The 1,026,032-nt window shown below is 42.5% G+C and overlaps 2 protein-coding genes and 1 long non-coding RNA gene across 6 annotated transcripts; 2 read left to right on the forward strand and 1 right to left on the reverse strand.

The window, feature by feature from the left end:
* The first annotated feature begins 38,573 nt into the window (after nt 1–38,573).
* Nucleotides 38,574–544,031, forward strand: GABBR2 (gamma-aminobutyric acid type B receptor subunit 2). Of its 3 annotated transcripts, none has more exons than XM_069958150.1 (19): nt 38,574–39,005; nt 174,670–174,807; nt 254,228–254,398; nt 287,354–287,455; nt 306,311–306,376; nt 309,413–309,601; nt 313,988–314,224; nt 364,620–364,680; nt 403,109–403,189; nt 403,921–404,071; nt 407,097–407,229; nt 414,737–414,844; nt 425,222–425,344; nt 517,951–518,061; nt 519,375–519,599; nt 527,017–527,199; nt 535,756–535,885; nt 538,034–538,151; nt 541,724–544,031. In XM_069958150.1, the coding sequence occupies exons 1-19, from the start codon at nt 38,574–38,576 to the stop codon at nt 541,887–541,889; spliced, it is 2,925 nt and encodes a 974-aa protein (XP_069814251.1). In that variant the 3' UTR covers nt 541,890–544,031. The 3 variants fall into 3 exon arrangements, with proteins under 3 accessions (XP_069814251.1, XP_069814252.1, XP_069814253.1); XM_069958152.1 differs by lacking the exon at nt 38,574–39,005 and adding an exon at nt 116,995–117,127; XM_069958151.1 differs by lacking the exon at nt 527,017–527,199.
* A 21,654-nt stretch (nt 544,032–565,685) lies between these two features.
* On the reverse strand, nt 565,686–713,271 carry ELP2 (elongator acetyltransferase complex subunit 2). 2 transcript variants are annotated; one of them, XM_069958154.1, is made up of 22 exons: nt 713,093–713,271; nt 690,693–690,771; nt 687,240–687,310; nt 675,208–675,358; nt 673,764–673,841; nt 670,627–670,691; nt 667,600–667,666; nt 662,537–662,686; nt 647,942–648,037; nt 646,675–646,775; nt 635,934–636,065; nt 629,313–629,462; nt 592,896–593,084; nt 586,356–586,425; nt 581,437–581,532; nt 580,597–580,654; nt 579,775–579,847; nt 579,010–579,202; nt 577,341–577,462; nt 576,188–576,303; nt 574,961–575,065; nt 565,686–566,004 (listed from the first exon to the last, which is right to left on the reverse strand). In XM_069958154.1, exons 1-22 carry the CDS (start codon nt 713,222–713,224, stop codon nt 565,842–565,844), a joined length of 2,457 nt encoding a protein of 818 aa, XP_069814255.1. In that variant the 5' UTR covers nt 713,225–713,271; the 3' UTR covers nt 565,686–565,841. The 2 variants fall into 2 exon arrangements, with proteins under 2 accessions (XP_069814255.1, XP_069814254.1); XM_069958153.1 differs by having other exon boundaries at nt 646,675–646,778.
* On the forward strand, nt 599,416–600,365 carry LOC138784636 (uncharacterized). The gene is made up of 2 exons (XR_011361895.1): nt 599,416–599,876; nt 599,986–600,365. It is a non-coding gene; the product is annotated as an uncharacterized lncRNA (long non-coding RNA).
* Nucleotides 713,272–1,026,032: the final 312,761 nt, after the last annotated feature.

Here is a 1,026,032-nt window from a genome sequence, read left to right on the forward strand (position 1 = left end):
TACACTTGATATACAGTACACTACTAAAATGCCATATCTGGAGCCAAATGGTTCTCTTAAAGAGAACAGGCTATGCTAATGGATATCAACAGAGAACAACAGTGAGATATTGTTGTATACATTTGGCAAGGTCAGGACCCTTTATGAAAACCAGTAATATGGAAAGGTTTATTTAGTTTTATTTGATAAGTGGTCCAAACAATGGAAACTGCAGTTCAATGTTTCCAAATGTAAAATTTATAATTGGGGAGAAAGAATCCTCTATCTATCATATAATAAAGTGTTGGCAAAGACTTCAGAAGAGAAGGATTTAGGGGCAGTGACTTCTGACTGCCTTAAAATGAATCACCAGTGCAACCAAATCATAAGGGAAGCAAATCGTATGCTGGGCTGTATAGCTAGAGGTATAACCAGTAGGAAGAGGGAGATTGTGATCCAGCTATATACAGCTCTAGTGAGACAAACATCTGGAATACAGTGTCCAGTTCTGGAGACCTCACCTAAAAAAGGATATTAATCAAAAATAAATGGTGAATGATCTGAAATATAAAATCTGGAAATACTTAAGGATTTAAATCTGTGGTAGTATGGAGGAAAGAAGAGAAGGGGGGCATGATTGAAACCTTTAAATAAGTTAAAAGGATTAATAAGTTTCAGGAGAAGAGTGTTTTCAATTAAAAAAAAAAATAACACAAGGGGCCACAATGTGGGGTTAGTTGTAGGAATGGTCTGAAATAAAGAATATTTTACTTTACTGAAAGAGTAGTAGATGCTGGAACAAAATTTCAGCAGATGTGGTTGGTAAATTTACAATAACTGAATTTAAACATGACTGGGATAAACATACTGTATATCTATCCTAAGATAATAAGAAAGGAAATACTAAAAGGGCAGACTAGATGGACCAAGTGGTCTTCTGCTTCTGACAATTTTCTATGTTTCTACTGTATATTCTATCCTTCCTGGACACCCAATGTATCTACAGGCCAAATTCAGGGGGCAAAAAAAAAATTCAGGCAACTGTATATCTAAAAAGGACAGATAAACAGACATTGGCTATGTTCACACAATGTCAAAAATATTGAAAAGGCGGACGATTTTGCCGCAATTTAACTGACTGCAATGGCAATGCATTGAAGTCAATGGGAAGACGGACTTCCAATGCACACAATATTGGATGTTTTTACTGCGGATGTCAAAATAATGAACATGACAATTATTTTTTAGACGTCTTTTGCAAACAGCAACTTTTTTTTATTAGTTGTTTACACACAGTTTTTCTTTTGTCACTGTTCTTTCTCCGTTTTTACTATTAAATTCAATGGACTTTTCAATTAAGCCGCACCCAAAGGGCAATTAGTAACCCCAAACTAGAATAATGTACCAACAGACGTCATTGCACTAAGAGGAGGCCAGACAGCTAAATGACGTCCGTTATTTTAGGGCACTGGATGTGCCATAAACAGAGTAATTTGTGATATTTCCTCTAGAATGGTAATTCATAGGGCACTGGATGTGCCATAAATAGAGTAATTTGTGATATGGGTTTAGTGAACAAATATAATTTTATATACTGGTGGGCATTAATAAGTTTATTTAAGACTTGATTTAATTGTGAACATATTTATCTATATTTATGTAATGGCCATATACTGTATACTTACCTTGTTATTAGTTATGGTGCCTGTAATATGGTGATAATCTCCTATGGAATACACATTTATGTCCTTTGGATTAGGCTATCTAGATGGTTAGGAGTACCTAATGTAAGAAATATCTAGTATGTGAATTCTCAGCCTAAGTGTGATGACATGCGCACTAGAGTAAACATGACACGCTGCTTTCTAAGTGCGCTAGATTGAGTCAGGTGATATGCGATACGTCACTTCCGGGATGATGCGATCATGTGACACGGTGACATCATGTGTTCGCGGTGTCTATGTGACATATCATGTGGACACAGGTGAGTTCCACAGGTGTAATAAGGAGTAGGTGGAACCAGGTAACCATTATGTTACCAATCGGGACTCTGTATGTTTATGATACTGAGTAAAATGAGCAGTGATTGGGTATCTGTGCACCAGTGTTTGGGGCGGTGCTAGGGTTAATGTTTATGGTCAGTCATATAAATAGCAGCCAGTATAGGTAGCTAGTGTTGCCTGTTTTTCTCCTGATGACGTTGCTGTAGCAACGAAACAGGTAGAGAGGGGGGCACTATTGTCATTTTATTGTCATACACCTAGATCTTGTAATAGAATAGCGCAGTTCTGCAGGCTGCACTGTTTATGATATTAAGTGATTGAGGGAGGATCGCTGTATCTCCATATCTTTATGATTATATTGAGAGACAGATCTAGGGGTTATGTAATTTTAATCAGGTTCACCTTGATTTTTAAGGAATATCATTAAAAGCTATATTTTATTTATTTTTTGGGGGGTGTTTTTGTTAATAGGGGTTTGTGCCCCGGGCCTTGGCCTGTGGGTTTAAGTGTTTGGTCCGTTATTTTAGACTCAAACTAACAGACATAATTTTAAATGGGGCTGAAAAGACGTTGTGTGAACATAGCCATTCACTTATATAATATAAGTTGTCAGATATAGTGCTACTGACACACACATGTACACATAGTATAGCAAACACTGTACCTGAAACAACCGTACACAATATTAAGTCTACAGTGCATCTAACTTAGGCTGCATTCACACGTGAGGAACACAAACGCGGAATGCCTGTAACAGCCCGGGCAGCACCTGTGATAAGATGCTGGGAGCAGGGAAACTGTACAGATATGCGCCGCGCTGTAATGACAGTGCTGCACGGCTGACTCATTAAAGCGCGGGTCATATCTGTTACAGGCATTCCACATCCATGTTCCGTGAGGAACACGGAACTGTTGAATGTAGCCTCAGTTTATACATTGCAGAGTACCCTTTAATAGGTTAATGGAACAATTTACAAGGCTTAATCATGTCTTTTAAGATAGTTTTCATATCCACAATGAAATCTTGTTGACATATTCTATTAAATATTTGCAGTACTACAGTGTTCATCTTACGAGTATACAGTTCTTTTTGAGCTATCAATAATGCATATTATAAAAGGAAAAGCACACGTAGTTCTTAATGGTGAAAATCCATTAAAAGCAAAGTAAATTATTCCATTCTCCTTTTTGAAACTATTGCATGTCTCTATAAAGTAATGTGGTATAGCCCAGAAAGCTGTAAAAATGTAATGCAATCCTTGCAAAAATGTACAGTACATACTTTTTAAGCACATACTTTTTTCACACAATGTTAATTTTCAATTAATCATGGCCGTTGTTACAAATCGCAACACTGACTATGATTAATTGAAAATTTACATTGCACTGAAATCAATGGAATTCCGACCAGAGTGTATACACTTAAGGCAACATTTATTAAAAGGCTAATATGCCTTTTTTAGGCGCAGATCGGCCCGGTCATCGTAAAAGCATTCGCAAATTGTCTTTTTGCAAGTATTTTATTTGCATCAGGCCCATCTGCGCCAGTGGGGCGAAGAGGGGGCGTTAAGGGGGCGTGATCTCTGCGTGCGCCGCATTCATCATTTTTCTGGAGGAAAAGTGATAGTGAAACCTATGCTAGCTCTGAGCTGGCGTAGGTTTCAATTCATTCACACGTACGGGCTCCGTGCGCACAGGATTTATGTAGAGGCAGTGCGCCTCTACATAAATCCTCTGAGCTCTGGAGCTGTGGGGACATTTGTAAGTGCGGCATAAAAACCGCTGGACCTAATAAATGTCCCCCATAGTATATACTCTGGCCAAGATTCCAAGCGGCCACAGCTAAAACTGATGGCAGCACTGCGGCTCCGGCAGCACTTTATATTCTGTTCTTTGTGCCGAATGTGCCCCCATCCCAATTCTAAAGAATGGCCACAGTTCACAGAATGGCCGGTGTCCTACTGTGTGTGAATTCAACCTAAGTATGTAGCTAAGTATAATAAATACAATTAGCAAATAGATGAAGACTTATAGAAAGATGATATATTTGAAAAAGCCAGATGTTCTGGTGAAACATGTTAGTGATTTGAAGATAAAGGCAATATTACCAGCATCCAACAGAGGTAGTGAGTCTGCAGCCCTATCTCCAAATATATTGAAGGAATGAGGGAAATGTGGAAGTAGAACATGGCTAAAGGAGAAGGATAGGCTTAATACATAGCTTTTATTTACAAACAATTAAGATAAATAAGCTTAACACGTAGATGACCCTGGATGTACCTGTACGCCTTGGATGCCTGTCTCCAGACGAGCCTGGGCATACAGGTACGTCCTGGGTTATGAAGTGCGCTCCGGAGCGGAGCACGCTTCATAGGAGGTGGGAGGCAGCTGTAGTCAGTAGCCGGGCCCTCACCGTTAATGGCAGGCTGCAGCAATCGCATTGTAGCCTGTCATTATCCCCTTTAGCGGCGTTTAAGTGGTGAAAGGAGCAGCTCCTGTCACTTTACGATCGGGGAAACCCACAGTGTGACTGCGGTGGTCCCCATCGCTTTCACGGACCACCGGAGGTCTCTTACCTTCCTATTACACTGATCAATGCTATGCCTATGGCACAGCAATGATCAGTGTATGCAATCTAATAATTGCATGTAAAAGTCCCCCAGGGGGACTTAAAATGTGCTAAAAAATGAAAAAAAAAAAAAAAAAAAAAATTAAAAATGTTTTTAAAAATACCAAAAAGCCCCTCCCCCAATAAAAGTTAAAATCACCCCCTTTCCCAATATATAAATAAAACATATAAAATAAATAAACAAATAAACATATTTTATACCGTAGCGTGCCTAATTGTACATGTACCAAAGAGGGGAAAGGGGAAACATAGGATAAAGAAGTGAGGCGCACACCTGTAATAGCACAATGAAAAATAGCTTTATTATAACCGGCTACAGAAAAGTTAAAAACATTAAAAACCAAAAAACGGCATCCTCCTGAAATTCAGGAGGTTGCTCACTGCCACACATGAATGCTCAATAAGCTTAGAAGGGACTACAGTGATATAAATAAATGTACAGATCAAAATACAAATGACAGCACGTGAGTGAATATAATCAATACCAGCTGAAAATAGAAGAGTTCCTGTGTGGCAGAGAAACAGTTACCCCACGCGTATCGCCGCTACCCGGCGGCTTCGTCAGGAGTGGGTATATAGTGTGAATGAGCCGGTATATATAACTGATCTAATGAATGTCCCATGACATGATTGTCAGTCCGCCCGGGAATCGGCGTGCGGAAGTGCGGACTGCGGCTGCCCAAGAGGCGGGCAAAAATCAACCAATCAGTTACCAAGACATGCTCATGTCATAAGTCACATAATGTCGACATGCGTGCACTGTCATATGACGGGCCGCAGTGACGCAAACAAGTAAGAAGAGCGTTAATGCGGCTGCGTGTATGATTCGCCGCCCGTCTATGACAGAGCGCAACAAAGATTGACCTGGCGCCATTAATCACAACTAGTGTGCGTACCTGGGACGCATGCCATCTAGTGGCAGTCACATAATAATATTAGAAAAAACTGATCAGCTGCTATACAAACAAAAGATGAATAATGAATAAAGAAAAAGCAAACTCACTAGTCAGCTAATAACCGGAAAGAGAAAGAGAGTATAGCCAATATTAAAAATACAAATAAAACACCCAATGCAACAATAAATCTATAAATCAGTCCATACTTGCTAATACCAGCAATGCCTAATTGTCCGATCTATTAAAATATAACAATAGTCATCCTGTACGGCAAGCGGTGCAAACAAAACAAAGGAAAAAAGCACCAGGATTGCAGATTTTTTGTTACATTATATATTAAAAAAAAATTATAAAAAGTGATCAAAACATCCGATCTACAAATATGGTACTAACTAACTAAGAGTCACAATAGGACCATTTAATAAATTAATTAGGGTATGTTCACATCTCGTTTTTCTCCACACGTCGAGCTACACATCAGGAATCAGCTCGACGTGCGGCCGATGGCCACATGACGGCCACATTGACTTTAATGAGCAGGATGGAGTCATTATGTGACTGTGTTCTGCTCATTTGCGGGACGTACACTGCTTTTGTGCAGGACTCAAAAGCGTGGTCGACTACGCTTTTGAGTCCTGCTCAAAAGCAGTGTACATCCCGCAAATAAGCAGAACACAGTCACATAACAGTGTAAGGGTACTATTACATGAAACGATTTTTCGAAAACGACCGCTATGGCGAACAACCTGAAATCGTTTACCCAATTACACGGAACGATGATAGTTATTAATGATCGTTATTGTGTTTGTCCTGTCGTCCAGTATTGCGAACGACCAAACGACATCTTATTACATGCGAACGATTTGCAAATGTTTAATGATAAAAATAGGTTCAAATTCTATTAAACGGTCAACGATTTCTCGTTGGTTGTTTAATTGTCTACTATAACACTAAACGATTATCGTTCAAATCCAAATGATTTAATGATTTTTCGAACGATAATCATTCCGTGTAATACCACCCTAACAAAGTCCGCCAAATTAAGGCTGTTATGCCTAGCAAGTGGTCACATCAAAACCTCTATTACTGTACCAACATCCAATCCCTACGCGGTTCAATCACCAGTAGCGGTAATATCATCAGGGGCTAGCGAATGGAAGCTAAATGGTACAAGACATGAAAAGACAAGATAAACTGTATATAATCAGAATACAGAACATCATCAGGGATGGTGCTTGAAGCAGAGACCAATTGCAACCGTCATACTCAGTGGCGGATTAAATGTACCCTGGGCCCCGGGCTTTCCACCCAACCTGGCCCCCCCCCCAGTCAATTCGCCCACATTATAATCTGCTACTGCGCCCCCCCCCCCCCCCCCACACACACACACACTGTCCCCAATAAACACTGCCTGCCTCCCCTCCCTGCTGGCCCCAATAAACATAATGTTTGGTCCCTTGCTGCTACCCCCAGTAAGCATTGCCCACCCCACCTCCACTGCCCCCAATAAACATATTGCCACCTCACCTGGTCCCCTGATGTTGCCCCCCCAAGGTCACAGCAACACAGAGGATGTCAGGAGAGGAGGGTGCTGATCTTATAGGAGAGGTCACAGCAGCACAGAGGATGTCAGGAGAGGAGGGTGCTGATCTTATAGGAAAGGTCCGAGCAGCACAGAGGACGTCAGGAGAGGAGGGTGCTGATCTATAGGGGAGGTCACAGCAGCACAGAGGATGTCAGGAGAGGAGGGTGCTGATCTATAGGAGAGGTCCGAGCAGCACAGAGGATGTCAGGAGAGGAGGGTGCTGGTCTTATAGGGGAGGTTGCAGCGCCCAGCAGCACAGAGGATGTCAGGAGAGGAGGGTGCTGATCTATAGGGGAGGTCCCAGCAGCACAGAGGATGTCAGGAGAGGAGGGTGCTAATCCTATAGGAGATAGTCCCCCTTTATAGATGGTCTCCCTCTTTCCCCTCTATAGATTGTTCCCCTCTTTCCCCCTCTATAGATGGTCCCCCTCTTTCCCCACTTATAGATGGCCCCCCTCTTTCCCCCCTTATAGATGGTCCCCCTCTTTCCCCCCTTATAGATGGTCCCCCTCTTTCCCCCTTTATACATGGTCCCCTTCTTTCCCCCTCTATAGATGGTCCCCCTCTTTCCCCCTTTATAGATGGTCCCCCTCTTTCCCCCTCTATAGATGGTCCCCCTCTTTCCCCCTCTATAGATGGTCCCCCTCTTTCCCCCTCTATAGATGGTCCCCCTCTTTCCACCTTTATAGATGGTCCCCCTCTTTCACCCCTTATAGATGGTCCCCCTCTTTCCCCCTCTATTGATGGTCCCCCTCTTTCCCCCTTTATAGATGGTCCCCCTCTTTCCCCCTCTATAGATGGTCCCCCTCTTTCCCCCTCTGTAGATGGTCCCCCTCTTTCCCCCCTTATAGATGGTCCCCCTTTTCCCCCCTTTATAGATGGTCCCCCTCTTTCCCCCTTTATAGATGGTCCCCTTCTTTCCCCCTTTATCGATGGTCCCCCTCTTTCCCCCTTTATAGATGGTCCCCCTCTTTCCCCCTTTATAGATGGTCCCCCTCTTTCCCCCTTTATAGATGGTCCCCCCCTCTTCTCCCCTTTTTAGATGGTCCCCCTCTTTTCCCCCTTTATAGATGGTCCCCCTCTCCCCCCTCCCTTATAGATGGTCCCCCTCTCCCCCATCCCTTATTGATGGTCCCCCTCTCTCCCCTCCCTTATTGATGGTCCCCCTCTTTCCCCCTTTATAGATGGTCCCCCTCTTTCCCCCTTTATCGATGGTCCCCCTCTTTCCCCCTTTATCGATGGTCCCCCTCTTTCCCCCTTTATAGATGGTCCCCCTCTTTCCCTTTATTGATGGTCCCCCTTTTTCCCCCTTTATAGATGGTCCCCCTCTTTCCCCCTTTATAGATGGTCCCCCTCTTTCCCCCTTTATAGATGGTCCTCCTCTTTCCCCCTTTATAGATGGTCCCCCTCTTTCCCCCTTTATAGATGGTCCCCCTCTTTCCCCCTTTATAGATGGTCCCCCCCTCTTCTCCCCTTTATAGATGGTCCCCCTCTTTTCCCCCTTTATAGATGGTCCCCCTCTCCCCCCTCCCTTATAGATGGTCCCGCTCTCCCCCCCTCCCTTATTGATGGTCCCCCTCTCCCCCCTCCCTTATAGATGGTCCCCCTCTCCCCCTCCCTTATAGATGGTCCCCCTCTCCCCCCTCCCTTATAGATGGCCCCCCTCTGCCCCCCCCCACCTTATAGATGGTCCCCCTCTCCCCCCCTCCCTTATAGATGGTCCCCCTCTCCCCCCTCCCTTATAGATGGTCCCCCTCTCCCCCCTCCCTTATAGATGGTCCCCCTCTCCCTTATAGATGGTCCCCCTCTGCCCCTCCCTTATAGATGGTCCCACTCTCCCCCCTCCCTTATAGATGGTCCCCCTCTCCCCCCTCCCTTATAGATGGTCCCCCTCTGCCCCCCTTATAGATGGTCCCCCTCTCCCCCTCCCTTATAGATGGTCCCCCCCTCCCTTATAGATGGTCCCCCTCTTTCCCCCCTTATTGATGGTCCCTCTCTGCCCCCCTTATAGATGGTCCCCCTCTCCCCCTCCCTTATAGATGGTCCCTCTCTCCCACCTCCTTTTATAGATGGTCCCTCTCTCCCCCTCCCTTTATAGATGGTCCCCCTCTTTGCCCCCTTATAGATGGTCCCCCCTCTTCTCCACTTTATAGATGGTCCCCCTCTTTCCCCCTTTATAGATGGTCCCCCCCTCTTCTCCCTTTTATAGATGCCCCCCCAGTCAGTAAATAACACAAAAATAACAAAATACAACTAACCTACCCTGCGTTCCCCCGTCGATCCTCTCCTTCTGCAGTCTCCGGCTGAGCGCGGCTGCCAGGGGTGTCCGGTCCTCTCCCCGGCAGCGCGCGCATCACACAGCTCTTAGTGCCGCCTGGGCCCTGACTTCCAGTACGTGCGCTCCCAGTAGCGGAAGTCAGGGCCCCAGGCGGCATTAGGAGCTGTGTGATGTGCGCGCTGCCGGGGAGAGGACGGGACACCCCCGGCAGCCGCGCATCAGCCGGAGACTCTTGTGACCGCAAGCAAAACAATGATTGCGGTCACAAGAGTGCAGTGGCGAGGGGAAGGGGGCCTCCCGGGCGGCATTATAATGTGGGTGGCGTGGCATGGGCCCCCCCGGAGCCTCGGGCCCCGGGCCGCCGCCCAAACCGCCCACATTATAATCCGCCGCTGGTCATACTCAATGGTCATAAACATGTGTGACCCCAAGGCAAAGTGTGTTCATATTTAGGCAGTGGCTATAAAAGGAAACATTAAGTCGGCTGCGTCAGTCACTGTGTAGTGAGTGTAGAAGTAAAAAATGCCTTTCTAAAAAAGTAACATACTCTGTAAATCAAGATGCCAGAAATCAACGTGTTTTAATAAAAATGAACATGATTATTTATTAATTAAATTTACTAAAAATATCAGCTTACCTACCTATTTCTTTTGTTAATTAGTTTCGAATAAATTATTTGTGTTTCAATGACTGCTGTTGTATTACCTATTAAATAAACATAAAGCTGTGCCACTCCTGACTTGTTCATTTGATCTTTTCACTGAAACGGTTCAAGTAGTTGATCAAATCTGAATTTATCATTTCCTTGCAATATATACTGTATATATATATATATATATATATATATATATATATATATATACAGTGGTGCCTTGGATTTCGAGCATAATTAGTTTCGGGACCGTGCTTGTAATCCAAATCACTCTTAAAGCAAAGCAAATTTTACCATAAGAAGTAATTGAAATGCAGACAACTGGTTCCACACCTCAAAAATAATGATTTTTTTTATTCTGAATAAAACAAATGATACAAACATTTAAAAACATCTGAATATGTCATATTATAAGTTACTCTACAGTAATGGAGAGGCTGGAAAACACAAGGGCTGACAGAGACTGCAGGGAGCATGAAGCAATGAGCAAGGTATATGTGGGTACATAAATGCAGCACTCTCAGTCTGGGGAGAGAGGGGTTATAACTATGAAGAGAATCTCCATAGCTGTATAGCCTAAGAGAAACTCCACAGTCCTGTCCCCTGATGTAAGCCCCAGCCTGAAGTGGATCTGCCATCATTTGCAAGGTGAGGAAGACTTCCTGGGTCAGAGTACAGTGCTGTAGACTATGCAGACCATACCCCTCCCCCTCTAGATATATTGAATGTGCAGCCTCTAAGCTTGTGGATGGTGAGGAGAACAGCACATAGAGAAAGGGGGTGACAATATCACTTTACTTAGTAAGGATCAAGAGAAAGTGGAGTTACTGAATAGGTATTCTGTATATACGCAAAGGAATAAATCCTGTAGTACACCACTAAAAAAATGCAAACTTAGTTTTTATTGTTAATACATACAAAAATTGTTTAGCCACTTAGGTAGTAGGCTAACAGTCAGTAGGTACTGTACATAGGGGGAAACATCCGGCAGGAGCATATGCAAGGGCGAGGGTGCAGGGTCTCCCCCTTCTCCCTGGCGTGGCCTCCTCCTGTACCTCAATTATCATGATTTATGCCTGCTGTTGTCGTTCCTACTGGGGAAGTGTGACCCGACACTGGGTACGTTAAGTCGAAGTGGTTTATTCCATAGGTCAAAAGATAGAGGAATGTTGCCGTCAATTAAAAATGTCTATAACAGACTATAAAGTTGACCAATAGATGATCCTAAAACCCCCTTGTGTGGTCATAAGGTGCACCCCACATCTACCGACGTGTTTCCTCCGCTTAGGTTGATGAGTTCATCAGGGAGGTGGGGTGATGTGGATTTATTGGGTGTATGGTGCACACAATTTTTAGACAGCAGAATGTTCTGTGGCTAATGAGCCGGGAAGATGTCCTAGATACTCCTCTATTATGGTTGGTAGATTCAAAGTGTGGTTCTCAATTTGATAGATTGTTGTTCTGGGTTTATGAATGTCCCAGGAAATGTGTCAGCTCAATGCTATCAGTTAAGATTAATGCGTATGCTTTTAGGCAGTTAGATGTGCAATGCGGTTATATTCTATTTGGTGTAGCACCTTGGGTTATAAATATGGATGATTTGATAGCTGCAGGCCAGTAGCCCTCTTAGGTACTGTGGGAAAAATTTTCAAATATAGATCCAGTATATAATCGGTCCGTCTTTGTCAATGCAATAAGACAAGCACTGCATGAAAAAGGCTGGCACATGCCGAAACGTTGCGCACAAGTGCAATATTAAACTGCCCACTTCTTTTGGATGTGCTGTCTCCTCGTTTGTTTCTATTTCTAGTATCTGCCACAGTACATGCCCCATCATTCGTGACTAGGGATGAGCGAACTTTTGAAAAGTTCGGTTCGGTTCGATCCGGCGAACTTTCATGAAGTTCGGATTGCTCTAACGGCTGAATAATTGCAGCTACAATAGTGGGAGTGTGATAGGGCATAGTTTCGTTTAGTTGCAGTTGATATTACAATGAAAAAAGTGGGGGGAAAAAAGTGCAAAAATAATGAGGAAAAAATAATAATAATAAGGAATAATATTAATAAAATATAGTGAATAAAAGTGCCAAAATTGTGACAAAAAATATTGGAAAAAAAAGTTCACAAGGAGGATGTGGCAGCACTTAATTGCACCCAGGCCAGTATTGTTGAGAAGAGACAAGTTGAGCAGCAGGAGGAGGCAGCAGTTGATTGCTCGCCTCTCAGGCCAGTATTGTTGAGAAGAGACAAGTCGAGGAACAGGAGGAGGCAGCAGTAGATTACTCGCTTCTCAGGCCAGTATTGTTGAGAAGAGACAAGTTGAGCAGCAGGAGGAGGCAGCAGTTGATTGCTCGCCTCTCAGGCCAGTATTGTTGAGAAGAGACAAGTCGAGGAACAGGAGGAGGCAGCAGTAGATTGCTCGCCTCTCAGGCCAGTATTGTTGAGAAGAGACAAGTTGAGCAGCAGGAGGAGGCAGCAGTTGATTGCTCGCCTCTCAGGCCAGTATTGTTGAGAAGAGACAAGTCAAGGAACAGGAGGAGGCAGCAGTAGATTGCTCGCCTCTCAGGCCAGTATTGTTGAGAAGAGACAAGTCGAGCAGCAGGAGGAGGCAGCAGTAGATTGCTCGTCTCTCAGGCCAGTATTGTTGAGAAGAGACAAGTTGAGCAGCAGGAGGAGGCAGCAGTTGATTGATTCCAGTCCAGTATTATTGAGGAGAGGCTACCTGAGGAGGAGGCAGCAGTTGATCGATTCCAGGCTAGTATTATCAAGGAGAGGCTACTTGAGGAGGAGGAGGCAGAAGTTGATCGATTCCAGGCTAGTATTATCGAGGAGAGGCTACTTGAGGAGGAGAAGGCAGCAGTTGATCAATTCCAGGCCATTATTATTGAGGAGAGGCTACTTGAGGAGGAGAAGGCAGTTGATTGATTCCAGGCCAGTATAATTAAAAACAGACTACTTGAGCAGCAGTTGGAGGAGGCAGCAGTTGATTGATTCCAGGCCAGTATAATTAAAAACAGACTACTTGAAGAGCAGGAGGAGGCAGCAGTTGATCGATTCCAGGCCAGAATTATCGAGGAGAGGCTACTTGAGGAGGAGGAGGCAGCAGCAATTGATCGATTCCAGGCCAGTATTATTGAGGAGAGGCTACTTGAGGAGAAGGAGGAGGCAGCAGTTGATCGATTCCCGGCCAGTATTATTGAGGAGAGGCTAATTGAGGAGGCGGCAGCAGTTGATTCATTCCAGGCCAGTATAATTAAAAACAGACTATTTGAGCAGCAGCAGGAGAAGGCAGCAGTTGATCGATTCCAGGCCAGTATAATTAAAAACAGACTACTTGAAGAGCAGGAAGAGGCAGCAGTTGATCGATTCTAGGCCAGTATTATTGAGGAGAGGCTGCTTGAGGAGGAAGAGGCAGCAGCAATTGATCGATTCCAGGCCAGTATTATAGAGGAGAGGCTATTTGAGGAGGAGGAGGCAGCAGTTTATCGATTCCAGGCCAGTATTATTGAGGAAAGGCTTCTTGAGGGGGAGGAGGAGAAGGCAGCAGTTGATTGATTCCAGGCCAGTATTATTAATTCAGGCATTCATCTTCACAAAAGTCAGCATCTCAACACTGTGGCAAGAGAGCCTCATTCTTTGCGGTCTTACGATGTTACCCGCTGCACTGATTACCCTATCTGACGCCACACTACTAGCTGGGCAGGATAGCAGAGCCATGGAAAACTCTGCCAGTTGAGGCCAAATCTCCAGTTTCTCTGCCAGCAGAGCAGTTGATTGATTCTAGGCCAGTATTATTAAAAACAGACTACTTGAGGAGCAAGAGGAGGCAGAAGTTGATCAATTCCAGGCCAGTATTATTGAGGAGATTCGATTTGAGGAGGAGGAGGCAGCAGTTGATTGATTTCAGGCCAGTATTATGGAGGAGAGGCTAATTGAGGAGGATGAGGCAACCAGCAGACGGGGTTGATGGCAACCAGCAGAGCACAAACGGACAGCTTTTGTGGGGCACTGACTTAGCGTCACCTAGAACAGCTGATCACAAACAGCTTTTTTTTTTTAAGTTTTTTTAAACTTTTTTGGTTGCGGGCAGCTAGACGGGGTTGACGGCAACCAGCAGAGCATAAACGGACAGCTTTTGCATCACCTAGAACAGCTGATCACAAACAAACTTTTTTTTTTTTTTTAAGTTTTTTTTAAACTTTATTGCTTGCGGCTATACGCGGTTAACGGCACCCAGCAGAGCAGCAACGTCTAGCGTCTCCTCTCTGTCACGGAACAGTAGCTGTTTCAATGCTACGTGTCCTGAGTGACTCTTCTCACTTTTCTCTCCCTATTTCTTTTTTTTATCTCCCTATCTCTCCCTAGATATCACAATTTTTGAGTTAGATGCCTATCTCTCCCTCTCTCTACCTAACTCTTGATTTCTCAGCCTCTTTCACTATGTATGGGCTTATCAAGCTTTCCCTGGATCTTGTGATTTTTTTTTTTTTTCTTCCTCTCTCCTGCTTCTCTCACAAACAATATATACTCCTTCTCTATCTCTCCCTGTACTTATCCAGTTGTTTGGATATGTAATCTATGTGTTTTCCCTCTCTGCCTAACGTACACCTCCTTTCTCTCTGCCGTCTGGAAACACAATGAGGAACTGCAGCCAGGCTCAAGCACTTCCTGTTCCTGGAGTGACGTCACACACCTTGATATTCACATAAAAACAGGATACAAAGGATTATAAGAGTAATAATCCATTGTATCCTGTTTTATTTTTTGATTAAAGTACAGTTTTGCGACGCCATTGCGATTTTAACGAACTTCGTAACAAACTTTTTGAAAGTTCGGTTCGGTACTGAACCAAACTTTTTGCAAATTCGTAACAAATCTGGTTTGCAACGGTTCGGTTCGCTCATCCCTATTCGTGACATCAACATATTAGCATATCATAACAATGTGAATAACGCATAATCAAAGCAATACATGATAATGTACATAGTGTAAACCAATAGTATAATAATTACATTGTGTGTACATAGTGGCCACAATACTGTATACAATGTAGCTGAAGCATAAGTCCATTCATCATGATCATCTAGACTTTAAAGGGTCATATGGAAAGAGGATGTCACTCTCAAACGTAGGCAATACCTCTTGCAGATCATTCTGGAATAGCAAAACACACCAATGTAGAACCCCAACCTGGGTAGTATAGGTTCATTGCATCATTTTTGTGAAGACGCTGCAGTGCTGCAATGAAACTCCAATATGTGTGAACACAGCCCGAATTTCACTGCAGAGTTTTGCAAAATCAGCAAAGTTGCTGCACCTGCTTTTGGCAGAGTGGGTAAATCACTCTGCCCTTTCCCCTGCCTGCATCATCAGCCTGTGCTCAGCAAACACACACAATGTGAGACAGAGGCATGGAATCTTTGTCTCCTGCGGTGGGAGAGCAGTGGGAGCAGGAGACAATGTGCATTGGCACAGAGGCCATTTTTCTTCACTTCCTAATTTTCAATCAGCTACCAGTGTGGCATAACTGTACAGACATGGTAATACATTATATAGACACATCTATATAACTTTAACTATAAAAGTTTTCCTTATGTAGAGTTCCCTATTAAGCACTTTCCTCACAATAATAGTGCTCCCACACAGAAAGCATCACCCTAGTGCACTCCTAACAATAATAGTGCTCATTAAGTATCCTCCTCACTATAATAACGCTCCCTTATTGTGCCTATACAATCATAGTTACATAGTTAATAAGGTTGAAAGAAGACAAGAGTCCATTAGATTCAACCTAGGGAAACCCAACTGTGTTAATCCAGGGGAAGGCAAAAACCCTCATAAGGCAGATGACAATTGCCCCATCACAGGGAGAAAATTCCTTCCCGACTCCAATGGCACCAGAACTATCCCCGGATCAACGTATCACCAGAAATCTAAATGAATCTAAAATATCTAAAATATAATTTTTAGATCTGAATATATTCCATCAATGACCACCCTCTGTTTTCTATCACACAACCAGTTACTTATCAATTTACATACATTTTCCCCTAGTCCCAGCATCCTCATTTTATAGACCAACCTTTCATGCGGCACAGTGTCAAATGCCTTTGAAAAGTCCAGATACACAACATCCACAGCTTCCCCCAGGTACAGTCTATAACTGACCTCTTCATAGAAGCCGATCAGATTAGTCTGACAGGACCGATTCCTCATAAATCCATGCTGGTGCTGCGCTATAAGATTATTTTCATTAAGATACTGCAGAGATATAGCATCTCTTACAAACCCCTCAAATACTTTACCCACTATAGATGTTAGACTTACGGTCCTATAGTTTCCAGGATCACTCTTTGACCCCATCTCGAATATTGGTACCACATTAGCTATGCGCCAGTCCTGTGGAACAGACCCTGTCATTATAGAATCTTTAAATATTAGGAATAACGGTCTGTCTGACACAGTACTTAATTCTTGCAAAACTCTAGGATGGTTACCTTCTGGGCCCGGTGACTTATGGATTTTAATGGTTTTAAGGCATCCCCCCACTTCTTGTTGTGTTAGGCAGGTGAGATTTATGGGAGGATTTACATTATCCCTAGTCATGTTGTATGTTATGAGATTCTCCTCTGTGAATACAGTAGAGAAGAATGTATTTAGTAGATTGGCCTTTTCCTCTTCTCCCTCCACCATTACACACAGATTATTTTTGAGGGGACCAACATTCGATTTTAAGTCTTTTGTTATTTATATAGGGGAAGAACATTTTGGGATTCGTTTTACTTTCTGTGGCTATACTTCTTTCTGTTGCAATTTTTGCTTCTTTTATTTGTTTTTTACACATTCTATTCTGTCTATAGTTGCTCAATGCTTTACCACTACCTTCTTGTTTTAGAAGTCTGAATGCTTGTTTCTTATCATTTATTGCACCCCTTACAGCTGAAGTTAACCACATTGGTTTTCTTCTATTTCTACTACTTTTATTCCCATATGGTATGTGTCGTTTACATGATTTACCCAGGATGCTCTTAAATATGTCTCATTTTTCTTGTGTACTTTTATTTTTGAAGGCATTGTCCCAGTCTATGTCTCTAAGGTCCTCTCTTAGTTTTTGGAAATTAGCCTTCCTGAAATTTAATGTTTTCGCAGCCCCTCTACTAAACAATTTATTGAAGGATAATTGAAAACTTACTATGTTGTGGTCATTATTACCTAGGTAACCCCCCCCCCCCCCCCCACCTCTATTTTTGATATTCTGTCTGGCCTATTGGTTAAGATCAGGTCCAGAAGTGCCTCCCCTCTTGTTGGTTCTTGTACTAGTTGGGAAAGGTAATTATCTTTTACTATTTACAAAAACTCACTTCCTTTGCTGCAGTTGCAGGTTTCTGTTTTCCAGTTTATATTTGGGTAGTTAAAGTCCCCCATAGCAATGACTTCCCCCTGCTTCGCTGCCACATCTATTTGTCTTATAAGATTTTCTGCTTCTTCCACTATACTTGGAGATTTATAACTCACTCCCATAATAATTTTATTGTTCTTCATTCCGCCCCTTATTTCTACCCAAAGAGACTCCATATTATCATCACATATATCCTCCCGCACAATAGGCTTAAGGCAGAATTCAAGATATACACAGACCCCTCCCCCTTTCTTATTTTCACGGTAATTTCTGAATAGACTATATCCCTGGATATTAACGGCCCAGTCATAGCTCTCATCCAGCCATGTCTCGCTTATCCCCACTATATCATATTTCTCTTCCACCATTATGAGTTCTAATTCCTAAGCTTTATTAGTGAGCCTTTGAGCATTTGTATACATACATTTTAATATGTTTGTCCAAATTTTCTTTTCCTCTTATCACTAGTGACTATTCTATCCCCTCCTGCCACTCCAACCCAGTTCCATAATCTAGGCCCAGCTCTCCACCTACTCTGTCTTCACTTACTGTATTGTAGTTGACCCCCCCACCCGGTCCCTAGTTTAAACAGTCCATTAGTGCCCATTATTGCCCCCACAGAGCAACAGCTCCCCCCTCATGCCTTCTTCAAAGTAACAGTACATTACTGCACCTACATATATTGATAATGCTTCTATATAGTTAAATTGTCTCCATCCAGAAAATATGTCCCTGAGAGATATACAATACTCTCCTACAGGCTCAGACTGGCCCACAGGGGAGCAGGGGAATCCCTTGTTGTGCCCTACTCCTTGGTGAAGCCTGGAGCAGGAGTTGGGCCTCCCTGTTTAGCAGCTCCAGGACGACATATAATCCTCCAGCATTGCTTTACATTCTGGTCACTCACTGCCTCTATATAGTAACGTGGGGTTTCATCTTATTATATAGAGGCAGGGAGTGACAGGCAACAGAATGATTGCAGAATCAGCGGAGACTCTCTTCTTTCCCCTGGGACCCTCAACCACCTCCTCCTTTCAGGCTACCTTCATCTGCTCTATGTGCTGCTTCTGGCAGTTGGGACACAGGAGAATGGGAGGGAGAGGGACTGCAACCTGCATAGTGTGACCTTGTAGAATTTCCTAAAGCTGTAGATCTTACAGCATGTGAGCTACAGTATACCTGGTCCTTTCCTGTACCAGAGGTAAATCTTTGTGTGGGTACATGAAGTATGTATGTGAGCCTGTGTGTATGGTGCGTGTGTGTATTATCTATGCATATTTGTAATGTGCATTTGTTTACATTTGTATATGATTTGTGTATGTACGTATCATGCATGGTTGTGTGCGTGTATGATGTATGCATATAGGTAATGTGTATTTCTTTATATCTGTGTGTGATGTATGTATTGCTCATATTTGTATGTAATACTGTATGTATGTACACGTAATCTGCACTCATTTTTAACTCCCTCTTTGCCTGCTGGGGATTCAGCTTCCAAGTGTCAATTAAGCAGGTAGGGGGGAAAGAGGAGACATTCCAGCTGGCATTTGTTTAGGAGCTTGGAAAAGCCTCTTTGATGCATTGTACCAGAAAATATAAGCATTTTCTATGCTATGGAAGCACAGACAAATATATTTTAGGTACCATGTGTCTTCTGGACCTACAGTGTCAACTGTATGGAACGTGAATTATAGCTGACAGATTCCCTAAAGGAGAAGTCTTGTGAAACTAACAAATGACAGGCAGGCAGGCAGGGGGTTGGGGAAGTTAAGAAAGGAAGTATACTCACCAGTCCATAATAATGCCAGAGAGAGCATAATGCCACTATTGGGTTTCTACCACAGCTGCTCGAAGTAATTCTGGACTGGTTCTGTTCTGTATGTACTGAACATGACAGTGGCGGCTCCTCCAGCTGCAATGTCACGGGCTGGCTGATGGACTGTCCGCTTAGACAGTTAATGATTGGCTGCACAGGTGATCCATCAGCTGTTATGTGACATTGCAGCTGGAGGAGCTGCAGGAGGGCAGTGGCTGTTATTGCTAAGGAGTGCTTCTGGCATAGAGTGACTGACAAGTTACTAGAAGTTAGCTAGCATCACTGGCCACTGGTCTGTGCAAAGTCACTATAGTAATGTGAAAGGATTGGCGCTGGTGTATCTGGTGTATGTAGGCTTGGCCCCTCGAATCATATACCTTGGTGAGCCCAAGGTACCCCAGTCTGACACTGCTCTCCTAACCCAGGCAGTGCAGACAGATACAGTGAAGTTACTGCACTGTACTGGTGAGCCGTGTAGGCAGCAAGCAGACCCATTGCTTAACACTGTAAATTCCACAGTCTGCCCAGGGTCCTGTTTGCAGTCTAGACATGCCATTTTACAGTCTAGATTTGCACTTAGAACTCCTAATATTTTATTTCCCTCATGTCCATTATGGTTGGTGGTCCACGTTTGACACATTCCGGGCTGCCCATGCATCCTGAGGACCCTGATTTTGCCATCCACAAATACATAAGGATGTGTGCAGAAGGCCTAAGTGATATTCACTGTTCCCTAACCGTACATTACCAATGAAAAAATATCTAATATAAGTCTGTTAATGCGTATGTGTCTGTTTCCATAGTAACTAGGATGAAGAAATGAAGGCAACATTTCTACATCAAACACATCACAGAAAAGAAAATAAGTCTAATAAATATAGAGTTGCCTTTTTAGATATTAATTATTAATAGGGTGATTGAAGGAGACAGCAGGACTTCATAAAAGAAAGGTTACTTATTGCCTCCAACTCTGATCCCTAGTTCAAATACTTCAGTCACATGTAAGCTGTAGTTAACTAGATGTGTTAGTGAGGACATGCCAAAATATTTGGTCTGTTCAAAACTGCAGTGGTGATATATTTTATTCAACAGTGACACACTTTCACATATTGCAATCATGATGAAAAACAACTAAAACCTATAATGAGGAGAATAGTGATCTGATGGAGCATGTACAAGGTTGAAAAAATATGCAAATATAAATCATAGCACTTATAGTGCCTATTCAGCTAGAAGTTGTCAATTCAAGTAATGTTTCAATTATTTTTGTGATATTTGCTAGGCAATAATTATTTTTTTTCACAGAGACATTTATTTATACTAGTGTGGCATAGCAGTAAATAAAGGAAGGATATTGCTGAGGAGCTGCTGTATTATCCAACATTGCCACATGTCTGGCATATATGGCTGGGTTTACCTCAATGAAAAGTTATACCTGCTACAGTTCAAGAATATTTTATATTATATTGTAGCCTAGTGGTTAGCACTGTGGCCTTGCAGGCTGATGTTCTGGGTTCAAATCCCATCAAGGACAACATTTGCTAGGAGTTTGTATGTTCTTGCATGTATTCCTCAGAGTCCTTTGCTTTCTTCCCATGCTCCAAAACATACTGATAGTGCTGTATAGCACTAGATAAATTATATTACTGTTGTTCATTCTATAAATACTTATTATTTCTCAATGAATGTATTTCTCTATGCATAGGACAAGACCACCTGAGAGTATGTCCTTACTTTTTCCAAGCAGTTTTGACAGTGTGAGACTGATCCTGTAAAAAACAAAATAATAAAGGTTTATTAACTTGTGTGAACGGTATGTGATTCATCTACTCTCCCTGCTAATTGTTCTGTTTGTACTTTCCTTACTACTTACAGCCTATATGATTTGTTCCCCTCTCTCTCTCTCTGAAAACTTGCATGCTTCCCATCTCACCATTTGTTGTATACAACCTCCTTAAAATCCCTGCTGCTATTGCTAATACTAAGATGAAGTGGTGATGGTAGGGATGGGATGAGTAAGAGCTGGCAAAGAAGTGCTGTGCATTTGGAGCAGCAGGACAGCTAGCTATGTGAAATAGTTACACAAACTTCCAAGCTGTAAACGGAATCCTGCGGGACAGGGCCTGATATGGGTCACTGTTCCGCCTTCCTAGGAGGTCTGTCCAGGAAGTAATAAAAGCAGTTCAACAGTTTTTCCAGCCAGGGGTATAAACAGTATATAAGACTGTGCGAAAGGAAGATGCTAAACCCACCTTCTGTCAGGCTTTGTTGTGTACTACATCATACTGTGGTCCACACACATTGGCCAACTGCAGGAGAATGCTTGGGTGCTTGACTCGGGTAGGGAATCCTAATAAACTTAATGGGAGACTTGAGCTTTTACCCAGGTGCCTCCGGCTTAGCAAAGGGGATGGTGTCTGGATCACCTCAAAACCACAAATGAAAAGAAAAACTCCTCCTACACCCCTTAAAAACTGGCCCATCTTTCACCTTAGTTCCTGTCATCTATAACAATCATAGATGAGGGGAAATCAAACTACACCCCCAGTAACTTAACTGCAGTCCATGCACCCGGCTGGACTGAATTTAAGAAGAGAAATCTTCCTGCACTATTCAATAGTAAGATCAATGTATTATTTTGTATCACTGCTGCAGGCAACATTCTTTCTGAATATACATACATGCTTGCTGTGCACAAATTTTAAATGTAATTGTCAGCAATGGCAACACAACCAGACAGTGGGCCCTGATCTGATCCCACCCACTGTCCCTGCCTAATTGCCTCAGTCGACCCTAGGCGGTCGCGGACAACCACGAAGACGTTCCCTGCACTGAACACGTGGAACACAAAACACGACAGACGGACAAAACACAATCAAGAGAAGTCGACAAGCCAGGTCAAACCACACGGGCAACGCAGTACACAATCGGCAAGCAAAGAATAGTCACAGGTCAGGCGGAGGGTCAAGAACACGGGAAGTCAAGCAGAATGGGATATAGGGCAGGGAACGCTGGGACGGAGCAGGGGAGCTGGGACTAGAAGAACTAATAGCCAGCAATTACCAGCTGGCTTTCACATTACTTTATACTGGACCAGGAGCCCGGACCAGACACTGATTGGTCCGGTCTCCTGATCCAGCAATTACTGCAGCTGCGGTGCTGCAGACCAAGTGGCAGAGCGATCTGCCACTCAGCCCGCACGAGCCGCATCAGCTGCAAGACTAGTCAGCTGACTGACTGTCACGTGAGACCGCGGCGTCCCCGGTTACTAGGGACGCCGTCGGGTTTCCGTGACGTCACTCTGCTCCGGCGGGCGGAGCTCCGGCGCGTTCTCCGGGGAAGACGCCGCAGGAGCCAGGTCAGGTGAGTTCCTGACATTACCCCCCCTCTTATGAGGGGCCTCAGGACCCTTATCCACTGGACCGGGTTTAGACGGATTCTGGGTATGAAATCGTCGGATCAACTGAGGAGCGTGTATATCTCTAACTGCCACCCATGTACGCTCCTCAGGTCCAAAACCCTTCCAGTGGACTAGGTATTGTAATGAACCCTGCACCCACCGAGAGTTTAGAATTCTCTCTACCTCATACTCCAGTTCACCCTGGACGACCAGCGGAGCAGGAGGAGGTGACGGAAACACTGGCGGTACATATTTTTTCAGCAAGGCTTTATGAAAAACCGAATGAATTCTTAAAGATGTAGGCAGTTTAAGTCTAAAAGTAACAGGATTAATGATTTCCAGAATGGTATATGGCCCGATGTATTTGGGTGCTAGTTTCCCGGACTGTACTCTTAGTTTAAGATTCTTGGTAGAGAGCCAGACTTTATCACCCACTACATATTGGTGGCCAGATATGCGTCTTTTGTTAGCATACTTTTGGTAAGATTCTTGGGCTTTAACCAAGCTCTGATGAGCTTGGGCCCAAACTGTGCACAGTTTCGAAAAAATAGCCTCAGCAGAGGGGTTTACAGACTCAGCGGAGTGAACGGATGAGTATCTGGGGTTAAAACCATAATTACAAAAAAATGGTGACATTTTGATAGAATGTTGCTCATGGTTATTGATAGCAAATTCGGCGAGGGAAATGAAATCACGCTATTTGTCTTGAGTATCTGACACAAAACACCTTAGAAATTGTTCTAGTGACTGGTTAACCCTCTCAGTCTGTCCATTGGTCTGGGGATGAAAGGCAGAAGAGAAGGACAACGAGGTACCCAATTTACCACAAAATTCTCTCCAAAACCTAGCAACAAACTGGACCCCTCTGTCGGAAACAATGTTCTCCGGTACCCCATGCAAGCGCAGAACATGATTGACAAACAGCGTGGCTAGTAAACGAGCACTAGGGAGTTTACGTAGTGGGATGAGGTGGCACATTTTAGAGAAACGGTCCACCACCACCCAAATGACTGTCTTACTCCTAGACACCGGCAAATCTGTAATGAAATCCATGGATAAATGCGTCCAGGGTCTCGTAGGAACCGGCAGGGGATGTAATAGACCCTCCGGTGGTCTACGGGGAACCTTGGACCTAGCACAGATTTCACAGGCTTCAACAAATGATTTAACATCACGAGCCCAGGTTGGCCACCAAAGGTGACGCGAGAGTAAGTACTTGGTACCTGCCACCCCCGGATGCCCTGCCAACACAGAACTATGGATCTCCTCCAACACTCGGAGACGAAGATTCGGCGGCACAAAGAGGAGAGATTCAGGTGTGTTATGGGGGGCAAGGTCTTGTGACTGCGCGATTAGTGTCACCAGGTCTGGTTGCAGGACAGACACCACCACCCCAGGCCGTAAAATCGTATCGACCTGATTTTCGGAACTGTCTTCGGGATCAAAACTGCGGGAGAGGGCGTCAGCCTTGATGTTGCGAGAACCAGGTCGATAGGTGATCTCAAAGTTGAATCTAGCAAAGAATAAGGCCCACCGGGCCTGACGTGGAGAAAGACGTTTGGCAGTATCGAGATATACTAAGTTTTTGTGGTCAGTTAATACAGTAACCTTATGCTTGGCACCTTCTAAGTAGTGCCTCCACTCATCAAATGCCATCTTAATGGCTAGTAACTCCCGATTACCAATATCGTAGTTGCGTTCTGCTTGCGAGAATTTCCTCGAGAAGTACGCAACTGGCCTGAGGTTGGTAAGGGTGTTCGATCCCTGCGACAAAACTGCTCCTACCCCTACCTCGGATGCGTCCACTTCAACAATGAATGGGCGCTCAAAATCTGGCTGAATTAACACTGGAGCCTCTGAGAAACAGTGACGAAGTGTGTCGAAGGCCTTGATAGCCTCTGTGGACCACTGTGCCAGATCCGCCCCCTTTTTGGTCAAATCAGTGAGAGGTTTGGCTATGATAGAAAAACCCTTGATGAATTTTCTATAATAATTAGCAAAACCTAAAAACCTTTGTAAGGCCTTCAGGTTGCAAGGTCGCTCCCAATTCTCAATGGCTGCTACTTTGATGGGATCCATACTAAACGAATCAGGGGTAATATTATAACCCAGAAACGAGACCTTTTGAATACCGAACTGGCACTTCGACAACTTGGCACAGAGATTATTATGTCTCAGAAGCTCCATTACCATACGAACATGCTGCAAATGAGTCGACCAGTCTGAGGAAAAAAACAGAATATCATCAAGATATACAACAAGGAAACGACCAAGGTGTTCCCGAAAAATGTCGTTAACAAAGTGTTGGAAGACCGCTGGGGCATTACACAACCCAAAGGGCATGACGAGATATTCGAAGTGACCCTCTGGGGTGTTAAATGCGGTCTTCCATTCATCACCTTCCCTGATACGAATTAAATTATACGCCCCCCTCAGGTCGATCTTCGAAAACCATTTAGCACCCACAATCTGATTGAACAAATCGGGGATTAGAGGCAACGGATGTTGATTTTTAACAGTGATTTTATTTAGTTCCCGATAGTCAATACAGGGTCGGAGACCCCCATCTTTTTTACCCACAAAAAAGAACCCTGCCCCCATGGGGGAAGAGGAGGGACGGATATGACCCTTACGTAGACTATCTTTAACGTATTCCCGCATAGCTTCCCTCTCAGGGCATGACAAGTTAAAAATGCGACCTCGCGGGTATTTGACACCAGGAACTAAATCTATGGCGCAGTCATACTGTCTGTGGGGTGGCAACACCTCTACCGCTTTCTCATCAAAGACATCAGCATAGTCTGACAAGAATTCTGGAATTTCTCCTTCCTCAGGAGCACATCCTGAGAGAGACACAGCAATACAATGAGAATCACATCCAGGCCCCCACCAGACCAGTTCCCTGCTTGACCAATCAAACACTGGATTATGTGTCTCCAACCATGATAACCCCAGAATTACATCTGATGACAAATTATGCATAAGAAGAAAATCAAGACTTTCAACATGGACCGACCCCACCTTAACTTCCAGGCACGGGGTCACATATCGTACGTCCCCCTGGGCAAAGGGAGCAGAGTCTGCTCCAGTGACATTAACAGGACGCTGGAGCAGCAGGGGACATACTTCTAAACCAGAAAAGAACACAGAATTAATAAAATTTGCGGAGGATCCAGAATCAATCTGGGCGTACCCATTGATACTTTTACCTCCCACAGATAGAGAAATAGGTAACAGTAGCTTATTTTTGGAGGGTACCTGTGCGCCTGAGAGACCCCCTCGATAATCTCTCAGGCGCTGGAGTTTTCCGGCGGTGACCTCAGCCTAGAAGGACATTGTCGGATCTGGTGTCCAGTCTTCCCGCAGTAGAAACACAGATTATTCTGTATGCGATGGGCTCTTCGAGTTTTAGCCTCAGTAGTATCTACCTGCATGGGTTCTTCAGGTGCGGACAAGACAGGAAGGGAAGGCTTGGGGTTAGGAAACAGTGACTCAGGGTTTTTTGGTAGGTCGGGGGTACCTCTCTCTCTCTGTCGGTCCCTAAGTCGCCGGTCCACTCTGATAGCTAAAGTCATGCTCTCTTCTAAGGAGTCAGGAGGGGGGTATGCCACCAACATATCTTTCAGTCGGTCACTAAGGCCTGCCCGAAACTGAAACCGGAGGGCCGAGTCATTCCACATGGAGAGACCACTCCACTGCCTGAATTCTGAGCAGTACTCCTCCACTGGACGTCGACCCTGTCTCAACCCAGTCAACTGACGCTCAGCATTGGCTGCACTGTCTGGGTCATCATAAAGTAACCCCAAGGCCGAAAAAAATTGGTCAGAAGTCTGCAGGTCAGGGGAGTCAGGGGGCAGGGAGAATGCCCACTCTAGCGGCGGCCCTTGAAGGAGGGATATGATGATCCCGACCTTCTGAGACTCGTCTCCTGAAGAGCGGGGGCGCAATCTAAAAAATAACTTACACCCCTCCCTGAATGCACGGAACCTGCTCCTGTCCCCCGAGAACTTATCTGGGAGCTGAACGGGTGGCTCAGGAGATGCTGGGGAAGTCACCGTGAGTTGTCGGGGTGTCGTCTCTTGGTTTTGGACCCTTACAGCAAGCTCCTGAACCATAGTGTTGAGCCGCTGCATTTGGTCCACGATATTAGACATGGCCGTCCGATTGTCCATGGCGGTAAAATCTGGCTGGCTATTCTGTCAGCAACGGCAACACAACCAGACAGTGGGCCCTGATCTGATCCCACCCACTGTCCCTGCCTAATTGCCTCAGTCGACCCTAGGCGGTCGCGGACAACCACGAAGACGTTCCCTGCACTGAACACGTGGAAGACAAAACACGACAGACGGACAAAACACAATCAAGAGAAGTCGACAAGCCAGGTCAAACCACACGGGCAACGCAGTACACAATCGGCAAGCAAAGAATAGTCACAGGTCAGGCGGAGGGTCAAGAACACGGGAAGTCAAGCAGAATGGGATATAGGGCAGGGAACGCTGGGACGGAGCAGGGGAGCTGGGACTAGAAGAACTAATAGCCAGCAATTACCAGCTGGCTTTCACATTACTTTATACTGGACCAGGAGCCCGGACCAGACACTGATTGGTCCGGTCTCCTGATCCAGCAATCACTGCAGCTGCGGTGCTGCAGACCAAGTGGCAGAGCGATCTGCCACTCAGCCCGCACGAGCCGCATCAGCTGCAAGACTAGTCAGCTGACTGACTGTCACGTGAGACCGCGGCGTCCCCGGTTACTAGGGACGCCGTCGGGTCTCCGTGACGTCACTCTGCTCCGGCGGGCGGAGCTCCGGCGCGTTCTCGAGCCGGCCGCCGGAGCAGAGGCCGGGGAAGTCGCCGCAGGAGCCAGGTCAGGTGAGTTCCTGACAGTAATGCTGTTTTTATATTGGAGTTTTTTGTAAGCATTGAGGATTTGTGTCAGAACGCTATCTGAGAGGAGTGGCTATAAAAACATGGCTACTCCAACTCCAAATCAATCATGATTAAGGGTGCCTCCCTTATTCTGGGCAGAACACAGGTCTTCTGATTTTATGGGTCTTGCTAAATAAAGTTTGGACCTGGTGTACAGCTCAACCGCTGATCCCAAGTGATTTTCTTTATGTTTGTATGAGATGTGGATCGTGTGGAGCTTAACCAGAAACGGTGACCTGGCCTTCTCCTTCTTTATATTTACACCCCCCAGTAACTTGTCATTGTACGTGCATGTGACATGGTCAGGCTTACCCTGTTTAAATTTTAAAAGATGGCCTTGTAGACTCATCAAGCCTATGCACCATGTGTAGGGGCTGCCAAAAACGAGAAGAAAAGAGGCACACCTGTACACATAAAGGAGGGCCTTATGCACACATGTAAAAAAAAATATGGGTGAGGGCCTTGTGGGGAACCTCTTTATAATTGTAGACAAGACCCTGGTGGTGACTCTCTGAAAAATTGTGGACAAGAGTCTGGTGTTGACTCTTTGAGGAATTGTGGCCAAGAACTTAGTGCCAACCCTCCTGCTAATTGGCCTGGTGGTGACCATCGGTAAAAAATTGGCAAGAGCCTGGTGTAACTGTCTGGAAAAATTGCGAGTGAGAGCCTTCTGTGACCTTCTGAAAATATTTGGGGTGAGGGCCTTGTGGGGATCCTCTGAAAAATGGTCTCCAGCGTACTAACACCAATGTTTTTCTGGTGCATTATGCCACAAATGTGTTGCTGTCTGCCCAAGGATGGTCCCTCCAAAGTACATGCTGATGGTTTTATGCCAAGTAAATAAATTAGAAGTATTTTCCTCCATTAAATTGCGGATTAAACCTTTGTCTGTTTACGCTTTTTGTTAGACAGCCATAACAAGTGAGGCCCATTTAATAATATTTGCAAAAACTTACCATGTATGCAATCAGCTGTGAGTATGTCAATCATCCAGAGCAGGGAGAGAGGGGAAGCCAGGAGGCAGGTGATGCTGCAGCACTTCAGAGCAGCTTGGTCCTGTCTCACTGACACTTGAGCCTGGAACAAAAACATGATTTAAAGGAGAAAAGTAAAAATCCAAGGTGAGCAGGGGCAGCTATGGAGCTGTGTGAGGTGTAAATTTTTGAGCCATGATCTGTACGTGATCTGAATGTGAATTTCAATTCTCAAAATATCTGGAATTATATATTTCCCTCAAAGTTTCTATTTTATAAAAGAAAAAAAAACTACATCTGTTAGTTTCCAAATTCTAAATATGAAACTAAAGCATTTATAGAACTAGAAAGAAGTTATTCAATTCTTAATGAAAGCAGTGAACTCATACAAGTGGATCTTGTGTGTGAAAATGTCTCTAGGGATGATGCAGAGCTATAGTGATATGCTTTTGTTTACAGTCACCAGCATTTCCAGGTTGGTGATGCCCTCTATGGCAACTGAACACAACAGAGGAATCCCGCAGGAACTTTGCTTCAGGAGAAGAAGTGGCGGGGGACCAAATTTAAAAGAATATTTTTCTTTTAAAGCATGTATGAAAAATACATCTGTTTTTCTAGATATGCATTGCTTATAGGAATCACATTAAAGAGGATGTACCACCAGGTACATCCTCTTTAAGCTGAACCCACAGATCGAACTGCGCCGTCACGGGGAAGCTGGTGCTGAGGTCCGTTTTTCGAACCGCGGCCCGATTCCCGTGTGCTATGCACCAGTACCGGGCCGATGCTCAAGCACTGGAGGCGGGTCGGCCCACTCCCAGTGGGAGGGAATTTCCTCCCCTGTATGACGCGGCTCCCTTAGAATGAATGGAGCAGCGTCATACAGGGGAGGGAATTCCCTCCCACTGGGGGCGGGCCGGCCGGCCGGTTCCGCTGCATAGAACAGCGCCGCACACGGGAACCGGGCCGCGGTTCCAAAAACGGACCGCGGCACCAGTTTCCCTGTGACGGCAATGTTCGATCTGTGGGTTCAGCTTAAAGTGGATGTACCTGGTGGGACATTCTCTTTAACCCCTTCCCCTGGCATATATTTTGGGTGTTAATACTCAAGCATTTTTTTTATTTTTCCTTGGTCGCCTCTAAAGCTGCAATACTATTTCCATTCTTCTATCAGCTTAGTCATATGAGGGTTTATTTTTTGCGGCACAAGTTGTACTTTGTATTTGTACCATTTTGGAAATATGTATGGCTTTTTAATTTTTTTAATCAACTTTTTTAGAAGGCAGCTACCCAAAATACAGCAATCCTAGCTTTTTTTTCTCTACATTTTTGTACCACGTTCACTGTGTGGGATAAGTAATAAAATAATGTTATTGTTCAGGTTATTACACGCCTGGCAATACCTAATATGTACTGTATATTATAATATGTGTTTATTTCATGGGGGTAATGGAGATGAAATGGACATTTTATTTTATGTACATTTTTTTTACCTTTTTTCTTGTCCCACAAGGGACAATCAGGAGATTACTACTATAATAAACTACACTAGTCCTTTAGTGCAGTGAATTGAGCCTGTCAGCATAATGCTGTTGGACACTGTACCCACTGTGCTGCAGACACGCCTGGGAACTAAGGCATCCATGGCAGGCCTGGAGGCCTTGAAGAGCCATCGGAAGCGGAGATGTGTCATCCATAAGCTGTTGGAAAAACCAGAACTGCAGTCATTTTCAGAAAAAGGACAGAATATTGATGGGGTTGGTCTGCAAATATAAACCGACATGCGAAAAAGGGTCTTTTTAGAACATTGATGTGTCTGAACCAGGAAAAATCTTCTCGGTTCCAAGAATCAAGGTCCTTGCAAAATCGGGTCAGTAGAGGAAGTAAGTTTACCTTAAACAGCTGGAAGAGTGTAGAAGGAATTTGGATACCTAAATATGTAATACTATTAAAGGAGCAGGTAAAGGGGAAATTAAATTTAAAAGACTGAAACATACTGGGGTCTAGATATACGTTCAGGGCCTCAAATTTAGGTTATTTAGGTTATTTTAAAACTTGACCAAGTGACAAACTGCTTATAGTGAGCCATCAAGGAGGGAAGGGAAATGTGTGTGGATGGATTATGTGGACTAAAAGATTATCCACAAAAGCAGAACATTTAAAGTCATGATTTTCAATATGTATACCATTGATGTCTGGTGGGGAGATGGGTTACTAGATTTTTCATGATTAAATCATATACACAAGAGGGAGGGAAAGTGGTCAATCCTGCCTCATACCATTAAAAATGAAGTGCAAAGGAGAGGGAACCATTAATTTTTAGCTGGGCCAAAGGATCATGGTACAGGGCTAAAATTTTGAACCCATAAAGTTGGGACATGTTGGAAGGTTTGTGTCAGGGAAACCTTTTCAGCATCACGGGATAGAATCATAAGAGGTTTGTTGTTAGAATAAACACAATGAATAATGTCAAGGGTCTTGAATGTATTGTCGCGGACCTCCCTCCCAAGCACAAAGTCCCAGGGGGAGGTAGTTGTTATGTGCAGAACTTTGAAATCTCACCGATGGTATGTCCACATTGTACATAGTGAGCCAGGGCTGGTTTTAAACTAAGTGAGGCCCTGGACAAAATGAAAAATGTGGTTTGTGGGTCACACAGCCAAAGATTACAATGTTGTGATTCCTGAACAATGTCAGCTAAGTGAATGTCCCAAGTGGCTGCAACTGCTTCCTGAGAAACATGATAAATCTATCAAGGAGGTATGTTATCATGTTAGTTTGCGGGTCACAAAGTAACCCCATTTACTTTAGCAGAGATGAGTGGAGTGTAAAATGGCAGCACAAACAATATCACAGCCAAGGTCTCTGTGTAGAGCAAGCCTAAAAGTTTCACCTTTTGTACTTCATACAGTAATAGTGCCCACACATGTGTGTCCCCTAGAAAATAATAATGTCCTCTTTGTGCCCCTTACAGGGTAATAATATTTGCCTCTTACAGCATTATAATGCCAATAACAGCCTGGTGTTGACCCTCTGAAAAAAAATATGGGGCTAGAGTCTTGTGTGACCCTCTGGAAAAAAAAAAAAAGCTGTACAAGTGAATTGAAATAAAAAAAAATAGAAATTAGAATTGAATTTGAAATTAAATTTGGAATTGAACCACTGCTGATGGAGGAAGAGAGATTTGCTACAAATGACGCATCCCAAGTGCAAACTGATGTGGCTTTCTGCAGCGTTAAGGAGGCAGGCAATACAAAGGGTGATGAGAAGGTCGTAGACCCCACATTTTAGAGCTTTGGTCTACCACAGGACAGATCTGCCACAAATTGAAACTGAACCTGTTGGAGGATGAGGATGTGCTAGTGCACATGGACAGCAGGGCACCACAGGAATGCATTGGTTGGCCCATGCACACATGGCTACAGCATAATGGGATGTGCAAATCCTTCATGGCATGTTTATTAGCTAATTAAAGCTTCCAAACATTTCACCCGAACACAAGGTGCTTGGACGAGCAACGAGCACTCCTGAGCACCCCAATGCTCAATCAAGAACTATGCTAGCTTAGCTTAACACTAATTGGAACATAAAAAATTGTAATACCTCCAGCACCTGAAATATAGTAATTTCAGATATAGAAAGTTCTAAACATATAGCTGGCTATTGCTTAGAACAGGATAGCATTGCATTAAGATGTTTTAATCCAGAGTATATTCTAAATATACCACCTTGCTTTTAATATTCTTGAATCATGTATGTAGGCAGCATACCTCAATATTATAGATGGAGTTATACATTACACATATAACAGACGTAGTGTATTATTAAATCTGGTATTAGATGCAATTAGCTGAAATACTGTAATTGGATTTTCCAAAATACCTATTAATACATAAGGAATAACTGTTCAAAAGCTACCATGCATGCAAAAAATGCTTTTGTTTTTTTCACTTCACATCACTTTAAACTTTTATTTTACTTTTCACACACAGTAAAATAAAACAAAAATAGAAACAGCCATCTCTACACATATTTTGAGAAAATACATACTTTTGCAATGTGTGCACAGGCTAACATTAGAGATGAGCGAACCTGGAGCATGCTCAAGTCGATCCGAACCCGAACTTTCGGCATTTGATTAGCGGTGGCTGCTGAACTTGGATAAAGCCCTAAGGCTATGTGGAAAACATGGGTATAGTCATTGGCTGTATCCATGTTTTCCAGACAACCTTAGAGCTTTATCCAAGTTCAGCAGCCACCGCTAATCAAATGCCGAACGTTCGGGTTCGGGTCGACTCAAATTCGAACCCGGTTCGCTCATCTCTAGCTAACATTTTTCCACAAATAGGAAAAAAATCTTTCAAATCACCTGGTTCCAGAAAGTGCCAGAGATAAGTAATTTACTTTGGTTAAAAAATCTAGTCTACCAGTACTTACCAGCTGCTGTATGTACTGCAGGGAGTGGTATTCTTTCTAGTCTGGAAAGCAGGAGAGGTTTTCTATGGGGAATTGCTACTGCTTTGTACAGTTCCTAACATGGACAGAGGTGGCAGCAGAGAGCACTGTGTCAAACTGCAAATAATACCACACTTCTTCCAGGACATACAGAAGTTAATAAGGACTGGAAGACAAGATTTTTTAATAGAAGTAAATTTCAAATCTCTGGCACTTTCTGTCACCAGTTGATTTAAAAAAAAAATAAATAAATAAATTGGTGAACTACCCCTTTTAATGTAGCATGATATTAAATTTTAAATACAGCCGCATTTTAGACCTATTTTACTGTCATATTTCACTTTTATCTTTCTGTGTGTAAACATAGTCTTAAATGGAATCTGATAGTATCCAGGCCCTACCCAAGGTGCTGACAGTGTGCTATAGTTGGCAGGCCCCTAGTGAGCATCTTACCTTGTAGGAATCTGTCTGTGGAGTGGATCACGCACAATCTCGGTTCTCCTACTGTAATAAAGTGTCAAAGAGGAGTTGTGGCCCATCATTTGTGCTACACTATGGCACACCTCACCACATCTTCCTCCTCCCTCTTCTTCATTAACAATCTTTGCAGCCCGGCCTCATGTCCGCAGTGTCTTAGTGTTTATTTCGGTCATATACCACCTACAGAGAACTGATCTGTAATCAGATATCATTGAATCTCCAAAGTTAACTGTATTGGGACCATGGTCTAGGGGTAAATCACATGTTTTGACACCAATAACTTTTTTTTTGTTCCTGGGTACGATTCCCCTGATGGAAATGAAATAGTTATTTTTTTCTTATCATTGCATAAAGAAATGAATTTTAAAACTAATTTGGTTGTATCATTTTTATAACTGCAGAAAATTCTCAATGATGAGAGAAAAAAAATTAAAGTGACACTGTCACCTCCTTTTTGCATTCTGACAACTCAACACAGGTGTAAAGGGTAAATTTAGTGGTTTTCATATCTTATTTCATATCATACGTCATGTTGTTTGTTAAAGTAAAAAGTGACCTTTTATCAACTGCAGATTGTATTAAGTGGCACATTAGCGCCACTTAGCCCCGCCCACAACGACACCGTTGGCCCCGCCCCCTCTTCAGCCATTGGAACAGGCTGGCCGAAAGGTCTACGTCGGCCAACCAATGGGCATCAAGGGGGCGGGACCAATGATGTCGTTGTGGGCGGAGCTAAGTGGTGTTAATACCAAAAGGCCACGCCCACTTAATACAATCTGCAGTTGATAAAAGGACACTTTTTACTTGAACAAGCACCATGACGTATGATATGAAATAAGGTATGAAAAACGCTAAATTTTCCCTTCACACCTGTGTAGAGATGTCAGAATGCAAAAAGGAGGTGACAGTGTCACTTTAACTATATTTCATTTTCATCTGGAGAATTGAACCCAGGAAAAAAAAAATGTTGGTGGTCTCTAGACAAGTGATTTACCCCTAGACCATCGCTCCAAAACAACCAAGACTGGAGATTTAACTATATCAGATTGCAGATGAGTCCTCTGTAGGCAACTGAAATAAAGACTCAGAGACCCTGAAGACACCATTAGCAAGGAGGCTTGGCAGCAGAGATTATTCATGAAGAAGAGGGAGGAGAGAGCAGTGGTGAGGTGTGCCGGAGTGCAGCACAAATCCTAAATCCTAAGCCACAACTCCTCTTTGACTCTTTATTACAGTAGGAGACCTAAGATTGCGCATAATGGGCTCCATGGACAAATTACCAAAAGGCAACTGCTCACTAAGGACCTGCCAAGTACATTATAGTGCCATCAGTGTGTTTTTTTTTTAAACTAGATGGTACCAGATACTCATACAGATTAATTACTTGTATTTAAAAATCTCAACCCTTCCAGCACTTATAAGCTGCTGTATGTCCTGCAGGAAGTGATGTATTCTTTCCAGTCTGACACAGGGTTCTCTGCTGCCACCTCTGTATGTGACAGAAACTGTCAAAAGCAGGAGAGGTTTTTAATAGGAATTAGCTACTGCTCTGGACAGTTTCTGTCCAGCAGAGACCCCCGTATCAGACTGAAAAGAATCCAACACTTCCTGCAGGAAATACAGCTGATAAGTACTAGAAGATTTTTAAAATAGAAATTATTTACGAATCTGTATAACTTTCTGTTACCAGTTGATTTGAAGAAATAACTTTGTGCTATCTTCTGTGCCTGGAATAAGATGCATCTTCAAATCTATTGTTTTTTTTCCTTTTCCTTAAATATTATAGCATATTTACAGGATGTGCTATATGTAGCATAGGTCCAGAACTCATTTTAGATGGTATAGGGCTGCACAGATTCCTGTTTTGCAAGGTAGAGTGGGTGGTGGTGGCCACTTCCAAGTGAAAACGGTAAAGAAATACAGATGCACATGTGTATGGGAGTTATGGAAACAGCTGTGCAAGGTCTTCTACCTATCAGACTCTTATAATATATGACACTTATGATATAATGCTTTCTCTACTGATCAGTTGCTGTATGCCCTGCAGGATGTGGTGTATTCTTTCCAATCCAACACAGTGCTCACTGCTGCTGCCACCTTTGTCTGTGACAGGAACTGTCAAGAGCAGTAGCAAATTCCCATAGAAAACCTCTCATGCTCTGGACAGTAACTGTCTCAAACAGGGGTGGCAGCAGAGAGCACTGTGTCAGACTGGAAAGAATACATCGCTTCTCGTAGGACATAACAGCAGCTGATAAGTATAACTTTCTGGCACCCGTTGATTTTAAGGGGGGGGGGGGGGGGGGATCGCCAAAGTAGCAATTTAACAAACATGAGTATGTTAAAATTGACTTTAATTCACTTAAATTAAACAAATAGTTGAAGAGTACAGTAAGATGTAATACATTGCCAACTACTTGCCTATATGGTGAAAAAATTATGGGCTATTACTATATTAAATTTTAGCTATTATTAAAACTATTCTAAAATGAAACACACGTCAAAGCATGCAAATCCACTGAAAATTTACATTCAGGTGTTTGCAGCAGATTTGTCTGCGGCATAAAAGGATGCCAAGTGTGAATCCACCATTATGACTAGTAGCAGTACCTTATCACTAGTAGTAGTACATTTGGATCAATGGTTTCTTGTTTGTTCCCAGGCAAAGTTCCCTGCATGTCTTACTGAGCCGTGACATGTGACATGACATGACTTGAACTTTAAAACAAATCTTTTTCACTGGCATGATTATGGGTGAAGAGATTGAGAAAAAACTTTTTGCAAGGTTTTACTTAGGGCTCATTTCCATTAATCTCGTTATGCAGCACAGATGCCAACTGGTATGCAGACGTCAGATGAAAAAATATTGCATCATGTTTTATTTATTTATTGTTATCTAGAAAAACTTCACTGGAGGGCAGTTATGCTGGATGAGCGTTAAGGCCACAGCCGTGTTCCTTTTACTCCCATGATGGGATGCTGGTTGCAGAAGATCAATATAGGACAGTTCAGGGTGCCAGACACGTGTAAAATAAACCTTATCTACTGTATTACTTCATTACTACTGTATTATCAATATTATTTTTAGTATTGGTAATGTTGCTTGCCTAAATATTACTTTTATTCATTCTTACCTGACAGTAGTATTGTTTACAGAATTATAAGTACTAGAAATTCTAAGTAATTATAGCTATAAGTATAATTATAAGTAATTATAAGTACTAGTACTAGTAGATTTGTACCAATATTTTTATATTCTGTTAAAGAAATTACTAATTATATTAAAAAGTCCAGCAAAATTTTTATTGAAGTATTGTATTGCTCCCAAAAAGTTATACAAATTACCAATATACACTTATTACGGGAAATGCACATAAAGTGACACTTACTACTGCATCAAGGCTTCACTTCCTGGATAACATGGTGATGTCACGACCCGACTCCCAGAGCTTTGCGGGCTGTGGCTGCTGGAGAGGATGATGGCAGGGGGACACTGAGGGACACAGGGCACTGGAGGGACACTGAGCATCCCTCTGCCATCATCCTCTCCAGCAGCCACAGCCCGCACAGCTCTGGGAGTCGGGTCATGTCATCACCATTTTATCCAGGAAGTGACATCACCATGTTATCCAGGAAGTGACATCACCATGTTATCCAGGAAGTGAAGCCTTGATGCAGTAGTAAGCGCAGGGAAAAAAAGCACTTTATAAGCATTTCCCTTAATAAGTGTATATTGGTAATTTGTATAACTTTTGGGAAGAAATACAATACTTTAATAAAAAAAAAATCAATGGACTTCTCCTTTAATAATAGATGTAGTATAACCTAAAGCTCTTCTCAGAAGCAGTGTTCCTCATATTATCATTAATAGTATCAGTGACACTAGTACAGCTTGCCTTATTACCAGTAATAGCAGTAGTATTCCATTACCATTAGTAGTAATGCTAGTAGAGCAGTTTCATGATTATATTATCCAATAAATATATCAGTCCATGGTTAAACCTGTACAGTATTCCATCCTAGCCATAGGCTACGACCAGGCGTCTTTTTTTGCCTATTTGACAGCAGTTTTATTTTTACCCATATAACATCCATTATTGCAAACTAGCTTGTTTGGGTTGTACATGACAGCTATCCAAAAATAATAAATGAATAAGTCTGCCCCTGTGTAGTGGTAGCCATAGATTAGTGGTAGTGCTGAGCTGGAGGCAGCATCAGAGCACAGTCATGAGGTAACAATCCAGTCCAGCAATGCAGGGAGAGGCTGTGTGCATGCACCTGTCCTTCAGCATCAGCCTGACTGCTGCAATACAACTCCATCTAGGTATCTATACATTCCATCTAGGAAGAATCCTATGGAAAATATTCTATCCTGACACACACATCAAATATACCTTCCCATTGCATCACGTTATTGTAGCTAAACCGCGTGTGAGAGACCTATGGTGTCCCCAGCTCCGTGAGGTAAGACGCCAATCCAGCTGTATGGTGAGCACTGACGACTGGTCCCCCAACCAGCTGCTTCCCCCTCCCCGCTCCCTGCACAGCAGCAAAGCCTGAGCGTGACAGCGTCCCCGGCATCGGCGCTCCTCCATCCCTGCGGGACAATCCTCCGAGCCCGGCAGCACCCAGGGCGGACAGGTGTTGCCTCTTCCCCGCAGACTCCTCCACGAGGGCTAGATCCGTCCAGCACAAGTCCCCGGCAGCTGGCTCCATTGTCGCCGCCGCCGCCGCGTCGGCTCTGCCTGTGGCTCTGGCACTGACGGTGGCGGTGCTACAATTGGGAGCCGTGAAGGAGGAGGAGGCGCCATTGCCAGTAGGACTGTGAGGGGTGTGTGTAGAGGGGAGGGGGAGACCCTGATCCTCGAAGGAAAACAAATAGGGAAGAGAGGAAGGTGTCTGGGAAGGGAGCAGAGTGGCCCCTGGTATGTGCTGCTGCCCCGTGTCCGTGCACATGTCCTGCAGGAGGAGGCAATGAGGTCTCTCCTATAGGGGGTGTCGGTGCTGTGAGCCCCTCTCTCCCGGGCCCGCCTATGCTTGGGGAGCCGTGGTGGTGAGAGGGCGGACCTGCTCCATCTCCCCTGCAGTCACACACAGGAATGGCTCCGTCCCCGAGGAGGCAGAGGAGATCAGCTGGCGCTCTCCGTGGTGCTGAAGCTGCAGGAGCCGCTGGTGCTGGGGCCGCCGCTACTGCCGCCACTACTGCTGCTGCTACTGGCGCTCCTCTCCCCGCCGGAGCCTCCGCCAGACCTGCTCTACAGATGCCAGTGCTGCCTCCGCAATGCCTGCTGCTGGTGCTCGGATTGGGATTGGGACCTGGGCTGGTGCGTGGATCAAGCGGGACGACCATCGAGCAGCCCACCAATGGCACTTCCCTGTCTATCATGGGTCTGATGCCCCTCAGCGAGACGGTAGCCAAAGGAAATATCGGCCGAGGCATCCTGCCAGCTGTGCTGCTGGCTATCGATCAGATCCGCAATGAATCCCTGCTGCATCCCTATGTGCTGGACCTAAAGCTTTACGACACGGCGGTAAGGATCACCTACTGTCTCTGTACCTACCCTAGCTGCACCGAATCGGGACTCTCTTACTAGGGGTTAACCCCTCGAGCGCTGGGCTTAGCCATCATGCCCATTCCCTGGGCATGGAGCTGCAGAGGTATTTACCTTGGCACAGCTGGCAGCCGCTCTTAGCTGTGTAGGGCTTGTTGTGCATTGTAGTCCATGGGCTCTGGTAGCTGTCATTGATTTCCCCATAACATAGCAACAAGGCACCATTCCTTGAGTGGGAGTGAGTGTAATGATGAAGATGATGCAGAAATGCAGTATGTGCTGCCAGCCCTACAGTGGTGCATAGGTGCATGCTTACCTTGCCTGCATCATTCTGCATGATAAGACCCTTGTACCCATGCTTGTTGGCCCATTTTCCTATCTCTAAAGCATCCACCATCATTTGATGCTCAATGAATATTTGCTATCCATATGCCTTCATTCCTTCCTATAGATTAAGTTCAGCTGACTGAGCAACAGATGCATTAAAATGTCTTATTTGAAGCTTTAGGCTAGCGGTTTCCCGCAATTACATGGGCGATCAGATTATAACCTTCTATATCAGCATTCTGTGGGCTCAGATGGAAAGAGGGAAATGATGTGGATTGACCATTGCAGGCTGAATGCTGCATGGAAAGGAAGACTCCTAGGTGTACATAGCTGGTGAATACTAATCAGAATAGCTCAAGCTAAGCCATGCTAATACATCCTGCTCATTCTACCTCCCAATGCATTCTTCTAGCTGGTCAGAGCCGAAAAGCAGAATGGACAGATCCTTGTAGGGTGTAAAAGTATGGAGACCTGAGCCTTCATCCCTCATTACGTCACACATCTATCATGGCTGTAAGAAACAAATATTGGTAGAAATGTATAGTACATTCATTAGTTATGTTTTATTCTGATACATTTCAGTAAAAATCAGAAAGCTAGGTAGGTAGATAGATATATAGATAGATGCGACCTAGGTAGATGGGGAGTGGATAGGTAGATAGAGGCTTGGTAACTAAAGTGATGATTTGACTGCGTTTCACACTATGCCTGTTCTCTACTAAACACAATTCAATAAGTTTATTCTTGTTGGAAGGATGGTATTGGCTTTCCCTACCTTTAATAGATTCTTGTCATGATTCTATTGAACGTTTTGGGATGACCCTGTTGATTGAGCAAGTGCCTGAAGATGGCAGTCATTTCTTGTCAGGGAGCCTGATACCCTTTCCAAGGCAAACTCTTTAGATTGTTTTAGCTTCAAATACACCTACACCAGAGGGATTCCAATGACTTGTCTTTTCATTTTTAACTAAAAAACGACACCATACGCCACAGTTACTGACACATCTTAATATTTGCTGATTATAGGTGATATTAATGCCCATATGTTTCATATCCTGCAGTCCAAGATATCATTATTCTTCACAGCAAAATCATTTTTCATTTCCATCTTGATGAATTAGTAGCCAATAGAATTTTTATACCATGTAAAACCAGCTCACTAGGTTCATGACTCAGAGCTATTCTGTCTCCTGGAGAATTAATGGAGGGACTGAAGGTTCACTTATATGCATAATATATGTTACTTCCACTGTTGTGTTAGTATCCCAGTATTTCAGAGAGACTTACATCCTGACCTGCTGCCTGTTTGCCTGGCTGTTTTCTGATGTTATGCTTTTACATAGAGCACAGCAAGGGCTGAGGAACAATCAGATGGAAGGTGTCACCAGGTTTCGGGGTTCATCTATGTAAGCCAAGGCTTTTAGCACTGCAGGTTGGGTTCTCAGCTCTGGTTTGAAGAGAAGCAGCATTAGGAAGCTTCTTAACTCACTTTCTTTTGGCAGTTTGTATGCATGGCTACAACATTACATTCTAAATGTTTCCAAATAGAAATTTGGGGATATGATTCTATTACATAAACAGATTCATTCGAGGCAGTTTACATTTTTAGCCCTGGTTAAGGGTATTTATATAAAAGGGATTGAAAAAGAGTCATGAGTTTGGGCTAAAATGTCACATATGGAAACAAAAAATCGGTTAGTGCCCTGAGGCCTGCGCCTGATCATTGAACCTGATCAGTGTGTTTGATGAACTTCATGCTGCATTTTTTCTATACAAATTAGATTGATAAGCAGATAGATGAAAATATAAATAACAATAAGAAAACAAACACACATGCATATATATATATATATCTTAATACACAGCAAAGCTACAAACGTTGGGACTCTGACTCCATGCTCTCTTTTATCCACAAAAACAGAAGATGGCAACACTCCAAAAATGATTTCAGTCAAGCAAAGCACCCTTTTGTGTGCAACATTTCAGCTCATAGAGAGTCTTGTTCACACTTGAAAAAGGCTCTGTGTGAGCATAAGTGTTGCATACATATGGATAAATAAGTACCAGCTTTGCCTTACTGAATTCATTTTTAGAGTGCTGACATCTGTTTTTTTTTTTTGTAGAGTTTTTTTTCTCTCTCTCATGCTTTAGGTAAAGTAACACTACAGATTTATTCTATAGCTGATCTTTAGCACATGGTTACCACCATGATTTGATTCCTAATGTAAGGATTTGCAAAGTGCTGGGGAGTCCTGAAAGCAAAAAGTAGTGTAACAGCTCATTTCAAGATCCAATCTCATTACAGTCTCTATGGCAGCTCCTTAATGAAATCAATATTAAGTTATCACTATATATATATATATATATATATATATATATATATATATATATATATATATCCTTTTGTTTGTGATTTTTATATCTCTAAAATGTAAACACAAAAATAAAATCTTGACAAGATCCTACCAGTGCCAATGTCCTAAAGCTCAGCACTACTTTATTAAGTGTAAATTTATTCACTATTATTCCACAGATACTACTTATGCGTTAGCTGAAAATTGACTATTGAACTGTTTGAATAATACGCAGTCCAATGACATTTTTCATTTAGCTTAATGTTGATTATCTTTTCATGGGTGCTTGATTTAGTTTTATTTTTAGCACTACCATTATAGCTGTAACATAATTCCAGGTACTATATACAGATTCAGCTATTCCTACTGGTGTATGGCAGTATCCTTTGCGCAGATGGTCACAGTGTAGTTTTATGGGACATTTATTTCTATGTTGGCACTTTTTTTTTTTTAGTATTATTGTTTCCACAAAAATGTTGTATTTTACAAAGTCACATAGATCACTTGTATGGATATATTTATTCATACACTTTTACTATTTCATGCTGACTGCAAGCATAGTCAAATAAATGAAGTAATGTATGTTTTTCATATGACCTTTGTTATGTTATATTATATTCTGTTGGTTGATCAATAGCCTTCCATTAGTATTTAACGTTAGTTCAATATTTGGCTAATAATAAATGCTTGGATACTGTATCTTTATTAATTATTAACACTTCCCTAAATCTGAGCATATAATGGGAACATTGTAGCCTAATATCTACCAACTGAAATGTATATATTCTAATCCTGTGTATTCTTGTAAAGCCATGTACAGTAAAAAAAAGTAGTTGTGATATATAGCATGATGAAACAGGCTACATATAGTAGCAGCCTTGTATAAAGTGTAACAGTAGTATCCAGTTGCTTTATGATCACCAATAAAATCTGTTGTGAACTGCAACCTCACTCCATCACTGTGGGGTTCTATACGTCTAATGTCTTGATGTCACAGTTCATAGTGATCATAGATAACAACTTCCTGTAGCCTTCCTGTTCGTAAAAGGTGGTTATTATTGAGGAAACAAGGATTAATAACTTAATGGTCAAGCATGCTGATACTGTCTTATTTAGTACTATAGTTGCGATATAGCATGAGGATAAAGCTTCACCATTGACCATTCATCATTTAACCCTTTGAGGACCAGGCTCAAAATGACCCAGTGGACCGCACAAATTTTGATCTTAGTGTTTTCGTTTTATCCCTCCTCCCCTTCTAAGAGCTCTAGCACTTTCAGTTTTCTATCTACAAGCCATGTAAGTGCTTGTTTTTTACAGGAATAGTTGTACTTTGTAATGGCGTCATTCCTTTTACCATAACATGTATGATGGAATCCCAAACATATTATTTATAAAGATATAAATAGGTGAAATCGTAAAAAAGAATGCAATATGGAAACGTTTGGGGGGTTCCTGTGTCTACGTAATGCACTATATGGTAAAAGCGACATGATACTATTACTCTATAAGTCAGTCCGAACACAACCATATGCAGGTTACACAGATTCTCTAATGTTATATATATATATATTTTTATGAAATCCTTTTTTTGGCAATTAGTTATTAATAAAATGGGCCTATTACGGTTTTATTTTTTCACCTACGGGGCTGTATGGGGTGTAATTTTTTCCGCCATGATCTCTAGTTTTTATTAATATCATATGTATGAAGATCGGACGTTTTGATCACTTTTTATTAATGTTTTTTTATATATAATGTAACATCAAATTGATAATTCACACACTTTTTTTTCCCTCTTTTCGTGTACGCTTTTTATATTTTAATAGATCGGACAATTACGCACGCTACGGTATAATATGTTTATTTATTTATTTTTATATGTTTTATTTATATAATGGGAAAGGGGGGTGATTTAAACTTTTATTGGGGGAGGGGCTTTGGGGTAGTGTATTTGTGTTTTTAACTTTTTTTTTTTTACACACATTTGAAGTCCCTTTGGGGGACTTTTACATGCATTAGTGTGATTATTCACACTGATCACTGCTATGCCATAGGCCCCCACCTCTGAAGCGCGCTCCCCTCCGGAGCACATTTCATAGCAAGAGAAGCACCCTGGATGTACAGTTATGCCCAGGGTCGTCTGGTGACAGGCTTCGATGGCTTAACTGTACATCCAGGGTCATCTAGGGGTTAAATCCACTGTCTTTCGTATTAGTATAAACACTTGTACTGCTCCATTTTTATATCATGACTTGATAAAGAAGACATTACTGTTCTTCGAAATGCGTTGTCAATAAAATTAAAACTTTACTAAAACAGTTTTGTCTTTGCTCTAAATATTTTTCAGACAGACTCTCTACATTTGTGTATGGATTTATGATTTTGGTGCATAGTCTATATTAACTGTAAAACAATAAAACACCCAAACTCTATACCCGCCCTTGGCACTTTTGCTCTAGTGCATACACTTTGTATTGTGTTGCTGTCCCTTTAGCCATATGAACTCTTCCCTCCACTTTCAAATGTTTTTAATAGCTCAGACGGCTGTACTAGTAAAGATTTATTATAATATTCTATATTTAGCACTTGCATGTTGTCGGTTATTTTTTAGCATAGAGCTCATGTAGTGTTATATTGACAATTTGAGCTTATTTGGTTATTTACTTGTACATAGGAAAATACTTTGGCTATGTTTCCACTTTGGGAACATAACGGGCAAAGGCGGTCGTCTTGTTATATAGACGGCTGCTTATTAAGATCATGATCATGGTAAGCGGCGTCTATATAATGAGACAGCTGTCTTTGCCCAATAAGTTCCCAAAATGATTTTAAAATTTGCACCAAATAAATGTCCAAGCCTGATAGTAAAGATGACCGAAGCAAATCAAAATTCGCTGCGAATCAGGCCATCAATTTTCTTAGTTTTGCAAAGAAAATTCCCGACAATTCATTAAGAATAATTGCAAAAAAAAAAAATGGCGACTGCACATGCTGTTTGGAGCGTCAGTGAACGGGATAAAGGGATTAACCATAATGCCTAGCAATCACCTGCAGGACCCTCTGTGATGTCCGCACCTCCCCCTCTATATAAGGTGGTCTGTTTCCGGAGGTGGCCAGTCGACTGTGTGTGGAGGAGAAATCAGGATTACAGCAGGTAGTAAGAGCAGAACAGGGAGAGACTAAGGGCCCTATTCCCCCGGACGATTATCTTTCAGATTATCGTTAAATCATTCTAATCTAAACGATAATTGTTCGGTTGAAATGCAGTTAACGATTAACTACCAAACGAGAAATCGTTGATCGCTTTATAATGCTACGTTTACACGGAACGATAATTCGCCCGATCGTACAATTAACGACTTCGAAGTAACGATTTTTCTTTTATAACGATCAGCGTTTAGACGGAACGATATATCGTACGGAAAATTCGTTTTGCTATCGTTTTGTGATTGCTTAAGCCTATCTCGCACATAGGTAAAATAGGTAAACAACTGTTTACACGGAACGATCTGCGAATTTTTTACGAACGACGATTTAAGAACATGTTCAAAAATCAAAATGAACGATTTCTTGTTCGTCGTTCGATCGTTCGTTGCGTTTACACGTACGATTATCGTTCAAATTCGATCGTTATCGTGCAAATTGCCACGATAATCGTTCCGTGTAAACGCAGCATAAGACCTGGACCTATTTTTATTGTTGCTTGTTCGCAAAACATTCGCAAATCGTTCGCATTGAATAAGATGTCGTTGGGCCGTTCGCATTAGATACGAACGCAATAGCGAAGAAAGCGAAGAAAAAACTATCGCAAATACCATCATAAGTAACGATTATCTTTCCATGGAAGTGAATGTTTTCAGGTCTTTCGCAATAGCAGTCGTTTGAGATTGTTAATCGTTAAAGATTATGTGAACGATAATTGTCCGGTGGAATAGGGCCATAAGGCTATGTTCACACAACGTGAAAAATATTGAAAAGGTGGACAATTTTTCTATTTTAAAATACGTCCATTAACTGACTGCAATTGCAATGCATTGCAGTCAATAGAAAGACGGACGTCCAATGCACATAATGTATTAAGTAATGGACGTTTTTACTGCGGACATCAAAATAAAGAACATGAACATTATTTTCAGATGTCATTTGCAAACAGCGGATATTTTTTATTAGTTCTTCACACACAGTTTTTCTTTTGTCACCGTTCTTTCTCCATTTTTACTATTAAATTTAATGGACTTTTCAATCAAGCCACACCCAATTAGTAACCCCAAACTAGTATAATGTACCAACAGCTCCAAGGGGAGACCAGACAGCTAAATGACATCCGTTATTTTAGACTCAAAATGATGGACGTCATTTTAAACGGAGCTGAAAAACCGTTGTGTGAACGTAACAGAGCGATTTAGGGACAGAGGATAGGATAGGAGGGCTGATTATGGGTGATTATTTTGTTGTAGCTGCCAACCAAGTGTCCAGTTTACCAAGGAATTCACTGGGACCAGTGAAGACACAGTCCATATTATTTACTCACTGGGCACTGTAAACTCCTTTTGAGGTATACCAATTTACTGGGATCAGTGAATAGAGCATGCGCCTTACATAATCAGTGCTCGCACTCCACTCCTACTGTGTTATACAAATTTGGTTTCATTACTGAACTGAGTTTGCGCTTTACATAATCAGTAGTCGCACTCCTCTCCTACTGTGTTGGGTTTCATTAAATTGGCTGATTGATTTTTTTTTAAATTGTGATTTTTCATTTTTTGATACTTTAACAAGAACATGCGTTAACAAATGTGTCCTTCTGTAATAGTCCCAGTACTGTAGCTAATATAGTTTGAAATTCATTAAGATTTGCGAATATTAACAAATTTGACCCAAAATTCATGAAGCTTGCAAAATGAATTTCTGGCTTCTTCGCTTATGAAAATGGATAAAGTATAGCACATCTTACTATTCTTTCTGTAATAAACATAATAATAAATGTGTTGCCCTTTGTTGCACCACAACTGTGCACCATTTTTTTTGGAACATTTTGCACTATTTTTTTGTCTTTGACTTTGTAGGCAACGCCAAAGTAGGTAATCGATAAGAGGTAACACAAGCAAACCTACATTATACAACATTGCATATACGCAAGCAAGATGCTAATAAAAAATACAGACCTTGGAGCAAAAAAAATGCCTCACAGTGACGCAAAGACTAAAAAATAAAAATTTAGAATAGAGCAATTTTTAAATACTTTTTTTTAAGTTTAAAATTTTTACAAGCAGTCAAATAAAATGAACGTTATATGCATAGTCTATATACATGGTCTAGAGTACTGAGTCTAGAGTCTAGAGTACTGACTTGAGGAACATAGATTACATGTCAGTTTAACCCCAGGCTGAATGGCGTAAAGATGGCCCCCATACAAAATTGCAAAATTGCTTTTTTTTTCCAATTTCACCAATGTCACTAAAATTCACAACTGATTTATCAAAAAATAAGAGCTCATATGATTGTGTAGGTGAAAAAATTAAAGTGCTATGGCTTTTTAAACACAAGGAGGAAAAAACAAAGGCGCAAAACCAAACATTTGCACCTAGTGACCAATACGCATATACTGTACATAAAGTGTGGATCAGGGACAGAGTCAACTCCTGAATGGTTACAACCTAACGACTGCACGGTCTACAAAAGATACAACAGCAAAACCACAGGACGACAGACTGGTGAGATACAACCAGTTTTATTTACATATATCCCAGCTGGGACTGTCCAGATCGAGCTGATTTGTGGACTCGTGTAATTACAGATCCAAGTTGATTTGTTTTGTGGATGTGGGTTTTTTGTGTATTTTACTAAGATTTATTAAAAGTGAAGTTTTAAAATAGGTGTACACCCCCAATTTATTGATACATTATTATGGGGGCTGCCATCTTGTCTAAGCTGTTTTTAACAGCATTTAATGGCATACATTTACAGCATGCCTCATGGACATAGCCGCAGTGAACATCTCCAGACCCTCTTCTTTGCATGGGACACACTTATGAGCATGCTCTGTTGGATAATTCCACAGGAGAGTGGGGCTTATTGTTAGAAACAGCTTTTGTGTGTACCTCTGTTATCTATATACTGGTGTCATGTCTCAACTACAAACTACACAACTACAGTTTCACATTCAGAGCTTTGGCTGTCCAGGAATGTTGGGAATTGTAGTTTTGCAACAGCTATGAAGCTGTAGGTTTTCCACCCCATTGTCTCATAAGGGAGTAGGAGCATTTTTCAACATAAATATCAGTTAAAACTGCACTCCAAACTAAATCTGCATTTGTGATCTTTGTTGTAGTTTTTGGAGCAGTTTTGTGCTTTGTTACTGTAGCATCTAGACATGAATACTGTATCAGTCACATCCTATTTTTCATTAGCCGATCACTGGGCTCTTTTTCTAATGGCTAGCTTCTTAGGATCACTGATGGTACTGCAGATTGACTTACTGGTCATTTGACACCATTTAAAATCCTACATTATTGCATTTGATGGCATTTCAACATATCAGATTTTGCACACTAAACCCTATTAATTTCAGTCTGAGAACATTCCGCAGTGCACTCAGCATAAATCCACAGCACTATAAAAGGACAACATGAATGTGTTGTTCTGTATCTAAATGTACAATGGTTGTAATGTGAAATTCAGCAGGAAAGTAGGAATATAGAAAAGCCTTCTTTTCACAACACTCACATTGTTTCAACAATACATTTCTGTTTCTTCTACATTCTAGGCATAAATAACAAATGTTTGCCTAGTTCTTACAGATTTATTTTCTACAGGTTTATCCCGTTTAAAACAATTATATTTTAATAAAAGTATCACTTCTAGGAAAAAACTTTCTAATAGTGTTATCACACATTGTACTGGCTTCTGCATGGTTTTGTTGCTTCACCCAGACAGAAAAAAGAACTATAAAATGTGTATTATCTACAGCGCCCTAGCTCCTCCCTCATCTTTGTAGGTAACAGACCATCCTCTAGTGTCACAGGAGAACTGGCTCCATCCTTTCTCTAAGGTCTATCCCCTCCCTAAGTGATGTTACTATCTCTGACCAGCCCCTCCAGCCTACTTCTCCAATCCACCTGTTCTATACACAGGTACATACGTGTTCACCAAAGGGCTTGTGACCAATACAGACAGGCACTGACCAGTTAGCCTTTTCTCAAATTAAGTCCTTAACTCCAGTGCAATAGATGCCTCATATTATCAATTACCCAGCAACATGGTGAGGAAGAGCGCCAAAGCTAACTCTATGTGCCTAGCCATATCTACATCTGCCCCTCACAGAGACACACACACCACTCACCTCACTTCCTGTACTATATCAGTTAGCAGGGTGGGACCATATTACCAGGTAGAGACAAAGCCTCTTAGAAGAGTGTTGAGTTCCCCAGCTCTAGATTACAAAGGGTCATAAAAGTCACTAATCAGTATTACAATTTACGCTGCTAATACAACAAGCAACAAACCAAGTAAGGAAACTACATTACCGCAGTTCTCTATGACATTCATATATCTTTATTGGACATTTAATGAAAGTGAGGGTGTTTACATTGTGCTGAATAAAGCAGCAGATTCTGCAACCCTGTTTATTGTACAATAGTCTGCAGTGAAATGAGATGTTCTGCAACAGCTTTTCAGACAGGTAAGGAATGCTACATGCTTTTTCATCATGTTTATTTATTGAGTAAATGATGTTGTAGTATCCCTTTATATATTAGTGTTGTATACCTTTAAGTGTTGTTAAAGCTCATGCATGAGGCTTACCGTACCTAAACATTTCCTGCACCATTGTTACATGATTAGATGATCACCTAATGTAAACATGTTAAAGGACAATATAGACACTGTGCAGCATTTTTATTTATTTTTTGTGGCTGCTTTAATTGGCTCTTTTGCATTATATTGCAGCAGGAGAAGCCAAGTGATAGGGATAAAATGAAACACCAGTTTTCTAGCAGAAAAGGTTGTCAACAGTGCTTTTTTCCCAAGAAAAAAAAATATAGGTTTAGACTACTTTCTTGATGGCATATGACATCCAAGGGCCTGTTTCACCCAGAATTAACTAATTGTAATTCTAATAATAATTTGCTGGCAGTGTGCTGTGCAAACTGGTACCATTAATCATTTTTTACGGAGCATATTGAAATTTCTGGAATCAAATTAAGTAAATCAGTGTTTACACCACTAATCGCACAGGAACACTATTGTTACAATTTAATAGATTGGACAATTACGCATGCTACAGTATGTAACATGTTTATTTTTTAAATTATTTTAAAATGTTTCATTTATATAATGGGAAAGGAAGGGCAAATTGAACATTTATGGGGGAGGGCCTGTTTATGTTTTTAAAAACTTCTTTACTTTTTTTTCCACGTTTTTTGCACTAACGCAGTTTACCGTGAGAGGAATGGGATAATTTAATAGTTTGGACGATTACGCCTGTGGCGATACCAAAAATATTGGAAGTATTGCAATTGAATCAGTGTCCCTTCTTTACTGCAGGGGCGGCATTCACTGTGGAGCAACCCTCACATGTGCATACACCTCTAGGCCATACTGCAGTATCGGCCAGATGATCTTTACAGTCGCAGAGTCCTGATGCGGGCACATCAGCGCACCCGCATCAGAACTCCCCACAGCTCACTATGAAGCGAACGGCTTCCGCTGCTTGCTTCATAGTGTGCACTGACAGGGTTTCCTACGGCTGCTATTCACTGTTGTTTAAGGCGCCGCTAGGGGTCCCGGACGGGGCATATACTATGTTTATACGCTCCGGCTGGGATCCCATAGACACCCGGCCAACGTATTCTTTCGTATTTATACGGCCATTGTTGCAATCAGCAACAACGGCCGTATAAATATGAAAAAATACGTTGTGTGAACATAGCCCTAGGCTATTTTTCAAGCAAAACCAGGAGTGAATGGGAAACACAGAAAGGCTATGTTCACACACTGCTGAAATTTAGTGGCTGGCCACCATTTAATGGCAGATAATTGCTGGTATTTTAAAACACCATTACCATTACTATTACCATCTTTATAACGCTTTTATTTTTTGGTCTATGGGGCTGTGTGAGGTGTAATTTTTTTGTACTATGACCTGTACTTTCTATTGGTAACTTGCATGTATAAGACTTTTTAATCACTTTTTATTACAATTTTTCTGGATTTGATGTTACTAAAAATCAGCAATTTAGCATTTTTGTGCACTTACACCGTTTAGATCAGGAATGTGATAATGTAATATTTTGGAGGATTCCGCAAATGGCAATACCAAATATGTTTAATTTTTAATCTATTTATTTATGTTTATTTATAAAATGGGAAAATTGAGTGATTTAAACTTTTATTATGTGATGGGATTTTTTTTTTTTATTAATGAAAAACTATTTTTTTTTACACAGTAATTGAAATACCCCTGGGGGCCTTCTATTATATCTACACTGATCTGTCATAGAGATCAATGCACTACATATGTACTACATTGATTTATGAGATCAGTGCTGGATTACTATGGGCTGCTGGAGTCCATAGCAATCGAGTACTGAGCGGGTTCAGCATCATTGCGGCGATGAGTCCCAGCCCTGCAGGTAGCATGGATTCCCTCTCTGCGATCTGCCCATTATAACCACCATAAATATGCTTTTCATAGCATTCAAATGCAGCTATCAGTTTTGCATTTAAATGGATAATTAGCCAGGCATGACGATCAGCCACAGCGGCTAATAGCCGCGGTCCCTGGCTGCTGATAGAAGTGTATTGTGTATTGATACATCCTTCTTCCTATTGATACACTAGCACAAACTTTTGAATATGCAGCTGTGTGAGTACACTAGCTCAAACTTTCAAACAAAATCAGAACTCCCGACATCATAATTAATCCCGATGCTGAGAGCTCCGAGGTCCAGTCCGTAGAACACTGTCCGTGCATGGATGGAATTCTGTGAACATTTGCATTAGCCCTAAGTAAAATCTCCACATGCAAATATCAGGATTTTGGACTTCTATCTTTTATAAAACTTAGGTTCCGAATCTGTGCTGATACAGTATGCACTATAAAACCTTTTACTGATTGTTTGCAGGTAGTTTGTTTTCAAACAGCATTAATTTACTATACTGTATATCAGGGCAAAACTAAATACCTTTGAAATCCATAGATTCATATACACCCAAAATACATGTCACAGAACCAACCAATTAAGACCACATTGCTTTTATGGATGTCAAGGTGATGTTAATGATGTATGGAGCAAGCCCAGGAGCTAAGCTTACCAAATAAATAGCAGCTGCCAGCTGCTAACAGCCGCCAACATTGGAGCTAGCATGCCAGTGAAAGTTTCAGAGTCTACTTTACAATCAATTAGGCAATCACATTTCAGTTTTACATTTTTTAAAATGGGGTAATGTAAGTTTTGCAGAATCCTTATATGGCTTTTTTGATGGGGGAAAAAAAAGGATTTATGGCAAACAATGGAAAAAAAAAAATTGTCCATATCCCTAAATAAGGATTTCAACAATACAATTTCTTGTAAAATTATTTAATCTTGTCGAGTGTTAGGAGAATCTACATACAATGAGGCAGGTGGATTTATAGGGTGCCTCCCATGTTCACACAACGTCAAAAAAAGAGAAAAGGCATCCGCTTTTTCTATTTAAAAAGACGTCCGTTATTGCCGTAACTTAACTGACTGCAATGCAATGCATTGAAGTCAATGGAATGATAGATGTCCAATGCACACAGTGTATAAAAAAACAGACATCTGCACGGACGTCAAAATAATTAATTTGTCAATTATTTTTGGATGTCTTATGCAGATAGACATTTTTTAGTTGGTCAGACACAGTTTTTCTTTTTCACTGTCCTTTGTCCGTTTTTACTAATAAATTCAATGGACTTTTTAATTAAAGACACACCCAAAGGCCAATTAGTCACCTAAACTAGAATAATGTACCAGCAGCTGTTATTGCACTGACGGGCGTCCAATCCTCAAAATAATGGATATCATTTTGGACTCAAATTGATGTACGTCATTTTTAAAAATATAAACAAACAAGAAAAAATGTTGTGGGACCATAGCCCTAGATTGACATGCAGTCTCAGCTGATGTCAGAAGATTGGGTTACTATGGATTACTATGGACTACTATTGGATACATGGCTACTGCCTGGCGAGTACTGTGCAGGAGCCTTATTCTTATTGATAGGTCTTGCGCACAGAATTCGCCAGATGTGAGATGTATCCACGGTAATCCAGTCTGCTGGGGTGAGCTGCGACTGCATAGGGATCTGGGGAACAAAGCATTGTGACTGGTACCCGATAATAATATGGCTGTTTTTTATATCTGTCTCATTAATCTATACATCTGTTTGCTATTTAGCCAGGAACATTTTGTTTCTATGTCTTATTGTGATCACAGCTGGGTAGATGGGTTTACAATGACCCTATTTATTTTAATAGCAAAATCAGCAATCAACAACATATTGTTGATCAGCTTATGTCTATAGTGGTTGTCTTTTCCCAGAGGAAAACATAAATTGGACAGGTTAGACTTTTCTTGTCCATATGTATAGTTCTCTCCTGAGAGAAGTGGCGCCAGAGGTGTCTGGCAGCCAATCAACTCTCTGCCTTAGTATAGATTAATATCAACAGTAGGTAGAGCTGAGCCAAACATGCTATGTTAATGAGTAAAGTGTTAATTCCTAGCCAAGCCAATCTTTGTTTGTCATACGTCCACAGACAGCAATACTGTAGATTAAAGTAGGTGAATGTGCTAGCTTTCAATGTTAGAATGGGAAAAGGTGACATTGACACATTTCTACAATGTTTCTTGTCAGTTCTTGCCCCTATAAATTTTATTAAATTTCAATTCTTTAAAAATATGTTTAACATAAAAATTTATGTAGCATTTATGCAAGATACATTTGGCCTACTTGCAGCAGAGGCTATTTAGATCAATAAAAGGTATTAGCACAGTGACCACAAAAACCCACCAATGTTAAACAAATAATTCAGTTCCGTAGGGAAGGTTACAGCAGAGAGTGGCCTCTCTGAGGCAAACAACACCACTGTAGGATTGGTTAATAGCAGACACTTTGGGCAATTCACCTTTATTTATTCAATATTTCAAGCAGGGCCCCTCTTACAAGGTCAACTCGTGTTCAGTTCTTTAAATTATTTCTGTTTTTTGCAATGTGGCAGGGCACTGCTATTAGGTAATAACATTGTGATGAATTTATATATGTGGCCCACAACAATGTTTAATCCCTTCATGATGCCCAGATATCCAGGTCAAATTAATGCAATGTTCCTCCCCGCCTTCTAAGACCCAAAGCACTTTTATTTGTTCACCTACAGGGCTAGTTGGGGTGTCATTTTTTGTAAAAATTGTTCTGGTGTTGTTGTTTTTTTGTTTACGCTGCTCACCGCGCGGGAACAATAATGTTATATTTTAATAGATCGGATAATTCTGCACACTACGGTATGTAATATGTTTATTTATTTATTTTAATTTTTATAATGGGCAAGAGGGTATTTTAAACTATTACTGGGAGAGGGATTTTTAATACTTTTAAAAACTTTTTTATTACAATTTTTTCACTGTAAAACATGCAATCAAAAGATTGCATGTACTGATCTATGGTATGCCATAGCATAGCATAGATCTATGTTATCAGCGATCATTGCATAGAGCCTGCCTGAGAGCAGACTCTATTCCTAAATCGCCGATCCGACAGGACGGAGTTAACTGACTTACCCCCGCCCATCGGCACAAGCGATCATCACCTCCACACCATGGCTGAGGGGGTCCCGATCCTTCAGTGACAGGAGCTTGTCCTGTCACTGAGGACCTTAAATGCTGCAATCGCTATAGATCGTGGCGTTTAAGGGGTTAATGGTACGCAGCTGCGGGATCACAGCTGCCTCTTACCTCCGGCCCTGGACACTTGTGTGCAGGACCGCTCTTACTGCAGCAGTCCCACACACATCAGTAAGCCCCTGAAGTCGCCAACATGGAGGCCAGGCAGGAGCAGCAGTAGCCAACATGGAAGCCAGTACAGGAGCAGCAGTAGTCAACATGGAGGCAAGGGCAGGCACAGCAGTAGCACCAGCACCAGGTATTTTTGTCTGTCAGGATAAGACGGATGTGATATACACACTATCAGAAGTATAGGACTTGTATATCTGTACAGCACGTTTTTCTTTCGTGCACCCTTTGCTGTGCTATGCCTAATCTATCTATCTTTCGCCCTCTCTATATTTCTCTCTCAATCACTAGATGTTTCTCCTCTCCGCTTTCCTAATCTTTCCTTTCCATTCCTACAATATCTTTTCAGTAGTCTGTAGTACACAACAGCAGCATCAGCACCAGCAGCGTTTTGATAATCACGAGCTGTGTGCACTGCAGCCAGTAACAACCTCCTCCCTCTCTCTGTGCAGACTGCGTGGTGCGGCCATGTGACCGCTCCTCCTAAAGCAATACTGACGTCACACAGGGGGTTGGCTAGTGCAAGATCCCTGCTGATTGATTGTTTTCCGGGCATCATGGGAAAGCGATTTTCCCGCCCGGAACACTTCGTGCTTTCTAGAATAGCGGCTGCCGTTTTAGAAAGCAAGAAAAATAAATTGGAGCAGATTTCCAAAAATCCGAATCCGATCGGACTCGGATTATTTGAAAAATTCGAACCGGATCCCATACCGGCCGAACCAGTTCGCTCATCTCTAGTGAACACAACGGGCAGCATTGCATTGACTTCAATGCAATGCAGCCCCTGCAGTAAAGAACAGACGTTGATTCCATTGCAATCAGCATCCGTTCTTTACTGAAATATTACGTTGTGTTAACATAGCCTAAAGGTGTATTTTCACGTCCCCTAGATTCAACCCAGCACTGCTGTGTCCTCTTTCTTGCAGGGGTGCTAAACTGAATCAGCTGAATAAACTAAGTACAGTAAATGAAGAAGGTCAAAATTCTAAACTAAGCAATTTTGCTAATGAAAAGCATTAGTTTTGCGTAATCTTTAAAAAAATGAAAAGTTTTAAAAATGACAATACCCCTTTAACTTTACCAGGCTACCTTTTTCTGCATTATGGTCCAGTTTATGTTCACATACTCTGTGGATACACACCCCTCAGGGGTTTGATCAGTGTATATACATATACACATAGTACAAGTCCATAAGTGCAAGTGTTTCTTGTGATAAAAACAAGAGGATAAAAAAAATTGTCAGCAGAACCTTTTAAGTAAAATTATATTTTCTTTATGTTTTTTTTTTACAGGTTTTCTTTTGCCAATGTTCTTTCTCCGTTTTTACTATTAAATTCAATGGACTTTTCAATTAAGCAGCACCCAAAGGCCAATTAGTAATCCCAAACTAAAATAATGTGCAAACACCAGTGATTGCACTAAGGGGAGGCCAGGCTGCTACAAAACGTCCCTTATTTTGGAGTCAAAACGGAGCAGAATAAACATTGTGTGAACATAGCCTAAGACATAATAATAAGATATTTGTGGGTTTCCACAAATTCTTATATGTATAATGAGCTCACATTTGAAATATTTTATTATTATCACTCATATCTGCATGAGAGCGGAGAAAGATTTATTTGGTAATTGTACTTAAAAATCTTTAATTTATTCAACCAAAGTTCTTTATTCCAAGCGAGAAAATAATTCTTCTAATAATTCCTGTCATATCATGTTTGTACTAGGTTGCAGCGGGGTAACTTTCTTGCACGTCCCAAGGCTATGTTCACACACTGTATTTCGCTCAGTATTTTGGTAATTCGCTCTGTATTTTTTCAACCAAAACCAGGAGTGGGTTGAAAACACAGAAACTGTGCTAATTTTTCCATTTTAATTTTGTCCTGTCAGTTCCACTCCTGATTTTACAGACCCTTTTCCAGCTATTCAACAAAACTTTCACTCTATGATTGACAGAGCCTATGCTGACGAGATCATCACCAAAGAGGAGAAACGAATCCTCTGCATCAACAATCCATCAGTCCCATATTATTACCATTTGCCAAAAATTCACAAGTCAATTATTAATCCACCGGGCCGTCCCATTATTTCAGGGGTCGGCAGCCTCACGAGTAATTCATTTCAATACCTGGATCTTATCCTTCAACCGTATGTATGTAATTTGGATAGCTATCTCAAAAATTCAGATGAACTGATATCGACCCTGAGAGAGCTCCCCTGGGAGCCAGATTTGGTCTTTCTAACTATGGATGTTACGTCCCTATATACCAACATCCATCATGAAATAGGGATCACTTGCGTAAAGAATTTTCTATCTAAGGACACTAACATACCTGCCAATCAACTAGAGTTTCTCATAGAGGCCCTCAGTTTCATTCTAAACAATAATTTCTTCCAGTATGACGGTACCACCTACCATCAGGTCTGTGGGACGGCCATGGGGACCAGGGTGGCGCCGTCCTACGCTAACTTATTTATGGGTACTTTTGAAGAAGAACGCATCAAGACATGTTGATTGTATTTGGAACATGTAATCATCTACAAAAGATATATAGATGACCTTTTTTCTTGTAGAAAGGAGGTTCGGAAAACATCGCAAATTTTGTTGACCATATTAAAAGGAACCACTGGGGCATCAAACTGACACCGACGAGATTGAATTCCTTGACCTGCTAATAAGCCATACAGACAAGGAGTTTACCACATGCACATTTTTTAAAGAGGTTGACTCAAACAGCTATCTGTCTTTTTTCAGTGGACATTATAAAAAGTGGAAAACAAACATACCCTTTAGCCAATACAAACGCATTCGTAAGAACTGTACAGCTGACCCTACTTTTCATCAACAGGCCAAGATTTTAAAGACTTGTTTTTTGTCCAAAGGCTATACAAAAGAACTTCTAACTAATGCATATCAGAGGACTTGTTCACTCACCCAAGATGAATGCCTACGTAAAACTCTAAAAACTGGAGAGGCTGAGAAAGAATTTAAGGTGAACTTCATCACTCAGTACAACAATTCCCACCAAGATATTCAGAAGGTACTACGCCGTCACTGGCACATTTTGAAATGTGACCCATATATAGGCCCACTACTACCACAGAAACCAGCGGTAACGTATAGGAGAGCGGCGACATTGAAGAACATCCTAGCTCCCAGTTGTTTACGCAAACATAAGAATAAATCCAGGAATGAAACATCCAAAAAAACATTGGGCGTGTTCAAATGTGGACATCCGCGTTGCCTATGCTGCAAAAGCATTAAAGCAGGAATTACTATGTTCAAAAGCAACCAGACGCAACAGAGCTTTTCCATTAAATACCATCTGGATTGCAAATCACAATATGTAATAAACATCTTGGAGTGCCCATGTGGCCTCCAGTATGTAGGTCGCACTACCCAACCATTGCACTGCAGGCTGAATGGACACAGTCAATATCAGAAAAGGTTACTTGCTACATGGGGTCTCAAGACATTTCCACGAGGCACATAACTGCAACACCGAACAAATTAACATTTACCCCATTGATCACATTAGTACCAACATGACCAACAGGTTTAACACCCTAGTGAAAAGGGAAATGTTTTGGATTTTCCAATTGCAGACATTACAACCTATGGGCCTAAATGAAGCCACTGAACTAAAAGTGTAAGATTGACATAGCATTCACAATGCCTGTCTGTTTGATATGGTCATTTTTGGATCTTTCTCCTGTATAGCTGTGTGTTGCTCTTTGAGTGTTGTGTTGCTGCTATGAGTCTCTGTCTGCCAGGCTTTTTCACTTGCCCTTCCAAACAGCAAGATAAATCTTGGTTCTATGAATTGGAACCTGGGTCAGTGTGTTATAGAGCTGGACAACCTACCACTGAGTCCATAGCTTATTTTGGTATCTTGCAGGGGAGTTTTGATCATAGTTATAGGTAGACTTAATATTTACAATATGCATTTTATTTATTTATATACTTTCCTCAAAACGTAACCATATAAAAATTATTATCATCATTTACCCTATGCTTGAGCATTTTGACAAGTAGTTAAACTTTGACTCGTACAAACTGCCCCTGTGGGGATTTGATCCTATAGAGGATCAGTGTCTTTTTTGTTCCAGAGTGGTGTTCATTCCCCTGCTCCTCAGCTTGCCTGTGGATGTTGGGCTAGGCATCCATTTACTCCTAGGTAAAAATACAAACACCAAATGTTTTTATTTTTTAAATTACAGATTTAATGTAAACCTTTTATAGTATCTATAGAATTTTATCAGATATGTTTCTATTGCATGTTATTTATATTTGAATCAAATTCTGTTTTTATATGTATGAACTAAAATTGTTGTTTCAATTCAATTGTATGCTGACCTATGATGTCACGGGTTCAAGCACCCAGTGAGATCACTTTCAGGTCACCCTTTATGAACTTCATTATAAAATGCACACCAGCACCTTATGTCACATGCCTGATGAAGAGGAGGGTGGCCTCCTCAAACGCGTAGCTGAATGTAAATAAAGAACTTCTTTCACCAGAACATGGAGTCAGTGTCCGGTAACATTGAGGAGACCCAGTGATCCAGACATCGGACTCCTGGTCCAGACGGATTGCGCCAAGGAAGCCACCGCTTTTATCCCTTTTTTTATGTACCACTCCTGATTTTGGTTGAAAAAAAGACTGACCAAAAGACTGACGGAAATATTAACATAGCCTAACTCTTAAAGTGACTGTACCACCAGGCCCAGGCTGAAGCACTGGAGGCAGGCCGACCCACCCTTAGTGGGAATAAACTCCAGCCCCTCCATGACGTGACTCCATTAGAATCAATGGAACTCTATCATAGAGGGGCTAGGGTTTCCTCCCACTAAGGGTGGGTTGACCAGCCTCCAGTGCTTCAGCCTGGGCCTGGTGGTACAGTCACTTTAACTGCTGCTGCTACTACTACTACTACTACTACTACTACTCTTGTTCTGTCCAATTCTTGGTTTCCTATGTTTTATGAGAGACTTAATTCTTAAAGTGTACTTGTCGTTATAACTTTCAAAAACAAAATAGATATGAAATAAAGCAATTTTGTAATTATCTTTTTTTTTTTTTTCATGGAAAAAAGGGCACTACTTGTTTTCTGAAACAGTCAGAAAACAGGAAGTCCTGTGTATCCCAGGCCATCTGAGCGCTCACAGAGAGAAGGCAGTCATGTGATTGATGGACACAATGAGCTGTGGCTCTCTGCACTGGCTGGAATTCCTGGGTTTAGTCTGTTTACTTTTAACTAGACCTGGATTTCTGGTTCAACTTTGTTTTACAGCATAATAACAACAATGTAATAATAATAATAATAATAATAATAATAATAATAATAATAAATGTATATTGCAAACTTGCTTTATATCACACCTACTGTTGATTTAGATTTTGAAAGTTATAACAATAGTGACACTTTAATTATGAAAAAAAAACACAGGATACAATGATCTGAAATGATAATCAAATGTTAGATATGTATGTATCCTATTGCATTTTAAGTTCAAGCAATAATCATAATCCTATTTTTTTTTAAATTACCACTTCATTCCATAGGTCAGTGATATATGATAAACACATTAGATATCTGCATAACAGGGATCCTTAGTAGAATGTGAAATGTTATGGGAAATAACAAACATGACAAAGCACTACATTTGCTTTTGCAAATGTTTAGTTTTCTGTTTGCTCAGCAGGAGTTTCGGAATTCCTAATTAGAGTCATTAGCAATGTCCACAGGAGGTATTTAGTGTTATGTAAAATGGAGCTTAACATTCGCACTGAGCCACAAACCATATTTACTTTCAAAAAATGTATGCACATATAAGAGAAGAAGATGGGAAGGCTCCTGATAAAATAGTCAATAATATATCAAACTAGATCAATTCAAACATTTAGTTGGCTACAAAATGTAAAATCTGTATGAATATGGAAGTTTAATATTTGACCTTGTTTTGAAAATATTGGGGGACATTAACCCATAGCTGCACCAGGACATTACTGAACGTCCTCGTGCCGCTATGGGAGTTCAGTCGGCTATTAGCGGGCACGGTCCGATCGCCGTGCCCGCTAATTAAGTACTTAGAAGCAGCTGTCAAAATTGACAGCTGCTTCTAAATACTTGCTAATCTCCATACCTGGTGGTCTAGTGGGGGGATCACCCCCCTGCGGCGCGATTACGGGGGCGCGATCCCCGCATCCATCCCGGGCCAGGGTCTGCGCTGTAATGGCGCTGATCCCGGCTCGGCATTCTATTGCTTTTGGCTGCAGCAGCCAAAAGCAATAGAACACCGATCTCATGGATTCATGCAGTATAACTATGCAGTGATGATACTGCATGAATCCATGAGATCGGTGTTCTATTGCTTTTGGCTGCTGCAGCCAAAAGCAATAGAATGCCGAGCCGGGATCAGCGCCATTACGGCGCAGACCCCGGCCCGGGATGGATGCGGGGATCGCGCCCCCGCAATCGCGCCGCAGGGGGGTGATCCCCCGCAGGGGGGTGATCCCCCATGGATCTCTATGAGAGATCAGAGTGCATATACTAGAAGTCCCCCAGGGGGGCTTCTAGTATATGTGTAAAGTAAAAGAAAAATGTATTTTTAATAACACAAAATCCCCTCCCCTAATAAAAGTCTGAATCACCCCCCTTTCCCCATTTTATAAATAAAAATAAATAAATAAATTAATAAACAAACATGTTTGCTATCGCCACGTGCGTAATCGCCCAAACTATTAATTAATCACATTCCTGATCTCACACGGTAAACGGCGTCAGCGCAAAAAAATGCCAAAGTGCAAAATTGCGCATTTTTGGTCGCATCAAATCCAGAATAATTGTAATAAAAAGCTATCAAAAAGTCATATATGCGCAATCAAGGTACCGATAGAAAGATCACATCATGGCGCAAAAAATGACACCTCACACAGACCCATAGACCAAAGGATAAAAGCGCTATAAGCCTGGGAATGGAGCGATTTTAAGGAACATATATTTTGTTTAAAAGGTTTTAATTTTTTACAAGCCATCAAATCAAATAAAAGTTATACATGTTACATATCGTTGTAATCGTTACAACTTAAAGAACATATATAACGAGTCAGTTTTATCCCAGGGCGAACGGAGTAAAAACAACCCCCCCCCCCAAATAAAAAAAAAATTATTTTTTTTCAATTTCACCACACATATAATTTTTTACTGGTTTCCCGACACATTTTAGGCAAAAATCACATCTGCCATAGCAAAGTACAATTAGTTGCGCAAAAAATAAGGGCTCATTTGGGTCTCTAGGTGGAAAAATGCAGGCGCTATGGCCTTATATACACGAGGAGGGAAAAACGAAAACGCAAAAATGGCTGTGTCCCCTAAGGGTTAAATGAAGCCCACTGTAAAATAAAATAAATAAGCCCATTATTTTGGGGAAATGGATAACAGTATAGAATAATGTCTACAATTAATTATGACAAAATAATGAACATGCTTGTTAGTTATAACCTGTTTTTGCATAATATGGACATTTTTCTTTTTTCATCTTTTCACACGTTGCTTTATTTTGGCCGTTACCACACAACGTCTTTTTTTTTTCCCGGTTTGATGACTGTTTTTTTTGGACAGGAGTCACTTTAAACCTAAACAATGTATGTTATTTTGAAAAAAAAAAAAAAAAGCTGTAAAATAAGATGTGTAGTAGAAGCCATTGGCTATGTTCACACAACGTTTTTTCAGCTCCGTTTATAATATAATGTCTGTTATTTTGAGGCTAAAAAAAAGGATGTTATTTAGCTGTCTGGCCTCCCCTTAGTGCAATGACGGCTGTTGGTACATTATTCCAGTTTGGGTTACTAATCAACCTTTGGATGTGGCTTAATTGAAAAATCCATTGAATTTGATAGTAAAAACGGAGAAAGAACAGTGACAAAAAAACCTGTGTGAACAAGTAATAAAAATATCCGCTGTTTGCAAAAGACATCCGAAAATAATGATCTTGTTCATTATTTTGACGTCCGCGGTAAAAACGTCCGTTATTCAATACATTGTGCGCATTGGATGTCCGTCTTCCCATTGACTTCAATGCATTGCCATTGCAGTCAGTTAAATCGCGGCAAAAACTGATGTTTTTTTTAAATATCAAAATCGGACGCCTTTTCTCTATATTTGACGTTGTGTGAACATAGCCATACACTTAAAATTACGGTTGTATTTTGATTTATTTTACAGAGTGTAAACCTAGCCTTGCCTGTGAGCCTAGCCTGTTTTTTCTTGTTTATTTAAAATTTTTAAAGTGACATCCATCATTTTGAGTCCAAAATGATATCCGTTATTTTGAGGATTGGCCGCCAGTCAGTTGCTGGTAAATTATTCTAGTTTAGGTGAACTAATTGGCCCTATGGTGCGTTTACACAGAGAGATTTATCTGACAGATTTTGGAAGCCAAAGCCAGGACTGGATTTGAAAAGAGGAGAAATCTCAGTCTTTCCTTTATGAGCTGCTCCCTGTTTATAGTCCGTTCCTGGCTTTGGCTTCCAAAATCTGTCAGATAAATCTCTCTGTGTAAATGCACCATTTGGGTGTGTCTTTAATTGAAAAGTCCATTAAATTTAATAGTAAAAACTGATGGTGCGTTTACACAGGCAGATTTATCTGACAGATTTTTGAAGCCAAAGCTAGGAACAGACTATAAACAGGGAACGGGTCATATAGGAAAGACTGAGATTTCCCCTCTTTCCAAATCCATTCCTGGTTTTGGCTTCCAAAATCTGTAAGATAAATCTGCCTGTGTATACGCAGCATGAGAAAGGTTGGTTGAAAAAAGAAAAACTGTGTGAACAACTAAAAAGTTAAGTCCGCTGTTTGCCAAAGACATCCAAAAATAATTGATGTGATCTTTATTTTGATGTTTGTGCAGAAAACGTCCGTAATTTTATACACTGTGTGCAATGGACGTCCGTCATTCCATTGACTTCAATGAATTGCAATGCAATCAGTTAAATTGCAGCAATAACGGACGACTTTTTAAATAGAAAACGTGGAAGCCTTTTCTCTTTTTTTGACGGTGTGAGAACATAACCAGTGGCCATATACCTAGTCTGTATAAATGTTTCTGGACGTACAGAATCATCCCCTTTTGGCTGTATATGTATTGTGTAGGCTGTTTTCCCACAATATAAAAATAAAAGCCTTTAACGACCATTGTAGGAACATAGTCTAATTGTGATTTTTTTGCACAATAGCATACCATAAGGATATGACTACACATTACTAAATACTTGCATTTCCAATATTTTTTTCCAGTCTAATTTTTTCCTTTAAAGAAATATTTTATGATTCACTTCAATGTTCAATAGGAAATGTGAAGCCATTGTATATTATATAACCCAGTGAAGGTTATATAACAGCAAGGTTTTCATTGACAGTGCTTGTGTCACTGTGTTTATCTATAGCCACGGATTTGTTGAGCAGGTTTACTATCCACTGTAGAGTTGCCAGCTCTGGTGAGCTCTTTATCCCTTAATGACAGTCATCCCTTTCTCAGACACACACAGAAGACGATGTTGACAGATAGCTTCAAGGCTCTAGTAATGAACATTCCAGGGAAGACGATCGACAGACCGCATATAAAACATGGTGACTTGGATGTGGAAGAGGGGAATCTATGGAATATATTTGCTGTTCATGATATTGTTTTCCAGTGAATCAAAGCCTGTAGGCTTATCAATTCTGGGGCTCATGCCTATTAGTCGCTTTATGGGCCCAACAAATCTTACAGCAGGTGTCCTGCCTGCTATTCATCTAGCTCTGGAACACTTAGCCAGCCGCCCTGCAATTCTAAAGGATTATCAACTGCAATTAACATTTACGGATACACAGGTACAGCTAATAATATTCAGAAATAAAGCATTATATACTTGTATGAATGACATATTTTAATAAGATTAGTTTCTAAATTGTTGTTACTATTTCTGCGTAAGCAAACATCTTCTTCGGTGTTATAGGCCTGATAATAATTGATAAATTGAATAATTGATAAATTGTAATGCATCTTATTTTTTTTCTGAAAAAAGACTTTTGGTTCTCTTGTCAGCTATCACATTTAGAAAAATTATATACACAATGCGATAAAACGTAACTGTAACAGAACTTTTGGAAGTAACTTATTATTATTTTTGTTGTTTTATTCTGTTGTAATTTGCCTTTTTAATGGTAAACATTCACAAAGTTCAACAAATTCCTCGATATTAGGCCATGGCAACATGTGTTGGTACACCTTTTAATGCGCTTATATTGCTAGACATATGTGATTATTAGCACATCAACTTTTAGACTTGGTGGACACTAGTTTTTCTAGTTAAATAGGTCTGTACTCTACAGCCAAAAAAAATGTAATATTTACTTTAGCATCAGTTAAACTGTACTGAAATCTATCACTAAAACCTGTCAATAGATTACTTACTATCTCTTCTTATAAAGTTATATTAAAAATAAAAAAAGACTAGTATTCACAAGGGCTCAGATTTTACATACACAGTATAATAATACCAAAATAAGGCAGTAATTTTGAGTGAAATGAAAACAATATAAAAACTGGTAAAAAAAAATGGCATTTTTTTGGCGAAAACAGGTAGTAAATGATGAGCATCTACATTATTTTGATGGTTTGTGGCCTGGTATTCTATATGGGGGTTGGGTGTGCACTGCCAACCAATATCCCTTTGACTTCAATGAAACACATTATGGCACTAAAAATATTTACTTTACCTTTACAATAATAATATTTACCTTAGTTTCGGTGCAATCTTTATCATCATTTTCACTAGTTATAGCGCCATGTTTACATTAGGATACCAATAATGTTCCTTATGTTTAATTTGACAAAATTTTGCAGCTAGTAGGGATAGTTTAGATATGGGAATCAAGCTAAATTTAGACACGCATATGAACTGATGTTTTAATTTTTTAAACATTTTCAGTTTGGGCCTATGCTCCTAACAGTTTGTTTGTTTAAATACTGTTATAGTCCCTGATGTACTTTTCAGTGTTTCTCGTACCCAAAGAAAGCTAAGATTTGTAGTGTTATTTAATATACAATTTATACAATTTACTGCTACAAAAGAAATTAGTATATAATTGGGAGATACAAAGTTCTAATAAGGGCAGTGAGTTATTTAACTGTATTAATCTAAAATAATAACTATTATGATATCCCTGATAATTTAGCTTCATTTTTGTGACAAGGTAATAGTGGTTCTGAGGATGTTGGTTAAATATTAATGCAGTACAAAAATTAAAAGTGACAGCTTGCTAATAATAATTCTGAGATATTTAGGGATGGATGGTTTGGCACTTAAGGGGGGTGCATTTATCACTCCAAGCTAGCATAGATTTTACTGATGTCCCACTGGGAGCTCCGTGGAATATTGAGGGCATGCATAAACATGTGTTCCACATAGATCCCCCCCGTAGCCTATGTGGCCACAGTATCACTGTCTCATATTTTTTCTCCTATGAGTATTTTCTAATTACAGGGAGGTTGTTTGCTCTAGCCTGGTGCTGCAACCGGGAGAAATTACAGCTCCCAAAAGTGCTTTTACAGACTTTGTTCTATGCCCCATGTAAACTTACCAACATAGATGGTAGAGAAGTTCTCATAACATACCCGCAGCATCTCCATCTCTTTCCATTCTTTTAATTGACAACTTTCTTTTTGGGGGCCATTTTCTTTTTTAAATTGTCCAAGTCCAACAGCTCAGTAAAGTAGTTAACTTTAGCTATGTTCACATATTTTTTCATCAGTCTTTTGGTCAGTATTTTTTCAACCAGTATCAGGAGTGAAACTGTTATTAAATTATAATGGAAAGAAATGCACAGCTTGGCTATATTCACACATTGTCAAAAATAGAAAAAAGGCAGATGCTTTTGCAATTTAAAATAATGTCGGTTATTACCGCAATTTAACTGACTGCAATGCAATGCATTGAAGTCATTAAAAAGACGGACACAATGTATTGGATAACGGACGTAATCACTACGGCCGTCAAAATAATGATCATGACAATTATTTTCGGACGTCTTTTGCAAACAGCGGATGTTTTTTATTAGTTGTTCACAACTTTTAAACGGAGCAGAAAAAACGTGTGAACATAGCCTAAAGGTGACGTCAATATGGGCAAGGGTTTATTATAGTAGGGATAGTCAAAATATCAAACAAAAGGAAAAACACACCATGGCCCTGGTTATCATTTGGTGTTTAAGCCCTTCAGGACATTGCCAATTTTCATTTTTGCACTTTAGTTTTTTCCTTTGTTTAACCCTTAGAGGACCAGGCCAAATTACATTTTTCCCTCCTTGTGCTTAAAAGGCCATAGCACTTGCATTTTTTCACCTAGAAACCCACATGAGCCCTTATTTTTTGCGCCACTAATTGTACTTTTCAATAACAGGCTGAATTTTTTCATAAAGTACACTGTGAAATCAGAAAAAAATTCAAAGTGTGGTGAAATTGAAAAATAAACAAACGCATTTCTTTTATTTATTTTTTTTTTTCGTTTTTACGCCGTTTGCCCTGGGGTAAAACTGACTTGTTATATATGTTCCTCAAGTCGTTTCGATTACAACAATATGTAACATGTATAACTTTTATATTATCTGATGGCCTGTAAAAAAGTCAAACCATTGTTAACAAATAAATGTTCCTTAAAATCGCTCCATTCCCAGGCTTATAGAGGTTTTATCCTTTGGTCTATGTGGCTGTGTGAGGTGTAATTTTTTGCGCCATGATGTGTTCTTTCTATCAGTACCTTGATTGCGCATATGTGACTTTTTGATCGCTTTTAATTACAATTTTTCTGGATTTGATGCAACCAAAAATGCACAATTTTTTTTTTTTTTTACGCTTACGCCATTTACCATGCGAGATCAGGAATGTGATTAATTAATAGTTTTGGCGATTACACACGCCGCGATACCAAACATGTTTATTTATTTTTATTTATAATATGGGAAAAGGGGGGTGATTCAGACTTTTATTAGGGGAGGGGGCTTTTTATTAATAACAACACTATTTTTTTCTTTTACACTTATACTAGAAGGCCCCATGACCTGGGACCGCGGCAGTTCAGAGCGCGGCTGCCGTGCGGCCCCGCTCTGAACACATGGAGGCGGCCCTGGACGTACGGGTACGTCTAGGGTCGCCTAATGGTTAAAAGGCAATAATGCCTTCATTTTTAAAAAAATCTCCAGACCGATATGAGGTTAGATTTTTGTAACACTAATTGGATTTTTTACAATGATAGGCTATGTTCACACAACGTCAAAAACAGAGAAAAGGCTGTTGATTTCGATATTTAAAGAAAACATCTGTTATTGCCGCCATTTAGCTGACTGCAATGGCAATGCATTAAAGTCAATAGAAAGACAGACGTCCAATGCACACAATGTACTGCATAACGGACATTTTTACTGCAGACGGCAAAATAATGAACATGATCGTTATTCTCGGACGTATTTTGCAAACTGCAGACGTTTTTTATGAGTCGTACACACAGTTTTTATTTTTCCACCTCTCTTTCTCTGTTTTTACTATTAAATTAGACTTTCAATTAAGCCACACCCAAAGGTCAATTAGTAACCCAAACTAGAATAATATACAAACACCAGTCATTGCAGGGAAGACTAGACAGGTAAATGACGTCCGTTATTTTAAACAGAGTTGAGTTGTGTAAACATAGCTATACACTTAATTTCTCTATAAAATAAATGCTGTGAAACCGGAAAAAAAAATTATATATGTGCAAGTAAATTAAAAATAAATAATTAAAAAAAATTTTGTTTGTACACCATTTGGCTATGTTCACACAACGTCAAAAATATTAAAAAGGCGTCCGATTTTCATATTTAAAATAATGTCCGTTTTTGCACAGATTTAACTGACTGCAATGCAATGCATTGAAGTCAATGGGAAGATGGACGTCCAATGCACACAGTGTATTGAATAACGGACGTTTTTGCCGCGGGCGTCAAAATAATGAACATGATTATTATTTTCAGTCATCTTTTGCAAACAGCGGACGTTTTTTATTTGTAGTTCACACACAGTTTTCCTTTTGTCACTGTTCTTTCTCCGTTTTTACTATTAATTCAATGGACTTTTCAATTAAGTCACATCCAAAGTCCAATTAGTAACCCCAAACTAGAATAATGGGAGGAGAATAAGGGGAGGTCAGGCTGCTTAATAAAATCCGTTATTTTAGACTCAAAATGACGGACGTCATTTTAAACGAAGATGAAAAGATGTTGTGTGAACATAGCCTTTGCCTGGTGTTAAATTTGACATGCTATCTATGTAGTTACAATGGTAGCCAATTTATATAATTTTTATTTTACTGCTTTATAAAAATTTAAACTTAAAAAAATTAAATAAAATTGCTCTATTCTCATCCATATAATGCGTTTTTGGTCTATGTGGCTTCTTGAGGGCTTATTTTTGCTTAAGGGCTTAGGCCTAGTTCACACAACGTAAAAATAAGGACAAAATACGGCAATAATTGGATAAATACGGCCTGAAATAACCGTTATGTTTTTTTATTTCAGGCCATATTTATCCAACTACGACCGTATTTTTATTTCTTATTTTTATGTTGTGTGAACTAGGCCTTAATATGTACTTTTTATTGGTACCTCATTTTCACATATGCAACTATTTAATCACTTTTTATTAAATTTTTTCTTGATATGATGTGACCAAAAATCATCAATTTTGCATTTTGGTGGGTTTTTATGCTTATGTCGTTTTATCATGCGAGATCAGGAATGTGATATTTAATAGTTTGGGGGCGATTTTACATGTGGCAATACAAGATATTTTTTTTAATTAGAAAAAGTAAAAGGGGTGATTTTTATTTTACAAATTTTTGTAGTCCCCCTAGGGGACTCCTATGAGCAATGCCATAATTGCTAATAGAGTATGTATTGCATCGATTGATGTTATCAGCACTCGATTGCTAAAGGCTGCTGAAGTTTTGTCAGTTTCAACAGCAGCATCTAAATAGTTAATGCATAATTCATAACAATAAAGTGTGGAAGTACTCACCAGATAGCTGAAACAAAGTCAAATTTATTGAAAATTTTAAAGGGTGCAGGGGAGGGGAATGATGAAGCAGGCGCGTCCTCGGTGACAACTGTTACAGTCAGTGAGGACGTTCTCAGTCAGTGAGGACAAGCCAGCTTCACCACTTGATTATCACTACACCCTTGATGTTTTTCAATAAATCAGACTTTGTTTCAGTTATCTGGTGAGTGCTTCCACACTTTAGTCTTATGAATTGCATTACATATTCTTCTGGTTAAAGAAGAGCCCGTGGAGCCTCATCAAAGAGTCTCGAAACACAGGACTAGCCAGATATCCCTCCGGGAAGGACCCAGCCAAGGGGTGGCTCCTGTAAGGACACCACCATATTTAGTGGCCCTATAAGTCAATGTAATGACAAGGGAAAAACCAAGGCCAGGTAACCATCCACATACAGCTGTTTCGGGGTGTTGCCCCTCATCAGTGTGTAGCAGGATTCTGGCTAGGTAGGAGCAATGCCTAGTAGAGCCATAAGAGAAACAGATCGCTGATCTCAGGGAGACCAGCCAAACGACAACACTTCCGGCTGCTAGTGAAAGCTAGTGAAGTCCTAGGTCCATTGCCCCCTGGGAAACACAAACATGCAAAAGAAGAGCCCGTGGAGCCTCATCAAAGAGTCTCGAAACACAGGACTAGACAGATATCCCTCCGGGAAGGACGCAGCCAATATTCTTCTGGTATGAGCACCCCTGCACTAAGTGTCCATGGATTCAAGTACTCTGCCATGATTCGAGTTTACAGCCCAGGTTTCTGTGTTTGAGAGTGGTGCAATTCTCTGTACTCCTGTTTACATCTAAATAGTTAAAGCGACTCTGTACCCACATTCTGCCCTCCCCAAACCGCTTGTACCTTTGGATAGCTGCTTTTAATCCAATATCTGTCCTGGGGTCTGTTTGGCAGGTGATGCAGTTATTGTCCTAAAAAACAATTTTTAAACTTGCAGCCCTGTGCCAAACGGCCGTGGCCTAGATTGTGTATGCATAAGGCTGGCACAACCTCAACATCCCTCCTCCCCGCCCTCTTCATCATTATGAATGCTCCAGGCAGATTGTCTCCTATTTATCAGCTGTGAGAACACGGCACATGAGCTGGATCGTTAAGGCATCTGTGCAGTTTTCACTGCAGAGGAATAGAAAAAATACTGCCAGTGGCATTCCTAATGATGAGGAGGCTGGGGAGGAGGGATGAAGGGGTGGTGCAAAGTTAGGCCACAGATACTCTAGGCCACGGCCCTTTGGCACAGGGCTGCAAGTTTAAAAGTTGTTTTTTAGCACAATAACTGCATCACCTGCCAAACGGACCCCAGGAAAGATCTTGGATTAAAAGCAGCTATCCGAAGGTACAAGTGGTTTTGGGGGGGGGGGGGGGGACAGGTTGTGGGTACAGAGTCACTTTAAATAGCCGGCACAAATAATCAGTTCATGGCAGCTATGAGCCGCAATCCTGGTATATAGAGAGCTTGCGATGTGAGCCGTTTCTATGCCTCTTTAAGGACACATCAGCATACGGGTATATTATGGGGGAGATTGATCAAACAAGTGCGAAGTAGAATGGGCTTAATTGCCCTTAGCAACCAATCAGATTCCACCTTTCATTTTCCAAAGAATCTGTGAGAAAAGAAATGTGGAATCTTATTGGTTGCTAGGGGCAACTAAGCCAATCCTACTTTACACCAGTTTGATAAATTTCCCCCATGTGTCTATTGGAGGTAAAAAATTAAAAAAAAAAAAAAAACTAAACAGAAGTGATTGGTTGCTGTGGGTATATTTCAATAGTTTTTGTTTAACACAGAGGGGGACATTTATCAAGGGGTTTGCGTCTAATTTTGGGTGAATATTTGCATTTTTCACCCATTTTTGGTTTAAGTTCTATTTATGAACCAGTATTCACCAGGTGAATACTTTTAGATGCGACTTTTTTTTTTATCTGCTTAATTTAAGTATTCACCCAAAAGTTCGCATAGTCTGGGATTAGCGCCTAATTTATCATTTGCAACTTTTTTAAAAGTTGCATAAACAGGCGCAAGCTAACGTCTGGTGAGAACCAGGTGAATAAAACTGTGCAATCTTTTTCATAGTTGCGCCTTTTTTGCGCCTTTTTATTTAGATGCATTTACTATGGCAGTGCTACATTTTAATGAATCAGTCACAAGATATTAGAAAAAAATACACACTAATCCCCATTAGAATAGTTGCACATATTAGACTCCTTAGTAAATGTCCCTCAGAGTGTTTAATAAAAATGTAAGCTCTCTTTGCAGGAACAGGACTAATTGAAAGGTCATGCACTTAGTCAGTCAGTACAGTTACGCAGCTATTCACTTGAATGAATTTAGCTTGTTTTTACACTAAAAGGAACTGAATTACAAAGCCATAGACATTTAGATTGTGGACCACGCCATAGTTGTCAAGAACTAATTATAGCTTTCCAAATCTCCTATATTACCTTCTATATTATTAGAACAGCTGTCTTACGCAGAATACGAGATAAGTACTCAATGAAATACTTTAAATTGTACATTCCCGCACTTTTCTGTGAGGATTCAAACATTTACATACATAGTTGTATAGTAAATCTGTTCATCAATGTAGTTAAAGACTATTCCAGTCTCTCATTGTCCCTGATACAACCCCCAAAACTATTTTTTTTTCTTATAGAAACCTTTTAGTGATTTTCTGTTTTTTTTGCATGTCATTTTGTATGGGTAGGACATCCAGTGAAGTTGCAAGAAAAATGGGCATACACAGCGACCTTTCAAAATCAATGTACCATCCATTCATATTAGGGGTACACAAAGATAAAACAAAAAAAACAAAAACTGGGAGGGCAGGAGGCATCACCACACACCAGTCTCCTGAATCTCTTGATCTTGTAAAGTCGGCCCCTCTCAGAATTGCCTGCTCAGCCTCAGTGACTGAGGCAGGATACCTCTGCAGTCACTAACTGGTTGAGCAGGAAATTCCTTGGTGTCAGGATGAGACAGAAACTCCAGGGAAATTCATGAGATTGGACACAGTGAGCGGTGGCACTGCGGCACCAGGACAAATAAGTATCTTCTTTATTATGTTGCCCCCACCCCCTGCTCTCCCTATATTTTTACCTTTGTCCACAGTATTTCTTTACTTTGACCTATCAGGTTTAATGTTCTGTATTATTGGGTCCAGCTCAGTCAGATTGTCTCAATCTTTTACTTCAAAATTGTCTAATATTGTAGCAGCCTGGTATAGAGAGTCTCTATACCTCCTTATGGACACATCAGAATATGGATATATCATGTGTCCTTAAGAAGTTAGAAAAAATCTGAATAATTGGTTTCTGTGGTTAAATTACACTGTTTTTTGTTTAACACAGAGTAATAAATCTGGGTCATTGTGTTCCCAAGTTCAAAAGACCAGATTATGAGCTGAGCAGTAATCAAGTGATCATTGAAAGCCATATTGCTGTGTTGTGTGGATGTTAACTATAGCTAATAATCAGTTATTTAAAGTGGGGGACAACCTTCTACCACCACTAGGATATGCAGATATGCCTACAAGTTGTGTTATTGCAGTATCGCAACATTTTTGCTGGGTTTCTGAAGAGAATGATTTCAATGACAGATAAGGCTAGGTTCACACTTTGTTTTTGTTTTGTTTTTCATCCGTTTTTTTGCAAAAAATGGATAGAAAAAAATTAATGCATTTGTGTGCATCTGTTTTGATCCGTTTTTCCTTTGACTTCCATTGTAAAAAAAAAAAAAAGGATCAAAACGGATCCGTTTTTTTGACGGACACAAAAACGTAGCTGACACTACTTTTGTGTCCATTAAAAAAACGGATCCGTTTTGATCCTTTTTTTTTAAATGGAAGTCAATGGAAAAACGGATCAAAACAGATGCACACAAATGCATCCATTTTTTCCATCCATTTTTTGCAAAAAACAAATGAAAAAAACGGATTGCAAAAACGCAGTGTGAACCTAGCCTAACATGATGTGTTCTTCCACTATTGTGCAAATCACAGTAAAAACATAAATTTGGAAAATCACGGGAAAATTTCAGCAGAACCATAATACGGCATCAGAACGTGTGAACTCATATACAATGAAATACACTGATAGTGTTTAATATTGTGAATTTAAGTCACTTTTTATTTATGAGTAGCAATCTTGCTAAAAAACGAAGTTTACTATCGTTTTCTTCAACGTTTCTACATCTTTAGTATATTTTGTACCCCTTTATATTTTGTCTACTGTGTTTAACAAAAATGTAAGATCTCCTTGCAGGAATAGAATTAATTGAAAGGCCATGCACTTAGTCAATATGGTTACTATTCAGTTGGATTTAGCTTGTTTATCTACTAAAAGGAACTGAATTATAAAGCCATAGACATTTAGATTTTGGACCACGCAAAAAGGGTACTTCCTCTTTCTAGAGGAAAAAAGGTTTTTCTATCCTGTGTTTCTTTATTGTAAGAGCAATGGGACTGTGAAACTATTTGACACTGGATGCTGACATACTTAGTCATTAAATAAGTTCAAAAGGGGTCTGAAGCCTTTCTTGAAAAACATAACATTACAGATTATGGGTACTAGATTCCTGGAATTTAATCTAATTGTTATATTTGAAGGCGATTTGAGACTTGGATTGAGACAGAGATACTTGTTTATTGCAATTTTTTCTGAAGTCTGATTTCATCTTTATGCATTTGGGCTAATCTATCCCTAAGTATACCAGTCTATCAGAGGGTCAACATTCTAGATCTGTTGTGAAGTGCCGATTTTATATGTGTAGAACACTTGTTTTAATACATTTTTTTACTTTTAATGCATATCTAATAAAAGTTAGATTTTATACATGATTCTGGGAAATTAAATATAATTTACATGTAATTGGACCGTGGTTATTGCACGCCCATACGAGGTGGTGCATCTGTGATTCCTATATTTGAAGTCGAGTCAGAAGTTTTCCTATTGTATGGAGCAATTGGGATTTGCCTAATACAAAATTTTTACCCTTCTGAATCAGAACCGTAGGGTTGAAGGGTAAACTTGATGAACTTTTTCAAGCATCTCAACTAGGGATGGTTCGAACCTGCCGATTCCCGCTGTCTGCCCGCTCTGTGGAGCGGGTGGATCCAGCGGGAGTAACGCCTGGAAAACTGGGATACAGCCTATGACTATGGCTGTATCCCAGTTTTCCAGGCGGTCCTCCCGCTGTATCCGCCCACTCCACAGAGCGAGCAGACAGCGGGAATCATTACCGAGGGTTCGGGTTCGTACGAACCCGAGCCGAACTCGGTTCGGACCATCCCTAATCTCAACTATAGATGATAACAGAGCGTACCCATATTACTCCCTTCATAAACAGGAACAATATTATCAATAGAGCTGCTCAAATTCTGTTAATTTTCCTTATTTAGGCCTCCTTCACACAGATGTGCAATGGATTCAATACAGTTTTTTTTTCAGAGATTGAGAAAGAAAAAAATGCAGACTATGAATGTGCATTTTTAAAACCTCCAAAGCACTTACGATCATGTATAGGTGTCCTATAGCTGGGTTTACACTGAGTTTGTGTATAAGTTGTAAGGATAAAACCATAAATGTTAAATTGATATTAAAAAGGGACATCGGAATCCAATTCACATTGATAAAAAAAATGCCTTGCAATATACAGCTTTACAAGCTCAACATAATAGTGCACATGACTAAGATGTTCTAAAAAGCAATTAAAAACTTAATAGAACATAAACCAGTACACATAAAACTCATTCATCCATCCCCTCCTTTGGGTAAACTTGCTGGACATGTGTCTTTTTTCAAATGTACAAAGTAATTATAATATACCTATAGAAAGGACCCCAATATATTATGTCTATTAAAACCAATCTTACAACCATACCTTCTAACTACACGCAAAAATGCTGAGTAATACATTTATTATACTTTATTGAATGGAAAAATACAAATATTTAAAACAAGAGAGTATAGAGGCTAGAACATACAGACCACCTACAGGGGGGGGGGGGGGGGGGACATGCTCTTTATCCAAAAAATCAAATCCTATGATAATCACATAGATATGTACAAATACATTATTACAGGTAAGAAAATACGAGGCACTGGGCAATAAGAGGAATATTTAAACAATATAATAACCACTGGCTTATGGAAAAGAAGTAAGCTGAAGAGGAAGCAATGTCCAATATTCCTGCTAGCAAACCCCTACCGAGCTAAACCTAAGCATAGATTATCCAACAATTGTACAGTTACCCAGAATAATTCGCCATAACACTATTTACCATACCGCCACTCACCCGACACACGTTTCGCATACTGCTTTTAATATACTGCATAAAATTCATTATCACGTCAACCTGAAATTACACCGGGCTCCTGATCACCTTTTGCCTATAGTTGGTTTGTAATTATACACATAACCATTTATTTATTTTTAAATAAAGCTATTGGATCATCACTGTGGGTGAAACCCTGTGTGTTTAGTTATTATTATTAGGACAGTTGCAGGCAGCCATACAATTTACAGTAGTATTATATGTAGAGATGAGTGAACCTCGAGCATGCTCGAGTCCATCCGAACCCGAACTTTCGGCATTTGATTAGCGGTGGCTGCTGAACTTGGATAAAGCTCTAAGGCTATGTGGAAAACATGGATATAGTCATTGGCTGTATCCATGTTTTCCAGACAACCTTAGAGCTTTATCCAAGTTTAGCAGCCACCGCTAATCAAATGGCGAACGTTCGGCTTCGGATGGACTCGAACCCGAACCCGGTTCGCTCATCTCTAATTATATGTGACATTTAAATAAATGGCTATACTGTACATGTAATTCCTGGAGAAACCCTTGACCATGCTTATAAAAGGTAATTCTAAGTAGGGTTCCCCCTTTAATTACATACCAATCGTCTTATGTTCTATACATAGTATATTAGGACAAAATTACAAATTTTAGTTGGCAAGGAGCACTACGTATGTATGTTGGCCTTAGGCAATCTCAGTATGACCCTAACGAGAACAATCTTTCTATAAATATAAAAAATAATATTTGAACTTAATAAACATTTTGACAGATGTGTTGGCTTATGATGACTTGCTTTATTCTTTGAAGCATTTGATACCTTCCCCTCATTATGGGTATATCATAATATGCAAACCACTAATATTTGTGAAGTACCCTTTACAAGGCCAGAAACAGATCTCTAACCACCAAACATTATGTAGGAGGTCCCTTTCATTCTGAGAATCACAGTTTTTGTCAGAATTCTGCTGCACAAAAATGTGTATGTGTATGTACAGTATGTGTATGTGTATTATATATTGGCGGTAGATTTTCGTGTTCTGGTTTTTAACCACATTAAGACTTGATCACACCAGTTAAGAGTTATGTGGCTGGAAAAGTGCATTTAGACTGGAAGTGAATAAAAAATTTATGAAGTTTTAACTGGAGAGATATATTACAGCACTTTCCCATTTATAACCACTCACTGAGCTCCCAAGAGAAACAAAGATGAAGTGTCTCAAAAAAGAAGAGTCGCTGCTCAGTCTCGTCTACATATAGCTACTACTGTACGTGACAATTATTCATATATTATATAACCATTGGTTGATTGGTATTAAAATACTTGACATTATACATACTCTGACATGATACAAAAGTATTGACTAAAAGTGTACACTTAAAAGGTGGCACTTTAAGATTACCTGTCATTCAAAACAACTTGTGGCATGTTATCTTTGAGACCTGCTGTGATCAGAAGATCACAGTTGACACCTGCTGTGATCAGAAGATACAGCCAGGCATAATCCACTCTCTGGCTACTTGCTAATTCCGAAAATGTAGCCTCAATGTCTTACATTGTTGGAATTAGCCAGTCAGGAGATATGGCAGAGGTGTGGATTGCTATATCTTCTTATTGCACCAGTTACTAGCAGTGAGACTCACTGCAATCGATAAATTTTGACATGCCTGAAAAGTTATTTTTAATGACAGGTACAGTTCTTTTAAATAGTGTATGATATTTAGTCCAAACCTAATGCTGCAACCCCTGGTAACATTTAGGGTGCCCTTACACGTAATGGATCCGCTGCGGATTTTAATGCTGCGGATTCGCAGTGAAATCCGCTGCAGATCCAGTGCCATTTATCCCTATGAGAGCACAAACTCGCAGCGGGATTGACATCCTGCTTTGAGTATGTGAGTTAACCGCCCGCCGCCGAGAACATACATTACCTGCTCGGCGACGCGGCTGCATGTGAGGCCTTAGGGATGAATGGGAGCCTTAGGGATGAATGACACTGGATCCGCAGCGGATTTTGCTGCGAATCCGCAGCGTGAAATCCGCTGCGGATCCTTTACGTGTGAAGGCACCCTTAAAGGATCATCCAATAAGAGGATGTTCAAGCAGCTTTTTTTTTTTTTTGCTTCATAGCTTCATGGCTTGAAAAAATGAAAAAAAAAAATGACCCAACAGAAAGTGTGGAGTCAATATAATGTAGTAATAATAATAATCATAATAAACACTTTGACACTAATTACACTGATGCTATTTACGATGCAATGTCTATTTTGCATCCTGTTACTATTTTTGTTTTCTTTGAAAAGAAAAAAATACAATAAAAATCTTTAGAATTAAAAAACAAATGAAAAAAAACAAACAAACTATTCTTCAGAGTACCCGTTTAGGAAAAACAATAATTTCTCCCTATTAATTTGTGAAACGTAAGATAAAAGACCAGGGAAGTCGGTAATCATAACCTCAACACACCTGCACATGATTACATAAAAACTTTGGCAATGTTTCCCATTCTGTCAATAGAAAATAGGTTTATTGTTGTTTCAGGATGAGCATCCCGATACAATGCAAAGCGTGCAAAAGGCTTTTCCCCCCATCATTATAATTTGTAATATATCAGAAAAAAATGCTTTGTTTTCAGAGATGACCCAACTGCACCCCCCCCCCCCCCCGTCCCCTTCAATCCACTTCCCGACTTTAAGTTACTCAGACTTTTAGTTACAAAACACAGTGCAATTACCTATTGTGTTTAGATGATGGAATAGCATCTGACTGAAACATAAAGATAATTGCAGAGAGGCTGAAGAAGATAAGACAAGAGTTTACTGTGAGAAGACCGCTCGCTACTGCTTAACAGTGTTTTCCATGCTGCTGCTGCCTCTTAGGGTATACTATAAACAGATAAAACTGAAGGATTCTCTCTTCTTTGTATCATGTGTATGGCTAATTTAGAAAATTGGTCTATGACCAGTCTCTATCCTACAAAGATGATCTGTCATAGCTCTTTGGGATCGTTGAAGCCAACTTGATGTAGAGTGTTGTTTATTATTTGTGAAATCCTTCCTTTAAGAATTCATGACATCTTCAAAGCCTGAGTAAAAGCAAGAAAGTAATTACTGTGAATGTTTTGTTCATGATTCTATAATTGGACACTCTACTTGACCTTGAAAAAATATGTAACTAATTTAAATATTTCCCTTGTATTTATGTGAGGTATGTTTCATAAGGCCATAATTTTTAGCCTAATCCACCGTTGTTTTCTGTAATAACTGTGTTCAAAAACCTTGCTGAATTTGGCCCCCAGGGTTTTTCCAAGACATGTATACATATCAAGACCGGGTTATTGATTTGACAAAGTGCAAGACGGAACTCGCGCCTCATGTCTCTTGGGATGTTTAAAGTGTAACTATTAAATATTTTGTCAATTTAGTTCTAGTTAACTTAGGCCATGATAATATAGATTAATAAGCTGAAGTGAACAGGTTTTTAAATACATGTAGCTGAATTTCCCCTCAACCCTATCTCTGCCTCTGCATTATTTGTCAATTCTTGTTTGCCCCCCCCCCCCCCCCCACCTAGAAGTCTGTACTGTGGCTGAGCTTTGGACAGATTCTCTGACAGCAACAGATAACAGGACGCCCTCACACTGTATGTCAGCCCACAGTACATGCCCCTTCCCTCTTCACAGACTTTACTAAGTTACCAGCAGTATAGCCTCTCCCCCACCCCCAACAGACATAACCCCAGTGTTATGAGAGCTGGTTACTGTCACTGCCTGTGTGTCACCTGAGAGGAAAACTACAACTCCCAGCATCACACACTCACTGTGCGCATAGTACTGCAGCAGGTGACCCCCCCCCCCCCTCCTTGCCTTACAGCATCCTGCAGTGTTGTGAGAGCAGGTTACCATATCATCTGCTGGAGCTCTGTATCTTATCCCACTGTGTGAGAGGCCATATGTGTCTAATCCTACTGTATGTGATTTAGTATGCTGTAGTATGCACTGTATCTAATGCCACTGTGTTATACCATCTGCAGGGGCACTGTATCTAATTACACTGTGTGTGAAACATCTGCAGGGGTGCAGTATCTAACTCCACTGTGTGATACCATTTACAGTGGTACAGTATCTAATCCCACTGTGTGTGATACCATATGCTGAGGCGCTATATCTAATTCCACTGAGTGTGATACCATCTGCTAAAACACTGTATCTAATACTATTGTGTGTGATACCATCTGCTAAGGTGCTGGCCAGCAGTCAGTGGATGGAGTGACCCAGCAAAGGAGATGATAGGGGGAGGCCCCGTCCACCTACAGACAACCAGAAAATTTTATTTTTATTTTTCTAAGCCAAACAACGGGGGATATCTCAGCAAACCCACAATCTATCAACACAATTTAGGGCTCTTTTTAAAGGGTAAAATATGGGCTTTTTATTTGAGTAATTACATTTTTTGGCTACTTAAATTATAATTACGCTTTAAGCTGTCTCCAGCCTAACGGAACAGGGAAGGGGGATACCCCTTATGGGCAGGACCGTATTAACAGCTGCTGCTGCCCCAGGCACTAAACCTGAAGACATCCCATCTTCACTCCCCATCACATTGATATCTGGTCAGTCTTAGGCTGCATTCACACATAAAGGCTGGGTTCACACTACGTATATTTCAGTCAGTATTGTGGTCCTCATATTGCAACCAAAACCAGGAGTGGATTAAAAACACAGAAAGGCTCTCTCCACACAATGTTGAAATTGAGTGGATGGCCGCCATATAACAGTAAATAACGGCCATTATTTCAATATAACAGCCGTTGTTTTAAAAAAACAGCAAATATTTGCCATTAAATGGCGGCCATCCACTCAATTTTAACATTGTGTGAACAGATCCTTTCTGTGTTTTTAATCCACTCCTGGTTTTGGATGCAATATGAGGACCACAATACTGACTGAAATATACGTAGTGTGAACCCAGCCTTACTGTACGTCATCACATGCAGCAGATACCAGTCACTCATGCGGTAACCAACAGGTGTATGGTCAACAATCCTGGTAACAGCACGTGACTAGTGGGGAAGAAATGGGAGCGTGGTTTCCCCCACATGCATACCCCCAACACCCCCCTAACACCTTGAAAATACACCAGATTTACTAGCAAGTCTGAAGGGGAGGTGAAAGAGTAAAAAAAAATAAAACAAAAAAAAAAAGTTTTTTTCTTCCCCCCTGCTCCCTGGTGCTGCCCCCCTGAAAGCTGCTGCCCTAAGCACCAGACCACGGGTGCCTAGTGGTAAATACGGCCCTGCTTATGGGGTGTGGGAGTGACCATCCCACCCTTCTTTTGGTCACTCCTAAAAAACCTCACCCTAATGCCTGCTGCAACCTACTCTCCATTACACATACAGCCGACTGCCCGCCTCCAGCGATATGCTCACCCTAAAGATCATCAACCACCATTAGTCTGGGTCCAGAAACCAATGTTAATCAGTATGGAAAGCAGTGAGTAAACACACATTTCCCCTGTACATGCTTTTTAAATATATGGTGAACTCTTTCTTATTTTTAAATATATGGCTTTCATTGTTCAATCCTAGTCCAAAAGCCTTACAAATGTTAATGGAGTCCTTTGAGATATATATTTAAATATTGCTTAGTGGCTTTTTTATGTAAGCAACAGATTGCATTTCTGCCATAAATGTTTTGACCATGGTTTGATAACTGTATCTACTTTGTGTGAAGCACCACAAACCCTTTAGATTTTTTTACCTGCACAGCTGCCATTGCAAATAAGCTCTACATGCTGTAACTCAGCAACATTTGCTTGGAGTGTTGCTGTGCAGAGATAATGCAGAAGCTTAGCAGGGCCCAGTGTTCCAGTTATCCCTGATCATCAAATGATGGCCCCACAATGTTCCCACAATGTAAGAAATAACTCCAAATAACAGCCATTGTTGCAACAACAGGCTTTGCTGACTTTAGGCTTTTTTTTTTTTTAATGCAGAGGAGTACATTCAAAGAAGAGGGTGATTTGTATGCATTCTTCCTGTCATTGCAAGCAATAACAATAGAACTAAACATTATTCAAATTGGCAGAACTGTACTTTCTGTGATTTTCCATAGACATAATTGCAGTATTTGCAGGATTTATTTTTCTATGACAATGACAGTTTTGGGGATAGGCGGGGAGCAAGAGTTAAAATATTAATTAGCTGTAAAGCTGATTAAACCACAGATGACTCTTTGTACACCACTGGGTGAAGTTAAAGTCAGTCAGTCAGTGGTAATTGACAAAAATAAAATTCTTGTCAGCATTTTAGGTATTAATGTATGTCAACACAGTATGACAATGTGTTTGTGAGTGCTTTTCCTAGCAAAAAAAAATAGCTTTTATAATACACTATTCTCTTTTTTGTGGGTTCTTATATCTTTTCCACTTACTGTTAAAGTTGTATTACTATAATAGAACAGTATATATCTTCAACTGCATGTGTTTTTAAAAGTTCTCCTTATTGGCATTTGGTGGGAGCATTTATTGTACTTTGAGGGGATAAAAATCTGTCCTGGTCATGTGATGATCAAACAGATGCATGACTCCTGACCAGGGCCGATTCTGGGGTCTGTGCCGCCTGAGGCAAACCTCAGGCTGCCGCCCCCCTCACTGGCACTCGAACCCCATCCGCCCCCAACCCCCGCCGCCCCCCCCCCGCCCCCCCGCCCCCCCCCGCGCGCGCGCGCCCGCGGCAAGCCCACCACCAACATACACTACCGCCCCCACCTCACTGGAACAGCCAGGGGCCGCGGCCGCCGGAGCTCTTCAAGGCGGATCTGCCGCTTTAAAAGTAGGGGGCTCCGCTACCACTAGCTGTTCTATCCAGTCCATTGAGCTTCCGGGACAGGTCACCTGATGCACGCCGGCCCCGTAAGCTCACAGCTCCAGCCCCGCGCGCCGCACCTCTCTAGTCTCCTGCTCTGTGGCATACATGTAACAGCTGACCGCACAGGACCGCGGGAGAGGTGCGGCGCACGGGGCTGGACCGGTGAGCTTACGGGCCGGCGTGCATCAGGTGACCTGTCCCGGAAGCTCAATGGACTGGATAGAACAGCTAGCGGTAGCGGAGCCCCCTGCTTTTAAAGCGGCAGATCCGCCTTGAAGAGCTCCGGCGGCCGCGTCCCCTGGGTGTTCCAGGGAGGTGGGGGCGGTAGTGTATGTTCTGGAGGGGCCCGGCAGGCGGCCCTACAACTGATAATCTGGGCGGCCCAGTGGGCATTTGCCCGGTCCGCCAGATTATCAGCCGGGCATGCCGCCCCCTGCAGGACCGCAAAATCTGCCGCCTGAGGCGGAATACTCATTCCGCCTCATGGCAGAAGCGGGCCTGCTCCTGACATTTACATTTATGTGAAGTAGCTCTCTATATTTGCTTCTTTTCATAGATTTGATTATTACTATACACCTCATTAGGAGTTTTTAAAGGGGAACTATCAGTAGGTTAGGCAAATCTAACCTACTGCTATGTCCCTATTGTACAGGAGGTGCAGAGGAGGAAGGTGTGTCTCTTAGCTTCATCCTCTGTGCTGTTCCCATGCACTTATTCATTTATGTTACTGTCCGGTAAGAACTGTTGGAGCACTGGGGCACTATCGGTCCTCATGCACAGCGCCGCTTTATTCGCAACCACCAGCCATGAAGCACCGGGGGCTGTGCATGCTGGCCAAGCTAGACTTGTCCTGTAAACTGCTTGAGCAAGACTTATGGGCTTATGAAACAATACACTTGAGGGGACCCTATTGACTTCCATGGGAAAGTTTTCTAGGCAAGCTATGTGGCCTATGTAAAAGGTCATTGTGCAGGGAGGGGGTAAGGGTGAGCTGTTATCATTACTTTATGTAGACAGATGAAAAGTTTTTCCCAAAAAGCAGGTATTGTCAGCATATTATCAAAATCAAAACAGCAATATGTGAGGATTATTTTAGAATGCATATAAAAAAAATCACCAAACAATATTAAACAATGTTTAAAATAAGAAAAACTTGATTAAAACAATAGGTTGTTTTCTGATGACTCTATAAGCTTATACAGGGATGGGATGTTCAGAAGTATACCCACTATATGACTTTCTTTTACTGAAAATATGTGATCTTTAGGATATAAGAATAACTTGAGCATACTTACAGTATATACAAACATGATCTGTGGAGAAGCTAGAGACACTTTGGTGCAAGCATGTTTGTACAAAATAGTTCACTGTCCATACATCTATAGAAGCCATAATATTTTATAGAAATAAAAACACACAAATCATTTTTGGTATAGATTTTATGTCAAATTGTTGATAAATGGTATGTCTTCTGAAGCACAAGATTGGTACAAGGATGTGATAACACAAGACATGTTGCCGAGTACACTAGTACACAATTAACATTCAAATAAGACAAATGTGGCTGGCAGCTGCATCATTGTCCATGAGCAGAACAAAGAAAGGGACACAATGTAAAATTATGCGTCAGTGCTATTATACACCGAGGCCAAAAGCAGTGCATAAATTATGACCAATTTGTGTTTGAAGAGAGTGCAGACAAAAGAATATAAATTATTTATTTGCATACGAAGGTAACTAGCTGTCATCATGAGGATGTGCATTCAATGTTGTATTTTTATATATTATAAACATTACATTTCTAGTGACAGAAATGTGGCTGGGTGTCTGCTAGTTAAAAAAAATGTTATTGGAAAATAATTCTACGCCAAACCCTACAAAATTGCCCCAATATGTTGTCTTCTACCCAGACTCTTAAGTGGAAGACAAAAGTGAAAGTGGCATTTCCACCATCTGAAGATGATGACATACAACATTTTTTTTTACATAGAACTGAGATACTTTGCTCTCCTATATCTATGCCAGAATATGATTGCATTAAGAGAGGATTCCCAGGAAAATTAAAAATCCAGGGCAACAGGGGGGGGGGGGATTATTAAAAAAAGAAGCTCTACTTACCCATCCCCATGGGGCTGCAGCCACAGCTCCGCCGTTAGCCCCCCCCCCCCCCCCCGACAGTTTCCCCAGCTTCCTATGTCATCATGACCCGACAGGAACTCCCCACTCAGCCAGTAAACTTCTTTTTTTATGTTCCCACCACCCCCTGCCCTTTAGGCTTACATTAGGCTAGTGGTTTAGTGTGGTCAAAGATACATTTCTTTAGAATATGGATCTCTGTACACATTTTTTATATTTATAAGTTTGCATCATAACTTCCTATAAAGAAAATTTTAAACTTTAAAGGACAAGTTATACAGTCCTAATGATAGGACTACTCAATGGATATTATAGAGTGTCCACCGGAGCAATTGTCGATTTGCAGCTTGCACATCCTACGGCTCATAGAACTACCAATTAGAATGATGGGTGCTCCTTTTTATCTATCGTATGGATGATAGATGACTTAAAGGACTTGTAATGTGGGGCAGAAGACCTCTATTGTAGCTACACATCAGCCATGTACATCTTCTGTCATTAATAGCTCCCATTTCAGATTGTTCATTTCTAGCAGTTTCCGCCATTGGTTCATCTGAAGTCTTCTGTATTAACTTTAAATAAATCTTGGGTTTATCAAAGTGATTGGCTGGTTGCATTGTCTCAAGTAGTTTTTACAGTTGAGGAAGCCAAGTGTTTATTTCACAGTGAAATGGCACCCTTTGAGTGGCCATTGTTTGTAACCATTAAGTGCTGGTGGCCTGTTAAATTTTTGGATCCAATAGAGGATTATAAATTAGGATTTTCTATCTGTTTAACACCCAAAAAAATAACCTGTTACAAAAACACACACAAAAATCAGATGCCCTAATATCCTAAAGCACCAAGCCTTTTAACACAAATTTAAACAAGGAATACTAGGCCCCATTTACTAACAATCTGTCAGTTTAAAGCCGTTATGCTGTATGTTGTGTCTATTTATCTTGTGTCAAATTCATTAATGTGGCACTATGTTAGGCTGGGTTCACACTACGTATATTTCAGTCAGTATTGTGGTCCTCATATTGCAACCAAAACCAGGAGTGGATTGAAAACACAGAAAGGATCTGTTCACACAATGTTGAAATTGAGTGGATGGCCGCCATTTAATGGCAAAAATTTGCTGTTATTTTAAAACAACGGCTGTTATATTGAAATAATGGCCGTTATTTACTGTTATATGGCGGCCAACCACTCAATTTCAACATTGTGTGAACAGTGTTTCTATGTTTTTAATCCACTCCTGGTTTTGGTTGCAATATGAGGACCACAATACTGACTGAAATATAAGTAGTGTGAACCCAGCCTAAATCTGGAAAGGTTTTCACAAGCAAAACTAAAAATTGCTTAATAAACCCGTCAGTTGTAGAAGGTATTAAAGGACACTCCTATGACACATCCATGACACACCCAATTGGCGTGTTTTTTGACCGAAATAACAGGTTTGTAGGGTTTTTGGAAAAATTTTGTTGCACCCCTTTAGTGAATATGTCGGAACTCTAAACCAACAGGGAAAATGAATAACAACCTGACAATTTGCTGCCAGGAACAGGTTAGTAAATCATGCCAACTGTATATAAACATATGTATCTATTTTATCCTGAAAAACATTGGTACATCGTCTTGAAAGCAAGGCTTTTATGTGTCATAATTTGGAAAGTGATGAAGAAACTGGAAATTCCTCTTTACTATGTTGCGTTTCAAGTACTATATCTTGATATATTAACATTGAGCCTTAACCTGCTATTGCAGGTTCTGTAGCATTGGTAGCTATAGCAACAGTCTAAATTTGCTTCTATACAGCTAAGATGAATTTAATCATTTACATCATTTAACCAATTCACAGCTCTATGGATGTGAAGCCACAGATCTGAAACAGCATGTAATGGCTCATCTTTGCTCAGGATTTTAATACAATGAACAATTTGTGTACATTTCCTATTATGATGACTCGGCATAACTACTAAGGCAAAAATATATATATATTCTTTTGTTCTCTTCACGATGTACTGATTTACGGTTTGGGGGATTTTATCCGAATGACTATATATTAGAGTAGCGGTAATGGTCGTATATTCATGGAGAGTATTCTCACACAAAAGAGAATGTTAAAAGCAAATGAGGAAAATACAGTGCAATTGTGTACATGCTGCTACTAATATCATATATCCATTCATCTCTTTTGTAATGTATTGTATTTTTAAATGGCAAACCCTTTAATTTAACTTCCAACTTTTCCACCATCATAGTGATTATAGTGTTCAGCTGAAGCCAGTGTGGCTACTACTAACAAGGTGATGAAAGGAAGACCACTCTCTTTGTATGACCGGAATTTTCCTTCTTGGTATCAAATGTGGCTTCATGTCCTCACCAAAAATAGAAATCTAAATTCACACAGGCTAATATAATGCAATAGGCTACAGCACCTTTTTTCATCTGAACTTCCATTATTCAACCTATTGTACCATTGCTAAACAGTTTAAGTGTCACCTATCCCATTATAAGGAATCTTAAGGGTTGTATGGAGAAAATTAGAGGGTTACAATTAACTATGGCTGCCTTAAAATGACATAGTGTATTTCATCCTTTACTGTACGGTCTTTCATCTCACACTGTTTGTAATGTTTTCTTTCACTGTTATAATTAAACAAAATAAGGTGTTTGTAGAGAAATTGAAAAAGTGTAATTATTATGCTTTTTAATTCATTGTAAGCCGCATATCAAAGCAAATCTTCAATGAAAGTATCTGCAAAAAGAGTTTGAGGGTATTCTCTATGGTGTATAAAAAGGTTTTTTACTTTCATTTGTTCATAGTTTTTTTTGTCATGTAATGTTCCTTGTTTTCTTTATTAATCAGATTATAGGGAATCTGTCATCTGCAATTCACATTTCAAGCTGCTGGGATTATAAGAAAGCTGTTAGATCTGGGAGACACATGATACCTTTCATATATTCCAAAATTCCAAAATGTAGTAAAATGTTTTTATTTTACAACAAGAGATAAGAAGAGTTCAAAAGGATTTTCCAAGCGCCTGAAGTGCAGCAAGCTGTAACACCTCCTTACCCCCCTTTCCCCCATACCTGACCCTGCTGGGGATTCAGCTTCCAGGTGTCAATCAAACAGGGAGGGGGAGGGAAAAAAAAACATTCCAGCTTGTAGCTATTCAGGAGCTTGGACTTCTTGTAACAGAGAATATAAGAATTTCTCTACATACTGGAAACACAGCTAGGTATATAAAAGGTAACATGTATCTCCCTGATCATCTAACAACAATTTGTTAAATTAGTTACAGATGACTCTTTAAAGCATATGGATTTAAGTTAGGTTTCCTAAAATATAGTTTTTGATGCAGAGATAATGTCATGCAACATCAGTTTTAGAAACAGAATTGCAATTTATAAGAGCTGTTATTTTTTATAGTATAGTGCATACTATACTGGACAAAGCTCTTTTTTTTAGCTCTGTTTAAAATGACGACTATTATTTTGAGTCTAAAATAATGGACGTCATTTAGCTGTCTGGCCTCCCCTTAGTGCAATGACGGCTGTTGGTACATTATTCTAGTTTGGGTTACTAATTGGCATTTGAATGTGTCTTAATTGAAAATTCCATTTAATAATAAAAACGGAGACAAAAGAAAAACTGTGTGCGAACAACTAATAAAAAACGTCCGCTGTTTGCAAAAGACGTCTGAAAATAATTGTCATAATAGCGATGATAACGCCCATTATTCAATACATTGGGGGAGATTTATCAAAGGGTGTAAAATTTAGACAAACTGCCCACAGCAACCAATCACAGCTCAGCTTTTAGCTCTGGTGAAAGGAAAGCTGAGCTGCGATTGGTTGTTGGGGGCAGTTTGCACCAGTCTAAATTTTACACCCTTTGATAAATCTCCCCCATTGTGTGCATTGGATGTCCGTCTTCCCATTGACTGCGGCAATGAGTTAAATTGCAGCAATAGCGGATGTTATTTTACATTTCAAAATCGGACGCCTTTTCTCTATTTTTGACGTTGTGTGAACATAGCCTAACAGTACTCTCACTCAAAACAAGTTGTGCAGTTGTGTCAGTTGGACATGATCAGGACCGATGTGTAGTATCTGGATGCTTTTATAAACTGAAAGCAAGATTTTATGAAAAAAAAAAAAAAGAATTAAGACATGGGGGGGGGGGGGTATTAAAGATGTACACCTGTTTTGGTATCAAAAAGTAGCAGATTCATGCAAAAGCCCCCATTTGGCTTAAAAAAATAAATAAATGAGCTTTATTACCTTTTTCTGCTTCCCTTGGCATTTGCTAAGTGGGTGGAGCTTAACCCAATTGGGTGTGGCCTCTGGTGCCCTCCTTATTTACTATAATTTACACCAGGAAACGGACATAAATTGTAGCTGTTCAGTTTCTCATGTACAGATACAGTAGCTACAAATGCAAATGAATTAATAAGCAGTGTGCGCCTCTACCTCACTGCAGATCATCTAAAAGCCATTGTGTAAAATGCTGGTCTTTAGTTAGTCTGGCCTACAGTATATTAGAAAGTGGTATTTTTACCTGTTATAGATGTTGGATTTGACCTCCACAGACTTATAGACACACAGTAATGCTTCTGGCACAGACTTGTGACAGTTGAATCAAGGAGACGTTGATGTAACTACACATGCAGTCAGAGAGTCAAACTGAAGCTTATTCACTCTAATGCACCATCAGCCCTTTTGGTCTTTATTGGATTGATGCCTTTCGAGACTGACTAGTCTTATTAAGTGCTGCTAGGCCTCCATGCTGAGGTATTGGTGGCCACATATTTAATGCCAGTTCCTGATGAGAACATGGATTGAAGGTACTCTAGTATGTACGTCATTGAACAAGCACAGTACAGGTTATGTGCTCCAATTAGACGAGCTCAACAAGACTATACATTACAGACAGGTTTTTACAATTGCAGTCATATTTCTGCAATAGGCTTGCCATTGATATTGGAGTAATTGTGTTCTTAATTGTGTGTTCTCAAGCCGTGTGTATGTGGCTGGGCTGTATACCTAAAACTTCCAGATATGTTCACTTATGGCAGACTTCTGCAGCTGATAAATGGGTCTTTTTCTACATTGTGTGTATAGATTTCTGGTGGTCCCGTTTCTCCCCCTTGGTAAATAGTCCCAACAAATTTAATATGATCATAACCTAAGTTTATATTTCCACACTAAAGTTTTTTGTGCAGCCATCTGATTGTGGTTGTTTTGGAGGAAAGTACATGGATTTCTGCTACAAATTTCTGCTACAAATCAGCTGTGTATAAATCCACCCTAAGGCTATGTTCACACATAGTATTTTGCTCACTATTTCTGGCAGTATGTAGGTCAGCATTTGTAGCCAAAATCAGAAGTGGGACCAACAGAGCAAATCTACAGTGGAACGATTTTCAACCCACTCCTGATTTTGATTAAAAAATATTGACCAAAATACTGTGTGTGAAAACAAATAACAGTAGTTTTTCCACTTTTAAAAACAGTGTAAACATAGCCTAACAAAGCAAAGCAGCATCTGAATCTTAACTAAGAAAAATTAAAGCCAGAAAACGTTAAGAGGGAATCTAATGCTGTGTTCCCACTTGGGGAACATATTGAGCAAAGGTGGACATCTTGTTAAAAACAATGATGATCTTTATTAGTGGCCGTCTATATAACAAGATGGCTGCCTTTGAATGATATGTTCCAGAAGTGGGAACATAGCCTAATGTTGCTTTGAAAACTATTGGGGAAGGGGATAAATAAAAAGAGTTTGAAAGAAAAACTCTGTTGCCCATAGCAAGAATGCACAGCTTTCATTTATTAATTACTAGAAAATGTACCCGGCGCTGCCCGGGTATAAAGTGTCAGTGTCCTGTATACCTGCAGGGTCGTATTTACCATTAGGCACCCATGGTCTGGTGTGTAGGGTAGCACCTTGCAGAGGGGCAGTACCCTCCTGTTCAGACTTGCCAGAAAATCTGGTGTCTTTTCGAGAGGGGTATGGCGGTATTGGTCTGGTATAGCGGTGTTTTCCAGTCACAGTATGGCGGTATTGGTCAGGTCTGGTATGGGAGTGTTATTCAGTCACAGTGTGTCGGTATTGGTCATGACTGGTATGGCGGTGTTATCCAGTCACAGTATGGCAGTATTGGTCAGGTCTGGTATGGCAGTGTTATTCAGTAAAGTGTGTCGGTATTGGTCATGTCTGGTATGGCGGTGTTATCCAGTCACAGTACGGCGGTATTGGTTAGGTCTGGTGTGGCGGTGTTCTCCAGTCACAGTATGGCGGTATTGGTCAGGTCTGGTATAGTGGTGTTATCCAGCACAGTATGGCGGTATTGGTCAGGTCTGGTGTGGCAGTGTTACCCAGTCACAGTATGGCGGTATTGGTCAGGTCTGGTATGGCAGTGTTATCCAGTCCCAGTATGGCGGTATTGGTCAGGTCTGGTGTGGCGGTGTTACCCAGTCACAGTTTGTTATACCTGTCCTGTAGTGCCCTGTATATACATGTACTGTATAGATGGACTAGGGGGTCCTGTATACATGTACAGTATTGATGGAGTAGGAGGTCCTGTATATACATGTACTGTATAGATGGAGTAGGGGGTCCTGTATACATGTACAGTATTGATGGAGTAGGAGGTCCTGTATATACATGTACTGTATAGATGGAGTAGGGGGTCCTGTATACATGTACAGTATAGATGGAGTAGGGGGTTCTGTATATATGTACTGTATAGATGGAGTAGGGGTTTCTGTATATACATGTACTGTATACATGGAGTAGGGGGTCCTGTATATATATATATATATATATATATATGTACTGTATAGATGGAGTAGGGGGTCCTGTATATACATGTACTGTATAGATGGAGTAGGGGGTCCTGTATATACATGTACTGTATAGATGGAGTAGGGGGTCCTGTATATACATGTACTGTATAGATGGAGTAGGGGGTCCTGTATATACATGTACTGTATAGATGGAGTAGGGGGTCCTGTATATACATGTACTGTATAGATGGAGTAGGGGGTCCTGTATATACATGTACTGTATAGATGGAGTAGGGGGTCCTGTATATACATGTACTGTATGGATGGAGTAGGGGGTCCTGTATATACATGTACTGTATAGATGGAGTAGGGGGTCCTGTATATACATGTACTGTATAGATGGAGTAGGGGGCCCTGTATATACATGTACTGTATGGATGGAGTAGGGGGCCCTGTATATACATGTACTGTATAGATGGAGTAGGGGGCCCTGTATATACATGTAATGTATAGTTGGAGTAGGGGGTCCTGTATATACATGAACTGTATAGTTGGAGTAGGGGGTTCTGTATATACATGTACTGTATAGATGGAGTAGGGGGTCTACCAGTTATTACTGTGGATGTTGTGAGGCAGCTTCCCTAGCAACCATTGCTCCCTGTGAAAATGAGAGCAGTAATCCTATTGGTTGCTAAGGCTCCAGCTGCCGTGTCTGCTGCAGCTAATTATATCACCTGTGTTTGCAGTGAGGAGATTTTCCCATTCATCTCTATGGGGCACCTCTCTTTCCCCTCCCCCTCCCCTCCTGTACATCTGGCGGGGACGGGACCTTCGCAATAACCTTCCCGGGCACCCAATGTATCTGTGTGCCAAATTTGGGGTCAAACGGTTCAGGCGTTTGGAAGTCTATAGAGGACAGACAGACAGACAGACAGAAGGACAGACAGACAGACTTTGATTTTTATGATATAGATGTCCCCCACTGCATGGATAAAGGCTCTTTTTGACTGATGATTAATAAGACTTTTACTTGGCTAGTCTTGATGAGAGGAATTGAACTAAATCCTAAGAACCATGAGACTTTTCTATGCTTGAATTTGTGAACCTAGTTATAGTGGATACCCAGGATTAGAAAAAGCTCAGTTATGTTCTTGCAATAACAGCACCATATCTGTCCTCATGTTGTGTGTGTGGTATTACACTTTGTGCTTCATTTACTTCAATGGAACTGAGCTGCGAAACCACACCCAAACTGAGGACAAGAGCGATGCTGTTCTGTAGAGAAAACAGCCATGTTTTTCTATGCCTTGGTAACCCCCTTAAGGGTAGCTTCACGCGTACACTGCGAGTGTGCGGAGAAATTGGCTGTGAATCCTTGTACAGCGAAGTTGAATGCGGTTACATAACTGCAGAGGAATTTTTCATTCTGCTGTTAGTTTCATTCTGCTGCAACCCAGCCCCTTTAACCCCCCGCAGCCTGCTGCCTGCAGATACGCCCAGTGAGTTTGTACACTAAGGCTATGTTCACACTATGTAAGAGACCGGCCGTTCCGTTCCGTTCCCGGCCGGGTCACGGAACGGCCGGTCTCTGGCCGGATAATCTTGGCCGGTACTTAAGTACCGGCCGGATGATCTTTCCGGCCGCAGAGCTCTGATGCGGGCGCATCAGCGCGCGCCCGGATCAGAGCTACCCATAGCACACAGTGAAGCAAGCGTCCGGAGCCGCTCGCTTCACTGTGTGAACTGACAGGGCTTTCTGCTACCGGAATTCACTGAATTCCGTCCGCAGAAAACTGACATGTCAGTTATTTGCGGGGGCGCACGGGATCCCGGCCGGAGCGCATACGATGTGTATACGCTCCGGCCGGGATCCCATTGAAACCAAGGCATTGTTCCACCCCGCAAAAACTACGGCCATTGTTGCCATCAGCAACAACGGCCGTAGTTTTACGTAGTGTGAACATAGCCTAAATGTGTATTAGGCTGGGATTTAACAGCAGCCCAGAGCAATGTATCACTGATCTAATAGATGAGTGTTGTGTATATTTTTTTGATTAATAAAAAATCCCCTCCCCTAATAAAAACCAAATTACCCCCCCCCCCCCGTTCCCATTTTATAAATAAAAATAAACAACTAAACAAACATATTTGGTATTGCTGCGTGTGCAATGTCTAAACTATTAAATTAACATATTCCTGATCGCGAATGGTAAACGGCATAAGTGCAAGAGAATTCCAAAATGCTAAATTGTGCATTTTTGGTTGCACCAAATCAAGAAAACTTGTAATTAAAAGTGATCAAAAAGTAGCATTTAGGCTATGTTCACACATTTTTTTCTGTTCCATTTAGTCTAAAATAACAGATGTCATTTAGCAGCCTGTCCTCCCCTTAGTGCAGTGATAGCTAACCTTGACACTCCAGCTGTTGCAAAACTACAATTTCCATCATGCTGGAACAACCAAAGATATGACTTTGGCTGCCCAGGTATGATGGGAATTGTAGTTTTGCAACAGCTGGAGTGTCAAGGTTAGCTATCACTGCCTTAGTGCAATAAAGGCTGTTGGCACATTATTCTAGTTTGGGGTTACTAATTGGCCTTTGGGTGTGGCTTAATTTAAAAGTCCATTGAATTTAATAGTAAAAACGGTGAAAAAACGGTGAAAAAAGAACTGTGTGTGAAAAACTCATAGAAAATGTGCGCTATTTGCAAAAGACGTCCAAAAATAATCATCATGTTCATTATTTTGACGTCCGCAGTAAAAATGTCCTTTATTTAATACATTGTGTGCATTGGACATCCGTCTTCCCATTGACTTCAATGCATTGCATTGCAGTCAGTTAAATCGTGGCAATAATGGAGGTTTTTTTAAATTGCTAAATCAAACATTACGCAGTTGCAAATATTACACAGTTGCGTGCACCACAAGATAAATGTTCGCATGTTCGAAAATTATTGTTATAATAATTCTGATCATCAAACAAATTGTTCGTATCGGCGAACTTGAACAATTAGCGGCATGTTCGCTCGCCACTATTTTTAATGAAATTTGTATGCGATTAATAAGTATTTGTGAATTCGTGCAAATATTTGTGAACTTCGCAAAAAGAATTTACGAGTGATTCGCTCATTTCTAGTTATAAGGATAGTAATAAAGCTATTTTAACACATTTATTTAAAAAAAAAAGTTTTAATTTTTTTAAAGCCATCAAATAAATAAAAATTATACAAGTTACATATTGTTGCAATTGTACTGATGTGAGGAACATAGAGAACGTGTCAGTATTACCATAGGGCAAACGGCGTAAACACAAAACTCCCTGAAATTAAAACAAATTCTTTTCTTTTTTTATTTTAATTTGACAGTGCTAATGATTTTATTCTGGTTTGGCAGCATATTTTATGAAAAATTTTGGTATATCATTGCAAAGTACAATTGGTGTCGCAAAAAATAAGAGCTCATTTGGGTCTGTAGGTGAAAAAATGGAAGCGCCATGGCCTTATAAACATAAAGAGAAAAAGTGCAAAAACGAAAATGGGCTTTGTCTTTAAGGGGTTAAAGTATCTAGGATCTTAAACATCTTAAACACACAGTTTAGCTCACATGTTTCTGCAAGACAATTCTATATCAAAACATGTCATTGCTGTTAGTAACACTTAGTGGTCACAATTCTGTCCTGCGGTGTAATTCTTTATTAACCAGACTTTTAAATTACATCAAAGGGCAGAAAATCAAAAGTGCCTCTGGACTTGCTCTGTTTCTGTTATAATGCTGGCAGGCCAGATATCATTTTTGAATATACAATAAAAGAAAATCATACTCATCATGTCCCACTCCAGTCCTATCTCCTGTTCTACAACTGTTTGTTTTGTATATGCATGTGTGGTTTTCAAACTTGCACCATCAGCAATACTATTACATATATTATAGAACAAGCATACAGTACATAATAGATGGAAGATTGAGTAACATGATCACCATCTCCTGAGGTATACATTTAAATGTACACATATTAAATGCAGCCTGTGTCAGCAGGTTTACGCAGGGCTTCAGCAATCTTTATTTTTTCAGAGTAAATATTCAAATAAAATACAGACTGCCTCAAGATTAAAGAGTTTCAGTTATATTAAAAATATCTTTTTTGACATGTCAACAGGCATGCCAAAAAATATTGATTGCAGTGGGTCTCACTGCTAGGACCCACTGCGATCAGAAAATGTTGCAGAGTGCGACAGAAAGTGCAACAGACATTTAATCCACTCCCCGGCTATATCTTCTGATCAGCTAATTCTGATAATGTAAGTCTATGAGACTACATTGTTGGAATTAGCGAGCGGCCAGAGAGTAGAAGCTCCCCCCCATCTCCTCCTTTATATCTCCTCATTGCAGCAGGCCACTGCAATCATTAACTTTGGATATGCCTGGTTGCATGTCAAAAGTATTTTTAACCCCTTCACGTCAGTAACATGTACAGATGTAGCCAGGGTCAACATGATCACAATGACGCATTTAACTCGACATTCTAATTGACTTAACACAGCTCCCTGACACAATTGTTGCGTCAGGGACCATGTTAACCCTGGCTACATCTGTATATATACATTCCTACTGCACATACCCCATGCAGTAGGAATGTATATATACATTCCTGACTTCAGGGGGTCTGATGTGTGTGGGACAGCTGCAGTGAGAGCGGCCCCGCACACATCAGAGTCCAGGGAGCCAAGGGTAATGAGAGTCAGCTGTGATCCCGCAGCTGTTTGCCATTAACACCTTAAATGGCGCAATCTATAGCGGTACTCAGTGACAGAACAAGCTTGAAAGTGATCAAAACATGGCTGTGGGGGTCCCGATCGTTTGTGCCAATGGGCGGGGGTAATCCACTTACCGACATCCTGTCGGATCGGCGTTCTATGTATAGAGTCTGCTCTCAGGCAGGCTCTATGCATAGATCGCCAATAACACTGATCTATGCTATGCTATATGCATAGCATAGATCAGTATATGCAATCTAATGATAGCATGTTTAGGCTATGTTCACACAATATATATTTTCGTATTTCTACGGCCGTTGTTGCCGATTGCAACAAAGTCCGTAGTTAATACGACAAAATACGTTGGCTGGGTCTCAGCACCGCAAACAACTGACATGTCAGTTTTCTGTGGCCGCTTTTGTGCTGCCGCTATTCGCAAGCTTCATGGTGTGCTGTGGGGAGTTCTGATGTTGGCACGCGCTGATGCGCCCGCATCAGAACTCTGCACCGGGAAAGATCATCCGGCCAGTACTGCAGTACTGCAGTCACTGAACGGCCGGTCTCTTACGCCAGGTGAACATGGCCTTAAAGTTAAAAAAAGTGTAATAAAAAAGTTTTTTAAAGTATAAAACCCTTATAACCCCCCCTCCCAATAAAAGTTTAAAATACCCCCTTGCCCATTATAAAAATAAAAATATATATAATAATATATATTATTATCGCGCATCTCCACGGTAACAAGCGGCCTAACTAAGCATATATGAATATGAATTGTGGGCAGCCTGGGAGGGGGCAGGCTAGGCGGGCCAAGCAGGTGCTATGGGTGGATGGGATATGTCCAAAATGCTCCAAACTAGCTGATTAGCATATGGGCAATAATCAAAAAGTGCCAGTCAGTCAGTATTCAGTCAGTCAGTATTATATTTTGCTTATTTTCTAACACAATCAAACCAGTGTTTACTTACCATTGTTCTATAACATTGCCCTTTTGGCGATACCTCTTTATACATATATACCTAAAGAACCAGGTTACCATAATTTAAGCTTATCATATTTTCTATTGAGGAGTTAAAACATTACTTGGCTTGTTAGTGCAGTATGTACTTAGGTGACTTGAAGAGATTTATTTTTACAGGACATAATATATTAAAATTCTTGTTTGTACAGAGCTAAAATATGTCAAATGAACTAATATTTATTTATTGGCCTTTATAGCCTTTTACAATGTGTAGAGTTTGTTCCTATAATGGAAAAGCTTACAATTTTAATATTTTTATAGCCGTAGATTAGTGTATACGCTGGAAAACAATAACCTTTGTTCCCAAGGTCACGCATGGATTTCGTTTTGTTGGCATTTTACCATTTAATATGCCTTTCATCAATCAGAGCTGTTTATTTATGGCTCCTCAAATTAGATGTAATGGGGGTTTAGTGGGGTTAGGGTAAAGCAGTAAACTAACATACTGTATATATAGCAAAACATTCCTTACTATAAATCAGCAGCAGTTATGTGTGTATATGTGTGCCGAGAGTGGCAATCAGAAACTACATAATGTAATATGGTTAAAAAATAGACAAAGGGTAGATGGGTAGGTAAAAAAAATTGTTCATATAGTATTTTTCACTACAGAGTTAACTTATGTTTGAAAGTACCTCTTAAGTGTTTCCCTGAAAACCTGCCTTAGGCTGTGTTCACACTTGGTTTAACAGCGTCCGTTGCATTGCAATGACCGCTGTTAAACTTCCAGCCGCCGAGCTGCATTTAGGACATTCCTGCAGCTGATACCTCTGTATCAGTTGCAGGAACATTCTTTTTTTTTTTACTATTGATTGGCGGGCACCGTCAGGTGTGCCTGTAAATCAATTAGCCATTTACTTCAATATAATGTGCGGCCATCGCTGCACTTTACATGTGTGAACAGCTATTATTATTAATAGCTGTGTGAACAGCTTTTATTTCCAGACGCTGTTCGAGGACAGCGTCCGGAAATAATAGGCATGTACATTATTTTAACTCTCTTTCTTAAGAATAGGTGTTAAAATAACAATGTGTGAACAAAGCGAGCGGCATTGCATTGACTTCAATGCAATGCCACCCCTTCAGTAAAGAACGGACGCTGATTCCATTGTAATCAGCCGTAGTGTGAACATAGCATTAGTCTAAAAACATTAGCAAGTATTCATCCTAATAATTCAGGCACTTGTTGGTTAGAAAGGTTTTCCTGGTGTGATGGAAGCAACCCTATTTTTCAAATGGAGTGTTCCTGGGGGAAAACTTATCAGCTAGGGTTTGGTTTTTCTAACCCCCAATGATCTAGTGTTATTACTTGGGAAGGTTGTGGCCATCCATACAATTCACCTGCAGAATGTGATATTACACAGCATTCATTCAGAAGAAGGGCCATCCATGTGATACATGAGCATGATGTCTATATGTTCTAGTTACAGTTTGTTATTCTATGCTTAGATGTTATGTGCAGCGTTGTTTGTGTGATATACAGAATCTCCTACTCTAGTGTCTGTTTAATTCTGCCTTTGTTCTTGAATTATTCAGAATCCATTGCTCAGCCACTCTTTGCTGCTCTAGCTAATAGTTAAAACTTTTGGACTCTTAACTCTATAATTATGTAGCTTACTCTCATGAGCCTAAGTTCATTTTCCAAATGTCAATGTATCACTGGTGCAGGTCTGACTGGCATCCATCCTTCCCTCTATTTTAGGCATTCTGTCCAATGTTTGTTCTAAGTTGTTCCTAGTATTTCTTAATATGTGTAGTGCCACTCCAGATTCTAAATCCTAGCTATATCTGAATACAAACTTGCCTTGACCTTCACCTTCAGATATTGTACCTACAACTTCTAGTTCTTCTTGTCCTGTCTCCTAAGTATGCTATATTATGCTTCTGCCCTTTCCTCTATCATCTGCATGGGGCCTGCCAGTCCAGTTCCCACAGCAATCCTGCTTCCATGTTCCAGTGAATCCCTTAGACTCCGCAGTCATAGTTTGTTTGGGTAAATGACCTATGATTTGTGATGTGTGTCAGCTCTTACCTTGAAACTGTTAGAGAGGCGGTGTTGATCAGCACTCTTCCTACTCTTCACTACTTTCTCTGATCCTTGTGTATGCAGCTCTGTACCACTGTACCTTGATTGCTTCAGGTATCAAATGATACCTAAATGTACCTAAATGATGGAACTCAGCATCAAATCTGATGCAAATCCTGTACCTGTTAATGGACTCTTAATAAGGTTATGTTTACACTATGAAATCAGCATGGAATTTTAAGCATGCAGAAGACTCCTCTTGAAGTTCTGCCTGTCCAATTGATTCAATAGGATGTCTTACCCATACTCCGCCATCCACCCAAAGAATTGACATGTCACACTGCGCAAACTACACTTAAAATTTCACACTGATTCCGTATTGAGAACATACCCTAATGATTTTAAACATGTTAATTTAAAGGGTTTTTTTTACACTTTAAGGCTGGGTTCACACTATGTATATTTGAGGCTGTATTTGGTCCTCATGTCAGGTCCTCATAGCAACCAAAATCAGGAGTGGATTGAAAACACAGAAAGGATCTGTCCACACAATGTTGAAACTGAGTGGATGGCCGCCATATAACAGTAAATAACTTCCATTATTTCAATATAACAGCCGTTGTTTTAAAATAACAGCACATATTTGCCATTAAATGACGGCCATCCACTCAATTACAACATTATGTGAACAGAGCCTTTCTGTGTTTTCAATCCACTCCTTGTTTTGGTTGCTATACAGCCTCAAACATACAGCCTCAAATATACGTAGTGTGAACATAGCCAAAAAATAGAAATAAATAAATAAATAACAAAATACACAATATACCTTCCTGAGTAAAAGCGACTCTGTACCTACAATCTGACCCCCTCCCCCCCCCCCCAAACCACTTGTACCTTCGGAATGCTGCTTTTAATCCAAGATCTGTCCTGGGGTCCGTTCGGCAGGTGATGCAGTTTATGTCCTAAAAAAAACCTTTTAAACTTGCAGCACATGCCAAGCGGGAGTATCTGTGCCCTAACTTTGCACCACCTAATTCCTAATGATGGAGAGGGTGGGGAGGAGGAACGGAGGGGTGGTGCAAAGTTAGGGCACAGATACTCCGGTTGGGCACAGGGCTGCCATTTCAAAAGTTGTTTTTTAGGACAATAACTGCATCACCTGCCGAACAGACCCCAGGACAGATCTTGGATTAAAAGCAGCTATCTGAATGTACAAATGGTTTGGAGGGTCAGATTGTGGGTACAGAGTCGCTTTAAGCGTTGCAGTTCCAGTCTGCCTTGGTTCCTCTATTTACTTGCCTGGATGATGCACTCTTCTTCCTCTGCTGCTGATATGTCAAACACACTGCAGCCAATGACTGGTCTTAGCTTGTATTCAGATCATTAGCAATGTAGGAAGAGCCCATCATCCAGGCATCGGGGGAATAAGCAAGTTGAATATTGTGTATTTTGTTTCTATTTTTATGCCATAAAACCTCATTAAAGGGGTTGTCCCACCAGGACCCCTTTTTTGGAATGCTTGGGGTGGAAGTAAATGAAAAAAAAATCACATACTCACTTTCCTGGTTCATGTGCTGCAGCTCGTTCTGTTTTACTCAGGCCTGTGTCCCTCCTTTGTCATATCTCAACACCCAGAAGCAGCTGCAGGGCCGAAGAGCCAGGCAGGTATGTGTTATATTTTTCACTCACCCGGGGCATTCGGTAAAAAGGGGTCATAGCTGGAAATTGTGACATTTTTAACCTACAACATACACTGGCGGGTATATACAGAGCAGAATACCTACATAATATAGAGCCGGAGAGCATGTCATAAATTTTTTTTATATGAATCCAACTTTTAAAAAAAATCTGCCTAAGGTTTACAAAGCAAAATCATCGCTTTGTATATGAGCCCTTGTTCTTTACCCAAAACACAGGAAAGTTAAAGCGAATGTACTACCAGATTTATCAGTTTTTTGTTTTTTACATGACCAGACCAGCGATGGTGCGGGGATTCTGGTGCCACTGTCCTTTTTTTTGAACCACTGCCCAGTTCCCGCGCACAGTGCTGTCCATTACCGAGCACCGGCTGGGCATAAAGCACTGGACACTAGAGGGCTGGCCAGCCCTCAGTGTGACAAACCCCCCTCCCCCTGTGACACGACTCCAGTAGAATCAATAGAGCCTAATGTTAGAAGAAAAAGCACCATAGATCAAGAATTTAATATGTAACCAACATCAAGATTCTTGCCTTTATTACCTCACACACTGAATGTCTCCCAAATCTGATGCAGTTTCATTACAGATTCACATGTTTCTTAGATTTCAAAAGTGTTTGTGTTTGTACTGCTTTGATCTTTCTCATGGTATCAGTGTTATCCTAAGGCTTCCTGCTTGGTTCACAAATGTGACTTAATAATGTTTCCTATGACATATTTAATATGACACTAAGGGTCAAGGCAAAAAAATATATAAATAAATAACCAAGCATAATAAATCAAAGGTGACTGGACATAGCCATGCAAACATTATAAGACATTCAGCTCACAAACTGTCTTTACAGACCAGCAAGACCATCAACGAGAGTGTACACTGTGACAGATGAATATATGCCTACACTAAAAGCTCCATAATAATAAAGGATAGTGTACCCCTTACTGTAAAGAGTGCTTTTATACAGATCTTTAGGCGGCTTTGTAATATTCTTCATAATTTAAAGGAAAAGGTTAACCTAAGTAATAACACTTTAGAAGAAACTGGAGCTTTATGTAAATCACATACAAAATGAGCTGATGCCACAAAATGAAGGTCGGCATCAACTGAGGTTTGTCTTACTGTGTCAACTAAAGTGACATACAAACAAGCAGAGTGATTTACATTCTTATATACATAAGGAAATCTAAAAAAAGATGCCTAAACGCAAGCCTTAACTAAATTTTAATATAATGAGTAGGAAAAGTGGAAATATTAAGATCAGTGTTAGGCTATGTTCACATAACGTTTTTTCAGCTCTGTTTAAAACGAAGTCTGTAATTTTGAGTCTAAAATCACAGATGACATTTAGCAGCCTGGCCTCCTTTTAGTGCAATGACTGATGTTTGTACATTATTCTAGTTTGAGTTTACTAATTGGCCTTTGGGTGCGGCTTAATTGAAAAGTCCATTTAATTTAATAGTAAAAACGGAGAAAGAATGGTGACAAAAGAAAAACTGTGTGTAAAAAAATATTAAAAACGTCTGCTGTTTACAAAAGACGTTCCAAAATAAATGTTCATTATTTTGACGTCTGCGATAAAAAAAGTTTGTTATTCAATACATTGTGTGCATTGGACGTACGTCTTCCTATTGACTTCAATGCATTGCCATTGCAGTCAGTTAAATCGTGGCAAAAACTGTTGTTTTTTTAAATATCAAAATGGGCAGCCTTTTCTCCATTTTTGACATTGTGTGAACATAGCCTTAGGCCCCTTTCACACTTCCATTTATTGTGTCTGCAAATGCGGACAGCATAACGACCCTTTGTTTTCTATGATGTACATATTCGTAGGTGTTACAGATCCGTGTTGGGGCCTTAACCCTTAGGCGACCCTGGACGTACGGGTACATCCAGGGCCGCCTCCATGCGTTCAGAGCGGGGCCGCGCTCTGAACCACCGCGGTCCTGCGTGCTGCTCGTAGCCCAGGACCGCGGCTATTAGCGGGCATAAAAGTTTGAATCACCCCCCCTTTTTCCATGTTATAAATAAAAATAAAAAAATAAACATGTTTGGTATTGCCGCGTGCGTAATCACCCAAACTATTAATTAATCACATTCCTGATCTCGTACGGTAAATGGCGTGAGCGCAAAAAATCCCAAAGTGCAAAATTGCGCATTTTTGGCCGCATCAAATCCAGAAAAATTGTAATAAAAAGCGATCCAAAAGTCGCATTTTTGCAATCAAGGTATCGATGGAAAGAACACATCATGGCGCAAAAAATGACACCTCATAAAGCTCCATAGACCAAAGGATAAAAGCGTTATAAGCCTGGGAATGGAGCGATTTTATGGAACATATATTTGTAATCGCATATCAGGTAGAAGATAAACCCTAATACCTACATTGTAGAATTAATTGCTGTCGACTGAATAGAATTGTGCGCATGCGCAGAAGACACCATGGACTGTATCACTGCGCATTGCATAAAATAATCGCCGTCGAACCGTAACACACAACATACATCTGGGACAACAAATTAACCAACACCACCAGTGATAAGTGATAATAAAGTGCTCAGTGCTCTTCTACCTGAATTCGCTAGGTGATATCATTTTTTTTGTCCGTTTTTGGCCATTTTTTGGGCATATGTGTTTTTTGGTCAAGTGACCGCACTTGCGGTCATGTGACCGGAGTATGCTGACGTCACTTCCGGCTGCGGGTGGCACTGGTCGTCTCTTGGTCACGTGGCCGGAGTACTCTGACGTTGCTTCCGGTCGCGGGTGACTCTAGTTGTCACATGATCAGCACGGACCTTCATTTCTTTCCCCTCATTTCTCTCCGCCATGCTTAGCCTTCCCTTTACTTCTGCCATCTTGTCATTAGGGTGAGTCATTCCACCTGTACTGGGGTACTCTTATTGGTTGAATTCTGATACAAAAGAACAGGCTTTCCCCTCACTACTCACATCCCTTGATAAAGCCATGCGAAACGCGCGTAGGGTGAGTAGGTGAGTGGGACTTGATTGAATACACGCATCCTCCTTGGCTTCTAATCATTTTATACGTTTTGGTGATTTCACCTTGTATGTGGTACTTACTGGGTATCCATGGCACTTTACAGGGCTTTACCTGTTTATATATTTTTCATCTGTTTGCCATTTATATTTAATATTTGTATTAGTTTGCCATTTAGTGGAGGTTGCCTGTATTTCAACAGTTCTATATATTTTTCAAGAGCATTCTATATGCATGTGCAATATATTATCCTAAATAGTACATTTATATGTCCCCTCACTGATTTTTTTTCATTGTATGGTTCTGTTTCCCTTCCTTCATTTTAATGAATTTTATTAAATATGGATTATTTAAATAAAGATTATGACAATATTTATTTGTGATTGTCCTGCCTTTCTTTGATTCTTTTATGGATCCCTTTTTCTTTGTTGTCCGGTCCTCTAAGGGTTAAAAATCTCTAATCTGCAGGTTTCTAGCTGATTTTTGGTACAATGCATGTGAATGGGTTTCTGCAGCAGATATCAGGCCTGTGGTGGATATTTTCAACTGTTGTGCACATGACCTGATTACTATTCATGGAACAGCATTTTTATGACAAGAGAAGATAAAAAATATTAAGGATCAATTTGTATGTTATTTATAGAAAATAACCCTTGCTGTCAGCAAATTAAAAATAGTTTACACTTAAGATACGAATGGAGATTTAATAAATACCATGCTTATGTAGAAATAACTCCTGTTGGGGAATGAGCCTTTTACCATCTTGTGAGCAAATATTCTGCAATGCTTTGTTTATTACAGCATAGTGAATTTGTTGAATATATACAGTATTTTTATTTGAGATTATTACCATCAAATATAATTTCTATCAACATCAACCATTGTTTATAGAGGTGATGGTTTATGACTAAAACCTGTAAATGTGTTCTTTATGTGCTCAATTTAATATTTAACCATTTGACCTTTGGATTTTCACGGTTCATAATTTTATATAAAAAATAATAGTCTCCCAGCATATAAAATTTCTGATGTACAATTAGAAACAGGTTGGAATATTTCAGTAATCCCAGCTTTTCCTTGTTGCTAAGAAACATGTTATCTTACTCGTACTGCTATACCATAAACAAAGCCAGGTTGCTTTGGTTACCAAGTCTAGCGAAGCAATGAACGATGATGGAAGAGAAAAAGAAAAATGATGGCTCACAGCATAACATCCAGAACAAAGGAAGGAGATTCTAGCATTACAACACTATGTTAACACAATGTTATTTTTTTGCAAAATCAAAAAAAAAAAAAAGGGCCTTTGTTTTCAATTTAAAATGATTCCCATTATAGTCTATGCAAACAGCGGCCATTTGTTCACACAAGGTACAGAATAACGGCTGTTGTTTGCAGCAGCCGTCAAATTAATGTTTGTGACCGCAGCAGCCTTTTTTTGTGACATTGGTGGTTACCTTTACCTGTTTACACTTAGGGCCCTATTGCACCAACAGATATCTGACAGATTTTTGCATTCCAAGGCTATGTTTACACAACGTTTTTTCCTCTCCATTTCAAATTACATTATTATGAGGTTAAAATGAATGAATTGAATTGAATTGAAAATGAATTGTTTGCGAACGATGATTTGGGAACATGTTGAAAGATCAAAATGAACGATTTATCGCTTGTCGTTTGATCGTTCGCTGCGTTTACACGTACGATTATCGTTCGAATTCGATCGTTATCCTGCAAATTCGAACGATAAATCGTTCCGTGTAAAAGGACCATAAGTGAGTGGACAGTTCCTGTGCTCTATTTTTGGATGCATGTCTCACAGATATAACATTATCCTGCAGTTTCCTTCCACACATTGTGGTCTAGGTTAGTTTATATGTGGTGTTTGTTGCTTTATTAATAGCAGGCAAGGCAGCATTTTGCTTTCTAATTGTTTCTAATGTAGGCATGTTCAGTTTTTTTCCATGTCTGCCATTGTATTGTTTGTTACAAGGATTGTTGAAATAAAGATACCTTTTTGATGTGCAACCTGGTTATATGCATGTTTTTTTTTTTCTGGTCTGGTTTAGTGCATTGTTGACATGCATAGGCTTGCACTCAGGCAGTTGTGCTCGCTTTTCAATTGTAAGACATTGTTTGCAGCCCTCATTATGAAAAGATGGTCACTTTTATCTGATAAATGACAGCCCATTCCTGTAGTGGGCACATAACCTAAATCTGTTAATGAAAGTAGTACATGGTATCTCTATTAGCATAACCAAGCAATAATGATTGCAGATTTTACACAGGTGCAACGAAAAACAAATCAGGCTTTATAGAAATGGTGTAAAAGCCTGTGGTCACACTGCAGAGTGCTAAGAAACATTCTATCTCTAGGCTTATTATTCCCTTTTTGCTCTTGTTCTGCTACCTCGGATGTTCAATATTGATTTTACATGTTTTCAGTTCAAGACCAGTAAACCAATAACATTTTTTTAAATATAAATATTTATATATATGCTTGAGAAAGATCTCGCGATGAGATTGAAACGTTGCATGTATTTTCTACCTGATATGGAATAAACACCTTTTTTGAATTTTTATCACATTTGGTTGTGCCGCGGGATTCTTGGACTGTGTATAGGGAGACGTGGATTCGGTCTCCGGCCGCTGGCACCCAGCACACTTAACTAGCTGAGTGCTCTCCACTGTGGAAGTTTTATATATATATATATATATATATATACAGTGGTGCCTTGAATTATGAGCATAATATGTTCCTGGACCGGGCTTGTAATCCAAATCCACTCTTAAACCAAAGCAAATTTTCCCATAAGAAATCACAGATATGCAGACAATTGGTTCCACAGCCCAAAAATAATGATTTTTTTATTCTGAATAACATGTAAAACAAATGAAACAAACATTCAGAAACAGCTGAGCATGTGATATTATAAGTTAGTGTACAGTATAGCAATCAGCATGTGGACTATAATGTATAGTAAGTGCAAAAACCGGACAAAACAGCCGCAGTTTGTAGATACAGAATGGAACTGCAGATCCCCATAATGCAGTAGTGTAGTTTAACAGGCTAGAATAGAGAAGCAGGGCTGCTGTCAGAGGTCTGTGTGGTCACATGACAGCAGTGGGGAAGGGGCACGTGTTCAGCATGGACCAATCAGGAAATGAGAATAACAGAGCTGTTCAGGAGGACAGTGACAGAAACTTTTCTATACAGCAGTGTGAATGGTTGAGTGTAAGTGGAGGCATATTATAGCAGCAGTGTGTATAGCTGAGTGTAAGTACAGACACAATATAGCGGGCATTGAGAGGATAGGAAACACAAGGGCTGACAGAGACTGCAGGGGAATGAGCAGGACTTATGTGGGCACAGTATAGCAGGATTCTCTGTTCGGGGAGAGAGGGGATACAGCTATGAAGAGATTACCTCCACAGTCCTGTCCCCTGATGCAAGCCCCAGTCTGATTTGGAAGATGAGGAAGACTTCAAGGGCCAAAGTACAGTACTGTTGACCCTGCTATGCAGACCCTGCCTCTCCCCCACTTGCCCTCCCGCCCAGTACAGGGAGCTCTTAAACCAAAGCAATGTTTTTAAACCAAATTACAATTTTGAAAAGCTGTGAGCTCTTCTTGCAAAACGCTCTTAATCCAAGTTACTCTTAAACCAAGATACCACTCTATCTATCTATCTATCTATCTATCTCTCCCCGCGGGTGGGGTTTGTTGTTGTATGAAGGTGATCCAGTCCATCTGATGTGCTGTCCTTGGGTCGCACTCTGATCCACTGGCCAGGGGTTTAAGAGAACAGACGGGCCCCCTAATATGCTGCTCAGCATCGCAACTAGTGCCACAGAGGCAGGCCATGCTCTTCCAGGGGGTCCCAACCCCCACCCTCTCACAGGCCCCATAGCAGTTGCATGGTCTGCCTCCATGGTAGCTACACCACTGAAATTCAGAAATATATAAAAACAAAGATTTATGAATTAAATGCAGAAAAAGCTAAGTAAATTCAACACTCAACTACCACTTTTCCATTTTGTCCAAGAGCCCAAGGTTATTTACAGGGCCGGCTCCAGGTTTTTATGGGCCCTTGAGCAGCAGAGCCTTAGTGGGCCCCTTACACAGAGCAACTCACACACACTGCACTGTAGGTCATTTAGTTGTAGCCTGATGAGATTTTTTATAATTTTATTCACTCCACTACTACTGTATACCAAGACCAGTATTGACAATATTATCATTATACGTGCAATAGACAAATAATGCCAACAAGCTGTGACCATTGCCATTACCGCCAAACTGTTATTGAATAAAATTCAATACTTTCCTATGATCATTATCCTCCCTATATAGTGATTATATAGCCATAGATACCAGTTCTATGCAGGCTCTGGATATTGTACAAAGGATGAGAGTGACTTATATCCAATGTCTCACATGGAAGTTTATTTCCTATGTAAGCATTCCCCCTGATAGTTAGACCCCTCAGTAAAGGATATCCCCCATGTAGGTAATCCCGCTGTAAAATGAAAAGGGGAAAAAAAAATACTGAGCTAGACCTGACTATGGTATAGCTCTGTCTAGTTAGGCCAATAAAGAAGTCCATAGAACCTTTAAAATGCATTGTATGTATATATTGTATGTATATCCTTAAAGGAACACTACCATAAAAAAGTTGGGGCTCATATTGACAAATATTATGGGGATATATATATATATATATATATATATATATATATATATAATTTCCCCCCCCCCCCCCATTCTACTTTGTCGGTTAGCCTTCACTTCCCCTCTTTGTGCACTGTTAACATTACAAAGAGAATCACTTGGCTTCCATGGTGACCGACCATATGCAGCCAGGGCAAGATCAGAGGAGTTCCCTATGTCACAGCACCACTCCCCTCTTTTCATCCTGACCACATATACCTTTGTGCTATTTATCTTTAACCCTCTGTGCCCCACCCATGAGCTGTACATGTGTATGAAGCTCCCTGTGTGACGGTCACATGGTTAGTGTAGGTGCTGCATGTGTATGTGGCTGCAGTGCTGTGGTCCCTCTGATCCCGCCATGAGCTTCCAGCATCTACAGTGTACTATCTATGGGGGTGGAGAGGGGATGTGTGGAGCCGGAGATAAGCTCACTGCTGGCTGCTCCTCTGTCCACACTACAAGGAGAGACTGCTCTAGATACAGGGTAGGGTTCCCTCTTTAGTATCCAGCACAGTGACAGCTGCTGGTTTATGGACGGTGACTTACATAAAGGACTATCAGAGGTACTGGAAGTCTGGGCCTTTTCTTTACACGCAATCCATAGCAAGCTATGTCCCCTTCCCCCTCTGTAAGCTCTGAATGTCACTATAATAACCCCGATCTGGCATTCTCAGCGCTGAACATCACTACTACATGAGACAGGACACATACACAGCTGAAAACTTCTGCATCACTACTAAACATGACCTAATAGTGAGTCTATCAGATGTAGCAGTGCTGAATCAATGTCCTGTCATACAGTATGTAGTAGTGTTTAATCTATTACATGCAGCACAGCTGAGTGCTGTAGCAGTGATGTAGCAGAGCTAAGATCTTGGGTGCAAGTATATGTTTATCTGTTGAAGACATATGTACATGAGGATGTAACTGTTAAAGGACAATTCCCGCATTTTTTTTCCCTTAACTAACACACATTACAAAGTTATATAGCACAGACATCGCCCTTGCTGCACGATTATCGTGCCATATATGGGCTCAGTAGGGAAGATCGATGCTCACTTACATCAAGTCATCGGGCTGTATAATTAGGCCCTTACCCCTCCACTTTCCATAGACAATACAGGAACGCTAGGCCGTGCCGAATGTTCTTGTGTATTGGTAGGACAGGCAGTGGGCAGGAGATATAACTGACCAGCCATCCGTTATTGAAGGTTTCTAGGGTCCTTAAAGCCATTTCATTTCAATGCACATATTATGATCAAGCATTTTTTATCTTTGAAGTTGAGCCCCACAATAAGGAGTTTATCCGATATTATCTTACATGGGATTGTGAATACACTGCAGTACTGCAAAGGAACTCCAACATGCATACTTTTTGCATCAGTGAAGTTGCAGTTAGCTGCTTCTGACAGGTCACAGATGGTGAATCACTCAGGGGATTGGGGGATCCAGCCAAGCCTCTTGTGACCTAATGCAATGCCCCCGTCTGCATCATCAGCCTGTCCTCAGCAAACACAATGTGAGACAGAGGCATGAAATATTTGTCTCCTAAGGTGGGAGAGCAGAGGGAGCAGGAGACAATATGAATTGGCACAGAGGCCATTTTTCTTTAATTCCTGGATTTAAAACAGCTACCAGTGTGGCAGAACCGTACAGATATGGTAATACATTATATAGACACATCTATATAACTTTTAATAATTTTTTTTTTCCTTATGAGGAGTTCCCCTTCAATGTATTTCTGCAAGTCTAGGCCTCCTTGCCAGTCCTTATGAGCTAGGCTTGTGAGGTCAGAAACAAATTGTATTAGAATGAAGAGAATGTTACTTTAATATAATATGCAAACTGAGAAATTTCCTCAGTTTTCCTATCACCTACCTGAGGCAATTGAATCTCTAGAGACACATGTATCAAAATTTTAGCATCTCTACATTATACCATTACACCCGGCTGCCTATGAGCATGAAACCTGGGGCAATAAACATTCTAACATTCTGAAAGCAATTTTACGGAATTCTACTATACTGTAATAAATGTGTATACATCTTCAGTGCTTTACCATTGAAAGAAAAATGTAAGGGAGAAATGGTGCATATGGATTTAAGCTTTCCATTTGACAGATGATATTCATATTGTTAGACAATGTTGTTGAGTACATATTCTATGCTGTAGACGAAGCAGATATAGAATTAAATGGCATACATAAACTGAGCATGTTATTTTACAGGAAATGTATGCTTTAAACTGTAAATTTTTAAATAAAACTAGCGCCTATTACATTGACTTACTAGGACCACTTTAGGGCAAGTAATACGTAACTTTTAATAATTCATTAAAAACACGGTCCATTCATAACACAAACAGACATAAACACCCAATAGTGTACTCTATATACAGTGTGGTTTCCTGCTGAGCACTGATGGATGGGGGGAACAGATAGCCTAATATACGACAGGAGATACTGATGCAGGACTGTAACAAAGCAGGCGAGAAAGAGAGATGAGGAGGGGTATTAGTGCACCCTACTCTATATCCTAATATATACCCGTGGGGGGATCATCATGGACTCTCTTGTGACCTAGCAAGCAGGCGATCACCATCTGTTGACCCAGCGCGAACATCGAGCTAAGTTACTCTATCCTTGTCTGCTATCATCAATGTAGATGGATCAATGGGGCTTTGGTCCATTCAATAGTACCATCTGTATATATGTTTTTGTATATATTGCATTTATGTTTGCTATCCTTGCGAGTGGTAGCCTAGCAGCACCTGATGGGTTTGTAACCTATGTCCCCCACCACCGTATACATCATGAGTAACCCCTCTTACGATTCATCAGTGTAGTCTATCACAAGAGGTCAATTTTATTTTGCTGAGAGGAGATATCATCAGCAGTGACTATTTTGAGGGCACATCCTTTTTGGAGTGCTATGTGTGTTCCCTGATAAATCCGTCTTATATTTGGACGGTAGAAACGCATCGGAATCAGTACTGAATATGGAACATGTACTTTATTTATCGATCTCGCTGCTGCAATTATTTGTTTTGTAGGTGGTTTGAGTTTTTCACTTTGATGCACACTTTTCTGTGTTATGTTGGGGACACCCTGCTAAGGAGGTGGCTACACCAAAAGGCAGGAAAATAATATTTGGGTATAGAGTAGGGTGCACTAATACCCCTCCTCATCTCTCTTTCTCGCTTGCTCTGTTACAGTCCTACATCAGTATCTCCTGTCATATATTAGGCTATCTGTTCCCCCATCCATCAGTGCTCAGAAAGAAACCACACTGTATATAGAATATACTATTGGGTGTTTGTCTGTCTGTGTTATGTATGGACCGTATTTTTAATGAATTATTAAAAGTTACATATCATTTGCCCTAAAGTGGTCCTAGTACATCAGTGATAATAGTATGGTCTTTTGGACCTCTAGGGTCTGACTCTATCAGTGGGAGGCGGTACCTTATTTTACGTCATTTGGATTTTAGCACCTATTACAGACTCTTTATTGGTTTTACAGTCTGCATCTAATGGTAAGATGTCATACCACCAATGAAGTCCATGCAGCTTTTAGGCATGCCTGTACAATTCCTCCTTTTGGTGCACACAGCCCTGATAGACATGTCAGTGAATACATGCAGGAAATCTCCAACTGGAGCTCCACCAACAAACGATACAATAGTTAGACTATTGTTATGACAGATGAGAATTGTATACATTTATGCAGCTGTCCTATTAATCTAAAGGATGCCTGCAAAGACGGAGTGGCTTAACACCCTAACTAGATGGATGAAACTGAGTTTCAGGTGTACCTAATTCTAAAATGAATCTGCTATGTGTAAATATTGCATCGGCTATGAAGAACTAATCGCTTCCATACTGAATCAAATATGACAAGTTAAAGATGTTTTCGAGGCTTAGAAAAACAACACATGTCCTGTTCTCAGTTTGGATGTGGTTTTGTGGCTCATTTCTTTAAAAGTAAATGGAACTGAATTGCAATACCAAACACAACCCTAGGAACAGGTGTGGTGCTGTTTTTGCAACAAAGTAGCTGTGCTTTTTCAAACACTGGATAATCCTTTTATAAAGTTGTTGAAAGATCAAAATTAACGATTTCTCGCTCGTCGCTTGATCGATCGCTGCGTTTAAACGTACGATTATCGTTCGAATTCGATCCTTATCGTGCAAATTCGAACTATAAATCGTTCTGTGTAAAAGGGCCATAAGGCTGGGTTTACACTGTGTTTTGCAATCAGTTTTTTTTTTTTTTTTTTTTTCATTTTATGCAAAAAAAAAAAAGATGAAAAAACGAATGAAAAAATTGATGCATTTGTGTGCATCCATTTTGATCCGTCTTTCTATTGGCTTCTATAAAAAAAAAAACATCCTTTTTTGGGTACATAAAAATGTGGTTGGCAACTTTTTTTATGTAAGCTAAAAAAATGGATGTGTTTTGATCCATTATTAAAAAAACAAAAAATGGAAATCAATAGAAAAACGGATGCACACGAATGCCTGCAAAGACTGAATGGCTTTCAGATTAAACTAAGTTTCAGGTGTATGTATTTCTAAAATAAATCACAAACATAGATTTCATACTTACCCTCACTCCTAAATCCATCTTTGTTTGAATTTCCTTTTGGTCACGGGACCTCAGAGCTCCAGCCAGCATCTTTGTTTCTTCTCTAGTTCCTGGTTCCTCTGCTGGAGAGTGTCAGATGACTGAGAGCTTGCACAGTCAATCGGAGTTGAGCAAGCTATGAGTCATCTGATGACTTCGTAGAGGCGGCTGGAAAAGGTCAGGTGACATCTTGCCAAGCCAATTGGAGCTGAGCAAACTGTAAGTCATCTGAACACATAGAAGAAGGGCGCTGGCCTAACTAAGGAACATTAGTTTGGCCAGTCTCCCTCTACTAGTAACAACATGGACACAAGATTTTGTGGTCGACAGGAATCAGCTAAGTCTAACTTTAATACACTTGGAGGGGAGGGGTCGAGGGTGGAAAACCTGGGAAAGGAGGGCAGAACAGTGATTGAAGCACATTACAAAGTTATATAACTTCAATGTGTTTCAATCATCGTAAAAAAAAGATCACTGGAGTTGTTCTTTAATGTCCAGTCAAGTGGTTAACCTGGCCTTAAAATTTTATTCCAAACACCAAGCTGGCAATCACCTGATCTATACGTATCTGGCTTCTCTGACCCATAACAATGAGCTGTATTGCTAGCAAGGTCTGGGGCCTGACATACATTTCAGCTGCACTGTGTAATACATGGATAGCCAACTCCACAATGAGGTTTGCAATTTGTGAACAGCTTTTCTCTCTGACTAATGGAGCAGATTTCTAAGCAAAGGACCCTTCTCTTATACAACTCCTTTAAATAGGACCCATCTGCAATTTGGAGGCATCAAAACTGCTACCACCACATCATAGAGGAGAATAGAAGGCCAGTTTCACACAAAATGGATCCGCAGCAGATTTCACACTGCGAATTTGCATCGAAATCAGCTGCAGATCCCTTGCCTGTCATTTTAAATCAGCATACATACTCACGGTGGGGCAACACACTGATTTGCTGAGTGAGACGTCCAAACACTGGGAGTCCTGAAGCAAGCCGAAGCGTGGAGCAGGTAATGTATGCTCCGACCAGTGGGGGTTATGGGGGCTGTCACTTACATGCTCACAGCGGGATGTCAATCCCACTACAAGTATGAATACTGATTGAAAATAACACGTAAGGGATCCCCAGTGGATTTTGCTGCAAATTTTGCAGCATGAAATCCTCTGCAGATCCGTTACTTGTAAAATTGGCCTAAAACTTGGTCATGCATATTGCATAACAAAGATAAACACTTTTCTATGCCCCAGCCACCATTGCCACAAGTATCAAAGAGAAGGGCTCTTCCTTGGTGCATGGGGCCCTTGCATTGAGAAGCTTCCCAACCATTGCCCTCAGCTAGGAGTGGCAGCTCTAGTTGTCTTCTGATTGGACACTAGAGCTGTCAATGATACATGAGAGGAAGGAGTAGGAAAGCTTTCACTGCAGGGAGCTTTGTACATGGAAGAAGAGTCCACCTCTTTGACACATGCAGCAGCAAAGGCAGTGCATAGAGGAGCTCTAATCCCGATAATGTAGGCTGCATGGAAAGACTTAAAGGGGTTATCCAGCGTTACAAAAACATGGCCACTTTTCCCCCTACTGTTGTCTCCAGTTCAGGTGCAGTTTGCAATTAAGCTCCATTTACTTCAATGGAACGCAGTTTCAAAACCCCACCCAAACCGGAGACAACAGTAGGGGGAAAGTGGCCATGTTTTTGTAGCGCTGGATAACCCCTTTAAGGTATCATTCCACTCCCCTTCCCAAAGTCTTTATAGGCATTTTCAGCAGTTTTGTAGTGAAAAACAGATTCCCTTTAAACCTAAAGAAGAAATGTTAGGTATGTGGTACTAGCTATTTCTATGTTCCTGAGTTATAAGGAACGTAATCTCAGGCAAAATATTTCAAAGGTAAATCATTAGAATTTCCAAACTTGTCGCCTGATTCCTTTATTCAGAAAAATATTACAGAATATCAGTGGTGAATGGTTGCACTCCACTGCACAATGCACAGCCAGCTATGACTGATTCCACTTGGTTAAGTAATGAGAAACTACCATGTTGACACTTTTTCTCAGAGCAAATAGTACCAGAAGCATTTTTTTTGTGGATGTCACTTATTCAGCTTTGTTATATTACTATATTACCAGTAGAACTGTTGTATAACTAGAGATAAGATTTACAAGTAAAATCTGTTATATATAATTTTTTTCATTGATAATTATTAATTAAGGAATAACTTGCTTTACAAAAAAACTGAGATAGGAACAGCAAGAAGAAATTGCTTAACTTTGTGAGGATAACCAGTTGTTTTGTAATGAAGACCTGAAGAGCTGTACTGTCCCCAGAGCATCAAACTGCCTCATTTACAAATTAGAAAAAGAACTGAGGATTTGATTAAAACAGAACTGAGGAGGATAGGAAGAAAAACACCTTCTTCCTCAGCATCTCCGATTCTTCTAACCTGCCGTGAGTTTCCCTTTAAAGCCTGTCCCATCTAGTTTCTATATCACTTGAAGAAGAATTACAATAATAAAATAAATAAATACAATATTATGTCATTCTGAATTAGAAGAGAGGGCACTTCATCTGAGACCTACAAATGAAGTACTATTCATAAAAAATTTATTCTTTCCCTTCTCTAGAGCACTCATCATTTCCACACAGTACATTCATGCATGACACAGTCATCTTCTGCCCTCTATACTGTATTATGTTTTACAGTAGATGGCTTTATTGGTGACTGAAGATGTTTCTGAACATTTACAGTGAGCCTGAGACACTGAGGCTGTTAAAGGTTTACTCCACTAAAAAAACATTTCCCCACATTTCTATTCCTTTCCCCAACATATACATTGCTCACATAGGGATGCTTAATCTGTTCTGCTCTCTTCAGCCACTTTTCTGCTCTCAGCTGCTGCCCAGTAAGTTCTGTAGTATCTGTGTTTTCTATTACTAGTGCCCCCCTCTTATCTCTAGCTGCCACCATTTTGTGTCAGCCTGTCAGTGTGCAGCCATTTTGTGTCAGCCTGTCAGTGTGCAGCCATTTTGTGTCAGCCTGTCAGTGTGCAGCCATTTTGTGGCAGCCTGTCAGTGTGCAGCCATTTTGTGGCAGCCTGTCAGTGTGCAGTCACTGCACTGGGCTGGGTATTCTCTGTCCTGGCTTGTAAACCATCCCCTTCCTCTTGGCTAATTTGCATCAGTTGTCCTGTCACTTCTGATTGGCCGTTTAGTCACATGGTGCTTGCTGGCCAATAACCAGGCAGTCTGGGATACTGATCATATGATCGTGTTGTACTAAGCGAATCTCTGATATATGGATCTCAGTAATGGCCGTGCACCTTCCCAGCTACAATATACTGCTGTTTGCTTCACACAGGCAAGTCCTCTACTTTCCTATACGGAATTCCCTAACATATATCTATTTATTACTAACTGTTATTACTGTTATTTGCACAACTCTGCTACCTGGGAAAGCAGGGTGCTTGTGTGTGTGACTGAGACTGAGGGTGCGTTCACATACAGGATCCGCAGCAGATTTGATGGTGCAGATTTGATGCTGTGTTCAGTTATTTAGATGAAATCCGCAGCAGATTCAGTACGTGTGAACGTACCCTAAAGGGCAGAAGTGTATATGTTGTTCCTGCACAGGCTTTCATGGGATCTCATAACAACATGTGTGCTGAACGGGTGTATATCTTGCTCTCTTTCTGTCTCTGTCTCCATGTTGTTAGAACATTACAATTATCCAGCTGCGATGAAAGCCTGTGCAGGAATAACATATGCACTTATGCCCTTCTGTTTAATTCACACAGACAGGCACCCAGCTCTCCCAGGTGCTGATAAGTCACTGTGATGGTTACATTCCCTCTGCAGGCTGGCAGGAGGGGCTGTGGGGTGTCTGTTGGGTTGTGTAATGTTATATCCTGGGCTGATGGTACTGGCCTCATTGAGATGGGGAGGTGGGGAGTGGGCTGACCTAAGTAGTTTTGGACCTCACAAGCAAACACAATATGAAACAGGAAGTGAAGAGAACATGGATGGTAAGGAACATCTCCACAGAAGTCACGAAAAGATCATATAGCAGCTAACCTTGGCAGGAATATTTAGATAAGCCTTAGACGCAACACCCACAACTTAAAAAAAATTTGCTGATAGGTGAACAACCCCTTTAAAGGGTAACAACAAGCTGTTTGTTTGCTGGACAGTACATATAGAGAAGCCAGCACCAGAAAGAAGTATGCACGTTATGCAACATTGCTTGGAATGGCTTATAGGAAACATTCTTTAGCAATAGTTTTAATAAATAAAAAAATATTACACCCACCACCCCCACCCCCGCCGCATATTTACACTATTGACTTTCAGTCTTTGTAGAACTTTTTTCTTACTGATGGAATAGAATCCATGCTAACTGGATGAATATTGTCCATCCAAGCAAAAACTCGACTGCTCCTAAAACTAATTATACCAAATTATTTTTATGCTAATTAAGGTGAATGGAGAAATGAATTATTTACTTTATGCAATTTTAAAGAGTCTTCAAATCGTAACTGTATTTTTCTGGAAAAATGAGCACACAAATTAGTATCCAATTAACCCTATAAATAAATAGGAAAACTACATTGTAACCAATCATTAGCCCTCTTCATTCTGCAGTGCATACATTGCTCATAAATATTTCTCTAAACTAATGGTACTTTTACACGGAGCGATAATTCGCCCGATCGCACGATTAATGATTTTGAATGAACAATGTTTTTTTTATAACGATCAGCATCGTCGTTTGATCGTTCGCTGCGTTTACACGTACGATTATCGTTCGAATTCGATCGTTATCGTGCAAATTCGAACGATAAATCGTTCCGTGTAAAAGGACCATAAGACTACCTGGTTTCTCTTGTAACGTGTTCTGATTTGTCCTTAGGCTGGGTTCACACTACGTTTTGCAAAAACCGGATGCGTGTGTGCATCCGTTTTGATCCTTTTTCCATTGAATTTCATTATAAAAAGATCAAAACGGATTCGTTATTTTTTTAACGGACACAAAAATGAGGTTGACTACGTTTTTGTGTACATTAAAAAAACGGATCCGTTTTGATCTATTTTTTTTTATAATCCAATGGAAAAACTGATGAAAAAAAAAAACGGATTGCAAAAACGTAGTGTAAACCCAGCCTAACGTGCTCTTTCTAAAACATACTGTTTATCACAAAATAAAATATTTGAATTTATAATATATAAACCACTCAGAGTTTAAAGTGGATATATATATACTGTAAGAGACTGTAAGGCTGCATTCACACGTTTCGGGAAGTTGTCCGTGCTCACGGATCCGTGTGCACGGACAGTTTTACAGCCCATTGCTTTCTATGGGGCTATTCAGATGTTTCATGATTTCACGGATCCGTGATCCGTTCCGTTAAAAAATAGGACATGTCATTACTCGGAACGGATGCACGGAAAGGATTCACCATAGAAATCAATGAGATCCGTATTTTTCACGGATGTACACGGATGTGACATCCGTGTTCATCCGTGAAAAAAACGGATGTGATGTAATCAATGTTATTTAAAATGCTGTAAGACAGATCCGTGAAAAAAACAGACATGGATACAAAACGGATGCAAAATGGACTGTTTTGCACAGATCACGGAGGTTGCTGCCGGACCACAATCACGGACCGGGAAAATCGCTGAACGTGTGAATGCAGCCTTAGAGACTGTAGGACCTGAGTGACTGACAAGGAACAAACTGTGATGACTAGACAGCTGAGTCATAGCACCTACAAAATGACAGTGTTCCCAGTAAACATTGTTTGGTACAGTACCTACCAAAGGTAGAGCAAGTAATATTAACCAGTGAATGAACAACAGTCTCACAGACATCCATCTGGTCCAAACCCATAGTGTCACTGTGGCACAAACTGCTAAGTAAGGTAATGCCAGCAATCATAGAAATGTGCCAGAACACACAGTGCATAACGTTTACATACTATTTGGGTGACTGGGGACATGTGCGTTTTCTACCTGGAGATTAGATGGCAACAGAATGCGCTATAGTTAGAAGGCAAACTGGTGCAAGCAGTATAATGCAGTTGGTGTATGGCAATGTTCTGTTGTGAAAATAGCATTTATGTTCTACTGGGTCCTGAAATTCATGTGGATGTTAGCTTGACATGTATTACCTATCTAAACATTGTTGCAGACTTAGGGTGGTATTACACGGGCCGATGGGGGCCGATAATACCTGTAAACGAGCAGCGATCTGCTAGATCACCGCTCGTTTACTGGGCCTATTACACGGCCCGATAATCATTAAACAAGGGCTGCAAGGACATCGTTACCGATGTCCTTGCAGCCCTTGCATAACTATATACATTACCCATCCACGTTCCAGGGCTGCTCCTGCCATCTTCTTCTACCCAGGTCCCGCGCGCTCTTGCGTCAGAGTGGCCTGTCAGCTGACAGGCCGCTCAGCCAATCACAGGCCGGGACCGCAGCGGCCTGTGATTAGCCGGGCGGCCTGTCATCTGACAGGCCACTCTGATGTTACAGCGCACGGGACTCGGGGAGAAGAAGAGCGCAGCAACCCTGGAACGTGGATGGGTAATGTATATCGTTAGTCGCCGCCCGTGCACCGCTATTACGGCGCGGTCGGCGGCTGACAAAAACAGGTCAGAACCTATATTAACGATCAGCTGATGATCGTTGTCATCGGCTGATCGTTGTATTTATTACATGGAACGATAATCGGCCGAATCGGGACGATTCTGCGGATTATCGTTCCGTGTAATAGTACCCTTAGGGAAAACCTCTTTAGCAGAGCCATGCGCCCACTTTATACCCTACAGAACGTAAAAGATCTTCTTGTCAGATACCACAGCACACATTCAGAGGTCTTGTGATGTAAACAAATCAATAGGCCAGGGCTGTTTTGGTGGCACGAGGATGACCTACACAATATTAGACACATTTTTGGATGTTTTAAACCTTTTTGAACTGGAGCCTCATACAACAGTAAATTATGCTTGGACCATACCAGACTGACCAAAAGGCTGCTTAGGCCTCACCATCTATAGTGAAAGTCCATGCATATATAAAAGCTAATGCTCAGTTTACCCTTTGTCTCCTAAACTCTGTATAACATCAAAATAAAATTGTGGAGCCTATAGTTACCTGGTTATGCCCCCCAGCTGTGTCTCACCAGCAACTGAGGGCCACCTCACAGTTTGAGAAGCACTCAGAACGATAGATAGAGAGATAGATAGATAGATAGGAGATAGATAGATAGATAGATAGATTCAAGGCCCTATTACCCGTTACAGCCGATAATCATTCCGTGTAATAGAAGGCAACGATCAGCCGACATAAACGATGTCGGCTGATCATTGCAGTAGTTTGTCTTTCAACATGTTGAAAGACAAACGACTCATATAGCAGCGATCTGCTGCCGTCGCTTTGTGAAATCGGGGCGTTCGCAGCAGGTCGCTGCTATGGGCTACCTAGGCGATCTAGTGATCACCCAGGCAGCCCCCCCCCTCCCCCGCAGTCCTCCCTGTACTCACCCAATCGCTGCCACCGTGTGTGATAGCGGCGGCAGTGAGCGGGGAATGAGGAGCAAACAAGCACTGACAGCTCCTCAAGTTGCCCCATGTAATAGGGGCTTTAGTGGGGATGTGAAGTGGTCAGATAAGTCAGTAGTTCCTCTTGAGGTCATCATGGCTGCCTTATCTACATGACATCAGTACTAGTGTACAGCAAGAGTTACGGTGACCATACACATTAAATGATTGTCAGCCAAACCCCTGGTTTAGTCAGGCTCAGCCACCAACTATCTATTGTGTATGTAGGTGTCCCAGCTCTCGCCAAAAGGCATTTGTTGAGCTACAAAATGATCAGGCATGTCAACATGTTCCCATGATACATAACCCTTCAGTGGTGTCTAGTAGAGGATTATTCATGTCTTTCTATTGAGAACACATGCTTGGCCAGGTTGATCTGGATGGGGAGGTCAAAAGAAATAGCTATGGGACAATTGATTATTTGGCCAACAGCTGTCTTAGGCATATTGCTACCATTAGCCTTATTCACACATTAAAGATCTACACTAGTATTTTAAGATAAAATATTTTCTTGTGAATAAAGGTTTTATTGCACACAGAGTAAGGGTTTTGAAGGTGTGGTTACGGCACCCACATAAGGCTCGCAGCCTTACTAATGCTAGAACCTTCTGGCTTACATAGAAGGATATTATGTACAGTGTACAACTTAAGCATATTTCCTGTAATATAAACACACCGTAGAAACCACTGACCTATGAGCTGCTTTTTGCTAATGTTATTAGTAATGAAAAGGTTTCAGAGGCTTCTTCAGGGCCATGAATAATCCACTGTAAAATGCATTCTAAAGAAATTGTTATAGCCGTTAACATCATCCTTGAACTGAAAAATTGATGAGCTGGTGGGCGGCTCAGGTGCAACAAACCCTTTTAGACCCCTAATGATTTGAGTTTTTATAAAAAAAACTTATAGAAACAGCAATATATTATTACTTGAATGTTCCTGAGCCAAGCTGCATTGCAAAAGTGTAGTGGGTACAGTTTGCTGTGCTTTGTTGCAGAGCACCGCACTGCCTGACTAATGGGTTATGTACAGGTGACAAGCTCACACCTATCAGTAAATCTGGTGGATCTCGGCCTGCCACGTGTCAGGTGCAAAAATCTACACCATCATTTATGCCTACTAGCCACAACATCCGCCCCATGATGATACATTTCCCCTCATAATTTACAAAAAACTGCTAAAACCATCTTGACAGATGAGTCTATAATAGGTAAGGCTCCCTCCTATGTGTGCAGTGTATAGCAGGTAGTCTTCATTCACTAGTTAAAGGGAACCAATCACCGAAAAAACGCCTGTTATGCTATGGTAATGTGCTGTAGCAGCACCCAGCACACTTCCCAAACATGCTTTTACACCCCGTCCCTGGAATGTACGAAAACGTACTTTAAAAACTTGTTGCGCTGTATGTAAGTTGCCCCCAAGTAGTCATCTGGGCGGTGAGCCGTGGCAAGTAGTCACTGTCTCCTGGGCATTCTGGAGTGGTAATAACACCCCTCTGGGCGTGATTAGACTGCGTAATTGTGGTGATGTCACTGAGAGGAGCGCCGCCTCTCACGTCAGCGCACCTATGTTCTTGCTGCTCTGCACTTGCGCAGTACAGTGGGTCCACTCTGCGCTGTACTGCGTCGGTGCAGAACAGCCTCGAATTCATTGCTGGAGATCCGGCAATGAGTTTGAGGCTATTCTGCACCTGTGCAGTACGGCACAGACCGGACCCGCTGTACTGCGCATGAGCGGCGCAGTAAGGACTTAGGCGTGCCGATGTTAGGGACGGCGCGCCTCTCACTGATGTTGCCACAGTTATGCAGTCTAATCACGCCCAGAGGAGCATTATTACCACTCCGGAACGCCCAGGAGATAGTGACTACTTGCCAGCGTTTTTTAGGTGATTGGTTCCCTTTAAGGAACAACAAAAATTAGAAATTGGGTCTACAGTGCAGAAATGGTTAAAAAAATGCCATTTACAAGCTGTAAAATGGCCAGAAGTGCTATGGCTCATGTGTACAACAGCAGCTTATAAGTCTCTTGAATGTACAGGTATGATTTCAATATAACATGTCTGCATTCTACTATGATATGGCAGTGTTACATATTCTCAGCACTTACATTTTCATGGCATAGCCACAATTTCTGAATTTAGAGAAGATTCACAGTCTATTGACACACAAGAAAAAAAATGATATTGTTTCTCTGCCCATTAATGAATATTGCAGAGAATCCAACACTTTTGTGATCTCCCAATGTCAGATGTAAGAAGGTTGATGTGTAATGGCAGAGCATGCGAGCCTCCTTTAATGAACATGTGCATTTTTATATTGCACACATAAGAGTCGTAGCAGCTAAGGATTCTTCTGCATGTCACATTTTCCCATGTTGTCAAGGAAACCACAATTTTTTTTTATATACAGAACTTGTCTCAGAGGCAACGCAGCTGTTGAGATTACGAACATTTTGTGAGCTTAATTGCAAATAAGATGACATTGTTTCTTTTTGAAACTTATTATTTTTCTAATCCCAGAAATAGGTCAGATAGAGAGTGAAATTGTAGAAATAAGCCAGTTGAAAACAGAGAGCAGCAATGCCAGTAACTACAATGACTTATCTACTTTAGTCATATTAAAATATCTGACATCAAAGCATTTCCTACATTATGCTTAGTAAAAATTTGCATTGGTTAGGATTGCACTTTAGAAGACAATTTGTAAGCACACTTGATACAGATAATTTAATCCCATGGTTCAAAACCCACAAAAGTGAAGAAATTTCTTGATCAGTTATTAGCTAAAATATATATATATTTCTAACAAAATGTTTCTTCTCCACATGCCACTGAGCCCTTACGCCTGTAGCTAGTTAGGAACATACATGGAAAGAATGCCATCTATATATTCAGCAGTAGTGTTAGGTGTACAGCCATGTGTTTGAACATTGGGGGAGATAGATCATCAAAACTGACTAAAAGAAAAGCTGAAGCACAATGCCTCTTATTTTTTTAAACTGCTTTGTTAAAATAAAAGCTGAACTCAGTGTATCTACCCCATTATCCCTTTATCTTTAGAAATATAGGATTCACAGGTCTGCCTACTTTGATGATCCTTTGTTGGAAACAATTGGGTAGACACTAAGGCTGGGTTCACACTAGGCTTTTGCAACTGTGTGCATCCGTTTTGATCAGTTTTTTCCATTGACTTCCATTAAAAAAAATAATGGATCATAACGGATCCATTTTTTTTACGGTTTTTGTGTATGTCAAAAAAACGGATCCGTTTTGATCCGTTGTTTGTTTTTTTTTTTTGGAAAAATTTAAAAACTGATTAAAACGGATGCACACAGTTGCATCCATTTTTTTTTTAAATCAGTTTTTCATCCTTTTTTTTTGCAAAAAACGGATTGCAAAAACAGTGTGAACCCAGCCTAAGGGGTAGATTTATCAATCATGGTGTAAAGTTAAACTGGCTCAGTTGCAACAAATCAGATTCCATTTTTCATTCCTCACAGACTCTTTGGAAAATGAAAGGTGGAATCTGATTGGTTGCTAGTGGAAACTGAACCAGATTCACTTTACACCATGTATGATAAATTTCCCCCTAAGACTCCTTATATGAAACCCAAAGAGTAACAGAGATAAAGTTCTCCTCTTAAAATGCTTAATGTAAATATTCCCCAACATACTTCAGTTAGTTCAATATTATTACATTATTTAAGCTTATTATACCCAGCTATTAACAAGAAAAACTATAACTTTAAAATTTTCCGATCAGTGGTTCTGATTGAGGGCTTATTTTTTCCACCATGACCATTTTTAATGGTACCACATTGGTGTAGATTTTTTGATAATTTTTTATTCATTTTTGTCTGATATTTTATGTGACAAAAAAATCATCATCATTTTTTTTTAGGCATATGCTGTTTATTGGGCAGGATAAATAATATATTTTATTAGCTTAAACAATTACGTAAATTTTACCTTTTTTGAAAAATTGCAGAAAAAGGGATTATTTTAATTTTTTTTTAAAAAAACCTTTCAAATAAAAACATGAGTCTGCTTATTCTGATTAATGCTATGATGGGTGCTCTGCTTGTCAAGCCTACCTGAGGAAGACATTATTATGAGATCGCTGATCAGGCAGCATGGAAGAAAGGAGAAGGCCTCTAGCTGCCATAAGAGCCAACTAGGAAATATGCAGTCACTACAGGCAGGGCCGTATTAACAACTGATGCTGCGCTAGGCAATAAACCTGAAGATGCCCCATCTTTACACACCGATTGGCCTTACCAGACCTGACCAATACCACCATACCCCCCATCCCCCCTTGGAAAAGACACCAGATTTACTGGCAAGTCTGAACATGAGGTGGGAGACTAAAAAAATAAAAAAAAAATAAAGTTTTTTTTCCTTCCCCTGCTCCCTGGTGCTGCCCCCCTGCAAGGTGCTGCCCTAGGCACCAGACCACGGGTGCTTAGTGGTAAATACAGCCCTGACTACAGGGGACCAATTGGTTCAGCCTTGGCACCTGTCAGTGAACCTTTTCATTTGAATGATGTTGTTTGCAGGCTTACTATACCTGCTACAACTTTATGATGTTAGAAACCACTGTTATTGGGTTTCTCTGGTCAAGCAAAAGGCCTAAAATATCTTTGACTATATTTGACAGCCACCTCCAGCCCACTCAGCAAAATACTGACTGAAAAGGGACAGTGCCATGGCCAATGATTGGCTGAGCAGGCTGAGCCCAAAAATGGCCTTTTAACTCCCCAGAAAGTGGTGCCAATTTTAATTTTACAGTCTTACTTGTTACTATGTTGGATCCTTTTTACAGCGTTTATGTGACAAAATAGGGTCATATTTTGGGAAATAATTTGAGACATGTTTTAGGCTGCAAACAACTAAAAATATGTCGCAAATAAAAGGATGAAAAAAAACAGCTTTTTTCTGTCATAGCTTTTGTGAAAGCCAAAAAAAAAAAATTCTGCTAAACATATGTCTAAAAAAAAAAAAAAGCCCTGTTTTACAGCTGAAAAACTGTGTGCTGGGCTGCTGGGCTCCACCTGGCAAGTTACAGGACTTGAATGATCGGCTGGTAACATTTTAGGGCTATGTTCCCACAAAGGTTTTTTTTCAATATTTTGGTCAGTACTTTGCAACCAAAACTTGGAATGGATTGAAAACACAGAAAGGCTATGTTCACGCGCTGTAAAAATTAAGTGGATGGCCGCTGTTAAAGTTAAGTGGATGGTGTCACAGAACGGCCGCTGTTTGTGAAGTTCATCCACGGCCAGATGAACTTTATTTCTTTTTAACTGGAAAGCGGGCACAGTCGAGTATGCCCACATTTTATTTACCCATAGCAGACAATGTAAAGTTCAGCCGAGGCTGCTTTTTACATTGTCCGCACTGTCAGTTTTGTGTTTTGTTTCAATGAATAGCGGGCACAGAAAACTGACATTTCAGTTTTTTGTGTGGCCGCATGGAATCCTGGCCAAAGTGTATACAGTGTGTATATACTCCAGCAGGGATTCCATATCAATGAACGTAATCGGCAAATTCATGAAATAACTGACATGGTTGTAAACCTGCAACTACGGACGTTGTTTAATGAATTTATACATTGTGTGAACTTAGCCTAACAGTATGTTGAAAAATACTGAGCAAAAATACTTTGTGGGAACATAGCCTTAGGGTAGCTTCACACATACCAGATCTGCAGCGGATTTCATTCCGCTGCAGATATGTGACCCGGCCCCTTTAACCCCTGCCGCCCGCAGCCCCGGATCTGGGCATACATTACCTGCTTGGCGCCGCGGCTGTTTGAGACTCCTGGCTCCCTTCACTCCCCATCAGCCAATCATTGCACGGCAGCACTGATTGGCTGATGAGGAGCGAGGGGAGTCAGGAGCTTCACACACAGCAGGTAATATATACTCTGGTCCGGGGCTGCAGGCTACGGGCGGTAGGGGTTAAAGGGGCCGGGTCACATATCTGCAGCAGAATGAAAATTTCGCTGCGGGTATGTGACCCCATAGAACTTTACTATACCCGAATCCGCAGCGTGAAATCCGCTGCGGATCCGGTACGTGTGAAGCTACCCTAAAAGTAGATACCACAGAACCTTTTCAAAGGTCTTGTGGAGTCCATGCCTTGATGGTTATGACTGCATTAGGGGGGATATACACAATATTAGGTAGGTGGTTTTAATGTTATGGCTCATGTTTGTATATACTGTAGGCAGAAAACAACACATCAATACAAAGCCAAAGATGTGGCAATAACAAAGTGGCATATTTCAAGAACAGTGGATTCTAATTCTTAGGACTTCTTCTGACTAAAAAAGAAACATTGTTATGAATTTGCTCGGCATCAAAGAAAATGAACTGTGGCAGGTTTATAAATGAATGATGAGGGAATAAATGAATTATGGTTTTCTTACAATTATGTAACGAAAGATTTCAGTTTTGACTTCCTGATATATAGCATTTCTCTAGATAAGTAGAGTGTGCAGTTTAGTGTGAAGCAATTTGCTGCTGTCCTACATTCATTTGAAGCCTCCACTATCATTCTTGAAATTGTGTGTTTATCTTGCAGTAGTGAATGTGAAAAGTCAGTTAAAAGGAATTGAATTTATTCAGTATTTTTCATAGCAAAAAACTCCAAGCGTAATATTGCCATATTGCCACATAAAGCTTATTGAAACTTATGGTGCGTTTGCACAGAGATTTATCTGACAGATCTTTGAAGCCAAAGCCAGGAACAGACTATAAACAGGGAACAGCTCATAAAGGAAAGACTGGGATCTATCCCTTTTGCAAATCCATTCCTGGCTTTGGCTCCAAAAATCTGTCAGATAAATCTCTCTTTGTAAATGCACCATTAGTTCCCTGGAGCACCTCTCTTTTTTAAACTGAAGATCCTAATGGTGCGTTTACACAGACAGAATTATCATACAGATTTTTGAAGCCAAAACCAGGAACAGACTATAAACAGAGAACAGGCCATATAGGAGAGATTGTGATTTATCCTCTTTTTAAATCCATTCCTGCCTTTGGCTTCCAAAATTGGTCAGATAAATCTCTCTGTGTAAACGCACCATAAGACTTTAAGCATTTACAACATTTCAGATATATTTTTCTCCATGGTATGGTATTATTGACCACAGTGTCTGGTGGCTTCAGTGTTGAAGATACTAGGTGACATGACAGAAGTACCTAACATCACTATGGACAAGGGCCTTAGTATTGGACCTTGCCCAAATGTTTAACACACACACATGTTAGCGATTGAGTTGAAATTATTAAACAATTAGAATTCTAGCCCCCAACAACAATGCCCTAGTCAACACTCTACCTAGTTCCCAACACATTTCATCTAAAACCAGACATTTTTTAAGGCACAATAATGTTAGGCATAGAATAGCAAAATGATGGCTAATAACAGCACAGTGGTATTACTAAACTATGGCATAGATAAACGGAAGTAGCACATTAAAGAAGGTGAAAGGGGTAACAACTGACGGTAATGCACAGAGTTGTCTTCCCTAACAGGCAGTAAGTAAAAGCCCTCTCCTTTATATCCAGTCTGATTATGCCTCTATCTACTTTTCCTACCTCAACTGACAGTCTTGTAGCTAAAGGGGTCACAGCAGTTGAGCTGTGACTGGGCCCATAAATCAGGGTGGCCAGAGGGCCCCTTACCATGTTCAGGTTGAAGGAGTTATTTGTGAAACAAAAACAATATTCTAAACAATCCCCCTTCCCAATACTAACCTATGTCTAATATACATGTATAACATACTTTGCACCCTTTCCCAGTTTTTTTCTCATTCTTATGCGCTCGGGATATTTAAAATGATCTCCTCAGCGTCCTCCTCGCCCCTCGCTTTGTAGTCACAGGACATGTGATCTCCTCTCTGGTGGCTGGATTAACTGTCTATTGACTTGGTAAACCTACCTCCAGGAGACATTATCTGCATCATCTCCATGCACCTGTGCTGCTTCCATAGACTTACATGTGTCCCTGAGCCTAGGTTACTGTAATATGAAAAGTTATAGTTCTATATCTGCTTGCTGTCAGTGAATTTAGGTATATGTACCTGTCTTTGTGTCTCAGCTCTGTATATTGTAAGTGTTATGAATGTTCTTAGAGTCTGGATGGAACTAGAATGTTTTTATTCACAGTCAGCAAGCAGAGATCTAAACATACACTACACCCCTGGTAAACAGATGCCCGTTATGCAGCACATAGCTACACCATGTGCGAGTCAGCTTTGCTTCATCATCAGCTAGTATGGAATACATAATGGGGAGAGGTTTTCATGCAAAATCAGTGAAAAAAAACAGCCCTGTGCGGTGAAAAGAAAGCTAAGGGGGCGTGTACGCAAATTGACCAATCAGGGAAATGTATGTTGGGAAATGTAGTTTCCTATCTTGGATATAGATTTTGAAGGCTCAAAATACTCAGGGGGACTTGGTGAGTAAGACCAGCTAGCAATTAATTTTTTGCGCTTAGGTGGATAACCCCTTTAAGTACTTATGCCTGACATTAAGAACAATGTGTAACTCCTTTCCCTCAACTTGGTATGATGACCAAAGCAAATTTTTTGAAAGGTTTGTAATGAGTTTGTAAACATTGTGGCTGCACATGTCGTGGGACAGTACAGTGAAAGGGCGGGTGCAAGGGATTACCCATAATCCTTTGCAGCCAGCCAATGGTCTGAAAGGCACCCCCCTGTGAAGTCACACTTCCTGCTTCAGTATATGTCCAGGACAGGGCACACACACATACAGTATTGAGAGAGAGAGAAAAAAGGAAGAAAAATAGGAGTCAGGGAGAGGCAATGTTATAGGAGGTTTATTAGATATACGGGAGAGATGGAGGAAAGTAGCAGTGGAATCTATGTAGGTGGGAAATTGCTGCAGTCACTTTGTGTATCAGTACACAGTGTCCAACGCTGTCCACAGCTCTGTATGTCAGTGATCCACTGCTGTATTTTAATTTAACCCTTTGAATCACTGGTCAGGTCACATCTTCATTCTTTTAAAAATGTGTCTGGCAGCATCATAACTGTCAATATACCTCAGTGATCCACCAACATCCTACTGCTCCCACCATTAACTGGCTGTTCTGGGCCCTGCTGGGTCGACAAGAGTGCTGCCACTGCTTCCACCTTCAACTTTCTGACCAAGGCCTGTGGGAGCTTCCCCCATTGAAATAGATGGGCCCGAAAAACTGCAAAAAAAAAGTGTTTTTTTTATGTGGTTTTTGTGGCAAAAGAGCCATTATAGTATCAGTATCTACAATTGGGTTTAGACAAACTCTAACTTTACACCAACGTTCGGCAAACCTGTCGAACCAAACTTTTGAAAAGTTCGCTCATCACTACTGCTTACCAACAAGGTTTAAAAATAAATAATTTTTACCTCTTTATAATATAGATTAACAGTCTGTCTTAGTCATGTGCACAGAGACAGGGAAAAATCTGCTTAGCATGCAGTTCTCCTGGCTCATTCCAGTCATCAGTCATAGTCTGAACATTTTGACCCTAACTGACTCTGACAACGTATGAAAAGTTTCTTTATGACAGTGAACATTTAATGCATGGGTTCTTAATTTAAGTTTTGGTAAATTCTTTGAGGTGTACATTAGTTATTTGGAATCGGTAATAAATCTGTTATTGAATTTGATTAGCTATTTTCTCTGATTACTGATAAAGAGATAACATGCAGATACAGCACTGATCTCTTCAGCAAGCTAAACAAAGACCAACAAAGAACAAATGGAGAAGTAGTGCTGGAGCGGTGGAGATTTTAACCCCTTAACGCCACATGGAGTATATTTACACCCTGTGGTCGCCTTGGGGACTTCAGAGGGGGGGTGCTCGGCAACTCTGCTCTGAACCGCCGCGGTCCCAGGTGCCGCATGTAGCCCAGGACCATGGCTATTAGCGGGCATGGTCCGATCGCCATGCCCGCTAATCAGCATTTTAAATGCAGCTGTGAGAAGTTGACAGCTGCATTTAAAATGCGAGCTGTCCACATCCCTGGTGTCTAGTGGGGCGATCCAAACATCCGTTACCTCCAGTGGTCTGCGCCGTAATGCGGTCTGCAGCAGCCGGAAGCAATCCAGTGCCCATCTCATTGATCTCTGCTGTGTAACTATACAGCATAGATCTAAATGAGAGATCAGTGTGCATATACTAGAAGTCCCCCAGAGGGGGATTCTAGTATGTGTTAAAAAGAAAAAAATATTATTATTAATAAAAAGCCCCCTCCCCTAATAAAAGTCAGAATCACTCCCCTTTTCCCATGTTATAAGTAAAAATAAATAAATAATTAAATAAATATATAAATAAACATGTTTGGTATCGCCGCGTGCATAATCGCCTGAACTATGAATTTATCACATTCCTGATCTTGCACGGTAAATGGCATAAGCGCAAAAAAAAAACAAAGTGCCAAATTGCGCATTTTTGGTCGCATCAAATCCAGAAAAATTGAAATAAAAAGCGATCAAAAAGTCGTATATGTGCAATCAAGGTACTGATAGAAAGAACACATAATGGTGCAAAAAATGACACATCAGACAGCCCCATAGACCAAAGGATAAAAGTGTTATAAGCCTGGGAATAGAGCGATTGTAAGGAACATATATTTGTTATCAATGGTTTGAATTCTTTACAGGCCATCAGATAAAATAAAAGTTATACATGTTACATATCATTGTAATCATAACAACTTGGGGAACATGTATAGCAAGTCAGTTTTACCCCAGGGAGAATGGTGTAATAACAAATACCCCCCAAATAAAAGAAATGCAATTTTTTTTTACAATTTCACCACACTTTGAATTTTTTTTTTGTTTTGCAGTGTACTTTATGAAAAAATTCAGCCAGTCATTGCAAAGTACAATTAGTGGTGCAAAAAATTAGGGCTCATGTGAGTTTCTAGGTGAAAAATTGCAAGTGCTATGGCCTTTTAAGCACAAGGAGGGAAAAAAAAGTACAAAAATGCTAATTGGCTCTGTCCTTAAGGGGTTAAAGGAAGTGGACATTGTTTTTACTTGTGTTATTGAAGGTAAAAATGCATGTCTCTCTCTGCACTCTTCCCTTGTGGTTAGCAGTGTAATCCTTGGTCTAGAGCACAGTCCCACTCCCAGAGCACCGATCTTTCCGCTTCTTGATTATTATTAAAAGGAGTGGGCCGGCTAGTGTGATGGGGACGGAGCAGCGGTTAACACTGCTAACAGCACGGGAATGGTGCTGATGAGAAAAGTAAGAGACATACCTTCCTCCTTTGTGCCCTGTGAGCAATAGGGGGCTATCAGCAGGTTAGATTAATTTAACCTATTTATAGTTCCACTTAAGAAGAAACTACTGGCGAAACTCCTTGAAGTAGGAGCAAATTTAATTTTTTCCACTTTTGTCTTGTGCTTGTGTTTAAAAGGCTAAAGTACTTTTTATTTTTTCACCTGCAGAGCCATATAAGCTCTTTTTTTTGTGGACCAATTTTACTTTGTAATGACACATTTTTTCCATAAAACATGGCGTGAAACTAAAAAATACATTTGTGCTATAAAATATTTTTTTTTAAAAGCTATCTTTATGCTTATGGTGTGGTAAAACTGTTATGTTATCTATGTCCCTCAGGTCAGTATGATTACAATGATAGGCAATTTACGATATATAACTTTTATTTTATTTAACTACTTTTTGTATTAAAAATATATATTATATTTTTTATTTAAAAATAGGAAAGGGGATTTAAACTTTTAATATGGTATGGGATTTTTGTATTTGTTTTTACATTTATTACATTAAAAGGGGGCTCCTATGAGCAATACCATGATTGCTTATAGAGATTAATGCAATACCTATATACTGCATTGATGGGTTTTGTCTCGGCTTGATTACTTCAGGCTGCTTCAGACAGCCTGAAGGGATCTTAGAGGCCAGGACAATGCAGAGAGCCAGAATAGGACCTGGGCTGCAAGTATGATGGATTGGTTTCCCCCGATAGCATTAGGGCAAGTCGATCCTCCCACCAGACCACCAATAATTGTACAAGCCATTTAAATGCTGCTGTAGGTAATGACACAGCATCTAAATGTTTAAATAGCCACATAGAGCAATTACAATGGCAGCCCCCAGCTACCGATACGAGGTGTGTGAGGGGGTGCCCGGTATGGAGAGGGATCACGTTGTGAGCCCTCTCTATGCCTTTTTAACGACAAAGATTTGTACATGTACGCTCTTTGTCTTTAAAGGGTTAAGACACAATGAATATAATATACATTAAAATATGTATTAATTATTTTACAATATTATTTTATGCTAAACCTCTGCAGTATTCAGACCTATTTAGTAATGAACACTAATGTGGAAAATTCACGGGCATCAGCAGTAATATGATTGGAAATTCTGATACAGATTCACATTATTTATGTTGCTAGTTCAGTTTTTGTGACTCGTATATATCACTCTTGGGAGGTTATCCTTAAGTCTCTGAAGTCATCACGATACTACGATGTTTACCATGTGAATTCCGTGAGGTATTTTCTTTCCAGCTATATTTCAAGGGGATTGAGTGATTTGAAGGATTAACTACGCCTCACCTATTTTAATCCCATTTATGCTAAGTGATGGAAAATCATTGCAATCAGTGCTCAGAGAAGTTGATGGAATAAGATAAATCTCATACCTTGTACTTTAGTGTAAGATAACTCACCTATTGCATTTAACAAAACTTTTCCTTTAAAGCTTTGTTTTAAGATAATTTTTGGGGTTAATATAGAAATAACAAAATGTAACAAATAAATAACATCAAACATTAGAAAGTGCTACAATAAGTCTTCCTTTAAAGTGCTTTGCATACCTGTGATTTTATATACATTTGTATACAGACCTGACAAAAAAAAAACAAAAACGAAATTACACAATATAAAAACAAGTACAAATAACGGCCATGGTTTCGAAACCACAGCCGTTATTAGGCTATGTTCACACTGCTTATGATTCAGCCCGTAGAGCGAACCGCGAATATACGCACGTAGTTTTGAGGTTGATGCGTTCGCTTGAAAGTATACGATATACGCCCACACAGTGCACACTACGTATAAGCTTACGGCCGGATCGTATACAGCGCCGTGAAAAATGAACAAGACCATTGTTTGAGGACGGAAATGTTGAAACTCACGGCCGTGAATTTCCATGCTGTCCCGTACGGAGTACTTATTTCAGCCAAATTGAACTTTTTCGATCTAAAAGGTTCTGTGTGGTTTATGGGGCTGGGCGAAGATTTCCAAGTAAATGACCTGCCTCAGATTGCTTCGAAACAAGCTAGGGAAGCATAACTGTACTACGGGCGTATGTTCGCGGTTCATATGCATCCTGCCGCATGTCGATTTTTTCCACGCCCGTAGTTTCAGCCGCACATGTACGGCGGTGTACGAAATGCGGCTGGACTCGTACGCAGTGTGAACATAGCCTTAAAGTACAAGTTCAGCGGCCGTGGTTTTGAAACAATGGCCGTTATTTGCACTTGTTTTTATATTGTGTAAATATAGCCTAATAAAGGTTCAGCACACCAGGAACTAGTGGGAAAAGAGAGATAGCCTGTGCGCTATAACCTAGCAGCAAAGCTGAAGCAACAGGAAGCCTGTGGTTGCTGAGAGAGCAAAGAAGCTAGATGGCGCAGGTGTAAGAATGCGACGTCGCTGCTGGGGACCATATCAAACTGCACTTTCTGGGGAAACTAACAGCCCATTTACAAGAACTGAGGGGGCTTGAATGTCTGGATTGTTTATTTGTAGCCCTGATGCTCCTGTAATTCTATGTTGTGATAGTAGCTGACCTGAGGTTCTAGGTGTACCTTAGCATTTTTATCCAGTCTACATCACTGTAAAAAGTGAAATATACATTTGTCCACATGACATGTGAATAGTATGTTGCAAGCCTAACAAATATGCCTATTAAAATCCGCCAATTCATAAAATGTCAGTAACAAACTTAAACAGTTTTTATGGCATATGGATATGTTTTGTTGTATTTGATCAGCTGGAACATGGGCTGGTGAACTCTAGTGCTCTGTGAAGATGTCAGAACAAAAGAAGCAGAACTGGATGATGAAGCAGTCAGAAGGTTGGACACTGTTATGACAGGGTTGGCAGCATTGTCTCGGGCAAATTAGTATTCCAAGATAGGGGATCAGCAGTGCAGACAGACCACTCTGGGTTATGTCAGACATCGGGCACATCAAACCTCAAATGCAGTAAAATAAAATAGCATTGTATAAGCACTATACAAGGAACTGTAGCGAAGGGTTGACAATATTTATGCATTAGGCATATGTCAAGACATCTGTGCTTTGCTCTTATATTTGTTTAACATTTTATTGCTGGTTTTCCCAGTACACATTATGAAAAAGTAAGAAAACATGGCTAAAGATGGACATTATCCATACCATTTTTAAAGAGCCAGTAACCTAAATTACAACTGATCATTACCCACTAGGTGCATGCTGTCATCCGCTGTGTTGTTGTCAGTTATAAGGGGGCCTTTCAGGATTTAAGCTGCCTGTGGGGAAGGCATATTAAATTGTCTGACTCCCATTAAGTCTTAGCGTAGAAGGGTACTCTGGGTTTAATTACTTCTATTAAAAATATTATTCCAGTATTTATCAGCTGCTGTTTTTGTGTTTTGTATTTTCTTTCCAATTTGACAGGATGCTCTCTGTTGCCACCTCTGTCTGTGACACGAACGGTCATGTCATAGACAGAGGTAGCTGTTCAGCACCTGCTTAAGGGTATATTCACAAGGAGTAAATGTAACTCTGCACAGATTCCGACACTCACCCCCCTGCGATCCTATTTGGCTCTCCGCCCGTCCCATAGACTCCATTCTATGGTCAGACGGATTCCGCTGTCTTCCCAAAGAATTGACATAGAATAAAACCCATGTGACTGGTGGAACTTCAAGTGGGAGCACAAGGCGGCGAGCAACAGGACTTCCTTGCGGAGTTATCCACGACATATAGCCTAATAGATGGCTATAAATTTAATTTTTAAAAAGTGTGAATATCAAATGATGGGTGTAATTATACAGTCAATGAGGTATGTGTATTCAAACCCATCACCTGATATTCACTCTTATTATTGAAATTAAGTTCACAAATCACACACATATCTCACATAACGTCCTGAGACGCTTTATGCTCCTTTCAAGAATTGCATGAATGCTATGATATACCTAACAGCAACTTTTATAAATATTTGCAAATTCGCCACTGGTTAACTTCCTTACAGCCCTCCGAGATAGGGTTAGACCGAACAACTATGTCATATCTGGCCAGCAAGTCTAAGGGGCTAAGTAAGCTCTAGAATATAGCGTCAGGCCACTATACGTTTGAGAAAACCCAGGGGGTTTTATAATGGGAATCTGAATTGCATCAGACTTTTACAAACCATGAATGGCTGATGGCCTTCACGGCTAGGATATCATTGTGCTGCAGCGCCCATAGAGAGTTGTGGCACACAACAATTACACGGCGGTACTACACCCCGGATAGATTGGCAGTTACTGTATGTACCCGGACCGCCCAGATAGCTGCTGGAGGGGATGCGGTCTTACAGGTTCGCTCCTTTATACACTTTGGTATTGTCCTGTTGCTCAGACATATTGGGAGGAATGTAAAAAAACTATACAACTCACAAGTCCCTATAAGTGACAAGTGGTCCCCTCAACTGGTTCTCTTATTTATTGGTTTACATGAGTTCCCTCTGGCTCAAAGGAAATTATTATCTACGCTGTTTATAATGGCTAAAATTGTACTGCAGAGGTATTGGAAATGCCCTAACCTACCAAAGTTAGAGGAATAAGTGGATGCTGTTAATCTAAAACACACATTTGAATACACCATAGCTAGGGGTAATCTTTCCTTCTCAAAGTTTCAACAGACTTGGGTCCCATACTGTACGCCCCCTTAACTCCGCCACTCTTCCATGCATGGTCAGCCAACACACTATATTTCTCATTTCCTAGTTACACAATGGTAAAGGATGTGTTTTCTTTAGTTGTGTTTGTTTTATTTTCTGTTATGTTATTTACCATTTTGTACTCTAGCTATGCTTTGTACCTCATTGTATTTGTAGCAGCCGCTGTTCTCCTACATCTGATGGACACTGCTTAACTATCCTAGACGGCTCAGAGTACTCTGACTATTAACTAAATTGGTAGACCAGTTATAATTCCACAGAAGGGCATATTAAAAAAACTCCATAAAGGAGTATAACTAGGGCACCCTAAGCCTTTATTAACATCTAATTTTTTTAAGTTGACTATGGGTATTTTTAAACAGCAAATTTGGTCACCACGGTATGTAGTCTTTACTTTAGCTAAAGAAGTTTGGCCGTCTATAAATTTGGGTGACTAATTCTGATAGCAATTGGCAAAATTGTTTAGCCTTTCCATACAAGCCGCATTGTATATACATTTTTTTTTTTTCAAATAAACTGTAAACAACTATTGAACATAGAACTTTAGCCAATTTAAAAAGATTGGGATATACGGCAGAAGAAAAGACTTGCTAGTCATCTCTTACCAGTAAAGATCACTAAGAGCATAGACAGAAGCACTTGGATTTCTTGCAATAACTAATACACAAAGTCAGTGTGTGAAATATCTATCCATAATCTTCTGCTGATTTTCTCTCTTTATCACTTTATAAATTGCACATAATAGACACAACAAATACACATGCTATGTGTCCTGACAGAATTTCAAAAAGAAGAGAAGACAAGATTTTGAAATAGTGAAACAATTTTCTGATGAACTTTATCTCATTTCAATAAAACAATTATACAATAAAAAAATTATACAATACAACATGATGCTACTATTCTGGAGGTCAACCATTAGTTAAAAAAATATATATCTCTATCTGTGTATCAGGTACCAGAATTGTGGATCAACCCATGTAAGCCAGCTTTATTGTCCATAATCCCCTTAAAGGACATTGTAGTCAGCCTGTTTTAGCTTACTAATGCAGAAAATAGCTAAAAACAGAAATATGCTGAATATGATAAACTTAAGCTATTTTGCAAGTTTACTGACTGATTGTATAATTAGTTTGGGTCTTTGGTTCCATATAATAATGCAAAATGTAACCTTTTTTTCCCCATTTTGTTGCTATTTTATGTGCGATGTTTACTATACTATAAGTGCAAAACCATTACTCTCCCAGACATTATTACACCCATATGGGTAACAGGTTTATTTAAATCTGCAGTATACAATATTTAATGTTTTGTAACCTCCCTATCCATAAGCCTGGGATCAATAAGGATATCACTAGTAATTGGAAAAGGCTCAGGTGGCACATTACCTCCTTTAGTATAACAAAAAGACCTTTGTTTAATCTGCAAGTAAATGAGGCTCTGTCATAGAGGGATTTGATGAATAGTTTTCATCAGTTAAATGATTACTTCACTGAACAGAATCTCAGAGCAACTACCCCAGGAGAAGGACAGTGCAGTACAAAGTCTGAGCCACAGAACCAGGACACACTAGGAGGATGGTGCATACAAGAGGAACGCTAACAGAAATGGACTCATGTTCAGATAGGATAGCCTGCCTTTGTTTCGTTTTTTACATCATGCTATATATTCTGTAAAAGATGTATTAAAGAGGATGTACCACCTGGTACATCCTCTTTACCCTAAACCCACTGATCGAATGGCGCCGGCACAGGGAAGCCGGTGCCGCCCCCAGTGGGAGGGAATTTCCTCCCCTGTATGACGCGGCTCCATTCATTCTAAGGGAGCCGCGTCATACAGGGGAGGGAATTCCCTCCCACTGGGGGCGGCCCGGCCCGCCTCCAGTGCTTGAGCACCAGCCGGTTCCGGTGCATAGAACGGCGGTGTGCACCAGAACCGGGCCTCGGTCAGAAAAACGGACCACGGCACCAGCTTCCCCGTGCCGGCGCCATTCGATCAGTGGGTTTAGGTTAAAGAGGATGAACCAGGTGGTGCATCCTCTTTAACTTCATATCGAGCTCAAATACAACCATATAACAATGAGCAGACACAAATTAGTTTACCTGTTTTTTTTTTTTTTGCTGTTTTGTGTGTGTGTGTGTGTGTGTGTGTGTGTGTGTATGTGTGTGTGGGATTATTTACTTGCCACTGCACCGCCGACTTGGGTGACATACATGCAGAATCGTTTTAATGTGTTAATACAGTAAGCAAGTATAAAATATACAATCTCTAGGAATGGTATGTAAAGGCATAATTAGGGGATAAAATACTGTCTTCTACTAGAGAAAGTAGAGGTACTTACCACATACTGGTAATTCTTTGAACTCTGAACTTTGAAAAATAAAAATGACAAGAGCTACATAACAATTTGTGGCCATAAGATTGCACACTGTTACACTGACAGGACAGTCAGCAGAATTCCAAACTTGCCAGATTTTATGCACCCTCAATCACTAATTTGCAGCCGCAAGTCTCTGTGTAGCTTTAGACCTGAACATCATCTAGAGATGGCTACAGGGAGACATTATTTTAATTAACCTAGGAAATTCCCTTTATATACATATACACACTCTACTACATACAATGATGGGCATGGGTGTGATAAAGGCAGATTGAATCACTAAAAGTTTGTTTCAGCACAGTATTCAAACAGGCCTCCCTACACCCTGCTATAGATAGGTGAAAACTATGGCAGAGCAGGGAGCTTTTGGTTTAATTGATGTTGAACCTCAGGCTCTTTTCCCTGAACTTAATTAGATGACCAGCAGCTCTGTGTACTTATTTATCTGCTGGTACCTGGGATGTTAATAAATTACACTAATTGTAAAATTGTGAAAATGCAACCTTCTGATATAACTATATAAAACACACCCATTAGGAAAAAAACACATTAAAATGCATTCATAACAACAACCTCTACATGAGTAGCCAAAAAAGCATATAAACTTAATCAAAATAATATATAGTCCAAAATATGATGTATCCCGAAGAGCAACAATAGTCTCCCCAAGAGAAATGTTTCTTACAATGTAAACTCTTTGTTGCAAAATAGTCAAACTCATGTAATAATCTATGCAAATTTTGGCATCCAAAATGGGTGTTTGGGAGCATTACCCGTGGTTCCCCTCTGCCCCACGCAAAGCTCCTTGCTGTTTCCTCCCAAAATGCTTCCACTGGCTCCACTTACAGTAGATGTTGCGCGTTCTCCCCATGATGTGATTGTTCACAACGTTCCCATGCTGATCCCTCCGCCTTCTGGCAGAAGTTATTTCGAGCTTCACAGACCGCAGCGGTGTACCTGTAGCCCTTGGAATAGTGTGGATAAAAATATAAAGGGATAAATCCAAGCCTACGTCATTTAGTTTAAAAACACTGCAGGGTATTTTTTTCATTGTACTCACACACATAAAAAAAAATCTTCTGCAGAAAGGCATATCAATCAGCACAGTCAATGGCCTAGATTTATCAATAATGTCTGTATCTAATTTTTGTCTTAGATAGCAACCATTCACAGCTCATTTTGAGAAATAAAACCTTAGGTATGATTGGTTGCTATCTGTCTCAGATATATATCAGACAAATTTTAATAAATCTGGGGCAGTGTGTCCAACCGGTTTCATTAGGTGCATCTTGACTGCATCCCTGGTTCACTTGCTGGTAAGTGGTCCTTTTTACCACCAGTAAAAAGATCCAATCAGCAGACAAATGTTTTAGTGCTGATCATTTGCATTTTTAGCTGGGTTCACACTACATATATTTCAGTCAGTATTGTGGTCCTCATATTGCAACCAAAACCAGGAGTGGATTAAAAACACAGAAAGGCTCTGTTCACACAATGGTGAAACTGAGTGGATGGCCGCCATATTACAGTAAATAACTGCCATTATTTCAATATAACAGCCGTTGTTTTAAAATAACAGCAAATATTTGCCATTAAATGGCGGCCATCCACTCAATTTCACCATTGTGTGAACAGAGCCTTTCTGTGTTTTCAATCCACTCCTGGTTTTGGTTGCAATATAAGGACCACAATACTGACTGAAATATACGTAGTGTGAACCCAGCCTTACAGTGGCCAGTTATTAGCCAAATGAACGTTTCTAGGAACACTCAGTAATCACCCCATGTAAAAGGGACTTAAAGGGGTTGTCCAACCTTCTGCTCACCCATGCTGAAACCTCCACAACCATTGTATACCGGTGAAGCCCACACACATGCAATGTTCAATAGCTGTTTAGTGTCTCCACAGTATTCTGATAATTGTAACTTAGCCCAGCCATATTTCTCAGTAATTCACAGAAAAGGAATTTTACACAGGAACTAAGTAAAATGAATATACTGTAAACATAAGTTTAATCTTCCAGATATGATGTAAGAAGTTATTTTTTCACATACATACAGTGGTATCTTGTTTAAGGAGTATCTTGGATTTGGAGCGTTTTGCAAGAAGAGCTCACAGTTTTTCAAAATTGTGACTTGGTTTAAGAGCATTGCTTTGGTTTAAGAGCTCCCTGTACTGGGTGGGAGGGGGAGGAGAGGAGGGGCATGGTCTGCATAGCGGGGTCTACAGCACTGTACTCTGACCCAGGAAGTCTCCCTCACCTTCCAAATCATAGCAGATCCACTTCAAGCTGGGGCTTGCATCAGGGGACAGGACTGTGGAAGTAACCTCTCCATAGCTGTAACCCCTCTTTCCCTGGACAGAGAGTGCTGCATGTATGTGCCCACATCTGCCCTGCTTATTCCTTCCTGCTCCCTGCAGTCTCTGTCAGCCATTGTGTTTCCCATCCTCTCCATTCCTGTAAAGTAACTTATAATATCACATATTCTGCTGTTTCTGAATGTTTGTTTTATCTGTTTTACATGTTATTCAGAATTTTAAAAAATCTTTATTTTTGGGGTGTGGAACCATTTGTCAGCATTTCAATTTTTTCTTATGGAAAAATTTGCTTTGCTTTAAGAGTGATTTGGATTACAAGCATTGTCCCGAAATTAATTATGCTCGTAATCCAAGGCACCACTGTGTAACTATTTAACATTAATGATCAGGTTGACATTATTTAATTTTCAGTTCTCAATTTATTTAATTTTCTGTTCAGTGTACTAATGTGAAAATAAAACTACATTTTAGTTATGCAAGAAGTATTAAAGGGATATTCCATCCCTAGAAAAAAATAAAATTACTTAGGGTGCAAAATAAAAAGAAAGAAATGATACTTACCTGGCCTGATCTAATGCAGTTGTTATTTATATGTCTTCTGGTTTCTGTCACTTACTGCTACTTCTTGGACCCTGTAGTGTATTGACCTCACAGGAACAGCCCACTTAGCCAGGCAGCACTTCAGTGAAAAAAAAATTCCCATTTCTTTATACTTTTCAGCATAGCCTTTACCAATGCTTGAGAAAAGCTGAGTTGAGCTAAAATTTTGTATGGTGTATTTGTATACCAGGCCCGGTGTATCTAGGCAAATTGAATACGATTTTTGGGCAATGGCACTTAACCCCTTCAGGACCAGGCTAATTTTCGTTTTTGCGTTTTTATTTTTTCCTCCTTGTGCTTAAAAGGCCATGGCACTTGCATTTTTACACCTACTGACCCGCATGAGCCCTTATTTTTTGCGTCACTAATTGTACTTTGCAATGACAGGCTGAAATTTTGCATAAAATATGCTGCGAAACCAGAAAAAAATTATATGCGCAGTGAAATTGAAAAAATAAACACAATTCTTTTTCTTTGGGGGGGGGGGGGGTTCGTTTTTACGCCGTATGTCCTATGGAAAAACTGACATGTTATATATGTTCCTCAAGTGGTTACGATTACGACGATATGTAACATGTATAAGTTTTATATTATCTGATGGCCTGTAAAAAATTCAAACCATTGTTACCGAATATATGTTCCTTAAAATTGCTCCATTCCCAGGCTTGTAGCGCTTTTTTCCTTTGGTCTATGGGGCTGTTTCAGGTGTCACTTTTTGCGCCATGATGTGTTCTTTCTATCGGTACCTTGATTGTGCTTATGCAACTTTCTGATCGCTTTTTATTACAATTTTTCTGGATTTGATGCGACCAAAAATGCACAATTTTGCACTTTGGGATTTTTTGGCGCTTATGCCGTTTACCGTGCAAGATCAGGAATGTGATTATTTAATAGTTTGGGCGATTACGTACGCGGCGATACCAAACATGTTTGTTTATTTATTTATGTATTTATTTTTATTTATAAAGTGGAAAAAGGGGGGTGATTCAAACTTTTATTAGGGGAAAGGGCTTTTTTACTAATAACAATACTTTTTTTTTTTTTTACACATATACTAGAAGCCCCCCTGGGGGACTTCTAGTATATACACTTTGATCTCTCATTGAGATCTTTGCTGTATACTTATACAGCAAAGATCAATAAGATCGGCATTTGCTTGCTTTCGGCTGCTGCAGCTAAAAACAAACGAGTGCCGATCCGGGGACGGCGCCATCTTGGAGCGGTCCCCGGCCGGGAGCAGTAACGGAGATCACTCGATCTCCGCCACTAGACACCAGGGAAGTGCTGCATCCGGCAATTGGATGCAGCTGTCATCTTTGACAGCTGCATCTGATTACCTTATTAGCGGGCACGGCGATCAGACCGTGCCCGCTAATAGCCGCGGGCCCGGGTTACATGAGGCACCCGGGACCGCGGTGGTTCAGAGCGGGGTCGCCGTGCGGCCCTGCTCTGAACGCCCGCACCCGCGCGAGGACGTACAGTTGTACGTCCTCGTGCGGGAAAGGGTTAAAGCAGTATTAGAAAGTTGCTCTGTAAAATACTCAAATGGGGGCATGAAGGTTCTATTGACTTATCACCTTTGATTCCTTCCCTGCTATGTCACTTTACTGTTCAGTGCTAAATCTGTGACTCATCGCCTGCCCCTTCTTAACCATCTTTACACCACAATGTTATTTAACATTACAGTGATTCACATAATTATGTCACATCTGCTGTATATGTGCTCGCTGCCATCAAGCATGTTGACTCATCCAGCATTCCATTTATTTAAACAGATTTTCACTAACTATGCAGTACATGGTGAGTAATTTTTCATGTTTGTTACAGTGAGGCATGTTAGAATGACTAACTAAGAAATCCTGAAACCCTGTATTGCTTAATAGTTCTTGATAGCAAATAGAGAAATTGAAGTATAGAACTCTTCCTAATATTTTTATACCTGTATCATTGTGATATTTGCAGCTATGTTTCAGCTACGTTCCAAAACAGTAAATCATCATATTACTAAGTAATTAATCTAAAGGAATTACCCAGGATTAGAAAAAGCGCAGCTACTTACTTGCAAAAACAGTGTGGTATTGCAGCTACCGAGTTTCCCCGAAAAAAAGACACCCTCCTAAAATAAGACACCCCAACTACCCTACCAACTAGCCTAAAGTAAGGCATCCCCCCCCCAAAATAAGGCACCTCTACTGTACAGTAGGGCACACCCCAAAAGTAGGGAGCCCCCCTAAAGTAAGGCTGCTTGTTGCCACCCACCGCCACCCAGGACTCACCTAATCCCCTCGTGTACCTTGAGAGTCGACACCACAGGCATACTGGTCCATGGCTACCACATCTTTGGCACGTCCCGATACAAGCTGTTGCACGCCTTGACACAGGACACACCACATACCTGACGCACGTCCCACTGGCACGTCCTGCTGCTGATGCGATCTTGGTCCCTCTACTGATGCCCTTCTGCTTCAGAAAGGAAGTTTGTGAGTATTCCGGGGAGGTCCGGGGGGATGTTTTATTTCTCTCCCCTCAGCCTGGGGGTGGTGGGGTGGTGGAGAGAAATAAGACATCCCCCGAAAATAAGACATAGTGCCTGTTTTTGAGCAAAAATTAATATAAGGCACTGTCTTATTTTCGGGGAAACACGATACATATATCTATCTATATATATATATATATATATATATATATATATATATATATATATATATGCACTTTAATGGAACTGAGCCGCAAAGCCTCATGCAAACTAAGGACAAAAGTATTGAAAGCAGCCATGTTTTTTTGATCCTTTAAATGAAGTCTATGCACTTTATGTACCGAAAACTAGTAGATGGTACTGATGCACAGGTACTATAGTCCAGAACTCTTACAAAAGTTTACTACATCAATCTTTAATACTGTAAAAGGGACATAATGATGGAATTATTCTTCTATATCTTTTGGAATAATCATACCTTGTAGGATTATGATTTCTGATGTGTTCGGTTAACACTAGTTCATTAGAACTCCTTTATTTCTGTATTTGGGACAACATCCAGTGCCGGTACCCTACGGCTGCTATGATGTCAGTACGTCAGTTGGGTAGGGTGCTTCAGAGGTAGCCTGTCATAGAAAACCTTGTCCCAGCTTGCTGCTGGCTGAGGTTAATGCTGCCCCCTGCTACCTTTAAATGCTTCCTTGAAGGGAATCTGTTGCTAGGTTTATGGTGCCTTAAACGAGGGCAGCATAAACTAGTGACAGAAATGCTAGTGACAGAACAATGTGTTACTTACATCATTCTGTTCAGCCATTCTCCTAAAATTCATGACAATAGGATTCGTGCTGCACCACTCCCTCTGCGCTCCAGCTGCTGATTGACAGTTTACTGCCTATACACAGCATGGATAGATAACAGACAATGAGCAGCTGATGGGTGGAGTTTACAGGTGCTCATGAATATTCAGGACTACTCAGCTCATGTACAGTGAGAGGACTACTTATTGTTCATGTTATACAGAAGGATATCTCTGATGTGTATACATTATTCTATTCTATACCCAAGGGGGAGGGTAATGCACAGCTAAATCACTGGTGCTAACGGTGTGACATACTGTACAAACCACAAATCCATATACAAGAGACAGAGGTATGTCATAACTCACCAAGCACACAAATATAAATTCAATAAATATATTTAATCTTTATTCATATATCTGTACATACACAAAACAACCCTGCACAAACCCAACATTTAAAAACACTTAAAACACCCAAGCATATCCAGGAGGGACTCTCAAGCAATACATAGAATCCCTACCTCCCCTTATTCAGCTACTATATTAGAACCAACACTCTATACAATATATATATGCAATATACCCATCTAGAAATAAATAAATATACAAAAATATATGTATATATATGTATATATACAAAGTGCAAGTGCATAGACCCTCAAAGTGCAATATGCATAAATAAATAAATAGATAAATAACCATATATCCAAGTGGTAACCCAAATCAACAGAATTTAAAAAAAAAATCCCTGATAGAGTGTGGTCAGCTGAATGGGGTCAAAACACCCTACGCGTTACGTCCCGAACCCGGAACTTCGTCAGGACATTATTCTATTCGGCTTCTCTTTCACTAGTTTATGCTACCCTTAGATACAGCAACATAAACTTACTAACAGAACTGACAATTGATGGAAATCCCCCTTCACCTCCCTCACCTCAGCTCAGAAACACATCAGAAGTACATTAAAGTACATTAAAAAAAGAAGAACTGTGTGTGAACAACTAAAAAAATATTTTGTCATCAAAAATATTTGTCATGATCATTATTTTGTTGGACACGCAGATAATGTCCATTATTTAATACACTGTGTGCATTGGATGTCTGTCATTCCATTTACTTCAGTGCATTGCATTGAAGTCAAACCTGACACATTTTCTCTTTTTTTAACGTAGTGAGAACACAACCTACAGTTGTAATATTTAATACAATCAAACACAAATTTTGCATGACATTTTTTTTAGGGTCCATTCACACCTACAGTATGGCAGTGAGTTTCTCACAGTGAAATCTGCTGCAATGCAGATTACTATTAAAGTCTATGACACTCCATTTTTGAAGGGGATTTTCATTGTGCTTTGAGAATATAGTGATATAACCTTGTAAAACGTAATTATATATCTGCTGTGACATTAAAAATAATAAATAGATCGTGCTCCCTGTCTGCACTTCTCTGGCTCACAGCTGCTTGCTTCTCTAGTTTCACTGTTCAGTTACAGCGCGCTTAGCCAATCATTAGCTGCGGCAGGAGAAGCAAGTAGGAAGGCACCTGGGAAGCACAGACAGATTAAAATGATCTATGCCACCAGTTTCAACTGCTCTTTGGATTTTTTTCTCTTTAGTGTATAATTTATTGGCATTTTTTTTCTAATGTTTTTTTCCCCTGTGTTCCATTATAAGTCATGATTCCAGAATTTCTACTGAATATGTACTGTAAATATAGGAACTGTTTAAAAAAGAATTCAATTCCTTCTCCTAGTTGTTAAATGAGTTGCCCTGTACTGGAAGCACATCTTTCCACATATATCAATTAAAACTATATATTAGGGTCATGTCCACAATATAAAATATATATAACAGCTAACCTAAACATCTTCCTAAGCACCATGGGGTAACTGTGATATTTCTAAAGACAACTTTTAAAAGGATGTTCTAGAGAAATGCTTTTCTATTAACTGCTCATGGTAGATTTAGCTAAAAAACAAAACAAAGCAGTTAAGTCCCCTCTACTCTTCTACACAGTATTATGCCTCTCTGTACCCCTATATAGTAGTTAAGCCCATTTGTGCTCCCATATAGTGTTAAGTCCCTTCTGTGCTCCATAAAGTGTTAGGCCATGTTCACATGGCGTAAGACACCGACCGTTCCATGACCCGGCCTGCATCCGAATTGCCCGCTGCACACAATGGAGCGTTAGGCCCCCTCCACCCCCTATATAATTTTTGGCCCCCCCTCTGCCCCCTATATAGTTTTAGGCCCTCTGTGCTCCTGATATAGTAATAAGGTACCCCTTATTCTGTGGAAAAAAACAAACCTCTCATACTGCTCCTCTACAGCACCTTTGCATGTGGACCGCTCAGCAGCTGTTTTCTTTAAGCCTCTGTTACAGGCAGCACGGTACAGAGATACTGTTTGCACCAGAATTTCAGCCTCTGATTCGTTATGCTTTTTCAACTGTGTGTGCATCTTAATAAAGGCAAGATGAAGGCTATGCCCTCCTGGGAATCTGTGACATATGTCCTGGATTCCCATGTGGGTCCTGCAGCACCCTGCACAGATGTCAGGATCCACTGGAGTATCCTCTGTTTTGTCAGTCGGATGATGGTTGAGCTGGCTCTCCACCCTACCAAGCTGTCTACACCAGCTATATGTCTCTCACTGCTCCTTGATGCCACTTTCTCTGTTGTTCCCCATTTTGCTGCACTTTCTTATGTCTGTTTTATTTACTTGCACCTAGAACACAGTTAGGCTATGTTCACACAACGTCAAAAATATAAAAAAGGTGCACAATTTTGATATTTAAAAAACGTTGGTTTTTGCCGCGATTTAACTGACTGCAATGGCAATGCATTGAAGTCAATAGGAAGACAGATGTCCAATGCACACAATGCATTGAATAACGGACGTTTTTACCGCGAACGTAAAAAAAAATGAACAGTCATTATTTTCGGACATCTTTTGCAACCAGCGGATGTTTTTTAGTAGTTGTTTACACACAGTTTTTCTTTTGTCACTGTTCTTTCTTAGTTTTTACTATTAAATTCAAAATTAAGTCCAATCAGTAACCCAAACTAGAATAATGTACCAACAGCCGTCATTGCACAGGGAGACCAGGCTGTTAAATGACGTCCGTTATTTTATACTCAAAATGATGGACGTAATTTTTAACTGAGCTGAAAAAACATTGTGTGTACATAGCCATAGGAAGAAAACAAAATTTTCTGGGATACCACCTTAAATATTTTTTCAAATATCACAGTTTTACATTTTTTTGTATTGCCCAAGCTAGTTGCTCATTGATTTAAATAAATGTGTTTGCACTTTCTAGTGAATTGTCCCCATCATGTGTCCATCACATTGTTAATATCTTCCCCTTCTCTTTGGGAACACATATCTCCTAGCTTGCATTTTTTTTTAGAAGGCAATGGATGTGGTTATCTTTCTCAGTGTGATTTGATTAAGATTCTTTCCTTGCCATTGCAGCCTCAAGTTTTTTGATTTATTATTCCCTCAATATTATGTAAAACAGGATATGTTCCAATCTTTTATCTGGTTTTGCATAAAATGAAAGCATTCATGAGCATATTTCAACACATTCTTTTAGCACTTTGATTTTGAAGAGGTTCACATCATTTGCAAATTAAGTGCAAGAAGAAAATATATTTAAGTAAAAAATAATGTGCAATGAATTATGAAAAAACAATTGTGGAAAAGTATAAAAAAAAAATTAAAATGCACAATGCACTTTGCAATTCACTTGAAAGAGAAATTAAGTTCTATGTAATGCTGTAGTATTTTAGGTTCATCTAATATAATTGTTCTTCATTTGATTATACAACAGGTAAGAGAAGCAATAAACCTGAAGCTTATGAGCAGTAGAACCATATTTTTCTGGTAAATATACCATATTAGTAAGGGCATGACTGATCTATGCAGATTCACCTTCTACGACACAGAATTTAAGCGTATGACAATATCTTTATAAGAACTCGGTATAAAGGAAACACTGGGTAAAACCTATAGGGCCTAAGGGTCCAGTGCATGACACCTTGTGTCATATACCATCCATGCACACAGCATAAAACAGTTTGTCAGTTTTTTTATGCAGTCTTCATGTCATCAATCTTTTTTGTGAAAGGGGTACTCTCATCTCATAAATTGTTGGCATATTTCTAGGATATGCCATCACTTTATGACTGATGTTGGTCTGACCTCTGGTTCGCTTAATGATCCTTAGAATCAAGAGGCTGCAGTTACATTTAAGTGAATGGAGCTGGGTGCCCTTCAGTCAAGCCAGGAGTGCTGCTGTACAGGAAAAGAATGATACACCATCACTTTATGAGATGGTAGAGTCCACTTAAAATTTATAGAAGACATTAAGCCTTGTCCCGAGTACCCCTTTAAATATTACCTTTCATTGCATTTGTTTTAAATATATGTGCACAAGCTCTGTTGTTATATGGATACATTTCTATAAGTCTTTCATATACAACCTAATTGAATTTGACCCCTACTAAGTTGCTTACTGAAAATACATAAATCTGTGATTAATTCTCCTGGCAGGGCAATAATCTCAGAAAAGGGTTCTTTGTATTCATTTATATTGTAGCTGATTGATTTCTATACACAAAGGCAAAAAGGACACAATAGATTGTGAAAGAATATAAAGAATGATGCCTTTGCTAAAAAGAGGAAGTTGTCCTGTCTTTATTTGATTTATTTCTTATAAGGTGAAGATAAATGTGATGTCTTTATGCTTCTTTTTATATCTGTGCTGTATGTTATTATTTCTTAACAGAGTGTATCTATTCATCTGCACAAAGACATAGACACTGCATCTACCTTTTTACTCATTCCTTTGATTAGTAGATAAAGATATACTTCTACTTCTATCATTACAATCAATAAGATCCATTCCTTTTTATCTTATATAAATTAGTTACTGGTCAGTACCTTCTGCATTTCTTCTATGAGGACGACCAATGCACAGTGGTTTCTTAGCACAAATTTGTGAATCAGAGATTCCTAATTTAAAGCTTGGTCACTACAAATTCATATTTCCATGTCAGGACATGTTTATATTTATTCCTTTGTAAGGAAAGGGCATTATACTTAAAACTCCTTAATTCTTGGGTTGTGTAGTTTTTACCATCAGCATACCTGGTTGTTGGCAGGACCGGCATTGGGGGAGGGTAGCGGGTTAATCCGAGCTATTGCCCTTGGTGCCCAACCCTAAAGAAGGGCCCAAAACAGCTCCAGAACCTGGCTCAAAATATTGCATTGTGATGTGATGTGATTTTTACATAAAATTGAGGCAAAAGCAAAAGGATTTTGTACAAGTATAGCAACCCATGGATGGCATAAACTTTGGGTACCTACAAGGCTCTGAAATTATCTTCTTGATCATATCAACACATATAACCATTATGTGAGGGGGCAGTATAGAGAACAGTATATACAGCAAAAGAATGGTGGCCCATGGGAGCAGTATATATAAGTGAGGGCCATAGGTAACAGTACATATGAGAGAGGGAACCATGTGACATTCACTTAGATTAGCTTACGTGTAGCAGAATTTAGAGAACAGGACACTGTTATTTGTGTTGTCTGCATTAGGTCAAATGGATACGCCATTTATAATACAAGCATAATACGGGGGGGGGGGGGGGGGGGGGGGTATAATGTGCCAGGTGTGTGCCACCAGAAGGCAAGATGATGATTTTCATGTTGTTTTATACACCATTTTTAGTCTATTGGTTTGGCTAGAAATGTGGGGGAAGATTTATCAAACATGGTGTAAAGTAAAACTGGCTCAGTTGCCCCTAGCAACCAATCAGATCCCACCTTTCATTCCTCACAGACTCTTTGGAAAGGACACTTTATACCATGTTTGATTAATCTCCCCCATGGAGTCCACTAAAAACAATGCTATAAAAAATGGTTTATTATTTTGGCATTTGGCATTTTTAGAAGGAACAAATGCATACAGGTAAAAGTGTTTTACACTTGGGGTGTAATTTTTTTCTGTGTTTCTTTTGTGTTTTTTTTTTATGGCAAAAACATTGCAGTTAGATATGTTTAGGGTATATTCACACGAACGGACTCACAGCGAGATTCTCGCTGCGAGTCCGGCAGGTCCTGGCAGTTCCCACACACTATATACTCGCTGCGGTCTGAACGACCGCAGCGAGTATGTAATTCTGCTGCCCTTAACCCCTTCTGCTCCCGCCCGGCTCCCCCGCTGTAAGCATACATTACCTGTCCTCGCTGCACAGGTCTGGCGTCCTGCTCTCCCGTAGGGCCAATCAGTGCGGACGGGAGAGCAGGACGTCGGACCCGTGCAGCGAGGAGAGGTAATGTATCCTTACAGCAGGGGAGCCGGGCGGGAGCAGAAGGGGTTAAGGGCGGTAGAATTACATACTCGCTGCGGTCGTTTAGACCGCAGCGAGTATATAGTGTGTGGGAACTGCCAGGACCTGCCGGACTCGCAGCGAGGATCTCGCTGCCAGTCCGTTCGTGTGAATATACCCTTAAACTCTACTGTCAAATATTGTAAAGTTCACATACATTTTCTCTAGGTATTTTCATGTTGTTTTTTTTCAAGTATGTAACGCTTAAGGCTTTAATACATAATGTAAAAATTACAGAAAATACATATACAAAATGACAATAAATAAAATATTCCACCAAAACACGTGCAAAGCATGTGCAGTAACATCAGTTGTTTTTTTTTTTTTTTTTTTTTTTTAACATGGTAACATGGTATGACTTTTTTCAGCCAGTTTGTGGGTTTTTCTCCTATAGGGCAATTGTCCTTTTCATTTTTTCCCATATCAGTTTAAAAAAAAAAGGAAGTCTTTCCTCTATACTTCCCCCCTCCTTTACAATCCAGTCCTAGTTTTCACCTTCATAAATTGTATTAAAAACTTAATGAGGGTGATCTATGAAACATGGTGTAAAGTGAAACTGGCCCAGTTGCCCCTAGCAACCAATCAGATTCCTCCTTTCATTTTCTAAAGAGTCTGTGAGGGATGAAAGGTGGAATCTGATTGGTTGCTAGGGGCAACTGAGCCAGTTTCACTTTACACCATGTTTGATAAATCTCCCCCAATGTGTTTAAAATGCAGAAAATGATGAGTGAAACATGCCCTATGAAATAACCCCCATCTGGGCAGCATTCGGTTTAGGGTAGTTATAATCATGTTATTTAGTAAAAAGAAAAAAAAGTCCACTCTTTAATTAAAACATCCAATCTTTCATTTAAGGTTCAATATTCACTAATGAAAAGCATAGTGGAAAATAACAGTGAAGATTAATAGTAGTAGCAATGTGAATAAGTGAATTCAATAAATTGAAAGAACTACAAAAATAAGATTTTGGTGTATTGCGATAAATAACAAATGGTTTATTACAGACACAGCTGCAATCCTTCAGTACTGTGAGAAAGAAATAAACAGAGCTGCATCTTTCTTATCGTAATCCCATTGTTACTCACAATTCAAAAATTCTTGAGGCTGGTCCTCTTCACTCCTTTTGAAATATACTGGATCTTTAGGTGATATAATGGGATCATCATTATAGGAGATGAAAGGAAAGAAGAAACACCAAGCAAACAATATATTGTCCCCACATGAACCCAACCTGTGAAGCAGCAATTTATTTTTAAATTTGCTCTTCAAAAATATACATTTCCTGGTACTTTTTCTCTTTATCCCAAAATGTATTAAAAGGGTTGTCCAGGGAAAACAATGATCCAGCACATAGCAAAGAAAGATGCCTTTATTTTCCAAATGCAGGTAAAAACATGTGAATCACCATAGTGCAGGGACCCCACAGGGACAGACGCGTTTCGAGCGCATGCGCACTCTTGCTCACTGACAATCCCTCCCACCACATTGCATACTTAAATACCCTGAGAACCAGGTGCATTGCACTGGCGTGGGAGTGGTTAAATGAACTTGTAGTATGCTTTAAACATTATTACAAAGTCAAAGCCTATATGTGTAGTACTCAAAATGATATATACATAAATATAATAACATTATAGGGCATAGTGCTAAAAAAAGGAAATGGATGAGATGATTAAGATTTACGTATTCAGTATTAGGTCTTGTTGCATCAGAAAAAGCTGTGCTATAAGCACCTGGGAAAATAAACAGCTGTAACCAATATAAAACATTTGTCAATAATATATAAACATGATCAGCATTCCCCTATGCATTTATAGCTACATATCCAACCAAAATACATATAATATGAAAAATAATTCATTGTAACTACTATGTGCGATGTTGGAAAAAGATGTAAACCCAACAGTCACCGGTTGTGACCTGATCAATCTCAATGTTAAGCTATTAGGCGATATTTATGGTGTGAACACGAGCCAAGAATGAACACAAACAATGAAGTTTTGGTGATCATAAATAACGGAAAAGACATAAAAAAATATACACAACATGAAAATAATAAAACATAAACGAAAAGAGAAAGAAAAATTAATGAAATGAAATTAATAATGAAATAATAATTCACGACGTACATTCATGCCCTCCGGGGCTCGTGTGCCTAATGTAAACTGCCAATAAGCCACTCGATCACGTAAATGTTTGTATATATCACCACCTCTTGCTGATGGCACAATTTTTTCAATACCATAAATTGTGAAAAATCTACAGTTAGACTGATGGCAATTGATAAAATGTAGTGATGCACCTGATTTGTTTCTCAAAAGATTTCCAGTGATGTCATTCAAGTGTTCCAATGCGCGAACTTTTAATTTTCTGCTGGTGCAACCAACGTATTTTATATTGCACATGGTGCACTCAATGACATACACTACATGAGTAGAATTACAATCAATATGTTGTTTAATGGAGAACTGTTTAGAATGAGAGTTATTATGAAATATACTACAAACTTTAGAAAAAGAACAGGTGCGGCACGGATAAGTCCCGCACTTAAAGAAGCCAAGCCGTTGGAGCCAGGTTGGGAACCTCTTATCTGATAGGACTAAACTCGGAGATAGCATGTCCCCAAGGGTCTTAGCCCTTTTGGGGACAATTGCACAACCCTGAGCCAGTAATTCAGCTAACCTATCATCCTCCTGCAAAATATGGATATGTTTCTTTATGATATATTTTATGGAATCAAAAAGCGGAGTGTAGGTGAGCGATAATACTGGTTTAGGCAAATTTGTATGTTTGTTTTCAGATGTCTTGTGTTTAGGGAGAATTAATGTTTGCAATGGAAGTTGCTATACCCTCTTGCTTTTAGCCTACATTCTAGATCAAGGGCTAAATATTGTAAAGAACTACAGATGAGCGAACCAAATGTTCTGTACTTTGCAAAAAAAATTGATTAGGGAACAAAACACATTTTTTGAAAGTTTGTACTGAAGTTTATTCAAAATAGTGGCCACACATAGTACATTACACTATAACATACAACATAAGTGCAGGTGCAAGAGGTTCATCATCTTCCCTTACAGCTAGGCAGGGCGGTGCAAGGCAACCCCAGCCCCCTGTGCGTGATGTCACACTTTCCCTGTATATATAGTCAGCTCCTGTTCAGTGAACAGAACATATACATGTTATACAGGTTTTAAGGAATGAGTAGCCATCTTTAAACCACATTTTGCCCATAAACTTATAATAGTCAGATGAACATGCTCTTTTTCTCTAAAAACAAAAGAGTTAATCAATATCCACCATTCCTGACCCAATGTATGGGGGAGAATCAGAAGGCCCTCATAAACATTAGACTGCTGACTTCTCACCAAAGTATATATTACAGACGCCTAAAGAGATACCTGAATTTCAACATTGATCAATGAAAAAAAGTGTACTTATAAATGTACATATTGGATTTATACCATTAAACAAGACAGTGAGAACTTGTGGCCTCCTCCTGTGCCTAATGTATCAAGGTTTATGCTTAGAAACAGGAATAAGCCATACAAAAATCTACACCAGCTAATGTCATTACCCCACTGTTTTTTTTCCTAGGCTATGATTCACTAGCTATCAGTGCTGTTAGTTTCAGAGTGTTTATAGTCTAAAGAAATATTAACTTATATCAGGAACTCAGTGGTACCAAAATCAAAAGTGTTTAATCGAAAGTTATTTATAAGCAGAAAGTAATAAAATAGCAATATCGCAATAAAATAAAACAGGCTAGGTCCACAACAGTCTGCTGAATTTGTCTGGCTTTTGGTATTGTTTTGACAGATGGCATACTCTAACCTACCACCTTTTGGACCTAGTAGAAGCCAGATAAACAGCATGTGTAATTCAGAAATCTTTTTTTCTCCCAAGATGTATTACATAATTACACAGAAAATATACAGCTTATTTACAAAAAAAGATACTGTTGAAAATTAGACATTAACAAAAGGTTGAAAGTCAGTTGAAACTATATCATAAAAAAAGAAATAGAAAATCAGCATATTAAGAAGCTAACAAGAGTGACTACTACTTGGTATTAGGAATATAACTTTTGTTGTGGACTTGTCAGCAGTTTGATAATATGTAAATGAGTAGAGGCGAGCAAAGCATTGAAAGATTTGGTTTGCGATGTTTGCAAATTCTTACCAGAAATTTTTAAACATTTGGAAATTAACTTAAATAATCAATACTTACCTGTCAATGCACCCACAGAGCCTTCTGCCATGTTTTAAGCTGCATGTTCAGCCAATCACTGGCCGTGACACTGTCTGAGCTCAGTTACTCACTGGCCTTCTCAGTCAGTGCTGGCCCTTCTCAGTAAGTCAGTAATTGCCAATATTTGATTTGTTTAACTAATCCAATTTTTGTAAAATTTTCTGCAAATCCACCTTTGCTCATCTTTATACATGAGCCCAAGTGCTCAATAGTTATGCCTAACCTTCCTGGTGAATAGGAGGAGATGAGGTGGCTAAAGCCCTCTTAGCAATGTCCTCTTAGTACTGGGTATGTTTTAGTAAAGATTTATTAGATTGCTGGAGATGTTTTTTTGACCAGAGCTTTATTCTGAACAAAAGCTGCATTTTCTTCAACTTAAAAGAGAAGTCAGTCGATTTTGAAAAGCCGGGAGGGGCACAGGGGAATTTGATCAGGAGTAGGCGTTGAGCAGCATGACTAGCCTGTAGACCTCTGCCGGGTTCTAGGATCTCCGGGATGTACACTTCATGACTTGACTAATGGACTGGCCGCTCAGCCGGTCAGAAACACTGCTCTAATCACTGATTGGCTGAGTGGCTAACCCATCAGTGGGAACAGGCACTTTCCCTGAGATGTGATTACATCAGTGGGGAAATTCCCACCTGCCTCTGCCAGCTGACGACTTTTCAAAATTGCTGGACTTCTCCTTTAACTATGATATAATAATTTGCATTGATGTATTATTCAGATATCCCCTCCTAATAGTCCTTAAGCTCTTGTGAGCAGGGCCCTCATTCCTCTTGTCTGGCTTGATAATCTATATCATAAAAATCAAAGTCTGTCTGTCTGTCTGTCCTTCTGTCTGTCTGTCTGTCTGTCCTCTATAGACTTCCAAACGCCTGAACCGTTTGACCCCAAATTTGGCACACAGATACATTGGGTGCCCGGGAAGGTTATTGCGAAGGTCCCGTCCCCGATAGATGTACAGGAGGGGAGGGGGAGGGGAAAGAGCGGCGCCCCATAGAGATGAATGGGAAAATCTCCTCACTGCAAACACAGGTGATATAATAAGCTGCAGCAGACACGGCAGTTGGAGCCTTAGCAACCAATAGGATTACTGCTTTCACTTTCACAGGGAGCAATGGTTGCTAGGGAAGCTGCCTCACAACATCCACAGGGCCCCCTACTCCATCTATACAGTACATGTACATACAGGACCCCCTACTCCATCTATACAGTACATGTATATACAGGACCTCCTACTCCATCTATACAGTACATGTATACAGGGCCCCCTACTCCATCTATACAGTACATGTATATACAGGACCCCCTACTCCATCTATACAGTACATGTATATACAGGGCCCCCTACTCCATCTATACAGTACATGTATATACAGGGCACAACAGGTATACCAAACTGTGACTGGGTAACACTGCTACACCAGACCTGACCAATACCGCCATACTGTGCTGGATAACACTGTCATACCAGACCTGACCAATACTGCCATACTCTGACTGGATAACACTGCCAGACCTGACCAATGCCGCCATACTGTGACTGGATAACACTGTCACACCAGACCTGTCCAATACCGCCATACTGTGACTGGATAACACCTCCATACCAGACCTGACCAATACCGCCATACTGTGACTGGATAACACCTCCATACCAGACCTGACCAATACCGCCATACTGTGACTGGGTAACACCGCCACACCAGACCTGACCAATACCGCCATACTGTGACTGGATAACACTGCCACACCAGACCTGACCAATACCGCCATACTGTGACTGGATAACACTGCCACACCAGACCTGACCAATACCGCTATACTGTGCTGGATAACACTGTCATACCAGACCTGACCAATACCGCCATACTGTGACTGGATAACACTGCCATACCAGACCTGACCAATACCGCCATACTGTGCTGGATAACACTGTCATACCAGACCTGACCAATACCGCCATACTGTGACTGGATAACACTGCCATACCAGACCTGACCAATACCGGCAAACTGTGACTGGGTAACACCGCCACACCAGTCCTGACCAATACCACCATACTGTGACTGGATAACACCATCATATCAGACCTGACCAATACTGCCATACTGTGACTGAATAACACCCCCATACCAGACATGACCAATACCGACACACTGTGACTGAATAACACTGCCATATGGGTTAATACAACCCTGCAGGTATACAGGACACTACAGGTATACAGGACCCCAAAACTATACACTACAAGTGCACGGGACCTCCACAAAACTATATAAGATATACAGGACCTCCACCAACTATATACTTCAGGTATACAGGACCTCCACCAACTATATACTACAGGTATACAGGACCCCAAACTATACACTACAGGTATACAGGACCCCAAAACTATACACTACAGGTATACAGGAACTCCACCAACTATATACTACAGGTATATAGGACCCCAAACTATACACTTCAGGTATACAGGACCTCAAAACCATACTACAGGTATACAGGACCTACACCAACTCTATAATACAGGTATACAGCACCTTCACCAACTCTATACTACAAGTATACAGGACCCCAAATATACTACAGGTATACAGGAACTCCACCAGCTATATACTACAAGTATATAGGACCCCAAACTATACAATACAGGTATACAGGACCTCCACCAACTCTATACTACAGTTATACAGGACCCTCAAACTATTTACTACAGGTATACAGGACCCCCGAACTATATACAACAGGTATACAAGACCTCCACCAATTATACACTACAGGTATCCAGGACCCTCAAACTATAAACTACAGGTATACAAGACCTCCACCAACTATACATTACAGGTATACAGCACCAACTATATACTACAGGTATACAGGACCCCCAAACTATACAGTACAGGTATACAGGACCTTCACCAACTGTACACTGCAGGTATACAGGACCTCCCCCAACTATACACTATAGGTATACAGCCCCCCCAACTATGCACTACAGATATGCGAGACCCCTAAAAACTATACATTGTGGGTATACAGAACCGCTCCAACTATGCACTACAGGTATACACTAATTCCACTGATTAACTTAGATGAAACAATACCTTTAGCTTGGCCTCCTGGGCACCTTAGAACAAATCTAATTAACACACTGACACTGACATTTTCTAGTTAAATGATAAAATCCGCAATGGAGTCCACTCTGTAGTGGTGTATCAGGGTGCCAGCAGCTGAAGACTGAATCCACGTCTTCCCATAAACAACAAACAGAGTTCTGCTGAACTCCTTCAGTGAAAATTCCAATAGGTGTTTATTTCATAGCGAGACCTTTCTCAAGCATAGTGTTAGTGAGTCTCACATCATATTTATACACACGTGCATGCAATTCAATTAAGTGCCAATTAGCATATTCAAATCTATTTAAACAAGTGCAAGAAAAAAATTTCATAGTAAGGTCCCATTTGGGACGGCAGTTATATTATATACAATGTCGCTGTGTTTTACATACACAATTGTACAATTTTTCATACTGTGCATAGTGACATATTAAAATCATTACTATTACTGGGCGGAGTCCGCCACCATTCGCCACTGCTTCCATTCAAAATTCCAGGATACGTCCTTCTCCATGTAAATAGTAAAGTTCCATGTTTGTGCACCTGCGCATATGTCCTCTCACTACACACGTACATTGTAGGCGGATGCATAGGTGGAATCCTAGGCAGTCTTATGGGAACACGTCACCCTGCTCGGCTGAAGTCCGTTAAGGGGAATAATAACATCATATCTGTCATTATCATCAGCCTGCTGTATACAGTATATTACATACTACTGTATATCGGCCAATCAGAAGTAGATCTAACGGGGGTCCTGGGAAAAAAACTACATGGAACTCCATCCTTCATACTACGGGTTATCCGGCCTGACACCAATCCCTCAGTGTGAACACTGCGGATCAGTGAAAGCGTAACTTCGGGTGTCTCAACTGCTTCACCAAAGTAAAGCAGGAGTCTCCCTTGTAACCTGCCCAAACCCAATATTTAGTCGCAGCTTTTCCCTCCCCCTCTTTAATCAAATGTCCCACCGGAAAAGATGTCTTGTCCCACTTGATGTTATTTAATGTTTTTGCAGTGGTTCATGGTGGTTTTCTCATGCTCCAAAAGGTTTTATCTAAGAAGAGAAAAAAAAAGAAGAAAGTATGTGAATACTCAATCATAAACCAGAGTACCCCAGTAACATTGTTTTGTACTCTGGTTTATGATTGAGTATTCACATCCTTTCTTCTTTTTTTCACATGCGCAGGAGCACAAACACAGAACTTTACTATTTACATGGAGAAGGACGTATACTGGAATTTTGAATGGAAGCAGTGGCGAATGGTGGCGGACTCCGCCCAGTAATAGTAATGATTTTAATATGTCACTATGCACAGTATGAAAAATTTTACAATTTTGTATGTAAAACACAGCAACATTGTATATAACATCACTGCGGTCCCAAATGGGACCTTACTATGAAATTTTTTTCTTGCACTTGTTTAAATAGATTTGAATATGCTAATTGGCACTTAATTGAATTGCATGCACGTCTGTATAAATATGATGTGAGACTCACTAACACTATGCTTGAGAAAGGTCTCGTGATGAGATTGAAACGTTGCAGTATGTAAACTTTTTTTTGCTATGAAATAAACACCTATTGGAATTTTCACTGAAGGAGTGCAGCGGAACTCTGTTTGTTCTGTACCCCCAGAATTGTAAAGTGCAGCGGAATCTTTTGGCTGAGGTATTGCAGATTAGCTCCACTAAAGTCACTAAAGTAAATTGTGAAGTAGTTGTAATACCACATTCAACAATGAGTGGTGCTTTTTTGGGAGAAAGTGGGCATGTTTTTTTTTATGTTTTTAAGTGCAGAAAAAACACAATAATACCATATATCACAGTTTAGCATAAAAGTCCTGTTAGTAGTGAGAAGTTGACCTTAACTTGTTCATATCTTGCAGAGACCTTGAAAATGCTGTTAAAGATCTAATGAAATGATTATTTCCTTATTCACAGCATTTTCACAGAATTTCATTTGGAATATATTACATCACAAACGGACAGTATCTAGCAGAGTTGTGATGTCTCTAAGGTTCTGATGTAATTTAATTAAATGTACAGAATTTGCATTAGGTCTTGCTATGCTAAGCAGTTCATAGCCATCCCAAAGAGTTTATCAGCCACTGGACATTGAACCTCAGCTTAATAGTTGACAGCTTTAAACATTTTATATCTTGAAATTGAAAATTGAAATTGTAGCAGTATTTTAGCAAATTCATTTATTTTACCATTATCTTCTGAAAGATAATGTGCAGATTTATGTGCCTCTAACCTTGTTGCGAATATTCTAATTGGATTCATTTAAAATGTAGACTAAATGTTGAAACTCTGATTGGTAGACATAGATACCAGCTAAGTGGTTAGAAGTCTTTAAGGGTACAAACCCACACACCGTATACACAGCAGATACGCAGCAAAAACGCAGCAGATTTGAAGCAGATTTGGTGGTGCAGATTTGATGCTGTGTCCAGTTATTTAGATCTAATCTGCTGCGTATTTGTTGCATATTTGCTGCGTATTTGCTGCGTATCGTAGCAGTAAATAAGCTGCGTATACGGTGTGTGGGTTTGTACCCTAAGATGTTGTTTGCTTTCTCAGGCTTTCACTATTAAAATATCACTCTCATTAATGGCTTGTGTTACATTTCCCAGAATAAATGCATGATATGCTATATATTGTAAATGTACCTGCTGTAGAATGAATAGTCAGCAATGGACAATATTCCTTGCTCATAAACATGGTTTGCTATCCACTCATTATTATCAGGATGTCTTATAAGAATCAATAAAACAATAATGAAAAAAGAAAATTATTGCAACAGACTGAGGATCTTTTCACATCACATTTTTGTGGTGTCTGGCAGGGGGTACAGTGGAGACTTTCTGATGTACATCTTTGCTGTGTATGTTGAAAACAAAAAAGTATACAACATGCTAGATGGTTTTTTATGTGATCCTGCTCTATGGAATAACATAAAGGTATGCACTATTAGATGTATCAAAAAATCAGAAACAAATGATGGCCAAAATGGCACTTTCCTGTCCTCCATTGGGTGATTGAGGTATATTGCTCTTAGAGGTGATTCAAATGTCCTATGCACAGTCCGCTGTGTCAGTACAGTAGCACAAAGATTTAAACGGTTTCGGAGCTACTGACATCATAATGACTGGTGAAGACAGGAAGACAATCCTTCCGGATCTAGTTAATCCTCACTGGTAACACAATATGCAGGGGGAAAAAAATAGGAAAGGGAACTCTATTTTTAGCAGATATTCATTATTGAATAAATAGTTAATATTAAATAAGTAAAAATAGCTTAGTGTACCCTTCAGCTACAACATCCTCACAACTTTACAATTTGTAATTGAGGATTATTCATCTACCATACTTTTAAGAAGATGGTAGGAACATGAGGTAAGGGTGGAGAAACATAGGACCCAGAGGGACTGGTGGAAGCAATAAAAGCAACCCCCACCCCACTAAATAAATAAATACATAAATGTTATTCCTATTTTTCAGTCTTGTGATGATCAGAAAGAAACACAGGGTATCCTTCTCTCATCTCCCCTCCTCGAAAATACCCTGTGTTCTAGCCAAGCAGAATAATAAGAATTGTCATAACAAAATTTAGATTGCCATGAAAAAAACAGGCAAGGGTTAAGGGTTCCTTCAGTAGAAGTCGTCAAATTCTTGAATTCCTGACCTAATGCGTAATGTGGTCATGAGTAATGGTATTTATTTCCCCATGCAAGACAACAGTTTAGTGGCCCAAGGTGGTGCTTATGTACAGTAGACTGAATGGCTGAGCAGAAACTGCATACAGTAAATGTACCCAGAGAATTCAATCACCTAATGGAAAATGGAAACTGACCTCTATATAGAGCAGGATTTTGCTAAAAAAAAATTATATATATATATATATATATATATATATATATATATATATATATATATATATATACCACTCACCGGCCACTTTATTAGGTACACCATGCTAGGAACGGGCTGGACCCCCTTTTGCCTTCAGAACTGCCTCAATTCTTCGTGGCATAGATACAACAAGGTGCTGGAAGCATTCCTCAGAGATTTTGGTCCATATTGACATGATGGCATCACACAGTTGCCGCAGATTTGTCGGCTGCACATCCATGATGCGAATCTCCCGTTCCACCACATCCCAAAGATGCTCTATTGGATTGAGATCTGGTGACTGTGGAGGCCATTTGAGTACAGTGAACTCATTGCCATGTTCAAGAAACGAGTATGAGATGATTCTAGCTTTATGACATGGCGCATTATCCTGCTGAAAGTAGCCATCAGATGTTGGGTACATTGTGGTCATAAAGGGATGGACATGGTCAGCAACAATACTCAGGTAGGCTGTGGCGTTGCAATGATGCTCAATTGGTACCAAGGGGCCCAAAGAGTGGCAAGAAAATATTCCCCACACCATGACACCACCACCACCAGCCTGAACCGTTGATACAAGGCAGGATGGATCCATGCTTTCATGTTGTTGACGCCAAATTCTGACCCTACCATCCGAATGTCGCAGCAGAAATCGAGACTCATCAGACCAGGCAACTTTTTTCCAGTCTTCTACTGTCCAATTTCGATGAGCTTCTGCAAATTGTAGCCTCAGTTTCCTGTTCTTAGCTGAAAGTAGTGGCACCCGGTGTGGTCTTCTGCTGCTGTAGCCCATCTGCCTCAAAGTTGGACGTACTGTGCGTTCAGAGATGCTCTTCTGCCTACCTTGGTTGTAACGGTTGGCTATTTGAGTCACTGTTGCCTTTCTATCAGCGCAAACCAGTCTGCCCATTCTCCTCTGACCTCTGGCATCAACAAGGTATTTCCGCCCACAGAACTGCCGCTCACTGGAGGTTTTTTCTTTTTCGGACCATTCTCTGTAAACCCTAGAGATGGTTGTGCGTGAAAATCCCAGTAGATTAGCAGTTTCTGAAATACTCAGACCAGCCCTTCTGGCACCAACAACCATGCCAAGTTCAAAGGCACTCAAATCACCTTTCTTCCACATACTGATGCTCGGTTTGAACTGCAGGAGATTGTCTTGACCATGTCTACATGCCTAAATGCACTGAGTTGCCGCCATGTGATTGGCTGATTAGAAATTAAGTGGTAACGTGCAGTTGGACAGGTGTACCTAATAAAGTGGCCGGTGAGTGTATATACTGTGTGTGTATATATATATATATATATATATATATATATATATGAATTTTTAACATGGTAGTCTACATATGACAGATGCTACAAAGTGGCATCTGTCATAGCTATACAGCAGAAGTGTACTTCAGGGAATCTCCAATGTACCCAGTGCCAGATATCACAAGAGTGTAGTGTGAAAAAGAGCCTTAGTCCTGCCCCCAAGCATGTGAGGAATAAGTATGGTTATAGCCTGGACATTCTTTAAGTAATGATTGCTAGGTGCTAGAAATTGTAGATGTTTGACTTATATTCTTGTTTGATTTGCCTATGTTTAACCTATGTGGTACTGTGGTCTGTACTATCATGCTTATCCATGTACTGCTAACCACCAAGTAAGAATTATTATTATATTATTATTATTATATAATGCCCCTCTTGCTGCCCTGAACTCAAACATTTTGCTTTTTTTCAAGATAACTTTGCTCAGAACTCTTCAAAGTCTTTTCAAAGTCTTGTGTAAAACCACGCTGCAACACGCCACAGATGGCACAAAGAGACACTGACGCAGTGCAGGTGCTGGGGGCATCACTGTGTGGCTGAAATGCTTTGTGTTTGCTGTTGTTTGCCACCTTCCCCTCCAATCCTCCCCTCTACTGTATTGTCTGTACTAGCTGGCACCTCCTGCTGACACCATGCACTATAAAGAATGAGGCAAGAGGGTCCCTGTGTGTACTATGTTATTTCACATGTATAGTATTGTACTGTAGTGATTAAATTGTACATTTTTAATGAAACATACCGGTACTGTAGTCAGGGGCTGAGTAACTTTACCATAGGCCCCGGGCTGTTCACCAGGCCTGGGCCCCCCAACCCCACTGTATCTATGGCAGCACTAGCGTGGTGTTCATAGTACAGGATAAATTAAGTCATGATGCCCTGATTTGTGCAGAATTGCAGTAAAAAGCAGCAAATCATGGCAGAACTGTAGCCAGGAGACAATACACCACTGAAAGTAAAATTCTTTTCGGGTGGCCATGGGCCCCCCAGAAGCTCAGGGCCCCGGGCTACCACCCGAAATGGACCTGTTATAATCCGCTACTGACTTTAGTTAGTTATTGGGGGATGCTGGAACCAATGAAACACATTTACATTACTACTGCTCAGTTCTCAAACAGCCTGTCAAAACGGTTTGTAGTTCTGGGCTATGTTCACACAACGTGAACACCCGGCCGTTCCGTGACCCCGGCCAGGTCACGGAACGGCCGGTCTCAGCCCGGATCATCCCGGCCGGTATTTAAGTACTGGCCGGGTGATCTTTCCGGCCGTGGAGCTCTGATGCGGCCTCATCAGCACGCACCCGCATCAGAGCTTCCCATAGCCCACAGTGAAGCGAGCGTCTGGAGCTGCTTGCTTCACTGTGTGAACTGACAGGTCTTTCTGCGGCCGGAATTCACTGAATTCTGGCCGCAGAAAACGGACATGTCAGTTTTTTCCGGCGCCGCATGGGATCCCGGCCGGAGCGCATAGGAGGTGTGTACGCTCCGGCTGGGATCCCATTGAAAATAAGGCTATGTTCCACCCCTCAAAGCTACGGCCGTAGTTCTGCGGCGAGAAATACGGCCATAGTTTTGCGTAGTGTGAACATAACCCTGAGCAGTAAGGGGGCTACACAGGCCTCTCTGTTTTCACCAACATTCATGTCAAAAACTGCAAGGCTGTACCCGCCCTTGTGTACTGTATATTCTTAGTATATACAATACACGGGGAAGCTGCCTGTTAATATCACACAGCTTGTTCTACTAGTGGCTCTAGCATAGGGAGATGGGGGGTACAGCATTAGATCAGAGCAGGGTCCAGGGCTTGGACAGCCCTAACAGTTTCTAACGTGGATGTTGGTGGTTTCAGAGAGGCCTTTGTGCCACTCCAGTAATGCCACTTTATTAAAACATATTATACAATCAATACTTTCCAGGGTACTCCGCGCTGTTCCCCTTTACTGAATAGTCAAACATGCAAGCCTAGAAAGGTTTTTAAGACCTCAAAAAAGATTCTCTAAAAATCAGTCAGTAATAATTGGAAAAATTAAGTTTACCCACTTACAGCATATATTAAATGTTTGCTTTAGAATTTGTATAACTGATTTTGTTACTAATGTGATAGAACAATCATGTGAACAGCCAAATTGCAAACAAGCAAGATAATTCATAACTTACGTGCACTGCAGGCTAAGGGAATCCCGGCTGGAGAGTATACACATAGTATACACTCCGGCTGGGATCCCTAGAAGAGATGAGCGAACTTTTCAAAAGTTCATTCCGACCAGACTTCCGGTTTGTTTTTAAAAGTTCGGTCCGACCGAATTTCGGATTTCATAGTTTAAAGCATCTATATGATACGGGGGTGGTGTATTTGGTTAAATTTAGGGCTCTACATGTCAGTAACATCATTATCTTTTCAATATCTCAAAGTCAATTTTTTTTTAGACTTCAATATTCACCATTACAGGGTCTATGCAGGAAATTCACCTTTACAGGGTCTGTGCAGGAAAAAGGTCACAAATGCAGTGAAGGAGCAGCAGTAGCCATTGGAGGCCAGTGGAGGTCCAGCAATAGTCATTTGAGGCCAGTACAGGAGCAGCAGTAGTCATTGGAGGCCAGTGGAGGTCCAGCAATAGTCATTTGAGGCCAGAACAGGAGCAGCAGTAGTCAACATGGAGGCCGCTCCTCTTAAAGCTATACCGACGTGACACGGGGTGGGCTAGTGCAACATCCTTGCTGATTGGAAGTGTTCCGGGCATCATGGGAAAGCACTTTTCCCACCTGGAATACTTCCTGCTTTCTAAAATGGTGGCTGCCATTTTAGAAAGCAAGGAAAAAAAAAATTCAGAGCTGACTTCCAAAAATCCGAATCTGACCGGACTCTGACTTTTAGGAAAATCCGACCCGGATCCCATACCGGCCGAACCGGTTCGCTCATCTCTAATCCCTAGTCAGTTTTGTGCGGCTGCTATTCATTTTGCTTACGCTACATTGTCAGCTATGGTGAATTGGGATGCGGGCGCACACGGATGCGCCCGCATCCCAATTCAGCACAAAGGAAGATCATAAGGCCGGGTCATAGAATGGCCTGTCTCAAACGCCATGTGAACATGACCTTAAACTGTTACCAATGCTGTGAGCAGCTACAATATGTGCTGCCTGTGGTGTGCTGCTCTTCATACACCACGTAGCCTAGAGTGTGTGGATGCCTGCACACTGCTGTTGTAATGGAGAGGACTGACTTGGCAGGACTTGGGGATCGGAGTGGTAATTGCATACATAACTCCAACCCTTTATTAGCAAAGACCTGCAAGGTCACCTGGAATCTAACAGGAACAGAAGCAGATCAGAGTTATAAGACTCCGAATAAGGCTGTGTTTCCATTTATTTGTTGGAATGCGTTCCAAACTCGGCACAGTAAAAACCACACTGCTATTTCTTCCCCAACAGCAGTGTGGAATATTGCATAGTTATTGGGGAGAAATGTGGAAAAGCAGCCTAAGAGCTGATTTGTAGCTTATCTTGTTTTAGCAATGTACTTGAGTTATCTCCTAATCTCTGAGACCTGTGCCTGCTCCTGTCTTTGGGGGACTTTTGCATGATTGATCACTTTTAATTTACTGACAGAAAATGACCTAATGTTTAATCAAGGTTTGTTAGTTTTTATAGTCAGTATCATGAGTGGTTTTTTTTTCTCATGCCATTCCTAACATAAAAAATACAGAAAGATGGCCGTTTTTTGCACTGGCCATTGTGCTATGGCATTAATGTGACACTTTGTTTTGCAGAGATATCTTTTCACTAGTCATCTCCTCAGAAGGCTGAGTTACAATGAAAGGTAATACCTCTATTATAAAGCTGTAGGCAGATAACATAGAATCTAAGCACAGACAACACATGATGGAAACAGCTCCTTCCTCTACTATCCTATCTATTGATCTCTGCATATGTTACAGAGGTCAATGGTTAATTTTCCGACTTATCCTACTTATAGCCATGGGGCTGCTGTTAAAAGCTGAGAGTAGCGGCTCAGTCAGGATGGGTGCCCCCATAATCATGTTATAAATTTGTAATAAATATTATAGAGCTAAAGTAATAAAGGAGTCATACCACTTTATTTTAATATTTGGGATATGTTTCAGTTAGATCTATAGGGCTATTTGAAAAAAGGGCTAGCAGACTAAAATACCATAGGTGCTCTTTCCTAATGCCATTACTGTACTGCATATTACCACATAGGCCATCTGTTCTTCCCTGTTAGTTATTCTATTATGTCAGTTAAAATGTCAGCTGTATCATAAAGATGTGACCTGTTTTTACATAAGACGTCAGGTGAATCTACTATACGTTTGTAAATTTATACAGTGCCCCAGTTTGCTTAATCTAAATGCTTGATCTATACATTTTAATTCTAAAATTTTATGTTCTAGAAGAGAATTATTAGCCCTCTTGTCACCAAATTTAAATGCCACTTTTTATCATTGTGGATGTTTGATTAAGATTTTTTATAGTTGCTTGATCAACCGGGCTCCAATATACTGTATCTGACATTGTTCAACCATGTAATACTAATTGATATTCCAATTAATAGCTATATACTTTACCCACAATATTTTTTCTCAGTGTCTAATCTAGTTATATGCATGGCAAAATAAAAAGTCAGCAGGTAACCTAGATGGAATAAAGGGAATTTAGAGCTGTCGGTCTTCATCTCTGTCTGTGTCCTAGGGGTATTAATTGTCCTGACATGAAATGAGCAGAATCTTTCACTCACAAGGCAGAACAACCAGAATCAACTAGCATAAATGTCCCGTTCATATCATAACTGTAGTGCTGTGAGAAAGCACAAACAATGCACTTGGTAAATAATAGAAAAACATTGAAAACATAAACTTTTGTCAATGTCTTTGACATACATGGATGGCTACTAGGTAATGTCTTCAATAGCACCGTGTTCTTCCAAATTCACAAGCATTGGAGTATTGCCTTGGTGTTGTTTTATCTCCTACTTTGCTTTATTTATTGTTTTTTTTTGTAGAATGATGGCTAAATCAATATACTCCTTATGAAAAGACACATTTTACGCCCTGTCTAGCAATAACCCAAAGTTAAGAGAGATACAACTAAATTAACTTTATGGTTAGTGCACATGGAAAAGCTGTATCCATTGTGCCAAAGGTGCTCTCTGTGCTACTCTATGGTACCCATGGTGCTGTGTGGACACCAAATATTTCCCTACTAGCAGTGCTGAACATACAGAGATATTTACCAATAGCAGCCCTTGGTGACTATATTACAGATCTATATTAAACAAATCTGAAAGGCATGGGCTTTGTGGCCTGCTAGTACTAAACACATAATAAGTGAGTTGACTCTTCAACCAATCAGGTTCCACTTTTCATTCCACACAGACTCTTTGGAAAATGAAAGGTGGAATCTGATTGGTTGCTAGGGGCAACTGAGCCAGTTTCATTATACACCATGTTTGATAAATCTCCCCCCAAATGTTTTGCTACTAGCAGTGCTTAAAGGGGTTATCCAGTGCTACAAAAACATGGACACTTTCTTTCAGAGACAACACGACTCTTGTCTCCAGTTCAGGTGCAGTTTGCAATTAAGCTCCATTCACTTCTATGGAACTGAGCAGCAAAACCCTGCCCAAGCTGGAAACAAGAGTGGGGCTGTCTCTGGAAGAAAGTGGCCATGTTTTTGTAGCGCTGGATACCACCTTCAACATATAGAGATACTGGCTTATGGCAGTCCATGGTGACTATGTTACAGATCTATATGAAACTAATCTGGAAAGCATTGGCTAAAACTATGGGGGACCAGGGTTAGTGTGTGTGTGTGTGTGTGTGTGTGTATACATGTTTTTTTATTTTTTTTCCCCCCTCTCTTTTCCCACTGGCAACAGTTGGCTGTCCCATAATTTTAGAAAGCCAGAATACCCCTTTGATGTTATGACACATATTTTAGAGTTGTAACTTATCTGACTTTGTTCATAAGGCTTTATGGTACAATGCTAACATGTAAAGTAGGAGTGCATAATGTAGAGCAGAAATGTATAATGCATATCCTGTTGGCTGGGATTTGCTCATTCTTCTATGTGTAAACTTTCGTATTGGCTTTGAATTCACCAGGCAGTTCTGTGTCTACAAAATAAGCGTAATTGTCTTCTTCAGCTGTCATCAATTTACTTTACTGATACTAATTACTTGATGTGACAAATGTAGTATGACCGGCAGGCAAGGGGAAGTGTTAAAACTAATTTAATCCTTAGCACTAATTTGTTTTAAAGTGTTCTCTGCATAAGACAATAATGGATATTTTGTACTCAGCAATATTTTAAGAATTGCTGCTTAGCTGGTAGTAAGCTATGTGCTTATATTACAAAGAAAGGGAGGTTGCAGGGGCACCGCTCATGGGTTGCCTGGTATAGTGCAATACCACACACACAGCTGTAAGAGGGCCAAATGTGAAAAGTGAAGTGGCAGTTTAACACTGTGTATGAGAGGATGACTTTTATGGATTACTGGTTGTGTTGCAAAGGCTTGATGGTGATCTTCCTATTGGACCAATTAAAGTGACAGACACAGTGCTTGCTTGAAAAACCTTGAACACTACTCAAATGAAGCACTTTATTGTTGGTGGTAAGAAGAAACAAATGCTTGCCAATTCTTACTGAAAGACACTTGAATATAAGTTGCGGTTAAACAAGGACCGCTTGTGGTTAAGTGCAACAAAGTCTCTACTTTTCTGCATCCACAGCTTTAATCACATTATTAGGGCCCTACTACATGGAGTGATAATCTACCCATGTAATAAAGACAACAATCAGCCGAAGAACCGAGTCGGTTTACCCCACTTTGCTACGTGTAGTGGTGCGTGGCCAATGGCAGTGTAAAAATAATAAAGTTTATACTTATTTCTTCCCTGGTGTCCTGCAGCATTTTTGCGTGTGTTTCCTCCTCACCACTGCGGCTTCTGTTTCCATCTCTTCAGTGACAAGCCGCTAAGCTATGCACTGACTGGGGGCTGTCCCATTTCAGCCAGTGACTGGCTGTGTGGCCTGTCACTGAAGAGACAGGGTCAAAAGCATTAGCTTGTGAGCGGGGAATACGGACGAAGGCTGCAGGACACCGGGGAAGCATAGGTAAGTATAACCGTTATTATTTTTCATGTAAAAATCAAGGGCAGAACGCACGTCACTAATGGCTTGGTAGGTAAGTGACAAGATCAGCACTTGCTTACAGTGCGGTGTTCGACCATGTAATATCGCCCTAAGCCATGGCTCACACCCTCTGCTTGCTGTTATCTCCAAAGTTCCCAAGGCAACTTTCTCTAACACACTCAACTAGTGGTATCTGGTCACCAAAGCCAGGAACGGCAATGTTTGGCTCACACTTCTGCAGTGCACAACACACAGCTTGGCAGGAATCATTTTAAGGGTACAAACCCACTTGACGTATTTGCTGCGTGAATCAGTCTTAAAAATAAGCAGGCAAAACGCAGGTTGGCTTTATACAATTGTTCTGCGTTAAAATACGCAATTGCGTATTTTTGAAGCGTGAAGCTACATGCGTTTTTCGCACAGGTTGTTAACAACTGATGCTTTGCTAACAACAAGCTTCACGCTTCAAAAATACGCAATTGCGTATTTTAACACAGAACAATTGTATAAAGCCAACCTGCGTTTTGCCTGCTTATTTTTAAGACTGATTCACGCAGCAAATACGTCAAGTGGGTTTGTACCCTAAGGGAAAACAAACGGCAGTTTAGATTAATTTAATCTGCTGTTATGTGCCCAAGGGCCTGGGGATTCCGAGGATGAAGGTAGATTTTTTTTTTTTTTTTTAACTTTATCCTCAGTGCTGTTTTCCTTCAGTTCTGGGCTTATTATATATTTTAATTAAGCAGTTCAGTGTACTGAAGGTGGTACTACACTTCAGAGCGTCACTTAAATGTTCTTAAAAAGGAGCAGACGGTTGGGTGCACCGAAACCTGTAGTACCACTCTAGTGCACCGAACCGCCTAATTAACATTAATAAAACAGAGAATTGCAGAAAATCTGCGCTGAAGATGAATGTAAAAAATGTTATTTTCCCTTTAAAGTGAGCATGGGCTCTCCATCATATATTCTCATACTTATCAGTGACTGTCAAACATCATATTTCCCATTTTAGCTCCTGTTAAGAGTGTCTAGGGCGGTTTTCTAGCAAGGTACCTCAAATCTTACATTCTTTGGCTATGTTCACACTACGTAAGAGACCGGCCGTTCCGTGACACCGGCCGGGTCACGGAACGGCTGGTCTCTGGCCGGATCATCTCAAGTACCCGCATCAGAGCTTCCCATAGCACACAGTGAAGCAAGCGGCCGAAGCCGCTCGCTTCACTGTGTGAACTGACAGGGCTTTCTGTCATGTCAGTTATTTGTGGCCCCGTATGGGATCCCGTCCGGAGCGTGTACGATGTGTATACACTCCATCCGGGATCCCATTGAAAGTAAGGCATTGTTCCACTGCGCCAAAAGTACGGCTGTTGTTGCCATCGGCAATTCGCATTTGGCATTCCACATATGTCTTTGACAGGTCATGCTCCTTTCATACTTTCTATAACCAGGTTAGTTCTGACAGGTCAGACTGAGTTCCTGTCCCAGTGAATAAACTGACAGTAAGCCAGTGATGCATAAAGCAATGCTGACTTATTGCTCAGTAAGTGGAGCAGGGGACTCCTGCTGTTTATATGGGGAGCTACAGAAGTTACTGTGTAAATGACCAGTGATGTGTAAAAATCACTGGTCCTTTGCACTGTTGTACATCAACTGCATAGAGCAGTGGGAGGACCACAAGGTACTCTTTGTGACCTTAAGATGTTGTACCAAGCTGGAGTTGAACTTGAAATTTATGGCAGTACTTGTCCAGGGACTAGAGAAAGAAAAATGTGTAACAGTACAAAATACATGCTGTCAAGATTCCAAAATGCATGTTTCTACAGACCTTAGCAGGGCAAAAAATGTTGCTTGGGCCTAGCCTTTTGAAAACTTTTGAAAAGCATTTTAATCTCTTATTCCTGCTAAAACCCTTTTATGTTACACGTATATAAAAATAAAATATATTGATTTCTATCTATATAAAAAAGAAATCCTAAAATCTAGCATAATTTACTAAGAACGTTAAAGGGGTTATCCCTTTTCCCCTGGCCACTTTCCCCCCTCTCTTGTCTCCAGTTCAGGTGCAGTTTGCAATTAAGCTCCATTTACTTCAATGGAGCTGAGTCACAAACCCCACCCAATCTGGTGACAAGAAAGGGAAAGAAGTGGCCATGTTTTTTGTAGCGCTGGATAACCCCTTTAAGCCTCATAATTGTCTGACTCTTCTTGTCCTGTAGAGATCACTTTCCAGCAGTCATTATATCTGAATGTTGTTCACATCAGCTGTTAAGATGGCTGTCCCCATAATCAAGCACAAAAACAGATAGAGGAGGAATTTATATCAGTATCTGGTTTTAATTGGTATTTATAATACAGGCGATACATTCCCTTTAAGAATTGTCTGGTTAAAGATCATTAACATTTTTGTGTATGTTTTGATTATAGATGTTTTAGATACAATTGGCTGTAATATGTGACTTCCACTCTAACACTAACTTAAAATGACAGATTTCAAAAGATGTCATGTATTGCAGGCCTTATTCCCTACATAATCTGTTGCAAGGGTATCACCAATGGACACTTCTACTTTGAATAACTTATATTATTTTATATTTTCTTAGTGCGACAATGCAAGAGGATTAAAGTCATTTTATGATGCTATAAAGTATGGACCCAATCATTTGATGGTTTTTGGTGGAGTATGTCCTTCGGTAACATCCATTATAGCAGAGTCTCTAAAAGGATGGAACTTGGTTCAGGTAAGAGATGTCCATTTACTTATTAATTTTGGATGCTTTTAACCCAAATAAGTTTTAATTATGTAGAGAGTTTGATAACGTCATACTATTTACTGAATACAATGTTGCAATTGTGGAAACAAATATTTTCCCACTTAAAGGGTTTGTATAGATAAGCAAAAGTCATTTAGTTTGGTTGGGGACTGTAGCTTCAGGCTGCAGCTGTCATTTTGTGTATACATGTAAATAGAGAACTATCAATATACATTGCCATGTGCATGTAAACAGCACCAGTCTGCTGATCAGATCGAAAGACAACTACAAGAAATATTTACATGATAAATGAAATATATATTTTAAAGGATAGGCCATCTATATATTTTAGGTGGGGGACTAACTCTTGGCACCCTAGTGATTAGCTAAATAAAGGCAACATAACCCTTTAAAAAAGTGCCCTGTCCTATTCACAGTTTTCCAGTGACGTTCAGATGAAGGGGTCTTTACAGCACTGTGTCTGGTAAGGAGTGAGGGGTTGCCAGGAGCTTAACTCCCACTGATCAGCTATAGATAGCCCAATCTAAAAATAATATGTTCCCTCAAACCCCTTTTACGTCCTTTTTTGGCGTCTCTACAGTAATACCTGAATAATCAAGATTTATTTATTCTGGCTACATATATGGTTTTTGTAGTCAAAATTGTATGTGGTATATGCTATATACTGGTAATGTTATGGTGTGTGTGCATCTAGACAACAAAGCTGTTTCTTTTAAATGTGGCAAGACGTGTGTATTACTTTGTATTGTCCTCTGACACTTTTGTTAGGATGGTTGCATGTGTTTGTTACCAATACTGCATGCAGTCACATCAAGTACAGTTTCTAATAATGATTACTAAAGCTTTTGGTGGGAATCTCCTATTTCATTACAGTATTTGGTGTATTGAGTTGTTTGTGTTTCACTTATTTACTCTTAGTTGTTTCAGTATTTATTTCTTGTCCTGAAAGTCACTTTTGTCATAAACTCTCTGAAAGCCACATTCGCCTCCTCTCAAGTGTTCAGTTTGAATATAACAACAAATATGGGACTGTGTTAATTACCTCTTAAACCTGTTTCTGAAAACTTTTCTGAAAAATGTTGTTCATATTGTGTTTCACAATGTTTGTTATTTGATTCTGCTCCTAGTACCTATGCTTAGTGATTGTTTTTTGTTTTGTTTTTTTCCTCTTAGAACAACATTGAATATTGTTGTCAATGATTTTATAGGTTAGCAAAGTAGCAAAGCTTTTGGGGTTAGCATTGTTGATACAGTATTGCGGTTCTCCTCAGTCTGGCGAGCGCTGACCCTTGGCTAGTCTGCTTATAGGTGCAGAAATTAAAAAGTTAGACTTGTTTTCGTGTCCTGATTACACTTGGCTTACAAGATAGAAGAAAGTGATAATGTAACATTAGTCGGCACATAGTTTTTAATTAACACTTTGAACATTAAAATAATGATTTGAAAGTAGCTTCTTTTTGTTAACACTTACAATATTATGAAGACAATTTTCCTTTAGGGTACAAACCCACACACCCTATACGCAGCAGATACGCAACAAATACGCAGCAGATTTTATGGTTTAGATTTAATGCTGTGTTCAGTTATTTAGATCTAATCTGCTGCATATTTGTTGCGTATTTGTTGCGTATTTGCTGCGTATGGCAGCAGTAAATACGCTGCGTATATGGTGTGTGGGTTTATACCCTTAGGATAGAAAGACACACACTGCATCCGCAGTGGATTTCATGCTGCAAATCTGCAGCAAAATCCACTGCAGAGCCCTTGTTGATCATTTTCCCATTGCAAGTATGTAAGTGACAGCCCCCTTGACCATCCCCTATCTGGCCGGTACACAAATTACCAGCTCCACGCTCTGACTTGCCAATCAGTGGCTATGGTGGGGCAGCGCACTGATGTTAATTGTCCGATCTAATAAAAATAAACAATATTATTTCTGCACGGTAAATGGCATGAACAAAAAGCGTTTACAAAAAAGCCAGTGTTGCAGATTTTTTTTATTACATTTTATACATAAAAAAAAAAATTATAAAAAGTGATTGATACTTCTGATCTATTGTACTATTAAAGACTAGAGATCATGGCGCAAAAAATGATACCCTATACAGCCCTGTAGGTGAAAAAATAAATGCGCTATAGGAGTCACAATAGGGCCATTTTAACAATACCTAGTTTTACTGTAAAAAAAATGTTGTAAAACATTAGAAAAGCTGTAAACATGCATAGTGCTGTATTCAGACTGACCTATAGAATAAAGATATAATGTCAGTTTTACTGTAAAGTGCATTACATAAACACGGAAAATTTGCGGAATTAGATTTTTTTTCCCCAAATTTACCCCAAAAGTGATATTTTGGGGGTTACTTCATTAATTTTTTGGTAGATTGAAAGAAGCCATTTCAACGTACACCTGTTCCTAGCTCTTAAAAGGTGAGGAGATAAAAACAAAAATGCAAAAATGAAAATTGGTGCGGTCCTTAAGGCCATTTTAGGCTCCGTCTTTAAGGAGTTTAAAAAAAATCTGTTATTACCGCACTTTATTTGACCTCAATGGAATGCATTGAAGCCAATGGTATGACAGCTGCTCAATGCACACAGTGTATTAAATAACGGGTGTTGTTAGCACAGACTCCAAAATAATGATCATGACAATTAATTGCGGACGTCTTTTGTAAACAATTAATGGAAAACTTCATGATCTCTTCAGCTTAGGTTGAAACATCCACAAACTTTATTGCATATTCTTGAAATTGGCTGCCGTGGTCCCTAATCATGGCTCTTCTTAATCTTGTGCTGAAATGCTACTGTTTATGATATGATGCAATGTAGTCTTGCATATGACGCTGGTATCTTAGGAATGGCGTGTATACCACATGGTGCTGTTCCCATCTTCCTGCATGCGTCGGCCAATTTTAAGAATATGCAGTAAAGTTTGTGGATGTTTTAACCTAAGGGTCCATTTACACAGAAATACTATCTGACAGATTATCTGCCAAAGAGTTAAAGCCAAAGCCCGAAACAGAGATCAGGTCATAAAGGAAAGCCTGAGATTTTCCTCTTTCAAATTCATTCCTGGCTTTGGCTTCAAATCTTTGGCAGATAATCTGTCAGATAAGCTTTCTGTGTAAATGGACCCTAAGCTGAAGAGATCACAAAGTTTTTCCATTAATCGGTTACTCACCTTGAAGTCCTGAGGATTCTCTTTATGCTGTTGGGACACCACATATGTAGTGAGACTGGAATCATACAAGACAGGAGTGCTGACAATTTACCAGTTATCTTTTTGTCTTTTGTAAACAATGGACATTATTTTTTAGTTGTTCACAGTTTTTCAATTTTCACCGTCCTTTCACCGTCTTTGCTACTACTTTTCATTTAATGACACACCGAAAGGGCAATTGGTCCACCTGAACCAGAGTAATGTACAAACAGCCATCATTGTAATAACGGGCGTCAAAAACGCAAAATGATTGACAGCATTTTGAACTCAAAATGATGGACATCATTTTAAAAAGTAATAAATGGAAAGGAAAACCATTATGTAAGGCTGCATTCCCACGTTCTGTGATCCTGACGGATCACGGACGTTGAATGCATGTAACGGAGTCCCCCGCGCCCGGACAGCATCTGTAATTAGATGCTGGGGGAGACTGTATTTATAAGCGCCGCGCTGTAATGAAGCGTGGTGCTTATGAATACAGTCTCCCCTGCTCCCAGCGCCTAATAACAGATGCTGTCCGGGCGCGGGGGGACTCCGGTACATGCATTCAACGTCCTTGATCCGTCAGCAGACGACAGCATGACGACAGCAGAAAAGGCGGGAGCATCACACAAACCTAGGCCAGCAATGACACCGCACTGCTGGAAAAAAAGTTTTTTTAGCCTGAATACTGTTACAGATTTGCAGTAAACAGTAAACAACCACTGCTGTGCACTATGGTATATGACTGCATCTCTTTTTTGGCAGAATGTTAATGGATACTTGGGATATAAAGCAATAATGCTATTAGGGCATATTCAGGGTGCCCAGGGCAGTGAAAACTGCCAATACCCCATCTACAAATCAGTTTAGGCTCTAAATGTGCTGGTAAATCCCACCTTAACATTTCTTTATTGTACATAGCTGTTTATATTTATTTGGCTTCACCTAATAGAAAGAGTCTTTTTGAATAAAATGTTATTCTACAATTTACTGAATGGTGGAATCTAATGTATAATGTATGCACTACTTTAAAGCCTTTCATAATGTATACTCAAACATTACATTACATTTTACTCTGCAAGTTAGAAGTTTGCCTTTAGCTATGCCATAGGGCTTTCAGCCATCCAGGCTTAACTTCTAAACATATAAATGCCCTTTGACATTAAGTGAGAACAGGTATTTGAATCCATACAGAGTTAAACTTCTATTAATACATGCAGTTAAAAAAGTTAAATACATTAACTAAAACTAAGAGAGAGAGAGATAGAGAGGTGTGTGTGTGTGTGTGTGTGTGTATGTTTGTGTGTATGTGTGTTTATTCTTCAACAGACAATGACCTACATGGCATTAGCAGGATGTAATCCCTTCCCAATGCTTTAAATGTACAGTACATCATTGGCAATCTAAAGTGGGAGTGTGGCTATAACTGGCAATGTACTTACAATTGACTGCAAACTAGTAAAAGCCCTGGTCTACTGAAGGCCCCCAAGGCTGACTAGTAATAACTACTGTTAGGCCCTATCTTACTTATACCTTTACAGATGCCTCTACATTTTAGATTGTGTTCAGTTATGTATCATTGGGTTTCTATGGGTATCAAATAAATGTCTACTGTTATAATAAATAAGGCCTAGTGAGACAGATTTATTAAAATTGCCGAAAAGTAAAACTGTCTTTGTTGTCCACAGCAGCCAAACAGAGCTTAGTTTATATTTTCTAGACCGGTTTAAAGGAAATGTCACCTGAATACAACTGGAGATGAGCAAGTAGTGAAATATTCAAAAGCTTGAAATTCTATTCAAACAACTATTCGATAGAATATCGAACCTCATTAAAGTCTATGGGACAAAAAATGTTAGTTTTTTTAAAACCAAAATTTGACCACTTGGAGGACACCAAGTCCACCATGACACCTCAGAAATTGTTGCACACACCCCTGGAATGCAACTGGGACAGCAGAGGAAGCATGCGTGGTTGCATCTAACACACCAAAGTCGCAGTATTACACCACAATCAGAGCCTCTCAACAATACACTCCAAACACAATATAACCTCTATGGAAAGTGGAAAAATACATGGAAACCTTCTTTCCTCTACATAAGCATGGACAGAAAGCTAAATTTTAAGCAAAACAAACATTTTCATGCACCCCTTTAAATCATGTTGCCTATGACAACCACAGATGGCATATGCAAGGGGGAAATCAAACAGCACTCACCCTTAACTGCCATTGTGTGTGTTTGTAATGTGGTCAGACACGTCCTGTTTCAATTTTGAAAGTCATCTGCCACTTCCAAAACTTGCCCCTCTACAATTAGGGCTCGTTCACACAGAGCAAAAGAAGCTGAATTTCTGCGCTGAATTTTATGTGTCTGCCTACAGTCACATAAAATCCCTAACTGTCCCTACTTCAAGATCTATCCCTCAACTTGTCCTGCAAATTGGAATGTAGGAACAAATAGATTAACTGAAGCCTATTCTTCAAAGTGATTAAAAAAAAAAGAAAGGGATAATATCAGCTCACCCTTGATCCAAAAGTTCAGGCACCAGCCACCATGAAGCACGAGACCTTGAGTCGGGCCAACTCCCGATACATATATGGAATACAAATAGTTGCTGTCCGGCTCCAAGTAGTATAAAAAATTTTTCTTTATTGTAGCATATTAAAAACTGTACATGACAGTATCATAAACGCCAACGCGTTTCGGAAAAGCTTCCTTAATCATGGCATACAAAATAGTAAAAAACACATCTATTTATACATATATCCCAATAAAGGTAAAAGGGGAGGGAACAAAGAAAAGAGACAGGAAGGGGCAAAGTTCTATATCAAACACCTGTGGAAGCGAACACAGGGAGTAGCATACATAAAACCAGAGACGGATGAATAGCATGGAAAGAAGAAAACGCATAATACATCTCATGGTGTAAACGCAACATGTGAATATAAACAAATATTAGAAACATGAGCCCATACAGTTAATGAAAAAACACAGCAGGGGGGTCTATACTATGAGGGAGAAATACATTTAACATGCTCAGAACACAAAAAAGAGACTCCGACTGCTGGTTGGCCCACAGCAAATGAGAAGAGGTCACATGGACATCAGCGGGACCAGAATGGCGCTGTACCACTGGAATGAAGCAATGCCGCTGGAAACTGTACATATCACCCTGCTGCAGGGAAGGAAATTTAAAAAAAGTGCACTGCTTCTTTAAGAAATAAAAGCTGCACTCTGGTTGCTATGAGCAGCAAAGACTGATTAGTATTTGAGTTCTGAGTGGTTGATATGGTCTTACTATAAGACAGCTTGATAATTCTACCCCTACATTCCTCAGACACAGACTCCTACCTCTGTAAACAAAGACTCAAGCTTTTGTCCTATACAAATAGTAGCTTAAGGCAATGGACGTTTTATTATTAAAACCAGATTCTTATAAATATTTTATAAGATTTTTGCTTTGTTTTTATTGTCTGAATGTAGATTGTTGTATTTTATTTTCTGTAAATAGCTATGGGGTGACCATCTTGCCTGAACCTATTATTTACATGTTTTATAACAGCCACAGGGGGGTTAGGATGTCTGGAGGTGACTCAATGTTGTAGATATGCTCTTCGACCTGTATAGGGGCTTTGTGCAGAAAGGAGGGGAGCTGTGACAATCATCTCTAAGGGTCCTTTTACACAGATAGATTTATCTGACAGATTATTGAACCCAAAGCCAGGAATGGACTTGAATGAAGGAGAAATCTCAGTCTTTCCTTTATGACCTGTTCCCTGCTTATAATCTTTGGCTTTACAAATCTGTCAGATAAATCTCTCTGTGTAAAGGCACCCTTAGGGCCGGTTTACACTGAGCAAACACCGCGCAATTCCGCGGCGGAGCTCTCCCGCCGTGCTCAGTGTCCTGCTTTGAGCGAATGGGAGAGCGTGCGCCTGTCCGCTCCCTCTCCTCTCCACTCAAAGAATGAACATGCGGATGAGCGCGCGCCCTCTCCATTCACTTAACATGACGGGATGAGCACGACGGGATTCCGGAATTGCGCCGTGTTTGCTCAGTGTGAACCGGCCCTTACCCATTGTAAATCCTCTGTACCTCTATAGAGGTGGTATCTTTCATTGTAATCCTGTCTGTGATAATAGATGACTTCGGAGGAGTGATTTCTACACAACAAGAAATGCCAGCCTATTATGAGGGTCAGTGCCCACAGTAGCGAGATTGCAGAATGTAAATAAATACATAAATAACAACATAAAACATTAGAAGAAAACCACAATTTTTCACCTCCATAGCCCACTTAATACACACAAAACATTTTGCATTTATTTTATGGAGACATGACTAGAAGTAATTTTCTTGAAGCTTTGCAGTACCCCTACAGCGTTGGTGTAACCATACAGTATATGGTGAATTGTATGCAATCATGTGTTGATCAAATTTTGTTTTATTTAACTGAATATTTGAATAATTTATAAAAGACACTAACTGGATTTTGATTACGTTCTGTATTCATATGATTCAAAGCTGCAAGTGAAGTGTAGTATATTGACTATTTCCTTCCCAGCTGTGTTATAAAGCAGAACCTAAATAAATAATTTGTTACATAGGTTTAGGACAGACTGTCATATTTACTAGACCATTGGATGGACAAGGTAATACTTCAGCTACAAAACATGTCACCCAAATAACCTGCAGTGCATGTATGGAGCAATAATAGGGCACCTAAAGATTTTCATGGGACCCTACTGTGTCACTGTGCCTCCTCCTGTTTTTTTCTTTTAGGCTGCGTTCACACTACGTATATTTCAGTCAGTATTGCAACCAAAACCAGGAGTGGATTAAAAACACAGAAAGGATCTTTTCACTCAATGTTGAAATTGAGTGGATGGCCACCATTTAATGGCAAATATTTGCTGTTATTTTAAAACAACGGCTGTTATATTGAAATAATGGCAGTTATTTACTGTTATATGGCCGCCATCCACTCAATTTAACCATTGTGTTTTTAATCCACTCCTGGTTTTGGTTGCAATACTGACTGAAATATAATGACTGAAATATACGTAGTGTGAACCCAGCCTTTCAGTCAGTATTGCAACCAGAATTGCATGATCGTGACTACCATGTCCGCGACAGGGACCCAGGGAGCCCCCATAACATTTTCCACACCCTATAGCACACAGTTTCATGACATACAAGCAGTTATTCGGAAAAATCTTCCTGTACTTTTTTCAGATGATGATTGGGCTGCTATATTGTCTCAAGGCATTAGGTGCGTAGCTAGAAGGGGTAGATCCCTTGCTAATATTTTATCACCTTCTGTCTTAAAAGAACAGACCAAAAGTAGCTGGTTAGCTACCACGGGCTGTTTCAGATGCTCCCTCCCTAGATGCTCTTGCTGCAAATTCATGACGGCCCAAAGACACTTTGTCTCTAGTATAACCAGGAGAAATTATTACATCTCCATTTTGATTAATTGTGAAACGAATCATGTAGTATACCTGGCCACATTTACAACCTGTAATGTTCAATATGTGGGATGTACGATAAGAAAACTTAAGAAAAGGATAGCCGAACATCTTGGAGACATATCAGCAGCCACCAGATTGATGTTACATCGCCCCATGTCTGGTCTTTCTAGACACTTTGTCGAGCGACATGGGGGAGATGTGTCATCTCTCTCTGTATGCGGTATCAAGAGGGTCAACAGACCACAGAGAGGTGGGGATTGGTTACATCAGGTCAGATTACGGAAAGCCTTCTGGATCTTAGAATTGGACTGCCGTTCACCCCTAGGTCTTAATATGAAAAATGATTTGGCTTTCATTTATTAATTACTTCATGACATTTATATATGGTTTTGTATATGTTTGCATTTTTCATTACATAACAGACCTTTTTTTTTTTTTTTCAATGCATTATGCGTTTTCCTACTCATACAATTTATCCATCTCTGGTTTTTTATGTGTGCTATCCTATGTGCACGCTTTCACAGGTGTTTGGCATAGAGCATTGCCCTTTCCTGTTTCTTTTCTTTGTTCCCTCCCCTTTTTCTTTTACCTCTATTGGGAAAATAGATGTGTCTTTTACTATTTTGTATGCCATGATTAAGGAAGCTTTTCCGAAACGCGTTGGAGTTCATGATACTGTCATGTACAGTTTTTAACATGTTACAATAAAGAAAAGGTTTATTATTTGGAGCCGGACAGCATCTACTTGCATTCATTGCAACCAAAACCAGGAGTGGATTAAAAACACAGAAAGGCTCTGTTCACACAATGTTGAAATTGAGTGGATGGCCGCCATCCACTCAATTTCAACATTGTGTGAACAGATCCTTTCTGTGTTTTCAATCCACTCCTGGTTTTGGTTTCAACATGAGGACCACAATACTGACTGAAATATACGTAGTGTGAACGCAGCCCCAAGGTGCGTTTACACATAACGATTACGATCGAATTCGAACGATAATCGTACGTGTAAACACAGCGAACGATCAAACGACGAACGACAAATCTTCATTTTGATCTTTCAACCTGTTATCAAATCGGCGTTCGCAAAAAAATTCGCCGATCGTTCCGTGTAAACAGTTGCTGCGTGAAAGTCTGGCCCGCGATCAGAGTGGTGGCGGTGGAGGTGGCGATCGGGGCGGCGGGGGTGGCGATCAGAGCGGCGGGGGTGGCGATCGGGGCGGCGGGGGTGGCAATCAGAGCAGCAGCGGGGGGTGGCGACCGGGTCGGGCGGTGGTGGCGATCGGGGCGGCGCAGGGGGCTGCGGTTGACTGTGGGGCTGGGCTGCGGATGAGCGGGGGACCGGGCTGCGAGCGGAGGTCCGGGCTGCGAGCGGGGGGCCAGGCTGCGGGCGGGCTGGGCTGCAGGCGCGTGATCGCAAAACGATTTTTCTGTACGATATATCGTACCGTCTAAACGCTGATCGTTATGAAAAAAAAATCGTTACTCCGACATCGTTAATTGTACGATCGGGCCAATTATTGTTTTGTGTAAACGCACCATAACACCTTTAAATAAGCTATTATAAGCAATCATTTGAATACTTTTTCACTTCAATACATTAAATCAATTTATCTCTTTTCTGCTTGTACAGTCTGCAGAAGCAGATCTATCATAGAAGCCACAGAGGCCTCAGAAGGCTTCAGGGTGCTGTGACAATGGATTTGACAGCAACATTTAAATAGTTAAATAATCGACATCAGCATGATTGCTGGTGGCAGTCATTAGCAGCAGGTGTTAGGTCTAGGTAACAGCCAGCATCTGCAGTGTATGGAGCAGGCTCAGCTGCTGAGTCTACTACATACTCCCCCTTCATTTTGCTTTCAATAAAATGGTACAGTGACATGAGAGGTTTACAGTTAATGTGTCACATAGATTTTTTTTTTTTTTTAAGGGAAACTCTCAGCAGGTTAGGGCTATGCAGAAGCAGGCAAATCTCATTCTCACTCAGGCGCAGGAACAGCAGCCTGGCCCAGGGGTGGACACAGACTGAAGAGGGCCCCTGTGCAAAAAATGTGTTTGGGCCCCCATTATCCTTTCATATTTACCTGTTTCTGCCTTAAAGGGACACACATATATACACCCAGGTATCCGGTACATATGTCCTGGTTTCTCAGGAGAGCCCTACAGCACAGCACAGATGCCAGGCCCCACTAAAGGACTGTACTGCAGTCTGTGCAGGCACCAGTGTGGACTGGGGTACCTGTGGCCAACCAATAGAACTGATCATAGGGGGGCACACAAATAAAGAACTCATCAAAAGCAACATGCTGACCTGATCCCATCCTGTACAGGTGGGATACATGTACTGTATGTGGCTGCTTAGAGGGTAGATGAAAGAGAAAAACAACCATGCTGCAGGGGGAGGGGTCACAGTTATTGGTAAAAAAAAAAAAAAAAAAGCATAAACTAACAATCAAACCTACAGCTTCAGAGGGGGTGGAGGGCTCTGTGCTTTTTCTTACACAGTCTACCTTTTATCCTACAACTTCCAGCAGCCTGACAGACACACTGACAATAATCACTCACTGTCAGAGCTGCTGCTGTTGCTCCTCTATACAGTCCCGACCCTGGCAGCCATAACCCTGCAGGATCCCTCCAGCCCCTGTCATCACATCCTCTCTCTCCTCCTCAAACCAGGTATGCCGGACAGTGGAGTACAGGAGGGGGAGGGGCTTTCATCACACGCTCCCTCCTCTCCTCCTCACACAAGGTATACTGGATAGTGGAATACAGGAGGGGGAGAGGCTGTCACCACAGCCTTCCTCCTTTCCTCCTCACACAAGGTATGTTGGACAGTGGAGTATAGGAGGGGGAGGGGCTTCAGCAGCAGAGTGTGCAGGAGGAAAGGAGGGGAGAGGAGAGAGAAGAGCCAGCCCCAGCCGGGCACAGCATCCAGTGACTAAGTGACTAAGTATGTCCGCCCCTGGCCTGGCCCTGTGTGAGAGTGAGACCTGCCTGCTTCTGCATAGCTGAATATGAATAAGTAGGCATGCACGTCTGAGCCGCCTGGCAGGAAGGAAGGTGCACTGAGGGGCCAAGGCACTAATTTTGCATAATTCTTTAGCAAAAATTAATTCCAAAAGGTGCCACCTAAAAAAATAAGGACACTCGCCCCAAAATGAGGATATAGGTGGCTATGGGTATAGATCAGTAGATTTGTATGGATAAACCTGATAATAATAATAATAATAATAATAATAATATTTTTTCCTTTAACCCCTAGACGACCCTGGACGTAGGGTTACGTCATGGAAGTCTGTCCCCAGACGACCCATGACGTAACCTTACGTCCTGGGTGTTTTTCCCGCTATGAAACGCGCTCCGGAGCGGAGCGCGCTTCATAGCAGGTGGGGGCCGGCTGCAATCAGCAGCCGGGACCTCACCGGTAATGACACGCTGCAGCGATCGCGCTGCCGCGTGTCATTAACCCCTTAAACGCAGGGAGTCCCCTGTCACTTACCGATCGGGACCCCCGCAGTGTGACTGCGGGGGTCCCGATCGGTAAAACGGGCCGCCGGAGGTCTCTCACCTGCCTCCGTGCGGTCCGATCGGCGATCTGCTACACTGAGCCTGCACAGGCAGGCTCAATGAGCAGATCGCCGATAACACTGATCAATGCTATGCCTATGGCATAGCATTCATCAGTGTAGAAATCAAAGTAATGTATGTAGAAGTCCCCCAAAGGGACTTCAAATGTGTAAAAAAAAAAGTTCAAAACACTAACACACTACCCCAAAACCCCTCCCCCAATAAAAGTCTAAATCACCCCCCTTTCCCATTATATAAATAAAACATATAAAAATGAATAAATAGATAAACATATAATATACCGTAGCGTGCGTAATTGTCTGATCTATTAAAATATAACAAGCGTCATTGCGATCGGTAAACGGCGTACACGAAAAGAGGGGAAAAAGTGCGCAGATTATCGATTTTATGTTACATTATATATTAAAAAAAATCAATAAAAAGTGATCAAAACGTCCGATCTTCACAAATATGGTATTAATAAAAACTAGAGATCATGGCGGAAAAAATGACACCCCATACAGCCCCGTAGGTGAAAAAATAAAACCGTTATAAGCGTCACAATAGGCCCATTTTATTAATATTTAATTGCCAAAAAAAAGGATTTCATAAAAAAATACATATATAACATTAGAGAATCTGTGTAACCTGCATATGGTTGTGTCCGGACTGACCTATAGAATAATAGTGTCATGTCGCTGTTACCATATAGTGCATTACGTAGACACAGGAACCCCCCAAACGTTACCATATTGCATTCTTATTTACGATTTCCCCTATTTATATCTTCATAAATAATATATTTGGGATTCCATCATACATGTTATGGTAAAATGAATGACGCCATTACACAGTAAAACTATTCCTGAAAAAAACAAGCACTTACATGGCTTGTAGATAGAAAACTGAGAGTGCTAGAGCTCTTAGAAGGGGAGGAGGGAAAAACGAAAGCACTAAGATCAAAATTTGCGCGGTCCACTGGGTCATTTTAGGCCTGGTCCTCAAAGGGTTAAAGCCAGAAACATGTTAATTTTTCCTATTTTTTTCCCTAGTTCCTAATTTTGTACATTATTGTGGAAGCAATCACCATCATGTTTTAACAGCATTTCAAGATATGTGTTACATCAGGGCCAATGGGCAATAGGCACAATAGACTGAAGCACTATACAGTAGTAGCACATGTGGCTACATAGTATGGATCTGTGAGAGACTCCATGTGCCACCTTACAGCCCTCTTAACATGGCTCTGTCATTCGTCCTTTATTTTTAAACCCATTTTATTGCTCTGGTTCCCACATATCTGTTTTTATTTTCTATCTTTATTATCACTCAAATTGGTATGTCATTTTATATTCTGCTATAAATTCTAATGTCCTGCAAATTAGCTTTAGTGAAATCATCTTAGTGAAAGAACATTTATATACTGTATGCATCTTCAGCCTCATATGCAGTAGACTTTATGCCTGCATAGGATATCTAATAAACCAACTTCTAGTGTTGCAAGTATAGTATACTGTGTATCCTGAGCATACTGAATTTCAAGGAAAATCACATCAGTCCAAGAGACTAAATCACTTGTTGTTTTCTGGATCAATGAAATAAAGATTAGCAGGAAGTGAATGATTGAACTGATTGAGTCTGTCTTTTTTCAATCTATTGACTTATACAGTACATATCTATGCTGGAGCCAAAGCTTTTAAGCATTCACACATCAGCATCATTAATAGATAGTTTATCTGCCTCCTGTAATTTTAACAAAATGGCAATAAGATGCTGCTGACAATGCTAGCTGCTGCAAGTATTGTATTCCGTGGATAGTAGACAGTAGTAGAAGTAGAACAATGTGCTGAAAGTGGCTATTATTAATAATTTCAATGTGTTGGATTGTAAGAGGCATCATAGGAGTATTTTTTTTTTTTAATAATTGTGCATAATAAAGAAAACGCATCAGTAATAAAGGATGGACAACAGAGTAAAGAATACATGCCTTTGTGTAAAGATATACAGGAGGCAGAATTTAGGATTCAAAGGCTTATAAGTCTTGGGGACTGACACTAACCTCACATATTACACACCTGTGCCTTAGGGTCCTTTTAAATGGCCTGATATACAGTATATAGTAACATAGTTATTAAGGTTGAAAGAAGGCAAGAGTCCATCAGGTTCAACCTAGGGAAACCTACTGTGTTAATCCATTAGAAGGCAAAAACCCCTATGAGGCAGATGACAATTGCCCCATCACAGGGATCAACGCTCGTTTTAACAGCGTGACTGTGTTTTTACAATGCTGTGAATATTCAAACACTTTCCTTTCCGGAATTGTGATGCCTTGTGGGGAAAGACACTACTACAGGGCTTCCCCGTTCGTGCTGTCCATGTTTCATGAAATGTAGGAATAAGCCCTTAATAATGAGTGCGGCTGTGCTTTAATTAAACAAGAACCCTTTATTTTTTTGCTGTACACTAGACAGGAATTGGCAGGCCAACAGTGATGCGTACAAGTTTGCTGATTGGCTGCTGAGCTGATGGCTCAGCAAAGTCAGCAAACAACGAACTGATACACAAACAAATTTGTTACTGTTTGTGGATCGATATCGGCCGTTACGGACAATAATCGTCCCGTGGAATTGACAGCAACGACAGCTGATCGTTGCGTCGTTTGTCTTTCAAACATGTTGAAAAGCAAACGACTCATACAGCAACGATCTGCTGCCGTCGCTCCGTGGAATAGGAGCTTTGGCAGTAGACACTGCTGTATCCTATGAGCTGCCCGGATGATCAGCGAAAAGCAATCAAAAATTTTCTTTCACATCAATATGATACCAATAAAAACTATACATGATGGTGCAAGAAATGAAATATTTATCTTGCCTAGGAGAAAGAGATGAAGTATTCCAGGCTTTCAACTTTACATGTTAGGAATATTTAACAATAAATATCCAATATTTTCTGTTACTTTTGTAATGAAGTTATAATAATCAATAAATGAAGCCATCAAAGAATCCCTTTATCCTTAAACACAGGTCTTATGACTAATTCATCTCTTCTCATTGAAGATAGTAGCTACACAGTGAGCTTTATTTAGGTAAATCTTCCCATGAGGATGTAAATTACACCATCAGACCCTTTTTTTCTTTCAAAGTACAATTAATCCTAATCCTATTGGGATATTGATGTAAGCTTATTAAGCTAGTTTTAGTAAGGAAAATATAAACATATTCATGAAGCTGTGTACAACAGAGGCAAAGAGCCTTGCTTGAAAAGAAACAGCATTAAATTATAAATAAGTCTGTAAAAGATATGATGTAAATGAAAACATACAATAAACATTTAAGAAGTAACAGTGAATAAATCAGTACACAACACACAATCACAGCCAGAATTGGCAAGTAAATTACAAAGTTGCCCTGCACTCTCTGTTTTCTTTTTCGGTCAAGGCGGCCAACTCCATGTTACTATGGCGGTATCCATAATTTCCAGGACTCCCGAGGGCAGTATGCAACTTCTGTAGCCACGGGGAATCAAATCAAAGTTTTATGTACCTCTTACTGCTGGGTCGCTCTCCTTCTAGCTTCTTCTCTGCTTATTTAGTATTTTTTATTTATTTAATCTCTTTTGAATAGATTTAGCTACATTCTTTTCCACCAATGAGCAATTTTGTTGACTTTATTTGGCTAAAGTCACACCTCTTTTTCTGCCCCACGCCCGGCTATACATCAGAAACCTATGAAAAAGCATGCTGACACTAGCTGATGTGTTTCCAAAGCCCCTTGACTTGAATGGACAGGACATAGTCATTTTGTGAATATGTTCTGTCCATTTCTTTGACATGTACCGTGTTCACTAGGACTTGAAAGCATGGCAGACTCCGTTTTTGAGCCCTGCACAAAATGATTACATCCTTCCCATTTATGTCAAGGGACCATCTGAAACATGGCTGTCGAAATATGCAAAAATTAAAATGGAAATATGCCATACATTACTGCAAGACATATTAGAATGCCTGTATGCCATCAATTGCATAATGCTGAAGTTCTAGAGTCTTGCAGTAAGGTATTGAATTTTTTTTACTTTAATCTTTATATATTTCATGTATACATCCCTTAAAGGAGGAAAGCTATTAAAATTTTAACGAAAATTTGCAACATGTCACAGCAAGTAACTCATTGTAGTCATCAATTTACGGCATACTGCCAGAGTTCTAATGTGTTTTGCAGTAACTTATTGCATTTTTCTATATTTTGTTTACACATCCCTACAAGGGATTGTAAGGTGTTGCATTTTGTATATTTAAAATCACAAAATGGTTGTCCTGTTCTGTGCTGTGACACCAGTGGGCACATTACAATGTGTCACAATTAAGTATGCACTGCATAAGTGTCAAAAACTGCTGATCAGTTATATCTGATGTTCCTGCATACAGTTGTAGTGATATGGGTTCACAGTATACACTAGCAAAGCCTATGTTGTACAAAACATGCTATAATGAAGCAATGCACACTTGCAGTGTTTTCAAGTCACATCACTCACCCCTGTATCATGCGGTTCAGGGAAGAAAAAGAGCGCTGCACCTCACACCTATGGCTGATACTAGTGCCCCTAGGCTAAATAAAAAACACATCAGAATTTTGTGTATGAATTGATCAAGCCATACTGCCCCATGTACCATCGTGCAGGTATCTGATGCACAAGGGTCCTTATACTAAGTCCACACCGTGCCAGTCAGTGGCTACCAACCCCCAGGCGTGCACAGTCAGGGAACGGGGGCCATGGGACGGCCCTGCGACCCCCATGCCACAGGACCAGACCCAAAAACACCACACCAGAACCCGGCCAGCACCGCCGGCGGAGAAGATCGCCCCCAAAAAGCACAAGTCTGGATGAGGTATTGCGCTCACCATAGCTGCTGCAGACAGAATGGGAAAAGACAGGAGGGAATAAAACCATGTGCACTCAGGTGTCTCCTGCTAATTGCGGTCATGTGGGTCTCATCAGGAGGAGTGCAAAACACGGAGAAAAGAGAGAAACAAAATGCGGTTCAGGGAAGAAAAAGAGCGTTGCACCTCACACCTATGGCTGATACTAGTGCCCCTAAGCTAAATAAAAAACACATCAGAATGTGTCTCCAGCAGCTATGGTGAACGCAATACCTCATCCAGAATTGTGCTGTTTGGGGGCGACCTTCTCCGCTGGCGGTGCTGGCCGGGTTCTGGTGTGGTGTTTTTGGGTCTGGTCCTGTGGTATGGGGGTCACAGGGCCGTCCCATGGCCCCCATTCCCTGACTGTGCACGCCTGCGGGGGTTGGTAGCCACTGACTGGCACGGTGTGGACTTATTGAAGGGACCCATGTGTATCAGATACCTGCACGATGGTACATGGGGCAGTATGGTTTGATCAATTCATACACAAAATTCTGATGTGTTTTTTATTTAGCCTAGGGGCACAAGTATCAGCCATAGGTGTGAGGTGCAGCGCTCTTTTTCTTCCCTGAATCACCCCTGTATCATGATATTGTAAAGTCCGTGTTGATCGTACAGTCTATGTGATGTGCTTCATGTGGCTCATGTCTTCCTGTGTGGTGTGTGCGATTGGTATTGTTGTGTGCAAGGAGCACACCCTAGGAGGTGAAGCATACTCTAATTGTTGATAAGAAAAGTTCCTGTGCAACAAGCTCTGAGTGGCATTACAGATACTATAGAGTCCAGTAAGAGGCATCCCAGGACCAGATTTATCAAAGGGTGTAAAATATACACTGGTGTAAATTACCCACAGCAACAAGTCACAGCTCAGCTTTCATTTTACCAGAGCTGAAAGCTGAGCTGTGATTGGTTGCTGTGGGCAGTCTACACCAGTGTTTATTTTACACCCTGTGATAGATCTTCCCCATAGACTGCAAGACCACCATGGACACACTCCTTTATCTGAGCACCACCGCCTCTGTTACTGACAGGCTGAGCGAACTTGAAACGTCACGTCTTAAGCCCGCGTCAGACACCAGGAAGCGGCTGGGCAGTGGGGACCAGCCGCTGCAATCAGGAAGGAGAGTGGACTTCGTTGCCCTCAGCCACCTCCTCCCCAGCCATATAAATAAAAAGCCCCCAGGCCGGAGTACTCCTTTAATAAATATGGCACAATGTCTAAGTTTGCTTTATGTTAGTATTAGCCAGTTTTAGTGAATCTGGGCCAATATGCTTAACATGAGAACCAATCCGTACATACAAATGTGAGATGAACAATGCAATTTTCACAACTCTCTTAAACTGTGAAATTATGAATAAAGTTAATTACAATTTTTTCTTTGTTCGACTGTCTCATATCCGCATCTGAATTATTTTAGCTAATCCTTCTATTCCCTTGAGGCCACCTCCTAATGAAGAAACTAGATTGCCTGAATAATGAGAGACATGCAGTATTTTTTCCCATTTATTGTAATCTTTGCATATAGCAATGAATGATTCATTATAGGAGGGACTGTACCAAACCTTTGTTAAAAAGGAAATATTATATCTTTATATTCTGTTTTCTAGTTGCTCTGTATATTTGGACAATTGTTTTGTTGTTGCTAAAATGTCACTGTTTGCTAAATTGTCCATTGCAGTCATTTTATAGACTGGGAAAAGGTTGCTTCTAAAAGATGCTGGTCATATTGGCCATCACAATTTCAACAAATGCAAGATGCTTGTTACTATGTCAACATGAAAGATCACACTGCCTTTGCCTGCAGCACCAAATTATGTATTTCAACAGTTTTTGCTCTGATGATTGACAGTGGGACAAAGGGTGCACCACTCATTGGCATGGCAACCTGGCTTACCTACTGTAACAGGGATGAAGGAGCTGAATCAGGTTAAAGGATGATAGTTGAACACAGAAAGTAAAATATGACAGTTCAGATTGGGGTCAGTAGTGGGGATGTAGTGCTGCATTGTTCCTTAAAAAGTGCAAAAATCTACTATTATTAGAAAAAATACAAATACTAAAAGGGATTTTCCTTGCACTAGATTTTTTTAGTTATTGATTTGAATTCCTTTATTATGTCATAACAGTCTTGATTATTTAAAGATTTAATCAAAGGATTTTCCAACATCTTGTAATATACCTTACTTTGCTTTATGCAAAACTTGTCTAAAAAGATAGGGATAGTGATTTCTGACAAATGAGTCACCAATGCAACCAGGCTGTGGGGAAAGCAAATTGTATGCTGGGGTGTATAGCTAGAGGTATGACCAGTAGGAAGAGAGAGATTGTGTTCCTGCTGTAAAGAGCTCCAGTGAGACCACATCTGGAATACTGTGTCCAGTTCTGGAAACCTCACCTAAAAAAGGACATTGATAAAATAGAACGGGTCCAAATGGTGGAGAGTGTGAGGCATAAACCATATTAGAAAAGATTAAGGGTTTGAATCTGTATAGTCTGGAGGAAAGAAGGGAAAGAGGGCACGTAATCAACTCCTTTAACCCTAAGAGGACCCGGCCAATTTAAATTTTAGCATTTTCGCATTTTCCTCCTTGTGCTTAAAAGGCCATAGCACTTGCATTTTTTCACCTAGAAACCTTTGCAATGAGAGGCTGAATTTTTGCATAAAGTACACTGCAAAACCAGAAAAAAATTAAATGTGTGGTGAAATTGAAAAAAATGCTTTTTTTATTTGAGGGGGTTTCGTTTTTACGCCGTTCTCCCTGGGGTAAACCTCAAGTCGATATGATTACAACAATATGTAACTTGTATAACTTTTATTGTATTTGATGGCTTTTAAAAAATTCAAACCATTTTAAAAAAATATATGTTCCTTAAAATTGCTCTAATACCATGTTTATAGCACTTTTATCCTTTGGTCTATGGGTCTGTGTGAAGTGTCATTTTTTGTGCCATGATCTTTACTTTCTATCGGTACCTTTATGGCGCATATGCGACTTTTTGATGCAATTTTGCACTTTGAATTCTTTTGCGCTTATGCCGTTTACCGTGCAAGATCAGGAATTAAATAATAATTGGGCGATTACGCACGCGGCAATACAAAACAGTTTGTTTATTTATTTTTATTTATAAAATGGGAAAAGGGAGGTGATTCAAACTTTTATTAGGGGAGTTTTTTTTTTTAATTAATAATAAAACCCTTTTTTTTTAACACATATACTAGAAGCCCCCCTGGGGGACTTCTAGTATTGCCACACTGACCTCTCATAGAGATCATATATCATATATCGATGAGATAGGCATTCCATTGCTTTCGGCTGCTGTAGCCGAAAACAATCGAATTACGAGCTGTGATTAGCACCATTGTGGCGCAGACCCCGGCCGGCTCCAGATGTGGAGATCACTCCTCCGTGACCACATCGCGTGGGGGGGGGGGAGGTGATCCCCCCCCCCCCCCACTAGACACCAGGGAAGGGGAAAAGCTGCTTTTTAAATGCAGCTGTCCGATCGCCGTGCCCGCTAATTAGCTTTTTAAATGCAGCTGTCAAATGCAAGATGCTTGTTACTATGTCATGTAGTCGATGTGGTCATGGAGGAGCGATCTCTGCATCTGGAGCCGGCTGGGGTCTGGGCCGCAGTGGCGCTAATCCCGCCTCTGCATTCTATTGTTTTCGACTGCATCGATCTATGCAGTATTACCATAATGCATAGATCTCTATGGAAGAGGCATTGCCTGATGAAGAGGAGGGTGGCCTCCTCGAAACGCGTAGCTGAATACAAATAAAGAACTTTTTTTCACCAGAACAGGGAGTCAGGGTCCGGTAACATTGAGGAAACCCAGTGATCCAGACAACAGACTCCTGGCCCAGATGGACTGTGCCAGGAAAGCCACTGGTTTTATCCTTTTTTTTCTTTGTGCTCAACTTTTAAATTTAGCTATTTTTAAATTATTGTGTAGGTGCACATTCTGCTTTTGCATACAAATGGGGTGGGGTATTCTTGTCTTACCTAAATTTAACCCCCAATTTCAAACAGTGTATTTATTATGAGGCTAATCTGAAACTGTTGCGTGTTTGGTGTAGCTGTGAGTTGGTGTATAATTTCACCATTATTTATGCCTGTCCCCCCTGCCCACCCATCAGACGGACAGGGCGTACATTGGCAAATCTGAAACATTTTTCCGATGCATGCTGGGCGCAGGGAAGATAAGTCCCCCTCACCCAACCTTCATCTTGATTTTCTATTGTTTTTATGCATAGTATTTAGCACCTTTTTATTCTTCTCATATACTCAGCAGTGCCTGTCCGATTTTTGATGTATGGTATCAAAACCTGTATGACATGCAGTACACAGCATGTATTTTTGTTGTTACAAGGGCAGTGTATTAGAGATAACAATTCATGAAACATGCACTGCATACTCTGTAAATATAGTCCTAATTACTCTTTAGTAGCAGCACACCTCTTTGAGTCCTCTCTAAAGCCCCTTTTATACGAGCCGACGGTGAGGAGCTACCAAGCCCTGACCTGTCAGATCAGCGTTCACTTGACAGCGAGCGGGTCACAGTGTGTGTGTGTGTGTGGGGGGGGGGGGGGGGGGATGGGAAGCTGCGTGAGGGGCTCATGGGAGATAGCTGTAGGAGATAGCGGTGGTCTGCTGCTGCCGCTACTATTACGTGGAGCGATGGCCAGCAGACTATAGTCATCATTAAAAAAAATCTTTCAACACGTTGAAAGACAAGGATCAGCCAACATAAGTGCTTCATTTACTTGCATAGTATTGTTTAGGAAAACATTGCTTAAACCCTTTAAATCAGCAAAAGAAAAACCTAGGAAAAAAAGTGATTGTTTAAGAGAACTGCACATGGGTTGTCCAGGATTAGAAAAAACATAGCTGCCCTCTTTCAAAATCAGCAGCAAAGCTGTCCACACAAAGAGGGAGATTTATCAATCTGGTGTAGTAGAATTGTCTTAGCTGCCCCTAGCAACCAATCAGATTCCACTCTTCATTTCTCACAGAATATTTGAGGAATGAAAGGTGAAATCTGATTGGTTGCTAGGGGCAGCTAAGACAATTCAACTTTACACCAGATTGATAAATCTCCCTCTTTGTGTGTGTGATTGCAGATCACCCCAATAAAACAGTATATACATGTTGAAGACAGATGTGGTGCATTTTTTTTGGAAGAAAACAGTTATGCTTTTCTAATTCTGGATATCCCCTTTAATGGATTGTAAGATTACTATAAACTATAAACTTGTATATTACAGATGATAATTAAAAATGTGCTTTAAGATATTATTTGCATATTACTGATAGTAAATATGATTGAACTGACTTTAGCTTCTTTACAAATGGAAACAAATTGGTTCATTTTTGTTTGTCCATTAATGGTAGACATGCCTAAAGGTTAATTGGATTTAAAGGTTTCCTTAACACCTTTTGTTCATTTCCCCAACACTAATGTTCTGTTGGTCTAAGAGAACATATCCTGCTTCCTGTATGACATTAAACATGTAAAAATAATTGCGTTCTGTCCCTTAAGTGCTAATGTTGTTTACCTTCTCTTTCACGTAAATTACTATACAAATATGTTGCAACACACAATCTTCCTGTCTTGGTAATGTAAATGAGGTTTGTGGTTAATGTACCAACATCTAACTGGAAGACACATACTCTGTGTGAGAGCAATATTTTCTAACATGGATGATGCACAAATAATTCAGTCTATATGAAATACAATGCTATAAATGCGGCCACTAGGGGTCTCACTTACTGGAAAACTGTAATGCACACTAATGCCATTTGGTCTTTTGTAACAGCAGAAAAGAGACAAAATGCAGGAAGTTGTCTCTCTGCTCTTCACAGACTGGCCCAGTGAAGATAAATGTTTTATTGGCCAGCAGCTGTACACTATCCTGTGCATGATATAGCCGAATTAACTAACTGGTTTTCCATCCCAAGGCAAACGTCATTTATTTAAAAAAAAAAGGCCCAATAACCATCTCAGAGCGGAATGCAGAAGCTGGAAAAGTGATAGCATGCATGAGGCAAGCAGTAGTCCTTTAGGGCCGCATATTGGGTATTATTAAAAATGCCAAACTGAGAAAGACAAAAATGTGTTGCAGAAATTGAGCAAAAGGCTCACTGTACTGTCTATACTTTGCAGCAGCTGGAAGCAATCTCATTGATCTACATATGCTGTATATCTATGCAGCATAGATCTCAATGAGAGATCAAAGTGCTTATACTAGAAGTCCCCCAGGGGGGCTTCTAGTATAAGTGTAAAAGTAAAAAAAAAAAAAGTGTTGTTATTAATAAAAAGCCCCCTCCCCTAATAAAAGTTTGAATCACCCCCTTTTCCCATGTTATAAATAATAATAAATAAACATGTTTGTTATCGCCATTTGCGGAATCGCCCGAACTATTAATTAATCACATTCCTGATCTCGCACGGTAAATGGCGTCAGCGTAAAAAAAAATCCCAAAGTGCAAAATTGCGCATTTTTGGTCGCATCAAATAAAGCAACCAAAAAGCGATCAAAAAGTCGCATGTGCGCAATCAAGGTAGCGATAGAAAGAACACATCATGGAGCAAAAAATGACACCTCACACAGGCCCATAGACCAAAGGATAAAAGCGCTATAAGCCTGGGAATGGAGTGATTTTAAGGAACATATATTTGTTAACAATGGTTTGAATTTTTACAGGCCATCAGATACAATAAAAGTTATACATGTTACATATCGTTTACATTGTAATCGAAACGACTTGACAAACATATATAACAAGTCAGTTTTACCCCAGGGCGAGCGGCGTAAAAACGAAAAAATAAATAAATAAATAAATAAAAGAAATACATTTTTTTTTTTCAATTTCACCACACATTAAATTATTTCTGATTTTGCAGTGTCCTTTATGAAAAAATGAAAGTACAAAGTACAAAGTACAAAGTGCAAAGTACAACCAGTGGAGCAAAAAATAAGGGCTCATGTGGGTTTCTAGGTGAAAAAATGCAAGTGCTATGGCCTTTTAAGCACAAGGAGGAAAAAACGAAAATGCAAAAATTTTAATTGGCAGGGTCCTCTTAGGGTTAATGAAACATTCTCTTTTGGTACTAATATCTGTGAGCTTGTGTTTGGAAGATGTGAAGAAGCAGCTACATTGTGCACAAGGACTACTAGAACTTATAAATTGCTACACATTTCTATATAGTGTCTAGCATCCGATTTCATAATAGAAATCTTAAGGGAGTAGAATGTAAGAAAACTGGGCTAAAAGATTTCTAGTAGGTGTTTGAAGTAAAACAGCAAATTGTGAAAAGAAATATCTCTCGGTTAAAATCTATACACTTTGAAAGGTAACTCCATTCATGCTGTAATTCCTACAGTCTATGAGTACAGCATCTATACCCAGTTCATACCATTTGTCTTCCCACTATTATATGTAAACATACTTTGAGCTGAAGATGAAGATATGGTATAAAGATGGTATAAAACACTTTAGTGCACTGTATGAAGTAATTGGTAATAAAGCAACACAACATTCAGAAACTATCCAAAATGTTTTGTTTAGTAATGTGTGAACTTTGTTTTGGGACCTGGAAGTCATATGAGAAAACACCTGCAAGCGAACTAAAATAGATTTAATGGTTCACGTACACAGCAATAGGAAACAATTAGAGGCATATTTCAATTCTGTGTGCAGTCTAACAGCAAGATGCTAAGCCTCCCCTGTCAAGGTATATTTTGTTCAATATAACATAATGACTGAGCACAGTATAGCCATACAGTTCAACCTTTCACATTATATTCAGTTTTAGCAAAGCAGCCATTCAGTAGCTTCAAGCTCCACTTTCTACTCACATAGTTAGGACTCATCGACACGGTTGTTTATTGGAAAATTGCCACAAAAACAACAAACCTAGAGCTTGCTGTGTTTTTGAAAATGCAGAAAGCCCTAAGAATACACAGAGGGCATACAAAACAGTGCACTCTGTTATAGAAATTATTGTCACTCAGAGTTAACACCAAGATGCTCTGTTTTATCCACCTGAAATAAAATGCAACACAAACACAGCAGAAAGAGTACCACAACACCCTAAACACCCCATGTCAACTTGGATTCTAGGTCAAATTGCTTACTTAAAGGGGTTGTTTACTTTTTTTTTTTTTTCTTTCAAACCAACTGGTTCCAGAAATTGCCAGAGATTTATAATTTACTTCTATTAAAAAATCTTATAAAAAAGTACTTATCAGCTGCAGTATGTCCTAAAGGAAGTGGTGTATTCTTCCCTGTGTCAAGAGAAGGAGAAGTTCTCTATGGGGATTTGCTACTGACCTTGACAGTTCCTGACATGGACAAATGTGGCAGTAGAGAGCACTGTGTCAGACTGAAGAGGATACACCACGTCCTGCAGGACATACAGTAGCTAATAAATTACAAGTTCCATTGAAGTGAATTGAGTTACTACACCCAATAAGGTTTTTTTATTTTTTTAAGTAGCTGTGTTTTTTCTAATTCCCGATAACACCTTTAAGGGACAAAATAATTTGAATACAAAATTTTATTGCTTGCAAACAGTTACATATAGGATATAGGATAGATATTATAAATAAGAAGCATAATGTCAGTATGCACTGATGCATCAGCTTATAATAGAGGCACTAAGGGTATGTTCACACTTGATATCATGCAAATCTTGTGATATATGTCAGCAAGTTTGGAAGACAGGATGGGTGACTGACCATGCTTTTCAGTCCTGCAAAAATCAGACACAGGACTCTGGACTTACAAGGGAAAGTCTATGTTCACACAATGGGATTTTGCGGCCATCATTGCCAGCCACTGTGAAAAAGATGTACATTATTTGACGTTGACTGTCGTCTATAATGATCACGATGATTATAAATCGAAGTCATCGGCAAATAACGTACGTCTTTTTGGTTGAAACATTTTTTTTTTTAAATACACATCGAGAATCAGGGTCTTTTAGGCGATTTATTAGTTGCTTCTTTGTGGTGGGTGTGTGTGTGTGTGTGTGTGTGTATGTGGGGGGGGAGGGGATTCAACTATTACTTTGGGGTTATTTGGGGTTCACTTGCAGTTTTCAAGATGATGATCTTCCCTTGCTTTTATAAGTGAGAGAAACCATTGAACAAAGTGTAAAAGGCCAATCATGAACAGAAAAAAAGACTCCAATGAAGTTTTTCACACCTGAACTACCACTCATTGTAAGGGTTTCTAGTTTCATAGTGAAATAGTTAATAAGGTTGAAAAAAGACAACTTCCACCAAAAGTCCAACTTCCATCTACAGAAACCCTACTGTGTAGAACTAGAAGAATAAAAAAAAAAAGCTCTTATGAAGCAGATGTCAATCGTCCCATCACAGGGAGAAACGTTCCCTCCCGACAATCAGAATAATCCCTGGTTCGACATCTTATCACATGTAATCTAGTGCCCATAACTTGAAATATAATATTTTTTAAGAAAAGTCTCAAGACCTCCCTTGAACTTATTTAATGAATCAGCCATGAACACATCATGTGGCAGAGAGTTCCATAGTCTCACTGCTCTTACAGTAAAGAATCTGCGTCTGTGCTGGTAGTGGCGTTGAAACCTTATTATAGTGGTGGACAGGCGTCAGCATAGGCAGTATGTTCTGAAATCTTTATATAATACCTAACATTATATGGCCACTGTTCTTTCAAATAGTTTTATTTTATTTTATAGCCTATGTAACCAAAGCTAAGTACTGTCATTTGGCCTCAAACTGCCAAAAGAGATGTTGTGGGAACACAGCCTTCACCAGAAAAACCAGCTCTAAAGTCTTGGCCTTTAGGTCTTTCCCCCTACCCCTTCCCTGAAGACTTCACACTGCCCCCTCCCCCCTCACTCCAGACTGGTCACCTTGCTACTCCCCACCACAGACTGGTCCCTTTGCCCCATTTCCTTTCTCACATACAATCAGGTGTTCTTAGGGAGGCCATTCAGCACCAAAAGTATGTTGATTTTTGGCAGTCATGGGTCTCCCGAGGGCCTAATGTGGCCATCCAAATGGACATACGTATTCACACACAAGACCTGTCAATATGGCGTAGCTCTGATCAAACTGTTTGGCCTTCACAATGTGGCCCAAGTCATTCAGAACTTTACAATTGCCTATTTTTCCTGCTTCAAACATATATATTTCCTTTCTAGATGCCATTGTAACAAGATTATTTTACTCACTTCACCTGCCAAGGGTGAATAGTATGGACGATCGATTATAGCCAGGATGGATAGATAGATAGATGGATGGGTAGATAGAGAGATACCAACAAGCCCAAGTTTTTGTCTCCATGCTTATTTGTGGTACAAATACAATGGGACATGAGATTGGACACCAGAGCGCTGACCTCTATTCATGAATTCATAGATACCGTATTTTTCGGCGTATAAGACAATCCCAAACTTTTCCAGTTAAGATAAAGAGTTTGGGATATACTCGCTGTATAAGACTTACCCCTCTTACAGCGCACACTTAATAAAACTTAAAGTGGTACTCCAGCTAAAAACTTTTTCTGAGTAATTAAAACACATTGCAAAGTTATATAACTTTGTAATATGCTTCAATCACCTATCTGCCCCTTTCCTATCTTCCCCCCTCTCAACCCCCACCAGGAAGTGAAGTAACCTCATTCTTGCCTAATGACTGTTGACCCCAGGCTGCTCTGTGGAAGCCATTTTGTGACAATGACATCATCAAGAGAGAGGCGGGTCTAAGCCCTGTTAGGCCAGCCTCCCTATGTCAGATGACTCAGGTTGCTCCGCTCTGAGTGGCTGAGAAAGATGTAAGCCATCTAACAGTTTTACGGAGTCAGTTAGACATCACAGGAGACAAAGTGCATCATGGGAAAGCCCAAACCAGGAAGAGAAGAAAAAATGAAGCCACCAACTGGAGGTTCAGGGACCTTCAAACAGCGGGAGATTCAAATGGAGACAGACTGCGGAGGGATGGTAAATGTAAAAACTATGTTTATGATTCTTTTTTATCAGCGCCGGTGTACCCCTTTAATAAAAAAAAAAACATCAAACAGCAGCAAGACCTGTGAGGCAGAGAAGAAGGTACAGTAATTCTGGTAGGATACAAGGGCGGGCCAGACGGGTGAAAGAGGGGTGTTTCTGGGCACAGCTCTACACTACCATATCTCATTTTTCCGAACACTGGACGCCTGCGGCTTGCTCTGCCCTTCATACAGTTGCATACGACGGAGATGTGGCCGTTTTATAGCTCCCCCAACCACAGATTCTCCAGTTCGGTGTCAAAGTTTTTGAGCACCAGCCCTATAAGATGACACCCGGCCTATAAGACGACCCCTGACTTTTGAGAAGATTTATCTGGGTTAAAAAGTAGCCTTATACGCACGAAAATATGATAGATAGATAGATAGATAGATAGATAGATAGATAGATAGATAGATAGATAGACATTTGTGTATGTCTATGTTAATCCTTCAACAAATCCCACAGCACTGGCAGGATGTCGTTTCTTCACAATCCTATACATGTACATTGGCAAGCTAGAGTGATAGTAGGGCTATTACAGACAATACATTTCCCATTGATTGGAAAACTGTAACAGACCCACACTACTAAAGGCCCTCAGGGCTGCACAATAATATGTTTGTTATTCTAGTTATATCTCCTATTCTGTTTTAATGTTATGTCAGATTGATGATGGTTGAGGCTGATAAAGAGATAGACAGCTGGAAAATGTTACCACTCTTGTAAACATTTAGATGGAATAAAATACACTTATTTTCACTACACTTTTATGCTGTGGTGACACCCTTCTACTTGTATGGTGAACCTTGAACCTGACTGCACCTTGGAGGAGATTTATTAAACATGGTGTAAAGTGAAACTGGCTCAGTTTCCCCTAACAACCAATCAGATTCCACGTTTTACTCCTCACAGACTCTTTGGAAAATGAAAGGTGGAATCTGATTAGTTGCTAGGGGCAACTGAGCCAGTTTCACTTTACACCATGTTTGATCATTCTCCCCCTTATGTTTATTTTTGGATGTGCTGCTCTCCTAGAATATTGTATATAGATAGATAGATAGAATAAATGCATTTACATAGTTTTTATTGTGTAAATTTAATTATTTAATTTTATTCCATTGTAACTATGGAAATGGCCTCCAGTTAAGGAAGTGTGCAATGACAATGCCCTAATCCTTTTTTCAAATATAACTTTACCTAATCTGTCGAATTGTGAGGAAAATATGAAAATTCTCATGTAAAGCTCAAGCTTTCATGCTGGTTGCCAGGGAAACAAGTGAAATGTGGCAGTGCCTTGCTGTTTATTCCATCTGAAGCAGATCTGCTAAGTGTACACTATGTACATCACATTAGGTTCTTCTAACTGAAATCCTCAGCTAATCATTTGATCACCAAAAGTTACATTATTTTTGAAAATGGGAGATAAATGTTTAATGGTTTTAGCTTTCCTGAGATGGTACCTTGCTGGAATGCTTGATAGAATTGTTATCATTCCTATTAATATGACATGTACCACAATAGTGCACATAGTAAACTCATTGATTTAAATTCATTTGTTTTAGACTCATGAAAGTTATGTGTTTATATTCAGTTCTAATGTAACAATTGTTCAGCCATCAGTTATCTCTCCCGGCCCCACGCAGTCTTCCGTATACTCAGGAACATTGGGCACAATTGAGCATTCCTGTGTTCTCTATGGGATAGGATAAGCTTAAGCTGCAGTGAGAGACCTCTTACAGGATCTTATTTCCCCCAAAGAGGTCAGGTGTGATTTTCTATCATGCTTAAGCCCTATCTTCACCAACATCATCTGTCCATGGACCAGCCAAGAGAAATAGCATCCCCCACCTCTTCCCAAGGGTAAGTGCAGGCAATATCCCCAATTCACCAGTGTCAGACATTAGTACCTGGCAATGGGAAAAAGCAGTAATCACAAAAAAGTATAAAAAAATGCTGTGTTTTGACTCATTAGTCAAATAGAACCTCAACCATGGCTCACACATAAACTTTCCATTCTTATATATACTTTATATATGTGTGAACCATGGTCTATTTGACTAGTGAGCCGAAACATGTTGCATTTTTTATGGTTTTTGCTTTTTCTCATTGTTGTGGTACTAACATCCAACATTGCTGAATTGGGGATAAGACCTGCGCTTACTCTCAGAAAGATTTTTTTGTGTTAACTGGTCTTTGCTGCTTAATTGTTGCTTAAGCCCACCGGTGAGCAGCGTTATTTTTGTTCCTACATCCACAATTACACTTTATTTATTCTTATAGCATTCAACCTATTTCCTAAAGCTTACAAACCACCTAATATCAACCTAACTGGACAGAACAATGCAAGGGAGAACAGATAAAAATGTGTTTTGATGCAGTTTCTGCAAAAACAAACAAACAAACAAACAAACAAACTGGCGCACGTGTTGTTAGACATATTTTAAATTTGGGGAGTATGGGGTCTTTTTTAGTGCACATTTTTGTCTTTAAAGGGGTTATCCAGGGTTAGAAAACATGACCACTTTCTTCCACAAACAGCACATCTCCTCTCCTGTTTGGGTGGTGTTTTGCAACTCAGGTACATTGAAACAATTGAGCTTAATTGTAATAATACATACAAGCTGGAGATTGGTGTGGTGCTGTTTTTGCAAGAAAATAACTGTGCTTTTCTAATCCTGGATCCCCCCTTTCCCCCCTTCATTACAGGGTCTATTTTTGTCTTGAGAATATTTTTGCATTTTTGTTTTTATTTTCTTGTCTTCTAAGAGGAATAGCTCTTTAAATTTTCGATGTACAGAGCTGCATGAAGTTTTATTTTTTTGAGCCATGACCTGTACTTTTGCGGCATGACCCATACCTGTAATATAATAACTTTTTTTCTTTTTTTTTTTAATGTAAAATAGTTAAAGGGCAAAATTTTTTATTTTTATTAAGGTATATATATATATGTAATATGTTTTTTAAACTTTCGTTTTGCACTTTTTAAGTCCCTATACAGCACTGTTACAAGCAATCATTAGATTGCATATGCTGTTCAAGGTTATGCCATTGCATAGCGTTGATCAGTATTAAAGTGACTCTGTACCCACAATCTAACCCCCAAACCACTTGTACCTTCGGATAGCTGCTTTTAATCCAAGATCTGTCCTGCGGTCCGTTTGGCAGGGGACGCAGTTATTGTCATAAAAACAACTTTTAAACTTACAACCCCTTGCCCTACGGGAATATCTGTGCCCTAACTTTGCACCACCCCTCCGTCCCTCCTCCCCACCCTCTTCATCATTAAGAATGCCACTGGAACATTTTCTCCATGCTGAACATTGCACAGGTCCTTAACGATCCAGCCCATGTGCCGGGCTAAACAGGTGGGGAATAGGAGACAATCTGCCTGGAGCATTCCCAATGATGAGGAGGGCGGGAAGGAGGGAAAGAGAGGTTGTGCCAGCCTAATGCATAGGCAATCCAGGCCACTCCCGTAGGGCACAGGGCTGCCAGTTTAAAAGTTAATTTTTAGCACAATAACTGCATCACCTGCCAAACGGTCCGCAGGACGGATTTTGGATTAAAAGCAGCTATCTGAAGGTTCAAGTGGTTTGGGGGGTCAGATTGTGGGTACAGAGTCGCTTTAACCTTACTCTGCACATAGAGTCTGCCTTAGGTAGACTCTATAACCAGACTGCTGACTGGACTGCATGGTGGTGTTATACCTCCTGCAGTCAGCAAAAATGATAGAGACTCCTGCAGTCACACTGTGGGGGTCCCGATTGGACAGTGACAGAAACTCTGTCAATGAAATTAAAATGCTGCAATCACAGTGTTTATGGGTTAATGGGTTGCCGCATCACTATTGCTGCTGCCTATCATTAATTGTGAGAAACAGACTGCTGATAGCAGCCGGTCCTCACTCTCTATGAAGCGAGCTCTGCTCCTAAGCTCACTTCATAAAGCCCCTGCACATTATAGCAGTATCTCATGATGCGGGTTAAAGAAAATAAATTTAAGGCGGGCCATCAGTTAATGGCAAAAGGCATCCATCCTTTTAAAATGACGACAACAGATAATGTTTGTAAACATTGTTTGTGACTCTTATTATAAAAACAACGGTCATTGTTTCACCTAAAAAGAAATATGTGAGAACATAGCCTCAAAGTGTACAGTATCTCCAGTCCTGGGGGTCACTTTTGGAAAAAAAAATACAATCAGGCAGCACTGTGCCATTTTTCTAATACATATCAGTTTTGAATTCACCACCCAAATAGGTTTCCTAGTGCCTGTTCTCCCTGACACATCTAACTATACCTTAGGACATAGAGCTTCCTACTATGTCTCCTCTCTCCAGCACGAGACCCAGCATTATTTAAATCTATGGGGCTGGGTCTTGCACTGCAGGTAAAAGTTATAGAGATGCAGTGGAAAGCTCAATCTCATGAGGTATGGTTAGACGTGGCAGGGGGGAACATATGCTGGTGCCAAATTCAAACCTAATGATAATGAAAAATGATTATTGTGCACAGCGCTGCATGATTTTTTAATTTTTTTTTTAATCATTGAAGGGACACTTTAAGGCTATGTTTATACAGTGTCATTTTATGGCCCTATTTTTAGATGACTGTCATTTTGAGGTGATAATATAATCAAATTTCACCTTGAAATGATGGGCGTCCAAAGATACGGACAAAAACAAGTGTTGTGTGAACATAGCCTAAAGATGTGCCAGATTTTGAAACAGCCAGAGTCACTGTGTAATATCTGGAACTAAGAAACCTAAACTGTCATAATATGTCAGAGATCTTGGAAACAAAGACAGAAAGAATAATTTGTTTCCAGTTCTATTTTCATACAGCTCTAAAGCAAAATAAAATATCTTTATCATTTTGAAGGACTCTATTCATTATTCAACAAGGTTAACCTATTAGCAGCTAATATTTTTTTCCTCTCCTAGAACGTAAAGAAAATCAAAAGCAACAGTGGCATCCCAGTAGGCACTACTTCACAGAAACAGATTGGCTCAAACAATTAATAATCCATGACATTTGCTTTCTGTTACTGCACTGAAAATTAGTATCAGATGTTGGCATGTCTCAAGTGTATGATAGGATTTATTATAAAATGATATTGCAGAGTATTAGGAAAAGTCTCTAATTCATCATACATTATAGATAAAGGTTTCTACCTGAGATTTTTAAGATTAAGTCACTATAATACATAGTATTTTGTATAAGTATGTGTAAAGTGTCGAATCTATATGTGATTAAAGAGCTACTCCAAAGAGTAATGACACAGATTGTGGCAGCAGAGGGGCCCCTGTGGGTCCGCAAGTGCTCTTTTTGGAGACACACACACACTTACTTGAATACTTGAATGGCTTCATTAAACAACCACTTTAAACACAGAGAGGCATTTCATTATAACTGTAACATTTACACAATTCTGCAGCATTTAATTTAAAGGAGAAGTATGGCGAATATTTTAATTAAAGTATTGCATTGCCTCCCAAAAGCTATACAAATCACCAATATACACTTATTATGGGAAATGCTTATAAAGTGCTTTTTTTCCTGAACTGGTGATGTCACGACCCGACTCCCAGGGCTGTGCTGGCTGTGGCTGCTGGAGAGGATGATGGCAGGGGGACACTGAGGGACACAGGGCACTGGAGGGACACTGAGCATCCCTCTGCCATCATCCTCTCCAGCAGCCACAGCCACACAGCTCTGGGAGTCGGGTCGTGACATCGCCATGTTATCCAGGAAGTAAAGCCATGATGCAGTAGTAAGTGCAGGGAAAAAAAGCACTTTATAAGCATTTTCAGTAATAATTGTATATTGGTGATGTGTTTAACTTTTGGGGGTAATACAATATTTTAATAAAAAATTTTGCAGTCCCGGCCAGATTAACTTAAAGGGGTTGTCCAGCGAAAAAAAAAAATTCTTTCAAATCAGCTGGTATCAGAAAGTTAAATAGATTTGTAATTTTCTTCTATTTAAAAATCTCAAGTCTTCCCATATTTATTAGCTACTATATATCCTGCAGGAAGTGTTGTTTATTTACATTCAGAAACAGTGCTCTCTACTGACATCTCTGGCGGAGTCAGGAACTGTCCTGAGCAGGAGAGGTTTTCTATGGGGACTTGCTGCTGCGCCGGAGCTTTACTTTTCATTGTGTGAACTGACAGTTCTGTGCGGCCGCTATTTAATGAATAGCGGGGACACAAAACTGACATATCAGTTTTTCCTGTGGCCGCTAGGAATCACGGCCAAAGTGTATACTAGATGTATGCACCCCGCCCGGGATTCCTCTGACTTCAATGCAACGTACATTTTCTACTAATCACAGCTGGTGTTCCAATTTTTAACAACGGCCATGATTAATAGAAAATATACGTTGTGTGAACATAGCCTGAAGGGACTCATCTCTAAAATTCTATTGTAAAAAGTTCTAGCAGTTGATGGCAGGCAGGCTTTTTGTGAATGTCTATAATTGTGTAGATTCCACCCACTTTAGCTTTAACTAAATGCTTACCATTTCTTTTATCAATTCATAACAGTGTCAGTTCACGACCATGTCAGCACATCAGCGGACCATTTTTATTTCTTGTGAACAATCTACCACATGACTGTTCCTTATCTGTGCCAGCTGGAGTTCTAAGTGTTAAAACTATATTGTAATGAAATGTTACCTGGTGATGGCGAATTGAGAAATAGGTGCCCTAAGCTCACTTTGTATTCTTTTAGCACAGCTGTGTCCACATCACTTTGCTCCATTCACTGTTAGAAATCACCATAGGAACTTCAAGGAACTTTAACGAAATGATCGCTGATAGATTCAATAGTCTGGTAAATTAAACTGCTGGAAGCCTGACCCTTCTTCTGCAGCCTGGTTCTATGTATCTCTAAACTATAACTCAGGAGCGGACATATCGCCTGTGCAGCCGTTTCACAGTGTCGGACTGGCCCACTGAAGCAGGGGTAAACATAGACTGTAGAGAGCTCCTGTGCAAAGGTTTCTCATAACCTATTTATATGCCTTAAAAACCACACACAAAATATAGATTAAAAAGGTATATATTATCCTGGTCAGCAGTATTGTATATAAGCTGCTAAACATTTAGGAACCTAACAGGAAACAACATAGTCTTCATCATAATAAAATCCTTTGTATTGTTAAATATGAGCAAGATAGACTTATTTGGGGGGGGGGGGGGGGATTTTAATATGGTTCCTGACCCCACATGGGACACCACATCTATTTCTAAACACACAAGTGCATAACTGTCTAACTATTCTGAAAAGAGGGGCTTTATGATGTTTGGTTGGCTTAGCATAGTTCTGAGACTATACCGATCAGACTAAAAGCGCTGTTAAAAGGAGTGACTATCGTTTAAAGATTTGCTATAACGAACAATCGTTAGCGATAACTAGCGATTTTATAGCAAACGATTCTGATGTTATCACATTCACTGATTGCTTATATAAACAATAATTTTTGCGGCCGTTAATCGTTCCTCGGGACTACCTGTGCATCATGTTTTATCTGCAAATGACTTATTACACAAACAGATTAGCGAACTACCAACAATAATTTTTCAACAAATTGAAAGAAAACAATTAACGTTTGATCGTTGGGTGTCATTTTCTCAGGCAGATAATCGGTCATTTTTGGTCATTATATCGAATTTTATAATAGTTAAAAGCATTCATTAGAAGATATTTTATCAAACTAGGTCATAGGGTTAAAAAGGAAAGAACAGAAAAATTTAATTCTCTCTTACAAGCTATTCATTCTATCACAACCCTAAATAAATCCCAACAGACTGTATAACATTTATCTGATCTATCCCAGTTACGTAGAAAACTAAGAGAACATCTCCTTCTGTCTTATTAAAAGAGCCCCCGCAAAATAAGAAAACCCAATACTATTCCCAAAACAATAAAGCAAGAAAATTACTTGCATCTCGCTTAAAAACGAAAGATACTAAATCAAATATTCCCTTTGTTCTTGACTCTGGGGAATGGTAAACTTTTAGACCCTAACACTATTCCTAATAGATGCAAGGAATATTACATTCCCTTATACACTCTTAAAGACTGTCCAGAAACTATTATTACCACCAAACTATTGACTTCTTTCTGGAATGCACCACTGACAGAATGACATAATTTTATCTGTTATACAATCCCTATCCCTATCCTTCCCAGACTTTCTAATAATTAATATAAAACATGCCAACAAATACTTTTCACTCATCCCAATATTTTTTTTTTTTAAAGAACATCAAATAGCTCTTATAATTCACCTAAACCCAGTAAATCTACAAATATGCCACCCAATTTGTCTCATCTCTAGAGATGAGCGAACCTGGAGCATGCTCGAGTTGATCCGAACCCGAACTTTCGGCATTTGATTAGCGGTGGCTTCTGAAGTTGGATAAAGCCGTAAGGCTATGTGGAAAACATGGATATAGTCATTGGCTGTGTCCCATGTTTTCCAGACAACCTTACAGCTCTATCCAAGTTCAGCAGCCCCCGCTAATCAAAGACCAAATGTTCGGGTTCGGATCGACTCGAACCCGAACCCGGTTCGCTCATCTCCGTTCTAAACACAGATCTAAAAATACATGCCAAAATTCCCCCTCTTCGCATCCATAATAACTTTGTTAATTTCAGAAGACTAAGGGTCCATTTACACAGAAAGATTATCTGACAGTTAATTTGCCAAAGATTTGAAGCCAAAGCTAGAAAAAGAATAATAACAGACATCAGGTCATACAGAAAAGCCTGAGATTTCTCCTCTTTTCAAATCCATTCCTGGCTTTGGCTTCACATCTTTGGCAGATAATATGTCAGATAATCTTTCTGTGTAAATGGACCCTTGGTTGATTTTGTTAAAGGTAGACAAACCCCTGACAAGACTTGTGGTATTCTTAATATGTTGCATTTCATGATTTTTGAAAAATTCACTATTCTTCCTAGACAATAAAAAGATGTATATTTGCATTAATTTCTGTCCTACATGCTTTTAGTTTTAAGGGTTCTTATAGCAAGCTTTCACAGGTCTATATGCCATTCCAACAGCCAGAAAGTTTTTAAATTGTTCTCCTTCCTCAGAGTTTAGGATATCAAACTGAACTAGATAAGGTTCTCCCCTTTCCCCACTGATTTGAGCAGGGAGAGGACACAAACAGCTTCTGTATAGCAGAGAGCACAACACAGCACCCTGCAATCGTATCTTAACAAGTTCCCAGATAAGCAGTAAGCAGTTTGACCTGTGAATCCAGTGTTTTCTCTCCAAGGGCTGTCTCCGTCCTTTCCCTGCTCACTCATCCCTCTTTGCCCCTTCACTTTGCTCCTCTGCAATGAAGACGACCTTGCATGATGAACAGATAAACAATGAGAGGGGGAGACTGCTAAACAGCTTTTTGAGTACAGAAGAAAACTATTTTGCTTAATAAAACCTATTACAGAGTTTTGTAAAATTGCTTGTACTTTTTCTTAATGACAGTTACACTTAAATAAAGCTCCGCGCTCATTTACCTGGCTGAATTTACAATATGCATGCCTCTTAGTATAGCCAGGGAGACCTGCGCCCGTCCCAGCACTTGTGACCCAATGTAGATTTCTGCATGGTTTACTCTCCGGGTGTAATTTTAAATTCCCCTCTGCCCGCCCATCAGGCAAGAAGGGCTTACACCTAACGTACAGTACATCATCAAAAGGCCAAAATCTCCGCCTTTTTCATGGTGTATGCCTGGGGAGCATAATGATAAATGGGTCTTTAAAAGAGACTTTGAACACTATTGGAAAAAGTTGTCATATTTCTTATTATAAACTTGACCTTACTTAATTGCAGTTGTTGAATTGATACCATACAATATATTGGTATAAACATCCCAACTAGAGATGAGCGAACCTTGAGCATGCTCGAGTCAATCCGAACCCAATCGTTCAGCATTTGATTAGCTGGGGCTGCTGAAGTTGGATAAAGCTCTAAGGTTGTCTGGAAAACATGGATACAGCCAATGACTATATCCATGTTTTCCACATAGCCTTAGGGCTTTATCCAACTTCAGCACCGCTAATCAAATGCCGAACGTTCGGGTTTGGATCGACTCGAGCATGCTCAAGGTTCGCTCATCTCTAATCCCAACATTGTTTTCCTTCTGGAAAAAGTGGCCCCAATGATATTTCAGGGATGGAACACTTATATTGCTACTGATGATTTGCACAAGGAGTAATTGAAAGGCTTGCAAAGGGCGAGGAAAACAATCATAAAGGAAATCTGGCCAGAAACTCACCTTCATATTTTGCATAAAGTTACCTATGCCTTTAACTTGTCATTTAAGGATGCTCCAGCTCATTATATTAGATATTGTCCTAAGTGTATTGCCAAAAAGCCCCATTGTTTCACTGTCTTTGGCAATGTGCATGGGTTCAATTGGTATGGATTGATATTCAGGCTTATATAGAGCAATTATGGGACATGATACTTTTTTTCGTCTTTCATTATCTCCCTAAGAACGCTGTGGACGTATGTGGGAAATCAGCATACTCGAAAGTGCTCCACATTATATTATTAGCCATGGTAAACTGCCTGGTGTTGGCAGAAGAGATGGCGACATTGTCGGAGATTCAGTAAAAAGAATCTTTACTGTGGAGAAAATGGAGGCACTATATGGCTCTGAGAAATGTAAATCCCTCTTCCTAAGTAACTGGAAATCCTTCATTAGTGCTAGATAGAAAGAAGATAGAAAGGCAGTAATGCTTCTTTTCTGGTACTCAGAGTGGTACTGTAGGAACGATTTGAGAGGCTTGTTAGGGAATTTGAAGGTCCATTAACAACTCTGGGGAGTCGTCTGCCATCTACAACACCCTTACCTTTGTTATACAGTCACTTCGCTGACTGATGCTCTGATATACTGTACATTACGTAAGTAATTCTGACATTAACCCCTTAACGACATCGGGCGTATATTTACGCCCTGATGCCGGTAAGGACGTTCAGAGCGGGGCCGCGCGGCGACCCCGCTCTGAACCGTGGCGGTCCCGGGTGCCGCTTGTAGCCCGGGACCGCAGGTATTAGCGGGCACTGTCCGATCGCCGTGCTCGCTAATACAGTAATCAGATGCAGCTGTCAAACATGACAGCTGCATCCGATTACCGGATTCAGCTGTTCCCTGGTGTCTAGTGACGGAGATCGCTCCTCCGGGATGTTATCCCGGAGGAGCGATCTCCGTTTCTGAAGCCGGCCGGGGACCGCTCCAAGATGGCGCCGTCCCTGGCTCGGCACTCGTTTACTTCCGGCTGCAGCAGCCGAAAGCAAACGAGTGCCTATCTCATGGATCTCTGCAGCATATCTATGCTGCAGAGATCTCTATGAGAGATCAGATTACTTATACTAGAAGTCCCCCAGGGGGGCTTCTAGTATAAGTGTTAAAGTAAAAAAAAAAAAGTGTTGTTAATAGTAAAAAGCCCCCTCCCCTAATAAAAGTCTGAATCACCCCCCTTTTCCCAGGTTATAAATAAAAGTAAATAAATAAATAAATAAACAAACATGTTTGGTTTCGCCGCGCGCGTAATCGCCTGAACTATTAATTAATCACATTCCTGATCTCGCACGGTAAATGGTGTCAGCGCAAAAAAATCCCAAAGTGCAAAATTGCGCATTTTTGGTCGCATCAAATCCAGAAAATTTGTAATAAAAAGCGATCAAAAAGTCGTATATGCGCAATCAAGGTACCGATAGAAAGAACACATCATGGCGCAAAAAATGAAACCTCACACAGCCCCATAGACCAAAGGATAAAAGCGCTATAAGCCTGGGAATGAAGCGGTTACAGGCCACCAGATACAATATAAGTTATACATGTTACATATCGTTTTAATCGTAACGACTTGAGGAACATATATAACAAGTCAGTTTTACCCCAGGGCAAATGGCGTAAAAACACATTTCCCCCAAATAAACAAAATGCATTTTTTTTTTCAATTTCACCCTGTCATTGCAAAGTACAATTAGTGATGGACAAAATAAGGGCTCATGTGGGTCTCTAGGTGGAAAAATGCAAGTGCTATGGCCTTTTAAGCACAAGGAGGAAAAAACTAAAATGCAAAAATCGAAATTGGCTCTGTCTTTAAGGGGTTAAGATCAGGGATATATTTACTTTGGAATACTTGGGTGATTTCTAGTAAAATTACAGTTTGTTTGTTTTGAGTTATTAATGTTTTATTAATATGACCTTAACTTGGCCACTGTGTGAATATGTGTTACCAGCTGTTGAGATTATCAATTATGTTACTTTATCTGGCTCAAAACAGCTTGAGGCTGGGTTCACACTACGTACATTTCAGGCAGTATTTGGTCCGCAAGTCAGGTCCTCATAGCAACCAAAACCAGGAGTGGATTGAAAACACAGAAAGGCTCTGTTCACACAATGTTGAAATTGAGTGGATGGCCATCATATAACGGTAAATAACTGCCATTATTTCAATATAACAGCCGTTGTTTTAAAATAACAGCAAATATTTGCCATTAAATGACGGCCATCCACTCAATTACAACATTATGTGAACAGATCCTTTCTGTGTTTTCAATCTACTCCTGGTTTTGGTTGCTATACAGCCTCAAATATACGTAGTGTGAACCCAGCCTAAAAGAGGAACCCGCTTAGCACCCAGTATAAAGAGACGCTCCATATACTAAATTGAAGGATTCTACTTTTATCTTCTAAGCAGGTATAGAACATAAATGTCCAGACAGTTCCATCTACTTGAACAGTCTAGTACTGGAAATTTTCCATGTTACAGACTGTCCTACTCTTCGATTCTATTCTATCAGTTACATCTATATAGAGAGGACTAGCGGCACTAATAGGTGTAGTATGCAGGTATAGCAGGTATAGCGTATAACAGTATATATCGGTTCGGATACAGGCCACAAACAGGTGGTGCTAACTGTGTATAAAGCAGCATGAAAAATCAAAAATGGAAGAAATGAAAACCAGTTGCACTCACCGAAGTTGTCTTCTGCAGTTTATTTCATTTTATAAAAAGCAAGGACATGGTGCGGACATGAAGTGAGCAGGCGCTCAGTGAAAGGAGTGGTGACAGTCTGTTTCACGCTCACGGCGCTTCTACTGACCTCCGTAGGACCCTATGCGGGTTTCTTTTTAAATAAATAAATAATATAAAAAAAAACGCATAGGGTCCCCCCTATTTTTATAACCAGCCGGGTTAAAAACCAAACGACAGCAGCCTGGTAACACCAGGGTGGGAAGAGCCATTGGTTTAGGCCCTCCCCAGCCTAAATCTTACCAGCCTGCTGCCGCCCGGTCCAGGAGTGCCAATTTTGACGCTCCGGGACCACTGGCACCCGTCTCTTCCCAGTACCCCTGGTGGCATTGGGTACTGGGGTAATAATGGGGGGTTAGTGTTAGCCATTTTATATCGGCTAACACTAGGCCCCAACTTAGTAATGGATTCCGTCTATTAGACGGCTTCCACTACTAAGTCTATAAAGTAAAGAAATAAAGAGAAGACACTAGTTAAAAAATTTTTTTATTCAAATAAAAACACCCCCACACCCCTCATTGACCATTTTATTAAAAAAAAAAAAAAAAACGCTGGTCATCGACGTAGTCCATGGAATCCGACGTAATCCCCAGGATACCGATATCTGAAAAACAAAAAGGGAGAAACACACAAAAAACACACAAACAGGAGCACAACACCCATCATTGTGAGCGGTGTTGTGCTCCTTACAGTATGCAGCATCTTTACAGATCGCTGCTTACAGCCTGGCCCCCAAGGGGTTAAGGGAGGATGTATTGCATCCCCCTTAACCCCTTGGGGGCCAGACTGATGTCAGACTGCACCCATCCCAGCAAGGAAGGGGTTAAGTGACCCCCCTTCCTTGCTGGGAGGGGTGCAGTGCTGGGGAGGGGGTGGGAAGAGCTCTATACTCACCCCGATGTTGTCTCTTCACTGGTCCGCAGCACAATGAAGTCACTGTGCTGCGGACCCGCTAATTATATGTGCGCTCAGACGATCAGCCAATCAGCTGAGCGCACATATAATTCTAAATGTTTCTTCTAATAATGCTATTGTGATAACATAATTAGAAGAAACATTTGATGTTTTAATTAAAATAAAGTGATGATTAGTACAGAAAGCTCTATTGCCGGCAATATGAATTAACGGCTTATGGAGCTTCCTGTACTAATTAATATTTAATTAATAAAACACATTTTCGTTGAAATAAATTCAGTTTCGTTATTGAATAATTTAATTCTAACGAATCCATCATTGTGCAATTAAATATACTGTCAAAAAATAAATATATATATAAATATACATTTATTTATATATATATTTATTTTAACAGTATATTTAATTGCAAAATGATGGATTCGTTAGAATTAAATTATTGAACAACGAAAGGGACTTTATTACAAAGAAAATGTGTTTTATTAATTTAATATGTTAACTATTAGAGGCATCGGCATTCGGCATCATTGCCGGCTATTTTTGAAGTACTCCGTACGGACCGCCTGTCAATCCACGGCCGCGTTTCCAGCCGCAAACAATGGTCTTGTTCATTTTTTACGGGTCCGTTTACGATAGGGCCGTAGATTTATACATAGTGTGCACTGTGCAGCCGTATATCCTATACTTTCCAGCGTACGCATGAACCACCAAAAATACCGCCGCACAATTACAGCCGCAAATACAGCCGCACACTTAACATAGTCTGAACCTGGCCTTACAGTTACATAGTCTGAACCTAGCCTTAGGCAATAAAAATCTCTATAGTCCTGTGTTGTGGCCTTTTCTTGTATAAGCACAACAAGACCTCAGCTCCTTAACTTCTCTCTTTAGATAAGGCACTCTGATAGGCCCCTATTCCAGCAATTTCATTTATCATGTGATCAAGCATGGATAATCTGTACTGTGGTTTTCTGTAATTATGGCTCCAGCTGTATATACCATAAGGGTAAGCTCACACGGAACAGAAGTGCTGTGGTTTGCATAGGTAAAATCCTCAGCAGTGCAATACATGTGGACATTTTCCTGTACAGAATTTGTGGTAATATGTGGTTGTGTTGTGGTGGCATTATTTGACCTTTATTAACCCCTTAAGGTCAAAGCCAATTTTCGTTTTTGCGCTTTTGCTTATTCCATTTTAAGTTTAAAAGTCAACAGCGCTTGCATTTTTTCACCTAGAGACGTATATGAGCGCTTATTTTTTGCGAAACCAATTGTACTTTGTAATGACAGGCATCATTTTTCCATAACATATGCTGCGAAACCGGAAAAAAATCATTTGCGCTGTCAAATTGAAAAAAAAACTAATTTGTTTTGATTTCGGGGAGTTTTGCATTTACGCCATTCGTCCCATGGTAAAACTGACTTGTTATGCATGTTCCTCAAGTCGTTACGATTACTATGATATATAACATGTATAACTTTTATTGTATCTGATGGCCTGTAAAAAATTCAAACCATTGTTAACAAATATACGTTCCTTAAAATCACTCCATTCCCAGGCTTATAGCGCTTTTATCCTTTGGTCTATGGGGCTGTTTGAGGTGTCATTTTTTGCGCCATGATGCGTTCTTTCTATCGGTACCTTGATTGCGCATATACGACTTTTTGATCATTTTTTATTACATTTTTTCTGGATTTGATGCGACCAAAAATGCGCAATTTTGCACTTTGGAATTTTTTTGCACTGACGCCGTTTACCGTGCGAGATCAGGAATGTGATTAATTAATAGTTCGGCCGATTACGCGCGCGGCGATACTAAATATGTTTATTTATTTATTTATTTATTAATTTATATTTATAAAATGGGAAAAGGGGGGTGATTTGGACTTTTATTAGGGGAGGGGATTTTTTATTAATAAAAACACTTTTTTACTTTTTTTTTTACTTTAACTAGAAGCCCCCCTGGGGGACTTGTATATAAACAGCATTGATCTCTCATAGAGATCAATGCTGTGTATATACACAGCAAAGATCGATCAGATCGGTCATAGATTGCTATGGCCTGCTGCAGGCCATAGCAATCTATTGCCGAGCCGGGATCAGCGTCATTCCGACGCTGAGGCCCGGCACGGGCAGAAGAACGGATCTCCCCCCCGCGATGCGATCGTGGAGATCCGTCCCACTAGACACCAGGGACACGGAGAGCACAGCATCTAAGTGCAGCTGTCAGGTTTGACAGCTGCACTTAGAGGCTTAATTAGCCGGCGCGGCAACGGGACCCGCGCCAGCTAGTAGAGGCACTGCCCGACTGCACGTGTCAGCCGGGATCAGCGCCATTCAGATCGGGGTCCCGGCGGGACCCCTCTCTGAACACCCCGAGCGGCACCATGAAGTATCAGATACGTCATGGGTCGCTAAGGGGTTAAATGTTTGTCTCAAGACAGTTTTGCTGAGTCTGGCTCAGCAACAGTGTGATGGTAATATGTATAGTAATCAGTGCGTAGCTACCATAGAGGCAGGGTAGGCAGTTGCTAGGGGGCCCGTGCAGGAGGGGGGCCCGGGGAGAATGTAAGAGCGTGTGTCCTTCTGCTTAACCCCTTACGTACTGCACTGTGTAAGTGACCCAATGTTTACTTACATGCTGCAACATGAAAAAAAGGGTTAACGAGCAGAAGACAGAGATCTCTGCTTCACTGCTCTGATAATCTCTGACCTTCTCCAGCTGCAAGGTGCAGAGGTCAGGGGTTATTAGTGGACGAGCAGTAAAGCAGATATCTCTTTGTCTTCTGAACTTTGGGTTACTTACACATTGACATACATAAGGGATTAAGCAGAAGGTAGTCTGCTCCTGCACCTATGAACTTAACCATAAGGGCTCCTAATGGATCTTATAGGTAAACACAGTGGACTGTCATAGCAAGCAGCCATTGGCTCTCTGCTCTGGCAATCACTCTTGTGTATGTATGTATGTATGTATGTATATTAATATATGCAGTGCTTTATGTTGTGCGTAGGGGAGGGGCCCCTTAAATTTTTTTTTGCTATGGGGCCCGTGAATCCTAGCTACGCCCCTGATAGTGATATAATATACCACTTACATATATAATTTCCAATAGGTGCTGGGGGGAAGATGACACCTTTTCAGTTTTCGCCTCAGATACCAAAAAAAGCTATCGCTTTTAAGGGCAGTATATAGTTAAATAATGCCCTTTTACAGACAGCAGGCAGCTATCTTAGCAAACTTGTCTCCTTTTTCTGATTTCCACTTTTTTTTCATCCCATTGTTGACAGCTCGTTGTCTAGGTTACAACCACTGCTCTTCTCTAAAATGAGTGGTAGAAGTGATATAGATAGATATTATATATGTACAGATATATAGGAGGAGATATATCAAAGGGTGTAAAATATAACTTGGTGTAAACTGTCCACAGCAACCAATCACAGCTCAGCTTCCAGCTCTTGTAACATGAAAGAGAAGCCCTCATTGGTTGCTGTGGACTGTTCACACCAGTGAATTTTATACCCTTTGATAAATGTGGGCCAAAGTGTATATACTGTATAACATACACAGATAGATAGATAGATAGATAGATAGATAGATAGATAGATAGATAGATAGATAGATAGTTGTATTTTGAAAGCCCAACAAGTTTACTTATGTCAGTTGAGATGGGAATACCCCCTGAACAATACATCTCAGAAAAAAAAAAAATAAGAATTGTAAAGCCAATTTTCCTTTGTTTTGTATATACCTGTGAGTGTTTAGAGTATGTTTAACCATAATGGCAATTAATTGCCTGTTGGGTAAAGGCTAATTGTTATAAAATAATATTACAGCACAGAAATAATTACAAAAAATCTCATTTACTCCATTTGATGGATTTGGTGTTCTCCTAATGTATTTACAGCAGGAAGACTTTCATATATTATTCCTACTGTTGCTTTGATGGTGAAAAATTGAACAGGTTAATAATGCAAATGTAGCACACATCATCATGCTCTGCTGCTTAAATGACTAAACGTGGCAGGCAAAATAAGATTTTCTTACAAACATATTATTTATGAAGCAATACATCTCTTCCAGACTACTGCTACCACAGCACGACATGACGTTTTCTCAGGGGGCATGCACAAAGCGACTCCAAGTTCATCAATAACATCAGAGAGCAATAATAAATCAAGTCATCTCAGCTCCACTATTATCATGATGATATGCTTAGCATGGAAACATACATGTGCGCAGCAAGCACACACACACTTGTGTTGAATAATTAGCCAGGTAACTATACACTATGGAGATAGGAAAGATTAACGCATAACTGTCATCATGAATAAACATACTATATCAAACTCTTCTAATTTTAGAACTCTGGAAATAATTGGTGTTTAACCCCTTAGTGACCAGCCTATTTTCGGCCTTAGTGGCCATTTTTTTTTTTTTTGTCTTTTCGTCATAGCCATGTAAAGGCTTGTTTTTGTTTACTGGTCAAATTTTACCTTTAAGGGTATAAACCCACACACCGTAAACGCGGCGTATTTACTGCTGCGATACGCAGCAAATACGCAGCAAATACGCAGAAAATACGCAGCAGATTAGATCTGAATAACTGAACACAGCATCAAATCTGTACCAACAAATCTGCTGCGTATTTGCTGCGTATTTGTTGCGTATCTGCTGTGTATACGGTGTGTGGGTTTGTACCCTTAATGGTAACATGAGAGGGGGTATGAGGTAATTGCCTCTGCTGTGCCCTCGGTGATGTTGGAGGGGTTCGGGCAAACTTCTGCAGCCTCTTGTCTCTGTCCCCACTCTGTCTCTTGCAGGAACCAGCTGTTTGAATAACAGACAAATAAGAAAACTGGGTACCCTCATAGAAAAGATGGTGATGTTCATTAAAGATACAGAAACATGTTTCCAGCTAAGCTCACTCATCTATTAAGCACCCAGCTTTCTTACTTAGTTGTGGTGATGATGACACAGTGTGTAATGTCCCCTTTCTTCCTTCTCTGGCTTCTTACAAATACTATTTAGTGAGTTATTGCATAGAGATATAACTCTCCCACTGTCTTCTTGCAGCTAATGTAACATTACTCTCCTCAGGAAGGCAATGAGAGGGTTAAACCTTGGACTGCAATAAACTGAAGTCACTGATAAGTAGGTGGGAGCATCAAACAAGGAATAGAGGAGCAACTACCTGACCCCTGACAGGAGCATTGTTACACATTGTTGGCTGATTGGTGATGCAGCAGTCGTTTCCCATTTCCCAAATCTGGATCTAATCCTGGGAAACTTCTAGTTTCCCAGGATTGGATCCAGCTTTTCCCTGGCACCCAAGGTGGAGCTGCAGGAAGCGGAGCAGTGCCGACAGGCAGATGGCTTGATGAGCGGAGCGCTGATCAAAAGAAGCGCTTTATTTTGTTTAGATCAGGGATTCGCTCATTTCTACCCAGGAGGTCTGCTCAGAATCAGAAGCTTTCAGCTTTTGAGTGGAAAACTCCCTACAAAAAAAAGGTGTAGTACCAGGTAGGACTGGGCCCCTGTATGCACTTGCCCTGGTAAGCTAGGTGCTGACACCGACCTTGCTAAACAATGAAAGAGCAGACGCCCTCTCATGGATTATTTTTATTTACTAATGTCAGAGTTTTTTGGGCACAGTCAAAGGTTGCCCAATGCTTTTCATTGCAGATCTAAAGTCTCATAGAGGTGTGGCCAGAGCAATAAAGTGCACTTTAGTCATCTGGACACACCTTTATGACACCAGATCAATAATAAAAAGTATTTTTTCGGGTGATCACAGAATAAGGTATAAAGGTATGGGTAGTCTTACTACTTACAGAACTATGTAGCCAGTAAACAGTGTGGAATGTGTTTTCCCTTTAAGCATAGGGCCATGTTCCTACTATGAAAACATAGCAGGAAAAGGCGACTGTCTCATAATAATGACGGCCACAAACAATGATCATTATCAGCCTTTCCCTGCTATCTTGCTGAAGGGGGAACATAGGTTGGAGCTGATTTGGTACTCTTCTCTACATTGTAAGGCTATGTTTACACTACGTGAAACTAGGGCCGTAGTTCTCGCCGCAGAACTACGGCCGTAGTTTTGCGAGGTGGGACATAGCTTTATTTTTAATAGGATCCCGGCCGGAGTGTACACACATGTACACACACATGTCAGTTTTCTGCGGCCGGAATTCAGTGAATTCTGTCCGCAGAAAGACCTGTCAGTTCACATAGTGAAGCAAGCGGCTCCGGCCGCTCGCTTCACTGTGGGCTATGGGAAGCTCTGATGCGGTACTTAAGTACCGTCCGGGATGATCCGGGCTAAGACCGGGCGTTCCGTGACCTGGCCGGGATCATGGAACGGCCGGTTGTTCACGTAGTGTGAACATAGCCTAAGGGTGCGTTCACACATAACAGATCTGCAGCGGATTTCTCGCTGCGAATTTGCAGCGAGATCCGCTGCGTTTTCCAGCCCTGTACACTTGGGCAGACAAACTCGCAGCGGGGTGGATATTCCGCTGTGAGCATGTCAGCAGCGAGCCTTGTTAACCCCCTCCACTGCCGGAATGTATACATCACTATTCTCTACGCTCCAGCTTGCTTCGGGGCTCCAGGTGTCTTCACGTCCCGCTCAGCCAATCAGTGGGCTTCGGCAGGGAAGCGCACTGATTGGCCCCTGAAGCAAGCCAGAGTGTGGAGAAGGTTATGTATGTATCCCGCTGCGAGTTTGTCTGCCCGAGTGTACAGGGCAAAGATCCGCTGAAGTTCTGTTACATGACAACGCACCCTAAATGTTCCAATAAAAAAAAAAATACCATACAACTTTATGAACCAACATGCAAACTATGTTGTTTAGATAAAAACATATGAAAGATGTCAGATAATTATGACAAATAGCATTTTACACAGTGCCACAGCAAGTAGCATGTGCTAATTTAGTGTTAATAGATTGAAGGATTAGTAGAGTAATATGTAACAGAGTTACAATAGGTTAATTTTCTCTTAAGAGTTCATTTCTTATTTTTTATAGTCTAGACCTGATAATTGAGTGTGGTTAACTAGTTCTCACCTTATGTATATTATCTTCCTTGTCACATATTTTACAGCCTTTATAAGGTATAAATAGATCAGGCTCATAATGGCTAATTGCTCATCTGCACAATAAAAAAGTGCTGTCATCATTTGTCATTTGTGAGATGACTTAGTCAATGATCAGTGGGATATCTTCATGAGGTTTTCCAATAAATTGCAGGTAAACCCATTACAATATGTAAATAATCACATAGTGGATTAAAAAAAGAACACAGTTCATCAGTAATTTTGCTAGATATGCCTGCATGCTGTGCATTTATCTGTTGTTTATGTTTGTATGTACTAATATATGCTAAATAGGTTGGCTAGATGCTCCTTCTTTTCAGTTACTCTGTTGGGTGGCACTGGTTGTGTAAATAGTATACTGCAAGGCCTGGCCTATGGCCTGTATTAATTTAGGGGTCCAGTCTGGGGTCTATAGTATGAGGGGTCTGACCTGCGGCCTGCATTAGTTTATGGATTCTGGAGTCTGTATTCGTTTATGGGGTGTGGTCTGGAGTGTGTATTTTTTAGGGGGTTGGCACTGAGGTTTGTAATTTTAGGGTCTATTTATTTAAGGGCATGGTGAATTCACACCAGAGGGCAACTATGCCAGATGGTCTATAGGTCCAGTGTCATACTCAATTTCAGCCTGTGGGGTAACAGATGCGATGCCGGATACAAAAGATCTATTTTATGGCATCTGCCATCCCTATGCATTTCTATCAGGGATGGTGCCAGATCATCCGACATACGAAAAGCCAACCTTACCCATGAGATACCCACTGAAAACCTTCATCCTACATTTCTGCATGTTTGAGTGTTACATTATTTCTGGCAGTTCTCCCTTTTTGCCATTATACTTATGAACCTGGGAACCCAGGAATGACGTTACTATGAGTCTCCTAATGCAAATCATTTTTCATACATATTAGTCAAAGATTTTATATCACTTGCTTGAAAGGTAGATTTTTGCAACAGACAGAATACTCTCACATATAGACAATTAATTGCCATAACTGTCCCATACCAACCTCCTACCTGTTAATTGGGTTATTTCTGTAGCATGGATTTACATTTCTGCAACCCCCATTTAGATAAATGGGACAATTGAAGAAACTTATGCAGCAAGTCTTCCAGGTCTTAAGATATCTAATACATACTCATGGATTTGCAACCTTAAATGTTTTATTTATTCTGGTGAAACATGCATGAATACCAAGTAAACTCTACACTTTTAAACTATGGTGTATAAAACATTTTGGTGCCTGGGTTTATTCAATTTGTCTCTTACTTTTTATAAGAAAATAATCAGTATAGTTGTTAAGAGAACTGAGTCACACCTAATTTCTGTGCTTATCTTCGTTGTATGGAAGTGTGACTAAGGCAGAAATTGGAAAGCATTGTAGCATGACATGTTTTAGTCAAGCCAGGCACCCAAAAAATCAGAGAATTAGAAAGGAAAGATTATTTATGGCCGCACAATAATTTAGCTGTGTACTCTAACCACTAAAACACAAGACAGGTGGCCAGAGAAAGGCTAGGTTCACACTGCATTTTTGCAATCCGTTTTTTTTCATCCCTTTTTTTGCAAAAAACGGATAAAAAAAACGGGTGCATTTGTGTTTCTCCATCCGTTTCTCCATTGTATCCGTTTCTCCATTGACTTCCATTGTGGAAAATGGATCTTTTTTTTTTAACGGACACAAAAGTAGTCTACATTTTTGTGTCCGTCAAAAAAACTGATCCGTTTTGACACAAATGCATCCCTTTTTTTCATCTGTTTTTTTTGGTGAAAAATGGATGAAAAAAATGGATTGCAAACAGGCAGTGTGAACCTAGCAGAGCAGGAGAAAGTAGTTATAGTGAGCTACTTGGGAAAAAATATATTTTATTAGATGATATGCTGTAGCTAGAAGCTAGGAATAGACATGCTGTTAAGATAAAGCACATAAGTTATGTTACTGATCCTCTGCAAACATCACACGGGTCAATAATTATATGTTAATGCTAAGAATGTGTATAAAAAACATTATATACACATGTACTATACGTTTACCAGTTATCAATCTGTATCTTTCTATATTTCTATCGATAACGACCAAGCCAAATAAGTTTTTTTGGTTTTTTTTTTACACTTGGTTAACTTTTCTTATGGTAAAAAAAAAGAATGTAAATATGACAAAAAATATAGTATGGTATAGTTTAACCAATGTCAGTTGAAGAACAATTTATCAGCTGAGTGTGGAATGTACAAGTCTACTGGTCAGATCCTATAAAAATGCTTCTGTAGAACAAGGTTTCTAATGGCTATGATAAAAGTTGTTAAAAAAACACAGGGCAGATGAGTCATGTTCATCAGTGAATGCACTTACAATGGGTAAGTGAGCATTACAACTAGACCATAGAGCAGCAGAATTTGGCATGGTTAGCTGTATTACATTTTTTTTTTACATTTTATGGGACTGTAAGATTGACTAAAAGAGATGTGAGCAGATTTTTAAAGGAGGTTGTATCCATGGGCTGTATATATGTTTTCCCGGATGCTCTAGTGCTGCATTCCAACTTCTTCAGCCACCAGTAATCAAATGCCAAACGATCGGGCTTGAGCATTGAGTTGTGCTCATCTCTCTTAGTTACTAAACTATATCACTCTAGGCTTTCTCACTTTTGTTCAATTAACATAGCATTGCTTAGGGTTTGTTGAGGACTAGTTGGTAGATAAAAATCTATTAACCCTCTCCCGCCGCTGCACAATAAATAAACGTCGCTGCAGCCTATGCCTGGTGCTGCAGCAACGTTAATTTACTGCACAGGATGACACAGGCATAGTAGCTGCGCCTGTGTCATCCGCGGCGGGTCAGCCGGGGACCCGCCGCAACTCAGTGCTCCGATGCTGAGAGTTAACCCTATAGATACTGCGGTATAGGGCTCTGCAGAGAGAATTCTCCCTCTACAGATCAGTCCGATCAGTTTGCAGAGCCCGAATGGTAGCCATAGACACCGGAAGCCTCAGGCTTCCGGTTTCTAGCTACGGAGGCCGGAGGGGGGAGGTAAGGAAGGCATGACGCACCGTGCGCTCTGCTCCCTCCCCTCTCTCTCCCTGCCGCTGTCACAAGATTATGACAGCGGCAGCAGACATAGGAGAAGGGACAGACACCCGGACATCAGCTTATGGGATTATTATGATCTCATTAGCTGATGTCAAATCACAACCAGGGTATCTTTATGTGTTGCCTAAATGTCCAAATGAATGTTTTATTAGATTATAGTTTTTTTTTCTTTCACTTTTTCCAAATTAACAGATTGTTTGGAGTCATGGATTTGGGACTACAATGTTTACATTCCTTACCAATTAAAATAATCAGATATTACGCCAAAGAATCCCTTTTGTTATGAAATAAAAATCCAAACTGTGTTGCTTTCCACTCTTTTCTGATATTTGTAGTATTGGAATGTGTTTTAGGAAGGGTTTAAAGAGATTATGTATTCTCTGTTGAACAAAAGGGATTAAACGATTACTTGATTTAGGTTTACAAGATGTTTAACAAAATAGTTGAAACTGAAACTCTATTATTAGTATAGCATAACAAATTGAAATATGAATAACATAGTTGAATTTGTACATGTATTTCATATAACCTATACTTTATTACCATCCAAACCAAGTAAAAGGCACAAACATTTTAACAACACTTCGAGGGGATTTATCAACAATGGGGTAAAAGCACGCCAGTCTTAAATAAAGCCCCTTTTCCCTGGCCAAATTCCCCCCTTCTTGGTACAGCTAGCCAATTTCCCTGGCCAATCTGCAGCTGCCACGAACTTTGTAATGTATGTTATGTTAATGAATGGCCCCCTTCCCCGTGTTTCCCCCCACCCACGCTAGACCCGGAAGTGTAGTGCTCTATACTCACCTGATTTGTTGACCCCCGTCCGCCATCTTCCGACAATGATGTGATCTTCGGGCGGCTGGCCGAACCGCTCCGACCATCCCTCGTGCCGACCGCCCTCTGCCGTGTCATCAGCTGCTCAGCCGCGATTGGCTGAGCATAACTGTGCTTAGTCAATCGCGGCTGAGCAGCTGATGACGCGGCAGAGGGCGGCCGGCACGAGGGACGGTCGGAGCGGTTCGGCCAGCCGTCCGAAGATCACATCATTGTCGGAAGATGGCGGACGGGGGGTCGACGCGAATCAGGTGAGTATAGAGCACTACACTTCCAGGTCTAGTGTGGGTGGGGGGAAACACGAAGAAGGGGGCATTCATTAACATAACATACATTACAAAGTTGTATAACTTTGTAATGTACGGACTGGAGAGAAAGGTACGGCTGCACATCCCATCTATGGCTGATACTACTGCCGCTAGGCCTGCTGTATATTAAAAATCAACACCAGAGTGTCTGTATATGATTTGATTAAGCCATTATAGCCCCGTGTACCAACGTACAGGTCCTCTGGTTCACATGGGTCCCTACGCTAACTCCACACCATGTCGGTCAGTGACCACCACCCCCGCAAAGCGTACACGTGCAGAAAAAGGGGGGCCATGGAACGGCCCTGCAACCCCCATGTCACAGGACCAGAACCAAAGAGCCCCACCACAACCCGGCCAGCACCACCAGCGGGGAAGGCTGCCCCCAAATGACACAAGTATGGATATGGTATTACACTTACCACTGCTGCTCTCAAAGAATGGGGAACACATAAGGAACTGACATGTGAGCATAGGCATATCCTGCTAATTTTGGTCATGTGGGTCTTATAAAGGAGTGCGAGCTGTTCAGAGAGGGATAACTGTAAAACACGGACTGGAGAGAAGGGAACAGCTGCACATCCCATCTATGTCTGATACTTCTGCCGCTTGGCCTATATTAAAAACTTAACTTTGTAATGAGTGTTATTTAGTGAATAATTGTTTAGCGCCACACTACCCCTTTAATGTACATCACACCTTTGATCACCATTCCACATGAATAGCCTCCTAAAGCAAACGTTGGAGGATCTTTTTTTATGTAGAACTTGTCTAGTTACTATGCCAATTGTATTTCATATAAGGGCACCTGTATAGTATTCTAATATGGTTACAAAAGTGAGTGCAATTACATCTATTAAACAAACTTCCAAAAGATTCAAAAAATAAAGCATGACCAGGTTCTGTGCAGCTTCATAAGGTTTTTTTTTGTGTGTGTGTGTGTGTGTGTGTAAGCATCATGTTTGAAGGAAATCAGCCACTGCTGGTCACCTACAGTACATAATACCATCTCTACAGTGATTCATGGTGGTGGCAGCATTATGCTGTGTGTGGGGGGGGGGGCTTTCAGCTCCTGAGACAAGGGGATAGCTTAGGGTTGAGGAAAAGCTAATGGAAACCTGGTCCATAGTGTGTTCTGGGCCTTTTTTTAAAAAAAATTTAGCACAAAGCTGCAAGATAACAAAATATGTGAAAAGAGGAAGGGTCCTTAGACTTTCTGAAAGCATTATATCTGCAACCTTAGTGTCCACATACAGCTCAGGAAAGTTTTGAATACATAATTTACCAAACCCATTAAAAGGCAATGTTTGTAAAGCTCTGTCCATTATCCTATGGCAAGAAATAGATCCATTTTGTGGTGCATTTGTGACCAAATTGATGATAAGTAAATACCTTCTGTTTTGAGAAAGCAGTGCTGAAAAGTTGAAATGTAGAGAGGAAAGATATAGTTGTTTAAGAACTCAAGTTAAATATTTGACTGCAAATTGTACCAATAGAAAGAAGTGCCTGGAGCATGCTCCCAGCAGATTCAGTTAGAAAATCAACAGATATCAAAATTCTGTTTACTGTGAAAACAGTGTAGTATCTTCCAGCTATTAATAAATAAATTAGGTATGGTAAATTTATCAATTAATGTTTATCTCTTATTTTATTTTCAGTTTCTCTAAATACTGTAAATACATCTCATTCAAAACAATCTACTAAGTAAACTTGATATATAAGTATAATTATACTAAAAATGCCATAGATTAATTTTATTTAAAGGGATTGGCCACTTTTAACCCTTTAAGGACAGAGCCCAAAATGGCCTTTCTTCCTTGCCTTCTAAGAGCTATAACTCTTTTATTTTTCCCTCTACAAGGTCATGAAAGGGCTTGTTTTTTTCAGGAGCACGTGCACTTTGTAATTGTATCTGTCTACCATACCATGTATGATGGAACCCCCAAAATATTATTTATGGGGTGAAATTGGAAAAAAAACAAAATTTTGAAAAATTTAGGGGGGGGGGGTTCCATGTTTGTGTAATGCACTTTTTGGTAAAACTGACATGATATCTTTATTATATAGGTCAGTCTGAATACAGCGATATGCAGTTTATATAGCTTTACTAATGATTTACTATTTTTATAAACAGCAAAAGTTCTTTTTTGCAAATAGATGTGATTAAAATGGCCCTATTGTGACTCTTCTAGCACTTTTATTTTTTCACGTATGGAGCTGTATGGGGTGTCATTTTTTTGCGCCATGATCTCTAGTTTTTATTAGCACCAAATTTCTGTAGGTGAGATGTATTAATCAACTTTTATAATTAAAAAAATAAATAAAATGTAATAAAAATCATCAATCTTGGCAGGGTTTTTTTAGCGCTTTTCCTTCACGCCGTTTACCGTGTGGGCTATGGTGTGTTATCAAAACTTTAAAAAAAAAATTTTACTTCACACTTTTTATGTCCCCTTAGGGGACTTTAAAATTTTTACATTACATATACACTGATCATTGCTATGCCATACCAAAGCATTGATCAGTGTAATCGGCGATCATTGCATAGAGCCTGCCTGTGGCAAACTCTATGCATCATTCGCTGATCTGACTGCTGGGAGGAAGGTACGAAACTTCCAGCAGTCAGATAGAATAATTAGAACTATGCCAGCTCCTGTCACTGTGGTAAGCGATCGTGGCACTGCAGGGGTTAATGGTGGGCCGTCACTGACTGTGAGGACCTGGCTGCTGATAGCAGCCTGTCCCCACATGCTATAAAGAGAGCTCAGCTCCTGAGCTCACTTCATAGCACCGCTGGACCCACTGGCATACAGGTACGTCATGGGTCCTTAAGTGACAGGCTCCCATGACGTTAACATGGTTCATTTTTAAAAGTTCCCATAAACCTTAGACATATGACGGCTGAACTGACCACCGGTATAAGATGTATGGGGCTGTTTAGAATAATCACTGACAGCTGATGTCAGTGGTTATAGCGGTTGTCCATGATCGAAAAAAGGTGGTGATGCTGACCATTCCTATATGTGGGTAGGATGGGTGGCGGGCGGGAGATATAACTAATGAACGATCATTCAGCCATCAATTATTGAAGATGTATGTGGGCCTTAAAGCAGTTCAGTGTATATAGAAGATAATTTACATATTTGGTACCTATCTTTGTACATGTTAAGAGCAAAGAGATGGTAATGCGCATGACTCCCCTCCCCCTCCCCCCATTGGATCCAATATATTACAGACTCATTGGGGGAGATTTATCAAAGGATGTAAAATTTAGACTGGTGCAAACTGCCCACAGCAACCAATTACAGCTCAGCTTCCAGCTCTGGTGAAAGGAAAGAGGAGCTGTGATTGGTTGCTGTGGGCAGTTTGCACCAGTCTAAATTTTACACCCTTTGATAAATCTCCCCCATTGTGTCTCCATATCCAGACCTGAATTTTCAGATTAGCAGTGGATTTTGTCCGTTATGGCAGACACACTTTAAGGTCCAAGTCCTTTTGAAGCTTTCTTTAAGGGAGTACTGGGAAGTTTGACTACAACAGAGTTTCTCAGAATATTCCTCGAATCTGGCCATAGGAATAATTGTATGATTTTGAAAAACTATTTAGCATAGTTTAGCGCTTTTCTTCTAGGCTGAAATTAAAGCAGCTGTTGGAACTGGTAAAAGTGAACCTCCAAGGTTTACAACGTCTGTGACCTGGATGTTTCATTTTGTTAGGCTTTCACTAGTCTTGGTGGATTTAATACATGAAGGCCTAAGGTTCAGAATAAATTACATGTACTGTTTATCCTGTATGATTGGTAAATAACTTTGATACCTATTATGTCTGTGCTTAGCTTAGGTCTGAAGGACAATAGCTACTTTTTCTGTATTCACAGCATTTACACATACTTGTTGCTGGCATTGTATAAAATGTATAATACTGTAACAATGTATTAAATAGAATACTAAGATATTCTATGGAGTACCTTAAATAAATGTAATGTACACATTTCTACGTATTCTATAGCTTACCATATTTTATGTAATTGAAATGACCAAACTAAAGCCTTTAAATTGAATGCAATATATAAAATCATGTGTATATATGTCCTGATTCAAGGCCTGGTTTAGGCTGTCTGGCTGGGGTTCTGTAAAAACACTGGATTTAGAGGAAAAAAAAAAAAGATATTTGAACCAGGTTTCATAAGGATGGAGGTGTTCCAATGCTATTTTTCAATCAATATACTGTACAATGAATGATGTCTGAGATACTGGAAATCTCCCCACAGTTAAGTATTTTATTCTATGTCATATATGCAAAAAGTAAAACCAGCCTGGCTGTAGGGTCTTGAAGGCATGGCCTCTGTTGTGTCTGGTGCTCCTTGACCTGTATTAAAGGGATTATCCAATGCTACAAAAACATGGCAGCTTTTGCCCCACTCTTGTCTCCAGTTCAAGAGCTCCTTTTACTCAATGGCACTGAGTTTCAAACCCCACCCAATCTAGAGACAAGAGAGGCGGAAAAGTGGCTATGTTTTTGTAACACTGGATAAGCCCTTTATATAATATTAACTGTGACGGTCTTTAAAGTCTGAAAGAATGTTTTTAGCTTCAGGCAAATAATATTAATTTATCCAGTTTATTTAGGTAGAGGATGAATGCAGTGCTATAAATAACATTTTGGGGGGGGGGGGGAATTTTCTAAGACTGATGTTTCACGACAGCCACAGAGTCTACATCACCTCTGAGTGGGGGTAGATTTCTGCTACAATTTACACCTGCTAGCATGGCTAAACCCCCCTGGTACAAGCACAGCACAGATCGCCCAAAAATCACTGAATTATACACAAACCAATCCATTGCATTTTAAATTAGTTTGGGTTTCACAGTATACAGCTTGCTCTTTGTTGTCTATTATACTTTACCAAAAACATACTAGAAATACTATACCAATAATAGTCTAGTATATTAATACTAATAATAGAATAGGCAATGCGTTCATATTATATGTTAAGTATATAAGGTAAGAAAATGATTTTATTTTTTTCATTTGCTGGAAAATGTTAAGCATTCTATAAATTCCTTAAACTAGCACATTTTAATAAAACTTATTTTAGTTATATAGAAAAATAGTTATATAGAAATTTTAGTTATATAGTAATATAGAAATTGTGGTGTTAAATTAATATGTAATTCTGACCAATTTTTCTATGTAACCACGAGCTAAAATACAGCAATTTTTTCATTAATTATGGCTTCATATTATATTATATGATATACAACTAAAAATCTTTTTACTTATGCTATCTAAATCCAGTGTTTGCTACAGTTTCCTATGCAAAAATGATTTGCAGAATTAATTTTCTTAAAAATATCAATAGTGATATACGGCTTCCTATTTTCTACTTTCTACTGCTTTCCTAGTTTAAATAATTGATCATAACATTCTATTCTAACCACAAGAGACATTTTCAGATGCTGTAGCATGAAACAGCTTTTTTCCAATATTTCATACTACTTGTTTAAAATGAATGTTAACTAAAGAGAACTTAAGATATACGAATGGTCACTAGTGCTGAGGAAGCACTAAAATGCTTGAGTGCTCTTTATTTGAGTTGGGCATTTTTCAATGCCGAGTGGTCAACTTGAGTAATCAACCCCATTGAAATCAACGGGAGACTTGAGCATTTAACCAGGTGCCTCCTGCTCGGCACCCTAACGCCTTAAGGACAGAGCTAATTTAGATTTTTGCGTTTTCGTTTTTCCCTTCTCGTGTTTAAAAGGCCATAGCACTTGCATTTTTCCACCTACAGACACACATGAGCCCTTATTTTTTGCGCCACTAATTGTACTTTGCAACAATAGACATAATTTTTCCATAAAATATGCTGCGAAACCAGAAAAAAAATTATTTGCACAGTTAAATTTAAAATGAAACACAATTTATTTTATTTGGGTGTTTTTTGTGTTTAGGTCGTTGGCCTTATGGTAAAATTGAAATATTATCTATGTTCCCGATACCATTACAATGATATGTAAATTGTATTACCTTTATTTTATCTGACTGCTTTTAAAAAATTGATCCATCTGTGCCTGCTAATAGCCACGGTCCCCAGCTGCACATAGCAGGCGGGAGTGGCAGGATATAGAGGGAAGTGGCGGTGCAACCCCTCTCTGAATCCCGGTAGTGGACACATGCTGTACAGGCATGGCATGTGTCCTTAAGGGGTTAAAGAACCTGTTGCATGTTTTTGTTCTTTTTTTTTTTTTGTTTATTTTGTCCCTTGAACGTCTGTATAAACAAAATGTACAAAAATTTGAACAAATAATGCAATGGGATTCTGCAAGACACATTAAAACGCTGGCGGCATGCCATTCTAATTTATGTATATTTCGTTTACACATCCCTTCAAAGGACAAAATATACAAAAAATAGAATGAAAAGTGCAGTAGGTGTCTGCAAGACACATTAGAACACAGCATCTTAGGTTTTACAAGCCTATGGCTATGTTCACACTAACTAAAAAAAAAAAAAAAAAAGAGAGAGATGGACACTTTTTTTTCGTTAAAAAAGTCAGTTATTAGAGCATTTTAATTGGCTTCAATTAAATGCATTGAAATTATGGAATAACGGATGTCATTTGCACACAGTGTATTGAATGACGGACATCTTTTGAGATGGACGTCAAATAATGATCATGACAATTATTTTCAGACGTCTTTTGCAAACAATGGATGTTATTTTTAGTTGCTCACACACAGTTTTTATTTTTTCACCATCCTTTCACTGTCCTTACTATTAAATTAAATGGATGTTTTTTTTTAAATTAAAGACACACCCAAGGGGCAATCAGTTCACCTGAACTAAAATAATGCACTGATGTGCGGCCAAACCGCAAAATAACAGACATCATTTTGACCTCAAAATAATGGATTTAATTTTTAAACATTACACTGCTCCAAAAAATAAAGATCAAATAACACATCCTTGATCTGAATGAATAAAATACTCTCATTGAATACTTTGTTCTGTACAAAGTTGAATGTGCTGACACGTATTGACACGCTGTGTCAGTGAAGTAGCACAAATATTTATTTAGCACCCAGAGCACCTTGAGGTGCTCGATCAATCACCCGCTGCTCAACTGAGCGTGCTCGGTTAACACTATTGGTCACCCCTAAGCTACCAGTTTCTGTAATCTAAGTAGATTTAAATATATATTAGGCTATGTTCACACAGCGTTAGATTTCAGTAAAGAACTGATGCTGATTGCAATGGAATCAGTTTCCGTTATTTACTGCAGGGGCGGCATTGCATTGAAGTCAATGCAATGCAGCCTGCTGTGTTCACACAGCATTATGTTAATTAGAACAGGCTTCCAGAAATAATAGCTGTTCGCACAATGTAGTGTGCGGCGGTCGGCGCAGGCACACTCGATGGTGCTGCAGATCAATAGCAAAAAAAAAAAAGAACGTTCCTGCAGCCGATACAGAGGTATCGGCTGCAGAAATGTCCTGAATACAGCCCGGCAGCCGGCAGTTTAACAATGTCTGTTGCTATGCAATGGACGCTGTTAAACCAAGTGTAAACATAAAATAATCCCCAAAAAACAACAACACATGAGCCACAAAGATAATTTTAGAAACACATATCACAAAGTTTATTAAAGACAGAAAAAAATCACATATACCGTACATCAAAATTATATACATAGGGAAAAACACTAGCTTATAGCTAGGCATACACCATGCATAGTGTTAATTATAAGCCTAAAAGTAGACATACCGTACAAAGAAACCATGCAGCTCTCTTACCCACCAGAACATAGCCTTAGGCTATGTTCACACTACGTATGAGAACGGCCGGTCTCTGGCCGGATCATCTCGGCCGGTACTTAAGTACCGGACGGATGATCTTTCCGGCCGCAGAGCTCTGATGCGGGCGCATCTAAGCGCGCTTGCATCAGAGCTTCCCATAGCCCACAGTGAAGCTCTGTGTGAACTGACAGGTCTTTCTACTCAGAAAACTGACCTGTCGTTATTTTCCGGCGCCGCACAGATCCCGGCCGGAGCGCATACGCTCCGGCTGGGATCCTATTACAAACAAGGCTAAGTTCAACTCCGCAAAACTACGGCCGTAGTTCTGCGGCGAGAACTACGGTCGTAGTTTTACGTAGTGTGAACATAGCCTTATAGTGTTTTCTATTTAGGTATAGAACTGGAATTCAAAATAAAACTTGGCAAATGGCAAAAATCCACTATACAGTACATTAGGCAATAGAATACCAGTCAAAAATAATTAGCTAATATGTGAAAAACTTAGCTAAACTTTAATACAATTTAAAAAAAAGGATTCTACATTTCAAAGTTCCTCAGCATAGAATGTTGAATAATGGATTTATAGAAATAGGATAGATAACATCATGCATTTCATACACAAGATTTAATCCTACTTTATAGCCTTACTCTTTGTGTCTGCAGATCATAAAGTAGATAGTGACTCACAGCATGAGAATTGTGTCAGCCCGGAAATAGATTATTTCTTACACAAGTCATATGCTGATGGCATCAGTAGACTCTGGAATGCTTTTTTATCCGGAATATAAAACCATTTATATAGAGGTATAGTAGAGAATAAGAGCATGTTGAATTAGCAATAATAAATCCTCTGGCAGCAATAAATGGAAGACAAGCAGTTATTGATATCACATGTATGATGTGTTACTGTTAGTTGTTTTATTATGCAGATACCCTAACTCTTTCAACCATTATCTGGCGACTAAATACAGAGTAGACTTGTTACATTCACATCCACAGACTTGTGTTTTTCCATTGATGTCTATTATAACAAAACGATCAAAAGGGATAATTTTTTAACCACGTTTTTGTGTACGTTAAAAGTAACCATTTAAAAACAGATATGTTTTCAGCTCATACTTATTCTGTTTTCTGCCCTATACCTACAAAAAATTGTAATTGGCCTTAGTGGGACACTGCGGCTCAAGTGCATTGGCATGCTAGGAACTGTACTGTTATATTCAAATATGAATGTTACCAATGTTCAGAAAGGGGCTTTTTTTTTTTACAAGATTTTGTTTGGTGTAATATCTAATATGATCTAAATTATATCCATGACATTTACTGTGTATAATATGCCATATTTCTATATCATGAAGTAGTATGTTACTACTGTATTCTGTATTTTACAGTACATGGCAGATATTTGCTTGCATTGTTCATCTTTCTACATTTACTGAGGTTTTTACAGTATAGTATAAACGCTTATGTTTTAAATAAAAGACTCTTCTATATAAGAGAGCATTGTTACATATCTCATAATGTGATTAATGTACTATTAAGCAATCATTGGGGGATTTTTTTTATGAATCTGGCACTCCATGATAATTAACATGTGACAGCAGTGTCACAGCAATGACTCCCTCCAGGTTACTCTCCCCAAGTATCAGCTTGGGTCTTAGTTTTCCATATGCTGATACCTGCCAGCATCTGGTAATGTCTATGCGATATGCACATTATACAGATTAATACTAGTGTTCTGTCATAAACCAGACAACTGAGTGATAAATGGCTCTTTAATATATAAATATGCAGCGGCTTGTATCAGTACACTGTTCATTAATAGGTAAATTAACATGCATATAATGGATAGCCAAGATTTATCTGTAATTTATCAGTCATTATGCTAACTTTTGCTGTTGGGCAATAATGCTTTAAACTTCTGAGGGATTTCTACTCACCACAGTTCAGCACATTAAATAAAAGACAAATTAAGCCCGAGTTCAATCTGTCAAGTGAGATTTTGGCTTCAAGACTTATTAGAACCTTCAGTGCCATGTTCTTATTAACTTGATGTATTAAGTTTAATATCCCGCTGTCAAAACCTGTACATTTTGGGATGCATCCGGTCTACTTTACTAAGATCAATGATGTAATGAATCATTTCAATTTCATGCTTTGAATTTAAGCTTTATATCATCGCTAATCATCAACATATATCTTTTTACATATTGATTTGAATCGAATTTCTGTCATAAAATGGTTGAAGAGTGTGTACAATATACTTTGTGCTTACAATTGTCACCTGATTGTTAGCAGGCCTAAACTGTGCTTAGAGGGGAGGTCTCAGTAGATCCTTATAATCATTCAGTGATAATGCTACGGTGTCTCCAGACAGTAAGATAGTAAGGGTGGGCACTATTATTAAAGCAGTGCTTGAGCATACAGGAGCCAAACTTTTTTACAACTGGGCAATGCCTTGTTGCAGGTACATTATATACCAAACCGGTTGGTTATTGTGCCTCAAACACTTTCTATCGAGATTATAGATACCGCCACTCTTGCCTAAACTTCAAGGCAACAGCAATATTTTTGTTCACTAAAAAACTGCCAGAAGTCCAGGTCGTAGCTCACATTAGAGCAGGAACCCATACCTTAGAACAGGTCTACTCTCTAGACCTTGCTAACAAATAGGAAACTTTGAAGCATGTAGAATATTTGTAGAATTATTCATATTGTGAAAAAGAAATGAGTTGCAAATAGAAATGGAAATAATATGGCAGCAGCTAACACGTTACATTTCTCTTCAGTTAAGGGGTTATGCAGCCTTAAAAAATTGAAGATCTATCTTCAGGATAGGCCATCGATAGTAGATTAGGGGCCCAACTCATTGCATCTCCTCAATAACACAGGGCTCCACAGCACTTGGTAGAGTGCTGAATGATCTTTAATGTTTACCTTGGCTTGTATTTGCAATTGCCATACTATTAGTAAGGGTGATGCAAGGTATGGCGGTGTTTTCCTGCTCAACTGAATGAGGATAAGCTATTAACTCCTAAAGGCTGTGGTACAGAGGTTTTAAATACTTGGGGACACCTCCTTTAAATATGAATGTACCTATTCAGTTTATTTCCCCACATGTTCTCTCTAATATAGAGAACATTAAAGGGAACCTGTCACCCCCCCGTGCCGGGGTGACAGGCTCCCGACCCCCCGTTAGAGCCCCCTATACTTACCTAATCCCGCCGGGTCCCGCTTCTGGAGGTGGTCGGGTGAAGATCTCAGCCGCTGCAGACCGGCGCGCGCGCTGAGACATGAGTCCAACGCTCATAGAGAATGACGGAGCGCTGGACTCTCCTGTCATTCTCTATGGGTGTTGGACTCATCTCTCAGCGCGCGCGCCAGGCTGCAGCGGCTGAGATCTTCATCACCCAACCACCTCCAAAAGCGGGACCCGGCGGGATTAGGTGAGTATAGGGGGCTCTAACGGGGGTCGGGAGCCTGTCTCCCCGGCACGGGGGGGTGACAGGTTCCCTTTAAAGTTCCATAATACTTTTATACTTTCCAATGAGTAGGCCCTGGAGTAGGGCCTGAGGCAGTAGTGAATACTCAACAATGCAAGGATTCAAAGAACACCAAAGAGAGAATGCCTGTCATTTCCTACGCTATGTAGTGTATCAATTGTGCCTCTCAAATGCCTGTGAATGCACTGAAAATTTGGTTAAATTTGTGAATCTTTACATGCACAGCTCTGCTCTCAGTTCCTATAGCTATCTAGCAATCAGGTCTAATTTCTGATGCGTGTTTGATGCTTTCTTTAAACATGTTTGTGCTGCATGTTTTCTTGGTCGAATTTTTAAAATCCAAGTATTATAATACAATATCCATGTGGCTACTTTAGTGGTTCTAACCCATTTAGGTAAATCTAAACGCCTCTATGTATTGTGTCCTGCATTTATTGTCCTATAGAATTAACTAGAAAATGTACCCGGCGCTGCCCGGGTATAAAGTGTCAGTGTGTTAATTAGATTTGTTCTAAGGTGCCCAGGAGGCCAAGCTAAAGGTATTGTTTCATCTGAGTTAATCAGTGGAATTAGTGTATACCTGTAGTGCATAGTTGGAGGGGTTCTGTATACCCACAATGTATAGTTTTTAGGGGTCTCGCATATCTGTAGTGCATAGTTGGGGGGGCTGTATACCTATAGTGTATAGTTGAGGGAGGTCCTGTATACCTGCAGTGTACAGTTGGTGAAGGTCCTGTATACCTGTACTGTATAGTTTGGGGGTCCTGTATACCTGTAGTATATAGTTGGTGCTGTATACCTGTAATGTATAGTTGGTGGAGGTCTTGTATACCTGTAGTTTATAGTTTGAGGGTCCTGGATACCTGTAGTGTATAATTGGTGGAGGTCTTGTATACCTGTAGTATATAGTTCGGGGGTCCTGTATACCTGTAGTAAATAGTTTGAGGGTCCTGTATAACTATAGTATAGAGTTGGTGGAGGTCCTGTATACCTGTAGTGTATAGTTTGGGGTCCTATATACCTGTAGTATATAGCTGGTGGAGTTCCTGTAAACCTGTAGTATATTTGGGGTCCTGTATACTTGTAGTATAGAGTTGGTGAAGGTGCTGTATACCTGTATTATAGAGTTGGTGTAGGTCCTGTATACCTGTAGTGTATGGTTTTGAGGTCCTGTATACCTGTAGTGTATAGTTTGGGGTCCTATATACCTGTAGTATATAGTTGGTGGAGTTCCTGTATACCTGTAGTGTATAGTTTTGGGGTCCTGTATACCTGTAGTGTATAGTTTGGGGTCCTATATACCTGTAGTATATAGCTGGTGGAGTTCCTATAAACCTGTAGTATATTTGGGGTCCTGTATACTTGTAGTATAGTTGGTGAAGGTGCTGTATACCTGTATTATAGAGTTGGTGTAGGTCCTGTATACCTGTAGTGTATGGTTTTGAGGTCCTGTATACCTGTAGTGTATAGTTTGGGGTCCTATATACCTGTAGTATATAGTTGGTGGAGGTCCTGTATACCTGTAGTGTATAGTTTTGGGGTCCTGTATACCTGTAGTGTATGGTTTGGGGTCCTGTATACCTGTAGTATATAGTTGGTGGAGGTCCTGTATACCTGAAGTATATAGTTGGTGGAGTTCCTGTATACCTGTAGTATATAGTTTTGGGGTCCTGTATACCTGTAGTGTAAAGTTTGGGGTCCTGTATACCTGTAGTATATAGTTTTTTGGAGGTTCCGTGCACTTGTTGTGTATAGTTTTGGGGTCCTGTATACCTGTAGTGTCCTGTATACCTGCAGGGTTGTATTTACCCATATGGCAGTGTTATTCAGTCACAGTGTGTCGGTATTGGTCATGTCTGGTATGGGGGTGTTATCCAGTCACAGTATGGCAGTATTGGTCAGGTCTGGTGTGGCGGTGTTATCCAGTCACAGTTTGGTATACCTGTAGTGCCCTGTATATACATGTACTGTATAGATGGAGTAGGGGGTCTTGTATATACATGTACCCTCAACTCCATCCTCAAACCCAAAGTTCAGACACCCGTAACTAACCTCTGTGCTGAAGACCTAGCATCCTACTTCAAGGAAAAGATAGATACCATCCGTCAGGAGATCACCTCCCAGTCCCAAAGAAGTGTTGATCCCATTCCCTCTTGTATTTCCTCCTCTTCCCTCTCAGTATTTGAACCTGTAACAGAGGAGGAAGTCTCCAGACTCCTCTCCTCCTCTCGTCCCACCACCTGCCCTAGTGACCCTATTCCCTCACACCTTGTCCAGTCTCTCTCCTGTTGTCACTACTTTCCTTACTAAAATCTTCAACCTCTCCCTCTCCTCTGGCATCTTCCCCTCGGCTTTCAAACACTCCATTATCACTCCATTACTGAAAGACCCCTCCTGTGCTGCCAACTATCGACCTGTCTCTAATCTTCCTTTTATCTCCAAACTGTTGGAACGTCTGGTCTATTCCCGCCTAACCTGCTACCTCTCTGACAACTCTCTCCTTGACCCCCTTCAGTCCGGTTTCCGTCCTCACCACTCTACAGAAACTGCCCTTACTAAAGTCTCTAACGATCTCCTCTCCACCAAATCTAAAGGTGACCATTCACTTCTCATCCTCCTGGACCTATCTGCAGCTTTTGACACTGTAGACCACCAGCTCCTCCTCTCCACGCTTCGCTCTATCGGCCTCAAGGACTCTGCTTTTTCCTGGTTATCCTCCTATCTCTCCGACCACTCCTTTAGTGTATCACTTTCTGGCTCCACATCATCTTCTCTCCCCCTTACAGTTGGGGTTCCTCAGGGATCAGTCCTGGGCCCTCTCCTTTTCTCACTTTACACGTGATATCACCCCTGCTCTTCTACAGAACACCAGTAACTGTCTGTCTGCCGTCTCTAACGCTTTGTCCTCCCTATTCCTAAAACTAAACCTTTCTAAGACTGAGCTTCTTGTCTTCCCTCCCTCTGCTAAACACCCTCCACCTGACATCTCCATCTCTGTCTGTGGTGCGACCATAGCCCCTACACAGCAAGCCCGCTGCCTTGGGGTTATGTTTGACTCAGATCTGTCCTTCACTCCTCACATTAAATCTCTTTCACGTTCCTGTAATCTGCATCTAAAAAACATCTCTAAAATCCGTCCCTTCCTTCCTGTCGAATCTGCTAAAACTCTCATTGTCGCTCTGATTCATTCCCGTCTTGACTACTGCAATTCCTTACTAATCGGCCTTCCTTCCTCTAAACTCTCCTCTCTCCAGTCCATTCTCAATACAGCGGCCAGGCTCATCCCCATGTCCAGCCACTATACTGATGCTTCCCCCCTGTGCCAGTCACTACACTGGCTCCCTGTTAAACACAGGATACAATATAAAGTCCTCCTGCTCACCCACAAGGCTCTTAACAGTGCTGCACCTCCATACATCTCCTCCCTCATCTCTGTCTACCGCCCTACCCGTGCCCTACGCTCCTCTAATGACTTACGATTAACATCCACCTTGATCCGCACCTCTCACTCCCGTCTCCAGGACTTCACCCGAGCTGCACCAGTTCTATGCAATGCACTACCCAAGACTGTCAGACTCACCACCAATACACAAAGCTTCAAACGTGCCCTCAAAACACATCTGTTCAAACAGGCTTACCAGGTTCCCTAATTTTGACTCAACCCTCAACTCCCCCTCCACACACACACACACAGACACCTCCACCACGCACGCACACACAGACACATACATACACGCACACACACACATACATACACACACACACACACCAAGCATTTAAGCACTTAGACCTGTGCATGCAGGCATTGGCTGGTGACAGGTTCACCCCCCCTTACCCGCACTGCCTTATTCATAAAGATGGCCGGACCATAGTAACAATGATGCATTTTGCCCCTCTGCCATTTTGTCTCGCACCCTCTCCTGATAGTGTGTAAGCTCATGCATGCGAGCAGGGACCTCACTCCTCATGTATGGATAATTATATATGTATCTCTGTAATGTCTATTTTTTTGTCTATGTATGGACCCCCAGAATTGTAAAGTGCTGCGGAATCTGTTGGCGCTATATAAATAAAAATTATTATTATTATTATTATTATTATTATTATTATTATTATTACTGTATAGATGGAGTAGGGGGTCCTGTATATATATGTACTGTATAGATGGAGTAGGGGGTCCTGTATATACATGTACTGTATAGATGGAGTAGGGGGTCCTGTATATACATGTACTGTATAGATGGAGTAGGGGGTCCTGTATATACATGTACTGTATAGATGGTGCAGTGTCCCAGAACATGCAGACTACTACTCCTATTATGGCCATTTCTCTTGCTGTGTCAATGCCTGTTCTGGTAAGTGTTTGCACTGCAACTGCTGCTGGTTTTCCCCTAGTATTCTCTGGTAATGTGCATTCTCATGTGTATTCTCATGTATTCCTGTGTATTATTGCATTGTACAGTGGTATGCAAGGCTGTTGATCACGTGACCTGTAACCATGGTTCCTCCAATGGCCGACTAGCTCTGGCCAGGAGCAACCATGTGACCTCCCACTTCCTGCTGACAAGTCAGTTCAGCCCCTGCTTTCGAGCAAGGAGGTTGTGTTGTTCTGTCCTCTCCCTCAGAAGAGTGACTGAGTCTGCTGCTGTATTCAAGTCTTCGGCTGTATCTGCCTGCTCAAGTGACCGGATTCTTCTCTCTCATCTGGGTGTCATTCCGTTATCTCTCCTCATCGCTGCAAGGATTCACAGCAAGTATTATTCTCAAGCTAATCCACCCAGCAACGCTATTTCTCTCATACTCCTACTCCCATCATCCGGCACGTATTCTCACAGCCTATGCAGCACCACTCCTGCCTTATTTGTCAAAGCCTTATATATACCCGGTTGCATCCGGACAGAACTGTTGCTACTGGTTACCTCATCTATAATAAAACCGCTGTTACTGAACCCTGGCATTGGTGTCCACTAACTGGTGCCCTGACTAGGTGCAGCGAAGAATCGCATGCCCATCATCACCCGCAGATTCCACAGACCGGACCTACAGCTGTGCCGCCCTCAGGCCTATACCGTGACAAGTATAACCCCTGCAGCTGCCCCGGTCATTGCCCGCTCATAACACCAGCACTGCGGAAGTGGCCCCCAGGGGCCAGGGCATCGCAATGGAGTAGGGGGTCCTGTATATACATGTACTGTATAGATGGAGTAGGGGGTCCTGTATATACATGTACTGTATAGATGGAGTAGGGGGTCCTGTATATACATGTACTGTATAGATGGAGTAGGGGGTCCTGTATATACATGTACTGTATAGATGGAGTATGGGGTCCTGTATATACATGTACTGTATAGATGTAGTAGGGGGTCCTGTATATATATGTACTGTATAGATGGAGTAGGGGGTCCTGTATATACATGTACTGTATAGATGGAGTAGGGGGTCCTGTATATACATGTCCTGTATAGATGGAGTAGGGGGTCCTGTATACATGTACTGTATAGATGGAGTAGGGGGTCCTGTATATACATATACTGTATAGATGGAGTAGGGGGCCCTGTATATACATGTACTGTATAGATGGAGTAGGGGGTCCTGTATATACATGTACTGTATAGATGGAGTAGGGGGTCCTGTATATACATGTCCTGTATAGATGGAGTAGGGGGTCCTGTATACATGTACTGTATAGATGGAGTAGGGGGTCCTGTATATACATATACTGTATAGATGGAGTAGGGGGCCCTGTATATACATGTACTGTATAGATGGAGTAGGGGGTCCTGTATATACATGTACTGTATAGATGTAGTAGGGGGTCCTGTATATATATGTACTGTATAGATGGAGTAGGGGGTCCTGTATATACATGTACTGTATAGATGTAGTAGGGGGTCCTGTATATATATGTACTGTATAGATGGAGTAGGGGGTCCTGTATATACATGTACTGTATGGATGGAGTAGGGGGTCCTGTATATACATATACTGTATAGATGGAGTAGGGGGTCCTGTATATACATGTACTGTATAGATGGAGTAGGGGGTCCTGTATATACATGTACTGTATAGATGTAGTAGGGGGTCCTGTATATACATGTACTGTATAGATGGAGTAGGGGGCCCTGTATATACATGTACTGTATAGATGGAGTAGGGGGTCCTGTATATACATGTACTGTATAGATGGAGTAGGGGGTCCTGTATATACACATATACTGTATAGATGGAGTAGGGGGTCCTGTATATACATGTACTGTATAGATGGAGTAGGGGGTCCTGTATATACATGTACTGTATAGATGTAGTAGGGGGTCCTGTATATACATGTACTGTATAGATGGAGTAGGGGGCCCTGTATATACATGTACTGTATAGATGGAGTAGGGGGTCCTGTATATACATGTACTGTATAGATGGAGTAGGGGGTCCTGTATATACACATGTACTGTATAGATGGAATAGGGGGTCCTGTATATACACATGTACTGTATAGATGGAGTAGGGGGTCTACCAGTTATTACTGTGGATGTTGTGAGGCAGCTTCTCTAGCAACCATTGCTCCCTGTAAAAATGAAAGCAGTAATCCTATTGGTTGCTAAGGCTCCAACTGCCGTGTCTGCTGCAGCTAATTATATCACCTGTGTTTGCAGTGAGGAGATTTTCCCATTCATCTCTATAGGGCGCCGCTCTTCCCCCTCCCCCTCCCCCTCCCCTCCTGTACATCTGGCGGGAAGGGACCTTCGCAATAACCTTCCCGGGCACCCAATGTATCTGTGTGCCAAATTTGGGGTCAAACGGTTCAGGCGTTTGGAAGTCTATAGAGGACAGACAGACAGACAGAAGGACAGACAGACAGACTTTGATTTTTATGATATAGATACCATATGCAGCATAATTCTCTCTTTTCCCTTTTGAGCCACTGGAGAATTGGCAGCTATTCTGGTGGACCATTCTTGTACAACAAAATATATGCAGCAGGCCAAAGATGCTAAAAGTCATTATGCTTTAAGTGGTCAGGACAGTTTTTGCTGTTTGTTCAGAATTCTGATAACATGTATCAGCTATGTTCTTTTATATGTTCAGGATCAAATTATGCAAATTTTCCATATTCTGTCTTTATTGTACTGTACCCTAAAACCCAAGCAAAGATGATATCACACTTATAATTTAGGTATTTTTATATGTTAAGGCCTTATCCACACGTTCAGTGTTGTTTTTAAGTTCGTAGAGGCCTCCCACTATCCACCCGTACAATCCGCTAAAAATTATGGATTGGGCATCCGTGTTGCATCCGTATTTCTGTAAATCCTTTTTTTTTTTTTTTTACTGACTGCACAATACTAGTTTATAGAGTTAAAAAAAAAAACTAGTACCAATATGCCCAACCCCTAAAAAAAAGTCACATGACCACTTGTCAGCCATTTTACTTTGCCATTTCTGGTTTGCTTTACTGTGAGACAGTTCTGTTAATTCTCTTTCTGTTTGCAGCGCATGTGCTTCTCAGCTCCTTCTTCCTGTTGTGGTTGCTTAGAAACACAACCTTATGACCTATGAGTCATCCACATTTTTTTAACAGAAGTACGATACCAAACAGGTTACAATCCATAAAAAATAGCGGATCCCATTGATTTCTATGAGAGGATCCGTAAAAAAAAATCTGGGTCTGTCCTTTTTTAATTGATTTGCATCCTTGTAATCTACAGTGTGAATAGCCCAATAGACATCAATGTGCACAAATTGGAATACTGGAATATGGAACCTTAGATTACGCAATGTGTGAATAAGGCCTAAGGCTGGATTCAAGCTATGTTTTTTTGCAGTCTGTTTTCCAATCCGTTTTTTGCAAAGAATAAAAAATCTGATATATTTGTGTGCATCTGTTTTGATCCGTTTTTTCTATTGACTGTCCTTTTTTAATTGATTTGCATCCTTGTAATCTACAGTGTGAATAGCCCAATAGACATCAATGTGCACAAATTGGAATACTGGAATATGGAACCTTAGATTACGCAATGTGTGAATAAGGCCTAAGGCTGGATTCAAGCTATGTTTTTTTGCAGTCTGTTTTCCAATCCGTTTTTTGCAAAGAATAAAAAATCTGATATATTTGTGTGCATCTGTTTTGATCCGTTTTTTCTATTGACTTCCATTATAAAAAAGAATAAAAAAAATGGATCAAAACGCATCAGCTTTTTTTTAGCATACACAAAAACGTGGTTGATCATGGACTGCAAAAAACGCAGTGTAAATTCAGCCTTAAGTTATGTTCACACTATGTAAAAATGATGTCAATCTTTCATAACATAACTTCAAAAATAACGGACGTTATTTGTGCAATTAGGGCTGTTATGAAAAACAGCTGTCATTTTTACATAGTGTGAACCTAGCCTAAGGGTGGGTTCCCACATAGCAGAATCACAGTGCATTTCATGCTGTTAGAGTTTGCAGTGAAATGCGCTGCGATTCCTGGCACTGTCAGTTTGAATAGGTTTACATAATCACAACGATTGAAAATTGTGCTGCAAGTATGTAAACCTATTCAAACTGACAGTGCCAGGAATCACAGCGCATTTCACTGCAAACTCTAACAGCATGAAATGCACTGTGATTCTGCTATGTGGGAACCCACCCTTAGGCTGGGTTCACACTACGTATATTTCAGTCAGTATTGTGGCCCTCATATTGCAACCAAAACCAGGAGTGGATTAAAAACACAGAAAGGCTCTGTTCACACAATGTTGAAATTGAGTGGATGGCCGCCATATAACAGTAAATAACGGCCATTATTTCAATATAACAGCCGTTGTTCTAAAATAACAGCAGTATTTGCCATTAAATGGCGGCCATCCACTCAATTTCACCATTGTGTGAACAGATCCTTTCTGTGTTTTTAATCCACTCCTGGTTTTGGTTGCAATATGAGGACCACAATACTGACTGAAATATACATATACTGACTGAAATATACTGTGTGTGAACCCAGCTTACACTGAAAAGACATGTAAGGCACATTGAGATATTCCATTGTACAGAAATATATAAATATATGAATAGTTGCCACTAGAGAAGAGTGAATTTGCTGTAATAACGAAGCAAACTGCTTTTTATCTCTGCAATCTGCTCATCTGCCTACTTACATTTAACTCACTGCTGCTCTGTGCCGCTCCTCCACTTCTTTCTGCCTGATGGGACAAGCTAGATCTAGTCCTGGGAAACTTCTCCCAGTTACCCAGGACTGGATTCCTCTTTTCCCAGCACCCGAGTGGCACTGAGCGGCAGTGAGTTAAAAGGCAGCCGACTGATGAGCTGATTGCACAGATATCGAAGCGCTTTGCTTTGTTATTACTGTAAATTCGCTCATCTGTATTGTCCACAGTGGTTTTTCAGAATACAACTATTCTGTATAACATTAGAACAGTGCTTGAATTTTAAAATCACGTTTAATCTTTGTAACTCCCTGAGATGTGATATGCATCACAAACCTGAAGTAATATCACTCTTACTTAAGTGAGCAAACAGTGCCATTATTTTGTATACCTTGGCAAGCGTGCAATTGATTTTCTCATCCAAACATGTTTTAGAAAACAGGGATAGCTATTTAGAGACTAAAGACAAACTTAGATTACTTAATGGGAAATATGCTAATGTTGTTTCCGAACTTTACTGATTTCATAACAATGCCACAATTCTAAAACGAACAGGAAAGGTAACCCAGGTAGCAATTCATTCTACATCACTATGGCTATTTGACTAATCAAACATAACAATGACTTAAACAACAACAAGAACTCAGCATTGACTTTATTGAGTAAAGCTGTTTTGCTTTCAGGCTACGTTCACACCTCGATTTTGCTGTCTGTTTATCGGATCTGTTTTTAGTTATTTTAACATACAGAAAAACATGCTCAACTACGTTTTGTGTAGGATAAAAAAACACAGATCTTTTTATTTATAATAAAAGGGGTTATCCAGCGCTACAAAAACATTGCCACTTTCCCCCTATTGCTGTCTCCAGTTTGGGTGGGGTTTTTGAAGTAAATGGAGCTTAATTGCAAACCGCACCTGAACTGGAGACAACAGTAGGGGGAAAAGTGGCCATGTTTTTGTAGCACTGGATAACCCCTTTAAGTCAATGGAAAACTGGACCTAATTAGGGTGGGTTCACACTGCGTTTTTGCAATCTGTTTAACGGATCCTTTTTTTAACGGTCCAAAAAGTTGTGTCAACAGTACTTTATTGTGCGTCAAAAAACGCATCCGCTTTGATCCGTTTTTTTTTATAATGGAAGTCAATGAAAAAACAGATCAAAAACGGATGCACACAAATGTATCCGTTTTTTGCAAAAAAACGGATCAGTTAAATAGATGCTAAAAACGCAGTGTGAACCTAGCCTTGAAGATATACAACTGCATTTGTTTTTATCATTAGATTTCCCCCCCCCCCCCCCCCATAAAATGGATATGTTTACCGGACAGCGAAAACCAAGTGCGAAATGGGCCTTAAATTCATTTATTCACTTTGTTTTTATTTCTCTATTTCATTTCCATTAATCATGATAATTAATTAATCATCCATTTGCAATTGAAAAAACAATTGAAAAAACTCCATATAGTTGCCACCTGATGGTCAGCAGTATACAGAGGGCATGTGGCTCAGTACTATGGCTTTGCCATGAGCATGATGTCCAATGCCACACAGCAAGTTATAAACTGGGAACTTTGATTTCTTTTGCCATCATCCCCATATTGCCAATTACTGTTTCTGTCATTGAATTCGTATAGGATACAATCATATATGGTCATAAGAGCCTAGTACAGTGCTATAATAAGAGGAACCTAGATTACTGGGCTAATGCAACAACACCTACCTTGTTCTTTGTAGCTTGGTTACCCAGTTAGGGGGAGGGATGGATTTGATCCCCCACCCGCCTCCCCGAAGATTTTATATACTGTAAATGGTAATGTTTTTAGCTCTGTATGTCTAATAAACATTTTTTAACATAGATTAAGAGGATGTGCATGATTTAAAAAGGTTGTCATGTTTTGGGGGATTCTTAAACATATTGCTGCTGGTGCATATAAAACAATTAATATTCTATGATTACCTGTCCGCGCTCCCCTAGTGTCCTGTTGCAGTGTGGCTGGTGTCCCCTACTGACTGCAGAGCTTCCATTTCCGGGACGAACTAGTCTCAGGAGTGACAGCCTACTCAGCCAATCACTGACTGAGATGGGACAGCCCCACGGCCAGTGATTAGCTAAGCGGGCTTTCACTCCTCAGATGAGTTTGTCTTGGAATTCGAGGCTCAGCAGTCAGCAGGGGAAAGCAGCAACACCAAAGTAGGACAACAAAGGAAGTGTAGACGGGTAAGCACAGGCTGTTTATTGTTTTATATGCACTAGCAGCAATATAATACATATGGTAAAAAATGCAGAATGCTGGACAACCCCTTTAATTCTTTCTTAAGTTCATTTCTTTAGTGTGTATTTGAAATAATAAACACGTAGCACCAGTTGGAGTGCTGCTAATGTTTGGGATTTTCTATAACTATAATCATAATTCAGTGGGATCCTTTAGGATTCATCTCTATTAGAAATGAGTGAACCAATCTTATGAACCAAGATTAGTTCCAAATTTTGGAACAAGTTCATGAAGAAGGTGCCTCCCCAATTTAATACACACAAAAAATACTGTCCACACTCCCCTGTTGTCCTCTTCCAGGTCTCCGGTGTCCCCGGAGCCACCTCCAGCCCATTCAGCGAGACAAGAGTGACAGCCCACTCAGCCTATTACTACTGTTTCAGGGGGACACTGGAGACAAGAGAAGGAGGACACTCAGTCTGCTCAGTATTGATGAGCAGACTCATGTGAATTGCACTAAAATGGCTAAATGCCTGCAATTATTTAACTGTTTTAGTGCATTTTTTTCTTCCAATCTTTTCTTTCAAATCAACTGGTGTCAGAAAGTTGTATAAATTTGTAAATTATTTATATTTAAAATTATCTGACATTATATCACGAAAGTAGGGCTTTTAGAAAAGATGCATATAATGGTAATTTGCTCATGTCAAATAATTTATTGAAACAAAAGCCATCGTCTTACATGGGCTAGAGGAAAATTGGTTCACGCTGAGCATAAATGACCAGAGGGCTGCCCTTTAAGAATAGTAGGATGCCATGCCTCAGCAGATTACAAGTCAACTTTTATAAGGGTGGGTTCACACTTTGTATATTTGAGGCTGTATTTGGTCCTTATGTCAGGTCCTCATAGCAACCAAAACCAGGAGTGGATTGAAAACACAGAAAGGCTCTGTCCACACAATGTTGAAATTGAGTGGATGGCTGCCATATAACGGTAAATAACTTCCATTATTTCAATACAACAGCCGTTGTTTTAAAATAACAGCACATATTTGCCATTAAATGATGGCCATCCACTCAATTACAACATTATGTGAACAGAGCCTTTCTGTGTTTTAAATCCACTCCTTGTTTTGGTTGCTTTACAGCCTTAAAGATACAGCCTCAAATATACGTAGTGTGAACATAGCCTACGTAAACAGCATGAGATGTTATTTTCAAGCTGTAATTGATGCTCAAGGGCACATGACAAGTTGCTGAGACATTGACATTTTTTGTTGGGCTATTCTCACCATTGGGGGTGACATTTGTTTCCATTAATAGTTTGAATTGAGGTAATCACCATTGCAGGCTTCTACTAAATCGCCCTAATTTCATGATATTATAGCACTGTAGCGTGAACTTTTTACATTTTTCATAAATTTTACCCCCAAGCTAAAGTATCCCTAACTTTCTGTGAGTAGCGTATATATGTTAAACCAGGGAGATAGGTAAAGAATGACAGAACATTTTAAATATTTAAAGTTTTTATGTTAAAAAATGTTTTATGATTAAAAAAAAACCTTGCTTTTTTAATTTTCAATTTTTCTATCTATATTCTAAAATAATCCTGACATCTTCCAATTTTCATTCTCACCACTAGATCTGAGGCTATGTTTACACACTGTACTTTTTATGAATAATAAGACAGTTATTTTCGGTTAAAACGACGGCTGTTCTTTTCATAATGCAGTGATTTGCATTGAAGTCAATGCAAACAACTGCTGATGATTAACACAGTGTATTGAACAACGGCTGTTGTTTGGCTATGGCCATGGCCATTTTTGTCCCTTGTCCATAGACTTCAATGCAATTTTTTATTTAAAACAACGCCCACTGTTTTGAGTGCCAAAAAGGGGTTTTGTTTATATGTAATGGAACATAGCCTAAAACTAAGCTGAGGCATCCTGTTCTGTCTGTGGTAAGAAGAGGAGGCTGCTTTAAAGTGATCTGTACAGCATACAGCAGTGGCTGACGCCAGAAGATAGGTTGCATCAGTGTAAAACGATAGCAGCTCCCTGTAGAAGGACTTCTTCAGAGGTCACAGATTTTGATCAGTAATGTTTCACATTCATCTCTAGTGGACAGGCCCTGTCTGTTGTCCATGTCTATGTTCTATGTCCATGGGACTTGAAGTAAAGCATGTCAATAAATGCTATAAAGAACAACTCAGACAAGATGGCAGCCCCTTAACAATGTACAAAAAATGAAATTACAATCAGATTACAATATTTTCCGGCGTATAAAATGACTTTTACGCCGTCTTATATGCCGTGTATGGTCGCCCCATACGGTGGGGGGGGGGCTCAAAAATGGCCGCATCCCCACTGTATGGGGCGACCACTATATAAATTTTTTTTTAACTCACCTGGGGCCCGTTCCCGCCATTGACGCGCCTCCTGTACCGTTCCCGGTGCAGGCAGTGTGACATACACTGCCTGCGCCGGAGACAGAGCCCCCCAAACCTCTCCCAGGCAGCCAAGCCTCTCATCGGATAGGCTCGGAGATGCTCGGCTGCCAGGAGAGCTTCGGGAGGATGAGAGAGGCTTTGGGAACTTCAGTCGCCTCTCTCATTTCCCCGAAGCTCTCCCGGCAGGGGTTAATATCATCCGGCATATAATGCGAACCCCTGACAATCTTCTTAAGGTACAAACACACTGGGTGTATACGCAGCAGATTTCTCTATGGGAAGACAAACTCGCAGCAGGATGGACTTCCTACTGCGAGTTTGTCAGCAGCCCGCCTTGTTAACCCCCCCCCCCCCCCCCCGCTGCCGGAGTGTATACTTCCACGCTCCGGCTTGCTTCGGGGTTCCCGGCGTTGCCCACTCAGCCAATCAGTGCACTGCCTCGCCGCAGTGCACTGATTGGCTGCGTGGGACTTGAAGACTTCAGGAGACCCGAAGCAAGCCGGAGCGGGGAGCAGGATAAGTATACGCTCAAGGGGGGGTTAAGGGTCAGGCTGCGGACAAACTCGCAGTGGGATGTGCAGATTCACAGCGAGAAATCCGCTGCGGATACGCCCAGTGTGTTTGTACCCTAAAAGTCAGGGGTCATCTTATACGCCCAGTCACCTTATACGTCAGAAAATACAGTAGAATAGAACAAAAAAAAATTACATAACTTTAATACTCTTCATTAACATTTTCTTTTCTTTTCTTTCAGCTATCCTTTGCTGCAACAACTCCAGTTTTAGCAGACAAAAAAAAATACCCCTACTTTTTTCGGACTGTTCCATCAGATAATGCCGTCAATCCAGCCATAGTGAAATTCCTCAAACACTTCAAATGGCAAAGAGTGGGAACATTAACTCAAGACATACAGCGATTTTCAGAGGTAAATAAAAGCACTGTGTGGTTTTATATCCATAAACATATTGGTCAAAATTCATTAATGTGTGTAAAATAAAAATTGGTGGTAACTACCCACAGCAGCCAATCACAGCTCAGCAGTCAGCTCTGGTATAATAAAAGCTGAGTTGTTATTGGTTTCTGTCTGTTATAAAAGCAATTTGGTAATGTTTTATTTGCTCTTAGTAGCAGTGTTTTGATGGAGTATGTAACAGTAACATGTTTAACCAGGGTTAAGCAGTTTATCTATTATTTAACGCAGGGATGGGGAACCTTTAGCTTAAGCTGAAGGCGCGGCTGTTAAGGCATGATGGGATTTTTTGGGTAGTTTTGCAACGACTGTAGGGCCAAATGTTCCTTATCCCTGTGTTAAACCATAGATAAACTGTATCAACTGTATTGTCAAAGTTGGGTTATATGCATATGAGGCATTGTTAGCCGGATCTTGGATTTGTTGACATTCTAGTCCTTAGTAATTCACTTCCCATATTCCTTCTTTAGTGCTAATGGACACAATCAAGTCATGTTGACTTTAACCACAGCTTCTAAAACATTTATCTGAGTAATCTTAGTGAAGTAAATGTGGTTTCTCATGTACTCAACAGGCTTGGTGAACAACCCTGCTTCATTGACTATGTAACCGCAATGATTTAAGTTCTACTTCAGTGTTACTTCTCTAAACCATATAAGGGGTCTTGTTTCTAATGTATCTTCCTATTTTAAACTTAGACAAATGAAATGTGATATAATACCGTAATGAAATTGTATCTAATTATGCAGCAATGTTTTACTAAAATATTATATTATAAAATGTAAAGTAAAGAGTAAGGTTTAAATAGGAGAATAATAAAAAGGAGGCCAAAAATATTCTAAAAAGTATTCTAAAAATTTACACCTGATTTGACAACCATATATTGTAAAGCTTTTCTTTACAGACAAGAAGACGAAGGGGAGTTGTCTGGAAAAAATCATTTTCAGCCATGCTGCTGGGGCTTTGTCATTAATGTATACTTACCCGCCCTTCTCCCCTGCCGCTGCCAGTTCCCAGGCCACCCACTTTGCATTATTGTCAGTGTTTTCATAACATCCGATGACCTCCTCTTCCCATAGGGTATGGGCAGTCAGCATAGCCATTTCTGGTGGAAGAGGAACGTCATCAGATGTTTCCAAAACACTGACAGGAGAGCAGAGCAGGTGGCCTAAGAAACGGCAGTGGCGGGGAAGAGGGACAGATAAGTATACATTACTGACATGTCCCCCACAGCCCCGGCAGCATGGCTTTGTATGAATTTTTCCTGGACACCTTTAATATCTTCCAAAACAGTTTGTACCCATTGAGGCATCGGCTCCCCAAAACTTTTGGTAAGTATCCTATAGTATCTGGCAAAAACAAACTAGCAGGAAATCCTGCTAAATCCTTTGCATTAGAAAGTAGACTACTCATGGATCAGATGTGTTTCTTACAGATTCCTGGGGAATTTAAAGGCTAAGGGGGATATTTACTAACAAATCTAAAAGCACATTTTGTCAAAGATGTTTTGGCATAATTTCCAATCTAATGTGTTTAGTCAAATTTATGTAAATTGTCTAATAGCATAGTAAATGTGTCTTAAAAATAATGGTCTTTTAATTAGTCTAATAAATTCACCTGGTTCGGAGCAGATGTAGCGATGCGCCAATACATGCGACTTTTTAAAATATTGCGCAGTTAATAAATTTTGCTAAAAAAGAATTCTGGCGCACTTTCAATCTAATTAACAACAAAAAATCTAATTCAAAAAGTCGCATCTAATTTGGATAGTCTTGTCTAAAAAAGCTTCATAAATTCATATAAGATTTATTTTGATCGCAAACTAGATATATTAGACTAAAAACAGGCGCAATTAGTTTGATAAATGTCCCTCTAAGGGTTTTATTATATGGGCTTATGCTCACTGTAAAGAGCCTATTATAAGGCTTGACCACTGTGTGGGGAGGGCAGTAGAAATATTGCTACATCGGTCATGCAGTCTTTTGCTTTCATCATTTGTCCACCACAAATCCTTTATTACTTTAGGAAATATGTGAAGAACAATGTTTTTTTGCCCAGTCAAAACAAAGCAGTCACTTTGTGAGGCATGCTCAAACCATTACGGGACAACTTTTGTTAGGTGGCAGGACAAATTTCCAACTAAAAGAGGCCCCTGTCACTTAATAGTTGTTGTTTTAGTTAAGTGTAATAGGCTATGATCACACATTATGTTTTGGTCAGTATTTCTGTCAGTATCAGGAGTGCAACTGAGATTTGCACAGGTTGGCCATGACCACACAATGTCTTTTTTGGCTAAAAGACCTTTTTTTTAGGTGGCCATCATTTTGGCACCAAAATACATACATTTAGTACAAATTATGACCTTGATTTGTATTAAATGTATGGCGCTTAAATGACAGCTGTCCAAAAAAAAAGTCTGTCAAATAGCTAAAAAAAATCGTGTGGTTGTGGCCTTTCCGTGTTTTCAAAAAATAACAGAAATACTATGTGTGAGCATATTCATAGGATGTTTTGATGTTATATTTTATGCGATACCACTTAACAGGCAGTCTAAGGGTGCTAACACACACGACCGATGTGCAGCAGATCCGCAGCAGATTTGATGGTGCAGATTTGATGCTGTGTTTACATCAAATCTGCATATCTGCTGCGTATCTGCTGCATATGGCAGCAGAAAATTCACTGCGATACGGTGTGTGTGTAAGCACCCTAAGGGTACGTTCACACTTACCGGATCCGCAGCTGATTTTCTGCTGCGGATCCGCAGCAGATCTGCAGCAGATTTCATTTAATTAACTGAACACAGCATCAAATCTGCACCATCAAATCTGCTGCAGGTGAGGTCAGTCAGTTGTTGGTCACTCAGACCAGTAGTCATTTGGAGTCAGTCCAGTGTGCAGTGTGTGAGGTAGTTCTGTCAGTCAATGCGCACACAGCGAGTCTGTCGCTAAGAGTGGAAAGGAGGACTGAGAAGGAGGATAGCAGAGCTTAAAGGGGTTACCCAGTGCTACAAAAATATGGCCACTTTCTTCCAGAGACAGCCGCACTCTTGTCTCCAGCTTGGGTGGGGTTTTGCTGCTCAGTTCCATTGAAGTGAATGGAGCTTAGTTGCAAACCGCACCTGAACTGGAGACAAGAGTCGTGTTGTCTCTGAAAGAAAATGGCCATGTTTTTGTAGCACTAGATAACCCCTTTAAAGATTTGAAGATATCTTGTGAGGTACCAGAGGTGATTTTGCCCCTGTACCAGCATTACAGCCAAGGGGTAAAGTGTTGAGGGACCCTGGGAGATTTCTAGGATCTTTATATTTAGGCTTTTGGCCCGGAATAGACACGTTAGAAAGTCCCCTGGAAGTAAAAGGGGAAAGAGATGCTAGTTTCACTGGTTATTGAAATGCACAGCAAACTCATCTACACACTTGTTTTGTAAGCCACCTGGCCACCAGTCATCAAGACCTGGACTGTATACCTAACCTATCTCTTGTAAACCATCAGAAAAGCTGCTAATAAATGTCCTAAACATTAATTTGACAGCTGCTGAGAACAACAGCCGCTATTCTATACATTGTGTGAACTACCGGCCATTGTTTCCCTAAACCTCAATGGAAACAATTGAAGACTGAAAAATAGCAGACGTTATTTTATGGAACCAAATAACAGCCGTTATTTTGCTAAAAAAGACAATGTGTGAACATGGCCTAAATCTGATTTTATGTAGTGATACATAGGCTATGTTCACACATAGTATTTCCGTCAGTCTTTTTTCAACCAAAAGCAGGAGGGGAGCTGACAGGGCAAAATTATAAGAGAAAGATTTGCACAGAATCTGTGTTTTCAATCCATTCCTGGTTCTGGTTATAAAAAAAAAAATGGCTGACCAAACTACTGACTGTGTTGTCAGGAGTCTTCCACAAGGACTCCTGTGTCACAGCTAAGGAATCTGATCGGGCTCGGCCTGAGGCTGAGCCTGGTCTGCTTTGCCTATTACAGGCATATTGCATTGCAGTGCAGATCAGCACTACAATGCAATATGCCTGCAATTAGTCCGTACCAAAATGAAGTTCCACCATCCGAGTTGCCATACAGTACAGGAAAATGTTTGGACACAGGACACACCTAATACAGGTAACGGGTGCAGGTGACAGAGGCTTTGGGAAGAAAACAGGTGCGGGTCATGCGATGCAGGTAACTTGGTACAGCAACAGGTAGCAGATGCAAACACAGGTTGGGTCAGGTTCACAATGAGGATGGGAACAAGCAGGAATACAGGAGCCAACTAGGAGTGCAGGACTAGACAGCGGCAGCACTAGGACACGGGAACAGAGAAGGTCAAACCGGATAGCACAGGGACACAGGAACGTCTTAGCAGGGCCAAAGGACCTTGACGCTCAAGCAGAGAACATGTGCAGGAAGCTTCCTTAAATAGTCAAGCCACAGCTGCGGAAAAATTGAGGCCCTGAGCCTTAATTCTAAGAAGGTTGTGTGCGAACCCTCTCTAGTGGCCAGATATATCCTGCATGTGGAGATGACACATGCTGCTCCATGCGGCTAGCGCCAGTCAGTGAACACACGGAAGCTAGGATGCCCAATCGCCGTTACAATGATGCTGCCACTTTGATGTGTCCACTGCGTGATTTCACAACACTCATACACTGAATCAGTCAATACCATCTGCTACTGTTAGCTTCAATGCTGCAACATGTGTCAGATATTGTCACAGCAGTAACAGAGTCATGGATCTGCTATACCACTGCTAGCAGGGAGCAGAGTCTAAAGGGCTGCTGCTTTTAACCAGCACCCAGTGCAAGGTGGGTTGGACTTACTATGGTGACCCCCAGGCTTGGCTTGCTAGCAGCGGTGGGCAAGGTGCAGCAGAAGGCACATAAGCAGGCAAGCTGGATTGCAGCAGAACTCAGGGCTGGAACCTGGGCAACAGTCACAGAGGACAGGAGTCACAGACAGGAAAGCTGGGACCAATATGCAAGGTTGCAATAGCAGAGGCTCAAACAGAAGAGCCAGGTGAAGCCAGGGTTTAAATAATGAAAGGCTGAAGGCTTCAACCAATCAAGGGCACACTGGCCTTTTAAATCTAAGAGAGTCAGCGTGCAAGCACCGACAGCGGTGGAGAGGAGCAGGAGTGTGGATCTGTGAGTCGCTCTACAGGGCTGGAGAGATGGTCGCGACTGTGACACCAAAGGTGAAATTTAAATGTCCTGCCTGATGATTGATATTTTTGGCACTTTCAAATTTTCACTTTTTGTCACTGCAATAGCTCCTGCTGCCTCTTGAACCTATACTCTGTAATACTACCTCTAATATAGCTGCAATCCTTTTCCTATTATAATGCGGTTAATTTAGGTTCGGTTCGAATCAAACCTGAGCTTTGCAGTAAACTTTGGCGAACCGTAAGAAACCAACCTTTTCAAAAGTTTGCTCATCTCTAATACTGTGATACTTTTGAGTGTTTGCTATTCTATAACCTCAAAACATCCTAAGTATCAGCCAGTAAAAAAAATTATTACAGAAGGAGATGCATACCTGGAGACTTATAAACCCATTCAGCTAAGTCCACTGTGACATATACATGTATTATTGATACTTGTTGAAATTATTTAGAGGGGATTAGGTACAGACAAAAAACAAAAACAAAAACAGAAGGTGCAACAGCAACCGACAGGTGTATATACTCCTCCCAGCATACACATGGTAAACACCTGCTCTGTAGATATTAAAAAGTGAGGATCTTAGCAAACTATTTGATCAAACAGAGTGTACCATGTCGCCACGTTAAGGCGTCCTCGAGACATGGTCCCTACTCTAGCATTTTCACACTAGCAATGGCCTCTCTTGAGCTGAATAAGCCTACAACTGGTCAGATAGGAGCCAAATGATCTCTTTTTATAGCACCCTTGAGACATGGGAGGAGTGCAAGCCATCAGGAGGCAGCCACACCCCCCACATTCAACAGAAAAAAGAAAAATTGGCAGCACATCTATGACTCTGTTCTCACTGCAGGTTGCACGCTGCTTGTGGCTTCAGTACAGACAAAAAAAAAAAACAAGGTGCAACAGCAACCGAGGGGAGTATGATATCTATGTGTGATATTATGAACTGCCTTTTCAACTCTAGAACTTATGTTAACCCCCTTCTTGTATGATCTGCCTCTGCATTTTACAACAGAAATCATTAAAGCTTAAGAGAAGCTGAGCTTTCTTCATCAATGTTTGTTATGGTATGAATGCAATAACACTAGGCAAAAATAACAATAACCTTCCAGTGTTCCATGCACATATGAATTGCATGAAAATGCCTGTGTGTGCAAACCATCTGCCATGACTAGTTCTCATTAGGACTCTCTTATGATCAACATCTGGTGGGATTAGAGACTCCTGAATGACAAAAGGATTTACTCTTTAGTGCTTACATGTAGCTTTAGCTCCAGAAAACACGAAATATGAATAAAAATAGAGTTCTGTATTGTTTAAACCTTATTAATATTTGGTAACAACTAAAGAATCCATTTTTCCCAGAATGTGTTGATAAACAGCATAACTTTACCGGTTGCAAATGTGTTTTAATAGGAGTCTGTCTTTTGCATTGCATCATTAATGGCCAATTATCTGTTTTCAGTATTAATAAAGTTTTATCTACCTTTTCCTATTTTACAAGCTTAATAGGAAAAACTCATTGTGCAGATGATATAGGACATCAATACTTGATTGTTAATCACACTATTCCATACTTCATCCAGTTAATGGAATTGCCATTTAACTGTAACAAATAAGTCAGAACAAGAAAAGAAAAAGGATTTTTGTCACTGCCGGTTCACACAAATATAGACATAAACACAGACACATAGCTGTACAAGAACATATACACAATTAATGCTCACTTAAAGAGTCACTGTCGTGATTTTTTTTTTTGCAGAAATCAATAGTCCAGGCGAAACTTTGTAATTGGGTTTATTAGCTGGAAAATGAATTTTTATGAAAAAGCATTTTGAAGCCCCCCCCCCCCTGTCTTCCTTGTTCTCCTATGCAGAGAGGGAAAAGAGAAACCAAAACAGGACAACAAATAGTTAATTAAAAGCTACATTACCCTCTCTCCTCTGATGTCAGACCTCTCTGACCTCTGAATAGCGCTCTGAATAGCGCTCTGAAACCCCCCGCTGAGGAATCCTTTGTTCTCTGTTTTCTGCTGCCGACATTTCTGCTCCGTCTCCTTTCCCCCCTCCCCTCTTCATAGAACAGACAGGATGCGTCTGATTGAGATTTCCTGATTCTGAGAAGTGGATGACAGAAAGGAGAGGAGGGGGGGACCTGGGAAAAGGCTTTTTACATGCAGATAATGGCACATTTGCCTAATAAACCCAATTACAAAGTTTCTTAAAATCGCCTGGACTATTGATTTCTGCAAAAAAAAAATTCACAACAGTGACTCTTTAACCCTTTGAGGACCAGGCCCAAAATGACCCAGTGGACCGCGCAAATTTTGATCTTAGTGCTTTCGTTTTTCCCTCCTCCCCTTCTAAGAGCTCTAGCACTCTCAGTTTTCTATCTACAGGCCATGTAAGTGCTTGTTTTTTACAGGAATAGTTGTACTTTGTAATGGCGTCATTCATTTTACCATAACATGTATGATGGAATTCCAAATATATTATTTATGAAGATATAAATAGGTGAAATCGTAAGAAAGAATGCAATATGGTAACGTTTGGGGGGTTCCTGTGTCTACGTAATGCACTATATGGTAACAGCGACATGACACTATTATTCTATAGGTCAGTCCGAACACAACCATATGCAGGTTACACAGATTCTCTAATGTTATATATTTTTTTTTTATGAAATCCTTTTTTTTGGCAATTAAATATTAATAAAATGGGCCTATTGTGACGCTTATAACGGTTTTATTTTTTCACCTACGGGGCTGTATGGGGTGTCATTTTTTCCGCCATGATCTCTAGTTTTTATTAATACCATATTTGTGAAGATCGGACGTTTTGATCACTTTTTATTGATTTTTTTAAATATATAATGTAACATAAAATCGGTAATCTGCGCACTTTTTCCCCTCTTTTCGTGTACGCTGTTTACCGGTCACAATGACGCTTGTTATATTTTAATAGATCGGACAATTACGCACGCTACGGTATATGATATGTTTATCTATTTATTCATTTTTATATGTTTTATTTATATAATTGGAAAGGGGGGTGATTTAGACTTTTATTGGGGGAGGGGTTTTGGGGTAGTGTGTTAGTGTTTTGAACTTTTTTTTTTTTACACTTTTGAAGTCCCTTTGGGGGACTTGTACATACAATACTTAGATTTCTACACTGATGAATGCTATGCCATAGGCATAGCATTGATCAGTGTTATCGGCGATCTGCTCATTGAGCCTGCCTGTGCAGGCTCAGTGTAGCAGATCGCCGATCGGACTGCACGGAGGCAGGTAAGAGACCTCCGGCAGTCCGTGTCAATGATCGGGACCCCCGCAGTCACACTGCGGGGGTCCCGATCGGTAAGTGACAGGGGACTCCCCCTGTCACTTACACTTAAACGCCGCGGTCGCGCCGCGATCGCGGCGTTTAAGGGGTTAATGACACGCGGCAGCGCGATCGCTGCAGCGTGTCATTACCGGTGAGGTCCCGGCTGCTGATTGCAGCCGGCCCCCACCTGCTATGAAGCTTCATAGCGGGAAAAACACCCAGGACGTAAGGTTACGTCATGGGTCGTCTGGGGACAGACTTCCATGACGTAACCCTACGTCCAGGGTCGTCTAGGGGTTAACCCCTTCGTGCTGCAGCTAGTTTGGGCCTTAATGACCAGGCTAATTTTTCAAAATCTGACCTGTCTCACTTTATGCTCTTATAGCGCAGTGATGCTTTAACCTCTTAAGGACCCATGACGTACCGGCACGTCATGGATCACTGTCACTTAAGGACCCATGACGTACCGGTACGTCAGCCCTTTAAACGGGCGCCGCGGCCGGCCGGGTCCCGATCGGGGGAGATAGCCTGCTATAATACATAGCAGGCCATCTCTCCCTGTCGGCATGGAGGGTTGTTAACCCCCCCATGCCGACGATCGCCGCTATTGGCTGATAAGCGGCTGATAGCGGCGATCGGAACCTTTCCGGGCCATCGGTGGCCCGATGACGCAGAAAAAAATGGCGGTCGGTGCTGTCCGAGGACGGCACCGACCGCCATTACTGTAAAAAGTAATGGTGGTCACGGTACCACCATCCCGATCGCCGTGAACGGCCGGCCAGCCGGCCGGCCGTTCACGGCGATCAAAGTCCCCACAAGTAATAAATACCTGCTCCGGACCCCTCAGCTAGGTAGCTGAGGGGTCCAGAGCAGGTATTTGTACATTACTCACCTGTCCCGGGGTCCTGATCGGCGTCTTCCGGGTTCCCGGCGTCCTCTTCATCTTGTCGGGACTTCGGCTTCTTCCGTGAGTCCCGATCGTCTGTTTCCGGCTCCAGCGTCGTCTTTTTTCGTATTTTTCCGGCTCCAGCGTCGTCTATTTTCGGATCTTGCGCTCTGCTGCCCCCTATCGGCTGATAAGTGTAATACACGTATCAGCCACTACAGGGATGTTCAGAATGTAGTAGAAAAAAACAAATTTTTCCCAATTTTTTTTTTCCTATTTTCCGCACCCTATCGCCGCTGAGTGTTGATCAGCATCGCACGAAAGTGCGCTGCTAATCAGCAACTCCTCCTTTTTGGCGTAGGGTGGTTTTTTTTTTATATCCTACTGCCACGGTCTGCTGATAAGTGCCGAACATAAGTGCGGCATTCATCAGCAACACCATTTTTGGCGTAGGTTTTTTTTGTATACTTACTGTAAAAAACACGTAAAAAAACACTACATTACACCACACTACATTGAATAAAGTTTTACACTACACCACTACATACCCCAATATACCCCATATACCAATCCCCATATAAAGATGGCCCCCAGGGTGTTTTCGGTATCGGACGCATACATTATTATTGCCTCCGACACCGAAACAGCCAGTGAGGATGAATGGGGGGGATCCTTCGTTTCTCCATTCATCCTCATCCTCCTCATCATCCAGTGACGTGTCTGGGGGTAGCGTAGCGTACGCTGCCCCTCAGACACGTCTTTTCCGCCAGTACCGTCCCAATAAGAGATGACGGTATGGCGTGAAATTCTACAAACTCTGTGAGAGTACCTCAGGGTACACTTACAGATTTAGGGTACGTGCACACTGCGGAATGGCGAAGGATAACCCTTCGTGCATTCCGCAGCTGGCACCCGCCGGCGGACTGATGCAGGGGCGCGTCTCCGCCCGTGTCATAGACTCTATCCTATGCATGGGCGGATTCCATCATCCGTCATTCCATCAACACGTTGGACGCAGAGCGGAATCCGCCCGTGCATAGAATGGAGTCTACGACACGGACAGAGACGTGCGCCTGCATCAGTCCGCCGGCGGGTGCCAACTGCGGAATGCACAAAGGGTTATCCTTCGCGATTCCGCAGTGTGCACGTACCCTTAGGGTGTATGAAGGAAGGGACACTCGAATCCAGCCCCCAGATGCCCACTCCCCCCCCCCATCCTCGGAGTTAGTGGGGACATCGTCCGGGAACTGATCTTCCCACTGCTGGATAAAGGTCACCACCTGTACGGGGATAACTTTTATACCAGCGCCCCCTCTTCCGGTCCCTCGCTGCCCGAGCTACTGTAGCTTGCGGCACGATCCTAACATATCAGAAGTAGTAATAGAGCCCTAATATTTAGCAGCCATGGAGCGGACCCAGCGCTTCTGGATATGAAGGACCCCGTATCGCACCAGGACAACATTTTCCAGGTGACGTCCCCCACACTGGAGAAAGGGAGACCCCAGAAGAAGTGCAGAGTGTGGTGTAACAGGGGGATCAGGAAGGACGCCATTTACCAGTGTGCCACCTGTCCTGATCACCCCGGCCTCTGTATACTGGATCGCTCCAAGGCGCACCACACGTCACTGGGGTTCTACATTATCTAAATTCTCTCCCTTATTCCTATTTCAGGGGTCACGTTGATCCAGGGATTATTCTGATCGCCATTATGGAGTCGGGAAGGAATTTTTCCCCTGTGATGAGGCTACTGTCGTCTGCCTCACGAGGGGTTTTTGCCTTCCTCTGGATCAACACAGGTTGAATTTGATGGACACCTGTCATTTCCAACCTTATAAACTAATAATTGGCCTAATACCCCCAAATAAATTAGAATTGTCCCTTTTCCCCAGCTAAATAGGTATGGCCGCCATTCCCATTAGAGGATGCCATGATGCAATTACAAAGCCTCTGTGCGGCCAGGACAGTAGAAACCCCCCACAAGTGACCCCATTCTGGAAACTACACCCCATAAGGAATCTAACAAGGGGGGCAGCGGGTATATGGCCCCCTGGTGACGGCTACATTTGGGACGTGAAAATGAAAAAAATGGTATTTTTTATTTTCACGGCACATGTTCTACACATGTGCCCATCACTAGTGGGGTCCATATGCTCACTGCACCCCTTGTTAGATTCCTTATGGGGTGTAGTTTCCAGAATTGGGTCACTTGTCGGGGGTTTCTACTGTTCTGGCAGCACAGGAGCTTTGTAATTGCGACATGGCCTCCATCCCCCATTCCAGCCTCTAAATGGTGCTCTGTCCTTTTGGTGACTTGCCCTGTGCCCATATGGCAAATTATGTCCACATGTGGGGTATTTTCGTACTCAGGGGAAACTACCCTACACGTTTTGTGTTCATTTTCTTTTTTAACCCCTTGTGGAAATGGAAAAAAATCAAGGCTAGACCAACATTTAGTGTAATTTTTTTTTAATTTTTACTCTAAATCATTGATCTTGTCTTGATTTTTTAAAAGGGGTTAAAGGGGTTAAAAGATAAAAAAAAACACAATGTGTAGAGCAATTTCCCCTGAGTACGGAAATACCCCACATGTGGACATAAAGCGCCATGCGGGTGCAGGGTAAGCCTCCAAAGGGAAGGTGCGCCATTTGGTTTTTGAAGGCTGGATTTGGATGGAATGGATTTCGAGGGGCCATGTTGCATTCAAAAGGCCCCTGTGTTGCCAAGACAGTTAAACTCCCCACAAGTGACCCTATTATGGAAACTACACCCCTCAAGGAATGTAACAAGGGGTGTAGTCAGCATATGGACCCCACTGGTGACGGGCACAAATGTGGAACAATGTGGCGTGAAAATGAAATATTAAATTTTTTACACTATAATGTTGGTCTAGCCTTGAATTTATCATTTTCACAAGGGGTTAAAAGAGAAAAAAAAACACAAAATGTGTAGAGCAATTTCCCCCGAGTCCGTAAATACACCACATGTGGACATAAAGCTCCATGTGGGCGCAGGGCAAGCCTCCGAAGGGAAGGAGCGCCATTTGGATTTTAGAGGTTGGATTTGGCTAGAATGGATGATGAACGCCATGTCGCATTTACAGAGCCCTTGTGCTGCCAAAACACTGTAAACCCCCCACAAGTGACCCCATTCTGGAAACTACACCCCTCAAGGAATCTAACAAGGGGTGCAGTGAGGATATGGACCCCTGGATGACGGGCACATTTGTGCCATGAAAGTGAAAAAATGAAAATTTTCACTTTCACGTCACATTTTTCCACATTTGTGCCCGTCACCAGTGGGGTCCATATGCTCACTGCACCCCTTGTTAGATTCCTTGAGGGGTGTAGTTTCCAGAATGGGGTCACTTGTGGGGGGTTTCCAGTGTCTTGGCAGCACGAGGGCTCTGTAAATGCGACATGGCCCTTGAAATCCATTCCAGTGAAATCCAGCTTCCAAAAGCCAATTGGCGCTCCTTCCCTTTGGAGGCTCGTCCTGCGCCCGCTTGGCACTTTATGTCCACATGTGGGGTATTTCCGTACTCGGGAGAAACTGCGCTACATGTTTTGTGTTTTTTTTTTCCTTTTATCCCTTTGTGAAAATGAAAAATTGAAGGCTAGAACAACATTTTAGTGTAAAAAATACTTTAGTCTTTTTTCAAGCCATATTGTTTGGAAAATCTGTGAAGCACCTGTGGGGTCCAGATGCTCACCGCACCCCTTGTTACATTCCTTGAGGGGTGTAGTTTTCTAAATGGTGTCCCTTTAGGGGTGTTTTTTAGGTTTTGGCACCCCAGAGCCTCTGCCAACCTGAAGTGGTACAGTCAAAAATGACCAAAAATAACGGAGCCATTGAAATTCACTAGGCGCTCCCTTATATCTGAGGCTTGTGGTTGCGTCAAATAGCGCAATAGGGCCACATATGAGGTATTTCTATAAACTGCAGAAACGGGGCAATCAATATTGGGGTGCATTTCTCTGGTAATAGGTTTATAATTATGAAAAATATTGGATTACAATAAAATCTCTGCACAGAAAATTAAAATTTTCAAATTTCTTACACACTTAGCTTTTAGTTCTGTGACTCCCCTAAAGGGTTAAAAACTTTCTGGATGTGCTTTTGCAGAGTTTAGGGGGTGCAGTTTCTGAAATGGGGTGCTTCGTGAGGCTTTCTAACACACAGTCCCCTCAAATACACTTTTATAAACCTGAACAGTTCCCTAAAAATATCTGATTTTGAAATTTTACTGAAAATTTGGAAATTTGCTGCTAATGTTTTAAGCTTCCTATTGTCTAAAAATAATGAAATATAGTTTAATAAATGCCGCCAACATAAAGTAGACATGTTGCTAATGCTATTTAATATATAATTTATGTGGTATAACCATTTTCTGTATAAGCAGAAAAGTTTTAAATTTGGAAAAATGCATTTTTTCACAATTTTTCACGCTATTTTGGGTTTTTTCATAAAGATTCGTTATAAGTATCGACTCCAATTTACAAGAAATGTGAAGTACAATATGTCACGAGAAAACAATCTCAGAATCAGCCGGATAGGTAAAAGCATCCCGAAGTTATTAATGAATAAAGTGACACTGGTCAAATTCATAAAATTTGCTCCGGTCCTTAAGGCCATTTCAGGCCCGGTCCTTAAGGGGTTAAAGAGTCACTGTCGTATTTTTTTTTTTTTTGCAGAAATCAATAGTCCAGGCGATTTTAAGAAACTTTGTAATTGGGTTTATTAGCCAAATCTGCCATTATCTGCATGTAAAAAGCCTTTTCCCAGGTCCCCCCCCTCCTTCCTCTTTTTCATCCACTCTGAAAAATCTGAAAATTGTGACTTGTTGCAGGAGACGTACCCTGTCTGTTCTAGGGAGAGGGGAGGGGGGAGGAGGAAGGAGGGAGTTAGCCGGCAGCAGAAAGCAGATAACAGAGGATTACAGGCACGGAGCTGGGTGACAGCTGTAATCTGAGCTCAGACAGGTCACTGGTGATGGTTAGAACAGATAACGGGTGAGGGATTTGTAGATTAACTCTTTGTTGTCCTGTTTTGGTCTTTTCTTTAGCTCTCTCCATAGGAGAACAATGAAGACAGGGGGGAGAGCTTCAAACTGATTTTTCATGATAAAAATGCATTTTTCGGATAATAAACCCAATTACAAAGTTTTTTAAAATCGCCTGGACTATTGATTTCTGCAAAAAAAAAATTCACGACAGTGACACTTTAACGTATGCTAGTGATTCTGAGATTGTTTTTTCGTCACATATGGCACTTTATGTTAGTGGAAAAATTTGGTCACTACTTTGTGTGTTTTTTGTGAAAAACGTGAAAATATCATGAAAAATTTAAAAAAATTGCATTTTATGAACTTTGAAATTCTCTGCTTCTAAAAAAAGAAAGTCGTAGCACATAAATTAGTTACTAAGTCACATTACCAATATGTCTTCTTTATTCTGGCATAATTTGGTAAACATATTTTACTTTTTTAGGGTGTTATGGGGCTTAGAAATTTATCAGCAAATTATCACATTTTCGTGAAAGTTTCCAAAACTGATTTTTTTAGGGACCAGTTCTTTTTTTAAATGGATTTAGAAGTCTGGTATCCTGAAAACCCCCATAAGTGACCCCATTTTGGAAACTACACACCTTAAAGAATTAATCTAGGGGTATAATGAGCATTTTAACCCTACAGGGGCTGGAGGAAAGTATTCACAATTAGGCAGTAAAAAAATGGAAAATTAAAATTTTCCAATAATATATAAAATTTGTAACGCAGGTTCTCTTGAGTACAACGGTACCCCATATGTGGGCATAAACCACTGTATGGGCACACAGCCAGGCTCAGAAGGAAGGGAGCGCCAATTAGCTTTTTCAATGCAGATTTTGCTGAAGAAGTTTCTGAGCACCAGGTCCGTTTGCAGAGCCCCTGTAGTGTCAGCAGAGTAAAATCTCCCAATAAGTCACCCCATTTTGGAAAGTGCACCCCTCAGAGAATTCATTTTGGGGTGTGGTGAGCATTTTGACCCCACAGGTATTAGAGGAAAGTATTCAAAATTAGACAGTAAAAATGAAAAACTCGAATTTTTCCAATAATATGTTGGTTTAGTTTGAAATTTCTCAATTTCATGAGGAACAGGAGAGAAATGTCACCCCAATATATGTAACGCAGGTTCTCCTGAGTAGAACGGTACCCCATATGTGGGCATAAACCACTGTATGGGCACACAGCCAGGCTCAGAAGGGAAGGAGCGCCAATTAGCATTTTCAGTGCAGATTTTTCTGAAGAAGTTTCTGAACGCCAGGTGCGTTTGCAGAGCCCCTGTAGTGTCAGCAGAATAGATTCCCCCCAAAAGTCACCCCATTTTGGAAAGTGCACCCCTCAAAGAATTCATCTTTGGGTGTGGTGACCATTTTGACCCCACAGGTATTAGAGGAAAGTATTCAAAATTGGCCAGTAAAAATGAAAAACTCGAATTTTTCCAATAATATGTTGGTTTAGTTTGAAATTTCTCAATTTCACGAGGAACAGGAGAGAAAACGTACCCAAAAATCTGTAAGGCAGGTTCTCCTGAGTAAAACGGTACCTCATATGTGGGCATAAACCACTGTATGGGCACACAGCAGGGCTCAGAAGGGAAGGAGTGCCAATTTACTGAAGCAAAACCGCAGCTAGTAATGGTTTTTAGAATAGCGCAGTTACTAAAATAAAATAAAAAAAATGAGATTACAGGTAATGTGGGGTGGTTACGGGCAACCAGGGGTGGTTATGGGCAACCTGAGGTGGTTACAGGTAATCTGGGGTGGTTACGGACAACATGGGGTGGTCACGGGCAACCTGCTGTGGTTACGGCAACCTGGGGTGGTTACAGGCAACGTGGGGTGGTTACGGGCAACCTGCAGTGTTTACAGACAATCTGGGATGGTTACGGGCAACGTGGGGTGGTTACGGGCAATGTGGGGTGGTTAAACTGGATAAACTGAAGTGCTTATAGGTAATCTCGGGTGGGTACCTGTAATCTGGCATGGTTACCGCAATGTGGAGGGGGTCATTGGCAATTTGGAGTGGTCAGAGGCAACCTGCGGTGGTCAGATGCAACCTGCGGTGGTCGGAGGAAACCTGCGGTGGTCAGAGGCAACATGGCATGGTCAGAGGCGAAGTAGTATGGTCAGAGGCAACATGAGGTGGTCAGAGGCAACGTGCGGTGGTTACAGGCAACTTGGGGTGGTTACGGGCCACGTGGGCTGGTTACGGGCAACCTGCTGTGCTTACAGACAATCTGGGGTGGTTACGGGCAACGTGTGGTGGTTATGGGCAACCTGCAGTGTTTACAGACAATCTGGGGTGGATACGGGCAACGTGGCGTGGTTACGGGCAACCTGTAGTGCTTACAGACAATCTGGGGTGGTTACAGGAAACGTGGGGTGGTTATGGGCAACTTGCAGTGCTTACAGACAATCTGGGGTGGATACGGGCAACATGGGGTGGTTACAGGCAACCTGCAGTGCTTACAGACAATCTGGGGTGGATACGGGCAACGTGGGGTGGTTACGGGCAACCTGCAGTGCTTACAGACAATCTGGGGTGGATACGGGCAACGTGGGGTGGTTACGGGCAACCTGTAGTGCTTACAGACTATCTGGGGTGGTTACAGGAAACGTGGGGTGGTTACGGGCAACTTGCAGTGCTTACAGACAATCTGGGGTGGTTACAGGAAACGTGGGGTGGTTACGGGCAACCTGCAGTGCTTACAGACAATCTGGGGTGGATGCGGGCAACGTGGGGTGGTTACAGGCAACCTGCAGTGCTTACAGACAATCTGGGGTGGTTACGGGCAACGTGGGGTGGTTACGGATAAACTGAAGTTCTTATAGGCAATCTGGGGTGGATACCTGTAATCTGGCATGGGCACCGCAATCTGGAGGGGGTCATTGGCAATTTGGGGTGGTCAGAGGCAACGTGGCGTGGTCAGAGGCAACGTGGCGTGGTCAGAGGCAAGGCGCGGTGGTCAGAGGCAAGGTGCGGTGGTCAGAGGCAAGGTGCGGTGGTCAGAGGCAAAGTGCGGTGGTCAGAGGCAACGTGCGGTGGTTACGTGCAATCTGGGGGGGTTACATGTAATCTGGCGTGATTACGGGATACCTGGGGGGGTTATGTGCAACCTGGAAGGGTTACAGACAATCTGGGATTGTTACTGATAAACTGAAGTGCTTATAGGTAATCTGGGGTGGGTACATGTAATTTGGGGTGGGCAATCTGGAGGGGGTCACTGGCAATTTGGGGTGGATACGGGCAATGTGCAGTGGTTACGGGCAACGTGCGGTGGTTACGGGCAACGTGCGGTGGTTATGGGCAACGTGCGGTGGTTACGGGTAATCTGGGGGGGTTAGGGGTAATTTGGGAGTAAACTGCAATTATTACTATAATAAAAAGTGTGTGTTTTATTTTTTTTGTATGTTTTTATGTTTTGTATGTTATGTATGTTTTTTGTATGTTTTTGTATCTTGGAAATGATGGCCGCCCGGGGAGGGGGGTTAGTGATCGCCCTACTAGGGGGGGCTGATCTGAGGTCTGGGGGACACTTATTTCATCTCCCCCCGCCGTGGATTCACGGCGGGGGGAGATGAAAGGCGGCGGTGGCACCGGTAATCCCCTTTACCGACGGCCGCCGCTATAACGTTATAAGCGGCGATCGTCGGTAAGGGGGGGGGGGGCGTCCGGTAGCTGGGGGGATGGGGCCCCCGCAGCCTTATTCTCTGCCATCGCCGTAAAAAGCTGATGGCAGCAGAATAAGGACCCTTAGTGACCGCCGTAAAAAGCCGTATCGGCGGTCACTAAGGGGTTAAGCTTCCATAAAAAAAACAGCAGTGGTGTCCCCATATAAGCACTAACTACATTGTTGTCTATGTTCCAAAGAACATACTGTCTACTCATGAGATGTAAGAACTGCAGACAGCCTGCAGCTCATCTGTATTTGGGGGACATCCAGTGCATTACAGAATCACTTTTGCAGTGTCTTACCTTAGTGATTAGCCGACTGCTGAGACAGGTTGGTCTTGGAAGCAAATGACCAGATAATGTCACACTGGGAGCTTTGTGGAATAAAGGAAGAAGAGTATGACCTTTTCATATCGTCACCAGCCATAGATACAAAATTGTTGATGCTCAGATAACTTCTTTACTGCACTTTAACATTCTGCAAAAACTGTTGAGTAATAGTTTAAAGGGGTTGTCTGTCAAGCAGAGGGCGGCTAAAGCCCTCTGCTTGCTGGCACTAAAACTTTTTTCTCCCCTTTCCCTTCAGCTACATGGGGGAAGGGGCTGAGTCGCAATATTTGAGATATTGTGCAGCTTTTTGACATTGCATGTGGGCAGAGGCGTAACTGAAAATGGCTGGGCCCCATAGCAAACTTTTGATTGCATCCCCCCTTCCTGAATGATTATTAAGCCATCAAGTGTAGTCATAACTGCATAACTGCAAGCGCTCGTCATAACTGCTTGCAGTTAAAGGGATATTTGCAAAACCCAGGAGGCCCACTTGGCTACCTGTTGCTGTACATGTTGACAGCTCAGGGGGCCCAGTGTATTGCAGGAGCAGGCAACGGAACCCCCTGATGTGGTGGGCCCCACAGCAGCCGCTATGTCTGCTACAGTGGTAGTTACGCCCCTGCATGTGGTTGTAGGTTTAGCCCGACCACTGCACATCTTGGAAGGCTTGCCGTATAATTCCTTTAAGGAACATAACAAAGTTTAAGGTGTTGAACTGACTTCCAAATTCCAATCTCAGTCTAAAAAAAAATGTCTTCTTGGACTTACACTGGAAATGCATTTTCTGCTAACATCTTCATGATAGATTCCCCGGGACCCCTTCAGAGGTCCTGTGGCATCTATGCCTCAGTGGGTCAAGGCTGTTTTGGTAGTATGAAGGGACCTACACAATATTAGACAAGTGGTTAAATTATTATTGCTGATGTTATATAATATACACAGGCAAAAATGAATATAACTTAACCATAAACTAATGAATATGTTGTAGGTCTGTTTTACACAAATGCATTACATATGCATGTTTGTGCCTTTTATTACAAGCACAATCAGTACATACACAGAGTGTGCTTGTGCATGTGTGGTGTGATACAGGCAATATACTACACTGTGTTCCAAATTATTATGCATGTTTAGGGGTGATAACGAATTTTTTTTTTTTGTCAGTTAAACTCATTGCTAGTGATGTGTGTCAGGGCTCTTTATATCACTAAAAGCAGTTGCAGACACCTGTGCTAATTAGTTTAGCAGGTGTGTCCAATTAAGGCAAGACTACTTAAGAAGGCTGGCCAACATTATTAGGCAGCCTACATTTTGAGCCAAAATGGGAAAGAAAAAGGATCTGTCGGCTGCTGAGAAGCAACAAAATTGTGGAGTGTTTAGGTCAAGGTATGAGTACAATCAACATTGCCAAGATACTTCATTGTGATCATTGCACAATCAAGAAGTATGTAACTGATTCCGAGCACACACGTGTGCACGCTGATAAGGGAAAATTGAAGACTCTTTCCAACAGGCAACTATGTCAGGTTAAAAGAGCAGCTGCAAAAATGCCTTGTCATAGCAGCAGACAAGTTTTTGAAGCTGCTGGTGCCTCCAGTGCCCCCCGAACAACAATGCAGGGTCCTTCAGAGGTTTGCAGCTGTGCATAAGCCATCCTGTCCACCTCTTCTATCCACTGCACACAAGCAGAAATGGCTACAGTGGACCAAACAATACATGAAGACTGACTTCAAAACGGTTTTGTTCACTGATGAGTGCCGTGCAATGCTCAATGGTCCAGATGGATGTGGAGTGGAGGATGACTGGTTGATGGACACCCTATGCAATCATGGCTACAGTGCCAACAAAGAGGAAGTGGAGTAATGTTTTGGGCTGGAATCATGGGGAGAGAAATTTTCGGCCCCTTTAGAATCCCTGAAGGGGTAAAGATAAACTCCATAATGTATGTGGAGTTTATCAAACAGCACTTCCTGCCATGGTTCAAGAAGAAGAACCGTGCATTCATGCTGCAAATAACACATCTGCATCTCTGGCTGCTATGGGCATAAAAGGGGACAAACTTATGGTGTGGCCCCCGTGCTCCCCTGACCTCAACCCCATTGAGAACGTCTGGAGCATCATTAAAAGGAATGTCTATGATGGATGGAGGCAGTTCACATCTAAGCAACAGCTCTAGGAGGGTATTCTGTCATCATGCAAAACAATTGAAGCAGAAACCATCCAAAAACTGAGAAATTTAATGGACGGAAGAGTTCAGAAGCTCCTTTCGAACAAGGGGTCCTATGTGCAAATGTAACATCACCTAGAATAAAATTTTGACTTGACAACTGTTTGATTTCAGTTTTTAATGATCTGCTAATGCTTATAATGTCACAAATGACCATTTTTTTTGTTCTTAATAAAAATGAAAAGGTTGAAAACTCTGCTGTGCATAATAATTTAGAACATGCATTTTGAGTTTTTATTATTTTTTTTTAAATATACTTTTATCTTAGGCAGTTTCTTCAAAAACCTTTCAATTATACTCGAATAGATGATGACTAGAAAATTACAATGACTGCAATTCATATAGGTAATTTTGGAAAATATGAGAAAATAATATTTGCATAATAATTTGGAACCCAGTGAATACATTTGAACATTGAAAGGAAATGTTTAAAGAAAAAGGTAAACCACATTTTCCCGAATATATATATGGGATAATTTACTATTAGAATCTTTAGTAGACAGCCACAAAAAAATCACACACAAAAAGTTCAAAGCAAACTTAAGGATTTGTATAATCAAAAAATGGCATCTCCTTATTAGTCAGATTTGTTGTGTCCTATATGAATAGCCAAGTAAAAAAAAATAAAAACTTTCCCATGAGCCACAAAAACAACCAGATTGAGCTGATAGTTTCTGTTTTGGGCAGCTCACATGACGGCTTTGGTATGTACAGGCACGGAATGAAAGGAATCTCTTCGTTATCATTATTGGGTTTGGACAGTCAATCCAGTTCTTAAGTACTGCTGGAAGCCTAGATAAGGCAGGATAGAAACACTATACACAGATAATACTCTTTACGTATCTTCCTTGTCACTTCCAGGTCTCTAGAGGAGGGAGCTGTATGTCATCACTACCTAGAACAATCCATGACACTTCTCTGTCAACTAAATCCCATTAATTTATTTAGCTACCATAAAGCAGACATCTCTTGCTGCATTAACGATACAAATTGTACAAAAAAGAAGTGTGCCCGAGGGACAAAGGTAAAAATAAAAAAATCATAGCTACAAAATATTATTTCTCTATTCTAATTAATAAAACTATGATTACACACGACATATACATCTGAATGTGTTGCCTGGATTTTTATTTACTGAGTCAGACACTTTTTTATTTTTATAACACTATGATAATAATAATAATAATAATAATAATAATAATAATAATTTTTATTATTATTATTATTATTATTATTATTATTATTATTATTATTATTATTATTATTATTATTCAGCCCTCTACAAATTCACAACAGGTTTTACAAACTTTTTTAGTTGGGCGTTCACAGGAATTAATGCAAAGTGGAGGGGTAATTTAAACATTTTTATTTATTTTTGCAAATTTTCAGTCATAGGCTATGTTCATAAAATGTTTTTTAACTGCTGTTATTTGATACTCCAAATAATGGCCGTTGTTTTGAGAACCAAATAACAGCCGTTATTTAACATACTACTGTATATTAAATGTTGGTACATAATTTAATTTCCATTGAATGATGGCCGTGTTTAACACCCTTTTGGGTGTCGCTATTATTAAAGGTCCTGGAATTTTGGTGAAAAGACGGGCAAAAAAAAATCTGTGAACAACTTAATATAATGGACTTTATTGCTAAATAAAGTCCATAAATGGCACTACGGAATTTTGTGGCCGTCATTGCTGACAGACATCAAAATGACGTCCGATAATTGCAGATGGCGCCCACCTATAATGATCATTGTCTATAATCAGCAATGACATTCAAAAAATCCCATAGTGTGAATTTAGCCAATAAATGTCCTGAACTTTAATTTTACATCTGCTGCAAACAACAGCCATTATTCTATGCATTATGTGAACTAACAGCTGTTGTTATAGACTTCAATGGAAATTATCAAAGCTTGAAAATAAGAGCTGTTATTTCTAGTATCAAATAATGGCCGTTATTTTTCTAAAAAAGACAGTGTGTGAACATGGCTGTAATCTGTATTTTTTTTTTAACACAGAAGGTATTAACGAAAAATCTTAATATTTCTTACCCCAAATCTGTAGTTTTTGGAAATACCCCATGTGTGGCCTTAATCCACTCTTTGCCTGAGTGATCACATGTAGGCCTGAGAAATAAAGGTACGCCTTGTGGATTTGGGGGATTTTTTGTTAGGGTGTTTCAAGCATATAGACATCATTTAGGAAACTACACACTTCAAAGAAAGTTATACAGATTTGTAATTTACTTCTATTTTGCTGTCACTTTTTGTTGAAATTTTTCTGGATGTGATGCTGTTAGGAATATTCCTTGGTCCGTGCCGGGCGGCCGAGGAAGCGCTGAGTTTCTGTCTGTGTTTTTTCACTGTCTGAATTGTATCTGAAATTTCCAACCACCCCCGCCTTGCCTGTTAGACTTCTGGCAGTGCAGGGGTTACTGCACTGCTAGATTTGCTCAGCTGAGCTTGGTGCTGGGATCAGAGCTGGTGTATACTTACCCATCCTGCTCCTCCTCCGCAGGAGGTTCCTGGGCCGCACGCTATCTGTCACTGTCATCTTCCTCTGAACTTCCGCTGATGTGCCATGCTGAAAGAAAATGATTGCTCATTCTTTTTGCTCCATAATCTGTAGTTTTAATTGGTACCACACTTGCATATACAGTATGTGACTTTTTGATCATTTTTTATTCTTTTTTGGGGGGGGATGGGATATGAGCAAAAATCAACAGTTTTGTGCATTGTCTTTTGCACCTAAGCTGTTTACCATGCAAGATCAAAAATGTTATAATTTAATATTTCAGGCAATTTCACATGCAATTTTCACATTTAGAAAAAAAATAGGAAAAGGGGGCAATTTAAACTTTTATTATGGGATGGATTTATTTATATTTTTAAAACATTTTATACCTAGGAGCACTGCATTGAGGCCGCACTGACAACAGATTGACTTTTTTGAGTTTTTGCAGCGGGTAGCTGATCCAGACCACTGCACCACCAATATTGCGTTGCTGGGCCATTTACATGCCACTGTCAGTTTGATCAGTATGATCTTCCCACAGAGTCAGATTTTTTGAGAAGATTGGGCATCTGACTGCACAGAGGTAAGCAGTATACCTCTGGCAGTTATGAAAATCAATTGCATGAGTGAAGCATTCAAGGGGTATATGATGGATTACAGCGTGATCGCTGGGTCCCATCATTAATGGCTTCATAGAGCCTCTTGGACCCTATGGTGTACTCAAACGGCATGGGTCGTTTGGGAACAAGTGACCATACCATACCAGTATACTGTATGTTTTTCATTATCCATTTGTTTGTTTACATTTTTGGAGACAAAACATAGGTTTTGTAAGTAATGTAATAATTAGAGATTAGCGAGCAATGCTTGAATGAGTAGCTATTCGATCGAGTATTGCACAACTCGAAAGATTCAAGTATCCGATCGAAAATTCGAATCTAAATGAGCTTTACTAAAACAGCTAAACAATTGTTTAGCTGTTTTAGTAAAGTATACCATAGTTACCTGTCCAAATTCTCCCAGCATCCTCTCAATTATCGGGAGCGGTATTAGATAATACAGCTCCGTGTAACAGTAAATATTTAGTTAAAACAGCAAATTTTCATTTTCATATTGCTATTTTTCGTTTACAATAGCAAAACTGAAACAAAAAAATGCTGTTTCAATTAAATATACTGTAAATAAATATATAATATATGTATTTATTAACAGTATATATAATTGAAACAGCATTTCACACATAATCAAAAAACAGTATAAAAGAAGACATAAGACATTGAAAATCAAATAACCTTAGTACACCAAACTTATACCATATCCAACAGGCCTCTCTAATCCTCAAAATTTACCCTTTACACCTGTGTAGAGAAGTCATAATACAAAAAGGGGGTAATAGTATCACTTTAAAGCTTAGGGCCAGTTCACACTGAGCAAAAACGGCGGAGAGTGGCATATACAGTAGTTGTATGGAAATATCTCATTCACTCACACTGACTAATTACTACTAGTAGTCTATGTCTACGGCATGAGCTTGCCTCCTTGGCATCGTGCTACATGCTAGAAATATCAGTATATTGGTGATATCTTGTCGGCTTTTGGTCATTGCTCACTGCTTAAGCATATTACTTTTTGCACTATTTTTCACCCATTAGTACCTTGTTTTGATTTATGCACTTTACTATTTACATCAAGTTGCATATTTTGGGGCCTGGCTGTCCCATTGTTTATTAACGTTTATTAACGTGTACCTGTCATTTCACAAAACTTTCAACATGTCCCAGAAACATGTCAAAAGTTTTGATGGTCCGGTACAGAGTATTCAGACCCATACCAATTGGGAGATAAAGTCGGGAGAAAATCATGCTTAGTGCTCTCACGACTGTGTGTCATGTGATCAGTTGGACTTATAATAGAGCTCTATGGAGCCTAAGGGGCCTATTCCATGAAGCGATAATCGTCCGAATCGGCTGATTCGGCCGATTATCGCTCCGTGGAATACAGAGAACAATCAGCCGATGATCGTGTCATCAGCTGATTTTACATTTAGGTTCAAACTTAAAATCATCGGTCACCACCTGCGCATTTCTACGTGGAATAGCGGGCGCGACGGGTGACCGACGATCTCACAAGCACCATACATTACTTGTCCGATTACCAGGCCGATTAAAACTTTTTTGTGGTGTCTCTATGACATGTCAAGGGTTTTGTAAAACAACAGTGACACTTTAAGGGATGTTTGCAATACCTGTGCAGGGATGTCATATTTAGGTAACACCATACCAGGTGCTCCCAAGTGATTGTTCATTTTAAGTGTTTTTAGTTGTGGGATTTCTTATATTTATATATGTTTTTGTAATGATATCTGCTTCAATAAAGTATACGTTCATTACCATTTTGGTTTGCCAGTTTTCCTGTTATTGTATACATTCTCTTTTTATTTTGTAGTAGTAGTTAGATTCCCTTTGTATTCTGGCACTGTACACCCTACTTTATTTGCATATTCAATATTTCTTTGGTACATCTGAATACATATTGATGTTTTATCTGGTATGTTATTTCCTAATTCTTCAATACAAAACCTGAAATCACATGATAAAGAATCACATGACTTCTATATAAAGATAAATAAATAATAAATAAATAAATGCTGGGGATAAAACATTAGAGATAAAGGGGAAGATTTATCAAACATGGTGTAAAGTGAAACTGTCTCAGTTGCCCCTAGCAACCAATCAGATTCCATCTTTCATTCCTCACAGATTCTTTGCAAAATAAAAAGTGGAATCTGACTGGTTGCTAGGGGCAACTAAGACAATTCTACTTTACACCAGTTTGATAAATCTCCCCCAAAGTATGTACACAATTTAATGTAAATAATAATAATAATGATAATAATAATAATAATAATAATAATAATAATAATAATAATTAGCCCTGAAAATATTTTAGAAAACTTTTGTTTGAGTAAAAAAAAAAAAATCAAAATAGACAAATCTCCAGGTTCAGATGACATTCCCCCATCTTTCAAGGGAGCTTAGTAACATGACAGAGAGACCCCCTGATTTAGCAGCCCAGTCACATCTGCAACCCCTATAGCTATGACACTAGCCTCCCTTCATGTATAAGCTGCTACTATTTGCCTCCTCTCTCACTATTTTCTGTTCATGTCCCCAACCACCACCACTCATGCACAACTGTTAATGTCTAATTGCTGTTGATAAAAGTGGTGATATATGTCAAAGAATCCTCCTTTTGCAGCAATTACAGTATTGCACACCTTTGGCATTCCAGCTGTTAATCTGTTGAGGTAAGCTGGAGAAATTGCACCCCACACTTCTAGAAGCAGCTCCCACAAGTTGGATTGGTTGGATGGGCACTTCTGGCGTACCATACGGTCAAGCTGCTCCCACAACAGCTCAATGGGGTTCAGATCTGGTGACTGCGCTGGCCACTCCATTAGCAATAGAATACCAGCTGCCTGCTTCTGCTGTAAATAGTTCTTGCACAATTTGGAGGTGTTTAGGGTCATTGTCCTGTTGTAGGATTAAATTGGCTCCAATCAAGCACTGTCCACTGGGTATGGCATGGCGTTGCAAAATTGAGTGATAGCCTTCCTTATTCAGAATCCCTTTTACCCTGTACAAATCTCCCACCTTACCAGCACCAAAGCAACCCCAGACCATCACATTACCTCCACCATGCTTAACAGCTGGCGTCAGGCATTCTTCCAGCATCTTTTAATTTGTTCTGCGTCTCACAAACGTTCTTCTTTGTGATCCAAACACCTCAAACTTGGATTCATCCGTCCACAACACTTTTTTCCAGTCTTCCTGTCATGAATGTGCCTGGGATGAACTCTGTGCGCCCCTCAGCTCGTGCTGCGAGGCTGAGATGGCACTGATATTCAGTGTTTTGTATGTCTTGTGCAGTAACCTGAACCCTGTCTAAACACTGGCCTATTTCTAGTATTGTGTTCAGCCCCACCCGTCTGCTTTGTGTTCTGGCTATTAAGGAGTTACACTGCTGCCTGATCCGCAGGTGATTCCATTTGGAACCAGGAGCCTTGTCCAATAGGGGGCTGGAACTGTCTCCTTGTTCCCTATAAGTATTTGGCTGATAGTGACGGATATTGAGCTTGTCTCTGCCTGGTTCTGTTTCTCTTGCTCTGTTTATTCTTACTCTTTTGCTTTGTATTTCTGACCATCCCTGCTAGCTGCCTGCCCTGACCATATTGCCTGTTTATTGACCTTGCTTCTTGGATTGTGATTTTGTACTTTTCTGCCCGATTGTTGTGACCCGGACTGTCGACTATTCTTTATTGTGTTTTGTCTGTCTGTCTTGTCTTTGTGTCCCACCAAGCCAGTACAGGGACCGCCGCCCAGTTGCTTCCCTAGGGTTTAGCCTAGGGGGGCAAGTAGGTAGATTCAGTGGGCGGGGCTGAGCTTAGGGTGCACTGTCTGTGTCCGCCATTTTGTCTCTCTTAGCGACTAGCCCTGACACTTCCTCTGTCCAATGTCTGTGTTCCTTTGCCCATCTTAATCTTTTTCTTTTATTGGCCAGTTTCAGATATGGCTTTTTCTTTGCCACTCTGCCCTGAAGCCCAAAATCCCGCAGCCGCCTCTTCACTGTAGATGTTGACACTGGTGTTTTGCGGGTACTATTTAATGAAGATGCCAGTTGGGGACCTGTGAGGCGTCTGTTTCTCAAACTAGAGACTCTAATGTGCTTATCTTCTTGCTTAGTTGTGCAACGCGGGCCCCCACTTCTTTTTCTACTATGGTTTGAGCCTGTTTGTGCTGTCCTCTGAAGGGAATAGTACACACCGTTGTAGGAAATCTTCAATTTCTTAGCAATTTCTCACATGGAATAGCCTTCATTTCTAAGAGCAAGAATAGACTGTCAAGTTTCGGATGAAAGTTCTCTTTTTCTGGCCATTTTGAGCGTTTAATTGACCCCATAAATGTGATGCTCCAGAAACACAATCTGCTCAAAGGAAGGTCAGTTTTGTAGCTTCTGTAACGAGCTAGACTGTTTTCAGATGTGTGAACATGATTATACAAGGGTTTTCTAATCATCAATTAGCCTTCTGAGCCAATGAGCAAACACATTGTACCATTAGAACACTGAAGTGATAGTTGCTGGAAATGGGCCTCTATACACCTATGTAGATATTGCACCAAAAAACAGACATTTGCAGCTAGAATAGTCATTTACCACATTAGCAATATATAGAGTGTATTTGTTTAGGCAGAATCCTGCTCCACACTGATGAGGGGCAACACCCCGAAACAGCTGTATGTGGATGGTTACCTAGCCTTGGTTTATCCCTTGTCATTACATTGACTTATAGGGCCACTTAATATGGTGGTTTCCTAACTGGAGCTGCCCCTTGGCTGGGTCCTTCCCGGAGGAATATCTGGCTAGTCCTGTGTTTTGAGACTCTTCAATGAGGCTCCACGGGCTCTTCTTTTGCATATTCATGTTTCCCAGGGGGCAATGCACCTAGGACTTCACTGCATTGAGCGCTTTCACTAGCAGCCGGCAGTGTTGTCGTTTGGCTGGTCTCCCTGAGTTCAGCAATCTGTTTCTCTTATGGCTCTACTAGGCATATCTCCCACCTAGCCAGAATCCTGCTCCACACTGATGAGGGGCAACACCCCGAAACAGCTGTATGTGGATGGTTACCTAACCTTGGTTTATCCCTTTTCATTACATTGACTTATAGGGCCACTTAATATGGTGGTTTTGGTGGTTTCCTAACAGGAGCTGCCCCTTGGCTGGGTCCTTCCCGGAGGGATATCTGGCTAGTCCTGTGTTTTGAAACTCTTTAATGAGGCTCCACGGGCTCTTCTTTTGCATATTCATGTTTACAGGGGGCAATGCACATAGGACTTCACTGCATTGAGCGCTTTCACTAGCAGCCGGCAGTGTTGTCGTTTGGCTGGTCTCCCTGAGTTCAGCAATCTGTTTCTCTTATTTGTTTAAAGTTAGGACTAGTTTAAAGTTATCTTCATTGAAAAGTACAGTGCTTTTCCTTCAAAAATAAGGACATTTCAATGTGACCCCAAACTTTTGAACAGTGGTGTACATATACACACAAAAAAGAAAAGTATATACACATACATGTATATAACAAGAAAGTAAAACAATGTCTGCTCTCGCACTTAATGTGTCATGTAATGTACTTCAAGACTACAAAGGCATTTCATAACCCTCCTACAATGACATTCCTGCATTATTTACCATCTCCACGTCTGGGTGAGTGTCATTATTCATCTTTCATTTCCTCTCCGCTATGTGCTAACCTCTTTAAATAGGTTAAACACTGAAGAAACTGAGTAAGGTTGTGGAGCCTGACAGATGCATATCAGTCCATTACACTGCCAACAGACTGATTATCAGGCAATCCTCTTCAAATGTAATCACTTTAAGCCATCCCTGTGAATTGCTAACTTTTTAATTCATCTCACTGTCTTTCCACTAATCATGGACAACATTAGTAATTACATTAGGTATTTTCAGAATATAATGGAAATAAAAAGCAAGGGAGCTGTGTGCATAGTACTTTAAAAGTACACACTGCATTTTACTTAAAAATCTATTTTTGTAAAGTACTGTAAGTAAGCAATTTCTCTTAGGCAAGGTTTTCTATACCATGGACATGTGTCTTTTTTGTAATTACACTAAGGCTATGTTTCCACAATATAAAAATAAGTGCAAATAATGCCCATTGTTGCAAATGTTCATGTTCATTAAAGCCCTTCAATGATATGGAAGTATATTATAATGGGGTCTTATGGGGGTCTATTATACTGAGCTGTAATACTGAGGTCTGTATTATACTGAGGTAAGTGGGGTATGATAAAGGCATAAACTTTATTTATACTGTATCGTGCCAAAAGGTTACTGATTTCCTGCAGTCTAGCCACAAGTAAACACCTGTGTCCCACCTCTGCTGCTAGATTGTGCCTTCCTCCATACTTACCATACAAGTTTTGTTGTATGTATTTATTTATAACTAGGTTTATATACTGGTATTTATCTTTGTAGGTTTCAAATATTTGACAGTAAAGTATACAAACATTTTTTAATAATTATACGGTTCATGATTTTATTGGTTTGGAGACTTATGATGTTGCCAGGATTGTCGGCAACATTGTGTAGCAATTAGAATGTTTTTACCCAAATAAGAATGCATATGTGAAAATACTGCACAGCATATACCCTCCACAACAATTTTTTTAAAGAAAACAAAACTTTAGTTGCTAACAAAATTAACTCCCTAGTGACCGGCCTATTTTAGGCCTTAGTGGCCAAGCAATTTTATTTCTTTTTTTTTTATCATTGCCTTCCAAGAGCCATAAATCTTTTTATAGTTTTTGTTGACATAGCTATATGAGGGCTTGTTTATTGTGGGACAAATATTAATTTTTAATGTTATCCATGTAACTTTTTGATTAACTTTTATTAACCCTTTTATTGGGGGGGGGGGATGAAAAAAATATTTCTTTTTCTTTTTTTTTTTTTGCATTGAAAATTTACACTATTCAGTGTGTAGTAAAAATAACAGAATACATATATTCTCTGTGTCACTATGATTGCAGTGATTTTTTACTGTTTCTTTTCAAGTATTACTACTTTGGCACAAAATAAATCACACAAAAACTGTTGCCACATTCCAAGATCCATACCTTTTTTCTTTTTCTTGTGATAAAGCTAGATGTGGGCTTGTTTTTAGTGGAAAAATGTATAGTTTTTATTCATACAATTTTTTTTCCTTTGTTTCTTTTTCAGAGGCAGATTGACAAAATACATCAATTCTCATGTTTTCTCTTTTTTAAATACTACTACACCACCATGGTGTATAAATAATGTTATAATTTTTCAGGTTGGGTTGTTACGAAAGTGGCAATACCAAATATATACATATATAAATAAATACATATATATTATATATATACACAATATTTACTGCACATAGAAAAATAGCTGTGTCAGGAAGGAGAAAAAAAAATGGCAGCAGAGTGATCTTTGATACTTGTAAGCTGCAGATAACAGCTTCTGAGCCCACTACCTACTTCCCCATCCAACATAAGACTTAAACATTGGGGTTAGCAACATCTTTCTATGTGTTTAAAGGAATATATGACCAACGTTAGGTGAGTCGGAGTAGTCAATGTGTGCTGATCTTGTGTGTGTTACCACAGTGTCTCGGGCTAACCAAAATGTACAAACTAGAATGGCACCATGGTTAACCAGTAGTAAGATAAAACTTAAATGGAACCTGTCACCCCAGTTCCCGGGGAAATGTCCCCCCCCCCCCCACCGGTGGAGCACCATATACTTCCCCCTTTCACAAAGTCCTGCTCCTGGACCCAGTCCCACCACTGAGAGATCGCTGTCTGAAGCCCTGCATGCACGTTGTGACTGCTCCAGTCATTTTCTATAGATGTCGAACTCATCTTTGGTAATTAGCACAACGCACGCAGGGCTTCAGTAGTTCTTATTGTCTGTGGTGTTAAGGACTAGAGATGAGCAAACTGGGTTGGAGTCGATCCGAACCCCAACGTTCAGTATTTGATTAGCTGGGGCTGCAGAACTTGGATAAAGCTCTAAGGTTGTCTGGAAAACATGGAAACAGCCAATGACTATATCCATGATTTCCACATAGCCTTAGGGCTTTATCCAAGTTCAGCAGCCACCGCTAATCAAATGCCGAAAGTTTGGGTTCGGATCGACTCGAGCATGCTCGACGTTCGCTCATCTCTATTAAGGACCTAAAATCTTGAAAACTTGCATATAAGTTTCAAGGTTTTAGGTCCTTAACACTACAGATAATAAGAAATGCTGTTGCATATTACATATTGCATATTAGGATACACTTCAGTAATCTCCAAAATTATACCCTGAAAGCAGTCACCGCTCTTTGGCTTGTAGTAAAGGCTATACCACATCAATATCCCTCTTTGCCTGGCATGTGTGTGTGTTCTGCACACAGTACTGTTAATACGAAGATTTCTGCTGCTAGAATGAAAAAGAATAAAAGATAACTAATTTTGATGATATGTCACATGACCCCAGTAGGTCAGTTTTACTAATCATAAAAATGTGTGCAGCGTTTCACATTAAGTGGTTAAAAATGTCTATTGTTTTATGGTGGCAATGGTCATCCTTGCTCACATAATATACATAATACCATTATTACCATGTGTTCTGGATGTTCGTCATGTTAATAGAAGGACACTGTAACTGCTCTGTCTCATTACATTTTTAAGTAGTATTTTAAAAGTCATTAACATGGTAATGTTCACAGACCGGCAGCACTAGCCACCATGTTCAGCATGACCTCTTTAGAATCCTGTTACAAAAAGTACGTTTTTTTTAGTCTTTGTGCCATAAGATTAATTAAAGGCCACCCATGATATTCTAATGATTAGTGACACTTTGCATACATTTTGCAATTACCATTAATACATTGCTCATATACATTTAAACAGGTTGCTAAATGTAGTTGTGAAAAATGTAAAAATCATTCATCCTGCATTGCACAGAGCTTTGTTTTATTATGCTAAATAGTCTCATTTCTGTGATGTTATTGAATTGTTTTAGGGTACTGTAAAAATGGAAAATTGAGACATTAATCATTCTATATCTATGTACTTTATCAAGGCAAACCCATGTAGTCTATCTGCTGGCAACTAAACTGTGAGCAGTTTTTCCATTCAGTTTCTTTTGTTTTTCCTGGCAGGTGAGAAATGACTTGACAGGTGAACTGGAAGACTCAGATATCCAAATTGCAGACACTGAGAGCTTCTCCAATGATCCATGCATCAGTGTGAAAAAACTAAAGGTATTTTATACAAATAGTGCCATCATTTGAAATAACAGTATACTTTATTTTATGCTCTATTTTAGCATTTGTATATTGCATTGAATTTTACTAATTACAAAATCTCACACCTTTTTCACAATTTATACAATGCCATGAAAGAGTTTTCCTACATCCAGGTTTTTAATATTTTTATGCATTTGTTATACTTAAAGGGGTTTTCTGACAATGAAACATATTTACAATTAATAAATGAACATATTTTGTGAAAGGTTATTTGATTACCTTTCTGTGGTCTTTCATGCTTTCCTTCTGCTTCTAATGAGAAGCGGAGCCGCTCGCTTCATTGTGTGAACTGACAGGTCTTTCTGCGGCTGCAATTCACTGAATTGCGGCCGCAGAAAACTGACATGTCAGTTGTTTGCGGCGCCACATGGGATCCCATCTGGAGCGTATACGATGTGTATATGCTCCGGCCTGGATCCCATAGAAGACTAGGCTGTGTTCCACACCGTACAAAGTACGGCTGTTGTTGCCGATGGCAACAACGGCTGTACTTTTACGCTGTGTGAACATAGCCTAAATCTGTAAATTGTCCTTTAACCCCTTCCCGCACGAGGGCGTAAGTCCTTGCGTGGGTGGGGGACTTCAGAACGGCCGCGGTTGCGGGTGCGGCATGTAGCCTGGGACCGCGGCTATTAGCGGGCACGGTCCGATCGCCGTGCCCGCTGATTAAGTCTTCAGATGCAGCTGTCAATGTTGACAGCCGCATCTGAAGACTTACTGCAGCCTTATCCCTGGTGTCTAGTGGGGAGATCCCCCCCCCTGTGAGGTTGTCACAGAGGGGCGATCCCTCTTTCTGGTGCCGGCCGGGGTGTGCACCTTAATGATGCACCTCATGATGGCTTACCAACAGTTGGGAGTCAGTGGATGTAGAAGTGACAGCCAATATGGTTGAAGATTCCCCCTCTGGTTCTGAGGGAACAACTACCACTACCGGAGAAGGCGAGATGCTGTCTGACGACTTGGAGATTGCCCCTAAAGCAGAAGGTGAGATGGTTTGTCCCATCTTTGGCCCTGGCCCTGGAGCAGAAGGTTAGATAGTGTCTGCCGAATTGTTGATGGTCACTAGAGAAAAGGTTGAGATGGTGTCTGCTGATTTGGGAATTGCCACTAGAGGAAAAGTTGAGATGGTCTCTGTTGAATTAGGGACTGCCACCAAAGATGAGGACTGCCACTAAAGGACGAGTTGAGATGGTGTCTGTCATATTGGGGACTGCCGTTTGAGGAGAAGACGAGATGGTGTCTGCCAACTTAGGGACTGCCTTAGAAGTAGAAGGGACTGTTGAGGTGGATTCAGCCGCCGAAGGTGTCAAACACAGAGCCTCAAGCGTCCATACCTCTGGTTCATTCGCTGATGAAGGAGGTTCCAAAGACAAAACACCCATCTGGGTGACAGCAGCGGTTATCCTTGTGGCCCACATAGGGGTGTACAAGGTCGTGCATATACAGTAGCCTGGGAGGTACCCCTATTTGATGAGTGGCGATTCACAAACAAAGAGCCCCCATTTGACAAAGCCGTATACTCTCATTTTAGTAAATTCCTGGACCATGGCTCTTCTCCGTACAGGTCACTATTCTCCCAGGTTGGGCCATTTCAGACGTCTTTGCACTGCCCGATCTTCTCTTTTTTTCCCTGAAACAGCTACTATAGTTCTGAGGTGGACTGCAGGGAGTACAATCTGCCACAGGAGGGGGTGTCCAGTCTCTCTGACAGCATTCTGGGCCTAAGCCACTTGGAGGGGGCTCTGGAAAGCTTAGCTGTCTCTCTGGGACAGCTGCATGCTGTATGACTTAACAGCCTCAGTGGAACTGCTGCAGGCTCAGTGTGACTTCATGGCCTCTCTGAGACTACTGTACACTCAGTATGGCTTGATAGGCTTGGTGGAACTGCTGCATGCTCAGCCTTGACAGCCTCTTTGGGACTACTACACACTCAGTATGGCTTGATGGCCTCTGTTGGACTGCTGCTTGCTAAGGCAGGCTTGACGTCCTCTTTGGAACAGCTGCACGCTTAGTATGGCTTGACAGCCTCTTTGGGACTTCTACACTCCAGTCACTTACTTGAGTATCTGGGCCCAATACAGCTTCCCATTGGTGGAATGTGGGGGACTGGCTCCTCATCCTAGCCGGACTCGATAACCTCTTAGTAGCTATGTGGTGGTGTTAAGGAGGCAATTGTCATGACACCATGTCTTCTTCCTCCTCTGGCCACCCAATAAGGAATTGTGGATGTCGGGGCTCCTTATCCTTCTGGCTACTTCCAAATCCCTGCTGAATAAATAGATTTTGTATGTGATTTTTGCTGCAAAACTGCCCCAATAGTCCCACTACTGTAGCTGTCATAGTTTAGCTATTTTAGTGTCATTCATTTAAAGTTTGGTTTGGTCAAACAAAAATTTTAAACAAATTTTGAAAAAGTACACTCATCTCTATAGAGCAGTTATTAGTGATTACATCTGTGCACCCAGGATCTAGGCTGCCCGAACACTGGAGTAGAAGAGTGCCGCACACTCACCCACACTCAATCCTGGCAGCAGGGAGAGGAGATACAGTAAGATCAGGATGCGAATACAGGGGTGCTCGTATTAGTAAATTTAGCTGGTTTACCAAGTTACAGCTTTTAAAAGCTTGTCTTGCAAAACACTTTCTGAATTAGATATTGATACTGTCAAGAAAAAGATGCTAAATAGAGATGAGCGAACCTGGAGCATGCTCGAGTCGATCCGAACCCGAACTTTCGGCATTTGTTTAGCGGTGGCTGCTGAACTTGGATAAAGCCCTAAGGCTATGTGGAAATCATGGATATAGTCATTGGCTGTATCCATGTTTTCCAGACAACCTTAGAGCTTTATCCAAGTTCAGCAGCCCCCGCTAATCAAATACTGAACGTTCGGGTTCAGATCGACTCGAACCCGAACCCGGTTCGCTTATCTCTAATGCTAAATAATGTCCGTACCAAAAGTGCAGGAGTCTGGAACGCTTTGTAGAACAGAATAGTCTACCTGCAACTGTGACAATGTACATTTACTGTAATATAATTAAAATTCACATTCAGTACAAGGCAGGATGATAACTATGTTTTAATGACTAGGCTCTCTAGGAGTAGGTATAAAGTATTGGTTGAGAAATGGGTGATACTCTGATGTCAGACAGTATGATTAATGTAGTTTAATTTAAAAAAAAAATGGAGTATACAGTAAAGCAAAGTTCAGCTTTATATGCATCTATAATCGGATATTATATGAGTTTACTTAGTTGAATTTATTTTACATGAACTGTACAATTTTTTATGAATTTCTTTTTTTATGAACTTCTTTTTATGAATTATTAGATACTATTTTATGAATTACTGTGTTAGATATTGTTTCATTTTAGGTAGATTTTATGTCCTCCCTTATAAGTAAATATCTACTGTATACTAAAAACTTTTATTAAACTACATTAATCATGCTATCTGTCTGACATCAGAGTATCACACATTTCTCAACCAATACTTTATACCTACTCCTAAAGAGCCTACTCATTAAAACATATTCTTTCTTGTTTTTGGTAGTGCACTTGGAGTTTGGTTTTAGCCCATATATTGGTGGGGTGCAGCAGACTTTCACACTTCCTTTAGGATGAAAACTAATTGGACAGTTCCAGAAAAAAAAATAACATACAATACATAGCCATTGATAGTTTCGCTATTATTTGCTTCAAGCTAAATTCATTGGAAAGAGAGCACAGCATGGGTGGACCTAAAAATAGATGGCTAAATAGATCACCTAAGGACTGCATTGTCAGTAGCCATAGTGCACTATTGCAAAATGTCAGAGAATTCAAAATAGAACAAAACTATAGTTCTACAGACATATTCATCCGCCCACAGGGAGATAACTATATCTTACACCAAGTTGGTAGACACATTACACTGCATAGAGTTGTAGTACCACAAGGCCCAGCGTGCAAATGATTAAAGCCTGCTTGTACTAACCTGCTATCTTAGAAGTTCAGATATCTTAGTCCAAGTAAGTAGTACTTGCTCCAAGTGGTCTATGCAGCAGGTCTTCTACACTGGACTTCTAGATCTGGACTTGTGTAATAGCAGGTTAGTTCAAGCAGTCTTTATTACGCTTGGCCTTGTGGTACTACAACTCTATGCAGTGTAATGTGTCTACCAACTTGGTGTAAGGTATAGTTATCTCCCTGTGGGCGAAGGAATATGTATAACAATATAGAGAACATCAGCAATGGGCATATGGTGCAAACTTTTGGATATTGATATCATCATAGTGCCTAATGGTTCAGTGATCCCCTAAGGCTTGCTGAGCCTTGTAGTTTGATTTTTGTCTCAATATTTTTTATGATTGCGGCAGGGTACACTATATTAATTACCTGTATAAGATAGACAGACCAGAGGGATTCATGAGATAGATAGATAGATAGATAGGAGATAGATGGATAGATAGTGAAAAGTCCACAGCACGCCAGCTCAGGTGTTACAAAATGTGGTTTATTCCAATAAAGGAGTGTACAAAACAGGAGAGGCGATGTTTCGGTTTTCTCACAAAACCATTTTTATTGGAATAAACCACATTTTGTACCACCTAAGCTTGTGTGCTGTGGACTTTTTGCTATCTACCTAAGGAATCCCTAGCCAGGGACTTAACCCTTCTAGCACCCGCCACATGAACTTTGGATGTTCAGCTTTTTATTTTGTTTTGATAGATAGATAGATAGATAGATAGATAGATAGATAGATAGTAGATCATGAGACAGCCTCAGTACACACAGATATTGGATAACGTACTGGGTATTCCTCTATGTTGCACTGTGTTAGTGGAAACCACTGAGTATATACACAGTATAGGGAGTAATATGTCCCCATCAGAGCTTCCCATAGCACACAGTGAAGCAAGCAGTTGGAGCCGCTCGCTTCACTGTGTGAACTGACAGGTCCTTCTGCGGGTGGAATTCATTGAATTCTATCCGCAAATAATGGACCTGTTAGTTGTTTGCGGCGCTTCACAGATCCCGGCCGGAGCGTATGCGATGTGTGTACGCTCCGTCCGGGATCCCATAGCAAATAATGCTATGTTCCACCCCTTACACAGTGTGAACCAAGCCTATGCTTGTAATATACATGCAAATATTTTATTTAGAAGAATTAACATCAAGAAAACAGGGCTTCCTGAGAACGAGGATTGATGTCAGCTGAGGACAGTGGTGTTTTATTATAAAATGCTTTCAAATATTTATTCAGTTCTCACCAAATGTGTTTTAATGATAGAACCTCGTCTCATCTTCAAAGCTTTTTCGTTTTTTCTCTCTTGTGTTTGCATGATAATTATAATGCCATCATTAGTCAAGACAATAAACATAGGATATGATGTGCTTGTTTTCAGGACTGAAATGTAGAATTCATAGAAAAATAATACACTAAATTGCATGTAAAATACATTTGAGATATTTGAAAGTGTTTTTTTGTACAAAAATTATACTATCTAATGAATATGTATCCTGTTTGTCAAAACTAAAGGTCACTTAAGAAGGCAGAGCTCATCAAAAGTGTAAGCATGTGTCAAATCCATTTGGCACATTAATGAGTGCAGAGATGCAGGCACCTGGGGGGTTAACTGCATCCTATGGACCAGTATAAGAAATGGCACATGATTGTTTAGGGTACTTTTACAGATTTATGACTGGGGCCCAATAGCCTCTGTATCCTTCCTCAATTTTGTAGACCAATTCTGCATATTATAATTTATTGTATTAGTAATGTAGGTTTAAAGGCTACTGGTGAGCTGTCCTACCCTGGGTGTTCCTAGTCTAGGCACCTGTCACAAAAGCCTTGTACTTTAGAGTAGCATGGTGATGAAGGTGTATGTAAGTTTCACCACTAGATGTCACTATGTATCATTCTGTATGTATTGCACAGCTTTAGTCACTATAGGGTTACTGTCTTATGTGGTTCTGTGCACAAATGAGAGATGCTCTTTTCTTCCTACCTATCTCTATTCTCTTTTCTTGGCACACTTCTCTTTTCCACCACTCACAGGGACTTTTACACACACAGACCCTGTAGGAAGTCATCACATGGGGAGAGGAAGTGTAGCATCACTTAGTTCCCTCCTGATTCCCTCCAGGCATCCCTTCTGTACTTAGCCAGGTTTTGGCTATGCCAGGTTCCTTGTCCGGGACAGACCAGCTGCGGTAGTGGACAGACACGTATGGAGAACACAGAGACTTTCTATCTAAAAGCTACACTTACAGACAAGATGTAGTGCTAAACAGCTGAGGGGGACAAGTCAGAGAACACCCCAACCCAACCCGATTAGCTCTCTTAAAAGAGCAGGGTGGTATCCTAGACAGAGGAACTGACCCGGATAGAGCAAAGCAGTCGTATCTAATTCCTATGTACTCTATCTCGCAGCACAGGTGACACCAGGACATGCTTGGACACTTCGCTCAACTCAGGTAACCCGGACTGGGGCTTGTGTCACCCTTGTAGGACGGGCAACCCACAGTTCAGAAGGTGGTTTAGCGACACTCAGGTCAACACACGGCACAAGTATTCTTCTTCTTTCAAGGATCTTCCAAGTATTTCTTCTCACAAGTTCCGGCAGAGCACATTACTAAATTGGGTTGGGGCTCTCCTGACAAACTCCTCTCCACTTCTCTGAACTCTCCTATTCTACCACAGCACATCAACATCTCTCAGCACAGATTCAGTGAACTGAAGCCTGTACCTCAGAAGCCACTCATTACCTTCTTATTTTATATTGCAAGAGATTTTCAGTAAAGATTAGTTTATTTATTCTACTGGGACTCAGTGATAATTGCACCAGCACCTATACACACAGGCTACACCGTCCTTTGGTCATTTTTCCCTTTTTGTGGGTGGTGGCACCGACAGTCCGGGTGGGTAATCTCCCCACTCTGGACCACCGTGATAAGAGACCAAGGGACCCGTCACAGCCCAGCAGGTCACCGACCATTGGGGATCAATATAACCAGCCACAAAAACTAAAAGCAGGCATACCATCAAACCTGTGTGCAGAGTTAGTACTGCTGTCACAGCTACATCCTAACTGGCTGAGCTGTTTTAGCTGGCTGAGCAGTTTCAACCACTGACATAACATCATCCTGGCAGTTTAGCACCAGATCACCCGGTAGCACACACCACACTGGACATCTTTTGAAAAGCTGTTTTTAAATCCTACTTTCTACTGTACATTTTATGGTGACACACATTTCTGCACGTCTTCATTAAAAAAAATGCTTACTCTGTACAGCCTGTACAATGTGCTTTATGAGCTCTGTTTTCTCTCTGGCCAAGATTTATCAATCTGAGGGGGGAAAAACTGTTTGGTGTTGATGAAACACAGTGAACCTACACCAGCAGATGACATGGCTCCCCAAACCATCACTGATTGTGGATACTTCACACTAGACCTCAAGCAGCTTGGATTGTGTGCCCCTCCACTCTTCCTCCAGACTCTGGGACCTTGATTTCCAAATGAAATGCAAAATTTCCTTTCATCTGAGATCAGCACCTTGGACCACTGATCAACAGTCCAGTTCTTTTAGCCCATGCAGCACTTTTAGCCCATGTCCTGCAGACAACTGTATGTGGTTGTTTCTGAAGCACTGACTCCAGCAGCAGTCCACTCTTTGTGAATCTCTCCCAAATTTTTGAATGGCATTTTCTTTACAATCCTATTAAGACTGCGGTTCTCCCGGTTGCTTGTGCACCTTTTTCTACAACACTTTTTCCTTCCACTCAACTATCCATTAATATGCTTTGATACAAAATTCTGAGAACAGCCAGCTTCTTTAGCAATGAACTTTTGAAGGCTTACCCTCCTTGTGGAGTGTGTGAACGACTACGTTCTGGACATCTGTCAAGTCAGCAGTCTTCCCCATGATTGTGTTGCATACTGAACCAGACTAAGGGACCTTTTATAACACTTAGGAAGCCACTGCAGGTGTTTTGGGTTAATTATTCAAATTTTATGAAATACTGACTTTTGGGTTTTCTTGGCTGTCATTCATAATCATCAACTTTAACACAAACGCAAAAGTTCACTCTGTATGTAATGACTCTATAAAATATATGAGGTCACTTTTTGAATTGAATTACTGAAAAAAATAACTTTTTGTTGATATTCTAATTTATTGCAAACCACTGTTTAAAGATTTACAACTGAAATATTTCATTGAAAAAAATTTTTTTGAGGCAATATATACAACTCCCCCTGTTGTATACAAAAACAGATATTTGAAATAGAAAATACTGGTCTAATTTTTTTTAAAACTAATGAGGTTCTTAGCAAACCATTTGATCAAATAGAGTGTCCCATGTCACCATGATTGCTTAAATCCTCCTTATTTTCAAAGTAATTTTAGAGCAGTTTTTCTTTTTCAAATAACTATATCATGTATACAACTGGAGGAGTATATACGGTTAGCATCTTTCTATTTTGCCTATATGTTAACTTTTTTTTAACCCCTTTACGCCAGCAATACATAGATATACTTTCCTGCTGCACATACCAAGTGACACTGACACTGAAGGGGTTTGATGTGTGTGGGACCGCTGCAGTGAGAGCAGTCCCGCACATATCAGTCAACCTCTCAAAGAAAAAAAGCCTATGCACAAAAAATGGTAGCACATCACTAAAATCTTTATTATAACACTGACATAGATACAAAAATACCACATAAATATATGAATGTACTGGAGTGGTAAAATGAGGGAGACAACACCCCAAATACTGCTCTACATTAAAAACACTAAAATGTCACCATAAGTCCTGCTGGCGTTCCAGCCGGGACTAATCTACCACTCTGACTCTGGACTGTATGTACAATAACAAAAATCCAACATCTCTACCTAGACAGAGACCCAGTAAAACAAAATATAACCACAAATGATGGAGAATAGAAAAAAATAAGAAAAGATCACCATATGCAGTCCAACAGAATGAGAGTCAGATGGAATAAGAAATCCCCCTTTTCACGCATTCCGCCGTCTAGCGGCTTTCTCAGGGATGTGGGCAGTAAGGTGAGGGGCAAAATATATATACCTATACAACAATTACAGCAATTACAGATAAGATGAAAAATCATACCATGTGCAGGATAATCGAGTGTCTTAAACATGTCCACTGCCATCTTGGAAGAGCTGCACATGTGCAGTAACATCAAGAAGCTGCCACTGGAGGCAGAAGTGTATGGGCTTCAAAAATATGGCTGCCGCATATATGACTACAAAAGTGACTGAAAAGCCGGCGCCATTTTGGAATAGTCACACATGTGCAGTAGCATTGAAAGGGGTTATCCAGCATTACAAAAACATGGCCACTTTTCCCCCTACTGCTCCATTTACTTCAATGGAACTAAGTTTCAAAACCCCACCCAAACTGGAGAGAACAGTAGGGGGAAAGTGGCCATGTTTTTGTATCGCTAGATAACGCCTTGAAAGACATTGTCACTAGGTAAAAGTAACCAGACTACAAGAATATGGCAGCCGCATGTATGACTACAAAAGCGACTGAGAAGCCGGCGCCATTTTGGAGTAGTCAGGCATGTGCAGTAGCATTGGAAGACATTGTCACTAGAGGTAAAAGTAACCAGACTACAAGAATATGGCAATCACTATATATGTATAAAGAAGCTGGCGCCATTTTGGGGTAGTCACACATGTGCAGTAGCATTAGAAGACATTGTCACTAGAGGTAAAAGTTACCAGACTACAAAAGTATTGCAGCCGCATATATGACTACAAAAGCGACTGAGAAGCCAGCGCCATTTTGGAGTAGTCACGCATGTGCAGTAGCATTGGAAGACATTGTCACTAGAGGTAAAAGTAACCAGACTACAAGAATATGGCAATCACCATATATGTATATAGAGAAATCTCACTCAGACAGCAGCACAATGACTACCAATCTCATTCAGTGTGACACTGTATAGGGACCCTGGATCGTATGCCTAACTATGTGAGCTGCAAACTCATAACTGTCCATATGTATGTGAAGCAGACCTCTCCATACAGACCAAGATACGTTGTGGCATCAATGCCGCTAGATGTAGTATACTTGTACAGGCCAACATGAAATGGCCATCAGTATCAGTATAGTACAAATAGCACATTCAAAGAGTGAATACATAAACAGTTGCTAACTAGAGTCGGCAGTATATGTAAATGATCTAACACATGCGCAATAACAATGATGAACATTTGTATAAATGTATATAAAGTATCGTCGGCAATATTAATAAACAATCTGGCGCATGCGCAGCGGCGTAGTAGTAAAGTATATCTAAATAGGAAACAAGTAAGATCGTGATGCCGTTCATATTCAATAGAAACATATATAGGGCGAAGACAAGATTACGGATCATCTCTTGTCCAGAATGATTAGGTACGTCATATTACTATGTTGCTATAGTACCAATCGTATTTCAATGTAGTCCCTTGACATAATTAGATGCGATGGATTGCTGATTTGCTATATCACACACAACATAATTAGATGCGACAAATTACTCTAGTGACAATGTCTTCTAATGCTACTGCACATGCGTGACTACCCCAAAATGGCGCCGGCTTCTCTATACATATAAAGTGATTGCCATATTCTTGTAGTCTGGTTATTTTTACCTCTAGTGACAATGTCTTCCAATGCTACTGCATATGCGTGACTACTCCAAAATGACGCCGGCTTCTCAGTCGCTTTTGTAGTCATATATGCAGCTGCCATATTCTTGTAGTCTGGTTACTTTTACCTCTAGTGACAATGTCTTCCAATGCTACTGCACATGCGTGACTACTCCAAAATGGCACCGGCTTTTCAGTCGCTTTTGTAGTCATATATGCGGCTGCCATATTCTTGAAGCCCATACACTTCTGCCTCTAGTGGCAGCTTCTTGATGTTACTGATGCCACAGCTGCATCCCATTAACCCCTTAAGCACCACACTCTATAGCGATCGCAGCGTTTAAGGTACTCAATGACAGAACAAGCATCTCTCACTGAGTGATCGGGTCACATGGCTGCAGGGGTCCCGATCACATGTACCGACAGGCCGGGGTAAGCCTCTTACCTCTTTCCTGTCGGTTCGGCGTTCTATGCATCGAGTCTGCTCTCAGGCAGGTTCTACGCATTGATCGCCGATAACACTGATCTGTGCTATGCTATGGAATCTAATGACTGCATGTTTTACAGTGGAAAAAAAGTGGAAAAAAAAATTAGTGTATTAAAAAAAACCTTATACCCCCCCAATAAAAGTTTAATATACCCCATTTTCCCATTATAAAAATAAACATATTTAAAAAAATAAAACAAACGAAAAAACAAAAAAAACAAACACCAGGATTGCTGATTTTTAAAAAATATATTAGAAAAAAAATTATAAAAAGCAAAAATTTTGATATTAATAAAAACTAGAGATAATGGAGCAAACATTGTGTTACGCCCGGAGTAGTGGATCCACTGGACCGGCACCAGCGATGGCACAAACCTCACCAGGGAGCGGAGTCTAAGGGGCCGCTGGTTTTCACCAGAGCCCGCCGCAAGGCGGGATGGACTTGCTGCGGCAGGCGACCCCCAGGTCGCTACCCCTGGCTTGGTTGCTGGTGACGGCAGGCGAGGCGTGACAGGAGCAGGTACTGACAGTGGCGTGTAAGCGTACCGCAGGTGACAGGCTGAACACAGGAACAGCAGAAAGACGGGAAGCAGGAACCAGGGACTAGGAGTAGGGACTGGGTAGCGGACAGGAATCAGGAACAAGGACTAGGGACCAGGTAGCGGACAGGTATCAGGAACAATAGGGAGCTGGGCCAAACGCTATGGGAAGCATGTAGAGGCTCCAACACAGGGGACAGGGCATGCTGGGATTTATAGGGAGTGATTGGGTGCAACTACCAATTAGGGGCGGACTGGCCCTTTAAATCTGAGACAGCCGGCGCGCGCGCGCCCTAGGAGGCGGGGACGCGCGCGCCGGCCGGCACAGACGGAAGGAGGAGCGGGACGAGGTGAGGCGCCCCCCGGGGCCGAACAGACAGCAGCGCCGGGTCCCTGCACCAGGACCCTGGCGGCTGCCTGAGCTGGATGGCGGTTGCGGCGGCGTCCCGGAGCACGGGACGCCGCCGCGGCCATGACAGTACCCCCCCCCCCTTTGGCCTCCCCCTCTTTCTTGCCTGCAGGAACCCCTTGATGAGATCTTTATCCAGGATGTTAGCCTCGGGTTCCCAGGACCTCTCCTCCGGACCAAATCCTCTCCAGTCCACCAGGAAGAAACGTCTCCCTCTGACAGTTTTCATGGCCAGAATATCTTTAACAACGTAGACGTCGTCTGAGACGGCTTGTGGAACAGAGAACGGAGACTGATCGGAGAACCGGTTGAGGACCACAGGCTTCAAGAGGGAGACATGGAAGGCGTTCGGAATCCGCATAGTAGGGGGCAGGCGGAGTTTGTAGGTGACAGGGTTTATGCGTTTCAGCACCGAAAAAGGACCAAGGAATCGGGGACCCAACTTGTAGCTGGGAATCTTGAGTCGAACATATTTGGCCGAGAGCCAGACTTTGTCACCTGGACGAAAATTTGTGGCAGGTCTCCTCTTCTTATCAGCCTGGTCCTTCATGCGTTCTGAGGCTTTGAGTAAGGACTGTCGAGTTTGTTCCCAGATCGACTGCAGGTCAGATAACAGCTCCTCCATGGCTGGGACCCCAGAGGATGGAGAGAGAGGCAGAGGAGGACGAGGATGATGCCCGTAGACCACATAGAAAGGAGACTTGCCTGTGGAACTCGAGTCCAGATGGTTATAGGAGAATTCCGCCCATGGAAGAAGGTCGGACCAGTTGTCTTGGCGGCTGGACACAAAATGCCGTAGGTAGTTACCCAGGATCTGATTGACTCTCTCCACTTGCCCGTTAGACTGGGGATGGTAGGCTGATGAAAAGTCCAGCTTTACTTGGAGCTGCGAGCAGAGGGCACGCCAAAACTTAGAGACAAATTGAGAGCCTCGGTCGGACACAATGTGAAGAGGAAGTCCATGCAGGCGGAAGATGTGTCGGAAGAACAACTGAGCCAGACGAGGAGCAGAGGGTAGGCCAGGAAGAGCCACGAAGTGAGCCATTTTAGAGAAGCGGTCCGTCACCACCCAAATAACAGTATTGCCTGCAGATGGTGGTAGGTCGGTGATGAAATCCATCCCAATGTGGTGCCAGGGATGGTCCGGGACTGGCAAGGGCAAAAGTAGGCCGGCAGGTCTTTGACGGGGAGACTTATTCCTGGCACAGACTGCACAGGAAGCCACAAAATCCTTGACATCCTGGAGGAGATTGGGCCACCAGTAGTGACGGGAGATCAATTGCCCAGTCTTTTGAGTTCCTGGATGCCCGGCCACCAAAGAGGAATGCCCCCACTTCAAGATGCGTCTACGGAGCGCGGGGCGCACATAAGTCTTCCCGGGGGGCAGTCTCTGCAGAGCAGAAGTAGCAACTGGTACTAGGCGGTCGGGAGGTATTATGTGACGAGGAGATTCATCTTGCCCCATGACATCGGATGCTCGGGATAATGCATCGGCCTTTAGGTTCCTCTCGGCTGGACGAAAATGGATGGTAAAGTTGAACCGAGAGAAGAAGAGAGACCACCTGGCCTGCCGGGGATTGAGGCGTTGAGCCGACTGGAGGTAGAGGAGGTTCTTGTGGTCCGTGTAGATGTTAGCGGGGTGTTTAGCCCCCTCTAGTAGATGACGCCACTCCTCCAGTGCCAACTTAATGGCCAGGAGTTCACGGTCCCCAATAGTATAGTTCCTCTCGGCAGGGGAGAAAGTCCTAGAAAAGAACCCGCAGGTTCTGGTCTTGCCTGCTGTGTCCCTTTGCGAGAGAATGGCTCCTGCGCCCACAGAAGAAGCATCGACCTCGAGAGAAAACTGCCTGGAGACATCCGGGCGGACTAGGGCAGGAGCAGAGGCAAAGGCAGACTTGAGGCTATTGAAGGCTTGTTCGGCCTCTGGAGGCCAACGTCTGGGGTCCGCCTTCTTTTTAGTGAGAGCCACGATGGGTGCGACCAGGGTAGAAAAGTGAGGGATGAATTGCCGATAATAGTTGGCGAATCCAAGGAAACGCTGGATTGCTCTAAGTCCCACAGGGCGTGGCCATTGGAGGACAGCTAAGAGCTTGGCCGGGTCCATTTGTAGACCCTGGTCGGAGACGATATAGCCAAGAAATGGAAGACTGCGCTGATGGAAAACACACTTTTCAAGCTTGGCGTATAAATGGTTGGCCCGTAGTCTTCGGAGGACCTGACGCACTTGTGCCACATGAGTCTGCTGATCCGGGGAGAAGACCAAAATGTCGTCCAAATAGACAATGACGCAGACATAGAGGAGGTCTCGGAAGATGTCGTTCACGAATTCCTGGAAGACCGCTGGAGCATTACATAGGCCGAATGGCATGACCAGGTATTCGTAGTGCCCATCTCTGGTGTTGAAAGCGGTCTTCCATTCGTCTCCTTTACGAATACGGATCAAGTTATACGCTCCCCTGAGATCCAGCTTGGAGAAGATCTTAGCTCCACGAAGACGGTCGAATAGTTCAGGAATAAGTGGAAGAGGATAGCGGTTCTTAACAGTCACCTTATTCAAGCCCCGGTAGTCTATGCATGGGCGAAGGGAACCGTCCTTCTTCTGGACAAAGAAGAATCCTGCGCCAGCGGGAGACGTGGATTTACGAATAAAGCCCTTTTGTAAGTGCTCCCGGATGTAGGAGGACATGGCTTCAGTCTCGGGCACAGAGAGAGGATATACCCGACCACGTGGAGGAGATGCCCCGGGAAGAAGGTCTATAGGGCAATCATAGACCCGATGGGGTGGTAGAGAGTCCGCCTCCTTGGCCGAGAAAACATCACCGAAATCTTGGTAGTCCTCTGGTAGACCGGCTAGAGGCTTGTCATTAGCAGGAGACCTCGTAGAGCACTTGGGTTGAGGAGATCTCAGACACCGGTTATGACAGTCCTGGCCCCAGCTGAGAACCTCCCCAGTTCTCCAGTCCAGCTTAGGGGCATGAAATTGCAGCCAAGGAAGGCCCAGCAGGATGTTAGAGGAGGAATGGCTCAACACATAGAAGGAGATCCTCTCCTGATGTAAGGCGCCCACCCGGAGGGCTAGGGGTGCCGTCTGGCAGTGCACAGTCTCGGTAAGAATCTCCCCCGTAACCGAAGAGATAGACCGGGGTTGGGCTAGCTGGATCACGGGTAGCCGCCATCTTTGGACCAAAGAAGCAGAGATGAAACTGCCAGCAGAGCCAGAGTCGATGAGGGCAGAAGTCTGGAAAACTTGCCCTGTAGGTGTCTGGATGGAGACGGGTATAGTCAATCTTGGAGAGGTGGCATTCACACCTAGGGAGGCCTCTCCCACCGGACCTAGGTGCGAGCGTTTCCCGGACGCTGAGGACATTGGGGACATCTCTGCCGGTAGTGATCTGCACCACCGCAATAGAGACAGAGATTCAGCTCCATGCGGCGGGCTCTCTCATCAGTCGTCAGGCGAGCTCGTTCCACCTGCATAGGGACTTCTGGAGGCGACTGGAGTATGGGAGCAACGGGACTCTGGAACACCGGTGCCAGCCGAGGAAGGCGACGGGGCAGGCTCAGTCGTCGTTCCTGCCGGACCTCCTCCTCTCTCTCGGAAAACCGGTTGTCGACTCTGGTAGCCAGTAGGATAAGATCGTTTAGAGAAGGAGGAAGATCGCGGGCGGAGAGTACGTCTTTCACTCGGCTGGATAGACCCTTCTTGAAGGTGGCTATTAGGGCGGCCTCATTCCAGTCCAATTCAGCTGCCAGGGTGCGGAACTGGATGGCGTAGTCACCGACAGAGGAGCTCCCTTGTGAGAGGTTGAGAAGAGCAGTCTCGGCTGAGGTGGCACGGGCAGGTTCCTCAAAGACGGAGCGAAACTCGGCCAGGAAGGCCCGGAGATTGGCAGCAACAGAATCATCACGGTCCCACAGTGGCGTGGCCCAGGCCAGAGCTCTACCCTCCAATAGGCTGATGATAAAGGCCACTTTAGAGCGCTCGGTGGGAAACTGACTACTTAATAGTTCAATATGCATTGTGCATTGAGTCAGGAATCCCCTGCACAACTTGGGATCACCTCCATATTTATTCGGGAGGGCCAATCGGAGTCCCGAATTGGTTGCAGGTGGTGGTGGGCGCTGGCCTGTAGTATGCTGCTGTAGGGCGGCAGTCAATTGCTGGATTTGCTGCGACTGCTGCTGGATCTGTTGAGCCTGTTGAGCGACCACTCTGGCGACGTCACGGAGATCAGGCACCTCGCCGGGATCCATGGTTGGAGCCTACTGTTACGCCCGGAGTAGTGGATCCACTGGACCGGCACCAGCGATGGCACAAACCTCACCAGGGAGCGGAGTCTAAGGGGCCGCTGGTTTTCACCAGAGCCCGCCGCAAGGCGGGATGGACTTGCTGCGGCAGGCGACCCCCAGGTCGCTACCCCTGGCTTGGTTGCTGGTGACGGCAGGCGAGGCGTGACAGGAGCAGGTACTGACAGTGGCGTGTAAGCGTACCGCAGGTGACAGGCTGAACACAGGAACAGTAGAAAGACGGGAAGCAGGAACCAGGGACTAGGAGTAGGGACTGGGTAGCGGACAGGAATCAGGAACAAGGACTAGGGACCAGGTAGCGGACAGGTATCAGGAACAACAGGGAGCTGGGCCAAACGCTATGGGAAGCATGTAGAGGCTCCAACACAGGGGACAGGGCATGCTGGGATTTATAGGGAGTGATTGGGTGCAACTACCAATTAGGGGCGGACTGGCCCTTTAAATCTGAGACAGCCGGCGCGCGCGCGCCCTAGGAGGCGGGGACGCGCGCGCCGGCCGGCACAGACGGAAGGAGGAGCGGGACGAGGTGAGGCGCCCCCCGGGGCCGAACAGACAGCAGCGCCGGGTCCCTGCACCAGGACCCCGGCGGCTGCCTGAGCTGGATGGCGGTTGCGGCGGCGTCCCGGAGCACGGGACGCCGCCGCGGCCATGACACATTGACACCCCAACCAGCCCTGTAAGTGGAAAAATAAAAGTGCTATGTCTCTTAGAAGGCAGAGAGGAACATTGCATTAATTTGACCCAGACTTTTGTGCACAAAGGGCTCGGTCTTGAAGGGGTTAAACAGAATCAATCACTTTAAAGAAAATCTGTCCCATAAAAAAGCTATGGTATATCAGTACACCCTTTAAAGGGGTATTCCACTCAAACATAACTTTTCATTTGTTGCTGTTGCATGGTGAGACTAGCAATTACTTCCATGCTTATTATTATACTTATTACCTCTCTGGTCTGGATGTCACCTCTTTGCTATCTAGGATTCCAGAGTGTCTGTCGGCCATATCTTCCTTCTTCTCTTCACGCATTCTAAAACTTAACATGGACAAAACAGAACTTATCATTTTTCCCCCATCCCGCTCTACCCTGCCGTCTAATCTGACAATCACTATCAATGGCTGCACTCTATCCCCTGTCCCCCAAGTCCGCTGCCTTAGGGTCACCTTTGATTCGGCCCTGTCTTTTTAACCGCATATTCAGGCCCTGACCACCTCCTGACGCTTTCACCTCAAAAACATTTCCAGAATCCGCTCTTCTCTCACCCCTGACTCCACCAAACTGCTGATACATGCTCTCATTATTTCCCGCTTGGACTATTGTAACATCCTCCTTGCTGGCCTTCCATCTAACTCCCTTGCTCCCCTCCAGTCTATCCTTAACTCTGCCGCCCGACTAATCCACTTTTCCTCTCGCTTTGCCTCTGCCTATCCCCTCTGCCAACCCCTTCACTGGCTACCCATTGCCCAACGTATTCAATTTAAATTATTGACCATGACGTACAAGGCCATCCACAACCTGCATACATACATCTCTGACCTGATATCCCGCTACCTTCCCGTACGCAACCTTCGATCTTCCAGCGACCTCCGTCTGCGCTCCCCCCTTGTTCGTACCTCGCACAACCGCCTCCAAGACTTTGCCGAAGCCTCCCCCATACTCTGGAACTCACTACCGCGACACATCCGGCTCTCATCCACCATCAAGTCCTTCAAAAGTAACCTGAAAACCCATCTCTTCAAACTAGGCTACAACCTATAATAATTCTGCATCACACTTTACTGGTTGCACTTTACCTCCTGTTTCTCTCCCATTACCTTACAGAATTCAGCCTAAATACATAAGAACTGGATCAGTTTGGTCAGGAGATGGATATACCGATGCAGAAGTGATTAAAAGGACATAAAGCACCTATGTTACATCACATGAGCATCACATGACTTATAATATATGCAGCTACTTTTACAAAATGTTAAAAAAATGCAAACACCTTGATCTTGAAAATGGCATCCAGAGTCTACCATCGAAATGCAGCAACATCACAGATCCAGATTTATGCTCCATCAAGTAATACACTTTGATATCTTTAGTTCCCATAAGCAATAAAGCTGCCATTTGCACATGTGACTCTACTCAATTTTGATGGGAGACCCTGTTATCGACATCATGGTGGTCTCAGCAGTTTGACCCCAGCAATTATACACTTCTATTCTGTGCATAGGGGATCAGTGTGAAAGGGGCTGTCTCAATATTAGATTTATTATAATATCCTGCTGGTGCTACAATGAAAACAAAAAATTGTTACCTGTCAAACTGCCCCTTAAAATGAAAGATATAAAAAAAATTTATAAACTTTATTTACTTAATTGTATAAAACACTCACATAAACGCAAAAACCTCAATGTATTTTTTTCTTGCATATTTCTAGGGCAACGATGTAAGAATAATCATTGGCCAGTTTGATGAGCATATGGCAGCAAAAGTCTTCTGTTGTGTAAGTATAATTTAAAATTTACAGTTAAAAATTACTGATGAGCGAACCAAACTTCACAAGAAGCTTCTCTTACCTGACACCCCCCCCCCCCCCCGCCCCTCTTTATCCTTGACACATGGTGACATTTTATCTTTGTATTTTCTTTTTTTTTTTTTTTTTTTTGGGGGGGGGGGGGGGTGATATTATTATCACATCATTTTCCACAATGGTACTTAATTTTTCATTACTCTTCATCCATGTTGTATTTAGGGTCAGTTGTTAGTGTACCTTGTCTTGGATGCAAGTAGTGTATTGATTTATGCATTTTGAGTGTATTTAACCCTGTCATGGCCTTGTGAGGCTTGTCTCCTTTTGTCTGCTTCTTTAATTTTGTGTACTCTGACTATATAAAATATTGGTTGAATGTGCAGCTCATGTGTGCATATGTTTTTTTTCTATCTTTAATCGTTATATTGATAAGCACCTTGCAGACAGATATGCTGTCTAGATATGCCCCTTTCTGCCAGTTATGTCCCCTGCAGTCACATACGTCTCTTGATGCCAGGTATGCCCTTAAAGTATGCCCTCCAGGGGCCAGATATGCCCCCTAGGCAGTTTTCCCCCTGCAGCCGAATAAGCCCCTAGCCAGATGTGTCCCCATGCAGCCAGATACCTGTTTGTTTTTACACTTACCATTTACCCTTTCAAACTGAACCACATACCCCCTGTGGTACACATACCACAGGTTGAGGAACACTGGGTTAGGGCATCTTTTGATTTTAATAGAGGGTGTTATGTATTATGTAAATCATGTGTAAGACTGTTATGTAGAAGACTGTTATGCTGGTAACGCCCCCAGTGCAGCTTAGTATTCATTAGGGTAAGTTGGTAAAGGAGTAACTGAGGGTTGAAGAACTACTGCCGGTGTACTGATCAGCTAATTAGCATAAAAGTAAAGCAAAATTTTACATAAAAGATGGTGTACCAGAGTTGCAAAATAGAGGTACCCATGTCTCTTTGCAAAGTCCTCTTATAGAGTTTATCAGCAGGTTAGGATGCCCTAACCTGCTGATAGATTAATTTTAAAGTGTAACTGTCATTTAAAATATTTTTTTGCAGAAATCAATAGTACAAGAGGTTGTTTTTTTTTTAAAAAAAAACACCTTTGCAATAGGTTTTATTAGGCAAAAAAGCTTTTATGTTATGTAGCCTCCCCCTATCTGTTCATTATCAGGCAAAGTCGTCTACATTACAGAGGAGCAAAGTGAAGACAGGTTTGCTGAGTCCATTATAACCTATGGAGGGGGTGGGGCCAAGTGGAATGAGTGAGCAAGAAGAGGAGACAAATAGCCTGTGCATTTAGGAGTCTTTTTGGCAATATAAAATGCTGGATTTACATGTAAGGCTGCTTGGTGCTGGTCTGAAAACTTGGTGAGAGAATATTGCATGATATATGCTCTGTAGGGCTGTTTTTTTTCTCCTCTCTGTGCTCACTTTTCCCCCTCAAGCACTCCCCTCTCCATAGAGCATAATGGACACAGAAATCCTGCTTCTTCTGAATTGAGGCGGAGGCTGCAAAACATCTTTTTGAGTACAGAAGGAAGCTCTTTTGCTTAAACCTGTTAGAGTTTCTTAAAATCACTTGTACTATTGATATTTATTAATATCTGGAAAGTGACATTTAACTGAAGCTTACACTTTAAGGCCATGTTCACATGGCATATAACACTGGCCGTTCTGTGACATGGTCGGGTCACAGAACAGCCGGTGTCAGAGAAGATCATCCAAGCCATTACTGCAGTACTGGACGATAATCTTCATCTCTGTTGAATTGGGATGATCTATGGGCCGTGTGTGCCCTCATCCCAATTAGCTGCACTCTCAGTTGTCTGAACTAACAGGTCTGTGCGGTCACTATTCAATGAATAGCGGTCGCAGAAAACTGACATGTCAGTTTTTCGTGCTGCCGTATGGAATCCCGGCTAGAGCATATATTATGTGTATACAGGATTCCATTCATTCAAATACACCATATGTTTAGCATAAATCACGGCCGTCGTTGCAAATTGCAACAACAGCCGTGATTTATGCTAAACATACGTTGTGTGAACATGGCCTTTTAATTATTAAATATTATTAATATTAAATAATTATTACAAACCTGATCCTCAATGTTCAATGGTATAAACACAAAAAAAATACCAAAGCCTGAAATTGCTGATTTTTGGTTACATCATGATGCAGAAAAAAAATTAAATAAAAATGATTAAAAACTCACATCTTTGCAAATGTGGTACTAAAAAAACTACAGATCAGGGTGCAGAATGTGATTCCTCACACAGCACCATAGGCGGAAATAAATTAAATTTCATTCCAGTTTTGCCCTACAAATAATTTTTTTTTCTTGCTTTGTAATATATTATCTTGTTCTCGAGCAAGGAAGTAACTGTACATCAATTTTTGCAGTGCATTACCACTCATGGACATATTGTTTCATCCTTAGATAAAACGGGTGCAGAAGATGTGTCCACGGCAGGTCCGGGCTGTTAGTGATAGCCAGGCACCCACCTCAACTATGGAGTCTCGAGCCGAGCTTGAATTGCAGCAGTTTGCCCTATAAGTGCTACGATCAGTGAGATCGCAGCACCTGTAGGGCAGAACAGAGGGAGAATCTGTTCAACATCGGGGCTGTGCAAAGTGATCACACAGCCCCAATGGTAACTATGACAACTGGACGCCTCCAGTGTCATAGCCACAGTGGCTAATCAGTAATCTCATTAGCAACGCCTATGACACCCACATTACATTGCAATACAGATAGGCATTACAATGTATTTTTCCTGTCATCACAAGGATAGGTGATGAGTGGGAATCTGACCACTGGGGCCTGCACCAATTACATGTTAGACAGGTGTATGTCCTGAAGAAGACAGCCACATACGGCTGTATTTCTAAACAGTAACAAGAACAATGTTGATGTCAAGGTGAAGCTTTAAGGTACAAAAGTTAAATTACAAGGTTTTTAACAATTATTGTATACTTTTTCATCATTTATAGGCTTATAATGAAGAAATGTATGGCAGTAAATATCAATGGGTAATCCCTGGATGGTATCAAGCACTATGGTGGCAGCAGGCCAATTCCTCCATCTGTTCAAGTAAAAATCTACTGACTGCTATGGAAGGATATGTCGGAGTGGATTTTGAACCTCTTAGCACAAAAAATATCAAGACTATATCAGGACGGGTGAGTTACTACAAAAAAATAAAAACTAAATTTGGCCCTGAATTACAAATGAAATTGAAAGATTTTTTCATAAGAAATAAAACTCCCGATGTTTGACCTCATATTGTCTGGAACTCTCACAAAGCCTACGTCAGAGACCTATTTATTAAATTCGATTCTCACCTAAAGAAATTTAGAGAGTCAAAAATCTCAAACACCCTAAAACAAATCAAAGTATTAGAATCCCAAAATAAATCTTCTCCTACACAGCAATTAGCGGAAAAACTTAAAGTAAAAAGGAATGATTTGAAGCGACTTTGTACCCACAATCTGACCCCCCCCCAAACCGCTTGTACCTTTGGATAGCTGCTTTTAATCCAAGATCTACTATACAAGAATAGGTGGGAGCTGAGGAATTATTGATTGGGATGCTGCCCATGTTCCAAAAACAGAACCATGACCAAAGAAACAGAGAAACAATAAATGGCGCACCCACAAGTAATAAATTAACAAAAATCAATCTCAATTTTATTAAAGTACATATATCAAACATCAAATGGACATACAGTTAAAAACACTTCAAAACCCAATACTGGTAAACCACCACTGTAGGACATAAAAATGTATATACATGTCCCCCCCCCACCCCACCCCCAATTGTAAATGAAAAGGGTGTGCAGTCTGAAATCCCATATCAGAGTCCTGGGTCACATATACATGTGTTAGGTTATCTTGTATTAACCATGGCTGGGATATAGTGATTTGTAATATTTTTTGTATTCAAGTATTGTTTGACACATTGTCATCTGTTAAGTTATCTTGCATCAATTATTGTTGGGATATAGTGACATAGATTTTTTTTTTGCATGCAGGTACTATTTGACACATTTTTCATCTTTTGGGGTGTTTGTGTAGGGTGTCTTATGTTTATTAATTTTGTAATTTATTATGTATTGAGATAGATTTATGTTAATTTATTATTTGTGGGTGCGTCATTTATTGTTTCTCTGTTTCTTTTGGTCATGGTTTTAATCCAAGATCTGTCCTGGAGTCCATTTGGTGATGCAGTTATTGTGCTAAAAAACTACTTTTAAAATTGCAGTCCCGTGCCCAACGGGCTTGGCCTAGATTGTGTATGCATTAGGCTGGCACAACCTCTCTGTCTCTCCTCCCCACCCTCTTCATCACTAGAAATGCTCCAGGCAGATTCCCCCTATTCCCCACCTGTGGCAGCCCGGCACATGGACTGGATCGTTAAGGCACCTGTGCAATGTTCAGACAGGAGAAAATGTTTCAGTGGCATTCCTAATGATGAAGAGGGTGGGTAGGAGGGACGGAGGGGTGGTGCAAAGTTAGGGCACAGATATTCTAAGCCACGCCCGTTGGGCACAGGACTGCAAGTTAAAAAGTTGTTTTTTAGGACAATAACTGCATCACCTGCCGAATGGATCACAGGATAGATCTTGGATTAAAAGCAGCTATCTGAAGGTACAAGTGGTTTGGGGGGGGGGGCAGATTGTGGGTACAGAGTCACTTTAAGAATATTACTACTTGACTTATATGAAAAAGCCCTGAGAAAGACTAAGGCATTATATTATGCCCAAGATAACAAGACCAGCAAACTATTGGCATCTAGAATTAAAAATATGCAATCGAAATCTAAAATTCCCTTTTTAAAAAAAAAAAAAACAACAACATCAAATTGTACTCTCCCCATGAAATAGCCAATGAATTTCAAGAATTCTTCTCCAATTTATATAACCTTAATAAACATACCACCTCTAATCCTTCATTGGAACAAGAAATTGCCACTTTTCTACAAAAATTACACCTCCCAAAAAATATTGTGTATGTGTGTATATATAATATACATATAATATACAGTAATAAAATATATATATAATATTTTATTACTGTCACAAAATGGGAAGAATATTAAAAAATATATTGTACTTTCCATAATCAATAAAGAAATTACATACAAGCAAAGCCAGTAAATTTTAGGGACATGTCAGCCCCAGAGAAGATGCTTTTTCCTGGACCTAATGCTCTCCTTAGAAAATGTTACTGTCATCATCCTTTCAACTCCCAGTTCCATCAACATGAGGTGTTCACCAGTGTTCACCACCATGAGGTTTAAATGGAACCAATTAGTAAAAAAAAAAACACACTAGGGAAATGTGCTGAAGCTTTACCCAGCACACTTCCTAGACATGTTCTTATACCCTACATCTCTGCCCAATATAATGCAAAAACTTACTTTTGTAAACTAGTGTGTTCTATGTAAATCAGCCCCAACTAGTCATCTGGGCGATGTTCTGTTCTCAAGTAGTCACTGTCCCCTGGGCGTTCCAGCACTGTAATCACTCCCCTCTATTTCATATGGCAATAAAATGTCACCTCTGGATGACCTCCCAGCAACACAGCACTTTGAATTACATCCAGAGGGGCATGATTACAGTGCCGGAACACCCAGAGGACAGTGACTACTTGAGAACGGTATAACACACACCCCTCTCACAGGCAGGTCAGGGGTTACAATTCTTTGCAAATAAACACTACACCCTCAGGTCGAAGCCCGGGGTGCAAAACCCCCTTAAGTTACAAAAACACCCCCCTAAATAGTGAACTAATCTAAAATCACATAACACTCGGTACTGTTGTCACTAATCACTATTAGAGAGTCAATGGAGTTATAAATAACTTCCTATCCTCCTTACTATAAACCAGAACAGCCTGCAGTTACTGTGCTGAAGATATTATAAGTACTGAGTATATGCTAATAAAAAACTAATAGTGCCCCCTTTCTATATGTTTCATTGCACCAGCAACCTCATCAGGAGAAAAACAGGCAACATTTTTTAAGAAAAATAACAAAATAACTAATAAGTTCTTAAAAAACAACAGTAGGAAACTTCTACTGGAGACTGTACATTTCTTTTTATATAAAGGACTGTAGCATATTCAAGTCCTGTCCTGTTCCCAAAGCAGCATCTCATCCTGGCATAGGTAAAGAGCAGTAAAGAAAATCTAATATCACACTGTACTGTAGGGAGGCGCTACAAGACAGCTGATCACTGTATGCACGTCAGTAATACTGTGGTTTCACCAGTAAAATGGCCACTTTTAATGGTAAGTCATCTAGTTATTCGCATGTGTCGCAGATCCTGACTGACTCTATAGCATTGTATGTTGAGTCTGGTCTCAGGTTACGATGGTCCAGAAAGGAACATTGTAGGTTTAAAATATTGTGACATGAGACCATTGTTGAGGGATCACTGTATTGGATGCTAACTTATATGTACAGATTTGTTAATCTCTGATTAAAAAGTTAAATGATTGTTACAGTATACCAGATCCTTTTCTTACAAACGCTAATATGCAACAAATGTTTTCTTACAAGCACTACATGAAGAAAACATTTTAAGACTATGGTCACACGTAGTATGAGACTGGCTGTTCTGTAACCCGGCCGGGTCACGGAACAGCCGGTCTCAGAAATGATCATCTTTAGTGCCGCTGAGTTCTGATGCGGGCGCATCAGTGCGCGCCCGCATCAGAACTTCCCACAGGACACAATGGAGCGTGCGGCCAGAGCAGCTCGCTCTATTGTGTGAACCGACAGGGTTTTTTACGGCCACTATTCACTGAATAGTGGCTGCAGAAAACTGAGATGTCCGTTTTCTACGGCGCCACTAGGGATTCAGCCTGCAGCACTACGTAAGTACCGCAGAAATCACGTCTGTTGTAACAATGGGGCATCAGGGGCAGCTTTTCACTGAGTGAAATTGCACGAGTGGAAAAGGAGCAGACATGAAGTACATGACATATCACAACTCCACCAGGAAGCACCTGCCCATTCAGTGTCTAAGACAGAAGATGTATGTGTATAGAAATTAAGGAGAAATTGCATTAAATCAAATAACATTTTAGAAGACATTGGGGGGCATTTATTAAGTCCTGCGTTTTCTGCGCTGGCATTAAAAATGTCCCTGCAGCTCCGACAGTACACTGATTTACGTAGAGGCGCACTGCCTCTACATAATCCCCGTGCGCACCAGTGTGTGCACCGAGGACACTCTGAGCTCTGAGCTGGTGTATGTTTCCTTATCATTTTTTGGTAAGAAAAATTATAAATTAAGCGGACCCAGAGTCTGTGCCCTGCTAGACCCCCTTAGCGCCCCCCCTCCCTCTGCGCAGCGGGCGGAAAATGGGCAGATGTGAATTTTTATTTAGTCGCATCTGCCCATTTTCTGCCGAAAAATACACCTTTTTGGGATGATAAATGTCCCCCATTGTGTATCTTGGAAAGAATAGAATATTATACCATATTCTGCATATTATACTTAAAGGACCAATATATTATATATTTGCTTCTGAATATTCCTATTATTATTCTTCATTTAGACCCCACAACAGTACGAAAAAGAGTACAATGAAAAGAGGTCAGATGTGGAGCCCAGTAAATTTCATGGTTATGCTTATGATGGAATATGGGTAATAGCCAAGACACTACACAGAGCAATGGAATATCTGAATGCTACCAATCGACATCAAAGCATTCAAGATTTTAATTATACAAACCACAAGCTTGGAAAAATTTTCCTTGATGCAATGAATGAAACAAACTTCTTTGGAGTAACGGTAAGTCATTTACATTGTATATCAAAGAAATGTAGAATGGGATTTTTATACTGATTTGTATGAGATATTTTTTTATAGAGGGCTTATGTATATGTAAGCAAACAATCAAAGATGAAACTGAGGGCTTGTGTTTTTAATTTTTTTTTATTTTTCTATATTTTTAACTAAAGGTTTTGTATAATAATTAACAAACATACCTGCTAACTGCAGGAATCATAGAATGACAAAGGCACAAGTATAATCATTTGACACAACTGTGGTGCCCTAGGCAGGGAAGAGAACAAATAATGCAAATAAGAAGCAAAAATAAAATACAAAAGGGCAGTGTTGTTCTATATGGTTAAAAGTCAGTACTAGGAAAGGGAAATATTCCTTTGTCGTTGTGTGAATGTTACCATTATAAAAATAACTTAAGTATAAGTTAAATAAGAATAAAATACAACTCCCTATATTAGCAGCGTAAGCTATGTTTTAAACCATGCTCAACAAACACTTCACCATGGCATTATAGTTATATAGATATTTGAGAGTTGGAAATTCTGTTTCTGCCATCAGGTAAATATGCTAGGATTGTGTAGGCATTGTGGTTGTAATCTATGTAATTTGGGTCTAGGAATAAAGAGCGATGTGTTCTCCAGTCTTTTAAGAATTTGGAAAGCCTACATTTACAGAGGACCAGATATCATTCCACCATGTATGTTTGGTCAATTTTGTGGGTTTGAGACTGTAGAATGGTGAATTCAGTAGATTTACAGTTATTGGCTGTTTGGCGGGTAGAAGCATCTATGAGAGAAAAGTGTTCAAATTGGTGGGCCAATACTCAAGGCCTAAATGTAATATAGCAAATTCAAAGGTTATTGACAGCTAGGATATTTTTGTGGTAGGGAGGAGGCCTATTTCCAGAATTTTGATAATGTTGGCAATCCCTGAGAATGTGTGCTATAGCCTCTTCCTAGCGACAGGTTCTGCAAAACCCGACAGAAGTAGGAGACATTTTTTTGGCAGTTTAGCAAGGGTGTAGTACTACCAGAGGGTCAGCCAATGGTAGGCTACCCAGTGATAGGTGTAGTGAGTAGACTTAAAGACTGTCCTAAAATCCAAGCACCATTGCTCTTCTGAGAAATAGTTACTGAGCTCCAATTCAAAGTAAATGTTCCCAGGTATGCTTTCTACTTTTTAACAAGTTCCTTGTTAAATTAATTTTGCCCATTTTACAAATCCTGTAAGGCTTGGTAAGAATAAACTAAATTAGATCAAATAAGAGAGCATCATTTTTCTCTAACTAAAGCATGTCTAATGCAGATGTCACATGGAATATTACATAGTGCTCTGTCAACTGTCATTCTTTTGGCATTGCAGTCACACTTTTCAGATTTGTAAAATATGAAATTTAATAGGTGTGCTGTATCCTTACAAAATTTCACATGGTAATCTCATGATATTAGCATCAGTGATGTTCTTTCTTTATGTGTTTCCCTTCATTTTATTCCTTAATCGTTCTCTGTAGGCCTACTAGTAATTAAAAATTACGCTAAAGCAAAAACAGTTATATTATGTGAGCAGATGAAAATAGGTCAAAACTGTGATCAGTTTTCTAATGGGTTAAAAGCACTAAAGTGCATTTTAAACATGCAGCTATATGTGCTACAAGTGTTTTTACAGGTCCTATATATATACTGACATGGTTCTGTGAACTAACTGATGACATGTACAAGTATACCCACACTTGCATCTGCTAACCTTGATCAAGCTATTAAAGCAATTGATGTGTTTTCATGAAACAGTTGGGGTGGAGATTTTACTTTTATCATGACAATGTAAAACTTCATGTACATGAAATTATATATGAGAATGTAAAGATAAAAAAAACATATGTAGCACGGATTGGGTTCCTTATTATATCCATTTAAAAAAAAATCTGCTAGATAAACAATCATGTTTACAAAAAAAAAATACACATAGGGGGACATTTATTAAGTCCGGCGTTTTTTACGCCGGACTTATAAATGTCCCCGCATCTCCGGCGCTACGGAGATTTATGTAGAGGCGGACTGCCTCTACATAAATCCCGTGCGCGTCGGTGCGCACAGCCGGAAACCTACGCCACCTGAAAGGTGGAGTAGGTTTTCGGCGTATCTTTGTGCAGAAAAAATGATAAATCACGCGGACTCTGAGTCCGCGCCCCCCATGATGGAAGATTCTTTTGCCAGGAAATTTTTAGCTACGGTTAAATGTTTTAACATAAAGCCTCATTGGGATTTTGGTCTGCATGTGCTGGTGTGTTTTGTCTGTCTATATGTAGTAAGCGTAGAATATAATGTCAGTATTCTTCATTCAGTATGTTTGTATTGATATCCTGAGTATTGGTGAAGTTTTCATATACATGTTGTAAATTAGTTTTAGTATGCAGCACATTCCACATTCAGTGGTTCTAGGCAATAATATGGGTAATATGGTACTATGTTACATGGTACTACATGAAACAATACTGAACACAAAAGGGCATTTCATACAGACCCATATTGTAAACCTAACTTCAATACAAGTTTGAAGGAGTATTCCACAGACTACAATCGTATGCCCCATCTAAGTGGCTGATGGGGAGGTGGGGGATTAATCTGGCCTCTGGGCCAGTATCAGTATGTGTGGATAGGTAAAGCAGGATTCTCAATATATATGATAGGAGTCCTGTCCAAAATGTCCCAAAAAATATTCAGAAATCCTGTTCCATATATATATATATATAATTGCCTTACCACGTCATTGTAATGATGGGTCCATGTCTACAGGTAGCAGTTATCATGCAGGCCCCCCTCTGCTATTGTACTTAACTAAATCTATTAAAAATCGACATATATTTTTTTCCAGACAGAGTTGTGCCTGGAAGAAATACTATTGGATTCCAGTTAATCCATATTAGCATGGATTCTTGGAGTAGGACACCTATTCCATTGCTTAGTTTAATGTAACTAAAACAGTGGAGCTTTAGGACTCTAGATGTAATAGAGTTAGACTGCCATGGGAGTCACTTTAATGAGTTGAATCTATAACATTCCTTAGGGAGATTTTCCTTTCAGAAATGTTCCATGCACTTCACTTTTATACGTGCCTTGTGGCAGACCTGACTCTTGTATAAAAGACTCTTTGCTAATTTTGACATTAATTTATTTGACAGCCATTTTGCAGCTTCTTGTCCTTCAAAAATGTCTTCCCTTTATAGAATTTTGTTTACAAGCCCTTATGTTATCTTACACAATGGCTTAGAAAAGCAACACCAAAGCAGTTTGTCTTTATAGTATTATTTTGTATAGGTTTTATAAGCTTATATTTTAGACCCATAACAATGAAAAGCAAAACTCAGAATGATTAGGATGTAATGCTGAGACTGGAAAACTTATGTTAAAGGACCCCAGAATGATGCACCTATTACAATATAAAAGCTGGGTTCACACACAGTATATTTCAGGCAGTATTTGGTCCTCATGTCAGGTCCTCATAGCAACCAAAACCAGGAGTGGATTGAAAACACAGAAAGGCTCTGTCCACACAATGGTGAAATTGAGTGGATGGCCGCCATATAACGGTAAATAACTTCCATTATTTCAATATAACAGCCGTTGTTTTAAAATAACAGCACATATTTGTCATTAAATGAGGCCATCCACTCAATTACAACATTATGTGAGCAGATCCTTTCTGTGTTTTCAATCCACTCCTTGTTTTGGTTGCTATACAGCCTCAAACATACAGCCTCAAATATACGTAGTGTGAACATAGTACTGGGTTCACACACAGTATATTTCAGGCAGTATTTGGTCCTCATGTCAGGTCCTTATAGCAACCAAAACCAGGAGTGAATTGAAAGCACAGAAAGGCTCTGTTCACATAATGTTGTAATTGAGTGGATGGCCGTCATTTCATGGCAAATATTTGCTGTTATCCTAAAACAACGGCTGTTGTATTGAAATAATGGAAGTTATTTACCGTTATATGACGGCCATCCACTCAATTACAACATTGTGTGGACAGAGCCTTTCTGTGTTTTCAATCCACTCCTGGTTTTGGTTGCTATGAGGACCTGACATGAGGATCAAATACAGCCTCAAATATACATAGTGTGAACCCAGTATTACATTGTATACTTTATTTTGATGAGTATAGTTATAGTTTTTGATGCATAGTGCACTTGACTTTGATGTTTTTTTCCGAAGTAGTTGACTCACAGTGACAACACATTTGAATGCTGAAGCTGGCCCAAAAATTTTTTTTTAAGTGACCTGTCACAAATAGGAGTTCCCACTGAAATCAATGAAAGCTTAAAAAAAAAGCCAATCACAAAACCACAGCAAAATCAGCACCAAGGTGCACAAAGCAAATTCCATGCTAATTTTGAGTGTTTTTTTTTTTTGTTTGTTTGTTTTCAGCGCAGTTTTTACCTGTCGGAACATACCCTTGCGGCAGTCTTGACTAAAAGTGAAACTACATGATAGCAGTTTATTTACAATATTTATAATATTTTCTAGGCCCTCGACTAGTTAATAATTTTTTTATAACTAAATAATAAAATAAGAATTAAATACATTTTGTATTATTTTATAATGTATGGCTGGATTGCTCTTGTTAGTGCTTGATAATTTTAAAAACATACGTTTACAGTCAGTACCTGTGTTGGTAAAACTTCTGGAACTAACTGACTTTGCCTGGAGAAGCTCCAAACTTGTCAGGTCTAATGTTGTTCATTGGATGAGTTTTTCATACATCACTGCTCCTCTTCCTGGGCAGACACAATTTCAGTCCTAAACTAGTTTACTTCCTTAGAGAGGTGTTCCAATTGCAGATTCAATTTTGTGAGCAAAGAACATCTGTAACTCTTTCATTTTCAGCAGATAGGCAGCTGCATAACAAAAGCTGTTAAAATCTGAGTATCTATAATTATTTTTACTAGTTATGTCTTTAGATAAAATGTATACTCTGTATGCAACAAAATGTTTATTCTTTTTTGTAAGCCATGTTGCTCTCTCCTTCCACTTATCTGATTGAATGTTACAGTTGACTTTCGTATACATTGAAGCTATTAGATCACTTAATGTGAATTCACTAATTCCCTTGTTGCTGGCTTTGGCATGGGCGGTAGTTTCTTGGCCATGCTACTAAGATAGTTTTAGGTTGGGTTCACACTACGTTTTTGCAATCCGTTTTTTTTTTATCTGTTTTTTTTTTTTTTTTGGAAAAAGGATGGAAAAAAATGGATGCATGTGTGTGCATCCGTTTTGATCAGTTTTTTTTTTTTAAACGGATGAAAAAACAGATTGCAAAAATGTTGTATGAACCCAGTCATATTGAAGATAAACCTTATGGAACCACTGTGGGGCCTAGATAAAAAAAAAGTTATGGTGAACCACATAGGTTTTAAATGCAAAAAAAGAAATCACAAAGTCTACTTTTGTCCATTTCCTTTGCAATGAGAGGGCTGATAAAACTATGGCTCAGTGATTAGCACTGTAGCCATGCAGCACTGGGGTTCTGGGTTCAAATCCCACTAAGGGCAACATCTGCTAAGAGTTTGTATGTGTGGATTTCCTCTGGGTACTCCGGTTTCCTCCTACACCCAAAACATACAGATAGGTGAATTTAGATTCGAAGCCCTACTGGGACAGGGAGCAATAATTGGCAAAAACTATGTAAAGTGCTGTGGAATCTGTGTGTGCCATACAAATAAAAGCATTATTATTTTTATTAATTAGTACCATATGTGAACCCCAAACAAAAAACAAGCCCTCATATTGCTATTTCTCCAGAAAAAAAATAGAAAATACAGCTCTTGTGAGGCAAAGAATACATTGCAAGGTAAGATGATAAATTGAAGGCTTAGTTTTTTTACATTTTCTATGTACTGCATTCTAAAAAAATATATATCAAGGCTATGTTCATACAACGTCTTTTTTAGACAAAAAATGGCTTTATTTATAATGAAGGCTGTTAATAATAATTGTGATCATTATTCGTGGTCAGCATTATAAAATGACAGCTGTTATCCTCAAAACAACACTGTTATTTTACCTAAAAAGACATTGTGGGAACATAGCCTAAGGGTTCATACTGTATATTGAATTAAAAAAAATACCCATGTAAGATAACTGAACATGGGAAATTATTAAGAATAGAAAAGTGTAAGGCCGTGCTCACACATAGTATTTATTTTGCATTAATGATGTGTTTTTGCCGCAATTTGGCAGCCATTTTGCAGCTAATTGGGATATTGCAGTAAAATAGCGGAATTTGGCTATGTTCACACAACATTTTTGCAGCTTTGTTTAAAATGACATCTGTTATATTGAGTCTTAAAGAGGATGTACCACCAGGTACATCCTCTTTAATCTGAACCCACCGATTGAACAACGCCATCACGGGGAAGCCAGTGCCGCGATCCTTTTTTCGGACCGCGGCCTGGCTCCCGTGCACAGCGCCGCTCTATGCACCGGAACCGGCCGGTGCTCAAGCACTGGAGGTAGGCCGGCCCGCCCCCATTGGGAGGGAATTCCCTCCCCTGCATGACTCGGCTCCCTTACAATGAATGGAGCCGCGTCATACAGGGGAGGGACCGCGGCACCGGCTTCCCTGTGACGCCGCCGCTCGATCTGTCGGTTCAGATTAAAGAGGATGTACCTGGTGGTACATCCTCTTTAAATAACGGGCGTCATTTATCTGTCTGGCCTCCCCTTAGTGCAATGACTGGTGTTTGCACATTATTTTAGTTTGGGATTACTAAGTGGACTTTGGCTGTGGCTTAATTGAAAAGTCCATTGAATTTAATAGTAAAACGGAGAAATAATGGTGACAAAAGAAAAACTGTGTGTGAACAACTAATAAAAATTGGCCGCTGTTTGCAAAAGACATCAGAAATAATGATCATGTTCATTATTTTGACGTCCGGGGTAAAAACGTGTTATTCAATGCATTGCTTGCATTGGTCGTCCATTTTCCCATCGACTTCAATGCATTGCCATTGCAGTCAGTTAAATCGCGGCAAAAACTGACGTTTTTTAAATAGCAAAATCGGATGCCTTTTCTCTATTTATGACGATGTGTGAACATAGCCTTTTTCCCACAATTTGTAGGCAATTGTTTAACTGTGACTCACTGCAACATTGCATCAAAATTGTGGCAAAATCACATCAAATCCCATCAATCACACAAAATAAATGCCAAGTGTGAACACAGCCTAATTAGTAGGGGAAGAATAATCCTTTCTCTTCCACCTGACAGATTCCATTGTTCTCATTCTCCTTTCCTTCACACATTACCCTTTAAAAAGCTATGTTCACACATTTTTTTGAGTGTAAAAACAGCCTTTTTTTTAATAATAATGTCAGTTATTTCGTAAGGACAGCCGTAAATAATGATCATGTTTTCCGTAAATTTTTTCACCCTAAAAAACTTTGTGAACATTGCCTAAAGTTTTCTCCTAGAAGTTCAGATTTGTCTGCCTTAACATGTACCGTATTGCAGCGGACTGCACGCTTTGAGTTCCACAGCAAAATCTGCTGCGACACTCGGTACTATAGATGAGGAAAGTGAATCTGGCGAAGCAAGATTTGCTGAGAATCACTCTGTCAATTCGCTTCATTCTGTGAAGCGAATTCACAGTGATTTGTTTAAAAATTCACTAAACATGGCGGCCGCATTGGTCACTCAGCGGGAACAAGGGATTATCCATAATCCCTAGCACCCGTGCAATCACCTGCATGCCCCTCTGTGACATCAGCACCTCCCCTTCACCCCTGATATAAGGTAATTCGCTTCCTGAAGGCGGGCAGTCGGCCATCTGTGTAGTGGAGAGCAGGATCACAGCAGGCAGTTAGTGCAGAGCAGGGAGAGCAGTACAGAGAGATAGGGACAGAGAGGAGAGGAGAGGATAGGAGGGTGGATTCTGGGTGATTTTCTGTGGGAGCTGTTTAGCCAGTATCCAATTTACCAAGTAAGTGGGTGCCTGTTGTGCATTAAATGAAGTCACTGGGAGCAGTGAAGACAAAGTCCATATTATAAACTCACTGGGCGCTGTAAACTCATAGGGGGAGATTTATCAAACATGGTGTAAAGTGAAACTGGCTCAGTTTCCCCTAGCAACCAATCAGATTCCACCTTTCATCTCTCACAGACTCTTTGGAAAATAAAAGGTGGAATCTGATTGGTTGCTAGGGGCAACTGAGCCAGTTTTACTTTACACCATGTTTGATAAATGTCCCCCATAGTGTGTTATACCAATTAACTGGGAGCAGTGAAGAGAAAGTCCATATTATTAACTCAATGGGCTCTGTAAACTTGCAGTGCGTTATACCTCTTCACTGGGATCAGTGAAGAAAGCGTCTGCCTTAATAATTCATAGTTATTATACCTATTCACTGGGATCAGTAAAGACAATGCTTGCCTTAATAAATTAGTGGGCGCTGTTAAAACAGTTCCTATTGTCAGTGAGTGGGTGTTCTCAGGGGCATAGCTAATGTCTCTTGGGCCCTGGTGCAAGAGGTCAACTTGGGCCCCCCCTTTCTCGATGCTATTGGTATATGTATTTATCTCAAGACTGATATTACCAATAATGCCAGTATATAGGAAATATTATCACCATACATATTACTGCCATACTGTTACTAAACAAATCCTGTTTACTGAGACCAATATTATCAGTACACAAGGGGAAATATTACCGCCACACCACCACCATCACCACCATATTGTTACTGACCAAATCCAGTATACTAAATCCAATAAAACACAGTGCCAGATAACAAGTAACAAATATTACCACCACATACTGTACATAGACCAATATCACTTCATACAGTCATATAGAGGTGGATGCACTGTACATAGGCTCTGTACACCATATACATTACAGTGCAGTTATATCAAGTGACTCACAGGGGACGTCTTCTCTGATTGGAGTTCTTTCCTTTTCATCTTCTCCATCTGTCCTGGGCCGTTATGAGAACTTCTCCGAGCCACGAATCCACAGAATCTGCCAGACAGACATATTAGTCTCTTCACTCTGTCACCATCCTCATCTCTAAACACTGCACATCTGTATTGGCCCCTTTACACCCTCATTTAGTAGGTAGCCCTGACACTATGTGACCCCCTTATAGTACATGCCCCATCTGTGCATGCCCTATTGTATACTCCCCCCATGTAGTCCACCTTTATAGATGGCCCCCCAATGTTTCCCCCTTATAGATGGCCCCCCTGTGTTGTCCCTCTTATAGATGCCCCCACATTTTATCCTCCTTACAGATGCCCCCCATGTTGTTCCCTCCTCCTGCCCCTTCATCACCATACTACTACCCCTTTCATCCTCCTGCCCTCCATCATCATACTACTACCCCTTTTATCCTCCTGCCCTTTCATAATCATACTACAAACACCTCCATCATAATACTACCACCCCCTTCATCCTCCTGCCCTTTCATCATCATACCACTACACCCCCCATCATCCTCATACCACAACATCCTCATCATCCTCTTGTTCCATCATCATCATACCACTACACCCTCATCATCCTCTTGTTCCTTCATTATCATACCACAACACCCCTCATCATCCTCTTGTTCCATCATCATCATACCACTACACCCCCCATCATCATACCACTACACCCCTCATCATCCTCTTGTTCCATCATCATCATACCACTACACCCCCCATCATCATACCACTACAACCCTCATCATCCTCTTGTTCCTTCATCATCATACCACTACACCCCCATCATCCTCTTGTTCCATCATACCACTAAACCCTCATCATCCTCTTGTTCCATCATCATCATACCACTACACCGCCCATCATCCTCTTGTTCCATCATCATCATACCACTACACCCCCCATCATCCTCTTGTTCCATCATCATCATACCACTACACCCCTCATCATCATACCACTACACCCCTCATCATCCTCTTGTTCCATCATCATCATACCACTACACCCCTCATCATCCTCTTGTTCAATCATCATCATACCACTACACTACTCATCATCATACCACTACACCCCTCATCATCCTCTTGTTCCTTCATCATCATACCACTACACCCCTCATCATCCTCTTGTTCCTTCATCATCATACCACTACACCCCCCATCATCATACCACTACACCCCCCATCATCCTATTGTTCCATCATACCACTACAACCCTCATCATCCTCTTGTTCCATCATTACCATACCACTACACCGCCCATCATCCTCTTGTTCCATCATCATCATACCACTACACCGCCCATCATCCTCTTGTTCCATCATCATACCACTACATCCTCATCATCCTCTTGTTCCATCATCATCATACCACTACACCCCTCATCATCCTCTTGTTCCTTCATCATCATACCACTACACCTCTCATCATCCTCTTGTTCCATCATCATACCACTACACCGCCCATCATCCTCTTGTTCCATCATCATCATACCACTACACCCCCCATCATCCTCTTGTTCCATCATCATCATACCACTACACCCCCCATCATCCTCTTGTTCCATCATCATCATACCACTACACCCCACATCATCCTCTTGTTCCTTCATCATCATACCACTACACCCCTCATCATCCTCTTGTTCCTTCATCATCATACCACTACACCCCTCATCATCCTCTTGTTCCATCATCATCATACCACTACACTCCTCATCATCCTCTTGTTCCTTCATCATCATACCACTACACCCCACATCATCCTCTTGTTCCTTCATCATCATACCACTACACCCCTCATCATCCTCTTGTTCCTTCATCATCATACCACTACACCCCTCATCATCCTCTTGTTCCTTCATCATCATACCACTACACTCCTCATCATCCTCTTGTTCCTTCATCATCATACCACTACACCCCTCATCATCCTCTTGTTCCTTCATCATCATACCACTACACCCCTCATCATCATACCACTACACCCCTCATCATCCTCTTGTTCCATCATCATCATACCACTACACCCCTCATCATCATACCACTACACCCCTCATCATCCTCTTGTTCCTTCATCATCATACCACTACGCCCCTCATCATCCTCTTGTTCCTTCATCATCATACCACTACACCCCCCATCATCATACCACTACACCGCCCATCATCCTCTTGTTCCATCATCATCATACCACTACACCGCCCATCATCCTCTTGTTCCATCATCATCATACCACTACATCCTCATCATCCTCTTGTTCCTTCATCATCATACCACTACACCCCTCATCATCCTCTTGTTCCTTCATCATCATACCACTACACCCCTCATCATCCTCTTGTTCCATCATCATCATCATCATACCACTACACCCCCATCATCCTCTTGTTCCTTCATCATCATACCACTACACCCCCATCATCCTCTTGTTCCATCATCATCATACCACTACACCGCCCATCATCCTCTTGTTTCTTCATCATCATACCACTACACCACCCCCCATCATCCTCTTGTTCCATCATCATCATACCACTACACCCCCATCATCCTCTTGTTCCATCATCATCATCACCATACCACTACACCCCCATCATCCTCTTGTCCCATCATCATCATACCACTACACCCCCATCATCCTCTTGTTCCATCATCATCATACCACTACACCCCACATCATCCTCTTGTTCCATCATCATCATACCACTACACCCCCATCATCCTCTTGTTCCATCATCATCATACCACTACACTGCCCATCATCCTCTTGTTCCATCATCATCATACCACTACACCCCTCATCATCATACCACTAAACCCCTCATCATCCTCTTGTTCCTTCATCATCATACCACTACACCCCACATCATCCTCTTGTTCCTTCATCATCATACCACTACATCCTCATCATCCTCTTGTTCCTTCATCATCATACCACTACACCCCTCATCATCCTCTTGTTCCATCATCATCATACCACTACACCCCTCATCATCATACCACTACACCCCTCATCATCCTCTTGTTCCATCATCATCATACCATTACATCCTCATCATCCTCTTGTTCCTTCATCATCATACCACTACACCCCTCATCATCCTCTTGTTCCATCATCATCATACCACTACACCCCTCATCATCCTCTTGTTCCTTTATCATACCACTACACCCCCATCATGCCCTTTAAAACAAAAAAATCTTTACTCACCTGGTTCCTCTTCTAGTCACGCGCGCTGGCGGGCTTCTCGCGGTGGGGGGCGGGGCTTCGCGGGACCTGTTTTTTTTTTGCCTAGGTGATGCTCCCAGCCCCGCAAGTCAGCTGGGGGCCCGTCCCAGCCAGACTCTTGTGATCGCAGGCAAAACATTGCTTGCGGTCACAAGAGGGAGTGGGAGGGGAGGGGAGCAGTACAGTGGCAAGGGGCGACCGCTGCGACCGTGGTAGCTACGCCACTGGGTGTTCTTAAATCAGTGGCACAATCCACCATACACTAAAATTTATTTTTCTCCTTCTAAAATTCAACAAACAAGCAATATGTCCAAGCGTCTTAAAAAAAAAATTGTCTTTTCTCAGGGTATGGGCAGTGTCAGCAGCCAAGGTGGAACACAGGATGATGCCAGTGCAAGACTGTCATAGGAGTGATGATTGGGAGCCTGAGACCAAATTGCAATTGCCAGTGCTGTCAGCAAGAGGGGTCCTGCTGAGCCTAGTAGCTTTACTAAACCTTGACACACTGGATGTGAGGGACCCTTTTGAGGAAGCTCCTGAGAGTCAACAAGTTCACATCAGTTGACATCAGCAGTGTGGCAATTCTTCCATCTTCGTGGCAGAACAGACCATTCCGTCATTTGTAATATCTGTAACTGCAAAGTGGGTCAGGGTTTGAGTCCATACCCAGGCATCACTTCTATGTGTCAGCATATGGAGTGCCACCACCCTACTGAGTGGAAGAACCAGGATCTCAGGGCACATGCCAGCCTCTATCAAAGTAACGTCCCATCAAATTAAAGTAAAGTAGTTTTATCCCTTAAGCAAAAAATGTATAGGATAATCCTCTAGGAAATACCCATAGTCAAGTCAGATATATGGGGGAGATTTATAAAACTGGTGGAAATTAGGGCAACTGAGCCAGTTCTACTTTACCCTCTTTGATAATTCTCGCCCTCATCTTTAAATTTAGTTCACAGGCCAAACATTCCAACATAGCATATGTTATCCACACAAGCTTAAAACGACTCTGTATCCACCAGTCCACCCCACCAAATTACTAGTACCATCCGTTTGTTGGGAGTAAATCCTTACTGGTCATGTCTTTTAAAAATGCACCCGGTGCCTTGGTTAGAGCAAAAAATTATCTTTTAATCCGCAGCGCTGTGTGATACTGGCCTGGCCTAGAGTCTCTGTGCCTCAGGTATGCAACGACTCCCCTTTCTTCCTCCCCACCTTCCTCATTATTATAAACGTCCCTGGCAGGATTACTATTCATCACTTGTCTAAACAGTGGCATAGCGACACAGCAACATGTAGAAAGGTCAACTCACCCACTTGCACTCATGTTCTGATCTCAATTAAAAAAAAAAGATTTTTTTTTTTTACTGGTATCCTTTAAGCTGGACGTTTTCTACCTATTGCCAAGCTCATTTATCAATATCCACTGTTGTCCTGGGAGAAAATTCATATTACGCCACTGGTCCACCAATGCTGTCCTAAGAGAACGTGTCATTTTATGCCACTCATTTATCAATGCAGTGGACGTTGAAAAAATATAAAAAAAAGATTAAGGGTACTTAAAGGGGGATTGAAACGTGTGAAATGTTTTATTAGAAAGATTTCCGATAGGGATGAGCGAACCGAACCGTTACGAACCAGATTCGTTACGAACTTTGCAAAAAGTTTGTTACGAAGTTCGTTAAAATCGCAACGGCGTCGCAAAACTGTATTGTTTTCACAGAATGGAAGAGGATATAAGGAATTATTACTCCTATAATCCCTTTTATCCTGTTATTATGTGAATATCAAGGTGTGTGATGTCACTACAGGAACAGGAAGTTCTCATTGTGTGTCTAGACTGCAGAGAGAGAGGAGGTGTACGTTAGGCAGAGAGGGAAACAACTGGATAAGTACAGGGAGAGATAGAGAAGGAGTATATATTGTTTGTGAGAAAAGCAGGAGAGAGGAAGATAAAAAAAAAAAATCGCAAGATCCAGGGAAAGCTTGATAAGCCCATACATAGCGAAAGAGGCTGAGAAATCAAGAGTTAGGTAGAGAGAGGGATAGATAGGCATCTAACTCAAAAATTGTGATATCTAGGGAGAGATAGGGAGATTAAAAAAAAGAAATGGAGAGAGAAAAGTGAGAAGAGTCACTCAGGACACGTAGCATTGAACCAGCTACTGTTCCGTGACAGAGAGGAGATGCTAGACGTTGCTGCTCTGCTGGGTGCCGTTAACCGCGTATAGCAGCAAGCAAAAAAGTTTAAATAAACTTCAAAAAAAAAAGTTTGTTTGTTTGTGATAAGCTGTTCTAGGTGACGCTAAGTCAGCGCCCCACAAAAGCTGTCCATTTGTGCTCTGCTGGTTGCCGTCAACCCCGTCTAGCTGCCCGCAACCAAAAAAGTTTAAAAAAAAATAAATAAAAAAATGTGTTTGTGATCAGCTGTTCTAGGTCACGCTAAGTCAGCGCCCCACAAAAGCTGTCCGTTTGTGCTCTGCTGGTTGCCATCAACCCCGTCTAGCTGCCCGCAACCAAAAAAGTAAAAAAAACCCTGTTTTTAATAATACTGGCCTGGAATCGATCAAATGCTGCCTCCTCCTCAAGTAGCATCTCCTCAATAATACTGGCCCGGAATCAATCAACTGCTACCTCCTCCTCCTCAAGTCGAATCTCCTCAATAATACTGGCCTGGAATCCATCAACTGCTGCCTCCTGCTCCTGAAGTAGTCTTTTTTTAATAATACTGGCCTGGAATCGATCAACTGCTGCCTCCCCTTCAAGTAGCCTCTCCTCAATAATACTGGCCTGGAATCAATCAACTGCTGCCTCCTCCTCCTCCTCAAGTCGAATCTCCTCAATAATACTGGCCTGGAATCGATAAACTGCTGCCTCCTCCTCCTCAAGTAGCCTCTCCTCAAAAATACTGGCCTGGAATCGATCAACTGCTGCCTCCTGCTCCTGAAGTAGTCTGTTTTTAATAATACTGGCCTGGAATCGATGAACTGCTGCCTCCTCTTCAAGTAGCCTCTCCTCAATAATACTGGCCTGGAATCAATCAACTGCTGCCTCCTCCTCCTCAAGTCGAATCTCCTCAATAATACTGGCCTGGAATCGATCAACTGCTGCCTCCTGCTCCTGAAGTAGTCCATTTTTAATAATACTGGCCTGGAATCAATCAACTGCTGCCTCCTCCTCCTCAAGTCGAATCTCCTCAATAATACTGGCCTGGAATGGATCAACTGCTGCCTCCTCCTGCTCTTCAAGTAGTCTGTTTTTAATTATACTGGCCTGGAATCAGTCAACTGCTGCCTCCTCCTACTGCTGCTCAAGTAGTCTGTTTTTAATTATACTGGCCTGGAATCAATCAACTGCTGCCTCCTCCTCAAGTAGCCTTTCCTCAATAATACTGGCCTGGAATCGATCAACTGCTGCCTCCTCCTCCTCAAGTAGCCTCTCCTCCATAATACTAGCCTGGAATCGATCAACTGCTGCCTCCTCCTCAAGTAGCCTCTCCTCAATAATACTGGACTGTAATCAATCAACTGCTGCCTCCTCCTGCTGATCAACTTGTCTCTTCTCAACAATAGTGGCCTGAGAGGCGAGCTATCTACTGCTGTCTCCTCCTGTTCCTCGACTTATCTCTTCTCAACAATACTGGCCTGAGAGGCAAGCAATCAACTGCTGCCTCCTCCTGCTGCTCAACTTGTCTCTTCTCAACAATACTGGCCTGGGTGCAATCAAGTGCTGCCGCATCCTCCTTTTAACCTTTTATTTTTCAATATTTTTTCTCATTATTTTTGCACTTTTTTCCCCCCACTTTTTTCATTGTAATATCAACTGCAACTAAACGAAACTATACCCTATCATACTCCCACTATTGTAGCTGCAATTATTCAGCTGTTAGAGCAAGGTTCGTTTTCGGTTCAGTTCGGACCAATCCGAAATTCTCGAAAGTTCGCCGGATCGAACCGAACCGAACTTTTCAAAGGTTCGCTCATCCCTAATTTCCGATTATCTGCCACTGATGCACTAATGTCCACTGCTGTCCTAGGAAAAAATTGATATTACGTCGCTGATCCACCAATGTCAACTGCTGTCCTGGGACACAGTGGCATTTTATACAGCTCATTTACCAATGTCCACTGCTGTCCTGGAAGAAAACTGATATTAAGCTGCTGATCCACCAAGGCCCATTGCTGTCCATGGTGGAAATTGAATGATTGACTGACTGACTGACATTTTTTAAAACATCTGTTGAAAAAACCCTACTTTGTAATAGTCCCACTATTGTAGCTACTATAGTTTATCTGTTTTAATGAGATTCCTTTGAGATTTCCTTTTAATTCATAATTATTATTGAATTTGAGCCAAAATTTGCAAACCTCTCAAAATGAATTTTCAGGCGCTTTGCTTATCTCTACTCGGTACTGTCATTTTCAATAGCTTTACATTCTTGCAGCAAATTTTTCATTCCTCTACGATAATGTAGCCCTTGCCCACTTAACCCAGTAGCTGCCAGGCTAACACAGGCTAAAAACCCTGAGGCTGGACTTCTCCTTTAACTTTTAGGGGAATCATAGACCCTGGGGTGTTCACAAAGGGAGGCCACAAAACATAGAAACTGTATGTCCGTTCTGGACAGCCATGGTTAGAGGAAAAGTTAGGATAGAATAATATGGTCACTGCAATGTGTACAAACGTATTTATGTTAGCCCACGCCACTTACCATATCTTTCATGTTAGAATGCGAGCACAACTATTTTGCCACATTTTCTACAACTATTGAGAAACTCTTAGTTCAACAAAGTTGACAATAACTCAAATTTAAAACCTTTGGACTTTTATTTGGCCAATGGATTAGGAAAAAGAATGTGTTATAGGGTTAATAAATTATTACCAAAACTCATTTTCCCAAGGATATAGTACAGATTTTCCCAAGTGATAGAATCAAAGGCTTTATGTAGGTCTAATTTCAAAAGCGTACTTTTCTGTGCAGGGGCTCCGTCCCAGTTTGAATGTATAACTAAGATGAGATCAATACGTTTACATGTTTGATCTGGAGCATGTCTAGAAAACCAGCTTGATCTGGGTGGATATATTCTGCCAGAAAAGTATTAATATGAATAGCTAAAATCTTAGTCAATGATTTCATATATACAATATTTAGGATATAGATCTAAAGTTTTGACAGTCATTATGGTCTTTCCCAGGTTTTGGTAAAACACTAATAAAAGCCAGAGAGAATTCTCAGTATAGTGAAAACTGTTTCCACTGACTGCCTACCAAGCTGGCAGGACCACTGAAAAGACATCAGTAAAAACATTCAGAACATACCTTTATTGCCTGTGTCTGTTATTTATATAAAAGAAGCATCTTTATTTGTGCCTATTGTGGCATAGAGCAGGAAGGGTTAAAATATAAACTTTTGTGGGAAAGTTTCAGGCTAACATGTCATCTATTTACATAAATCTCTGCTCATTTCAATGGTCTGTAGTAGTTAAGAGGTTAACATTTATACATAGCACACCATCCTGGAACAGAAAACATCCAAATGTCCCTGATCAAAAGTTTACATACTCCAGTTCTTAATACTGTGTATTTCCCCCTCTAACATCAATGACAGCTTAAAGTCTTTTGTGTTAGTCATGGATGAGGCTTTTTATTTTCTCCTTGGCCATTTTCCTTCTCCTTGCCTATTGTCCTTGGAAAAAAGCCTCCAGTTCTTGTAAATTGCTGGGCTGTCCTACATGAACTGTTCACTTGAGATCTCCTTAGAGTTGCTCAATGATATTGAGGACAGGAAACCGAGATGGCCACTCCAGAACCTTCACTTTGTTCTGATATCCAAGAAATTGATAATGCCAGTCAGCAGTGTTCAAACTGTAATTAACAAATGAAAAATAAGGGGCTCTGTAAAAACCAAATCACAGTCAGGTAGACCAACAATAATTTCAGCCATGACTGCCAGTAAAATTATTTAGGATGCAAAGAAAACACCACAAATAACATCAACTGAAATACAGGACTCTGAAAAGTAGTGGTGTTGCTGTTTCAAGATGCACAACAAGGAGGCACTTGAAGAAAAATTATCTGTATAGTCAAGTCTCCAGAAGTAAGACATTACTGCGCAAATACCACAAAGTATCTTGCCTACAATACGCCAAAAAGCACAGAGACAAGCCTCAAAACTTCTGAAACAAGGTCATTTAGAGTGAAAAGACCAAAATCTAGAAGATGTGTCAACAAGGCCTATGGGGAAAGGAACACCATTCCTCCTGTAAAGCACCTAGGTGGATCGCTGATTTTTTGAGGATGTGTGAGCTACAAAAGCACAGGAAACTTGATTAAAGTTCATGTAAAGATGAAGGCAGCATTTTATCAGCACATACTGGAGGCAAATTTTCACTTATTAGCCCAGAGGCAGTGCATGACAGGTACTTAGACGTTCCAACATGACAAAGACCCAAAACACAAGGCCAAGTTGACCTATCATTGGCTACAGCAGAACAAAGTTAAGGTTCTGGAGTGGCCATCTGAGTCTCCTGACCTTAATATCATTGAGCCATTCTGGGGAGATTTTAAGCATGCAGTTAATGCAAGACAGCTCAGGAATTTAGAGGAACTGGAGGCTTTTTGCCAGGAAGAATGAATTAGCAGCTTTACCATCTGAGAAAATAAAGAGCCTCATCCACAACTACCAAAGGCTTCAAGCTGTCATGTATGTTAGAAGGGCAATACACGATATTAAAAATTGGGGTATGTAAACTTTTGATCAGGGTCATTTGGGTTTTTTGGTCGTTATTATGATTTAAAAAGAGAAGACACATTAGTTTGACAATAAATGGTGTCACCCAACCACTAACCATGGCCAAAAATAAAGCAGAACAATATTGGTCAGTATTGCTTCAGTGAACTATGTTCAGACAATCTGGCATTAGTGCATTTTTAGTGGAAGTCATTTGCACTCATTTGGATGTGAGGGACTTTTTCTGCTGGCCTTGTCTGGGCTAGTCTTTCTTTTGGATAGTATTCTGTGCCCCTGGAAAATGCACTGTTAGCGACACTGCAAGTGCAGCATTGACACAATTGACTCATTAGTCAAAGTGCTCCATTAGTGTTTACACGACCTAGCAAGATGAGTGAATTTATGTAGATAAGCTTGTTAAGCAATACAGCTGTTAAAATGTAATTGTCATTATAGTCGCCTGATGTTAGATTAACTATGAATATGACTACGCCAGGTCCATACCGTGCACTAGCTCAATTGAATCAGAATGGGGTTTGTGCATGGAACCAACCCAGCATGGTTGTCATATTCTGATACATATACAAGCAAACAGCTGACACTATAAGGCTACATTTCCACAATTTTTGGGGGGCTTGCTTGAGGCCAAAAAATGACTGTTATTTCGTAATAGGGTATGTTTTTGTACAAATGCCGGCCGTCATTGTGAAATAACGTCCGTTAATTTGGTCTTAAGCTGCTAAAAAAAGTCATTGTGAGAACATAGCCAGAATGTCTGTATTATCATGCAAGTAGGTTGTTGTTTTGTGTACACTTGTGATTCAGACTATTTAAAAAAGGTAAAACCATGATATTCTGCAGCTGAATCTACAGTCATGGCCAAAAGTTTTGAGAATGATACAAATATTAATTTTCACAAACTCTACTGCTTCAGTTTTTAAAATGGCAATTTGCATATACTCCAGAATGTTATAAAGAGTGATCAGCTTACCAGCAATTACTTGCAAAGTCAATATTTGCCTAGAAAATGAACTTTATCCCCCAAAACACATTTCAACATCATTTCAGCCCTGCCTTAAAAGGACCAGCTAACATCGTTTCAGTGTTTGCTCCATTAACACAGGTGTGGGTGTTGATGAGGACAGGGCTGGAGATCAATCTGTCATGATTAAGTAAGAATGACACCATTGGACACTTTAAAAGGAGGCTGGTGCATCATTGTTTCTCTTCTGTTAACCATGGTTATCTCTAAAGAAACATGTGAAGTCATCATTGCACTGTACAAAAATGGTCTAACAGGGAACAGTATCGCAGCTAGAAAGATTGCACCTCAGTCAACAATCTATCGCATCATCAAGAACTTCAAGGAGAGAGGTTCTATTATTGCCAAAAAGGTTCCAGGGCGCCCAAGAAAGACCAGCAAGCGCCAGGACGTCTCTTAAAAGTGTTTCAGCTGCGGGATCGGGCTACCAGCAGTGCAGAGCTTGCTAAGGAATGGCAGCAGGCAGGTGTAAGTGCATCTGCACACACTGTGAGGCAGAGACTCTTGGAGCAAGGCCTGGTCTCAAGGAGGGCAGCAAAAAAGCCACTTCTCTCCAGAAAAAAACATTAGGGACAGACTCATATTCAGCAAAAGGTACAGGGAGTGGACTGCTGAGGGCTGGGGTAAAGTAATTTTCTCTGATGAATCCCCTTTCCGATTGTTTGGGACATCTGGAAAACCGCTTTTTTCGGAGAAGACGAGGTGAGCACTACCACCAGTCTTGTCTCATGCCAACTTTAAAGCATCCTGAAACCATTCATGTGTGGGGTTGCTTCTCAGCCAAGGGAATCAGCTCTCTTACAGTCTTGCCTAAAAACACAGCCATGAATAAAGAATGGTACCAGAATGTACCAGTTTGGCGATCAATAATGCTGTTATGGTCAGTATGGCAAAGGCAGTCTGACAAGACACGGACAGTGAGCCCTGAGCTGACCCCACCCACTGACCCTGCCTACTTGCCACGGATGGCCCTAAATGGCCCGGAGAACCACGGAGTCAGTCCCTACACTGAATAGGTGCGACACACAAAGCACGGACAGACGAACAAAACATAATAAGAGGTGCCAGACAAACCAGGTCAGCAACAGTCGAGCAGCGAAGTACAAAAACAGCAAACAGGAGAATAGTCAAGGTCAGATGCAGAAGGTCCAGAATACAGAGATCAGAGTAACTAAACAGGGAGCTGAGCAGGCGAGTGAACTGTAATAGTCAGCAGGGAAGAAAGAAACTTGCTGCTATTTATCTAGGATCAGAGACTGAGTCCAGCAGATGATTGGACCAGCCCTGATCCCAGCAGCAAGTTCAGCTGAGAAGATCAAGCAGAGCAGTAACCCCTGCACTGCCAGGAGTCTGCCAGGAAAAGCGGGTGTGGCTGGCAAATACAACACAATTCAGACAGTGTAAAAAAAACACAGACAAACTCAGCGCTTCCTCGACCGCCCAGCACGGACCGAGGAGCGCAAAGTCATATTCCTAACAAATGCCTTTTCCAGCATGATGGAGCACCTTGCCATAAAGTAAAGGTGATAACTAAATGGCTCAGGGAACAAAACATAGAGATTTTGGGTCCATGGCCTGGAAACTTCCCAGATCTTAATCCCATTGAGAACTTGTGGTCAATCATCAAGAGACGGGTGGACAAACAAAAACCAACAAATTCTGACAAAATGCAAGCATTGATTGTGCAAGAATGGACTGTTATCAGTCAGGATTTGGTCCAGAAGTTGATTGAGAGCATGCCAGGGAGAATTGCAGAGGTCCTGGAGAAGAAGAGTCAACACTGCAAATATGGACTTGCTGTATTAACTCATTCTAACTGTCAATATAAGCTTTTGTTACTCATAATATGATTGCAATTATATTTCTGTATGTGATAAAAACATCTGACAAAGACACATAAAAACCAGAGGGCAGCAGATCATGTGAAAATATAATATTTGTGTCATTCTTAAAACTTTTGGCCATGACTGTATATACCATATTTATATGGACCTATTATTCACACACTATACACATATTCATTGTACAAAGGTAACATATTCCTCTCATTCTTAAGGGGAAGATTTATTAAACATGGTGTAAAGTAGAACTGGCTCAGTTGCCTCTAGCAACCAATTAGGTTCCACTTTTCATTCCTCACAAATTCTTTGAAAAATGGAAGGTGGAATCTGGTTGGTTGCTAGGGGCAACTAAGAATTCTACTATACACCAGTTTGATAAATCTCCCCCTCAGAATTTAAGCTTTATCAACACAGGATTTTTCTATGTGTGTTCTATTTCCGCTATGGCAAGAATAGACTGGTCTATTTCAAGTGCAATTTACTTTCAGGGATAAGCCTGGTCTATTTTCTGTGGTGCTGATTTTTTTTGTCTCAGGTTTGCCTCCTAGGTAATTAGCATTTTCTCCTACCTTTCTTGTTCAGATATGGCATGCAGAGGACTACATCGGATTCGTTTGGACTACGTCGATGACCAGTGGACTTTAAAGTTCAACAAAATGGTCAGCAAGGGGTGTGGAGGTGTTTTTATTTGAATAAAAACATTTTTTAGGTGTCTTGTGTTTTCTTTCATTAATTTACAGGCTTAGAAATAGGAGCTGTCTGATAGACGGACTTAGTGTTAGCAGGTATAAAATGGCTAACACTAGCCCCCCCCCCATTATTACCCCAGTATCCAATGCCACCAGAGGTACCAGAGGAAGAGCTCGGTGCCAGTAGTCCCAGAGTGTCAAATTGGTGCTCCTGGACTGGGCGGCAGCAGGCTGGTATTATTAGGCTGGGGAGGGCCAAAATAAATGGCCCTTCCCACCCTGGTACTACTAGGTTGTTGTTGTTTTGTTTTTAACCTGGCTGGTTAAAGAAAAGGGGGGGGGGTCCTATGCCTTTTTAAAAAATAAATAAATAATAAAAAAAAACGCATAGGTTCCCCACTTTTCCATAACCAGCCAGGTTTAAAACCAAATAACCAGGGTGGCAGGGGCAGTTTATTTTGGCACTCCCCAGCCTAATAATACCAGCCCAGTCAAGAAGCGCCAATTTTTGACGCTCCAGGACTACTGGCACCCGGCTCTTTCCAGTACCCCTGGTGGCACTGGGTACTGGGGTAATAATGGGGGGGTTAGTGTTAGCCATTTTATACCGGCTAACACTAAGTTTTGACTTAGTAATGGATTCCGTCTATCAGACAGCTTCCACTACTTAGCCTGTATATTAATGAAAGAAAACACAACACACGTAGAATTTTTTTTTATTCAAATAAAAACACCCCCACACCCCTCATTGACCATTTTATTGTACATTAAAGTCTGCTGGTCACCGTCGTAGTCCAGTGCATACCGGTATCTGAAAAACAATGAAAAAACACAAGAAAACTAAAAGCAAATATGGGGTTAAATCCCTGGGGTGAGGTCACCCAGCTTGTCCAGCATCCTGTAAGGTTAACCCTTACAGGATCCTAGGAAAGCTGGGTGACCTTCAGCATGGGTATGGGAGTTACAGTCTGGCTCCCAGGGACTTAAGCCCCTGGAAACCAGACTGTTCTGGCACTGCACCTGCACCAGAAAGGAAGGGGGTTAAGCGCCCCCTTTCTTGCTAGGGCAGATGCAGTGATCTCTGGGGAGGAGGTGGAGGGTAGGGGCTGGAGGTTACCTGCTGCTTTGTCCACAGTTGCTAGCAGTCTCGGTATGTCCTGGCAAGCCCCACCCCTCACAACGCTAAGCCCCCTGCACATATAGCGGCCAATACAGGGGGAGGGGCTTACCGGGACATACCAGGACTGCTACCAACTGTGGACAAAGCAGCAGCTAACCTACAGCCATCACTCCCCTCCTCCGTGGAGAGCTCACTGCATCTGTCCCAGTAAGGAAGGGGCACTTAACCCACTTTCCTGCTGGTGCAGGTGCAGTGCCAGAACAGTCTGGTTCCCAGGGGCTTAAGCCCCTGGGAGCCAGACTGTAACTTCTGTGTGGGGATTTTAATTTTTAAGCTCAGAAGCAGACTTTCACTTACTTTACTGTACAGCCCTAGAGGGTTAGTAGTGATGCTCCTTCATCACTACTTAACCCCTTACACTCCGTGGACCGGGGGCACTGCACCCGAGCCACAGAGCATACTGGCTCCACAGGTGGTGAAATACACCACCTCTAGTGTGGAGTCAGTCTGCGACCCATGTGCGACCCATGTGCAACTATTTTACACATATATATCCTATATAAGGGGGAACATCGCATATATTATTTTAAGCAAACTGAATTTTGCTGCATTAGCAGTGCTGCACAAGCACAGTGGGTAAGGAGTATAACCCTCATCTGTCCACTGACAGGCATTGCTGCAAGCTATTGAGAGGATGATGGGAGTAACTCTCCAGATCTGAATCCAAAGACCAGATTACCAATCAAATGAAGCTTATATGAACTCTGTGTGCTTGAAGTATCATGTTTTAAGGACTTTGACATTGTTATTTTACCGCTTTGTATTTTATTTCTTAAATATTTGTTTTGATTTTACTACACCACAAGGGCTCTGTGGCTTATGGATTTTATATGCTTGTGATTAGCACTTAATGCTTAGAGGACAGATACATTTTCTTTTATTCTATGTCGGGGAAAAGTCGCAAAATTTTGAGCAGCTATGCGGCTGCTCAAAATTTTGTGACTTTTCTACCCCCAAAAAAGTGGTGTAAATTGTTAATAAATCTTCCCCTAATGTTACTTTTACAAGGAGAGATAATTCGCCCGATCGCACGATTAACGATTTTAAATGAACTATGTTTTTTTTATAACGATCAGCGTTTAGACGGAACGATACATCATACAGAAAAATCGTTATGCGATCGTTTTGCGATCGCTTAAGCCTATCTCACACATAGGTGAAATCGTTGAAAGACTGTTTACACTGAACGATCTGCAAATTTTTTGCGAATGACCAACGATAATTTGTGAACATGTTGAAAGATCAAAATGAACGATTTCTCGCTCGTCGTTTGATTGTTCGCTGCGTTTACACGTACGATTATCGTTCTAATTCGATCGTTATCGTGCAAAAGCTAACGATAAATCGTTCTGTGTAAAAGGACCATAAGATACACACACTTGACCCAATTACATAAAGGAGCGATGAGTAACAGGTTCTTTAAGAAAAAAGGTTTTGAAAAGTAAAGAAATCTGAAGATTTATCTAGTATCATGCAGATATTATTTTACTAGTTAGACTGAACTGTACTTAGATTAGATACACTTGTTTTGCATAGCAGCAGTTGGTAAGTAAACATTCGGAACTCTATGGCACTCTCTTTAAAAATGACTCAGTAACTACTCATTAAACACACTTTGTCACACATCAAGTGGATTCCAGTTTCTACTTGTGACTGGTAATCAGCTCTCAGATTATCTAATTTTGAGCAGATGGCAAGAAGAGATGATGACTCTGCTTCATCGATCTAGTGCTATAAACATGATTTTGTTAAAAGGGTTTCCACTTGTAGGATCATCTTCAAAATAGACCATTCCTTACTCTGTACTGTAGCTCTACCCCTATATAAGCAAATGAATGTATGAAATGCTAGTCAATACTAGACAAATATTTCACAAATTATTCAGGGGCTTCTCTAAGTTTAACCCCTTCACGTCCACAATACACATATATATATCTGCAATGATTGCATATATAAGTCCACTGGGGGGGGACTTTTTAGGAAGGTTTTAAAGACACAGAAAAACCCTTTCCCTCAAATAAAAATTAAATAACCTCCTTTACCATTTTACAAATAAAAATATAGAAAAATATTGTGGAATTTTCCTATTCATTAAAATATAACAATATTGTTCCCACACGGTAAACCACGTAAATTAAAATGGAAGAAAAACACCAGGATTGCTGTTTTTTTATTACATATATTTTTAAAAAAAAGTATAAAAATGTGACGTTGCTGTACGTGCTTGGGGCCGGTCAGAGAAGGTGAATCACTCAGGGGATTGGGGGATCTAGCCAAGCCTCCTGTGACCTCACACCCTGCCTCCATCTGCATCATCAGTCTGTCCTCAGCAAACACACACAATGTGAGACAGAGACATGGAATATTTGTCTCCTAAGGGGGGATAGCCGAAGGAGCAGGAGATAATGTGGATTGGCACAGGGGCCATTTTTCTTCACTTTCTGGATTTTAATCAGCTACCAGTGTGGCAGAACCGCACAGATATGGTAATACATTGTATAGACACATCTATATAATTTTTAATGTACGTTTAATAAAAAAAAAGTTTTCCTTATGTGGAGTTCCCCTTTAAATGCATGGAGTAGGAATGCCATGACATACAGTAGAGATGCATAGAGACTGTTTTGGGATCTGTACTCTGTGTGCTCACCTTTTTAAGGAATGCAGTACAGAAAAAGACAAACAATGCTCAACTGATAGCTTTTTTTATGGAGGGGGGGTAACATTTTTTGAGCTGTAAATTTGCCATTTTACAGATGTTATATAGCTTAAAAGCGGCTAAAAAACATTGTATGAACATAGCCTTACTGAGAGAAGTACAGCACTTGGTTCTGGTGTATTATGATCTACATAATATCGATGCCATTGCTGTCATATACTGGATATACAATTGTGAATATTACATATACACATGGACATATGGATATACAACTGTAAATATTTATATATTTATACTAGAAAATGTACCCGGCGCTGCCCGGGTATAAAGTGTCAGTGTGTTAATTAAATTTGTTCTAAGGTGCCCAGGAGGCCAAGCTAAAGGTATTGTTTCATCTGAGTTAATCAGTGGAATTAGTGTATACCTGTATTGCATAGTTGGAGGGGTTCTGTATACCCACAATGTATAGTTTTTAGGGGTCTCGCATATCTGTAGTGCATAGTTGGGGGGCTGTATACCTATAGTGTATAGTTGGGGGGGTCCTGTATACCTGTAGTGTGTAGTTGAGGGGGGGCTGTATACCTGTAGTGTATAGTTGAGGGAGGTCCTGCATACCTGCAGTGTACAGTTGGTGAAGGTCCTGTATACCTGTACTGTATAGTTCGGGGGTTCTGTATACCTGTAGTATATAGTTGGTGCTGTATACCTGTAATGTATAGTTGGTGGAGGTCTTGTATAACTGTAGTATAACTGTATATAACTGTATAACTGATGGCAGTATTGGTCAGGTCTGATATGATGGTGTTATCCAGTCACAGGGTGGCGGTATTGGTCAGGTCTGGTGTGGCGGTGTTACCCAGTCACAGTTTGCCGGTATTGGTCAGGTCTGGTATGACAGTGTTATCCAGTCACAGTATAGCGGTATTGGTAAGGTCTGGTATGACAGTGTTATCCAGTCACAGTATGGCGGTATTGGTCAGGTCTGGTGTGGCAGTGTTACCCAGTCACAGTTTGGTATACCTGTAGTTCCCTGTATATACATGTACTGTATAGATGGAGTAGGGGGCCTTGTATATACATGTACTGTATAGATGGAGTAGGGGGTCCTGTATATACATGTACTGTATAGATGGAGTAGGGGGCCCTGTATATACATGTACTGTATAGATGGAGTAGGGGGCCCTGTATACATGTACTGTATGGATGGAGTAGAGGGTCCTGTATATACATGTACTGTATGGATGGAGTAGAGGGTCCTGTATATACATGTACTGTATAGATGGAGTAGGGGGTCCTGTATATACATGTACTGTATAGATGGAGTAGGGGGCCCTGTATATACATGTACTGTATAGATGGAGTAGGGGGTCCTGTATATTCATGTACTGTATAGATGGAGTAGGGGGTCCTGTATACATGTACTGTATAGATGGAGTAGGGGGTCCTGTATACATGTACTGTATAGATGGAGTAGGTTGCCCTGTATATACATGTACTGTATAGATGGAGTAGAGGGTCCTGTATATACATGTACTGTATAGATGGAGTAGGGGGTCCTGTATATACATGTACTGTATAGATGGAGTAGGGGGTCCTGTATATACATGTACTGTATAGATGGAGTAGGGGGCCCTGTATATACATGTCCTGTATAGATGGAGTAGGGGTCCTGTATATACATATACTGTATTGATGGAGTAGGGGGCCCTGTATATACATGTCCTGTATAGATGGAGTAGGGGGTCTACCAGTTATTACTGTGGATGTTGTGAGGCAGCTTCCCTAGCAACCATTGCTCCCTGTGAAAATGAAAGCAGTAATCCTATTGGTTGCTAAGGCTCCAACTGCCGTGTCTGCTGCAGCTAATTATATCACCTGTGTTTGCAGTGAGGAGATTTTCCCATTCATCTCTATGGGGCGCCTCTCTTTCCCCTCCCCCTCCCCTCCTGTACATCTGGCGGGGACGGGACCTTCGCAATAACCTTCCCGGGCACCGAATGTATCTGTGTGCCAAATTTGGGGTCAAACGGTTCAGGCGTTTGGAAGTCTATAGAGGACAGACAGACAGACAGACAGATAGAAGGACAGACAGACAGACAGACTTTGATTTTTATGATATAGATACTGGAACATAGTGCTGGACATTTCTCTACAGAATCCGACATATATTTGCAGGCATTTAAATACAGACAAAAAGTTTGCACACATACACATATGGGAGGCAGTTAACAAAGCCAGCAGCAGTGGTCCCAAGTTTACAGTTTGGCCCAAGCCAAGTCCATGACAGCAATACCACCCCTACTGCACAGATGACAGCTATGTGGATTAGATCAGAGTTGCTTGGAGTGTTGCAGTGAAAGAGCCACACTATTGGCATTCTAAAGGATTGTGAAGCCTAATATAATATAATTATTTGCACATTGTCATATCATTGTCGAGCATATGTGAAAAAAAAAACCATTGCATTTGTAGTCCCAGAGTCATAAATGGTGACTGGATTTTAAACATGCAAATATAGTGGGGCTCAAATAACCTCATTCAATAGTTATCATTCCTGATACAACCCATACATTGGGACACTTAAGTTATCCGTGAAAACAGGCTTAGCATATATGATCCTTCTATCTATGTTTTGTTTATGCTTCTAATATAATACACATATTATGCAACACCATACAGATTGTCATTCACATTACTCCCTGTCCACAGTGTGGTTCATAAATAAATTTCTTACATACGAGAGAAAAGTGCAACTCCACCAAAAACCAGTGGCTGAAAAAGTTGAATGTAGCTCTAGGGAGTCCAGGAAAGCATGGATAAAGCCATGTTTTCTGGAACTACCTAGGGCTACATCCAACTTTGTAAGCCACCAGTATTCAATTTGAAAACAGTCGTACTCGAGCATGTTCGAGTTGCGCACATCTCTACTACACACACTAACCTACCAATATATGTTTGGAGTATGGTCAAACCCAGGAAAACAAGTAGGAAAAGATACAATACAAACTCTATGCAGATGTTGTCCTTGGTTTGAACCTAGGGTCCTAACACTGCAAGGCTAATCGGAACACATTTGTAGACGAAAGGTGGGTGGCTAGTGCTGTCCGAATCAGTGGGTTAGGTTAGTTACATTTATGATGTGATTGTTCAAAGGAATGGATAAAATCCTACAAATTAGATTTGGACATGCGTCTTTAAATGCTTAGTTACCTAGTTCTTAACCAGAAAATCTAACTGTGTATTCACCCATGCAAGTTTTTTCTTTTTCTTTTTGCCATGTTGTCAAGGGTCAGCTGAACCATATGCTGGCATTTGGTACTCAACGTTAATGTTTGCAAATTGCTTTTTTGTATTTAATTATATTGTCGTCTTCTTGCTACTTTATGTGAAAAGTGAAATGGTGCCACCCACACCTGAACACATAACTATATACCAGCAGTATACAGTATATGCCTCATGAGTCTGCTTCAGGAGCAGGACAGTGGGCCTAGAGCTCTAGAGCGGTGATGGTCAACCTTTTCTGCTTGGTGTGTCAAAATTCTGCAAAAAAGGGAGCATAACTCAGGTGGTGTCACTTTGGAAAAAAACAACATAATTTTGCAATATTTAATGTTTAAATAACAAGTCTCCCTGATCCCATCCTTGTTGTTTAAACAACTCACTCTCCCTGATCCCATCCTTTCACCAGCAACCTCTCCCCCCCACACACACCCCCGCATACGGTCCGGTTACCAGTGATAAGCAGGAGCTTGGCACCACAGATTGCTGTAGGACAGTTGCGCAGGAGTGTGACACTGTTGTGCCACAGTGCTACACATCAAATCAGAAGAGAGCGCCAGGTTTATGTGAAGCACTTGTCAGGTGGGAGGTGCGTTGGGGTACATGGGGCGGAGAAGGCCTGGGAGCACTGCCAGACCCTGGCTACTTTAATTGCGGCGCTGCTTGGACTTCAGCACGCGGCCGCATACTCCATGGCTACATGCGTCATAGGTTCACCATCACAGCTCTAGTGTGTAGGAGTGACAGGAAATCCGACAGCTAGGGTAGCGTCTGGGCATGTGCAGCATTCTTTCCCAGCAATGGTTCATAATGTAGTGCTGCTGCCACAGCGCATGTCAGCCAGGCTCTGTCATTTTTGTTACAACAGACTGACTTAAAAAGTAGATGTTTCAGCAGCAGAGAATCTGCCACCTGAGGCTTCACTGCTTACAGGTACTGAAATCTGTGTGTGTGTGTGTGTGTGTGTGTGTGTGTGTGTGTAAACCCAACCTAATCAATAAATGTAAGGTAGTAATGTCCTAACCCAGCAGAGCTGCAGGGGGTTTTGAATCCCAGTTTGCACTCCTACCCTTTAATCCATTTCTACCCTTTGAAGAATATATTTTCTTTTTTTTTTTTTTCTTTTTTTTTTTTAAATCTGTGGTAATTATATGAACAAATCTACTTTTTATAATTAAACTCCTCCTTTTTTGTGAATTTATGTTTATAGTACAAGCGATTATGGTAAGGAAATTGACAAAGTAATTAGCACAGATAATGATCCTTGGTAGAAATTCCCATGTGTATGACATTGCTATAGGATGTGTAACATTTTCAGAGTTTAATTCCAATTAAAGCAATTTGCAGATTAGTGTTAGTAAAATTCTAAGTCATATATGCTCTATTTTCAGTTTTAATGGGTCAACAAACATTGCTAGTCTTTGAACTTCATGGATGTTTACACAGTTTAAAATGCAAAGCCCACGGGAATACATTATTGCTTAGAGGGTATCATTTGTCCCAATTTTAGTCTTTTCTCTGTATATTTAGGTTAGATGTTTTTAAACCTTGTGTATAAAGAATGCAATTTAGCAGCAATCTATGCTGTAAAGATCACCTTCATGGTTGCATAAAATGTCCTATATCTCATCAGCAGTAAGCAAGTTTCTTTAGGCTACAAACCCCTTATTGGATGATCAAATGTAACCATTTATCCTTCCACACCAGTGAATTATAATCTGTAGGGTTTTGAGGGTTGAAAGTGCCACATCCAGAATTCATATTTTCTGATAAACAAGTAGTAAAAAGAAAACATATTATGTTTGCATATCATAAAAAATATTGTAGTTCCACATGATATTTTATGACTATGTTCACACTACGTTTTTTTTTTCTCTCCATTTTTGAAATTAAAAAATGACACAATTTTGAGTTAAAAAAATGTCATTTCGCTGTGTAGCCGCCCGTCGGTGCAATGACGGCTGTTAGTACATTATTCAAGTTTAGGTGGACTAATTGGCCTTAGGGTGTGTCTTTAATTGAAAAGTCCATTGAATTTGATAGTAAAAACAGTGAAAAGACGTTGAAAAAAGAAAAACTGTGTGAACTACTAAAAAAATTAAACCTTATTCCCCCTCAACGTACGTTTCGTAGTATTACCGCTTCATCAGGAAGGCATCGGGACGCCAGTCTTCATAAATGTCCCCAGCTCACTTGGTGGGAAAACGTTAGTAAAGTGTGCATTTATTTTCACAGTGATACTGTCTTTGAAAGAAAGTGGTTATGTTTTTCTAACGCTAGATAACCCCTTTAAATTGTTGAACTTTGAGTGACGACTTTGAGTGGTAACAGATCCTGGCAATCTCCTCAGCTCTCCTGTCATTGAGCTCCTCTGTTGTGTGTGGGAGGAGTACAGAGTTGGGAGATAAAAGCAGCCCTGCACAGTACAATAATGTATAACACACAAATTAACCCCTTCCTACCCTGATCATCGTCCCTTCCTACTTGCTGTATTTAATAGTCATCCCTGTTTCCTGCTGCTTTATCTGTCTCCGCTATCCCCTACTAATGTACCTACACTCACCCGTTACTGTATCTGATAGTCGTTCCTGTCCTCTGTTGCTGTACCTAATCTTCACACTTGTTAGTATACCTAATTTGCTAGTATACAGTACCTCATTGTCACTGCTGTTACTGTATGTCATCGTGGTGTTACTATACCTAATTTTTGCTGCTGTTACTTTATGTGAAATTTAAAATAAAAATTGCTGCTAAACTTCTAAGCCTTATACCATCCTAAAAAGTAATATATGACTTTTACCAAATTAGGGCAACATAGAGTAAACATATTTTAAATGTAAATAATTATCTCATTTGTTTTGCATGACTATCTTTGTTACACTCAGAGAACTTGAAAATGCAATTTTTCTATTTTTTTATGACATTTTTGAGTTTTTCTCAAAGAAAGTATTTTATATTGACCTAAATGTACTACTTACATAAAATACATTTTGTCACTAGAACAAAGTCTCAGTTTTGCTATGTTCTCAAGTTTTTTCAGCTCCGTTTAAAATGACATGAGTCATTTTGAGGCTAAAATAATGGAAGTTATTTAGCAGCCTGGCCTCCCCTTAGTGCAACGACTGGTATTTGTACATTATTTTACTTTGAGATTACTAATTGGACTTTGGGTGTGGCTTAATTGAATATTCCATTGAATTTAATTGTAAAAACAGAGAAAGAACAGTGACAAATAAAAAACGTCCGTTGTTTGCAAAAGACGTCCAAAAAAATGATCATGTTCATTATTTTGACGTCCGCGGTGAAAACGTCCGTTATTCAGTACATTGTGTGCATTTGACGTCCGTCTTCCCATTGACTTCAATGCATTGCCATTGCAGTCAGTTAAACCGCGGCAAAAACGGATATTTTTTTAATTATCTAAATCGGCCGCCTTTTCTCTATTTTTGACGTTGTGTAAACATAGCCTTATTAGCACATCAGATTTGAAAAATAGGGCTTGGTCCTTAATGCCAAAAGTGGCTGTGGAGTTAAGGGGTTAAAGGGGATACCCATTTTGGAAACATATACCATATACATAGGATAAGTGTCCCCTAGATGTCGGGACTACCTGTGGACCCGCACCTACATACCTACATACATTTATTTGAATCATGGATGCCATGTTCTTGAAGCCCTTTCTACTACCAAAGCTGTGCATGCATACTCATGATGCCATCTTGTTGGAGTCGCTTATCAGTGTCACCACCTCTAGTGATCATTGATCCAGCACATGCGTGGTCTCTGTCAATATGTTTAAGCGTAAGCACTGTACGCTGCTCCTCCGGCAGTGTGGTATGTAACTTTACTTGTCTTTCTCTATATGTGTGGTTGGTCTGTGGGCGCCATGTTTCCAAAGCTCTCTGTGTTAATATCACAGGAGTGTAGGCTTACTCAAGATGCCATTTCTCTAAAGTCTTCCAGTGGAGCTATTGTTTCTAGTGACCTATGATTCAGCACATGTGTGGTCACATCCGATATGGTGCTAAAATGTGTGCACAGGATGCCTCTTTTCTAGTGACAAGGTATGTAAATTGATCAGTGGGCTGTCCCTTTTGTACCTATTCTAACATAAATAAGATGACATATTACTATTCCTATGCTCCTGATGAAGCCATGTTGATGTCGCAACGCATGGGAGGGTTCTTTCCACCGGACCTCCTTTATTATTTCACACATGGCGACATACTATTTCTTTGCCATTTTTTGGTTGGTACACTTACCACATTAGTTATCATATTTCACATATTTCGTTACTTTACCAGTGATCGATGATGTATTAGGGTTTAGTTGGTGGTGTTTCCCGGCTTGCACGCAAGTGGGATACTGGTAGATGTATTTTAAGTGGTTTTAACTTTATATATGGTCAGGTGAGGAGGCTTTTCTCCCTTAGGCTATGTTAACACTAGTTAACATCTAGTTAAAAAGATGTCCATTATTGCCACGATTCAACTGACTGCAATGTAATGCATTGAGGTCAATGGGATTACCAACGTCCAATGCACACAGTGTATAAAATGAAGGACGTTATCTGTGAGGTCATCAAAATAATGACAATGTCAATTATTTTCAGACGTCTTTTGCAAACAGTGGGCGTTATTTTTTTTGGGTGGCCAGACAGCTAAATGACGTCCGTTATTTTTGACTCAAAATGATGGACGTCATTTTAAACAGAGATGAAAAAAATCTTGTCTAAACATAGCCTTACCCTCCTTTTTTTTTGTATACTTTGCATTGTTTGGATGTGTAGCCCTTGTGTGTATATGCTTTTTTCTGCTTGTGTACTCCACCGTAGTTGTAGTCACCAATTCTCTTTACCCTTTGTAGGTACTGTAATACTATACGTAGGAGTGTAATGCTTTTCTGAAAGTTTATCAAGAACAGTATTAACTTTTAAAAAAGGCAGACAACCATTTCATACCTTGCACAATTCAGAAATAAAAAAAAAATAGATTTTGGTTAATGTTGTGGACTGTAGAAAAAAAAAAGACATGACTATAAATCCTGGTTGTATGAAACAATAGTCTATAGTATGCTGCTAAAATCCGCTACGGCCGCTGAATGGCTGAGCTGCCTTGAGACGACACGTCTCATACGGCAGCTCACACCAGGAAGCTGCTGCGGGACGGGTGTACCAGGCGGCGCGATTCGGGACCCGGCGCTGGAACCGGGGAGGTAAGTGACCTCCGCTGTTCATAATCACCCCCATAATACACAAAATGGCTGAAACATGTAAAAATTATATAACTTCAAAATCCAGGCATTATGTACATTCATTTTTAACCCCTAGACGACCCAGGACGTAGAGTTACGTCATGGAAGTCTGTCACCAGACGACCCTGGACGTAACTCTACGTCCTGGGTTTTTCTCCGGCTATGAAGCGCGCTCCAGAGCGGAGCGCGCTTCACAGCAGGTGGGGGCCGGCTGCAATCAGCAGCCGGGACCTCACCGGTAATGACATGCTGCAGCAATCGCGCTGCCGCTTGTCACTAACCCCTTAAACACCGCAGCCGCGGCGTTTAAGTGTAAGTGACAAGGGGAGGCCCCTTTCACTTACTGTTCGGGACTGCGGGGGTCACACTGCGGGGGTCCCGATCGTTAAAACGGACCTCCGGAGGTCTCTCACCTGCCTCCGTGCGGTCCGATCGGCGATCTGCTACACTGAGCCTGCACAGGCAGGCTCAATGAGCAGATCGCCGATAACACTGATCAATGCTATGCCTATGGCATAGCAATGGTCAGAGTAGGAATCAAAGTAGTGAATGTAAAAGTCCCCCAAAGGGACTTCAAATGTGTAAAAAAAAAAAAGTTAAAAACAACAATACACTACCCCAAAACCCCTCCCCCAATAACAGTTGAAATTACCCCCCTTTCCCATTATATAAATAAAACATATAAAAATAAATAAATAAATAAACATATAATATACCGTAGCGTGCGTAATTGTCCGATCTATTAAAGTATAACAAGCGTCATTGCGAACGGAGAATGGTGTAGACGAAAAGAGGGAAAAAAGTGTGCGGATTACCCATTTTATGTTACATTATATATATAAAAAAATTCATAAAAAGTTATCAAAACGTCCGATGTTCACAAATATGGTATTAATAAAAACTAGAGATCATGGCGGAAAAAAATTACACCCCATACAGCCCCATAAGTGAAAAAATAAAACCGTTATAAGCGTCACAATAGGGCCATTATATTATTAACTAATTGCCAAAAAAAAAGGATTTCATAAAAAAAAATATATATATAACATTAGAGAATCTGTGTAACCTGCATATGGTTGTGTTCGGGCTGACCTATAGAGTAATATTATGATGTTGCTTTTACCATATAGTGCATTACGTAGACACAGGAACCCCCAAATGTTACCATATTGCATTCTTTTTTACGATTTCACCTATTTATATCTTCATAAATAATATATTCGGAATTCCATCATACATGTTATGGTAAAATAAAAGACGCCATTACATAGTACAACTATTCCTGTAACAAACAAGCACTTACATGGCTTGTAGATAGAAAACTGAAAGTGCTAGAGCTCTTAGAAGGGGAGGAGGGAAAAACAAAAACACTAAGATTAAAATTTGCGTGGTCCACTGGGTCATTTTGGGCCTGGTCCTCAAAGGGTTAAAAGGAAGATTTACACTGGGTAATCTGAAGTTCAGGTAACTGATCTAGCTGTGAGTTAGCCTTTAAAGATGAGCAACTTGCCAATGGCCGTGTATATATTTTCCAGGCAGTCCTCGGGCTGCATCCACCTTCTCCAGGCAGTGGGATTCAAATGACGATCATCTGGGTTTGTTCAAATCCGATTTTTCAGCAAGTTTACTCATCTATATTAGTCTTACCTCGACCAGTGTTGGTGCTGTTATCACTATTCCAGGGAATTAAGTGACTCCTCCAGTTAATTTCGAAAATGGAAAATAAAACGTGATCTAATTTGAGTTAGTAATTATTTGCATTAGTTGTTGCATAATTATGAATTTCTGTGTGAGCAGCAGACTGGAAGGAAGAAACCAAATCTGTAACTGCTTGGTTTATAGCATCACTCAACATTCCTCCACGCTGCACAGCACTATGCATATCATTTGACTGATTGGTGTCAGGGGAAAAGCTTTGCCATCACTCTAGGGGGATGTAGAAACCAGAGCACATTGTAAAGAGTTCACAATAAAAAATAATGACACTTGGTTTTTACTAAGTTAGACTGTATGGAAGATTGAACATGACAAATGGGTACTTTTAATCATGAGCACATCTTTATTTCTCCATATTAACTGCTTATTACCTGGGCATAGGTTTCTGTACACAGTATGTCCTATTTACTTTAACCCTTAGACGACCCAGGGCGTATAGTTACGCCATGGAAGTCTGTCCCCAGACGACCTAGGGCGTAACTGTACGCCCTGGGTGTTTCTCCCGCTATGAAGCGTGCTCCGGAGCGGAGCGCGCTTCATAGCAGGTGGGGGCCGGCTGCAATCAGCAGCCGGGACCTCACCGGTAATGACACGCTGCCGCGATCGCGCTGCCGCGTGTCATTAACTCCTTAAACGCCGCGATCGCGGCGCGACCGCGGCGTTTAAGTGTAAGTGACAGGGGGAGTCCCCTGTCACTTACCGATCGGGACCCCCGCAGTGTGACTGCGGGGGTCCCAATCGGTAAAACGGGACGCCGGAGCTCTCTCACCTGCCTCCGCGCGGTCCGATCGGCGCTCTGGTCACTGAGCCTGCACAGGCAGGCTCAATGAGCAGAGCGCCGATAACACTGATGAATGCTATGCCTATGGCATAGCATTCATCAGTGTAGAAATCCAAGTACTGGATGTAGAAGTCCCCCAAAGGGACTTCAAATGTGTTAAAAAAAAAAAAGTTAAAAACACTAACACACTACCCCAAAACCCCTCCCCCAATAAAAGTTGAAATCACCCCCCTTTCCCATTATATAAATAAAACATATAAAAATAAATAAATAGATAAACATATAATATACCGTAGCGTGCGTAATTGTCCGATCTATTAAAATATAACAAGCGTCATTGCGAACGGTAAACGGCGTACACGAAAAGAGGGAAAAAAGTGCGCGGATTACCGATTTTATGTTACATTATATATATAAAATAATTAATAAAAAGTGATCAAAACGTCCGATCTTCACAAATATGGTATTAATAAAAACTAGAGATCATGGCGGAAAAAATGACACCCCATACAGCCCCGTAGGTGAAAAAATAAAACCGTTATAAGCGTCACAATAGTCCCATTTTATTTATAATTAATTGCCAAAAAAAAGGATTTCATTTTAAAAAAAATATATAACATTAGAGAATCTGTGTAAACCTGCATATGGTTGTGTTCGGACTGACCTATAGAGTAATGGTATCATGTCGCTTTTACCATATAGTGCATTACGTAGACACAGGAACCCCCCAAACGTTACCATATTGCATTCTTTTTTGCGATTTCACCAATTTATATCTTCATAAATAATATATTTGGAATTCCATCATACATGTTATGGTAAAATGAATGACGCCATTACAAAGTACAACTACTCCTGTAACAAACAAGCACTTACATGGCCTGTAGATAAAAAACTGAAAGTGCTGGAGCTCTTAGAAGGGGAGGAGGGAAAAACGGAAACACTAAGATCAAAATTTGCGCGGTCCACTGGGTCATTTTGGGCCTGGTCCTCAAAGGGTTAAATATAATAAAAGTAGAATGGAATGATGTAGTCTAAAGGTGGAAAGATGGAGTCATACTTTCCCTCAAACTATTAATTTGTAAAAAAAAAAAAAAAAAGTCTGTTTTTGCTGCTATTTAATAGATTTTAATGCAAAGCATTTAATGGTGTGTTTACCCAGAGAGATTTTTGAAGCCAAAGCCAGGAATGGATTTGAAAAGAGGAGAAATCTCAGTCTTTCCTTTATGACCTGTTCCCTGTTTATAGTCTGTTCCTGGCTTTGGCTTCAAAAATCTGACAGATAAATCTCTCTGTGAAAACGCACCATAATGCTACGTTTACACGAAACGATTATCGGGCGACTTTTCGCGATAACGGTCGAATTCGAACGATAATCGTACGTGTAAACGCGGCGAACGATCGAAAAATCGTTCATTTTGATCTTTTAACATGTTCATAAATCGTCGTTCACCGATCGCTAAAAATTCGCCGATCGTTCCGTGTAAACAGTCGTTGCGCGATAGTCCAGCCGCTCGCAGCCCCGCCTGCCGCCCGACCCCCCGCTCGCAGCCCGGCCCCCCGCTCATCTGCAGCCCACTGCGCTGGCTCGGTCGCCACCCCTGCCGCCGCTCGATCGCCACCCCCGCCGCCCCGATCGCCACCCCCGCCGCCGCTCCGATCACCACCCCCGCCGCTCTGATCGCCACCCCCACCCGCCGCAGCTCCGATCGCCCCCCCTGCCACCACTCCGATCGCCCCCACCGCCGCGGCCAAGAGCATACGTTACCTGCTCCGCGCAGCAGGTCTTCGAGATCCCCGTCTCCCCTCTTCAGCGCACTGATGAGCCGGGAATTTCAAACGGCTCCTCTTCAGCACTGATTGGCTGAAGGGGAGCCGTTTGAAATTCCCGGCTCATCTCTTCAGCCAATCAATGCAAGGCAGCACTGATTGGCTGAAGGGGAGCCGTTTGAAATTCCCGGCTCCCCTCTTCAGCAGCCAATCAATGCGCTGAAGATGGGAGTCGGGGATGTCGGAAGACCTGCTGCGCGGAGCAGGTAACGTATGCTCTTGGCTGCGGCGGTGAGGGCGATCGGAGCGGCGGCGGTGGGGGGCGATCGGAGCGGCAGCGGGGGGCGATCGGAGCGGCAGCGGGGGGGGGGGCGATCGGAGCGGCAGCGGGGGGGGGGGGGGCGATCGGAGCGGCAGCCGGGGGTGGTGATCGGAGCGGCGGGGGTGGCGATCGGGGTGGCGCAGGGGGCTTCGGGGGGGCGGGCTGCAGTCGGTCCGAGCTGCGGTCGCAAAACGATTTTTCCATACGATATATCGTACCGTCTAAACGCTGATCGTTATAAAAAAAATTTGTTACTTCGAAATCGTTAATCGTGCGATCGGGCCAATTATCGCTCCGTGTAAACTTACCATAAGTCTATGGAACGACGGACATCCAATGCACACAATGTATTAAACAATGGACATTGTCTGCGTGGACATCATAATAATGATCATGTTAAATATATCGGATTACTTTTGCAAACAGCGAATGTTTTTTTAGTTATTCACAGGTTTTTTTTTTCACCGTTCTTTCACCGTTTTTACGATTAAAATCAATGGACTTTCAATTAAAGCCACACCCAAATGCCAATAAGAAACCCAAACTAGAATAATGTACCAACAGCCATCATTCCGGGCATCCAAACAGCGAAACGACGGACATAATTTTAAACTCAAAATGACAGACATTATTTTAAATGGAAAGAAAAAAAAACTAGTGTGAACAAAGCAATAAAGTGCCCAATTGTATTTTGTGTTACCATTTCAATGTGAGCAGATTGCAGTGGAAATGTTATCTTATGTTACATGTTATCTTTCTCTTTAAGAAAAAAATCACTATTCCAATATGAGTGATTAAAGAAGATGTAAATCGTACATCCAAAATCTGAATGAGGCTGGCTTCATGCTGAGACGAGAGATGAGTGTACTGGGATACAGCCAATGCCAATGGCTGTATCCCAGTTTTACAGGCGTTCCTTACGATGTATCCACCCGCTGCACTTAGGGAACAGACAGCGGGAGTCAGCCGCCGAGATTTCTGATTCATACGAACCAGAAATCCGGCTGGTTTGCTTATCTCTAGCCTTAGCCCTTAGAGGACCAGGCCAATTTAAATGTTTGCGTTTTTGTTTTTTTCTCCTTGTGCTTAAAAAGCCATAGCACTTGCATTTTTCCACCTAGAGACCCACATGACCCCTTATTTTTTGCGCCACTAATTGTACTTTGCAATGACGGGCTGAATTTGTTCATTAAGTACACTGCAAAAGCAGGAAAAAAATTAAATGTGTGGTGAAATTGAAAAAAAAAAAGCATTTTTTTTTTTAATTTGAAGGGTTTTTGTTTTTATGCTGTTCACCCTAGGGTAAAACTGTCTTGTTATATATGTTCCTCAAGTCTCCTTCTTGGCGTTTTTCAGGCTCTGTGGCAGTCTTCTTAAAATGCAGCATGCTGAGGGTGTGGCTTTTTTCTCCAATAGACTTCAATTGGATTGTTCTGGTTGTCTCAAAAACTCCATTGCTGTACGTATTAAATATTTTTCTAGCATTTTGTCACCTTTTGTGCTCTAGCAGATAGGTCATGTGATGGCAGAGGAAAAAAATTCAGCACACAAAAACGCCTAAAGTACAAAAAAGATCATTCACACATAAAGTCAAAGACACTAGGAAAAAATGCTAGAAAAATGGAAATGCATGCAAAAAAAAACGCACTGTCGGTTTTTATGGCGTTTTTCTTTTTAGACTTAAAAACGCCAGACAAAAAGTGTGTGCAAGGGCACCCTGAAGTCACTATTCCCGAACATGCCAGCAGATTTGTGAAAACTATTGAGTTGCATACTACTCAGGACTTGCATATGAGGTACCCAAACAATGTAGCTAATGGACTTATATGAGGTGTAGTTTATACAACTCCCATTAAAGTCAAAAGGAGTTATGCTTAAAACAAGCCTGTTCGGCTATAATCCCACAACATTTTTTCTTGTCCACTTATAATTTTTAAAATGGCGTCCGTTATTTTGAGGATTGGCAGACCGTCAGTGCAATAACAGCTGCTGGTATGTTGTTCTAGTTTGGGTTTACTAATTGGCCTTTGGGGGTGTCTTTAATTGAAAAGTCCATAGCATTTATTAGTAAAAACAGAGAAAGGACGGAGGGAAAAGAAAAACTGTATGAACAACAAAAAATAACGTCCACTATTTTCAAAAAATGTCAGAAAATAATTGTCATCACCATTTTGCCGTCCGCGCAGATAACACCCATAATTTTATACACTGTGTGCATTGGATGTCTGTCATTCCATTACATAGCAGTCAGTTAAATCTCGGTAATAACGAACATCTTTTTAAATAAAAATAGCGGCCGCCTTTTTTTTTTTTTGGACATTGTATAAACATAGCCTCCTGCTGTTTTTAGCTTTCCAACCATCTTCAACCGCTGCAAATAGGCCAGAGGGGGCCATAAATATTGAGAGCTGAACTGCATTAACAAATACCCATGGACAGATTTGGTTCTGTTTCCAGAAAAACTGCAATGCTTTACTATTATGTACAAGTATTTTGAGCAGCTTCACTTGTAGAAGCACATCATGGATATAATCAAGGCATGGTTTCCTTCTCCTGGAGCTGTAGAGAGGTAGGGGCATCTGCCCTGGGCACAAGAGTTGGTGGGGCTCTGGTCACCCCCAATACACGGAACTTCTGTCAGCTAAATAAATATGTTGACAGAGGCAATGTGTCAGCTCCTTATTTATAACTGAAAGAGGGCTCCATACCAGCACCCAAAACACAAGCGTAGCAGCAAATAAATAAACCTTGTGGTCCTCGACATAGGGAAATAATAACTTCATCTGTATTAGTAATCAATATAAAAACAGGCACTAAAACATGCTAACAAAAATTCCCTTGATTGGCAACAAGTTTAATCCCTGTCCCGTCTGGGTTTACTTTCACTTACTACTTTTAAAATCCAAAACTCTTAAATTCTTTTATATACAGAGCAATGTAAAGGCTTGTTTTTTGCAGAATTTTTGGACTTTCTCAGGACTCCTTTATTTTACTGTACAGGGAAACTGAAATAAAATGAGGGGGGGAGGGGATTGAAAAACATTCAATTTGCAGTAGAAGCCATGTTATCTGTATTTTGTGATACCCCATTTATATAGATTTTGTTTTGGTATTATTTTTTTATTATGCTTAAAATTCCTCTGTTGTAACTCTTTTTTTTTTTCTGTTTACTTTCCTGTCCATAGGACTTTATTAGGACTTATTTTTGTGCCATGATTTTTATATATATTTTTTTCTACAATTTTGGTTTAGATTGGGTGTTTTGACCTTTTTTACAATTTTTGTGATGAAACAAAAAATGATGTGTGATGAAACAAAAAAATCAGCAACTACGTTTTTTTTTTTATTTTATTTTTTACACCATTTACCTTGTTAGAATTGAGAATATGAAATTTTAATAGATTGGACAATTCCACATGCAACAACACCATTGGTAAATTATTTAAATTTAGGTTGAAGGATGGCCACGTTCAACACCCTTTGGGGTGTGGCTGTTTTAAAGGTTTATTGAATTTTGTTGATGGTTAAAGGACAGCAAAAAAATAATCTCTATGTGAACAATTTAAACTAATGGCCACATTAATTTGGCAGCCAAATTAATGGGCGTTCTTCTTTGCATTGTGTGAACTAATGGCCATTGCTTCCATAGACTTTAGAGGAAATCAGTGAAAACTTTAAAGCCCGTAATTTGATACTGAAAATGACGGCTGTTTTTTACTTAAAAAGACAGTGTACAATTGCTTTAAGTGTTGCATATGAATTAAATGGCGCAGGGAAGCCGGTGCTGTGGTCCTTTTTTTTTTTTTTTTTAACTATGGCCCGGTTCAGTGAAAGTAAACCCCTGCACCTCTATGGCACAGGAATCAGGCTGTTGTTCAAAAAAAGGACCACAGCACCGGCTTCACTGCGTCAACACCATTGTATTCATATGCAACACTTAAAGTGACTGTACCTGATGGTACATGCTCTTTAGGCCACCCATAAGAAATGTTCCTGAGGGCGTAGGCAGTTGAAATTCTCACAATAATTGTAATAAATTATTTTTAATAAATAAAAAATTAGATCTTAATGGCAAGTGCCTTAGTTTTAAAGTCTGCTCCAAATACCTTTTGTCGCCTGCTCAATCTTTAGATATCAATGTAATAGAGCCAGGGTCCACCTCAGGATCCTCTTATACACTGGTAAGCAAGTCCAGTCATAGTAAGAGAGGGCAGTTTAATAAATATTCCCTAGACCTCTCTTTTACAGCCAGCTTAATTCAGTACACCATTATTTTAAGTAGTTCTATTTAACTGACCATGAAATGCTTTCATTACCCTCTAATTCTGGTTATCATGGCTATGTTGTTACAATGCAGGAAAGGAAACATTTATATATACTTACTGCATGCTCCTTTTAGTATAAATAGGAGCCTGGGCTTTTAAAATGAAAGGTCTAAAAATACAAGATAATTACATTTCTTTCTGAAAGTGCCAATTTGAATAGGGGAAGGAAGGATGAAGCAGGCATGATGACTCCTTAATCAGGTACATGTGTGTAGTCATGAGACTATAGCGACAAAGTATCTGAGAGAACTGAATCATGCCATTAAATCTTATGTCTTATCTCTATTGTATCATATGCAGTCATGAGAAAAAGAAAGTACACAGTCTTTGAATTCTATAGATGAACATTTTAGTGAATACTAAAAACAAACAAAAAAAGGATAAAAACATCTAATCTTTATAAGGTTATAAAATTAGGTAAATACAACCTCAGATAAACAACAACACAAACAAGTAAAATATTGCCTATGTATTAAAAGCTAGGCAAAAGTGCAGAAGAAGTGTGATCATACAGAAAATACAACTTTCACAGTCTCAGACCACACATCATCTTTTTTTTTTTTTTTTTTTGAATGGCCTTCATTTGTGAAATAATGGGCATTGTTTTGAAATAACAGCCGTTATTTGGACTCAAAATGAGGTCTATCCAAATAAACATCCATCAAATAACAAAAAAAAAAATATTTCCTTTGTGCAGGTGTTAAATGCTTTTTTCACCCAGTTTGCCTCTTAAAATAAGAATTATTTACCCATAATGATAAAATAAAAATAAAATTTAAAATATAGATAAATATAAATAGTTAAAACAAAACTATTGATAGCGTAGTAAAGAATGAGTTGCCAGAGAGCCACTGAGCTTAGCCCAGGCAACAGATGTTATAGATAAAGTTGGCTGTGAACACTACTGCAGTATGCACAGCATTTAATTGTTGTAAAATGCTGAATTGAAGTAGAATGCACCAGTGTATTACCTAATAAAAAATAATGTACAAATGGGACTTTGGAGTCTTCCATTGAAAAACATTGCAAAAACAGTGTCACAACTAAATGTAGGCGGCAAGCTTAACAACTGTTATTTTTCCTTGCACCCCATAATTTAACAATGTCTCAAACTTCTACTGCACAGTTTTAAAGCGGTGATGAGAAGAAGAGAGATGCAAACAAAATTGGTTATTTGGAATATATCACTTCATGCTTACTTTGAGAAAAATATTTTCTAAAATTTTAAAACAATATTCTTTAGTGCATTTTTTATTAACATATACTTTTTATAAACTGTCCTAGGTGATTGACATTGCATTTAAAGAACTGTATACTTAGCCTAATTTCCTAGTGCCATATGTAAATAATATCCATCATTTCATGGGGGCCTTAGCTTACAAACGATGTGTCCGCACTTATATCAGCTTTCTTTAACTCATTCACGACACCAGGGTTGAACCAATTTAGGGTCCCTTTTTGCAGTGCATTGCCACTCAGGAGCGTACAGTTATGTCCTGGAATGAAATGGGTGCAGAAGCTGCACATGCTCCATCCTCAGTGGGTTCCAGCTTTCATTGATAGCCAGGCATATGTCGCATATGCCGAGACTCGGGCCGAGCCTGCATTGCGGCAGTTAACACTTTAGGCGCTGCGATTAGTGCAATCACAGCATCTAGAGTGCGGAACAGAGGGAGAATTATTTAGTTTGGGCTGTCCAGACATGATGGGAATTGTACTTTTGCAACAGCTAGAGGGTCGAAGGTTCACAATCCCTGGTATGAGGGGTAATCCAGGATTCAATTCCTTAAAGCTGCCCCCCACAAACTGCTTGTACCTTCTTATAGATGCTTTTAATCCAAGATCTGTCCTGGGGTCCGTTCAGCAGGTGATGCAGTTTTTGTCCTAAAAAACAACTTTTGAACTTGTAGCCCTCTGTCAAATTAGCGTGGCCTAGAATGTCTGTGCTTTAGACTTGCACCAGCCCTCCTTCTCCCTCTTCCCCGCCCTGTTCATCATAAGGAATGCCCCAGGCAGGTATTCTCCTATTCATCACCTGTAAGAACACTGCACGTGTTGGATCATTAAGGCACCTGTGCAGTTTTCAAACAAGTGATGAATAGAAAAAACCTGTCCAGGGGCATTCCCAATGGTGAAGAGGGCGGGGAGGAGGGACGGAGAGGCTGTGCAAGCCTGAGCACAGACACTCAAGGCCACATCAATTTGACACAGGGCTGCAAGTTTAAAAGTATTTTTTTTAGGACAAAAATTGCATCACCTGCCGAATGGACCCCAGGACAGATCTTGGATTAAAAGCAGCTATCTGAAGAAACAAGTGGTTAGGAGGGAGCAGATTGTGGGTACAGAGTCGCTTTAAAAATATTACATCACAAAACTAGACTGTTTTTCCACTATGTTGATCTTGATCAATTTTTCTTACAGGGGTATTCTGGTAAAATAAAATGTTTTATATTTAGCTAGGGTAGGTGAAAATAAAAAATAAATAACACTCACCCAGAGTATTTTTTTTTTATTTGTAAACCAACCACAACTAAATATATTGAAAAAAAATATTTAAAAAAAAAAATGATAAAGGATAACACAGTAGAAAGAGTCTACCCCTTTGATGTCATATTTTAAGGGAATGTGCTGATGGAATTAGTAGAACCTAAGTTTAGTAGACTCTTTGGGGGACATAAGTCTGCTCGTTTTACCTAAAAGGGTTTGTCTGGTAAAATGTTTTACATTCATAATAGCCTAGGATGGCAGTAAAATAAAATATAAATCAATAAATAAATCTCATAAATATAGATGAGTGAATCGCTGATCTCAACAAAGTGAAGCGCTTCGAAGCATATTTAGATGACAATAAATAGTTTATATGTTACTTGACTGTGCACTGTATTTTGTTATTTTTATACCAGTGGATTAGTGGTTAGCACTGTTGCCTTGAAATGTTTTGGTATGTATGTACTCAGTTTTGAAGGAACATTAGTATTGAACTGTAACCCCCGTGCCGGGGCAGAGCCTGACAGACCCACCGGTGCATATACCCATATACTTACCGCTTCCACAAAGTCCCGGTCCTGGAGCCCGTCCCGCTGCCGAGATATCCCCATCCAAAGCTGCGCATGCTTATCAGAGATGAGTCCGACGCCCATATAAAATGACTGCTCCAGTTATTCTCTATGGATGTCGGACTCATCTCTGGTGAGCGCACGTGGGGCTTCAGAAGGGGAAATCTCGGCGGCGGGACGGGCACCAGGACTTTGTGGCAGCGGTAAGTATATGGGTCTGCACCAGGGGTGACAGGTGCTCTTTAATCAGTAAAGCACATGGAAACTGTAGCTGCTAATAACTTAACTGCAATGCAATGTAATGTGTAATATAGTTTGTGCCAGAAATGTTTAAAATACTCTAAAATGTAAGCTTAGCTTCCAGAATTATTTTCAACAGATCTATATTTTTAACAAGGATAGGAAACAGGTTATCCTTTGCCCATCACTTCTATTGACAACGGTTGTTAAAGATCCTCCATAGAATACTATAAATGGCTATTCACTCATTTCATCAATGCACTTATGTAATCAGAAAATGACCTATTGTTTATAGCACATTTTTATGTTAAAAGTCTTTCTAGTGATTTTTTTTTTTTTAATTTTCCCTATTACTGTCTATATTTCAAAACAATCCTGACCACCAATCCTAAAACCAAGCTAAGATGACTTCTGTGTGTGCTAATAACCTGCTGGAAAGTGATCTGTACAGGATTTTGAAGCAAAATCTGATTGTGGCAATCAATTTGTGAGACAAATCCTCTTTGATATAGCACATGACCACCTTCCTATTGGTAAAACGTGCCCTTTATCCAATATGTTGGCTTTCAAGATGGTGACCACGTTCAAAACACAGCCTAAAAGATAGGCCCACTAACCTATTACTTGCTGGGATATACAGATATGTTTTTTTTTCCTTTTCATTACGACAGGGAAGCTCAAAACTGCTTAAAACTATTGGACTGTATTTTAAATGCTGTTTTATAGAATTACATTTTTGCTTTGAAGTCAGAAAAATATACATCAGGGTCCTGAAGTATATGGACAGTGAGAGTGGGTAATTTGTATAATATATCCTCTGTACACTACCACCTGTAGTGTAGTGTAGTGTAGGGACCTGAAACAAAGTCATCAATATGCCATCTATAATTCAAAGGGTTTAACAAGAATATTGCATATTGAATTCAGTCACTTTTACATAGCTTCTTCAGTTTTACAGGCTCAAAATTAATTGGAAAAATAACATGATTATTTTAATACCTGGATGCAAAAACTTTTATTAGCTGCCTGAAGTTTGGAACAAACCTGTGGTAACTAAGTAATTCCTTCCTTAAGATTTTCTCTTTATGCAGTTTTCCTTAGCGGATGTTTGACTTTGAGCCTTTAAGTATTGTTTTTTCTTCAGTAATTGAGAGACATGGTTGATCATCCTAGGATCAGTCAAATGACCCATTAGAAAATGTTTACAATGCTTCATTTGTTTGCTTTAAGAAGCTTTTGAGGTGTCTTAGTTGTACATATGTATCGTTTATCTTGTTCTAGAATTCAGAAAAATGTTTTCTTACAAAGTTTTATCTGGATTTTCTGTTCTTGATTGTCAGTTGTTAGTTATTTGCTTCTTAAAGTGTCCATGTGTCCAGACCATCACAAATCTTTAGATATAGCTGGTTATGATCTCTGACTCCATTATAAGGCTAAATTCACACAATGTATGACAGTGGCCTTTCTGTGACACGTCACATTTCACAGAACAGCCGCTGTCTTTTAAGTTCAATCCGCTACTGCAGTACCTGTCAGATGAGCTTCATTTTTTTCAAATTGGAATATGGGCTCACATGGGTGTGCCCGCATTCCAATTACCCATTGCAGACAACCCATTGTAGAGCCGGATTTTACATTGTCTGCACTGTCAGTTTTGTGTGCGGCTGCATGGAATCCTGGCCGGAGTGTATACAGAGTGGGATTCGAAAACAATGCAGTGTATTTTTTCAATAAATAGCGGCCAGTATTGCAATCTGCAACAACGGCCGTTAGTAATTGAAAAAATATTTTGTGTGAACCCGGCCTAAGGGTGCGTTCACACAATAGTTTACAGGATCTGCAGCAGATCCACAGCAGGTTTGATGGCGCAAATTTAAAGCTGCGTTCAGTTATTTAGTTACATTGATATCTGCAGCATCAAATCTGTACGTGTGAACGCACCCTAAAGCTATAAAGCTTGTCTAATAAAAAGAGATGTAAAAGACAGACAGACAGTGAAGCACATAAATACACATTTATCATTTTAAAAGGAACCTGTCATCCTGGCATCCGGGAAGAACCCACCCTATCCCTGGATAAAGGATCATATACTTGCCCCCTCCTGCTAATGCCAATCTCGCTGTGGAGAAATCGCCACTCGCTCATCTGCACGTCTGGGTTCTGCCCTGGGTACCAGGGTGACAGGTTCCCTTTAAGGATTGCAAGGGTTTGAACATTAAGACCTGACCGGTCAAAACTTTTGACATAGCTATGCAACATGTCATTGTTTGTTTTTTATATATAAAACGATAAAGACACTTTAACATAAACATCTTTTGACTTTGACAAAGGTTTGCTGACCTCTCTCTCAACTTATCATCTACCAAAGTTGTATTCTGTACTTTTTCATGCCTTTTGGTGGTGCTAAACTCTCCAGTTTTCCCATCATTTTAGAAATGCACCAGATTGCTGATTTAAAAAAAAATAAATAAAAACTTTTTTTTGCCTAATCATGACATTCTTCAATTCCATTGTGATCTCTTTGGTTGTTCAAAATTTCCATGAACAGCTACTCATTGCAAATTTTACACTTGGAATCAACTTCACGGTATCAAAACATACATAGTATGTGTCAAGTAAAATAAGGATAGTATACTAAAGCAGAAAAAGGTATAATGCTTCTAGAGTAACACAGGGTACTAAGTTGTATAAATTGTATGTATGTTTGCATGGATATATAACGGTTACATGGTAGTACACACTACCGGCAGTCACCTCTGTCAGCAGGATAATGTGCTGTTTTGGAAACATGACAAAGAGGTGATGAGTGGCTTCTAAATTTCCCAGATCTCAAGTTCCCCCCACCCCAGAAGTGTGGTGCATTATACTTACGTATTCGCTGTCGACCCCCGCCGCCTTCTTGGGTCGAAGACGTCATCTTCGTGAGGCCGGCCGGACTGCTCCAGGTGTTCCTCATGCCAGCTCCCCTCTTCCGCATCATCAGCTGCTCAGCCGCGATTGGCTGAGCATAACTATAGAGAATACGTATGTATACTGCACCACACTTCTAGGGTGGGAGGAACACAGGGAAGGGTGTCATTCACTTAAATAACACACATTATAAGTTGTAGACCTTTGTAATGTGTGCTATTTAGTGAATAATAGTTTAACGCCGCACTACCCCTTTAATAATTCAGAGCTGTTTTGATAAAACATTAGGCAGATGGTTTTAATGTTATGGCTGGCTTATCCAGTTCTTGAGTTGCATTGAAATAAGATCATGTATCCTTTACCGGCTTTCAAAAATGTTTTTTTTCCTTTTAGGGGCAAGTTGTGTTTAGAAATGGAGAAAGAATGGGCACAATCAAATTTACTCAGTTTCAAGGTAAGATATGCTTTGTTACTATTAACTACTGAGTCATACATCATACAGTCATACATTTATTAGCTATGTTCCCATGGCCATCTTTTGTTTACGACCACCACAAATAATGATTATTATTTGTGTCCCGCATTATTAATAGATGTACATCTTTTGGGGTTATTAAGACGGCCATACGGAAAGACAGCCATGATTTTTACATAGCGGCAACATAAATATAGCCATAAATATAGATATATAAAAGTAGGCTGTTCTAACAAAGCTGTTTGGAGGTGTTGGAAACAGTTGTTATATGAGGGCACGCACATGGTAAACAGGCTCTGGATGGCCCAGACAGGCCACCAGTAGAGAGGATCTTTTGTTCTGCTAACAAGCATAAGCAGCTCCTACAGTTTCCTTGTCCACCATGCAGACACAGGTGGCACTTTCATTACACGCCTCTGAAAACCGCTTCCAGGCACTACCAGCTGAAGACAATTTGGTGTCACAGCACTCATTACATGTCATGCCATTAATAGTCAGCTACTGTCACCTTCATTTGTGTGATGAGTGATGTGATGAGTCCAGGTTCTGTTTGGGATCTGACTACATTCAGGTTTGAGTATAGAAGCCTTGTAGTAATAGCAGTAGCACAGAAATCATGCCTTTCGCTGTAGACTGACTCAGTACCCCAACTGCTGATGTGGTGATCTGGGGAGCCATTGCATACAAACATTGTCTGGCAGTGCACAGAAAATAGGAAAACAGTTGTAATGTATTACAGCCCTCCAAATAATACACATGCTCATAATTTACCACCTGTTTTTACAAAACTCTGCTGTTTTTACATCTGTTTACTTGTTGATTTATTTTCACCTAAAATTATGGCCGTATTTAGCTTTTACTTTACTGTGTGGGATTCTAACCTTAGTATCAAAACATTTGAATTTGACATATGTAGTCCTCTTGGATGACCTCATACAGTATACGGCTATGTTCCCACAATGTACAAATAAGGGCAAATAATGCTCATTGTTGAAAAACAACAGATGTTATTAATGATAATAATCATTAGTAATGCCCAATGTTTTGCAACAATGAACGTTATTTACCTTTATTTTTACCTTGTTCACACATAGTATTTCAGTCAGTATTTTGGTCAATATTTTTCAGCCAAAGCTAGGAGTGGGTTGAAAATACAAAGGGGGACATTTATTAAGTACATCGTTTTTTGCGCCGAACCTAAAAATGTCCCCGCAGCTCCAACAGTACGGAGATTTATGTAGTGAAGCACTCTCTACATAAATCCCATGCACACCAGTGCGCTGTAGGAAACCTATGCCAGCTCAGAGCTGAAGTAGGTATCCTGACTATTTTTTGGCGAAAAAAATTATGAATTAAGCGGACCCTGAGTCCGCACCCTCGTTCCGCACCCTCCACACACCCCTTCTGCCCCCCTGGCATACCGGGCGGAAAATGGCCAGATACGAATATTTATTCGGAAAACGGCCATTTGCAAATAAATTTATTTGCATCTGGCATTTTGGGACAAAAAATACACATTTTTTGCATGATATATGTCCCCCAAAAAGTTCCCAATTCTTTCCATTATAATTTTTTCTGTTAGTTCCACTTCAGATTTTGGCAACAAATACTGACAGAAACACTGAGCAAAATCCTATGTATTAACATAGAATTATTTATCAATAAAATAGATTGTAACTTATATTCTATAGTTTGTCGCCTTTAAATATCTATATTTCTAGAGCCCCAGCTCTAATCACTTTCACCTTATATTTTTTTACAAGTTTAACTTCATGCAATACAAGCATACAAAAGTAAAAATCAAATAAACTTTCTCCACATCTAAAAATTAATGTTAAACATTTTGTTCATAGAAAAAGTTCTCTTAAAATAACTTCCTAACTCTTATATTGGTTTGTAAAATTCAGCAGGTGTCTGGGAACAATTTGGGTTCACCAATCCTTTGTTGGCTTTGTATATATTGGACTAAAAAGATAGTAGAAACATGATGTTATTCTAGCAAAATAATTTAGTGCAGTAAACCAATATGACATCAAATGCCAACAGTGTTTGATTCCTAGAATTTTTTGTGCTTGGTAAAATACAGAAGTTTGGGGGGTTTATTTCATATTGAATTAAATTGAACAGAAACTTAGGGGGAGATTTATCAAACATGGTGCAAAGTGAAACTGGCTCAGTTGCCCCTAGCAACCAGTCAGCTTCCACCTTTCATTTTCCAAAGTATCTGTGAGGAATGAAAGGTGGAATCTGATACAAGCCTAAGTTTGCTAAAATAAATTTTTTTTATATTTGTTATATCTACTTTTCCTTGTAAACTACTATATCTGTTTAATACCTCATTCATAGACACTATGGTGTCTGGTAGTATGATATTGTAGGTTTATGAAAATTATTGTTTATCATTGTTTACTTATTGCTGAAATATTAATAAGGAGGGCTGTAAAAACTTTATTATGTATAGACAGTACACAGTTCTGAGCCAAGTCACTTGATGACTAGATAAACCAAGTCTGCAGTAATTAATGTTCTAACTAATGTTCTAAATAAAAATAAAAAAAAATACTCATTTAGGGTGCCTTCACACTTACTGGATCCACAGCGGATCTCACTTCTGCGGATTCGAAGCGAGAACCGCTGCGGATTCGGTATCAATTCACCCCTATGATAGCACATATTCGCAGCGGGATTGACATCCCGCTGTGAATATGTGCTTTAACTCCCTGGTGCCCGCAGCTTAGCCGTCACATCCCCCATCCCCGGCGGCGGCACATCCCCCCCATCCCGGCCACATCCCCCCGTCAACCCATCTCCGGCCCGCCGCCGCAAGCATACATTACCTGCTCGGCGGTGCGGCTGCAGTGAGGCTCCCGGCTCCGGTCCCGCTCAGCTGATCTGTACTGTATGCTCTCAGCGGCGGGATGGGGGTGGGCTGATGGGGGGATGTGGCCGGGATGGGGGGGATGCGCTGGGGATGCGACGGCGGGGCTGCGGGCACCAGGGAGTTAAAGCACATATTCACAGCGGGATGTCAATCCCGCTGCGAATATGTGCTATCATAGGGGTGAATTGATACCGGATCCGCAGAGGTTCTCTCTTCGAATCCGCAGAAAAGAGATCCGCTGTGGATCCGGTAGGTGTGAAGGCACCCTTAAGCAATTTATGGCATGTCCAGCCTCTCCATATGTTGTCTCTCTCTATTGTCTAAATGCAATAAACGAAAAGAGAAAGAAAAAGAATGCCGGAATTGCAGATTTGTGGTCGTATCACGTCCTAAAAAACATAATATAAATAAACACTGTATGGAGCGGGGTTGGGACCGCATATGTAAGTTGCCTAAGAGATTACTTATAGAAGTCCCTTAGGGGGGGCATAAAGAAGTATCTTAACTGCTGTTATGTCCCCCACATGGAGTGCTGAAGATAAAGGTAATTTTCTTATCTTGATCTTCTGTGCAATTTTTATGGACTTTGTAGTTTAATCCATGTGCTAATAAGGCGGTTTGGTCAACTGAGGTGCAAAGATCTGGCCTGCCACTTCTAATGAATAATCATTCTGCCCTGCCCCAATATTCATAAGAAGTGGCAGTGTGGCTGGGGTGGATCAATGCACTGAGGGTGGTAATCCTGTTCCCAATGCACCAAACTGCCTAATTAGCATATGGATTAAACTACAAAGTGCACAAAAATGGCGCCAAGTATCAATATAAGAAAAATACCTTCATTCTCAGTGTCCTGTGGGCTATAGGCAGGGGATGGCTGGAAAATTTTAGCCTGGGGTCAAGCACACAAAACCGGCCCATATACTCTAATACTCTCTGAATATACTCTAATTCTCTCTGAATTTGATGCCCATGTTTCAACCACCCAGCTACTGGGAGGCAATAAACTCCAGCTGGAAAGAGTAGCTAGTTCCATGCAGTCTACTATTATCCTACTGGGAATCTGAACTGGGCCTGGATGCTCAAGTAAGTGACTGAAGTCTAGAAGTCGCAGAGAAGTTGTCAAGCTATAGTGAGTATGCATCTGTCCCAAAGAGGCCATCAAGTGTGCCTGAGCGTGCAGCAGTCCCACTGAGGCCTTCAAGCCATACTGAGCGTGCAGCTGACCCAGAAAGTACGTCAAGCTTGACTGCCCTTGCCTAGATTTCATGTGTTTTCTTTCCATCCTATGCATCATCCATCTGCCCTGTAGATTATATCCACATCAGCCCTTCTCTTCTTTTTCCCCCTATGTTCTGCTCACATGCCCTGTTCACTTTTGCTCACTAGCCTATAACAACTCCTTCCACAGTGCAGTACAGAAGTAGCTCCCACAAGTCTTTTGCCACCTGCTGTCTCTCTTTATCCTATTCACTAGACCTAATCTTATTCTGACTTTAAAAATGATCCATTTGATCAGAACATAAACTTCTCTCTTTCTTAACCTCCAGACAACCCTGGACGTACAGTTACGTCATAGATGTCTGTCACCAGACGACCATGGATGTAACTGTACGTCATGGGTCTCTAAGGAGCTATGAAGAGCAGTCAGCAGCCGGGCCCTCACTGTTAATGACAGGCTGCACCAATCACACTAGAATCTGTTATTAACTGTTATTAGTGACACTGCGGGGTCCCGATCACTTTCATGGAACTTTTGGTCCACTTTATGCTTTGGGGCAGTGAAAAAGTTGTGACACACCCTCTCACCTCCTGTAGTGGCAATTATTACCCTTGAACCAGAGGGGGTATCTTCAACCATATTGGATGTCACTTCTACATCCATAGACTCCCAGTTGTGTGTGCCATCAGAAGTAATTGGATGCCCAGAAGTCTCAGGGGAAAAAGGTCTAGCCTATGCTTTGTCTGAACCATAATGGACGCTGGTTACAAGTGCTGTTTACAAGTGACTTATTTAAGTGACCCTGGACCCACAATCTATCCCTCCCAAACCACTTGTACCTTCGGATAGCTGCTTTTAATCCAAGATCTGTCCTAGGGTCCGTTCGGCAGGTGATGCAGTTATTGTCCTAAAAAAACTTTTAAACTTACAGCTCTAAGTCAAACGGGTGTTGCCTAGAGTATCTGTGTCCTAACTTTGCACTACCCCTCTGTCCCTCCTCCCCACCCTCTTCATTATTAGGAATGCCCCTAGAACATTTTCTCCTGTCTAAACATTGCACAGGTGCCTTAACAATCCAGCCCATGTGCTGTGCTGACACAGGATGAATAGTAGAAAATCTGCCTGGAGCATTCCTAATGATGAGGAGGAAGGGGAGGAGGGACAGAGAGGTTGTGCCAGCCTAATGCATACACAATCTAGGCCAAGGCCGTTTGGCTCAGGGCTTCCAGTTTAAAAGTTATTTTTTAGGACAATAACTGCATCACCTGCCGAATAGACCCCAGGACAGATCCTGGATTAAAAGCAGCTATCTGAAGGTACAAGCGATTTGGGGGGGGGGGGGGCAGATCGTGGGTACAAAGTCGCTTTAAGGACCTTAAGAGTGTTTCCCATACCACTTTATAATTTATGTTCCTATTTAAAGTGATATTTATGTCTATTGCACTTTTTTGTGAATATTTACCTATGCTGCTATTATATTTCATAGGAGGTATATGTAGAAACATAAGACCACTGGGTCCATCTAGTCTTCCCTTTTAGTATTTTCTTTCTTATTATCTTAGGATAGATATATGTCTATCCCAGGCGTGTTTAAATTCTGTTATTGTGGATTTACCAACCACCTCTGCTGGAAGTTTGTTCCAGGTATCTACTACTCTTTCAGTAAAATAATATTTTCTCACATTGCTTCTGATCTTTCCCCCAACTAACCTCTCACTGTGTCCTTTTGTTTTTGAGCTTAGTTTTTTACTAAAAACACTCCCCTCTTGAACCTTATTTAGTCCCTTAACATACTTAAAGGTTTCAATCATGTCCCCCCTTTCCCTTCTTTCCTCCAGACTATACAGATTCAAATCCTTAAAGCGCAACTATAAAATATTTTGACCATTCAGTTTTAGTTAGCTTAGGTCATGATAAGACTTTTTGCAATATACATTAATAACCTAAAATGAACAGTTTTTTAAATACATAAGGCTAACTATGCCCTTATAGCCCTCTCTGGCTCTGACTTATTTCTGCATTCCTGCTGGACACGCCCCCTCCCTGCAGATCTGTCAGGACTCTGACAGGAGGATCAGATAACAGCCCTGACACAGACATAAACAAACCCTCCTCCCCCACCTCCCCTCACCTCCTAGCAGCACGTCCTCCCCCCTCCCCTCACAGAGGTGACTAAGCAGAGCTGAGGGTGTTGTGTGTGAGGAACAGCGCAGGGGAAGAGCTGGATGGAGGGACAGGGACAGGGACTGTGCTCAGCCAATCGCGGCTGAGCATCTGATGACGCTGAAGAGGGCGGCCGGCACTCAGGACGCTCGGAGGGATTCGGCCCGGCCGTCCGAAGACGACATCGCAGACTGAAGATCGGAGACGAGTCGGCACGTGACAGGTATGTATAGCGCACCACACTTCCGGGTACACGGGTGGGGGTGGTGGAACACGGGGAAGGGGGCCATTCACAGACATAACATACATTACAAAGTTGTATAACTTTGTAATTTGTGTTATTCTGTCAATAATTCTTTACCGCCGCACTACCCCTTTAAGGACCGAGGCAAATTTTATGAATATGACCTGTGTCACTTTATTCATTAATAACTTGGGAATGCTTCTGAGACTGTTTTCTCGTGACATATTGTACTTTACATGTCTGGTAAAATAGAGTCGATACTTATAACGAATCTTTATGAAAAAAAAAACAAAATTTAATTTTTCCAACTTTGAAACTTTTCTGCTTGTACAGAAAATGGTTATGCCACATAAATTATATATTAAATAGCATTAGCAACATGTCTACTTTATGTTGGCGGCATTTATTAAACTATCTTTCAATTTATTCAGACAATAGGAAGCTTAAAACAGCAGCAATTTTCCAAATTTTCAGTAAAATTTCAAAATCAGATATTTTTAGGGACCTGTTCAGGTTCAAAGTGTACTTGAGGGGACTATATGTTAGAAAACCCCACAAAGCACCCCATTTCAAAAACTGCACCCCCACACTCTGCAAAAGCACATCCAGAAAGTTTTTTAACCCTTTAGGTGAGTCACAGAAATAAAAGCTAAGTGTGTAAGAAATTTAAAAAATTTTAATTTCTGTGCAGAGATTTTATTGTAATCCAATATTTTTGATAACTATAAACCTATTACCAGAGAAATGCACCCCAATATTGATTGCCACATTTCTGCAGTTTATAGAAATACCCCATATGTGGCCCTATTGCGCTATTTGACGCAACCACAAGCCTCAGATACAAAGGAGCGCCTAGTGAATTTCAATGCCTCCGTTATACTTGGTAATTTTTGACTGTACCACTTCAGGTTGGCAGAGGCTTTGGGGTGCCAAAACATAAAAAACACCCCTAAAGGGACACCATTTAGAAAACTACAGCCCTCGAGGAATGTAACAAGGGGTGCGGTGAGCATTTGGACCCCACAGGTGCTTCACAGATTTTCAGAACAATGTGGCGTGAAAAAATAAAAAAATAATTTTTTACACTAAAACGTTGTTCTAGCCTTCAATTTTTCATTTTCATAAAGGTATAAAAGGAATAACAACCCAAAAAACGTGTAGCGCAGTTTCTCCTGAGTATGGAAATACCCCACATGTGGACATAAAATGCCAAGCGGGCGCAGGACGGGCCTCCAAAGGGAAGGAGCGACAATTGGCCTTTGGAAGCTGAATTTTACTGGAATGGATTTCAAGGGCCATGTCGCATTTACAGAGCCCTCGTGCTGCCAAAACACTAGAAACCCCCCACAAGTGACCCCATTCTGAAAACTACACCCCTCGAGGAATCTAACAAGGGGTGCAGTGAGCATATGGACCCCACTGGTGACGGGCACAAATGTGGAACAATGTGACGTGAAAGTAAACAATTAAATTTTTTCACTTTCGTGGCACAAATGTGCCCATCATCAAGGGGTCCATATGCTCATTCTACCCCTTGTTAGATTCCTTGAGGGGTGTAGTTTCCAGAGTGGGGTCACCAGTGTTTTGGCAGCACGAGGGCTCTGTAAATGCGACATGGCGTTCATCATCCATTCTAGCCAAATCCAGCCTCCAAAATCCAAATGGCGCTCCTTCCCTTCGGAGGCTTGCCCTGTGCCCACATGGTGCTTTATGTCCACATTTGGGGTATTTACGAACTCATGGAAAATTGCTTTTTTTTTTTCTTTTAACCCCTTGTGAAAATGAAAAATTCAAGGCTAGACCAACATTAAAGTGTAAAAAATTTTATATTTCATTTTCACACCACATTGTTCCACATTTGTGCCCGTCACCAGTGGGGTCCATATGCTCACTACACCCCTTGTTAGATTCCCAGAGGGGTGTAGTTTCCATAGTGGGGTCACTTGTGGAGGGTTTCAACTTTCTTGGCAACACAGGGGCCTTTTAAATGAAACATGGCCCTTGAAATCCATTCCATCCAAATCCAGCCTCCAAAAGCCAAATGGCGCTCCTTCCCTGCGGAGGCTCGTCCTGCACCCGCATGGCGCTTTATGTCCACATGTGGGGTATTTCTGTACTCAAGGGAAATTGCTCTACACATTTTGTGTTTTTTTTTATCTTTTAACCCCTTGTGAAAATGAAAAAATCAAGACAAGAGCAATGATTTAGTGTAAAAATTTAAAAAAATTTACACTAAATGTTGGTCTAGCCTTTATTTTTCCCATTTCCACGAGGGATTAAAAAGAAAATTAATGCAAAACGTTTAGGGTACTTTCTCATGAGTATGAAAATACCCCACTTGAGGACATAATGTGCCATATGAGCACAGGGCAAGCCACCAAAGGGACAGAGCACCATTTAGAGGCTGGAATGGAGGAAGGAGGCCATGTCGCAATTGCAAAGCTCCTGTGCTGCCAGGACAGTGGGAACCCCCCACAAGTGAAACTACACCCCATAATGAATCTAACAAGGGGTGCAGTGAGCATATGGACCCCACTGGTGACGGGCACATGTATAGAACATGTGCTGTGAAAATAAAAAATGTGCGCGTCACCAGGGGCCCATATCCCCGCTGCCCCCCTTGTTAGATTCCTTATGGGGTGTAGTTTCCAGAATGGAGTCACTTGTGGGGGTTTCTACTGTCCTGGCCGCACAGAGGCTTTGTAATTGCATCGTGGCATCCTCTAATGGGAATGGCGGCCATACCTACTTAGCTGGGGAAAAGGGAAAATTCTAATTTATTTGGGGGTAATAGGTCAATTATTAGTTCATTAGGTTGAAAATTACAGGTGTCCATCAAATTCAACCTGTGTTGATCCAGAGCAAGGCAAAAAACCCTCTTGAGGCAGACGACAGTAGCCTCATCACAGGGCAAAAATTCCTTTCCAACTCCATAATGGTGATCAGAATAATCCCTGGATCAACGTGACCCCTGAAATAGGAATAAGGGACAGAATGTAGAAAATGTAGACTTCCAATGACGTGTGGTACGCCTTGAAGCGATCCAGTATGCAGAGGCCGGGGTGATCAGGACAGGTGTCACACTGGAACATGGTGTCCTTCCTGATCCCCCTGTTACGCCACACTCTGCACTTCTTCTGGGGTCTCCCGTTCTCCTGTGTGGGGGACGTCACCTGGAAAATGTTGCCCTGGTGCGATATGGGGTCCTTCATATCCAGAAGTGCTGGGCCCTCTCCATTGCTGCTAAATATTAGGGCTCTCATTACTGCTTCTGATATTTTAGGATTGTGCCGCAAGCTACAGTAGCTCGGGCAGCGGAGGGACCGGAAGAGGGGGTGCTGGTATAAAAGTTATCCCCGCACAGGTGGTAACCCTTATCCAGCAGTGGGAAGATCAGTTCCCAAATGATCTTCCCACTAACTCGGAGGATGGGGTGGGGGGTGGGGGCATCTGGGGGCATCTGGGTGCTGGATTCCGGTGTCCCTTCCTTCATACACTCTAAGGGTACGTGCACACTGTGGAATGGCGAAGGATAACCCTTTGTGCATTCTGCAGCTGGTACCCACCGGCGGACTGATGCAGGCGCGCGTCTCCGCTTGTGTCAGACTCTATTCTATGCACGGGTGGATTCCGCCCTCTGTCCAAAGAATGAACGTGTTCATTCTTTGGACGGACGATGAAATCCGCCCGTGCATAGAATGGAGTCTATGACACTGGTGGAGACACGTGCCTGCATCAGTCCGCCGGCAGGTGTCAGCTGCGGAATGCACAAAGGGTTACAAAGGGTGAGGTACTCTCACAGAGTTTGTAGAATTTCACCATATTTCACCAGAATTTGCCATACCGTCATCTCTTATTGGGACGGTACTGGCGGAAAAGACGTGTCTGGGGGGCAGCGTGCGCTACGCTACCCCCAGACGTATCACTGGATGATGAGGATGAATGGAGGAAAAAAGGATCCCCCCATTCATCCTCACTGGCTGTTTCGGTGTCGGAGGCAAAAATAACATATGCGTCCAACGCCGAAAACACCCTGGGGGCCATTTTTAAATGTGGATTGGTATATGGGGTATGTAAATGTGTAGTGGTGTAGTGTAAAACTTTATTTTGTGTAATGTAGTGTTTTTTTACATGTGTTTTTTAACATTAATTATTTTTAAAAAAACTACGCCAAAAAAGGTGTTGCTGATAAATGCCGCACATGTGCGGTACTTATCAGCAGACCGTGGCTGTAGGATATAGAAAAAAAACACCCTACGCCAAAAAGGAGGAGTCGCTGGTTAGCAGCGCACTTATGTGAGATGCTGATCAGCACTCAGCAGCGGTAGGGTGCGGGAAATTAAAGAAAAAAAATTGGGAAGAAAAAAAAATATATATATTTTCTACATGCTGAACATCCCTGTAGCTACTGATCAGCCGCTAGGGGGCAGTATTCCGGAAAAAGACGAAGATAGACGACGAGGGACCCAAAAAAAGCCGAAGGGGACCGCCGGAAAAAGCCGAAGATGATGACGCGAGAAGAGGACGCCGCGGACCCGAAAGACGCCGATCGGGACCCCGGATCAGGTGAGTATGGCCCAAATGAGGGGTCCAGAGCAGGTATTTTACACTTTGGGGGCACTTATATCGCCGTGATCGGCCGGTCGGTCCCGGCCGATCACGGCGATCGGGACCGTGGCACCGGGCCACCGTTACTTTTAACACTAATGGCGGTCGGTGCCGTCCTCGGAGAACGATAGCGGCAATAGCGGCAATCGTCAGCACGGGGGGGGTTAACCCCCCCCCCCCCCCGTGCCGACAAGCTAGGATGGCCTGCTATACATTATAGCAGGCCATCTTCCCCGATCACACAACGATCGGGGAAACCGTGGGCGTACATTTACATCCATTTGCGTTAAGACACGGACTTCGGGAGCGTAAATGTACGCCCGCGGTCGTTAAGGGGTTAATGGTAATGAGATTTGCATCGAATTTCACACCGAGTATCCCACAGCTGCAAAATGGTACATGTGAATGGACCTTTACAGTATATTTAATAGCAACTTGAAAATTGGCATTACAAAGCGCAATTGGTCAAGCAAAAAGCAAGCCCACAGGCCTTATTAACATGTCCTGTAAAGCTGTCTGTAAATGCCGATCTATAATCACAGTTCAACTTAGAGCACATTGATTTAAATCGGGCTATTCATTTAGTCCATTTTAATTTTGATCTGCAATCCATTCTGTAAAAAAAGGACATGTCCTAGTGCAGATTGTCATTGTGGTACGGATTAACAATAGAAGTCTATGAGATCCGTATTTTTTACGGACGTCATGGATGTTACATCGATGACATCTGTAAAAAATACAGATCAAAGTAGTCCTGTTCACATTTTACAGATACGGCAATGGATGCAATTACAGATGCAAATAGGGATGATTTTCCACAAATCAGAAAGAAAAATATAGCGTGAAGTTTTGCGGCCCAGAAAAATTACTGAACATGTGAAAGAGATCTCATATGACTCTGTAAATTAGAAAATATTAAAGTTATTTTTCTAAGAAGGAAAAAAGATGAAAACTTGAAAAATTAAAATTTCCTGTTTCATTAAGGGATTAAAGGGATAATATTCTGCAACAACAAACACCATAATAATGTATAAATTATAAATTACAGGAAATCAAAATGTCTCAATTTCAATATTTCAATGGAAGCCACCTGATGTGTGGAGGTCTTTTGTGTAGAGCCCACGTAGGACCAACCTCAGCACACAATTTCCATAAAACAGAATTGAGAGGCATGCATTACCATCTATGCATTGTTTTCTCTGCTTGAATGCAGCAGCCGATAACCTTATCAGCTGGTAAGATGGAGGTTAGGAGGCATAGTTTTCAACATAGATATGCATTCTGTTGGTAAAACATTCTGTGGCTATGCAATAGATTGTGACATTAAAACAAAGCTATTTTTGTATTTAAGAACAATGGAGAATGAAGAACAGCACTCGCTGATTAGTAGCCAAATTATCCCATAGGTTTACGTGTACATGTCGCTTCTTCATTCTCTATTGCTAAGCACCCTGAATAGCCTGTGCATTGGATCACCGACTGATTATTGGTTCGGAACTGTGCTATTCCATGTTAGTGTGATATGTAGTGCCGGTTGATCCTTTCCTTGTCGTTTTTGTATTCATGCCTTTGCACCTTTTTCTACAATACTTGGTAGATATTTACTGTATATCTTTAAAAGAAACAACATTTGAAAAAATATCTTAGGAAAACAATGTCCTGATTTTTTTTTTCAAATGACAGACTGTTACTATAATATATAATATTATACTATACATGTTTCACAGACTTATCCTTCCTGGAGATCTTGTGTGTTATACTTTACCCACCAACCCTGTCTAAAGATCTTGTATATTAGAAAAAGTGGCGATTGTGTATATAATACAGGTTCCCATATGTAACTAAATACTAATTACATCTTGGAAACACCATATGTTGTACATTCAAAAGGAATGATCTTGTCTCCCAAGTAACAGTCAGTTATAAATAAGTCTAGTGAGGATATAGATTACAATACTGTATATTGTTTTTAAGTTAGGATTTCATTATATTGCAAATCAGTTATTTAGAGGATGAGAAAGCTCTATAGCTGAAATCATAGTTGACTACCTCTTGGTGCTTGTTCACACTAACATACCCATCCAACTTAACCAGAAAGGTCAGGTGCTTGCTCCCATGCTTGAATATAGATAAGTAATCTACCTCTGTCTAGTGATATTTAGCCAGATCAGTGTAATGCCAAGCTGTAAAGATGTAAAGATTTTTCTTTTTAATCCGGAAAAATAAAAATGTATAAATCAAAAAGATGAGCGCAACCCGAGCATGCTCAAGTCAGATCATCCAAAATTTGAATACCGGGGGTTAAAGAGGTCGGATGCAGCCTTAGGGTTATTTTTCCAGACTCCCTAGTGCTGCATCCAACTTTTTTTAACCACCAGTATTCAAATGTCGGATGATCGGACGGTTTTAGTTGCACCATTGGAAATAACTCAAATTTTCCTCTGTGACACGCTCATTTTCAAAATAGGAAGCATATTATTATCTCCATGCAGTCTATCAAGCCTATCATGAGTCACATAATAATTATTGCAGACCATGCATTTACCATGGCATGAAATGATGGGCACTATGTTAGAAACCAAGTCAGACCTTTGTTACCTTATAACAACCTTTTATTTATAAGTAAATCTTCGACAAGCTCTTCATCGAGGAGCAACAAGTAGATACTGTAGGTTGTTGATTGGTAGGTAGGTTGTTCTTTAGGGGAATAGGAGGCCCAATATTCAACTGGGCATCTAACAATAGTACCTTCTATACTGCCCTGATGGTGACCTGGCCAAATTAGATGAATATTGCCCTGCTTGTGCATCATAAATTTAGTTGGCCCATAGGTAAAAACTGAGAATTTATTGGGAACCATACATTTAACATGTTGGGGGACAAAGTTTCACATTTGTTATCTAATAGTATAGTAATTTATCAAATGAAACTTCACCAACCTACCTAGATTATTTGCCTTGAGGTCCCCATACACTTTAGACTATTATCAGTTGTACTAGTCGTGGTGGATTTGACTAACAACCACTGACAGATGATGTTAGAGATGAGAGGGGTCGGTCATGAAGGAAAATCACGACTGATTCGACCCTTTGTTCAGAGAGAGATAGGCTGCGGGGAGAGTGCTCTTGGTGCGGCTTACCCCTACCCAGGCAACGGGAAGGAGAACAACCAAATTAGTCATTGACTCAGGCTGGGTTCACACTATGTATATTTGAGGCTGTATTTGTGAGGCTGTATAGCAACCAAAACCAGGAGTGGATTGAAAACACAGAAAGGCTATGTTCACATAATGTTGTAATTGAGTGGATGGCCGTCATTTAATGGCAAATTTTTGCTGTTATTTTAAAACAACGGCTGTTATATTGAAATAATGGCAGTTATTTACCGTTATATGACGGCCATCCACTCAATTTCAACATTGTGTGAACAGAGCCTTTCTGTGTTTTCAATCCACTCCTGGTTTTGGTTGCTATGAGGACCTGACTTGAGGACCAAATACTGCCTGAAGTATACAGTGTGTGAACCCAGCGTGAAGGTGTATAGGGGCTTTAGTCTGTAGTTACAGCTATACTACTGATAGTGACCCTGACCTAATGATATAGAGATTGGAGATTTTGTGTCCTAAATGCAGATGCATTTTATTACAGTTTGTATATTTTATATAGCATTTTCCTTTAATTCAAGAAGGTAAATGCCCTTCAATCCATAAATGCATATTCTTTTTATATATGGAAAGCATGGCTCATCCAAGTGGATTATGTACAAAATGTTAATTTGGTATCTAGCAATTAGAAACAAGATCTGCATAGGGTCTTGGAACTGACAACAGGGTGCCTAAAATGTACCCGAAAACAGATAACATTCATTTCTGTGGTTCACAACAGATAAATTATCACTAGAGGGTAAGCTATTACATGACAGCCATATTGAACTGCTGAACATAGATAAGGCTGAATAGCATCACTGTAAAACTTACATAAAATTGTGTGCCTCTCCTTTTGTAAATATAAAACTATCTAATGTGTATGAATGGTGGTGCCTTAATTGTAAAGAAGGACTGGACATGATGAATTTCAAAGTGCCAGATCCTTTGTTCTGGCAGTGGTATTCAGCTACAGGATAATACCCTATACTAGTTGAGAACACATGCACACTTGTCTGATCTGGGAGTGAAGGTGTATGGGTGGTCAGAAGCAATAGTTGTTTGTTAAACACATGTAATAGTCTTTTGACACTTCTGTCTGCTAACATTAGCTGCAACTGACATAAAACATACACATATTGTTGCACCTCTACAATACAGGAAGAAAGCATGGAAAATGGCAGCTGTAAGAGAAAACAATGGGGGAGATTTATCAAAGGGTGTAAAATTTAGACTGGTGCAAACTGGCCACAGCAGCCAATCACAGCTCCTCTTTCCTTTTACCAGAGCTGAAAGCTGAGCTGTGATTGGCTGCTGTGGCCAGTTTGCACCAGTGTAAATTTTACACCCTTTGATAAATCTCACCCAATATCTTATTCCAAATACTTTTAGTTTATTGATCAATGTTGTTTAAAAAAAAAAAAAAAAACAGCATAAAATCAATAACATAAGCAAAAGATTTGTAATATATTTTATGAAAAATACATGCTTCATGCTTCTTTTTCCTCTTCTTAAGCTTATTTTAACCCTAAAAAAAACAGCTCAGCTCTAGCTTGTTCTTCAAAAATGAACTAGCAGCTCACTGAGCATTCAGGTTGTTATCCATACAAGTCTATGGAGTGGCAAGGAGGGAATTCGGAATCATGAGTTTAGAGGGCAGAGGCAGAGACAGAATGAAAAGTGACTACACAGGAGCTAACTGTAAGTATTAGATCTCAGCCTAGAGCTTTATCTTACAGCTTAGACTGTTAACTACTGCCCCATAATGCCCTCCATGCACTGCTTCTTTGGGTGTGTATGAAGACATTTCAGGGTAGGATACCGTGTGTGTGTGTGTGTGTGTGTGTCATACACCATAGATGTTAGCCCTAACCTTTGGTTCAGTGACAGGGGAAAATGAGAGATAAAGCTTGCAGAGTAGAAGTCTGGTAAAAATGCCATATATAGGCTATGTTCCCAAAATGTAAAATTAAGTGCAGATATTTATCATAATAAATCAAATTATAATCATGAGTTTATTTGCACGTATTTCTATGTTGTGGGAACATAGCCATAAGTTATACAAGTGCATCTCAAGAAATTAGAATGTCATTTAAAAATTGTTTTTTTTTTTTTTTTTTTTTTTTTAAAGGGACTCTGTTACCACAATCTGCCCCCCCCAAACCACTTGTACCTTCAGATAGCTGCTTTTAATCCAAGATCTGTCCTGGGGTCCATTTGGCAGGTGATGCAGTTATTGTCCTAAAAAAAAAGATAACTTTTAAACTTGCAGCCCTGTGCCAAATTGACATGGCCTATAGTGTCTATGCCCCAGACTTGGACCACCTGTGCAGTGTTCAGATAGGTGATGAATAGGAAAAATGCTGCCCGAGGCGTTCCTAATGGTAAAGAGGGTGGAAAGGAGGGAGGGAGAGGCGTTGCAAGTCTGGGGCATAGACATTGTAGGCCACGCCAATTTGACACAGGGCTGCAAGTTTAAAAGTTGTTTTTTAGGACAATAACTGCATCACCTGACGAACGGACCCAGTAAAGATCTTGGATTAAAAGCAGCTACCCGAAGGTACAAGCAGTTTGGGAGGAAAAATTGTGGGTACAGTCGCTTTAAGATATTAAATTCAAAAAGTGAAACGCCTATTTTTTATACAGAGTCAATACAAACAGTGAACTTTTTCTAGTGTTATTTATGTTAATGTTGATGATTATGGATTACAGCCAAGGAAAATCCAAAATTCATTATCTCAGAAAATTGGAATAATTAAACCAGAACACTAGCAAAAGCTTCTTAAGAGTTTAAAAAGGTCCCTTAATCTGATTTCGTAGGTAACACAATCATGGGGTAGACTGCTGACTTGACAGATGCCCAGAACACAGTCACTGCCACTCTCCACATGTAGGGCAAGCCCCAAAAGGTCATTGGTAAAGAAGCTGTATCAAAGCATATTAATGGAAAGTTGAGTGGAAGAAAAAGTGTGGTAGAAAAAGGTGCACAAGTAACAGGGATGACCGCAGCCTTGATAGAATTTTTAAGAAAAGGCCATTCAAAAATATTGGGAAGATTCACAAGGAGTGGACTGCTGCTGGAGTCAGTGCTTTAAGAGCCACCACGCACAGAGGTATCCAAGACATGGAATACAAGTGTCGCATTCCATGTGTCATGCCAATGATGACCAATAGACAACACCAGAAGCGTCTTACCTGGGCCAAGCAGAAAGAAAACAGACTTGTTGCTCAGTGGTTAAAAGTGTTGTTTTCAGATGAAAGTAATTTTGCATTTCATTTAGAAATCAAGGTCCCAGAGTCTGGAGGAAGAGTTGAGAGGCACAATCCAAGCTGCTTGAGGTCTAGTGGGAACTTTCCACAATCAGCGGGCTCTATCCCACATCTGGAGTAGACAGCTGCCTGCACCATGCAGGTCATCCAACCAATGCCTTTCTATCTAGCGTCATGGCCCCACCACTTCTACCTGAACACAGACTTTTAGATAAAGCTGTCATTGCCGAAATGTTGGATATTCTGTCTGTGATTTTATCTATTCCTATTAAATAATGCACAAGAGCACTTGCATCTAAAACTCCAGTCAATTACTTTTGAATACTCAGTGGATAACCTTCATAAGCCTGTGTCTATTTCTATTCTGTTCGTCTTGACAGCAATAGGCTATGTTAACACAACGCCAAATAAAGAGGAAAGATGGACACCTTTTCTATTTAAAAAGATGTCTGTTATTGCCGTGATGTGATTGACTTCAGTGAATTGAAGTCAATAGAATGATGGACGTCCAATGCACACAGTGTATAAAATTACAGACGTCTGCATGGACATCAAAATTATGATCAATACAATTATTTTTGGACGGCTTTTGCAAACAGCGGACCTTATTTTTTAGTTGTTCTCACACAATTTTTCTTTTGTCACTGTTATTTTCACCATTTTTATTAAATTTAATGGCTTTTTAATTAAAGACACACCCAAAGGCCAATCAATCCACCTAAACTAAAATAATGTACAAGCAGCCACCATGGCACTGACGTGTGGCCAAACAGCCAAATGACGGACATAATTTTAAACTCAAAATGAAGGAGACAAGAAGAAACAAAGACATGCATAAGATAGTTACAAATTGACCTACAAAATTCACTTGTACATAAGATATCTCAGTTTGCTACACAGCATTATGAGCTTAAAGAATAAACTGGTGTGTGGTTAGGGTGGGGCTTCTGGTCAATAAAAATAAAACATAAATGTATTCTGCAGGCATATAATATTCATTACTAAACTTATATGTACTTACTAGTTTCAGTAGATGAGCTAAAGTATATGACTATATTCAGGCATGTACATTGTGCAGACTTTGTCTTGTAGGTTTACATAGGAGAATAAAAAGAAAGAAAAGAAAAACAATTCAGTTTTATGTGCAGGGGTAAGAACATTTACAGGGTATTGGTAGTTTTGCTAATGCTATTTTTCATTATAATCATTACCTAACCATGACGGGCCTCATTTTAACATGTATTCATTTTTTTATTAGGATAAAAAGTTATATAAATATAAACCCCAGTTATTATGATTATGCCATCATGAAGTCTGTTGTATTGTAATAGTTAACAAACATTGTTAAATGGATAAAAATTGGCTTCCCTTTTTCCTGATGAATTATTTATGCTTAAATGGCTGTGTTCTGAATCTTACAGTTCAGTGGCTGACTTATATAATACCAGTCACAGTAACATCATTTTCAGTTAAACCTGACAGTGAATGTCTGACATTCTAAAATAAAGAAACAATACGAATTTCCTTTTTTATCATACACTTTTCTAATTAACATTCGAAGGTGTGTTTTTTTATTCTTGTAGAAAAAGTGGTTTGTAAAAATCAGTGACAGCTGAAATGAGTTCAAAATAAATATTAACTGGGTATTCATGCATAATTCATTCTGAGAGTCTACATTACTTCAAACCAAATCACCCCTGTCATAATTCATGTACAGACTCCAGCTAAAATATATGCAAATAATTTCTTCTGCTTTGAAGTTTAGTGTACTTTTCTTACATGTTTTAAATCAATGGTCCATCTATAGCCATAAAGATGTGCACATTAAAATATATTTTTTATGGCTGCTTAACAAATCTTTTATTATTCCTAAGAGTAAAAAGTTTGCATTGGGTTTTAAGCACGCATGCATTCAGGGAGAACATTGACCATGTTGTTATTTTAGCTGTCTACCAGATTATATTTGAGTTGAACTAAATAATGGACATGAGCCAAAAGTGCAGGCTTTTATCTTTAGCCCTTTCTCTCGGGGCAGTATGCCCTAAATGGTGACTGTAATCTTGCATGCATGCTCATCTTTTTCAATAAATATAAATATATATATATATATATATATATATAGAGAGAGAGAGAGAGAGAGAGAGAGAGAGAGAGAAAGAGAGAGAGAGAGAGAGAGAGAAGAAAAATCAAAACACCATACACAATAATGGAGTACTAATTTTAATGTAACCTAGTGACTACACTTAAAATGACTATACATCCTGCAAAATGCAGATTTCATGCAGCTATATAAATAAAAAAAATAAAAATAAAAAAAAATGAAAAGGTCATGCTGACACATCCACAGTAGAAGCCACAAATGTCTAATAGGTACACATCCTACCTTTGCACCCAGCACCTATGTCCAGAACATGGGTTCCTTTCAGGTCAAAGTCAGAAGTGTAACTGAAGGAGGTGGCGGACGGCCAGAGGAGGGTGCACCATGGGGCAGAGAAATGGTCCCAGTGCTCCCAATGAGCGCACATGCATATTTACTATAATCAAACAACACAAAGTCAGTGGGGCCTACAGAAAAAAGAAGTATAGTCATGGTTACATCAGGTACGGAGCTGTAGGGTGCTGCTGATAGAACCTGCTGATAGTTCCCCTCTAGTATTAGTGGCTCAAAAGAAATAGAACGGTTGACTGCTCAGATGTTCCATGCTATGACATGTATTATCTCTAGTGTAAATCTTATTTGTTGAGTTTACATTTGAAATCAGTTGCTGGTAACTCTTAAACCCTCTGTACAAATCAGATATGTTCTTACCAGTAAAACAAGTGATTGCAAGGGTTAAAAACAAAGTGAACCAGAAAGGTACAAAATAATTAGGGGGGAGACTTAAATAAAGACTTTCCCCTATTGGCTCGGCCCGATTTACTAAGAGCTGCACGCCTTTATTGCAGAACAATGAACAGATATAGGAACGAGTAGGGGTCTTTGGCACCAAGCACCCCAAGCGACCGCTTGGGGCCCCCAACATTCAGGGGGGCCCCCACGCCCGCCTCTTCTCTTGTGCTCAAGACCACTAGACAGGGTCGCTGCCCCGCTCACTGCTGTGATCTGAACTGTAACTATGAGCACTCGTAAGAGCGCTCAGTTACATGCAGCAGCAGCACTGACAGGGCGGGAGCCATTGGCTCCCTTCCTGTCAGTCACTCTTGTGGCCGCAGGAAATGTTTTCCCTGCGGTCACAAGTGGCCGCTCTGTCCTTGTGGTGTCGTTGCTCCAGTGACATCACTGGAGCATCGGCGCCAGGACAAGGGGAGCGCGGCCACAAGAGTGAAGAGAAGAGGAGAGGCCCGGACCCAGGTGAGTATAAGTGTTCGTTTTATTGTGTTATATACTATATGGGAGGGGGAGCACACAGGGGCCTGTGTAACTGGGGGAGCGCACAGTGGGGGTCTATATAAATGGGGGGAGCACATAGGGGGCTATATACTACTGGGGTAGCACACAGGGGGTCTATATACTACTGGAGTAGCACATAGGGGTCTATATACTACTGGTGGGGCACACAGGGGTCTATATACTACTGGGGGAACACACAGGGGTCTATATACCACTGGGTGGGCACACAGGGGGTCTATATACTACTGGGGGAACACGCAGGAGTCTATATACTACTGGTGGGGCACACAGGGGGTCTATATACTGCTGAGGCAGCACACAAGGGGTCTATACATAACTGGAGGGCACACAGGGGTCTATATACTACTGGGGCAGCACACAGGGGGTCTATATACTACTGGTGGGGCACACAGGGGGTCTATATACTACTGGGGGCAGCACATAGGGGGTTTATATATAACTGGGGGGGCACACAGAGGTCTATATACTACTGGGGCAGCACACAGGGGGTCTATATACTACTGGTGGGGCACACAGGGGGTCTATATACTACTGGGGGCAGCACATAGGGGGTTTATATATAACTGGGGGGGCACACAGAGGTCTATATACTACTGGGGCAGCACACAGGGGGTCTATATACTACTGGAGGAGCACACAGAGGTCTATATACTACTGGCGGGGCACACAGGGGGTCTATATACTACTGGGGGAACACACAGAGGGTCTATATACTACTGGTGGGGAACACAGGGGTCTATATATAACGGGGAGCACACAGAGGGTCTATATATAACTGGTGGAGCACACAGGGGGTCTATATATAACTGGGGGCAGCACACAAGGGGTCTATATACTTTTGGGGGAGCACACGAGGGGGCTATATATAACTAGGGGAACACACAGGCGTCTATACACTACTGGGGGAAGCACACAAGGGGTATATACTACTGAGGGGAAGCACACAAGGGCTATATACTACTGGCGGCTGCGCACAAGGGGTATATACTCAGGGCCGGCGTCAGCACCCGGCTAAGTAGGGCAAATGCCGGGGCCCCCAGCTCCTCTAGGGGCCCACTCTCGTTTGTTACTACATTTTTTTTGTTAGTAAAAAAGAAAAAAAAGTGTACTAACAAAGGGGACTGGGCCCCTAGAGGCCGCATGTGACAGTTAGGGGCCCGCCGATCCATACTGGGGCCCCCGAGCACCTGTCTTCCATCACAAATCTTCCCTACAGCCGAGTAGGAAAGAGGACCTTTGAGTCTGAAGGACCTTTGATGATGTCACGGGTCATGTGATCGGACACATGACCTGAGGGCAGCAGGTAGGCTCTGCAAACTAAGTGTCCTGTATGTGCTGGTTCTTCTACTTGTTTTGTGTATAGAGGTCCTGCTGTAATATATCTATATCTATTACAGCAGGATATATATATGTTACAGCAGGACCTCTATACACAAAACAACTAGATATCTGTATCTATCTATCTATCTCCTATCTATCTATCTATCTATCTATCTCCCTATCTCCTATCTATCTATCTATCTATCTATCTATCTATCTATCTCCTATCTATCTATCTATCTATCTATCTATCTATCTATCTATCTATCTCCTATCTATCTCTTATCTATCTATCTATTTCCCTATCTCCTATCTATCTATCTATCTCCTATCTATCTATCTATCTATCTATCTATCTATCTATCTCCTATCTATCTATCTATCTATCTATCTCCTATCTATCTCCTATCTATCTATCTATCTATCTATCTATCTCCTATCTATCTATCTATCTATCTATCTATCTATCTATCTATCTATCTATCTCCTATCTATCTATCTCCTATCTATCTCCTATCTATCTATCTATCTATCTATCTCCTATCTATCTATCTATCTATCTATCTATCTATCTCCTATCTATCTATCTATCTATCTATCTATCTATCTATCTATCTATCTCCTATCTATCTATCTATCTATCTCCTATCTATCTATCTCCTATCTATCTATCTATCTATCTATCTATCTCCTATCTACCTATCTATCTATCTATCTCCTATCTATCTATCTCCTATCTATCTCCTATCTATCTATCTATCTATCTATCTATCTATCTCCTATCTATCTATCTATCTCCTATCTATCTATCTATCTATCTATCTATCTATCTATCTCCTATCTATCTATCTATCTATCTATCTATCTATCTATCTATCTATCTATTTCCCTATCTCCTATCTATCATATGAACATGGTGAGACCTCTAGTTCTCCTATTTTCAGGCCCTGCAGTGATATACAGTGTGTGTGTATGTATATATATATATATATATATATATATATATATATATATATATATATATATATATACACACACACACACTGTATATCACTGCAGGGCCTGTATATAGGAGAACTAGAGGTCTCACCATGTTCATATTATAAATATATATATATATATATATATATATATATATATATATATATATATATAATGCTGGTGCTGCTAGTTCTCTAGTATACAGCTCCTGCTCTGTGTGTGTGTGTATGTATATACACACACACACACACACACACACACAGAAGGAGCTGTATACTAGAGAACTAGCAGCACCAGCATGATATATATATATAATCCTGTGACTGGGTCTGACTCCTCCAGAGTCCTGACTACCGCAGAGATCAGGAGATACAGGAGGAGAAAGATATGCAGCAGCCGCATGTTTCTTCTGCTGCAAATCTTTCCTCGCCTGTCTCTCCATGATTTGCTCCTCAAAGGGGCCCGTCGAGGCTCTGTCGCCCAAGGGCCCACAAAAAGCTGGAGCCGGCCCTGTATATACTACTGGGGGCAGCACACAGCGGTCTATTGTTGTGGAGTGCGTGTCGAGGGGGGGCCCAGACATAACTTCGCTTGGAGCCCCAGAAATGCCAAGACCGCCCCTGATAGGAACAGACACGTTACTGTTCATGTATCTGTTCGTATCCACAAACTCATGGATTCTGGGACATAGTCGAACTTTGCGGTTTAAGTTTGCTTATTGCTCTACGTGGGTCAAACTGTGCATGACATAATGTACTAAAAACAAGTATGGCGATGTTCACACAACATCAGAAATATTGAAAAGGCGTCCGATTTTCATATTTTAAAAAACGTCCATTTTTCAACCAACTGCAGTAGCACTGCATTGAAATCAATGAAAAGGCGGACGTCCGTTGCACACAGTGTATTAAATAATGGACGTTTTTGCCGCGGACGTCAAAATAATGAACATGATCATTATTTTTGGATATCTTTTGCAAACCGGACGTTTTTATTAGTAGTTCACACACAGTTTTTCTTTTGTCACAGTTCTTTCTCAGTTTTTACTATTAAATTCAATGGACTTTTCAATTAAGCTGCACCCAAAGTCAGATTTTAGACTCAAAGTAACGGACGTCATTTTAAACAGAGCTGAAAAAACGTTGTGTGAACATAGCCGAAGGGTGTAAGTTTTATGGCTATTATACTAGAAAACCTTTCTGATATTGAGAACAATCACTAGGAGGCTCCTAACCAGCTGTCACTTACAGTAGATTATAAATATTGATGATATCAGTGTACAGTGAGCCATATAACTTTTGCCATATTAATATTCATGACTCAGAAGGTAATAGCTATTGAACGTATCTCTATTGTAGTGAAAAGACGACAGGATAACCTAAATTTACATTAAGTCATAATGATGAGCATAGCTTAAGAATTATGAATGCTAAAATATATAACATTTCTTGTATTAGCGATGGCTGTACTGTTGCAGTATATGATTAACTTAAATGTAAATTTGAGGCTATACACCTTCTATAGCTGATTCAGCCGATAGCCCTCTCTCTATTTAGCCCATACACATGAATGCTTGGCGTTCTGAATAGGGTGCTGGGAGAGGTAAGCCGCTGCCAAGCAGTTGAAATTCAAAATGCTTAATACTTCTTTCCCCCAACGTTATCTCTCAGGCTGGAGACAGGACGCCACAATACACATTAGACAGTCAGACAGTCCTGTCAAAAATTGTGGGTTTGGACAACTTTTTTTCTACTATATATGGAATCTTAAAAGAAATGTAGTATCATTAAATGACCTCCTGTGTTAATCAAGTATATACGTTAATATACAGAATAAACAGAATCATTGAATCTGCCCCCAAAAAAATGTGCCACAAAACTCATGCAGTTTTCGATGGGTATACAAACTGCACACATTTTTGTCACCATGAATTAATCTTCACTGGGCCAGTCTGTGCAGAGCAGAGGGACAACTGACATCACATCCTGCATTTGGTCAATTTTTTTGTTGTTACTGAAGACCAAATGGCCTCATTAAAGGAGCTTCAACTGCAGTTCCTCAGTACGAAATAAAAAATGTTATTGATAATGACTGTGCCAATTTAAACTTGTAACAGAACGTAATCCTCTACACCCAAAAGCAAAAGTGTATCAGGCGCAGGTCACATCCAGGAGCACACTGTACTGTAGCATGAATTTATTTTAAAAACACATGAAGAACTACACATTTCAAAGCCAAACTGGCTCCTTTCTTGGGTGCATGAGGTTTGGCTTTAAAATGTGTAGTGCCTTATGAGTTCTTGAAATAAATGTTATAAGTTTCCTGCTACACTGTGCTCATGCGTGTAACCTGTGCCTGATACATCTGTGCTTTTTGGAGTGGAGGATTACATTCTGGTACTCACCTCACCGTGGGTTTAAAAGAAGGCTGCGGTTTATAGCATATTCCCTCTTGGGAGTTGTGCCTTACCATTTTATAACTTCATCAGTTGAGGGAATGTGCAAAGATTTTCTCTTGTTTTTGATGATTTACCTGGGATTCTGCACCATGAAGCGCTGTATATTTGTTTTTCTCTAATTTAAACTTGTAGGCTTTGGCAAGTTAAATCTTTTTGCAAATACATTAATTTAGCAAACCTGCCTTTTTTTACACTTTTTTTCACTGTAAAACATGCAATCAAAAGATTGCATGTACTGATCTATGCTATGCCATAGCATAGCATAGATCGGTGATAGTAAAAAGAAAGAGACGTATGGCACTCACGCAAAAGTAGTGGGGTCTTCTATTTATTCATGGACACGAAGTGCAGGCAAGAAAGGGGGAAGATGCCAAGCGGGCACATTTAGAGAGGCAACAGTTTCGCGCTACAGGTGCGCTTTGTCAAACCCAGTGCATCAGTGTTATTGGTAATCTATGTATAAAGCCTGCCTGAGAGCAGACTCTATGCATCAATGGCTGATCCGACAGGACGGAGGTAAGTGACTTACCCTCGCCCGTGGGCACAAGCGATCGGGACCCCTGCAGCATGGCTCTCATTACCTCCGGCCCTGGACACACTGATGTGTGTGGGACCGCTCTCACTGCAGTAGTCCCGCACAAATCAGTTAGCCCCTCAGTCAGGAACATATATATATATATATATATATATATATATATATACATTCCTACTGCATGGGATATGTGCAGTAGGAACGTATATATAAGTATTACTGACAGGAAGGGGTTAATATTTTTTACATTGTCATTTAGATAGCCATATATGCTTTATAGCAGCCTCATTAACAAAGGAACAGTAGACTGGAGCTACATTATTGACTTCTATACTTTCTAGGCATGTTCTCTGACCTGTGCAGAGGTGTGCAAAGAGGCAATAAAGCTGACCTCTGACCACCTGCTGTTGTGAATGGCCTGATCCCGTGTTGTCTATATATTGATGTCACCTGTAACAATAAGGAGGACGCTTCTAAACAGTTTTCTCTACGTAATAGAAAGTGCTAACTTATTATTAGGGTTTGTGGTCAGAATGAAAAGAGATTTCAGGATTATTTTATAATGTACATAGCAGAATTCAAAATTAGACAAAAATAACCAAATATTCTTTAAAACTATATTTAATATAACACTTGATTTAAACAATGGTATAGTGATGTAAACTTCTTTAATAAAAACAGCACATTTGTTCTCCTTGATTTAAACAATGGTATAGTGATGTAAACTTCTTTAATAAAAACAGCACATCTGACTTTACCTTCTGTCCTTCGTGACCCCCCCCCCCCCTTTAATGGTTACTATTTTAAAATATATATTTCAAAATCTATCTAAACATATGTTCTGTATTCTTGTTTCTGTTGGTTAATACAGATACTCTTTTTCTTCTAAATCTGTACATTTATAATAGATCATGTAGCAATGCATTCATCTTTTAAAAAGGAGCGAAATATTTTGATAGAAGATACCTAGCAGATAGTGATGAGAAATAAACACATAAAGAAGTCATGTGATCTTTGACAGCAAGCATGACAAGCACCCACATAAAAATGTGAGGGAAAATTCACAACTGTCATTTGAAAAAATATAACCAGCTGCATACACTGCTTGGATGAAGACAATGCTTTGTGCTGTCACAACTTCTAAGGGATTGTCAGACTACTGTCAGAACTTTGTCAAAACCAGTATAATCATTTAGTTGCAGTAATCATGTCATCATGTAAAAATGTAATCATACTACGTAAAACACTTTCACTATCCACTCTAGTCCTTCATTCTGTTTGTAACTACTTGTGTAGTGAACATTTCTTTCTTTTTTTTATTAAAGGGGAAATCAGGAAATAGGATATCAATTATTTAAAACTGGGCTCTGGTTAAAAAAAAATTATATATTAATGACAGTGTTCCTGAATTTTAGCTGCATTGTTCTCTATAGAATGGGGACTAATATAGCAATCGCAGTGAGACCAATACTGCATCTAATACTGCAAGTCAATCTAGTGTCAAAGTTCTTAAAGGAGAAGTCCAGCAAAAAATTTTTATTAAAGTATTGTATTGCCCCTCAAAAGTTATACACATCACTAGAGATGAGCGAACCGGGTTCGAATCGATCCGAACCCGAACATTCGGCATTTGATTAGCTGGGGCTGCTGAACTTGGATAAAGCTCTAAGGTTGTCTGGAAAACATGGATACAGCCAATGACTATATCCATGATTTTCACATAGCCTTAAAGCTTTATCCAACTTCAGCAGCCACCGCTAAGCAAATGCTGAAAGTTCGGGTTCAGATCGACTCGAGCATGATCGAGGTTCGCTCATCTCTACAAATCACCAATATACAAGCAAGAATGCAAAAATGAAAATTAATACAATCTTTACTTTTAATGCTAACAGTGCATACCCCCACAGAAATAAGTAATGAACAAAACTATTAGGGGTTTTCACACACAAATCCAGTGGAAAGGACAATAGTAAAAACAACAAGCCAATGGTCCTATGACACGTCAGGAAATGCTGGTCCCCAATTAAAAGTTTAATTATTGATTGAGAGAATAGCAGCTATATTGTCAATGCATCTTAAAGGGGTATTCCAGGTTATTTTGATATTAATTCTACTGATTTGTCTTGTAATATAATTAATATATCTCATTGGTTTCTATTATAAATTTTGTCTCTTTCTCTCTATTTTTATATTAGTCACATGGTTCTGTGACCGGACCGGAAGGATCGGCCGGCCTCTTGCTATTTATGTAGTTAGAAAGCTAGCAGAGCCTTACAAATGGCCTCCCTGCACACGGAAGGTCACATGACACCCTGTTCCCCGGGCGGCCTGTCAGTGTGAAGGAGGTCGCATCCACCTCCTATATAATCACTAAAACCCTCCACCCCCTGCCAGTGTAATCATCCCAATCTCCCCCGGCCCCCTCCTTCCTCTAAAATCATCCTGATCTCTCCCCCGGCCCCCTCCTTCCTCTATAATCATCCCGATCTCTCCCCCGGCCCCCCTCCTTCCTCTATAATAATCCCGATGTCCCCCCTGGCCCCCTCCTTCCTGTGTATACAGTCCTTTTCAAAGATCATTCACCCCATCCCCCGGTCTCGGCACCTCTTGCACTCAGCTGACAGGCTCTCTCTCTCTCTCTCTGTGTGACTGTGTACGGAGCAGGAAAGAAATCTCTCCTGCTTCACAGAGAGAGAGAGAAAGCCTGTCAGCTGAGTGCCAGAGGTGCCGAGACCGGGGGATGGGGTGAATAATATTTGAAAAGGACTGTATACACAGGAAGGAGGGGGCCGGGGGAGACATCAGGATGATTAGAGAGGAAGGAGGGGGCCGGGGGAGACATCGGGATGATTATAGAGGAAGGAGGGGGCCAGGGGAGACATCGGGATGATTATAGAGAAAGGAGGGGGGCCGGTGGAGAGATCGGGATGATTATAGAGGAAGGAGGGGGGCCGGTGGAGAGATCGGGATGATTATAGAGGAAGGAGGGGGCCGGAGGAGACATCGGGATGATTATAGAGGAAGGAGGGGGCCAGGGGAGACATCCGGATGATTATAGAGGAAGGAGGGGGCCGGGGAAGACATCAGGATGATTATAGAGGAATGAGGGGGGCTGGTGGAGACATCGGGATGATTATAGAGGAAGGAGGGGGCCGGGGGAGACATCGGGATGATTATAGAGGAAGGAGGGGGCCGGGGGAGACATCGGGATGATTATAGAGGAAGGAGGGGGCCGGGGGAGACATCGGGATGATTATAGAGAAAGGAGGGGGCCGGGCCGGTGACGTCACAGAACCACGTGACTAATGTAAAAATAGAGAGAAAGAGACAAAATTTATAATAGAAACCAATGAGATATATTAATTATATTACAAGACAAATTAGTAGAATTAATATCAAAATAACCTGGAATACCCCTTTAAGGATATGTTGATGCCATATGGGAGACGATTATGGGAGATTGTGGATTCAAACTCTGTCCAAAAGGTACACAAATAGGATTCAACCCACAAAGAAACAAAAACCGTTTAAAAATCATGTGAGCCAGATGCACCAGTAAACAATTCTAGACCACAGCTGTTGACTTTCTGAAGCATGAAGTACAATTTACTGTTAAACTCACTAACTTGTAAGTCATTTTTATAATACTTTGTAAAGCCTAATAAAATTGACGGCAATTGTAGCAAGTTGTAGTCTAAAGATCAAAACTACCCATAAGGAGTTCATGAAAAACAAATATAAGCTCACTAAGCCAAGACTGCAGTCGCTTTAAGGACACAATGAATACATTATCAAGGTATTGTAGGCAAGGCGATCATCATACTGTATCTATAGAAATTTCCAAAAAACGCATAAAGGTAGATAAGTCATTCATCTTCTTCATCAATAGCAGAACACCATAACATAGTGGCATTTGGACAACAAAGAGAAACAAATATAATTGGCCAGGCCAACAAAATCATCCAAATAATGTGTAAAGTAGCTAAATGTCCTTACCAGCCTCAGGGTGCGTTTACAGAGAGATTTATGTGACAGATTTTTTAAGCCAAAGCCAGGAACAGACTAAACAGGGAACAGGTCATAAAGGAAAGGCTAAGGGCCCTATTCCACCGGACGATTATCGTTCAGATTATCGTTAAATTGTTCGAATCTAAACTATAATTGTTCCGTTGAAATGCAGTTAACGATTAACGACCGAACGAGAAATCGTTGATCGCTTTATAAGACCTGGACCTATTTTTATCGTTGCTCGTTCGTAAAACGTTCGCAAATCGTTCGCATTGGATAAGACATCGTTCAGTCGTTTGCAATAGATACGAACACAATAGCGAAGAAATAGCGAAGAAAAAACAATCGCAATTATGATCATAAGTAACGATTATCGTTCCATGGAAATGAGTGAACGTTTTCAGGTCTTTCGCAATAGCGGTCGTTTGAGATCGTTAATCGTTAACGATTATGCGAACAATCATCCGGTGGAATAGGGCCCTAAGATTTCTTCTCTCTTCAAATCCATTCCTGGCTTCGGCTTCAAAAATTGGTCAGATAAATCTCTCACCATTAGGCTGTGTATCCCCACCTCGTCAAAGAAAGAGAAAGGGCAGCTGCCTTTTCTATTTAAATAGATGTCTGTTATTGCCGCAATTTAATAGATTTCAATGCAAACAGTGTATGAAATAACAGACATTGACTGAGCGGGCATCAAAATAATGATTGTGTCAATTAATTTCAGACATCTATTGCAAACAGCAGACGTTATTTTTTAGTTTTTCACACACAGTTTTTCTTTTTTTACAGTACTTTCACAATTTTTACTAATAAATTCAGTGGACTTTTCAATTAAAGATGCACCCAAAGGGAAATTAGTCACCTAAACTAGAATAATGAACAACAGTCGTCATTGCACTGACGGGCCGCCAAACAGGGAGATGTTTGTTTGTTTTCTGTTTTTGTTTTGTTTTTGCAACAACCCTAAGCAGGGAAATATGGACCTTGCTGAGAGTAGGTTCTTGCAATGGACCAACCATACAACAAATGGTAATTCCCTTGTCTAGCTTTTCTTGTACTGCCCCTTGATAAACTCTAACAGATTTAACATTCTTTGTAATAACAACAACTATTAAATTAGTAACATGAACTGAAAAACCTTCACTGAGTACCTCTGCACCTGTCTCATGGGGTATAGGTTTAGCCACTGACGCATCACAGCTTTGTTTACCGGAGTCCTCACCCCGGCTGGTAGCAGCTGGTTTGGGACCAGATTTACCTTCTTGAAATAACGCAAGGCTGGGTGAGAGCCATTGCAGATTGAGCATTAATGTTTGAAACAACAGAAAAGAACCTGCAATGACCTTTTTTAAAGAACAAGCATGCTTCCAGTCTGTGACCATCCACTGCTGTGTAAGAGGTATTTGCAGAAGCATTTGATTAAAAATACTTTCAGGACATTGTAAGGTGTGGAAAATTAAAGTAAATCTGTAGTGCTGGGCAAATAGTGTAAAGTAGCAGTTAGTGGCACAGAAATACAGTTCAAAACAGGGCTTTTTGTCTTTATTTTCAGAATAAAAAAAAAATACAGCCTTCACAGGGAACAAAATACAAAATAAGCAATAAGCACTGCTCATCAAAGTACAGTGGTACCTTGGTTTAAGAGTAACTTGGTTTAAGAGTGTTTTGATATAAGAGCTCACAGTTTTTCAAAATTATGACTTGGTTTAAGAGCATTGCTTTGGTGTAAGAGCTCCCTGTACTGTGGGAGCGCACATGGAGGAGGGGCATGGTCTGCATAGCGGGGTCTACAGCCCTGTACTCAGACCCAGAAGGTCTTCCTCACCTTCCAAATCATAGCAGATCCACTTCAGGCTGGGGCTTGCATCAGGGGACAGGACTGTGGAGGTTATCTCCATAGCTGTAACCCCTCTCTCCCCGGACAGAGAGCACTGCTATACTGTGCCCACACATCTGCCCTGCTCATTCCTTCATGCTCCCTGCAGTCTCTGTCAGCCCTTGTGTTTCCCATCCTCTCCATTGCTGTACAGTAACCTATATTATCACATATTCTGCTGTTTCTGAATGTTTGTTTCATTAATTTTACCTGTTATTCAGAATAATAAATCATTATTTTTGGAGTGTGGAACCAATTGTCTGCATTTCAATTATTTCTTATGGGAAAATTTGCTTTGGTTTAAGAGTGGATTTGGATTACAAGCACAGTCCCGGAACGAATTATGCTCGTAATCCAAGGCACCACTGTACTAACTAAACATTAGAGGGACACACTGGAGAGAAAAAAATAAAGTCAATTGGTGTCAGAAAGCTATGCAGATTTGTAAATGACCTTCCAATCCTCCAATACGTTGGATCCTCATGTCTTCAGTGGTCTGTAACAAGCTTTTAGGCTGCATTTGCATTATGATTTTCTGACTTCCTGATAAATGCTGTAAGTAAGCAGAGTTACTGCCATCAGATTCCAAATGCCTATAGAAGGTCCTAGAATGAGACCTCCTCATAAAAGGGACCCTCTAAGACTGCAGGATCTAGAGTGTGATGATCTGTATCTATCAAGAGTGACAGGGGGCCATCATGAAATTTGGCATCGTCCACTCATCCCCTGTTACATGGGGAGATGTGGCTACTCGCCTATGACTTTTTTGACAGGTTAAAATTACCTGAACAGCCATTGAACAAGCATTTGTTGGCTGCTTGCTAGCCCTGTTACACAGGGCAACATCAGCCTGTATAATATATAGCCACCATGTCTTGTAGGGCTTTAACTCTCTCTATCATTCCCTATACTGTACCTTCTCCTAGCCTAAACTGGCTAGCTGTCCCTTTATTATCCCCAATAGACAGAAAGCACTAAGACTCACAAAAACACAGCTTAGGCAAAGCAATGAAAGCCATCTAGGAAACAAACTAAGGAAAAATCAGGATAACATGAACAACATACAAAAAGGAACTCAAGACTCAGCACACTGCTGCCTAAATCCCTGTTTCGCCCAGGCCTGACTAAAATGGCCAAAGCAAGAGAGCACTATCAGAGCCAGTATAGGGGAGATTTGTCAGGGGGACAGGTTTTTAGAAGCAGAATTCTCTAAACTCCTATAATGCCATGCTGTCCGCACATGATAGAAGTTGTAGTTTTGCACCAACTGGAGAGCCACAGGTTCAGAAATAATGATATAGGGAGCCACAGATGAGAATGGTAAAGTGAACTTAGGGGTATAGCAGCACAGTGTATTTATGGTGACACTGGCACACTGCATTTATGGGGACAGCGGTACAATGTATTTATGAGTACAGTGGCACAGTGTATTTTTCGGGGACAGCTGCACAGTGTACTTATGGGGGACAGTAGTACGGTGTATTAATGGGGGACAGCAGCACAGTCCATTTATTGGGACACCAGCACAGTGCATTTATTGGGACAATTTAACAGTGTTTTTCTGTGGACAGCGGCACACTGCATGTATGGGACAGCACCGCAGTGTTTTTATGGGAATAGTGGCATAGTCATTTGAAGGGACAGTGGTAAATTGTTATGAGGGACAGTAGCACAGTCTTTTTATGGGGGGCAGCAGCACAGTGTGTTTTTGAGGTTAAGTGGCAAAGTGTATTTATGAATAACAGCAGCACAGTTAATTCATGGGGGACAGTGACACAGTGTATTTATGGGGGACAGTGGCACGATGCATTTATGGAGCACAGTTGCACAGTACATTTATGAAGTAGAGTAGCACTGTGCATTCATGAGACACAGTGGCACAGTATATTTACAGGACACAGTATATGACAGAACTGTGTTCAGGGGCACAGTGTGTGGCAGTAGTATATTCAAGGGCACAGTGTAGGGCAATATGGTATTTAGAAGGGCACAGTAACTGACAGTATTTAGGGGCATAGTGTGTGGCAGAATTTAGAGCTAATACATAAGGGGGGAGATTTATCAAACATGATGTAAAGTGAAACTGGCCCAGTTGCCCCTAGCAACCAATCAGATTCCACTTTTCATTCCTCACAGACTATTTAGAAAATGAAAGGTGGAATCTGATTGGTTGCTAGGGGCAACTGAGCCAGTTTCACTTTACACCATGTTTCATAAATCTCCCCCAAGGTGACTATCCGAAGATCTCTGCATAGTAGTAGCAGAAAGAGATCTTCATGATGGTCTGGGCTGAAAGAAGAAAAAGAAAGAAGATGGCTCAAGTCCAAGAAGATGCCACTTGGGAGTCACTGGATATAAATGTTTACTTTCCCTCAGATTGTGTCTGACAAGTTCTGTAGTCCATGCATGATGTGCAGCATGGTGATGGCATGCACTTTTCCAGTTTGTAACAGAGCAGTTCCCAGCATATCCTTACTCATTGTACAGGTCATATCTGGAGGTGTAGATGCGTTTAATACACACTTCAGCATTATGTTTTTCCTTGTGACTTATTATTAGAGTACTTTTCTTCCTCACTACTCTAGACCACCAGGAATTCTAACATTAACCCCTTCACTACTATAAACAATCAGGGATTGTAAGAATAACCCATTCACAGCCATAAACAACCAGGGATCATTACTTTCTCCTACTTAATGTTTCATAGTAACTCCTTTTTGTCTTTGATGACCATTCTGGCATTAACCTCTTCTCCTTTGCCCTAGACCACAAGGGGTACAGACATTCACAACTTAATTTAGACTATCAAATTTACCATGTGCTAAACCTTGATGCTGTTATTTGCCTGAATGGTATATCCTGCTCATGGATGCTGTAACCACATCTTAATGGGTTAATTTTTACTAATTATGCAAATGTGCCCAAGGTTTTGCTTTAAGTCCCCTATTTAGATGGAAACCTTCCACCTCAAGTGCATTGCAAGAAATAGTATAATCTGCATTAAATGCAACACAAAGTCTTTGCATATATCTATATTTTATTAGTAAACCTAACTAAATACATTCCCATGTGTAATAGACTAAATGACCTTTCTACACATCAGCCTTTTGATTTCTCTGAGTTCTTAAAATAAAGTAACAGCTTGAGATTTTGTGAAGGATTTAAATTTGTAAGAACTTCTCTGTTTCCTTTTTTTATTTCAAGGTACTAGTAAGCGCTAAATGTAAACCTATGCATTGTAAACAAAGGCAAGAATCCATAAGATCTAAGAAAATGTATTAGATTGTATCAGTGCAGTACCATATCTGCCTACACACAATGTCAACAGTGTTGGACCCGACTCATGTCAGGCAACAAGGACACCTGATATTCCCCAACAAGCGTATACTAGGGTTGGTCCTGTTTCCTTGGGATGTCAGTCTTTTTCACTGGAAAGATACTAGTACATGCCTGTGGGAATTCAGGTGCAATGTTCATGTCTACAATCTCAGTAGACTGTCCTGTCCTGTTCTTGTGTTGAACTTGGTTGAAGAAGAACAATAAATGTTCCTGTCACGGTTACTGTAGCAAGTTCATGTGCTTACATATATGTAGGACCTGGTGTATGACTAATTTCTCGAGTATTCTTCAACTGATATTTTTCAAGATGATTATTTTTAAGTATTTTGTAAATTATACTTTATGATTAAAGTTGCCTCTAAGGTTATCAATATCTCATTGTAGCATTAATCCAAGATAAGCTTAACTAGGACCTGTCACCATATCTACCATGCCTATTTTAATTCAGTAAGTGCTTGTATCCTCCATAATTTACACCTTTGACGCGTCTCAGCATTGTGCTTTTTGTCTGTTATTGCTTTATTTCTAAATAAATTGACTACTGAGTGGAAGCATCTATGATGCTTCTGCAGGCGTTAATGCTAACTCTAGAAGCATCTGTACTTTAATTCCATTTTATTAACTTTAATGGGTGTTTTTTTAATCAACAGAATTGATGAAAGCAGCGCATTCCATTTTTAAATTTGTACATTTCTTATACACCCACATGAATAGCTGCATAGATTAAAGGGGTTTTCCAACTTAACACACACAAAAAAAAATTCTGAAACACCTACCCATACTATAGCATGCATAATGAGTCATTTTGTGGAAATCTGTAATTTGTCACTTCTATGTTTCATATACAAGCCCTTTCTTTGTTGTTTACATCCAGTCTTTTGTTTACATGCTGAGTCAGCAGTTGCAGCTAGCTCCCGCACGGTGTGGCTGGCTCCCTTCCCCCTCCCCACTATACTCAGTATAGTTACACATTTCAAGTTAGATATATAAACCTCTATATCTAATTACCTATATAATCATATGTCCCAAATACTGCTCTTTTGTCACCATTTCCTATATACTGTTCCCCCACCTCCTTTTCCTAAGAACTGCTGTCATGCCCCCGTAATACTGTCTATACCACCTATATACTGTAGTTCTCTATGGCCTCCCCCATGTACTGCTCATGTCCACATCTCATATCTGCAAGAACACCTTTACAGGTCCTTACAGATAGAATGTAAGTATTCCTATGTCTTCTATGGGATGTGCACAGCCCTAACATTTATAGGACTACACCCACATTACTAGTATCTGCTGGTTTTGTGCAAAACCATTGAATTTTTTTCAGTAATTTGCACAAAATTGCTGCAAACAAATGAGGTGATTTTGTGCAAAAATGGAAGAATATAGTAATATGGGTGTAGTTATATAACTTCTGGGGGACGTGGGCAACTTCCCAGATTGCCCCGCCTAACTCAGGCCCTGCTGGCAGCTGCTGTGTCAGTACATTTACGGCAGATGCAACAACGCATGTAGAGCAGTGAGAGGAGGTGGAGACAGTCCAGGAACTTTATGCTTTGCATTTGTTGTGTCCAGGGTGTCAGGATGTCAGTGCACGCTCTCCCTGGCTGCCGAAATTCTCTACTGATGCAGAATTACTGTTGTATACAGCTGTCATTGAGAAGAGAAGCTCAGGAGCAGGGGAGTATACACTAACTTCTTGGCTAAGAGAGAAGATAAGCTCCGGTATCCAGGCAGAAAGGAATGCCCTTGCCTCCAATATCACATGTCATGTATACAGTCCTATCCAGACAGTGGGGAATGTCCCCACTGACTTAATAGGCACGCCCTATTAGAGTCTACAAATATAGATACTGTTATTTTTTTGCACCTGTTTTTTTTTGGAGGGGGGGGCACAAGGATAAATCTTGCAAAAATGCAATACAGTAAATGGACGAAAAGAAAAAAAAAGCGAAAACAAATAAATATTAAAATGATTGGCGTAAATGCATTCATGGAAGTCTTTTCTATTAAAATATAATGTTATTGATCTCGCTAATTGAATGCTGGCAGAGAAGAAAAAGCTAATGCTAGCATTGTCAGTGTTTGGTCATGGATTGAAAGTGATCAAAATGTTATATCTACCCCAAAATGGTACCAATAATAACTAAAGCTCACACATCAAAAAGAGGACACTGGTAGAGTAATAGTAGGCAGAATATTATAAGTTTCTAAAAGAAGTGCAACATGTCCTGCTAAAATAAGACCCATATAGATTAGTTCACAGAATAATACTAAATTTTAAAAGGCGAGGAGGAACAAAAAGTTATTAAAAATCACTGTGGCAGGAAGAGGTTAAGGCCAGTTTCACACAAGCACATATTATTTTTGTGCCCATATTACAGCCAAGTCCCCTAGCCAAATTGTGGGTTTAATGATCCCTATTCATAGCATCCTAGATCTCATCCTTGTTCGTTCAGATCAATTAACCTGCAGCCCAATAAATGCAAGAAGTTGCAGTTCTGTTAATGCATACAGACTTTTAATTCTAAAATAGGTGATAAAGTTTAAAGGGATTGGTTCAATCTTATTTTCTTAAAGGGGTTGGACCACAAACATTTATCAATGACAGTCCCAGACAGTAAATGGATTGGTAGTTAACATATGTGACTACTGTTTTATTCAAATATGATATTTAAAAAGCTCTTCTAGTGACTGATGGAATCCCAGTGGTTGGACCCCCAGTGATCTGTGAATAGGTGCTAAATGTTGTTTGTTGTCCAACCTGTATTATTGAACATAGTAATTTGTAAAATCTGATATTTTTTTTTACACAAAATGAGTGTAAAGCAAAAGAGTGTTTCATAGTTGTCTTTGTACTTTTTTAGTATTTCCTGCTTGTGTTTCTCACAGAAAAAAGGTAAAGCGTATTATATAGTGTAACCTTTTACTTCCTCCCTTTATTTCTGCAGATGGTAAAGAGGTGAAGGTGGGTGAATACAATGCAGTAGCTGACAGCCTCGAACTGATCAATGACACTATCAGATTTCAAGGTATGTACCTACAAAGATAATGCACAAAAGACTAAACAGTACCCACCAAATATTGTAAATATAGAACTATAAGTAACTTTGTTAAAGGAGAAGTTCAGCAAAAAATTTTATTTAAGTATTGTATTGCCCCCCAAAAGTTATACAAATCAGCAATATACACTTATTACACGAAATGCACAAAAAGTGCTTTTTTCCCAGCACTTACTACTGCATCAAGGCTTCACTTCCTGGATGAAATGGTGATGTCACGACCCGACTCCCAGAGCTGTGCGGGCTGTGGCTGCTGGAGAGGATGATGGCAGGGGGATGCTTAGTGTCCCTCCAGTGCCCTTTGTCCCTCAGTGTCCCCCTGCCATCATCCTCTCCAGCAGCCACAGCCCGCACAGCTCTGGGAGTCGGGTCGTGATATCACCATTTTATCAAGGAAGTGAAGCCCTGATGCAGTAGTAAGTGCAGGGAAAATAGCACTTTATAAGCATTTCCTGTAATAAGTCTATATTGGTAATTTGTATAACTTTTGGGGGGCAATACAATACTTTAGTAAAAATGTTTGCTGGACTTCTCCTTTAAGTTCAAAGGTTGCATTCACACCCTCACGCTCCCTCATATCCTTATTAGTTTCAAACCACAATACTGCAGGAGCACCAAGAAAATAAAAGACTTCCCAACATGACTTGTTAATAAAAACAATTTGCACACATATTAAAACCTTTGTTTTCTACTAATTTTAGGAGTGGAGCCTCCAAAAGATCAAACTTTTATCCGAATGGAGCGACGCCAAATCTACTTGCCGCTGTACAGTATTCTCTCTGCCATAACTATTATTGGAATGATTATGGCCAGCACCTTTTTATTTTTTAACATTAAAAACAGGAATCAGAAGTAAGTAGCATTAGCATCATATGCTATTTAGACTTTCTTAATGTAGCATATTTAGATAAGAAGAAGATGCAAATATCATTTTTTACTGTGCATGTATGTAACATGTATGGAGCAGGTCAAGTCGGCACATTAATGAAAAGTTTCTCCCAAGAACAGACGTTTGCTGTCATTGTTAACACAATTGCAGAATGTTAACTAAAATGGATGGACTATCACCTACAGCACATTTGCCACTATTTTCATAAAGTTCCCATTACTCTATTAGTATTATCCCCAGGTTTTACATAATGTATTAAGAACTTTTACACCCAGGCACACAGTGGCCCAGATCAATCAATATCAATCAGCTTGAAACCAAATCTGTTATGCCAATTACAACCAATCACAGCTCAGCTTTCATAGCTCTGGTAAAATGAAAGCTGTGGCAAAAACAGTTACAGTTTTATGCAGATTGATCAATGTGGGCAAATGTGCCTGCTTCGCGGCGCACTACGTTTACCCTAGTGAGCTGTGCGGCACGGATCGCGGCCCCGTATACACATACTGGGGTGTCAACTGGGCCATTGAATAACATTGGTTTTAAGTTCTGTCCGCAAATACATGCCCGCAATCGCGGACAGATCAACAGATGTGTGAATTAGGCCTTAGAGCATGAAAATAAGGACAGCTAAACTAAAAGAATTCCTAAATACAAATCTCTAATCTTTATCATTCCTCTCACTTGTGTTCCCCCACAAATGCAGGAATTTTAGTTGTCCTTTTCATCATTTTGCAGGTCAAGTTGCTGATGATCTCACTGGCGATCACTCCAGTGCCACCTGCTTAACCCCCTAAGTTCTATGGTCAATAGTGACCATGATATCTAGGTATCTAAATAAGTGTTGCTGCACTTGTCTAACCAAAAGCTCCTGCTGTGACAGTATCTTTTGTGGCTGCAAGCAGTATCTGCCTCCAGCAACAAGGGGGCGCTCTCTCCTCCCAGCAATTGGCGCGAGGGATGTCACTCATGTAGAGCAGGTAGAGGAGTCGCTGGGGGACTAGAGGAACCATACAGGTGTAGAGTATAGCTTTTTTGTTTTAATTATAGATGATGGGGGTAGTGGTATGATGATGAAGGGGCAGGAGGATAAAGGGGGTAGTAAGATGATGATGATTAAGAGGAAGGAGGATGAAGGGGTTAGTAGTATGATGATGGATGAGCAAGAGGATGAAGTGGTAGTAGAATAATGATGGAGGGGTAGGTGGATTAAGGGGGTAGTAGTAGTATCATAATGGAGGGGCAGGAGGATGAGAGGTAGTAGTATGAGGGTGAAGGGGCAGGAGGATGATAAGGGGTAGTAGTATGATGATGGAGGAGCAGGAGGATGAAGGGGTAGAAGTATAATGATAGAGTGGTAGGAGGATTAAGGGGGTAGTAGTATGATAATAGAGGGGCAGGAGGATGAGGGGTAGTAGTATGATGGTGAAGGGGCAGGAGGATGATGAAGGGGTAGTAGTATGATGATGATAATGATGATTAAGAGGAAGGAGGATGAAGGAGTAGTAGTATGATGATGGATGAGCAGGAGGATGAAGGGGTAGTAGTATAATGATGGAGGGGTAGGTGGATTAAGGGGTAGAAGTATAATGATAGAGGGGTAGGAGGATTAAGGGGGTAGTAGTATGATAATGGAGGGGCAGGAGGATGAGGGTTAGTAGTATCATAGGGAAGGGGCAGGAGGATGATGAAGGGGTGGTAGTAGTATGATGATGATAATGATGATTAAGAGGAAGGAAGATGAAGGGGGTAGTAGTATGATGATGGATGAGCAGGAGGATGAAGGAGTAGTAGTATAATGATGGAGGGGTAGGTGGATTAAGGGGTAGAAGTATATTGATAGAGGAGTAGGAGGATTAAGGGGATAGTAGTATGATAATGGAGGGGCAGGAGGATGAGGGGTAGTAGTATGATGGTGAAGGGACAGGAGGATGATGAATGGGTAGTAGTATGATGATGATAATGATGATTAAGAGGAAGGAGGATGAAGGGGGTAGCAGTATGATGATGGATGAGCAGGAGGATGAAGGGGTAGTAGTATAATGATGGAGTGGTAGGTGGATTAAGGGGTAGAAGTATAATGATAGAGGGGTAGGAGGATTAAGGGGGTAGTAGTATGATAATGGAGGGGCAGGAGGATGAGGGTTAGTAGTATCATAGGGAAGGGGCAGGAGGATGATGAAGGGGTGGTAGTAGTATGATGATGATAATGATGATTAAGAGGAAGGAAGATGAAGGGGGTAGTAGTATGATGATGGATGAGCAGGAGGATGAAGGGGTAGTAGTATAATGATCGAGGGGCAGGAGGATGAAGGGGGTAGTATTTTGATGATGAGGAAGGGAAAGTTATGATTATGGAGGAGCAGGAGGATGAAGGGAGTAGTAGTATAATGATCGAGGGGCAGGAGTATGAAGGGGTAGTAGTATGATGATGAAGGGGAAGTAGTATGATGATGGAGTGGCAGGAGGATAAAGGGGGTAGTAGTATGATGATGATGGAGGGGCAGGAGGATGAAGGGAGTAGTATGATGATGGAAGGACAGGAGGATGAAGGGGTAATAGTATGATGATGGAGGGGCAGGAGGATGAAGGTTGTAAAATTCTAACTGAAAAATTCTAATAAAAGGCACTGGTGACAAGCCAAACCCTGAAAACCACATCCATGATAGGCCACACCCCACAGCAGCCACATCCACAACAAGACACACCCCACAGAGGCCACACCTCTTGTCAACACTAAAGTGGCCCTGGAAAAAAATGTCAAATGTTGGCAACTATAGACTCCGATTACATTCTGCCTAGGGTATGGTCGATATAAATGATAAAATTCAATCATTTAGGCTGTAGATAGATAGTGTCTCAAATACCTGTAGACAGAAAAAGTATTAGCATTTGAATGTCAAAAAATAACCTTAAACACAATGTTCTCGTTTGTATTCAAGTGCTAGTCTTTCTATCATCATTCGGCCTGTGTGTTCCCTTTGACAGGTTAATAAAGATGTCTAGTCCTTATATGAACAACCTTATTATCCTTGGAGGAATGCTTTCCTATGCTTCTATATTTCTGTTTGGCCTTGATGGATCATTTGTATCAGCAAAAACATTTGAAACTTTGTGCACCGTAAGTAATTCTGCATCTGCTGTTTTTATACCTTTTTCACCTTTGCTAAACTGTATTGTCAGTAAGCACTGCACAATTGTATGAGTCATACGCTGTGGTATGTATTCAATATTGTGCTTGACATTCCTACTTTCCAGAGTACTTGACCCCTTTTTTTTCTGCTGATTACATTACTCTAAGGTTTTTTTTTCAAATTGAGAATATTTTATGTAGGTTATATGTGGAGAAGTCCTGCTATATACTATGCCAAGGGCACTATATTATTGTGTATAATATTATCATTTAATTAAAGAGGTTTCCTGTTATTGATGAATAATTTTAGTTTTATTATCTCTTACTGAGAGTGTTTAAAGTTTGTATGCACAATTTGTAGAAATTCATATTATAACATAAAATCTATACAGAGAAGTATATGGACAATGTACGCAGATCTCGTTCAATGTGCCCATTGCCCATATTATGTCCTATATAGATTCTGTAGGCTACATCAAATCAACACCCAATTATCGCCAATACTACATCACAGAAAGGGTGTAAAACCTAACATTCAATAAATAATTCTATAAATTCAAGACTAGGCATAGTAATTGGGTATTTCAGCATTCAGCAATGTTCAGAAGCTGCCTAGAAATATGAGAACTGACTATGCACATATAGTAAGTAGGCTCCCTCTGTGCCACCATATAGTACTAAGGTGTCTCTGGACCACATGATAGTTATGCCTCTCTGTGCCCTTAGTTGAGCCCCCTCTGTGCATCCATATAGTAGTAAGGTCCCCACTGTGCATCTATATAGTAGTAAGGTCCCCACTGTTCATCCATATAGTAGTTAGACCTCTCTGTGCTGATAGCCCCCCATTAGATAATAGTTTGCCATATGTAGCATGTCCCTTCCCCAAGACAACCTCCACCGCCTTTAGTTCAAATGAATGTTAGGAGGTCTGCTTTTCTCTAAATGTGCTTGTGCTTGGTACTTAAGGTCAGCCACGTTCAAATGATTTGGGCTAAGCAGCAGTACCTGGTATAGCCTCCTGCTCTGCTGATCAGTAAAGGGTTTCAGGAGTAATGCTACCTCCTTTAAGAATTTTTATATTATGGCAGAAATGTAATTATCTAACAGAGACATAACAAAGTCAGTGATATTTTAGATGTCATATTTTGCTCATTAATTTTGTTTGTGCTTTTAAGTATTTTTTGTGTGATGAATACAGGAGACAAATCGGAATTAGATGCTGTGCCACTGTGATTTCATCCCCACATTTGCAAGTTTATCTCTGCATACAGTAGGATGCTTCTGCCAAAACTCCTACTTCCATCTGTCAAAGACCATGCTTTAACTACTATAAAACAGGTTTTCTCAGTCTCCGAGTGACCTCCCCTACATGTAAAATAATTGCATTTCAGAGAATAAATAAGGCTACAAATCGGCTACATTTTTTACAGATTAATATCCAAGTAGCTTTCCTTTCCTATTATCATAGTCACCACATGGAATATTAAATTAGTCTGATAATTTGGATTCAGTCAATACTTGCTATGGCTAATTTTCCAAAACTAATAAGTGTGTAATAAGATTGTGCAATTCATTCCATGCACCATACTACACTATTACGCCACTCTATGCCTTATTACATTGTCATTTACTCATTTAATTTAAGATTATTAGTATTTGCAATATGTATTTAAAACAAAGTAACTCAAGTAACTATAATAAGAAAGTATGCAACAGTCTGCAGAAAAAGATCAAGAATCTCCACACAACTGTACTAACACAGCGTATTATGGCACTCATGGCATCATATTGAGTGATGATACCGGGAGTTCCAAAGTGTGTTTTGTAGCATATCGTCCATATGTACGAACCGTGCACAGATTGTGTGAATGTCCCCTTAATGTGTTGGTAACTTTGTGTTGCTTTATCATATCCAAATGATTGTGAGATTATTTTATGTGACACATTGTACTTTATATTAGTAGTAAATTGTGGTCCATACATTTAGTAATTATTTGAGGAAAACTTTTTTTTCAAAAACTTTAAAATTAGAACTGTAAATTCTCTGCTTGTAAGACCGATAACTCACATTTACTTTATATTGGCATCATAGTAAACTAGAGGGCTTAGAAGTTAACAACAAATTCTACAATTTGTGTGAACATTTCCAAACTTGATTGGGACCAGTTAATTTTTAAAGTACTCGTACTCTCGTACTATTTTTTAACCTCGGTTAAAGCCAGTTGCAGTAGATCTCGTACTATTTTTTAACTCTCCTTACTCCTTATATAATTTTTTAAGTGGTTTTGAGAGCCCTGTATGATAGAAACCTAAATGAATCACCCTTTAGCCACATGTGGGGTAACCCTGTGTGTAATCTGTACTTGCCAAACATCTGGGGCAATAAACCTGTTTATGGTACAGTAGACATGTATCAAATATACTGTACTACAGTTCATCCGCAATATTTTTTTTAATATATCCAGAATAATATAATTTGGTGACCACTCGAGTGCAACTGGACCGTGCTCTAGTCCAGTTGTTCCGCATTTAAATACCGGAGGCTGAAGAAGTTGGATGCAGCCCTAGGGAGTCCTGGAAAACATGGATATGGCATTGAAATGCCAACCAATCGTACTCAAACTTGCTCAAGTTGCGCTCATCTCTACAAACCAAATAACCCATTTTGTCCAACCATTCTATATAAGACTTTAATATAGCTCTAGATCTTAGTTGTACACTGGAGCAGTACTCCATGTGCAGTCACATCCCCCTTGACCCCCCCACCGGCCAGAGCATATATTACCTTCTCTACGCTATGGCTTGCTTCGGGAGTTCCAGTTACACAGAAAGATTATCTGACAGATTATCTGCAAAAGATCTAAAGCCAAAGCCAGGAATGGATTTGAAAAGTTTTCCTGACCTGATCTCAGTTTATAGTCTGTTTCTGGCTTTGGCTTCAAGTCTTTGGCAGATAATCTTTCTGTGTAAATGGACCCTTACTCTGAAGATAATCTGTCGACTTTTCATAAAAACTTTGCCTATCCCAGTACTATATAAAAAATACAGTATAAAAGGTCTCACATATCTAGCATGGAACATTTCTCATCCAAGATTCATTAATAAGTCCATGGTCTACAGCCAAGCTCTCTATTACATTCTGATTTGTTCAGGCACTACAGATATCAGCTATCACTGAGAAATATACTGTTACAACAAGGTGCCCTTTGTTACATTCCCTTGTAACAGTGAAAATACATTTTTTTTTTTACTGGCTATATTCTGACATCAAAGCCTATATCTAAGCATTGCCTGAGATTTCCTGTTCTTTCTATGTTGATAAGATGAGACTGTTGAAAAGTGATCCTTACACCATTACAGTTAACACTAGTATATAGATACATTAGCTCAGCCTGCCCTTTTGAATTAACTTTGCAGAGTCAGAGAGACAGAGCTCAGGACAAGCAATTCTTCCACAATGGTAGACAGGTGGTAGGTCAGGAATTCACTTACAACAGTAGACAGGCAGGAGGCAGACAGGGACATAGCTATAGGGATGTATAGGGTGTGCTTATACCTGGGTTTAGAAGCCTGGGGGGGGGGTTCATAAAGTCTCTCTTTCCCATATGAGGAGGCCAGTATTATAAACTAAGCATTATAGTTGGAGGGCCCTCCAACTATATATCATATTTTGCACTGGAACTCACTGGTCAGCAGATCACATGAAAGCAATGGGAAAGGGGGGGTTGGGGTAGGGCCGTATTAACAGCTGCTGCACATACATGCAGCGCTCTCTGTCCGGGGAGAGAGGGGTTACAGCTATGGAGAGATTACCTCCACAGTCCTGTCCACTGATGCAAGCCCCAGCCTGAAGAGGATCTGCTATGATTTGGAAGGTGAGGGAGACTTCCTGGGTCAGAGTACAGGGCTGTAGACCCCGCTATGAAGACCCTGCCACTCGCGCTCCCACCCAGTACAGGGAACTCTTAAAACGAAAACAATGCTCTTAAACCAAGTTACAATTTTGAAAACTGTGAGCTCTTCTTGCAAAGCGCTCTCAATCCAAGTTACTCTTAAACCGAGGTACCACTGTATATTGATTGTGGCCATTACTAATATACTATCACCATTTGACGTCTATATGTATGCGTGGGTATATCAAATAGCTAGTTGATACTTCTAAATGTAATACTGTATGTGTACAGGAATAAAAAAATGACTGCAATAATGAGGCTTCACTATAACCTTTACTATTTAAGTGTTAGATCTATAAGTTCATAGACTACAACCTTTCCACCAAACACTACTTTCATAATATTGGATTTTGTATTTGAACTACGGGGGGAGATTTATCAAAAATATATGCCATTTTTTTGGAGTGGAAAAGTTGCAAAATTTTGAGCAACTGCATAGCTGCGCACAATTTTGCCACTTTTACCACACATACACCAATCATGCCTACTTCAGCCTACGCTGAAAGTAGGCATGATTTATCATGTGCGACTACCTAAAATAGTCGCACAGGAGTTGCAGACTGACCCCTCACTAAAGGTGGTGTATTTCACCATCTAAAGCAGAGCCGGTATGCTTCGTGGGTCGGATGCAGGAGTGTAAGGGGTTAAGTAGTGATGCAGTAGCATCACTACTAACCCTCTGGGGCTGTACAGTGAGGAGGGGTGCATAGCGCACCCCACCTTACAGTACAGTAGCAGGGAATCCCCTCATTAAGCCATGATTCCTTGCCCTACGCGGTTTCCCACCCAGAAGCAGAAAGCTTCTGCTTCTGAGCAGGATACTTGAAATCCCTGCACAGCAGTTACAGTCTGACCCCCAGGGGCTTAACCCCCTGGGAGTCACACTGTCCTGGCACTGCACCTGCACCAGCAACGAAGGAGGTTAAGTGCCCTTCCTTCCTGGGGCAGATGCAGTGCAATCTCCATGAGGGGGGTGGGGATAGGTGATGGTAGGGGCTGGGGGTTACCTGCTGCCTCTTTCAGAGTTGCTAGCAGTCCTGGTAAGCCCCACCCCTGCTCCTGTACCGTCCACGGCCAGTACAGGGGACGGGGCTTACCAGGACATAATGGGACTGCTAGCAACTCTGGAGCCCCTACATCACCCCCCTCCCCCCATGGAGAGCGCACTGCATCTGCCCCAGCAAGGAAGGGGGCACTTATCCCTGCTTAGCCAGCTACATGACAATGTCCTGAATGGCTAACCTATGACATTACAAGGATGAGCAGACCACTGGGCCCCATGATGTAGCAGGCCTGCTGGCTGCTATGGCTGCTACGGCAGTAGTTCTGCCCCTGGACAACATTATTGTATGTGGGGACCAGCTGACAAGTTCTAGAAGAGAATATACACCCTTGGTAATAATAAATTGCAGGGTATATCAACTAATGCATTTTCTTTAAAAGTGACTGAGCAAAACAAGGGACATAATTCCTTCTATTGCTCAGGAAAACAGCATCTGAATGTTAATTGACATGAAGAGCTTCATCATGAGCGTGTAACAACAAAGTGTTATTCATGATTAATACCAGATGGCCAGGGTTCTTAGAGCTACAGGACTCCAGCAGCCAAAGTGTTATTGATGTTGGTCATAACAACCATTTTTGGCAAAGCAAATGAGATTAACATGATTGGTGCAGAAAGTAAAAAGAAAAAAAAATCTGATGTTGTGCACTGGATCAAAAAATTATTCACTCATAATAGCAGCAAATATTGTCAGCAATGAGAAAGGGGACAGTAAAGGGATTCTCTAGGACAATATAAAGCAGTGCTTCTCAATTCCAGTCCTCAGGCCTCCCCAACAGGTCATGTTTTGTGGATTTCCTTAGTATTTCACAGGTGATATAATTATACTCAGTGTATCAGGTATTATCACAGGTTTTCTTTATATATCCTCAAAACATGACCTGTTGGTGAGGCCTGCGGACTGGAATTTAGAAGCACTAGTATAAATAATAGTAATAGGGAGTACTTGTGGTGCAGCTTTTCACTTGCTAAGAACAGATCTTGTATACTAAATATATCGGGTTCAGTTCCACATGTATTCAGGTGCTTATTAATATGTTACATCATATTTACCAGCAAAAATAACACTTCAAGACACATTGGGGGACATTTACTATTGAGTCTAAAGCGTGCAATTTTTCTGCAGAGTATTTGTTTTTTACCCAGCCAAAAAATAACAAATTTAACAAATTGACCAGACAGGTTTGCACCAGTTTGTGAGACTTTTTTAAAAAGTTGCAAATGATAAATTTAGTGCAAATCAGAAGTTATGCAAACTTTTGGGTGAATACTCAAAACAGCATTTTAAAAAATGTTTTCCCGTTGAATACTGGTTCATAAATAGGACTTAGAACAAAAATGAGTTTAAAAAAATCCCATTATTCACCTAAAAGAAGGCGCAAAGCCCTTGATAAATTTCCCACATTGTTCTTCATGAAAAATGTTCATCCTTACCCATCTACAATGTACAGTGAAAATGTGGTATCGTATGGCACCCAATATATTGGCCTGGATTTACTAAACAGTAAGCTAACAATTTTGTAATTTTTTTTTTTCCTACATTTATCATGTTCTGAATTTTTCCAACACATTTATGAAGTGTATGTCAGGGGTTTCTTGGTTTTGCAGTGAGATTCACAAAGCAGCTCAGAAACCCTTAGGGTGCCTTCACACGTACCATATCGCTGTGTATTTCTCGCACATAAATCCACAGTGATACTGATTACTATCAAGTCAATGTATGTGTATTCTCACTGTGTGGTGCGATTTTTACATGCGAGTTTTGATTTTCACATGATTTTCACAGGCAAGTTCAACACCACAAAAAACGCAGCTACTTTCATGCGAGTTTGATGCAAGTTTTGTGCGAAAAAAATACGCAGCAATACGGTACGTGTGAAGGCACCCTCAAAGGGATATGTCCTTATGGGTTTTTTAGGTCGGGTTCACACACTGTAAAACACCGTCCATCCTTTCACTGAAATGCATCTGCGCCTCGTTTGCCAGTGGGGCGGAGAGGGGGCGTTATGGGGGGCGGGGAAGAACGCAGAAGGAGTACTGCCTCAGTTTTCCACATTAGTAACGTCTTTGATGCAAAAATGATGCAAGTATGTGTCACATGCAAATAAAAAACAGGCATATAAACAAAGAGCAATCAGACAAATAATATATATAGCGGAGACCTGTATTAAACCCCTTTTAACACTTGAATTTGTATGTCGATAAGCCAGACTTTTTCACCCACCATCAGTGCCTGACATCCCAAATGTTCTTTTGGCTGAATAGGCATAGATTCCTTGAGACAATGTAAAAAATATTGTGGCAAGCCTTCCCAGAAGAGTGAAGATTGTTGGTTCTGCAACTGGGATGTCGAAAAAGCTCATATAGAATGGCCAAGTTCCTATATACAGTGGGCCATATAGTGAAGTCAGTATATATTTCAATATGTACAAATATATTGATGTTTTATGTAACATTCTTAAATCTTTTTTGTTTGTAGGTCAGAACATGGATTTTAACGGTAGGCTACACAACAGCTTTTGGGGCAATGTTTGCAAAAACATGGAGAGTTCATGCCATTTTCAAGAATGTAAAGATGAAGAAAAAGGTGAGATGCTTTGAGGCTATTGATAAATTCTGTTCCAATGACCTGTATTATCTAGCATAGTGGTGTGTCCTAGATTTGGTGCTTAATGCATTTTGCCACTGTTCTTTGTGTTATATTAGAACATTTAGTAATTTCGTTGTTGGTACCACATTGTGGTCTAAATAACAGTACTTGTGTTGTGGAATTAAATTGCTCTCATACAGTTACATCCGAAAATTGTACTTCCAGATAGCTTGTGTTTGTGTGTCCAGATAGTTTCTATTGAAACTTAATTTAGCAGAAAACTCTAATAAGACATTTCCTTATTTTTATTTTTATTGTAAAAAGTGAACAAATGTGATTACATACCATTATACTGCCCACAGCTAGCATAGCATTAATCAGTAGAGGTGATATGATGAGTGCTTACAGAAGTCTTAGGGGCTCAAAAAGTGTAATAAATATATATATTAAAAGCCCCTACCCTAATAAGTTCAAATTATCCCTCTTTTACCTATTTTCAATTTGTCTGAACAATTAAAATATAACAATATTGATCCTGCACAGTGAACAGTGTGAACAGAGAAACAGTACCAATAAAAACTAAAGATCATAGTGCAAAAATAAGTCCTCAAAGAGTCCCATAGATGGAAAAAATAAAAAGTTATAATGGTCACAATAGGACCATTTTAAACATATTTCGTTAACCAATTTTTTTTTTCCTTTTTCCAAAATAGCAAAATAATAAAAAGCTATGAGTATCATTGTAATAGGACTGACCTCCAGAATAAAAATAACATTACAGGTTTAGTTTAAAGTGGTACTCTAGCCAAACACTATAATGAAGTATAGTGACTATAACCTAAAGTTATGAAACTTTGTAATGTATATGCACGTCAAGTTTGCTATCCCCAAATTACCAATGACCCCCTCCAGATTGCCCGTAACCACGCCAGATTACAGGTACCCACCGCAGATTATCTATAAGGACTTCAGTTTATCCGTAACCACCCCAGATTGTCCTTAACCACCCCAGATTGTCTGTAACCACCCCAGATTGTCTGTATCCACCCCAGATTGTCCGTAACCACCCCAGATTGTCCGTAACCACCCCAGATTGTCCGTAACCACCCCACGTTTCCAGTAACCGCAGCAGGTTGCCTGTAACCACCCTAGATTGTCTGTAACCACAGCAGGTTCTCCGTATCCACCCCACGTTGCCCGTAACCAGCCCAGGTTGCCTCTAACCACCCCAGGTTGCCTGTAACTACCCTAGGTTGCCTGCAACTACCCCACGTTGCCCGTGACCACCCCATGTTGACCGTAACCACCTCCTGATTACCCTGAACCACCCCAGACTGTCTGTAACCACCCCACATTACCTGTAATCTTTTTTTTTAAATTTTTTTTATTTTAGTAACTGCGCTATTCTAATAACTATTACTAGCTGCGGTTTTGCTCCAGCAAATTCGCACTCCTTCCCTTCTGAGCCCCGCTGTGTGCCCATACAGTGGTTTATACCCACATATGGGGTACCGTTGTACTCAGGAGAACCTGCGTTACAGATTTTGTGGTACATTTTTTCTCCTGTTCCTTGTGAAATTTTGAAACTTCGAACTAAACCAACATTATATTGGAAAAAATCGAGTTTTTCATTATTACTGGCCAATTTTCCTCTAATACCTGTGGGGTCAAAATGCTCATCCTACCCCAAGATGAATTCTTTGAGGGGTGTGCTTTCCAAAAAGGGGTGACTTTTGGGGGGGGTTCTATTCTGTAGACATTACAGGGGCACTGCAAACGCTACCGGCGCTCAGAAACTTCTTCAGAAAAATCTGTACGGAAAAAGGTAATTGGCGCTCCTTCCCTTCTGAGCCCGGCTGTGTGCCCATACAGTGGTTTATGCCCACATCTGGGGTACCATTCTACTCAGGATAACCTGCGTTACATATATTGGGGTGAGTTTTCTCCCCTGTTCCTCGTGAAATTGAGAAATACTAATACTTTTGGAATACTTTCCTCTAACACCTGTGGGGTCAAAATGCTCACCACACCCCAAAATGAATTCCTTGAAGGGTGCACTTTCCAAAATGGGGTGACTTATGGCAAGATTTTACTCCACTGGCACTACAGGGGCACTGCCAACGCACCTGGCGCTCAGAAACTTCTTCAGCAAAATCTGCATTGAAAAAGCTCATTGGCGCTCCTTTCCTTCTGAGCCCCGCTGTGTGCCCATGCAGTGGTTTATGCCTACATATGAGGTACCTTTTAACTCAGGAGAACCTGCGTTACAAATTTTGGGGTACTTTTTTTCTCTTGTTCCTTGTGAAATTGAGAAATTTCAAACTAAACGAACATATTATTGGAAAAATTCGAGTTTTTCATTTTTACTGTCTAATTTTTAATACTTTCCTCTAACACCTGTTGGGTCAAAATGCTCATCCTACCCCAAGATGAATTCTGTGAGGGGTGTACTTTCCAAAATGCTGTGACTTATGGGGGTTTTTCTCTCTGCTGACACTACAGGGGCTCTGCAAACGCACCTGGCGCTCGGAAACTTCTTCAGCAAAATCTGCAATGGAAAAGCTAATTGGCGCTCCCTTCCTTCTGAGCCCTGCTGTGTGCCCATACAGTGGTTTACGCCCACATATGGGATACCGTAGTACTCAAGAGAACCTGCGTTACAAATTTTGGGGTGCTTTTTCTCTCATGTTCCTTTTGAAAATGAGAAACTTTAATCTAAACATATATATTATTGGAAAATTTAAATTTTTTCACTTATGGGGGTTTCCAGTATACAAACCTCCTAAATCAACTTAAAAAAAGAACTGATCCCTAAAAAAAATCAGTTTTGGAAACTTTCACAAAAATGTGGTAAAATATGTTTATGAAATGAAACCAGAATAAAGAGGACATATTGGTAATGTGACTTAGTAACTAATTTATGTGATACGACTTTCTTTTTTTAGAAGCAGAGAATTTCAAAGTTCTTAAAATGCAAAAAAAATTTAATTTTTCATGATATATTTAAGTAGTGACCAAATTTTGCCACTTATTTAAAGTGCCATATGTGACGAAAAAACTATCTCAGAATTGCTAGCATACGCTAAAGCATCACTGAGCTATAAGTGCATAAAGTGAGACAGGTCAGATTTAAAAAAATGAGCCTGGTCATTAAGGCCCAAATAGGCTTGGTCTTGAAGGGGTTAAAGGGACTCTGTCACCTCCAAAACACCTGCTTAACTTAAGTTATCAGTAGATTATATGTTTGCAATTTTTATCTTTCTGTATACTTGCATTTCTTTGCTATAAGGCCACAAATGAAGAAGTCTTTGTAGTCCTCTGTAGTGATGAGCGAACATGTTTGTAAATGTTCGTATGTTTGTACGAACAAGATGCTAATTATTCGTGTTCGCCAATCATGAACAATTTGTTTGATGTTCGGAATGGTTATAACCATCATTTTCGAACATATTCGAACTTGCTTAACTTGCATATACGTCACTGCTTAATTTACACTTTGCGTCTGATAATCTGTACGCATGTAGGTAACTCTCGACCGAAATGTACGCAATCTGTACACAAATGAATGCAAATGAAATGCTTACACTAATGTGTATGCAACTGTGTAATTTAAGCTTTGCACCTGATAATATGTACGCATGGGGGTAGACTGATTCTACTGTATGTTTGTTAACTGCCTCTTAGTAAGCTCGTCTGGGAAAAAGGGGGCGGGGTTTTATTTAAGACCGGCATACTCGTACGCAGGTCTTCATAATTGCCCCCCATGAAGTTTGACCTGTACTAAGAGTAGCAGCTCAGTGTGTCCATCAATCACATGACTACCTTCTCTGTGAGACTGCCTTCTCTGGGCACAGATGGCCTGGGAAACACGGGACTACCTTTGTTTAGAAAAAAAAAAGTCTTAACACAGGAAGTAACATGTTTTCCATTATAACTAAAAAATAAAATAAAAAATTGTGAATGTAAATTGCTAACTTGCTTTATTTAACAACTACTGTTGATTAAGGTTTCGAAAGTTAAAATGCCAGGTACATTTTAAGTAACTTTTCCATCAGACATAGTTTCTGTGGTTGTTGTTGTTTTGGCCAGAAGGGGTTACAGCCAAAAAAATAAATAAAACAAAAAGAATAAAAAAAATCAAAACAGTGCAGGCACAGAGATTAATTTGGCAAAGCATATGTTTTTAAATTTTGATTAATTTTAGCTGACAGCAGACACATTTCACATGGCTATTAGAGTTTAATATGATTCATCTATAGTAGAAAAATACATTTTTTTGTAGCATACAACAATGACATCTGATCTAGAGGCAATGCCTGAGGGCAACTTGGATTGCAGACTATTGCGAGACTTTGTTCTGTTTATAATCTAGAACATGATTCATACAATAGTGACATAGCCTCTGGACACCGACCTTTAATTCAAATTTAAGACAAAGTCAGTCACTTTTTGGGTTAATAAAAAAGGAATAGTGTCTTTATTTTCTGTTGTTTAAATATGTATAAGTATGTCTTAAGTTTGCAGAATATTAGCTATACATGTATCCAATATGTGACGTGTGTGACAGTGAGGGGTTAATTTATTTTTTCCTTTTTCCCTGAGCACCTTCCGCTCAGGTTACAAACTAAGCCTAAATTGCAACCCATCATAGATATATGCTGTCCATATTTAACACTGGCAGCATTCTATCTTTTGTGCTATGAATTCTTTAAAGGGGTACTTCATCCAGGCTCCCTTTTTCAGTAATGCCTGAGAGGGATGGTTAAAAATATTAACATCTATTTATCTCCCCGGATCCAGTGCTGATTTCTGTATTCTGCCCCTTTCGGTCCCCTGGGGTCCAGCCTTCCTGGTCTTGAGATGACGCTTGACATGTGACATGGCAGGCTTGCTCAGCCTTTCAGCAGTTGTAGTTGTGTCCCACCTCTGCCGCTAAATTGCTGTGCGGGCCTGGCACATGACATGTCAAGTCCTTACTTAAAGGGGTAGTGTGGCGCTAAACAATTAGTCACTAAATAACACACATTACCAAGTTATACAACTTTGTGATGTATGTTGTGTTAGTGAATGGCCCCCTTCCCCGTGTTTCTCCCCCCACCGACGCCACTCCCGGGCGGCCGGCCGAACTGCTCCGATTGTCCCTCGTGCCGGCCGACCTCTGCCGCATCATCAGCTGCTCAGCCGCGATTAGCTGAGCACAGTTATGCTCAGCCAATCGCAGCTGAGCATTGATGACGTGGCAGAGGGCGGCCGGCACGAGGGACGGTCGGAGCAGTTCGGCCGGAAACACGCGGAAAGGGGCCATTCACTAACATAACATACATTACAAAGTTGTATAACTTTGTACTGTGTGTTATTTAGTGAATAATTGTTTAGCGCCGCACTACCCCTTTAAGACTAGAAGGCGGCCAGATACCGAGGGGACTGGGTTGTGGCATTCAGGCAGCAGCTCTGCAGCCCTTCCCAGGCATTGACAAAAAAAGGGTCCTGGCTGAAGTGCCCCTTTATGGGAATATTAAGTCTGAACCTATTACAGCTTGTTTTATAACAATGGTCATCATTTGTATAATGATGCCTGTAGTTATATAAAATAACAGTTGTTTCTTGTTGGTAATGATGAACGTCCAATAAAAATGGCCTTCATTTTGAAGTATCAGAAAAAGAGACTGAATAAATGCACATACTATTAAGAAAAGCAGTTATTAAATGAAAAGGAAAAATGAAATGTCTAAGGCTGCGTTCACACTACGTATATTTCAGTCAGTATATGTATATTTCAGTCAGTATATTTCAGTCAGTATTGCAACCAAAACCAGGAGTGAATTAAAAACACAGAAAGGATCTGTTCACACAATGTTGAAATTGAGTGGATGGCCGCCATTTAATGGCAAATATTTGCTGTTATTTTAGAACAACGGCTGTTATATTGAAATAATGGCAGTTATTTACTGTTATATGGCAGCCATCCACTCAATGTCAACATTGTGTGAACAGATCCTTTTTTTGTGTTTTTAATCCACTCCTGGTTTTGGTTGCAATACTGACTGAAATATACTGACTGAAATATACGTAGTGTGAACGCAGCCTGAGTCAAGCTGTATGAGCTTTTCTCTTTAGGATCAGGAATAAATAACATGCATTTTTATGGGGTGGTCTTCCCTATCTCCCTCCTCTCCTGTACATCTAACATAGTAATACTCTACTCTGTGCTGTACTCCTGTTGTGTACAGTTGGGGGGGTCATACATGTAGTGTATAGTTGGGGGAGGTCCTGTATACCTGTAATGTATAGTTGGGAGGAGAGGTGCTGTATAGCTGTGGTGGTGGTGGGGGGGTCTACTATTTTTTTTTTATTGTTGCTAAGGCTTCACTATACCTTCTCAACTACCATTAGTGTGTGTGTGCGTGTGTGTGTGTGTGTGTGTGTGTGTGTGTGTGTGTGCCGTATGCTCAGACACTGACATCATCTTTGTGAGATAAAATTTGATCTCCAGAACATTCTACCATTTATTTCTATGGGTCTATTCTCCTTGTGAGTTCCCACCAGGCCTGGCTGTCATACCTGTGACTGTGATTCTTTGGATCTGGACATTCATGTCTTTATAGCTCTGGCTGAGGTTAATTCCCTCACCTGTGCACTGCTGGGGAGACACGCAGCTCTAATTATGTCCCCATTTGTACAGGTGGTCTTCCCTATTTCCCTCCTCTCCTGCACATCAGGCTCTAACCTTCCCAGGCACTCAATGTATCTTTGTTCCCAATTTAGGGTCAAATGGTTCAGGCATTTTCTCATTGAGCAGAGAGGTGATAAAGCAAGGATGGGGAAAATTCAGTTTGTACAGGAAGATATTCATCTGTCCATCCTTTGAAGCTGCAGACATACCCAAAGTGTACATAGGATGAGGGATAGGGAGTGCAGCACGTACTTGCAGCCAGTTCCCCATTCAATCTCCATGGAGCTACTGAACATTGCTAAGTACATGTCAAAAAGTGTCATCCCTTACTACAATATAATAGCTCATTCCCACTGCAGTGTAACTGAATAAGGACCCCTTGAACCAATCTATGATTACGCAAGGGTATGGTGTTCATTTCTTACCTCACAAACATTTTGTGTGAGGATGGGTTCTCATATCCATCTTTATTACTACATAAATGACAGCCAATGCATAACTAATAATGACATCACAAAACTGTACTTAAATGGGTAGTGCGGCGCCCTCCTCCCCCCCCCCCCCCCCCCCCCCCCCCCCCCCCCCCCCCCCCCCCCCCCCCCCCCCCCTCCGCAAAGAAAAAAAATAGACATACACAAAAAATATACTTATCATCCCACCGATCCATCGCGTTAGAATTTCCCGCTGACCGCATCCCCGCCATCTTCGGTCGCCATCCTCACTTCCGGGTCCGGGTGCAGTGAATGGGTGAAAAAAAAGCTGCTGGTACGCATGCTCATCGGCAGCCTTTTTATTGGCTGGAGTGCATCACATGGCTTCCAGCAAGTTCAGCCAAACAGGACCAGTCAGCTTATTAACACACATTACAAAGTTATATAACTTTTGTAATGTGTGTTAATTAAGCACAAAAAGAAAAAGCTGCACTACCCCTTTGTTGCTATACTCCCTTGATATAGCAACAAATCGCTCACATGTTAGAGGGGCACTGAGAAGGGGTAAGGAATTGCCAAACTTAATATGTTGACTACATGTGAAATATTTTATATAACAATTAGCTTAGCTGGTACTTTGTCTAACCACCATGAGCTATAAATTAGTTGTAGCCCATTATTTTTACTTCTATTCCTAATGACTGATACTGCTGCTATTATCCACACCCCAACTAGTATTAGGATAAAAATGTTTTGCAAAGTAAAAGGTGGCTTAACAAGCTCAAAAATGCCCATACTAGAGGTAAAAAAAATGAAAATACTTCACATATAATACACTAAAACTGTGAAATCTTAAATATAAAGAGAACTGACATTATACGAATTGTTGTACCGTGTTCTCTTCCCATGTCACAGACAAAACAAACTAGATTGCCTCAAGTTCAGAGTAGCAGAATGATGCTAATTATTTATTAGATAGTGTAGTGCACTCAGCGGCATGCAAAACATATCACTTATTTATATACCATTCTCTACTTGTGTCCCTGAGGAAAAAAATAAACCATGGAATACTGAGGTTATAGCGTCCTAAAATTATTTATTTGGCAGTACACTTTGCTGATATCATATGGAAATAACCAAAAATGATGCATGTACAGAGCAACAACATCAAGTAATAATTCATTGGACAATGCAATCTGGATGACAGATGGGGAAGAAAACATATAGGAATGCAAATATTGCACTTATCTAATATGGAAAGGCTGACCCGTGTTAGGAAATAGAAGGGCACATTTTAAAATATCATAGTTTAGCAACCTAGTCTAAGGATCACAACGGAGAAGTTTGAGTTTGGGAGACAGGATCCTCCTAGAAAAGTGAACAAAAAAATAAGGTTATTGTAATAAAAAAATAGAATATTCCTTAATATGTTTCTTATTTTGATAATTAAGAATTGTAAAGAATAAATATTCACTTAACTCCTTAGTGACTGGCCTATTTTGGGCCTTAATGACCAAGCAGTTTTCTTATTTTATTCATTGCTGCCCTCTAAGAGTCATACCATTGTTTGCTTTTTTTCCCACATAGCCATATGAATTTTTGTTTTTTGCAGGACAACTTTTACTTTTTATTGCCACCATTTTGAGATTTAGGATTTAGAATTGAGATTTTTTTTATTAACCCTTTTTTTGGAGGAATAATGGAAAATGTATTTTTATAATAATAATAATGTGTCTTCATTTTTTATACTATTATATTTTTTTAAACATGATATTAACTGATATAGTTTTATACCTTGGGTCATTATGGAAGCAGCGATCGCAAACATGTATACATTTTTTGATGTTTTATATAACGATTTAATTAAAATGGAGAATAAATTACATTTTATTATTTGGGGGTAGAATGGGGGGGTTATTATGTTCAATCACTGATATAATACGCTGCACTACCACTGTATTATATATGTCACATGGGCAGAGGGCAGAAGCCCGGCTTTGTAAAGGCATATCCATGGCATGCCCTAGAGCTTTTCTGGAGGCCCCTGGCTTTGCCATGGTACCAATCAGAAGCCAGATCACAACTCTGGATTTCTGATATGTTAGGTATACACCATCAAAATACATTACATTTCGCGGTCATGATTTGACAATGGCATGAAATAGGTTATGCTACCCGGAGTGAAGGATTCCTCACTCCAGGTAATGTCAGCTGATTCCCTGTGATGCTGGCGCAGGAGTATGGCAGATCCTAATTCCAATCCTGCCATAAAATGTCGATGGAACCGGATTAAGGCTCTTTATTGATTGTCTTAAAAAGCCGTAATGGTGGTCACTAAGGGGTTAAACCCATTTTGTAATTTTTTTTTTATAAGACTGCGTTCATATTTGCATTCATATTCTTACTTTGTCTGATGCATTCAGGTGTAAAAAGATGGCTATGGGACACATCTTTTCTCAGTTTTCCTTTCGTTTGGCTCCATTCTCTTTGCTGTCAATCTTTTAAAGAGAAAAGAAAAATCTTTCATGCTCAAACTTCTTTCTCATTCAAATAAACAATGAACATATGTTCAAATTTCTACATCAAAATATAAAGGAATGGATTTAAATAGATGTTGCTTCTTTTTCACATCTGATCTGTTTAAGGCTATGTTCACACAACGTAAATTTTCAATCAATCACGGCCGTTGTTGCAACACTAGCCATGATTGAGAATTTACATTGCACTGAAGTCAGTGTTATCACGGCCACATTGAATAGCGGCTGCACAACACTGACAGTTCACACAATGTAGAGTGCGGCTCCGGCAGCAATTTACATTGTTTGCTTTGGGTAAATGGGATGCAGGCAAACCCAAATGCTCCTGCATCCCAATTCAAAAGAAATGAAGTTCATCCGGCCTCTACTGTGTGTGAACCTAGCCTAACAACGTGAATGGATAGAAACAGAAGACTACTGGCAGAAAAAGACCCTTTGGTCCATCTAGTCTGACCTTTCAGTATTTCTCTTCTTATTATCTTAGAATAGATATATGTTTATCCCAAGCAGGTTTACATTCAGATATTGCAGATTTACCACATCCAATATGCTCCACAATTGTTCCAAACATCCAAATTGTTACAAACTACTCTTTCAGTAAAGTAATATTTTCTCATAGTACATCTGATCTTACCCCTAACTAACCTCAGATTGTTTTTCCTTGTTCTTGCATTCAGTTCATAACATAGCACAGATGTGAGAGAGTCCTAAACTATACACTCTTTTTTTTCAGATCATAAAGGATCAGAAGCTTCTGGTAATAGTCGGTGGAATGCTTTTGATTGATCTATGTATTTTGATTTGTTGGCAAATAGTCGATCCCTTAAAAAGGACAGTTGAAGAATATAATTTAGAGGTAAGTTGACTGTTTTACTCATTTACTTCAGGTAACATGTTAAGATACTTTTTCTACTACAGAGCAACAAAATAGAAATAGATTGCAATGCAAAAAGTTCAGACTGCCTGCAACCAGCACTGGGGGAAGTTTAAAAGCTTACTGTATACTTCTACTCAATATATTGTTCAGATAAGTGTATTAACAATATGGAGTAAGATACTATGTACCGCTAGTGGTGACTAAAGGCAGGCAAAATTGTATCATTATTATCTATGCACTGGATATACATAGTACTGTGACTGGAAAAAAAAACAGAATTCTGCATGCTATAAAGTAGCACTAAAGGGGTACTCCAATCTTAGCTTGTTATCACCCATCCATAGCTACTGCTTAAAGGGGTTGCCTGGGACTTTTCAATTAACTTATAATTTATTGTTATTATTATTACAATTATTTCTAGTTCCACTTGTTTTTCAGGCTCAGTCATATGACCACTCTGCTTCTGACTTCTCTACTTCCTGTAATGTCATGTTCAATATCTGCTTCTTGTTCCTTCCACTGAACATGATCACAGGTGTAGTAGGGGCAGGGGTTTCTCCCATGGGCTGGCAGGATGTTAGCCCTGTCCCTGTAGGTGGAGCTAATACTGGAGCTCAGAAGAAGCTGTAGCAGAAAGGGCAACATGACATGGAGAAGAGCAGGAGCTGATAGCTACATTGTGGATGGCACAGTAGTTAAGCCTGTCACTTTATAGTGTTGGACTCCCCTCCAGGCAGTGGCGGCGGGACAGTTCCCGATCTCCCCCAGGGACAGTGGGGGAGGCAGGGACAGCATGATGTTTCGGGAATGTCATACTGCAGGAACTACCTGCTTTACATGACATTCACATAACGTTATTTTGCGGCAATTGGTTAAAGCAACATATATGTTTAGAGATACGTTTATGTGTGCTGCCAGTAAAAGTGAACAAATAGGATGGATATCTAAAGCAAAAAGGTATTTATTATTATTAATATTATTATTATTTTAAAATTCCCCTTGATTCTAGAGCAATAAGAGTAACAGAGCATTACAAAATCAAAACACATTACATGAATAGGTTAAGTGGCAGATTAGTGCATAGCGTTAGAGGACCCTGCGAGGGCTAACAATCTACAAGGTAATGGGAGGGAGACAGAAGGTAAAGGGCAGCCACTCAAAGTGTGATGCAGAGTTAGGCTATGTGACGAAGTCACTGTGTGTGACGACACGCGTTGGGTCTGCACCAGGGCATCTGCTCCCATGTAAACTTACTTAATGTTGCATATATGGTCTGGCACTTCTTGCTATGTTAGAGGTTCATATTGGTGTTTACAATGATTTAATGACTTATTTGCATGTTTGCACTGTAGCACTTTGGATTCTTTATATTGTGTACTATTTTTCATATATCGATCTTTTTTGTATTCTGCCAGCAATTCTATTTTTATGCACTTTACAGTTTACATTTGATCATGTGGAGCATCACTAACATGCTTGATTCCCTGGTAAAGTAGGAGAGTATATTGTCCTCCTGATTAGTTTTCTATATACCTATGTGTTTTTTTAATTGATTTTATTGTTGTTTGTTGTGGTGTGTTTTCTGTTTGTCCCAATAAACTTTGCATTTTGTTTGGATATAGTTTGTTTCTTGCTTATTTTTATAAGGTTGTTTCTTTGGACACTTAGCTGCACCCCTTGTTTTTTCTGTATTTTTGGTGAGCTCCCCCATATCTTAGATTGGAGTTAGGCTATGTGCACACTTTGTATGAGACTGGTCGTTCCATGACCCGTCCAGGTCACGCAACGGACGGTCTCTGAAAAGATCATCTCGGCCGCAGTGATCACATGATCTTTTTGGCCGCAGTGTTCTGATGCGGGCGCATCCGTGCGCGCCCGCATCAGAACTCGCCACAGCACACTATGGAGCGTATGGTCGGATCCTGGCCGGAGTTTATACCATGTGTATACGCTCCAGGTGGAATCCCAGAGACGGAGAGATAACATATATTTTCGTAATAATCACAGCTGTTGTACATAGCCTTATAGTAGATTGTAGACTAATTTAAAGAGGTGAGGTTTCAGCTTGTTTTTAAAAGGTCTTGATGGTGGGTTAGAGATGGATGTGTTGGGGAAGGAAAAACACAGACAAAGGACATTGGAGGATCGGAGGTTGCTTGAGGGACGTTAGCAGAATATCAGGACAGAGATATATGGAGGACACAGGTTGTGGATGGCCTAGTAAGTCATGTCAAAATCTGGCCCATTGGCCAAATCTGGCCCGTGGTGCCATTATTTTTGGCCCGCCATGCTTTTCCATTGCTGTGTTAAATTTGGCCCACCTGACGTTGCAGCAGATTATAATATGGGTGGTCCGTAGAGCTGCTTGGACCACCCATATTATAATCTTGTAGGCCGCAGGCAGTTTTTAGCCTGTGGCCTAGAAGTATCTCAGTAGTGCCCCAACGCTGGCAATGTGGTGAAGTCATTGCGCATATCCTCCGACAGGCACCTTCTGCAGCCTCTGGAGCCGCAGGAAGGGTGAGTCCAAGATAAGGGGGCAGTCATGAACAACTACAGTAGGGGCTGGCTTTTATTTTAGAGACTATTCTTGAGGACTGGCTTCTACATAAGAGACTGTTGGGGAGGGCTGGCTACTATATAAGACTACTGGAGAGGGCTGACAACTATAAAAAAAAAACTAATAGGGTGGGGTGGCTACTATGTAGGTCTCTAATAGTAGGCCTGGCTAGTATGTGGGGAACTATTTGGGGTGGCTACTACATGGGGCACAATTATGGGATTACCTACTGCTTGAGGGATATAATGGTTAACTTTCATGTCAGGAAAATTAATTTAGGATAGGCAGTGCCAGGAACGGCGCACGCTGCTCTGACAGTGCCAGAAACGTTGCATGCAATATTTATTAAATATCATGGTTGGCCTGCTACTTTGTCCAATTTTTTTTATTTTGGTCCTCTGTGTATTTGAGTTTGACACCCCTGGCCTAGTATGTCATGCTCAACAATTTAAAATAATTTTTGTGATGTGATTTCATGTTTACTTTTAAAATTAATTTAAAATTAATTTGTTGGGTAATGAGGAGCCATTAAAGGGATTGGCAGAGGAGAAAGCGAGAGGAGAGGTGTATAAGTCAGGTAGCAGTATTGAGAATAGACTGGAGGAGAGTAAGGGTGTTAGATGGAAGGTTAGAGAAGAGAATGTAGCAGTAGTCCAAGCGGTAGAAAATGAGAGAATGTACCAGCAGTTTAGTTGAGTCACAGTTGAAAAAAGAGCAGATTCTGGAAATGGTTTTGAGGTTAAGGTGGCAGGAGGTGGTCTGAATGTGCGGTTTAAAAAAACAGGATAGAATTAATTAGTTCTGCATATAAGTTGACATTATTTATGATGTTGATAATGACTTTGAGGAGGTTGTTTACTTTGACCTTTATGGACACCATATTCATACTGAAGAAAGAAAGAAAGAAAGAAAGAAAGAAAGAAAGAAAGAAAGAAAGAAAGAAAGAAAGAAAGAAAGAAATAGATTATCATAGTGTTTCTTTGTAATAATTAGTTATACATTAAAGTACTTAGAAGAAATAAATGTTTGATGTCTAAGGAAAGGGGGATGTATATGCACATGCCTGTTCCTTTAAACAGCATTTTACAATTTCAAAGTAGAGCAAGGAACTAAAAACACAAGAGACATTTTTGCTCCGAGTTTATAATAGATGTTATGGAAATGAATAATAGATTTGCAGGACCCATTAGTACACTAGACATGCTTGGTAAGACCTAACTTGGATGAACACTAGCAAAAGCTTCCACATGGCTGCAGGAAAAAAATGAATTGAAAACCGATCCTTCCTGAAGTTGCTTAGGTATCTTTTTATCATTTCCTTGAAAAAAGAACTATTATCAGAACATCAGAGGGTGCAGTCTTCCTTCTGGCATTTATTATAATGCATTCCTGACACATGAATGTGACACTGCAGAATTTTACGTCATATGACGGTCATGGAAAAAAAGGCTTGATCACTCAGATTATGAAGTATTAATAAGTAAAATGTGCCAGCCGCTGTAATAAAATGTTTGTAGAGGGGGAATGTCATTATAGATTAAGTGTAGCCCTGATGCCTTCATACCTTGACGTAGTGATAAGAAGCAATTCTTTAACCGTTTCAGAGCTCCCTGCACCTTCATTGACTTGAAGAAGCTGAAATGCTCAATTTCACAGTGCATTGATTGCCTGTAAAATTTATTCAGCTCAAATGTATGTATATAATACAACAGCTTTCTCCATCATCTCAATCAATTCTACAGGGGTTTCAATAATGATATCCCATTGCCTGCCTTTGTCTACTTAGTTCCGGATTGAACATCTCAGTAATGGAGTAATTTAAGGCTGTTCCTGGAAGTTAGGCTGACACAGAGCCAGGAAATTCACATTAACCAACCTTGCCAGGAACCACTGTTATCTTACGTTCTCTTGCAAAGTAATGATAAGCCTTGTAAAAAAAAAAAAATAACTGTGTTGCATTAATATTTTGGTGAGAAATATATATTGCTTTATAAATGAATATAAAATGTTACATTATTGTAGGATCATTGTCTCCTGAATGACTATTATATGTCTGTTTTTATTGTAAACCCGTTCTAAAAGTAGAGCTGGGCAAGAAGAAGTTATCAGTTAAAGCAGAATCCTTGAAAATGTACAACTATCCAAGTGTAGACAGATGTTTTGAAGTTCTTGCTACTCATCAGTAGAGATGATAGAACATCGGGAAATCTTAGGTTCGATCGAACTCGAACATTTTCGAACGTGCAGCATTTGATTCCCAATGCCTTCCCGGTTGATGGGATAAGAGGAGACTGCCTGAGTACCGCCGGAATACAGCCTATTACCTAGGCTGTATCCCTGAATTTCAGGCGGTACACGGGCTGTCTCCTCTTTCCCCACGGACCGGGAAGGCATCGGGAATCAAATGTTGCACGTTCGAAAATGTTCGAGTTCAATCGAACCTAAGATTTCCCGATATTCCTTCATCTCTGCTCATCAGTACAACCCTGGGTGTTAGGTGGCCGGACGAAATGCCTTTGTGGGTCTGAAGAGGAAACGTGTTTCTTTGGGGAGACCACCAAGCTACTATACTGAGTCTCATTGGCCTGTTTCGGAAAAAGTATACAAAGTAGCTCTTTGAGGGCTTATTCACTGACCTACAAGGGAAGCTATTTTTCCCAATTGGTGGTTCTAGAGAGTCAGCACATTTCTTTGTGAAGGTGAGCTACTTTGCATACAGTCACAGGAGATGGGTGCAGTCACAGAGATCAAAAAGTGTAAAATAAAAATAGTGGCCATAAAGGTTTGCATCATACTAACTGCAGTAAAAAAAAACAAGAGGCATTACAGAAGGTATATATTCACTTATATTGCCAGCTTAACCTGGCACCATGCACCATATGTAAAGGACTAAATAAGGATCTGGGGGGAAAGTGTTTTTAGAAAAAAAAATCTGAACTCAAGAACAAGAGGACACAGTCAAGGGTTAGTTGGGAGAAAGAACAGAAGCAATATTTATTTACTGAAAGAGTAGTAGAATAAACTTACAGCAGATGTGGTTGGTAAATCTACTGTATATTTACTGAATGTAAACCTGACTGGGATAAATATATACAGTATCTACCCTAAGATTATAAGAAAGGGAAATACTAAAAAAGCAGACTAAATGGGCCTATTTCTGCCAACAATCTTCTATGTTTCTATGTTTTATCTTGACAATTGTATGTGTCTTGCTTGGGGATTATGACAATAGCCTGTTCTAGAAAATATATGATTTATTATGCATTCTAACTACACAGGAATTGTAGCATATGTGAAATCAGCTTAAAGTGCAACCAGAACATTACAGCTGTGTAAAGTCTGTTTAGAGTCATAATCTTAGATAAGATAAGATAGGATAACGTAAGACTTTGGTGTCTCTATTTTAGAAGAACAGGCAAATATTGTAAAGCCATATAAAGTATGACTAATACAACAAGCCACTGTTCCTGGACAGACATTGAAGGGGGCAATCTTTGAAGCATCACAACACCTTCTTACTGCAGATCTGATACCCAGGATTTCCATATTTTACACTCTGAATGCACATCCTGATAGATTTCCTAAGCTATCTTTTAATGTGTTGTCTACTTGAATTCAGTGGACCAGATATTCTATACCTACAGGCTCCTAATATGTAGATGTTCCAGGTTACAGAATATGTATTCTCTAGTGTACACTGTGCACCTTTGAGATAAATTGACATAGAAATTGGCACAACTTACACAGAATAAAAGCTGACCTTTTCCTTTGGGATGTGTTGTTCTAACCACACTATTGTTAAATAAGTTATATTCTTGAATGACTTAGAGATTCGCTGTATATACTTGCTATGTGTGAAAGCTTTTTAATGGTGCACATCTAGGAATACTATAACCGTCTAGTCTAATAAGTGTTTTGGACAAATTATTTCTACAGAAAACCGGTATAGTAGTCTACTACCTATGACGTTGAAATACATAACAAAGGAGAGTACTCTAGAAAATGTGCACTGTTTATAACCCATTTCATGAGATAGAATAAGTGACTACATTTTTTCACATATTTAAAACAGACTCCCATCTGTGTCCCAGTTCACTGTGTAGGTGGATGCTCCTGCTTACAGAAGAGATGAAAGGAGTTCAACATTCAAAAGAATGTTAAAAATACATTGGTTCAAATAATGTGCATCATATGCTGACGTCTTTCTCTTTCTTACTTACGTGGAGAACACAATAGGCGATTTATTCACAGCAAGAAGTTTAACTGAATACTGCTAAGGATGTAGAATGGAGTCTTTTTAAAGTGCAGCATACCGGTATTTAGAGTTTAAAGAACTGGAAATGATTATTAGAGCTTTAACAATACCTGGCCATGCCTCTCTGAACATCTGTAATCTCATAGTATCAATAAAGCAGCATTGCTATTAACACTTTAAGAAAGTGAAGTTTACATATGAAAACATCTACAATGAAAACCTTTTATATTTTTCTAGCCATATGATACATCAGATGTTATTATCATGATCCATCAGCTCAGATACAGTATCAAAGCTGTCTGTTTAAATGTAGTTATTTTCTATATAGCGCTTTAAGATTTTTAGGAAAATCATTTTCCAATTTCCTCTTTTCTGATAGCCCCCTTTTCTAGAAGACTCTACATTTTTCAGTGCAGTTTTAGATGGTCATCTCAAAAAGTTTCACTGTGCAATATATTCTCATGAACAGACCATCTCTTTAAGAAAATCACTCCTGTTCTCATTCTTTTATCTATGGTTTTTAAATTAAGGTTTTTCAATTAAGTTTTGGGTGAGGATCTCAAGGTTACAAGGTACAGTATACTAGGTACAAGGTATAATCTCAGCGGTCAAAGCGGACAGATGATTTACATTTTATTGCTGTGTTTCATTAGTAGTTCAGTTGCTCAGATCAGCTCCCCATGAATGAATTGTCATTGCAGCCCGAGGCCTTTGTTAAGCCTCTATGGCTGCCATGACTCAGCTATTGACACAGTCTGTCGATGGCAGGCGCTACTTGGGGAAAAAAAATAGATATTTTTAAAGATCTTTTTAACCCCTTTTTATTTAAATAATTTTAACAATTATGTGACTTCCCAGTTGAACTCATTTGAAGTGTAAAAGGAATATTAAAAATAATACTTAAGATGTAGTGTACCTGTCAAGTGAAAATACTGCATGATCTGTGGGGACAGTGTTACAGAGTGTAACGCCTGGAGTAGTGGATCCACTGGGCTGTCACCAGCGATGGCACTAACCTCACCAGGGAGCGGAGTGTAAGGGGCCGCTGGTTTTCACCAGAGCCCGCCGCAAGGCGGGATGGACTTGCTGCGGCAGGCGACCCCCAGGTCGCTACCCCTGGCTTGGTTGCTGGTGACGGCAGGCGAGGCGTGGCAGGAGCAGTAGGCAGGAGATGGTGCTGGCGGAGGGCTGTAGGCGTAACCGCAGGTGACAGGCTGAACACAGGAGCAATGAAGTAACAGGGGAACAGGAACCAGGAACAAGGACTAGAGACCAGGTAGCGGATAGGTATCAGGAACAAGGACTTGGGACCAGGTAGCGGATAGGTATCAGGAACAAGGACTTGGGACCAGGTAGCGGATAGGTATCAGGAACAACAGGGGGCTGGGCCAAACGCTATGGGAAGCATGTAGAGGCTCCAACACAAGGGACAGGGCATGCTGGGATTTATAGGGAGTGATAGGTGCAATTAACCAATTAAGGGCGGACTGGCCCTTTAAATCTGAGACAGCCGGCGCGCGCGCGCCCTAGGAGGCGGGGACGCGCGCGCCGGCCGGCACAGACGGAGACAGGAGCGGAGGAGAGGTGAGGCGTCCCCAGGGGCCGAACTAGCAGCAGCGCCGGGTCCCTGCACAGGGACGCCGGCGGCTGCATGGGGCTGGAGGAGGTCGCGGCGGTGGCCCGGAACACGGGGACGCCGCCGCGGCCGTGACACAAAGGAAGATATGCTCTTCAGACTATTACCTGGATTTTATACAAAACAATATAGTATTCACTTGTAGATTTAAATCTTTCCTTGTTAGTAAAGACTTCAGAAGAGAAGGATTTAGGGGTAGGGGTTTCTGACAGGCCTAACAATTAACAGTGCAACCAGGTGGTAGGTACTGTGTACAGTTCAGGAGACCTCACCTACAAAAAGATATTGATAAAATAGAAATAGAATGGGTCCAAAGACGGCTACAAAAATTATTGCGGGTCTAAAGCATACAACTAGGGATGGTCCGAACCTGCCGAGGTTCGGGTTCGTACGAACCCCAACTCTCGGCAATGATTCCCGCTGTCTGCCCGCTCCGTGGAGAGGATGAATATAGCGGGAGGACCGCCTGGAAAACTGGGATACAGCCATAGCCATAGGCTGTATCCCAGTTTTCCAGGCGGTCCTCCTGCTGTATCCACCCGCTGCACGGAGCGGCCAGACAGCGGGAATCTGCTGCCGAGCATTCGGGTTCGTATGAACCCGAACCTCGGCAGGTTCGGACCATCCTTACATACAACCTTTCAGGAAAGACTAAAGCATCTAATATCCATCTATATCCATATAGTCTGGAGGAAAGAAGGGAAAGGAGGACATGATTGAAACCTGTAATAGTCAAAGTCCTAAATAAGGTTCAGGAGGGAAATGTTTTAATAAAAACTGAACACAAGAACAAGGGGACACAACCTGAAGTTGGGGGAAATATCAGAAGCAACTTGGAAAAAAAAACCTCTATTGAAAGAGTTGTAGATACTTATCCTATCCTATTTCTAAGTTTGTAAAACTGTAGTTTTATTTCTGTCTTTTACTTCTTGCTTCCCTGCCTTCTGCCAGTGACTGATAGCCCTCCCTTCATGAGCATTCCACATTAATGAATTATGTATTGCAATCGGTTACCAAATATCCAAATGTACTACAGAATATGTTTTAGTGTAAGACAATGATATTAGACAGTGATAAGCAATGATACAATTCATGCAGAAGGATGCTGCTGCCATTCCTGTGTAGGTCAGTTTAGGGCAAGGGCAAAAGGACATAACTAAATTGCCTCTAGAGCTTCATGTACATGGCATGGATTCAGGGATAAATGGCAAGTACTCTTTGGGGACCACTAGCTAGAAAAGGTTAAGGGATTGAAAGCTATATCTTCCTCCAGGGTTCAGTTGCTCAGGAGAGATACTGCCTGTCACCTCTAGACCTGTACATGTCATTGTAACAAGATAATATTGCAAATGATGTATTCTTTGTGACAAGAACTACAGACACAAATAATGACAATCTTAACTGATATTTTATATAACTCGTCTGGAATGAAATTCTGTATTGTAATACAATACAACATAAATATTCAAAAAAGGGATGCTGTAAGGGAATAAATATTGTAATATCACTATATTCCCAGTAAATCTTTATACAGTTTATTACGCCATCATATACAACTATACAAAACACTCAGAAGCTTATATTGGACTATATATTAAACTTGATTTTATCAATCTTTCTTGAAACCTTATATATAAGAATCATTTGATGATAGGGCCTATGTTTAGATGCTGAAGGTAACACTTTTGGTATTTTTAATGTCTTCATTGTGGAAAGTGACAGTCTGCACAACAGTATGCTAATCCAGGATAATCACCTTTGTGGTTTATAGGCTACAGGATGTTCACAGATAGTATTTCTGTCAGTCTTTTTTTCAAACAAAATTAAAAAGTGGAACTAACAGGGCAAAATTATAATGGAAAGATTTGCATTCATTTTTTCTTTCAATTTAATAAAATTATGTATTGCTTGTATATACTGAATGTTCTAACACCTACAACTATCAGCTGGCCCACTAAAGACTAAAAAATTAAAAAGGACCTGTCACCCCCCGTGCCGGGGTGACAGGCTCCTGACCCCCAGTTAGATCCCCTTATATGTACCTCATCCCGCCGAGTTCCGCTGCCGGAGCCGGTCCCGGGAAGGAGATATCCTGGTCAGAAGCCGGTGCGCGCGCTCTGGAGAGAGGTCCGGCGTCAATAGAGAATGAATGGAGCCGTGCAGGCGCTGCAGAGATGAGTCCGGCTCCATTCATTCTCTATGGACGCCGGACCACTCTCCAGAGTGCGCACGCCGGCTTCTGACTGGGATATCTCCGTCCCGGGAACGGATCCGGAAGCGGGACTCGGCGGGATGAGGTACGTATAAGGGGATCTAACTGGAGGTCGGGAGCCTGTCACCCCGGCACTGGGGGTGACAGGTCTCCTTTAAATGTTATAGCTAATTGATACATGTAGCACACACAACAAGCACCAACTAAATTTCAAAACATCAAGGTGAAAACCCTTCAAAAATTATATGTGCAATGTTCACAAAACCCATCTCTTCTGATATAACAAGGATTTTGCAGTTTCAACTGTCTGTACACAGTCCCCATGCCTGACAGTTGAAATGCTTATAAAGTAAAGATATTTTCTAAACAGACTTTAAAGTGACACCATTACCCCTCTTACTTTATGTGCAGGTTCTCCACACCATCCACAAGCTTAGAGGCTGCACATTTGATATATACCTGTATACAACTTGTCTGTGTTGTCTTTTTGCTCTAAAATCGATTCATTTTATCAGAATACAGTACAGAGTCACCATTGCGGGGGTTCATGGCATTTGGGCCTTCTTTCTAGCAGGAAGCTGGGACCCAACTGCTGTGAACCCCCACCTAGGTGACACTGTACTCCGATGAAATGAAGCGAGCGTAAGGGGGCTGACAGTATCACTTTAATGCAAGTAGTTGACTGCAGGACTAGTCCAAAAAATTATGCTGAAGAAGAGGCAAACTATTCTTCAGGGGTGAGCAGACCCATGTTGCTGAACATGAGAAACATTTCAGCTTTTGGCTATGTTCAAAAAAATACATCTGTAAAATAACAAACAATATGGTAGTTTTTCTTATTTAATACTGTAGTACATTAGAGAGTATAGAAAACAGCCCCCTGTGCACACATTGTGAAAAATTTTGTTTTTGTGCACACATACATTTTTTTCATAGAACCTAATATAGCTTATTTTAGATAATAAAAAAGCAGACATTTTTTTTCTTCATTCTTTCATGTTTAAAAAAATTTGCACTGTTCACAATGAGGCATCAATGATATCTTTACATCTGAAGTTCAACACTTTTACTACTAAATTTACATAGATGTTATACAGATGATACATACATGTTTAATTTATGTTTAACTTTATGGTTATGTTCACACATCTTAGAGATAATAACAAAATACAGCCATAATTTTGAGGAGAAATTACATCCGTAATTTCAAAAATATAATGTACCCTATTGAAGTCAATGGGAAATTGGCTGTCAGTGCACACACCGTATGCAGGGGCATAACTAGAAAGGGCTGGGCACCATAGCAAACTTTTGATTGGGCCCCCCTCCTTTCCTCCATCAGAGTGTATGTAATTCCTCTGTTTGTTATCCTTTTGCACAGTAGTAGTAGTGCAGTAGTTCTGCCCCCAGTTGGTAATGCCCCCATGGAAGACTGTCCCCTAGCGTCCCCCATGGTAGGTATCACCTTGTATCCCCCCATAGTGTTCCCCAAAGTAGATATCTCCCCAATTATCCTACCCCTACAGTACATAGTGTCTCTCCTGGTAGTCATCTTCCTTGGTAGAATGATGACAGCTCAAGAGGCCCAGTGTATTGCAGGTTGGGTCTCCTGATGTGGTGGGCCCCTTAGCAGGCGCTATGGCTGTGATATTGGTAGTTACGCCCCTGACCGTATGGAATATCAGCTTTAAAATAATGAACATGACCTTAATTCACAGCTGTATTTTTTCACCTCAAAATGAAGGCCTCATTGAGCATACCCTAAAAATGTTACCCAGGCAGGGTAAATGCTGCCATGCCATCTTCACCTGCATTTTATTATCGATCAAGTTTCTGGCAACAGCTTTTGATTTTGCTGTAGTAATGGGTCAATGCCAGGTTTTTCTGTGTGGCTTAAGGTTTTGAATTGCGAGATCTGTGTTAGAGATTTTAGAACAAAAGGATTTGGGGGTAGTGATTTCTGTCAGGTACAAAAAGTTAACAGTGCAGCCATGCAGTAGGTGGGTAAGTGGAAGTCTGCGCTGTATGGCTAGAGGTATACCCAGTAGGAAGTGGGAAATTGTGATACTGCTGTATAGAGGTCTAGTGATATCACATTTGGAATACTGGTCTGGAGATCTTACCTACAGAAGGATATTGATAAAATGGGTGCAGACAAAAAGGGTATAACAGAAAATTTTCTCACCCCAAGTCGCTTTCTGTTCATTGTTCTGGGAGTGCGTGGAACAAACCACTGGCAGGGTGAATACATACAGAAGCACCAGTAAAACATGTCTTGTTACTAGGGATGGTCCGAACCCTCCGAGGTTCGGGTTTGTATGAACCCGAATGCTTGGCATCAGATTCCCGCTGTCTGCCCGTTCCGTGGAGCGGGTGGATACAGCAGGAGGACCGCCTGGAAAACTGGGATACAGCCTATGGCTCCCGCTGGATCCGCCCGCTGCACGGAGCAGGCAGACAGCGGGAATCATTACCGAGAGTTCGGGTTCGTACGAACCCGAACCGAACTCTGTTCAGACCATCCCTACTTGTTACAAAGCAGATGCTACACTTAAACACGTCGACACATTTTGGACAGGCTTACAGCATATATAGGTCTGAAACATAAAACATAACAGGAAGAAAGGGAAAGGAGAGGCATGATTAAAACCTTTAAATATGTTTAAGGACTAAATAAGTTTCAGAAGATCTTTTTTATATATATATATATATATATAAACTCAACACAACAACAAGGGGCTACAATGTGAGGTTGGGAGAAAGATCAGGAGCAACTTAAGAAAATATTCAAACATCCCGGAAGAGGGCTAAGTGGAAGCTTGCCGTGTTGTGCGAAATGGACGTCGCCCAATGGCGGATTATAATGTGGGCGGTTTGGGCGGCCGCCCGGGGCCCAAGGCTCCGGGGGGGCCCGCGCCGCCCACATTAAGATCTTGCATAGCAGCGCCAGCAGCACATCACTTTCGGGGCCCAATGGGCCCCCGAGTGATGTTCTGCTGTGGCGCGCTGTCGTCGGAGTCCGCCGCGGCACCGCCCCCTCTCTCCTTGCCGTCTTTGCGGTGCCCGTACTTCTCTCCTGGCGGCGTGATGACGTCACATCCTGCGCGCCGCCAAGCAGAGAAGTTCGGGCACCGCGGGGCTGCACTGTGAGCTTCCGGCCTGCTCTCTCTGCCGGAAGCTCACCCTGGCTCCCTGCCGCCCGAATATACCCCCTGCCACCCGGCTGTACCCCTTGCCCCTTAGCTGCTCTCCATGCCGCCCCATCTTCTCCCCCTGCTGCTACCCCCATCATCTTCTCCCCCTGCTGCTACCCCCATCATCTTCTCCCCCTGCTGCTACCCCCATCATCTTCTCCCCCTGCTGATACCCCCATCATCTTCTCCCCCTGCTGCTACCCCATCATCTTCTCTCCCTGCTGATACCCCCATCATCTTCTCCCCCTGCTGCCACCCCCATCATCTTCTCCCCCTGCTGCCACCCCCATCATCTTCTCCCCCTGCTGCTACCCCCATCATCTTCTCCCCCTGCTGCCACCCCCATCATCTTCTCCCCCTGCTGCTACCCCCATCATCTTCTCCCCCTTCTGCTACCCCCATCATCTTCTCCCCCTGCTGATACCCCCATCATCTTCTCCCCCTGCTGATACCCCCATCATCTTCTCCCCCTGCTGCTACCCCATCATCTTCTCCCCCTGCTGATACCCCCATCATCTTCTCCCCCTGCTGATACCCCCATCATCTTCTCCCTCTGCTGCTACCCCCATCATCTTCTCCCCCTGCTGATACCCCCATCATCTTCTCCCCCTGCTGCTACCCCCATCATCTTCTCCCCCTGCTGCTACCCCCATCATCTTCTCCCCCTGCTGATACCCCCATTATCTCCCCCTGCTGCCACCCCCATCATCTTCTCCCCCTGCTGCTACCCCCATCATCTCCCCCTGCTGCCACCCCCATCATCTTCTCCCCCTGCTGCTACCCCCATCATCTTCTCCCCCTGCTGATACCCCCATCATCTCCCCCTGCTGCCACCCCCATCATATTCTCCCCCTGCTGCCACCCCCATCATCTTCTCCCCCTGCTGATACCCCCATCATCTTCTCCCCCTGCTGATACCCCCATCATCTTCTCCCCCTGCTGCCACCCCCATCATCTTCTCCCCCTGCTGCCACCCCCATCATCTTCTCCCCCTGCTGCTACCCCCATCATCTTCTCCCCCTGCTGCTACCCCCATCATCTTCTCCCCCTGCTGCTACCCCCATCATCTTCTCCCCCTGCTGCTACCCCCATCATCTTTTCCCCCTGCTGCTAACCCCATCATCTTCTCCCCCTGCTGCCACCCCCATCATCTACTCCCCCTGCTGCCACCCCCATCATCTTCTCCCCCTGCTGCCACCCCCATCATCTTCTACTCCTGCTGCTACCCCATCATCTTCTCCCCCTGCTGCCACCCCATCATCTTCTCCCCCTGCTGCCACCCACATCATCTTCTCCCCCTGCTGATACCCCCATTATCTCCCCCTGCTGCCACCCCCATCATCTTCTCCCCCTGCTGCTACCCCCATCATCTCCCCCTGCTGCCACCCCCATCATCTTCTCCCCCTGCTGCTACCCCCATCATCTTCTCCCCCTGCTGATACCCCCATCATCTTCTCCCCCTGCTGATACCCCCATCATCTTCTCCCCCTGCTGCTACCCCCATCATCTTCTCCCCCTGCTGCCACCCACATCATCTTCTCCCCCTGCTGATACCCCCATTATCTCCCCCTGCTGCCACCCCCATCATCTTCTACTCCTGCTGCTACCCCCATCATCTTCTCCCCCTGCTGCCACCCCCATCATCTTCTCCCCCTGCTGCCACCCACATCATCTTCTCCCCCTGCTGATACCCCCATCATCTTCTCCCCCTGCTGCCACCCCCATCATCTTCTCCCCCTGCTGCTACCCCCATCATCTTCTCCCCCTGCTGCTACCCCCATCATCTTCTCCCCCTGCTGCTACCCCCATCATCTTCTCCCCCTGCTGCCACCCCCATCATCTTCTCCCCCTGCTGCCACCCCCCATCATCTTCTCCCCCTGCTGCCACCCCCATCATCTTCTACTCCTGCTGCTACCCCCATCATCTTCTCCCCCTGCTGCCACCCCATCATCTTCTCCCCCTGCTGCCACCCCCATCATCTTCTCCCCCTGCTGCCACCCCCATCATCTTCTCCCCCTGCTGCCACCCCCATCATCTTCTCCCCCTGCTGCTACCCTTCATCATCTGCTGCCACCCCCATCATCTTCTCCCCCTGCTGCTACCCTTCATCATCTTCTCCCCCTGCTGCTACCCTTCATCATCTTCTCCTCCTGCTGCCACCCCCATCATCTTCTCCCCCTGCTGCTACCCTTCATCATCTTCTCCTCCTGCTGCTACCCTTCATCATCTTCTCCTCCCGCTGCCACCCCCATCATCTTTTCCCCCTGCTGCTACCCCCATCATCTTCTCCCCCTGCTGCTACCCCCATCATGTTCACCCCCTGCTGCTTCCCTGCCTTCCCAGCTTCCCCCCCCCCTCCCCGGCCTCATTTGCCCCAGCTTCTCCCCCTGTCGCCCCAGCTGCCTCCCTTCCCCAGTCACCCCCAGCTCCCCGCCTGCAGTTGAGTTGGGGCCGGAGAAGTCTTCATGATGCTGCGCCAAATAGAGAGGAAAGGAAAAAGTGAGCGACGGCAATCGGAGAAGACGTCACCTGTGAGTCATTAGTAACTGCACTGTAATCACTTATAGGCTGGGTTCACACACAGTATATTTCAGTCAGTATTGTGGTCCTCATAGCAACCAAAACCAGGAGTGGATAGAAAACACAGAAAGGATCTGTTCACACAATGTTGTAATTGAGTGGATGGCCGCCATTTAATGGCAAATATTTGCTGTTATTTTAAAACAATGGCTGTTATATTGAAATAATGGACGTTATTTACTGTTATATGACGGCCATCCACTCAATTACAACATTGTGTCAACAGATCCTTTCTGTGTTTTCCATCCACTCCTGGTTTTGGTTGCTATGAGGACCTGACATGAGGACCAAATACTGCCTGAAATATACATAGTGTGAACCCAGCCCTATAGTGTGCAGAGCCTGTGTACCATTGGGGTCTAAATGGGTCAGTGTTTTGTTTGCGGTAGTGTACTGACACAGCCCCGGGGTCACTACAGTACACTAGCGAAAACTTTTAAACTAGAACCCAACTACAACTGCAGGCACTACAACTCCCAGCATATTATGAGGGCTGCAGACTGTCAGTACATGCTGGGAGTTGTAGTGCATGTAGCTGTTGTAGTTTGGTCCTAGGTGCATTATACACTGGATTCTTTGTGGCATATAAGAATACATAGATCTGTGGGGGCTCAGTGCAGGGAAGTGACCCCAGAACATCACTAATAGGGGATAGAACAAAAACATCCCCCCTATCCCCTATTAGTGATGTTCTGGGGTCACTTCTATATACTGATCCCCCTCAGACCTCTGTATTCTTATATACCCCACACAGCCTGCTGGGGTGGCTGGGGGGGGGGGGGCCCAGGTTGGGTGGACAGCCCGGGGCCCAGGGTACATTTAATCCGCCACTGACGTCGCCTGATGTCCAAGTAGTGCCAGTCTTTCTGTTTCTTTTCACTAATGAAAAAATATTACTTTACTAGCAGATGTGGTAGGGAAATCTACAATAACTGAATGTAAACATGCAGCCTTAGGCCACATTCACATGTTCTGTGTTCCACACGGACAAGGAATGCCTGTAACTGAGTCCCCCTCACCCGGGCAGCATTAGTGATAAGATGCTGGGAGCGGGGGAACTGTATAAATATGTGCTGCGCTGTAATGACAGCGCCACGCGGTTGCTTGATTACAGTGCGTTGCATATACATACAGTTCCCCCGTTCCCAGCATCTTATCACCGATGCTGCCCGGGCGGAGGGACTCCATTACAGGTATTTTACGTCCATGTTTCGTGCGGAACACAGAATGTGTGGATGCAGCCTCAGGGCTGCATTCAATCTTCTACAGTCATTGGTAATTGGATGTCTGTACAACTGCAGTAAAGTGAACTGGTGTCCATACATGTTCTGAGTGGACATTCTGGGAGGACATTTTCCCTGCTTGCTGCAGCCATGTAGAATGGCTACTGTGAATCATTTCTTTGAAGTGCATATGCACCTTAAGAGGGATGTTAAATATTTCAAGTAATAGCAATGAAGCTGAAATATCTCATTAGAGGATGCTGCAGAATGCAGATAAGAGAATGTGTGCTCGGGCACAGGGAAATGTTCAGAAATTCACGAGAGAATCTAATCCTTCCTGGACATTATATCTGCCGTCAACTCTTTGTTTTCCATTCTTGTATCCCCTTGTCTAATGCAAAAGCTGTCGCTGAATAGGAAATGAGAGCCTTCCATGTGCCTATTAATCTCAGAGCTTCAGAACTTCATGAGAAAGCTGACATCATGTGAGATCCCAGCTGTGAACTTCAGCTATTCCACCTGCATCAAAGGCATTTACCCATGCAAAGGTTTTGCATTTTTCATTTTATAAGTGACATTTAGGTTGTGTTTGTAGCCAAGGGATGAATTATGTAACACAGTAAAGAAATGCCTACAAGTGCATAAAGATTCATCACTTCACAAACATCAAATCAATCAGAAAAATATCAATCATCAATATACCAGAAATATTTATATGTTCCCCTTATCTAACGCATACTGCCCTATAACTAATGGTGCTCTAAAATTACATTTATAGTAATACAATAGTTACATTGATATATAATAAAAATCAACATTCTGATTAAAAAATTTTAATTTATATCATATAAGCCCTACAATTCTGACGTGTTACTGGCAAGACTTAGGAGTATGCATGGTCCATACTGATCACTCTCCTTTTTCTTCTCCTTACGGTTCAGTGGTATTTCTTAATGCATATATTGCTGCATAATACACACAAATGATGCACCTAAATACACCTTAAAATGGACTATTGATTTTAGTTAAAACTATACTTTGCACTGTGAAATACACAGCAGAAATTAGGGCGGTATGCCTGGATTTATACTGCAAATTGAGTGGCTTATTTTTCTATGAGAAACAAATTGTATGTGAGCTTACTCTTTAGGTACATTCACATGTGCAGTATTTTCAGCTGCATGGTTTTTCTTTTGTTAAGAGTTTGAAGCCCAAAAACAAACAGGAGTAAAGCTGAAAACATGCAGCTAAAACACTATAGGGGACATTTATCAAAGTTATGGCAGGGGTGTATGCCATGGAGAAGGCACAGATTTTCCCCTTCTCCCTGGCGTACGTCTGCAATATCCCCCCACTCACCCGGTGGGAGGGCATGGGGGGCTCGGCAAGACGGGCAGGAGGCGTGGCCTCCTACCTGCACCCTATTTATTTGCAAATAAAATGCCTTTTTTGGTTGTCATTAATGATCATTAATAATGGCCGTCATTATAAAAGAATGGCAATTTATCTACCCAAAAATGTGTAGTTGTTTTAAAACAATAGCCATTAACCCCTTAACGACATCGGGCGTACGAATACGCCCCCGCAGGGTGGGCTTTAACGCAAACGGGCGTATACGTATGCCCGATGTTTCCCCGATCGCTGTGTGTTCACACACAGCGGTCGGGGAAGATGGCCTGCTATAATGTATAGCAGGCCATCTCTGCTCGTCGGCACGGGGGGTGATTAACCCCTCCCATGCCGACGATCGCTGCTATATGCTGATCTATACAGATCAGCATATAGCAGCTGAAAACAGCTTTCCGGGTCATCGGTAACCCGGTGGCCCGGAAAGCAATGGCGATTGGTGCTGTCCGAGATAGCACCAATCGCCATTAGTGTCCCCACCAAAGATGGCGCCGATGCCAACCCCACGATCGCCGTGATGGGCCGGCCGGTACCGGCCGGCCATCACGGCGATCATACTGTAAAAAACTGTTTTGCCGGGTTCTGCACCCCCCCAGCTAGGTAGCTGAGAGGTGCAGAACAGGTGTGTGTGGTGCAGGTGTACCATACTCACCTGATCTGGCCGTCCGGAGCGAAGATCTTCGGTCCGCGCTGTCCTCGCTTCTTCTTCGCGTCGCTTCCAGGTTCGTTCGTCCAGCGTCGGAAATCGGTTCGGCGGGCCTCGGTAATCTCCGGCAATCTTCTCTCTACTGCCCCCTAGCGGCTGATCAGTGAATCAGTGAATATCATTCACTGATCAGTTGCTTTGGGTTAAAAAGATTTTTTTTTTTTACTTTTTTTGCGCCCTAACGCCGCTGAGTACTGATCAGCAACTCCTCCTTTTTGGCGTAGGAGCGTTTTTTCCCCCTATATCCTACCGCCACTGTCTGCTGATAAGTGCCGCTTATAAGTGCGGCATTTATCAGCAGCTCCTTTCTTGCCGTAGGGATATTATTTTCTTACTGTCAAAAAAACACTACATTACACTACACTACATGAAATAAAGTTTTACAATAAACATTTACATACCCCATATACTAGTCCCCGTATAAAGATGGCCCCCAGGGTGTTTTCAGCGTCGGACGCATATGCTATTATTGCCTCCAACACCGAAACAGCCAGTGAGAATGAATGGGGGGATCCTTCTTTCCTCCATTCATCCTCATCATCATCATCATCATCCAGTGACGTGTCTGGGGGTAGCGTAGCGTAGCCCCAGACATGTCTTTTCCGCCAGTACCGTCCCAATAAGAGATCACGATATGGCGTGAAATTCTACAAACTCTGTGACAGTACCTCAGGGTACACTTACAGATTTAGGGTACGTGCACACTGCGGAATGGCGAAGGATAACCCTTTGTGCATTCCACAGCTCGCACCCACCGGCGGACTGATGCAGGCGTGCATCTCCACCCGTGTCATAGACTCCATCCTATGCACGGGCGGATTCCGTTGTCCGTCCAAAGAATGAACACGTTCATTCTTTGGACAGAGGGCGGAATCCGCCCGTGCATAGAATGGAGTGTGACACGAGCGGAGATGCACGCCTGCATCAGTCCGCCGGCGGGTGCCAGTTGCGGAATGCACAAAGGGTTATCCTTCGCCATTCCGCAGTGTGCACGTACCATTACAGTGTATGAAGAAAGGGACACCCGAATCCAGCCCCAGATGCCCCCTCCCGTCCTCAGAGTTAGTGGGGAGATCGTCCGGGAACTGATCTTCCCACTGCTGGATAAAGGTCACCACCACCTGTACGGGGATAACTTTTATACCAGCACCCCCTCCTCTGGTCTCTCACTGCCCGAGCTACTGTAGCTTGCGGCACAATACGAAAATATCAGAAGTAGTAATAAAGCCCTAATATTTAGCAGCCATGGAGCGGACCCAGCGCTTCTGGATATGAAGGACCCCGTATCGCACCAGGACAACATTTTCCAGGTGACGTCCCCCACACTGGGGAACGGGAGACCCCAGAAGAAGTGCAGAGTGTGGCGTAACAGGGGGATCAGGAAGGACACCATTTTCCAGTGTGACGCCTGTCCTGATCCCCCCGGCCTCTGCATACTGGATCGCTCCAAGGCGCACAACACGTTATTGGAGTTCTACATTATCTAAATTCTGTCCCTTATTCCTATTTCAGGGGTCACGTTGATCCAGGGATTATTCTGATCGCCATTATGGAGTCGGGAAGGAATTTTTCCCCTGTGATGAGGCTACTGTCGTCTGCCTCACGAGGGTTTTTTTGCCTTCCTCTGGATCAACACAGGTTGAATTTGATGGACACCTGTCATTTCCAACCTTATAAACTAATAATTGGCCCAATACCCCCAAATAAATTAGAATTGTCCCTTTTCCCCAGTTAAGTAGGTATGGCCACCATTCCCATTAGAGGATGCCATGATGCAATTACAGAGCCTCTGTGCTGCCGGAACAGAAGAAAACCCCCACAAGTGACCCCATTCTGGAAACTACACCCCATTAGGAATCTAACAAGGGGGGGAGCGGGGATATGGCCCCCTGGTGACGGCCACATTTGTGGCGTGAAAATAAAAAAAAAATATTTTTTATTTTTACGGCACATGTTCCACATATGTGCCCATCACCAGTGGGGTCCATATCCTCACTGCACCCCTTGTTGGATTCCTTATGGGGTGTAGTTTCCATAATGGGGTCACTTGTGGGGGGTTTCTACTGTCCTGGCAGCACAGGAGCTTTGTAAATGCGACATGGCCTCCATCCTCCATTCCAGCCTCTAAATGGCGCTCTGTCCCTTTGGTGGCTTGCCCTGTGCCCATATGGCACATTATGTCCCCATGTGGGGTATTTTCGTACTCAGGGGAAATTACCCTACACGTTTTGTGTTCACTTTCTTTTTTAACCCCTTGTGGAAAAGGAAAAAATCAAGGCTAGACCAACATTTAGTGTAAAAAATGTTTAATTTTTACACTAAATTATTGATCTTGTCTTAATTTTTTCATTTTCACAAGGGGTTAAAAGATAAAAAAAAACACAAAATGTGTAGAGCAATTTCCCCTGATTATGGAAATACCCCACATGTGGACATAAAGCGCCATGGGGGTGCAGGGTAAGCCTCCAAAGGGAAGGAGCGCCATTTGGTTTTTGGAGGCTGGATTTGGCTGGAATGGATTTCGAGGGGCCATGTTGCATATAAAAGGCCCCTGTGTTGCCAAGACAGTTGAACCCCCCCACAATTGACCCCATTATGGAAACTACACCCCTCAGGGAATGTAACAAGGGGTGTAGTGAGCATATGGACCCCACTGATGACGGACACAAATGTGGAACAATATGGCGTGAAAATTAAATATTACATTTTTTACACTATAATGTTGGTTTAGCCTTAAATTTTTCATTTTCACAAGGGGTTAAAAGAGAAAAAAAACACACAAAATGTGTAGAGCAATTCCCCCTGAGTCCGTAAATACCCCACATGTGGACATAAAGCGCCGTGTGGGTGCAGGGCAAGCCTCCGAAGGGAAGGAGCGCCATTTGAATTTTGGAGGCTGGATTTGGCCAGAATGGATGATGAACGCCATGTCGCATTTACAGAGCCCTCGTGCTGCCAAAACACTGGAAACCCCCCACAAGTAACCCCATTCTGGAAACTACACCCCTCAGGAATCTATCAAGGGGGGCAGCGGGGATATGGACCCCTTGATGACGGGCACATTTGTGCCATGAAAGTGAAAAATGAAAATTTTCCCTTTCACGTCACATTGTTCCACATTTGTGCCCGTCACCAGTGGGGTCCATATGCTCACTGCACCCCTTGTTAGATTCCTTGAAGGGTGAAGTTTCCAAAATGGGGTTACTTGTGGGGGGTTTCCAGTGTCTTGGCAGCACGAGGGGTCTGTAAATGCGACATGACCCTTGAAATCCATTCCAGTAAAATCCAGCTTGCAAAGGCCAATTGGCGCTCCTTCCCTTTGGAGGCTCGTCCTGCGCCCGCTTGGCACTTTATGTCCACATGTGGGGTATTTCCTTACTCGGGAGAAACTGCGCTACACGTTTGGTGTTTTTTTTTTTTTCTTTTATCCCCTTGTAAAAATTAAAAATGAAGGCTAGAACAACATTTTAGTGTTAAAAAATAGAATTTTTCCTTTTTTACACCACATTGTTCTGAAAATCTGTGAAGCACCTGTGGGGTCCAAATGCTCACCGCACCCCTTGTTACATTCCTTGAGGGGTGTAGTTTTCTAAATGGTGTCCCTTTAGGGGTGTTTTTTAGGTTTTGGCACCCCAGAGCCTTTGCCAACCTGAAGTGATACGGTCAAAAATAACCAAAATATAACGGAGGCGTTGAAATTCACTGGGCGCTCCTTTATATCTGAGGCTTGTGGTTGCGTCAAATAGCGCAATAGGGCCACATATGGGGTATTTCTATAAACTGCAGAAACGGGGCAATCAATATTGGGGTGCATTTCTCTGCTAATAGGTTTATCATTATGAAAGATATTGGATTACAATAAAATCTCTGCACAGAAAATAAAAATTTTCAAATTTCTTACACACTTAGCTTTTATTTCTGTGACTCCCCTAAAGGGTTTAAAACACTTTCTGGGTGTGCTTTTGCAGAGTGTGGGGGGGTGCAGTTTCTGAAATGGGGTGCTTTGTGGGGCTTTCTAACACACAGGCCCCTCAAATACACTTTAAACCTGAACAGGTCCCTGAAAATATCTGATTTTGAAATTTTACAGAAAATTTGGAAAATTGCTGCTGTTTTAAGCTTTCTATTGTCTAAAAAAAATGAAATATAGTTTACTAAATGCCGCCAACATAAAGTAGACATGTTGCTAATGCTATTTAATGTATAATTTATGTGGCATAACCATTTTCTGTATAAGCAGAAAGGTTTCAAAGTTTGAAAAATGCATTTTTTCACAATTTTTCACGTTATTTTGGTGTTTTTCATAAAGATTCGTTATGAGTATCGACTCCATTTTACCAGAAATGTAAAGTACCATATGTCACGAGAAAACAATCTCAGAATCAGCCAGATAGGTAAAAGCATCCCGAAGTTATTAATGACTAAAGTGACACAGGTCATATTCATAAAATTTGTCTCTGTCCTTAAGGCCATTTCAGGCTCTGTCCTTAAGGGGTTAATGGTGGCCATCGATTAAATTTCAACAGTGTGTGAACATAGCCTTTCTGTGTTTCCAATCCACTCCTGGTTTTGGTTGAAAAATACTGACCAAAATACTGAGCAAATATTCTTGCTTAAAAATGTTTCCTTGCCTGTTAGTGCAAAGATATTGTTACACACTTTGGCAAATCGGGGCCATAGACAGATAAAGGGGAATTTTTTTGTGTGTGGCATTTTTTACTCCACTCTTCTAGTTTGCACTTTCTCCCTTATACCAGCTTCAATTGCCCAACATTTATCAAATGTGCAATGTACAAACTTCCAGCAGACGTGGTTGGTAAATTTACAATAACTCAATGTAAACGTGCCTGGGATACACATAATAAAAGAGCAGACTAGATGGACCAAGTGGTCTTTTTCTGTTGACCATTTTCTATGTTTCTACAGATAATACATTTTTGTGTTGTTTTTAAGGCACATTTTGTGAGTAGAAAATTGAGACTTTTTAAAAAGTCTCATAAAATAAATGTGTTTAAGTAACTCACTGCATTTAAACAATGACCCTTTTGCAGAACCCCACAGACGTTTGTGTTTACTGCTCTGCCTGAGATAATTTGAATGTCTTGTCCTGGATTTGACACATTTGTGAAAAACTATTGTATCCAAATTTATGCTGTAAATCTGAATATAAAATGTGTTCACAGCGATTTGTGCATCATGTTTTGCCCAGTTTAGATGGGAATGTTTATTGGGTAGAGATTGTAACATGTTTGATATATCTCCCCCAGCATCTGCAGTTGTTTTATTTCATTGGAGTAGGTAATAATTTGCTATTACTGGCTGTCTCGGCTTTATTTTTCTTGATGGACTTTTATAGGGTTTGCTGCATATTTTGCTAACATTTTATGGCTTTTAAATGTGCAGTTAAAGCACACTTATTGCTGCTGGAAAAGGAGTGATTGGCCTAATCTGCAATGTTCTGCATTTTTATTCTGCTAGCATTCTCAAACTGTATCAAACAGTCAAGATGTGAGGGCTGGAGATTACACTGTAGCTATGTAAAAATGTGCTGAGCAGTGAGCAGTTCAAGCTATATTTATGGACATAAAATCCATGAATGACATCTGAACAGCATTCTGCATTAAAGTCATTAAAGGGAGCCAATCACAACAAAAATCGCTATAACACCAAGGAAATGTGCTGGTACATGACCCAGCACACTTTCTAAACCTATTTCTAAAGCCAGCTTCCCTGCCTGGTGTTTTGAGAAAACGTACATTAATAAAGTCCTGTGCTGTATATAAATAACCCCCAAGTAGTCATCACCTAGAGGGGTGTGTTTACAGCGCTGGAACGCCCAGGGGACTGTGACTTTTTGATGGTGAGCAGACGCCCAGATGACTACTTGGGGGTAATTTACATACAGCACAGGACTTTATTAATGTAAGCTTTCGGAAAACACAGGGAAGGGATTTGTGCTTCAAAAATATGTTTAGGAAGTGTGCTGGGTCATGTTCCTTTGAGTTAAAATCACAGTGTTAAAGTGAACATGTCAGCATTATTGTCATAAACAGCTATCACCAATATACAGGGCTAGGGACATTGCTAATACAGCATACTTTAGAAACAGCAATCTCAACAACTACAGCGCCACATGCAAATTAACCTTAAAGAGGTTATGCCAGTCCTAAATAAAGCCTTGTCTTCTTTACCCCATTCGGCTTTACTAAGAGGTGTACACATCTTAGTAAAGCCGTCTGGTCCTGTGCCTGGTGCAGGCATTGTGAAACCTCCTAGTCAGGTTTAGATTTGTATCATGATTTACACCTGCGAGCGAGCGGGCGAGCGAGCCGTGCCTCCTTCCTGCCTTGCTGCAGGGGTTACGGCTGGCGTACACCAGGGAGAAGGCAAGAATTTGTGCCTTCTCCCAGGTGTATACCAGGGGTGCATCATGGATAAATCTCCCCAAAAGTGCCCACTAGGAGTTTCTTTAGTGGGCTAGGATCTCCATAGCAATTGCTCCCCTCTAGGCTGGTTTGACCTTACTGATTATTCCTGGGTCATCCCTTGCTCGTTGAAGAAATACCAAGCTGACACATTGAGATTAATTTACAAAACTACATTACTAATGACACACACACACATGTACGTGTCCATAAAGGCACCCCTAACCACCATACATTGATGAAAGCCTTTAATAGGGGACTGACAACTAGAACAAAAGATGAGGGGGTGATTTATCAAAACTTGTGCAGAGGAACAGGGAAACAGTTGCCCATAGCAACCAGTCAGATTCTTGTTTTAGAGACCTTTTTTTTTTAAATGGGGGAAAAACCAAACAATCTGATTGATTGCTATGGGCAACTTCTCTATTGTTCCTCTGCACAGACTTTGATAAATCTCCCCCTATATTGTTATTACTATTGTAGTGTAAAGATGTACAGTGTTAGGGCAGTGCTGCTGCTGTGTGTAATATGGAGAGGAGAGATGTTGCTTCACCTCATGCCACTCACCATTCTATCTATTGCTGAGGTAACAGAATCCTGCCTCATTGAAACCCCCCACCTGTAGGATGGCTACTGTAGTGTATATGTAATCCAGGACTACAACTCATGTACATGTGCATGTGTGCTGGGGTTTGTAGTGCTACAACAGATAAAAGATTCAAAACACTAGTTTATTTGATAATATAAGTAATTGCAGACACTGAGCCACCATGCTGCTCAAAGGGCACTTGTAGTAATACAGACATTTCCTGCCTATGGGTAGAGCAGGAGGAGCTAGATTCAGAGAAGAGTGGGTGGAACTATAGGCGTGCAGAGCTGTGATGTCACCGCTGACCCCTGTGACCTGGAAGTTCTTTATGTAAACAAACACAAATCTGAAAAGCAGCAACAGAGGAGAAGGCCCGGGGACACAGAGGAGAAAAAAGGTTAGAGAAAACCACTAAGAAAAAGGGACAGATTACAAATTATTCAAACTTCCAATAAGAATAAAATGTTGGACAACCTCTTTAATAATTAAACAGTAATGCCATGATATATCTTCGTATCATATTTCTGACACAGATATGAAACCATTATGACTTCTTATACCATAAAATCTGTCATGCTGAAAATATCTAATATGACTCATATTCAGGGCAAAAAATTAAAAACTTTTTGATCCAATTCAACAAGAAAACACAAGTCTGAACTGAGGTAACCAATTACTGCTAAATACACAAGCAATATAAACCCCAACTCTTATGCATTATGCTAAATCGCTAAACCTAATCAAATGAGTTAAACAGGTTTTCCAGCCTTAGGGTAGCTTCACACGTACCGTATTTTCTGCTGCGGATTTAATGCTGTGTTCATTCATTTAGTCAAATCAACTGCGGATCTGCAGCAGAAAATCAGCTGCGATACGGTATGTGTGGAGCTACCCTTAATTAGAAAACTACGCTTCTGCTGGAGCTGTAAGGGACAAAACAGTGCTGAGAATAAAAGGGATTTATAAGTAGAGATGAACAATTTTTTATGGTGCGTTTACACGTACAGGATCTGCAGCAGGATCTGCGGCAGATTTGATGGCGTGTGAACGTACCCTTAGGGTGAAAAATTCAGTTCGCTAACTTGCAAACTAAACCTTTAAGGAACCACACTAAAACAGCTATATAGTTGTTTAGCTGTTTTGGTGCAATACTTACCTGTCTGCGCTCCCTGGTGTCCTCTTCTGTGTCTCTAGTGTCTTCTGCATCTCCAGTGTCATCTTCTAAGCCGCCTCCAGCCTGCTCAACCATTAAGTGACTGAGACAGAACAGCAAATTAGTAGTACCTTTATAAAATCACCATGTCCAGTTATAAAGCAACACTGATGGTGAATCAATTTGTCCTTCTTTTGTGCAAATGGAACAATTAACAGGTAGAAATGGCAAATAGCAGGACAACCCCTTTAAAGGAGAGATTCTGCAGGTGGTGACCACAGACCATTTCTCTGTTCTTATTCCTTTTGGCTGTTTTTATGTTCACTTTTGCATTTTGTCATTGCTCTCACCCATAAAGGTAACATGAGGTGGTGCCTACAACGCACAGAAGGTGCTCAGGTATAGAGATGATCGAACATCAGAAAATCTTAGTTTCTAAAGAACTCGAACCTTGTTGAACTTTCCTCATTTGATTCCCAATGCCTTCCCGGTCCGTGGGGAAGGAGGAGACAGCCCGGGTACTGCCTGGAATTCCGGGATTAAGCCTATTACCTAGGCTGAATCCTGGAACTCCATCAGTGGAGACCTGGAGGCAGACTGACTAATATTGCGGCTATTATTGCTATCTAATATACTTACCTAATTTACTCTATTTACTCTGTGCCTTTCTACTACTCCCTTTACTGTATTTACTACCGTGCCTTTGTATGCGGACCCTAAGTGAGGAATGATAGTGATACCCACCGTAATGGTATTGATAGCAGGGAACCTTGTACTAATGTGGGCTTGCGCACTTGGCCCAGTTTTTTTTCTCCGATGTCTGAATTCTCACGTATGAATCAACAACAGTGTCGGACTGGGGTATCTTGGCCCACCAGAGGAAATGATCCTGGGGGCCCACCAATGGAGAACCAGTGAGAAACGAGATGTCAGTCAGTGTTTGTGCAGGTTCTAAAGCAGGGGGCCCACCGGAGGATTCTCCGGTGCTCTAGTGGGCCAGTCCAAGACTGGCCAACAATGATGGAGGCAAGCTGTGTTGTCAACAGCAAACTTACACACTGATATAAGGCATACATTAGCACATTTTAGAAATGCCAATTGGCCACACAAGCTCATCATTGGGTATTTGGAAGTGGAACATCATAGCTATAGGTGAGTATATAGTAGTTTCCTCCTCACATTTGCCTTGCACCTGATGATGCTCCAGAAAGGGATGAATCTAGTTGTCTAGGGTGTTGTTTAGCTTTTAAATATCTATAGCTCAGCTTAGATAAGTCTAGGTAAGTCTGCAGCTACTCTAGCTTTACTACACTGATCCATTGGCTAGTGAACAAATCAATACAGATGTACATATAGGCAAAGATTTATCATACATGGTGTTCCTCCCGCTGTATCTGCCCGCTCCACGGAGCGGGCAGACAGCGGGAATCTGCTGCCGAGCGTTCGGGTTCATACGAACCCGAACCTCAGCAGGTTCGGACCATCCCTACTAAAAAGTAATAAAACTTACTTTTTATTTTGCACTGGGAAAATTCAGTGTTTAGTGGGCTCAAGGCCCTTTTTGCCTCTAAATGTAAAAATTCCATTAGACAACTCCTGAATGTACATGGACTCACATATAATACACACGACAGGACCATGTAATAAAAACACTTATTTCTACACACTAGACATAACATTTAAGAGGACGTCCCTTTTTCAGTGGCCACACCATAATTTTCTTTTTGAAGGTGTTTAAACATATTTTTATACAGTATATCTAGAGAGGCATATGTGCACTATACCGCAGGATTTTACAGAGAAAATAATTAGGGATTTCACATTTAGTCTGCAGATGGCATACATTCAGAATTTAAATGGGGGTCAAGACACCATAAAAAGCTCTTCAGTTCTGAAAATCAATATTATTAAAAGCTTTCCTCCCATCACTTCACTGCGATATTTAATTACAGCATGAGAATCAAAATGCATTTGAATTAACAGGTCACCAAGTGAACGTCACTAGCTGACCACTGTTAATTGCATATATACAGTATATAGAATAAATGCTTAACTATAAAAAAAAATGCTAATAAAATATTTGCAGACTCTAATGTCAATTGAAATTGCTGTGTAGTGATTATAGTTGATCCGTTGATTTTCTGATTATATAGTTTTCTATTTTCTTTACATGATTATGAGAACAGACATCTTGCCTGAGTAGCTGCAAAAGCAGTTTTTGTTTTACAGTAGGCATCTGGAAAGAGGAAATTAAATCGGTTATTTAGCGGAAAAAAAAATTTTTTGCAAATCATCTGGTGTCAGAAAATTATATAGATTTGTAATTTACTTCTATTTATTTACTTCTATTTAAAAAAAAAGTATGAGAAGACTTGATATTATTATAAAGAAGTAATAGAAATTACAAATATATATAACTTTCTGACACCAGTTGATTTGAAAGAAAAAGATTTTTGCTGGACAACCCCTTTAAGGCAGTAAACAGATTACTGACTTCCATAGGAGAGTCTTCTGAACATGTTTTGTGTCATGTATGAACAGTATGGCTGCGTTCACACAACGTATATTTCAGTCAGTATATGTATATTTCAGTCAGTATTGCAACCAAAACCAGGAGTGGATTAAAAACACAGAAAGGATCTGTTCACACAATGGTGAAATTGAGTGGATGGCCGCCATTTAATGGCAAATATTTGCTGTTATTTTAGAACAACGGCTGTTATATTGAAATAATGGCCGTTATTTACTGTTATATGGCGGCCATCCACTCAATTTCACCATTGTGTGAAAAGATGCTTTCTGTGTTTTTAATCCACTCCTGGTTTTGGTTGCAATATGAGGACCACAATACTGACTGAAATATACGTAGTGTGAACGCAGCCTTACTTCAGTAGTACTGTGTAATGGGAGGGAGAGGCAGACCTGAACTGTACCTTTAATCACTAACTATAAATAGATTGATCTTATATTGTGTGACTTTGACAATGAGAAGACTGTTGCATGTGTAAACTTATCCTTAGGCTAAGCTCTCACAATGTTTTTTTTTTCATTTAATAGCAGCCGTTGTGGCAGATTGCAACACCGGCCGTTATTAAATGAAAAAATTCATTGCATTGATTTTGATGGAGTCCTGGCCGGAGTGTATACACTCTGTATAAATAAATTACAGCCGGGATTCCTTGTGGCCGCACAAAAAACTGACATGTCAGTTTGGTGCAGCCACTATTCATTGTTGGCTATGGTGAATTGGAATGTGGGCACACCTCTATGCACCCGCATTCCAATTAAAAAGAAATGAAATACCAGCTGGGGTGAACTTCACAGATAGTGTATACAGAGATTTGATGGCCAGTATGAAAAATGCAACATTTCAGACTTTTCATGTTAATGACAAAAATATTAAAACATAGCCACAATAGCAACATTTCCAACATTTCAGTCCATTGTTACCCTGGAATCAGTATATAATTGTAAAAAAAAATAATGATGATCATAATCATCATTGGATATTTTATATGATATTGCAAGATAAAAACATAAAATCACTCCTTTTATAATCAGTATTGAGATCTACACTGCAAAACCATTAATAAATATTATATTCCCGACTAAATAGAAATATTCCTTGTGAAACCTGTTTATTAAAATTAATAATTTAGTTGGTAGATAATAGCACAGCAACCGAGTGACATATGATTTAGTGCAAAAATTGTGTTGGAAAGCTTTAATAGATTTCCAGCAAGACATACACTTTGATTAACCTTCTATGGAAACACATTCATCTAGGGAATTGATGCTCAGCTGTGTATTTAGCATGCAGGAACGGGCATGGCACGTTTGGTTGCCTTATGTACACACTGATTTAAAGTCATGTGTGAAGCAAAATACTGTTTTGGTATCTAAAAAGGAATAAAAAACTTATTCTGCATTTACAGAATTAGGAATTATAAAAAAATATATAATATTGTCAAACCTGTATTTTTTCCTGGGTAGAAGATTTGTGTTGACCTTCATTTACAGAATTAGTATATCTGGGCCCTAAGATCTTGAAGTTTTTATTGTAAACATGGGTTCATCATTGGCTTTGACATCTAATCTAAAACAATCTATACTGTATTTAATATTAAGTTGATGATAATTTCATCTGTGCAACATATATAATAAAAAAAATTAATCACATAAAAGGAAATTGCTAATGAAATTGTAGTTCACATTGGATCAGTAAGGGCTGCTTTACAACTATGGCCCAGGTTTATCAGTCTGTGTAAACCAAAACAGATGAAATTTGCCCGTAACAACCAATCACAGCTCAAATTTAATTTTACCAAAGCAGACTAAGATATGAAACCTGGACTGTGATTGGTTGCTATGGGAAAACTACAACAGTCTTGATAGGTTGATAATTGTGGGCCTATGTGTCAGGGTTTGAAAGGGGTACTTTAACCCTTAGAGGACCTGGCCAATTTCAATTTTTGCATTTTCGTTTTTTCCTCCTTGTGTTTAAAAGGCCATAGCACTTGCATTTTTTCACCTAGAAACCCACATGAGCCCTTATTTTTTTGTGTCACTAATTGTACTTTGCAATGACATGCTGAATTTTTGCATAAAGTACACTGCGAAACCAGAAAAAAATTCAAAGTGTGGTAAAATTAAAAAAAAAATGCATTTCTTTTATTTGGGAGGTTTGTGTTTTTACGCCGTTCGCCCTGGGGTAAAACTGACATGTTATATGTGTTCCTCAAGTTGTTACAATTAAAACGATATATAACATGTATAACTTTTATTGTATCTGATGGCCTGTAAAAAATTCAAACCATTGTTAACAAATATATGTCACTTAAAATCGCTCTATTCCCAGGCTTATAGCACTTTTATCCTTTGGTCTGTGGGGCTGTGTGAGGTGTCATTTTTTGCGCCATTATGTGTTCTTTCTATCGCTACCTTGATTGTGCATATGCAACTTTTTGATCGCTTTTTATTACAACTTCTCTGGATTTGATGCTACGAAAAATGCGCAATTTTGCACTTTGGGATTTTTTTACACTTTCGCCATTTACTGTGCGAGATCAGGAATGTGATTAAATAATAGTTCGGGCGATTACGCACGCGGCGATAGCAAACATGTTTATTTATTTATTTTTATTTATAACATGGGAAAAGAGGGGTGATTCTGATTTTTATTAAGGGAGGGGGCTTTTTACTAATAACAATACTTTTTTTTTTTTTTTTTTTACACTTATACTAGAAGCCCCCCTGGGGGACTTCTAGTATTTACACTTTGATCTCTCATTAAGATCTTTGCTGTATAGTTATACAGCAAAGATCAATGAGATCGGCACTCGTTTGCTTTCGACTGCTGCAGCTGAAAACAAACGAGTGCCGAGCCGGGGACGGCGCAAATCTTGGAGCGGTCCCCGGCCAGCAGCAGGTACAGAGATCGCTCCTCCGGGACAACGTCCCGGAGGAGCGATCTCTCCACTATACCATCAACGATCATCTGCAGCGGGTAATCGGAGGCAGCTGTCATCTTTGACAGCTGCCTCCGATTACCTGATTAGAGGGCACGGCGATCACACCGTGCCCGCTAATAGCCGCGATCCCGGGCTACACGCGGCACCCAGGATCGCAGCGGTTCAGACCGTGGCCGCCGCGCTGCCTCGCTCTGAATGCGGGGAGGCGGCCCTGGACGTACGGGTACGTCCAGGGTCGCCTAAGGGTTAAGAAAAATTTTACTCTGTTAAATACCCTCCCATAGACTAACATTGTTTGTAATAGGTTTCTATTACATGTATTGGGCCCTTTATCTGCTGGACATCCTGGCTTACACCCTAAAGCTCCAGAAAATCCTCACTTCCTGGTCCACTCTGTCTCCACTCCTCTGTCCTCCTCCTCCCTTCTGAGACCAAACTCACATGATCTCTGTCTCTTCTGTTGCCAGGCAAGCTGTAACACCTCATCTGTAACCCCTCCCACCATTGACATCACACCAATCAGTAAGCACCTGGCTAAGGGATGGGCAATCAACAGAACAGTGACAGCTTCCTGGGTAGTATAGGGAAAAGGAATAACAGTTGTTTTATCTCTGGTGCAATGCATGCTAGGAAATGTAGTTTCCCGGCCGGCATCATCTTGGATATAGATCAGCTTTTAGTAAAACTTTTAACTTAGGAACTGTGGCAGCTATAAAGACAGGAAATGGCTTAAGATGCTCAGAGGGACTTGGTGAGTAAGACCAGCTAGGGAGCATTTTATTTTCTAGCTCTTGGTGGAATACCCTTTTAAAGCACTAGAATAATATTTAAAACTGTTGGTTGAAAGGTGTCCTCTAGCTCTGCCCATAACAGTGACTGGGGTTATATTCACAGAGCATTTTTTCTTTTCCTTACTAACATCCTAATAATCTATTGATTAGGCCAAAAATCACTTTCAAAGAGAATTAATTAACCCCTTCAAGACAGAGCCCCTTGATGCACAAAAGTGTTTACACTTATGTAAAAGAGGCTCTATGACATTTTTTAGTCAGTAACCTACAGATTTTATATACACCTTCTTAGTAGAGTTAAAGGGGTTAATTAAGACTTTTCAATAAACTAGCAATGCATTAACTTGTGTTTTATATACAATTTTTATTATTTATTTCTAGCTCCTCCTGTATAGGAAAACATATAGGACAAGATTTATCACAGTGTATGAAACAGAAACTGGTGTAAACTGCCCACAGCAACCAATGACAGCTCAGCTCTCGGCACTGGTGAAACTAAAGTAAAGTTGTGATTGGTTGCTGTTTCTATAACATATACTTTTATGTCTGGATGATGTGCAGATGTTGGCCTTGTTCAGATTTTTCAACCCCCTAAACCATTGTGCGGAAGTTTAAAGGGAATTTGTTGGCTGCAATTCACATTCCAAACTGCTGACACTGTTAGATAGCCAGGAGACATATTGTACCTTTTATGTATCCATTTGTGCTTCTATAATGTAGACAAATGCTTATATTCTATAGTACAAAAAGTCAAAGAGGCTTCCTGAGCTCCTGACATGCAGCAAGCTATACCACCTCTTCGCTCCTCCTCCCAAACCTGACCCTGCTAGGGACTCAGTTTCAAGGTGTCAATAAGAGATGAGCGAACCTCGAGCATGCTCGAGTCCATCTGCCCAACCATCAGCCCAAACGTTCGGCATTTGATTAGCGGTGGCTGCTGAACTTGGATAAAGCCATAAGGCTATTTGGAAAACATGGATATAGTCATTGGCTGTATCCATGTTTTCCAGACAACGTTAGAGCTTTATCCAAGTTCAGCAGCCACCGCTAATCAAATGCCGATCGCTCGGGTTAGGATCGACTCGAAACCGAACCCGGTTCGCTCATCTCTAGTGTCAATCAAGCAAGGTAGGGGAGAGAGGAGACATTTCAGCTTGTAGCAACTAAGTAGCTTGAAAAAGGCCCCTTTGACTCTTTATACCAAAGAATAAAAGCATTTCTCTACATTGTGGAAGCACAGACAGATATATAAAAGGTCGATCTCTTTGAATTAACAGCTATCTAATGGTGTCAGTTTGAAACATATGATGAAGATGACAGATTCCCTTTAAATATAGCAAAAATAGTCAGTGTACTTTCAAAAATGTATTAAAATTAAAAACAGAAGTCAGAAAGCTAATATGTAAAGATCCTAATATTGTTTCTTGCATGTAAAACATAACATCAATATTGTCTAATCACTGATTGTAAGATTGATGATTAAGGTCACTGTAACAACTACAGCCTATGGGTACATGTAAATGTATGCATTCCCCTAGTAATCTTGGAAGGATATTAAAATTATTAACAGTCATTGTCCAAATGGAATGTAGGGATGGAATTGGTTGCCATGAATCTGAGGAATGCATTTAAAAGGAATATAAAAAATAACAGTAATAAATAAAAAAAAATGACAGAAACACTAACATTGAATGAAGTACGCGTCATGGATATTTACTCTTGCTTTTTTTTGCCTTTTTTTATGGAAATCTTGTTGACGGTAACATTTTTGACATGGCTGTGTGTTTGTCACAAGGTCATGTGGACATAAAGTAGGATTATGTGGACTGCAGGTGGAAATAGCTCTACTGTATGAATTTACTAAGAGCAATGTGGAAGGTCAAGTGATTGACACTGCTACATCTGCTTCCCAAAGAGAAATAACTAAGAAAAGTCATTAGTGGCTGTGTAGATTTGACAGTTCTCTTTCATCGTTTCATCAAACATTCACATACTGTTCTTACACTGCCCTTGGAAAACAGTTCTCCTTTTTCCCAGCTAAAAGTTTTACAAAGCTTTTAAATAATTACTTCACACATTTGTGTAAACTGGCAGAGGTGTCACTAAGGAACAAAAGATGCTGGTGTCTAGTAAACAAAATATATCATTCTCCATGCTCCTTTCTTTACTGACTTCTGCCACCTAGTGACTATACAAAGTATTGATGCTCTGGGATCTGAAAACTATGACTGGACTGTAACTAGCTATTGTATCTTTGTTATTTTGAAGTTCAATCTCTCACTGTCAAATACAGCCACTGAGAATATATATTCAGAGAAAACAGTAAATTATTCATCCATTTTCAAAAGAATCATCTCTTTGTGAGAAGATCCAGCCTTCCTGTTAAAAACTTACACCCTGTTAAATCCTTAACCCCTTAACGACATCGGGCGTATGTGTACGCCCCCGCAGCCTGGTACTTAACGCAAACGGGCGTACACATACGCCCGATGTTTACCGGATCGTTGTGTTTAAACACACGGCGATCCGGTAACGATGGCTGCTGTAATACACAGCAGACCATCGTAGCTTGTCAGCACCGTGCAGACGATCGCTGTAATTGGCTGATTTATTCAAATCAGCCAACTACAGCAATTTTCCGGTTCCCGGGTCATCGGTGACCCAGGGCCCCGGAATTTAATGGTGATTGGTGCTGTACGAGACAGCACCAATCACCATTACTGTGTATACTGGAGGGGGCCATGGTGCCACCCCCCAGATCGCCGCTATTGGCCGGCCAAGCCCGGCCGGCCAATAGCGGCGATCAAAGTAAAAATAAATATTATTACATTTCTCTACACCCCTCAGCTAGTTAGCCAAGAGGTGCAGAGAAAGTGTGTGTGGTGTGTGAGGACCATACTCACCGGATCCCGGCGTCCGGACGGAAGATCTGCGGTCCCGCGGCGTCCACGTGATTCTCCGTCATCTCCGCTCGGCTCCGCTCGGCTCCGCTCGGCTCCTGTCGGTTTCGCTCGGCTCTCGTCAGCTTTCGTCGTTTTTCTTCGGATATCTTCGTCCAGGTACTTGTACTGCCCCCTAGCGGCTGACTAGTGTATATAATACACTAATCAGTGGCTTTGGAGTAAAGAGGTTTTTTTTTTTTTTTCCCAATTTTTTTTTTTTTTTTTTGCGCCCTTCCACCGCTGAGTGCTGATCAGCATCGCACGTAAGTGCGCCGCTGATCAGCAACTCCTCTTTTTTGGCGTAGGGTTTTTTTTCCCCCTCCCCCCCCCCCCTTTTTTTTCTATATCCTACCGCCACTGTCTGCTGATAAGTACCGCACATAAGTGCGGCATTTATCAGCAACTCCTTTTTTGGCGTAGGTTTCCCCCCCTTACTGTGAAAAACACGTATAAAACACTACATTACACTACACTACCCCACATTACACATTACACTACTTGAAATAAAGTTTTACACTACACTACATCACATTTACATACCCCCCCATACACCAATCCCCGAATAATGTCCCAGAGAGTGTTTTCGGTGGAGGAGGCATACGCGCTTATTGCCTCCGACACCGAAACAGCCAGTGAGGATGAATGGGGGGATCCTTCTTTCCTCCATTCATCCTCATCATCATTATCATCATCATCATCATCATCATCCAGTGATGATGACTATCGACCTAAGCGTCCAAGGACACGTCATCCCATCCCGCCCCCTGCTCTCCAGACAGGTGACCCCATCCCGTCCCCTGCTCCCCAGACACGTCATCCCATACCGCCCCCTGCCCCCCAGACAGGTGACCCCATCCTGCCCCCCGCCCCCCAGATAGGTGACCCCATCTGGACCCCAGACCCCCAAAATTATCAGCCCTGGATTCCTGGCTTTATGACAACGGCGGGAATCCAAATTAACCCCACAGGTCTCAGAGAAATAGACTTTTTCAAGCTCTATTTCTCTGATGACCTTATCAATTTGATGGTGGCGCAAACAAACCTGTACGCGCACCAATTTATAGCCCAGAACCCCTCCTCTTCTTTTGCTAGGCCCATGGCGTGGACCCCTACTGATGCAGCCGAAATGACAAAATTTTGGGGGCTCCTGCTGCACATGGGCCTAGTAAAAAAAACGACAATTCGGCAATACTGGAGTGGGGATATTATTTATAGTACCCCACTTTACAGTATGGCCATGGGACGGTTTCGATTCGAAGCCCTCCTAAAATTCTTGCATTACAATGACAATGCAAGGTGCCCCCCACGAGATGATCCCTCGTATGACCGACTGTACAAAGTACGGCCGGTCATAGAGCACTTCTCAGCCAAATTTACTGAGATGTATATCCCAGAGAAATACATCTCAGTAGATGAGTCCCTCCTGAGCTTCAAAGGAAGACTCCATTTCCGCAAGTACCTTCCTAACAAAAGATCACGGTATGGCGTGAAACTATACAAACTCTGTGAGAGTACCTCAGGGTACACTTACAGATTAAGGCTGGGTTCACACACTGTATACTTCAGGCAGTATTTGGTCCTCAAGTCAGGTCCTCATAGCAACCAAAACCAGGAGTGGATTGAAAACACAGAAAGGCTCTGTTCACACAATGGTGAAATTGAGTGGATGGCCTTCATATAACGGTAAATAACTGCCATTATTTCAATATAACAGCCGTTGTTTTAAAATAACAGCAAAAATTTGCCATTAAATGACGGCCATCCACTCAATTACAACATTATGTGAACAGAGCCTTTATGTGTTTTCAATCCACTCCTGGTTTTGGTTGCTATACAGTCTCACAAATACAGCCTCAAATATACATAGTGTGAACCCAGCCTTAGAGTATATGAGGGTAGGGACACCCAAATCCAGCCCCCAGAATGCCCCCCCATCCTCGGAGTTAGTGGGAAGATCGTTTGGGAACTGATCTTCCCACTGCTGGATAAAGGTTATCACCTGTACGTTGATAACTTTTATACCAGCATCCCCCTGTTTCGGTCACTCGCTGCCTGAGCTACTGTAGCTTGCTGCACGATCCGAAAAAATCAAAGAGGTCTACCAAGTCACCCTGTTAGACAAGTAATGCCAAGGGGGGAGAGCAAGGCCTATGCCTGTGACAATATGTTGTTGGTCAAATATAAGGACAAACGCGATGTCCTTATTTTGACCACAATTCACAGGAATAGCACCACCCCTGTCACTGTACGTGGTACCACAAACGTGGTGAACAAACCTGATTGTGTTCTAGAGTACAATCAGTATATGGGAGGAGTTGATCTCTCAGATCAAGTCCTGAAACCATATAACGCCACGAGAAAAACCAGAACGTGGTATAAAAAGGTGGCCGTATATCTGGTACAGACAGCGATGTACAACGCTTTTGTGCTGTACCGATATGCCGGCCACCCGGGGAAATTCCTTGATTTCCAGGAAGCAGTGATCAAAGCCCTGATATTCGGCAGCCACGGAGCGGGCCCCAGCGCTTCTGGATATGAAGGACCCCGTATCGTACAGGGACAACATTTTCCAGGTGAAGTCCCCCACACTGGAAAAAAGGGGAGATCCCAAAAGAAATGCAGAGTGTGCCACAAAAGGGGGATCAGGAAGGACACCACTTACCAGTGTGACACCTGTCCTGATCACCCCGGCCTCTGCATAAAGGATTGCTTCAAGACGTACCACACGTCATTGGAGTTCTAAATTTTCTAAATTCTGTCCCTTATTCCTATTTCAGGGGTCACATTGATCCAGGGATTAGTCTGATTGCCAATATGGAGTCGGGAAGGAATTTTTCCCCTGTGATGAGGCTACTGTCGTCTGCCTCACGAGGGTTTTTTGCCTTCCTCTGGATCAACACAGGTTGAATTTGATGGACACCTGTCATTTTCAACCTTATAAACTAATAATTGGCCTAATACCCCCAAATTAATTAAAATTGTCCCTTTTCCCCAACTAAATAGGCATGGCCCTCATTCCCATTAGAGGCGTGCCATGATGCAATTAGAAAGCCTCTGTGCCACCAGGACAGTACAAACCCCCCACAAGTGACCCCATTCTGGAAACTACACCCCGTAAGGAATCTAACAAGGGGGCATCGGGGATATGGCCCCCTGGTGACGACCACATTTGGGACGTGAAAATGAAAAAAATGGTATTTTTCAACTTCACAGCACATGTTCTACATATGTGCCCGTCACCAGTGGGGTCCATATGCTCACTGCACCCCTTGTTAGATTCCTTATGGGGTGTAGTTTCCAAAATGGGATCACTTGTGGGGGGTTTCTACTGTCCTGGCAGCACAGGAGTTTTGTAAATGTGACATGGCCTCCATCCTCCATTCCAGCCTCTAAATGGTGCTCTGTCCCTCTGGTAGCTTTCCCTGTGCCCATATGGCACATTATATCCACATGTGGGGTATTTTCGTACTCAGGGGAAATTACCCTACACGTTTTGCATTTATTTTCTCTTTTAACCCCTTGTGGAAATGAAAAAAATTAAGGCTAGACCAACATTTAGTGTAAAAAAAAAAAAAAAATTTACACTAAATCATTGATCTAGTCTTTATTTTTTCTTTTTCACAAGGGGTTAAAAGATAAAAACACTAAATGTGTAGCGCAACGTCCCCCAAGTATGAAAATACCCCACATGTGAACATAAAGCGCCAGGCGGGTGCAGGGTAAGCCTCCGAAGGGAAGGAGCGCCATTTGGCTAGAATGGATGGTGAATGCCATGTCGCATTTACAAAGGCCCTGTGTTGCCAAGACAGTGGAGGCCCCCCAAAAGTGACCCCATTCTGTAAACTGCACCCCTCAAGGAGTCTAAAAAGGGGTGCAGTGAGCATATGGACCGCTTGATGACTGGCACATTTGTGGTGTGAAAATGAAAAATGGAAATTTTTCACTTTCACGTTACATTGTTCCCTATTTGTGCCCGTCACCAGTGGGGTCCATATGCTCACTGCACCCCTTGTTAGATTCCTTGAGCGGTGTGGTTTCCAAAATGGGGTCACTTGTGGCGGTTTACCATTGTCCTGGTAGCATAGGGCCTCTGTAAATGCAACATGGCCCTTGAAATCCATTTCAGCCAAATCCAGCCTCCAAAAGCCAAATAGTGCACCTTCCCATTGGAGGCTCGTCTTGCGGCCGCATGGCGCTTTATGTGCACATGTGGGGTATTTTTGTACTCGGGACAAACTGCTCTACACGTTTTGTGGGTTTTTTCTCTTTTAAACCCTTGTGAAAATGAAACATTCACAGCTAGGCCAATGTTTTAGTGTTAAAAATTTTATTTTTACACAACATCGTTGATCTAGTCTTGACATTTCTCATTTGCACAAGGGGTTAAAAGAGAAGAAACAGAACAAAACATGTAGAGAAATTTCCCCCGAGTACGGAAATACCCCACATGTTGACCTAAGGCGCTATGCGGCCGCAAGACAAGCCTCCAATGGGAAGGAGCGCCATTTAGCTTTTTGGGGCTGGATTTGAGTAGAATGGATTTCGAGGGCCATGTTGCATTTAAAAACTCCCTGTGTTGCCAAAACAGTGAAACCCCCCCACAAGTGACCCCATTATGGAAACTACACCCCTCAGGGAATGTAACAAGGGGTGTAGTGAGCATATGGACCCCACTGGTGACTGGCACAAATGTGGAACAATGTGGCGTGAAAATAAAATATTAAATTTTTTTACACTATAATGTTGGTTTAGCCTTGAATTTTTCATTTTCACAAGGGGTTAAAAGAGAAAAAAAACACACAATGTGTAGAGAAATTTCCCCCGAGTCCGTAAATACCCCACATGTGGACATAAAGCGCCATGTGGGCACAGGGCAAGCCTCCGAAGGGAAGGAGCGCCATTTGGATTTTGGTGCAGTGAGGATATGGACCCCTTGATGATGGGCACATTTGTGCCATGAAAGTGAAAAAATGAAAATTTTCCCTTTCACGTCACATTGTTCCACATTTGTGCCCGTCACCAGTGGGGTCCATATGCTCACTGCACCCCTTGTTAGATTCCTTAAGGGGTGTAGTTTCCAGAATGGGGTCACTTGTGGGGGGTTTCCAGTGTCTTGGCAGCACGAGGGCTCTGTAAATGCGACATGGCCCTTGAAATCCTTTCCAGTGAAATTCAGCTTCCAAAAGCCAATTGGCGCTCCTTCCCTTTGGAGGCTCGTCCTGCGCCCCCTTGGCACTTTATCGCCACATGTGGGGTATTTCCGTACTCGGGAGAAAATTCGCTACACATTTTGTGTCTTTTTTTTCCTCTTATCCCTTTAAGAAAATGAAAAATTGAAGGCTAGAACAACATTTTAGTGTAAAAAATATTTTTTTCTTTTTTCACGCCATATTGTTCGGAAAATCTGTGAAGCACCTGTGGGGTCCAAATGCTCACCGCACCCCTTGTTACATTCCTTGAGGGGTGTAGTTTTCTAAATGGTGTCCCTTTAGGGGTGTTTTTCAGGTTTTGGCACCCCAGAGCCTCTGCCAACCTGAAGTGGTACAGTCAAAAATGACCAAATATAACGGAGGCATTGAAATTCACTAGGCGCTCCCTTATATCTGAGGCTTGTGGTTGCGTCAAATAGCGCAATAGGGTCACATATGGGGTATTTCTATAAACTGCAGAAACGGGGCAATCAATATTGGGGGGAATTTCTCTGGTAATAGGTTTATAATTATGAAAAATATTGGATTACAATAAAATCTCTGCACAGAAAATTAAAATTTTCAAATTTCTTACACACTTGGCTTTTATTTCTGTGACTCCCCTAAAGGGTTAAAACACTTTCTGGATATGCTTTTGCAGAGTGTGGGGGGTGCAGTTTCTGAAATGGGTGCTTTGTGGGGCTTTCTAACATACAGGCCCCTCAAATACACTTTAAACCTGAACAGGTCCCTAAAAATATCTGATTTTGAAATTTTACTGAAAATTTGAAAATTTGCTGCTAATGTTTTAAGCTTCCTATTGTCTAAAAAAATGAAAGATCGTTTAATAAATGCTGCCAACATAAATTAGACATGTTGCTAATGCTATTTAATATATAATTTATGTGGTATAACCACTTTCTGTATAAGCAAAAAAGTTTCAAAGTTGGAAAAATGCATTTTTTCACATTTTTTCACATTATTTGGGGTTTTCTCATAAAGATTCGTTATGAGTATCGACTCCAATTTACCAGAAATGTAAAGTACAATATGTCACGAGAAAACAATCTCAGAATCAGCTGGATAGGTAAAAGCATCCCGAAGTTATTAATGACTAAAGTGACACAGGTCATATTCATAAAATTTGTCTCTGTCCTTAAGGCCATTTCAGGCTCTGTCCTTAAGGGGTTAAAGTACAAATACATGACTATAATGAAATCAACAAAATGTAAACGCCTAGATCTTAGTTCCCCATAGTATTTATAGCCAGCCTTTAGAGCTAAATGTACCTTCTCCATAAATTTGTGGATATTTGTCCTCCTAAATTTCCCTGTGGATTCTTTTTTCGTCCCCCTTTGCCGTTTCCAGACTGGCACAATGATTTTACTTTTTAGATGAAAATCCTCAGCCAGAACTGTTACTGCTTTTACTAGAAAGGAATCGCAGATGCTGCATGCACAGTACAAATTCTCCTGTTCCCTCTTGTCTGACCAGCCGTGCATCTGTTCTCAGTGATATCATTAGCACACGGTAGACACATTTCAAGTACATCAGCAGCTTTACTGTATGACACCTAGCCCTCCATGGTAACAGCATATTTTTTCATAATCACTGGCAAGCTGTTTTTGGATGGGAAAATATTGTCTGCTACACAGTCATGCATTTGATTTCATTTAGACCCATAAGATGATGTCTGGTGGGCTCTCTTAGGTCTGCACCAGTATTTAAGAAGTACTACCCGAAGCAAATTATATTCAAACCTGTATTATTTTGCTATATTAATTTAACTAAAACCCTCTTTAGCAGACTAGATGCTTCTTTAGGAAAAAAGACATATAATCAAACTAATAAGGAGCATGGAACGTCTCAGTTATGAAAAGAATTATAAAATAATAATAATAATAATAATAATAATAATAATAATAATAATAATAATAAATTAAAATTATGACATTTGTTTAGTCTTGAAGAGATTTTTTAGGGGTGATATAATTAACTTATCAATTTAAGTATATGGCCTTGACTCTACAATGTCTTTCTTGGATTGTTTAAAAAAAAAAAATCTGTCATATGCTGTGTGGTTGTGGCCTTTAAATGCCATAGAAAAAGTATTTCTGTTAGCTTTATTGGTGCAGAACACCCCCCCCCCCCCAAAAAAAAAAAAAGGGGGACACTTCCTTTGCCTGGAGAATGATCTCCGGTGGTGATCACCACCGTAAAAAGAGTTAAGGGTTGCAAAACAGGTTTAAGGACAACTCCTGGCTGACGATTTTTAGGAAACGTGCTGGGAAGGTGAGGCTGAAAGAATAAAATAACTTGCTCTTACCTCCCTGGTGTAACAGGCCAGAGTATACCCCCAGCCCAGACTATACCCAGGGTTAAAATGGCCTAGGCTAGATTATACCCCGGGTATATTTTGGCCTAGGCTATTTTATACCCCGGGGTATATTTCAGTCTAGGCCAATTCATACCTCTCAGGCCATTTTATACCCCCATGAAATCAGTAGCATTGAGTGATATACACAAGAAATACTTAATTTTTCAATATTTTATTGGGGATTCGGCTTTGTCTGCTGAGTTAAGTGAGAAGCTGACTGATGTGAATCCTAAAAATATAAACACATAGGAGGAGATTTATCAAACATGGGGGGAGATTTATTAAATTTGTAAAGTGAAACTGACTCAGTTGCCCCTAACAACCAATCAGATTACACTTTTTATTCCCCACAGACTTTTTGGAAAATGAAAGGTGGAAAGGGCAGCTGAAACAGTTTTACTTTACACCATGTTTGATAAATCTCCCTCATGGTGTCAAGTGAAACTGGCTCAGTTGCCCCTAGCAACCAATTCACCTTTTATTTTCCAAAGAGTCTGTGAGGAATGAAAGGTGGAATCTGATTGGTTGCCTCCCCCATAGGCCCCATTCACACTGAGCAAGAACGTCGGAATCCCACCGTGCTCAGTGTCTCACTGTGAGTGAAGGAGAGGGCGCTCGCGTCCGCTTCCTCCCCTTTCCGCTCAAAGAAATTACATGTCCTTCCTCCGAGCGGAGAGCGGCGGCAGCGGAGGAGCGCGCGCCCTCCCCTTCACTCAAAGCAGCACACTGAGCACGGCGGGATTCCGCGGGGCAGCCCTCCGCCGTGGAATTCCGACATTCTTGCTCAGTGTGAATGGGGCCATAGGGGACATTTATCATTATGTTGTTTTGTTTTTTTTTGTTTTTTTTGGCTAATAAGGAGATTTTGTGCATTTTATAAATACTTTTCAAAACTTAATAAGGGTTTTGCGCTTTTTGCGCAAAATTCTACCCTAGCATAGCTTTCTAGCCAAGCTGTTTTAGACTGGGTTCACACGGTTATTGCAGTCCATTTTTTTTCCATTAGATAGACACATGTTGAGGTTTTCTTCTGTCACTTCAGCAGAACACTCTAATGGGCTGGCATGTCAGACAGTGGTCTAACAAAAGCCCCAGGCCTGCATGGCTATATACAGTGAGGATTACTGTATGACTAAGAAAGGCTTTGTCCCAACTAAAAGCTTCAGCTTTGTCCCAGCTAAAGACTTTTATAAGATGTGCTGTAGTATAAGACTTTTTTAGACTGCTTTAGGACTGGTAATAATGGTATTGTTTACATAAAATCTCTTCTATGCCTTCTTTGCCTTGGGGCAAATTTGACCATAAAATGACATATGACGTGGGTGAGTTATTTAGACATGCAGTTGTAATTGAAGTATTCGAGAAAGGGGATAATAAATATCCCAGTAAAACACACTTTTTAGGAAGAAAATGTCTTGCTAAAAAGTGCCTGCATCTTACATTCCGGAGACAGGGCGACCCGACACTGTCAGACCACCCTTACTCCTTCCCTGATGGTCGGGCAGAGGGCTAACTCAGCGCTGTGCCCAACTACTAGATGAGGTGCACAGCTACTGATCGCTGCACAGCCCTCTCCCAGGGCCGTCTTAACAGCATTATGGGCCCCTGGGCAGAGGTGCGAATTGCCCCCCCCCCCAGCGGCCACCGCCATCAAAACCCCCTTATCTGGTAAGGTATATTGCCTATTATAGTGATTGTCATATATGTTGCACACATACAGTATATCACTATTATAGGCAATATACCTTACCACCTATTTATCAACCATATAGATACAGGTATAAAGGTGGAGCAGTAGGTAGGTGGTTATATAGCCTATAATAGTGATATATGTGTACAACCATACCATATATTATATTATAATATATATATATATATATATATATATATATATATATATATATATATATTATAATATATATATATATATATATATATATATATATATATATATATATATATATATATATGGGGTACAGGTATATGTGGGGTATACAGGTGGTGGGTAAAAGCCTAATTAATATATATTGGTGCCCCTCTCTATATATGAGACATGTTCCTGTCCCTCTGCATATACGCCATGTTTTCTCCCTGTATACTGTATAATACAGAGAGTCTGTGTATACTGTATTATACAGTATACAGGGAAACGACACGGCTTATATATAGAGAAGGGCCAAACAACATGTCTCATATATACAGAGGGGCAACAACATGACTATTATATATGAGAATCATGTTGTTTCCCTGTATACAATATACAGGGAAACAACATGGTTCATATATATACAGAAGGGCAAAACAACATGTCTCATATATACAGAGGGGCAACAACATGACTATTATATATGAGAACCATGTTGTTTCCCTGTATACAGTATACAGGGAAACAACATGGTTCATATATAATATAATAGTCATGTTGTTGCCCGTCTGTATATATGAGACATGTTGTTTTGCCCTTCTCTATATATATGAACCATGTTGTTTCCCTGTATATTGTATTATACAGTATACATACAGGGAAACAACATGGTTCTCATATATAATAGTCATGTTGTTACCCCTCTGTATATATAAGACATGTTGTTTTGCCCTTCTCTATATATAAGCCATGTTGTTTCCCTGTATATTGTATTATACAGTATACAGGAAGACAACAATGGAGCGATATATACACATTCAGGAGGAAGATAAGTATAAAATACACTGCTGTATACACTGAATGGAGATATATACACACTCAGGAGGAGTATAAGTATATAATACACTGCTGTATACACTGAATGGAGATTATATACACACTCATACAGGAGGAAGATAAGTATATAATACACTGAATGGAGATATATACACACTCAGGAGGAGGATAAGTATATACTACACTGAATGGAGATATATACACACTCAGGAGGAGTATAAGTATATAATACACTGCTGTATACACTGAATGGAGATATATACACACTCAGGAGGAGGATAAGTATATAATACACTGCTGTATACACTGAATGGGGATATATACACACTCAGGAGGAGGATAAGTATATAATACACTGCTGTATACACTGAATGAAAAGATATATACACTCAGGAGGAGTATAAGTATATAATACACTGCTGTATACACTGAATGGAGATATATACACTCAGGAGGAGTATAAGTATATAATACACTGCTGTATACACTGAATGGAGATATATACACACTCATACAGGAGGATAAGTATATAATACACTGCTGTATACACTGAATGGAGAGATATATACACTCAGGAGGAGTATAAGTATATAATACACTGCTGTATACACTGAATGGAGATATATACACTCAGGAGGAGTATAAGTATATAATACACTGCTGTATACACTGAATGGAGATATATACACACTCATACAGGAGGATAAGTATATAATACACTGCTGTATACACTGAATGGAGAGATATATACACTCAGGAGGAGTATAAGTATATAATACACTGCTGTATACACTGAATGGAGATATATACACACTCAGGAGGAGGATAAGTATATAATACACTGCTGTATACACTGAATGGAGAGATATATACACTCAGGAGGAGTATAAGTATATTAAACACTGCTGTATACACTGAATGGAGATACACACTCAGAGGAGTTACACCCCCGATCCCCCCTCCCTCCCTCCCTGTTTACCAGTTCACCCACGGCCCTGTCTGCATCCCTGCAGAGAGCACTCCCATGATTAACACCTTCCCTGTCAGCTAGCCTCCCCCCCTCGTATCAGCACATACTCACTCAGGCTTTGTGCTTCAGGCCTCCAGCTTCTCCTTCCTCTCAGGGCTCTGCTGGTGACGTCACTCCTCTGCTCCGCGCGGGAATGCAGGGGGTGAGAGAGACCTCTAGTGACCGGAAGCAGAATGCAGCTTCCGGCCACAAGAGCGAGCTGTGCACAGCCCCACAGCTGCAAACGCTCATCAGGAGCACTCCCAGTTAAAGGGCCAGGGAATATGTCACAGGGCAGGGGCCCCCTAGGACGCAAGGGCCCCCGGGCAGCCGCCTACCATGCCCAATGGGTAAGACGGCCCTGCCTCTCCCTCCTCCTGCCAGACACCGATCAGTGAGATCAGCGATGGGCAGGAGAGGAATCTGGAGGTGACTTGCATCACCTTCACATTCCTATATGTAATAACCCCAGGGAACTTACCCTGGAGCTGGAGGACCTGCAGTGATGCCACTGACTAATCACATGACTGTGACATCACTGAAGTTCCTTCATTTACTGTTCTGAGTGTGCTCTACTTTGAAAGTAAATACAATTTGTAGGTAAGGTTAGGGTTGGTTCAAACGTACCAGATACAGTAGCAGCGTATTTCACGATGTGAGTTTCGCTGCGATTCCTGTTACTTTCATTTTGTATAGGTTTACATACTCGCAGTGGAATTTTAATTCTGCTGAGAGTATGTAAAGCCGCCCCCCCCCTTAACCCTCTGCAGCCTGGTTAATACTTTACCGTTCCGCGCTCCGGCCTGATTCTGTGGCTCAATGGCTCAAGGCTCCCTGACGTCCAGCTCAGCCAATCAGTGTGCTGTACTGTGCGGCCACTGATTGGGAACGTCAGGGAGCCACAGAAGCAAGCCAGAGCATGAATAGGTAATGTATTTATTGGGCCGCAGCGAGGTTAAGGGGGATGGGGCTTTACATAGTCGCAGCGGAATGAAAAATCCGCTGCGACTATGTAAACCCTTACAAAATGACAATACCGGGAATTGCAGCAGATTTCACTGTGGAACTCGCAGCGTGAAGTCAGGTGTGTGTGTTTGTGTATACATTGATGCAAAGCTGGGTGGGTATAAGGTACATGTAGCAGAGCTGGCTGGGTATAAGTTGGCCCTGTCATTTCAATAAACTTTGACCTCTTCACAGCCTTAGAACACCTAGGAAATTTTAATAGCATATTTTTTTTTGTGTAAAGCGAGAAATACAGTATATGTCTATGAAGACCATGCCAAGAAATAGAAAGCTATGGCTCAAAAAAACATTTATTTCCATGCTATTATTGACACTGCAGGGACTTTTATCCCTATTCATCCCTACTTGATGTGTACTTCTGGCATATGCACTGGAAAAATGTACCAAGACATATGCTGTTTGGGGGACATTTATCAAAATGCACCCCTGGCATATGCCACTAAATCAATAGTACATGTAAAATAAAGCAAGACTGCAATGTACATTCATGATTTTTGTTGTTATCATGCTGTAAAACAAAGCTGAACTTACCAGAAATCCAGGTCCAGTCTCCTGAAGGCAGATTTTTAGTCTTGTGCTGGTTGAAAAAAACAGACTAAAAACACAGGAATTTCGGCAGGTACAGCGAGTCACAGCTCAATGTGTCCATCAATAACATGACTGCCTTTTCTGTGAGCGCTCAGATGGCCTGGGAAACACGGGACTTCCTGTTTTCTGACTCTTTGAGAAAAAAAACTGTCAGAAAACAGGAAGGGTTGTCATCCCATGATAACTAAAAAGAAGAAAAAAGAAATCTACTGTTGATTTAGATTTTAAAAATTATAACGACAGTGACACCTATATTTCAAAATTATATTTTTTATTTTATTTATGGTGTGTGAAGCCAAAAGATAAGAAACTTTCAGAAGTTTGAACTGATATAAAAATGGGCTTGATTGAGGTCAGTGGGAAATTGTCCAGCAGTGAAAACACTGTATAGAATAACATCTGTTATTGATTATGATGATCTAAATAATAAACATGCTTATTATTTACCATCTAATTTTGTAAAATACATCATTATTTTTCACCTGTTTACATGTTTTATTTTCATTTAAAATTAGGGTGAACAATTTTAGGGTGAAAGAGGGTGCACTATTACTGTAGGGAGGGCACACTGGGGACACTAGTTCTGGGGGGGGGCACTAAGGAGTCATGATTAAGGGTGGATACACCTGAAACGATTAGACGCTATATCTATGGGCCTCCATGGCAAACATGCGATTTTATGGGTCACTTCAATAAAGCAACAAGCACTTATTCAATTGACTTTTTGATTCAATGTACAAACATGGAGTTTTTTTCAGGCATCAGCCTTAAAGATTGATGATAGCTTGTTTCTTATTTAGATAAGCGTGCTTTAGCATTTTGCTGAGGATTCTTGAGTTTCACTGAACTTGGACTTTTTTGTTGGACGTTGCAAGAAGAAAAACATTTATGTAAATCTACCAAGACAGTGTTCAATGTTTTCTAGTATTAGCTTATAAATCACACTCATTTATTTCCTTGCTGGCTGCTTGCATTTACTTCTGTAGGTAAAGATTTAGGGGCACATTTATCATTCTCTTTGCACCATTATTTTGGCTAATTTGGTGTTTTTGTGCACAGCATAAATTTTTAAGCCATATTCATCAAAGCCTTTGAGGTATTTTTGAGCAATTTATACCAACTGCACCTTTTTTGAAATTTTCTCTCACAGGGGTGTGTCATGGGGGCGTGGTTTAAGTTAGCTACTTCTTTAGCCCGATTTATCATGTGCATCTTTTTTTTGTATAACATTTGTATTAAATAATATTTTTTCTATTTCAGGGACCTAGCAACATATTAACTTTTTCCAAATACTGGAATAAGCCTTTAAACACTTAGTATTACATTCATGCATTCCTTACAATGTAAAGGAAAAACGATCCAGCTTTTTTCTGTAAAATCAATACTTGCGCTTTATTGGAGTTCTTTAAAAGACAGGACAATACACACCATCGTGCAACACACTTCTTCGTTTCTGATGACGCGTTTTTTGGATACATGCGCCCTTGCTCACAGACATCAGCCCTTACTTCCTACAAGGTATAAATGCACTTGTTACAGGTGTATTCATTTATCATTAACATGCCATACCATTCGGAAATCACTCTACTTGTGCGTTCTAAACGATCCCCATACCAAAATATATGTTACATGTAATACAATACATATAAAATGTATACAAAGGCTAAAAAATACATAGATACTACTACTGACAAGAATAATAGAAAAATACAAAATGACATGATTACAGGTTGTGGAATGTAATGACTCGACAACTAACGCATTAGAAAAATGCCAATATGAACATTGTCTTAGTCTGAAATAACACATAACATGTATATTTCCGCTTTAGCATTGGGTAAAAAAGATACCATTAATGAAAAAGGCAGCCACAAGTGCATATAAATAAATAACACTATGTGATAATGTACTTGTACTATGGTTATATAATACAAAAACATTGTGAGGTTAACACATGGTGTTCCTAAGTAAATGTAATTTAGTAATGAATTCCTTAAATGTGCAGTTAACTTAGAGTTGTATCGTTTTTTGTAAACAGGGCAAATTAACAGAGCATATCCAGTGCTCTAGCGTCTCAATATATACTCTGCTGATTTTGGGGATCATGGCAGGGAAACTTGATCAAATGTGTTCCCAAAATCACTGTTTGGAGACTAAATTTAAGAGAGTACATTAAGAAGTTGACGCACAAGATATGCTCTGTTAGCTAAAACATGTTATTTATCTATTCTACATTTCAGTACAAGAACAGTAAAGAAGGCTCTTGTAGCAATCCAATGTTTTGTAATGCTAAAGTTTATATTTTTAACATGTTTTAATGGCCTTATCCTAAAAAACCTTCCTCTCTTGTATTTGTTTATTCCTTGTGCATGTTTCACCGTAGCTAATTATCAGACCATACCAGGTTATTTTTACATTATCAAGATTGGTTGGGTTTGACCTCTGGGACCCCTATCAAATTCTGAGAACAGCCACAGTGCTGATTTAGTGCTATGTCCCTTTCAATCATTTCCCTCTCATCACTTACAGTACAGGGAACTGCTCATTTATGTGATGTCATGTCATGTCGTAGTGACTTTTCAGAAGTTGTGATTGGTGGGGGTTTGAGAGCCGAAAACCCCACTGATTGTTAGAATGATATATAATAAGTGCTCAGCTGGTCGCTGTGCCCACTTGCTTCTAGTCAACTCCCTTGGAAAGCTGAACCAACAGTATACAGAGTTGCAGAAAGTATCAAACACTTTAAATCCATATACCGCTGATTAAGCTGTCCGGGTAGAGGTTTGCAGAAGTAAACGGGCACAGCTCTTTTAGTGTTCAGACACCTACTATACTTACACCTTCTGATATGTTGCTATGGCATGTCAGAATTGTTTCGAAATAATAGCTACAATTTAAAAACAAGACACACAAAGGACTTTGCCAAATATGCAATGACATGCAGTGTATGTGACTTTTCTGTTATTCATTACTTTATGAGGCTGGCATGCGTCTGTACAGAGGTGATGCTGGTTGATTCTTGTCAATATCTATAGATGGACAAAGTGTTCCTTACAAAGTGATATTGCTGATATAATTGTGTTAGAAGGGTCTTTCTGCAACACCTACATTTGCACCCTGTATAACTACATCCAGGGATATCAGGGATCAGGGATCAGATGGTCATGTTACATTTTGGATGCATTTAATCAACTAAGAATGGTGCTAAACAAAAAGGTAAAAAAAAATAATAAATAAATAAATAAATATATATATATATATATATATATATATATATATATATATATATATACTGTATATATGTATGTTACCTTTTAATTGGAAGAACTGGTACAATTTAAATAATAAATAATAATAATAATAATAATAAAAATAATAATAATAATAATAATAATAATAATAATAAAAGGCTTGTAACCCTTCAGTACACAAACTGGTATGATACAGTTTGATACAGTATGATACAGTTTTTACCTATAATTAGAAATCTATGATGTTATCTTTGAAGTGCTGAATGGTTAAGGGCCAGTGACTAATAGGTCTACTGTATTATTATTTAATCCAGCAAGTGAACGATAGATGCTTTACCTGGAGGGTTATGGGGGGAGCATGATATTACATGTGCCATGCCCATCCTTGCCCATAGCCTTTATGGACTAAAATTCAGATGTAAGTTAGGGCATCTTATTAATATGCTATATTTCAGAATTGTCATATTTTTGTTGGATTAATCTGCATTATGCATCCTGCAGTATCCATAGAGTAATTCACATTTCTCTAGGAGGTGAGAGCTTAAAGGTTAAAAACAGCAGGACAGCAAAAAATGGAATTTCCCACTGAGAACTTCATTAGTTAAAGCAATCCTAATAGAAGGCTCTAGACAGGGTGCCCTACGTGCCATTCCTATAATACCATGTGGTCTCTGGCACTGTTTTGTCAGAGTATTCAATTATTTAGCTATATAACAATTTCTGAAATCCAGAATTGTATCTCACTAGAATTCAGCTTTCTCTGTTTTCCATTATTCAGAAGATACGCAGGAGGGATTCCGTCCAAGAATGAGATTGCATTGTAGTGAAAAGCCATTGTTAGCGTCAACTATAAATAGTGAAACACTTTCAGCATGAAAAACAGAATACAATGGCATTTCTTTTCTTTTAGTTGAATAGTTTAACATACAATATGTTCATCTTCTGTAGCACAAAGGATAAAAAGACTTAAATATTTTGTAAGCTACTACAATCAAAAAAAGAAAATATCAAGTATTAATATTTTTAAATAATGGAGAAGAAGGCCTAAGAGTCCATCATTTACAGTAGGAATGCACATTTTATCAATGATTCACTATTGATTTCTAATACATGTGTTGAAAATTGCCCCCAGAAATTGGCTGATAATTCTTATATACATACTTCATATATACTTAAGAAATGGGAATATGATTTTTTTTTTCTCTAAACCCATCAGCTCTTATTAGTCAACAAATGCATGGTGATTATATGATGCCTAGGAAAATTTAAGATACAAACATACAGTATACAGTGCCTTGTATTCTACAAGGGTCTGGGACTTACATTGATTTCCTAGTTCTGTGTATTAGACTGCATGTGTTACATAGTGATGGTGCTATGTTCCCATCAGACATTTGGAGTGAAAATGCATATCATACCAATGGTCGTGGAGAACAAATAAAAGAACTAATTCTAGTTGGCAACATGTATATTAACAAAAAAAACACATGGGTATAAATTTCCATAAATAATACCTTTATTAAATAATGAAAATGTTACAATATCACGATTACAAACTGTGCAAAAGCGAGACCCTATATTGCCATCAGACACCACCAGACACAGGTATATGGGATATGTAAACCAACAAAAGACTATTGCACATGCCCAGAAAATGGTAAATATATATATATATATATATATATATATATATACATAGCACACTGATAGCAGTAGTAAGCCTGATTTATATTAAAAGCTCTGAAAACATTGTCTATAAGTTGTAAAAAAAACTGTATGTAACCTAATAGAGCACCAAATAGTAAATATGTAGCAGCTGACCCATAGTGCTGTATACAGGTGACGCCAACTCCAACATGCATTTCGTATAAGATGCTTCCTCTAGGTCAGTGTTTTTCTACTCCAGTCCTCAAGACCCACCAACAGATCATGTTTTGCGGATATCCCATACAACGAACAGCTGTGGCAGTTACTGGTGCACTGACTATAATTATATCACCTGTGAAATCCTTAAAACATGACCTGTTGGTGGGTCTTGAGAATTGGAGTTGAGAAACACTGCTTTAGGTGATGCGGCAGTGCTCCTAACAGGTGCCCCAGTGCTCCTAACGGTCTTACCAGACCTTGGAGCACATGACTAGCTGCACCTAAACAGTGCAGAGAAGGATGGTAAGAGACATACCTACCTCCTCCTAGGTGTCTCCTGTGCAATAAGATCATATCAGCAGATTTATCTAACCTGCTTATAGTTCCCCTTTAACCTGTTATCATAGGCATTACTACAGACATAGAAGCTATCATGGTAGCACAGAGGATGAAGGAGTTGTGCTGCTTTTGTTTTACTGCAGTTCATTTGATAAACAATTAGGGGATAGTAACCCATCCTTCACTACCGGTCCCTTCAATTTATACATTACTAAAGGGCTGGGGGACAAAAACGTGGGTAATTAATTTGGTGATACCTGTGTGGCTGTGCTCACCTTTTAATCATGTGACCAGATGATGGGATGTTCCATGTGTCCAGTATGGCTTGTTTGGTCTGTTTTAAATAATGATAATTTACTATAATTTCCATTTTAATTGGCATAACCTCCATTTAATTGGCATAGCCTCTTGGCAAACAGTACGGCTAATATCAGCTTACATGACATGATTATTATACTAATTATTGAGTCTTGCTGTGTTTATGTCTTCCTAGGACACTTAATTTGTGGTGTCACTTCCTAGGGAGAGATTATTTTGTCTGTTTAAGGGCTCTTACAGTGGTATAATAAGATATTATAGAACAAAAATATTCTTGCAGAGGATACTGTCCTTATCTACTATTTCTAAAGATGTACTTTACATAATTCTTTTTTTTGTGTGTGCTCTAAAAAGTTTAGCATGTTAAAGTATACAACTTACCATGAATCTATCAGAAAAATTATCATATACAGTGGTGCCTTGGATTACGAGCATAATTCGTTCCAGGACTGTGCTTGTAATCCAAATCACTCTTAAACCAAAGGAAATTTTCCCATAAGAAATCACTGAAATGTAGACAAATGGTTCAACACTCGAAAAATAATGATTTTCTTTTTTTTTATTCTGTATAACAGGTAAAACTAATGAAACAAACATTTAGAAACAGCTGAATGTGATATTATAAGTTACTGTACAATAAAGCAATCAGCATGTGCAGTATAGTGTATAGTAAGGGCATAAACCTGAAAAACAGCAGCAGTTTGTAGATAAAGTATGGAACTGCAGATCCCCATAATGCAGTGGTGTAGTATAACAGGATAGAATAGAGAAGCAGGGCTGCTGTCAGAGGTCTGTGTGGTCGCATGGCAGGAATGGGGAGGGGTGTGTGTTCAGCATGGGCCAATCAGGAAGTGAGAATCACAGAGCTGTGCAGGAGGACAGTGATAGAAACATTTTTATACAGCAGTGTGTATAGCTGATTGTGAGTGCAGGTACATTGTCACAGCAGTGTGTATAGCTGATTGTGAGTGCAGGCACATTATAGCAGCAGTGTGTATAGCTGAGTATGAGTGTAGGTACATTATAGTAGGAATGGGGAGGATGGGAAACACAAGGGCTGACAAAGACTGCAGGAAGGAATGAGGTGTGCATATGTGGGCACAATATAACAGCACTCTCTGTCCAGGGAGAAAGGGGTTACAGCTATGGAGAGATTACCTCCACATTCCTGTCCCCTGATGTAAGCCCCAGCCTGAAGTGGATCTGCTATGATTTGTAAGGTGAGGGAGACCTCCTGGGTCAGAATATAGTGCTGTAGATTATGCTATGCAGACTTGCCCCTCCCCCACACGCCCTTCCATCCAATACAGTGAGCTCTTAAACCAAAGCAATGCTCTTAAACCAAGTTACAATTAAAAAAAATGTGAGCTCTTCTTCCAAAATGCTCTTAATCCAAGTTATTCTTAAACTAAGATACCACTGTATTTAAATCATATTTTTTATGTTAAAGTGTCCCTGTCACTAGAAAAAGATTTTAACATGTCAAAAGTTTTGGTGGGTTGAATACTCAGACCCCCATTGACCTCTAAAATGAGCCAGGAGAAGCATACAGTTATGTGCTTCCCTTCAGCGCTCGCTGCAATCTCCATTTTATTGCACTCATCTCACGCATGGAGGAGGAACAGGCAGCAAGTCTGGAAGTAAAGCACATAGCCACACATTTCTCCCAGCTCATTTTAGAGATCAGCAGGGGTCTTACTCTTCTGTAGAGATTCCTTTTTTAGCAGTTTTCTCTTATCTTCATATATAGCGAATATAGGATCAATCATTGACAATAAGCAATGGTCACAGTTCTCCTCCTTCCCCTCCCTGTACAATCTTCTCTGCAGATTTCGCAGAGCATGTTTGCAACACTCTCAGGGGTGTAACTAGAAATGTTCCCGGGTCATCTGCTCTCTGCCGTCATCAGTTTTTCCAAAACATCCGCTGACATGCTGCTCCCACAAAAAATGGTTAGTCAGCATAGACAGTACAGAGTCTATGCTCACCGGCCATTTCCTATTGCAGCCTATCAGCGGATGTTGTGGAAACGCTGACAGCAGCAGTGGGCAGACAGCCCGGAAACTGAAAGGTTTGTCAGGTGCATAGTTTATTATACATATGCACACATGCATGTTGCATATACACATCAACAGTAGTAACACATACACTCATACACACAAATAGGCACATGACATATATACACACACATATACAGCACAGACACATGACCTAGATACACTTATGCACATATACACATATACACACAGACACATAACGCATACAAACATGCACAGGAGAGGGGGCCTTGTCAGAATCAGTATCCATATAGGCTAGGTGCTTATCCAGCTTACTATACAGAGGCTGTAAGCTGAAAGCCAGGCTGGAGTACAGTTAGTTACACAGCACAGAACTCAGGGAGGCTGGAGCTGCAGGCACCAGTGCAGGTCCGTGCTCTGTGATCTCCTGACTCCTGATGGCAGCCCTGGCGGGCCCCCTGATACACTGAGCCCCATACCAGCTGCTATGGCTGCTACTGTGATAGTTACACCCCTGAACATTCTCCACTACAAGACTACGGACTAGGGATGGTCTGAACCTGGTTCGGACGGGGTTCGTACGAACCCGAACCCTCCGCAATGATTACTTCTGTCTGCCCACTCCGTGCAGCGGGGGGATCCAGCGGGAGGAACGCCTGGAAAACTGGGAAACAGCCATAGCCATAGGCTGTATCCCAGTTTTCCAGGCGGACCTCCCGCTGTATCCGCCCGCTGAACGGAGCGGGCAGACAGCGGGAATCCAATGTCGAGCGTTTGGGTTCAGCCGAACCCGAACCTCGGCGGGTTCGGACCATCCCTACTACGGACATTTCCAATCTACAGCTTCCTGTGGCCCAAATGGCTGCTGTATAACAAATCTCTAAAAAGGCAGCTTGGGTAAGATACAGAAAAAAACTGCAATTACAAGATTAAAATAGATTAGAAAAAAAAAAAGAGTGCTTCACTATTGGTTTTACTTAATTAAAGCAAAATATCAATGATACATACCTTTTTAACAACCTAAAGTTATTAAACGGATAAGCCTAATAAAGACCACAACTACAAATGGTAATAATAGGTTCAGATAATTTTCTTTTTATAATTTGTTCCCACAAAGATGTATAGAGAAATACAGACTTCCATGGAACAAAAAGGGTTTTTCTGGCACTAAAATGGCTGCTTCTTTCAGTGCTTATATCCAAGCATTGAAACAAAAATCTAAGAAAAGAAATAGAACCCTTTTCAGAAAATATATATATAACAGATCACAGGGAATCTAAGAATAGTACACAACATTTAAGTCGATGCTTGATAAAAAATCAGGTCTATAGAAACCTTCCTAAAGTGTTACATATAAAAGCCTGGCTAATCAATTAGATTGGCGAGTACATTGTGACCATGTATTTGATAGGTGGACAAATAATGATCTCCTGCATGGTATTACATTCAAGGGATCTTTAAAGTTATTTTAAAATGGCTTGCAGTACTCATCCTGTTACAATTTCTTAAAGCGAGTATGGTTCTCAGTATTGGAAGAGTGTTTAAAGAAGCAGTTCACAAAAAAATTTAGGCCTCCCCGGTAGGCGCTGAAATGTAAACTCACTGCAGCTGATCGGGTCCCGCATCGCAGCTTCGCTCGGGTCCCGCATCGCCTTAATTGAACGCTGGAAGTCACATGCTTCCATAGAGAATGCATGGAAGCGTATGAGTTCCAGCGTATAATCACAGGACAGAAAAGAGGAGTCACAGCAGAGGCGGATGTGAGCGCGCTGCGGCATCGCGGGACACCGATCAGTTACGGTGAGTATACGTTCCAGCACCTACCGGGGGAGCCAATAATATTTTTTTGAGAACTGCTTCTTTAATAGGAAAAACGTAAAGTCTAATCTGGGCAAAAGCAACATTTGCACGAGGGCTAGGGGCTGCATAAAACATATAAACCTACTTCCAATCTTCTGCTGTTTAATTCTTGTGGTTAATTCTGAAATATGCCAAATCTGATGTGGAGGTCCTCTATTGGGCTTTATGTGGCTTTGCTTTCATATTTAATCATAAAAAACTTGCAAGGGTAGATTAACCCCTTAACGACATCGGGCGTAAACTTACGCCCTCGCGCCCTGGTACTTGGCGCATCAGGGCGTAAATTTACGCCCGATGTTTCCCCGATCGCTGCGTGTTCACACACAGCGGTCGGGGAAGATGGCCTGCTATAAATCATAGCAGGCCATCTTAGCTTCACGGCACGGGGGGTGGTTAACACCCCCCGTGCTTACGATCGCCGCTATAGGCTGATCAATTCAGATCAGCCAATAGCGGCGATCGGAACCTTTCCGGGTCATCGGTGACCCGATGACCCGGAAAAAAATGGCGGTCGGTGCTGTCCGAGGACGGCACCGACCGCCATTACTGTAAAAAGTAATGGTGATCGCCGTGCCACCGGCCCGATCGCCGTGAACGGCCGGCCGGCACCGGCCGGCCATTCACGGCGATCGGGCCGGTGGCACGGCGATCAGAGTCCCACAATATAGTAAATACCTGCCCTGGACCCCTCAGCTAGGCAGCCGAGGGGTCCAGAGCAGGTATTTGTACATTACTCACCTGTCCCGGGCTCCTGATCGGCGTCTTCCGGGTTCGCGGCATCCTCGTCTTCGTTCGGGTCTTCGGCTTCTTCCGTGACGTCACGTTCGGCTTCTCTCGGCTATTTTCGGCTCCAGCGTCGGCTCTTTCCGTATTTTGCGCTCTGCTGCCCTCTAGCGGCTGATATGTGTAATACACTTATCAGCAGCTACAGGGATGTTCAGAATTTTTTTTTTTTTTTTTTCAAATTTTTTTTTTTCTATTTTCCGCACCCTATCGCCGCTGAGTGTTGATCAGCATCGCACGAAAGTGCGCTGCTAATCAGCAACTCCTCCTTTTTGGCGTAGGGTGTTTTTTTTCTATATTCTACTGCCACGGTCTGCTTATAAGTGCCGCACATAAGTGCGGCATTTATCAGCAACTCCTTTGTTGGCGTAGGTTTTTTTTTTATACTTACTGTAAAAAAACACGTAAAAAACACTACATTACACCACACTACATTGAATAAAGTTTGACACTACACCACTACATACCCCATATACTAATCCCCGTATAAAGATGGCCCCCTGGGTGTTTTCGGCGTCAGAGGGATACGTTATTATTACCTCCGACACCGAAACAGCCAGTGAGGATGAATGGGGGGTCCTTCGTTCCTCCATTCATCCTCATCATCCTCATCCTCCAGTGACGTGTCTGGGGGTAGTGTAGCGTACGCTGCCCCCCAGACACATCTTTTCCGCCAGTACCGTCCCAATAAGAGATGACGGCATGGTGTGAAATTCTACAAACTCTGTGAGAGTACCTCAGGGTACACTTACAGATTTCGGGTACGTGCACACTGCGGAATGGCGAAGGATAACCCTTCGTGCATTCCACAGCTGGCACCCGCCGGCGGACTGATGCAGGCATGTGTCTCCACCCGTGTCATAGACTCCATTCTATGCACGGGCGGATTCCATCGTCCATCCAAAGAATGAACACGTTGGACGGAGAGCGGAATCCGCCCGTGCATAGAATGGAGTCTATGACACGTGTGGAGACGCGCGCCTGCATCAGTCCGCCGGTGGGTGCCAGCTGTGGAATGCACGAAGGGTTATCTGTCGCGATTCCGCAGTGTGCACGTACCCTTAGAGTGTATGTAGGAAGGGACACCCGAATCCAGCCCCCAGATGCCCCCCCATCCTCGGAGTTAGTGGGAAGATCGTCCGGGAACTGATCTTCCCACTGCTGGATAAAGGTCACCATCTGTACGGGGATAACTTTTATACCAGCAACCCCTCCTCTGGTCTCTCGCTGCCCTGTAGCTTGCGGCACGATCCGAACATATCAGAAGCAGTAATAGCGCCCTAATATTTAGCAGCCATGGAGCGGACCCAGCGCTTCTGGATATGAAGGACCCCGTATCGCACCAGGGCAACATTTTCCAGGTGACGTCCCCCACACTGGAGAAAGGGAGACCCCAGAAGAAGTGCAGAGTGTGGTGTAACAGGGGGATCAGGAAGGACAACATTTTCCAGTGTGACGCCTGTCCTGATCACCCCGTCCTCTGCATACTGGATCGCTCCAAGGCGCACCACACGTCACTGGGGTTCTACATTATCTAAATTCTGTCCCTTATTCCTATTTCAGGGGTCACGTTGATCCAGGGATTATTCTGATCGCCAATATGGAGTCGGGAAGGAATTTTTCCCCTGTGATGAGGGTACTGTCGTCTGCCTCACGAGGGGTTTTTTGCCTTCCTCTGGATCAACACAGGTTGAGTTTGATGGACACCTGTCATTTTCAACCTTATAAACTAATAATTGGCCTAATACCCCCAAATAAATTAGAATTGTCCCTTTTCCCCAGCTAAATAGGTATGGCCGCCATTCCCATTAGAGGATGCCATGATGCAATTACAAAGCCTCTGTGCGGCCAGGACAGTAGAAACCCCCCACAAGTGACCCCATTCTGGAAACTACACCCCATAAGGAATCTAAGAAGGGGGGCAGCGGGGATATGGCCCCCTGGTGACGGCCACATTTGGGACGTGAAAATGAAAAAAATTGTATTTTTTATTTTCTCGGCACATGTTCTACGTAAGTGCCCGTCACCAGTGGGGTCCATATGCTCACTGCACCCCTTGTTGGATTCCTTATGGGGTGTAGTTTCCAGAATGGGGTCACTTGTCGGGGGTTTCTACTGTCCTGGCAGCACAGGAGCTTTGTAATTGCGACATGGCCTCCATCCTCCATTCCAGCCTCTAAATGGCGCTCTGTCCTTTGGTGACTTGCCCTGTGCCCATATGGCACATTATGTCCACATGTGGGGTATTTTCGTACTCAGGGGAAATTACCCTACACGTTTTGTGTTCATTTTCTTTTTTAACCCCTTGTGGAAATGGAAAAAAATCAAGGCTAGACCAACATTTAGTGTAATTTTTGTAAAATTTTTACTCTAAATCATTAATCTTGTCATGTTTTTTCATTTTCACAAGGGGTTAAAAGATAAAAAAAACATTTAATGTGTAGAGCAATTTCCCCTGAGTTTGGAAATACCGCACATGTGGACATAAAGCGCCATGCGGGTGCAGGGTAAGCCTCCGAAGGGAAGAAGCGCCATTTGGTTTTTGAAGGCTGGATTTGGATGGAATGGATTTCGAGGGGCCATGTTGCATTCAAAAGGCCCCTGTGTTGCCAAGACAGTTGAAACCCCCCACAAGTGACCCCATTATGGAAACTGCACCCCTCAAGGAATGTAACAAGGGGTGTAGTGAGCATATGGACCCCACGGGTGACGGACACAAATGTGGAACAATGTGGCGTGAAAATAAAGTATTACATTTTTTACACTATAATGTTGGTTTAGCCTTGAATATATCATTTTCACAAGGAGTTAAAAGAGGAGAAAAAAAACTAAATGTGTAGCGCAATTTCCCCCGAGTCCGTAAATACCCCACATGTGGACATAAAGCGCCATGCGGGTGCAGGGCAAGCCTCCGAAGGGAACGAGCACCATTTCGTTTTTGAAGGCTGGATTTGGATGGAATGGATTTTGAGGGGCCATGTTGCATTCAAAAGGCCTCTGTGTTGCCAAGACAGTTGAAACCCCCCACAAGTGACCCCATTATGGAAACTACACCCCTCAGGGAATGTAACAAGGGGTGTAGTGAGCATATTGACCCCACTGGTGACGGGCACAAATGTGGAACAATGTGGCGTGAAAATGAAATATTACATTTTTTACACTATAATGTTGGTTTAGCCTTGAATTTATCATTTTCACAAGGGGTTAAAAGAGAAAAAAAAACACAATATGTGTAGAGCAATTTCCCCCGAGTCCGTAAATACCCCACATGTGGACATAAAGCGCCATGTGGGCGCAGGGCAAGCCTCCGAAGGGAAGGAGCGCCATTTGGATTTTGGAGGTTGGATTTGGCTAGAATGGATGATGAACGCCATGTCACATTTACAGAGCCCTCCTGCTGCCAAAACACTGGAAACCCCCCACAAGTGACCCCATTCTGGAAACTGCACCCCTCAAGGAATCTAACAAGGGGTGCAGTGAGGATATGGACCCCTTGATGACGGGCACATTTGTGCCATGAAAGTGAAAAAAATGAAATTTTTCCCTTTCACGTCACATTGTTCCACATTTGTGCCCGTCACCAGTGGGGTCCATATGCTCACTGCACCCATGTTAGATTCCTTGAGGGGTGTAGTTTCCAGAATGGAATCACTTGTGGGGGGTTTCCAGTGTTTTGGCAGCACGAGGGCTCTGTAAATGCGACATGGCCCTTGAAATCCTTTTCAGTGAAATTCAGCTTCCAAAAGCCAATTGGCGCTCCTTCCCTTTGGAGGCTCGTCCTGCGCCCCCTTGGCACTCTATCGCCACATGTGGGGTATTTCTGTACTCGGGAGAAACTGCGCTACACATTTTTTGTCTTTTTTTGCCTCTTATCCCTTTAAGAGAATGAAAAATTGAAGGCTAGAACAACGTTTTAGTGTAAAAAATAAATTTTTCTTTTTTCACGCCATATTGTTCGGAAAATCTGTGAAGCACCTGTGGGGTCCAGATGCTCACCGCACCCCTTGTTACATTCCTTGAGGGGTGTAGTTTTCTAAATGGTGTCCCTTTAGGGGTGTTTTTTAGGTTTTGACACCCCAGAGCCTCTGCCAACCTGAAGTGGTACAGTCAAAAATGACCAAATATAACGGAGGCGTTGAAATTCACTAGGCGCTCCCTTATATCTGAGGCTTGTGGTTGCGTCAAATAGCGCAATAGGGCCACATATGGGGTATTTCTATAAACTGCAGAAACGGGGCAATAATTATTGGGGTGCATTTCTCTGGTAATAGGTTTATAATTATGAAAAATATTGGATTACAATAAAATCTCTGCACAGAAAATTAAAATTTTCAAATTCCTTACACACTTGGCTTTTATTTCTGTTACTCCCCTAAAGGGTTTAAACACTTTCTGGATGTGCTTTTGCAGAGTTTGGGGGGTGCAGTTTCTGAAATGGGGTGCTTTGTGGGGCTTTCTAACATACAGGCCCCTCAAATACACTTTAAACCTGAACAGGTCCCTAAAAATATCTGATTTTGAAATTTTACTGAAAATTTGGAAATTTGCTGCTAATGTTTTAAGCTTCCTATCGTCTAAAAAAAATGAAAGATAGTTTAATAAATGCCGCCAACATAAAGTAGACATGTTGCTAATGCTATTTAATATATAATTTATGTGGTATAACCACTTTCTGTATACGCAAAGAAGTTTCAAAGTTGGAAAAATGCATTTTTTCACATTTTTTCACCTTATTTGGGTTTTTTTCATAAAGATTTGTTATGAGTATCGACTCCAATTTACCAGAAATGTAAAGTACAATATGTCACGAGAAAACAATCTCAGAATCAGCCGGATAGGTAAAAGCATCCCGAAGTTATTAATGACTAAAGTGACACTGGTCATATTAATAAAATTTGTCTCTGTCATTAAGGCCATTTCAGGCTCTGTCCTTAAGGGGTTAAGGGTACTATGGGCCCCAGGTGCATAACACCCACATAACATTTTCACCTGGATTAGGCAAAAATAAGGTAAAAAAAATGTGCAGCAGCCTCAGATGCACTGGATCTATCAAGAGGCGTGCACAAACAAATTTTAATACATCTGCCCCTTAACGTACATGTGTGCAACTGTAAGAGTTTTTTTTTTGTTTGTTTGTTTAAACTCATGGACATATTTACCTTTTTTACATGGCTGTATGCTAAATTGAATACATACAAGGGGTTTTAAACCAATGTGACAGCAAATTCTTTTTCATACACAGGTGTAACATCTAGGTAGACAAATAAATCCATGTCAGCCTCCTAAAGATAAAAAAATATATAATAGGATGTTTTGAGTAAAAAAAAAGCATGAAATACTGTATCATGCTGTACTTTAAGACTTGGTGTTTGATTTTTCATTGTCCATTTTGTAGATATTATTTTTTAGATATCCTATTGTGTTAGATCTATTCTACAGCAATACTCATAGTTATGTTTTCCCAAGCAAGTTACTTGAGAAATGTCTGTTTTCACTCAGTCTTATGTGTTCAATATACATCAAAGAAAAATACTTCTGCAAAGACAGTCTTAAGACTGAAACAAGCTGCATCTGTTTAAAGGGCTCTGGGAATTAGGAAGGTATTAACATGGTACATTAAGGATTAGACCCATAAAGTTAATGATGTATAAATGCACAAATTAAATTCTTAGTGTCACAGCTTTTTGGTGATGTTTATAGAGAGAACATCACTTAAATAAGCAAATTTACTATAGAGATTTGTCCATACATATTTTAATACAATATGCTATTGAGTTGAATTAGATGTTGTAACTGACTGGGCCTGAACATTAAGGACATTCTACAGTGTAAAAAAAAAAAAAAAGTCAGCTATTAATAATAAATTATCCCAAATCCTTGCATATATACGACTGAATAATAACGTATAAAATGTTGATAAGTCAGTCCTTTGGGAACACGGTATATAAAACGTACATATTTTGCCTTGTGTTGCTTTCTAACTGGTTCTCTTTAATCATATTTTTTATCCCATTGGAACAATGATCTAAAATAACAAAACAAATTTATTCACAGGAAACACATTAGTTGTAAACAGGAAACACAAAACACAAAAAAATAGATTATAATGACATCATGTTCTGGAGCTTCACATCAGCAAAATGTAAAAAAAAAAAAATGAATAAAAGATACAGCTTGGCATGTTGCTTACGGAGTCTTCACGCAAAAATGTCAACTGTTGCGCACACAATAGAAATTGGTGAGTTTGCAGTAGGTTCAGGTTTGTGAAACCCCAAATGCTCAGCATTTAATTCCTGGTGATTGGATAAGATGCATACAGCCCTAGGGCTACCTTGAAAACATGGATACATGGGCTTCAACATGATATTTAAAATGCGAACATTGAGTATGATAAAACCTAAACAATTTGTTTCATGCAACCAGTGCATATGTTGCAAGCATTTTTATTTGAAGGGGTAGTTCACAAAAATGTGTTTCAAATCAACTGGCACCAGAAAGTTCGAGAGATTTGTTATTTACTTCTATTGAAAAATTTCAAGTCTTCTAGTACTTATCAGCTGCTGCATGTCCTGCAGGAAGTGGTATTCTTTTCAGTCTGGAGAGCAGAAGAGGTTTTCTATGGGGATTTGCTGCTGCTCTGGACAGTTCCTGACACAGACAGAGAGATATCAGCAGAGAGCGCTGTGTCAGACTGGAAAGAATACACCACTTTCTGCAGGACATACAGTAGCTGATAAGTACAGGAATAATTGAGATTTTTTAAAAGAAGTAAACTACAAATCTCTGGCACTTGCTGGGACCAGTTGATTTGAAAGAAAACTAATTTTGGTGAACTACCCTTTAGTTTTCTTTGTCCAGTCAGGAAGGGAATTGTAGTTTTGCAAAAGCTGGAGTGCTGATGGATTCCCATCCCTGTTCTAGGAGGTTGAATATATGGCACTTTACAGTAAGCATGACCTTAGCATTTGTTCCTTTGTACATGATAAAAACAACGGATATGGGGAAAGGCTTATATGAGGCCTGGGTATCGCTCCTCCTATTATATTGATATCAACCAATGTTCTGAATTTGTTTGTTTCCTACCAAACATTGTATATTTTTCTTATCCCTATCTCAGCCTTTGTTGAACCCTTCATTCCATGGGAAAAATATGTTAGGATTGTTTGTGCTTCATGTGTTCTGTATAGGAATAAGCTCTTGTAACTGGGTCCTTCATTGTGTGTTATTAATATCCGTTTGATATCAGGATAGAATTTTAATAGCCATATGTAATTTCTCTACATTGTGGACTGAACCTACTGTATTACTCTGTTTCCTCAATGTGTTTGGATCTCATTATTGGTATATCAGTCTAGATATTAGGTTTGAATCCAGTAAAGGTTACAATTTCATGGTAACACCTTGCAGTGGTATACTAGTTGGGAAAGATAATATCATTATTTTGGTTTAGTCTGCTATTATGTGGGGTTTTTTTTTAAACTTGTTTTATTGAAGTTTGTACAAAGTTATGTTTTACAAACAGTATTGCAACAAGTGGAGTACAGTCCACATAAGTGTAGATGCACAAACAATACATATTCCACCAGATCATACAAAAATCTTCATAAAATTCAGAAAGTGATGAAGGATAACAAATAGGAGTCAATAAATTGGTTTCCAGTCAGAGCCATAGACGTGCTCGCATCCCTCCAAAAAGAACAAAAAACATTGCTTTAGGTAACCACATCTCTCACCCCTATAGAACGCATGTACTGATTAGGTGTATAATTGGTCAAGGGGGAAGCACACCACCAACCCCATACTTTTTGAAATTTGCCCTTACACCCCCTGTTCTTATAGGTCACATATTCATACGGTAATACAGCATTTGTAAGGGACAGCCATTTTCCTAACTGTAGGGGGCCTCGGGTCCATCCACCTGATAGCGACAGCTTTCCGAGCCATAAATAGGGCCTCCTTTAAGAATATCCTCTGGTGGTGAGGCCATTGGTCTTCCTCTAGTAAGCCAAATAAGCATACCCTTGGATCCAGGGGTATCCGTACGTCTAGGACCGACGACAACACATCTACTACCCCTTCCCAAAAAGTCTGGACTAACCCACACGCCCACATCATGTGCCAAAAGTCAGAGTTTGCGGCACGGCATCTATGGCACTCTGTGGTCGGGTACCTCCCTATTTTGTGTAACCGTATGGGTGTCAGATAGCTCTGGTATGTGATATATAGCTGAATAATTTTATTGTTAGCAGCGGGTGACACATATATGTGGGAAGATAACATGTCCAGCCATTCATCATCAGTTATATCGGGAATTGTGGCCTCCCATTTACTCTTCACGGACACAGTCTCCATCTCGATTTTAGATCGTATGAAGTAAGAATATATGGCCGAGATGAGTCCCCGTGGGCCTTGTGACCTAATGATACCTATTAATGGAAACTTGGAGAACGGTCTACCAGTTTGTGGGAACTGACTAGTGAAAGCATGTTTAAGTTGCATGTATCTATACATCGCCTCCCTTAGTATGTCATGTTTAGATTGAAGAGTCTGGAATTATTTGAACCCCCTATCATCATACACGTCCCTAATAAAACTCACACCCTTCCCAATCCAAAACGTTGGTTCCAGAGCCTCGGTTAAATGGTTAAGCTGGGGGTTATACCATAACGGCATATCCATCATAGTATCTGAATAACCCAACAGTTTTTTAGTTTCCTTCCAAACCGGAGCTGCTAATTTGTGTAATGGAAGCAGTTTCGTCCCTCTAGGCATTCCCCCCTCCAGAACAGGCCACAAGTGTCTTAATCCCAAGTAGTGGGCGAGATGATGCTCTCTGTTCGGCAGAATCCCGGCCTCTACCCATGTATGTAAATACTGTAACTGTCCCGCCAGATAATATAAAAAGATATCTGGCAAAGCCAGTCCCCCCAGATCTTTGGGCCTCTGCAGAGTGGATTGCTTCAATTTAGATCTATTTGATCTCCAGATAACGGATGAAATAACAAGTGTAAGCGTTTAAAGAAATATAACGGAATTGGGGTTGCTGTATGTTCTATAATGTATAAACATTTAGGTAATATAATCATTTTAATAAGATTTATACGGCCGGTAACCGCCAAAGGTAGTGACCCCCAGTTACTAAATTTGGCCTTAACATAGTCTAGTAAGGGGAAAACATTAGATGCTAAATCATTTACAGAGGACTTGTTGATAATAATCCCCAAGTATTTGAAACTTTGCACTACCTTCAAGTCGCACACAACGGGGCCCCATCCCCCCTCCCGTAGCGGCATAAAGAATGATTTGTTCCAATTTATTTGGAGACCGGAATACACCCCGAACTGTTCAATGATATGGATAGCAACAGGCAAGGTGTCCCTGGGTTCACTCATAAATAATACCATGTCATCTGCATAAAGACCAATTCGGTCTTCTCTAATGCCATAACTCCTTTATATATCCTAGATTGTCTAATCATTAGGGCGAGGGGTTCAATAGCTACCGCAAACAGGAGGGGGGACAAGGGGCACCCCTGCCTAGTCCCTCTAGAAAGACCAAAGTATGGGGATAGTAGTCCATTAACTAGAATGTTAGCCCTTGGTGAGGAGTATAGTATAGTGACCCATTTAATGAATACAGGCCCAAATCCGAATCGCTTGAGAACCTCTATAAGATATATCCAATTCGACTGAGTCGAAGGCTTTAGCCGTATCTAGGGACGCCACTGCCCAGTCTGCACCTCGTGCCTCCCCCACCTGTACTACTGATTGTACCGGCCTGATGTTTTCGGACGTGGACCTGCCTGGCATAAAGCCTGACTGATCAGAGTGTATAATGCTTAATATTACCTTATTTAGTCTATTGGCTATAACTTTATATGCTCCTACAACACCACACGCCTGCCCAGGCTACTAACAGATATCCCACCAAAAAGAGGGCTACAATACTCATGTAATTCAAAAATACAATGTTTTATTATGTAATCAAAAAATATGAGTTAAAATTATGCACAGAACAAAGTAAAAAATTCCTCACACAGGATACATCACAGCCACATAGTTATATTTACAGGAGGATATGTATACACGAGGCAGGCATACAATCACAAACCCTAGTGGGTAACAACGTTTAAAAAAGACTATAATGTCTATTGCACTGCCCCCAGTTAAAGTGCAAAACTACCTCCTCTATATCCTACAATCCAAAAGTGCAAGTGCCCGAAATGTAAACCATAAACAAGGATTGCAGAGTAATGGCTGGCGATATTACCTGTCACACTGTGTGTAGATACACCTCCAACGCCATCCGTGATCAAGCCAGGACGCGAAACGCGCATTGGAGGTGTATCTACACACAGTGTGACAGGTAATATCGCCAGCCATTACTCTGCAATCCTTGTTTATGGTTTACATTTCGGGCACTTGCACTTTTGGATTGTAGGATATAGAGGAGGTAGTTTTGCACTTTAACGGGGGGAAGTGCAATAGACTTTATAATCTTTTAAACGTTGTTACCCACTAGGGTTTGTGATTGTATGCCTGCCTCGTGTATACATATCTTCCTGTAAATATAACTATGTGGCTGTGATGTATCCTGTGTGAGGAATTTTTTACTTTGTTCTGTGCATAATTTTAACTCATATTTTTTGATTACATAATAAAACATTGTATTTTTGAATTACATGAGTATTGTAGCCCTCTTTTTGGTGGGATATCTGGCTATAACTTTAGTAAGAATTTTATAGTCTAAATTCAAAAGCGAGATGGGATGTGTTTTTCATATATTGGTAATGATGGACACATTAAGATTCTAACATACATAATGAAAACAAAATATGGAGACCAAATAAGGGGCCAGCTGTCCTAAAATAAAGCAATCTCTCCTGAAATGAAGACTTTGCATATAACAATTTCTATTACAAAATGACTGCTTCGAAACCTTGGATGTTCTTCAAAATAACATACACTTCTAAAAAGAGGCCAAATATGAAGACAATCTACAGTATCTTAATTAGAACAGTGACTCTTGAAATGAGCGCTTGTCACTTTATAGTTTAACAGTTGGCCCTCGCTAGTGTTTTAAACACTGTAAATCTACTGATACATATATATTGCAGTGAAATGACAGAATCAGGGATTTTATCAAATCCCAGGAAATGATGAAATGACCAAGCAGTTCCATCATTTCCCTAAAGAAAATCAGGTATTTGATCAAATAAATGAATTCTATCATTTACCCTGCGACATAAAATTTGCTTACTGTATTGCCTCTCTGCTCCCCCAGCCTGTCCGCTCTGCTCCCCGTCCGCTCATTTCCCCTGCAACATAGAAGTTGCTTACTGTATTGCCTCCTACTCCCCCAGCCTGTCCACTCTGCTCCCCGTCCGCCTCCGTCGCCATTTGCCTGCGGGGAGGGTCGGGGAGGAGTTCCTTCGCCATCTTGGTCCTCCTCGCCATCCACCCGCTTGCTGCTGTGGTGCCTGCTGGGAGGTATGTCGCAGGGAGGGAAATGATAGAATTCATTTAATCATTTTCCTGAAAGGGGAACTGTTCAGGGATTTAATCAAATCCCTGACTTTCTGCAGGAAAATAATGGAAAGGCTTGGTCATTTAATAATTTAATCATTTCCCGGGTTTTGATCAAATCCCTGGATTCTATCATTTCACTGCAACATTTTATATTATATATAGTAAATCTGTTGGCTGTCCCTTACTGATATATTGTAAATCTATTGGCTGGTTCTTACCATATGTAAAAAATCGAAAACAAAATGGTGGACAAACGCTAGGAATACTAGCAAAAAAGTATTTATTGTGGTGCTTTAAACTATGTACAGTGAAGATTCCCAGATAGGTAGCCGGGAATTACACAAGGAGGGAAAAACAGGTATAGTACAAACAGGTCTGCCTATTTCGCCCTGCCTCAAAAACTAAGGAACCGCTAGGATAGGGCGTCCCCCTTGCCCAGCGGAGCCAAATCCCTGCACTAAGGTGGAGCTATTCCCACCTGTTCAGGTCGTGTGAAGATGAGACTTCAGCAAATAATCTAATGGATCAGTAATAGGTCTGTAATTTCTCTACCGGATAAGTGATAGGTCTATTATTGCTCTACTGGGTAGGTGATGGAGCCGTTAGTATGTACTGTATGGTCGTTGGTAACTGTCAATGAGTCGGAGCTGTCCATTCCTACTACCTCACATCCACCCTGTACACCCAAACGGGACTACTAGGGATACCAACTTATCTCAGGCCATCACCGGACATCAGTACCCTGTGGTATCTCCTATACAACTGAAATAACAGACCAGGTGTGTCTCCATAACCCTACTAACACTATCCGTGCTACACTGGGCCATAACACCCTGATCTACAAGTATCTACCATTCTGTGACTGCTCCACTGCACGACCCACAAGTATCTACCATTGTGTGACTGCTCCACTGCATGATTATCATCAGTGACTAGGCTCTATCTAGGAGCCCGAATACATCTACACGACTATACTACTTACACTATCTAAAGGAACTTCCTATGCTCCGCATATGAGATTACGCTCTATCCATGACTGTGTGACCCGTGACCGGGCTCCTCTTATGCAAGATCATCCCTGATGAACCCAGAAGACTGCTATCTCTGTTGGGGGAAACGCGTCGGATGACATGTTGGATATGAAGCTTAAACCGACTCATTGACAGTTACCAACGACCATACAGTACATACTAACGGCTCCATCACCTACCCAGTAGAGCAATAATAGACCTATCACTTATCCGGTAGAGAAATTACAGACCTATTACTGATCCATTAGATTATTTGCTGAAGTCTCATCTTCACACGACCTGAACAGGTGGGAATAGCTCCACCTTAGTGCAGGGATTTGGCTCCGCTGGGCAAGGGGGACGCCCTATCCTAGCGGCTCCTTAGTTTTTGAGGCAGGGCGAAATAGGCAGACCTGTTTGTACTATACCTGTTTTTCCCTCCTTGTGTAATTCCCGGCTACCTATCTGGGAATCTTCACTGTACATAGTTTAAAGCACCACAATAAATACTTTTTTGCTAGTATTCCTAGCGTTTGTCCACCATTTTGTTTTCGATTTTTTACATGTCTGTACTCCAACAATGGGGACTAGAATATATCTCTAACTATCTTGGAAGACTGCACGACTAATTTGTTTGTTGGTTCTTACCATAGTAAGGGATAAGATGGCAAGTCTAACATAACCCGGGCGGTGGGCACTGAATGGTAAGACATGCAGGGGTTGTGTAAGTAACATAGGAAAATTGAGGGTGATTTAATGTGCCTAAACAATATGCTAATAGTACTGGTGACTGGGTTATGAATGTTCACAACAGAATTCTAGATGGTGACCACCACATAACAAGGCAACCAGGACAAGTAGGCTAGTTATCCTGTCTTTGTCCGGCAACAGATGGATTAAAGAGAAAGTGTATGGAGTAGAAAGTTGGGCATGAGTCTTCAGTCTTTCTATGGATCCTCCCTACTAGCTGCCACTAATCGGCTATGTTCACACAACGTCCTAAAAAGGCAAAAAGCGTTCGCTTTTTGCGTTTAAAAAGACGTTTGTTATTACATCATTTTAATATGCTTGACTAAAATGCATTGAAGTCTGTGGAATAACGGATGTCTTTTTCACACATTGTATTGAATGCGTCCGCCTCAAAAAACGTCCGTTATTCAATACAATGTGTGAAAAAGACGTCCGTTATTCCATGCTTCAATGCATTTTAGTCAAGCATATTAAAATGATGCAATAACGGACATCTTTTGAAACCCAAAAAAGGGATGTCTTTTTCCTTTTTAGGATGTTGTGTGAACATAGCCACCCAGTGACAGAGATGTTTTTATCCATGGAGTCTAGGATTTGGTACGTTCATGTAGCCAATTTTTTGCACTTTTGCTTTTTTCTCTTTATTTGCACTATAAGGCTATGTTCACACAACGTTTTTTTCAGCTCCGTTTAAAATGACGTCCGTTATCTTGAGTTTAATATAACGGACGTTTTTCGAAGCCTGGCATCCACTGCAATGACGGGTGTTTGCTAGAGATGAGCGAACCTCGAGCATGCTCGAGTCGATCCGAACCCGAAATTTTGGCATTTGATTAGCAGTGGCTGCTGAAGTTGGATAAAGCCCTAAGGCTATGTGGAAAACATGGATATAGTCATTGGCTGTATCCATGTTTTCCAGACAACCTTAGAGCTTTATCCAAGTTCAGCAGCCCCAGCTAATCAAATACCGAACGTTCGGGTTTCGATCGACTCGAAACCCAACCCGGTTTGCTCATCTCTAGTGTTTGCACATTTTTTTCGTTTGGGATTACTAATTGCCCTTTGGGTGTGGCTTAATTGAAAAATCCATTGAATTTAATAGTAAAAACAGAGAAAGAACAGTGACAATAGAAGAACTGTGTGTGAACAACTAATAAAAAACGTCCGCTATTTGCAAAAAACATCCAAAAATAATGTTTATGTTGATTATTTTGACGTCCGCAGCAAAAACGTCCGTTTTTCAATGCATTGTGTGCATAGGACGTCCGTCCCCATTGACTTCAATGCAATTGCATTGGTCGGTTAAATTTCTGCAAAAACTGACGTCTTTTTAAATAGCGAAATCGGATGTTTTTTCTCCATTTTTGACGTTGTGTGAACATAGCCTAAAATTGAAAAAAAAGGAATTTGTTTTCATTTCAGGGAGTTACCTATTTACCCTATGGTAAAACTGACAGGTTATTTATGTTACTCAAGTACAATTATGATATGAAACTTGTGTAACTTTTATTTGACAACTTTAAAAAAATTAAAACCTTTTCAAAATAAAACTAAATGTGTTTAAAATAGCTCTATTACCATCTTTATAACACTTTTTTTTTTATAGGACTATATGAGGTGTAATTTTTTGCACCATGATCTGTTCTTTCTATTGGTACCTTGATTGCATATATGCAACATTTGGATTACTTTTTATTAGAATTTTTCTGGGTTTAATGTGACCTAAATAGTCAATTTTGCACTTTGGAGGGTTTTTAGCCTTAGGCCGTTTACCGTGCGCAATCAGGAATGTGATAATTTAATTTGATAATTACGCACATGGCACTACCAAAAATATTTGTTTATTTATTTTTATTTATAAAATGGCAAAAGTGGGGTGACTTGAACTTTTATTAGTGTAGGGGATTATTTATAAATAAAAAGCAATGGATTGCTGAGCCAGGATCCCTGTCATTGCGACAACGCTGTGAAGAACAGATCGCCCTTCCGCCATTGCATTGCAGAGGGTGATCCGACCCACTAGACAACAGGGATGTGCTTTTCAATGCATTTAAATGCAGCTGTCAGGTTTGACAGCTGCATTTAAATGCTTAATTAGCCAGCGCGACAAGCTGCCCGTGTCGACTAATAGAGGTACTCCTTGGCTGCTGATAGTGGCCGGGTGCGATGTACATCATGACCTTAACGGCTAATATTAGTATTTATTTTTCATTCTGTCTGACCAGATTTGAAAACATTGGGCCTCATTTACTGACAATGTGTTAATTTTAAGCTGTCATTTGAGTCAGGTTTTTTTTTTCCCATGCCAAATTCATTAATGTAGAGCACACCCTATCTAAATCTGGAAGGTTTTTCAAAGGACAAAACTAAAACAAGACCATCCCGCTACTCTAAAAGTGGCTGGTTTTTAGAATAGAAAGCACAGGGAAAAAATGATGGTTTTCTTGGTAAATCTGTCAGCTGTGGTGGGTTAAAAAAAAACACCCACGACACGCCCACTACGCAGGTTTATGGATAAAAATGAGGGGTTTGTCGGGTTTGTGGACAAATTGTGTCACAAGCCTTTTGTGAATTTGTTGGTCCACTAAAAATGGACAAAACTTGACAATTTGTTGCTTGGAACAGCCCCATTGTATCTATGCATGAAGAGAAATCATTACTTGATGCTGCTCATTTTCCTGTAGATTGTATTGCAGCCACATATTAAAATGTTGCCATGGAAACCTCATCTTTGCAGTGCATTGAGAGTCTGAATACCCCATGTGAATAATCTGTCACATTTTAGGGAATTTTTGTGTCCCAATTGGATTTTAGCTAACCTGTGTTAATGTTATATACTCTAATAATTAGATTTTTGCCTTCAGGGTGAAATTTACATATTAAAAATCCCTTAACCTTGAGTAATGATGTTTATGCTCCTAGCATATGAAGACATGTAGAAGTGGAAGTTCCCTGCCTTTCTAGCCTATGTTAGTAAATACAGTGGTCCCTCAACATATGATATTAACCCCTAGACGACCCTGGACGTAGGGTTACGTCATGGAAGTCTGTCCCCAGACGACCCATGACGTAACCTTACGTCCTGGGTGTTTCTCCCGCTATGAAGCGTGCTCCGGAGCGGAGCGCGCTTCACAGCAGGTGGGGTCTGGCTGCAAACAGCAGCCGGGACCTCACCGGTAATGACACGCTGCAGCGATCGCGCTGCCGCGTGTCATTAACCCCTTAAACGCCGCGATCGTGGCGCGACCGCAGCGTTTAAGTGTAAGTGACAGGGGGAGTCCCCTGTCACTTACCGATCGGGACCCCCGCAGTGTGACTGTGGGGGTCCCGATCGTTGAAACGGACTGCCGGAGGTCTCTTACCTGCCTCCGTGCGGTCCGATCGGCGATCTGCTACACTGAGCCTGCACAGGCAGGCTCAATGAGCAGATCGCCGATAACACTGATCAATGCTATGCCTATGGCATAGCAATCATCAGTGTATAAATCAAAGTAGTGAATGTAAAAGTCCCCCAAAGAGACTTCAAAAGTGTAAAAAAAAAAAGTTCAAAACACTATTACACTACCCCAAAGCCCCTCCCCCAATAAAAGTCTAAATCACCCCCCTTTCCCATTATATAAATAAAACATATAAAAATAAATAAATAGATAAACATATCATATACCGTAGCGTGCGTAATTGTCCGATCTATTAAAATATAACAAGCGTCATTGTGATCGGTGAACGGCGTACACGAAAAGAGGGGAAAAAGTGCGCAGATTACCGATTTTATGTTACATTATATATTAAAAAAAATCAATAAAAAGTGATCAAAACGTCCGATCTTCACAAATATGGTATTAATAAAAACTAGAGATCATGGCGGAAAAAATGACACCCCATACAGCCCCGTAGGTGAAAAAATAAAACCGTTATAAGCGTCACAATAGGCCCATTTTATTAATAATTAATTGCCAAAAAAAAGGATTTCATAAAAAAAATATATATAACATTAGAGAATCTGTGTAACCTGCATATGGTTGTGTTCGGACTGACCTATAGAATAATAGTGTCATGTCGCTGTTACCATATAGTGCATTACGTAGACACAGGAACCCCCCAAACGTTACCATATTGCATTCTTATTTACGATTTCACCTATTTATATCTTCATAAATAATATATTTGGGATTCCATCATACATGTTATGGTAAAATGAATGACGCCATTACACAGTACAACTATTTCTGTAAAAAACAAGCACTTACATGGCTTGTAGATAGAAAACTGAGAGTGCTGGAGCTCTTAGAAGGGGAGGAGGGAAAAACGAAAACACCAAGATCAAAATTTGCGCGGTCCACTGGGTCATTTTGGGCCTGGTCCTCAAAGGGTTAATTGGTTCCAGGACGACCATTGTATGTTGAAAGTATTATATGTTGAAACCAAAATTCTATGCAATACAGGATATGTAGTATCACCCTGTACTCTGCAGAATCACTACAAGACAGCCAACCAGTGCATGCATTTCAGTAATACTGGGGTTTTATCTGTAAAATGCCCAGTTTCATTGGTTGATCATCTAGTTATTCACATGTGCCACAGATCCGGACTGTCCATAGCATTGTATGTTGAGTCTGGTCTCAAGTTATGATGGTCCATTGTATGTTGAAAATATTGTATCTTAAGGCCATTGTAAGTTGAGGGATCACTCTACTTATATTCCCTATTAAAACAATTATGAAACCTCTTTGCTTATAGCTGTGTGGTGTGCCAACCTCAGTTAACACACTTAGATGACTACATTGCTAGCTGGGTGTTAGGAGCTAGGGGTATGTCCCTATACAACAGGATAGTATGATTTGTTAGACCGTGTCAGGTAGAGTCTTTTCTGCAGCTGGTAACACTCAGTTATCTATTTAGTCATACATTTCTAGTAAGAATAACATTGGAATGGCTCAACACAAAGGGGGAGATTTATCAAACTGGTGTAAAGTAGAATTGTCTCAGTTGCCCCGAGCAACCAATCAGAATTGACTGGGGCCGTGCATGGTAACCGAGCAGCAGTTAAAAAAGGACCGCAACATCCCCGCACCGGCACCGGGCTATTGATGTAAAGATCTTAAAGTGATTTACCTGCTGGTACATTCGCTTTAATGTTATGTTGCTTTCTGTAAGTTGACGAGGCACCAGTACAATATATGTGTACTGTGTACAATATATGTCCATGTATATGTGTGTGTCTAATGTTTTTGTACTATATGCATGTAATGTGGTGGTGTATTAGATAGCATTACTATATATGTGTGTAGTATAGAGGTACAGTATGATGGACATGAATGATATATTGACACTATTTTTGTACGACTCTTAATACACACTTTATTACAGTGTAACTTTGCTACCACTACTTATATATACACCTATAAAACCTAAGGCTATGTTCACACAACGTATGTTTTTGTAAAAGTACGGCCATTGTTGCAATCGGCAACAACGGCTGTACTTTGTACAAGAATATATATATGTTGCCTTGCTTTCTATGGGATCCCAGGCGTGGCGTATACACATAGTATACGCTCTGGCCTGGATCCTTCGCTGCGCCGCAAAGAACTGATATGTCAGTTTTCTGCGGCCACTATTGAGCAACCAGCTGCAGCTGCACGCTCAATAGTGTGCAGTGGAGAGTTCTAATGCGGATGCGCACGGATGCGCCCGCATCAGAACTCTGCAGCAGGAAAGATAATCTGGCTGGTACTGCAGTACCAGCCGGGATGATCTTTTCAGAGACCGGCCGTTCCATGACCCTGCCGGGTCACAAAACGTTCGGTCTTATACATTGTGTGAACATGGCCTAAATTTGTAAATTCAACCTTTAGAGAAGAGCGAGGAAGCTTTTCCATAGTAGCCATTCCTATTGCAGCTGTCAGTGTTCGTATACCGTAGCCACATTTTTTCATAACAAGGATGAATATTTTAGGCACTTGTGCTCCTGGGTTTCTTCTCTATCTCTGAAAGCATAATGATGCCTATTATTAAGAGTTATAATTTTACATGGTGTGTGTAAAGAGGAAATAAAATGATTTACAGCTTTGATGAGTGGAAGAATTTAACATGACACCTCGTAATCCTCCAACATATGCAGGAAACATAACTTTATCACATCCTGCAATTATGCAGACACTTGGCAATAAATATCTACCACTATTATCTGGACTAAGTCGATGCTTGTTACAATGTGGCCATTAAGAATAATGATGGTGCTAAAAGCATACACTCTGCAGAGAATATAAGACTAATTAGCAGCAATGCTGCAGTGTAGATTACAGCTTTATATTTACAGGCTACGGATGAGAATACCACAGGGGCTGCTGTTGCAGTGCTAAGGGTTGCATTATAATTTGTTTTCAAGGCGTTAGACAACATTATCATAATATGATACAGAAGGGTTATGAGGTGTGATATTAAATTCTTCTACTCATCAAAGCTGTTAAGGTAGCTATAGGCCCGTTAGCTTAACATCTAAAAATACATATAAAAATAATGATAAAACTGTACAAAAAGAGAATTATTGATCACCTAAAAACCAACAACTTGTTTGCCCCAAAACAGCATGACTTTATGGAGGGCAGATCATGTCATTAGATGAAGGTGATGCCATAGATATCTAGATTTTAGCAAAGCCCTCGATATAGTTCCACATAAAGAGCTCAGAAATTGGTTTTGAAAAATTAAACTTAAAAGCTGAATAGTTCCGTGGGCCTAGCAACAGGACAACAACCCCAAATATACAGCCAGTGTCAAGAGTTATTGATTCTAAGGGTGCATTCACACGTACAGGATCCACAGCAGATCCGCAGCAGATTTGATGGTGCAGATTTGATGCTGTGTTCAGTTATTTAGATGAAATCTGCTGCGGATATGGCACGTGTGAACGTACCCTATGGCTATATTCAATCATAGTATTTCACTCAGTATTTGGTCAGGAATGGAACTGACAGAGAAAAAATATAATGGAAAGATTTGCAGTTTTTGTGTTTTGGTTGCAAAAATACTGACCAGCCTTTTACTGTAATTTTTTTTAAGGGCCAAACCAGCTTTTTTGGGTGGAAAAGAAGAGATAATTGTGAACAGATAAAAACAATTGCAATATCAGGTCCCAAATAATGAGCATATTAATTCTTTTGACAGTTGTAATAAATTGTGGAAGTTATTCTATATAGTGTGTGCACTGCCGGACAATTTCTCTTCGGCTTCAATGGGGCATATTACTATATGGAAAATCTGGCCGTAATATTACCTAAAAAATGTGGTTGTAATTTCCTTTTTTTTTTTTACATTGTTTGAACATTCTCAAAAAAGCTTCTTTTTTTGCAATGCGATTTTAGTAACATATTTACTTTATGGTTAATGTTGTAACGATTATGATGTGTGTGTGTGTGTGTGTGTGTGTTGCTACATTTGCTCTGATTCTCTGAAAGCATGATAAATGTGATCATCCTGAAGTTATAAGGCTCAAGAAAAATAGTGGAAGAATCAGTGTATCTAATGGCATGGCTGTTATTATATCAGTAATAGTGGCTACTATTGGACCTTAGGTTTCACTGAGCCAGTCCTGTAACTAAAATACCAAAAGCATGTGACACTTTAATCATTAGTGGATCACAATTACAACATTGTGTGAATGAGACATAAGAGGTTTGCTACTGAAAGTCATGCTATGGATAAAGAATATAGTTTGACCACATGTTTTATTTGTTGTTTTAGCTGAATGTTTCAAGTGATGCACTTGGGTTGTAAAGGTAAAATCTGTGTACAGTATAAGACCCGTCCAAAATGGAGTCTTTATTAGTAAATGTGCTAATGTATGTAGCAAATTGATTTAAACAATGGATGAGGTTGTAAATGGTAGCTAACGAACTAAGACCAGGAACCACAGAACAGGATATGTGGTGTAACAAAGTGGAAAAGAACTGTTTAATGGATTGGATTAGGAGTACAACATGTCAGAAGGATTGATATAATGGTATGTTATTGACAAAAAAATAAGTACCATACATCATGGAAAAGAAATGCTTTTTATAGGATTAGGAAGCACAAATTTGCTTATAATGTAAGGCGACATACTGCAAGTTTGTTGATGTTAACAGTATCTGTTGGACCCCCACTGACTTACAGTGGTGTCAGCTATGTGAAGCGCAAAAAAAGGGCTGGGTGCTGTACTATTCTTGCCATCAAATGAGCTACAAGCAAGGTTCTTCAAGGGATCCTCTGATGGCAGTCAGTGTATGCACAGCTTAAATGGGATGAAATAGGATTCCCATCCTGCTGCATTCTGTTACCATCTACTTAACAAAAATCACAATCTGTCAAAGTCCTGACATGAAAAAGAAGCCGGTCTCATTTTTACATTCTGTTTTACAGATTTGACATGAAAAATGGGAAAATACACATATATTTTATAACTTTTACCTGTTGTATTGTCAAAGTTGATTTACATTAAAGTGACAATATCAGCAGGTTCTTCCCAGAGAACCTGCTGATATACCCCAGTAGCTGTCTCCCTCAGTAGTATATGGCAGTTAGTTTCAACCCTCTCCTCCCCCGCATTGTTTGGAAAATGGCTAAATGCTCTTATGCAAATTACTTGCTTAAGAGCATTTAGGACGTTGCTTGGGGCTGGAGAGCATTGCTGTGCCCCGCCCAGCCCGTCCCCCTCCCGTCCCGCCCACTATGCATATTCATAACTGCATAGTGGGCTCTAGGGGACTGAATCCCGACCTCCCTTGGGTCCCTCAGGACGTACTTATAAGATAGACTTATACTTACGTCTTGAGGAACCTAGGCGGCCCAGGGGATTCACGCATGCAAAGAAAGCAGCCAGTCTCCAAATGGACTGCTTTCCTGCGCAGCCAGTGTGTATAGAGCCCACTATGCAGTTATGAATATGCATAGTGGGAGGGAGCGGGAGGGAGCAGGAGGGGTCGGGCTGGGCGGGGCACAGCAATGCTCTCCGGCCCTGAGCAACGCCCTAAATGCTCTTAAGCAAGTAATTTGCATAACATGATTTATTTATTTTACAAACAATGCGGAGGAGGAGAGGGGTGAAAGTAATAGCGATATACTACTGAGGGTCACAACTACTGCAGCATATCCACAGGTTCTTTGGGAAGAACCTGATGAAAGTGCCGCTTTAATCTATGTATTATGAAGTCCCTGTTTTCTTCGATTCTATAATTACTCATTGACTTATTTCATGGTAGTCATGTTAGACACTGTAGATAAAAAGTCAACCATTTTACGTATAAAATGCAGGTGCCCTAAATAGTAGTAAACCCTCTATAATGTCTAAAGGCTTAATGAAGACAATGCCTATCTGGGGGTAAACTGAGAAGAGGAGTCTATGATTTTCATTCTTTAACCCCTATCTAGCCGATAATTGCAGATCTTTGTACCGAATTGAAAGACTGGAAACATAATAAACTGACTAACCCTAGAGCAGAGAAAACATGAACTGTGGAGTGATCATCCCTGCGTCTCTATCTGGCAGTCTGATGTGTTAGTGCACTGTGCCAACAATTTCATAGATAAGGAATTAATCTATAGGGTTGGTTTTTCAGAAATTTGACCTTTGTCTGTTAAAGCCCTATTAAACTGAGCGATAATCCGACAATTCCACAGATTATCGCTCTGTATAATAAAGAAAATGGTCATCGACTAATTGTGTCGTTTAGCCCAGCCCAAAAATTACTGGCCGCCAGGTGTACATCACTACACATACCATGTAATAAAAAAAAATGAATACATTTTGTACATACCTGTCCATGATCACCAGTGTTCTCCTCACTGCTGCCCACAGCTGCCGCTGGAACTTCAGAGCCAGTCTCCGAAGTAACAGGCCGCTCAGCCAATCACTGGTTGAGACGGGAACGCCCGTCCTTAATTTCATTGAAGAGATATCCGAATGCTTTAGCATTCCAAGACATCATGGACATGTATACACTTCTAATTTTGTGGAAGCAGTTTAGTTTCTGCCCTTTTCTGTTCCAGCAAGAGTGTGCCCAGTGCACAAAGTAAAATCCATAAAGGCATGGCTGTGTGTGATTGGTGTGGAAGTACTTGACAGGTCAACACAGAGTCCTGACCTCAACCCTATTAAACACATCTAAGCTATGATGCCACAGTTTCTGGCCTTTTTGCAGCCGTTTTTTTTTTTGGGGGGGGGGGAGGGGGGCAATGATCATTTTGGCACCAAAACACTGCATTTTGCTGCCAAAATGATTGCCACCAACAAAAAATGGCAGTGAACAAAAAAAAAAAGAAGTTGTAGCAACATAGTCTTAAGAATGAACTAAAGAGATTTAGGCCATCTTGTCAAACAGCAATGTCTGACCTAATAAATGTTCTTCTGGCTGAATTGGCAAAAGTTCTTAGAGACACACTCTAATAACTGAAAGGGGGGGACCACACTGCATATTAATGCCCATGGACTTAGAATGGGATGTCCTAAATTCTCCTGTAGGACTATAGTGCCCATAGTATCAGACATAATTTAGAAATATCTTGTGCTCATCTTTGTTGGAATAGAGATTATTTACTATCTACTGTTTTTGCACAGCTCAGTGCTCTGAAAAGATAGATAGTTTGGAAGATCAGGGAAAACTGACTATCTTTATGTGAACACAATCTCTCCAGGGATATGGCTCAGTTGTCTTTATTATCCCCCACAGAGTGTTTATGCTGTGCATCTGAACAGGCTTCTTATCAAGTGGGCTCATTAACTCCCCTTATGAATTCATCACATTCTCTGTAGCCTTCCTAAGAATTAATTCAGCATCCATCTCCTGCAGGTGCACTGAGCATCTGCAGACATGTGCACCACAAATTATATAACAATATTTAGAGCAGCCTATAAAGATGATAAATGCAGTAAATTATTAACCTAAAAATGTTCATCTACAATAAAGGCAGCAGTAGACTGCAGCCTATTAATGTCATTAATAGCATAATAATGAAAACTGTTCTACTCGTTTGGAAAGGAAACATTACCAAATTTTGGGGCCATGCGACCTTATTTAATCAAATGGATTCACAGAGATCTGAGAAACAGATAACAATAGACAAAGTCATTTAGAAAGCCAGTGGTGCATTGCAATCCTAGCTATCACTTGCTAGTTCCTCTAGGCTGATTAATTGACGGTGAAGAAGACTGAAATGGGAGTAGAATGGCTTAATACTTTCAAAATATAAATGTTGTGGGTTTTTATTCTTTTGCTGTCACTCTGCTCCTCCCTTTCACCCCTGTTTACTTCCCTGCAGACATGATATGCCTGTACACCCACTGTATTCAGTCACTGGCTAAAGATGGTACAAGACCCATAAAGCCAGTGACTGGGCTGGTAACATCTGCAGGGAAGTAGCCAGTGTCTGGGCAGGTAACATCTGCAGGGAAGTAGCCAGTGTCTGGGCAGGTAACATCTGCAGGGAAGTAGCCAGTGTCTGGGCTGGTAACATCTGCAGAGAAGTAGCCAGTGACTGGGCTGGTAACATCTGCAGGGAAGTAGCCAGTGACTGGGCTGGTAACATCTGCAGGGAAGTAGCCAGTGACTGGGTTGGTAACATCTGCAGGGAAGTAGCCAGTGACTGGGCTGGTAACATCTGCAAGGAAGGAGCCAGTGACTGGGCTGGTAACATCTGCAGAGAAGTAGCCAGTGACTGGGCTGGTAACATCTGCGGGGAAGTAGCCAGTGACTGGGCTGGTAACATCTGCAAGGAAGGAGCCAGTGACTGGGCTGGTAACATCTGCAGGGAAGGAGCCAGTGACTGGGCTGGTAACATCTGCAGGGAAGTAGCCAGTGACTGGGCTGGTAACATCTGCAGGGAAGTAGCCAGTGACTGGGCTGGTAACATCTGCAAGGAAGGAGCCAGTGACTGGGCTGGTAACATCTGCAGAGAAGTAGCCAGTGACTGGGCTGGTAACATCTGCAGGGAAGTAGCCAGTGACTGGGCTGGTAACATCTGCAGAGAAGTAGCCAGTGACTGGGCTGGTAACATCTGCAGAGAAGTAGCCAGTGACTGGGCTGGTAACATCTGCAGAGAAGTAGCCAGTGACTGGGCTGGTAACATCTGCAGAGAAGTAGCCAGTGACTGGGCTGGTAACATCTGCAGGGAAGGAGCCAGTGACTTGGCTGGTAACATCTGCAGAGAAGTAGCCAGTGACTGGGCTGGTAACATCTGCAGTAAAGTAAACGAGAATAGGGTAGTGAAGAAACTAATTGTGTCACTGTCCCCTAATGTATCAGAGTGTCCTAATAAATAGTGCCAGTGTACCATGCAACCATACCCAAATGAACTTTGCAACAGTCCTCTAATGTCCCCTAGTCTACTGTGCCCCTGTCCTCTCTACTGTAGTATGTCCCTGCCCCCCTCTAGTGTACTGTGCCACTGCCCTCTCATGGTCTCTGTGCTACTCTTCCTCTGATAAACTGTGCCACTGTCCCCTATAATTAATGTATTGTTTAAAAACTACAAGTCTACAAGTCCCATCATGAACTGTCAGCAGAGCATGATAGGGGTTATTGCTCTGCAGCCTGTAGAGCGTCTGGCTGCAAAACTACAACTGTCATTGTGGACTGTGACCAATACATGAATTTGCATGTAGCTCGGGGGGGGGATATGCTCACCTTTCCCTTGCTCTCTCGCAATTGCAGCCTTTGTGACCCATATAGCTTTGCCACTGCTTTCATGCAGTCTAGGTATGATGACAACTGACACAGTATGGAGGTAGAGTGAATGCACCTGTGCAAGGTTGTTACCAAAAACCAGTGAGATTAGAATGTCCACTTCATCATGACTTATTGGAAAATAACATCTTGGTCAATAACAAAACAACATCTACTGTGCTGATCTATACAAATTAACTTGCGGTCTATCACATGTATGAAACCAGCCACTACATGTCATATGGAGATCACCAAAATCGCTCAGTTACTAATCAAAGTGGGTGGCCTTGTTTTTAACCCTTACGATTGTGGACTATTCAGGTAGAATCCTAATAGTAATACATACAACTGTGCCATATCGTTATACATAAAAAATAAATTACAGAGGCCAAACCATTGGCAGAAACAGATATCTAGATGACTATGAGAAAATCGGAATAACACATATACATGGAACGGGGAGTATAGAAACATGTATATGGCAGTATCAGATGATAAAACAGAATGAGGCAAGTATTCCCCCGTCAGAAAATATCAAAGGACAGCTTTATGCATCACTGTAAATAGACTTGCCATAGTTTTTGACAATTGCAAATACTGTGAAATAGGTCATACTACTTTGTTGGCTATAAATACCAGGTACAATATTGGCAATACAGCCCTGAGACTAGCGGGGCCAGACCGCTTAATAACACACATAACAAAGTTATATAACTTTGTAATGTGTGTTAATTGAGCGGAAAAACGAAAACGCTGCACTACCCCTTTGAGTAGCTATTGTTAAAGGGGTACTCCTTTATTTTTCACATATGGCCGGGGAGGGGTGGTTATGGATGCCGGAGGTCGCTTACCTCCCTGGTTCCAGCGCTGGGTCCCAGATCGTGGCGCCCTGTACCCCCATCCCCGCAGCTCAGCCATTCAGCGGCCCAGGCGGGACTCCGCTACGGCCGCTGGCCATATCTGAAAAATACGGCCGGAACGGAGTACCCCTTCAAAGAGTTTATTCATTCACATTAAAAAATGCAATAATGAGGGCATGCATGTATATTTACTTTTTGTATTACGCTATTCTATGTATGGAAAATTATTAAAAGATTTATTGCTGATATTATTGATGGTGTTGGTTGTTTTTTTTATGTATTCTGCTTTTGTGGTTATTACCCATGGACATAGATGACAATGGATAGGACCTGTCCCTTTTACATGAATGGGAAACACTACTGGGCATACTCTGTGAGCTTTGAAAAAGTAATTTTACAGGGTGGAGAGGTTGAGCTGGATGTTTGATCTATTTAAATCTCTACTGGTGTCATCTTTCACTGTAATACCAATCACTTATACAGCAGCCTACTCATCATTATCACAGACAGAACAGAAAGTCTCGGCTTACTTTAAAGAGTCACTGTCGTATTTTTTTTTTTTGCAGAAATCAATAGTCCAGGCGATTTTAAGAAACTTTGTAATGGGGTTTATTAGCCAAATCTGCCATTATCTGCATGTAAAAAGCCTTTTCCCAGGTCCCCCCCTCCTTCCTCTTTTTCATCCACTCTGAAAAATCTGAAAATTGTGACTTGTTGCAGGAGACGTACCCTGTCTGTTCTAGGGAGAGGGGAGGGGGGAGGAGGAAGGAGGGAGTTAGCCGGCAGCAGAAAGCAGATAACAGAGGATTACAGGCACGGAGCTGGGTGACAGCTGTAATCTGAGCTCAGACAGGTCATTGGTGATGGTCAGAACAGATAACGGGTGAGGGATTTGTAGATTAACTCTTTGTTGTCCTGTTTTGGTCTTTTCTTTAGCTCTCTCCATAGGAGAACAATGAAGACAGGGGGGAGAGCTTCAAACTGATTTTTCATGATAAAAATGCATTTTTCGGATAATAAACCCAATTACAAAGTTTTTTAAAATCGCCTGGACTATTGATTTCTGCAAAAAAAAAAATTCACGACAGTGACACTTTAAGGCCCTTCACAATTTCAGTATTATTTTAAAATAGTAAAATGAAAAATTCTCTAAAAAAAATATAAAAACTTTATTTAAACAATAGGTCATTTTCTAATGACACATTTTCTTCTTTAAGGCAAAAAATTTTATTCAGATTGAAATCAGTAAGAGGTGTATAAATGGAGATTAAGGCCATCTTGCCTTTAGAATCACAAGAACATTGGTGAATGTTCCTAGCCCCTTAAGCACTAAAGAGATTAGTGACAAGTAAAGTAACTGGAAATAAATACTTGCTGTCATATCATCTTTTAGTGAAATGTATTATATGCTTGGACAGAATGACTGCCACAAGGGAACGGTAACTGTCTTCTTTATGATTAAGGTCTTGCAGGTAATGGTATTGCCTCTAGCAGTGATGCTTTTAGACATATTTTTTATCCATTATTTTTTGTTATATTGATATCTGTATTTGCTAGAGTTCTAAGAATGCTGGTACCATGTTATCCCCATGCATGTTAGTCACATGATACAATTTCCCAACCCCTTATGTATTCAGTCCTTCATAGTAATTTGGTGATGTGTGTGTGTGTGTGTGTGTGTGTCAGGTGGCACGTCCTATTACACAAGAACTGTAGACTTTATCTTTTAATTTAGTTTACACTAAAAGTGACTGATTCAATACAACATAAGATTAGATTACATGAAGCAAAGCAGATGTAGCTTTTATTGATAACATTGCCTCTATTAGGTCAATTATGATATCACCACTATATTTCCCAGTGGCTCAAAGTTTACAAACACATTGTTAGAATTTTGCAGCATTGCCTCTAACCCTTTAAGGACAGGGTTAATTTTAATTTTTGCACTTTAGTTTTCCTTCTTGTGTTTAAAAAGCCATAACATTTGCATTTTTTCACTTATGAGCTCCTCTGCAACTCCAATTGTACTTTGTACCGACACACTTAAATATACTGTGAAACCAAAAAATAAATATTTGTGTGGTAAAATTGAAAAAAGAAAACTATTTTTTGAGTTTCAAGGGGCTTTTGTCTTTATGCATTCAACCAAGTTTTAAAATTGACATGTCATCTATGTTCCACAACTCAGTACGATTACAACGATACAACAATATAAAAATAATTTAAACTTTTTAAAAATTTATATTGTGTGTAAAATTGTTCTATTCTGATCCTTATTTTTTTGGTCTATTGGTCCTTTTTTGTGCCACGATTTGTACTTTGTATCAGTACCACACTTAAATGTGACTTTTTGATCATTTTTTATTCAAAATGTTCTTGATCTGATGTAACCAAAAATGTGCAACATTTTTTACGAGCTTTTGCGCTTATGCTATTTACTGTGCAAGGTATGTGATACTTTGATAGCAAATATGTTTACTATTTTTTTGTAAATTAATTATTTATTTAATAAATAGGAAAGAGGGGGTTGATTTAAACTTATTAGAGACTGGGATTTCATATGTATATACATATATATACTTTTTTTTAACAAATTTTTAGTTCACCTTGGAGACTTCAGTTGCATGGTTGCTCTTAGGGATCAATGTAGTACATATGCACTGCTTTGAGCCATGAAATCGGCACTCAAATGCTTCAGTCTGCTACAGACAGACTGAAGCAATCCTAGAGTCAGGCAACCTGGGACACATCACAGCTAGGTCATGGGTCCTCAAGAGGATAAATTTGTTTAACTTGGGTCAGACATTGTGGAGCCTTCCATGAGCTTCTTACAATAAGTTGCTAAAATTTTGACGCTCCTGACAGAACACATATAATTGAGGTTAGTGGGCCTTCATTCAATATTTTCAGTTCCGCTTATAACTTTTCTATGAGATTAGGGAAGGGATTTGTATATGTCAGTCCATTACTTTTACCTTGTAGACATTAAAGGGATATTCCAAACTCAACTAATATAGTTAATATGGTAGGACTTGACAAGTTAAATATTTTTGCCTGGTTTGCCTGGTTTTGTCAAGTTCAATGTTTTTCCTCCTTCTTCTGATATTCTTGAAATAGAGGGGCATTTATCACTATTGCGCACCTGGGGTAAATCATGATACAAATTTACAGCTGCTGGAAGTAGGTGTAGATTTGTTGCACTGGGCACAGGGCCAGCCGGGTTTACCAAGAGGTGTGCGCCTCTTAGTGAATCTGGCCTGGAAAAAAGGGGCAGGTCCTAACTTAAGACCAGCGTACTTGCATGCTGGTCTTAATAAATGTCCTTCTTAGTGTTTATTCTGTATATGTATACTATGTATAAATATGCATACTGTAGCTGTATTTATAGCAGCAGACCACTGCTTTTGAAACAGGGTGGTGGTCGGTAACCTAGACAATGAGCTGTCAACAATGGGGGGTGGGGAAGTGTGGCCATAGGAGGAGACAAGTTTGCTAAATTGATGTATTAGCAAAAATATTTAACTTGCCCTACAAGGCCTGCAATTTAGCTATGCTAGTTTATATGGGAATATCCCTTAAAGGGGTTATCCAGGGCTACAAAAACATGGCCACTTTCTTCCAGAGACAGCCCCACTTTTGTCTCCAGTTTGGGTGGGGTTTTGCTGCTCAGTTTCATTGAAGTGAATGAAGCTTAATTGCAAACTGCACCTGAACTGGAGACAAGAGTTGTGTTGTCTCTGAAAGAAAGTGTCCATGTTTTTGTAGCACTGGATAACCCCTTTAAAGCCGTTTTTCTCCACAGTTTTGGAAGTATGCTAGAAGTTAATGACCATTTGGAAGACTCAATTGCGTCCAAGCTTTAACCCCTTAACGACATGGGGCATACATTTACGCCCCCGCAGCCTGGGCGCAAACGGACGTAAATTTATACCCCGCTTGGTTACCGGGCTATGAGGGGGGTTCAGGAGTTTAAGTGTAAGTGACCGGACCATCTACGGTCACCTACCAATCAGGACCCCCGCAATGTGTCTGCGGGGGTCACGATCGCATGGCCTGACTGCTGCAGGTCCCTTACCTTCCTCCGTGCAGTCAGGTCTTGAATCTTCTGATAGAGTCTGCCACAGGCCCCTCCCCTAATAAAAGTGAAAATCACCCCCCCTTCCCATTGTCCATAAAACACATAAAAATAATAAAGTTAATTAACATATAATATACCATAACGTGCATAATCGTCCGATCAATTAATATAAAACAATATTGTTCCTGCATAGTGAACGGCTAAAAACAAAAAGTGGTAAAAAAAAAATGCAGAGATTGCTTTTTTTAAATTACATTTTATGTACTAAAAAAATAAATAAAAAGCGATCAATATGTCTAATCTAGAAAAAAATTTTACTAATAAAAACTAGAAATCATGGCGCAAAAAATAATGCCCCATTTGACCCCGTAGGTGAAAAAGTAAAAGCTCTATAAGAGTCACAATAGGGCCATTTTAAATACACCTATTTGCAAAAAAAAAGTTTTACTGCTAATAAAAATAGTAACACTGTCCTAATGCCATCTATTTTGTGAAGTATACTAGTCTCCCCTGCAGCAAACCCCCCACAACATGATGCTGATCCCTATGCTTCAGAATTAAGATGGTGTTTTTTTGGCTTGCAAACTTCCCCCTCTTTTTTTTTTTTTTCATACATAGCAAACTTTTCTCCAAAAAGTAAGTTCTCTGTCCCCATGTCCAGTTACAAACTGTAGCCAGGCTTAAGGCCCTATTCCACGGACCGACTGTGAGGAGCAAACAAGCGCTATTACACGCAGCGGCATCAAGCGGGTGAGTCTGGGAGGGGCCGCGGGGGGGCTGCCCCAAGGCCGATAATCGTTCCGTGGAATAGGACCTTTAGTATTGTGGTTTTGGAGCAGCAGCTTTTTCCTTTTTGAGAACGACTGCATGCACAAGTCATATGTTTAAGATACTAGGCTTTTGGACACTACTACCTTATCAATTATTTCTTTTGGTGTATTGATAAAAAGGGAGTAGCAATGTTGATGTATATACAATTGTTGACCATATATCTAAACCAATAATGGGTGACATTAAGTGATGCTGACTTATTCATAAGTTATTTTTGCACTGCTTTTTGGAGGGATAGCAATGAGTAATATAGGTATTTGATTGACCAACTATGTATGTTCTATGTCTAAGTGTATGTATATTTATGACTTTAGTTGTGTTATTACATAAATCAGATGTATATCTTTTATCTATTTTCAGCCTGATCCTGCAGGGAGAGATATTGCTATTCTTCCATTTCTGGAGCATTGTGAGAATACTCACATGACTATCTGGCTTGGAATTGTCTATGCCTATAAAGGACTTCTTATGGTAAGCGAGGTTCGACTAAGAAGTTAGCAAATTCAAATTTATGGACTAAGCTAATCATAATTAACACTCATTAGTTTTTTTTTTTAAAGAGGTTACGAACCCCATTGTTCTTAAAGTTTAACACTAAGGTAAATGGACCTATCAGGGTGACGTAACATACTAGGGCCATTCATTTTTATACTCTGTTTCCCCAATTCCAAGTTTCCAAGGTTCTCTTTACAATATACGTATCCTGTAAGTATAACAAAATAGCTTTATGTTACTGCAGCTCACAGACTTCCTGATCTGCCTTTCCACTGCACGTAACATTAATGTTGCTTGGGAGTTTCTGTTCTTCTTTAGACGCTTCCCAAAGTTTTCTAGTCTTTTGATAATTATGGCCACAAATCCAATGAAACACATTTCACATTTGATGCTGTGTTCATTAATTTAGTCAAATCTGCATTAGAAAAATGTATTTTACATGATGCAACAGGAAGAAAAAAAAAGGCTGGGTTCACTTCTTTGTTTAAAGGGGTTATCCAGCGCTACATAAACATGGCCACTTTTCCCCCTAATGTTGTCTCCATTTCAGGTGTGGCTTGCAATTAAGCTCCATTTACTTCAATGGAACTGAGTTTCAAAACCCCACCCAAACTGGAGACAACAGTAGGGGGAAAGTGGCCATGTTTTTGTAGCGCTGGATAATCCCTTTAAGTAACTGGACAAAAAAATATATAATCAACACCATTTTTGTGTATGGTTAAAATTACGGTGAAATAACAGCCAGAAACTTAATGGACCCCATTTAAATTAGTAGGGTGGGTTGAGTTCTGTTGGTGTCTGCTCAGATTAACCGCTAATGAACAGAATCTGCAATAGACGCTACAAACTAAAATCTAAAACTAAAAACTGTCCAGGTCAGCGCTCCTTTGCTCCTAGTTCCCCGCTCGCTGCCGGCGCTATTACACATGTTCGCAGTGAGCGGCTAAGGGGGGGGGGCTGCCTGGTTGATCGCTAGTCAACAGTCTATCAAAACAATGCAGGTTCATAGGGGATAGGTCTATATATTTTTTATAGTATATTTTCAGAAATACTGGTACGTTTAAAATATGTTCAATTTCTCATAATGCATCAGTTTAGTTTTTTTCTTAATGACCCAACTCCTTTAACCAAGATGAATGCCCCATTAAAACCCAATAGTAAACTGACCTATTTGAAAAATAAATGGATGTTTTAGCAGGACTGCAAGCAGGTCAACAAATCCTCATTAAAAATATCTAGAAATACTGGCATATTGTAAAAACAATATTTTTGTCTATTTATTTCCTTAGTTGTTTGGATGCTTTTTGGCCTGGGAAACTCGAAATGTAAGCATTCCAGCACTAAATGACAGCAAGTATATAGGGATGAGTGTGTACAACGTGGGCATTATGTGTATTATAGGAGCAGCAGTCTCCTTTCTCACCAAAGACCAACCCAACGTCCAGTTCTGTATTGTGGCTTTAGTCATCATATTCTGCAGTACGATCACCCTTTGTCTAGTTTTTGTGCCAAAGGTAAGTTCTTTATACTTTTTAAATATCATTTTATTTTTTACTTTCAGCTTTAGGCCAGTTTCACACGTACAGTATTGCAGCAGATTACACAGAATCCGCTGCAATACTCCTCCTTGTCATTTTCTATGACTTTACACTCTACATTGACACCAATTCTTTGTGCAGAAAAAAGATCCATTGTGTGAACAACAGAGAGGAAATCCCATTAAATGCAATGGGACATTGCTATGAGCATATTTTACAGTTGGAATTTTAAGTGGAATATGCGTAAAATTAAGTGCAGATTCCACTTGAAATTCCTCACCTTAGTGTGAACATACCCTTAAAACTCTCCCCTTAAGTTTGAGTTTACTAGTTTTAGTCCCAGAATGTTCAGCCCTTACTTCCAGGCAGATTTGGAGACACATTTATCCCCCTTGGTACTGGTTTCTTTATTGCACACTGTAGGTATAGAAACAGCTTATACCAGTGTGAGTGTCTCTCTTAGTTTTTCATTCAGACTTTTGTAATGCATGCAGAACATTCCACTTATATGTTTATATTAGTTCACATAACATTATGAACAATTTTGAAGATCTTACACAACCATAGCATCCTAGAACCCTTAAAGGGAATCTGACAGCTCCTGGGCCCTATCTAAGGTGCTGACAGTGTGCTGTAGCTGGCAACCCCCAGTGAACATGGTGGCTTTTTGGTAATTTTCCGTGCAGCGGATTATGTACAATCTTATGTCACAGAGCAGTTGTTCGTGCCACACTTGACATGCATCCTCCTCCCTCTTCATGAATAATCGATGCTGCTTGGCCTCCTGCTTGCTCAGCTGTCAGATTGCAGATCAGAAACACTCAGGTATAATTGAATCTCTTCTCCCTAATGTGTTGAAGCGGTGGTCTAGGGGTAACTCACCTGTCTAGAGACATGCCAGCAGTTTATTTTCTGGTTCGAATCCCCTGATGGAAATTAAATAGATGTCTTTTTTTCTCATTATAGTATCATTTTTAAGGTTATGTTCACACAGTATTTTTGCTCAGTATTTTGGTCAGTATTTTGCAACCAAAACCAGAAGTGGATTAAAAACACAGAAAGGCTATGTTCACACACTGTTGAAATTGAGTGGATGGCTGCCATTTAATAGCAAATAATTACTGTTATATAATACAACGTCCAATATTTGCCATTAAATGATAGCCATCCGCTCAATTTCAACAGTGTTAGATCATAGCTTTTCTGTGTTCTGAATCCACTCCTGGTTTTGGTTGCAAAATACTGAGCAAAAATACTTTGTGTGAACATAGCCTTAAAAATGATACAATAATGAGGAAAAAAGAACATCTATTTAATTTCCATCAGGGGATTTGAACCAGAGAATGAACTGGTGGCTGGTCTCTAGACAGGTGAGTTACCCCTAGACCACGACCTCAACACATTAAGGAGAAGAGATTCAATTATACCTGAGTGTTTCTTTCAGACATAAACTGCCTGCAGAGGACTGATGGAGCAGGAGGCTGGGCAGCATTGATTATTCATGAAGAGGGAGGAGGATGCATGTCAAGTGTGGCACGAACAACTGCTCTGTGACATAAGATTGTACATAATCCGCTGCACAGAAAATTACCAAAAAGGCACCATGCTCACTGGGGGCAGCAAGCTACAGCACACTGTCAGCACCTTAGGTAGGGCCCAGGAGCTGACAGATTCCCTTTAAAGCCCCATCGTAGGATATAGGTTCAGTAAGTCAGCAGCTGGCACAGATAACTCACTTATTGGCTGTGAACTGTAGCATTGTAAAACATAATAAAAAGACACTGCAGTATCAAAGAATAAAGGCTATGTACTGTACAGATATTCGCTTAGCTCAGGTTTTCTACGAGTAAAAGTATAGAATTCTAAAATGCCTTCATGGAAAGAATTCAAAATAGTGTGTTTTCTGATGTATGATGAATAACCTTTTTTACAATCTGGTTAAGGGGATGCAGTTCTCTCACCTTCTTTCTCAGCATTCACAGAACTGTGATATATGTCCAGTCATAATCTGAAATATGGTATTCAACTCAGTATCTAGAGGGGATAAGTTTTAAAGATGATACATTTATAGAATCATAATAGTATTTATTTATATAAAAAGGATAGTTGGAATGATAACCCTTAGCAGAAGAGCATATGTTATGGCCCCTCTCCAGTCACAGCCTGAAAAAATTATATTCATGTCAGAATCATAGGTATCTTAATTCCATTTCCAGATCTGTTACTATGGCTCAGCTACTGGGCCTACAAGGAGTCTGGGGTAGTCTTAAACACACCTCCTGTCTCATCATTGGTTCAGGCTGAAGCTCTGACACCTCAGATTGGCTGCTGCGTGTAAACACATAAATGAGCCTTGCGCTGCATTTACACAAAGCGATAATTCGCCCAATCGATTGTCTAACGATTTTAAAGCAACAATTTGGTTTTTATAACAATCAGCGTTTAGACGAATAAATAGAAAAATCGTTAGAAAATTTGTAAGAAAAATCGTTATTGTGATTGTTTTTTAAGATCACTCAAGCCCATCTTTCACAAGGTGAATCTTTAAAAGACTGTTTACAAGAAGCGATCTGCAAATTTTTAGCGAACAACGAACGAAGATTTGAGAACATGTTGAAAGATCAAAATGAACGATTTCTCGCTCGTCTCTTGATTGTATGCTGTGTTTACATGGAACAATTATTGCTGAAATGCGATCGTTATTGCGAAAATTTGAACTATAATCGCTCCGTGTAACCGCAGCATTAGAAAGGGGGGACTTGGATGGTACCTTTGATTAATACACAGGGCCGCTTAATGTCATATAAAGTCCTGACATGCCGATTAACTTTCTTGAACTAAAATAAACTAGTCTCCCAGATACAACAGGAATTATTGCAACCTGGCTATGTTGTTTAACAATACCTATGACCGGAATTATTGATCATGATCATAAATTCCAGCCATAGGTAGCGTTAAACAACAGTCATTCACAGCGGAAAGGCCATTGTTTATACAGTGCGTGAGCATAGCCTAAGGCTGGAATCACATTGCATTTAGGTTTAATGTATACATTTCTTACTTCCATACTGTAGAATCTGTTTCCCATTTTCTTTGATTATAAAAAAGAATGCTTTGCAACATATGGACATAATAGCACAGATTACTATGCTGTTATACACAGCAACAAAATAATGATAATAATAAAATGGAAACCACTGAAGTGTAAATACAAATGCAGTGTGATGCCAACCTAATGCAGAGAACACACAGAGAAATCCAAACTTCAAGAGAGACCTTCTATTGCAGACATTGCCCAATAATAAGGCAGACAGGACTGGTAGTATTAAAACAAAGTTCATTTTACACGTACACCAATTTAGTTAAAGTTGGAGTTACATTCTAAAGATATGTTCCCACTTTGGGAAAATAATGGAAAGGCAGCCAATGTTGACAGTCGCAAATATTGATCATCAACATTATTTGCTGCTGTCTATATAAGATGGCCGCCTTTCCCCCATATGTTCCCAAAATGGAAACATAGCGTAAGAACGGCTTATTAACTTACAAAACAACAATCTATCTTTCACAGTCTTGGGGATTTTTGTGTTACAATGAACATTTCTCTCTTTGAAGCATTTGCATTACCACCACAGTAGCAGCAGCAATGGGCATCATTTTTCCCCATGTACCTACTATATATTCTTTTACTGTCTTCTTCTCCTTATCTGTTATTTTCCTTCTTCATCCCCCCAGAACAAGGCTGTTTGTGGATTACACATTTTGCAAGAGGATTATCAAGTGATTTTGTAGTTAATAGTAGCTTCATAAACTGAGTGGACTTAAAGTGCAAATGCACACATGTCCTTGCCAGCTGTTTCTGCACACCAGTCTGCCTATTCTTAGGGGGTTGTAGAAACTTATCATCCTATATATTTCAGCTGTCTTCATCATATGGAACGCTGAATACTGCCCACAACAGTGGAGATTAATTAGAGACGCTCCCTATTCATTAAGCAGCACTAATCTAATAAGACCAAATCAATGTTCCACTAATTTACATGGTGAACTAGCACAGCTGCGAGCTTAGGATGGCATTGGCGCCTGACTAATGAGCCACAATTATTTCAAATGTCCCCACCCGTGTTTCTGAGTTTGCAGACAATCTATTTAAAGTATGTGGCACCACCAGCCAAAAGCATATTATACATACACTGCAGTCATTCTAATGAAAACTGTTTTACTGCTTTCTTGAGGTCTTACATCCCGCAAGCTTTGCAAGGGCAGCAAAACATTTCCATGCTGCAGTTATTAGATGGCATAATTGGCATTTTTATGTTTCCTTACTGTCATAGCTTAGATGAACTCTAGCGTATGTTTCAGCTTGGATTTGACAATGATATGTAATGACAGATAATAAAATAAATAAATCTTATTTTTGTGACCATTTCCACTATGTCAGAACCCTCTATAGTTAAAGTAACAATATTTTCTTGTAAATCATAACAGACCTATAATACTGTATACAGAAGAAGAAATGAGATGGTTTATAAATGACAAACATGGGAGCTATATCTTCACATCCTCAATATGAGTTGGCCTTAGTGGCTACCGGCTGATGGTCTAATGAATCAATAAGTCTGGCTCATATGACATAACACTGTCAGCAAATTAGTACTAGCCTGGCTGTCTGCAGTTCAGAGCATAGCAAAGAAATTTCAAAGCCACAAAGAAACGCTGTAAAGATTGTAGACTCCAATTATAATATAAATTTTTTTCCTGGTAATTATTTTAATAAAACAATGGAAATTTCACAGACTGAAACTATTGAGAGCACTCATTGACATGTCATAGAAGTGCTTTTACTATTCTCAAGTCTGATTTATTTTTTTTTACTGAAAATGAGCAAATTGATTCAGAACAAACCAGATCATTTAAGATTTTTTTTTAAAAAAAGATTTATCCAAATTTCAAATGAATCCAAATTTTCTGTGATTTGCTTTGTGCAAATTGGTATTGTAGAAGAGACTGGTACTGTAGGTATTGAGCATCAAGGCATACACTATACACTAAGCGGGGTGCAGCCATTTAATGTTCAGTGTAGTACAAAAGAAAGACGACACTCTGCGGGGTCAGTGCTGCTCGTGTTGGGAATATCCAGACAAATGTAAGTGTAGTAAGTCACAAACAGATAACAAATGGGGACTCGTTTCGGCTTAGTGGCCTCAGACCCCTCCTTGTTAGCTGTTCGTACACAGAATATAGTGCCAGGACTTCTTACTACTGTACAACCGATTAAAAGTTGTGATACTATATGCATTGCCAGCTACAGTATGTTCCTCACCGCTGACCATGTGACTAGCAGTAAATCCAGTGTAATGGAGCTGCAGATCAATGGAGTGGTCAGAGGAGCCAGGATATGAGTGGCTGGATATGAGGGCCAACTGTAATGTGAGTCCATGTATTCCCCCTTTCTTATTTTAAGTGTCCCTAAACTGTGGAACTTAGCATCGATGTATACAGTAAACTGTGAGGCATCACCACTTAACATCTTACACTGCAGAGTGCCTGTGATAACAAGTGAAGGGCTAAATCTAAATTGGCTGTTGAATCTAAATCAAATCTGACAGCCGATATAAGTGAAACTTCCTGAAACAATGGCATTTAAGTGTCAGTGACAGAAGCCACACTGTCACTAACCGATTGGGACCCAATCATTTTCCCTGACTGCAGAAGGTATAATACTTCGTATTATACAGTACCTCTATATAGTCAGATCGTCAATCAGCTCATTTTCCATTTAAAGGGTTAAAAGCGTGCGGCATTGCAGTCTTCATCTGCTATGAAGTGAGTTAAGCTCCTGAACTTGCTTCATAGTCTCATAGTAAGTGCATGACATACATATATGCCACAACGTGTGTAATCCCAGTCGCTTGTGGCATAAATGTATGCCATATGTTGGGAAGGGGTTAAAGCAGTTTTGGGGCAAAATTGATGACCTAGCCTCAGGATCAGCCGGCCAGCAGCTTACCGGTTGTGTACTAACAAATGCCAGCCCAGCCGATTAGTTGTTCTGGCGAATTGCAGTGCTCAGATATAAAAGTGAAGTGCTCAGTGGAAAAGTGAAGAGGATCTGGGCTGCAACCCATCATGGATGCTACACAGTGGTCGACATTTATCAATCTGCCGAAAACCAAAATTATCTTTTTTTCCCCCATAGCAACCAATCGCAGCTCAGCTTCCATATTTTAAGGAGCTTTGGCAAAATGAAAGCTGTGTTGTAATTGGTTGCTCTGAAAAAAAACAAAAAACTTTTTGTTTTGATTTTAGGCAGATTAATAAATCTGGGCTGGTGTATGTTGTTGAAGCTTCTCACTCTGTACACTTGTAAGAATTCATGGAAACTTACTAACAGCACAAATGTCTGACTTTCCAATAGTAACCGCAATGCTGATTAAGGTATGAAACTTGAGCTGTGGTCAGTAGCTGTGGCAAAGCCAGGCAATGTTGTTGTTAGTCAGTTTTTGTTACTGTACTGTATATACCTGATCAGCAGGGGTGCCAAGTGTCAGCACCTCACTGATCGTCTATTGATGGTTTATCCTGAAAATAGGTTATTGCTAATTTTTCCCCCCAAAAAAAACAATCTTTGATTTTGTTTGTAATCATGCTAAAAAGACTCACCTCGTTTTGGGGGCATCATACAAAGAAAAAGGGATTGTAGAAAATGGATACACCTTTTAATGGGCAGTCATTACTAGAGATGAGCAAACCTCAAGCACGCTTGGGTTGATGTGAACCCAAGCTTACAGCATTTGATTACCGGTGGTAATCTTCAGCCTCTGGTAATCAAATGCAGAACACTTGGGTTCCGACGAACCCAAGCGTTCTCAAGGTTCGCTCAGAGAGAGAGTGAGAGAGGAACGAGACCAAATGCAGGAAGTGATGTCAGTCGTCTCTTGGCTCTGCACAGACTGGACCAGTAAAAATAAATTCTGATTAGCCCTGTACACTGCTGCAACTCATCTCAGGGCCCGTCCACCAGCGCAGAGTGAAATGTAGAAGCATAAGCAGCACAGTGGATGAGGCACTAAATGGACCACTGAAGCAAAGATATGAAAACCAAAACTGACAGCATACATAAGGCAGGCATTACATATATTAGCTAGGGGGGTGGGGTGGTAATTTTTATGTGTCTTGAAAGGTACAGTACACTTTAAGTGATCTGCTTGTTATCAAAGTTTCTAGACAAAAAGATAAATATGTTTAACGCCTTAATATACAGTTTGTGCACTTATTTTAAGATTAATGCTTTTCAAGGCTACAGGTTTCCATAAGAAAGAAAAAAGCTGAAAATAATTTCCCAGGTTTCAGTTTAACATAACAATATAATTTATTGTATCTGTTTTTATAGTTGATAACCCTAAGGACAAATCCTGATGCAGGAACTCAAAATAGAAGATTTCAGTTCACGCACAATCAAAAAAAAGAGGATTCAAAGACATCAACATCAGTCACCAGTGTAAATCAAGCAAGCACATCACGACTAGAAGGACTACAGTCAGAAAATCATCGATTACGGATGAAAATCACAGAGGTACTCAATTTTAGCAAACGGGCTTATCTGACAAATGGGCATGACTTCAATAAAAGGGGGAGTGACCGGTAAAACACTGGTGGAAATAAATAAGAACTGACTAACAGCAAAACGGTCTGCCTTTCCCTTAGCAAATAATCACAATGCAAGTTTTATTTTAAGATATTATGATGAGCTGTGATTGGTTGATCAGAGAAAGCTAGTCAGATTTGCTATCACTCCGTAATCAACCCCCCCATTTTGTGCCAAAATTGCTTTCAAGTATTAATACGTACAAGCATACAAAAGAACTAGCACATGATTTACTGTACAAAAGACTAGGAAAAGGTTGTTTAGAGTTACAGTATTCAAACTATAGAATACCTTAAAGGGATAAAATGTAGAAGCATACATCCTGCATTCTGTAATATGCTTCTATTTTAATTTTTGCACCGTTCCTTGACTTATCACGCTAGTTCTCCGGCTCACATGAAGAAATCAGCTTCTATCCAACCTACTCCAACATGCTCCTCTTCTTTTCCTCCCTTCGCCCGAGATGGGGTCACTAGATCCACGGGCAGGGTTAGCTAATCATGGGCAAGGTAGAGCTAACCTGACCCACAGGAAACATCACAATGATCCTGTGACCCCTGTCATGCTGTTCAGTAGTATGTCCTGAGCTCCTGAACTCAGCTCTATCAGCTTTTCCCCCGACAAAAATGCCTGGAAGCATCCCCAGCAGCAGTTCCCCCTGACCGGCTGCAATCCACCCCAAAAACGCCCCCCCCCCCCCCCGGCACACGTGCCTCACATCAACACCTTTAATCCCTGTTGGTTGAAATCCCCCTTCCCCCAGCTGTAGGTGTTATCAGAAATTGGCTGGCTCTCCAGTACATGTATGCTCGCTGTATCCTCCATACGTCTGCTGCAGCTCTTTAGATCGTGGATTGGTGTTAGGGTCCATTTACACAGAAAGATTATCTGACAGATTATCTGCCAAAGATTTGAAGCCAAAGCAAGAAACAGACAGGGAACAGGTCATAAAGGAAAGCCTGAGATTCCTCCTCTTTTCAAATCCATTCCCGGCTTTGGCTTCAAATCTTTGGCAGATAATCTGTCAGATAATCTTTCTGTGTAAATTGGCCCTTAGAGAACTACATCATCATTAGCTCTGCTACATCATGGACCAATCAGGGAGAAACAAAGCATGATGGGAAATGTAGTTTCCTGGTGGACATCATGTTGGACAGGCTTTTAGAAAAACGTGTAATTCAGGAATGGCAGCAGGTAGAAAGCCGGGAGATGGCTCAAAATACTTAGGAGGACATGATGAGTAAGACCAGCTTTAGGAGCATTTCATTTTTTTACCTCTTGGGAGGAATACCCATTTATTCCAAGAATTAGTAATGGCAGATAACATAAAGACTAGCTGCTTATCCAATGATAAAAGACAATGAGGTTTAGAAATATTTAGCAAGCAATGATGTATAATTGATGTAAGAAAGGACATGTGTCTTTCTTCATCCTAAGTAACAACTTCTTAATGAGATCAACAAGCCCAAAAACAACTTTACATATCTACAAGATGCAGCATTTTTACATCTGATTTCCAGAGTGTACAGCCTGGAGGAAACAGTAGTTATAAACATACTGCACATAGCTTTAATGACATTTTGCCTTGGTCGGAGTAACATGACGAATAACTGTAGTAATTACTTCCTTGTCATAAACATCTCCAAACACAGGACTTAATACAGTTAGGCTGATAAAAGGTTTATATGAAATAGCAGATGTTTTTTGTTTATTTTTTGTAACTTGGAAGACCTTGTATGGATTTTATGATTTTATTTATCACCATTTTATGATTCACTGTATAAATTACTAAAGTATTCGTACCCGTGTCTCAGATAAACAAGAGTTATCATCTGATCTATTTTTATTTTCCAAATAGTCTGTAAAATTATTGTTTGCCAGCAATGTTTGAATAAGGCTAGGTTCACACTGCGTTTTCAGCATCCGTTTAACGGATCCGTTTTTTGCAAGAAACGGATTGCAAAAAACGGATGCATTTGTGTGCATCCGTTTTTGATCCGTTTTTCCATTGACTTCCATTATAAAAAAAACCGGATCAAAACGGATGCGTTTTTTTTTACACACAATAAAGTACTGTTGACACTACTTTTTTGACCGCTAAAAAAAACTGATCCGTTAAACGGATGCTGGAAACGCAGTGTGAACCTAGCCTAAGTAGACCAGAAAAAAAAAATCTGAAAAGTAGTTTGGTAACCCTTGTTGCTAGTGATCCACTGGCACCAATCATGGCTTCCACCTAGACAGGCCCCTGATTCAATAGTTGACACAGGTCACAACCTTCCTTCTCCACTATAGATCTCTGTGACATCAGCATATGAGCTAAGGAATGGAGATATATTTTGGCATTTTAACTATTCTTATACTTTCTCATGCTATACTTTCTCATGCCATCTAATTAAAAAAAAACTTATTTTGAACATGTTTTATCATGGAAGCATTTGGATGATATATGGCACCTTTCAAGGCATCCATTCATTTAAAAAAAAAAAAAAGACATAGATAAACTGTCAGCGCCACTTATGTAAAGTCTATAGGGATGGAACGTACTGTATCTATGTAAAAGGTATTATACCAAATATACATGTTTATTAACAATCAGATAGTAACCATTCACAGTCCATGCTATTTGTCTGAGACAAAAATGTGTACCTGTGTGTCTCAGACAGTTTAACAAACTTGGGCCACTGTGCAGATGCAAAGTGCATGAATAATAGGTGGGCACTACTGACTGAAATGTAAGGGGGGGGGGGAATCATTTAGGGAATGTTATGAGTCTGCCAACAGAAATGGATGGTTTTTGGGAATAAGTTTAAGTGTTTTGGATATTACCTTCCAGAAATCTGATGCAGTATGAGCATAAGAGGGTCAGATGACCAGATTTTAGTTTTAGCTCATTATCAGGATATAGAGGTTGGGTAGGGCAGTAGACATAGATGAGAGAGATGTTTAGGGAGGAGCAGCAATGTGGAGAGCTTTGGGGGTGAGAGTGAGGATTTTATATTGTATTAAGAATTTGATGTGTTAGGCTGGGTTCACACTACGTTTTTTGCAATCCATTTTCTTTTCTATTAAAAAAAACGGATCAAAACGGACACAAAAGTCAGCTACGTTTTTGTGTCCGTTAAAAAAAACTGATCCGTTTTGGTCCATTTTTTTTTTTATAATGGAATTCAATGGAAAAGCTGGTCAAAACATATGCACACACATGCATCCTTTTTTCCATCCGTTTTTTGCAAAAAAAAAAAAAAAACGGATAGCAAAAACGTAGTGTGAACCCAGCCCAACCAGTGTAGTGACTGGCACAGAGGGAGACATCAAAGTAATAGCTGGACGTGGAGACAAGCCTGCCAGGCCAATTAGTAAAGAGTTACAGTAGGAAAGATGGAATCAATCAGGGCAACAATTTTAGCAGTTTCAACAGTAAGGAAAAGATTAACCCCTTCCCCTCCACAGGACGTACCAGCACATCCTACAGCAGGTGGGGAGGTTCAGAGAGGTGCTACGCCGCGACCCTGCTCTGAACCACCACAATCCCATTTTTTTTTTTTGCAGCCCATGACCGCAGCTATTAGCAGGTGCGGCCGAACGCCGCACCCTCTAATTAGGACAGTTAAATGCAGCTTTCAAACATGACAGCTGCATTTAAATGTTCTGCAGTGCCCCTCTCCCTGGCGTCCAGTGCCGGATCTCCCCCCACGATGCAATGGCGGGGGGGGGGAGGGGGAACCATTACACTGGCCGGGCCGGGGCTCAGCGTCTGAATGATGCTGATCCCAGCTCAGCAATCCATCTATCTGGTCTGCTGCAGACCAGAATAATAGAGCACTGATCTGATGGATCAGTGCTCTATTATATACACAGCATTGATCTCAATGGGAAATCAGTGCTGTGTATATAGAAGTCCCCCAGGGGACTTCTAATTACTGTATGTAAATAAAAAGTGTTTTTATTAATAAAAAAATCCCCTCCCTAAATAAAAGTCTGAATCATCACCCTTTTTCCATTTTACAAATAAAAATAAATAAACAAACATATTTGCTATTGCTGCATGTGTAATCGCCCAAACAATTAAATTATCACATTTGTGATCACACGCGGTAAACTTCATAAGTGCAAAAATATTCCAAAGTGCAAAACTGTGCATTTTTGGTTGCATTAAATCCAGAAAAATTGTGATTAACCCTTTAAGGACATGGCCCATTTTCGTTTTTACGTTTTCGGTTTTTCCTCCTTGTGTTTAAAAGGTCATAGCACTTGCATTTTTCCACCTAGAAACCCCCATGACCCCTTATTTTTTGCGTCACTAATTGTACTTTGCAATTACAGGCTGAATTTTTGCATAAAGTACACTGCGAAACCAGAAAAAAATTCAAAGTGTGGTGAAATTGAAAAAAAAAACGCATTTCTTTTATTTGGGGGAAATGTGTTTTTACGCCATTCACCCTGGGGTAAAACTGACTTGTTATGCATGTTCCTCAAGTCGTTAGGATTAAAACGATATATAACATGTATAACTTATATTGTATCTGATGGCCTGTAAAAAATTCAAACCGTTGTTAACCAATATACGTTCCTTAAAATCGCTCCATTCCCAGGCTTATAGCGCTTTTATCCTTTGGTCTATGGGGCTGTGCGAGGTGTCATTTTTTGCGCCATGATTTGATCTTTCTATCGGTACCTTGATTGCCCATATACGTCTTTTTGATCGCTTTTTATTACATTTTTTCTGGATTTGATGCGACCAAAAATGCGCAATTTTGCACTTTGGGATTTTTTTGCGCTGACGCCGTTTACCGTACGAGATCAGGAATGTGATTAATTAATAGTTCGGGCGATTACGCACGCGGCGATAGCAAACATGTTTATTTATTTATTTGTTTACTTTTATTTAAAACCTGGGAAAAGGGGGGTGATTCAGACTTTTATTAGGGGAGGGGGCTTTTTACTATTAACAACACTTTTTTTTTTTTTTTTACACATATACTAGAAGCCCCCATGGGGGACTTCTAGTATATACACTGTGATCTCTCATTGAGATCTCTGCAGCATAGATATGCTGCAGAGATCCATGAGATCGGCACTCGTTTGCTTTCGGCTGCTGCAGCCGGAAGTAAACGAGTGCCGAGCCGAGGACGGCGCCATCTTGGACGCGTCCCCGGCCGGCATCAGTAACGGAGATCGCTCCTCCGGGACAAGGTCCCGGAGGAGCGATCTCCCCCACTAGACACCAGGGAAACGTTGCCTCCGGTAATCGGAGGCAGCTGTCAACTTTGACAGCTGCCTCCGATTAGCTAATTAGCGGGCACGGCGATCAGACCGTGCCCGCTAATAGCGGCGGTCCCGGGCTACACGCGGCACCCGGGATCGCGGCACTTCAAAGCGGGGCCGCCGCGCGGCCCCGCTTTGAAGTGCAAGTGAGGACATAGGACGTACCGGTACGTCCTATGTCCTTAAGAGGTTAAAAGTGATCAAAAAGTCTCATATATACGCAAGTAAGGTACAGGTCATGGCACAAAAAAATTACACCTCACACAGTCCCATAGATCAAAGGATAAAAGCGTTATAAGGATGGGAATAGAGCAATTTTAAGGAACATTTAGTTTTTTGAAAGGTTTTAATTTTTTTAAAGCCATCAAATATAATAAAAGTCATGCAAGTTGCATACAGTTGTAATCGTATCAACTTGGGGAACATAGATAACATGCCAGTTTTACCATAGGGCACATGGCGTAAGCACAAAACCACCCCAAATAAAAAAAAACTATGTTTTATTTTCATTTTTACTGCGCATAAAAATTTTTTCTGATTTTTCAGCATATTTTATGCTACAATTAAGTATGCTATTGCAAAGTACAATTAGTGGCCAAAAAATAAGGACTCATGTGGGTCTGTAGGTGAAAAAAATGTAAGTGCTATGGCCTTTTAAACACAAGGAGGAAAAAACGAAAATGCAAAAATGAAAATTGGCCTGGGAGGGAAGGGGTTAAAGTAATTAGAAAAAATACAGAAATGTAAAGGGGAGTTTATAAAAAAGACATTCTCCAAAAGATAATTTTTAGAGATGAGCGAACCGGGTTCGGGTTCGAGTCGATCCGAACCCGAACGTTCGGCATTTGATTAGCGGTGGCTGCTGAAGTTGGATAAAGCTCTAAGGTTGTCTGGAAAACATGGATACAGCCAATGACTATATCTATGTTTTCCACATAGCCTTAGGGCTTTATCCAACTTCAGCCACCGCTAATCAAATGCCGAAAGTTCGGGTTCGGATCGACTCAAGCATGCTCGAGGTTCGCTCATCTCTAGTACTTTTACAAATAATGGAAAAAACATTGAGGGAAGGAAAGAAAGGAGTGTTTAGGAAGGGGGGAAAATTAGTTTATTTCTTAGCTGCACCAAACATCTGGTTCATAACAGTATGTTTGATAGAAGATCGTTTAACATTATATATGAAAGAATAAATTCAGGATTTCAATAGATGAATATTCTGTATGAAACAGCTCCTGCTGGTTGTGATGGCATATTAGTTGTGAGGTAATCATGCAGAACTTTGTTTGATAGAAACTACTGATGACACCTCTTACAGTAACTTTGAGAATGCCGTGTCATGCATTATTGAACACATATACCCGTCAGCAAGAGAAATCAAAGTCTACAGTATTTTTACTGTGCAAGTTAGCAAAAGGTTCCAGTACAAGAGCTTAATAAAGATCCTGAAATATACCAAATAAGAAATAAAGTAAGAATAGAAACTGTGGAGCAGAAGCATTTATGTACAGGACAAAATGATCCAGAGCAGAAATCAAAATGGGGGACTTTGTTGGTACTGGTATATGCTTCAGCACAAATGATTTGGTAATCCACTCCTTTGTTTACCATGACGACATGTTGTAGCGACATGTAACTGCTTAGCCAATCATTGGTCTTAACAATGATCGAGTATGGTGGCTAATAGGAGTAATGTGTTGTTTTTTTTGCACAGTCAAGCCCAGAAATCAAAATCAAAAAGAGGTGGTGTTCACCTCTTTTTCTTTTGTCTTCTGTTTGGACTTTTTGTTTCTCCTCTTTACTTGATTTCTGGGCCTGACTGTGCAGGGCATTGGAGTGGATAGTTTTTGCTTCCACCATATACATATTTGTTACATTGCCCATCAAGCTGCCCCAGGCTGTATAGGAGGTTATTGGCTGTAACTTATAGATTATGTGCCATACACTAGGTGACTGTTTGAGGGTGCTAGTATCATTTTAAGCGCTCTCATTTTCATCTACTTACTACTCATTGGACTTAATATTGTTTATCTAACTATATACTGCCACTGTATATATACCCTACTGATATCTGTTCCTCTCTCCAGTAGTATGTTTCTGTGTATTTTAACCTATGATTGTATCATGTATTAAATCTATTGGCTAAATAAAGAATTTGTATATATTTTCTCTATTTGTGTATGGCTTTTGCAATTTTTCTTTGGATACTGTCAGCATTAACTAATAGGGCTTATTCACAGAACTCACCCTCAAAGTATATTGAGGAGGGATTTAAGACCCAGACCCAACAATTATGTAAACCACCACTAAAATCTATGTAATTAGGCACTTTTCATAACCTGAAGGGACACCTGACTGGCCACAGTAGCCATTTTAAGAATACACATAAAAAAAGAATCTGAAGTGACCGTGTTATAAATACTACTGAATAATACATTAAAAAAAGTAAAAATAAAAATTGGCTCATCAAACTGATTTTGCACGTAAATCCAAGATATTAACAGGAAGGGTCCCTGGCCTTCCTGTTTTGGCCCCAAGTGAGCTAATTTCAACCCCAAGTTCCAAAGCTAGTTCTGTGCCTCTCCGCACATCACCTCTTGTAGTATTTAAAGAGCCCTGACCACTTATATTCCTGCTGGCTTAGCTGTTCTATTAAAAACCCTCAGTTCCTTAAAGAGACTCTGTAAGCAGGTTTATGCAGCTATATCTAAGGGTAGCATAGAGAAGCTGAACAGAATGATGTATCACTTATATTGTTCTGTGCAGATGATTCAGATATATCCTACTGCATAACATGGACAATAAGTATTCCTCTCCATTATTTGCATGAGCCCAGTTGTCCTCATAATTCATGAGAAGCAGAAAACTCCACCCACCAGCTGCTGATTGGCAGTTATTTATTCATGCTGTGTATAGGCAGTCAACTGTCAACCAGCAGCGGGAGGGCAGGGGGGGAGGGGTGTGGCAAGAATCCTATTCTCCTGCATATTAGGAGAATGGCTGAACAAAATGATGTAAGTAATACACCGATCTGTTTAGCATTTATATCACTAGTTTATGCTACCCTCATTAAAGGCAGCAAAATCCTAGTGACGGATTCCCTTTTCTTATAATCATCCCTTAGAGTAAGTGACTATCTTTTTCTATTTCAGACTTTGCAGTCTACCATGCCATAAATATATTAACAAGAAAATGTTTTTATTTTTTCTACATTTACAGCTGGACAAAGATCTTGAGGAGGTTACAATGCAGCTTCAAGATACTCCAGAGAAAACAACCTATATCAAACAGAACCACTACCAGGATTTGAATGATATACTCAATATACGAAACTTTACAGATAACAAAGGTGAGATGTGAAAAAAGTTGGCATACAGGTAAGATGAAAATCAGTGTAAGGCTATGTTCACACACCTTCAAAATGATGGCTACTTTTCTTTGACAGAAGCCATTTAATGGTAAAGAAAGACTGCTATTTCATTGCAACAGTGTGAACATAGCCTAAAACTGTGAAATCGTTATTATCTAAACCAGTCTGTTGTTGGTCACTTAATTGCAAACCACACCTAAACTGAAGACAAGAGTTGTGATTCCTCTAGAAGAAAGTGGTCATGTTTTTCTAATGCTGGATACTCCCTTTAAGTCAGAATCCCATTAAGGCAGAAGGGTTGTCTAAGTAAAGGTGTTTAGGGAAGAGTAAGGCTATGTTCACACATCGTTTAACAGAGTCCGATGAATAGCAATGGACGCTGTTAAACAGCCGGCCGCGTTCTTGCATCCAATACCTCTGTATTGGCTGCAGGAACGTTCTTTTTTCACAATTGATTTGTGGGTGCTGTTGTGTGTGCCCGCAAGTCAATTAACCATTCACTTCAATGCAATGTATGGTCGCCGCTGCACATTGCATTGTGTGAACTGCTGCTTTTTCCAGACGCTGTTCAGTGAACAGCATCCGGAAATAATTAACAGGCACATTATTCTAACGCCCGTTCTAAAGATTGGGCATTATAATAATGATATGTGAACACAGTGGGCAGCATTGTAATGACTTCAATGCAATGCTGCCCCTGCAGTTAAGAGCGGGCGCTGAGGCCATTGCAATCGGCGTCCATTGTTTACAAAAGAAAAACCATGTGTGAACATAGCCTAAGAGATATTTTTTTTTTAAATTATTTAAATGTTAGAATGGATATTTTCATGCCACAGGAAGCCAAAACAAGCTTAAGCAGCTGCGGTACGAAATTTGTGTAACTCCTATTGTCATAAATAGGAGTGTAAATGTCATAGCCTCATGAGCTACACTCTTTACATAACTCCTGGGGCTACCTAAACAAAGTAGCTCATGAGCATATGCCGTTTACACAACTCCCAATAATTGTTAAAAGATGTTTGTTCTACATTCTCCTGTGATGTCTGACTCTGTAAAACTGTTAGATGGCTTACAGCTTGCTCATCCAATCAGAGCTGAGCAACCTGAGTCATCTGACAAAGAGAGGCTAGCCTAACAGGGCTTCTACTTAATTCTTAAAGGGGTAGTGCGGCTGTAAAGAATTATTGACAGAATAACACACATTACAAAGTTATACAACTTTGTAATGTATGTTATGCCTGTGAATGGCCCCTTCCCCGTGTCCCACCACCCCCACCCGTGTACCCGGAAGTGTGGTGCGCTATACATACCTGTCACGTGCCGACTCGTCTCCGATCTTCAGTCTGCGATGTCGTCTTCGGACGGCCGGGCCGAATCCCTCCGAGCGTCCTGAGTGCCGGCCGCCCTCTTCAGCGTCATCAGATGCTCAGCCGCAATTGGCTGAGCACAGTTATGCTCAGCCAATCGCGGCTGAGCAGCCGATGACGCGGCAGAGGGCGGCCGGCACTCAGGACGCTCGGAGGGATTCGGCCGAAGACGACATCGCAGACTGAAGACCGGAGACGAGTCGGCACGCGACAGGTATGTATAGCGCACCACACTTCCGGGTACACGGGTGGGGGTGGTGGGACACGGGGAAGGGGGCCATTCACAGACATAACATACATTACAAAGTTGTATAACTTTGTAATGTGTGTTATTCTGTCAATAATTCTTTACTGTTGCACTACCCCTTTAAATGGCTTCTACAGAACAGCCTGAGGTCAACAGTCATTAGGTAAGAATGAGTTTACTTCACTTGCTGGTGGGGGATTGAGGGGGAAAAAGATAGGGAAGGGGGGCAGATGGGTGATTAAAGCATATTACAAAGTTATATAACTTTGTAATGTATTACAATTACTGGGAGAAAGCTTTTCACTGGAGTACCCCTTTAAGGCATACTCAACTGTCTTTATCCAGCACTACTGCCATTCCAATGGTTGCCAATCATTACTGCTCACCGCTGCCTCCTGGTTCATGCAATGTATCGAGTCAGTGATTGAGGCTGGTCACTTTTGTAACACTTAAGTTGAATTAGGATTGTGTTCTTTAAAAAGAGAAGAATTATTTCATATGTAATGTTTACAGATGGCGAGAAAGCAGTTTTAAAAAATCACCATGATCAAAACATGACAGCGCAGTGGAACACTATAGAATCTTCCAGAACCAGCAAAGATACTATAGAAGATATTAACTCACCAGAGCAGTAAGTACAATTGAATCTTTTTCAGTTTGAGGGACCTTATATATTTTTCATGATCCAGGTCTTTCAATCATAGAATTTAACCATATTCATGTGACTATAAAGTGGGCAGATTTAAATGTCCATAATATGTATGGGCCTCCCACCATTTAGCTGAAGTGAACTATGATACTATATGGAGATCTGATATCAGTTCAGTAAAATTATGGGAGGTTTTGGCATTGTGGCCCTATTCATTTGTTAAAATTTTAGAAAGCAGTGTTCTGATATGTGTTTAATTTGTGATGTGTAGCATCTTATCATTTAGGGTGCATTCTCACATACAGATCTGCAGCAGATTTGATGGCGCAGATTTGAAGTTGCAGATTCAAAGCAAATCTAATCTGGACCATGAATTCTGCTGTGGATCCTGTACGTGTGAACGCACCCTTAAGAATTATTTGGTACAGTTAAATAGCAAATGTAACATTTTGAATGTTTTAAAAAGCCAGTATTGTAGTGACATGCACAAAAGATGCATTAAATGAGCTCCGCCTTCACATCCAAGTCTGTGCATCCATGAAGGCAGAGACCCCCGTTCTGTCCAGGAAGGCAGTAGCTAGCATAGTTCTCACATCCCTGTGCCGACACTGAAACCCTGAGTGTATGTATGTGTATGCACACATACTATATATACATATATATTCATTTTTAGTGGCATTTACATGCACAGTACAGTACAGTACCACCACAGTACCAGTGGCATAAGTACTGCAGTCATCCAAAAAATGACTGTGATTTAGGTTTTTACCTAGGTTTTCTTTCTCGGAAGTTCTCTTAATAAACCTTAATAAGATTGATGACAAAGTGACTCAAAGTGATCTGCAATTTGGGGAATCAGCGGAGAGGAGAATATTTAAAGAATTGCTCATCTTCACTTCAAAAGGGATAATAATGAGAATGTGTGAGCTCTATACAATTAGCATTGTTCTTGCTTTAAACTGAACCTCCCTGGATTATGGTCTATAGCTTCGCAATGATAATGAGGCTGGAAATAGTTACACAGTTCATTCATGTAGAAAGGAAATAGCAGCAAAAAGGAACCTTAAACAATAGGAATTCCTGAAAAAAGGATACTAATATATGGAGGATGGTGACACGTACCAGGATTTATTCTTCTGCTAGCTCTAGTATATTTCAATTAGCTATAATTAGAATATACCTGTAATATACCAATATGTTTATTTTTTTGGACTGATGTTTGTAGGATACCCATAAGGCTACTACAAAATGACTAACCAAGATGGTCAGAGTATTCCTAACTTTCCGGTTTGTGCTGGGGCCACAGCAAGTGCAAAAAAGAGCATGGACCTGTGTACTTCTCATGAATGAAACAACATTCTTAAGCCTCCTGTATACACTGATGGTGCCTTTTTATGTGGGGTAAAAGGCAAATGGGTACCTAATGAAATATTAAAGTGAACCCCTCATGTCTTTCATGCTACTTAAACCACGAGTCATCAGGATGGTCCCATGTGGCTTCTCCCTGTCCACCAGCCTAGATTAATAGAACTAGCCCTGTACATAGAGAAAGTGTATCATTTAGAGTTGGCAGAAGCCATTGGAGGTTGCTCCAATGACTGTTCCAAAGTGATGGCAGATTCCCTACAGTTTTATGATTATTTTTGCCTTTACATAGATAGATGCTTGTTGTTTCTCTTGAGATTTAGTGTCACATTCCTGACAATCTTTAATGTACCTTGTATTAACTCAATTATACTTTCATCTGAGGCTAAGCATACACAATGACATTTCACTTTAAAGTGACTCTGTACCCACAGTCTGACCCCCCAAACCACTTTGGATAGCTGCTTTAAATCTAAGATCTGTCCTGGGGTCCGTTCGGGAGGTGATGCAGTTATTGTCCTAAAGAAAAAACTTTCAAACTTGCAGCCCTGTGCCCAACGGGCATGGCCTAGATTGTGTATGCATTAGGCTGGCACAACCTCTCTGTCCCTTCTCCCTGCCCTCCTCCTAATCCCCACCTGTGTCAGCCCGGCACATGGACTGTATCGTTAAGGCACCTGTGCAATGTTCAGACAGGAGGAAATGTTTCAGTGTCATTCCTAATGATAAAGAGGGTGAGCAGGAAGGACAGAGCGGTGGTGCAAAGTTAGGGCACAGGCCAACGGCTGGGGCTGCAAGTTTAAAAGTTGTTTTTTAGGACAATAACTGCATCACGAACGGACCCCAGGACAGATCTTGGATTAAAAGCAGCTATCCGAAGGTACAAGTGGTTTGGGGGGTCAGATTGTGGGTACAGAGTCGCTTTAAAAATCAACTGAGCTGTATAATATGACAATTTTTCACCAAAAACATAATAATTTTTTGATCAGTAGTGTGTGTGGGTATCACCCTGGAACTTTGCAATCTAAGCTGCCAGCAGATTATTATAAAACAGGAGATGCTGGTCTGATTGTTATATAGTTTTGTGGGAAACATTCCAGAATAACTTATTCATGTTAAAGGAAAAGTCCGGTGAAATATTTTATTGAAGTATTGTATTGCCCGCACCAAAAGTAATACAAATCCCCAATAAACACTTATTACAGGAAATGCTTATAAAGTGCTTTTTTCCCTGCACTTACTACTGCATCAAGGCTTCACTTCCTGGATAACATCGTGATGTCACAACCCGACTCCCAGAGCTGTGCGGACTGTGGCTGCTGGAGAGGATGATGGCAGAGGGACACTGAGGGACACAGGGCACTGGAGGGACACTGAGCATCCCTCTGCCATCATCCTCTCCAGCAGCCACAGCCCGCACAGCTCTTGGAGTCGGGTCGTGACATCGCCATGTTATCCAGGAAGTGAAGCCTTGATGCAGTAGTAAGTGCAGGGAAAAAAAACTTTGTGAATTTCCCATAATAAGTGTATATTGGTGATTTGTATAACTTTAAGGGAGCAATACAATAATAATAAAAAAAAAAAAAAAATTGCCGGACTTCTCCTTTAAGCTCTATTCATTCAGGGCTAAGGCGTCAAATGGGTGATCCTACTCAGCTCTGTCTATATGTACACTTATTCATGGCTCCTAATTACTAAGTGGGGCCAGCCATATGACTACTGATTAGAGATGAGCGAACCTCGAGCATGCTCAAGTTCATCCGAACCCGAAAGTTTGGCATTTGATTAGCTGGGGCTGCTGAAATTGGATAAAGCCCTAAGGCTATGTGGAAAACATGGATACAGCCAATGACTATATCCATGTTTTCCAGACAACCTGAGAGCTTTATCCAACTTCAGCAGCCACCGCTAATCAAATGCCAAACTTTCGGGTTCGGATGAACTTGAGCATGCTCGAGGTTCGCTCATCTCTATTACTGATCCTTGAATGAGTAGAGGTTTACATAAATTAATGACAAGTTATCCTGGAATTTGTCCCACGAAACTACTAATCTGCTGATTTCTTTCTGCTCTATAAAATTCAGCAAAATTAGACTGCATTTGACTGAATAAGAGTCATATGTTTTTCCATTGAATGCTATTCTGACTATTGTATATGAATAAATAATAAATTCTCAATTCCTTTACAGTATACAGCGACGGCTATCGTTGCAACTACCCATCCTCCACCATGCCTACTTGCCATCAATAGGTGGCGTGGATGCAAGCTGTGCCAGTCCGTGTGTAAGCCCTAGTGCCAGCCCCCGGCACAGACATGTGCAGCCTTCCTTCCAAGTCATGGTCTCTGGCCTGTAGAAATGGGTGAAACAGGCTTCCTGGACTACTCCTGTAATTTCTCAAGAAAGACTCAACTGCACATTCTGATGTAGAATCTTTGCTATACACACATAACATTTGCTCTTAATGTATGGAGACAGAGGAATTCTAAGGATGTGACCCTGGGAGGCCGTTTTCAACCAGCATGGGCTAATACTGAAAGAGTTAGAGAGATGCACAGAGTTATACCTGGAGCCTTATTTGTGGAGTTTTTGTTTCTTTACTCAGAGGACTCAGATAAAATAATTCTTCCCAAAACTCTATGAGCAAAAGAACAAGAGAAAAGAATTCTGAATCTTGCACAAAGAAAATAAAGAAATTCAGAAACAAGAAACTTTTTAAATCCAACTCACAATGCTACGAATATGGCTGCTATGAACTTTGGTTAGTACACTTTATACACATGTAAAAACCTAAAAAAAAAATGTAAAAAAAAAATAAAAATAAAATATTAATAAAAGAAAAAAAAAGGAGGAGACAGCACAGCTAGGAATTCTTTTCAGAGAAACATACACGGGTTTGCACAATTCTGCTCAGATGCTAAATGCATTCCATTATGATAAGCCCTGCTTGTTTCACATGTCAGACAATACACTGCAGAAAAAATAATTAAAGAGCATCTTTACAAATGATCCCTCAGGTGACAGCGAGACATGCAGTATTACCAAGGTTCTGTCTCTGTAACTGAACTAAGCTGTTTTTACAATGGTATATATTTAAAGCAGTATGGAGTCAGTAGAAAACCAAGGTTTTACTGTACTGAGCCAGAACAATTTGCAGCACAGCACTTCTGAGAATTTAGGAACGGATATGTTCCTACGCTCGCCATTTGGGACTATGTTTTATCAAGGTTTCCGTATTTTTTTGTTATGCACAAAACTGAGCGACTTGCAGGCTTGGGACCTAGTAAATAGCTTATATGTCACAAGATGGATGATTTGTCACAATTTGTGTTTGATTTGTTCCATACAGTGCCACAGAGAAGTACAATAAACCAATGTTACAAGGGATTCAGGTTCCTCAGGCATACCCACACTGATGCCAGTTACGTTTAACAACATATGCCGATGCGCCGGAATTGTTACATTTTCTTTCTTAATGATTTCAGCCAACCCCTAAGTATTTTTGTCAAATTCTAAGAACTATATGGAAAGTAACAGTCCACTTTCTTGAAAAATGTCAGAGAAGATTATAGTTCTTTACAAATTTTGTACTATATTATATGTGTATATACACCTGATTTAATTGGTCAGTGCACCAAATGATAAATATGCATTGTGAAAAACTTTATATTTGGAATATCAGAGTCAGTTTCAATAATCATTAAATTACTATGAGCCATCAATACTTTAACACAATGTCATACCAAACTTAATATCATGTACTGTAGGTCTTGTTCATCAGAGGAATAGAGCACAAAATGGTTAGTACTCTAGGTTTCCATGCCCTCTGGTTTTCCTTTGACTGTCCTGATGTTTTCTATAGGAAAGCTGTTAACATGCAATTTAATGTTGTCTGGATTCTTTTTTAACATCTGTCCACATTTGAATATCATGTTACAGTTCAGTGGCTATATTGTATTATTTTTCCTGGTCTGTATTTTAGGCTATTGCTGCTTTCACAGTACTGCAGACTTTATGGTTGAACTCTCCCAGCATTCTTGCCTGTTGAATGTCTGCCCCAAACTTTACTGTTTTTTACTTTAAGAAACGTAACTTTTACACAAAGTACAAACTGATATAGAAAAACTACATTATAGAAGCTCAGCTAAACTATTAGGGTTGTTGATTAAATTTAATAACTGAAAACTGTGGATAGGATGTATCTCCAGTTAAAAAAAAGATACTGTATTTTATCAAAAAATATGCAGCTTCAGATTTTTATGTAGAATAACTGTTACATTAAAGTGTCCCCGTCACTTGGGGGAAATAAATCTTATTGACGTACTACAGTTATCTCAAAAGTTTTGATTAATTGGGATCTGGGTGTTCAGACCCTCAGCACACAGCTGTGCACATCTGTCCCTGGCTTGCTAAGATTTCCATCTCACTGCAGGAGACCGTTAGAGATGATCAAACATTGGGAAATATTAGGTTCGATCGAACTCGAACCCTCTCGAACCTTCAGCATTTGATTCCCGATGCCTTCCCGTTCCGTGGGGAAGGTGGAGACCTAGGCTATATCCCTGTATTCCATGCGGTATTCAGGCTGTCTCCACCTTCCCCAAAGAATGGGAAGGCATCGGGAAGGTTTGAGTTCGATCGACCTGACATTTCCCGATGTTCGATCATCCCTAGAGACAGTCTCCATAGACTTACAATGGATGTGGTCTCCTGCAGAAAGACAGAAAAGGCAGAGAGCCAAGGTGTGACGTGCTTAGCTCAGCACTTCTTCTGCTTCTAACGATCTATGAGGGTCTAAACACCCAGATCTGCACTGATCAAAGCTCTTGACATGACTCTAGGACATCAGATGTTGTTTAAGTAACAGTTAAAGTGTAGTAATGTTCAAAGATGGACATAACCTTTCAGTTGACTTACAAATCCCAAAAATGCATAGAAATAAATTGACAGCATATGTTTTTATTTATCTAAACATCTTAGTTAACCTGAAAAGTGGATGAATTACCGACCCCCATAATATTTCATTTCTTCATAAACATATTTTTATGTTAATGGACATTTACAGGCAACTAAAAAAGCCTGTATGAAGAACCATTGAAGCAGGATGTCCCAATCTTGTCTTTAGCCAAGGGTGGTTGTCACATTTGCCTGGTTAGCTTTTGATTTCCCAATTTCTAACCACTTTGTGCTGTTTTCACCTACTCTTGAATAAGTCTCATAGTATATCATTAATTGACACAAGTGCATTTAAGCATTAGGTAAATGGCTACAGTGTTTTTGTAACCCCTCTCAACAATAAGGAATTGCACCACAAAACAATAAAATTCACGGTTACCAAAATGTAACTTAAATATCGATGCTGAGGTTTGTTTTAGATAGACATACAGTAAATGGTTAAAGTGTCTTGATACTCATTTATATGTATTAACAGCCATTTAATTGTATTCAAATCTGTAGTTTTACTTGTTTGATAAAAAAAGAGAAAACCTAATTGAGAATGGTGTTTTTTTTTTATCAATAACCTATACATTAGCTGTGCAATGTACAGTACCAGAGACACTCCTCAGTCCTCACAGCAATAATAAGAAAAAGTCTGGTGTAACTGCGTAAATACTTTGAATATGTACTGTAGTCTGAAACTTTGTAACTGGTGTATCTTATCAAGTGTCACCTATAGTTAATGGTCAATGTTATGGCCACGCATATTTTAAACCCATAACCATTTCCTTACTTTAGTGAAATTCATATAGTAGTCAAACATTAGGTAAGTGAATGATGAGTAATTGCTATGCTGTAAGCCTCCTTATTCATCCAAAATGTCTTTACTAGTTTGGTTACTTTCCTAATGTTAGGCTACCATATCTAAACAGTATTCTGGCCAAATAAAATAATGTATTGTGACACATGGCAGTTTATTTTAGCTCAAATTGATGTTTTTGCACACTATTCAGTTACTCTACATAACTTGTTCTTCATAGAGCCTTTAAAGCTACAAATGAAAAAGGATAAAATCTGTAGGAACATAAAAAGATTATAATTTAAGCTTAAAGGACAAGACCAGGCAAAACATAAACCCTGCGTACTGGACACAAGGATTCAGAGAACACCAAATAGATCATGCACATATTACGCACCACCCTCCTAGGTGTATACTATACCTTTTTGCCTAGGTTTTATTTTAAACGCCTTATAGTACATGCCTATTCATTACATGTTAATATACAGCTTATTATGGAAGACTGTACATGGTTATATGCATTGAACCAGCCACCTACCACAAGGAAAATTGCAGAAATTTCCAAGATGTAAGTGGTATGTTCTACTTAGACAACTCTTATTTAATGGGCTAGGACTGCTTAGGCAACTTCTCAGTAATTTTTGATTTTTCTCACAGATCAGGCAGACCTCTCTGTAGTGTGATTCAATAAGCATGAAGATACAGATTAATTGAGAATCCCTATTCTGAAGGAGGTGATATTTCACCTCATTCACACTGTGAATGAAGGAAGTGAATTTAGAATTTGCATCCAAACTACACAAAGTGGTTGCCTCACAGTGTATTGGCAATAGAAGTGTTTTAAGGAGACTTTAGTGTATTTAGACCCTTAGATGTATACAGTATGTTTGATAAGGGAATATCACTTAGTAGCACTGATACCATACCAGCTCATACATTTTCAATATGAAATCATTTATGTAGCCTTTATAACATGCCCAGACAATTCATGGAAATAAACACTCAATGTTATTGAATGTAATTGATTTGTTTCCAGTATAACTTACAATAACACAAACCTTTCCACGTACACAATATGTCACCATTTTCTGTTTCTTGTTCAGGAGGACAAACATGAGATTGTTGACTTAAATTTATTGTGTCAAGCACATACACATCTCATGAATCACTGACTGTCGTGTAAAGTATTCCTACTTTTTGCCTAATTTGGATCAATTCATGATGAACAGCATCATGGGACATTACACACATGTACATAATGTATACACACAGAATGTTAGAAATCCTATGACATAGCTGAAACTGTTGGGCTCCCAGAGATGAGTGTGTGTCTGTGTTTGTGAATCTTCACTGTGTGCAAGTTGTTAGTAGCCTGTTAGTAAGTCCATGAAGCTCACTGTCTCAATATTCATTATACCTTTATTTTACTTTATGATACACGTATCATGATCCTACTATACACTAGATAATATATGATAATTTGTTCAATAAGACCGCAACATAAAGTGTACTGTACAGAGCCTGTGCCAGATGGCAATTTCCAATGATGTTATTGCACAAATGCTTAAAAATTAGACTGGAACTGCCAGGATAAACATAAAACTGGAGATTTCTCTTGTATCCTTATACTGCATGATACCAATTTTTAATAAATCATTCAAAATCTGTTTTTATGAATAAAATATTTAAACATACAAGATTTTCACGGTTTATGGTGCCTCGTATAAAGAAAACTAGATTTCCTTTTATTAAGTGTTATTTTTATGTATTCTTATTTTTGGTATATTATTTTCAAAGCATTTTACAACTGTTTTGAATATAAGATATGAATTTTTTGTTACAATGTTTTGCCTCCTGGGAAAGGAAGACATGAAGTATAAAAAGTAAAATTTCATTTGCATTAGAACTCAATACAATCTGGTTGCTGAGTTCAATAGTCATAGCTTAGATGAGCTTGGATTGGATGTACTGTGATACATCTAGTTGCATCAAAACTTACAGTAAACTACACATAGCTTAAAGGGGTAGTGCGGCGGTAAACAATTATTCACAGAATAACACACATTACAAAGTTATACAACTTTGTAATGTATGTTATGTCTGTGAATGGCCCCCTTCCCCGTGTCCCACCACCCCCACCCATGTACCCGGAAGTGTGGTGCGCTATACATACCTGTCACGTGTCGACTCGTCTCCGATCCTCAGTCAGCGATGTCGTCTTCGGCCGAATCCCTCCGAGCGTCCTGAGGGCCGGCCACCCTCTGCCGCGTCATCAGCTGCTCAGCCGCGATTGGCTGAGCCAAACTGTGCTCAGCCAATCGCGGCTGAGCATCTGATGAGGCTGAAGAGGGCGGCCGGCACTCAGGACGCTCGGAGGGATTCGGCCGGGCCGTCCGAAGAAGACATCGCAGACTGAAGATCGGAGACGAGTCGGCACGTGACAGGTATGTATAGAGCACCACACTTCGGGTACACGGGTGGGGGTGGTGGGACACGGGGAAGGGGGTCATTCACAGACATAACATACATTACAAAGTTGTATAACTTTGTATTGTGTGTTATTCTGTGAATAATTGTTTACCGCCGCACTACCCCTTTAATCTTAGTAATCAGTTGGTTTTTACAAATCTTTCAAATAAAATGCCTGAAAGTTTTATGACAATGTTTTGCTTTCTATGTAAGGAAGACATAAACAGAAAAATAAAAAACGTAATTTAGAACAGAACACCATAAATTCAGATTTTTTTTTTTTTTTTTTTTTTTTAAGCGCTGCGGAATCTGTGTGCGCTATACAAATAAAAATTAAATAAGATGGTACAACTCAGTATATGTATAAAAAGGTGACCAACTACTCATAAACTTTACTTTGGAACCATTTACAAGCTAGTCTTGTATTAATTACTCATCTCAACATTATCTACTGTCTTCTTCCATTGCATGGCAATCACTTTACTGCTGCTTTGCAATGTTCAGCTGCACAGAAATCATGTGGCTGCAGGGGTGGAGAGATACCTCTCAGAGACAGTCTTTTAGGAAAGTATACAGGTCCTTCTCAAAAAATTAGCATATAGTGCTAAAAGTTCATTATTTTCCATAATGTAATGATAAAAATTAAACTTACATACAGTTTAGAATCATTGCAAACCAACTGAAATATTTCAGCTCTTTTATTGTTTTAATACTGATGATTTTGGCATACAGCTCATGAAAACTCAAAAATCCTATCTCAAAAAATTAGCATATTTCATCCGACCAATAAAAGAAAAGTGTTTTTAATAAAAAAAAAAAAAGTCAACCTTCAAATAATTATGTTCAGTTATGCACTCAATACTTGGTCGGGAATCCTTTTGCAGAAATGACTGCTTCAATGCGGCGTGGCATGCAGGCAATCAGCTTGTGGCACTGCTCAGGTGTTATGGAGGCCCAGGATGCTTTGATAGCGGCCTTAAAGAGTAACTGTCATGTTTTTTTTTTTTATTGCAGAAATCAGTAGTATAAGCGATTTTAGGAGACTCTGTAATAGGTTTCATCAGCCAAAAAAGCCTCCTTCTGTACTCAAGAAGCAACCTTCCAGCCTCCCCCCCTGACTTCTTATCTGTGCATTATCAGGCAAACACGTCTTCATTACAAAGAAGCCAGTGAAGACGGGTTCTGCTCTCTCCATTCTATCCTTATGGAGGGGGGAGGGAGATGAGGGAGCAGGAAGAGGTGACATGAAGGTCAGCTGTTTGTAGACTCTCTGGGCACCTAAAACGCTAAATTCAGGTGTCAGAAAGGTCAGTGCTTATCTATGAACTTACTGAGAGAAGATTGCAGGGTGTTGTACTGTGCAGGACTGCTCCGTGCTCAGTCACTCCTCACAGCCCCTCCCCTCTCCATAGCCACATAATGGAGACAGAAATCCTGCTTCATTTGATGTGAAGGGGAGGCTGGGAGATTGCTTTTTCAGTACAGAAGGAAACTCTTTTAGTACATAAAACCTATTACAGAGTTTCTTAAAATCGCTTGTACTATAGATATTTAATGTTTTCAGAAAAATGACCCTGAAATGACAGTTACGCTTTAAGCTCATCCAGAGTGTTGGGTCTTGCGTCTCTCAGCTTTCTCTTCACAATATCCCACAGATTCTCTATTGGGTTCAGGTCAGGAGAGTTGGCAGGCCAATTGAGCACACTAACACCATGTTCAGTAAACCATTTACAAGTAGTTTTGGCACTGTGAGCAGGTGCCAGGTCATGCTGAAAAATGAAATCTTCATCTCCATAAAGTTTTTCAGCCGATGGAAGCATGAAGTGCTCCAAAATCTCCTGATAGCTAGCTGCATTGACCCTGCCCTTGATAAAACACAGTGAACCAACACCTGCAGCTTACATGGCACCCCAGACCATCACTGACTGTGGGTACTTGACACTGGACTTCAGGCATTTTGGCATTTCCTTCTCCCCAGTCTTCCTCCAGACTCTGGCACCTTGATTTCCGAATGACATGCAAAATTTGCTTCCATCAGAAAAAAGTACTTGGGACCACTGAGCAACAGTCCAGTGCTGCTTCTCTGTAGCCCAGGTCAAGGGGCTTCTGCTGCTGTTTCTGGTTCAAAAGTGGCTTGACCTGGGGAATGCGGCACCTGTAGCCCATTTCCTGCACACGCCTGTGCACAGTGGCTCTGGATGTTTCTACTCCAGACTCAGTCCACTGCTTCCGCAGGTCCATCAAGGTCTGGAATCGGTCCTTCTCCACAATCTTCCTCAGGGTCCGGTCACCTCTTCTCGTTGTGCAGCGTTTTCTACCACATCTTTTCCTTCCCACAGACTTCCCATTGAGGTGCCTTGATACAGCACTCTGGGAACAGCCTATTTGTTCAGAAATTTCTTTCTGGGTCTTACCCTCTTGCTTGAGGGTGTCAATGATGGCTTTCTGGACAGCAGTCAGGTCGGCAGTCTTACCCATGATGGCTGTTTGGAGTAATGAACCAGGCTGGTAGTTTTTAAAAGCTTCAGGTATCTTTTGCAGGTGTTTAAAGTTAATTAGTTGATTCAGATGATTAGGTTAATAGCTCGTTTAGGGAACCTTTTCATGATATGCTAATTTTTTTAGATAGGATTTTGGGGTTTTCATGAGCTGTATGTCAAAATCATCAGGATTAAAACAATAAAAGACCTGAAATATTTCAGTTGGTGTGCAATGATTCTAAAATATATGAAAGTTTAATTTTTATCATTACATTATGGAAAATAATGAACTTTAGCACTATATAGCGCTAATTTTTTTACAAGGACCTGTAGATGAATTATTGCCATCCCTGCCTTCATGATCATTGTATACACTGTGCAAAGTACTTACCACTTATACAATGTAGCAGGCTGTTATAATGTTTCCATTCACTTAATCACCATGTGCTAGGTAGCTGCAGAATCTTGGTGAGTATTAGGGGGTTGTATTCCTATTGTAGCTAAGGTTATTATATTAGCCCTAGTTATATAAAAATCACCAATAAAAGTCTATATACTGTTTGTTAGAAACTAATGAAGATGTGGTCATGAACAGAGAAAACTCTCAGAATCTTGAGCTAGTTAAAGAGGTATTTTATTTTTTCTATTAAACCATGCTTAGGGTTTTTCCTATTTAGCTCTGTCCTATCTCTGAGTCTCCCGCCACATTGTACATTCTCGTGTCTGTTTTGCAAAAGGACCTTCCTGCACAGTCAATCAGTTGGCAGGTAGGATACCACTGAATCTGCTGACTGGCTGGGCTTTACCCTAAAGTGCACCCTAGGCTGATGTAGTTTGGCCTGCCAATTGGGTTGCCCACCTTCTTAGGAGGGTGGCCCCCAACCACAATGGCAGTCCCAGAATTTATGGTGTTCTGTTCTAAATTATGTTTTTATTTTTCTGTTTATGTCTTCCTTACTTAGAAAGCAAAACATTGTCCTAAAACTTTCAGGCATTTTATTTAAAAGATTTGTAAAAAACAACTGATTACTAAGATTAAAGGGGTAGTGCGGCGGTAAACAATTATTCACAGAATAACACACATTTCAAAGTTATACAACTTTGTAATGTATGTTATGTCTGTGAATGGCCCCCTTCCCCGTGTCCCACCACCCCCACCCGTGTACCCGAAAGTGTGGTGCGCTATACATACCTGTCACGTGCCGACTCGTCTCCGATCTTCAGTCTGCGATGTCGTCTTCGGACGGCCCGGCCGAATTCCTCCGAGCGTCCTGAGTGCCGGCCGCCCTCTTCAGCGTCATCAGATGCTCAGCCGCGATTGGCTGAGCACAGTTTGGCTCAGCCAATCGCTGAGTTATGAGTCTCTACATGCAACTCCGCTGATCCCATAGTTTTTTTTTGCAGAAAGTTACATACATATCACTATACTGTTACAAAATAAAATACACTATATTAGGCACAAATATTTCAAATAATACCAGTATACACTAGACAAATAATACTGTCAGACCATTACCAATATCACCATAAAGTGATTGGATAATACTACTATACTGTTACTGAATAAATTCCACAATATAAACACCAATAAATACAAGTATACGCAGGACAAATAATACTGCCACACCATAACCACCATTATCAGCACAAAGAGATTACATACAGGGACGACCTTAGGGGTGGGCAACCTGTGTGACCACACAGGGCACATCACCTCATTTGTCCAATGGGGGGCTCTAGCACACAGCAAACCCCAGCATGTTCCAGGGCATTTCATGTCTAATGAAATACTTAAAGTTAAATAGGGAGCCCTGACTGACAATGCAAGAAGCCATTGGAACCTCATGCTGTCAATCACTCATGAATGCAGGCAGTATCAATCTTGCGGTCACAGGAGGCTACTCTGTACTCAGGGGAGGCCCTTCAGCTGTGCATGCATGCTTGCACACACTCCTAGAGGGAATAGGGAATATCTAGAAAATGGTGCTTCCAATGCAGGGTGCCTCTGTTTATCAGGCTGCCTGCACTGGAAGTTAGGAGATGACTTGATACTCGCCGACGGAAGAGCTGTGAGGAGCGTGTGGGAAGTGAGTAGGTATTTTTAATTTTTGTTTTTTTTAGTCTCACTATGGGGCCAGCACACAGGGACCTATACTATTGGGACACAAAGGGTCTATACTGCAGGGGCAGTGCACAAGGGGTCTATACTACTGGGAAAGCACACAAGGGGTCTATACTACTGAAGCAGCGCACAAGGGGTCTATACTACTAGGCACAACACAGGGTCCTGATATTATATAGGGACTGCACATAGGGGCCTATATTATATCGGGACCTAACTACTGTATAGGGGCATAGAGGACCTAATTACTATGTGCTAGAGCCTAAAAGGTTTCCTAGGCAGATTCTGGAGACAGGTTTAAAACCAGGAGAAGACTTCAAGATGTCCCAGGCTGGATATAGATAAAAAAAAGTAAATTGAAAGACTCTGATCAGAAAAGAAACCTCCGGTGAGTCACTGGATGTAACTGTACTCTCCTAATAGGGTCTGTAGTGGTATTAGTCATGGTATAGCAGTATTCGTTAGGTATATAGTGGTATCATTAGTAATATCCTTCTGTTTTGTTCAGAGCAGCAATATGTAATCACTGTATTGTATACCAGTGTTGTTAGATAACTATGTATGTATTAGGGCTCTTGACACTGTGTGGGGGCACTTTGAGGGCATTGTACTGTGTGTGCAGTTTTAATTCTGATAATGCATTGCGTGGCTCTCAAACAACCTTCCAGAACAGATTGTATTCAAAAATAGAGGTGTGTGTGTAACCTCACTAACCTCCCTTGGCCTTGTAATTCAATCCGCCTCAGTATTAATTAATTTTCTTTTCTGCTTCTGAAAAGATTTTTTAATTTTACAAATGGAATTTATCATTCTCAGATGTACATTTTTAATTGTATACCTTAGTATTAAATTAGATGTAGAATTCTAGTTTAAACTGAGGGTCTCCATTAACGCTTCCATTAATATCCCCTTTTTTAAAGAGGGAGAACTAAAATGGATTACTATTGAAACTTTTCACACATGGGGAACCTCTTGTTTTTAATTCCACATAGATTTGTTGTAGAGGAGTAAGGAGGGGAGCAGGGAGAATCGTCACATGTGTAACCAAGAGGACAGGACAGGGGTTATATATTAAGATTGCAGCCCAGGAGATGCTAGTGGAGGAAGGTCAGGAGCCCTCACCTTTTATCACGAAATGCTAAAGGAGGATCGAGAGCGCTCAGCTATGCCCAGGAAATGCAGAAGATGTACTGCCCCCAAGGTAAAGAACCTGAAAGATCATGGTCTTGTGACCATGACATCGAATAGGTCCATTACCTATTGTATGTACGCAGTCTCTTATGTAAAGTACATATATACTGCATTGATCTCTATGAGCAATCAATGCATTGTTCATGGAGGTCCACTAGGGGGACTACAAATGACTGTTTACATTTTTTTTTCCATTAATAAAAAAACCCATCCCATAATAAATAATAAAAGTTTTAATCACCCAATTTTCCCATTTTATAAATAAAAAGAAACATTTTTGCTATCTCCGCGTGCAGAATTACCCAAACTATTAAATTCCCGTAGGGGGGTAAAAAAAAAAAAAAAAAAAAAAGTAAATATGATCAAAAAGTTGCATATAAGCAAGTAAGCTACTGATCATGGTGCAAAAGAATGACACCTCACACAGCCCTATAGACCAAAAAATAAAAGTGTTACAAGTAGGGATGGTCCGAACAGAGTTCGGTTCGGGGTCGTACGAACCCGAACTCTAGGCAATGATTCCCGCTGTCTGCCCTCTCAGTGGAGAGGGTGGATACAGCGGGAGGACCGCCTGGAAAACTGGGATACAGCCATAGCCATAGGCTGTATCCCAGTTTTCCAGGCGGTCCTCCCACTAAATCCACCCGCTGCACAGAGCGGGCAGACAGCGGGAAATTCATACGAACCCGAACCTCGGCAGTTTCGGACCATCCCTAGTTATAAGGATTGTAAGAGAGCAGTTTTAAACACATCTAGTTTTGTTTTACTTTTTTAAAAATCAGTCAAATAAAAGTTATAGAAGTTGCCTAACTTAATCATAGTGACTTGTGGAACATAGATGAAAAAAGATTGCTTTTTTACTTACTGTATCTCACTATACAAATAATTTTTCCCTGGTTGTCCCGCATATTGCTATCATTGCAAAGTACAATTGGTGTCACAAAAAATAAGGGCTCCTGTGGGTATGTAGGTGAAAAAAAACGCAAGCACTATGGCCCTTTAAAGGAGAAGTCCAGCTTTTTCTAAAAGCCAGCAGCCGGAAATGGATTTCAAGTAACAACTTACCACTCCTTGTGCCTGTGGTGAGCGGCTGCAGGACCCCTGTCGGAAGTAATTTTCCCTCGAGCTGTGATGAAATCACGACTCGGGGGAAAATGCCTGTCCCGGCTGATGGACTGGCCGCTCAGCCAATCAGTGACTGGAGTGGTGTCCCGCCCCAGTAACTGACTGGCTGAGCGGCCAGTCCATCAGAGGGGTCAGGACTTGGACAGGTGAGTTGTTACTTAAAATAAATATAAATCCCCCCCTCCCTGCAGGCTGCCGGCTTTTAGAAAACATCGGACTTCTCCTTTAAATACAAGGAAGAAAAAACAAGAGTGCAAAGTAAAAATTGGCCATGTCATTGAGGGGTTAAACTTGAAAGTAAAAAAAAAAATTACTAAATCTTGCCAATGAAAGGTTTTTTAAAAAAAATCGCACTACTGTCTTATGAAACATGGCTAAATTAGAAATGCCCATAATCCAATCCTTTGTTCAGGGGCGTAGCTAAGGTCTCCTGGGCCCTGGTGCAAGTGGTCAACTTGGGGCCCCCCCTCCTTTCCAAGCGATGCTATTGATAGATAAAATCTCAAGACTGATATTACCAATACCACGGGTATATAGGAAATATTATCACCACAAATATTGCCGCCATACTGTTACTGACCAAATTCTGTATACGGAGACCAATATTGCCAATAATACCAGTATACTAGTAAGGGGCAAATATTACCACCACACCACAACCAATACCATATTGTTCTTGACCAAATCATGCATACAATAAAACACAGTACCAGATTACAAGTAATAAATATTACAACGGTATTCTGACTAACACCACCACATACTGACTAATACCACCGCATACTGACTAACCCCCCCGCTGCTACTGAATTATACCACCACATACTGACTAGCACTGCAGCTGCTACTGAATAATAGCACCACATACTAACACCACCGCTGCTACTGACTAATACCACCACATACTGACTAACACAGCAGCAGCTACTAAATAAAATCCACTGTACAAAGATCACTTACACATCACATACAATCTCATACAGTCACATAGAGGGAGACCCAGCTCTACGCAGACTCTTTAAACCATATACATTACAGTGCAGATAGATTTAGTGACTCACAGGGGGACATCTTCTCTGATCGGAGTTCTTCCCTTTTCATTTTCTTCTCCATCTGCCCTGGGCCATTAGAACTTCTCTGAGCCATGAATCCACAGAATCTGCCAGACATATTAGGCTCCTCACTCTGGCACCATCCTCATCTCTCTACAAACTGCACATATGTATTGGCCCCTTTACACCCTCATGTAGTGGGTAGGCTGACTCTATGTGACCCCCCTTGTAGTATATGCCCCTCTCTGTGTGGTCCACTATAGTGCATGCCCTATTGTATACACCCCCGTGTAGTCCCTCTAATAGATGGCCCCGCATGTGTTATATCCCTTATAGATGGCCCCCCCAGGTAATACCCCTTATAGATGCCCCCCTAGGTAATACCCCTTATAGATGCCCCCCAGGTAATACCCCTTATAGATGGCCCCCCAGGTAATACCCCTTATAGATGGCCCCCCAGGTAATACCCCTTATAGATACCCCCAAGGTAATACCCCTTATAGATGCCCCCCCTAGGTAATACCCCTTATAGATGGCCCCCCAGGTAACACCCCTTATAGATGGCCCCCCCAGGTAATACCCCTTATAAATGCCCCCCCCAGGTAATACCCCTTATAAATGGCCCCCCCAGGTAATACCCCTTATAGATGCCCCCCAGGTAATACCCCTTCCCTTATACATGCCCCCCCAGGTAATACCCCTTATACATGCCCCCTCCCCCAGGTAAAACACCTTATAGATGGCCCCCAGTCTGTGCCAAAAAAACAAAACAACACAACTCACCTGACAACTCGCTCCCCCGCCGTGTCTCTCTCCTGAAGTCCGGTCTTGCTGTCGCGTGGCTCCCCGGCTCTGTCTCGTCCCCGGCAGCACAAGCATCAGTGAGCTCTGTGTGCGCGCTGGGGGTGTAAATTCTGGCACAGGGGCGCTTGTTATAGACGTAGCCTGCGCTGGAAGTACTTCCCCGGCGCACACTGACCTCACTGATGCTTGTGCTGCCGGGGACAAGACAGAGCTGGGGAGCCGGGAGCCGCGTGTTAGCCTCCCTCTTGTGACCGCAAGCAAATTCCTGCTTGCGGTCACAAGAGGGACTGGGAGGGGGCAGTGCGGTGGCAAGGGGGGGCCTCGCGGGCCCCCCCCTTGGCAGTGGCCCGGTCGTAGCCTTTGTTCTAGTTGTATTCTTATTACAATTATTGTACTGTGAGGGGTTCAGTGAGGTTAGCTTATGAAACAAAACTACTCACAGACATGTCAGACACAAAGGATCTTACCTGGGTTTTTAGTCTGACAGATAATACAAAACTGAACTAGGTTTGATTACATTTTAACCCTGCGGGTCTAAAGGCGCCAAAAACTGTGGCAGTAGATTCTTTTTAGACTGAATTAGGAGTAATGGTGCGTTTACACAGACAGATTTATCTGACAGATTTTTGAAGCCAAAGTCAGGAATGGATTTGAAAAGAGGAGAAATCTCAGCCTCTTTATGATTTGTTTCCGGTTTATAGTCTGTTCCTGGCTTTGGCTTCAAGAATCTGTCAGATAAATCTGTCTATGTAAACGCACCATAAGCCAGAGCAGCTGTCTCCATTACCAGGCAGCTTCTAATTATCAGTTAGACTGCACATTAATCTTTATTATTTGGGAGGACAGCTTAGGTACTTAAACCTCTCCCGTTAAGCACCCTAAGACACATGCAGTTGACTTTATAGCCCCGATGATGTTGTGGTCATTTCTAGAAACTCCCATATGTCCCAGTAAACCTCTGCTTCCAGTACATAGAGTAGCACGTAAGATCCAGGTGACTGCGAGGTAGCGTACGGGCTTTCAGGGCACCCCAATAGAATCACCCATCTGGCATAATCAGATCCTGCCCCAGCTAGCGACATGTGAGGATGCTCATTACTGGTCACAGAAAGAGGTTTTATACCTGACCGACTTATATAAGAATAGTGTTTTTGTGACCTTTGAGCCCATTTGAGATACGGTTCGTTTACACAGGCAGATTTATCTGACAGATTTTGGAAGCCAAAACCAGGAATGGATTTGAAAAAAGGAGAAATCTCAGTCTTTCCTTTATGACCCTTTTCCTGTTAATGGTCTGTTCCTGGCTTTGGCTTCAAAAATCTGTCAAATAAATCTACCTGTGTAAACGCACCATTAGAGTCATTAATTTGTATCTCCAGTTGCCAATAACAAGCTCATGCAACTATATTATATACACCAAGCTTACCTAAGCCCCCTACGGTTGCATGAATGGTTGTATGGGCCAAATGGCGTATCCTACACATCCTAAATTCCCCTTTGAACCTGCTGTTTTTTGGCAAGTGGTAAGGGCTTGGCTCTTTGTGAAGTGAAAAGTTTTTATTCATTTGACTTTTCTGTAGTGACACTGCCCATTTACAGATGCACACAGAAATGCAATCATGCACTGGTGCCAATTAGGGATGGTCCGAACCCTCCGAGGTTCGGGTTCGTATGAACCTTAACGCTCGGCATCAGATTCCCGCTGTCTGCCCGCTCCGTGTAGTGGGTGCATACAGCGGGAGGACCGCCTGAAAAACTGGGATACAGCCTATGGCTATGGCTGTATCCCAGTTTTCCAGGTGGTCCTCCCACTGCACGGAGCGGGCAGACAGCAGGAATCATTACCGAGAGTTCGGTTTGGACCATCCCTAGTGCCAATATAGATTTGAAAAAGCGCTATCACATGAGAGGAGGCATTGTAATTCTCCTTGTTAAAAGAAAGACACCATATAAAAAAAAAAACTAATTATATTACCTGTGAAATCAAGAAAACCCTCAAAACATGACCTTTTGGTGGATCCTTAGGTCTGGAGTTGGGGAACACTGCTCTAGCATATTATGGGACTGGATGGCCCTAAGATGGCTGAGGTGCCCGCTGATTGTTTCTGTACACATACAGACTGTGCTCCTCCAAAAATTTACGCAGCATGGGAAAAACTGCAAAAGCGCAAAAATTATTGAGCAAATCAAACATACCCCCCACAAAGTTTATTGGTACAAAAAAAAAAAAAAAAAAAAAAGGGTGAGTGTATATTATTCATAGTCAATAGTGTTGAGAATAGAGCAAACAGATACTTTACTTACACCTTGGGAAAAAATCATGCTATAAAACATATATATATATATATATATATATATATATATATATATATATATATACATACATACAGTAAAGAGGGCATGTAAATGTTCAACTGTAATTTTTTTTATTTTACAATTTTTATTTTAATAACTAGAAGGGGTTTTCTAGGCTCTTAGGATAGGCTAGCAATATCTGATAAAAATATAGTCATATATATATATATATATATATATATATATATATATATATATATATTTTTTTTTTTTTTTTTCTGTCAGACAATGTCAGTAGATGCAATTATTATGCAATGCCCAATTTTTGCACCTTCTGTACCAAATCTGTCATGTGTGAATTTTTTGTCTATCCTTAAGCCACAAGCAGCGTGCAACCTGCAGTGTGAACAGAGTCATAGATGTGCTGCCAAAATGTTCCTTTTTTTCTGTTGAATGTTGGGGGTGTGGCTACCATGTGAGAATATACTGCAATGGGGCTGCATTAAAATGCAACAGGCAAAAAAATAAGACTACGTTCTGCTTAAAAAAGGCTAGGTCTTTTGTCTGAGTTTGGAGGTTCTAAAATAAACAATATTATATATAATAAGTTTTAATGAAACCATTCATCTTGAACCTTCTCAATGCAACTCATAAAAAAGGTTTCTTTTTCTTAGTTTATATAAGCAAACATATTAATCAAAGTGAAACCTCTTTGGCCACTTATCTTGTAAACTTGCAAAGAAGTTACTCACAAGACTTGTAAAATGTAAATAGTAAAAGCACTTAAATCAGACAGAGCTCACATATCAGATACATCAGACTAGAGATGAGTAGTACTCAAACAAGTAGCTATTTAATCAAATGCTACACTATTTGAAATACTTGTTTTTGATCGAGCATCTGACCTAAATCACAGTAAAAATTTGTTTCTCCTCCCACCTCTCCTGGCACTTTTTTCTAGGTCCATACAGTGAATAGGCTGCCTACCAGCACATCTACTTAGACAGATAGGCAGGCAGCTGGTAATTCTCCAGACCTACATATTTGTTGTTCCATTTGAATTGTAGGGAGGCAAGTTAGTGGTGGGTGCTGTTTATATTCCCCCTTGCCTATGCCATCTGTGGTTGTCATAGGTCACATGGTTTAAAGGGGTGTAGAAATTTTGTTTCTTACAATGTGGCTTTCTGTTCATGCCAATGTAGAGGAAAGAAGGTTTCCATGTAATTTTTCCACTTTACATAGAGGTATTTTGTGTTTGGAGTGTATTGTTGATAGACTGTGATAGTGGCGTAATACTGCGCAAGGCTATGTGCAGACTGCGTATGAGACCGGCCGTTCCGTGACCCAGCCGGTCTCAGAAAAGATCATCCCGGCCGGTACCGGCAGGATGATCTTTGCAGCCGCAGAGTTCTGATGCGGGCACATCCGTGCCCACCCGCATCAGAACTCCCCACTGCATACTATGGAGCGTGCGGCCGGAGTTGCTTGCTTCATAGTGTACACTGACATGTTTTTCTGCGGTATACACTCTGGCCAGGATCTCTTCAGCCTGCAGCACTACGTAAGTTCCGTGGAAATCACGGCCGTGATTTCCACGGAACTTACATAGTGTGAACATAGCCTAAGAAAAAAAGCTGCAGTAAAACAGCCTACAATACATTCCACTGTTAAGTAAATTTTATAGCACTATTGTCATTTATATAAAACTAATGACGTGCCCAAACCAGTCCTGAGACCGGCTGCAAACATAAGTTACAGTTGGGTGACGTATGCTCCCCTCCCTGGTTGGCCACCAGATTATAGATTATAATGGAGCCAGACTTTTTAATCAGTCAGATCAGGTAGCTGGCCAAGGAGTGGAGTGTGCTGCCACATGCTATACCTGGTTATAACTTATAAATGCAGCGAGTCTCAGGACTGAAACCCATTGCAATCTAAACTTTTAATATGTCTGTATTAAAATGACAGTAGTGCTTAAATCTCTCATAGATTGTAAACCCTTGCGGGCAGGGTCCTCTCTCCTAATGTACCAGTTTGCCATTTATCATATTTATGTAATGTGTTTTTGATCTTGTAAATGTTCCTGTTTGTTAACCCCTATCACTTGTATAGCGCTCTGGAATCAAGGGCGCCTTAAAAAAATAAAATAAATAATAATAATAATAATAATAATAATAATAATAATAATAATAATAATAAAGGGGTTATCCGGAGAGCAAAAAAGGCCCTAACTCTTCTGCTCTTCAGTGCTCCACTTCATCCTTCTGACAGTCTGTGCTGATAACTTCCGCAGACAAGAGGGGGGCGAGAGCAAGTTGCAGACTCGGAATTTGCATGCACGCAAAAACAAGCCAGCACGCAATGTCCAATATCTGCCCAACATCGCTGTGACATTGGTAACATCTAGCAGCTATTGGTCATTGCCCCCAACATGCTCCTTCCCCCTCTCGCCTGCAGAAGTTATCAGCACAGACAGGCGAAGGGGGTAGGTGGCTTGCTGGAGAGCAGAAGAGGTAGGACCTTTTCTGCGCTCCGAATAACCCCTTTAGGGTATAAACCCACACACCATATACGCAGCGTATTTACTGCTGCGATACGCAGCAAATACGCAGCAGATTAGATCTAAATAACTGAACACAGCATCAAATCTGCACCATCAAATCTGCTGCGTATTTGTTGCGTATCTGCTGCGTATACGGTGTGTGGGTTTGTACCCTTATAGTTTATCATAATCCATAATTATTTGGAAACAACCACTGATCATGATGGATATTGATAACATTTTATTAGGTAATAAGTACTTACAGGGAAGAAACCATCAGTAAATAGCATACATAAAATTAAAGTACAAAGGCTGAAAAAAGGTAGGTCAGAAATCTTTAAAAAACAGGTGTATTAATTCATTTTTATCAATAAACAGAAGGCAAGGGAAACAAACCTTAATCAAACCACTATTTGGTGTAACCACGCTTTGGTTTGTCCAAACCTGAATGTTCTGCATTTGATCCCCAGTGCCTGAAGTTGGATGCAGGGTGTTTGATTCTTAGTGCGCACTATAAACTTATAACTTGTCATTTGGAACAGACAGTCAATATGAAAGCACTCTTGAGGGGCATCCATAACACCCTAAGGCTGCCTGGAAAACATGGATACAACCATAGGCTGTATCCATGTTTTCCAGGGTTACCTAGTTAATTGACCCTAAACTTAATAACTGGTTGGGCCACCCTTAGCTGCAACAGCTGCAATCAAATGTTTGCAATAAATGCCAATAAGTCTTTTACAATGCTCTGGAGGGATTTTGTCCCTACTCATCCTTGCATTATTGTTGTAATTAACTCACATTGGAGGGTTTCTGAGCATGATTCACTTTTTTTAAGGTCATGACACAGCATCTCATTTAGATTAAGGTCAGGACTTTGCCAACTTAGAAAATGGCCATGAAGGCCATATTTGCCGAGTCTCTTTCTTATGGTGGAGATATGAACACTGACCCTAACTGAGGCGAGGCCTGCAGTTCTTTGGATGTTGTTGTAAGCTATTTTGTGACCTCTTGGATGAGTCGCTGCTCATTCGTTGCTGTAATTTTGATCATCAGGCACCTCCTGGGAAGGTTCACTACAGTTCCACGATTTGACTGAGGTTCTCCTGATTCCGAAAGCTTTGAAGATGTCTTTATAACCTTTTCTATTGATCTTCTAATTGATATGAATAACTTTATAACTCATATGTTCTTCAATTTCTTTCTCCCTATGATTTTTAGCTTCTGAGGATCTTTTGGTCTACTTCACTTTGTTTGTTCACTTTGATCCTATTTAATGAGGTATTCCACTTAAGAGCTAAAAAATTTAATTCTCCCAAACCTAGCTGGTCTTACTCACCAAGTCTCCTTGAATATGTTGAGCCATATGCCACCTTTATAGCTGCTGCCATTCCTGAGCTACAAGTTTTTCTAAAAGCCAGTCTATATCCAAGATGCCGCCAGCCAGAAACTATATTTCCTCGTATGCTTTGCACTTCAGAGCCAACTGCCAGGTATGCGCCTCATCTTGTAGTATCTGACCATCGCTAGTTCTATCTGCTTCTGTTTTACACTGTTAACAAAATACTGTATTTAACCCTTAGAGGACCGGGCCCATTTCAATTTTTGCGTTTTTTCCTCCTTGTGCTTAAAAGGCCATAGCACTTGCATTTTTTCACCTAGAAACCCACATAAGCCCTTATTTTTTGCGTCACTAATTAAACTTTGCAATGACAGGCTGAATTTTTTCATAAAGTACACTGAAAAATCAGAAAAAATTCAATGTGTGGTGAAATTGAAAAAAAAAAAACGCATTTCTTTTGTTTTGTTTTTTTCATTTTTACGCCGCTCGCCCTGGGATAAACCTGGTAAAAAATTCAAACCACTGTTAACAAATATATGTTCCTTAAAATCACTCCATTTCCAGGCTTTTATTCTTAGGTCTGTGTGAGGTGTCATTATTTGCGCCATGATGTGTTCTTTCTATTGGTACCTTGATTGCGCATATATGACTTTTTGATCGCTTTTTATTACAATTTTTCTGGATTTGATGCGACCAAAAATGCGCAATTTTGCACTTTGGGATTTTTTTTCGCTTACGCCGTTTACTGTGTGAGATCAGGAATTAGATAAATACTTTGGGCAATTACGCATGCGGCAATAACAAACATGTTTATTTATTTATAACACGGGAAAAGGGGGGTGATTTAAACTTTTATTAGGGGAGGGGCTTTTTTCACTTATACTAGAAGCCCCCCTGGGCCGAGCAGAGTGCCGAGCCGATGTAGACCCCCGAGACGAGCAGACCCCGGCACCGAGCCGGATGTGTGGATCGCTCCTCCGGGACAACGGAGGGGGGGGGGGGCTCATCTGATTACTTAATTAGCGGGAACGGCGATCGGACTGTGTCCGCTAATAGCCACGGTCCCGCTACATGCGACACCCGGGACCGCGGCGGTTCAGAGCACGGCCCCGCGTTGAACACTCGTAGGCGGCTCTGGTAAGGTAAGCCCAGGGTCGTCTAGGGGTTAATATATCTGTTTATTCACACACCACTCTTATGGTATGGCAGTGTGGGTTATTGTCAGAGTGGTGAGTTCTTTGAGATTCTGGGGGAACTGGGGGGGTTGCCTTGGGTCAGGTCCCTTAAGTGTATCCTCTCTATAGCGCACTTAATAATGTTAAGTTTAAGTGTGACAAATACCCAAAAGATTAAGAAATCAGGAAGGGGGGAAATACTTTTTTACACCACTGAACATATATATTCCACTTTTCACAATGCCCATAATAGAGATCACAAGGGAGGGGGGACTTTATCAAGGCATGCATTTGCTGAATCAGAAAGGCAATTTAGGTTCACCCAAAAGAAGCCTTTATGGACACCCTGTGTAAGTCTGCAGTATTTTCATTTAGGTTGCTATTCTGGTACATTAAAATGAACATGAGCTTGCAATCAGAGTTCCTGAGATCTAAGCTCAGGAACTGATGACAATAGCATGGGTAAAAGATATAGGGATCGGCACTACTCTTTGGACATGGTTTATAGGGGGTTATGTCAGAGAATAACAGGGTGCTCACTCTCTTTCGAAAGAGGTCATTATAGTAACGAAAAAAAGACATTTAAGAGGGCACTCACCGTATATATTTATTCCTATGTATTTATGTGGAACATAGACTCTGTGGGGCTAGCGCCGGCACCCGGTGCAGGATGACTGATGAGTTACAGCTAATTCAGGAGAAGCACAGTAGTAGTGCAAAACAGCTGTAACTCAGTCATCCTGCACCGGGCACCTCCGCCAGCCATACGGCGTCTATGTTCCACGTGAGTACATAAGAATAAAAATATTATACGGTGAGTACCCTCTTAAATATCTCTTTTTTTCGGTACTGATGACAATAAGTATATATAATAGCACATGTACTGTTAACCACCTATAACATCAGCAAAAGTTTTTGTTTCCTCTTGAAAATGTCATTATTACATCTATCTGCTTAATACAGGAAGCTGAAATTCACTCATATAATGTAAAAATGGATGTTCCAAAACGTGTATTGTAAATGCTCAGTAGGTAAAAGAAGGCTGTAAAAAGTATTTAAGGCTGGGTTCACACTTTGCAATCAGTTTTTTTTTTCTTCAAAAAACGGATAAAAAATGGATGGAAAAAAATTGATGCGTGTGTGTATCCATTTTAAGTTGTTTTTCCATTGAATTCCATTATTAAAAAAAAAACAGATAAAAACGCAACTACAGTCAACCTAATTTTTGTGTCTGTTAAAAAAACGGATTTTTTTTATAATGGAAATTAAGGGAAAAACGGATGCACACACATGCATCCGTTTTTTTTTTCTTGCAAAAAACGGATGAAAAAAAAACGGATTGCAAAAACGTAGTGTGAACCCAGCCTAACCTTGACATTTCCCTCAGAAATTGCTCAAGTAGAAATACTATTTTTATGAACTTGCTTTTCAAGATATTCAGAAAATATGCATAAAAACATCCACAGCGTATAATCAGTGATGTTCTGTGAGAGGAGTGGCCTGCAATAAGAAGTCGTCCTGCTGCCAGGCAGCATTCTGTTAGCCTTCCCGCTGACAATATTAAGAATAATTTATAGGATTGGGAAGACTTCTTTTCTACATCTAGCCAGTGAGCTAGGGACAAGGAACTAATGATGAGGAAAGTGCTCTCCATTCATCAGTATGATGACAAGTGTGACACAATCTGAACTTTTAAACACAAAGTCAAGACCGTTTAGAATTGATAAAGACATGAACTATCAAAGTGGGATGCTTGGATTAGTCTTACGATTGTAATGTTATATTTCAGGAAAATGTTTGAGTGACAACTTCCAAATGTTTTGTTCTATAGATTATTTATTGCTACTTCAAATAAAGAATCCTTCAGACCTGCAATTGTAAGTAAAGTGGCATTTAGCTTCTTTGAAGCCATGATCTATCAGCACTAGCCATGCTAGCTCATTTATAAATGATGTTCCTTCCTCCAAGTAGCTTTTATAATGAGAATATACTCTTGTTAACATTGAATATCTTAACACCGTGATCTGCTCCACAGCTTGCCAGCTGCAACCACTCTCCATTGTCCAGATCATCATGTCCAGCACGACCTGGCTTGCTTCTCCAGCTGAGCTGCTTGACAGTCAGAGTGTGACAAAGGCTGAAAGAGATATAACGGAAAGAATAGGAGCGGTGTGACAACAGGAAAATGTCAAACTCAGCTGGGCTGCAAGATCCAAATACCATCTAATTAGTGTACTTTATCTCACTGCTGCCAACTGCGAGAAATTGACTTGTCACAACCTGCAGGTATTAAATATGCTGGAATTGCCAAGGTTATTACCAATATTAATGACATTTTATCCCTTCCTTTGTCAATAATTTACACTGAAAACTCATCAATTTTAACTTACTACAAATTAGCACCAGGTCACACGACCCAATTACCACTTAATGATTTGGGGGAATGATCTTACTTTGCAAAAAAAATTAAAAAATAAATCTGTAATCTTTCTAGACATACTATTTTTTGGAGCTTCACTTACAGATTTAACAGTGCTACCAACAAAGACGAAAAAAAAAAATCCTCATCACCATTTTCATGGTGTGGCACTGGTTCCCTGTCCTCTATGAATTTGTGCAAAGGAGGCGAGTGGCATTTAGGAGCACCTCACTGCCATTTGTTTGTAAAGGAGTTAATTTCAAATAAACTCCTTCAAGAACAAATACCTGAGCAGCGCACCAACATTTGCTGTAGCAGCAGTTTAAGCAGCCAGCAGCCTCACAAACCCCACAAAGGGATTACCTATCAGGAGTTTAGCTAGCATTGTACCTGGATTTGCACAACCACCATAGGTGACTGGGATTGAATTTGGACTTGACTTTGTCCATTAGATTTTTATCCTATAGTATCAATCTGCTGTTTTTTTTTTTTATTATTATTTATTTCCTGCATGCAAGGTCCTGGGCACAATTTGTGCACCCAGGGCTTTGATCATTTATAGGACCTGGCCTTTACTGATATATTTGTTTTAGGGAATACCTGTATCAGCAATAACATTACAGATGGTATCTTTTCTTAGCACTTTGCCTTAAGCAGTTTCTCAGTAATGTGTTGTTGAAATGTAGTGAAAAATATAGTGTGGCTCCCCTTACCCAAAGACAGTAAATAAATAGTAACCAATCCTCTAGGTTATAGCATAATCAAAAGAAAATAAAGCTATGTTCCCAAAAGCCAACAGATCAAAAATTATTTAGATATTAAAATACATTAAAAAACATACATCGCCTGCAGAGATCCAACAGGCAATATTTGCAATTGCAACATTACTATCATATCTCAATCCAAAAATACATAGAGATCTAACATCCTTCAAGGAATAGCGCATGGCAAAAGAGGTGCCTAAGCATACTGTATCCCTGGTTTAACATCTTTTGACGAGACCTTTGCCATCACAGAGATTGCCTTATTAGGCTGGGTGGGAAAAGGAATTGAACCCAACATTTAATAAATGTAAAAAGAGTATAATAATATGATTCCTCTAACTTGCAGCTAGGACAGTGATTCCTAGAAGGTGGAAATCTGAGACCACACCATTGGTAACTAAGTGGTTTGCCAAAATGTTATACTTACAGAGGATGAAGGAACTCAGGGCGGAACATAATAATAACCCTACCTCTACTACTGCTATACACCAACGTATCACTCTTATGCTGTGCAATAGTGACCAATGTCAAACACTGCATATTGGGCTTCCGGGTATGATGTCATTAAGATGTGCCTATATATTGCTCATGTAGTGTCTGCTCTGTATGCTTGATAAAGGCCCATGTTAGACAATATAGGGCCGAAACGCGTTGCAATAAAAAGTATATGTTTACTATGCCATCTACCTCTGGATGATCCCTGGCTGCACCGCTGTGTGCAAATTTAAATACTCCCGCGCTTATTATACCTGGTGTGGATTCGACTCTTGGTCCTGTAATCGGCTGATTACACATCTGCATTTTCTTCTCCCACCGTTGGTGGTGACGTCCCCCAGTACAGCTGCGGAGTACACCCCTTTATGCTGCATATAGAGTTGTGCCTAAATTTTGCACAACCTATCCAGGTGAGTGGATCCCTGTAAGACCCTGCTACCATTTACCTGGTCATCTTTTATTACACGAGGAAGCGCCCCCTGTCTCTTTTTTTTTCTCTTTATACAATAATAACATGGGAATGCTTTTACCTAACTGGCTGATTCTGAGACTGTTTTTTCGTGACATATGGTACTTTACATTTCTTGTAAATTAGAGTCAATACTTATAACGAATCTTTGTGAAAAAAAACAAAATAACGTGAAAAATTGCATTTTTACAACTTTGAAAATTTTCTGCTTATACAGAAAATGGTTATGCCAAATAAATTATATATCAAATAGCATTAGAAATATGTCTACTTTATGTTGGCAGCATTTATTAAACTATCTTTCATTTTTTTAGACAATAGAAAGCTTAAAACATTAGCAGCAATTTTACAAATTTTCAGTAAAATTTTAAAATCTGATTTTTTTAGGTACCTGTTCAGGTTAATTAGGCTGGGTTCACACTACGTATATTTCAGTCAGTATTGTGGTCCTCATATTGCAACCAAAACCAGAAGTGGATTAAAAACACAGAAAGGATCTGTTCACACAATGGTGAAATTGAGTGGATGGCCGCCATATAACGGTAAATAACTGCCATTATTTCAATATAACAGCCGTTGTTTTAAAATAACCGCAAATATTTGCCATTAAATGGCGGCCATCCACTCAATTACAACATTGTGTGAACAGATCCTTTCTGTGTTTTTAATACACTCCTGGTTTTGGTTGCAATATGAGGACCACAATACTGACTGAAATATACGTAGTGTGAACCCAGCCTTAGGGTGCGTTCACACCTACAGGATCTGCAGCAGATCTGCAGCAGATTTGATGCTGTATTCAGTTATTTAAATAAAATCTGCTGCAGATCCTGTAGGTGTGAACGCACCATTAATGTGTATTTGAGGGAACGTTATGTTAGAAAGCCCCACAAAGCACCCCATTTCACAAATTGCACCCCCCAAACTCTGCAAAAGCACATACAGAAAGTTTTTTAACCCTTTAGGTGAGTCACAGAAATAAAAGCTAAGTGTGTAAGAAATTAGAAAATTAAATTTTCTGTGCAGAGATTTTTTTTTGTAATCAAATATCTTTCATAATTATAAACCTATTACCAGAGAAATGCACCCCAATATTGATTAGATATTGATAGTTTATAGAAATATCCCATATGTGGCCCTATTGCGCTATTTGACGCAACCACAAGCCTCAGATATAAAGGAGCACCTAGTGAATTTCAACGCCTCCGTTATATTTGGTAATTTTTGACTGTACCACTTCAGGTTGGCAGGTTGGTTGGGGTGTCAAAACATAACCCCCCCCCCCCCCCCCCCCAAAAGGGACACCATTTAGAAAACTACACCCCTCGAGGATTGTAACAAGGGGTGCGGTGAGCATTTGGACCGCACAAGTGCTTCACAGATTTTCAGAACAATGGGGCACGAAAAAGAAAAAATAAATTTTTTTACACTAAAACGTTGTTCTAGCCTTCAATTTTTCATTTTTACAAGGAGATAAAAGAAAAAACAAAAAAACAACAACAAACGTGTAGTGCAGTTTCTCCCGAGTACAGAAATACCCCACATGTGGACATAAAGTGCAAAGCGGGCGCAGGACGAGCCTCCAAAGGGAAGGAGCGCCAATTGGCTTTTGGAAGTTGAATTTCACTGGAATGGATTTCAAGAGCCATGTCGCATTTACACAGCCCTCGTGCTGCCAAAACACTGGAAACCCCCCACAAGTGACCCCATTCTGGAAACTACACCCCTCAAGGAATCTAACAAGGGGTGCAGTGAGCATATGGACCCAACTGGTGACGGGCACAAATGTGGATCCCTTTCACGGCACATTGTTCCACATTTGTGCCTGTCACCAGTGGGGTCCATATGCTTACTGCACCCCTTGTTAGATTCCTTGAGGGGTGTAGTTTCCAGAATGAGGTCACTTGTGGTTTTTTTTTCAATGTCTTGGCAGCACGAGGGCTCTGTAAATGCGACATTACATTCACCATCCTTTCTGGCCAAATCCAGACTCCAAAATCCAAATGGTGCTCCTTCCCTTCAGAGGCTTGCCCTGCACCCACTTGGCGCTTTATAGCCACATGTGGGGTATTTACGGACTCGGGGAAAATTGCTCTACACATTTTGTGTTTTTTTTCTTTTTTAACCCCTTGTGAAAATGAAAAATTCAAGGCTGGACCAACATTACAGTGTAAAAAATGTAATATTTCATTTTCACGCCACATTGTTCCACATTTGTGCCCGTCACCAGTGGGGTCCATATGCTCACTACACCCCTTGTTACATTCCTTGAGGGGTGTAGTTTCCATAATGGGGTCACTTGTGGAGGGTTTCAACTGTCTTGGAAAAAAAAGGGGCCTTTTAAATGCAACAAGGCCCTTAAAATCCATTCCAGCCTCCAAAAGCCAAATAGCGCTCCTTCCCTTTGGAGGCTTACCCTGCACCCGCATGGCGCTTTATGTCCACAAGTGGGGGATTTCCGTACTCAGGGGAAATTGCTCTACACATTGTGTTTTTTTTCTTTTTTAACCCCTTGTGAAAATGAAAAAATCAAGACAAAATCAATGATTTAGTGTAAAAATTAAAACATTTTTACACTAAATGTTGGTTTAGCCTTGATTTTTTCCATTTCCACAAGGAATTAGAAAAGGAAATGAATAATTTCTCCTGAGTACGAAAATACTCCTCTTGTGGACGTAATGTGCCATATGGGCACAGGGCAAACCACCAAAGGGACAGAGCGTCATTTAGAGGCTGGAATGGAGGATGGAGGCCATGTCACAATTACAAAGCCCCTGTGCTGTCAGGACAGTAGAACCCCCCCACAAGTGACCCCATTCTGGAAACTAAACCCCTCAAGGAATCTAACAAGGCATGCAGTGAGCATATGGACCCCACTGGACGGGCACATATGTAGAACGTGGTGTAAAAAAAAAACTTTTTTTTTCATTTTCACGGCACAAATGAGCTAGTCACCAAGGGGTTGATATCCCTGCTGCACCCCTTGTTACATTCCTTATGGGGTGTAGTTTCCAGAAAGGGCTCACTTATGGGGGGTTTCTACTGTCCTGGCAGCACAGGGGCTTTGTAATTGTATCATGGCAAGCCTCCAATGGGAATAGGGGCCATGCCTATTTAGTTGGGGAAAAAGGGACAATTTTTTATTTATTCGGGGGTATTAGGCCAATTATTAGTTTATAAGGTTGAAAATGACAGGTGTCCATCAAATTCAACTTGTGTTGATCCAGAGGAAGGTAAAAAACCCTTGTGAGGCAGACGACAGTAGACTCATCACAGGGAAAAAAATTCCTTCACGACTCCAAAATGGCAATCAGAATAATCCCTGGATCAACGTGACCCTTGAAATAGGAAGAATTTAGAAAATTTAGAACTCCAATGACGTGTGGTACGCCTTGAAGCGATCCAGTAAGCAGAGGCCGGGGGGATCAGGACAGGTGTCACACTTGAAAATGGCGTCCTTCCTGATCCCCCTGTTACGGCACACTCTGCACTTCTTCTGGGGTCTCCAGTGTGGGGGACGTCACCTGGAAAATGTTGCCCTGGAACGATACGGGGTCCTTCATATCCAGAAGCGCTGGGTCCTCTCCATGGCTGCTAAATATCAGGGCTCTAATTACTGCTTCTGATATTTTCAGATCGTGCCGCAAGCTACAGGGCAGCGAGGGACCGGAAGAGCGGGTGCTGGTATAAAAGTTATCCCCGTACAGGTGGTAACCTTTATCCAGCAGTGGGAAGATTAGTTCCTGAACTATCTTCCCACAAACTCAGAGGATAGGGGGGGCATTTCGGGGCTGGATTCAGGTGTCCCTTCCTTCATACACTCTAAAAGTACGTGCACACTGCGGAATGGCAACAGATAACCCTTCGCGCATTCCGCAGCTGCCACCTGCCGGCGGACTGATGGGGGCGCGCGCGTCTCCGCAGGTGTCATAGACTCCATTCTATGCACGGGCGGATTACGCCTTCCGTCTAAAGAATGAACGCTTTCATTATTCGGATGGACAACGGAATCCGCCCGTGCAGAACATGGAGTCTATAACATGGGCGTAGAGGCGCCCGCCCGCATCAGTCCGCTGGCGTGAGCCCTAAATCTGTAAGTATACTCTCACAGAGTTTATAGAATTTCACGCCATACCGTGATCTCTTATTGGGAGGTACTGACGGAAAAGACGTGTCTGGGGGGGCAGAATACGCTACAATACCCCCAGACACGTCACTGGATTATGATTATGAGAATGATCGGAGGAGGAAAAAAGGACCCCCCCCACAAACACCGGAAAACACAGCTCTGGACGCCTGGATCAGGTGAGTATGGCCCAAATACAAACCTGAGGTGTCCAGAGCAGGTATTTAACAGTTTATGGGGACATTTATCACGGCGTTCGGGACATAGCACCGTGGCCACCGTTGCTTTTAACAGTAATGGCGGTCGGTGCTGTCCGAATGGCATTGCTTTCTGGATCACCAATGACCCGGAAAGCTATTTTTAGCTGCTATTGGCTGAACTGAATTGATCAGCCAATAGCAGCGATCGTTGGCACGGCGCTCTTCCCCGATCACTGTGTGCGTACACACAACGATTGTACGCCCGTTTGCGTAAAGGCACGGGCTGTGGGGCGTACATTTACGCCCGCGGTCGTTAAGGGGTTAAGCCAAAATTAAAGTGGGGGATAGGAGGTATCTCATCCTTAATAGAATTACTTCCCAATAAAGTCTCTGTAACACTCAATGCAGAGCAAGCACTAAGGGCGGTACGTGCTGGAGAAATAATATTACACACACAAACATATATATGATTGTGAGACAGCTTTGGGTGCAAAGCATTTCTCATGATGAATAATGGCTAATGATAACAGAGCCAATAAATAAATACTGTCCGTGGCTGGGAGCATCTCTTTATGCCGTGTTCAGTCGTACTGGCTCCAAGAGAAGAACGCGCACTTCCCATAAATTAGTTGCGTGAGGCCTAGTATGATGTTCAGGGCTGGCACAGAGTTATAGGTAAAAACAACGTTCCGTGCTGAAGCAATACACTGAGTATAGTGTTAGAGAAGGAAAAAAATCAGCATGACAAAAAATCTTTTGCATATATGGCTTGAGAGTATATTGTCCCTAAAACAGTAATGGTGAGTAAAATATTCTGTCTCACAATCATATGTTTGTGTGTGTATTATTATATCTCAAGCACACATAATAATATATATATATATATATATATATATATATATATATATATATATATATAGATATATATATATATATATACACATACACACACACACACATATATATCAGCATACTTTAGACATTATATTGGTCCTGTTCTTTATATCCATTTGATCACCTATTTGTAGACTACTGCAGATTTTACATATGTATTTTCTATGTTATATTAGCATAGTATAGCCTATTATACACATAAACAATGGTCTTGTGGTTTTTGTAGAGCTACAATTTTTAGAGTGTTTATTTTATGTACTGTATTTTCCTGGGGTGGTCTTATAGGGCCGGTAATGAAAAACTTCTGAACCGGACCAGATAACTTGTGGTCGCTACATACGGTGGGGGGAGCTCAAAACGGCTGCTTCCCCGCCATATGCGGCGACCAAATAAAGGACAGGGTAAGATTCAGGCGTCCTGGGTATGGAAAAAAGAGATACGGTAGAGTGGCTTTCACCCGTCTGGCCAGCCCATGTATCCTACTGGTATTACTATACCACCTTTTCTGCCTCTCAGATTTCACTGCTGTCTGATCTTTGTATACATTTTTATTTGGTGTGTGTTGAAAGAGTGGTAAGTCTTATACGGTAAGTACAACCCAAACTCTATATTTTTTCTGGAAAAGTTGGGGGTCGTCTTATACACTGGAAAATACAGTATTTTACCATATAAATAATTTTTGATCCATTGGCTTTTGAGATATATCTTTATTTTCCTTTGATTATACTATAAATCAAGAGGATTGGTTACTGTGCACAGGCACTAAATGAATCATAATGGGAAATGTGTGTTACAGAAAAAGGCATGTTAGGAAAATCTGACAGGCCTGGTTTACAACATGCTTTGAAATCACCCCTTTTTAAATTTCACAAATGAAAATATGCCACTTCTAAGCAAGTAGCCGTGGCTTTGTGTGAAGGGGGGGAGGAGGGCATTTGTGAGATCCATTTTTTCCTGCTTAAATTGGGCATGGAGAATGGATGGAGAGCAGGATCTAAGATAAAGACAGCCACCATCCCCACATAACACAGAAATACAAAAAAACAGGCCAGCACAATCCAAAGGAACTATTATAACTACACAGGTGTACGTTGCACATGCTAACACAAAAAAGTACAGCAGCACATGCTAAGATATATAAATAATATAGATACTTTAAATTGCAAGGCTGCTGCAGAAAAAAAATTAAAGAGGATGTACCACCAGGTACATCCTCTTTAATCTGACACAGGGATAGAACGGCACAGTCACGGGCAAGACGGTGCCACGGTCTGTTTTTCGATTTACGGCCCGGTTCCCGTGTATGGTGCCGTTCTATCCAAAGGCCCCAAGCCGATGCTCAAGCACTGGAGGCGGGCCAGTCCGCCCCCAGTGGGAGGGAATTCCCTCCCCTGTATGACGTAGCTCCATTGATTCTAACGGAGCTGCGTCATACAGGGGAGGGAATTTCCTCCCTCTGGGAGCGGGGCAGCCCACCTCGAGTGCTTGAGCACCGGCCCGGGACCAGTGGGTAGAATAGCGACGTACACGGGAACCGGGCTGTGGATCAAAAAACAGACCGGCACCGGCTTATCCGTGACAGCGCCGTTCTATCCCTGTGTCAGATTAAAGAGGATGTACCAGCTGGTACATCCTCTTTTAGTTCTTAGCATACCATCAAATAGTGTGTACCATCCCACCATGATAATGTAAAGTGTTATAGAACGAACAGAAAGGGCATACTCACCTCTGTTCTATCTCATAAGCCTTTATCCAGTCATTAGGTGCAATGTTGTATTGCCATTTGTACAAATTAATCATGCCACAGTCTAATCCAACAGCAATGATGTAGCTAGGAGATAAAAAAAGATTGTCAATGCAACCTTGAAATAATCCACACCATACAGGGAAATAAAAACATACAAGAACTAGTAGTTATTTTTATTTAGCATATAACTTAAAAGGGTTATCTAATCACAGATAAACTCTTTAACCCCTTAACATCAGCCATACTGCCGATGCAGTGTATATATATATGTTCATGACATAAAGGGGTTTTAATATGTGCAGGGCTGCTTCAAGCGACTCCGTACCCACAATCTGTCCCCCCCAAACCACTTGTACCTTCAGATAGCTGCTTTTAATCCAAGATCTGTGCTGGGGTACGTTCGGCAGGGGATGCAGTTATTCTCCTAAAAACAACTTTTAATCTTGCAGCGCTGTGTCTAACAGTCGGGGCTTACATTTGTATATGTATTAGGTTGGCACCACCTCTCTGTCCTTCCTCCCCATTCTCCTCAGCATTAGGAATGATCCAGGAATATTTACTGCTGTTTGAGCTTTGCACAGGTGTATTAACGATCCAGCCCATGTTCATTATGCACACAGCTGATGAATAGGAAGCAATCTGTCTGGAGCATTCCTAATGATGAGGAGGGTGGGGAGGAAGGACAGAGAGGTTGTGCCAGCCTAATGCATATACAAATGTAAGCCCCGTTAGACACAGCGCTGCCGGATTAAAAGTTGTTTTATGACAATAACTGCATCACCTGCCGAACGGACCCCAGGACAGATCTTGGATTAAAAGCAGCTATCTAAAGGTACAAGTGGTTTGGGGGGGTCAGATTGTGGGTACGAAGTCGCTTTCAGTGTGAGTAGCCTCGCACATATTATTGTGCCAGGAGCCAACCACAATGACATGTGGCTGCTGTCTGTCATTACCTCTTTGCGATATACAGAGATCACAGTGTTTAAAGGAGTCATTGAGCAGCAAAAAAACAAAAAAAAAGAAAATAATAATTAATAACTCCCTCATAAGACCGCCAGAATGAGGGACTCTTGTTAGGGTTCCCTCCCCAATTACTTCAATAAGCCCTAATAAAAATTATGCTTTTTATGTTTTATTTACAAAACGTCTACTTATGAGAAGACAAGATATATCCTTAGTTGAAGTTCTTATTACTTTTAGTATTACCTTCCCTGAGAAGCAATTACTTGGTTCACACTGACAGCAGTCACCGAGTCTTCTGTATCCAGAAGTGTAGAGCAAGGCTTGACATCCGCACAGCTTTTCTCACCCCATACGATCACCTAAATAATAGATACACAGAATGCACTTACACCCAAAAGCACAAAAGCGATTATGCTTGAAGTGTTGCTTTACGGCCACATAAATGTAACTGTTAGTATTCACTTATTTTAGATTTACAAATTGCAAAGTAAAATAAATAAAAGAAAAAAAATACATAAAAGTCAGTGTCTACATTTAAATACTATTTATCTTAATAGGCCTGAGCTCTGTTTTCTTTTTTTCTTTAATCCCGAGTGGCATTAGAGTTAAAGCGACTCTGTTCCAACATGTTGACGCCATCAAGCCACCAGCAGAGGTCCTCGTGTCGCGTCTGGTTCAGGGTTGGCCTTTCTCCCGATGACAGTATTTTGAAGAAAAATTACTTTTATTGATGCGGTGCAATGGGGAGTCAATCTAGCAGGCCTACAACATCCATGACATAGGCCTGCAGCGCCTCTCCCCCTGCCTCCCTTAACTTTCAGCATGCCCCTGGGCTGGATGGAGGCGAGGAGAGAGGCACAGATTCTCTAGGCCATGCCAGATTGACTCCCCACCACTCTGCAGCAATAAAATTAGTTTTTCTTCATAATACCGGCACCGGAAGAAAAGCCGACCCCCAAACTGGATGTGGCGTGAGGGTGGCTACATGCTGATACAGAGTTGCTTTAAATGCTAAAAATCTGCAGTTACTATAGGAGAGCTTACTGTACATCATCAGAAAAAAAAAACCTTCTTGAGAACACAGAGCTGGTACACTGGTGATTTTGTCAGGGAAGCCTTGTGTACCCCCCCCCCCTCCACATCCCCTGCAGTGTCTGCTGCAGGTGATATGTAGGTCCCGGGACATATCTGCATCAAAACTGCCAAAGTACTGGCACAGGGGTACAATGATTCCCTTCTAGAAAATACAAAAATAATAAGAGATAGAGAGAATGTGATGATGCAGGCAGGCATCACATTTGCTGAAACCTGTGGTAGCATTCAGAAAGCTGTGAGGAATAGTTTATTTACCTGCAGTGCTTTAGTTCATCATCCATTTAGAAATGGTCACGCATACCTTTTTGTCTCTGCTTCCTGTAACAAAGAATTTGCTGTCTGGAGTCCAGTCACATGACCAAATGATTCGTGTGTGGACAGAAGTATTCTTGTCAGTGCTAGCATACAATCTAAACTGTGCGTCTGGTAAGGAAAAATAGGACAGGAAAATAAAATATATAGTCTTCATATAGTGAAAATAAGTTTTACTGAAGTGTTTTTAGAAAGAAAACTGAACGCAAGAACTTTACTGAAAGAGTAGTAGATGCTTAGAACAAACTTCCAGTAGATGTGGTTGGTAAATGTACAATAACTGAATTTAAACATGCCTGGGATAAACATATATCTATCCTAAGATAATAAGAAAGGGAAGACTAAAAGGACAGACTAGGTGGTCTTCTATGTTTTTATGTACTGTACATATTTTAAGAAAATTAAAAACAGAACTGAGACAAAAGAACTGGACAAAGTCTCGATGTCTTAAAAGTCTGACAACCATTGTACATATTGCCTATATTCTGCTTATAGCTCCTTCTGGGCAATACAGGAAATAAAACTATCCAGAAGCTCCCCTTGCTTTCAATGGAAACTTCAGTATGGGACTAGGCACAATGAAGTGACATGTCACTTCTTTTTCATGCTTCCTGCTGTCCTCTTTTAAAAGCAATGGCAGATGTTTTTTCAGAGTCAGAAATCATGCAATTAATTGCTTTGTAAAAATATACTAAGGGAACTGTTTTAAATAGAGATTATGCTTACATTATAGGGATATCTGTATAGCACAACTTAAAGCGTAACTGTCATTTCAGGGCCATTTTTTTTAAAACATTAAATATCAACAGTTCAAGCAATTTTAAGAAACTCTGTAATAGGTTTTATAAACCAAAAGAGTTTCCTTCTGGACTGAAAAAGCAATCTCCCAGCCTCCCCCCTCACTTCCCAAGAAGCAGGATTTCTGTGTCCATTATGTGGCTATGGAGAGGGGAGGGGCTGTTAGGAGTGACTGAGCACGGAGGATTTCTGCACAGCACAACACCCTGCAATCTTCTCTCAGTAAGTTCATAGATCAGCACTGACCTTTCTGACCCCAGAATCCTGCGTTTTAGGAGCCCAGACAGTCTACAAACAGCTGACCTTCATGTCACCTCTTCCTGCTCCCTCATCTCCCTCGGCCCCTCCCCCCTCCATAAGGATAGAATGGAGAGAGCAGAGCCGGTCTTCACTGGCTTCTCTGTAATGAAGACATGTTTGCCTGATAATGCACAGATAAGAAGTCAGGGGGGGAGGCTGGGAAATTGTTCCTTGAGTACAGAAGGAGGCTTTTTTGGCTGATAAAACCTATTACAGAGTTTCTTAAAATCGCTTATACTACTGATTTCTGCAATAAAAAAAATATGACCGTTACGCTTTAAGCATGAGTCTTCTCAAAATTTTCAAGCAATGAATTTCTTCTTGTCCACATAAAACATTTATTTTGGTACACGAACGGTATATACTGTACATTTGTGACTTCTGAGAACATTACATAAAAGACTACTATTGTATTAAACACATCACACAAGAGAAGCCAGTAAATGTAGGGTAGAAGTCATAAAATGACAACACAAACATGTCACACAGACATTTTACTTTATTTTTTTTAGGCCAGCCAACCAATTAGCAGAGCACATAAAACCCTTATTGCAACTTACCTGACTCTGCTGGAATTTCCTCCTGTTTCTTCCACAGGGACCAATTTCTATCTCTGGAAACTGCTAATAGGAATTTGTCATCGGGAGAAAATGCCATCTGAGTAACAGTCAGGTTGTGAAAAGACAAGCTCTGGATCTGCTTCCAGCTTGTGGTACTCCACAGAATAATTACTGCATGTTCTTTTTTGGAAGCCTAAATAGGGGGCGATAAATACGAATGTGGGTCAAACTTGTGTACGCCTGAGCACTCCAAACAAATCAAGTATTCATGACGCTGCTGTTCACTAAGTACCAGCAGTTCCTGGGTAAGCATATCTTCTTATAAACATAGGGACTGTGCCAATGGCATCCATGAAGCCTACCCATAGACAATAAATGATTTGATCCTACAAACCAGCACTCAGGTAAAACACTAATCTTTATTTCACATCTTCACATAAAACACATGCTACCACATCTCAAACCTATGCATTCTGAGTGCTTGAGTAAGCATGAACTTAAACATATCTTTGTCATGGGGGAGCACTATGTCTTTTATGTGAAAATTTCAAATAAAAATGATGTTCTGTCTATGTGCTGGATCAAATAGTTTGCTTATCGTGTATGAACAATACTACATCATTAGTCAGTGTGGATCTGAGCACAGGTGGATGTCCAAACAGATGAGCTAAAAACCTTTTTTTTACCCAAGTGACTAGTTGTTGCCTTATAAAACAATAGATTTCAATAACCTTTTCAACGTGTGATACTTATGATTCTTATTACCTTACATGCTGAAGCAATGATTGTTTTAGCATTGTTACAAGCTACTGAGAAAATTTCATAGCCATGTCCATACCTAGAAAATACAGACAAAGAACACAATTAGGAAAACCGTGAATTCTAAAATTTCACTCTACTACTTTCAACTGTCACAATACCTTGAAAAATATTTTGGGGATTTTACTAAAACTGTATCATAATTAGACAGGGTAAACTTAGATGGATAGTCTTCAGATACGTCATACTTTTCACGGGGCTCAGGCTATAAGACAAATATTTTGCATTTGTAGATGGTCTACTTTAGATCACCATTAGTTGGATTAGTTTACACCTCAATATTGAACTAAAATTGTGGCACATTGTTTGTTCAATTTTGGACACCCCTCTTTTCACAGACATCAAGCCACCCTTTCAAGAAGTAACAGAACCTTTTTCAGCTGAGGCAAGAGAAGTGCCTACAAAGCACATAATAATTGTGGCACAAGCCACTTAAGACAGTTTTGTGGTGTAAATTATGTCAGAATTTTGGTGCATTTGCAACAGTACATTTTCCCCATTATTTGTATCCTTTTATTCCTGGCTACAAATGAAGTCTCCACCCAGTCTGTTTGAACTCCTTGTGAAATCCAACTGCCACCATCTGAAAACTACAGTATTTACTTTTGAAAGATAAGTCATCTTGGAATAGACTGGAAAATTACAAAGCATATCCACAAGAGATTATAGTATTATTGCTGTAATGGAAATTAGATGCAATGATAGGAGTAGATGACTGAAGAAAAAAAAAGGCAAATACAAGCTATGTAAAGATATGGAAAAACTCACAACTTTTGAACCTCGGGCCACAGTGTGTTCTGCAACAAGTGATCTTCTGTCGGGGGCTCTACAGAGAAGAAATTCTGTTTAGTTACTGCACTTTGGGCAAAATGTACTTGCATCTTTGGTGTTAATGGTGCAATGTAATCAATATAAAACCATTATATTACCTAAAGTTATTACAATTAAAAAACTTTCCAATGGCCAAACAAAATGTGCTCATCTAGACCAATGACTTTAGTGCTAATAGGTCTGGCTGAATGGATTGTGAAGATGGGTTAAGGTCCTATTCCACGGGCCGACTGTGAGGAGCAAACGAGCGCCGTCAGCCATTAGCTCCTCATTCCCCGCTTGCTGCCACCGCTATTACACGAGATGGCAGTGAGCGGGTGAGTGCAGGAGGGGCCGCGGGGAGCTGCCCAGGTGTTCGTTAGATCGTCCGGGCAGCCCATAGAGGATAGTGGCGGTCTGCTGCCACCGCTCCTATTCAACGGAGCGATGGCAGCAGATCGCTGCTATCACAGTCGTTGTTTTTCAACATGATTGAAAGAAAAAAGACCGCAACATTCAGCCATAATGAACAATGTTGGCTGATCTTTGCCTTCTATTCCACGGGACGATTATCGGCCGTAACAGCCGATAATCGTTCCGTGGAATAGGGCCTTTACTCTGGCACAAGTAACCGCTGGTGTCCTTTCACAATGGACAGAAAATGCTTCATGTAATAGCATGACTAAAGACGATAAAATAAATACTTCACAAAATTAACATGCACCAAAGAATTTCCTTGGAATTTTGTCATCTTACAGTACAGTTTCCAATACAATCTGCTAGTGACCACAGTCTGACCTGTAAGAACATGAGGTTGGAAATAAGGCTGGGAGTACTGATCAGACAAACTGTTGAAGGTCTCTTGTTCTTGAACAGGCACTGAATTCAAATCCCCTTCAAAGATTGAACAAAATAGTTATTATCACCACATGGGAAAAAAATTGGTTCTATACATTATCTTCAGCAGAAGATTAAACCTCACATACCGCAAGTTAAAAGTGAGTATTTTCTATGTAAGCCACATAGACACTATTATGCACTGAACAAGAGGTCACAGATTCAACAAACTGCCTTTTGGGATTCAGTGAACACTAAGAATTGGCAAGCTGCCATAACATTTCAATGCTGTTATAAATACTGTAAAGCAGTGATGCCTCTATGAGTTGTACAGTTACACTTCTTTCTACATTTCAGATAGTAATGACCAGTGAATTTTAAAAAATAAAAACATTTAGAAAAAACACTAAGACATAACTCCATAGAATTTTAGACAAACATTTAGACATACAGTGACCACAGTGTGGGCATAAAACAATAAAAAATAAAAACTGCTTAATATATATATAAAGCCCCCAGCAGATGCGGAAAATGAGTCTTGATTGGACAATGACGAGAGGGTAGTGGCGTTTAAGGGGTCAATGGCAGGCGACAGCATGCTCGCTGTGACCCATCATTAAAGGACAAGTGCCATGAAAAACTTTTTCCCAGTAATTGAAGCACATTACAAAGTTATATAACTCTGTAATATGCTTCAATCACCTATCTGCCTCCCTTCCCTGTCTTTTCCCCCCCTCCACCCCCCACCAGGAAGTGTCCTGACTCACACAGACCTGATTACTGTCGTCACCGTTACCAAGCTCTTCTCTCAGCTCCTTCTCCTGTTACACTAGCCTCCCCCCTCCCCTGCCTTGTCAGGTGACAGGCTTGCTCACCTCCGATTGGCTGAACAACTGCAAGCCATCACTTGTCACATCTCACTTGCTTATCTTCCCTCCGACTGACTCCGGCACATAGGCAGCTCCCCCCTCCCCTCATACCCTCTCTCCTGCTGCCGTGGAGAAGATAAGCTGAGCAAGCAGAGTCACCTGACAAGGAGGGGAGGGGGAGGCTGGTGTGACAGGACCTAGAGCAGCCCTCCTGCTGATGACTCATCCTCACAAGATGGAGCTGCCTGGTGACGGTGACGACAGTAATCAGGTCTGTGTAAGTTAGGACACTTCCTGCTGGGGGGTGGAGGGGAAAAAGACAGGGAAGGGAGGCAGATAGGTGATTAAAGCATATTACAGAGTTATATAACTTTGTAATGTGGTTCAGGGAAGAAAAAGAGTGCTGCACCTCACACCTATGGCTGATATTAGTGCCCCTAGGCTAAATAAAAAACACATCAGAATTTTGTGTATGAATTGATCAAGCCATACTGCCCCATGTACCATCGTGCAGGTATCTGATACACATGGGTCCCTACACTAAGTCCACACCGTGCCAGTCAGTGGCCACCAACCCCGCAGGCGCGCATAATCAGGGAACGGGGGCCATGGGACGGCCCTACGACCCCCATGCCGCAGGACCAGACCCAAAAACACCACACCAGAACCCGGCCAGCACCGCCGGCGGAGAAGGTCGCCCCCAAACAGCACAAGTCTGGATGCTGGCCGGGTTCTGGTGTGGTGTTTTTGGGTCTGGTCCCCATGGGGGACCCATGTGCATCAGATACCTGCACGATGGTTCCTTGGGGCAGTATGGCTTGATCAATTCATACACAAAATTCTGATGTGTTTTTTATTTAGCCTAGGGGCACTAATATCAGCCATAGGTGTGAGGTGCAGCACTCTTTTTCTTCCCTGAACCGCATTTTGTTTCTCTCTTTTCTCCGTGTTTTTCACTCCTCCTGGTGAGACCCACATGACAGCAATTAGCAGGAGACACCTGAGTGCACATGGTTTTAATCCCTCCTGTCTTTTCCCATTCTGTCTGCAGCAGCTATGGTGAGCGTAATATCTCATCCAGACTTGTGCTGTTTGGGGGCGACCTTCTCCGCCGGCGGTGCTGGCCGGGTTCTGGTGTGGTGTTTTTGGGTCTGGTCCTGCGGCATGGGGGTCACAGGGCCGTCCCATGGCCCCCGTTCCCTGACTATGTGCGCCTGCGGGGTTGGTGGCCACTGACTGGCACGGTGTGGACTTAGTGTAGGGATTCATGTGTATCAGATACCTGCACGATGGTACATGGGGCAGTATGGCTTGATCAATTCATACACAAAATTCCGATGTGTTTTTTATTTGGCCTAGGGGCACTAGTATCAGCCATAGGTGTAAGGTGCAGCACTCTTTTTCTTCCCTGAACCATAACTTTGTAATGTGCTTCAATTACTGGGAAAAAGTTTTTCATGGCACTTGTCCTTTAACAGTCCTCACTCTCTATGAAGTGAGCTAAGCTTCGAAGCTTGCTTCATAAAGCCCCTGCAACATTATGACATGCTGGGACGTCATGATGTGTGAACTCACTGACTTTCATAATGTCCTGGGAACTCATTTTGTGGCAAGGGGTTAATTTAAGGGGAACTCCAGTGATTTTTTTTTTCTTTTCAATTAATTGGTGTCAAAAAGTTATGTAGATTTGTAATTTACTTCTATTTAAAAATCTCAAAGTTTCACTACTTATCAACTACTGTATGTCCTGCATGAAGTGGCGCATTCTTTCCAGTCTGATACAGTTTTCTCTGTTGCCACTTGTGTAGAGCAGGGGTGGTTTTCTAGTGGGGCTGCTCTTGCTCTGGACAGTTCCTGTCATGGACAGAAGGTGGCTGCAGAGAGAACAATGTCACACTGAAAAGAATAAGGCACTTCTTGCAGGACACAGCAGCTGATTTAACCCTTTAAGGACGGGCCTATTTTCGTTTTTTCCTCCTTGTGTTTAAAAGGCCATAGCACTTGCATTTTTCCACCTAGAAACCCACATGAGCCCTTATTTTTTGCGTCACTAATTGTACTTTGCAATGACAGGCTGAATTTTTGCATAAAGTATACTGCGAAACCAGAAAAAAATTCAAAGTGTGGTGAAATTGAAAAAAACGCATTTCTTTTACTTGGGGGGAATGCGTTTTTATGGCATTCGCCTGGGGTAAAACTGACTTGTTATGCATGTTCCACAACTCATTACGATTGATATGTAACATGTATAACTTTTCTTGTATCTGATGGCCTGTAAAAAATTCAAACCATTGTTAACAAATATACACTCACCGGCCACTTTATTAGGTACACCTGTCCAACTGCACATTACCACTTAATTTCTAATCAGCCAATCACATGGCGGCAACTCAGTGCATTTAGGCATGTAGACATGGTCAAGACAATCTCCTGCAGTTCAAACCGAGCATCAGTATGGGGAAGAAAGGTGATTTGAGTGCCTTTGAACGTGGCATGGATGTTGGTGCCAGAAGGGCTGGTCTGAGTATTTCAGAAACTGCTGATCTACTGGGATTTTCACGCACAACCATCTCTAGGGTTTACAGAGAATGGTCCAAAAAAGAAAAAACATCCAGTGAGCGGCAGTTCTCAAATAGCAAACCGTTACAACCCAGGTAGGCAGAAGAGCAACTCTGAACGCACAGTACGTCCAACTTTGAGGCAGATGGGCTACAGCAGCAGAAGACCACCCGTTACTAGCATGGTGTACCTAATAAAGTGGCCGGTGAGTGTACGTTCCTTAAAATCGCTCTATTCCCAGGCTTATAACGGTTTTATCCTTTGGTCTATGGGGCTGTGTGAGGTGTCATTTTTTGCGCCATGATGTTAAATTTCTATCGGTACCTTGATTGTGCATATACGACTTTTTGATCGTTTATAAAAAAATTTCTGGATTTGATGCGACCAAAAATGCGCAATTTTGCACTTTGGGATTTTTTGCGCTTACGCCCTTTACTGTACGAGATCAGTAATGTGATTAATTAATAGTTCGGGCGATTACGCACGCGGCGATACCAAACATGTTTATTTATTTACTTTTATTTAAAACCTGGCAAAAGGGGGGTGATTCTGACTTATTAGGGGAGGGGGCTTTTTACTTATAACAATACTTTTTTTTTTAATTTTAACACATATACTAGAAGCCCCCCTGGGGGACTTCTAGTATATACACTTTGATCTCTCATTGAGATATTTGCTGTATACGTATACAGCAAAGATCAATGAGATCGGCACTCGTTTGCCGAAAACAAACGAGTGCAGAGTCGGGGACGGCGCCATCTTGGAGTGGTCCCCGACCGGCAGCAGTAACGGAGATCGCGCCTCCGGGACAAGGTCAGGTTCGACAGCTGCATCTGATTACTGTATTAGCGGGCACGGCGATCGGACCGTGCCCGCTAATACCCGCGGTCCCGGGCAACAAGCGGCACCCGGGACCGCGGCGGTTCAGAGCGGGGTCGACGCGCGGATACGTCATGCGTCCTTAAGAGGTTAAATAGAGGTAAGATACTAATCTTTAAAATTTTCTGACACCAGTAGATTGGAAAGAAAAAAAAAAAATCACCACAGTACCCCATTAACTTTCAGTCCAAGTGACACTTTTATAAAAGCTATTTATTTCAGGGTAAAAAAAAAATGTACAGAATATATATATCATCAACATACACACATATACATTATGCAAACACACACAAACAAATATATCCAGTATAACACATGCTTCCTAATAAACATGTGAAATTGCTTGTCACAAACTATGCAGTAATGAAATAAAGCCAATGATAAACCAAATGGAAAAATACTAATAATACAAGAGCAAGCAGAAAGTCATCACAAGCTAATTACTACAACAGTCTCCTGCCAGTCAAACTAAAGTCATTCAGGGAAACACAATCTAGAGTTTTATTGTCACAGAGACTGGCTGCTACAGTAACACATGCTCTGTTCCCTGGAGGGTGAAAATATCAATCTTACCCTGAAAGACTGCTTTATTGGACAAACCTAAAGCAGGCACAGTAGCTCCTTCGGGAAAATTGAAGTGGTCCTGCAACAGCACAAAAGAGTAAAATTAATAGTGTACAAAATAATATTTTCACTCAATTTTTTTATTTTAATACCAAGGAACAAGGGAAATTGTGTACCTAGCCATTCTAAACAATAGAAACAGATATTTTAACCCCTTAGCAACCCTAGTGGTACTCTTTGTGAGCCCTCTCAGTACTGTGCTGTTCCTGGCTGCTATCAGCAGCCAGGGACTATGGCTATTAGCTGGGGCGGCCAATCAACTAATTAACTATTTAACTGCGGCTGCTAAAATTGAAAATGGCATTTAAATGCAGTTAAAAATCCTTTCCAGGTAGTCTAATGGGGGTTTCGGCTTCTCACAATGTGATCACTATAACCCGATACTTCATACTTACTAGGCCAGGCCTCAGCGACGTTCTGTCACTGATACCATCTTGCTGTTTGCAGCAGCCCTTAGCAATCGAGCACCAGATACATGGATCAATGCAGTATATATGTATACATGTGCCACTCATAAAAGTTCATCTGAAATTATAACAGTTCTGTCAAAGTACTGTATTTGTCACAATTTTCACTTTTCACCCATGTTTGATGACATTCTGGGAGTTCATTTTATAATTCTTGGTTTATTCCATACTAAAGGATTGACGCTGTGATGCCACACAAAGTGGATTATAACACATAATTTATTCACACCAAGAAAATTAGTTTCACATGGAGATATCCGATATTATAAGCACTTATGATATGAATTCTTTAACGGTTACCTCCTGAACACTACGGTCAATTTTCAATTAATTTAATCTAAACAAATGGTTCTAATTTATTTAAGTAAATGAAGCAGATGAGACTTGAAGGTCAATGAGAAGTCACATACGTAAGAAAATAATTACTGTGCAAGGTGACATCAAGGAAATACATAGGAAAGCTGGTTTACAGCCAAGACTCTGTATAAAAGACACAGGATCAAGTGAACAGAAGTTTATTAGAGTTTTCTGGTCAAGGAATGTCAAACTGCAAAATAGGAAAATGACTTCCAAAGACATGGCTTTAAGCCAAGACATTTTGTTTATGGGCGTCATTTGTTATTTATTTCACTGGTGTAGGCTGCAATGTTAAAGTCCCTTTAGGATGACTAAGGTCCAAGTTTCCCTTATGTTTATCATATGAATAAAAAAAATAGTTGTCAAGACCAATCTGAAATGTGCTGAAGAAGTCTTTTGACAGCTCTTCATAAGATAGCTTAAAGGGAGTAAGAGAAATCAAACCAAGACAGGACTAGAGTTTCCACCTCAACACTTAAATTTCATCAGAAATAACATTACCAGTCCACTGTATACTTTATAGACTTATTGTCATTTACTCTATATCACATACATTTTATGGGGAAGATGCACGCACATGCATATAGAGAATACATTATAATATATATATATATATATATATATATATATATATATATATATATATATATATACATATATATATATATATACACACACACACACACACACACACACTACCGTTCAAAAGTTTGGGGTCACCCAAACAATTTTGTGTTTTCCATGAAAAGTCACACTTATTCACCACCATACGTTGTGAAATGAATAGAAAATTGAGTCAAGACATTGACAAGGTTAGAAATAATGATTTGTATTTGAAATAACATTGTTTTTACATCAAACTTTGCTTTTGTCAAAGAATCCACCTTTTGCAGCAATTACAGTATTGCACACCTTTGGCATTCTAGCTATTAATCTGTTCAGGTAAGCTGGAGAAATTGCACCCCACGCTTCTAGAAGCAGCTCCCACAAGTTGGATTGGTTGGATGGGCACTTCTGGCGTACCATACGGTCAAGCTGCTCCCACAACAGCTCAATGGGGTTCAGATGTGGTGACTGCGCTGGCCACTCCATTACCGATAGAATACCAGCTGCCTGCTTCTGCTGTAAATAGTTCTTGCACAATTTGGAGGTGTGTTTAGGGTCATTGTCCTGTTGTAGGATGAAATTGGCTCCAATCAAGCGCTGTCCACTGGGTATGGCATGGCTTTGCACAATTGAGTGATAGCCTTCCTTATTCAGAATCCCTTTTACCCCTGTACAAATCTCCCACCTTACCAGCACCAAAGCAACCCCAGACCATCACATTACCTCCACCATGCTTAACAGATGGTGTCAGGCATTCTTCCAGCATCTTTTCTATTTAATGAAGATGCCAGTTCGGAACCTGTGAGGCGTCTGTTTCTCAAACTAGAGACTCTAATGTGCTTATCTTCTTGCTTAGTTGTGCAAGGCGGCCTCCCACTTCTTTTTCTGCTCTGGTTAGAGCCTGTTTGTGCTGTCCTCTGAAGGGAGTAGTACACACCGTTGTAGGAAATCTTCAATTTCTCGCATGGAATAGCCTTCATTTCTAAGAACAAGAATAGACTGTCGAGTTTTAGATGAAAGTTCTCTTTTTCTGGCCATTTTGAGCGTTTAATTGACCCCACAAATGTGATGCTCCAGAAACACAATCTGCTCAAAGGAAGGTCAGTTTTGTAGCTTCTGTAACGAGCTCGACTGTTTTCAGATGTGTAAACATGATTGCACAAGGATTTTCTAATCAACAATTAGCCTTCTGCGCCAATGAGCAAACACACTGTACCATTAGAACACTGAAGTGATAGTTGCTGGAAATGGTCCCTATACACCTATGTAGATATTGCACCAAAAACCAGACATTTGCAGCTAGAATAGTCATTTACCCTATTAGCAATGTAAAGAGTGTATTTGTTTAAAGTTAGGACTAGTTTAAAGTTATCTTCATTCAAAAGTACAGTGCTTTTCCGTCAAAAATAAGGACATCTCAATGTGACCCCAAACTTTTGAATGGTAGGGTGTATACATACACATATATTATATATATATATATATATATATATATATACACACACACACACACAACTGTTTGGAGTAACCTTGAAATGTCCTTATTTTTTTAAAGAAAAGCACAGATTTTTTTCAATAAAGCTACCATTAAACCTTAGAGGACCAGGCCAATTTAAATTTTTGCGTTTTTTGTTTTTTCCTCCTTGTGCTTAAAAGGCCATAGCACTTGCATTTTTTTCACCTAGAAACCCACATGCCCTTATTTTTTGCGCCACTAATTGTACTTTATAATGACAGGCTGAATTTTTTCATAAAGTACAATGCGAAACCAGAAAAAAATTCAAAGTGTAGTGAAATTGAATTAAAAAAACGCATTTTTTTTTTTTTTTTTTTTTTTTTTTTTTTTTCGTTTTTACGCCGTTCGCCCTGGGGTAAAACTGACATGTTATATATGTTCCTCAAGTTGTTACGATTACGACGATATGTAACATGTATAACTTTCATTGTATCTGATGACCGGTAAAAAATTCAAACCATTGGTCTATGGGGCTGTGTGAGGTGTCATTTTTTGCACCATGATGTGTTCTTTCTATCGGTACCTTGATTGCGTATATACGACTTTTTGATCGCTTTTTATTACAATTTTTCTGCATTTGATGCGACCAAAAATGCGCAATTTTGCACTTTGGGATTTTTTTGTGCTAACGCCATTTACCGTGCGAGATCAGGAATGTGATTAATTAATAGTTTGGGCGATTACGCACACGGCGATACCAAACATGTTTGTTTATTTATTTGTGTATTTATATATATAACATAAGAAAAGGGGGGTGATTCTGACTTTTATTAGGGGAGGGGGCTTTTTACTTATAATAAAACCTTTATTTTAACTTTTAGGGTACAAACCCACTTGACGTATTTGCTGCGTGAATCAGTCTTAAAAATAAGCAGGCAAAACGCAGGTTGGCTTTGTACAATTGCGTATTTTTGAAGCGTGAAGCTACATGCGTTTTTCGCAACAAGCTTGACGCTTCAAAAATACGCAATTGCGTATTTTAACGCAGAACAATCGTATAAAGCCAACCTGCATTTTGCCTGCTTATTTTTAAGACTGATTCACGCAGCAAATACGTCAAGTGGGTTTGTACCCTTACACTTATACTAGAAGCCCCCCTGGGGGACTTCTAGTATAAGTGCACTGATCCATGCAGCATAGATATGCAGCACAGATCCATGAGATAGGCACATCAATTGCTTCCAGCTGCTGCAGCCAGAAGCAATCGAGTGCCGAGCCGGGATCAGCGCCATTACGGCGCTCACCCCGGAAGGGGTAAGATGTGTGGATCGCTCCTACGGGGCAACATCCCGGAGGAGTGATCCACCCCCCCCCCTAGACACCAGGGAACGGCTGCATTCGGTAATCGGATGCAGCTGTCAACTTTGACAGCTGCATCCGATTGCTGTATTAGCGGGCACGGCGATCGGACCGTGCCCGCTAATACCCGCGGTCCCGGGCTACGAGCGGCACCCGGGACCGCGGCGGTTCAGTGCGCGGCCCCGCTCTGTACACGGGGAGGCGGTCCTGGACATACGGGTACGTCCAGGGTCGCCTAAGGGTTAAATGAATTAGAAATACACTCTATACATAGTTAATGTGGTAAATGACTATTCTAGCAGCAAATGTCTACTTGTTAATGCAATGTCTACATACTGTAGGTGTATAGAGGCCCATTTCCAACAAACATCACTCCAGTGTTCTGATGGTACATTGTGTTTGCTAACTGTGTAATAAGGCTATTTGATGTTGAGAAAACTGTTGAAACCCCTTGTGCAAGTATGTTAGCACAGCTAAGAACAGTTGAGCTGATTAGAGAAGCTATAAAACTGACCTTCCTTTGAGCTAGTTGAGATCTGAAGAATTACATTTGTTGGTTTGATTCAACTTGCAAAATGGACAGAAAAAGAGAACTTTCATGTGCAACACGACAATCTATTCTTGTTCTGAGAAATGAAGGCTTTTCCATGCGAGAAATTGCCAAGAAACTGAAGATTTCCTACGACCCAAAGCACACCTCTTAATGAAGCAAGAACTATTTAGGGAAGAAGCAGGCAGCTGGTATTCTATCTCAACCCCATTGAGCTGTTGTAAGAGCAGCTTGACTGTATGGTACGCAAAAAGTGCCCATCAACCCAATCCAACTTGTGTGTGTGTGTGGGGGGGGGGGGGGGGGGGGCGCGGCTTCTGGAAGCATGGGCTGAAATGTTTCCAGATTACCTCAGCAAATCAACATCTAGAATGCCAAAGGTCTGCAATGCTGGAATTGCTGCGAAAGGAGGATTGTTTGATGAAAGCAAAGTTTGGAGAAAATAATTATTTAAAAAAAAAAATCATTTGATAAATAAAAGTAGGAGTTTTCAGGGAAAAACACAAAATTGTCTAGGTGACCTCAAAGTTTTGAATGGTGGTGTATATATACAGTATATATATTATATATACACACACATACATACACACAGTCACATACAGAGAAGAATGTGTTCAGATTAGGGACGCACAACTCACATTTCAGACACACAATATAGTATCAATGATTTTAATAATGTATATGATATAAAAATGTAAATTGTTCTAAAGTCGACAAAAAATGCTGGCCCATGTTTTAGGTGGAAACTTTTCAGAAGCTGTTAAACCAGTATACATGAGGTTAATCACTGATATTTTTCATCATGTATAATTTTCTGCTTCACTGAAACTACTAAACAAATTTCTTTTATGGCTTCCTTACACAACACCCAGAAGAGGGGATCCTGCTCACCTATATTTCTATAGCACTCCCTTAAAGAAGCACTGTCTTAAAAAGAAAAAACGAGACATATCAAAAGTTTTGATTAGTGGAGGGCTGAATGTTTAGACAATGGCCAATCTGAAGAATGACCTGAGAGAAGTCCACAGTCAGCATTTTTTCTAGCGGCTGTGTGTCACAAGACAAGACGACCACATAATGCAAGTCTAAGGAGCAGTCTTGTTCACATAGACACAGGGCTTTTGAGGGGAGCACATGACAGCGAGGTAGTCTTCCTGCTCTCTACTGGTCGGTCAAGGTCTGAACACTCAAAAACTTTTGATATGTCTGACATGTAAAAAGTTTCTTTTTCCCATTACAGGTACACTTTAAAAAAGCAGCAAAAAGGAGTACTGAGCAGTTTAAATATCAAGTGTTAGCATTGAGATTTAACACTTCTAAGAAAATTTCTATCTTTCTGTTCTCTTCAGAAACTCCTCTTTCTCCCCCTCTTCCCTGTCTAAATTTCTATTGGCAACTATAGCCCTAAACACCAGTGAGCTGACCAGGCAAGAGACAGGCTTGAGTAGTTTTTGCAGAAAGAGTGATCAGTCTAGGAGGGAGGGTGAGGGAAGAGAGTAGCCTGATGAGTGGAGAAAGGCAGTTATCTCCAATAAGATACATTGAAAAGTTAACACATATTGAAAACTATTGACATATAAAAAGTTTGTTAAAGGCATGATGCCTATTTAACAGGTTTTAATTCTTTTAGAGTAGCAACAGGTTACTTTATATTGACGTGTAGACCTACAGTAACTCCGTGTGCTTGTACATACGTTTGAAAGGATTCTGTCCATTGATAAACCAGAAATGCGACTGAAGTTTTCAATGAAGTTTCTTGTTGCAGAAAACACTCTGAGAACTTTTTCATCTGCTCCTGATACAAATTGGGATCTTCCAATCATTGCAATACACTGCATGTCATAGCCATGAATCTGAGGTCGTGCTATTTCATGCCAAGTTACCTATGGAGAAAGGAAGAAAGTAGTAAGTATAATTAGTGATCTATTAATTATGTAATAGGGCTGGGCGGTATTGGCCTAAATCAATATCGCTGTTTATCGCACATGTAGCCGCGGTAATGATAATTGAACGATAATTATGACACACCCCTTTTTGCAAACCACACCCACTTGCCGTGCCAAACTGACGATATTTTGATTCAAAAAAAGTTAAAAAGAACTCACTGAGCAGCAACCCATGGTTAGTCTATTATCATTATTATTATTTGTCATTATTAGGGTGTCTTAGCAGAGACCTGGACATGTGTATATACAGGTATACACCCTCTACAGGGTATACACAGGTCACAGAGGGATAGGTGTGTATGACTATATGGGGGGGATGGATTGGGGTGTATTACTATACAGGAGGTTGGGATCGGGTTACAGGACTATACAGGCAGCACATAGGGATAGGGGGCGGATAGGGGTGTATGACTATACAGGGAGGGCAGATAGGGGTGTATGACTATATACAGGGGGCGGATAGGGGTGTATGACTATACAGGGAGGGCAGATAGGGGTGTATGACTATATACAGGGGGCGGATAGGGTTGTATGACTATACAGGGGGGGGGGGGGATAGGGGAGTATGACTATATACAGGGGGGGCGGATAGGGGTGTATGACTATACGGGGGGGGCGGATAGGGGTGTATGACTATAAAGGAAGGGCGGATAGGGGTGTATGACTATATACAGGGAGGGCGGATAGGGGTGTATGACTATATACAGGGGGCAGATAGGGGTGTATGACTATACAGGGAGGCAGATAGGGGTGTATGACTATATACAGGGGGCAGATAGGGGTGTATGACTATACATGGGGCGGATAGGGGTGTATGACTATATACAGGGGGCGGATAGGGGTGTATGACTATATACAGGGGGCGGATAGGGGTGTATGACTATACAGGGGGCGGATAGGGGTGTATGACTATACAGGGGGGGGCGGATAGGGGTGTATGACTATACGGGGGGGCGGATAGGGGTGTATAACTATACAGGGGGCGGATAGGGGTGTATGACTATACAGGGGGGGGGGGGGACAGGGGTGTATGACTATACAGGGGGGGCTGATAGGGGTGTATGACTATACAGGGGGGGCTGATAGGGGTGTATGACTATACAGGGATGGCAGACAGGGGTGTATGACTATACAGGGAGGGCGCACAGGGGTGTATGACTATACTGGGGGATATGACTATACTGGGGGATAGGGGTGTATGACTATACAGGGATGGCGGACGGGGGTGTATGACTATACAGGGGGGGGCGGATAGGGCTGAATGACTATACAGGGGGGGGGGCAGATAGGAGTGTATGACTATATACAGGGGGCGGATAGGGGTGTATGACTATACAGGGGGGGCGGATAGGGGTGTATGACTATATACAGGGGGCGGATAGGGGTGTATGACTATATACAGGGGGCGGATAGGGGTGTATGACTATATACAGGGGGCGGATAGGGGTGTATGACTATACAGGGGGGGGGGGCGGATAGGGGTGTATGACTATACAGGGGGGGGCGGATAGGGGTGTATAACTATACAGGGGGCGGATAGGGGTGTATGACTGTACAGGGGGGGCGGATAGGGGTGTATGACTATACAGGGATGGCAGACAGGGGTGTATGACTATATAGGGAGGGCGCACAGGAGTGTATGACTATACTGGGGGATATGACTATACTGGGGGATAGGGGTGTATGACTATACAGGGATGGCGGACGGGGGTGTATGACTATACAGGGGGGGCGGATAGGGGTGTATGACTATACAGGGGGCGGATAGGGGTGTATGACTATACTGGGGGATATAACTATACTGGGGGATAGGGGTGTATGACTATACAGGGATGGCGGACGGGGGTGTATGACTATACAGGGGGGGCGGATAGGGCTGAATGACTATACAGGGGGGGGGCAGATAGGAGTGTATGACTATATACAGGGGGCGGATAGGGGTGTATGACTATACAGGGGGGGCGGATAGGGGTGTATGACTATACAGGGGGCGGATAGGGGTGTATGACTATATACAGGGGGCGGATAGGGGTGTATGACTATATACAGGGGGCGGATAGGGGTGTATGACTATACAGGGGGCGGATAGGGGTGTATGACTATACAGGGGGCGGATAGGGGTGTATGACTATACAGGGGGCGGATAGGGGTGTATGACTATACAGGGGGCGGATAGGGGTGTATGACTATACAGGGGGGGGGGCGGATAGGGGTGTACGACTATACAGGGGGGGGCGGATAGGGGTGTACGACTATACAGGGGGGGGGCGGATAGGGGTGTATGACTATACAGGGGGGGGGGGGGGATAGGGGTGTATAACTATACAGGGGGCGGATAGGGGTGTATGACTGTACAGGGGGGGCGGATAGGGGTGTATGACTATACAGGGGGGGCTGATAGGGGTGTATGACTATACAGGGGGCGGATAGGGGTGTATGACTATACAGGAATGGCAGACAGGGGTGTATGACTATACAGGGATGGCAAACAGGGGTGTATGACTATACAGGGATGGCAGACAGGGGTGTATGACTATACAGGGGGCGGATAGGGGTGTATGACTATACAGGAATGGCAGACAGGGGTGTATGACTATACAGGGATGGCAGACAGGGGTGTATAACTATACAGGGATGGCAGACAGGGGTGTATGACTATACAGGGGGCGGATAGGGGTACATGACTATACAGGGATGGCGGACAGGGGTGTATGACTATACAGGGATGGCGGACGGGGGTGTATGACTATACAGGGATGGCGGACGGGGGTGTATGACTATACAGGGATGGCGGACGGGGGTGTATGACTATACAGGGATGGCGGACGGGGGTGTATGACTATACAGGGATGGCGGACGGGGGTGTATGACTATACAGGGATGGCGGACGGGGGTGTATGACTATACAGGGATGGCGGACGGGGGTGTATGACTACAGGGATGGCGGACGGGGGTGTATGACTACAGGGAGGGCGGACAGGGGTGTATGACTATACGGGGGTGGGCAGGGGTGTATGACTATACGGGGGGTGGGCAGGGGTGTATGACTATACGGGGGGGGGGCAGGGGTGTATGACTATACAGGGGGCGGATAGGGGTGTATGACTATACAGGGATGGCAGACAGGGGTGTATGACTATACTGGGGGATAGGGGTGTATGACTATACAGGGAGGGCGGACAGGGGTGTATGACTATATGGGGGGGGCAGGGGTGTATGACTATACGGGGGGTGGGCAGGGGTGTATGACTATACGGGGGCAGATAGGGGTGTATGACTATACAGGGGGGCAGATAGGGGTGTATGACTATACAGGGGGGGCAGATTGGGGTGCATGATTATACATAGGGGGGCGGACAGGGGTGTATGACTATCCGGGGGGGCTGACAGGGGTGTATGACTATCTTGGGGTGGCGGACAGGGGTGTATGACTATCCATAGGGGGGCGGATAGGGGCGTATGACTAAATGGGGGGGGGGGGGGGCAGGGGTGTATGAATAAACAGGGGGGGGGCGCGGATAGGGGGGTATGACTGTACGGAGGGGTGAATAGGGGCGTGTAACTTTACAGGGGGCACATAGGGATGACAGGTGGATAGGAGAGTATTATACAGGGAGGTGCATGCTGGTACCTGTAGTCCCCTCAGTAACAATAGAGGGCTGTAACATAGGAGGAATGGATGTGCTGCAGCAGGCAGGATACCACACACAGCAATAACTTATCCTGCCTGCTGCAGCCCATTCATTCCTCCTATGTTACAGCCCTGTACTGGTACTGAGGGGACTACAGGTACAGCTTCTCCTTCAGCTATGACATGCCGGCGTCACTGCACACACAGCACAATAAGATGTGCAGGGACGCCAGTATCAGAGCGGGAGGTGGAGGAGTAGCAGGGCCTAGGTGACAATGCGGCCCGCCCCGCCCCCCGCCCGTCTGAGTGCCCTGTGCCCGTCTGAGCGCCCTCAACCCAACCCTCCCCACCCGTCCGGTCCCAGGCCCCGTCCCGCCGCACCTGTCCATCCATGCGCCTACCCGTCCGGTCCCAGGCCCCGTCCCGCCGCACCTGTCCATCCATGCGCCCACCCGTCAAGTCCGGCGTCCCTGCACACACAGCACATTGACATGTGCAGTGCTCGCCGGCCGGGGGGGGGGGGGGGGGGGGGGGGGGCTCGGACGGGACTGGTGCCAGGGAGGGCAATGTCAATGTGCTGTGTGTGCAGGGACGCCGGACGGGACCGGACTTGACGGGTGGGCGCATGGATGGACAGGTGCGGCGGGAAGGGGCCTAGGACTGGACGGGTGAGGGTGTTCGGCCGGGGGGTGGGCGCTTGGACGGGCGGGCGGTGGGGCGAGCGGCATTGTCACCTGGGCCCTTCTGCTCCTCCACCTCCCGCTCTGATGCCGGCGTCCCTGTGTGCAGAGACGCCGGCATGTCAGTGGTGGAGGAGCAGCAGAAAAAAATACAAAAATATCGCAGATACCGTTGAGGTCGGTTAACCGACGCCAGTGACGGTATCGGTATTTTTGCGGTATACCGCCCAGCCCTAGTTCCACTGCCATTCCACTGCCAGCCCTCGTTCGCATTGAATAAGACATGGTTAAGTCGTTCGCAATAGATACGAACGCAATAGCGAATGAATAGCGAAGAAAAAACAATCGCAATTACGATCATAAGTAACGCTTATCATTCCATGGAAATGAGTGAACGTTTTAAGGTCTTTCGCAATAGCGGTCGTTTGAGATAGTTAATCGTTAAAGATTATGCAAACAATTATCGTCCGGTGGAATAGGGCCCTGATGGTGGTTTTACACGGAGCGATAATTCGCCCAATCGCACGATTAACGATTTTGAATGAACGATTTTTTTTTTATAACGATCAGCGTTTACACAGAACGATACATCGTACGGAATATTCGTTTTGCGAACGCTTAAGCCTATTGGTGTGTTTACACAGAGATTTATCTGACAGATTTCTGAAGCCAAAGCCAGGAACAGACTGTAAACAGGGTGCAGGTCATAAAGGCAAGACTGAGATTCCCTGTCTTTTCAAGTCCATTCCTGACTTTGGCTTCCAAAATTGGTCAGATAAATCTGCTTGTGTAAACGCACCATATCTCACACATAGGGGAAATCGTTGAAAGAATGTTTACACTGAACAATCTGCGAAATTTTTGCAAACGATCAACGACGATTTGAGAACTTATTGAAAGATCAAAATGAACGATTTCTCGCTCGTCGCTTGATCGTTCGTTGCGTCTACGCGTACGATTATCGTTCGAATTTGACCGTTATCGGGCAAATTCGAACGATACAATGTCTGTGTAAAACCACCATAAGTCTTTTATTCCAACATGCAAGGCTTGCAAAGAGCCAGGAACTAGACTAGACAAAAGAGGCCAGTTAGAAGCCTCCTTTCCTGTCAATCACGCCCAATCACGCTGACCGGCAGAGGGACGTGACTAGTCACGGCTACTTCCCGGCTCTCGGCTTGTCTTGCGCACAGAAATAAAAGACTTAGGGGGAGATTTATCAAACATGGTGTAAAGTGAAACTGGCTCAGTTGCCCCTAGCAACCAATCAGATTCCACCTTTCATTTTCCAAAAGAGTCTGAGGAATGAAAGGTGGAATCTGATTGGTTGCTAGGGGCGACTGAGCCAGTTTCACTTTACACCATGTTTGATAAATCACCCCCTGTGGCTGTGATTCCATGCAATCTAATGTAATGTAATGCAGCAGTGGCAATAAACAACTGCCGTTTTTGCAATCTGTAACAACGGCCATTGTTATTGTTATAAATGACAGTTAGACTTTAACAGTATTTTGTAGCTTCCAAGTAAATATACGCTGCAGAGGTTGTGAGTGGCATCTACTATCCATAACATAGAAGCCATCTAGCAGATATATTGGGAGCTCATTCATGATGGACCCAGCAGGTTAGGACAACACTCAGCATATACCATAAAGCATAATGTCAACTACAAGGAGAACTTGCATCCAACCTGGGGAGGGAGTGTATTTCTGATAAATTATCACCCTAAATAAAGCCCCAGGCAGAGAATACTGTTTATTACTATTAATTACTATGGGGACTAAAAGTGAAGCAGAGAACAAATACTGTAATGTTATATTGTAGAAGCAGGTGCACATACTATTCAGCTCTATGTGCTCTGGCCACACCCACTGCTTGTGATGTCATCATGACACGTATGAGGATGATGTCACAATAGAACCTGGTTGTGACAATAAAACCAAGCTGCACCCTGACATCAGTGTTAGTCTAGGCTAGCAGTTCTTGGAGTAGGAGTGTTGGAGTCTCAGGATGACGAGGAAGAGAAACAGATCTCGACAGGCCCAGCCACGAAACCCCGCCCCACCACCAAACCCCGCCCAATCCTATCCCGCCCCACCACCACACCCTGCCCCATCCCACCCCGCCCCACCACCACACCCTGCCTCATCCCACCCCGCCCCACCACCACACCCCGCCCCTCCAGCAAGACCAGTTCGCATACTGAAGCGAGCATATAAGAGGATCTGTGAGCCAATGGAGGTTGGAGGGCGCCAATTCCCAGATGACGTGGAGATGGTGGATGTGTCGAAGAGGAGAAAGCTTTCCTCTTCGACACATCAACTTACGGCCGTGGAGGACATGGAAGTAGACTGATGGCTGCGGATGTGGAGATGGAGGATCAGTCTACAAGTAACATCTATTGGGACTCAGCTAGAGGTAAGAGCCTGACAGTTACAACACTCTAATCTCTGACTGTTACACAATAGTGCACATACAAAATGTTCATTTTCTCACTCATTTATTTATTTCTCTAATTTCTTTGCAGTTTCCCAATAACTTCTATAACATCTGAGGCTCCTGAAGACTCCAACAGAGAGGAGACCAGCTATAACATCTGAGGCTCCTCAACGCTCATCCAGAGAAAAGGCCATCTATAAACACAGGGGTCAAACTCAGGCATTCCAGCTGCTGCAAAACTACAAGTCCCATCATGCCTGGACAGCCAAAGCAGAAGGCGCGCGAGCCCTCCCATTCAAATAGATAGAAGGAAGGATTCCATGCTGATTCTGTATTGTGAACGAGCCCTAACAGCTGAGACTCTCATGAAGACTCATCCAGAGAGAAGACCCCAGTTTAGCAGACCATCGCTAGCCGAGGACTTTTGCAATTTAATCATTTATTAATAAATATATATTTTTATACCAAGTTTTAATTTTTTTATCTTTTATGTTTCTCCCACATAACACAGAAAAAAACTATATAAGGCTAGGGCTTATTTGGGGGGTAGGTGTTATTTTCCACACAATATTCCCCTACACTGTAGCCCCACTCTACATGGTAGTTAGGTAGCTGTGTACAAGGAGGTATGCTTGGAGTTGTAGTGCACAAGAAGGTATGCTGGGAGTTGTAGTGCACAAGGAGGTATGCTGGGAGTTGTGTTAGGAGGCTGCTACTGCACAACTGCAACTCCCAGCATATTTCCTTGTGCACTAAAACTCCCAGCATACCTCATTGTGCACTACAACTCCCAGCATACAAGGTACAAGTGTACAAGGAGGTATGCTGGGAGTTGTAGTGCACAAGAAGTTATGCTGGGAGTTGTAGTGCACAAGAAGGTATGATGGGAGTTGTAGTGCACATCATATCCGCGGCCTGGGTGTGTGGGGGGGTCATTATATTAGTATTTTAGGCTTTTTTTCATACTTGAAGTATCAAAATGGTATTAAATATCGAAATAAAAAATATGGTATCGATATCGAAATCAAAATTCTGGTATCATGTCATCCCTAGCGCTAGAAGCGTTATCTGGAAAATCTGAGACATTGGTTCGCTTTAAGGCCCTATTACACTGAATGATTATTGACCTCACTTGGCTGATTACTGACAGTTCAGGACAATAATGATTCAGTTTAATACACATGTTGAAAGACAAAGATCAGCCGACGTGCATTAGGTTGGCAGATCGTGGTCTTTCCACATGCTAAAACATCAGCGATGGTCTGCAGCGCACCATTCCATGTTATAGGAGCAGCGCCAGAAGACCGCCGCTGACTTCGATGGGCCGTCCAAACAATCTAAGGCCCCTTCCACTGCTCCCTGCTTGCTGTCTGTGCATGTAATAGCTCTGTGCAGCGAGCAGGGAACGAGGGGCAAGTGAGCTCCAATATTCCGTAAAATATCAAGGGATGTAATTGGGCCCCTATTCTTGTGAATAGTGTATGAGTACTTTTAACTAGGAATAAGCTTTAAAATAAGCACCCGGGATAGTCACACATTTAGTATGAAGAAAAGCATTTATCAGTTGTAGATTCTGTAAGACATAAAACATTCTGGCACGCCGTCTTACAATTTCAATGAAAAATTATCCAAACAAAACAAGCATCACTCCATAAGTTTCCCTCATTTTCTAATTGCTCCAATAACTTGGGTCATAATTATAATTATAATTATAATTATTAGCCACCTAGGATTTGTGTGAACCTTTCACTTAGGGCTGGGCGATAATGGCCTAAATCAATATCGCGATTTATCGTACATGTAGCCGCGGTAACGATAAATTGAACGATAATTATGACACGCCCCTTTTAAAAGCCCCATTTTCTAATGGTAATACAAACCTGGATTTATTCCATATAACAATGTGCAGCAAACTTCACAAGTAATACACAACATTTTGGCGTCTCCTACACCATTTTCAAGTGCCACTTGAAAATGGCGTAGGAGATGATGAAACATTTTATATTACTTGTGAAGTTTGCTGCACATTGTTATATGGAATAGATCCACGTTTGTATTACCATCAGAGTGCTGCAGAGTATCTTTTACTAGCTGACTTTGTATTGAACTGCTGGCCTCCACAGTTCGTTTAGTGTGCTGCCTATATTGTTTGCTTTATCTATCTATCTCCTATCTATCTATCTATCTATCTTATCTATCTATCTAACTCCTATCTATCTATCTATCTCTCTATCTCCTATCTATCTATATCTATCTATATGTGTGTGTGTGTATGTATAGACAGATAGAGAGGAGATAGATTGATAGATAGATAGGAGATAGATAGATAGATAGGAGATAGATGATATACATAGACAGATAGAGAGAGGAGATAGATAGATAGGAGATAGATAAAACATAGATAGATAGATAGATAGGAGATAGATAGGAGATAGATAGGAGATAGATGATATGATATAGATAGATGATATAGATAGATGTTCTATCTATCTATCTATCTATCTATCTATCTCCTATCTATCTATCTATCTCCTATCTATCTATCTATCTATCTATGTGTGTGTATGTATAGACAGATAGAGAGGAGATAGAGAGATAGATAGGAGATAGATAGATAGATAGATAGATAGATAGATAGGAGATAGATAATATACATAGACAGATAGAGAGAGGAGATAGATAGATAGATAGATAGATAGATAGATAGATAAAACATCTAGATAGATAGAGAGATGGATAGATAGATAGATAGATAGATAGATAGATAGATAGATATAGATAGATAGATAGGAGATAGATAGAACATCTATCTATATCATCTATCTATATCATATCATCTATCTACCTATCCATCCCCAGTCACTCAGTGGCTGCAGGGGGTCAGGTATAGGTCGGCACCTCCTTGCTCCCCCGGGCACCGCTTTCTCTCTCCCGCACAGGAATCCTCGGCCCCTGTCACTCGGTGCTGTAGCACATATACCTGTGTCCCGGACTGAGCCTCACACACGGCTGCTTCCAGCACTGACAAAACATAACGGCGCTCCGAGAATTCCTGTGCGGGACAGAGTGCGGTGGCCAGTGAAGCATGGAGGTGCCGACCCATACCTGACCCCAACTATATATGCGGGAGAGGGGGGGGGCAGGGCTTACCGTGCAGCTAGGAGAAGTGAGCCGCCCGGCAGCAGCAGCGCTGAGCACACACTGGAGGGGACGCTGCCGTCTGAGTGCCGGCTGCCACATCTCCAGCCTTCCTCTTCAGCCCCCCGCAGCAGGACTGCTTAGGGATATTGAGGGCGATATAGGTACCAAATTGGGGAAGTGGTTGCATTACTTTCAACTGCGTAGTCTGGTGGGTTCCCTGGTGCCAGTGGGGGAGCTCTGCACCGATTTAACCACCTTTGAGCAGATATGCATGGCTGCTGAGCCTCCAGATCATAAAAAAGCCTGGTTATACGGCGTGATGCTATCTGGGGGGGGGGGGGGGACGGATGATCAGTTGTTGGGTTTCCAGTCAGCCTAGCATAGAGAGCTTGGCAAGGTATTCTCGGGGGAGGAGTGGTTGAAAGCCTTTACGCTCACTCACAAACTTACTGTGTCCTCTACGATACAAGAACTGAATTACAAAGTCTTGATTCAGTGGTACAGGATGCCTAAACGTCTCCACAAATGTGCCTGACACATGTTGGAGGTGCTTCTAAGCAGTGGGCTCTATGCTCCACATTTAGTGGGCTTGCCTCTTTGTGGCAGGGGGTTTAGATCCTGTACAATGCAGTCACCTCCCATAACCTGACTGACACCGGAGATGGCTCTTCTCTCCATTTTGCCCGGATCATTGCCTAAAATCAAGAAGGGCCTACTGGGCTTCTTCCTCTTGGCGGCACGGCAAATTGTTCCTAGACTATGGCGGGTAACCACTCCTCCCTCTAGACTCATGTGGGCCGAGGCATTTGGAGCTTTGATGCGAAAGGAGGAGATAAGGGTGGACGAACATAATATATGCAAGAAATTTACTATTAAGTGGAGGATCTGGATTCTGTTTCAGTCCTCCCCTGAGATGGCAAGATGGCTGGCTGGAGATAACTCTCTTGGAGGTACGTAAAGTCCAGGTTTGGGCTCCCAGGTGGTCTGGGTAGCTGGGCAGTGGTGGGCTACCACACCTCTTCTCCCCTCCCCTCCCTCCTCCCCCCCTCCTTTCTTTTTTCCTTCCCCCTCTTCTTCCCTTACCACTATTTCTAGCCATCCAGTTCATTTTCCTTTCTCCCCCTCTCTTGGGGATTCTGGCTTTTTTTCTCTCTCACGCTCCCCCCCCCCTCCCTTTATGTGTTCATTGTTTGTTGGTGTGTATGTGTGTGTTCATTGTTTGTTGGTGTGTATGTGTTTATTCAATACTTGCTGTTACCTTGAATATGCAAAGACGGAGTCGATCTGTTAAGTGCCTACAAGAGTCTCCTACATTGTAGTGAAGTTTCTGTTGATATGGATGGGTTGACTTAATTCTTGCTGCCTTAGTTTGTATTGATTAATAAGTTAGCATGTTGGACTTCTGCCTTTCGGCTCTTTTACCATACTGTTGAAATTTCCCGTTTAGCCGAACTGTGTTCTTGCTTTTTTTTTTGCTTATTGAAAGCATATACCTTCTTTGTATGTCTATCTTGCAAAGTCTTTAATAAAATATATGGAACCATAAATAAACCCTCAAAGATATTGAGAATGGACTACAGCTCGCATCATAGCAGATTTCCCCATTGTCTTCTGTTGGTCCCTGTTTCGTTTAGAAGAGGCAAAGATGACCATAGACTATAACATATTAAATTAAAAAGCCCTGCAATGCCTTCATTTTAACAGATGGCGGAGGTGAAGGAACATAGACCCTCACCAGTGGCAACTTAGGATTTTCAGTGCAACATCCAGTAGATACCTAGAATGACCTTTGAGGTTTTTGTATCACAGAAGACAACACACAGGTTCCCGCTAGAGAGACATAAGAATAACAAAGCAGCTTGTACCACAGACCTACAAAAGGTGGCCCTTGGGGGAAAAGTCACATCATTAACTTTTATTTGTTTTAGCCGACTTGCTCCTAATGCTGTCCTGTTGCCTAGCAACTAACATGGCTCTATTACAGACCTAGTGAATAGATTTTTCAAGCATAAAACAGTTATTCAGCACATTATTTATTTAAAAAAATAGCATTGACTTTTCATGTAGCCATAAAACAAGCTGTGTCGAGAAAGGTATACCCGTAGAGTCATACGCATAACAATATTGAAAGATTTCTGTTTTCTTCTGATTTGCACAATGTGTTGAATGAAATATACAACAGTCCATTACCTTACGCAATATCACAGAATTTAATACAATGTATTTTCAGGGACCAGGACGCAATCCATTTTCTATTTTTACAATGGCTTGTTTCTACGTCTTTTTTAAACAAATCCTGTGCTATTTTATTCCAGGGATACTCAACAACTTTTAGTGAAGGTCCACTTACCGGGGTCTACTGTCAGGTGAAGGTCCGAGCTGAACATCAGTAGTAAATGTGTTGTTTTGTTAACTTTTCACAAACGTTGTTGAACTATTTACATACAGAATTGATGCTTATTAGTGGGAAAACTGGCATTTTTTTCTCTCTCACCAGCCCTAATATAGTCCCCCTGTGCACTCCCCGAGTAGTATATAGCCCTTTGTACGCTACCCAAGTAGTATAGAGCCCCCCTGTGTGCTCCCCCAGTAGTTTATAGCCCCTTGTGCACTTACCCTGTAGTATATCGCCCCCTGTGTGCTCCCCCAGTAGTATATAGCCTCTCTGTGCGCTCCCCCATTAGTATATAGCCCCCCGTGCGCCCCTCCAGTAGTATATAGCCCCCCGTGCGCTCCCCCATTAGTATATAGCCCCCCGTGCGCCCCTCCAGTAGTATATAGCCCCCCCTGTGCGCTCCCCCAGTAGTATATAGCCGCCCTGTGCACTCCCTGAGTAGTATATACACCCCCGCATTGTGCTCCCCAGTAGTATATAGACCCCCTGTGCTCTCCCTCCCATATAGCATATAACAAAAAAAAAAAAAAATTATACCCACCTGGGTCCGGGCGTCTCCTCTTCTCTTCCCCTCTTGTGGCCACACTGCAGCGGTCACTAGAGGCCGCTCTCCCCTTGTCCTGGCACGGGCCCTCCAGTGACGTCACTCGAGCGCCGGCACCAGAGAGAGTGCAGCCTTTTGTGACCGCTGTGGTCACAAGAGTGACTGACAGGGAGGGAGCCTGCTGCACAGTAACTATGAGCGCTTGTAACGAGCGCAGAGGCGGTGGGGGGGGGGGCCTGGGGGTGGCGCCATGGATGGGTAAGTAAATTACTTACCCATCCCGATGGTGCTCCAACCTGACAGGCAATCGGCTGGAGCCCTGTGTGGCTGCACTGGTCGCACAAAGCAAAGGCCAGCCTGCTGGGAGGGGCCCTATAACCAGTGGGCCCAGTGCAAATGCCATATGATTCTTTGCCCGCTCACTGTCAGTGAGCCAGACATCGGGAAAGGGGAGCAGCGCAGCTCAGTATGCAGGTATTTTGGGTCTGGTCCTGTGACATTGGGGTTGCAGGGCCGTTCCATGGCCTCCCTCCCCTGCACGTGCACGCTTTGCGGGGTTGGCGGTCGCTGACCGACACGGTGTGGAGTTAGCGTAGGGACCCGTGTGGACCAGAGGACCTGCGCGGTGGTACACGGGGCAATATGGCTTGATCAATTCATATACAGACACTCTGGTGTTGATTTTTAATATAGGCCTAGCGGCATTAGTTATCAGCCATAGATGGGATGTGCAGCGGTTCCATTCTCTCCAGTTCGTGTTTTACAGTTCTCCCTCTCTGAACAGCTAGCACTCCTTTATAAGACCCACATGACCAAAATTAGCAGGATATGCCTGTGCTCACATGTCTGGACCCTATGTCTTCCCCATTCTGTGAGAGCAGCAATGGTAAGTGTAATACCATATCCATACTTGTGTCGTTTGGGGGCAGCCTTCCCCGCCGGTGGTGCTGGCTGGGTTTTGGTGGGGCTTTTTGGGACTGGTCCTGTGACATTGGGGTTGCAGGGCCGTTCCATGGCCTCCCTCCCCTGCACGTGCACGCTTTGCGGGGTTGGCGGTCGCTGACCGACACGGTGTGGAGTTAGCATAGGGACCCGTGTGGACCAGAGGACCTGTGCGGTGGTACACGGGGCAATATGGCTTGATCAATTCATATACAGACACTCTGGTGTTGATTTTTAATATAGGCCTAGCGGCATTAGTATCAGCCATAGATGGGATGTGCAGCGGTTCCATTCTCTCCAGTTTGTGTTTTACAGTTCTCCCTCTCTGAACAGCTAGCACTCCTTTATAAGACCCACATGACCAAAATTAGCAGGATATGCCTGTGCTCACATGTCTGGACCCTATGTCTTCCCCATTGTGTGAGAGCAGCAATGGTAAGTGTAATACCATATCCATACTTGTGTCGTTTGGGGGCAGCCTTCCCCGCCGGTGGTGCTAGCTGGGTTTTGGTGGGGCTTTTTGGGTCTGGTCCTGTGACATTGGGGTTGCAGGGCCGTTCCATGGCCTCCCTCCCCTGCACGTGCACGCTTTGCGGGGTTGGCGGTCGCTGACCGACACGGTGTGGAGTTAGCGTAGGGACCCGTGTGGACCAGAGGACCTGCGCGGTGGTACACGGGGCAATATGGCTTGATCGATTCATATACAGACACTCTGGTGTTGATTTTTAATATAGGCCTAGCGGCATTAGTATCAGCCATAGATGGGATGTGCAGCGGTTCCATTCTCTCCAGTTCGTGTCAGTATGCAGGTATACTGAGCTGCAGCAGGGGTCTGGACAGCTGGCCTCCGCGGTCCGTGTTCGGACTGCAGTCCACCAGTTGAGGACCCCTGTTTTATTCTATCACACTAGTATTTGGAAAGATTGTAAACCTTTTAGAATTGTTCATAATTCTGCACAAAATTAATCTAAAACTAAGTTTGATTTTTCTAAAAGTATAAGAGGAGAACTAAAAGGAGTCAAAATTCTTTGCTTTCTATATTTTATATGGTAAGACCTATTTGTGCAACAATAGCTGCATCAAAATGTATTTGGTAATTCATGATAAGTCTTCCACATCAGCTTGGAGGAATTTTAGTCTATTTCTTTATACAAAACAGCTTTAACTGCTTGTTATTTTCATTGGGTTTCTCCCTTGAACTGCTTCTTCCAATAACTTTTCTATTTGATTAAGGTAAGGCCATTTCAGAGCTTTAACTTTATTTTTTAACATTTCTTTGGTAGAATTATGTGTGCCCCTCCATATAGTAGTAATGCCCCCTGCTGTGCCCCATATAGTAACAATTCCCCCTGCTGTTCCCCTCCATATAATAGTGCCCTCTGCTGTGCTCCTTCATATATTAATGCCTCCTGCTGTGCCCTCCATATAGTGGTAATGCCCCTGCTGTGTTTCTTAATATAGTAATGCCCACTACTGTGTCCCATATAGTAATGCCTCCTGCTGTGCTTCTCCATATAGTAACAGTGCCTCCCATTGTTCCCCAATATAGTAATATTGTATCCTGCTGTTCCCTCATTATTACGTTATGTGCCCTTCTTAAAGTAATAATGCCCCCTCCTGTGCCCCCCATATAGTAGTAAGGCCCCTGCTGTGCTGCTCTATATAGTAATTCCCCATGCTGTGCCCATCCATATAGTAATAACACACCCTACTGTGCCCATGCATATAGTAATGTCTCCTGATGTGCCCCCACATACTAAAATGCCCCTGTTATGACCCCTGCTGTGCAACCCCATATAGTAGTAATGCCATTTGCCCTGCTGTGCTCCCATACTAATAATGGCCCCTTGCTCTGCACCAACAAACAAAAAAAAAATCATCAGACTCACCTAATCCATGCATGGAATGGTTCTTCCTCTCTTCTGGCCTTCAGCCTGAGCACCACGGGAAAGGATCCTCAAAGCAGGTGCAGTGACTTCATATCATAGTGCCTGCTGAAGCATTCACATCCCAGGCTCTTATAGGCTGCTGGCCTAAAGTGCCCGAATGGGAAAAAATGTCAGACAGATGTCCTGACATTTTCCTGTAGAATTTGCTGGTATACTTGCACATTTTTATCAATGCCGACAGGCTGTCCTGGTCCAGATTCAGCAAAACAGGCCCACACCCTGCCAACAACTGACTACCAGATAGCGCAAGGTTTTTATTTAAATAGACTATTTTCCTTTTTTCCAAACAAATCTTTTTATTAAAACGTCTTTTGATAAAACATTGTTATAGCATTCTGGTTTGTGCAGGTGATCTTTGGCAAACTGCAGATGAGAAATGTTCTTTATGGAGATCTACGGCTTTCTATGTGCAATCCTACCAAAGATACCATTGTTATTCAGTGCTCTAATGGTGGACTCGTCAACTTTAACATTAACTAATGTGAAAAAGTCCTTTAATTTCTTGGCATGATCTTAGTTAATCGACCACTCCTTGGGATTGTCATAATGGTCATGAATTTCCTCTTATACACAACCTGACTGACTGTGGATTTGTGAAGTCCCTTTTTAATAACTCTTGAGGTCCTCAGAAATCTGCTCTTTCATGCCATTATACACTTCCACAAACACGTCATGGAGCTCCGACCTTAATAGACTCCTGTGTTTTAAATAAAATAGGTCGCCCACTCACATCTCTCCTTCTTCCTTCTAATTATCTGCTACTCTTCTGTTATTCACAGATGTGCAATATTAGATCAATTTCCTTAAAGCGTAACTATAATTTCAGTAGCCAAAAAATGAAATTCCTCAAATAAAAAGCCCTCGTGTTACCCTTTAAAAAGAGCCCTAAACTGCGTTGATAGCTTGTACGCTCGCTGAGATATCCCCAGTTGTTTGGCTCAGAGGAATAAATGAATTTTTCTCCTGGCTGAGAGAAAGTGGGCGTGGCCTATCCCTCATCTCCCTGGCTGCGTCCTTCTATTCACTGACCAGCACCTTAGCAGATGTATCACACAAAGTGGGATTAGATACAGCCCCAGCATACAGTATCACAATGTAAGATTAGATTCAGAGCCCCAGTCGATGGTATCACACACAGTGGGATTAGATACAGTCATCTGCTCTCATTACACTGTAGGATAATGTCAGCTCCAGCTCTTCCCCTGCTTTGCTCTTCACGCACAACACCCTCATCTCTGAGAACGTGCACAACACCCTCAGCTCTGAGAACGTGCTGCTAGGAGGGGGGAGGAGGGTTTGTTTATGTCTGTGTCAGGACTGTTATCTGATCCTCCTGTCAGAGTCTGTACTCTCAGGACGGATCTGCAGAGAGGGGGCGTGTCCAGCAGGAATGCAGAAATAAGTCAGAGCCAGAGAGGGCTATAAGGGCATAGTCAGCCCTATGTATTTAAAAAACTGTTCATTTTAGGTTATTAATGTATATTGGAAAAATTATTATCATGATCTAAGCTAACTAAAACTGAATGGTCAAAATATTTTATAGTTGCGCTTTAAAAAAAAAAAAGGAAAAGATCTACAAAATCTAGCATACCAACATAATCTGCTGCATTATGGGCCATGTTAATTTTTTCTTAAAATGCAAAATTGAGCAACTTTTAAAACCATCTTCACAAAGTTGACTCTACTCCTGCTTTTAAAACAAATGCCGATGGTTAAAAAAAAAAAAAAAGTCCTGACAACCTGGGTACCATCTCTGCCATCAGATTGTAGGGTTGGTTCAGCGTTTTTGAAAAATCCTCTAAAAAATGAAAGCTGTAATCTCATTAATGGCTATGGGCAAATGTTCCACAGTTCCCTTGAGCAAGGTTTGATACCTTGCACAAGGTTTGATCTCCCCTACAGACCTCACATCCAGCATGTATAACTGTGAGGAGCATGTAACTTTTTAAAGCAACTCTGTACCCACAATCTGACCCCCCCCCCCCCCCCAAACCACTTGTACCTTCGGATAGCTGCTTTTAATCCAAGATCTGTCCTGGGTCCATTTGGCAGGTGATGCAGTTATTTTCCTAAAAAAATACTGTTAAACTTGCAGTTGGAGAATAGGAGGCAATCTGCCTGGAGCATTCCCAATGATGAAGAGGGTGGGAGGAGGGACAGAGAGGTTGTGCCAAGTTAGGGCACAGATACTCCAGTTTGGCACAGGCTTCAAGTTTAAAAGTATTTTTATAGGACAATAACTGCATCACCTGCCGAACGGACCGCAGGAGAGATCTTGAATTAAAAGCAGCTATCCCAAGGTACAAGTGGTTTGGGGGGGGGTCAGATTGTACAGCGTACAGAGTCGCTTTAACTTTAACTCTTTAAAGATATATATATTTAAAAATTAAAAAAAAAACACTTCTGATTACATCTCGACATTGTAAAGCCAACAGAGCTAATGTCTTGAAATTGGATTATACAAAGAAAAGTGGGCGGGAATAGTAGCCATAATGCTGTAGACTGCAAACAACTTATTTTACATGGTGTAACTATGGTTAACACAGAAGAAATGCACGGGAGGATTTTTGGGCAAGCTTTTGCGGGAAGGACTATATATAGGATCAGTAAACAAGCATCAATCACTTAGATCATTGCTTGTGTAAAATTACCTTCTGTAACAAACCATGACACTGGGTACCAAACTTGTTTGTAAATAAATTACAAGGTAAAGAGTAAAAAAAATAAAAATAAATATAAGATTCACATAGCTTTTAAGTAAGCACTTTTTTTACATAGCACAGAGTAGGCTATTATTAGAGAATATTGTAGAGGTTATTGTACATGCCTTGTGTAGACCTGTTTTACCTGATGGGTTTTCGGCCCTCTTGATTCTCATTTCCCCACAAATATGGTTTACTAGAGAAAGGGGTGGAGTATCATCACTGCACTTGCTCTCCAGTTTCAAGTGCAGTAACTGATCAGGTTCTGTCTCCTTACACAAAACAGTATTGTGCTATGTCCCCACACAGTATTTTTGCTCAGTGTTTTGGTCAGTATTTTTCAACCAAAACCAACAGTGGATTTGAAACACAGAAAGGCTATGTTCACACAGTGTTAAAATTTAGTGGATGGCCATCATTTAATGGCAAATAATTACAATATAAGTAAGTGTACTCACATTACTCACTGACAGCAGCTCCCTGTGTACCTCATAGAGCTAAAATTAGACCCCCCCCCCCTCTCCTACAGGCTGTGCTGTCCCGCTCTGTGGTGAGTCTGTCTATAAGATAGCTGACATGGAGAAACATGTGACCATGCCCTAACCCCAGTGTCCTCCATAGGCATACACAGGCTCAGTGGTGGACACTAATGGGCACAGCACAGCCTAGAGGAGGGGAGTCTAATTTTATCTATATGAGGTACACAGAGAGCAGCTGTTAGTAAGTATAATGAGTATACAGTGGTAACTTGGTTTAAGAGTAACTTGTTTTAAGAGCGTTTTGGTATAAGAGCTCACAGTTTTTCAAAATTTTGACTTGGTTTAAGAGCATTGCTTTGGTTTAAGACAGGGGTCTCAAACTCGCGGCCCTCCAGCTGTAGCAAAACTACAATTACCATCATGCCTCTTACAGCCAAAGCTTTGCTCCCTGCAGTCTCTGTCCGTCCTTGTGTTTCCCATCCTCTCCATTACTGTACAGTAACTTATAATATCACATATTCTACTGTTCCTGAATGTTTGTTTCATTAAGTCTTACATGTTATTCAGAATAATAAATCATTATTTTTGGGGTGTGGAACCAATTGTCTGCATTTCTATGATTTCTTATGGGAAAATGTGCTTTGGTTAAGAGTGGATTTCGATTACAAGCACGGCCCCGGAACGGATTATGCTTGTAATCCAAGGCACCACTGTACTTACTAATACTGTACACTGAACGATTTACTATAAAGTGGCCAACCCCTTTAACCCCTTAGTGCTGCAGCTAGTTTGGGCTTTAATGACCAAGCTATAATTTCAAAATCTGACCTGTCTCACTTTATGCGGTTATAGCGCCATAATGCATATTGTTCTTTATATTATTGGAAAAATTTGGTCACTATCTTGTGTGATTTTTTGTTAAAAACATCAAAATATCATGAAAAACTGGAAAAATGATCATTCATGTTGATACCAAATTAGCATCATTTTATTTATTTTTTTTATTACCACCACTTTGGCGCAAAAGAAACTATCTTCCTGAAAAAAAAGATAATAACTGTCGTCACTTTGCTAGATCCATAACGTTCTTAACTTTTGCGCAACAGAGCTGGCTTTTGGCTAATTTTTTGCGTGAAGATGTGTAGTTTTTATTGATACATGTATTACATGTATATGATGTTTGGTTCTCTTTTATGACGTATTTTCTGAAGGAGATTGATAAAATACAGCAATTCTGGCGCTGGTTTTTCTATTTTTCTTTTACAGCATGTGTCATGCGATATAATTAATAAAACAGTTTTATAGATTGGGTCGCTTATGTTTTTTAGGTGGTTTTATGTAATATTTTATTATATATAGGGAAGTTAATGCATTTTTATTATTGGGGAGGGCTGGGGGGATTTTTGTGTGTGTGTTTTGGTGCAAACTTTTTTTTTTTTTTTTTTTTTTCCCACTTTTGCACATTGCTGTACACTAGTGTATACTAGGCAGTGATCTTTTGATCACTGTAACAATACACAACTGTAGTGCAGTGTAGTGCCTATGTCAGCAAAGAGCTGACAGGCAATCTACAGAGTCATGCCTCTCGCATGACTGTGTAGAGGCCTTACCCTGGCAATAGCCATGGCGACGATTGGAGGCCCGGACCTCGCCGCGGGACTTTCCATCAGGTGAGCATATTACTGCACCTTACTGGAACCCGTTACATGGCATATAATGGGTTAACACTACCCGAAGCTGTAAATTACCGCTCTGGGAAGTTGCAGCAGGAGATCAGCTGTCATGCTGACAGCTGATCTCCTGCGGTACCAGCGCTCCTGTGACGGTACCATTTATTCTGTCCCCGTAAAAAGCCAGCTGGGAAAGAATAAAGCCCTGAAGTGACCACCGTAAAAAGCTGATACCACGGTCACTAAGGGGTTAAATGGCGTCCATCCACTCAATTTCAACAGTGTGTGTGAACAAAGCCTTTCTCTGTTTCAGTTCACTACTGGTTTTGGTTAAAAAAATACTGACCAAAATACTGAGCAAAAGTATTGTGTGAGAACATAGCCCAATACTGTGTTAAATACAACTGCAGTCTGTCTCCTTTTCTCCCTCTCACTGCAGCTTTTAATTTTTTTTTCCAATAAATTTATCCTGAAAATGTATTTTTTTTTTTTATTCTTCCACCTAGGAAGCTGCACAAGGGCAAGTTTTTGGCGCTATGATCTATAATTTTTTTTATTGATACCATTTTGATGTAGATGGAACATTGTGATTGCTTTTTCTTGTTTTTTTTCCCTGCAAAGCAATTAAAAAAAAAATGCAATTGTGGCATCTGAGGTTTTTTTTTTTTTGCATACACTGTTTGCCATTCTTATAGGCAAATCCAGATTCTGTTTGAGAGGTGACAACTGATGGCCTCAAGTATGACTGCCTTCCAACAACCCCAACCGCTAATCTGATGATCTAGGGGATTCATCACATATGACAGTTGGTCATTGCTTGTATTATTACGACAGACAATAAGCCATGTGTTGCCTCCAAATGGCATTTTTCGGCAGGATGAAACCCGCCTTTATAAAGTAAGGGTTTCCTACAGAACCTGTAAGCCTCTATGCCCAACTTCTTTCATCTGAAGACAGCCCAACAAGCTACTAGAGCATCCTTTCAGTTGCACAGTTTTCCCCAATAAAGTTATCCTAAACTTAAATTGTAATCATGTACATATATCATTGCATTCACACATATAAAGTGTCATTTGACTACAACTTATTTTTTTGCCATATATATATATATATATATATATATATATATATATATATATATATATATACATACACACATACACACACAGTTCAAGGACACCTCAGTCGTTAACCACCTAAACTGCATACAGTAAAAATCAATTTACTACTGGTAATGATCTTTCAGCATCTGTACCTCTACTAACAGCAGCTAACTCAAGATGGGGGTCATAGCGGTGGGTCCTCCCATTGAATGAATCTTTGGCAGGACAACAAAAGAACACTTTACTTAAAAAGTGTAAAAAAAAATCATTGTGGCATGTATTTTGCCGGGCTTCATATCTTAACTCAGAATCGTACCTGTTAGATTATATTTAGGTCAATATAGGTCATATAAACCTTCATTTCATATTATTAAAGATGTTTTATGCACATTTTTATGTCAACCACGATTAGTCCGATATATGTAATGCAATACTTTTCACAATCCGATATATACCAATGGAGCTAATCAGTATATTAAGAGATAAAAGTAAAATGTTTATCAATACATAGTATACCTATTATTTATCATAGCTAATAAATAAAGGTGTATTTAATACAGTATGTTATAAGTAAGGTGCTGTTCAGAGTGTGTTATAACCTTCATAAACAACTGTAAGCCTGAATGATCTCTGGAACCATATTATATATATTGCACCTTCCACCAAAATTGCACACAGTCAACCCTGACGTAACTTTTCTCCATAATCCTCTCCTCCATATTAGCTACCTTGGCTGTATGAGTTTCCTGCTTCACCATTCATCAGGAGCCTTTAGATTGAATATCCAGGGATCACAATTGTTGAAATCATTTGGAATGTGGCCATTACCAAATCCATGCTCAAAGACTTCCTTACCTATAGATATCCTCACCCCCATCTTCTTGTCCCGCCTATTGTCCAATCCACAAATTTCATAACCGCTCTGTCCTCTTAAGTGATAAAACCTCCCACTTGTCGAGATTTGGAGGATGGGATAACCTATCTTGTGATTACTAGCGGCAGATACAGCTTGTATGTTTAGCTTTGCTTAAAGATTCTGCTGACCAGTCAACCTATATTTGCATTCCAGAATGTCAGTGTACATACCCTATAGGTAAAGTTGAATATATGTTGCGGATTGTATTTACATAACTCCTACATGCATCATTTTACCAGATGGGAATAGCTTTTGAACAGTTCCAGTAAAATGGTTAAAGCAAATGTACCATCAGGTACATTCGCTTTATGTATTGCTCATGTATAGAACAGCGGTGACGTTGGAAAGCCGATGCCGTGGACCTTTTTTTGAACCTGAAGCACTGGAGAATTTTTCTTACATCTGAAACACTGGAGGTGGGCCGGCCCGCCCCGAGTGGGAGGAAACCCCGGCCCCTCTATGATATGGCTCCATTGATTCTAATGGAGCCGCGTCATAGAGGGGCACCGGCACCTGCACCGACGCCATTCGATACATAGAAGAAACAGATCGCTGATCTCAGGGAAACCAGCCAAACGACAACACTGCCGGCTGCTAGTGAAATCGCTCAATGCAGTGAAGTCCTAGGTGCATTGCCCCCTGGGAAACATGAATATGCTAAAGAAGAGCCTGAGGAGCCATAAAGAGTCTCGAAACACAAGACTAGCCAGATATTCCTCTGGGAAGGACTCAGCCAAGGGGTGGCTCCTGTAAGGAAACCACCAAAACCAACATATTAAGTGGCCCTATAAGTGCGACGCAAAGCGTTGGGCATGTTCAAGCCATCTGTCCGGCGATAGTCCTTGGTGCAGGTTGTATATTCTAGCGCTTTGGCGTTTTATATTTTCATGCACTGGGGCACTTTGTGCAAATAGGAAGAGGGAGCTGTTTATTATGTATATCTAATACCACTACATGTATTCTCCTATACCTATATGCACAAGTCTCTTATTTGTTTCCCCCCTTTAGGGAAACAGGCAGTACACCACTGCCGGCTTTGGGCAGAGGTTATAGTTCAGCTTATTTTGATCTGTACTATGAATCTATGTTTTTAAATGCTTCGATAACATGAATTATTTTTGTGACACTATACAGGTGTGCTATTATAGTGCTTTTCTTTCTCTTCGTTCTATATATATATATATATATATATATATATATATATATATATATAAGAGAAAAAGGCCAGGTAACCATCCACATACAGCTGTTTCGGGGTGTTGCCCCTCATCAGTGTGGAGCAGGATTCTGGCTAGGTGGGAGCAATGTCTAGTAGAGCCATAAGAGAAACAGGAAACATAGAAAATAATTAAAGTAAATGTACCTAATGGTACATTCGCTTTAAAGGGAACCATTCACCCCGTGGCCCCCGGCAGAAACTGACATACAGTGACATAAAGGTCAATATACTTACCACATCGCTCCCGGTCCCGTCCCGGATCCCGTTGTTGACACGGAGAAATCGCCGATTCTTCTTCTCCCGCCCATTATGGTAATGAGCTGAGATGAGTCCAACGTCCATAGGAAACGACGGACGAGTCCAACTTATTCATGAGGTCCTCTTCTCGTCTTCAGTCTTCAGCCGAATTCCCGCGCAGGCGCCGCTGTGATGGTCTCGTCACCTCTTCTGCGCCTGCGCGGTAAACAGGATACGGTCTTCGAGCAAATCGGCGCACGCGCAGTAAACAGTGAAGTTGCGGAGCGGCTTCAATTGTGAACTGCGCATGCGCCGAAAACGACTGTCACGGCGCCTGCGCGGGATCCGGCGAGAAGAAAGAAGACGAGGAGGAAGAGGACCTGGCGTCAATCAAGTGTCGGAGGCGGGGAGAAGGCTGGACTTCGGACCCGGCGGCGCTCATTACCATAATGGGCGCGAGAAGAAGAATCGTCGATTTCTCCGTGTCAACAACGGGCTTCGGGACGGGACCGGGAGCGATGTGGTAAGTATATTGAACTTTATGTCACTGTATGTCAGTTTCTGCCGGGGGCCACGGGGTGAATGGTTCCCTTTAAGCTTTATATTTAGAGATGAGTGAACCTCGAGCTATGTGGAAAACATGGATATAGTCATTGGCTTTATCCATGTTTTCCAGACAACCTTAGAGCTTTATCCAAGTTCAGCAGCCCCAGCTAATCAAATACCGAACGTTCGGATCGACTCAAACCCGAACCCGGTTCGCTCATCTCTATTTATATTCTGTTTCCTTTTTAAAATGACTAAGAATGACGAATTAATGGCGATAGTTCACTACAACCTATTTACGTTATCTTGCATTGCATTTTATCTAGTAAAAGTTATATAAAGCAGCTTTATTGAATTGGTTTTTAAAACATGTGGTATTGTTGTTGTTCAATCTGATCATAAATTAAGATCCCGAATATTAACCCCTAGGCGACCTAGAACGTACCGGTACGTCCTGGAAGTCTGTCCCCAGAAGACCCTGGACGTACCGGTACCTCCTGCCTCTCACCTGCCTCCGTGCGGTCCGATCGGCGATCTGCTGCACTAAGCCTGCACAGGCAAGCTCAATGAGCAGCGCGCCAATCACACTGATCAATGCTATGCCTATGTAAATTCAAGTACTGTATGTACAAGTCCCCCAAAGGGACTTCAAATGTGTAAAAAAAAAAAGTTAAAAACACCAACACACAACCCCAAAACCCCTCCCCCAATAAAAGTCTAAATCACCCCCATTTCCCATTATACAAATAAAACATATAAAAATAAATAAACATATAATATACCGTAGCGTGCGTAATTGTCCGATCTATTAAACTATAACAAGCGTCATTGCGAACGGCGAACACAAAAAGAGGGAAAAAAGTGTGCGGATTACCGATTTTATGTTACATTATATATTAAAAAAATAATAAAAAGTGATCAAAACGTCTGATCTTCACAAATATGGTATTATTAAAAACTATAGATCATGGCGGAAAAAATTACACCCCATACAGCCCCATAGGTAAAAAAAATAAAACAGTTATAAGCGTCACAATAGGCCCATTTTATTAATATTTAATTGCCAAAAAAAAGGATTTCATAAAAAAAAATATATATATAACATTAGAGAATCTGCGTAAACCTGCATATGGTTGTGTTCGGACTGTCCTATAGAATAATGTTATCATGTCGCTTTTACCATATAGTGCATTACGTAGACACAGGAACCCCCCAAACGTTACCATATTGCATTCTTTTTTGCGATTTCACCAATTTATATCTTCATAAATAATATGTTTGGAATTCCATCATACATGTTATGGTAAAATGAAAGACGCCATTACATAGTACAACTATTCCTGTAACAAATAAGCCATTACATGGCCTGTAGATAGAAAACTGAAAGTGCTAGAGCTCTTAGAAGGGGAGGAGGGAAAAATGAAAGCTCAAAGATCAAAATTTGCGCGGTCCACTGGGTCATTTTGAGCCTGGTCCTCAAAGGGTCAATGAAAGTTTTAAGTTTTCATTGCAGATTATCCCAGACTTTAAAAAGATGAAATCATACAAGACAGGATATACAATGACCACAAAATGAGGTACCACCACCGAAACAACTCCTGCCTGAGGTGTTAGATCAGAAGGTGGAGGTGAAGACAATCACTGAGACATGTAAGATGGATGAAGGCAACTTTGCAAAATGTCTATATGAATTCAAGGTACACGTTTAGATCGCCCTCGATTAAGGACCAATTGGCAAATTAGAGATTTTAGTGGGTCCCTGGAGAAACCAATAAGTAAAACTGTCCAAAGACCTAGAGCTGCAATAGAGGGCGGCTGACACAAGTTTTAGGTTCGCACAGAGAAAGGCCAAAAGGAAACGGTTATTGAAGAAGAAGCTGCCAATGCTGTAGTTTCCAGTCTTTTTCCGCATTAATCATACAAACTGTAAATGTGGATGGGAATATGTGAATCTGTCTGTTTTAAAGTCTTTTTCAGAGGCAAGCAGAAACAAGCTGAGAGAGACCAACAGATGGAGAAAGTGGAGGTATAGATTGAAGATAGTATCCTGATAGTAAGAAACCATGTTTGCCTGCAACCTTGTATCTCATTGCAAGTTATCTGAGACACAGCTCCATAAAAACGAGTAAAGGAAGCCACCTTTAATGTGGTGGAGTATATTCACTTTGGGTGGTCCAGGGGTCAACAAATACAGCAAAATAGCTTTTTTTTTTTTTTTTTAGAACTGTATTATCTACACCTGTCATGACCTTGTGTAGGTAAAACAATAAAAGGTGCCTGTCTGCATAGTCTATGATCATCTTGCCTGTTCCAAGGACTGTAAGTGGACTTCATCCACCTGCCACTAGAGGCCCATATAGGTAAGTCCTTGTCTGTATTGATGTCGTCTTTACAGGTTGGCCAGATGTCAACCTGTAATGATTGATATATGGGAGAGAACACAGCCAAGAAGCGATGCCTAAGATTATACTAGTGGCTTTAAAATGAACCACAAGGCCAGGAGACTAAGCGGCTATAAGGAATCACAGGATATATGGTTCCCATTGTAAGAAAGTTTTGAAACTTTGAATGGCTTATAAAGTTTATACTTGTTTTTATTTTGGTAGTAGTTTGTTTATGAACATTATAGGATTTTCTCAGTGAAAGAAAAGACAATTCACTAAAATCCAAATATTATATTAGTATTAATTCTAAAGATGGTTTGAAGGTACACATTAAAGTGGAAAAAAAAATAGATGAAGTGGGAATTCTGAGAATCCCATACTGAAGATTGTAACAACTTACTGACTGGTTATAAGTGAACCTAATGGTTTTATTTTGGGCCGGCATGTAGAGATACAACATGTTTTATTGCCATTAGCTGTTGTGCTATTTTTGGTTTACGTGTTAATCAACTTTTTGCTTTTGCCATGAGATAAGATTTCTACTAAAATATATCACATCTATACTTTTCCTTTTTAACCCCTAGACGACCCTGGACGTAGGGTTACGTCATGGAAGTCTGTCCCCAGACGACCCATGACGTAACCTTACGTCCTGGGTGTTTCCCCCGCTATGAAGCGTGCACCGGAGCGGAGCGCACTTCATAGCAGGTGGGGGCTGGCTGCAAACAGCAGCCGGGACCTCACCGGTAATGACACGCTGAAGCGATCGCGCTGCCGTGTGTCATTAACCCCTTAAACGCCGCCGCGGCGTTTAAGTGTAAGTGACAGGGGAAGTCCCCTGTCACTTACCGATCGGGACGGACCGCCGGAGGTCTCTTACCTGCCTCCGTGCGGTACGATCGGCGATCTGCTGCACTAAGCCTGCACAGGCAGGCTCAATGAGCAGATCGCCGATAACACTGATCAATGCTATGCCTATGGCATAGCAATGATCAGTGTATAAATCAAAGTACTGTATGTAAAAGTCCCCCAAAGGGACTTCAAAAGTGTAAAAAAAAAAAAGTTCAAAACACTATTACACTACCCCAAAACCCCTCCCCCAATAAAAGTCTAAATCACCCCCCTTTCCCATTATATAAATAAAACATATAAAAATAAATAAATAGATAAACATATAATATACCGTAGCGTGCGTAATTGTCCGATCTATTAAAATATAACAAGCGTCATTGTGATCGGTAAACGGCGTACACGAAAAGAGGGGAAAAAGTGCACGGATTACAGATTTTGTTACATTATATATTAAAAAAAATCAATAAAAAGTGATCAAAACGTCCGATCTTCACAAATATGGTAATAATAAAAACTAGAGATCATGGCGGAAAAAATTACACCCCATACAGCCCCGTAGGTGAAAAAATAAAACCGTTATAAGCGTCACAATAGGCCCATTTTATTAATATTTAATTGCCAAAAAAAAGGATTTCATAAAAAAAATACATATATAACATTAGAGAATCTGTGTAACCTGCATATGGTTGTGTTCGGACTGACCTATAGAATAATAGTGTCATGTCGCTGTTACCATATAGTGCATTACGTAGACACAGGAACCCCCCAAACGTTATCATATTGCATTCTTTTTTACGATTTCACCTATTTATATCTTTATAAATAATATATTTGGAATTCCATCATACATGTAATGGTAAAATGAATGACGCCATTACAAAGTACAACTACTCCTGTAAAAAACAAGCACTTACATGGCTTGTAGATAGAAAACTGAGAGTGCTAGAGCTCTTAGAAGGGGAGGAGGTAAAAACGAAAACACTAAGATCAAAATTTGCGCGGTCCACTGGGTCATTTTGGGCCTGGTCCTCAAAAGTTTAAGAAACTTTTTGAAATTTGTTACTGTTATTTCCAAAACACTGGCGATGTCTAAGCGAAGTCCTTGTGATATCAGAAGGTCAATATTTGTTTTATGCAGTGGACAACTTATTGTTCAATCCCTCAAGAAAACACAGAGACTGTAGGAGGAGTGACAGGAGAATAGGTTAGGTACGATACATAGGATGTCCTACCTGTAAGAGCAGTCCTGCAGTGAAAGGACTTAGAGGAGATAGGCTCTATCTGTAGTCAGACAGAGGAATAGGGACAGTCTAGGGACAGGAATGATGAGACAATAAGGTTTGATTTTGATGAACACAAGAGAAGTATTTGTCAGGCGATTGGCCCGACATGCTGCCACAATGTAGATACAACTAGGAATTTTTGAACAAGGATGACAGTAGGTAAAAAGGAGCAGATGAAAAGAAGACTGGTGTAAAGCACTGGCATCTGAAGAGGAGTACTGATCATTCTTTTCCTAATTGCACTTTAAATATTGCTAGAGGACAGTATTCAGGAATCATACAGATATTAATTTGAATATTAATAATAGCTCTGATTTGTTTTCTTAAAATTAAGCTGTATATTGAATGTATACGGAAAATATTTGCGTATTGATTTTCTTTTAATAGGTATATTAAATAGGTATATATAATAGGTATATAAGATTGTCAGCAGTAAAAGACCACTTGGTCCATCTAGTCTGCTATTTTAGTATTTCTTTCTTATTATCTTAGGATAGATATATATTCATCCCAGGTATGTTTACATTCAGTTATTAAGGGTTTATTTTCCAGAAAAGAACGGACACTGATTGAAATGAAATCACGTCTGTTCTTTTAATTTTTTTTAGTTATCATGGAAAACACTGAAGCTAAAATTATTATGTTAATTTGTTTTCCCTAAGACCCATTGGCATCACAACATATGGGGTAAATTCGCCCCTGCGAGCCCCTGGGACGAAGGAATATTTAATGAAAAAATAACAATTAAATTTTAATCCCCTCCTCCATGAGGTATAAATAGGCTCCACCTCCCCCTAGACCTCAGTCTAATTATAAAGAAACATAAAACACAGGGAGGGAGTCTTGTGATGCCAATGGGTCTTAGGGAAAACAAATTAACATAATAATTTTAGCTTCCCTTACGTCCCATTGGCATCACAACATATCGGGAATTAGCAAGCATTATCCCCAATGGGCGGGTTATTTATTACGTCCGCATTAAGAACAGATCTTGCAAAGGTTGTTCTTGACAAAGAAGTATCCATCCTGAAATATCTCACAAAGGTAGTCAAAGACGACCAGGTAGCTGCCTGGCATATGTCCTCAAGTGGCACAGCGGCACGCTCTGCCCAAGTGGAGGCCACAGCTCTAGTAGAGTGAGCCCTGGTAAATTCTGGTGGATCCAGATCAGCAGAAGAGTAACATAAGGCAATGGAGTCACAGATCCATCTGGATATTGAAGGTTTTGAAGCCTTTCTCCCCTTGTTCTTTCCTGCGAAAGGGATAAAGAAATTCTCGTCTTTACGAAAATCACCTACTCTATGTAGATAGATCTTGATAGCTGTGGATACGTCCAATAAAGAAAGATCCAAGTCTTCTTTAGATGATCCAGTAGGAGAAAATACAGACAATACTATTGGCTGGTTGATGTTGGCAAATGAAGCCACCATAGGCAGGAATCCTGGAAGGAACCTAAGGATAACTTTGTCTTGGGAAAAAATCATGTATGGAGGTGCGGAGTCAAGGGCTTGACGTTCTCCAACTCTCTTAGCAGAGGTAATGGCTAGTAAAAGAGAAACTTTCAATGTTAACTTGAAGTCTACTTCCTCCCAAGGCTTAAAGGGAGGAAGACACATGCGTCTCAACACAAAGGATAAGTCCCATGGGTCTACCTTTTTTACCAGGTTAGGCCTAGTCTAGCCTTAACAAAATTCTTTACCTCCAAGATCTGAAAGAAACGTGAGTTTAGGTGTGCAGAGAGGGCTGCTATCTGCACCTTGATGGAACTAGGTTTTAATCCTTTATAGAAGCCTTCCTGTAAAAACTCCAATGACTGTGGAGTAGAAGGTTTAAGTCCATCAATACTCCTGCTTGCACACCAATCTTGAAAATCTTCCAAATCCGTGCATAAGATTTATTTGTAGTGCAACTACGAGCGTGAGAAAGAGTATACTATACCTTCTCAGAAAAACTAGAGTCTAATACGGTCCTCTCAGTCTCCAAGCTGTCAAGCTGAGGCTGGAAAGATTCCTGCACAGATGTTGACCCTGGAATATAAGATCCGGATGCAGAGGTAATCTCCAAAATTCCCCTCTGCTCATATTCATGGGCAGGGTGAACCATGACCCCTTCGGCCAGAAGGGAGTTATTATTATTACTGACGACTGATCTAGACTGATCTTCGACAAACTCTGGGAATCATGGCTATGGGAGGAAAGATATACGCCAGCTGGTATGTCCATGGTATTGTCATTGAGTCCACTACCGTGGGATTGTCTGCCCTGTAAAGGGAACAGAAATTCCTCAGTTTGGCATTGCTTGCTGATGCCATGAGGTCTCTCTGAGGAAGCCCCCACCTCTGGGTTAACTGAATGAACACTCTCCTTGAGAGAGACCATTCCCCCGGTAATGTCAGGCCTCGACTCGCCAATATCCGCCAATATATTGTCGACACCCCCTGATATGAATCGCAGAGAGTCTGGTTATTCTGGTTTCTGCCCAACAGAAAAATCTTCTCTACTTCCCTGAGGAGAAAAGGGGATCTGGTACCTCCCTGTTTAGGTACGCCACACAGGTCATGTCGTTCATCCGGATTCTGACTGCTCTCTGTAAAATAGGAGGAGAAAAATGAAGAAGAGCTAGGTAAATCACTCTAAGCTCCCTCACGTTGGAGGGCAGAGCGGATTCCTGTTGACTCCAAGATCCTGCAGTCGTGATGACTGTCAGATGAGCTCCCCAACCTGTTCCTGAAGCATCTGTCGTGATGGTTATCCAGTGTGGTTCTGAAAATAAAACTCCATGTTTGACTTGTCTCCACCACATTAGAGAATGTCTTGTTTGAGTCGATAGAACATGCATCGCATCCAAGTCCTTCAGTCCTCGGTTCCATACTGTTAGTGCTTCTCTCTGAAGAAATCTCATGTGCCATAATGCCCATGGCACCGCGTCCGCAGCTGAGGCAAGGAGCCCTAGAAAGCGCATTTATGTTTTTATGGATACCTGACGAGGAGGAATTAGGAATTAAGTCTGATTTCTCTATGTTGATAAGCCAACCTAATTGTTGAAGTATGTCCTGGACATAGTTCAACTGAACTCTCAGAAGATCCTGAGTCTGAGTCATAATCAACCAATCGTCCAGGTAAGGGATAACTTTATCCCCTGTAAAAGGAAGCGAACCATCATGGTGACACTACCTTTGTGAAAACAAAGGGTGTGGAGGTATTCCGGATGGAAGGACTTTGAATTGTAAGTGTCTTACCTTCCCCTGGATTTGGATGGCGAAGGCTCTCCTGTGAGCCTTCAGAATCGGTACATGAAGATATGCATCCGGTAGATCTATGGTGACCATAAAATCTCCCTCCTGGAGGATAGATTTTACCGATCTTATGTTCTCCATGTGGGACGTCTTCTTTACGATGCACCTGTTGAGATATCGCAAATCTATAATAAGCCTCCAATTTCCGGATGGCTTCAGCACTAGAAACACTGGGGAGTAAACTCCATGACCGATCTCTGATAGAGGAACATCCTCTAGAGCCTCAATGGAAAGGAGGTAAAGAATTTCTGTCTCTAGGACTAAGTGTCTTTCTGGCTTAAGATTTCTTGACAGAAGAAATCTTGGAGGAGGAAGAGATGATAAATAAAGGACATAACCATTTTGAATAATATTTAACACCCAGTGATCTTTTCTTAATTCTTCCCAGGCAGGGAGAAACAAACTCAGACGTGTTCCCACTGGACAGCTTCTGCGTCAGAAGTCTGGTTTCTTGTTGGTGTCCTTATTCTGCTGCTTCCCAGAACCTCTTCTGGAATAGTTTCTTCCTTGACCTCTGTACTGGTATCTCCCTTTGCCTCGCTGAGGAGATTTTGCTCTGCGAAAGGAATCACCGCTCTTATAGGACAATCGTAGGGACTTCCCCTCCTTGTCAGACAATTCCTCCATTAATTTATCCAGCTCAGAGCCAAACAGCCTACCTGGCTGGAACTCCATATTACAGAGCTGAATTTTGGAGTTAGCATCTCCAACCCAGGGTTTTAACCATAGCGCCCTTCGGCAGCGGTTGAGAGCGTACTCGTTTTTTTACGCTAACCTGGTTCCCTGAGATACATCATCGGAAGTCAATGGCCATAATGACCTTTTTTAAGGAGCAAAGGACCTTGTCCCTGCTAGCTCTACCTTCCAAATTTTCCTGGACCTTGGTCAGCCATCTTCTTAGGCTTCTAGAAACCTCAAAAGAAGAAATGGAGACTGCCCCTTGGGCTGCCGCTGCCGTATATGATCTCTTGAGGGCTACCTCCACCCTTCTATCCTCTATCCATCGGATCCTTGAGATTGGATCCGTCCTCCGCAGGCAGCACAGTACATTTTGACAGTTTGGCTATGGCCGGGTCCACCTTTGGAGGCTCAATCCAGTCCTTACATTGTTCTTCCTTGAAAACATATAAGGTCTTAAGCCTCTTGCTCAAACCCGGAGCCTTTTCCGGTTCCTTCCATTCCGCCTGTAACATAGACAATGAAGTCTTACCCACAGAAAAAGCCCTAGGTTTTTTTGAGGAGGACCAATCCTATCCTCTTCTATTTCCTCAGGGTGTATTTCAGCTTGCACAGCTTTGCAGAGCTTGTGAATTCTATCAGCTGTGAAATACCCCCTGAATAATTCTCTCATCTTCAGAAGTAGAAGAGGTTTAGAAGAAGATGATGAGTTAACTTCATCAATCACAGTAAAACTGAAAATGACCATAATCCTACAGCCATAAAGTAATATACTCAAAGGCTGGGAGTAGAGAGAGAAATACTCCGTTTGGTCTTTAACTTAGGACACGGGCGGCGATTCTCATTAGCCGCTAAAGTCTTTTGCACATATTCCTTGACTTATACAACTACATCCTGAACATCAGGCTCCTCATAGGTTTAGGTCTGCATGAAGGACAGCGTACTTAGGCATTATAAATATTTTTAGGCATTCATAAATATTTTTATGAAAGAAAGGATGAATCTTATCTGGAAAAAATGATCCTCCTACGGTATCTATAGCCGTCAGGTAGAGGAGTCTCACACTCGGCACATGAAGTGCTTCCTTAGAAGGTCTTTTGCCAGCAGCAGGACTGGTCTCCATTTCAGACATCTGCAAATAATCAATGTTTTACAATACATATAAACCACTAGCCTGGCTAGAGTGATATCGGAAAGAGACACTAGGTGGCAGCAACACTTACTTTTAAGTATATAGAAGAGAGATCACAGCACTTTGCACTCAGATGTTTTCTATTAGATCCAAATGAGCCACAGAAAATCCTTCCAGAGGAAGACAGCCAGACCTAGAGGTAGCAACAGCTTACCTTCTGCCTTGAACACACAGCTAATCCGGCATGCAGAGAGCGCGCGCCGCTGCCGGCCCCCGGAAGTGACATGATGCTGATGCCGCAGTGCTGAGACGCACGCAGCGCCGATGCGTTCCACAGTCGAACGCGACTGGAAGAAAAACCAGCGGCTCGGGTGACACGCAGAGTGCGTTCCAAGACGCACTAGGTAAGAAAAACTTAAAAGCTAAGACCTGCAGAAGCAAATATCAGGATACTACCTGGACACCGGCTCCAGCGGCATCCCAGCAATCATTACCTGAAGAGAAAACCTGAATGCAACAGGTTAACAAAGCATAGAAACGGAGGAGGGACAAAGTCCCCTAGGGCTAACAGCAACGAAGTAAAAAAAGACTGAGGTCTAGGGGGAGGTGGAGCCTATTTATACCTCATGGAGGAGGGGATTAAAATTTAATTGTTATTTTTTCATTAAATATTCCTTCGTCCCAGGGGCGAATTTACCCCATATGTTGTGATGCCAATGGGACGTAAGGGAACCTTCTGTTTCCTGACTTTTTTTTTTTTTTTCAAAGAGTCAGAAAACAGGATGTCTTGTGTTTCCCAGGCTCTGAGCGCTCACAGAGAGAAGGCAGTCATGTGACTGATGGATACAATGAGCCGTCACTATCTGCACTGGCCAGAATATCTGTGTTTAGTCTGTTTTTTTTTTTTCAACCAATAAGTAAGAAAATCTGTCTTTAGGAGACTGCACCTGGATTTCTGGTAAGTTCAGCTTTGTTTCACAGTATACTAACAACAACAACAAAAATAATGAATGTATATTGAAAACTTGCTTTATATCACATCTACTGTAGATTTAGATTTTGAAAGTTATAATGACAGGTAATTTCCTTCTCAGGTTAATTTCCTTCTCCAAAAACAGCTCCTTGACATTACTTAACCTTTTCACATTATCCACTTTGCCGGACAGAAGCTTTGCTATACATTCAAGGTCAAGGGAAATAAGAAAGCCTGTTAATGGCCTCTCTTCCTGTCAATCATCCCTTCCGCTCTGTAAGATGCATTTTAAGCTCCTGGAGTGGCCTATTGAACCCAACAGAAAACCTTTGGTGGGGGCTATAACTCAATGTTGCCAACTGACAGCCCCAAAACCTGAAAGATCTGGAGAAGACCTGTATGGAGAAGTGGGACAAAAGCGCTGCTGCAGTGTGTGCAAACTTGGTCAAGAACTTTTCTGGACTATACTGACTCTCAGTCAAAGTGTACCTACGATAAAATTACAGAGCTCTCTATTCTTTGCAGGTGGGAAAACATGCAAAATTGGCAATGTATCAAATACTTATTTTCACCACGGTATATGTACTCTTGGCACCTGTTAGACATACTGTAAAGGCACCCAGTACCTCATGATTTTCTATTGTGGATTTTTTAACTGTTATATATTCTTATAAATTAAATGGGCATTGTCACTACAGTGGGTCTGATCAGGGGATATACAGTAGGTATTGAGAGATTACGGCAAACTAATCCACTCCCGGAGAGCTGTATATTCGGTGAATATGTAATGATAGACTGTTCTCCTCTAGCTGGGGAGTAGATCACGCTGCCGCAATCTCTCTCAAAGTTTTTGACCAGAGTGGGTGTCACTTAATTGTAATACTTTGTAGGGATGTAGTAAATAGTTTAACATGTGGATAGTGTTGGAACCATGAAGCAATATAAGCTATACGTTCAAGAAAAACAATAAATTACCTGATCCTGGTCACTTCTTTTCCAAGGAGCAAACAGTCTGGTAGTTTGGTCTGTGCCTACAGTTATTAGAAATTCTCCTTCAGGATCCCACCTCAGTCCCTGAACACTGTTGAAATGTCCAGAGATCACAACCATAGGAATCCACTCCTCCTAAAAAGTATATATAAAACAGACATATGAATAAAACATACATCACGCACTGTATCTGCTGCAGAAAACCTGCAATGTTTCTGCACCAAAACAAATTAATGTTTTCAAAATGAGATGCAGATCTGCTGCAGAAAATCTGAAGTGTGTGAACATGCTGTGAATAAATGTTGTGTAAGTAATACGTATACAGCACTACTACTACTAAATGTAACTTTAATAGCCAAGCTACTATTGTCCCTCAGACAAAAAACATTTAGTATGGTAAAATGGATCTTATTGGAAACAAAAGGCTTTTCTGACTAATTAACTTTTGTATTCAGCAAAAAGTGAACTTTTATTACAGAGTTAAAACTAAAATCCTTAAAGAAGCAGTTCACTTTTTTTTTTTTTTGCCCCCCCGGGTAGCCGCTGTCATGTATACTTACATAAGATGATCGGTGTCCCGTTCCCGTCGGTCAGTTCCGTCCCGCGGTGCCGTTCACATCGGGCGCGCGCTCACTTCCGCCGGCTGCTGCGAGTCCTCTTCTCTGCCCAGTGATTATACGCCGGAAGTCACTCGCTTCCATGCATTCTCTATGGAAGCGCGTGACTTCCGGCGTTCAAATGACAAGGGAGAGAAGAGGAGTCACAGCGCCGGCGGAAGTGAGCGCGCGCCCGATGTGAACGGCACCGCGGGACGGAACTGACCGACGGGAACGGGACACCGATCATCTTATGTAAGTATACATGACAGCGGCTACCCGGGGGGGCAAAAAAAAAAAAAAGTGAACTGCTTCTTTAACTGGATGGTAAAACCAATGCCTTTTGTGCAGGTGTGCTTAATTATAGTTTGAAACAATAAATTGAATCGTCAAGTTAAAAGTGACAACCAATAATAGGAATAAACACAATATAGCATAAGATAGCATAAGATAACAGGACAAGTGACATATTAAAGCACAAATGCTGAGTAACATGTATACCAAAAGGTATAACCAACTATATCCATCTGTTAATATAGATAATGACATAATAAATCACAGTTTAAACCTTTTGGAATTCTTGCATCCAACCGACACAATAATTCCAAAAGGTTTAAACTATAATGATTTATTGTATCATTTTCTATTAACAGATGGATATAGTTATTTTAGTTTATTTTTATTATTGTCAATATGTCACTTCTCCATTGACTTGTGCAATCTTGTTTTTCTCGCTTCATTAATCCTGTCCGTTTCTTAGCATTTACCGTTATTTAATATTACATCAAGTGATTTTGGTTGGAACTGGAATTTTAGTTGTATTCCAGTTCCTGGGGATCGATGATCGTGTCAGAGCCTATAGTATTATTGTTCTATCTGCCCATGATTGGGACTATAAGGCTAGGTTCACATCACAATATTGCTATCAGTTTAATGTATCTGCTCTATGAAAAAAAAAAACGATGCACAAATGAATGGTAAAAACGGATGCTGTTGTATGCCATCCGTTTTCCATTGACTTACATTATAAAAAAAAAAAAAAAAAGTTTTTTTTCCCTTTTTTTAATTTTACCTTTTGAAACGTACACAAAAGTATGGTTCACCACGTTTTTATGTACATTTTGCACAACGGATACAGTAAGACAGATTGCAAAATCGTAATGTGAACCTGAAATTTAAGGACAGTAGCGCTCTCTCAGTAGACCATGCAAGGGGCTTCCCCACATAAAGCCTCCTGCAATGTCTCTAAGGGTGCGTTCACACCTACCGCATCCGCAGCTTATTTTTCCGCGGAAATACGCAGGTCTGATAGTGCAGATTTCAACCTGCGAGAAATCCGCATATGTGTGCGTTTTGCGGTTTTTCTGCAGCAAGTTTATTGCAACTGAAATGTCCGTTTAGAATGAGAGACATTTTAAACTGACATTTCAGTTGCGATAAACTTGCTGCAGAAAAAACACAAAACGCACACATATGCGGATTTCTCGCAGGTTGAAATCTGCACTACCAGACCTGCGGATTTCCGCGGAAAAATAAGCTGTGGATGCGGTAGGTGTGAACGCACCCTAAACATATATCTTATCACTTTCACAACACATTGGAGGTCAGGGAAAGACATGGGACAGTCCCTCTGTAACACTGCAGGCTCCTGCACAGTGATCATGACCAGAGAGGTGTGATTACAGACAATTTCCTCAATTACCTCAAAGAAGATGCAGAAGGCCCCGATGTCTAGATAACTGAAATCCGCACAGAGTAGGAATTAATCAAAGTGTATTTTTAGGTGATAGCAAGGCATGTGGAAGTGATTAGATATAGGTTAACAGACATTGCAGGAGGCTTTAATAGGCTGTATTCATACTTAAGTAGCCAGAATTGTGGTGAATGGTTCCCTTTAAGTTTATTAATACTATTAAAAAAAAGTCTGAAATGTCTCTAATGCTGCGGTTACATGGAACGATTATGGTTTGAATTTTCGCAATAACGATCGCATTTGAGCGATAATCGTTCAGTGTAAACACAGCAAACAATCAAGCCACGAGCGAGAAAACGTTCATTTTGATCTCTCAACATGTTCTCAAATTGTCGTTCACTAAATATTCGCAGATCGCTTAGTGTAAACAGTCTTTCAAAGATTCACCCTATGTGAAAGATGGGCTTAAGCGATCTTAAAAACGATCGCAACAACAATTTTTCTTACGAATTTTCTAACAATTTATTTGTCTTAATGCTCATCGTTATAAAAACCAAATTGTTGCTTCATAATCTTTAAACGATTGATTGGGCGAATTATCGCTTTGTGTAAATGCAGCATAAGGCCTTTAGATTTCTTCATAAATCCCCTTCTGTCAATTAATGAAAATAGTGGAGCGATAATTCGCCCGATCGTATGATTGACGATATCTAAAGAACAATGTTTTTTTTTTTAAAAACGATCAGCGTTTAGACGAAACGATATATCGTACGGAAAAATCGTTTTGCGATCGTTTAAGCCTATCTTGCACATAAGTAAAATCCGTGAATGACTGTTTACATGGAAGGATCTGCGAATTTTTAGCGAACGACAATTTAGGAGCATGTTGTAAGATCAAAATGAACGATTTCTCGCTCGTCGCTTGATCGTTCACTGCGTTTACATGTACGATCATTCGAATTCAATCGTTATCGTGCAAATTCGCATGATAATTGTCCCGTGTAAACAAAGCATTCGTTTCCATAGAGTGCCTGACAAATACTCCATGAAGCAGTGCTGGCCAGAGATAAGAGAGTTTAATATAGAGTATAAGTGAAAGTATAAGCTTTTAGACTAGCATTTAGGACAAGAAAGATTTGCTTGGTGTTGCTTAGGCTCCCTCCACACTTTTGGCAGGGCTCCATTTGGGAAGCTCTGTCACAAGTTCTACTTACTTTGCAGGATCTAAGTTAATAAAAAATTATCTTTGGTCTACTCAAGTTCTGCAAATTTAATAAACACCACAAGTAAACCCAACTAATTCCACTAAGATCGAATACTTAAGTATCTCTCAGCATTATTTAGTCTCTTAAACAGACCATCTAGCTGAGTTTTGAGGCACCAAACAGCCTCTCCACTCTCACTGAACGCTGCCCCGGTGGAAGCATAAACCTTGCCTTAGAACACTATGTTCCAATCCTCATGCAACTGCAAACGTCATCTATTGAGTATTTAAATTATTTTTTTTTCTGGATTAATGTAGTGCTGGCCCCAGGTTACTGCAGCTCAGCTCCTATTCACTTCAATGGTAACTGAACTGCAGTAACGCAGCACCATTAATACATTATGAATGGTACAAGGCCTCTGCCCCCATTTGTTGTATATGTATAGGAAAACCTTTAAACATAGCGGTGATTATCGTTAACACCTCAATAATTAGCATATTACTTTACTGTGCAGTTTATTTTTTTTTTTGCACAAAATTGTGAAACAAGCTGGTTTGCTGCCAGTACTAATCAGTTAAGCGGACATAAAAATACTTGTTGGTAAGGAGCACATCTCTAAGCGCAGAATAATGCAGACTGTGTGGGGGGGGGGGGGGATGAACAATCACATGAACAATCATTCCTCCCCCAAACAGTGTTCATTGGCTTGCATGATGAGGTCGCTCTTACACTGTGCAGGGCTGCATAAAAAACATGTGTAGTTTTAATTACACAGTTCAGTTAACAGCTGGATAAACACATGCTACACTTATTCATAAAGCACAATTGACCTGAAACTTTACAAAACCAAGAATCACAAAAGTGGAAGAAGCATCTGCTCTTATATTATTAAATTTACTATCAGTAACACCTGAAAACAGCACCTTCAGGTAAATTGTGTTTGGTCAACAGGTGTAGTATGTACTGAATCTGCTGTTAGCTGTTCTGTGGGGAAGGGGAGGGGGGGGCATCAAAATTGTTCTAAATTGAAAGTGGTCTACATTATGCCTTTTGTCCCTCCCCAAATTTATCAAAAGGACAGGCGTGAGTGGTATAAACTTTGAAAAAAAAAACAAATTTTGTGCAAAGAAGTGATTGCACAAAACATTGCGAATTTTCAACTTCAAAAGACATATGTACAACGATAAGTTCCCCCCTGCATGTGGTTTTTATGTAGTACTGAACTGTGTGAAAACAGCCTTGAAATGAGCACCGATTATTAAATAGTCGATTGGCAATCATAATAGTCAGCAATCTGTCCATTAAAAAAGACCTTAAGGGTACAAACACACACAGCAGATATGCAGCAGATACGCAGCAGTTACGCAGCAGATTTGATACTGTGTTCAGTTATTTAAATCTAATCTGCTGCGTATCTGCTGCGTATTGCAGCAGTAAATACGCAGCGTATATGCCGTGTGTGTTTGTACCCTAAGGGTATAAACCCACACACCGTATACACAGCGTATTTACTGCTGCGATACGCAGCGAATACGCAGCAAAAACGCAACAAATACGCAACAAAAACGCAGCAGATTAGATCTAAATAACTGAACTCAGCATTAAATCTTCACCATCAAACTGCTGCGTATTTGTTGCGTATTTGTTGCTTATTTGCTGCGTATACGGTGTGTGGGTTTGTACCCTAAGGGTACAAACACACACGGCATATACGCTGCGTATTTACTGCTGCGATACGCAGCAAATACGCAGCAGATTAGATCTAAATAACTGAACACAGCATCAAATCTGCACCACCAAATCTGCTGCGTATACGCTGTGAGTGTTTGTACCCTTAGACTGATAGCTTGTAACATTTTCTGATTGTTATAGAATAAAAACTGATGTGCACCTTTCCTCTTTACAATTACACATGAAGGAAATAGATGATCCTTATTAACATATCGCAACCTACTTTACAGCAAATTATGTAGTAATCAGCTTAAAGTGATCTGCAATTTAAAACTCAGGGAGCAAAAATGCTCCCTTTAGGAGTGCAATTTTAAGCCTTTAACTTCATCATAGATAAACAGCACACTGAAAGGTGCAGGGCATACAGAATGGAATGAAGTGAAGCAGCGCTGTATATCAGCACCATGTCGTTTTGACAGCAGGCAGCTCATAAGTTTTATAAATAAAATAAAGAAGTGCCAGTTGGACTTCTGTTGCAATCAGCCCTAATGTGCTGCAATTCTGAATGCCATCTGCCCTGCACTGATTAGCATTGCATCCCCACAAAAGGAAGATCAACTTAGAAGAGAATAAATCACTTGTGGGGAGAGGAGGCTGAAATCTCGCTTTGTCTTACAGTTCTAATGACTAATTACTAGCTCCTTAGTAGTGATTTTGCCATACTTCTAATTTTATGACTCATGCGAACAAATATTAAACACTCTACATATATCCCCTTCAAAAAGAAAAGATGTCGCCTACAGCTTTGTAGACTGACCTGAATTCTTAGTCTTCAAATATTTCAGTAAATGTGTCTGTGTACAGAAGTAACAAATATACAACTCACAGTGCTCTCAGATCCTTATATATAATACCTTTGTGGGCCCTGTCCATTATAAACGGTCTCCTTCCTTCTAATTCATTATTTCTTAACAAATACTATCATTGTTAGCCCTGTTACAGACACAGGGTGGCTGTACACCAGTTGCCACACTTTCTAGCAGCATGGTGGCTTCTCTTACTGTTGCCTTTACTCAGCCCTTTTATGTAGATGCAGCCTGCAAGTAAATAAATCTAATAACACAGAACAGGATTTTTTTTTTTTTTAATTCTAGTAGAGTAGAAACTTACAAACCTGGAGGTACATATCCTAAGAGCTTCCTACAACGCATTCGGAAAGTATTTTAGTCTTTTACTTTTTTATATTTTTTGTGTTAAGAACTTTTGTTAGAAATTAAAAAAAAAAAAAAATCGTTTGTAGGATGCAGCATAACCGAATGTGAGGATCTGAAGACTATCCAAACAAAAAGCAAATGGATTATAATTTATTTGATTGTCACATATTTTTATTACACTTGTTTGCGTCTGTCTCTTTATGAAAACAAAAACATGTCTTACTTACATGTCTCTCTGGTTTCCGACTCCACAAGTGCAGGGCTCCATGAAACGCGTGGGCAAGAATCATTGACTTATCTGGGCTAAACTGACAACCATAAAATCCTAGGGTATTTCCTCCAACTTCTCCTACGCGTACCTTTAATTGATAAAAGGGGAACAAAAATTAAACATTTCTGGAAAAATATATGAAACATGACAGATTTAGTTAAAAAAAAAAAAAAGTAGATAATAATAAGTGATCGCTCTACAGTAGCTATAGGGGTTGAGCAGAGCAATGTAGTGAGCGGTGGGCCAAGCAGGTGATGTTAGGGGGCGGGGGGACAGGGCACAGAACACTTGGCAGGCTTTCCACACACAATGTTCTAAAGTGTATGTTTAAGCAAATTAGTCCGACACGGCCCGCAAAACTCCGGCACTGTTCTCAATCAATGCCTGATCCAGGTCTTCCCTTCTCTCCTGGTGAGAGTAAATTCTTTTACTTTGGTGGCATGGCAAGGCAGGGTGTCAAAGGGGCAGGGCCTAAAGCATCTGTATTTTAAGACTGCTAAAGATAAAGATCCAGGCCAGGGACGTGCCAACAAAGGAGAAAGGCGGGGGGAGAGGCACTGCAGGTTGTATGATATGTAGCAACCCCTCGAAATATTTGGATGTTGGCAGATATCCTGCAAGAAAGGCTCAAGGGTCAAAATGAGGGGGACACCATTCACATGGACCCCAGCAGAAAGAAAAAAAAATAGAGCGAGAGAAGTTTTTACAGTTGGGCTTGTGGTCCATTGCATCAAAAATTTCCTCCATGAAAACCTAGTTAAAAGCCATTTTCTGCTTTTGTAAACAAAATTGTCTATCTGAGCCTTTTGTATCTGGTTAATTTCCTTCGCTGTATTTTCTCTAGCTTTGCTGCAGCCATAAACCCCACCTGGTCTGAATGATTCCACAGGGAGAAGAGTGGGGATGCTATATACTTTTATTTAAAAAATAACTTTAAATAAGTCTACATTGAGTAACCATATGGGCATGTGGCTCAATTGTGCTGGGATTTTACTATTGGCCCTAGTAGAATCTGCACTAAAGGGATGGGGCAGGGAGTTAAAAGCCATATGAAATGGATCAATGGCCGTCTCCGCATCGCTCAATCCACTATCTTAGTGGGGAAACAATATGGAGGCTTTGGAGTCCCAGACCTCCTCTGCTGCTACTACTACTGGGATACACAACTCCAGACGATTTCAGTGTGAGCAAGCCTTCCCACTTATGCCAAATAGGGGCGTACTATCCTCCTAGGTGAGATCTCTTGGGACCTATAGCATATACTAGAAACATTTGGAAACTTTGATCTGGTAGGTTACCACTTGGCCATGAATCTTCCCCCTGACTTTCTTTCTATTCAATCCACATTTGGCTACGGCAGACCCGGGCAAGGTGCGGCTTGCTGACCGTTTCTGCCCAGCCCACATCCCCCTTTAAGGATCCCTAGAAGCTGCAACCGCTCAGCATCTAGGGATGCCCCATTGCTGTTATGTTCAGCAGGCTCACTGCAGGGTGAACGGGCTGAACATAAGGTGGAGAATAAAGCAGTGAGACCTGTCAGCGTCTCTGCTCTATTTATTATCATATAAGCAGCCGGGACGTGATCTCTCCAGCAGGTGCAGTGGTATGACGTCATTGCACCTGCTGGAGGGTCCGTCTAGATGACACACACTGGAGCCAGAAGATGGTGGGACCTGCTGCTTTCCTGCATTAGGTGAGTATCATGGGTTTGTTTTTTTTATGTTGAAGCACAACAGGGGGCATTGTTACTGTGGGTGGAGGGCTGTATACAGCAAGGCTTTCTATCTATCCTGAATCTTGATTGCCCTTCATATCACAGCTATTTTTTTCTATTTGCATCATTAGTAACCAACACACTTCTGTTTGTGAACAATTTTTATGAACTGCCTTTTAAACAGTTATTGGTAAGGCACCTATTGTTTTGCATGCTTATACCTTGGACATGTCTGGCTTGGTACATATGAAGTGGAGGAGGGGGGGGGGGGGGGGGACATATAGGGCCTTTAGTCCTGAGTCAGCTTAGAGTAGCTTTATCGGCCCTCATTTGGGTAGACTCCACAATAGCAGTGCCCCACTTCTCCTACATTCCAACTCTTTAATCTGGTCCTGGGTCATCCCACCCACTTATCTGCAAGTGGAATCATACTTGAATAGCTTTCTTACCAAGAAACAGAGCTATGTGTACTTACACTGGTCCACAAATCCTCAATTAGCTCCCACTACTATTACGTACTCTCCAAATTGTGCTCTTTGTTTACTCTAGCCGATCCTACTGGCAAAGAAGTGCTGAAGAAGTTGCCTTTCTTCATATTTTATGGTCCTGTTCTATGCAACACCCTTACAGAATGAAGTACCATCCTGTTGAGTACATATAAAGTGTAGTGTAGGTAAACTCTCAGCTTTTAGCCCCTTGGGCTTTGTGCGTATCACCCTGCTTTGGGGTAGCTCACAGTTGTCAGTGCAGGCTTTCGGATCCAGGGAACGGGAATCTACCAATGTTAAGACCTGTGGGTTCATGCAGTAATATGAAGACAAAATACTTGGGTAGGTTTCCTAGCGCTGCCAAAAATTCTTCCTCAACGAGTACAGTATAAAAATGAAGGCGCTGATTTTATTTTATTCGTATAAAACCAGTTCAAAATTATAATATTGGCAATAAATATGAGGATAGGTGATGGGGTGAGTCATGCCCACTTGCTATTCTTACATTTTTTATGCCTTTTGCTATTCAGCTCATGTATTCACACTTTTTGATGTTGTAATAGAATGCTGTTAAACGTGATGTGGTGGCTCTGTACGTTAAGCCCAACCTCTGTACAATTCTCTATGGACATATGAGAACAAAAATAGTATGGAAGTAATTTCTTTTTCACCACAAAAAGTACAAAGCAAGAATAAAAAAATGTTTTCAAAAGGTGTACACTGTCTTAAAACTTCTTACAGTCGACCTGCAGTCCAATGGTCTCTGTAAGGGCTTTGGTAAGATTGTTAGTTACACATATATTTATATTGGGGATCTGAGAAACTAATTTTAGTGTGCTATCAACTAGTATAGATTAGTGTGGTATGTGAGCAAACTGGGTTTTGGCACAAGTGCACTCTAAAATATTTATTTGTAGGCACTAAATGCCTCTGCTGTCTCAGGCAACATAACATGCTGCTGTATAATGAATTTTATACTTGTTGTAAGAAGAATTTAGCTTTTATCCATTTACCTACTCAATACACAAAAGAACCGTGAATCTAGGTTAGTTTACCTATTGTGTCTAATGCGTTGCGTAACTTAATAGTCAATGACCCTCAAGTCTGAATTTTGATTTCAAATTTTCTGGTAAAATCCCAAACTATATGCCACATTACCATTTGTCCACAAGAATATAATGTCAACAAGAAAAAAGTGAATGATAGACAGCAATTTACTGTACTGTAAGAATATTTTAAACCCCAGTGGCATGTCAGAGCAGCCCTGCTTATAGGTTACCAGAGTACATGGCTTGCAGCTTTTTCACAAAGAATGACTATAAATGGATAAACACACATACAATGCTCCATCAGTATATGCCACAAACTAATTCTGCCTGGTTTGCAACAGATTCCCATTTTTACAGCAGATAGCCTGCAAGCAAGTTGAAATTGAGTCCAACAGAAATAAAACAACTGTCCTTGTATGTCTGCTCAAACATCACTGCACAATATATTCAACCAGGCAGCAGACTGAAACCTTCCAAATGGATAAAATTAAGTGTTGCACCCTTGGGGACACATTCTATATTCCATTCATGGGTTACAGTAGTTATAGCCTTGAAAAGGGGATGCATTGAACCAAAAAATATAATATTACAATAAAATGTAAATCACGAAGATTAAATGCCTGATAATATAGAAAAAAACATCCATTAATGGTAATTTGTAGAAATAATGACACACTGTTCAAACCATTTAAACGTGGGTTAAACCTAGGAGGTAACAACTGGAATAAAGGATTTATAAAAAATACTATAAAAGATTAAAAAACTAAAATATAAAAAAATTATACAAAAAAAAGGTAATCTGTGTAGTGCAAGGCAGTGCAGGGAGGCATACCACCTGCAAGATGAATCTGTATTACAAACCCATTGTGCAATCTTATCTGACTCCATGTTGTGGCTTTGTGCACCTCCATGTGCCTTAATATTCTCCCCTACAAACAATGCTTTTATGTATGCCAGAATTGACTATAATAGATACTATGTAATAAAATTCATAATAATCCATTTTTATGTGACACTAGTGAAACAATATCATTTCACTGTATAGTTTGACAGTTAAAGGGAACCAATCAGCTCTGCGGGAGTGATTGACAGGCAAAGTGGCCCGTTAGAGGGCTCTCTGCCTGTCAATCATGCCCGCTGAGTGCTCTGAGAGGCAGAGTGACTAGGACTCTGCCTAGATGACCAGTCATGGCTTTCCTCCTGCCTTGTGGGTATGATTAAAAAGCAATTTACTGGGTCCTGAAGCTACAGAGTTTCCTATATGCATCCCATGCATTAAAACAATAAAAAACAGTATCCTCCACACCCCCTGCACTGCAGCAGTCAGATAGTTGGGTACACGCTCCTATGCTGTTCTTCCTCCTTCTAAAGATGTCCTGCTTGCCGCTCAGGCAAACACTGAGCAAAGTGAGATGTCCTCAATAGGTGGCAGCACAGGAGCACCATCCCCACTCTCCTCTCTCGTTCTGTTTCTTTCTCTCCCTGTTCGCCTTTTCTCCCAATATATACGACTCACCCTATAACTGCGGATGGCCTCTTTCTACCTGATCCCCATAATTAGTCTGTAGCTGTAGTGTCCAGGAGTATGCTAGATTACTTTTACCACAATGCTAGTGAATTGTGAGCTCAGTTTGAGAAAGCCCCCTTGGCATCTTAACCCCTTAAAGGGAATCCGTCAGCTTCTGGGCACTACCTGAGGTGCTGACAGTGTGCTGTAGCTGGCAGCCCCCAGTAAGCATGGTGCCTTTTTGGTAATTTTCCGTGCAGCGGATTATGTACAATTTTATGTCTCCTACTGTCACAGAGCAATTGTTTGTGCCACACTTGTCATGCATCCTCCTCCCTCTTCATGAATAATCAATGCTGCCCGGCCTCCTGCTCGCTCAGCTGTCAGCTGATTGCAGATCAGTGCTCTGTAGGCAGGTAATCTCTAAAAGAATCTCTCCTCCCTAATGTGTTGGAGCTGTGGTCTAGGGGTAACTCACCTGACAGCAGTTCATTCTCTGGTTTAAATCCCCTGATGAAAATTAAATAGATGTCTTTTTTTCTCATTATTGTATAATATTTAAGGCTATGTTCACACAGTATTTTGCTCAGTATTTTGCAACCAAAACCAGGAGTGGATTTAGAACACAGAAAGGCTATGTTCTCACACTGTTGAAATTGAGCAGATGGCCGCCATTTAAAGGCAAATATCGGACGTAATAAAAACAGTAATTATTTGCCATTAAATGACAGCCATCCACTCAATTTCAACAGTGTGTGAACATAGCCGTTCAGTGTTTTCAATCCACTTCTGGTTTTGGTTGCAAAATACTGACCGAAATACTGAGCAAAAATACTGTGTGTGTGAACATAGCCTTAAAAATTATACAATAATGAGGAAAAAAAAGACATCGATTTAATTTCCATCAGGGGATTTGAACCAGAGAATAACTTGCTGTCAGGTCTCTAGACAAGTCAGTTACCCCTAGACCACATCTCCAACACATTACAGAGGAAAGATTCTTTCAGACATAACCTGCCTACAGAGGACTGATCTGCAATCTAACAGCTGAGCGAGTAGGAGGCCGGGCAGCATTGATTATTCATGAAGAGGGAGGAGGATGCATGACAAGTGTGGCACGAACGACTGCTCTGTGACAGTAGGAGACATAAGATTGTACATAATCCGCTGCACGGAAAATTACCAAAAAGGCACCATGCTTACTGGGGGCCGCCAGCTACAGCACACTGTCAACACCTCAGGTAGTGCCCGGGAGCTGACGGATTCCCTTTAAGCTCTCTCACCTTCAGGTTCTAATATTTCCAACTTCATTATTTCTATACTGTAATGCCAAGAGGTGCAAAAGGTTAAGTGCAACTCTGGAACTAAACCCCCCTGCCTACTTGAGGACCAACCTACACAGTGGCCCCCAACTAAGCGACGGTTCCGACAGAATAACGAAGTTAGACTAGCCAGGTAAAACCAGGCGAATATATCAGGATCACAAAACAGCGATAAAGTCAGATACCAAGTCGAGGTCACAAAGTCCAGGAGAAGCATGTCAAAAACCAAATCACAGAGACAAAGGAAAATCCAAGATACAAGCTGAGGTCAGTAGACCAAAAGGTTTCAGCAGTCAGATGAATACTTGTGTGGCTAAACGAGCTCTTACTGGTGGAATGAAGGTGATGTTAGTGGATCACATGTCCGCCTTTCCTCCAGTGGGCAGGGTTAGCTGTAACCCAGTCCATTGAAGAGACAGAAAACACATGATCCATATATCGGAAGTTGGGGGTCAGGAGAAAGAGGCGAGATGAAGTGGAATCCGTTTGGATAATTGTATGCGTCCAGAGGGGCAGAGGGGGTGAGTCCACCTAGAAAGCAGCATAATTAGTTGATTTTAGAAAGATATAAAGCAATTGGTGGGCTATTAGTGAATGCAAGAAAGATTTCCTGTGGAATACCCCTTTAACCACATTTGAAAGCTTATGTGTAACTCCTATAACCCTGTGAATTATGCACAACGTCTCTACTTGCTCAAGGATCTTACTACAGTACTTCAGACTGGATGTGAGAGAGAACTTAATTATGTCTTCTCCCGACTGGATTGGGTATTTTATCTTTGTCATAAGGCATAAGTCTCATGTAAGGCCCAGGAGAGAAATTATAAAATATTGTCTGCATGGTATAGGGTCTCTACTCCGCTAACTGTATCCTACTGTATTGGGGAATTGTTGGAGTTGCAGACAGGACTTTTAGGATATGGTTATTGAAAGTTATTAATAGAAATTCCCTTTCCCCACCTACAATCCCTGATTGGTTTTCAGAACTCTAAAATCCCCAGAGTATTGAGGAATTGAAGCGGAATCCCATGGTAATCAGGGCTCTACTGATAGTATGTTGAGTCCCATGAAAGAATTTGTAGCTACACCTCTTATTGCCAAAGCCCTCTACGTCTATAGAATGGTATTAATCGCTTTTTGCTCCCTCCTCCACTTCCCTGGACCAAACTGGCACCTTTTTTACACTCCCTTCCCTATTTACCAAGATTCTTATTCGCTCAATTGGGAATCAAGTATTGAACTCATATAGGATGCTAAACAATCGGTCTGTCAGATAGATTACTTAACTTTTATCTGCCCAGTTGCATACCATCCTTCTTGACTGGTCACTTTCTATTATCTTACATGTTAGATTCTCCAATGTTGCCATGTTTTCTTTATTAAAGGAAAACTCCGGCGGGACCCCCCCCCCCCCAAAAAAAAAACAAAAAAACAAAACACAGACACTATACTCATCATCCCTCCGGTGACGATCGCCACTCCATTCGTCCGCCGTCTGCCTCACCGTCACCTGTGTCCGCCGTCCAGCGATGTCTCTTACTTCCGGGTCCATGAGAGAGAAAAGGCTGCCGGTGCACATGCGCACCAGCAGCCTTTTCATTGGCTGGAGCGCATCACATGGCTTCCAGCAAGCTCAGCCAATCAGCCGAAAGTGGGGGAAGGGGGCCGGACCGGGTATTTAACCACATTACAAAGTTATATAACATTGTAATGTGTGTTAAATAAGCCAAAAATTTTTTCCTTGGGAGTTGTCCTTTAACTCTAAACCTTGCTCTATATCCCTAAACTCCTCCCCTTTACATTCTGTATACGTTTTATGCCTCAATAATAATAAATAATAATAATAATAATAATAATAATAATCCATTTTAAGCCAATGGGTTTCATCAAGATTGCTTGCAATCTATTAGTCGTCTTAGCAACAGTAATATAATAATTTTTAAAAAGGTCTTATATTGTAGGGCAGTGATTTTCAACCAGTGTGCCGTGGCACACTAGTGTGCCGTGACACATGGTCGGGTGTGCCGCGGGGAAAGTTCCCCAAACTATGGTGCCCCTGTGAAACAGGAGAAAACAATGGGGGAGAGAAACCTGGCGATGGGGGAGAAACAGGGGAGAGAAGCAGGGGGGAGAGAAGTTTGGGGGAGAGAAGTTTGGTGGAGAGAAGCAGGGGGGAGAGAAGTATGGTGGAGAGAAGCACGGGGGAGAGAAGTATGGTGGAGAGAAGCACGGGGGAGAGAAGTATGGTGGAGAGAAGCACGGGGGAGAGAAGTATAGTGGAGAGAAGCAGGGGGGAGAGAAGTATGGTGGAGAGAAGCACAGGAGAGAAGCACAGGGGGGAGAAGTATGGTGGAGAGAAGCACAGGAGAGAAGCACAGGGGGAGAAGTATGGTGGAGAGAAGCACAGGAGAGAAGCACAGGGGGGAGAAGTATGGTGGAGAGAAGCACAGGAGAGAAGCACAGGGGGGAGAAGTATGGTGGAGAGAAGCACAGGAGAGAAGCACAGGGGGGAGAAGTATGGTGGAGAGAAGCACAGGAGAGAAGCACAGGGGGGAGAAGTATGGTGGAGAGAAGCACAGGAGAGAAGCACAGGGGGGAGAAGTATGGTGGAGAGAAGCACAGGAGAGAAGCACAGGGGGGAGAAGTATGGTGGAGAGAAGCACAGGAGAGAAGCACAGGGGGGAGAAGTATGGTGGAGAGAAGCACAGGGGGGAGAAGTATGGTGGAGAGAAGCAGGGGGGAGAAGTATGGTGGAGAGAAGCACAGGAGAGAAGCACAGGGGGGAGAAGTATGGTGGAGAGAAGCACAGGAGAGAAGCACAGGGGGGAGAAGTATGGTGGGGAGAAGTATGGTGGAGAGAAGCACAGGAGAGAAGCACAGGGGGGAGAAGTATGGTGGAGAGAAGCACAGGAGAGAAGCACAGGGGGGAGAAGTATGGTGGAGAGAAGCACAGGAGAGAAGCACAGGGGGGAGAAGTATGGTGGAGAGAAGCAGGGGGGAGAAGTATGGTGGAGAAAAGCACAGGAGAGAAGCACAGGGGGGAGAAGTATGGTGGAGAGAAGCACAGGAGAGAAGCACAGGGGGGAGAAGTATGGTGGAGAGAAGCACAGGGGGGAGAAGTATGGTGGAGAGAAGCACAGGAGAGAAGCACAGGGGGGAGAAGAAAACAGGCCCAGGTTTCACACTGAGTGAGTATAAATACATTTAGAATCTATATTATTAACTATATGTATAATATGTAATGTTTTAGTGTCATTTTGTGCCATTTTGGTTGGTGGTGTGCCCCGGGATTTTTTAAGTATAAAAAGTGTGCCGCGGCTCAAAAAAGGTTGAAAATCGCTGTTGTAGGGAACCAGTTAAAGAAAATCTGTTCACATAAAGTGTTTGTTTATGTGTGACATAATAGTGACTCAAAAGGAAATTATAATACAACTGGGTTTTCATGTAAATACTGCCACTGCAAATGTTTATTTCTCATTGTTCTGCAAATGAGTAAAAAAAAACATATCCTAAAGCTGGTTGTTGGGCAGTCCATGCTTAAAGACATCTAAAGGGTTTCAGACGCTTTTTGTATGCCTTACATAGTTCATTATTATTTTTCTGCTGGCAGTCAAGCAATTTTCTCTTTACTGTACGAGCCTGCTAAATGGCTTAAAAATGCAGTATATTCACTCTCAGGCTAGGGTTGGGTTATTACCAACACAATTACAAGCTTCAGCTCACAAGGTAATGTATGGCTTTTAGTTCCTTTGCTCATAGCTATATCTCATTAAATACTAATTTGTTGATAGTATAAATTGTGGCCATCTAAAAATCACTCATTGTGCATATGGTGGTATTTACCACCCCTATACCTTCTTCCCACACTAGTGATATCAAAATGTGTCAAAACGTGTCATTGTGTCATATTTCTTTCGAGTGTTACCCATATCTCAACCAGTTACCTCTCTTTTCACAGGAGAGGGAATAAACCCCTGTGGAGAGCACAACACATGTGTGGCCAGAACCCCACTCACTTTCAATAGGGCCTATGTGCATTGCAATGTGATATCAGATTTGCAAGGATCCTTGCCTGAAGACAAACAGTTATTCAGAAACATCCAAGAGAAAAAGCTCCAACAATATCTGTTAAAATACTAATTTTATTTTTTTCATTCCATAAAATGAGATTATAAGAAAATCCGCACCCCGCACCCTCTCCTAAGTCCTAGACACGTTTCGGCCTGCAGTAGGCCTTGATCACAGCATTATTTCTCACAGTATTATTTGTTGATGCTTCATTTAAATTGAGCTGCACATATTTATGCTAAATCAAGCAGAATCAGGTTGTTTATACATATATTATTAACAGGATGTAGTTTCCTAAAAATGCCATTCATGTTTGTTGTGGTACTCGGGAAATCATGGGAGCTCTGCTTGTATTATCACTTCAGGCAAGTGCCTGCTGATATTACCAGAGATAACTCCCATCATAGTCCTGCATCCCTCACCCCTATATCCTCATGACATGATCAAGGCCTCAGGGTCTGCAGTATACAGTATTTTTCCATTGAAGTAAATGAAGCCAAGCTATAATACAAATGTGGCAATAAAATAAAATATATACGGAGTACAAACCTGCTCTAGCCATACTCCAGTCTCTTCATCTGGTTCCCATAGAATCATGGTTTTATCCATTGACGCAGATAAGAGGCTCATAGGCTGTACAATGCTGCCATCTGCTGGAGAAAACACATTTCTGATTCAAAAATTATCTAGTGTACAGAATCATACAACAGGTTTCCTAACAGATAAACACAAATAAATAGGATTAAGAGATGTTATTTGTAATTGAGCAAACAGAAATAATGTAATCTGCCAAAATGATTGCTTTTGGGGAGAAAAAAATTTACACAGACATATGAACAAATATATTATGCATGAAATGACTGCCAGAATCTAAAACTTCTTTATGCATAATGTCTGAATTATGAGAAGTCACATTGTGAGCCTCACTGCAAACAGTAATGAATGTGAATAATAAATGTCTCATCTGAAAACACAGAAAGGCTATGCTCACACAATATTGAAATAGAGTGGATGGCCGCTCTTTAATGGCAACTAACAATGGAATTATTTTTTTGAAATAACTGTCGTTATTTGCCATTAAATGGCTGCCATAGACTCAATTTTAAAGGGGTACTTCGGTGCTGATTTAAAAAAACAAAACAAAGCAAAAACAAATCAATCAATCATAAACATAGTTTTACCATCCCTCCTGACTCGGTCTCCGTTTGAATTTCCCGCTGTTTGCAGGTCCCTGAACCTCCAGTTGGTAACTTCATTTTTTCTTCACTTCCTGGTTTGGGCTTTCCCATGATGCACTTTGTCTCCTGTGATGTCTAGCTGACTCTGTAAAACTGTTAGATGGATTACATCTTGCTCAGCCAATCAGAGCTGAGCAACCAGAGTTATCTGACAAAGGAACACTGGACCTCCCTCTTGATGATGCCATTGTCAGCAGCCTGGGGTCAACAGTCATTAGGTAAGAATGAGTTTACTTAACTTCTTGGTGGGGGTTGAGGAGGGAAAAGATTGGAAAGGGGGCAGATAGGTAGTTGAAGCATATTAAAAAGTGATGAAACTTTGTAATGAGTTTCAATTACTTGGGAAAAAACTTTTTGTACCACTTTATCTATGTGTGAACATAGCCTTTCTGTGTTTTCAAATCGATACAGGTTTTGGTTGCAAAATACTGACCAAAATTATTGTGCGAGAACATAGCCCAAACTTATTCCAGACGGAGGTCATACTGATTTTGAGACAGAATCTACCTAAAACCAGCTTCAATTCTGCCTGAAATTACTCCCTGTGCGCTAGGCCTAAAATATGGTTACATGATTACCTTTCAAGAAAGATGGCTGCCAGTGGACAGCATATACAGTACTCTCATGGCCAGCCAAGACAGATTCCAAGGTAACTGCATAAATGAACTCTTTCCCTAAAAAACAATAATCACAATTAGTTGAACTGAAACACATAAGTCTATGATTTTCAATGTCACAATATATAATAAAAATATCAGTTTTATTATCAGAATGTTTCATATTAACCTCTTAGTATATTTTAATCTGCAGCGGACTGTAGTATTTCCAGTACCCTTGACAGACTATACATATTTTTACAACGCTCTGTAGTCTGCAATCTATACACAAACTACTGACTGTAGGGAACTGCATAGTCAAAACAGTTTGAAATTTTGAGGGATGGTATGAGAAATATGAAATTCTGCAGGCAGTGGATTGGAAATTAATACAGCAATGGTATGCATTACTTCATCTAAAAAATAGCTTTTAATATATTTCCAAAAGACCTTTAGACCCTAAATTGGATTATAAATTGTAGGATTTTTAGTCTTCTGATAAGTCATAAGGTGATTGCTAACATTTTTGTAATTCATTTTATTTTAACAAAAAAGACTCCCTTATCCAAGAGAAGAAGCTCTAAAATTTAGGCCACAAGGTGTCTCCCTTCCTTGCAATCTACTGCCCAATGCTTGTGGTCAGGGGGAGAAAGCCTGGACTGTGTACCTGTAAGCTGTGAGCTCAGGACAATTTGCTCTGTCCATACTAAGTAAAGGCTTCCTTCTCATCTCAGCAGCTTACTATAACCCTTTCTTTCTTGCTTTTCTGCCCCTACAGCACCTTGCACAATTATAAGCGTATCAGTAGCCCCTTCTCCACCCACATGCCATCTATAGTGGTGTACTGTATAAACCTGCCTAGCACAGTGCAAGCCTTTTCAGTGTACTTTCACTTACTTTATGGCATAGCAAAGAGGAGTTTGTAATGTGTTTGGCTGTGCTGTGATTGGATAGATAAGTCCAGGAAAGGATGGACTTGTGTGTGCACTGCTGGCAAACAGTTTAGCCATGGCCCAGCCCCCTGAAATGCAGTAAATGAGAAATAACTGTGCATCATAGAGGGAGGGTTCAATAAAAAAAAAAAAGTCAATACTGCGAAGGGTTACTCTAAAACAAATGTGCAGAATTTTTTTTTTTTAAACTGATACACTTTAAGCATCTGTTATGGAAAGGTAAAGAAAACCCTTAAGATTTAGATATGACTTATAACAGGCCATCCTAAACTTGGTGAATAAGCTAGAATCGGCTATTGTGGAATGGTGAAGAAACTCAATCTTTTAAGTGAACTAGTTCATAACCATGTGCCTTTTTGTTATGTTTTCACTTCCTCAAAAAAGAAAATCCTAAAAAGAGTGGGACATAAGAAATGCATTGTAGGTGTCTGAAGAGTTGGACCATACCAAGATAAGTGTTAGTTGTTAGGTGAAATTTGTAAGAAGTAGAGGTGGGCCAAAATGACACCTAAAACGCAGATGCATTCAATTATACCTATATTGTATAGTTACAATGTCCAAATGTAGGTATTTTCACTATATAAAATTAAGAACTGCTTAACTGGAATGAAAACTTGAAATGCAATTGTGCCCTTTTGAAACTAGTCATTTAATCATACACAGTGCTAAACATACTGCTAACTCGCCAATATAAAAAAGAGAATAGCTTATTCTGGGGGAGGTAAAGGAACCTTTACTGGGAGGGTTCTAATCAAGTACCATATTTTTTGCTTAATAAGACACACCTGGTTTAAACAATAACTATTTCTGGAGGCCTTTGACAGTGAAGACAGTTAATGCACTGAAGGGCTTTTGAAATGACAGGTCAATCTTAACAATCACCATAACAGTACAATGTACCCACACATACACAGCTCTGCTGCATGCACAATACCCAGTTCTGCTGTATCATACGCACCAACAGCTCTGCTACATCATACACACCCAGCACTGCTACATGAAAACACACAGCCCTGCTACATAAACATCCTACACCAATAAACAGAAACTTGCCTCTGCTACATCCCTATACACAAACAGCTCTGCTCCAAACATTCAGATAGACAGGCTGAGAAACACAAATTTAATACACATCACATCCAGATTTCTTGCCTGTCTGATGTCACAGCACTGATGTCACTGGTCAGTACGCAGCAAGAGGAAGAAGATTACAGAGCAGCCGGTAAAACACTATTTCCTGGATTTTCTGCCAGATTAACATGGCTAATGGTTCAATGACAAGTATAAATAAAATAAAGTGTAGAAGTGTCTCCCCTGTGTGCTGTGTGGAGTTCCGATGCAAGCACGCATGGACGCGCCCGCATCAGAACCCTGCGGCGCTAAAGATCATCCGGCTGATGATGATCTTTTCAGAGACTGGCTGTTCCGTGACCCGGAGTGGCCAGTCTCTTACAAAGTGTGCATTAGGCTGGGTTCACACATAGTATATTTCAGTCAGTATTTTGCAATCTCAACCTGGAGTGGACTGAAAACACAGAAAGGCTCTGCTCACACAATGTTGAAATTGAGTGGATGGCCGCCATATAACAGTAAATAACGGCCATTATTTCAATATAACAGCCGTTGTTTTAAAATACCAGCAAATATTTGCCATTAAATGGCGGCCATCCACTCAATTTCAACATTGTGTGAGCAGAGCCTTTCTGTGTTTTCAATCCACTCCTGGCTAAATTTGCAATATGAGGACCAAATACTGACTGAAATATACGTAGTGTGAACCCAGCCTTAGGATGCATTCACACGTTCCGGGAAGTTGTCCGTGTTCACGGATCCGCGCGCACAGACAATTTTACAGCCCATTGCTTTCTATTTGGCTATTCAGATGTTCCGTGATTTCACGGATCCGTGATCCGTTCCGTTAAAAAATAGAACATGTCATTACTCGGAACAGATGCACGGAAAGGATTCCCCATAGAAATCAATGAGATCCGTGTTTTTCACGGATGTACACGGATGTGACATCCGTGTTCATCCGTGAAAAACACGGATGTGATGTAATCAATGTAATTTAAAATGCTTTAACACAGATCCATTAAAAAAAACTGACACTGATACAAAACAGATGCAAAACGGATGAAAAACGGACTGTTTTGCACAGATCACGGAGGTTGCTGCCGGACCACAATCACGGAACGGGAAAAACACTGAACGTGTGAATGCAGCCTTAAACTGCATGGAAATGATGCTAAAGATAAAGGTAGGAGATGTCAGCCCGTTATATTCGTCTAACCTGCTGATAGTTTCCCTTTTAACTGAGAAAAGTTTGTATTTGTGGCAAAAAAGTAACAAAGCAAGTATACATGATAAGGCTGGGTTCACACAAAACATATAAGACGTTTAGAATTTCCTTAGGGTTGTGACAGAATGGGCTGATGTTCACCATATGAACGAATCAGCTTAAAAGAGGTAAAAGCAACTTTTCCCCTATCCACAGGGTAGGGGAAAAGTAAGATCGCGGGGAGGCTCACCCCTGAACCCCCCGCCCATCTCCATATCGGACCTTAGCCGGCTCTATTCATTCCTATGAAGCATCGGAAAAAAACAAGTACAGCGCTATGGTCTGATGCACTAGGAATTTTTTTTTTTTTGCTTTGTAAATGAAGTAGAGCCCTCTTTGTTTGGCATAACCTTTATAGTTGGGTTCAATTCTCACCAAACATTTTGGGAATCTAATTTGTGGAACATTTTGACTTGTTCTATCCACAGTGCCTCAGAGGAGTAATGGGTTGATGTTAGCAACTTAGTATCTTGTCAAGAGAAGGATCAAGTACACAGCTGTGTCAAGCAAGCAAGGCGGGGATTGGAGGGGTAGTGCGGAGACATTCCAGCCTACAACAGAACTTTTGACAATTTGCACAGGAAAATCATTTTTCTACTTTATTACGTTATAGAAGGGCAGACAGATAGGTACCATAAAAGGTACTTTTTTGCCCTAAGAGTTATCTAACAGTGTCAACAGTTTGGAACATTACATGCAATTCTTCCTGAATTCTAACACCCCACATGGGGGTGTCTAGAAGAAAAGCTGTCTTGGTTGCCTATAAAAGCTAATCACAGCACAGGTTTAATTATTTTTCAGTGCTATGAAGGTTAAAGTGTAACTGTCATTTTTTTCAGAAATCAGTAGTATAACAAATTTTAATAAACTCTATAGTAGGTTTTATTAGGCAAAAAAGTATCTTTCTGTACTCAAAAAGCAGTTTCCCAACCTTCCCCTTGACTTTTTATCTGTTCATTATAAGGCAAATCTGTCTTCATTATAGAGAAGCCAGTGAAGACGGGTTCTGCTGTCTCTATTATATCCTATGGAGGGGCCTATGGAGAGGCCGAGGGAGATGAGTGAGCAGGAAGAAGAGACATGAAGGTCAGCTGTTTGTAGACTTTTTTTATTTACCTCTTTTCTAGAGCCGGTGCTCAGTGGCAAATGGGTTCTTCAACCTCCAATACTGTACAGTAGAAACCACAGCACTCGCCATAGGGTCTCTCGTGTGCTTCATATGAAGAAGAGGGTCGGTGGACCCTCTTCTTCATATGAAGCACACGAGAGACCCTATGGCCTGAGGAAGGTCCAGGTTGCATATTACATTGGTCTCATTTCATGTACTTTATGTCTAGGGTCGGAGTTTAAACCTTGTATCTCACTGTTAAATAAAACTTTCACCTATCCTTGCATGAAAAACGAGTGCCGTGGTTTCTACTGTACAGCTGTATGGCATAGCATAGATCAGTATATGCAATCTAATGATTGCATATTTTACTGTGTTTAAAGTGTTTAAAAAAAAAGTGTAATGAAAAAGTCTTTAAAAGTATTAAAAAAAAAAACTTACAAACCCTCTCCCAATAAAAGTTTAAAATACCCCCTTGCCTATTATAAAAAATAAATAAACATATTACATATCGAAGCATGCATAATTGTACGATCTATTAAAATATAAACATTATTGTTCCCGCACGGTGAACGGCGTAAACGAAAACAAAAAAAAAAAATTAAAAAAAGCACCAGGATTGCAGATTTTATTAAATTATCTATCACAAAAAAAAAATTTAACAATCAAAATTTTTCTGCTACACCAATATGATATTAATAAAAACTAGAGATCATGGCACAATTATATGTCACCTCAACCAGCCCTGTAGGTGGAAAAGGGGTCCAGGGTCAGCCACGGTATGGTCATGGCAGTGAAGGTCTTGTAGAACGTTGTTTTGGTGTCAAAGGTCGGAAACAGCAACAAAAATGACAGGGTGCATTAGCAGTGAGCACTTTTTACATTCAGGCCACAAAATTGAGACCTACTAGGCTGCAAGGACAGCATTGGCAAAACTCGACTCCAAAGCTTTTTACAATTTCAGGGCAGGATGATGGATGCCATGGATGTTACTCCCAGTTAAATGCACTTTGCTCCTTCAGTCAGAAATTAGGAAGCCTAACCAGTCTCTGGATTTCTTTTGGATCAAGGGGCTCAGGTTCCCTTTTACTTAACATTTCATCTAAAACACTTGAGGTGTAGGACTGCTTTTCGGGGGCAGAAGCCTCTCTTCAGAAATGAGAAACATCCTAAAATTTAGAACTCAGCAATAACACGGACAGCCTTTAAAAATGTTTTGAAGGTATTTTTGTTGCAGCAAAGATGACGCCCACAGTAATGCTCCATGTAAATTCTATTTCCACACTAGACCCTGCATTAATACCAAAAGCAAACAATGAAGACAAAGCTTTTTGTTCAGCTATGCAATGATTAGCGTTTGCTGGAAGCACACACTGGAGAGTAGGAAAGCTAAATGACTTCTAATCAATAAAATGACATGTGAAATATTTCCCCGATGAGCTATAAGGTAACAGTATCACTTCTGTGCTTTGCGGAATAACAATGACTACTTCAAAAGACCAAACTATTCTTCTCCTAGATTACAATCTTCCCTTTGACAATGAAGGTGATTGCATCGAGAAAAAAAGCTGTCTACAAGGGAATTTATTTTGTATTATTAAAATGTACAATGGCAATGTGAAATTCAGGCATCTTTTCTACGGCAAACAAAACCTTTCGCTGTACTCACATTTTTCTAAACATTCTGCCTACTACAAAACACTAAATTAGAAGTCTTAAAAACTAGGAACTAATTCTAATCTAATTGCCATTTATTTCTACAGTGTACTAGTGAATCTATGAATGATTATAAGCTTGAATAAAAAAAAAAAACACTGCACTGTTATTGCAAAACTCATTTATATTTCTTACATTCCCGAAACAGACACAGCAGGCTTCATTTACTAACAAAGTGTCAATTTTAGGCCATTATGCTGTTTATGTCTGGGCTTTTTTGCATCACTCTTATTAATGTGGCACACACTCTAAATCTGGAAGGTTTTTCACAAAAAGTAAAACACACTAGAAGTGGCAGGTTTTTTTTAGAATAGAAAACCTGTCAAAAATGACAGTTTGCTTAATAAAATCGAATTATTGAGAGTTAGAAGGATAGTGCAGGACCCTAGTAGGGTGGAGGAGAGACTGGAGGAGATGTGCAAGTTTCAGGATAGGGGTTACCTGTCAGGACTTAAAAAAATAAATAAGAATAGAGTCATGGGAACACCATTGGATGAAGTAAGAATGAAGAGAGACACTAGAGACAAGGACCCTAAAATTACCTTTGTGACTACCTATTCTAAAGCAAGTAGATATGTGAAGGAGATTTTGAGGAGAGAATGAAGGATATTGGGTGAAGCTTTCCCTAACATGTTTAGTATATCGTAGACCAGGGAATAGGAGGGACAGATTGGTGTGGTCAGATGCAGGTAGCCCGAAAGAAGTGAGACAATTCACACTGGGGGGTCCCAGTAGAGTTTTTTTCCCCCAATGTCTAGGGTGTGGAAATTGTAGGTTGTAGGGTGTGGACTGAGTATGTCCCTGCAAGCTGATCTATGTGGTAGAGACCACGTTAAGCTGCAGGAAGCGCATTAACACAGGCAGACACAGGCCGGAAGCTAACAGCTGCAGCCCCGGACTTCTCCCCTGTTCGGCGATGACGTCACATGTGAGCGCCGCCGAGCAGGGAGGAAGTTCAGGACCACGGGGCTGCAGCTTCCAGCCTGTGTCTGTGCCGGAGGCAGCTGCACCCCGGCCCCGAAGTTGCATTGTGGTGGGAAGGGGGGGGGGGGGGGGGGAGACCTGCTCAGCCCAGCCCAGCTCAGCCTAGCCTGCCTCTGCTCCCCCTGCGCTCCGTCTTCCCCCCTGCCCCCCAGGCTCTCTTCCTGCACCCCCAGCTGCTCCCCTGCCCCCTTACTGCTGCCCCTGCACCCTCAGCTTCTCCCCTGCCCCCCTACTGCCCCCAGCTACTCCCCTGCCCCCTTACTGCTCCCCCTGCCCCCAGCTTCTCCTCTGCTCCCCTTGCCCCCCTGCTGCTCCCCCCAAGCTTCTCCCCTGCAACCCCCAACCTCTCCCGCTGCACCCCCAGTTTCTCCTTTGCCCCCAGCTGCTCGCCCTGCCCCCAGCTTCTCCCGTCACTCCAGCTGCTCCCCCGTCACCCCAGCTGCCCCCATCTTCTCCCCCTGCCACCCTAGCTGCCCCCCTGCCCCCTATCTGTTCCCCCTGCCTGTCACCCCTTCTGCCCCCATCTTCTGCCCAGTCACCCCAGCTGCCCTCATCTCCTCCCCTGCCACTCCCCTCCTCCTAGATGCCCTTCCCTGCTGCTCCCCTGCCCCCATGTGCTCCCCCTGCCTGTCAACCCACCTGCCCCCCATCTTATTCCCTGCCACTCCAGCCGCTCTTTCTGTCCCCCATCTACTCCCCCTGCCCACCAAGCTGCTGCCCCCCATCTTCTCTCTGCTCCACAGCTGCTCCCCCTGCCCCCCAGCTGCTCCCACTGCCCGTCACCCAAGCTGCTCCCTCTGCCTCCAGCTGCTCCCCAACTTCTCCCCCTGCCCCCAGCTTCTACCGTAACACCCCCAGCTGCTTCCTCTGCCTCCCTAGATTCTCCCTCTGCCACCCCTAGCTGCTCCCCCTGTCCCCTCAGCTGCTCCCCCTGCCACCCCCAGCTGCCTCCCTTCCCCAGTCACCCCCAGTTGCCCCTCTGCAGACGAGTTGTGGTCAGAGAAGTCTTCATGATGCTGCGCCAGCTGGGAGCGAGTTCCTCCGTGATGTCCATGTCCTATACTGTCTATATACAATAAAGGTGAAGATTTTAGGTGAAGTGCCATTCGTGGATCTCTTCTTTCTTTATACAGATCTATGTATTCTTATATGCCACAAAGCATCCAGTGTATAATGCACCTAGGACCCAACTACAACAGCTGCAGGCACTTAAACTCCCAGCATGTACTGACAGTCTGCAGCCCTAAGGATTTGCTGGGAGTTGTAGTACAGTGTAGACAGATGTATTGTTGGACCTTCAGGGCTGTTGGTTGTCACCCACAGATTGCAGCCACCAGAAGAAACTGTGCACACAGTGATTTATTAAATCAAATCAGAAACTACAACTCCAAGCATACCCTGAGAGCTTTATAAATGGAGGGTATTCTGAGAGTTTTAGTTCGACTGAAAATGTTGTTCACAAGGGATTTGTCAGATACAGAATAATCCAGGATAGGACGGGTCAGCATGTCGTGTCTCACTGGTTCTATATTGGTGGGCCCCAAGAATAATTTCCTCTGGTGGACCCCAGGTACCCCAGTTTGACACTGGACAGAAGTGGTCCCCGAAGTAAGACGTTCTCTGCCTCCTTCCTTCCTCCAACACGTCTGTTTGATGAGAACAGCGGGCATCAAGCAGAGCGGCACACAAGTGCAAGGGTACATATCATGCATAAAACCTGCCAGTGTCGGGGGGGGGGGGGGGGGGGGGGGGCCTCAGCATGCAAAGTGCCTAGGGCAGCATGAACTCTAAAAACAGGCCTGGTCTTGGACTAGTTTTGCCCTTATCTGCTGAACCATTAGCTATACCCCTGGTAATATGACATGGTATTAATGCTTGCAGCAATGAGAGATAAGGACTAAAACTTGAGAAAGGCGTGTTGCCGAAACGCGCGTCAGGGCGCAACTCATGGGTATTGTATGAACACACATCTTAGGTAATGTTTCAGTGATAGGGCTTTCTGTGATATCGGTTTATGGTCTTTTGGGATATGTTGCTTACTGTAATGAACCCTTGCTGAACATGTAGACCTTATTTATTTATTGTGCCAGGCACTTTACTTGCAGTACTTACAGCACTTGCATTTCTGCACATTCCTGCTACATGCCGGCACTCTAGTACATGCACTTTACCCATGATTTTTGTAATCATCCGTTCTGATCCAGTTTGTGTTTTTATTGCATTTTTATATATGTCTTTGTTATCAATAAAAATGCGTTTGTGATTATATTACATCTGGGTACAGTATTTTTTTGTAGGTGTATATATATTTATAATATGTATAATATATTTGTAATATGTATCGTCAGGACGGGAGGTATGAGACAAGACTAGACAGTCAGCCCTGAAGCTGAACCCACCCACTGTCCCTACCTACTTGCCTAAGTCGGCCCTAGGCGACCGCGGACAACCACGAAGACATGCCCTAAACTTAGTAAGTGTAACACAGAACAAGACAGATAGACAAACACAATATGGGAGAGTCGACAAGCCAGGTCAGAACCAAACGGACTACGCAGTACAAAATCAGGAAGAAAACGGATAGTCAAAAGGTCAAGCAGGAGTTCAGGTAAGTCAAGCAACAGAGGAATTAGGAACGGGGATCGCAGGAATAGACAGGGGGAGCAGGGATCAGGGTATGAACCTTAATTGCCAGCAGGGAAGTAACTGGCTCTGCTTTCATTTATGAGGATCAAGAGCCCGGTCCAGATCCCCATTGGACCGGCGCTCTGATCTTCAAGGTTCCAGACAGACAGAGGTATCTGTCACTCAAAAAACACTGCTCAGCTGCAGCGATCAAGGCTAGCAGTGAGCAGTGTAACTCCTGCATTGCCAGGAGTCTGGAAGGCAAGCGGGTGTGTCAGACAAAAAGTAAAAACAGGCCCAGTTTACACCAGACTCACTGAACATTCCTGACATATATTATGTGATGATTTGTGATTTTCTAAAATCTAAAAATTTTATGTAAAATCTTGCAAGATGTTCAGGCAAACAGAGCGGAAGCTCTTGAAATGTTGCACGTGTATCATGGACATAATGGGACTTACCATCTCTCCTCGGTGAACCAATATGTTAAAGACTGAACTAGGACGTATTGATGTTCTATGAGCCTCTTCATGAGCACCCGGCAATATAATTATTTAAGTATGTACATTTATATGTGCTGAAACTTGCTGAACAATTGAAAATATAAGAATTGTGAAAAGGTTAAGTGGTTTATGTCTGGAACAACGATCATTTTTTACCCTAAGCAAGGAACCGGAAACATTTAAGACACAAACGAGCAGGACTCTCATCAAATGGACGGTAACAACAGTTTGAGGGGGGGGTAATTGTGTAGATTATTTCAACTATACCATTACATAGTACTCACTTCCCTTTAGAGTGCTCCATATTCCTTTTCTTTTTATAGATATTGGGTGATATTTATCAAACATGGTGTAAAGTGAAACTGGCTCAGTTGCCCCTAGCAGCCAATCAGATTCCACTTTTCATTCCTCACAGACTCTTTGGAAAATGAAAGGTGGAATCTGATTGGTTACTAGGGGCAACTGAGCCAGTTTCACTTTACACCATGTTTGATAAATCTCCTCCATTCTCTTTTAGTGTGAACAGGTGCGCACATTGGAAGTATGCAGTCATAGTAGGGCTGGGCGATATGGGCAAAAAATAAAATCTCGATTTTTTTAAATTTTTTGACGATTCTCGATTTAAATCTCGATTTTTTTCCTTTTTTGCTAAATAAACAGAACATTTTCTCCCTGCAACATCAGATACTATTTTAATATTTTAGACAACAACTGTATTGATTTCCAGTGTAACAGAGCCCCCATATAGTATAGGAAATCATGTTTGTGCCTCCATCTACGTTGGGTGTAGGAGTGGAGGTATAGTGGATAAGGGGTGTAGTAGTACAGGTATAGATGAGGGGTGACTGGGGTGACACTAAAGGGGACTGGGGTGACACTAAAGGGGACTGGGGTGACACTAAAGGGGACTGGGGTGACACTAAAGGGGACTGGGGTGACACTAAAAAGGACTGGGGTGACACTAAAGGGGACTGGGGTGACACTAAAGGGGACTGGGGTGACACTAAAGGGGACTGGGGTGACACTAAAGGGGACACTAAAGGGGACTGGGGGACACTAAAGCGGACTGGGGTGACCCTGGGGGACTGGAGGGACAATGGGGGACACTAAAGGGGACTGGGGGGACACTAAAGGGGACTGGGGGGACACTAAAGGGGACTGGGGGGACACTGGGGGACACTAAAGGGGACTGGGGGACACTAAAGGGGACTGGGGTGACACTAAAGGGGACTGGGGGACACTAAAGGGGACTGGGGTGACACTAAAGGGGACTGGGGTGACACTAAAGGGGACACTAAAGGGGACTGGGGTGACACTAAAGGGGACTGGGGTGACACTAAAGGGGACTGGGGTGACACTAAAGGGGACTGGGGTGACACTAAAGGGGGACTGGGGTGACACTAAAGGGGACTGGGGTGACACTAAAGGGGACTGGGGTGACACTAAAGGGGACTGGGGTGACACTAAAGGGGACTGGGGTGACACTGGGGGACACTAAAGGGGACTGGGGGACACTAAAGCGGACTGGGGTGACCCTGGGGGACTGGAGGGACAATGGGGGACACTAAAGGGGACTGGGGGGACACTAAAGGGGACTGGGGGGACACTGGGGGACACTAAAGGGGACTGGGGTGACACTAAAGGGGACTGGGGTGACACTAAAGGGGACTGGGGTGACACTGGGGGACACTAAAGGGGACTGGGGGACACTAAAGCGGACTGGGGGACACTAAAGGGGACTGGGGTGACACTAAAGGGGACTGGGGTGACACTGGGGGACACTAAAGGGGACTGGGGTGACACTAAAGGGGACTGGGGTGACACTAAAGGGGACTGGGGTGACACTAAAGGGGACTGGGGTGACACTAAAGGGGACTGGGGTGACACTAAAGGGGACTGGGGTGACACTAAAGGGGACTGGGGTGACACTAAAGGGGACTGGGGTGACACTAAAGGGGACTGGGGTGACACTAAAGGGGACTGGGGTGACACTAAAGGGGACTGGGGTGACACTAAAGGGGACTGGGGTGACACTAAAGGGGACTGGGGTGACACTAAAGGGGACTGGGGTGACACTGGGGGACTGGGGTGACAATGGGGGACACTAAAGGGGACTGGGGGGGACACTGAAGGGGACTGGGGGGGGACACTGAGGGAACAATGAGGGGATTGGGGGGACACTGAGGGGACTGGGGGGGACACTGAAGGGGACTGGGGGGGGACACTGAGGGGACTGGGGGGGGACACTGAAGGGGACTGGGGGGGGACACTGAAGGGGACTGGGGGGGGACACTGAAGGGGACTGGGGGGGGACACTGAAGGGGACTGGGGGGGGACACTGAAGGGGACTGGGGGGGGACACTGAAGGGGACTGGGGGGGACACTGAGGGAACAATGAGGGGATTGGGGGGACACTGAGGGGACTGGGGGGTGACTGGTGCAGCTGGAGGTGATTGGAGCAGAAGGGCACATACATCTCCTTCTCCTCCTCCTCTCACCTCCGCACACATGCTCTCCTCCCGGCCAGATATGGAGGTCCCGGGTCTGTGGAGGAGGAGGAGCAGGGACTACAGTAGGTGGTGATCGCGGCGCTGCGGGTCACGGAGCTATACAGCGGGAACGGGGGTCTGCACCGAGCCCCCCCCCCCCATCCCGCTGTATAGCTCCGTGACCCGCAGCGCCGCGATCACCACCTACTGTAGTCCCTGCTCCTCCTCCTCCACAGACCCGGGACCTCCATATCTGGCCGGGAGGGGAGTGGGACGCTCAGTGGAAGGGGCGGGGGCAGGTCAGCGGCGGCGCTGTCAGTGGCTGGAGGCCGCCGGCACTGCACCGCCCCTCTCCAGCCTGGCCACCCAGCATCTTCTCCCCGCTCACCCACGCCCCTCTACAGCTCTCCCGCCGGACCGCACCGCAACCCCCCTTCTCTCAGCTCCTCCCCGGCACCGCAGCCCGAAATGATTTTTTGTGAAAATCGAATTTACGATTTTCACAAAAAATCAAATCGATTTCAACGTTCTGGACGATTAATCGAATTAATTCGATTAATCGCCCAGCCCTAAGTCATAGTGGTGGGATGTAATTTGTAATTTAAAAGACTTAAGGCCTTATTACACAAAACAAATATCAGCCTCACTTGAAAGATTACCGGCTGTTAAGGCTGATAACCGTATCATGTAATAGCACAAGTTAAAGAGAGCAACGATCAGCCGACATGCAAGATGTCGGGTGATTGTGGTCTTTAAACATGCTAAGAGATCCCAATGTCAGCAGCAGTCAGACCGCCACTGACTTTGAAGGGCAGCCCACACGTTTGATTGTTCTCCCAGTGCATGGTATGTGCATGTAATAGCACAGGCTGCAAGTGAGAAACTAGGAAGAAGTGAGTTCTGAGCTGACAGGTCTGCGCTTGCTTCCCCTGTAAAATCATGCCATGTATTATGGCCTTAAGAACCGCAATTGCACATACAGTCACCACTTATGACCCAAAAACTTACATGTGTATTTCAGAAATTTTTGGTTAATTCAGTTCTGATATATAATTGACTATATGACTATATATTCACACAGATATAGGCATATGTCATGTGTAAGAACTCTGTATATCATAAGCACATATATCTAGGAGGTAATGTGCATCGCGGACTAATTTTACATACATTTTGTAAAAATGTTACCCCTGCATGCACAGTTGCATTCAGCCACCGATGAGCATAAATTGCTGGATGAAAATATATGGCTATGCAAATATAACAGGATTATTTTAATTTTATAATTAAGTTTTTTATATGTTAAACTGTAAAAAATTGCCATGGCAGCAAAAAAGGTTAAAATGGTTGCACAAAGTTAGAAAAAAAAAAACACTGCTAATTTCCATAGGATGTATGTGGTACTGCAATTCAGTCCCATCAACTTAAATGAAGCTGAGCCACAATACCAGACGCAACCCATTGATATATGTGGTAGGTTTCCTCCAGGTACTCCAGTTTCCTCCCACACCCAAAACATACAGATAGGTGAAGTGCTGCGCAATCTGTGTGCGCTATACAAATAAAAGCATTATTATTATTACTTTTCCTAGAACAATAGGAAAAATAAAGAAGCAGCACAAGGGCACTACATGAACCATGACTAGGGTGACACAAGTTCACCTAGAACAAACCATTCATCTCCTTTAATGGCAGATACAGTAAATTGATATTAAAAGTGGATCAGGGCATCCCAAGCCCTTATGTTCCTCCCCACCGCACAGATACAACGCATATGCATGTTACTGTGGCAGCCCTGTTACAGATTTTGCATAGAGGCTTAGGAATTCTCAAGTTACGTATAAATGTAAAAATTACGTACCTTCCTCTTTAACTGTAAATACATTCTCCTTGAGCTTTATGTAGTTTTCTTCATCATCAATCTTGAGATTTTTTATTCCAGATTTGGGAACTATTTTCCACAAGCGGATAAGTGAATCTTGAGCACAGCTTGCTAAGTACACATCCTGGCCTGTACAGAAAAACAGCATTAGTGTTGAAAACTAGCAACCCTTTCTTCACCTTCTCCACCATTTTCTTTTTCCAGGCAGTACATCTTCCCAGTCCTATAACTGTTAGGAAAGAATCAGACATGCAGTTTATCGCACCAAAGTTTTAGTTGTAGTGGATCCAAAAGTATACTATTGAGAAAAGAATTATTTCTCTTTTGTATCCACCCCTATGGTTAGCTCAAAAAACCTACGTGTATAATTTGAGTCTCAGGGAATTGCAGTTAAAGCATACCTGTAAATATTTAAAAAACAAAAAACAACTTTTGACATGTCCCGATCAGGTAAACCAGCCGGGAGAAGTCTGTGCTCATTGTGTTCTCCCCCAGTTCTGTGTCACATGACCAGGAAGGTTTCATAACATAAGTCTATTGAGCTATCCTGCTCACACAGACACAGAGCAGTAACCCATTGTAGTGCCATCATCTCCCTGTTGGTTCTCCTGGCCAGTCACAGTCTGAATAAGCCATACTGTCAAAAGTTTTTTTTATATTACAGGTATGTATATTCCACCTTATGTACATGTACAGATTATGTTTAGTATCTCTGCATGATGACACACAAGCAAATTACACACATTTACAAATAAGAGAAAATGCCTTGAGTTACTGAAGCCATCGTATAGGCATATATTTCAATATAGGTTCCAACAGCAAGGGATTCAGAACTGAAACTGCAGAGAACAAAACAAGAAAGAAAAACCTCTGTTAGTGTAGTACGCAGGAAGAATATCAGAAAATGTTCAAGTAAATCTAAATTTATCGCACCCCCTTGCACTTTCCTCTAAACCTTTTCCATTATTTTAATTGGAACATCAACAATACAAGTAGCTAAGTGATGCATGGACAAGTTACACCAGTTCTGGAGAGCAACTGTTCTAGACCAGCACCTCAGGAAAGTACATCTCAGTAAGTCAATATTAGCAACCCTCGTTCAAGGATGTGCAGGCTTGGCATTCACTATGAAGGATGATATTGTATTAACTCAATGCATTAGCTCTTTTTTTAAGATAAGTTTCTGCTGTTGAGAGCAAACCTTGCAGAATTTGCTGGCACGGCGCTGAAAAATGGAGCAATAAAGAGCTAGAAAAGCAGGACAGACAACCAAGTAAAAGGTATACAAAAATACAAAGTGATGAGTCGACAAGCAATTTTAGGCATTAGTTAAAGGTCAGAATGAAAGGCTTCAAAACACACAGTCATCAGTTTGTATAGTAAAGAATATTTGTAAGGCGAACAGAGTGCAACTTTAATAAGAGACGCTTCAGAACATAGAAGGATTTACAGCTCACGGAAGCAACAATCAGAACATATTAGCAAGTCACCATAATGTAACCAAGGCAAGACATTTATTTTAGCACTCAACATACCTGCCGGGTAAATGAAAGCACAGGATCATAATGACTTTTAACAGCAAGAAACAGACTGAGCTTGCAACAAACAATAAGTAACTTTACTTTATTGAATAACTTTCCTGCCTATGTATATATATATATATATATATATATATATATATATATATATATATGCGCACAAAAATAGTTACATCACGCAGCCCATTTTATAGCTTATAGTAAATGTCACTTAATTTTGACCCACCCTAAACCGCTTACAATGCCAGTGTGTATGTTCATAATAGTAGCTTAAAGGGAATCTGTCACTAGGTTTATACCGCCTTCAACAAGAACAGCACGAACTAGTGACAGAAATGCAGAACAGTATATTACTGTACATCATTCTGATCAGCCGTTCTCCAGATATGCAGGAAAATGTGCTTTGTACTGCACAACTCGCTCTCCCTGCTGATTGACAGCTGCCTGGCTATAGACACTATAGATAGACAACTGCGCCTGTGCGGCCGGTGGGCAGAGGGGGCTGGTGCTCATAAATATTGAGGACTACTGAACACACACACACATAATGGAGAGAACTAGTCTACAGTGCTCAGAGTCCTGGTTATTCATCTCTCTCTCTAACAGCTGCACAGTACAATGTATGAGATATATAATTCTGCTGAGCTTCTCTGTCGCTAGTTTATCCTACAGTTACCATATTGTTTAGTAATGCTGCATTATGCAGCTCTGTATCTTCACACACCCGTCCATGAGTGTAGCAGGCATGTGACTATACTATGCCACCCTGCCTCCTACACATGTAAGTCACATACCCCTCTTTCAGGTGACATCTATGGACAAAAAGCTCCTTTCTACCCAGGGTGGATTTGTTTTAAATCAAACTGATTTAAATCACGATTTAAATCACTAGTCAGGAAGGCTCGATTTAAATCAGTGATTTAAATCAAAGTTTCTACCTAAACTAGTTCTTGCTACTTTAACATGCAAGTAGATGAAGATTTTTAGAATCACTTTTTATATTACTTTTTTCTCCCCAGTTTAATGGGTTAATCATTCATATTTGGACACCACTGTTCTGTTGTACTTAGGAAGGAGAAAAATAATCCTGAACTTAATAACAATTTAAATGGATTTATTCAACTGAAACAATAACAACATTACAGCATACGTTATTTGCTTAAACAAACATCCATGTTAACTAATTTGGCTAAACAAAAAAAAAGAATAAATAAATAAATAAATAAATAAATATATATATTAAGAAACTGTCAGTCCAGCCAACACATGAAAAACTTAAATACTACAGTACTAGCGCTAATCTTTACAATGGTGGCCTCATTCCTTGGCGTTCTGTAGCCAGTGAAGTCTCCTGTGTCATAGGACACTCAAGAGCCACTATAGACATCACTTAATAGGGAAGGGCTATGGGAGTGTTTACTGCCAAAACCTTGTCTGGATGAAACTACTGATGAGTGCACTTTTTAAAGTCAATATAATTTTGCTGTAGTGACAGAGTAAACAGAAAAGCATAATAATATCCCCCAAAATTCCAAGTAGATGAAGAAAGGCTGAAAACAACTCCTCTTGTACTGTCCAAATAACCCGCTGCACAAAGTTATCTAAAAATCCCACTCCGTCTCTCTGCTTGTTAGCCAGAACAAATAGGCCTTGTCCACATGAGCAAAAGCCACAAGGGTTGGCCGGACTCCAGAAAGCACCATAAATCTGTTCTAAGAACAAAGGGGTGAGAGAGCCCAGGCAGGTGTTGGAAGGCTGGGTGTAGAGGGCACTGACCAGGGTTAAGAAATGCCTCAATGAAGGGCTTTCACAGTGCAGCCATGATAAAAAATACATCAAAATCCACACTCTGACTTTGAGGTGGTATTTTCAGTGTGATTTTGACATTTGTTTACAAAGCCTTAAAGTGCCACTGTTGTTAGAACTTTCAAAATCTAAATCTAACAGTGATATAAAGCAATTTGCAATTTACATTCATTTTGTTTTTAAGTTATCATGGAAAACGTGGCACTTCCTGTTTTCTGAGTGTTTTTCTAAAAAAAAAAACAGGAAATGGTCAGAAATTAGGAAGTCCTGTGTATCCCAGGCCATCTGAGCGCTCACAGAGAGAAGGCAGTCATGTGATTGATTGACACATTGAGCAGTGACTCTCTGTACTGGCTGGAATTCCTGGACCTGGATTTCTGGTAAGTGAATGTACACTCACCGGCCACTTTATTAGCTACACCATGCTAGTAACGAGTGGTCTTCTGCTGCTGTAGCCCCTCTGCCTCAAAGTTGGACGTACTGTGCGCTCAGAGATGCTCTTCTGCCTACCTTGGTTGTAACGGTTGGCTATTTGAGTCACTGTTGCCTTTCTATCAGCTCGAACCAGTCTGCCCATTCTCCTCTGACCTCTGGCATCAACAAGGCATTTCCGCCCACAGAACTGCCGCTCACTGGATGTTTTTTCTTTTTCGGACCATTCTCTGTAAACCCTAGAGATGGTTGTGCGTGAAAATCCCAGTAGATCAGCAGTTTCTGAAATACTCAGACCAGCCCTTCTGGCACCAACAACCATGCCACGCTCAAAGGCCCTCAAATCACCTTTCTTCCCCATACTGATGCTCGGTTTGAACTGCAGGAGATTGTCTTGACCATGTCTACATGCCTAAATGTACTGAGTTGCCGCCATGTGATTGGCTGATTAGAAATTAACTGGTAACGTGCAGTTGGACAGGTGTACCTAATAAAGTGGCCGGTGAGTGTATATTGCAAACTTGCTTTATATCACATCTGCTGTTGATTTAGATTTTGAAAGTTATAATGATAGTGACACTTTAAAGAAACTGCTTTCAGAAAACCGTACAGAGGGGTGCCCTTTTACATACAGTATTTTCCGGCGTATAAGACAACTTTTTAACCCCGAAAAATCTTCTTAGAAGTTGGGGGTTGTCTTATACACCGGTTATGGTCGCCCCATGCATTAGGGGAGATCAAAAATGGCCGCATCCCCACCGTATGGGGCGACCACTATAAAGAATAAAAACAGTACCCGAAGCCTCTGTTATTTTTCCGAAGCTCTCCCAGCAGCCGAGCATCTCCAAGCTCTTCCAATGAGACGCTCGGCTGTTCGGGAGAGCTTCGGGGATCCCCGGCGCAGTCAGTATACGCTCCACTGCCTGCGCCAAGAATAGGCCAGGAGACACGTGGATGCTGGGGACGGGCCCCAAGTGAGTTAACTGTTTTTTATTTAGCTGCAGTTAACCCCAGCAGGACTGCAGTCAGGCAGGGGTTAACATTTTCCAGTGTATAAGGCGAACCCTTGACAATCTTCTTAAAAGTCAGGGGTCGTCTAATAAGCCAAAAAATACAATATCTATTAGGAATGGGACATCCAGTACTGAGGGAGGTGTGGCAGTTATCTACAATATGATGGCAAAAAAACATCCAGACTACAGAATACAAACTAACTAGGATAACTGAACCAAATGTTAGGCCTGTAACATTATCTTATTTACATACCATTAATGGCAAATTCCACTCCTCTCACCCAATCCTCATGTCCATGGAGGACTTGTGTCTTCTGAAACTAAAATGAAACATTATGAGTACTATAAAAGATTTCTCATCAAGCGGTTACCCTTGCACAAGATGACTGTACATAATTGTAGGGGGGGGGGGGGAGGAAGCAATTTGTTGTCATTTTGACCGGTTTTGTGTTTATGTCGCTTGCCCTGTGGTAAAACTGACATGATAATCTATGTTCCTCAAGTCAGTACGATTACAACGGAAGGCAACTGCTTTTTTATTTTACTGCTTTTAAAAAATTCAAAACCTTTTTGAAAAAACAAACAAACAAAAGGTTTAAAACTGCTCTATTACCACCCTCATAACACTTTTATCCTTTGGTCTATGGGGCTGTGTGAGGTGTCATTTTTTGCACCATGATCTGTACTTTCTAGCGGTACCTTGGGTGCGTATATGCAACTTTTTTATCACTTTTTATTACAATTCTTCTGGATTTGATGGGACCAAAAATCTGCAATTTTGCACTTTTTTGCGCTTATGCTGTTCACCATGCATGATCAGGAACGTTCCGGATAATTTAATAGTTAGGACGATTCCATAACTTGGAAGTGCCCCAAACTACACTGATCTCTTTTAGAGATGCAAGATAATGCAATATATACGTTCTGCATTGATCTATGAGATCAGTGCTCGATTACTATAGGCTGCTGGAACCCATAGTAATTGAGTGCTGAGCCAAGATCAAGGTTAATGTGGCACTGAGGCCCAGCCTGACCACAAGCACAAATCGCCCCTCCACAATCGCATAACGGGGACGATCCGTCCACTAGACCTCCAAGTAAGGGTTTCCTTGAGCTTTTAAATGCAACTGTCAGTTTTGACAACTGCATTTAAATGGTTATCAAGCCGGGAGCAGTGATCGGCCACACTATAGCAGCAAAGAACCAGGCGGTTCAGAGCAGGGTCATTGCATGACCCCTCTCTGAACCTCCCTACCCACCACAGGTCGTACCGGTACGTGATGTGGTGGGAAGAGGTTAAACCATCCATAGTCTGCCAGATACACTGGTATCACATAAAACATTACATCAAAATACCCTAATAAACTAAAACCAGTGCTTCTTAAAGTTTTTCTACTGGAGCCTCACTCAACAGAGCAAAATGATGCTTAGGTCTCACCAGACTGACCAAGAGGATGCCAGAGCCTCATTATCTATGGTGGAAGTCCATGCCAAAATAAAAACTATTGATCAGTCTACCCTGCATTTGTCTCCTAAGTATGATCAAATAAGTTCAACATGAGTCAATAATGTTCCTAAAGCAGAGATTATTGCAGGCAGGGAAAGAACTGCGCAGCCTATGGTCAATTTTTGGAAAACTGCCTCCCGGGCTGGGCCTCACCAACAACTAGGGGGCGCCTCAATGGTGAGGCCCACCTCACAGTTTGAGAAGCACTGCACTAAACTAAAACACAAATTAGTGACAGCTGCCAACCTAGGCCCAGCCTTACAGGATAAATTCTAGTTTACTTTAAACATGCCTGGTATACACATATATTATTTCTTTTATGACTTTTATAGGCTATATGATTTTATAGGAAGCTAGAAGTGTGTACTAGACAACAATCCTCCAGCAATATTCTATGATGATAATAAAGGACAACACAAAGCAATCACTCATGCAGCCCATCCTGCTACTTATCAAGCTGTGCAAAGGCTTATTAAACAATTCATTGCGCAGCCATCGGCCCATGTAAAAGGGCCTTAAAGAGGACCTGTCACCGTTAATGGCCTATCTGTTTTAGCTAATAAATATGATGCCCATGAAATAATTCTGGATCACCTATTTTTATACAGTAGTTGCATTGTTCTGGTCCTCTGTTATTCTTGCGGAAAAGGTTTCACTCAATAACCAACTGGGCATTACCCATTGGATAGGGTTGTCATTAGACTTTTTGACACTATCTAATCATCGTTGACAGACAGTGCAAGACTGTGTAAGTCTCTGTTCACACAGAGCAAAACTGGAGGAATTCGGCGACGGAATCCCGTCAGCCTCCATGTCATGATGACTATGGGAGGCTTGTGCGCTGTGTCTCTGTGCTGAAGAATGGTCATGTCTCCCAAAGACTGTCATTATGACAGCAAGGCTGGCGGGATTCCGCTGTGCCAGCCTTCCTGTCATAATGACTATCGGAAGCTCTCCGTTAACAGAGCCTAAGGACACATAGAAAAACAGGTGCTACCAGTTGACTAAGTCATACATTTTTTGTAGGAATAACAGAAAAACAGCACAACACAGAGTTTTAAGAAAAGATCTTCTGGAATTGTTATTTCATGAGGAAGAATTTGCTAACACAGACAGGCCAGGAATGGTGACAGGTCCTCCTTATTCCTCTGTGTAAAGCATCTTATTGTTTAAACGTTCTTAACTCTCTACCTCGATGGATATCAAATTAAAAAAAGCTGTAGACAGAGTAAAATCGGCAGAATTCTGTGGCGGAGAATCCCACCTGCCGTCTATTTCAATGGGGTGGCTTGTGCACCTTCACTTTTGTATGGCTCTCCGCTCAACGATTTACATTCCGCTGATTTTACTCTGTGTGAACAGCCCCTAAGTGTGTAAGCGTTAAAAGGAAGATATAATGCAGGAAAACTGGCAACAGGTTACTATGGACGCAAGGGACAAGTATTAGACAACAGAGCTTGTGTAGTAATTTCAAGCTGAAAGTGTTTTGGCTATAGGATTTTGAACCTGCTATTAAATATAATTATATACTTTTTGATAGTTTAGATAGGCTTTTCTGCTTTTCACAGACAGAAAAAAGAACCTAAATGCAATAGGAAAAGTCACAGATTAAAATGTCCCAAGGCTTGAACGCACAGAATTTTAATGAGGAAGGTTTTGTATGATGATCGTCTGGGGAAACTTACAGCTGTAGCGGGGAAAACATCAAAGAAGGTGAAAAATAATGCTAATTTCCACACACAAACCAATATCAGCTGTTGAAGGATTAATTACCTGCCCATCCTGCTTTACATACAAATGAACCCGGCTATCATCTCCTCCGCAGGCTAAAACAGGGACTGTAGGAAAAAAAGAAAAGAAAAAAAAAGAGTGATGCCAACATTAAAGACCTAACAAGACAATTTTGCAGGGTTTGCTCAAGGTAGTGTTTTGTGTAATAACCAATAATTACATAGCGGTGGCGTACTAGTTGAGCTTCTGAAATTTGTCTGAAGATTTATACTGTGACACCCATGGACAAAGCACCAGAGAATTAATACAATTGTGTTAAGTGAGGTGCTTAATCATTAGATTCATAAGCATTTCTTTACCTCCACCTCCACTCATAATGTGACTAATTAAATGCCCTTGTAAATCTGTTTAGTGGAATGTCTAAACACTGTTCAATGTTCACTGTGCAATTAAGGAGGCTCTATCACACCTCCACTTCAGTCAAACAATTTCTAATGTCAATGAAACCATACAAAAAGTCCCACTCCACCTGCTGCAGCGGTCCTGATCAGTAAGTGACAGATACTTATGCCTCTGCCATCGCTATAGATTTTGGCTTTTAAGGGGTTAATGACAGACAGCTGCATGATCATGGCTGCCTGTCATAATCCCTGGCTCCTGGGGGGCCCGCTTCAAACCGGCGCCATGTGCGGGAACCGGGCTCCGGTTCAAAAAACAAAGGACCGCAGCACCAGCGCATTGATGTAAAAATTTGCTGATACATCCGCTTTAAAACACTTAAAAAGTTTCTTTTCAATTATTGTTTCACTACTAATTATTATGGGAAAAGTGAAATGTTATTTGAACTAACAAATCTGTTAAAAGGGAAAGTGTGAGGTAGATTTTAATATTATAAATGTATTTTTTACAAATGTTTTTTTTTTTTAATTATTATAAGGGCGGCTGTGGTGTCCCACCACGGGTGTTTCTGTTTAGAACACCCCTCACAAAAGCCTGATACTTCAAAAGTAAAGTGTTTATGAAGTATTGTATGAGTTCTGTCACTAGATGTCAGTATTATGTATCTTTCTTAGAGATGAGCGAACCTCGAGCATGCTCAAGTCTATTCGAACCCGAGCATTCGGCATAGCGGGGGCTGCTGAACTTTGATAAAGCCCAAAGGCTATGTGGAAAACATGATATGTATTAATGTTTTCCAGACAGCTTAAGAGCTTTATTCAACTTCAGTAGCCCCCGCTATGCCGAATGCTCGGGTTCGGATAGACTCGAGCATGCTCGAGGTTCGCTCATCTCTAATTCTGTATATGTTGCACAGCTGTAGTCACCTAAGGGTTACTGTATTGCATCTTGTGATTCTGTGCACCAATGAGAGAGACTCTTTTCTTCTACCTATCTCTACTCTCTTTTTTTCTCACACTTTCTTCTCCATCACTCACAGAGGTCGTTACATAATTACATACATACATAACTAGGACTGGGGCTTGTGACACCCTCGTAGGATGGGTAACTTGACACTACAGGGCAGAAGGTGGTATAGCGACAGAGGTCGAAGTATTCTTATACTCTCAAGTATTCACTTCAGGTATTCTTCTTCTACTAAAGTTCCGAGCACAGTACTACATTGGGTTGGGACTTTTAAGACAAACGCCTCTCCACTTCTCTGAACTCTCTGCTCTTCTCAGCGCGTAACCAGGTCAACACTGTTATTCTACTCACTACCTCAGTATCTCTCAGTGATCTCACAGATTCAGTGAACGCAAGTACCTTAAAGGGGAACTCCAGGTAGAGGTTAAAAAAAATGAAACTTCTGCAGAAGCATATAGCATTACTTACTTGTCTATACCAGTTTTGAAACTACCAAAAATCCATTTGTTTGGGGGATTTTTGTTCTGTATTGTGTTTCTGTCCTTCCTGGTTGGGCAGTTCCCAGAATACAATGCTTTCCCTCAGCTGATCATCACAGTGCCCCACCCATCACAATCAGTAAAATTAGTGCTGCACCTGCTTCTGGCCATTCAAAAATGGTGGATCACTCAGGGGATTGGGGGATCCAGCCAAGCCTCCTGTGACATCACACCCTGCCCTCTGTCTGCATCATCAGCCTGTCCTCAGCAAACACACACAATGTGAGACAGAGGCATGGAAGATTTGTCTCCTGAGGGGGATAGCAGAAGGAGCAGGAGAAAGTGAATTGGCACAGGGGCCATTTTTTTCCACTTCCTGGATTTCTATCAGCTACCAGTGTGGCAGAACCGCACAGATACAGTAATACGTTGTATAGACACAGCTATATAACTTTTAATGTACTTTTATTAGAACACAAGTTTTTCTTATCCGGAGCTCCCCTTTAACTTATTGTCCTGTATTACCAGAGACTTTCTAGTAAAGAAAAGTTTATTTATTCTACTGGGACTCTAGCACCTACAAACAAGCTACACAGTCTTTGGGTTAATTTCCCTCTCTGTGGGTGGCGGTACCAATAGTCCAGGTGGGTCATATCTCCACTCCGGACCACTGTGATAAGCGCCCAAGGGACCCAACACAACCCAGCAGGTCACCGACCATGCAGCAGGTCACCGACCATGCAGAGCAGCAACCACACAGCCCCCTCATCTGAGCTTCTGCTCTGTTAGGAGCATTTATACATATTTTTTAATTATACTTAGAGTTAATATTAGGTTTAATATGGCTTAATATTAGACTTAGTGGCCAAAATATAAATTATGAGATTTTAAGAGTATTTAAAAAAAATGGAAAGATATAGTATATAGTATATATAACATAAAAACCTGATTTACAGCTTCACAATAAATAATTCCCTGATCACTCGTTCACTTTGCAGGGGTACTTTGGCCAAAACTGATCTTGCAGTCTTGCATTGTCCCCTAAAAAAAGACCCCACAAAATATTGCAATATACTCATTTGATGGTTTTCAGGCACTTAGGTTACCATTTATTCATGTTACAGACTCATTCTTAAAATTCTGCGGGTATGCAAAAAAAAAAAAAAAAATTATATATCCCTTTAAGTAAATAATCCAACGAGAACAACATGGTGCAAGAAAGAAGATTTTATTATTTTAACTGTTAAGTTAGACTCTACAACCTAAAATGTCACTTTAGACATCTCACTTTCTGAAATCACTAGCAATGATAAAAAGCTGGTGAACTCCACTCACCTCCACTTCCAGGTAATACTGATAAGCAGACATCCAGAACAAATCCATTTCCAAAAGACAAAGTTTGAAGACATTCAGCTAAACAGAGGATCAGAAAAAAAATACATTAGGTCACTGCACCCTTCTACAGTGAGGAAAATGGCTGCCAACGGCTTGGAAAAGGCATTAACAAGATAACTTTTAATGACTTGGCCTCAGCGCTTAAGTGCTGAACCTATTGTGCACATCTGACCTTTTCCGCTTCTCAAATTCAACCAAGCAGATGAATTCAATGAACATTACTCATACTCCATCACAGAGCAGTTTATTGATATTTTAAGGACTCCACTGAGACAGATGCGGTTTCATCAGACATTTATTCATCACCGTTTATTACTGCTGCTCAATACCCTATAAAATGAATAGGGCACCAGTTTACATGCATCAAAGTTAACAATGAATGGAAATTGGCATATAAACATAAAAAAATGATTTGTCTGATTTAGTGTGGAAGAACTTCAGCCTATGTAGAACATGTAACTAGAATATCTGCATTATCAGAATATCTGCAACAGAGGGACGACAGAGTGGAGAGTTCTTTAGATTCACTGGAATTGTTATAGGGAATAAGTTGACAGGTCATTTTATACACTATCTGACAGTGCCATTTAGAAAGAGCTCACTTTGTTAAAAGGTCATTCTCGTAGAATGATAACATATTACTAAGATAAGCCATCCCATACTATCTGTGTCTATATTTTTATGCTTCTACTACCACTGCTGAATTTATTTTAACCATTTTATTTAGTGACATCTTAAAGGGCCCCTCCAGGCAATATTTCTTTCATGCCTAGCAGTAACATATGGGCTGCTGCTACTCGCACAGCTAATGATTATCTCCTGGTTAGGAGACCATTAAGGTCACTACGCATGTCCCGTGGCCCTCAACATCCCACAGCTACTCCTGTGTAGACCATAACTCAGTGTCTTCTATGTATTCTCTGTGAGACTCGATAAAGCCACAGCCTACTGAGTCGACAAACACTGTCATGTGTGCGTCCTAGATAAAGTCACCTAACCAGAGAAGTATGAACCCACACTTCTAGATAGAAAGTGGACATCCAAACTAGCACAACACATTGTACTTCTACACATCTATACAATTCTCAACAGCTAAGGAACCCCTGCAAAGGCATCTTGATAGAGACTTCACTTGGGCTTGCCCACTAAGGTGTGGCTGAGAATTCCACCATGCGGCCTTGTACTTACATCTGGTAAAATAGTGATAACCTAATTTACCTTATCTTACTGAACTTTTAGAGTTTTCACATGTATTTTTCCTCCAATTAGCTAGCAGTTTAGGTGTCTGGCTACTGCACTACTTCCCGTTTGTAAAAAATATACAGTAATACATTTAGATATAAAACAATTAAATTCAAGTTGATCAATTTAATATAATACTTACTTGTTGACTTGTTTCTTAACCATATTCTAACAGAGCAATCTGATGCGGCTGAGGCCACAAGAAGATCATGCTCAGAGTGTGCTGTCCTGTACACAGCATGGACGGCACACACAGCCTCAGTGTGACCCTCCAGTACTTCCCTATGCACAAGCTAAAAAGAAAGAAAAAGCAACGTTACCAGGGATTGTTAATACAAAAATGAATAATGCACTCACAGCACAAAGGTGTGGCCACAAATGCCTTTGGCCAGTCAGTGCCGATGGGAATACAGTGGTGCCTTGAATTACAAGCATAATTTTTTCCAGGACGATGCTTGTAATCCAAATCCACTCTTAAAGCGTAACTGTCATTTCAGGGCAATTTTTCTGAAAACATTAAGATTTTAAGAAACTCTGTAATAGGTTTTATGTACTAAAAGAGTTTCCTTCTGTACTGAAAAAGCAATCTCCCAGCCTCCCCCCTCCCTTCAGAAGCAGCAGGATTTCTGTGTCCATTATGTGGCTATGGAGAGGGGAGGGGCTGTTAGGAGTGACTGAGCACGGAGCAGTCTTGCACAGCACAACACCCTGCAATCTTCTCTCAGTAAGTTCATAGATAAGCACTGACCTTTCTGACACCTGAATCCTGCAGTTTAGGTGCCCAGAGAGTCTACAAACAGCTGACCTTCATGTCACCTCTTCCTGCTCCCTCATCTCCCTCAGCCCCTCCCCCCTTCATAGGCTTACAATGGAGAGAGCAGAGCCCGTCTTCACTGGCTTCTCTGTAATGAAGACGTGTTTGCCTGATAATGCACAGATAAGAAGTCAGGGGGGGAGGCTGGGAAATTGCTTCTGGAGTACAGAAGGAGGCTTTTTTGGCTGATGAAACCTATTACAGAGTTTCTTAAAATCGCTTATACTACTGATTTCTGCAATTAAAAAAAAACATGACAGTTACGCTTTAAACCAAAGCAAATTTTTCCATAAGAAATCATTAGAATGCAGAAAATTGGTTCCACATCCCAAAAATACTGATTTTATATTCTGAACAACATGTAAAACAAACGAAAAAAACATTGTGAAGCAGCTGAATATGTCACATTATAAGTTACTGTACAATATAGCAATCAGCATGTGGTGTATAATGTATAGCAAGTGCATAAACCTGAAAAAACAGCAGTTTGTAGATACAGGATGGAGGTGCAGATCCCAATAATGCAGTAGCGTAGTACAACAGGCTAGAATAGAGAAGCAGGGCTGCTGTCAGAGGTCTGTGTGGTCACATGACCAGTGATGGGGAAGGGGTGTGTGTGGACCAATGGACCATGGACCAATCAGGACTGACAGACTGCAGGGAGCATGGAGGAATGAGCAGGGTATATGTGGGCACATACATGCAGCACACTGTCTGGAGAGAGAGGGGTTACTATGAAGAGGTTACCTCCACAGTCCTGCCCCCTGGTGTAAGCCCCATCCTGAAGTGGATCTGCTATGATTTGGAAGGTGAGGGAGACTTCCTGGGTCAGAGTACAGTACTGTAGACCCCCGCTATGCAGACCATGCCCCTCCCTAACTCACCCAGTACAGGGAGCTCTTATACCAAAGCGATGCTCTTAAACCAAGTCACAATTTTGAAAAACTGTGAGCTCTTAAACCAAGGTACCATTATACTTATGTACAGTGACACACAAAGACAATAAGATTCCGTTTACAAAAAGATTCTTTGTATGGCCAAATAATTGGTGGGAACAGCAGCAAGAATGATCGCTGGATAGTTTGCACTTTCATTCACATTTATCATTGTGGGCAGACATTTATTTAGGGCAGCACCATCTATACAATCAACCAAGAAGTTTGTCAGCTGATTGTCGAGTCCATTTGTTCAATCACCCAGTGTAAAAGGGGGCCTAAGGCTCTGTTCACACTTCATTGTAGGGCTGGGCGATTAATCGAATTAATTCGATTAATCGCCCAGACAGTTAGAATCGATTTGATTTTTTGTGAAAATCGTAAATTCGATTTTCACAAAAAATCATTGCGGGCGGCGCGGTAAAGTGTCGGGTCCGGAGAGAGTTGCAGGACGGCGCGGTGAGGTGCAGGGCCGGCGGTCAGGAGAGATGTGGTACCGGCGGCTCCAGCCTCTTCACAGAGCCGCGGCTGACCTCTCCCGCCCCTTACACGTTAGTGCCGCGCTGAGCTGCGTCCCGCTCTCTTCCTGTCACACGTGCAGGTCCTGTTCTGTGGAGGAGGCGGCAGGGATCGCAGCAGAAGGAGAGAACGTCGCTGCCCGCTGTACAGCTCCAGGACCCGCAGCGACGTTCTCTCCTTCTGCTGCGATCCCTGCCGCCTCCTCCACAGAACGGGACCTGCACGTGTGACAGTAAGAGAGCGGGACGCAGCTCAGCGCGGCACTAACGTGTAAGGGGCGGGAGAGGTCAGCCGCGGCTCTGTGAAGAGGCTGGAGCCGCCGGTACCACATCTCTCCTGACTGCCGGCCCTGCACCTCACCGCGCAGTCCTGACACTTTACCACGCCTGCCTAGTCCCCCTCAGCTGCCCCATACCCCCTCAGTGTCCCCTCAGCTGCCCCATACCCCCTCAGTGTCCCCTCAGCTGCCCCATACCCCCTCAGTGTCCCCTCAGCTGCCCCATACCCCCTCAGTGTCCCCTCAGCTGCCCCATACCCCCTCAGTGTCCCCTCAGCTGCCCCATACCCCCTCAGTGTCCCCTCAGCTGCCCCATACCCCTGAGTGACCCCCAGCCGGCTTCATATCCCTCAGTGACCCCCAGCCTGCCCCATACCCCTCAGTGACCCCCAGCCTGCCCCATACCCCTCAGTGACCCCCAGCCTGCCTCATACCCCTCAGTGACCCCCAGCCTGCCCCATACCCCTCAGTGACCCTTAGCCTGCCCCATACCCCTCAGTGACCCTCAGCCTGCCCCATACCCCTCAGTGACCCCCAGCCTGCCTCATACCCCTCAGTGACCCCCAGCCTGCCTCATACCCCTCAGTGACCCCCAGCCTGCCTCATACCCCTCAGTGACCCCCAGCCTGCCTCATACCCCTCAGTGACCCCCAGCCTGCCCCATACCCCTCAGTGACCCTTAGCCTGCTTCATACCCCTCAGTGACCCCCAGCCTGCCTCATACCCCTCAGTGACCCCCAGCCTGCCCCATACCCACTCAGTGACCCCCAGTCCACCCCATACCCCCTCAGTAGTACTACTACACCCATCATCTATACCTGTACTACTACCACACTCCTCATCTTTACCTGTACTACTACACCCCTTATCCACTATACCCTCACTACTACTCCCTACCTAGATGAAGGCACAAAGAAGATCGCCTATACTATATGGGGGCACAGAGTACATAGGGCACATATTTGGGAAAACTACTTATATGGGGCACACAATGTGTTTGTCTACTACATGGGGGCACAGGGGGAGTACTGTTACACTGGGAAACAATATAGTTGTCTCAAACGTCAATAAAATCGTATCTGATGCTGCAGGGAGAAAAATGTCCTATTTATTTAGCAAAAACAAAAAAATCGAGATTTAAATCGAGAATCGTCCAAAATTTTTTAAAAATCGAGATTTTATTTTTTGGCCATATCGCCCAGCCCTACTTCATTGTTTCATTACATGCAGTGCAGAAAATCTCTAAAAATATGCACCAAACATATGCACTATGGCAAGGCGGAAAGTAGGCATGGCCACCTCCCACACCTAATTTATCATGACTTGTGCCTGCAGGTATAAAATCATAGCAAAAATCTACACCAGCTCAGAGCTGGTGTAGCTATCGGCGACTGCTGTACACCAGCCTCAGATTCCCAGGCTTGCTCCCATTAGTAATTTCAGCGTGAGGACGGGGATTTAGATTAGACCGGTGTACTTGTAGGTCAGTCTTTATAAAAGCCCCGAATATGTTTATCCGTATCTCTTTTCCTCTTCTCACTAGTGACTGTTCAATTCCCCCAAGCCCACCCCGTCGCTCCATCCCCGTTTCTATAACTTAACCCCAGCTTTCCGGCTACCGTCTTCATCATCTATACCATGGGTGTCAAACTCCAAAGGTTTACACCTATGCAGTTGCCTCTTCCCCAGTGCCTAGTTTAAAGGCATTATCCAGAATTAGAAAAGACACAGCTACTTTCTTACAAAGAGAGTATCACATACTTTAGTTTCATTCCCTTCAATGGAACTGAGCTGCAAAACCACACCCAAACTGAGGTGCTGTTTATAGAAGAAAGCGGCGATGTTCTTATAAGCCTGGATAACAGATGCAGACAGCGATTAATTACTTAACAGTCCTGCTCAGTTTTGTGCAGACAGGACTCAGGCGATCAATTAGCAGGAGATAGTGCCACACAGCTTGGACCCTGCCAGGAATGAGGGGGAGGCAGCGGAAAATTCATTCCGCTGCATATATGTGACCCGGCCTTTTTAACCCTCCGCCGCCCGCAGCATCGGCCCAAAGCATAAATTACCTGCTCGGCGCCGCGGCTGTGTGAAGCTCCCGACTCCCCTTGCTCCTCATCAGCCAATCAGTGCTGCCGTGCACTAATTGGCTGATGAGGAGCGAGGGATGTCGAGAGCCTCATACAGCTGCGGTGCCGAGATGGTAATGTATGCTCCGGGCCAGGGGCAGCCCTGGAGCATCACCTGCTCCAAGCTCCTGCTTGCTTCGGAGCCTCCGGGCGATTAGCCAATCAGTGCACTGCGGCAAGGCAGCACACTGATTGGCTGACCGCCGGGAGATGCTGGGGGGCCCCAAAAAAAGCAGGAGTCTGGAGCAGGTGATGTATGCTCCGGGCCAGGGCTGCGGGGGTTAAAGGGGCTGGGATACATATTCGCAGCAGAATGAAAATTCTGCTGCGAATATGTAACCAATAGACCTTCACACTACATGGATCTGCAGCGGATTTCACTGCAAACCCGCAGCATGAAATCCACCGCCGATCCGGTACATGTGAAGGCACCATAAGAGTCAATTTCTTCCGGCTGTGATGGAAATCATTCTGTGGCAATGTCATATTACCACATGAACACCCAGAAAACACAAGCCATTACCATACATCTTCCAGTAGAACAAAGTTGCCACACTTTGCTCTTCCCAATCCTTTGACTGGCAGTTGCATGGCTTGAACTACTAAGGCATTACATTTTCCACTCCACACAGGTCTCTATATTCAACTAACTACTTAACCCTTCTTAAAAATATATCAAACTGTCCAGAGAGAACCGGGAGTCTGCCTCTTGAACCTGTTCCCTAAAGGAGCTGGAAGCAACCCCAACACTTTAAACAATTTGCAAACTAGGGTTAAGGAATTGTGTTCTCTAGAACGTATAACGGCATCTTTAAAACAATAAGACAGATGCTTTTGACTTGTTTGGACACCTACTGTCATCCTCTGCAAGCGATAGAGAAGTATCCTAGACTTCCCTTCCTTTGTCTGTTTTCACTTGTTTGTCCCCTATTCCCTTGTGTTTTGTCCAGTCCTGTCTTGTCATGTCTTTGAGTGGTTGGGCATCAGTTCAAAGTTCTAACAACAGATATGATTATTGCTATTGCTACTACAGAGTGATATGTTTTATTTATGTGATTTGTTGGACTTTTCCTTAGGACTGCTTCCTATGCCTCTCTTGAATCCATTGCTAGTGGTTATCTATGTATATTTCTGTCTATATTGTGTTAAAAAGTTGTCAAATTAATAAAAATTGCAAATAAATATATATAGAACGAAATGCAGTTGCTCTCTAAAGTTGGTAGAAGGGCAACACTCAAAATGTACATATTGCAAAATGTATATACTTATTCCGTATGCTTCCGATACCTCTCCCAACAGCCCTTTTCTCCTCAGTACAAAAAAAAAGAAGATTACCCAATTTATATGGGGAGGGGAAAACCCCAGAATGGATGCCAAACCCCTGCACAGACACAGCAATGTAGGTGGGATGGGAATCCCACACCTAAAGGGATATTATGAAGCAACTCTGGTTGCAACCGTCAGTGACCACACCATGGGTCTAAATAGAATCTTTTGGTTATACCACCTGACAGGCAGAAGGTCGTGACTAGTTATGGATTGTCTCGACGCAGATAACTAGTTCCAGCCTCACCCCATGCAGCGAATGCCAGAATAAAACAGTGTTTTCTCAGATATATCCCCAAGGAGGACGGCACACAAAGTATGGTATGACAACGCTTTAGCAGCACTATTAGGTGCTGTTAGCATTATATGCATAAAGGTTCCCTTTAAGAGTGCCCAAATCCAGTTATACGAGTTTCAAATGGCGTTTGGATCAATTATCACAAAAAGCAGCATCTGAACACAATATGGATAGAGGCACTTTATCCCACATACTGATCACTCCTAATGGATAGAAAAAGAAATAACACTAACATAGCACCTTAGGACCCAAAAAAAGTCGCACATATGTCGACTACTAAAACTATATTTCATCCCAAAGAAGGTCTTTTTCAAATATCTCCAACAAAAAAATGTTTAACAACATGACTAATATAGAGACTAGGCTGAATAACTTTAAAAGAACATAAACAATCCACCTATGGGAAAAAGACCTAGGTCAACATTCTTAGACAAAGACTGGAAACAAGCCACTAAAACACTTACACGTAGCTCATATGTTGAATCCATGCACAAAACAGTTATTAGGTGGTATTACACTCCAGACAGGCTATTCTTTATATACCCTGCACAGTTAAGTGTCAAAAAGGTTGCGGTTTTAGGCCAGGTTCAGACTATGTAACTGTGCGGCTGTAATTGTGCGGCGGTATTTTTGGTGGTTCATGCGTACGCTGGAAAGTATAGGATATACGGCTGCACAGTGCACACTATGTATGAATCTACGGCCCGATCGTAAACGGACCCGTAAAAAATGAACAAGACCATTGTTTGCGGCTGGACATGCGGCCGAGGATTGACAGGCGGTCCGTACGGAGTACTTCAAAAATAGCCGGCAATGATGCCGAATGCCGATGCCTCTAATAGTTAATATATTAAATTAATAAAACACATTTTCTTTGTAATAAAGTCCCTTTCGTTGGTCAATAATTTAATTCTAACGAATCCATCATTTTGCAATTAAATATACTGTTAAAATAAATAGATATATAAATAAATGTATATTTATATATATATATTTATTTTTTGACAGTATATTTAATTGCACAATGATGGATTCGTTAGAATTAAATTATTGAACAACGAAACTGAATTTATTTAATCGAAAATGTGTTTTATTAATTAAATATTAATTAGTACAGGAAGCTCCATAAGCCGTTAATTCATATTGCCGGCAATAGAGCTTTCTGTACTAATCATCACTTTACTTTAATGAAAACATCAAATGTTTCTTCTAATTATGTTATCACAATAGCATTATTAGAAGAAACATTTAGAATTATATGTGCGCTCAGCTGATTGGCTGATCGGCTGAGCGCACATATAAAGAGCCGGTCCGCAGTACAGTGACTTCATTGTGCTGCGGACCAGCAAAGAGACAACATCGGGGTGAGTATAAAGCTCTCCCCACCCCCTCCCCAGCACTGCACCCCTCCCAGCAAGGAGGGGGGGGTCAGTTAACCCCTTCCTTGCTGGGATGGGTGCAGTCTGACATCAGTCTGGCCCCCAAGGGGTTAAGGGGGATGCAATACATCCTCCCTTAACCCCTTGGGGGCCAGACTGTAAGCAGCGATCTGTAAAGATGCTGCATACTGTAAGGAGCACAACACCGCTCACAATGATGGGTGTTGTGCTCCTGTTTGTGTGTTTTTTGTGTGTTTCTCCCTTTTTGTTTTTCAGATATCGGTATCCTGGGGATTACGTCGGATTCCGTGGACTACGTCGATGACCAGCGTTTTTTTTTTTGTTTTTTTTTTTTATAAAATGGTCAATGAGGGGTGTGGGGGTGTTTTTATTTGAATAAAAAATTTTTTTAACTTGTGTCTTGTCTTTATTTCTTTACTTTATAGACTTAGTAGTGGAAGCCATTACTAAGTTGGGGCCTAGTGTTAGCCGGTATAAAATGGCTAACACTAACCCCCTATTATTACCCCAGTACCCAAAGCCACCAGGGGTACTGGGAAGAGCCGGGTGCCAGTGGTCCCGGAGCGTCAAAATTGGCGCTCCTGGACCGGGCGGCAGCAGGCTGGTAAGATTTAGGCTGGGGAGGGCCTAAACCAATGGCTCTTCCCACCCTGGTGTTGCCAGGCTGCTGTCGTTTGGTTTTTAACCCGGCTGGTTATAAAAATAGGGGGGACCCTATGCGTTTTTTTTTTTTAATAAATAAATAATTAAAAAAAACGCATAGGGTCCCCCCTATTTTTATAACCAGCCGGGTTAAAAACCAAACGACAGCAGCCTGGTAACACCAGGGTGGGAACAGGGTGGGAAGAGCCATTGATTTAGGCCCTCCCCAGCCTAAATCTTACCAGCCTGCTGCCGCCCGGTCCAGGAGCGCCAATTTTGACACTCCGGGACCACTGGCACCCGGCTCTTCCCAGTACCCCTGGTGGCATTGGGTACTGGGGTAATAATAGGGGGTTAGTGTTAGCCATTTTAGACCGGCTAACACTAGGCCCCAACTTAGTAATGGATTCCGTCTATTAGACGGCTTCCACTACTAAGTCTATAAAGTAAAGAAATAAAGACAAGACACAAGTTAAATAAATTTTTTATTCAAATAAAAACACCCCCACACCCCTCATTGACCATTTTATTTAAAAAAAAAAAAAAAAAACGCTGGTCATCGACGTAGTCCACGGAATCCGACGTAATCCCCAGGATACCGATATCTGAAAAACAAAAAGGGAGAAACACACAAAAAACACACAAACAGGAGCACAACACCCATCATTGTGAGCGGTGTTGTGCACCTTACAGTATGCAGCATCTTTACAGATCGCTGCTTACAGTCTGGCCCCCAAGGGGTTAAGGGAGGATGTATTGCATCCCCCTTAACCCCTTGGGGGCCAGACTGATGTCAGACTGCACCCATCTCAGCAAGGAAGGGGTTAAGTGACCCCCCTTCCTTGCTGGGAGGGGTGCAGTGCTGGGGAGGGGGTGGGGAGAGCTGTATACTCACCCCGATGTGTCCTCTTCGCTGGTCCGCAGCACAATGAAGTCACTGTGCTGCGGACCGGCACATTATATGTGCGCTCAGCCAATCAGCTGAGCGCACATATAATTCTAAATGTTTCTTCTAATAATGCTATTGTGATAACATAATTAGAAGAAACATTTGATGTTTTCATTAAAGTAAAGTGATGATTAGTACAGAATGCTCTTTTGCCGGCAATATAAATTAACGGCTTATGGAGCTTCCTGTACTAATTAATATTTAATTAATAAAACACATTTTCGATTAAATAAATTCAGTTTCGTTGTTCAATAATTTAATTCTAACAAATCCATCATTTTGCAATTAAATATACTGTCAAAAAATAAATATATACATAAATATACATTTATTTATATATCTATTTATTTTAACAGTATATTTAATTGCAAAATGATGGATTCGTTTAAATTTAATTATTGAACAACGAAAGGCACTTTATTACAACGAAAATGTGTTTTATTATTTTAATAGATTAACCATGAGAGACATCGGCATTAGTGCAGAGGATCGCAAACCCCGGTAATAGCAATTCATGTAAACTGTGTTCCCTGCTTTCCCAGATGCATCCAGAGGTGTTTGCATCACTTTCTTAAGATTTTATTTGTTATTTTTAGTTGAACCAGATTTCCAAGTAAATGACCGTATGTTTGTGTAGTGTGAACCTAGCCCCCGGCTTTATACACGTTCCGTGCAGTCTGTGGAAGGCTGTACAGCTGTTTCATTACAGTGCTGCGAATATTGAACATTTTCCCTGCGGCCAGCAGCACAGATGATCAAGCCGGGGCAGGGCAACCCAACGGTCCAGCAACCCCGATGTCACATGACTAAGGCCCCAGGGAGTGGGCCTTCAGACCTGTTCACATTGGTATTGATTGATGGCCATACCTCTGCTTGCTTTGTCTGTGGGGTGGGGTGGCCCTGGCCCTGGTCCTGCAACATTGGGGTTGCTGGACCGCTGGGTGGGTGCTGGCTATGCGATGGTGGTCGTCAACGACTGACACTGCACCATTGTTAGAGTAGAAACACATGTATATAGGAAGAGCTGCACGTGGTACATGAGGCAATATTGTTTGATCAAATTATATACTAACTTCTGATGCTGGTTTTTAATGTAGCTGAGAAGCTTTAGTATCAAACATGGATGAGATGTGCAGCCATTTTCTTATTCTCCAAACTTGTACATTTTTGTTTTCTGCCCCCTATTTTTGTGGTTTTGAATTCCACCTAGTAAGGACTATATGTTACCAATAAGTACCTACATGGTCTACATGGTAAGTACCTCCTTTTTCTTCCAATCTAGCTTGGAGCACATGGAGTGGGCTTTCAGACCTATTCACATTGGTGTTGGTTGCTGGCCATTTCCTCTGCTTGCTGTGTCTGTGCGGCCCTGGCCTTGGGGGCTTGGTCCTGCAACATTGGGGTTGCTGGACCACTGGGCTGCCCCTCCCCTTGGTTGCTGGCTTTGCAGCGGTCGCCGACCAACACTGTGCCATTGTTAAAGTAGGAACTCATGTATATCAGAATGTGATACATGAGGCAATATGGTTTGATCAAATAATATACTATCTTCTGATGCTGTTTTTTAAATGTAGCTGAGAAGCTTTAGTACCAAACATGGGTGAAATGTGCAGCCATTTTCTTGTTCTCCAGACTTGTACACATTGACAGATGATGCCATTGGGGGGGGGGGGGAGGCATTTCACGGATAGCACATCTACAAAACGTGTGTATAACGCCTTGGAGGATCTAAGTTTTATATTCTATAGACCTGCCCTTTAAAATACAGAAAAATGGTTTGCTTCTTCTTTGTAATTGCAAATAAACTCTGTTTAAACAGTGGAAAACACTTATTACTCCAGATATACAAGTGGTTAAATCTGCCATAAATGTCACCTAAATATATGAAAGAACAATAGCATTGTGGAATGCATTCTGGGCCTTACATCATATGTACCACTTCCTGTAATTAAAAAAAATATCTTTATACGACCTGTTTGGAGCCAGCGTATAGAACCTGGAGGTGATGTCCGATTCCCGTCATTTGCGCTTAATTCTCTATATGCAAATAGGGTTGTTCGGGTGCACTGAAGGCACAGATACCTCGTTCCTTGGGTGATGCGTCTCCTTCAGAATTAAGTCTGGCAGCGTCACCCAGGGGAGGAAATATCAGTGCACTGGGCTCGCCTCCAGAGCACCCAGCGACCCTATTTACATATAGAGAAACTGGTGCAGATGGCGGGAAATGGCCAGCGGTTTGAAAATGGACAATGCCCCCAGGATCAACACACCGGCACCGATAAAAAAAAAATTATTATGTTTCAAGTGCTATTTTTCTATTGTCACCTGCCAAGTGGTATAACCTTTTTATTTCTCCACATGAGGGCTTATTTTTGCAGGTTGTAATTTTTATCAGCACCATTTTGGAGACCTTATGACTTTTTTTTTTTTACTGTTAACAAAATACAGGAATTCTAGCATTTTTTTTTTACTTTTTTTCTATTTTTTTACAGTATTCACTGTGCAGGACAAATAATAAAATTATGTTATTGTTCAGGTTGTAATGGATATGGCAATACCCAATATATGTATTTTTCTTCTTCTTCTTCACTTTTTTAAATGTCTGACAAATGGGTTTTTACAGTGATCATTGATCACTACTGTAATACACTGCAATAGTCAACTAGTGCAGTGAATTACAGCTTCTTTTCAGCCTGGCAGTGATGTGCTGAAGCACAGCCAGGTACAAACGCATGTATATTTGTGTTACAGCTATTCAATGTAACTGCTATTAGATATTAGAAGCCACCTCCGAGACCCATGACATAAATAAATTCCTGTGGTCTAGGTGACAACTAATATTCTAGTACTTTCTATATAAATAAATTTAAGAATCTAGATACCTGATAGTCATTTGTCTTCCAAACAATCACCTTCTTATCGGACCCACCAGAAACAAGCTCTGTTTCAGCACCTGAAGATATAACCAGGACAAACATTAGAGAGGCTATTGTATAAAGGGGTTTTCTAGGACTATAATTATGATGGCTTACCCTGTAAGCCCTTCATTGTTTGCAGGCTACATTTTGTAGTATCTGTAGCTCAGGCTTATCATCTGAAGGTAATACAGTAAGCGGTAGAACTAGGCAAAGCCATTACAAAATGTACAGAAAAGTAAACTGTAAACAATCAGAAGGCCACAGACCCTAGTCTGAAAGATGCAATACCTTCAATTTGCTAATTTGGTGGGGAAGACAGAAGTCAAACACTCACAGATTTAAAGGGGAACTTCGATAGCAACAAACAACACTGATATGAACTAATGTAGTGTTATCACTAATAGTACTGGCTTCATCATAGTTTAACATGGTTCATCCCTGACAGGAAGTTGAAAATAGAACTACAAAATGTGTATCGTCTACAACTGCTGGCTCTTCCCTCTCTTCGTACACAGGAGGCTTGGCTGGATTGTGTCTCTGAGCTCTAGCCCCATCCGAGTTACATCAACATCCGTCCGAGACCGTCTCAGAAGGGGCACCAGGAGCGGTCAGAGGGGGACCCAGAGACACTGCAGGAGGACAACAAGGGAGGGTGGTGAGGTAAGAATAAGATGTTTATAATGTTTTATATAATGGCACAATATAAGTTTTTAAGTGCCAGAGTATCTTCTTATTGTTAGAGAACACATGCCTTACTTACATCAGATTTAACAAATACAAATCTGCAAGTAATCAAGTTTTTGTGTGTGAAATCCACATTCATACATTGCCTAAAGTGCAGATTTTACTCACCAAAACTGTGGTTACATGCAATGAGATTTCCGTGAGTAAAATCCACAGCAAGTAAGCTACCTGCCAATGTACTGTATTTGCTGCAGCTTAATGCAATGGATTTGATACCATATTAATCAATGTAAAAAATACTAAACACACCATAAAATCCACAGCAAATATGGTACAGGTGAGTACACAAACAGTCCAGGGAAAACAGATAAATTCCCTACAAACCAAGTCTGCTACTTATCACTTGCCAATGATTCTCTACTCTGGCTCAGAGAGGGGGACCTCCAAAAAAAAAAAAAACAATGTTACTTTAAGGGTCAGTTCACATGTACAGACTCCCAGCGTAAATCTCGCTGCGAGTCTGTCAGGTCCTGGCAGTTCACTGTCACTACACACTCGCAGCTGTCTGAATGACCCCTGTATGTAATTCTGCCGGCCCCTTAACCCCTTCGGCTCCCGCTCTGCTGTGTCTGTATATACATTACCTGTCTCCTGCACGGGGTCCCGGCGTCCTGCTCACTCGCCCGGCCAGTGTGTTGCCCACCCCAGCCACCGATTGGCTGGGCGGGCGAGCAGGACGCCGGGACCCAGTGCAGCGAGGATAGGTAACGTATATACAGACACAGCGGGGCGGGAGCCGAAGGGGTTAAGGGGCCGGCAGAATTACATACTCGTAGTTCAGACCGCTGCGAGTATGTAGTGACAGGGAACTGCCAGGACCTGACAGACTCGCAGCGAGATTTACGCTGCGAGTCTGTACGTGTGAACTGACCCTAAAGGGGTTATCCAGCGCTACAAAACAACATGGCCACTTTCCCCCTACTGTTGTCTCCAGTTTTGGTGGGGTTTTGAAACTCAGTTCCATTGAAGTATATGGAGCTTAATTGCAAACCACACCTGAACTGGAGACAACAGTAGGGGGAAAAGTGGACATGTTTTGTAGCACTTGATAACCCCTTTAATAAATGTAAAAGGTACAGTAATAAAGAAAATGTCAGAGCCCCTATTCACAGTAATGCTTTTAAAAGGAGAACTCCGGCAAAGATTTTTATTAAAGTATTGTATTGCCCCCCCCAAAAGTTATACAAATCACCAATATACACTTATTATGAGAAATGCTTATAAAGTGCTTTTTTCCCTGCACTACTGCATCAAGGCTTCACATCTTGGATAAAATGGTGACGTCACGACCCGACTCCCAGAGCTGTGCGGGCTGTGGCTGCTGGATAGGATGATGGCAGGAGGACACTGAGGGACACAGGGCACTGGAGGGACACTGAGCATCCCCCTGCCATCATCCTCTCCAGCAGCCACAGCCCGCACAGCTCTGGGAGTCGGGTCGTGACATCACCATTTTATCCAGGAAGTGAATCCTTGATGCAGTAGTAAGTGCAGGGAAAAAAGCGCTTTATAAGCATTTCCCATAATACGTGTATATTGGGTATTTGTATAACTTTTGGGGGGCAACACAATACTTTAATAAAAAATTTTGCTGGACTTCTCCTTTAAGCACTAAAGAAACTTAAGTGCAGTCTTAGGCTGTGTTCGCACACAATATTTTTGCAACCAAAACCAGGAATAGATTGAAAACACAGAAAGGCTATGTTCGCACACTGTTGAAATTTGGTGGACGGCCATCATTTAATAGCAAATAACTGCCGTTATTTTAAAACAACGGCCATTGTTTTAAAATAACGGCCGTTATATGCCATTTAGGGTGCGTTCACAAGTAAAGGATCTGCAGCAGATTTGATGCTGCATATATCAATTTATATAAATGACTGAACACAGCATCAAATCTGCTGCGGATCCTGTAGGAGTGAACTCACCCAATATAGCGGTCATCCACTCAATTTAAACAGTGTGGGAACATAGCCTTTCTGTGTTTTCAATCAACAATTAAATTTTGGTTGCAAAATACTGAGCAAAAATATAGTGTGTGAACATAGCCTTAATCTGTCATTATAAAGCCCCTATTTACACAGGGCGACTAGAGAAGCAAACGAGCGATGTCAGCACTTGTTTGCTCCTCGTTCCCTGCTCGCTGCCGCTGCTATTGCGCATGGCGGCAGCAAGCAGGTAAGTGCAGGGGAGGCCGCAGGGAGCCGCGGGGGGGGGGGGGGGGGGGGGGGCTGCCCGGGTGATCACTAGAGGATAGCAACGGTCTGCTGCCACCGCTTCTGTTCCGCGAGGCAACGGCAGCAAATTGCTGGTATGACAGTTGTTTGTCTTTCAACATGTTGAAAGACAAACAACAGCAACGATCAGCTGACATCATTCATAACAGCTAATCGTTGCCTTCTATTATACAGGACGATTATCAGCAAATATCGGTCTATAATCATTCTATGTAATAGGGCCTTAAGTGACAGGTCACTAACTTAACCAATACACCTCTGGAAAGCCAAATGGCCATATAGCCCCTTTGAATTGGTTAATCTATGTCCAGGACAACAAATGAAATAAACCCTACTTTTGGAATATCTGTCATACTGTCATGACATATTGTACGTAATATTCCACTATGTGAACGTGTCCTATTGTATTGTTCTGAGACTCTGGTAAAACACTTACGGCAGTCAGGTTGCTGAATCCACTGCACACAGTTGACTCGCCCAGTATGCCCATTTAGTGCAGATATCAATGTCTTTTTCTGAAATTATAAAACAAAGACTTATATTGTGAGAACAGAAAAGAGCTCATATGATCTTTCATAGAAGATGATTAGGGTCCATTTACACACAGAGATTATCTGACAGATTTTTGCAGCCAAAGCCAGGATTGGACTATAAACAGGGAAGAGGTCATAAAGGAAAGACTAAGATTTCTCTTTTTTTTCAAATCCATTTCTGGTTTTGGCTGCAAAAATCTGCCAGATATCTGTCAGATAATCTGTGTGTGTAAACGGACCCTTAATTAAACTAATTAAATTTTACTATATGATTTGAGGGGGGGGGGGGGGGGGGGGGGACTATAGGTGGGAAAAGACCCTATAGACAGGAAAAGATAAGGTAGTTTCTGGAAAAGCGTGGGGCATAAGAAGTGTGGGTGTATGTGTGGGGTGGGGGCGGCTGTGTAGCAGAGAGCAATATTACTATATGGTGGGGCACAGAAGGGAGCATTATCACTACAGGTGGTGCACAGCAAGGGGCGCTGTTACTATATGGAGGGGCACAAAACGGGGGCATTGTTACTATATGTGGGGGAACAGCAGGGGACATTATTACTATAGGGGGCACAGCAGGAGGCATTACTACTATATGGGGACACAGCAGGGGACATTAATACTATATGGAGGGTACAACAGGGGACATTATTACTATAGGGGGCATAGCAGGAGGTAGGGCTGGGCGATATTGGCCTAAATCAATATCGCGGTTTATCGCACATGTAGCCGCGGTAATGATAATTGAACGATAATTATGACACACCCCTTTTTGCAAACCACACCCACTTGCCGTGCCAAACTGGCGATATTTTGATTCAAAAAAAGTTAAAAAGAACTCACTGAGCAGCAACCCATGGTTAGTCTATTATCATTATTATTATTTGTCATTATTAGGGTGTCTCAGCAGAGACCTAGACATGTGTATATACAGGTATATACCCTCTACAGGGTATACACAGGTCACAGAGGGATAGGTGTGTATGACTATATGGGGGGGATGGATTGGGGTGTATTACTATACAGGAGGTTGGGATCGGGTTACAGGACTATACAGGCAGGACATGGGGATAGGGGGCGGATAGGGGTGTATGACTATATACAGGGGGCGGATAGGGGTGTATGACTATATACAGGGGGCGGATAGGGGTGTATGACTATATACAGGGGGCGGATAGGGGTGTATGACTATATACAGGGGGGCGGATAGGGGTGTATGACTATACAGGGGGGGGGCGGATAGGGGTGTATGACTATACAGGGGGGGGGGCGGATAGGGGTGTATGACTATACGGGGGGAGGCGGATAGGGGTGTATAACTATACAGGGGGCGGATAGGGGTGTATGACTATACAGGGGGGGCGGATAGGGGTGTATGACTATACAGGGATGGCAGACAGGGGTGTATGACTATACAGGAAGGGCGCACAGGGGTGTATGACTATACTGGGGGATATGACTATACTGGGGGATAGGGGTGTATGACTATACAGGGATGGTGGACGGGGGTGTATGACTATACAGGGATGGTGGACGGGGGTGTATGACTATACAGGGATGGCGGACGGGGGTGTATGACTATACAGGGATGGCGGACGGGGGTGTATGACTATACAGGGGGGGGGCGGATAGGGGTGTATGACTATACAGGGGGGGCGGATAGGGGTGTATGACTATACAGGGGGGGCTGATAGGGGTGTATGACTATACAGGGGGGGCTGATAGGGGTGTATGACTATACAGGGATGGCAGACAGGGGTGTATGACTATACAGGGATGGCAGACAGGGGTGTATGACTATACAGGGATGGCAGACAGGGGTGTATGACTATACAGGGATGGCAGACAGGGGTGTATGACTATACAGGGATGGCAGACAGGGGTGTATGACTATACAGGGATGGCAGACAGGGGTGTATGACTATACAGGGAGGGCGCACAGGGGTGTATGACTATACAGGGGGATAGGGGTGTATGACTATACAGGGATGGCGGGCGGGGGTGTATGACTATACAGGGATGGCGGACGGGGGTGTATGACTATACAGGGAGGGCGGAGAGGGGTGTATGACTATATGGGGGGGGGCAGGGGTGTATGACAATACGGGGGTGGGCAGGGGTGTATGACTATACGGGGGGGGTGCAGGGGTGTATGACTATACGGGGGTGGGCAGGGGTGTATGACTATACGGGGGGGTGCAAGGGTGTATGACTATACGGGGGGGCAAGGGTGTATGACTATACGGGGGGGGGGGGGGGGTGTATGACTATACAGGGGGTGGATAGGGGTGTATGACTATACAGGGAGGGCGCACAGTGGTGTATGACTATACAGGGGGATAGGGGTGTATGACTATACAGGGATGGCGGACGGGGGTGTATGACTATACAGGGATGGCGGACGGGGGTGTATGACTATACAGGGATGGCGGACGGGGGTGTATGACTATACAGGGATGGCGGACGGGGGTGTATGACTATACAGGGATGGCGGACGGGGGTGTATGACTATACAGGGATGGCGGACGGGGGTGTATGACTATACAGGGATGGCGGACGGGGGTGTATGACTACAGGGATGGCGGACGGGGGTGTATGACTATACAGGGAGGGCGGACAGGGGTGTATGACTATATGGGGGGGAGATAGGGGTGTATGACTATAGAGGGGGGCAGATAGGGGTGTTTGACTATACATAGGGGGGCGGACAGGGGTATATGACTATCCGGGGGGGTTGACAGGGGTGTATGACTATCCGGGGGGGCTGACAGGGGTGTATGACTATCTTGGGGTGGCGGACAGGGGTGTATGACTATCCATAGGGGGGCGGATAGGGGCGTATGACTAAACAGGGGGGCGGACAGGGGTGTATGACTAAACAGGGGGGGTGAATAGGGGCGTGTAACTTTACAGGGGGCACATAGGGATGGCAGGTGGATAGGAGAGAATTATACAGGGAGGTGCATTCTGGTACCTGTAGTCCCCTCAGTAACAATAGAGGGCTGTAACATAGGAGGAATGGATGTGCTGCAGCAGGCAGGATACCACACACAGCAATAACTTATCCTGCCTGCTGCAGCCCATTCATTCCTCCTATGTTACAGCCCTGTACTGGTACTGAGGGGACTACAGGTACAGCTTCTCCTTCAGCTATGACATGCCGGCGTCACTGCACACACAGCACAATAACATGTGCAGGGACGCCAGTATCAGAGCGGGAGGTGGAGGAGTAGCAGGGCCTAGGTGACAATGCGGCCCGCCCCCCCCCCCCGCCCGTCTGAGTGCCCTGTGCCCGTCTGAGCGCCCTCAACCCCACCCTCCCCACCCGTCCGGTCCCAGGCCCCGTCCCGCCGCACCTGTCCATCCATGCGCCCACCCGTCCGGTCCCAGGCCCCGTCCCGCCGCACCTGTCCATCCATGCGCCCACCCGTCAAGTCCGGCGTCCCTGCACACACAGCACATTGACATGTGCAGCGCTCGCCGGCCGTGGGGGGGGGGGGGGGGGGGCTCGGACGGGACTGGTGCCGGGGAGGGCAATGTCAATGTGCTGTGTGTGAAGGGACGCCGGACGGGACCGGACTTGACGGGTGGGCGCATGGATGGACAGGTGCGGCGGGACGGGGCCTAGGACTGGACGGGTGAGGGTGTTCGGACGGGGGGGGGGGGGGGGCGCTTGGACGGGCGGGGGGCGGGGCGGGCGGCATTGTCACCTGGGCCCTGCTGCTCCTCCACCTCTCGCTCTGATGCCGGCGTCCCTGTGTGCAGAGACGCCGGCATGTCAGTGGTGGAGGAGCAGCAGAAAAAAAATACAAAAATATCGCAGATACCTGTCCATCCATGCGCCCACCCGTCCGGTCCCAGGCCCCGTCCCGCCGCATCTGTCCTTCCAGCAGCAGAAAAAAATACAAAAATACCGCACATACCGTCCTGGCTAAGTTGAGGTCGGTTAACCGATGCCAGTGACGGTATCGGTATTTTTGCGGTATACCGCCCAGCCCTAGTTCCACTGCCACACTACTTCACAGAGGAGGGTTTTTTTATCCAGTGGATCTCAACAATAGGGGCAGGAAGTAAGATTTGGGATATACAATAATAACAGAACATCTTTACATTACACTACTTAAAATTAAAAGCAGTAACCCAAGCTGTAGTAGACTGTATGGAACTCATATAAGTAGCATTTATACAGAGGTCCCCAAAGGGAAATTTTTTTTTTTTTTAAATGCAACGTTCAATGGCGTGCACATAATATTTGTCACCTGTACTTGGAAAAAAAAAATTGTTACACACACAATGATGCATACTGTAACGTATGCATAAGATTCTAACATGTAGGTTTAATTTCAGAAAAGAGAACTCAACTTTAGTTTCAGGAACCAGAACAGAATTTAGCTCACATTTTACAGCATATGTGGGCTATATATTTATTGTTTGTTGTTTTAATAGACTGCAAAGCAGCCAAGCACACAGCTTCTATTCTGGACTAGGTTCACATCATGACTGGGAAAAACTCATTGTATGTGTCATTAAAGGGGTAGTTCACGAAAGAATGCTTTCAAATCAACTGGTACCCGAAAGTGCCAGAGATTTGTAATTTACTTCTATTAAATAAATCTCACATATTCCAGTACTTATCATCTGCTGTATGTCCTGCAGGAAGTGGTGTATTCTCTCCAGGCTGACACAGTGCTCTCTGCTGCCACCTCTGTCCATGTCAGGAACTGTGCAGAGCAGGAGCAAATCCCCATAAAAAAAAACCTCCCTGCTCTCCAGACTGGAAAGAATATTACTTCCTGCAGGACATTCAGCAGCTGGTACTGGAAGACTTGAGATTTTTTTAATAAAAGTAAATTACAAATCTCTGGCACCAGTTGATTGAAAAACCCCTTTAAAATAGGTATGGGTGTGACTATAGATTTTACCAACCACTAAGGCCGGGTTTACATATGTCCGGCGGTGCGGCGGCGTTTCCCTCCGGCGCAGGAGAAAAGCGCCGGAGGGAAACGCATCTTTGAACTGATCCCATTGTTTTCAATGGGATTGTTCAAAATGTGCGGCGGTGAACTAGTGGCCGCCGCATCGCCGGACCGTCGGTCCGTTAGGACGCATCTTGCAGCGTCCTGGCGGACCGCCTGCTCCAGTGATGCGGCGCCGCACCAATTCAATCGAATAGAGCGCCGGATGCCTCGCCGGGCAGGACGCATGTCGTTCGGCTCTGGCATCCGGCGTTCAGGCAAATAGTAGCACAAAATAAACATATATCTCCCCCTGTGTGCTCTCCCCCTCCCCTATAGTCCCCCCTTGGTCCCCCAGTAGTATATCACCCCCCCTGTTTCTCCTCCAGTAGTATATAGCCCCCCTGTTGCCCCCCCAGTAATATTTAGCTTCCCTGTGTGCTCTCCCCCAATTAGTATACAGCATTGCTGTGCGCTCTCCCCCAATAGTATATAGCCCCCCATGTGCGCTCTCCCCCTCCCATATAGCCCTCCTGTGCGCTCTCCCCCTCCCATATAGCCCCCCTGTGCGCTCTCCCCTTGTAGTATATAGCCCCCCTGTGAGCTCCCCCAATTAGTATATAGCCCCCGTGCGCTCCCCCGCAAATCCCATTGAAAATGACAGGGAAACATACTGGGGGAAAAAATGTCAACTGATGAGCGCAACTTGTGACAACTGATGGGAACTGATGACAACTGATGGAAACTGATGGCAACTGATGGTTTTTAATGAAAAGATGGATAGAAAAACTGATCACAACTGATGCATTTTTGGCATCAGTTGTGACATCAGTTGTGGTCAGTTTTTAGGCAAAAAACGCAACTGATGCCAACTTATATATGTAAACCCAGCCTAAGATAGTCCATTTGGCATGAATTCGATCAGTATATTTGCTGGGGATAAAACTGTTTAGGATACAAAATTACATAAATTAAGTTGGTTTTTTTTAGGGTATATTTACACATGTCATATATGCTGCAGATTTCCCTGCATGACATCTGCAGATAAAAATCACAGCGAGTTTTGATAGTCACATTATCTTTCTTTCAATATAACAAAATCTGCAGTATCAACTACACTATGAAATTTTCCATCACATACACAGCACTGGGTGCATATGCAGAGAAACTCGCAGACTACATGTTCACATATTACCCGTAGTTAACGATTAACGACTGAACGGGAAATCGTTGATCGCTTTATAAGACCTGGACCTATTTTTATCGTTGCTCGTTCGCAAAACGTTCGTGAATCGTTCGCATTGAATAAGACATCGTTCAGTCATTCGCAATAGATACGAACGCAATAGCGAATGAATAGCGAAGAAAAAACTATCGCAATTACGATCATAAGTAAAGGCCCTATTCCACCAACAGATCTGACGACAGATTATCTGCCAAAGATTTGAAGCCAAACCCAGGAACAGACTATAAACAGAGAACAGGTCATAAAGGAAAGGCTGGATTTCTCCTCTTTTCAAATCCACTCCTGGGTTTGGCTTCAAATCTTTGGCAGATAATCTGTCGTCAGATCTGTTGGTGGAACAGGGCCTTAACGCTTATCATTCCATGGAAATGAGTGAACGTTTTCAGGTCTTTCGCAATAGCGGTCGTTTGAGATAGTTAATCGTTAACGATTATGCAAACGATTATCGTCCAGTGGAATAGGGCCCTAATGGTGGTTTTACACGGAGCGATAATTCGCCCAATCGCACGATTAACGATTTTGAATGAACGATTTTTTTTTATAACGATCAGCATTTACACGGAACGATACATCGTACGGAATATTCGTTTTGCGAACGCTTAAGCCTATTGGTGTGTTTACACAGAGAGATTTATCTGACAGATTTCTGAAGCCAAAGCCAGGAACAGACTATAAACTGGGTGCAGGTCATAAAGGCAAGACTGAGATTCCCTGTCTTTTCAAGTCCATTCCTGACTTTGGCTTCCAAAATTGGTCAGATAAATCTGCTTGTGTAAACGCACCATATCTCACACATAGGGGAAATCGTTGAAAGAATGTTTACACTGAACAATCGGCGAATTTTTTGCGAACGATCAACGACGATTTGAGAACTTATTGAAAGATCAAAATGAACGATTTCTCGCTCGTCGCTTGATCGTTCGTTGCATTTACACGTACGATTATCGTTCGAATTCGACCGTTATCGGGCAAATTCGAACGATACAATGTCCGTGTAAAACCACCATAAGTCTTTTATTCCAACATGCAAGGCTTGCAAAGAGCCAGGAACTAGACTAGACAAAAGAGGCCAGTTAGAAGCCTCCTTTCCTGTCAATCACGCCCAATCACGCTGACCGGCAGAGGGACGTGACTAGTCACGGCTACTTCCCGGCTCTCGGCTTGTCTTGCGCACAGAAATAAAAGACTTAGGAGGAGATTTATCAAACATGGTGTAAAGTGAATCTGGCTCAGTTGCCCATAGCAACCAGATTCCACCTTTCATTTTCCAAAAGAGTCTGTGAGGAATGAAAGGTGGAATCTGATTGGTTGCTAGGGGCGACTGAGCCAGTGTCACTTTACACCATGTTTGATAAATCACCCCCTGTGGCTGTGATTCCATGCAATCTAATGTAATGTAATGCAGCAGTGGCAATAAACAACTGCCGTTTTTGCAATCTGTAACAACGGCCATTGTTATTGTTATAAATGACAGTTAGACTTTAACAGTATTTTGTAGCTTCCATGTAAATATATGCTGCGGAGGTTGTGAGTGGCATCTACTATCCATAACATAGAAGCCATCTAGCAGATATATTGGGAGCTCATTCATGATGGACCCAGCAGGTTAGGACAACACTCAGCATATACCATAAAGCATAATGTCAACTACAAGGAGAACTTGCATCCAACCTGGGGAGGGAGTGTATTTCTGATAAATTATCACCCTAAATAAAGCCCCAGGCAGAGAATACTGTTTATTACTATTAATTACTATGGGGACTAAAAGTGAAGCAGAGAACAAATCCTGTAATGTTATATTGTAGAAGCAGGTGCACATACTATTCATCTCTATGTGCTCTGGCCACACCCACTGCTTGTGATGTCATCATGACACGTATGAGGATGATGTCACAATAGAACCTGGTTGTGACAATAAAACCAAGCTGCACCCTGACATCAGTGTTAGTCTAGGCTAGCAGTTCTTGGAGTAGGAGTGTTGGAGTCTCAGGATGACGAGGAAGAGAAACAGATCTCGACAGGCCCAGCCACGAAACCCCGCCCCACCACCAAACCCCGCCCAATCCTATCCCGCCCCACCACCACACCCTGCCCCATCCCACCCCGCCCCACCACCACACCCTGCCTCATCCCACCCCACCCCACCACCACACCCTGCCTCATCCCACCCCGCCCCACCACCACACCCTGCCCCATCCCACCCCGCCCCTCCAGCAAGACCAGTTCGCATACTGAAGCGGGCATATAAGAGGATCTGTGAGCCAATGGAGGTTGGAGGGCGCCAATTCCCAGATGACGTGGAGATGGTGGATGTGTCGAAGAGGAGAAAGCTTTCCTCTTCGACACATCAACTTTCGGCCGTGGAGGACATGGAAGTAGACTGATGGCTGCGGATGTGGAGATGGAGGATCAGTCTACAAGTAACATCTATTGGGACTCAGCTAGAGGTAAGAGCCTGACAGTTACAACACTCTAATCTCTGACTGTTACACAATTGTGCACATACAAAATGTTCATTTTCTCACTCATTTATTTATTTCTCTAATTTCTTTGCAGTTTCCCAATAACTTCTATAACATCTGAGGCTCCTGAAGACTCCAACAGAGAGGAGACCAGCTATAACATCTGAGGCTCCTCAACGCTCATCCAGAGAAAAGGCCATCTATAAACACAGGGGTCAAACTCAGGCATTCCAGCTGCTGCAAAACTACAAGTCCCATCATGCCTGGACAGCCAAAGCAGAAGGCGACCGAGCCCTCCCATTCAAATAGATAGAAGGAAGGATTCCATGCTGATTCTGTAGTGTGAACGAGCCCTAACAGCTGAGACTCTCATGAAGACTCATCCAGAGAGAAGACCCCAGTTTAGCAGACCATCGCTAGCCGAGGACTTTTGCAATTTAATCATTTATTAATAAATATATATTTTTATACCAAGTTTTCATTTTTTAATCTTTTATGTTTCTCCCACATAACACAGAAAAAAACTATATAAGGCTAGGGCTTATTTGGGGGGTAGGTGTTATTTTCCACACAATATTCCCCTACACTGTAGCCTAGGGCTGGGCGGTATTGGCCTAAATCAATATCGCGGTTTATCACACATGTAGCCGCGGTAACGATAATTCAACGATAATTATGACGCGACCCTTTTAGCAAACCACACCCACTTGCCATGCCAAACTGGCGATATTTTGATTAGAAAAAGTAAAAAAGAACTGAACAGCAACCCCATGGTTAGTCTATTATCATTACTACTATCTGTCATTATTAGGGGTCTCAGCAGAGACCTGGATGTGTATATACAGGTATACAGCCTCTACAGGATGTGTATACACAGGGGGTCATATAGGAATACATGTGTATAACTATATGGTGGGTGGATACGTGTATATGACTATATGGGGGGGATGGATTGGGGTGCATTACTATACAGGAGGTACATAGGGATAGAAGTGTATGACTATATGGGGGTGGATCCGGGTGTATTACTATACAGGAGGTACATAGGGATGGGGGTACAGAACTATACATGGGAGTACATAGGGATAGAAGTGTATGACTATATGGGGGTGGATCGGGGTGTATGACTATACAGGGGGCACATAGGGATAGGGGTGTATGACTATACAGGGGGCACATAGGGGGAGGGGCAGATAGGAGTGTATGACTATACAGGGGGCGGGGCAGATAGGGGTGTATGACTATACAGGGGTGTATGACTATACGGGAGGAAAGGGGTGTATGACTATACGGGGGGGGGATAGGGGTGTATGACTATACGGGGGGGGGATAGAGGTGTATGACTATACAGGGGGGATAGGGGTGTATGACTATACAGGGGGGGATAGGGGTGTATGACTATACAGGGGGGGGGATAGGGGTGTATGACTATACAGGGGGGGGGGATAGGGGTGTATGACTATACAGGGGGGGGGATAGGGGTGTATGACTATACAGGGGGGGGGATAGGGGTGTATGACTATACAGGGGGGGGGATAGGGGTGTATGACTATACAGGGGGGGGGGATAGGGGTGTATGACTATACAGGGGGGGGGGATAGGGGTGTATGACTATACAGGGGGGGGGATAGGGGTGTATGACTATACAGGGGGGGGGATAGGGGTGTATGACTATACAGGGGGGGGGATAGGGGTGTATGACTATACAGGGGGGGGATAGGGGTGTATGACTATACAGGGGGGGATAGGGGTGTATGACTATACAGGGGGGGATAGGGGTGTATGACTATACAGGGGGGGATAGGGGTGTATGACTATACAGGGGGGGGATAGGGGTGTATGACTATACAGGGGGGGATAGGGGTGTATGACTATACAGGGGGGGATAGGGGTGTATGACTATACAGGGGGGGGATAGGGGTGTATGACTATACAGGGGGGGATAGGGGTGTATGACTATACAGGGGGGGATAGGGGTGTATGACTATACAGGGGGGGATAGGGGTGTATGACTATACAGGGGGGATAGGGGTGTATGACTATACAGGGGGGGATAGGGGTGTATGACTATACAGGGGGGGATAGGGGTGTATGACTATACAGGGGGGGATAGGGGTGTATGACTATACAGGGGGGGATAGGGGTGTATGACTATACAGGGGGGGATAGGGGGTGTATGACTATACAGGGGGGGGATAGGGGTGTATGACTATACGGGGGGTAGGGGTGTATGACTATACGGGGGGTAGGGGTGTATGACTATACAGGGGGGGATAGGGGTGTATGACTATACGGGGGGGTAGGGGTGTACTACTATACAGGGACGGCGGATGGGGGTGTATGACTATACAGGGGGGGACAGGGGTGTATGACTATACATGGGGGGATAGGGGTGTATGACTATACAGGGGGGGATAGGGGTGTATGACTATACAGGGGGGGATAGGGGTGTATGACTATACAGGGACGGCGGACGTGGGTGTATGACTATACAGGGGGGATAAGGGTTTATGACTATACAGGGGGGGATAGGGGTGTATGACTATACAGGGGGGATAGGGGTGTATGACTATACAGGGGGGGATAGGGGTGTATGACTATACAGGGGGGGATAGGGGTGTATGACTATACAGGGACGGCGGACGTGGGTGTATGACTATACAGGGGGGATAAGGGTTTATGACTATACAGGGGGGATAGGGGTGTATGACTATACAGGGGGGATAGGGGTGTATGACTATACAGGGGGGATAGGGGTGTATGACTATACAGGGGGGATAGGGGTGTATGACTATACAGGGGGGATAGGGGTGTATGACTATACAGGGGGGATAGGGGTGTATGACTATACAGAGGGGATAGGGGTGTATGACTATACAGGGGGGATAGGGGTGTATGACTATACAGGGGGGATAGGGGTGTATGACTATACAGGGGGATAGGGGTGTATGACTATACAGGGGGGGATAGGGGTGTATGACTATACAGGGGGGGATAGGGGTGTATGACTATACAGGGGGGGATAGGGGTGTATGACTATACGGGGGGGGTAGGGGTGTATGACTATACAGGGGGGATAGGGGTGTATGACTATACAGGGGGGATAGGGGTGTATGACTATACAGGGACGGCGGACGTGGGTGTATGACTATACAGGGGGGATAAGGGTTTATGACTATACAGGGGGGGATAGGGGTGTATGACTATACAGGGGGGATAGGGGTGTATGACTATACGGGGGGGGGATAGAGGTGTATGACTATACAGGGGGGGGGATAGGGGTGTATGACTATACAGGGGGGGATAGGGGTGTATGACTATACAGGGGGGGGGATAGGGGTGTATGACTATACAGGGGGGGGGATAGGGGTGTATGACTATACAGGGGGGGGGGATAGGGGTGTATGACTATACAGGGGGGGGGATAGGGGTGTATGACTATACAGGGGGGGGGGATAGGGGTGTATGACTATACAGGGGGGGGGATAGGGGTGTATGACTATACAGGGGGGGGGATAGGGGTGTATGACTATACAGGGGGGGATAGGGGTGTATGACTATACAGGGGGGGATAGGGGTGTATGACTATACAGGGACGGCGGACGTGGGTGTATGACTATACAGGGGGGATAAGGGTTTATGACTATACAGGGGGGGATAGGGGTGTATGACTATACAGGGGGGATAGGGGTGTATGACTATACAGGGGGGATAGGGGTGTATGACTATACAGGGGGGATAGGGGTGTATGACTATACAGGGGGGATAGGGGTGTATGACTATACAGGGGGGATAGGGGTGTATGACTATACAGGGGGATAGGGGTGTATGACTATACAGGGGGGGATAGGGGTGTATGACTATACAGGGGGGGATAGGGGTGTATGACTATACAGGGGGGGATAGGGGTGTATGACTATACAGGGGGGGATAGGGGTGTATGACTATACGGGGGGGTAGGGGTGTATGACTATACAGGGGGGGTAGGGGTGTATGACTATACGGGGGGGTAGGGGTGTATGACTATACAGGGGGGGATAGGGGTGTATGACTATACGGGGGGGTAGGGGTGTACTACTATACAGGGACGGCGGATGGGGGTGTATGACTATACAGGGGGGGACAGGGGTGTATGACTATACAGGGGGGGACAGGGGTGTATGACTATACAGGGGGGACAGGGGTGTATGACTATACAGGGGGGGATAGGGGTGTATGACTATACAGGGGGGATAGGGGTGTATGACTATACAGGGACGGCGGACGTGGGTGTATGACTATACAGGGGGGATAAGGGTTTATGACTATACAGGGGGGATAGGGGTGTATGACTATACAGGGGGGATAGGGGTGTATGACTATACAGGGGGGATAGGGGTGTATGACTTTACGGGGGAATAGGGGTGTATGACTATACAGGGGGATAGGGGTGTATGACTATACAGGGGGATAGGGGTGTATGACTATACAGGGGGGGATAGGGGTGTATGACTATACGGGGGGGTAGGGGTGTATGACCATACGGGGGGGTAGGGGTGTATGACTATACAGGGGGGGATAGGGGTGTATGACTATACGGGGGGGTAGGGGTGTACTACTATACAGGGACGGCGGATGGGGGTGTATGACTATACAGGGGGGGACAGGGGTGTATGACTATACAGGGGGGGATAGGGGTGTATGACTATACAGGGGGGGGATAGGGGTGTATGACTATACAGGGGGGGATAGGGGTGTATGACTATACAGGGGGGGTAGGGGCAGGGCCGGCCTTTGGGGTGTGCGAGCTGTGCGGTTGCACAGGGCGCATCACTCCTGGCCAGCTAGGGGGCGCTCTGGCAGACAGTCAGCTGCACACTTAACTGGTCTGGCAGACAGACGTTCTGTCTGTCTGCCAGAGCGCCCCCCTAGCTGGCCGCCTGCCCTCCTTACATAGTAGTTGGTTTGGGCGCTCCAGAAGATAGACGGGCTAGGGACCTGGCAAAGTAATGTTCGGGTTGATCCCGGTAAGCTCCGCCCCCCGCCGACAAGCCCCGCCCCCGGCACCCACCACATGTGGGAGGCTGACTTTTTTCTTGCCACATTGCAGCCTGCAGGGTGCTCAGGTCCCATCAGTGTGGTGACCTGTGACCTCTGCCCAGCCATGTGCGTCCTCCCTCCTCCTCCTCAGCAATGCTGCAGCCTCCAGGATCCTGGGCCCCTGCTGTAAGTCTGATGATTCTCTCTCCTCTGTCTCTCTACCTCTTTCCCTTCTATCTATCTATCTCTATCTATCTATATATCAGCTGAAACAGTGCATAACTACTGCCCCCAGCATACCCAACAGCTAAACAGTACATAACTACTGCCCCCATCATACCCCAACAGCTAAACAGTGCATAACTACTGCCCCCATCATACCCCAACAGCTAAACAGTGCATAACTACTCCCCCCAGCATACCCAACAGCTAAACAGTACATAACTACTGCCCCCAGCATACCCAACAGCTAAACAGTACATAACTACTGCCCCCATCATACCCCAACAGCTAAACAGTGCATAACTACTCCCCCCAGCATACCCAACAGCTAAACAGTACATAACTACTGCCCCCAGCATACCCAACAGCTAAACAGTACATAACTACTCCCCCCAGCATACCCAACAGCTAAACAGTACATAACTACTGCCCCCAGCATACCCCAACAGCTAAACAGTGCATAACTACTACCCCCAGCATACCCCAACAGCTAAACAGTGCATAACTACTACCCCCAGCATACCCCAACAGCTAAACAGTGCATAACTACTGCCCCCAGCATACCCCAACAGCTAAACAGTGCATAACTACTACCCCCAGCATACCCCAACAGCTAAACAGTGCATAACTACTGCCCCTAGCATACCCCAACAGCTAAACAGTGCATAACTACTGCCCCTAGCATACCCCAACAGCTAAACAGTGCATAACTACTGCCCCCAGCATACCCCAACAGCTAAACAGTGCATAACTACTACCCCCAGCATACCCCAACAGCTAAACAGTGCATAACTACTGCCCCCAGCATACCCCAACAGCTAAACAGTGCATAACTACTGCCCCCAGCATACCCCAACAGCTAAACAGTGCATAACTACTGCCCCCAGCATACCCCAACAGCTAAACAGTGCATAACTACTGCCCCCAGCATACCCCAACAGCTGAAACAGTGCATAACTACTGCCCCCAGCATACCCCAACAGCTAAACAGTACATAACTACTGCCCCCAGCATACCCCAACAGCTAAACAGTACATAACTACTGCCCCCAGCATACCCAACAGCTAAACAGTGCATAACTACTGCCCCCAGCATACCCCAACAGCTAAACAGTGCATAACTACTACCCCCAGCATACCCCAACAGCTAAACAGTGCATAACTACTGCCCCTAGCATACCCCAACAGCTAAACAGTGCATAACTACTGCCCCTAGCATACCCCAACAGCTAAACAGTGCATAACTACTGCCCCCAGCATACCCCAACAGCTAAACAGTGCATAACTACTACCCCCAGCATACCCCAACAGCTAAACAGTGCATAACTACTGCCCCCAGCATACCCCAACAGCTAAACAGTGCATAACTACTGCCCCCAGCATACCCCAACAGCTAAACAGTGCATAACTACTGCCCCCAGCATACCCCAACAGCTGAAACAGTGCATAACTACTGCCCCCAGCATACCCCAACAGCTAAACAGTACATAACTACTGCCCCCAGCATACCCCAACAGCAAAACAGTACATAACTACTGCCCCCAGCTTACCAACAGCTAAACAGTGCATAACTACTGCCCCCAGCATACCCCAACAGCTAAACAGTGCATAACTACTGCCCCCAGCATACCCCAACAGCTGAAACAGTGCATAACTACTGCCCCCAGCATACCCCAACAGCTAAACAGTACATAACTACTGCCCCCAGCATACCCCAACAGCTAAACAGTACATAACTACTGCCCCCAGCATACCCAACAGCTAAACAGTGCATAACTACTGCCCCCAGCATACCCCAACAGCTAAACAGTGCATAACTACTGCCCCCACGGTAAACAGTGTAATTGCCAAATAGGCCAAGTCCAAATTTGCTGTTTTTTAGTGAAGTCACATCCCAGAGAAAAATTCAAAAAGTGATTAAAAGGTCACATATATAACGGGGGGGGGGGTAGATGATTGATAGATACATACATAGATGGTACTTCTATCGGGGGTCGGGGGGTTTGGGGGGGCTGGGGTTTAGGGGTGGAGCTTGTTGTAGTAGGATTTAGTATACTGTATCTAAATCCTACAGCCTCCTGTCCCGTTTGTGGATTTATTGTGGGGGGTTGTCTGGAGGGATGGGAGGCTGTGAGATTTAGTCTATGTCACCATTAGGGGGTATCAACAGGGGCGGGGGGGGGGGGGGCGCCAAAAGAAAGTTTCGCACAGGGCGCCATCTACCCTAAGGCCGGCCCTGGGTAGGGGTGTTTCACTATACAGGGACGGCGGACGTGGGTGTATGACTATACAGGGGGGATAAGGGTTTATGACTATACAGGGGGGGATAGGGGTGTATGACTATACGGGGGAATAGGGGTGTATGACTATACAGGGGGATAGGGGTGTATGACTATACAGGGGGGGATAGGGGTGTATGACTATACAGGGGGGGATAGGGGTGTATGACTATACAGGGGGGGATAGGGGTGTATGACTATACAGGGGGGGATAGGGGTGTATGACTATACAGGGGGGGATAGGGGTGTATGACTATACAGGGGGGGGATAGGGGTGTATGACTATACAGGGGGGGATAGGGGTGTATGACTATACAGGGGGGGACAGGGGTGTATGGCTGTAGTCCCCTCAGTAACAGTACAGGACTGTAACATAGGAGGAATGGATGTGCTGCAGCAGGCAGGATACCACACACAGCAATAACTTATCCTGCCCGCTGCAGCCCATTTTTCCTCCTATCCTGTACTGTTACTGAGGGGATGAGATGACAGGTCAGCTGCTCCCAAGTGCTGCTCCTCCAGCGCTGACACGGCCGCGTCCCTGCACACACAGGACAACGTGTGCAGCGCTCGCCGGCCGGGTGGGGTGGGGGGGGGGGGCGCTCGGACAGGACTGGTCCGGGAGGGGGTACCAGCACAGTCCCGTACGAGTACCCCCCCACACACACACACACACCCGGCCGACGAGCGCTACACACGTTGTCCTGTGTGTGCAGGGACGCGGCCGTGTCAGCGCTGGAGGAGCAGCAGCACGTGAGGGCGGCTGTCCTGTACTACCCTCGGTGAGCAGGGACGCCGTGCGGCAGGACAGGACCTCAGAGAGGGCGGACAGGTGCGCGCACGGGGGGGCGGGGGGAAGGTCGCTTGGACCAGTCGGGGGCGGTGCGGGCGATACCGGCGTCCCTGCACATGACATGCAGCGCTCGTGCCGGGCCGCTTGTGTGTGTGCGCACGTGGGCCTCTGACAGGATGGGCGCGGGGACATAAAATACAAAAATACCGCAATTACCGTCCTGGCTAAGTTGAAGTCGGTTAACCGACGCCAGTGACGGTATCGGTATTTTTGCGGTATACCGCCCAGCCCTACTGTAGCCCCACTCTACATGGTAGTTAGGTAGCTGTGTACAAGGAGGTATGCTGGGAGTTGTAGTGCACAAGGAGGTATGCTGGGAGTTGTGTTAGGAGGCTGCTACTGCACAACTGCAACTCCCAGCATATTTCCTTGTGCACTAAAACTCCCAGCATACCTCATTGTGCACTACAACTCCCAGCATACCTTCTTGTGTACAAGGAGGTATGCTGGGAGTTGTAGTGCACAAGGAGGTATGCTGGGAGTTGTAGTGCACATCATATCCGCGGCCTGGGTGTGTGTGGGGGGGTCATTATATTAGTATTTTAGGCTTTTTTTCATACTTGAAGTATCAAAATGGTATTGAATATCGAAATAAAAAATATGGTATCGATATCGAACTCAAAATTCTGGTATCATGTCATCCCTAGCGCTAGAAGCGTTATCTGGAAAATCTGAGAGATTGGTTCGCTTTAAGGCCCTATTACACTGAATGATTATTGACCTCACTTGGCTGATTACTGACAGTTCAGGACAATAATGATTCAGTGTAATACACATGTTGAAAGACAAAGATCAGCCGACGTGCATTAGGTTGGCAGATCGTGGTCTTTCCACATGCTAAAACATCAGCGATGGTCTGCAGCGCACCATTCCATGTTATAGGAGCAGCGTCAGAAGACCGCCGCTGACTTCGATGGGCCGTCCAAACAATCTAAGGCCCCTTCCACTGCTCCCTGCTTGCTGTCTGTGCATGTAATAGCTCTGTGCAGCGAGCAGGGAACGAGGGGCAAGTGAGCTCCAATATTCCGTAAAATATCAAGGGATGTAATTGGGCTCCTATTCTTGTGAATAGTGTATGAGTACTTTTAACTAGGAATACCCTTTCAAATAAGCACCCGGGATAGTCACACAGTCAGAATGAAGAAAAGCATTTATCAGTTGTAGATTCTGTAAGACATAAAACATTCTGGCACGCCGTCTTACAATTTCAATGAAAAATTATCCAAACAAAACAAGCATCACTCCATAAGTTTCCCTCATTTTCTAATTGCTCCAATAACTTGGGTTTATTAGCCACCTAGGATTTGTGTGAACCTTTCACTTAGGACTGGGCGATAATGGCCTAAATCAATATCGCGATTTATCGTACATGTAGCCGCGGTAACGATAAATTGAACGATAATTATGACACGCCCCTTTTAAAAGCCCCATTTTCTGATGGTAATACAAACGTGGATTTATTCCATATAACAATGTGCAGCAAACTTCACAAGTAATACACGTTTTGGCGTCTCCTACACCATTTTCAAGTGGCACTTGAAAATGGCGTAGGAGATGACGAAACATTTTATATTACTTGTGAAGTTTGCTGCACATTGTTATATGGAATAGATCCACGTTTGTATTACCATCAGAGTGCTGCAGAGTATCTTTTACTAGCTGACTTGGTATTGAACTGCTGGCCTCCACAGTTCGTTTAGTGTGCTGCCTATATTGTTTGCTTTATCTATCTATCTAACTCCTATCTATCTATCTTATCTATCTATCTAACTCCTATCTATCTATCTCCTATCTATCTATCTATCTCTCTATCTATATGTGTGTGTGTGTATGTATAGACAGATAGAGAGGAGATAGAGAGCTAGATAGGAGATAGATAGATAGATAGATAGATAGATAGATGATATGATATAGATAGATATAGATAGATGTTCTATCTATCTCCTATCTATCTATCTATCTAGATGTTTTATCTATCTCCTCTCTCTATCTCTGTCTATGTATATCATCTATCTATCTCTCTCTATCTCCTCTCTATCTGTCTATACATACACACACACATATAGATAGATAGATAGATAGATAGATAGATAGATAGGAGATAGATGATATACATAGACAGATAGAGAGAGGAGATAGATGATATAGATAGATGTTCTATCTATCTATCTATCTCCTCTCTCTATCTGTCTATGTATATCATCTATCTCCTATCTATCTTTCTATCTTCTATCTATCTATCTATCTATCTATCTATCTATATGTGTGTGTGTGTGTGTGTGTTTATGTATAGACAGATAGAGAGGAGATAGGAGATAGATAGATAGATAGATAGAGATAGATAGATAGATAGATGATATACATAGACAGATAGAGAGAGGAGATAGATAGATAGATAGTAGATAGATGATATAGATAGATGTTCTATCTATCTATCTGTCTATGTATATCATCTATCTCCTCTCTCTATCTGTCTATGTATATTATCTATCTCCTATCTAGCTCTCTATCTCCTCTCTATCTGTCTATACATACACACACACAGATAGATAGATAGATAGATAGATAGATAGATAGATAGATAGATAGATAGATAACAGGAATCTCCACGGCACTCCAAAGTAATCAAAAAATTGTGATTTATTCCATGGTGAAAACAGCACAGCAAAGTGTCAAAATAGCGACGTTTCGACGACCTCCGTCGTCTTTTTCAAGCGTCGCTATTTTGACACTTTGTTGTGCTGTTTTCACCATGGAATAAATCACAATTTTTTGGTTACTTTGGAGTGCCGTGGAGATTCCTGTTATATATCCAGCCAAGTCGTGGTCTCGACTGTCCGCTGGCACCCAATACACCGTGCAAAGGTGGTGCCGCTCCAAGATTCATTATATCTAGATAGATAGATAGATAGATAGATAGATAGATAGATAGATAGATAGATAGATAGATAGGAGATAGATAATATACATAGACAGATAGAGAGAGGAGATAGATAGATAGATAGATAGTAGATAGATAGAACATCTATCTATATCATCTATCTTCTATCTATCTATATGTGTGTGTGTATGTATAGACAGATAGAGAGGAGATAGAGAGATAGATAGATAGATGATATACATAGACAGATAGAGAGAGGAGATAGATAAAACATCTAGATAGATAGATAGGAGATAAATAGATAGATAGTAGATAGATAGATAGATAGATGATATACATAGACAGATAGAGAGAGGAGATAGATAGATGATAGGAGATAGATAAAACATCTATCTATATCATCTATCTATATCATCTATCTATCTACTATCTATCTATTTATCTCCTATCTATCTATCTAGATGTTTTATCTATCTCCTCTCTCTATCTGTCTATGTATATCATCTATCTATCTATCTATCTATCTATCCATCCATCTATCCATCCCCAGTCACTCAGTGGCTGCAGGGGGTCAGGTATAGGTCGGCACCTCCTTGCTCCCCCGGGCACCGCTCTCTCTCTCCCGCACAGGAATCCTCGGCCCCTGTCACTCGGTGCTGTAGCACATATACCTGTGTCCCGGACTGAGCCTCACTCACGGCTGCTTCCAGCACTGACAAAACATAACGGCGCTCCGAGAATTCCTGTGCGGGACAGAGTGCGGTGGCCAGTGAAGCATGGAGGTGCCGACCCATACCTGACCCCAAACTATATACGCGGGAGAGGGGGGGGCAGGGCTTACCGTGCAGCTAGGAGAAGTGAGCCGCCCGGCAGCAGCAGCGCTGAGCACACACTGGAGGGGACGCTGCGGTCTGAGTGCCGGCTGTCACATCTCCAGCCTTCCTCTTCAGCCCCCCGCAGCAGGATCCCTTGCCCTGCAGCAGTATATGTGCGTCCTGGCTCGGGAGGTGAATCGGAGCATCAGCTGTCCAGCCCCCACCTCTCCACGCGGGAGCCCTCTCTCTCCCTGCACCAGAGCATGCGGCCGCCGGGGGGGGGGGGGGGAATACCGCAGATACCGTCCTGGCAGAGTTGAGGTCGGTTAACCGACGCCAGTGACGGTATCGGTATTTTTGCGGTATACCGCCCAGCCCTAGCAGGAGGCATTATTACTATATGGGGGCACAGCAGGGGTCACTAGAACTATATAGGGGGCCCAGCAGGGAGCATTATTACTATATGGATGACACAGGAGGAGCCATTATTACTATATGAGAGCAGAGCAGGGGACATTATTACTATAATGGGGGCACAGCAGGAGACATTATTACTATATATGGAGGGGCACAGCAGGGGGCATAACTACTATATTGAGGACACATCAGGAGGCATTATTACTATATGGAGTGACACAGCAGGGGACATTATTTATACGTAAGGGGCACAGCAGGGAGCATTATTACTATATGGAGGGCACAGGAGGAGCCATTATTATTATTATATGAGAGCAGAGCAGGGGACATTATTACTATATAGGGGGCACAGCAGGAGACATTATTACTATATATGGAGGGGCACAGCAGGGGGCATAATTACTATATTGAGGACACATCAGGGGGCATTATTACTATATGGAGGGCACAGGAGGAGCCATTATTACTATATGAGAGCAGAGCAGGGGACATTATTACTATATAGGGGGCACAGCAGGAGACATTATTACTATATATGGAGTGGCACAGCAGGGGGCATAACTACTATATTGAGGACACATCAGGGGGCATTATTACTATATGGAGGGGCACAGCAGAGGGTATTAGTAATATATGAAGGGACACAGCAGGGGATCTTACATACAGGGGAAAACCCACATACCTACTCACCTTACTGGGGACGCCACCAAACAGCTTAATTACTACTCTATGTGACCCTATAGGTGGGAAAAGATAAGGAAGTTTCTGGAAAAGTGTGGGGCATAAAGTGTTTGTCTGCCAGGTCCTGAAGAGATGTATTTTAGCTGAAATAAGTTACTGAATGACGTTTTTGTACATTGTAGAACATTGTCTGGTAGGGGTGCTTTGGTGGAGAATATTAGGAAGCACTGATAGAGATAGACAGGTCACCCATCTATCCTTGGATCCTGAAAGGGGAAATCTGACATCTACATTTATATGTTCTCAGAACACTGGGATAGCTGTCTGGTGTGCGAGCTATGGCAACGCTCATGGTGAGCACAACATAGCTCTCCCAGACATCTGTATATATTTATTACCTTTCCGTATGTCGTTACACATAACATTGTAAACATACCAATACTCGCCCTAGCCACCCTAGCAGTGCACGCAAAGTCTTACCTGGGGGCTATACAATACTATGGAGTGACAGGTCCCGCATGCCAGCACACCACCCCGGCTCCAGCTAACACAGTGCGGGCACCGGTTGGCAGAAAAAGCTGCATGTGACAGATGAACTGTGGGGGCAGCCATGCTTGATCCTGGAAGCCGCAGTGAAGTATGGTAGTGGCTAGAATGTAGTTGCCAGAGGTCTACAGGACCTTGGATGACGTTTGGCCATGTGATCAGTCTTGCTCCCAGTAAGGTAAAGGACCTTTGATGATGTCATGACCATGTGATTAGTCACATTATTAGATTTCCTGCTGTGCTGCTGGAGGAGCTTCATGTGGTCATGTGATTGTATCCTCATCAGCCCTGCCTGGGTTCTCACATTGCGGCTTTGTTGTGTCATTATAGATACAATTACAAAAACGAAATCATTATAAACATGGGCAGTGTATTTCCCGAATCACTCCACCAGCAGCTCAGTAGTGTTTTATAACCAGGACTGGTAGATAGTTTCTGAGAATACACAGACTAATGAGAAACAGTGCTGGCGGTCTACTGCATTGTGTGCTGCCTGCTCTGCCCAGCTGTACATGTATGCTCCTCACAGAGCGCACACTACTGCACAGAGGTAACTGTGTGTGAGTAACATGCAGGGGTGCAGAGCTATTTGTGTTGTAGCCTGGGCAGTGCTAAGCTGTGTGTGTAACCTGGTTAGTGCAGGACCGTGTACTGTGCAGTGCGTCGAATAAGGGGGAAAATATCTGTTCCTGAAACTTCTGTGTGCAATGCACATGCTGCAGAACCTTCGGTGCGTGCAATGCACATGCTGCAGAACCTTCGGTGCGTGCAATGCACATGCTGCAGAACCTTCGGTGCGTGCAATGCACATGCTGCAGAACCTTCGGTGCGTGCAATGCACATGCTGCATTGATATAGGTTCTGACCTACAATTGTCAGGCGCAGACCGTGCACCGCTACGTGTAATAGCGGTGCACAGCTGACGATATGAAAAGAAGAATACATTACCTATCAAGGCTGCAGGGCTTCTCCCCAAGTCCCGCGCACTACAGCTTCACAGCGGCTTGTTTCAGCTGACAGGCCGCTCGGCCAATCACAGGCCGGGACCGCCGCGGCCAGTGATTGGCTGAGTGGCCTGTCAGCTGAGACAAGCCGCTGTGAAGCTGGAGCGCGCAGGACTTGGGGAGAAGCACAGACAAGGAGAGGAGCCCTGCAGCCTGGATAGGTATGTATACAGTTTAACCCCTTAGCGACCCATGACGTATCTGATACGTCATGGTGCCGCAGGGGGTGTTCAGAGCGGGGTCCCGGTGGATCTGATCGATCTTTGCTGTGTATATACACAGCATTGATCTCTATGAGAGATCAGTGCTGTGTATATACAAGTCCCCCAGGGGGACTTCTAGTTAAAGTAAAAATAAAAGTAAAAATGTTTTTTTATTAATAAAAAAATCCCCTCCCCCATTAAAAGTCCAAATCACCCCCCCTTTTCCCATTTTATAAATATAAATAAATAAACATATTTAGTATCGCCGCACGCGTAACCGCCCGAACTATTAATTAATCACATTACTGATCTCGCACGGTAAACGGCGTCAGCGCAAAAAAATTCCAAAGTGCAAAATTGTGCATTCTTGGTCGCATCAAATCCACAAAAAAATGTAATAAAAAGTGATCAAAAAGTCGCACATGCGCAATCAAGGTACCGATAGAAAGTACGCGTCATGGCGCAAAAATGACACCTCACACAGCCCCATAGACCAAAGTAAAAAAGCGCTGTAAGCATGGGAATAGAGCGATTTTAAGGAACATATATTTGTTAACAATGGTTTGAATTTTTTTCAGGCCATCAGATACAATAAAAGTTATACATGTTACATATTGTTGTAATCGTAACAACTTGAGGAACGTGCATAACAAGTCAGTTTTACCCAAGGGCGAACGGCGTAAATGCAAAACTCCCCGAAATTCAAAACAAATTCCTTTTTTTTTCAATTTGACAGCGCAAAAGATTTTTTTCCGGTTTCGCAGCATATGTTATGGAAAAATAATGCCTGTCATTGCAAAGTACAATTGGTTTCGCAAAAAACAATTGGTTTCGCAAGCGCTATGGACTTTTAAACAGAAAGTGGAAAAAGCAAAAGTGCAAAAACGAAAATTGGCTTTGACCTTAAGGGGTTAAACAAGGGCTGCCAGGACATTGGTAACAATGTCCCTGCAGCCCTTGTTAAACGATTATCGGGCCGTGTAATAGGCCCAGTTAACGAGCGCCGATCTAGCAGATTAGTGCTCATTTACAGGTATTATTGCGATGTAATGTTCCTGTCACGGTGGGGTCCGAGGGTGCCGGGCCCTTCTCCTCTCAGCATACACACGAGGGAATATCTTTAATAAAAGTCTTCACACAGTAGCAGTGAAAGGATATGGAAACTTTACTTGAAGAACAACTTAGTACACTCCAGTACAGCATACTTGGTAAAGAGGATTTCAAGGATAATGTGGATAGACCTGTTCCAGGGACTTTATAGGTTTTAGCCTTTATAAGGGTGCGTGTGAATAGATACTTGAGTTACTGAGAGAAAATGACGCTGTCAACACTCACTGACTTGCAGGAGGAAGACGCATGGACATACTGTCTTGAGAGAAATTGACACTGTCGATGCTCACTATCATGTAGGAGGAAGACGCATGGACACACTGACTTGGAAGCCAGGAAGATGTGGACGGTGAGCGGGAGACCCTCTATCACTTCACCAATCCGACAGCAGGCACTAATAAATACAGAGAATGTCCTGCTGAGACTTAGAAGACACGTATTAGTCCTTATGGCTGACTGGAAACAGGTTAGGAGGCTGAACATTAAGTCTGACAGGATTACTGAGGTCAGCAAAGGTAACAGCATCTCACAAGGCAGATGTAGATAAAAAAAAGTTGTTTATTCCAGCATGGCACTAATACAACGTTTCAACCGCAATGGTCTTTTTCAAGTATACAGGATCAGAAACATGTGATGGTATATAAAGCCATTCCAGCCATTGTTGGTAGCTGGGTGCCAGATGAGTGGTGCCGAGGGCTGCCTGGCAGAAAGTCCTGGAAGCTGCTGCAGGCAGGAGGGGGCTTACCCGAGCAGGAGCTGGGTGGGGGAGCTGTTCCTACCGGACAGGTGCTTGGGGCTGCCCCAACACCGACAAAAGTATTATCCTTGGCGACCACCACAACTGTGCCAGGGGCAGTTAGAAGTGTGCAAGAAGCCCTGGGGGAAGAAGCAGCAGCTGCTAACAGAGGATGTGGTCCGCGGATAACAGAGCATGAGAATAAAGCCTATGTGTGAACCCAGCCTTATGGATTTGGCAATAACTTATCTATCAATTGCACTGGGAAAAATGTTCTTAGGGTGGTATTACAGGGGCCGATGGGGGCCCAATAATGTAATGGCCCAGAACGGTAATTATTGTCAGGCGTCTGGAGGTATACTGTTGCCATTGGCAACCCTGGACTGTCTGTATTGGGGCCTATGTATTTGTTTCTTTTTCCTAGCCTCTCTTGTGGTGGAATTTTAAATGAGCATGGTTTTCTGTCATATATTTATTTAATATGTTGTTATGTATTAACCCCTTAAGGACAGAGCCTGAAATGGCCTTAATGACAGAGACAAATTTTATGAATCTGACCAGTGTCACTTTATTCATTAATAACTTCGGGATGCTTTTACCTATCCGGCTGATTCTGAGATTGTTTTCTCGTGACATATTGTACTTTACATTTCTGGTAAATTGGAGTCGATACTCATAACAAATCTTTATGAAAAAAAACCAAATAATGTGAAAAAATGTGAAAAAATGCATTTTTCCAACTTTGAATTTTTTTGCGTATACAGAAAGTGGTTATACCACATAAATTATATATTAAATAGCATTAGCAACATGCCTAATTTATGTTGGCGGCATTTATTAAACTATCTTTCATTTTTTTTAGATGATAGGAAGCTTAAAACATTAGCAGCAAATTTCCAAATTTTCAGTAAAATTTCTAAATCAGATATTTTTAGGGACCTGTTCAGGTTGGTTAAAGTGTATTTGAGGGGCCTGTATGCTAGAAAGCCCCACAAAGCACCCCATTTCAGAAACTGCACCCCCCAAACTCTGCAAAAGCATATCCAGAAAGTGTTTTAACCCTTTAGGGGAGTCACAGAAATAAAAGCTAAGTGTGTAAGGAATTTGAAAATTTTAATTTTCTGTGCAGAGATTTTATTGTAATCCAATATTTTTCATAATTATAAACCTATTACCAGAGAAATGCACCCCAATAATTATTGTCCCTTTTCTGCAGTTTATAGAAATACCCCATATGTGACCCTATTGCGCTATTTGACGCAACCATAAGCCTCAGATATAAAGGAGTACCTAGTGAATTTCAACGCCTCCGTTATATTTGGTCATTTTTGACTGTACCACTTCAGGTTGGCAGAGGCTCTGGGGTGCCAAAACCTAAAAAACACCCCTAAAGGGACACCATTTAGAAAACTACACCCCTCAAGGAATGTAACAAGGGGTGCGGTGAGCATCTGGACCCCACAGGTGCTTCACAGATTTTCCGAACAATATGGCGTGAAAAAAGAAAAATTTACTTTTTACACTAAAACGTTGTTCTAGCCTTCAATTTTTCATTTTCTTAAAGGGATAAGAGGCAATGAAATGAAATTTTTCCCTTTCACGTCACATTGTTCCACATTTGTGCCCGTCACCAAGGGGTCCATATCCTCACTGCACCCCTTCTTAGATTCTCTGAGGGGTGCAGTTTCCAGAATGGGGTCACTTGTGGGGGGTTTCCAGTGTTTTGGCAGCACGAGGGCTCTGTAAATGCGACATGGCGTTCATCATCCATTCTAGCCAAATCCAACCTCCAAAATCCAAATGGCGCTCCTTCCCTTCGGAGGCTTGCCCTGCGCCCACATGGCGCTTTATGTCCACATGTGGGGTATTTACGGACTCAAGGGGAATTGCTCTACACATTTTGTTTTTTTTCCCTCTTTTAACCCCTTGTGAAAATGATAAATTCAAGGCTAAACCAACATTATAGTGTAAAAAATGTAATATTTCATTTTCACGCCACATTGTTCCACATTTGTAGCCCGTCACCAGTGGGGTCCATATGCTCACTACACCCCTTGTTACATTCCTTGAGGGGTGCAGTTTCCATAATGGGGTCACTTGTGGGGGGTTTCAACTGTCTTGGCAACACAGGGGCCTTTTGAATGCAACATGGCCCCTCGAAATCCATTCCATCCAAATCCAGCCTTCAAAAACCAAATGGCGCTCCGTCCCTTCGGAGGCTTACCCTGCACCCGCATGGCGCTTTATGTACACATGTGGGGTATTTCCGTACTCGGGAAATTGCGCTACACATTAAATGTTTTTTTTTATCTTTTAACCCCTTGTGAAAATGAAAAAATCATGACAAGATTAATGATTTAGAGTAAAAATTTAACAAAAATTACACTAAATGTTGGTCTAGCCTTGATTTTTTTCCATTTCCACAAGGGGTTAAAAAAGAAAATGAACACAAAACGTGTAGGGTAGTTTCCCCTGAGTACGAAAATACCCCACATGTGGGCATAATGTGCCATATGGGCACAGGGCAAGTCACCAAAGGGACAACGCCATTTAGAGGCTGGAATGGAGGATGGAGGCCATGTTGCAATTACAAAGCTCCTGTTCTGCCAGGACAGTAGAAACCCCCGACAAGTGACCCCACTCTGGAAACTACACCCCATAAGGAATCTAACAAGGGGTGCAGTGAGCATATGGACCCCACTGGTGACGGGCACTTACGTAGAACATGTGCCGAGAAAATAAAAAATACAATTTTTTTCATTTTCACGTCCCAAATGTGGCCGTCACCAGGGGACCATATCCCCACTGCCCCCCTTGTTAGATTCCTTATCGGGTGTAGTTTCCAGAATGGGGTCACTTGTGGGGGGTTTCTACTGTCCTGGCCGCACAGAGGCTTTGTAATTGCATCATGGCCTCCTCTAATGGGAATGGCGGCCATACCTACTTAGCTGGGGAAAAGGGACAATTCTAATTTATTTGGGGGTATTAGGCCAATTATTAGTTTATAAGGTTGGAAATGACAGGTGTCCATCAAACCTGTGTTGATCCAGAGGAAGGCAAAAAACCCTCGTGAGGCAGACGACAGTAGCCTCATCACTGGGAAAAATTCCTTCCCGACTCCATATTGGCGATCAGAATAATCCCCGGATCAACATGACCCCTGAAATAGGAATAAGGGACAGAATTTAGATAATGTAGAACCCCAATGACGTGTGGTACGCCTTGGAGCGATCCAGTATGCAGAGGCCGGGGTGATCAGGACAGGTGTCCCACTGGAAGATGGTGTCCTTCCTGATCCCCCTGTTACGCCACACTCTGCACTTCTTCTGGGGTCTCCCTTTCTCCAGTGTGGGGGACGTCACCTGGAGAATGTTGCCCGGGGGCAATCCGGGGTCCTTCATATCCAGAAGCTCTGGGTCCGCTCCATGGCTGCTAAATATTAGGGTTCTATTACTACTTCTGATATGTTCGGATCGTGCCGCAATCTACAGTAGCTCGGGCAGCGAGGGACCGGAAGAGGGGGTGCTGGTATAAAAGTTATCCCTGTACAGGTGGTAACCTTTATCCAGCAGTGGGAAGATCAGTTCCCGGACGATCTTCCCACTTGTTCCGAGGATGGGGGGGAGGGGGCATCTGGGGGCTGGATTCGGGTGTCCCTTCCTACATACACTCTAAGGGTACGTGCACACTGCGGAATCGCGACAGATAACCCTTCGTGCATTCCACAGCTGGCACCCACCGGCGGAGTGATGCAGGCGCACGTCTCCACACGTGTCATAGACTCCATTCTATGCAAGGGCGGATTCCGCTCTCCGTCCAACGTGTTCATTCTTTGGATGGACGACGGATTCCGCCCGTGCATAGAATGGAGTCTATGACACGGGTAGAGACATGCGCCCGCATCAGTCCGCCGGCGGGTGCCAGCTGCGGAATGCACGAAGAGTTATCCTTTGCCATTCCGCAGTGTGCACGTACCCTAAATCTGTAAGTGTACCCTGAGGTACGCTCACACAGTTTGTAGAATTTCACACCATACCGTCTTCTCTTATTGGGACGGTTCTGGCGGAAAAGACGTGTCTGGGGGGCAGCGTACGCTACGCTACCCCCAGACACGTCACAGGATGATGAGGATGAATAGAGGAAAGAAGGATCCCTCCCATTCATCCTCACTGGCTGTTTCGGTGTCGGAGGCAATAACGTATCCCTCTGACGCCGAAAACACCCTGGGGGCCATCTTTATACGGGGACTAGTATATGGGGTATGTAGTGGTGTAGTGTCAAACTTTATTCAATGTAGTGTGGTGTAATGTAGTGTTTTTTACGTGTTTTAAGTATAAAAAAAACCCTACGCCAACAAAGGAGTTGCTGATAAATGCCGCACTTATGTGCGGCACTTATAAGCAGACCGTGGCAGTAGAATATAGAAAAAAAACACCCTACGCCAAAAAGGAGGAGTTGCTGATTAGCAGCGCACTTTCGTGCGATGCTGATCAACACTCAGCTGCGATAGGGTGCGGGAAAAAAAATTCGAAAAAAAAAAAAAAAAACTTTCTACATTCTGAACATCCCTGTAGCTGCTGATAAGTGTATTACACATATCAGCCGCTAGAGGGCAGCAGAGCGCAAAATACGGAAAAAGCCGACGCTGGAGCCGAAAATAGCCGAGAGAAGCCGAACGTGACGTCACAGAGGAAGCCAAAGACCCGAACGAACACGAGGACGCCGCAAACCCGGAAGACGCCGATCAGGAGCCCGGGACAGGTGAGTAATGTACAAATACCTGCTCTGGACCCCTCAGATACCTAGTCATCATAAGGAGCATTCTCTCACCATGGTTCCCGTGGCATCGCCGTGCAGTTCACACACAGTCTCCCATGCGTTTCCGCTACTCGCCAGTAGCCTCGGATCCCGTTTAGCAAGGTTTAGAGTCCACTCCAGTAGTCGAAGTAAGCCCCAATCAGCGTACGAATTCACTGTCTGGTTTAGATGGAACAGGCACCTTTATTTGGATAATATTTACGTCCGTGTCCAAGCAGATCATGCAATTGGTCCATTCTGGTGAAGTGATATTATATGATATAAGTGATATGACAGCAGTCGCTTCGCACAGATCTGACATCGTGGCATCGTATCAAATTCTCCAACGAGTCATAGGGGTATTGCTGACATCTTATGTACTAATAGACTCCTCCTCACAACACATCTTTAATTTGGCAGATCTCAACCCGGGATTAGTGTCCAATCTGTGAAAGATAAAACAACGTTAAAAACATGTAAATATAAATAAAACATGAACATAAAAAATCCCATTATACGGACTTAACGCATCACATACCAGGCAGCACCTTGTATTCCAAGTTCAATCCCTTTGGGGCCAAAGTGCCCAACAGAAAAATCCACTTTAAGGGTATATTCACACGAGCCCGGCAGATCCTGGCAGTTCCCACACACTACATACTTGCTGCGGTCTAAACGACCGCAGCGAGTATGTAATTCTGCCGCCCTTAACCCCTTCTGCTCCCGCCCGGCTCCCCCGCTGTAAGCATATTTTACCTGTCCTCGCTGCACGGGTCCGGCGTCCTGCTCTCCCACCCGGCCAATCAGTGGCTGCGGCTGGGCAACACACTAATTGGCCGGACGTGAGAGCAGGACGCCGGACCCGTGCAGCAAGGACAGGTAAAGTATGCTTACAGCGGGGGAGCCGGGCGGGAGCAGAAGGGGTTAAGGGTGGCAGAATTACATACTCGCTGCGGTCATTTAGACCGCAGCAAGTATGTAGTGTGTGGGGAACTGCCAGGACCTGCCGGGCTCGCAGCGAGAATCTCGCTGCGAGCCCGTTCGTGTGAATATACCCTAACTCCAGCTTTTTTAACTTAAGTTTCCTATCACCACCTCTCACTAGTGGTGCAACATGATCTATTACACGAAATTGTAGCTGACTGATGGTATGTCTCGCTTCTAGAAAATGTTGGGGAATTGGCACGAGATTATATAAACTCTACAACTAAATCTTTGCTTAATTGTAAATTTCTGTCCTGTGTGGGGATGACTAAAAGTCACTACCCTGGAGCCAAATGCTTAGAGTTAGACGAGTGGTTGGACAAGAGGAGGTAGTGGATGAAAGACTGAACTCTATGGGCCACATGTATCATCCAGCGAACGGATGATTTTCGGCGAAAGTGCCGATTTGCGTATTATTTTATACGGAAATGGCCGATTTGCGAATAAATTATTCGCAAATCGGCACTTTCCGCCAAGTACGCCAGGGAGGCGGAAAGGGGCGTGTAGTGGGCGGAACGGAGGGCGCGGACTCAGAGTCCGCGCGATTTACCATCCGTTCCGCCCAAATATACGCCGAAAACCTACTCCAGTCCTCAGCTGGCGTAGGTTTTCGGCGGTGCGCACCGGCGCGCACGGGATTTATGTAGAGGCAGTCCGCCTCTACATAAATCTCCGTATCGCCGGAGCTGCGGGGGCATTTTTAAGTCCGGCGTAAAAAACGCCGGACTTAATAAATGCCCCCCTATGTGTGAGAAATTCATTGCCAGGGGATATCCTCCACCACTAGTTCAAAAACATAACAATAGGGCTCTGGATATGCCGAGGTCTGATTTATTTAAACCCAAATTGCGTATTATGGAAAAGCGTATATCTTTCATCTCCACTTTTGGACCACTTAGTGGTAAAATTGCAAACATTCTCAGAAAAAATTGGGGTATTATTGCCAATGGATGCCCTAAGATAGAGGAGTTTGAGAATCCCCCTATGATATCATACAAACGTACACGCAATATTAAAGACATGGTGGTGAAATCAGATGTTGGCATATCTAGAGGCCTCAGACAGACTACACTTAAGACCAGTAAAATGGGATGCTTCCCATGTTTGAGTTGCTCTTGTTGCAGTAATATGCTGAAAGGTGATACATTTAGTCATCCCCACACAGGACAGAAATTTACAATTAAGCAAAGATTTAGTTGTAGATCTGATTATGTTGTTTATACAATCTCATGCCCTTGTGGTTTATATTATGTGGGGAAGACCACTAATGAAATTAGGGTGAGGATCCAGAAACATAAGAGTACGATCCGGACAGGGAAAACAGAATTACCAATTCCCCAACATTTTCTGGAAGCGAGACATACCATCAGTCAGCTACAATTTCGTGTAATAGATCATCTTGCACCACTAGTGAGAGGTGGTGATAGGAAACTTAAGTTAAAAAAGCTGGAGTTAAAGTGGATTTTTCTGTTGGGCACTTTGGCCCCAAAGGGATTGAACTTGGAATACAAGGTTCTGCCTGGTATGTGATGCGTTAAGTCCATATAATGGGATTTTTTATGTTTATTTATGTTTTATTTATATTTACATGTTTTTAACATTGTTTTATCTTTCACAGATTGGACACTAATCCCGGGTTGAGATCTGCCAAATTAAAGATGTGTTGTGATGAGGAGTCTATTAGTACATAAGATGTCAGCAATACCCCTATGACTCGTTGGAAAATTTGATACGATGCCACGATGTCAGATCTGTGCGAAGCGACTGCTGTCATATCACATCATAATATCACTTCACCAGAATGGACCAATTGCATGATCTGCTTGGACACGGACGTAAATTTTATCCAAATAAAGGTGCCTGTTCCATCTAAACCAGACAGTGAATTCGTACGCTGATTGGGGCTTACTTCGACTACTGGAGTGGACTCTAAACCTTGCTAAACGGGATCCGAGGCTACTGGCGAGTAGCGGACACGCATGGGAGACTGTGTGTGAACTGCGCGGCGATGCCACGGGAACCATGGTGAGAGAATGCTCCTTATGATGACTGATTAGTCAATGGACGTTGTTGCCCTGTTGGTACCATCATGAAGTGACTGTGGAAAGAAGTGACATTACCATCTACACTAGTGATGGACCGTGTTTACACATCTAAGAGACACTGTGGATGTGGGTGTGATGTGTGTCGGCTACATCTATCGAGCCGGAATTTGATAAAGAACTTGGCTTCAGATGATGATCTAAGAAGAATTGGATGACATCTAACGTACGTTTGGACGTGCTCTACTGAACATGGACTCATCAATGGGGTTTGCTGATATCTGTGTAGTATGGCGTCTGTGGTCGCTATGACAGCGGTCAGCTGACCGCTCGAGGTAACGCCCACGGCGCTGCGATTGGCTATTGTTAGCGCATGCGCGGTGGATCCGGCAGGACGCCGGCATCTGCGCATGACGCGCTCCTTCCTAGCTCTATTTGGAGATCGCAGCTGCAGGGAGGTGGGTCTCTCTGTGTATGATTTTAACCTATAAAGCACCTTTTGTGAGTTCTAATAAAGTATATGTGTATAATGAGTGTGTCACAGGGGTGGTATGGGTTAAATTACTTTAATTGTACAAATTGGATTACACCAGCTATTGGCTGGAATGGCTTTATATACTATGACATGTTTCTGATCCTGTATACTTGAAAAAGACCGTTGCGGTTGAAACGTTGTATTGGTGCCATGCTGGAATAAACAACTTTTTTTTATCTACATCCGCCTTGTGAGATGCTGTTACCTTTGCTGAGCTTTGGACTGTTTTTGCCCTATTTGGACACTAGGGTTGGTAACTATTGCATCTCTCACTAACATGTGATTTATTTATTTACTAAGACTGGCAAGTCTAAGAAGAGGAGTGCTATAGTATATTTTTTTATTTAGGATTACTGAGGTGACATAGGGAGGTTAGATGTGACTCTGGCAAAGCTTTCCCCTGGCCAATCTTTAGAGTCATATAGGTTGCAGGGGAGGAGCACTGATCAAGCTCAACACTTGTTTCATTGGAGATTAATACATAACAACATATTAAATAAATATATGACAAAACCATGCTCATTTAAAATTCCACCACAAGAGAGGCTAGGAAAAAGAAACAAATACATAGGCCCCAATACAGACAGTCCAGGGTTGCCAATGGCAACAGTATACCTCCAGACGCCTGACAATAATTACCGTTCTGGGCCATTACATTATCGGGCCCCCATCGGCCCCTGTAATACCACCCTAAGAACATTTTTCCCAGTGCAATTGATAGATACCCTGTAAGTTATTGCCAAATCCATAAGGCTGGGTTCACACATAGGCTTTATTCTCATGCTCTGTTATCCACGGACCACATCCTCTGTTAGCAGCTGCTGCTTCTTCCCCCAGGGCTTCTTGCACACTTCTAACTGCCCCTGGCACAGTTGTGGTGGTCGCCAAGGATAATACTGTCGTCGGTGTTGGGCAGCCCCAAGCACCTGTCCGGTAGGAACAGCTCCCCCACCCAGCTCCTGCTCGGGTAAGCCCCCTCCTGCCTGCAGCAGCTTCCAGGAATTTCTGCCAGGCAGCCCTCGGCACCACTCATCTGGCACCCAGCTACCAACAATGTAGCGGGCAGGTGTGCTGGGTTGCCCCAACAACGGCGAAGGAATTATCCTCGGGGACGGGCACCACACTGTGCCAGGGGCAGTTAGAAGTGTGCCAGGAGCCCTAGGGGAAGAAGCAGCAGCTGCTGGATACAGTCCAACCATCCATAGCCCCATCAGCTGCCGCCCATCCTAGCCCGGAGGTGCTCTGGGACCTCATCATTGCGACATCGCCATTTTTGCAAGAAATTGAACACTTAATGCAGTAGTAAGTACGGGGAAAAACACTATATGTGCTTTTGGCTGGACTTCATCTTTAAAAAATGTACACTTACCTTCCCAGCTCCAGCGCTGGATGTTTTCTGTTAAAGAGAGGACCTGGGACATGACATTCGAGGCCCCCTCATCCAGTCAGTGGCCGTAACGGGGTCCCGCCTTGGCTGCAACATCACTCTAACCATGAAGCGTCTGGGAGACCGGAGCGACAGTATACAACATCAGCGCTGGAGCCTGGGAGGTAAGTGCACAATATTTCTTTCATCCTCCCCGACGCTTTAGCAAAAAGCCCCCTGCCCATGTTCTCCCTTATATCTTAGCAGGACTGTACATGGTGTTGGGAGATGCTGAGTCCACTGCGCAGATTCGCGCACTGTAGGGTCAGTGGATTACAGAGCATGAGAATAAGGTCTAATAGGGGGAGATTTATTAAACTAGTGTAAAGTTGAATTGTCTTAGTTGCCCCTAGCAACCAACCAGATTCCACTTTTCTTTCCTCACAAAGTCTTTGAAATGAAAGGTGGAATCTGATTGGTTGCTAGGGGCAACTAAGACAATTCTACTTCACACCAGTTTGATAAATCTCCCCCTGACTGTTATCTGCATTGTTTTATGGGTGAAATTATAAAATTGTGTTTATCATGTAATATTCAGTTTGTGTAGCAATATTAGATTCAGAGGGCACAGTATATAGCAGTATTAAATTGTACCAGGTCTGTAATTGCTAGTTATAAGTGGGTGATAGCATGCACCACCTCCAGGCCAGCTGACTCATTTGCTCCATTATAGTTTGTATAGCAAATGAGTTAGATATTATGGCCAGATGTATACTTATAACAATGAGACATGGTGCGATCTAAATTTTTGAGATGTCTGGACAGCATGTCAAAAGTTTAGAGAAATGACAGTACCACAGTAACAGGATGTTGGTTACAGTGGCACCCTTCTCCTGCTGTACACCTATCTAGGATGGATGTTGGCCCAGATATAATAGCATTATGTACTTTATTAGCATTATGAATATCATCAGCTCATAGTAGACAGGGTAGAATGTTTTAGGGTAGCTTCACTCAGACCGTATCGCAGCGGATTTGATGGTGCAGATCCACAGGGAAATCATAAGCATGAAGCTTTATTGAAGACACACCAGGAAAAGAAGGATAAAATCCTTTCTTTCGTGGATTCTCCATGATGGCATAGTCTCTGACTCTGAATCTGTTCTTGTCCTCAGTTTGTGTGGTTTTGAAACGGAGTTCAGCTGAAGCGAAAGAGCTGAGTTGCAGTATCACACATAATCTGAGTGTTTTTTCTAATTATGGATTACTCCCTTTAAGGGTCTGTTAACACGCACAGACTCGCTGCGTAAAACTTGCACAGAACTCGCATCAAACTCGCACGAAAGTAGCTGTGTTTTTTGTGGTGTTGAACTCGCCTGTGAAAATCATGTGAAAATCGCACCAAACACGCAGCGAGAATACACATACATTGACTTGATAGCAATCAGTATCACTGTGGATTTATGTGCGAGAAACTAGCAGCGAGAAATACGCAGCGAGTCTGTACGTATGAACAGACCCTAAGGGTATGTTCACACTGACCGACTCGCAGCGAGTTTTGCAGCGAGATCCGCTACGAGCTAAGGTCCTGGCAGGTCCTGTGCATACATACTCGCAGTGGTCGAAAGATACTCGCTTAACCAGACTCGCTTAACCCTTTCATCAGCTCCCGCAGATTTGATGACCCAGATTTGCTTTCCTTTGAATCTACAACTTCAAATGTGCACCATGAAATCTACTGCAGATCCTGTACATGTGAACGCACCCTAACTGTGTTAAAAGGAGAACTCTGGTGACATTTTTTTTTCACTAAATAACACACATTACAAAGTTATACAACATTGTAATGTAAATGGTCCCCTTCCCCATGTTTCCACCCCCGGAAGTGTAATATTGAACCTTTGCATAATCACTGTTCACCCCTTCAGTCCCGGCCACCATTTTGTGACGATTACGTCACCCTTCAGGAGGCCGGCCTGACTGCCCCAGCCTTCCCTCACGCCTTCTCTTCCCTTCCCTCACGCCTCCAGCCTTCCCGCCCGCCCCCCCCCCCCCCCCTCCAGCGTGTCGGCTGAGCATAACAGAAGACATCTGACGGGCTTCAGCCAATGAAAAGGCTGCCGGTGTGCATGCACTCCCATGACTGCAGTAATTTGCTGTTCTGCGCTTGCGTGGATAGCTTAGGAACAGCTAATCAGATGGCAGTTTCATTGTGGTGGGAAAAGATCTCTTGCAGTAGTTTGGTGTTGGATTTAATAAAAGTATATAAAGTATGGCATGAAAATTTAGTTTTTGTCCTAGCAACGAGAGAGATTCGTTATTACTAACTGCATTTCCAGTACAGCACCACCACCCCACTCCCCACATTTTTACCAAAGTCATGACTTAGGTTAGAGAGGAGGACGTCATCATTATCCCTTACTTGGAAGATTCTTTATTGGTTAGCAACTCTATTCAATCTCTTCAGCATCACATTCAAAGGGTACAGAATATCTTTACCTGACTGGGTTGGGAGATAAATAAAGAGAAATCTAACAAAGATCCCTCTCAGAGTTGCAAGTTTCTTGGTATATGTCTTGACTTCCTTTCATTCTACCCAGTCATCCAAATTCTTGATAGCGTTGGGTTCCTTTATAGATAACACTCTTACCACATTTAGGTCTGCCATGTCTGTGTTAGGGTTATTCATCTCATGTGTACCTGCTGTCCCCTGGGCTCAATACCACTCTAGGGTCCTCCAGTCTTAGGTTTTAGAAGAGTGGAACGGTTTGTCTGACTCTCTAGACCTTCATCTTCTTCTTGCCTCCACAGACCATAAGATCGCTTAAGAGGTGTTCACTATCATGACAGACGCCACCTCAGGGTCTGTGGAGTGCAGAAGAGTCCCAAGACTCTCAGAACCTTTGAGAACTAAGACGGCTTTTTCTTACTCAGGCCTTTCATCATGGGAAAACATATCACAATCCTTTCAGACAATGCATCTGTGGTGATCTACTTCAACCATCAAGGGGACACCATGTCCTAAAGTCTGATGAGAATAGCGCACTTTATTTTCAGGCTAGCAGAGTCCCAGGTCTTTACTTTCTGCTCTACATGTGCCAAAATGTGGGTTAACAACAGGACTAACTAAATTAACTTAAAGAGAACCAATCACCATTATTATGCCCCTCCCCACCCTATTACGGAGGGCAGATCTCTTCTTACCGGGCCTGGGCTCAGCGTTACACTGATGCTGATCCCGTCTCGGCAATCTGTAGATCTGGGCTGCAGTAGCCCAGAGTAATGCAGCACTGATCTAATCGATCAGTGCTGTATTAAGTATACTGCACTGATCTCTATGAGAGATCACTGCAGTAATAATAAAAGTCCATCCCAGGGAATAAAAGTTGAAGTATAAAAAAAAAAAAAAAAAATGCCCTCCCCTAATAAAAGTTTAAATTACCCCCCTTTTTCCATTTTATAAATAAATAAACATATTTAATATAACCATATGCATATTCGCCAAAACTATTAAATGATCACATTCCTGATCACGCATGGTAAATGTCGTAAGCACAAAAACCTGGCAAAGTGCAAAATTGCAGATTTTTTGTCACATGAAATCCAGAAGAATTGTAATAAAATGTGATCAAAAAGTTGCACAGTGTTGGCCACAGTGTTCTGATGTGGGCGCATCAGCGTGCGCCCGCATCAAAACCTCCTGCAGCTCACAATGGAGCAAGCGGCCGGAGCCGCTCGCTTTATTGTGTGAACTGACAGGGTTTCCTACGGCCGCAATTCATTGAATTGCGGCCGCAGAAAGCTAACATGTCAGTTCTTTGCGTTTTTTCAACTTTGAAACTTTTTTGCTTATACAGAAAATGGTTATGCCACATAAATGATATATTAAATAGCATTAGCAACATGTCTACTTTATGTTGGCGGCATTTATTAAACTATCTTTAATTTTTTTTAGACAATAGAAAGCTTAAAACATAAGCAGCAAATTTCCCAATTTTCAGTAAAATTTCAAAATCAGATATTTTTAGGGACCTGTTCAGGTTTAGGCTCGGTTCACACGTTGTAACAGTGCGGCTGTATTTGCGGCTGTAATTGTGCGGCGGTATTTTTGGTGGTTCGTGTGTATGCTTGGAAGTATAGGATATGCGGCTGCACAGTGCACACTATGTCTGAATCTACGGCCCTATCGTAAACGGACCCATAAAAAATGAACAAGACCATTGTTTGCGGCTGGACATGCGGCCGAGGATTGACAGGCGGTCCGTACGGAGTACTTCAAAAATAGCCGGCAATGATGCCGAATGCCGATGCCTCTAATAGTTAATATATTAAATTAATCAAACACATTTTCTTTGTAATCAAGACACTTTCGTTGGTCAATAATTTATTTCTAACGAATCCATCATTTTGCAATTAAATATACTGTTAAAATAAATATATATATAAATAAATGTATATTTATATATATATTTATTTTTTGACAGTATATTTAATTGCACAATGATGGATTCATTAGAATTAAATTATTGACCAACGAAACTGATTTTATTTCAACGAAAATGTGTTTTATTCATTAAATATTAATTAGTACAGGAAGCTCTATAAGCCGTTAATTCATATGCCGGCAATAGAGCATTCTGTACTAATCATCACTTTACTTTAATGAAAACATCAAATGTTTCTTCTAATTATGTTATGACAATAGCATTATTAGAAGAAACATTTAGAATTATATGTGCGCTCAGCTGATTGGCTGTTCGGCTGAGCGCACATATAATGAGCCGGTCCGCAGTACAGTGACTTCATTGTGCTGCGGACCAGCGAAGAGGACACATCGGGGTGAGTATAGAGCTCTCCCCACCCCCTCCCCAGCACTGCACCCCTCCCAGCAAGGAAGGGGGGTCACTTAACCCCTTCCTTGCTGGGATGGGTGCAGTCTGACATCAGTCTGGCCCCCAAGGGGTTAAGGGGGATGCAATACATCCTCCCTTAACCCCTTGGGGGTCAGACTGTAAGCAGCGATCTGTAAAGATGCTGCATACTGTAAGGAGCACAACACCGCTCACAATGATGGGTGTTGTGCTCCTGTTTGTGTGTTTTTTGTGTGTTTCTCCCTTTTTGTTTTTCAGATATCGGTATCCTGGGGATTACGTCGGATTACGTGGACTACGTCGATGACCGGCGGTTGTTCTTTGAATTTTTTTAATAAAATGGTCAATGAGGGGTGTGGGGGTGTTTTTATTTGAATAAAAAATATTTTTAACTTGTGTCTTGTCTTTATTTCTTTACTTTATAGACTTAGTAGTGGAAGCCGTCTAATAGACGGAATCCATTACTAAGTTGGGGCCTAGTGTTAGCCGGTATAAAATGGCTAACAGTAACCCCCTATTATTACCCCAGTACCCAATGCCACCAGGGGTACTGGGAAGAGCCGGGTGCCAGTGGTCCCGGAGCGTCAATATTGGCGCTCCTGGACCAGGCGGCAGCAGGCTGGTAAGATTTAGGCTGGGGAGGGCCTAAAACAATGGCTCTTCCCACCCTGGTGTTACCAGGCTGCTGTCGTTTGGTTTTTAACCCGGCTGGTTATAAAAATAGGGGGGACCCTATGCGTTTTTTTTAAATTATTTATTTATTTTAAAAAAAAAACGCATAAAAAATACAGCCGCACAGTTACAGCGTGTGAACCCAGCCTTAAAGTGTATTTGAGGGGACTGTATGTTAGAAAGCCCCACAAAGCACCCCATTTCAGAAATTGCACCCCCACACTCTGCAAAAGCACATCCAAAAAGTGTTTTAACCCTTTAGTGGAGTCAGAAATAAAAGCTAAGTGTGTAAGAAATTTGAAAATTTTAATTTTCTGTGCAGAGATTTTATTGTAATCCAATATTTTTCATAATTATAAACCTATTACCAGAGAAATGCACCCCAATAATTATTGCCCCATTTCTGCAGTTTATAGAAATACCCCATATGTGGCCCTATTGCGCTATTTGACACAACCACTAGCCTCAGATACAAAGGAGCGCCTAGTGAATTTCAACGCCTCTGTTATACTTGGTCATTTTTGACTGTACCACTTCAGGTTGGCAGAGGCTCTGGGGTGCCAAAACATAAAAGACACCATTTAGAAAACTACACCCCTCAAGGAATGTAACAAGGGGTGCGGTGAGCATCTGGACCCCACAGGTGCTTCACAGATTTTCCGAACAATATGGCGTGAAAAAAAGAAAAATTTATTTTTTACACTAAAATGTTGTTCTAGCCTTCAATTTTTCATTTTCACAAAGGGATAAAAGGAAAAAAAACAAAAAAAAGTGTAGCGCAGTTTCTCCCGAGTACAGAAATACCCCACATATGGACATGAAGTGCCAAGCGGGCGCAGCACGACCCTCCAAAGGGAAGGAGAGCCAATTGGCTTTTGGAAGCTGGATTTCACTGGAATGGATTTCAAGGGCCATGTCGCATTTACAGAGCCCTCGTGCTGCCAAAACACTGGAAACCCCCACAAGTGACCCCATTCTGGAAACTACACCCCTCAAAGAATCTAACAAGGGGGGCAGTGAGCATATGGACCCCACTGGTGATGGGCACAAATGTGGAATAATGTGACTTGAAAGTGAAAATTTTCATTTTGTCACTTTCATGGCACAAATGTGCCCGTCATCAAGGGGTCCATATCCTCATTGCACCCTTTGGTAGATTCCTTGTGGGGTGTAGTTTCCAGAATGGGTTCACTTGTGGGGGGTTTCCAGTGTTTTGGCAGCACAAGGGATCTGTAAATGCGACATGGCGTTCATCATCCATTCTGGCCAAATCCAGCCTCCAAAATCCAAATGGCGCTTCTTCCCTTGAGAGGCTTGCCCTGTGCCCACATGGCGCTTTATGTCCACATGTGGGGTATTTACGGACTCAGGGGAAATTTCTCTACACATTTTTTCTCTTTTAACCCCTTGTGAAAATGATAAATTCAAGGCTAGACCAACATTATAGTGTAAAAAATTTAATATTTCATTTTCACGCCACATTGTTCCACATTTGTGCCTGTCACCAGTGGGGTCCATATGCTCACTACACCCTTTGTTACATTCCTTGAGGGGTGTAGTTTCCATAATGGGGTCACTTGTGGGGGGTTTCAACTTTCTTGGCAACACAGGGACCTTTTGAATGCAACATGGCCCCTCGAAATCCATTCCATCCAAATCCAGCCTCCAAAAGCCAAATGGCGCTTCTTCCCTTTGGAGGCTTACCCTGCACCCGCATGTCGCTTTATGTCCACATGTGGGGCATTTCTGTACTCAGGGGAAATTTCTCTACACAATTTGTTTTTTTTTTTATCTTTTAGCCCCTTGTGAAAATGAAAAAATCATGACAAGATCAATGATTTAGAGTAAAAATTTTAAATGTTGGTCTAGCCTTGATTTTTTCCATTTCCACAAGAGGTTAAAAAAGAAAATAAATGCAAAACGTGTAGGGTAATTTCCCCTGAGTACGAAAATACCCCACATGTGGACATAATGTGCCATATGGGCACAGGGCAAGCCACCAAAGGGACAGAGTGCCATTTAGAGGCTGGAATGGAGGATGGAGGCCATGTCGCAATTACAAAGCTCCTGTGCGGCCAGGACAGTAGAAACCCCCCACAAGTGACCCCATTATGGAAACTACACCCCATAAGGAATCTAACAAGGGGTGCATTGAGGATATGGACCCCACTGGTGATGGGCACTTATGTAGAACATGTGGTGTGAAAATAAAAAATACAATTTTTTTCATTTTCACGTCCCAAATGTGGCCGTCACCAGGGGGCCATATCCCCACTGCCCCCCTTGTTAGATTCCTTATGGGGTGTAGTTTCCAGAATTTGGTCACTTGTGGGGGGTTTCTACTGTCCTGGCCGCACAGAGGCTTTGTAATTGCATCATGGCATCCTCTAATGGGAATGGCGGCCATACCTATTTAGCTGGGGAAAAGGGACAATTATTAATTTATTTGGGGGTATTAGGCCAATTATTAGTTTATAAGGTTGAAAATGACAGGTGTCCATCAAATTCAACCTGTGTTGATCCAGAGGAAGGCAAAAAACCCTTATGAGGCAGACGACAGTAGCCTCATCATAGGGAAAAAAATCCTTCCCGACTCCATAATGGCGATCAGAATAAATCCCTGGATCAACGTGACCCCTGAAATAGGAATAAGGGACAGAATTTAGATAATGTGGAACTCCAGTGACGTGTGGTACGCCTTGAAGCGATCCTGTATGCAGAGTCCAGGGTGATCAGGACAGGTGTCACACTGGAAAATGGTGTCCTTCCTGATCCCCCTGTTACGCCACACTCTGCACTCTGGGGTCTCCTGTTTTCCAGTGTGGGGGATGTCACCTGGAAAATGTTGTCCTGGTGCAATACGGGGTCCTTTATATCCATAAGCGCTGGGGCCACTCCATGGCTGCTAAATATTAGGGCTCTATTACTGCTTCTGATATTTTCGGATCGTGCCGCAAGCTACAGTAGCTCAGGCAGCAAGGGACCAGAAGAGGGGGTGCTGGTATAAAAGTTATCCCCGTACAAGTGGTAACCTTTATCCAGCAGTGGGAAGATCAGTTCCCGAACGATCTTCCCACTAACTCGGAGGATGGGGGGGGGGGGCATCTGGGGGCTGGATTCGGATGTCCCTTCCTACATACACTCTAAGGGTACGAGCACACTGCGGAATCGCGACAGATAACCCTTTGTGCATTCCGCAGCTGGCACCCACCGACGGACTGATGCGGGCGCGTGTCTCCACATGTGTCATAGACTCCATTCTATGCACGGGCGGATTCCGCTCTCCGTCCAACAGATTCATTCTTTGGATGGACGATGGAATCCGTCCGTGCATAGAATGGTCTATGACACGGGTGGAGACACGCGCCCGCATCAGTCCGCCGGCGGGTGACAGTGGCGGAATGCACAAAGGGTTATCCTTCGCCATTCCGCAGTGTGCACATACCCTAAGTCTGTAAGTGTACCCAGAGGTACTCTCACAGAGTTTGTAGAATTTCACGCCATACCATGATCTCTTATTGGGACGGTACTGGCGGGAAAGACGTGTCTGGGGGGCAGCTACGCTAAGCTACCCCAAGACACGTCACTGGATGATGAGGATGAGGATGAATGGAGGAAAAAAGGATCCTCCCATTCATCCTCACTGGCTGTTTCGGTGTCCGAGACAATAATAGCGTATGCGTCTGATACAGAAAACACGGCAGGGGGCCACTTTTATATGGAGATTGGTATATGGGGTATGTAGTGATGTAGTGTCAAACTTTATTCAATGTAGTGTAGTGTGGTGTAATGTAGTGTTTTTTACATGTTTTTTTACAGTAAGTATAAAAAAAAAACCTACGCCAAAAATGGTGTTGCCTAGCTGAGGGGTCCAGAGCAGGTATTTATTACATTTGGGGACTTTGATCGCCGTGGCACCGGCCCGATCGGGGCGGTGGCATCGTGACCACCCTTACTTTTTACAGTAATGGCGGTCGGTGCCGTCCTCGGACAGCACCGACCGCCATTTTTTCCGGGTCATCGGGTCACCGATGACCTGGAAAGGTGCCAATCGCCGCTATTGGCTGATCTGAATTGATCAGCCAATAGTGGCGATCGTCAGCACGGGGGGTGTTAACCACCCCCCGTGCCGAGAAGCTAAGATTGCCTGCTATGATTTATCGGGGAAACAGCGGGCGTACATTTAGGCCCTGTTGCGTTAAATCCCAGGCAAAAGGTAAGTGTACGCCCGATGTCGTTAAGGGGTTAACAAATATTTTTTTGTTATTTTTTTTCTAGTTTCACAGCATACTTTATTGACAAATTAAGTCTGCCATTGCAAAGTACAATTAGTGGCGCAAATATATGGGCTCATGTGGGTCTGTAGGTGAAAAAATAGCAAGTGCTATGGCCTTTTAAACACGTAGAGTAAAAAACGAAATCGAAAAATGAAAATTAGCCCGGTCCTGAAGGGGTTAAAAGGGTTATTCAGCACTACAAAAATATGGTCCCTTTCTTCCAGAGGCAACACAACTCTAGTCTCCAGTTCAGGTGTGGTTTGCAACTAAACTCTATTCAGTTCAATGAAACTAATGGTACTTTTACACGGAGCGATAATTCGCCCGATCGCACGATTAACGATTTTGAATGAACGATTTTTTTTTTTATAACGATCAGCGTTTAGACGGAACGATACATTGTATGGAAAATTCGCTTATGCGATCGTTTTGCGATCGTTTAAGCCTATCTCACACATAGGTGAAATCGCTGAAAGACTGTTTACACTGAACGATCTGCGAATTTTTTACGAACGACCAACAATGATTTGAAAACATGTTGAAAGATCAAAATGAACGATTTTTTGCTCGTCGTTTGACCGTTCGCTGCGTTTACACGTACGATTATCGATCGATTTCGACCGGTATCGTGCAAAAACGAACGATCAATCGTTCCGTGTAAAAGGACCATAAGGGTGCCTATACACTGAAAATCAGTGACAGACTATAAACAGAGAACAGATTAGAAGGGAAAAAAGACTGAGATTTCTCCTCTTTTCAAATCCATTCCTGGCTTTGGCTTCAAAAGTCTGTCTTAAATCTCTCTGTGTAAAGGCACCGTTAGTTTTAACCCTTTCCCGCACGGGTGGGGGCGCTCAGAACGGGGCCGCGGTCCCGGGTGCCGCATGTAGCCCGGGGCCGCGGCTATTAGCGGGCACGGTCCAAACGCCGTGCCCGCTAATTAAGTCTTCAGATGCAGCTGTCAAAGTTGACAGCTGCATCTGAAGACTTCAGAGCAGCTCTTCTCTGGTGTCTAGTGGGGAGAACGCTCCCCCGTGACATTGTCACGGAGGAGCGATCTCCGTGACTGGTGCTGGCCGGGGTCTGCGCCGTAATGGCGCTGATCCCGGCTTGGCATTCGGTTGCTTCCGGCAGTAGCCGGAAGCAAATGAGTGCCAATCTCATTGATCTATGCTGCATATCTATGCAGCATAGATCTGAATGAGAGATCAGTGTACTTATACTAGAAGCCCCCTGGGGGCTTCTAGTATAAGTGTAAAAGTTAAAAATAAAGTGTCATTATTAATAAAAAGCCCGCTTCCCTAATAAAAGTCAGATTAACCCCCCTTTTCCCATGTTATAAATAAAAATAAATAAATAAACAAACATATTTGACATTGCCGCGTGCGGAAAATATTAATAATAATATTAATTCACCAAAAATATTAATTTATCACATTCCTGATCTCGTACAGTAAATGGTGTAAGCGCAAAAAAATCCCTAAGTGCAAAATTGTGTATTTTTGGTCGCATCAAATCCAGAAAAATTGTGATAAAAAGCGATCAAAAAGTTACATATGCGCAATCAAGGTACCGATAGAAAGTAAACATCATGGCGCAAAAAATTACACCTCACACAGCCCCATAGACCAAAGGATAAAAGCGCTATAAGCCTGGGAATGGAGCGATTTTAACCCCTTAAAGGGAACCAATCACCGGAAAAACGCATATAGAGCTTTTGAAATGTGCTGTTAGAGCACACAGCACACTTGCCACACGTGTTTCCATAGCCTCCGTGCCGCCCCCGTGTAAGCCGCAAAGTAACTTTATAAAACTGGCGCCCTGTATGCTAATTACCTGAGGTAGTCACCTGGGCGGTGTTCGGCTAGCAGGTAGTCACTGTCCCCTGGGCGTTCTACCGCTGTAATCACGCCCCTCTGGGCGTGATTCAAATGGCCGAGTAGCTGTGACATTCTGATGCCGGACGCCGCCTCACATGCGCAGTGCAGCCGCTTCCATTCCGGCGGTACTGCGCCTGTGCAGAATAGCCTCGAATAGCCTGTTAGCCGGAGTTCGAGGCTATTTTGCACAGGCGCAGTCCAACCGGAATGGAAGCGGCTGCACTACGCATGTGCGGCGGCGTCCGGCATCAGTACGTAAGCGCGCCGACGTTGGGCACGGCGCGCTCCCGAGTGACGCCACAGCCACTCTGACATTTGAATCACGCCCAGAGGGGCGTGATTACAGCGGAAGAACGCCCAGGGGACCGTGACTACCTGCTAGCCGAACACCGCCCAGGTGACTACCTCAGGTAATTAGCATACAGGGCGCCAGTTTTATAAAGTTACTTTGCGGCTTACACGGGGAAGGCACGGAGGCTATGGAAACACGTGTGGCAAGTGTGCTGTGTGCTCTAACAGCACATTTCAAAAGCTCTATATGCTTTTTTCCAGTGATTGGTTCCCTTTAAGGACAGAGCCAATTTCGATTTTTGTGTTTTCGTTTTTTCCTCCTTGTGCATAAAAGGCCATAGCAGTTGCATTTTTCCACCTAGAAACCCATATGAGCCCTTATTTTTTGCGTCACTAATTGTACTTTGCAATGACAGGCTGAATTTTTGCATAAAGTACACTGCGAAACCAGAAAAAAATTCAAAGTGTGGTGAAATTGAAAAAAAAAAACGCATTTTGTTTATTTGGGGGAAATGTGTTTTTACGCCATTCGCCCTGGGGTAAAACTGACTTGTTATGCACGTTCCTCAAGTCGTTACGATTAAAACGATATGTAACATGTATAACTTATATTGTATCGGATGGCCTGTAAAAAATTCAAACCATTGTCAACAAATATACGTCACTTAAAAACGCTCCATTCCCAGGCTTATAGCGCTTTTATCCTTTGGTCTATGGGGCTGTGTCAGGTGTCATTCTTTGCGCCATGATGTGTTCTTTCTATCGGTACCTTGATTGCGCATATACGACTTTTTGATCGCTTTTTATTACAATTTTTCTGGATTTGATGCGACCAGAAATGCGCAATTTTGCTATTTGGGATTTTTTTGCGCTTACGCCGTTTACCGTACGAGATCAGGAATGTGATTAATTAATAGTTTATGCGATAGCAAACATGTTTGTTTATTTATTTATTTATTTACTTTTATTTATAACCTGGGAAAAGGGGGGTGATTCAGACTTTTATTAGGGGAGGGGGCTTTTTATTCACAACAACACTTTTCTTATTTTTTTTTACACATATACTAGAAGCCCCCCTGGGGGACTTCTAGTATATACACTTTGATCTCTCATTGAGATCTCTGCAGCATAGATATGCTGCAGAGATCCATGAGATCGGCACTCGTTTGCTTTCGGCTGCTGCAGATCCGGTAATCGGATGCAGCTGTCATGTTTGACAGCTGCATCTGATTACTGTATTAGCGGGCACGGCGATCGGACCGTGCCCGCTAATACCTACGGTCCCGGGCTACACGCGGCACCCGGGAGCGCCGCGGTTCAGAGCGGGGTCGCCGCGCGGCCCCGCTCTGAACGCCCTTACCGGCAATAGGGCGTACCTATACGCCCTTTGTCGTTAAGGGGTTAAGGAACATATATTTGAATTTTTTACTAGCCATCAGATACAATAAAAGTTATACATGTTACATTGTAATAGTAACGACTTGAGGAACATATATAACATGTCAGTTTTTCCATAGGACTCCGTAGGCGTAAAAACGAAGGCCCCCCCAATTTTCCAATTTTTATATAATTTTTTCCTGGTTTCGCAGCATTATTTATGCAAAAATTCATCCTGTCATTGCAAAGTACAATTAGTGACGCATAGGGCTCATGTGGGTCTGTAGGTGTAAAAATGCAACTGCTATGGCCTTTTAAGCACAAGGAGGAAAAAGTGCATTAAAGTGTCACTGTCATGAATTTTTTTTTGCAGAAATCAATAGTCCAGGCGATTTTAAGAAACTTTGTAATTGGGTTTATTATCCGAAAAATGCATTTTTATCATGAAAAAGCAGTTTGAAGCTCTCCCCCCTGTCTTCATTGTTCTCCTATGGAGAGAGCTAAAGAAAAGACCAAAACAGGACAACAAAGAGTTAATCTACAAATCCCTCACCCGTTATCTCTTCTGACCATCACCAGTGACCTGTCTGAGCTCAGATTACAGCTGTCACCCAGCTCCGTGCCTGTAATCCTCTGTTATCTGCTTTCTGCTGCTGGCTAACTCCCTCCTTCCTCCTCCCCCCTCCCCTCTCCCTAGAGCAGACAGGGTACGACTCCTGCAACAAGTCACAATTTTCAGATTTTTTGGAGTGGATGAAAAAGAGGAAGGAGGGGGGGACCTGGAAAAAGGCTTTTTACATGCAGATAATGGCAGATTTGGCTAATAAACCCAATTACAAAGTTTCTTAAAATCGCCTGGACTATTGAATTCTGCAAAAAAAAAAAAAATACGACAGTGACTCTTTAACCCTTTAACCCTTTAAGGACATGGCCCATTTTCGTTTTTACGTTTTCGGTTTTTCCTCCTTGTGTTTAAAAGGTCATAGCACTTGCATTTTTCCACCTAGAAACCCACATGACCCCTTATTTCTTGCGTCACTAATTGTACTTTGCAATTACAGGCTGAATTTTTGCATAAAGTACACTGCGAAACCAGAAAAAAATTCAAAGTGTGGTGAAATTGAAAAAAAAAAACGCATTTCTTTTATTTGGGGGAAATGTGTTTTTACGCCATTCGCCCTGGGGTAAAACTGACTTGTTATGCATGTTCCTCAAGTCGTTACGATTAAAACGATATGTAACATGTATAACTTATATTGTATCTGATGGCCTGTAAAAAATTCAAACCGTTGTTAACCAATATACATTCCTTAAAATCGCTCCATTCCCAGGCTTATAGCGCTTTTATCCTTTGGTCTATGGGGCTGTGCGAGGTGTCATTTTTTGCGCCATGATGTGATCTTTCTATCGGTACCTTGATTGCGCATATACGACTTTTTGATCGCTTTTTATTACATTTTTTCTGGATTTGATGCGACCAAAAATGCGCAATTTTGCACTTTGGGATTTTTTTGCGCTGACGCCGTTTACCGTACGAGATCAGGAATGTGATTAATTAATAGTTCGGGCGATTACGCACGCGGCGATACCAAACATGTTTGTTTATTTATTTATTTGTTTACTTTTATTTAAAACCTGGGAAAAGGGGGGTGATTCAGACTTTTATTAGGGGAGGGGGATTTTTACTATTAACAACACGTTTTTTTTTTTTTTTTACACATATACTAGAAGCCCCCCTGGGGGACTTCTAGTATATACACTTTGATCTCTCATAGAGATCTCTGCAGCATAGATATGCTGCAGAGATCCATGAGATCGGCACTCGTTTGCTTTCGGCTGCTGCAGCCGGAAACAAACAAGTGCCGAGCCGAGGACGGCGCCATCTTGGACGCGTCCCCGGCCAGCATCAGTAACGGAGATCGCTCCTCCGGGACCAGGTCCCGGAGGAGCGATCTCCCCCACTAGACACCAGGGAAATGTTGCCTCCGGTAATCGGAGGCAGCTGTCAACTTTGACAGCTGCCTCCGATTAGCTAATTAGCGGGCACGGCGATCGGACCGTGCCCGCTAATAGCTGCGGTCCCGGGCTACACGCGGCACCCGGGATCGCGGCACTTCAAAGCGGGGCCGCCGCGCGGCCCCGCTTTGAAGTGCTAATGAGGACATAGGACGTACCGGTACGTCCTATGTCCTTAAGAGGTTAAGGACGGGGCCCATTTTCGTTTTTACGTTTTCGTTTTTTCCTCCTTGTGTTTAAAAGGTCATAGCACTTGCATTTTTCCACCTAGAAACCCACATGACCCCTTATTTTTTGCGTCACTAATTGTACTTTGCAATTACAGGCTGAATTTTTGCATAAAGTACACTGCGAAACCCGAAAAAAATTCAAAGTGTGGTGAAATTGAAAAAAAAAAAGCATTTCTTTTATTTGGGGGAAATGTGTTTTTACGCCATTCGCCCTGGGGTAAAACTGACTTGTTATGCATGTTCCTCAAGTTGTGACGATTAAAACGATATATAACATGTATAACTTATATTGTATCTGATGGCCTGTAAAAAATTCAAACCGTTGTTAACCAATATACGTTCCTTAAAATCGCTCCATTCCCAGGCTTATAGCGCTTTTATCCTTTGGTCTATGGGGCTGTGCGAGGTGTCATTTTTTGCGCCATGATGTGATCTTTCTATCGGTACCTTGATTGCCCATATACGTCTTTTTGATCGCTTTTTATTAAATTTTTTCTGGATTTGATGCGACCAAAAATGCGCAATTTTGCACTTTGGGATTTTTTTGCGCTGACGCCGTTTACCGTGCTAGATCAGGAATGTGATTAATTAATAGTTTGGGCGATTACGCACGCGGCGATAGCAAACATGTTTATTTATTTATTTATTTGTTTACTTTTATTTAAAACCTGGGAAAAGGGGGGTGATTCAGACTTTTATTAGGGGAGGGGGCTTTTTACTATAAACAACACTTTTTTTTTTTTTTTTACACATATACTAGAAGCCCCCCTGGGGGACTTCTAGTATATACACTTGGATCTCTCATTGAGATCTCTGCAGCATAGATATGCTGCAGAGATCCATGAGATCGGCACTCGTTTGCTTTCGGCTGCTGCAGCCGAAAACGAACGAGTGCCGAGCCGAGGACGGCGCCATCTTGGACGCGTCCCCGGCCGGCATCAGTAACGGAGATCGCTCCTCCGGTACAAGGTCCCGGAGGAGCGATCTCCCCCACTAGACCCCAGGGAAACGTTGCCTCCGGTAATCGGAGGCAGCTGTCAACTTTGACAGCTGCCTCCGATTAGCTAATTAGCGGGCACGGCGATCAGACCGTGCCCGCTAATAGCGGCGGTTCCGGGCTACACGCGGCACCCGGGATCGCGGCACTTCAAAGCGGGGTACGTCATATGTCCTTAAGAGGTTAAGTGACCAATAGTAAGTGCATCCAAAAGTAAATGTGCCCATTATGTCATAAATAATCCATACCTGCATACATAACACCCACCTTCCCACAGCAACCATGCACACACCAAAATAAACCAAAAAATAGGGGGCTACTATATAATGAAACCAGTGACAATTACTACATAAGGGTGGGTTCACACTGAGGAATTCTCGTGAATAAATTCCGAGGAATTCCGTCGGCTGTACGCACGCACAGCCGTGCGCCTTTCTGCTGACTCCATGACGTGTCAATTCTTTCGGCGGAATGCGGAATCAGCCGGCCCATAGAATGGTGTCTATGGAGCTGACGGAATGGCGTGCGGCCGTGTGCGCGTACAGCCGACGGAATTCCGCAGAATTTATCCGTGAGAATTCCTCAGTGTAAACCCACCCTAACACAATTGTACAACCCCCATGCCGATTCTTTCAGCGGAGGTGCCCTATACTTAACACTGAGGCAGTGAGGTAGGCGGAATTCCGAGTGGAGTCCGCCGCAGGGATTCTGCTCGGATTTTCTGCCTGTTTTCCGCAGTATGTAGTCAGTAATTTGCTGAGTGTGCTGGAGGCACAGGGACACAGGGACACAGAAGAGGACACAAGGGAGAGTGTGGACAGGTAAGCATAGCAAATATATATATTTTTTTACGAATTTTCAAATGAAGAATGCAAAAATTAGATTCTGCAAACTTCTTCACGAATCCAGCTTCCCTCAATCCCATACTCCCACACAACAACCACACATTAGGTCATACGTTCAGTACATTTGTCATATATCCAGATGATTGACAAATAATGCTTGATATTGAAGGACTGTTAGATGTATACCTCAACAACACCCTCATCCAGATGTATTCTGACCACTTAGACCAGAGTAGAGTTAATAAGTTACCAGACAATCCTAGTGTTAGCATGCAAATGCTTACCCAAACATAATAGTCGCAATGGGAGGCAATATTTTACAGACAGATGCAATAGTTTAAATTAATTCCCTGTTACAGACGTAACAAAGATGTAAAAGTTCACCTCAAATAAATGAAGAGAACAAATCTTTGGTAGCATTAGGAAGCATAATGGTTGCAACAAGGATGGCAGCCAACAAGGTTAAACTATCCTTAAATAGACTTTGACATCTCTCATGATATAAGTTCCCCGATGCCCAACTAGGTAGAGTGTGAAAACGTAGCAGTCCCATCACCCCACCCAGAGGTTTGCTTGGGCTTGTTAGACACATCTGTAGTTTTTGATTTTGCAATTAGCGAAGGAAGGGACCTTAGCCCTTAGTGGAATTATTCCTCCCTTTTACCCATCTACCTGGTTGCCTCCACTATTATCTGTGGGAAAAAAAGTATTATTTGTTTATTTCTACCACTTATTAAATTTTTGGAAGTGTCGTAGACTGGAAGGTCTTTTTTTGGAAGCTAAATATTAAAAGTTATGTTTAACTGATTTCCTGCTGTGGTCAGTAAGCCTGTGAATTTCCATGAATAAATGTATTAGCAAAAATGTTTAACTTTACGAGCCCCACAAGTTTAAATATGTTAGTTTAGATGGGAATCCCCTTTAGAATAGCTTCATATGTACCAGATTCACAGCGGATTTGACGCTACAAGTTTGCAGCGAAATCCGCTGCGAATCCTAGTACAGTGAACTTCTATAGGGTTACATACCAGCAGCGGAATATTCATTCCCCTACGAGTATGTAATCCGGCCCCATCATACATTACTTGCTTGGCGCCGCAGCTGCATGTGAGGCTCCCTTCGTTCTAGCTCAGCCAATCAGTGCTGCTCCTGGCTTCAGCTGTCAAATCCGCTGTGAATCCAGTTACTGGCGAAGCTACCCTAAATATAAATTGTAACAATTACCAAATGACTAAAATAACTAGATTTGCATTTCCAGGGAAATACATGGTGCTTGAAAAGAGCGCCCCTTTACCAGTGACTTCCATTTAACTTTAATCCTGGGTGCCGTCCCTTTAAGAGCGACTTGGGTCCCATCCCTTTAAGAGCAACTTGGCTCCCGTCCCTTTAAGAGCGACATGGGTCCCTTTAGGAGCGACCTGGGTCGCTTTAAGAGCAATGTGGGTCCCTTCGCTCTTAAAGGGACCCAGGTCACTCTTAACGGAACCCAGGTCGCTCTTAAAGGGACCCAGGTCGCTCTTAAAGGTACCTAGGTCACTCTTAAAGGGACCCAGGTCGCTCTTAAAGGTACCCAGGTCGCTCTTAAAGGGACCCAGGTCGCTCTTAATGAGACCCATTTCACTCTAAAAGGGACCCAGGTCGCTCTTAAAGGGCCCCCGTTGCACTTAAAGGGACCCAAGTGGCTCTTAAAGGGAACCAGGTGGCTCTTAAAGGGACCCAGGTCGCACTTAAAGGGACCCATTTTGCTCTTAAAGGTACATATTTCGCTCTTAAAGGTACATATTTCGCTCTTAAAGAGCCCCAGGTCGCTCTAAGAGGACCCAGGTCACTCTTAAAGGGCCCCAGGTCGCTCTTAAAGGGACTTATTTCGCTCTTAAAGGGACTTATTTCGCTCTTAAAGAGACCTATTTCGCTCTTAAAGGGACCCATTTCGCTCTTAAAGGGACATATTTCGCTCTTAAAGGGACTTATTTCGCTCTTAAAGAGACCTATTTCGCTCTTAAAGGGACCCATTTCGCTCTTAAAGGGACATATTTCGCTCTTAAAGGGACCCAGGTCGCTCTTAAAGGGACCCTGGACGCTCTTAAAGGGACCCTGGACGCTCTTAAAGGGACCCTGGATGCTCTTAAAGGGACCCATTTCGCTCTTAAAGGGACCAAGGTCGCTCTTAAAGGCACCCATTTTGCTCTTAAAGGGACATATTTCGATCTTAAAGGGACCTAGGTCGCTCTTACAGGGACCAATTTCACTCTTAAAAGGACCAATTTCACGCTTAAAGGGACCCATTTCGCTCTTAAAGGGACCCATTTCGCTCTTAAAGGGACCCAGGTCGCTCTTAAAGGGACCAATTTCACTCTTGAAAGGACCAATTTCACGTTTAAAGGGACCCATTTCACTCTTAAAGGGACCCAGGTCGCTTTTAAAGGGACCCATTTTGCTCTTAAAGGGACATATTTCGCTCTTAAAGGGACATATTTTGCTCTTAAAGGGACCCAGGTCGCTCTTAAAGGGACCCATTTTGCTCTCAAAGGGACCCATTTCGCTCTTTAAGGGACCAAGGTCGCTCTTAAAGGGACCCAAGTTGCTCTTAAAGGGACCCATTTCGCTCTTAAAGGGACCCAGGTCACTCTTAAAGGGACATATTTCGCTATTGAAGGGACATATTTCGCTCTTAAAGGGACCCAGGTCGCTCTTAAAGGGACGAATTTCACTCTTAAAGGGACCAATTTCGCTCTTAAAGGGACCCCTTTTCGCTCTTAAAGGGACCCAGGTCGCTCTTAAAGGGACCAATTTCACTCTTAAAGGGACCCAGGTCGCTCTTAAAGGGACCCATTTTGCTCTTAAAGGGACATATTTTGCTCTTAAAGGGACATATTTCGCTCTTAAAAGGGACCCAGGTCGCTCTTAAAGGGACCCATTTTGCTCTTAAAGGGACATATTTCGCTCTTAAAGGGACCCAGGTCGCTCTTAAAGGGACCAATTTCACACTTAAAGGGAACCATTTTGCTCTTAAAGGGACCAAGGTCTCTCTTAAAGGGACCAAGGTCACTCTTAAAGGGACCCATTTTGCTCTTAAAGGGACATATTTTGCTCTTAAAGGGACATATTTTGCTCTTAAAGGGACCCAGGTCGCTCTTAAAGGGACCCATTTAGCTCTTAAAGGGACCCAGGTCGCTCTTAAAGGGACCCAATTCGCTCTTAAAGGGACCCAATTCGCTCTTAAAGGGACCCATTTCGCTCTTAAAGGGACCCATTTTGCTCTTAAAGGGACCCGTTTCGCTCTTAAACGGACATATTTTGCTCTTAAAGGGACATATTTCGCTCTTCAAGGGACATATTTTGCTCTTAAAGGGGCCCATTTCGCTCTTAAAAGGACCCATTTTGCTCTTAAAGGGACCCAAATCGCTCTTAAAGGGACCCAGGTCACTCTTAAAGGGACCCAGGTGGCTCTTAAAGGGACCCATTTTGCTCTTAAAGGGAGCAATTTCACTCTTAAAGGGACCCAGGTCGCTCTTAAAGGGACCCATTTTGCTCTTAAAGGGACATATTTTGCTCTAAAAAAGGGACATATTTCGCTCTTAAAAGGGACCCAGGTCGCTCTTGAAGGGACATATTTCACTCTTAAAGGGACCCAGGTCACTCTTAAAGGGACCCAGGTGGCTCTTAAAGGGACCCATTTTGCTCTTAAAGGGACCCATTTCGCTCTTAAAGGGACCCAGGTCGCTCTTAAAGGGACCAATTTCACTCTTAAAGGGACCCAGGTCGCTCTTAAAGGGACCCAGGTCGCTCTTAAAGGGACATATTTTGCTCTTAAAGGGACATATTTCGCTCTTAAAAGGGACCCAGGTGGCTCTTGAAGGGACATATTTCACTCTTAAAGGGACCCAGGTCACTCTTAAATGGACCAATTTCACTCTTAAAGGGACATATTTTGCTCTTAAAGGGACCCAGGTCGCTCTTAAAGGGACTAATTTCACTCTTAAAGGGACCAATTTCACGCTTAAAGGGACCCATTTTGCTCTTAAAGGGACCCAGGTCGCTCTTAAAGGGACCAATTTTGCTCTTAAAGGGATATATTTCGCTCTTAAAGGGACATATTTTGCTCTTAAAGGGACCCAGGTCGCTCTAAAAGGGACCCATTTCGCTCTTAAAGGGACCCATTTCGCTCTTAAAGGGACCCAGGTCGCTCTTAAAGGGACCCAGGTCACTCTTAAAGGGACCCAGGTGGCTCTTAAAGGGACCCATTTTGCTCTTAAAGGGACCAATTTCACTCTTAAAGGGACCCAGGTCGCTCTTAAAGGGACCCATTTTGCTCTTAAAGGGACATATTTTGCTCTAAAAAAGGGACATATTTCGCTCTTAAAAGGGACCCAGGTCGCTCTTGAAGGGACATATTTCACTCTTAAAGGGACCCAGGTCACTCTTAAAGGGACCCAGGTGGCTCTTAAAGGGACCCATTTTGCTCTTAAAGGGACCCATTTCGCTCTTAAAGGGACCCAGGTCGCTCTTAAAGGGACCAATTTCACTCTTAAAGGGACCCATGTCGCTCTTAAAGGGACCCAGGTCGCTCTTAAAGGGACATATTTTGCTCTTAAAGGGACATATTTCGCTCTTAAAAGGGACCCAGGTGGCTCTTGAAGGGACATATTTCACTCTTAAAGGGACCCAGGTCGCTCTTAAATGGACCAATTTCACTCTTAAAGGGACATATTTTGCTCTTAAAGGGACCCAGGTCGCTCTTAAAGGGACTAATTTCTCTCTTAAAGGGACCAATTTCACGCTTAAAGGGACCCATTTTGCTCTTAAAGGGACCCAGGTCGCTCTTAAAGGGACGCATTTTGCTCTTAAAGGGATATATTTCGCTCTTAAAGGGACATATTTTGCTCTTAAAGGGACCCAGGTCGCTCTAAAAGGGACCCATTTCGCTCTTAAAGGGACCCATTTCGCTCTTAAAGGGACCCAGGTCGCTCTTAAAGGGACCCAGGTCGCTCTTAAAGGGACCCATTTCGCTCTTAAAGGGACCCATTTCGCTCTTAAAGGGACCCAGGTTGCTCTTAAAGGGACCAATTTCACTCTTAAAGGGACCCAGGTCGCTCTTAAAGGGACCCATTTTGCTCTTAAAGGGACATATTTTGCTCTTAAAGGGACCCAGGTCGCTCTTAAAGGGACCAATTTCACTCTTAAAGGGACCCAGGTCGCTCTTAAAGGGACCCATTTTGCTCTTAAAGGGACATATTTTGCTCTAAAAAGGGACATATTTCGCTCTTAAAAGGGACCCAGGTCGCTCTTGAAGGGACATATTTCACTCTTAAAGGGACCCAGGTCACTCTTAAAGGGACCCAGGTGGCTCTTAAAGGGACCCACTTCGCTCTTAAAGGGACCCATTTCGCTCTTAAAGGGACCCAGGTCGCTCTTAAAGGGACCAATTTCACTCTTAAAGGGACCCAGGTCGCTCTTAAAGGGACCCAGGTCGCTCTTAAAGGGACATATTTTGCTCTTAAAGGGACATATTTCGCTCTTAAAAGGGACCCAGGTGGCTCTTGAAGGGACATATTTCACTCTTAAAGGGACCCAGGTCGCTCTTAAATGGACCAATTTCACTCTTAAAGGGACATATTTTGCTCTTAAAGGGACCCAGGTCGCTCTTAAAGGGACTAATTTCACTCTTAAAGGGACCAATTTCACGCTTAAAGGGACCCATTTTGCTCTTAAAGGGACCCAGGTCGCTCTTAAAGGGACGCATTTTGCTCTTAAAGGGATATATTTCGCTCTTAAAGGGACATATTTTGCTCTTAAAGGGACCCAGGTCGCTCTAAAAGGGACCCATTTCGCTCTTAAAGGGACCCATTTCGCTCTTAACCTCTTAAGGACCCATGACGTACCGGCACGTCATGGATCACTGTCACTTAAGGACCCATGACGTGCCGGTACGTCATCCCTTTAAACGGGCGCCGCGGCCGGCCGGGTCCCGATCGGGGGAGATAGCCTGCTATAATACATAGCAGGCCATCTCTCCCTGTCGGCATGGAGGGTTGTTAACCCCCCCCATGCCGACGATCGCCGCTATTGGCTGATAAGCCCATAGCGGCGATCGGAACCTTTCCGGGCCATCGGTGGCCCGATGACCCGGAAAAAAATGGCGGTCGGTGCTGTCCGAGGACGGCACCGACCGCCATTACTGTAAAAAGTAATGGTGGTCACGGTACCACCGTCCCGATCGCCGTGAACGGCCGGCCAGCCGGCCGGCCGTTCACGGCGATCAAAGTCCCCACAAGTAATAAATACCTGCTCCGGACCCCTCAGCTAGGTAGCTGAGGGGTCCGGAGCAGGTATTTGTACATTACTCACCTGTCCCGGGGTCCTGATCGGCGTCTTCCGGGTTCCCGGCGTCCTCTTCATCTTCGGCTTCTTCCGTGAGTCCCGATCGTCTCTTTCCGGCTCCAGCGTCGTCTATTTTCGTATTTTTCCGGCTCCAGCGTCGTCTATTTTCGGATCTTGCGCTCTGCTGCCCCCTAGCGGCTGATAAGTGTAATACACGTATCAGCCACTACAGGGATGTTCAGAATGTAGTAAAAAAAAAAAATTTTTTCCCAATTTTTTTTTTTTCTATTTCCGCACCCTATCGCCGCTGAGTGTTGATCAGCATCGCACGAAAGTGCGCTGCTAATCAGCAACTCCTCCTTTTTGGCGTAGGGTGTTTTTTTTTTATATCCTACTGCCACGGTCTGCTTATAAGTGCCGAACATAAGTGCGGCATTCATCAGCAACACCATTTTTGGCGTAGGTTTTTTTTGTATACTTACTGTAAAAAACACGTAAAAAAACACTACATTACACCACACTACATTGAATAAAGTTTTACACTACACCACTACATACCCCATATACCAATCCCCATATAAAGATGGCCCCCAGGGTGTTTTCGGTGTCGGACGCATACATTATTATTGCCTCCGACACCGAAACAGCCAGTGAGGATGAATGGGGGGATCCTTCTTTCCTCCATTCATCCTCATCCTCCTCATCATCCAGTGACGTGTCTGGGAGTAGCGTAGCGTACGCTGCCCCCCAGACACGTCTTTTCCGCCAGTACCGTCCCAATAAGAGATGACGGTATGGCGTGAAATTCTACAAACTCTGTGAGAGTACCTCAGGGTACACTTACAGATTTAGGGTACGTGCACACTGCGGAATGGCGAAGGATAACCCTTCGTGCATTCCGCAGCTGGCACCCGCCGGCGGACTGATGCAGGGGCGCGTCTCCGCCTGTGTCATAGACTCTATCCTATGCATGGGCGGATTCCATTATCCGTCATTCCATCAACACGTTGGACGCAGAGCGGAATCCGCCCGTGCATAGAATGGAGTCTACGACACGGACGGAGACGTGCGCCTGCATCAGTCCGCCGGCGGGTGCCAACTGCGGAATGCACAAAGGGTTATCCTTCGCGATTCCGCAGTGTGCACGTACCCTTAGAGTGTATGAAGGAAGGGACACTCGAATGCAGCCCCCAGATGCCCCCGTGCCCCCCCCCATCCGCGGAGTTAGTGGGGAGATCGTCCGGGAACTGATCTTCCCACTGCTGGATAAAGGTCACCACCACCTGTACGGGGATAACCTTTATACCAGCACCCCCTCTTCCGGTCCCTCGCTGCCCGAGTTACTGTAGCTTGCGGCACGATCCGAACATATCAGAAGTAGTAATAGAGCCCTAATATTTAGCAGCCATGGAGCGGACCCAGCGCTTCTGGATATGAGGGACCCCGTATCGCACCAGGACAACATTTTCCAGGTGACGTCCCCCACACTGGAGAACAGGAGACCCCAGAAGAAGTGCAGAGTGTGGGGTAACAGGGGGATCAGGAAGGACACCATTTTCCAGTGTGACACCTGTCCTGATCACCCCGGCCTCTGCATACTGGATCGCTCCAAGGCGCACTACACGTCATTGGGGTTCTACATTATCTAAATTCTGTCCCTTATTCCTATTTCAGGGGTCACGTTGATCCAGGGATTATTCTGATCGCCATTATGGAGTCGGGAAGGAATTTTTCCCCTGTGATGAGGCTACTGTCGTCTGCCTCACGAGGGGTTTTTGCCTTCCTCTGGATCAACACAGATTGAGTTTGATGGACACCTGTCATTTCCAACCTTATAAACTAATAATTGGCCTAATACCCCCAAATAAATTAGAATTGTCCCTTTTCCCCAGCTAAGTAGGTATGGCCGCCATTCCCATTAGAGGATGCCATGATGCAATTACAAAGCCTCTGTGCGGCCAGGACAGTAGAAACCCCCCACAAGTGACCCCATTCTGGAAACTACACCCCATAAGGAATCTAACAAGGGGGGCAGTGGGGATATGGCCTCCTGGTGACGGCCACATTTGGGACGTGAAAATGAAAAAAATGGTATTTTTTATTTTCACGGCACATGTCCTACACATGTGCCCATCACTAGTGGGGTCCATATGCTCACTGCACCCCTTGTTAGATTCCTTATGGGGTGTAGTTTCCAGAATGGGGTCACTTGTCGGGGGTTTCTACTGTTCTGGCAGCACAGGAGCTTTGTAATTGCGACATGGCCTCCATCCCCCATTCCAGCCTCTAAATGGCGCTCTGTCCTTTTGGTGACTTGCCCTGTGCCCATATGGCAAATTATGTCCACATGTGGGGTATTTTCGTACTCAGGGGAAACTACCCTACACGTTTTGTGTTCATTTTCTTTTTTAACCCCTTGTGGAAATGGAAAAAAATCAAGGCTAGACCAACATTTAGTGTAATTTTTTAAAAATTTTTACTCTAAATCATTGATCTTGTCTTGATTTTTTCATTTTCACAAGGGGTTAAAAGATAAAAAAAAACACAATGTGTAGAGCAATTTCCCCTGAGTACGGAAATACCCCACATGTGGACATAAAGCGCCATGCGGGTGCAGGGTAAGCCTCCGAAGGGAAGAAGCGCCATTTGGTTTTTGAAGGCTGGATTTGGATGGAATGGATTTCGAGGGGCCATGTTGCATTCAAAAGGCCCCTGTGTTGCCAAGACAGTTAAACCCCCCACAAGTGACCCTATTATGGAAACTACACCCCTCAAGGAATGTAACAAGGGGTGTAGTCAGCATATGGACCCCACTGGTGACGGGCACAAATGTGGAACAATGTGGCGTGAAAATGAAATATTAAATTTTTTACACTATAATGTTGGTCTAGCCTTGAATTTATCATTTTCACAAGGGGTTAAAAGAGAAAAAAACACACAAAATGTGTAGAGCAATTTCCCCCGAGTCCGTAAATACCCCACATGTGGACATAAAGCGCCATGTGGGTGCAGGGCAAGCCTCCGAAGGGAAGGAGCGCCATTTGGATTTTAGAGGTTGGATTTGGCTAGAATGGATGATGAACGCCATGTCGCATTTACAGAGCCCTTGTGCTGCCAAAACACTGTAAACCCCCCACAAGTGACCCCATTCTGGAAACTACACCCCTCAAGGAATCTAACAAGGGGTGCAGTGAGGATATGGACCCCTGGATGACGGGCACATTTGTGCCATGAAAGTGAAAAAATGAAAATTTTCACTTTCACGTCACATTTTTCCACATTTGTGCCCGTCACCAGTGGGGTCCATATGCTCACTGCACCCCTTGTTAGATTCCTTGAGGGGTGTAGTTTCCAGAATGGGGTCACTTGTGGGGGGTTTCCAGTGTCTTGGCAGCACGAGGGCTCTGTAAATGCGACATGGCCCTTGAAATCCATTCCAGTGAAATCCAGCTTCCAAAAGCCAATTGGCGCTCCTTCCCTTTGGAGGCTCGTCCTGCGCCCGCTTGGCACTTTATGTCCACATGTGGGGTATTTCCGTACTCGGGAGAAACTGTGCTACATGTTTTGTGTTTTTTTTTTTCCTTTTATCCCTTTGTGAAAATGAAAAATTGAAGGCTAGAACAACATTTTAGTGTAAAAAATACTTTAGTCTTTTTTCAAGCCATATTGTTTGGAAAATCTGTGAAGCACCTGTGGGGTCCAGATGCTCACCGCACCCCTTGTTACATTCCTTGAGGGGTGTAGTTTTCTAAATGGTGTCCCTTTAGGGGTGTTTTTTAGGTTTTGGCACCCCAGAGCCTCTGCCAACCTGAAGTGGTACAGTCAAAAATGACCAAAAATAACGGAGCCATTGAAATTCACTAGGCGCTCCCTTATATCTGAGGCTTGTGGTTGCGTCAAATAGCGCAATAGGGCCACATATGGGGTATTTCTATAAACTGCAGAAATGGGGCAATCAATATTGGGGTGCATTTCTCTGGTAATAGGTTTATAATTATGAAAAATATTGGATTACAATAAAATCTCTGCACAGAAAATTAAAATTTTCAAATTTCTTACACACTTAGCTTTTATTTCTGTGACTCCCCTAAAGGGTTAAAAAACTTTCTGGATGTGCTTTTGCAGAGTTTAGGGGGTGCAGTTTCTGAAATGGGGTGCTTCGTGAGGCTTTCTAACACACAGTCCCCTCAAATACACTTTAAACCTGAACAGTTCCCTAAAAATATCTGATTTTGAAATTTTACTGAAAATTTGGAAATTTGCTGCTAATGTTTTAAGCTTCCTATTGTCTAAAAAAAATGAAATATAGTTTAATAAATGCCGCCAACATAAAGTAGACATGTTGCTAATGCTATTTAATATATAATTTATGTGGTATAACCATTTTCTGTATAAGCAGAAAAGTTTTAAAGTTGGAAAAATGCATTTTTTCACAATTTTTCACGCTATTTTGGGTTTTTTCATAAAGATTCGTTATAAGTATCGACTCCAATTTACAAGAAATGTGAAGTACAATATGTCACGAGAAAACAATCTCAGAATCAGCCGGATAGGTAAAAGCATCCCGAAGTTATTAATGAATAAAGTGACACTGGTCAAATTCATAAAATTTGCTCCGGTCCTTAAGGCCATTTCAGGCTCTGTCCTTAAGGGGTTAAAGGGGCCCAGGTCGCTCTTAAAGGGACCCAGGTCACTCTTAAAGGGACCCAGGTGGCTCTTAAAGGGACCCATTTTGCTCTTAAAGGGACCAATTTCACTCTTAAAGGGACCCAGGTCGCTCTTAAAGGGACCCATTTTGCTCTTAAAGGGACATATTTTGCTCTAAAAAAGGGACATATTTCGCTCTTAAAAGGGACCCAGGTCGCTCTTGAAGGGACATATTTCACTCTTAAAGGGACCCAGGTCACTCTTAAAGGGACCCAGGTGGCTCTTAAAGGGACCCATTTTGCTCTTAAAGGGACCCATTTCGCTCTTAAAGGGACCCAGGTCGCTCTTAAAGGGACCAATTTCACTCTTAAAGGGACCCATGTCGCTCTTAAAGGGACCCAGGTCGCTCTTAAAGGGACATATTTTGCTCTTAAAGGGTCATATTTCGCTCTTAAAAGGGACCCAGGTGGCTCTTGAAGGGACATATTTCACTCTTAAAGGGACCCAGGTCGCTCTTAAATGGACCAATTTCACTCTTAAAGGGACATATTTTGCTCTTAAAGGGACCCAGGTCGCTCTTAAAGGGACTAATTTCACTCTTAAAGGGACCAATTTCACGCTTAAAGGGACCCATTTTGCTCTTAAAGGGACCCAGGTCGCTCTTAAAGGGACGCATTTTGCTCTTAAAGGGATATATTTCGCTCTTAAAGGGACATATTTTGCTCTTAAAGGGACCCAGGTCGCTCTAAAAGGGACCCATTTCGCTCTTAAAGGGACCCATTTCGCTCTTAAAGGGACCCAGGTCGCTCTTAAAGGGACCCAGGTCGCTCTTAAAGGGACCCATTTCGCTCTTAAAGGGACCCAGTTCGCTCTTAAAGGGACCCAGGTTGCTCTTAAAGGGACCAATTTCACTCTTAAAGGGACCCAGGTCGCTCTTAAAGGGACCCATTTTGCTCTTAAAGGGACATATTTTGCTCTTAAAGGGACCCAGGTCGCTCTTAAAGGGACCAATTTCACTCTTAAAGGGACCCAGGTCGCTCTTAAAGGGACCCATTTTGCTCTTAAAGGGACATATTTTGCTCTAAAAAGGGACATATTTCGCTCTTAAAAGGGACCCAGGTCGCTCTTGAAGGGACATATTTCACTCTTAAAGGGACCCAGGTCACTCTTAAAGGGACCCAGGTGGCTCTTAAAGGGACCCATTTTGCTCTTAAAGGGACCCATTTCGCTCTTAAAGGGACCCAGGTCGCTCTTAAAAGGACCAATTTCACTCTTAAAGGGACCCAGGTCGCTCTTAAAGGGACCCAGGTCGCTCTTAAAGGGACATATTTTGCTCTTAAAGGGACATATTTCGCTCTTAAAAGGGACCCAGGTCGCTCTTGAAGGGACATATTTCACTCTTAACCCTTTAAGGACATGGCCCATTTTCGTTTTTACGTTTTCGGTTTTTCCTCCTTGTGTTTAAAAGGTCATAGCACTTGCATTTTTCCACCTAGAAACCCACATGACCCCTTATTTCTTGCGTCACTAATTGTACTTTGCAATTACAGGCTGAATTTTTGCATAAAGTACACTGCGAAACCAGAAAAAAATTCAAAGTGTGGTGAAATTGAAAAAAAAAAAACGCATTTCTTTTATTTGGGGGAAATGTGTTTTTACGCCATTCGCCCTGGGGTAAAACTGACTTGTTATGCATGTTCCTCAAGTCGTTACGATTAAAACAATATGTAACATGTATAACTTATATTGTATCTGATGGCCTGTAAAAAATTCAAACCGTTGTTAACCAATATACATTCCTTAAAATCGCTCCATTCCCAGGCTTATAGCGCTTTTATCCTTTGGTCTATGGGGCTGTGCGAGGTGTCATTTTTTTGCGCCATGATGTGATCTTTCTATCGGTACCTTGATTGCGCATATACGACTTTTTGATCGCTTTTTATTACATTTTTTCTGGATTTGATGCGACCAAAAATGCGCAATTTTGCACTTTGGGATTTTTTTGCGCTGACGCCGTTTACCGTACGAGATCAGGAATGTGATTAATTAATAGTTCGGGCGATTACGCACGCGGCGATACCAAACATGTTTATTTATTTATTTATTTGTTTACTTTTATTTAAAACCTGGGGAAAGGGGGGTGATTCAGACTTTTATTAGGGGAGGGGGATTTTTACTATTAACAACACTTTTTTTTTTTTTTTTACACATATACTAGAAGCCCCCCTGGGGGACTTCTAGTATATACACTTTGATCTCTCATAGAGATCTCTGCAGCATAGATATGCTGCAGAGATCCATGAGATCGGCACTCGTTTGCTTTCGGCTGCTGCAGCCGGAAACAAACGAGTGCCGAGCCGAGGACGGCGCCATCTTGGACGCGTCCCCGGCCGGCATCAGTAACGGAGATCGCTCCTCCGGGACAAGGTCCCGGAGGAGCGATCTCCCCCACTAGACACCAGGGAAACGTTGCCTCCGGTAATCGGAGGCAGCTGTCAACTTTGACAGCTGCCTCCGATTAGCTAATTAGTGGGCACGGCGATCGGACCGTGCCCGCTAATAGCGGCGGTCCCGGGCTACACGCGGCACCCGGGATCGCGGCACTTCAAAGCGGGGCCGCCGCGCGGCCCCGCTTTGAAGTGCTAATGAGGACATAGGACGTACCGGTACGTCCTATGTCCTTAAGAGGTTAAAGGGACCCAGGTCGCTCTTAAATGGACCAATTTTACTCTTAAAGGGACATATTTAGCTCTTAAAGGGACCCAGGTCGCTCTTAAAGGGACCAATTTCACTCTTAAAGGGACCAATTTCACGCTTAAAGGGACCCATTTTGCTCTTAAAGGGACCCAGGTCGCTCTTAAAGGGACGCATTTTGCTCTTAAAGGGATATATTTCGCTCTTAAAGGGACATATTTCGCTCTAAGGGACATATTTCGCTCTTAAAGGGACCCAGGTCGCTCTTAAAGGGACCAATTTCACTCTTAAAGGGACCAATTTCACTCTTAAAGTGACCAATTTTGCTCTTAAAGGGACCAATTTTGCTTTTAAAGGGACATATTTCGCTCTTAAAGGGACCCAGGTCGCTCTTAAAGGGACATATTTTGCTCTTGAAGGGACTTATTTTGCTCTTTAAAGGACCCAGGTCGCTCTTAAAAGGGACCCAGGTCGCTCTTAAAGGGACCCGGGCCGCTCTTAAAGGGACCCGGGCCGCTCTTAAAGGGACCCAGATCGCCCTAGCAACATGGGTCCCTTTTAAGAGCAACATGCGTCCCGTCCGTTTAAGAGCAACTTGGGTCCCTTTAAGAGCTACATAGGACTTTTTAAGAGCGACTTGGGTCCCCTCCCTTTAAGAGCGACTTGGGTCCCGCCACTTTAAGAGCGACTTGGGTACCTTTAAGAATGACTTGGGTCCCTTTAAGAGCGACATGGCTCTCGTCCCTTTAAGAGAGACTTGGGTCCCTTTAAGAGCGACTTGCGTTCCTTTAAGGGCGACCTGGGTCCCTTTAAGAGCGATCTAAGTACTTATAATGGTAAAGATCATTGCTCGGTTACCATGACAATCTTACTCATGTCAGTGAGACAAAATCGTTAAGGACCTTCCATATATTACATCTTCTATTGGCCAATAGTGGACATGTGACTGTGGATGGTGTGATACATTGCATGACGAGACCTTAGAGTTCCTATTGGCTGCTATATTTCAGCTATTTGCATATGTGCTGTGATTGGCTGTTAGCGGTTAGAGTGTGGCCATTATTTGCAATGGGCCATTATTTTCTATGGGAAATTCGGGGTCTTTAAACGTAAATTTCTTAAAAACGACAAATCCGATCGAAACGAAAAATAGATAGCAAACCACACACCGCCGAGGGCTTCGAAACGCAGTTTGAATGGAGTGTGTGCACAAAGCGGTTCGGGCTGTATTACGCGCAGAAAAATGGCTGGAAGAAAAAGAAGAAGAAGAAACGGAAGAAGAATACGGATTACAATATAGTGCTTTTCAAGCACTATAATTAATCTCTTAAAAAAGTCTAAGTTATGCCTCAGAATTTTATCTATACTTTTTTCACATATTTTCCCTTTCAAGCATGGCCAATATTTTGTTATTTCCCTGCCCTTTGTAAACCTTCATGCTTTGACGACAGCTTGGACAACGTATTCTCTTATGCCACAAACTTTTTTTTATTGTACTGATGGATTGAAGGATGACTGCATTTACAGATGGTGTGCTCTAGGGCATCTACACTGTAACATTCATTTCAAATCCAGTTTATTGTGTAATATTACAGATTAAGGAATTCTAAGTAAGATATTGAGAATAATTATTTCCCCCAATGTTAGAGTCATGAAGAAACCTTTATTTTAAAAAGGTAACATATTCCACTAAAAATTAATCTTTCTTTCTTTCTACTCTACCCTGCGACAAACTGAGTTGTTATAAAAGGCTGTGCACAAAAATTTGTAAAGACCAGTCAACATGGGTAAATTAGTAAAAAATATTTAAAAATCACATTTAAAAACACGTGGCTTCTGTTAAAAAAGACGAATCCAATTTGTAGCAAGCAAGCCATTAAGGTGTCCCACCACGGGTGTTTCTAGTCTGGCACCTGTTGCAAAAGCCTTGTACTCTAAAGTGAAGTGGTGATAAGGTTGTATATGAGTTTGGCCACCAGATGTTACTATGTATAACTTTATGTATTGCACAGTTGTAGTTACTAAAGAGTTACGGTTGTGTTATCTGACTCTGTGAACCAGTGGGAGATGCTCTTTCTCTTCTACCTATCCCTATCTTCCTTCTTCTGCACACTCTCTTCTCCACCACTCACCGGGACCTCTACACACAAGGTAGGAAGTAGTCACTTGGGGAGAGGAAGTCTAGCTTCACTTAGTTTAGTTTCACTCTGATTCTCTGAGGAGTAGGACATAGACAGACCAGGCATCCCTGCTGTACTTAGCCAGGGCCTGGCTCTGCCAGGTTCCCTGTCCAGGACAGACCAGCAGTGCTAGTGGACAGACACACGTGTATGGAAAACACAGAGACTTTCTTTCAACAAGCTATACCTACAGACACTATGCAGTGTTAGGCAGCTAAAAGAGGACAAGTCAGAGATCACCCCAGCCCATGCCGAGAACCTCTCTTAACAGAGCAGGGTGGTATCCTAGACAGAGTAACTGACCCGGCTAGAGCAAAGCAACCGTATAAAGGTCTACATACTCAGCGCAGGTGACACCGGATAAATTCGGACACTTAGCTACTCTCAGGTAACCAAGACTGGGGCTTGTGTCACCCTTGTAGGACGGGTAACCCTTCAGGGCAGAAGGTGGTTCTAGCGACAGTAAGGTCGAAACACGGGCACAGATATCTTCTTCTCAAGTACTTCTTCTCTCAAGTTCCGGCAGAGCACATTGCTACACTGAGTTGGGGCTCTCCCGACGAATTTCTCTACTGTCCTGACAAACTCCTCTCAACTTCTCTAAACTCTTCTACTCTTCTCAACGCTAAACCAAAACAGCACTGCTATTCTACCTCAGCACTTAAGTATCTCTCAGCACAGATTAAGTGAGCCCAAGTCTGTATTATAGGAGCCACCTATTGAACAGGTATTCTTTATCACAAGAGACTTTCAGTAAAACCACTTTATTTATTCTACTGGGATTCAGTGATCATTGCATCAGCACCTGCACACACCGGTTACACCATCCTTGGGTAATTTTTCCTTTTCTGTAGGTAGCAAAATGACAGTCCGGGTGGGTCAACGTCCCACTCTGGACCACCGTGATATGAGCCCAAGGGACCCATCACAACCCAGCAGGTCACCGACCATTGGGGATCAATATAGCCAGCCACTACAAAAAAGCAGGTGTACCACCACACCTGTGTGCTGAGTTAGCACTTGCGTTACGACTGTACCATCACCGGCTGAGCTATATTCCAACCACCGACATAACATCATCCCGGCGTAGGGCACAAAAGAACTAGTGCAGCACCACACCATTACTAGACCACAGACTGCAATAAATAGCCTCTGTGGCTAGAGAAAAGGAAAAAGGTTTTAGCATTTGAATAAGTATTCCAGGTGCTACCAGGTGCATTCCAGGTGAATCATACTGTATACAGTTTGACTAGTGCGTAATAGGAAATTGGGAAAATGCAGATGGGCTGCCTCGATTACCAGTCCTGGTCTGCATATTTCAAAATTGGACACCAATGCCGCGGTCACAACACCAGCGGAGGGGTGGTCCGCCAACCCGAAACAGATCGGGCTCAACCAAAACTGGGGGGGGGGGCGGTTGGTGCTCAGCCACCTGCCGGACACTGTATGCAGCCACTTGCCTGCTAATCAGCTGTTGCGGGCTGAGGGCCGACCGCAACCAGACTCATGTCATCAGCCGTTCACAGACTGAATGAAAGGTTCACAAGTGGCCACTTCAGTCCAGGGAAGGTCCAGCAGCTGATCCACAGCGCGGCAGCGGCACTGCCTGTTGCTTTTAAATTAGGACACTGACATGCCCTATAACAGTAAGTTACCCCTTAGCCCCTGCTGAGGGCCGCTGCCAGAACTTACTGTAATAGCGCATGTCAGTGTCCTGTGGATCAGCTGCTGAGGACCCTCCACAGACTGCAGAGGCCGTGTGTAAGCAATTCATTCAGTGAGTGGTCGGACAAAGCAGCGACTGTGGAAATGAATGGAGAGGTGAATAACTTGTTTGTTTTTTTAAATGCATTATTAAAGAACATGAGAGGGGGCTACCAATACTTGGGGGTGGGACACAGGAGGAAGATTAGAGGGTATTATCACTACTTGATGGGCACAGGAGGGAGGATTATTGCATTTTCTGGGCACAGAGAAAAGCTATTGCTACCTGGGCACAGAGAAGAGCTATTGCACAGCATAGGGGATTACAGTTACTTGGGGGCACAGCATGGGGGATTACAGCTACCTCGGGGCACAGCAGGGGGGATTACAGCTACCTTGTGGCACAGCATGGGGGATTGCAGCTACTTGGGGGCACAGAATGAGGGATTACAGCTATTTGGGGGCATAGCATGGGGGATTACAGCTATTTAGGGGTACAGGATGGGGGGATTACTGTTACTTGGTGGTATAGGTGGGGGAGATTGGGGCTATTTGGGGGCATAGAATAGGTTAAATCATAGTTTAGAAGTGCAGAAGGGATCTTTTTAAGTGTCCAGACAAAAAAGGAAAGTGTATACAGCGTAGAGGGTCAGAAGGGGCTAATAAGGGGAACTATTCATGTTTGGGGCACTATGGATGTGGTATTGGATAGTGGGGACAGGTGTATAGACTGCTGGAGTGTGGAACCTAAAGTGTGGAACCTAAAGTGTTTGTCCGATAGATGCTGCAGGGACAAGTCTTGGCTCACAGAAGTCTTCATGATGGCCCGGACTGTGCTAAGTGTCCCGCTGTGAGTGAATGAGAGGGCGTGCACTCCTCCGCTGCCGCCGATCTCCGCTCATAGAAACACCCATTGAGATGACATGACACACCAAAGCAAACAATTCCTAGTGACCTAAAAACTAGTGACTTAAATACAAGTAGGACACCAGGAGCTCCTGAATAAATTACCAGTATATCACGGGTTAACCACTTCTAAACCTTTTACATTTAAAAAAAAACATGTAGACTACTAATATATATCAGTAATTGGCTGAGTGGGCTGTCAGGGGACCCAGAGACACCAACAGGAGCGTGGACATGTAAGTATGGCTTCTTTTTTATTTTTTTAACTTTACAGCAGCACTGTATATTAATTTTCTCACCAATATGGAATCCATTCCTGCAGCCATAGACTTTAAGATAATGGAATCGTAGCGAATTTCACGATTCACGCGGGAAAACCGCTGCAATTCCTGTACTGCCAATTTGAATAGGATTTCATACTAGCATCAGAATTGGCATCCAGCTGCGAGTATATAAAGGCCAGCCCCCTTGCTACATTACCAGTCCACGCTCTGGCCTGCTTCTGGGGCTCCTGGCATCCTGATGTCTTGCTCAGCCAATCAGTGCGCTGTGAAATCCGCTGCGATTCCATTACATGTGAATCTTCCCTTAGAGTAACCAGTGTTGCAGCAGACTTCTCTGCAAGAAACACAGTGTGAAATCCGCTGCAATACGATAAATGTAAATGGTTACACTTACTTTAAATTCACACGTATTGAGTTCACAGCAGATTTCATTCATACTCATTACCTTTGGAATCTATAGCCCTGCATTCTTACAGCAGGTTTTAAAGGAAAACTCTAGTGAAAAACTTTTTCCCAGTAATTGAAACACATTACAAAGTTATATAACATTGTAATATGCTTCAATAACCTATCTGCCCCTTTCTCTATCTTCCCCCCCCCCTCAACCCCCCACCAGGAAGTCAAGCAAACTCATTCATATCTGATGACTGTTGACCCCAGGCTGCTCTGTGGAAGCCATTTTGTGACAATGACATCTTCAAGAGGGAGGTGGGTCTAAGCCCTGTTAGGACAGCCTACCTTTGTCAGATGACTCAGGTTGCTCAGCTCTGATTGGCTGAGAAAGCTGTATGCCATCTAACAGTTCTACAGAATCAGTTAGACATCACAGTATTTAACACATATAGCTAGTGTGTAAGTAAATCAGAACTATTTCATGTACCAGATATGCAAATTATAATTTAGAACATATGCTAATCATAATTATGCTAATAATAATGTAGGGCATATAGCTAATTACATGCACTTGTAGCCATGGGATTTGCCGTCTTGCATATGCATATTATACCATAGGTACGTCGGTAACACTATATTCCATTTTTTGCACTACCAGACATTATTTTGATGATATGATGGTTGTATTGTTGTACTGGCATCTTTGTATTGATGGATCTACACGGATGGTTTATATTCTGTGAGATACAAGGGGACCTGCAGGCGATCATGTGATATATCTTTTTGATACACAAGGTGGAACACATGCGGTCACATGACATCTTTTATCTTGCGCATGCGCATTACAAGATAAGATAGGCTGAGGTGATCACATGATACACTGGCGCAGTGCAGTACAGGACACGCCATTCTATGTCATGGTTCGGTGCTCTCTCCACACTAAAAGGTATCACGGGTAATTATGCAATTCTCTGATCATGTGTAATGTATAGTGTAATTTATTTCTGATATAAAAAGACATCATTTCACTCTAAGCTTTACCCCTGACGAAGTCATTTTATGTGACGACACGCGTTGGGTCTGCACCAGGGCGTCTGCTCCTATGATTTGGAATCAGCGTTATACATATGGTTTGGCTTCTCTTTTGTACTAAAGGCTTATACTGGGTGCTTATATTGACCAATGAACTTTCTTTGTACATTTGCACTGTAGCACTTTCTTTTTGTACTGAAGAATATATATGTATTTATTTATATACTTTGTTGGTGAATGACTTTTTGGAGCCATGCTTGTTGTTCATTTTCTATTATAATCAATCATGTGGAGCACTAATTAATATGTTTTGATTCCCTGGTGAAGTAGGGATGGACATTGTCCCCCTACTTAGTTCTTTACATACCTATGTGGTTTTTTAAATTGATTTAATTGCTGTTTGTTTTGGTGTCTTATTGTATGTTCCAATAAAATTTGTGTATTGCTCGTATTTAGTGGTGTGCGCTTTAATACATAGTGTCCAGCTTTTTTTCTTCTTTCTTCTTAGCTGAGCAGACTGTCAGAGAGTCAGGACCAGGAGGAGTAAATATGCATGCGCTGGAGGAAGAGAAGTGGGGAAGCATGGTGTCTTTTGTTATTTTACTGGCCCCACATAGAAGTAGTTGCCACTACATTCTCACAGTGATATGCACAGTCAAAGTTCTGTACCAAAGATGGCGGTCCCTCCCCTACACAACTAGATTTGACAGGGCTCCTTTGTTGACTCGGTGAACCTCTTCTCTCTTAACGATACCAAGTACAGATAGGTGTAGTTGCTTTCCACAGCAGTTAGGGGATCCCAGAAGAAATATGCTTCATGTAGATGGTGTCAGGTCTCTCACCCTGCATCTACTACAGCCAGCCCTCTCATCAAAATGGCTGCTCCAGACTTTCCTCCTTTGCTCCTTTATCTTCTTCCCTCAGGTCACATCTTACAACTGTCAGTTTCATCTCCCTTGACAACAGCACAGCCTTAGCAACACAGGCTTTGTACTGCAAAACAGCGACATCTTGTGGCCAAATACAGAATGACCATTTAAAATTATATATTATTATACATGTTCACAGTTACATCTCTCTTGTTGTTTCACTGTTTCGCATTCTGTGCATAATTATGTATTCACAATTGTGGACAGCACTAAGGACCCATTCATTTCAATGGCTCCATTCACATATCTGTATGAATTACGGGGACATAATCTGTGCTGCAGAAAAACTGGGATGTCCTTGTACGGACCCACAACTGGGGCACTTTTCACTATTCTTTAATGAATAGGTCTGTGCATTGAAGACAACTAAGCATGCATATCTGTGCCTGTGGTCCCAATTGCGCACCGCAATATGGACATGTGAATGAAGCCCAATGCAGAAAAGAGACATTGCAAATAAATGAAAACCACCAAAAAGCCTTACCTACATGTTAGCTGGGGGGCCATAGCCACATTTTGCTTCTTGGCATTTTTAGGCGCAGTGGCAGGTTTCCATAATTGCAGCATGCTCTGGGTATGACTTATTTAGGAAATAATTGATGGCCTGTACTAACAAATAATCGTTTTGAAAATCCATTTTAGGTTGTTCAACTTATCTTGGCTTTCTAGAAGATTACAAAGATGGAACATAAAAAAGACATTTAGAAAGAAAAAGTTCTACTTAGTTTTTTTCTTTACCACAGCATGTATTACAATATATTTCTTGTTGATAAAACTCATGAAGGTAATTATCTTTTAATTAAATCAAGTATTTTCCTCTCAAGTACTTTTAACAACCAGGGAACATCATAAAATAGTGTGATTAGAGAAAAAAAAAACAAATTACTTACTTTTGTATTCAGTTGTAATCTTATTTTGTTCATTTTATCCAAATTGAAAGAGCTTATGTTATTTGGCTGTGAAAAGTAACAATGGTACCCTAGTGATTTGGTAGGTAATATTTCATCTTTTTACTGATAACATTCTATAAACATCCAAGCGTTCATATTCCTTCAAAATGAAATGAATGTGTACAACAGATGGATTAAAGTAGATGTCTGGTGAGCAGAAGATGCTGGAGCTTACTTCTTGGAATCACACATCTGGGAAGTATCTCTTCTACGACATGGAGGGTCAGGTCCAATACTGTGCCCACATGCAATGTCCAGTAGTGGCACAATGTCTTCGATGTTGTGACATTTAAGACTAAGACCCACCCCATCACGTCTCAAAAGGGGGGGGGGGGGGGGGTATGGGAAATAAAAAAAGAATTAGCGCCTTTATGCAGCCACCCATTCTGTACATACAGTAGATATGATTTATGTGAAACGTCGTGAATTTCTGTGGAGCAGCACTTTGTAAAATTTCCATGGTTAGAAGGAGTAAAGGACGTACATTAATTGGTCACTATATTTTCAACATATCTTCATTTAATTTGAGTCCTTTCTAACCTATGAAGAAGGGAGAAGCGAGATTAGTCGCCAGCAGAGAGCAGAGAACAAAGAATTACACAGTTGGAGCTGTGTGAAAGCCGGTATTCAGAGGTCAGAGAGGTCAGTGCTGACTTCAGAGGAGATAGCCCGGTGATGTAGCTGTAAATTAACTCTTTTTTTGTCCTGTTTTAGTGCCTCATCTCTCTCCACCCCCCCCCCCCCTCCATAGAGAACCATGAAGATAAGGGGGAGAGCTTCAAACTACTTTCTCATGATAAAAATGCAGTTTGCGACTAGTAAACCCAATTACAAAGTTTCCTAAAATTGCCTGTACTATTGATTTCTAAAAAAAAAAAAAATGAAACCACAACTACAGTTTAAATTTTACTGTGATTCTGTATGAGGTTTTGTCTACACAACTTTAAAGCCTAAATTCTGGCCAGATAAGAAACAAGCCATGCAAGCATAAGAAAAAGAAGCAAACAAGAATATGTCCTCTGAGAAGAGCTATAAATCTTTTCATGTAATAATAGTAAGAATAATAATAGTAATAATAATTAAGAATAATAAGAATAAGAATATTCCAAGAACATTTTAGTTACAGCCGCTCAGTAAAACAATTTAAACTGCCTTCAACTATGTGTTCTGCTTCACTATAACAGTATCATTCACTCATAGCATAAATGACAAAGACTGCAATAAGGACAGACAATAGATAATTGTTGTGTGTAAACTCCTTCAGCTAAAGTTCAGTTTAGTTATACCATAATTCACTACAATTCTACAATTTAGGTCAACTTCTACTTGTTTCCTTAGGGAAATTGACTTACAGTTTTGCTTGCATTGTTGCAGTACAATAGGATTGAAAAAAAAATCTCAAAATGAGTCATCTGTACATTTTACATAACCGGCATCCCTGGATGCACTTGACAGCTCAAGCAAATCCTCCAAAATATATTAGACTTATCTGTACTAACTAATCCCAGCATTTTTACATCAGGGTGTCCTATATCTGAGAAAATAAAGCAATCTACAATGGACACAAATGTCATTTTTAATGTGTTAATAGAGGTCTGGAGAATCTATAAACCTATTTTATGATTATTAAACACATTCATCTTTAAGTAAAGATATTATGGCTGGAGAAAGTGAACCAAGTAAAATTTGATATTAGAGTATGGATGCAAAGGTGCACAAAGTCGATAACCTGTCTAGAACGCTATTAATAGTCCATGGTCCCAGGCTTTAGTTCAGCAATATATTAAATGAAATATATGTGAAATAGAGGCTATGACTGGAGCCTAACAGGGGCATTCTTCATTAACAATGTACTAATATAGGATCTGTTTAATGGATACATTTTTAGCTTTTTTATGCTATTATATAGACTATAGCTATATGCTATCAGTGGTATCCCTCACCCATAGGCTATTATGGCAAAACCTCATGGTATGTCCTTTAACGAAATGCAAGTATAGCTTGCGTGTTACTTATTCCACTGTTTGCCATATTTACATCTGTTTAACAGTAATCTGTACATTTTGAATGCCATTCTAACCTAATGCGTGAGTTTATTCCCCTGGTTTTCCATACTTTTTTTTTTGTGTTTGTGCATGTTTGAGAAGTTCAGCATATAGTTCAGCCACTGTCCCAGTATAAATGAAGAAACATGAGGAAAAAAAGGCAATGTAAACCTAGAGAACTTTTTTATATAGATATAAAATGCCTTCAGTCACACCTAGCCAAAAATATCTGGTTACACTAAAGGAAAATAGAATAGATGGGGCCCACAAAAAGAAGCCTATCATTTATTTACAGATACATGAATTTAAATGAAACCCAGGGGATTAGAGCCATCAGTAAGAATGGTTGGGAACGATAGCTGGGCTCCATCAGTGAAGATATATGGGTGCGTATAATTAATAATATAGGTAAGGTTTCAGGCTCTGCGGAACATAAGCTGGTCCAGTTTAAAATCCTCCATAGATGTCACTACTCCCCACTCCGGTTGTTCCGAATGGGGATTAGGGACACCTCTGTTTGTCAGAGATGTAATATAGACGAGGCCAACCTTGGTCATCGATTTTGGGATAGTATTTTCCAATTCCTTAAAACTAGGGATGGTCCGAACCTGCCGAGGTTCGGGTTCGTATGAACCCGAACGCTCGGCAGCAGATCCCTGCTGTCTGCCCGCTCCGTGGAGCGGGCGGATCCAGCAGGAGTAACGCCTGGAAAACTGGGATACAGCCTATGGCTATGGCTGTATCCCAGTTTTCCAGGTGGTCCTCCCGCTGTATCCACCCTCTCTACGGAGCGGGCAGACAGCGGGAATCATTACCGAGGGTTCGGACCATCCCTACTTGAAACCAAACTCAAATGTACTATTCCTCGTTCACCATTGATTGCCGTATTGGGGGATAGGGGTTAAGGGGTTAGTATGGAGAAGTAAATTTATTATATTATTTAGGCCAGCTGCCACCTATGTATGATATGTTGAACTGTTAACTGAATTATGTAGCTGCTCGACGCAATGTATTTAATGAATTGTGAATTAGGGAGTTGCAGCCTAGCTATTTCATGTTATGTTTATTTGTTATTTGTCTCTCCTTGTTTTATGCTGTATGTATTCACGAAATACTATGTTTACATAATGTTTTAGGTTGTTTAAGAAAATGTGTATAAAGATTTAATAAAAAAAAAAAAAAGGAAAATAGAATGGGGGTAATTTTTATTGAGTGTGTATGGTGCAGAGCAGCAAAAGGTCACCAATTTGTTTGTCAAGAGGGTGGGGCTTAACATAGCAGCTCCATGGTTTGGTGTACAGGAGACTTTGCCTCCCCCGCACACAAAATTTACTACATTTGTATTTGAAATCTACTGCAACTTTGAGCTGATTTAGATTTCTAATGTTGCCACATGGCCGTCAGCCTCACATGGGCCTGGATTGATAAAGAGGTCTGCACCTCTTGATAAAATTGCCCAACCATACACTGGTAGGGGTTTACTTTTGACTGGTATATGAAAAATTGGTATTAAAAAAATTCTCCCAAAAGATTTATTATTAATAATTTCAGAATTTTCAGTTTCAGCGAACATTGCATTGTGTAGTAGACAGAGGTATAGCTGCCTCTATTGGACATACCAACACATGGAGACATTACATTTCACAGCTAATAAAACAACAAATATGAAAAACAGACATTTGTATTATGAAAAGAATGCAAAAATTGTCCTTGCAGTCTTGCTTGGTCTCTTTTTTAGCATTGTTTAGTGAAAAGAGGTAGTGCTGCCTCTTTTGGACATGCATATAAATCAGACAGTATTAATATTAATATAAAAAAAATTATAGTAATATTAATTAACCCCCTTCATGATCGAGGTCATTGGTACCAGGATGTCCGGGTCAAATTAATGTTCCTCCCCACCTTCTAAGAGCCATCTACGGGGCTGGTTGGGGTGTCGTTTTTTGTGCCATGATCTCTAGTTTTTATTAAAATCATATTGGTGTAAAAGAAAAATTTTGATTTTTTTTTTTTTTTTTTTCGTTTACACCGTGCGTTATTAAACTTTCAATTTTTTTAGACAATAGGAAGCTTAAAACTTTAGCAGCAATTTTCCAAATTTTCACAAAAATTTCTAAATCAGATTTTCTTAGAGACCTGTTCAGGTTTAAGGTGTATTTGAGAGGACTATATGTTAGAAAGCCCCACAAAGCACCCCATTTCAGAATCTGCGCCCCCAAAATGTGCAAAAGCACATCCAGAAAGTTTTTTTTTAGCCCTTTAGGTAAGTCACAGAAATAAAAGCTAAATGTGTAAGAATTTAAAATTTTACTTTTCTGTGCAGACATTTTATTGTAATCCAATATCATAATTATCAACCTATTACCAGAGAAATGCACCCCAATATTTATCGCCCCTTTTCTGCAGTTTATAGAAATATCCCATATGTGGCCCTATTGCTCTATTTGATGCAACCAAAAGCCTCTGATATAAAGGAGCGCCTAGTGAATTTCAATGCCTCTGTTATATTTGGTCATTTTTGACTTTATCACTTCAGGTTGGCAGAGGCTCTGGGGTGCCAAAACATAAAAGACACCCCTAAAGGGACACCATTTAGAAAACGTCACCCCTCGAGGAATGTAACAAGGGGTGCGGTGAGCATTTGGACCCCACAGGTGTTTCACAGATATGCAGAACAATGGCGTGAAAATGGAAAATTCAATTTTTTACACTAAAACATTCTAGCCTTTAATTTTTCATTTTTACAAGGGGATAAAAGAAAAAAATGCAAAACGTATAGAGCAGTTTCTCCCGAGTATAGAAATACCCCACATGTGGACATAAACTGCCAAGCGGACACAGGACGAGCCTCTAAAAGGGAAGCAGCGCCAATTGGCAGTAGGAAGCTGAATTTCACTGTAATGGATTTCAAGGGCCATGTCGTATTTACAAAGCCCCCATACAGCCAAGACAGTGGACCCCCCAATTGACCCCATTCTGGAAACTACACCTTTAATGGAATCTAACAAGGGGTGCAGTGAGCATATGAACCCCACTGGTGATGGGCACAAATGTAGAACAATGTGTTGTGAAAGGGAAAAAAAATTTTTTTTCACTTTCATAGCACAAATGTGCCCGTCATCAAGAGGTCCATATAGTTTCTATAATGGGGTTTCTTGTGGGGGGTTTCACTGTCTTAGCAACACAGGGGCTTTGTAAATGCAACATTGCAAGCCTCTAATGGGAATGGGGGCCATGCCTATTTAGTTGGGGATTTTATTTGAGGGTATTAGGCCAATTATTAGTTTATAAGGTTGAAAGGACAGGAGTCCATCAAATTCAACCTGTGTTGATCCAGAGGAAGGCAAAAAACCCTCTTGAGGCTGATAACAGTAGCCTCATCACAGGGGAAAAATTCCTTCCTGACTCCACAATGGCAATCAGAATAATCCCTGGATCAACGTGACCCTTGAAATAGGAATAAGGGAAAGAATTTAGAAAATTTAGAACTCCAATGACGTGTGGTACGCCTCGAAGCAGTCCTGTATGCAGAGGCCGGGATGATCAGGACAGGTGTCACACTGGAAAATGTTGTCCTTTCTGATCCCTGTTTTATGGCACACTTCTGATCTCCACATTTTTCCAGTGTGAGGGACTTCACCTGGAAAATGTTGCCCTGGTTCGATCAAGGGCTGGGGTCTGCTCCATGAATGCCAAATATTAGGTCTTTAATTACTGCTCCTGATCTTTTGGATCGTGCCACAAGCTACAGTAGCTCGGGCAGCGGGGGACCAGAAGAGGGGGATGCCGGTAAAAAAGTTAACCACATACAGGTAGTAACTTTTATCCAGTAGTGTGAAGATCAGTTCCCAAATGATCTTCCCATTCACTCCTAGGATGTGGGGGGGGGGGGGCATTTTGGGGGTTGAATTTGGGTGTCCCTTCCTTCATACAGTCTATTAAAAACACAGAAAGGATCTGTTTACACAATGTTGAAATTGAGTGGATGGCCGCCATATAACAGTAAATAACTGCCATTATTTCAATATAACAGCCTTTGTTCTAAAATAACAGCAAATATTTTCCATTAAATGGCAGCCATCCATTCAATTTCAACATTGTGTGAACAGATCCTTTCTGTGTTTTTAATCCACTCCTGGTTTTGGTTGCAATACTGACTGAAATATACTGACTGAAATATACATATACTGACTGAAATATACAAAGTGTGAACGCAGCCTAAATCTGTAAGTGTACCCTGAGGCTGTTGTGCAGCAGGAGCCCCCCAAATTTTTTCATTTCCGCTCCATAAACAAGGGTCCACATGGGCCTAACAAAAGAAGAGGGGGGGGGGTTTGTGGGCTATAAATTGGTGCACGTACAAATTTGTTTGCGCCATCATCAAATTTATAAGGTCATCAGAGAAATAGAGAAAAAAGTCTATTTCTCTGAGGCCTGTGGGGTAGAGATGAGCGAACCGGTTCGGCCAGTATAGGATCTGGTTCCGATTTTTCCAAAAGTCCGAGTCTGGTCGGATTTTTGGAAGTCCGCAGCCACCATTTTTGAAAGCAGGAAGTGTTCTGGGCGGGAAAAGCACTTTCCCATAATGCCCGTAACACATCCAATCAGCAGGGATGTTGCACTAGCCCACCCCCTGTGCGACGTCAGTATTGCTTTAAGAGAAGCGGTCACATGACCGCATGAGGCAGTCTGCACAGAGAGAGGAAGGAGACTGTTAGCAATGCACAGAGCTCGTCAGTGACAAAACCCTGCTGCTGCATGTTACTGTACTGAGAAGATATTGTACAAAAGCGAAGACAAAAAGATTATTAGGAAAGCAGAGAGGAGAAACATATAGTGATTGAGAGAGAAAAATAGAGAGGGTGAAAGATAGAAAGGTAGATAGATTAGGCATAGGAGAACAAAGGGTGCACAGAACAAAAACATGCTATACAGATATCCAAGTACTACAGTGGCACCCTTGCGAGAGTGTATATGACATATGTGTTTTCCTGAGGCACAAATATATACCTTGTGCATGTGTGTAGAATAAAACCTTTTTCCTGCATAGACCCTGTAATGGTGAGTATTGAAGTCTAAAAAAAAAAAACGACTTTGAGATATTGAAAATATAATGATGTTACTGACATGTAGAGCCCTAAATTTAACCAAATACACTACCCCCATATCATATAGATGCTTTAAAGTATGAAATCCGTAGAAATCCGAAAATCGGTCGAACCGAACTGTTCAAAATAATCCGGAAGTCCGGTCGGAACGAACTTTTGAAAAGTTCGCTCATCTCTACTGTCGGGTTAATTTGGATTCCTGCTTGTGCTACAAAGCCAGGAATCTGGGGCTCCTTATTTTGGTGGGCTGGGGTCCAGATGGGGTTACCCGGTTGGGGGGCAGGGGGCGGGATGGGGTCACCTGTCTGGGGGCGGAGGTCGAGATGGTATGACGTGTCTGGGGGGCTGAGGTTAAGATGGGATGACGTGTCTGGAGGGCAGCCCAAGGCGTCCTCCTCGGACGTCTACATGGATACATGGATCCAGTGATGATGATGAATGGAGGAAAGAATGATCCCCCTATTCATCCTCACTGGCTGTTTTGGTGTCGGAGGCAATAAGAGTGTATGCCTCCTCCGCTGAAAACCCCTTGTGGGCCATTTTTATATGGGGATGAGTATATAGGGTATATAAATGTGTATTGTAGTGTAGTTGTGTAGTGTAAAACTTTATTTCAAGTAGTGTAATGTAGTGGTTATTATGTGTTTTTTTAACAGTAAGCAGAAAAAACCTACGCCAAAAAAGGAGTTGCTAAATGTTGCAATGCGCAGTACTTATCAGCAGACTGTGGAAGTAAGATATAGAAAAAAAGTGTTTTTTTTAAACCAGGAGGGGGGGGGGGGGGGCCATACGCCAAAAAGGAGGAGTTGCTGATTAGCGGCACACATCCGTGCGATGCTGATCAGCACAGTGGCGTTAGGGTGAAAAAAAAAACACTACCTGCACACCCCAAAGCTACTGATCAGTGTACTATATACACTAATCAGCCGCTAGTAGGTGGTAGAATAAAGATAGCCAAAGATGGCCGGAAAAAAGCCAAAGTTTGACGATGGGAGCCGAAGATAGATGACCGGAAGAAGAGGACGAAGTGGGACAGGAGATCTTCACTCCGGACGCCTGGATCAGGTGAGTATGGTGCACCTACACCACACACACCTACACCAGACACACCTGTTCTGCACTACCTACCTAAATTTTATTGGGGCATTTATAAGGTTTTTTTTTTTAACTTCTTGCCTCCACAGTGTCAGGAACCGGACAGCAGGACAATACAAGACAGTGAGCCCTGATGCTGAACCCCGCCCACTGTCCCTACCTGCTTGCCACAATCCGCCCTAAGATGACGGCGGGCAACTTGGCGGCGGTCCCTGTACTGGCTCGGTGGGACACAAAGACAAGACAGACAGACCAAACACAATAAAGAGTAGTCCACAGTCCGGGTCACAACAAACAGGCAGCACAGTACAAAATCACAATCCAAAAAGCAAGGTCAATAAACAGGCAGTATGGTCAGGGGCAGGCAGCTAGCAGGGATGGTCACAAATACAGGCAAAACAGGGTCAGAATAAATATAGCAAGAGTAGCAGAAACAGAACCAGGCTGAGACAAGCTCAATATCTGGCAATGAGAGGCAGGCTGGCACACACTATATAGGAGACCAGAGGTCCAGTGCAGAAGCTGATTGGACCAGACCCCTAATCTCCTCAGAACACCTAGTGCAAGAGCAACCTGACTGGCAGGGAGAACAGTCTATCAGACTAGCTAACCAGCATCAGAGTTAACTCCGGAGTTGCCAGGAGTATCTCATGCAAAGCGGGTGTGGCTGAACAAACCCAGAGGAAATAGGCCAGTGTTCAGACAAGGTTCAGGACACTGCACAAACATACAAAAATACAGAATATCAGCGCCATCTCAGCCGCGCAGCACAAGCCAAGGGGCGCACGGAGTTCGGCACTGGCACATTCATGACAGACAGCCTGTTTTGGCCTTAATGCCCAGGGCGTTTTTTTCAAATCTGATCTGTCCACTTTATGTAGTTATAACTCTGCAATGCTTTTAACTATCACAGATTTTCTGCGATTGTTTTCTCATGACATATTCTTCTTTATGCTTTTGGTATACTTTGGTTGATACACTCAACATTAGTGCAAAAATGTGAACAATTTACATTTCTTTATATTCAAAAGTCTCTTGTTCTAAGAAAAATAGTCATGTCACCTAAACTAATTAAGACTGCAACATCTACAACATGTCTACTTTATGGTGGTGTAATTTGGTGAAGGTTCCTTTACTTTTTAGGATGTTAGAGGGCTTCAAAATTATGCAGCGATTTTTAAAATTTTCAGGAAAATTTCAAATTCTGATTTTATTAGGGACCAGTTCAGTACTGAAGTGGATTTGTGGGGCCTAAATGTTAGTTACCCCCATAAATCCTTCCACTGTAAAAACTGCACCCCTCAAAGTAACATTTGATAGGTTTATTAACCCTTTAGGTGTTTCTCAGAAATTTAAAGGGGTATTCCAGGTTATTTTGATATTAATTCTACTGATTTCTCTTGTAATATAATTAATATATCTCATTGGTTTCTATAATAAATTTTGTCTCTTTCTCTCTATTTTTATGTAAGTCACGTGTTTCTGTGACGTCACCGAACCGGAAGTGTGGGGACTTCCCCGACTCGGCCGGCCTCTTGGTGTTTATGTAGTTAGAAAGCTAGCAGAGCTTTACAAACGGCCTCCCTGCGCACGGGAGGTCACATGACACCCTGTTCCCGGGCGGCCTGTCAGTGTGAAGGAGGTCGCATCCACCTCCTGTATAATCACTAAAACCCTCCACCCCCTGCCAGTATAATCATACCGATGTCTCCCCCGGCCCCCTCCATCCTGTGTATACAGTCCTTTTCAAAGATCTCTCACCCCATCCCCCGGTCTCGGCACCTCTTGCACTCAGCTGACAGGCTCTCTCTCTCTCTCTCGCTGTGTGTGAAGCAGGAGAGATTTCTTTCCTGCTCCGTACACAGTGCCTGTCAATTGCCCCGATAAAACTCAGCTGCCAGGCACTGTGTACGGAGCAGGAAAGAAATCTCTCCTGCTTCACACACAGCGAGAGAGAGAGAGAGAGCCTGTCAGCTGAGTGCAAGAGGTGCCGAGACCGGGGGATGGGGTGAGAGATCTTTGAAAAGGACTGTATACACAGGATGGAGGGGGCCGGGGGAGACATCGGTATGATTATACTGGCAGGGGGTGGAGGGTTTTAGTGATTATACAGGAGGTGGATGCGACCTCCTTCACACTGACAGGCCGCCCGGGAACAGGGTGTCATGTGACCTCCCGTGCGCAGGGAGGCCGTTTGTAAAGCTCTGCTAGCTTTCTAACTACATAAACACCAAGAGGCCGGCCGAGTCGGGGAAGTCCCCACACTTCCGGTTCGGTGACGTCACAGAAACACGTGACTTACATAAAAATAGAGAGAAAGAGACAAAATTTATTATAGAAACCAATGAGATATATTAATTATATTACAAGAGAAATCAGTAGAATTAATATCAAAATAACCTGGAATACCCCTTTAAGCAAGTTGGAGGAGAAATTTAAAAATTTCATTTTTTTTGTTGAAGATATTCCATTTTAATCTATTTTTTCCTCTAACACAGCAAATATTAACTGAGTAATGGAACTCAATATTTATTCTCCTTATTCCACTATTTCTACAAATCCCCCATATGTGACCACAGTGCATCACCTGACTTAACCACAGGCCTCAGACTTGACAGAGACCTGGTGAATTTTGGGGCTTTTTTATTTTAGTTTTCTTTTAGCCATTATACCATGTCACAGAGGCCTTGCGATGCCAAAATATTTGTGTAGGACAAGTTGACGTTTCCATTGTTACCATTCTGGGGGACATGTGACACCCTGATAATTTTTTATTTAAATTTTTATTAGGTGTTGTCTTTTAGCATTTTTTTGTACGCCATTTATTATGTGTTACATATCACATGTTATCGTTATTCATCAGGTCGGTATGATTACAGTGGTATCCATTTTATATAGCTTTTGTTATAGTTTATCGCATTTATACTATAAAAAACTGTCTGTGTCATGCATATTGTAAGTAATATTTTTATTTATTTGCCAATGGAGCTATGTGCGGGTTTGTTTGTTTTTTCGGCATAATCTGATGTCTTTAGTAGGACACCGTTTGGGTATATATGATGTTTTGATAGCTTTTTTCTATATATTTTAGGAAGTGTGATTAACAAAAAAAGTCATTTTGGTTCGTTTTTTATTTATTTCTTTACGGCATTAATCGAGCGGGATAATTAATGTAACGGATTAATAGAAGGGGTCATTATGGACGCGGCAATACCAAATATATATATTTTATTTATAGGAGATGATTTATAAAGTCGGATTGGGGTATGTGTATATTTATTTATTTTTATTTATGTATTTAATTAATTTATTTAATTATGTATTTGTGTGTGTTTTTTAACTTTTTCTTTTGCAGGTACATATATAATACATTACAGCACATTATCTGTGCTGTGATGTATTATACAGTGTATAAGCTGTCAGCATTACACTAAGAGCTCATACAATGATCAGACCCTGCCTGATAGTTGTAACCAGGGGCTTGATCGTTATAACCATAGCAGCCTAGAAGCACTGGGCAGCATCTGGGATGCTATGGGTACCCCCTGGAGCCGTGAGATCACTTGCACTGCTCCAGGGGGGTGAAGTGGGGTCGGAGGGAGTGGATCTCCCTCCGGATGCCCCATAGATGCTGCGGTCCCACGGACTACAGCGCCTATAGGGTTAACTGCCCGGGGGGGAACGCGGCTCCCCTCCGGGCACTGGCAGCGGAAGGAGGCTGTGTGAGATAGCCTCCTTCTGCTGCCCGATCACCGCAAGGGGGGACAGAATGAAGTTCCAGGAACATAATGTTGCAGGAACTACCTGCTTTACATGACATCATTTTGCGGCAAGGGGTTAATACTTTTAAAAACGTTTTTTAATTACACCTTTTTTTACACTTTTATTCACTGTAAAACATGCAATCATTAGATTGCATACACTGATCTATGCTATGCCATGCTATTCACTTAATTTCTAATTGCTTGTGCCAATGTTCCTTCATCTGTAACTAGAACGTAGTTTGGGGGCTCACAAATCAGGGGATCTCACTCCTAGTGCCGCTTACTATCCCATTACTGACCCCAGGTACATGGTAGGTGTATACCGCTTACTATCCCATAATTACTGACCCCGGGTACATGTTAGGTGTATGTGACTTACTATTCCATAATTACTGACCCCAGGTACATGTTAGGTGTATACTGCTTAGTATCCCATAATTACTGACCCCAGGTACATGGTAGGTGTATACCGCTTACTATCCCATTACTGACCCCAGGTACATGTTTGTGTATACCGCATACTATCCCATTACTGACCCCAGGTACATGGTAAGTGTATGCCCCTTACTATCCCATTAATGACCCCAGGTACATGGTAGGTGTATGCCCCTTACTATCCCATTAATGACCCCAGGTACATGGTAGGTGTATGCCCCTTACTATCCCATTACTGAGCCCAGGTACATGGTAGGTGTATGCCACTTACTATTCCATAATTACTGAGGCCTGGTACATGTTAGGTATGTGCTGCTTACTATTCCATAGTTACTGACCCCAGGTACATATTAGGTGTATGCCACTACTATTCCATAATTACTGAGGCCTGGTACATGTTAGGTATGTGCTGCTTACTATTCCATAATTACTGACCCCAGGTACATGGTAGGTATGTGCCGCTTACTATCCCATTATTACTGACCCCAGGTACATGTTATGTGTATGCTGCTTACTATCCCATAATTACTGACCCCAGGTACATGTTAGGTGTATACCGCTTACTATCCCATTACTAACCCCAGGTACATGGTAGGTGTATGCCACTTACTATTCCATAATTACTGAGGCATGGTACGTGTGTATGCTACTTACTATTCTATTCAGGACCAAATGACTAAATGTCCCCTCAACCCAACCACTGAATCTACACCACTGGATAGACTGTCTATACTTATGTTGTTTGACCAGAAGACCAATCCTTCCACACACCTGTCCTTCCACTCTCCATACAGATCCGCTGCTATCGGGAATAACTACCAACAGTCAGCTTGAAACCCTTGTTCCTCCTGCTGGTCAGACATTTTCTAGTACACCATCTCCTTCAGGATACGGACAAACTACAAGAGCTGCCGGATCTGTAAACAACCAGCTCCCTGACCCAAATCGTACCCCGTTAAATCCCCCTAAAATTAAACATCCCACAGTGCCATATCCTCACTTAACTTCCTCTATTACCCTAATTTTATTAAATGGCTTCCTCACCATACCTTGCTCTCCTCTTGTCATCTGCAGAATATTCCACCCATAGGGATTACCCAACATGCAAAAATTTCGCCCAGTAAAACCCGAGTAAAAAACTCCCCTTCCATTGCCTCATACTTAGACCCCCACCTACACATTTGGATAGTACAAATGCTGGTTTGTTTGACATTTAACATTCTCTGGTTGTAAATCCGGTTCCCAAAAGAAGAATAGGGCAAATGAACCAACCATTCTACCCCATCCCAGATTTCAAGACAAAACCCCATGCTGCCAGCCTTTTGGTTATACACCCAACGCATCACTTTAGCTTACTAGCTCCAAACACCCAATGGTCTCTCCCTTACGATTAATCTTAACCACAGATATGCGTCCTTTTACCTACAACACCTTATTCTCCACCATCTACTTCCTGACTGCTTCATCGAGATCAGACCACCTTACCCCTTCCTAGAAGAAGGATTCATCAACAATAAAATCCATAGAGCACTATAGTTTCCCATGCTGCTCAGGGGCCACTCCATCACCCCCTCTTATATTCTCCATCTCTTCCTATTGCCCACCACCATCTTTTCCTCCATTTCAGCTATGGCTTCCCTAACTAATCCAAATATACATCCACAAACTTTCCGTCCCTACTCCTCCTAACCATCATCCAGAGCAAGTGAAAATAGGAGGGAGACAACACATAAGTGTTCCTGCCCCACTTTGTCCCTGTTACCCATACCTGTCCATTATTTACTCTACTTAAGTTTTACTTTTCGGTAACTATACCCATTTCCCAAATGCCTCCCCTCTGTTCCTTTTCCCCCGTCTACTGACACCTCACCATCCGCTGAACCAGAAGACGACTCACCCGGCTCCATGTCCACCTGGATGTTTATTGCATCTTTTAGTAAGTATAGTGCTTCTTCCTTTGGCAATGTCTGGGATGTGACTCTTCGTATCTTCACTAGGTACTCAGCATCTGGAATTACAAAGAGAGAGCCAGCATCTGCCCGACATACATAGTGCTGTCCCTGCTCTGTCGGTTACACTTTCCCCTTATAGGAAAAGCAAATAGTATCCTAGCCTTCTAATGTAACAGTAGCCCTTCTGGCTGTTTGCCCCCCATAGCCCTGCTGGCTGGCTGCCCCCCATAGCTCTGCTGGTTCATGACCCACAACCCAGTGTTAGGTTGTGCAACATTTGAGGGGCAAACTGCCCTGCCCATGGGGGGAGGGGGGGGGGCTTAAATTGACCTCATACAGAAGAGCACAGGATTTATGTTGAAATCTACCCTTTTGCAGGATATATGGTAAGCAGACCCCAATAAACCCCCCCTTTACCACTCTGAACATCCATAGTTTGATCCCCCCCCCCACCCCCTGCTAAAATACAGGCTGAACTACCTGGGGAGGCCCCTGCCCAACTGTACCTCTATCCTGGTTGCCCAACTATGCATGCTCTACCCCACAATCCCCACAGTCCCCATAATAAAAGGCAAGAGTCACTTACCGGGCAGGAGGACATCCTAAAACCTCCTGGGCATCTTCAGCTGCTGTCATGGATCCTCTGCTTGGTGATCTGCCCCCTTGAGAAACTCCATGTGGCTGCTGGGCTCCATGTTGCCGGAGGACTCCATGTGGCTGCTGTGCTCCATGCGCTTGCGTCGTTGTGGCTGCTGCCTTCTAGGCTTCCAAGTGGCTGGATGGCTTACAAGCCATGTGCTGCTTATTAGGCTTCCTTGTGGCTTGATGGCTCCCTGGCCATGTGCTCTTGGCTCAGCTTCACACTTCACACCTGCAAAAAAGTGCTTGTCCTAGCTCACACTCACTCTACTTTTATTCTCATAACCCCACCCCCTCTCACACCTATCTCACCTGGAATACCTCCCACAGGTATTCCCCCCGCCTAGCTAATTCTCTTTGTCTCTACACAAAGCCCCCCAGCTAAGCCCACCCACTCCACTAGCTCTAGCAGCCATGTTTAGCTCCCTCATGATATTGAACCACTACTATCCCCATTATATTCAAATCCCTCTAGCAACCACCCGGTCGTGGTCGCAGAGACCCCCCTTATGGTTCCTCGCTGGGAGGCCCCTTACCCCAACTCGTCACTCTAAGGCAGGGTATAATAGAAGGGGCACCTCCAGTGCACCCACAAAGCTTTCTGAGTATGCTCTTATGTGTTTGTTGGTTATTTCTACTTTCGTTTCCATGTATCATAAGCATGTAATAAATACTTTTGCTAATCACAAAAAAGTAACAGTAATTTGACTAGTACTTGATTAGTGTACTTTAATCCACTCCCGAGACAAATTAACAGAAGGTAACATACTTACTAGGGAACTCCTCTAACAAGATAAAGCACCGCCACAACAGGGGTTACCTTCTAGGATGACTCACTATAAACCCCAACCCATGTAATAGCCAACACCCACTAAATTGCCCCACATATTAGCCAGCCCTCCCAATAGTGCCCAAATAGTTGCCAGCCACCCAAGTGTCCCATTTAGTATCCATACGTGTACAATGTGCGAGAAATACCTTCAAGTTGCAGCTTTTCAGTGTTCACTCCATACGATCAAGGAGAATACTCACACAGATGCAGACTTTTGCGTTATTTTTATTTTTCATTACACCGGTATCTCGTACAGGACTAAATCCAATGCTCACAGGCTGGCGTGTTCCAATCTCAGTCCAAACCATCCAACCTCGCGGCGGACGTTTCGGAGGACAGGCTCCTCCTTCCTCATGCGCGAGGACGTACAGGTGAGGAACGCCTTAAGACTTAGACAAAGATCATGTGATCCAACACTACCTGGATCATTACAGGTGAAATACCCAATATATGTATACAACTTTATGATAATATACATAGTACAGACGCATGATGCATAATGGAGGAAAATACTGAGCTTTATAAGATATACGCATGCGCATTAAAGAAATGCTCTGAAGCTGCATACCTCATTCAGTCCAACAGGACTGAGAGTCTCCAGCTTCAGAATCCACCATGTTTCCCTCCGGAGCAATCGCTTACGATTCTCCTCCACATCGCTACAAGACTCAAGTTGTTCCAATATTTGCCATCTAAGGTCACATACATTGTGGCGATTTTCAAAGAAATGACGTGCCACAGTAGTTTCTCCGAATTCCTTAGTATCTTTTTTATCCTTATTGTCGCTGAACTTCCTAATTGCTGACTTATGCTCATTCAAGCGAATTTTAATTTGTCTGCTTGTTTGGCCGACATAGCCAAGCCCACATGGGCATTTAAGCAGGTAAATTAAATTGCGATCGTTGCATGTAAAAAATCCTCTTACATCTATTTTTGTCCCCTTACTGGGGTGGTAGATCGTGTCCCCTTTAATTATATTGTGGCAGTGTTGGCAATTCATGCAAGCAAATGTACCTTTTCTACTCGATGCCAAAAAGGTCTGTCTGCTTTGTTTCTTTTTCTGTATGTCACTTTTAACCAATAAATTCCCTATTGCAGTATTTTTCTTGTACCCAAAAATGGGACGTTCTTTAAAAATTTTCCCATACTGGGGGTCGCTAGCCAGCAAGCCCCAGTGTTTCAATATGGAGTTTTTAATTAAATTTGCGTGTCTATCGTATGTTGAGCTAAATAACAGCCTGTTCTCCATCTTATTCTCCTTCTTCCTCTGTTTTCTCACATCATTCCTATTCATTTCTCTGACTTCTCTTTCTGAAGATTTTAATTCTCTTTCCTTATATCCTCTCTGTGTGAATTTACATTTAAGAGCTTTTGCGTTTTTTTGATACTCCTCTTCTGTACTCGAAATCCTTTTAGCACGGATGAATTGAGATTTAGGGAGACTTTTAAACACATGTGGAGCATGATGGCTACTACGAACCAGAGTATTGTTCCTATCCGTGGGTTTCGAGTACAGAGTGGTATCAAAACCGCTCATATTTTTCTGCACTTCAACGTCTAAAAAATGAATCACACTACAATGATATTCCAGTGTGAATTGTATGGACGGATGACAGGCATTTAGCCTAGAGACAAATTGTACCAAAGCACTCTCACTTTCTGTCCAGAACAGGCACACATCGTCCACATAGCGAACCCATGTGGACGACGTGGGCATGCCACATTCAGCAATGTACTTCTCTTCAAATTCATGCATGAAGATGTTTGCGAGACTTGGTGCTACCGAAGACCCCATGGATACGCCATGTAGCTGTAAAAAAAATTCATCATCAAATCTGAAATAATTTCTGGTGAGCACCAAGTCTAGCAACCCCATGAGGAAATTAATCATGCTATTGTCCAATCGGGCATTCCTGCAAAGTTGCTGTCTGACACAGGACATCCCCTCCTCCTGGGGGATGTTAGTGTATAAACTTTGCACGTCCAACGTGCATATGAAATTAACATCTTTAGAACTTACACTATCCAGGATGTCGAGGAAATGTCCTGTGTCCCGCAAGCAACGTCCCAGGTTTTTGACTATGTCCTGGAGAAACGAGTCCACATACACCGATAAGGACTGCAGCAGCGACCCGGAACCCGATACAATCGGGCGCCCAGGTGGGCTGCTGCAGTCCTTATGGATCTTGGGGAGGAGATACAGTACTGGCACTCTCGGGTGATCTACTTGCAACATTCTAGCGGTCCTTTCTGCAATGATACCTGATGTCAATGCATCTTCTACATATGTATCAACCTCTTTTTTAAATTTAACCGTGGGGTCCTGGCTAAGCTTGCGATATACTTTCTCATCTGAAAGCTGACGAATGGCTTCCGCGACATAGGAGGTGCGATTCTGAACAACAATCGCACCTCCTTTGTCTGCTTTCTTGATAACTATAGAAGGATCACTTCTTAGATCCTGAAGAGCTTGCTGTTCTATCTTGGTAAGATTACCGTACCCTTTCGGGATACCTTCCCATTTGCTATGTACTTCCTCCAATACCATACGTTCAAACATTAGCAGAGATTCATTATTTACCATCGGATCAAACGTACTTTGTTTCTGCAGAGAGACGGGGACCACATCTAATGGGGATGAAAAACATCTCCCAGATCTTTTTACATCAAAAAAATGGACCTTGATCCTCATCTGTCTGCAGAATTTATACAAATCCACGCGGAAATCAAATTCAGTAATGTCCTTAGTCGGAACAAAGCCCAACCCCCGATCCAGAACTCGGAGTTCCATCTGGCTAAGTGGTCTATCAGAAATATTAACCACCAGGCTGTCTCCTTTGCACATATCTCCAACTTTCTTCATTTTTTCTTTTTTTCTTTTCCTCGAGTTTTTACGGCCTCTCTTTTTTCCTTCGTTGTGTTTTGTATCTCCACCTCCTCTGACTGTGAACTCGTCTCCGGGTCTCCTATAGCGTCTTTCTGTTTTGTTGTTTTCTCTAAAAAACGCAACTGTTTTTTCTGTGTTTTCCCCGAGCGGCTATCAGCCCCACTTGAGGTTTCTGATAAATACTCTGTAGATTCAGAAGATCTTGAATTTCTATCTTTTTGCCTATCTTGTCTAATCCGTCTCCTCTCTTCTGCCCATGTATCGGGGGTTGGGCTTTGTTCCGACTAAGGACATTACTGAATTTGATTTCCGCGTGGATTTGTATAAATTCTGCAGACAGATGAGGATCAAGGTCCATTTTTTTGATGTAAAAAGATCTGGGAGATGTTTTTCATCCCCATTAGATGTGGTCCCCGTCTCTCTGCAGAAACAAAGTACGTTTGATCCGATGGTAAATAATGAATCTCTGCTAATGTTTGAACGTATGGTATTGGAGGAAGTACATAGCAAATGGGAAGGTATCCCGAAAGGGTACGGTAATCTTACCAAGATAGAACAGCAAGCTCTTCAGGATCTAAGAAGTGATCCTTCTATAGTTATCAAGAAAGCAGACAAAGGAGGTGCGATTGTTGTTCAGAATCGCACCTCCTATGTCGCGGAAGCCATTCGTCAGCTTTCAGATGAGAAAGTATATCGCAAGCTTAGCCAGGACCCCACGGTTAAATTTAAAAAAGAGGTTGATACATATGTAGAAGATGCATTGACATCAGGTATCATTGCAGAAAGGACCGCTAGAATGTTGCAAGTAGATCACCCGAGAGTGCCAGTACTGTATCTCCTCCCCAAGATCCATAAGGACTGCAGCAGCCCACCTGGGCGCCCGATTGTATCGGGTTCCGGGTCGCTGCTGCAGTCCTTATCGGTGTATGTGGACTCGTTTCTCCAGGACATAGTCAAAAACCTGGGACGTTGCTTGCGGGACACAGGACATTTCCTCGACATCCTGGATAGTGTAAGTTCTAAAGATGTTAATTTCATATGCACGTTGGACGTGCAAAGTTTATACACTAACATCCCCCAGGAGGAGGGGATGTCCTGTGTCAGACAGCAACTTTGCAGGAATGCCCGATTGGACAATAGCATGATTAATTTCCTCATGGGGTTGCTAGACTTGGTGCTCACCAGAAATTATTTCAGATTTGATGATGAATTTTTTTTACAGCTACATGGCGTATCCATGGGGTCTTCGGTAGCACCAAGTCTCGCAAACATCTTCATGCATGAATTTGAAGAGAAGTACATTGCTGAATGTGGCATGCCCACGTCGTCCACATGGGTTCGCTATGTGGACGATGTGTGCCTGTTCTGGACAGAAAGTGAGAGTGCTTTGGTACAATTTGTCTCTAGGCTAAATGCCTGTCATCCGTCCATACAATTCACACTGGAATATCATTGTAGTGTGATTCATTTTTTAGACGTTGAAGTGCAGAAAAATATGAGCGGTTTTGATACCACTCTGTACTCGAAACCCACGGATAGGAACAATACTCTGGTTCGTAGTAGCCATCATGCTCCACATGTGTTTAAAAGTCTCCCTAAATCTCAATTCATCCGTGCTAAAAGGATTTCGAGTACAGAAGAGGAGTATCAAAAAAACGCAAAAGCTCTTAAATGTAAATTCACACAGAGAGGATATAAGGAAAGAGAATTAAAATCTTCAGAAAGAGAAGTCAGAGAAATGAATAGGAATGATGTGAGAAAACAGAGGAAGAAGGAGAATAAGATGGAGAACAGGCTGTTATTTAGCTCGACATACGATAGACACGCAAATTTAATTAAAAACTCCATATTGAAACACTGGGGCTTGCTGGCTAGCGACCCCCAGTATGGGAAAATTTTTAAAGAACGTCCCATTTTTGGGTACAAGAAAAATACTGCAATAGGGAATTTATTGGTTAAAAGTGACATACAGAAAAAGAAACAAAGCAGACAGACCTTTTTGGCATCGAGTAGAAAAGGTACATTTGCTTGCATGAATTGCCAACACTGCCACAATATAATTAAAGGGGACACGATCTACCACCCCAGTAAGGGGACAAAAATAGATGTAAGAGGATTTTTTACATGCAACGATCGCAATTTAATTTACCTGCTTAAATGCCCATGTGGGCTTGGCTATGTCGGCCAAACAAGCAGACAAATTAAAATTCGCTTGAATGAGCATAAGTCAGCAATTAGGAAGTTCAGCGACAATAAGGATAAAAAAGATACTAAGGAATTCGGAGAAACTACTGTGGCACGTCATTTCTTTGAAAATCGCCACAATGTATGTGACCTTAGATGGCAAATATTGGAACAACTTGAGTCTTGTAGCGATGTGGAGGAGAATCGTAAGCGATTGCTCCGGAGGGAAACATGGTGGATTCTGAAGCTGGAGACTCTCAGTCCTGTTGGACTGAATGAGGTATGCAGCTTCAGAGCATTTCTTTAATGCGCATGCGTATATCTTATAAAGCTCAGTATTTTCCTCCATTATGCATCATGCGTCTGTACTATGTATATTATCATAAAGTTGTATACATATATTGGGTATTTCACCTGTAATGATCCAGGTAGTGTTGGATCACATGATCTTTGTCTAAGTCTTAAGGCGTTCCTCACCTGTACGTCCTCGCGCATGAGGAAGGAGGAGCCTGTCCTCCGAAACGTCCGCCGCGAGGTTGGATGGTTTGGACTGAGATTGGAACACGCCAGCCTGTGAGCATTGGATTTAGTCCTGTACGAGATACCGGTGTAATGAAAAATAAAAATAACGCAAAAGTCTGCATCTGTGTGAGTATTCTCCTTGATTGTATGGAGTGAACACTGAAAAGCTGCAACTTGAAGGTATTTCTCGCACATTGTACACATCTTTTTACAAGTATCGTTGCTATATAACGGATCTGGTGGAATCCGCTTGATGTGCATGGACTGTTATATTACTCGAGGAGTGCGGTGTTGGTTATTTATTGTCAGCCATTTAGTATCCAGCCTTCCAAGAGTCCGATATAGTAGCCAGCCCTCCCCAATAGTCTCATATAGTAGCCAGCCGCCCAAGTATCCCATATAGTAGCCAGCCCTCCCCCATAGTCCCATATAGTAGCCAGCCCTCCCCAATAGTCTAATATAGTAGCCATCCCTCTCTATAGTCTCATATGGTAGCCAGCCCTTCACAATAGTCTCATATAGTAGCCAACCCTCCCCCATAGTCCCATATAGTAGCCAGCCCTCCCCAATAGTCTAATATAGTAGCCAACCCTCCCTATAGTCTCATATGGTAGCCAGCCCTTCACAATAGTCTCATATAGTAGCCAACCCTCCCCCATAGTCTCTTATATAGTAGCCAGCCCTCCCCCATAGTATCTTATATAGTAGCCAACCCTCCCCCATAGTATCTTATATAGTAGCCAGCCCTCCCCATAGTCCCATATAGTAGCCAGCCCCCCCCATAGTCCCATATAGTAGCCAGCCCTCCTCAATAGTCTCATATAGTAGCCAGCCCTACCCATAGTCTGTTCTCCCCAATAGTCTCTTTTATTGTAGCCAGCCCCCCCCATAGTCCCATATAGTAGCCAGCCCTCCCCAATAGTCTTATATAGTAGTCAGCCCTCCCCCACAGTCTCTTATATAGTAGCCAGCCCCCTCCCACAGTCTTTTATATAGTAGCCAGTCCTCCCCAATAGTCCCATATAGTAGCCAGCCCTCCCCTTTAGTCCCATATAGTAGCCAGCCCTCCCCAATAGTCTCATATAGTAACCAGCCCTTTCCAATAGTCTCATATAGTAGCCAGCCCTCCCCCACAGTCTCTTATATAGTAGCCAGTCCTCCCCAATAGTCTCATATAGTAGCCAGCCCTCCCCCATAGTCCCATATAGTAGCCAGCCCCCCCAATAGTCTCATATAGTAACCAGCCCTTCCCAATAGTCTCATATAGTTGTAAGCCCTCCCCATAGTTTCTTATATAGTAGACAGCCGTCCCCATAGTCTCATATAGTAGCCAGCCGTCCCCCATAGTATCTTATATAGTAGCCAGTCCTCCCCCACAGTCTCCTATATAGTAGCCAGCCCTCCCCATAGTCCCTTATATAGTAGCCAGCCCTCCCCAATAGTCTCTTATATAGTAGCTAGCCCTCCCCATAGTCTCATACAGTAGCCAGCACTCCCCAGTAGTCTCATATAGTAGCCAACCCTCCCCCATAATATCTTATATAGTAGCAATGGTGTGCCAGATGTAATTCAAACTCTGAATTGCCTGGCGGGCCAAAACTAATGCTACCACGGGCCAGATTTGGCCTGCGGGCCAGAGTTTGACATGACTGGCTTAGAGTGAGCTTGCTTAAAAATATGACACAAATGCAGACATTCAAATAAGTGCCCTGGTACAAATCACTCTCTGAATAGCTTGTAGATTGCACAGTATAAATATTGGTAGATTAATTTGTTATATGTAATTATAACTTTGGTAAAGAACTAGTTTATTATGATGTAAAGGCTAGAATAGCTGTTGAATAGGTTTCAGGAATTGATTAAGCCACAAAGCAAAAGCTTCAAATGGTTTAGTTAACTGTATTTCAATTATTATTTCACATTGTTTCACTTCATTTAAAGCAAACGGGATATCATGTGAATATTATCTGTTGTCCTAAAAGGATTTTATGGAAAGTAAAATTAAGTAAGAAAGCACAGAACTCAATAAATTCCCTATTTTATATTATTGATGTCCTCTAATGTGCTTATTTGTGAAAATGTCATGTTCCTATTACTTGTCTTCCTTTGTCACCAAAACACTTTGAAATGATTATTTATGAGACGGAGATGATTTATTGATTTATAATAATCCTTAAGCATGAAAGGAAAACAGCTTTCAAGGTCATGTATGCTTTATATACTTCTACTCTGTAGATAAAATCTAAAAGTTTCATAAAATGTAATACATGATTACTACTATACTATTGGTGCATTTTTGTTTACTAGTGAACTTTTTACCTGTATTTGAAAAATGGTAATTTTTATGAAAACAATTAACAGGATAACAATAATTTTAAAGCATTGCTGTAATTTCAAAACAATTTTAAACCTGCATGGTTTTCTCATATAAAGAAGGGGTTTTCTGACTAACTTTTTTTCTTGGCTATAAACTCCCTATGGTACCCTGATTAATTGGTCAATTTGCTGCTCTTAGGAGTTACTACTTAGACAAGGGCCGATTCCTTCATTAGCTTTGCTCACAACCCTTTTTCTTTTACTGACTTGTACCTCAAGAGTCTGTCCAAAGAATATTGTAATATTTTAATACAAGTACCTGTGAGCAGTATTTTTCTTATACTTTGTATTGCACTTAAGCTGTTCCAAGTAAAGTTAAACTACTGGCCATCACTTACGCCGCACGTCAACATATCAACCACTGTCATCACTTACGCTGCACCTGCACCTACAACTGCACCTCACATTAGTTCTATGAAGGTGCCCGTGTGTCCGGGGGTGGGTATTACCACTCCTGGTCACTGTGGCCACTGTGACAAGTTGTCCCCAAAACATCCATCAGCTGCATCCAAAAGTCCATCATCCAACATCTGCAACCAGTGCCCCGGCCACAGCATTTATAGTGCACTAACTCTCTACCCTTCATTCTAGCGTGCACCTCCTCACCAAACTATAGAAACTGATTTTCGGACCCATAGGGGTACATTAGTGACGGACATCATTCAGGATTTTTCTTTAAAGCGTAACTGTCATTTCAGGGTCATGTTTCTGAAAACAATAAATATCTATAGTACAAGCGATTTTAAGAAACTCTGTAATAGGTTTTATTTACCAAAAGAGTTTCCTTCTGTACTGAAAAAGCAGTTTTCCTAGCCCCCACCTTACTTCAGAAGAAGCAGAATTTCTGTGTCCATTATGTGTCTATGGAGAGGGGAGGGGCTGAGAGGAGTAAGTGAGCATGGAGGAGTCCTGCACAGCAGAACACCCTGTAATCTTCTCTCACCAAGTTCCTAGATAACCACTGACCTTTCTGACCCCTGAATCCAGCTTTTTATTTGCCCAGACAGTCTTCAAACAGCTGACCTTCATGTCTCCTCTTCCTGCTCCCTCATCTCCCTCGGTCCCTCCCCCCTCCATAGGGATATAATGAACACAGCAGAACCTGTCTTCACTGGCTTCTCTGTAATGAAGACGGATTTGCCTGATAATGCACAGATAAAAAGTTGGGGGTAGGCTTCGAAACTGCTTTTTCAGTACAGAAAGAGGCTTTTTTTGCCTAATAAAACCTATTATAGAGTTTCTTTAAATTGCTTATACTACTGATTTCTGTAAAAAAAAAAAATAATAAAAAAAATATGAGGGTGTCCGTTTCGGAAAATAGGTCAGGATTTTTTAGATCCTGTCCTATTTTCGTGTCCAGGAAGTACAATTGCCCCCAAATCAGGAGCTCAGCGGTGCTGCCTGCCGCTGCACTCCCCCTTCCGCTGGACCTCAGCAGCAGCGTTAAAGCCACACAAACCTCCCATGGGACCTCAGCGGCATGCCGCCCAACATCCACTGTCCTTCCCGCCTGGCCTCCCTCCTTTTCCCCAAGACCTTGGCACCTTACCAGCACCAAGCCCAGACCTCCCCAGGACCTCAGCGGTGTGGCCTAGCTTGCCACAAACCCAGAGCCCCCTCTCCTCCCCCCCCGCCAGATATCCACTGGACCTCAGCGGTGCTGCAACCCCCCAACCCCTCTAAACTACCCCCCAGACCTCGGCAATCACACACACACCCCGACCAACCTGCCCATGTCACCTGTGGCATTCGAACCATCACCATATGCCACTGTCAAGTGCAGTATCCAGGACGGGTAAGATTACCCCCTAACCTATAACCTTAACTATGTTCTGCTAACAGTTCATGATTGGAGTTGTAGTTCTTTAACCTGTGGTCATCCAGGTTGCAGAACTACAACCCCCACCATGCCCTGCTAACAGTTCATGATGGGAGTTGTATTTCTTCAACCTGTGGCCATCCAGGTTGCAGAACTACAACCTCCATCATGCCCTGCTGACAGTTTATGATGGGAGTTGTAGTTCTGCAACAGATTAAAGGATGACACAGTATAGGAGGGGCGAGGCAGTGGCACAGTAGAACTACATCTCCTATCATGGTGTGTTGTAATATGTAGGACTACATCTTTCAGCATGGTATATAGGGTAGGCTGTAGAACTACATCTCCCTGGCATAATGGGAATTGTAGTTCTGCAACAGATTAGAGAATGACATATGGCATGAAAGGGAGACTGACACAGTACACAAGGGGGGGGAAGTGGGCACAGTACGCAAGGGACAGTGGCACAGTACACGGGGAGAGATAGTGGCACAGTACACTAGGGAGAGATAGTGGCACAGTTCACGGGGGAGAGAAAGTGGCACAGAACACAAGGGGGAGACAGTGGCACCGTACACTAGTGGAAAATAGTGGCACAGTACACGAAGGGCGATGTGGGTACTTGTGATTAGTGTTGATCGAACTGTTTGAGTAAAGTTAGGTTTCAGTCGAACATCTAAATTTTCTTGAACTCGAACCAAACTTCTTACTGTTCTTTTGAGTTAATGTTCAAGTTCAAGTTCGAGCTTTTTTTTGCCAGCCAATCAGTGCAGAGCACATAGAAGTGTCAGAAACGTCATTGCTGAGGTGTAGGCAGTAGTGTAATTTGGTGGGGGCAGAAGGGGCGGCTGCTCCTGGGCCCACACAGGCAGGGGGCCCACTGAAGTTTTCAAAAGTTAACAGTTTCAACAGTTTTCAACTTAACAAATGTCTATTGGCTGTAGGTGGCCCCTGGCCAGCAACGGTGCTCCTGGGGGGCCCACACGGCTACCGAATGTTGTGTCTGACCATTTAGCTGTATGCACTTGTATGCAAGGAGAACATACAGTTGAAGGCAGCAGGGTGATTGACAAGGCGAGGAGAGCATTGGCTCTCCACCCTGCCAATCACTGTTGTGGCAACAAGAGGCCGTTCCCTCCCTTAGAGCTGTGGGACATGAGTGATGTCACTCGTACACTCACAGAGCAGGGAGAGAGTTGACAGTACTGCAACTGCACAGCAGGTAAGTATGTTTTTTTTCCCTTTGTTATAGAGGAGGAGACCTATGTAGGTGGGTGGTGCTAACTCCTGGGAAGGATGTTATCTATGGGGGTTTGGGTATGGGATGTGCTGGCTAACTGAAAAGGGGGTACCTAGTTTGGAGGTACAGTCTACTCACAGTGGTGGTGGTGTCTAACACAATCAATCATACATAGGAGTTGCTTAGTTAAAAGTTCATTTTTGTCCGTTTTGGGGGTGAAATACCGTTCAAATATACTGTGTGTTATTGTCATATATATGTATATATATATATATATATATATATATATATATATATATATCGTGTATTATTGTCATATTAATATAGATATATACAATGTGTGTTTTTGTCATACAGATATCTATCTATATATATATATATATATATATATATATATATATATATATATATATTTACCGTGTATTATTATCATACAGTTATATGTCCAGGAAATAGAGTTCTCTCTATTGCAAAATCTTTCTCAATGGCAAAAAGTGTAATTATCACAGGGGTATCCCCCAAAAATAATTTTTGCATTAATAAATAGCCCACCCATAGCTTTCCATCTTTCCAACATCAAAGCTGGGTGACCTCCATTATACTGACTACTATACAAGATGCTAGGAAAGCTGGGTGACCTCCATTATACTGATTACTATACAAGATGCAAGGAAAGCTGGGTGACCGCTAGTTTACTAACTTCTATAGAAGATGCTAGGAAAGCTTTGTTACCACTATATACTGACTACTATACAAGATGCTAGCAAAGCTTGGTGACCTCCATTATACAAGATACTAGAAAAGCTGGGTGACCTCCATTATACTGCCTACTATACAAGATGTTAGGAAAGCTGGGTGACCTCCATTATACTGCCTACTATACAATATGTTAGGAAATCTGGGTGACCTCCATTATACTGCCTACTATACCAGATGCTGGGAAAGCTCGGTGACCTCCATTATAATAAATGTTGGGAAAGCTGAGAGACCTCCATGATACTGACTACTATACAATATGCTAGGAAAGCTGGGTCACCGCCATTATACTGACTACTATACAAGATGTTAGGAAAGCTGGGTGACCTCCATTATACTGCCTACTTTTCAAGATGCTGGGAAAGCTGAGAGACCTCCATTATACTGACTACTATACAAGATGCTAGGAAAGCTGGGTGACCTCCATGATACTGACTACTACACAAGATGTTGGGAAAGCTGGGTGACCTCCATTATACAAGATGCTAGGAAAGCTAAGAGACCTCCATTATACTGACTACTATACAAGATGCTAGGAAAGTTGGGTGACCTCCATTAAACTTACTACTATACAACATGCTAGGAAAGCTGAGTGCCGCCTCAACTCTTCTATGTCACTACTGCCAAAACTCTGCTACGCCTCTGCCGCCTCAACTCTGCTATGTCACTTCTGCCTCAACTCTGCTACATCACTACCTTACTACCTCAACTCTGCTATGTCAATACCTTACTACCTCAACTGTGCTACGTCACTGTCAACTCAATTCTGCTACGTCAGCTCTGCTACATCACTACTTTACTACCTTGACTCTGCTATGTCACTCTTTCAACTCTGCTACCACAGTTATCCATTGAAAGGAATTAAGTATTTTACCCTCTAATTTTTTTTCTGTCATTCTTAGAGCCAAATTTTCCTCACTAAGTTGTTCCATGTATCCAGTTTACTCTTTTGGTTTGTAATTCCAGCTTCTCCTCACCTGTATAGGTGTAAAAATTAACCCAAACAACTCCCATTGACTTTAATGGGGTTCAAATTCGAGTTCGAGTCCAACCTCGAACCGAAAACCACTACTGTTTGAGGTTTGACTCGAACTCGGACATTTTACTGTTTGATCATAACTACATGTGATGTATGTTCACATACTAGACCTATTGAAACTTCTTTTTTTTTTCCTGAGCAGGAAATTCTGAAGGCATTTCCTGATTGTTTCCTGATGGTTTCCTGAAGGTAAAAACGGATTACTGTCAGGGAATTCTGATGCTTTCCTGATGCCTTTTGAGCCCTCCTGATCAGGATTTCCTGACAGTAAAAACTGACACGGACGTGTGAATGGGGCTTTAACCTCTTAAGGACATAGGACGTACCGGTACGTCCTATGTCCTCACTTGCACCTCAAAGCGGGGCCGCGCGGCGGCCCCGCTTTGAAGTGCCGCGATCCCGGGTGCCGCGTGTAGCCCGGGACCGCCGCTATTAGCGGGCACGGTCTGATCGCCGTGCCCGCTAATTAGCTAATCGGAGGCAGCTGTCAAAGTTGACAGCTGCCTCCGATTACCGGAGGCAACGTTTCCCTGGTGTCTAGTGGGGGAGATCAAGGTCCCGGAGGAGCGATCTCCGTTACTGATGCCGGCCGGGGACGCGTCCAAGATGGCGCCGTCCTCGGCTCGGCACTCGTTCGTTTTCGGCTGCAGCAGCCGAAAGCAAACGAGTGCCGATCTCATGGATCTCTGCAGCATATCTATGCTGCAGAGATCTCAATGAGAGATCCAAGTGTATATACTAGAAGTCCCCTAGGGGGGCTTCTAGTATATGTGTAAAAAAAAAAAAAAAAAGTGTTGTTAATAGTAAAAAGCCCCCTCCCCTAATAAAAGTCTGAATCACCCCCCTTTTCCCAGGTTTTAAATAAAAGTAAACAAATAAATAAATAAATAAACATGTTTGCTATCGCCGTGTGCGTAATCGCCCGAACTATTAATTAATCACATTCCTGATCTCGTACGGTAAACGGCGTCAGCGCAAAAAAATCCCAAAGTGCAAAATTGCGCATTTTTGGTCGCATCAAATCCAGAAAAAATGTAATAAAAAGCGATCAAAAAGACGTATATGGGCAATCAAGGTACCGATAGAAAGATCAAATCATGGCGCAAAAAATGACACCTCGCACAGCCCCATAGACCAAAGGATAAAAGCGCTATAAGCCTGGGAATGGAGCGATTTTAAGGAACGTATATTGGTTAACAACGGTTTGAATTTTTTACAGGCCATCAGATACAATATAAGTTATACATGTTATATATCGTTTTAATCGTAACGACTTGAGGAACATGCATAACAAGTCAGTTTTACCCCAGGGTGAATGGCGTAAAAACACATTTCCCCCAAATAAAAGAAATGCGTTTTTTTTTTCAATTTCACCACACTTCGAATTTTTTTCTGGTTTCGCAGTGTACTTTATGCAAAAATTCAGCCTGTAATTGCAAAGTACAATTAGTGACGCAAAAAATAAGGGGTCATGTGGGTTTCTAGGTGGAAAAATGCAAGTGCTATGACCTTTTAAACACAAGGAGGAAAACCCGAAAACGTAAAAACGAAAATGGGCCATGTCCTTAAAGGGTTAAACACCCCAATGTGGTCACCACTAAATCCTCTGCAGCCACAAGCATTCACCATCTTGTCGAAAGAGACATTATTTTATGTTTAAACTTCAGCACTTGTTTGAGTAATGTGTCTGTTGTCTCAAGGTTACACTAACCATGACATATATTTTATAACTTAAAGGGGTAGTCCACCCAAATTTTTTTTCTTTCAAATCAACTGGTGCCATGAAGTGCCAGAGATTTGTAATTCACTTCTATTAAAAAATCTTAAGTCTTCCAGTATTTATCAGCTGCTGTATGCCCAACAGGAAGTTGTATTATTTCCAGTCTGGAGAGCAGGGGAGGTGTTCTATGGGGATTTGCTGCTGCTTTGGACAGTTCCTGACATGGACAGAGGAGGCAACAAAGAGCACTGGGTCAGACAGGAAAGAAAACACCACTTCCTGCTGGACACACAGCAGCTGATAAGTACTGGAAGACTTAAGATTTTTTAATAGAAGTGAATTACAAATCTCTGGCACTTTATGGCACCAGTTGATTTGAAAGAAAATTTTTTTTGGTGGACTACCCCTTTAAATCTTTGGCAACTGTGGGTTAAGATTTGACACTCATTCTCTGCTTTCAAATAAATGTTATTCTTTCAACAAGAGATTTTAACATCCTATAATATAGCAAAGACTGTCTTTTAACACTGCAGAAAACACTTTAAAGGCTAAGAAAACATTACTTTGAGAGCTCAATAAATGTACAGATTTTGTGTTGCACTTTACAAGATATGGCTGGGTTCACACACAGTATATTTCAGGGAGTATTTGGTCCTCATGTCAGGTCCTCATAGCAACCAAAACCAGGAGTGGATTGAAAACACAGAAAGGCTCTGTTCACATAATGTTGTAATTGAGTGTTTGGCCGTCATTTAATGGCAAATATTTCCTGTTATTTTAAAACAACGGCCGTTGTATTGAAATAATGGCAGTTATTTACCGTTATATGGCGGCCATCCACTCAATTTCAACATTGTGTGAACAGATCCTTTCTGTGTTTTTAATCCACTCCTGGTTTTGGTTGCTATGAGGACCTGACATGAGGACCAAATACTGCCTGAAATATACTGTGTGTGAACCCAGCCTATAGCTGTACCTTTCTATGATTAAGATACAGTAACTGTGCAAAAAGCAAGCCATCAGAAGGCTTACTTTTACTTACTGTTCCTGAAACTCAAAAAAAATCTTCAAAATGTTATCTGGTTAAACTAGAAATTTTGATTTGATTTACAGGTAGCATTTATGGTTGACAGCACCGTCATTACTCGTCTTTCATTGTAATAATAATTTGTGCCAGCAGCACAAGTTACAGCACAGAGAGTAAAGATCATTATCATCTTATAGGAATATTAGATATGAAGAATTGCTTTAGTTTTTTTCTTTATTAACATTATTTGTCATGGGTGGGATATACAACACAAATATACTGAAGTATAAATATATGTCTCCTACCAATATAACAGAATTTATCTTGTCACCGAGCTGCAGGGAATGACTGTTGTTCATTGATAGCTGTTCTCTTATGACTCTATGATGATTGGTGCAGGTTGGAGGAAGAAGTGAATAGAAGAGAAGCACTGGGATAACATAACAGCCTGGTACTGTATGGGGACATTATCTAGCAGATGAACTGTACTGTGTATAGTTGGGGGGGGGGGGGGGGGGGGGGGTCAGTGCCTGGTCAGTTTATGGGGTAAATTGTGCTGTACTGTATATGTATTGGTTATTCTATGGATTATTGGTTATTCAGATGGGCAATTAAAGGGAACCTCTGGCCAAATCGAAAAATGCAGGGTCGGCATTTATACTTGTCTCCGTGCCCCTCAGTGCAGTGTCACCAGCTTACTGACTGTCGCTGTCCTGCATCCTCTTGTTATGGCAAGGAGTACCTACTTAGCCAGTCAGTGACTGCAGTGGTGTCCTGCCCCAGTCACTGACTGTTGGAGCAGGCATTTTTAAGGAGCAGGAGCTGCAGGAGGCCAGTGGGGGTCCATGAGTGGTGACACTGCAGTGGGGGGCACAGGGACTGCATTTTTAGATTTTCCTTGAGCTCCACTATGCACAGGTCTTATGAGGTGACGGACAAGTTCACAGTGTCTATTGAGGTACATTCTAAGCATCTACCTTGTATATAGATGTTTATAACCTCTAATTTTTGGAGTTCTGCTTATATTTAGAGTAGGTTAGATTTAATGGAGTGGTGGCACGCATGTGTGGCTTGCAGCTTCTTTTAGCTGGGATTTTAGGGTCCCTGTTTTCAAGATCACAGGAGGCCCCAGCAGTCAAACTCTCCGCAATCTTCTACTTATCCCCTATCCTGTGGATATTGTGAATAGGGCATTGTTTTATAATTCAATATTTTAGTACTATTTAGATATAGATACAGAGCACAGACATTAAAAGCAAATGTGAACTTCTGTTTTTATTGCTTAAAGTGTCACTGTCGTTATAACTTTCAAATCTAAACCAACATGGGTTGTGATATAAAGCAAGTTTGCAATTTACATTCATTATATATTTTTTTAGTTATCATGCTTTATAACAAAGCTTTACTTACACTTTACACTTTATTAATTGACAGTTGTTGACAAAGTGTTCTCTGATTTGTGTTATAAAAGTGGCTTTAGCTGGACCCATGTTTCAGATTGTACACAGAATGTCACCTCTTACTTCTTTAGGTCAGGGCAGCAAACAACTAATAAATGCTTAACTTTAGTGCATAATATTAAGTCGATCACACAGGACAGTATTGTGATGCATGGCTGAAAGAGGAGACATTTTTCATTTTATGTCCTGGAAAATGGATGAAGTATATTGTCTATTAATTATGCAGCAGTTGCTTTGTAACTATTTGTCTTACCTGATTTATTGCAGAGCAGATTTTAATTAATGAATTGGTTTATAGTCATCTGAGATGGAAAACATATTGCTGTTTTGTGTAGCAGGCTTTTATTTTTTTAGAATTGATGAGCCCAGCATGTTAACAAAGAGCTGAGAACAGATGCTTTCAAATGCTGAAATTAAATTTATTTGGTGTTCTTTCAATATTAAAGCAAAATTTGTCATTTATAACTTAATTTTAATCTATCGTGAACAATTAAAAATAACAATGATCTCTGCTATATCATTACATGGACCAGTATACAATTACCTAAAGTCAACATGTATTTGCTTTAATAATACATTCCACTAAATGACTTATCACTGCGGTTAGTGATTCAGATCTGCTGAAAGGTTCTAGTGCTTAAGGCGTCATGTAGGCAGGGGCAGAGGTCTGAGTTCCACTGAAGGCTCAATGCTCCCACACTGACACCACACTAGCACCACCACAAGTGATATCACCATCTCTGACCAGCATCTAAGGCCTACATCACCATCTTTCTGTCATGTACACAGATAGATACTGTATATATATATATATATATATATATATATATATGTGTATGTGTATATATATATATATATATATATATATATATATATATATATATATCTTCACTGGGGAATTTAGGCTTTGTTCACACATTTATTTTTGTATTTATTTGTATTTATATGTGTATTACTTCTATTTTCCTGTATTTTTCTGCCAAGTCATAGGGAGAGTGTGATTACAAGGTGAGGTTGTGCTCAATGATGCAACAAGTGTAACCTCAATGATTGTACAAAATCTGCAGTGAAATCAAATGTTTTTCAACAGCATTGGAAAGCAATGCATACTGGGATTTACAGTACTAAGCAAATGCTCAAGTACAACCAAGAAATACAGAACTAAGATTCTGAAAACAAATAAAGCTTTCAGAACTGGGCAGACAAATAAGCAATGCTATAACCCAGCCTAGGGGTCAATAACATGTCTCCAGTTTCCCACCCAACTACAGGTCTAATAGACCACTGTCATGCTGTCAGTTCAGGTTAAAGGTATATACAGCTCTTTTACCCCTCACCACATTAGAATTAGTAACACATTCATACTTTAGTTATTATCTATTATGATTCTGGAATAACTGACTTTGATAACAAACCATCATCAGCTCTTTTATTTAGTATTAATTTGGTGTAATCATGATGCTATAATTTATTATTTATTGACTCTTTAGTTACTCATATCATCGTAACATATATTGTGGCCTGGGTTCCTTTCCCTCTTGTGTTTTAAAATATCTTTTTTGAATATGTGAATTTTAATGGCCATGGGTATTGGTGAATTATTATACAATGAAACATAAAAAAAAGATATACAGTATTACCTCTGTTCTCAAACACAAACTGTTCTGGAAGGCTCCAGAACTGAGCAGTTTGAGAACCGAGCTATGTGTTCCCATGAGGAACAATGTAAACGTGTTTAAATGGTCTTTTCACTCCATGGGTCAGGCGCAGAGCTAAGTGATGATGCAATAACATCACCACTTATCTCCTCTGGACTAGCATGAAGTAGTGGTGCATCGTGCACTAATACTTACTGTGAAGGTGCAGGGATTCCCGTCATAATGACGGGAATGCCTGCCCTAAACGGGTGAGCGGCAGCCAGAGAGGGGTCACCGCTGGGCATTTTGAGGGTGCCCTCGGCAAATGGTGACCCCAAGCTCCTGCAGGGTGATGTCTTCCCTCTCCAGCCTGCCTGCATAGGAAAAACATCTGCTGCATAGGAAAAGCACTGTCCACCTGGGGAGGGAGGAAGTCACTGTGCACAGAGCTCAGGTAGCCCCCAATACACTGGCCGGCAGCCTGCTGGCCCCCAACATCTAGCAGGTCTGCATAATACAGTACCAGCAGTCCATTTAGTGCAGGGGGACAGGAATAACAGCCCCAGAGCTCCTGCACATTGATTTTCTCCCTCTCCAGGTGCACGGCGTGTCTCCTGTACAGCTGAGCACGTCAGCCACCTTGAGAGGGAGAACATCACCATGCAGGAGCTCTGGGACTGCTCTTCTTCTCCTCCTTCACTGAATGGACTGCTGCACTGCTGGTACTGTACAGTATTATGAAGTATCTGCTAGGTGTTAGGGGCCAGCAGACTGCCAAGGGGTTGTTGGCCAGTGTATTGGGGCAACTCTGTGCACCGTGACATCCTCCCTCCCAGACCCCCATCGTGTCTCCTATGCAGCTGAGCAAGACGGCCGCCTGAAGAGGAAGAACGTCACTGTGCAGGAGCTCTGGGTCACCGAGGGCACCACCAAAATGCCTGGCAGGGAGCCCCTCTCCGGCTGCTGCCCACCCATTTAGAGCGGGGATTCCCATCATTATGGGAACAATAGTTCAGCTATCTGCCCTGATTTTGTTCGGATACTGAACAATGTTTGTTTACCGAACAAAACTTCAGGGGGAAATGTAGTTTGAATACCGAGGAGTTTAGAAACTAAGGTATTACTCTGTTTATTTTCTTTATAAACGCTTATGAAAATTACTTATTGATTATAACCTCAGGGGTATTACTGGTGTGTAATAGACCTGCGGTCAATGCATCCACATTACACTAGAGTAAGACTGCTTTTAAAGTGGTTTCTTAATTAAAGGGGTTTTGTAGGACTTTGTAGATAGGCCATAATTATCTGACTGACATATTGGGTGGAGTCCATCCTTCAATGGGTCAGATTGGTATTGGTTGCATGAGAGGAGCCTACACAATATAAGGCAGATGGTTTTACAGCTATGGCTCAGTGGTGTAGTATATTGTGTATGAAATTAAGCACCTATGTGACAGCTAAGGGCTTATTATTCCGCTCTGTATGGCAAAATAAACACTATTCACAAATTATATACTGTATATACCAGCTCTGAGTACACCTACCTCAGTTCTTTGCCAATGATAAACTGATCCAAGACACATATTACATTCTAAAGCATTTTATAACGAATAAAATAAAACAGAGTAGCATGCCAACAAGTAAGCCTAACAATATAAGATGCATTAGTGTATTAGCATTAACACTGAACACAGACATTATATTAGCTAGATGTGTAGGAAATGCCCTACTGCCCAGAGTTTTCCCCCCAAACATACAGTACATGGTAAGTCTGCTATAAGTAGCACTAGTTTGGGCAAACTATAGAAATTAATTTACAGATTCCATTAATGAAATATGTAAACTGGAGTTATCTGGCAGCACTATTTAATGTGATTTGAGTAGCTTGTGAATTTACTCTCTTTATCGCTATATTGTGTTGTTTAATCCCAATCATCCCAAAAAATGCTGCTTAATAACAGTGACAGTACGGTCCATAGCCCCCTTGAGAAAGGCGTGTTGCCGAAACACGTGTCGGGGCGCATCGCATGGGTATAGTGTGAACCAGCACCTTAGGTAATGTTTCAGCAATGGGGCTCTCTATGGTATCATTCCATGGTTTTTTGATACATGTCGTTCATTACAATGAGCTCCCACTGAACATGTAAACTATTTATCTTATTGTGCTAGGCACTCCATTCATTATTTATAATTCATGTATTTTTGCACACTTTGTTATATGCCGGCACTTTAGTACATGCACTTTACCCATGCATTTTTTGTAATCATCTGTTCTGATTCATTTTGTGATTTTATTGTATTTTATATGTATTTTAGTTTGTGATCAACAAAATTCTTTTGAGATTATATATCTGGGCACAGTATTTCTTTGTAGGTGTATATTAATAACAGTGACAGTGCGGTTCATAGCTGCAGGAACTGAAGACGGAGCAGACGACAGTAGGTACATATAGTAAGCTTGCTGTCATCTGCTCTGCTTCCTGCTCCTTCAGCTATAGACGTGCTGCTACTGCTGCCCGGGGCCACTCCTAAGGTTCCTATTCAACTATGTAAACAAGCCCCGATCTGCTAGGTCGGCGCTCATTTACTGGGCCTATTCCACGGCCCAATATTTGTTAGCGAGGGCGGCATGTGTGGCCATCACAGTTCTGTCTTCACAGTATTCGTGTATGGGAACAGTTACATTCCATATACAGAGCTTCTTTGCTTAGTGTGTAGGTGATAGGAGGGCCCTGTACACAGAATGCCATTGGTGTAACGTTCCTTATACAGGGCAGGACTTTTAAACCCCTAAACAAGCCAGACCAGGTGGATGATGTCATAGCGTCACATGACCAACCCACAAGATAGAAAAAGCAGCCTGAATTGGCAATAGAAGCCAATCACACATCATAAGGGATAGGGAGGGCAAGCACTGTACACAATTAAACAGATAAATCGGAAAACCCCTTTCAGTCCTTTTATTATGTTACAGTCAGCCAGTCAGCCAGTTAAATGGAAATTCCTTCCAATTGTATTTCATTGCTGCTATACATCAACAAATTTGGCTGCATAAACTCAGCATGCTTGTCATGCAGGAGTAATCTACAGTTAGAGTTATTTTGCACAATAAAGTTTAATCTATCCCAAAGGACTCATTATGACAATGTTGTTTTCTTAGAGCATCGACACATCTTGCTCAGCTGAATACAATACGAATGTTAAGATGTCAAAGCAATTGTCAAAACAGCTAATTGAAATATCTGTGTGTTCTGAGAGATGTCTCCCTGGGGCTTTGCTTACCTTCACTTTCAGCATAACATCTCAAAACTATGTGTCGCTCTATTTATCTCCTGTCACATTTCTACTCTTCACTGATTAATCTATTTTTTCTTTTGTTTTGGACCTTTCATTTCAACACAGAGTACAGAATTTCACTATGTTTTGCTGTAAAATAGGGAAGCTAGGAGTAGTGTAAAGGAACATTCAGGTCTGTGTGACAATCCTATGTATATTGTCTTATCACTTTATTCTGTAATCTGTCTTATAACTACATCATATATAACATTAGAAGATATTACCAGGCTAAGTTTCCATAAACAGCAATTCAACAACTCTCTCAATTGAATCTGGAACTAAAAATTCATTAAAATACCATATCTGCAAAATATTTCTTGCACTTTCTTATCAGAAAATCTATAGGCCTGGTAACAGCAAAATATATGATTCCCCAAATACATAACTGTAAACTAAATAATTTTGTATCTATCTATCTATCTATCTATCTATCTATCTATCTATCTATCTATGATGTATAAGTTAAATGGCTCGTTATATGACCTGCGAGGGAAGGACCCTCTTTCGCCAGACAGTACAGTCTTTAACTGCATTGACTCCTTTCTCCTACACCTCCGGTTTCTATTGTACTCTACACAGTAAGCTGAATTCTCCACACATTCACATTCTTAGAACTTAAAAAGGCTATCAAATAAACTCCCTAAGGAAAAAGTCTGGGACTTGATGGTCTTTCTGTACTGTATTACCGCATTGGAACAGATTGATCTGATTAACCATGACCAAGTGGGAATGTAACAGGACAAGAAGGGAAAGACAACATGACCAATATGTTACACACATATTAAATTCCCAGTATAACCATTGTCCTCTACTCTTTCAATCAGGTGAGCTGGGAATGTATAAATGCATAAAAATGCTAAGAATTCCCAATCAGGTCCAAATTAGTTTCGTTTTTTAATACAATGATGAGGGGGAAAAAAAACTAAATATATATTTTTAATTTTTTTCTCATCATATAAAAAAAGAATTTTAAAACTAATTTGGACCTGATTGGGAATTCTCTGCACTTTAAAAATAAGAAAAAATAAATAACTATATTTCATTTCCATCAGAGGAATTGAACCAAAGAAAACAAACTGGTGCTCGTCTCTAGACAGGTGATTTACCCCTGGACCACAGTCTCTTTCCCCCCCAAAAAACACGGCAAGAAAACTTGAACCCATGAGTGAACCCAAGCTCAGGGAGCAATCTGTGTCTGACACTTTTGGGTTCAATGTGGCTTCCATTTTTATTGGAGGATCAAGACTTGCATTCAGTGTCAGTAACTGTTTTATATTGGCACACAGGGCCGCCATCAGGAATTTCGGGGCCCCATACAACCAAAGTGTCTGGGCCCCCCACATTAATAAAAAAAAAAAAAAAAAATTGTGTGTTTGCCCCACGCCTTGCTGGGAGGTATAATTTGGTTCAGATCAATTTTAGAGAACTGGCTCATATTCCCCATTTTCCCCAGTGGCTTAAAATGTAACCTCTGTTATACAGTTATAAAATTGTAGAAATTAAATGTGAACAAGGTGCAATTCAAATAGACACTTACTTGTATAGCTGCCTCTTGTGCTCTGTATGCAGTGCATTATATTCACCCCTGCAACGTACAATTTATAGCGTGTCTACAAGCCCAGCGGGGCTCATTATGATGGAGACTAAAACTTATACAAGAGTGGGGTAGGGGTTCCCCTGTATTCAGAATGCTGTCGAGTACTAGGCAATGCCCCGTTTGGGGTTATTGAATTTCGAGGGTCTGGGGGGGGCTGTTTGATTTGTATATGTTCACCAATATCCCCCCCCCCCCCCCCCCCCCCCCCCCCGGTATGCTCACTAACATAGAATATGTTGATAAGGCTAATATAATGAGGCTGTTCCATGTTAGTGAGCATATACAAATCACCCCCCCCCCAGGCAGACTAGTTTAGCTCACCCAAGCCAGTGATAGCGAATACATGGCAGTGAGAACGCTTTCTAGGAGATCCTGTTTGTGCAGCAGAGGTGTCTTTATCCTGCTCTGCATAGACCCTCGAAATTCAATAATCCGAGACGGGGCATTGTCTAGCACTCAACAGCATTCTGAATACAGGGGAACCCCTACCCCACTCTTGTATAAGTTTTAGTCTCCATCATAATGAGCCCCGCTGGGCTTGTAGACACGCTATAAATGGTACGTTGCAAGGGTGAATATAATGCACTGCATACAGAGCACAAGAGGCAGCTATACAAGTAAGTGTCTATTTGAATTGCACCTTGTTCACATTTAATTTCTACAATTTTATAACTGTATAACAGAGGTTACATTTTAAGCCACTGGGGAAAATGGGGTATATGTGCCAGTTCTCTAGAATTGATCTCACACACAGACACCAGCACACATGTATACAGACACCAGCACACATGTATACAGACATACAGACACCAGCACACATGTATACACACATACAGACACCAGCACACCAGGGCACGATGAAGTTTGAACTTCTGCAACCTGGAGAAATCACCTGATATCACCTGCAGTCCTATGTAACACCACATAACACAGTGGTATCTCTGAGTACAGATAATGTAGTAGATTTCACCTGCAGTCCTATGTAACAGCACAGATAACACAGTGATACCTCTGAGTATAGATCATGTAGTAGATGTCACCTGCAGTCCTATGTAACAGCACAGATAACACAGTGATATCCCTCTGAGTACAGATAATGTAGATGTCACCTGCAGTCCTATGTAACACCACAGATAACACAGTGATATCTCTGAGTACAGATAATGTAGTAGTCACCTGCAGTCCTATGTAACACCACAGATAACACAGTGATATCTCTTGAGTACAGATAATGTAGTAGCTGTCACCTGCAGTCCTATGTAACACTACAGATAACACAGTGATATCTCTGAGTACAGATAATGTAGTAGTCACCTGCAGTCCTATGTAACACAACAGATAACACAGTGATATCTCTGAGTACAGATAATGTAGTAGCTGTCACCTCGGGGCGCCCCTACTAAATGATGTTCTACAAAATAAGAAAAGTGTCATACAGTGACTGACAGGTGACGTCTTCTTTGATCTGAGGCGTCACTTTCCCTTTTCCTCTCCATCCGGCCCAGACCTCCATGATGATTCCTTCCAGATACGTTTCATCCCCTTAGAACCTGCGAGACAAACAATTTAGGCTCCGCACATTTCTAGCAACTTCCTTTCCTTTCTCCCCCCTGTAGGCTCCCATAGTAACTGCGCTGTGTGGGATGTCCCCTGTATGTAGGATCCCCTGCTGTGCCCCCTGTATGTAGGATTCCCAGCTGTGCCCCCATGAGCTAATAATGCCCCTAGAGGTGGCCCCCATGAACTAATAATGCCCCCAGAGGTACCCCCATGCACTAATAATGCCCCCAGAGATGCCCCCATGAGTTAATAATGCCCCCATGAGTTAATAATGCCCCCAGAGGTGCCCCCATATACTAATAATGCCCCCAGAGGTTCCCCCATGAGCTAATAATGCCCCCAGAGGTGCCCCCATATACTAATAATGCCCCCAGAGGTGGCCCCATATACTAATAATGCCCCCAGAGGTGCCCCCATATACTAATAATGCCCCCAGAGGTGCCCCCATATACTAATAATGCCCCCAGAGGTGCCCCCATATACTAATAATGCCCCCAGAGGTGCCCCCATATACTAATAATGCCCCCAAAGGTGCCCCCATATACTAATAATGCCCCCAAAGGTGCCCCCATGAACTAATAATGCCCCCAGAGGTGCCCCCATGAACTAATAATGCCCCCAGAGGTGCCCCCCATATACTAATAATGCCCCCAGAGGTTCCCCCATGAGCTAATAATGCCCCCAGAGGTGCGCCCATACACTAATAATGCCCCCAGAGGTGCGCCCATACACTAATAATGCCCCCAGAGGTGCCCCCATATACCAATAATGCCCCCAGAGGTGCCCCCATACACCAATAATGCCCCCAGAGGTGCCCCCATACACCAATAATGCCCCCAGAGGTGCCCCCATATACCAATAATGCCCCCAGAGGTGGCCCCATATACTAATAATGCCCCCAGAGGTGCCCCCATACACTAATAATGCCCCCATACACCAATAATGCCCCCAGAGGTGGCCCCATATACTAATAATGCCCCCAGAGGTGCCCCCATACACCAATAATGCCCCCATACACCAATAATGCCCCCAGAGGTGCCCCCATACACTAATAATGCCCCCAGAGGTGCCCCCGTAGACCAATAATGCCCCCAGAGGTGCCCCCATATACTAATACTGCCCCCCAGAGGTGCCCCCATACACTAATAATGCCCCCAGAGGTGCCCCCATATACTAATACTGCCCCCCAGAGGTGCCCCCATACACCAATAATGCCCCCAGAGGTGCCCCCATATACTAATACTGCCCCCCAGAGGTGCCCCCATACACTAATAATGCCCCCAGAGGTGCCCCCATATACTAATAATGCCCCCAGAGGTGCCCCCATACACTAATAATGCCCCCAGAGGTGCCCCCATACACTAATAATGCCCCCAGAGGTGCCCCCATACACTAATAATGCCCCCAGAGGTGCCCCCCAAATACTAATAATGCCCCCAGAGGTGCCCCCATATACTAAATGCCCCCAGAGGTGCCCCCATATACTAATAATGCCCCCAGAGGTGCCCCCATACACTAATAATGCCCCCAGAGGTGCCCCCATACACTAATAATGCCCCCAGAGGTGCCCCCGTAGACCAATAATGCCCCCAGAGGTGCCCCCATATACTAATACTGCCCCCAGAGGTGCCCCCATACACTAATAATGCCCCCAGAGGTGCCCCCATATACTAATAATGTCCCCAGAGGTGCCCCCATACACTAATAACGCCCCCAGAGGTGCCCCCATACACTAATAATGCCCCCAGAGGTGCCCCTAAAAAAAACAAACATCCTACTCACCTAATCCGCGCTGTGCAGGCAGCAGCTCTTCCTCCTCTTCTTCGGGCTCCATCTTGCGAGCCGCAGGGACGGGACTTCCGGCAGACGTGATGACGTCACTTCATCACGCCTGCCGGAGGGGCACATGACCACGGCCCGGCCTCCCATAGGCTGCTGGTATGAAGTGCCGGCAGCCTATGGGAGAGAATACAGGAGGAGGACGCTGACAGGTCCTTCTCCTGTATTCTGATTGCTTTGATGTTCCGCCCGCTGTGCGGGCGGAACTTTAAAGCGATCAGTGCATCCCGAGAAGCTGCGTGGCCGCAGCTTTTCGGGATGCTCAAAAACAGTTGGCAAGGGGGGCCGTGCGGGCCCCCCTAGCGTAGCGGTCGGGGGGCGGCGGCCGGCGGGCCCGCCGGGCCCCCCCCCCGTGTCTCTTAGGGTCCGGGCCCCATACGGCAGTACCAGTTGTACTGCCCTATCGGCGGCCCTGTTGGCACATGTAGCACTGTCATGGGATCACTGAGGCTTACTGCTGGGCAACTGTAATAATGCACTCTTACACTAAGCTGTGCAGCAGTCTATTTGCTCAGAGTGTCGCTTAGCTTGGTGTTATGTGACAATTTTAAAGGCTGTAGACACCTTTGCATTGATTTTTTTTTCTGCTGATTTGTTTCCTGAGTGAAATATCGCCATCATCACCCTGCTACATGGCCATCGCCATCTCAGCTCTGCTACATGGCCATCGCCATCTCAGCTCTTCTACATCATCATCATCATCATCATCAGGCATAAGCATTGCATGATGGAAAATGTAGTTTCCTATCATGGATATACACTCACCGGCCACTTTATTAGGTACACCTGTCCAACTGCACGTTACCACTTAATTTCTAATCAGCCAATCACATGGCGGCAACTAGTGCATTTAGGCATATAGACATGGTCAAGACAATCTCCTGCAGTTCAAACCGAGCATCAGTATGGGGAAGAAAGGTGATTTGAGGGCGTTTGAACATGGCATGGTTGTTGGTGCCAGAAGGGCTGGTCTGAGTATTTCAGAAACTGCTGATCTACTAGGATTTTCACGCACAACCTCTAGGGTTTACGGAGAATGGTCCGAAAAATAAAAAACATCTAGTGAGCGGCAGTTCTGTGGGCGGAAATGCCTTGTTGATGCCAGAGGTCATAGGAGAATGGGCAGACTGGTTCGAACTGATAGAAAGGCAACAGTGACTCAAATAGCCAACCGTTACAACCAAGGTAGGCAGAAGAGCATCTCTAAACGCACAGTACTTCGAACTTTGAGGCAGATGGGCTACAGCAGCAGAAGACCACCCGTTACTAGCATGGTGTACCTAATAAAGTGGCCGGTGAGTGTAGACCATCTTTTAGAAAAACGTGTAACTTGGGAACGGCAGCAGCTAGAAAGCTGGGAGACGGCTCAAAATACTCAGGGGGACTTGGTGAGTAAGGTTTGGGGGCATTTCATTTTTTTAACTCTGGGGGGGAATACCCCTTTAAGTTAAGTTATTAGCTGTAACCAGAATGAATTTATCCCAAGTAAGACTGCATTTTACAATACTAAGAGAGTGTTTGGTAATATCCAGTTGTTGGGGACCCCTTCTCCATGCTGTCTTTGGATGCCTCGAAGGCCTTCAACAGGCTGCAGTGTAGATTTCTTTGAAAAAGCTTGGTATTAACTACCCCTTTATCAACTTGATCAAATTGTTATATAGTACTCCAGGGTGATTCTAAACAGTTGATTAACAGATATGTTAACACAGGAGTAACACTGTTCCTGTTATTATTTGATATTTCTAATGGCAGGAATGGTGGATCCGCTGAACCACTTCTATCAATGAGGGAGGCCGCACCAGGGAGCAGAGTTTAGGGGACCGCTGGTTTTTACCAGAGCCCATCGTAAGGTGGATTGGGCTTGCTGCAGCAGGCGACCCCCAGGTCACTACCCCTGGCTTGGTTTTCTAGCGGAGGCAGATGAGGTGCAGCAGGTGACACATGGGCAGCAGCCAGGATCACAGCAGGACTCACAGCTAGCAGGGCTGGAACTATGAGCAGCAGGCATGGTGCAGGACCCATGGACAGCAGGCACAGTGCAGGAACCACAGGCAGAAATCATGAGCAGGAATCCTGGGCAAAGCTTTTACAGAGCTGGTGCGTATGCACCCTAGGAGGCAGAGACGCATGCGCGATTGGTGAAGCAAGCAAGAGCACAGAAGGTAAGGCGCCCTGCGTGGCCGATGGGTCATGTGTGGGAGCAGGTGAGGTGGTGGCCCGGAGCATGGCATGCTGCTGCAGCTGTGCCAGTACCCCCCTCCCTTTGGCCTTCCCCTCCTTATTGCCTGTAAGAACCTCCTGATAAGCTCCCAATCTAGAATGTTGGCTTCTGGCTCCAAGGGCTTCTCTTTAGGACCAAAACACTTTCAACCAGAAAGAACTGTCTCCCTCTAACCGTCTTCATGGTTAGAATGTTCTTGACAGTGTAGTTGTCTGAAGAGACAGTTCGTGGAGAAGGAGAGATGGGATTCCACGAGAACAAGTTTTAAGAGAGACGTGAAAGGTGTTCAGAATCTGCATGGTGGGTTGCAGACAGAGTTTATTGGCAATCAAATGCGCTTCAGCAGTGTAAATGGTCTAAGGCCCAACTTGTAGCTTGGGATCTTTAGCCGCACATACATAGCAGACAGCCAGACTTTGTCACTGGGAGCAAAGGTTACGGCAGCTCTCCTCTTCTTGTCTACTTGGGGCTTCATCCGACCAGTTGCACGCATCAGGGATCGATGTGTGTGTTCCCAAATGGATGCAAAGTCTCTGACCAATTCATCCATGGCTGGTACCTCGGAGGATGTAGACAGAGGCAATGGAGGGTAAGGATGTCATCTGTAGACTATAAAGAATGGAGACGTGCCAGAAGATGTGCTGGAAGAACAGGTTGGCCAAACAAGGAGCAGAAAACAAACTGAGAAAGGGGCACAAAATGGGACATCTTGGCAAACCGGTCTGTAATTACCCAGATGACGGTGTTGCCTGAAGAAGGAGGAAGGTTGGTGACAAAGTCCATGGCACTATAGACCCAAGCGTGATCTGAAATGGGCAAAGGTTGGAGCAGGTCTTTTTTTGGACAGAGGGGGTGCAAAAAGACACATAGTCCTTGACGTCCATGGATACATTTGGCCACCAATAGTGACAGGAGATCAGCTGCCTGGCCTTGTGGGTTCCAGGATGCCAGGCCATCAAGGAAGAATGAGCCCTTTTCAGAACTCCCCTTCTGAGCTCTGGGCACACATAAGTCTTGGCAGGAGGGACACTCTGCAGAATTGAAGCGGCTACAGGAACAAGGCGCTCAAGAGGGGTGATGTGACAAGAGCGTCAGTTTTTATGTTCTTCTCCGCAGGACGGAAGTGGATGACAAATTTGAACCTGCAGAAGAACCTGGGATTGAGATGCTGAGCCATCTTAGCTAATAGTAGGCAAGAATCAGAGTCTAAAGGGCCGCTGGTTTTCACCAGAGCCAACCACAAGTTGGCTCTGGTGCACAGCAGGACTCATGGCTGGAAGCAGAGCTGGGACCACGAGCAGCAGGCACGGTGCAGGAACCATGGGCCGGAACCATGTGCAGGAATTATGGGCAAAGCTGGGACCACACGCAAGGGAAGCATGCAGAGGCTCCGGCACGGAAGCCTAGTTCAAGCTCCCTATTTATATGCACAAGGCTGCAGCCTGCAGCCAATCAAAGGCACACTGGCCCTTTAAATCTCACATTGCCGGAGCGGAGGGCACCCTAGGAGTAGGGGACGCGTGTTCCAGTAAGTTGGGAAGCAAGCAGGAGTGCAGAGAGGTAAAGCATCCTGCATGGCTGAAGAAAAGACGATGTCAGGCCCAAGCATTCGGGTTATGGTGTCAGGGACAGCGGGGCAGCCCAGGGGCAGGGTGTGGTACAGGACTTTAGCACAGGACTCCACCACAGCCGTGACAATATTAATATATATATTATATATAAATAATAATAAATAATAATAGTCGGAAAAGTTTGGTATTAGGGATAATCAGGACATGTTAGTATTACATCCTGTTTTTTCTTAGGGTCCTCCTAAAGTTTGCTCTATCTGTCAGGGTTAGCAACTAACTAGGCAAAAATTTCCACTCTCCCACTTGATAAGGATATTAGTATTGATAATGCTTTTTGAATATTGATAATTATTCTATAAAAATTCTTTCTGCGTCAGATAAAGTATATGGAGTATCTGGGAATAAAGATTACACCCAATCCACATATATGACCATAATACTGCAGATATTATTTCAACGTAAAGTTCACAACAACTATATCATGTTTACAATTGCTTGCCTAGGTTCCTGAGCACCTCTCTGTATTATTAGCAGTGCTGACAACTCATTCCTTCACTGCTCTAATGGGACAGGGTGTTAAGGGAGCACACAAGGCCACATTATGTGGAGTAATCCATCTTTATATTGACAGCTCCCAGCCCCATGGAGCTTTCAGGATGCGAGTTTGCATAGCAGAGCAGAACAGAACAGCAGAGTGCAGAGCAGAGGAGCACAGTGCTGCTGGCTGGAACACCTGCCAATGACTGTGGAGGAGCCCGCCCTTCACCCAAAGTACAAAGTGAAAGCAGGCCAGGAGCATGAAGTATGGTAAGTTTGGCTTTGGTTGGATAAAATTGTAATACTCTCTTATTTGAGGCTGAAGTAAAAGTTATGCATTAGGTTTTACACTGGTCAAATTATGGGAATGTTTGAAACAAATATGTGGGATGAAAGGGGACTTAATGATACTCCCTTACGAATTAGTACTAGGTTAAAAGAATTTGTAAAAATTTAAATAACATAAGACATCAATTTTTTTCCTTGAAGATTTGATGTGATTATGATAAACCCATCTGAGCTAAGTGGAAATATAATTTCAGATTGCCTGTATCACATATATATTTTAAGAAAAATAAGATTAAGTTTTACTGATTCTAAAGCATTAAAATGTTCCCCGCAACATTAGTTTGATTGAAGCAAGAGTGTTTTACTGCAGATTTTTATTTGTAATCAATGTCCGGTGCATCTTGTATTAGTGTAAGCCAGGGGTGGGGCTCCTGAGACCTCCCGATTTGGGGGTTAACTAGGCTACCAGGGACAAGACTGATGGGGGTTAAATAGTCCACCAGGGACATGCGTAATGGGGGGGATAACTAGGCTACCAGGGACATGCCTGATGGGGGGATAACTAGGCTACCAGGGACATGCCTGATGGCGGGGATAACTAGGCTACCAGGGACATGCCTGATGGGGGGGATAACTAGGCTACCAGGGACATGCCTGATGGGGGGATAACTAGGCTACCAGGGACATGCCTGATGGGGGGATAACTAGGCTACCAGGGACATGCCTGATGGGGGGGGATAACTAGGCTACCAGGGACATGCCTGATGGGGGGGGGGATAACTAGGCTACCAGGGACATGCCTGATGGGGGGGATAACTAGGCTACCAGGGACATGCCTGATTGGGGTTAACTAGGCTACCAGGGACATGCCTGATGGGGGTTAACTAGGCCTACCAGAGGCATCACTGGGGGGGTTAACTAGGTTACCAGGGACATGACTTGGGGGTTAACTAGACTACAAGGGGCATCACTGGGGGTTAACTATAATAGCAGGGGCATCACTGGGGGTTAACTACAATAGCAGTGGCATCACTGGGGGTTAACAAAAATAGCAGGGGCACTAGGGAAACAATACTTTGCCTTGCCCCGTGTGCTGCAAACCCACGCTACTAACTGCCGCGCACAGTATGCGGCCCTCGAATGATATTATTAATGCCCGACCGGCCCTCAACATTGAAAAGGTTCCCCACCCCTGGTGTAAGCAATAGTAAGCTATGGTGAACACATATGATTAAGTTGGTTAGGACTATAAACAACCAGGCCAAGTGAGCATTGATTCATTTAAAGGGGTTATCCAGCGCTACAAAAACATGGCCACCTCCTTCCACAGAACACTACTCTTGTCTCCAGTTCAGGTGTGGTTTGCAATTAAGCTCATTTCACTTCAATGGAACTGACTTACCAAACCCCACCGAATCTGGAGACAAGAGAGGGGCTGTCTCTAGAAGAAAGTGTCCATGTTTTTGTAGCACTGGATAACCCCTTTAATGACTCACAAGTATTTAACATCAGTAGCGGTCTTTGGCAATCGCTTGGGGCCCCCAACATCCAGGGCTGGCATATATCCCAATCATCGTGTGCAGGCTTGGTTTCACCAACAGGCAATGAATGGGATATATGCCTGCCTCCTCCACACTAGACAGGCTGCAGACAATTTTGTTCATTCTTGGCGTCCTGTGCTAATGTAACAGCAGATTAGACTTTTCTAAACTGCTGTTAGCTTTCCTTTAATATAACTTTATGAAAGAAATGCAAAAAAAAATAATTTTTATTTGCTGAAATACCCCTTTAAGAGCCTGAATGCTGCCTGCTGCTGATAAACAGTAGAGCAGGTGCCAGATAAGGCTTAATGCTGAGAAATGCAATAGCAATCAGGAATATCACATTAGCCTGTATTATTTCTTATGTAAACATTTTTCTTGCTGAGTTGTTGTTTTTACCTTTGTTCTTTTATCTGTATGGAGCTCTCCTCCCTCACCTTTGAATAGATTTTCACTTATAAACTAGTAGTTGTCAGGGAGAAGGGACATAAATTAGAGCCACATCAGAATAGGAAAGTAAGACCTTTGTTTTAAGTGTGATGCGTTAATCACTCCTACTCTAAAAAATGCCTTTAAACTAGGGTTTAAATACTCAAATGGCACATTTTAAAACGTGATTTTTTATTCAGTTTTAAAGCAATCATTTGCTTGGCTTCTCTTTCCTAAATAGTCAGTTTCACTGAAGAATCTTAAATAAGAATTTTAACATCCTGGATTTATATAGCTCTCCTATGAAAAAACTCATGAGTAGCCAAGATTTGGTGACATTTCGGAACTTGAATTATTGTAAGTACATAAAGCCTTAGTCACAGTACACACAGTTCAGACATATGCACAGTTGGTGTAGCAAGGCACCAAGTATCTGTGCCACTCTGTGCTATAGGCAGTGTCGGACTGGCTACTTGGGGCCCACCAGGGAAAATGATGCTGGGGGCCCACCAATGAAGAACCATTAAGAAGCAACATGCTGACTCATTTCTATGCTGATTGATCCGTGTCCACAACTAGTCAAACTACAACTCTCAGAATGCCCTACACTTATGAAGCTCTCAGGGTATACTGGGAGTTGTAGTTCCAGAGAGGACAATCCTTTAACAAGTGATGGTTGTGTAGAGGCTTCTGGCTGCTGCAATCTGAAACAACCATCAGCCCTAAAGATCCATCAATAAATCTATTTACATCACCAGCTATTATCAGGGGATTTTCCATAATATACTAAAACTCCCACCATATCCTGAGGACTGTGTGCCGTCAATAAATGCTGAGAGTTGTAGTGTTTGCAGCTGTTTTAGTAGGAGGATCCTAGGTGCATTGTACACTAGAAGCTTTGTGGGAGTCCAGAATACACAGAATAGTTCTGTGGGGGCTCAGTGTATGGAAGTGACCCCAGCACTAATAGGGAATATAACAAAAAAGAAAATAAAAAAATACACACACATACAGCAATGTAGTGCTGGCATATAAAAGTATATATGTATCCTGTGTGTAGGCTGCATGGTACATATATGCTTATATACATCAGCACTACGTGGCTTTATGGTTTACTCATGTATTGGAGTGGTACATTAGAATTCCCATTTTTCTCTGGTTCGTACTGGTGTTGGTTGGTCTGAGGGGCTGTTTGTTACATCATGGTCTCTTGGTTTTTATCATGTTTAGTGTTTTTATCTCTTGGTGTTTTTTGCATGTTGTGTACTATTTAAAATTATTTTTTTGGCTACTACATTTATTAGTGGAGCACTGGTGTCTCTATATGACAGGTCTTTCTCTTTTGATGCAACACACACATTATACCTACAGTATACACCCACACACATTATACCTACAGTATACACACACACTGTAGATTCAGACACACAACTACACATATATACCCTCTGCACCCCCACACATTATACCTATATATACACACTGTAGATTCAGTCACACACACACACACACATATATATACGCTCTGCACTCCCACACATTATACCTGTATACACACCCTGCAGTCACACACACACACACACACACACACACACACACACACACACACACACACACACACACATATATATATACCCTCTGCACTCCCACACATTATACCTGTATACACACCCTGCAGTCACACACACACACACACACACACACATATATACCCTCTGCACCCCCACACATTATACCTGTATACACACCCTGCAGAGTCAGTCACACACACACACACACACACATATATACCCTCTGCACCCCCACACATTATACCTGTATACACACCCTGCAGTCACACACACACACACATATATACCCTCTGCACCCCCACACATTATACCTGTATACACACCCTGCAGTCACACACACACATATATATACCCTCTGCACTCCCACACATTATACCTGTATACACACCCTGCAGAGTCAGTCACACACACACACACACACACACACACACACACACACATACATATATACCCTCTGCACCCCCACACATTATACCTGTATACACACCCTGCAGAGTCAGTCTCACACACACACATATATACCCTCTGCACCCCCACACATTATACCTGTATACACACCCTGCAGAGTCAGTCTCACACACACACACACACACACACATACACACATATATATACCCTCTGCACCCCCACACATTATACCTGTATACACACCCTGCAGTCACACACACACACACATATATACCCTCTGCACCCCCACACATTATACCTGTATACATACCCTGCAGAGTCAGTCTCACACACACACACACACACATATATATACCCTCTGCACCCCCACACATTATACCTGTATACACACCCTGCAGTCACACACACACACACACATATACCCTCTGCACCCCCACACATTATACCTGTATACACACCCTGCAGAGTCAGTCACACACACATATATATACCCTCTGCACTCCCACACATTATACCTGTATACACACCCTGCAGAGTCAGTCACACACACACACACACACACACATATATATATATACCCTCTGCACCCCCACACATTATACCTGTATACACACCCTGCAGTCACACACACACACACACACACACACACATATATATACCCTCTGCACTCCCACACATTATACCTGTATACACACACTGCAGAGTCAGTCACACATCACACATACAGTATAGTCACCCTGCACCTCCAGTCACATGTCAGACCTCCCATTACCACTATACCTGTGGAGCTTTTTCTCTTCAGACCCCAGGACAGCAGAGGAGGGAGGGGGAGCTGACTGACCTCTGCCTGACTGTTCAGTGGCAGACACATCTGACCTACTGGGCGCTGCTGATAAGATCTTCTTTCCCTTCTGTCTGATCAGGACGCTGATGAGGAGAAGAGCAGCCAGAGCTCCTGTCATAGCTGCAGCCTCCTGCTCCTCCTGCACATCCCAACAACGGCATCTATGGGAGGGTGAGGAGAACCTGCCTGCTGAGGCCCACTGAGGGCCCTAGGAGAGCTGCCCACGGATTTGCCTGTAGCAGGGGGCCCTGGAACTTGCTGTCATCAGGCTGGGAAAGATCAACCAGGGCCCAGTCAGATGACAGCAGCACACACTGCCCAAGGCTGCCCTGCAGGGGCCCACCAACAGGCAGGAAGGGGGAGGGGCCCACCGGGGAAACCCCCGGCTCCCCGGTGGCCCAGTCCGAGCCTGGCTATAGGGAAAATACTTTCATAACATGGAGGTATAGCAGGACTCCTAAGACTTCTGTTGGTGCCCTATTACAGCCTATATTTCCCAAAATGCAGCTAGGATTCCTAGGGTTGCCTTGATGCTTGATATTGCAGCAATAGGCAGTTAAAATGGCATTCCAACTTACCATATCCCCTACCAAGATGTGAGAATGCAGGGCTTCTGACCACTGGGCCACTCTGTGATTTCCAAAGGCCTAAACCTTAATGCTTTGAATTAAGTGTGGATCACCACACACACCACACATCCATGGATTGCCCATGGAGCCGTCTGAGATACTGTAGCTGAGCACAGCGCTCGGCTACCTTCAGCAGGTCCCATAGAGAATGAATGTAGAAGAGGCATGGGTGCCAATCTGTCACTCTATTATAACCAAATAAGTCAGAGCCCCATTATGGAGATTGCTGGGGACCCAGCAGTTGGACCCACACAATCTTACACCAATAACTTAACATAGGGAGAAATACCCCTTTAAAGGATACCTGTCACCCCCCGTGCCGGGGTGACAGGCTCCCGACCCCCGTTAGAGCGCCCTGTACTTACCTAATTGTGCGGGGTCCCGCTTCCTGATGCGGTCGGGTCACGGAGATTTCAGCTCCAGAAGCCCGGCGCGCGCGCTCACAGGAGAGTCCGATGCCCATAGAGAATGACGGAGCATCGGACTCCCCATTCATTCTATATGAGCGTCGGACGCTGTGTGCGTGCGCGCCGGGCTTCGGGAGCTGCAATCTCCGTGACCCGACCGCATCAGGAAGCAGGACCCAGCGCGATTAGGTGAGTATAGGGGTATCTAGCAAGGGGTCAGGAGCCTGTCACCCCGGCACGGGGGGTGACAGGTCCTCTTTAACTGTAAAGCATCCTGTGACTCAACAGTGCTATGTCATCCTCCTGTGAACTGCTGTGTCTGCCTAAGGTCTAACAAAGGTCCGTAGGCCTGCCATGGCTATATGCTGTCACAGTTAGACTGCACAACTCTGAAGGATGTAGTACCTTAGTGCAGCCACATTCCCCTACCTTCGATGTACCTTCAATCCTATCCTATGTTGGTCTAATATTTGTGATCTATATTGTCTATGCTTGCTTTGGTTATCTTATTGAGTGTCTGGTCTTCTTTGTATTTTATGACTCTGTTGACATCCCTTTGTTGGCAATGTTCTTTACCATTATAAGGTGGTGAGTCAATGATGTAGCAGAGGTCAGTCAGTTAAGTAACAGAGCTCGGTCAGTGAAGTAACAGAGGTCAGTCAGTGAAGTAACAGAGGTCAGTCAGTGAATAAGCAGAGGTCAGTCAGTGAAGTAGCAGAGGTTAGTCAGTAATGTAGCAGAGTTGATACCTGCATGATACAGCAGAGCTGAGTCAGTGAAGTAACAGAGGTCAGTCAGTGATGAAGCAGAGGTAAGTGATGTAGCAGAGCTGAGTCAGTGATGTAGCAGAGCTGATACCCACATGATAAAGCAGAGCTGAGTCAGTGATGTAGCAGAGGTGATACCCGCATGATACAGCAAAGCCGAGTCAGTGATGTAGCAGAGCTGATACCCGCATTATACAGCAGAGCTGAGTCAGGGATGTAGCAGAGCTGTTACCCTCATGATACAGCAGAGGTTAGTCAGTGATGTAGCAGAAATGAGTCAGTGATATAGTAGAGGTGAGTCAAATTAGCTCTTAAAGTGATGGTGTCAAAGTGAGATTTGCTTTTCATCTCCCTTGTTCCCAAGTGACTATCCCTGTCCAAATTAAGTAAGCTGAGCGCTAGCAACGAGGGCTTGACACCAGGCAAAAAGACGGCATAACCTCCTCACTCAGCTGAGTTTAGGAGTGCGCACTCACGCTTTATTTGGTTTCAAAAGAAATGTATATAAGCTTTTATTACAGGTGGGGTTTCAAGTCACAAGACACATACATGTCACACTCTCATAGGTCAGTCTATAGATGGTCAGTGGCTTCCTGTACTGCGCAGTCAGGCTGGCACAACTTGATGTTTACCATAAATTGTTTATAGAAAAGTGTCTCTTCCTAGCTTTGTATTATGACTATGATGTAGGTTCATGATGCTTTTCTCATGGGCGTGCTGCCAGCATTCCTCTCCTTCTTCTAGAAGCAGTTACAAGGCCGAAGCCATTTTAAGGATAACAATGTTTTTACCCAAAGTAATAACCCCTTAATGGCCACCTTCACAATGGTACCTAAATCGCTTTTAAAGGGGAGGTACCAAAGTCGCTCTTAAAGTGCCAGTATCAAACTCTCTCTTAAAGTGCCGGGCCACATTTGCTTATAAAGTGACAGTACCAAAGTTGCTCTTAAAAGGGCAGTTCCAAAGTTGCTCTTAAAGGACATTACATAAGAGCTCTAAGGGTGCCTTCACACACAATCCGCAACGGATTTCACAAATTTACAGTGAAATCCGCTGCTGATCCATAGGCAGTTCTTTCCAATGAGAATACATACTCGCAGCGGGATTAACATCCAGCTGCGATTATGTAAATTAACCCCCACTGACCAGAGCACACATCACCTGCTCCCCGCTCCGGTTTGCTTTGGGGATTCCCGGCGTTTGCTCATCCCGCCCAGCCAATCATTGCACTGCCCCGCTGCAGCCACTGATTGGCTGAGCGGGTTGTCAGGCTGGGAACCCCTGAAGCAAGCCGGAGTGGAGAGCAGGTGATGTATGCTCTGGCCAGCGGGGGGTTAACTTACATACTCGCAGTGGGATGTTAATCCCGCTGCTAGTATGTGTTCTCATAGGAAAGAACTGCCAATGGATCTGCAGCTGATTTTTCTGCAAATTCGCAGCATGAAATCCACTGCAGATCCGGTGTGTGTGAAGGCACCCTTAAAGGACATTACATAATTTACTCTTCAAGGACATTACATAAGTCTCTCTTAAAAGAATGGTACCAAAGTAGCTCTTAAAAGGACAATACCAAAGTCACTCTTAAAGGGACGGTACATAAGTCACACTTAAAGGGACAGTATTGAAGTTGTTCCTAAAGGGCCGGTGCCAAAAGGTGCCTAAAGAGACAGCACTAAAGTTGCTCTTCAAAGGGTGGTACCTATGTCGCTTTTAAAGGGACAGTACATAAGCTGGTCTTAAAGAAACAGTATATAGGCAATAGAGATAAGCGAACCGGGTTCGAGTCGATCCAAACCCGAACGTTCGGTATTTGATTAGCAGTGGCTGCTGAACTTGGATAAAGCTCTAAGGTTGTCTGGAAAACGTGGATACAACCAATGACTATATCCATGTTTTCCACATAGCCTTAGGGCTGTATCCAACTTCAGCAGCCACCGCTAATCAAATGCCAAAAGTTCGGGTTCGGATCGACTCAAGCATGCTCGAGGTTCGCTCATCTCTAATAGGCACCAAAGTCTCTCCTTAAAGGAGAAGTCTGGCGAAAGTATTGTATTGCCCCCCAAAAGTTATAAAAATCACCACTATACACTTATTATGGGAAATGCTTATAAAGTGCTTTTTTCCCTGCACTTACTACTGCATCAAGGCTTTACTTCCTGGATAAAATGGTGATGTCACAACCCGACTCCCAGAGCTGTGCAGGCTGTGGCTGCTGGAGAGAATGATGGCAAAGGGATGCACAGTGTCCCTCCAGTGCCCTGTGTCCCTCAGTGTCCCCTTGCCATCATCCTCTCCAGCAGCCACAGCCCGCACAGCTCTAGGAGTCGGGTCGTGACATCACCATTTTATCCAGGAAGTAAAGCCTTGATGCAGTAGTAAGTGCAGGGAAAAAAGCACTTTATAAGCATTTCCCGTAATAAGTGTATATTGGTGATTTGTGTAACTTTTGGGGGCAATACAATACTTTAATAAAAATTTTTACCGGACTTCTCCTTTAAGGAACTGTACCAAAGTCACTCTTAAAGGGACAGAACCAAAGTCGCTCTTAAAGAGAGGGTATCAAGGGTTAAAGTTTCTCCTAAAGGGAAGTCACTGTTAAAGGGGCGCTTCTTTCAAGCACTATGTATTTCCCTGGAAATGCAAATGTAGTTTATATATTTTTTTCCAGTCGATTGTCCTGTTCATAATAATAATAATAATAATAATAATAATATTTATTTGTATAGCGCCAACAGATTCCACGCCTTTTTTTTTAAATATATAAGTGCAATACTGGTTATATTTATATGAAATTATGCAATAAATAAATTAAAATAAAAATGATGCAGAATTAGAGACTTGCTTGTGAGAGCGTACAGACAGGGCCTTGTTTACCACTAGGTACCCTTGGTCCGGTGCCTAGAGCGGGGGGGGGGGCTGCTATGGTGGAATTATTCAGGTCAGGAATGGCAGTTCCAGTCACAGTATGTCGTTATTGTTTAGGTTTGGTGTGACGGTGTAAAAGTGACACTGTCACCCCCTATTTGCATTTTGACTGCTCTCCACAGGTATAAAGGGTAAATGTTACAGCTTTCATTGCTTATTTTATATCACACCTCATAGTGCTTGTTCTGGTAAAAAGTCGTTTTTATCACCTGTGGATTGGTATATGTGGGCGGGGCCTTGTGGCTTATGTGCCACTTCGCTCCTTCCCTAGCGCCACTTAGCTCTGCCCCCATCTGTGACGTCATCTCCGCATAGGCCCCTCCCCCTCAGCAGCCATTGGTGTGGGACAATCTAGGGGGTGGGGCCTAGAGCTTTAGGCTGGCCCTTCCAATGGCTGCTGAGGGGTGGGGCCTATGCAGCAATTACGTCACAGATGGGGCGGGGCAAAGTGGCGCTAGGGGCGGAGCAATATGGCACATAAGTCGCGAGGCCCGCCCACATATACCAATCCACAAGTGATAAAAACAACTTTTTACCAGTACAAGCACCATGAGGTATATTATAAAATAATTAATGAAAGCTGTAACATTTACCATTTACACCTGTGGAGAGCAGTCAAAATGCAAATAGGGGGTGACAGTGTCACTTTAAATGTGAGGCCTGGAGCTATTACCTATCAACCCTGTGGTGAGAATTACTTCAGACAATATGCAGACGGCTCTAATCATTGTTTCAATGTGGAAATCTGTTTATGTGTTAAGCAGTTAAAAACCATGAAAAACGCAATTCCGAAACCACTCTCCCCCAAGCTCCCCAAGATGGGGAGTCTTCAGGTTCTGCCTAGGGCAGCAGCAGCTGTTAATGTGGCCCTGCGTACAGACTAGGAAGACTGGTGGTGACACGAGAAGCAGCAAGTGCTTTATTTGCCAGTGTTCCAGTCGTTGTACATAAAGTCTCAAAATGCCTATCGGTGATTGGGCAAGCCATTTTCTGAGTTTAGATAGCAAGTACAATGTAAATGGCACCGAAGAGGGTATACAGAGGATGGAAAAGGGATAGCAGAGAGGGAGACAAGATTAGGGAATGTTATAAAGAGATGAGTCTTCAGGGCACGCTTGAAACTGTGGGTGTTGGAAATAAGTCTGAGGTCTTTTTGTAGGGCGTTCCAGAGAACTGGTGCAGCACGAGAGAAGTCTTGCAGGTAGGAATTGGAGGTTCTGATTCTTAAAGATGTTGGTGTAAGATCATTATCAGAACGCAGAGGACGCAGACCGTACTCTGCGTGCAGCTCACCAGCTTCAGCTTAGTGCTAACATTACTTGATATTTAAAAACAGGTTTTTATGTGCTTGCATATTTTTTTTGTGGCTTTGGACGATTTTTTCACTTGGATGGTGCAAAGGATTGAAGAAAGTGCAGCTGCTATTTCTGCCATCGACTGGATGTTTTAAGCCCTACTGAGTTAAAGAGAATGCTACTTCTGCTACTGCTTCCAGCATCAACTGGTTGTTCTAAGCCCTGCTGGGTCTAAGTGAGTGCTACTGGGGCCACTGCTTCCACTGTCAACTGGCTGTTTTAGACCCTCTTGGGTTGAAGAGGGTGTTGCTTCTGCTACTCTTTCACCATTAACTGTCTGTTCTAGGCCCTACTGGGTCCAAGTGTGTCCTACTAGTACTACTGCTCTCACCATCACCTGGCGGTCTAGGCCCTACTGGGTCCAAGAGAGTGCTGCTGGTGACTCCACATGTTCTAGATGCATGGGGTCAATTCAGGGCCGTTTTAATACATTGGTGGGCCCAGTGCACAGCCCTCAAGAGTGCCCCCCCCCCCTTCCCTTTCGGCACATTGTATAATGTACTGAATTTGCCCCCACACTGTATCAAGAGCCCCAATACATACATACCTTATAACACTATTTCCACCATACAGTGATTACATATTACATAAAAACTGCACTGAACAAAACAGAAAGATATCACCAATGATACCATTACATAATACCGCCACATCATGACCCCTAACACTACAACCCTATAACAGAGTGCAGTTACATCCAGTGACTCACCGGGGGCGTCTTCTCCGATCAGAGTCTGTCACCTTTTCTTTTTCTCTCCATCCAGCCTGGGCCACCTTGAAGTCTTCTCCTGGCTGTGAATCTTCTCTCCAGAATCTGCCAGACAAATATTTTAGGCTCCAACACATACAGTAGTTAGGTCCCTTGTACCCCTATACAGTAGTTACACCCCTCTGTGCCTCCATAGTTTTAAGGTGTCCCTGTAGTATATAGCCCCTCATGTGCTCCTCCAGTTATATACAGCCCTCCTGTGTGCTCCCCCATTAGTATATAGCCCCCCTGTGCACTCTCCCCAGCAGTATATAGCCCCCCTGTGCTCTCCCACAATAGTATATAGCCCCCCTGTGCTCTCCCCAATAGTATATAGCCCCCCTGTGCTCTCCAATAGTATATAGACCCCTATGCTCTCCCACAATAGTATATAGCCCCCCTGTGCTCTCCCCCAATAGTATATAGCCCCCCTGTGCTCCCCCCAATAGTATATAGCCCCCCTGTTCTCTCCCCAATAGTATATAACCCCCCTGTGCTCTCCATAATATATAGCCCCCCTGTGCTCTCCCCCATAGTATATAGACTCCTGTGCTCCCCAATAGTATATAGCTCCCTGTGCTCCCCAATAGTATATAGCTCCCCTGTGCTCCCCAATAGTATATAGCTCCTTTGAGCTCCCCAATAGTATATAGCCCCCTGTGCTCCCCAATAGTATATAGCTCCCCTGTGCTCCCCCATAGTATATAGCCCCCTGTGCTCCCCCATAGTATATAGCCCCCTGTGCTCCCCAGTAGTATATAGCCCCCTGTGCTTCCCAGTAGTATATAGCTCCCCTGTTCTCCCCAGTAGTATATAGCTCCCCTGTGCTCCCCATAGTATATAGACCCCTGTGCTCCCCATAGTATATAGACCCCTGTGCTCCCCCATAGTATATAGCTCCCCTGTGCTCCCCCATAGTATATAGCTCCCCTGTGCTCCCTATAGTATATAGACCCCTGTGCTCCCCATAGTATATAGACCCCTGTGCTCCCCAGTAGTATATAGTCCCCTGTGCTCCCCCATAGTATATAGCTCCCCTGTGCTCCCCCATAGTATATAACTCCCTTGTGCTCCCCCATAGTATATAGCTCCCTGTGCTCCCCCATAGTATATAGCTCCCCTGTGCTCCCCCATAGTATATAGCCCCCTGTGCTCCCCCATAGTATATAGCCCCCTGTGATCCCCAATAGTATATAGCTCCCCTGTGCTCCCCCATAGTATATAGCTCCCCTGTGCTCCCCCATAGTATATAGCCCCCTGTGCTTCCCCATAGTATATAGCTCCCCTGTGCTCCCCCATAGTATATAGCCCCCTGTGCTCCCCCATAGTATATTTGCTCCCCCTCCCATATAACATTGAAAAAAACAAACACTGTTACTCACCTGGGTCCACGCTTTCCTCTTCTCTTTCCTCTTGTGGCCGCACTTCCTGCGGTCACAAGAGGCTGCACTCCCCTTACCCTCGCGCCGACGCTCCAGTGACGTCGGGCGCTAGAGGGAGAGTGCGGCCTCTTGTGACCGCAGGAAGTGTGGCCACAAGAGTGACTGACAGGGAGGGAGCCAATGGCTCTCTCTCTGTCAGTGTCACTGCTGCTGCAGCGCTGAAGCGCCGCAGCAGCAGCGGGCGGGGGCAGTGGCGAACGGCGGGGGGGCCCTGCAGGGGGCGCCATGGAGGGGTAAGTAGATTACCCATCCATGGCGCTCCCCCCTGACAGGCTGGTGGCCGGAGCCCTGTGCGACCGCACTGGTCGCACATAGCAACTGCCGGCCTGCTCGGGGGGGCCCCTTTAACCAGTGGGCCCGGTGCACGTGCACCATGTGCCCTCTGGTTAAAGCGGCCCTGGGTCACTTATGCTGTGACAAATGCGGTTATAAACTTGTTATAGGGCAAGCAAGATCTAAATAAATTTTGCGCCTGTCTATTTTAAACGATGGTTATTTTGAAATAACACCCGTTATTTGCCATTAACCCTTAGGGGACACAGCCAGTTTTCATTTTTGCGTTTTCGTTTTTCCCTCCTCGTGTATATAAGGCCATAGCGCCTGCATTTTTCCACCTAGAGACCCAAATGAGCCCTTATTTTTTGCGCAACTAATTGTACTTTGCTAAGGCAGATGTAATTTTTGCCTAAAATGTGCCGGGAAACCAGAAAAAAATTATATGTGTGGTGAAATTGAAAAAAAAACCGCATTTCTTTTATTTGGGGGAAATGTGTTTTTACGCCATTCGCCCTGGGGTAAAACTGACTTGTTATGCATGTTCCTCAAGTCGTTACGATTAAAACGATATGTAACATGTATAACTTATATTGTATCTGATGGCCTGTATAAAATTCAAACCGTTGTTAACCAATATACGTTCCTTAAAATCGCTCCATTCCCGGGCTTATAGCGCTTTTATCCTTTGGTCTATGGGTCTGTGTGAGGTGTCATTTTTTGCGCCATGATGTGATCTTTCTATCGGTACCTTGATTGCGCATATATGACTTTTTGATCGCTTTTTATTACAATTATTCTGGATTTGATGCGACCAACAATGCGCAATTTTGCACTTTGGGATTTTTTTGTGCTGACGCCGTTTACCGTGTGAGATCAGGAATGTGATTAATTAATAGTTCGGGCGATTACGCACGCGGCGATAGCAAACATGTTTGTTTATTAATTTATTTATTTATTTTTATTTATAAAATGGGGAAAGGGGGGTGATTCAGACTTTTATTAGCGGAGGGGGTTTTGTGTTATTAAAAATACTTTTTTCTTTTACTTTACACATATACTAGAAGCCCCCCTGGGGGGCTTCTAGTATATGCACTCTGATCTCTCATAGAGATCCATGCAGTATAGTTATACTGCATGAATCCATGAGATCGGTGTTCTATTACTTTTGGCTGCTGCAGCCAAAAGCAATAGAATGCCGAGCCGGGATCAGCGCCATTACGGAGCAGACCCCGGCCCGGTATGGATGCAGGGATCGCCCCCCCGCAATCGCGCCGCAGGGGGGCGATCCCCCCACTAGACCACCAGGCATGTATAACCGCAAGTATTTAGAAGCAGCTGTCAACTTTGACAGCTGCTTCTAAGTACTTAATTAGCGGGCACGGCGATCGGACCGTGCCCGCTAATAGCCGCGAGCCTGGGCTACACGCGGCACCCGGGATCGCGGCAGTTCAGAGGGTGGTCGCCGCGCGACCCCCCTCTGAACTCCCATAGCGGCACGAATAATAAATAACGTCCTGGTGCAGCTATGGGTTAAATGATGTCCATCCACTACATTTCAGCAGCGTGTGAACATATGTTTTCTGTGTTTTCAATCCACTTCTGGTTTTGGTTGCAAAATACTGAGCAAAAATACTGTGCAGGAACGTAGCCTAAGGTTGTGTTCATATGGTTATTAACCCCTTCACGTCAGCAATCTGTATATATATGTTCCTATTGCACAAGCCCCGTGCAGTAGGAATGTACATATACGTTCCTGACTGACAGGGGCTTTGTGATGAGAGTGGGATCGCTGCAGGGACAGCGATCCCGCTCTCATCTGAGTACAGCACCGGAGATAATGAGGATCAGCTGCGATCCCGCAGCTGACCCCCATTAACCCCTTAGTGACCGCCGAAACGTGAATCCACGGTGGGGGGAAATGAAATAAGTTAAATAAGACCCCAAATCAGCCCCCCTAGTGCCCCAGTCACTAACCCCCCCTCCCGCGGCGGCCATCGGATCCAAGATGGCCGCCGTCATCACTGTGAACAGACTAATGTCTGTTCACAGTGATCAAAAAAGAAAAATGAATGAAAGCCCCATGCTCTTCGCCACTGGAGGTAGCGGAGAGCATGCGGCAGTCATCGACACCCCCTGTGGGGTCCCGGTACAAGCGATCAGCGGTATATACTATATACCGCTGATCGCTTGTGCCATATGCTCAAGGCACTTTTTATCCCCTGTCACCAGGAATGATTGGTGACAGGGGATAAAAAGTGATGACCACCGCACCTTGCCTCTGACCACCGCACCTTGCCTCTGACAACCGCACCTTGCCTCTAACCACCCCAAATTGCCAGTGACCCCCTCCAGATTGCCCGTAACCACGCCAGATTACAGGTACCCACCTCAGATTACCTATTAGCACTTTAGTTTATCCGTAACCACAGCAGGTTGCCTGTAACCACCCCAGATTGTCTGTAACCACCCCAGATTGTCTGTAACCACCCCAGATTGTCTGTAACCACCCTAGATTGTCTGTAACCCCCTCAGATTGTCTGTAACCACCCCAGATTGTTCGTAACCACCCCAGATTGTCCGTAACCACCCCAGATTGTCCGTAACCACCCCACGTTGCCCGTAACCACAGCAGGTTGCCTGTAACCACCCTAGATTGTCTGTAACCACAGCAGGTTGTCCGTATTCACCCCACGTTGCCCGTAACCACCCCAGGTTGCCTGTAACCACCCCAGGTTGCCTGTAACCATCCCAGATTGTCCGTAACCACCCCAGATTGTTTGTAACCACCCCAGATTGTCCGTAACCACCCCAGATTGTCCGTAACCACCCCACGTTGCCTCTAACCACAGCAGGTTGCCTTTAACCATACCAGATTGTCTGTAACCACAGCAGGTTGTCCGTATCCACCCCACGTTACCCGTAACCACACCAGGTTGCCTCTAACCACCCCATGCTGCCTGTAACCACCCAGGTTGCCATAACCACAGCAGGTTGCCTGTGACCACCCCATGTTGACAGTATCCACCCCAGATTACCCGTAACCACCCCAGATTACCCGTAACCACCTCAGACTGCCCGTAACCACCTCTAGATTACCCATAACCACCCCAGACTGTCCGTAACCACCCCAGACTGTCCGTAACCACCCAACATTACCTGTAATCTAATTTTTTTATTTTATTTTAGTAACTGCGCTATTCTAATAACTATTACTAGCTGTGGTTTTGCTCCAGCAAATTGGCGCTCCTTCCCTTCTGAGCCCTGCTGTGTGCCCATACAGTGGTTTATGCCCACATATGGGGTACAGTTGTACTCAGGAGAACCTGCGTTACAGATTTTGGGGTACATTTTTTTCTCCTGTTCCTTGTGAAATTTAGAAATTTCAAACTAAACCAACATATTATTGGAAAAATTCAAGTTTTCCATTTTTACTGGCCAATTTTGAATACTTTCCTCTAATACCTATGGGGCCAAAATGCTCATCCTACCCCAAGATGACTTCTTTGAGGGGTGTACTTTCCGAAATGGGGTGACTTTTGGGGGGGTTCTATTCTGTAGACATTACAGGGGCTCTGCAAACGCACCTGGTGCTCAGAGACTTCTTCAGAAAAATCTGCACAGAAAATGCTAATTGGCGCTCCTTCCCTTCTGAGCCCGGCTGTGTGCCCATACAGTGGTTTATGCCCACAAATGGGGTACTGTTCTACTCAGGAGAACCTGCGTTACAGATTTTGGGGTGAATTTTCTCTCCTGTTTCTCGTGAAATTGAGAAATTTCAAACTAAAGGAACATATTATTGGAAAAATTCGAGTTTTTCATTTTTACTGTCTACTTTTGAATACTTTCCTCTAACACCTGTGGGGTCAAAATGCTCACCTCACACCAAGATGAATTCTTTAAGGGGTGCACTTTCCAAAATGGGGTGACTTATGGCGAGATTTTACTCCGCTGGCACTACAGGGGCACTGCAAACGCACCTGGCGCTCAGAAACTTCTTCAGCAAAATCTGCATTGAAAAAGCTAATTGGCGCTCCTTCCCTTCTGAGCCCTGCTGTGTGCCCATGCAGTGGTTTATACCAACATATGAGGTACCTATTTACTCAGGAAAACCTTCTTTACAAATTTTGGGGTACTTTTTTTTCTTTTGTTCTTCGTGAAATTTCAAACTAAAGGAACATATTATTGGAAAAATTCGAGTTTTTCATTTTTACTGTCTACTTTTGAATACTTTCCTCTAACACCTGTGGGGTCAAAATGCTCACCTCACACCAAGATGAATTCTTTAAGGGGTGCACTTTCCAAAATGGGGTGACTTATGGCGAGATTTTACTCCGCTGGCACTACAGGGGCACTGCAAACGCACCTGGTGCTCAGAAACTTCTTCAGCAAAATCTGCATTGAAAAAGCTAATTGGCGCTCCTTCCCTTCTGAGCCCTGCTGTGTGCCCATGCAGTGGTTTATACCAACATATGAGGTACCTATTTACTCAGGAAAACCTTCTTTACAAATTTTGGGGTACTTTTTTTTCTCTTGTTCCTCGTGAAATTTCAAACTAAAGGAACATATTATTGGAAAAATTCGAGTTTTTCATTTTTACTGTCTAATTTTGAATACTTTCCTCTAACACCTGTGGGGTCAAAATGCTCATCCTACCCCAAGATGAATTCTTTGAGGGGTGTACTTTCCAAAATGGGGTGACTTATGTTTTTTTTTTACTCTCTGCTGACACTACAGGGGCTCTGCAAATGCACCTGGTGCTCGGAAACTTCTTCAGCAAAATCTGCAATGGAAAAGCTAATTGGCGCTCCCTTCCTTCTAAGCCCCGCTGTGTGCCCATACAGTGGTTTACACCCACATATGGGGTACCGTAGTACTCAGGAGAACCTGCGTTACAAATTTTGGGGTGCTTTTTCGCTCATGTTCCTTTTGAAAATGAGAAACTTTAATCTAAACGTATATATTATTGGAAAATTTTCATTTTCCATTTTTTTACGGCCTAATGGTGAATACTTTCCTCCAGCCCCTATAGGGTTAAAATGCTCATTATACCCCTAGATAAATTCTTTAAGTTGTCTAGTTTGCAAAATGAGGTCACTTATGGGGGTTTCCAGTATACAAACCTCCTAAATCAACTTAAAATAAGAACTGGTCCTTAAAAAAATCCGTTTTGGAAACTTTCACGAAAATGTGGTAATTTGCTGATAAATTTCTAAGCCCCGTAACACCCTAAAAAAGTAAAATATGTTTATGAAATGAAGCCAGAATAAAGAAGACATATTGGCAATGTGACTTAGTAACTAATTTATGTGATACGACTTTCTTTTTTTAGAAGCAGAGAATTTCAAAGTTCATAAAATGCTAATTTTTTAAATTTTTCATGATATTTTGAGGTTTTTACAAAAAACACACAAAGTAGTGACCAAATTTTTCCACTAATATAAAGTGCCATATGTGACGAAAAAACAGTCTCAGAATCGCTAGCATACGTTAAAGCATCACTGAGCTATAAGCGCATAAAGTGAGACAGGTCAGATTTTGAAAAATGAGCCTGGTCTTTTAGGTGCAAATTGGCTTGGTCTTGAAGAGGTTAAAATCCATTATCGGTATATCCACTTTTTGGTATATTCTCTAGGATGTTCTACAAGCCAAGGAATATGAATATGAATATGAATCTGTGGTAGTGAATAGACCTTTCTTATATACACTTACAAGTATTAATACTAGATGTCAGCAAAGTACAGTTAAAAAAATAAAAAAGATCAGCAAATGACAAAGTGATATATGAAAAAACAGATTAGGAGGAATACTATAAAATATCGTAAGAGCACTGCAACCATGTGAAAATCAAAATATTTTCTTGAAGCAGGATCTGTGATGGAACACTGCATTAGCTAAACTGTGTTCCTTCTTGATTTCTATTGTTAAAGGCGTTGTCCAGAGAAAATCTTTTTCTTTCAAGTCAACTTATATCAGAAGGTTAGGGTCCATTTACACAAAAAGACTATCTGACAGATTATCTGCCAAAGATTTGAAGCCAAAGCCAGGAATGGATTTGAAAAGAGGAGAAATCTCAGGCTTTCCTTTACGACCTGATCTGTTTCTGGCTTTGGCTTCAAATTTTTGGTAGATAATCTGTCAGATAATCTTTCTGTGTAAATGGACCTTTATACAAATTTGTAATTTACTTCTATTATTCAATCTATTCAAGCTTTCTATCTATTCAAATCTTCCCATACTTATTAGCTACTATTTGTCCTGCAGGAAATGTTGTTTTATTTCCAGTCTGACACAGTGCTCTCTGCTGAATCCCCATAAAAAACCTCTCCTGCTCTGGGCAGTTCCTGTCTCGGCCAGAGATGTCAGCAGAGAGCACGGTTTCAGACTGAAAATAAAACAACATTTCCTGCAGGACATTTAGTAGCTGATAAGTATGGGAAGAATTGAAATTTTTTATTAGAAGAAAATTACAAATCTATATAACTTACTGACACCAGTTGATTTGAAAGAAAAACATTACCACTGGACAACCCCTTTAACCCCTTCAAGACAGAGCCCTTTGATGCACAAAAGTCCAGGTCAGTAATTATGCACGCTACAATATGTAATATGTTTATTTATTTAATATTTTTATTTTTATAATGGGCAAGGGGGTATTTAAAACTTTTATTGGGAGGGGGTTTATAAGGGTTTTTTAATACTTTTAAAAACTTTTTTTTATTAAAGGGGAACTCTGGATAAGAAAAACTTGTTTTCTATTAAAACTACATTAAAAGTTATATAGATTTGTCTATACAATGTATTACTGTATCTGTACAGTTCTGCCACACTGGTAGCTGTTAGAAATCCAGGAAGTGGAAAAAAAATGTCCCCTGTAACAATTCATATTGTCTTCTGCTCCTTCTGCTATCCCACCTTAGGAGACAAATCTTCAATGCCCCTGTCTCACATTGTGTGTGTTTGCTGAGATCAGGCTGATGATGCAGACTGGGGGAAGGGCGTGATCTCCCAGGAGGCTTGGCTGGATCCCCCAATCCTCTGAGTGATTCACCATCTCTGACCGTCCAGAAGCAGGTGTTGCACTGATTTCTCTAATTGTGCAGAAGTGTGCAGTGAAATTAGGACTGTGTTCACACATGTTGGAGTGTCATTACAGTACTGCAGCTTATTCACAAAAATGATGCAGTAACACAAGTAAATGATGCTAAACGGCAGAGAGGATCAGAGCCTTATTTTGGGGCTCAACTTCAAAGATAACAGATGCTTGATCATATATGCGTGGAAATGAAAAGAAAAAAAATTAAAAAGTTCTTTACGTTATTCCAATATCAGTGTTTACAGGTAGAGAATACAGGGTGCTGTGTGGTGTTACAAGTAGAGAATACAGGGTGCTGTGTGGTGTTACAGGTAGAGAATACAGCGTGCTGTGTGGTGTTACAAGTAGAGAATACAGCGTGCTGTGTGATGTTACAGGTAGAGAATACAGCGTGCTATGTGGTGTTACAGGTAGAGAATACAGTGTGCTGTGTGGTGTTACAGGTAGAGAATACAGCGTGCTATGTGGTGTTACAGGTAGAGAATACAGTGTGTTGTGTGGTGTTACAAGTAGAGAATACACTGTGATGTGTGGTCTTACAGGTAGGGAATACAGCGTGCTGTGTGGTGTTACAGGTAGAGAGTACAGCGTGCTGTGTGGTGTTACAGGTAGAGAATACAGTGCTGTGTGGTCTTACAGGTAGAGAATACAGCAGGCTGTGTGGTGTTAAAGGCAGTAACTGTGTGCTGTGTGGTGTTACAGGTAGTGAAAAGAAGGGAGACAGGGGGCGCTTCCTCGTGTAATAAAAGGTGGCCAGGTGGATGGAAAAGAGATCTTACAGGGATCCACTCACCTGGGTAGGTTGTGCGAATTTTAGGCACAACTCTAAATGCAGCGTGAAAGAGGGTACTCCGCAGCTGTACTGGGGGACGTCACCACCAACGGTGGGAGAAGCAAATGCAGATGTGTAATCAGGCGACTACAGGACCAAGGGTCAAATCCACACCAGAATACGGTAAGCGCAGGAGTATACACATTTGCACACAGCGGTGCAGCCAGGAATCATCCAAGGGTAGATGGCGTAATAAGTATATGTTCTTTTATTGCAACGCGTTTCGGCCCTATATTGTCCAACATGGGCCTTTATCAAGCCCATGTTGGACAATATAGGGCCGAAACGCGTTGCAATAAAAGAACATATACTTATTACGCCATCTACCCTTGGATGATTCCTGGCTGTACCGCTGTGTGCAAATGTGTATACTCCTGCGCTTACCGTACTCTGGTGTGGATTTGACCCTTGGTCCTGTAGTCGCCTGATTACACATCTGCATGTGTTACAGGTAGAGGATACAGGGTGCTTGGTGGATGGGCGGGTGGGTGGTACAACAATGAAATGATAAAGTACTGCAAATAATTCAGTAACACAATAAAGCTGCAATGTGTGAACACAGCCTAGATGTTATGCAACAGCTTTGGGCGGGGAATAGGCAGGGTGGAGGACTGTGATGAACAGCTGAGGGAAAGCATTGCATTCTGGAACCTGTAGTACTATGTACAACTGATATACCAGGAAGTGCAGAAACAAAACAGAACAAAACCCCCCAAAACAAATGGATTTTTGGTAGTTTCAAAACTGGAATAGATAGGTAGGTAATGCTTTATGCTTCTGCAGAAGTTTCATTTTTTTTTAACCTCTACCTGGAGTTCTCCTTTCAACTTTTTTTTTTTTTACACTTGTTATTACTGTAAAACATGCAATCAATAGATTGCATGTACTGATCTATGCTATATCATAGCATAGCATTGTTCAGTGTTATCGGCGATCTACAGTATGGAGCTTGCCTAAGAGCAGACTCTATACATGGATCGCCGATCTGATAGGACAGAGGTAAGGAGCTTACCCCCGCCTGTTGCTGCGGGGGTCCCGATAACTCAGTGACAGATGCTTGTTCTGTCACTGAATTCCTTAAACACCACGATTGCTATAGACTGCAGCGTTTAAAAGGTTAATAAGATGCAGCTGCGACATCGCAGCTGCCTCTCATTACCTCCGGCCCCGGACACACTGATGTGTGTGGAACCGCTCTCACTGCAGCGGTCCCGCACACATCAGTAACCCCGTCAAAGCAGGAACATACAGTATATATACATGTTACTGACGGGAAGGGGTTCAAGAAAAAATGTCCCTAACAACAGGCAGTGTGGACAGCAGCTTTCAGGGAGGTGAGATTCTTAGATGCCAAAACGTTGGGGCTTTTTTTCTGGGATAAGAAATCATTTTTGGTAAAAAGTTATACAAATTACCATTATACACTTATTACGGGAAATGCTTATAAAGTGCTTTTTTCCCTGCACTTACTTCTGCATCAAGGCTTCACTTCCTGGATAAAATGGTGATGTCACTTCAGGACTGTATCTCTGCGGAGTGTGATGTGTGGCCGAGAAGGCGCTGATTTCTTGTATTCTGTTTCTGTGTTTTGTTTTGCAGTGTCTGAACACTGGTTTATCTGCTCACTTTGTTTGGTGGACACACCCTTCACCTGCTTATTTCTGTCTGGCCATGTCAGGGTTAATCTGTGTTTTGGTTCTGCTGTGACTGACAGGTCTTCCTGCCAGTGGATGTGTTGTGTTCTCAGGTGTCTGTGCTTGGAGATCAGGGGGATGGTCCAATTATGTTCTGGATCAGAGCCCTTACCTCCTATATAACTAACCCCAGTCTGTGCAGTCATTGCTGGTTATTGACTTTGGGCCCTATTCCACCAGACAATTATCGTTCGCATAATCGTTAACGATTAACGATCTCAAACGACCGCTATTGCGAAAGACCTGAAAACATTCACTAATTTCCATGGAAAGATAATACCTTTGATCGTAATTGCAATCGTTTTTCCTTCGCTATTTATTCGCTATTGCGTTCGTATCTATTGCGAACGACCGAACGATGTCTTATTCAATGCGGGCGATTTGCGAACGAGCAACGATAAAAATAGGTCCAGGTCTTATAAAGCGATAAACTTTCTCGTTCGGTCGTTAATCGTTAACTGCATTTCAGCCGAACGATTATCGTTTAGATTCGAACGATTTAACGATAATCTGAACGATAATCGTCCGGTGGAATAGGGCCCTTTGTCTCTGCCCGCTAGTGGTGTCTGTCTACTTGCATCTCCTGATCTTTGCCTTTGTATCTTTGACCGACCTCCCTTGCTTGCTGCCTGCCCTGACCATATTGCCTGTACTTTGACTACGTCTATTGGATTCTGATTTTTTACTTTTGCTGCCCGATTGTTGTGACCTGGACTGTTTACTATTCTTTATTGTGTTTGCCTGTCTTGTCCTGTTTGCACCTATACTAGTATATGGAACATCTTTGTGGTTGTCAGCTGCTGCCTAGGGCCATTTGAGGCAAGTAGAAAAAGACAGTTGGTGGATTCAGAGTCAGGGATCACTGTCTTGTCTTGTTCCTGACAGTCACGACCCGACTCCCAGAGCTGTGCGGGCTGTGGCTGCTGGAGAGGATGATGGCAGGGGGACACTGAGGGACACTGAGCATCCCTCTGCCATCATCCTCTCCAGCAGCCACAGCCGAACAGCTCTGGGAGTCGGGTCGTGACATCACCATGTTATCCAGGAAGTGAAGCCTTGATGCAGTAGTAAGTGCAGGGAAAAAAAGCACTTTATAAGCATTTCCTGTAATAAGTGTATATTGGTGATTTGTATAACTTTTGGGGGGTAATACAATACTTTAATAAAAATTTTCTCCGGACTTCTCCTTTAAATGTGTATTGTATGGAGGTAAGTTGTTTGAAACAGTGGTGACCATTTAAATTTAAAAATCTTTGTATATGTACAATTCACTGCATTTATAAATGGCAAGAAGTAATTGTGTGAAGGAGCCTTTACTCCTGTTTCTATTATTAATGCTTCTTCACAGCCATGAGGGAGTGAAAAGCAAAGTGAACTTACTCAGAAGAATCCTGTATTTTGTTTATGCATCAATTCATTGCTATTATAACATCTGATTTCATTTATTTATAGCTAGGTGCATGTATATTATGTAACACCGGTATGAATTATGTACATGAATTATATTTAACTGGTTAATTAGAGAACTAGTAATGTTGGCCTGGCTTCAGTTGGTGTACATACAACCTCTGGCAAAAAATGATAAATTATTTTATTATCATAAAAATGTCCCCGCAGCTCTAAGGATTTATGTAGAGTGGCAGTGCCTCTACCGTGTCCGTGTGAACAAAGTGAGACCTACGCCACCTCAGAGCTGGCCTAGGCTTCACTGACATTTTTCCATCAGAAAAATGTTAAATGCAGTGCATGCCAAGGCCATGTCCCCTTTGCATGCTGCTGCACCTCCCCCCCCTCCCCGCCTCCCTGGAGCAAGAGGTACAAAGAGCCCACTTGCGCATAAATTATTCGTATGGATTCAGCTAATGTTATGTAACAATCTTTTTTTTTTTTTTTTTTTTTATTTCCACCAGGTCCTGCACTGCACTTCCAAAATATGTTGAAGAAACTTTGCTAGAAGCACTATTGGCTGTCTGTTAGCTTGACACTGAGAAGCATAATACTGTGTATTATAACTATTGTAGTTTATGTCAGTGATCAGAGGATTAAAAAAAATTTAAAGGAGGACTCGGTCTGGGACCCTTTTTTGTTGTTGTTGTTTTTTGTTTAGTACACCCTGGAATGGCGTGGGTGGAAACAATAACATACACTTGCCTTCCTGGCTCCCACACCTGTATTCTGCAGCTCCAGTCCCTGGCGGCTTCCTGGTCTTAGGATGTGGTAGCCATTCAGTGGCTGTAGCGATGGGGGACTGAAGCAGCAGAATGCAGGTGGTAGCACAGCTCTGTCATCCCATCAGCACTACTGTGTTGATTGGTTACTATGGTAGCCAATGTTCACCTTATTATGAAGCCTGTTTTTCACTGACAGGCCTAGCACCCTATATGAAACCAGTAATCAAAGGATCACATTTTCACGTCCCTGGGGGAGGGAAGAAAAATCTAAATAGTAATAAAAAAAATAAAAAAAATCCTAGTTGAAAAAAAAATCACACTTTCCTTATAGTTATCTCAAGAAACGGTGTGATTTATGGCCTCCATCAACATGCTGCACAATGGGTATAACTAATCTTAGTAAAGCGGGTTGTGGACTCTAGAGAAGTGCTAGTGTACCACTTTGACCTGTGACACAAGCTGTAGACTGGTACAGCAAGAAATGGAGTAATGTGAGGTTGCAGGTTTGGAGTAAATGAGGCTTTCTTAGTGCTGCTCCCTTAGAATAAAGTCCAACAATCTTATAACCATATATGTAAGAAATGCTTGGGAGCGCACTCACCCATAAAATCTTTTCTTTATTTTTCCATAAATCTAAAATCCATCAGCTCGACTAGAGGATGGTGGACACGCCAAACATCTAAAAGTTCTTTTAGATGTTTGGCGTGTCCACCATCCTCGAGTCGAGCTGATGGATTTTACGTTTATGAAAAAATAAAGAAAAGATTTTATGGGTGAGTGCGCTCCCAAGCATTTCTTACATATATGGTTATTCTACAACTCAGGGCCGGCTCCAGGTTTTTGTTGGCCCTTGGGTGACAGAGCCTCAGCGGCAGGGGCGTAGCTAGGGGTTCAGCCTAGGGGGGGCGAGGGAGTCTCAGTGGGCCCCCAACCAATTATGTTATCTATAGGGAACCTCTGTAGATGACAATGCTTTCCGAATAATAAAGGGTATTTTCTACTTCATTATTCATAGTGAACAGGGACTGAGAACAGTGGAAAAGACTTTCTACATCTCACATATATAACTATGTAAAAATTACAGGGGTTATCCAGCATTGAAAAACATAGCTGCCTTTTTCCAGAAACAGCGCCACTCTCCTCTAAAGCTTGGATGTGGTAGTGCAGCTCTGTTCCACTAAAAGAGAATGGAACCAAGTTGTAATACCACAAACAACATAGGAAGCTATGGCGCTGTTTCTGTTTTCTAATTAGCCATCCATCCGTTCTTCTATCTCTTTCTCTATCTGTCTAATATCTATTGGGTAGCATGAGGACTACACCATAGCTGATGGTCAGTGACACCTGAAGGCTATACCCGCAGTACCAATAGAGTAAATGTATAACACAAATGCCGGGTAATAACAATTAATAGTCCCATGCAGTCTAAGGCACCTATACTAAATAACCGATATACAAAAAAGCCAGACTACTGCAACATAACTAAATGGAATAATGACTTTACTAATTCATAAAAACAATACATGACAATACATTAAATATATAGGAGAAATCAGCCATGATAGTAATGGTGCACAGGGTATATGAGAGCAGCCAATTTATGCCTCCATGTAGTATTTAGACCCAATTTTAGCCCTCATATAGTTCGCAGGGTTCCTCTATGCTCTCATATAGTAAAAAGGCCATTATCTATACCCTAACTTAGTAGATTATCCTCTCTTGTTCCTCCATAGATAGACCCTCCCTGTGCACCCCCATATAGTAATCAGGCCCCTCTGTACCTTTATATTGAAGTTCAGCTTCTCTGTGCACCCATATAGCAGTTAGGCCTTCTGTGCCCCAATATAGTTATTATTTCTCTCTGTTTCCATGTAGTAGTTAGAGCCCTCTGTGCCCTCATATAGAAGTTATACTCCCCTCTGTGCATCTATCTAGTATTTAGACCTCCCTGTACAAGCAATCCCCCCCACTCCCCCCAAAAAGATAGTATCCTTCATGTAGGCATCCCCTCCAGCACCATCTCATGTAGTTAATCCCCCTGGTATGTATTCTCCATGCAGCCACCCCCTTCCACAGCAGTAATCTCCCTGGTAATCCTCCTGGTTGTTAGACACCCCCATTACTGTGAGTAGACTGCACCTCCAGATTAGTTACCCCCTTTTCAGTTAGCCAGCACATTCCATCCCCCATCCCCCATAGATGACATCCTTCCCAGGAGTTAGCCCCACCCATCCCGATAGGTCTCCTCCTTTATAACTAAGGGGAAAAAAGCCATACTTACCTGCTGTGCGGTTGCAGTACTTTAGTCTTCTGATGTCAATTCCCCCCTGCTCTGTGAGCACACGAGTAACATCACCCATGTCCCTCAGCACTAAGGGAGGGAACAGCCTCTTGTGGTCACAACATTCATTGGCAGGGTGGAGAGCCAATGCTCTCCTCACCTTGTCAATCACGCTGCTGCATTCAACTGTATGTTCTCCTATCATACAAGCGCATACAGCTAAATGGTCAGAAACAACATTCGGTAGCCATTTGGGCCCCCCAGGAACACTGGTTGCTGGCCAGGGCTATCTACAGCCAATAGACATTTGTTAAGTCTGTCTGCAAAAGCAATAGCTTTTGCAGACAGCATTAACTGGCAAAATCTTCAGTGGGCCCCCTGCCTGTGTGGGCCCGGGAGCGTCCGTCCCCTCTGCCCCCACCAAATTACGCTACTGCTCAGCGGGCCCCTCATCCATCCATACACTATGCACCCATCATCCACCCTCTATGGAAATACTCATCATTCACACACACTATGTACACCCATTTTCCACATGATGCACACACCAATTGTCCACACACTATTCAAACACCTATAATCCACACACAAAAAATTGCTGCAGCAAACTGCAAGTGCAATATCACATTTTAGTTTTTTTAGAAAAAGTTTTGAAAAAACACTATAAGGCTGCATTCACACGGACGTTGAATGCCTGTAACGGACTTCTCCCCTGCCCGGGCAGCATCTGTAATAAGATGCTGGGAGCGGGGGAACTGTACAGATATGCGCCGTGCTGTAATGAATTAGCCGCGCGGCTCTGTCATTACAGCGCGGCAAATATCTGTACAGTTCACCTGCTCCCAGCATCTCATTACAGATGCTTCCTGGGCGGGGGAGAAGTACGTTACAGGCATTCCACATTCGCTTTCGGAACGTGTGAATGCAGCCTAAGTCTACATAGCTGGGCATATAGGAGTAACTGAACTTTATGTAACACACCTACAGGAACTGGATGAGGTGCACAGCTATAAAGGATGGAGCCACCCCCCACATATGAAACATAACAAAGCAATTAAAGCCTGCACATTCATACTAATACTTGTTCACACAATGCAGTTTGCACACAGCTGTGGCTAACAATAACTCAAAAATTGAAAATTGCTGCAGCAAACTAAACGAAAATCACATTTAAGTTTTTTTTAGAAAAATTATGATGAAACCGTTAGCTAAGAACCTCATTTAAAAAAAAAAAATTCTAAAGAAACTAAAATGCGATATGGCACTTGCAGTTTGCTGCAGCAATTTTCTGTTATTGATTTATTGTTAGCCATGGTTGTGTGCAAACTGCATAGTGTGAAACTTAATATGAATGTGCAGGCTTTAATTGCTGTGTTATGTTTCACATGGGGGGGGGGGGGGGGGCTCCATCCTTTATAGCCGTGCACTTCATCCAGCTCTTGTAGGTTTTTACATAGAGTTCAGTTGCTCCTATATGCCAAGATATGTAGACTTATAGTCTGCGAGAGGCCATTGCTAGTGTAGGGTCCAACTCTCTGAGGGCACCTTAACGTAGTGAGTTGGTACATTCTGTTTGATCAAACAGTTTGCTAAGAACCTATATTTTTTTTTCTATTTTTTTTTTTAAACTAAAATGCAATATGGCACTTGCAGTTCGCTGCAACAATTTTCTGTTTTTGATTTATTGTTAGCCACGGCTGTGTGCAAACTGCATAGTGTAAACAAGTATGAATGTGCGGGCATCAATTGCTTGGTTATATAATCCACACACTATGGTTTGGCACACATGCATTGGTTGTTTTTATTATTGGTATGTTATGTTTTAGTCTGCACTACTGTGAATAAAACCATTACTATAACTCTGCCATGCACTAATAGCAAATGTAGACAATTATAACTTTAACTTAAAGGCCACCTTTTAGCTGTATTAATTACTGACGGATATGTAGTAACTGTACATTTTTGCAATCCAATCTTTTAAATCCGTTTTTTGCACAAAAAACGGATGGAAAAACAGATGCATGTGTGTGCATCCATTTTGATCTGTTTTTCCATTAAATTCCATTACAAAAAAAAAAAAACTGATCAAAATGGATGTATTTTTTTAACGCACACAAAAACGTAGTCTACCACATTTTTGTGTCTGTTAACCTCTTAAGGACATAGGACGTACCGGTACGTCCTATGTCCTCACTTGCACTTCAAAGCGGGGCCGCGCGGCGGCCCCGCTATGAAGTGCCGCGATCCCGGGTGCCGCGTGTAGCCCGGGACCGCCGCTATTAGCGGGCACGGTCTGATCGCCGTGCCCGCTAATTAGCTAATCGGAGGCAGCTGTCAAAGTTGACAGCTGCCTCCGATTACCGGAGGCAACGTTTCCCTGGTGTCTAGTGGGGGAGATCGCTCCTCCGGGACCTTGTCCCGGAGGAGCGATCTCCGTTACTGATGCCGGCCGGGGACGCGTCCAAGATGGCGCCGTCCTCGGCTCGGCACTCGTTTACTTCCGGCTGCAGCAGCCGAAAGCAAACGAGTGCCGATCTCATGGATCTCTGCAGCATATCTATGCTGCAGAGATCTCAATGAGAGATCCAAGTGTATATACTAGAAGTCCCCCATGGGGGCTTCTAGTATATGTGTAAAAAAAAAAAAAAAAGTGTTGTTAATAGTAAAAAGCCCCCTCCCCTAATAAAAGTCTGAATCACCCCCCTTTTCCCAGGTTTTAAATAAAAGTAAACAAATAAATAAATAAATAAACATGTTTGCTATCGCCGCGTGCGTAATCGCCCGAACTATTAATTAATCACATTCCTGATCTCGTACGGTAAACGGCGTCAGCGCAAAAAAATCCCAAAGTGCAAAATTGCGCATTTTTGGTCGCATCAAATCCAGAAAAAATGTAATAAAAAGCGATCAAAAAGACGTATATGGGCAATCAAGGTACCGATAGAAAGATCACATCATGGCGCAAAAAATGACACCTCGCACAGCCCCATAGACCAAAGGCTAAAAGCGCTATAAGCCTGGGAATGGAGCGATTTTAAGGAACATATATTGGTTAACAACGGTTTGAATTTTTTACAGGCCATCAGATACAATATAAGTTATACATGTTATATATCGTTTTAATCGTAACGACTTGAGGAACATGCATAACAAGTCAGTTTTACCCCAGGGTGAATGGCGTAAAAACACATTTCCCCCAAATAAAAGAAATGCGTTTTTTTTTTCAATTTCACCACACTTCGAATTTTTTTCTGGTTTCGCAGTGTACTTTATGCAAAAATTCAGCCTGTAATTGCAAAGTACAATTAGTGACGCAAAAATTAAGGGGTCATGTGGGTTTCTAGGTGGAAAAATGCAAGTGCTATGACCTTTTAAACACAAGGAGGAAAAACCGAAAACGTAAAAACGAAAATGGGCCATGTCCTTAAAGGGTTAAAGAAACAGATCCATTATGATTCGTGGAATTGATTATAATGGAATTCAATGGTAAAACGGATCAAAACGATGCATCCGTTTTTTCCTTCCTTTTTTTGCAAAAAAAAAAAAAATGGATGAAAAAAACGGATTGCAAAAACATGGTGTGAACCCAGCCTTAGTAATGCTGCATTATACAGCTCCATACCCTTGCATTTCCCCCTTCCTTGTGCTCAGTGGAACAGAATACCCTTCCAATAATGGTGTGTTATGGAGGGGTATGTGATTTATACATCACTGTCTCCTTTACAGCAGTTTTCTATGTTCAAAGTACAAGCCCAGTCACAGTGGAGGAGGCAGGGTCATGTAGTATAGTCACATGCTCCTACATAGGATCCCATTTATGGACCTGAGCTCTGTTCTGCTGCGCCCAAGGACAGGAGATTGGCAAGGAAAACAGAGCTGCATACTAAACAGTACCATACCCCAATGGCCAGCTTTCTCTGCAGATACATGCAGGAGTCATTTTATGCTACAAATACTGTATGTATTGTATATAGTATATATTTAGTGCTAGTTTTTGTGGTACTAGTATGTGTAATTGATTTTTGTTAAAAGCAACCTGAAAAGACTTAAACTACCTACGAGAAAATGACCAGTTCTTACATATCACCATGAAAGCACATAAATAGGTAATATGAGAGATAAGAATAGAATATTCCCTTTAGATGTAACCTTCTACCCACATCTCTAGATCCGCATAAAAACAAATGATAAATGAGTTTCATCTTGTTCTCTGTGCAATATATTCTGTCTTTTTATTTAACATAAATAATTTATTCTGCTCTATAAAAATGTAAGAAAACTGCAAACATGTAAACCTTTAACATAAGTTAGACCTAATAAAGCGTAGACGACAATATTTTGCAGTAGATGGCAAAATAAATAGGCAACCATTTTAGCTTTCGGTGGTCACCACATTTGCACCACAATTTATAGAAGGGGCACTTACGAATGTCAGTCCCAATAACTGTCTAATGAGGATGATGGGAATTTCTAGATGATGGTGGGGATTTATAAACGGTGGCATTTCATCTGATACTCTACTCCCTGCTGGAACAGCGTGTGCACTTCTTGATAAATCCTGCGCATCTGCCTCCTCTCACTCGATGCTGCGCCCTCTTCTTGCCCCCTTGGCAAACAGGGCGCATAACCTTGAAAATTAGCATAATATTTGCACAAGCCATGGCCTTGTGCAAAAATAGCAACTTTTTAGTGCCCTCCTATTAGGTAATATGTATCTATAGCTTAGAATACTAATATGAAGCAATTTACATTATCAGTATTGTATAAAGGTCACCACAAGTAATAATATCAGTGAGTAGTGTGAAAAGTACCCTGGGACATGGGACATGGATGTGATGCAGGCACATTTCAAGATAGATACTAGACCTCAAACAATTAATTAAATGAAAGCCAACAACAGTAGTGGGTATGCCCCAACAAAAAATGTCAATGTCTAAATAAGTTTTTATGTGCCCTTAAGAATCAATTACAGCTTGGTACCTTATGGTTGCCACGTTTTATCTCTTTTCAGAACCTAATCCTGCTATAGAAAACTGCAGCTCAACTATGAGTACTACTATGCTATACAAATCTCCCCCACTGGCAGCCAATCAGTAAAGAACCCGTAGTGGAGCATTTCAGAACAGTTTTCATATACAGAGGCTGGAGGTGATTTTTCTTTTATATTTTCCTACTCTACAATTAGAAAAAGGTGCCTCGCCACGTGCACCGTTGCTTTATTGTGAACAAGAGTCTGTTCTTACCAAAGCCTGAATTATTTGGACAACTTTACCTAAGTGCAGAGTTGTTTTTCAAGATCTGTTTTGTTAAACTTGTGCCTGGCTGCATAATTGCACAATAAACACCACAGGCACACCATTACTATCTACCAAGCAGATTACAAAGGGTGTGCCCCAGGGAACAAAGATTATCATCAGTTATTAGTGCACCCCTCATTACACTGCGGTGGCAATCAGTAAAGTGCCAATGGTCCCACTCCTGCCACTGTGAACTCTATTGGGTAACTGCAGGGATTACAAGCACCAGCATATGGCTACCTTCCACTGGCCTTAGGGTCACAACACTATTCAGGTTGCTTACTGCATTACCTTTGACAACCTAAACTTTTGAAGACTATGCCATTTTTTGTAACAAAGATTTTTATTAGTCACCACATAGATAAGAAGCAGTATGGACATATGCATATACAAATACAAAATTTGTTTCCAATTATATTCATATAAAATGTTTTCATTTGTATAGCGCACACAGATTCCACAGCACTTTACATAGTTTTTGCCAATTATTGCTCCCTGTCCCCAGTAGGGCTCACAATCTCAATTCACCTATCTGTATGTTTTGGGTGTGGGAGGAAACCCACTCAAACAAAGGGAGAACATACAAACTCTTTGCAGATGTTTCCCTTGGTGGGATTTAAACCCAGGACCCAAACGCTGCAAGGCTACAGTGCTAACCAAATTTTTCATACTCCCCACAAAATGGCAACAAATGGAACAAACCAACTTAACCAACATAGCCAAAAGCTGTATCTAGTCTATTTAAGCACAACTTTTATTTCTAATAGTGCACACTTATGCTGAATAATGTATTGACATCTTCCATTTTTGCCATGCTGTATCCACATTCTCAAGAGTATGGGAAGCTACTGAGCGTTCCATAAGACAAAGTTTATGGATTGTATTATTGTTGACTGTATTTCCCCAAAATCAGGGAGGATTTCCAATGTCTGCCATTGGCCACTTTATTTGCAGCAAATATATGAAACGCAATGGTGCGGTCACTAGGTGGAAGATCAGCCACACCTATGTAAAGCAACGCCATTGCAGGTGTAGACAGAAAGGGATGTATTAGAATATCTGTCAGGAGAACATCAACCATTGACCACAATGGATGTACTGTATTAAAGGGCAAGACAAAAAGGTGTGAAAAATAGTCTCTGTTCTCATATTGCAACGCCAGAAGAGACTATAAACATTAGGAAACATTCTGACTTATCGTGAGGGTGTATAATACCATCTGTAAAGCATCTTCCATATGATTGGTACACTTAGAAAGCCTACTCGGAAGACTGAAGGTAGCCTTCCAGTCCGCCAGAGATATCTGTATTTGAAGATCCTGCTCCCATTGGCCTAGACAAGGTCTAAAAAGTGGCAGAGCTGTGAGTATCTGAATAAATTTGACCGAGGAATATTGAAGCAAGTCTCCATGTCCCCAAAGGAAATCAAACTTCCACTGACCAAAATATTGCTTAACTTATTGCAACCCCTTCCTGATCCAAGTATTTAGGTCCAGATAAGGTTTCATATGCATAACAGTGGGCATGGACATTTCAGAAATCCGCATAGGGATAATACCATGGGGCACAATGATATTGCGCTACATACAGTAGCAACACTTACTTTCATAATAAGATTTTTTATTTCAGGAACCAGAGATGAAGTTTCAGACATGAAGTTCAGAGCTCCCTTAACAAATTGTCTTTATATGGGCAAAATGCTTGTTTCAATTGGCCTCTAAGTAAGGCAATGTTAGCTAACAGATGTAGCCGCTGCAGGTTCCTTTCTTTATCGGCTTTAGCAGTAGTACTAATAAACAGTCCTCTGAAGTATGCCTTATGCATGCACCAGAGCGTAGTATTTAAGATGGCCTGGGTGTCATTTAACTCAAAGACTGAAGTGTAGGGTACTATTTAGGGTAATGTAAAATATACTGGTTTATTCTCCGTGACTGGTGCCGGCCAAGGTCTCCGCCAAAATGGCGCTGATCCCGACAGCAGCGAAAGCATCCGAGTGCCGATCTCATTGATCTTTGCTGTATATCTATACAGCAAAGATCTCAATGAGAGATCAATACACTTATACTAGAAGTCCCCATGGGGCCTTCTAGTATAAGTGTAAAAAAAAAAAAAAGTGTTATTATAAGTAAAAAGCCCCGTCCCCTAATAAATGTCTGAATCACCCCCCTTTTCCCATGTTTTTAATAAAAGTAAATAAATAAATAAGTAAACATGTTTGCTATCGCCGTGTGCATAATCGGCCGAACTATTAATAAATCACATTCATGATCTTGAACGGTAAATGGCGTGAGCGCCAAAAAATCCCAAAGTGCAAAAATGAGCATTTTTGGTAACATCAAATCCAGAAAAAATGTAATAAAAAGCGATCAAAAAGTCGTATATGCACAATCAAGGTACCAATAGAAAGTAAACATCATGGCGCAAAAAATGACACCTCACACAGCCCCATAGACCAAAGGATAAAAGCGATATAAGCATGGGAATGGAGTGATTTTAAGGAATCTATATTTGTTAACAAAGGTTTGAATTTTTTACAGGCCATCAGTTAAAAGAAAAGTTATACATGTTACATATTGTTGTAATCATAACAACTTGAGGAACATGCATAACAATTCAGTTTTACCCCAGGGCGAATGGTGTAATAACAAATACCCCCCAAATAAAAGAAATGCGTTTTTTTTGTTTAATTTCATTTTTTCTGGTTTTGCAGTGTACTTTATGCAAAAATTCAGCCTGTCATTGCAAAGTACAATTAGTGACGCAAAAAATAAGGGCTCGTGTGGGTCTCTAGGTGGAGAAATGCAAGTGCTATGGCCTTTTAAACACAAGGAGGAAAAAACTAAAACGCAAAAACAAAAAGTGGCTCCGTCCTTAAGGGGTTAATGCCATGGACAGATATACACGTCTAAGTAGACGTGAATCGTTTTGGATCTACATGATGCAAAGTTTAATACCTAATGGTCTAAACGAAGCTATCGAACATGTATAATTAAAATTTACTTTAATTACTTTAATCCCTTGGGAAGCGGTATAGTCACAGATCTAGTGATGTAGCTAAAAGGATTTTCCCCCGTTCCTGAGTAGAAAGAAACTACCAGCAATAGTGGGGTTAATAGGCCCTTATGAGCTTTGTAGTTCCACACAAACTTATAATGCGCAAGCGCTACGTAACTAACATAGAATCTCGCTCTGAATAGCATTCTCTATACAGACGGCTCTTTTTTTGATTATGATTCTTCCTCCCGTAGATACGGTATCTGCGTAGCTCAGCTGACGTCATTTCCTCTGTGGAGCTCTCGGGATGTCCGGCCGCACGCGATACGAGGAATTGGGTTATATGAGACATTGTAAGGTAATATTGTTTTATTTGTTGCACATTAATATGAGAATTGTAACGCCTGGAGTCATGGATCCACTGAACCGTCACTAGCGATGGCACTAACCTCACCAGGGAGCGGAGTCTAAGGGGCCGCTGGTTTTCACCAGAGCCCGCCGCAAGGCGGGATGGACTTGCTGTGGCAGGCGACCCCCAGGTCGCTACCCCTGGCTTGGTTGCTAGTGACGGCAGGCGAGGCGTGGCAGGAGCAGTAGGCAGGAGATAGTGCAGGCAGAGGTCTGTAGGCGTAATCGCAGGTGGCGGACAGGACTCAGGAACAATGAGAAGGCAGCGGGCAGGGACTAGGGACAAGGACTGTGGACAGGAACAAGGAACAAGGACTAAGGTCAGTAACAACAGGGAGCTGGGCCAAACGCTATGGGAAGCATGCAGAGGCTCCAACACCTGTAGTGGGGCAGGGCTGGAATTTATAGGGAGTGATTAGTGCAACTTCCAATTAGGGGCGGACTGGCCCTTTAAATCTGAGACAGCCGGCGCGCGCGCCCTAGGAGGCAGGGACGCGCGCGCCCGCCAGCACAGACGGAGACAGGAGCGGGGCGAGGTAAGGCGCCCCCCGGGGCCGAACAGGTAGCAGCGCCGGGTCCCTGCACAAGGACCCCGGCGGCTGCATGGGGCAGAGAGAGGTTGCGGCGGCGGCACGGAGCACGGGACGCCGCCGCGGCCGTGACAAGAATGCTCTGATCTTTGGATTATCTATTATGGTTTGGGATGAAATTAAAACTTATTGGAGGCGAGTCCTCACCCTGAAGTGATTGGAGGCCACTATGTAATGTTGTATGTATATATATATATATATATATATATATATGTGTGTTGTTGGATTAAAATGTTTCATATTGCTTGAGAAAGGCTTGTCCGTAGCTATACAAGTCAAAACACGTTGCCTGAATAAACCTACATTGCTTGCTATTAATCTACCTGTGGATGTCAAATTTTGTAGAAACTACATTACATCTGCGCCTCTACACTTAAGGGAGTGCTTTGGAGGTTCTGTCGGTCCGTGGACAATCCTCAGACTACTATTTGGATTTACCCGCTAACAATCTGTTGGTGGGGACACTCCCTGTGATACCGGCTGCGGTGTACCTATCAAACCCTCAATATTGTTGTGCCTATAATTTGCACAACACCAAAAGGTGAGTGCAATTGCATGGGGATTAGCATAGAACATAAAATCCTGTTCAGAATGATGGTGTAGCCTCCACATATCTAACAGGTCCTCTTTTTGAAGTAACCTTAAGGACGTAGAGTCCTGAATAGGCCACATTGTTTTGTTAAAATCCCCTCCTATGATAAGCAGCCCTGCTCTATAATTCGGTAGTATGTTCAGACGTTCGCTAACAAATTTAGTTTGTTCTGTATTTGGACCATAGACCAACACCAAAGTATAGGGCACACTATTGAGGACACATAGAATTATTAAGAAGCGGCCTTCTGGTTCTGCATATGATGACACTAACAAAAAGGCTACAGAGTCCCTAATAATTGCCATACCCCTTTTTTCATCACTGATGGGGCTATGAAGACATGCTGGTAGCGTTTATGCCGAATAAATCAGTGTCATTAAGATGATTTTCTTGGGCATAAACGATATCCGATTTAAACCGCTGACTGGCCCTTCAAAGCTGTGACCTCTTCAAAGGACTATTAAGTCCCTTTACATTAATAGAAGTAATATTTAACACCATAATTGAGCAAAAAAGCTAGCTTATAATACTGCATGGCTTTAGCAATGGCAATAACTGTGCAAGGAATGTTTACTCCTGATGGGCAAGTGAAAAAAAAAAAGCAACAACAACAGGATAAACAAAACCAACAAAAGACCGGCCGTACAGTATATACATTACCACTAGTAGCAGAAATGGGGGGTAACAAGGACTACTAAAGTGGCCTGCACCAAGGCCCACATTCAAACTGACAACTTACATGACACATATCTGAGGACAAGTGATGATCGAACATTATTGGAACATTAGTGGAACATTAGTGGAACCTCAAACATTATTGAAGTTCGGTTCGAAGTTCGACTTGAACTCGAACCCCATAAAAGTCAATGAGAGATGTTCGGGTTAATTTTGACATCTATATGTAGAAGAAGAAACTGTAATAATCATCCAGAAGAATAAACTGGAAACATAGAACAACTTATAGCCTCAAATTTGGCTTTAAAGGGGTAGTGCGGCGTTTATTATTTGTTCACTAAATAACACACATTACAAAGTTATACAACTTTGTAATGTGTGGTATTTAAGTGAATGGCCCCTTCCCCGTGTTCCCCCACCCGGGAAGTGTGGTGCAGTATACTTACTCAACTGCTGTCAACCCCAGCTGCCATCTTGGGTTGACAACGTCATCTTCGGGAGGCCAGACGGACCGCTCCAGCCCTCCCTCATGCCAACCCCCCATCAGCTGGTCCGGCCGGCCTCCCAAAGATGATGTCGTCGACCCAAGATGTCGACCGGGGTTGGTGAGTATAATGCACCACACTTCCAGGGTGGGGGGGAACACTGGGAAGGGGGCAATTCACTTAAATAACACACATTATAAAGTTGTATAACTTTGTAATGTGTGTTATTTAGTGAATAAATGTTAAGCGCCGCACTACCCCTTTAAGAATGAAAAAGATGGGCAAATAGTGAAATATTCAAATTGAATAGCTCCAATATTTGTACAAATATCGAATCCCATTAAAGTCTATAGCAGAAAAATACTTGGCACCTGGAAATCAATATTTGACCACTAGGAGGTCACCATGTGCAAAATGAAACCTCAGGAAATGATGCCAACACCTCTGGAATGCATATGGGACACCAGGGGAAGCATGCCTGGGTGCATGAACGTAAAGCAGAAGTGTACGTTTTGGTCTAGCAGTACTTGCGTATGTATAAGGTTGTGCGTAATATTAGCGTATATATTACGCTGCCTTGAGACATCACGTCTCAAGCTGCAGCTCAGACAGAAAGCGGTGGCCAGACGGGAAAATGGGGCGTCGCGATCCAGGACCCGACGCTCGAACCGGGGAGGTAAGTGACCGGCGCCCTCTATTTCCTATATTTATGTCAGGCATAACACCTACCAGTAAAGACTTAAGGATGTGAATCTATAAAGTCTGGAGTAAAGAAAGGAAAGGGGAGGGGGACATGATATGAAATCTTTATATATGCTGGCCAGGCTATGTTCACACTACGGACATTTCAGGCAGTATTTGGTCCGCAAGTCAGGTCCTCATAGCAACCAAAACCAGGAGTGGATTGAAAACACAGAAAGGATCTGTTCACACAATGTTGAAATTGAGTGGATGGCCGCCATATAACAGTAAATAACTGCCATTATTTCAATATAACAGCCGTTGTTTTAAAATAACAGCAAATATTTGCCATTAAATGATGGCCATCCACTCAATTACAACATTATGTGAACAGAGCCTTTCTGTGTTTTTAATCCACTCCTGGTTTTGGTTGCTATACAGCCTCAAAAATACAGCCTCAAATATACGTAGTGTGAACCCAGCCTTAGGAGTAAATGAGGTTCAAGAGGGAAGTGTTTTTAGAAAAAAAACTGAACTCAACAACAAGAGGTAAGTTGGGGGAAAGATCAGAAGCAACGTGAGAAAATATTACTTTACGGAAAGAGTAGTAGATGCTTTGAGGAAACTTTCAGCAGATGTAGCTGGTAAATCTGCCTGGTGTATACATATATCTATCCTAAGATAATAAAAAGGGAAATACTAATAGGGCAGACTAGATGCACCTAGTGGGCTTTTTTCTGCTGACAAACTTCTATGTTCTAAATTTCTTTTCTTAAAAATTCTTTTTTTATTGTTAATAAAAATGTTATTTGTGTATGCAGTGTTTGTCTTTATTTTTTGCACTATTTTTTATTATCCACCTTGCTGCATGTTTTTCTCACATGCCCCAAATCATCCAAGCACATGTTATTAATTATTTAATCCTACAGTACCAGTTGGAGGGCTGTAGGTGTGGAGGAATGCCTTCTAATAATGCACAGTTCACAGTTGAGTTTATAGGAATAGAGCTGTAATCACTAAACAAATGCACGTACACGAATAAGATGTATGTTTAATTACTGTATAACAGATGTGTAGTATTTCGTATTTTTGCTGATGGACAGAGGACGTTTTTCAGCTTATAGGAATAGAGCTGTAATCACTAAACAAATGCACGTACACAAATGAGATGTACGTATTACTGTATATCAGATGTGAGCAGACCAAAATACACTTTTGGGCACTATGTATAAATTGTCTAATCCAATATGCAGCCTGCAATACCAAAGCTAAGTATTGCTGTTACTGCAATGCTGCCTATGGACAGGAAAATGCTTGTTGAAAATATGCTAGTGTAACCTTGCTAAACACCCCACTAATCTCACTTCCTATCTGGCTAACTGAAATGCCAGCATGCAGCATGCAATGAGACACTGAGAGAGCACTCTATCCAGCACAGTGAGTGAGCTGAAAATGGTACCCAGAATGCAGCACAGTGATTTGTATATGAGATGGTCAAGTGATTTTAGTAGCCAATGAGACCCCTACACCTCAGCAATGACGTTTCTGACATTTCCATATGCTCTGCACTGATTGGTGACCATCAGATAAAAAACAGTAATGAACTGCTTAACATTGTTATGTTGTAGACTTCACATACATCTGATCTATTGGGTGTTTAGTAAGTTTTAGCCATTGTCTGGAGCATCAAGAACATAATGTCTGCCATTATATGTCAAGCACATCCAGTTACTAGACTGTAATGAATGATCTCTAGCCCTCCTACTAGAACACAGATTTCATCCATTATTAAAAATCAATTGGGGTTAAATGCAAGATGGAAGAAATGCAGTGCTAAAAATCATCCTTACGAATAATTGTTGTTTTTATGCTATGCACACACGCAGACAAGCCAAGTCAGACAAGCGGTAATTCACACAAAAAATGAACATGGTGATGAAAAAAAAGTGACACCTTATGTTTTCTATGGTTGCATGCATTAACCATTTTCATAGACCTCAAGAGAGTTATGATTTTAAGGAACAATGTAAAATGTGTTCATGCCTGTGCTGTGAAGTACATTTATAATAGATGCAAAAGGTTTCCCAAGTATATTACTAAAGACATGGGGTGAATTTATCAAGACCGGTATATCAATAAAATGGTCTAATACCCCCCACCCCTTAATTAATTGAGAGTCTCAATATGTGGTGTCCCACCATTGGTGTTTTTTCTCTTCTCTTATGCACATGTCAAAAAGTTCTCAGGTCAAGCGGTGGATGAGGTATTTTGCAGTTTCCCCACTAGGTACCAGTGTTTTATATATTTATATGTCTTCCTATGCACAGCTAAAGCAAGCAAAGGGTTAATGTCTTTTATACCATGATTTATGTGCTGACCACTAGGATGTGCTCTTTTCTACTATCCTATCTTTTTCTATCTTTCTCCTGCACACACTCAGCCCCACCACTTACAGGCAGGCACACAAAAGGCCCCTGTAGGAGATGTCACTGGTGGAGGAAGTGCAGCTCAGTGTTATCCAGATTCTCAGTGGGAGAGGACACAAAGCAAACCATTCCTGCAGAAGCTAAGCCAGGGCCTGGCTTATGCCAGGACCCCTGTCATGGACACTGATTTCGGTTGAGTCTAGCTACCAGAGTGAGCAGATGCAGCAAGAGACCAACACTTCTTTTAAAGCAACTACCACATACACTTTACAGTGCTAAGCAAAAGCCAAGGAGAGTAGCCACCAAGGAATACCCTAGCCCACACCAGGAACACATCTAAAAAGTGCAGAACAGACTTTTGATACAAGAGAAGCTGATCTCAATAGGACAAAGCTACCGTAAATTAAAGGTCTATGTATCCTACTGCATAGTGGAGCTAACTAGGACACCTAGTTACACCCAGATTACCATGGCTAGGGCTTTTACTACCCTACTGGAATGGGTTCTATGATACCAGGGGGAAAAAGGCGGTCAGACACAGTCTAAATGTGAGTACGAGTACTACTTCACTTCACTAAAAGATATCTACCAAGGTTCCGACAGAGTACAAGGCTATATTGGGTTTAGGGCTCCTCTGGCAAACTCCTCTCTACTTTCTACAAGCACTACTATAACTATTTCTTCTACTCTTCTAAAGCAACTGCCTCAAGCACTAAGTCAAGCACTCAAATTTGTGTGTCAAAGATTTGTATTGCCTGTGAAACATGTACTGTAACCTGCAAAAGTTGTACAGTAAAGTTGCACAGGACTTTCCCAGAGGGATATTTGTCTATTCCTACTCGCACCTGCACCTATACACACACCACTGCACACCTTGGGTTATTTTCCCCCCTTTTGTGGGTGGCGGTACCAACAATCCGCGTGGGTCAGTTGCCACTGCAGGTTGCCGTGACAAGAGCCCAATGGACCCACAACAACCCGGAAGGTTGCCAACCATTTTGGGGAATAGAGTCAGCCATACAAAACAAGGAAATAACAACATCACACCTCACTGCCTGAGCTCATAGCAAGGCTATCCACCACCAGTAGCCCACCACAAATCCATCCACTACATTTAAGGCTGTCAGTGCAGCAGTCTCAAAAATCTATACCACGTATAATTTACACTTGCTAGTAGTAAATTCAGCATAGGCTGCCCCCTGCACCCCATGTCACAGCGTTCTGTGGTAAGCCTCCGGATGGTGTTATAGGGGTGCGATGGCCGGTCACTTGCTAGATAGAAGTATGCTGCCCCTTCTTGTGGTGGATGGCCGAGATACAGACGGAACTTAGGGTTTTGTCGCGTGACGCCAGTGCCTGGTGGATAAGGCCGGTTGTACCCTTTTCCCCTGTGGTTGTTGTCCTGTCGGGTTGCTACCTGGTCCTTTGGGATAGTGTAGTCGCGCATGGTATAGTCACAGATGGCCAGTGCGGTGTAATGACCCCCCAAATAGTAGGACCCACCACCCACAGAAAGAGGGATGTCCCAAAGTTGTGGTGTATATGCTGTGTAGGTGGTAGTGAATAATCACAGACTCCATGAATAACGTTGACTTGATTTACTATTGGCAAATGTGCAACAGGTAATACAGACAGGCTTAGATATACACTTAATACAGTTCCAATAAATACTTGAACGGAGAACCACCAGATCTGTGTGATAATGGCTGAGAAGGATATAGTAGAGTTGGTAGCGTTTTACTGAGGTAGCATAGTTGAGAGGAGGGTGCTGTGAGAGTCTCAACCCCAATAGTAGTGTGCTCTGCCGGGATGTTGAAGTGTAGAGAAGAAGAAGAAACCTGTTCCTGTGTATTGACCTTTCTTCACACCACCGTATGCCCACTAGCATTGGCTGAACCATACTTATAGGTGACACAGGCCCCAGACCATGTTACCTGGGATGAGCAGAGTGCCGTGGGTTCCCTAGCTGACACTCGCGCTGTGAGGTGAAGTTCATAGACTGTTACAGTAACTTTGCTCCACCCGGATAAGTTCCTAGCTCTTTGGCTCTTTAGTGGATACTGTCCTGCACTGTTGTTTCTCCGAGTCCACGGTGTGGGTAGAGGTTGTCTGTTGGCTAGTCCTCTCCTGAGGGGTCATCATGCAGGCTATAGGCACTAAGGGAGAAGTTTGTAAGAGAGCACTGTCCTGCATCCTACCCATGCGGGGTACTGACTACTCTACTGTTCTTCCTGTCTCGTGTGTGAGGCGTGCTGTGATTGGGTAGAAAGGGTGCAACAGAAGAGCAGAAAGAGAAGAGGTGATAGGAGGGAAGAAAGTAAAGATCCTACTGGTTCCCAGATTCTGGTGTACAAAAACACAATAAACCTTTAAAAAACAATTCAGCTGTGCAGCTTCTAGACGTCAATACCTAATGTAGCAACATCTAGTGGTTATCTCTTAACACTACTTTGGCTGCAACAAGACCACAAAAAGTAGAGACTTTTGTGAAGGGTGGGAACAACTGTAACACCCCTAGTGGGACACCACACTGCCACTTGGCAAGTGTGACTCACATCCAGTAAAAGTCGCTATTTTTTGTGCACTAAACATGGCTGCTGAAGCTCAGGTTTGTTGTCATCATCCAAGGATCTTTAAAGGGATGTATATAGATGTATTTAACCTGCTGATATCTCCATATAGTGCACAGGGCACTGAGGATGAAGGTCAGCTTCTGTCATATTTAGACTTTAATCCATATGGCAATGTGTCCTTTTGGTGCACTGGGGCAGGACTACCATACTCCTGAAATCGTGGACACGGTGATCAGAATGAAGGTAAGAAGACTTACCTTCATCCTCAGTGCTCCGTGCCCTATAGGTAGCTATTAGCAGGTTAGGTATTTCCCATTAAAGGTCCAGAAATTTGCTGCTTTGTTATCAACTTGGTCTTGTCTTTAATATTTGTAAGGGTGCAGGTGGATTGCGACAAACTCACTAGCTTTACTGTTGATTATTCTGCAATACAACAACATACTCTTGAACTTGTGTAAGAGGTAGATTTCTATAGAATAGGGACACTGGGGGAGATTTATCAAAGGGTGTAAAATGTAGACTGGCACAAACTGCCCACAGCAACCAATCACAGCTCAGCTTTCCTTTCAGCACTGCCTAAAGCTGAGCTGTGATTGGTTGCTGTGGGTAGTTTGCACCAGTCTAAATTTTACACCCTTTGATAAATCTCCCCCACTGTCTCTTAAGTAGCAGGAAGGATGTAACTTCAGTCTATATAGTATTGCACAACTATTAGCAGTCTTTCAGAGGATCACACTTTTTTGATCCTACTAGCAGAAATGGACTCTTCCAAAGCCCTAGCTCTGCAGTCCCCTTCCCCCAGCAGTACCTTTTTCTTTGCTGGAGTGATGAAGCTGGCAGGCCATTTCTGTGTCAGTGCGCTTCTGCCCTAGATGCTCTGCATTCCACTTAAACGCACTTGGCTGTGTTGCTCTCTTCCGTCCGTGCTGCACACTGCTCTGTTTCTTGTAGCCCTTATGGGCCTGGCTAAGTTGTCCTGCTTTCTGTGGATCACCTTGTCAAACCACTCTTTAGCTCTGTTACTGGACACTGCCCTTGACCTCCATCACTGGACTGTTCTTCTCTTCCAGGAACTGGGTGGTCAAAAGAAGAGCCTGTGGAGCCTCATTTAAGAGTCTCGAAACACAGGACTAGCCAGATATCCCTCCGGGAAAGGACCCAGCCCAAGCTGGTCTCTCTTAGATCAGCGATCTGTTTCTCTTATGGCTCTACTTGGTATTGCTCCCACCTAGCCAGAACCCTGCTCCACACTGATAAGGGGGCAACACCCCGAAACAGCTGTCTATAGATGGATACCTGGCCTTAGTATTTCCCTTGTCATTACATTGACTTATAGGGCCACTTAATATAGTGGTTTTGGTCCTGTGTTTTGAGACTCTTTGATGAGGCTCCACAGGCTCTTCTTTTGCATATTCATGTTTCCCAGGGAGCAATGGCACCTAGGACTTCACTGCATGAGCGCTTTCGCTAGCAGCCGGCAGTGTTATCTTTTGGCTGGTCTCTTGGTCATCTTGGTAATCTCTTGGTTATCTCTTGGTCATTTGCCATCTATTTGCCAATGGCACTTTAATCCAACAAGTGCTGGGTACCTTATAACCGCTAAATTTCTGACTTATCTGTGTTGGCAGAAATCCACCCAGCATTCAGATTTGAATGATTGACTATAATAACACATTCACTTTCTAGCCTCACCCAGTTCATAATTCATAATAATAAGCAAATAATACAGTTCAAGAAACATTGCTCATATGAGTCATTAAAATGCCAATCAGCCTCAAGTGAAATCCGTCATGATGATATCAGCTATTTTGTCAAGCATTAAGCAAACCTGACAATAATGTTAATCATTTATCGCACTAATGATAAAATTATGTATGGTTCTGTTTTTTGATATCAGGCAAAAATTTGACATTAGAATATTATTTTCCTTTTGTTTATAAAGACAGTGCATCACAGAAAAGCTTTCAAAGTCATGTTCTTAGGCAGACTGTGCATGCAAAACATACATGGGTAGACACATACAATCAGACAATATGTAATAGATAGCAGATTCAGACCCGCTGTGCTGCCAAACTTGTTGGGGTTTGGGCCACACCAGGAAGGAGAGTCTAAGTGCCCTTTAGGTCTTTAACCTTTATCCTGCTCCAGGACGTGGAAGCTGGACTTTTGTAGCTAGAAGAGGCCAGGTCATTCCACAAGTGTGGTCCCAGTGGGGGTAGCATTTGGTCCCAAGAACCAAACAGTGGCAGTATAGGGCACCAGGGAACAGGCCAAATATGCATAGTCAGCAAGCCTGGTCCTCAATAAGCGAATCAGAATGGTACCAGGGATGTAGCAGCAGTATAGTGAATCAGGTGTAGGATCCGGAGAAACAGCTTCAGATGTGGGTCAAACTGTCAGGCAACAGGAAAAACAATACAAAAATAGTCAGGCAGGTGAGCGTAATTCAAGGAACAGGCATACAGGGGGTAGCATTTTAATAGCAAATAAAGGAACACAAGAATCCAACAACACTAAGGTAAGGAGGAACAGGCAGAGTGAATTTAAGCACAAGTGGAACAGGATTGGTGGAGGCAGAAATAGATGGAAAATGCACAATAAGACAGAGAGAGACAGGAGTCACACTGTATTCATTCCCTCCAGAGATACCACTGCTCAGTCTCTAGATATCAGCTTCATGTATCACTAGAACACAAAGGAATATGAGATGGTACTCACCAATTCTTTGTGCTTTATTCACAAGTGTTAGCAAAAGGATAGCAGCTTGTGGGTACACCAGCACCCAAAAGTAGGTTACAGCCATTTCACAGGCTTGTTTGAAATGGCTGTAACCTAGTTTCTGGAGCTGGCATCCCTGTAAACTGCTATGTCTTTTGATAATACTTGTGAATAAAGGAGCACAAAAGCCATCTCATATTCCTATGTTTTCTTGAAATAAGTGGAGACACGCTGGCTCTTAAAATTCTCAACAAGCAACAGCACATGCACCTAGTAGCATTGTCGCCAAAGACGGAGGAAGCAGCAGAGGCTGGAAGAAGTGGAGATGCTGGAGGACAACAGGGAAATCTGGACCAGGACAGCTTCGCCAGTGGTAAGTATTGGGTCACCGTGATGTTTCACATTACAGAATCCCTGTACAAGATGTAAATCTTTAGGCTGGGTTCACACTACGTATATTTCAGTCAGTATTGCAACCAAAACCAGGAGTGGATTAAAAACACAGAAAGGATCTGTTCGCACAATGTTGAAATTGAGTGGATGGCCGCCATATAACAGTAAATAACGGCCATTATTTCAATATAACAGCCGTTGTTCTAAAATAACAGAAAATATTTGCCATTAAATGGCAGCCATTCACTCAATTTCAACATTGTGTGAACAGATCCTTTCTGTGTTTTTAATCCACTCCTGGTTTTGGTTGCAATACTGACTGAAATATACTGACTGAAATATACATATACTGACTGAAATATACGTAGTGTGAACGCAGCCTTAACATGTATATCTTCAAAGCACATTTTCATAGGGCTTTTTCTGGAGTGCTCTTATTTTCTTCTTTAAAAATTAGCTTCTTTATTAAAGGGGTATTCCAGGGAAAATCAATAATTTAGCAAAGGAAAGGGTTAACCAAAGATAACCCTTTCCTAATATACTTACCTGTTGTTTATTGGCCCCCCAAGGAGATCTCCGGTCCGGTCACGTGATCTTGCAGCTTGTGGCTCGGATCCTCTTCTCCTTCCGGTTCGGTGACGTCACCACCCGGCGTCGCTCTCCGTCTCATTAGCAGCAGAGCACTGAACCCTGACTGGCTTGGTAGCGTGTAGCCAATCAGGGTTCAGTGCTCTGCATCCCCACACGCTTCAGAGTGGGGGTCCCCCGAGGCTGCAGTAAATATCAGGGGTCGTCGGGCTCAGTGCCGGTCACCAGTTACATGGGCCGGCACTGCACTACAGCAGGTAAATGCGGGGACTAGTATCCATCATCACTCCGCAGACCCCCCCCCCCCCCCCGCCCCCCGTCCCCTGTGTCAGCGATGCCGACCGAGTCCCCGGAGGGGATGCGACGGGCGGCATTACTTCATTCATAGCTACCAGACACCCGGCTGGCCGCCGCATCCCCTCCCCCCAGGGACTCAGGGTCGGCATCGGTGGGGAAGTAATGTGTATCGGCTGCTGATCCCCCCCGGCCCCCCTCCCTGTGTCCCTGTCAGAGATCGCTCATCCCCCCCCCCCCCCGGAGCGTGCTGCTGGCCCCGATCTCAGCACTGGTCACCTGTACTCAGCTGACAGGCGCTGTGTATGGGGCAAGAAATCTCTCCTGCCTCACTCACACAGAGCCTGTCAGCTGAGTACAGGTGCTTGAGACCAGTGCTGAGATCGGGGCCAGCAGCACGCTCCGCTCGGGGGGTGGGGGTAAGCGATCTCTGACAGGGAGGGGGGCCGGGGGGATCAGCAGCCGATACACATTACTTTGTAGGACTTTCCCCCCCTCCCTGTGTCCCTGTCAGAGATCGCTTACCCCCACCCCCCGAGGGGAGCGTGCTGCTGGCCCCGATCTCGGCACTCGATACTCAGCTGACAGGCTCTGTGTGAGTGAGGCAGGAGAGATTTCTGTCTTGCTCTGTACACAGAGCCTGTCAGCTGAGTACAGGTGCTTCAGACCAGTGCCGAGATCGGGGCCAGCAGCACGCTCCGGGGGTGGGGGTGAGCGATCTCTGACAGGGACACAGTGAGGGGGGCCGGGGGGGGGGGATCAGCAGCCGATACACATTACTTCTCCACCGATGCTGACCCTGAGTCCCTGGAGGGAAGGGATGCGGCGGGCAGCCGGGTGTCTGGTAGCTATGAATGAAGTAATGCCGCCCGCCGCATCCCCTCCCGGGACTCGGTCGGCATTGCTGACACAGGGGACGGGGGGCGGGGGTTCTGCGGAGTGATGATGGATGCTAGACCCCGCATTTACCTGCTGTAGTGCAGTGCCGGCCCATGTAACTGGTGACCGGCACTGAGCCCGACGACCCCTGATAATTTACTGCAGCCTCGGGGGACCCCCACTCTGAAGCGTGGTGGGGATGCAGAGCACTGAACCCTGATTGGCTACACGCTACCAAGCCAGTCAGGGTTCAGTGCTCTGCTGCTAATGAGACGGAGAGCGACGCCGGCCGGGTGACGTCACCGAACCGGAAGGAGAAGAGGATCCGAGCCACAAGCTGCAAGATCACGTGACCGGACCGGAGATCTCCTTGGGGGGCCAATAAACAACAGGTAAGTATATTAGGAAAGGGTTAACTTTGGTTAACCCTTTCCTTTGCTAAATGATTGATTTTCCCTGGAATACCCCTTTAAGTACACGCACAAAGAAATAGAGAAAAAACAGTGTGAAGACTCGTCTCCGCAGCTAGGTAGAAGTTGGCTGCTAGGCCCTGCACAAAACCTTAGACATATGTTAGCTCCCTGGTACAAAAGAGTAAACAAAGGCTTGGACACGACTAAACACCAAAGATCCTATTTAAGTTGCTACCTTCATAGGCAGATCTGGGTTGAGTATAAAGTCATTTCCAATTAAAAGAATGAACATTTCCTGTTTAAAAGCATTGGTTATACAGATCAGTTAGGGGGGAAACAATCACAAAAAGGAGTCCTTTAAGAACTCAGGGGTAGACACCATGTGGACCCATTGCCTTATTCAACTTTAGGCTATGTTCACACTATGTATCTGTGCGGCTGTATTGCGGGCGGTAAATCATCGGCCGTATTTTTCCGGTCCATGCGTACGCTGGAAAGTATACGATATACGGCTGCACAGTGCACACTATGTATGAGCCTACGGCCCGATCGTAAACGGACCCGTAAAAAATGAACAAGACCATTGTTTGCGGCTGGATCTGTGCAAATTCACGGCCGTGGATTGACAGGCGGTCCGTACGGAGTACTTAAAAAATAGCCGGCAATAATGCCGAATGCCGATGCCTCTAATAGTTAATATATTAAATTAATAAAACACATTTTCTTTGTAATAAAGTCCCTTTCGTTGTTCAATAATTTAATTCTAACGAATCCATCATTGTGCAATTAATTAATGTATATTTATATATATACAATATACATTAATTAATGTATATTTATATATATATATTTATTTTTTGACAGTATATTTAATTGCACAATGATGGATTCGTTAGAATTAAATTATTGAACAACGAAATAGATTTTATTACAAAAATGTGTTTTATTAATTAAATATTAATTAGTACAGGAAGCTCCATTAAGCCGTTAATTCATATTCCTGGTAAATAGAGCATTCTGTACTAATCATTACTTTAATTAAAACATCAAATGTTTCTACTAATTATGTTATCACAATAGCATTATTAGAAGAAACATTTTGAATTATATGTGCGCTCAGCTGATTGGCTGATCGGCTGAGCGCACATATAAAGAGCCGGTCCGCAGTACAGTCACTTCATTGCGCTGCGGACCAGCGAAGAGGACACATCGGGACATCAGATGGTGAGTATAAAGATCTCCCCACCCCCTCCCCAGCACTGCACTCATCCCAGTAAGGAAGGGGGGTCACTTAACCCCTTCCTTGCTGGGATGGGTGCAGTCTGACATCAGTCTGGCCCCCAAGGGGTTAAGGGGGATGCAATACATCCTCCCTTAACCCCTTGGGGGCCAGACTGTAAGCAGCGATCTGTAAAGATGCTGCATACTGTAAGGTGCACAACACCACTCACAATGATGGGTGTTGTGCTCCTGTTTGTGTGTTTTTTGTGTGTGTCTCTACCTTTTTGTTTTTCAGATATCGGTATCCTGGGGATTACGTCGGATTCCGTGGACTACGTCGATGACCAGCGGTTGTTTGGTGTTTTTTTTTTTAATAAAATGGTCAATGAGGGGTGTGGGGGTGTTTTTATTTGAATAAAAAAAATTTTTTCACTTGTGTCTTGTCTTTATTTCTTTACTTTATAGACTTAGTAGTGGAAGCCGTCTAATAGACGGAATCCATTACTAAGTCGGGGCCTAGTGTTAGCCGGTATAAAATGGCTAACACCAACCCCCCATTATTACCCCAGTACCCAATGCCACCAGGGGTACTGGGAAGAGCCGGGTGCCAGAGGTCCCGGAGCGTCAAAATTTGCGCTCCTGGACTGGGGCGGCAGCAGGCTGGTAAGATTTAGGCCGGGGAGGGCCTAAACCAATGGCTCTTTCCACCCTGGTGTTACCAGGCTGCTGTTGCTTGGTTTTTAACCCGGCTGGTTATAAAAATAGGGGGGACCCTATGCGGTTTTTTTTTTTAAATAAATAAATAATAAAAAAAAACGCATAGGGTCCCCCCTTTTTTTTATAACCAGCCGGGTTAAAAACCAAGCAACAGCAGCCTGGTAACACCAGGGTGGGAAGAGCCATTGGTTTAGGCCCTCCCCAGCCTAAATCTTACCAGCCTGCTGCCGCCCCAGTCCAGGAGTGCCAATTTTGACGCTCCGGGACCACTGGCACCCGGCTCTTCCCAGTACCCCTGGTGGCATTGGGTACTGGGATAATAATGGGGGTTTAGTGTTAGCCATTTTATACCAGCTAACACTAGCCCCCACTTAGTAATGGATTCCGTCTATTAGACGGCTTCCACTACTAAGTCTATAAAGTAAAGAAATAAAGACAAGACACAAGTGAAAAAATTTTTTTATTCAAATAAAAACACCCCCACACCCCTCATTGACCATTTTATTAAAAAAAAAAACACCAAACAACCGCTGGTCATCGTCGTAGTCCATCGAATCCGACGTAATCCACAGGATACCGATATCTGAAAAACAAAAAGGGAGAAACACACAAAAAACACACAAATAGGAGCACAATACCCATCATTGTGAGCGGTATTGTGCACCTTACAGAATGCAGCATCTTTACAGATCCCTGCTTACAGTCTGGCCCCCAAGGGGTTAAGGGAGGATGTATTGCATCCCCCTTAACCCCTTGGGGGCCAGATTGATGTCAGACTGCACCCATCCCAGCAAGGAAGGGGTTAAGTGACCCCCCTTCCTTACTGGGATGGGTGCAGTGCTGGGGAGGGGGTGGGGAGAGCTGTATACTCACCCCGATGTGTCCTCTTCGCTGGTCCGCAGCACAATGAAGTCACTGTGCTGCGGACCGGCTCTTTATATGTGCGCTCAGCCGATCAGCCAATCAGCTGAGCGCACATATAATTCAAAATGTTTCTTCTAATAATGCTATTGTGATAACATAATTAGAAGAAACATTTGATGTTTTAATTAAAGTAAAGTGTTGATTAGTACAGAATGCTCTATTTACCGGGAATATGAATTAACGGCTTAATGGAGCTTCCTGTACTAATTAATATTTAATTAATAAAACACATTTTTGTTGTAATAAAATCAGTTTCATTGTTCAATAACTACATTTAAACGAATCCATCATTGTGCAATTAAATATACTGTCAAAAAATAAATATATATAAATATACATTTATTTATATATATATTTATTTTAACAGTATATTTAATTGCAAAATGATGGATTTGTTTAAATTTAATTATTGAACAACGAAAGGGACTTTATTACAACGAAAATGTGTTTTATTAATTAAATATATTAACCATGAGAGGCATCGGCATTACTGCAGAGGATCGCAAACCCCGGTAATAGCGATTCATGTAAACTGTGTTCCCTGCTTTCCCAGATGCATCCAGAGGTGTTTGCATCACTTTCTAAAGATTTTATTTGTTATTTTTATTTGAAACAGATTTCCAAGTAAATGACTGTATGTTTTCAGCCGCATGTCTATTTTTTCCCACGGCCGTAGTTTCAGCCGCACATTTCCAGCCGCGTAAAAACTTCGGCCGGAAATATACATAGTGTGAACATAGCCTCAAATAGAACAGTTCCCCTAAAACAGTCATGGAGAACTTTGGCACGACAGCTGTTGCAAATGTACAATTCCCATCATGCCTGGACAACCAAAGCTATGGCTTCTGCTGCCAGGTATGATGAGAAATGTAGTTTTACAACAGCTGAAGTGCCAAGGTTCGCCATCCATGCCCTAAAACACCGGCCTCTAAAAACACTGGAGCTGAACTCCTATTTTTGAGATTTGCCCTGCTCGCCGATTTACAGCAAACTGTCCTGGTTTGAGAGGTGTGGCTATCAGAATAAGGGTTGGGGGTGGTACTTAAATCTGTAAACTTTGCTATTGCATATGCGTTTATGCTTCAATGATTGAGGCTTTATTTTTTGTCTTTTTTTTCCTTTGACGTTTCATCAGAACTAAGTTGTTCTGCAGTCTGTAACCAAGACAACTATGAATCTGAAGAACCAAATGTAATTCCTTGTGAGCGCTCTGACTCATTGCTTTATATCAGTAAAACCCACAAGTCTCTACCTATGCTGTTGTCTCTTTAAAAACAGATGGCAGTGCCATTGTTTATCATCACAGCATTTTGCTTTTGGCAAAACTGTCCCTGCACTCTGTTAAATGATGTTCACAAATACAAACACCCACAAGGGTAGTTTTATTATTAGTGGAAGATACAAGAGAAAGACATGTCCCCCATACCTGTATTCTGTACTATGAAATGCCAGGATGTGACATCTGCTTCATCTAATATATGTTTCTATTCCTTCTCCCCCCACCTGCTTGAATATCTGCCTCTGGCATCTCCCAGCTGTGTCTCCCCTCACATCTGTCATGCCATCCACATTGCACTTGGCATTCTAAACAGATTGTTAATTAAGTGAAGCAGATAATTGCCTTTTTCCATTATTCTTTTCTTGTGGTTGAAAAGCCTTTTGTTGTCTTTATTTTCATTGCGCAGAAATGGATGTGCAAATATCGAAGTGGTGAGTTTTATATAGAGAAAGAGACAGTGAGCCAATTGGGCTGCTCATCACAGAAACGGTGAGGCTTGTTATACATATCCATATCATATGAGTCTTTACAGTTCCTACAGTACATGCTGCTATGTAATGTTACATTCCCCCTACAGTTTCTACCATGTCTGCTGGAGCTTCTTGTGGCAAAATCAGATGTTTGCTGAGGGTGCTGGGAGCTGGTGGCGTAACTACCAGGGTTGCAGCAGTCACCGCTGCGACCTGGCCCGCCACAAAGAAGTGACCTCTCATTTCTTACAGCGGAGAACGGCGGCAGCGAAGGAGCGCGCACCCTCTCATTCACTCAAAGCAGGACACTGAGCACGGCTGGATTCCGCAGCGGAACTCTCCGCTGTTCTTGCTCAGTGGAAAGGGGCCTTAAAGTGTCACTGTCTTTTTTTTTTTTTTTTTGCAGAAATCAAGTACAGGTGATTTTAAGAAACTTTAAAAACTTTGTAATTGGGTTCATTAGGCAAATATGCCATTATCTGCATTCAAAAAGACTTTCCCCAGGCCACCTCTCCTATCTCTCATTAACTGCTCATTATCAGGAAATCTCAACTCATTTACATCAGTCGAGCCCTGTCTAACCTATGGAGAGGGGAGGGGGAGGAGAGAGATTAGTCAGCAGAAGAGAGCAGAGAACAAAGGATTACACAGTGGGAACTGTGTGAAAGCGGGTATTCAGAAGTCAGAGGAGATGGCCTGGTGATGTAGCTATAAATTAACTCTTTGTTGTCCTGTTTTGGTGCCTCATCTCCCTCCACCCCTCCCCTCTCTATAGAAAACCATGAAGACAGGGGGAGAGCTTCAAACTGCTTTTTCATAATTAAAATGCATTTTTCAGCTAATAAACCCAATTACAGTTTCTTAAAATCATCTGTACTATTAATTTCTGCAAAAAAATGACAGTAACACTATAAACACAAAAAGAAAGTATTAGATCATACATTCTACCACAATAGAAATGTTGTAAGGCAAATTGAGACAAAATTAAGAGCTTTATACATGGGCCGATTATCAGCAAAGAGTATTCCTGGAAACACTCCTGTGACCGATAATCGTCCCGTATAAAAGTGACAGAGATCAGCCAAAGAGTGGGAAAACACCTGATATAAAAATTTATCATTATCGCAGGCTTCAAAATTTATCGTTATCGGATTCACATCTTTCTATGTAAACAGGAGCTTTGCAGCCAATAGCAAAAGGGAGAGTGACAGCACAGATATGCATATATATCTGCGTTTTCAGATGCCAATCACATCAGCAGTACATACTTACCATTAGCGCTGCTGTGTTATCTGCCTACTTTACCTTCTCTCTCATAGTGTCACATAGTGCCCCGCTCCCCTGCCCAGCATCATTGGAATGGACTGACCTAAAAGCCTAGGTGCTAGGTGCATAGCAATAGTGGCAATACTTTTATTTTTGGGTATCCTGATAACCCTGAATTTATTGTTATTTTTTTCCATGAGGGAAACACGATGGGATAATAAATAGGGTTTGCAAAAGGTAACAGCTACCAAGAAGCATGCTACCCTTTTTTAATGTGTGCATTTAGGCATTTTTAATGTGTGCTTTTAGGTAAAGGACAGTACAGGCCCCCCTAAGTATTATTTTTCTAGATATGAGACATCAATTTGAAGTCTGACCATTTTGTTTGCTTTTCTTTAGTACATTTATGTGTTTTTTTCTGGTGCATCTTCATTTGATTTACTAGATGGAAGACAACAAGTAAATGTTCTATTATTTATTCTTCTGATTCCCCAGTTCAGTGGTCATCTTGTAATATGTCACTGTTATGACTTTTTATTATCTCCTGCTATTTGCATTATATATATGATAATAGTTATATATAATTATTAGTTATGTCAGCTAAGTCTCTTAGTAACTTGATAACGCTCTATTAGCGGGGTTTCTTACATCATAATAAGATAATTATGCAGGTAATGTCTTATGTACTTTGAGAGTCTATTTAGGGGGTATTCATTACTTTACAGTTTAATTAAACATCAGATAGCTAATACTTCATAAAACAGACAGCATGGAAAATACCAAAAATACCTGTAAATTTAATCATGGTAAAAGGATTAAAGATGTCACAGCATGTCCTTCATAGCTGTGTATTGCTTTCATTACATTCACTTTGCATAGCGATTTTCCAGTCAAGGATAAGAGTATTTTATTTCAGATGTTCCCACTATTGTAATTGCTGATTTAAATACTGTATTTCTAACCAAAAAAAAATCCAACACATGTCAAATTTAAAGCTATTTTGATTAAGCAGACAATTCCATAGATCGCTGTAAACAACACAGCATTGGTAAAGGAACAGATACAAAAGTATAATATTTTTAAAAGGCATTCTCTGCTTTAGACACAGATTATAATGTAAGCTCTTCTCAGCTTCTATTGCCATGTTCTAACCGAGTCTAGTCCTATTGTACTCAAGTGGTTTTTGTTTCTTAACTTTTGTATTTTAACCCTTTGAGAACCAGACCCAAACTGACCCAGTAGACCGCGCCAATTTTCATTTTTGCATTTATGTTTTTTCCTCCTCCCCTTCTAAGAGCTCTAGCACTTTCAGTTTTCTATCTACAGGACCATGTAAGTGCTTGTTTTTTTCAGGAACAAGTGTACTTTGTAATGGCATCTTTCATTCTACCATAACATGTATGATATAACCCCAAAAATATTATTTATGAAAATATAAATTAGTGAAATTGGAAAATAGAATGCAATAGGGTAACTTTTGGTGGGTTCCTGTGTCTGCGTAATGCACTATACGGTAAAAGTGACAGGATACCATTATTTTATAGGTCAGTCCAAACACAACCATATGCAGGTTTACACAGATTCTCTAATGTTATATATTTCCTTTTATAAGATCCATTTTTTTTTGCAATTCATTATTCATAAAATGGGCCTATTGTGACGCTTATAACGGTTTTAGTTTTTCACCTACAGGGCTGTATGGGGTGTCATTTTTTTGCGCCATGATCTCTAGTTTTTATTAATACCATATTTGTATTAATTTTTTTTATGTAAAATGTAACAAAAAATTGGCAATCCTATCGCTTTTTTTCTTTGATTCGTTTACGCCACTCGCTTACGGGATGATAATTGTTATATTTTAATAGATCGAACAATTACGCATGCTACGGTAAATAATATGTTAATTTTTTGTTTTATTTATTTAATGGGAAAGGGGATGATTTTAACTTTAATTCTGGAAGGGGTTTTGGGGTATTTTTAAAAACATTTTTCCTTTTTTTTCAACACATTTGATTGCATACACTGATCATCACTATGCCATAGGCATAGCATTGATCAATGTAATAAGCGCTCCGCTCATTGAGCCTGCCTGTGGCAGACTGAATGAGCAGAGCGCCGATCGGACCGCACAGAGGAAGGTGAGAGACCTCCGGTGGTCTGTATAAGCGATTGGGGAGGGACAGGAGCGGATCCTGTTACCTACACTTAAACGCCGCAATCGTGCAGCGGCATTTAAGGGGTTAATTACAGGCTTCAGCGCGTTCGCTGCAGCCTGTCATTAACGGTGAGGGCCCGGCTACTGAGTTCAGCTGCCCCCCACCTCCTATGAAGCGCGTTCCACGCCAAAGCGCGCTTCATAACCCAGGACGTACCTGTACGCCCAGGATCGTCTGGGGACAGGCATCCAAGGCGTACAAGTATGTTCAGGGTCATCTAGGGGTTAAAGTAGTTATTGTGGATCTCAGTTGTCTGTTTAACTCTGGTGATCCAGCTTTCTGCTCTTTCTTCTTTATTCTCTAGATCAGCGCTTCTCAAACTTTTTCTACTGGAGCCTCACCCAACAGACAAAACGATGCCTGGGCCTCACCAGACTGACCAAGAGGATGCTGGGGCCTCATCTATGGTAGAAGTCCATGCAAATATAAAAACTAATGCTCAGTCTACCCTCCATTTGTCTCCTAATCTCTATATAACATAAAATAAGTACAAAATAAGTCAATAATGTTACTAAAGCAGATATTGTTGCAGTCAGGCAAAGGGATGGGCAGCTTATGGTCACTGTTTTGAGAACTGCATCCCAAGCTGCGCCTCACCAGCAACTAGGGGGCGCCTCACTGGTGAGGCCCGCCTCACAGTTTGAGAAGCACTGCTCTAGATCGAGCATGTGTGTGGTTTCTTCAAGGGATAGTTTATAGCCTAGTGCTGTCTAGTGCATTGACATTGCATAGATATTGCAGAGACAGTGAGGTTAGTTTGTCTGATGACAGGTTAAAGTTCAGGGAAAGGTCTAGGGAAAGATTGGGGACAATTCAATAATGTTTTCCTGTTTTTGTGCTTCACTCCTGACTGCTGTCATTATCACTTACTTGCATCATCACCCATTTCATTATCTCCAGTTTTACCCATCATCTAATAATGTGCTGCTACTCTCTTTGTTTGCTGTTTGTTTTGTTATTGCCTGCTTATCATAATATTTGGTTGTACTGTAAGGCTCAATACAAACACCTATACATGATACAGGTCCATGTAGGGAATCCGTGCCGCAAAAAAAACTGGCAAGCCATTATACAACCTGCATTTGCATTTGCGCAGATCACCTATCTTGAATGATTTTTATTGGATAATTAAAGGGAAACTGTCACCCCTGAATTAGATATAAAATTAACAACATACTTACATAGCCATCTGGACCAAAAATGAACTAAAATTTAATTGTACAAAATATTATAATTTATTACTTTTGCATCAGCCTAAAGGGAATGTGTGATCAGAAAATCACTGGTTTGAATAATTTTTTTTTATGTTAAACATCTTTTTTGGAGAATTTGATATTTTTTTTTAGAGATGGTCCGAACCTGCCGAGGTTCGGGTTCGTACGAACCCGGCCTCTCGACAATGATTCCCGCTGTATTAAACTTCAGTGGAGAGGGTGGATAAAGCGGGAAGACCGCCTGGAAAACTGGGATACAGCCTATGGCTGTGGCTGTATCCCGGTTTTCCAGGCGGTCCTCCCACTGTATCCACCCTCTGCACGGAGGTTTAAGACAGCAGGAATCATTGCCGATAGTCCGGGTTCGTATGAACCCAAACCTCGGCAGGTTCGGACTATCCCTAATTTTTCTCTAATTTGCCATTTTTCGATCTATAGTATAAAATAATCCTGCAACACTATTGTGTACTCCAGAATATTTCCCCAGTGAATGTAATTAAGCAGCAAGTGGAAGCCGCGCTACTGTAGAGGACAAGTGCATCAGTAAAACTGATGACACTATAGTATTACACTCACACAGAAATATTTTTTGGTTGAAGATACCTCAACCAAGTTTGCACACACTGATTTTGTCCCACTCCAGATCTTTTAGGTTTCGGTTTTGTTGCTGGTCAATATTGAGTTTCAGCTCCCTCCATAGATTTTCTATTGGGTTCAGGTCTGGAGACTGGCTAGGCCACTCCATGATGTGAAAGGCTTCTCATTGAGCGAATCCTTAATTGCCCTGGCTGTGTGTTTCGGGTCATTGTTATTCAGGAGGACCCAGTCACAACCCATCCTCAATGCTTTTACTGAGGGAAGGAGATTATTGGCCAATATCACACGATACATGGACCCATCAATTCGGTGCAGTCATTCTGTCACCTTTGCAAAAAAGCAACGCCAAAGTACCCATGTTTCACGGTTAAGGCTGTGTTCTTGGGGCTGTACTTCCCGCTTCTTCCTGCACACATAGTGAGTTCAGTTTATAACCAAACGGGCCTTGACATGTGCTGGCGTGAGCAGGAAAACTTTGCATACCCTGCTGGATTTTAATCCATGACAGCTTAGTGTGTTACTGACTGTAATCTTTGAACCTGTGATACCAGCTCTCCTCGGGTCCTTGGCCAGGTTCTCGTGTAGTTTTGGGTGGATTCATTACCTTTTTCAGAATAATCTTTACCCCACAAGGTGAGATGTTGCATGGATCCCCAGACCAAGGAAGATTGACAGCCATCTTGTGTTTCTTCAATTTTCGAATTGAGCCAAAAGTTGGCGTATCACCAAGCTGCTTGCCTGTTGTCCTGTAGCCCATCCCAGCCTTATGCAGATCTAAAAATTTTGTCTATGGTGTCCTTAGACAGCTCTTTTGTTCATGGTGCAGAGGTTGGAGTGTAACTCGTAATAAGTGCAGAGTAGGAGGACTTTTTAGAGGAAAAACTAACAGGTCTGTAAAAGACAGAATTCTTGCTGGTTGGTAGGTGATCAAATACTTATTTCCAGTAAAATGCAAATAGATTCTGTTTCTCGCAGTTGAAGTGTATCTAAGATGCACATTCATGTCTCTAAAGCTCAGGCTGAATGCTAATTCCCTCACCTGTGCATTACCTGGAGAGAGCTGCAGCTCTTCACCTGTGTGTGCAGTGCGGAGATTCTCACATTCATTTCTATGGGGTGGTCTTCCCGATCCCTCTCCTCTCCTGTATATATGTATTTTTTTTATTATAGAGATATAAATTTAACCCATTAGCAGCAAAGGAGATTGACACATGACATGAACTTAGTTTCCAGCTGAGAGATGTTTTCATATCGTTCCCACCACCATGCACTCTTTGGAGTAGCTATACAGAAACATTTCAAACATTTTGAGTTGTTTTGTGATGGGTCAAAAAATGTGCTAATCTGCTATGTGTACCTAATTGTTTGCTATTTTTTTAAGGTCCCAGCTAACCTTTAGTTCCCGTTTTGACACACAGGAAGCGTCTGGTTAACCTATCGCTGGCTTTAGTGGTGACTCACCTCGGTCAGTAAATATAGAAAAAAAGACCAAAGTTCTAAGAAATATAATTGAAAACAGTTGTTATGAAATAAGTACTAATTGTTACCATAATATTGCTTATTATCTACAGTGTACACTAATGCAGCTAATTGGCAGTACTACGGGAAAACTAAAAGTGAGTGTAACAGGAACTATTAGCCCTTCAGTGAAAAATACATCAAATGTTTTCAAACATTTTTATTCCATGAAGAGGTTTCCTTTATATATTTTGGCAAGCTCTCCTTACAGGATTTGAGAGAGTTAGGCTGATCATGCCTGGTGCCATACCTGATGCAAAACTACATAAATTGTCATCTGGCTTTTTTACATTATTTACAGGAGTCACACTATTAAAGTTTAGCGCCAGACAGAAACACCCTTTCTATCTGGCGCCTGTGCTGGTCTAGTGTTACAAAAGACAGGTTGAATGCCAGGGATGACTTATTGACAATGAAGGCATCAGTTCTTGCATCTGGTGTCAGGACAGAGGAGGCAGGAACAAGACACAACAGTGAGCCCTGAAGCTGAACCCACCAACTGTCCCTACTTACTTGCCTCAATTGGCCCTAGGCGGCAGTGGAAACCACAAAGACGTTCCCTGTACTGAGTACATGAAACACAGAACAAGACAGACGGACGAACACAATATAGGATAGTCAACCAGGCAGGGTCAAAACCAAACAGACAGCGCAGTACAAAACAAGTAGCAGTCGGATAGTCAAAAGTCAAAGCCAGAGGTCAGGTAACAAAGACAAGTAAGCAGAGGGAGTTAGGACAGGGAGCGCAGGAATAGAGAAGGGGGAGCTGGGATCAGGGTGTTAATCTAATAGCCAGTGCTGGGACTCTGCCTCAGCTTTGTTTTACGCTGACCAAGAGCCCGGTCCGGTTCCCCATTGGACCAGCGCTCTGATCTTCCAGGTTGCAGACAGGCAGAGGAGCCCATCAATCACACAGACAACACAGGTGCATTATCAAGTTCAGCAACCTCTCAGCTTAACTCCTGCATTGCCGGAAGCTGAGAAGTAATCTGGTGTGGCACACAAAAGCAAACACCAGGCCCAGTTCACACCAGGCTACTGCAGATTCCTGACATCTGGAATAAAATAAAGCCTGCAAATGGTTTGCTTTCCCGCTCCTTACTGCCTTACATCCAACATTGATTCTGGGCTTAATTTGCAGGCAATGGAGTCAAAGTGGTGGAGCAGAAGATGCTAGACCATGGGTGGGCAATTAATTTTCCCATAGGGCCACATGAGAAATTAAAATGTGATTAAAGTCTATGTTAATTAGAGGAAAAGGAAACAAGTTAACCAATTTTGGGGTTATAGGGAGATTAACAACCTGAAAACGAAATATAAAGGGTCAACAAGTACATGATGAGTTTTCAATGATGGAAGTTTATCAAATCCTTGTTTTATCAATAGTGCGATGGTTCCAAAACTCATCACAATCACTAACACAACACGTATGTATGACAAAAGATTTTTTGAACATTGTCCTGTTTGTATAAGAGTATTTGATGAGTACAGTTCTTCTGATGTAATGTCCTCAAATGCTGTGTTCCTCAAATGTTCAGTTTCTATCTCCTCTTCTCGAGTAGTTTCTCAGTTTGGATCTTCTTTAACTATGGATAATCATGGCAGCTGCTGTGCTAAATAAATCTTTTCCTGTCTGTATCCTTAAAATTCATCATACCATACATGCAGTGTCCAAGAGCTGGTGTCCACTACAGTCTATAGCAACACGTGTAACTAGGTAACTAGGTGTTTAGATGCTCTGGGACTGAAGTCTGTAGTATGCTGCTCCTACCACTAGATGTAGCTGTAACTTATGTCTTATCTAGCACAGCTGAAGGAAAGTGCTAAAGGGTTAACTATGCTTCTTATTGTTTATCTGCCTTTTCCTGAGATATGCCACTGTCTAATATGGTCTTACTATTTGACCTATCCTTGAGCCAGGCACTTCATGCAGTCTCAACCAAATCAAATGTCTCCTTTGCATTATATATACTGAGGGAACAGTAGTTAAGGGAGCCTTTAGTTGCTGCAGGCCAGGTATTTTGTGCAAAGAACTTTATTTCTTCTTCCCAGACTTGTGATTTACATTGGATGATGAGTAAATCTGTCATGCCACCGTTAAGAGGGTACAGAGAAGGCTCAAAAGTTAAAGGGGTATTCCACCCAAAATCTTGTTCACATTGTTAAATAGCCCACCCACAGCTCCATATTTTATATTCTGAGCTGTTTTGGGGGTATTTCTCCCTACTCATCCCCTCTGGATGCAAAAAATGAGCTAAACAGAGTCCACTCCATCTAGTTCCTTCCTCCTGCCCCCACCTTCCGAGATGTGGATCATGTGTTTACCCCTTGTAATGCTACCAACTGAAGTGACAGAGGACACTGACCCATTGGCATTCTTCCGTCATATCCCCCATTACCCACTCGGCACCCCGCTTCAAGTCCCCTGTCACCCCCGCGGGCAGACCCCCAGACCAGGACATAACAATGCCCTCACTACCTTGCATAGTACCTCTGCAGCTTCCTCCTGCCCCCATCAACACTCACAGATTTCAGATACAAAACCAAGCAGCAGCCTGACACTATCGGGGTGACAAGGGCCATTTATTTTGGCCATTGCCATCTTAATAATGCCAGCATGCTGCCACCCAGTCCATAATCATCTTTTTCTGATGCTCCAGGCCGGATGGTATCTGGCTCTTCCCAATACCCCTGGTGACAGTGGGTACCGGGCAATAAGTAGTAAGTAAGTGGGGGTTAGTGTTAGCTGTTAGGTGGACTAACGCTAAGCCCCAGCTTAGTAATGGATGGCATCTATTAGACGTCTTCCTCTGCTAAACCAAAGTGAGTAAGAAAAAAATACAACAACCTTAAAAATATCTTTGTTGAGATAAAACACCAGAGAACCCTTATTGACCTTTGTATTATATAAAAAAGTAATAATCTTTTTTCTGAAAGAAGTCCGGTTTTCTCTATTTTAATCTGTAAAGGAAAAAAGAACTCGCACTGAGTAGCAAGCAGTAGTCTACTGTCACTAGCAAGCAGAGACCTTAATCAATCCCCCCCCCCCCCCCGCACGCTGAGACCCCCTAATAATGATATAATAATTTGTTCCACAAAGGGGCCAGCTGAGGCTTTGTCGTCCGAGGGCCCACTAAAACCTGGAGCCGGCCCTGCCTTTTAACTGAAGCCTTCCCCACTGGGCTAGTGGGGGATCGGCTTCCCACAATGCGATTACTGGAAGCTGATCCGTTATACTTACCACCTCTGGACCTTAGCGATGCATTCAGCAGCCTTGGGAACTACAAATTAGTGTGGTAAAAAAAAGTGTTTTCCTAATTAAAAAATCCTTTCCCATAAGAAAAATTTAAATCATCCCCCTTTTCCTATTTTTTTAAATATAAAAAGTATTACAAAAATACCATGTGCGAAATCTCTCAAACTATTAAAGGAGAAGTCCTCCGAAAATTTTATTAAAGTATTGCATTGCCCCCCAAAAGTTATACAAACCCACAATATACACTTATTACGGGAAATGCACATAAAGTGTTTTTTCCCTACACTTACTACTGCATCAAGGATCCACTTCCTGGATAAAGTGGTGATGTCACAACCCGACTCCCAGAGCTGTGCGGGCTGTGGCTGCTGGAGAGGATGATGGCAGGGGGACACTGAGGGATACAGGGCACTGGAGGGACACTAAGCATCCCTCTGCCATCATCCTCTCCAGCAGCCACAGCCGCACAGCTCTGGGAGTCGGGTCGTGACATCACCATTTTATCCAGGAAGTGAAGCCTTGATGCAATAGTAAGTGCAGGAAAAAAAACACTTTGGGGGACATTTATCAAAGGGTGTAAATTTTAGACTGGTGCAAACTACCCACAGCAACCAATCACAGCTCAGCTTTAGGCAGTGCTGAAAGGAAAGAGGAACTGTGATTGGTTGCTCTGGGCAGTTTGCACCAGTCTAAATTTTACACCCTTTGATAAATCTCCCCCTTTATGTGCATTTCCCGTAATAAGTGTATATTGGTAATTTGTATAATTTCTGGGGGGCAATGCAATAGTGTAATAATTTTTTTTGCCAGACTTCTCCCTTAAATTATCACATTCCTGATCACACACAGTAAACAGGGTAAGCACAAAACTCAAGAGCAAAATTGCAGATTTTGGCTATGTTCACACATTGTTTTGTTTTTTTCTAGTAAAGAACAAACGCTGATTGCAATGGCATCAGCGTCCGTTCTTTACTGCAGCGGCGGCATTGCATTGAAGTCAATGCAATGCCGCCCGGTGTGTTCAAATAGTATTACTCTAACACCTGAGGTATCGGCTGCAGGAACGGGCTGAGTGCAGCCTGGCGGCCGGCTGTTTAACAGCATCTGTTGCTATGCATTGGATGCTGTTAAGCGCTGTGTAAACGTAGCCTTTTTTTGTCACATAATATTTAAAAAATTTTGAATTAAAAGTGATCAAAAAGTTGCATATATGCAAGCAAGATACCATTAAAAAGTACAGATAATGGCACCAAAAATGACACCTCAAATAGACCCATATACCAGATTGTATAGCACAGCCGCGTCATCAGCTGCTCAGCCGCAATTGGCTGAGCATAACTATGCTCATCCAATCGCAGCTGAGCAGCTGATGAAGTGGCAGAGGGTGGCCGGCACGAGGGACAGTCAGATCGGTTGGCTGGTTCATGATATGCTACCTCTGTTTGAATGGTTCCCTGTTCACTGCCATGCTGTGTCAGTTGAGTTTTTGGGTGGTCCATATGCCTACCTCTGTTTTAACCAGGCTGTTGCACAGAATTAGGCATAATGGTGCCATTAGGCAGCCTCAAAGGCATGCATACATGCTGCCCCTGCTGTTTCCTGTCCATTTCCGTTGTGTTTCCATCAATTTCTGAAGTTGACAGGTTTTCACACGACCTTCCCTCTACCGAACTTGAGTCTCCTGCAAGTCTCCCATTGACTTCAATGGGGTTCGTTACTCGAAACGAGCACTCGAGTATCGGGAGATATTCGTCTGGAGTAACGAGCACCCGAGCATTTTAGTACTCGCTCATCACTAGTGAAGTCTAATCAGTATCTAGGTAATTTAGGTAATGCATGCCCTTTAAAAAGTGTATTGTGCATGACTATGCAGGAACTACACATGGTAAATGACAAGCTGTGGCATCTTAAAGGGGTATTCTACCCAAGAAGTAAAAAATGAAATGCTCTGAAACCTAGCTGTTCTTACTCACCAAGTCCCCCTGAGTATATTGAGGCATCTCCCGTCTCCCCGGTTACAATTTACGAGTTTTTCTAAAAGTCAGTCTATAGCCAAGATGGCACTGGATGGGAAACTACATTTCCCATCATGCAATGCTTCTCCTTGATTGGTCCATTCACACACTTGCCCCCTTAGCCTTAGCAGAGCTGATGTGCTGATAAAGCAGAGCTGATGTTGTAGCAGAGCTGATGTAGCAGAGCAAAGCAGATGTAGCAGTGCTGATCCTTCTCCACCAAGCCAACCCCCCCCCACCCCTTCAAGTCAGTGTTGATATATAAGATGATGACAGCATCAGGTGAAAGCATCAGGTGACAGAGAGGAATTCTGCTAAGTACTATGACAGATAGGATGAAAAGGTGTCAGCACGGGTGGAGGGGGGGGTAGCATGTCCTCCCTCCTTAAATGGTCAGGGTTATAATCACTTACCCAGTCTATTAAAGAGAGGGAGGACATGTGTCCTACGTCCTAAAATTAGGGGCCAAGAGCAGGGAGCAGGGCGGAGTGTTCCCAGTTTAGCAGCATTTTTGTGTCTAGATGGACTGAGTTAGGGGAAATAGAAAGAAAACAAGCTCAAAACACATAATCACTTGCTTTAAACAATGGGGGAGATTTATCAAATGGGGTAAAATTTAGACTGGTGCAAACTACCCACAGCAACCAATCACAGCTCCCTTTTCCTTTCACCAGAGCTGGAAGCTGAGCTGTGATTGGTTGCTGTGGCCAGTTTGCACTAGTGTAAATTTTACACCCTTTGATAAATCTTCCTCAATATGTTCACTATGGGTGGGCTATTTGACCACAGAAAAAAGTTTTTGGGGTGGAATGCCCTTTAATTCTCAGGTCCATTAGTGTTGCCAGAAATCAGAACTTCAGCAATAATAAAGTGATGGCATATCTTAACAATGTCCGTTCCTTTAAAATATTTTATTTTTAAGTTCCTTTAATTGAATTCAAAAACTGTTGTGTTTGATGAAGGAACAGACAACATTTAATATACAAGTATATTATATGTAGTATAGTTCTGGAAGGGGCATAGAACATTTGAACTTTTGCTTTATATCTCTTAATACCTGGTTGGTAATGTTCATAAACAATGTTTTTTTTTAACACTCTAAAGGTCCCTCTAGGGACTTATGTAAGACTGCTTATACCGATCAATGCTATGCAATTGCATAGCATTGATTAGTGAGATTAGTGGGGCTTTTTGTGGAGTACTGAGTAAGTTGTTCCACATTGTGGCCATGCTCACTCTCTCTTCCAAGGTGGTGCTGGTTCCCAAGTTGCATTGGCGACTTCCTCCTCCTCCTCAGCCTGCTGCTCCCCCCAAGCCCTGCTAGGTAATGTATGGTGCTTCTCAAATTGTCGGTCGCCTGCCGTGCATAGCTTTTCCACGAAGCTATGGGCGGTGGGTGAACGATGATTTTAGGTTTGTGCCTGATCGCTTTCTTTATTCCACTGATCGATAATGGGCCGAATTAGGCCGATTCGTCCGATTATCGCTCAGTGGAATAGGCCCCTTACTGTCATGAATATGCCCGTGCTGAACTATGTGCGCCCCTTGGCTCATGTTATGCGGCCGAGATGGCGCTGATATTCAGTGTTTTGTATGTCTTGCACTGTTACCCTGAACCCTGTGTGAACACTGGACTGTTCCTTCATTATGTTTAGCCCCCCCCATCTGCTGTGTGCTCTGGCTATGAAGGAGTTACACTGCTGCCAGTTCTGATCCACAGGTGATTTTGTTTGGAACCAGGAGTCTTGTCCAATAGTGGGCTGGGACTGTCTCCTTGTTCCCTATAGGAGTTTAGCTGAGGCTTATTCTAGTGCCGGTTATTGAGTTGTCTCAGCCTTCTTTTGCCTCTGTTACGCTCTGTGTTTATTATGACTATTCTGCCTTGTATTCTGACCATCCCTGCTTTCTGCCTACCCCTGACCTTATTGCCTGTTTATTGACCTTGCTTTTTGGATTGTGTTTTTGTACTGCGCTGCCGATTGTTGTGACCCGGACTGTCGACTATTCTTTATTGTGTTTGTTTGTCTTGTTTTGTGTTCCACCTAGCCAGTGCAGGGGTTGCTGCCCAGTTGCTCTCTGTCACCTAGGGCAGATTGAGGCAAGTAGGCAGGGACAGTGGGCTGGGTTCAGCTTAGGGTCCACTGTCTGTGTCCGCCATCTTGTCTGTCTGAGCAACCAGTCCTAACACTTACAATGAAAGATAACATTAACTGAAGTACATTTATTAAAACATCTTGTGCTGCTGTTTGAATAAAGAACTAAGTGCATTGAATGTGACCATCTAAAGAAAGAACCACTTATAAAATAAAATAAAAAAATTTCAAAAGAAACCTTGGAAGCCAAGTTTAAACATATTTTATTGGACACAGTGCCATTGTTGACGTCTTTTTTTTTTATACTTCTATCATTTAGCAAATAATGTAAAATATTAATGGAATCAGAAACAGCTTTCTTCCTTTTATCAATGTAAATTATTAATTTTATTTTAATCACATTAAAATAGGCTCTTTAGCCACCTCACTAGTACAAAACAATAGCCCTAAAACATTGACCATAAATAACAAAAACAGCTGTTTTATCACTTCAATGATAGTAGGCAGCAGACTTTAGGGGATAAGCAGGGATTTAAAACACCTTTCGAATGTTCTTATTATTTGCCTGGATAGCGTGAATGCATTGGAGTGTGGATAGTCATTCTTTTAAACTTGAAGCCCATGCCAAATGGGAGTATCTGTGCCCTAACTTTGCACCACCCCTTCGTCCCTCCTCCCCACCCTCTTTATCATTAGGAATGCCACTGCCACAGGTGAGGAATAGGAGGCAATCTGCCTGGAGCATTCCTAATGATGAAGAGTGTGAGGAGGAGGGACGGAGAGGTGGTGCAAAGTTAGGGCACAGATACTCCCGTTTGGCACAGGCTTCAAGTTTAAAAGTATTTTTTTAGGACAATAACTGCATCACCTGCTGAACGGACCGCAGGACAGATCTTAGATTAAAAGCAGCTATCCGAAGGTACAAGTGGTTTGGGGGGGGGGGGGGGCAGATTGTGGGTACAGAGTCACTTTAAGCTGGAGGGAAAACACAGATATGTAGCAAAGAGGTGTGGCTGCCAGTCCCTAATAGATGGTGAGCTGGATGCCTAAGTATTTACGGGCAGAGTCCCGCCAATGATACTTATAGTTAGATTTCAGGGTTGAATGTAAAAGGTCTGGAATGTTTAAGGGAAAAGCCTCAGTTTTAGATGTATTTATTTTATATCCCTATAGAATTTCAAATTGGGTTAACAGGTTGTTTTAGGAGGGGGAATTGTGGCTGTGTTATTGTTAGCAGAACATCATCCGTGAATAAGGAAAGTTTTCTTATGGCCGCCACCAAGGGCAAAGTGCATAGAACAAAAATAAGGGGTAGTAAAGGACACCACTGGGGGGTGTCATTACGGATGTGCATGGGGTTATATGTAAGTGTAAAAACTTAATTGTTGTCAAGGGGGATGCATACAGGCCCTGGACTGCCTTAAGGAAGTGTAGTGTCCCAGCACTGGATGCTGTCTATTGCACCTGAGAAAGTTACTCCCTTAAGTTCCCACAAGTGGGAGATGGTGTATTATTGAGTTTTCCCCACTAGGTGTCACTACTGCCTTTGTCTAACCTTATGCCCAGCTGAGAGAACTACAGGGTTAACTGTTTTGTACCACGTGTTATTTTCTGGACACTTACAGGGGCAGGTGCTCTCTCTGATGTTATTCTATCCTATCCTCTCTTTCTCCACACACACAGCCCCCACCACTCACAGGAGGGTTTAGTTAGCCCCTGCAGGAGAAGTTAGTTCTTGGTGGGAAGAAGTAGTCAGTTCTAGTCTAGTTTTCAGTGTAAGAGGAAGCAAACAGCCTCTGCTGAGGTTAAGCCAGGGCCTGGCTTTGGCCAGGTGCCCTGTCAGGGACATAGGACAGCAGGTCCTCTTTATGCAAGTAAACAACTAACTATGCAGTGCTAAGCTTCAACCAGGGGAGAGAAGCCAAACAGGGATACACCTTGTATGAGCCAGGAACCTCTCTAAAACGAGCAGGGCAGTTACCTGAAGCTAAAGAAACTGACCCAGTGGGACAAAGCTACAGAACGTCTATGTATCCCACTGCGCAGTGCAAGACAACTAGGAAAACCCGAGAGTCTGCTTCGCCCAGATAATCAAGGACTGGGGCTCATACTACCCACCTAGGTCAGGTAGCCCGCAACTAGGGGGCATAAGGTGGTCAAGGACTAACCAGTCATCCATGAGTACGGGTAGTTTCTTTCTACTCTTGTATTTACTTAAACTGTCCTGGCAGAACACATTACTACAGTGGGCAGGGCCCCTCTGGCAACTCCTCTCCTCTCTCTTTCTCTACTGCAAAGCACCTACTACTACAAGCACTTGCTCTCTACCTCAACTGAAAGCACTTAAGTTATCACCAATTGTAACAATTGTATTGCACTGGGCTGTATCCAGATCTCTGTTTACTTGTATTGCACTGCGGTTACCTCCAGTAAGCTGTTCTATTTTTGCCAATGCACTAGACTGTGTACGGCTGTACATAAACATTCCAAATTATTTACTCACCTGTGCTTGTTTAAAGAGGGATTTCCCAGGCCGTTGGTCCCGTGTGAACCATTTCTCTGATGTTCCCTATCCAGCGGCGGTGTTTACAACTATAACCCTATTCCTTAGCACAACATTAGCACAACTCTGTCAGGTGAGTGTGTCCATTATACACCTCGCACCCTGGTTCTGAAACTATATCACACAAGGAAGCGCCCCACATTTTTTGTCTTTTCTTTAAGGGGGAATTTATGGAGATGGGAGGTGGCCAGAAATAATTTTGAAAAATTGCGTACACTCAGCTAGGTCATTCGGCAATGCCCATTAGGTAGTTCCTGTTTTTAATCAACTTAGAGCTCAGAGAGATACATTGCCCTCTTATTACCACTTTATGCGCCTCCCATAGCACCATCGGCGACTCCATGAAGCCCACATTGAGAATGAAGTACTCTTTAAATGCACAACTCAGGTCATCTCTCAAATGTGGAATTTTAAATAGAGATCCATTTAAACAACAATAACACATTTTCGTAAATAAAACTGAGTCTTTTAGGACAAGGGTAATAGAGGCATGGTCAGACCAGGTTATGAGGCCTACAGAGGAATCTGTTATTATGAGGACCCTGGTGTGTTTCCCAAAAAATAGTCTATTCCAGTGAATGTGCCATGCGGGGAGGAGTAGAAAAAGTATGATCTTTCTTTAGGTTAATGCACCAAAGATCATAGAGGGAGTATTTTTGGATAGTTTTTCTGAAGTCTGTAGCCAGTCGAGAGGGATATCAGTGGTCTTGTAGGAGAGAAGCCATGCAGGTGTTCTGAAAAGATAGCATTAAAGTCGCCACTTAAAATCAGTGTGGATGGTGGGGGCTGCAATAGTTTAAGGAGCAATCTGTTAAGAAACCTTATTTGGTGAGTGTTAGGGAGGTTTATGTTACATAATGTGATAGGGAGTCTTCTATTATTGCATTGAAGAATAACATAATGCCCCCCTGTATCTAACATTGATGAAGAAACTTGTTTGGAGCAAGAGCTAAATAAAGGTATTGCTACCCCTGGTCTCCTGAGGTCATGGAACGCTGATTTAAGTCAATGGGAGATGTTTGGGTTAATTTTGACACCTATATATACGTAACGTGGATCAAGGAGGGTTGCCACCCAGTAATCACAGTTCATTTTTATTGCCTTGATGCAAGGATCATGTTGGAAGTAATGTAGCATCCAAGCTCTCATGTGCAAAATGCTGCCGGGATCTCCCAGCCTCAGTGTCGAGGGACACCAGCGGGAGCCTCCTCCTCTTGTAATGTAATCTGTGCTAACCTCTTACCACCGAAGAGTAATCAACACCGGTGGTGTATACCGCCCCCCCCCCCCCCCCGCCTCCTCATCCTCCTCCACTTCTTCATCCTGACCGTCACCAGAGCCCTGACTAGCCTCATGTGCTCTACTGTGTGAGCTGAACTGCCATCCTGCACCTCCCCTGGACCTAGAACCCCTGCCTAAAGAAGACCTATACAATTGTGAAACAGTTAGGTCCTCTTCATCCTCCGGTGAATAAGGTTCTGTGTCTGCCTCCTCTTCCTCCTCTTATTCCTCCTCCTCCATCACTGCTGAGACCTGTTGCCGCAGAGTGCCTAACCCTTGTTCCAGTAAAAATATATCCAGAACAGTGATGCGGACAAGGGCATTGTCTCCACTGTTAAGAAAATATAAAAGATAAACATATGATATATTGTAGCACGTGGAATTGTCAGATCTTTTCAAATAAACCAATATTGTTTCCAGAAGGTGAACTGTGTAAAGGAAAAGAGAGAAAAAAAACAGGATTGCTGAATTTTTAAAAATTATATATCAGAAAAAAATTAATAAAAAGCAATAAAAATCTTTCTTTTACACCAATATCATACCAATAAAAAGTACACACTTGTGTCTGTCAGTAGTATCTGTGTGTGTGTGTGTGTGTGTGTTTGTATATGACCAGTGTCTCAAGTGATTGACAGGTTTTCTCCCTAAAGGGTGGGTTCAGACTACGGAATTCTCGCAGATAAATTCCGTCGCCTGTACGCACTCAAGGCCTCGCGCCTTTCCGCCGACTCCATAGACACCATTTGCATGATTACAATTCATCAAACAATCAATTCATTAAAAAATATAAACATAGTGAATAAAACGTGATCAATCATAATGTGGTATTCAATCTTATCATAATATAAAGTGAAAATAGTATAAGACCCTAATGTCATGGTCTACAACAGTGATCATAGTAAGGGTAATGTGTAAAACAATGCAGTAACATGATTAGGTGTTATACAAACAGCTGTGACAGTTGTAATTAGAAACAAACAACAAGTAGTACATACATCACACCAAAGCAGGGAATCCACATGGAGGTGACATGTTTGGGAACGCCAGCGCCGCCCGCTGATGACGTCACCAGCTGCGCATAGCGTCCGGATCACGGGAATCTGAATCACGTGATCGGTGTGTCACATGATCGGCCCGATCACGGGCGCATGCACCAGGCACCAGGCTGACAACGGCATGAGCATGCCCACAACAGTCCCAGGAAAAGACGCCGCCATGTTGTTAAGGGGAAAACTGCCCTTACAACAATCATCATATAGTGTATGGGTAAGAATATTGTAGTAAGCAAACATAGCATGATGGGAGTTGCAGAAATACAGAATAATTCAATTACAGAATATGGGACAGTGCAATATATGATATTGGGATAAATAACGGGGGTATAGAGGGGACATATTCTATAGAAGCTAGGCCAATCTATTCAAATGAATACCATGAATGCAACTAACAAATATAGGGGAAAGAATATGGTTTAATATAGTCACCCATACACAATGACAAAAAAAAAATAGTGCAAGGAAAAATAAATAATGGTGCTAGAGAGAATAATTAAGGCATCAAAAAAACAAGGAATGAAGGAAAAAAGTCCATGTTCAGATTCAGGCAAATGTATGCTGTAGCTTGATAACACTCCAATTCATCCTGAAATCAAATTTTCTGAAAGAGAAAGGCAAATGAGTTGATATACAATATATACATATATACAAAGAGATAATGTTGGGACACATTCCCCAATTATGGGTGTATAGAGTATAGTTCCCCAATTGTGGGTGTATAGAGTATAGTTCCCCAATTGTGGGTGTATAGAGTATAGTTCCCCAATTGTGGGTGTATAGAGTATAATGATAGAAGATAGAAGATCATAAGTAATGGTAATGATAATATCAAAGGATATGTAGGAGAGGATGTATCGAAGTGTTCCCATCGGGCATCACAGGCAGAGAAGAATTGGTGCCAGAAGGCATCACATAGTGGGGAGAGAAGGAAAAAAGGAAACAAAAGAAAAATAAAAAGTGAGATGTAGCAAAAATGAGGGGAAAGAGGGAGGGAAAAGAAAAAGGGGTTAAGGGGGAGAGGAGCAAGAAAAGGAAGGAGAAGAAAAAGGGGAAAGAAAAAAGAAAGAAGAAAGAAGAGAAGGCAGAAAAAAATGACAAAGAAGAAAAAGAAGAAAAAAGAGGGGGGGGGGGGGGGGGGGGGGGGGGGGGGATTAGAAACCTGTGACCGGATCCATTTTAAAGTCTATATTCATACCGCCGGGTGTTAAGGTGTCTAGTTTATAGATCCACTGGAGTTCACATTTTTTTAGGCGAGCGATCCTGTCGCCGCCTCTCCTAGGCCTAGAGAGTGACAAGGTATTTTACAGTGAGGAAGTCTTTTAGTCCTTTGTCTATGATATTGAGCATATAAGCCTCATCCACTAGTGTGTCAATTGTGTCCTTGATTCTCTGTTTTGGGTCTTGTGGTAAAGGTTCATACACCTCTCTGTCACTGAGTTGTCTAGACATTTCATTTATGTAGTCAGAGGTGTCTATGACAACCACAGCCCCTCCTTTATCTGCTAGATTGATCGTCACAGACCTATCGTAACTGAGATCGTGTAGTGCTTTTTTCTCTTTATATGACATGTTGGGAGGGGGAGAATGTGTATAGTGCTCTATCAATTCTGATAGTTGACGTTTAGTGGTCAACAAAAATGTATCAATCACAGGGTCATTCATTGGTGTATTAAATCCACTTTTAGGCTATGTTCACACTACGTAAAACTACAGCCGTTGTTGCCGATGTTGCCTATTAAGCTATGGGATCCCGGCCAGAGCCTACACACATCGTGTCAGTTCACACAGTGAAGCGAGCAGCTCCGGCCACTTGCTTCACTGTGTGCTATGGGAGGTTCTGATGCGGGCGCGTGCTGATGCGCCCGCATCAGAACCCTGCGGCCGAAAGATCAGCCGGCCGGGTCACGGAACGGCCGATCTCTATACCGAGTGTGAACATAGCCTTATTGCGTGAACCCACCCCATGCAAATTGAGTTCACTAGGCATATATGCTTCCTCCCTTCTCGTCTGTTGAGAAAACCACACTTTGAGCTTAATGTGTCTGACTAGTTCATGTAAATCAAATTCAATCTGGAACCAATCAAATGCTTTCATGGGACAAAATGACAAACCCTTATTCAAAACACACATTTCATCAGTGGACAATGTTCTAGAAGAGATATTTACCACTGTTAAGTCCATCAATGGTCTCCCGGTTCCTGGTCCTCTGTCTGCGGAGGATCTCTCGTTCGAGGTGCTGGAGAATCCCTCTGTAGTGGAGGTTGGTCCTTCTTGACTGCGCTTCCATAGCGGGTTCTTGAGGGGTCTTTGATGTTTCTTGCCACCCCTCCTTGTCTTTCTCCAGGGGTGTCAACTTGGCCTACAAAAACGGCAGAGTCGGTAAAGTCAGTGTCTGTGTCAGAATTCTGTAAGCGCCTTTTACGTTTTTGTGGGCCTTTGGATGGGCCCCCTCTTTTTAACAGTGCCACATGTATATTTTTCCAATTTTGTAATCGTCCTCATCCCTCTGCCATTTCTGCCATTTAGTGGCTTCCAATATACATTTAAATTCATCAAGAGACTTGTTGATCTTAGTAAGGAAAGTCTGTAAACCTTTGGTGGAGAGTACAAAATTAAAGGAGAAGTCCGGCGAAAAACTTTTTTCCCTATCTCCTCCCCACATAAGAAGTTATATAACTTCTCAATGTACACTCATTACTGATTATATCCCCTTACCAGATTTTTCCTGCTGTCTCCAGCCACCGGAAGTTGCATTCTTCCTCTTTTCTTGCCTACGTCACGACGAGTCCCTGGTCCCCTGCACCCTGCTGGGTCGTGACGTTCCTGAGGCATTCCTCTGAGCAGTCAGCACGCCTCCCAGCTCATACACATGCAGGCTAGGCAATCAGCACGCCTCCCAGCCTCATGCTTATGCTGGCCAGCCAATCAGCACTTCCTCCTTCCTGGACCTCCCATTTCTGGTCACATGGTTCTCAGGGCAGAGAAAACAGCTCTGAAAACCATGTGGCCGCTCTGCACCTAGCCAGGAGCAGCGTTTTTATTATGGTGGGCTAGAGTGAGCTGAGGTTGGCAATGCTCTTCCCATCCCCCCCCTACAGGAACCTACAGCAGTGTTCACTAACAGCAGCAGCAGCAGCTGCAGGGAGATCAGTGCTGGGGTCTGTTCTCAGTATCATCCTCAGCTATATACACTGACTAGAACAACCTGTAGCAGTGTACACTGACAGCAGCAGCAGGACACCTCCCAGCTTCAGTACTGGTAATCAATACTAAAGCTGGGAAATGTTCTATTACACCAAAGTACACTGCTGCAGGTTGTTCTATTCAGTGCATATAGCTGAGGAGAACACTGACAACAGACCCCAGCCAGTGGCGTAACTACCAGAGTCGCAGCAGTCGCCGCTGCGACCCGGCCCGCCACAAGGGGGGGCCCGCGGGGCCCGCTGGGCCCCTGAGGCCCCCCCCTCATCAATCACTCTTGTGACCGTAAGCATTGTGTTGCTTGCGGTCACAAGAGGCCGCCTCCGTCTGCCCCGGATCATGCGCTGCTGCCGGGGGTGTTGCGTCCTATCCACGGCAGCGCGCGCATCATAGAGTTCACTGCTCCGGCACAGGGAGCGCACATTAGAGACGCTCCCTGTGCTGGAGGTCCCAGCACAGGGAACTCTATGATGCGCGCGCTGCCGGGGATAGAACGCAACACCCCCGGCAGCAGCGCATGATCCGGGGCAGACGGAGGCTGAAGAAGAAGAGGATCGCCGGGGGAGCGCGTTGTTAGGTGAGTTGTGTGTGTTTTTTTATTTATTTTATTTGTTTTAATAAAGGAAAGAGGGGGCTATCTATAGGAGGGAAGGGGCCATTTATAAAGGAGGGGGGAGAGGTGGCCATCTATAAAGGGGGGCAAGAGAGGGGGACCTTCTAGAGGGGGGGTATCTATAAGGGGGGGAGGGGGACCATCTATAAGGGGGGGAAGAGGGGGACCACCTATAGGGAGGGGGGGGGAGGAGACCATCTATAAGGGGGGGAAGAGGGGGACTATCTATAAGGGGGGGGGAGAGGGAACCATCTATAAGGGGGGAAACAGGGGGATCATCTATAAGGGGGGGGGAGAGGGGGACCATCTATAAGGGAGGGGGACCATCTATAAGGGGGGGGAGAGAGGACCATCTATAAGGGGGGGGGGAGAGGTGACCATCTATATAAGGAGAGGGGAGAGTGGGCCATCTATAAGGGGGGGGGAAGGGACCATCTATAGCAGAGGGGGCCATCTATAGGGGGGGAAGGGGCCATCTATAGGAGAGGGGCCATCTATAGGAGGGTGGGAGAGGGGGCTATCTATAAGGGGGCAATATATAAGGGGGGGAAGGGGCCATCTATAAGGGGGGGGGCATCTATAAGGGGGGCAACATAGGGGGAGAGGGGGCTTTCTATAAGAGGGGATATACAGAGGGGGCATCTATAAGGAGGCTACATAGTAGGAAGCATATACTATAAGGGGGGATACACAGAGGGGGCATCTATAAGGAGGCTACATAGTAGGAGGCATATACTATAAGGGGGGATACACAGAGTGGGGACCATCTATAAGGAGGCTACATATAGGGCATACACTATAAGGAGGTCACATAGTGTCAGGGTTACCCACTAAATGAGGCCAATACAAATGTGCAGTTTGTAGAGAGATTACGATGTTGTCAGAGTGAGGAGTCTAATATGTCTGTCTGGCAGATTCTGTGGATTTGTGGCTCGGAGAAGTTCTCATAATGGCCGAGAGCAGATGGAGAAGAAGATGAAGAGGGAAGAACTCCGATCAGAGAAGACGTCCCCTGTGAGTCACCTGATGTAACTGCACTGTAATGTATATGGTGTCTAGAGCCTGTGTGGAGCTGCGTCCACCTCTATATGACTGGATGCGGTGATACGTGTACAGTGGATGTTATTCAGTAGCAGCGGTGGTGTTAGTAGGTGGTGGTGTTAGTAGCAGCGTTGGTGTTAGTCAGTATGTGGTGGTGTTAGTCAGTATGTGGTGGTGTTAGTCAGTAGCAGCGGAGGTGTTAGTCAGTATGTGGTGGTGTTAGTATGTGGTGGTGTTAGTCAGTAGCAGTGGTGGTGTTAGTCAGTATGTGGTGGAATTATTTGTTACTTGCTATCTGGTACGTATGGTATGTTTTATTGGTCTTAGTATACAGGATTTGGTCAGTAACAATATGGCGGTAATATGTGTGGTGATAATATTTTCTCTTCCTATCTTAAGATCGTTATTCGTAATATCTGTCTTGGTGTATATATATATATATATATATATATATATATATATATATATAATATACACATATACCAATAGCATCACTTGGTCGAGGAAGGGGGGAGGGCCCAAGTTGACCTCTCGCACCAGGGCCCAGGAGTCATTAGCTACGCCCCTGACCCCAGCACTGATCTCCCTGGTGCCCTGCTGCTGCTCTCAGTGTACACTGATCCTGGGGTTCTATTCAGTGCATATAGCTGAGGAGAACACTGAGAACAGACCCCAGCACTGATCTCCCTGGTGCCCTGCTGCTGCAGTGTGCCAGCCTTACACCTGTGCAAATCTCTGTTTTTGAATGTACTGAGTATTGCCAAAGTCAAAGATGAGCTGTTGCTAGCACTGGTGTATATACATATATACTTGTACTTGTACTAGCAACAGCTCCTCTTTGAGTTTGGCAATACTCAGTACATTCAGAAACAGAGATTTGCATTGAGGTGTAAGGCACCAGACCAGGGGTGGGAGGTGAGGTGGATAAAGGTATGAAAGGCTTAGGGTGGTATTACACGAAGCGATTATCGTTCGAATAATCGTTCAATCGGTCGTATTTGAACGATTATCTTTAAGTGTAATAGTAGACAACGATTAAACGATGAACGATTGGTCGTTGGTCGTTTAATAGGTTTTGAATCTATTTTTATCGTTTGTCTTTTACACATCGTTCGCACATCGTTCGTTTGAATAAGATGTCGTTAGCCGTTCCCTGTTCATTCGCAAATTGAAAGGGGAGTGTTCTTGAATTTTGTTGCTCCAATATAACCGATAATCTTTCCGTGTAGTAAAACGAACGATTATTAGGCAACCGCTATTGCGATCGTTGGAGATCGTTTATCGTTAATCGTTAATTGAAAAAAATCGCTTCGTGTAATACCACCCTTATGCAGGCACTGAAACACCTCCATCTGTTCACTGATCATAACGTGAGAAAGGGGGGAGGGCTGGGGGAGATAGCCTGGCAGCCAGGCAGACACTGGACAGAGGATGCAGGGGGCAGGGATATAGGCTAAGAAGAGGAATATGAATATTCAGAAGGTGGGTGGGATAAAGAGGAGAGGGGAGTGTACAGTAGGCGTGACAGAGGAACAGCAACAAGGAAGAGGAGCTGGGAGCTCAGACAGGAAGTTAGGAGAGACCAGGTGATGATCAGAACAGGTGATGTGGGGGTCAGAGAGTGGCGATTATGGGATAGAACTGTTACTATACAAAAGGTAGACATGATCCCTTGTTTTTTTGGTAATTGGTTTTTTTGAACAGACCCCGGAATTCTCCTTTAATGTTAACATCAAATTCAGCCAAACATGCAGTTGCCAGCTCAATTTCTTTCTGGAGAAATTCCATGTTAAGCACAATTAATTCCATAGAGTATTTGTTAGGTAGGTGGTCTATGTAGTGTAGACATGTCACTGGTAAAGTGTTCGAGGGGGTGTACATCTCACCTAGGCTGATACATAACGTGAGATGGTAAGTCCGGAAGAGGTCGGTTGCTCAGCAGTGATATGCTGCTGAGTTGTTATTTAATTTTCCGGGCCGGATTTACTAGAATGGCGGATAGGTTAGTAGTGGGATCTGCCATTCCCTCCCCCTCGATCCAGTGTGGGTTTTGGGATCAGGTGAGCTCTGATCCTAATCAGCCTGAGAAGGCAAAAGGTGTGCTCAGTGTGCAGGGGAGAGCTCTCAGCCAGGAGTGAACAGCCTGGATGCTGTGTTTAGTGGGAGCTTGGAATACAGCCGCTGCTGAAGCCTATTCACACCCAGCGATGTTGCTTAACCAAGTGTCAGACAGGTGACCTGCATGTTTAGTAAGTGCTCAGACGGGCAAGACCTTTTTGTTTGTTTTATTTTTTAAAAGCACTGTGTTGCTGTATTTCTGTTTGCTGGACTGTTTATGATACAAATAAACGCCAAGCTCCTGTTTTCTAAAGCCAAGTCTGTTGTGAACTGTGTCCAAACACACCATCCCCCGGGAAAATCCCTACAGTAGATAATATCCCCTATTATGTAGGTGTCCCCAGTAGATAATATCCCTCATTAGGTAAATGGTACCTGTGATAATATCCCCATTAGAAGTGGGTGTTCCTGTTAATATTAGCCCCCAAAAGGTAGGTGTCCCCAGTTGATAATATCCTCCAAAAGGTAGGTGGTACCTGTAGATAACGAGGTACTCCCAGCAGTTATTTTTTCTCACTAGGAATGCACCCCTTGCTCAGAGGTAGTGGCAGCCCTAAAAAATACTACAAACACTTCTTTGCAGACCTGGAAAAGTGCAAGAGGACCAGTGAAGTTACTCCTACCTCTGTACCATACTGCCCACTGAAACCTGCATATTTACAGTATTTTACTTTAGAATCTGCATATAGAGATACTTCTGTTTTAGGGGCAGACTGCCTAGAGGTGGACAGTCCTTGTAACAGCAATGACCGGGGTAGACAATAAAGTGGCAAAGAAAGCCTCTTCCATGTGATAATATTATCACTGTTCATCATATCATTATAAGGATTATATTGCCAGGATTTTCATTTTCACATATATCATTTGGTAAAGTTTAAAACTATAACAGTAACTGTCAGGAATTTGCACTAGCCTGGTGTGAACTGGACCTGTTTTTGCCTTTTGTTTGACACACCCGCATTTCTTTCAGTCTCCTGGCAGTGCAAGGGTTACACTGCTCACCACTGGCCTTGATTGTTGCAGCTGAGCGGTGTTCTTTGACTGACAGATTGCTCTGCCTGTCTGGAGTTTGGGAGATCAGAGCACCGTTCCAATGAGGATCCGGACAGGGCTCTTGGTCAGCATAAAACAGAGCTCAAGCAGAGTCCCAGCGCTGGCTATTTAGGTTAACTCCTAGTCCCAGCTTTCCTGTCTATTCCTGCGAACCCCTCTCCTAATCCCTCTGTTTGACTCGACTTGTTATCTGACCTTCTGCCTTACTATTTGATGATCCCTTTGCCTGCTAATTTTGTACTGCGCTGCCTGTTTGGTTTTGACCCGGCTTGTTGACTATTCTTTATGTTTATTTGTCTGTCTCGTTCTGTGTGCACTTTATTAGCATAGGCAACTTCTAGGTGGTTGTTAACGGCCGCCTAGGGCCGATCAAGGCAAGTAGGCAGGGACAGTGGGTAGGTTCAGACCTAGGGCCCACTGTCTGGTTGTGTCTGTACCTCCCTGTCCTGACAGTAACAACAACAAAAAAAACAGCTTTGTGTGCACCCAGCCTAATACACCTCTTTTTCTTCTGTTAACCCCTTAGTGACCGCCGATACGGCTTTTTACGGCGGTCACTAAGGGTCCTTATTCTGCTGCCATCAGCTTTTTACGGCAATGGCAGAGAATAAGGCTGCGGGGCCGGGACGGCCCCCACCCTATCCCCCCAGCTACCGGAGGTAGCTGAGGGGTTGGGGCAGTGTGTGGGATCCGTCCTGCCCCCCCCCCCTTACCGACGATCGCCGCTATTAAAGTTATAGCGGCGGCTGTCGGTAAAGGGGATTACCGGTGCCGCCGCCGCATTTCATCTCCCCCCACGGCGGGGAAGATGAAATAAGTGTATATCAGACCCCAGATCAGACCCCCCTAGTGCCCCGATAACTAACCCCCCTCCCCTGGCGGCCATCATTTCCAAGATGGCCGCCGCCATCCCTGCGAACAAACGATGTTTGTTCGCAGGGATGGAAAAGTTTAAATGAATGAATGCCCCATGCTCTCCGCCACCGGAGGTAGCGGAGAGCATGGGGCAGTCATCGGGGACCCCCCTGTGGGTTCCCGGTACAAGCGATCAGCGGTATATACTATATACCGCTGATCGCTTGTGCCACGTGCATCCCGGCACTTTTTATCCCCTGTCACCATGAATGATTGGTGACAGGGGATAAAAAGTGATGTCCCCCCACCCCCCCTTCCCCATATACTCACCTGATCCTGGAGCTCCGTCCTCTTCGGCGTCCTGGCTGGTTATGAAGTGCGCATGCGCTCCACAACCAGCCAGCTCTGGAAAATTTAAAGTGACAGAGACCAATTTGGTCTCTGTCACTGAACTATGATTACTGTGATAGAAAATATCACAGTAATCATAGTAATACAGTGAAAATGAATGTATAAAGTACAAAAAGTGACAAACATACAAAAAAATAAAACACACACTTTTTATTATAGTAATAATTGCAGTTTACTCCCAAATTACCCCTAACCCCCCCCAGATTACCCGTAACCACCGCACGTTGCCCGTAACCACCGCACGTTGCCCGTAACCACCGCACATTGCCTGTAACCACCCCGAATTGCCAGTGACCCCCTCCAGATTGCCCGTAACCACCCCAAATTACATGTACCCACCCCAGATTACCTATAAGCACTTCAGTTTATCAGTAACAATCCCAGATTGTCTGTAACCCTTCCAGGTTGCACATAACCCCCCCAGGTTTCCCGTAATCACACCAGATTACATGTAACCCCCCAGATTGCACGTAACCACTGCACGTTGCCTCTGACCACGCCACGATGCCTCTGACCACGCCACGATGCCTCTGACCACCGCACGTTGCCTCTGACCACCGCACGTTGCCTCTGACCACCGCACGTTGCCTCTGACCACCGCACGTTGCCTCTGACCACCGCACCTTGCCTCTGACCACCGCACCTTGCCTCTGACCACCGCACCTTGCCTCTGACCACGCCACGATGCCTCTGACCACTGCACCTTGCCTCTGACCATGCCACGTTGCCTCTGACCACCCCAAATTGCCAATGACCCCCTCCAGATTGCGGTGCCCATGCCAGATTACAGGTATCCACCCCAGATTGCCTATAAGAACTTCAGTTTATCCGTAACCACCCCACGTTGCCCATAACCACCCCAGATTGTCTGTAAGCACTGCAGGTTGCCTGTAACCACCCCACGTTTCCCGTAACCACCCCAGATTGTCTGTAAGCACTGCAGGTTGCCTGTAACCAGCGCACGTCGCCTCTGACCACGCCACGTTGCCTCTGACCATGCCACGTCGCCTCTGACCACCGCAGGTTTCCTCCGACCACCGAGGGTTGCCTCTGACCACTGCATGTTGCCTCTGACCACCCCAAATTGCCAATGACCCCCTCCAAATTGCGGTAACCATGCCAGATTACAGGTACCCACCCAAGATTACTTATAAGCACTTCAGTTTATCCGTAACCACCCCAGATTGTCTGTAAGCACTGCAGGTTGCCCGTAACCACCCCACGTTGCCTGTAACCACCCCAGGTTGCCGTAACCACAGCAGGTTGCCCGCGACCACCCCATGTTGTCCGTAACCACCCCAGATTACCTGTAACCACCTCAGGTTACCCGTAACCACCCCACATTACCTGAAATCTCATTTTTTTTTTTTTTTTTTTTAGTAACTGCGCTATTCTAATAACTATTACTAGCTGCGGTTTTGCTCCAGTAAATTGGCACTCCTTCCCTTCTGAGCCCTGCTGTGTGCCCATACAGTGGTTTATGCCCACATATGGGGTACCGTTGTACTCAGGAGAACCTGCGTTACAGATTTTGGGGTACGTTTTCTCTCCTGTTCCTCGTCAAATTGAGAAATTTCAAACTAAACCAACATATTATTGGAAAAATTCGAGTTTTTCATTTTTACTGGCGAATTTTGAATACTTTCCTCTAATACCTGTGGGGTCAAAATGGTCACCACACCCCAAAATGAATTCTCTGAGGGGTGTACTTTCCAAAATGGAGTGACTTATTGGGAGATTTTACTCCGCTGGCACTACAGGGACGCTGCAAACGGACCTGGCGCTCAGAAACTTCTTCAGCAAAATCTGCATTGAAAAAGCTAATTGGCGCACCTTCCCTTCTGAGCCCTCCTGTGTGCCCATACAGTGGTTTATGCCCACATATGGGGTACCATTGTACTCAGGAGAACCTGCGTTACAAATTTTGGGGTACTTTTTTTCTCTTGTTCCTCGTGAAATTGAGAAATTTCAAACTAAACAAACATATTATTGGAAGAATTCGAGTTTTTCATTTTTACTGTCTTCTTTTGAATACTTTCCTGTAATACCTGTGGGGTCAAAATGCTCACCTCACACCAAGATGAATTCTTTAAGGGGTGCACTTTCCAAAATGGGGTGACTTATGGGGTTTTTTCTCTCTGCTGACACTACAGGAGCTCTGCAAACGCACCTGGCACTCATAAACATCTTCAGCAAAATCTGCATTGGAAAAGCTAATTGGCGCTCCCTTCTTCTGAGCCCTGCTGTGTGCCCATACAGTGGTTTACGCCCACATATGGGGTACCGTTGTACTCAAGAGAACCTGATTAATTTTGGGGTGCTTTTTCTCTCATGTTCCTTTTGAAAATGAGAAACTTTAATGTAAACGTATATATTATTGGAAAATTTTAATTTTCCATTTTTTTACTGCCTAATTGTGAATATTTTCCTCCAGCCCCTGTAGGGTTAAAATGCTCATTATACCCCTAGATTAATTCTTTAAGGTGTGTAGTTTCCAAAATGGGGTCACTTATGGGGGTTTTCAGGATACCAGACTTCTAAATCCATTTAAAAAAAGAACTGTTCCCTAAAAAAATCAGTTTTGGAAACTTTAACGAAAATGTGATAATTTGCTGATAAATTTCTAAGCCCCATAACACCCTAAAAAAGTAAAATATGTTTACCAAATTATGCCAGAATAAAGAAGACATATTGGTAATTGTCACGGCCGCGGCGGCTTCCCGCGTTCCGGGTTGCCGCCGCGACCGCCTCCTGTCCCGTGCAGCCGCCGGGGTCCTTGTGTAGGGACCCGGCGCTGCTGCTGCTTCGGCCCCTGGGGCGCCTCACCTCTCCTCCGTGCATGTCGCGGTCTGTGCCGGCCGGCGCGCGCGTCCCCGCCTCCTAGGGCGCGCGCGCGCCGGCTGTCTCAGATTTAAAGGGGCAGTGCGCTCCTAATTGGTTAGTGTCACCAATCACTCCCCTATAAATCCCAGACCCGCAGTCCCTTCCCACGTTATACCGCCTGACCGCCTAGTACCAGTCGTCACCTCCACTCTTCAGAGAGTACCCCCCGGAAAGACTCATGTTCACCCTGCGCTTCGAAGAGGTATTTTGAAGTGGGGACATTCCTCGTTGGAGGCCGGGCACCCTGGAGTCCGTAAGACCGGCCAACGGATCTCTCGCCACTACTGGTGGCCCAGTCTATCCCAAGATGTCAAAGACTTTGTGGCTTCCTGTGCCTTTTGCAGGCAAGAAAGAGGGGGAGGCCAAAGGGGGGGGGTACTGTCACGGCCGCGGCGGCTTCCCGCGTTCCGGGTTGCCGCCGCGACCGCCTCCTGTCCCGTGCAGGCGCCGGGGTCCTTGTGTAGGGACCCGGCGCTGCTGCTGCTTCGGCCCCTGGGGCGCCTCACCTCTCCTCCGTGCATGTCGCGGTCTGTGCCGGCCGGCGCGCGCGTCCCCGCCTCCTAGGGCGCGCGCGCGCCGGCTGTCTCAGATTTAAAGGGGCAGTGCGCTCCTAATTGGTTAGTGTCACCAATCACTCCCCTATAAATCCCAGCATGCCCTGTCCTTAGTGTTGGAGCCTCTACATGCTTCCCATAGCGTTGGCCCAGCCCCCTGTTGTTCCTGAGTCCTATCCGTTACCTGGTCCCAAGTCCCTGTTCCTGAGTCCTATCCGTTACCTGGTCCCTAGTCCCTGTTCCTGGTTCCTGTTTCCCTGTCACTCCATCTGTTCCTGCGTTCAGCCTGTCACGTGCGCTCTCACCTGCAGACCATTGCCAGTGCCATCTCCTGCCTACTGCTCCTGCCACGCCTCGCCTGCCGACACCAGCAACCAAGCCAGGGGTAGCGACCTGGGGGTCGCCTGCCGCAGCAAGTCCATCCCGCCTTGCGGCGGGCTCTGGTGAAAACCAGCGGCCCCTTAGACTCCGCTCCCTGGTGAGGTTTGTGCCATCGCTGGTGCCGGTCCAGTGGATCCACTACTCCGGGCGTTACAGTAATGTGACTTAGTAACTAATTTATGTGCTACGACGTTCTTTTTTTTTAGAAGCAAAGAATTTCAAAGTTCATAAAATGCAAATTTTTTAAATTTTTCATGATATTTTGATGTTTTTCACAAAAAACACACAAAGTAGTGACCAAATTTTGCCACTAACATAAAGTGCCATATGTGACGAAAAAACAATCTCAGAATCGCTAGCATACGTTAAAGCATCACTGAGCTATAAGAGCATAAAGTGAGACAGGTCAGATTTTGAAAAATTAGCCTGGTCATTAAGGCCCAAACTAGCTGTAGCACGAAGGGGTTAAATATGCCATAAATAAGTGAACACTCTTACTCACTGTGTTTGTGTTTGGAAATGGAGGAAACCTTTCATGTCAAGAGTATTTTCATCTGAGAGCTTCTATGTTCACTGTGGCAGATGGTTTGTTTTATTACTCGTGACAAGATTTTATTTCCTGCAAACTCCCTTTGATGATAAACTTTACACGTAATTATACAAAGTGTCACATAAACGGTGAGTGCTTGTTTGCAGATGAGAATGTTTGCTTCCCAAATAGTCCTAATTAAAATGTACAGAGATATGAAATCATTTCTACCGATCAACTCTGATTTGAATTCTGCAGAGAAGTAGATTCTTTACAAAGTGTCTGTCCCTGTGCTCCAAAATGCCTAATATTGGCAATATACTATTCTAATGATGTCTAACAAGCAGGGGTGATTCTAGCCTCTCTGCTGCCCGAGGCGAACTATAGAATGACGCCCCCCCCCCCCCCCGTCAATCCGCCCACATTATAATCCACTACTGCCCCCCCCCCCACTGCTGTCCCCAATAAACATAATGTTTGGTCCCTTCCTGCACAGAGGATGTCAGGAGAGGAGGGGGCTGATCCTATAGGAGAGGTCCCAGCAGCACAGAGGATGTCAGGAGAGGAGGGGGCTAATCCTATAGGAGAGGTCCCAGCAGCACAGAGGATGTCAGGAGAGGAGGGGGCTAATCCTATAGGAGAGGTCCCAGCAGCACAGAGGATGTCAGGAGATGAGGGTGCTAATCCTATAGGAGAGGTCCCAGCAGCACAGAGGATGTCAGGAGAGGAGGGTGCTAATCCTATAGGAGAAGTCCCAGCAGCACAGAGGATGTCAGGAGAGGAGGGTGCTGATCTTTTAGGACAGGTCACAGCAGCACAGAGAATGTCAGGAGAGGAGGGTGCTGATCTTTTAGGAGATGGTCCCCCTCCTCCCCCCTTATAGATGGTCCCCTTCTTCCCCCCCTTATAGATGGTCCCCCCCCCTTATAGATGGTCCCCCTCTCCCCCCCCCTTATAGATAGTCCCCCTCTCCCCCCTCCCTTATAGATGGTCCCCCTCTCCCCCCTCCCTTATAGATGGTCCCCCTCTTTCCCCTCCCTTATAGATGGTCCCCCTCCCCCCTCTTTCCCCCTTATAGATGGTCCCCCTCTCCCCTCTTTCCCCTCCCTTATAGATGGTCCCCCTCTTTCCCCTCCCTTATAGATGGTCCCCCTCTTCCCCCCCCCCCTTATAGATGGTCCCCCTCTTCCCTCTCTCCCCCCCCTTATAGATGGTCCCCCTCTCCCCCCCCCTTATAGATGGTCCCCCTCTTCCCTCTCTCCCCCCCTTATAGATGGTCCCCCTCTCCCCCCCCCTTATAGATGGTCCCCCTCTTCCCCCCCCTTATAGATGGTCCCCTCTCCCTTATAGATGGTCCCCCTCTCCCCCTCCCTTATAGATGGTCCCCTCTCCCTTAAAGATGGTCCCCCTCCCCCCCTTATACATGGTCCCCCTCTCCCCCCTCCCTTATAGATGCCCCCTTATAGATGGTCCCCCTCTTCCCCCCCCCTTATAGATGGTCCCCCTCTTCCCCCCCCCTTATAGACAGTCCCCCTCCCTTATAGATGGTCCCCCCCTTATAGATGGTCCCCCTCTTTCCCCCCTCCCTTATAGATGGCCCCCCCTTATAGATGGTCCCCCTCTTTCCCCCCTCCCTTATAGATGGTCCCCTTCCCCCCCCTATAGATGGTCCCCCTCTTCCCTCTCCCCCTCCCTTATAGATGGTCCCCCCTTATAGATCGTCCCCCTCTTCCCCCCCTACCTTATAGATGGTCCCCCTCTTTTCCCCCTCCCTTATAGATGGTCCCCCTCTTCCCCCCCTACCTTATAGATGGTCCCCCTCTTCCCCCCCTACCTTATATATGGTCCCCCTCTCCCCCCCCCCCTGCACAGCAGATAAAACAAAAACAAAAAACAGCACACAACTCACCTGCCCTCCGTTCCCCCGTCGAGCCTCTCTGGTCTGGTCCCGGCTGATGTGCGGCTGCCCGGGGTGTCCCGTCCTGTCCCCGGCAGCGCGCGCATCAGAGAGCTCCCCGTGTGCCTGTGGCTGTGACTTCCGGCGCACGGGGATCTCTCTGATGCGCGCGCTGCCGGGGACAGGATGGGACACCTCCGGCAGCCGCACATCAGCCGGGGGACTAAGGCTGCATTCCCACGTTCCGTGATCCTGACGGATCACGGACGTGGAATGCATTTACCGGAGTCCCCCCGCGCCCGGACAGCATCTGTAATGAGATGCTGTGAGCGGGGGAGACTGTGTTCATAAGCGCCGCGCTGTAGTAACAGCACCGCGCGGCTGATTCATTACAGCGCGGCGCTTATGAATACAGTCTCCCCCGCTCACAGCATCTCATTACAGATGCTGTCCGGGCGCAGGGGGACTCCGGTACATGGTACAATCAGTGGCGGATTATAATGTGGGCGGCCGCCCGAACCGCTCATATTATAGTCTGCCACTGAATGCCGCAGGGCCGTTTTAATACATTGGTGGGCCCAGTGCACAGCCCTCAAGAGTGGGCCCCCCCTTCCCTTTCGGCACATTGTATAATGTACTGAATTTGCCCCCACACTGTATCAAGAGCCCCAATACATACAGTAGTTACCTTATAACACTATTTCCACCATACAGTGATTATATATTACATAAAAACTGCACTAAACAAAACAGAAAGTTATCACCAATGATACCATTACATAATACCGCCACATCATGACCCCTAACACTACAATCCTATAACAGAGTGCAGTTACATCCAGTGACTCACCGGGGGCGTCTTCTCCAATCAGAGTCTGTCACCTTTTCTTTTTCTCTCCATCCAGCCTGGGCCACCTTGAAGTCTTCCCCTGGCTGTGAATCTTCTCTCCAGAATCTGCCAGACAAATATTTTAGGCTCCAACACATACAGTAGTTAGGTCCCTTGTACCTCTATACAGTAGTTACACCCCTCTGTGCCTCCATAGTTTTAAGGTGTCCCTGTAGTATATAGCCCCTCATGTGCTCCTCCAGTTATATACAGCCCTCCTGTGCGCTCCCCCATTAGTATATAGCCCCCCTGTGCACTCTCCCCAGTAGTATATAGCCCCCCCTGTGCTCTCCCACAATAGTATATAGCTCCCCTGTGCTCCCCCATAGTATATAGCCCCCTGTGCTCCCCCATAGTATATAGCCCCCTGTGCTCCCCCATAGTATATAGCCCCCTGTGCTCCCCCATAGTATATAGCTCCCCTGTGCTCCCCAGTAGTATATAGCCCCCTGTGCTCCCCAGTAGTATATAGCTCCCCTGTGCTCCCCAGTAATATATAGCTCCCCTGTGCTCCCCCATAGTATATAGCTTCCCTGTGCTCCCCATAGTATATAGACCCCTGTGCTCCCCAGTAGTATATAGTCCCCTGTGCTCCCAAGTAGTATATAGCTCCCCTGTGCTCCCCCATAGTATATAGCTCCCCTGTGCTCCCCATAGTATATAGACCCCCTGTGCTCCCCAATAGTATATAGACCCCTGTGCTCCCCAGTAGTATATAGACCCCTGTGCTCCCCAGTAGTATATAGCTCCCCTGTGCTCCCCCATAGTATATAGCTCCCCTGTGCTCCCCAATAGTATATAGCCCCCTGTCCTCCCCCATAGTATATAGCCCCCTGTGCTCCCCCATAGTATATAGCTCCCCTGTGCTCCCCCATAGTATATAGCCCCCTGTCCTCCCCCATAGTATATAGCTCCCCTGTGCTCCCCAGTAGTATATAGCTCCCCTGTGCTCCCCCATAGTATATAGCCCCCTGTGCTCCCCCATAGTATATAGCCCCCTGTGCTCCCCCATAGTATATAGCTTCCCTGTGCTCCCCATAGTATATAGACCCCTGTGCTCCCCAGTAGTATATAGCCCCCTGTGCTCCCCAGTAGTATATAGTCCCCTGTGCTCCCCCGTAGTATATAGCTCCCCTGTGCTCCCCCATAGTATATAGCCCCCTGTGCTCCCCCATAGTATATAGCCCCCTGTGCTCCCCAGTAGTATATAGCCCCCTGTGCTCCCCAGTAGTATATAGCTCCCCTGTGCTCCCCAGTAGTATATAGCTCCCCTGTGCTCCCCCATAGTATATAGCTTCCCTGTGCTCCCCATAGTATATAGACCCCTGTGCTCCCCAGTAGTATATAGTCCCCTATGCTCCCCCATAGTATATAGCCCCCTGTGCTCCCCAGTAGTATATAGCCCCCGTTCTCCCCCATAGTATATAGCCCCCTGTGCTCCCCCATAGTATATAGCCCCCGTTCTCCCCCATAGTATATAGCCCCCTGTTCTCCCCCATAGTATATAGCCCCCTGTGCCCCCCCATAGTATATAGCTCCCCTGTGCTCCCCCATAGTATATAGCCCCCTGTGCCCCCCCATAGTATATAGCTCCCCCTGCTATATAACATTGAAAAAAACAAACACTTTTACTCACCTGGGTCCACGCGTTCCTCTTCTCTTCCCTCTTGTGGCCGCACTTCCTCCGGTCACAAGAGGCTGCACTCCCCTTACCCTCGCGCCGACGCTCCAGTGACGTCGGCCGCTAGAGGGAGAGCGCGGCCTCTTGTGACTGCAGGAAGTGCGGCCACAAGAGGGACTGACAGGGAGGGAGCCAATGGCTCTCTCTCTGTCAGTGTCGCTGCTGCTGCAGCGCTGACGCGCCGCAGCAGCAGCGGACGGGGGCAGCGGCGGACGGGGGGGCCCTGCAGGGGGCGCCATGGAGGGGTAAGTAGATTACCCATCCATGGCGCTCCCCCCTGACAGGCTGGTGGCCGGAGCCCTGTGCGACCGCATTGGTCGCACATAGCAACGGCCGGCCTGCTCGGGGGGGGCCCCTTTAACCAGCGGGCCCGGTGCACGTGCACCATGTGCCCTCTGGTTAAAGCGGCCCTCAATGCCGCCCCCATGAAGACAGCTGGTGGCGCCGCCTGAGGCAGACGACTCAGGTCGCCTCATGATTGCGGCGCCCCTGCTAACAAGGCTGCTCTAGGTTTATTTAGTGAGAGAGAAAAAGCCCTTTTCAGAGTAAATAAATCTTATGAATTGCATCTAATAGTTCTTAGAGTACTCAGATCTGTAATTTCCCTGTTGTCCTATTAGCCTCACAATAGATGGGGTGTCTTCAACCCTGTGGGCGGAGGAATTGTAACCCCTTCATGACTGAAGTTCAAATACTCACAGTGGGCATCTTTTTGGAGTCATTCTCTTTCGTTTTTTTTTTGTTTGTTTTTTTTGCTCAGCCTGCCACAAAGACTTTCCAACCAAGACTCATCTCCACAAGATCTGCCAAACATCTTAGGCTCTGGACTTTTCCAGCACATTTTTTCCCCTACATTTAGTGCCCCAAATAATGCCACCTTAGTGTCCTGCATTGTATGGGTGAGTAAGTGGGTTTGGAGGAGGAGATATAAGAATTGGGTGAATACATAATTGCCCGCCATTAGGTAGATTACACTAGCAGGTAGACTATCTCCCCACATAAATAAATAGGTAAATAGGTAATCCGCTATTAGGTAAAAGCCATGTAGGTAGATAATCCCTCACTGGGTAGAAGCCCCCAGTGGGTGATATCCCCAGATTAATTTTTTACGAGACATAAACAAAGGCACTCGCCGATTCCTTATGACCAGCGTTTTTATAATAACAGACAAAAAGGCTGTTTCTTTAGGGGGTCTGAAGAAGCGTTATGTTGCTAATATTAATTCATATGTTGTTGTTATTAATAATAAAACACTTTCTAAGGAGTTGGTGAATACCCTTGTTTACTTCTTGTGAAATGTATTTGCAAGTCTTCGCTACGTGGCAGCACCACTGTATGGACCTACTAAAGCGTACTCCTACTCCTATCTAGGACACTGTGTTTCTACTAGAGTTAGTGTAGTAGTGTCGGTTGCTGTGTCTCTGCTCTTCTCCCCAGATTAGGTAATCCCCCCTCAATTATTATATGCCCACAGGAGGTAGGTAATCCCATAATTAGGTAGGTAGGTGATTCCCCCCCCCCCCCCCCCCCCCCCACACACACACACACACACACACGCACACTAGTTCAGGGAAATACACATCTGAGACACTTATGGCATATTCACAGGATATGCCATAAGTGTCCCCTAGATGCGAGTCCCACCTCTGGGACCAGCACCTATCTTCAGATCAAGGGCTCCCCGATCCCCGATTAATGAAAACCTTTTATCACTACATAGATTTAAGTATTATAATCAAAGGCAAATTAATTTTGTGGAAATAGATATTGTAGATATTTGCCTACGTTTGAGAATTGCATCCTTCTCTTTAATTCTAAGGTAAAATTACAGAGCTGATTAAAACGAACAATAAAAGAAAATATAAACCAAGGCAATGATAGGCCCAAAGGCTGTGATTATTTGGTATAGAAAGGCCACAAGGAAATACTTACTATAAGGCTGAATGGACACTTACTCCCATCCATTCAGATAGGATGTTTGTATGAATATATTCAATACATTGTGAAGTCGTCCTGTGTATATCTTATAATCATAAGAAATGGATCTTTGGTTGAGAATATGAAGTCGTGTGGGCTAACTCTGAGATAACACTTGAGCTCATTCATAAGAAAAGCACATTCTTACATTGCCAGCAAAAACACATAATTATTGTTTAATAAATCTTCTTTTCTTATCATATACAGGGAACAATCTAAAATAAAAAAGATAAGAGACAGCAGGGCTGAATAGGAAATGAAAAACCTACTAAAGAAACCCAGGGTTTCCAGATTATTTATGTCATGGTGGACAGCTGAATGACAGATGAGCTATGGAGAATTGAACAAATCTTTCAAAAAGCAACCAGGTTACAAAGTAGAGATAATGAAACTTGTAAAACAGTAAAAGCAATACTATTGGAGCTTTTTTTTCTATTACTTTTTATCAGTGCAAAATATGTAAGATAATCTTTCAAGGTTCTTACTGATATGAGAATGTCAAAAAATGGGAATACACTATTCATATTGCTTCATTTTACAATAGGTCAGAGGTAGTACAGAAAAGGAGAAAGGTACAATTTGGGTAAAAAAGTCTTAGGCTATGTTCACACTATGTATCAGACCGGCCGTTCCGTGACCCCGGCCGGGTCACGGAACGGCCGGTCTGTGCCTGGATCATCGCGGCCGGTACTTAAGTACTGGCTGGATGATCTGTCAGGCCGCAGAGCTCTGATGCGGGGGCGCATCAGCGCACGCCCGCATCAGAGCTTCCCATAGCACACAGTGAAGTGAGCGGCCGGAGCCGCTCGCTTCACTGTGTGAACTGACAGGGCTTTCTGCGGCCGGAATTCACTGAATTCACTGAATTCCGGCCGCAGAAAACTGACATGTCAGTTATTTGTGGCCCCGTATGGGATCCCGGCCGGAGCGTATATGATGTGTATACGCTCCGGCTGGGATCCAATAAAGAAACAGGCATTGTTCCACCGCGCCAAAAGTACGGCCGTTGTTGCCACAACGGCCGTACTTTTTAGTAGTGTGAACATAGCCTTATAGTATTTGTTCACCACTGTTTTTGGCAGCAGATAGGTCGGTCCCCATTGTGCAGAAACATTTTTTGACCCTGCTACAGTAAAGCAGGTTTAAGAAGCAGTCTGGTAAAAAATAATTTTAATTCACACTAGTTACTCAATATACATAATTTAGCTAATATTACCTTTCATATTTAGTTATTCATTTCTATATGAAACATGTGTTGGATTATGCCATCTCACAGTGGCCCCCTGGAAATTACTTTTTTTCTATAGTTTAAAGGGTGCCACCATCTCCGTCACTAGAACTTCATGTATCAAGAAATCCCTGACTGTATAGTTATGCTTTGTTAGGGCTCATACACATTGAGCAACAGATGAGAAATAGAAGAGGAAAGATTTCTGCTTGAAATTCCCCTTCTATTTTCCTCTGATAGAATAGGAGCAGGATAAGGGTGGGTTCAGACTGAGGAATTCTCGCGGAAAATGTCAGCGGAATTCCACCAGCTGTCCACCTGCACATCTGGGCGCCTTTCCGCCGGCCCCATAGACACCATTCTATGGGCTGGTGTATTCCGCTATATGCTGAAAGAAGTGTCATGTCACTTCTTTCAGCAGATCGCGGAATACGCCGGCCAATAGAATGGTGTCTATGGAGCCGGCGAAAAAGCGCGTGCCTGTGCGGGCTACCTGCTAGTACCAGGACTTACTTTGTATACACCCTGTTCCAAATGGATCAATTCTTCCGGTTTTGTTTGGCTTTGAGGTATTGCTCCTGCTTCCTCTATTAAGGATCCACTTGCGGGCTTTCACATGCAGTTTATAGTCTGCTTTCCATGTGCTCTTTGTCTCCTCTGGTGTTCTGTCGGTTTTATGTTGTGCAGCTCAGTATCTGCTAATTGGAAATTAAACTACCTTTACTTGGAAAGATTCTCTAGTGGATTTTGTGCAGACTTTTTCTTATTTAGCTCTCTGGTCTGTTGCTCTCAGCTTGCTTTCCTTTAGCTAATATTGCCCTGTTTGTCTTCCTCCTGCTGTCATTTTTACTGAATTTGAGCCATCCTACACGCTACAACCATTAGTTTCTTTAATCTAATGGTGAATTGTCATTTTGTATTAAGCTTCTGACATTGAAATGTACTTGTATGATTTCCTCAAATCACTGCTGACTGGTCAACCTGTTTCCCCCTACCATCTATTGGTAGGACCCAAGAAAGGTGACTAGTGATCCATTAGCATTATTACAGTCCTGCATGGTGAATGCCCAAAAAATCATAGTAGCTGGTATTGTTCATTCACCTAACAAACATGGAAGAACTTGTTGACACTTGTTGATGCACAGTGTTGCACCTTAGACCATGTCCTTTTTTTAAAGGCCATGCCCTCTTTGTTGACCCAGCAAAGAAGGATGTCTAAAGTATCTAAATCCGTAATTGTGGAGAAAAGTTCTGTGTGTCAGCTTTTGGCCAGAATTCTGGAACAGGAACATTATTATAGTTAGGCCTATACATTAACATAATCAGAAATGGATGAAAACAACATTCTATAAACCAGTACTGCCAGCTAGGGCCGTTTCTAGGTAATCTTGACTGCGGGGCGAATCTTGATAAAAGCGCCCCCCGAATGATGTTGGGGGAGTTGTTGTTAGGATTAATCAGTGTGTGTATTATGGCATAGAGCTGTGTTACCCAGCCTTTTTCAACTTGAGTCAAAAATAGTCATTATGTGACTCACAGGTGACGTCTTCTTAGACCTGAGGTGTCACTTTCCTTTTCCTCTCCATTTGGCCCGGACCACCATGATGATTTCTTCCAGCTACAATCATCTCTTCTGAGCCTCCCAGACAAACATCTTAGGCTCCGCACTTTTCCAACAACATCCTTCAACTTTTTTGTGTCATGTGCAGTAAAGTGAGTAGGTATGTGGGATACCCACTGAGTGTAGGATCCCCTGCTGTGCCCCCATATAATAATTAATGCCAATGCTGTTCCCCCATAGAGTAATAATGCCCCCTGCTCGGCTGTGCCCCCACATAAAGTAATACTGTCTACTGCCTTGTTATGTCCCCATATAGTAATGCCCCCCGCTGTGCCCTCATATATTAATATTGCCCCAAGCCCTGCTCTGCAGTAGATGTGATAGAAAGCAAAGGTGCTTTCTATCACATCTACTGTTGATTTAGATTTTGAAAGTTATAACGACAGGTACACTTAAAGCATAGTGCTGTCATAGTGTACTTATTGATCTCGATTCCTGAATATAGTATCATTGTAAGCATTCATGCATCAGAGACTCTGTTTTCAACCTATTTGGTCATGTTGATGTTGTTATTTTCATTTTGCTTACAATCTCCAGCTGAATTCATTTGTGTTTTGAACTTACTGGTCACTTTCCCAGTTGCTGCAGAATGTTCTCAGGCCCAGCTGTCATTGTTTCCATATATTCATTTCTAACACTCAAGCTGCTTTTGGCTTTTTTTGTTCTTGTATTCATAGTTTAATGTACAATTTTTATTTTAGTTCTACTTGCTTGAAATGCACAGGATTGTCTTCAAAAGTCTGTGGTTTTCTTTAAGTTGTGTTTTTTATGTATCATTTAAACAGAGCCAATATTTATTTATTTGTGTGTATTTCCAGCTTTGAATTTTGATTTCCATTTGAATTTTTATTGATTTTGGTAATAAAATAAGAAGTAAAAAAAGGATTGTATTAAAAAATATACTGCCTATGGATGCTTAGCATACGAAGATTATAGGACTGCGCATGCACAAATTTTCTGCTAGGTACACACTTGGAATGCTAGACATTATGGATAAGGCTACTCGTAGGCCTATAAATCCAATGTTCCCTGTAGCCAAATATAATCAGTATGCACAAAAGAATAGTCTACATTAGGTATAAGGGAGCCCTCACACATAAGTTTTTTGTGGCGTTTTTTACACCACAAAAAAAGCCACAAAAGCCGCCAATGCGGTGCATGGCGCCTCTTCTGGCGTTTAAGCCGTGTTTTTAGGTTCAGTCTCTGGGATTTAGGGCGTTTTTCACTGGAACATGAACTTCAATGCTGGGATCAAAATGCTCACCCGAATGCACCCGCTCCAAAAAGGATGGGGTTAAGTGACCCCTTCCTTGCTGGAGTGGGTGGTAGACACAGCACACAAAGTTTTTTGTGTGTCATGTCCCGGGGTTGGGAAGGATGCCCAACAGCACAGTGTGGTCCACAGGGAGTTAAATGAACCACCTGTGAGCCAGACTGTGCTTCGTTCCTGGGGGGGAAGCTTAACTTACCCTTCTCGTCTTCTCTTCAGCGGCCAAACAGGAACACTGCTTCAGCCGCTGATTAGCTCAGCCTAATGCATATACAAATGTAAGCCCCGGCCGTTAGACACAGCGCTGTAGGATTAAAAGTTGTTTTAAGAACAATAACTGCATCACCTGCCGAATGGTCCCCAGGAAAGGTCTTTGATTAAAAGCAGCTATTTGAAAGTACAAGCGGTTTGGGGAGGGGGGGGCAGATTGGGGGTACAGAGTCGCTTTAACCCCTTGTGTGCCATACTGTAAGCAGCATCTGCTAAGATGCTGCCTACTGTAAGGTGTAAAACACCTGTCACAATGATGGCTGTTCTGCTCCTGGCCTTTTTTTGTGTTTTCCCCTTTCATTTTTCAGATATCAGTATCCTGTAGATTACGTCAGATTCGTCTACGTCGATGACCAGTGTTGTTTTTTATTTAATAAAATGGTCAACGAGGGGTGTGGGGGTGTTCTTTTTTTAAATATAAATATAAGTATAAAATGGCTAACACTAATTCCACCATGGGTACTGGGAAGAGCTGGATACCAGTGGTCCTGGAGCGTCAAATTTGACGCCCCTGGACTGGGCGGTAGAAGGCTTGTATTATTAGGCTGGAAAAGGGCTAAAAAAATGGCCCTATTAAACATGGCTGGTTATGGAAATAGGGGGAACCCTGTGCTTTTTTTATCATAAAAAATGCATGGGGTCCCCTAGACTAACATAATCCAAATCAAAATACCAATATCTGAAAAACAAATAAACACACAAAAAAAAAGGCCAGGAGCAGAAAACCCATCATTGTGACAGATGTTCTACACCTAAGGGTCCTATTAGGGTCCATTTACACAGAAAGATTATCTAACAGATTATCTGCTAAAGATTTGAAGCCAAAGCCAGAAACAGACTATAAACAGAGATCAGGTCATAAAGGAAAGCCTGAGATTTTTCTCTTTTCAAATCCATTCCTGGCTTTGACTTCAAATCTTTGGCAGATAATCTGTCAGATAATCTTTCTGTGTAAATGGGCCCTTACACAGAGTGACTTTTACAATTAACGACTAATGATAAACAATCGCAAACGAGATTGTTTATCATTACCTGAAATCCTTCACCATATTACACAGATGGTCGTTAGTTACGATTGTTACTACAATCGTTATTGCGATCATTCTGTGACCGTTTATTCCTTCTGATCCGAGCAAAACAATGAACAATGGGCAATTACACTGAACGATTAGTGAAAAAATGCGGAACTTGAGCGAATTAATGTGGAATTACAGCGAACGATTAGTGATAAGTTTAGGTTCAGATCTAAATCAACGATCGACATACAAACGATGTTTTGATCGTTGCCTGCAATTACACAGACCAATTATCGTTTAAATATGAACGATATAACGATTTTTCGCATGATAATCATCTCGTGTCATAGCGTCCTTACAGTAGGTAGCATCTTAGCAGATGCTACCTACTGTAACACACAAGGGGTTCAGTATGGATCCATGACATCCATACCTAATCCCTTGTGTGTATGGCATCCTCAAAGAACCCCATGGGGGCCATATTGATGTCACAGTGTACCCTTCCCAGCAAGGAAAGGGTTAATTGCCCCCCTTCCTTGCAGGGATGGGTACAGTGTACAGCCCTATTGATACCCACCCCAATGTTTTGGATCTTCAGCAGATAATGGCACAGAGATCCAAGTATGCCAGGCTCTGCCTCTTCAAAGATGCCGCCCCAGCACCAGCACCTGATTGGCTGAGCTGACAATTTTCAGCCAATCAGCAGCTGAAGAAGTGTTCCTGCTCAGCCGCTGATGGGAAGAAAACTGGGAGAACACATAAAGGAAAATTAACCCTCCCCCCACAAACACCAGGAATGGAGCACAGTTTAACCCCCTGTGGACCAGACAGTAACCCTTACAGCCTTGCACACAAGGGAGTAAGGGAGGATGCATGGCATCCACTCTTAACCCTTTAGGGGCCATACTGAACAATGTGGCCCCCATGGGGGTTAAGTAAGGATGCATTACATCCACAATAAACCCCTGGGAGCCACACTGTACCCATACAAGCTAGGCAGGGAGTTAAGTGCCCCAATTCCTTGCTGGGATGGGTGCAGTCTGGGGGGAGGGGCCATCCATATTCACCTCTGATGTCTTCTCTTTCCACCAGAGCCCGGCATACTGAGCTTAAAATATGCCAGGCTCTGGATCTTCAAATCTGCCATCTGCCAGGACATCACTGCAGCAGTTGATTGGCTGAACTGACACTGCACAAGGGTCCTGCCTTAGCTGCCGATTGGCTGAAGATGATGAAAAGACAGCAGGGTAAGTTAACCCTCCCCCCACAACGGAGCACAGTCTGGCCCACAGGGGGTAAATGAAACCCCAGACTGTCACTTCCTGAACCCCCTCCCACACTCTACGGACCACAGTCTAGCCCATAAGGGGGTTAAGTTAACCAACTTGGGTTTGTTCTCCTCCCTGCTCCAACCTAAGCAACCCGACACGCAGCAAACTCGGTCTGGCGCCGATTCAGCAAGGAATGGGTCACTTAACCTCTTCCTTTCTGGAGCGGGTGCATTTGGGTCTACATTTGAACCGAAATACGGAAGACAGTGATGCCATACATTAGCACCACTCCTGCTAAACTCCTCAAACCCTGCACCACCGAGCAGAGCTCTACTAGTCCATTCAGTTTGAAAAATGTCCTTAGTCTCACAAGTAAAGGCACACAAATCAATTCTCTTGTAGGCAAACAGCAGATCTCCAGTAACCTGGATTCCCAGGAAGGTGGATTTGATGCAATAATGCAGGTGGCTGTGTGGGGAGTAAGTAGAGTCACTCTTACATATGCATGTCTTTTGCTGGGCTAGTGGGGAAATGGGCAGTCACCAGAAACTTTTCTGCCACAAGGACTACTAAGAGGCTTTCCCTTTCATAAAAGTGACGATGACCTCTTATGACATCTGCAGATTCCCTTGGCGAAACAGCTGATGGCTTATGGTTTCAGCGATAAAGTGCATGTTCAGGACTGGCGTATTTTCTGGCCTTTTTTTTATTTATTTTGGCCTGGAAAACGCCACACAAAAAGTTTGTGTGAGGACACGCTGAAATTACTTTAAAAAATATGTATTAACAAAAAGATCAGATCAAAAATAAGACCATTGACAAGGTTTCTTTATGTATTTTATACACATTGGGCCAAGGATCCTCTCTCATAATATATAAAGCTCTTTAGAATATATCTGAAATATCATAACTTTATCAATACAAAGAACACTTAAAAGTGCCCTATTTATGAGTGATAAAATGCTTGTATCCTCAGCAACTCACAGAAAAACACACCATGCTAGGATAAAACTATGCTGAACGGTCTCAGGCTGAATCATACTAGAAATTTATGCTGCAGGCACAATTTCGAACCAAGACTTACTTTTCTTGAAACTAATCAAATGTGTTGGACCATGCACAGTATATGCTATTTTGTCCATTCCAATAATTACAGATTTTCCGAATATTTTGGAATTGATTATATTGATTATATTCATTTTTCATAACAGATTTCATGTTAAATGTAGCTAATATATTTGAAAAGCTTATTTCAAATTATATTTGTGAGTTTGAAAAAGGAAGATTAAAATACTATATGAGTATACACAATTAGATTTTTTATGGCATGTTACTTTAGTTGACTACACAGATAAATATAGTATTAGGCCACATATGAGGAAATAGCTTACCCCCCTTTCTAGCATGTTAGTCCATAGGCTCTATGAATTGAATGTCTTTTTGATTTTCATTCAGCAAGCAATACTTTTTATGCAGAACATGGGTGGATATTGTGTTTGAGTTGATGGAGTTTATTTAAAAGGAATCTATTAGCATATTAACCCCTTCACGTCAGCCATCTGTATATATATACGTTCCTATTGCACATGCCCCGTGCAGTAGGAATGTACATATACGTTCCGACTTTGACGGGGCTTTGTGATGAGAACGGGATCGCTGCAGGGACAGCGATCCCGTTCTCATCTGTGTACAGCACCGGAGATAATGAGGATCAGCTGCGATCCCGCAGCTGACCCCCATTAACCCCTTAGTGACCGCCGAAACGGCGGTCACTAATGGGCCGGTGCCGCCGCTGTATTTCATCTCCCCCCACCGTGAATCCACGGTGGGGGGAGATGAAATAAGTAAAAATCAGACCCCACATCAGCCCCCTAGTGCCCCAGTCACTAACCCCTCCTCCCGCGGCGGCCATCGGATCCAAGATGGCCGCCGCGATCACTGTGAACAGACTAATGTCTGTTCACAGTGATCAAGCAAGAAAAATGAATGAAAGCCCCATGCTCTCCGCCACCGGAGGGGTCCCGGTACAAGCGATCAGCGGTATATACTATATACCGCTGATCGCTTGTGCCATGTGCCGCCGGCACTTTTTATCCCCTGTCACCATGAATGATTGGTGACAGGGGATAAAAAGTGATGTCCCCCCACCCCCCAAGTCGCCCCCCAGCCCCCCTGTCACCCCCGTCCCCCAGTCACCCCCCCTTCCCCATATACTCACCGGATCCACGGAGCTCCTTCCTCCTCGATGTCCTGGCTGGTTATGAAGTGCGCATGCGCTTCACAACCAGCCAAGCTCTGAAAATTTAAAGTGACAGAGACCAATTTGGTCTCTGTCACTGAACTATGATTACTGTGATAGAAAATATCACAGTAATCATAGTAATACAGTGAAAATGAATGTATAAAGTACAAAAAGTGACAAACATACAAAAAAATAAAACACACACTTTTTATTATAGTAATAATTACAGTTTACTCCCAAATTACCCCTAACCCCCCCCCCCCCAGATTACCCGTAACCACCGCAGGTTGCCCGTAACCACCGCACGTTGCCCGTAACCACCCCAGGTTGTCCGTAATCACGTCAGATTGCACGTAACCCCCCAGATTACCCGTAACCACCGCACGTTGCCCATAACCACCGCACGTTGCCCGTAACCACCGCACGTTGCCCGTAACCACCACACGTTGCCAGTGACCCCCTCCAGATTGTCCGTAATCACCCCAGATTGCCTGTAACCACCCCAAATTACATGTAACCACCCCAGATTAGCTATAAGCACTTCACTCTATCCGTAACAATTCTAGATTGTCTGTAACCCCTCCAGGTTGCCCCTAACCACCGCAGGTTGGGCATAACCACCCCAGATTGCCCGTAATCATGCCAGATTACATGTAACCCCCCAGATTGCACGCAACCACCGCAGGTTGCCTCTGACCACCGCACCTTGCCTCTGACCACCGTACGTCGCCTCTGACCACCGTACGTCGCCTCTGACCACCGCACGTCGCCTATGACCACCGCACGTCGCCTATGACCACCGCACCTTGCCTCTGACCACCGCACGTCGCCTATGACCACCGCACGTCGCCTATGACCACCGCACATCGCCTATGACCACCGCACATCGCCTATGACCACCGCACCTTGCCTCTGACCACTGCACCTTGCCTCTGAACACTGCACCTTGCCTCTAACCACCCCAAATTGCCAGTGACCCCCTCCAGATTGCCCGTAACCACGCCAGATTACAGGTACCCACCTCAGATTACCTATTAGCACTTCAGTTTATCCGTAACCACAGCAAGTTGCCTGTAACCACCCCAGATTGTCTGCAACCACCCCAGATTGTCCGTAACCACAGCAGGTTGCCTGTAACCATACCAGATTGTCTGTAACCACAGCAGGTTGTCCGTATTCACCCCATGTTGCCCATAACCACCCCAGGTTGCCTCTAACCACCCCAGGTTGCCTCTAACCACCCCAGGTTGCCTCTAACCACACCAGGTTGCCTGTGACCACCCCATGTTGACCGTATCCAACCCAGATTATCCGTAACCACCCCAGATTGCCCGTAACCACCCCAGACTGCCCGTAACCACCCCAGACTGCCCGTAACCACCTCAGACTGCCCGAAACCACCTCTAGATTACCCGGAACCACCCCAGATTACCCGTAACCACCCCACATTACCTGTAATCTAATTTTTTTTATTGTATTTTAGTAACTGCGCTATTCTAATAACTGTTACTAGCTGCGGTTTTGCTCCAGCAAATCGGCGCTCCTTCCCTTCTGAGCCCTGCTGTGTGCCCATACAGTGGTTTATGCTTACATATGGGGTACCGTTGTACTCAGGAGAACCTGCGTTACAGATTTTGGGGTACATTTTTTATCCTGTTCCTTGTGAAATTTAGAAATTTCAAACTAAACCAACATATTATTGGAAAAATTCAAGTTTTTCATTTTTACTGGCCAATTTTGAATACTTTCCTCTAATACCTGTGGGGCCAAAATGCTCATCCTACCCCAATATGAATTCTTTGAGGGGTGTACTTTCCGAAATGGGGTGACTTTGGGGGGGATTCTATTCTGTAGACACTACAGGGGCGCTGCAAATGCACCTGGTGCTCAGAAACTTCTTCAGAAAAATCTGCAGAGAAAATGCTAATTGGCGCTCCTTCCCTTCTGAGCCCGGCTGTGTGCCCATACAGTGGTTTATGCCCACATATGGGGTACCGTTCTACTCAGGAGACCCTGCGTTACAGATTTTGGGGTGAATTTTCTCTCCTGTTCCTCGTGAAATTGAGAAATTTTCAACTAAAGGAACATATTATTGGAAAAATTCGAGTTTTTCATTTTTACTGTCTACTTTTGAATACTTTCCTCTAATACCTGTGGGGTCAAAATGCTCACCACACACCAAGATGAATTCTTTGAGGGGTGCACTTTCCAAAATGGGGTGACTTATGGCGAGATTTTACTCCGCTGGCACTACAGGGGCACTGCAAACCCACCTGGCGCTCAGAAACTTCTTCAGCAAAATCTGCATTGAAAAAGCTAATTGGCGCTCCTTCCCTTCTGAGCCCTGATGTGTGCCCATACAGTGGTTTATACCGACATATGAGGTACCATTTTACTCAGGAGAACCTGCGTTACAAATTTTGGGGTACTTTTTTTCTCTTGTTCCTCGTGAAATTGAGAAATTTCAAACTAAACGAACATATTATTGGGAAAATTTGAGTTTTTCATTTTTACTGTCTACTTTTGAATACTTTCCTCTAATACCTGTGGGGTCAAAATGCTCACCACACCCCAAAATGAATTCTTTGAGGGGTGCACTTTCCAAAATGGGGTGACTTATGGCGAGATTTTACTCCGCTGGCACTACAGGGGCTCTGCAAACACACCTGGCGCTCAGAAACTTCTTCAGCAAAATCTGCATTGAAAAAGCTAATTGGCGCTCCTTCCCTTCTGAGCCCTCCTGTGTGCCCATGCAGTGTTTATGCCCACATATGAGGTACCGTTGTACTCATGAGAACCTGCGTTACAAATTTTGGGGTACTTTTTTTCTCTTGTTCCTCGTGAAATTGAAAAATTTCAAACTAAAGGAACATATTATTGGAAAAAATTTGAGTCTTTCATTTTTACTGTCTAATTTTGAATACTTTCCTCTAACACCTGTGGGGTCAAATTGCTCATCCTACCCCAAGATGAATTCTTTGAGGGGTGTACTTTCCAAAATGGGGTGACTTATGGGTTTTTTTCTCTCTGCTGACACTACAGTGGCACTGCAAATGCACCTGGCGCTCGGAAACTTCTTCAGCAAAATCTGCAATGGAAAAGCTAATTGGCGCTCCTTCCCTTCTGAGCCCCGCTGTGTGCCCATGCAGTGGTTTACGCCCACATATGGGGTACCGTAGTACTCAAGAGAACATGTGTTACAAATTTTGGGGTGCTTTTTCTCTCATGTTCCTTTTGAAAATGAGAAACTTTAATCTAAATGTATATATTATTGGAAAATTTTAATTTTTCATTTTTTTACAGCCTAATGGTGAATACTTTCCTCCAGCCCCTGTAGGGTTAAAATGCTCATTATACCCCTAGATTAATTCTTTAAGGTGTCTAGTTTCCAAAATGGGGTCACTTATGGGGGTTTCCAGTATACAAACCTCCTAAATCAACTTAAAATAAGAACTGGTCCCTAAAAAAATCAGTTTTGGAAACTTTCACGAAAATGTGGTAATTTGCTGATACATTTCTAACCCCCATAACACCCTAAAAAATTAAAATATGTTTATGAAATGAAGCCAGAATAAAGAGGACATATCGGTAATGTGACTTAGTAACTAATTTATGTGATACAACTTTCTTTTTTTAGAAGCAGAGAATTTCAAAGTTCATAAAATGCTAATTTTTTCAATTTTTCATGATATTTTGATGTTTTTCACAAAAAACACACAAAGTAGTGACCAAATTTTGCCACTAATATAAAGTGCCATATGTGACGAAAAAACAATCTCAGAATCGCTAGCATACGTTAAAGCATCACTGAGCTATAAGCGCATTAAGTGAGACAGGTCAGATTTTGAAAAATGAGCCTGGTCTTTTAGGTGCAAATAGGCTCGGTCTTGAAGGGGTTAAAGGCAATGTATCACCTAGATTTTTCTTTTTACTGATTAGAGCCAGATACTAGAAGTAGCTCTTTAAAAAAAATCTAATTCTATTTTTTTTTTTACTGAAATTTTATTTATTTCTTTTTTTGTACATTGTTATTGAGGCTGCCATTGTCCCCAATCTTTTTTATTTTAATAGCATTTAGTGACATGCTTTACACTAAGACTCATGGACATAGACAACAATGACAGAGTCTGTCCCCTTGAGAAGACTAAGGGGCCTATTCCACAGAGCGATAGTTTATTTAGGCCCAAAACTAATATCACAGACGATTTGAGAAGCAGCATACATTACCTAGCAGGGCTTCTCCTCCTCTCCCTCTTCCTCCCCCGGTCTCACGGCGCAGCATCAGCTTTAGTGCGGCCTGACTGAGCTGTCAGACTGCCCAGCCAATCACTGGCCACGAAGCGGAGGAGAAGACCTGCTAGGTAATGTATGCTGCAAGGGCTGCAAGGACATCGGTAATGATGTCCCTGCAGCCCTCGCTAACGATTGTCGGGCCGTGGAGTCAGGGGCGTAGCTAGGATTCATGGGGCCCCATAGCAAAAAACTGTACGGGGCCCCATGAATTCTTTAGGCCCCCCCCACCGCCAAACACAGACAATGATGCACATATACACACACAGAGGCACCATTAACGTATACACAGATACGCCACTGACATACACACATATATACGCTGTAATGTAATTACACTAGTGCTGATGTATACACCATGAGTAGACTGTACACAGGAAAATCATCTCAGTGTAATAAGAAATACTCAACACGAAATAAAAGAAAATGCAGCAGATATTATTAGAAGCTGCTGCAGAACATCTTTGGGAGCAAACCTGTCAATCACTTGAGACACTACTGACATACACAAACACACACACATATACACCAGTGCTACAGACATTGCTGACATACACACACACACACATATAGCCACAGATACATACACCTACTGACATATAAATATATACACAGATACATATATACACACACTGACATATACATATACCCACAGATACATATATACACTCACTGACACACATACACAGCACTTACAGCTCCCAGGCTCCCCCCCCCCCCTCCTCCTGTAGTCCGGGCTGATCTTCACATAGAAGTATTGAGGACCTTTGGGTCATGTGACCCAAAGGTCCTTCATCCCTCTCCTGTGCCGTCTGGCAGGTCCTGCTCCTCTGTTTAGCCCGCTCACCCGGCACTACAGTGAGGGGGATGAACAGTGCAGTACGGGTCCCTCCTTCTCTCTGGACCCGTGGGGGAGCGGGGTACCTACCATGAAGGCAGGGCAGGCTTCCTCGGGCCCCCTTCCTGCAGGGGCCCCATAGCAGTCGCCTTCCCTGCCTTCATTGTAGCTACGCCACTGCGTGGAGTAGGCCCAGTAAACAAGTGCCGATCTAGCAGATCGGCGCTTGTTTACATTGTTGATCGTGCCCTGCTCGGCGCGTGGAATAGGACCCTAAGAAACATTATTGAGCGTACTCTATAAACTTTTTAGAGATCATTCCACAGACAGTTGCTATTGTCTCCTTACAATACAGTGATCATTCTCGTGGCCAGGCTGCACAATTAATCGTGCCTTGTAAAAGGCACTGCAAGCGAGCCCCAGTCTTTCTGAACGGCACATCTGGCCATGTGAAAGGACCCTTACAGTCAGCTGAAAGAGACTTGAAGAGACCTGTTAATTGAGCTGTCCCAGGTGGCAAGAAGATTGAATGGATCACTCAATAGGCACATCCACCTGTCAGCAATTTTGTAATTTAGTGAATTTAGGGGACCTAGTACTACATGATGCTGCAGTGGATAGGGTGGCATTTACCCACTGACAGATTCCCTTTAACCCCTTAAAGTGATACTGTCACCCCCTTTCTTTATGAAGACTTCTCTATAGAGCTGTAAAGCCAAAATTCTGCAGTTTTCATACCTTACTTTATGATAGAGTTCTTGGTGCTTGGTCCAATGTAAAATGCTTTTTTTATAATTGGTGGATTTTCAATAGGCCCCTCCCTTCCATGACATCATTGTCATCTAGATCCCGCCCCCCTCGGCAGCAATTGGAATTGCCCGACCTAGAGGGGTTGGGCCTAGGCCTCTAGGCTGGCCCATCACAATGGCCGTTGAGGTTGTGGGGGCCTAGACGAAGATATCACCGAGAGGCAGATCTACAGAGCCGATGTGGGAGGGGTCAAGTGGCTCTGCGGACGTGAAGCCCCTCCTTCCCCCCAGGTGGCACAAACCACCAACGATTAAAAGCATTTTTTACTGGATCAAGAACCAAGAATTTCTATCTATAAAGTAAGGTATAAAAAACTGCAGAATTTAGGCTTTACAGCTGTGTAGAGAAGTCCTCATACAGAAAGGGGGTGACAGTGTCACTTTAAGGCCAGAGCCTAAAATGGCCAGAGACAATTTTTTTTAAAATATGACATTCGTGTGACATACATCACTTTATGTATTAATAATGCAGGTATGCTTTCACCTACCGTAGTGATTTTTTTGTGAAATATTCTACTTTATATTACTGGTAGATTTGAGTCAATACTAATAGCATATCTTTACAGAAAAAAAGCCCCAACATTACGTGACAAATTGCATTTTTCAAACTTTTCCATTTTCTTCTTGGAAGATGAACAGTTATGCAACATAATTCAGATAGTAAATAACATTTAGAATATTTCTACTTTATGTTAGCATCATTAGTTAAACATGCAGTTTCTTTTGTTCAGACAATAGAAAGCATTAAAGTTTAGCAGGAATCTACAAAATTTCCATTAAATATCAAAATCTGATTTTTTTAGGACCAGTTCAGGTTTGATGTGAATTTGAAGGGCCTGTATGTTAGAAAGCCCCATAAATCAATCACCCAAATAGAGAAACTGCTCCCCTCAAATGCACCACAATATTTATTGCTCTGTTCCTGTAGTTTTTATAAATACCCCATATGTTTCCCTATTATATTACTTTACTCACAACACAAGCCTCAGACATAAAGATCCTTCTAGTGAATTTTGAAGCCTCCCTTATATTGGCCATTTTTCATGGTACCACTTCAGGTTGAGGAGACTCTGGGGGTGCCAAAATATAAAAGACTCCCCTAAAAGAGCACTATTTGGAAACAACATCTCTTAACCCCTTCACATATATATATAACATTAGAGAATCTGTGTAAACCCGCATATGGTTGTGTTCGGGCTGACCTATAGAATAATGGTTTTATGTCGCTTTTACCATATAGTGCATTACGTAGACACAGGAACCCCCCAAACGTTACCATATTGCATTCTTTTTTACGATTTCACCTATTTATATCTTCATAAATAATAATTTTGGAATTCCGTCATACATGTTATGGTAAAATGAAAGACGTCATTACAAAGAACAACTATTCCTGTTAAAAAAAACATTTATATGGCCCTGTAGATAGAAAACTGAAAGTGCTAGAGCTCTTAGAAGGGGAGGAGGGAAAAATAAAAACACTAAGATCAAAATTTGCGCGGTCCACTGGGTCATTTTGGGCCTGGTCCTCAAAGGGTTAATTGCTGTTATCTAGGTGCATTCATCCCCACTAAACGCACATAACCATGAAAACTCAATCCACTCAATCCAACTCAACACTCATCCTGGCCCCCACCCACTGTGTCGGGATCATGTGTCCTCCGTCTCTTCAATGGGCTGGGTTAGCGCTTCTAACCCAGCCCAATGAAATGAGGGAGGACAATGACAGCTGCTGCTGGTTACTTTCTCCCTCTGTGACAGCAGTCTATCCCCAGGTCACCTGCACTGTGTGCCCCCAGCTCACCCGTGGCACAACCACCAACCCTTCCCCCTTCCTGCCTTGCACAACCCGAACTCTGCTTACCCCCCCCAACCCCACTCACCCGTGGCACCCCTCCCGGCGCTCACCTGCACTGCAGCCCCACCCCCCGGTGCTAACCTGCAGAACCCCCCCCCCCCCACGCACTGTAAACCCCCTCAGTGATCTCAAAACTGACCCCCAAAACTGTGGCCTCACCCCCTGGCGCTCACCCGCCCTCCCGCACTGTGAATCATACCCCAGCACTCTCCCGCAGCACACCACCCCCCCGGCACTTTGCCTGCCCCTGAATAACCCTCTGATCCCCTGCCTGAACTCTTCTACCTCACTAACTCAACTCTTAGTGAGGTAGAAGAGTTGAGGTACTAAAATAGCAGAGTAGAGTTAGTGAGGTAGAACTACCTCAGCTCTGCTATGTACCTGCCTAAACTCTGCTATGTAACTGCCTAAACTTTGCTATGTAACTATCTCAACTCTGGTATCTCACTGCCTCAACTCTGCTATGACAGAAACATCTCCAACACCAAAATACACGGATCATGGGGCGCATGTCCAACTTGGGATCGAGGCAGAGTGAAGAATAAAATAGTTTTATTACAGAGACTCAACGCGTTTCGGAACCGCACCGATTCCTTTCTCAAGAGTCATCATGACTCTTGAGAAAGGAACCGGTGCGGTTCCGAAACGCGTTGAGTCTCTGTAATAAAACTATTTTATTCTTCACTCTGCCTCGATCCCAAGTTGGACCTGCGCCCCATGATCCGTGTATTTTGGTGTTGGAGGTGTTTCTGTCGTTCATTCCTTTGGATATGGGGAGTGGCTGTGGTCCGTGATCTATATGTTTAAGAGTGTTGTGCCTCCACATTTGCACAACCACACCAGGTGAGGGTTGCCGTGCACCCCATACCCCTTTACATCTTGCCCTTCTGATCCTCGCTATGGAGCACTGTCGCCCTTTGTTTTGTCAACTCTGCTATGTAACTGCCTCAATTCTGCTATGTAACTGCCTCAATTCTGCTATGTTACTGCCTCAACTCTGCTAAGTCGCTGCCTCAACTCTGCTATGTCACTAACTCTACTATATCTTGTGGATATCAACTCATCTACATCATGGACCAATCAGGCATAAGCATTGCATGATAGGAGATGTAGTTTTCTGGCCAGCACCATGTTGGATATAGTTGGGCTTTTAGAAAAACTTGTAACTATGGAACGGCAGCAGCTAGAAAGACGGGAGACAGCTCAAAATACTCAGGGGGGCTTGATGAGTAAGAGCTGCTAGGTTTGGGAGCATTATATTTTTTAAGCTCTTGGAGGGAATACCCATTTAATTTTCAGTTTTATAGAACTCATTAGATTTTGCAGGTTGCTTATGCTTATATTCTAGAAACCATCTGAACTATCTAAAGAAAACAGTTAGTCTTGTTCAACAAAATGTTTCTAGTCATCCTCCATATACTGATCTCTTTCAAACATGTGAAACAATGGCTGAGTTGTGGTACACTCTACATACATAGTCATAGGACAGAGGACTTATTAGCATACAGTCTGTTCCACTCATATGACTCTGCATAAAGGATTGTTTCCATGCCCTACTTTGTTTTATTCCTTGCACATTTTATGCCATCACTAGCTTGTTTTGGTTTCCTGCCCAGGCATTTTTCGTGCATGAATAAAGTCCCCTGATATGCTGCATCCTAGTTTTGCTGATCCCTTTATTTTATCCTTTAGGGCTTATTACCAAAATAAGGTCACAAATTGCCTGTCATTTGTAGATCCTTTTCCTAAAATGTTTTTCAAGAAAACCTGTATGAATCTTTCATGTACAGAATACCATGGAAAAATACATTCAAAAGCATTGCGATGGCTTACAATAAATAAAAAATGAGAGCAAAGAGCAGAGGCGTTTAAGTTCTCATCTCCTGTTTATGAATGCTTATCAAGAAATTGGAAAAACTCTAATGTTGCCTAAAGAAATAGTGGAGAGCCATAATAAAATGTTAACTTGTAGCAAACCTTGATGACATGTAAATGACGTCATCTTGTTTAAGGCAAATAATGATGTGGCTAATAATCTGTGCTCCCTGTGTGGGATAAAGGCAGCATGATAGGCAATCGGCTACTTCCACCTCACATTAGGCGCCAGACCTTACTAGCACATATCAGAGCAGCATCTGCCAAGGAGAGCACGGAAACAGGACAGATAGATATAAAACAAAAAACACTGTATAGGGGGGCTATTATATCTCATTTAGAGGAGGGATTGTGTATAATATCTCACGGAGACTAGGAAGTATATTATATCTCATTAAAGGAGGTGCACACTCTATAGGGCTGTGTGAGGATTTTTGGTGCCATAATCTGTAGTTTTTATGGGAACCATGCTTGTGTACATTCAACTTTTTCTGGGATGTAATGTGACCAGATAGAACAATTTAGCTTTTTGGCATGGTTTAGCACTTACGCCATTTACCATGCAAGATCAGGAATGAGACATTTTATTAGTTCAGCACTCGACAATACCTAATATGTTTATTTCTTTTCATTTATAATTTTAATTTAAAAAATAGGAAAAGGGGGGCATTTAAACTATTAATATGGGGTGGATTTATTTAGATTTTAAAAAACTTTTTGTTCACTTTTGTAGTCCCTAGGGGACTTCTATGAGCAATTCATTGAATGATCATAGGGATCAATGCAGTACATGCCTTGTTCCATCATATTTGCACGCTGAGGCAATTGCCAATGTTAGGCAGCCCAGAAAGCCTCACAGAGGCCTCAGACTGCACTAAAAATGTATCAGCTCCCTGCAATCTCACACTATGTGCAGGCCATTTAGAAATTTTTGTCCGTTTTGACAGTGGTATCTGAATGGCTAAATAAGCTATCAGCGGCGGCCACCGACTGCTGATAGCAGCGGGGAGGCACCATGCATAGAGTGGGCTCGAGTCCTGAACCAGTTCTAAACAATGTTGATTGCTCATCCTTGGGGTCCATTTACACATAAGATTATCTGACATTATCTGCCAAAGATTTGAAGCCAAAGCCAGGAACAGACAATAAACAGGGAACAGGTCATAAAGGAAATACTGAGATTTCTCCTCTTTTCAAATCCATTCCTGGCTTTGGCTTCAAATATTTGGCAAATAATCTGTCAGATAATCTTTCTGTGTAAATGGACCCTTTGTCGTCAACTGGTTAAAAAGGTAAAGTTGATTATAACTTGTAATTGTTGAAGGCAATTTTATCATTCTTATCGACTTGTTGTCTAAAATCCTCTACTCTCAGTCCACGCTCAGTTCCCTCTTACCCCCTCCTTTTGTAGTCTGAGGACATGTGATCTCCTCTCTGGGGGCTGGGTTAGCTTGTCTATTGACTTGGTAACCTGACCCAAGGAGACATTATCTGCATCATCTCCATGCACCTGTGCTGCTTCCATAGACTAACGTGTTCTTAGCCTAGGTTTCTGTAATATGAAAAGTTATAGTTCTATATCTGCTTGCTGTCAGGAAATTCAGGCATATGTACCCGTCACAGCTCTGTATATTGTAAGTGTTATGGATGTTCTTAGAGTCTGGATGGAACTAGAATGTTTTCATTCACAGTCAGCAAAAAGAGATCTAAACCTACACTACACCCCCACCCCAGTAAACAGATGTCTGTTATGCAGCACATAGCTACACCATGCAAGTCAGCTCTGCTACATCATCAAGTATGGAATACATATTGGGGTGATGTGATGCAAAATCAGTAAAAGAACAGTCCTGTATTTACTGTGCAATAGTAATGAAAGCAGTGGGCAGGAAAGAAAGCTAAGGGGGCAAGTACACAAACGAACCAATCAGGGAAATGCCTAATGGGAAATGTAGTTTCCTATCTTGGTTAGAGATCGGCTTTTAGAAAAACTTGTAACTGAGGAATGGCAGCAGCTAGAAAGACAGGAGATGGCTCAAAATACTCAGGGGGACATGGTTAGTAAGGCCAGTTAGCATTTAAATTTTTCACTCTTAGGTGGATAACCCCTTTTAATTCCCTATTCTGAGGACGTGGGAGGGTCCGGATGAAACTTAAGTGTTCCATAAAGGGAGGGGGGATTGTAAGTACTGGAAATAAAAAAATACTGTCATGATCCCGCCTGAAAAGCCATCAGTGCCACCCTCTGTGGCGAAGATTCGACCTCTGCACCAAAGACTGCACTTTTGGCCATGATCCGTTCCTGGTTTTACTATATTCTCTGCTTATGTCTTCTGTGATCCGGTCCATGTTTTCCCAGTTCTCCATACACTTTCCTTGTTGTGGTCTGTTCTCTAATTGTGTCTGTTGTGTTGTGATTGACAGGTCTCCTCACCTCTGGTTTTCTGTGTTTCTCTTGTGTGTTTCTCCTGCTCAGCCTATCTGCTTGGAGTCTGGGACTTCTGCTCCCTTATAAGCTTCTCCCTCCCTTCAGTCTGGGCTCTTGATAGCTTTGTTCAGCTTGTCTGTCAGCTAGATCCAGCCTTTTCTCAGATTTTCTGTATTCCTGGTTTCCATATCCCTTCGCTTGTTTTTTGTCTTTTGGTTCAGTGTTCCTAGCTTAGTCCTCAGTTCATCTTGTTTTTGTTTCTTATTCACCGTTTTACCTTGTCTACTGTCTGTTATAGTGCCTTGTCCTAGTATCTCCTTTTCGTGTGTATTAGGGATTCTTACCTGGATTTCGTGACCTCGACCTTTCTTGTGGATTTTGCTTCTGTACTTCTGCTGCCCGTTTGTTGTCAACCTTGCCCGATGACTATTCTATTATTGTGTGAGTTTCGTCTTGTCTTGTTTTGTGTTTGCACGTACTGCAGCGTAGGGAACGCCACCCAGTTACTTGCCGCCATCAGCGTGGGGGGTGTTAGCTATAGGGCCCACTTGTCCTGTGTCTCTTTGTTCCCAGGGGCCCTGACAAATACTTTATGGCCTCCCAGATATATTGGTTTATCTAGTGGAAAGATAGTACTGTATATTTTAACTGATTGGAAACCCGTCTGGGGGTATAATGTTCGATATATTTCATAAATTGGAAGCAGGCACTTTAGAAGAGGGAGGGTGGAGAAGTTGGGTGGTGGTTAAAACCCTGGTTAAGGTATGGAAAGAACTGAAAAAAAGAATCAAGGTTGAGGGTTGTTTTTAATTTGCTCCACTTTGGATGACTAGACATCTGGGAGAAGTCAGGAAGTTTGGAGTGTTGCGAAAGCTATGGTATTGGGGAGAGGGGGTACAAATGTTGAGTAATATATACCGGAATGGGATCATGAAGAGCTAGGTCCAGATATAAATTTAATTTAATATTCCCCAGAAGGCATGGCTGGAATTTAACAGGTTGAGTAATGCTTAGGAAGAAGGATATGTATTTTGTTAAATCAGATCTCAATATTCACAGAATTAGAGGGTATCTATTTTTTTTTTTTTAAAAAGAAAGAATATATCAGTAGTGTGCAATTATTTGCAGAAAAGAGTTTATGATGTCTATAAGGGGACAGGGAAATGGGGGGAGGAATTGGGTACGGCTCAAAATTTAGATTGGGCAAAGATTTATAAAAAAAAATAGCAAGTATGTAACTATATCTGGGAACCATCAGGTAATTCAATTTAATATCGTCCATAGACTTTATTACATTCAAGTCTTGGAATTCTGGGTAACATATCAAATTAATTTTTGAATGGAAAGGTTGTATAAGAGTATATGGGAGGCTCTATAGGCAAGAGTAGTGAGGGCCGGTTCTAGAGTTTGTTTGTTTTTTTTTACCTTTTTGCAGCACTGGGAGGGGGTTGGGGGAAGGGGTATGGGTTAAATTATGTATTGTGAACATGAATAAATTAATGGAAATAACAGGATATTGTAAATATTTGTGATAGAAGTGTATCTATTTGTTAAACCTACTGTTTGTAATAAAAATTAAAAATAATTTTTTTTAAAAAATCAATAATTTGATGGATCAAAACCAGCATGGCTATACTGCAAGTAGGCTATGTCAGACTAATCTCATTGATTTATTTGACTATGTTATAAAAGTGCTGAATGAAGGTGGTGCTGTAGGTATCACCCATCAGGCCCTTGATATAGTTCCCAATAAAGAGCTTAAAATTGGACTTAATCCCTAGATAGTTCAGTGTATTTGTGGTTGCCTAAAGGATAGATATCAGAGGGTTATAAATGGAGTGTATTCTAAGCATGGTTACAAGTGTTTGTGGGGAGGGGGGTCATCACAAAGGTCTGATCTGGGTCCTGTTCTTTTTAATATATTTATAATAGGCACTATACTGATACTGTGTGGTGCATTCCTGTGAGGCTCGACTGGTCACTTGCCAGATGGTACTGTGTGATGCCACTACTCTGGTGATTGCTCGGAGTATAGCTCAGCCAGATTGTAGGATGCGTGACGCCAGTGCCTATTGGACACACAGGTATGAAGGCACACCTCCTTTAAGTTACAGCGACTGGCTATACCCTTTCCCCTTATGTCGGTGACTTGTGACTTAACAATAGACTTCTGACTTGACTAACAGGATCTGTGCTGAGAGCTTGAAAGGTAATATAGCCGTGCTGGCTTGGTTGCATGCTGAAAAGTAAAGTGATTACAGAGAAGTGGAGAGGAGTAGGTCATGAGAGTCCCAACCCAAGTAGTAATGTGCTCTGCCGGAACTTTAGTAGTAGAAGAAGTATAATACTTGAAAGTAGAAAGAATACTTGTGCACAAGTTTTGACCTCTGTCTTGATACCACCTATTGCACTACAGCGTCAGGTGACCCTTCCGAGGGTAAAACAAGCCCCAGACCTTGTTACCTGAGTTGAGCTAAGTGGTCAGGTTTTCCTGGTTACACCCGCGCTGCGAGATAGGCTTGTAGCAACTTTGCTCTACCTGGATCACTTCCTCTTGCTTTAGGATACCAGCCTGCACCTTTAGATATGTTCACAGCATGGGCTGGGATGATCTCTGACTCTGTGAGTGTTTAGCACTGCATAGTGAGTAAAAGTGCTGCTTTCAAGAAAATAGTGTTTGTGCTTCCCATGTGTGTCTGTCCACTACCTCACTCCAGACTAGAATACACTGGACTGACTAAGTGCGAGGGTACTTCCTCTCCCCATGTGACAACTTCCTACAGGGTATGTAATACCTCTTGTGAGTAGTGGAGAAGAGAGTGCAAAAGAAGAAGGATAAAAAAAGATAGGTGGAGAAAAGAAAAGAGCTCTCATTGCTACACAAATCACAAACAACAACCCCTTAAGTACTACAGCTGTGCAATACATAGACACAAGATATACATACTAGCAACATCTAGTGGAAAAACTTAGGTAAAACTTCACTATCACTTTTACTTAGAGTACAGGCTTTTGCGAGGGGTGTATAAACTAGTAACACCCATGGTGGGACACCACAAAAGGAAATACTAAAAGAGCTAAAAGGTGGTCTTTTCAGCTGAAAAATTTCTGTGTTTTAATTTGTTATATAGTTTAGTCTGGACACATTGTAGACTGAACAGAAGTAAGATAGGAGGAGTGGGTAGGGAAAGGGCTTGAGAGTCATGGGTACCAGTGACCCTCATCCTACGTTGAGCATGGGATGGGGCAGCCCGCACCACTCACTGATTGGCTGAGCAGCCAGTCCATCAGCTGGGTTGTGACGTGTCAGTGCTGGTAATCCTGAAGCCAGGTGGGTGGGGGTCTTGAGGCCTGTCCGGTCGCTCACTGCGGGCATGGAGAGAGATTTTGGCCAACAACCTCTTTACCTCAGAGCATTGAACATGGGTCGGGACTGGGTCTTCATGCATTTTAATAACCCACAACACAGCCAGGGCAACTGAGGAGTGGCCGTAAGAAGTATTTCAAGGTCCTGGAGTGGCCTTGCCAGTGTCCAGACCTGAACCCAATAGAAAATCTTTGGAGAGAGCTGAAACTCAATGTTGCCTAGTGACAGCCCTGAAACAAAACCCCTGCTGCAGTGTGTGCTCACCTGGTCAAAAACTGCAAGAAACATCTAACCTCAGTAATTGGAAACAAAGGTTTTTGTCGCAAATATTAAGTTGTATATCAAATACTTATTTAATGCAATAAAATGCAAAATAATTATTTACAAATCAAACAATGTGATTTTCTGGATTTTTTTTTTATAGATTCTGTCTCCCACAGTTCAGTGTACCTACAATAATAACAGACCTCTCTATTCTTTGTAGGTAGAAACACTTGCAAAACTGTCAGTGTATCAAATACTTATGTAACAAACTTGCCACCCTCACCTAAAATATCAGCGCAGCTTCACTGGGCTTCAAGGGTAGCGGGCATAGGGAAAAGCCGGTCCATTTATCCACATGCTGTGCAGCGTGTAAATGCTGTCAGGAGATTGAGGCCCCAGGTCAGTCAAATCCGGTCCCAGTCTTCCAGATGTCCTTGATCTGGTATCCCTGAGAAGCTCTATATAAGGCTTCAGCTGCTTATGGGAGTTGCCTGTGAATTGGTTTCAAAGCCTCACTAGCATTTATCTACCTGCTGATACCTGTTGTTTTACTGACCTCTGCCTGTACCTTGGAATTCCCTGTGTCTCTGTGATTTGGTTTTTGACGTGCTTCTCCTGGACTCTCTGACCTCGACTTGAGATCTGACTTTGTCTCTGTTTTGTGATTTTGTTCCTGGCGTGTTCTCCTGGTTTGACCTGGCTAGTCTGACTTTGTTAGTTCTGTCTTTTTCGCTGTCCCTCACAATATCTTAGGAAGGGTCTGCCGCCCAGTTGGGGGCCACTGTTTAGGGTGGTCGTCAAGTAGGTAGGGACAGCGAGAGGGGTTTAGTTCCAGGGCTGCACTCACCCTCTACCCCTCCTGACATTACAATTTATCTTCCCCATTGTATGTTTATTTTCTAATTTTACTCTATAGTTATACTCTAGAAACAACTGGGGGGTGCTTAGGCTTTTTAAACTCTTATGTATATTTTTCCTACAGAGACAAGCAAAGCATCATCCAATCATTGGGCTGTCATGAATACTTTATTATTTAAAAGTAGGATTCCCCCTTTAACCCCTTAACGACATCTGGCGCAAGTATACGCCCCCGCAGGGTGGGCTTTAACGCAAACGGGCGTATACTTACGCCCGATGTTTCCCCGATCGCTGTTTAGCAGGCCATCTCTGCTCTTCGGCACGGGGGGGTGATTAACCCCTCCCGTGCCGACGATCGCTGCTATAGGCTGATCAATACAGATCAGCATATAGCAGCTGAAAACAGCTTTCCGGGTCATCGGTGACCCGGTGACCCGGAAGGCAATGGCAATGTCCCCACCAAAGATGGCGCCGATGCCACCCCCAGGATCGCCGTGATAGGCCGGCCAGTACCGGCCGGCCCATCACGGCGATCATACTGTAAAAAAACGGTTTTGCCGGTTTCTGCACCCCTCAGCTAGATAGCTGATGGGTGCAGAACAGGTGTGTGGGGTGTAGGTGCACCATACTCACCTGATCTGGGCGTCCGGAGCGATGATCTGCGGTCTTCGTCGGGTCACTTCCGGGTTCTGTCGTCCAGCGTCGGAAATCTTCGGAAACACTCGGGTTCGGCGGGCCTCCGCAATCTCCGGCAGTGTCGCTCTACTGCTCCCTAACGGCTGATCAATGAATATTATTCACTGATCAGTTGCTTTGGGTTAAAAAGATTTATTTTTTTTCCAATTTTTATTTTTTATTTTTTTGCACCCTAATGCCACTGAGTGCTCATCAGCATCGCACGTAAGTACGCCGCTGATCAGCAACTCCTCCTTTTTGGCGTAGGGGCGTTTTTTCCCCCCTATATCCTACCACCACTGTCTGCTGATAAGTGCCGCACATAAGGGCGGCATTTATCAGCAGCTCCTTTCTTGACGTAGGTATATTTTTTCTTACACACAAAAACACAGAAAAATGCAACAGCTCACCGCAACAGCAAGATACAGACCCACCATAGACATGAAAATAATTAAAAGCAGCCCCCCCAACTGCCCAAAAAATCCCCACAAAAATAATGAGTCTCTTGGTTACTATTTGCAAACAGCGTAAACTGCCTCACCACGATAAGGTGGACTCATATCGAGGCAGACCCTTTACTGTATGTACACTATGGCCTCTCCATGGCGTATAATACGCCTATGCTCTGGGCATGCAAGATCCGTCTAATACCTGCAAAAATAATTGCATCACCTGGGTGAGACAGGTGGAGTGCACGACCAAATAGAGGCAGCCACTCCCCCAACTGGAAAACAGAAAAAAAAAGGGGAAAAATTGGTCAGCTCTCCTAGAACACTGTTCACACTAGGCAGGAGCACGTTGCCATGGCTGAAATTGCTTTTTTTTAATATTTTTTCTTACTGTCAAAAAAACACGTAAAAAACGCTACACTACGCCACACTACTTGAAATAAAGTTTTACACTACACCACTACACATTTACATACCCCAAATACCATTCCCCGTATAAAGATGGCCCCCAGGGTGTTTTCGGCGTCGGACGCTTACATTATTATTGCCTCCGACACCGAAACAGCCAGTGAGGATGAATGGGGGATCCTTCTTTCCTCCATTCATCCTCATCATCCAGTGACGTGTCTGGGGGGTAGTGTAGCGTACGCTGCCCCCCAGACACGTCTTTTCCGCCAGTACCGTCCCAATAAGAGATGACGGTATGGAGTGAAATTCTACAAACTGTGTGAGAGTACCTCAGGGTACTCTTACAGATTTAGGGTACGTGCACACTGCGGAATGGTGAAGGATAACCCTTTGTGCATTCCGCAGCTGGCACCCACCGGCGAACTGGTGCAGGCGTGCGTTTCCACCCGTGTCATAGACTACATTCTATGCACGGGCGGATTCCGTTGTCTGTCCAAAGAATGAACACGTTCATTCTTTGGACAGAGGGTGGAATCCGCCCGTGCATAGAATAGAGTGTGACACGAGAGTCCGCTGGTGGGTGCCAGCTGCGGAATGTACAAAGGGTTATCCTTCGCCATTCCGCAGTGTGCACATACCCTGAGAGTGTATGAAGGAAAGGACAGCCGAATCCAGCCCCCAAATCCCCCCCCCATCCTACGAGTTAGTGGGAAGATCGTTTGGGAACTGGTCTTCCCACTGCTGGGTAAAGGTTACCACCTGTACGGGGATAACTTTTATACCAGCACCCCCTCTTCTGGTCCTTCGCTGACCGAGCTACTGTAGCTTGCGGCACAATCGGAAAGTATCAGCAGTAGTAATAAAGCCCTAATATTTAGCAGCCATGGAGCGGACCCAGCGCTTCTGGATATGAAGGACCCCGTATGGCACCAGGGCAACATTTTCCAGGTGACGTCCCCCACACTGGAAAACAGGAGACCCCAGAGGAAGTGTAGAGTGTGGCGGAACAGGGGGACCAGGAAGGACACCATTTTCCAGTGTGACACCTGTCCTGATCCCCCCGGCCTCTGCATACTGGAACTCTTCAAGGCGTACCACACGTCATTGGGGTTCTACATTTTCTAAATTCTGTCCCTTATTCCTATTTCAGGGGTCACGTTGATCCAGGGATTATTCTGATTGTCATTATGGAGTCGGGAAGGATTTTTTTTCCTGTGATGAGGCTACTGTCGTCTGCCTTACGAGGGTTTTTTGCCTTCCTCTGGATCAACACAGGTTGAATTTGATGGACACCTATCATTTTCAACCTTATAAACTAATAATTGGCCTAATACCCCCAAATAAATTAGAATTGTCCCTTTTCCCCAGCTAAATAGGTATGGCCGCCATTCCCATTAGAGGATACCATGATGCAATTACAAAGCCTCTGTGCTGCCAGGACAGTAGAAACCCCCCACAAGTGACCCCATTCTGGAAACTACACCCCATATGGAATCTAACAAGGAAGGCAGTGGGGATATGGCCCCCCGGTGACGGGCACATTTGTGCCGTGAAAATGAAAAACATTTATTTTTTATTTTCACGGCACATGTTCCACATATGTGCCCGTCACCAGTGCGGTCCTGGTGCAGGCGTGCGTTTCCACCCGTGTCATAGACTACATTCTATGCACGGGCGAACTGGTGCAGGCGTGCGTTTCCACCCGTGTCATAGACTACATTCTATGCACGGGCGGATTCCGTTGTCTGTCCAAAGAATGAACACGTTCATTCTTTGGACAGAGGGTGGAATCCGCCCGTGCATAGAATAGAGTGTGACACGAGAGTCCGCTGGTGGGTGCCAGCTGCGGAATGTACAAAGGGTTATCCTTCGCCATTCCGCAGTGTGCACGTACCCTGAGAGTGTATGAAGGAAAGGACAGCCGAATCCAGCCCCCAAATCCCCCCCCCATCCTACGAGTTAGTGGGAAGATCGTTTGGGAACTGGTCTTCCTACTGCTGGGTAAAGGTTACCACCTGTACGGGGATAACTTTTATACCAGCACCCCCTCTTCTGGTCCTTCGCTGACCGAGCTACTGTAGCTTGCGGCACAATCGGAAAGTATCAGCAGTAGTAATAAAGCCCTAATATTTAGCAGCCATGGAGCGGACCCAGCGCTTCTGGATATGAAGGACCCCGTATGGCACCAGGGCAACATTTTCCAGGTGACGTCCCCCACACTGGAAAACAGGAGACCCCAGAGGAAGTGTAGAGTGTGGCGGAACAGGGGGACCAGGAAGGACACCATTTTCCAGTGTGACACCTGTCCTGATCCCCCCGGCCTCTGCATACTGGAACTCTTCAAGGCGTACCACACGTCATTGGGGTTCTACATTTTCTAAATTCTGTCCCTTATTCCTATTTCAGGGGTCACGTTGATCCAGGGATTATTCTGATTGTCATTATGGAGTCGGGAAGGATTTTTTTTCCTGTGATGAGGCTACTGTCGTCTGCCTTACGAGGGTTTTTTTGCCTTCCTCTGGATCAACACAGGTTGAATTTGATGGACACCTATCATTTTCAACCTTATAAACTAATAATTGGCCTAATACCCCCAAATAAATTAGAATTGTCCCTTTTCCCCAGCTAAATAGGTATGGCCGCCATTCCCATTAGAGGATACCATGATGCAATTACAAAGCCTCTGTGCTGCCAGGACAGTAGAAACCCCCCACAAGTGACCCCATTCTGGAAACTACACCCCATATGGAATCTAACAAGGAAGGCAGTGGGGATATGGCCCCCCGGTGACGGGCACATTTGTGCCGTGAAAATGAAAAACATTTATTTTTTATTTTCACGGCACATGTTCCACATATGTGCCCGTCACCAGTGCGGTCCTTATACTCACTGTACCCCTTGTTGGATACCTTATGGGGTGTAGTTTCCAGAATGGGGTCACTTGTGGGGGGTTTCTACTGTCCTGGCAGCACAGGAGCTTTTTAATTGAGACATGGCCTCCATCCTCCATTCCAGCCTCTAAATGGCGCTCTGTCCCTTTGGTGGCTTGCCCTGTGCCCATATGGCACATTATATCCCCATGTGGGGTATTTTCGTACTCAGGGGAAATTACCCTACAAGTTTTGTGTTCATTTTCTTTTTTAACCCCTTGTGGAAAAGGAAAAAATCAAGGCTAGACCAACATTTAGTGTAAAAAATGTTTAATTTTTACACTAAATCATTGATCTTGTCTTGATTTTTTCATTTTCACAAGGGGTTAAAAGATAAAAAAAAACACTAAATGTGTAGAGCAATTTCCCCTGAGTACGGAAATACCCCACATGTGGACATAAAGCACCATGCGGGTGCAGGGTAAGCCTCCAAAGGGAAGGAGCGCCATTTGGTTTTTGGAGGCTGGATTTGGCTGGAATGGATTTCGAGGGGCCATGTTCCATTTAAAAGGCCCCTGTGTTGCCAAGACAGTTGAACCCCCCCATAAGTTACCCCATTATGGAAACTTCACCCCTCAGGGAATGTAACAAGGGGTGTAGTGAGCATATGGACCTCACTGGTGACGGGCACAAATGTGGAACAATATGGCGTGAAAATAAAATATTACATTTTTTACACTATAATGTTGGTTTAGCCTTAAATTTTTCATTTTCACAAGAGGTTAAAAGAGAAAAAAACACACAAAATGTGTAGAGCAATTCCCCCGTCCGTAAATACCCCACATGTGGACATAAAGCGCCATGTGGGCGCAAAGCAAGCCTCCAAAGGGAAGGAGCGCCATTTGGATTTTGGAGGCTGGATGTGGCCAGAATGGATGATGAACGCCATGTCGCATTTACAGAGCCCTCATGCTGCCAAAACACTGGAAACCCCCCACAAGTGACCCTATTCTGGAAACTACACCCCTCATGGAATCTAACAAGGGGTGCAGTGAGGATGTGGACCCTTTGATGATGGCCACATTTGTGCCGTGAAAGGGAAAAAATGAAAATTTTCCCTTTCACGTCACATTGTTCCACATTTGTGCCCGTCACCAGTGGGGTCCATATGCTTACTGAACCCATTGTTAGATTCCTTAAGGGGTGTAGTTTCCAGAATGGGGTCACTTGTGGGGGGTTTCCAGTGTTTTGGCAGCACAAGGGCTCTGTAAATGCGACATGACCCTTGAAATCCATTCCAGTAAAATCCAGCTAGCAAAGGCCAATTGGCGCTCCTTCCCTTTGGAGGCTCGTCCTGCGCCTGCTTGGCCCTTAATGTCCACATGTGGGGTATTTCTGTACTCGGTAGAAACTGCGCTACACGTTTGGTGTTTTTTGGGGTTTTTTCTTTCCTTGTAAAAATGAAAAATGAATGCTAGAACAACATTTTAGTATAAAAAATAAAATTTTTCCTTTTTTACACCACATTGTTCTGAAAATCTGTGAAGCACCTGTGGACCCCCAAATGCTCACCACACCCCTTGTTACATTCCTTGAGGGGTGCAGGTTTCTAAATGGCCTCTGCCAACCTGAAGTGGTACGGTCAAAAATGACCAAATATAACGGAGGCGTTGAAATTCACTAGGCGCTCCCTTATATCTGAGGCTTGTGGTTGCGTCAAATAGCGCAATAGGGCCACATATGGGGTATTTCTATAAACTGCAGAAACGGAGCAATCAATATTGGGGTGCATTTCTCTGCTAATAGGTTTATCATTATGAAAGATATTGGATTACAATAAAATCTCTGCACAGAAAATAAAAATTTTCAAATTTCTTACGCACTTAGCTTTTATTTCTGTGACTCCCCTAAAGGGTTAAAAAACTTTCTGGATGTGCTTTTGCAGAGTTTGGGGGGTGCAGTTTCTGAAATGGGGTGCTTTGTGGGGCTTTCTAACATACAGTCCCCTCAAATACACTTGAAACCCGAACAGGTCCCTAAAAATATCTGATTTTGAAATTTTTCCTGAAAATTTGGAAAATTGCTGCTAATGTTTTAAGCTTCCTATTGTCTAAAAAAATGAAATATAGTTTAATAAATGCCGCCAACATAAAGTAGACACGTTGCTAATGCTATTTAATATATAATTTATGTGGCATAACCATTTTCTGTATAAGCAGAAAGGTTTCAAAGTTGGAAAAATGCATTTTTTCACAATTTTTCACGTTATTTTGGTGTTTTTCATAAAGATTCGTTATGATTATCGACTCCATTTTACAAGAAATGTAAAGTACCATATGTCACGAGAAAACAATCTCAGAATCGGCCGGATAGGCAAAAGCATGCCGAAGTTATTAATGAATAAAGTGACACAGGTCATATTCATAAAATGTATCTCTGTCCTTAAGGCCATTTCAGGCTCTGTCCTTAAGGGGTTAAGTATTTGAATTCTATAGGTAAATAGAAAAACACAAAAATATAATTAGATTTTTTATAACAAAGTTAGTTTTTATGACCATTATCAGCTGTTATATTCTTACTGCTGAGTTTCATAGCAACACTACTGGATTAACTCCAACAAATGGGAAATTCTTTTTCCAACATGGGGGGAACATTTTAAAACAACTTCTCCTAAACATTTCTTATTATTGTGTTTCCCTGAAAATAAGGCATCCTCCTTAATAAGACAACCCAACTAATCTACCAAGTAGCCCAAAGTAAGGCCCCCCCCCCCCCGAAAATAAGGCCGTCCACCACTACCTGCCGCAGCTCACCCCCTCCCTTACATTCCGCTCAGCCCTGCTCTCCTTCCTGTGCCACTCAGCCCAGCGTCTCCCTACCACGACGCTCAGCCCCACTCTCCCTCCTGAGAAATAAGACACCCCCGAAAATAAGACAGAGTGTCTCTTTGGGAACAGAAATTAATATAAGACACTGTCTTATTTTCGGGGAAACACAGTATGTCTAGGAGAAATAACACTGGCAAGTTGGATGTCTGAGAACAGTATAAGGCCTACAATATTCTGTCTCTTTGTCTTGTATGTATGCGCTTATAAACCACTTAATTCGTTTCCTTGGTATCATAATGGCATTATAGAAGAAGTTGGCTTTGAGGTTAAGTAATTTGACTGTGCAGCAACAAGAAGCTGTGAGCTTAGAATCAGATATTAATATTACTGAACATTGTATCCACAATTTCCTAGCCCAGTAAAAGAAGGATGGGGTAATCTGTATGTCTAAAACATTACACATGAAAATAATGTGGACAAGCAATACAGACATAAAAATAGAAACTGGTTCATGTGGTTAGATAGGTATTATTGTTGGGGCATTCTGGAGGTTGTGGATTGCACAAACAAATCAGTCAATAATTTATTCAGCTAGCAGTGTGTCACTTATTGGTGAAAAAAGTTGCTGGACTGCTTCTTTAACCCCTTAACCCCTTCAGGACTTTACTGATTTTGGTCTTCAGGACCAGAGCCCATTTTTAAAATCCAACCTATCTTTCTGCGGTTGTAGCTACGTGATACTATAACTTTTCTTTCTGATTCTGAGATGGGGGACTTCACTATACAATTGACTGATTACAGGCATATTGCATTGCAGTGCTGATCAGCACTGCAATGCAATATACCAGTAATAGGCAAAGCTGATCAGACTCATACTTATGCTGAGTCTGATCAGCTTCCTTAGCTTTGACACCAGGAGACTTCAGGGAAGCCCCCGACGTCACAGCAACCATCGGGGATGTGCGATCTCACCGCACAGCCCCGATGGGGGACGAAGGGAGGATTCTCCCTTCTTGCAGCACTATAGGATCTCGGCAGTTGCGGCAGGTGACCAGCTATCACTCAGATATCATGTACCGGCCAATGTCCAAATCTGCACATTGTTACGGCAGATGGACGTGCCGGAACATGTTTATGGGGGAAGGGGTTAAGGACAGAGCCAATTTCCATTTTTGCGCTTTCGCTTAAAAGGCCATAACACTTGCATTCTTTCACCTAGAGACCCACATGAGTCCTCATTTTTTGCGGTACTAGTTGTACTTTGCAATGAAAGGCTTAATTTTTGCATAAAGTATGCTGCAAAACCAGAAAAAATATTAAATGTGTGGTGAAATGAAAAATAAAACGCAATTTTTTTTATTTGGGGAGATTTTGTGTTTGCACCATTCGCCCTAGGATAAAACTGACATGTTATACATGTTCCTCAAGTTAGTAGGATAACAACGATATGTAACTTGTGTAACTTTTATTTTATTTGATGGCTTTTAAAAAATGAAAACCTTTTTTAAAAAATAAATGTTTCTTAAAATTGCTCTATTGCCATTTTTTTTTTTTTTTTTAAAGAGTTTACTCTATTGCCATCTTTATAACGCTTTTATCCTTTGGTCTATGAGGCTCTATAAGGTGTCATTTTTTGCCTCATGATATGTACTTTCTATTGGTACCTTGTTTTGTATATGCAATTTTTTGATCACTTTTTATTACAATTTTTCTGGATTTGATGCAACCAAAACTGCGCAATTTTTCACTTTTGTTGCGCCTATGCCGTTTACTGTGCGAGATTAAGAATGAAATAATTTAATAGATCAGGCGATTACACATGCGGCAATACCAAACATGTATATTTATTTATTTATTTTTATTTATAAAATGGGGAAAAGAGGGTGATTCAGACTTTTATTAGGGGATTGGATTTTTTATTAATTAAAAAAACCTATTTTTTTTTTTACACACTTACTAAAAGTCACCCTGGGGGACTACTAGCATTATTACTATGATCTCTCATTGAGATCTATACAGTATAGGGTTCCCCCTATTTTTATAACCAGCCGGGTTAAAAACCAAACAACAGCAGCCTGGTAACACCAGGGTGGGAAGAGCCATTGTTTTAGGCCCTCTCCAGCCTAAATCTTACCAGCCTGCTGCCGCCCGGTCCAGGAGCGCCAATTTTGACGCTCCGGGACCACTGGCACCCAGCTCTTCCCAGTACCCCTGGTGGCATTGGGTACTGGGGTAATAATAGGGGGTTAGTGTTAGCCATTTTATACCGGCTAACACTAGGCCCCAACTTAGTAATGGATTCCGTCTATTAGACGGCTTCCACTACTAAGTCTATAAAGTAAAGAAATAAAGACAAGACACAAGTAAAAAAAAAAATTTATTCAAATAAAAACACCCCCACACCCCTCATTGACCATTTTATAAAAAAAAAACATTAAAAAAACGCTGGTCATCGACGTAGTCCACGGAATCCGACGTAATCCCCAGCATACCGATATCTGAAAAACAAAAAGGGAGAAACACACAAAAAACACACAAACAGGAGCACAACACCCATCATTGTGAGCGGTGTTGTGCTCCTTACAGTATGCAGCATCTTTACAGATCGCTGCTTACAGTCTGGCCCCCAAGGGGTTAAGGGAGGATGTATTGCATCCCCCTTAACCCCTTGGGGGCCAGACTGATGTCAGACTGCACCCATCCCAGCAAGGAAGGGGTTAACTGACCCCCCCTTCCTTGCTGGGAGGGGTGCAGTGCTGGGGAGGGGGTGGGGAGAGCTCTATACTCACCCCGATGTTGCCTCTTCGCTGGTCCGCAGCACAATGAAGTCACTGTGCTGCGGACCGGCTCATTATATGTGCGCTCAGCCGATCAGCCAATCAGCTGATCGCACATATAATTCTAAATGTTTCTTCTAATAATGCTATTGTGATAACATAATTAGAAGAAACATTTCATGTTTTCATTAAAGTAAAGTGATAATTAGTACAGAAAGCTCTATTGCCGGCATATGAATTAACGGCTTATGGAGCTTCCTGTACTTATTAATATTTAATTAATAAAACACATTTTCGTTGAAATAAATTCAGTTGCGTTGGTCAATAATTTAATTCTAACGAATCCATCATTGTGCAATTAAATATACTGTCAAAAAATAAATATATATATAAATATACATTTATTTATATATCTATTTATTTTAACAGTATATTTAATTGCAAAATGATGGATTCGTTAGAATTTAATTATTGACCAACGAAAGGCACTTTATTACAACGAAAATGTGTTTTATTATTTTAATAGATTAACCATGAGAGACATCGGAAAACTGCAGAGGATCGCAAACCCTGGTAATAGCAATTCATGTAAACGGTGTTCCCTGCTTTCCCAGATGCATCCAGAGGTGTTTGCATCACTTTCTTAAGATTTTATTTGTTATTTTTAGTTCAACCAGATTTCAAAGTAAATGACCGTATGTTTTGAGCCGCATGTCTATTTTTTCCCACGGCCGGAGTTTCATCCCCACATTTACAGCCGCATAAAAAATACAGCCGCACAGTTACATAGTGTGAACCTAGCCACAGACTGTAAAGGCAGTCTGTATCTTCATGAAGTCGATTTATGGAAATACAGACTGCCTTTGCAGTCTGTATCTTATACTTTACATAATCCTCTGTAGTCCAATAAGGCCAGGCGCCATCTTGATGACGTCACTTGCATTGTAGTATTTTTTTATTTTTTTATTTTTTGCAGATATCAATAGTCCAGGCGATTTTAAGAAACTTTGTAAATGGGTTTATTAGGCAAATATGCAAAAGAACACTGCAGAGACACCTCCGGGAAGGAACAACCAAGCCAAGGAATATCTCCAATTAAGGAAACCACCTAAGCAGGGTATCCATCCACAGACAGCTGTTTCTGGGTTTTTGCCCCTCATCAGTGTGGAGTAGGTATTTGGCTAGTGGGAGCAATGACTGGTAAGTGCATGCAAAAGGACGCTGGTTGACCTCAGGGAGATCAACCAAAACACCGCAGAGACACCATCAAGTGTCTCAACGTCAGTGTATTCTAGAATATTGCCCCCTGGGAAATCAAATATGCAAAAGAACACTGCAGAGACACCATCACGTGTCTCGACGTCAGTGAACCTTTCTGCAACCTGGTGTGTTAACTGATGACATAGAGCATTGATGCAATACAACTATGCTAACTCTGCATTAACTAATGGATTTTCATCTGGCTGTTATGTGTCTGCATTAGGTTTTGTGCAAGTCCATCACAGTAACTTATAATAAGGGACATGTAACAGCACTGTATACCTACTGCCATTGTTGCCTATTATTATTGGATATATTGGCTCAGTATTCTTATCTCTCTCTATTATTCCCTTATCTAAAGAAAGTGATTGACAGCTTTATTTGCACGGCATAGGCATGTCATTTTATGGTGCCAAATGACAATAAAGTTGAGCTACAGGTATTATTGGGTATACTGTCCCCACTTCTGTGTCTTAGGGTACAAACACACACAGCAGATACGCAGCAGATACACAGCAGATTTGATACTGTGTTCAGTTATTTAGATCTAATCTGCTGCGTATCTGCTGCGTATCTGCAGCCGTGTGTGTTTGTACCCTTACTGGTGGGGGTCTGTTTTCCACACATAAACACTTTTTACTTGTGACAATCCTTCAGTCGTTCCCTAATGAAGCTGATAATTTGATTTGACAGGGGAAAAGCATAAGAACCATGTGAGCAACTTGTAACTGTATTGTTTTTTTTTAAGTCCTGTGGGTTTTTTCTCCTGTCCTATCACTATTTCTCATTTTTTCTTTTTTTATGTGCACTTAGTGGAAGAAAGGACCTCCAAGTTGGTTAGGGTCCACCCTGTTAAAGGGGAACTCCAGGTAGAGGTTAAAAAAATGAAACTTCTGCAAAGGCATAACACATTACTTACCTGTCTATCCCAGTTTTGAAACTACCAAAAAATCCATTTGTTTGGGGGGGGGGGGGGTTGCTTTGTTTTGTGTTTCTGTTCTTCCTGGTTTGGCATTTCCTAGAATGTAATGCTTTCCCTCCTGTGATCATCACAGCCCTAACCCATTACAATCAGAAAAGTTAGTGCAGCAGCTGCTTCTGGCCATTCAGAGATGGTGAATCAGTCATGGGATTGGGTTATCCAGCCAAGCCTTCTGTGACATCCCACCCTGCCCCTTGTATGCATCATCGGCAAACACACACAATGTGAGACAGAAGCATGTAAGATTTGTCTCCTAAGGGGGATAGCAGAAGGAGCAGGAGACAATGTGAATTGGCACAGGGGCCATTTTTTTCACTTCCTGGATTCTTATCAGCTACCAGTGTGGCAGAACTGTACAGATACAGGAATACATCTTATAGACATCTATATAACTTTTAATGTACTTTTAATAGAAAACAATTTTTTTCTTATCCAGAGTTCCCCTTTAAGAAGGTGGGCAATCAAAAAGGTAGGATCAGATTGGGGCTATAAACCAGAACATACCTATCTTACTCCTTGCTCCTCCTTCATGACTATTTTTGTATCTATATCCCTGCACTATTCCTTGACAAACTGGAGGACCCCAGTTGTAAGGGGCCTATTCTACGGTCAGACGATGATCGTGTCACCGACTGATCGTTTATTTAGGTTAAAACCTAAAATCATCAGGCACCCACCGCACATCACTGCGTGAAATAACAATGTGCGGCGGGCGATCGACGATTCCACAAAGAGCATACATTACCTACACATGTTGCAGGGCTTCTCCTGCGCTCTTACTTCCTCCCGGTCCAGGGCGCAGCAGCAGCTTCGGTGCGACCTGTCTTAGCTGACAGACCGCTCAGCCAATCACTGGCCAGGACTGAAGCTCGTTTACATTATTGATCGGGCCCCCACCCTAACACTGTAATTTTGCTGAATGAATAATTCAATTCACCACACTTGCAAACGTAGAGGCCGTCCAATGCATGGCAATGCAAGCATCTCCAAGACTTGGACCACAGAGGAAAGCCAGCAAACCAAAGAAAATAACTCCAGAAATACTTTATCGAGGCTTCAAACATGGTGATCGAAACAGGTCAGTCCTGTGTGTTAAAGCGACTCTGTACCCACAGTCTGCCCCCTCCTAACCGCTTGTACCTTCTTATAGCTGCTTTTAATCAAAGCCCTTTCAAATTGGCGTGGTCTAGAGCAGCGCTTCTCAAACTTTTTCAACTGGAGCCTCACCCAACAGACAAAGGCAATGCCTGGGCCTCACCGGACTGACCAAGAGGGTGCCTGGGCCTCACTATCTGTGGTGAAAGTTAATTTAAAAGCTGAAAATAATGCTAGGGCTACCTTTTACCTATATCCCAAGCTCTATATTCTAATAAAGCAAGCACAAAATAATGGGCCTCACCAACAACTAGGGGGCGCCTCACTGGGGAGGCCCGCCTCACAGTTTGAGAAGCACTGGTCTAGAGTACCCGTGTCCTAGGCTTGTACCACCTCTCTGTCCCTCTCCCCACCCTCTTCACCATTAGGAATACCCCTGCGTAGGGCTGGGCGATATTGACCTTAATCAATATCGCGGTTTATCGCACATGTAGCCGCGGTAACGATAATTCAACGATAATTATGACACGCCCCTTTTTGCAAACCACACCCACACCACACCCACACCAAACTGACAACATTTCGATTAAAAAAAGTAAAAAAGAACTCACTGAGCAGCAACCCGTGGTTAGTCTATTATCATTATTATTAGTCATTATTAGGGGACCTGGACATGTATATACAGGTATACAGCCTCTACAGGATGTGTATACACAGGGGGTCACATAGGGATTGTTGTTTATGACTATACGGGGGTGGGAGGGGGGGGGGTGGCTAGGGGTGTATTACTATACAGGAGGTACATAGGGATGGAGGTACGGGTCTATACATGGGAGTGCATATGGATAGAGATGTATGACTATACAGGGGGGGGATAGGGGATGTATGACTATACAGGGGGGGATAGGGGATGTATGACTATACAGGGGGGGATAGGGGATGTATGACTATACAGGGGGGGATACAGGGAGTATGACTATACAGGGGGGGCATAGGGATAGGGGTGTATGACTATACGGGGGGGGCATAGGGATAGGGATGTATGACTATACAGGGGGGCACATAGGGATAGGGATGTATGACTATACAGGGGGGGCATAGGGATAGGGATGTATGACTATACAGGCGGGGCACATAGAGATAGGAGTGTATGACTATACAGGGGGGCACATAGGGATAGGGATGTATGACTATACAGGGGGGATAGGGGATGTATGACTATACAGGGGGGGCATAGGGATAGGGATGTATGACTATACAGGCGGGGCACATAGAGATAGGAGTGTATGACTATACAGGGGGGGCACATAGGGATAGGGATGTATGACTATACAGGGGGGATAGGGGATGTATGACTATACAGGGGGGATAGGGGATGTATGACTATACAGGGGGGGGCATAGGGATAGGGATGTATGACTATACAGGCGGGGCACATAGAGGTAGGAGTGTATGACTATACAGGAGGGGGCACATAGGGATAGGGATGTATGACTATACAGGGGGGGGGCACATAGGGATAGGGATGTATGACTATACAGGGGGGGGCACATAGGGATAGGGATGTATGACTATACAGGGGGGGCACATAGGGATAAGGATGTATGACTATACAGGGGGGGGGCACATAGGGATAGGGATGTATGACTATACAGGGGGGGGCACATAGGGATAGGGATGTATGACTATACAGGGGGGGGCACATAGGGATAGGGATGTATGACTATACAGGGGGTGTATTGGGGTGTATTACTATACAGGGGGGACGGATTGGGGTGTATGACTATACAGGGGGGTACGGATTGGGGTGTATGACTATACAGGGGGGTACGGATTGGGGTGTATGACTATATAGGGGTGTATTACTGTACAAGGAGCACAGGGAGGTGTATGCTGGGACCTGTAGTCCCCTCAGTACAGGGCTGTAACATAGGAGGAATAATGGGCTGCAGCAGGCAGGATGCCACACACAGCAATGTCTCCTATAACTTATCCTGCCTGCTGCAGCCCATTATTCCTCCTATGTTACAGTCCTGTACTGTACTACAGGAAAGCCGCCGCCAAGTGCTGCTGTGACATGGCCGCGTCCCTGCACACACAGGACAACATGTGCAGCGCTCGCCGGCCGGGTGTGTGTGTGTGTGTGGGGGGGGGGGGGGGTGCTCGGACGGGACTGATGCCGGTCCCCCCTCCCGGACCAGTCCCATCCGATCGCCCCCACACCCGGCCGGCGCGGCCATATCACAGCAGCACTTGGCGGCGGCTTTCCTGTAGTCCCCTCAGTGTGCAGGGACGCCGGACCGGACGGGTGGTGGGCGCTTTGGCAGGACAGGTGCGGTGGGACGGAGCTTCGGACCGGACGAGTGGGTAGGGCGGACAGGTGCGCGGACCGGACTGGCGGTCGCTTGGGGAGGGGGAAGGGGAGAGCATTCTCACTTGGACCCTGCTGCTGCTCCTCCACCTCCCGCTGATACCAGCGCTAGTGCCGGGCCGCTCGTGTGTGTGCGGGGGGCTCTGACAGGATGGGCGCAGGGACACAGAAATACAAAAATACCGCAAATACCGTCCTGGCCAAGTTGAAGTCGGTTAACCAACGCCAGTGACGGTATTGGTATTTTTGCGGTATACCGCCCAGCCCTATTAAAGGGGTAGTTCACGAAAGAAGAATGCTTTCAAATCAACTGGTACCCGAAAGTGCCAGAGATTTGTAATTTACTTCTATTAAATAAATCTCACATCTTCCAGTACTTATCATCTGCTGTATGTCCTGCAGGAAGTGGTGTATTCTCTCCAGGCTGACACAGTGCTCTCTGCTGCCACCTCTGTCCATGTCAGGAACTGTGCAGAGCAGGAGCAAATCCCCATAAAAAAAAACTCCCTGCTCTCCAGACTGGAAAGAATATTACTTCCTGCAGGACATTCAGCAGCTGGTACTGGAAGACTTGAGATTTTTTTAATAAAAGTAAATTACAAATCTCTGGCACCAGTTGATTGAAAAACCCCTTTAAAATAGGTATGGGTGTGACTATAGATTTTACCAACCACTAAGGCCGGGTTTACATATGTCCGGCGGTGCGGCGGCGTTTCCCTCCGGCGCAGGAGAAAAGCGCCGGAGGGAAACGCATCTTTGAACTGATCCCATTGTTTTCAATGGGATCGTTCAAAATGTGCGGCAGTGAACTAGTGGCCGCCGCATCGCCGGACCGTCGGTGCGTTAGGACGCATCTTGCAGCGTCCTGGCGGACCGCCGCTCCGGTGATGCGGCGCCGCACCAATTCAATCGAATAGAGCGCCGGATGCTTCGCCGGGCAGGACGCATGTCGTTCGGCTCTGGCATCCGGCGTTCAGGCAAATAGTAGCACAAAATAAACATATATCTCCCCCTGTGTGCTCTCCCCCTCCCCTATAGTCCCCCCTTGGTCCCCCAGTAGTATATCACCCCCCCTGTTTCTCCTCCAGTAGTATTTAGCCCCCCTGTTGCCCCCCCAGTAATATTTAGCTTCCCTGTGTGCTCTCCCCCAATTAGTATACAGCATTGCTGTGCGCTCTCCCCCAATAGTATATAGCCCCCCATGTGCGCTCTCCTCCTCCCATATAGCCCCCCTGTGCGCTCTCCCCCTCCCATATAGCCCCCCTGTGCGCTCTCCCCTTGTAGTATATAGCCCCCCTGTGAGCTCCCCCAATTAGTATATAGCCCCCGTGCGCTCCCCCGCAAATCCCATTGAAAATGACAGGAAAACATACTGGGGAAAAAAATGTCAACTGATGAGCGCAACTTGTGACAACTGATGGGAACTAATGACAACTGATGGAAACTGATGGCAACTGATGGTTTTTAATGAAAAGACGGATAGAAAAACTGATCACAACTGATGCATTTTTGGCATCAGTTGTGACATCAGTTGTGGTCAGTTTTTAGGCAAAAAACGCAACTGATGCCAACTTATATATGTAAACCCAGCCTAAGATAGTCCATTTGGCATGAATTCGATCAGTATATTTGCTGGGGATAAAACTGTTTAGGATACAAAATTACATAAATTAAGTTGGGTTTTTTTAGGGTATATTTACACATGTCATATATGCTGCAGATTTCCCTGCATGACATCTGCAGATAAAAACCACAGCGAGTTTTGATTAGTCACATTAGTCACATTATCTTTCTTTCAATATAACAAAATCTGCAGTATCAACTACACTATGAAATTTTCCATCACATACACAGCACTGGGTGCATATGCAGAGAAACTCGCAGACTACATGTTCACATATTACCCGTAGTTAACGATTAACGACTGAACGAGAAATCGTTGATCGCTTTATAAGACCTGGACCTATTTTTATCGTTGCTCGTTCGCAAAACGTTCGTGAATCGTTCGCATTGAATAAGACATCGTTCAGTCATTCGCAATAGATACGAACGCAATAGCGAATGAATAGCGAAGAAAAAAGATCGCAATTACGATCATAAGTACGCTTATCATTCCATGGAAATGAGTGAACGTTTTCAGGTCTTTCGCAATAGCGGTCGTTTGAGATAGTTAATCGTTAACGATTATGCAAACGATTATCGTCCGGTGGAATAGGGCCCTAATGGTGGTTTTACACGGAGCGATAATTCGCCCAATCGCACGATTAACGATTTTGAATGAACGATTTTTTTTTATAACGATCAGCATTTACACGGAACGATACATCGTACGGAATATTCGTTTTGCGAACGCTTAAGCCTATTGGTGTGTTTACACAGAGAGATTTATCTGACAGATTTCTGAAGCCAAAGCCAGGAACAGACTGTAAACAGGGTGCAGGTCATAAAGGCAAGACTGAGATTCCCTGTCTTTTCAAGTCCATTCCTGACTTTGGCTTCCAAAATTGGTCAGATAAATCTGCTTGTGTAAACGCACCATATCTCACACATAGGGGAAATCGTTGAAAGAATGTTTACACTGAACAATCTGCGAATTTTTTGCGAACGATCAACGACGATTTGAGAACTTATTGAAAGATCAAAATGAACGATTTCTCGCTCGTCGCTTGATCGTTCGTTGCGTTTACACGTACGATTATCGTTCGAATTCGACCGTTATCGGGCAAATTCGAACGATACAATGTCCGTGTAAAACCACCATAAGTCTTTTATTCCAACATGCAAGGCTTGCAAAGAGCCAGGAACTAGACTAGACAAAAGAGGCCAGTTAGAAGCCTCCTTTCCTGTCAATCACGCCCAATCACGCTGACCGGCAGAGGGACGTGACTAGTCACGGCTACTTCCCGGCTCTCGGCTTGTCTTGCGCACAGGAATAAAAGACTTAGGAGGAGATTTATCAAACATGGTGTAAAGTGAAACTGGCTCAGTTGCCCCTAGCAACCAGATTCCATCTTTCATTTTCCAAAAGAGTCTGTGAGGAATGAAAGGTGGAATCTGATTGGTTGCTAGGGGCGACTGAGCCAGTTTCACTTTACACCATGTTTGATAAATCACCCCCTGTGGCTGTGATTCCATGCAATCTAATGTAATGTAATGCAGCAGTGGCAATAAACAACTGCCGTTTTTGCAATCTGTAACAACGGCCATTGTTATTGTTATAAATGACAGTTAGACTTTAACAGTATTTTGTAGCTTCCAAGTAAATATACGCTGCAGAGGTTGTGAGTGGCATCTACTATCCATAACATAGGAGCCATCTAGCAGATATATTGGGAGCTCATTCATGATGGACCCAGCAGGTTAGGATAACACTCAGCATATACCATAAAGCATAATGTCAACTACAAGGAGAACTTGCATCCAACCTGGGGAGGGAGTGTATTTCTGATAAATTATCACCCTAAATAAAGCCCCAGGCAGAGAATACTGTTTATTACTATTAATTACTATGGGGACTAAAAGTGAAGCAGAGAACAAATCCTGTAATGTTATATTGTAGAAGCAGGTGCACATACTATTCATCTCTATGTGCTCTGGCCACACCCACTGCTTGTGATGTCATCATGACACGTATGAGGATGATGTCACAATAGAACCTGGTTGTGACAATAAAACCAAGCTGCACCCTGACATCAGTGTTAGTCTAGGCTAGCAGTTCTTGGAGTAGGAGTGTTGGAGTCTCAGGATGACGAGGAAGAGAAACAGATCTCGACAGGCCCAGCCACGAAACCCCGCCCCACCACCAAACCCCGCCCAATCCTATCCCGCCCCACCACCACACCCTGCCCCATCCCACCCCGCCCCACCACCACACCCTGCCTCATCCCACCCCGCCCCACCACCACACCCTGCCTCATCCCACCCCGCCCCACCACCACACCCTGCCCCATCCCACCCCGCCCCTCCAGCAAGACCAGTTCGCATACTGAAGCGGGCATATAAGAGGATCTGTGAGCCAATGGAGGTTGGAGGGCGCCAATTCCCAGATGACGTGGAGATGGTGGATGTGTCGAAGAGGAGAAAGCTTTCCTCTTCGGCACATCAACTTTCGGCCGTGGAGGACATGGAAGTAGACTGATGGCTGCGGATGTGGAGATGGAGGATCAGTCTACAAGTAACATCTATTGGGACTCAGCTAGAGGTAAGAGCCTGACAGTTACAACACTCTAATCTCTGACTGTTACACAATTGTGCACATACAAAATGTTCATTTTCTCACTCATTTATTTATTTCTCTAATTTCTTTGCAGTTTCCCAATAACTTCTATAACATCTGAGGCTCCTGAAGACTCCAACAGAGAGGAGACCAGCTATAACATCTGAGGCTCCTCAACGCTCATCCAGAGAAAAGGCCATCTATAAACACAGGGGTCAAACTCAGGCATTCCAGCTGCTGCAAAACTACAAGTCCCATCATGCCTGGACAGCCAAAGCAGAAGGCGCGCGCGAGCCCTCCCATTCAAATAGATAGAAGGAAGGATTCCATGCTGATTCTGTAGTGTGAACGAGCCCTAACAGCTGAGACTCTCATGAAGACTCATCCAGAGAGAAGACCCCAGTTTAGCAGACCATCGCTAGCCGAGGACTTTTGCAATTTAATCATTTATTAATAAATATATATTTTTATACCAAGTTTTCATTTTTTAATCTTTTATGTTTCTCCCACATAACACAGAAAAAAACTATATAAGGCTAGGGCTTATTTGGGGGGTAGGTGTTATTTTCCACACAATATTCCCCTACACTGTAGCCTAGGGCTGGGCGGTATTGGCCTAAATCAATATCGCGGTTTATCACACATGTAGCCGCGGTAACGATAATTCAACGATAATTATGACACGCCCCTTTTAGCAAACCACACCCACTTGCCATGCCAAACTGGCGATATTTTGATTAGAAAAAGTAAAAAAGAACTGAACAGCAACCCATGGTTAGTCTATTATCATTACTACTATCTGTCATTATTAGGGGTCTCAGCAGAGACCTGGATGTGTATATACAGGTATACAGCCTCTACAGGATGTGTATACACAGGGGGTCATATAGGAATACATGTATATAACTATATGGTGGGTGGATACGTGTATATGACTATATGGGGGGGATGGATTGGGGTGCATTACTATACAGGAGGTACATAGGGATAGAAGTGTATGACTATATGGGGGTGGATCCGGGTGTATTACTATACAGGAGGTACATAGGGATGGGGGTACAGAACTATACATGGGAGTACATAGGGATAGAAGTGTATGACTATATGGGGGTGGATCGGGGTGTATGACTATACAGGGGGCACATAGGGATAGGGGTGTATGACTATACAGGGGGCGGGGCAGATAGGAGTGTATGACTATACAGGGGGCACATAGGGATAGGGGTGTATGACTATACAGGGGGCGGGGCAGATAGCGGTGTACGACTATACAGGGGTGTATGACTATACAGGGGAGGGTGGACAGGGGTGTATGACTATACGGGAGGAAAGGGGTGTATGACTATACGGGGGGATAGGGGTGTATGACTATACAGGGGGGGGATAGGGGTGTATGACTATACAGGGGGGGGATAGGGGTGTATGACTATACAGGGGGGGATAGGGGTGTATGACTATACGGGGGGGAGATAGGGGTGTATGACTATACAGGGGGGCAGATAGGGGTGTATGACTATACATAGGGGGGCGGATAGGGGTGTATGATTATACGGGGGGCTGACAGGGGTGTATGACTATCCGGGGGGGCTGACAGGGGTGTATGACTATCCGGGGGGACTGACAGGGGTGTATGACTATCTTGGGGTGGCGGACAGGGGTGTATGACTATCCATAGGGGGGCGGATAGGGGCGTATGACTAAACAGGGGGGCGGACAGGGGTGTATGACTAAACAGGGAGGGCGCAGATAGGGGGGTATGACTGTACGGAGGGGTGAATAGGGGCGTGTAACTTTACAGGGGGCACATAGGGATGGCAGGTGGATAGGAGAGTATTATACAGGGAGGTGCATGCTGGTACCTGTAGTCCCCTCAGTAACAATAGAGGGCTGTAACTAGGGCTGGGCGATATTGACCTTAATCAATATCGCGGTTTATCGCACATGTAGCCGCGGTAACGATAATTCAACGAAAATTATGACACGCCCCTTTTGCAAACCACACCCACACCACACCCACACCAAACTGACAACATTTCGATTAAAAAAGTAAAAAAGAACTCACTGAGCAGCAAACCGTGGTTAGTCTATTATCATTATTATTAGTCATTATTAGGGGACCTGGACATGTATATACAGGTATACAGCCTCTACAGGATGTGTATACACAGGGGGTCACATAGGGATTGTTGTTTATGACTATACGGGGGTGGGAGGGGGGGGGGGGTGGCTAGGGGTGTATTACTATACAGGAGGTACATAGGGATGGAGGTACGGGTCTATACATGGGAGTGCATATGGATAGAGATGTATGACTATACAGGGGGGGGATAGGGGATGTATGACTATACAGGGGGGGATAGGGGTGTATGACTATACAGGGGGGGGATAGGGGATGTATGACTATACAGGGGGGGGATAGGGGATGTATGACTATACAGGGGGGGGATAGGGGATGTATGACTATACAGGGGGGGGATAGGGGATGTATGACTATACAGGGGGGGATAGGGGATGTATGACTATACAGGGGGGGCATAGGGATAGGGATGTATGACTATACAGGCGGGGCACATAGAGATAGGAGTGTATGACTATACAGGGGGGCACATAGGGATAGGGATGTATGACTATACAGGGGGGATAGGGGATGTATGACTATACAGGGGGGATAGGGGATGTATGACTATACAGGGGGGGCATAGGGATAGGGATGTATGACTATACAGGCGGGGCACATAGAGATAGAAGTGTATGACTATACAGGGGGGGCACATAGGGATAGGGATGTATGACTATACAGGGGGGATAGGGGATGTATGACTATACAGGGGGGGCATAGGGATAGGGATGTATGACTATACAGGCGGGGCACATAGAGATAGGAGTGTATGACTATACAGGGGGGGCACATAGGGATAGGGATGTATGACTATACAGGGGGGATAGGGGATGTATGACTATACAGGGGGGGATAGGGGATGTATGACTATACAGGGGGGATAGGGGATGTATGACTGTACAGGGGGGGCATAGGGATAGTGATGTATGACTATACAGGCGGGGCACATAGAGGTAGGAGTGTATGACTATACAGGGGGGGGCACATAGGGATAGGGATGTATGACTATACAGGGGGGGGGCACATAGGGATAGGGATGTATGACTATACAGGGGGGGGCACATAGGGATAGGGATGTATGACTATACAGGGGGGGGCACATAGGGATAGGGATGTATGACTATACAGGGGGGGGCACATAGGGATAGGGATGTATGACTATACAGGGGGGGGCACATAGGGATAGGGATGTATGACTATACAGGGGGTGTATTGGGGTGTATTACTATACAGGGGGGACGGATTGGGGTGTATGACTATACAGGGGGGTACGGATTGGGGTGTATGACTATACAGGGGGGTACGGATTGGGGTGTATGACTATATAGGGGTGTATTACTGTACAAGGAGCACAGGGAGGTGTATGCTGGGACCTGTAGTCCCCTCAGTACAGGGCTGTAACATAGGAGGAATAATGGGCTGCAGCAGGCAGGATGCCACACACAGCAATGTCTCCTATAACTATAACTATAACTATAACTCCTATATATCCTGCCTGCTGCAGCCCATTATTCCTCCTATGTTACAGTCCTGTACTGTACTACAGGAAAGCCGCCGCCAAGTGCTGCTGTGACATGGCCGCGTCCCTGCACGCACAGGACAACATGTGCAGCGCTCGCCGGCCGGGTGTGTGTGTGTGTGGGGGGGGGGGTGCTCGGACGGGACTGATGCCGGTCCCCTCCGATCGCCCCCACACCCGGCCGGCGCGGCCATATCACAGCAGCACTTGGCGGCGGCTTTCCTGTAGTCCCCTCAGTGTGCAGGGACGCCGGACCGGACGGGTAGTGGGCGCTTTGGCAGGACAGGTGCGGTGGGACGGAGCTTCGGACCGGACGAGTGGGTAGGGCGGACAGGTGCGCGGACCGGACTGGCGGTCGCTTGGGGAGGGGGAAGGGGAGAGCATTCTCACTTGGACCCTGCTGCTGCTCCTCCACCTCCCGCTGATACCAGCGCTAGTGCCGGGCCGCTCGTGTGTGTGCGGGGGGCTCTGACAGGACGGGCGCAGGGACACAGAAATACAAAAATACCGCAAATACCGTCCTGGCCAAGTTGAAGTCGGTTAACCGACGCCAGTGACGGTATCGGTATTTTTGCGGTATACCGCCCAGCCCTACCCCTGGGCAAGTTTTTTTCTATTCATCACTTGTCAGAACACTGCACAGGTGCCTTACCGATCCAGCACATGTGCAGTGTTCAGACAGGTGATGAATAGAAATAAATCCTGCTTGGGGCATTCCTAATGGTGAAGAGGGCGGGGAAGAGGGACAGAAGGGGTGTGCAAGTCTAATGCTCAGACACTCTAGGCCTCGCCAATTTGACACAGGGCTGCAAGTTTAAAAGTTGTTTTTTAGGACAATAACTGCATCACCTGCTGAGCGGACCCCAGGACAGATTTTGGATTAAAAGCAGCTATCCAAAGGTACAAGCGGTTTGTGGGGGGCAGATTGTGGGTATTGATGATTGAACCTACCTACTACACCTAAATGTAGTAGGAGAAACTGTAATAATGATCCAGAAGAGTAAACTGGAAACATGGAACAACTTATAGCCTGAAATTTGGCTTTAAGAATGAAAGAGATGGGCGAATAGTGAAATATTAACTAATTTAAATCAAATAGCTCCCGATATTTGTACGAATATCGAATCCCATTATAGTCTATGGGAGAAAAATACTTGGTACCTGGAAATCAATATTCGACCACTAGGAGGTCACCAAGTACACAATGAAATCTCAGGAAATTATGCCAACACCTCTGTAATGCATATGGGACACCAGGGAAAGCATGCCTGGGTGCATGAACATAAAGTACAACTGTGCGTTTTGGTCTAGCGGTACTTGCGTACGTATTAGGTGGTGCGTAATATTAGCATATATTACACTCTCGCCCGAATGCCAGGCCCCCGTGTATTGGCAAAGGGATCAGTGCAGAATGCGCATAAAAAAAAACAAATAATTAACAAAATAACAGTTGGCTTGCGGAGGAAGTTCAATCTAAGAAGAAATTGGGGGCAAATACAAAGGAAGTGGTCTGACCTCAAATACAAAAGCCCAGAGCGGCTGAGACAGATCCGTTCTGAAATATGCCGGGGTGAGTAATATGCTGGGAGCCTAATACTGGGGTGTGTAATATACTGGGGAGTCCCATAGAGAGAAACATGCAGCAAGGTGGATGCTAAAAAGGAATGCAAAAAATAAAAGCATACACAAATAACATTTTTATTAACAATAAAATAAGAATTTTTAAGAAAAAAAAAAAATCTGCCTTTGGCATTGCCTTGCAAGCATTGCCTGCATTTCTGAAAGCTCAAGTTGCAGGCCACTCAGCAGGTAACTAGCTACATAAAGGCGGGTGGGGACCTCATACCGGGGTGTGTAATATGCTGTGGACCTCATACTGGGGTGTGTAATATGCTGGGGACCTCATACTGGGGGTGTGTAATGTGCTTGGGACCTCATACTAGGGTGTGTAATAAAACAGTTTATGATATGTGGGTACTGATTTATTTTGTAGAGCAACGCCAACAACGCAGGCAGCGTCTAAGGTAGGCAGATCCTCTGCCCACACCTTTTAGTAAGTGTAAAGATATCTATATTTAACCCCTAATGACCAGTTGTAAAATGGCCTTTAACCCCTTAAGGACAGAGCCTGAAATGGCCTTAAGGACAGAGACAAATTTTATGAATATGACCTGTGTCACTTTGTTCATTAATAACTTGGTTGTGCTTTTACCTATCTGGCTGATTCTGAGATTGTTTTCTTGTGACATAAGGTACTTTACATTTCTGGTAATTTGGAGTCGATACTTAGAACAAATCTTTATGAAAAAAAAAACACAAAATAATGTGAAAAATTTTGAAACTTTTCTGCCTATACAGAAAATGGATATGCCACATAAATTATATATTAAATAGCATTAGCAACATGTCTTCTTTATGTTGGCGGCTTTTATTTAACTATGTTTAATTTTTTTAGACAATAGAAAGCTTAAAAGATTAGCAGCAATTTTCCAAATTTTCTGTAAAATTTCAAAATTAGATTTTTTTAGGGACTTGTTCAGGTTTAGGGTACAAACACACACACCGTATACGCAGCAGATACGCAGCAAATACGCAGCAGATCTGCAGTAGATTTGATGGTGCAGATTTGATGCTGTGTTCAGTTATTTAGATCTAATCTGCTGCGTATTTTCTGCGTATTTGTTGCGTATCGCAGCAGTAAATACGCTGCGTATACGGTGTGTGTGTTTGCACCCTAAGGCTATGTTCACACTGCGTACGAATCTATACGCAGGTCTTACGCTGCCGTACATGTGCGGCTGAAACTATGGACATGCGAAAAATCGACATGTGGCCAGATGCGAACATACGCCTGCAGTACAGTTATGCTTCCCTAGCTTGTTTCGAAGCGATCTGAGGAAGGTCATTTACTTGGAAATCTTCGCCCAGCCCCATAAACCACACAGAACCTTTTGGATCAAAAAATCAAGTTCAATTTGGCTGAAATAAGTACTTCGTACGGGACCACATGGAAATCCACGGCCGTTTCCGTCCTGAAACAATGGTCTTGTTCATTTTTCACGGCGCCGTATACGATCCGGCCGTAAGCTCATACGTAGTGTGCACTGTGCAGGCGTATATCGTATACTTTCAAGCGAACGCATCAACCTCAAAACTACGTGCGTATATTCGCGGTTCGCACTACGGACGGATTCATACGCAGTGTGAACATAGCCTTAAAGTGTATTTGAGGGGACTGTATGTTAGAAAGCCCCACAAAGCACCCCATTTCAGAAACTGCACCCCCCAAACTCTGCAAAAGCACATCCAGAAAGTTTTTTAACCCTTTAGGGGAGTCACAAAAATAAAAGCTAAGTGCGTAAGAAATTAGAAAATTTTTATTTTCTGTGCAGAGATTTTATTGTAATCCAATATTTTTCATAATTATAAACCTATTACCAGAGAAATGGACCCCAATATTGATTGCCCCGATTCTGCAGTTCATAAAAATACCCCATATGTGGCTATTTGACGCAACCAGTACAGATTCTTTGTAATTGCATCATGGCAAGTCTCTAATGGGAATGGCAGCCATACCTATTTAGCTGGGGAAAAGGGACAATTTTAATGTATTTGGGGGTATTAGGCCAATTATTAGTTTATAAGGTTGAAAATGACAGGAGTCAATTAAATTCAGCCTGTGTTGATCCAGAGGAAGGCAAGAAACCCTCATAAGGCAGCCGACAGTAGCCTCATCACAGGGGAAAAATTCCTTCCAGACTCCAAAATGGCAATCAGAATAATCCCTGGATCAACGTGACCCCTGAAATAGGAATAAGGGGAAGAATTTAGAAAATTTAGAACTCCAATGACGTGTGGTACGCCTTGAAGCGATCCTGTATGCAGAGGCCGGGGTGATCAGGACAGGTGTCACACTGGAACATGGTGTCCTTCCTTATCCCCCTGTTATGGCACACTCTGCACTTCTTCTGGGGTCTCCTGTTTTCCAGTGTGGCGGACCGGAAGAGGGGGTGCTGGTATAAAAGTTATCCCTGTACAGGTGGTAACCTTTATCCAGCAGTGGGAAGATCAGTTCCCAACGATCTTCCCACTAACTCTGAGGATGGGAGGGAATTCTGGGGGCTGGGTTCGGGTGTCCCTTCCTTCATACACTGTAAGGGTACGTGCACACTGCAGAATGGTGAAGGATAAGCCTTTGTGCATCCCGCAGCTGGCATCCGCCGGCGGACTGATGCAGGTGCGCGTCTCCGCTTGTGTCACACTCCATTCTATGCACGGGCGGATTCCGACCCTCTGTCCAAAGATTGAACGTGTTCATTCTTTGGACGGACGACGGAATCCGCATGTGCATAGAATGGAGTCTATGACACGGGTGGAGACGAATGCCTCCATCAGTCCGCCGGCAGGAGCCAGCTGCGACATGCACAAAGGGTTATGCTTCGCCGTTCCACAGTGTGCACGTACCCTAAATCTGTAAGTGTACCCTGAGGTACTCTCACATAGTTTGTGGAATTTCACGCCATACCGTCATCTTTTATTGGGTCGGTACTGGCGGAAAAGACGTGTCTGGGGGGCAGTGTACGCTACGCTACCCCCAGAAACGTCACTGGATGATGAGGATGAGGATAAATGGAGGAAAAAAGGATCCCCCCATTCATCTTCACTGGCTGTTTCGGTGTCGGAGGCAATAATAGCGTATGCGTCCACCACCGAAAAACACCCTGGGGGCAATCTTTATATGGGGATTGGTATATGGGGTATGTAAATGTGTAGTGGTGTAGTGTAAAACTTTATTTCATATAGTGTGGTGTAATGTAGTGTTTTTTACATTATTTTTGACAGTAAGAAAAAATATACCTACGCCAAGAAAGGAGTTGCTGATAAATGCCGCAGAGAAGAGGACGCCGAGGGACTCGATCTTCGCTCTGGACGCCGGGATCAGGTGAGCATAGTGCACCTACACTACACACACCTGTCCTGCACCCCCTCAGCTACCTAGCTGAGGGGGGCAGAACACGGGGAAACTGTTTTTTTACACTTTGATCGCCATGGTGGGCCGGCCGGTAGTGGCCGGCCTATCACGGCGATCAAGGGGGTGGCACCTGCACCATCTTTACACAGTACACTGATGGCGATTGGTGCTGTCTCGGACAGCACCAATCACCATTGCTTTCCGGGTCACCGATGACCCAGTAAGCTGAATTTAGCTGCTATCGGCTGATCTGAATTGATCAGCCTATAGCAGCGATCATCGGCACGGTAGGGGGAGGGATAACACACAGATGTATACACACAGCGAGCAGGGAAACATTGGGCGTAAATGTACGTCCGTTTGCGTTAAAGCCCACCCTGCGGGGGCGTACATTTACGGCCGATGTCGTTAAGGGGTTAAGGAGTAGTGCGGCGAAAAATGTTTCCCCCCATTTCCTCCCCACAAGTGCTTCATACTACCCCCCAGATGCAATAAAAAAAAATTAAATAAACCCTAGACTACATTATATAACCCATATAAGATACCTATTTTTTGGATAGCTGCTACACCACAGAGAACACAATCTCCAGCAAGGAGCCCAGACCCTCCCACATCACCTCAAGTGATAAACGTAGACCCTAATGGTAGGTACCTTATTAAAGATGGTCAAGAATATAGCAGGGACCAAACCTACTCTGAGACACTGACCAATGTGCTACAGATGGACCTTCCTTCTACATTATACATGCTAATTTGTTCTGTTTTATTTCTCAGCTCCAACCGTCATGGAGTCTCTGGGGGAATTTTCACCTGGGCCATTCCAAGTTTAGCCATTATCGGTGTCCGGTATGAGCAAACCCCTAATCCTACAAACGTATATATGTCCAAGCACTAGGGATCATTGACACATTAATTTACATGCTGCTACTTTTAACGAACATTCTAAGCTGAAGGTGTCTGCCCTCATTAGATTGTATACTGCCATGCGGCTTAAAGGGGTACTCCCAGCAGGGGTTATTTTTAGGGTATGGCCGGGGAAGGGATGGAAATAGAGGGCGCCGGCCACTTACCTCCCCGGGTTCCGAATAGTGCCACCCTGTTCTTCAGCTATTCAGCGGTTGGAGTGGAGTCCCGCCTCGGCCGCTGAATAGCTGAGCTGCCTTGGGACGTCATGTCTGGAGCCGCAGCTCAGACCAGGAAGCGGCGGCCGGACAGGAGAACGGGGCGGCGCAATCCGGAACTCGGCGATAGAACCAGGGAGGTAAGTGAACGGTGGCCTCTATTTCCACCCCTTCCCCTGCCATACCCTAAAAATAACCCCCACCCGGAGTACCCCTTTAAGGCCCAGCAAGTACCATCAAAAGAGACTGACTGGGAATTCTAGTGGTTGACTTTTTTTCTTAACCAGTAGGAAGAGGGAGATTGTGATTAGCTGTATAGAGCTCTAGTGAGACCACATCTGAAATACTGTGCCCAGTTCTTGAGAACTCACCTAAACAAGGATATTGATTAAAATAGAACGGGTCCTAAGACGAACAACAAAAATGGTGGAGGGTGTCAGGCATAACACCTAACAGGAAAGACTTAAGGATGTGAATCTATATAGTCTGGAGGAAAGAAGGGAAAGGGGGGACATGATTGAAACCTTTAAGTATGTTAAAAAACTAAATGAGGTTCAAGACGGAAGTGTTTTTAGGAAACAACTGAACTCAAGAACAAGAGGTTAGTTGGGGGAAAGATCAGAAAATATGATGAGAAACTTGAGAAAATATTACTTTACGGAAAGAGTAGTAGATGCTTTGGAGAAACTTTTAGCAGATGTAGTTGGTAAATCTACAATAGCCTGCCTGGTGTATACATATATCTATTCTAAGATAATAAAAAGGGAAATACTAATAGGGCAGACTAGATGGACCCAGTGGTCTTTTTGTGCTGACAATCTTCTATATTTGTATATTTCTACATAAAGCCCACATGAAGAGCAAGTTAAATCACATTTGCATGTTATTATCGTGTTAATCAAGGCAGTGAAAGAGTTGAATATTATAGTTTATCATACTAATTATATAATTTTTTTGTACTTCAACAGAAATACCCACTGCTGAGAGGTCTGCAACATGAGCTTGCAGAAATGCAGGCAATGCTAGCAAGGCGAAGCCAAAGGAAGAGTTTATTTATTTATTTATTTTTATTGTTAATAAAAAATGTTATTTATGTATTCAGTGTTTGTCTTTATTTTTTCCATTCCTTTTTTATCATCCACCTTGCTGCATATTTTTCTCACATGCCCCAAATCATCCAAGCACATGTTAATAATTATTTAATCCTACAGTACTAGTTGAAGGGCTGTAGGTGTGGAGGAATGCCTTCTAATAATGCACAGTTCATAGTTGAGCTTATAGAAATAGAGTTGTAATAACTAAACAAATGCACATACACAAATGAGATGTACCTTTAATTACTGTATAACAGATGTCAAGTATTTTGTATTTTTGGTAACAAACAGAGGACGTTTTTCAGCTTATAGGAATAGAGCTGTAATTACTAAACAAATGCATGTACACAAATGAGATGTACGTTTAATCACTGTATAACAGATGTCTACTATTTCGTATTTTTCCTGACGAACAGAGGACGTTTTTCAGCTTATAGGAATAGAGCTGTAATAACTAAACAAATGCACGTACACAAATGAGATGACAAGACAAGAGACAGTGGGCCCTAGATCTGAACCCACCCACTGTCACCTGCCTACTTGCCTCGGTCGACCCTAAACGGTCGCGGACAACCACAGAATCGGTCCCTACACTGCGTAGGTGAATACACAAAACGTAGACAGACAAACAAAACACAATGGAGGATAGTCAACGAGCAGGGTCAAAACCAAACAGACAACGCAGTACAAAATCAGAAGGAGAGCGGATAGTCAAATGTCAAGCAAGAGGTCAGAACACGGGCAGAGCAATAGCAAGGGGATTAGGACAGGGAACGCTGGGAAAGGAGCAGGGGAGCTGGGACTAGTAACAACTAATAGCCAGCAGGGAAATGAGGATCTGACTGCTTTTTATCCAGGATCAGAACTTAGGTCCAGCAGCTGATTGGAGCAGCCCTGATCCCAGCACCAAGCTCAGCTGAACAGACCTAGCAGTGCAGTAACCCCTGCACTGCCAGAAGTCTGGCAGGTGTGGCTGAAAAGTAAAACACAGTTCAGACACAATTCATATGCAAACACAGACAGAAATTCAGCGCTTCCTCGGCCGCCCGGCACAGACCGAGGAGCGCAAAGTCACATTCCTAACAGTAACCTTGATAAACACCCCACTAATCTCTCTAATCTCTAAACCTATCTCAGTAATATCACTAATCTCACTACCTATCTGTGAGCGCACAGTGAGTGAGTGAGTGAGGAGACAATGGCGTCAAGAACGCAGCACAATGACTTATCGAAATGGCAGCATGCACAGAGACGATGATACACTCAGATAGCAGTCTGTACAGCACAGTGAGTGAGGAGACGATGGTGTCCAGAACGCACCACAGTGACTAATCGAAATGGCAGCATTTAGTGATTTTAGCAGCCAGTAATACCTCTACAGCTAAGCAATGACATTTCTGACACTTCTATATGCTCTGCGCGGATTGGCTGGCAAAAAGGCGCTCGAGCGCTAACTCGAACGCTAATTCGAACGAACAGTAAAATATTCCGTTCGGTTTGAGTTTGAGAAAATCGAGATGTTCAACCCGAACCTAACTTTTCTTGAACAGTTCGATCAACACTAATTGTGGGTACAGACTCGCTTTAAGGCTATGTTCACACTACGTACATTTCAGGCAGTATTTGGTCCGCAAGTCAGGTCCTCATAGCAGCCAAAACCAGGAGTGGATTGAAAACACAGAAAGGCTCTGTTCACACAATGTTGAAATTGAGTGGATGGCCGCCATATAACAGTAAATAACTGCCATTATTTCAATACAACAGCCGTTGTTTTAAAATAACAGCAAATATTTGCCATTAAATGGCGGCCATCCACTCAATTACAACATTATGTGAACAGAGCCTTTCTGTGTTTTTAATTCACTCCTGGTTTTGGTTGCTATACAGCCTCAAACATACAGCCTCAAATATACGTAGTGTGAACCCAGCCTAAGTCTGTATGGCATGTGAAGCCTCGATAAAGTATTTCTGGTCTTTTCCCCTGGATTGCTGGCTTTCCTCCGTGTTCACTGTCATTTTGCTTGTTTGTCTACAATAACCTTAACTAACAATATGTTAAAAATAATGGTCCAAAGAGTCGCTGTCACCATAGGAAAAAAATAAATTATATATATATATATATATATATATATATATATATATATAAAATTTTCTTTTGTTATCATGCTTTAAAACAAAGCTATACTTACATGTATCCAGGTCCAGTCTCCTGAAGGCAGCCTTTTAGTCTTGTGCTGGTTGAAAAAAAAAAAAAAAAAAAGACTACACAGGAAATCCTGATCATCTGCTCTCACAGATAAGGCAGCCACTTGATTTAGCCGTGACTCTCTGTACTAGCCGGACTTTCTGCGTTTAGCCTTTTTTTTTCAACCAGCACAAGACTAAAAAGCTGCCTTCAGGAGACTGCACCTGGATACAAGTAAGTATAGGTTTGTTCTAAAGCAAGATAAAAAAAAAATTATGTAAACTGCAAACTTGCTTTATTTCACCTGTTTATTTAGATTTTGAAAGTTATAATGACAGGTACACTTTAAGTTTTAATCAGTGAAAAATATCCTGACCACTTAATCAGATTTTATCAAGCGGTACGGAACCTCCCTATTGTAATCTGTTCTGGTGACACACTGCCACTGCTACCTCATTGTTCTATGAAGATACTAAAATTTTGCTATGTTTTAAATCCACCATAAATACTATAAGTTCACAATAACTACAGGCTATTAGCAGATACAGTTTTAGGCCGACATATTTTACATAGTTATTAGTTTCAGCAAGACACATATATTCAGTTTTATAAGGCCAATGTGTAGATAGTGGTCAGTGTCGGACTGGCCCACCAGATACCCCAGTCCGACACTAGTAGTGGTAACACTATTTCTTGCACTTATGTTTATGAAAAACAGATGTCTGGACAGTTAAACTTCCCAATTATAAGCCAAAACTCTATAAAATAGTATTTCTGTAGAGTGGTCATTGCTTTTATTGTTAATGCTAAGATCCCCATACAGTAAAAATGTTTACAACAAATTGTTATGTTGTAAAATGTCACATATTCTCTCTCCCCATACTTTAATATCTGGATGACCTTTACAAAAGAGACCTAATAATATGTTTCTGTTGGCAATGGAAAGATTATGTACCTATTCCAGACAGAGAATATGATGCAGGATATTGAGAGAGACTTGGCTATCTTAAATCTAACGGAGGAGTTCTGCATCGAATTGCTATATTAAAACACAGTTCTAGATAACATCTAGATAAAATTCACTAGGAGTCTTTTAAAACCTGAGACAAAAGCTAAGAAGAAAATTCACTGACGCATAAAATGCACATTTTATTATATGCAATATAGAAATATTATAAATGCATCTAATGGTCTGAAGAAAAAATGGGTCGCATTCCAAAGTAATTAAAAATGAACTTCATTTATTCACCTAAACGTTCACATGCAATGCTTCAGCTGGATTCTAAAAGAAAACATAAAAAAAATGTTCAGACTATGAGAAATGGCCAATAGTAATTTATTTTTATTCATAAAAAGGAAAAGGGGGGGTGATTTAAAGGATAACTCCGGCGGGACCTAAAAAAAAAAAAAAAACAGACACACACATAGATCATAATCACCATCCGTCTGGTGACAATCGGCACTTGAATCCCCCGCCGCCCGCGACTCAGTCACCTCCGGCCGGCGTCTTCAGAACTCCCTCGCTTCTGGGTACGTGTGAAGTGAATGGGAGAGAAAAGGCTGCCGGTGCGCATGTGCACCGGCAGCCTTTTCATTGGCTGGAGCGCATCACATGGCTTCCAGCAAGCTCAGCCAATCAGAGCTAAGCAAGCTGGAAGCCATGTAATGCGCTCCAGCCAATGGAAAGGCTGCTGGTGCGCAAGTGCACGAGCAGCCTTTTCATGTCCCATGCACTTAACCAGAAGATGCCAAGGAGGATGAAGACCTGGCCCGCCTCCTGCTGTGACGACATTGTCACAAAATGGCACCTGGGAGAAGAGGACAGGGTCGATCTTAATCGGGTATATATACTTTACTTAACTTCTGGGGGGGTCGGAGGTTGGAAAGGGGGGGATCGGAGCCAGACCGCTTTTTTAGACACATTACAAAGTTATATAACTTTGTAATGTGTGTTAAATAAACTAAAAAAGAAAAACGCCGGAGTTGCTTTTTAAACGTTTATTAGGAAAGGATTTTTGTTTATTAAAAATTTTTTTTTTTATTTTTACCATATATTAATTTGAAGTCCTCCTGGAGGACAAAAAAAGCAAGAACGGGAGGTATTGCAGTATGGGAGTCTATGTATACCAGATGGTATAAAGTAGCATCCATTATAACTATATGGGAAGGTATTTGTCAGGGAGCAAAAAGAGTAAAAAAGTGGTGTGAACGAGACCTTAATATGGTGCATTTTTACACTGTCTAATGTAAGTTTCCACTGTCAAGGTAATTTACTTTTTTATTTAATTTAAAGAGTTACTCTGGCAAAAACTTTGTTTCTTGTCAAACCAACTGGTGTCTGAAAGTTATATAGATTTAGAAATTACTTCTATTTAAAAGTCATCCAGTACTTATCAGCTGCTGTATGTCCTGGAGGATGTGCTGTGTTCTTTCCAGGCTGACACTGTGAGCAGTCTCTGCTACCACCTCTGTCCATGACAGGAACTGTCCAGAGCAGTAGCAAATCCCCATAGAAAACCTCTCCTGCTTTGGACAGTTCATGTCATGAACAGAGGTGGCAGCAGAGAGCACTGTGCCAGACTGAAGAAAATACACCACTTCCTGCAGGACATACAGCAGCTGATAAGTACTGTTTTTTGTTTGTTTGTTTTAAATAAAAGTGAAATACAATTCTTCATAATTTTCGGACACCAGTTGATTTGAAAGAAGATTTGCTGGAGTACCCATTTAATTCTACTGAATGCACTACAAATCTAAAACAAGATTAAGACTGTTGTACATTTTCCTGCTTTTTGGTGTTTTTTTCTGGCACTTTTTCTGCCATGTTCTCATTTTAGTGTAAAGTACTATTAGCATTTTATCCCCGTGGTTTTTTTTTCAGTACACGTCATGTGATTCTTTATCATGTGATTCCAGGTTTGCTGTTGAAGAACTGGGGGAAAAACACAAATTTTCATATAGACATGACAATATTCCCCCCATAGAAGTCTGTGGCAAAACACCAAACAATAGCCTGCTACGATTTTACAAAACAAAAAAACACCATAGCAGAAAAAAGTCCTATGGGTATTGTGTTTTGCTTTTCCCCATCATCAGCTAACGTCTGGTCGCAGCATTTTTGAACCTCAAAAATGCCATATGCCATTTCATTGAAAAACGCCTAGACTGAGTCCAGCCATATAGTGCATGAGAACATACCCCTCTCCCAAAGCTATTCACAGGATAAGGGATAACAAGACCTATAGAGAATTAAAGGGGTACTCCGGTGGGGGGGCACTTTTTTGATGGGACCGGGGAGGGGGTGGCTGAGGAAAAAGACGTCCACTCACCTCCCCGGTTCCAGCGGTGGGTCCGGCATTGCGGCGCTCCGGTCCCCGGCCGCTTCCTGGTGTCTGACGCCGCCCAAGACACTACGTCTCAGGTCCGCTCAGCCTCTCAGTGAAGAAGGCGGGATCCGTGTCAAGTCCAATCAGATCCCGTCTCCTTCACTGAATGGCTGAGCGAACCTGAGACGTAGAGTCTCGGGCGGCGTCAGACACCAGGAAGCGGCCACCGGAGTGCCACGATACAGGACCCGCCGCTGGAACCGGGGAGATGAGTGGACGTCTTTTTCCTCAGCTACCCCCTCCCCAGTCCCATCAAAAAGTGCCCCCCCGCCGGAGTACCCCTTTAATGAAGCACCGTGCCCACTGTTTATTTGAGGGGGACACATTCCCCACATTCTCGTGACCACTGGGACCCCTACCAATGAGCTTGATATCCCCTATCCTGTGGATTTTGCAGGGGAAAGGGGGCAGCTACCTAGGCCACACCTGCATGTATGGGTGTGGGTGTGTGTGGGTGTGGGTGTGGGGGGGTGTGCGTAATGGCGTAATACTTTGCCTTGCTCCTCATGCTGCCCACACACACAAGAACCATTAGGTTGTGTATATATGATGTATATTTATGGTGGTGTCCATGTTGCTATGATAAGCTATTATTGCTGTGACCCTGTCACCTGAAAAAACCTTTTGACAAGCCTTGCAGATTTAGGTAAAATCCTTGCGATTGCATGTTTTTTCTAAAAGATCTAAGTGTCCCTTTAATCCAGGTATATGCACATACATGCAGGGGTTCTACTAGCCACTGCTCCATCCCTTGCGCTCATTGTGCAGGTGATAGATCTGTTTAGCAGGCAGATGTCCAGCTTTATGACTCTGCAATATGTTATGGACCCCCAACTTCCATACACAATAAGTTAAACCAAAGAACGCATAATAAAGACACAACACATTGCAACCAGGTGTCAAAGGGGCCCAATTTTATTTAAAACTACATGACACTGAAAATGGCAGACCCCCGACTCACGAAGAGTCACCCTCCAGCACTCAAGCAAGGAAAAAACCCCTGGGGGGGAAACCTTGAGGGAGCCATGGCTGGAGAGTTGCCCCTCCCCTGGGCTTAGAGGGTAATACCATAGTATAAATGTAACAAGCTGGATGTGAGAGAAATCTTGCTGCAATATATGTCACCTAATTGATGGCTAGGCGGCTGTATCTCTTCTCCTTCACAGATCCAGGTCTATTTCTCAAGAAGGTGGAGACTCGATGAAGGGGTAGTCTAAAGCAGACCACCCCTTTTCCCCTGCTAGAACCTCCGAATTACATCAAGGGTAGGGGGCAGTAGAGTGGTCAAGCTCAAGGTCCTCTGGCGCATCCAAGATGGCACTGATCAGGGCGCGGTGCATTGCTTTGTGGAACCTTCTTTATGACATAAGCGCTTGTCATCACAGTGCACGGTTGCCATGGTTACTGCAGGTAAACACATCTAAAGCATTAAGCCATTAATGACTGGCGATGTGCTTTACTGCAGAGGTCACTAAACACACTTGTGACCAAGCAAAAAGCTTCTGGTTAGGCCACACTAAAAACACTAATTAATATGGTTTGATGTGGCCCATAGCAACCAATCACTGCTCAGCTTTCGTTTCTCAAATTACTCTGGTAAAATAAAAGCTTAACTGTGATTGGTTGCCATGCGCAACTTAGACAGTCTGTAGCAACCCATAGCAACCAATTAAAGCTCAGTTTTAATTTTATAAGAACTTGTTAAGATATGAAAAATGAGCTGTGATTGGTTTCTATAGGCAAATCACCTGTGACCCGGTTTAGAATCCACTGGTATACGGTTATATACTGTGGATTTGTTAACATGAAGGAGACGGCTGACAATCTGATGTAATTGTATGCTGAAAGGGCTGTCAAAGAGTATTATAAGTATAGCTGTTGAAAATAATAGAGAAGGTGGGATATTCCTACCTGGAAATCCTCCAGAGTATAGACAAGGAGTATGGGGGGCATGTAAAACTACATTTCCCAGGCTGTTATAGGAAATTGGTGATCACCCGATTAGTTGATCAATGGAGAAACTGCACTGACTGTACAAAAGGGGTCGTCTAGTTGTTTAAAAGTAAAATAATCCACAGTATTATAGAGAAACTCCAGAAAAAAATTGTTTCAAATAAACTGGTGCCAGAAATTTGTAATTTACTTCTATAAAAAACAATCTCCAGTCTTACAGTACTTATTAACTGCTGTATGTTCAGCAGGAAGTGGTGTATTCTTTCAAGTCTGACACAGTGATATCTGCTGCCACCTCTGTCCATGTCAGGAACTGTCCAAAGTAAGTTCCTGACATGGACAGTGGTCGCACCAAAGAGCAATGTGTCAGACTGGAAAGAATACACAACTTCCTGCAGGACATACAGCAGCTGATAAGTACTGGAAGGGTAGAGGTGTTTTATTAGAAGTAAATTAAAAATCTATATAACTTTCTGACACCAGTTGATTTAAAAGAATTTTTTTTTAGCTTTAAATCCCCTATCCTATGGATTTTAGGGGGAGCACCAGCTGGTCAGTGTCAGACTGGGGTCCCTTGGGCCCATCTGGGAATTTGATTCTTACACCAGATATAACAAGCACCAAACCTTACACATTACTATAGAAACTTTGCACAGAGCTGTGTATGTGACCAGTGATGCTAGCTGCTACTAGTAACTTGTCAGTCACTCACTATGCAAACAGCATAACGTGCCACCTAAGTTTCTTGAAAGATGAAGTCCCATGAAACTAACAAATTTCAGGTAGACATGTTGGAGCAGGAACATAATAAAGAAACTATACTTACCCATCCCTGGGTCTGTGACATACACAGAACCTAGTTGAAAATGACTAAAAATGACTTTCAGCGGCTGTGGGAGAGAGAGTGGTCCAGGGGCACGGGGACTGGTGAGTATAGTTTCTTTATTATCTTCCCGCACTCCATTACCTGCCTATCATTTGTAAGGAGACTTTTGTCAGTTGTAATTCGTGTTCCAAACTACTGACACTGTTAGATGCTGTTAGCTCAAGAAGACACATGGGAGGACATTTATAAAGTGGGACCATTTAGATATAGATAGGTTTGTGGGGATATATATGTGTGTGTACGTGAGTATATATTTTTTAGCAATTGCCTAATAGTTAGTATACTTCTTTTTATTATCTAACTATACATTTTTCTTTTTTTCTGATTTATTTATTTATTATTAATATTTAACCTCTTAACGACGCATGACGGGTATACCCGTCATGCGGCTGTTAAGAGTAAACAGAGAGGGCTCCCGGCGTGAGCCCTCTCTGCAGCGCGCGGTCCCCGGTTGCTAAGTGCAGCCAGGGACCACGTGTATTAGCCGGCGCGGCCGATCGCCGCGGCCGGCTAATTAACTATTCAAATGCCGCTGTCAAAGCTGACAGCTGCATTTGAATAGCAGCTGTGCCCCCTCTCCCTGGTGTCCAGTGGGGGATCTCCCCCCGCGATGCGATCGCGGAGGGGAGATCCGTTCTAATGAGCCGGCCGGGGCTCAGCGTTTGAATGACGCTGATCCCGGCTCGGCAATCTATTCAGATGGTCTGCAGCAGACCATTATAATAGAGCACCGATCTGATGGATCATTGCTCTATTATATACACAGGATTGATCTCAATGGGAGATCAGTTCTGTGTATATAGAAGTCCCCCAGGGGGCTTCATATTACTGTAAGGGAAAGTTAAAAAAAGTGTTTTTATTAATAAAAAATCCCCTCCACTAATAAAAGTCTAAATCACCCCCCTTTTCCCATTTTACAAATAAAAATAAATAAATAAATAAACATGTTTTTTATCACCGCGTGCGTAATCGCCCGAACTATTAATTAATCACATTCCTGATCTCGCACGGTAAACGGCGTTAGCGGAAAAAAATCCCAAAGTGCAAAATTGCACATTTTTGGTCGCATCAAATCCAGAAAAAATGTAATATAAAGCGATCAAAAAGTCGCATATGCGCAATCAAGGTACCGATAGAAAGAACACATCATGGCGCAAAAAATGACACCTGACACAGCCCCATAGACCAAAGGATAAAAGCGCTATAAGCCTGGGAATGGAGCGATTTTAAGGAACGTATATTTGTTAACAATGGTTTTCATTTTTTACAGGCCATCAGATACAATAAAAGTTATACATGTTACATATCGTTTTAATCGTAATGACTTGAGGAACATATACAACAACTAAGTTTTTCCATAGGACACACGGCGTAGAAATGAAGCCCCCCCCCCCCAAAGAAAAATAATTGCATTTTTTTTTCAATTTCACTGCGCATATAATTTATTTCTGGTTCCGCAGCATGTTTTATGGAAAAATTCAGCCTGTCATTGCGAAGTACAATTAGTGATGCAAAAAATAAGGGCTCATGTGGGTCTGTAGGTGTAAAATGCAAGTGCTATGGCCTTTTAAGCACATGGAGGAAAAAACGAAAACGCAAAAACGAAAGTTAGCACGGTCCTTAAAGGGTTAATCCTACATCTTTTTGTGAGTTAATTGATGTATATTTAGTCATTACATGGGACATTCGGGTTTGCTATTCTAGCACTTGCCTTTTAACATGTCGGAATATTAAAGGACAAGTGCCATGAAAAACTTTTTCCCAGTAATCGAAGCACATTACAAAGTTATATAACTCTGTAATATGCTTCAATCACCTATCTGCCTCCCTTCCCTGTCTTTTCCCCCCTCCACCCCCCACCAGGAAGTGTCCTAACTCGCACAGACCTGATTACTGTTGTCACCGTCACCAAGCTCTTCTCTCAGCTCCTTCTCCTGTTACAGCAGCCCCCCCCCCTCCCCCGCCTTGTCAGGTGACTCAGCTTGCTCAGCTCCCATTGGCTGAATAACTGCAAGCCATTACTTGGACTGGGGAGGGGGGGCTGCTGTAACAGGACCTAGACCAGCCCTCCTGCTGAGGACTCATCCTCACAAGAAGGAGCTGCCTGGTGACGGTCACGACAGTCTTTAGGTCTGTGTGAGTTAGGACACTTCCTGGTGGGGGGTGCAGGGGGGAAAAGGCAGGGAAGGGAGGCAGATAGGTGATTGAAGCATATTACATATTAGTTATATAACTTTGTAATGTGCTTCAATTGTATTTGTTTTTATAGATTTTATATGTTCATAGGAGAGCCTATGTGGCTATATATTATACACATGATGATATATTCTAAATGTTTATTTGTTAGACCATATCCGGTTAGCTCTATGATTTGGTGACACGTGACCAGGGTGGAATGCATGATGGAGCGCAGGGCACTTACGGTTTTGCCGTATGGGATGGAACACTTGATGGAACGCAAGGCATTTCCCGTTTGCCATGTGTGTCGTCAGTTCCGGCCCGGCGCGAGATCCATGGAGCGTTCTGGTGGTCATGTAAGTTATTTTCTCTATATAAGTATTGTTTTTTCTGTACCCTGTTGGCTTGAGAAAGGTGCAATTAGTACCCACTGAAACACGTTGCCGTCTACATTCCTAATAAACCACTTTGGATTATATACCTGCTGCATGCCATTTGGTTATGAAACAAGCGTCCTGGAGGGGGTCAGGTCCAGGTAAGTGGAGTATACTCTCCTTCATCCTTACCACAAATATATCGTTGGATGTCTTTCTCTGAGCGCTATTGGTTTTTTTTTTTCAGTGTTTTCTCCATTTATAAAGTCTGGCGTTTTTTACGTCGGGCTTACAAATGTCCCCTCAGCTCCGGAGCTCAGGGGATTTATGTAGAGGCGCACTGCCTCCACATAAATCTCAATCGCACAGAGCCTGTCCGTGCAAAAATTTTGAAACCTACGCCAGCTCAGAGCTGGCATAGGTTTCAGTATAATTTTTCCAGGGAAAAAATAATAAATGCGGCACATTCAGAGGCCGTGCCCCCTCTGCATGCTGCCGCACCCCCCATAACGCGCCCTCTCTGCCCACTGGCGAAGGTGGCGCAGGTGGGGCCACTGCAAAAAAAAATATTTGCAAAAATACCCTTTGCGAATATTTTAACGCCAAACAGCCCCATCTGCGCCCAAAAAAGGCATTTTCGCCTTTTCATACATGTCCCCCCTGTTACATTAAATATATTTGTCTGTGCTTTTATAGCATAGAAATGGTTTTTATTTTCTGGTAGAAAGAGTCAGACAGAGAGGCCCACCTCCTGCCAGGGTTCCACCAAAGGGTAGGACCCACCAAGAGATTCCCCTGTTCCCCTTTGGGTCAGTCCAAGCCTGTATTTGGGAGAAAAATCTCCTCTTCTGTGTGTGCAATGTATAGGAGACCTTATAGCAGCTAGAATCCACTCACTAGCTTAGAAACAACTAAAAGTTAGAAATTCAGCCTACAGGGAAGGTGAAATGCCACATACAAGTTATATAATAGCCAGAAATAGTGCTACTGCAGTGTCCCAGAACAGAGTATTTATTTATCACTTTATCTCTGCACCTTTATTATGGCCAGTTCTGTTCTGGAAAGCTATGGTCCACTGCAAACTGTGTGTATTGTGTCACCCCTCTCAGTGTTCAGGTCTGCTATTCCATTCACTTCTTGTATGCATATTCAGTTATCAGTGCCTAAGGGTATTATGTTGCCTCCCAGTGTTCAAGTATGGTACTTCTCATGTACATTTGGTCCTATATGTTCTAATGGTGTGATGATGCAATGGCTGGATGTCACATGACTGCCCCTGCTTCCATGGTAACTCCAATGGCCATTGAGCTTTGGCTGGGGAATACCATGTGACTTCCTCTCTACCTCAAGTCTCTTGTCTCCCACCTTCAGGGGGATAGGTTGTGTGTTGCTGCTGCTCCTGTGTCACAAGGCCGCAACCCTGCGGTATCTGCTGCAGCATTACCAGAAGTGTTCCTGGCTGTGTTCTATTCTCAAGTTCTCAAAATTCTCATCTATTCTAAAGATCTGGGTGCCGTTCTTCAGTCATTCCTCTCATCATCTTCTCTAATCATCAACAGCAAGTATTCATCTCAGTTCCATTCCACCCAGCATCTTATCCTCAGTATCACTACTACTCCCATCATTCAGTACGTTATCATCACAGCCTATTGCAGCATCACCCATTACTCTGCATTATTAAAGTTTGCCTTATACCCGGTTGCATCCGGAGAGACTGTTGCTACTAGTTACCACCGTTACAATAAATACACAACTACCGTTGTTTCTGAACCTTGGCATTGGTGTAATTATTGGTGCCCTGACTAAGGACAACGAAGAATCGCATGCCTAGTCTCCGCTCGGTCAGGAGCCCGGTTTCCAGTTGTGATCCTTCGTGCCTAAACCGTGACAACCCTCTAGCTAGCAGCTGCCCCGGTACCTGCCCACAACAACATCCTCTCAGCGGAGTGGCCCCTAGGGCATCGTGCTACTCCTCATATACATGCTCAAGACAGCTTATTCTGAAAGGTTACTTCAAGGATAGGTACAGTCTAAGCATGGTTAGGTGGTGGAGGGGGTTTTAGAAAATAACAGATTATAAATATGTATTTAATAAATAGCATTATTAACCCCTTAGCGACCCATGACATATCTGATACGTCATGGTGCCGCGGGGGGTGTTCAGAGCGGTCCTGCCGGGCGGAGTCCTGCCGTTCTTCTGGCCGGGCCGGCACTCAGCGTCGGAATGATGCTGATCCCGGCTCGGCAATAGATTGCTATGGCCTGTAGCAGGCCATAGCAATCTATGACCGATCTGATCAATCTTTGCTGTGTATATACACAGCATTGATCTCTATGAGAGATCAGTGCTGTGTATATACAAGTCCCCCAGGGGGACTTCTAGTTAAAGTAAAAACAAAAGTAAAAATGTTTTTTTATTAATAAAAAATCCCCTCCCCTATTAAAAGTCCAAATCACCCCCCTTTTCCCATTTTATAAATATAAATAAATAAACAAATAAATAAACATATTTAGTATCGCCAGGCACGTAATCGCCCGAACTATAAATTGATCACATTCCTGATCTCGCACGGTAAACGGCGTAAGCGCCAACAAATTCCAAAGTGCAAAATTGCGCATTTTTGGTCACATCAAATCCAGAAAATTTTTTATAAAAAGCGATCCAAGTCTTATATGTGCAATCAAGGTACCGATAGAAAGTACATGTCATGGCACAAAAAATGACACCACAAACAGCCCCATAGACCAAAGGATAAAAGCGCTATAAGCCTGGGAATAGAGCGATTTTAAGGAACATATATTTGTTAACAATGGTTTGAATTTTTTACAAGCCATCAGATAATATAAAAGTTATACATGTTACATATCGTTGTAATCGTAACGACTTGAGGAACATGCAAAACAAGTCAGTTTTACCATATGGCGAACGGTGTAAATGCTAAACTCCCCAAAATCAAAACAAATTCCTTTTTTTTTTCCAATTTGACAACGCAAATGTTTTTTTTCCAGTTTCGCAGCATATGTTATGGAAAAATAATGCCCGTCATTGCAAAGTACAATTGGTTTCGCAAAAAATAAGGGCTCATGTGGGTCTCTAGCGCTATGGCCTTTTAAACATAAAGTGGAAAAAGCAAAAGTGCAAAAACGAAAATTGGCTTTGACCTTAAGGGGTTAAAGCTCTATAGCAGGGTTGTCAAAATTAAAAAATTTAGTAAAGTTACGGGCCAACCTTGATATAAAAGCATGCGTGTGGCGTTCCTGGCACTGTCAGAGCGGCGTGCAGGGTTTCTGGCACTGTCTGGGAAGCATCCATGTCAATGCCATATGTACCACCCCTGATGCATGTACCCGTGTCCTATGGGGATGGCTGGGCTACGGGCTAGTATGCTGGCTCCTCTATAGCAGGCAGTATTTTTGGGGGTATGTACACCAGTGACATTGATGCCAGTGGTGGAGTAACTGAACCATGGGCCCCGGGCTGTCCACAGAACTCCCTCCCCATGTTATATTTTTAGTTCACCTTAGGCACTGAACTTTTATAACACCTCCTACCCACCTATATACAACCTTGCCATCCATACTGCCCAAAATGATAAAAGAAAAGTTCCCTTCTGTAGCCTATGTGGTTGTAACTTCCTTAATAGTACCCCTTAATACTGCTTTATTAGGGCCGGCCTTTGGGGTGTGCGAGCTGTGCGGTCGCACAGGGCGCATCACTCCTGGCAAGTCAGGGGGCACCCAGCCTCCTGCAGTGGCTAAGTCAACAATGAGGACGGATGCCCCACTATTCATTTAGCCACTACAGAGGGCCGGTCCCTGGCGCCCCAAGACCTGCTCTGGCCCTTTAACTGTGAGGCTCATAATGAGCATTCACAGTTAAATGACACGGCGCCCCCTCACTGACTGAGCGTGAGCCATCGGGTCCCACTCTGTCAGTCACTCTTGTGCCGCCTGCGGCCACAGGAGGCCGCTGTCTCCGACGTCCTGACGGCCGAGTGACGTCACGGAAGAGCGCCGCCCGCTGAGCTGGGGAGAGGAGATGCGCGGCCTGGAGCCTGGTGAGTTACTTTCTGTTTGTGTGTGTCTACATGGGATGGGGATAGGAGAGGGGCGTGGGGCAACTACCAGCATGAGATAAGGGAAGGGGAGAGGGCATAAGGGAGACAACTACTGACCTACATCTGCCTTACTACAACTACCTAGCTGCGAAGAGGAGGGAGAGGGGAAGGGGCAACTACCTACATGGAGGGAAGGGAACTACCCACTACATGGAGAGGGAGCAATTACCTACCTACCTACAACTACCTACATGGGGGGGAAGGGAACTACCCACTACATGGGGAGGGAGCAATTACCTACCTACCTACAACTACCTACATGGGGGGGAAGGGAACTACCCACTACATGGGGAGGGAGCAATTACCTACCTACCTACAACTACCTACATGGGGGGGAAGGGAACTACCCACTATATGGGGAGGGAGCAATTACCTACCTACCTACAACTACCTACATAGGGGGGAAGGGAACTACCCACTACATGGGGAGGGAGCAATTACCTACCTACCTACCTACAACTACCTACATGGGGGGAAGGGAACTACCCACTACATGGGGAGGGAGCAATTACCTATCTACCTACAACTACCTACATGGGGGGAAGGGAACTACCCACTACATGGGGAGGGAGCAATTACCTACCTACCTACAACTACCTACATGGGGGGAAGGGAACTACCCACTACATGGGGAGGGAGCAATTACCTACCTACCTACAACTACCTACATGGGGGGAAGGGAACTACACACTACATGGGGAGGGAGCAATTACCTACCTACATGGGGAGAGGGGAGGGGGCAAATACCTACCTACAACTATCTACATCTACCTACCTGCAGCTACCTACCTACATGGGAAGGGGGCAAATACCTACCAACAACTATCTACATCTACCTACAGCTACTACTTATAACTACCTACCTACAGCTACCTACATAGGGTGAAGGGAACTACCCACTACATGGGGAGGGAGCAATTACTTACCTACAACTATCTACATCTACCTACAGCTACTAATTATAACTACCTACCTACAGCTACCTACATGGGGAGAGGGGGGTGAGAGGGGAAGGGACAAATACCTACCTGCAACTATCTATCATCAACTAGCTACCAACACCTACCTACCTACAGCTACCTACTTACACCTACCTGCAGCTACCTACCTGCTGATTGGAGGGGATGTGGTGTCTTTATTACCAGGCACATGGACTTGCACTCGGCTTTACCAATTAATCTACCCCCCATCCACTCTCTACTCTCTGTAAAGCTCTCTGCCCACCCATTGCCTTTTATTTGTATCCCCCTCCTCTTATCTCTCTCCTATTGATTTTAATGGCTAACCCCCATTTCACATCTCTACCCCAGTTTTCCCTTGTTTCCATCTTCTCCCTGCCCTCCTCTCCTTATCCTTGTTTCCAATACCACCAATTCCCTCTCTATGATCTATCTCAAAAGGTCACTCTCGCTACAACATTCTGGTGACATATACTGTAAGTGGGCTTATCTAATATACAATATGGGGGTACAGAGCTGCCTGACTACTATTTGGAGGCATGTATTGGGCACACTGCTTATATGGGGGCACAGAGGGGGCCTGACTATTTGGAGGCATGTGTTGGGCACACTGCTTATATGGTGGCACAGAGGGGGTCTGACCAGGGGCGTAGCTAAAGGCTGATGGGCCCTGGTGCAAAATTTTAGCTTGGGGCCCCCCATCTCCCCCCGATCAGGCAAAGTCCTATCTAACGTTATATCCAATTACTCTAATGTGCCACCATGTTCTAATGCCCTGTCACTGCCTCCACCTCATGTACTGCACTACGGCCCCCTATAATTAATGGACTGTACTGTTTCATTGTCTAATCATTGTATTCCAATCTTTGACTGTACAGCTGAAAAACGACAACTCTCATCATGAACTGCCAGTTGGATATGATGGGGGTTGTAGTGCTGCAACCTGAAGAGCCAAATGCTGCAAAACTCCCATAATAAACTATCAGCAGGGCACGATGAAGTTTGAACTTTTGCAACCTGGAGAAGTCACTTGATATCACCTGCAGTCCTATGTAACACCACAGATAACACAGTAATATCTGAGTACAGATAATGTAGTAGTCACCTGCAGTCCTATGTAACACCACAGATAACAGTGATATCTCTGAGTACAAATAATGCAGTAGATGTCACCTGCAGTCCTATGTAACACCACAGATAACACAGTGATATCTCTGAGTACAGATAATGTAGTAGATGTCACCTGCAGTCCTATGTAACACCACAGATAACACAGTGATATCTCTGAGTACAGATAATGCAGTAGATGTTACCTGCAGTCCTATGTAACACCACAGATAACACAGTGATATCTCTGAGTACAGATAATGTAGTAGTCACCTGCAGTCCTATGTAACGCCACAGACAACACAGTGATATCCCTCTGAGTACAGATAATGTAGTAGTCACCTGCAGTCCTATGTAACAGAACAGATAACACAGTGATATCTCTGAGTACAGATAATGTAGATATAGACCCCCTGTGTAGCCCCCGCATAGTATAGACCCCTGTGTAGATCCCCCACAGTATAGACCCCCTGTGTAGATCCCCCACAGTACAGACCCCCTGTGTAACCCTCTCATAGTATAGACCCCCTGTGTAGCCCCCCTCCCATAGTATAGACCCCTTGTGCAGCCCCCCCAAGTATAGACCCCTTGTGCAGCCCCCCCAGTATAGACCCCTTGTGCAGCCCCCCCCAGTATAGACCCCTTGTGCAGCCCCCCCAGTATAGACCCCTTGTGCAGCCCCCCCCAGTATAGACCCCTTGTGCAGCCCCCCCCCCAGTATAGACCCCCTGTGTAGCCCCCCTCCCATAGTATAGACCCCTTGTGCAGCCCCCCCCAGTATAGACCCCTTGTGCAGCCCCCCCAGTATAGACCCCTTGTGCAGCCCCCCCCCAGTATAGACCCCTTGTGCAGCCCCCCCCAGGATAGACCCCTTGTGCAGCCCCCCCCCCCAGGATAGACCCCTTGTGCAGCCCCCCCCCAGTATAGACCCCTTGTGCAGCCCCCCCCCCAGTATAGACCCCTTGTGCAGCCCCCCCCAGTATAGACCCCTTGTGCAGCCCCCCACCCACCCAGTATAGACCCCTTGTGCAGCCCCCACCCAGTATAGACCCCTTGTGCAGCCCCCCCCAGGATAGACCCCTTGTGCAGCCCCCCCCCAGTATAGACCCCTTGTGCAGCCCCCCCAGTATAGACCCCTTGTGCAGCCCCCCCCCCAGTATAGACCCCTTGTGCAGCCCCCCCCCCAGTATAGACCCCTTGTGCAGCCCCCCCCCAGGATAGACCCCTTGTGCAGCCCCCCCCCCAGTATAGACCCCTTGTGCAGCCCCCCCCAGGATAGACCCCTTGTGCAGCCCCCCCAGTATAGACCCCTTGTGCAGCCCCCCCCCAGTATAGACCCCCTTGTGCAGCCCCCCCCAGTATAGACCCCCTTGTGCAGCCCCCCCCAGTATAGACCCCTTGTGCAGCCCCCCCAGTATAGACCCCTTGTGCAGCCCCCCACATCGCAACATTTATGTAAACAATGAAAAAACAAAACAAAAAAAAACTAAATAAACTCACCTTACCTGGATCCTTGATCTCCCTCAGGCCTGGCAGCTTCTCTTTCAGTTCAGTGAGCTTCCGGGATGCCGGCCCTGGCCGGAAGCTTACTGATGCAGGACCGCGGCGCCCGGATTTCTCCTCTCTACTGCACGGCAGCTGACATGTGACGTCATCACGTCACATGTCAGCTGCCGAGGAGGAGAAGTCCCGGCGCCGCGGTCCTGCATCAGTGAGCTTCCGGCCAGGGCCGGCATCCCGGAAGCTCACTGAACTGAAAGAGGTCCGGCGCGGCTATTTAACTGCACGGGGGGCGGGGGGCATATACCCTGCTGAGGCCCCCCCGGATTGGGGGAGCACAGGAGGTAGTGGCAAGGGGGGCCGTGCGGGCCCCCCTAGCGTAGGGGCCCGGTCGCCATGGCGACCCCTGCGACCCCTATAGCTACGCCACTGGGTCTGACTACTATTTGAAGGCATGTGTTGTTGGGCATACTGCTTATATGGGGGCACAGAGGGGGGCCTGACTACTATTTGGAGGCATGTGTTGTTGGGCATACTGCTTATATGAGGGCACAGAGGGGGGCAGACTACTATTTGGAGGCATGTGTTGTTGGGCATACTGCTTATATGGGGGCACAGAGGGGACACGACTACTATTTGGAGGCATGTGTTGGGCATACTGCTTATATGGGGGCACAGAGGGGTCTCTGTTACTGTGTGAAGTGATACAGATGAGGATTTGTATAGAGATGAGGATGGTGCTGCAACATAGAGAAGCCTAATATGTTTCTCTGGCAGATTCTGTGGAGATGAGGCGTCATCAGCAGAAGTATTCATAATGTTTAAACCAGAAGACAAGAAAAAGTGCCTGTAAACACATCACCTACAATTTATGCAGAGAAGACGCCCCCTGTGAGTCTAGTGTTGAGTATTGTCTTATGTTAATGTATTATTATTTTTTTAGTAGTATGTGGTATTACAGTTTGTCTCTATTCACATCAATGGAACTGGGTTGTAATACCACACACAACCTGAGGACTGGGATATTGCTGTATATGAAAGATAGTAGCCATGTTTTTTTGAATCCAGGAGTACTCCTTTTAATAGGGTTGTCTAAAATTGGAAAAGAACAACTACATTGATGCAGAAGACAGCAGCAGCTCCTCCCTGTATGTCTATATATATATATATATATATATATATATATATATATGTATGTCTATATATATATATATATATATATATATATATAGGGGGGGGGGGCACCAGAAAATGGTTTCGCACAGGGCGCCAGCCACCCTAAGGCCGGCCCTGTGCTTTATAAAGTAGTTGCTCCCACACAATAGTTACCTCATTGTTTCCCACATGTAGTAATACTTCCATATTAGTGTCCCATACAATAATCACCAGTAGTGCCCAATATAGTAGTCAGCTCCCCTCATTAGTGCCCACATGGGAGTGTGCTATATATTACAGTCAGCCCCCAATTGTACCCCAGACAGTTGTTAATTACCCCAATAGCACCACACATAACTACTTCCCATATTAGTGCCCCACATCATGGTTTGCTTCTCCCCTGTAGGTAAATGGCCTTTACTTACCTTTCCTGGCTTCTCCGCCTGCAGGATGCACCTAGCCACGTCCTGGCAAAGGCAGCATATTGACATCATCACACACACTACCTGCACTGGATGCAGCCTGCAAAACTTTATAATATAGAAGGCCCAAGTTGCCTTCCGTAACGCCCATATTATAATTAGCTGTGCTGTCCTATCAGCAGGCCAGCTCTAGGAAAAGTTATTTCCTCTCCATATACATACACACACACACCATGCAGACAGCCAGGGCCACCACATTCCCCCATAGAGATCCCACTGCACCTGCCCCAGCAAGGAAGGGGGTTACTTAACCCACTTCCTTGCTGGTGCAGTGCCAAACCAGTCTGGGTCCAGACTGTAAGGGCGCTTGGTGTAATAGACACAATGATCATCTGATGAAATGATTTTCTGCTGATCATTTTTTTAGGCCCAGACCTAAAATCATTGGCCGCCGACTGCGCATCGCTACGTGTAATAGCAATGCATAGCTGATGGCTGAAAATTCCCAAACATTAAATACTTCACCTGTCCACATTCCTGGTGTTCTTCTGCACTCTGTATGTGTCCCGGCACTGCTTGCTACAGCTTTAGAGCGGCCTGTCTGAGCCAGGCCAGGAGCACCAGTATGCAGAGGATGCAGAGTATGCAGAGGAGCAGAGGATTACATCGGATTCGTTTGGACTATGTCGATGACCAGCAGATTTTAATGTTCAATAAGATGGTCAATGAGGGGTGTGGGGGTGTTCTAATTTAAATTTTAAAAAAATTCTAGGTATGTTGTGTTTTCTTTCATTAATTTACAGGCTTAGTAGTGGAAGCTTTCTTATATATGAAATCCATTACTAAGTCAGACTTAGCTGGTATAAAATGGCTAACACTAACGCACCCCCCACCCCCACTACCACCCCCATTATTATCCCAGTACCCACTGCACCATCGGTACTGGGAAGAGCCGGGTGCCAGTAGTCCCAAAGTGTCAAAAAATGGCACTCCTGGACTGGGCGTTAGCAGGCTGGTATTATTAGGCTGGGGAGAGCTAAAAATGGCCCTTACTAGGCTGCTGCTGTTTGCACTTTCAATAGACCAGTCTATTCTAGCCATAGCAGAAAGAGACCGCACACAGAAAAATCCCCTGCTGATAAATCTCCCCGTTAGTGTATAGATACTGGAGAATATATCTATATGTAAATACTAATGTAATATATATACAATTGAAGGAAAAGGCAGACATATGAGGAGGCTAAATTAATATATTCGCTAATCTTTTTATCTTGACAAGCCTTACAAGTTTAACTATTTTAGTTGAAACGGGAATACCCCTTTAAGTGGTAAAACCATTTCGGAACAATTTTTGCACGAAGACATAGAAGACCATCGCTGTGAAGGATTTGTGCTTGGTCTGCAACAATGTTTAGGAAGGTCATGCATGTCAATGCAACATCCTCATGAATGGTGAGATACAGGCAGAATATTGCCCAGAGCATCACAGTGTTTCCACCAGCTTCCCTTGTTCCCAGAGGGCATAATGGTAAGCAAAGCACACATCGCCAGCTATTCAAATAAACAGGGCACCATCTTCTATTGCTCCATGGTCCAGTTCTGATGGTCATGTGCTCATTATAGATGCTTTTGCCAGTTGACATGGGCCCACATGGGAACTCTATGGGGTCCAGTATAGTATTATAATAGGTCAGTTTAGGGCGGTAGCCCAGAGCCCTGAGGTCACGGGGGGGGGGGGGGGGGCCATGGCCACCCAAACATACTTATACTTTCAGTAGTGTATTGTCTCCTGGATACAATTCTGCCATGATTTGCAAACAATCATTGCTTTTGTAATTTTGCACAAAGCGGGGCATCATAACATTATCTATCCTGTACTATAAACATCACGCTAATGCTGCCATTGTTACAGTGGGGTGGGGGGGCCAGGCTTGGTGAACAGCCCAGGGCCTATGGTAAAGCTAATCTGCCCCTGATGGGGTCATTCACACATTCGTAGAATTCCTTCTGTACACAGACGTGTTCTGTGGACTAGAGATGTCGGGAGCTCCTAAACCGTTTAAAAGATCGGGCTATTGTACTGACGCAGCTGCGCAGTGCACACTTTTAAACTGTTTAGGAGCTCCTGACATCATAACAAATCATAATGCTGGAAGCTCCCAGGTCCAGTCCGCAGAACACGTCTGTGTACAGACGGAATTCTACAAATGTGTGAATGACCCCTAACTGGTCTGTGGCTATACAGCTCCATAGGCTACAAGCTACAATGCACTGTGTTTTCTGGCACCATTCTATCATATCCAGCATTAAAAGACAACTCCGGCGGGACGGGAAAAAAAAAACACAGACACACACACACAGATCATACTCACCATCCCTCTGATGACGATCGGCACTTAAATCCCCGGCCGCCCGCGACTCCGTCACCTCCAGCTCCGGTCTTCAGAACTCCCTCACTTCCTGGGTCACCGGCAGCCTTTTCATTGGGTGGAGCGCTTCACATGGCTTTCAGCAAGCTCAGCCAATCAGGGCTGAGCAAGCTGGGAGCAATGTGGTGCGGTCCAGCCAATGAAAAGGCTGCTGGTGCGCAAATGCACCAGCAGCCTTCTCATGTCCCATTCACTTAAGCAGAGGACGCCGAAGAGGATGAAGACCTGCCCCCTGCTGTGACGACATCGTCACGAAATGGCGCCCGGGAGAAGAGGACAGGGTTGACCGTAATCGGGAATGTATATTTTATTTAACTTCAGGGGGGGGGGGGGGGTTGTGTAACTTTGTAATGTGTGTTAAATAAGCTTAAAAATAAAATGCCGAAGTTGCCCTTTAACCTGACCCTTGTAAAAAGGACTATAATCTATAAAGGGGTATTGACACTTAAAGGAGAAGACCAGTGATTTAAAAATAAATTCAAACTGCAGGGGCAGGGGGAACATAATAAACAATCACTACTCACCTCCCCCCTTTGCCTTTGCAGCACTGGGTTGCCTCTCTCGGACTCCCGCCAGGCTCCAGGATCTCCTTCATAGCTTATCTCATACCACGGTTGATACCGTGGACTGCCCACTGCCTGCCTGGATAAAATGGTGATGTCACGACCCAACACCCAGAGCTGTGTGGGCTGTGGCTGCTGGAGAGGATGATGGCAGGGGAATGCTCAATGTCCCATCAGTTCCCTGTGTCCCTCAGTGTCCCCCTGCCATCATCCTCTCCAGCAGCCACAGCCCGCACAGTTCTGGGAGTCAGGTCGTGACATCACCATTTTATCCAAGAAGTGAAGCCTTGATGCAGTAGTAAGTGCAGGGAAAAAAAGCATTTCCTGTAATAAGTGTATATTGGTGATTTGTATAACTTTTGGGGGGCAATACAATACTTTAATAAAGATTTTCCCCTTACTTCTCCTTTAAGCCTGTTTCTGCCCTTTGGACAACCCCTTTAAATCCTATAGTAACTGCAAATATTATGAATTGTGGGAGAATTATGTAATTACTGCTGAGTACAGACAAAACTTTGTCATACATTACCTTGTCATACACCTAGGGTGCCTGCGCCAACACTTTGTATTCTTTGTGGGCGCTTTCTTTTTGCAATTACATTTCTGACTCTATTCACATGCCAATAGGAAAACTATGCCCAAGGTACAGACAGTATTTCTGCAGCTAGCTGTTCTACATTGATTTACTTTTTTTTTTTTTTTTTTTAAGTAGCAAAGCCTTTGTTCTTTTTGCTTATGTAAGCTAAAACAGCTAATCATATTTAATAGCTTGTCAGTAAAAAATAAAATATCTATACAAAGCATATATAGTTGCTAAGAAAGTACCAGATTTTTCACATGTGCACTACTTGTAAGGGTAACATTAAAGCAAATGTACCATCAAACTATTTCTAGGCTTTGTGGTAAGAAGAGGTGATATCACAAGGGAGGGGTTTGGTCAAAAATGTGACACTGTGCCACGAATATAAAAAACACAGATGGGCACCGCTGTCATATATACTATGGCTGCATTCACACTACGTATATTTGAGGCTGTATGTTTGAGGCTGTATAGCAACCAAAACAAGGAGTGGATTGAAAACACAGAAAGGATCTGTTCACATAATGTTGTAATTGAGTTGATGGCCGTCATTTAATGGCAAATATGTGCTGTTATTTTAGAACAACGGCCGTTATATTGAAATAATGGAAGTTATTTACCATTATATAACGGCCATCCACTCAATTTCACCATTGTGTGAACAGATCCTTTGTGTTTTTAATCCACTCCTGGTTTTGGTTGCTATGAGGACCTGACATGAGGACCAAATACTGCCTGAAATATACTGTGTGTGAACCCAGCCTATAAAGTGCAAGCTTATGCATATAAATAGCAAACATCAACAAACAGCATATGCACACATAGACTGCACATCAAAAGTCAACTTTATTGAGAATCATCCTATACAAAATACTAAATGGAAGAAGGTGGAACTGAGACAAGCCTCCTGGAAAAAAAAAACTACCAACAAACAAAAGAAATTGCTTAAAATACAAAGTCATGTACCTTGCTTGCGTCCAAGCAAGGGTTCCCCCAAAATATAGCTAGCCCAAGTGAACACAAAACATGGATCCCTTACAAATAGCTGATGATAACATACATAATTGAGAATAATGCGGTATAAAAAAATCTGTAGAAAAAGGTAAGGGGCAAGGAGGGAAAAGAGCACCTCAGGCGTTCCTTTGTACCCCACGACTTCCTCAGTGGTGTGATGGTGGTAATACCCTTAGTTTTTTATATATTTTTTTATATATAGTAGGGACAACCCACAAAGAAACATAAAAAAACATACCATATTGGATTCTACAGCACATGCGTAGGCATACATTTTGCTAGAGGGAAAAGACCAGAGGCTACAGCAAAATGGTGCCCACAAACCAACACAGGAACACATATCATGAGTTCAGAGATAGGGTTCTGTCCATACACATTGGCGTCATATTGTATTCTGCGGCACATGTGCAGGTATACAAAATGTTGGTAGAGGAAAATTCCCAGAGGCTACACTGTGCCAAGATGCACTGACATTGCGACACAGATTTTTTTAAGACAACCTCAGGCTGGTATAAAAGTTATAGAAGCCAAACATTCGTCCCAGTTCCCCTGATGCTCGTAACATCCACACACAACTTATCTGTAAATATGGAACTCCAGCCCTTAGATTTTTTAAAAATATTTCTGAATAATTGTTTGCCCCCCCAAACACACACACACATGGTGATCCGCCCCCAGTTGTCCCATCCCCCTAATGATTTTCAGTGAAGGGGGCCATCCAGATTGGTGCTCGTGGGTGGTAGTCTCGCCCCCAGAGCTCCTAACAACTCATCAGGATTTCAGAAAAAACAACACCAGAACGGCGCAGAGGATTAGTGTGATAGACATACCTTCATCCTTAGCGTCCTCTGCCCACTTAAAAGCTATCAGCAGGTTAGATTAGTCTAACTAGCTCAAACTTCCCCTTCAACCCCTTGCTGCAATATGACGTTCCCAGAACGGCATGTAAAGCAGGTACGTGATGCTGTCCCTGCTTCCCCCTGCTGTCCCTAGTGGTGATGCCTCACACAGCCTCCTACTGCTGCTACTGCCTGGAGGGGAGCCGCGATCCCCCCCAGGCAGTTAACCTCATAGATGCCGCAGTTGGTGGGACCTGATCGCTTGATTGAGCTGTCAGTGTACTGACACCTCATTCACTACATAATACATTACAGTACAGATCATGTGCTGTAATGCATTAGATATTTGAAAAAGTTAAAGTTTAAAAAAAAACACACAAATACAAAAATTTATTTTACAGCTCTTACAATATTTTATACAAATTCATACAAAAATATATATAATTTTTATTATGTATACATTGGTACCAAATACATATTACATTTCATTGAAGTAAAATTTAAAAAATGACCACAAAAATTTAAAAAACATTATGTAAAAAACTGGTGTCAGCAGGTATGAATCATCATGGAAAGTGTGATTATGATAATGTCTTATAGCTTAGCCTCTGCCTTGGTATGTTGCACAGGGATATATGTGTATCAGAGAACTAAGAAGTCTCCTAATGTCCCATATGCTTACATTCAATTTTAAAGGGGTCTAAAATCAGCTATTATTATCATCTAATTCTATTGCACTCACCCATGCTGCCAGAATGCCAGAAAGAGCCGTCCCTACGTACGTTTCGTTATCTTCCTCAGGGAACTGGCCCCTTCTGTTCCCTACCCCCCTATATATGTCTAAATCCCAATTAACTTACCCGCATTTCCGGGATTGCAGCGCGCCGAGCCGGAAACGGAGGCCGCGTCACATCCGAACAGGCAGCTCACTCCTAGTGCGCATGACCGCAACATGACGTCACGGACATGCGCACATCGGATGTTGAGGCCCCCCGGATATGACGCCGGCGTCAGTGACCGTCTCAGCGCGCACACCCGGAGATGCAGGGTCAAGTGTTTTAACCCCTTAGCGACCCATGACGTATCTGATACGTCATGGTGCCGCTCGGGGTGTTCAGAGCGGGGTCCCGCCGGGACCCCGCTCTGAACGGCGCTGATCCCGGCTGACACGTGCAGCCGGGCAGTGCCTCTATTAGCCGGCGCGCGTCCCGTTGCTGCGCCGGCTAATTAAGCCTCTAAGTGCAGCTGTCAAACCTGGCAGCTGCACTTAGAGGCTTCAGACCTCACGTCCCTGGTGTCTAGTGGGACGGATCTCCCCCCCGCGATGCGATCGCGGGGGGAGATCCGTTCTTCTGCCCGTGCCGGGCCTCAGCGTCGGAATGACGCTGATCCCGGCTCGGCAATAGATTGCTATGGCCTGCAGCAGGCCATAGTAATCTATGACCGATCTAATCGATCTTTGCTGTGTATATACACAGCATTGATCTCTATGAGAGATCAGTGCTGTCTATATACAAGCCCCCCAGGGGGGCTTGTAGTTACAGTAAAAAAAAAAGTAAAAAAGTGTTTTTATTAATAAAAAATCCCCTCCCCTAATAAAAGTCCAAATCACCCCCCTTTTCCCATTTTATAAATATAAATTAATAAATAAATAAACATATCTAGTATCGCCGCACGCGTAATCGCCCGAACTATTAATTAATTACATTCCTGGTCTCGCACGGTAAACGGCGTCAGCGCCAAAAATTTCCAAAGTGCAAAATTGCGCATTTTTGGTCGCATCAAATCCAGAAAAAATGTAATAAAAAACGATCAAAAAGTCGTATATGCGCAATCAAGGTACCGATAGAAAGAACACATCATGGCGCAAAAACTGACACCTCACACAGCCCCATAGACCAAAGGATAAAAGCGCTATAAGCCTGGGAATGGAGCGATTTTAAGGAACGTATATTTGTTAACAATGGTTTGAATTTTTTACAGGCCATCAGATACAATATAAGTTATACATGTTATATATCATAGTAATCGTAACGACTTGAGGAACATGCATAACAAGTCAGTTTTACCATAGGACGGACGGCGTAAATGCAAAACTCCCCGAAATCAAAACAAATTCGTTTTTTTTACAATTTGACAGCGCAAATGATTTTTTTCCGGTTTCGCAGCATATGTTATGGAAAAATAATGCCTGTCATTGCAAAGTACAATTGGTTTCGCAAAAAATAAGCGCTCATATACGTCTCTGGGTGAAAAAATGCAAGCGCTATGGACTTTTAAACTCAAAATGAAATAAGCAAAAGCGCAAAAACGAAAATAGGCTTTGACCTTAAGGGGTTAATCGTCCAATAGGAGCATACTGTAGCTATACCAATGCAAGAATATATATCATTACTAATGACCCAATTTATATAAACTAACCAGTGCTGGATGATCCTAATGTAGCGGGGATGTTGCTATCTATCTATAAACATGATTATATAAATAAAATTAAAAAATCAATACATTTATAAATCTACTTCATTATTAAATAAATATATATGTGTGTAAAAAAGAATTGTGAATCAATATATCTATGCAAATATGTGACCATATTATAAAGTGCCAATATGCAGAAAATAAGTGAAAATTATATACAAAATAATTCATGTTCATTAAAACTCCAAAACAGACTTCCGGTTCCGGCGCCATGAGGTGAAGCAGCAAGTCGCCTCGGCTCCGGCGAGCGCTCCCACAGAACGCGGTCCCGACCACCCGCAAACTTACCTTACAGCCCCCAAAGGGGGATTAAGCACGCCCGATCCCCCTAATGGACCGGTTCGTGCAGAAAAAGGGCAAGGCGACCAAGAATAAAGGACGCGGCAAGCAGCAGAGAACGGAGGATGCGGGCGCTAACATGGCGGCGTCCCCTACCTCTTCCAGGGCTCAGTCTCCAGTCAGGTCAGAACGGGACTATTCAGGGGGAGAGGATAACACTGACCCTGCGACAATTGATTATGCTGCACTAGCAGCAGAAGTGGCTAAGCGGATCGTGCCAGGGCTGCAAGAATCCATCACAGCCGCAGTTACCAGCACATTGCTGCAGCTACAGGCCTCCTTAACGGCGCATGGGGGGAGGATTACTTTAGCTGAGGAGCGGGTACAGAGGCTGGAGGAGGCAGAGGACGGGAGAGACGCTCGCATTACTGCCTTAGAGGATGATAACAAGAGGCTGTGGGACAAACTGGAAGACCTGGAGAATCGTTCCAGGAGGAACAATCTCCGTATAGTGGGCCTCCCGGAGTCCGTCCGTCAGAGGGACTTGTTGCATATATGTGAGCAGACCATCCCCGCCATGTTGGAACTCCCCAGGCCATGCAAAGTCGAGAGAGCTCACCGGCTGGGCCCGGACCCGCGGCAAATAATGGCTGAGGGAGTGCCACAGGGGCTGCAATCGAGAGCGCGGCCACGCCAAGTGATTGTCAAATACCTCGACTTCACAGACAAAGTGGCTATACAGCGTGCCTTCAAGAACAGAAGAATCGGCTTGGAGTTGTACGGGCACAAGCTTCTCATATTTGGAGACTTCTCCGCTGAGGTGTCCCGCCGAAGGAAGCTCCTTTCCCCCATCTGCATGGCCCTCTTCAAAAGGCAAATCCGATTTGCTCTGATGTACCCAGCCATTTTGAGGGTGTTTCACTCTGACGGTTCCGTCTCCTCGTTCTATACCTCTGAAGAAGCTGCGGACGGGCTGAAAGACTTGCTGAACCGGGAACCGCCTGATTCCCCGGACAAGACTCCTGGCAGAGACCCTCCAAGAGAGCCTTCCCTACAACGCACGCTGCCTAGGGCACAGAGCCCCCCGCCCCCTGCTGTATCACCAGGCCTTTTGGTGTGGTCAGCGCCGCCTAGGGAGAAGAGGGTACGCCGTACTGATCTAGCGCGCAGGGTTGGCAACGAAGAAGGACTATGATCCTATCCAACACCGTACTAGGATGAAGGAGCCTGTGAGATCGTGACTGTACTGCCATGAAGCTCCGAGCAGGGGATACCCGGATCCTTGATGCATTATGATGGGACGGTGCAGTTCCCCCCAGCTTTTATAGTATTATTTTGTTGCTCTGGCCTTTCCCAGCTCCATTTCCCTTTTCCTGCCCCGTTCTCAGTGACTCTACTTAGCCCCCCTCCCGGGTTATCGTCTTCACTTTAAGTTCTTGGGTCGACCCTTCCTATATGCTTGCTAGTGGGGGCGGCCAAAGGGGAGTGGGGCCCAAGGATGAATATAATATGGTTTCGGTAGTAAATGGTATTCCTCATGGAAAAAAGAGAAGTCCTGAGCCTGAGAAGGTGGAGACCAAATGCCACTCCGGCGACTCCACCTGGGCCTGCGAGTGGTTCTATAGCATAACAAGAATGTTTTATTGTTGGGGTGTTATTGTGTGGGGGAGGGAGGGGGAGGGGTGCTCACGTCCAGGGGGGGTTTCAGTTCTCAGTCCGTTTCTAATAATCTTTCTTTCTTCTAATTATGGTTAGAGTTCTAACATGGAATGTTAAAGGCCTCAGATCTCCGCACAAAAGAAATATGATATTGCGATACCTGAAGAGATTCTCCCCTGATATTGTCTTTCTCCAAGAGACGCATCTTGAGGAGGAGGACTTCTTCAGGCTGAAAAAGATGTGGGTAGGAGAGGTCTACGGGTCTCCATCAGTTGACCGCAAGGCCGGGGTGTTGATACTTACGCATAAAGCCTTCAGGTATGAGGTAGGTCACTCATGGTCTGACCATGAGGGCAGGATCTGTAAACTACACATCACAACAGCCACGGAGGACCTACAACTAGTAAACGTATACGCACCATCCGAGAACAACGTACGATTCTTTGCCTCCCTATCAGACTCCCTCTTACAGGATAGGGTACACAATAGAATAATCGGGGGGGATTTTAATGCCGTTATGTGCCACACAGAGGATAGGAAGTCGGGAGGGCCTATAGCCCTTCCTCCGAGACACAGGGATTTAGCTCTCCCGGGGTGGGCTGGAGTGGTTGACGTGATAGATATATGGAGGCTGACCAACCCTGACTCTCGAGAATATACCCACTTCTCATTTCCACACAATCTGGGTCGAGGATAGATTACCTCTTCACGTCCCGGTCACTCTTGCCTAGGTTGGACGTGGTCAGGATAGAGGACTTAATCATATCAGATCACGCCCCAGTTCTCATGCATCTCCATGACAAAATTCCCAGGGGCACTGACTACATCTGGAGATTCCCCTACGGTATCTCCAGGGATGAGACCTTTAGGGACCTGCTAAAGGGGTGGTGGACAGAATACCAGACACATAATGCAGAACACTTAGCAACCCCGCAACTGTATTGGTATGCAGCTAAATCCGTCCTTAGAGGACGCATTGTCATACGTGCATGGCATAAGACGTAAAACCACTGAACGCATAAATGATCTTAGCTCCCAATTGCGGCTAGCCTACACAACCTTCCTCTCCTCCCCTTCTCAGATTAATAGGGAAAGCTGGCAAGCGGTGCGGGCAGATTATGAGGGTTGGTTGGAGAGGAGGGAAAATGTAAACAGGTCACACTTTGAGGCCACCCTGTTCCGGTACGGTAACAAACCAGGTCGGCTATTGGAACGGCTGGCTAAGGGAAAGCTCCCCTTCCACCATATTCATTCCCTAAAAGACACTACAGGGACAGCACACACACACCCTGCTAAAATCAACGGAATTTTGAAGGACTTCTACCATTCTTTGTATACAGACGCTCAGACCTCGGGCCGCCCAAACCGTGAGTGGCTGGCGGACAACGTGTTGCCGGCTATTACGGATGAGGACAGGACGCTATTAAACGCAGATATCTCATTGGAGGAAATAGCCAATGCAATAAAATCCCTAAAGCCAAACAAAGCGCCAGGGCCAGATGGCTACACGGGGGACTTTTATAAACTGCTAGCGGGGGAGGTGAGTTCGGTCCTTCGTACACTGTACAATTCCTACCTACAGGGGTCCCCAATCTCCCAAGGCATGAACACCGCATATATCAAGGTACTGCCCAGAACAGGGAAGGACCTGGCCTCCCCAGGGGGTTACAGGCCCATATCATTGATTAATACTGACCTAAAGATAGTCTCTAAAATTATGGCAGACCGACTAGCGTCCCTTCTTCCACATATTATCTCCCCAGATCAAGTGGGGTTTGTACAGGGTCGGTCGGCAGTCTCCAACTTAAGGAAAGTAATCAGTGTACTAGACGAGGTCCACCTTCACCCTGAGGTCCACCACTCCCCCGCCATATTATCCATAGATGCTGAAAAAGCGTTCGATAATGTGCGGTGGGAGTGGATGTGGGCAGTTCTGAACAAAATGGGGTTTTGGGGAGAATTTATGACATACCTGAAGGCTTTGTATGCATCTCCTTTAGCAAGGGTCAGCACTCCGGCCTTTCTGTCAGCCCCTTTCACACTGGAGCGGGGGACTAGGCAGGGATGCCCCCTATCACCATTACTATTCAATTTAGCCCTGGAACCCCTATCTCGGGTGTTAGCCCATCATACGGACATCAGGGGGATACAGGTGGGAGGCATCCTGGTTAAGGTCGCCCTCTTTGCGGACGACCTGCTCCTTTTTTTGGAGCGTCTTCAGGAGGATCTGAGAGTGGTATTTGAATGCTTGGCCGACTTCGGGATCCCCTCAGGCTTCCGGGTAAATGTGAGTAAAAGCAACCTGCTCGACCTATCCACTACCCGTAGGGGACATCTTGACACCCCAGTAAAGGTCTCGAGTTCGCAGATTAAATATCTCGGTATCCTCATCTGCCCCCAACCGGGACAATTATATCAGTTGAACTACCCTCCCCTCATCCAGTCCATCTTACAGGATATGGACAAGTGGAAAACGCTCCCTCTCCCGATCATGGCTAGATGCCATTTACTTAAAATGCTATCATTTTCCAGGTTGCTCTACCCAATGCAGACCTTACTCATTCTCCTGCGTCATAAGAACATTAATAAACTAAATTCCGCTTTCACAAAATTTATATGGAAAGGGAAACGTCCACGCATTTCATTGAAAAAGTTAATGTGCTTTTCCGGGATCAGGGAGGTCTAAATTTTCCTGACGTACGTTCTTACAACCTAGCCTGTCTGCTGCGTCATGGGGTGGATTGGATGAGGGGAGGAGGCCCGTACTCAAACGTAAGATTGGAAACGGCTATGGCAGCTCCCTGGTCGCTTCAGACATGTCTATTTGCTAAATTCTCGGCGATCCTGAGGTCGGTCAAGCAAAGTCTCTTGCTAAAAGACTCTATCAGGGCATGGAAAAAGTGCCTTAAGGGGGCGGGTCTCCCTCTTTTGATTGGGCGAGAGATGCCTCTGTGGTCCCACCCAGAATTGAACACCGAGGTGCTCAACACATTCTACACGGTGTGGAGAGATAGGGGCATACTAGCGGTACAGCAGCTACTCCACCCCACTGAACATAGGTACATGTCCTTTCCAGAATTAAGAGACAAATATGGCCTCGGGTCATGCCATTTCCTTTTATACAACCAGATTGTGAGTTTTTTAACGGCCAGGCTGGCTAACGTGTCTCCATTATATCAGGCCAATTTCACCCGGCATCTGACTCAAACCGAAAATCCAATACACTCCCTATCCCACATATATTGGATTCTCAGGGGGCTCTCTTCTAAACAATTCTCTCAAGGCATTTTCCAGTATTGGGAATCCAAGCTAGTGAGGACGGATTTATGCAAGCTTATCTTGGAGGGGTGGGCCGCAGTTCGTAAGGCGATGGTATGCGAGGCCTGGAGAGAAACACAGTACAAGATCATGCACCATGCAACTTATGGGTTCTCGTTTCCGAAAACTGGTGACCACCCGGATAGGATAGAGGCCTGCCCTAACTGCAATGAAAGGGGAACTGATCTCCTACATGGGCTGGTCACCTGTCCGTTCTCAAGACATTTTTGGCTCTCCGTGAAGGACCTACTCAGAGACAAACTTTGCGTCTCTTTATCTTTGGAACCTTCCTTTTTGGCATTACATGTGGAGCCTGAGGACGGAGAGGTGACCAGGTTGGTTCATGTGTTTGTACTGGTCGCAAAAAGGTGTCTTCTTGCTCGGTGGCTGGTTCCGCAAATGCCCTCACCCACTGATGTTGTGGAACAAGTTAAAAATATATGGTGTGGGATCAAAAGGTGAGGTGCTCAGGTCAAAAGACAAATTGACCAAGGGGTTCTTTAAGAAATGGAAGTCATTCATACTGTCCTTCTTGTCTCGCGAGGAACTTGTTAATATAATGACTCCGTTTAAAACTACAACATGGTACATGCGGAAAGATGTGGCGGGCACGTTGGGGAGACTGAGAGTCTAAGTGATTTGTGAGCTGCCTTTCATACTCTACCACAAAGGTGACAGAAAATGGACGAGGACGTGAGCACAGGGGTGGAGGGGGGGGGTTAACATTGTTTATTGTTTATTGTTCATTCCTTTAATGTTGATAGCTTTATATCATTGCTCCGAGTTCCATGACAACTTACGTGGTACTCGTGACTTTTGTATGTTTACATTCATGGCCCGGTTGTCCTAGGGACCCGCTTCTTGACTTTCGGGTCTGTCTGTATTATTTGTATTACCCTTCTTGGCGGAGTGATCGCTCCGCTTGCCTTGTCTTCTAATGTTTTAAAAATTGAAAAAGCAATAAAAATGTTTAATAAAAAAAAACAAACTCCAAAACAAATTCATTGAGCATATCGTGTAATCAAAATTCATCAACACAGTAAAACTATCAATAATCCAAAGTGCTAGTGCAAAAATTACAAAGTGCGTCAATAAATACACTCGTGCAAATGCTGTCCCTGCTTCCCCCTGCTGTCCCTAGTGGTGATGCCTCACACAGCCTCCTACTGCTGCTACTGCCTGGAAGGGAGCCGCGATCCCTCTGGGCAGTAAACCCCATAGATGCCGCGGTTGGTGGGACCTGATCGCTTGATTGAGCTATCAGTGTACTGACACCTCATTCCCTACATAATACATTACAGTACAGATCATGTGCTGTAATGCATTAGATATTTGAAAAAGTTAAAGTTTAAAAAAAACACACAAATACAAAAATTTATTTTACAGCTCTTACAATATGCAAGACACAAGCAGTTTTTTATAGTATAAATGTCATAAACTATATCAAAAGCTATATAAAATGGATATTGCTGTGATCGTACCAAACAAACAAATAAATACAAAATGTCATATGTAATGTATAGTAAACAGCGTACAAAAAATTATGAAAAACAGCTGCTAAATTGTGATTTTTATTTGTGCCACCTCATAAAATTTTTTATAAATAATGATCAGGGTGTCACTCTAGAAACATTGAAAAAAGAGGAATAAATAGTGAGTTGTATTTCTCAGTTAGTATTTGCTGTGTTAGAGGACAAAAATGGATTAAAATAGACTATCTGCCAAAAAAATGAAAACACCTAAAGAGTTAATAAACTTATGAAAAGCTACTTTGAATACTTTGTGTATAGCCAGTTTAATGCCATTTTCAGTCTCACTTTTAGTCATTTACCAAGAAGTGAGTAACTCATCTGTGAAGCAGAATAAAACATTCCTTAAATCCCTTCTGCCTGGACATAGTTTCAAAGCACCTAGAGAAACACAGTTTGTCTTTCTGCCCTGGATTCTATTGTGACCGACAAAATAGTATGAGCCATTCAAAAAGAAGACTACATTTTATGCCAATCTTTAGAGTAATCATCTGTGGTCTTACTACAAAGACTAGGCATTTTTCTTTTTGTAAGAGCTTTTTCTTATTGAAAGCATTTTTGGCAATCTGCCAGTACCAATAAATGATATAGAAGGCAGCCACTAATTAATAGAAGATAAGAAAATAAAAGTAGAAATGTCCCACAGTTTCTAAATAACTAAGACACAGTTTGCTAAGACTCAGTTTTTATTTATGTTCAGCATTTATGTTTAAAAAAAAAACATAGCAACATATAAGCTGGTTCAGACAATTGCAATTCCAAGTCAAGGGAGCAAAAAAGTAAATAAAAGTAAAATAAAAAAATAAAAAGTTTTAGTAAATAAAATTAAAAAATAAAGTATGAAAAAAAGATTTCCCCTATCCCAATAAACTCCTTTATTATTGCTAAAAAAAAATTCAAAGCAAACATTACAAAACATACTTTCAGTATCACTGCACTTGTAACAATCTAAACTGTAAAACTATAATATTATTTATCCCACACAAAGAAATCCCCCAAAAACTGAGCTACTTATCACCCATTTTCCAGATTTTAGTATTAAATAATGAAATGTACTTTGCAATGACAGACTTAATTTTTGCATAAAGAATTCCTTAACCCCTAGACGACCCAGGGCGTATAGTTACGCCATGAAAGTCTGTCCCCAGACGACCTAGGGCGTAACTGTACGCCCTGGGTGTTTCTCCCGCTATGAAGCATGTTCCGGAGCGGAGCGCGCTTCATAGGAGGTGGGGGCCGGCTGCAGTGAGCATCCGGGACCTCCCCGGTAATGACACGCTGCAGCGATTGCGCTGCCGCGTGTCATTAACTCCTTAAACGCCGCGATCGCGACCACGGCGTTTAAGTGTAAGTGACAGGGGGAGTCCCCTGTCACTTACCGATCGGGACCCCCGCAATGTAACTGCGGGGGTCCCAATCGGTAAAACGGACCGCCGGAGGTCTCTTACCTGCCTCCGTGCGGTCCAATCGGCGATCTGCTGCACTAAGCCTGCACAGGCAGGCTCAATGAGCAGATCGCCGATAACACTGATCAATGCTGTGCCTATGGCATAGCAATGATCAGTGTAAAAATCCAAGTACTGGATGTAAAAGTCCCCCAAAGGGACTTCAAATGTGTAAAAAAAAAAAAGTTAAAAACACTAACACACAACCCCAAAACCCCTCCCCCAATAAAAGTTGAAATCACCCCCCTTTCCCATTATATAAATAAAACATATAAAAATAAATAAACAAATAAACATATAATATACCGTAGCGTGCGTAATTGTCCGATCTATTAAAATATAACAAGCTCCATTGCGAACGGTAAACGGCGTACACTAAAAGAGGGAAAAAAGTGCGCGGATTACCGATTTTATGTTACATTATATATTAAAAAAATTAATAAAAAGTGATCAAAACGTCCGATCTTCACAAATATGGTATTAATAAAAACTAGAGATCATGGCGGAAAAAATGACACCACATACAGCCCCATAGGTGAAAAAATAAAATCGTTATAAGCGTCACAATAGTCCCATTTTATTAATATTTAATTGCCAAAAAAAAGGATTTCATAAAAAAATATATATAACATTAGAGAATCTGTGTAACCTGCATGTGGTTGTGTTCGGGCTGACCTATAGAATAATAGTATCATGTCACTGTTACCATATAGTGCATTATGTAGACACAGGAACCCCACAAACGTTACCATATTGCATTCTTTTTTGCGATTTCACCAATTTATATCTTCATAAATAATATATTTGGAATTCCATCATACATGTTATGGTAAAATGAATGACGCCATTACACAGTACAACTATTCCTGTAACAAATAAGCCCTTACATGGCCTGTAGATAAAAAACTGAGAGTGCTAGAGCTCTTAGAAGGGGAGGAGGGAAAAACGGAAACACTAAGATTAAGATTTGCGCGGTCCACTGGGTCATTTTGGGCCTGGTCCTCAAAGGGTTAAAACCAGAAAAAAATGATGTGTGTGGTGAAATTGAAAATAAAACACTTTTTTTAATAGGGTTTTTTTGTTTTTATGCTGCTCACCCTAGGGTAAGACTGACATGTTACATACATTCCTCAAGTCGGTATGATTACAACGATATTTAGCTTGTATAACTTTTATTTTATTTAATGGCTTTTAAAAAATTTAACTTTTTTAAAAAAAATTAATGTTCCTTAAAATTGCTCTATTACCATGCTTCTAATGCTCTTATTTTTTGGTCTATGGGGCTTTGTGATTTGTAATTTTTTGTGCCATGATCTGTACTTTCTATCGATACCTTGTTTGCTTATATGCGAGTTTTTGATCACTTTTTATCACAATTTGTCTGGATTTGATGCAACAAAAAATGCACAATTTAGCACTTCGGAATTTTTGGGCGCTTACGCTGTTTACCGTGTGAGATCAGGAATGTGATAATTTAATAGTTTGGGGTTTCGGCATGCAGCGATACCAAATATGTTTATTTATTTATTATTATTTATAAAATGGGAAAAGGGGGTGTTTCAGACTTTTCACAAAAGTCAGGGGTCGTCTTATAAGCCAAGTGTCATCTTATAAGGCGCGTCCTGAAAAGCTTCGGAACCAGAGTGGAGAACCTGCGGTCGCTGCATATGGTGGGGGGGAGCTCAAAAACAGCCACATCCCTGTTGTATGCAGCGCCAGTATGAGGGTCACAGCAAGCTGCAGGGGTCTGAGGTATAGGAAAAAGAGTTACGGAGTGGCGCTGTGCCCGGCAAAACACATCTCTTTCACCCATCTGGCCCACCCTTGTATCCTACCGGTATTACTATACGTCCTTCTCTGCCTCTCGGCAAATAGTTTTTATTTGGTGGAAGAGGGGTAGGCTTATACGGAGAGTATATCTCAAAGTATATATTTTAACTGGAGAAGTTGGGGGTCGTCTTATACGCCGGAAAATACAGTACCTTTTTTTTTTACACACTAATTAGAAGTCCCCCTGGGGGATTCTAGTATAACTACATTGATCTCTCAATGAGATCTATGTATTACGGCGCAAACCCCAGGCCGGATAGGTAGTAGGGACCGCTCCTCCGCAATCGCGTCGCAGTAGGGCGATTCTGCCACTAGACCACCACCAATAGGGAAAACAGGCATTTAAATGCAGCTGTCAACTTTGACAGCTGCAACTAAATAGCTAATTAGCGGGCACAATCCAATCGCCGTGCCCTCTAATTAGGCATTTAAATTTACATAGCAGCCAGGATTGTGGCGGTTCAGAGCAGGGTCTCTGCGTGGCCTCCCTCTAAACTCCCCTAGTGACGCCAGGATGTACATTTACGTCCTGGGTCATCTAGGGGTAAAATGTCACTTATATCACAGAGAACATAAAAGAAAACTAAAAAATGTGCAGAACTGCTGTTTGTTTTAAGGAAAACAAAAAATCAGCTTCTACCAGAAAGTTTTAAAGATTTGTAAATTACTTCTATTTAAAAATCTCAGGTTTTCCATTATTTATCAGCTACTGAATGTCGTACAGGACGTGGTGTTTTTTTTCCCCTGAGTCTGACACAGTGTTCTCTGCTACCTCCTCTGTCTATGACAGGAACTGTCTAGATCCAGGGACAAATTGCAAGAGGGCAAATGGTGCATTTGCACAGGGCCCACTGGTTAAAGCCCCCCACCCTGAGCAGGCTGGCACAAGGCTCCGGCCGCCAGCCAGCCAGGGGGGGAGCACCATCGGGATGGGTAATTAATCTTCTTACCCATCCATGGTGCCCCCTGCAAGGCCCCCGCTCGCTGCTGCGCTGTACACTGTAACTATGAGCGCTCGTAATGAGCACTCATAGTTACTTGCAGCAGCACTCACAGAGAGGGAGCCATTGGCTCCCTCCCTGTCAATCACTCTTGTGGCCGTACTTCCTACAGTCACAAGAGGCTGCACTCTCCTTCTGGTGTCGGCACTTGATTGACATCACTGGAGCGCCGTCGCCAGGATAAGGGCAGTGCGGCCACAAGAGTGAAGCGAAGAGGAACATGTGGACCTAGGTAAGTATGTGTTTTTTTGTTATAAGCTATATGGGAGAGGGAGCAAAGGTGGGCTATATACTACTGGGGGAGTGTACAGGAGGGTTATATACTACTGGGGAAGCACACTGGGGGTTATATGGGAGGGGAGCACACAGGGGGTCTATAAACTACTGGGGAGCACAAAGCGAGGGTCTATACAGTAATGGGGGAGCGCACAGGGGGTCTATATATTACTGGGGGAGCGCACAGATGGGCTATATACTACTGTGGGAGCGCACAGGGGTCTATATTCTAATTAGGGAGCGCACAGGGGGGGCTATATACTACTGGGGAGCACACGGGGGCTATATACTGCTGGGGAAGCAGAGGGGGACTATATACTACTGGGGGAGCAGAGGGGGACTATATACTACTGGGAGCAGCACAGAGGGAGGCTATATATTACTGGGGGAACACAAGGGGCTATATACTACTCAGGGAGAACAGGGGGCTATATACTACTGGGGAGCACAGGGGAGCTATATACTACTGGGGGAGCACAGGTTTTTATATACTAATGGGCGCAGCACAATGTGGTCCATATACTACTGGAGGCAGCACACAGGGGTCTAAATACTACTGGGAGCAGCACAATGGGGTCTATATACTAGTGGGGGCAGCACAATAGGGTCTTTATACTACAGGGGGGAAGCACACAAGGGGTATTTAATACTGGGGGCAGCGCACAAGGGGTATATACTACTGAGGGCAGCACACAGGGGTCTATACTACATTGGGGCTGCACAGAGGGTACTATATTATATAGGGACCTTACGACTATACTGGGGCACAGGGCATACCTAATTATTAAGTAGGGGCACAGGGGCATTTTAAAACTATGGGGGAACAGAGGGGTGTAACTACTATATAGGGGTACAGGGGACCTAACTACTGTATGTGCTCAAGCCTAAAATGTTTGTCTGGAAGATTCTGGAGAGAAGATTCACAGCCGGGGGAGACTTCAAGGTGGCCCAGGCTGGATGGAGAGAGAAAAAAAAGTGACAGACTCTGATCAGAGAAAACGCCCCCTGTGAGTCATTGGAGGTAACTGCACAGTTATAGGGTTGTAGTGATAGGGGTCATGGTGTGGCGGTATTATGTAATGGTATCATTGGTAATATCTTTCTGTTTTGTTCAGTGCAGTTTTCATGTAATATGTAATCACGGTATGGTGCATAATCCAAAGGGTAGTGAGAAAAAAACAGTTTTTACATCGGTACCTGTGCACCTCCAGACCGCTGTCCTTCGTATATCTGGACTCTTACAGAAAGAAATCCACGAACTCTGGCCACAAGGCCATGGAAAGCCATGTTTTTTCAAGGTGCTGGTACAAGGTAGCTCACAAGCTGTAACAATAACCCACCGTCCACCTGGTGTCCTGCGGACGTTTCGGAGGATAGACTCCTCATGCGCAAGGACGTAACAGGTGGGAGTTCAATATATGTGAACATAAGTTAACCCTTGTATTACAACATAATTGTACAAATATTGTACAAATATTGTACATTTATGAAGGAGAACTAACTATTAAGATATGTTTATAAAAATACTCAAAAACTACACGTTTCATTGAGTCCTTTTGGACTCAATGTCTCAAGCTCAGTAATCCAAAATGCTCCGTGCTGGAGTAGCCGTCTACGGTTCTCCTTGCTGTTATTACCAATCTCAAGCTGTACTATGACTTGCCTCTGTAAATCGCAGATATTATGTCGATATTCAGAAAAATGGGGTACTACCGTAGTTTCACCTAACTCATTTTTCTCATCTTTCCTTTTGTCCTTAGCTGTATTAAACCTCCTGATAGCCGATTTGTGTTCATTTAAGCGCACATTGGGGTTTACTGAGTAGTGACCCTAAATATGGGTCCCTATTCAGAGATGAACCCATTTTTGGTTACAGGAAAAAAAGATTTTTGGCAAACAAATTAGTCAGGAGTGAAATCAGAAAACAGAAAATGAGTAGACAAACATTCATGGCAGCAACAAGGGTACCTTTGCATGTATGAAGTGCCAACAATGTAACAGCATAATCAAAGGTGGTAAGTTGTGTCACCCACGAAGTGTAAAAAATATTACATAAAAGGTTTTCATACATGCAATAATACCAATTTGATCTACCTACTCAAATGTCCTTGCAGCATGGGGTATGTCGGCCAAACCAGCCGACAGATCAAAGTGCGCTTAAAGGGGTAGTGCACCCAAAAAAAATTTCTTTCAAATCAACTGCTGCCATGAAGTGCCAGAGATTTGTAATTTACTTCTATTAAAAAATCTCAAGCCTTCCAGTACTTATCAGCTGCTGTATGCCCAGCAGGAAGTGGTATTATTTCCAGCCTGGAGAGCAGGAGAGGTTTTCTATGGGAATTTGCTCCTTCTCTGGACAGTTCCTGACATGGACAGAGGAGGCAACAGAGAGCACTGTGTCAGACAGGAAAGAAAACACCACTTCCTGCTGGACACACAGCAGCTGATAAGTACTGGAAGGCTTGAGATTTTTTAATAGAAGTAAATTACAAATCTCTGACACTTCATGGCAGCAGTTGATTTGAAAGAAAAAAATTTTTGGCGCACTACCCCTTTAACCCCTTAAGGACAGAGCCTGAAATGGCCTTAAGGACAGAGACAAATTTTATGAATATGACCTGTGTCACTTTATTCATTAATAACTTCGGGATGCTTTTACCTATCCGGCTGATTCTGAGATTGTTTTCTCGTGACATATTGCACTTCACATTTCTGGTAAATTGGAGTCGATACTTATAACGAATCTTTATGAAAAAAAACAAAATAACGTGGAAAATTGTGAAAAAAAGCATTTTTCCAAATTTGAAACTTTTCTACTTTCTATACAGAAAATGGTTATGCCACATAAATTATATATTAAATAGCATTAGCAACATGTCTACTTTATGATGGCGGTATTTATTAAACTATTTTTCATTTTTTTTAGACAATAGAAAGCTTAAAACATTAGCAGCAATTTTCAAAATTTTCTGTATAATTTCAAAATCAGATATTTTTAGGGACCTGTTCAGGTGTCCCTTAAAGTGTATTTGAGGGGACTGCATGTTAGAGAGCCCCACAAAGCACCCCATTTCAGAAACTGCAGCCCCCAATCTCTGCAAAAGCATATCCAAAAAGTTTTTTAACCCTTTAGGAGAGTCACAGGAATAAAAATTAAGTGTGCAAGAAATTAGAAAATTTAAATTTTCTGTGCAGAGATTTTATTGGAATCCAATATTTTTCATAATTATAAACCTACTACCAGAGAAATGCACCCCAATATTGATTTCCCCGTTTCTGCAGTTTATAGAAATACCCCATATGTGGCCCTATTGCATTATTTGATGCAACCACAAGCCTCAGATATAAAGGAGCACCTAGTGAATTTCAATGGCTCCGTTATATTTGGTCATTTTTGACTGTACCACTTCAGGTTGGCAGAGGCTCTGGGGTTCCAAAACATAAAAAACACCCCTCAAGGAATGTAACAAGGGGTGCGGTGAGCATTTGGACTGCACAGGTGCTTCACAGATTTTCAGAACAATGGGGCGTGAAAAAAGAAAAATGTATTTTTTACACTATAACGTTGTTCTAGCCTTCAATTTTTCATTTTCACAATGGGATAAAAGGAAGAAAAAAACACAAAGCGTGTAGCGCAGTTTCTCGCGAGTACAGAAATACCCCACATGTGGAGATAAAGTGCCAAGCGGGCGCAGGACAAGCCTCCAAAGGGAAGGAGCGCCAATGGGCTTTTGGAAGCTGAATTTCACTGGAATGGATTTCAAGGGCCATGTCGCATTTACAGAGCCCTCGTGCTGCCAAGACACTTGAAACCCACCACAAGTGACCCCATTCTGGAAACTACACCCCTTAAGGAATCTAACAAGGGGTGCAGTGAGCATATGGACCCCACTGGTGATGGGCACAAATGTGGAACAATGTTACGTGAAAGGGAAATTTTTAATTTTTTCACTTTCACGGCACAAATGTGCCCGTCATCAAGGGGTCCATATCTTCACTGCACCCCTTGTTAGATTCTTTGTGGGGTGTAGCTTCCAGAATGGGGTCACTTGTGGGGGGTTTCCAGTAAATGCGACATGGCGTTCATCATCCTTTCTGGCTGAATCCAGCCTCCAAAATCCAAATGGCGCTCCTTCCGTTCGGAGGCTTGCCCTGCACCCACATGGCGCTTTATGTCCACATATGGGGAATTTACGGACTCGGGGGAAATTGCTCTACACATTTTGTGTGTTTTTTTCTCTTTTAACCCCTTGTGAAAATGAAAAATTTAAGGCTAAACCAACATTATAGTGTAAAAAATGTAATATTTCATTTTCAAGCCACATTGTTCCACATTTGTGCCCGTCACCAGTGGGGTCCATATGCTCACTACACCCCTTGTTACATTCCATAAGGGGTGTAGTTTCCATAATGGGGTCACTTGTGGGGGGTTTCAACGGTCTTGGCAATACAGGGGCCTTTTAAATGCAACATGGCCCTCGAAATCCATTCCATTCCAAATCCAGCCTCCAAAAACCAAATGGTGCTCCTTCCCTTTGGAGGCTTACCCTTCACCCGCATGGCACTTTATGTCCACATGTGGGGTATTTTTGTACTCAGGGGAAATTGCTCCACACATTTTGTGTTTTTTTTTATCTTTTAACCCCTTGTGAAAATGAAAAAATCAAGACAAGATCAATGATTTAGTGTAAAAATTAAGCATTTTTTACTCTAAATGTTGGTCTAGCCTTGATTTTTCCCATTTCCACAAGGGGTTAAAAAAGAAAATGAACACAAAACTTGTAGAGTAATTTCCCCTGAGTACGAAAATACCCCACATGTGGACATTATGTGCCATATGGGCACAGGACAAGCGACCAAAGGGACAGAGCGCCATTTAGAGGCTGGAATGGAGGATGGAGGCCATGTCGCAATTACAAAGCTCCTGTGCTGCCAGAACAGTAGAAACCCCCCACAAGTGACCCCTGTCTGGAAACTACACCCCATAAGGAATCTAATAAGGGGTGCAGTGAGCATATGGACCCCAATAGTGACGGACAAATTTGTCAAACATGTGCCAGGAAAATAAAAAATACAATTTTTTTCATTTTCACATCCCAAATGTGGCCGTCACCAGGGGGCCATATCCCCGCTGCCCCCCTTGTTAGATTCCTTATGGGGTGTAGTTTCCAGAATGGTGGTCACATGTGGGGGGTTTCTACTGTCCTGGCCACACAGAGGCTTTGTAATTGCATCATGGCATCCTCTAATGGGAATGGCGGCCATACCTATTTAGCTGGGGAAAAGGGACAATTATTAATTTATTTGGGGGTATTAGGCCAATTATTAGTTTATAAGGTTGAAAATGACAGGTGTCCATCAAATTCAACCTGTGTTGATCCAGAGGAAGGTAAAAAACCCTTGTAAGGCAGACGACACTAGACTCATCACAGGGGAAAAATTCCTTCCTGACTCCATAATGGCGATCAGAATAATCCCTGGATCAACGTGACCCCTGAAATAGGAATAAGGGACAGAATTTAGACAATGTAGAACTCCAATGATGTGTGGTGCGCCTTGAAGCGATCCAGTATGCAGAGGCAGGGGCGATCAGGACAGGTGTCACACTGGAAAATTATGTCCCTCCTGATCCCCCTGTTACGCCACACTCTGCACTTCTTCTGGGGTCTCCTGTTTTCCAGTGTGGGTGACGTCACCTGGAAAATGTTGTCCTGGTGCGATACAGGGTCCCTCATATGCAGAAGCGCTGGGTCCGCTCCATGGCTGCTAAATATTAGGGCTTTATTACTGCTTCTGATATTTTCGGATCGTGCCGCAAGCTACAGTAGCTCAGGCAGCGAGGGACCAGAAGAGGGGGTGCTGGTATAAAAGTTATCCCCATCCGGGTGGTAACCTTTATCCAGCAGTGGGAAGATCATTTCCCGAATGATCTCCCCACTAACTTCGAGGATAGGAGGGGGGGGATATGCAGGATTCGGGTGTCCCTTCCTTCATACACTCTAAGGGTACGTGTACACTGCGAAATCGCTGAGATTACCCTTCACGCATTCCGCAGCCAGGCGCGGTCTTGGCATTTCTGGGGCCCCAAGCGAAGTTATGTCTGGGGCCCCCCCCTCGACACCCTTTCCAAAGCAATAGACCACTGTGTGTTGCCCCCAGTAGTATTGTAACGCCTGGAGTAGTGGATCCACTGGACCGTCACCAGCGATGGCACTAACCTCACCAGGGAGCGGAGTCTAAGGGGCCGCTGGTTTTCACCAGAGCCCGCCGCAAGGCGGGATGGACTTGCTGCGGCAGGCGACCCCCAGGTCGCTACCCCTGGCTTGGTTGCTGGTGACGGCAGGCGAGGCGTGGCAGGAGCAGTAGGCAGGAGATGGTACTGGCAGAGGTCTGTAGGCGTGACCGCAGGTGACAGTCTGAACACAGGAACTAAAGTGTAACGGGGAGGCAGGAACCAGGAACAAGGAGTAGGGACCAGGTAGCGGACAGGAATCAGAAACAAGGACTTGGGACCAGGTAGCGGATAGGAAACAGGAACAACAGGGGGCTGGGCCAAACGCTATGGGAAGCATGTAGAGGCTCCAACACAAGGGACAGGGCATGCTGGGATTTATAGGGAGTGATAGGTGCAATTAACCAATTAAGGGCGGACTGGCCCTTTAAATCTGAGACAGCCGGCGCGCGCGCCCTAGGAGGCGGGGACGCGCGCGCCGGCCGGCACAGACGGAGACAGGAGCGGAGGAGAGGTGAGGCGCCCCCAGGGGCCGAACTAGCAGCAGCGCCGGGTCCCTGCACAGGGACGCCGGCGGCTGCATGGGGCAGGAGGAGGTTGCGGTGGTGGCCCAGAACACGGGACGCCTATAGACCCCTGTGTGCTTCTCCAGTAGTATATAAACCCCCTGTGTGGTTCCCCCAGTAGTATATAGACCCCCTGTGTGCCCCACCAGTATTATATAGACCCCTTGTGTGCTGCCCCAGTAGTATACAGACCCCTGGGTGCTCCCCCAGTTATATATAGACCACCTGTGTGCCTCACAAGTAGTATATAGACCCCCTGTATGTTCCCCCAGTAGCATATAGACCCCTGTGTTCCCCACCATTAGTATATAGACCCCTGTGTGCTCCCCCAGTAGTATATAGCCTCCCTGTGAGCTCCCCCACTTGGATATAGACCTCCTATGTGCTCTCCAAGTTGTATATAGACCCCATTCTGCTGCCCCAAGTAGTATATAGACCCCATGTGTGCTGCCCCCAGTAGTATAAAGACCCCTCTGTGAAGCCCCAGTAGTCTATAGCCCCCCCTGTGTGCTCCCCCAGTTAAACAGACCCCTGTGTGCTCCCCCTCTCATATAGTATATAACACAATAAAACAAACACTTATACTCACCTGGGTCCGGGCGTCTCCCCTTCTCTTCACTCTTGTGGCCGCAGGAAGGGTTTTCCCTGCGATCACAAGAGGCCGCACTCCCCTTGTCCTAGCGCCGATGCTTCAGTGATGTCACTGGAGCGCCGGCACCACAAAGACAAAGCTGCCACTTGTGACCGCAGGGAAAACCCTTCCTGCGGCCACAAAAGTGACTGACAGGAAGGGAGCCAATGTCTCCCGCCTTGTCAGTGCTGCTGCATGTAACTATGAGCGCTCATTACGAGTGTTCATAGTTACAGTTCAGATGGCAGCAGCGAGCAGGGCAGTGGCCCTGTCCAGCGGTCTTGAGCACAAGAGCGGGGCGTGGGAACCCCCCTGGATGTTGGGGGCCCCAAGCGATCGCTTGGGGTGCTTAGTGCCAAAGACCGCCACTGTCCGCAGCTGGCACCCACCGGCGGACTGATGCGGGCGCGCGTCTCCATCAGTGTCATAGACTTCATTCTATGCACGGACGGATTCCGCTCTCCGACCAATGTGTTAATTCTTTGGATGGACAATGAAATCCGCCCGTGCATAGAATGGAGTCTATGACACGGGTGGAGACGCGCGCCCACATCAGTCCGCCGGCGGGTGCCAGCTGCGGAATGCACAAAGGGTTATGGAGTTTGGAGAATTTCACGCCATACCGTCATCTCTTATTGGGACGGTACTGGCGGAAAAGATGTGTCTGGGGGGCAGCGTATGCTACGCTACCCCCAGACACGTCACTGGATGATGAGGATGAATGGAGGAAAGAAGGATCCCCATTCATCCTCACTGGTTGTTTCGGTGTCATAGGCAATAATAACGTATGCATCCGACGCCGAAAACACCCTGGGGGCCATCTTTATACCGGGACTAGTATATGGGGTATGTAAATGTGTTCTGGTGTAGTGTAAAACTTTATTTTGTGTAGTGTGGTGTAATGTAGTGTTTTTTTTACGTTTTTTTTTTACAGTAAGAAAAAATATACCTACGCCAAAAAAGAAGCTGCTGATAAATGCCGCACTTATGTGCAGCACTTATCAGCAGACAGTGGCGGTAGGATATAGGGGGGAAAAATGCCCCTACACCAAAAAGGAGGAGTTACTGATCAGCGGCGCACTTACGTGCGATGCTGATCAGCACTTAGCGGCGTTAGGGCGAATAAAAAGAAAAAAAAAATTTGGAAAAAAAAAAATAAAAAAATCTTTTTACCCCAAAGCAACTGATCAGTGTATAATATACACTAATCAGCCGCTAGGGGGCAGTAGAATAGAGCTGGCGGAGATGGCCGAAGATGGGGGCGACGCAAAAGCCGAAGAGCCGAAGATTCCCGACGAAGACCGAACGAAGACCAAACGAACCCGGAAGTGGCGGCGACGAAGAGAAGAGGACGCGCGGGACCGCGAATCTTCGTTCCGGAGGCCAGGATCAGGTGAGTATAGTGCACTACACTATACACACACCTGTTCTGCACCCCTCAGCTACCTAGCTGAGGGGTGCAGAACCCGGCCGGACACTTTTTAACTGTTAGATCGCCGTTTTGGGCCGGCCGGTACTGGCTGGCCTATCACGGCGATCGTGGGGGTGGCACCGGCGCCATCCTTGTTGGAGACATTAATGGCGATTGGTGCTGTCCCGGACAGCACCAATCGCCATTGTTTTCCCGGTCACTGATGACCCGGAAAGCTGTATTCAGCTGCTATCGGCTGATCTGTATTGATCAGCCGATAGCAGCGATCGTTAATTACCCCCGTGCTGACGAGCAGAGATGGCCTGCTATACATCATAGCAGGCCATCTTCCCCGATCGCTGTGTGTGAACACACAGCGATCGGGGAAACATCGAGCGTAAATTTACGTCCATTTGCGCTAAGTACAAGGGCGCTTTAAGGGGTTAAATGAACACAAATTGGCTATCAGGAGGTTTAATACAGCTAAGGACAAAAGGGAAGATGAGAAAAATGAGTTTGGTGAAACTATGGTAGCACGCAATTTTTCTGAATATCGACATAATATTTGCGATTTACGGTGGCAAGTCATAGAACAGCTTGAGATTGGTAATAACAACAAGGAGAACTGTAGAAGGCTACTCCAACGTGAAGCATTTTGGATTACTGAGCTTGAGACATTGAGTCCAAAAGGATTTAGTCAAACATGTAGTTTTCGAGTATTTTTATAAATGTATCTTAATAGTTAGTTCTCCTTCAGAAAGGGTCATGCGAGCAATATATGGATTGTTATTGTTATAAAATGTAAGTTATGTGTATATATTTGTACAATTATGTTGTAATACAAGGGTTAAAGCGACTCTGTACCCACAATCTGACCCCCCCAAACCACTTGTACCTTCAGATAGCTAGTTTTAATCCAAGACCTGTCCTGGGGCCCGTTCGGCAGGTGATGCAGTTATTCTCCTGAAAACAACTTTTAATCCTACAGCGCTGTGTCAAACGGCCGGGGCTTACATTTGTATATGCATTAGGCTGGCACCACCTCTCTGTCCTTCCTCCCCACCCTCCTCATCATTAGGAATGATCCAGGAACATTTACTGCTGTTTGAGCTTTGCACAGGTGTCTTAACAATCCAGCCCGTGTTCATTATGCACACAGGTGGGGAATAGGAAGCAATCTGCCTGGAGCATTCCTAATGATGAGGAGGGCGGGGAGGAGTGACAGAGAGGTTGTGCCAGCCTAATGCATATACAAATGTAAGCCCCGGCCGTTAGACACAGTGCTGTAGGATTAAAAGTACATTTTTAGCACAATAACTGCATCACCTGCCGAACGGACCCCAGGACATATCTTGGATTAAAAGCAGCTATCTGAAGGTACAAGGGGTTTGGGGGAGGTCAGATTGTGGGTACAGAGTCGCTTTAACTTATGTTCACATATATTGAACTCCCACCCGTTACGTCCTTGCGCATGAGGAGTCTATCCCCCGAAACGTCTGCAGGACACCAGGTGGACGGCGGTGGGTTATTGTTACAGCTTGTAAGCTACCTTGTACCAGCACCTTGAATAAACATGTCTTTGCATGGACTTGTGGCCAGAGTTCGTGGATTTCCTTCTGTAAGAGTCCAGATATACGAAGGACAGCGGCCCAGAGGTGCACAGGTACTGGTGTAAAAACACCAAGTTTTTTCTCACTACCGTTTATATGTATATATTTGTACAATTATGTTGTAATACAAGGGTTAACTTATGTTCACATATATTGAACTCCCACCCGTTACGTTCTTGCGCATGAGGAAGGAGGGGTCTATCCTCCGAAACGTCCGCAGGACAACAGGTGGACACTGGGTGATTGTTATAGCCTGTGAGCTACCTTGTACCAGCACCTTGAATAAACATGTCTTTGCATTGACTTGTGGCCAAAGTTCGTGGATTTCCTTCTGTAAGAGTCCAGATATACGAAGGACAGTGGTCCAGAGGTGCACAGGTACCGGTGTAAAAACACCAAGTTTTTTCACACTACCATTTGGATTATGTTGCATTGTGAAAGACATAGTGAAAGTCCTTGAGTGAGAATCTATTGTTGAATATATATAGTGCAGTATTACTATTATATCACTGTATGGTGGAAATAGTGTTATAAGGGAACTACTGTATGTATTGGGGCTCTTAATACAGTGTGGGGGCACTTTCAGGACATTATACTGGGTGGAGCACCGATTCTGATAAAGTGGGGGGAGAGGGGGCAGGGGTCGAAAGGGAAGAGGGGGGCCTACTGTTGAGGGCTTTGCATCGGGCCAGGACTGTAGGGAGGGGGGGGGGGCTAGCTGCCCCAGGCGCAGAGACCAGGGGGGGCGCCATCACAGGGAGCAGAGAGAGAAGGATCACAGTGGATGAGGCAGCCTGGAAGCGTCCTGCCCTCTGTCAGTGTGGGGAGACAGGAGACGATTTTAACTTGATCAAAAGAGGTATTTCCATACTGTATTTTCTCCTGGCTGCTGTTTAGCTATAATTTGCGCAAAATCGCTGCATTTTTACAGAGATCTTGCGCAAATCAGGGCTAAACAGCAGCCAAGAGACAGTACAGAAAAGTTTCTGAGTAGATGGTGAAGGACCTTGACATGTGACTATGATGTCACCGCAGGTCCTGTATGTACACTGCACTATGGAGGAGGAAGAAAGAAAATACAGGTGTGTGGGAAGGGGAGGACAATCGGGGGGGGGGGGGGGGGGCCCGGTCTGGGGAGGGGGGTGAAGGGTGCCCAGTCTGGAGTGGGGAGGGGGGTGAAGGGTGCCCAGTCTGGAGTGGGGAGGGGGGCAGGGGGGTACAAGGTGACACCAGTCTGGGATGGGGGGAGACACACAAGAGAGTGTCCAGTGTCTATTTAGGGGTCTGGTCTGGTTGTTCATTATTCTATACTTAAGCCCTTAATAACTGCCCTCTCCAAATAAATATCACATTTATATAAACCTTACCTACTATCTGCAGGGGTAGAGAACCTTGGATCTCCTGCTGTTGCAGAACTACAACTCCCATCATGTCTGGACAGCCAAAGCTTTAGCTTTGACTGTCCATGTATGATGGGGAGTTGTAGTTTTGCAACAGCTGGGGAGCCAAGGTTCCCTACGCTGATCTATAAAGCACCTGTATCTGTATATACAGTGACCATGATACACAGCCGCAGCAAGAGGTCCGGGGGACAACAGGGCACAGATGGACTGCACACAGCCCCACCATATCCAACCATGCCTGCGTCCGACAGCCGCAGGCTGTGCGAACGCAGGCACAGCCCGGCTGGTTGGTGCAGGAGAAGATCACTTACCCAGTCCAGTGCGCCTGCGCGGTAAATGAAAGGGACGCACGCGCATGACGCTCTGGTGCATGACACCCCTGGGAAGGCCAAAAAAAGGCTGGGAAGGCCAAAAAAGACGGAGGCTGCTACAGCAGAGCGGCCTGAAGAGATGACGTAACAAAGGGGGCGCACTAACAAGGTGATACAAGTTAATTTTTTTCATGAACAAGCAACATGATTATTTGTCTGAAATAAGGTAAGGAGACAACAATTATTAGTAATTTAAGCATTAGTAATTTAAACCTTATAAATGATGTAAAAATTAAAAACTGTGGTGACAGTGTCTCTTTAAAGTGTTCCTTTAGCAGTATGCTTTAGGTCATTGCCCTGTTGGAAGGTGAACCTCTGTATCAGTCTCAAATCACTGAAAGACCAAAATAGGTTTTGGTCAAGAATATGCCTATATTTAGAACCATTCACCTTCCCCCCTACTTGGACCAAATTCCCAGTCCCTGCTCCTGCAAACATCCATATAGCATGATGCTGCCACCACTATGTGTCACTGTGAGGATGGTGTTCTTTGAGTGATGAGATTTGTTAGTTCTGCACCAAAAAGCATTGGTGGCCAAACAGTTCAACAGTAGAAAAGAGGAGACGGCACTGCTCCAGTCCCAATCAGATACAAACAACATTGTTCAGACCATGTGTCTAAAAAGTCTCTGTTGTGCTCAGTCGCGTGCAGCAGCATGTAAAACTAAATATTTTAGAGGAATGAGGACAGCACTTGCCGACTTGAAATTCAAAATAATCCGACTTTATTGGACATCTGAGAGGACCTTTCTCCATACATTTGGGGAGTCTCCCACATGCCTTTTAGGAAACTCAAATGAGCCTTCTTATTTTTGGCTGTAAGTGTTTTTTTTCTGGTCACTCTTCCATAAAGCCCAGCTCTATGAAGTGTACAACTTATTGTACTTGTATGAACAGATAGTTCAGTCTCTGCTTGGGAACTCTGCAGCTTCTTCAGGGCTACCTTTGGTCTTTGTGTTGCTGCACCTCTGATTTATGCCCTCCTTGCCTCGGCTGAGAGTTTCGGTGGATGGCCCTCTCTTGGCAGGTTTTGCTTCCAAGTCCTTTCCATTTGATGATAATGAAGTAAAGGAAAAAGAAAATGTCATGAATGTGCCTATGCCGAACTCCGTGCGCCCCTCAGCTCGTGCTGCGCGGCTGAGATGGCGCTGATATTCAGTGTTTTTGTATGTTTGTGCAGTGTCCTGAACCTTGTCTGAACACTGGCCTATTTCCTCTGTTTTTGTTCAGCCACACCCGCTTTGCATGAGATACTCCTGGCAACTCCGGAGTTAACTCTGATGCTGGTTAGCTAGTCTGATAGACTGTTCTCCCTGCCAGTCAGGTTGCTCTTGCCCCAGGTGTTCTGAGGAGATTAGGGGTCTGGTCCAATCAGCTTCTGCACTGGACTCTGGTCTCCTATATAGTGTGTGACAGCCTGCCTCTCACTGCCAGATATTGAGCTTGTCTCTGCCTGGTTCTGTTTCTCTTGCTCTGTTTATTCTTTGCCCTTCTGACCCCTTTGCTTGTATTTCTGACCATTCTTGCTAGCTGCCTGCCTCTGACCATACTGCCTGTTTATTGACCTTGCTTTTGGATTGTGATTTTGTACTGTGTAGTTGTGACCCGGACTGTGGACTACTCTTTATTGTGTTTTGTCTGTCTGTCTTGTCTTTGTGTCCCACCAAGCCAGTACAGGGACCGCCGCCAAGTTGCCCGCTGCCATCTTAGGGCGGATTGCGGCAAGCAGGTAGGGACAGTGGGCGGGGTTCAGCGTCAGGGCTCACTGTCTTGTATTGTCCTGCTGTCCGATTCCTGACAGAAAAACAGGCAAACACGCCTCGTGTAATACCATAGGGAAACAAGGAAAAACAGGTGTAGATAATCTGCTCACCTTATAGCCACTTGGGCTTTGTGCAAATCACCTCATGCTGAGGTTGGGGTACAAAACATCCAGGCAGTGGCGGATTATAATATGGGCGGTTTAGGCGGCCGCTCGGGGCCCGAGGCTCCGGGGGGGGGTCCCCAATGCCGCCCGCAGCCCACATTATTACTATGCATGATGTACACAGCAGCACACCACTTTCGGCACCCAGTGGGCCCCTGAGTGATGTGCTGCTGTGGAGCGCTGTTCATGGAGTCTGCGCCCCCCTCCCCGATACGAGTACGAGAACTCCCCCTCCGCCGCGGCACTTAGCTCTCCTGTCCTGCGTGAGCTGCAGCTGTACGCTGCTCCAGGTGGGCGGGACGCATCACAGCGTTCAGAGGAAGCTGGTGATGCTGCAGGAAGTGAGCGCTCGAGGCTGAGCTGACCGGCTATCTGCTCTTCTCTGCTGTCGGGGAGGAGGGGAGGAAGAACCCGGTGCCCGGATCTGGAGGAAGATAGAAGCAGAACTGCAGTGAACTGGCAGTCTGGGGTCCTGCTGGGGTCCTGTTTTCTCCCCTTCCTGTTTCCTCTGCTGTTGGTGCATGGTAGGAGGGGGAGGGGCGAAAGAACTCGGTGCTGGGACCAGGAGGAAGATGGAGGAGGGAGGCATGGAGCTGCTGACAACCAGGAGTTTCTTCATAAAAAGTAAGTGTGTGTGTGTGTGTGTGTGTGTGCAGTGTCCCAGAACAGACCCTCTTATCCTCACACTTTTAATATAACCGGTTCTGTTCTGGAAAGCTATGGTCCACTGCAAACTGCGTGTATTGTGTCACCCCTATCAGTGTTCAGGTCTGCTATTTCATGCATTTCTTGCATGCATATTCAGGTATCAGTGACTAAGGGTATTATGTCGCCCCCCAGTGTTCAAGTATGGTACTTCTCATGTATATTTCACTGTATATGCCTAGTGGTGTGATGATGCAATGGCTGGATGTCATGTGACTGTCCCTGCTTCCATGGTAACTCCAATGGCCATTGAGCTTTGGCTGGGGAATACCATGTGACTTCCTGTTCTACCTCAGTCTATTCCCTACCACAGAGGGGATAGGTTCTGTGTGTGATCTCTCTCCCCTGTCAGGAGAGAGATACGTGTGCTCTGCTGCTCCAGTTCCACAAGAAGTATTTCTGGCTGTGTTCTATTCTCAAGTTCTCAAGATTCTCAACTATTTTCCAGATCTGGGTGCCGTTCTTCAGTCATTCCTCTCATCATCTTCTCTAATCATCAACAGCAAGTATTTCATTCAAGTCTTATTCCACCCAGCATCTCAACTTCAGCTTCACCACTACTCCCATCATTCAGCACGCGACTCTCAGTCTATTGCAGTATCACCCATTACTCTGTCTTATTCAAGTTTGCCTTATTCCCGGTTGCATCTGGAGAGGCTGTTGCTACTAGTTACCACCATTGCAATAAATGTACAACTACCGTTGTTTCTGAACCTTGGCATTGGTGTGATAATTGGTGCCCTGACTAAGGACAACGAAGAATCGCATGCCCAGTATCTCCGCATGGTCAGGAGCCCGGTTTCCAGCTGTATCACCCTCGTGCCTTCACCGTGACAACCCTATGCCCTACAGCTGCCCCGGTTCCTGCCTGCTAGCACCATCCACACTGCGGAGTGGCCCCTAGGGGCCAGGGGCATCGCATGTGTGTCTGCCTGCCTATGTCTGTGTATGAGAATTGTGGATGTAAACATGCAGTGTGGAAGTGTATGTGTATAAAGTGTGCTTCTGTCTGTAATGTGCTCAGTAAATGTACTATGTTTGTATATGGTGTATGTATGTGTGTATATGATGTATGTATATGTTTATGCATATACAGTATGTGTATGTATGATGTATGTATATGTGTAATCATGTACAGTATGTGTATATATGATGTATGTATATGCATGTACAGTGTGTGTATGATGTATGTGTATGCATGTACAGTATGTTTATATGATGCATGTACAGTATGTATGTGTATGCATGTGCAGTTTGTGTATATGATGCATGTACAGTATGTATGTATATGATGTATATGTGTATGCATGTACAGTATGTGTATATGTGTATGCATGTACAGTATGTGTGTATGATGTATGTGTATGCATGTACAGTATGTGTGTGTATGTGTATGCATGTACAGTATGTATATGTTTATGCATGTACAGTATGTATGTATATGCATGTACAGTATGTATGTATATGTGTATGCATGTACAGTGTGGGTGTATATGTGTATGTGGAGTAACCCGCTGGGGAGGTAGATGTTAGCGGTACCCGGGCTGCCACTGTCAGATGTTATGGTCACGGTATTGGCGAATCAGAAAGTTGAGGTACATATAGGAGGCATAGGTGAACAAGACAACAAGACAAGAGGGAGAAATCTGTGTGTGTGTTCCACTCTCAAGGCACAGGTAAGGAGAGGAGAAATACAAAGAGAAAACCCTAGTAGCAGGACTTCACCTAGGGGCGCCTAACGTACTCTGGTGACCAGGTAGCTAGTGCGTGAACCATCTGACATGTCAGGACTACTCAACTGATGGCTGGCGACCCTTAAGTTCCAGACAGTTTAGACAGTAGGTTTACAGTAGCAATAGGTTACCCTACTGGGAAAGACACTTAGAACCTGTGTTGCTCCTTGGGTGTTTTGACAACTTGAGCATGTGCGCGACGTGCATGTTTTAAACACCTTGAGGAGAGGAAAAGAATAAAATAATAAATGCAAGCATACATTGGGGCCCCTTACATACCGGTCAATCATACAACGCAATCATTCAATAGGCCAGACGCATGAAAAGGTGCCAAAGGTGTAGTGTAGCATGTGTTTGACAAGTGTAGGTGTTGGATGTCTGTGGTAACTACTGAGTATTGGAAGTGTGTGTGTGGAGACAGACTCAGACTTGAACAAAACAATAAAGGCACATTGAGGAGAAATATGAAACATATAACATACTCTGAGGTCTTGACAAGCTGGACTATAGAATTTTCCCAGCTGAAAATACGACAATACAATATATGATGAAAATACAATACTCTAGAAAAATACACCCTTCCTAAGGTTACTCTTATGAACTTTACTCCTTACTCAGGAGAGAAAAAGTATAGAAAAATATGAAAATAAACTCTGGTTACTGTAGTGCAATAATCAACCTTATGAACCATATACTTTTGAAAGTGCTTTAGGAAGAACTGAACAAGTGTCTCTGTGCTAGGAGAGTCTCTTTCAGCAATGGTAACTATCGTCCTTGAAAGGCTCTAGGAGCAGGAAAACTGTAAAACAACAACTGAGTGTCCTTTTAGCCTATGGCTGGGTAGTGAACAACAAGGTGCTTGGTCTGGAGAACCAGGTTCAAAGGCTTAAACGTTACAGGTAAAACTTTTACAGCACACAAACAAGAACAGTGAAAGCAGTCAGGATGGCCATCTTGGCCTAGCTTCCAGATGAAGCTTAGCAAAAGCGTCCAGATGGACCCCAGGTTGCCCCTCTCTTCTTCTCCCAGGGGTAACAGTGAGAAGAGGGTGGGGCAGGAGAGTCGTTTGACGCAGTGGTAACCACAATGCTGGGGGTTACCGTAGTGATGTGGGAAATGATAGGGGCCACAAGTGACTGTAGCAGCGGTGCTAGCTGAGGGGCCCCGAGTTGTGAGAGGGGTGACAAGTGATCCCAGGGGCTTGAAGTCAGGCCAGTCCTCATCCCACTGCTTGGACAACTGAAGGATCGTTGCACCGGATTCCTGGGCCTGGTGACAGCTGCTGCCCAGGGGCCCTTCTGGGACTCCACCAGGATGTACTCCACAACTTCCCCGGGGTGAGGTTATTCAGGTAGCCCGGCTGGTACTCTCTCATCATGGCCCGTCGGTTAGTGAGCACCAGCAGCCCGGTGTACGAGTCCATGATTAGGCCATACCCCAGCTGTTTGTCAAATTTTGTAACAGTCCCCCTCCTCCTCTCCAGAGGGGCTTCACCTGGCTTTGGTCTCTCCAATTTTCGGATGAAGAGCCGCTTAGAAGCGGCATTAGACTCTACATAAGGAGTGTAGGGATGATCCCACAGCGGAGCATAATCGGGATAGGAAACTTGTAGAGGAGGTGCCGTCGCTAGGCCAGCCTTGGTGGAGAAAGCATCGCCGGCGGTGGTAGCTGCCGTGGACTGCTATGCCATGGTAGAAGCCGCAGGTGCGGTGGTAGCCAGTGGCACAGGAGCAGCGGCTGCAGGCACACGCTCCTCGCAGGTCGCCATCTTGTGCACTGGTGGGCTTTTCAGGACGTGGAGGGAGGAGCGTAGAGACTGCCTAGCAACAGTGACGTCACCCGGCTGGGGCAGCCAATCAGTAGGGGCGGCAGCAAAGTCTATGGCGCCTGGCGATTCCAGCGCCTTGGCGGTGTGGTAGTTAACCCCCTCCTCTCCTTGGCATGGCGCAGTCACAAATCTCCTATGTATTTTCCAAGACTGGATTGAGACATGGGAGCAGCACCATGGCGGAAAGCCGCTGAAGAAAAGGAATTTGTGGCTGTTTGCTACCTCTACCCAGGTGCAAGCTGTCCCTGAAAAACAAGTCACGCAGAAAACCTCTCCAGTGGCAACTGCAGAAGTCTGTATCATCTCCCAGGTACAGCCCCAGTTCACTTATAATGTTGCTGTTACTTCTGCTACCACTTCTGTGACAACAACTGCTTCTTCTGCCATGTGAGAAACCTGTGTCTGCTGCAAAAGAAGTGGGCCCAGACGACTGCTGCTGGCACAGCCATGGAAGAGGGCAACTGCTGCGCCCACACATCCTCAGCAGGAGTAAAAGAGTGTCCCTGACACTCCACCAAGGACGCTCTCCTGAATTGAGCTTGTATCAAGTATGGACTGTGGTGTCCCACTATGGGTGTTGCTATAGGTTACACCCTTTGTAAAAGCCTGTACTTATTGTTAGTCAGTGGTGATGAAGGTAGTGATAAAGTTTCGCCACTAGATTTGGTATATGTACTCAGATGCTGCACAGCTGAAGCATGTGAAGGGTTATTGTTTATTTGTGTGCCACATGGATCTGTGAACCTATGGGAATCTTTTCTTCTGTCCTATCATCTCTCTCTATACTTCTTCTATTGCACTCTTCACCCCTCCACAGCGCACCTTGGATACGCTGAGGAAAGAAGTCACATGGGTAGAGGAAGTGCAAGGAGTCTTTTGAGCTGGACATTACAGAGAAAGGATGCAAGCTAGACAGCTCTCTACAGTGGTCCTCTCTGGGCCCTGGCCCTCTGCCAGGTCCCCTTACTCACAAGAGTTCAGTCTTAGTCAGGTCGAATATCGAATCCCATTTTAGTCGATGGGAGAAAAATCCTTGGGACCTGGAAATCAAGATTCGACGAATCGGAGGTCACCAAGTCCAAGACACCTTTAGAAAGTGATACAAACACCTCTGGAATGCATCTAGGAAAGCAGGGAAGCAGTATTACAGGGAACGGTATTACCGGCAATAAAACCGCACCCTGTAATAGTTAATATTTAATTAATAAAGCTAATTTTCATTCTAATAAAGCTATTTTCGTTATACAATAGCTTAATTAAAACTAATCAATGCTTTTGCAATTAAAAATTAATATATAAATAAATTTATATATATATTTATTTATTTACAGTATATTTAATTGAACAAACCTTTATCCATTTTAATTATCCTATTGTACAACGAAAATAGCTTTATTAGAACAAAAATTAGCTTTATTAATTAAATATTAACAATTACAGGGAGCTGTATTTATGCCAGCAATCACTATTGCCGGTAATACAGCTCAATGTAATAATTAATAGTTAACATTAATTGAAACAGCAAATGTTTCTTCTAATGATGCTATTTTTGGATCACAATAGCAACATTAGAAGAAACATTTTAATTTATATGTCTGCCCAGCTGATTGACTGAACGGACATATAAAGAGCCGGCACACTGAGCTCAGTGTGCTGGGGACCGGCGAAGAGACAAGACCTGGGAGGGTGGGTAGAAAGCTCTCCCCCCTCCCCTGCACCCAACCCAGCAAGGAAGGGGGGTCACTTAACCCCTTCCTTGCTGGTATGGGTGCAGTCTGACATCAGTCTGGCTCCCAAGGGGTTAAGTGGGGGCCCTTCCTAACCCCCTGGGGGCCAGATTGTTCAGTATGGCACCCAAAAGGTTAAGGGGGATGCAATGCATCCTCCCTTAACCCCTTGGGTGCCACACTGTACGCAGCGATCTGTTAAGATGCTGCATACTGTAAGGTGCACAACACCACTCACAATGATGGGTGTTGTGCTCCTGTTTGTGTGTTTTTTTGTGTTTCTCCCTTTTTGTTTTTCAGATATTGGTATCCTGTGGATTACAGTGGATTCAGTGGACTACGGCCTTGACCAGCAGTTGTTGTTGATATCAGACTGCACCCATACCAGCAAGGAAGGGGCTAAGTGACCCCCCCTTCCTTGCTAGGATAGGTGCAGTGCAAGGGAGGGGGGAGAGCTTTCTACTCACCCTCCCAGGTCTTTTCTCTTCGCCGGTCCCCGGCACACTGAGCTAAGTGTGCCGTCTCGGCTCACTGAGCTAAGTGTGCCGTCTCCGGCTCTTTATATGTCCGCTCAGCTGATCAGCTGGGCCGACATATAAATCAAAATGTTTCTTCTAATGTTGCTATTGTGATAAAAAAAAAATTGCTAAATTAGAAGAAACATTTTCTGTTTTAATTAAAGTAAAGTATTAATTATTACATTGAGCTGTATTACCGGCAATAGTAATTGCCGGCATTAATATAGCTCCCTGTAATTGTTAATATTTAATTAATAAAGCACATTTTCGTTCTAATAAAGCTATTTTCATTGTACAATAGCATAATAAAAAGGAATACATGCTTTTTCAATTAAATATACTTTAAATAAATAAAAAATATATACACATTTATTTATATATTAATTTTTTTGTTAACAGTATATTTAATTGCAAAAGCATTGATTCGTTTTAATTAAGCTATTGTACAATGAAAATAGCTTTTTTAGAACGAAAATATTTTTTATTAATTGAATATTAACTATTACAGGGTGCGGTATTATTGCCGGTAATATCGTTCCCTGTAATACTGCTTCCCTGCTTTCCTAAATGCATTCAAGAGGTGTTTTAGATCACTTTCTAAAGATGTCTTGGACTTGGTGACCTCTGATTTGTCGAATCTTGATTTCCAGGTCCCAAGGATTTTTCTCCCATTGACTAAAATGGGATTCGATATTTGATCGAATAGTCGAATATCGGGAGCTATTCGAAACGAATATTTCACTATTTGCTCATCTCTAACGGGTACCTGATTAAGACTGAGCTCTTGTGAGTAAGGGGACCTGGCAGAGGGCCAGGGCCCAGAGAGGACCACTGTAGAGAGCTGTCCAGCTTGCATCCTTCTCTGTAATGTCCAGCTCAAAAGACTCCTTGCACTTCCTCTACCCATGTGACTTATTTCCTCAGCGTATCTAAGGTGCGCTGTGAAGGGGTGAAGAGTGCAATAGAAGAAGTATAGAGATGATAGGACAGAAGAAAAGTGTTTTGTATCCTTCTATGTATTGCAGAGCTGAAGTAAGTAATGGGTTATTGCTATGTTATGCCATGTAGTCTGTGTTGACCAAAGTGAGGTGCCCTTTTTCTTTACTTCCTATCATCTCTCTTCTTTCTCCTGCACACACTCATCCCCACCACTCACAGCCAGCCATACAAAAAGCAGGTGCCAACATCACACCTGTGTGCTGGACTAGCACTAGCGTCACGACAACCAATATCTCTGGCTGAGCTGACAACCACCAGTACCTACATCACACCTGGTGGCACACCACACATTTACAGCTGCAATATGGTAATACATCAAGAAAATGGCTGCACATCTCACCCATGTTTGATACTACATTAAAAATCAACATCAGAAGTTAGTACATAATTTGACCAAACCATATTGCTTTATGTACCACGTGCAGGTCTTCTGATATACGATTTCCTACTCTAACAATGGCGCAGTGTAGATGGGCGACCACGACCACCGCCGCGAAGCATTGTTACAGTAGAAACTCATGTGTATCAGAAGAGCTGCACGTGGTACATGAGGCAATGTGGTTTGGTTGCATTATGTACTAACTTCTGATATTGGTTTTTAATGTAGTTGAAAAGATTTAGAATCAAACATGGGTGAGATGTGCAGCCATTTTCTTGTTCTTCAGGCTTGTGCATATAAAAAAAGCTCCTGACCAACACAGTAAACATATACATAGGCCTTTATTAGTAGAGATAAGCAAATCTTGTCATAGCTGCAAATCTTGTCATTGTCAACCTCCCCCTGTCCCAGGCAGCCGCCGGTGTCCATGTGCAGGGACCCAGCGCTGCTATTAGCTCGGCCCCGGGGGGCGCCTTACCTCGCCCCGCTCCTGTCTCCATCTGTCCCGGCCGGTGCGCGCGTCCCTGCCTCCTAGGGCGCGCTGTCTCAAATTTAAAGGGCCAGTCCGCCCCTAATTGGTGTATACACACTAACACTCCCTATAAATCCCAGCTTGCCCTGTTCCTCGTGTTGGAGCCTCTACATGCTTCCCATAGCGTTTGGCCCAGCTCCCTGTTGTTCCTGTCTGCTGTCCTTGTCCCTAGTTCCTGCCCGCTGCCTAGTCCGTTGTTCCTGTGCACTGGCTCTGTCACCTGCGGTTACGCCTATTAACCACTGCCAGCACTATCACCGGCCTACTGCTCCTGCCACACCTTGCCCGCCGTCACTAGCAAACCAAGCCAGGGGTAGCGACCTGGGGGTCGTCTGCCACAGCAAGCCCATCCCGCCTTGCGGCGGGCTCTGGTGAAAGCCAGTGGCCCCTTAGACTCTGCTCCCTGGTGCAGTTTATGCCATCGCTAGTTACGGTACAGAGGATTCACAACTCATGGCGTTTCAAATCTACAGTATTATCGAAGCGATTCGGTAAGCTCAGCTGTTGCCTTGTCAGCCAGCTTCCAAGCATCTTCGCTCCAGAAGCCTGGAAAAGCTGTATGCAGTCCTGGGAAACTTCATCTCTATTACTCAAGTTTTTTTTTTTACACTAGGACTCTATGGGTCCCACTGTATAGGCCTACTCCGGGCTGGGGGGCTTTTTTGCCTGTGGCTGCTCCGCTGCTTCCTGGTCACTGACGTGGGCTTGACACGTGACATTTCAAGTCCGCCCAGCCAGTCAGTGGCAGAGGGGGGATCCGCAGAGTATGCATAAGCAGAGGCCAGTAACGTACAGTGAGCATAGCTGTAACTGGCAGTTCTTCAAAGTACTGTTTAAAGGGAACAATCAGTCTGATTGTGACAATATGGTTTCCAGAATCATAATATAGAGCTACTGTGCAGGTCGCCGCACATACCAGCCACGGCTGCAGCAGTAGCTATTGCATGGAGAAAAAGTACTTTTATTCTGCTGTGCGAGGCCGGGTAAAGGGCAGCAACTGGTCACCTGGGCTGGGAGCTGTCCGGGACTAGTCACTGACTGACAGGCAGAAAGTCCCGTTAGTGGCATGTTCCCTTCAAGCATCCTCAGAAGCTGCAGCTTCCCCATTTCTAGGGATGACCTATTTGCTGCAATGTTCAGCCTACTCTCTGTAGTTCCGGGTGAGCAGGCGAACCTCAAAGAGAACAGACTGGAGAAGCAGCACTTCATGCCCAAAACCTAGGAGATGTCAGACGTAAAGTTTCCAGCAGGAGCAATGATATAACGTCATAGTGCATAGTGCTAAAGAATTGACATGACAATTCTTTGGGCGGACGGCAGAATCTGCCTGTGCATAGATTGGAGCCTATGGGACTGGAATGGGCGAGCGACAGTATCCGCGGCAAGTTATCCGTGTGATTTCGGTAGTGTGCATATACCTTTGGTGTATGTGTACACTACGGAATCCCAACAGATTACCTGCTGCGAATTCTGCAGCTCACCCCTGATCGCGGCTACACACATCTCGGCTGCTCCCTTAGGCTTTATTCTATGGTTTGCCAGATTCCGCTGTCTGCCCAAAGAATGAGCGCACACCAAAAATGAAGCCTATGTGAGCAGCGGAGATGCGCGCAGCCGTGAGCGGGGGCGAGC

This window comes from Dendropsophus ebraccatus, chromosome 2 (genome assembly GCF_027789765.1).
Source record: "Dendropsophus ebraccatus isolate aDenEbr1 chromosome 2, aDenEbr1.pat, whole genome shotgun sequence".
NCBI classification, from domain to species: Eukaryota; Metazoa; Chordata; class Amphibia; order Anura; family Hylidae; genus Dendropsophus; species Dendropsophus ebraccatus.

What these genes read in the sequence shown, in the direction of transcription:
- GABBR2 (XM_069958150.1), top strand. Translation starts at nt 38,574, where the DNA reads ATGGCTCCGTCCCCGAGGAGGCAGAGGAGATCAGCTGGCGCTCTCCGT. An exon ending in TCAAGACTATATCAGGACGG is followed by an intron (nt 309,602 to 313,987) that starts GTGAGTTACTAC and finishes TTCTTCATTTAG; the next exon opens with ACCCCACAACAGTACGAAAA. An exon ending in GATATTAACTCACCAGAGCA is followed by an intron (nt 538,152 to 541,723) that starts GTAAGTACAATT and finishes ATTCCTTTACAG; the next exon opens with TATACAGCGACGGCTATCGT.
- ELP2 (XM_069958153.1), bottom strand. Translation starts at nt 713,224, where the DNA reads ATGGCTGCCCCCACAGTTCATCTGTCACATGCAGCTTTTTCTGCCAAC. An exon ending in GATTCAGCAACCTGACTGCC is followed by an intron (nt 687,311 to 690,692) that starts GTAAGTGTTTTA and finishes TTATATCTTCAG; the next exon opens with GTGCTGAAACAGAGCTTGTT. An exon ending in TGGACAGAATCCTTTCAAAC is followed by an intron (nt 586,426 to 592,895) that starts GTATGTACAAGC and finishes GTGCTGTTGCAG; the next exon opens with GACCACTTCAATTTTCCCGA.